Below are 1,057,464 nucleotides of genomic sequence, written 5' to 3'. Positions count from 1 at the left end.
ATGGAATGAATGTCCAATGAAGGAATGTCGGACCTCGGTGACGGGCGGCGCTCACCTTCCTGATGGTGGCGGTGTACGCGGCCAACATGGCCTGGTCGATGCCCTGGATCTGCTTGACGCGCTCGCACACGCCATCCGTCGTCATGGCGCTCAGGAGGGTGGGCGGCGTCCCCGAAGCCACGGAGGCGGAGCCCTGAGACACAAACCGGACGGCAGCTTGTGATTGGTGATTGATCAAAGGCGGCGGGGAAAGCGGCGTCCGTGTTCGCTTTGGCTCAACATCATCATCGTCGTCGTCATCATCCGGAGTTCAAATGATGTTTGAGACCAACGAGAGGTGGCAAAGCGAGGATGTGGCTGATGTACTTACGCTCGAGGGGGCATCACGGGGGGCCGTGCTCTTAACGAGCATGCGAGGAAGGAGGTGTGATGGGTAGGCCGCCACCAGGGGGCGTGGCGGATGGTGGAGATGGTGGTGGGGGAAATATGGCTGAGACAGAAAGAAAATCAACACAACGCAAATCAAACATGAACGTGACAAACGATGGATGGGAAGCCGCGGCGTGACGTCGTGCCAATGGAACATGGAGGCGATTCTTATAGAGCGGATTTGGGTGCTTCCTAAAAAAAGAATTCCTTTGTGTTGATTAAGGACGAGGAAATGAGTCAATGAGTCTCCATTGTTATATACTGGCAAAAATCAAAGCAAAGAAAATATGTTTTTAAAGTATATGGGCGACTGACCCTGTTGTAGAACGGGTGCTGGGGTCCGCCCATGCCGCTGTAGTAGCTGCTGTGAGGCGGCGGCGGCGGTGGCGGTACCACAGCCCCCGCCACCGGGTTGAAGGGTCCGCTGAAGGAGGCGGACGGCGAGCACGCCGACGACACCTGACTGTACATGGACACGGGCCGGGGCTGGACCTCCTGCAAGGTCGGGTAGCCGATGGCGCCCAGGTTCACCTGCTCACGGGCCGCACGCACATCTGGGCAGGAAGAAGGAATGAGGAGGAAACAGAGAAGGAAGGATATGACGGAGAAAGCGGCGCCAAGGTACCGGCAATGATTTCCCGCAGTTTGGGGTCCAGGTTGACGGTGCAGGGCAGGAAGGTGCGAATGTCCCTGGCGGTCAGGACGGGCGTCCGCGACGACAGGAACACTTCAAAGGCGCGGACGTCTCCGTCGATCTCCAGCAGCGGTTCCACGTCTTTGGTGGTGGGGATGTTCCTCAGCACCCTGAGCGAGACCAAAGTCAGCACGACGCGAGCGAGCGCTCGGCGGCGGCCGGCCGGCCGGCGCTCGCCTCTCATAAATGTTCTTGAGTGTGGCCTGCTCGGGAACACCGTCGCTCTCCTCCAGGAAGAGGATGAGCCAGGACGTCCGGTAGGGCCACTGCTCCGTCAGGTTGATCCACGACGCCAGACGGTCCCAGTTGAAGGCGATCTGATTGGCTCTCAGCAGACGACCTGCGCGCAGTCAAAGCAGAAGCGGTCGGCTGCGGGCGCCTCCACAACGCTCACCCGCACGGCGCGAGCGACCCGCTGCTGACCGGTAACGGAGACGATGTTGAGGAGCCTCCTCATGCTCTGCGGGCTGATGTCGGTGAACCAGTCTTCGGCCACCATCAGCTTGGTCAAGTCGAAGGACATCTGGCGAGTCACCGAGCGCTGCGCTTGGCGCCTCCGGAAGGTGTCCTGCGCACGCCAGCGAGGTTGCAAAGCGCTTTTCTGTTTTCAACGTTGCTCCTTGGGTGGTCGGTCACCTTACCCGACGGGTGAGGGTGGCCTTGCTGCCACTCTTGGTGAGCTCTCCCAAGCTGTGCTGTGACAACTTGCGGTCCAGCTCCTCGTGCCACCCTGCGCAATCGACATTGGCGGCATCGCCGTTGGCGGGTGCGCCGCTGCCGCCGCCGCCGCCGCCGCTGCCCATCTTCCTGGCGCTGGACAGGCCTCTGCTGTTGAGGAAGACGGGCAGGTGGACGATGTTGCGCATGTAGTCGTGTCCGTTGACAAAGTCTCGCAGGACGCTGTTCAGGTTCTGGTTGATGGCCTTGATGATGATGTGCGGGTCGCTGGCGAAGATGGAGATGAAGGGACCTTTGGAAAACAGGACTCGCACCTGCGGGATTGTGTGGACATGCCAAGATGGTTAAAAAACTCCCAAACTTTCATCCTCACTGTCATCTGCTCTCACCGTGTCGAGCATCTGCAGAACTTTGTCCTGCTCACACGCGTCCAAGCTGTCAATGACCACCGCCAACCTGGTCTGGTGCTGCGTGAACCCGTCGATGGTCTTGGCCATCCTGGCCATCAGCTCCACTTCGCACTTCAGAACCTGCAAGAAAAGTCCGCTTCAGCCGATCCGTGGCGCCCGACATTGCCCCGTGCGCCGGTGAAGTCCTTCCGACCTTCATGAAGCCTTCGCTCTTGAGCTTGTGCATCTTGTTGGCGGCGCCGTGCAGCCGCTTCCTCTGCGAGTTGAGCACCGAGTTGGAGACCCGCCACCACGTGCGGCAGTTGAGCAGGAGGGCCACGCCCACCACGCCGCCCAGCGCCATCAGGACGCCGTTGACCGTGTGGTTGTGGCTGCGCACCCGGAAGACGGCCATCAGCGCCACGCCGCTCACCAGGCAGCCCATCACCAGCGCAAACAGCATGAAGGACGGCACGCAGCACGTCTTCTTCCACTTGCCCTTTCCTGCAACCGCAACAACTTGTCGTCCGAGCGTTCTAAGGGGGGCGCTCGCGGGCAAGCGTGTACCTGGCGCCTCGTCCGTCTTGAAGACCCTGAAGAGGCGAGTGGCGAGGAATCCAAACTCCCTCTCGCACGCGTCGGACAACGTGGCGATCATTTCGGCCATTGACGTCTCGCCGCCGACGCTTGACAGTCGATTGTAATCGGTGAAGAGAAACCTGCGGCGTGACATGACCGCGATATCGTGATGACATCACAACAACATCAGCGCAACAGCGCAGTGTCGGGTGGTCGTTACCTGACGGGTAGCGCTCGGGCGCTCTGCTCCGGAAGCTCCGGCGGGTTGACGAACATGAGCTTGAGGAGGAGCTCCAGGTAGCCGATGTGGCGGGCCAAGCGGTTGCTGAGGAGCCACGCCCAGTTCCAGTTATCTCCCTCGCGCCGGCCCCCGAAGTAGATGACCACTGCCGACCACAAAGAAGAAGGCTTATATAAGGTGGAGGCGTGCGGTGCTGGCGTGCGGCGGAGGAGCTCACCGAAGAAGATGTAGAGCAGCGCCAGCAGACTGAGCGAGACGGCCACGGCCAGCTTGGGGTCCAAGGTGAAGCCCAGAACCAAGGCCACCATGCCGCACAGGAGCAACGTCAGGACGGCCGCCAGCCACGACGGGCCCAACAGCGGCTCCATCTGCTGGCCCGCGAACGTCTTCATCTCGTCTGAGGACAACACACGCGTGTACTGATCTGGTCTCCGCCTGCCAGCCCGAGAGCATGCTCACCTTCGAGCTTCTTGAGCAGGAAGGACTTTCCGCTGCCCCACTGCGCGTAGAGCCCCACGCAGATGGGCGGCTGCATGGTGGGCTCGCTCAGGATGTCGGCCAGGGCCGAGCTGTACAGGTCGTAGCCCAGCATGTCGCCGTCCGACTCGGTGGGCGACAGGTGACCTGGAGAACGGAGACGGTAAGCGGGCAAGAGCGGGCAAGGGCGGGCCGAGCCCAACGACACCTACGGGCGCCGAAGATCTGCGTGAGGATGCTCTTCTGGTGGCTGCAGTCAATGTTGTAGGGCGTCTCGCCCGCCTTGTTGGGCCGGTAGAGCAGGCGGCCATCTTTGGGGTTCCTCAGGAGCAGCTCGGCCAGCCGGCGGCTGCGCCCACGGATGGCGATGTGCAGGGGCGTGTCTCCTCTCTGGAGAAAAATTCAGCCGTCAAATCCATCACAAAGAGGAGAAGGAGGAGAAACCAGCCCGTGCGTGTGTGGCCAAATGTGTCAGCTCGTCGGACCTTGTCAACAGCGGACACCTTGGCCCCTTTATCCAGCAGCAGCTCGACGATCTCGATGCTTCTCATCTTGGTGGCTTTGATGAGAGGCGTCTCGCCGTCCTGAAAGGGGGAAGCGGGGGAAGCGGAGGCGTGGCCGTGACTTCCTGTGGCCGTGCGCGGCGCCGGCGCATCTCACCTTGGTGCACGTCTCCGTGTCGGGGTTGCACTGCAGGATGTCGCGCACCATGGAGGCGTTGCCTTTCTCCACCGCCCAGTACAGCGCAGTCTTACTCTCCTAGACGCACCCCACCATCGTCATCGTCATCGTCGTCGCTCATCGTCAACATTAATGACTCACCTGGCCCCGGATGTCAATGTCGGCGTACTTGTGCAGCAGAGCTCTGACGATCTCCACGTGACCGCCTCTCACCGCTCCGATCAGCACCGTGTCGCCACTCTGTGTGCGCACATTTAATGATCTCAAAAGAAAAGGCGTGACGGCGGCGGCGGCGCCTCACCCGGTCGGGAATGTTGACGTAGGTGCCGGCGTCAAGAAGGTCCTGCACGATCTCGGTGTAGCCTTCCTTGGCAGCGATCATCAGCGCCGTGTTGCCGTCTTTGTCCGTCATGTTGACGTTGGGGTTGCGCTTTAGCAGCTCCTTCACCACGTTGGTGAAGCCGCCTTTCACCGCCACGATCAGCGCCGTCATCGAGTTCTGCCGGGAGGCGAGGCGTCAGTGTCGAGTCGGCGCCGGCGGCGGCGGATACTGCCGCTTACCGCTCCGTCCTGGTCCACGTCGGCGCCGTTCTCCAGCAGGTGCATGACGCAGTCCAAATGGCCTTTCCTCGCCGCCCAGATCAGGGACGTCGTCCCGTACTAACACACGTTCAGAATGTGAGCGTGAAAGTGCGACCCAGCGAGTGTCCATGTATGTCACCTTATCGGAGCAGTTGACTTTGGCGCCGCTGTCCAGCAAGAGTTTAACCACGTCGGCGTGACCTCGCCCGGACGCCCAGATGATGGGGTACACGCTGTACTGCTAGGGACCAGCAAATAGTGGCCCATTTGGACTCTTTCTAGCGTGATGTTTTCATGTGCAACGTGCTACCTGTCCGGTGGTGTTGGGGTTTGCGCCCTGCTCCAGCAGCAACTTGGCGACATCCACACGACCTTTATACGAGGCCCACATGAGCGCCGTCCATCCTCCCTGCCACACAAAGGCCTCACTTAAATGACATCACATAGCGGCCGGCACCCGAGACGGACGGGAGGCGCACCACGTCGCGATGCTCGATGTAGGCGCTGTTCTCCAGAAGCTCCTTCACCACCTCCACGTGACCTTCCTTGGCGGCTGAGATCAGGGCCGACCAGCAGTCCTGACCACACATAAGCAACGCAACCACAGTTTTACACATAACCCGCTGTTACCATGCCATCATCAGCACCTATCTTGTTGCTTGGCAACAGCATGCTCCCCAACCCCATCTGTTTTGCTCACCACGTCATCCAGATTGACATTGGCTCCTCGCCGGATGAGCTCCTGCACTATTTCCAGGCTCCCCTGCTCGGCAGCCAGCATCAGCGGCGTCTGCCCATTCTGACCACCACAAAACAGGTAGTTTTACACAGGGGGCCGAGATAGTTCCTCAAATGCAGTCATTCAGCGCTAATTAGCACGTACGTCGCTGCGTCCATCCACTTCCTTGAAGCGGTCCAGGTGGTCTCGCAACGCTGTGAGATTCTCCTCCTCCACGTGGCCAAACAGCTTCTGGATGGCCATCGTGGTCATCTTGATGGAAGTGGTGGTGTCCATTTTGGCAAGTTCTCAAAGGGCGCAGCTCCTGCTCACGCACACATATCATACAAGCTGTCACTGCGCCCCCTGCAGGCACATCTGACAAACCCACATAAGGCCGCCTGCAGGGGGCGCGTTAGTGATGCCGTCATGCACCTGTCGCTGCCCGCACCTTTACATTAATCAATATATCAATGTGTGAAAAGCATCGAAATGAATATACAACCAAATTAAGTTTATTAGCATAAAATGACATCGCTTTGTCAAATATGAAATCATGACTGACGTATTGTTACCATGGCAACACAAGGCAGCGAGCCATCACGCAAACGTCTCGTTACACCCAAAGAAAATTATATACTAACAAATAATTTAATGTATGAGCAAATCTGCTCGATAATCCATCTGCAACTAGAAATTAAACTAAATTGAGTATTTCAGCTGCCAAGATGACGCCCATGGAAGCGCTCAACGTCGTCGAAAATAACCTTTGAGCTTTCGGTGACATTGAAAAGGAATGGCAATGACGCAGTCATGCAGTAATAAATAAACGCGTGAAAGCAAATATAAATAAAAACCTTGCCAATAAAACACATGTTCGACTCTGTCAAGCGCTTTTAATGGGCGAAGTGTCAATCAAGCGTTTCAAGGATGCTTGGTGGCCATTCGAAGGCGGCCACAAATGTTTACCGAAGGAATGACGTCGTTCGGATCCAGATGATCTTGGGAGTTATTCTGGCCGACGATTCTTCTGTCGGAGTGTCGGTGGATTTGGATCGGATGTTTTGTCAGGCGATGCTCATCTCATTCTTCAGCCCAAACAACAGCCGCAGCAGCCATCTTGACCAACATAAGCGCGCCACACGGCAAACTCCGGGAATGACACGCACATTTCCGCTTACACTTGACAAAGTAAGAGCATAAGACTTTACTTGTCGTTCAACCCGGTGAGGCATTTAACAATTTTCCCAACTATTGACGTCTCCCACATACCACTCGTTAATCACGTTACCCATTTTAATATTTTATGAATAACGTCTGGCTCCTGTCGCTTGGTACGAGCTGGATATTTTATTTTGAAAGAGTGTTATGAATTTATTGCATGGTATTATGACGCCTTTGACAAAAGACACAGCTGATGGAATGCCAATGAAGAAAAACAACAACATAAATAATCAAATGTCAAAGGAAGCGTGCTCTATCCGCGATCTAACCATTTTTTAAAATTATTTTCCGACTAATTTATAGAGTCAAGCGCGCTAGAGATGGCCAGCCTCTGAGCAGCTCATGCTGCAGGCGTTCGTTGATCATATTTCAAAAATGAACTTGGAACATTTCAGCGTTTATGATGTTGACGCGTGTCTGAGACGTGGCTCCTTCAGCAGGAGCACAAACTTGTTTTTTTCCCCCAGCCCAAGTAGGCAAACAGCATCACAAAACGGTTGGAATCCTGTGTGTTTTCAGTGGTTTTATTGAAAAAAGCTTTTTTTTCCTTGTGTGAGAAATAAATAAAAAGTTGTCTTTTTGATTGACAATCTGAAACAAAATTAACATCAGACATGCAAATGAGGGGCGTGGCTACATGAGCTTTACAGGTAGAAAGTGGCTAATAAGGAGTGCTGATAAATAGTCGCTAGCGTAAGAGCTTTTGCTGCAGCATTGCGCGCGTGATGGCGGATACAAAACACAAAGCAAATATGTTACAAAATTTGACGCACACACACATGATCAATACGCACACACACATACACACACAGGCAAACGTTGCGGAGGTGTTCATCACAACAAACGACGATGAAGATGGAGAACGTCTAAGATGGAACGTCGGCGGCTAGCGAACGCTTCCGACGTCGCCTCTCGGCCGATTGGTCCTCGTCGGGATGCGGGGCCACCGGCCGGCTGTCGGGCACCGATGGAGAGCCGCCTGCTCACACAGCATTCCTTGTTGAAGTTGTCGTCATGGCAACAAGGTCCACAATTTCCCATTTGAGTCATTTGGTTGTTAGTAGGCGGGCTTTGGAGGAGAGGGCGGGGCGACTGCAGCGAGTTTGCATGTCAATCAAGCGTGTTAGTCAACATTCATTCGTTCAGTCAGCACTATGCACGGCGGCAGCTTTTTCTTTGGCTTTCCGTTGGTGCAAAGTGCAACACGAACGTGTGTACACGAACCTCCGGAGGGACCCTGAGGACCTTTGAAAGTTCTTGCGTCACATCAGACATGCATCATCATCAGGATGTTGTCGAATACAGTGAACCCCCCCTTCGCCAATTGATTTCAGGTCAATCGAAGTGACGGCTACGTTCCACGATGACATGCCTATTAACTTAAAAGTATGAATCCAGACAATTGCAAAGACTGCAACTATGGCGACTTGCATGAGGAAATAGGTGGCGGTGACGGGGGTTCACTGTATGAGCACTTTTGTTGTTTGCATTGGCAAGCGCTAGGTTGAGGGTTGCTAGGCAACAAAGCATCAACAGTTCATTTCCACGTGGGTTAGTACGTTCTCGTTCGTTCCGGCTGTAATCGGTGTCGTGGCGGTCGTCATCGTGGTCGGCATGCTCCTGGTGGTCTTTTGCCGGCAAGATGCAAAGGGGCCACGAAATGGCCGCCGCCCGTGTTTGCTGTTGGTTAGTTCCTGTTTGTTGCTGTTTGTTGCTGTTGTTTGTTGTTTGTTGGTGCAGCAAAGTTTGTTAGCGCTTCCCTCAAACGTCTCGAGAGCGTTTCGGGAAGTCATGAAAGCGGCGCAGGCGGCAAAGAAAAACTACGCGGAACCTGCAACGAGCAGCACAGCACACGGCGTCAGGAATCACGCACGCGCGCCCGACTACGTACTAAACCGCATCCATCGCGTGACATTGGGTGACGTGCGGCACAAAGGAATTCTTTGACTGCAGCGACGTGGGCCCGCCTACTTACCCGCGTATCCTTGACCGTTGTAAGGAATGCCCGCGCACTGGGTGGAGTCGCAGTAGCCGGCCGCCCCTGGGGCGCCGCGGGCGCCGGCGTAACCGGGACGGCCGGGAGGGCCGCGAGATCCCGTGGAGCCCGTCGGCCCGGGGGGACCCGTCCTGCTTTCTCCCGGTGGGCCTGGCGGGAGTGACGTCACCCAAGATTACAAAGTTGTCCACCGTGTTTCATCGTATTCACAATAATGTCCGGTCAAAGCCTACCTGGGGGTCCTCGAGGGCCTTTCTGTCCGATTCCCGCCACGCCCGGCTCGCCCTTCTCTCCAGCCGGCCCCGGCTCCCCGGGCTGTCCCGGCAGTCCCGGGTTTCCAGGGAAACCGCTCCTTCCGGAGGGGCCCACCTCTCCGCGCGGTCCCGGCAAGCCGGGGGGTCCGGTGGGCCCCGGCGGGCCGGGGTTGTTGCTGCGGTGGATACCGCTGGGGATCTGGTTCAAGAGGCTATTGACGCGGTTCATCTGGGCTGCAGGGGACCAACGATGAAGGCGCCGTTGTCAAGGTTTTTTTTTTTTTCTCGACAAGATGAAGTTGAAGAGGTCCGACTCACCGTTGACAAGCTGCTCACAGACCTGCCTGGCGATGGAGCGCATCATGTTCTGAGGAGCAAAGTCTCCCTGAGGAACACAAAGACACCAACGAGGATAAAGTGAAGCTCATGAGACCGCCAACGGATGTCAAACTGTACTCACGCGCTCTCCCTTGTCTCCTTTTGCCCCCGCGGGACCCTGAAAGCGCACACGCACACACACATCGGTCACTCCAAAGAATGTTTGCTTGCATGTCGTTCATCAGTTGACATCACTCACGGGAGTTCCATCAGGACCCGTGTTGCCGGGTTTTCCTTCTAGACCGGGCACTCCAGGGGAGCCTGGGGGTCCCTGTGGGGAGAAGCCAATGAGAGTGAGATCACCATGATCGAGACTCTTCAACATTACGTTCCGCATTCACCATGGGCCCGGTGGGTCCTCGGGGTCCCGTCATGCCGTCCTTTCCTTGAGGGCCCTGAACGCCACACAGACAGGCCAAATCAAATCAGCTCAAGCGCAAGCTTTGCCCTTTTTCTTCTTGCTCGCAACTCACCCTCACTCCAGCAGGGCCGATGGGGCCGGCGGGGCCGCGGGGTCCCGGTGAGCCCTGTGCACACGCACAAAGAAGCTGTTAGAGTGCCCCTAAATTGGCCACAAAAAGGGCTGCAATTTCCTTCAGATACCAAAAGATGGCGACAAAGCACTTTTTTGTTTTTTCCTCCATCCAGTATGAAGCTCCTCAACTCACTTGTTTGTAAGGATAGATTTTTTTTTGCAGTTGAACTGATTGTAGAATGGAATGAAAGCACAGAAATAAACAATTGCAAAAGAAAATCCTGGAAGGAAAATGTGAGGCAGACAATAGCGGGCGGACTTGTTGTGGCAACAAAAAATTGAGCAGAAGCTGCACTGAATTCGTCACACTTGAAGGCTGATTTTGCTTTCGCTCTTGTCTCGGTTCCAAACCAGCTTGATGGTATTCGAGTCTGACAAGATAGTGAGTGCGAGACGTCCTGGACATTTGGCTCCGCCTCTCGAGCGGGTTCCGGTAAGCCATCAAATCGGTCTTGGCTGGCGACGGCTGTTGACTGCGCAGGAATTTCATTCCAGAGCGTATCATGCCTCTCCTGATCATCTTGACTCGGTTTCCTGATGGGAATCCTTCCAGAAGTCCTCCAACGCCTTCGACTATCTCATTTTGGACTCACGGGGGCAGCCCGGCTCGTTTCCCGTTCTCATGTCAACACTCGTTTGGCCTGTCACATTGTCCGATGAAGACTTGAGCCGCCGGGAGGACGCCGCCGCCGCCGCCGCCGCGCTTTGTTGGCGGGCTCCTCGGGACACCTGCGCACCAGCACGCCCCTCCGCCCACCACAGGCAAGAAAAACACACAGAAGACGAGTCTTACTTTGAGTCCGGGCATGCCAGAATCTCCGAGATCTCCCTTGGGTCCGGGCCGACCCTGCACGGGGAAAAACAAAGGCACGTTGTTCAAAGGTGCTTCTCGTTTGTACGCGTCTCATTTCCAAAGTCGAAGCAGATGCGTGCAAATTTCATTTTTGATCCAACACCTAATCAATCAGTCTGATTTAATGGACAACTACAGAAATTGGAAGCTAGTCACTGTTGATGGGATGAAAATTTGGCAGATTTGAAGTTCAACAAGGCTCCCAAATGATTCCTCAACGAAAACAGTCAATTAAACCTATGATTGGACTTGCAGTAAAATCTTGATCTGCTTGGAAAACGTGGCGAGCCAAAAGGTAAGAATGAAAATCAACAAAGCTCAATTTATTTTCTGAGTCTATGGGAAAATCTTTGCAGCCAGGAGACGCAACTTGTCATGAATTTATGAGCTGAACGGCTTTGTAGAAAGGCGTGTGATGCCAAGAAAGCTTTTTTTAACGTAATCCCTGCTCATCCTCAGATTTATATGTGTGCGTGCGAACGTGTGTGTGTGCGTACTCACAGCTTCTCCCGGGATGGAGCGTCCGCTGGGCCCTTGCGGACCAGGCAGGCCCATTCGGCCGGGTGCTCCCAAGTCGCCCCGAGGACCCACTGGGCCCTGCCAGGCCAAAGCAGATGACGTCAGTAAGAGGCATCAGATGATTTCATCTGACTTTTAAAGAGACTTACAGGCGCGCCGATCTCTCCTCTTTCACCTCGTGGTCCTTTTTTGCCGGGGGCACCCTAAGTGGGAACAAGATCGAGAAGTGGATTTTTTGGGATCCATGAAAAGTGCTTTATGTGGCTGCTGAGTGGGCTAAAAGTTGTTTGTTTTTGTTACCGCGGCAACCGTCTGGCCACGTTTGCTGTTTGTCTGGTTGCGCTTCATCTGCATCTTTATCGTCCTTGGCAACAAGCAGGCGGGAAGCAGCAACGGCCAGAACTATTCAAACCTTCGACTGCAACTTTTTGTTTTCGCACTGACGTTCACGTGATGGCCGATTGTAATTGCGAATCGTGAGGAAATGATCGAATGATCTTTTCGATGAGCTTCAATCAGGGTGGCTGCAGCTAATCCAATAATAATAAAAATGAAGAATAGCAAAGCTGATTCTCAGTAGCGATGGCAAGCTTGAATTCATCTGAGTCTATCGAAGGGAAATTGTGGGTGTCTGCTCACCACCGGTCCTTGCGGTCCCTGCGGTCCGGTGGCCGAGGTGGTGCACTTGCAGGCGTTGGGCAGCGAAGGACATTTGTTTTCGTCTCTCTGATAGGCAGCAAAGAGAAGAAGAAGAAGTCACTTTTGAGCATAAAATCAGATTTGTCATCATATTTGACTTTCTTATTATTGCTGACGGCATGTTGAGTTTGCGGCAAAACTTTGGGTGCTGAGTATTGACCCTTGTGGAACACCGTTACTATTTATCTTCCCCGCCGCTCGTGTTGCTCACGAACAGCTAAGGAGTAAATCGACTTCAGGATTACAGCGAGGTCCTCCTCAAAGTTCCTCGCTGGACCCAAAATGTTTGCAAAGCAAACTTCAGAAAATAAACAGATGAGCTTGTGACTTGAGAATGACTGACAGCAGCTGGAATCGTTTGTATGTGTAGTTGGAGTGGATGAGGTAAGTGTCCATGCGTTTCCACGGTTACGGACCAGGGCGGGCAGGTCGCAGCAGCGGTCACGACTCGTCCAGGCCAGCGTGCAGACAATATCGAACATCTGGAGCTGGAACTGGAAAAAAAAGAAAGACGCACGTGTGTGACAGAAGCTGGCGACAGACAGAAATAAACGAGCGTGAGGACGGGTCACGCCGAGGACGTCACGAGTTGGCGGTCACGTGCGGCAAACGTTACTCCTGGAAAAGGTGTCTCAGACGCGCGCGTCTGCTTTACTTCACATGATTTGCACGCAGCTGCGGCGAGGGAATGTTCGAAGGCTGCCAGCGCACTAAACACTCATTTCGCTTTCGGCCCAAGATCGCCGGCGCCAAAAAGGCACGACGAGAGCGAATACGTCGGATTTACAAAAAACAAAACAAAAGCATTAGTTTAGTTTATTGTTTAGCACAAACAGTTCAAACTAAACCAAAATGAGTATTGTTTACCAAGACGGTTTATCGTTTCATTTGAACATTGATCACGAGCCAAAAATAAAGATTTTGCAACGACTTACAGTTGCCGAGTCTCCTCGGGAGCCGACGGACTTGGCCATTTTCCCCAGGACTTGGTATCCGTCTCTGGAAGTGTTTCCAGCCGCTTTGATGCTCTTCTGGGCCACGTGTTGGCAGTCCACGTTGAGCTGGACGCCGGTAGGCGAGACCAAGATGTGCAGCTAGACGGACGGACGGACAGACGGCGAGGCACATCAATGTTTTGAGTTGGAAAAAGCGGCGTTGCAGCATTCTTGTCATGTTACAAGGTCGCCGAGCGCAAACATGCATTCCCAAAAAGTACAACATGACACGGGCTGTGCTTGAAGCCGCTTTTTTGGATTTTGTGGTCCAAATGTGAGAGAACAAAATGAATGTATAGCATTTTGGGGTGAGGCCAAACGATGACAAAATGTGGAAAAAGTGAAGCGCTCTGAATGCTTTCAGCTGTTGGCCGTAGCGTGAATGCTAAGCTAACCCGCTTGGCCAGCCAAGTAGCAAATTTAAAAAGGACGGTGTTGAAAAACGTCTTTGCTAAAGCGATGAAGGCTTCGCTTTGCGCTCCCGGCGCACTTCCTCCATCACCTCGTTGGCTCCAGCGGAAACGTTGGGCAGCTTCCAAATCGGCCCCTCATCACTCAGACGCATGAAACTGATGTGCTGCTACTACTACTTGTATTTTTCTGCCAGGTGTGTGTGTGTGTGTGTGTGTGTGTGTGTGTGTGAGAGAGTGCGGGCTGGCTGCTCCACAGTCTAACTAACGGACTTTGGGGTTGGTAATATACAACGCAAGTGCTCCTTTCCACGTCAACTCTGACATTTTCATTCCAGAGTAAGAGTGAGATAAATAGCAACAGACCGGGAGGGAGGGGGGGAGGGCTCGGCGGGGGGGTTCTAAATCACGCTGGGCCTCTGCTGTGATTCCAAATTGCTACTCGAGCGCACACGACCGCAAGAGGTCCCGAGTCGGCTACCAGAAGCCAGAGCGAGCGAAGACGATACCCCCCCCCCCCCTCGGCCCCTCCCCCTGATGTCATTGTTTGAGTGCGCTGACCCAACACTTTCCAGGCCGGGACGCCAGCGAGGCGGGTTGAGGCCACACGGTGCGGTTCTGGAATGTCTTCACCATTGTTGACAATCAAGCAATTTTCCAGTCCAAGGCCGACTCGGGACTCATTTGGCCACTTCGTCACCAGCTACGCATTTTTATACCCAACAAGTCCATAAAAATAAAAAAAGCACAGTCGAGCGAATTGTCTCGTCTTTTTCGCACGCTCACCTTGTGGAAGCTTCCGTGGAAGAGCTGCTTGACCGGAGCCTCGTCAAAGGTGACCCGCTGGATCTCGCCGCGCTCGTCCTTGTTGTAGAAGGAAACGCTCTGCTTGGAGGCTGAGAGACGCGACAGCGGCCGTCAGCGCTTCGACGTCCTTCGATATTTTCGAGGACCGAGATGGACGCCGCCCACTCACGGTCAATAGTGACTCCCGTCTCGGGCTTGTGGTCGGCGGTGGACACCTGCCACACGTCAAAGGCGTCGTTGGGCGTGTCGGGCAGCAGGCGGAGCATGAGGATGATGGTGTAGACGGCAGGGAGACCTTCGGGGTGCACCTCGCTGCCCACACGAAAAAAAGTCAAATCAGACCGTGACTCCTTCTTGGACTTGCACGGAACTTTGTCAAAACGATATCTTAATTATGGAGGCCAATGAATCACACAAGGCAAGCGATGACTATTTCGCCACCGTCGACATGTTGTCATTTCCATTTGTCTCGGGAAGGAAGCAAATTGATTGAAAGTGTGTCACGACTTGGAAAGGTTCACGTGTGAGCAAGAAAGCAGCGTCACGGCAAAGAAATGGAAGCGAGAGAAGCTGGCGGCGGGACGCATCTTCGCACAATAAACAATGACGAGCTGCCATTTCCTGCTCGGGCTGCTGTTGTCCAGCTGTCTTGTTGCCAGGCAACAAAAACACCTTCCAGCGGCAGAACAGCGCCAAACATCTGCTCCTTTGCATAATATGCATGCGACTGACTCCACCACCATTCATCCCAGCGCATTTTTCAAATAGCTCCATACAAATACGAGTCGCGTTGCATTCGTATTATCCACGTCGACGCACTGTATTGCATTATTTTATTTTTTTTATCAATTCAGCGGCAACGGCGCCGACTCACGTGCTGGGCATGGTGAGGAAGGCGTTGGGGTGCAGGCGGTAGGCGGTGAAGCTGTTGAAGGAGCCAGGTTCCATGGACACGCCCCTCACCTGAGCGTACGTCTTCTCCGTCAGGTTGAAGGCTTCCAGCATCCTGAAGCCGGGCGACGTGAAGCCGTTGACAAAGATGAGCGGGCAGCCTGCGGCACAAAATAAGCCACGTGAACGGGACGTGCGTCGGAACCCTCGGCGGGGAAATCCCGCCGCTTACTGGATGTGGCTGTTTCGCAGATGAAGCTGATGAGGTTCTCCTTGATGGTGTCAAAGTGGTCAAAGTCGTCCACCACAAAGACGTGCCTCTCGCTGGGCTTGCTGCTGATCTCCTGCAGCTCGGCAAAGTCCACGTCGGCCACGCCCACGGCGAACACCGTGTAGCCTTGGGAGGGGGGCGCGCAGAGACATTTTGAGACCGGGCGCGACTCTAATCTGTTAGCAGCGGTGGCGGTGCTCACCTGCGTGTTGCAAGCGGGCGGCGTGCTTCCTGACTTCATCCTGCGAGCGTCCGTCCGTGATGACCACCACTACCTTGGGCACGTTCCTCCTCATGCCGTTCTCCACCGTGAAGGCCTTCTCGTACGTGTGCTGGAGGGCCACGCCTGAATGGGGTCACCGCGCCCTCGTTAGCGGGAACACGCTCGCCGCTCGCCGCGCGTGCCATCGCCTGACCTGTTTTGGTGTTTCCGCCTTTGTAGCGGATGTGATGAGGCGCCGCCATGGCAATGCCTTTGTCTTGGTAGGAGTTGAACTTGAATTCGGTCTTTGCGGTGTCGCTGTACTGCACGAACGACACCTGCGCGCAAAGACATCATGTCGGGAGGTTCCGCTGGCTTCAATGACCCCCCCCATTTTGACCACGAGCGGACAAACCTGCATCCCGGTCGGTCCAACCACGTCGAAGGTTGCGATCATGCTGGAGACGAAATGCACGACTTTGATGAAGCTCTCCTCGCCGATACTCCATGAGCCGTCGATGAGGAACAGCACGTCCGCTTTGGCGCCTTTGCAAACTGGAGCGCACAAAAAAAAAAAAGCGTCAAATCACAGGTTTTAGCTAGCAAGTCGCTCAATTCCTGACATAAGCTTTTAAATGTACTGTACAAAAAAAATGGCGGAATAAGTGAAGGGCCTACCTGCCCAGGAGGGGGGGATAGTGGGTGGCGGGCTGGGGGTAGGCGGGAGCGTCGGCGCGGGGGTCGGCTTAACCACTGCAACAAAGCAAAGCCGCTGAGTGTTAGCAGGGCGTTGCTCACGGGCAGGACGCTTGGGCGGCGGCACGCTCACGGGTTCGCTCCTGGGTGCTGACGCCGGGTCCCTCCAAGTTGGGCGTCTGGATGAAGACGATGGCGCTGTAGCGGGCGTCGGGCGAAAGTCCATCAAAGCAGTACTGCGGCAGGCCGGCGGGGATGGTGATCTCCTGTTGACCTCTGCTCGATGCTGCCCGGCAAAAAAAAAAAGTTTTTTTTTACTCCGCAGAAAAAGAAAATCCAAACTCCTCAAAATGAGATGCAAACATTTACTCACGGTCCAGCGGGTTGAGGCGGATGCGGTAGGACGTGGCCGCTCGGTGGGCCGTCCACTTAACGCAGAACCTGTCGTGATCCACGTCGTACGTCTCGATGTTGGTCACGTTCAGGGGCACTGGCAAAAGACGTCACGTGACCCTAGGTCGCCTTTGATTAATTGCGAGGGCGGTGGCGGACGGCGTACGTGTGGTTCCCGGGCCGGCGAGAGGCGCGCTTTCACCGCCGGTGTACTGCGCCAGGACTTGGACGTCGTAGGTAGTTCCGGGCTTGAGGTTGTGCAGCGTGTAGGACGTCACGTCGCCCACAAAGGAGTCCACGTACTGGTCGGAGCCTGCCGCAGGAAATACGCAGAGTCAGCATATGAAACCCAATTGGAACATTTTAGAATCAGCGCAGACGCGTTACCTCTGGGCGAGTAGATGACTCTGTATCCTTCCACCGGCGCCGCCACGGGGTCCCAAGCCACTCGGAAGCGCGTGTACCACTCGTCGGACACGCGCAGGTTCCTCGGGCTCAGCAGGCCGACTGCGGGCGACAAAGAAGAAACGTAGGATCACGCGGATGGATCGCCTCGTCGGGGTCGTGACGTCTCCGGCCGGCGCCGGCTCACTTGTGCGTCCTTTGCCGTTGAGGAGTCCTCCGGGGCCCTCGGCGTAGATGGCCTCCACCGTGATGTTGTAGGGCGTGTCGGGTGTCAGGTTCTGCAGCCGGGCGTTGTTTCTGTTGCCCGACACCACGGTCTGAAGATGCAAAGTAGAAAATATTACAAGAGCACCTCCTTCCCTCCCTCCCTCCCTCCCTCCCTCCTTCTTTTCTTCTTCCCCCAATCAGCGCATCTGTTTTTTTAGTCCACCGTGAGCAATAGCGGAGGCCCGCAGCTGCCATCAGTATTTCATCTCCTCATGAATTCCGTGCTGACGGCGTTGGTTGAAGGCCGCCGCGTAATTACCGCCACCAATCAGCGGCGCGTGATTTATGAGCTGACGGCGCGCGGGACGACGTGTGACTTCATCGCATAGTTAAGTGAGGCTGAGCGGCCAGAGCGGGTCCAGTTGACCCAATTTGCGCAATGACTTCACAATCAACCCCGAAGGCCTCACTTTTTCCTCGTTCAATCTTCGCACGTCATCGTTTGCAGACTTCTGAGCAAATTTTGGAGTATCTACTCACGTATTGGGTGATGGGGTCTCCCCTCATGGGGTGGTAGGCGATGCGGTACTGTCTCACGGGACCCTCGGCGTGGTCCCACCCGATGGTGAGCGAGTTGGTGGTGGCGTCAAACACTCGCATGTTCCGAGGTCCGGCGCGCGGCACTGTCGGAACGGCAACGTTGTCGGTCGGGCCACCTCGGCGAGTTTTTCAGATCGCGCCTCGTCCTTACGTGTTTTGCCGTCGCTCTTCAGCGACGGGCCCTCTCCGTCCGGGTACATGGCGATCACGTTGATCCGGTAGGGCGTGTCCTGGATCAGCCCGTCCAAGAAGGCGTTGCTGACGCTGCCCGGAACCAGCACCTGAGTCAAACAACACGTTGAGATCAGCTCGGCCACCGGCGGCGCACGTCATCATCATCACTCACCGAGTGTGGCGGCGAGGCGGAGTTCCAGGGGGTGTACTCCACGCGGTACTGCTGGACCTGACCCGTGGCCGGCTCCCAGCGAACGTTGAGGCTGTTGGGCGTGGGGTTGAACACTTGCACGTTCCGCGGGGGAGTGCGAGGAACTGCAACGAGAGGCAAATCCCGTCACCCGCAAATTTCAATTTCCGCCCTTCTATAAAAACAATGCACGAGTGGAATTCCTGAAAAGCCTTGGGAACCGGGTCTGGGAGGAGAGAGGTGCTCCAGGAATTCACAGATGATTTTTGCACATGTCCACCATTTCAATGTGATTTACAGGTCTACTTGTGGCGGAGGAGTGAAGGAGCATGTCTGTCTCGCACTTCTGACGTTTGGGGGTTTGAATTTCGGCCCGGCGCTTCCTGTGCGGGTTTTTTATTTTCTCCCACGTGACAAATGCAAGTTCCTCCGGTGATCTTATCACACGGCGATTTTAAAGCGGATCGAGGTCGTCCGTTCAAATCGGCTGGCCGACGTGTGAGAAACGAGTTAGTCACGCGGCTCGCCGATGGAAAGCACGAGGCTGCAAATGAAGGAAAAATCAAGCGAACTGAAGGAAAAGCCGGCCGGGCTGGTTAAAGCAAAGCAGATGTGCGCGAGCGGCTCCGTACGACACTTGAGCTCGTGGAAGAGCAAAAAAAAAAAAAAAAAAACAGCAAGGAGGCAGTAGGTAGCGAGAGCGGCTGCAGACGATGCGGTCAGCAGTTACACAACGACCTCACCACATTTCCATTGGTCTGCGCTCGAGTCTTCGCTGCATTCCAGCTCGTGACTTCATCCTTGTCAATCTCATCCGTCGCCACTAATCACAAATACTTCCTCTTTCTGTACTCAGATTCGTCACGCATTTTGACTCATCAATTTCCACTGGTCCCAAATTGTCTGCTTGATGAAGACATGGCGCAAAAAGCGTGTTGAGCAACGCACGATGGAGGCATCAGCTCGATGCTTGCCATTGGAACTCGGGCTGGAATCTTTGCGCGGCGCTCCAATAAAATGGGACTTTGCTGAGTGAGCGCGACACGCCGTCTGCACGCCAAGCCATCCAACAACACACGCACGCACAAAGTGATGTTTCGGGGAAGCGTGAGATCAGATGTTAGAAGGAACAAATAGTGGGCTTGAGTTGGTTCACATTTAAATGCAACACTGGCATCCCTCAGGGCTCAATCTTGGGTCCTCTACTTTTACAGCGTGGCCCACATGAGAGCTTCAACACTTACGTGTTTTTCCCCGCTCAGACTGGCGCAGACCCTCGCCTTCCGGGTAGACGGGCACCACGGTGACGGTGTAGGGGGTGTCGGAGAGGAGGTTCCTCAGGACGGTGTTGGTGGTTCCTCCCGATACTTGCTCCTGCAGTCAAATCGATTTTGCTGATGATATTTGGCATACACAAGAAGAAAAAAAAACAAAGAAGGGGACCAACCATGTCCTCGGCGCCGCCGGCCGCCGGCACGTAGAAGAGTCGGTACTGGCGCACGTTTCCCTCGGCGGGCTCCCAGGTGACCTTGAGTGTGCTGGTGGTGGGTTCGATCACTTGCAGTTTCTTGACTCCACCCAGCGCCTCTGTCCAACACAAGGGGCAAACCGGGTCAATTTTCCATCTGGCTGAATATTTTAGGACTAGCTCATAAAACAAACTGCCTTTGTTGCCGGGCAGATGAACTTACTGGTCTTGCCGTTGTCCGACATGCTCTTTCCCTCCATGTCGGCGTAGATGGGCACCACTGTCACCGTGTACTCCGTGTCGGGCTGCAACTCTCTCAACATCGTGTTGGTCGCCATGCCCGATTCCTGAGTCTGCACACACGCGACAAACACATCAATCACTTTTTGCAGCGTGGGAGATCTTTACATTTGAGAAATGGGTTGTCACTCGTGCGAATGAGCGCACCATGAGCGTCTCTCCCCCGTTGACAGGCTGATAGCTGATCCTGTAATGGCGAACGTCGCCCTCGGCCGCGTCCCAACGCGCTCGCAGCGAGTTGGTGGTGGGGTCGCTCACACGCAGGTTCTTCACGCCGCCCAGAGGCTCTTAAAATAAAAAAATAAAAAAGGGCGAGTTGGATTTTGAATCATTTCTTTGTGTTTGTTTGGAGGCCTGCGGAAAATCAAATTAGGCGCTCGGGGTGCAAGAAATGCGGACGGCTTAGCTAGCGCATTCCTTCGCTTGTCGTTCACGTCTGACAATGGATTCAATCATCTGGCGAGGGCGAAGCGGGCCGGCACTTACTGGTCTTGCCGACGTCGGCCTGCGGGATGCCCTCCACGTCGGGGTAGATGGGCACCACGGTCACGTTGTACATCGTGTCCGTGTCCAGGTTCCTCAGGACCAGGCTGGTGGTGCCGCCTGACACCTCCTCCTGCAAACAAGCACGAATATTTTTCCAGGTGTCTGTGGTGACTTTCCTCAGGCCAAGAATGACATCTTCTACCGTGCGCGGTTCTCCGTCGGGTTGCGCCGAGTACGTGACCCTGTAATTGCGCACGTTGCCCACCGCCGGATCCCAGCGCACCGTCAATGTGCTGACGGTGGGATCCACCACTTGTAAGTTCTTCACGCCGCCCACCGGATCTGCCAAGGCATCAAGATGGAGATTGCTCAACTTTTCCAAGATGGCATCAGGTATTATTCAGCCGTCCCACTCACAGGTTTTCCCGTTTTCGCTCTCCGGCAATCCTTCCATCTCGTGATAGACGGGAACCACGGTGACGGTGTACTCGGTGTCGGAGTTGAGGTTCTTCAGCACCGTGGAGGTGGTGGATCCTGGCACCTGGTCCTAGTTTAGGGAGGGAGATGGCTAAGTGAGACTCATGGGGGGGAAGACCTCGGCGGTGCTGCCGACTCCCAATTTGGCGGTGGACTCACCACATCCTGTTCTCCTCCCGCCACCGGCACCCAGATGACGATGTACTCGCGCACGTTGCCCTCGGCCGGCTCCCAGCGCACGTTGAGGCTGCTGGTGGTCGGATCGAACACCTGAAGGTTCCTCACTTTGCCCAGCGGCCCTGACGACACACGAGCGATGTGGCCTTCACTCACCACAAATTGATCTGCGCCACGTTTCTGAAGCTCATTTGGATCTCAAATTGTCATTTCAAGAAAAAAAAAAAACTCACTGGTCTTGCCGCTGTTGGTCAGACTGGGCCCGTCGCCCTCGGCGTAGACGGGCACCACGGTGACGGTGTAGCGGGTGTCGGGGAGGAGCTTCTCCAGGACGGTGCTGGTGGTGCTCTCCGATACTTGCTCCTGCACAAAACACCAAAGTGTGCCAATTGAAGAATCCTCACCACTTGTGATTTACTCGCACTTGAGTTGTCACTAACCACAATCTCCAGGCCGCCACCTTCCGGCGTGTAGATGACCTTGTAGCCTTGAACGTTCCCGTCGGCGGGATTCCAGGTGACGGTCAGCGTGGTGATGGTCGGGTTGGTCACCTGCATGTTGCCCACGCCGCTCAAAGGCACTGCAGGAATTCCACATGCGTGTAAACAAAGTGTCGCGTGTCGTTTGAAGACGTTGACTCACAAGTCTTTCCGTTCTCAGTCTGGCGTTTTCCCTCCCTGGCCGGGTACACGGGCAACACCGACACGGAGTAGGCGGTGTCGGGCAGAAGGTTCCTGAGGACGATGTCGGTGGAGGTGACGGGGACTTGCTCCTGCGGAAAGCCATGCCGTAAAATAGCTGTGGGCAGACTTTGCCGAGGCGAGCGGCGTTCTCACCATCTCCTCGCGCCCGCCGGCAACCGGCACATAGAAGACTTTGTACAAGCGGACGGCGCCGTCGGCCGGGTCCCACTTGACGTTGAGCGAGGTCATGGTGGGGTTGGTCACCCGCAGGTTCTTGACGCCGCCCAGGGGTCCTGACGGTCACAAAGACGGCAGAGTCAAGCGCTACGTTTTGGACTCCGCCAGCAAGCGGCAAGGCTTACGTGTCTTTCCGTTTTCCGACATGATCTTGCCCTCGCCCTCGGCGTAGATGGGCAAGAGGGAGACGGTGTAGAGGGTGTCGGGTTGCAGGCCCCTCAGGATGGTGCTGCTGGTGCCGGCCGACACTTGCTCCTAAAGCAATCCACCGTCACCATCCGGTTTCAAAGCTCATCGGTGAGCCCGTCGGAAGGAGATCTGGCCCCGCCCCACAGAACGGTGGTGGTGGTCCTACCAGTCCTACCATGCTCTCGGCGCCTCCGGCAGCTGGAGCGTAGATGACCTTGTACTCCTTGACGCGACCCTCGGCCGGCTCCCAGCGTACGTTGAGCGTGGTCATGGTGGGGTTGAGCACCTGAAGGTTCCTCACGCCGCCCAGAGGCTCTGCGGAAGACGCCAAAGGCTTCCGTTGGAGACCATCGCAAGGGCGGCGTGCGCAAGCCAAGGCGCTTGTTGCTCACTGGTTCTTCCGTCGGCCGAAACGTCTCTGCTGGGGCCGGTGGCGTAGTTGGCGGTCATGGTGACCCGGTACGGCGTGTCAGGCGTCAGCTTCTGCAGGATCGTGCTGGTCTTCTTGCCTCCCACCTGCGTCTGAGAAACACATTGACGTGATGAGACTCTGAAATTATTCTTTTTTTTCTTCTCCACAGGTTTTAGACGCAGCGGCGGCGTTGTCCTACCACGATGGGCTCGCCTCCGGCCAGCGGCGCATAGACGATCTTGTAGTTCTGCACGGGTCCGGGGGCCGGGTCCCACTTGACGGCCAGGGTGCTGATGGTGGCGTTGTAGACGCGCATGTTGCGAGGAGGCTCCGGGCGCACTGCAGCCGCCACAAAAAGAAAAATGCGAGTCAAGCGGGCGCACGGTCCAGAGCACGGCGGCGTGGTGGGGGATGAAGATGATGAGGATGAGGGTGAGATGGTGATCTTAAAACAGCTTTGCTGTCAAAGGATGGATCACAAATTGATGACGCGAATGGTGGCAAGTGATGATGATGATGATGTCACAGCTGGTTTGAAGGGGTGCAATGATGTTACATGAAATGAATTGAACATAGGACACATCGATATTTTGTGTTCCATGTCAGCAATGAGCAGATGTGTCTGACTTGATGGACACACACATGCAGTTGTGAAGGTGAAAAAAACAAAAAAACAGTCAAGAGTAGTTCATTGACGTACCGTCCGCAGCCTTCAACACTATAAAGAAAAAAGAAGCTCATTACAGCGGGACACTCACGCCATTTGTAAATAAAAAAAGGGGTCAACTTGGGTTCATCTGTAAAGGTCATTGAGAACTTCGGGGGCTGGATTTTTGTCACGCAAGTGTCGTGTGAGGACTCACATGTGCGCTGGTTTCCCATCAGGTCTTCGCTTTCGGACTCGTCCGGGTAGATGGCCGTCACGGTGACGGTATACTCGGTGTCCGGGTCCAAGTTCTCCAGAAGATGTGACGTCTCGTCGTTGCCCAAGATGGACTGTGTGGAAAAGAGGTCAACATGTGTTCTGCTCCATGATATCAAACATTTTGAAGCAATGGGGGGATGTCAGCTTACAGAATCTGAGTCGCTGTGTCCTTTCTTAGCCCAGCTGATGCGGTAGAGCGCCACGTCGGGCGCTCCGTGCTCCCACGTGGCCCTGAAGGAGGTCAGATCCACGTTGGAGAACCTGAGGTTCTTGGGGGGGGGAACCACGTCTGTTGACAGAAAGCAGGAGATGGGATCGTTAAAGCGCCGGAAAAAGAACATTCCTCACTCACGCCGTCACGGAATGCAAATTGCAGAACAGACCCGTGACTGCCATTCCGAGCATGGGGTTCCCTGGACCCTCGTCGTACACGGGGGTCACGGCCACGTCGTACTCCGTCTGGGAGCTGAGCCCCGGCACGTTGAGGAAGGTGACGTCGCCGAGGACTTCCAGCTGTTGGGGCGACATTTAATGAGGCGGTCATGGCCAAACATGAAATCAGACCGAACTACGTCAGTCTTTTTTTTTTATACAGCCAGGTCGGAATTTAGAGTAAAGACGAGCGAGCGGAGCTGCTTCGTGTCATCCATCGGGACCGGCTGGAAAATATTCATCCCAGACGCTTTGAGGAGGAGGACAGAGTGGCAGCGGGATGACGGGAGGCGGGCGGGGGAGGAGCGGGGCGAGAGAGATGGAAGAGACGGGAGGGCAGGAGAGGCCCCCGGCGCCCTTTCTCTTCCACAACCTAATCAGACGCAATCGCCTCCTTCCTTCCTTCCTAATAACTTCAACAGCTGCCCGTAAGAACCCCGATGATCATTTGGAAGCGCGGCGCTGGAGGGCAAAATAGTGGGAGCAGAAAAAAAATAAAGAGCTTCTCCAGCGTGATGCTCACCTCTTTGGTATCGCCGCCCTCGGACTTGTAGGTGACGATGTACTTGCGCACCAGACCGGGCGCCGCGTCCCAGTTGAGCTTCATGCTGCTGTGAGTCACGCCGGTGATCCTCAGGGCGCCGGACGGCGGCAAGGGCACTGTGGGGACGGCGACACAAAATAAGAAAATGTCAATCTTCTGCCGGTGGGATGACGTGAGTCCGTTTTGCGAGGCAGTGTCCCGCTTTGGGTGTTGAGGTGACAGCGCAAACATCATCTGGACTTGATTTTCAAAGCCATAGAAGAGGTGGGGGATTCCACTCACAAGTTTACATTCCGTGGCACAATTTGGAACATGTGGAACATTCTTTTAAAAAAAAAAAAAAAAAACACCAGCCGTCCAACTTTTTTTGTTATGTTTTTACGTCTAAATTTCCACTCGACAACCCCCAAGAATGTTTCCTGAACGATGCGGTTGATCATCTTTGCTAGTCTACCTGAGAGGAGCTCAAAAGGTGCCATTGTCTATTTGCGAGTACGTACGCGTGACTCCGCTGGTCTTCAGCGGCTGGCTGAGGTCTTCTCCGTGTTGAGCCAAGACGGAGATGGAGTACGCCGTGTTGGGGAGCAGCTGTGCCAACTGGATGTCGCTCACGTCGGCTCGAACCAGAACCTGCAAAACGGTGGGTCGTCGGTTTCGAGCTCCGCCGTGTCTTGGCGCGTGCGTGGCGTTACCTCCTTTTCCAGCTGAGGCCCGGTGCCGTTGATGGATCGATAGAGCACGGTGTAGCCGCTGGCTCCGCCCACCGGCTTCCAGCGCACCCTCATGGCGCTCATGGTCTCGTCGTAGACTTTGATGGACGTGACGGCCGGCAGCGGCACTGAAACCACATTTCGATAAAAAAACTGAAGAGCTAGCATGGATTTTTACTTTAGCGTGGATGTATGTGGAGAAAAAAAAATGCAACCAGAAAAGGTTTGCTGCGTTGGAGCCAGGAGAAAAAAAAAAAAAAAAGGCCGTAAAAGCAATCCAGGCATCTTTACATGAAAGTCAGCTTTTAAGTTGGCCGTCGGCGTGGCGTGACGGGCGGGGGCTTTACGTGACAGTCGCCCACAGATCAGACGCTAGCTTTATGCGCTAAGAGCAGGAAGAGCGTCGGGTCAAGAGCAGCGGAGAGCGAGCTGCTCGTTAAAGCTCCGGCGCTCAACTTTCACGTCAGGAAAAGTCCGGAGGAGGGCGAGCGCTTACGGGTGGTCTCTCGGCCCACCAGCGGCTCGCTGCTGCGCTCTCCGACCAGCGAGTAGACGCTCAGCACGTACGGCGTCAGCGGGCTCAGACCGTCTAACACCGTCGATGTCGTCGAGCCGTCCAGCAACACCTGCTGCGACAAAATATGTTATAAAACGGTCTTTAAAGATAAAGTTGAGTGTGTGCTTGTGCGTGTGTGTGTTTGGACAGGCATCTCCAAAGGGGCCGCCTCGCATGTTACATGCAGCGACTTTAAAAGTCAAATTTTCAAAGGATGGAGTCATGCTGGCTTGCTACATGGAGCCGCTAAAAGCCAAAAGAAAAAAAAGAAGAAAAACGATTTCAACTATGACCTAAGGATGAGAGCTTTTATTGCTGGCGTTTATGACGGCTGAAACGTGTTCACATGGAGCCTGCCTCAAATTGCACGCATGTCTCAGAATTCCGCCGCTTAGAAATAAAAACGCTTGTAAATTCCGGGACAAGATAAGAAGTTCACAAAAAGTTTTGGTGCTTGGCGGCTCAACGTAAACACACGTCAACAAGTCGAGCGGAAACGTCGCTCCTTTCGCAATCTTTTGGCCGATGAAAATGTCGGGCCGGATAGGGAGTCATTTTTGAAAAATTCTAAAAAAAAAAAAATCTGCGTGCTAGCTAGGCTACATGCTAACTTTGTGATCATAAGAATAAAAAATGTTTTGTGGCGTGTGCGCACCTCGCGGGATTGTGCTCCGTTGTCCAGCGCGTAGACGAGCCGGAACATCTCGACGGGCGTTTGCGGCGCGCTCCAGGAGGCGCGGAAGGAGCGGTGGGTGACCTCGGAGGTGGTCAGGTCGGAGGGCGCCTCCGGCGTTTCGTCTGCGGAGGGGGGGACGACAACAAGCGGCGTCAACGCGACGCACCCGGACATCCACAAATCTGACAGCAGCAGTGCCGCCGCCGCCTGTTGGGCCGCCCGGGCGCTGTAAATCACTTTCTTTTGATATAGTTGCTCTTAAAAGTGATTTACGCTGGCTCGGTGGAATGTTCCACTCCGAGAAGTGGATTCTGCTTTTACAGCTGGACGTGGCGCAGACACGATTGGACAAATAGGTGGCGTTGTTGTCGGTGGGGGGGGGGGGGGGGGGGGGGGAGAAACACACTACAAAAACTTTCCTACTCAAGATGTTTCTTTTCAGGTTCTATCCAAGATTTCTCAGGCGCAATAATTAATCAAAAGCGATGGACTGATGGTTTCGAGATCTTGTTTAACTTCCAACCGGTGAATCGATGCACAAAAAGTTGTCGATTGATCGGATCATCTATTAGTTGCCAATTGACGGATTCACCCCGAGTTGCCTGACAAGTCGAAGCCAAAAGTGATCAAGTGAATTGACGGCGTGGCGAGTGAAGGCCCCTCGGGTGCCTTTAAAAGCCGCAGTAAATTGGGGAGGGAAAATGTGATGTTGCAAATTCCACAAGAGGCAAACTTTGTGAAGTTTCCACCTGTGCTGTTAATTAGGAGAGGGTGTAAATCTGAGTGACTCATTCTGAGAGCGGCCCAGAAGGACGACCGGGTCACAGCTGCTGCATATAAAACTTTTTCAGAACCTTTGATTTGGACTCAAACGTGCTTGTTGTCCTAACCTGAACCTTTGACGCTGTTGCACAGGTTGGCGGTGAGGTCGTCCACGATGTCCAGCAGGAACTTGAAGTCGTTGACGTTGTACATGTGAATTTCGTCCGGGTCGGAGGCGATGGAGCGCAACTCGTTCTCGTCCGCGTTCTTCACGCCTGCAAGGACACGCTTGCTTGGTGCTGGCTTTTTCACCCAAAAAAAACCCAAACATGGCAAGCAACTGACCGATGGCGTAGAGCTCGATGCCGCTGTCTCGTAGGTTCTGCGAGTTGGTGACGATTTCGTCCTGAGACTTTCCGTCGGTGATGAGGATGCCGATCTTGCGCGAATCTTCTCGCATGCCGACGTTGGCTTTAAAATTGTTCTGCAGGATGTAGCTCAGCGCCATCCCTGCGTCGCCACGGCAACAGGTTAGCCACCGGAGGAGGCCGGGACTCCGACCCGGAACCGAGGCCGGGTCACTCACCTGTCATGGTGTTGCCTCCTTTGTAGGGGAGGTTGTTGACGGCGTCCAGCAGCGAGGCTCTGGTGGCGTGAGCGTTCAGGTGCCACTCCGTCTTGGGGTCGCCGCTGTACTGAGCCAAACCTGCGCCCGGAAAAACAGCCAATCGGTGAGCACCGCGCCATATTCCCAATTTTCACGTATCGGAGACTTGCCGATCTGGATTTTATCCGGGCCGATGTCAAAGACGCCGACCATGCGGCTGATGAAGTTGCGAATGGTTTTGAAGTTGATCCGCCCGATGCTCCAGGAGCCGTCCACCAGCAGCACGATGTCGGCCTTGGCGGAGGTCTTGCACTGCGCGTCTGCGACAAAAGACAGAGCTGAGCAAAGCCGGCCGGACGCTCCTCAAAGCGCTACCGGACCTTTGCGTGTGTGACCACAAGGGGGGAAAACCAGAAGCGAAAAATAAAAACACAGCAGACACCAGACAAGAAGCACTTTATGAAATACACGTCATCATTCACACGCCCGACAAGGTTGCTTTTTTTTCCACATCCAGCGTCGGGTTTCGCTGATCCACGCCGACTGATCTTTTTCATTTTTCCGCCATGCGGTCGCTGCGGGGAACCTGTTGACCTGAGAAATGGCGGGCGGCCGCCTGGCCAGCCTTTTAACATCTGGAAGGCGCAAGTGAAGACAAGTTAGAAGGCAGCACAAGCAAACAGTGACGTGGCGCTAACCACGGCGGTTTCCCTTATTGGCGTTTTATTCCGTCACCGTAGCGACGACGTGATGAAAACAAGTTTGGCGGCGCCGCCACCGAGATCATCGGGGGTGCCGTCTGTTCCCATGGGAAAATTCCCGGGTCGACTCGGTAGCAGGCCGGCCCCGCGTCTGCTTTCAATTTCGCGGCAGAGGTCAAACGCGTCCTCGGGGCCCGACGACGGCCCGCATTTTCCGACCCTCGGGACTAGCCGACATTCGGCACGGTCCAAATATGTAACATGTGCGGCGGCGGCGGGGTCACGCATCCGAGCAACGCTTTCCAAACGTCATTTGCGCCGACGTTTCCGCTGACGGGGGGGTGGAAATCGGCGAGGTAAGCCAAACAGCTCTCAGTAATTAGCCGTAATGACGATCATGTGCGCGTCTGCGTGATGCTAACCGACTCCGACAGCGCCAAGTTCAACCTTCTGGCGCCGATCCGGGAGAGAAGTCAAGGCCAGTACGTGCCGCTGGGAGGAAACTCGACGCTGCGTTAATTAGTTACTTTCCGCAGCTCCTCGTTTTGAATGGTGCGAGTGGGAGCGGGAGGGGCATCTTTACCTGAGGGACTCAACGGAGGCGGCTCGGGAGCGTCGGAGAGCGTGGTCTTCTCCTCGCCCGCCAGAGGCAAACTCTCCCCTCCGTCAAACATGCCAAAGACGGCCACGGAATATTTGGTTCCGGCCCTGACACCAAAGACACCAGAAAGGGATTCCCGTCACATTCTTAAGCCAAAAAGACTTTTATCCAAACATTTGCTCTTCGTTGCTTTGCTCTGTAATTTGCCAGATAGCGTTTGGACACTCTTTGGACTTTCCTTCTAAACTCTGACATCATTTTTAACTTCACGGCTCCTCCCTAAGACGGTCGGTACAATCGAGGATCAACTTTGAGACTTGATGGTGATGATGTCGAGGAGAGTGGCTTGACTGTTTAATGTGGATTCCGAGTCGTTTGAAGCGCTCGGCACCGTGTTTAAAGTGGTCGTTATGCTGGCTGGAGTGCCTGCTCTGTTTTTGGAAAGCGGTTGCCGTGGAGTTTTGGACTGGTTGCCAAGGTGTCGACAGCGGTTGTCACGGCTTTCAACTGGCGCCCTGGATGATGTACTTTAGCAGGCCCTTCTCAAAACGACCCAGACTCGCTGGTCTGTATGCTAATGCTACGTGGCGCTCACCTGAGCTCCTCCAGGACCACCGTGTTGTCAAAAGGGCCCACCAGCATCTCGTTCAGGTCGATATCCTCCCCCGCGGGGTGGAAGGTGACCTTGTAGCCCCGCACCTCCCCGGGGGCCGGATCCCACGACACCCTGAAGCTGGTCTTGGTGGGCTCTGAGGTCTGGAGGTTCCTCGGAGCTTTGTAAGGCGACACTGAAACACAAGAAGGAATTCAAGACCCAGCCCCTCGTCAAGATCTTTCAGTGGTCGGTGAGGAGTGACATGCTACTGAAGCTTTCTCATTTCCAAAAGAGATTTGGGAGGGCGGTTCTGGAGCAACGTACGTGTGCTTCCTACGCCTTGCCTTGCTTTTCCTTCCCCGCGTTTGTAGACGGGATGGACGGTGATTTGGTAGGCGGTGAGCGGTTGCAGCCTCTTCAGAACGGTGGAGGTGACCCCCGCCGGGACCTTGAGGACCACCTCTCGCCCGCCGGCGACGGGAATGTATTTCAGCCGGTAGTGCTGAACTTTGCCGGGCGCCGGCGCCCACGTCACTTTCATGCTACGCTCGGTCTCTTCGCTGGCGCGCAGTCGCCGTGCCTCTGCCGACACTGCGGGTCAAAAAGGGGGGCGCAAAACGTTTATTTCAATTGAAGTGTATCCAAAATTAGATTTGTTTTCTGTACCGTCGGTGGTTTCGTGTCCGACGAGCGGCTCGCTGTCCTTGTGGTCGTAAACGGCGACCACCGACACCTGGTAGAGCGTCTCGGGGCTCAGGCCGTCCAACAGCGTTTCCGTTTGCTCTCCCGGGACCGTTTTCTCGCCGGACTCGCTTGAGTACGCCGACTGCCACTTCACGCGGTACGTGCGGACGTTGCCGGGAGCGGCCGTCCAACGCGCCCGGAAGCTGCTCTCGCTCACATCTCGGGTCAGCAAGTTTTGAGGAGGGGCCGCCTCTGTAAACGGGAAGTCCAGGTCAGTTCATGATAATAATTGTGATAAGTTGAAAAAAAAATTCAAAAATCTTGTTTCCTCCACTTTTTGTTGAGAAACCTGAGTTGACCTCACAGCAAGTTGAAATTTATTACAGCAAAGCCAGGCTGGCGTTCCCACGGCATCGGCGGAAAGATGGCAGACGCTTATTATCGTCGCTCGTGAAATGATTTGTCGTCCCAAAGTGCCAATGGAAGCGCACGTTGGGTGCCGTTCAAACGGCGTGACAGCGAGGAGGCCAGAAAATGGGACAAGGCGCAAAGCGTGCAAATAACACATGAAAGATGTCTGGCTGGCCCAGGAGAGAGATGAACTTTCTTCCCGTGAATCGTAAATCCAGAAAGAACGAAAAGATGCTGACTTTCACGTCTTCAATCAGGTGGCGGGCTTTTATTTTGACAAGCAGACGCCGCCGCTGGGCCTTCGCCATCACTCCTGCCATTTTTTATCAGCTTCAAGTGGCGCACGTGGAATGATATGCACCGCCGGGCCCGGCCGCCGCCGTCGGCCTTTTTCCAGCGTCTAATTCGAGACATCTTTAAATGCTATTAAGACCAAAGGCTCTGCTCTCCTTTTTTGTTGGTGTTAAAAAAAACCATTTGGAATCTGTTTCAAAATGGGAAGTGAATTTCCATTTGCGGCCTCAACCCCACTTTGAAACATTCAACATACATGCCGCAAGCACGAAAAAACTTGTGTGTGGCGCCAAACTGTGAAATGGAAGTCGACTATGTCTTGGTATATACGCGTTTCGCTAGAGTCAATGTTTTCATTTCTTTCTTTGTTCGCTACAGTCGGGTGAATTTTGTTGACCTTATTTGCACATCATTTGTTTGGTCCCACACAAAACGCTGATTCCCAGACAACAAAGACGATTAAGAAAAAAAAAAAAACTGTGGCTGTTTTGGTTAATGCGTGTGGTTTTTGGCTCCGACTGAGTCAAAGCAGCAAAAATCCAAACAGTCCATTAGCCGCTAAGCATAGTTAGCCAGTAGCTGGGGAACATTCAGACGCTAAATCAGATCAGATGTTTTCTTCTTTTTTTTCTTTTAAAGCGGGAATGCAAGTTGGGCAAAAAAAAAAAGAAATAAATCACCAATCGACACCAACGGTCATGTTGCTCAAGTGTTGGATGTGAAAAGGCTGTAAAGTGCCCGCTAACTGCTCACTAACTACTCACTTGCTATTCCTCACAAACTCAAGCGGTGAACACGGTGAAGCACACTAAACCTCATTTGGCTCCCTGAGGAGAAATTAAGTTGCGAGATAAACTTTAAATGTTAACAGTGGAGGTTCATTTCGGACTAAATTGTCCATTATACCGCCCCTTAGTGGCCAAGGCGTGCACGCAAGAATGACTAGCACAATGTGCATTGAATTACTATATGTTGGTAGAAAGTCTAAGATTACAGATTGCAACATTTTTGCGGTGGCTGCAAAAGTTGGACGGCTTTTCTCTTTCTTTCAACGGGGAGAAATGATTTTCCCTTACGAGCGTTCCCATGGAACAAATTCGTCTCCTATGTCAAGGCACCGATACATTTTGGTCAAGTGACATCCGAATCAGGTTTTCACTTGGCACGGTCAGCGCTTGGGGTTTAGTCCAAACGGTAGGACATCATAATCCTGATTTAGGATCGTGACCCTGACATAAGAATCCTCATTTAGCAAAGCTTTAGTTTTTGTGTGGCGCATTACGGTGGCAGCAAAGGGAGTGAAAACCGCCCGCAGTGGAAAGTCTGCTGGCCTCCTGGGTTGTGTAAACTTGGCCGGGACACTTGTTCCATCTCCATCGGTCGATTCAAGAACCCCGAGCAGCCCGGGATGATTTTCGTGCGGGTGGCCCAGACGCCGAGGGGGGGAAAAAAAAGAAAAAAAAAAAGAAAAAAAGCCGCCATCCGTCAACGTCAGTCGAAGCGTGCAAGGAGCTACCGGCGATTGCGTTTGAATGAATGAATGAATGAATTACAGAGCCAGAGGTCAACCCAAAACCAGAACCAGTGACATAACTCCACAAGAAATAGAAAGCCTGAATCAGCAGCAAAAATGCTAAATCGAGCAAGTGAGCTAACAGAGCTGGGCTGTGCGTGTGTGCGTGTCATCTTATTGTGTACACACAACAGACACAAGTAACGTTAGCAACGGCGCTAACAGCAGCGGAGGCGTCCGGGCTGGTCTGCGTTAGCTGAGAGCTGCTCAGGTGACAACGGATTCCCGCCAACTTCTCCAATTGCGTCATCTCACCTTCTTTGGTGGTTCCTCGCGTCTGCAGCGCCGGTCCGAGGCCGGACGCGTACTCGGCGTTGACGCCGAGCTGGTAGGGGGTCCCGGGTCGAAGCCCCCTCAGCACGAGGGTGGGCTCGTCGCCGACCGTGAAGGCTTCTTGCTCGGGACCTTCCTCGCCCAGGGGTCGGAAGGTCACGCGGTAGCGCTGCACGGCTCCTCGCGCCGGCTGCCAGGACACGCGGAAGCTGTCCGTGGTCTCCTGGGACACTCTGGCGTTACGAACCGTGCTTTGTTCTGTCGGAGTGAAGAAGAAGGTTTTCATGAATTCAAAGGAACGCTCGAGGCTTCAGAAGCAACGCAGCTAATCGACGAACCCTCTAAGGTGGTCTCGTAGCCGACGAGGGGCAAACTGTCGCCTCGGTCGTACTGAGCCGAAACGTTGACTTGGTAGCGGGTGACCGGGGTGAGGTAAGGCAGGACGGCGGTCAGCGTGTCCCCGGGGACGGACATGGACACCAAATGGCTGTCGGGGATGTCGGCGGGTCGAAACTGGAGCAGGAAGGACTCGGCGTCGTTGGCGTCCATCCGCCACGAGGTCCGGAAGCTTCTGGGAGTCACTTCGGAGAAGTACAGGTCTCTGGGCTGGACCAGACCTGAAGAGCAGAATGCAGATGATCTTCCTGCTTCTACTCCATTTTTTTTTCTCCAAAACAAATGATCTGTTGTTGCATTTAATTTGAAGTAAGATGATCTTTTTCGCAAGTCTGAACATTTTTGGGAGGGCGCGGCATCCATTATCTGCATCTTGCCATGAAGTAGCAAATGGAGATTAACTTTTAGAAGGAGCTCAAGTGTCAGCCTCACAAGAAGCCAAAAGTCTTGTAGCTGCCTGCAGCAGGCTCGCAAACGCGGCCATGGAGCAGCTCAAGGTTTTGTTTTTTTCCGGCTTCCCTCGTGGACATCGTCGCACAGAAGTCCGTTGCTATGCACATAAACACGACTGAAAAGAACAACAGATGAAAAGAGGAAAGTGTCCCGAAGACAGATGTGGTGGATCTACACGCGATCCGTGTTGACAGACACATGTCGCACATGCCAGATTTACATCGGGGGCCCGTCCCGCAAAAATTCTGTCAAGTCCCACTTGACACAATATCCAAAAATGACGTCACTGGAGGAATGTGAGTCACCGTGGCTCCTGGCAGAGCAGAAAAGAAAAGCGCTGCACTTTGTCTTTCCCTTTCAAAAGCGCAGACGCTGCTTGTCGGAACTTGACGAGCAGATGGCGGCCCGGAAGGAATGCTCGTCTCGCTGCGTTGTTTATTGCCCTGACGTGCACCCTAGACGGCTCGAGGCGGCCGCGAGCGCCGCTTGACCCTCGCGTGACCTTTCCGCACGCCGGCGGGTCAACATGTGGGCAAAACGTTAAGAGCGACGTGTGTGTGTGCGGGGATACATTCGGGTTTCGTTTTCAGGGAGTGCGAACGGGCTGACAATCGTAAAAAAAAAAAAGAAAAACATGCACAAAATCACTCAGCGCAGTGAAAACATGGAACAAGTCAACCGAGTGTCCAGATGGATGTGATGTGTGCAGTCAGCAGACACGCTACAGCATTCCACCGCTACATCGGCCATTTTAAACTCAAGGTGCAGTACCGCGTCGTGCCACAAGGAAGAAGGTAAGATGGCTCACGTTTTTGCTGGATGTTGCGAAGCTCCTGCTCGATCCTCAGGCAGATGGACTGGGTCAGCTCCTTGGAGATCCTCTGGAAGGCGTCAAAGTCCTCCACGGTGTACACGTGCGTCTCGGCCGGGTCGTTGGCGATGGCCTCCAGCTCCGAGCGCACGGCGTCCTTCACGCCCACGGCGAAGATCTCCACGTCGGCGTCCCTCAGGTTGGTGGCGGGCTGCTGGAAGGCGTCCGAGGACTTGCCGTCCGTGATGAGGATGGTGACGCGGGGAACGTTGTGCCGGGCGCCCTTGGACAGCTGGAAGATCTTCTCCCTCACGTAGGTCATGGCTTTGCCCGTGTTGGTGGAGCCGCCGCGGTACGGGAAGGAGCGCACCGCCTTCAGAACGCCGCTCAGGTCCGAGTGAGTGTTGAGCAGAAACTCGGTGTGCGGGTCGCGGCTGTACTGGACCAAGCTGATCTGGACCTTGTTGGGCCCAATATCAAAGGTGTTGACCAGAACCTCCAGGAAGGCTCGCACTTTGGCGAAGTTGGCCAGGCCGATACTGTAGGACCCGTCCACCAGGAGAACCACGTCGGCTTGCACGTCCACGCCCAAGGAACACTCTGACCGGCGCCGGAACAAAGGGACTCACGTGAAATAAAAGCAAACGCCACAAAGGCAGCTCTCGTGATCGCCGCTGCCTTGACTTATGAGTAGAATGTGTCCCGTGACTACGCTTGTAAGTCAAGACGGGGACTCACCCACAGACACTTTGACGGGCTGCGTCCTCTGCATCAGGACGGCGGGCTGGCTAGGCGTCAGGCCTTTGAGTGCAAACAAGTTGATCTGGTACTCCGTGTCCGGGGTGAGGTCTCGGGCCGCCACCGAGGTTTGCGTACGGCCCACGTACAGCTCGTGGCGCTTGGCTCCCGCCGTCAGGGGGATCATCTGCAACTTGTAGCCCGAAACGTCATCGCTAGAGGCGCTCCAGCGCAGCTTGATGGTCTTGGACGACACCTCCTCCACGTGAAGATTGGAGGCGGGCTCCACAGCTGGCGGGGAAGCACGGACGCCATCGTCACGGGCGCTTTGCAAACTTTAGCCCTCCGAGGGCGGACTTCAAATTTCAACACTGACCTTCTTCCCCGCTGACGAGGGAACTGAGCTGCTCTTCCACGCCGGCGCACACCTGACTGACGAGGTCCTCCCGAATATCGCGGATGTCCACCGAGGCGGCCACGTTGAAGACGTGACTCCAGTAGGGAGCGGACGCCAGCGCCCTCATTTGCGCCTCGTCGGACCGCTGGAAGCCTGCCAGTTACAATTTCAACGCAAATGTTGGAACACTTGAACGCTCGAATGAAGATTTTCAGCAAAAGACTTGCTCGGCAGCCCTGGAAAAGGTGCGAACGTGAAAGCGGGCTCCCGCAATTAAGCTAAACGAGGTGCGAAAGCGTTCCTGATTGTTTTCACGTGTGTGTGTTGAGTGGTGAGGGTAGCCCTGTTGTTTTATCTCTTCCAGCTGAAGATGAGCCGAGTGTTGATCTCCCGTCGGTCGCCCCGGCGACACAGCCCTTTGTGTATCCGCGTCCGCTCAACCCGCGGAAAGTTTGACGCCGCTCGCATTCCAGCTACGCCGCGGTAATGCCCAAGGAATCCGAGCGCGATTGCGCCATCGGGAAGGAGAGGAAAGAAGTGGAGAGGAGAGAAGGTGGCCCACGGCGGCGGCGGCGTACCCACGACAAAGACCTCCACGCCCTCGCTCTTCAGACGGCTGGCCGAACGTTGGGCCGAGTCGTCCCAGTCGCCGCCGTCGGTGAGGATCAGTGCCACTTTGGGGAAGGCCGTGCGGGAGCCCGCCGCCTCGCTCAAGGTGTTGCTCAGCAGGTAGTCCAGCGCGGCGCCTGAAGACAGCAAACATCAAATAAAGAAATCACATCAAGTTCTTTTTACAAACAGAGCTTGTTTTTTTTTTTTCATTTTCTCTGCTTTTTGGTGTGAAACACTTTGTTGATGAGTCGCTGCCAACGACTGGGAAAACGATTCAACTTGAGGTGGCGAAGGAACTTGCGACATATTTCTTTTCTCCCATTGACTCGCTGCTTTCGATTTACTCATTAGTCAAAACGAAGGCTGTGCCAATAAGTGTGTGTGTGTGTGTGTCTGTGTGTGTGTGTGTGCGTGTCTGTGTATGCCCAAGTGCAAAAGCAGATGCGGAACATATTGCTGACCTACTTCTTCTCCTTTCAAGACAGCTCATAAATGGAAAGGGAACTCCATGCACTGACTGGACACTACATTAGGCACACCACCAAGATCCAACAATGTCGTTGCTCCGCCCCCATCGCATTACCGATTTTTAAAGAAAGTTTTTGTTTCTAATCCGCACCTGTCCTGGCGTGGCCGTCGCGGATGTCCAGCGCCCCGATGGCTCGCAAGAGGGCAGGTCGGCTCATGTGTCGGTCCAGCGAGAAACCGGCGGGCCCGGCGCCGCCGTACTGGAGCACGGCCACTCGGGTCTTGTCCGGGCCGATCTGGAAGGCGCCGGCCACGGCTGCCGCCAGCCCGCGTGCGTTTTTGAAGGCGGCCGGGTCCGAGGCCCAGGACCCGGCCAGCAGGACGGCCACGTCCGCCACCGCGCTCACGGGACATTCTGCAGAGAAAACAAGCACACTTGAGGAACCGCCTGAGGAACCTTTGCGGCTACCAACTTTCAGCAACTTACTTGCGGTATCTGCGTCCGGTCTTCTCGAAGGTCCTCCTCCGGACTCGACTGCGAGGTTGGATTGCAAGAGTTGGCAGATGAGACAAGTTGACGTGACGATGTGGTGGAAAAAGCAGGACGAGATGTTTGGGCCAACTCACTGGTGATCTGTCCCGAGGCGGGAAGACTCTCTTGCGCTCCGGCGTAGGCGTAGATACTGACTTCATAGTCCACGTCTTGACTGAGCTCCGAGATGGTTGTGGACGTGGCCGACGGTGCCAGTGCAAATTCTCGTACGAGTTCTCCTAAAAAAAAAAAAAAAAAATGTCACAAATGTCTTTATTGACAATAATATTAGGTTTAACCTCGAAAGTTTTGAAGGCGGTCAATTTAGATTCTTGACATTCTGTTCTTAATGACAAAATGAACATATTGTTTGTAATGATTTTTTTTTAGCTCCAATTGGCAGTTTAAATTTAGACGACTGAAGCGTGTAATGTTAAATTAAAATGAAACAAAGGTCATTTTGCCTTTGCTGTGATCCCAATGATAATTCCAGCTGTGAGATGTTTGAATGCTGTCAAATGAAAATGATTTAAGGTGACTTTGATGTGTCGCTTGAGGCCAAAAGGCGTTGTGGTTATAAAAAAAAAAAAAAAAGAAAAAAAAGAGAAAGGGTTGGGCAGTGGAATTGCTTTTCCCTGGAGGCGTGTGGAATAATGCTTTGCTTGTGTGTGCGTGGCGGCCTAATTGCAGGGTGCGTCCCGCTCGCTCATTAGTGCGGCGCGCGGTGAAGGCGGGACGGGACGGGGCGAGGACGGGACAGGACAGGACGGGACGGCCCACCTGAGTCAGTAGTCACGTGTATCCTGTAGCCGTCAAGGTGCGAGCGCGGCCTTGTCCACGACATCTGCACCGTCCGCTCGTCGGCGATGTGAAAGGTCAAATCGGACGGCGGCTCCACTGTGCACAAAAAGAGCAAAACAAAAACGTGTTGAGGACGGCACACGCGCGCGTTTGTGTACTTTTGTGTTGTTAGTCGGCATTCCGGGAGGTGACAGGCGGCTAGAGCAAAGAAAGGCCAACATCAAGATGAGCAATTTGGGCTAAAGCAGGGGTGTCCAACATACGGCACGAGGGCCATGAGCGGACCGCTGTTCGCAATCAAGCGGTCCGCGGCACCTCCCTCAATTTGCCCGTTTAGTTCCGGTCTTAGTCCCGGTTTTGTATTTGTGTGACTGTCTCGTTTGGACACCCCTGCTGCGTGATGAGACGTTGAGGCTTTTCTTTGCCGTCACACATGAAAATGGTTACAAGATGTTTTCATGTTTTCAGAACGGACATCAATCCAACACTTTTGGAGTTGAATTGACCAACTGGCACGTTGGTCCGCGTCCGTCCGGACGCCTTCTGCCACGACCGCTACGACAAGGAGCAGAACTGTTCTTGGTGAGGGGGGTCAAAGTGTCTTTTGGTGAGCAAACACACAACACAAATGTATGTGATGACAACACGACACGTGTACATGACAAGTTGCAGGCTACAACTTGGGAGACAAAAAGGCTCATGTACACAAAGACCCCGTGTTCTTTGTGGAATATTTTAAGGGGATATTCTTCAGGTTGGCGTGGAACGTACACACGCTAGCTAGCTACTTTGTTTTTGTTAACACTTTTTAAATCTCTCCTAAAATGACGACAATTAGGACTCTAGAATGTGAGTTAGCAAATAAACTATCTAGCGGCTAATGAAACTTCACAAATGCAACATTCCACACTTAGCGTTAGCAACATGCTAGTAGACAAATACACGATAAAAAGACAGTCAAGTCTTAGCTTTTTGAGAGTAAAAGTCTAAAAAAAAAACTGTTCTAGAGCAAATTCCATTACGTTTTCGCTTTTTTTTTTTTTTTTTGTCCACCGCCAACCGCAGCAGATGAAGAATATCCCAGCAAAATATTGTCGTGAAGTCCGGACGGAGATGCGGACTTGACCGGGAAGGTGACACGACGGCACGTGACGATGCGGAGGAAGCACCAACCTGACCATCGTTGCTTCTGCTTCCCGGGATAAAAAAAGCAAAATTGTCCAGAAGACGCACGCCGCTTGTCCGCAGGCTGTTTATTGTCTCTTTCAAGCTATTCCGTCACACCATCGCGAGGATGAACACTTAGGCCTACTATGCTACTTCATGTTTCTTCATTCTGCTCACACTTGGGGGGAGAAATAATATTCGGGTGGCATTTGGTGGAAAAAAAGTTGATGAAGCGCAGCAGTATTGTCGAGTGTATCGCGCACGGATGGAGTTTATTAGTCGAGGCCGCGGGAGGTCAGACAGAACAGGCGCTTTTTCTTTTTCCTGCTCATTCTCTCCCGAAGGACACTTTGGGAGAAAATAAGCAGACTGATTTTTGTTCCCCCCGTCGGTGTTCAACTTGTGGAAAAAGATGAGTCGAAGTCATATTTAGTCTTCGCGTTCCATGAGGAGAAATCACCCGGCAGGAAAATTGGCTGGTCGCCTGAGGGCCACTTTTTTTTTCCCCCCGCTGTTTTTTTTTTCTTCGTTTTATTTTTGCACAGGCTCCACAGAGACTCTGCACCAGTGCGCCTCTCGGTGGCCACGTGGAGAATTGCACACTGGAAGAGGGCAGACAGTTTTTCTATCTGTCGGTTGCAACTTGTCTTGTACGATAAAAAATATGAAGCATCAGATTCATAAACGATGAGCAGCATCAAATACAAACAGAGCATCACTTCAACATTTTTAGCAGATGACATTTGGAATATGAACAGCATGTGTTTTTTTTAAAGATCAGCAAACTTAAGATGAGAAAACATCAGTAAAAAAAACAACATTTCAATCACACACATTCTCACACCAACTCACTTGAATGATCGCTTTCTTTAGTTCACAACAACGCCAAGAGACACAGAGGTGAAAGGTCAAGGGGGGGCAAGAGGAGGAGGGGGAGGTCTTACCTTGGTCCTGGGCCGAAGAGGCGAGCACCAGCGCCAGCAGCGCCGCGGCCACCAGAGGCAGCCCACTCTTCATTTTGGCTTCCTGTGGCTCACCACAGCTCGGACGACGGCTGCCAACAGCACCGCCGCCACCGCCACCGCCGAGATGATGACGACCACCGCGACATGTGAGGAGGAGGAGGAAGACCAGGGCGACATGTGAGAACGCAGGAGATGCTGCCGCAAGAGTGCAAAGGGGGAGAAGGGGAAAGAGGAGCACAAGGAGGTATAGGAAAGGAAAGATGAGGAGGCGGGAACGAGGAACGAGAACAAAACGGGCGAGAAAAGAGGAGAAACGAGGAGGCGCTTTGAGAAAAAAGAAAGAAGGAGAAAATGAGGAGGACGGAGGAAGAGGAGGGCTGGAAGGAGAAGGAGGAGGGATGAGGAAAGAACGGGACTAAGGAGGTAATTGCAGGAAGGAGAAAGAGAAGGTGTAGGAAACGAGAGAAGGGCGGTATGGAAAACAGGAGTGCGACAGGACCGTCCAAAATCCAGCATCTTATTTGATCATATGAAAATATCTTTAGGCATTATTTTCTCATCTTCCCAAATCCCCCAAAAAGAGCATTGTGCCTGGGTGGATGAAGAATAAACTGGGGAAGCAAGAAGAAAACGGGAGGAGAAGAAATAAAAAGAGCAAGGAAGGAAGGAAGCAAGGGAGGGCAGAAGAGAAATTCTGTGTACCTGCGCGCGGACGTCAAATGAAATATTTGAAGAGGGCAACTTTTCGACAAGCGCTGACACAACTTTGCCCTGCGCGAGAGACGAAGAGCAGCATGAAGAAAAGAAGAAAAAGGAAAAGTCGGCGGCGGACGTGGAATTAGCAGACGTCATCACATGCAGACATATGGGAAAACGTCATCAATGACTAACGGATCAGATTTGTCACCAACCTGAAGTTCGCTCTCCAACTTTTCACCCACCGAGAAGAGGAGGAAGATGATGATAATGATGATGATGAAGAAGAAGGAGGGGGGAGGAGGAGGAAGGGGAACTCGTGCGCTTCTCGGAGGTGTTCCGAGCTTCTGGTCGCAACTCGGCGGGCGTCGTCGAATTTTCCTCCAAGTGGGCCGAGCCTCCCCTCCGCGCCCTATTTAAAAGGGGGAGGGGGGTTAAGGGGGCCGGTTTGCCCACCCAGCGGACCACAAACACCAAAGTCACTCTAGGAAACTTTGAGACGTCTCACATGCGCTCATTGTTTTGTGCCGATTCAGCACATCAAGCAAATTACTTCCTCTACTCACAAAAAATATAAATCAAAATTCATTCATCAAGACTTGTAAGTTGTCACCTTGGCAAGAGCAAACCTTCACGTGGTCGACAAAGGTTCGAGTCAAGACGAATAATTGCTCAAGTCTACGCGATGGCGCCCTCTCGTGGCCACCGCCAGAAGCGCGGCGAGGAGCTGGCTGCCAACTTCGTCTGCAGTACTTGACGACGGTTCCGGGATGTCTCCACCAGCAGGAAATATGGAATGAGGCCTCCACGTTCCTTCCGGGGACCCACTTGACGTTTGTGAAACATCCGCAAACATTTACCAGGGGAAAAACAAAACACAAAAGCACCTCTTGCATAATGCTCAAGGCAACTAATGGAATCAGCATTCTCAGGGAAAAAAAGAAAATCGAATCAAAAGACGGCAAGCGGCAGCAGTTGGCTCATGAGACGTTTAATTGATCTCGCACAGAAATAAATATTGATCCCATGAACATGACAGGAACAACATGACTATAATCGTTATCACACTCAACAGGACGTGAAGGTGGAAGTCCAGCCTACTTCCAGGCTTTGGCAGCTTTCAGGAGCTCGTACATCACGTAACCCACACCTGTGCAGCGCAACACAAGAAAAAGTTTGATTCAGAATCCCCCAAGCCCCCCACCCGGTGCAATTTAAGAAGGCCAACAGACGTTCCGCCATGCCAATGCTGTCTCGTCTTTTTTTTTTTTCCGCCTTTTGCGTACGTCCCCAAGATCACGCTCAATCAATCACAGGCTCAACCACGCTTCATGTTCCAGCGCTACAATTTATGTTACTTTTAACGTCACGTCATCGGCGGAGAATGAAAACCGGCCCGCGTCCTTATATATACAAGAGGTGAAAGGTCAACTTGCGGGAAGTGTCATTATGTGCTTTGCGCTGCCTCACCCAACACGGTGAGCGTCATAGTGGCTCGGTAGAGCACCGCGTCGGCCACGCCACCTTTCAGATGCACCGGGATGCCGTTGTCCTCCTGACACACACACACACACAAAACAAAAACACGGATGAAAGATAGCAACAGGTTGGACCGTCGGGAACACGTTATCAAGGTGAGCCGCAAACAACTGTGCCGTTTGCGTCGGCGCCTTTGACTGAAGCCTCCAAAGATTTTTGTGGCCGCCAAAGCAAGCTAGCAAAGCAAACACATGTATTGCATTTCGTGCTGGTCTGCTTCCCGATGACAAAACGCCTCTCGTCTGGAGCGGGAGATAAATAATGAACGATTAGGAATCGATGGCAGCGGCAACGACGGAAGGTGAAGCGGCAAAGCGGTCGTCTGAGAATGTCGCGCAGGAAAAAAGACAAGCATCACACGTTTGCGTCTTCTTTTTTTTTTCCATCTTGTCACGGCTGCGTTGATTGACGGCGGGGGTTTTGGCGTCCTCGCTGTCGTCTGCGCGCGCTCGCTCGGCTTTTGTTTTGCAACGACGAGACAGCGGGGTTCAAACCCAAAATGAGAAGCCACCGAGTCATTCCGGCAGTATGTCAAAAACGCTCGCATTTCAAAAGCATCCTCACCAGTCAAATCTGTTTCCAAACTGCAAACAGGTGGGATTTTTTTTTGGTTTAATGAATAACACAGCAAAACGACTCCACATTGAGCAAAACACAAATATGCAAGGAGGGTTGTCCCAACATTTGAACAAACAAACATTCTTAATTCACATCCTTTTTTTAATAACAGTACTGCTAATTTCCCTTAGCCTCTCAATGGCATTTCCCATCGTGTCCTAGCATTAAGCTAGCAGAATTTTATTATCGTATGCTTACATGTCAACATAAAACGTTGAATTATGCGAGTCACTTTTCCAGTAAACTTCACCTCGGAGTGACAAACAGCTTGAAGCAAGCACGCCTTGCATCTTATATGGAAAACCGAGCAATCGCGGGAGTCAGAACAAGCAAAAAAATCCACGGCTGGGTCATTAATTTTCCAAAGAGGCCACGTGAGTAAGTGGAACGGTCGCCGAAGGCCATGCCAACATGCTAACCTCAAGTATGTTCCACATTCATTTCATGGACTCATATAAAGCATGAGGCTGTCTGCGAGCTGCTACTTGTGTACATCTTGTTACAATTACCAACAGTACATCATCAGCAAGAAAATTAGAAGCAGCGGATGAACGCGAGGCCTCGCTTGGACGGCGGCAAAAGGCGGATGTGAGGCGTGCCAGGTACCTGGAAGAGCTTCTGGTTCTTGGGGACCTTGTTCTCCACCGACCTCCGAGCGGAGCTGCATAAGGTCCGCCGCGCCACCTGCTGAAGCGCCTGGGAATGACAGAACGAGGCTATGTCAGTTCTGGATGTTTACAGTTGACAGTAGAAAAGACTGGAGCGCATGTAGCACATGCTCGGGAAAATAGAGATCAATCTTCTGGATCTGCTTGCTTATCTTTCTTTTGATGCCTTTCTATGGAACGCCATACTTTTGGCAGTGCTGCCATCTAGTGGAATTCACGGCGCACAGCCATTTGTAATACAGTTGAAGTGTTTGAAATATTTATTAAAGCACGTTTTGGATACATTGTACTTAAAGCAAACTATTTTAATAGATAGATTTTTGAAAATTTTAAATCCGGAGTCACACCTAAACTCGGTGGCCACAATTCGGTGCCTTTTTATCCGTTATAAACTCAAAAGTTTTTTCTCTCTTATTCTTCTACTTTCTGAGCTCATTTCCTACATCAAAATCTTGACCATTTCAAACGTAGCAAGTGTTTGAGTATATATTTTGAATAAAGGTAAAATTTCAGTAGAGGAATCACGCATTATTCCCGTGGAAGTTGATGCAAGTAAATGCTAAGAATAAATTTGGCATTACGAGAAACAAAGCAAATGACAAGGAATACTAAAGCTGAACGTGCACTTGGGAAATAACGATTAAATTGACAATAAAAGCTGATGTGATCGAAATTAAAAACACTCAAGCGAGTTAGCGCGACGGTATTAGCAGCCTTTGACCCCTGGCCGACGCTAAGTGGCCCAGCGGAGGTCAACAAACGAGTCCTGGCGAATTCCAATCCTCGCAGAAACACCGGCAAACATTCGCAAAGCCAAACGAGCTGTTAAGTCCCAAAAAGACTCACAAAAATGCTTCGGTTCATCTTGGCTGCTCTTCTTTCTCGCACAAGGACGCCTGAGACTTCCGCTTGTCGCGCTTCTTCGTCTGCTTTTCTTCTTCGGGTACATTTAGCAGTGCGCATTCAAGACATGCTCTCTGCTGCCCTCTAGCGGCTTTGTTGGAAGTGCATAAGTCACCTTGGCCTGTCCTCGCAGTGGAAAATAAAACAATAAGCGGTTCAGTTAATGGATGGGTGCAATAGCCACCCTGATCTACAGTTATAAGTCTTATTATTCTCACACAAACACACTTTTAAAAGTTTTCTAAGATAAAAAGAGACAGCAAGTAAAACTGATAACACGTCTCACGTTCTCAGTCCAACACACACGCAAACAATCAGACGGATACAAGCTAGTTTTCATATTTGCGACAAAATCACTTCCATTTTATTTCTTTGTTTGTTTCCATCACAATAAGTGCATTGGCTGTCCGGTTCTAAAAGAAGCAGCGTGATGACTGAATGGCGACTTTGATAAGCGGCGTTTGAGCTCTTCCTAATATGGCCTCCTGACAACTCAAGGTCACCGCTGTGACCTTTCCGCATCTCCTCAGACAGATTTAGCATCCCCCTTTTCTGTATTTTCCTGCCTCATCTCCTTGTTTGGTGTGGCGGGTGCCTTTAAAAGCTCGTCCTTCTCGTCCCCGGCGTCACACTACCTTTCTTCCTATTCAAAATGTCCGACGCAGTGATGGCCGAGTTCGGGAAGGCGGCTCCGTACCTCAGGAAGTCAGAGAAGGAGCGTCTGGAAGCTCAGACCAGACCGTTTGACATCAAGACACAATGTTTTGTGGTGGATGACAAGGTGGAGTACATGAAGGGACAAATCCAGAGCAAAGACGGCGGCACGGTCACGGTGAAGAAGGAGGACGGGAACACGGTGAGCGTGAAGGAAGCCGACGTGCACCCGCAGAATCCACCCAAATTCGACAAGATCGAAGACATGGCCATGTTCACTTTTCTCCACGAGCCGGCCGTGTTGTTCAATCTGAAGGAGCGCTACGCCGCCTGGATGATCTACACCTACTCGGGCCTCTTCTGCGTCACCGTCAACCCGTACAAGTGGCTTCCCGTCTACGACGCCGAGGTGGTGGCGGCCTACAGAGGGAAGAAGAGGACCGAAGCTCCTCCTCACATCTTCTCCATCTCCGACAACGCTTACCAGTACATGCTGACCGACAGGGAGAACCAGTCGGTCCTCATCACCGGAGAATCCGGGGCGGGCAAGACCGTCAACACCAAGAGGGTCATCCAGTACTTTGCCAGCATCGCCGCCGTGGGTGGGGCGGGCAAAAAGGACCCCAGTAAGGGGACGCTGGAGGACCAGATCATCCAAGCGAATCCAGCTCTTGAAGCTTTCGGCAACGCCAAAACCTTGAGGAACGACAACTCGTCCCGCTTTGGCAAGTTCATCCGGATCCATTTCGGGAACAGCGGAAAGCTGTCGTCGGCGGATATCGAGACGTACCTGCTGGAGAAGTCCCGGGTCACCTTTCAGCTCAAGGCTGAAAGGAACTACCACATCTTCTACCAGATCCTGTCCAATCAGAAGCCGGACTTGCTGGACCTGCTGCTCATCACCAACAACCCGTACGACTACAGCTACATCTCGCAGGGAGAGGTGACGGTGGCCTCCATCAACGACTCAGAGGAGCTGATGGCCACCGACAGCGCCTTCGACGTGCTGGGTTTCACCCCGGAGGAGAAGATGGGCGTCTACAAGCTGACGGGCGCTATCATGCACTACGGGAACCTGAAGTTCAAGCAGAAGCAGCGGGAGGAGCAAGCCGAGCCCGACGGGACCGAGGCGGCGGACAAGTCGGCTTACCTGATGGGCCTCAACTCGGCCGACCTCATCAAAGGCTTGTGCCACCCCAGAGTCAAGGTCGGCAACGAGTACGTGACCAAAGGCCAGAGCGTGGACCAGGTCTACTACTCCATGGGCGCCTTGGCCAAGTCTGTGTATGAGAAGATGTTCAATTGGATGGTGGTCAGGATCAATCAGTCCCTGGACACCAAGCAGCACCGGCAGTACTTCATCGGCGTGCTGGACATTGCCGGCTTTGAAATCTTTGACTACAACACCTTTGAGCAATTGTGCATCAACTTCACCAACGAGAAACTGCAACAGTTTTTCAACCATCACATGTTTGTTCTGGAGCAAGAGGAGTACAAGAAGGAAGGCATCGACTGGGAGTTCATCGACTTCGGCATGGACCTGCAGGCTTGTATCGATCTGATCGAGAAGCCGCTGGGGATCATGTCCATCCTGGAAGAAGAATGCATGTTCCCCAAAGCCAGCGACCAGACCTTCAAGTCCAAGCTCTACGACAACCATCTGGGCAAGAACAAAATGTTCGAGAAGCCCCGAGCCGCCAAGGGAAAAGCAGAGGCTCATTTCGCCCTGGTCCATTACGCCGGCACCGTGGACTACAACATCACCAACTGGCTGGTGAAGAACAAAGACCCTCTCAACGAAACCGTGGTGGGTCTCTACCAGAAGTCCTCGCTCAAGCTTCTCAGCGTGTTATTTTCCAGTTACTCGGGCACCGACGGCAGCGACAAAAGCGGCAAAGGAGTCAAGAAGAAGGGCTCGTCCTTCCAGACCGTCTCGGCCCTCCACCGAGAGAACCTCAACAAGCTGATGACCAACCTGAAGACCACGCATCCCCACTTTGTCCGCTGCTTGATTCCAAACGAGCGCAAGACTCCAGGAGTCATGGACAACTGTCTGGTCATGCACCAGCTGCGTTGCAACGGCGTTCTAGAAGGTATTCGAATTTGCAGGAAGGGCTTTCCAAACCGGGTCCTCTACGGAGACTTCAAACAGAGGTACAGGATCCTCAACGCCTCCGCCATCCCCGAGGGTCAGTTCATGGACTGCAAGAAGAGCGCCGAGAAGCTGCTCTCGTCGCTGGACATCGACCACACGCAGTACAAATTTGGCCACACCAAGGTGTTCTTCAAAGCCGGCCTGCTCGGCACGCTGGAGGAGATGCGAGACGAGCAGCTCTCGCGGATCATCACCAGGATCCAGGCCAACGCTCGCGCTCTGCTCATGAGGGCCCAGTTCGCCAAGCTGGTGGAGCGCAGAGACGCCCTCATGGTCATCCAGTGGAATCTCCGCTCGTTCCTGAGCGTGAAGAACTGGCCCTGGATGAAGCTCTTCTTCAAGATCAAGCCCCTGCTGAAGAGCGCAGAGTCCGAGAAGGAGATGGCCAACATGAAGGACGAGTTCAACAAGCTGAAGGAAGCCCTGGAGAAATCCGAAGTGCGTCGGAAGGAGCTGGAGGAGAAGATAGTCAGTCTCCTTCAAGAGAAGAACGATTTGACTCTGCAAATTCAATCAGAGCAAGACACGCTCACCGACGCCGAGGAACGATGCGAGCAGCTCATCAAGAGCAAGATTCAACAGGAGGCAAAGCTCAAGGAGCTCAACGAGAGGCTGGAGGACGAAGAGGAACTGAACGCCGACCTCACGGCCAAGAAACGCAAGTTGGAAGACGAGTGCTCCGAGTTGAAGAAAGATATAGACAACCTTGAGCTGACTTTGGCCAAAGTTGAGAAAGAGAAACACGCCACGGAGAACAAAGTCAGAAACCTGAGCGAGGAGATGGCCTCGCAGGATGAGAACATCCTCAAGCTGACCAAAGAGAAGAAAGCGCTGCAGGAGGCTCACCAGCAAGTACTGGATGATCTCCAGAGTGAGGAGGACAAAGCCAACACCCTCAACAAATGCAAAGTCAAGCTGGAGCAGCAGGTGGATGACCTGGAAGGCTCCTTGGAACAGGAGAAGAAGTTGCGCATGGAGCTGGAGCGCTCCAAGAGGAAGTTGGAGGGAGACGTCAAGCTGACTCACGAGAGCTTGATGGACTTGGAAAACGACAAGCAGCAACTGGAGGAGAAGCTGAAGAAGAAAGACTTTGAGGCAGCTCAGATCACTGGCAAATTGGACGACGAGCAGGTCGCCTCGGGTCAGCTCCAGAAGAAGCTGAAGGAAAACCAGGCCAGGATCGAGGAACTGGAGGAGGAGCTGGACGCCGAGCGTGCGGCACGAGCCAAAGTGGAGAAGCAACGCTCCGACCTTTCCCGTGAGCTGGAGGACATCAGCGAACGTCTGGAGGAGGCGGGCGGAGCCTCGTCGGCGCAGGTGGAGCTCAACAAGAGGAGGGACGCCGAATTCCAGAAGCTGCGTCGGGAGCTGGAGGAGTCCACCCTCCAGCACGAGGCCACCGCCGCCGCGCTGAGGAAGAAGCACGCCGACAGCGTGGCCCAACTGGGCGAGCAAATCGACAACCTCCAGCGGGTCAAGCAGAAGCTGGAGAAGGAAAAAAGCGAGTTGAAGCTCGAGCTGGACGACGTAGCTTCCAGCATGGAGAGCATGGCCAAGAACAAATCCAACGTGGAGAAGATCTGCCGAAGCACCGAGGACACCATGAGCGAGTACAAGAGCAAGTACGAGGAGGCCCAGCGCTCCGTCAATGAGTTGAGTACCCAGAGGGCCAAGCTGCTGGCCGAGAATGGCGAGTTTGGTCGGCAGATGGAGGAGAAGGACTGCTTGATCTCGCAGCTCACCAGAGGAAAGAACTCGTACAACCAGCAAGTGGAAGACCTCCGCAGACAACTGGAAGAGGAAGTCAAGGCCAAGAACGCGCTGGCCCACGCCGTGCAGTCGGCCCGTCACGACTGCGATCTGCTCCGAGAGCAGTTCGAAGAGGAGCAGGAAGCCAAGGCGGAGCTGCAGAGGGCCCTCTCCAAGTCCAACAGCGAGGTCTCGGCGTGGAGGAACAAGTACGAAACCGACGCCATCCAGAGAACCGAGGAGCTGGAGGAAGCTAAGAAGAAGCTGGTCCAGAGACTGCAGGAGGCCGAGGAGGCCATCGAAGCGGCAAATGCCAAATGTTCCTCGCTGGAGAAGACCAAGCACCGTCTCCAAAATGAGATTGAAGACCTGATGCTGGACCTGGAGAGGTCCAATGCGGCTTCCGCCAGCCTGGATAAGAAACAACGAGCTTTTGATAAAGTCCTGGCGGAGTGGAAGCAAAAGTTTGAGGAGAGCCAGTGTGAGCTGGAAGCCTCCCAGAAGGAGGCACGGAGCCTCAGCACCGAACTCTTCAAACTGAAGAATTCTTACGAGGAGTGCCTGGACCACCTGGAAACCGTCAAGAGAGAGAACAAGAACCTGCAGGAGGAGATCTCGGACCTTAGCGACCAGCTCGGGGAAGGTGGCAGAAGTGCTTGTGAACTTGAGAAGATGAGGAAACAGCTAGAGCAAGAAAAGGCGGAGCTACAGTCTGCGCTAGAAGAAGCCGAAGGTTCTCTGGAGCACGAGGAGAGCAAAATCCTACGAGCGCAACTCGAGTTCAACCAAGTGAAGGCCGACATGGAACGGAAAGTGTCCGAGAAAGACGAGGAGATGGAACAGGCCAAGCGAAACTACCAACGCACGGTGGACTCGCTCCAGTCCTCTCTGGAGTCCGAGACCAGGAGCCGCAACGAAGCCCTGAGAGTGAAAAAGAAGATGGAGGGGGACCTCAACGAGATGGAGATCCAGCTGAGCCAAGCCAACAGGCAAGCGGCCGACGCCCAGAAACAACTCAAGAACCTGCAGGTCTTCTTGAAGGACACTCAGTTGCAACTGGATGACGTCCAGCACGGGAACGATGACCTGAAGGAGAACATCGCCGTCCTGGAACGTCGAAACAATTTGATCCAGGCTGAGCTGGAAGAGGTGAGGGCCGCGCTGGAGCAGACGGACAGAAGCCGCAAGCTGGCCGAGCAGGAGCTGACCGACTCCACCGAGCGCATGCAGCTCCTGCACTCTCAGAACACCAGCCTGATCAACCAGAAGAAGAAGCACGAGGCCGACCTCCTCCACCTGCACAACGAAATAGAGGAGTTGGTCCAAGAGAGTCGCAACGCCGAGGAAAAGGCAAAGAAAGCCATCACGGACGCGGCCATGATGGCTGAGGAGCTGAAGAAGGAGCAGGACACCAGCGCGCATCTGGAGCGCATGAAGAAGAACATGGAACAGACCATCAAAGACCTGCAGCACCGCCTGGACGAGGCCGAGCAGATTGCCATGAAAGGTGGCAAGAAGCAACTCCAGAAAATGGAGCTTCGCATCAAAGACCTGGAGAACGAGCTGGAAGCGGAGCAGCGCAGAGGAATCGAGTCCATCAAAGGCGTCCGCAAGTACGAACGCCGCATCAAAGAACTCACTTATCAGACCGAAGAAGACCGCAAGAACGTCGCTCGACTCCAGGACTTGGTGGACAAACTGCAGGTGAAAGTCAAATCCTACAAGCGCGCCGCCGAGGAGGCCGAGGAAGCGGCTAACGGCAACGTGGCCAAAATACGCAAGCTGCAACACGAGCTGGAAGAAGCGCAGGAGAGGGCCGACGTGGCCGAGACCCAAGTCAACAAGCTGAGGGCCAAGACCAGAGACGGGGGCGCCAAGAAGAACCTGGACGACTGACGCACAAGTAAGCCGACGGGCCATCAAATCAGGATGCTAAAGCTAGCACGCTAAAAACATGTGAGCAGTATTGATTTTTTTTTTTTTTTTTTTTGACAGGCTTGTCTTTGAGGTGACCAGCACCAAGCTGTAGAATGCCAGAGTCCCGCCGCCACCCACGAAGAACGTGATTCTTAGGATTAGCAGTCTTTGCACCCCAAGCCAACAGGTGGCGCCCAAGAGTCTATCACTTGGCTGTTTCACAATAAAAGTCACTCAAGTTTAAATAAATGCATGTGTTTGCACAGCTTCCTGCCTGCTTGTTCTCTTCAAAATAAGAGTTGGCAACTAGTGACATCATCGCCATGACAACACAAACCACAAAATTGTTTGATGCATCTGAATAGACTTTTTTTTATTTGTGTGATTCTGTGAGCCGCCGCGGCGTTCACATGCTTTTGATAAGGAAGCCGCTGAAGGTTGTCAGTCGGCTCTGGTCAAAAATGCTCTTGTCGGCCCACAAGGTGACCCAGACTTTGTCTCCCTGCTCCAGTTTCAGCGGCATCCCGTTGGTGGCGCTACTGAAGGTACCCTGCGTGTCGTAGATGGCGAACATGTTGACGCCGTTCTTTATCACGGCCGCGTTCAAGGCCCCTGAGTTGCCCACGTTGCCATTGAACATGAAGAAGTAGAGCCCTTTGACCGGGGCCGTGAAGATCCCTGTTGGGGGTCACGTCCTTGTTAGCACGACTGTTAGCATCATAACAATGGCTTCTTTCGCAGAACCAGGTTAGCTGCAGCCAGACGAGATGGCGTCCTACCTGTGTTGGAGTCGTAGCCGTCCCCGATGTTGTGGATGACTCGCTTGAAAATCAGGGTGGTCTCCGTATTGAAGGGGCCCAGGTGGGTCCAGTCCGACGTGGTGACCAGCGCCGCCGCAAAGGACACCGGCGCCTTGGCTATACACACACAGAACAAGGATGAGCTTCAGGGTCTCCAGGAACATTGGGAATGTGCCTCATCAACTGACCTGCTTCGGCCGCGTCCCTCTCGAGCTTGTCCACGCGCGCCGCCAGCCGCTGCAGGGGGGTGTTGTCGGATTCAAATGTGACACGCTCGTCGCCAACGAACAACTGAGCCTGAAGGCTGCTGACAGCGCACACAATTAGCAACACGGTGGTCAAGCAAGAACACGCCATGGCGAAGATGATCTCAGATGAGGCTTCTCGGCTTCAACTCGACGCTTTTTGACTGAAGTGAACCCGTGCTCTCTCTTCAAAGTTTATTCAACTGGACAACGTGGACTTTGCGTGCAAATATTTGCACACAAACACAACTAGCACACACCAACATCATAATATGGCATAAATATGACCGTTAAAGGAGTCACGTGACACAAATTTTAGAGAGCTTTTGGCCATGCTCAAATGCTAATTAACTATGTGACGTCATAACGTGAAGAGCGCTCAACCCCGAACCACACAAAACACACGCCCAGTTTGCGTCTGTTCTGATATTTTTCTGCATGAAATAAATAATCAAATGTTTCCACGTACCTTCTGCAAAGTGCTCAAGGACTCGTCTGTTGTTTGGAGCATTAAATGAGGTTTTTTTTTCCTACGTAATTTTAACACGTCCTGCCTCGTGACTGCAATTGAGAACAGCGGAGGAGTTTTAATGAAGCGGTGTCGTACTTCCGGTTTAGAAAAATAGCCAACAAAATCATTCATATTTTATACATTGTGCCAATGGTGACCTATAAATACATAGAATTGTCCGTGGAAAGTTGAAAATAAAAAGTGCTGCTGACTGAAATTCTCAGTTCTCTTGATGTGTTTTGTTTGTTATTAAATGGCAACTTAGCAAGACATATTTATGAACACCACACACGCACAAGAAGACAACCTGATAATCGTCAATTTTTTTCAATTTCATTTTATTTTAATTTTTGTCCTTGTCTTGAAGACGACCTCCCGCAAACCTCGGGCGAGGTTAAGGGAGGGGACTGATGAGGAAGCCACTGAAGGTGCTGAGGCGGCTCTGGTCAAAGAGCCTCTGGTTGGCCCACAAGGTGACCCAGAGCTTGTCGCCCACGTCCAGTTGCAGCGCCATGCTGTTGGTGGCGCTGCTGAACTTGTTTTGATTGTCATAGATGGCGAACTGGTTGACGCCGTCCTTCATCACCGCTGCGTTCAGGCCGCCCTCTGATCCGGAGGCGCCAGTGAAAGTGACGAAGTAGAGACCCTTAACCGGGGCGGTGAAGATGCCTGCGTAAGGAAGACCACCGCATTGTTAGCGCCCTCTTGTGGTGACCGACCGCAAAAACGACTGGGGAGTGTTTTTGTTTTTTTGTCGTCCTACCCGTGTTGGAATCATAGCCGTCGCCCACGTTGGTGACCACCCTCTTGAACACCAGAGTGGTGTCCGTGTTGAAAGGGCCGTGGTCACCCGCCGCCTGGTCGTCGGTCTTCAGCGCCACCGAGAATGCCACCTGTTGCCCATCTGCGCCCAAAAAAACCCCCTCAGACTACTAGTGATCTTAAACTGTAGGTTTTAGATCAAAAAGCTCAAAGGACTTTCCAGATGTGAAAAGTGGTCCAACTCACATTGAGCCCAAAGCCCAGCCGGGCCGCACAGCAGCAACGCAGCAATCACCAACTGGTAAGCCATCTTCGGATGAACCGGCGTCCGGATCGCTGGCCTCACTTATAGCCCCGCAGACACGACCTTTGGCATTTACACTCTGTGACCGACAGCTGTCTGACAAATATTTATCGAGTTGACCAGACATTATACATGAATTTTGTCTCGTGGGTTCCAGTTATGGTGTGGGTAAATTGAACCCTCACCAGGGTTCATCCAAAATTTACCCTGCTGCCCCTACGCCAGTCACCTCATTTGGAATTAGGAATGGGCAAAGTTTTTCATTTTTGGTTCGATTCTGAACTTTGGTTGCAAACACGAGATAGGAAAATTCAAATTTGTTCAAATCCTCGTCAGCGTTACATGAGCATGAGTTGGAATAGAACCCGGCCATTTCGTCATCTTCAAAGTCGATGAAGTTTGGTGAAGAAATCAGACTTGTGTAAGGTGTGCAGTTGTTTATTCAAAGTGTGTAGCTGAGAAAGAACACAAAGACCCTCGACGGAGACCCTCGGGGTTCCGTTCGGGTCCAGAAGCACAACACAACTCGAGTCTGTCCACTTGACGAGTTTCCCTGAAGAATCGCCACTTTCAAGTCCACCAGGAATCCCGTTTTGTCCGACGTCTCGACCGCGCCCCCAAAAGACGATCGGGCGCGTGATGAGGGCAGGGTTCAAAGTGCAGGAGGGGAAAAAACATCAAATAAAACCCAACTGCGGGATTTTAGGGCTGTGCCAGCGGAGCCAGACTTTTTCCACTGGGGAAGACGTGTACGTGCGAGTCTGCACACGAGTATGCATGCGCACATTCCCACATGCCTGAAGCCGCTTCGCAAGCCAACGCTAAGCTAAATTAGCGTTTTGCTCCTGGCGCTTTTCAGGGTCAGCCAACAAGCGGTCGCTCGGTCTACAGCCTCTTGGTGTGCTGGAGGTTGTAGTGCGTGCGCATGTCCTTGCGGAGGCGGAACTTGTCGCCGCACACGCCGCACACGTAGAGGTGCACGTCCATGTGTTCCTCCAGCTGCTCGCCGCCCGGGAAGATCTGGAAGCACACCTGGCAGATGGTCTCGCCGGCCGCTAGGTGTGAGATCATGTGGCGCACGTGGTCGTGCTTGAGGAAGGTGCCCTGCTCGCACACGGGGCACACGTAGCGCGCCACGCCCCGGTGCATGTCCGTGTGCAGGCGCAGCTGGCGCTCGCGCAGGAAGCGCTTGCCGCACGTCTGGCAGGTGAACTGCTTCTCCTTGGTGTGCACCGTGTAGTGCTCGCGCAGGTGGCAGCGCTGGAAGAAGCCTTTGCCGCAGATGGCGCAGAAGTGCTTGCGCCGGTGGTCGGGGCCGCCGCCGCCACCGGCGCCCGGCCGAAAGGGCTCGGCCTCGTGGGGGCAGGAGAGGGCGTGCTCCAGCGCCAGGCTCTCGCTCTGGAAGGGCAAACCGCAGTGAGGGCAGGCCAGGTCGGCGCCGGGGGGCTCGTCCGCCTCATCTGACTCGCCGCATCGCTCGGCGTGCTCCTGGAGTTGCCGGCCTTTGATCAGCACTTGGCCGCAGCGTCCGCAGGCGCAGATGTGGCCCAGGTGGCTGGACAGGTAGTGCGCCGACCTGTCGTCCTCGTTCAGTGGCGCCCCGCACAACTCGCACGGGGCGCCGTCCGTACTCTCCTCTTTCACTGCAAAAAAGTCAGGCGACGCGGCCGACGAGTCGCTTCCCGACATGGCGCTGGAGCACCGCTCGCTCGCTTTCTCCACGCCGGAGACGCCGGGCGCCGCTTCGCCATCCTCCGCGGCGCCGCCGCCCGCCTCCCGGTCCTCGGGGGGCGGGTCTTCCCCGGGTTCCGTCTTGATGGAAACCCGGTGGGCGGATCCGTCCCCACCGCTCGGCCCCGCCGCGACCGACCGCAGGTCGCCGAGCACCCGACGCTCTTCGGCGCTGTCTGAAGCGGAGCTCTCGGCCTTGGGGGAGTCGGCGTTGCCGTCCGGGCTGCGGGCGGGCGCAAAGGTCTTGCGGTTGGTGCAGGTGAGGATGTGCTCGATCAGCAGCTTCTCGCAGCTGAAGACGAAGCCGCAGTCGTCGCAGGTGAAGGTGCGGCCGAAGCGAGGGCGTTCCCTCAGGGCCGAGCTCCTTCCTCCGCTCCGCTTCCTCAGGTCGCACGGTTGCTCCGACGCATGTCCCGCGTCCGCACTCGGGAGGACGGCGGCCCTCGGCGCTTCCTCGGTTGCGGGCGGCACCCCCAGGTACCTGCCGAGGCTGTTAAAGTTCACAAAAGCAAAAGGTTCATTAAGGAATTCAAAATAAAAATGAGTCTCATGGGGCTACCTGGCAGAGCCGCTGACGCTATTGGTGTCGTCGGCAGAATCTCGAGCAGCGGCCGACCTCTGCCGTTCGTACATGCGAACCCCGAACAACATCTTTCCGCCGGCAGCGGCCGCCGTCGAGCACTCGGACGAGGACGGCATCAGGTTGGAGGCGCCGCCGATGTCACGCAGGTCGTCCAGCGAGTCGGGAATGTAGTACATCTGCAGGTAGACCATGGACGCTTTGAGGTCGTCGAAGTCAAAGGAGCCTGCCGCGATGCGTCCCAGGTACATGAGCTGCAGGATCAGGTCGAAGCACTCGGCACTGATCTGCATGTTACTGAGGTCCAGGCGCGCCGCCCCCTGCTGGTCGCGGATGAACATCATACGGAAATAGGAGCTGCAGGCCGCCAGCACGGCCTTGTGCGCCCGGAAGTAGATGTCGCCGATGGCGATGAGGCAGTCGCATAGAAAGCCCCACTCGCGCTGGTTGTTCAGCTGCTGGAGGACGTGATCGCTGTGGCTCGGCCGAGCCATCGCCCTGCGGGACGCCACACACATCATTAATGTGATCTACAAACATTGAAACCTAACTCTTTCTGAGAGGCGAAGTAAAAGAAATAAACACTTGAGATGACGTAAGGCCCCACTTCCAGCCCCTGTAATAATAAAAATAAAATGAACACTTGAGGTGACGTCATCAATTCGGACTTTTATCTTGATAAAACTGTTCATAATTTCCAGCTCCTGTTCCGGTGAACAGGGGTTAGGGCCATTTGATGGGGGAATGAAAGGAAGGAGAGCAGCACGCCCCCTCGCGGCCCGATAATGAAGCTACAAGCTAACAAGCTACTAAGCGTCTACAACACCGGAAGTCTTTGCGACTACGCCTCCAAACTAAAAGCATATGACTAAAAATGATGGGGAGAAATCCGGCTTGGAAAACTTGAACATATCACACAGAACGACAGAATGGCCAGTGTTTTTGTGGCGCCACCTAGCGGCTGCGAGCAGACAGACGAAGTCACTTGAACCGGCCTATATACGCTTGACTTTGGAAGGCAAACAGGGAAAAAAAAGAGTCTGGCGGCGCGTTTGCTTGGGACGCAAACGGCAACGTCTCCCGCAAACCGCTCCGCCACCCCCGCAACGAGCACGCAAAACAACCCCCTCCGCCCCACCTCCTGCAGGCAGCGCAACACCGACTCACCGCAAGTCGCCGAGGCCGACAGAGAAGCTCTAAGGTCGGCTGAAGATGGGCGGAGGCTCCGCGGTAAATCGACCCGTCCTCTGCGGAGTAAAGTTGCGAGTCGGGGCAGAAGAAGAAGAAGGAAAGAAAGAAAAAGGAGAAGCGTTTCGTCCTCCTCCTTCTTGTTCTTCAACTAGTGCTGGATGCAACTTCCGCACAAACCGCCTGTAGATCACGAGGAACAAAATAAAAGACTTCCAGTTGCAGGGGGGCTCCTTCAAAATAAAGTTGCAAGAGCGAGCTATTGGCAACGCGCTCAGTCAAACTGGAAAGCTAATCAGCGATATAAAGCTCATTGCTTTTGTATATTGGCATTTGTTTATTGAATATTGTGCATATTTATTTAATCCCAATCAATACTTCATGTGTCCACAATGCCTACCAACGCTGACGTCATGTCTTCCAAGCGAAATGCAGGTTCCAACGAAGTCCATTCAAAAGGCTTTTTTTTTTTCTATGTAATTCACAATTGCAGTACAAGGTGCTGTTTTTGGGGGGGCGCTCAAGTGACGGTTCTCGTCCTCTCGCGAGACGTGACGCAGCTTGGCGCACAAACAATCATCTTCACCTTCATCGCCATCCTCGCTCGCTCGGATCCTTTCGGCGGTAAGGCATCAATTAATCGATCCCTTAATGAACGTACACGTATTGACGCAGCCCTCGGGTCATTGCGCGTAGCCAAGGTGCGCGCGCGACTCGCGCGTTTTCCTGACAAAAGGTGTGTGTGCGGTATGCAAATGTATGCTCGCAGGTCCGCGATGGAGGCGACGTCGGCGTCTGCGTGTGCGGCGGCGTGTGCGTCGGCGACGTCCGCTCACAGTCTGCTGCTGCTGCAGCAGCTCAACGTGCAGCGCGAGTTCGGTTTCTTGTGCGACTGCACGGTCGCCATCGGCAATGTCTATTTCAAAGCTCACCGCGCCGTCCTCGCTGCCTTCTCAAACTATTTCAAGATGATCTTCATCCACCAGACCAGGTCGGTCGCACGCACGCGCACGCACGCACCTGCAGCCTCCCCCCAGTCACTACAGTAGTGTCTTGAGATACGAGTTGAATTCGTATCGTCACCACGCCCCTTTCTGAAAGGTTTTCCCAATTTTTCAGAAACAGTATTGTATGCCGTTAGCTTTGGTACAAGCATCACTTTTGCATGACAGTTGATGACCAACCTTTTTTTTTTACATGATTCTCATGTGTGCATATCAGCGAGTGCATCAAGATCCAGCCCACCGACATCCAGCCCGATGTGTTTAGCTACCTGCTGCACGTGATGTACACCGGGGCGTGCCCCAAGCAGGCCGTGGAGCCCGCCCGTTTGGAGGAAGGCATCAAATTCCTCCACGCCCACCAGCTGTGTCGCAAGAGTGGCGACGGGCCTGCCGGCGGCACCAGCGCGGACGCCGCCACCGGCTCTGCCGCCGATGCCGTGCGCATGTCCAACCTGTACGGCATTCAGATCTCTTCCCAGCTGGCCGGCAAGGAGGGCCCCGCAGCCGCCGTCCAGCCGGGGGGGCGGGGAGCCCGCGCCCACTCGCATCCGTCGCTCGCCGTGGGATCGGAAGGAGAGCGGTCGGATGGCCACGGGTCTTCGCCGCAGGACGACTTCGACGTCTCGGCCACCGTCAAGCAGGAGCGTCCCGATGAGGAGGGAGTGGGGCCGGGGTCGCCGCCTCGGGATGGCGCAGCGTCCAAAGATCGCCTGCCGCCGGCACTGGCGTGTCCCCGCTGCGGCCATCGCTGCCCGTCGCCCGAGCGGCTGCGCCAGCACCTGTTCAGCCACGCCCTTCACCCCGCCCTCTTCACGGAGGGGCTGACGTACGAAAGCGGGGGCGGCAGTGGCGGCCCGGATGACGACGGCGTTGACGCTGGTCGCCTGGAGGAGGCATTGCGCCAGAGTCAGGCGCTCGCCGCGCAGTTGGCGGCGGAGCTTCGCCGGAGCCGTGAGGGGGCGGGACTAAGCGCCGCCCCCGCCACCCACTCGCGCAAGCGCAAGATGGCGTGCGCCGTGTGCGGCGTGCGTTTCTCACACAAGAGTCAGCTTCAGGAGCACATGTACGCGCACACGGCGAAGCCACCCAGACTGCATCGCCACAGTCAGCTCTTCCACAGCTCCGCCCACTTCTGCCCTGACGGGGGCGGGGCTTCAGCCAATGACACCCTCCTGGAAGTGGGCAGGGATGCTCAGGACAACGGAAGCTCCGCCTACTCGCTCGACTCGGAAATCTCGCAGGAGAGCGGCGACGGCGGGCGTTGCGAGTGACGCCTGCTTGGTCATGTGACTGGACGTCCCGCTGAGACTTTTGTTGATAGACACTTCTCGTTTTGTCCTCTCTGTGGTTTTTAAAGTAAAAGCTCTGCTCAAACACGCTTTGCGATTCTTTATTTTGAAAGAGGAGGACTATTTAGAGCGTAACGAGAGTTAAACAGCGGCGCTGGTGAGGACGCGCTGAGCGCTGAGCACCGTGTTCTATGGCAAAACAAAAAAACGCCGTCAGCGTTTGCACGGTACGCCAGCTAGCACTTGCAGTCCTACCTGCATCAACATGGCCACCGTCATGGGCCCCACTCCTCCCGGAACGGGCGTGATGAATCCAGCTCTTTGATAGGCTGAGGCGAAATGCACGTCGCCCACCACGCGCTTGCCGCTCGGCTTGCTGGCGTCTGCCATCGCCACCCGAGAAAAGACACAATTTCCATAAATGGGCCCGCTCGTTCATCTTCATGACATTTATTTGTACAGAAATGTTACAATCAAATGAAATGATCACGCTCACCCGCCACGTGATTGATCCCGCAGTCGATGAGCACGCAGCCCTCCTTCAGCCAATCGCCTTGCACCATCTCCGCTCGCCCCGCCCCCACCACCACGATGTCCGCCCTGCCCACCTGAAGACGGCAAACATCATCCTCCAGCTTCATGGTGATGACATCATGTGGTGTTGCTCACGTGTTTGGCAATGTCATGCGTCTTTGAGTGACAGGTGGTAACAGTGGCGTGGTTCCACAAGAGTAGGTCGTGCATGGGCGCGCCCACAATCTTACTGCGGCCGATCACCACGGCATGTTTGCCAGCCACGCTTACACCTGGGGGGGGGAAAAAAATAAAAAAATTCCCACAGACATCCTCACGACATCACATATTGATTCCTCAGCCAATTCCTCAAACAAAATGTGTATGTGACCTGTCTGTCTGATGAGTTCCATGCAACCGTTGGGGGTGCACGGAATGTAACAGTTGTTCAGGTCCCCGCGAGATAGCTTGCCTGCGTTGATGCAACTCAGACTACACACACATATCAGTTAAAGGGTGACGATGATGGTCACACTGGCAGGAATTTTCTCTTTTGGGGCTGTAGGGGGAGCATATTTGAGATGGGGACAGTGCCCCCCTGCAGCCCCCCCTCTAGCTCCGCCAGTGCATGGTGATGAATAATACATTCTATCAATTCTGACCCGTCCACGTCTTTGAGCGGCGATACGGCGTTGGTGACCAGCTCTACGTCCATGTGGTTGATGGAATCCAGAGGAAGCTGCACGATGAGGCCGTGTACAGACGCGTCCTCATTGACGGACGCGATGGTCCGCAGCACCTGCGGGCAATGTGACCTCAGCGAATCCGCTCAGGTCGTCGAGTCTTTCCAACTACAGACCCACCTCGTCCTGTGTCACTGTGTTGGGCAACCTCACATGCGCTGCTTCAATGCCCACCTGAAGAGGGTAAAAAAAAGACAAAAATAAACTGCTGGCCCTTCAGTGGGAACTTGAAGCAACCTTTACTCACACAAACTGTCGAATCATCACTGACAAGATTGCAAAATATAAGCGGTCACTTTTTTCTCTTCAGTTCAAACCCCTGCCACTAGATGGCGCCAGTAAACTGCTCTTGCATTGTCAGGCGGTGTCGCAAAAGTGCCTTAAATTCACCTCAGCTGCAGCTTTCATCTTGCTGCTGATGTACAAGTTGGAATCTTCTCTGTTTCCCACCTAAAGGCAAGCAGACGCCACATGGTGAGGTCACGTGATGACATCACATAACGGAGGCGGGGCTTGAGAGTGACCTGTAAAACCAGTAGACTTGGGATGACCTTGGACATCTTCATCTTGTCCACCTCCTTCTTCAGACGCTCCCTCACCAGCCTGAGGACATGATGCACACGGGCTGAAACCAACTGAGATCAATATCACCAGACATGCTGAGTTGAAACCTACTTGGCCGTTTGGTTTCCAGAGATGATGGTTGCTATGGAGCGTCGGCCTCCATAGCAACATGACAAAGTCAGGTGGCGCAACAGAGCCAACATGACTGACAGGAGGAAGACATGTTATGACCATTCGCGACTCCATAATTGCACTTTATCAGCGCTATGAATGTTCTGAACTCCTCATTACTCCAGTGTCATTATGCCAATGTTTCTTCTTGCGCGAGTCAACAGCGCCCCTATTGGTAGCAACCAATAAATGCACGGTATCTTGAGAAGCATTGCCTTAAGTCGCAGGTCAACGAGCCAATTGCACGCAAGCAATCAATTTCTACATAATCAATTCCAAGTACAATTGTGGGCTGACAATTATTGATTGCAAACGTGAGCGAAGACAGCAAAGGCAACGTGGCGTCTTACCTGAGAGACCACTGCAACTCCACTGTGTAATCATTGACCAGTGTGTGTTTGTGTACAAAAGGTCAGGAAGTCAAAAAAAAAAATTGGCAACCGAGGAGCATTTCACTTACTGGCGGCAAATTAAAAAGATGTGAAACTATGAATAATTGCAGCGTTTATTTTCTGTGTTGTAAACATGTCACAACTTCAAATCAACCCTAAGCCTTATTTACAGACTTTATATCCACACGTAGACAAACATGATACACATTTGCAACATTTCATTTTGGTTTCACTTGAAAATGATGACAAAATAAACAATTATTTTAGTTAAAAAGAGGAACAAAAAAAAAGGGAAAACAATCCCGACCACATGGTCCTTCTCTGATTGGATAAGAGCCCCGTGGGAAGTCCCGCCCCTCCACCACTTGACAGTACATGACCTTTGACCTACCTGTACACACCCCAGACTAGAATGGGGTCAGGCGACATTCTTCAAACACCAAGCGAGTCACCGTGACATACACGTAGGCACGCACGAGGGCTGGGTAGCGTGTTGAAAGGCAGCCGCCATGGTTATCCCTGATAAGCAGCCGCTGGCTGCAATGTGGGCAAGGCACTTCCTGTCACTTGTCGTCTGCCTCCGACGGGAAGTCCCTTCAACCAAAAGACAAACAAAATGTGACAACAGGAAGCGACGTTATGTTGAGACATGAGGTCAAACAGCCAACAGTGACCATTCGTGAGGGAACGGCAATGAATGCAAAGGGACTGGTCGCCAGCCAATGTCAAGGCAGAGACAGACAGAGCATTGACGCCAATGAGTAAATTGGAGTTTTTGCAAACGGATGTCAAGTGGAAGTGAAGAAGCCACAAGTAACAAGTTAAGCAGGACGGTCCAGTTGGGAGCAGTTGCGCCGCCCGACCGTCCGGCGCGACCGGTCGCACCAGCTCGCTTCCCGACGGGCATATAAAAGGAGAGGCTAGACGCCAGAGGAGCGGTCGCCTCTTCGGGTCCCGCCTGCCGTCCGCCTGGCTCCAGTGGTTCTTGACATTTCAACAGTGGTCAGGCGCTTTTGTGAAATGTTTAGGACCACTTGAGCCGGATGGGAGCTTGTCGACGTGCGAGGAGCGCCGGACGGGCCTTCGTCTTTTCGTCCCGAGATTTGGATTTGTAACTTTGGGTTTTGGTGAGTGTCGTATGCTCCGTTAAAGCATGAAAAAGATTTGAGAGGATGAAAATGACATGATGTGGAATTTTTCCAATTGGAAATATTTATTTGGGCAAATCAAAGTTATTCACCTTTAGCGCTAGAAATTTTCGTGCTCACTTATTAAACAAATGTTTTTATGCAATCTAAGTCAACTTTTGTTTTTGTATTTATCTAATGCACTGTACTGCATCTTACCGAAATGTTCCGTGTTTTCCTAGTTCCAAAATAAAAGTTTGTTTTCAGCACTCGTCCGTGGGCCTTTTATTTCGATGACACAGAAAGTAGTTTTACAATCATCTTAGGCTCCGCCCCTTCCGCAGTGAAGGAGAGCAGTCTCTTGTGTAAAGTGATGTGACAAAAGAGGAAAGAGAAAGAAAAAAAGTTGTCTCACTCAAAGTGCAGGGGGAAGAACGGGAATCGGCGTAGGGCGCCAACGTCAGGACACTTCCTCCATGTAGTCCACACCCACGCTAACGCTGGGCTGGGAGATGCTCACGTCCACCGTGTCCTCCAGCTGGACACACGTATACGCATTTGTAGACACAGTGCGACACACACGGAGCGACTTTCTGCGGCACGGACCTTGTCGCTGTGGTCGGGCCCCTCGATGGAGATTTCCTCGATCTCGCGGCTGCTGCTCAGCTCGCTCTTGTACAAGTCGGAGCGGTGGCTGGAAGGATACCGCATCGTTGACGGTTAGCAACAAAGACGACATTGTTGACGGAGGCCGCGGGAAGTCCGGCGTACCTGTTGAAGTCGTCGTCGTACTCAATGTCGTCGTCTTCGTCTGCGGGAACACAAAACGGCGTCACGAGCAAACGTTAGCCCGAACGATGGCAACGACAATCTCAACAGGAATCATAATAGTCGCCTTGATTTGTAACGTACCTAAATGGATCGAGCCGCTCTGCTTCGTTCCGCTGGGGAGCTTGGCCGACGCTTTCCCTCTCGACGCTGGCATGAGAAGAATTGCGACACATGCAGACAATAAAGCGAAACGAAAACACGGCAAAAAGTCCCCCCCCCCCCACCTGTCTCGCTGTGGCTCTTTTCCGATGCGCTTCCTCCTCCTCCCGATGTCGGCGGCGCTGGACTTTGTTGGCTATCGCGAACCACCACGTGGCTACAACATCAACATCACGTCAATTCCTCCTTGTCGGCAAAACCTCCAAATGTCAGATCGTGCGGTCCTTACGAGCCGTATGTCTTTTGAGGCCGAGGCAGCGGGTCATCAAAAAAGGAGTCGTCGTCGTCCTGCGGTTCCAAATCTGCGAGCAGCTCCAGCGGTGACACCTTCTCGGGAAGACGCGCCGGCTGTGCGAGCTCCGCGGTGGCCGGCGCAGAGTCCTACACGCACGCATGCACAAGTTAGAAACCATGTTTGAGGTTTTTGATTGGACATGATGGTGTGATATGAAGGGCGGGAACCTTGTTGACAGCGATGCTGTTCTCCTCCGACGCCACCTGAAAGAGCAAAGTGCATTCGTTGGACGCCGAGAGACAAAAGAGAAGATGCTCGACTGTTTGTGTGTGCTAAATAGACCTCAGCGGCCATGATGGACTCGGACTTGCGTTGTCTGCGTCGAACGAGCTCCAGCAGCACGGGCGAGTTAGCATTAAGCTCCGCCTCCGAAATGCCCAGCTCATCGCAGAGCAGCTGCCGATTTTCCAGGCCGCTCGGATGCTAATGACAAAGACAAGAAGGTCAGCGGCAAAAGCGACATGGCATCATGTCAAAGCAGTGAAGTGACGCTATCTTACCGTGTTTATCTCTGGCTGGAACACAGACAGGCTGAAGTCCAGGTGAAAAACCCGCATGAAGTCCACAATGAGACTGGCCACCAGACGACCTGCAGAAAAATGCAGCGGAATCAGGATCCTTATTGTGGAGTCCTGAGACCAGATGTGAGACAGACCTTCTTTGGTGCTGAGACATTTCTTCAGGTTCTCATTGACTAGTGGCGTCTTGTTCTGAAGACATAAGAGAAGCAAAGCGTGAAGAAAGGCGAGGATGACACAATATGGCCGCTTAAGCAGCCTCGTGGATGTCAGTTACCACCTCCAGTCGGTCCTGCTCCTCCAAAGCCAGAAACACGGCAGCCCTCATCTCCGCCTGCAGCAACACAAACAACAAACTCATTCAGACATCTTCGGAATGCAGTCTTCATGTGATCTTCATTTTTTTTGGGCACACCTCTCGAGTGAGGTCTTACATTTTCTGTTGCTTTAATTACATAAACTCTATCAACTACACATGTCCATTTACTGCCTGAATTTATTCCTTACAATGCATTTGAACAATTCATGGATTCTCAGGTCTTAATATGTTTTTACTATTTATATCGTATTTAGGGTATCTAATTTCCTTACTTTCTCATGTAATTCAATAAAATACAAACAAAAGTGTGCTTGAATGAGTGAAGTTGCCACTACTTGGTCGCTCATCTATTGGCTGTTTTCCACTTTAGCCTAGCGTGCTAGCAACCGGCGTGAAGCCGAGTAAGACGTGAGCAGAGAAGGAACGTTTGCTGACCTTGAGCTTGTTTAGAACTCCATTGTTCTCCAAATTTTGGATAAGTAAATCCCTCAATTCGATATCATCATCTGTGGCAGACATCTTGTGCTCTCATCCAGGCCAGCTGTTAGCAACTTAGCCACTGCCTACGTCCTTGTGCGCTCCCAAGACGTCATCAGTCACGGCCCGAGAAGGCACAGAATACCCGGATGTTTCCAAATGGCTCCACCTTTTTAACTGACGTCATCGCGTGATGACGAAATGAGCTGTAGGTTGCACTGTTGCCCTCCAACCAACAGCGGGCGCTGCTTGGATTATTCCTACATTAAAGGACGCCAACATGACGACGCTACGGCCGTTCAACTGCGACGATTTGTTTAAATTCAACAATATGTAAGCGCTAAGTCTTCGACATCTTAACATATGTCTCGTGATGTTTCTCGTGTGTGCATGATCTTATACTTTGTATGCGTGGGAACGTTAGCAGCATGCAACTGCTGTCATGTGTATGCGCCATGTTCTAAAATCACTAAATTCCTTTCACAATAAGGCTTATTTTGTGCTCACAACATTTATTTATTGTTTTTTATTTTCTAAGTCGGTCAACTCATGCAGAATAGATCCAGATACCAAGAAGAATGATCTATATGTTATCATTTGCCTTGTTTAGTTGTCACCGATGTGAAAATAATGCACATAGTGCACAGTGAATGAAACTAAACTATATCTCTGATTCCACAGCAATTTGGACCCTTTGACAGAAACTGTATCCTTCGAGGGTTTGTCAATTTACAACTGTTGCAATTTAGAAAGTAGATGTTTTGTCAGCACTTATGATGTGGTGCAAATGCAAAAATCACTGTCACCATTTTCTTTGAGCTTTCACATCAGTATGGGATCCCGTTCTACCTGCAGTATTTGGCTCACTGGCCCGAGTACTTTATTGTTGCCGAGGCCCCCGGAGGCGAACTGATGGGATACAGTAAGTTGGTCGCCAATGACCCTGCACCACTTATCATTTTAGAATTTTTGGAATAGCGGACTGACTGAGTTTGCAAATGATGCAAAGTCTCATGCTTGTTGTCATTGTGTGTGCACCTACGCAGTCATGGGGAAGGCGGAGGGCTCGGTGGCTCGAGAGGAGTGGCACGGCCACGTCACCGCGCTGTCCGTGGCGCCAGAGTTCCGGCGGTTAGGATTGGCCGCCAAACTCATGGACATGCTGGAGGAGATCTCGGAAAGGTTCCATTTTGCTTTCACCTACAACTCTTATGACAGAACAATTTCGGATTTAGTACAATTTCCCTCAGGAAGGGCGGCTTCTTCGTGGACTTGTTTGTCCGCGTGTCCAACCAGGTAGCGGTCAGCATGTACAAGCGTCTGGGCTACAGCGTCTACAGGACCGTCATTGAGTACTACTCGGCCAGCAACGGCGAGCCTGACGAGGACGCCTACGGTCAGATGGTCGTCTTCATCTTCTTCGTTACGATGTTAGCAATCTTGTGACATTGTTTGTGCGCTTCTCTCCCCCCGCACAGACATGAGGAAAGCGCTGTCTCGAGACACGGAGAAGAAGTCCATCATCCCGCTGCCACATCCTGTCAGGCCTGAGGACATTGAATAACCATGCTTGTGGCTCGCTGGCGGACACCATGATTAAAAGCGGCTTTTTTTATCGAATGCCAGGGAGCCACAGAGCAAAAAAGCTTGAAATCGTCTTTAATTGCTGTACATTCTCAATAAACTATTGTAAAAAAAATGTGAGGTTATCAAACAACAGTAGGAGGAAAAAATACTTAATCTTGCTGCTCATCGCTTGTCTTCTCCTTTTTGTCACCATCCTTCTCTTTGTCCCCCTCCTCCTCTTCGCTACTGCTACTACTGTCGTCTCTGTCGTCAAAGGCGTTCTCCTCTTGTGTAACTTTGCTAGCCTCGCTGTTCTCCGAGGCGGAAGTCTCCTCGTTCCTCAAAGCCTTTTCCCGAAGGTTCTGGTCGTCGTCGTCGTCAGCCGTTTGCTGCTGCTGCTGCTTCTTCCACATCTTGGCCATGGCCAGCAGTTTGAGGTTAGGCTGGTTGGCGGCGTCTTCGGGGAAAATGTAGTCGTAGTACTCTTCCCAGCCCGCGTCCGACTGCCGGAGCAAACGCAACACGTCAACATCGAGAAGAAATGCAAAGCTGGCAAAAGTGTGGCAAGACGGCGTACCCCGTCTTGGGCGGTGAGCTTCCTCCTCTTCTTGACCTTCTCGGGCAGCAGCTTGGCAACGCGCTCCATGTCGCTGTCGGAACCGAACTCGGCCTCAAAGTTTTTCCAGGCCTCGAGCAGCGTGAGTCGCTCCTCCTTCTCCTCGCAGTTCCTCAAGCCCTTGTTGGCCTCCTCGAAGATTTGCCGGCACCTGCGTGCCCGCTCGTCGCCTTCCAGCGACAGCTCGAACTTGGCGTAGCTGATCCAAACCTGAGCCGGCGACGGCGAGTCAAAGTCCGTCCACGAAAAACCGACATGGAAAGTGACGGCGGCTCACCTTGACGTGCTGGGTACGCTGCAGCAGCCTTTTGTAAAGGTTCCTCGTGTTCCCAAACTCCTCCTGCTCGATCTCAAAGTCGATGTAGGACTTCCACAAAACCTGAAGGACATCAGGCCGGTTGTAGGATTTTGTTTTTTTTAATGCTTGCGATGGTTCAGTACCTCAGGCATGTCCAACCGCGGCTGGCCGATGGCAAGCTCGAAGATGGCGCGGGCCCGGTCCACGTCACCCAGGATGGTCTCCAGCTCTGCAAACTTGATCCAGGTGGTGCAGTTCTCCGGCGTGAACTCCAGGTATTTCTCGTACAGCTTCCGGCAGCGGTCGAACTCGCGCAGCTGAAGCTCCAGCTCGATATAGCCCTTCAGCAGTTTGTTCTTCGGACATTTGCCGATGGCCGTGCCCTGTCGAGTCCCAAAGTTACCACGACGATGCGATGCTAGATCACGTACGAGTCTTACCATGACCTTCCTGGCGGCCTGCAGGTTCTTTTGTCTGACCTCAAACTGACCGTAGAGCAGCCAGATCTTTGCGAATGTGAACTGAGACACACGAGACGGTCGTTAAGTCAACATAATCCGTTTCATCCTCGTCGTTCGACCGTTTACCTTTTTGTGAGGGATCAGATCCAAACAGGCTTGGTACACCTGCCTTGTCCTCTCCTCGTCCTGTCGGAAAACAAACGGAGCATCCCAATGGTTACAATTAGTGCCCGGCGGATTCATCGGCCATCTTTTTATTTGACTGACAGGATCTCCGCTCGGAACTCACCATGACCTCCAGTTCTTCGTAGAGGGCGTAGTTGATCCACAAGTAGATGTAGCGCCTCCAGTGGCGCTTTTCCTGGATGGGCGGCACGTTGGCGATGGCGCGCTCGTAAACCTCTCGCACCGTGTCGGGGTCGGCGTCGCTCTCCACCAGCCGCAGATAATCGAACCAGGCGTCGTAGTTGTGCGGGTTGGCCTGCGCCCGACAGATGCGCCCAAGTGAGAGCGAGCCGTCCGAGCAGCCAAATTGGAGCCGCCGCCGCCGCTTACCTTGACTTCCTCCTCGTACTGGAACCTTCTTTTGCTGACGATGACGTCCTCGATGCCCCGCCGGTCTCCGAATTTCTTCTCAAACATGGTGTAGTTCTTGAAGAGCTCCTGGGCCTGATGCTTGGGGATTCGGTCCAAGGCGTACTTGTAGATCACGCGCACACGCTCAAACTGGACGGGGACAAACATCAGGAACACTCGGTGTCAGTCCAGGCAAAAGTTTTTTTGCGACCACACAGCTGCAGCGAGTCGAAATACAAAAAATGTGTAAAAACAGGGGTAACCGACCTCCTTCTGGGTCTCCTCAAACTTGGCGAAGGCAACAAAGAGGTGCTCATCCACGTGCTCCTCGCCAAAGAACTCCACGGCGCGCTCGTACACCTTTCTGCTGTGAGCGATGTAGCCATGCTTCTCTTCAAAGCGAGCGTACTTGATCCAGTTCTTCACCTCGGGGTGAACCATGACGAGTGCGCATCAGTTAAGGATTGTTTGTTTGTTTTTACCCCCGGCAGGCCACATTAAATTGTTCAGCGGGATGTCAGCATGAGAAGGATATATCGCTCGTAGATGCTGCGGGCTTTGTCCACCTCTTTGTAGCGCAGCTCAAAGTTGATGAAGGAGTGCCAGGCCTGCTCCTCTGGCTCCCACTCCATCCAGCGCTCAAAGGCCTGCCTGCAGCCCGCCACGTTGCCCAGCATCTCCTCCATGTAGGTGTACTTGTACCTGCCGGTCAGCAAGGTCACGATTAAAAATGTCGCCCATCGGGGGGCAGCTTTTGCTTTTAAGTTTACCAGAACTGGTTGACGCGGGGGAGGATGGTGATGGCTCGATCCCAGATGTTGCGCGCGTGGTTCACCTGCCGACTCTTCATCTCCATCTCGGCGTACTTCAGCCACAGGGTCACGTTGCGGTGGTCCACGTCGAGCGCCCGCTCGTAAATGGAGCGAGCCCTAAAAGTGAGTGCAGGGTGGAGAAAGTCAATGACAGGTCGGGCTGTCCTTTCACCACAACATAGGCTAACAGAAAAGTTCTTCATCTTAAGCGAAGAACATTTTTGGGGTCAACTACCTCTGGACCTCCGTCAGGCTTTCCTCCCATTGTGCGTATTTGATCCAGTTACTGATGACAGTACGGTTCTTTCGAATGTTGTCCTCAAATGCCTGCAAAGAAAGCAAACTCTCAAGAGTTGTTGGGAAAAACGAAGAAAAGATTTTGGAGTCACGTCGTGTGTGTGGCTGCACACCTTCCTCTTCCTTAGCTTGTAGTCGTTGAGCTCTTCCTTGTCTGTTATCTTTTGTTTCGGCGGCGGAGGGAGAAGTTCCAATTCTCGTTCTTTAGCTTCCCTGAGGAGCTGCTCGGCGGTGATCTGAACCTCCGCCGGAGCTTTGTTCTTCACCTGAAACACAAAAACATTTAATACCCATCTCGTGGATGTATGCCACGAGCTGCTTGTTATCGTTAGCATTAGCATTAGCTCAGAACGCAGTCGTGCTCCTTCTTTTGTCTGCCTTTTATTTTACCTTTGCCACCTTCGGTATTCGCTGCTTGCCAGCCGCCGTGGAAGCCATTTTGCCAAGCAAAGGTTTAGGGAACTAGTCGATTATATTCTCAAAATTACCCCCCAAAAGTCAATAAAAAGTCAGAGAAGCACTGAAACGTTTTGGAGGGCTCGCGCGAGTCACCATGACAGTTTCCCAGAATGCATTGCGACTTCCGCTTACCAGATTCACAATTTTTAATTTTTTTAAAAACACAAAGTCTTGGATCTTATTGAGAGATTACTAGTTAGATTGTATTTTTGGGATTGTTCCTCGCTAGTTTAAAAAAAAAAATCGGATATTGCTTATGACTGTACCCAGAATGCGTTGCGACCTCCGGTTACCATAACAACGACGTTTGCGTCCCAAATATGAGAAATATACAGAGTCGGTGTTAATTGACACATTAGCTGTTAGAAAGGTAGGATAAATCTTGTTAGATTTTGTTTCTATTGTTTTCTCACTAATTTATCTTTAAACTGAACTGCTGACGTCACACGAGACAAGCTTAATCAATTTAAAACTACAAAGTAGGTGTGTGCTCTTGTCTCTGGTGCTAGGAAATGACTGGGTAGTATTTTAAGAAGTAGTTTGATGACAAGATGAAGAACGCAATCATATCAAGCAGCGGTGAAGTGGCGAGAATGACCGTCAGGAGGAGCGAATGTGCGGATGCCGAGGACATTGAACGCCTCATCAGCCCTGAGGCCTTGGAGCTTTTTGGACCCATTGATGTCCTTCAAATCTTGTGAGTTTAAATCATACGTTGGTGCTCTGAATGGCCGTGATGACTCTGCTCTTCTTCGGAATAGGGAGAAGGCCAACCTGGCGGTGACCGTGGCTGGTGAGGAGGGCGACGTGATGGCCCACGCGGCGTTCTTTGACCATCCCGCCGCAGCGCTGGTTGACCCGCTTCACTGGGAATCTTTCATCCCAAAACACTTCAAAGCTGACGCCATGACGGTGTGTCCATTGTTGAAAAACACACCTCGCCCTGTGTGTGATTTGTGACGTTCTCGTGGTCTTCCCCAGACATGGAATACGCTGTTTCTTCATCTGTTTGTGTCCAAGACCGTCTTCTCCACCGCAAGCTTTCAGCACATCCTCAGGTGCAATTCCACCAACGGCGGTTTGTGTATTTGCGGTGACATCCATGTTGTGTTTTGTGTCTCACACAGTGCCGTGTTCAACACCACCGCTGAGCTGGACTTTGTGTGCTTGCTGAGCTCAACATCCGTCTGCTTAGGTCAATCTCATCTCATCAAGACGGCGCGCTGTCCTAGTGGGTAACACGACTTTTGTGTGCGTGCAGAAGCGGCATTGAAAAAAATGTTGGAGCCTCTGGAACGTCTGACTGAAGAAGATGACCAAGCAGCCGAGCTGATGGCATACGTGTGTCACAGGCGAAGACTTTGTCCGAGACTTTACGTTCGACCCGCCAGGTCATTCCGCATGACACGAGCAAAATTGTTTAGGTTGCGCTACATTCCACGGACTGTCCATTGTTAAATCAAGCATTGTGTACGTCAGGGTTGAAGACCACGATGACGTCATGCACATTGTGGCCCAGCAGACGAAGATTCTGTCGTCTATGCGCCGGCCGTACTTCCTGTCGGAGCTCATCGAGGCCCAGGATGAGAACAACCACGCCGCCGTGTGCGAGGTACGCTGTTGCCGTCCCAATCCTGCCTTTTTTTCTTCCCCTGCTGGCAACTGATGATGTCATCATCGTCCCGACAGTGCGACGTCACCATCACCGGTTTCATCAGCGTGACGGCAGAGGTGGACGTGAGGCGACTGCAGGAACATTTTGACCTCAAGCATTTTGCCGGTTTGTGCAAAGGCGAGCAGGACGACGACGAAGATGACGAGGATGAGGACGAAGATGCCGGCGATGAGGCTGACCAGGCTGAAGATGAGCCTCAACTTGACCAAGCTGAGATACCGACGCAAGAACCGCTCGAGGAACCCGATCCGGAAGCAGAACAAGAAAGTCGGGTATAAAAAAATGTTGGTCTTCAGCAGAAGTCCATTTATTTGGATTTTGATGAGTAATTGCTGTTCTCAGGAGGAGGAAGAGGAGGAGGTTCTCTCTGCATCATCTGAAGAAACCGCACCAGAACCCAACGTCTTCTGTATCCAGTTCTTCTTCTCAGAGAAGAACTTCGAGACGAGGTGAGGACCAAACTTTGATCAGGGATGACTTTTTACATCTGCCACTGCTGATGGACGGTTGCCATGGTAACCAGTAGCTTGCTTTCTCTCCTCTTCCAGATCACTGGACTTGATTCCATACATATTCCAACTCTTCCCGGTGAGTGCACTCCTCTTCTGTAACGCAAACACCAGTCATGTCACGTAAAGGTAACACGTGTCACACAAACAGAAGCGTTACGCAATCCAGGATCATCATGAAACCCAAACGTGATGCTTTTGTGCAGTCAAGACGTAATATGAACGTAACCCGGTCCTTCAGGATCTGGACTTCTGCATCATCACCGTCCCCACGCTATCGCCGGACTTCCCGCTCCTGCAGAACTTCCTGCGAGTTCCTCCGCGACCTGGCAGCCTGTTGCCCTCTGACCTCTACGTCCTGCACCGTGATGGACTGAGGTGGGCCGGGTCTGGGCGGGCAACCTCCCGTCAAACATAGTCTCAACGATGTTCCTGCAGGAGCGTCAAAGTGCGACCGGCGCTGGAGTCGGACCGGGACGACCTCGCCGCCTTGGTGAGGCACTTGAAGAAAGGCCAAAAGGCTTTGCTACAGGATCTTGACCTCATCTTCAACAAGGAAACGGACGCGGTTGGTACACACACACCACCGCTGCTCCGAACACACTCGCCAACCTGACCCGAGTGTCATCGTAGGCCAAATGTTCTTTGCAAGCCTTCGTGGTCGACGTGGAGGGCGCCGTGGTGGGGACGTTGATCATCCGAGACGAGATGGTACGCCTGTTTCCTTGAAACCGTTAGAATTGCGTGTCACGTGATGGCGTCCGCTGACAGGACCTGGAGTACATCCGGGCCCGCTACAATATCGAGAGCTTCATCTACTACAGCCATCACGACGTCCACGAGCACGCCGAGCTGCGCCACTTTGTGCTCCGACGCTGTTTCCAGCACTTCAGCCGACATTTGTTCAAGGAGACGCTTCGGCTGACCCGCAAGTCCAACATCTACCACCGCGTCTACCCGCTCGGCCTGGGCCAGCAGGTGCGCTGGCGCCCTCACGACGTCGGGTTTGGGTCAGAGCTGTGCTGAACTCCCTTTGTGGTGTCAGGACTCCTGCGTGGATCATCTGGACTTCATCCTGGACTGCGCCGTTCCCGTGCGTCCCCGACGTCAGATCATCTACCCGCTCAACGAGCTCGGCGCCAACGCGCCTGCCAGGTGCATCACTGACGAACAGGTGGGCTCTAAAATAATTTCTGATCGTTCGATTGATCGGATGTTAGCGACTGTCACCACGATGATAATCCGTCTGCTTTTAAAAAATCTTTGTCACCTCCGGGAAGAAGCAACAGAAATAAAGACGGGGGTTCGATTTGTTTGTGTGGTGTGATTGACTTTAATGTGAAGTCAATATTTAGCTCGCCGTGCACTTTGAATGCATGTTTTGTCCAAAGGCCCAACAATGGCCGCCTTCCCTGCCGGTGTGCAGATAAGAAATGCTAAGCGCTCGTGTCATTGAATCAAAGCACCTCCGCCGGCTTGTCAGCACGCTATTGTGTCACAAGAGTGGAGCACTTTTTGCAAAAAGAAAGGAACTTAGAGCAGATCCCTGTTGCACTCCCACCACCACCAGTTTGATGTCATTGTTTTCTCCCTCAGGCTCCATTTGCTCTAAACCTCATCAGCCGCAAACTGACCATGGAGCCCAAGGTCACGGTCAACGCCAGGATCGTCCTGGTAGGGGCGTCGGACACAGGCCTGTCCTTCCTGGAGGTGCTTTGTTTTTGGTGCGTGAGCCTCCGAAGCACATTTACCTCATTATTTGTCAGGAGAATCTTTTCTGCTCGTGGCTGGAGTGGTTCCCCAAAGTCAGATTGCTCTGATTGGGCGCCCCAGGCAAAGATTTACTGTTAGCCCCACCCCCAACAAACACACACACCATCTGTGGGTCACTGTGCTGGTGTGCACAAAGTGACAGTGATGTTCGAGTGAGCAACAACAACTCCCACTAGCGTAAACATGGGCGCAGTTTTTAATCCCGACAGGTCGCTCAGTCACGCCGTCAGATTAAAAGCACTGACCTACATTTACAACCCAAATGATTTGTTCCACCAAATGCTACAAATTTATTCTGAAAAGTCATTAGCACTTCTTGTTCTGCCTTTAATTAGCCTCCACTGTGTGGCTGTCAGCGCCCCGTATATGCCGCCGCTAACCGTTTGACGAATGAGGCCGTTAATGTCTGCCCGACCGATGCCGGGTTGAATGATGTGGGCCTACCGGGGCCTCGTGCCAGAACCAGCCGCCATGTTTTTTAGTGGGAACTATTTAGGTCCACTATATATCAAAAGTATACAAAGATTGAGGACGAGGAAATGAGTAGGCCAAATTATTTAGGGCAGGACATACTATTGTAAATCTCCCCCCACCTCACCATACCGGCCCGCTCCTCTCTTCTCCGGGACAAGGTCAGACGGATAAAGAGCTAGCTTGCGGGGTCACCGCCGGCCCTCTGTTAGCGGCTGATAACGCCGAGCCGCCTCATTTGCATGCGAGCGGCCGTGGTGCGCCTCAATCCTCCGTCTGCTGCAGATTAACACTTTGCGCTCGGGCTAGCATGATCAGATTAGCCGCGTGATTTATTATGATCATGATTGCAGCCCTCATCTGAGATTCAACAACCTCACCCTCATCTCCACGCACGGTTTACCCGCTGATTGCGGCCAGGCCGGCGGCGAGTTCCTGTCCACCAGGTAAGTGCGGTCGGCGCCGTGGTTTATTCGATGATCCGACCGGGCGGTTCCGCTCCCCGCAGCCACGCCTACAGCACCCGAGACATGGCGCAACTGCCTCTGCGTTCGTGCGTGACCGAGGTGGCTGAGAAGGTAGTGGCCATCAACAGGAAATCCAAACACGTGGTTGTGTCCAGCGGGGCTAAGATTCCCTACGATTACCTCATCCTCTCTACCGGCCTGCAGTACCAGGTATGTCTGGAACCGGAAGAGTCCATCTTCAGGCTTGATGACATATCGCTTGTCTGCGTAGATGCCGTGTCCAACACAACTGGATCAGGACCGCTCCGCCGCAAACGAGGAGCGGGAGGAATCGTCCTTCCCCCCCAGGTACACCGGTACCGTGCCCTCCAATCTGTTCACCCTCAACGACCAGCACGACTGCAACGCGGCTCAACGTTGGCTGCTGGAGAACTTTGTGAAGGGGAAAGGTACACAATCATCTGAAGAAAAGTTGTAAGAGCAGAAAAATGAGAGGTCGCTCAGTGTTGCCACCTTACAGCGAACGCCATCGTCTATGGGAACAGCCTCGACGTCTTCACCACCGTGGAGATGCTGCTCCGGGTCGGAGTGCGCGGCTCCTGCATCCACCTGGTGCTGACTCCAACCCAGCGCACCTCAGCCAAAGATTCGCCGCCTGCAAGTGATGTCGCAAGCGATGTCCCAAATGACCATCCTCTTGAGAGTGATGTCACCGATGACCTGCCCGTTGAAAGTGACGTCACCAACGACCCGCGCCTTGAAAGTGATGTCAGCATAGATTTCCCTCCCCGGATCAATGACCCCAATGATTCGGCTCCTGAGATCAATGATTTGCCTCGTGAGAGTGACATTACGAACGATTCATTTCGTGAGAGTGATGTCACCACTGACCTACCTCTTGAGAGTGACATCACTAACGACCCGCCTCCTGAGAGTGACATCACCAATGATTCACCTCGTGAGCCTGACGTCCCCAATCACCTGTCTCCTGAGAGTGACATCACCATTGACCCGCCTCCTGAGCGTGACATCACCAATGACCCGTCTCCCGAGGATGACGTCGCCAACGAACCGTCTCCTGAGGGTAACGCCACCAATGACCCGTCTCCTGAGCGTGACATCACCAATGACCCATCTCCTGATGCTGACGTCACCAATGACCCGCCTCTTGAGAGTGACGTCACCAATGATTCACCTCTTAAAATTGACTCATCCACTGATTCGCCCCCTGAAATCGATGAGGCTAATGAATCGCCCCCTGTGATTGATCCACCCAGCGATTCACCCCCTGAAATGAACTCACCCAGCGATTCGCCCCCTGAAATCGACGACGCTAATGAATCCCCTCCTGTAATTGACCCGCCCAGCGATTCGCCCCCTGAAATCGACTCGCCCAGCGATTCGCCACCTGAAATTGACGATGCTAATGAATCACCCCCTGTAATGGACCCGCCCAGCGATTCGCCACCTGAAATTGACTCACCCAGCGATTCGCCCCCTCAAATCGACGACGCTAATTCACCTCCTGAGATTGATACGCCCGGCGAGGTGGATGTCATGAACGATTCACCTCCCGACGTCATCAATGAGTCCCCTCCCGAGAGTAACGTTGCCGCCGATTCGGCTCCTGAGACTGATGTCATCGGTGGACCGGCTCGGGAGAATGGCACTTGTTCAGACCCGCCTCTCGATGGCAGCGTCACCAACAAGCCACCATCAGAACCCAATCTGGCCAATGACCCACTCCCCAATGAGCTTCCCTCAGAGTCAAACGGTTTCTACTTTTCCGACGCGGGGGTGGAGAATGCGGTGATGGAGGCCATGAAGAAGGCTCAGGTGCAGATCCACCGCGACTGCCTCCTGATGCAGATGAACAATGGCGACCATCCTGATCCTCTCACGTCCGTTTCCTTCAGCACCGACTCGGAACCTCTCCACCTGGCCTGCGGCGTAAGTCCAGCATCACATCAAGCCCCAACTTGGCATCTTCTGATGTCATGCTTGGGGAGTTTTCTCGTGTTGTCTTCCCTTCAGGTGTTCATCAACCTGTCCAACCGAGGTGTGGACTACGACGCCTTCAGCAGCATCAACAGCTCTTTCCTGGTGTTCGACGGCCGGCTGGTCATCGACTCCGCCTTCCGAACCAACGACGCCGCCATCTGGGGCGCCGGCCCGCTCACCAAGTTCTCCCGTTCGTACTACAGCGACGAGTGGTCGCACGGCAACTTCAACTCCAAGGAGGTGGGTCAGGAGTTGGCGGCCGTGTTGCTGACGCACTTTGACCCCACGCTGGAAGCCCCCTGCCCGACACCCAGCCCCGCGGACCGCCTCGTTCCCATTTACAAGCAGCCCAAGATCCAAGGTGGGCGTCAACGCATAGTGAAATTGGATACGGGAAGCAAAATGATGGAATTTGAAGCCGAGTTCACACAAGTTCAGTCGTTTTATGTTTGACGTGCACAGGTGGCAAGCTACCAGGACGACTAAACTATCTTCACGTCACCAAACCGGCCGCCACCGGCCCGCATGGACCTTCCGCGGGACTCGTACGTCCACCCCATTGACCAGGTTGACCTTGTTCCTCGGAGGTCTCCATTAGCTCTTTTTCCGGCAGGCTCGACGCATTGCGACGGGTCATCCGGAGAGCGGCAACTACTTCTGCTTGCATCTGGACCGCAACCAGGTGGTGAAGACCATCATCTGTTTGTCCTTCAAGCCGCTCCCCGTAAGCAACCTCATGTGTCTCTACGGAAAGCACCAACAACTCCTTGGACAGCTTCTGGTCAGATTGCACCTGCGGCAGATAGACGACCTCTACAGGTACACACACACACACACACACTTGACTGTACGATTCAGCCTCGCCGCCCTCGTCTTTGGCGAGGACAGCCGGGGGGGTGACGAGTGGTGGGGGGTAGATTGGAGGGGGCTTTTGTTTTTGCCCGTCTGCCCAATCCACAAAGACAGTTTAGGGGCTGCATAAACAGATTAGGAGGTGGGGGACAATAGGGGGGGGCCATGTCTGGTGGGCTCCTAGGTACGGGGGGGGGGGGGGTCGTTAGTGTCGAAATATCAGAAGCAGGTCACACACATACACAGATTTATTGCCTCAGACTTCTGATAGTGATTGAATGAACTTTTTTCAGCTTCTTTAGGCAGAGTTGGTGTTTAGCCATCTTTCACGACCGTTTCAACTACTTTGAGGAGGAGCTTCTTCAAGACTACGCTAAGGTTGGTCGAGCTCGAGAGTGAACCTTGTCAACATGCGCCGACCGCACTGACTTCCCGCAGGTTGACGGCGAGGATGCTTCCCCTCGAGACCTGATGAAGGACCCCGGCAGCAAAGCGGCGCTGAGGATGAACGTGGCCAAATATTTGGCGTTCAATCGCAACCTGCTGCCCATGTTCCCCTGCCCCGATGACTTGTGACATCATCGCAGGTGACTCACTTTCAGTTCTACAAATCAAAGTTGTCACATTAGCATCACAAATGTGTTGAGCTTTGTTGTTGTGTTTTATTATGAAAAGCATTTAGCGATCTTGAATGAAGATGGCGTTTTTTTTTTTTTTTTTGCTTCACTTCACTGGTGTCATAAACTAAGTACATAAAGGGTCAGAGGTCACGTGGCGTCGTGGGTCGAGGGGGCGGCTGTGTATGTGTCTGTGTGTGTCACTTCAACACACACACATGAAAGCCCTCAGGTACATCTGCTTTGCAATCTGCCCCTCATAAACAACCCCCCCCCTGCGCACACACCCTCCTCATCCAAATCCATGAGGGAGAATGGGGGAGGAGGGAACGCCCCTCTGATTGGTCGCAGATGAAGCAACAGGGAGGAGGGAGGGATTCAATGCGGCCTTTAAAAGAGGATAGTTGTTGAGGAGCAGCAGAACCCGCTGTGACCGGATCATCGCCTTGAGTCCCACCCTACCCCTTCCCACACACCCACAAAAGTGCCTTGAAGCTGCTCAACATGCCGAGAGGCTTCCTGGTCAAGAGGAGCAAGAGGCCCAACATGGTGTCGTACCGCTCACGGTGCGACGCAGAGGTGGAGGACTGGAAGCCTTTTGGAGATGCGTGGCGAGAGGGCGCACCCGCGTCCATGCGCAGCCGCTGGCCGCCGCCACCGCCGTTGCCGATAGTGGCGGCGCCGGAGCGCGAGACCAAAGGCATCCGCTTTGGCATCCCGGAGGGGGCGTACCGGGCGCTCCGCAGCCCGACCCGGCCGACCAGTGGAGAACGGGAAGCCGAAAGGCAGCCAACTTTGGGTTTGGGCTCGCCAGTGTCGGCCGAGGCCTTCCCCACCGCCGCCGCTGCGCTCACCGCTTTGGGACACCTCTTCGACATGGGCTCCAATACCGCCGCCCCCAAGAGGGCCACCGAGTCCGAGCGTAAAATCAAATCAGGCGCCAAGAGAGCCAAAAACATACGGAAGCTGCACCTGCAGGACCACGTCACCATCTCACCCGTTCTGGGGCTGAAGATCCGGGCCATTCCGGCAGCAGAGCGCCGCTCCCCGGCCGTCGGTGACTTTGTGTGTCAGCTGTGCGGGGAAGCCTACGCCGACCCGCTCGGCCTGGCCCAGCACCGCTGCTCCAGAATCGTGCGGGTGGAGTACCGCTGCCCTGAGTGCGACAAGGTGTTCAGCTGCCCTGCCAACTTAGCGTCGCATCGCCGCTGGCACAAACCCAAAGCGGAGCAGAGAGTGCGCCCGGAGGATGGGCGAGCGCATCCCGGCCCGCCGGAGTCCGGTTCCGAAGGGGAGGAGCCGCACGAGTGCGCTCAGTGCGCCAAAAAGTTCAAGCGTCACGCCTGCCTGCGTAAACACGTGGCCGCGCGGCACGCTCCCGTTGACCTGAGCGGAGCGGCCGGAGCGCAGGCGTGCCCGAAGTGCGGGGAGGTGTTCGCCGGCGGCGAGGCGCGCCAGCGGCACCTGCGGCCGCCGCACGACCTCTGCTGCAAAACCTGCCCGGACGTCCTCCGCAGCTCGCCCGCGCTCACCCGCCACCTCACGTCGACCGGCGACCAGTTTGCTTGCCCTATGATTGGCCGGCGACCAGTCCAGCTGCAGCCGCAAGCCCACTAAGGCAATAAACTAAAAGGGGCTCTTGGTGGTTTTCAGTGCCTTTGCCCCCAGGAGGCCATTTTGTTTTGCGTCTTTGACAGTTTGGAGTCAGCCCCGTTCCTTCCCCGTCCTCGTCGCACGTGTGCTGTTAGCACGCTGATGCTTCTTTAGCTTTAATGAGCATTTGCCTCTTCGGATCAAAAGGTAGCAAAACAAACCGACTAGCTTAGCCACTAATGCCTTTGGACTAGAAACTGCTGTAATATTGCCTCATCGATTATCTTGAAGGTTTCTGTGTTACCACTACTCGGTATATTTTGCTCCATATTTATGTATTTATTGATGTGCGTATTTATTCACATAAATTGCTCCTGTGTGTGGACGATATGTTTACCGTGGCTTTTTAGCAATCAACTCTGACCAGGATGCAATCATGACTTCAATTGATTGTTTTTCTTTTTGTAATCGGTAGCTGATATTATGCCGTGAGTGTTTTGCACTCTTTGCTAAATGTCCAAAAAGAATAAAAAAAAACAATCTGACTACAACTGTTGCTGCTGCCATTGTGACCTTATGGAAACGAAAATATTTCGGGATCATAAAAAAAGAAAAGAAAAATGCGCCTTTCGCTCAAAGTCACCCAAAGCTGACTCGCCCTTTTCATGAGGTCCAATTGTTTGGGGAGTGCTAGCTCGTGTAATCCGCCTTGCAGCTGCGTTGGGATGGCGGAAAATATGATTATAAAAGTATCGTGGTGCGGCAGATGATCGGGTCACCCGCCGCCATGTGCTGCAGATCACAGCTCCGATTAGCGAAAGCTTAATCGCCTTCTCCGTGTCAAAGCTAATTAAAGAGCGCCAGCTTGTTGGTTTGAGCTTCTTTTCATTTCAACTTGAGTCGTCGTCACATCGACCCCCTCCTGCCTCTCCCTCAAGACCAATCACCAGAAGTGACCCTTGCAAAGGGGGTTGGGGCAGTGTCTTATTAGAAGGGCCACCTGAGCCACTTGTCAACAGTCCGTCGCCATAACAACCGAGGCCCAATGACAACTGATGAACATTGATTCCGCTTCTTGCTCATTCCATCACCGGCGAATTATTGATCTGACTCATTTGTGATTTGGTCTGCGTCCTCGTCATGATTTGTGCACCATCATCCAATCCTCCAATCAGGGATGGGCTTCTTCTCCCTGTTTGCTTTGTGTCCTGGCTTGTCCCCGTGCTCAAGCAGTAAACAAGCAAAGCTTTTACATTTTTGCATATTCATACTGTACATGTTAAGACATGCCAATGCTGATTGTGTGTATGTGTGTGTGTTCGCACAGTAGCACTCCACACACACTGGAGACATCGTACGCCCTGGCAACACTAATGAAGCCAGGATGGAGTTATGGCAGTAATTGGACCTCAGAGACACTGGAAACTTGCTCGCCATCATCATCATCATTGGACATTTATTGCAAGGGTGTCCAAAGTGCAGCTTTGGGATTTTCCAGCACTTATTTGGGTCCTCCGCATTTGCCAATCTGCTTTTCTTAAGTTTTCATGTTTTCACAAACCCAAGGTGATATGATTTTTCTATATGTGGCGCTCAGAAGGACGCCTTGCGGTCATGTTTGAGTCCGTCTGTTTGAAGAATGGATGCTGTCCATCAAATATGAAGACAAATGATACTTGTTATGTTGTCCTTGTCTGTATTGTTGTCCTCTAGCCAAAATACCCCTGCACAAGCCCCAGGGGGTGAGAAGCGGAGGGGCGGGGAATTGTTACCTGGCAGCTGGGCCGCAAAGATGTCGTTGCGCCCTAGAGAGAACACTCACCATCACCCATCATGGATATTGCTGATGCCATCAGCTGAGGACAACAAGGGCAAAGGGCTGCCTATTGAAAGGAATGACTTGCTGATAAAAACTAGTCACTCTAAAACTATTATAGGCCTAAGGAATTATTCATACAGAGAGTGGTATCAATGAGCAGAGAGTAAAAGTCTAAATTTGTGAATAATGTGTTCTTTTCCACAATCGAGCTCATCCCGGAAGCAGCGATGTTCACACTTCAGTATCTTGACAAACCTAACTTAACTTTAATTTTGAAAGGTAACGCGGAAGTGAAAACGGGTTTCGTAGTTTTTATTAATGCAGTTTTTGTGGTACCGTATGAACGTTTTTTTTTCTCCCAGACTTAAAGGTATTCATCAGGTCAGAGTTGAATATCAAGAATGCCAAAGACATTGAAATAACTTTGAATTCCATCAATTTCTTGATTTCTGTGGCTTTGTCAACTGCCGTTAATCCGTGACGTCACGATAGCGGAAGCGCCGGACGACTGGATGAAGTTCCCGAGCAGTTGCTGACAATGATAGACTGGACGCGCAATGACCAAACTCAGCCTGGCGACGCCGACAAGAACCCGGCGGCAGCGACCGGTAAAGGAGATGCCAGTGGGGCGACGAAACTGAAGAAAAAGAAGAAAACGACGAACGGGAGGAGGGGGAGGAGGAGGAGGAAGAAGAAGAACCCGCCGAGAATCTCTTGCTTGTCTGACCACAAGACCCAGCAGGAACAGCAGCAGAGCAGTGTTTCGGAGCAGCCCTGCCGGGCATCAGCCATCATCAGCAAGAAAGAGGTAAAGACCACTTGGCACGCCCATCTCGGTCATGTTATTAGGGTGTGAAGGTGGCGCTCATCGCTGACCCGGGACTGGTCACCAGAGATGGCCACGAGAGGTCACCAGAGGTGTCCAGTCCACGTCCAGAAAGTAAAGCCCATGCGACAGAGTTGTTGTTTTTTCTTTCTGTTAGCTGCTGAGGTCCAAATGTGATCGCCTGGAGCGAGAACCAGTGGCACCAGTGTGTCTGGCGGCCCACATGCTTCTGAAACACGAGCAACTCAATGGCACCGTCCTCTACGGGCACTCCTGCCGACGCGCTCCCAACCCCGGCAGGAACGACCTTTGCAATAAACCTCGTTTGGAGCACCACAAAGCTACAAATGCAACTGATCGCCTCAAAGAACGCGTGCCCGAACACCTTGATGACAGCGAGAAAGTCTACGCCGGCGCCAGGTTCAGCGAACCGCCCTCGCCCAGCCTTCTCCCCAAACCGCCAGTCCACTGGGTCCGGAAGAACCATAGTCGAAAACTAATGAGCGACCACTTGAAGTCGCTTTTGAAGGTTCAAGATCAAGCCTGACCGCAGAACCAGCTTGTTTAAGCAGCACAAAACACGGCTTCAGATAATCAAACAACGCCAGTCAACTCACTCAATCAACATTTGATTCAGTGTCCCCCCACTAAGGCAGCTATTGCTCATTCAGGATGACTAAAGTATTTTCTTCAGCATCCTCGTTTATTCAGATAATTTATTTGAGGGTATTTATTTTGTTGAGCCTACAATGACAATTTTTTTTTCTCTTGAAACTTTATTAGTATTTTGATATAAACAGATACATTGTATGTGATGGCATGCCAATACATTAATATTATACAAGGTACATTTACTTAGTAAGAAATAAAAAGAAGAGTAAACAAAAAAGATTATTTTTGTTGTTAACGGTCTCAAAATATTCTGGACGATACACTTGTGAACCGGAAGTAGTTGCTCCTGACCCGGAAGTGCTTATGCTGCTGTGATGCTGGATCCCTTGCTAGTTTCGAGGCTTTTCTTTTTTAAACAGGGAGACTAAGCAAACGTTTTTTTTTCCGATTTGTCCTTTTCGAAGCGACTTGAGGACCCCGGGAGTTTGACTGCGAACTGCTTGGTGAGTCAAACCCACGGGAATGGGCGGGAAAGGGTTTTAGGCGCACGTCAGATCGTCGGCCTGTCAAATATCCGTTAAGAGACACATTCTTCAGCTCCTTCATCAATCGCATTTATATTTAAAGCCAAGCCGAGCAATGTGGGCTCCACATTAAATCACCGCTTCGTTTCCACAAGAATCTGATTTTAATCGATGAGCCCACTTTGCTTTGAGGAAAAGCTAACGGTGACGTCAATGCTGTCAAAACCGATTTTGTTTTCGTCCACATCTTGGATTTGCTTTATTTCCCCCTGGCATCAAATATGCAATGATTAAAATCCACGAAAAGATTAGGAAGAGATATTTTTCTATACAGATAATGTAGAAATGGGTTAGTCTAAGAAGTGCAGATCAGCTTTGAACTACGAAGGCCACTGAACGCTTCTTAAGCAACTCAAATGAATGACTAAAATGGAAGCAGCTTGGCTTGCTTGCTGTTTCGTTCCCCCTTAGCTTCTGCTTCACCATCGGCAGGCGGTCACCGGCATGAGCAACAACAGCCAACCCCTGCGGCCGCCGGCCTCCGTGTCTGAGATCGACCACATCCACTTGCTGTCGGAGCAGCTGGGCGCGCTGGCGCTGGGCGAAGACTACAGCGATGTCACCTTCATCGTGGAGGGCAAACGCTTCCCGGCGCATCGCGTCATCCTGGCCGCACGCTGTCACTATTTCAGGTATCGAAAAGAAACATGAGCACTTGTGGTCTTTGTGTGGGAGTTGATGCCCAGACAAAAAATCGTCTATATGCAGGGCGCTGTTGTACGGCGGCATGAAGGAGTCCCAGCCGCAGGCGGAAGTGAGCCTGGAGGAGACGCGGGCGGAGGCCTTCTCCATGCTGCTGCGCTACTTGTACACGGGCCGCGCCAGCCTCAGTTCTGCCCGCGAGGAGGTGCTGCTGGACTTCCTGGGCCTGGCCCACCGCTACGGGCTGCAGCCGCTGGAGGATTCCACTTCAGACTTCCTGCGCACCGTCCTGCACACGGGCAACGTCTGCCTGGTCTTCGACGTGGCAAGCCTCTACTCGCTGAGCGCGCTGGGCGCCGCCTGCTGCTCCTACATGGACAAGCACGCGCCCGACATCCTCAACTCGGACGGCTTCTTGGCGCTCTCCAAGGTGAGAGAGGAGACGGGGTAGGCCGCCGCCAGGGACTGACGCTTCTTCCGCCTCGACAGACGGCGCTGCTGACAGTGGTGCGGCGCGACTCGTTTGCCGCCAGCGAGCGGGAGATCTTCCAAGCGCTGTGCCGCTGGTGCCGGCAACGCGGCGAGAGCGGTGAGACGCGGGAGGTGATGGCGGCCGTGCGGCTGCCGCTCATGACGCTGACGGAGATGCTGAACGTGGTGCGGCCCTCGGGCCTCCTTAGCCCCGACCACCTGCTGGACGCCATCAAGCTGCGCACGGAGAGCCGCAACATGGACCTCAACTTCCGCGGCATGCTCCGTCAGTGCACTTGTTCTTGTGACGTGTGTAAAGCATGCGGGCTGAATATGAATTAGCTGTCTTGGATCTTGGAGTTCCTTGACTGAGTTGCCAGGGCTCTTGTTGTCTTACAGTACCGGAGGAGAACATCGCCACCATGAAGCACGGTGCTCAGGTGACAAAGGGCGAGCTGAAGTCGGCGCTGCTGGACGGGGACACGCAAAACTACGACCTGGACCATGGCTTCTCCAGGCACCCCATCGAGGAGGACGGGCGGGCCGGCATCCAGGTCAAACTGGGACAGCCGTCCATCATCAACCACGTGCGGCTGCTGCTGTGGGACAGAGACAGCCGGTGAGGACGCCTGTGTGAGGAATAAGTTGCTCCGTGAAGACATCTCAAGTTTCAGCAAGTTGTTTTGTTGTGACGGCAGCTCGTATTCCTACTACATCGAAGTTTCCATGGACGAGCTGGACTGGGTTCGCGTGGTGGACCATTCCAAGTATTTGTGCCGCTCTTGGCAGAATCTCTTCTTCACGCCCAGAGTGTGCAGGCAAGCCCATCTCTGCTGCGGCCGCTGCACTCGCTTCTGGTTTAGTAACGTATTTTGCGGCAGGTATGTTCGCATCGTGGGAACGCACAACACGGTCAACAAGGTCTTCCATCTGGTGGCCTTCGAGTGCATGTTCACCAACCGGACCTTCACCCTGGAGCAAGGACTGCTGGGTGAGTCACCCTGAAAATGCGTCAGGTGTCACGTCCTGCGCTTCACGTCCCCTCCTCTGCCGCGAGCGCAGTCCCCAGCGAGAACGTGGCCACGGTGGCGGCGTGCGCCAGCGTGATCGAGGGCGTGAGTCGCAGTCGCAACGCTTTGCTCAACGGCGACACGCGCAACTACGACTGGGACTCGGGTTACACCTGCCACCAGCTGGGCTCGGGCGCCATCGTCATCCAGCTGGCTCAGCCCTACTGCGTCAGCTCCTTAAGGTGACTTCCATTTGGAAGAATGAATCCGAAAAAGTTGAGCTCCATCTATTGTGCTTTGACTTTGCGTTCAGGCTTTTGCTGTGGGACTGCGACGAGCGCTCGTACAGTTACTACATCGAGGTGTCCACCAATCAGCAGCAGTGGACCAAGGTGGTGGACCGCACCCGAGTGACGTGTCGGTGAGGCCACGGATGGCGGCGAGAGCGCAGACGGACTTTGGTGGCTTTTGCGCGCTCGCTGACGCTGACCTCCTTGTGCGGCAGGTCCTGGCAGAGCCTCAAGTTCGATAAGCAGCCAGCCTCTTTTGTCCGGATCGTGGGCACGGACAACACCGCCAACGAGGTGAACGCACTTTGCCGATGCCGAAAATTTTCAAGTGAAGTCGCCAGCCCAATGACTTTCCGATATTGTCCTCCTCAGGTCTTCCACTGCGTCCACTTTGAATGTCCGGCCCAGTCGGACACGGACGTGAAAGAAACCGGCGCTGGGTCGGGCCCGGACGGTTCGGATTCGGCCGCTTCCTCGACGCAGCCGCCGCGACCTCAGCGGCCGTCGCGCACGCACAGCCTGCTGCCCTCCAACATGTCTTTGGCTTCCTCGCAGGCTAATCACCGCTAACACTGTCGCCGCCGCGCCCCCTGCTGGAGGCGTTTGGGAGGACTGCCGTTTTTGCACAGCCGCCGCCGCCGTCGTCGTCGTAACTCGTGCTGCTCTTTCATCGCCTCCACGCACCTTTTCAAGCCTCCAGTCTTCCTGACTCGTTTGATACGTTTTTTGTGACTTTGTAGACTCCGGCTCACCTCCGACTTCCTAACAAATGTGATCTATTTTGAAGAAAGCAGGCGGCTATTTTTGCAACGCAGTTTGTATGCAAAACGGAACTTCATCACGCACTGACGCATTTGCAGATTCAACCCCGTGCCAAAAATGTTGCACACGCTGCTGCTAAGGAAAGCAATAAATTGAATCAGGCGGTTGGGGCCCAGGGGCTCGCACCAAATCATTTGCGCCAAAACGGCCAACTTGACAAACACATGAGCAGCTGCTATTGGCACTTTACTGGACTCAAGTTGCAGAAATGAAGCTTGCATCTTGGGTCTTTTGACTGACAAAGAACTGGAGCTCCCAGAAGGTTCAATGAAGTTGGCTGCGCGTGTTGAAAAGAGAGTGCAACGGTTACTATGTAAATATTTGTTCTGCATCGTTTGTTCTCAACGAGGGTCACTCCAAACAATTTCTAGTAATGAATCTGTTGAATTATTTGACTTCATCTGATAAAAGAATGATTACAAAGTAGGCCATAACTTGGCAATGCCAAAAATGCACAAATTTAATAGATTTTGATTCAGTTTCTGGTTTGGGCCATAACAGCTTTTGGAAAATGGATGAATTGATCAATTCGCTAATTGCTATTCGGTTAATCGTTGCACATATTTGTTTGATGCAGTCCACTTGCCTATTTATTAACAACACTGAGATTTTTTACAATGCAATTTTTGAGGTTGTGTCTGTCCCATTTGACTGTTTTGTCATTGTATGTGAAGAGAGGCCTTTCTTCTGCTGTATGGCTCTGATGGAAACACGCTTGTTTGATGTTTGCTTTCCTGTCACTGTTCACCACTCACCAGCGTCCGTTGATGTTCCATAAGGACGCTCTCCAAAGCAGATTTATTGAAGGAGGGGAGCGTTAGTTGTTGTCATCCTCCTGAGTGTCAAATAATATTTATTGCAACTAATGTTACTCGTTTCTTGCATTCTTGTCAAGTTTGAGAGCAGAAAGTCAATCATCTGAACGCTTTTGTGCGTTTTGGAAATGATACTACAGTTGTGTCACTTTGCCCAAGTTTGGGATCTCCTCGGTTTTGGATGCTCAAGCTCATCTAGCAATGCAAACATTTGGAGTCAATCGTGGCAACAAACGTGGCCTTGTCAGATATTTGCTCATTTATAGTCGCCTTTTTTGCTCTTGTTATCCACTGTTGACATTTTTGGTGCTGCTGGTCGCGTTTCCGGCCCAGCTGGGTTGAGCCCGTGGACGCGTCGACGGGGAGGGGTTGTCCCCGGACGCCTGGGCCGGCTCGTCGCCGTGTCGATTTATCTGCTCTCTCCGAACGTCCTCCCACGGCTACAACGGGCTCTTTTAGTCGCCTTTTGTCCACCTCAACGGAAGGCTGGCGAGTTTTTCGACGGATTTTGGTTGAACGCGGATACCCCCACCCCCTCTCCCCCTCTTGTTGGTCGTGTCTAACATCCACACGTCCAGCTGATCGCATCGAGTGCCTTTCAATTCTTGCTCTTCCACCAGAGCCCCGTATTTCGCTTTTTCACACTTCCCTCCGGGATCGTTCAACGGGGTGAGGGCATTTTGTGCCCGTCCGCGGCGCTTTTTCGGCTTTTTCCCCTTTCTTTTTTTGTTTTTGGGTAAGCTCCGGCGAGTGAGCAGGCCGCAGACCAATCCCCGTCCTCGCGTAGCCTCTTGCGGCCGGCCGCTATGGGCGACACCAGCGAGAGAAGCAAGCCACCCGGCCTCCCTCCCCGGTGTCCATGCGGCTTTTGGGGGTAAGTTTGGCCCACTCGGCCGCCTCGCAATGAGACGAAAGAGCTTCGATGAAATCTTTGCTAGCGACTCGAGTCGCCCATTGTTGTTGTTGCGTTGAAGCAGGCCGGCGGTGGGGGGTTGGGAAGTTGCCCAATAAATCAACCTCCTGCCTGCCTGCCTGCCAATGTCAGCCGTTGTCGAACTTTTCGGCACCGCTCGGTGTGTGGACGCTGTTGGGTGACGTTTGCGAGGCGACGTGCCCATGTTGAAGATGATTTATTGGCAGCAGAAGCAGCAGCAGCAGCAGGTTCCTTTTAAAGGCAGCCCGGCCTGTTGCTGCTCACACAACGAACTTGTCCTTTGTATTTGGGAAGAAAGATGATCACTTGATTTGAGGGTGAGGTTGTATGGATCTTTGTTTGCCTTAATGTCATTGCTTTTTGATGTGTCACGTCAAAAACGATGAAGGTTGCATACCGGATATGATTCACGGCCTGCCTACGTCACCAAGCAGTACTTTGATCCTTTGATACGCTTTTATGAATAATTCAAATTGTGTGTGGGAATCAACCAGCTTTTAAATGATGATAATGCCTTCAAAAAAAAGCTGTAAACGTTCTAATTGCATGGTAGCATATCATATCAATCCCACCAGAAACAGCGCGAGTGTGCCCTCTAGCGGTTGCAAGCAGGACCTCCAGTTGACTTCCTTACTTTCTTAAATCACTTCTAATTTTGCTCTATGAACACCAGCACCCCTAAAATGGAAAATGTTTTCAGGCACGCTGAGACTCCAAAAGAGGCCAATCACTCTTTGGGGGAAAAAAAACTTGAGTGAGGCGAACTGAGCACCTATGACCACTCACTCACAATGGATGTGTTTTGTGTGTGCAGGTCCAGTAAGACCATGAATCTGTGTTCCAAGTGTTTTGCCGGTAAGTTCATGCAAGCTCTTCTCGTGCAGCAAAACAGAATGGTAGGGACTAGTCGAAGAGCTTTAAAAAGTCTTTGTTCCGTGGACTTATCAGAACGGCAGCATCACCAAAGCATCTTCAAAAGTATTCCATTCCGTCAATGATTGTGAAAATGGAAAGCTCAAGAATAAGTTGGTCTTTCTTCCCGGCTTGCCCGCTGCAGACATCCAGAAGAAGCAGCCGGGCGAGGACAGCCGCTCGGCCGTCTTCACGAGCGGCGGCGGTGGCGGCGAGACCGCCGCAGCTGCCGTCGCCAACAGCACCGCCAACAAGAGTCCATCTATATCGTCGTCGCTCTCGCCGTCTCTGTCCACGCCCACCGCTGCGGAGCCGCCGGCCGCCGAGGAAGCCTCGCCGTTGTTCGCCGCCTCCAGAGAGGGTAAGCGTGCAGTCGATACCGGATTTGAAACCTCGCCTGCGTCCAATACATGTCTTCTCTCCAACTTTCAGGTGCGTCGACAGCGACGGCGCAGGGTACGCTGCGCACGGCGGCAAAACGTCCTCGAGAATCAGGTACGCTCTCCTCCTCTGGCCCGCCCTCCCCCGCCAAACCACGCTTAATCCCACCTCTCTTCTCTTCCGCCGCGTTCACAGCCTCGCCCTCGGAAAGCGAGGCCACGCCGGAGAAGCGGCCGCGGCCGGAAGGCGAAGAAGAAGATGGCGGCGGCGAAGGCGGCGAGGATGAGGCGGCCGACACGCCCAAACAGAAGAACCGCCGGCGCTGCTACAGCTGCCAAAGCAAACTGGAGCTGGTGCAGCAGGAACTGGGCTCGTGTCGCTGTGGTGCGTACACGCGTGGTCACCAAAAAAAAAAAAAAACATGGCTGTCCTCCAGACGTGCCTTTGACAGGCGTGGCTCTGTTTTGCAGGCTACGTGTTCTGCATGCTGCACCGGCTGCCCGAGCAGCACGACTGCCTCTTTGACCACCTGGGCCGCGGGCGGCAGGAGGCCATCCTCAAGATGGTCAAGCTGGAGCGCAAGGTGGGCCGCTCCTGCCAGCGCATCGGCGAGGAGTGCTCCTGATGGGCCGCTGAGGCCAGAAGGAAAAAAAGAGGAGGAGGAGGAGGAGGAGGCGGCGGTGCCACTTTGGACCCGGATGTCGTTCACTCTTGTGCAGCCTTAACTGACCCCCCCCTGCCCTACCCAAACCCCACCCGCCACAGGAACTTTCGCCGTCTTCTCTCTCAGGTCAAACCCACCCGCCTTTCTTCCTCCTCCTTCTCTTCTTCACTTGTTTGGCGAGCGGCATCATGTTGCCCACCATTTTCTGAGCTGGACTTGTACTCGCATGGACTCCAGGAGAACACAAGGCTATTGGCGGCGCACGTGCGAGAGCCTCCTCTTCCTCTCCCGGCGCACGATGCTCGGTACGTGGTTCCCCCTCGTACGCAGCGGGGGGTTAGTATGACTGAATTATAATTTTTTTTTCCTCACCCTCATATGGCGGCTGAGCACCCCAAGTCATCACTTGACCTACCGCAAGGCTTTTGTTAATTTATTTGATTTTTTTTCTTTTTGAGGTTGTGTTTTGTGGCTACAATTAATCGACGGGGTGTGCTTTGTACTTTTTGGGATTGTGGGGGTGTTTTGCTTGTTTCGGAGCGTGCATTGAATCTTTTCTTCCTGAAATTGACGCTCGCAACCCGGGCTAAAGTTAGCATGTCAAGGTCGCCCTGGTAATTTGTCATGCCGAGCTGCCGTGATTGGGCCTACAAAAAAAATAAATTGTTGGTGTCTGTCAACCTCGTAGATGCCGTTGACATTTACGAGAGATCAGACAAAATGTGTCAATCTTTTGAAAAGCGACCCGAATCGTTGAACGGACTACGGTGACGCCGACGAATGGACACATTTCTCGTAGCAAATTCAAACATGATCACTCAAGAGACTTTGTGGCGTCGTCGCTCTTAATCGGCGACGGGACCATGTCGCGTTTGCACAAGGATGCGTTTCCGTCAGCGTCGACAAGAAAGACGAGCATCTCGCCAGACGGTCCCGCTCGTCGTCCTTGTCCTCCCGAAGCTCTTCCTCCCATGCGGAGATTTGCAGCGCCACTCAAAGGAGAAGAAAGAAAACGTATGCAGATCTTTGTTGTGGCATTTCTTTTGTTTTGTTATTGTTTTGGAGTGCTGAGAAGTGGAAGAAGCAAATATCTTTCTGTACCTTTTTAAAGCAAAGAATTATTTAACCTTATATCAGTTTGAGTTACTTACACCCTAGCATAGCGTGGCGCATATTCTGTCCTATGTTCTCCTTCTTAATTTTATTGTGTTGCGTTTTCTGATGAGGAAATAAACTGGAATAGACTATGTGGTGTGTTGTACTTTTTTCCCAACAAGGTAGTCTTGATGCCTTTACACTATTTGCAAACTGCAACCAAGCTGTTCCTTTAATCAACGCTAGAGGGCAGCAGAGTAGCGCCCAGCTCACTGCACGTACAGAATTTCGATTTTTTTTTCTTCTTTTTTTGCCACTCGTCTGAACCACTCTGGTCTTTTTGACCAAACTATTTGGTTTTAAGGAAAAACGCAGGTTGAATTGTAAGATTCAAGTTAAAAAAGTCACTTTTTTAGTTTGCGGCATGGAAATTTTGCTGAAAGGGTCACGTTTGGTGGTGAAAAACAAGTCTTTGATAGATTTAATCAAGTCCAAATGAGTGTGTCAAAGTGTTCATAATATAATGCATTCACGTTCAATTTGATCAAATAAGTTCTGAGTAACTCCACAAATAAGTGCCTTTAAAGAAAATTAAACAGTTAACTGAGTTTCTCTCGTTTTCAGAACCTTGAACAGTTTTCATTGTATTGAGTCAAAATCGGCAGGTGGCGCTCTCATGCACGTACTGAAGCAGTCCAACGTGCGCGCGCACGCTGATTCCCAGCGGCTCACGCGCACGCTCGCTCGCTCGCAGGCTGGAAGCCCTCCCGCAGCTCGCCAGAGTTGAAGAAGCAGCAAGTGGCAAGCGGTCGCTTGTGGTTTTGCTTTTACGAGCGCGTGAGGGAACGAAGACAAGATGAGCGCGCGGTTTTGGCGGCGGCGTGGAGCTCGGACGGACTCGGCTCGCTTTCCGGAGGGCGGCTTCTGCTGCCTGGAATGAAGCGCGCGTGTCGCCGTGCGTCAGTGGCCACGGCGGTGCTGGTGTGGCTCGGGGCGCTCGTCTACCTTCTGCTGCTCAGCCGCAGGAGGCTGCCCGAGCTCGGCGCGGCTCCCGGCGCCGCCGCTGGAGACGATGGAGCTGGGCAAAGCAAGCAGGTGAGACAAACCCTCACCTGCGTCATGAGCACTTGCGTGACACTTTTCCCGCCACTGTGGTTGTTTGCGAGTGAGCCTGTTGATTGGTGCGCCTGCTGTCACGTGGGAGCACCTGTAGAAAAAGTCTGACAGCTGCCTGTCATGGACAACTTGCGGTCTCCTGTCTCGTCTCGATCAACCAGGGCTCAGCATCAAAGAAATGAGTCCGCCCTTTTATTGATTTCCATTATTTTCTATTTTGGCTGTGTTGGCAAATGCATCACATCTTGGAGTGCCACAGGGGTCATTATTAGGCTCCCTATTATTCATTTATCATACGAATGGTATCTATACGCTATTGTTTCTTTGACTGACACCATTGTTGGATAAAATGTGCTGCAGGTTTTAGGCCATTGTGGTCACAGTTGTCCACTTCTCTGTTTTTTCTGCCGTTAAACATCATGGGCAGGCACACGCGTGCACGCGTGTCAGAGATGATTAATGTTGTGGTTGGTTTGCGCCATGCACGCTGGCTGCAGCCATTGTTCCTCAACGCGAGCTATTCAGCGAGCGCCTGCCAGGGAAATGAGTTTGGGAGCAGCTGGAAGCGGCTCCTGCAGAAGGAATCGCAATCACAAGCCGTAATAATAATAAGAGGAAGAGCAATACCGCATCATTTTGCCGTGTGTGCGTTTGTGTTTGCGTGTGTCAAGCAGTTTGGCCTTATGTGCAGCGCTTTTGTTCTTAGAAGTAAAGTTGAGTTGAGAGTGTGGGCAGGAAAGAGTCTGCTTGTGTGTGTGTGTGTGTGTGTGTGTGTGTGTGTGTGTGTGTGTGTGATAGCACGACAAGTGTCGCCCAATTGATCCATCCATCACGTTGATAGCCAGCCCGGGATAAAACGAGAAGACAGAAAAGTGGGATCAAGATTACAAGGCAGTGTGTGAGATGAAAGTCAAAAACGAAAGAAGGGAGAAAGACGAGGAAAATGGAGGGAAAACAAGGCCAGCGGGGACACGACAACCATGACAAAGAGCAAATGAAGAACGTGACAACGTGACGGGCGACAAGAGGCCTCGCCGAAGACAACAACTTCCTGTCCTGTCCTCTCCTGTCCTGTCGCTCAACAAACTCGTCAGGAACACAAAACCACATTTGCCTCCCAGTTGCTTACAAAAAACTTTTCAGAAATATCGTATTTTATCGTATCGTACCGTCTCCTATCAAAGAGGAAGTTGCGCAACATCTGGACACGTTTAACCACCTCGCCCCAAATAATTCATAAACATCTTTATGTGGCAAGCGTAAGCTGCATCTGTGCCAGCTAAGTGCAAAATGGCCCTCCATCTGTCCACACACACACACACACACACACACACACACACGGCACTAAAAAAATAAACATTGTAAGCATTTACTCGGTGATGTAAACATCCCAAAAAGTGCAAGCGTTGCTCGTTTTTCCACGCCCGGGGGAATGATAATGTTTCGGACTCCTGCTAGGTGGCGCTATAAATCGTTAACGACATTTAACCGTGTTTGCTGTTTCCTCGTTCAATAGTAACGCAAGAGTGCTTAAGTTGTGGAATGCGTGTGTGTGTGTGTGGTCAGAGACAAAGATGTATGAGCTGGAAGAGAAAGCAATATCCAACCCCAACGAGCAACACGGCCGCAGGCACGCACGCTTAGTCTTAATCAATGTGTGTGCGTGCCCGGCCACTTTGGTGTGTCCGGATGTGAGCTGAAATACACAAACTGGAGGAGGAGGAGGAGCTAAATAGTTGATGCAGGTTATGCTAACCACCGCTCAGGTGCGGTGAGCAATTTTGGGCTCGAGGAACTTCACGCCAACTTCATCGCAGTCGTTTGGCGCTTGGTCACCACGATGACTCAACATTTGTGCGTCATGATGATAACTCATTTCCGGACGGCTTAACAGATGGCGACCAATCCAGGGCCACCTGGATTTGCTTTTCCTATTTGAGCGACCAAGCGCTTTGCAACTTTCCGGCCGCCTCGTTCGGCGTTGCTTTGTCTCCTCTTTTTTGCTCATTTTTCTCTTCTACTCGTGTTCTTCACGCTTCGTTGTTACCGCTGCCTGGGGAACGACAAGACATACGCACTCGCACACACACACGCACACACACACACGAACGGGCCCATTTAGACAAAGTGTGGCATCAGCAACTGTGCGACTGAGCAATGTGGGAGGAGACAAACGGGCTGTGGAGAATGTTCATGTCGCTTGCTTAGGCGTCCTAACAATCTGTGTGTGTGTGTGTGTGTGTGTGTGTGTGTGTGTGTGTGTTAATAATACAGTGTATAACCCAGTTTTGTATTTTCTCCTCTTCAGACAATATAAAATGCATTTTTCCTTGTGTGTGTGTCGTGCAATCGCTAATCTTTCTTTGCGTGCAGATGTCGGACAGCGAGTGGGACGACATGCTGGACGGCTTCGACGAGCGCGGCTACCTGAGCGCCCGGCGCTGGCGTCCGGGCGACGACCCCTACGCGCTCTACGCTTTCAATCAACGGGAGAGCGAGCGCGTCCCTAGCAACCGAGCGCTCGGCGACACGCGCCATCACAGGTGAGCGTGAAATGGATTCACGTGAAAAATTATTTTTCAAAGTAAAAGCGAAAAGTATCAAATGCTCGTGCGCTGCATTCAGAGCAAGCTCGAGCAGCTTAGATGGGAGGAGAAGATGCTGAGAACGCAGATAAGGCCCCATGTGTGTGTGCGCATAAAGCACTCCAGCCAGCGCTGTGCTATTATCTGAGGGAAGTGGAGCGCCTCCCTCAGCGGGGAAGCGATCCAAGCAGCAAGACAATGAGCCGAGCGAGGCGTGCCGGGAGCCAACATGGCCGCCGACATGGCCGCTAACGTGTTAATATGGCAACTGCGGGAAAAAAAAATCAACCAATATCCGATCAAGTCCAGTCAGGAGCTGCACATAAAAAAAAAAAATGGCGTCTTTGTGCTCCCCCTACTGCAAATTCAAAGTCAGACTTAAGTGCACACATCAAAGCTTCTTGTGCATATTTTCCTTTTTATTGCGGGGAAAGCTTTCATGACACAAGCAAAGCTAACAAGCTTCCCCGAGGCCCAATTAGTCTCTCAAGCGTGGAAATGGAAAGGAATGGTCGCCCTCAAGTTGCGGCCTTCTTTGATGGCCGCAGGGGGGCGGGGCTACTCGCTCGCTAATCAGTTGATCGGCCAACGGAAGCGCGACCATTTGCTCAAATGCGACGATTAGCGCAATGAATCACGTGGCCAAATGAAGGTCTCCTTGACAACAAGGAAACGCTCCGTCAAGACTTCCCGTGCGAGATATGTAAAATATTTCCATTTTTGGACTTGATCCGTTTGGCATAATCGAGGGTTAAAGGTCGCATTTCAATATTGTCTTCATTTGCATATGTGCGCGTGTGTTTGTGTGTGAGCTGCTTCGAATGCTCGCCTGGTGCTGAAGCTGCTGCTGCTGCCCTGAAGGCGGCTTTAGCTCAGCACAGCACTTTTGCACTTTGCACTTTTAGCTGCATGTGCGTGTGTGTGTGTGTGTGTGTGTGTATAATCAGACAGGTGATTCTTCTGATGCAGCAGAGCATGTCACGCTTGGAGAGATTATGTTCTCACTGCATATTGTCCTCTGCGTGAGTGTGTGTGTGTGTGTCACATCGGCAATTCTCCATGCCAACATCTGTGCTGAGACATTGCTAGAAACTGAAATATTGATTCATTCATCAGCCAGCGCAACGCACACGCACACAGTCAGCACTCTTTGTGTGTGTGTGTGTGTGTGTGTGCGCTTGCAGTGAGTGTACAATTGTGTGTTTAGGATATAAATCATATATTGATGTGCCTCGTTTTTATATCCATAAGTGAGGCAAAAGATATAAAATGCAGCTTCGTGCTATGAATGGGGAGCGCTACTGCCTCTAGTGGACACATTGTGAATTGCAGCCCGGTGGTCCCATTCATAACATTAACATAAAAATGATTTTTAATAGAAGCGATTCTAAATGACATTTTTTGTTAGTCGTGTCGTTCGAAGCGCTCGTCATTGTGAGGACGCTTTGAATGAACGTGAAGCTTTAATGAGCTGAGGGCAGAGTGACTTTTAATCAAAAACTACAATTAACTCCAATTCTTTATTTTCTCTCTCGCGGCAACACATTCAACATTAATGAGACACTTTGCACCGGAACGAGTCGGTAACACAATTAAAAACATACGCACACACTTGCACATCCTCAGAGGTGAGAAATGAGAAACGACCTCCGCCATCATCGGTGATTAAAGCACTACTAATGTGAAACCTTAACCTCTCGTTTTGAAAATTCGCTAAATTGGGCTTTGGCTAGCTTACAATTTTTTTTTTGTAGTATGCCGACTCTGTGTAAAATGCCGTGTCAGCGTTTAGCTATAAGCCAAACTAGCTCCATCGACAGCGGACATGGAAAACAAATCAAATTTAAACATTGAATTTCTGCCAATTTTCTTTTTTTGAACGATTTCAACGACGATCTGTGATGATTGACAGCGTCGACAGCAAACGCTCAAGGCCGGCAAAAGGAAACGAGCGAGTGTCGGCCGCGACATTCGTCTTCGAGGCATCGCTAGACGAGCGCTGAATCACAGATGAGGCCCGTTGACGCTGATGAACGACGTAGGCTGCCGTCGTCGATGCGCCGGCCCGTCGTCATAGCAACCACTCTAAAAGAGAAAGTCAGGTACTCCAAGGCCGTTGTTCCGTCCCGTCGAGTGGTCACCATAGAAACGCCGACCAAAACATAAAATTTTCGGCGAAACGTTCGTATACGGCCGATTGGATTATCATTGACGATGAATTGACCTTTCCGGTCGTTTTCCATCAGGCTCCCCTTTGGTCTTGCGGCGAGAGCCAAGGTGACCTTCTACTCAGCGTTTTTGTTCCCAGCCGACCTGTTCGCACCTGTCAGGGAGCTAGCGGCGTGTGCGGAAAGGAGATTCGGGGCTTGTTGTTGCTCTGCCACAAATTTCCCATTCCGACACACACATGCATGTAGTGTACGCACAAATGGGGACATTAACATTTCATTATGTTTGCACACAAACACGGCAAGTGTTGTTCGAATATCGCCGATGGTGCGTGTGTGGAAGCATGTGGAGCTATCTGAGGTAAGCAGCTGCTGATTGGCGGCCAGGTCCTAATTTGGAGAGGTTCCCAGGAACACACACACACACACATACAGGCATTAAAAGGAGAACCAAAATTATGGCTCAACAATGAGGTGGCACAAACATTGGCAGACCCTGACTGACTTGTCTTAAGTTTATAAAACCGTTTGTGCACTCCCAACTAATATTTTGTGGCGCCAAACACGCGTGTGTGTGAGGTAAGCGACACATCCAGCGGCTGCTGGCTGTGGGCCACACCAGGTGGCGCATGTGTGCACGCGCACATGTTGTGCTGTTTATTTAACGTGATGAAGAGGTGAGTGAGTGAGCGAGCGAGCGAGCGGCTGGCGCGTATTGGCGCTGCGCCGCTGGGAGCGTCATGCGCCATCTGGCGTGTGCCCGCGCACACACCTTAGTTGAGCAGTAAATGTTGTGAAAAGCACATGATGATGATGATGAAGATTTTTGGGTGTGAATGCTAATGTGACGGCCTGGCGTCACCTCCCACTTAACTGCCACTTCTCATTTGCACCCCAAAAAAGAACCCATTGCATGTTATTAAAATGATGGATAAAAAAGTAATGATGCCTCTCGGGGGCCATTTTGTACCACTGCTTTGATTCAGGAACCACCGCGCCCGAGAAAAAACAACCAATCAGAGGCAGAAGCTGCGATCGACGAGGTGGCAGTCGCTGGCCACGTAAAATATGGCGCAGGCAAAAAAAAAAAAAAAGTGCAATGTCAACATGTATGTCAAGTAAAGCTGGAGCGTTTGCTTCCCGGCCGGCCATTTTTTAACGGGCAGAGGCAGAGCGGCACGCCAGCCTCAACGAGATGACGCGCCGTTTCCTTTGACATCCATGCCAGCAATTAGCCAAAGTGGAAAGATAGCCCGTATTTTTCTCTGGCTTAGACGGCGGCCCCCTAAATGCAGATCGTTTAAGAGGATGCCCCCACTCATTCTCAGCGGATCATAAACTCCATGAAACAACCTTCCTCTTTCCTCTCCTCCTCCTCCCCCTCCCTCCTCCTCTTCCAAAGTTGACTCACGAGGGAAGCAAATGAGCCAGAGATGAAGTCAGAAAGGATGAGATGGAAGATTATTAGTTATCATGAGCTCACAAAATGGCTGCCAGTCCCCCGAGAACAGTGTCCCAATACTTTTGTCTACAGAGTGTAGAAATCCATATTGGAGCTGTCACTCGAACTATGATGGGATGGAGACAGGAAGTGGAGGACCAAATTAGCACAGGCAAAAAGACGGCCGATGACACGTCGGGGGCGCTAACGAGGCGGCGCTATAAACGTATCTTTCATCTTTTCTCACCTTCTTCATCTTCTTCACCACGTCGCATCCCCAAAAAAGTCCATCACGCTCTAACGAGCCGCTCGCAAGCTTCCGTAAGCCATTCCCTGCGTGCCGGAATCATAAAAAAAACATTTCCTCCTCGCTCACGTCCGTCTTGTTAGTCGGCCTCGGGCCTAGCGAAGACACAAGTAGCATGTAACTATTTCCTGTCTGGAGCAACGCTTATTGATGACTTCATTTTTTTTGCAGTCTGGTGGCCGCTGGGCGCTCGTTAGCAGCCAAAAGAAGAAAATAAAACGCTGCGCTTTTATTTAATTAACACTCGCATTTGTTCACTTAACCTCCGAGCGCTGCTAACGATTCTACTAATTATCTGTTTGGGTTTATTAGAAAAACACAAAACATGCGTTTCCCCCCCCCCCCAAAAAAAAAGAATAGAATTCAAATGTATTCATCGTTTTCTTTTTTTTCTGGGAGGCTATTAGCTTCAAGGCTACTCGGCGCTCCATTTGGATTAGCCGTCAGCAGGACAGGATTAAGCAAAGCGTGCCAGCGTATTACAATTTGACAAAAGATCCCGCCTGAGCGAGCGAGTGCCGCCGCCGCCGCCGCCGCTCACCTTGCCCGATATATAATGTCCACAAAGAGTAGCTGATAGAAAACGCGCTGACTTTGCGTTCCGTCAAAGCCGCCGCAGTCTTCCCTGAAATCTTTTTTTTAACCCTGCTCGGAAATCCTTTTAGCTAATTTTTTGGGGTTAGCTTGAAGGCAAACTTCCTTATTGACCTACTGGCAACTTTTCAAGACATTCTTGCAAAAAATTGTGATGGAGTCGGGAAGCGTTCAAAACATTTGGCCAGCGAGCTCATCGAGGCCATCTGCGGGGCCATTAAAAACATCTTTTGAAAAACTCGGGCGCCATCAGCAACCTGGGAGCGCACGCAAGCGCGAGCTAGCCGGCCTTCATCATTTGACATCACGCCTCGGCGCCGCCGCTCACCTCCGTCCCTTTATTGTCTCGTTATTTATTCATGTACTGCAGTCGCGCGCGGAAAATTTACATTTAGACTAGCTAGCATCTTGGTTTGTCTTGTTAGCGCCGGCGCTCGTCAATTAGCGAGCATTTGCGAAAAGCCTTTTAGGGCTCGCTAAAGGCCTTTTGACGGCAGCTCCGATTTTAGACGGTAAAACTTGAGGGCAGCGCGACGGGCTAACGGTTAGCGCGTTTGCCTCGCAGTCCCCAGGTTCTGCATTTGAGGAGTTTGTTCCTCATTTCTTTCCTAAAATTGGTCAATTCAAAATCTAATGAAAAGCTTGTCATGATGCGGGACTAAGTGGGTTGCAGTAATTTCACTTAATCGGCATGTCCGAGCAAATGGGATTAAAATGATGATCACTCGAGTGGGATTAAGTCTTGCATAAGAAAAGCGTTTGGGCCGTCGTATGATTTTGAAATTTGTGGAACTTTCTTCGTTTCTTGCTGGAAAAATACACCTGAAGTCATTTATGAATTTGGGCCAATCAGAAGACAGCATTCACGTTGCTCAGCCTCACGCTGGCAAAAATGTCATAGATGGAGGCAATAAACTGGAATGTGTGTGTGTGTGTGTGCGCTTGTTTGTGTGCACGTGCACCGAGACTGAACAGTCTGCAGATGTTGAACAAAAGATGCGAGCAGAAAACACATTTGGGATGAATCGCTCCAATTGTTACAAGGCGGCTGACTGCAGCAATTTGTGTGTGTGTGTGTGTGTGTGTGCATGTGTTTGTGTTGCCAAACCAGACAATACCTTTCAGCAGTCTTTGTGATTGTGTCATTTTTTTTGCCCATCAATTAATCAAATGTATGACTCTCAGCAATCCAAAATGATTTGGAAAAAAGTAGTGATTATGGCGCACACTGTCTTCCTTTTGTCTTTCTCATGCCCATCCGGTGTCCTCGTCTTCCTCGAACCTGGTCTCTCCTCATCTGCTCTCTTCCTCCCCCATAAGTCTACACCCCCCCCATCTCGCTAGTGATTTCCTGTCTCTTTATTCCGTGCATGACGCATGGAGTACACACACACACACACCCAGGGAGGATGGAAGCGTGTTCATATCAGCTCCAACATCAGTCATTTGTCAGCACAAATGTTGTCTCTACATCTGTGCCTGCCATTGTGTGTGTGAGAGTGTGTGTGCGTGACCCACACACGCACACAATGACACACACACACACTAGTGTTGCAGGTCGGCCTTTATCTCCCGATCGCTGCTCTGGGCTGAAGCTGCTGCATAAATCAAGTGCGGCAAAAGTGGAGTTGGCGGCACAGAGGTGCATGATGGGATGCGATAGGAGAAATATATATATGTGTGTGTGTGTGTGTACACAATCGAGGGAGAGTCTCTTTCTTGGCAAGAGGCGGTGAGACAATAAGAAGCCATGAAAGAGGAGGAAGAGGAGGAAGAGGAGGATGGTGGCTTTTCAGCTTCTGCTGTAAATAACAACACGGCATTATTTATGTCAAACATAAATGCAGATGGTCCCAAGCATTTTTTTTTTTTTTTTGTCCACACACCATTAAAAGACACAGCTCATCAGTGCGGCACTAATACCAATCAGTGTTTGCAGAGGATAAAGAATATATATGAAACTTTGTGCGCCCCAACTTTCAAGTTTATTCCAACTTTATATTCTGAGCTGTTGCGTCCTCCACCCAAAAACTAATTGCGGCTTAATCATCTCCCGATTGTCTTATTTCACGCTTGGGCGCTCACGCCGCGTGAGTTTGCGCTTCCCGTCGGGGCTCAAGGACGCTTCAGCAGGTCACCTGGTGCATTAGAGTAGAAAAGCCAGACGGCTTGTTTGGGAAAAATGTCAGCCGTCCATTATGCATGTATGTGTGTGTGTGTGTTTTCAGTCCCCGAGGAAAAGTGTGCTGACCCAGTGGCAGCAGCTTCCACTTTGCCATTGTTGCGGGCTGAACTTTAATGAGCTCGCCGGCTCATTTATAATTCATGCAGTGAGAACACGCGTGTGTCACTTCAACAGAAAGCAAAAAAGAAGAAGAAGTCAGCGCGTGGGTGGGAGTGATTCACCAAGAGAAACTTCTGGATTTTTTTTTTTTCGTGCAGGTGCGGCGCCTTGCGCTACGATGCCAACCTGCCTCCCACTTCCATTGTCATCGCCTTCCACAACGAGGCCCGCTCCACCCTGCTGCGCACCGTCAGGAGGTACGCAAACGCTTCCACGTGATTGCAGATTGTGATTTAGATTGCAACGCAAAAGTTACATGAAAAACACACACACACATCCCTGACCCTCAATCTGTGCACCATCTTTCTTTTCGCTCTCATTTTGATGGTATCAGCAGGTCCACACAAACACACACACACATGCTGGCCTGAGTTCAGCTCATTATAGCAGCCAGTGTGCAGGGACTGACTACTCCTGACTATCATAGAGGACATTGTGTGTGTGTGTGTGTGTGTGTTTCGTCCTTCCCTGCAGGCCTTCTTAAAGCTCTGCAGTTTTCAACCAATTAAAAGACAATCTGTCTCCTTGGGACACGCTGCTCCCTTTGCTCTGCCTCACTTTCCCATTGTGTGTGTGTGCGTGTGTGTGTGTGTGTGCGTGCGTCTTGTTGACTTGGGAGCCGACACTATTTTGCTGCCATTTATTTTTAGTCGGTGAGTTTGCAGCGTTGGCGCAAACACAAGCAGATTCTGTGCCGGCTTGCATCTTGAAGACGTTTGTGAAAGTTGTCAACGTGACTTTTCGAGTTTTTTATGATTATTTTATTTATTTATTTTCTAGTGCAACGCGTGGACATTTCCCGTTTGCATCATTTATGAGGCGAGGCGGAGACGCGATGTTTGATTCTCCTCCGCACTCCACACGTGCCTCTTCACTAATGAATACGACACACACGAATGTATAAAAATATATTTTTTACTCAAGCCTTTTTTAGAATATCAGGTCATCTAATCACAATTTCAAAGTAGTTGAGCTCAGCAAAAAAACAAAGTTCATTTTCTTTGTAACTTTCTCGAAGAGTTGGAGTGCTTTCATTTTTTTTTTTTGTTGCGTGTATCTAATCCTTTAATGTTTTAATTTAGTCATTTAGTAACGGTGGGCTGAAAGAAAAAGATAAAACTTGCGTTGTCTCTTTCAATTTAACGGGATAAAGCTTCACGTTGCAGCTCGGGGGAGGAGGTGGAGTGGGGGAGTGGGGGGGGCTTGCTGGCTTTGATTCCTGGTTGGCATTCAGCTTTAATAAAAAGGGGAGGGGGGGGGAGCGCTCCCTGTCGATATTTAATCAAGCTGCAATCTGACAATTGATCGTCTCATCAGAGGCACGGCGGGAGAAGTTGCGTGACGAGATTAGCATCGCGCTTCCAACAAGCTCAAGTTGAGAGTGACAATTTTCTCTTATCAGAAGGTCACCGCTCGGCTTGTCGGGGTGTCGAAATGCGGCGGCGGCGGCGGCGGGCGAGATCAGCACCGGCTCGGCCGTGGTGGACCTCAGCACCATTTCATGTCTAGAATAAAAACATCCTTCCTCTTCCTGTCATGTCCACTAGCAGCCAGAGAGCCGAGTATAAATATTGAAAATAAAAGCCGTGCTCGGACAAAAAGACATTTTCTCATTTTGCCGGCGTACAACTTATGAATTTTTGATGTCTCAATCTTGGGCTTTCAGGGAATCTTTTTTCATTCCTGGGCGACATATTTCCAAGAAGCAAATTTAGTCTGACATTTTCCACTCAGTTGATGTGCTTAATGGATTCATAAAATGTGTGTGTGTGTTTCTCTGTCAGTGTGTTAAACAGAACTCCCGTTCATCTCATCCATGAGATCATTCTGGTGGACGACTTCAGTGATGATGGTGAGCACGCACATGAATAATATTACAGCCGTACTGAGAAGCCGAGAGGAGCTGAGTCTCCAGTGCATACTGCCCCCTGGTGGCTAAAGTGCGTATTTCTATTTTGCTTATTTAAAAATGAAGAGCATTTAGATGGGCACGTCTGTCCAAAGGCACGTGCGGGCGGGCAGGCAGGCAGTCAGGTGAAAAACGAGGCGTGCGTCTATTTTGCGGTCGGAGAGCCAGGCGCTCATCCGGCTGCGTCCGTCTGTCCCCGGAGACGCTTGCCGTCCTTGGCGCAGAAGGGAAACCTGCCAAAAGAAAGTCAAACAACTTTGAGCAAGTCGAAGAGAAAATGAAAATGATCACATTTTCTTTTTCAGGGGACGACTGTCAACTTCTCACCAAATTGCCCAAAGTCAAATGTTTGCACAACAGCAAGAGAGAAGGTTGGTGCCTGCTTTTTAATTGAACTTAATTATTTATTCGTATGCGTGAAAAATTCAGACACAGAACGAATCCAAGCAATTCGACAGGTAGGCCAAAGCGTCTTACATCGGCTTGGCTTTCATTACATCACACACACACACACACACACACACTTAGAGCCAATTTATCCGTTTGGCTCGTTAACGCCTTTATGACTTCGGGTCTTCTTGATTGTCTTTTCAACGCCCATAAATACACATTGAGCCAATACAGCATAACACACACACACACACACACACTTACTGGTGGTTGTAAAGAAACACCTTCATGTACAAAGTCGGCCATTCTTCATTGTTTCCGTGCGTGTGTGTGTGCGTACGTGCAGCCGACCGGAAAATAAAGCCTTATTGAGGATGAAATGGGATTTTAAATTGGTTGAGCCTCGGCCCGACGGCACCGCGTGAAACTTCTGACAATGTCAATGACACACACACAGCACGCACACACACACACAGACACACACGTGGAGCTACATGTCAGTGAATATTGATCAGAGCATTTAGTTGAAAGAGCCTGCAAGCCCAGCTCGCCTAACAAGCTGATTTCCAGCGGCAGCCACACACACACACACACGCACACACATAGGCTGAGTCACTTCCTGTCTGCTCCAGCTCGCCGAGCTTGTTAAAAGGTTGCATCCTCGTCTGGCTGCAGGCGAGAAAATGACTCGTGCGTCTTACAAGTACAGTATAAAAGTAAAACTAATCCCAAAAAAACAAAGTCTGACTTTGTGTTGCTTGCGTCAGGGCTGATCCGCTCGAGAGTGGGTGGCGCCGATGCGGCCAGCGCCAAAGTTCTGGCCTTCCTGGACAGTCACTGCGAGGTCAACAAGGACTGGCTGCCGCCGCTCCTTCACAGAGTCAAAGAGGTGAGCCGTTTCATCCATTTCAAAATGGTCGATCTGCTTTCCAAGCGACGCCCTCTGCCCGCCGCGCACGTTCGCTCGGCGGCTAACGGCCCGCGACCGTCCCACCTGCCGGCTAATATCGTCGGCGGTCGTTTGAGCGCGCTAATGGTGGCACGCTCGGCTATTAAAGCCGGCCGATTTTCATTCCCGCAAAGAGCCGGCAGGACGCCAGAGCGACTTTGGAGCCGCTCCACGTCCTCTTTTAAGGCCCATCCGGGATCTCGTTTAAAGGTTAACGGGGGCGCTAGTGAGCCGGAAAGCCGCAAAGCTTTCACAAGGCGCTCTTTTTTATTGTCAAGGTCTTATTTCAAGCGGGAAAGTCGTCGTCGCGCCTTTAGCGTACCTTGAGATTTGTCTCGTCCGTCTCAGGACCCCACTCGGGTGGTCAGCCCCGTCATCGACATCATCAACATGGACACCTTCGCCTACGTGGCCGCCTCGGCTGACCTACGAGGAGGTACGCCGACACCGCACGCACCTGACCCAGGCCCGAATTGATATCGATTTTTTTTTTTCCGTCAGGTTTCGATTGGAGTCTTCATTTCAAGTGGGAGGGTCTCTCGGCTGAGGAGAGGGATGCCCGCAGCGACCCCACCCTGCCGATCAAGTACGCCGCTGCACGCAAATATAAACGAATAACGGGATGCTGACGTTTGTCGCACGTGACAGGACGCCCGTCATCGCCGGCGGGCTCTTCGTGATCGACACCTGGTGGTTCAAGCACCTGGGCAAGTACGACACGGCCATGGACATCTGGGGCGGCGAGAACTTTGGTGAGTCCAACGCACACAGGTTCCGGAAGCTAACGTGCTAATCAAATCTGGGATTTCTGTGTGTGCGCCGACGTCGCAGAGATCTCCTTCCGGGTGTGGCAATGCGGCGGAAGCTTGGAGATCATTCCGTGCAGCCGCGTGGGTCACGTGTTCCGGAAGAAACATCCTTACGTCTTCCCGGAGGGCAGCGCCAACACGTACATCAAGTACGTAACCATTTTAAAACAAATCAAATAAGGGAGGTGGCGTTGCCATGGCAACAAAGGAGGTCATACCTGCTTCTGCTAAACTGGAGGAGAAGCAAATTAGCAGATGAGCAAAGTGTGTGTCCTCGTTTTAGGAACACACGGCGCACGGCCGAGGTTTGGATGGACGACTTTCGCCTCTTCTACTACTCTGCTCGTCCGGCAGCTCGAGGAAAATCGTACGGAGAGTAAGAACACACACACACGACTCTCTGAAGTAGGGCGTGAAGATGTGTCGTTGACGTCCGTCAGGCCGCCAGCTGCTTCATTTGGACGAGAAAAGGTGTCGGCGGCGTTTAAATGTCAGAGTTTATCAGCCGCGCGCAGACGGCGCGGCTGACATTCTGGCGCCGGCGATGACGAGGCTGTGAGGTTTTGTGTCTCAGGAGACTTTTGTGGTCTGCAGCATCGGAGGCCGCGTGGAGCTGAGACGCAAACTCAAGTGCAAACCCTTCAAGTGGTACCTGGAGCACGTCTACCCGCAACTCAAGTCAGTCGCTTTTCGTTTTGGCCCGATATGCTTGCACTTCCACAAGGGGGCGCTATGTTGTTTACCAATGGGATTTTTTTTGTCGCTAGCAAGCTTTGATTCCCGTTGACCAATAGAATCGTCGACTAATGAGTTCAAGAGGTGGACACGCACACACTCGCATTGCGTGGTGTTAATCTCCCGAATGAAATGAAGAGCGCCATTCTCCAGGGAGCGCCCCCCCCCCTCCCCTTCTAAAGGAGGAATAACCTTTGCGGTGTTAAGTGCAGGCCAGATAGCAGATTGAATTAACGACTTCCTCCAATTGATCACCCGATAAAATTAATCAAGTCATAAGCCTTCAAAGTCCGCTCGCCTCCTTTGATGAGCTTTCCGCCACGTTTGCTCCATCAGGGTCCCCGACGACTCGGATTGGCAGTCCGGCCCGATCCGACAGCGACAGAACTGCTTGGAGTCTCGCCGCGTGGACGGCCAGGAGACGCCCGTCCTCATATTGGCGCCGTGCGTGGACGCCGGACGCGCACCCAACCAGGTCGGCGCCGCGAACGCGAGATTAATATTTCACACACGTTTTCAAACGGGGTCAGGTGACATCTCCATTAAGTGGACGTGTCGCTCATTAGCCGTGACTGCATCGCCGCTCGCGCATCAATCATCATTTTAATGGACGTCCAAGTGATGAAGAAATGTCTTCTAACCATGTCTGACAACATCCAAAATAATTTGTGACTCTTGGCTCAGGAGTGGATCTACACTGCGGGCCAGCAGATCCGCCAGCAGCGCCACGGCCAGGTCGCCGGTGCCGACAAATGCGTGTCGGTCACCGCCACCTTCCCGGCATCGCAGATTCTGCTGCTGCCCTGCCACGTGGACGACGCCAAGCAGGTGAGCTGACGCCATCCCGAGTCCCGCCTCTTAAAGCTCCACTCAGATACAAAAATCATAGCGGTAGCTGAATTGCGGAAATATTTCAAATAATTAAGTAAAAAAAAAAAAATATGCCAGCTCGCTTTCACTCCATTCTGCTCCCGGCACACACGCTCTCACTTTCTTGCTCACATTCACGCACACACACACACATCATTCCCTGACCAATGGGCACCTTGACAACGTCCCCCGAAGTCCCTGCAGCGGAAAGCAACCTGACAAGTCATAAATCACCTGAGGGGGAGGGGGGAGGTGGAACAAGCAGAAATGGGGGAGACACTGCTGTCAAGTTGTCAGCAAGCCTTGACGTATGCCCGTGTCCCTCACTCAGCGCTGGCAAAAGTCGGGCACCCACCTGGAGCACATGGCGTCCCGCTTCTGCCTGGACTCGGCCATGGCGCTGGACGGGCTGGACTCGTCTCGAATGCTGGTCATCGGTCCGTGCGAGCCGGGCACCTCCACGCAGCGCTGGGACCTCCCCTTTTCCTGACCCCAACCCCACATCCGTACCTTGCTCACATAGCCTGGTGTCGGACCCCCAACCTTTGGGCTAGTAGGCGACCTCTGGAGCTGTGACGCTTTGTGGACAAGAGACACCAAGTGCACCTTAAAACTCTTCTACTGTCTATTTCTCATTTATTGGCTGTGACACATTAGGAACACTTGCACAAGCTCATTGAAATTGTTTTGAATATTTTAACTACCTGGGGCAACCAAAACATTAGACCCCCCCTATAAAAAAAAAAAAAAGGCGGGTCACTGTGTACTGAAAGTTGTCTCGCGTGTGTCGTTTTGCACAAAAGCACACGTCATCTTGTTGTTGTCTGTTAACAGTGCACATCTCAGCATGACACAAAATGTCAAGCAAATATGTTTTGTTTTCGACGAACAGTGTGATGTTTCTGCTGGCTCTTTTTTGCTGCGGGATGAGCGCGCCACCTTGTGGTGGTACCAAAGCTTGATTGGGACTCACTTGCTGTGCTTACTGTCATTTTTACCCCTTACGAAAAACTGCGCATGTTTTGTGGTCGACTTGTATGACAGCTTATTTTCGTTTCAATAAAGTTTTATAACGACTGAGTCACTGTTGATAGTTGTTTTTCCACTCCAGTCCTGTAAGTGGCAGTAATGCGCATTAACAAGACTGATCGGTGCCATGTTGTGGCAACATTCGAGCCAAGTATGTTGAGGTGAGTTTCATTTTGGCAACTTTATTAGGTGACCAATTCTGTGACAGTCAATGCAAACGAGTATATCTTTATATTTTAGACAGCCTGAACCCTCCGTCAAGGCCAAACAAGCCTATGCGTACTTCATGTGTTCCACTCCAGTCCTGTTGGTGGCAGTAATGGTCATTAAAAAGCAGGAACACGGCGAGCTTTTACTCACCACAGCGCCGTCTGCTGGAGCTGATGGCTCACTGCCATAGGAAAGTATTGATTTTATTTTTGAAGTCAGCAGATTTCCTAATATGACTTGATATGATTTTCTATTTACAAAATTCTACACACCATTGTACGTGTTGAGTGTGTGTGTGTGATTAGGGTGGGTTTTTAGAGTCAACGATGTCCTGTAAGATTCTGGTGGCTGACTTGGTCTCTCTATTTTGGGGCTTGGTGAGAATCTGTGGATGGAGGACATGTCAGTGTTCTTGATGATGATCGGGTACAACAAAGGCTAGTGAGCTAAGCTAACAAATACCTGGTTGCAGATAGCTTTCCCGTAACGCACAAATGTGACAAAATGCTCGCAGTTCATGAAGAGAAAGTTGTAAGGCAGCTCCACGTCCTTCAGGGCGTCGAAGCGCCGCCTCATCTCCTCGGGCGATGACGGCTTGAAAGCATGCCGGTTGTTGCTGATGAGGACGCGGACGCCTTTGGGGAGATTGATCTCACCCATTGGCACCCGGCGAATGCGGGTCACGCCCATGAGCATATCACCGACCATGGGGAACGCGCTTTGCAGAGTGGTGCGGAAGTTGTTCATGAGCTGCGTCTCATCTGCGCAATATAAGACAACAAAAACAAAATGTTGACTCCTAACTCTTTTGATTTGTAAGAAAAAAAAATAATAATAATGACTTCTGCTCACCTGTCACGCCATAGTGCAACACATAGCCATCTTCATCGTACAAGCCCCAGTGCGAGTAGCCGATCGGGCACGAGAACTCAATGAGGTCCCCGAATTTGGCCTTTGACGAGATCTCCTCAACCTGACACGTCATTATCGTTTTTATTATTGTGATGTGACGTGGATGTTATTATTAGACGTGCTTGTGTTGAGTTCAAAAGATACCAGATTTCTCTTTTGACTTCCATTGAAATGATCACTCCAATGTTATTTTTTTCTATATTGGGGAATTTAATCCCAATGAGTCATTTATTAATATTTCGTTATTTGCAGCGCTTCCGTCATGCCTGTCGAGTCAGTCACGTATTAAGGAGCTGCCGCTTTGTTGCATTCATTCCTTGAAGGATTGAGCCATTTATATTGATGCTATAAGTAAATATTGTGTATCCCGTGATATCATGGTTGCCATTAATCATTAATTTTTTCAGAATATTTTATTTTTGGAATATAGTGTTGCGTCTTACCTGTGCCAAAAGATCCATGTTGCAGTCTTCTAAATTCTTAGCTTGAGGTTAGAGTTTGTGTGCGTGGGTATATGTGTGTGTGTGTATGTGTGTGTGTGCACGCGCGCCAGTTCAACGCTTTGAGTTCAAGCAGGTTGGACTGCATTGCCAGCTCGTTACCTCATGTCAATTCCTAGTGTAATGTTTTTTTTAACATGATCACATTGGCTACGTTATCAGGGACATAATTCAATGACACTCAATGCATAAAAATATATATTTTAATTTATATCAGAGAATTAGAATCTCCGTCAAGGCCAAAACAAGCCGATGCGTACATCATGTGTTTTACTCCAGTCTTGTAGATGGCAGTAATGGTTGGAACACAGCGAGTTTACACCCACGACAGCGCCCTCTGCTGGAGCTGAAGACTCACTGCTTCACCATTATGGTTTAATACTTAGAATTATTTTTAAAGTGAGTAGGTTTACTATTATAACTTTGTATTGTCTTTTATTTATGAAATTCGAGACACAATTGTATGCGTTGAGTGTGTGACTAGGAAGGCTCTTTGTCGGCTTTGGAGTCAACGATTTCCTGGAAGGTGCTGGTGGCTGACTCGGTCTCTTCGTTTTTGGCCTTGGTGGGAATCTGTGGAGTGAGGACATGTCAGTTTTAGTTTTCTTTCATCTTCTATGTTGAGCTCGGTTTTCTCAAGTTTTCAAATATGCCCGGGGAGTACCTGATTGCAGATGGCTTTCCCGTATCGCACAAATGTGGCAAAGTGCTCGCAGTTTAGCCAGAAAAGATTGTAGGGCAGCTCCACGTCCTCCAGGGCGTCACGCCGCCGCTTAATCTCCTCGGGCGAGGACGGTTTGAAAGCGTGCCGGTTGTTGCTGATCAGGATGTGGACGCCTTTGGGGACGGTGACCTCGCCGAGCGGAACCCGGCGAATACGGGTGGCGCCCAGTAGCAGGTCACCGCAGACGGGGAACCAGCTTTGGAGTGATGTGCGGATGTTGCCCAAGACATGGCCCTCCTCTGTGCAACGTTTGCAAATGTGAACTTAGTACTGTGGAAAAACTTCCCTAAACACATTATTGAGACATCTGGGAACTTGATTTTGAAAAAAAAAAAATCACTTTTGCTCACCTGCCACGGCAAAGTGGATCACATGGCCGTCGTTGTCATACACGCCCCAGTGCGAGTAGCCGATCGGGTACGAGAACTCAATCAGGTCTCCGAATTTGGCCGTTGATGTGATCTCCTCAATCTTGTGAAATTGACAAATGACGTCATTAGCCTTTTTAGTCTTGAGATATGACGTCACGTGAATGTTGTTTATTCTTTTGCCTAATATTTTTTTGTATGTTTAGTAAGCAGATGTGCTGATAACGACGTTAGAAGACAAACTGTTTTGTTTTTCTTTGCCATTATTTTTCCCGTTAGTTTTGTGACGTTTCTCACTTTAGCCGCTAGAGGGCACTGTTGTCCCTTTAAAGGTTTCTTGGCTGTTTCAAACAAAATACAGAAAATACTAGATAACTATGTACAATCCTGGAGATCAGTGAATAAAACGTCTTTATTGAACCCAGCACACACTCGTCACACAACAACAGGTGATAACAGAGGCACGTGACACCATGTTCAAGCAGGTTGCACAGCATTGCTGTACAACTGGCAAAGTCAAAAATATGCCCAAGGCGCTTTACAGTCTCAACTCTGAAGCATAAAAGTTTCAAGGAAGTAGAGCGTGTGTTTGTTGTCTGAATTAAATAGTAAACATCGTGCTTGACATTAAAAATGGAGCTGCCCTGGAAGTCCCCAATGTTGCATCTTCTTTCAGCGCTATTCAGTAACTCAAGGTTGCATTTTTTTTTTCTAAAGGAATCCTTCTGTCATACATGAACCTAACCCACAAACGTATCAATTTTATTGATGTGGACCCCTAAAAAAGTTGCGTTTTTTAAATGCCCTGTGACCTCACATGGTCTCAGCTCAGCTAAACAATTAATAATCATTGAAGAACGTTTAATATTCGCTATATAGTGCTTCTTACCTGCGCCTCCAGGTCCATGACTGCTTAGGTTGAGGTCGACTTGTGCGTTAGTGTGTGCGTGTGCGCGAGTGCGCGTGGGTGCGTGCGCCGTCTCAGCCGGTTTGACGCGTTGTGTTCAGGCAGGTTGGACTGCATTTGAAGCGTGTCGCCGCGAGTTAATTGTAATGTTTGAGTCAAACAGGGTGGTGGTAGCTTCTTTCCTTCATCAAGGAAGCAAAAAAGCCTCCTTGAACAACTTTATTCCGAGACACTAAATGTGATGGTGCCTGATTTTTTTTTTAACATGAGCACATTGGCAACTTTATTAAATGCACAATTCAGTAATAGTCATTGCAAAAAATAGAATTTTATATGTAACCTCAAACCTCCAAGTTGAAACAAGCCTACATCGTGTGTTCTACTCCAGTCCTGTAGGTAGCAGTAATGGTCATTAAATAGCAGAAAGCTTTTACTCACCACAGCGCCGTCTGCTGGAGCTGATGGCTCACTGCCTCGACGTTTAGAAATGTATTCATCTTATTTTTGAATTCAGCAGATTTACTGATACGACTTTATATTATCTTCTATTTACAAAATTCTACACAACATTGTACGGGTCGAGTGTGCATGACTAGGAAGGGTCTTTGGAGTCAACGATGTGCCGGAAGACTTTGGTGGCTGACTTGGTCTCTCTGTTTTGGGGCTTGGTGAGAATCTGTGGATGGAGGACATGTTAGGGTTCTTGATGAAGTCAGCTTCACGGGTACAACAAAGGCTACTGAGCTAAGCTAACGAGGCCTCCTGTCAACATTTAAACGAGTCTATATATTTTATTTGATTGCTTTTATACCTGGTTGCAGATGGCTTTCCCGTATCGCACGAATGTGGCAAAGTGCTCGCAGTTTAGTACGAAATAGTTGTAGACCAGCTCCACGTCTTCCAGGGCGTCACGCCGCCGCCTTATCTCCTCGGGCGAGGATGGCGTGAAGGCGTGCCGGTTGTTGTTGATCAGTATTCGGGTGCCGCGGGGGAGCGTGACCTCACTAATCGGCACCCGGCAAATGCGAGTGGTGTCCTTCATCAGTTCGCCTCGCCTGGCCATCACTTTATGGAAAGCTTGGGCGCTCCTCATGAGCATGACCTCATCTGCACAACATGCAGGAAGTTTGCAAACGAAAGCGAAATAATTCTCAGGTGACATCATACAATGTTAACTCATGATTGTTTTCATCCGGTATCCAACCATGCACTGCCACCAACGAATATCGTCTTTTGGATTGTGCAAAAAAATCACTTTTGCTCACCTGTCACCGCCAAGTGGATTACATGGCCGTCGTCGTCGTACACGGCCCAGTGCGAGTATCCGACCGGGAATGAGAACTCGATCAGGTCTCCGAATTTGGCCTTTGACGAGATCTCCTCAATCTGCACTCGTGACACGTCATTATCGTTTTTATGACTGTAATGTGACATGGATGTTATTAAGACATTGTGTTGACTAACAACAACAAGAGGAGGTGAACCTAACCAAAAACACATTTAATTATTCTGCCACCCCCAAAAGTATTTTTTAAATGCTCTCTAGTGGTCTCAGTTAAGCTAAAACAGTAGAATCTTGTATTTTTGCTGCGTAGTTGTGCTTCTTACCTGCGCCTCCAGGTCCATGATGGAGTCCTCTGAATGCTTCGTGAGAGGTTGACTTGTGTGTGTGTGTGTGTGTGTGCAATTCAGGTTTGGACACTTTGATGCATGCATGCCTTAAATGAGTTTGACGCGTTGTGTTCAAGCAGGTTGGACTGCATTGCAAGCTTGTTGCTGCATTTTAAGTATGATCTAATATTGGTGTTGTCTGTATTTTTTTTAACATGATCACATAGGCTATATCTTTAGATAAACAATTCAGTGACACATGATGCAAAAAAATATATAAATGTCGATTTCAGACAGCTAGAACCAAGGCCAGACGAGCCTTTACATCATCTGTTCCACTTTATATGATCTTTTATTCATTTAATATGCATTGAGTGTGTGACTAGGAAGGGTCTTTGGAGTCAACGATGTCCCGGAAGATTTTGGTGGCTGACTTGGTCTCGGCGTTTTTGGGCTTGGTGGGAATCTGTGGAAGGAGAACGTATCAGATTTTTTAAAAATTGTTTTGTTCATGAATGGCATCCTGGCGCGTACCTGGTTGCAGATGGCTTTCCCGTATCGAACAAATGTGGCAAAGTGTTCGCAGTTTAGCATGAGCATGTTATAGGGCAGCTCCACGTCCTCCAGGGCGTCGAAGCGCCGCCTTATCTCCTCGGGTGAGGATGGCGTGAGATCATACCGGTGGTTTCTGATCAAGATGCGGACGTGTTTGGGGAGGGTGATCTCGCCGAGCGACACTCGGCGAATGCGGCTGGTGGTCCGCAATGGGTCGCCTTGGCGCGGGAACGCGATTTGGAGCTGGGTGTGGGTGTGCTGGCTGTTGTTCAAGAGCATGACCTCATCTGCAAGTTTGCAAACGTGAAAGAAATACTTGTCAGGTGTCGTCATGCAATGACATTCAAGCGTTGGGATGACTGGAATGAGGACGATAATGCCACAAGAAGGTTCATCTAATGATGTATAGAAACAAATATACCTGGAGAACTGTTTTGATGATCAAAGCAAGAAAGAAAAATCACTTTTGCTCACCTGGCACGGCAAAGTGGAGGACGTGGCCATCGTCATCGTAAATAGCCCAGTGCGAGTTGCCATTCGTGCACGAGAATTCGATCAGGTCTCCAAATTTGGCCGATGTCTTGATCTCCTTAAACTGCGCTCGTGATGCATCATTAATGTAACGAGAGGAGGCAAAAAATGGTGATAAAGTCACAAATATGTTCAAAAATATGAAAGAAAGTTTCAGTAAGTCAAGGTTGCATTTTTATTTCTAAAGGAAATGAACTTAACCTACAAAACGGATCTATTTTCTTTATTTTGACCCCTAAAAAAGTTGCGTTTTTTAAATGCCCCGTGACCTACATGGTCTCAGTTCAGCTAAACGGTCATAAATCATTGAAAAATGTTTCATTTTTGCTACATAGTTACGCTTCTTACCTGCGCCTCCAGGTCCATGTTAGAGTCCCCTGACTGCTTAGCTTGACGTTGATGTGTGCGTTAGTATTAAAAGAGCGTGTGTGCGTGTGTTTGTCTGTCTGTGTGAATTTCAGGTTTGGACACATTGCATCCATGCAATTTGAAATATGATAACCCAAATAAAAGAGTTGAAGCACAAAAGCAGACTCCATTTATTGTGGTGTGCGTTTTTAAAATTGGGGTTAATTAAGGGTTTCATACTAGAGTTAGGGTTTCAAAGTAGGGTTAGGGTTTCAAACATGGGTTTAAAGCTAGGATTGAAAATTAAACAAAAAAACCCTCAACAAATACATACATTTCCATGTTACCTAACTGTGATTTGTCATAACTAATTTGCATAAAAGCTGGTAAAATGACTGAGAAATGACGTCTTCTGATAAATGAACTGAAGGGGTCGCTACAGGAGCTGCCGGTCGGCCAAGGTCCACGGCACGGGAGCGTCACGAACCACCTTGCCTAAATCGATCCCACCATAAATCGTGCTGATATGGATGACAAGCAACATGTGAACACGTTGCTACAGAAAAACTGACGTGACATGTTGTAACAGTGGCGAATTGACTTGCAGCTGGCTGGTGGACACACACGTAGACACGTAAGTCACAACTTCCTACTTTCAAGGCGTTTTTTATTACTTAGAAAAAGTGGTGACACCAAAATGTAATCTTGATTCAAATGTGCAAAAAAACAACAACATACGTTTCCATGTAGTGCGGGCCTGATTTGATGCTCAAAACAAAAATTGAAAATAAGAGAATTTGTTTCCGGTCGGGACGCCATGTTTGTAGTCCATTTACTGGCCTTTTACATTATAATAACTGAGTTATAAACTACATATTCCACTGACCTAAAAGAGGAGGCGACTGACGGTGCTGCGTTCTTGACCTTACGTATTTCGGCCTTACCCCGAATGTAATGGGTTTTCTAGAGGAAAGTAGGGTCGTGTAGTTTACCGTATTTATCACATAGTTATCAGCTGTTTAACTGCAATATTTAACCTATTTATTAATTGTTATGAACACATTTTTACAGAAAGCTTTAGTTTTCATAAATTCCACTATCCTGAACGCATCAGTGGATTTTGACGCCTTCTTCTTGCGTAAACGATGACGTATAATGTCGAGGACAGTTGGTGTTTATTTTCACAACCAGAGCCATTTAAACATTTCTCACTATAAATCCTCCTCGTAGTTTTATTTTAGTAACATTTTTGTAACCGATTATGTCTCCCTCACTGATCGTGAAACGTGAGTAGTCGAAAGTCATCGATCTCTCGGTTTAATGTGTAACTTTCTTTTACTACTTGTCGTTTAGATCTTTGAATCAATGTTTCACGTATGTCACGATGTGCTTAATATAATTATTAGAGATCAAATTATGTTTGTGGACATGCTTTTCCAGGCCTTGCCACGTCATGTTTCTTGGCCAGTTGAGCGCCGTTGGGACAGGTCTCCTTCCCCAACATCTGCCTGTCTTCCGGCTGGGATTCGTCTGCTTCATCAACGCTCTTCGGTGGAGAACTTCTCGTTTGGTGTCCACCTCCACCGGCCTCATGATGGAGCATGAGCCTCCTTCCAAACGCAGAAGGAGCGCTGAGAAGAAGATTCTAAAAGATGAGAGTACAATCAAAGGATTAGACGCCGGGAGGGAATCCTGCTTGAGGGACACAAGTCCACCTGGGACGGATTTAAGTGGGGATTTTAAGAGCACACACGTGACAGGGACTCTTAAGGACCAGAGCGAGTGCAAAGACGGAGGCTGCGTGCCACATCCACACCGCGGGTCGGAGGAGGAGTCGCCCAGAGCTTCCTCAGAGGAAGCGGTCGGGGGGACTCCTCCGCCCGAAATTGAGCCGGTTGTCCATCATGCGCAAGGTGAGCACGTGGCTCATATGTGTCAACAAACTGCCATCTTTTGAGGAATCTGTCTTGGCCAAATGAAGGTTGGAAGTCGCTGCTGCCCAGACGCTGGGAGGTGGCGCCAGTCGGCAGCGCGCCCAGGTCGCCGCACGTGGGCGGCAGAAGGTTGGACTTCTCGGTGATGTCGTACAACATCCTGTCGCAGGATCTGTTGCGGGCCAACGGCAACTTGTACTCAGGTTGCCCGCCCGCCGCCCTGAGCTGGCGGCACCGGCTGCACAACCTGCTGGCCGAGCTGCACCACTACGACGCTGACGTGAGGCGGCCGCGGCTCACCGAAGTAACCTCTGCTGCGTGTGACCTTTGACTTCAAATGTCCCCTCAGGTGCTGTGTCTTCAGGAAGTTCAGGAGGACCACTTTGAAAATCAAATCAGGCCCGCACTACATGCTCAAGGTATGTTTTTTTATTTTTTTTTTATTACATCGAGCTGATAGAAACGATTGTTGTTGTGGAGTGAATTGTAATTTTTACACTGTGTGTGTTTTGAGGTTACGAGTGCGTGTACAAGAAGCGTACGCGGAAGAACCAGGACGGTTGCGCCGTGGCCTTCAAGACTTCTCGCTTTTCCCTGCTCTCGTCCAATCCCGTCGAGTACTTCCGGCCGGGCGATGCCCTCTTGGACCGCGACAACGTGGGCTTGGTCCTCCTCCTGCGGCCGTCTGGCGCCACCGCTGACGACTTTGTGTGCGTGGCCAACACGCACCTGCTGTACAACCCGCGGCGGGGCGACATCAAGCTGGCTCAGCTGGCCATCCTTTTGGCCGAGATCAGCCGCTCGGCCCGCCTCTCGGACGGCGCCGCCCACCCGGTGCTTCTGTGTGGGGACTTCAACTCCACGCCGTGGAGTCCGCTTTTCGCCTTCCTCACCAACGGACGACTCGACTACCGCCACCTTCCCATTGGCACGGTCTGAACACATCTCTCTTGAAATTAGATGATTTTTGCTGTATTGTAAAAAGCATTCGTGTGTGCAGGTGTCGGGTCAGGAGAACACGTCTCGGGGCCAGCGCCTGTTGGAGAGTCCCATCTGGTCACCCGCTTTGGGCATCAACCAGCGGTGCCAGTACGAGAGCACCAGCACCTCGGCCGCATCCTCCTCATCCGCCGCCGCCGGTCGGTCAGCCCCGCCCTCCGCAGCTCGAGCAACTCTCCTACGTCTGGGCGAAACACTCACTCACTCTTGTGCTTTGTGTGCAGCTGAACAAGAAAGCTCCCAGCTGACGGCGAAAGAAGTTACGCAACGTGCGGTCGCCGACAAGTCTCGTAAAAGGTTTGACTGGAAAGTCTGACAAATGTGCACTTGAAATATTTCTTAAGAATTCAAACTATATTCCAAGAGGCTACGAAAATGTCTATGGCAGGTGGCGTCTGGAGCACGGCGTGCCGTTGCGCTCGTGCTACCCGCCTTACCTGCCGCCGGACGGGCGCGGCGCCGTCACTACCTGCCACTCGCGCTGCGCCATGATGGTGGACTACATCCTGTACACGCCGTGCGGTACGTGCACCCAGCCGCCACCGGCACGTTTAGAAGGGATGAACGCTCGCTGACGTGAAGCGTCGCGTGCCTTGTTTAGAGTCGCTTCCCGGCGGGCGGGGCCTTCAGCTGCTGGGCAGGTTGTCACTGGTGGGCCAGCCCGAGTTGGACCGAGTAGACAGGCTGCCCAACGCGCGGCACTCGTCGGACCACTTGCCGCTGCTGGCTCGCTTCCGCTGGATGGTGGGCGAGCGCTCGTGACGTCAGGTCTCTCATGAAGCTCGCTTTTCCAAAACTGGTGCCTTTCGCAGCAGAGAGGTTTTTGTTTTTTGGAAGAGGGGGCAGTGATTTCAGCTGTGTTTTTGTTTTTCATAGTTGTCTTTGTTTAAGACATTTCTATTTATTTTAACAGTTCGTACATGTTTAAGGTTCTTACTGTAATTTTTGGTGATGTTATAGCTGGTTGCCATCTTTTTATTTTTTTACTTTTATTTGCTAATGTAGTTATAAGTAACAATAGGCATTGATACATAAAGACATGTACTATACAATGGATTTGAAAAAAATGAGAACAAAAATAAAACACTTCAACCAGACTTGGCTCTTTTATAATATTGCATTTTACGCAATGGTGTTATCCCCTCGACCATTGTTACATCGTGCATCGTGTATTATCCCAAATCATGAAGCATGAAAGGTTCACAGGTAGGGTTAGCTATACAATAGCTAGTGTTTACCAGCTCAGTGGCCTAAGAGGAGAGTGTCCGCCCTGAGATTGGGAGGTTGGGGGTTCAAACCCCCGGCCGGGTCATACCGGTGACCATCATAACAACGGTACCCATTTCTTCCCTGCTTGGCACTCAGTGTAAGGGGTTGAAATGGGGCCCCCCCCCTGCTGCTCACGATCATTGGGACTGTAACTTATGACATTAAGCTGACCCAAAGAGAAGCGTAATCCGTGGAGCAAAAAAGGTGAGGGAAAAAAAAAAAGATATAAGACAGCTGTCAAGTGCCACGTGAGGGCTCTTCTTGTGTAAGTTTTATTTGTTATGGGTTTTCTTTTGTAAATTTAACTTTGGGTACTTCGAATGTGTCATTTTAAATTGTACTTTGCTAGTTGTTCGTGTACACCATGTGTTGTGATGACATCTGCTGTGGAGTCTTCAGTGATCTATTCGCTTGTGAGCTGCTCCATAAAACCATACTTGTTCCATGCCGGATAAGCGAGGCTTCGGTATGGTAGTGGTTAGTGCTCTGGGCTCTCACCCAAGCAACCCGAGTTCGAATCTCAATGGGCCAAAAAATTTTGTTATGGAAAATTTGCAACACGGTTGCTCGTGTGCTGGCCCATATAACCGTAGACTTCCTAAGAGCTCGGGTTAGAGCTAGCGTTAGGGTTAGGCCTAGAGCTAGGGTGACGGTAAGAGCAAGGAATAGGGTTAGAGCTAGAGCTAAGGTTAGAACTAGAGCTAGGGTTAGAGCTAGAGCTAGGGTTAGGGTTAGAGCTAGGGTTAGAGCTAGGGCTAGGGTTAGAGCTAGAACTAGAGCTAGGGTTAAGGTTAGAGCTAGAGCTAGGGTTAGAGCTAGAGCTAGAGTTAGGGTTAGGGATAGAGCTAGGGTTAGAGCTAGGGTTAGAGCTAGAACTAGAGCTAGGGTTAGAGCTAAAGCTAGGGTTAGAGCTAGAGTTAGGGTTAGGGCTAGGGCTAGATCTAGGGTTAGGGTCAGAGTTAGAGCTAGGGTTAGAGCTAGAGCTAGGGTTAGGGTTAGAGCTAGGGTTAGAGCCAGAGCTAGAGTTAGAGCTAGGGTTAGAGCTGGAGCTAGGGTTAGAGCTAAGGTTAGGGTTAGGGTTAGAGCTAGAGCTAGGGTTAGGGTTAGAGCTAGAGCTAGGGTTAGAGCTAGAGTTAGGGTTAGGGTTAGAGCTAAAGCTAGGGTTAGAGTTAGGGTTAGAGCTAGAGCTAGAGCTAGGGTTAGAGCTAGAGCTAGAGCTAGAGTTAGGGTTAGGGTTAGAGCTAGAGCGAGAGTTAGGGTTAGGGTTAGGGTTAGAGCTAGAGCTAGGGTTAGAGCTAGAGCTAGTGTTAGGGTTAGGGTTAGGGTTAGGGTTAGAGCTAGAGCTAGGGTTAGAGCTAGAGTTTGTGTTAGGGTTAGGGTTAGGGTTAGGCTAACCCTAGCTCTAGCTCTAGCGCTAGGGTTAGAGCTAGAGCTAGGGTTAGGGTTACAGCTAGAGCTAGGGTTAGGGTTAGGGTTAGAGCTAGAGCTAGGGTTAGAGCTAGAGCTAGGGTTAGAGCTAGAGCTAGGGTTAGGGTTAGAGCTAGAGCTAGGGTTAGAGCTAGAGTTAGGGTTAGGGTTAGGGTTAGGCTAACCCTAGCTAGAGCTAGGGTTAGGGTTAGAGCTAGAGTTAGAGCTAGAGCTAGGGTTAGAGCTAGGGTTATGGTTAGAGCTAGAGCTAGGGTTAGAGCTAGAGCTAGGGTTAGGGTTAGGGTTAGAGCTAGAGCTAGGGTTAGAGCTAGAGTTAGGGTTAGGGTTAGGCTAACCCTAGCTAGAGCTAGGGTTAGGGTTAGAGCTAGAGTTAGAGCTAGAGCTAGGGTTAGAGCTAGGGTTAGGGTTAGAGCTAGAGCTAGAGTTAGGGTTAGAGCTAGAGCTAGAGCTAGGGGTAGGGTTAGAGCTAGAGCTAGGGTTAGAGCTAGAGCTAGAGTTAGGGTTAGGGTTAGGGTTAGGGTTAGGGTTAGAGCTAGAGCTAGAGCTAGAGCTAGAGTTAGGGTTAGAGCTAGAGCTAGAGTTAGGGTTAGGGTTAGGGTTAGAGCTAGAGCTAGAGCTAGGGTTAGGGTTAGGGTTAGAGCTAGAGCTAGAGTTAGGGTTAGGGTTAGGGTTAGGGTTAGAGCTAGAGCTAGAGCTAGAGGGTTAGGGTTAGGGTTAGGGTTAGAGCTAGAGCTAGGGTTAGGGTTAGAGCTAGAGCTAGGGTTAGAGCTAGAGTTAGGGTTAGGGTTAGGGTTAGGGTTAGGCTAACCCTAGCTAGAGCTAGGGTTAGGGTTAGAGCTAGAGTTAGAGCTAGAGCTAGGGTTAGAGCTAGGGTTAGGGTTAGAGCTAGGGTTAGGGTTAGGGTTAGGGTTAGGGTTAGGGTTAGGGTTAGGGTTAGGGTTAGGGTTAGGGTTAGAGCTAGAGCTAGAGTTAGGGTTAGGGTTAGGGTTAGGGTTAGGGTTAGGGTTAGAGCTAGAGCTAGAGCTAGAGTTAGGGTTAGAGCTAGAGCTAGAGTTAGGGTTAGGGTTAGGGTTAGGGTTAGAGCTAGAGCTAGAGCTAGGGTTAGGGTTAGGGTTAGAGCTAGAGCTAGAGTTAGGGTTAGGGTTAGGGTTAGAGCTAGAGCTAGAGCTAGAGCTAGAGTTAGGGTTAGGGTTAGAGCTAGAGTTAGGGTTAGGGTTAGAGCTAGAGCTAGGGTTAGAGCTAGAGTTAGGGTTAGGGTTAGAGCTAGAGCTAGAGCTAGGGTTAGAGTTAGGGTTAGGGTTAGGGTTAGGGTTAGAGCTAGAGCTAGAGCTAGAGCTAGAGTTAGGGTTAGGGTTAGGGTTAGAGCTAGAGTTAGGGTTAGGGTTAGAGCTAGAGCTAGGGTTAGAGCTAGAGTTAGGGTTAGGGTTAGGGTTAGGGTTAGAGCTAGAGCTAGAGCTAGGGTTAGAGCTAGAGCTAGGGTTAGAGCTAGGGTTAGGGTTAGGGTTAGAGCTAGAGCTAGAGCTAGAGTTAGGGTTAGGGTTAGGGTTAGGGTTAGGGTTAAAGCTAGAGCTAGGGTTAGGGTTAGGGTTAGGGTTAGGGTTAGAGCTAGAGCTAGAGCTAGAGGGTTAGGGTTAGGGTTAGGGTTAGGGTTAGAGTTAGGGTTAGGGTTAGAGCTAGAGCTAGGGTTAGGGTTAGGGTTAGAGCTAGAGCTAGGGTTAGAGCTAGAGTTAGGGTTAGGGTTAGGCTAACCCTAGCTAGGGCTAGGGTTAGGGTTAGAGTTAGAGTTAGAGCTAGAGCTAGGGTTAGGGTTAGGGTTAGGGTTAGAGCTAGAGCTAGGGTTAGAGCTAGAGCTAGAGTTAGGGTTAGGGTTAGGGTTAGAGCTAGAGTTAGGGTTAGGGTTAGAGCTAGAGCTAGGGTTAGAGCTAGAGCTAGAGTTAGGGTTAGGGTTAGAGCTAGAGCTAGGGTTAGAGTTAGGGTTAGGGTTAGGGTTAGGGTTAGAGCTAGAGCTAGAGCTAGAGTTAGGGTTAGGGTTAGGGTTAGAGCTAGAGTTAGGGTTAGGGTTAGAGCTAGAGCTAGGGTTAGAGCTAGAGTTAGGGTTAGGGTTAGGGTTAGAGCTAGAGCTAGAGCTAGGGTTAGAGCTAGAGCTAGGGTTAGAGCTAGGGTTAGGGTTAGGGTTAGAGCTAGAGCTAGAGCTAGAGCTAGAGTTAGGGTTAGGGTTAGGGTTAGGGTTAGGGTTAAAGCTAGAGCTAGAGCTAGGGTTAGGGTTAGGGTTAGGGTTAGGGTTAGGGTTAGAGCTAGAGCTAGAGCTAGAGGGTTAGGGTTAGGGTTAGGGTTAGGGTTAGGGTTAGGGTTAGGGTTAGGGTTAGAGTTAGGGTTAGGGTTAGAGCTAGAGCTAGGGTTAGGGTTAGGGTTAGAGCTAGAGCTAGGGTTAGAGCTAGAGTTAGGGTTAGGGTTAGGCTAACCCTAGCTAGAGCTAGGGTTAGGGTTAGAGTTAGAGTTAGAGCTAGAGCTAGGGTTAGGGTTAGGGTTAGGGTTAGAGCTAGAGCTAGGGTTAGAGCTAGAGCTAGAGTTAGGGTTAGGGTTAGAGCTAGAGTTAGGGTTAGGGTTAGAGCTAGAGCTAGGGTTAGAGCTAGAGCTAGAGTTAGGGTTAGGGTTAGAGCTAGAGCTAGGGTTAGAGCTAGAACTAGGGTTAGAGCTAGGGTTAGGGTTAGAGCTAGAGCTAGAGTTGGGGTTAGGGTTAGGGTTAGGGTTAGAGCTAGAGCTAGAGCTAGAGCTAGGGTTAGGGTTAGGGTTAGGGTTAGAGCTAGAGCTAGAGTTAGGGTTAGGGTTAGGGTTAGGGTTAGAGCTAGAGCTAGAGCTAGAGCTAGAGTTAGGGTTAGGGTTAGGGTTAGAGCTAGAGTTAGGGTTAGAGCTAGAGCTAGGGTTAGAGCTAGAGTTAGGGTTAGGGTTAGGGTTAGAGCTAGAGCTAGAGCTAGGGTTAGAGCTAGAGCTAGGGTTAGAGCTAGGGTTAGGGTTAGGGTTAGAGCTAGAGCTAGAGCTAGAGTTAGGGTTAGGGTTAGGGTTAGGGTTAGGGTTAAAGCTAGAGCTAGGGTTAGGGTTAGGGTTAGGGTTAGGGTTAGAGCTAGAGCTAGAGCTAGAGCTAGAGTTAGGGTTAGGGTTAGGGTTAGGGTTAGAGCTAGAGCTAGAGCTAGAGCTAGAGCTAGAGCTAGAGCTAGGGTTAGGGTTAGGGTTAGAGCTAGAGCTAGGGTTAGAGCTAGAGCTAGAGTTAGGGTTAGGGTTAGGGTTAGAGCTAGAGTTAGGGTTAGGGTTAGGGTTAGGGTTAGGGTTAGAGCTAGAGCTAGGGTTAGGGTTAGGGTTAGGGTTAGAGCTAGAGCTAGGGTTAGAGCTAGAGTTAGGGTTAGGGTTAGGCTAACCCTAGCTAGAGCTAGGGTTAGGGTTAGAGCTAGAGCTAGAGCTAGAGCTAGGGTTAGGGTTAGGGTTAGGGTTAGGGTTAGGGTTAGAGCTAGAGCTAGAGTTAGGGTTAGGGTTAGGGTTAGAGCTAGAGCTAGAGCTAGAGCTAGAGTTAGGGTTAGGGTTAGGGTTAGAGCTAGAGTTAGGGTTAGGGTTAGAGCTAGAGCTAGGGTTAGAGCTAGAGCTAGAGTTAGGGTTAGGGTTAGAGCTAGAGCTAGAGCTAGGGTTAGAGCTAGAGCTAGGGTTAGAGCTAGGGTTAGGGTTAGGGTTAGAGCTAGAGCTAGAGTTAGGGTTAGGGTTAGGGTTAGGGTTAGAGCTAGAGCTAGGGTTGGGGCTAGAGTTAGGGTTAGGGTTAGGGTTAGGCTAACCCTAGCTCTAGAGCTAGGGTTGGAGCTAGAGTTAGGGTTAGGGTTAGAGCTAGAGCTATGGTTAGAGCTAGAGCTAGAATTAGGGTTAGGCTAACCCTAGCTAGAGCTAGGGTTAGGGTTAGAGCTAGAGTTAGAGCTAGAGCTAGGGTTAGAGCTAGGGTTAGGGTTAGGGTTAGGGTTAGGGTTAGGGTTAGGGTTAGAGCTAGAGCTAGAGTTAGGGTTAGGGTTAGGGTTAGAGCTAGAGCTAGAGCTAGAGCTAGGGTTAGCCTAACCCTAACTCTAGCTCTAACCCTAGCTCTAGCTCTAACCCTAACCCTAACCCTAACTCTAACCCTAACCCTAACCCTAGCTCTAGCTCTAACCCTAACCCTAACCCTAACCCTAACTCTAGCTCTAGCTCTAACCCTAACCCTAACCCTAGCTCTAACCCTAGCTCTAGCTCTAACCCTAACCCTAACCCTAACTCTAGCACTAGCTCTAACCCTAGCTCTAGCTCTAACCCTAACCCTAGCTCTAGCTCTAGCTCTAGCTGTAACCCTAACCCTAGCTCCAGCTCTAACCCTAGCTCTAGCTCTAGCTCTAACCCTAACCCTAACCCTAACTCTAGCTCTAACCCTAACCCTAACCCTAACCCTAACCCTAGCTCTAGCTCTAACCCTAACCCTAACCCTAACTCTAGCTCTAGCTCTAACCCTAACGCTAACCCTAGCTCTAACCCTAGCTCTAGCTCTAACCCTAGCTCTAGCTCTAACCCTAACCCTAACCCTAACCCTAACTCTAGCTCTAACCCTAGCTCTAGCTCTAACCCTAACCCTAACCCTAACCCTAACTCTAGCTCTAACCCCAACCCTAACCCTAACTCTAGCTCTAGCTCTAGCTCTAGCTCTAGCCCTAACCCTAACCCTAACCCTAACTCTAGCTCTAGCTCTAACCCTAACCCTAACCCTAACCCTAACCCTAACCCTAGCTCTAGCTCTAACCCTAACCCTAACCCTAACCCTAACTCTAGCTCTAGCTCTAACCCTAACCCTAACCCTAGCTCTAACCCTAACCCTAGCTCTAGCTCTAACCCTAACCCTAACCCTAACTCTAGCACTAGCTCTAACCCTAGCTCTAGCTCTAACCCTAACCCTAACCCTAGCTCTAGCTGTAACCCTAACCCTAGCTCCAGCTCTAACCCTAGCTCTAGCTCTAGCTCTAACCCTAACCCTAACTCTAACCCTAACCCTAACCCTAGCTCTAGCTCTAACCCTAACCCTAACCCTAACCCTAACTCTAGCTCTAGCTCTAACCCTAACGCTAACCCTAGCTCTAACCCTAGCTCTAGCTCTAACCCTAGCTCTAGCTCTAACCCTAACCCTAACCCTAACCCTAACCCTAACTCTAGCACTAGCTCTAACCCTAGCTCTAGCTCTAACCCTAGCTCTAGCTCTAGCTGTAACCCTAACCCTAGCTCCAGCTCTAACCCTAGCTCTAGCTCTAGCTCTAACCCTAACCCTAACCCTAACTCTAGCTCTAACCCCAACCCTAACCCTAACTCTAGCTCTAGCTCTAGCTCTAGCTCTAGCCCTAACCCTAACCCTAACCCTAACCCTAACTCTAGCTCTAGCTCTAACCCTAACCCTAACCCTAACCCTAACTCTAGCTCTAGCTCTAACCCTAACCCTAACCCTAACCCTAACTCTAGCTCTAGCTCTAACCCTAACCCTAACCCTAGCTCTAACCCTAGCTCTAGCTCTAACCCTAGCTCTAGCTCTAACCCTAACCCTAACTCTAGCACTAGCTCTAACCCTAGCTCTAGCTCTAACCCTAACCCTAACCCTAACCCTAGCTCTAGCTCTAGCTGTAACCCTAACCCTAGCTCCAGCTCTAACCCTAGCTCTAGCTCTAACCCTAACCCTAACCCTAACCCTAACTCTAGCTCTAGCTCTAGCCCTAACCCTAACCCTAGCTCTAGCTCTAACCCTAACCCTAACCCTAACCCTAGCTCTAGCTCTAACCCTAACGCTAACCCTAGCTCTAACCCTAGCTCTAGCTCTAACCCTAGCTCTAGCTCTAACCCTAACCCTAACCCTAACTCTAGCTCTAGCTCTAACCCTAGCTCTAGCTCTAACCCTAACCCTAACTCTAGCTCTAACCCTAACCCTAACTCTAGCTATAGCTCTAGCTCTAACCCTAGCTCTAGCTCTAACCCTAACCCTAACCCTAAACCTAACCCTAACCCTAGCTCTAACCCTAACCCTAACCCTAGCTCTAGCTCTAACCCTAACCCTAACCCTAGCTCTAACCCTAGCTCTAGCTCTAACTCTAACTCTAACCCTAACCCTAGCTCTAGCTAGGGTTAGCCTAACCCTAACCCTAGCTCTAACCCTAACTCTTGCTCTAGCTCTAACCCTAACCCTAGCTCTAACCCTAGCTCTAGCTCTAACTCTAGCTCTAACCCTAACCCTAGCTCTAGCTAGGGTTAGCCTAACCCTAACCCTAACTCTAGCTCTAACCCTAGCTCTAGCTCTAACCCTAACCCTAGCTCTAGCTGTAACCCTAACCCTAGCTCCAGCTCTAACCCTAGCTCTAGAGCTAGAGCTAGGGTTAGCCTAACCCTAACCCTAACACTAACTCTAGCTCTAACCCTAGCTCTAGCTCTAACCCTAACTCTAGCTCTACTAGCTCTAACCCTAACCCTAACCCTAACCCTAACCCTAACTCTAGCTCTAGCTCTAACCCTAGCTCTAGCTCTAACCCTAACCCTAGCTCTAGCTCTAGCTCTAACCCTAACCCTAACTCTAGCTCTAGCTCTAACCCTAACCCTAGCTCTAACCCTAGCTCTAGCTCTAACTCTAGCTCTAACCCTAACCCTAGCTCTAGCTAGGGTTAGCCTAACCCTAACCCTAACCCTAACTCTAGCTCTAACCCTAACTCTAGCTCTAACCCTAGCTCTAGCTCTAACCCTAACCCTAACCCTAGCTCTAGCTCTAACCCTAGCTCTAGCTCTAGCTCTAACCCTAACCCTAGCTCTAACCCTAGCTCTAGCTCTAACTCTAGCTCTAACCCTAACCCTAGCTCTAGCTAGGGTTAGCCTAACCCTAACCCTAACCCTAACTCTAGCTCTAATCCTAGCTCTAGCTCTAACCCTAACCCTAGCTCTAGCTCTAACCCTAGCTCTAGCTCTAACCCTAGCTCTAGCTCTAGCTCTAACCCTAACCCTAACCCTAACCCTAGCTCTAGCTGTAACCCTAACCCTAGCTCTAGCTCTAACCCTAGCGCTAGAGCTAGGGTTAGCCTAACCCTAACCCTAACACAAACTCTAGCTCTAACCCTAGCTCTAGCTCTAACCCTAACCCTAACCCTAACACTAGCTCTAGCTCTAACCCTAGCTCTAGCTCTAACCCTAACCCTAACCCTAACTCTAGCTCTAGCTCTAACCCTAACCCTAACTCTAGCTCTAGCTCTAACCCTAGCTCTAGCTCTAGCTCTAACCCTAACTCTAACCCTAGCTCTAGCTCTAACCCTAACCCTAACTCTAGCTCTAGCTCTAACCCTAGCTCTAGCTCTAACCCTAGCTCTAGCTCTAGCTCTAACCCTAACCCTAACCCTAGCTCTAGCTGTAACCCTAACCCTAGCTCTAGCTCTAACCCTAGCGCTAGAGCTAGGGTTAGCCTAACCCTAACCCTAACACAAACTCTAGCTCTAACCCTAGCTCTAGCTCTAACCCTAACCCTAACCCTAACACTAGCTCTAGCTCTAGCTCTAACCCTAGCTCTAGCTCTAACCCTAACCCTAACCCTAACTCTAGCTCTAGCTCTAACCCTAACCCTAACTCTAGCTCTAGCTCTAGCTCTAACCCTAGCTCTAGCTCTAGCTCTAACCCTAACTCTAACCCTAGCTCTAGCTCTAACCCTAACCCTAACTCTAGCTCTAGCTCTAACCCTAGCTCTAGCTCTAACCCTAACCCTAGCTCTAGCTCTAGCTCTAACCCTAGCTCTAACCCTAACCCTAGCTCTAGCTCTAACCCTAACCCTAACTCTAGCTCTAACCCTAGCTCCAGCTCTAACCCTAGCTCTAACTCTAGCTCTGGCTCTAACCCTAGCTCTAACCCTAGCTCTAGCTCTAACCCTAGCTCTAACTCTGACCCTAACCCTAGCTCTAGCCCTAGCCCTAACCCTAACTCTAGCTCTAACCCTAGCTTTAGCTCTAACCCTAGCTCTAGTTCTAGCTCTAACCCTAGCTCTAACCCTAGCTCTATCCCTAACCCTAACTCTAGCTCTAGCTCTAACCCTAGCTCTAGCTCTAACCTTAACCCTAGCTCTAGCCCTAGCTATAACCCTAGCTCTAGCTCTAACCCTAACTCTAGCTCTAACCCTAGCTCTAGCTCTAACCCTAACCCTAACTCTAGCTCTGACCCTAACCCTAGCTCTAGCTCTAGCTCTAACCCTACCTCTAGCTCTAACCCTAACCATAACTCTAGCTCTAACCCTAACCCTAGCTCTAGTTCTAGCTCTAACCCTAGCCCTAGCTCTAACCCTAGCTCTAGTTCTAACCTTAGCTCTAGCTCTAACCCTATTCCTTGCTCTTACCGTCACCCTAGCTCTAGGCCTAACCCTAACGCTAGCTCTAACCCGAGCTCTTAGGAAGTCTACGGTTATATGGGCCAGCACACGAGCAACCGTGTTGCAAATTTTCCATAACAAAATTTTTTGGCCCATTGAGATTCGAACTCGGGTTGCTTGGGTGAGAGCCCAGAGCACTAACCACTACCATACCGAAGCCTCGCTTATCCGGCATGGAACAAGTATGGTTTTATGGAGCAGCTCACAAGCGAATAGATCACTGAAGACTCCACAGCAGATGTCATCACAACACATGGTGTACACGAACAACTAGCAAAGTACAATTTAAAATGACACATTCGAAGTACCCAAAGTTAAATTTACAAAAGAAAACCCATAACAAATAAAACTTACACAAGAAGAGCCCTCACGTGGCACTTGACAGCTGTCTTATATCTTTTTTTTTTTCCCTCACCTTTTTTGCTCCACGGATTACGCTTCTCTTTGGGTCAGCTTAATGTCATAAGTTACAGTCCCAATGATCGTGAGCAGCAGGGGGGGGGCCCCATTTCAACCCCTTACACTGAGTGCCAAGCAGGGAAGAAATGGGTACCGTTGTTATGATGGTCACCGGTATGACCCGGCCGGGGGTTTGAACCCCCAACCTCCCAATCTCAGGGCGGACACTCTCCTCTTAGGCCACTGAGCTGGTAAACACTAGCTATTGTATAGCTAACCCTACCTGTGAACCTTTCATGCTTCATGATTTGGGATAATACAAACGAATCTTTATGCACGATGTAACAATGGTCAGCTAGACTCCCAAAGAATAACAAAACTATTTTATTGATCACAGGAGACATGCGTTGTCGTGGTAACAGTCAGATGACATCACAACAGTTCAACTTCCAACAGAGGGTATGGGAATGGGGTGGTGGTTGCTGTGATTACAAAAGCAAACGTGCTTGGAGGGGGGGGGGTCACATCATCCACATGGATTTTTGGGGTTCAACTTGAAAGACATTGAAACATCTTTAGCTGAATGCATGGACTTTAAATACAAAACTTCCTTTGTTGCATTACACTCAAATGTCAATTACAATCCAAAACAAAACATTCAAGATAAAAGATAAAAAAGTTGACATTACAAATGTAAAATCAAAGCCGCGTCACCGCGTTTGTGCTCATCCCGCAAAACGGACGTGTGTGCATAGATCGCCGCGGAAAAGTTTCGAGAGAACATCCACATTTTTCAAATCCGGCGCTGGGTCGTAAAATTGCTTCATCCGGCATGTTTTCCATTTGCATCTGTTTCCTCTGCTTTGAGCTTCGCGAGGTTCGACTCAGTGCCGGCGATGCTACATCATCCAAATGACAAGAACGAAGAAAACTGGATTGATTTCAGAAATTCAATTTAAAAATACAGCTTTTTTTTTCTCTTTGCTTTGCACTTAGTGTGAAATTTGCACTGGTTGCCAGGTGATTGCGGTGAGTTGTCTTGGAGTGGGCGGAGTCAAGGACGATTGACTACAGTAGCGATTGTCGCCGAAGGATCCGGAAGTCAGATTCGGATCTGGTAACCGTCACTCAGTGTGCTCAGTTCGGAAGATTTCATCTCCACGCACGCCGGCCTGGACGAGACACAACGCAAAACCTTTAACATATCGCCATCACACGTTTCCATGGCGACATCACATTGTCAGTTTCTTCCTATCACATCGCTGTAAGGATGAGCTAGTCCGCTGTTTCTATACTTTTGAGTTCTCGAATTACTGCTGCTGTCACGTGACCTTGGACACACACACACACACATGCGAGGTGAAAGTTGCGGCGGTGCCACGTTGCAGCTAACTCGCAGCTGTCAGCTCATGTTTCGTCTCTGCCGCACAGCTGACATTCACGTACGCGCACGCACGCACCGGGCACCCGTCTCATTTTTGCGGCCCACTTACGACTTGTCTCTGCGTCGCGGCAGTCGTCGCTGCGGGCTGCTGCCTTGCCGGTGGCGGCGCGGCGACAGAGACTTGCCGCGGCTTCGCTCCTTGATGGGGGACTGAGCGCTCGACGACTTCAAGATCTGAAATTCACACGGTAGAAGATTGAGCAGGAATGTTGCAACACTACGTGCACACTTAAACCCTGAGGAATATTCATCCCCCCCAAAAAATGTCATTCTTGGGGATTTAGCGGAGATCACAGCAAAGCTTCACACAGCTGACACTGCCATCTAAATGCTTGCTAAGCGCGTGTGTGTGTGTGTGTGTGTGTGTGAGACAGCAGTGTCAAATAACAGTCTGTCAAATAGTCAGCAGTTATGTAGGTCAGTCATTTCTCAGTGTACACACACACACACACGTGTTTTTGTTTGTGTGTGCGGACCTTCATCCTCATGTTCCGCCCGTGTTTCTCCAGCTCGCGCTTCATCTCCGGCGCGGCCATCTTGGTGGCGTTGAGCACCAGGTACTTCCACTCAATGGCCTGGCACACGTGAGGGTCGTGAGGCACGTAGAGGCCGATCTTCACCTGAATCGTCAACGTGTCGGTCAGAATTTGCAAACGCGTCGGGGTTGCGTGCCGACAAATACCTTGATGAGGCTGTGCTGGTATCGCTTGTAGGAGCTCTCAAAGTCGGCCACCAGCTCGCCGAGCGTGCGGTGGCTGAGCGGCTTGTCCATGAGGTCCGAGCGCCGGCTCATGCCCAGCGAGCCGTAGCGTCCGTTGCAGTAGACGCCCAGAACCACGTGGTGGAAGCAGTGGCCCGAGAAGTGCGTTTTGAAGCTGATGGGGAAGCGCTCCAGCGATGTCAGGCCGTTGGTCAGGTAGCTGTGCGTCCCATGTAAGGATTTGTCTTCAAAATCACTTTTTTTTTAGGCAACAAGAGCAGTAGGAAAACTCTTAAAACTTTACAATTTTTAGGCTCTAGCTTTTATGTTTATGTTCTATTCTACTTTTTTTTGGTGGACATTTTTAAATTCTCTAGACATGCCTGTTAAACTCAATTCTCGCGTGTTTTGCGATTATCGCGGGATCACTCCGTCCGTCGCGTTTGAGTGACGTCATCTACCGACATAGGTAGTGCAAATGCAAAGCATTCGCAGCCCGAAATAATCTGTTCTGCTGCAGCCCTTCTTGCTTTTACGGTAGTAAAGAGCCTCTTAAGGTAGTAGGCAAACGCTTGCAATGCTAATTGCAAACCGTGTCGTGGCAACTGAATGGCTCCTTTGTGAAAACCTCCCCCGCCCCCTTCGGGGAGGCTCGCAGACTCGTCACAGGACAGTCACAGGGCAGAAATAGAACGCTCTTTAATGTTTCTCACATGTAAAAAGTCAAGATGTTGAGGGGACGAAAAGAGGGGCGTGCCACTCTCGTCTCGCTATTGCTCAAAAACGCACAAAAGCATACGCGGACACAACCGGCCTCATAGCTCAGTGGTTAGAGCACTGGTCTTGTAAACCAGGGGTCGCGAGTTCAATTCTCGCTGGGGCCTAATTTTTTTTTTTACGTTTAATTTAAGTTTTAAAAATTACAAATCAAACATTTTAGGGTAAATCGCTTGTTTTTTTGGGGGGTGCTTTGATTATAAGGGATCTATAGAAAAGAGGCCAGGAAGGGACATTACGTCCCATTCCAGCACAATAGAGACAACAAAGTCAATAACCTGGATAAATAAAAGGTAAAAGTAGTTTGGGTGCATTCTTCTATGTGCCAAATATGCACATAATGCAAGCCCCCCCACCCCCGAAAACAAAAATCAGAGCACTCAGTGTTGCCAAAGCAGCATTTGCATTGTTCTCATTTGTGCTAATTGCAGCTGATTACAACTCAACCTTTGGAAATTGAAAACAATAAAGCAATCCGTGCATGTGTGTTCCGGTTAAAGTGGGGGGGGGGGGGGGGGTGAACTTTGAAGTGAGCTCTTGTTGCCTGGCAACAAGGTTGGGCAAGAACAGCAGAGGATGGCGGCAGCGCAGTGTGTTCAAGTGAAATAACTTGTCGGCTCCATTTCACATGGATGTGACCGCCTAGCCTATTTTAGTGTGTGTCAGTTTGAGAGATGGCGACTCAGGGTTCAGCTGGGGGTCAAGCGTCCCATTAGGTTGAGGCGAATGCGCAGCAGGTGTTAGCGTGGAGAGAAAAAAAGGATACATTCCCAGGATGACGGCTTCCAGACATTTGATTGGCAGAGACTCTCGCACCATCTCCCGCGCTGTCTCCATTAACCTGCCAAGGCAACAACACGCTCCAGTCACAATATCAAACTTTTCTCGCTGCGTCAAAAGCACAAATTTGGACTCCATTCGGGATGAAATGTACCAATGATGGAAAACCCACTAACCCACAGAGAGGCCGCTTCTTCTTGATCTCAAAGAACTGCGTGCCCGTGTGGTTGTATCTGGCGCGAGCAGTTAAAGAAGCGAGCGTCGCTCGATTTCCTGCTGCTGCTGTGTGCAAAGCGTCGGGAGCTGCCATATTGTACCATCTGCCTCACCCTCCGAAAAAAGGATACTGCAGAGCCTTCATGAAATTCTGGACCACCACTAGCCAGTCTGGCACGGACATTGCTGGCTTGAAAGTGGGCAACGAGGGGACGTGATGCTGCCGAGGAAAAAAAAAAAAAAAGACATTAGAACATGAATTTTGCTTCCTTGTCGTTTTCGCCCGTGCAAACTCGGAGTAAACGAGGGTGGACAGCGAGTCACGCTTCCTGCCGGGCCAGCTGCACAAAATTGTCTCCCTTCCTGTTCTGTCCGCCCTCTTCCTCTCGTCTTCACCCCGCTGAGCGCGCACGGCAGGCAGGAAGCGTGATGAGCCGAAACAGCCGCAAGCACGGGTGTCCCTAATCAGGCGGCTGATGTGCGCCACGCCCATTTGAAATCCAGTTGGCGCCCGGAGATTATCCGCTGGCCAGATTGTATTGGAGGGATTATTTTCTTTGTGTGATTCAGGCCACGCAGGCAGGCAGGCAGGCAGCCAGAGAAAGAAAGAACGCCGCTGAGGGACACGACAACTAAACATTGTCACCGCTGCAAAGGTTCCAGAGCTGCAGCTCAAGGCCACTTGTTTGATATGGATCATGTGTTGAGCAGGAAAACAATGTGATGGTTCTTCTTGTCTTGGACACATGAAAATGATCAAAACTTTAAAATAAGACAATATTCAAAAGGTTGTGGATTGGACGGCGGATTTTTGTTTCCCTTGTGGTTGTTCCCTTTGTTGACGGAGCATCTCACCTTGGGCAGGTAGGCGGCGTTGCGTATGGTGTCCACCATCCCCTTGCCCTCGGGGTGCACGGCGGCCACGTGGGCCCACATCCTCTCCCAGGTGGGCTCCTCGATGGGGAAGCCGGCGCGGTTGACGTAGAAGAGCAGCCCTCCGTCCTTCTCCTCTTCCTCGCGGTTGGGGCTGCTGCCTTCGCTCGATTCCTCGCCGGCGGCCCGACGCAGAAGACAGTGGGCACTCGAGCTTTTGGAGCGGCCGTGCCGGTTTAGCTTGGCCGGGCGGGCGGCCCCCACGCTCGGGGGGTCGGGGCCGGTCATGGGGAGGACGAGGAAGAGGAGGATGACGGACGTGTCCCCCTACGGGAGCATCCCCCTGTCTTGCATGGGTGAGAGCATGCTGAGAAACCTGACAAAAGTAAACACAACAAACTCATGTTCACGTCTCACAGTACACACTTCAATACAACATTAAAACTTTAGTGGGAGTCTAAACACAGCAAAGTAGTCTAATCTTTCGGAAAGTGACTGGGAAAATACCCAAACTGTCTAAAAATAGAGAAAGGGGACGACAAGTGGTCCAACACAACAACTGTGACGATGACGTCAAAGGTCCCCCCAGAAAGCGACGTCTGGTCCCTCAACTCTGATACAAAGTTGCATCCCTCGTCCTTTTTAAGTCATTTGATAGACGGCTAGCATTCGTTACACGTGAAGTCGAATTTAAAAAGATGTACTTTAGTTGTTGTTATTGTTGTTTAGAACATTCGTTGAAACTGTTAATTCAAACTCACCGCATCGTGCGCCGGCGTCACGCAGCCGACGCTTAAAAGACGTAGCGAATGTAAAACTGCAGTAAAAGAAAAAAACGCAAAAATAAAATAACGATTTAGGTGCACTCTTGCTTAGTTTGGTGTTGTTTTGGTGCTGCGAGCCTCTGCAACTTCATCCCTTTCCTCTTAACTGTCAAGTCACGTTTATATCCAGCTAAAACCGGAAACACCGTATGAGACTTCAGAATTAAGTGACGGGAGATGACAAATACAGGCTTGGATTGTCGACGTGGAACAAGCTGCTGACGAAAAAATTAAAAGATACACCACAATCAAACACAAGGTCACAACAAAACGCCAACTTACTCAAGAAAAGAAAATATATCACGAAACTGGTTTGACTTTGAAAATCCCAACCGGACATCCTTCTTAGTTTTGACTCCCTCGCTCGTCTTTACTTCACTGCGGTTCCGATTGCCTCTCATACGGGGAAATTACCTTTTGTACGCCTTCCTGACCCTCGGTGGTTTCCCTGGCGCCTCCCTATCGACTATCTTGTTTGCAATCGCAGCATCATGTTGATTCTTTGCCAGTTTCTCACACGGTTAGACCGCCTTGGAAGAGAGAGCAAACGATGCGGCTCTCTCCTCACTGGTGGCGAGTAGCTCGGATCAGTGTACATGGATGGCCTCCCATTGGTCGAGCCAACAATGAGGGGCGGGACGAAAAGGGGCATCGCTGTCAGATATTGCTCTCTGATTGGTCAGTTCGGAGGCGTAAGGCGTAACAAGTGTTCTATCGGCAATAAAAAGGATACTGTTGCACTTTGTCAGAGCATTCACATCTAAACACACAAAAATATATTTATAAAATACGTTTTTAATAAATAAAACTAACGCAAACAGAATAAGGGAACTGATACGTGCATTAAATGTATTTTTGTTGCAGTGACGACTGATCTTTGACGGTGACGGTCCACCCGTTGCGTTACAGCACCGCCTACTGGATGTAAAGTGTATTAAAAACGCACAGTCAGTGGCTAAAGTATTCTCACTTCGAAATTACATTTAGAAGTGGTTCACGAACTTTTTACATAAGTACCTGCTGAAAAAAAATCTCAGGTGCTTTGTTCTTTGAAAAACATTGATTATTATTTGCTCATTTTCTGACGTTTCTTAGTGACCAGTTTTCATCTAGCACTGCCATAATAGCGTTTCCCCCCCAAAAAAAGAACAGTACATAACTTTATTACGGGGGCGGTCCCGCCCCGCTGTGGGTTGGACTTTGCGAGCCGTCAAGTAAACAAACACCGAGTAGGGGCCAGGAGCGTCACTCACCTTCTCAACCATGGACGTTTTGGGCTCTTTCTTGCCGCTGAGCTCCAGCTCCGTGTTGGGCTCCGCGCTGGTGCTGCTCGTCGCCTATGCGGCCTGGTCGTCGGCCTCCAGGTCTTCGGAGCCCCGGCGGGAGGAGCCTCCGGGTCCCAGGCCGCTGCCGCTGCTCGGGAACTTACTCCAGCTCGACCTGCACAAACCGCATCGGACCCTACTGGAGGTGAGCGACGACCCGACGTGCGCGTGGACGCATATACCTGCGCGCGTTACCGTTACGACTTTTGCAAATCCAGAAGTCGAATTTGGACGATTATTATTTTACAAATGAGGAGGGCGTTCGGAACCATTTTCTCATTCTCGGCAATCACTATTTCTGCAAAATTTAAAAGGATATAAAGTCGCAAATGAGTAAAGAATTTCGAGCATAGCTTTTATTTTGAAACGAAAGTTAATCCGGAAAAGGCTTTATTCGTTGATGATTATGATAATTGTGCACTTTTGGACTCGCACTCTTGCTCTGGTTGCACTTTTCTGGTGTCTGTCCAACGCCAACAGTTAAAAGTTAACAACAATCTCCAACCCCCAGAAAGTACACAGAGCTGTTATGGTTGACAAATCATTTTGATCGTATGCATCATCTGATTATTTGTACCTTTAAAAATCAACATTTATCTTCAGTCAATCTGTTGTTTCATTGTTGTTGTTTGTGCACTTTAAATTTGAAACCTACCTCCTTGGTCCAAGATGTCGAAGAAGTACGGTCCAGTGTTCACCTTTCGCATGGGCCCCAATACGGTGGTGGTTCTGGCCGGATACAAGACAGTCAAGGAGGCCCTGGTCGAGTACGCCGAAGAGTTTGGAGAACGAGAACCAATACAAACGGCTAAGGAGGTCAAACTGTCGCATGGTAAACGCGCACGTTGCAACGGTCACGTGTACAGGAATTGAACGTCATGGCGTCGCTCTCCGCAGGCGTCCTGTGGAACAACGGAGACTCGTGGAAGGAGATGCGTCGCTTCACTTTGAGCAACCTCAGAGACTTTGGGATGGGAAAGAAGGCGTGCGAGGACAAGATCGTGGAGGAATGTCAGCACCTCTTGGACGTCTTCAAGAATTTCAGAGGTGACTTGATCAGCTCCACATACGTTCCAGCGTCCAAACTGATGATGTCGGTTCTGGTGTCAGGCGAAGCGTTCGACACGCAGCAGCCGCTCACCTACGCCGTGTCCAACATCATCTGCTCGCTGGTGTTTGGCAGCAGGTTCCGCTACGACGACCCCGCCTTCACAGCCAGGGTGGCGCGCACCAGCAGAAGCATCCAGCTCTTGGGCGGTCCGTCCATGCAGGTAGACGGAAACTTCCAAACTTCATCCGATCGGAGCCGATCCGTTCAATGGTTACGTTGCTCTTCCTCAGCTGTACAACATGTTCCCGTGGCTCGGTTATTGGTTCTACTCAGGAAGCAGGGAGCTCCGCAGTCTGGCGATGGCCAACCGGAAGCAGGCCACGGAACTGATCCAGGGTCTGAAGGAGACTCTCAACCCGCAGAGCAGCCGAGGCTTGGTGGACGCCTTCCTCATCCGACAGCAGCAGCAGGAGGTTGCGACGTGACAACGCTGCTTCAGCTTGGAGACACATTTGATCTTTGATGTTGTTCTTGCACAGGACTCTGGGGACGTGGGTCACTTCCACAATACCAACCTTCTGATGACTGTCTCCAACCTGTTTAGTGCCGGCACGGAAACCACCTCCACCACGCTCAGATGGGCGCTCCTCCTCATGGCCAAGTATCCCCACGTACAAGGTAGTCATGCCATTGCAAAGATATAATTCACGCTAGCGTAATTAGCACGAGGCTAGGTGAGTCCCACTTGTGGTTCCTTGCAGTCCCCACCAAGGAGGTCCGTGATTTAGATTTTTGGCTTTTCTTGAACCACAGCAGCTTGTTTCGTTCATTTTACTTCCTGCTTTGTCATTTCCTCTTCCTTTGTGGTCATTTCAAAATAAGAGCTCTTTTTTTTTTTTTTGGACCCGGTAGAGAAGGTCCAGGATGAGCTGAGGCAGGTGATCGGGGGTCGTCAGGTACAACTGGAGGACCGCAAGAACTTGCCCTTCACCAACGCCGTCATCCATGAGACGCAGAGGCTGGGCGACATCATTCCCATGTCGATCCCGCACCGGACCAGCCGGGACGTCACCTTCCGGGGTTACTTCATCAAGAAGGTCAGTCAGTCAGCAACAATGACAATGCTCACGTTGCAAAAAAAATAAAATAAAAATGCCCCCCCCCCCCGACACCTCCAGGGCACGATCGTGTACCCCCTGCTGACGTCGGTCCTCCACGACGAGAGCGAGTGGGAGAAGCCCACTTCCTTCCATCCTCAACATTTTCTGGACAAGGACGGCAAGTTCGTCAAGCCCGACGCCTTCATGCCTTTCTCGGCAGGTGGGAAGACTTGTGCTTGTTGCTAGGCAGAAATTGAGGGCTAACATGGCTGTGGGTTCATTCGCTGGTTGGACTGTTTTTTTATTAGCCTGCTTAGCAACTTCACGATTTGTTAGCAATTTGATTATTTTGGCATTTACGTGCAAATAAAGTGACAACAGTGCCCTCTACTGGTTGCTGTGTAGGTCGCAGGGTTTGCCTCGGAGAGAGCCTGGCTCGCATGGAGCTCTTCCTCTTTTTCGTCACGCTGCTGCAGCATTTTTGCTTCCGGCCTGCTGCGGGGGTCGCGGAGGACCAGCTGGACCTGACCCCCCAGGTGGGCGGCACGCTCAGCCCCGCCCCCCACAAGCTTCGCGCCGTCCCCATTATTTCAACGACCTAATTGAACAGAATTTCTGCTCATGTAAATGATCCATCTTCACTATGACTCGAATTTAATTCTTTACTTTTACAACTTCATTTGTTCTGGAATCAAAAGTCCATAAATCCAATCACATGCGGGTTCAAAGGTCACTTGTTGTGTTATTTGCGTTAAACATTAAACATGATCTGAGTGCCGGGGATTCAGTTGCTCACATTTATCTAAAGAATAACAAACACACACTCTCAGAATAAATAATAAAATGAGTTGTTGTGTATGTGTTTGTGGTTACGGGGGACCCTCGCTTTGCTGCCATGACAACTTGTTTTTCTTTTCTTATTGAGTCGAGAGCTTGACGGACGCATAGGTCACCGGGTCATCTGCCTTTTCACGGACCTGCACCGCCACAAAAATATTTAGGGATGCAAAAACATCAAAGTATGAGGGAATGATTACGTTCGGGAGCACTGGCCTGTGTTTTGGCGACTTCGTCCTCCTTGGTCTTCTTCTTTTTGACGCTAACAGTAGCGTAGGTCACGCTGTTCTCTTCTGGCGACCCATCCTTTTAAAATGAAAACTAACTCAGTGCTTTTTTTAAGAATGCAACCCAACCGTGGATTTAACTTTACGGGTGAGGAAGTGTCAGGTGACGACGACAAACCAAGGCAGTGATGTTGTGGTCAAAATAATTATAAAAAAAAGTCTCACTTTGTGCTTGGTGTCCTCCATCTTGTGGTTGTAACTGACGTTGGCGTACATGGCGTTGTCTTCCTGCTGGGCAACCACAAAATGTCCCCGTTTCAGCTGGCTGGGTGGTTTTCAGTAAGTCAAAAGGAGTTGAAAAAATTAAAAACTTACAAGTTTGGGCAAATCTGTAGAGAAAAAATAAAAGGGAACATTAGCAACGATGAGTCATCAGAAGGCATGACACGCGACGTTGGTACCGTGGTCCGCGTCCCTTCTTGACTTTCTTCTGACGAGGATGACGACCACAAAGAGGACGAGCAACATCAAGGCGGCGACGGCTGCCCCGATGATGATGAAGGTGTCCCTGGGACCTCCTGCGTCCACCTCCGTGGTGTCCCTGGGACCTCCTACGCCCACCTCTGTGAACACGGCCGTGTACTGGACCTGGACCTGGACGTCGTTACTTTTCACGTATTGGCACGTGTAGTTGCTCTCACGGCCGACAGCAAGCGCCTTGAGAAAGGAGACGCAGTGATTCGACTGAGTGCGAAGCGGCGGAAGCGTCTCATCTCGCTCGTTCATCCAACGGAGACCTCCTTTCTGGCATTTACAGTTGTTTGCTGGCCAGCAGGCCAGAGAACACTCCAGAACCACGTGACCGTCTTTCATCGGATCAAAGTCCTGAGGAGACGACGGCTTCACTGCAAGGAAGAAGGTGACAAGTGAGACAAGGTGATGACGATATCGGATCAGGCGACTCACCTGTCATCACCGTCAGCAAAGAATTGAAATCGTACTGTCTGCCTTGTCGGCATGTAAAGTAACCGGCGTCCTCCGCCGTCACCCGCTTAATGAGCAGTGAGCAGTCGTCCTTCAGGCTGAGGCGTTGACTTCTGGGCGAGCTACTCAGCACTCGGCCGTCTTCCACTTCAGCACTTGTTGAGCTTTGGTCCCGACTGTACACCCACCTTAAGCCAGCGCACGACTTCTGCTCGCAAGGCAGGGTGACCTCGTCTCCGGCCTTGGCGAAGAAGTCTATGACATCGTCGCTCGCCACTGCAAGACACCACACAATGGGAAACAACAAGATACGTTACATTAGCCTCACTGTTTGCACGCCCCTAGCTCACTCGCTATGGATTGTGGCGTTCCCCAGGGCTCTATTTTAGATCTACCACTTTTTAGTTTGAACATGCTGTCACGCAGTGGCATCATCCGTAAACCCCCATTATTTTTTGGGGGGGATGGTAGACAGTTCCATTCGGACGTTATGCATAGCAAACGGCTCATTGTTGTTTCCGTCATGTTGCATGAGCTGAGCGTCAAAAGTGTGAAAGTGGAGCTTCCTGTTCGCAAACGCCCGTAACACTATTTCTGTAGAGATGAATTGAAAAGTCCCTCACCTTCAAATTGGAGTAGAAAAATGAGAAATAAATCCCGAATGATCATCTTCAGGGAGCTAGTTGAGCTTTGGGTCCATGTCATTCTTTTGCCTTTGTGGTGACTTGTTCAAAACCGGGGCTGGTCCATCCCTCCACACACGCACACAGATTTGTGTTGCTTCCGCATTCATCCTTTTATAGGAAACTTATTTCACAAGTGAGCTGGCTGAGCAGTGGCGACAGTTCTTCAATTTTGTTCATCGCAGCACGATCATGTCATGCCAAAAGAGGAAGTGAAAAAAGAAGAAAAAAAGAAAAAAGTTTTTTTTGCAACCCATATTTGAACTTTTTGTCAGATTGCAATAGACATGAAGACATTGAGCATGACGTCATCTCCACTTTAATGCTAGCGCCACCACGAGGACTCATTTGGAATAAGCAGTTGACAGGCAACAAAATAAAATTGACCTTGTGCTTAATAAATGTCAGGAGGTTTTTTTTTTTTTTGCTGTGTGCTGCTATTTTTAACATGTCAATTTTAAACATGTAACCTAAATAAACCCAATAAGCAAAGTGTCACATGACCATAAATCGCGTTTGTATACTTTTTACTCACTTAATCCCGAAATATTCTTCTAATAGCAAAATAAATAAAGGAGTCACAAAAGTAAAATGAATATGCTCCATAGAATTCTGCAAAAAAGCCTGCATATTAATGTGCAAAAGCATGAGAACGTTGATATTTCTAATAGAAAAATTAACTATTCGTCAACAAATAAGTTTGAATTCATCATAAAAGGTAAAAAAGGAAACTGCATTAAAAAAGCTGCAGAAAAGGTCATCATGCTGTACTCTGAGTGACCACAAGATGGCACGCTACATTTGTCTCGCACACACACACACACACACACACACACACACACACACACACACACACACACACACACACACACACACACACACACACACACGCACTGAGCAAAGTATAAAACGTTGTGCGTGGCTTTTGTGCACTTTGACTGTGTGTATGAAAAGTCTTGCCCGTCCGACATTCAAAAACAACCGAAGGACGTGATGCATTCATGAAAAGTCAGGAAAAGACAGTGCTAGCGCAACCGCTCATTAACAGTCCATCAGGCGTCCCCCACAAAAAGAATTACCAGGTTGCCTTTTGCGTGTTGGATGTCCTGGCTACAAGGACGTTTCTCTGGCAAAGTTGAAAAAAGGTCCCACCTTGAACTTTTCCTCTGCAGGAAGCTGAAAAACACAAACACATTCTAGAAAAGTGACTTTTGAATATAAGGCAAAATAAATAAAAAAAATCACCATCCAAGTCATTGTACTTTTTGGTCCGAAAGCTGTTTTAGCTGGAAACAGCGTCCCTTCTTGACTTTCTTCGGACGAGGATGACGACCACAATGAGGACGAGCAACATCAAGACGATGACGACCGCCCTGATGATGATGAAGAGGAGCGTGTTGCGGTCCGCCGGACCTCCTGCGTCCACCTTCGTGAACACGGCCGTGTACTGGACCTGGACCTTGACGTCGTCTCTGAACACGTATTGGCACGTGTACTTGCTCTCACGGCCGACAGCAAGCGCCTCGAGAAAGGTGGCGCAGTGATTCGACGCATTGCGAAGCGGCGAAAGCGTCTCGTTTCGCTCGTTCATCCAACGGAGACCTCCTTTCCGGCATCTACAGTCGTTTGCTGGCCAGCAGGCCAGAAAACACTCCAGAACCACGTGACCATCTTTCATCAGATCAGAGTCCTGAGGAGACGACGGCTTCACTGCAAGGAAGAAGGCGACAAGTGAGACAAGGTGATGACGATATCGGATCAGGCGACTCACCTGTCATCACCGTCAGCACAAAGTTGTAATGGTGATGTCCGTCTTGTTGGCATGTAAAGTAACCGGCGTCCTCCGCCGTCACCCGCTTAATGAGCAGCGAGCAGTCGTCCTTCAGGCTGAGGCGTTGACTTCTGGGCGAGCTGCTCAGCACTTGGCCGTCATTCACTTCAGCTCTTGATAAGCTTTGGTCCTGACTGTACATCCATCTTAAGCCAGCGCACGACGCCCGCTCGCAAGGCAGGGTGACCTCGTGTCCGGCCTTGGCGAAGAAGTCTGTGATCCGGCAGCTAGCCACTGCAACACACCACACAAGGGGAAACAACAAGATACGTTACAGCAGCCTCATTGTTTGCACGCCCCTAGCTCACTCGCTATGGATTGTGGCGTTCCCCAGGGCTCTATTTTAGATCCACCACTTTTTAGTTTGAACATGCTGTCACGCGGTGACATCATCAGTAAACCCCCATTTTCTTTCTCTCATACGCAAAAATGACCAGATTTGGAGTTTTTTAAAAACTTTTTGGGGTGGATGGTAGACAGTTCCACTCGGATAATATGCATAGCAAACGGCTCATTGTTGTTTCCGTCATGTTGCATGAGCTGAGCATCAAAAGTGTGAAAGTGGAGCTTCTTGTTAGCAAACACCCGTAACTCCATTTCTGTAGAGATGAATTGAAAAGTCACTCACCTTCAAATTGGAGTAGAAAAATGAGAAATAAATCCCGAATGATCATCTTCAGGGAGCTAGTTGAGCTTTTGGTCCCTGTCATTCTTTTGCCTTTGTGGTGACTTGTTCAAAACCGGGGCTGGTCCATCCCTCCACACACGCACACAGATGTGTGTTGCTTCCGCATTCATCCTTTTATAGGAAATTTATTTCACAAGTGAGCTGGCTGAGCAGTGGCGACAGTTCTTCAATTTTGTTTATCGCAGCACGATCATGTCATGCCAAAAGAGGAAGTGAAAAAAGAAGAAAAAAAGAAAAAAGTTTTTTTTGCAACCCATATTTGAAATTTTTGTCAGATTTCATTAGACATGAAGACATTGACCATGACGTCATCTCCACTTTAATGCTAGCGCCACCACGAGGACTCATTTGGAATAAGCAGTCGATAGGCAAAGAATAAAATTGAGCTTGTGCATAATAAATGTCAGGTTTTTTTTGCTGTGCTGCTATTTTTTCTCAATTTTAAACATGTAACCTAAATAAACCCAATAAGCAAAGTGTCACATGACCATAAATCACGTTTGTATACTTTTTACTCACTTAATCCCGAAATATTCTTCTAATAGCAAAATAAATAAAGGAGTCACAAAAGTAAAATGAATATGCTCCATAGAATTATGCAAAAAAGCCTGCATATTAATGTGCAAAAGCATGAGAACGTTGATATTTCTAATAGAAAAATTAACTATTCGTCAACAAATAAATTTGAATTCATCATAAAAGGTAAAAAAGGAAACTGCATTAAAAAAGCTGCAGAAAAGGTGATCATGCTGTACTCTGAGTGACCACAAGATGGCACGCTACACTTGTCTCACGCAAACACACTGAGCAAAGTATAAAAAGTTGTGCGTCGCTTTTGTGCACTTTGACTGTGTGTATGAAAAGTCTTGCCCGTCCGACATTCAAAAACAACCGAAGGATGTGATGCATTCATGTAAAGTCAGGAAAAGACAGTGCTGGCGCAACCGCTCAATAACCGTCCATCAGGCGTCCCCCAAAAAAAGAATTACCAGGTTGCCTTTTGCGTGTTGGATGTCCTGGCTACAAGGGCGTTTCTCAGGCAAAGTTGAAAAAAGGTCCCACCTTGAACTTTTCCTCTGCAGGAAGCTGAAAAACACAAACACACATTCTAGAAAAGTGACTTTTCAATGTAAGGCAAAATAAATTAAAAAAATCACCATCCAAGTCATTGTACTTTTTGGTCCGAAAGCTGTTTTAGCTGGAAACAGCGTCCCTTCTTGACTTTCTTCGGACGAGGATGACGACCACAATGAGGACGAGCAACATCAAGACGATGACGACCGCCCTGATGATGATGAAGAGGAGCGTGTTGCGGTCCGCCGGACCTCCTGCGTCCACCTTCGTGAACACGGCCGTGTACTGGACCTGGACCTGGACGTAGTCTCTGAGCACGTATTGGCACGTGTAGTTGCTCTCACGGCCGACAGCAAGCGCCTTGAGAAAGGAGACGCAGTGATTCGACTCAGTGCGAAGCGGCGAAAGCGTCTCGTCTCGCTCGTTCATCCAACGGAGACCTCCTTCCCGGCATCTACAGTTGTTTGTTGGATAGCAGGCCAGAGAACACTCCAGAACCACGTGACCGTCTTTCATCGGATCAAAGCCCTGAGGAGACGACGGCTTCACTGCAAGGAAGAAGGCGACAAGTGAGACAAGGTGATGACGATATCGGATCAGGTGACTCACCTGTCATCACCGTCAGCACAATGATGGAACCGTACTGTTCGCCTTGTTGGCATCTAAAGTGACCGGCGTCCTCCGCCGTCACCCGCTTAATGAGCAGCGAGCAGTCGTCCTTCAGGCTGAGGCGCTGACTTCTGGGCGAGCTACTCAGCACTTGGCCGTCTTTCACTTCAGATCTTGTTGAGCTTTGGTCCGGACTGTACGCCCAATTTAAGCCAGCGCACGACGTCCGCTCGCAACGCAGGGTGACCTCGTCTCCAGCCTTGGCGAAGAAGCCTGTGACCTGGCAGCTAGCCACTGCAAGACACCACACAAGCTCACTCGCTATGGATTGTGGCGTTCCCCAGGGCTCCATTTTTAGTTTGAACATGCTGTCACGAGGTGGCATCATCAGTAAACCCCCATTATTTTTGGGGGGGGATGGTAGACAGTTCCCCTCGGACATTATGCATAGCAAACGGGTGATTGTTGTTTCCGTCATGTTGCATGAGCTGAGCGTCAAAAATGTGAAAGTGGAGCTTCCTGTTCGCAAACGCCCGTAACACCATTTCTGTAGAGATGAATTGAAAAGTCACTCACCTTCAAATTGGAGTAGAAAAATGAGAAATAAATCCCGAATGATCATCTTCAGGGAGCAAGTTGAGCTTTTGGTCCATGTCATTCTTTTGCCTTTGTGGTGACTTGTTCAAAACCGGGGCGGTCCATCCCTCCACACACGCACACACATTTGCATCAGTCAGGTTGCTTCCGCATTCATCCTTTTATAGGAAACTTATTTCACAAGTGAGCTGGCTGAGCAGTGGCGACAGTTCTTCAATTTTGTTTATCGCAGCACGATCATGTCATGCCAAAAGAGGAAGTGAAAAAAGAAGAAAAAAAGAAAAAAGTTTTTTTTGCAACCCATATTTGAAATTTTTGTCAGATTTCATTAGACATGAAGACATTGACCATGACGTCATCTCCACTTTAATGCTAGCGCCACCACGAGGACTCATTTGGAATAAGCAGTCGATAGGCAAAGAATAAAATTGAGCTTGTGCTTAATAAATGTCAGGAGGTTTTTTTGCTGTGCTGCTATTTTTTCTCAATTTTAAACATGTAACCTAAATAAACCCAATAAGCAAAGTGTCACATGACCATAAATCACGTTTGTATACTTTTTACTTACTTAATCCCGAAATATTCTTCTAATAGCAAAATAAATAAAGGAGTCACAAAAGTAAAATGAATATGCTCCATAGAATTATGCAAAAAAGCCTGCATATTAATGTGCAAAAGCTTGAGAACGTTGATATTTCTAATAGAAAAATTAACTATTCGTCAACAAATAAGTTTGAATTCATCATAAAAGGTAAAAAAGGAAACTGCATTAAAAAAGCTGCAGAAAAGGTCATCATGCTGTACTCTGAGTGACCACAAGATGGCACGCTACACTTGTCTCACGCAAACACACACTGAGCAAAGTATAAAAAGTTGTGCGTCGCTTTTGTGCACCTTGACTGTGTGTATGAAAAGTCTTGTCTGTCCGACGCCGTCCTTCATCCAAAAAAACAACCGAAGGACGTGATGCATTCAAGTAAAGTCAGGAAAAGTCAGCGCTGGCGCAACTGCTCACTAACCGTCCACAGGCGTCCCCAAAAAAAAAAGAATTCCCAGGTTGCCTTTTGCGTGGTGGATGTCCTGGCTACAAGGACGTTTCTCTGGCAAAGTTGAAAGAAGGTTCCACCTTCAGCTTTTCCTCTGCAGGAAGCTGAAAAACACAAACACACATTCTAGAAAAGTGACTTTTCAATGTAAGGCAAAATAAAAATAAAAAATCACCATCCAAGTCATTGTAACAGCTTTCTACTGCTGATTAAAGCTAGAAATATTTTTTTTCCTCTCAAGACTCAGAATAAGAAAAAAAAAGGTGTTCTTTCGAACCAAATGATGAAGTTGTTGTGGTGTTTGTCTGAAGAGGACCACGAGAGCCCATCAAGCTCAAGACTAACGACCTCGGACCAGCCCTTCCACAGCCAGACGACAAAAAAAGCACAAAGACTCCGGCGCCATCTTAAGGTTGCATCCTGGGAAACGCGCTAGCTGGAATGTTCACACAAATGCCACAACGGTGATTCTTTTTTTTTTTATTGTTAAACTTTTGGACTCCAGCAAGAACGCCCCGATAATTTTCTCATTCCTCAAGGCAGAAGGAAATTTGAAAAACGAAGGCCCAATCGATAATCAAACAGCATTTGAAATCTTCCGAGAACTTACCGCCTGTTGCTCTTTGCCGCTCACCCCGATGTTGACGTTGTGTCGTTTCAGGTCCGATTTGATGAAGGCTGGAATGAAGACATTCGTATGAGTGACACACAGACGCGCAAATACGCACGCACGGCGACACGTTACCGGTGAGAATTAATCCCAATAAAATCCAGGCGCAGAGGAAAATGTTGCCCGGGAGCGGGTCGGCATAATCCGTCGTCAGTTTTCCTTGAATCAGCGTGAAAAGGATCCCGAATATCTGCGCACACGACATTAGCACCTTTTTGATCGTCAACCACAGAGTTGTTGTTTTTTTTTTTTTTTAAACAAAACAAACCTGCGCCGAGGTATTGAGGAGTCCGGATGAGGTTCCCTCCGATTCCGGGTAGGTGATCTCCACGCCAAACTCGAAGCCCACGGGAAGATACCCCGTCATGAAGAAGCTACAAAACACCAGCCAGTTCAGCGGATGTGGATGAGACTTTGGAGAAAATTTGCGTGATGACCAACCCGAGTAGGGCTCCTGTGAAGAAGACCACGTAGATGTTGTTGAGGTCCAACGTGAAGGTGAAGATCACCATGCTGATCAAGGTCAGGCAGTTCACCAGCAGCGTGGTCAACCTGCAACCCATGTCATTCTTGGGCAATTTGAAAACGTCTAAATGTGTGCGGGGACAGGACCCACTTGAAGGTCTTGGTGTGGTCCAACCACAGGCCACAGAGGATGGAGCCCACCATGCCTGCCACCACCAAGGTCAGGCCGATCCTTCCCGCGTTCAACTCTTCATTCTTACCAACGCAGAAAATCAGAATGTTCAAAATGCTGGATTTTTTTTTTCTCAGTTTCCAAAGTTACCTCATAGCAGGCCATGATCATCTGGTTGAGGATGGTGGACACCGAGTAGTAGCAGCCCGTGGTTATACCTGTAGAAGAAGCCTTATTTTAAAGCATTCTGAAAACGTTGTGCATATTTTGAAATATATTATATTATAATATATTTTTGTTTGAAATACACTGACCGTAGCTGATGAGCAGCAGGATGAAGGCTTTGTTCTTCATCAGGTTGACGATGGAGCGGCGGTACGAGTAGTCCTCGGGGGGGCCGACGGGCAGGACGGCCTGGGCCTGGCTGGGCGGCAGCGGCGGACGATCTTTCATCACTGCCGCACACAAAAGCTTTCTCTTATTCGCTAGCGCCGTTTTGTCTGTTGGTCTTTGGTCGTTATTTTTGCAGCCTTCGAGGAAGAATGCGAGACTGGATGTGGCGGGGATGACTGAAATTATTTTTCATACAATAGCCGCGTAGGATAGAAGTCAAAACCAGGATAACCGGAAGAGCGAGTATTATTAACGTAAGTTCAAATGAGAACATCTCCTCGTCTACAAGTACAACTACAGTGTTTGTAGTACACACAAATGTTTGGCTGATTTATTGTGTTATTTATTTTTTTTCTGAAGGAAAGTTTGCAAAAATGAATACTGGTTGCGCGCACCTATGATGGTGAGGATGAAGAGGGCGGTGGAGACGGCGGCGGTGCCGTAGAACATGACGCTGATGTTGTGTGCCGTCAGCTCCACATCCTTGGGCGTATTCGGAACCAACACAGGAGGCAACAGGAATCCGATGGCCACGCCCAACTATGAAAAACAAACACATGCAACTTTAATTTTTTTTTTTTTTTTTTAAATCAGGTGACTGAAACAGCCAGAAACGAGCGCATGCGTCAAGACACGCGCTGGACTGGCTCACCTGGTTGCCCAGCACGGCAGTGGCGCAGGCGGTGGACACCTCCTTGGGTCCGAACCAGACGGAGGCGACTCGCGAGGGCAGGCCGAGGATGAAGATCTGCGCCACGGAGCACACCAGCTGCGCCACCATGGTGACCGGGTAGAGATCGCGGCCCACGCTGGCGCACTTGAGCCAGGCGCCGGCGCAGTTGAGGCCAGCGCCCAGCAGCGCGGTGAGGCGCAAGCCGCGGCGGTCCAGAAGCCAGGTGGCCGGGAAGATGAGCGGCACGTAGACCAGCATGTAGACGATGGACAGCCAATCCACCTTGTCATTGCCCACCCGGTAGAAGTGCGTGAACACGTTGGCTATGATCCCGTACTGGATCCACTGGAACGCGTTGATTAGTGAGTACAGACTGAACACGGCCAGAACCGCGAACCGCTGCCAGTAGAGCTTGGTTTCCGTGCGAACAGTTTCCTCGTCCTCATTTTTCTCCTTCATCGGTTGTTTTTCTCCGTCAGGTAGCATCGCGTCGAGTTCGTCCGCAACCTCCTCCGCGTCCCCGGCGCCTCGGGACCCGAGGCTGGCTTGGAGCGCCTCCTCCTCCAGCTTGGTGATGCGGTCAGGTGGAGAGGCGGCATCCACGTGCTCGTGCGCCAGCTCTGCCGCCACCATCGCATCTATTTTCTTTCGTTCTTGTTGCTTTTTTTTTTTTTTTTTTGCTTTTTTTTTTTTAGATTAAATCAACGGGAAGCGGCGTGCTTCCTTGTCACGACGGGACATCGAGTGAGCCGACAATTTCCTGGCAGAGGAGGTCCGCCTTGGTTCTTTGTTATTGGAGGAGGATGGCCCCACGCCGCCTAAGCCAATGAGAGCAGCAGCGGCGAGACACGCACCGGCGCACGCGCAAGGTTGAACTTGATAGGAGGAGTAAGCGTCATTTCTATCATTTTGCGCTTGATACGTATTCTGAAGGGCTACAATGTGTCAAATTCACACACCTCATCAGTGGCATGAAAAGGTATTGCCCAGTCAGTGTGCAGGTGTTCCTTTCCTGCACAGCGTCAGTCCAGGCTGTGCAGAAGCTGGGGTTGCTATTTTATAGGAAGACAATTGCCCCCGACATTGGCTAATCCTAATCTTCATCTCGCCCGAGGAAAGCCTCCTGACTGGCTCTTGAGCTGGGGAATCCTTTGAGCCCGTCGCCCCTGCAAAGTCTCCTGCAATGGAGGCCTCAAGAGCTTTGCGGTCTGGCACATGACAGCAAGTGCAAATCCACACAAAGGCCCATCCAACTTTGCAATGTTTGGTCTTTGTCGTGTGGCTCCTCAGGTGTCTCAGCGCCATGGCAACGGCGGCATCTCCATTCCGGGAACATAGAATGTGGGCCGGAAACTTTCCAAAACAAACAAGTGCAACGGGGCGGAGATGCTCCAAGGATGTCAACGGGCTGCCGGGTGGAGTCGGACGCCCGCAGAGCCTGGGAAAGAGTCCGGAGAAAACATTTGCGGGCGCACCTGCGCTGCAGCCCGGACTGACTGTCTGACCTCTGACACACAAGGCTTCCTCAGCACCAAAGCCTCCATTTTCTCCCCTTTCACATACTGCCGCCACGCTGATCCTTTACAACAACAAGCACCATATTTCACATTCCTGCTGTGGCGCCATATAGACAATGTGTGCACTCGTGGGTCAATAAGGCTGCAGCAAACTACGGCCAAGAGAAAATCTTTACAAGGACGATTAGCAACAAAACTGAGTTATAATCTGATTATTCTGTTCCAAGTCATATGACTTCATACGTGGGTGATTATGGCCTTACAATAAAAAAGAAAGAATATACAATTTAATTGATTTTGACGCAAATGACAATGGCATTACTCAAAACAAAGTTGCTTTTTTTGCCTGATTTCTCCTAAAACTTGATTAGCTTTTGAAATTTGTGATGTACAGATTTGACAAGCAAATGAGTGACGTAAGTGTTTTGCGTATAAAATATATATACATATAATTTTGGATCAAGTGTCGGAACATTTGCGTCCTACACTTGTTCCTCTACGGACCTTCCTAGAGAGATGCAACCGGAAAAAGAAAGCCGTGACGCAACCGGAAAAAGAAAGCCGTTCAAACCAAACATGGCGGCAAAAATGGACGCGCAAACTGCAGAAGAGACAAACGAAGACTTCAGAGTGCGACTGACGTCTAAAAAACAAGTTGTCGAATATGTGCATCAATACAAAGACATTTTGAGCAAAGCGCTGGACGGACAAACGGGAATTTCGGAGGACACTAAGCGACTTTTACTTGAGGAACTGCTGGCAGTGAGTTGGATGTGTTTACAAAAAAAAAAGCTAAAACTAACATTTTGCTACTTTTCTCTCAATTTTTTAATTGCAACTTGCAAGCATTTAATCGTAATTTTTGACTACTTACGAGGGAGCGTCCATACTTGCGTTTGTCCTGAATACCTGGATGCTCAGGTTGATTGACGTATGTCAACCTCGTCAAATTAATACAACTTTATTGACAATAAGGGTAAAGCGTAAAAGATACCAAAAGAATATTTCAATTAAATCTATTAAAACGCTATATGTTGTTTTAAATTAAATAGTCATGACACGACATAATTCAATACTATGCAGACACGAAAATATTGCTCTCCTACATCTGAGCCACCAGGGGGCAGCATAAGCAGTACATTCAATGGTGAGGGCCAAAATATGACAAGAGCGGCAAGACATTGAGCTTCAAACAGTAATAGAGTAAAAAAATATTATGTGTATTTATTTGACAAGAGTATTACATTTGTGAAACACTTCAATCTCGTTTTGATATTTTCTGTGCAGGACTTTGAGGCTGCTGTTCATGCCAACGTGTTGGTGAACGGACAAACGTGGGAGCAGGCTCCACTTGACCAAGGTGAGCAGTGCCAGGTGCAGCGTCGTCCCGTCCATCTAAAATGACACTAAAATGTCTCCTCTCTCCCAGATGAGGACAAGCTGCCTGAGCTGGAGAAGCGAATGGACGACGCTATCGTGGAGATGGCGCGGAAGAGACGCACGTTACCCCCGCAAATCCTGCGCTCAGCCGTGCGCACCCTCAAAGCGGAAAGGCGACTTGTGGTGGGTCCCACTCTGCCTCCCTGTGGGGGGGGCACACATGTGACTGTCTGTCTTCTCACATTTTTTGTAGGACTTTTATGAAAAGCCAGTCAAAGCTCAGCAGATGCTCACAGAGCCTCAGACAGGTAACACACACACACATGCATGTACACACACACTGTACAGCAAAACAACCTACTTGTGTTCTGCCATCAGAGATCTTGATGAAGGACTTGTCAGATCGGGCATCTGTACTGAAGGAACACGCCCAAGTCGTCAAGGTACAATACACACATACACACACATCCACACAGATGCATACTAACAATGTGTGTCTGATCCAGTCCATCCAGATACTTCAGAATCAGGCCAAAGGCTTACTGGAGGTAATTGGCATGAAGCCCAGTCAGATGTCATTGGAGGTGCACCAGGAAGTGTTCGGCAGCAGCCATTTGGGAGAAACTCCACCTCTTTGGCTAAACCACGTCCAGGGGAACAGCAAGTGGAAGAAGCAGTCGGTCCAACGAGACGCGGGGGACGTCCTGACCTCGGCGGGATACATACAACAAAAAGATATAATGAGTGGGAAGTGACAAGTTGTTTTTTGTTCAATTTTAGACTGATCAAGTGGACAGAAGGGCCAAATCATGTAAAGACACATTGTTCATTCTTCTACTTACGTTTGCAAAGCAACAACATGTCATGAAAATAATGATATTCAAAGCACATGAAGTCCACTGAGCAAACATGCCATTTTTGTCATTGTGTAGTTCACAGCTAAACCGCTAGGGGGCAACAAATACAACGGAATATGATGGAAACGGCTCTAATGGCGCATCAAGATTTGACTTTTTTTCAAATCTACATGATTTTACTCATGACGAATAAACGATGAAAAAACCTACAGAACTTTGGTCTGATGCGTTATAAATATAAAAAAAATATATCAACATTGTTTTTAATCATGAAAATGGATAAGACTTTTTGACAAATTGGTATTTTAATAACATTGGAAAGTTGCTTAATACTAATCAGTGTGCTAATATTAAAACATGAATTGATTTTAAAAAAAAAGTGACTATTTTTAAACCTAACCTGATGATCATGTCCCAGTCTGTATGACGGTCAGTTTGAGGTCATCGCATGATTTTTAATCTCGGTCACGGAACAGAGACACACTCCCACGCTTCCTCTTTGCGTCATGGTCATCTTCTTGCAGATGTCAACGACGACGAAATGAAACGTTGGCGTTAAGAGAAACGGGAAGTGAGTGAACAGAGAGTAACATTCACGCATCATCGTTCTGACAAGTTCATGTGCGTGGCCTTTGACCTCATGTTAGACACGTGCATGTGCGTGTCCTTTGACCTCATATTAGACTTGTGTGAATTGCAGCCTGTCAATGTTTACTTGTAACAGGAAGTTTAAGAGGAGAGTGTCCATTCATTCGGATGTCTGAGGTGCAGGAAGGGCAAGAGACTATCGTTGCATGCTCGTGTGATTAAATAGTGTGTGTTATTGATCATAGGTAATGATATTGATTAACCTAAACTGTCAAATCATACGTAACACTTGAAAAAAATATATATATATCTGCTTTGCATTTGAAAATGATCGCATTTTCAATATTCCCTGAAAATCACAATATCTCTTGAGACCAGTCACGTGATATTGGAAGCAAATCCAAACAATTGATCTGACTCACCCTTGCAGGTACAAAGTTTGCAAAACGAGCTGAAAGGACACAGCCCATCTGTCGCAGCATCCAGCTCCTCACACGTGAAAAAATAAAGCACTGCGAACTGTGGCCGGCTCCATAAACAGGAAATGACGTAGCAAGAAGCCAGGCACGTCCTAATAAGTGCACAACTATCCACGTTTTGAGCCAGAGAAAATAATTCCAACCTTTATCACCATTAACATATATTACAAATAACACCAAATTTCTACTTTTTAAAATAAATAAATAAATAAATAAATAAATAAATAAATTTTGTTTCACGCGTTTTTGTGGTTTGTCAAACAACGTTTTATTCAACAAAGTGAAAAAGAAAACGTGCCGGTCTTTGACCGACTACATATTGAACATTTTGGCTCAAAGCTCCCATGGTCACATGACCAAACAGTACAAAAGGAAGAAGTATAAAATAACATTTTAGTAGCTTTGCCACACGCGCGCGCACACACACACACACACACACGCACACACGCACGCACACACGCATGAAACAGTGTTTTACAAATGGAGACATATCGTACAACAAAGACATTTTTGTCGACATCGGTAGCTGTCGAGTTTTATGCTGTCGGAATCATTACGACTCACTCGGGACGCAACTTGTAAGGTCCTGAGTGATTACAACATGGGCAATTAGCAGCATTTTGACAGTTTACCGTCTGTCTTGAAATAAATAAACAATAATTTAAAACAATGACTTTTCTCACTCAGCTTGTTTGTGCATCGCTGAGCAGCAAGTAGTGGTGCAACAGTCACAGTGCTATCTAGTGGACATGGCACAAAAAAACAAAAGTGCTCCAGCTTGGCCTTGGACGGGAAAAGAACGATGAAAAGTCCAGTTTTCCATGCAGGCGACTTTGTCCAGTCAGCAGCTCAGGTTCGTGGGGTGAGGGGTCGGCCGTCCTCTGCGCCCCTTAGCAGCACTGAGGACCTCTCACAAAACATTTCCGTGTTCTTGTGGGGCTAGACAGGAGAATTTTGGAAATATTCCAAATGGTAAACTTTCCACAGGTTCCTCATCTTGTGGCCAAGGACACAATGGAGGGAGAGACTGCAGGGGCTGTCGTTTAAAGCTGAATATTGACACACAAGTATTTTGCAGGGTCTGGTCACATGGAGACCGAACACTGGACGTGGTCTAGGCTGAGGAGGTTGCCGGCGTCCAGTTCCTGGGTGCTGGCAAACAGGGAGCCGGCGGCGTCCTGGATGGTGAAGAGGGAGGTGGTTGGGCTCTCCTGGAGGTGGCGCATGAAGAGGTCGGCCGTTTCCTGGTCTGGGGTGCACCCGTTGTGGGCGCGGACGATGCAGGTGGGACGGTGCTGGTTGAGCATGTAGGACAGGTGCTGCTTCTGTTGGTTCAGAGCTTTAATCTGAGCTTTCAAGCTGATGTTGACGCTCTCCAGCTTCTCAGACTCCTGCATACACAGAATGGAGGCCAGACACCGTTAGTTAGGGCTTCATCAATGCTATACTGATGCGCCTTAGGTATTAGCACGAAGCTAACGGACAGTCCAAAGATTTGCCCTAAAAGTGTTTTGACACACTGTTGCCATCATTTGTCACCATTTTTGATTTATTACAAAACCGAAAGCGTGACGAGAAAAGAAGACGCGGCCAACAGTAAGGTCAAAACGTACCAGCAGCAAATATTCCGTCCTGTCCTTCTTCTTTTTGCGGCATTTGGCGGCGGCGGCCTTGTTGTTCTCTCGCCTTCGCTTCCTCCTGTCTGCCTCGGTCTGCGACAGCTGTTGTCATGACAACATGTCATTGAAAAACTTCATTTCACAACAATCAATTGTGCAAACTTTTCACATTAAAAGACGGATTGATGAAATCTGCTACAAGAGCTACAAAGCTACATGAGAGCACCAAAAAGCAACTAACCTGCGACTTCCCCCCGGTGCTGAAATCCGAGCAGGAGCTGGCGCCGTCCGAGCTGCCGTCGGCGAGCGTGGCCAGACTGGACCGGCGCTCGGCGCCGGTCGTCAAGTGACTTAGGTCGTCCAAGCAGAGCGAGCCCGGCGGGGACAGACGCGGGACCGGCGATGGACGCGGGACCGACACCGAACAGCTGACATCGGCCAGCGTCGGGCGTGAGTTCTGCAGCATGAGCCTGCAAAAAAAAAAAAAAGTTCCATTTAGTACGGCATTGTGATCATTTGTTGGCGCCCCCTAGTGGTACGTGAATGAATCACGACCGATGTACAGTTCAGTTGTAGTTCACTTAAGTGAAACACATTTAAACTAAACGTATTAAATGAAAATAAAACAAATGAGTGTTTTATTTTCTCATTTTAAGCAAGATGTTAATGTTTAAGGAACAGATTGTACTTTTTGTACTTTTTCAATATCAAACTCGGGTTTGCTTTGAGATGAACACTTGGTTTCAAATGCTGGACAACTGAATGAGCTGCTCCTTTTATAATGAATACACTTACGGAATGAAAATGATGTCTGGAATTTATCACTGCTGAATTTTTGGGGTGTTTGTGGTGAGGTGCTGAGGTCGGCTCGGAATTTCACGAGAAGTGAAACATTGTGTAACATTGTGAGTCTTTTGACACAAGCGGTGCTATATCAAAAGAACATTTATTTTCAGTCTGGTTCTTATCAAAATAATAAGTGGGATTTTTACGAGTGGGCAAGTCCAAATGAAAAAAATTATTTCACTAATGAACACGTAAACATACGCGCGTATGATGCAATGTAAAAATAAAAAAAAGGAGTTCAAAAAGTTCGAAAAGGAGCAATTTGAGTCAATCAAAAGCACAAATACGTGAAAATGTCGACATTTTCCTTCCTATTCCGAGTCAACTTCCTTTTTGGATCACTTTCACCTTTGTAGTCGCTTTACGCTTCAAAGTGAGAAAGGCGAAATTTTGAACAAAGAAAAAGAGGCCACCAAACAATAGTAAAGCTCAAGAAAATAAGAAAAATAATCAAGCCGAATATTCCAGAAGTCAACTTACGTGCGTTAAGAGCGAAGTTGGTGAGAAGAGCGCGAGAAGAGTCGCCGGCTGGTGCGCGTGAGTGTTGAGCCGATCCGGGTTGCGTCACGCTTATATCCACCCAGGCGCTCCTCAGGGGGCGGGACTTAGTGACGTCAAAATCGCTGCGTCATGATGCAATCCGCTCAAGAGCAACCGAAAGAACTTCAGTCTTAACATATTATAAATCTAAAATTTCATATTTGAACATTATTATTGACGCTTTATTCAGTTTCTCCTTTTGTAAAATGACTTACCTTATATTATAAACATTACTGTAGTCAATTTGGACTGCAAAGTCCACTCAAATTAGAATATGATATAGACTATTTATAATAATCTGTCCGAGAAGCTCGGGAAGGCATGTCGGGGTGTTTTGCTTTCCATCCGCTTTTGTTTATTTGTTGAATTCCTCTGATGGCGTTTTTGCTCTTGTGTAATACGGGCTGGTGGGTGTTTCCCTGCCTGCCTGCCGGGCGGGCAGCTGCTCCTTGGCCTGCCAACATTCCACTGGCATCAAGCGCTTGCATCAGGAAAAGAAAGTGACACGAGAGTGACTCCACTTTTTGTCGGGTGCCTTATTATTAGAAGCCGACAAACCGTGCGTGCGTGTGTGCTAATAATACAAACTGATGTACGACGCCTTCATTTAGCTGCACTGTCACACACACGTCACGTACACACACATTTACATCATTTTTTTTCAGATTCACTCTTTGACTCATTGACACCATGTACGGAAACTTCTTAAAAACTCATTCGACGCAATGACAAGAAAAAATGGACAAAGATGGCGAGTCGCTGTCCACCTGCCGCAGTAGAGCGCCAACTACTGCCAAGGAGGATGTGGCAATTTGTTTTGACAAAAGTATCAGTGACTGGGATTGGCAGCTTTCACAAGTATCCAATACTTTAAAAGAAGTCATTTACATTCAAATCAAGAAAAAAAAAAGTAAATAGATTTTAAAACTAGCCGAGAGGACCACTTGAATAGCAGTTGGGAATTTGCGTAAAGTGACCAACGATGAGAAAGGTCAAAGGGCAAATCCTGCGTTGTCACGTCATTCAAACAAATAAACAAAACTAGTCGTTATGGAAACGCTCTCGCTGACAGCTTTAGTGAACTTTGAACTGGTTTCGCTTTCCTTATGACACCGCTCTCATTTTGTCATAGGGATGTTGGGAGAAGAACAAGTGAAAGCCTTCTGCCATCACTTCTCAATTATGATCTGACAAGACAAAGAAGTGACATTAGTCACTTTACGGGATGGAGGTGACAAGGGAGTCACGTTTTATACAAATACCTCCTTCCTCAAAACGTCAACATAAATGTCATTTTTATTTGCTCAATCAAAAATGACATTAAAAGTGTTTTTAAATGATCCTCAATAAACCAAACAATTTATTGTAGCCCACCGGCGTGAAGCGTGTGCACCGCCGGCGTTATTATTTCATGGGCACATCCGAGAGGTGATGTCATGCGCCGGTGACGCCACCTCTTCCGGGAAGCGGCGGATCTTCCGCTGCATCCCCCCCCCCTCCCCACACACACGCTCCTAACAATCCCGCATCTTCCTCATTACGGCCAATCCGGGAAATCAAGCTTCACGGCACCGGGCTCTTCCTACCTTCCTTCCACCTCCCCGTGCCAACGGTCGCAAGAGAGAGAGAGCGAGAGAGCGAGAGAGCGAGAGAGAGAGAGAGAGAGAGAGAGAGAGAGAGAGAGAGAGAGAGAGAGAGAGAGAAGGATAACGTTTGTTTGAACAGCTTCCGATGACATGAGCTAATGTGCGTTGGCCCTATTCAAATAAATAAATGAATAAATAAATGTAAAATAATTGATATTACTCCTTACAATAAAATATCAACATAATAATAATAATAATAAGCATTAGACTCAAATGGCACAGTGAGTTATTGTGTTGGCATCATGTGACTTGACTGACAATTCCTGACATTCCTCACCAAAACAAATGACGACGATTGCTCGGGAATGTAGACGGACGGGTTGGGAGACCTGAGTTGGCCTCCAACATTTAAGTGACGCCACCTATCAAGTTTTCAATTTGAATATGAGACCAAATAAGGTCGCAAGATGCTTGTTGGTGTACCAAAATCGTCTTGAAATGAAACGATGAGGTTGGTTTTGATTGACTAATTAAATACTCGGGGGGTTTTTTTAGGCTTGGGAATTGCACACAGATTGGAAATTCCAATTTGGGTTTTTTGTTTTGGGTATACAAAGAGCAGAGCTAAATATAAAGGAAAACGAAAGGTCAGATTCCTTGCAATTGGGAGGGGGGGGGTCGGTTTCATCACAGAAAGGTCAATAAGAAAACATTCCGGAATGGAACGTTGCCCAGGATTCCCAGACTGGACCGGCGTGGCGTCACACATTCTTCTGCCTCCATGTGTGTTTGTGGGGGTATATTTACATACACACACAAACACACTCGTGCACACATTGTGTGCCCTCCTTTCGGCACGGGGCCATAAAAAAAGCATCAAGAGCTGATAATATGGCGTGATGCAAAAAGGTATGACATCATCCGGCACAGGATTGGGTAATAGCACGATCACATGACTACGGACACGCTTGGCTGCTAACATAGCAATACTGTTTGTGTGCTCAGGTGAGATGACCTCACCACAGTCTTGAATCCGAGTGAGCTCAGATGGCATCATCCAGAAAGCCTAATGAGGGATTATCCCCCCCCCTCCCCTCCGCCAAGAAGCACAGGCCGCTCTCAGCCAATCGGGTGGCAGCCTACGCCACGCTCAATAATGCAGGAATCCGCCGCTAGCGCGTGCGGCACGTTGGGGGGGTGCGAGAGTATGAGTATGATGACGGATGATGTCATCGCACCACACGCCCACTCGTGTGGCCGTAATTTGTGACTCAGCGGGATTACAAGCAGAGAAGAAATCAACACAGCCACGTCACATCTTACTGGCAACCAGGATTTGCTTCGTCTCGTGCAATCTCGGCCAAATATAACATTTCAATGAACACAAAGGCAGATGATTGTCTTTCTTGCACACACACGACCTCTCACCCTTTTCGGTGTGGCGCCAACTACTGGCAAGGAAGACTAACTCAATGGCAGATTTTGGTTTCGCCTAAAGTATCGGTGGCGTGTATCAGCATCTGATACCTTAAAAAAAGTCCGTTATTAGCTCGATACCAATATCAGGATGACTATTCCAATGAAATATTCTCCCATTTTGTTTATGTAAGAATACAGAATATTTTGGCATTGGATGAAAATGATTTGGAAACATGGCAGAAATTGACGACATCATCCCCACTGGCACCGCGCACGCTGTGTCGAAACTTCCATTCATGGGAAGACAACGGAAAGCACACGTGGAATATTTGAACAGGTGACTTGACTGGGCGCCAGGTCAACAATGACAGCAAAGACGCTGATGAAGAGGAAAATGAACAAGATGATGACGACAAGCCAGCATGATGGAAAAGTTCAAAGGAGAAAAGTTTTTGTTCTTGAAAGCGGCAGGTTAAACTTATTTTGGGCTTGGTGTCTTCCACGCCCTCAACAGCGTTGATTAGGAAAGAGATTCGGATTTCCATGCGCTAAGCATGGAAAAAAAAAGTGTGCTCTTGCGTCATCCTGACTCAGCATTTTTCCTTTCCAACTGTGGTATAAAAGCGGTCAACTCTACAAGGTAGCCTACAATGTCTTTATACTGTATCCATTTAATGTATTTCATATCCAATTTTCAATATTAAAATACAAATATTTGTAAATATTAGGAGGAAAAAAGTTCACAATTGTGTGAATCCGTAGATGCAACTATGCGGGATCTACCTAATATAGTATAAATCCGTCATATTTCATTTAAAAATCTAGCATGATGATAATAAAGAACTCATCATCTTGTCATAATATCATACCAAGTAATGATTTTCCCCAGGATTATTCCAAAAGGGTGTTCCATATGTACAACAGCGCCCTCTGTTGGCAGGACCACCAAAACGTTTTAGCAAAGTCTAGTGGATGTTTTGGGTTACAATTTATCAGAAGAGAGCTTAGTTGTATAAAATTAGTTTTATCAAATAACACACCTGGTAAATCTTCTAATAATATTTCTCCTTTATTGATATTAATTCCTTCTCCCTGCATGGCGTCTGAGACTAATCCTGCGGCATCTTAAGTCAATCGTCACCACTTAAAAGTCAAAGCGACCATTTTGTTGATAGCGTGATGTGTCCTCACGTGAAACCACGCGGGTGAGGAGAAACAAAATGGCGGCCGCGTGTCCCACTTACCTGCCGCCTCTGCCAGGGCGTCAAAATACAGTGCATGTCGTAATCCATCACCAGTTGATTTAAAAAAAAAAAAAAAAAGTTGGTCCTTGGAGTGCAAGCATCCTATTAGCGCACTTCCTGTGGCGTGCTGAAGCTGTCGTACACGTTGGCGGCAAACTCCTTCACGTCGTCGTTCAGCAGAAGCTCCTGAAGGATGACGAGTGGAACCTTTCCATTTTCTAGCTTGCTACCCTGAGTGATGATGATGATGATGATGTTTGTTACCTGAGCAAAGTGTCCCGGTGTCTCGCTGCAGATGGTGTTGATCTGACCGTTGACGATGGGGATGATCTTGGCCAGCGGAAGACTGACGGTCAACAGACTGAACATCACGACGAGCACGAGGCAGGATTAGACGTCAATCCGACCTGTGCGCGCACACACGGAAACTAACCTGTGAGGGTCGGCGTCGTGGGCGGAGTCACCGGGCGGCGGGTGGAAGAACTGCGCCAGGTTGTCGAGGAGACGGGCGAATCCTCGCTGCAGGCACGTGGCCAACACCGCGCTGAAGTCAGGACTGAACACACAAACAACAACGTCGACACGGGTGCTTGCTCGCGTGTTGGCTGGCAAGATGGCTACCTGTCCATCATGTCTCTGGTTTCGTTAAGCAGGCGGATGGTCAGGACGTCGCTCTCCGTCAGACTGCAAGCCTGAACGTCATTACACGAGGCGGCGTTTTGGTAAGTTGCGTTGCTTCGGGACAAGAAAGAAGAAAACCGGACCTGGTCGGCGAGGGCGTTGTCGTCGTCGGCCATCATGTAAGAGGAGAGCGGGCGGCAAGACTCCACCTCGGCGCGGATCCAGTTAAGGTGCTGCTCCAACTCCGCCAGACTCAAACTTTGCTTCAGACACATGCTGCGTACACACGTTGCGCAATCGAGTGTGTGTCAGTGCACAATGTTTGTGTGTGTTTCTTCTTACCCATCCAGGGAGTTCTGCACCGACTTCTTCACGACGGTGATCAACTGTGTCAAACCTAGACGCACACAATTTGAGTGAGACATAAAAAAAGTTGCTTGTGAATTTTTTTTCATTACCATCGCCGAGGAGATGTTGAATACTGGACAAGTACTGCTGCTGGACCTCAGGTGGCGCTAGAGGAGTCTGACAACACACATGTTCAACATTTTGGTTTCCAAGGATTTGTACTCTTCTCAGCACGTTGCTCACCGAAGCGGGCTTGCCCACAGAGTTGTCCAGGTAGAGGTAGCCTCCGATGATGTTGAGCTGGATCCTCAGAAGGACCACCAGCATGCAGGTGCTGTACACGGCCACCAGGCTGCGCGTGAAACCTGACGCACGGGATGCCGCCAAATGAGCTCAAGAAATGCCAGCAGAGAGTCACAAGTGCCACTTACTGATGATCTTCAAATCCTCCCAGATGTCCATTTTATTGGCCGGCCTGTCGGGTTGGGGAGAAGATTGCAAATGTCAGCAGGTTCTACATCAAAGTCTGTTTGGGCTTTGCTACTCGGCAACACACTGGCCTGGTTTTTAGGATGGCGGTGAGGCTTTCCGAGTTGAGCTGGTTGATGATGGCTTCTCTCAGCGGAGGCAACATAGACAAAACTGAAACACACACACACACATAAAACACATCTTAACAACTTTACCGCTTTGACTTTTTATTGACTTCCTCACCGGTCATGTTGCACGTTCTCTGGTTGCTCTCAAAGTGGAATTGACGTCTGGCCAGAGCGATGTACTCAGTGGCCTCCTTTTCTTGGAGATCCCTGATCTTGGACCGGGCATATTTGCCCAGGAAATAGACACCTAGTGGGAGGGCAGAATCATATATTGACAAAAACACAACGAATTGAAAACCCTAACACAACAAGAAAGATAATGAACATGCCAATGGAAAGTATTGGAAAGTTTTAAGTACATATTAACAATCAAAACGATCGTCCTATTGGACTATAACCAAATGTCAAGACGACTCAGCTACTCATTCACCAGAATGTAGCATTAGCATACAGGCTAATAGTTTCTACTGTAAATACCTCCAACTACAGCTCCGGTGAAGATAAATTTCCTCTTGTGACGCTTCACAAAATTCCAAACAGACGAAAACATGCTCGCACGCCGAGGAATGGCCAGCGGTATAATCCGTACATTTATCTTTGGACGCGGTGTTGGAGCAACATGTTCACGATACCATGAGTGTCAAGTCTTCCGCTCGGTTAGCAGCATGCTAACTGTCAACAGCGTACCCGGAAGTCGTATCTGACGTAAGCGGAAAAAAGCGGCGCGATTGGAGGAAAGAATGAAAGAAGTGATTGAAAAAAAGTTAAGACAATTTTAATATTAATTATAAACAATTAACTTTTTTCTAATAGTGTAATTTGTGAGGTAACGATTGAATAAAATGATTGAATAAAAACTACTACAAGGAATATTGAAGAATTTAATCGGGTCCGTCCAATATTATCTTCCCCTTTCCGTGCAGCTTCCGGATATTGTACGCCCTGCAGCCGAGCACATTGAACTGGGAGTTGTTGTTTTTAAAATATTTAGTACCCTGCAACGATGTAGTTTTAAAAAGCTTATGCGAGGTTGCCATAGCAATGGAGGATGCGTGCTTTAAAGGTGCTTTTTACCCAACTGATGAGGAAATTGCAAAATGGATGGATCGCGCATTTGACATGGTGACTTGACTGAGTCTTAAAACGTGAATTATTTCAAGTATTTATTGATCGTATGTGCATGCGTGCAGGCCAAAGAGGCTTTGGACAATGGGGAAGTTCCGGTGGGATGTCTGCTGGTCTACAAAGACCAAGTGGTCGGGAAAGGACGGAACGAAGTCAACGAAACCAAAAATGTAGGCAAAAGACTTAAAATCGCCCCTTTTTCACAAATTCCTTTCAATTTATTAAATACTAAGCTGTTTTAATTTGTGACTACTGTGCGTGTGTTTGAGGCCACCCGGCACGCAGAGATGGTGGCCCTGGATGAGCTCCTGGATTGGTGTTGCCATGGCAACCGGGATGCGAGGAGCGTGTGCGAGCAGACAGTTTTATACGTCACAGTAGAGCCGTGCATCATGTGCGCCGCTGCGCTCCGCATTATGAGTATCCTAAGCTCAGTGGTCACTAAATGTGTTCAAATTCCAAACCTTGTAAAATTCTTGACCGTGCGGTGGACATTCCGGTGGTGGCGTATGGCTGCAGGAACGAGCGCTTTGGAGGCTGTGGCTCCGTCCTGGATGTCTCCTCAGCTGAGCTGACTCACACAGGAAGCTCCTTCAAGGTAACTGCAAGTTACCATGTAGACAAATCCACATGTGGGTGACAATTCAGGTGTGTGCGTGCAGTGCGTGACAGGCCACAGAGCGGACGAAGCTGTGGAGATGTTGAAGATGTTCTACAAGCAGGAGAACCCCAACGGTCAGCATCAAACAGACACTAACAACATTCACAAAGTAAAATCATGCACGTAAATTTAAAACTATTTTCTTTTCCAGCCCCCAAACCCAAAACCAGGAAGGAGTGAGACAGATTTTAATTGAATCATGATGTTCTGTTTGTCTTCCGTTCTTTTTTTATTCTTCAGGATACTTCTAATAAAATCTAAATAATCGAGTTACATGTTTGAAACGCGAACACTGAAATATCTTGCCAACAGGGGGCGCAAGCGATTAACTTTCTTTTGGGCATGGAACTAAACAAGGCTCAGAACAACTTTATGGATTTATTGTTAAAGTTGATCACGTGACTCATCATTCAAGTTAAGTACAGTAGTTTAGTCAGAACCTGGTCCAATAAATAGAGGTTATGTGTAGATTCAGCATCCTATAAGATTTTTTTTACCTTCACCAAGCAAAAAAAAAAAAAAACTTGACCTGTTTGGATGTGTACCATCTTGCCAAAGCATCCCCATAAGAAGAACGGCGTCATGTAACCTAATCCAATAAGTAACCTGTATTATGGAACTGGGTCAATGTGCTGGATACTCAGTAGCGCCCTCTACAGTTCAATGTCTCCTCAAGGCTTTGCACTGCACATGATGAAAATGTCACAAGAGTTTTGGAAAGGCCTCATCAGGACTTTTAATAAGAGTCAGTTGGAGGCACACTCCAGTAGTGGGTAGAGTGGCTGGCTTGCAGTCGAAAGGTTCTGGGTTTGAATCTCATTTGATTTCTGACTGGGTTCCGCTCATCTTTTATCCAGGGGCTCCCACATAAAATGGTGGCGAGGTCCATCAACATGCGAGGACGTCATGACAGAATAAAGCTCTTATCAAGACCTTTCGCTTGACATGTGACTCGGTGTGCTTTCAAGAAGATTCGTTTTGACATATCCGTGTGCGCCTTGCTTTGGTGAGATTTAAAAAAAAAAGTACAAAAGTGGGCGTCCAGTTTCCCATTTTCAGGCTTGTTGGTGTTGATGGAGTTCAAAGGTCACAGCTCTGCAATCCTTCTGCTGTCTGGGTGGGCGGAGCTTGACGTGACCTCAGGTGTGACTCCACTGGATCATTCACATTTGACCTTTGCTAGAGGAGGAGGGGGGGATTTTAAATCGATTCAGTGTGTGTGTGCGTGTGTGTGTTTATACCTGGGTGAGGTTGATACCAGATGTAGCTGTTAAGTATTTCTCCAAGCAGGTAGAAGATGCAAATGACGGCGGTGAGCACCGTGAAGAAGACGAGGCGGGCGAGCGGCGTGATGCGCTCCAGGATGGGGTACACCCACATGCCCGTCATCTGCTGTACCCAGCAAGTCCTGCACAAAAAAAAGAAGGTCAGCGGGAGACACGGAAGCCAAATGAACGAGGACGTCGGCACCAGAGGATGTAGCCCACGCCGAAGCAGCAGACGGCCACCAGGCCGCACGACCTGCTGGGGTAGCGATGGTGGGTGGTGCGCATCTCGATGATGATGAACGGCAGCACGGTAGTGTGCTGAAAGGGAGGAGCCAAAAATGTGAATGCTAAAGACTCCAAACTCGTGTGAAAACTCACCATGCCATGGTTGAGCCACTGAGGGATGAAGTTGTCCAGGAGTTTGGGGTAGACCAGCTCTCTGTCGTAAAGGTACAGACTCCAGAAGGTGAACACCACAAACTGAGAAGCCGCAAAAACAACATTAAGGAACGTCAATATAGGCAATTCAAAGTGGATAGGAAAAAAAAAAAAAGGGACTCTGCCATTGGACATGCTCACCGCTCCGACAGGGAAGGCCAGGACGGCCATCATCCAGTCCCTCAGGCCAATCAGCTTCCTGAGCTGCCGCTCCTGCTCGCGGTTTTCGCCGGCTTTGGTCAGCAGACTGGAGACGTCGATCAAAACGCACAGGGCGAAGAACACCGCCTGGATCACCTGCAGAAAAATGGAACAGGAGCGGGAGACAATAAATGATAGTATGGAGGTAGGCAATATTTTTAGAATTTTTTGTGCATTGGAAAAAAAAGATGATGCATGGCTAAATCATATGAATATCCAGCAGTATGTGTGGAAAAAAAATGTTTACAATTGGACAGCTACACAATAAAGCTGTCAATAAAGTTCAGAGCTCCAGATGTAAGCTTAGCATGACAGAGGCCGAGGAACCATCAAGCGGCCCAGTGAAGAGAAAAACAATCCCTGTATTGTTCGGGCGCAGCCCGTGTGAGTGTCCATTGTTTTCACAAGCTAGTGAGAACAGAGGTCATGTTTATTTGCACTTATTATTACGCTGTCGCGCACTAAATTCAATTTGACAGCACTCAAAAGTTGTGCTCGGCGGCTTACACACCTTGGGACAACAAAATAAAACTGATGAATGAAAAGGAAGCGTCTCGTTCTTTATCTTCTGCTGGGTAATGTTGACATGAGCTGTAGAAGACGTAATGTGGGTGGCTACCATGCTAGCTCGTATGTTAGCCAACTAGCAGCACGGGGGGCAAAGCAGGGAGGATGCGCGTTCATGGCCACATCCTTCCCTGCGATAGCTGCATCAGCACCCCAGGTAAGAGACAAAGACCTGCTCAACCTCACTTTGTTGCATCAAAATGGCCCAAAAACGCGCTTTGGATCGAATATCGTGAGCTAAACTAGCCGCGCCCGAAGCCGAACTGAGTCGAGAGGAGCCGAGTCTCACCAGGTCGATGAAGGTGAGGAACTTCCAGCTGCCCCCGTAGGTCTGGTGCGCCGGCATGTCCAGAGCCTTGTAGTGGCATAGGATGGAGAAGTAGGAGAGCAGGATGGCCACGCGGAGAACCTGCGACGGGATGAGCGCCATGATGATACCCGCAAATCTCGGCTCCCTTTCGCCCTCTCCTCGCCCCCTTTTTCTGGTTCCTTTGTGGCACTTGACACCCCTCGGGTGTCTATTTTGGGGGTCGTGCCTGATGCGGTTTTTGAGTGTCTGCGCTGCCCGCTGTCTAGTCCTCCCCACCTCGCTCTTGCCTGCCCCCCTGTGGTGAAAAAGTGTAATTATATAGGCACCCTTTACACCAACCAATTCTGACCAGAAGGGGGCGGTGTGAGACCATCAAAACAATCATCAGAAACATCTCATTTTTATTGCAAACAAAGCTCGTCTCATCTGCAAACATGACAGACCATACGAGCACATCTCCACACTCACATCTCAATTTACAAACTTAAATAGCGTTCAACAACATGACGAGCACACTAGTACGGAATCGTTAGTGAATTAATGCTCGCTGACCGAAAAAACAACTGGGACGATGACGTCACGTATAGGGCGCTGTGTCCGCACGTTGTGGCAGCATAGCAGCAAGTTTCTCTTGTTCACCATTTGCAATATTTCGGTGCGCAAAATGATCAGCTGCATTTTCAAGGTGCTGCAGCGCCCTCCTTTTAAGCACGCCATCACCCCCCCCCCCCTAAAAGGCACCATTGACAACAAACGGCCACTCTGTAACATTCAGCGATCTCCTTTCTTCAACCTGTGAAATAAAAAAAAAAAGGAAAGAAAAAAAGGAATGATGACGGCGGCTACGTGGCGGAATGTGTGCTCAGCAACTTGGTCGCAAGTTGCTTGTGTTGTCCATTTGTGGAATATTTACACACAGCAGTTTGTTGCAAAGTGACAAGAGTTTTCCCCCCCCCCCCCCCTATAGGTAAGAGTCCATGGAAGGTGCGTAGGAGAAGCCCACAAAGGCCTCGGCCGCCTCCGTGATACTGGACGTCACCAGCACGCTGTCGGGCGAGCAGCCGATGGAGTTGGGCACCGGCTCGTCTGTGAACTCCGGGTCAAAGTGCCGCAGGTCGTTGGGGCCCGTCTGCGAGAGGACGGATGACACGCCAGACGATTAATCGCTCAGCTGGGTCAAAATCAGTGACATTTTCTTACCACGTTGGGGTTGAAGGGTGGCGTGATCTTCTTGGCGTTGAGGTCATCCCAGTTGATGGGCGAGAAGAACATGTGGTTTTTGATTTCCATCTGAGGAGATAATAATCCATCAGTCGGAGAAAGAACAACAAATAGCCTCGTGCGAGTGGAGCGGAACTGACAAAGTCGTCGGCGCAGCCCAGCCGCTTGGTCCTGTCCTTCTGCAGGAGGCCCTCCAGGAGGTGGCGGGCGGCATTGGAGATGTTGGGCTTGAGCTGCAGAGGCTTGGTCAGGATGTTGTCGTACATCTCGGCCGTGTTGCGGCTGTAGAAGGGAGGCTGCGGGGACACGCCTTGTGTTAGCTGCGTGCTAACGCGGCGAGGAAGAAGGCAAAGCGAGGCGGAACCTCACCAGGCCGTAGAGCATCTCGTACAGGACGGCTCCTAAGCACCACCAGTCCACCGTGCGGTCGTACGGTTGTTTGTGGAGAACCTCAGGAGCTAAATACTGCCAGCAGACAAAACATGAGGTTAGAAAAATAAACAATTGGAGCATACATGATGATTTTGTATGTCGTCGTCGTTACCTCGGGCGTGCCGCAGAAGGTAGAGGTGGTTCCGTTGGGCTCGATGTTCTCCTTGCAGAGCCCGAAGTCGGTGAGCACCACGTGGCCCTGCGAGTCCAGCAGGATGTTCTCGGGCTTGAGGTCACGGTAGACGATGTTGAGCGAGTGCAGGTAGCCCAACGCGCTGGCGATCTCGGCGGCGTAGAAGCGCGCGCGGGGCTCCAGGAAGCAACGTTCGCGCTGCAGGTGGTAGAAGAGCTGTGGACACAACATTTGCACCAGTCAGATAAAGAAATATCATTTGAAAAAAGCTAAATCAGCTTGGCCCTCGTTTAGCTTATAAAAATGTCATGAGGTATCATTTTCAAGTTAAAAATCATCTTCTCTTCCCAGATGGATTTTCTCCTCGCTGCTTGTCCAACAATGGCAGGAAATCAACTCCATTACACACAAGCAGCTGGATGAAGAGCTAATTGTGGAGAGTCAGTCTTCCTTCCTGACCTTTGGGGGGGGTGGGGGGGCTCATGTGACTCACCTCTCCTCCGTTGATGTAGTCGAGGACAAAGTAGAGTTTGTCAGCTGTCTGGAATGAGTAGTGCAGGCCCACTAAGAAAGGATGCTTGACGTTCTTCAGCAGCACGTTCCTCTCTGACATGATGTGCTTCTCCTGAGTAGCCCCAAAAAAAATAATTAACTCCTGCGCCAAATTGGAAGGTGGCCTTTTGTCTTCTTACCTCCTTCTTCTTGAGGATGGCCTTCTTCTGCAGCACCTTGACGGCATAGAAGCGGTCGTCTTGACGGTGGCGGGCCAGCAGCACCTTGCCGAAGCTACCCTTGCCGATCACTTTTAGGAAGTGGAAGTCATTGGGCTTGGCTGACGGGTTGGACGACGGGCCCAGGTTGATCTGTTGTGTCGGGCTGGGCTGGTTGAAGCAACATGCGTGACGTTAGTGATGCAGGATGGGAACGCGTACTTTTTCCAAAAAAGGAATACGGAATAATAAAAGTCCCTCAGAGGGGAATATAGCTTTCTTTTTTGCAGATTACATGAAAACAAAAAAATCCTTTAAAGACTTAAAAGCAGTTACGCAACAAAGCGCACTGAAAATGCCTGTGACAGCGTCAGTGCTTTGTGAGCAGGTGGACCGTACCGAATGTCAAATTTGATAATTGATCAGACTCACAGGTGGAGACGGGGTGGTGCTCATGAGCTCAGCATCCTGCGGAGGACTCAGGTTCAGGATGGACTGCACCTCGGCACTAAAACAGCAATTACAAAATATTAAACCAAAAAAAAAAAAAAAACCTTCAAAATTACAGCTTGTATCTGATTCCAACAAAAATGATTTAATGTGAAGACAAATCACTAAATACATACTTTATCATCATTATTTTGAAATCATTAAAATATTGGACTACATCTATACACAGTATAGCCGCATACAAAATTGGCAAGCACAAGGTGAGAAGAAAAAAGCCATGTACTGACTGTTTGCAGGTGTAGGCGCTGGTGGCGAGCCTCTGGATGAAGTCGTTCAGTCCCATCCTTCGCTGTTTCATGAAAGCTGAAAGACAATTTAAAGTTAGGCTTGCATTCATCCGTCTGGGTGCAAAACACCACGCAGCCATCGCGATCCACTTTCGTACCGCTGACTAAGGCCACAAGCCCTTTCGACTTGGAATAAGTCATCTCGGTCTGTCCTGTTGCACTTTTAATCGTCATGTTGGCGAGGCCAAGGAAGGAAATGCAACACGGCGAAAAAGAAGCGACTGTCAGCTTTCAAGTTTGCCTCTTTCCCTTTATGACGAAGCCAAAGGAGGCGTTTCTGGGGAGGCGTGGCTCAAGAGACATCCTCGCTCCGATTGGACGAGCCGTGCCGGGCTTGGACCAATCGGAGAAGTCAACGCTCTGAAAGCGAGTCCTTCGGCCACGCCCTCGCTCCCGGCGTGCTGACGTCAAATAACTAAAAGTGTTCTTTTCACTGCCTATTTGCACACTTTTTTGCGCAAGAGCATCAGAGAGAACACCATGTGACGATAAAAGCACGCCTGACTGTGGAATGTCCACCAAGACGATGTTAACATGGTTCAAAGTGGAGGTTTATTACGTCGAGAAATGTCTTTAAATAAAACATGGGGCTCCCCTGCAACGTCATGCGCTTCGGCGTTAAATACCCTTCTTTTTTTTATTGTTTCCAACTGAAATATTTTAACGCCGATTGTTAGCTTTTGGGCAATGATTGGGCCTCAAATATTATGAGTTCTCCGCAACATTTAATGAACGGAGAATTCGGTAATATTTGGTGCAGATACCGTTTGCTTATTTTTTCCCCTACAACTTAAATTATTTTCATAAATTGCTTCATTTGTTAGTTTTGGGGCTATGATTGTCTTTCAATTGGTTAGTGTCCTACAATATTTAGTAGAGGTATGAAGCAGACAAAGTGAGAATTCCTTACATTCCAGTTATTTTCGCCCTCTTGAAAGTGCACCGACTAATGTAAACTTTTAGATATATAAATACCCCCAATAACCCCCAATAATGTTTTGCAATAACTTGTGAAATTGATTCACAAATATGAAACTTAGCTTATGATCAATTATAGCGGCACTGCGACGCAGCAAAAAAAAAAAAAGTCAACAGGAGGGGAGGGGATCGGATGCAAAAAAAAAAAAAAGTGGCTGCTAGTGGAAAAGTACAGCGTGAGGGGATTCACACTTGGGGGCTTGAACATGGTTTCAAACAGAAAAAAAACTTGAGCGCAACTGCGCACAGTGAAGTGAACATTATGTAAGGCACCTTAATTTTATCTCGAGTGGACAAGGTGGCAGATTTTATCAGGACAGCCACGTCACTTTCTCAAAGTGTAAATGTAAGAACTGGTTAAAATAGGGGAGGAAAGCAAGCTTAAAAAGGAGTCATTGGTAAGATGCCTCAAGTGACTTTAGATAGACTAAATAAATAAAGTTGACAGGAAGTAAACACACAGCAGTTACATCCCACAAGAATTCGGGGGACATTTTAAAGGCTATACTTTACTGCTTGTGGAGTGAATGAAGCAAATATGTGTTTCCCCCAAAGTAGGTTATTGGCATTACGCTTACGTAACGCCCTCAACCAACCGCTCCCCCCCCCCCCCCCCCCCACCCGGCACATAACGGTGTAAATCCATGCATAAGTTAATAATTGCCGTCTTTTTTTCTCCGTTTGAAGCATACGTCGATGCGTATGTTGCGTTTAAAAGCAGCTCGTACTCACACGTCAAAGCAGCTGTTGTGTCTTTCATAGAGATGTTACGGTGCCCCGGGTTGCGCGTGAAGGTGGGCTCCGAGAGGTGATCACACTGGGGCGCATTCCTTAACCAGGAAGGTTTCATCTGACGGATCCCCCCCCTTGCCCCCCTCCTTCTTTCTTTTCTCCGTCTGGAAGGCGGAGACGTAACGCCTTCTTGTTTGGACGCTCGGCTTGCACTCAAATGTGCTGCGTTTAGGCACTCAATGGAAAAGTCGGATTTTTGACTTTCAGCGTCGTAGCGTGGAAAAAAAGCGGTTCTAACAACTTTTGGGGGAAAAAAAAAAAAGAAATCGGTGCCTTGTAGTGCCGTGCAAATCCTACCGCTGCTTTAAAACCCTACTTTGATACCTTAACCCTGCTTTTGTTTCTCCCCGGTGTGTCACTGTTATAAAAATATCTGCATTCAACTTGTGCCAGTTTTCTCCATTGTGAAATTTGGAGACTGCTCTCGAGCGACGCTGGTTGCCACGCCTCCTCCTTGCAAACGGGAATGAAATAACAATCCAGATTGCAAAAGAACAGACTGAGTCTGTTCAGACTAGTGTCCAGCGGAGGAACAACACGCGTCATTGTGACAGCTCTGACTGTGCGCCTTGTTGTCCCTCACAAAGATAGCGAGCGAGGCCGCTCGCTCGTCGACACGCCGCTCGAATTGCTGAAAAAACAAGACACTGATTGAGTTTTAATAGCGGTCCCACACCACCAGAGGTCAAAGGTTGAATAAGCGCAGTGCCATAAATTGGAATGGGACAAAGGAGGTTTTTTTGGGGGGGAATCTCTACTGTAAAAATGTAGACTCGACACACAAAACACTTTTTTTGGGGGGGGATACCATCAGGTACCTGTGCAGACCTGCCCTTGAGGCCTCAACAAACACACACGCCCACGCCAGAATGATGCACAACGGGCGACGTCGCACCCTTTTGGCTGTCTCGACATGCTTTTTCCGTTTATGCCACCCGACCGAGCACACTGTGGCTAGCGGCGCATCGGCAGACCGAACGGCACCGCAAATGAGCTTCAGACAAGATGCAGCTCGAGTTAATAGGTTGGCGAGACCAGTTTGACAAGGGTCAGCGATGGCGTCCAAGCACACATGGCTTTTATTTGGACCTGGTGAATAGAGCGGCCTTTTTACGTAACCGGTCGAGCTTCATTCGCATTCAACGGCGCCCTCCCGCTGGGTGGAATGATAGACACAACAGCCGCCAGAGAGATGGATGGATGAATATGTTGATATGAAAGGCGGGGGGAGGGGCCATGCTGGCGAGTGGGTCGTGACCATGTTTACGCTCCAGCTCTTAATATCCGCCGCCTGGCATGGCCTCGCCGCCCTTCCTGCGCTCTCACGAACGGACCTCCCAGAGTGGGAGTCACACGGGTTGCCATCCACAATATTGCCACTTACATAACGCACGCACACACACGTTTTACTCACCAAGTACACTTTGGGAAAACATGGGAGTGGATCTTTTGTTTGCTTGAAAAGCTTTGAATTTGGATTGTACATTTTGTTTTGTGAGGAGTTCGCTGGCCATGACTAACGTTGGCTGTGACCACTCCCACAGCGGCGCAGCCTTCCATCCAGCGCTCATCCGTGAGGTTCAATGCTTAATAAAACGGCGTCAAGGTGCAGACGGTTTACGATGACGCTATTACAAAAACCGGGTTACCGCTGATGCACACTGCCACAGACAAAGCGAGAAAATGCAAAAAAAAATACAAATACGGTACTATTTTGGGAGCTAAATAAGAGCGAGATGAGGTAAGCGAAGTCCTGTCGCAACTTGCTGAATCGTTTGCAACGAAAACAACAAGCTGGAGAGCCAACAGGCACAAACGGAAATTACTGCATAACAACCAAAACAAAAAAAAATTCCGATGATTCGGCCGCACGACTGGTGTAAAGGAAACAACAGCGCTCTTATTGGCAGTCCACTTACCGCCGTCGCCGGGGCAACAGTAGCCGTCCGGCTCCGTCCACTCGTTGTGGTAGTAAAAGTCCACGGCCTGCGGGTGAACATACAAAGTCACCATTAAAAAATTGAACTTGAAAACATTTTTAAAAAAAAGCATATCAAAGACTTTGGCGCAAATGAAGGCGATCTAACTAACTTGTGAGTCAAAATAACAATCTTGGCTTCTGGCCACGCGGAGGCCCACTTTGTACCCTAAATCAGCACTTGGCAAACGACACCTACTGCCCTACTTTCCCGTTACCTGATGCGGCTCAATGAGGCTGCGTTGCCGGGGCGACGCTGGCCAGAACCCCCCACCCCCAGCCAGACAGCGCCAAGTAACCTGATGAGTGCAGCTTTTCCTGTACTAAATACTTGACATGTCAAAAACGGACTCGGATTTCATGAGTCGATGGAGAATGAAGCGAAAATACAGTGCAGTCCGAAAGTTTGCAGGAGCAAACGTGAAAGGGAAAAAAAAAAAAAAGGACCTGTGTGCGCTGGCGCGGCTGCCAGTTATCGTCCGGCACGTAGTCGATGTAGGGCCCGCTGCACACGCTGCACTCCAGCATGATGGGGCTGACCACGAAGGGGGGCGGGGTCCGGATGCTGTGAACGCCATGGATGCCGCCCCCCCAGGACTGGCAACAGCCCACGTCACTCTTGGCCTTGCTGTGTGCACACGTGGGCATCTTCCACCTCCTCACCTGGAAAAACAAACCCATGTTGGTGTTGACATGTAACTGCCCCCCCACCCCCAACCCCCCCGTTGCAAATAACATTAATTTGTAACTGGCTGGCTTCAAATGTTGGATTGAATTGCTCAGCAAGTTGTGTAAAGAGTACTGACCCAGTCAACCGTTGGAAAGTTTGGAGAAGGTCACAGTTGGAAGTTGTCCCAAGCAAACTTTTGGTGAGGAGCGAACGTGCAGTGTGTGAAGCGCCGCACTTTTTTCTTTGCTGCCTCAGGCAGAACATGTTTTCCACTAAGTTTGGAACGCAGCCAGGATAACACACACGCAAGATAAGAGATGTGTGGCATAAATGTAACACAAATATGAAAGCCATCTCCAAGCCGGGCTGAATTTGAGTCTGGCAATGACCTCTTTATGGATGACACGATTATATAATGTCAGCCCATCCTCTTATATTTGTTGAGTGTATCGGCACATAAGTGTAAACATTTCAAACCGTTTTTTTTTCCCCCCGTGGAACCTCGCGACGCGTCAGAGGACCGTTCGACTTGACACAGATCCTATTTAGCCTCCGCGGGGAGGCTCGGCGGGACGTTTGGCTTGTCTTTGCGTCGTCATAGCAACCCGGTCGAGCGCAAAGCTGGCAAAAGTGCTCACGAGCCCGTCGAGAGATTCGTTCCCCAAATTAAATTTTTCCACCCGGCTGTAGCACGTACTACAATTGCAAGTTGAACAATGCCAGCGCCGCGATGACATCACCAAGGAGCGCAAAGGTCAACGCGGCAGTAAAACGTCTCGCCGGCGAGGCTTGAAATGGAATCGCTGGACCGTCCGCGCGTCCCGCTCGGTGAAAGATTTGTCACCCTAAAAAGGAAAATGCATGACTGCCATTGAGCAAGGCATGCTAAACATTCACTCGGATTTATGCTCCTGCTTTGCTGCTCCAATAAAAGCGTCCACTCAGCTTTTCTTGTCTCTCTTTATATCCTCGGTGACCTGTTTCTTTTTTTTTTTTTTTTTTAAGTGTCTTCTATCGAGCCACTTTCGCCCTCCCCCCCCCTCGCGTTGTTTTTTCACAGGGCCATAAAATGTGAGTCATATTTCGAGCGGCCTCGTCGGGTCGCCGAGGGGTCAAGGCCAGAGAGACGAGGGGCTGACAGCCGATGCTAATGACAGTCCTTCACGGCAGCGATCACACTGCACATTCCTTTGACGTTTATTTTGTGAGTTTGTAAGTGTGAGTACGCGCCGGCGCTGAGTGAGTATCGCTGATATAACGCAAGAACGGAATGTTGAATAATGACGTGCGTGTTCGCACAAGTTCACGTTGCGTCAATCATCTGACAAAAAACATGTGACCGACATTCAAGGTGGCGCTTGGAATCCGAACAGCAATATCTCACGGCGCTCACCTTGAAGCTTTTGCTCTCGTAAGTCTGCGAGGGCTCGGAGGCGGCGTCGGGACGGTAGCGGTGGGCCGCGCAGCCGCCGTAAGGCGTGCCGCCGGCGTAGTGGTGGCAGCCGTACGAGGCCGAGAAGGGGTGGCGCGGCTCGTCAACCGGCGGGCGCTTGGCCACACGTTTGCCCTGCGCCTTTTCCACGCTTACTTTGGGATTCTGCATCCATCGGCGCACCTGATGAACAAAACAAGGCGGCGTTGAAATTTCATATATAATAAAAAATAAATTAAAATGTATTCAAAAATATTTCAGAAGCATCTGATGTCACTGCTTGGAGGGGAGGCGTCTTCAGCAGTGACATCATCTTTGCGTGGCCCCGACTCACCTTCCTCTTGACAAACTGAAAAGCCGAACACTTCTTAAAGGAGAACGCCGCCTTCTCTCCTCCTTCTCGCCCTCCTCCGTTCACCAGCTTCATGGCCGACGATGGCGCCCCGCTCGCCTCCGTGGAGCCCAGGGTGACGGATGGGGGTGGGGCTGGCGTTAGAAGAAGTCGGGGGATGTCGGCGGGGCGGGATGCGGACAAGAGAGGAAGAAAAGTTTGTTTCTTCTGGTCGCTATCTCACAATGACGTCATGGAATTCTGTGGACACCTCTCAGCGTTCCTCTATGCTAATTAAGATGCGGTTGAGCCGACGGCGGGCTTTTGTTGACATCCGATGCGGTCGCAATGTGAGCATCTCTGTCCGGAGCGCCTTTCTTACCTCGGTGCCGAGACGCGTTTACATCCGTCTCACTTGCGGATGCTGCTCTGGAGCTCGTTCGCTTTTAGCTCCGGCGTGTTCTGTGTCGAGCGGAGGCAAACAAAGTGCCAGCGCATGATGACGGCGAGCGCGTCCTGCTGCAGTCGCCGCACTTTATCAATGGAGATGCTCCGCAGTGACGCATCTTTCTTCCTCTCTCTCTCTCTCTCTCATCAGCACCTTGCCCCCCCCCCCTCCCTTTTTGGTTTGCCCCGCCCCCTCGGCTCAGCTCGGTCCACAATTCTTTCAATGGGGGCATTGGCGCGTTTAAAAGCCATTTCTCGCTGTTTGCTCTTGATTGACAACCAATGGCGGCCAGCCGGCCAAATGTCCACGCCGGAACCTGTCATAACTATCAATTATCATCCTTCAGCATCAATGATTTCATGTGCCAAAGGACCCTCCGCTGCGCTTCCGAATTCCAAATGAGGCGGCCATAATTAAATAATAAGCGTACTTTGTAGGTCTTATGAGGATGTTTTGCAGCTAAAAAAAAAAAAAAAAGTGGGACAATGATGTAACAGTCATTACAGGTGATGGCTTGATCATGTGACGAAGGCGCCCGCCGTGCCTCAGGTTGAACGAATTCCTGCTCGCTAAAGATTTGAATCTCATCTTTCAAAAGATGTCACGCTGTCAAGTGCGCAACTTTCGGACATCTTTTTTCTTTCAGTTTCAGTTGAACAGGTTCACGGCACTTGCTCTTCTGCTTTTCAGTTTAAAGTCTGTTTAATTTCTTGTTTTTTAAATCAAGGATTGGTTCTTTTTCTGTCCAACTTTTGCTTGTTGACGTGAGTTGAGTTACGTTCACATCACTCAAATTTTGACTCTCAAGCTAAAGCAAAAAAAAAAAAAAATTCCTCAACTGCGTGCCGACTTCTATCTCGTCTTTTCATCATCGTATGATGTCTTGAGTGCCTCGTGACACGGCTCCATTTATCTCAGCTGACTTGACGCACCTGGCCGAGCTCGGAATGCGGAGACGCCGTGTTCCCTTTGGCACAAACATTACGCAAGCTAAGAATGCGAGTGGTGACTTGACGGCTCCACAAAGACGATAATTTAAAACATTTTGTTTTCGTCGGGTGCTTTCCCTATGCTGACCTTTTCAGCAATGCGCTCGCTCTCCAACGGGTGATTGACAGGGAACGACTTGGGACTTCCCACAAAAGAAGGATGCAAAGTGAAGGGCGCTGGATCTTATCTTCTCATCATCTTTTCAGGATGCTCACATCATTTTTATAACTGTAGCGCTAGACTCCCTCAGCTGTTCAATTTAATTTGAGGTCACCTTTTTTAATTCCAATTTTCACACATTTGATTTGATTTGAAGTTCTTTAGGAGGGGACACTAAGTCTCATGTCAATGCCATTGTAGGAGCTCGGAGGGAACAATAGCAAGCGCCGACTTCACAGGGGCCAACGTTGGCGATGCCGCGGCGATAAGGAAGTCTGCGGGAGGGAGCTGCACTATTTACAGACGCCGCAGCACACGCACTTTGTCCCGCGGCATGCCAATCATTTCCCGTTTCTTTGTGGCGCTCCATTCTTTGTTTGGCTCGAAACAGCTAAAGAAAGACAACTACTGTTGTGTATTTTAAATTGGCCTTAGCTTAATGCTAACACATTATGGGGAATGCCATTGACAGACTAGCATATTTTGGCTAACAAATGCTATGAAGATTTGAACACAAATGGTGGAGTATCATCTAATAGACAGACAAAAATAATATTTGAATAATATTTTTTTTTGTCAAGGCAATACTCCAAGCTGACAATGTGGGCACAGTGTGGACTGACCTGCCAGATGTACTTTGTCTGGTAGCGGACACCCCGAGCCTACTTTTGTCCTTTATTGTCCACTTCCTGCAGGGCGGGCAGCTGCTTCCTGGCGCCAAAGCGATGAGCAAGTCGTCGCCCGTTTGAGGGGGGGCGTGGGCGAGACTAAGAGGAGACACAACAGATGAACTTGGAAGAAGAATGACATGTTCCCAAACAATAGAGATGGACACTTTTACTGTATGGCTTTTTCGAAAGTCGACACACCCCTGTTGAGATTGACGAATAAGTGTGTTCTATTTATATTTCCAACAATCTTCTCACACTCCGAGCATCTTTTTTAAAAAGTCTCTTTCACGTGTTTTTTTTGCGATGGGAATGCCGGCAGACATTGCGAGGGGAAGCACTTCAAAGTCGGTGCAGGCAAAAAGAGAGCTCTGGGAGAAAAAAAAAAAAAGATGAAGAGGGGAAAAAGAAGAGAGATGGAAGATGAAGGGTGAAAGCAGAAAGAGCATCGCTGATGAGCTCCACTCGCACTCAGCGGGGGACCTTGGCTTGTTTCTCTAAAATCCATGTGCGTACATGGAGAGAAACTCTATAAACGGGTATTTGTGTATTTAATCAGGGTACATTGTTTTTATAATATATAATTATACTAAGAAGAAATTACATTTTGACTTGTTTAGAAGGTTGGTGTTCTCCAAGGATCTGTTCCAGGGCTTTTATGCTTAGTGTTCAAATATTTACAGTATATTAAATCAATTGAAATGTGTGTAAAATGAAAAAAACACATACTTGTGCAGCTTTGATGACTTCCACTGTTGCTACATGACTCAGCGTTTTATTTCAATTGACTGAAAGGTAATGCATGGGATTGCTCGTGGTGTCATCATCCTGCTTCTGACCAATGGTGACCTCCACACGCATCAGCGCGGTCGTAAAATTCTTGCCACATTCTCATTGGCTGAGGCATTACGGCCTAGCGGCCAATGATGGAGCGAGAAAAGGCCTGCTGACAGGCAACCTGGTAAAGACGTGCACGTGGAAGACGAGTCTGGCGTACAAAGGAGACGAGGTCCATGGACGCACAAAAAAGGTCCAGAACCACAAATTAATTTTATTTTCCACAATTTATAATCCATTAGTGTTGACTTCATCCCCAAAAATGATTTCCACTTGACAGGAACTTTGAACAAAATGTAGTAAGGTAGTACTGAAAGCTACTAAATTCATATTATTAGGGAGGGGGGGGCATTGTGTTAAAAGCTGCAAAAAGACTGCAAATGCTGCTACATTGTTCTTGTACAACGAGAACAATGGCGAGATGCTAACGATGCACTCGCGCGCTTCCCGTGTGGTGCCTCGTTGTCTGCGAGTGTCTGCTGTCCGCGACTGTCCGGCGAGCGTCGCTCGGGCGGCAGAAAGGAAAGGCCGCAGCGCACACACATTTGACTATTTCCAGATTCTTCCTGCCTATTTGGCCTGAGGTCAAATATGTCTCACTTTCCCTTTGTTGGACGCAGCGCGTGACTCATTAGCGGGATTATGGACTCGTAGTGTTCTCTACATTTTGAACATCACAAATGTCTTGCCAGATGCTGACTCAGCATCCCGGACCTCGGTGCCTGGCGCCGAATGTGCAAGTTGAACTGGATTGTTAGTGTGATCGTAAATTTGTGCTGGCCGAGTATTGTAGTGGTAAGGGATTTTTTTTTTTCTCGTTTTACAGAAATGCCAGGATGACGAGAACGCCCCGCCCCCCTTTTGGACACTATGTGCCAGGCAGGTCAGTGACTCTCTTGTACGTAGAGAGTCGTCTTGTTTGCTTTGAAGGGGGAAGTGGTGTGTCTCAAAGCGGCCAATCGGACGTTGAGGCGCGGGCGGCTAAGCTGACATCAATGGATGGGAAAACAATCATTGTGACCCTGATAGTGATGATGAAGGACGGTTGAATGAACTTTGCAGAATGTTACCAAGGTAGCTTTCCATGCTGATCGTGGCGAGACTCATTCATATTATTTTTCAAGGGGAATTGAAATGGATTTTTTGGTTCTCTCAGGTGAATTTGAATTTATTATAAACTTACATGAAGTCAGAATTTTAAGTAGTTGGTCAATAATTTTTTTTTTTTTTTAATTTTTGCAAGGAGGGGGATACTTCTTGGAGTCCTAATAATGTTTTTTCCATTTTCCCCGCAACGGAGGGATTTGGACAAGCCTTTGATTTTACCGGCTTATTATTAGGACACGTGAATTCCTGCTTGGACCCCCCTAAAAGGATACAAGAGGAAGATTGGGAATGTCAACAAGTCTGCACTCGAGTCACGTGTAATGCCCCCCCCCCCCCCCCATGAATTTTGTTCAATGTTCAGACTTGTTGTCAACAAAACTGGCATGCAGTATGTGGGCCACGGGAAAAGCAGGTGACTTTAGGTCACATCTTTTTGTTAAGATGACTACATTCTACTGATGAATATGTTGCTAAATAAGCAAAGCACAATTTTGCCGTGGCTTTTTAAGGAAGCGCAAGTGTGAACAACATTATTTCCCGCACGTAGCAAGTTAGCCTTTAGTCACCTCTCTCAGGTCAGCGAGTCAAACGGCGCCACGCGGCCGATGAACTTTACTGGACTTGGATCGACGATGCAGTGTAGAAGGGGAACACGGTGACGTGGGAAAAGGGCCAAAGTCTTGCTGCCTGCTTGATTTTGCACATCATAAACGTGTAACAGAGCAGCCCGGAGGCCTTTTTTATGTCACAGCAGCATGAGTTAATCTTGACATTATGCCCGATCAGATATGAGCGTGACAAATTGGAACAGTTATAACCAAAAGCTATCATGGCTATCGTTGCTTGTTAAGAAGTTCTGGTTGGTGTACCTAATTTTGTGATGGAGAAAGATTTTCTTTATTTCCTCACTTTTGTAATATTACAAGTTAATTACTGTAAAAGTGTGTGTGTTTTTATATACTTTCTTAATAATGTAAAATTGATCTTTTTTTTATTAAAAAAAAAAGTCTAATAGCTTATTTTTTTGGTCAAGTTTTGCAGGATTTATTCATGTTAGATATTTCTTGTCATCACAGTTGAAAATGGACATTTAAATTTTATAATGTTTTGACTTTAAATACTGCACGCTTTTTAAACTAAATCAAATTCTTAAAGCAGACAATGTTCAGGTATCATGAGAAAGATTAAGAAAAAGGTTGTTGGCACACCTGCTTTCCTGTCTTACAAGGCCTTTCAGTATTGGATGGTGACGGTCTTGACCTCGGTGAAGAAGTGATAGGAATCCTTGTCGCCTTCTCTGCCGACGCCCGAGCTCTTCATGCCCCCGAAGGGCAGCTTGAGATCGCGGACCAGCCAGCAGTTGGACCAGACCATGCCCGCTTGAAGCCCGGCCGCCATCCGGTGCACCTTGGCCACGTCGCGGGACCAGACGGTGGCCGCCAGACCGTAGCGCACGCCGTTGGCCAGCGCCAGCGCCTGGTCCTCGCCGTCAAACGGGCTCACGCAGGTGACCGGCCCGAAGATCTCCTCCTGCATGACTCGGGAGCCCTGCGGGACGCCCGAGATAACGGTGGCGGCCATGAAGTAGCCGCCAGCATTGCGCTCGGGCAACTGCAGCGGGTCTACGCCTTCTCCACAGTGGACTGTGGCCCCTTCAGATTTGGCCAGGGCAACAAAGCCCCGCACCTGGACAAGGAGTAGTAGGTCAAGTTCATACATACATAATGTGATGCACTAAATAATTTGCACACTGAATTTATTTTCCTTGTTAATATGCTTGTATTGTATTTTGCACCTTTTCCAAGTGCTCCTTGCTGATGAGCGCGCCATTGCTGCTGCCGGGGTCCGAAGGCACGCCGGTCTTCCACTTCCTGGCAGCGGCCACAAACCTCTCCAAGAACGTCGCGTAAACACTGCGTTCCACAAAAATCCGACTGGTGCACAAGCAGATCTCTCCCTGGAAACACAATTGGATGAGCAGGTCAATTATTTCATTTTCAGTCAGTACATTTCTGAGGAAATTGGCACCACTCTTAATAGTGGTGCTTTACCGCCCTCATGTGGTGACTCCTGTTCACTACACCCAGTTCCAAAATGTCTCCCCCCCCTCACCTGATTGGAGAAGCTAGAGCGGACGGTGGTCTCGATGCACCGGTCCAGATCAGCGTCGGCAAAAATAACGGCGGGGTTTTTGCCACCCAGCTCCAGTGACAGCTTCTTACAATAGGGGGCGCTGCGCTCAGTGATAATCTGAGCGGTTGCTGTGGAGCCCGTGAAGGAAATCAGGGGGACGTCGGGTTGGACGACCAGGGCGTTTCCCGCCCGGGACCCCGTCCCGAATACTATGTTGACCACGCCTGGGGGAACACCTGGATGATGGAGCAGGATGCTGTAATTCACATCATGATAGCTTCCATGGAGATGTGGTCCTACCAGCCTGCTGCATCAGCTTGCAGAACATCCAGGCGGTCACTGAGGTCATCTCGCTGGGTTTGGCGACCACCGTGTTGCCCGCGGCGATGGCGGGCGCAATCTTCCATGTCAGCAGGTACAAAGGGAGGTTCCAAGGGCTGATCAGACCAGCTACAAAAGACGGTAACAAAATCCACAATGGGACATATTGTTTATAATTAATTGCAGGTGTGTGACTTGAACACTAGGTGGCAGTATAACCATGCAGACAATATTGAAGTAACGCTGATGCAAGTATATCTTACCCACTCCCACAGGGCAGCGCAAAGTGTAGTTGAGGCAGCCCATGTGGTCCATTTGGCTGCAGTCGTTGGTGTGGTGGAGCACAGACGAAGCGAAGAAGCGCAAGTTGTAGGCCGCTCGGGGAATGTCCACGGTCCGTGCAAACGTCAACGTCTTACCTGGGGAAATGTCAAATGTAGTGCACGAGGGGAACATTTGCACTAATTGTACCACACCTCACCTTGGTCTTTGGACTCGGCCTGCGCCAACTCCTCCAGGTGGGCATCGATCTGGTCGGCTATCTTGTTGAGGACCTGAGCCCTCTGATCAGGACTGCGAGCGGCCCAGGCCGGGAAGGCCTCCTTGGCTGCAGCCACCGCCGCCTCCACCTGAAGAACACAAGTGCCACTGTGATGCTTTTTGGAGGAAGTTGAAGAACCAGAAAAAAAACGAGATGGGAAAGGTTCAGTCTTGGGGCATTTCCACTGAAATTTTGGAGCTTGTGCTTAAGTGAAGGACGCTTAGTCTGATCCAGTTGTAAATTTGAAAGATCAAGTTGAGAGTGTTGCATGCGATGCGTTTAATTATTGACTCACCGGGAGACTCTGCAAAGAGCAAAGGTTCGAAAGACCACCACATGAAGCTATTCAACGTTTTTTGTTCAATTTGGAGCCAACCCAGAAGTCAAATGGAATAATTTTATACAAGTAGAAGAGAATGGTGCACATTGTGATGTGGTCAAAGATTAACGGATGAACATTGTACCTCTCGCTCGCCGCTGTCGGGCACTTTGCAGTACACTTTCCCCGTAGACGGGTCGTACGAGTCGATGTGACTCGGACACGGGGTGAACTTTCCTCCGATGAAGTTCTCTAAGACCAAGAAGGTGCTTGCCTCCATGCTGCTTTGCATTCCTGATGATCACAAAAAAAAGAGACTGAAAATGGAGGAGTCAACCAGTCCGTGTCTATAACGGAATCCCAGTAGCTGCTCTCGAGCTTGCCAGGGTAACAAACGTGCAGGGGAGGCGCGTGTGCATGTTTGCTGCGTGTCTTTCCATACCTTATATAGCACAAAAAAAAAAAAAAGGATGGCGTCTACTTTCACACCACGGCAATCTACAGCCACAATAATAAAGGTTGCAAAGGCAGACATTTTCAATGACGAGAATCAAAGACATTTCGATGGAAAACCTAAAAGAAAATTAGGACGTTGAAATGGAATTGAAACCTGAGGAGGGAATTGAAAGCATGACATTGAAAAACGTGCCATCGTCAGGTGACAACTCAGGAAGGAGCCAAGCCTTCTATTTTTCTTTTACTGTCAAGGAAAACCTACCATGACTAATTTCAACACATAATTAAGAGGCCAGATCATGGCCGCAAGTATTTGTCCCCAGATGAAGCCTCGGGTGTCGTGAAGCAAAATATTTGCTCCCTACTTATTGTAAAACAACATTAAAATGAACTAGTCTGGCATGACATGAAAGGTGTGTTAGCAATCCATTCGAGTTAAGCTGTTATACAACTCCATTTTAATCACCGTTTACTCACTCACTCACTCGTCAACTTTTTCCAACAAATTAAATTAGCATTCATAACTAAATATAAAACCGTTACTAAAAGTGTTTGTCCAACATTTCTCCTCATTGCTATTGAACACTGTCAAATAATGACTAAGCAAGGAGCAAACAGTTTAGTTTAATTTCTTAATCCGTTTTTAATGAGATTGTTGTCATGATTTTTTTTTTCTTCCGAAAAAACATTTAGAAGCGGTTAGCAGCTCAAACGCGTCATCTTTCAAAAACTTGCTCCGTTTGTTTTTCGTTCCATGGGAGCAGCTGAAAAAAAAAAAAGATACATTGAAGGTTTGTTGTCTTTTTTTTTGCATTAAACTAAAAACTGCTGTGTAAAATATTTTCAAACAAAGGCAATTCTGTGAGCAATTTCGCTTTATCTTCATGTCATCGACCTTTGTTAAAAGTCTGCGGAGCCGCATCACTTCAGGTGCAACTGAAAAGTGCGCGTTGGAAAACACAACCAAACATTTCCTCCTAAATCAGATGGGTTCAATCTGACTCCAAATTATTGTTAGCCTTTTCCGTTAAATAACAAGCTGCGCCGTTAGTTCGCTCTGTTGCGGCTCCTCCGGCGTAGGTTTTATTTGTTACATTTCTTTTTTTTTTTTTTTAACCAACCGTCAACCAGTGTCATTAACCACTGGACGTCTGACGAGGGCGCAAACGAGTCTTTTGGGTGGAAGCTGGACATCGCCGGACGGCGCCATCTCGTTCAGGCTCACGGCCGTGCGATTGGCCGACGAGGGCCGAGTCGATTGAGGTCGGAGGGAGGCGCGTCGCGCTCGCGACGCCGACGTAAGCGGCCGTCATTCTTTGATCTGGAGTGGGAAAGGAAAAGATAGGATTGAGTCGAACGGGATCCATTTTGGCACATCTGGCGTGTGTACCTCAGTGACCACGCCTGCCGCGATGGTGGAGCCCACGTAGCGCAACATGAAGCGACCCAGCTCCTTAAAGTCCTTGTAGAGCTCCAACGCCACGGGCCTCTGCGTCTGGATCTCCACGACGGCGTTCATGCCTTTCCCCAAACACCTTGACAGCAAAGCAAGTTACACACCGGCCACCTTGCTGATTCTTTGCGGTTATCCAGCCCTTTTAGTTAGCATCTCCAAGAAGCACTCACTTTGGTTTCTTTTTGAGGATTTCTCCGCTGCTCTTGTGCAAAATGCTTATCAGTTTAGTGATGGTGGCAGGCTCGCTCACCGTGCCGTAATGCAGCAAGACCTGCAATTCAAAATACAATCATGTAAAACATGCGTGTCAAAAATGAACAATGGCTTAAATCTCAAAAGTCTCATAAGGCAGGGAAGATTGGAATCACGTGCTTACCGGGAAGCCTATAGTGATGGGAACCTCAAAATTAAAGAGTAAGAGTCGCGCCCTGAATCGGGTGCAAACTCGGATGGGCTCTTTGGGATCGCAGAACACGCAGCCCACGCTAAAAGGCGGCAAGACATGATCAGTTGTTACCACGGCTAACTGGACCAGACAAAAAAAAAGAAGAGTGCATCTACTTGATCTTGATGATGTCCATGCCAGTTACCGTCAGGCTAACATGGTCCCCGGCTGCAGCCCAGTCCAAAGGGGCGTCGTGCAGAGTGATTCCTGACACGTAGTGACCACACGGTGGCAGTGTTAACCCCCCCACAGTCCTTTCACGCTTATTTTCACTCCATGAACATTTTCAGTGGAAAAACACCTTTGACTAGACAAGTCTCATTGGGGGGCATGGCCAGCAGTTTCTCTCCAGTCTGGATGTAACCGGCCTCGATCTTGCCTGTGACGCAGAAGCCCGAGCCCTGGTCTGGACGGAGAAAACAAGTCGAGTCGGGTGCGCAGAACACACGGGATGAGAGCGCGGGTTTACCTTTAAAGACGTCAGACACGCACAGTCGGAAAGGTTTGTCCACAGAGCGCTGGGGAGGCCTGAAGGCATCTAAGGAAGGAAGGGAGACAAATTAGCAGGAGTGTCAAGATACAACAACTTGATACATGTTGCAATTTTACACCATTCAAAAGTTACATTTGTCATATTTGTTGGATTCGAGGAGTTACGATTATTTTGGTGGTTGGAAAAAGGTGTGTCGAGGTGGTGTCACGGGTTGGTGCACTCAACGCTGCATCACGACAGACACATTAGCTTGTTGAAAGAGGTCATAATTACGAACTCATTGTGCAACTCGATGAATAACGCTTAGTCAGTATTTTGTTTCTACCGTGCGATTTGCATGGGAAACTCGAGCGAGGAAAACACACCCTAAATGTTAACAATACATTACGTCGCATTTGCATTTTTCTCTTGTCTGAGCTGAAAGTGAAAGAACATCATGCATTACCGATCTGCTCCAGCAGGCTGAGACCGGAATACCACGAGGTGAGCTCGGACACTGTACTCCGAATGCTGAGGTTCTCCCCCGACAGGCCGCTGGTGGGGATGTAGAAAACGTCAGAGTCCTGCAACCAGCAAAAAAAATAAATAAAATCCAGTCATTGTCATTTGTTGAAGTCATGCAATCATCTTATCTATAATTCAACATACCTTGAAGCCTGCCTGCTTGAGGAAGTGGCCGAGTTTGTTTGTGATTTCCTGGAAGCGTTCCTGTTGCCAATGAACCTGCGGATACAAGTCGTTGCACACAATTAGCGCTCGGGAGTGGTGTCAACAATGAGTCGCCAATTACGACACGGACAACTGGAATCCAAGTATGTCAGGGAGCGAGTTGAGTGAGGTTGAAGAAGTTCGGACTGCCGTCACCGGGAGCGACGCGCAAGCAGGGACAAGCAAGCGGCCGAACCAGCTCGTCGAACAAAGGCGACGAGTGCGGCGAATGGAGGGGCGCGGCTTTATTTGACTATTTATTTCCATTTGGTTCTGACCTGGTCCATCTTGTTGACCGCCACCGCCAGCTGAGTGACACCGAGCGAACGCACCAACAGGGCGTGTTCCCTGGTCTGGCCGCCCGCTTCGAAGCCCGCCTCAAAGCCCCCACGACTGGCGTCCACCACCAGCACAGCCACGTCTGCCTGAGGAGAAAAGACTTTTTTTTTTTTGACATGCAACGGAAACATTTGGGGACTGTGTAGTGAGCCTGGTGGCACACCACTTAGTTTTCCACTGTCAGCAGAACCCGAGTATGCCTTATGCAACGTGTCTTGAGGACGTGAGAAAGGTGCTACTGCTTTTAAGCGTGAGGACAGTCATACGGTACATCGAGAAATGACATAAGGCGACGTCAAGCGCACCTTGAATGTGCAACACCCAAAACCACAAGATCCAGCCAAAGAGGTGCAAGGAGGCGAGAAACAGTCGTGCTTTGTTTCAAAACTGAGTTTGAGAAGGGAGCAGGTGTGGCTGGCTACCTGGGCGGCTCCCGTGATCATGTTGGGGATGAAGTCTTTGTGCCCGGGGGCGTCCATCAGCGTCACCACCTTGGAGTTGGTCTCAAACTTGGTCATGCCCACGTCCATTGTCACGCCTCTGCGGTCAAGGAGGCATTTGTTTTTTTCATTTAAAAAAATATCTGCATCGTACAGTCAAGAAATATACAAATACGTACCTGTCCCGCTCCTCGCCGGTTTCATCAAGCACCCAGGCGTAGGCGAAGGACGCCTTGCCCGCCTTCTTGGACTCAGTTTCGTACTTGTGCATGGTGCGCTTGTTGACGTTGCCCAGCAGATAGAGCAGGTGTCCCATCAGCGTGCTCTTCCCCGCGTCCACGTGACCTGCACGGACGGGATAAGCCAGATGAGACTTGACACACCAACTTTGAGGAAAGATGGCAAAGGAAGACGCGAGTGATAAAGCGGGTAGGGGATGATAAGAGCTGGCCCAAAGGAAGCTGGAGATGTTGCAAAAGTGGAGATAGCCAGACAAACAAGATACTGGAGAAAAGAATAGATAAAGGTCTCCACGTACTTTTTTAAGAAGGTTTTTCGAATCAATATGATACACTAAGGGATTGTCTGCCTATAATTTGATCAATTGCTTCTTTAGCTTTTAATGAAGCGGCAAAAACAAAAGGAAAATTGTCGTCTTACCGATCACCACTAAATTCAACAACGGTTTGCCTCCTTGTCGCTTCTCCAGTTCGGCTTTCACGTCAATAGCCTGCCGGGCCTTTCCGGCAGAGCGGCCAGGAGTGACGCCGCCGGCGAGCTCGTCATCATTTGAACCCCTTGAAGGCGTCTCGGGTCGTTTGGGTGTGGACTCGCCGGCGGCGAGTGTCGCCGCGGTGATTTCAGGGCTGTTGCCTCGCCGCGCCACGGCGGCCGTGACGCCGTTGTCCCCGCTAGCCAAAGCGAGAGAACGCCACAACGTCATGCGGGTCGAGGAGGTGGACCTAATCTTCTGTCCGGTGGTGTGTTAGGTACCTGGGAACGTCAAAGCCCATGGTCTGCTTCTTGCCAGAGACGGTCATGCGGGCCACTTTGGGTACCACTTCACAGTCCAGTTTATTGTTGGACGCGTCTCTGCTTTTAGCTACGAGAAACACAAGAAGGTTTATTACGTTCACTCTCCTACAACTCTCTTATTTGCCTGACCAGAGTTTCTCACATTTGCTCATGTTTGAAGTCTTGACCCCAAAAAAAAATGCTTTGTCATTCGAGTTTCAAGCGGCCACCCGTGCGAGTCATACCGAGCCGCTCGTGATTCATTTGAGACGGTGAGGCTGCGTGACTTCCTGGCTCACTAAGGGTTAATCTCCAAAAAGGCCGTTGCCTCCCGTGCACAGAAAAAGCGCCACGTTGACATTTTGCAGAATCTTAAAAACTGCAAAAGCACCTCGAGATCATTTGCAGAATCTTAAAAATGCTCATGTTTAAAGAAAGAAGCATTTCCTTAAGCAAAGGGACATTTTGTGCCAGCTGAGATGAGCATATGTTGACATGTTTTTTTTTTTGTTTTTTTTTTAATCGGTTTGAGAGGAATTTCTTGGTTTGTTTATGTTTGGGATTATGACACAACCGCCGAACGTATTTCTGCATAAAACAGTGGCAAGCTGTGTCATGGCCCACGCATGGAGGGCAACATTACGTGTTGGATTGTGTAAACATTTCAGCGTTTTGTTAAATACGTCTATAAAGAAATGATCAAAGACGTGATATTATTTCATTCAACATTCATGAGGCTGCTATTAATGTTTGTTTTTTTTTTTTTTTTGCTCTAACCACAAACACCTTTGCCAACAGTTAATTTTACTGTTCCTTCCAGCCACACATTAGCGACTCAACAGCAAGCCACAATTATTTTGAATTGTTATTTGGTCTTGGTGGAGGTCTGCGCTCTCGGGCTCGTCTCGTTTCTTTTTTGCGTGTCGGCCCAAGGGCGGCCCCGAGCGACATCAGGGCGGCCTGAGCTTAACTACAAACAACAAATCAGGTTCTGAGGCCTCGGAGCGGGATCTCGCAACTGGGGGGCCCCGGGGGCCTAACTGAGCACAGGATACGAGGAGTTCGCCCAGGATATGCAAATGTCAGCCCCCGCCCCACCCTGTCGGAAAACACGGGTTCAAACTAAATAAGAAACGCTGGCAGTGGGTGATGGGCATGATTGACAGTCGCGTGGCTTCATTACGCAAGCCGTGTTGAAGAAGATGACGTTTTAATGAGCCAAGAAAAGCTTGGACCGCTTTTATTCTAATCCCTCCATTCGAGACAGCAAGTCAGCCATCTTCACTCATTTGCCCTAATCTTTAAAAAATTATATTTATTAATTATATCACATCAAATATTTTTTGCTGATTGTTTTGCGCAGTGCGAGCGCCAAATTGAAACGATTTTTCTATCCGCGCAAAGCGCAACATTCAAACTAATCTGAGTTGTTCGGAGTTACCAAACTTGTGAACTTTGAGTAACGCCAAGAGATTTTCCGACGTAGGTGGCGAGTCATAGTGACGCGGCGGCGAGATTTGAAGTGGTGACATTTTCTCCTCGAGCGCAGCACCCTGCTAAAGAAAAAAAAAAAAAAACTTGTCACTATCTGGCCTGATCATCAATCCTTTTTTCCGTGTTTGCTGGCCTTGGGGGTCCCTGTGCACCTGCGTGTGGTTGACACCCATCAAGTCAAACATTGGCTCATCACCTTAAAGGTTCTCATCACATTTAAACAAGAAATGACTCAACAAGTCTCTCCGACATACATTTTCTCAGCATGCCTCAAAGGTGCAGAGAAACACTCGATCGCTCTCATTCAATCGCAGATGATTCAAAGCAAAAGCTCGTCATGACTCACGATACAAGTGTGGGGAGTGGGCTCCGCTTTGTTCGATAAATACGTGATTAAAATAATCACACTGACAGATTTTACAAACTGCTAGCTAGCAATATAGCCAGGAATGGATATTTAATTTGTGGCAAGATTGGTCAGGCCTTCGGAGGGCTTAGGAAAGTTTTTCTATTTTGGCAGAGAAGCGCAAACATTACTCATATTTAAACTTAGTCTTTATTTGAAATTTAGCTAATTAACCTTAGGCAGTGACACACCCGCTTAAAACCACAAAATGTATTCTCTTTAGAATTACAATAGGTCAAAACTACAAATTCATTGTTCATGCTGCTTTTGTGTACTATTCATGCTAAAAAAGTTTGTCTGCGCGTGACACGCTTGTTCGTGAGAAAAACTCCAGGTGTCATTAAAAAAAAAAAAAAAAGAAGTTGTCTTCCCCATAATGTCAAAGGCAAACAGCATTCAAGCATCCGCCTGGTTAGCTGATCCAGATCCAATAGTTGCACCTGCAGCAACATCAACCACCTCCTTTTTGGGTTTCTCGGTGGGGTTTGCCAAGCCCCAAAACAAGAAAAGAGGCCACACACACTATTCAAGAGGATTACACGACAGCTCACTAAAGTCTTTTTTAAAAGTTTTAAGAAAACATCATTGTATACTGAAAGAAGAAGATCTATAAAAAATAGTAAGACATTGATTGGGCTGTGCCCAAAAACGAAGTGCAGTTGAAGTACAAGTTGGACAACATTTAAAAAACAAAAAACAAATGTGGAAATGCTAAAGCTAAAATCTACCACCCCATGAGAAGCGGCTTGGTCCAAAAAGTGTCTCCGCGAGGTTTGCCTCAGTCTCGTGTTACCTCGACGACCTGGTGAAAGCTTTTCTCTGGTTGGCCTTGACGATGTCGTCCGGCGAAGGCGTGTCGAACGCGAACGGGACGATCTGCTCAAATAGTCTGTGCTGCTCTTTAGCCTCGCGGAGAAAGACCAAGTGAGCGCTTCCGATTTTAGACAGCATTTTGGCTCTTCTGTGCCGCCGCTGCCGCCGGCTCCGGAAGGCCAACGTGATGGCAAAGACAGAGGGTCGAGCGAAGACCGAAGAGTCCGCACCTAAGGTGGGCGACCTGGGCGAGGACGGCCAGGGGAAATCGTCCGTGTTGGCCATGAGAGCGTTCAAATCAATACTCTGGGTTGCCCTCGGGTTCTCCACCTTGCCCCCGCTGCTTTTGGCCTCGGCTTTCGGAGCGCTTTCCACCAGATTGGACGCTAAGTCGGGCGTGCTAGGGAAGTACTGCGACCCCGGTGAGGTTTTACAGGCAGGACGCGGCTCCGGGAGGCCCGGCGGGCGCTTTGGAGCACCCGCTGCCTGACGGGCCTCCGGCGCCAGCTCACAAAGGTTTATCTCCACGTTTTTGGGGAGGTGGGCTCTGCTTTGGTGCTGCGAGGCGAGCTCGGCCAGCGAGAGAGTGGGCTGGCGTAACCCGCCTGACGCATCGCCGGTGCCGGGGTCCCTGAAAACGGGGCTTCGGTTGGAATGTTCCTGGATTAAATCGGCCAATGACGGACTGCCCTTAGGATGGCAAACTGAGACGTCGCTTCCCCCCTGAGTGTTGAGACACCCCAATCCAGGAAGAGGAGGTGAAGTTTTTAAACCCGGCGGCGATATGGCGAGGCTACTAAGAGAAGCTGAAAGTAGCGAAGGGGCTGATGACATATTTAAAGACGCTAAGCTGCCCAAAGACAAATTGTTGTTCAAAATAAGAGCCGGGGCGGCCAAACTGGACCCCTGCTGGCCCACTGCTATCTGTTTGCGCTCATGCTCAGACATGAGCTGCGCCAGGCTAACGCCGCAAACGCCTAGCCCGCTGGCATTCGGACGCTGGCAGATGCCAAGCGGCGGAAGCGGCGATGAAATGTCGAGCGGGTGAGGGCACGCGAATATGTCAGTGTTGGGCAACGCGACGGCCGCGTCTGGCAGAGAGGCAAACGAGTCGGCTCCTTACCTTACGGATGCCGGTTGCAGTTGGCAAAGACGAGAGGAGGGAGAAGAAGCGCACCACCAATCCAGAGGAACACGAGGAGGAGGGGAAAAGGCAATTCGTTAAAAATTTGTCTTCAATATGTTGTCTTTTTTTTTTAATAGAATATAGTTTAACTGGAAAAGACTGCATTTTATTGAAACTGCAGGAAAAAGGATTCCTAGGAGAATTTGTGAACCGCAATTGGGCAATAATTCTTTCACGTACCACAGGAGGGAATCCGCTTACAACTAGTGGGACTTGTTTTGCGAATCCTCCAGCTCCAAGAAAATAAAAAGTTCGGATCACACTATTCCAGCGTTGGAAATAAAAACAACTACAAGTACCTTTTTCAATCACAGCCGCCTGTTTGCTCCTCTGCGGTAACGGCGCTTTCTCGACGGCGGCGTTGTCGGGGGCCGTTTTGGGGTCTTCGGAAAGAATCACGTCCAGCGCCCTCTGTGCGTCGAAGCCACATCGGATGGCTGCCTGGTTCAACACGGAGTCCGGCATTGAGTCGCCCAGCACGGCCCTCATGTGGTCCAGGCAGGAGAAGAGCTTGGCTGAGAAGGCACAACATACACCAAATGATTCGCTCAAGAGATATAATAATCATCATCATCGCTGCTATGAACTACGATAAAAAGAAAAACAATTTGACAAATCAAAGACTAGAATCAATAACTACAAATATGGTGGAGCTATCAATGTACTACCCTGCTCAAGTGGGTCCAGATTGTGGCTAACGTTGGGGGACATGGGTACATCTTCTTCATATTCTTCCTCCTCAAGGGGCTCCTCCTTCGGCACTTGCTTCTCTCGACGAGAGTAGATAAACTGATTTGCTGTAGAAAGACACACAAAAACAGCATATAGCCAGCAGATCTAGCTGGGAAACCATCTTGCAAACTAGCAAGCAAAAGAGGTGACGGTGGGACTATCTCAGACGCTGTCATTGGAGGCTTTTGAGGTTTCTGCCGGTGTGAAATTTCATAACACGCTTCTTGAGTGAATGCTTCTATCTATAAACCACCTGTTGCTGGTGATATGCAGTAGTCATCTTCCACAGACTGTCCGTACATGTCATCATCTTCAAAATCTAAATATACAATGTAAGAAAAGGAAGTACAAGTTAGAACTCTTAAATTGACTAAATAGAACAGCGCATTCTTTATGTCACCTGCCTATTTAGTAGGCATTTAATTAATAGCACAGTAAACGGTATCTAAGCAGTTACTCTGAGGTATATTTCACATTATTTTGACAATTTGATATGATGAAATGACGCGAAAAGGGAATTCGGCAGATGCTATACATTTATTTTTGGGCCAAATTAAGAGTTGGCGCGCTCGTTTGGCGGGCTCTAAAAACGTTTTACTATTATTACGCCTTTACCTTTTCACGCATTCTGTCACGTCCATATAAGACAATTTGGCGATAGGATACATTTGGATAACATAATGTTGTGGTTGGTAGTTGACACGACAGCAAAACAAGCTAACGCGAGCTAAGATAACGTTAGCCACTAGCGCGCGCCATTGAAAAACACGGTAAATTAGCTTCCCAGCTAACTAGCTTAGCATGTTGCGGCCTAGCCATGAGGTTAAACCCACTCGCCGAGTTAAGGTACCTTCGTCATAGTTGTAGCCACGGACGTTTCTATGTCGAGACATTTTGGCTCATGTGTGCTTTGACGAGCCAGCTGGGAGAAATTGAGCTCGTTTTTTGTTGTTGTTGTCGAATGTTGTGACATGTGTGTCAGAATCCGGGAGCCATTGCGTCGTTTCTGCGCATGCGCAACACTCGGCCTAAAAATGTCACGTGTCATATAAATCAATAAAAAGAATAATAATCATTTTTATTTACTGATGTAAACATACGGGCCACTGACGTCATAAAGAGTTGGTTCTTCAAAGAATTAAAGTTTTTAAAACGTTAAGTTTTTAAAAAGTAATTAAAACTACTGTGGTAAACATAAGTAAACCCAGCTGATGAATATTTTTCACTTTTCACTATGGGTTCTCTTATTATCATTAATTTAGTTGTTGCTGACGTCAGTGATATATTTTTTCCATTACACATTTTGAAAGGCTAATTATATGGCAAATGGGCTATCGCTTGTATGGCGCTTTTCTACCTTGGATACTCAAAGTGCTTCACAAAAATAGCATGACACATTTGCGTGCATGCGTGGGCATCTACAGTAGCCTGCCGAGATGAAAAAGAGGAAAATTGAAATGTCAAACAATCTGATAAAGGCAGGTGCAAAAAACAAACTTGCATTATCTCAATAGTGGAACAGGCTATGAGGTTTGTATGAAATTAGAGCAACAACAACAACAAAAAGACATCTGCTGAGGTCTGTGAGAATGTGCACGGGGTATTTCGAGGATGCTAAAATAACCCAGAAGATACGTTGATCATCAAGTGCATCACACCTTAAATGTTTCCAGGGCGTCTCCAACCTGAAGCAACTCAAAGCCACACAATGGGGATGGAAAATATTGCAAGAGATTGTGATTGTATCTCACCTAACAGATGGAGGGACAGACTGCCACACGAATGACGAAATCACATTTGCGCTCTATGTAAAAATGACTATTGAATACATTGTTGTTCATGAGTGGCACTCACAGAAATCCCCAAATTTGCACAACTCATTGATACATGTTTTGATCAGTGACTCAAATGAGCTGCAGCCTTGAAATAATCCATTGAAGGGTTAAACTGTTGGTCATCATAAAACGTGTTTTAATTGCAATGACATTTGAACATCACTGATCGTCATTATTCAGCCTTAAAAAGAAACGTACTTGAGTGACGCATGTGCCTCACCCTCTGCCATTTTTCAATGATTATTTGGTTTCCATGTTTTGTTGCTGTAGTTCTGACAGTGCTGCTGGCAAGTTGAGGGGGGGGGGGGGGGGTACCCCAAGCCCAAATGGCTGCATCATTAAAGACACGATTCAAGCAATTAACCAATTCTTTGCAAAGGTGAAAAAAGGCCGCTTGCAAACTTCCCACACTTCGCATCCACGCAAATCTTTGGCCGGGTGGATTGTCAGGCCGGCTTCCTGCTCGCACCCACTACGACTCGCCTCATTTGCATAGCCTGGTTCGGGCTCCCCACCATTTGGTTTCAGATAACAAGATGGAGTTTTTACTAATCGCCTCGAGGTTCAGGCAACAGTCTCAGGCATACTTGCAGCGTCTCTTTTACATGCTGCAAGTCCAGGCGCTGCGTTCATTTGCATAGGTGCAAATCCAATTGAAATGCAAAGCGGCCTAAATTACCAGCGCTCCATATTTGACGCACTTGACCAAAGCGTGTCATATCAATAAAGTTGAATTGATGACAAGTGGGACAATTACGCATGTATGCACAGGTGTACGTGGGACCATGTGACACGTCCCAAACCAGATGATACACAACATTTAACAAGCACGGATGTTTTCAGTACAAGTGAATGTTTTGTTTCTCAGCAATCCCTCAGCGCATTACAAAGTACGCAGTCCATTGCCCCTGAGTGTGTCTTTAGCAGGCAAACTATTTTGATGACTGCTCGGGGACAAAAGGCTCATCAGGCTTGATCGTAATTACAAGTGACTACGACAATACGGTCGCGTATGGAGGAACTAATACAATGCGAAGACACATTGATACAAATAAAGCATTGACCCTACGCTTGAAAAGAACTCGTGTGCGGGCGGGGGTGAGGGGGAGGAACCAAAACAAAATTCTAATCATAATACACGCACTGCGCCCATGCAGATCCGCGGTGCGTGAATATGATAAAAAGAAGATACAAATCACCTTTTAAAAAGCTGCTAAACTGGCTCAACTGGCCTCCGTTTTGGAAGAAGGATCACGATTAGTGCGTGGTTGCGCACGCAAAAACATAATGCGCGCTGAGATAACATGCTTTTTCATAAAGCATAACTGAACTTTGTGCTTTTTTTTTTTTTTTAAATCTCGCCAGGTTCTAAACGCTTTGTTGGCTATATATATTATAGACTTTCGCCCTCGCCAACATACCATATAGATTCTATATGGTCTTCTGAGAGCGCACCGCGTGCGCAAAAAAAAAAAAAAAAAAGATAACAGCACAATTTCACTTTCCTTCCTCGCATACCAAAAGGTCATTCCGCAATTGTTTATTTGCGCTCCATCGCTACGCTAACTTCCTTCTCCCTTGCACAAGAACGAGAAGTAACGCTTGAAATGAGTTGTAGAAAAAAATTTGAGCGCGGAGCAGCCGGCTAAACTCGCCTTTTGGTGCGCTGCATTGTGGCACCTCGTAAATTAAATATAAGGGGCCAGGGTCATTTCGGGCTTTGCAGTTTGTGTTCAATTTGAATTTGAGCGTGCGTTTGGAGCAATATCAGCACGGAAGCTTTCAATTTTCATGCTGAAAACACATAACGCGTTGGGATTGAAGTAAAAGCAATGTTAGACTGCGTGAAAAGCCAAATCCAGTCGGAGTTTGGGTGCAAAGTCCTCGCGCCCTCGCCGCCAGAGAAGAACATCTGCGCATGCGCACGGAGCGGCAAATGGAGCGCGATTTGAAGAAATTTTAGAAGATGAGAGGGGCTGCTGCTGGGAAAAGGAGGAGGAGCCGTAGTAGAAGCTGCTCGAGTTTAAATTAATGTCAACCTGCGAGCTTGCCGGGAGAAGCAAGCCGGCGCCGCTCAGAGCCAAAGGACGGACGCACGAGTAGCAGCCGCTTGTGAGCCGCACAACACGGGGGACGACTGACATGACTCGGCGCCCGAGAAACAGGTACCAACATTACCTACATTCATACAAAAAGCAAACGAGTGGAGGTGGTCCCGTTTAGAGTCTTTCTAACTATATTCGAGCCCTCCAAAAAATTACTCCGGTTTAGTCTGCCTGATGGTTTTTTTTTATGGATTATTTTGCGCGTAGCGCGTTGATCGCGCGCGCGCAACAGGTGGTGGTCATCTGGCGCTGCTGTCATTGTGCGTGTGCCCCCCACGCTAAAGTGTTGGATGGGCACGTGCCACGTTTTGACCCAATTGGACTCGCGTCAACATTTTGTTTTCCCACTTTTTAATTATAACTTCAAGGAGATTGCAAAAGGTTCGAATGCTGCATGAGTTTATTGCTTTGGAGTTATGACATCCAGTAAGTCGGTCTGGCCTTAGATCAAAGTGTGGCGAGCCATACAGTTTTCACTTTCACACTGAATGACATTGTAAAGTTGAATGAGCCCTAGATAAGTGATTCCCACGCTTTACTGAGTTCAAAGATGACACATAAAGTAGAAATGCAGGAATGATAATACAAGTCGCAATTAATGATTATTTTATTGGACCAATCTGCCGACTAAGTTTTTACTCCGATTTCTATCCTTTTATTTCAAAAAATAAAAACTGAATTCCTTATTGTCATAAAATCAGTTCAATTGCTTTTTTCCAACTAAAAAGTAGAAGTAAAATGTTCAATAATATCCATTTTGCCTGAGTCACGTGGCTTCACATCATTTTCCCCATTTTAGCGAGCTAATTTTCAACAATTGTTCTCCTTTGTACGAGGAGCTTTTGTCAGCTCAAGTTGTCAAAGTTCCTCTCGCGCACTTGTTCTTCAATTGACATGGGGAAGTTGCAGAACGCGTTCACCTGAGCGGTTCCTGTTCACCTGTCGCCGTGTTGCTTCCACGCGGCACGCCGCTCGCTCTGCCTTCTCATTGGCTACAGCCCGCGTGTGCGCGCGTGCGCGCGAGCGGGCGTACAATGCAGTTGCAGGTCTGAACACGCCGAGCTCATGAAATTACTTTTGCCGTGTGCCGATCCCAGTTTCTGTAGAAACCAAAAACATAAGAACCTGTTCATCCATAATGTGTGCAACCCCCCCCCCCCCCCCCCCCCCCCCCACACCATCTCCATGTGGGTGTCTTGGCAAAAAGCCCGCATCCAATCCTGCAAGAACGACTGGTTCTTTGGGAGTGTGCCATGAGGTCTCGCTGGAGATGAATGGAATAAGCAGACTGCCTTCTTCTCCGTTCCGCCCGCAGTGTTTACAGCAGCGAGGAGGACGAGGAGGAGACGGAGACGTACGACCACGATTATGACGGCTCCTTGGTCAAACCCGGCAAGCGCCACCTCGGGAAAACCCGCTGGACGCGAGAGGAGGTAGGCCTTCCCCAAAACCCTAGAAGGTTCTCCAACCGTAACCCGTTGTTTCTTCACCAGGATGAGAAGTTGAAGAAACTCGTGGAGCTTCATGGATCGGACGACTGGAAAGTCATTGCCAGTTTTCTTTCTGTAAGTCCGAATTCCATCTTTGTTATCTGAACAGTGTGAATTAAGTGTCTCTTTGTCTCAGCAGAACCGCACAGATGTGCAGTGCCAGCATCGGTGGCAGAAAGTTCTCAACCCAGAACTCATCAAAGGACCTTGGACCAAAGAGGAAGACCAGCGGGTAAGAACAAAACAAAACATTAAGCCCATTAAGATAAATCCGGAAGAAAAAAAAAATTCCAGACCTGCAAGGTGTTTATTGGCCGCGTCCTATAGTGGCTCGCCTTTCCGGACAGGTGCGTCCGTAATCATTAGCGGGGCGGCTAACGTTCCGCTGGAAACTCCCTCGGCGCTCGGCAGGTGTTCTCGCTCACCTACGCAGAGATAAAGAAAGTTATGAAGGTGCCTAAGGTGTTGCGCAAGACCTTACATCCCCCCCCCCCTCCCACCCCGGCAGGTGATCGAGCTGGTGCAGAAGTACGGCGCCAAGCGCTGGTCGGTGATCGCCAAGCACCTGAAGGGTCGCATCGGCAAGCAGTGCCGCGAGCGCTGGCACAACCACCTCAACCCGGAGGTGAAGAAGACCTCCTGGACCGAGGAGGAGGACCGCATCATCTACCAGGCGCACGAGAAGCTGGGCAACCGCTGGGCCGAGATCGCCAAGCAGCTCCCCGGCAGGTGAGCGACTTCTATCCGATCGTCGAAAAAGAATCGGAAATAATCGAATTGACTTGCAGGACGGATAACGCCATCAAGAACCACTGGAACTCCACCATGAGGCGGAAGGTGGAGCAGGAGGGCTACCTGCAGAGCGCCGCCTCCAAGGGCGGCGAATCGCCGGTGGGCCACGGCTACGCCAAGCCCGCCGGCCACATTTTGGCCTTCCCGCACCACCCGCCCACTCCGGCGCAGCTGGCCCCCGTCTCGCCGCACAACTTCACCTACATGGCCGACACCCAACGGGTCAGTTTGGCTTTCGTACGTCGATATCGTCATCACGCGCGCTTACTTCCGATTGGTCCAACAGTTGCCTTTCCCGATGGCCTTGCAACTGAACATCTTGAGCATCCCTCAGCACGGAACCGCCCTGGTCCAGGTATAAAGAACTTCTTCGTTAGCACCCGCAAACAACCGACTGAAGCTAATTTTTTCTCCCGATCCTGCAGAGACACTACGGCGAGGACGACCCCGAGAAGGAAAAGCGGGTGAAAGAGATCGAACTGCTGCTCATGTCGACCGAGAACGAGCTCCGAGGTCAGCCGTCGCAACCGGTGAGTTGCGCTCGGCGCCGATTCTCGCTTGGAATTCACAAAATTTGCACATTTGTCGAGCAAAAGATCGCTTTGGTTGTTTTCAAAGCAACCAGAAGTCGCCAGTTTGTCGGTGTGGAATCAACTCGCGTGTGTGTGTGTGTGTGAGACAAGACGATTTATGTGCACATGGGCTGACCCCGAGTATTCGGAGACAGCGGTTAGCTTTGTGTGAATACGGTGGAGGAAACATCTGGGGAGCCTGTTGCTGCAGAGAAGTGATGAAACAGGACCTCGGCTTGCTCCCTCTGTGTGTGTGTGTGTGTGTGTGTGTGTGTGTGTCCACGACCCCTTGTGCAACACAATACTACTGTCACCCTCCTGCCAACTTCAGTTCCCTTTCTGGTTTTCTTCCATTTCGACGCCCCTTGCACAGTTTGCTGTTTTTTTTTGTTTTTTTTTGGGGGGGGTCGAGGGGGAACCTGCCCTTAATGTTAATTTTTTTTTTTTACTGCCCTGTCCAGATCAACTTGCCTTATCCAAGCTGGGCCGGCCAGAGCCCGTTAGCCCACACCTTGGAGAGCGTGGCCATGTCATTACCTCAACATCAGGCGAACGCGGCCGCCCTGCCGCTGGATCGGAGCTGCCTGCCCGAGGAGAGCGTGTCGGCCTCGCGGGCGCACGCCGGCGCCATGCCCGAGTTCATGGAGTCCGTCATTGACTCGGTAAGCGCTTCATGACAACGTCTCCAGTTCCGTCACTCACCTTTCCAAGCGCTGACTAAGTTTCTTTTTGCGGCGCAGTTGCTGAGCCAATCCATGAGTCCGGAGCACTCGGACAGCGAGCATCTTCCAATGAGCTCGCCCGTGGACGTCAAGGTTCCAAAGGATGACATGTGAGTGGCTGTCCACGTTTTGCTTTCCAAACTCCGAGTTGGAGGTGACGACGTGACCAACGGGTGTCTTTCTGCGGCAGGTTCAACACTCCAAACATTTGTCGCCCCATCTTGGACTCGTCTCCTTGCACTCCCACGCCTTTCAGATCGCTGCAGGAGGCCAAGTACGGGCCACTCAAGATGCTGGATCAGCAGATGGTGGAATGCATCAAGCAGGAGCCGATGGAGTGCGCCATCGAGCACCCGCCTCTGAAGAAGATCAAACAAGAGGTAAGCAAAAAAATAAAAGTTCTAAATGAAAATGAGTAGGAAGGATTCTATTTTTTGACCATGTGTTTGACTGCAAGGTGGAGTCTCCATGTGAAAGGAGTCCATACATGCAGTGGGAAGCCCAAGAGCTCTTCTCGCCCAACGGCCCTGCGCAGGAAGTACCGGTAAGTCCAACCCTCGTCATTTGTCATCATCATTTGGGCCGGTCTCAAATTTGAAGGCTTTATCTCATCCCTCAATCAGGACTTGGTCACAAGCTCGTTGCTAAGCAAAGACGGACACAAAGGCTTCCTGCTTCCTCATAGGACCTCTCACAGCCAACTATCGGTATGCCAGCATAATTTCAATTGATAAGTAAATTGAAAAATATTTTTTTTATCTAACATATTTTTTATTAAATTAAATTAAATTAAATTAAATTAAATTAAATTAAATTAAATTAAATTAAATTAAATTAAATAATAGAGTTGAAAATTAAGCTTGAATTTGTTTTATTTAATACGGTTCATTTTCTCATTTATTACAAATTATCCCTCCCAAAAAATTTAATGTTTGAGTCTAAATAAAATCAAAGATTTTTTTTCAATAAAAAATAATAAATGATAATGAAATGATTTGATGTAGAAATAACTCAAGTTGTCATTTTGTAAATCAAATGTGGTAATCAATTGCTCTTCCACCAGCCACTGAATTCGTGGGAGCAGACGACGTGCGGCAAAAGCGAGGAGAGCGTGCTGGCGGCCGAAGCCAGCCGCATCAAGTACGTCAACGCCTTCCCGACGAGGACGCTGGTCGTGTAGACGGCGTATTTGTTGTGCTACAACATTTGGGAGAGGCCACATGGTCAACCAACCAAAGACTATGTCATTTACTTTTTCATATACAGACGGAAAATTTGGGTTTGTTTATTTTTTTATACGTTTGGGTCCTGTGTTTCTTTTTTTTTTTTTATCATTGTATTAAAAGTGCGGGGATATATCATTAGCATTGGGCTGTATTTTTAATTCTGAATTTTGATATTAATATAAATAAGTTGATTAATTTATTTTCCATGTTTTGATGTTGATTTTTCTTTTTTTTATTTCAATTCCTACACAATTGACCGATGGAGCAGTGTTGGACAATTTAAGTATTTAAGCCCTCTTAGCATTATTGCAATGGCATCATAACGGATTGAAAACTGACCTATTTGTTGAATTTTATGATTTTTTTTTTTTTTTTTTTTAAAGGCTGTAATGGGTCTTGTTATAATTTCAAGTGTTTGGTGCTCATGTCACCTGTTGTTAAACACAAAAGTACCGAACAAGCTGTGTTAATGTCAGTCATGTTTTACGCCGTGGAAAGGGACCACTTTATAAGTATTAAGCGTTTACCACATTGTCACCTTTTAATTTCACTCAGATTATTATTTTTTTTTATATCATAGGAAACCATTCAATGAACAAACTTTTTTTTTTTTATCATCATCAAAAAGCCAGCAGGATTGACTTCAAGTTGCACTTGAGTTTCAACCATTTCGAAAAAAAAAAAAAAAAAGTAGTAAACACTGCTATTTCATGAAAACTAAAACTGTGCATGTTTTTTTGGGATAAACATGTATTTGAATAGTTTTGTGTTATGCATATTCAATCGGCATCTTACGGTAGCCCATTTCAAACACTGTCTTTTTAAATATCTTTTTTTTATACGCCTTGTTTAATATTAGTTGTGCAGAAATCATTTTATAAAAACATTTATACAAGCCAAGTTTTCACATTTTTGATACTTTTCTATACTGCCTAGTCAATAAAGTGTGTTTTTTTTACTACAATCTTGTGCTCAGAATTGTTTGTGGATTTGAAAATTTCTGCGGGTTGGTAAGGGTGACAGAGGTTATGATCTTGCACAGGGAGGCCCGAGCAGACTTTCACATTTGGAATTATACCGCACGAGAAACTCCCCCCGAAACCCGAAAGCCCATGAGACACACAGACACCTGCTTTCACTGAGGGAGAAGGCAGCTGTGTGTGTGTGTGTGTGTGTGTGTGTGTGTGTGTGTGTGTGTGTGTGTTGGCAAAAACACCAGTCAGATGGATACTGTGAGAAGACAACGTACTGTAGTGTAGTGACACCCTGGACATTAAAAAGATAGATGGTGTGTGTCTGTGTGTGTTCATGTGCATATTCATGGTGTACCCCGCCTCTCCCTTCGGCACGTTTACGATTTTGTGTGTGCATAAGCAGTGCGGAAAATAAATGAATGGATGGATGCACCCACTGGAAAACTCTTTGGCGTTCCGCATGGTTCGATACTAGGTCCCGATTTTTTTCAGCAATAACATAAATAAGCATTTTAAATTGTTTTTGCTGTTACATGTGGTCAAAAAATAGTACAAAACTAAAATGTTGCGCTTTTTGTGATTATTAGTCATATTTATGACACTTTAATTTGACATTTTAATGCGTGACTGTTAAAAAGCACACAACAACAACAGCAAGAGCAAAGCAGGACGTGCTTATCACATTTTAGCAGCACATCGGGAATGTTATCATTCACAAAAAGAAGACGAGCCCGTGATAGCGTGATCGTGTACGCTTCCATCCACATCACGCAAAATCAACTAAATAGCGTCCCGCGCACACGCGCCAATATATAGCATTAAATAGAAAAGCAGAAGTTGGAACACATTTTTTTTTTTTTGGATCCATCCTCCTTTCCCTTTTCAAATCAAACATGTCTGTCGTAAGCAGATTGGCTCATAAATTCAGTTTGCCGTGTCGCAATATGAATTTATAGCCGGATGTTGCAGAAGTGGCGGGCTCCCGACATGGCCTCGCACAAATACACACGTGTACAGTACGCACAGGCACATACAGTACAAGGCGCTCTGCTCTGTCTGGTGGCCTGTAAAGATTAGTCGGGTCTGATTTCCTCATTCCCTAACCAGTAGCACTTTTGTGGTTGGAGATACGTACACGGCCGGCCGCTCCCTGCTGCTCGTGGTCAGGTAGGAGGGCTGGGCTGGCCTGCTCTGGCCTGATAACACAAACACACACACACATGGTCCCCCCAAATATCAGAATCCAAGATGAGGAGAGAAGAGGTGCTGGGGTGAAGGAGTTCGAACTAAAAAGTGACTGAAGAGGAGGACATTTTGTTTTGCATTCAAAAGTGGCTTATTGGACAGTTCTGCTATTCATCTTAAAGGGAACGTCATCCCCAATTTTTTTTTTTTGGTAATATGTTCTGTGCAGCCCAAATTGTGCAAACAGAGTCTCCGGATCAATGTTATGGTTTTAAATCCGAATAAAACAGGGAAAACCCAGCTGTTTTTAGCCATCTCAGAGGGGCGGCAGCCATTTTGCCCCTCTGGACTGCTGCTGCCACACATTAAGACCATTTTGGACCCCTTCTGCATCACACTGTACTCCGTGTTCCACTTCCAATCACACAAACACACGAGGACGACACGGATTGAGCAGATAGAGGCGACGAGACGGCGACTGTTGGCGCTGCTGGCGAGGTGATTAGGCTCCTCGCTAACAGTTAGCCGGCCCAGATTTGGCCGACATTCGTTAGCGGACCGTTTGTTTGTTGTTTTTCCAAAAAAACAAGACTGTGTACAGTACACTGGACATGTGCCTGCTGAAGATAGGCCGCAAACTAGAAGTGTACTTGCCAGAAAGTGGGTCGGCAATATGTCGCTAACTGGGTCAAAGTGCAAAATGGGATCAACAACAACAATATAGAATTATCATTTATATTATATAGGCAGCTTTTTTTTCCCCAGTTTGCTTTATTTCAGGCACAACAACACAAAGACAGTGATGCAGGGTCAGTCATGACACAGGGGGAGTCAAGTGGACACACACACTCACACACACACTAAATGACATGTTTTCCCGCTCAGGCTTAGTCCAACTTTTCTATTCACCTGGTTAAATAGAGCAGAAGGAAGTTCCTTTCAATGGAGAGCACCACACACACACACTAATTTAAGTTGATGGCCACCCTCACAACCCTTAAAAACAAAACAATGAAGGACACTTGTAATATAACTCAGCATTCACAACGTTACTAAAACTCGATGTGATTTTAATTTGGAATTTCTGGCCACCATACAATTGAGTCCTGCAGCATCATTTTTCATTTTTGTTTCTTTTGACTTATTTGTTTTAAACTCCATGAATGCACGTTTTCAATTGTCATTTTCCAGACTTAAAGTGGGCGAGTAGCAACAATAGGCTTAAAGAAAGTATTAAAAGTGCCGAGTCAGCTCTCTTTTTGTGCGTCCAGACGAGTCTTCTTGTCGTGTGCGCGCAGCTAATCTAAACTCCGCCCCCTCCTCTCGGCGCGCTGCTGTGCATGCGCGCGGCTCCATTGTTGCCTTTAAGTGATGCTGACAAGCGGATTCGCATGTGCGCATCATGCTCCACTTGACTGATGCACAAAACTTGGGATTGCACACTCGGGGTTCCCCCCCCTCGTCCCCATTTCCATTGGGGAAGGCGCGCGCCCGCGCATGCGCACGCACTTTGACACCTGTCACCCAAACTGTGTGCCGACTGCTGTGACATCATTGCTTCCAAAATGGACAGCTGATGCGAGCAAGTGTGTGTGTGTGTGTGCCACAAGTGTTGACGAAGGGCCATATGGAGGGAAAGGGATTGATGAAAAGAAAAAAACATGGAGGAAAAAAACGCATGATGCACCCACAACATTAACAAGCGCAATGGTCACTCCATTAGGTACTTGCAACATCGTTTTAGTAGTAACAAATTGCACAAATTGTACCAGTCCAAGTTTTTAAATGTCAACATATGAGTGGAGAAACAGCCTTACCCTTGTTTGGGCTTTTTTTAAAGTCCACAGAGCCTTTCTTTCTTGAATGTAAACATTTGCAATGCAGTCCACCTGGCACAGGTGTGGCCCTGGTCTTCTTTGTTGGTGTTTTTGCAGGCAATTCTTCTTCTGTTCTTTTGGCCTGCACGTGTGCACCGCGGCGTCTCCGAGAGGTCAAGGCGTGCACTCCAGGAAGAAGGCGCACGCACAACCAAAACTAGCAATGAGGTTAACGCCTCATTAAAATTTGAATTATTGTATTTTAATGTAAATTTGAGGTGTTTTACAGTGCATTGATGTCATTGAATTTTTTAATTATAGAAGCCCAAAATATTTATTGGTAAATAGAATTCTTTTAAACACAAACTTGAGGCTTTTTTCAAATTAATTTTAATTACATTTTCGATTAAAAAAGAATTAAATAAATGAATATAATGTCTGTATTTTTTTTTATTCAGTAAAGATTGATAAAAGTAATTTGTGAGCTTCCAATTTTGGGGTGACGACGTACCGCTCTAATTGTGTGGATCCACTTTTAAACATGATACGTGTGCTGAAGCGTTTCATGCTAATAGCGGCCTCCTGCTAGCAGAATGTGCTTTTAAAAGCCTGTGGGCTCAACAGTCAGAAAAAGAACAAAAGCAAATATAAAGGAGGAGGGAAAAAAAAAAGCCAATGTTGTCTGAAAAACAAACACCTTGTGCTCATCTTTCATGAAAAATAAATAAACAATTAAATGGGGCAATAATTAGCTACAAGTGGATTAAACCAACTTCTTTTACTTGCGGGCCTGTTCCTAATCTATTGTCCCGACCTGTTTCAAGGAATCAACCCGTTTCAAGGAATGAGGCATTTATTGCAGGCTGGTGGCGGAGGAGGGGGTGAGAATTTTTGGGGCGGGAAATCCTGAGCAAACATGGCGTGTTTGAATTTGCGTGGGCGCTGTGATCTCGGGCGACTTTACAGGCACCTGTCCGTCTCAAGATAAGATAAATTGCTTGTTCCCAAGTTACTGATGACACGGCAACTCTTTCAAATATGCGCCGCTGTGTACCCCCAAATTATTTTTGTGGGGTCTCCTGCATTTGGACTCAAGAGCAAGAAACAAGATGGCCGCCCTCCCTACTTGAGCAGAAAACCACAAAACCTCACAGTCAACTTATCAGAGTTCAACACTTGGCCTGTGTGATGCTTTCGCTCGTCTGCAGAGCGGTGGAGGTGTGTGTGTGTGTGTGTGAGGAGCGCAGCCGTGCCAAAGCGAGATAAGAAGTTGCGGGATTGTAAAAGAGACAGCCGAGCAGATGGATTGGGAGAAGTCGAATGCGGCCGTGGTATTGTTTGGCACGCCGCTATTTTCTTAGGAGGGAGCAGAAGAACTCATCAAAATTCACAAATTCTTCCAAATTAGCCTTTTGAGTCCCAATTTGGGTTGGATGGGAGAAAATCGCAAGTAGTCAGTCCGGGGAAGATCCAAAATGAGCCAGATGGAAGCACTTTTTTTGGTGGGCCTGCACTTTTTTTGGTGGCTCTGCTCATGCATTTGGACTGCACGGAATAAATCCTGCAAGTCTTATCCGCTGGCCACGTACCATCTGCCGTGTTTGCGACTTTTATCAGGGAGGCCGTTAGACGAGGAATTCCCACTTCCTCACACCTTCCTTCTGGAGGCAGGAGCTAATGAAAAAAAAAAAAATTGAATTGCAAGTCAGGTTGAGGAGGAACACAACACAACACACAACTCACCTCTTCTCCCATCATTTCATCTTTCCGTCCGTCGGCGCTCAGCAGTGGACCAGAGTGAAAAAGAGAAGCGGGCGTTATGCAAAAAAAAAAAAAAATCAGGTGACAAGTTGACATCATCAAACAGGCAGAAGAAAGAGGCAGGCCGGAGAGCCTCACGTGGCCAGCTCGGACATTGCAGATTTCAAACAAAAGGCCGCAACAACGAGGCGCTCTAGTCAACTGAGCGGGCTAACGGATTTCCACCTGTTAGCGGCAATTAGCCGATGGAGTTCCACCTGCCATAAACGGGCCTCAGATAAGTTCTTGGAAGCCGCCACTTGAGGAATGTCTTTGACTGGCTCCTATTGTCAGCGGGGCCGACAGACAGACAGACTGACACTATTGTTCTGCTGCTTTGACCCACATCCCTTGAATTTCTCGCTAAATAGGCCACATTCTTCGCGAGAAGAACTCCACCCTTCCTGGACCCAAACCACACACATAAACACGCAGCGACACACACGTGGATAACGCTGCTGCTGCTACCGCTGTCGAGCGTCAACAATGTTTCGTTACAGAGATGACCTTGCTGCTCCTGAATCATTTGGTAGCAGATGTTTCTGGGATTGCAAAACAGGAAACACAGGTCTTGATACACACACACACACACCCAGACACACACAGCATAAGCGCATTCGTTCAATTTAGAATGAAAAGTCGACTTTTGTCATACCAGTTCTGATGCCCACAAATACAGTGTGTGTCTGTGTGTGTGTGCGATAGTGACTCATCCAGACAAACAGGTACCAGAGGCAAAACAGAAGAATGGTGAGCACTGATGTGAAGCGGCACGACAACGATATCATTTTTATGTAGACACACGCAAAGTACAGGTGGCAAAAGTACCACTTGCGACACCTAGATGCTAATCATTAGCCTGTCTATGGCGTTTCCCATTATGTGTTAGCATTAAGCTAGCAGACTGTACAGTAACACAACTTACTGTATTTGTGCTGTGTTACATCACACCACAAGATGAGACACACACACACACACTTGTTCTGTAAGCAGCAGGCAAGTGTGAACTTGCACGCTGTCCTGTGATGACGCACGTATCCATCCGCACAAACTGGTCAAGCAGGACCACGAGGTGGCTGCTGTTGTTGTCGTGAAGCAACAAATGGGTCGACATCAAGTTGACGCACGGCTCGGACAGAATGGCTTCAACTTAATTTGAACGTGAAATGAACTTATTGTAAGCATGTGAGCCTTTAAGAGGCGGGGTCTAATTGGGTGGGATGCGGCGAACCGCAGTAAACAAATCAAGGGCGCGCTTTGCAACTTGACAATGTCTTGTATGGCAGTGTGTGTGTGTGCGTGTGTGCGTGCGTGGAACCGGATGTAGCCGCTGCGCAAACATCATCATGCTTCTATAGCGCATGTTTGCACAAGAGATGAAGCAACAAAAGAAGAAAAAAAAAATGGAGGCAAAAGTCACATCTGATAAACATCTCAAAGCGACATTGACTTGGCTGAATCTTTTCTTTCTGACTTTCCTTTTTTTTTTTCTTCACAAAGATGAATGGACACGTCGAATGCAAAACTATGCAAATCAGATGCAAAGACTGAGTCAGCGTTTTGGTGAAAATTTCCCACCTGGCTCCGAGTCGCTCGAGTAAATAAAAGAGCAAGTCGGCGTGTTTCCACCACATCGTTTTTTACTTTGACTCTTGGGTCGCATTATTAGGTACACCTCAAGAAGCACTCACTCCAAACAGGTGCTGCGAGTCGTTTATGATGAAAACAGAGTTTGACAGCAACGTGTGACGACTGATAATGTTCTGTTTGTTTTCAAGTCCAAAAAGACCCTCATGCCATCAGCTCAGGTTCTATAATCCAGCAGGCCCCAGAGGAACAACAACAAAGGCAAAAGCATCTCCGGTTTTTCTCGTGGGAACCTCTTGGAGGGAGCTATGTGGTTCCGTGAGCCGGGACAATTGGAATCCCGTTTTTCCGGGTCCGGACTCTTTGTCGGCGTGTCACGACTCGCGCCGGCGTTGGGAAAGTCTTCCTGCTCAGCTGGATCCTTTTGGGGTTTGGTCCACATTTTATCACCATGAAGCAATTTAGAAATGTTTTCATGAGATACAGCAACACAAAAATAAAGTTCTGGGATGGACAAACCACGGCGACCACGATGCTGCCGTGACATCACTCAGAGTGGACAGGAAGTGAAGGACATCAGCTGAGCTTGTGCCGCTTCCACGTGATGATGCAATGGCAACTCTCAAAATTGAGCTTTAGGAGCTTCCAAGTGAGACTAGAAGAGATCTCAAAAACAACTTTTGCTTCCTCGTGCATACTCGGTCAAAAAGTCAATTGATGTCGGCTTCCAAAGGAACTTTTTGATTGCAGGCAATTCTTCTTCTGTTCTTTTGGCCTACACATGATCACCGCGGTGTCTCCGAGAGGTCAAGGTGCGCACTCCAGGAAGAAGGCACAACCAAAACTAGCAATGAGGTTAATGCCTCATTAAAATTTGTATTATTGTATTTTAATGTAAATTTGAGGTGTTTTACAGTGTATTGATGTCATTGAATTTTTTAATTATAAAAGCCCAAAATATTTATTGGTAAATAGAATTCTTTTCTATACAAACTTGAGGTTTTTTAAAAATGTATTTTAATTAAATTTTAAATTAAAAAAGAATCAAATAAATAAATATGTCTGGATTTTTTTAATTCAGTAAAGATTGATAAAAGTAATTTGTGAGCTTCCAATTTTGGGGTGACGACGTACCTCTCTAATTGTGTGGATCCACTTTTAAACATGATACGTGTGCTGAAGCGTTTCATGCTAATAGCGGCCTCATGCTAGCAGAATGTGCTTTTAAAAGCCTGTGGGCTCAACAGTCAGAAAAAGAACAAAAGCAAATATAAAGGAGGAGGGAAAAGGAGGGAAAGGGAAAAAAAAAGCCAATCTTGTCTGAAAAACAAACACCTTGTGCTCATCTTTCATAAAAAATAAATAAACAATTAAATGGGGCAATAATTAGCTACAAGTGGATTAAACCAACTTCTTTCACTTGCAGGCCTGTTCCTAATCTATTGTCCCTACCTGTTTCAAGGAATCAACCCGTTTCAAGGAATGAGGCATTTATTGCAGGCTGGTGGCGGAGGAGGGGGTGAGAATTTTGGGGCGGGAAATCCTGAGCAAACATGGCGTGTTTGAATTTGCGTGGGCGCCGTGATCTCGGGCGAAGATGGTGTGGGCGACTTTACAGGGACCTGTCCGTCTCGGGTGAAGATGGTGTGGGCGACTTTACAGGCACCTGTCCATCTCGGGCGAAGATAAATTGTTCCCAAGTTACTGATGACACGGCAACGCTTTCAAATATGCGGCGCTGTGTACCCCCAAATTATTTTTGTGGGGTCTCCTGCAGTTGGACTCAAGAGCAAGAAACAAGATTTTTGAGTTCCTCATCGCTGTTGGAGCAAACAAAGAACACAGCTCGACGTGTTTGACATTAGCCACGTTTCCATGCAAAAAGGGGATATTCTCTTTCAATGAGTTTTACAACTTTTTTTTTTTTTTTTACGCTACACTTCCCCCTGCAGACGACAACTTCCTCAGTGTTTTCACTACTACGAGTGCCAGAGTTGTTTTGCAACACAAAAGAGGAAGGGAAATGTGTCACTCATTCTGTTGTGATGCAACGAGGGGAGGGGGGGGGGGGGGTGTATCGTGCACACGTTCAGAAACTATTTTCAACTTGAGTGCTAACGATTGTGTACGGCTGGCGACAGCACAACTGGGTTGCCGTGGGTAACCAGAGGTCGCGTTGCACGGCCACCTTGCTGCTATTTGCATCTGGGAAATTTGCAAGTCAAATATTTCCATGCCTACGCCAGGGGAGAGCCGGCATGCAGGAGCAGGAACGCATCAATGTCAAGGCAGACTCCGGCTCTGTGTGACGTGCGTGGGTCAGGTTGAGCGCTGACCCCGGGTGACCTCAGCCAGGGCAGGATCAGAGCGCTCTACTTTCCCTTTTGCTTTGGTCTGAGGAGACCCGTTGTATTTTGCCAGCGGCAACCCTCCCCCCCTTCTCCCCCCACCCCGAGATAAAAATGGAGACGGACACGCGCGAGTGAAGCCCAAACTGAAAAGGGCTTGTTGACAACAGCAACAGCCGTCACGAGCCCACATTGTCGGCGTGCCCGCCAGACTTGGACCGAGAATGGCGGGAAGGCCACCTGTGCCGCAAGTGCAAGTAGCGCGCTATGTCTGTTAGCGCTTCAATGGTGTTTCACATATTATGTTAGCATTGAGCTAGCAAGACAAAGTTGTGCATTGTTGGAGGGAGAAATAAACAGTTTGGAGAGAAACTACACTTTTTTTTTTTTTTTGGGAGTTTTTTGGGCCGGAGGGGGGGAACAAAATGCAAGGGCAGCATTTTTCAGGTTCAGGAGGGAGATCATTATCACTTTGTTGTTCCAGAGGGAGTGGTGCCTTTGCTGTCATTTCGGGGGCTGCAAACCAAGTAGGGGAGGGGGAGGAGAGGAGAGGGGGTCTGTTTGGAGTGTCAATATTTACTGTGCGTGCACGTGTGTGCGTAACGATGAGCATGAATGCAAGTCAAACGTCACACAGGACAAGTACAATTTGAATGCTGGAAAGCTAATGTGTTTGTTTTAACTATTAGCTATGAATTGCACAAAGAAAAAAAAAATCCTTCAGTCCAGCCAGAAGGTTCACTTGCATGAATAAACTCATTTATTTAAGTTTGTGTGCCTCCAATGTAATTTTGGAGTGTGAGCTGCAATATGAAAAAAAAAAAAAGGGCATGTTTGATTATTCAGAAATGTAATTCATAATTGGTAACCATTTATTAGAGTACTTTCATTATTGGCTACAAACAAAGGACTTAATGTATGGCAATTCTTATTGATTTAAATTCAGACTATTTCAGTTTTGGAAAAATAACTTTTCTCGGGTCGGTTTGACCCACGAGAAGAAGAGTGCAAGATAATAAGTGACCAAGAAACTGCTTCTCTATTGTGTTCCTTACTTGCATTGAAAATTAGGAATGCAAATCGAGTGTGTAGATTAAGACAATTTGGTCTGAGCCTTCAACTCTTCATTATTTTGACATTTTAACCTGCTTCTTTTTTTCCCCCCATTCTATGAGGGGCAATAATGTTTTCACGCCGCTTTGCTGCCACCTAGCGGCCACTTGCTACACAACACTATTGGAAAAAACTTGAGTTTAATTGCACAGGAACAACATACAATAATTCTTAATACAGATTGTTTTTTTTCAAATTACGGCAAACGTATCAAAATAAAATTGAGGCCTTGTCCTAATAATGGCCTTGCGTGGTACATCAAAATAAAAGTTCTGACAATACACATTATTTTATATATTAAATATAATAAATGTATTAAATATAATAAATGTTATTTTTTTATGTGGGATATACATATTACATAATTGTGGAAAATTTTAAATAAAACTTTCAAATAAATGTGATGTCTTTTCTCTCTCAGGGGTCAAAGTGAGCACATCACTGATTTGATCAAATGCCAACGTGCTAGTAGTTGATGTCGTGGAATGCCAGGTAGATTGGCAAAGCAGGTTATTCGAGAAAGTTTTTAGCCAGGCACTTTAAGGAAGGGCTTGTAAGTCATGAAAGTCTTGCAGCATTGAAAAGTGCAATTCTCCTTCCTGGTTTCTTTTTTTAGTTTGCATAACGCTTCCTGGAAACTTTAGTTTTGACATTTGTCATCAGGCCGATGAGAGTGAATGTTAATTTTTCACGAGGGAAAGTACTTCACTCAAGTCTCGAGACAACTGCTAAGTAAGTCTTTTTCCTTCTGTCCTTGTTTTCTTTATTTTTCTTTAAATAAAGCTAGAACGGTATTCTCAGTTTATAGTGAGTGACATTATATAAAGAAATGAACTTTTAAGGTATGACAATATACCTAAAATGCCACAAAAGTAAGGAAAAGGCTATCGTTGGACATTTTCATATACAGAGTCATTAATTGATATAGTGTACTTCTACTTGCGAGTATTACAACGATGAAGCGTCGCTCTTCCGGAAGATACCTTATTAGCACACGCACAAAAAAAAGTAAGAAAAAGATGGCGGAGCACGAGCTGCGAGTGAGTCGGGTCATTTAATTGAGATTTGTTTGAATGAGCATAATTATGATGCGCTTTTCGTATTGCGTAAATTGCAAAGTGAATGTCGCTTTTCTTTTTAGTTTTCTGTCGAATGTGTCGATGAGCCGCACGGACGCCCCGGAATCGTCGTGTATGGAGAATTCACATGGGATTTGGTAAGAGAAGTTTTTCACGTGGTAAATGCCGAGTATCGATAACTACCGAGCAGTATAGTAAGTAAGCTGTGCGTAGAAATTTGAATTTGACATTATACTCTTTAGTCCAGCACTATTTCTTATTGTTAAAATTGTAAAATGTTGCTATGCTAATTTAGCATGTCGTGGAGGGGATTTTGGACGGGAGTTTGTATCGTTACCGGCACCATTTTGAATGAGATTTGATTGAAAATGTTAACAGTTGAGATTTTGAGGACAGAAAGTGCTTAAGGCCGATAGAAAATTTCACATTATGCTTTTTGGTGAGCTGCAACTTGATCTTTTCTGTTTGTGTTTACAAAAGGCCATTCCTCCAAGAGTACCTGATGGACACGACCTCAGGTTGTCCTCAGTAATTGACGACGTCACGCAAATATCTCAAATGCTCGAAACTAACCGCGTGTCGCTTTTTGCAGCTCGGTGGTCTGTTTTCACCGCCCTGCCCAAACGCACGATGACAACAACATAAATCTTCAACACGACAGGTATGGTGGGAAAATATTAAATAAATAAATAAATAAAATATTTACTATATCAATGTAAAAATAATGAAATCTAAATATATAAAAATAGATAAATATAAATGAATACTCAAATTGTGTCTCCGACTTGCAGCAAGCGCAATAAATCACAATTTCACATATAATCGAAATGACACTGCCAATCAATAAAATGCAACACGTCTTTTGTTTTGTTTTTTTTTTACAGCGTCCAGGAGGACGGCCAAGTGGAGGGCGACTACAAAGACGGCACCCAAGACGTATAACGTCTGAGATGTTTTAGTGCACGTTCTTTATATTCACAATTGCAGTCATTCCATTTCAAGGAAATTATCAGTTGTTTTGGAAAAAGACTGACTTCATGTAGCACTTATTTAAATCTTTAAATTAAAAATGTAAACGCAAAAAAGACTCCTATCTCAGCGCTCCACTCACCAAACACGACAACTGAATGCTAACTGAACACTATTTTATTTGACATATGTAACTTTTTTAATCAACTGAAGAAAACTAAGACAGCAGGTGCATGGAAGATCCCGTCAATGTGTGCGCGCTGGCGGGCCGAGAATGAATTCAGAAGAATTTGTACCGACCTTTCGCAATCCTCCTCAAGGATTCCGAAAGGAAAGACTTCAATTGCATCACAAGTGGAGAAGCGTCTGGCTGCGTCGAGCGTGGTGGACCATCTGCAACATTACGGTCAATACGTTACACGCTGTAGATGATTATTGCAATACTTTCTTTGAAACATATTTGATTAAAAAAAAAAAAAAAAAAACGCGGCTGGACAAACCTTGGGTGTGTCGGGACTTCCGAAAGGCGAGCTTTCCAGAGAATTCTCTTTATCTGAGAGATTGTGGCGATGCTGCGCAAACTTTCTCTTGAGCGCCTCGGCAATCAGAGAGGCCGGGTCCTTGGGGGTGGTGGCCCCGCCCCCTCTGCTACGCCTCCTCGGAACCGGCGTGCCCCCCGGTGACCTGCAACCAGAAAAAAAGTCTGCTTGATTTGAAATTCTTCACACGGAGGGCGTCTGTGGTGAGAACGGACCTCTCGACAGATCGCAACTTGACTTGATTCAAGTCTTTGAGCACATCCAACAAGGAGGGCAGGCTGGGAACGGCTTGGATCCGTTTCTTGTCCGCGTCCTTCCCGGCGCACTTGCGCCGTCGGATCAACTCGGTTACTGACAACGTGGCGGAACATGGCGACGGCGGCGGCAGAGGAGGTGGCGGCGGAGGCGTGCAGCGAGGTGTAGATGTGAGAGCCGCCGCGGCCGGGATGGGCGACATCAAGGGCGTTCCGGCTGCTTTATGGGACTCGGAAAGACCTAAGTGTTAATAACAGAATAAGCAGAGAAGGTCTCCAACTAAGCGGACAATACTAAAGAGAGCCTGCGAGTATCGGCGTAAGTTTTATATGTGTAGCTTTTCGGCGTACCCGAAGTGGCGGTGACGAGAGTGGCGATCTGAGCTCGTAACTTGAGCAGCTCGCTCTCCAGCGCAGAGATCTTCTCCAGGGCTTCCGGCTGCATCTGTCGGGCTCCCGCCGGTCGCAGTCGCTGCCTCGCGGGCGTCTTTGCAGGTAGATGATGCCTAAAAAAAGCAAGAGGTCAGCAAGCAGAGCTGCTTGTTTGCATTCGGGCATTCCTACCTGCTTTTGGCGAAACCGTCCCCTTCGTCTTCAAGTACCCACAGGACGTCAGCGAACGATGGGATGGCGGGCGTTTCCGTGGGGAGGTCGACATATCCGTGCGGCCTGGAGGTGGTCAGCGGGATCTGATGCGGGAGGAAGTGGTAAGGTGTTTATGATAGCATAAAAGGGACAAGACTTTGGAAAATTACCTGAAAATAGACCCGCGGCGCAGGATTCAGAGGCAGGTTGGAGCCGATCATCCTCACCACGCTGCGGTATTGGCCACACAGCCGACTGTCCCACACTGGAACAAGCTGCATCAAAATCACACCACGAGACGATTTAATAATAATAACAACATTAATTTACAAGTAATATTAACTAGCCAAAGTCACCATTTCTGGAGGGACTCCAAAATAGTCCAGCACCATGCGGAACACTTCCAGTGCATCCTCAAGCAAAGACATCGCAGCTCAGGTTTCTGCTCACAGCAATGAGGGAAAACTTAACGCCTTAAACTTACCCAAGAAACAGGAAATATACAAAGATACAAAACTCACCGTGTGTTCTTCCTTTGGTGACGACGTCCCCCGTTAGCCTTTGTTCAAAACCTTCATTTTTCATGAAAGTATACGTATTTGCTTCAACCAAAAATGAAATAAAACTTTGCCTCACGCTCGTTCGGTTATCTGCGGAAGTTTTCTACAATCAAATTAAACGTTCGTGTAGTATAAACGATTTTGGTTGGTCGAGACTGCGGGAGCCAATAGAACGAGCCGATGTTGCAGAATGGTGCCGCTTTTGACCAATCGCCTGTCACCACTAAGCCCACGAACCCTCCCAGTAGTGTCCACGAGCTTCGTTAACCCTGGGTAAGAAAACGTGAAAAAAGTCACATTTAAGTCTTCTTATAAGACTAACAAAGTGATTACGCCACTCGTATTCGCGTTATAATTACGAATATTGTAATACGCTTTTGTACCAGTGTATACAAAGTAGTTAGCTTTGTTAGTTAGCCACATCGAGCTCGCTTAGCATTTGACAGCACTTCATTAGCATATGTGCAAATGCGAATGGTGGACGATTGAAGTGTCTCTAAAGGTGTTGGGAGATGATGGACGCGTTGTCGGTGGTGAGCCAGTTGCGGGATCTGGCCTCGGAGCCCCAGAACCGAGCGGCGATCGTGCAGGACCAAGGCTGCCTCCCCGGGCTGGTCCTCTTTCTGGATCACCAGAGCCCCCAAGTGCTGCTCGCCACACTCCAAGTGCGCCTCTTTGAAAAACCGCTCCTTGTCACTACAAGGACATGTCAATAGCTCCTACTTTCCTCCTTGCAGACCCTCCGCTATGTGGCCGAGTTGTCCCCCAACATTCCCACCATGAAGAACGAGCTGGGGATGATGGTGAGCCTGGAGAACCTGACGACGAGGTGAAGAATGTAGTGCGACTTAGATCGTTTCATACCGTATTTGTGAAACATGGTCTTTCTTCACGTAGGGATGAGTTGTCTGATGACATCAGGGAATTGGCGAAGGAGGTGTACGGAATTCTATCGGCGCCTCCTCTTCCTGCCCATCGAACACCTGAGAGGGAAAGGAGAAAAAAGTCACAGTTCTTCCTGAATTCGTCCAACAAGAAGGCCAAGTGTGTCACCTTGCACATTCAGGGCCTGGACAGCGCTGTGAGTCCACATCACAGTCGGCAACGTTTGGGCGGCTGCCCGATGACAAAGGCGTGTTTGTGACGTAGGACCAGCGTGGCCTGTGCGAGGAGGCTCTGCTGAAGGTGCGAGGCGTGATCAGCTTCACTTTTCAAATGACCTCCAAGAGATGCACCGTGCGCATTCGCTCCGATTTGCCCACCGAGGTGACGACGCTTCCGGGATAACCCGGCTTCGCTCGGGATGCTTTTCATGGACTCATGATTTTTTATTTTTTTGTACATCGGCAGAATCTGGCCTCGGCCATCGCCGCCACCAAGGTGTTGACTGCCCAACAGGTGGTGAAGAACGAGGCGGGAGATGAGGTCAGGTTTTTTTTTTTTTTTTACCGTTGGTGCAAGCAAAAGTGCTCAGTTCTTTTGCTTGTCCACCTACCTGGTTCAGGTCTTCATCCCCCTGAGCACCTCGGGAGCGGCGGCGGCGCCACGCGACTCGGCCCTGCCGGACTACCTCCCCGAAGACGAAGAGGAGAAGCCGGAGGAGGAGCGTGCCGTGTCGCGGGCCGCCGCCAAGGACGACGCCAGCGGCAGCTGGCTCAACGCCGCCGCCGGTTTCCTCAGCAGGACCTTCTACTGGTGACGGTTCCTGTGGACTGCTGCAAAGGCGCAAACATTATTCCGTGGACGCCTTCTGATGTTTTCAAAAGGCTTGAAAAGTGTGCACTTAGTTCATGTAAATATTTTGCTTTCATTATGATCATTTCAACATTCAAGCTTTTCTTTAAGTGTGTTTTCTTGTGGATTTCATCACCTCGTTTCCCGAGAGCGCCTTCCTTCCTTCCCTCAAAAAGAACTGGTGTGTTGGAGAGACATCCACACCCCAATTAATTGTCATGTTCAACTTGGAAAAAAAATAAAGGCCCCACCTCAAATGAACAATTAATAAAGAGTGAGATGTTTGGATATTTCATTCAGATGCAACTGAAATCGAAATAAGTTGGAAAACAAGGAGCAAACAGAAAAGGTAACATGTCCAAGAGATTTATTTTCAAATAATACAGCTGGAGTAGTTTCTTATCTTTGCTCTGCTCATTCTTAGTAAAATAGAGTGACTCTCGTATATTAGTTCTGGAATGGCTTCGATGCTCTTCTGTCGGAGCAATTTGTCAGCTCGATTCATCACCGTCCACGTCGGCGGTACTGCACTAGGCCCGAGTGCAAAAAGTTATCGTTATCTTAATTTCATACATGGTAAGGCGTCCGAAAATAATTAGCAGCACGTGTTCCAAAATTTCCCCCGCCTGACCGAAGTTATGAGATTTACAGCAAAATGAACATCAAGCCAACCAAAAGTTTGGTTTACAGCCATTACGTTCCAGTAAGTGGATCAACTAAGAACACCAGCAGCAATCCGAGTTCAACCCGGGCGCCATCTTAAATACGTGAGGAGACACAAACCGTCTCTTGCGACATTTCTGAGCGCGTTCAACCCCGCTTTGCCGACGCTGGCTGGCTGTCCGACAAGCGAGGAAAAAAAAAAAAAAAATCAGAATTAAAGACTTTACAACTCATCTGGGTTTGCCGTCGTCACTGCAGTAAATCTCAACTATAGTATACACCCCTTTGGTGGTTGATGCCCCCCGAAAAAAAAAAAAAAAAAACAGTCTGCCTCCATGAAAGCATCCCCCTCGTGAGATTTGTAAAGGTGATCTTTGGAGTTACCGTCTTGGAGGAACCACGCGTGTTGGTGCCTCCCGGAAGGCTGGAAGTTTTGTGCATCCATCCGAGCGCCTTCCTTCCTGCTCGTCCGTGGCCGCGTCGACGTCATCCTCTCCCTGCGCATCGTCAGGCGACGTCTAAACAAAGCGAAGACCGACCCGCTGAGATTGGAAACGAGTACGGCCAAAGATCCATTTTGTAGATCCCAACCTGCTCCCTGCTGGGCCGTGATGTCGTCCAGCAGCGTGTCGCTGTGAGACTTTGAGAGGCCGTTCTCCTTGAAGGCCACCACAGCAACTCTCTCGTCATCCTCGTCCACCTTCTGTTGCTGCTCGTCGTCGTCCTTCAACCTGGAATGTGCAGGCGGTTCAAAAAGACCTTCGTCAAACTCTCCGTTCTCCCTGCAAAAAAAAATAAAAAATCAGAAGCGTTCCTGTAGACATCATCCAGTTGGAGTTACCTTTGCATCGGAGCGCTGTGCGTGGAAGTGCTGCTGGTGTTCAAGTTGGGGTCCGCTTGGCAACCGTTGCTATGCGGGCTGGAGGCGGGGCTCCCTTGGGACGGGCCTGGAGAGGCGACAGCCGCTGGTGTGGAGCAAACACGAGACGTGCAATCGGGGTGTTGGTGTCAGGACCAAAAAAAAAAAAAAAGAGACTGGCTTCAAGTTACCTGGTTCCTCTGTGTTCTTGCTGGGGGTTGTTTTCTAGAAACGAAGAACGTGGAAATAACAGTCAGCAAACAAACAGGAGCATTACACCCCCATTTTGTCGTTCGCTTACCTTGTCCGAGGCGTCCGAGCGTCTGGTCCTCTTCATGATCTCCTCCAGTCGCTTGTGAGGAGAAGAAGAAGCCGCTTTTAGGTGCGCGTGAGGATCAGGCTTGGAAGCGGTTTAATCACCTTCTTCCTCTCCAGCCGCTCGGCCTCCTCTTTCTGGAAGTGCTTCTCCCTCTCCTGCCTGAGTCTGTCCGTCTCCTCCTTCTGCCGAGACTCTTCCTCCTCACGCTGATGAGCAGAGCAAGAACAAGAGCAGAGTTTTACTTCAGAGCCCTTCCGTCACCGTCCCGGATGCTAATTTTCCCGACCTGTTTCTGAGCTTTCTCGGCCTCCTCTCTCTCTTGCTGGAGGCGCTCCTCCTCCATCCTTCTCTCCTCCTCTTCCTTCAGGCCTCGCTCCTCCTCGTCTTTCAGCCTCCTCTCCTCCGCTTGCCGCTGGGCCTCCTCCTCTCGCTTCGCTCGCTCCTCGGCCTTGCGACGAGCCATCTCCTCCTTAGCTAGCCTGAGGACAATGGCGGGGGTGGTGTATGTCAACACTGTGGATCTTCTGCTCGAGTTCCAGTTGAAGATGCTACCTGGCCTGCTCCTCCTGCTGCTTTCGCTCCTCTTCCTCCCGTTCTCTCTGCTCGCGGACCAGCCGCCGGTTCTCGGCGAGGATGCGGCTGGCTTCCTCTCGATCTGTGGTCCCGGCAGAAGGCTTCGGGGATGGCTCTAAAATGAGAAGAAATTAACACACAAAAAAAATCTGCTCGTGTGGAATTAACAGTTCAGTCCTCACCGCGGGTTGCAGCCTTATTGTGTTCCGCTGGCCGAGGAGGGCTGAGGACCTGCTCGTCCTCCGCTTCTTGGCTTTGGACGGGGTTAGACGGCTGCGGAATCTCAGGCAACACCTTGAGAGGGCGCAGGTTTCCGGGGTCCTCTGCCACGGGGGACTTGAGCATCTTGGGGGTCGGGGGGCGTCCTATGATATTCTGAGAGGGCCTGTTTGCAGGAAATAAAAGCATTTTTCTTCTCCACCGATTTACAACCGAGCCAACAATTTTATTTCTACCTTCCAGGAGAGGGCGCTGTTACTTTGGTGTTCCTTTTGATGGGTGACGAGGATCGCAATTTGAGGGGTAAGGTGAGCGAGGGGCCGAGAGGCTGCGACAGGTTGCTCCATGACTTCCTGACAGAGTCGCGGTTCTTCTGTGGCGTCTGCAAGCAAGCGAGAAAAATAGCAAATGTAACGCTTGATAAAAAAAATAAATAAATGGCATGAAGCCAATAAAAAAACATTTGAGGGCATCCCAGCCAGCCACCTGCGGCGTGCCGGTGGTCCTCCTGCGCGCCGCCGCCGCCGACGAAGCCGTCTCCCTGGCGAGGCTGCGATCGTGGCTGCGGCTGTGAGACAGCGGGCGGCCCGGCAGGGTCTTGAAGGCCGCCGAGCCCGTGGGGTGGCACGACACTGAGCGAGGACACACAGGCATGGCTACGGTGATGGAACAGGGTGGGGTGGGGGTGCGAGGGGTACATCGTGGTATGGAAAGGCGGGAGCGGGAATAAAACAATGGCGATGTTTGACGGGAGGGGCCAAGGAGTGAGAGGAAGGGCAAGAGAAAGGTTTGAAGGAAATGAAAAGCGTTAGTGTCGCCTGCTTCGCGTCACAGCAGTAGTTTAGTAGTTATTCGTGTGTGTGTGAGCTTTGAGTGCCTGATACCGGCCGGTGACGGAAGTTTCAGACACTATTAATGCTTTAAGTGGCGCCCAATCTTATTAACCCAGAAAAGCGTGCCGGTCGACGGCGCTCGCTCTAATTGACGAGGCGCTTTTGAGCATCCCTGCGCTTCCGTTGGCTGGTGACGGGAGGGGGCGGGGCTTACCCGTTTGCTCTCCTGAGAGACTCATGGCGCTGCGGCTGCGTGCCAGGTAGGAGTGTGTGGGCTGTTGCAGCCGGTTCACCACGTTGCTCTCCCACGTGGTCAGGGGAAGGCGGCGAAGACCTACGTGCACACACAGACATGAAGTTGGTTTTGCATCCAGGCAAATGTGGCCAAATGAAGCCGCACTTCGCTTTGCATCTGCGTCACCTGCCAGCAAAGCGCCCGGATGAAGAGAAGCGCCAAGCCGAAAGCAAATAAAAGGCTTCACAAAGCCAGTGCGGGGAGCCAGAACAACAAAACAGAAAAGCCATGCTCTTGCGAGGCTCCTGCGTTCCGCAATAGCAATTAGCCTGATTAGCCGCGTGCTCAAAGATAAAGCCGGGCTGGAAACTGTACCAATTGCCGACCAATTTCACCAAGGGTAAAAAAATGTGCGGCATCCGTCCGGATAAACCAAACGGCATAGAGTGTTTCCGCAAAAACAAAAAGATTATCCTACAGCGGATTAGAGAAAGGGGTCAGCGTGGATGCACACTGCGCGCTGCTTTGTGTTTCAAATACAAACACGACACCAAGCCCACAAATTAAATACCTTTTATACAAATCTTTGGAGTCAACCAGCAACACGGAAACAATCTCAACAGTTTCCAGCCCGTGACTAGTTTTTTTTTTTTTTTTTTTTGGAATGACCATCAAACACCTGCGTTTCTTTGCTGGCTCCCTTGGGTGAGACGAGTTTTGGACTGAGCTTTGTTTATGGCAGGGGTGGAGGTTGTCCTCGCCCACAACCCTGCATCGGTAGCATGAAATAAAAACGAAATAAATTCAAATAAAACCCTACCGAGTTCAAAGTGTCCAATTTTTGCCGTTACCTCGGTCAGGCGAGTGGAGGAGCGTGGCGGAGGACGACGACAGGCGCTTGGTAATGACGGGGTCGTGATGTTTGGATAGGTTCACCGTGGACGCCGATCTGCGGTCAGCATCTGGAAGCCACCCAAATCGACGTCAGACTCAGAGAAGAAGAGCAAAGGGCTTGCTTGTCGGCTATGCTCAAATGTTTCTAGAGGGGGAAGTCGAATTATAGCGACTGGCGTGTTGTCTATCTGCCGAGGGACTATCTGAAGTCACAAATTGCGCTATCAAAAGTGGCCTACGTGCACACTAATGTTCAAGCGAGGTACACACATACCAACAATCATGTGAACAGAAAATATTCATGTTAATGACCAATTTCAGGGAGAAAAAAATGCTGCCTCCTACAGGTCAGTTTTGGTATTACAACACAGGCAGTTATTTTTTTTTTTTTTTTTTTTTTGCTGGTCATGTCGCTCACATGGATATGCATGTACCCCGACCCGTTTAGTGAACGTCTATGCGCCGGCCCACTAGAATATTCACATTGGGATCTCACTGGGTGTCCACGGTGGACACTGAAAGCACCCGGCGCGTGCTCCAGTCCAGCAAGGTCGATCGGGTAGAGGAAAGCAGACTCGACAAAACCTGGACCACCAAGGCGGACCACAATGCAGTGCAGAGAACAAAGAGAGAGCGACAGACAGAGAAGAGCCAGGTGGGAGACAGAAAGAAAGTGATTCAGAGAGAGCAGATGGAAGGCAAGTTGAAAAGTAAACATGGCAGAAAAATGAGCCTGAGTGGAGGAACATGACAAGCCAGCTCAAAGTCAACGTGGTGAATGCGTACCGGTGGGCGTGCTGGGGCGTACAGGGCCACCCCAGGACCAGCGGTTGGCCTTGGGTCTGCTGGCCTGACCCCGCTCCATCGTGCGGCGCAACACGGCTTCATGACGAACCTGGGGGACACGTTTTATTACGGCTACAAGCCCCAAAAAGATTTTTCACTCGGGACGGACCTTGTCCTCCTCCAGCTTCTGCCGTCGCTTCTCCTCCACAGCCAGGCGTCTCTGTTCCTCCTTTATGCGCTGCTCCTCCAGCTTCCTTCTCCTCTCCTCCAGGTGCTTCTCGTAGTGGCGCCTGGCACGCTCCTCTCGTGCCTGCCACTCGGCCTCTTTGGTGGCTGGCGACAAAGATGAAATGACAAAAAAAAAGCAGACGAGCGTGCTGCGTGAGCCCAAAGCCGCCGTGTCATGGGTCAGCCGCTGATCATGTGACTCGGCTTTAGCGCGTGGCAAATCCCTTCGGCGCACAGACCGATATTTACGTCAACAAATACAATCCGACGCAAACACGCCGCGGTACGCACCATTCTGCTTCTCGCGTTCCTCTCGACGCTCCCGGGCCAGCCTCAGCCTCTCGTCGGTTTTATTGAAGAGCGAAGAATCTGCAAAGACAAACGGCGGGCGGCTCAAACGAGCACTGCCATGTGAACTTGGAGATTTTTCGGCGATTTTGCGGGCTTGCCTAATTTGGGACCCGTTGTGCTGTTATTGGGGCTGCCGCTGGTGCCCGTCGGGGCTGGCGTGGAGGTCAGGGCGGGGGAGTAGGCCCGTCCGGAGAGCGACGAGCTGGCCCCGGCGGGTGAAGACATCCTGCCATCGTCTGATTTATAGAAAGACGCTGAGACGACAGACAGACAGACAGACAGACAAACCAAACGTGCGTGAAGGGGAATTCAATGAAATCCCTCAAGTGATGCATGAAATGGACTTCGCCCCCGTTCCACACTGGTTCTTTATCACTTCAGGGGCACGTTATCTCAAGCTAGCTCCAGTCAGCCTGCCACAACTGAAAACAAGTTCATACTTTGGAAAGAAACTCCGCCCCTCACGCCATTGAATGTTTTCTTCCTTAAAGGGCATCGTGCACAAAGACGCAAAACATGTCAGCTGAGTACGAACACGTCGACAGTGCCTCGGGTGCTCGTTCGGCGCTGGAACCGGTTTGGCCTTGGCTTTTGGTCAAACAGGAAAGGTTGGGCCCGGGCTCAGTTACAACCATCGTATCTCGTCACGCTGAAATAGTTTTTGTCAAACAAAAGGAGAGCTCGTCTCGTCGGGTCATGGGGACAATACGAGCCGCCGGCAGACACCGCGAATGAATGAAGGACAAAAGTTTTGAATCTGGCGACACAATATGAGAGCAGGACGAAAAGTTCCCTTTGCAAGGCTGACAATGCTCCGTTGCCATTGACACCGATTGTTGCAAAACCGTCTTTACCTGGATTCTGCATCCTGTGTGATGCTAACAGAGACCCGATGGGGCTCCTCCTAGTCAAACTGGAGGGTCGATATCAGCATCCGTGCTTCCGGCAAGCATCCTGAACAAGTCAACCCAAAGTCCATGGTGAAGGCCAAAGGGCGGAAATCCACAAAAAGTGGGGAAAAGAAGCCACTCAGCGGGATCACCGTCGACTGGTCGTGGCAACTCTCCACAGCCACGAGTGTGTGTTTTGTGTTAAAGACACGGAGAGTGCGACATGGGGAGAATTTAATCTGGCCCTCCCTCCCTCCCCCATGTCCCATCATTCACCGGCAGTCAGATTAAACGGTAAGAGCGAGCGATTAAAGCTGTGGTGGCTAGCAAGCCAGCCATCGCCGGCCGTCCCCAAAGGATTAGCCCAAGCTAATGCTAAGCTAAAAGCTGATGGACACAACCAGGAAAATAAAGAGAGTCTTGCTGGCTGAGAAGTTAGCTTTGACATATTTCAAATTCTTTTCAGCTGCCTTTTGAAACTATGATCAGATTTTGCTCCTTTCTACACCATGCAGGTTACAACTTTACAAACTCGGCCACTATTGTTGCTTTCTGTGGGTCATGCACAAATCTCCAGTTCTGGTCATACCTTTGGTCTTCCTCCTCCTACCATCTCTCCGTTTGTGCCCATCATCTTCTTCGGTGATGGTGAAGAGTCTCGAGCGGCCGCCTCCCTTCCTCAGCCTGGCCGGCTTGGAGCCCTCACCTCTTGCCGCTCTTCTCCCTTTCCTCATCTCAGCCTACAAGCCATCCCAGCCTGTGCAGCGACTAAGTGAACGTGCACGCCGGACGATGATGATGATTGACCTCTAAAAGTCTCCTCCTCGCTAGTAGGGTGGACGCCAAGCAGCTAACGCAAGGAGCCATATCCCCGGGCTGCACATTGCTGCACTTTGGCCGAGGCGGCGTGAAGAGCGATTCGCGCCGTCCCGAATAAACACACGGAGGGGACAAAGTGCAGCGCGTGACGAAAGACAAACTACTTGCTGAGCTACGTCCATCTTCAGTCGGGCAAGAAGAGGGAGAGGAAGATGAGCTCTCTGCAGTCGGGCTTAGAAAGAACAACTTAATCCAAGATCTAAGGAAATTTGTTTTTGCATCATCAGGCGTCCGACCAGCAGCCCACCAATCAAGCGAAGCACTTAACTGACTGGACGTCATGACAGACACGCCTGGCAAACATTTGGGCTATTTGTACTGTGCATGCGCCACACACTAAACTCACATTCGGCAAAGGAAAACAAATATTAGGATTAAACAGCCGGCACAGCATCTTAATGTCAACACGACGTGGTGGTAAAATACTATAAGAACACGCCATTGTACTTCAATATCCTACAAGCCAATCGGCTCTTGGCCCCCGCAGGATACAGTGGCTGTAATCTTACACTATGGCTTTAAACCAGATAGACCCAAGTACACACACTACACACACTTTCACAATTTAATGTAATTGTCCTGGGCAAACTTAAGGCAATCAAAATATCATCTATGCATAGAACAGCTTAATAGTTTGCAAAAGTGAACTCCTTTCAGAACCGCACATCCCCAAGGCCTTATAAGTGTTCCGACTTACGTACAAATCCGTCGTAGGTAGAGTACCGGCGATATTAACCAGCCATTCTGTTTGGGTGAGTTTGGCGACACCTCTGGTGATAAATGGTAAATTTACATATCCGGCATACAGCCAATTTACATTGTTTTCTTAAAGTTAAACGGTTACAGAAAACCGCCTTTAACATATTAAAAAAATACATGTGTCTTGACGTCGATCAAAATATTCGACCATGAATAACAAAATAAAAAGAATACACAATCTGAAAACTAATACGCACATCCGACTTTAAATAATATTTTCAGATTTAAAAAGACAGAAAATGACGCGTGGGAGGTTTAAAATGAGTTTTTTATACGGAAAGGATGGACATTGAATGAAATGAGTTTGCGACTCCACCTGTCACTTCGAGCCGAGTCACTACTCGAAAGCAGTCGAATGTCAGCGGCAGGTGTGCGCCAGCAGCTCCGGGGCTAGCTTAAAATACCGACAATGACGCTCACAAAGTCAACCCAGCACATTTTAAATGTTTAAAACTACACGACTTGCTTAAGGCAACAACAACAAAAAGCAACTGGTGTCGTAGGTAGTTTTTTTCCCCCCTTCTTAATCCTTCTCTTGTGACTGGCCACCCGGCGGCGGACTACAACAGCTCTCTTTAGATCTCTCCGCGTTTAAACACGACAAAACAACCGGAAGTCTGGTCTTTTTCCGAGTATTCACTTGTAAGACGACCGTCGGACGCTCTTCCGGGCAGTTTGTCCAAGTTAGAGGCGCGCGAACTCACCTTGGGACGCCGGAGGAGATGCGTCGCTGCCATCCTCGTCCGCCATTTCTCCTGACGTCACCCGGCCGGAGAACCTGCCCGGAGGTCCGAGGAAAGGATCCCTACTCGACTGACTTCCCGCCTCCCTCACCACCTCATACGGGCAGGTAGGAGGGGAGACACGGCGCCTTCGGCGGCTTTTAGACGCTCCAAAACACTCGTCGTAACTAACTTTTGAAACTTGTCCTTGAAAATTGTCGTTTTGTTAGCAGGACATCTGAAAAAGGTGTTTAGGCGATAACTACCTGTTGTGTTTTTTGTTGCGACGCTGCCATCTACAGGCACAGGGCAGCTAATGCTAATCTGTAGTCGCTCATTGAGTTTTGTTGAGGGGGCGTGGCAAACGCAAAATGGGCTGTGATTGGCTGTTTTGCTCTAGCCTATATTTATGTTTTATTATGTCATTTAAATTGTTTATGTTTTTTGTTTTTGCCTTAATTAACCTTGCTAACCGATTACAACCTAGTTGTGTTGGTAACAAAATTGTCCCGATAGGCCCGAAAATATGTGTGGTGTGATTCTAGAGACTTGTATTTAAAAAATGTATATAAAATATATATATAATATAATTTTTCAGATACATAAAATACGATGACTATTATTGCTGAAACTATCATGTGAACTCATTGGGCTGATTGTTTTAATCGTCCAGCAGAGGGTGCTCTAACCTTTGGCTTGAAGTCAATTCAGCTGCTCATCATTTAACTATTGCACACAAAACAACAAGCTAATTAATTTAAATCCTGTTTACATTGCTTATTTATGAGATTTGAAAAGGCTGCACTGCAAGGGTTTATTCATATTGCTTTTATTTTGCCATATATTGCCACCAATCAATCAAAGTTAGCCCCTTGTGTCGTTCAGGGCGAAAAATACATACTAAATATCAATCCAGAGGACATTCATCATCATATGAGGTTGCGAGAGCTCATTAAAAACGAGTTGCCGTTCCACCTAAGCCGAGCATAATTGAGTAAGGCATGTGAAAGCGCTATATAAATAAAGATGAGCTGAGTTGTGTTGATTTGTGCGTTCCTGCCTGACTGTCTTGAATGTATGCTAATCTCTTCTATCGATGCTCGACTGTGCAGGCTTAGCCTCCCATGAACCGGCCTGCGAGACAGCCACTGATTGGCGGCAGCTACACGGAAACCATGGCAACCAGCTGTTTTGGCAATTCCAGCCATGAAGCAGGAGGCAGACGAGAGAAATTGGCCTGCAGGTACAGACGCCATGGCCGGGGAACATACGGAGCGCGGGCTTCAAAAGGCCCGCGAGTTACCAGTGGGGCCTTGACATTGTGAAATAAATGATGAGACTTGAGCTTACTGCCTGAGGTGAATTTCAAGGTTACACCTGTCTTCACGTTTGTGATGAAAGATTCTCCAAATTGTCTGTAATGAGCACCCAGGAGATTTGGTGTTTGGGCTTGTTTTTGTTCGACGCAGCGATTCATGTCGAGCTTGTCCATTTTGGTGTGTCGACTGCACAGTTGGGGGGAGGGCGGATTGATTTTGAGGCTTTTCAGAACCTCATCTGCTTTGCGCACCAGAGGACTAGTTTGTTAATCGGGGTCAACCGAGAAAGCACAAACGAATGGATATATTTGAAACATCTTTAAGGATCAGATGTATTACTGTCAAAAAACACAAGGTCCGGATTATAAACATATATATTTTTTGCTCTTGTCTCACTTAGTGTCCTTTTTTCCCCCCCCTGTATCCTCATATCACCTTTCCAGCAGCAGACAGGAGCATCTCCATAGCGACAAATCCTTCCGCTCGGAAAACTGGTGTCAACACCGTCGTTGGTAAGTGACGGCAAATAATTGCTGTTAATTGCACTTGTTTGTTGAGCCCCGCCGTTGTGTGTCCATGCATTCACCCCAAACAGATGGCATGCGCTAGAACGATCTGAATTCACCCCCTGTCGATAGACCGATCCCCCACCAGGACGTAACCACACCCCTTCATTGTCACCCTTGATGATACACAAACAAGCCATATGGCAATGTGACTTAAATCCCTCTAAAGTCTATTTATTGTGTTTGTTTACTTGTTGTACTTGTTATTATCCTCATGGACCCAGACATAAATAATCGCGCATTAATCTTTCACAAATACGGGCAGCAGTTGCCATTTTGTAGCCAATACCTGCACGGACAACTCACTACATTCCTATCTCTCTCCATTTGCTTTGGATTGGGACAAAATGGAGAGATGCTTGAGATGACAGTGTGTCACTGTGCTTTCCCAATTCCCTCCCCCTTCATCCCTGTGAGGTATGATGGATCGCTGAATCCAGCAGGGAGAGTGGGATGGCAGAACATATGGGGAGGGAGAATGGCAAATGAACAAGGGGGGGGGGGGGTTGGGGACAGAAAATGTACAGTAGGATTGCTAGGACGGATTTCACAAAAGGGGGTTCTGCCTGCCGCCATTTCCTCACAGTTTTTAATCCGAACAAACCCGTTAGCACCGTCTGTCTCCTCGTTCCTCGCTGACTGGAAATGACTGGAGGACTCTGCTGGTGTGCAGCCAGCTGACTGAAAAAACATGCTGAAAGGGAGAAGCTAGGGTAAGGGCAAAGCGAGGGGACGAGGGTGGGGGTGGGGGTGGGGGGGGCTCCCATCCTTAGCCATTCTGCTCACATTCACCTTGCAGTTCCAATTATTCAAGGCAGCATGCAGGAGCCTTCAGCCCCAGCTGTGAAATGTGGGTCACGGAATTTAAAGGCGCACGCTCAGCTTCTCGCATCTTGACTCGCAGCATCCGCGCCAATCCCGCAGCAGGCTGCTCGGGAATGTGTGTCAAAGTGTGTCTGAATCCCAAAGACATCATTTGGAGCCAGAGTCTTCAATTGTTCATGACTCCATGCAGCGGCGCCCTAGAGGGCGATATTCTACCTAGCAACAGCCGTACAGTAGGGCACTAGGCTAGTCATACGGGGCTAGACGGGCAGCAGAGCAAGGTTACTCATGCGCAAAGTGAGCAATCAAGTCATACGTCGGTGAACTCGACACACACAATCAGACGGGGGGGCTGGCCTGGCCTACTAAACTAGGACGGCCACGCAAAAAAAAACACAGACGCTTTCTTAAAACAGCGCACGCAGAGTTGTCTGCATTTTTATTGTCAGCAAGAAAAAAAAAACAGACCACACACACATTTTACACGTTACATTTTTGTTTAAAAACAAGATTGCTTATTGTGGATGTACAGAAAAAAATGAAAACAGCAGCTAAAAAAAAAAAAAAAATTGTAAGTCTTAATAAAAGGTATAAAAAGGAACGTGTTGTATGAATTAAAAACCTCCGGGCCGACAAATGTGCCCATGGGCCTACTCCGCTCCCACATGCTACTTAAAAAATACATGCAAAGCTCCCTATGCGGACATTTTGAAAATACTCCCTCATAAATTATAAAATATTAACCTATTGCCCCTGAACCGCTTCTCAGTAGAGGAAAAATTCATAATAGGACCTCAGCAAAAGTGTGGCGCTCGCCTCCTCCTGCCAACACAAATCCATTTTCATCACACATTTATTTCTTTTAAATACAGCCGCTACCTGGGAAGGACATTTAAAAACAGCACCATTTTTTTTTCATAAGTTCTCCTGGATTCTCTCTGACGTGTTAAGTCACGTCAATTCGAAAGAAAAGTTCTATAAAGTTAACAAGCTAATTTTCTTGATTATAATTGACATATCGATATTCTGTCAGTGTTTACTTAGTGTTGTTAGCATGCAAGACGGGTACTTTGTGTCGTAAGGGAAAAAAAAAAAATCCACCGTCGCCTTGCTTGTATGTCTTTGGCAGCTAAGGGGGATTTGTCACATTTGGTCTATCGCGATCTAATCAGGACTGTTTATGAAAGTGGCTCTCAATTGAAACTATTTTTCGACTCCTCTCATGCAAACCGACTTGCCATTTTTTCACAACCCAACAGTGCCACCTGGAGGAGTCAAAAAAAATTACAACCGGTTCATGAAGCAAATTTGAAGCTTCATTTCCCCGTCGCTATAAAAAATACCGTGTTCGCCTGATGACTCTTAGCCCGTCCTGCCGTTTGACATTTCTAATTTACATTTGGCAAGTGTAAACATTTCAAGTTGTCCACAGACTTACAGTAATTGCCTCCAGGTCGTCCCTATGGTTAAGGTTCAGCGCTGAGAAATAGTCAAACGACATCCTGAAAGTCCTTTAAAGGCAAGCCCTCATCGAGTTCACCGCTGTGTCGTATTTAAAAAGCTAGCTGATATGTGTAAAAAAAAAAAAAAAATGAACGAAAGGCCGTCAGTCATCAGGTTTGTAGTTAAGAACTACAATACCCATCATGCCTTGCTGCGGTGAAAAGCACATCAAAACAATGGCAACGTCCCCACATAGTTTAAATGGCGAAACAATAAACAGTATTGAATTGAATATGCAAGCAAGAATCAGTTACAGTGTAAGGATTATGAGCAGCGGGAAAAAAAACGACAATAAAAAAAAAAAAAAAATGGTGAAGCACTGTCTTTAAAGAGTGCTCCGGCTAATTTCACAGCAAATACAGCAGTACAGACTTAGCTCCTCCCTTTTTTTTGTTTGTTGCTGAGATTTTCCATCTCTATGGCTGTCGGGGGCCTTGAAACGACGAGCAAATGTGAAAAATAGGCGATGCCGTTCGCTATCAACCCTTTTGAACAGTCCACTGATGTAGATGCCATCCTTGACATTGTGTGTGCATGTGCAGTGAGCTCGTGGTATGCATGGATGCTTGCAGAAGTGATGCCACTTATGTTCGGATGAGTTACTGGAGGGGGGCGGCAGGGCAGGGGGGGGGTTCAAAAGCCGATGAGGTCGAGCTCTCTGACATTATAGACCCTTCTTAGATGGAGCGCTGAGCTTCCTCATTCCTCTTATCCTGCCCAGCAACTCGCGGACAAAATCCTATGAGAACAGAATATAGAGAGGCAAAATTATAATTAGAAAGCAGCACACACATATTTATTGTGTGCCCGCTGATATGAATTTGCATTTTATACTGTAACAAAGTGACATTTATAGAATATATGTAATATAAACGGATGAGGATCTAAGATAGAGCCTTGTGGAACACCGGCGAAGGGTCCTCAGTTTAGAACAATTCCAACATAATCCGAATTTTAATTGGAATTTTACTGTCGTCCAAAAGATGAGTCATAAATAATGTAAATATTTGCGTTAAAACACAAAGATTCGTACTGACGAAGTAAGAAACAGCCGAGCGTATGAAGGACAGATTTCAAGGTGACACTCATGACCTCATTTACGACATCCCCGGGACTTGAAGTCCCTCTTTGCCTGTCCTCCATCTTTACGTTCATTTTCTATTTAATATTCAGCTGGGAGAGGGTTAGCGAGTTTCCGTAAAATAATCTACCGATGATAACGTTCTGATTTTAATCTTCAATATTGCGCAGTTGTTTTTTTTTCGTACCTGCCGTACTTTCGTACTTGCTGGTATTGTTTTCAAAATGGCATCTGCGCTTTGACATTCTCGACGGATTATGCTGCATTTGTGCGCGTGTGTGTGAGGGCTTAGGCGTACTATACGAGCTGTCAACCTGGTGACCTTGTAACGCTTGCTGGCAAACCTAATGCTACTTACTTAAAACACACAGATGGGAATTCCCCACAATATGAGGTCATGTGATCGGCCCGCATGACCTTTTCATCGCTATCAATTTTCCACACATCGAGGTGAGTCAACACTCACCTCTGTCGGTTTGTAACAGTCTATTAAGGACTCCTGTGTGTGGAAAAAAAAAAAATATTGTTAAGAGAGAAGAGGAAACCGAAGCTTCATGAACCAGTTGTATTTTTCCCTAAAAATGTCGGCGTACCTGCAGTTTGACGGCTCTCTCGTCATCGCTGTTCACCTCTAAAAGGTCGTCGATGTCGATCTCCACCTCGGGCATCTCTTCCTCCTGCGGGAAAGACAAAATAGTACAAATCGGTGCCAGTCTTCTTCAAAGAGGCGCATTTACCGCGCGGCGGCCATTTTGAAAACCTTCCGATAGTCCTTGAGACGACGGATATTTTTGTTTCGTGGCGACACATCAGTCTGAAACCATCAGCGGATATATTAGCGTGCTGGACGGCCGGGTTTAAGCTGGCAAACGCGAGCGGCATCTCACGTCTGAGCATTCGCCCGCGGCCATCGTTGGTATTCAAGCTCACGGAGAGTCGTTTTTTTATTTTTCCCTCTCGGCTTTAAATCGGCTCGCAATTATGACTTTTTATATTCAAATACTCGATCTGTCCGTCCGTGTGTGTGACGTGTGAGACAATTGCACTTGTCAGCAGGCAGTCTATCAGCCATTGCTGACAAGTGGGGCAGGCAGGCATGAGCCGTGTGTGGACCACCGGCTCCCGCAGGCCACTGCCAACCACACACACACTCTCACACACACACACACACACACACATGCTAGGGCTGCCAACAGTCTTCTGCAGAATGATGTTGACTGCAGGGGCTTTGCGTGCCAGCCTAGCTCGACACAAACTATGTCGTACCCGGAATGGAAATAAGCATGCAGATAAACGCTAGTGGCGCTTAGGAGCCTCGAACGGAACACATCCCAAATTCTTTTTTTACCAGACTCGGCTTGGATTGTGGTTCCGCGGTGGTCTTGGTTTGCGTCAGGTGGAGGAAATGGTTGTAAACCTTCACGGGGGCAAGAACACAGCGTGAATTTGCAAAGGCGCAAGACACAACAAACATTTGGAAAAGAGCCGGCTGGCGTGTTTGGCGAACACGTGTCAGACTTGTTTGCACCAACAGCTGAGAAGCCGCCAGCGCTTTGTCTGCTTCGAGGTGACGGAATGCGAGCCGCCCGACCCGGTGACTCATAAACTCGATTCAGACTGAATTAAACACTCAAAACTGTCGCGTTCACGGACAACGTGGCGAGTATGAATTAAAACTGACCCCTTAAAGTGGGTCAGGATTCCGCCGGAAGTCAATTAGCAAGCCAGCGGGCCGATTCCGGTAAAATCTCTGACCGAGCCTGTTTTTCCAACGCTGGGTGCGTAGGTGGCATCGGCATTAATTGCTTGTAATTGAAAAATAGTCTGACACATCGGCCAACAATTAATGACAGCTTTTCAACAACAAAACAAAATGTCAAGCTTTGTTTCTACTCCGTCGACCAATCAGCCGACTGCTCTGTCGGTGTTTTCCGGGAATGGTGCGCTGTGGTTTGCTTATTTTGCCAATACGCAATAAACAAAATACATATTGCTAGCTTGAGGCTAACGTGGTAGGCTAGCATTTTGTCAAAACGGAATAAAGCGGTAGGTACGCTTGGGATAAAAAGTGGGTCGCTTATGAGCAAGAGAAGGATTGCGCAACCCAGGAAATGTGGCGGCTCAGCTATCTTGGGTGTCGCATCAAAGCGCAGAGAAGCTCAAGGTGGGATGAATTCATCCTCGGAGAGCCAATGCCTCGTAGGGAAGCGAGCGAGCGAGCGAGATGAAGGTGAACCCGGGGCTTAACTCGCGAGGCCTCTTCTGAAGGCTTGTCAAATAGCGGGCCCGCTAATCAGTTACGGTCCAGCATCCTTTCCCCCCCTCCCTCCCTCCCTCTCTCGAAAGCATGCAGCGAGCTCGGATGAATTTACTGGATGAAGTTGCGGCAAGAAATCTTTCCCACGCTGATTCAGCGCCGCTCCAGAGAACGCCTTACATCACACACTCACAGAGGAGGAGTACAAAGAACAAAACGCTCGCTTGAGAGTAACACGGAAATATAAAGTAGCAACCTAGCCACTCGGATGCCCTCACGCACGGGCAAGGAGAGCCACCAAATGAGAATTAGGCCTTGACTCACACTAAAGGTGGTCCAACCGGATAACCTTCTTCCGGCTGCTGGTATCGCTCGCGAGGCTAGGCCACGCCCCTTACAGGCACACATCCAACACACAAATACGACGACTTACGCTAATGATACTTTAGGAAGTCACTTTTATACAACACACTGCCAGAAAAAAGCCACAGACGAAGAACAAGAACAAAACGTTAGCTCGGCTTGTGTTTTGTGCTGACGAACAATGTTGTTGAATTGTGTTTATGTTTAGGTCCTCACAAAAAATGAGAATTCAAATTTGGACAGGAACAAAAAACTTCCTTTGCTGTGATTCAAATGGCAGCCGGATCAAGACACAAATTGTAACCTTGCGGGCGTCCGATCCATAAACGGATCAAGGTCGTTAGCGCCGGGCGACCCATCGACCGGTTGGACCTCGCGGCTGGCGCGTCTGTCAACATCGCTCAATCGTTTCATGTTGCAGTCGAGCGGATGATGCCGTTCCGAAATATGACCGGCTGAATGTTTGTTATGGAAAGAAAATTCAAATTGTGTTTGTATTGCGGCCAGAGAAGAGCATGGACAATCGCGCGTGAAGCTTTACGGATCAAGCATGTCTCTCCAGGCAATACTCCCCCCACCCCACCCCCATCATGTATTTTTCCACTCTAGATATCATTATCTATCTCCTGGAGCAAGCCCCCCCCCCCCCCCCCCCCCCCCCCTCGGCGCCTCCATCACCGCTTCTCCCGTGACCTTGTCGATAGTTCCCCGCGCTTTTTCTTTCTTTGACTCCAGGAAAGACCGACAACGGCGTGTTATGTGAACCTCGTGCGGTCACAGAGGACGAGTAAAACGCCGCAACCGAAGCCGAATCGTTAGAAAGGCTCGATAGCCCAAGAGCGATTCTTTCGGAGGAAAGATACGAATCCAGCTGAATCAAATCGATGAATTGAAATGTTTGTAATCCGTTCCCAGTCCTACCCTTAAAAAGATTTTGGGGATAAAAAAATAGCATTGTGTTGTAGAAAATAAAATCATAAAAAATGATATATAAAATAATAGTGTTAAAATAATGAAAAATTGAACTTTCCACTATTTTGTTTCGTGTTTTCTTTTTTTTCGGGAGCCAGTTTTGTAGGAAAATATTATTGGTGGTATATCCTTTTTTTTAATTTGCAATTCGAATTTATTTGTAGATTTTCACCATTCACAGGCCGAACCGGTCCTTCTAGTATGAAAAAAGAAATCTGGGTGCAAACGCGGCAAAGAAAACATCAGAGCGCAGATAAAACCTCGTCCAAACACAGTCGTGTAACGGTGGGGGTGCGTGCACCCGTGACTAAGCCTCATCGAGCGAGGCTCTATTGACAGCCAGCCATGAGAAAGTAGGACACGCCAGCGTCTACTGTTACCTGGGCCACTCACACGCAAACGTGCATCAACTCTCACTTCCGGAGGAGCCGCCATCAATTTTTCTCAATGCGTCTCAGACCGATTCATCACATGCCACAGCGGCGCTTTATTGCCTCGGCGATTTGAATTATATACACACACGTTCGTTAAGATGGCTCAACTCCTCTCAGCTCATCAGTACGGCACTAGTATTAGTCGATCTTTGCGGGGGATAAATAACACACACACGTGCTAATTTGATGACCAGTTAGGCTGCATTTACACATATGTGGACATCAATACATTTTTTTTGTTCTCTGTTAGGTTTGCATGGGAAACTGATAGCATGCTTGACCTTTACGTCACCCCCCCCTCACACACACACACACACACACATAGCCTGTCTAATTTAGGACCTAGCACTGACGCGCTAATGATTACGGTGGCAGTGCGACTTCCTCTTTACGAGCATGTGACCAAACATCAGTACTATTTGTGTAGGTGTGTGTGTGTTTGAATTTGTGAGGCGTTAAAAGGCCACCTGCCCAAACAAGACCGCCATCTAGCATGTCGTCATGACAGAGAAGGTCAGAATATTAGGTACATCGCCTTCGATGATGTCATCACGCTGTAGCGATCCCTGTCTACGAGTACAGTTAATAATCAACGTCGATATAAATATTGATTCTATCAAGAGATGCATTAAAGGCCCAGCTCGCAAATGAACGGCCTGTCACTCAATCTCCACTCGTCATTTTAATTAAAACCGGAGCGCGTCGACCTCCACCTAATCCTGTTTTGAATCAGCGCCAAGAGCAGCATGGCTGATTTTCTTCATTAAGAGTCATGCATTATTCAGCGAGAAATTAAGGAAAATGTCAGAGAAAAGACACAAAAGGGGACATGGAAAGTCAGGCAAGCCAGGGCACTCTTGTGCCACGCTTATCGTGAAATGAAAGGCCGAGAAGGCTAAAGATAGATACGAGGAATTTAAATCTCAGGTGACGGCCGACGGATGCCATGCAAATGCCCGGCCGCCGTCGCGAGGGTTCTTTGTTACGTGTCGGCGTGGACGCTCTGCAGAGGACGTCGGAGACCACTGACATCAGCACATCCTTAACCCACTGCCCTGCTTTTGCTCGTCTCCAGATTTGAACAAAAGCAGTGCAAACACAGGCATATATTCTTTATCCTCTTAAAAAAATACTTTTTGGGAAGCCAACCTCTGACATATTCCTTTTTTTTTTTTAACTTGATCCTCCACTTTTTGCATTTGAATTATTCGCAATTTGCTGTCAGGCTAGGTCCTTATGCCAGGCATGTTTTTACTGCCCCCTTGTGGCCAAGGCACCTGAAGGAGCAGTACAATGTCCATTGAATATACCCCCCCCCAAAATATGTTTACATCTTTATATTCTGTCTAATGATGTTGTCATGGTATCTTTTTATCCAATGCAGTAGTAATTAATATATTTCACAAATTTTAGGGGTGTATTCCTTCCTCAGGTGTAATGCAAATGTATAATAAACATCTAATTGGATTTTTTTTTCCATATTGGCATAATTCTTGTGAGGACTTTATGCAATTTAAAAAGGACAGGTAGCATCGGTCAAATTCAGTAAGCAACCTCTGGAATTTTGATTTTAATTGTTAAATAAAGTGTGTAAATGATGTTGCGGGCTGACCTCGCAGTCGTAGAGTTCGCTGAGCTGCTCGATGATCCACTCCTCGAGCACCAGCCGCTTCCTCAGCTCCTTGCGGTCGTACTTGACAGTCACTTTGCCCTGCCGCTTCTGCACCGGGTCGTCCGAACCGCCACCGCCGCCGACGACCAGCGGGGCCGATCCGGCGCAGCCAACGCCGGGCGCGGCCTGGAAGAAGACGCGGCCGGCGGCGGCGGCGGGCAGCGGTGGGGCGCTCGTCTCGGTGCTGGCGGCCGACATGGCTCGTCTCGTCTCGTCTCGACTCGCTTGGCAGCTTTTCGTGGGCGAGGCGTTGGGTTGGGATGCTGCAGACTGTGGAGTGGACGTGGGGTGCTGAACAGCTGCTATTTAAAGCGCAGACGGTCCGAGGGGGCGGGGCTTGCGCCCCGAGGAATTAATATTCAAATCAAATCATGGCAAGCGGATAAATCAGTCTTGTGTGTCCATCAGAATCATCTTTGTACAAATATTCCACAGTTCTTACATTTGATCTCGTTAAGCCATTCAAGTGTACCTAATGAAGTGTCTGCATTTGTGTAATTTAATCAGAATAGCTTGTCTGATTGTAGTTATTATTATTATTATTTTTTTTTGCTGGAGTTAGGGTCAATTAGTCAATCATATTTAGCACAAAGATTCAACTGTACGATTGAGTAAATACCGTATGTGGATACTTAGTCAGTGGCGCCCCCTTTTGACCGAATGAAAGAACGCAAGACGGGAGATAAACGTTTTATCTTTTTATAACTCTACATTATAGTACTGTAAAGATGGATGATAACATGGTGTCCTTAGAAGGAGCACACTTCACACTCACTTACCAACAACAATCCAAGTTTGCTTCTGTTAAAAAAGTGACCAGTATCTTATACATTTTTTTGACAACTTTTATTCCAAACTTTCAAATACACACAATACCGAGCTTCCCGTTATATGCATATATAGGTACATACATATATATAACACGCATACATACTTGAATGACGAGTAGTCATACATAAATATATGTTTGAATGACGAGTAGCCCAAGTGAACTTTAGACTGGAAACTACTAGACTTGAAACGAAATTACGCAAGCACCTGCCGTCCGATTGGTCATTGGCCAAGTCTCTGACGTCATTTCATTTTATCATGATCTGACAAGAAGCCTCCTCTGTCCAGTCATCCTCGCAATGGCCATCTTCACTCCAGTCCTGGTGCTACTGTTGTGCTTGGTGTTGGGCTACATGGCGGTGAGGAGCCGGCGGACCAAAACCGCCGGCGACCCTCGTGGGGGACAAAGCAGACCGTGGGTGGACGAGGACCTGCAGGATGACAGTGAGGCCAAGACAAAAGATGGTAAGAGCCTCATGTGGTTTGAAATATGTAAGTTAGTCATTGAATGGCTCATTTTCGTAGAATTGGATCCAAGCTTTGCCTCATTCTCAATTTCTTTTTAAAGATAGTGTATTGCAATCATAGTTCTTACCTTGATTCACCTTTTACTGATTGACCTTTTTACGTTATCTTTCTTTAACTATCTAACGCTTGATCCCATCTTGGCACTTTGCCCGCTGGCTGTGTTCCAGAGGAAGGCGAGTGGCAGGGCAAGCATGAAGACATCCCACATGTGCCTTACTTGTCGGAGCGCCACCCTGAGGAGGAGATGCTAAGCAGAGCTCAACGCTTCTACACGCTAATGAACCAGCGCAGGACGATGCGCTTCATCAGCCCCGAGCCCGTGCCGCGGGAAGTCATCGATAACGTAATACACACCGCAGGTAAAGAAAAAAGAAACTGATGGCAATGAATGAATGCTGTAATGCAGTCATTTGGACACAAGATGGTGCCAAAGTGGTATTTGTATATTAGACACAATAAATAAATAGACCAGGAATGGGGCAAATAGTCCAAGCTCTAGCGACAACGGTATTGTTTTTAACTGACCTGGGCAGGAACTGCACCTAGCGGCGCGCACACCGAACCCTGGACCTTCGTGGTGGTCTCCGACCCAGACGTCAAGCACCGCATACGGCTGATCGTGGAGGAAGAAGAGGAGATTAACTATCGGCAGCGCATGGGAGACAAGTGGGTCAAAGACTTGGCCAACCTTAGGTGAGCATGCAGCGTCGGCAACGCTAATCGGTCCCACGCGAGTCGTCTCACGGGACGATCGCTGCGCGTACGCCGTAGGACAAACTGGATTAAGGAGTACTTGGACGTGGCGCCGTACCTCATCCTCATCTTCAAGCAGACGTACGGAATCCTTCCAGACAACAAGAAGAGGGTGCATTACTACAATGAGATCAGCGTGTCCATCGCCTGCGGCATCCTGCTGGCTGCACTGCAGGTGAAATAAGACAAAAAAGAATGAACTTTCAGGAATTCACTTTTTTCCAATTTACGAGTTGGGAAAAGATTCATATGAGATGACTCTCTGTTGCCAGAACGTGGGTCTGGTCACCGTGACGTCGACGCCGCTCAACTGCGGCCCGAAGCTCAGGCTGCTGCTTAAGCGACCCGTCAACGAGAAGCTGCTCATGCTGCTACCCGTCGGCTATCCCGCCAAGGACGCCACCGTGCCTGACCTCAAACGCAAACCACTGCACGACATCCTGGTGCATATATAAGGGACGAAATTCCAAAATGGAATTAAATATACAAATATCAGTTATGTCTCGGATGTTTTTTATTCATACTCACATTTAAACTTAGGGACCTCGGTTAAGCAAAAGCAACACATTTTGCAACACACTGAAGGAAATGCCATTAATCCAGTTTCAGCCCTCACTAATATCAATCTTTAATATTACACTTTCATTCAAGAGCTGCTGTGTAGGCCACATTATCTCGTGTTTAATGTTTTAATTACAGTTCAAAACAAATGTTTTCACGCTGACGTATGTGCATTATGACCTATTGGGGGCAGTAAAGACAATGTAACAAAATGCGGGGCGGGGACGCAGCGAAGAAGAAGAAGAATCCGATTGCGCATGCGTACACCACGTATGCCTCTTACTCATCCGGTTGGATGCTAGCTGGCTAACCGACTACCTAACGCCACTCAGCCTCAGCGGGCTTCCAGCGGCACAAGCAGAAGAAGCAGCGGCCCCACGGACGTCCCGCGGCGGCGAACGACGCTCGGACGGCGCCGCGACTGACGAAATGGCCGGCCAGCAGTTCCAATACGACGACAGCGGCAACACCTTTTTCTACTTTCTCACGTCGTTCGTGGGACTCATCGTGATCCCGGCCACCTATTACCTCTGGCCCCGGGATCAGAATGCTGGTAAGGCCCCGATGTCGGGCTCCGTTGCTAGCTTGAGCTAAGGGACGGCTCCCGCGAGCGTCCCGAACCCGTTGGCGTTTATTCGTTTTGCCGAAGCTTCAGCTTCATCTCCCAGGACGCTCTTTGTCCGCACAAGTTGAGTCGTTTTACCCAAACCGCTAGCAGTATGACTTGTCTCCATACTGCCAAGACATGTTACAAGTGCGCACTAGTTGACATCTAGTGAACTGATTGATGTTGACTAGTATAATTTTATTACTGTCTTTCCATGAGTCCGAGCATTCATAATGATGCGATTAGATGTTACGAATAACTCAAAACCGTGCCCTAGTTGACAACTGCGTGATACTATTACTAGTATTGTTGTACAGTTGTACTGCACTATTATTACGTGATGCTAGTACTACCGTTGACGTATATTTCGTAGTTAGCATGACGCGAATCACGTACTCTTAGTAAGACGCAGAGGTCAAGTGCATTGCAGTACACGACAGTAATGCCTCGATAGTAATGTGGATTTGCCTTTGACGGGGATTTTAATCCTCCTAGTTCAATTGTCACTGCAGCAATAGGAAGGAAAAAAAGGTCACGGTTTAACTAGTGAAAAGTATAGTGAAGCAATTGCAAATTTAAATTGATTTAAGAATGCTTGAAATTGATTTATAAATGCTTGCAAGACATCCTTGCTTGGCAACTTTTTTCCATTTGCATGCAGCATAACAAATGAGGCCTTTCAGTAATGACTATCTGAACCACAACACGTGTAAACTGACCGTATAACTATCAATCTGTAACGCTTATGTGTTCTTGAACTTTTGCAAAAAATGATTAATATCAATACCGAACTGATGGGTTGAGAGGAGTTGCACCGTATTGCTGTTTGGCTGTCTTATACTGCCCCCTGGTGGTGAATCAGCAGCACAATTGAAGATGATAGTGTGAAAAAAACTAATTTTGTGATACAAATTCACTCATTCCCGACTCCTTAATGATGCCTTAGTGACTTTTTTTCAGTGGACTATCTCGGTCCACTCGTAGTGATTAGGGAGTACAGACATTTGGTACATTTGTGTAACAGCTGGCTGATAAGAGCTTATCTGGACGTGTTTGTCAACAAGGTCGGCAATAACTCCAGCGGCTTATGTAACGTTCTCAGCGAGTTTGCCTTGAATTCTTGCCATGTCATCACAGGCAGCAGTTGATACATTGTCAATATCGGATTGTGTAACATTGATGCGAGTCAGGCGTGGTGGCTGCTACCTCAATGAAATGATGCTGATGTGTGTTTTTTTTTTTTTTCTAGAACAATTGCGCCTCAAGAGCCTGCGGAGGGTGCACGGCAGGTGCCTGTGGTACCGACTGCGACTCCTCAAGTCTCAGCAGAGCGTCGTCCCCACACTCAAGTGAGCACAAGTCGCTGTTGTGTTGTTTGATGTCTCAGCGTCACAGCTCCGTTTTTTGAACCCTCGCCACGCCGCTTTACAAAAGGACGCCGCTCTAAATTTAGTTACTCGTGTCGCTATTTTGGGAGTGGCGAGCGCCGCGCTGACAAGGAAATGCAAACGTACGATTGATTCGCCAGGCATATTCCATCTCATGGTTTCTTGTGACCTTTCCCCCTCTTAATTTTGTGACCCTTTTCTTTCGTAATATAACGGCTTGGTTCTTGTGGCGGCGTTTTTTTCCTTCCTCACGTTGGCCGACGACTTTTAACTGGCCAGAGGTGGAGGGAGGGTTGTCATGGCAACAGATGCTGATGCGGCGCAGACCTTGCGGGCTTTGCTATTGTCATGGAAACTAGTTGAAGTTGCACGCGCGGATGCCAAACATCCGAACGTGGAAGACGACACCATCGGCCGCGTTATCAAAACGAGAGCCGGCACGGAAGCTCTTGTGTGTGTGTTTTCAGGAAAGCCGCCTTGTTGTTTGGCTGGGCCGTGTTCCTGTTGCTGGCATACAAGGTGTCTAAGCTGGACAGGGAGTACCAGGAGTACAACCCTTACGAAGTCCTCAGCTTGGACCCGGTAAATTGGCACGCGGGAGATTTGAAAAGACTTTCCCTCTGAAACTGAGCCCGATTGTCTTTTCGTTTGCCGTCGCGCAGGGCTCGTCTCTGTCGGAGATCAAGAAGCAGTACCGCGTGCTGTCGCTGAAATTCCATCCGGACCGAGGCGGCGACGAGGCCACGTTCATGAGGATCGCCAAAGCTTACGCCGCGTACGGCCCCGCTCGCCTTCTCCTCGCCTCCCTCGGCAAACGCGCGTTCCGCCATTGAGTGTCCTTTTGTCTGCTCGCAGTCTCACCAATGAGCAGTCCCGAAAGAACTGGGAAATGTACGGCAACCCGGATGGGCCCGGCGGTGAGTTTGTGAATGGAAGGAAGGGAAGAGAAGGGTGGCCTCGTTTCTCTAACCTGTTTGTCTTTGCAGCAACCAGTTTTGGCATCGCCCTGCCTGCCTGGATTGTGGACCAGAAGAATTCAATGCTGGTGTTTATCTTATTTCGCCATATCCAAACATTACTCAGCAGTGTAGGGTGACGCCCCCCCCTCCCCCATTTATCACGGTTCTGGACTTACCCCGTGATAGGTGAAATTCACCTGTATAGCGGGACGTGACAATATTTATGATGTACTTTTACCTGTCTCGCATCCTTCAAACCCATTTAAATGAATTAAAATGCACTCTTGTTAAATCACACTTTATATTAGACCTAATAAAAACATATAGTCATAACATAAGGATTTAATTGGTTATGAAATATTAACTCAGTGCGGTGATTTGTGGTGTGCACGATTTGACCACCAGGTGGCAGTATAAACGCTCAGCTGAGCTCTAATCCTTTGTGATCTCTTTTAGGTGTTGCTGGTGTACGGTCTGGCCTTCATGGTCATCCTCCCTGTTGTGGTGGTAAGTAGTCTTCTTGTATTATTGGGCGAAATGTTTTGTGTGTTTTTTTTTTTTATTTCAGTGCGCTTTGTGTGTCTTAGGGCACGTGGTGGTACCGCTCCATCCGATACAGCGGAGACCAGATCCTCATCAACACCACTCAGCTCTTCATGCATTTCATGTACAAGACGCCCAACATGAACATGAAGCGTACGTGTCGGCTCGATTCATCATGTTGTTTACTTAGGACCAAGTCATGTTTTTCTTTTCTTCTCCCAATTGTGTTTGCAGGGTTAGTCATGGTGCTAACAGCAGCGTTCGAGTTTGACCCTCGCAGCAATAAAGAAGCCACCATCCGACCCACCGACAACATCGAAGTGCCACAGGTTACAATCTTGCCTCCACTCTCACGCTAATATTCCTTTCAGTGTGACCCAAAAATTCCTACGTGTCAAACAAATTGCACACCTTGCAGTTGATTCGTGAGCTGGGGAACATCAACGTGAAGAAGAAGGAGCCTCCCTTCTGCTACCCGTACAGTCTGAAAGCCCGAGTGTTGGTCCTCTCGCACCTGGCACGCATGGACGTGTCGGAGGAGCTGGACGAAGGTCAGACCGCACGTGAACAAGATGGCGTCGGAAACCATCACGTAACCCGCCGTGTTCCGCTTCAGATCAGAGATTCGTGGTGAAGAAGAGTCCGGCTCTCCTCCAGGAGATGATCAACGTGGGCTGTCAGCTCACTATGATGGCCAACAGCAGAGGAGGTCAGGCTGTTCATCACACGTTGCTGTCCTCATGTGACTCTTACGACTTGCATTTGGTGCAGGTTTCCACGCCCCTCGCCTGGTCACCATCGAGAACTGCATGAAGCTAACCCAGATGATCGTGCAGGGCCTGCAGGAGTCCAAGTCGCCCCTGCTGCAGCTGCCCCACTTTGAGGAAGAGCACCTCCGCTACTGCATCTCCAAAAAGTACAAGGTCCGCAGTCTGCAGGACCTGGTGAGTCTCAAAGACTCGGACCGACGCAGCATGCTGCGCTTCATGGGCGAGGAGAAGTACGACGAGGTCATGGCCGTGCTGGGCAGCTTCCCTCACATCACCATGGACACCAAACTACAAGGTCAGCATGGAAACGTACACGCCTGTCTGTGAGACCTGCAGCTGTTGTCCCGCACTGACGGTCCATGTCTGTGCAGTCCTCGACGACGAAGACAGCAACAACATCACGGCGGGCTCCATCGTCACGGTAACGGTCACCTTGAGCAGAAAACGAATGGTGGTAAGTGTCAGCATTTTTTTTTTTGACACAGGGCACGAAAAATGACTTGACCGATCTGAAATGCACAAGCATTTCTACAGATGAACACTAGAGGGCAGTGTTGCCCTATTTCTTTTCGAAATTGAATCAACGCTGCCTGTACTTGTTGTGCAGGAGGTGTTTGAAAAGGAGCAGGAGCCTTCACCGTGTCCAGGAGAAGAGTCCGCCCCCACGGAGGAAGTGGTAAGGACTAACTGGCAATGAAAAGCACTCAATCCACATCCACACTAGGAAGACAATTCGGCGCACTATGGTGGGATAAGCTTCTCATAGAATTAATGCAGAAGCCGCTTTGCTTCAAACTTCCATATGGACCTTAAGATGAACATCCAAAGAAATGGAATCAATGTTTCCGAGCGGTGTCACATTTTTTCTTGCTCAACAGGGAGATGCGAGTAAAGTGAAAGCAAAGCAAGTGTGGCAGAACAAGAACAAAGGTACCAAGAAGACAGCCAAATCCAAGAAAAAAAAGCTAACCAAGAAAAAGACCACGCCGGCGCCCGTCAAAAGCAAGCAGGCCAACGGCAGCTTAGTAGCGGGAAACGTAAGTTGCTCATAGCGCGGACCCTCGCTCTTCATAAACACGACCAAACGTGGTCTCGTACTTGCGCGCCTGGCAGGAGACGCCCTCGGCGGCCAAGGAGGAGGACGAGGAGGGCTCGGACAAAGGAAGCGAGTCGGACGAGGCCGAGACCAACAAAGACTCTCCCAGCGAGAGAGACGAAGACAGCGACAAGCAGAGCGACACCGAAGTGGACGAGATGGCCGGAGACGACGAGGAGGTCGGTAAAGCGGGACACGCCGACACGGACGATAAATAAAAAAAACGGGATCGCCTTAGAAACTTCTCAAACTTTGACTCGCCAGGAGTGGGAGGCGCTGCAGCAGAGCATCCAGCGGCGAGAGCGTGCCCTGCTGGAGACCAAGTCCAAGGTGACGCACGCGGCCTACAGCCTCTACTACCCCGAGGAGAAGCAGGAGTGGTGGTGGCTCTACATCGCCGACCGGCGCGACCAGACCCTCGTGTCCATGCCCTACCACGTCTGCACGCTCAAGGATACTGAGGAGGTGGGTCCAGAGAATTTCCGCACGTTAAGGAAACACTTGTCATCGGAATTACGTGTCCCATGATTCACGGCGTCTGTTCGCGTTCGTCCAGGTGGAGCTGAAGTTTCCGGCGCCTTCCAAAACGGGCAACTATCAATATTCGGTCATCCTGCGATCGGATTCCTACTTGGGACTGGATCAAATCAAACCGCTTAAGGTGGGTGCTCGAAACTAGCTGAATGAAACGCAGCAATGTCCGTGTGAGAGACTTGTCATGTGACACGCTTTGACACGTTTGCGCAGCTGGAGGTGCACGAGGCCAAGGCCATGTTGGACAACCACCCCCAGTGGGACATCCCCGACACGGAGGAAGAGGATGAGGAGCAAGAGGACAGCGACGGCATCGAGGAGAGCGAAGACGACGACGACAACGACTGAACACGCACGCGCGTGCGCACACGCTGCCAGCACCGCCCCCCCACCCCACCCTCAACACTCACAGACCGACGCAGAGACTCAGCCGGGACATTTTTGTACACTCATCCATGTCCCCGCCCACCACGCCAGCTGGCCTCTTTTCTACGTGTATGTGTGTGCGCGCTGGCGTGTTTGTGTTTCTAACCTGGTAAGAATGTGTACAGGTGCGAGCGAGTGGGGACCGGAGCGGCCATCTTGCGAGGGGCCACGTGCGCGCGCGCGCCATCCAAACAAATTGTGTTCCATTGGCCGCAAGTTGTCACAATCACTCGACAACTCGTTCCCACCAAATCGACTTTCTAATAGGACTTGAATTGCTACTGCTATTTTCTAATAGTGTCATCAGAAGTTCTCCTACGCACTAGTACACAACAGATCCAGTCCGTTTTGGTCGCCGCACATTCCGGCGTGTCATCATCGCCCTGAGAAGCCTTACGACTACAAGCAGTGTGGCAAAAAAAATAAAAAAAGAACGTGGAAAAAAAGGTCACTTGGGTGCCATGCACCCGCCATTGTTCTCGGCTCGGCAGTATTTTTTTTTTTTTTTTTTTTTTTGGGCTTTAGCGTTGTTGGACTCTAGTGCCCCCTGTCTGGGTGACTTCTTTTTATTCTCAATGATAATTTGTGTTGTAAAAATCCACTTGTATATCAAGGACACCAGTTATGCTCTGCTCTTTGTTTTGGTTCCGTTAAAATCTGTGTTAACAACAGGAATTAGCGGCTTACTATCCTTTTTTTTTTGGTGGGGGGGGGTCTCGAGCACATGCAGTCCACCAAAGAGGTCCTTCAAGCTGATAGTGTGGGCCATGGAATGTAGTGATGTGATGCTGAGTGGATAAGTGTGCAGTGAGAGGTCTCCGCTGATTTGATGGCCGCAAGTCTTTTACACTCTTGGTCCTTATGATTCCGCACACCAGGAGGATATGGAGGGATGTTGGAATAGCTTGCTGCAGCCCCTCATCTTCTACACTTTCTCTTCCCACCACAAATTTACTGTATTCAAACAAAGTACCACAAAGACGCCGACTCTTATCTGCCACTCTTGTTTACAAAAGGAACTCTCATTGTAAATGGATTAAAAAAAAAGTATATTATTTGTATTTAAAATCATTTCAAATAAAAACTTTTAAATAAAATGATGCGTCTTAAGGCACTACACAATAAATAAAATGGGTGGGGTCAAAAAGGATGGACAATTGACATTCAGTTGACATTTTTTATTATTTAAAAAAAGCTGAAGTATCGCGAGACTTGTACCGGACACCTAACTTCCGGTATCGTGTGTCTGACAGGTCTGTAGCGCCGTATGCGAATATGGCTGACTTTTCAGAGAGGTCAGTGCAGGCAGCTGTCGTCGTCTCCTTCCTAGCGGGTTTTGCGGCCGGCTGGCAGGCCAACAGGATGCGGAGGAAGTTTCTGGACTGGCGGAAGAAGAGGCTGCAAGACAAACTGAACGAGACGCAAAAGAAACTCGACCTAGCCTGACCCACGCTTTCGTCTACCTTGAAGGGACACTTCTTTAGGTACACATGCTCCATTCAAAACAAAACAAAACAGAGCAAAACTTGTCAACTATGTTGCAGGTGGAGGACTGTGCGCTGCTCTCCGAGGTTGGGTGCCAGATCTTCCTTGGCCACCTTAGTTGGAAGAAGAAAGGCAGGAATGTCCACCTGTCAATCTACCATTCTTGACACTCTTGTCCAAATTGCAAACACGCACATGTATTGTCTCATTTTTCTACGTTAAATAAATGCCGATTTGCAACTCTAAATATTAACGTCTTTGCACTTGTAAATATTATGCATTTGTTACCAAGAAAAACGTGTGGTTTCAATAAAATATATACTGGGGAAAAAAACTGTGATTTTATTGTGTGTAATCAAGTTTATTGGATTATGTCACTCTTACCTAAATTCCCAAACAGCCGCTTTTGTTCTTTTTGTCCCTCACCATTTGCCGTAGTCGCCTGTCACAGTTGTGCACTTCAGTCAACATGGCGGACGATAGCATCCTCGAAGGTGAAGAGGAAAATATTTTGTATGATTTACTCGTTATTACCGAATGGCCTCCGGAGACTGACACTCAGGTTAGTCGGCTGCTATTTCCAATTTATGTCTCAGCCTTCCTTTTCCCACATTTGCGGCACCGTGACCTACGAAAAGGAGCCGCAACGTGAACGAGTGACGTGGTGTTCTAGCCAATGCACAGCCACGTAGCGTAAACATTCTCCAACTTTGTTAACTAAACTTATTTTCTTTTTAAAACCACTTCATGATAAGCTGTCAATTGATTTTTATTACTATGATGGATGATTATGACTTATGTAACGTAATGAGGCAGTCAGGTGGAGAAATTAATTTATCCCGTTCATCAAGAACAACCATTAAAACCTATTTAAAACATAAATAAAATTTCCTTTAATTGACATGAAAACACAATAACGCCACCTCTCAAATAAATCATAGTTTTCATTATCTTATTCTTGCAGCTGCGTGGCAACAAGGAACAAAACACCTCCCTTGTAGCAAAAGCAGTGACAGGTAAGTTTTGATTTGTTAAAGTGTCAGAAATTCAGAATTTTCCTATATTATATTTACAATATTTGTGTTGTAACAGAAATATCTATTTTTTTCCAGGCCCATTCCGCCTTATCCTGCACTATTTGTGGTACAGGTAAAAAAAAAAAAAAAAAGTGCATAATGGAATGTGTTTTGTATTCTGTTGTGATTTTTTATTTTATTTGCTGTTGGCTCTTTCAGCCCGTCCAGCTCGTCTCTGCCGCTCGGTCTCCTGCGGCTGGTCAACAAGCAGATTGGCTGGCAGCCAGTGCTCGCGAGGTACACACACACACACACACACACACACACACACAAACCAGCGACTAAACGTTTGCTCTTTGATTGTTTATCGATCCGCCGGTTGTCTTTGCTGCATTAAATGTCCTGTTCAACTCACTCATGTGTCTTTTTGGCTTTACCTTTGCAGTAACGGAAAACTCCTGGCCGTGGTCCAGGACCAGTGTGTGGAGATCAGGTCATTACCGAGCACCGTCTCAGACACAAATGCGCTCTGTTTTGTACTTGATCCACTGAGTGTGTGTAAAATCCACTACTTCTGTATTTGTATGTGTTCCCCGTTGCTTCTTTTCTCTTCAGATCTGTCCGAGATGAATTTGGCTCAGTTATTGGGAAATGCCAAGGTAAGGGCTTTTTAGCCAGTCCCAATAACACATTTTGCATGTCCAAAATCAAGTGAAAATGAAAAAAAAAAAAAAGCCGAAAATGTGACTCGAAAGCCAAGCCGCTCTTGGTCGCTCGAAGGTGGCTGCGGATCTTCGCTCAGCCTAGCTCGTAGGCGGAGCGACTCTCGGTGGCAGGGATTATTTCAATGATGCGTTGTTTGGTCACAATCCAATCAATATTCAGAAGCACTCCAGAGAAGCGTGTCCGTGTAAACAAGTAATAAAAAAAATCTTCTGTTGTGTCGTTTTAATTCTGTTAGTTGCATTATGAAGTCCACAAAATAGCAGCGTCTATTTTCTTTTTTTGGAGCCTCTCCTCCTTGCTGTCTTATTGTGCCTGCTCGCTCCCTCCCTCCCGCCTTACCTGCCCCCCCCCCCCCCCCCCCCCCCCCTCTTAAGCCCGCCATCGTCCCGCTTGCCTCCTTTCATAATTCATGGCTGTCGAGCTGTGATAAACGCGGCTTCTTTACATGGAAGGCGCGCGTAGCCGGCTGATTTCTTTCCCGACTTCCACCCACGCCGGCAGAGGAAGAGACGCAAACATTCTATTTTATGCCGTCTTACCCCCCCCCCCCCCTCCATCCTAAAAAAAAAAAAGCCATTTATGTGGAAATGGAGCCCCACTCGGTTGCAGATAGAGCGTGCAATACATAATGGAGAGGGGGGGGGGGGGTGTAATGGGAAGAAAAGATTGAAAAAGAAGCCAGGAGAGAGAGCGTTTGGTTGCCTGGATGAAACATGACGTGGGACAAGCGCAATTTATGCTAGCTAATGACACCGGACGCTACGGCCGTGTGTCTTTTGTTGGATCTGACCGCGTGGTTTCCGTCCTGTTTGTCCGACAGAACTTTTCGTGTTCGTCTCGGTTGCCGCCGTCACGTGGCGTTCCGCAGGGCGCAATTCTGGGGCCCCTGCTGTTTTCATCATTAGCTAGCCTTGGGGTCCAGCTTAAGAAAACAAGCTATTTCCTTCCACTGCTTTTTTTTCCCCTGCTGAGGAAAAAATGTCAAGGACACTTTTTAAGGTTTTAGGGTGTCACTTATTGATTTTGGCTGTTGGCTCCACTTCTCTATCTGTCTAACGCAAAGCTACCGAAAAAGCAAAACTGTTCTGCTGAATCAGTGTCTCGGCCAAACAGCCGACTGAAACTTTAGTAAAAGCGGGATGGATCCTTTTTTGTGTATTCTGTCTTTGCGAGACAATTATGAAGATGTAGCGCTCCCATAGCTCCTTAAGCGCGTCGCGCTGATATACGACATCATCGCCGGCCTCTTTCTCGGGGTCGGGATTTATTGCCGTGGCAGCGGCCAGGGATTATTTTCGCAGGCAGGCACCTTGCTTATCTGTATTGATAATGAATCCTCGGCCGTTTTGTGCAGTGCCAAAGGACCCCAACCCTCAGTGGCGGCGGGTGGCGTGGAGCCACGACTGCGCCCTACTGGCCTTCGCCGACAGCACGGGCACTGTGCGCCTTTTCGACCTGGTGGGCAGCGAGCTGTTTGTCATCCCGCCGGTAAGCGCGACTTGGCGTCGTTGTCAACTTTTTCTTCGGTGCCATTTTTTATGTCTCGCACACTTGATGCACCTTCAAGCCCTCCCTCGATATTTCTCTTATCCTTCCGTCATGCCTCATATCACTTCCATCCCTCGCATAATGACGATGGAGCGCGTCTATCCAGGCGATCTTTTTTGCCGATAACGCGCGTCAATCAAAGCGGAATTTTCCATACGTCGCATCTCATTGACCGCGATTTTTTGTCCCCCCCTCGCCCAAAGGAGCCGAGCTTCCCCGGGGATTTTGGCTGTGCCGTCGCGGGCCTCATCTTCCTGGAGTACAAGGGCGGCGCTCAGTGGTCGGCCGAGCTGCTGGTCATCACGTACGGGGGCGGGCTCAAGAGCTACCTCGTCAGGTGGGCGCTCACCTCGAATCCACAGCAACACATCCAAAGCCGGAGCACGGCTATTTCTCTGCGCTGGAATGACCTCCTTGGCTGTTAATTTGGAGCAGCCATTAAGAAATCGCTTAACAAGCCAGGCTCGCTCGCTCAGCTGTCTACCCGGAGTCGTTTCTCTTATTTTGTCTCTCCCGGAGCCGAGTTAAAAGAGGCCATTGTTATCTTTTCCAAGGGCTTCGTAAAGTGTCCGCCGTTATTGCGTTGACCTCGGCCGACAGCGCGGCTCCTCGCCGTCCTCTTCAAACATCCATCAAAAAAAAAAAGCAGCCGTGTTTATACGTGAAGGCCTCGCCTTGACATTCAGCGTGCTTTTCATCCAGCCTGAGTGGAAACGTTGGAGGTCACGGCTTGAATGGCGGCAAAATGTTTCTATTATTCCAGGCTTTGGCCGCACGACGACGCCTGCGTGTGTAAGTCGGGAATTAAGCAGCGGGAGAAATGGCCCAAACATTGTGGGGCTTATTTGGAATGATTGCTTTCCATTTTGTTGAGAGCTTATTGCTCCCCCCCCTCCCCTTCCTGTTCTTCTGACAGTTTGAATGGAACGTCAGGCTTGACACTAAGTCGCCGCAATGTCCTCAGGGGCCTCCTTTGTCCACGTTTTTGGCATCCCGCTCGCTCGTTGACGTTATCTCACCTGCCGCGTGGTGTTCTTTTGACAGCGTGGGCACCAAGCAGAACTTCCAAGAGAACCACACCTTCAGCTTCTCCACCCACTACTCCCGCGGCATCACTTCGGCGATTTACCACCCGAGCTACCGGTAGGTGGGCGTCGCCGTCGTCCTGACAACTGCAAATATTTGATGACAGCGTTGTTCGTTTTTTTTTTTTTTACTTTTGCTGCCTCAAATCAATTCAACACGTCGCCACGAACGTCTCAAAAGTCAGCACACCCCTCTGTTGCAACACATTATAGATGTCTATATGTATTAATATTGATATTTATTTAACAATTTTGTCATCGCAACTCCGGAGATGACCTTTGACCTCGGAGACCGCTCCCGCAGATTGACTCTGCCGGCCTCGGCAGATCCCGAGGGCCACTGTTTGCCAGCCAACAGGCCGGATGAAACTTTAATGATCCGGGGTGTGAAAAGTGGGTCAGCAGAAGCAATTGCATATTGATTAGTGCTGGGAAAAAAGAAAAAGAGTCCAGTCGTTGTAAAGCCGTCGCCATCCATGGCAAAAAATAACGCAGCATGTTTTGGACCATACTAGAGTTGTTTAATCAGAAAAGCCTTTTTGTTTTAGCAACATGAAATCGGGTCGATCAAGAGTCGGCCAGCTGAGGTGATTTTACATCTCGCGTTGGGCCTCTTGAGATTGTCTGGCGTCTGATTGCAAAGCTGGTTTGGAGGTGCTGCCTGCAGTACATCCTACGGGCGCCAGGGGGCAGTGTTAAGCCAATCACTCCTCATCTTCTGTTGCTTATGCTGCACACGCATTCAACTCTCCTACCAAGGCAACGCGGTGTCTTCTAATCTCACCACTTTTTATGTCGAACTCATAACTGTTATCAAAAATAAACACACGACAAACAAGCCACGGCGGCGCTCAAGGTGGCCGTGCTAAAATGTTTATTTTCTCCTACCTTTCCAGGCTGCTGCTGGTGGGCGGCTGCGAGTCGGGGGACGACGGATCGTCCAAGGCCGCCTCTTACGGATTGACGGCGTGGAGGGTGTTGTCCGGCTCGCCCCACTACAAGCAGGTCACCAGCTTGGAGGACGACGTCAACTCGGTGAGGAGAAATGCAAAAGTTGCAGTTGACCTTGTTTAACCTTTTTTTTTTTTTCGTCAGAGTCAGAAGCGAGGTTTCTTACGGATGCCCACGCTGAGACTTTTCAGCAGACAAGGAGAAGAAAAGGTAGCCTTTCTTTTGTCTTCTTTTGGCTCGGGCTGGATGATGACGTGCGTCTTTTCAGGACGGCGTCTTCCGCATGAGTCTGAACCCGGACGGGACGCTGCTGGCCGTCATTCACTTCTCGGGTCGCCTGACCCTCTGGGACGTCCCCTCGCTGAAGCAGAGGGCGGCGTGGGAGCAGGACCAACAGGTACCACTCAGCTTGTGTCTGGCAGAAGAGATGTTTTTGCAAGTGTGTGTGTATTTCCACCCGTTGAGTGTAAACAGGGTGAGAGATTAATCTTTCTTCTCCTCCCTCCCTCCCTCCCTCCCTCGCTCCCTCCTTCCCTCGCCGGCAGCCAGGATTTGAGGAGATCAATCCGGAGTGGAAGACGTCACTGGAGAGGAGGAAGAAAATAAAAGGTAGCTTGGCCCGCGGGGCTCTCAGCAGCTTTTTTTTTTAATTCATTTCTTTTTTTTAAGCTGACACAGCGCAGCCGATACGATTTAATGATCTTTGATGCTTCTTATTCGCCGAATTACACGCTTTGCGTCCAGTGGATGTTTCCCCCAAATCCCACCGACGTCACAGAATTTTATGACGGCCATAATTCAGAAAGTTAAAGATAGCTCATAGGAAAAAAAAAAGCAGATCATTTGTAACCCATAAAATTCTCACAGATTGTTTGTTCTGTATAAAGTAGATGAACAATAAAAAAATCAATTAACAAGGAAACGAGATTATAAAATGACTGGAGGTCATTTTCCACCTCCGCAATGAATTTCAAATAAAACCATGTGACCGTGTTCTCAGACAAGGAGCAGTACCGGCCGCTGGTGGACGTCAACTGGTGGAGCGACAAGGTGCTGATCCTGGCACGCTGCTCGGGCTCCGTCACCGTGTCGTCCGTCGGGAGCCTCCGCAACCTTCTGGGCAAATCCTGCGAGTGGTTCGAGCCGTCGCCCAGAGTCACGGCCGCGCACCACGGCGGATTCCTCAGCCTGGAGGTCTGAACGACACCCGTGACGTATTTTGTCTCCTCGGCATTCTGAATATCTTTTGCTCGCCAGTGCGAGGTGAAGCTGGCCCAGAAGCGCGGACGTCTGGAGAGCAACTTAAGCGGCGACGAGGAAGACGGCGACGATGGAGATTCCGATTCGGACGAGGAGTCCTCCGCTAAAGCGCGCTACTTCGGCTACATCAAGCAGGGCCTCTACTACGTGACGGAGATGGAGCGCTTCGCGCCGCCGCGCAAGCGACCCCGTACCGTCCTCAAGAACTACCGGCTGGTTAGTCTCAGGTCCACCACGCCTGAGGAGCTCTACCAGAGAAAGGTAATGCTAATAGCGTCAGCCGGCCCCGGCGACAAATTGCGGCAAAGGCGCCGGTCTTCACTTTCACAAAGCCCTCCAAGTTTGAGCGCGGCCGGCTCATCAGTCATTTTGATGAGCTGGCATCCAGCGGCGCCTTCATCACTGTCATCATCATTGGCGGCCATTAGTCTTGCCCATCAAATTCCAACAGCCCACAGTTAAAAGTCATACATCATTATTACTATCGCTTTGGAGCACTCGCTGCCCAGACCGGCTGCAGATTGCTCCCTCCGCCCCTCCCCCACCCACTCAGCTCACGAGGTTGACTATATGGCAGATTTTTTTTTTTTGAATTACACAGTACACTCGCTGTTACTCGACTGTTTTGTTAGCTCGCTGAATATGGCCAGTACAAATTGCAATTTTTTTTTTTTTTTTTTGGGGGGGACACTTACAAAACATGACCTCATCTGTGTCAGACATATTTGGAACAGGAAAAGGATTTCCTCAGCAGTCGGACCTTCCCTCAGCATGTGCGTCCTTCTCTCTCTCTCTCTTTCTCTCCATCGCTCGCTGGCAAGGCTGCCGACATTTTCATTAGGCCGAGACGGCGAGAGCGAAATGTTTTTTGATGTCCTCCTACGACAGCTTTAAATGTGCGGGCTTCTCGCTGCCCTCGAGGATGTGCAGTCTGGCTAATGTGGCTGCTTTGTACTCCCACACATAGACTGAGATGGATACACTGTGTGCGGACACACATACCTGTGTGTTTGCACGCACACACACACACACAATATGCGTGGGCTTGTTATTGTCGAATCACATCATTTTGAAGGCAGTGATAAGACATTAAAAGCAGCGTCTGCGTCGCCAACAAAGGGCGTCTATTTAAATCTCAACTTAAAGGCTGATGCTTATTACTGGTTCTTACCTGACCCCCCCCCACACTGTGCCTACCGTATGCTAATATATCAAGTAGGATGTAGAAGTTGTAGTCCTTTGTTGAGGTATTCACATCGGCTGCGATGGAATTATGGATATTCCACTATACATTATTTTTTTTTAGTATTTTTTGAGATACGCACCTTTGGGAAAGGCTTTATGTGAATGTTCCAATTACCTGTGGCGTTCCACAAGGCTCCTTTTTCAGTCCCCTATTGTTTATTTATTCAATGATTTTTCTTTATGTGAGCAGGTTCTTGATTTGGATTGTTTTCCAACAGATCGACAATGAAGAATACGGCGAGGCCCTGTCTCTGGCCCACGCGTATAATCTGGACTCGGACCTGGTCTACCAAAGGCAGTGGAGGAAGAGTACAGTCAGCATCGCCTCCATACAAGATTATCTCGTATGTGGGACGCATCTTTCCACTCGTTTTTTTCTTTTTTCTTTTAACACCATCTCTTCTGTTGTCCCCAGAGCAAGATCCGCAAGCGCTCGTGGGTCCTGCACGAGTGCGTGGAGCGCGTTCCGGAGAACGTGGATGCGGCCAAGGAGCTGCTGCAGTACGGCTTGAAGGGCACCGACCTGGAGGCCCTCATCGCCATCGGCAACCGAGAGGACGGGGGAAGGTGCGCCGCCGCTTTCCTTTTCAGTCGAATTAAAGTCGGAAGCTCACCCGCGACGTCGACACCTGTCAGGTTCATCATGCCGGGCGACGTGGACCTGGACGACCTTCCCTACGAGGACCTGTCAGAGGAGGAGGAGGCGGAGATGCAGACGGAGAAGGAGAGGAGGAGGAAACGAGAGCTGCTTGACAAGGTCGACTTCAGCAGGTCAGCCGAAGCAGACTCGCCAACCTGCCCCATTTCCAAACGTGATGAGGCCTTTTCCCTCGTATTAGTTGTGAGGTGCGGGAGGGGGGGAGGGGGTACATTAGCGAGAGAACTTGGCCACGGCGCCGGCCGAGATTAGCGGCTAATCAGCTTGCTGTAATTTATGCCTTTGTTGTTAAGCGCCCGGTGAAAGACTAATGAAAAAGCCTTCAGCGGCCACTAATCACCTCTTCCACGTGCAGATCCGCTCGCACCATCGAGCCCTCCCTACGCGCATTACGTACAATTAAAATGCTCCAAAGGTAAAAAAAATAAATAAAACAACAACACGCCCAAATAAATGGCGCTCATTAAAAATCCATTTGCTTGCAAATGTAGTTTTTTTTTTTTTTTTTTTGCTGCAGCCGGATGCTCGCCATTGTCGCCGCTTATTGGCCACTTAACCCTCAGCGCAAAGGCGGCCCCCACTTTTCACGCTCGCCATTCCGTCCCTGAAAACTAAATTTGATTGGATTGAAAGGAATCACTTTGGTCTCTAATGAATTGCCTTCTTCATCAACTCTCCCGCGTGTGTGTGCGGCGTGCCCGGACTAACGTGTCGTCCCTAGGCGGAGGCCAGAAATGGATAATAATTCTCTTAATTTCTTTTTAACTACACCGCCGTTACGTAAATGGCTCGGTATTGATCACAAACTCTGTGTGCGGAAATAAAGACCATCTTGAAGTATTTGCTTTTCTTGTCCTCAGGGTACCGCCGGGCGCGCTTTGAAAATATTCCGCGTTGCGATTGGACGGAAGCAAACACGGATTTTGCGGCAGCCCTCAGAGCAAAACAAACGACCCGATGGCCTCGCTTTGTTTTTTTTTTTTTTTCTTTCGCTCTCGTCGTTGCTGTTTAACTTCCCCGAGGAAGTTTGTCGCACTCGCAGCGGAGCATTCGCTCATTCCCAATAATAGCAGTACTAAAAAGTACATCAATAAGAACCATAAAGCCTGAAACTTTTTGCTTCACTCTTTAATATTTCAACCGCTGCGCACTCAAGCAAACATTTTTTTCGACAAAAAGTCTTTTTTTTTTAATAAACTCGTAGTCTGGCAGCGTTTGAATGTACAGCGCAGGGTTCCATTACGCAACATAATGATAAATCAGAGTGTCACCAAAAATGCTCCATTTTGCTCTCGCCCACAATTTTCGCCTCTCACCACTTGCCGCCTCTCGACGAGCGACGGCTGTAATTAGCGGCGGTAGCGGCGCTAAGCCGGCGCGCTTTGATGCGGCGGCGAGCACGATGAGCCGCTGTTAATCTCGAGCAGTGTGTGTAGAAAAAGGCCGATAAGCGGCGATCGTGCGCCCTCGTAATGAGGGATTAAAACGGCAAGGGAGGGGTCACGTCTCATGTGGTCGCACCGTGGCCGCTTCTCCGTTTTTATTTTCTGACGTGCGACCCTGGCGTCGGCTTTTATTCCCGGCCGCCAGATTGGAAGTTGCACGCGGCAGCCAATAAAGCACGTTGTTGTTTGCGGTCGGTCGCCTAATTTACGGCCGGGATTCAATTACCTGGAAAATGGATTTCGCCCGGGGGCACATTGCAATACGTCACCTGGCGGGACGTTTAAGAATAAAAATAAAATTCTGGTCAGCGTTACCATTCATCTTGTGGAATTATTTCCAACTAGCAATGCTAACAGATTGCTAATTTCGTTTTTCCAGGCTGACGCTGGAGCAGAAGGAGTTGTGTCGGAGCCGACTGAAGCTGCTGTCGTATTTGGACAGGCTGGCGACGTACGAGGTAACGCAGGAACACCTTTTGCAATCCGAAGTTTTCTTATCATTTCCATTTTGTTCATATATCTTGTCGCCGCCGGTAAATAAGATTCACACCATGCGCTGGACCCGAAGGCGCCGTTGCGGAATGGCAAAAGGGCAGAACCGATCTTGATTGGTTTGACCTTTTGCCGCATAAAAGGTCGCGGCCGGGCTTTTTGTCTTTTTTGTCCACACAAACGCGTCGTGGTTATTTACCGATGACTCGGCGCGGCGCCGGAACCCTCCGTGGAATATCTCGTCCTCGCTCTTACGAAAGCTTCTCAAGCGCGACGCTAAACCCCGCCCCAAGGAAGAAGCGGATTTTCTTTTCTGTCTCTCATTGATATTCTCTCTGAGGCGCTCTAATCTCATTTCTCAAATATTGAAAAGTTGTACGTTGCCCCTCCTCGGCTCTCCGCCGACAAATGGGCTTTTATCGCAAGGCCACCAAAAGTATATCAAGCGGGAGAGTTGAGATTCAAGATGAGTAATGTGAACGGCGGGCGCCACCTTTTTCCACGCTCCATAAATCGCACGCAGCGGCGGCGGCGGCGCACTTTTTCTCAAGCCGCCAGCGGGGCGACGATGAGATTTCGGCCCGCTCCGATAGAGCCCGGCCAGACGGATGGACGTTGTCATGGCAACCGCAGCTGCGCCGTCGCATCCACTCTCCCCGGCCGTCGATGAATACGATATTACGCGGCTTTTATCATCCCGACTCGTCACGGCGTGCTCTGAGCACGGCCCATTCAAAGGCTGCTCGCCATTTTTTTCCCCTCTATTTGAAATTAAAAAAAGTTTCACCAAAAACGCCAGTTTCTGACTAAACAGCAGAGAAAATGAGATTTTTTTTTGTACTTTCAGTATATTTGTAAACACGCTGGTCTTATTGTCCTCCCCACAGGAGATACTAGGAGGTCCCCACGAAGCCGAGCGGAAATATGACGCCGAGTTCTTCAAGAAGTTCCGTAGTCAGAATATGGTTTTGTCGGCGCGAAATTACGCCAGGGTAAAATAAAACCCAGAGTTCTTTTGGAGGTCAGCGCCTTTCTCATCTGACTTGCGGTCGGGCTGCAGGAGAGCAACGTGCAAGCTCTGGACATCCTCTTCACGTACCACGGGGAAGACCTGCTCCCACATCGACTGGCGATTCTGTCCAACTTCCCCGAAACCACGTCTCCGCACGAGTACACCATCTTGCTGCCTGAGGTCTGGTGAGTATTGGGACTCATTTTGCACACCTTTTTGTGAGGAGGCGGGGCCTTTTTTGCGGCTCTGCAGTGAGCATCCATCACGGCCGGCCGGGCTCGCCGCGGGCCGCTTCCTCGTCGTCCCCCGGCTTACGAGCCAGGTGGGCCGCACTGCAGTACGCGAGCGAGCAGGAGGGGGAGGGGGGAGGAGAAGAAGCAGCCCCGTTGTGATTACCGATCAAGTTCCAGTGGCAGAAAAGCTCAGCTTGAAATTTTTTGTTTTTTTTCCCTCTGACGCGCTGGAGGCTGTCTCGGCCTATCTTTGCGCTCGCGTGAATATTTGCCCTCCTTTTTTCATTCAAACGAGCGTTTCCTTTTCAGAGACGACCTTCCAGCCGAATACCTTTAATTTTTCGCTTTAATAAATGAACTTGTTGAAAGATAAGCGTTTGGTTTTTAAGAGGGATCACTTGCCATTCGGATGAGTGCTTTTCTGAGTGCGGGGCTGATTTAAACACAGCACAGAGAAGATTTCTCGAGCGTAAATAAAGATATCTCGGAAATGGGACAAAAGATTATTTTTCTTGACTTGCTGTGTCAGCGTTTTCTTTTTGCGCTCAGTGTGGACGAGCGAGGCGAGCTGGCGCTGATCGCGTGGGACGAGCAACGACACCGACAAACCGACTGGTGCGAGGCCGACCAATGCCGGTAAGCTCCTCTAAATATTTTTTTAAATTATTTGTCATCGTTTTTCAAATTATTTCAATGAAATGAACATTCCAGGTCCATGTTGGAGCAGAAGCCGTTTGACGATAACGACATCCTGTACGAGGACGCTCCGGATCTGCTGCGCTTCCGCTCGCCGGCGCCCTCCGTGCGTCTCCTGACCGACTGGTACTGCAGCCGAGCGCGAGATATCGAATCCTGCTCCCGACAGGTACTGCCTGTTTAGCTTCTTGCTAAAGAAAATAGTCATCTATTCTTTATCCTCTGCGAAGAGCAACTGAGATTAGTGGCGCATCGAGGAAGCGAGAGCACACTAGATCCTATCACTTTGAATTTTACGAGTCTTTTTTTTTTTAACACCGACGGAGGAGGAGGTGGAGGATGATTTGGGGCTTCGGTGCACATTTTTCAAGCAACTGTAGGGAACGGCGCCTTTCATCATCCTCGGGAGATGAAGCCGCTACTCGCTCGCACGCTCGCGCACACGCGCGCCAGTGTAATTTGTTAATCTCCAGGAATCACAGCGGCAGCAGCGCTCGCCTTCTTTCATTCGCTCCTTCGTTCCTTGTTAATTAGATCTCGTCTCCCTTTGCTGCTTCCCGCGACACGTTTCTAGAGGAGGCCCTCAGGATCGTACCTTGACGCTTGGGCCTCATACAAAAAAAGTTTCTTGTCGTTCTTCAGCAAGGAACCTTAGGGATCCATTTTTTAATGAATTTGTAGTTTTGCGAAAAGCTTAAATCTCATCAATGTGGTGTGGCAGGTGGACTGCGCACTGTCGCTGGTGCGCCTGGGAACGGAACGCGCCGTCCCCGGGCTGGAGCCGCTGCGCGACGACCTGGTGACGTTGGAGACGCTGGTCTACGAGACGCTGGACGAGAGCAACCTGGCGCTGCGAGACCTGCAGCAGCTCGCCCGCATCGACCAGCTGCGCCTCCTCATGAAGAACGTGAGGCCCACTTTCCTCTTAGTCAGTCGGAGCACGGATGGAGGGCCGTTTGTTCCGCTGAGTTTGTTTTCCCTTTTCATTTGAGCCCGCTATTAAAAGCCGGCTGCGGCGGCGGCCGTGCCAGCTAGCGTAGCGACCGCGGTGTCCTTGGAGTGCCTTATACGAGGCCGGCCGATGCGGACCTGCCAGGACCGACGGCAGTAAGAGCAGACGTGCGGGCCGCCGGGCAGTCGGCAAATGTCCTTTATTGCCGCGACAACAACCGTTTGACTGCCCCGGCGAGACTCGCTCGCTCGCTCGTATGCTCTTCAATTAAATTAGCTCCTTTCCCTGTATCTGATGTGCTTCTTTATCACAGAGCAGCCCAGTCAAGTATTTCAATCGCTTTATATCGCTGGAATCGGGCGGATAAATCACCCCCCTTCTCAAAAAAAAAATAGAATAGTTGTCTTTTTGGCCATCAGTCCAGCAGGGAGCACTACGTGAAAGACGCCTTCCAATGGATGGTGCCCTTCCTGCACCGCTGCGAGCGACAGGAGGAGGGCGCCGCCGAGCGGCTGCTGCGGGACTTCCTAGTGGGACTGGCCTGCGGCGACCTGACCTTCCCGCTCATCATCTTCCAGCACTCCAAACCTGACGTGAGCGCCAACAAAAAACTATTTTCAGTAGAAATGATTCCGGACATAGTTGCGCCACAGCGCCACTAAACATTGGTGGCCATTTGTGGAATTGACAGAGAAGGTGACTTTTCAGTCAAAGCTCATTTCTTTTTATTTTCAGTGCCCGCAGAAGGTGATCGGCGACCCCGACCAGCTGATGGCGGTGGCGCTGGAGTGCATCTACCGCAGCGAGAGGGACGACCAGCTCAGCCTGTGCTACGACATCCTGGAGTGTCTGCCGCAGAGGGGCTTTGGGTAAGACTAAAAAAAAAAAATGAAATTGTAGTAGTTGCACACCTTTTACTACTTTCAATGTCTTCCGTTCTGCACACGTGATGAAACATTTGCCGATGATGATGATGATTGCCGCTAAAAGGTTCTTTTTCCCGGAACATCGATTATTCCATCGCCATTTCATAAAGAGACTCTGACTCAGCGTCACACACAGACGAGCTTTTAAGTAGCTCTGATTTTCTCTTATTTTCTGAGCACTTAAACCACACAGACCGGGCTCATTTTCTTTTTTTTTTTTCCTAATCTCGCATGAAATCGCTTCACGGGGAAAACGAAACGCGCGAGTACATCTTTAAGGACGGTCGGGGGAGTGAAGGTGAACGAGTCGTGTGCAAAAGGAACAGACGGGAAAGTGGGCGGGGCCACACGCGCTTGGGCGAGTTGGTGGCGGGTCACCTCTCTAGCGGGCGACTAACCCAGAATGAGTGACACGGGGGGGGGGGTATTTTTAGCTTGGCCTCGTAGCGCTTTGAAAGGCGACTGACAGGCCCGGACAAATCTTTTCCAAAAAAAAAAATCTCTCAAAATGTTATTTTTCTAATTGTGCAGGCCAGAGACGGACATAACATCATCTCTGCACGATCAGGTGGACAAACTGGAGAAGCACCTCAGGTAACGTTGGTGTATTTATTTATTTTTTGTCCGAATTTGATTCTCTTTTTTCTTATTTGTGCTATGCCGTAAGGAACGCTTTGTATTTCCCAAGGGCCGTATTGATTCGGATGTGCTGCCATTCGGTTTTTCATCAACGCATGAGGGAAAAGCAGCTCGGGCCCGTATTGCGCAAACAGCGGCAAGCGTGCTGCAATCGACATGCTCGCTTTGTACTGTCGCGTTCCCTCCTCCCCTCATAATGGGCCTCTGATGGAGAGCGGCGATAGGGAAAAAAAAAAAAAAAATTCAGCAAGCACAGTCATCGCACACACACACACAATATATCAAAGCAGCAGCAGCAGCGGTCCCGTGGCGTTCAAACAGCCCGAGGCGTTTTGGCGCTGCCGCAGTTTAAAATCACCTCCATGTCATGCTGCTCTTGTTCCTTTTCCTGCTTCTCCTCCCCCTCATCCTCCTCTGGGCTTCCCCTCGGGGTGAGCCCCTCAACGCGAGCACCGTGGGGAGGGCCAGAGACTGCCAATGCAGATGAGGAGAACTTCATTGCGCTTCTGTCGACAGCGTGGCCGAAGTTCTGGAGAAGCACGGCTTGCGCAAGCCCATCTCTTACGTGAGGAGCAGTCAGAAGAGCCCCGAGGAAGCCCACCAGCTCATGGTCAAGCTGTGTCGCCACACCGGACGCAAGTACGAGGCCGCCTGTCTGATTGCGCAATCCCGAGGCTCATCTTACGTGTTTGCAGGAACCCCGCCGTGGGTGAGACGGCGTGGCGGGCTCTTCTCCAGGACCTGCTGGACATGCAGCAGAACGTCTACACCTGCCTGGAAGCTCACGCCTGCCACCAGGTGCCGTCAAATACTCACCAGCTATCAATTGAAGGACCAGTTCATGGATTTTTTTTTTTTTGGCGCAGATCTTTGTGGAGTCGCTGCTGTGCTCCGGCCGCTTGGAGAACATCCGTCTGGCGGGACAACTGATGCACTGCTCCGAGGTAGGCGTATCTTGCCTCTCCGAGCGTGCGCCGTCATCATCATCGGGCTCCTTTGCAGGTCAGCCAGGACGCGGCTAAGCTCCACGGCGTCAAGGTGGCCTACCACAACAGCCTCCAGCTGGTTCTGGCCGCCGCCAGGGAGTACTTCAACTCCTCCGCCACGCTCACCGACCCCTGCATGGGCCTAGCAAGGTGAGCCCGCCCATCATGCAAAAATGATTCCCATGCAAATATTTTTTTTTATTTCCTCGCAATCTCCTCTCTATTCTTCGGCGGCAGAAACAAGAGCGGCTAATTTGTCTATTAAGTGGGAACGCTGTTTATTGGGGCAAAGCGCGCCAGTCTCTGAGGCCTTCATTTGAATACCGCTTGATTGGGCCCCCGATGAAGCGGCTCGCTTGGCTCCGCTACAAAAATCAGCTGCTCTAATCGCCGCCTTTTATTATCAACACTCCAACCCCAATAAAGCTACGCCCTTCCTCGCTAATCACTTTGCCAACAGTGAAAAACTTTTCTCACCCTTGACGCTCCCTCAATGCTTGCCCATCGATGTTGGCAAAGCACTACTTTTGTCCAAAAGAAGCAACTCATTTGCATTGGAATGACCTTGGTGCTAATTTCGTCCTAGCAAGAATGCTAATGAAGAAATCGTGTCCCTCAGGGCTTGCCTGCAGCTGATCAGCGACCGGCCCCAAGCCGTCCAGGAGGAGCTGGACCTCATCGACGCACTCGGCCACCTGGCGGACTTTGGCGTCAACATCCTGCCTCTGCAAGGTAAATAAGCCCGCTCAAATTCCAGTCCTTTTTTTTTTTCCATTTTAGCTTTGACACGTCTCCTCAGTGATGCCTCCTCTATTTTTTTTCTACCTAAGTCAGGCCAGATAGTGGGACAAAAGCCAAGCTTAAGAAAAGGTTGTTTATGAGATATTTTTTATCCATCGCTCAAGGCCGCGCCATTGTGCCGCCTCACAACTCACACATATTTTTTTTTATTTCGTTCCTGTCACACATGCACACCCAGATGGTGAATGAAAGGATTTGATAATAGATAAGGTCTTTTCAGCTCCAGTTGACGCACCTAATACACAATTAAAGGCCCCAAACAACTTTGAATCCTCTCAAAAATTGTGTTCAAACTATTTCAATTGACGTCTTGCAGTGCGTCTTCGTTCGGATCGTCTGTCTCTTCTGGAGGAATGCGTGGCCCACTGCGCCAGCGCCTACAAGCAATCCACCACTCTGCTCAACGTGGCGTCCCTCCTGCGAGTGGCAGGTGCGCCCAATCACTCACTTTATCCAAGATGTCCCTCAGACAGCGAAAGCAAATCCCGCTTTCTTTCTCCATATTTAATTTTGCGGCCGGCGGAGACTTTAATATGCCGCCTCGTCGCTCTGACCTTCGCCGGGCGCAATGAGATTTATTGAGACAGATGTCGGACGTGATGAGCAGGATTATGAGTTTAGCGTGTTGATGGAGATGAAAGGAAAATAATTTTTGTGTGTGTGTCAAGGGGATGACGAGGCCACGCGTAAAGGCCAAGTGTTGACCCTGCTAGCTGAGCAGGCCCTGCGGTGTTTGGACTTCAAGGCTTCTTACATCCACTGTCAGGACCTGATGGCCTCAGGTACCAGCTCGAATCACGCGTGTCGAGATTTGTTTGAAAATGAGCCGAATTTCTTTGCTTGATTATACGGCGGGATGGATTCATGGAGTGACTCTTTATTAAGTGGGGATTTTTTTTTCTGGTTCTGCGGCGGCGTTTTAAAAAATTAGCCCACTCCGCATTTGTCAGTCCGATTCAAGGTCGAGTGATTTTTTTTTTTTTTTTGCGCGCTTCACTCGGGAGAGCCATTATGACAACATAATAGATCAGTGGCGTGCGTAATTGTTTTCTGTGTGCTTCACACAATTAGCCTGCAGGGATTTCATGCGATTAGGTTCTGTCTGCTCTCGCTCGCAACAAAAGCAAAAAAAAAAAAAAAAGGTCAAATTGAGAAAGTTGGCCGTGTTTGCAGGTTACGCGCCGGCCTGGGACATTTGCAGTCTGCTGGGCCAGTGCGACGGCTTCGGCCAGCTGGAAGCCAGACGCCAACTGCTGGCCTTCTCGCTCACGCACTGCCCGCCCGACAACATCAACGCGCTCCTGGCCGCCTCCAGCGACCTGCAGACTCAGGTGGAGCCGCTCAGAACATTTGGAGAGTCAAAAGCTTTGTTTTATTGCGGTCTTTGAAATGTTTCCGTAGATCCTGTACCAAGCGGTCAACTACCAAATGGAGCCCGAGATCGCCGAGGGGGCGCGAGAAGACGAGGAGAGCGACTCATCCAAGGTGCGTTTGCGTGATATATAGGCCCCGCCCCCTACTGTCTGATTGATTAGCTGGTCCGGTCCTCCTTTCTTAACGGCCTACTTTGTGTGATTTCCTGCAGCCTTCCTGCATTTTTCATGAGGTGTAAATCCCGTGTTAAGGTTCCTGGGTTCCTTTGGATTATTTATGCTTTTTTTCTTTTCTCTCCTGGCCATCAGCTGGGCCAGCTTTATGATGTCTCGAGTGGGCGTTGAATGTTTAATGAGCGGCGGCTTAACGTTTTAAGTCTGGATGGCCACCCGTTGAAGCGATCTGTTGTCATTTTGTCGTGCTCCTCTTCTCACCTTTAGAGTGTTTTTTTTTTTTTTTATTCAAAACAAACATCTTCAGTGTGTTTCAAGTATTGATGAGCCGCCAGCCCACTCGCCGACTCGGATGTTTCTATTCATCCTTGTTTATTCAGGCGCCGGCCCCCCAGGCGGTGACGGCGGGCGAGCTGCTCCACAGGACCACGGCCAAAACCATGGAGGTGCTGACCACCACGGGTCAGACCACCAAGGCCGTGCTGAGCGCCGTGGGCGATCACCGCTGGTGGAAGCGTTCCCTGGACTGCCTGCGCCCGCTGCACGTACGCACCCTCACTCGCCATCCATTAAAAACTTCAGCAAGCGAGTTGACTTTTCAATGTTGGCTTCTCAGAGCGGAGACGCCGCTGCCGCCGCCGCAGAGGAACGCTCGAGTGAGAATTCCAAACTGGAACGTCAAGGCTGCTGCGCTTTCTATCAAGATATCATTGAAGGTCCCTACGTAGATCCGGTAAGCGGATGCGGTCGAGGAAAAAAAAACTCCTCGGCTGCACCTCGAGCTGTCATGTCGGGACAGCTGTTTGGAGAACTATCGTCAACAATGACATTATGCCCGCTGGTTGTCTTCCATTTTTTTTTTTTGTATTCCGGTTACGCTTATTATTACCCTTCATTGCCTCGGGCAACATTCTTAAATTACAGCAAATATGCCTGAGTGGGTTCTTGACTTGAGGCGTTTAATTAGATTTTCTTCCTCCTCCAGATGACTTCAAACAGCTCCAAATAAAAATGGGGGAGAAAAAAAAAAAAAAAAAAACAAAGCAGGGAATAAATTAATATTGATTTGTCTAAGTCATTTTAATGCCGAAAGCAATTTGGGAGTTGTCGGCGTTAGAGGAAGAAGAGACGCAACGGCGGAACATCCAGCGCGACGTGACGTGTTGGAGAAAAAAATGAAAATAATAACAAAGGCGCTGCTGCATGAAAAAAGGAGTGACACAAGTCGAAAACATGAAACAAGACAAATAGTTTGACCTTCATTTTTATTTTGCAAAGCATTTTCAACATGTCCCAATTCTGTTTTTCTTTCCCAGAATCACGACGTGTATTCGTCCTACAATGACGTCCCCCCCGAGAACTTTGCCGAGGTGCTGCTGAGGACCGGCAAACTGGCCGAGGCCAAAACAGAAGGCGCCACTTTGTTTCCCGCAACTGAGGGTAAAAGGTCTTGAGTTTCTTTTTTTTTTTTTTTCCCCGCGAACTGATTTAGCGTGGGCTTTCAAGTCTGGGTTATCTATTGGACGGGCGGGCGTGTGTTTATCCCTCCGGTAATTCCCGCGCCGATCTTATCGCCGGCTCGGCACAGCCGTGTAATCGTCTCATTTGGAGGCGTAGCTCGTCCGAAGCTAGCGACGAGGTCGTAGGGAGGCGGAGAGAGAGCGAGTGGGGCTTTAGCTCCGCCCACCAGCTTGGCATCCCAAACTTTCAAAGTGTGCTTAAGATGCATATGAGGTGGAGTGCACTTATTAGGAGTGCTTTGAATACTTTGAATAAGTGAGTCCTCTCCATGCCCAGAAAAAAAAGACTAGCCAAAGTCAAGGAGGAGATTTTTAATGATGCTCTTTTTTTTTTTTCTGTCATTTGTATTCCTCGTCCGCAGTGTTGCTGCAGCTGGCCAACGACGCCTTTCCTCGGGACGCCACGCTGGCGCTGGCCTACTTGCTGGCGCTGCCTCAGGTAGCGCCAACGCTCACAGCTCAATTCCAGTGCAACCGATCTGATCCGTCTGCAACCCTTTCCGTGCAGGTCCTGGACGCCAACCGATGTTTCGAGCAACAGCACCACTCGGCCTTGTCCCTCCAGCTGGCCGCTTACTATTACTCGCTGCAGATCTACAGCCGCCTGCAGCCTTGCTTTGAGGATAAGCAGCATGCGCTCTACCAGGTTCTTTCTAGTTCTTGTGGTCGCTTCTAACCCGTCTCGGTCACGGAAGGGGAACTTTCCTCACCTGGGTATTTATCTTTCTGCCGGCTGACTATCGATCAGCGGGACTAATGGAATGCGGCTGCGGGAATAAATCAGCCCGCATTGGCTGACTGGAAGCCCTCCAGGCGGTTTGTGTCCGCCTCGCTTCCTTCTTTATTTGACCTGCGTGAAATGTAAATGTGAGCAAACTTGCCACGGGCGCCGATTAACGTCCGATTCGGACGATCCCGAATTCCGCATAATAGATATGAAGAAGTCTACACACCCCGCCCGGTTCAAAGGCAAGGTGGCGTAAGCGAACGAGAGCAAGAGAAACGGCTTCAAAATGTGACTCTCTGCACTTTCTTCTGCCTCTCTTCACTTTTGAACGACTCGAATCGCACCGAGTCCCTTCACGCTATAATTATCTTATGCAAATACGACGAAAGCGACGCCGCACCTCCTCCGGCCGGCCGGTGAGCTACCGTCGAGGCGTTGACTTGTGTGAATTAGAAACGAGGATCCGACGTCGTGTTCCCGCCGTCCAATTTCCCGCCGGGGGGCTGAATCACGGCAGCCGTTAAGGCGCCTCGCTACATTTGGGGCCGTATTTTCTCGTATTGAATTGCCTTTCAGCCGCCGCACTTGATGTGTTCCTCGCAGCCGAATTAAAGAAGCGGGCTTCGCTCGCTGTCCCCGATTTTCCCGGAAGCCATTTTGGGGGCAAAAGGAGTGGGGAAAAAGGAAAATAGCCTCATTAGTTTTTCAATGAAAGGCATCAGAAAAGCGGCCAACTTGTCGGGTTCGCCGGGTGCAGCGCGTGCGGCGTGACGATAAGCCAAAGGCACACTTTGTCCACGAATCGGCTCTACGCGGCTTCTCCACAGCCACCCTGCAGCAAATTTGCGTTTGTCTTTAAATGACAGCATGACACATAAAAAAAAAGAATCCTGCAAAAAATGCTTGAGGCTATAGAAAAAAAAATCAAATAAAAAATTCAATTCACTTCAGGGCAAAAATCCATCTAGTGAATGGTTGTATACAAAAAAAAGTACTGTCAAACTGGTGGTGTTCCACAAGGCTCAATGTTAGGTCCACTCAGTTTTAATCATTGAATTACAAATTTGAGGTTTAACAAAAAATCGTATTTTCAGCCTTGCTTTTCTTTATTTGTTCCCAGGGCGATTCAGACATGAGACCTTGAGAATAAAATTAGCAGCCTGTTCCGACATGCCCGTTTGAGTCTCTCTCCATCCTTCACCACCTCCTCCTCCCGCCGGCAGGCCGACCCCAAGGAGCTGATCCGACTGGTCACCCGGCACGTGTCGGCGTACTCGGGCTGGCCGGAGGAGCTTCAGAAGCTGATCGAGCAGCTGCACGCTTACAACGAGCGGCTGAGCGACTACACGCAGGCGCAGGTGCTGCGAGGTTTGGGCCGCGGCGTGGACGTGCAGCGCTTCAGCTCCGACCCCGACTACAAGAAGGAGACCATCCTCGGCTTGGCTGAGTCAGTCAAAATAGTCCAACCTTCTCCACGGACTCGTGCGATCCTTCGTTTTCCCTTTTCTTAGGACTCTGGATGACGACGTGTACGGCATCTCGGTGTCGTTGGCTAAACGCTACCGTGTTCCTCTGTGGGAGGTCCACATGACTCATCTGGAGTTCCTCTTCACAGACAGCGGGTACGCTGGCGCACGCGCAGTCTTGTCATTCTCTTCTCATTTTATGTTCCTCCTCAGTCTGTCCACCAAGGACGTGGAATCCCGCAGCGAGTCGCTGGCTCTGTTTGCCACCCTGAAGAGCGACCCGCAGGCCTTTTACGGACACATGAGCAAGTACGTGCTGCCCGCCGTGGAGGGCGGCGACCTGGACCGGCTGCTTTACTACTACACCCTGCTGGACGCCGCCGGCTGCCGGCCGCATTCCGCCGCCGCCATCGCGCCCGACGGCCACGTCAAGCTGCTCAAGAAGCTCCGCGCCGTGGCCAGCGGTGAGTCGGCAGGAATTCAAACCATGACGGCAAAGCAAAATCGACGTCCTTGACACCTTGTTGCCGCTTGAGTGCGCTACAAAGTTTCGAGTTGACGCGGCGACCGGTCTCTCAAGACGTGGCGGAAAGGTCAGCGGGGTTTTCATGCCTCGCTTGCGCCGTCTGTGCTTTGGACACATTTTTTTTTTCACCTCATAATTAAGCAGGGTTTTGTCTTGTCTTATTAAAACAAAAATTAAATTATATATTGTCTTTTTTAAAGTAATTATTAAAAATATAAAATTATTAAAATATTTTTTTAAATATAAGGTTTTAGTTTTGACATTTGAACGGTTTTAATGTCTGATTTTTATTTTTTACAGTTAACATTAGGGAGCTGATGAGTTCATCTCAACAACGTTTTTGGTTTTAATTTGACAAATCCTTTTTTCGCGCTGTCCGCTTGTCGCTAGGCAGAGTCGGTCACCCGCAAGCATCAACCCATCGCGCCCCACCTGCCGTCATTAAAAATGCATCTAGCTTAGCGTTGGGCCAAGCTAGCGCGTTTGGAATAGTGGCTTGATGGGCGGGCGGGCGGGCGGGCGGACAGGCAGGAAACGTTGGGGATTGTGGAACAGCAGGAAGCGTGCATTTGTGTCTGCAATTTTGCTCACAGTGTGACGCGGACGACCAGTTGAACGCGCGAGTGGGCGTCGGTTTGAGCGCTAGCTCGTCTGCCTCATCTTCAGTCTACAATTGCGTGTGTGTGTGTGTGTCACAGTTTGATGCGTGTGTGTGGATCTGCATGGCGCTGTTGAATATTTCAAACTCAGACAGGCCGCCACACGGATGAGTCTGTCAACACGCGTCATGCCAAGCAAAAACCATTTTCAAATTTTTTCCTCTCCTCTCTCATTTTATATTTCTTTTTTTTTTTTTTTTTTTTGCACGTGCAAACTAATTATTCCCTTTGATTGCCGGCAGGTTTAAACTACCGGCAGCTGACGGACGGCTCGCAGGACCCGCTGGTCGCTCTCGAACCGGTTCTGACCAGTCAGAACGTGTTGTCCATCTCGAAGCTGGCCCATCTGTTGCCGAAGCCCGGCGACCAGGGGGCGACGTTGTCCCCTAGCGCGGTGCACGCCGCCTGGCTGCGCAAGTTATTCTGGAAGGGCGACGCCCACTTGCTGAAGAGGCCGCCCGTCAGCGAGCAAGACTACCTGCACGCCTACGACACCTGCGCCAAGTACCTGGACAGGCTGCTTCCCGTCCACGCCGTCCACTTCCTGGATGACGTCACCTTCTCCCTCCAGGCCGTCCAGCAGGTAATTGCTCTCAAATCCTTTCTGGAGATTATTTTTCTTGGCTCCTCCCCCAACACAGCTCCCTTGAGTGGGCTCATTTGTGCTTCTCCCCCTTTCAGCGCCAATTAAAGTGGAGCGCCCAGCAGGTTTCCCCGTTGCGCTCTTTAACATGCACTTTATCTCCTCGGAACCCGCTGTCATACCTTCCTCCATCAACTCCGAGGGGGAGGGGGCGGGGGCTTGACTCTCCCCCCCCCCCCACACACACACACACACATGACAAATGGCTCTATTTCCCCCAAGGCCAGGGGGCGAGGTCATAGCTGAGCGCCCGCCGGACCTTTTGTCCACGCCGTAATCTTTTTTGTCAGAAAGTGGCGTTCTCTTGCCCCTTTTTCATCACAGTGTGAACGTTTTTAATGTTTCACCTTCAGTTTGCGGTTACGGCGCTTACTCATCCGCTGGATACTTTAGAGGGACCGAACGGAACAGCGGCGCGCATCGGACGATCGAACCTTGAGTGACTCCACTGCATCGTGATTTATTTACTTATTGGTGTATTTATATTATTTCTTTGCACTTTTGACAATTCAAATGTTGCATTGCTGACGGTGGACATTCTAAAAATGGTATTTTTCCTTCCCTCCGAGACTCGTGCGTGTGTGTGTGTGTGTGTCTTTTGTCCATGTGTGGCTAAATGCATGAAATTCCACTTTTATTGCAAGGTCATTTTAGCTGATCCGCACTTGGGGGGAAAAATGGTGCAATCCATTCACACCATTAGATAGTATGCGTGCGTGTGTGCGTGTGTGTGTGTCGTTGCAATGGAATGAAATCTCCCAGCAGCCAAAGGCCGTCTCCTTTCCTCTTGAATTGTTAACTTGCTCACAGTGGATCCAATCAATCACAGCCCGCTGTTAGCCGGCCGCTTAAACTCGCCGCCGCTACCATTGCATGCCCCCCCCCCTCCCCGATCTGGGAATTGGCGTTTGGCGGTCACGTCTTTCCCTCCTGTTGCTTTCCAGCTGAGCATCCCGACGCGCTGCGAAGTTCTTCGGCAAGCCACCAAAAGCTTGCGGCAGCTGGCTGAGAAGAGCAAGAAGCGAGGAGGAGGAGGAGGAGGCGAAGCGGCGGGCGGCGAAGAGGCCGGCGTGACCTTGGACGAGGCGCTGGCTCACCTGCGCCAATCGCAGGCCCACTTGGAGACGCTGGGCCACCACTTTGTGGCGTCGCTGCGAGACAGCCAGGAGGTCGGTTGATGTTTTTTCCCGTCACGCCGTTTCTCGTTAAGCGACTGGTCCTGCCGCGCGGGCAGAGGTGCCGTGTGTTGCTACGCGACGCTGAGCTACGGGTAAAAGACGCTCGTTTGTGACTCCCCGCACTGTGTCATCGTTTAGCCTCCATTGTCTCTTTTTTTTTTTTTTTAATGTTTGCTTTCCTTTCTACTCCGTCCCAGGAGCAGCTGCGAGGCTACAGTCAACGTTACGACCTGTCCCGCTCCGAGAGGTCCAAGGTCCGGGAACTGGCGGTCGCCATGGCGACCGACGGCCAGCCGCTCCAGAGCATCCGCCAGCTCCTGTGCGTCGCCGTGGGACCTCTGGACCTGTCGCTCAAAGGCGTGCTGCAGGACGCCGTGGCCCGAGTGGTGGCTGAGCTCAGGTAGCCTACCTCCCTGCCCTTTGACCTCCAGTGACTTTTTTACTGGGGGAATAATTGGCTCGCTAAAAATACCAAAATGATGCTTCTCCTATTTTTTTTTAATACATTGATTTGCTTGCCGAGCATTTAATTTGAACTGTGTCCCTGAAAGTAAAGTCTTTGATTTCCTTCCCTGAGTGCTTGTCCCCTCCTGACACGCTTCTTCATTTGCACCTCTTATCTTAATGAGCTCTTATGTAAGACCACCGCCATCATTTTCTCCTCACTTTTTTTTTTTTTTTTTGTTTCCTCCCCTCAGCGGTGACATCGTGACCGACCACACGGCGGCCCTCGGCGTGCTGGAGGCCATAACGACGGCCGTGCACGACAGTGTGCAGGCGGGGTAGGTCGTGCACACACGCACACAAAACAACAGATGGGAAAAGAAAAAGATTTCCCGACTCTTCCAGCGACAACACGGTGAGCTCAGACGACCTTTTGACCTGGCTGCGTCCGTTCTGCGGCGACCCGTCGCTGCCGGTGCGTCCTCGCATCGCCGTGCTGCAGATCCTGGAGAGCAACTTCAGCATGTGCGACGGCGACATGCGGCTCCTGCTGCTCTACAGGACGCAAGCCGTCCTCAAGCACACCCAGGTAGTGTCACATTGACGTGTCACGGGGAAAACGAGAGAGGCCATTTCCCAAACGGCGCTATTTAGCATTTAGGTGAAGCCTGGTATAGATTTTGTGACTTCATCCGGAGTGATTAGTCATAACCACGGCCGGTTAAAATGTCACCGACGTCAGTACGGAAGCGCTTTTTTTTTTTTTTTTTTTTTTTCTCTCGCCGCGGCCTTTTGCTCTCCGCGCAACAATTTATTTGTTTGTGACATTTAGCAGACAAAAAAGTGAGGCGAATGCAGATTGCGAGCGCTAAGAATTTGCATAATTACATCCACCGAGGAGGTTTTCATTTTCATTTGCAATTTTATATCATTAAAAAAAAAAATCAATGCCGAGGCGACCGGGCTGCTCCTCTAATTCTTATTTCATTTTATCAGTGGAAACAGGAGCTCTGAACATTCAGCCGGAAATTCTCCCACCCAGATTTTGGGTCGTGAGCAATCACACGTGTTTGCGTTGACGTGTGGCGGCGTTCCTTTTCTCTTTGACCTTTTTTTTCTTCACTGATGGAATATTCATGGGACGCAAACTCCGCATGCATGATGAAGGACAGCTTGGAGTCTGGCCCGCAAATGGGTTTGAGATTAAAATATAGTCGACGTGTTTAATATTGATACTTTGAGGTGGGCTCAATCTGTTGAGGACTTTCACCTTGAGCTCCTCTTTGGCCTGCTCACATTTAATGTCACCACATCGGTTTCTGACCTAAAAGTGGAGAAAATGATTTTTTGTTTTTTATAGCAGGATGCTTACTCATAAGTGTATTAGCATTGGTGGGTGGAGAGCAAAAAAAAAAACTCATTGAAGCGACGCCAGAACGCAGCATCCCACCGCAGCCGCCCTTTCCCCTCCTCATTTTCTCTCTTCTTGTCGTCTTTTGTTTCAAATCCTCTGTCGCGGTCCGTGCCGCCCGCTCTCTTTCTCTCACGCGACCTCCACGACTTCATTCCCGCCCGCCGCTCGAGACATTAGCCGCAGCGGGTGGATGAATATTGATGAGCTGGCGGAGAGACCCGAGGCTCTTTGGCCGAGATACGGCTCCGAGCCCGGATGCCGCCTCTCTCTTTCGGGTCAAGGACAAGTAGACGAGATAATGGCCTTAACTTTAAGGTAGCCGACACGCAATACTCCCCGGAAAGTCGATTTTCGGTTGTGTTGGATGGGGGCGGCGCACAAAAAATACAAATCCTGCTGAATGAATTAATAATGCTCCCGATTATATTATCATAGACCTTCTCTGGATTTGAAACATTCAGGTGATGGCGGAAAATCATTTGACGCCAATGACATCATCACAAGGCGTAATTAAGCAAAGAGCCTGGCAAATTTGCCGTTGATAACTATCATTAATTCTCGGGGCATCTTCTTTATTTATCCCGACAATAAAAGTCCCCTTTTGATTTTTGTATTCAGCCTTTTAATTCCGCCAGCCGCCTCATTAGCATGCGCGCTTTCATCCCACTTTGCTCGTTTAACATCGCACGACGCCGCACGTCCTCGGGCTGCGTACCAAATTAGTGCTCGGACTAAAAAAAAAAAAAAAATAAGAAAGGGCAGCAAGACTCTGAATCTTTTCTCCGTTTTCTCACCTCAGCACTTTAAGAGCATTAGCATACATTTAAAGAAGATGTACTGTGCAGTTTTTTTTTTTACACAATTGGAAAGAGTTTCCTGCTGCTTTAAGACTTTCGGGCTTTTTGGTAAAGCAGCTAGGTCGCTAAGTTTTGAAAGGTCACGTGAGCACATCTCCCACCAGGTGCAGATCGAAGATGTGGAGAACCAGGAGAAGCGCTACGGCCTCTTCCTGGACCTTTTGGAGGCGGCGCGCCAGCGGGAGGACTTCCAGACGCTCGTCCTGCTCCTGCAAGCATGGCCGCCCATGATGCAAGAAGACGTGTAAGTCCGTAGAGGTCTACTTTGGTGTGCGAGCATCCCGTGATGGCTTCCTGTGTCCAGGGCCACGTCGGAGCGTAACCCTTGGGTCCTGCTAGTTTCCGCCATGCTGACCCGCCGCCAGGGACCCGAGGCGGAAGTGGACCTTGGTCAGCAGGTGCTGAGCATGCTGCGAGCCCTCGACAACACCAAGCACAAGCTCCCGCCACAGGTGAAGCTACACGATCAGTCGCTGGGCAGAATTCGTTAGCCTTTAGCGTCCGCGCGGACCGGCGCCTCTCCTTTGATGACCTAGCGAAGGTGCTAGCCGACCTATCGCTATGCGTGACGCCCCGCTAATCATATTCACGCCGCTCGGCACATCTAGCGCCAGCTGACTGTGATATTAGTTTAGCGCTAATGTTATTCGGCTCCGAAAGGCGAGCGGCTGCTGAGCGGCTGTCTGCTATTAGAAGTGTGGGTGGGTGTGAAGGAGGGGGACCAGTGTGTGTGTGTTGGGGGGGGGTCGTTTTACTGTGTTCCACTTTAATTTGAATGCGGCAAAATGAAACCAGCAGAGCAGAGGAGTCAGATTGCATTGTAATAGCCATATATTACTAGCGACGGCGCAGGCACAGGCACAGGCACACCGTGTGCTCAGGCGCACCGGAGACCTTCTCAAAGGAATTATGTGCCTCAGTGGTTATTGGGCGTGCATTTTTCTTTTACTGTCCTTTTGATTCAATTCCCCTCGCATTTTTATATGAGCCTGGCCCGTTATTCGATGATTTCAACGAGGCGAAAATCATTAGGCCTGGGGCAAAGCAGGTAGTTAGATACCTAATTAGCTAGGTCGCTAGCTAGGTAGCTCATTTATTAGAAAGAGAGACGAGTAAAGCAATCAGTGCGTTCATTGGACGACTTTGCGTGTCCTCCAGTGCATCCGAAGTGCGGCCCGACTGCTGCTGCCCGCTTTCCAGCAGCCGGCGCTCAAGCTGATGGCCGAGAGCGGCGACGACGAGCTTCTGCGGCAAACTCTGGAGCGGGTCAACGGCATGAGCGCAGTGAGTGCAACCTTGTTTTTGCCGCAAGAGACTGAAAAGGAAAGGTGGCTCCTGAGTGTCACATTTTCATTTTCTTTTCTTAATTGGCCCTCACGCCTCCTTTCCACTTCCAACAATTACGGTCACAAAGCGCACGTCGGTTCGCGTCATCGGGAAAATTTGATTGCCGCTGGCGCGCTCAACTTTTTCAATTAGGCCTCACCTTAATGCGCTTGTGTTTTTCCTCCGCCGTAACAAGCAAAAGTGAATTAGCAAAGACTGTGTAAAATGTCACTCTTAATTCACCCGCCTTTTCATATCTGCATAAACAAGCCCCGAGGTTTCACCCGCTCCCGGCGCGCCGTAAACGGATCCGTCCGACAGCGCCGCCCGCTTCCGCCCGTTCGCCGTGACTGACAGCCGTTATCTCACCGAGCGAGCGAGCGAGCGAGCGAGACGGCCGCCGTCTGCGTGGCCCCCAATGAGCGCGTGATTTCTTTTCCTCACAAAAGCCATACCCCCTGAGACGGCGCTGAGACCGACTTTAATTCCTGAAGATTAGCGTGTCATTAAAACGCCGTCTCAGGAAAAGTCTCCTGACACGCCGATTAAATGAGAGACGTTGCCGAGACCCTGTCTGGCTGAGGACGTAAGCAAAGAGGCCAAAAGGTTGCAGCAGAAGACGACCACGACCGCGTTCGCTCTGAATTGGTTGACGCCAGGCCCCGCCCACACAGCCCCAGACGACGCGTGTCGCATGTCGTGCCTCGCAGAGCCCCCGTGTTGGCTTTCCTGTCGGTTCGGAACGTCGCTCCCCTTCACTGAGCCCTGGGAAGGGGAAAGAAAAAAAAAAAAGTGACAGGCCGTCATGTTGTACAAAGGACGGCAGAAATTTCAGGCTCCTCTCTGATATCACAACCCCCCAGCTTCGCCTCTCCTCGCCTCGCCTCGCCTTCCCCCCCTCCCCTCGTCTCCATTTCCACACTGCTGTGTCACATCTATTTCCACTTGGCCTGTCAATCCCACCGTCTGAAGGCTTCAAATCTTCTATCTCTTTCCTCTCACACATACTCGTCAAAATGTAATAGCCTGGGAGGCGTGTGCGCGTGCGCCCGCCCGCGCGCGTGTGGAGCTGAGCAACGGAGGTAGCGGCCTTCCTCCTCAAGTAGCTGCCACATTTGACCTGAAAAAAAAACAATCTCGGGAATTTAAAAGTCCAGCCGGGGGGGGGGGGGTATTATTGTTTCAACAAGCCCAAGTGTGTCATCACTAAAATGTTTTCTTGTTTGTTTAGCGCTCCAAGCTGTAAATACGTGCAGGTGACATGAAAAATAAATGCCCGCTGCTTGGCTGCTTTTCTTCACCATGAATGAAGAGCGACCTTTTGACTTCATTTCCACTTGCCCTCAATTTGAATCTATCACCCAAGCTTGTTTACAACCAAATGTGCAGCCGGTAAATGAAACCCTCCCCTGGCCGCCATTTTTGCACATGTATTATTTGTGGTTTTAAGGCAGACTTGTTCCTGAAGAGGTAGAAAAGCCACTTGCGCCATGCATAATTGAGCCGCCTCGGCTCCAGAAATACCCCGACGGGGACGTCCGCGTGCGCCCGCAACGCAAAGACCGACACGGCCTAGCCGAGCGCACGAAGCGATGAAAACGACCCATTGTTTGCGCCTCCGCGAACGCGTGTTTGTTAAAAAAAAAAAGGAAAAGAACTGAATCTGTTTGTTCACAGGAGGAGGCGGCGGCGGTGTGTGACGACGAGCTGCTCTCTCTGCTGCTGGACGCCGGGCTGCTGGTGGAGTGCGCGTCGTCGGCCGCCTTCCCGCTGCTGCGCGACCGCATGCTAGCACGCCGGCAGCCGGGCGGGCCGGACGCCCGACAGGTCGCCGGGCGGCTGCTGGAGGCCGGCCGCGGGGTCGAGGCGGGCTCCCTGCTGCTGGCTCACCGCGGCGCCCACCCGGCCCAGGTCACCTTTAACTCGGCCCTCGCCGTCCTGAAAAATTGGCTCTGAGGTGGGATGCGACACTCTGACTGATTTCCCCCAAAAAAACAAAAAGCCAGTCCACACAAAGCTGAAGTCCCGTTGTGTGATGGAGTCGTTGGCAAATAACTGCTGAGTATTATTTAGCCTCAGCACTGTGTTATTGTTGTTTTTTTTGTTTTTTTTTGTTAAAAAGGCCCGCTCGTCGCTGTTGTCATAATAACGTTCCATCAATTCCCGTGCGCTATTTTGGCTTCAAGCTGTGTCGTACGCAAACACGAGACAATTATCATGAAAGATAATGATTAGCTGACTGCTCTTGAGAATTGAGTCGGAAATGAGACAAAAGTTTGCCTAATAATTACATCATAAATTGTGTTCCAGAAATCCTGCTGCAAAATTCTGTCTTTGTCATTCTGTCTCAATAAAAACAAAGGTATCACCTGCGAGCGATTTTTCCATTTCGGGGTGTCCTTCAAATGACACGTAAAGATAAAAGTGAGAGGCGCTTTTAGCCAAAAAAGGAGAAAGAAAGTTCTTGCGGGAAATGGCAACAGGTGTTTGTGTTCCACCAGGGAGAACCGAACAGCAATCAGTTACCATGGTGACGTTGAAGTAGGATTGGGGGGGTCACACACCAGCATTGCCCCCTGGAGGAAGGAGTGTAAACATTACGACTGCCTACCGAAAACAAAGAAGAGCCTGTGTGTGTGTAATTTTGAGCCCCGCCGAGGGCAGCGGTCTGGAATCTTAACTAACGCAATCGGCAGCGACGTGCTGAGAGGTGTTGAAAGCAGGCGTCGGTCGGTCGGTCGGTCGGGGCTCTGAAGCTAATTAGGAACGAAGCGATGTGCATGTTGCGTGTGCGTGCCGCCGCCGTATGTTGTGTTTGACTGCGTGAAGCGCTAAGACGTCAAAGCTTCAACTGCGCACTTGTAACATGGACAATAACATCTCTCGTTTGTTGCCATGGTAACTGCACATCACTGAGCATTTTCATTCAACCAGCCAAGCAGGCGCTTTGAGATACGAGCTACATTTTATAGCCTGGTAATGGCGTTTTGCATTGCATGTTAGCGTTAAGCTAGCAGATGGTCAATTTGTGTAGTTGTATTCAAATGACTGTTGCCACGGTAACCAAATATCACCTGCTACTGTTATTAGTGGACCGGCCTGGACAGCTCCCGCACTTACTCAAATTAAGGTGACTCGTTTTGACGTTGTTGCCGCGGTAACCACAGCTCACCACGGTCAACACGGGAGCAGAAGCTTATCATTGACGATGAAGCGGCGAATTCAACATTTTGCACTTATTCCGTCCGTTGTGTTTCAAGGGGAACATGATTAGAGTTCAGAGCGGCGCCGTGACCAGCGCGCAAATCACGCCAATTCGCTTGGGCGTCCGGCAAGACGGCGGCTATTTATCGCTGCTGTGAAAAAGAACAGCGCGTGTGTTTGAAAGCTTGTTCTTTTTGAGCACTATCAGGCAACATGTAGGTGCTGCTGTTTCGCTTAGCGACAGGACGCTTAACTCTTCCACCTGTGTGAGAGAGACAGATTGCTTATTGTCGTTGATTGTCCCTAATCAGACCAATCATCAAACGATGGCTTGGAGCGCCACGGGAGGCCTCGTTCATCTCGACAAATCCGCCATTAAGTGCTTTCTGGCTAGGAAAGAAAAGGGAATAATTAAAGCCGAGACGGGCGATAAGGCAGTCGGCGGCTGCTAAACGGTCATTTCAGTGTCTCTCGCCTGACAAAGTGTCAACCCTCGCACCCGCTCCAACGCCCTTCGCCTCCTCCAGTGCGCTGACAACGCAATGATAGGTAATTCCTGGAAGGTGGCGGGCGGGAAACTGTCACCCTCGGCAACGAGGTGACAGACAAACCAGGGCCGAGACACGTCGCCGGCTGGCCGGCGCCTAATAAGCTTCATTATATAGTGACGGTTTGTTGGCGGCGAAACTTACACACCTGAAAAAGGTAAAAATCACTTCACAGGTTTCTTTTATATCAAACAAATGGTCAAACCATTTGTTTGATATAAAAGAAACCTGTGAAGTGATTAAATAAGGAAAAACAAAATGAACTTAGTACAATTAAAAGGTAAAAATGTCGAGAAAATACCGTGGACCGAGCATCGGACCTTGTGGAACGCCACATTTCAAGCCCTTGCTAACTTTACTGTGTTGTGAAAGGCAAGCAAAGTCAAATGCACCTCAAGTCAGTGGCAAAAAGTTTCCTCACTACTTTTTTACACCTTGAAATATTTAACTCCAGTACACCGCATGTGTGTGTGTGTGTGGGTACACTCCATTGTGTACATTCCATTAAATCTCGTACACTGTGCACACACACACACACACACACAAACCTTGAGGGCGCTGCCACGAGACCTCGGTTAATCATCCTCGCTGGCCAAAAGTCACAGAAGCCACAAATCAATGCTTAAATGTGTGTCTGCTGTATTAAGCAGCCGATCGATGGCCCGCGCTAGCGCATCGGCCGGCTAAAAGGCCTTGCTGGCGAGCGAGGGTGGGGGGGAGGAGCTAATGCTGGGTGGGGGGGGGGGGGGGTAAGCACGTGTGCGTGCATGCCGAAAAAAAAACACCCTCAACTCCACCTGTCAACAATGAACACATTTGTGACCTTCTCCGCTTTTTTTCTATGCACTCCAACGTGCCTTCATATGGTCAAAAGTATTGGGACGCGGGGCCGTTACACTGACCTTCAGACAGCTCATCAGTACAGCACTAATATTATTTGTTCTACTATAAAAAACTTTATTACAAATTTTATACAATACTGTACTCTTTTATTTATTTAAAAACATGTAAGAAAAAAAATTGCAATGTTTTTGTGGGCCTGTAACAAATCTCAATGGAGCGAGAAGCTGTCTGACAAGAAGATGGCCTGCTTTCACTTTCAGCAGTTTTCTTTCTCTTTTTACGGAATGGCGTGTAGAACTCCAAAGTAATATTGAAGAACTTTCCGCGTGCGCGGAGCGTCCGGGATCCTGATGGGAAATGTCAAGCGGCTTTTAAGGCACACAAAGAGAAGCCATTAAATGGGTTGGCGTGACACGGCGTACTCGTTTCACCGACCGAGCTGCCGAGCACGTCTGCAAATGTCACTGACGGCGAGCGACAATTACGCATCGACGTCACTTTTGCCGATACATGTTGCGATATGTCCACACACAAAAAATGACTTTCGCTTGATGGATGAGCGAGGGAGGGAGGCCTATTTGTCAGACAATTACAATGCAAATGCATGGCTTCAAACTTGGAATTTTGGATTGCAAGACAAATTGCTGAAGCACATGCCAAGCATCCAGTTACTGTGACGCGTCGGTTTATCCAAATTTTGTGCTCAAAATTCGTGTTTCCTATTTATTATATTTTATTTATTAGAACCGCATGAGGCTGGGTGTCATTTTTCGACTTCCTGCTTTATTGTGAAAGGCACTCGCAGCACCGGTGGAATATTTACCTCACTTCCGCCCTCACCTGTCTCAACTTTCAACAATCAAGCACGGCTCCCGTACAACGAAAAGAGTGAGTTTAATCTTTATCTTTTTAAATGAAACCACTTCTGAGTGTATCATGCAATTTCTCACATTTCCAACGGTGTTTTATTGACGTCATTGTAAAAAAAAAAAAAACAGCTGATGCAAATTTAGCAAATAGGAATAATTTGTAGTCAAGAGCAAATTTTTGCCAAGAAGCACAAAACAATGAAAGGGGGCGTTCATGTTAATAATGCATAAAGGCAATTGATTGACTTCACTATAATTATCAATGTGCAACAACAGTGCTCATAATGGAACTAGCTGCATGGTTAATGGTCGTTAATCACAATCATTTGCTATGACAGAGTGTTAAGACAATGGAGGCACTAGCTCCTCACGGTAATGCTCTAGCTCCAATTTTTGCTGGACTGCTTTCTTTTCTCCACATGACTCGATGGTTCTCTCGATCCAGCGAGCGACGTGAGGTTGCTGCTGCTGGCTTCTCATTTGGTCCATGCTGGTTGAGAAAAGTTTGAGTGCAGACTGTTTTTGCCTTCATTTCAAAAGTAAATATCAGGTTTAATTTAAATTAATCGTGATCATTTTTTAAATTAGATGTGATTCTGCAGGCATTATGTCATCGTCCTCTAAAAAAATGATGACTGCAGTTGGAGTAGTAGTGAAAGTCTTCTTTGTTGGGCTTGATTGAATCACACCGCCCCCTGGTGGCTAAGCAGTGCTCACTGGAAAGTGTTGCAATGAACTTATGATGACGCACAAAGACTCTTTACCCTTGATTTAACTCCAATGGGGACCGATCCCAGATTGGAACAATGTGGCAAGTCAGGACGTCACAGTTTACCCTGCAGACAAATTTGAACGATGATTCACGACTCTGCAGTCTGACTTTAGGCGCCTGCGCCAAACATGTGCGAAGCGTGCTAATTAGAAGCGACAAGGCGAGTGCACACGCCGGCATCCGACAAGGCTTACAAGCTAACCGGCGTGTTAATTGTACCTCCGCGAAAGGCAAACCCAATCGCTCGGCCGCAGCCGCAATTAAACCGCGGCTGGCCGGGACTTGCGCCACGATGACTCAGCGACCTCCGCTAAGCCGAAGCGAGCCGTCGGTCGGTTCGTTCATTGAGCAGATTGATGAGCCGTCCACCTCTCCGGGGGGTCAAGAGCTGTTGAATTTGGTTTTCTGTCTGCCTTTTAACAGCTTAGTCCAACAACATGATCCTTCATTAAGTCCGCCGCGGGGAGCGCACCGCTCGCAGCGTCAACAAAATAAGGTAGGATAAATAAATCAGCAGGCCAGACGCACTCCAGCGTTCCGATAACACCTCGTCCCTGAACGTTTCTCCATTAGCATTTCATAATTGGTTGCAGGCTTTTCGCTTTCATGTTGGAATTTTACGTATGTGAAGGTTTGCGTGATTATTGCATGAGCCCCGGACTGCTTCGGGCCTTGCAGCGGATTAATTCATTACTGGAGGACGGCGTAAGGTTGGATGTCAGCTGATGCAATACTTGAAAAAAGTTGTTGTTTTTTTGGGGGGGGGGTTGAGTTGAAATACGGACTGAAATATCCCTTGGGTGTTGGTCACGACACGTAGGAATCATCTTGTTGCCCGTTTTGGGTGTGCTATTTATACTGCTTTTCCAACAAGCTGCTGACAATTATTGATAGTTGCTGTTTTGAAACTTTTATGTCAAAGAATGAAGTTGCTTTTGTCACCCGTTTTTGCTTCAATTGAGTGGACATTGTGCAGCTCCTTCTGGTATGCACACCCTGGCCACCAGGGGGCAGTATAAGAAACAACATAATGCTGCAGTAATAGTGTTTTTTTTGTGGACAAACAATCCACAATATACAATTAGGCAAATCCGATTTTCGATGTACCAGAGAGCACCAAAAGTGACAGTAATGCAATTAAACCCAAATGGGATTTTTTGGGGGCTAGTTGCATGAATATTGTTTGACGCAACTAGTTGCATGGGAACTTTGCCTGCATCTTTGTGCGAGCCCTTCAGTGCCAGTAGAAGTGTTTTTTTTTTCCTCCCCCCTTTCTTTTTTTCTGGCATTCCTCATCAATATTTCACAGCCTTTGCTCGCTACCGGTCGGGCGTCTGAATAAGGCTTTAGTTATGCTCCAGCGCGCAGCGCTGAAGGACTGTCGGGCAGGCTGCAACCCCGTAGGGAGGCTCCGACTCGTGTCTGCCGCTAACGGTGAAAGAGCGCCATCGCGGCCAGATGGTCGTGAATAATTCTTTTGCTATTTGGCTCCACCTTTTTTTTTTAATTCTCACGCGGAAGGTCGGCGATGGTCGCAATGTCTTCCGTCAGGGCAGGCCGGGTCAGAGCGCGATCGCTGTCGGGTGTCTCTGTGCTCATCTAGAGTCAATTTTGTTTGCGCCATCGCGTCTAATGACCAGCAGCGGAGGCGGGCCTCATGCGGTGCCGCAACATGAGCGAAGAGACTCGGCCATACGGACGCTGGCGCCAACCCATGACATTTTTCCAGTCAGATTTGCGGCCATCACGACTCCTTTTATTTCCAAGCTATCATGCCGTTTTGCCATTTTAAATGACACCTTCCAGCAATTGTCTGGCTTGTATGCAAAAGTAAATAAATGGCCAATCTGCTGATTGGGCTCGGCGAGAGCAATTATGTGTCAAAACGCACATTATCCTTTGAATGGCACTTGCTCGGCGCAAATTCATTTTGAATGAAACGGAAAGAACCTTGGCAGTCGGTCCAAATGACACTGAGGACTTTTGCCAGTGAAGCTAAAAGTGACAACTGCGCGCACAGGCCATTTCCGATTGCGCAATGACGCAGCCAGGGTCAGCCGCGCGTGCTGGTGGAAGTTGTTTTGACTAACAAAAACAACGATGGAGAACATCAGCCGCCATATGTTGGTCTTTATAGCTTCGGCGAGTTGTAGTCGCCGAGATTTTATTTCATCACAGCCGACGGCCATCCTAGGAGTCCTTTTTCTTTTTCTTTTTGCAATTTTCTGCTCGGCTTCATGTTCCATTAGCGCCGGATTATGCCTTCCTTTCCCTTGCTGGCTGCCACGCGTGCTTTTTTTTACGAGCGAGCTTGTTGCGCAAACACATCGGCGGCAATTACGCGCGAGCGAGCGCGCGCGCCCCCGCCTTGTCAATACGCATCAACCTGCGCGTCATTATGAACCACCTGCTTGCACATCAGCGTGTATATTGCGTGTTTAGTTTACGATCAATTCTGGGATCAGCTGCAAAAGTCATTTAAACTGTAGAGTGGATTGAAAGCCACGCGTGGACATATATTGCGCCTTACTGTGGGACCTTGACTCACGAGTTTGATTAGTTCTGTGACAGAACTTGTAAGTCAATTGACAGAACCACAAAGCAGCGTATCAACCAAGTTAACTCCTGCAGCCCCCCCCCCCATTTTCTGAGCACTGTGTGTAAATTGCTTTTCCCTTTTTGTAGTAAATTACCCCCCCTCCACACACACACTTTGAGCATGACAGCTCAGCCTTGTCCGACATATTTGATGGCTTGGTCCTTCCTCACACTTGTGTTGAGTGGTTGTATTTATGCAAGGCCTGGCCGCCAGCATAACTTGTCTAAGCTCGACTCTGACGGAACAATTCGGGTTGCAACATGGCTGTCAAGGTTTTTATTCCACGTGATTTGCTGTCCTGAGGAAAACTCAATATCAAGGAGCTCAAAATGCCTGACTGGTGCGATTAAACCATCACGAGCTCTTCCGGTGTGTTTTGTGACAGAAAAAAAAAAAGGATGAATAGCTCGAGGCCAGTGTTGAGATTCCAAAATTCTTCACCCCCCCGTGACTCCTTAAAGCCACGGCGGTGCCAGGCTCGCTCATTCCCATGAATCAAAATTCCACAGAGGTCACTTCAAGAAGAAAGTGCAGGGCAGGATTTGGAACCCACGCATTCAGGGTCAACACGACCCATCTTAGCTCCGCCTTCTCCTCCTGAGCTAATAAATTCGCTACGTTGTTTTTGTCATTAGCATTCCGAGTGGACGGTCGGCGCGAACGTGATTTGTTTTGACAGTCGAGGCCGGTTTGAAACGTGTGCGACGGCCAGTCAATCAGTCCGTTGCGAGGGCCTCGGTAGTTCGAGCTGATTTCCGTCACAGGCCGTTGACTCGCATGTTGAGTTTCGAGTTGTGAAAATGAGAATTCACTCAATTCAAGGCGGGGATCAAAGTTTTCAAGAACATTTTGATTGGCTAATAGCTACGGATGACTAATTGGACTGTTTGACTGCAAAGGATTGACACAGAGGTCCATGGCAGCCTTGGTTCCCGTGGCAACGACGTTTACGTTCATCCCAGGGGAAAATCTAAATCAAATCTGAGGCAGACCCTCATGAATAAAGAAGCGGGCAACATATGGCTGAGGCAAAACAAGACGCTCAATCTTGGAGCTTGTTGCTTCGCAGTCTTCCTCGAGCCCACTCGCACATATGGTCACTGGCACGACCAAATCTTCCTGGCAACATCTCGCGGCCCACTAGCCTCATTTCGATAACTCTCACGGGAAGGGGGAGTTAAGTTAACTAGGGTAGCGTGGCTCTTCTTTGTGCTCTTATTCTGAAAGAGCAAGCACAGCGCTTCCGCTAGTTTCCTTTGCGACGCTTCACGTAAATCACAGCAAGGACAAACACTCGAGCGGTACACTTTCTCAAACTCCCCGTGGATATTTTTTGTTTTTTTTTGCATGCACAGGTGATTCTTTCCCGGCCTTTCAAATATGGGCAGATATATAAAACCTATCGAGCCTCGGGCAGGTCAGCAGCATATGAATAATTCATATAGTGAGTACGAGCTTTGTGTGTGTGTGTGTGAGTGAGTGTGTGTGTGTAAACCTAATAACATCTGCTGGACCAAGCAGTTGTTTTCATATTTCAACCTCCATTTATTTGAACCAAAAAAGAGGGCGGGGCGACAAGATCAGGATCAATAATCCACTCAACGCAAATACAAAAATAAAGGAATACATTTTCTTTCTACACGCGCACGCGCGCACACATCCATTGGCGTGGAGCAGGATGGCTGTGGGCTGACAATAAAGTATATTGTCATTGTATGGCAAAGAAGAGGGGCGCTTTTGTGCAAGCCAAAAATGCTTTCGTTTGGTTTTCCGTCGTTCTTTAGGCAGCTTATGTGTGACCGGGAGGGGGACGCTCAAATATTGGACTCTCAACGCGGCAGCCCCCCCCCCCCCCCCGAAATAAATCCAGCATCCAAACCTAGCCCAGTCATGAGAGGTCGGGGCGGGGGTCTTTTTAGGTGGGATGAAAAGGGGGAGGGGCGTTGTCTTGTTTACACGGTTCCACATTCCACAAGAGCACAGCGCCTGAGGGCTTGAAACGCATCACGGCGCTGTCCACAACCAACAGGTCCGCGCCCCCAAGAGGAGGAGGGGGCGGTTGGGCCAGATCGGAAGGAATCCCCCCACGCCCCCCCACCCTCATCACTCCTTCCCCCCGCTGACCAGGGAGAGCTCCTCGAGAATTCCGCTGGCGTCCACCCGCCGCCGCTCGCGGATCAAGTCCTCCAGGCTGCGAAAGACCAACGTGTGCACGCCGCTGCCGGCCAGGCGCACCTTGAGCAAGTACTGCGGCTCTGCCGAGTGCGCCTCGCCGCCGGCCTTGAACTCGCGCTTGCCGAAGCGGCACCAGGCGGCGAAACTTTCCGAGTTGGTCCAGCTAATCTCGTCGCTGCGCAAGCCCACGTGGCCCGCCGCGTTCTGCACCACCAGGTCGGCGGGCAGCGGCCGGTAGCGGTAGCGGCCGTTGGCGATCCTGCCGCGGCGCCCGTTGCACACCTCAAGCAGGGCGTCCCGCCGGATCTCGCCCTTGTGCAGGTGGATGACGCGGCCGTCGTGCTCGCACACGGCCCAGTGCGGCGGCTGCGCGGCGGCCACCAGCTCCAGCAGGTCGCCCGGCTTGCACACACCCAGCAAAGTTGTGGCCGCGTACACGTCCAGGTCCTCGTTCTCGCGCAGCTTGGAGAAGATGCACTCCTGCGCGCGGAACGCCGAGTACTCCACCTCGCTCAGCGAGAAAGGCCCCTCCGGTACCCCACCGTCCTCGTCGGCCGGGCTCAGATCCTTGCCGAAGCCGCAGTCGGACGGCGTGCGCTCGTCCGCCGTCTCCTCCTCCTCGTCGGAGAAGAAGTAGGCGACGCCGACGCGCAGCTCGTCCTTCTCCAGCCCGGACGGATCCCCCGTGGGCAGCTCGCTGTAGTTGAGGTGGGTGATCCGGTCCAGTTGGTTTCCCATCAAGGACCCGGCAAGGCAGAGGCATGGACTGCGGTGTCTGCGTGGGAGGGATAAGCACAGGCGTCACCCAAACACGCCAGTGCGCACATTTTACGCACGGACGCTGCTGCTTCAACAAAGACACTCGACTCGACTCGGCGCGCTCCGCTCCACTCCAGCCTCACGGAGAGCCAGGCGCGCACCAATGCGGACGCGCGCCTTATTATGCACGCCAAAACAAAGAATACCTGTGCGCCCCCCAGGCAGGTGCTTAAATATCCTTCACTTCCATGAGCGCGCGCGCGTCCTCGCTCCTCTTCCACTGTGGTCGCTGCGCCGTTCCGCGGATGGAGTCCGAGCCTGCCGACACTAGAGCTCCTCCGGCGTCCTCGGCATTTAAGGGGGCCGCTGTAGTCCCGCCCCCTCCTCTCGGTGGTAGTGGACCGAGCCGCACGATTCCCCTCACCGGCCCGCCAATGAGCAAAGTGGGTGGAAAACGCCATTCAGCGCCGCCGTCCAATCGGAGACGCGCACGGCCGTGTGGCCACTGTAGGCGCTTGTTACCGTGCTGTGTATGGGGTGTGTGTGTGTGTGCGCGCGCGCGCTTGTGCATGTGTCGCATAGCTGTGGAAATTCTTGACGAGAGGGAGCCGAGCTCCATCACAGCGGCAGGCGAGCTTGAATTGTGTTCTACAAGCTTACACTTGGGATGTGCCGTTAAAGAGGTCGCCACCAAATGAGCAGGATATGTTCATGTATTTTAATCTCTGCCAACCTTTGTTGAGCCCCAGGCACATACTTTATTTTGAAGTAGGAAAAAAAAATCTGAAAGCGAACCTGTGATGTCACATTTTAGTTATTTGTCTTGAGATTCGAGTTTCATTTGTAACTTAAAACATTTGTCGGCTGTTTCTGCTTTCGCCACCAGGAGGCAGTGTGTTTGTTGTAACATGAATCATTTTCCCTACATGATAAAGAATATATGCTTATCAATATGGGTCTACATGTGTTGCCCCAGCTGTCACGCCCGTGCCACTTCGCTCAGCCACACCCCTTTCGTTACCGTAATGTCTGTCACCTGCTTCCTCTTGTTACCCTGTGTATTTAAGCCCTGCCCGTGTGTTTCTCCCTGTCGGTGTCTACTGTTGTGTCCATTCCTGTTCGTGCCCAGTGTTCCTGTTCGTGTCATCTGGTTTTCCCTCGGTCTGTCTGAAGGCTCACGGTCAGAATTTTAATCTTGTCCAAGGGGACTTCATGTCGGTCAGTCTGTCTGTTTTGCTGGCCGTGAGTCTTCCTCCCGTCTGTGTCGTTCGTTCCCCACCTGCCTCCCTTCCAACTCCTTTTCCCTGCAATAAATCCTGGTTCAAGCTGCATTTGGTCGCCCTGGCTCAACTCATTCCTGACAGAAGACACCGACCATCACAGCGACCAGCGCTTGGACCAACCCTTTGCCGGCTCCCGCAACTGTTGCATGGTCGCCAAGGAGATGAGTTCAAGCGACGCAAGATGCACGGTTGCCCCCCCCCCCCCAAAACAGATCCGACGGCGCGGATGTTGCGGCCGCCACTTGTTCCGGCGGCGCGGATCCAGCGGCTGTCACCGTCGGCCTTCAACGGTGCATGACGCACGGCCGCCCCCCGACCCAGTCCCGACGGCGCGGATGCTGCGGCCGCCACCAGTTCCGGCGGCGCAGATCCAGCGGCCGTCACCCAGTCGGCTTCAACGGCGCATGACACGCGGCCGCCCCCCGATCCAGTCCCGACGGCGCGGATGCTGCGGCCGCCACCAGTTCCGGCGGCGTGGATCCAGCGGCCGTCACCCAGTCGGCCTTCGGCGGTGTGTGACGTGCGGCCACCTCCCCATTTCCTCCCGGCCCATGTTGGACAGTCTTGGATTTTTTTTTCTTTTTTGGGACGTCGGGAGCCGTCCCTTGTGGGAGGGGTACTGTCACGCCCGTGCCACTTCGCTCAGCCACACCCCTTTCGTTACCGTAATGTCTGTCACCTGCTTCCTCTTGTTACCCTGTGTATTTAAGCCCTGCCCGTGTGTTTCTCCCTGTCGGTGTCTACTGTTGTGTCCATTCCTGTTCGTGCCCAGTGTTCCTGTTCGTGTCATCTGGTTTTCCCTCGGTCTGTCTGAAGGCTCACGGTCAGATTTTTAATCTTGTCCAAGGGGACTTCATGCCGGTCAGTCTGTCTGTTTTGCTGGCCGTGAGTCTTCCTCCCGTCTGTGTCGTTCGTTCCCCACCTGCCTCCCTTCCAACTCCTTTTCCCTGCAATAAATCCTGGTTCAAGCTGCATTTGGTCGCCCTGGCTCAACTCATTCCTGACACCAGCATTTTTATTCACTTCTCTGAGTGTGTGACAAGAGCCAAAACAAGCAATTCCCCAGCGAGACCATTCCAAAGTGTGTAAGATTTTTGACCCGGCGGATGTTGCGTCAGCCCCAAATACAAGCGGCTTCAAATTTTCCGAGCCAGTGCCGCATGCATAATGTAGCGTACGTGCGTGCGTGCGTGCGGTCGCTGTGGTGTCATCCGGGGCTGCTTTTCATCAGCAGATCGCTCGCTATCTTGCCATTTACATCAGCCTCCCCAGCCGTGTTTTCTCTCGTCACCACCACATCCGAAATGTGTTATGCCTTTCTCATCACACAGATTCTGAGTCGCTCTCCCAGATGGCGGCAGATTGCGCCGACATGGAAGAGTCCTTGCTCTTTGTTTCCAGCGGTGGTGAGGAGGAGGAGGAAGGGGAGGGGGGGGGGGGGCTGTTTGTGAGGGGAGATATTGCTCTACACATACAGAGAGGACAAAAGCATCCACTCAGCTCTCGGCTCTTCTGTGTTTACACTTGCCTGCATCCTGAGTAGTCGTTAGTTAGCGCAGCGAGCACTTGTTGGAGCGCTTTGTGATGAGAGAGAATGGGAGCTCCCAAAGTTCATGATCCCGAAACCTGATAATTCCATCCAAGGTTGAAGAAAAAAAAAGCTGCAGTAAATGGACTTTGTGTTGTGGTTTAGTATCTTTTAATCAAGTTTCTACATTTCTGTTAAGATGATTTTATCCAATCAGATTTCGGCCTGTGTGTTGCCATGGCGATCTGCCTTTACTATGAAAGATGCGTTTACGTCGCAAAAGGCATGAGTGGCAACTTTGAAAATATGTTGGCGACGAATTGAGAATGGCAAAAACATCTTCAAGTCGAGCAGACAGGAAAATGGGAACTTTTTAGCGAGGCGACGTTTTCATTTTGCCAACGTGGGGAATTGATTTGGCAAAATATCTCCCGTGAAACAGAAGCTCGGCGACGACTCAAACGACGCAAAGTTCACTCGAGCCTTTTCTGGCCGACCACCTTACATGCAAGTTGATGTTGCTTCAAAAAAAAAAAACCTAAACATCCGGCTGATTGGATTTTTCCAAAGCCTTTTTGGCAAAGGACTGTTTTTGTGTGTGTGCGTGTTTGCCTGCCGCCTCGCATCTGCGTGTGATTGAAAAGCGGCGTCTCCTCCGTCGGCGGGCTCTTATCAGCTCTTGTCAGACTGTGACTCATTCGGGATGGCCTCGGCTGACACACGGGAAGCTCGTCCACGAGACGGCCTTGAATGCTGACTTCCTTTCCGGTACTTACAGCTTGCACGCCGAGTCTTCGTACTCACCTCCCTCCCTCGTCGTGGTCTTCGCATTTCGTCGGTATCGGACTCACCGGCCATCGGTATGCGAGGCGCCGTTGGCGTGGGCCTAAAAGTGCTAATCAGCTGCAGTGAAGCGGCTCCGGTCCCACAGCGCAAATGTGCCGACATCAGCAGCGCCGCCCGGCAGACCGCGTGCGTAATTACCCGACCCGAGTCGGCCGTGTCGAATGAGGTCGGACGGAGGTCGTCGTCTGACGCCGTGACGACAAAATCGACTCTGATTTTATTCTAAATTAATTTGCGTGTTCTTTCCCAACCCATTTGGGAAAGTGTCAAGGTCAAGGTAGTCTGTGATGTTTATTAGAGGGCGTAGAATTGAGCCTTGTGGAACACCATCAGCAATGTTGACATTCGTAAAAACACAACAAAACTATTTTGAAGCCTCCTTTTATGAATTTGTAGGTTTTGTAGAGGGGGGGGGTCGTTCAAATTGGCCATTCTTTGTGCTTCAGCATGCGGCGTCTTTGTGTGTGTCCCCGTCCCCCGTGTGACATGCCAGCCTAATCTTCCATCAAACACTCCCGTGGCTGACCTTTGCCCCTTCGCAATGGCCGCCGAGTCCTCATTAGTGTGTGTGTGTGTGTGTGTGTGAGACAATCGGTGTGCTGCCATTGGGATGCTGCCACCTTGATGTATTAACGAGCGGTCGGCGTCGGGGGAATCGCCTTTGTGGCCAAGTCGTGGAGTTTACGATGCAATTTGGTGACTGCGTTCCTCTGTACCTTGAGGAGATACAAAGTGGATTCTTTCAGATCTGCTCATTTGTGCCTAATAGCGGGATGTCGGCCAAAAACAAATTTAGATTTTTCACAAGTTCACATTAAACGATACTGATTTATTATCGCAGCCTTCCAGCTGTTGCCACTTAGCACCATGTGGCGCAAAATCAAAAAATCGGGGCCAAAATTGATGCGTATTATCCCACATCTGTTCCTCGAGGTTAGATTGTCAGTGGTCTCGGTAGAGAGCCAGGGGGGACGCCACCAAGCTGCAAAAGCCTTCAACTGTTTTGTTGTTTCTCCTTAATAATGTTAGTTTTCAATTCCGCTCGCCCGATACCGATGCAGTCCTGAGAAAGGTTTGTAAACGAGCCCAGTGTGCGTTAAGATTAGCGACCCGACGGCACGTCAATAAGCCAAGCCGCTGCGGCTCTCGCTTGGGCTGCCGCTGAGCATTAGTCAATACTCGCTGTCGTTTTTTTTTTTTTCTTTCTTAAAGTACACAATCAAGGATTTATAACGGTCTCATAAGTCCAATATCTGCTCGCCGCGGCAGCGGGCTGTTGTTTGTGACACTGGCGCAACTCAATTAACGGGAGCAATGAGACAGGAAATAAGGAAATAAATCTCTTTCGCTCTCTCTGCCGTGTCAATTTTCAAACAATCATCACTACCGTCTGCTGCCGAGGGGGCCAATTACGATTTCCTAGGGGTGTTTTTTTTTTTTTTTTCTTGTCCGTGCAGAAGAGAAGAGTTAGGACCTCTGCACACAAAAACTGTAGGTGCCCCCCCCCCACACGACTAGAACCGAGTGAACTTTTCAGTTGGTTGATCACTCGTCTAAAAAGAAAACATCCACTTTTTGTTGTTCAAAAGAGTTTTGGTGCGTGCGGCGCCGCAATAATGAAACTCCATTTCAGGGCCGACATCAAAACAATGAGCTGAAACGGGGAAATGTTTTGCGAGCGTCACTGAGCCGTAAAGGTCACAGCTTGAGAAATCTGACAGTCATTTTTTATTTATATTTTTCGCACCCGGAAGACATTATTAAGAGATTTTATACATGTTGTTCGGAGCCTGGCTGATGAAATCGGGCTCAGTGTTGTATTTTAATTATATTATATTATATACATTTTTATTAATAATATATATATTTTTTTTATTTCCGCCATTCTTGCAACGGTTTTCTGTCTGCGGCATTTTGCCCTTCATGTATTTATCCAGATGTTGCACCTGCAGAGTTGCTCTCCTTGACCCCGCCCCCACCTCTTCCACTACCCCCCCCATGTTAAACAAATGTTTCCTCTGCAGCTCGGCGCACAGGCTTCCCCGCCCTCTCACTCCTCCCGCTGCCCGCCTCCTTTTTGCGCTGGCCTTGTCAAGCCCGGCGGAAATCTCGAGTCAATAATGTCGGGATGTCACAGCTTTGAATGGCGTGAAAATTCTTCCTCCTGCTGAGATTCTTCAATTTTGGCACCATTTTATTTATTTTGAAATAGATTGCCTTCATTCATCTGGAATGGTGGAGAGAAGAAACTAGTTTCTCGTTTAATGATTTACCTGGCGGCTACGAGGAGAAGGTCGTTTCTGTTTGCCTGAGCAAACGTGTCCAAAGATAGAGGCGCCGTTTTATTGGGCCGCTTTGTTTCACGGGAGGAAAAAAGTAGGTCCGGAATCAATCTGTGGCCTGCCGTGATCAATAATTTCATGATTACTATTCTCAAGAGGAAAGTCTTGCTAGCAAGGCCGCTCGCTGATGAATTGCAAATGGAGCCTTGAATTGAGAAAAACCTCATTTGCTTTTGCGCCAAAGAAAATTACGCAGGGGAGGAGGCGTTAACATTTAAAATTGTCCTTTGCCTTCCAAGATGGCGCCCACTCGCTGAACACTGGCAATATTTCAACTCGTTTTTTTGAGGCCGGATAAGCGCCGAGTCATTTTTCTCTCGCGAGCATCAATTAAAATTCATTTGGGACTTCGGTTTATTGAATATGTCCAATTTTCACATTTGATAACATTTATTCTTTGGAGAGCCTTCTGCTCTACAAATGAAATATTGACTTTAATATTGTCTTGTCAGACTGCGCCATTGTGTTAGTTCAACATAAAATATCGACTTGCCCTCACGTGAGCTTTTGCGTTGTTGTTTTTTTTTTCCCCGACCCCTGCCACGTGTGTCGATTTATCGTCAAACGAATGGTCCCGATTGGATTGAAGTGAAAGCTGAGCCAGAACTCGCTGGCTCGGCAAACAGAAAAAGGCAAAAGGTGAAAGTTGTCTTCTCGTCGAGCGGCGCCCATTTGCATATAGATGCGCTTGACCTTCTCGCCGGCGAGACGGCGCCGGTCGCTTCTTCATCACCGGGCCGACTTGGCCAGCAATTGTGCACAATTACGACTATGTTGTCTTTTAATACCCGGATCAGTGGCGCATGAGGGCCGAGGCCTGGCTTTTAAGAGCTTGTCATTCAACAGCGTGTTGCGCAACACCCCAGCGACACCTTTTTTTTTTTTAATTAACTCATGTTCCACATTTTCTTTATCTTGCACAGACACTGCAGGCATTTTAAAACACAAAGGTATACAAAAGAACCTTAAATGTCCCTGGTGTCATGTAATTCTGAGTTTGGAACACATTTTCTGAAGAAAATGTCCACTGAGAGTCGAATGATAAGAAGCACATGGTTGACTTTGGATTTTTTTTTAAATGTATGCAAGGCACTCGCAAATTTGTGCAACATTACATACATATTTACAATGTTGACACAAAAAAAACAGTGGGACCTAGCACCAATCCATAAGCACAAATGTAGTGCCATTTTTTTAAAAATGATTTTGACTTCTTATCCAAGCGACAGTTTAATTTTAATGAGCAGTGACTGTATGTAAAGGGAAAGCCAATCGTTTGAGACCTTCAAAGGCAGATCAGTAAGCTCGGTAGCGACGGCCTTTGAATGTATCAAACGCGGCAATGGCCATATCGCACGCCGCCCACTCCAAAGTCACTCTGCAGCAGTCAGCTAAAGCGTCAGCTGCCGACAGATTAACGGACATCTTAAAAAAAAAAAAAAAATGTAAATGGCGGCAAGCCTTCATCTACAGGTTCAGGTGAAGTTCCTCAAGACATAATTTTAATGGGCGGCCATTTAATCCTCCTGCAAAGGGAATTTGTGTCCTCAGCTTCTTTTGAAGTCTATTTTATTATTTATCAGTCTTAAATTGACCCCCTAAATAACTATTTTTACATCCGCCTTTGGCTCAGTGCGACCCCATTTTGTTTGGGTTGGAGGGAACTTCCATCCAAAAGCCAATTAAAATCACAAGCGAGGAATTAAAAAAAAGAGTTATTGGATTTTTGCCCTGATTTATATACAGCGACTCCAAATATTTTGTGTCCTTGCGGCAGATCTTCCCATTTCTTCGTGTAAACACACAAGCCGGATGTCGCTTTTGCCAGCCGTCGAGATGAAGCGTCGATAGCGCTCACCCATGTGGGCATCGTTTCGTGCAAACGTTTTAATTGGGCCGTGAATGCCAACACGATTAGCGGTAATTGTGTGCGAGTCCACGGAAGGCCCAATCATTGTTACTCACACACCAAAGAACTCGAACAACGGCGTACAGAGCGAGAATGAAAGCCTCGGTCTGGGCAATTTTCAACTTTGCTGGTCTTTTATTCACATCATTTTGAAAGTCCCCTGCGAGAAGAATTCCCATGAAAATATAAAAAAAAAATCAAATATGTCAACCCAGTTAATAAATCTGATGTCTATAACCGTCAGTGGCACTAAATGTGTTCATTTCAGCTAAGTTGAGATCCAAAAATAGTAGCCAAAAGGAATATTTGGTATGAGTCATGTAGAAATATGCAAAGTGAATATTTTTGGGCCAAACGTGTCTATAAAAGCGCAACGTTGAACAATTAAGACGCACGCGGCAAGCAGCAGGAGAGTCGCCACTAATCTCTTGCTTTGAAATAGAATACGTCAAAGAGACAATCAATATTCTCAAGGAAGGAACTCCCAGAAGGCTCTTAAGCTCATCTTAAAAAAAAAAACAACAAAAACAAGCAAGAGTGGATCAAAATTCACACTTCAAAGCTGCCTCCAGGGCGGCGCCAAACAACTCCTCGTTAGCGATTTGCTCTTCATGCAAAAAATGGATTTGAAATTTTGTTTTCTATCACAGCTGTTTTAATATTGACACATTTTTTTGTAGTTTTGTTCTTCCCTTCAGTTTGCTCCGGCTGGATGTTCTGCCGGAGTAGCCGACTCACACACTCCATAAATAACTTAAAGTATCATCCGCACATTTTTTATTTTCTTTTTTAGCACCACCGGTAAAAAAAAAAAAAAGAAAAGAAAGAAAAACAGCACAAGGGCGATTTTTAACCACGTCTACATTTGCAATCGCTGCGCGTGCACTCGCGGCAAAATTCCGTAGGGGTGGGGGGGAGAACCTCCAGATAATTGCTTTCATGCAAATTTGCCAGTGTGAGAACGAAGCGTTGCGCCAAGACTTCCAAACGCTTTTGTGCAATTTCCATGCGAGGGAGCCTCTGGCGAGTGGGCCGGTTCTCGACTCCTGCGGAAATCCGTTCCGGTCGAGAACTTTGAGTCGCCATGGCCATTTTCTACCTGACGGTATCCGGAGGCTTCGACCTGGACACAAAATGAATGGACCTTAAACGTATCCTAGAGGAACTCCGCTCTAAATTGCATCTATTGAAACACGGCAAATCCACCAATATCCAGTTACTTTGAGGTTAATAGCAAGAAAATGCACACCTAGCACATCGGCTCCGGGATGTCTGACTTCCCGTATTGATTATTGCGGTCGCTAGTGAAGTGCTTGCACAAGGATGCTTTTTAAGTACGACTGCATCAATAGACTCAAGTCCCCGTACGCCCGAGCACGACCTCAAACAACCGAGAGAGTGAGAGAGAGAGAGACGAGGAGGGGAGGGGGGAGTAAAAATGGGTGGTAGTGCCAGGTGAGAAGATGACAACGATAAGGTGGCGAACGCAAGGCGGATGCGACGAGACGGAAGCGGAGATAAGCGAGAACGGGGTGACAGAGGTGGCGCCCATGGAAATTAAAACGGGGATTAAAGAGACGGCACGTGTCAGAGGAATCACCTCTGCTTCCTTTCTCGCCTTGTCAAACTATATTTCTTCATCTCCTCCCCAGAGAGGAAGAACCTGCGACTTGTCTGTCGGTCGTGCACTGTCGAAGTGTGTGTCTGTGTGTGTGTGTGTGCGTTTAAGTCAGATGGAGAAAAGGTTTCAACTGTAACTGCAAATAGTTTGAACTTTAACTTTGCGGAAAAGTCTGTGGTTCTAGTAGTGAGCCTTGTGGGACACCGTTGTCTATCCGCAAAAGTTTGCAGTTTGATATTTTTAGCACATGAAGATTTCCAATGTCAGATGAATCTCAAGATGGCAGAAGTGAGAGCGACCTTTGAACCAAACGTGGGAGCTTTAGCCGCCGCTTCCTCCAGTCGAAGAAGCCAATTAGGTTTGATGATCAGCTCCTATTAGCATCAAGACGTGCCGCCGCCGCTAAGTGATGACGGACGGACGGACGGACGGACGGAGGCTCCCCCTTGTCTGATGCCTTCATGACCCTCCCCACAAGGACATGCAGAAAATGCGGCTAGCATTTGCTTGTCATTGCCGAGTGCCCTCCAGTCACTCACATTTATGAGAGATGACATCCGGGCCCACCCCCTTCCATCATGCCATCTGAAGCGTCTCCTGGCATGTTGGCGTGCTTCCACTTTGCTATTCACGCGTCCTCTGCGTAACCTGTAGCTCATCGCCAGGGACACGCTGAGGCGGCTTACACGCCTCCCAGCAAACAGCTCAGGAGTGTGTGTGTGTGTGTGTGTGTCACGACAGCTAGTCGGCACGCAGGAAGTGGGAAATTGTCTTCAAGATCTTCAACTGTAGGATTTGCTTGGATTGCATCATCACAATTTATCGCCGTAGGTGTTGAAAATATATTCTGATTCCGAGGATATCGCTCAAGCACAGTGAGGGAGAGAGAGAGAGATTTTCAAATAGGCCATTAGCTCCCACTGTTCTGCCCGCCAAGTAATCAAGAGGGACTATCAAGGCAAGCAAGGTGCCAGGCCACTTTGCTGCAATCTGATTAGGCTGATTGTACGCGAACCAGCGAGATGGGGGAAAAATGACGGCGCCACGCATAATCAACCGGAGGCTAAGAGAAGAATGCTGGAAAATGACGAGCTCAAGGAAGTGCACCAAAGGATTTTGATCAACTTTGACATCATCCCAATTGACTGGTGACCAGGTTTTTGTGCTTTGAGTGCACTCAAGTAATCAGGTGAAGCGTCGATGGCCGCTTCTTGCCAATGTCGCCTCGGCCCGCGGGGTGATGAACGCTAATATTGGTTGAAAGAAGTCGGCGGGCTATTAATAGCGGCGTTGGACTTGATGGAGCTAGCTAGCTAACACTTACGGCAGGCAGTAACACATCGGCTTGTTGGCGCCGCTTGGCGACACGCCACACTTTAATTACAAACTCTCACACCGTAATTCCCCTTGGAAATCAGGCAAAGGCGGCAAGTGGCACCCGGCAAAGACGTTAGCTTACAAGAGGGCTAGCTTGACTTTTGAAATGTTGCGCTTGGTTTCACAGTGTAATCTAGTGGAAGGCTTGCGCTCTTCCAGCCAGGCAATCGGGGAGCGTTGACAAAAAAAGCTACATTAGCATGCGCCGTCACTCTCGGTGAGGCTTGTGTATTTTAATGATGACACAGTGCTTCGACGCCAATATGTTTTGCATTCGCCGCGCTCGTAATTGATTCACTCAGCGTGGGCGACTCCTCAGCAAGTGTTGAGCGAAAGGAGAGAGGGCGGGATCGGGGGGGAATTAATAAGATACAGTAAACATTAAACTTTCATTTCCTTCGGGACATCTGCTATTTTCCATTATTCATCTAAGAGCATGCTATATGTAAATGAACAAATTCTGCTTGACTGCGACACGGAGACTCGGTCTGTCTGCGGGCCCTCCGCGGAGGATTCCGCGTAGCCGCCGCGCACCTTCGTTAGCTCCAGCGCCGTTTTATGTCCACCCACCGGCGGGGAAGGTCCATGTCTGCTGTTGGCTGTTAAACATAGCAAAGTAACAATCAATGGCAGCGGTCATGCGTTTCCTCTCGAGGGTCTTGCCTCGTCGCCGTCTCGCACGCGTGCAGTGGAGGCGAGGTTAGCCGCTGCCCGCTTACCCCGCGTTATTGGACAAATATAGGCCTTCTCGCCTCTGCACAAAGCCAATAATGGCGTGACAACTTTGACCCGGCAGTTGACTTCCTTCTTGTCATTTCGGAGCCATGTCGGATGTCAAACGCTGCGTTTTGTCCTTTAAGCAAGATGTCAGCCGCTTGCCATGAGAAAAATAGCAACAATGCTAACATATGAAATTGAGTTTTGGCTTATTGATATTATATATTGTGTGCCTTTAAATATATATTGCGTCTTTAAATAGCAAGTCCAAAAATGTGGCAATAAAAATAAATGTAAAATCTAAATCTAATCATGAAAAATACATTTTAAATATATTTTTAAATGTGTCTTGACAATGGCTAATTATTTTATTCCCATAATATTATTATAGTTTCCTTTAACTGCTATAACTGTTTATTTTTTGCACACTTTATAATCCTCATTTTTTATTTGATTTTTATTGTTTTTCCTCTGTTGACAAATCTACGCAGCAGGTTGTCAAATCCCCGCTTGTGCCTCCTCAGGATCACAAGATGAAAAAAAATAGTCAGCGTGCCTTAAGCTGTTTCCTGATGTGGCTTTTGTGCAAATACTCCGCATGCCATCTGCATGTATAGAGAAGCGCTTAAATGGCTGATGATATCACGTGTGCCAAGATGAGCCATATATTTATCCACCCACCATACTTCACACGCTCGCCGCACCTGGCAGCTCATCTACTCGCAGCATTTCCATTTCAAAGTCTCGCACACAAAATTGTCCGCCATCTGGTGCGAACGGCTTTTTCGCCAGTCTCTCTCTCCGCGAGGCAAGCGCTGATGCAAACTCAACCCAAAATTGTGACGTTTTTGTTCGCAGATAAAACTCGCTGTGCCTGAAGTGCGGTAAATATGCGTGGGGATTGTCAGGTGGCCCACGGGAGGTCTTATCAGTGGCCTTCAGAGGCTCGAAAGAGTTGTGACTCACACCTACGGGTCAGGCTCGCACGATTTGCAGCGTCTCGTGGCAGGCGGGGAAGGAATTTCACGCTATCAAAAATGGGATGAGCGTTTTATTGTCAGTCTCCTCGTGATAGACCTGCCTCATAGCAAAATGTTCTGCAAAATGGCCGCCAAAATGGCCGCCAAAATGGCCGACTTCCTGTGTCTTTTAATTCAACTCCCTAAAAGCTAACATATACTGTCGTGTGAAATAACATAGACCGGCTAACGCAAATTAGCATGCGTGTCTCAGTAATTAAAACAGTACTGAAATTTTCTCTCTGCTCCGTGGGGACAACTATTGAAATAACAAAATTTATGACCGTTAATTTCGCTGCATAAAGGCGTTGGCTTCAAAACGGACGACATAATCGAGCGGCTCGGAGCTAGCGTCACGCTTGGACGGCCACGTGGTCTAACTCGCGACTAATTTATCTTGCATCGGCACTCCGTCGCCGACTCGCCCTCCTCCGATATCACCGTAAGTCAAAACAGCCCGGGAGAAGATGATACGGCGCGTAGCGGCGTGACGCCAAATAAAAGACTCACCAGCAGCGTGGACGTGATGGACGAAGCTCGGCTTTGGCTCTACGCGTCTTTATCAGCCACTTCAAGCCCCTCTCTGCTGACATTTGACAAAGTCCTCCTTTCTTGGGAAAGTTGAGCAAAAGTGGGCTTGATGAATTCGACACGGCAGGTTGTTTTTCCCCGCCTCGGGAGTTCCACACAGCAGAAGTTGTGCTAATATGTGTTGTTGCGATGGCCTCACAGAGGTGTAGCGTTTAAAGCGTGACCATTTGGGCTTTTGTTATGACTCCCGGGCCGGCTGTACTTTATTTTAAGCATTCGGTGAGAACAATCCCATTTTCACACTTTGTGGCACAATTTTCGTGGACATTGTGTACGTCCTTGACATGGGAGATGCTCTCAGCTCGTCGGTACGGCACTAATAAGAGTGTTTCTTCACAAAGGATGAAGAATCACACTCACGTTGGTCATTCCCATAAGAGCAACTCCCAGCCATCACTTTTGGAGTCCTAATGAACAAAAAGCAAAGAAGATTGGAGTGCATCTATGTCTACTCAGTTGCAGCCTAATGGTTTGTTTTTGTCCACCATGTCGCGTTTGAGGACAAAAACAATCAAAGCTATAAAGAACAGAGCACACAAGTGGGGGGAATCAATCACCCATTGGAAAGCTTCCTTTTTGTCTTTGCCGTCCCGCAGATGTTTCTTCTCCAGTATTGCTAAATGCGATTCGACAGTCGTGTCTCACGCTCAACTCTTTTTTCTTCTCCCCGCTTCTTTCTTTTTTTTTTCAAAATTGGTCATATGTCATTCGGAAAAAAAATGCTTTAATTAGAAGCCGAAGAGGTGTTGAAAATTTTTGCCTCTCCACAAGTTGTAACCTCCTCCTGCACCATCTGAGAAAAGCTGAAAGAAGCACTCGTAGGATTAGCCCAGCGTGGAGCTTAAGGCCCAAACACACACACAGCCTCCCATATAAAACCATCTCTTGTGTACTTTTCTCCTTGAAGCATCGTTTCACAAGTCTTTTATTTTTTTGCCGAGCTGTCGCTGTCATTTTTGGTCTCTTAACTTTGTTCTTACGGACCACTTTGCTCGGGTTCCGCCTCCTTCCGTCGAAAGGGAGACCTGTAATCAATGCAATCCATCTCTCCTCAGTGCGCATTTCCATCACTTGCGTTTTTAATAAGCAGATCAAGGTGAACATATCGACGCCGTTGCCCCGGTAGCCAAGGCAACCAACGGCAATTTCTCTTTGAATAATAAAAAAAAAAAGAAAGAAACATGACAGTCGATTTGAAGGGGGTCATGTTCGAGTCCCCTAGAGTTTTCACTTGGATTGAAATTGTGCATCCAAAACAAAAATTGTCAAACGCTACCTTCTGCCATCTTGTTGAAGGTAAACCGTTTTTCTCCCCGCTCCTGTCGTCTCCAACCTAAATGCGCTAATAGAAGGCGCTGTGGCTAATCAGTAGCGTCGGCGTTCCAATTAGTTCGTTGTCAAGAGCGATCGTTCTTTTAAAAACACAACCTCCAATTCGGTGTAACCAAGCGTTAAGTCGACGCCGTTTATTAACGAGCCCATCGAAGATGTCACGGCGATATCTGCGTGAAATATTCCTCCAACAAGATGGGCCTACCTGATAAATACGCCGCCTGGGCCTGCCTCGGCGAGATTACCCGCCAAGTGGATGGCGCTGTCCGTCGCGCGGCCTTTCAGATGCGTATCGGCGCCGCCTGTCAACTCGCGCTATCGCGTCCTTATATTGGATTGTACATCATCGATGCGGTCGAGTGTCGTTACGCAAAACAAGTCAGGTCAAAAGAGACGCCATCGTTTCTGTCTCGTTTGTTGTTTTTTTTTCACCGCCGCCACGGCTCGCCCAGAGGCGAGTCATGCCGAGCGACACCGAAGACATTTAAAATAAAAGCGGAAGAGATTCCGTCGCTCCCCGCATATGTCAAACATGCGTCGCCGCTCGGCAACACTCGAGCAGCTTCTCCCTCAAGCGCCGTCACGTTGGCAGCCGAGCGCAGATTGTCGACTTTGAGCGAAGACATTATTCATGTCAGCGAGATGGGAACATCGGATTCGTGTTTAATGGAACATGAAAAGCAGCCACCGGGGTAGACGAGAACAAACACTGAAAAAGAAGGTCCGCGGGTTTAGCGTTAGACACCGGGCCCGGACTCGCAAAAGTAGCCGTTTATGGAAGCTAATAAAATAAAAATAAGAAGAGCTTCTATTTATTTTGCGGCCCCCTAAAGCGTCATCGATCGCTATCGATGTGTTTGCGGACGGCGCCCCCAGTGACCCCACCGCCAAAGACAAAGAAAAAAATCGTACAGTTCCAGATTACAGCGTGCGACGTGATTGCCGTGCGGAAGCCGGACATCCATCACGGAAGCAATACTTTGGTGGCGAGCGGGATGCGCCGACGGCCATAACTTATCTTGACTGCCTTGTTTTGTATTCGTTCTGCCGACGTGGCCAAGGACGGCGCAGGTGGACTCTTGATTGATTGCGTTTGAGACGCAGCAAAGTCACAGCTGAGCTCTCGGCAAGACCGTTCTGGCTCGGCGAGGATGGAGCCGAGCGTGCGTGGAATTTGCTTCAAAAGCCCGACGTCACGGTCCCTTGTAAAGTGCTTTTATTTTGAAGGCCTAACCTTTAACTTGATTGTTCCTAAAAGCTAACACAAGGCGATAGCCTCCGTAAAACGTCATAAAAATGTACTTTCTGCTTTTCCGCTATCGTTTTTTTTCTCCAGATGGTAAATTGCCAGCGTTGGCTCCAGCCGACGCCATCGAAATATCGAATCTGGGCCCGGCCTCCACTCAACCCCTCCTGTGAGCTGTCCGCACCGCCGTCGACTCCATTTTGCTCCTAATCATGACTTTATTGACGAGGCGAGGGTCCACTCTGTCGCGCGGGCCGCAACCACTGAGAGCAAAATCAGCAGGGAAGCACATGGGAGGGATAATCGTTTGTTTACGCTGGGCTCAACGTTGACTGTCCTTGCGTTGTTCTCCCGCTGAGACGGAAAATTCCAAGTATTCATCGTATGATGAGTCGTGGAACACGTTTCCGCCGTGGAATTCTTTGCCGTGTACAAGGTCGTAGCCGATATAGAAGTATGTAAGCGATTGCGGAATCCATTTCTAATTTGTTGCTTCCAAAACCAAAATGGCTGACTTCCTGTTCGATTTTATTTCTCACGCAGGACAACTTGAAGTTCAAGGCACCGAGCGGGGGTCCGCGTTGGCACCGAATGAAAACCGAGCCTCGGATTCATCTCTGTTTTGTTTTTGCGCCTCTTTATCAAAGACATCCATCGCCACCCGCTAAATATTGCAACGCCGGCGGAGAATTTCTCCTGCGGGCGCGTCGTCGGTCCGAGCAAAGAGCCCGAGCGCCATCAATATTGCAGCGGCGTCATGCTCCTATAAACAGCCATCACTTATTCATGAGCCCCAAATGCGTCAGCAACCTCCACGCAAACACATTTCAAAGAACAGTCGCCTTCCGGGGGTTTGGGGAGGTGGGGGGAATCCTAATCCCCTAATTCTGACGAGAGGCAAAAAAAAAATCAAATCAACTAAATCGTCTGAGCCGCCGTAGAGCGTCTGATCTTCTCGCGTTAGGAAATCAACACGTTTATCTCACGCGTCGATAAGTGAACATGAACAGGATAAGCGGTGAATGAAAGAATATTTTCACCGGCGATAGAAAATATTCAAAGTGTAGTGAAGTTCGGATCAGGCGACTGCCTGTGCCGAAGGCCGCTCACCCCTCCCACCTGGCAAACGTTACCTTTTTTGCAAGCAAACGCTCCTAAATTCTCCCGAAAGGAAGCCGCTCGCACTCAGCGGGCGCGCTGCAAAGTAAATGGCTGCAATAACCCGAAGCGCGCCGGCAATTACAATGAGAGCAAACAGCATTTCTGTATGAGAGGATCTCTCATCACGGCAGTTCACGCGGCGCACCCCCAAATTGCCGCACAAATAATTAATGTCACTCTCGCTTGGGCTCGCTAATTTGCCTCCAGGAGTCGAGCATCCCGAATATTCGAATATAAATAGTCTTATCTGTGCTCACCTTTAGAGTGCCTCGTTGTCTGCCGCGAGTGCTTGCGAGGATCCTTTCCTTTGATGCCATGAAGACGTCAAAGCATCCGAGATATGCAAAAAAAAAAATCCAATTTCCATTCGATCCACCTGAATTACAATGACGCGCTTATTATTATTCCAACGTGGGATTTCGATACTGCGGCAATTTCCGCAACGAGCTGACTTTTCCGCCTGTGTGTGCGGGGGTGTTTATGAGGCGCGACCACAAAGGCATTCAAAGGTTAATTCCCGCCGCCCGCGGTGATTATTCATCCGGCGACATAATGCAAACTTCTTCAAAAACGGAGTAATTGGCAAATTTGCTAAAGTGCGCGACACTGACATGGGTGAAGAATATTAACTGCCGTCGCCAGCGGGACTCAAGAGTCACGTTTGTTTTCGACACGGCCTCGGCGGAACCCAAATTGCCATTCGCCGGAGAAAAATCACCTCAGCTTTTGCCACGTGTCTTCAAATCGTCGTGCTGCTGTTTGTAGTAGCGTAAATAGCCGCGGCGAAAGCTTTTATCAGCTAAACGCGGAAAGTAAACGTACGCAAACACGCACATGCTCTATTGTCTGGGATGGACGGACGCAAAGGGGGGGGGGGGGGGGGGGGGGGGCGAACCAGTCGGTGGCTTTTAGCACGCCGCATATAGCCGGCCGCCACTTGTTTGCGTTAATGCGCTGCTTTTATCCACAACATCTTGAGTGCTTCCATTCAGCCGGGATGGCCACACCAGCGGGGACGCCCAACTTTGACCTCCACGGCGCAGGCCGGGAGCACTCTGCCCATTACCACGAGGCGACGACGGGCTTTCTGTCCATCACGCCGTCCGTCAGGGTCTCCTGATTTTAAGTCTCGTTCGTTATTTGCGTTGCGCGATTGGCCTGTTCTGACTGCGCCTGAGCAAATCTGCCTAGCAACAAGTACTCATGCGTGCAAGTCAGTCAATTAAAAATGATTTTGATGTCAGGGGTGCATGTGTAAAATACCTTAACATGTAATTATTTTTTAATCAATCCTGTGTCATTGTCAAATCATCTCGATTCTGGGCCAGGATGTTTTCTATTTGCAATATGAGGAGAAGAAATGTCAATCGAGCCTATCAAGACGCTTCTGAAGTCTCATTAGCTGAATTAGGAGCGTCTGATGGATAGATGGATGGCGGCCAGCATCATTCCGTTCTCTTGCTTGCTCTTCTGTCATCTCACTTTATCATCCTCATCCCTCTTTGAAAGTCATGCACAGCTTATTGCTAAATACACAGGGACTTGGCACACACACACACACACACACACACAAGCAGCAGCCATGGCGTTGATGATAGTGAAGGCCCAGCAGGAGCTAGCGCAGGATTACAAGAGCCTCTCCAAAATGGAAAGCAAACACACTTCAGCCTCCTTCCGTGACTTTAATTCTCCCTAAGATGCCTTCGCTGTCTCTTTTTTTTTTCCTTCCTTCTATTTTCTGCATCCAGTTTCAAAAATAGGCGACGCTATGTCAGAAGCATTAAACTAACTGCAGTGGTTGAATACGAGGATTTGTCAATTAAGTTTTGAATAGGAAGGGTCAAAAATATACTGGCACACTTTGAGATTACCTTGTAAAAGTATATGAAAATATCAATTTAGCATCTACTGTGATATAATACATAAAGTCTAATTAAACGCCAGCTGCACTTTATTCCCCTCCTGACTCAGCACTTTATTATATTAACTACGGTCGACCATAAAGCTCATAAAGTGATGTCAAATCATATTTTATAAGTATATGCATGGAAATTCCTTATTATTCTTATCATCAGATGACATCTCCATCTGCTTGTGACATATTGTCACATCAGACGAGAGTGCTAATGAAAAAAACATATGTGCACATCTCATTGAAAAGCAACGCACACACGGTGCATTGAATCCTGAAGTGCTCTAGCACCACCTATGCATTGGAATACACATTTTAATTCATCAGATTATTTCCATACAAAGAAATATAGATTTGTATACATATAAATATACATATTTTTAAAAATATTTTAATAATTTTGTATTTTCTTTTTAAACGTAGTTATTCGAATTTAATTTTTAGGGACCCGCTTCTTAAATATGTTTGAAGAGTCTCATAATAGTTTTTATTTAAGTAGTTGTTGCTGTGTTTTGATGTTTTTGTTTTTGTTTTTTTCTTTTTTTAATTATAAAAGGGCCGGAACCAATTTCACAACGCTGTTTCCTGTCGACTGGATATGAAAGTGCACCAAAGGTCCATTCGTGTACGCTTTCCATCCGTCATCCACTCATAGCAACTATGGCAGCATATTCTGGTGAGTTCAACTTGTAACGTGACCGTACGATGAACGTAATGTGTTTTATTGACGTAATGTCATTGCGAGTAAACGTTGTGTTGTGCAGAATTGGGCGTGATGCCCGAAATCGCGAGGGCCGTGGAGGAAATGGACTGGCTGTAAGTCACTTGTTTTGGCAACCTTTCCATATTGCTGTCTGACATGTTTTTCTATTAATTCCTTTTATTGCCATGATTTCATGTCAGGCTTCCCACTGACATCCAAGCGGAGTCCATTCCATTGATTCTCGGTGGAGGAGATGTCCTCATGGTGAGCCTGTCAATATTTTGCGGTGGTGGGCCGTATTTTTTAAGTTATATCAATCGGAATTTAGATTGGACATAAAAATGTCGACAAGAACAATTGACAGCTTTTTTTTCCTTCTTCTTAAAGGCAGCAGAAACCGGTAGCGGTAAAACAGGAGTGAGTATTGAGCCATATTTTTAAAAATGGACTTCTGATTAATAAGGTTTTGCTCAGGGTATGTTGTGATTGTCAGGCCTTCAGCATTCCCGTCATTCAGATTGTGCATGAAACGCTGACCGACCAACAGCAGGGCAAGAAAGGCAGAGCCAACGTCAAAACGGGCGGAGCGGGTCTGTAGCTATATTTGTCACTTGGTTGAGAATATTGTCGGAAATAGTGAAGATATCTTGTCTTCTTTTTCAGTCTTCAACAATTGGCAGATGAACCCTTATGACCGAAGTGCTGCATTTGGTAAGAAGAGCAAGAATAAAAAATTAAAGACAGGCAAAAGTTGAATTCCTCCCGACTCGTTGCTTTTCTGCAGCCATCGGGGCGGACGGCCTGTGTTGCCAGAGCCGAGAGTTTAAGGAATGGCACGGCTGTCGCTCCACCAAGGCCGTGAGCAAAGGTGAGCCGTCCGAACTTCAGCACGAGCCACGTTTCGTAACTTGAGCGTCTCCCGTTGTGCGTGCAGGGAAGTACTACTACGAGGTCACGTGCCACGACCAAGGCCTGTGTCGCATCGGCTGGTGCACCAGCCAGGCGGCTCTCGACTTGGGTACGCTTCTTGCTTTTTGATTTTTGACCAACTCAAAATTCTTTTTGCCCTACTGTTTTTTCTTTTCTTCCTCTGTAGGAACGGACAAGTACGGTTTTGGTTTTGGCGGAACCGGGAAGAAATCAAACAACAAGCAATTTGACAGCTATGGCGAGGTCAAACACAAAAGTCACCTTTGTTGACTTGACACTGCTTGTTCATATGGGAAAGGATCATTTTTTTCTTTTTCTCTCCCTGACAGGAGTTCACCATGCACGACACGATCGGATGCTACCTCGACTTAGACAAGGGCCACATTTCCTTCTCCAAAAATGGTATTTATTATCTACTGTATGTTCACATGGACAATCAGTTGTCTGATACGGCTTTTTTAAATCATCCAGGTAACGATCTGGGTTTGGCTTTCGAGATCCCTCAGAATCTGAGGAGTCAGCCCTTCTTTGCCTCTTGCGTCCTCAAGGTATTGACGCTTGCTTCTGATAAAGCGTCAGCTCACAGCACTGACAATGTTTTTTTTTTTTTTATGTGAGCCAGAACGCAGAGCTGAAATTCAACTTTGGCAGCGAGGACTTTAAGAATCCACCCAAGAGCGGCTTTGTCGCCTTGGATCAGGCGGCGGATGCTCACACGGTCAAGTCTTCACAGACGGGTCCGTAGCTTCCCCCCCAAAAAAAAGCTCAAAGCTGTGACCGAGCGGCAGCGTTCATTTTGTGTCCCTCTTGGCAGGGAGCGCCAAGGTGAGTCAGGTCAAAGGGTCCAGCAACGCCCCCAAGGCGCTCATCATCGAGCCGTCCAAGGAGCTGGCCGAGCAGACGCTCAACAACGTGACGCAGTTCAAGAAATACGTGATCGACCCCAAGCTCAGGTGCCACTCAAAACTTGAGGGGAATGTTGCTGCTTATAAATTGCAATACTGGTAACTCACCAGCAGATGGCGCCAACACCCTGGTGATTTTCTTGTGTGCTTTGCAGAGAGCTGCTGGTGATCGGCGGTGTGGCCGCCAAGGAGCAAATGGCCGCCCTGGAGCAAGGCGTGCGTAGCCGCATCCCAAAATTTAGCTGCCACGCTCGTGCCGCTCCCACTTTGTCAATTATTTTGCCATCCCTTGTTAGGTGGACATTGTGGTGGGGACCCCCGGTCGTCTGGACGACCTCATATCCACCGGAAAACTCAGTCTCTCCCAAGTCCGCTTTCTGGTCCTGGACGAATGCGTAAGGATGAGCGTTTTTATTTGCGGGGCTTTACAGATGGAGGCAATCATCTGCCACGCTCGTTTTGTCGTCTCCAGGACGGGCTCCTGTCGGCGGGCTACACGGACTTCATCAACAGAGTCCATCATCAGATCCCTCAAGTGACATCCGACGGGAAACGGCTGCAGGTACTGCCAGACGGCGGGTCCTTCATCACGGGGCCAAGTGGATTTGATTTTGACATTCACGTTGGCAGGTGATCGTGTGCTCGGCCACGCTGCACTCGTTCGACGTGAAGAAGCTGTCGGAGCGCATCATGCACTTCCCCACCTGGGTCGACCTGAAGGGCGAGGACTCGGTGCCCGAGACCGTGCACCACGTGGTCGTGCCCGTCAACCCCAAGGCCGACCGGACCTGGGAGCGGCTGGGCAAGAGCCAGATCCGGGTCAGTTGGGCCAACTGGGCCGGCGGATGGCCACCAGAAATTGGCTGTTGCTAATAGTTGTTGTTTTTTTTTTGGTTGCTTTCTTGCTTTCCAGACAGATGAAGTCCACGCCAAAGACAACACCAGACCAGGGAGCAACTCAGCAGGTGCGTTTGGGATGGTTCATGTGTGCAGGCCACACCGGACCTCACACAGGCACGTTCTGCGTGTTCCAGAAATGTGGTCGGAGGCCATCAAGGTACTGAAAGGCGAGTACACGGTGAGGGCCATCAAAGAGCACAAAATGGACCAGGCCATCATCTTCTGCCGCACCAAGATCGACTGTGACAACATGGAGCAGTACTTTATCCAGCAAGGAGGAGGTAGTGAATCACAATTAATTTTTATTTTTATTTTTGGGGTGTAACATGGCCCCTTTACATCAGGCCCGGAGAGTAAAACCCACCAGTTTTCCTGCGTCTGTCTCCATGGCGATCGCAAGCCCCAAGAGAGGAAGAACAACTTGGATCGCTTCAAGGTAAAGGAAGAACCCGACACCCGACGTCGTTGTCGCCGCCGACCTGCATTTGACTTTATCTCGCGTCCTCAGAGAAAGGAAGTGCGGCTTCTCATCTGCACCGACGTGGCCGCCAGGGGGATCGACATCCGCGGCGTTCCCTACGGTAGCCGTCATACATTTTAATTTACCGCGCGCCTTCCGTCTAAAGTGCTTTTCGTTTGGGTAGTGATTAACGTGACGCTGCCGGACGAGAAGCAGAACTACGTCCACCGCATCGGCAGAGTGGGTCGGGCAGAGAGGTGAGGGCTCCAACGGCTCGGCTATTTTTCCATCAACGTTGTGATAATTTTGCTTTTTTAAACACAGAATGGGCTTGGCCATCTCATTGGTTGCCATGGAGAAGGAGAAGGTAAGAGTGTTGTGTATTTATGGCTGTTTTGGGAACAGAGTGTTGTAATATTTGCGGTAACGCAGGTGTGGTACCACGTGTGCGCCAATCGAGGCAGGGGCTGCTACAACACGCGACTCAAGCAGGACGGCGGCTGCACCATCTGGTACAACGAGAAAGAGGTGAGCGGCGCTCCCGCCTTCGCGAACCCGTTGCTCGTGACGGTCGTCATTGCCCGCCCCCCCTTTTTCAATCGCAGCTCCTTTCGGAAATCGAGGAACACCTCAAGTGCACCATCACCCAGTGCGAGCCCGACATCAAGGTCCCCGTGGACGATTTTGACGGGAAGGTCACTTATGGCCAACGCCGGAAGCTGGGAGGTACGACTTTCTAAACGGAATGTGTTTGGTTTGTGATGTTTAGCCCTCGCTGTATATGTGGCGGCGCTAGGTGGCAACTACAAGGGTCACGTCGATGTGCTGGCCCCCACCGTGCAAGAACTGGCCAACCTGGAGAGAGAAGCCCAGACGTCCTTCCTCCACCTCGGATACTTGCCCAACCAGCTCTTCAAAGCCTTCTGAGCGCAGCAGCATCGAGCGGCTCCCATCCGTGCCCAGGCCTGTATGGTGCACATAGCTAAAAAAAAGAATCATTTGGTTGAATAAGTTGCAATTTGCAGAAGCATTTGATGCCTCTGTGTTTTCTTTTCTGAAATAAACCTGGTGAGCACTCAGTGGGGATTTATTACTTCCATTGTTGGATCAAAATTGCATTGTATGGTGTTGTGATGTCAGCTGGGTGACATGGAGGCAGCCTATCTCACTTGACTTTTCTACATTTTTTATTTTAATCTCACAAAAGAAACACTAACCCTTGCATGAATCACTAGTTAAAATCTAGTTACTACAAAAGTATTCACTTTTCACTGAGCTTTTATTTTGAAACCTGGCTTCCACGCATTCCGATGGTAAGTTTTATGTTGAAACTTCCTGGCGGAACCCAACTGCAAAAAGACTTCCGGCTTGACTCCGTAGCTCCGCCCCCTTCCAGTCTGACGTCGGTCCCGCCTTCGTCGTGTCTTCGCCTCCTTCCGTCCTCCTCCACCACTATCCGAATTGCCCTGCCGTGAACGTCTTGACTACCGGGCGCTGTTCCACCGCAACAGGTAAATAATCCGTTAGCAGTCTCACATTATATTACGAAAAACGCTCGGAAATGTTTCTACATTTGTTCTTAATTGAATCGTTACTATCGACGAAAGACTGCCTTGCGTGCTCTGCCCGTTAGTGACATACATCTACATGAGGGTTTTTTTTTTTTTTTTTGCTTGTTTTTATTTTTACTCGCCTGCCACTTCTCACTCGCTTCTCCGGAACAAATGCTGCCTTTGTTTGTTTAACATCAACGGCAGCCAACCCTCGAGCTTCATTCACAAGTCACTAAATATTTTCCCGGGCCCTCTCTTCCCTTCTGCTTGTGCTGGGAAAGGCCAAAACATTAGGTACACCTGAACCTGACATTCAGTAGCCCTAAAAAACCAAAAACATGTTTCTTGTTATGGGTATTGGTGTCACAAGTTGTAACTGTTATTGGAAATAACAGTGTGACAAGAAACTCGGAATACTTAAATTCAAGGGATTTGGTGAGGGTGGGGGAAACTTGCATCTAGATGTACCTAATAATGTGGCCTATGGTCTTGTGGCTGTTTTTGTCCCATTTGCTCATTATCTGTTTTTATCTGCAACATAGACCTCGTTTTATACCTTATAAATGTTCCATTAAAAATGTGTTGTAACATATGACAAGGAAGTAAATTAACTGCTTGTTTGGTTTTCGTAGATGTCCCAAAAGGAACTTCAACATTGATTTACGCATTCACCAGCACAACAGGGGGAAAGTGAGTATTACACTACGCATACACATACACACACACGCGCACACACACTGGCTTCTTTCTTCCCAGTGGCTTGGCCGAGCTTCCGGCGCTCCGACAGGAAGGTTTCTATGCAAAGTGTGTGTGCGCTTGACACGTTCTCTCTTTCTCTCTCTCACGCACACACAGAGCGATGCATTGATAGACACGTCCGAGCGCAGGTGTCAATCAGCATTCGGGGAGAGTCCGAGGGTCTTTGCGAGCTTTAATCGACATTCATTGTCCCGAGCGAAAATCTGTATTCAAATGTTTCCCGTCGTGTTGTTTTTGGTAGCGGGAAAAAAAGAAAAAGGAGGACGAGCAAAAGCCGCTGGTGCGTATTTGACACGGCTCACTCACAACGCACCTCGGAGCGCTCGAGTGTTTGTCAACCAGGGTGGATTCGGTTGCCTTGTTTGCACAAGAGAATAGAAAGTACAACACGGGTGTCACCTGACGTGGAAAACGTACACGATGAAAACGATGACTTTAACATCCCTCCCTGCAGATCCATGTCTGCGAGTTAGCTGGCCGTGCGGAGGACACCTCCACCTGCAGCCATGAACGGTAAGAAAGCAGAGACACCCCCCCGAGGGCCGGAAGGTATCTGAGGAAGGTCTACGGAGGTTTGACTCAACACGGCGGCACCAAGACAACAAAGCGAAACGTTGCAGTCGATTGAAATTCTGCTCAGGCAGCCACCTGCACCGCTTTGTATTTCTTCAATATTTGCAGGAGGGCCCGTGTGGCTTGAGAGCTCTTTGCAGTGGAGTGCTGCGGAATTGGAAAAAAAAAGTAATAAATCAAATAAAAAGCAATACAAAAGAAAAAATAATAGCGGGAGAAAAGAAAAATCGCTCCAAATCTTCTGTGAGCAGCCGTGACGGCGTCTAACCCGACCTGTCGGAATCAAACCGTCGACGTGTTGCGGATCTTTGTCGCGTCCCACTTGCGCTCCCCGCGGGGCTGTGCCAAATCCCGGCGCCAGATTAATTACCGCGGGTTTTGCTGACGATGCCGCAAAGTGGGTCAGGCACCTGCTCAGGTGCTCGCCGGCCGGGCTGACGTGGGCCAGCGTGAGCCAGTCTGTTCAATCATACTAGCTAACGATTTTCCCCAAAAAAATTTTAGAGAAGAGAAATCTCGACTGCGTAGATTGCAATGTCCCTAATTGGAATCTAAATAAGTGAGAAATTTGTGTGCGTGACGCATCAGCTCGCAGCCTTCCAAGAGCGTGATGGATGAATTTGTCGTGACAAGTCCATTCATCACAATAACGTCCAGCCACTCAATTTTCCTCATTAAAAAAAAAAAAGGCAAGTGGTCGCGGCCTCATCACAATACGATTGTGGCGACGCCCTCGTGACTAATTGATTGATATCTCCTCCTTTGCCACTTTTACGGACGGCTCAGCTGCATTTTTAATAGCCGGCGCGCAAAAGCGCCGGGAGACATGCAACGGGGCGGGAGCCGAAGCAGCTGACTCTGAATTTTCACGCAGTCATCATTGGCGAGAGAGTGGCTCGCTTCAAGGGTGCGCACCGGCCCAATTACGCAAGCTCAGCAGAAATTTGTCCCTCAAACTTTGAAAGTGTTTTGACTTTTTATTTGTTGACTATTCTTGAGCTCTTTGCGGCTTTCGCGTTCTGAGTCGACTTGATGTCGGTTCTTCTCGCATGCAGGCGGCGCCGCCTGGTCCATCTCCCCGGAGGAGCGAGGGAAGCACGACAAGCAGTTTGACACCTTGGCCCCCGTCCTGGGCTACGTCTCGGGTAGGCGCTGTGCAAAGTTCTCCGGGCCGGGATGTCGCCTGACTTTTTTGTTCTCCCATCGGCAGGCGAGCAAGCCCGAGGGTTCTTCCTGCAGTCGGGCCTGCCGCCGGCCGTCCTGGCCGAGATCTGGTGAGTCTGCGCTTTCGCTCAGAGTGTCCGTCCACCTCGGAGCGGTTGAATTGTGAATTTGATTTTCAGGAACCTGGCCGACGTGGACGGCGACGGCAAGATGGACCGGCAGGAGTTCTCCATCGCCATGAAGCTCATCAAGATGAAACTGCAGGGCCGCAGTTTGCCCGCGGCGCTGCCCATGGGCTTGAGGCAGCTTCCTGTCCCCTCGTCCGCCCGCTTTGGTATATATATTAAAAAAAAAAAAAACTGCCCCCGCTGTGTCCCACTTTTCATCCCATCCTACTAACCCACTTTGCACGTCCTCCTTGCAGGGATGGGTTCTTTGCCAAACTTGTCGGTCGCCATGCCGCCGCCGCCCATGTCCATGCTAACCCCCATCCCTGCTAACCCCCTCGTGCGAGCGGCGCCACCCGTGATGACGCTGCCGCTGGGCGCCCCGTTGGGATTCGCCGGCTTCCCCCGCTGCCACCTTCACTTCATCGGCCCCGCCCCTCCCATGGCCGCAGGTCGGTTCCGCGCTGGAGCCATTTTGTTGGGTCATCTCATTTGTCTGTTTGAAACGCAGGCAGATAAGATTAGCGCTTGAAGGCCATGACAGGTCGCTTACATAACGTCACTGATAATTTTTCGCATTCACTCCAAGATGAAAATAATCTTGGCCTGCAAATGAAAGCCAACATTCCCTGACATTGTTTGCAGGTCCTCCCCTGTCAGGTTTCTCCTCGCCACTGACCTTTTCTCCGCCTGGAAGCCGGGGCATGTCTCAAGCCAACTCTCTGGTGGACCTTGGCTCCAGCAGGTGAGCCTGCAAAAAAAGTTCTCAGCGTTAATGTTTCACCACAGAAAAAAAAAGACTGGCCTACGAATAGGCGGGTGAATGGACGACGTGACAACCGGGGCAGAGCAGGAAGTCGTTTTTCCCCAAAATCGGATGACACGGCAGGAAATTCGCAATCAGAGCGCAACGGAACTTTGCTTGCTTTCCTTTCCAAGCACATTAGCTGAAATTGTTTGGGACATTCCGGGCTCATTCTGTTGACCATGGACTCAAAATGAGGACTAGGAGATGATCCTGCAAGTTTTTTTTTGGTGAACAAAGAGGTCAGCGTTAAGCTTTGTGCGACAATAGTATCTAGTATCGTGGTTAGCGTGCCCGCGCGCGTGTCTTGAGGGAACAGGTCGGGTCTTGTATCTGATTTCAAACTTTTCAACGCCGTCCTCGCCCCGTGCGAAGATGTTTAAACAAGCACTAGGAATGTACACAAAACTCTTGGAAGACACACACTTTGCAATGAGACACCATTTTTTGTTTATTTGAAGCAGTCGTTGGGCATGAGTTTGACCTCTGTGCATTTTTGCTAGCTCCAACTCTTCGTCCACCACCTCACTGGCCAGCATCTCTCCTAAGGCGGCGGCGGCGGCGGGCTCGAGCGACTGGGCCGTGCCTCAAGCGTCCAGACTCAAGTACCGGCAGCAGTTCAACACGCTGGACAAGCTCATGAGCGGCTACTTGTCAGGTGAGACAAAACGAACAAAATGGCGGCTCAAGCAGGCAAAAAAATATTTATTTATTTTTAAAATTTATTTGTATGTATTTTTATTTATTCGTTTTTATTCATTTATTGTTTAATGTTAATTTTTGTCCCCCAGGACCTCAAGTGAGAAATGCACTGATTGCCTCCAACCTCACGCAGACTCAGCTGGCTGCAATCTGGTGTGTAGTTCCAAATTTTATTCAACGCAAATTTTTTAACTGTATTTGTTTCCCTTTTGTCCTTTTGGATGAATTTTGTTCACAACGTGGCACGTCATTTTGCAGGAACCTGGCAGACGTGGACAAGGACGGCCGTCTGCGGGCCGACGAGTTCATCCTGGCCATGCATCTGGTGGACACGGCCAAGACGGGCCGCCCGCTGCCGCTCACCCTGCCCCAAGACCTCATCCCGCCTTCTCTCAGGTCAACTTTAAAAAATAAAAAATAAACGCTCTGCTTTTGCCACCCAGAAAATAACCTTTTGAATCTGTCGCTCGCAGAGGTGGCCTCAAGTGCGGCGAGCTCCTCAACGGCAGCGGACCTTACGGCAGCCCCTCTTTGATGGACTCACCGGAGATAGAACCCGTCCTGAAGAACAAGAGCAGCGGTACGGTTTTTAATCTCGCGTCATGTAAGGAAACGCTGACCCATCTTTTTTCCACCCCCTCCAGTGTCCTTTGAGGACAAACTGAAGGAGAACTTTGCACGTGGCAGCGCCGAGCTCGAGAAACGAAGGCAGGCTCTGGAGGAGCAGCAGAGGAAGGAGCGAGAGCGCCGGGCCCGTGAGGAGCAGGAGGACCGGGAGCGGCGGGAGAGGGAAGCCCGTCAAAGCGAACAGCGGCGCCGGCTCGAGGAGGAGCGGCGCCTGGAGAGGCAGCGCCAAGTGGAGCGGCAGCGCGAGGAGGACCGGCTGAGGGAGCTGGAGAGGAAGGAGGTGAGTCACGTCAAAGATTTCAAAATGCAAACATTGCGCAATCTTTTGCGTTGCCAAGCAGGAGCTGGAGCGCCAGCGGCAGGAGCAGTGGGAACGCAGTCGCAGGGAGGAGTTGATCAGGACGCGAGACGGCGACCAACAGGAACTCTGTCAGCTCCGAGCCAAGAAGAAGAGTCTGGAAATGGAGCTGGAGGCCGTGGTGAGGCCCGCGCCGCTCGAGCCCGGCTAGCCTGCGAGCTTGTTACGAGATGTCGGCTTTACGTTGCCCAGGGCAACAAGCACAAGCAGATCTCGGACCGCCTCCGCGACGCGCAGAGCAAGCGACGCGTCCGGAAGGCCGAGGTGGAGCTCATCAACCAGAAGAGAGACACGCGCGTCGCCGAGATCAACACGCTGCAGATCCAGTTGGAGGTACAAACAAAACGTTTTTATTTCTTTTTGTTTTCAACCTCGACTCACTTCCTTTTTTTTTTCTCAGGAATGGCAGCTGAAGCTCTCCTCGCTGGCTCCCGAGCATCAGAAGCTGACTGAGAAGCTGCGTAATGTCAACCTCAACAAAATCTTACGTAAGTCCAGCCGCCTAAAGCCTCCAAGTTCGCATCATGGACAAAGGCATTCGGACTTTTCTTGCAGCCTCGACGTTGTCCTCGCTGGCGGCCAAGGTGAGCGACAAAGGCGTGGCCTGCCGCCATCTGAAGGAGCAGCTGGACGCCCTGCAGAAGGAAACCACAGACAAGCTGGCACAGATGCAACTGCACAACAAAGAACTTCAGGTCAGTCCAAAGCCATCTTGTCAATTATCTTGCGTGGGTTCTTTCCCGGTGGCGCTGCTTGGAACTGCGTTTTAACTGCTTTCTCTGCTTTCTCCTCTTAATCCTGCTTCCCGGATGTCTTTCTTCCTCCATTTCTTTTTTTTTTTTTTTTAACCATGTTGCATGTGGTCAGCTGGAGGACATGGATGACTGTCTCCTGCGAGCGCTTCTGTCTCTGCTGGCTTGTCTCAGCCAACTCTTTCTTCTTTTCAAGGTTCTCCTGTTTTGTTGAGGTTTTTTTTCTTTCCCTTCCATCCTTCATGTTTGTATTTGCTTTGTGGTGGACGGTAAGTGTGTGACCCCCACGACGAAGTGAGGCCCGCTTTGTGATGTTCTCGAAATGTCTTCACGATTATTATTCCATGAAAGCCGTTTCAATGTGCATCAGGAGCTGAGGGAGAAGCAGGTCAAGCAACAGTCGGTCCTGGATGACTTGCGGCGCGTCAAGGAGGAGAAATCGCGGCAGTTGAAGAGATGCAAGGAGGAAGAGGAGCGGCGGAGGAGAGAAGAAGAGGAGGAGAGAGCCAGGCGGAGGAAAGAGGAGGAGGAGCGGGAGAGACGGAGGAAAGAGGAGGAGGAGCGGCGGAAGAGGGAGGAGGAGGAGGAGCGGGAGAGACGGAGGAAAGAGGAAGAAGAGCAGCGGAGGAGGGAGGAAGAGGAGCAGGAGAGACGGAGGATTGAGGAGCGGGAGAGACGGCGGAGAGAGGAAGAGGAGGAAGCCAGGTAGATGCCTTCACACAAATGCAAATCTTGGAGTCATTTGCGGAGACATTTTTACACCCAGGCGGGCCAAGCTGGAGCAGGAGAGGATGGCCAGGGAGGAGGAGGAGGAAGAGGAGCGAAAAAGGAGGGAAGAGGAGGCGCGAAGGGCGCAGGAGGAGGCGCAAAGGGCGCAGGAGGAGGTGCAGGCGGCCTCCAGGGTGCACCTCTACAAAGCGCTGTACTCGTTCGCGGCACGCAACAAGGACGAGCTGAGCATCGACGCCGACTGCCTCATCGAGGTTTGACGCCGGCCCGCTCGGTTTCGACCGCCGAAAAATTGAGACGGGTCTGCTCCGCAGGTGGACGAGCAGACGGTGGGCGAGCCGGGCTGGCTGTGCGGCAGTTACCGTGGCAACAAGGGCTGGTTCCCTCACAGTTACGCCGAGAAATGCGTCGAGACCGGCTCGGCGCCGCCCGCTTCCTGTCCGGCGCCGCTTCCTGTCGCCGGGTAATTTTACTTGGAGTAGAGCAAAACTCACAGAAGCACTTTTGAACGATGTTTTGTCGTGTTTAGAGTGACGGATGGCGAACGCACGGACAACGATGGCGCTCCTCCCGTACAGTCAGACGTGTCACAGGTAACTTCATTAGGCACACTTGCACAACGTCTCACAATTATGAGGATAATCAAATTCTGCTTCTCAGTTTCCAGCTCCTGGCCCGACTCAGATCGGGTCACCCTGGTCGGCCACCACCTCCACCAGCATCACCACTGCTTCCTCCGAAACAAACGTCAACCTCCCGTTGGAGGGCGAAATGGCCGCAGAGTATGAACACACACACGCCACAGTCTACCTCGGGTCAAGCTAACGCTGTGCGGTTGTTCTTTTGAAAGCACGGAGTCGGCAGATGGAGGCGACGGTGCTCAACTTGAAGGTGAGCCCACGCCTCAAAGCTTGGCCGTCCCATCGGGCGTAACACCCCCGTCGCCCAAAACAGAATATGTGGCGCTGTACACGTACGAGAGCCCGGAGGCGGGCGACCTCACCTTCGAGGAGGGCGACGTGCTGGTGGTGACGGAGCGGGAAGGCGAGTGGTGGCGAGGCTGCATCGGCGACCAAATCGGCCTTTTCCCATCCAACTACGTCAGGCCCGTGGAGCTGGAGGTAACGCCCAAGTGCCGCCACGGATACGACATGCAATTTCGCCATTCATCAATGTCCTTCCCGTAGGTGTCAAGACTCGGTGGGCCGACAAAGAAGCCCGGTGAGAACCCAAAACCCACGAGTCGCAGGGGGACCATCACGCAGATCTGAATTGTGCCCATTGGTCAGCAGAGCTCGCCCAGGCCGTCGCCGCCTCTGCTGCCGTTGCCCCGGCGATGCATCAGCTTCATCTGTCTCCCGGGCAACTTGTTGTGGTCCTGGCCAAGAACTCCAGTGGCTGGTGGTTGGGAGAACTGCAGGTCAGTTGCAGTTTTTTTTTATTTTGTTTGTTTTTTACTCCAGCTGTGTAAATTCCATTTTGGTGGGTTCTTTTTTGGGGGGCAGGCCCGTGGCAAGAAGCGTCAGAGAGGCTGGCTTCACTCGTCCCACGTCAAGCTCCTCGGACCCTCCGGCAACAAGTCGTCCCCCTCGCCTCTACCAGGTCGGTCGCAATCCCGTCCGCCGGCCACATTTTCTCACAGAGCCGAACGTACATAGCGAGGATCCGGAATTGAAACCTCAAAGACTTTGTCGGCGCGTGTCGGCAGTGTGCCAAGTCATCGCCATGTACGACTACACGGCGGCCAACCCCGACGAGCTGAGCTTCTCCAAGGGCCGGCTCATCAACGTCCTGGACAAGACCAACCCGGACTGGTGGAAAGGCGAAGCCGACGGCGTCACGGGGCTGCTCCCCACCAACTACGTCAAGATGACCACCGAGTCCGACCCCAGTCAGCAATGTGAGTACGGCAAAAACCTTTCCGACGGCGGCGAGAAGGAAACGGCCGCCCCCGAGCTGAGTCTCAGGTTGCTCGGTTTAACATGTTGTTAACAAGCCCCACATTTAATTAGCATCTCTGAACAAACGCCCCAAGTAATTAGCGGCCATGTAACGAGCGCACGTGCATGGCGAGGCCCCGCATTAATATTCCCGCTTGATTAATGTCTGTGCTCTCTGCCTCATCCCACTCACCCCCCCTCCCCTCCCCTTCTCCTCCTCTTCCTGCGTCATCTTTCCTTTTGTTTCCTCCGTAGGACAAACAATGTGGGCTTTCCTGTCCTCCTCCTCTTCCTCTTCCTTCTCCTCCTCTTCCTCACCTTACCGGAATCACGACCACCTGCGTGCGGGCGGGGACAGAACCAGCCTTGCTTGTTCTTATTTTATTTTTTTATTTTTTTTTGGGGTGGTGGGGACTTTTGCCTCTCATTTTGCTCAACTAACATTGACACGGGCACAAAGCATGATGACACATTGTGACGTGACACCACAATATTAGGAACACTGCAGTATGAGAATTACAAATGACATTTACCAGCAGCAACTCGTCTTCCTCTCCGCTCTCTTCCCTCCATTTTTGCCTATGCAATCACGGAAGGTGCTGAAAAGTTGCGAATAAAAAGATGGTTCGAACACGGCTTGCGTCTCGTGTGTGTGTGCGTTTAAAAGGGTGCGCGGACCTGATGACGCTGGACACCATGAGCCCCCAGGAAAGGAAGAGGCAGGGTTACATCCACGAGCTCATCCGCACTGAGGAGACCTACGTGGACGACCTGGAGCTGGTGCTGGAGGTCTCAAAAAAAAAAAAAAAACACACACACACAAAATTGTCACTGCTCCATTTTCAAAATGCTCCAATTGGACTTTATCAGGTGTTCTACAAGCCCATGTCGGAGTCGGGTCGCCTAACGGAAGCGGAGATGGGCGTCATTTTCATCAACTGGCGAGAGCTGATCGTGTGCAACAGCAGACTGCTGCAGTGAGTACGCCCCCACCCCTCACCCCCTCCCCCCAACACACACTCACCCCTCTGGCGTCTTTCAGGGCGCTGCGCCTGCGCAAGCAGACGGGCGGCGACAACATGCCGGTGCAGCTGATCGGCGATCTGCTGGCATCGGAGCTGACGCGATTGCGGCCCTACGTGGGCTTCTGCTCTTGCCAGCTCAACGCCGCCGCCCTGCTGCAGAGCAAAACCCATAACCAGCCCGACTTCAAGGACTTCCTCAAGGTACCTGCGCAAATGTGTGAGCGTGACTTTTTTTGTTTTTTAATCACCTGACCTCTTCCGTGCCGAGCAGAAGATCGCCACCAACTACCGCTGTAAGGGGATGCCTCTGTCCAGCTTTCTTCTGAAGCCCATGCAGAGGATCACCCGCTACCCTCTGCTCATCAAGAACGTACGTACCGCCTCCGTCCGTCTTCGGCGCTCTCCTCTGAGCGTGCCCTCTTGACGTGGTTTCAGATCCTGGAGCACACGCCCAAGCAGCACCCGGACCACACCCCCCTGCGGGAGGCTCTGGAGCGGGCCGAGGAGCTGTGCTCTCAGGTCAACGAAGGCGTCAGGGAGAAGGAGAACTCGGACCGCCTGGAGTGGATCCAGAGCCACGTGCAGTACGACGGCGTCATCGAGGTGAGACCACCACCTTTGAGAAATGCCATTCCAGAAATAAAAAATATATATTTGTGCGGTGGGCAGAACTTGGTGTTGAACTCGCTGACCAATTGCCTCGGACCGCGCAAGCTGCTGCACAGCGGCCGGCTGCACAAGAGCAAGAGCAGCCGCGAATTGTGGGCCTTCCTCTTCAGCGACTTCCTGCTCCTGACGCAGAGCGCCAAGTCCTTGTCCTCCTCCGGGCCCGACAAGCTCTTCGGACCCAAAAGCAGCGGCGTCCAGCTCAAGATGTACAAAGCGGTGAGCCGAAGCGCCCGCCCGCCCGCCGCCACCTGACGTCACTCCCCTCGCTCGTCTTGCCTTTATTTTGTCGACAGCCGCTCTTCCTCAATGAGGTCCTGGTCAAAATGCCACCAGACCCGTCCAGCGACGAGCCGCTCTTCCTCGTCTCGCACATCGACCGCGTCTACTCGCTCAGGACGGACACCTTGAACGAAAGGTGACAGCGAGCGCCGGTTTTTCAATTCCTGATTGGACACATTCGATGGCATAGCAAGCAGGACCTGTTTGGGTTTTGCCAGGGCGGCGTGGGTACAGAAAATCAAAGTGGCGTCTGAACTTTTCATCGAGACGGAGAAGAAGAAACGTGAGAAGGCCTATCAAGGTCAGCAAAGACATTTTGTCTCTTCGCACGTCGTGCTTTTCTGACATCTGCGCTTCCCGCAGCTCGCTCTCTGAAGACGAGCGGCATCGGCAGGCTTCTGGTGACCGTCTCCGAGGCGCAAGAGCTCAAGGCTTGCAAGCCCAACGGTGATACACACACACACACACACACACACGCGGAGTTGTTGTGAGCGGCATTTCACTCCCAGTGCCCCCTGCAGGCAAGAGCAACCCGTACTGCGAGCTAACCATGGGCGCCCAGTGCTACACGTCTCGACCCGCCAGCAACACGCTCAACCCCAAGTGGAACTTCAACTGCCAGTTCTTCATCAAAGACCTCTACCAGGACGTGCTGAGCATCACCGTCTTTGAGAAGAACCAGTTCTCGCCAGATGGTGAGTGTACACGTCTCGGGAGGAAAACCGCTTCTCTCATCAGCGGCGCCCGCTCGCTTTCATCAGACTTCCTAGGTCGCGCCGAGGTTCCCGTGGCGACCATCAAGAAGGAAATGGAGAGCAAAGGCGCCGCCGGTCGTCGCCTGCTGCTCCACGAAGTCCCCACCGGAGAAGTCTGGGTCAAGTTGGACCTGCAGCTCTACGAGCCGCCCCACAAATGACTTCTGAGCCACTTTGCGCTCACAAGTGCCTTGCCCCGCAAACGGCAGTCGTATCTTTTTCATTTTCCAAACACAACCTGACGTTGTGATGACGAGCTTTTATTCGTCCAAACGTGTCAGGTCGATGATGCTTCTCAGATGTGGTCAAAGGAGGAATAAACACAACATGCTGTCCAGTCTGCTCGCTCAGGGTTCGCTTATTCCGGCCAGCGTGAGTCTTTGGTTTACCGACAGGTGGTGGAAGAAGAAAAAAAGCGCTCCTCATCTGGAGAACCAGCAATCGGCATGATGGCACTTCCCGTCCAGCGCCAAGCTCTCGCGGATGTGGAACGGCACCTTCAAGCTGCACGACACGTCATCAGCGGTATGTTACTCTTTCTTTGGGCTCATAACTTTAACATTTATAAAATCCAGAGTTAAATGGGCATGGTCGTACCAAGACCTGACGTGTTTGGTGTTGCTCTTGTCTGCCGACCGAAGAGGGAGCGCGTCCGCGACGGTCGAAGGCGTCGTGTAGCCTTCGTGCTCCGTTTGGCTCTGGCCGATCCACTTGAAGTGGCATCCTGAATGCAAGAAACAAAATAGATATTGAGAGGTTGTTGCGATGAGGTCACGTGACCAAAGGTAGCTTACCTGCGTCACAGCGAGTCCTCCTTTTGAACTTGTCGTTGAAAAATTCCTTCTCCTTCAGCTCGGCCGCCCTCAGCTGGGAAACGCATTTGACGCAAAATTCACCTTTTATACTTTCATTGCTCATCTTTGTAACAAAATGCAGAATTTATTCTATTTTGATCTCCTTTTATTATGTATATAGTTTAAAAATATGTAGCTCGCTCACCTTGCACTGGTGTGGCGTTTTGTCACGGAGGACGTACGGGTTGTACGCATTCAGGTCGCACATATCCAGAAAGACGAAGCCCTGAAAGCGTCGTAAGGCGGCAGCGTCAGCCCCAACGCCCGTCTCGGGCCTCTCGGCAGCCGTACCTTGGTGTTTCCGTGATTCAGGAATTGCTGGTACAAGTTCTGGCGCAGCTTGACCTCCAGCGGGTTGCAGACAGCCATGTGGTGCTGGAGCTTATTTTGGCGCGCACCCCACTCGATCTCGTGCACACGCTTGCGCGTCACCTCCCTCCCGATCGTCTTGGCTTCGTGCTGCCTGCTCAGGAAAGTCTCCAGCTCCTACACAAGTTAGATTTTGCTAGCTTGTGTGTTTGCCATTTGACCGAGCTTGCACTTGGATCTCAAAACTATTTTCCACGTTGAAATTAATTGAAATGCCAATCTGTTCCAGACAAAAAAAAGTTTACTTGCTTTCTCAATTTGCTATACGTGGATTCAACTATTTGGGTATTTAAAAAAAATCCCAAATACTTGATTTGCTGAAAAAATTATTTGTTGATGTGTTTTGATTTCTGCAACACCCTTAGATGCCACAAGAGGGCACTCCTGTCTTTAGATTAATGTTGGGGGGGGCAAACAACACATTTTTGGGAAAACATGCCTTTAGTTCCACTTAAACTCATACCTTGTCTGTTTCCACTAAAGGTCGAATCAATTCTTTAGCCTCTCGAATTTCAGCCTCCATTTTGATCTGAAAAATAAACGTGAAGTTAAATGATGCATTATATCGCTGGCGGGGGTTGCGGCGTCGTGCAGTACCTGCAGTCGCCTGGTGGAGGTGTAAGAGAGCGCGCCCCGCCGCGGCCTGGATGCGTGCGCCTCCATGGCTTCATCCCGTTTATTGAGCTTGAGGTGGCCGTCAGATTTCCTCTCCTTCACCGGCGCACTCAGTTTCACCTCGGGCCACAGGCACTTGGACTCTGTCCTCTGTAGTTTGCACAAGTTGCGTGGATACAATACACTAAGTTGACTAATGACTTGAATTTTTTTTATTTATTTTTTAGCTCAACTGCATCGGCACAGCACCCAAAGTGACACTGACCCACCTCGGGTGCCAGAAGTCTAATATTGAACGGGATATGGTAGGTGATGACACCCTCATTCTTCCTCTTTGGCCTCATGTCTAAAAAACAAAAAAAAAACAAAAGTAGCCGTACACATTTCAAAATGCATTTCATAAGTAAACCAACATCTCCCCCTTTTCTTACCTTGAACGAAGTGTCAAGGTGTTTGCAAGGCGAGCGACATTAAAAAGCAGCAGCCAACACTTAATTCAGCACATTTTCAACCCAATTTTTACGCCCAATGTGGAGAACGGGTGTTTTTGAGTGAGTGCGAATCGATCCGGTCCGTTACCGTGACAACTCTGTGACGTCACACTTTGTTACAGAGGCCGATGAAATCTTTCAATCAAACTTTAAATATAGCAAACACTTATTAAAGGTGTAAAAATAACAAATATATGCAGGTAATTGGCTTAAAATGAAATGTACAAACATGAAAATAACAAATTACATTAGTAAAAAGAACAAGCAAAACACAATTGCAGCGTAAAAGTGTTTGTTAGTTTCACAGCCTTTTTGCGCAAATAAAATGATTGAATAACTATTTGAGAATTTGAAAGGGATGTGGAGATTTATATGATAGGTAAGTAAAGTTGACCGATTAGTAAGATAAAACAGACAATGTTGTAAAAATAAACTCGACGTCTTCCAGTTAAGTACGGTGACGCGTTATCATGACATCAGTGACGGCACCCTCGTTCCTCAAGTTTAAAAGCCAAACCGAAAGATGAAACAACGTGAGCTATTGGACGCAGTCGACTAATCGAAAGTCTTAACTGCGGGTGTCTCCGTCCGTCCGTCCGTCCCTCCGTCTGCGCGTCCCTCTGTCCGAGTCGCGCACACGTTGCAGACGCTCCTCTGTCACACGCGATCGTCTATCTGATCATGTGAGTGCGTCAAAGGCGTCAGGACGACATCATTGTCATCGCAAATCCAAATTATTTTCATTTGATTGAATTATTTGTCGGAGTTCCGCTGACGGCGAGGAAAAGCGGCTCACATGGATTGGTTCACCTATTTGGCCGCGTGTATCGTCTTCCTGTGGATTTTCTGCTTCATAGACGGTAAGATATTCATTATTGGATGGAATTTAAAAAGAGTAGCAAAAAAAATAGAAGCTTCTTCCACTGACACGTTTTAATAGTTTGTTTTGAGATGCGCTTGTAATGTTAGTTATTTTGCTTAGCTTTTGCAGTCTTTATTATGAAAATCCTCATAATGTGCATAAATTCATGTATAAAGTCTGAATTGAAGACATTTTAATGTTATTCACTTTGACATTCAAGATGCTCCGTTGTAGTCATTTTGCTAGTTTTCACGTTGCTGGTGCCAAACTTTGTGCTTCTTTGCGTGCACGGGTGACTTTAATGCTCTCTGACATTAGTCACCGCATCAGATTAGGCTCCGGGCCATTTCCTAATCTCTCTTTTCTCGGGCTGCAGGCAACGCCGTGTTGGAGCTGCGTCTGCTCTTCCACGCCCTGACTAAGGCGGCGTGCCACCTGTACCTTGCCTTGTTACCCCTGCGTCGCGCCGCCGCCCACTTCAGCAACTGCGCGCGCCACCTGCTGGCCAGCGCTCAGCAGCAGCATGGCCCCGCCCCGCCCGTCTCGCACTCGCACGGCGCGCCTCTGGCGGGCCGCGCGTGCACGCTGCACCTCCTGGAGGGCGCGTGCGTGCTGTGCGAGACCATGCCCAACCTGATGGCGGCGGTGCTGAGCGTGGGCGCCGCGCTGTGCCACGGCCTCCAGGGCGGCGCCTATGTGCTGGCGGCCACCCTGCGCGCCATCCAGCTCAACCTCTTCACCCAGATGAACGGTGAGCGTGAGCGCTGGGACAAGGAGCGCCACCGCGCCAAGGAAAGCGAGAAGAGGCTCAACTCCAAAGTGCTTGAGTACATCTCCGTCTTTTGCCAGGACCCCGTCAGCGCTTTGCGGATCAAGGTGGACGTCCCACCCGTGTACAGATAATTCTCGGCCCGCCCGACGCTCGCTTAGGTACACCTGGAGAATATTGGGCGAGGCATCCGTACCTAATGTAGTGTCCGCTGGCTCGGCCAAGTGGCACTTTACGAGGCCTTTTAACTCCAGTGCTGGTCAGCAGTGATGAACTCTGAACTTTGCCTTCTGGTTCTCACTCTTGTTGAAAGAGGCGACGGCGTCCGAGATGGTTCATCCATGGTGCATTTTCTTCTGCTTATTTCACATTTATTGATTATGTCAAGAAGTTCCAAAAAAAAATAAAAGTCTCAAATAGAATCTTGATTTGCTGTGGTATTTGACGTTAAAAGCCAATAAGCCAAAAATATTTTAGTAGAAAAAATTGTTACAAGATTTAATTGATGTAAAACAAATGTCTTCATGTTTTTTCCATGTCTTCAGTCTGGTAACCTTGTCATGATATTTCCTTTCAGTGTAGTTCCAACACTCATAAAACGTTATAAACGTTTCAAAGAAATCTAAACACTGCTGATGTCTTCAGATGCTTGCCGACACTGAAAAGAAAAGCGCGGCGCAAGAAGAAAGACAAGAAGGAGGACAGAGGTCAAGTGGAGGTGAGCGTGCAAATGTGGTGTGATGCTGGACTCGTTCCAGTGGAGACTAAAGTCTTGCGTCAGGTTCAGTCTGGATCTTCGGGGGACGGATTTGGCCGGCTACAGACGAGAAAAACACTTTAGCGTAATTCCAAGCCGAGCGCCGGTCAACACGGCGACTTGCTTCAAATATTTTCGGGTAATGCAAAACAACAATCAGCTGTCTTACAGAGCACGCCTTCAATCCGTCTCACGGCGTCTTTATCTACACGGTACGCCTTCTCTGACCTGTAGACGAAACCAAATCGGTCAAGCAAGCCGCAGACAAAATGAGCTTATCAGCCAAACAGTTTTTCCCTCATGACTTTAATCTCATTACTCACGCCTTCAACTTTGTCACAGCTGCCAAGTTCCTGAGGGACGCCAGGACGTTCTTCTGGACGTCGGACGAGAACGTCTCGTAGGTGTTGAGCTCGCCTGCCGACGGAGGCCCGAGAAGAAGACGGCTGAGATGTCAACGGCGGCGGTGGTCCTTACCTGCGAGAATGAGCTTGGTCGCCAAACTCCTCACAGCAGGTAGGAAGTCTTGCTCGGTGATCACGTGTGCATCCAGCTCACTGAGGAACCTCAACATGACCTAGACACCGGGTACAAACTTGAGAAGAACTTCACAAAAATTCAACTGACGGCGAAATGTACCAGGTAGGAGTCCACGAAAGGTTTCAGAAGCCCCCGCAGGAAAGACAACACCTCAGCGCCACTTCCCTCCAACGCCGTCAGTTCCTGGGAGTCGGTAGCGTCGAGGATGCCGCATTTCTTCAAGAGGCCACACGCCTCCTCAAAGTCCTGAAAAGAGAAAAAGCTGTATTCGAGCAAAAAGTCCAAAAGGTAATCCGGTTTACCTCATGGGCCTCGCCAGGAATGAAGATGAATTCACTTGTGAAGACGTCCCGGAGGAAGCAGAAGGTGGCAAAGACCTCGTCTGTGACAACACGACGGCGTTGCTTTACACTCCGTTGCCGCGGTTACCAGTTTCAGTTTCCTTACCCCTCCGGACGCTCGGAGAAAGACTCAAGGCCACGACCAGCAGGGCCGGCCGGACGAAAAGGTGCAGCGACTGGTTGCGGTAGGACGCCATCATCAACATGGCCGCCGCCATCTTGGCCACACCGATTTGCCGCCCACCCGCCGCCGCTTCCTCATCTTCCACCACCAGGAAGACACGTTGTGCCTCTAGGCGGACCGATGGGTAATGGAGAGCCACGGCCGATGACATCACTTCCAGGTCAGGGGTGTGTCCTAAGGAGCGGACCAGAGGTGACCTTTCTATTCTTCCATTCTTCCAAGGTGTGTGTTTACTCGCCATGAGATGTTTGAGCGGGTCCCTCTTGGGATCAGCGCTAATCTTAGCTAACATCCCGTAAGTGAATGTGAACGCTCGTGCCAACTCGCATTGCTTTAATCTGTCTGATCTTGCTCAAAGCTGCAAAGTGCCCCCCCCCCCCCAACATGAACTTTGTACAACACGGTGGCCTAGTGGTGATCTGAACCCACCGGGCCAGTTGAGCCGCGCCCCGAAGCTCAGCGCCAACCTCTTCAACCATAGCGTCTTTTCGGCCAGGTGTCGCCAAGGTAGGCCCGTTTGGGTCAAGACCGATGGCGGCCATTGCAGCAGCAGGCAGGCCATGAGGGACCACGGACTGTGGAAGCAACCTCGCTCTTGGATTCGAACGATTACATGAGCCAGCCGCTTCAAAAATGCCCGTTTCTCCTGGAGAACATCTCTGCGGAAACAAATCAAAGGCGAAATCCCCAAGGTTTGATTTCATAGCTATGTGAAAATTCCAAACAATCAATGGACTCACTCAAACACGAGCGACTCCATTTTGCCTTGACAAAGTTGTCTGGCTGACATGGGCCGGCCAAAGTTGACGTGCATGCGGCCGTAATCCTCGCCTAGGACCTTGGCGGCCTTCAGCAGGCCCTGCGGACCAAAACCGGGCTAAGTTCTCAGCACCGAGAACCCGTGGAAGGTGGCGACGCACCAGGGTGCTCTCTTTGGGTTTAGGAATGCCCAGCAGCTCGCGGGCCGCCACGGATTCTTCTAAAAGTCGGTCGTAGCTCAAACTGATAGGAACCAAGATGACGTTGTCCACCTGGCCTTCAAAGTAGGGGTCCAGAACCATCTGCAGCATCCCTACGCATAGTTATTTCCAATTTTTCCGTGTGGACTTTTCAAAAAATCGTATATGACTCACCTTGCTTGGGCGTCAAGGATTTGAGCGAGCGACTCCGGTAGCCTTCGATGTAAAATTCCACCGGCGCCAATCCTGTCTGCGGGACAAAAAAATCTGCAGACATTTCCTGCTTGGAGCAGAAAGGTGTCTCCTACCTACCTTGACCAGGCTCTTCACATATTCCGACAGCACTTCACAGTACAGCCTGTTGGAGGCGATGTTGCGCCTGATGTAGAAAGCGCCGCAGCGGCGCAGCATCTCGCCCATCAACGTCATCCCAGCCAGAGCTTCACGGAAAAGAAACAGCAATGGTGAGTCACTCTTTGGATCTTTACTATGATTGCTGTTTTGTTTGAGGGGCAAATGCAAGAGTGCCCCACCTAAGACGAAAAAAAAAAACTGACCCAGTCCAGAAGCGATGACGGGTAGCGGGACGTCATAAGTAAACATAAGGTAGGAGATGACTAAAAAGTCCGTGTAGCTCCTGTGGTTGGGCAGCAGGATGACGGGCGTGTCCTCCATAAGTTGCCGAAGCTGCAAAATATGTGCAAAATGTGTCAAAGAGCGCGTCGAATCAAACTAAATTTGCCGTGTGCGTCAAATGTAGCGACCGTGTCGAGCGCCCGCGTGTTGACCAAGATGGCGGAGTAGATGCGCTTGAGGACTTTGCTGAGCATGAAGCCCATCAGACGCACAAAACCCAACTGCAGCTTTTGGGACATCTCCTCCAAAATGGCCGCCGCTTGCGCTCTCACCGCCTCTGGCGGCGACCCCGTCTCCATGGCAACCTGAGCAAAGGTTGGTTTCAGTCATGCCGCTACGTTTAGGTGGGTTTTGGGTGCAAGCCCACCTCGACCATCACGCGGCGTACTGGGTGGGAGTCCAGAACGGCCACATTGAGTTGACTGGCGGAAAAGGGCTCTGCCCTTCTGTAAGGGCGGGGCCTAAAGTTTCTAAGGGCGTGGCCTATGTCACTGCTTTGCCTCCTTTCTTCTAATATGTCCACCATGTCCTCCTCGCCATCCTCCTCGTGAAGGCCAAGTCGCACGTACTCCCACTGTTGACAATCAACACGAGGTTGTTAGACAGTAATAATTCATAACTGGGCACAAATGGGTTAGTGGGTCAGTGACCTACTAAAGCCAGCCAAAGTAAAGAATACAATCTGATATCATTGTTTTTAAAAGTTAATACAAAGTAGTGAAAAAGAAAGGCAAACATTTATTTTTCCGTGTTGTGTAAGACAAAATACAAATATAATCATTGAATGACAAATACCGTAATGCCGCTATGTTTGTGCAACGGCTCACACGGAGTAAATTGCACGTCAATCTCAAATATATGAGGATGAATCGGAGGAAAAAAAAGACTCGACCGACCAACTTCTCCTTACCGTTTTTTTCATCTCTCGGTGGGCGTCTGACGAGTCTTGCCGAACCGAGCTCTACCGAATGCTCCCTGCGGGCTGTTATGACGCGCAAGTCGACCAAAAATACATACAATTTAAAGGGCAAACGAAAATGGTGGAAAATGCGGACCTTCCGCTTTGTGAGAGTGTTCTATATCTTTTTACTTTCGGTTTTCATTTCAACTCCACTGATCCTCCCCTACTCCTTCTGTTGCGCACACCTTGGCCACCAGAGGGCAGTATAATACAGCCATCCATTCATTCTCTATACTGAATGCTGTTATGACGGCCTACTTGTATCCCACTTGACATCTTTGATATATTTTCCCCACTCATGACAAAAACAAATTTTCCAAGACCATTTATTTGACCTTGACAGTGAATGTGGTCTACACAGAGGATATCACACAAAATTCCAGCTCTTTCATAGAAAGAATAGGACGCATTGTCAAGCACCATCAAAAACGATACATCACGATTGTCAGAGTAACATTTGGTTTGTCGTGACACATCCCAGCCTAAGAAATGCTGTCAAATTCCCTTTCAAACTTTTTTCCACATGATTTTTGATTGGAGTTATAGACAGATGATTTTTTTTTACCCATCAGGTGACAAAGAAATGCATCAAAACCAAAATAATAAAAGGAAATGTGTGCAGTAAATTGCATTTGGATGGACTAACTCGTCACGCGTGTAAGAAAATAAAGCCATATATTTGGCACCAAGTTGAGCTCCTCTACTAAAAATATAAAGGCTCCCTCCAAATCAATAAGCTGCCCTGAATAAATGATTCAGTCACAAAGTGCATTTGAATGCATCACGCTGCTAAAAGGAGTCGGCTGCCGGGGCGGGGACGGGCGTCCGAGGGGGTGTGGTTCCCTGGCGGGCCACCTGGGGGAGCTGCTCCCTCCAGTAGGTGAAGTGGCTGTAGGTGTCCGAGCAGGGGAAGTCCGAGGACGAGGCTCGGGCCTTGAGGGGGAACACGTGGTCCACCACCTCCCCCAGACGGACGTACCTGCAACAAGGTCACTTCAAGTTAGGCTCACGTTCCAAAATAGTCACCGTTTGGCTCGCGTGATGTGGACTCACGATGAGATGTTGGTCTTGGCGTGTTCCTGCACCAGCTCCCCTTTGGGGTTCACCGTGAAAATCCGCTTCAGCGGCACCCCGACTTCTTTGTAGGAAAACACGTCCTGTCGATCCAAATGGAGACCAAAGGTTAGCAAGATGGCGGCCGTCTTGGATCCTTCGTGTATGTTTACCGTCGGCCGGTTGCCGAAGGCTGCGTAGAAAGGTTGCGTGTTGGGGTGAAAGAGGTTCCTGATATCGGTCAGACATTCCACCTTGAACTTCTCCGGCTTCTTCTCGATCACTTCCCTGGTTAGATGAGGCAGATATCTGTTAGAGCGTTTCTTGCTAGCAGTAGCGCGCCATTACGTCACTCACCTGTGCAGAGCTGAGAAGAGGCTGCTGGGGCTGAGCAAGACGGGCCCCACGGGCAGCATGGTGCCCCTCTCGTTGACCCAGTGCAGGTAGCCCCGCGTCATGTCGGCCATGCCGATAGCTCGGGCCGAGCAGTACAGGATCTTGTAGCCGTTCCTGACGTGAGGCGGGACGACGGTTTGAGCGCCGCTACCACCGAAACCGAGCCCAGCGTTGGTGAGATTTGCTTACTGGCTGACTTTATGGTAGAGCTGCGCGATGCCCTGGTGAGTCCAGTCCTTCCCCAAGGTGGGCAGGATGTGGCCCAGCGTGTCCGACCTGCAACCCAAACATGGATTGGGGCCTCAGAATGGCCATTGAGGATGAAAATGTGGCGGATGACACACACCTCGTGATGGTTCCGTCTATGTCTGAAATGATGATCTTGTCATCCCAGTTCCAGAGGTAGATGGTTCCCTGGCAGCGACACGTGCCCTGGTATTGAGTGGTGACGCTGAACACCGCCTCGTTGGCCCCGTCACGCAGCTGCAGCGACATCTGCCGTGGCCAAACGTGGAGAGACCAAAGATGGCTTTAGAAAATACCATGGAGCAGGAGAGCCAAGTCAAAACTCCTCACCAGCTGCTCAGAGGTAAGTCTGAGCGTCTTCTTGTACGACACGGTTCCCGCGACCGTCCCGGCCTCCGACTGGATGGCGGCCGAGCTCTGCCTGGCCACCCGGTGGTCTTCGTCGCTGGACGATGACTCCTCTTTATGCCGGCCCGTGGCCGACGGCCCGAGTTGATCTGAGCCGCTGGCGCCCCGTTCCGAGATGGAGTCCTAGCAAAAGGGAGACGCTTTGAAAAAGGACTTTAAGTCGTCATGGGTGTCTTCATGACTGCCCTCTAGTGGGCAAAAAAAAAGGACATTAAATTTTTTTAGCGTGGACACTTCAATTGTACCGATTTGCTGTTGCGGCCTCTCCAGGAGAACCACCACCTCCCTCCTTTCTTGGGCATTTTCTCCTTCATGATGTTTTCCACGGCAGCCTGGAGAGGATCGCGGGAAACACAAAACACCAGGGAGGGGGAAAAAAAAATAAAAATAAAATCAACTTAAGACAACAGAAGCAGACCATCAAAAAAAAAAAACAAATCATCATGCAGGCGTGATGATGAAGTTACAAAGCTGAAGCTCAGCAAATCAGCTGCACCGCACAGAAGCGATTGCAGGGAGGAGTAAATAATAGACACGTATTTCGGCTAATGGATGAAAGCGGGGATGGAAATGAACAAGGAGGAGGGACACGATGGACAGTTGACGTAAGAGAACCCGAGAGAACGTGTGTGTGATGTCCAACCTTTGGCAGCGGCTTGTGGAAGACCTGCATCGCCAGCATGATGGGCGCAGCGCTGCTCCAATTATAGTATCTGAAAGCGCAGTCCATTTAGTTGAGTGGACGCTCGTTGGACACTTCATTAGGTACGCCCGCGGAGCTTCTCGCCATCCAATACAAAAGCACTTTTCTCTTTTCTTACTTGGAGTCGATTTTCACCACCAGGTTGGGGTCGTCGATGACGGACGGGTTCTGAACAAACTGCTGGTACGAGATGATCTTGGTGTGGAACTGTTCTGATTCGATCTCCTTGTTGTCGTTGAGGCCGCCGCACAGCGAGATGGCGATGGAGGGCAGGTCGCCCATCGGGTCGCCGTCCACGCCGCTGTCGCCCCCGGAGCTCAGCGACTGCGGGGAGTGGCTGCGGACACCCGGCTCCTCGCCGCTCCTCGGCGCCGCGCCGCTGTGGCGAGACGGCAGATGATGGCGTGTTTGATGAATCGGGTCCGAGCGAGCCCCTCGCTGTACCTCTTTGGGAAATACAAGGCGGCCACTTCCGGCTCCAGCTGCATGAGGTCATCCAGGTAAACTCCATCGGCGCCCAGGTGACGGCTCCGTCTGTCTGCAGAAAGGCCCGCAAGATTCTGAGCCCCTTTCAAGCAATAGCCGGATGCTGTTTGGATCAAACTGAACCTTTTTTCTTGGATGGGGAGTCATTCTTTCCCGCCGGCTGGCCCGTCGCGTCCTCCGCGGCGCCGTCTGCCGAGGGCGAGTCCGTCGACGCGCCGACGGTTCGTATCGCACAGAAGTGAGCGCTCTCCGATAGCGGGATGGGCACGGGAGCGAGCGGCGGCGGCTCGGCTTTCGTCGGGAGGAAGGATGGCTGGGAGGTCGAGGGGTCACGTTACGTTGGGAAGGCCGCTGAAGGACGAAGTTAAAAATGCAGCTTACGGTGGCGGCCTGCGGCAGCTCCCCCCACGCCCAATGCATGGCCGAATCCTGATTGCCCGCGTCGGAGGACTGCCTCATGATCTCAGAGTCGCTTTTGGGGGAGGCGGGACGGGAGTTCCCGGGGCTGGAGGCGGGGAAATATATATATATAACAAAATAATCATATTTAGGTTTTGAACGGTGAGCGAAGAAGGCACCTCTGGAGGTGGCTCCAGTCGCCATCTGAGTGAGCGTAGACGGACGTTTGTTTTGAAAGAGCCGCTGCCGCTTCTCGGGGAGGAGGCCTGAAACGCAACGTCTCATTCAGTCAAAATAAATTGGATTATTTGGGGTCATCTCAGCCCTCTATAAAAAACTAGGTCAAGTTATACGCTCTCCAGTCTCATCCAAGTTTAGATCCGAACCCGATCTTGCACATATCCAATGACGTGTGACCTACATGATGCGGCGTTGTTTCTTCTCGCTAACCTGTTGTTCTCCATTTCCTCATCAGAGCTGATGTCAATGGTGAACATGTCCTCATCCTCCGAGTAGTCATCGCCGCTCTCCTCCTTCTTCAGGCTGTCCGTCCGAGCTTTCCTCCTCCTCTTCCTTCGCTTCTTCATCATCATGGTGGCCGCCGTGCCCGTCTCTCCGCTGCTCCCCACGGAGCCCAAGGTCTGTACGGGAGTCCCCGGGCTCTTCCCCATCAGCGAGGAGCTCATCAGAACCAGCCCGTCTGACGGGATGGGGGAAGTGGCCAGGTAGGCGGGAACCACTTCCTGTTGACATTAACATTGATAAGCAAAAAAAAAAAAAAAGTATATATGGCCTTTGGAGTGATTAGAAAACATGTGGCTTCTTTTCCTGGTGTTTCCAAGTATAAGCTGAACTATAAAAAGAAGAGAGAAAAAAAAAAAACGGTTTGATTACACTTGGCTCCAGGAAAGTAGAACACTTTCCAGGAGCTTCTACTGTAGCTCCAAAAGAGCAAGTCAGGACGAAGGAATATCATTTCGTGCTCTGTGTAGTAGTTGGCACGTTTTGTATATAAACAACTCAGAGTGGTTGGGGGGAAAAAAAAAAACTCTTTTCCTGTTCTGGAAATCTGACACTCGTCTGGCTGGAAAAAAAAAAAAGAAAATACCGCCTTCGCTTTTTTTTCAAAATTTATGGCCCATGCGTTCCTTGAATGTAGCTTGAATGCTTTCTGGGAAATGAAGGATCGCTTTCCAGCTATAAAAGGAAAAAAATTCCCTGTGCACACACAGCCTGACCTATATTCCACAAAGCGTGTAAAATATTTGGCATGGCGCGTCCAGGCGTGCGTGTTTACATTTCAAATCAGTTTTGCTTTCAATCCTCTTTTTGTGCTGAGCTTATCTACCTGATTATTTTCCATTTCCTGGACAAAGAAGGCCTCTCCGTTGTCTCCGAGCTTCATATGTAGATCCACCGGCTCTCCGTTAATCTCGATGTCCACCTGTAAAATATATTCATATGTTTTTTTGTTTTGTTTTTTCATATTTTTGCTTATGTTTGCTGACCACTTTCTCTCGCGAACGCAGGACGCCCATCTTTCCGAAGCGGACGTGGAAGGGCGAGCAGTGCAGCGAGCCGTCGGGGCGCCGCACCACGATGACGTCGATGCAGCCCGACAGCGTGGCCGGGTTCAGGCCTCGGTACAGCTCCTTGACCTGCACGAAGACCTGACCCGCCAACTGGCCCACGTAGTTCATGGTCTGACGGGTCTGGTGGAGACAAGCGGGTGAGACTGTTCAAAAAGGCAAGTGTGGTTTAAAAAGCGAACTGTCATGTATTATCGGAAATGGGAAGAGGATGTTAAACGCATTTTTGAATGGCGTTGAAGAGCCAGTTGCTCGGCTTGTCTTGACCAGCTGAGTTGACAACATGTCAGTGTCAACACGCCCCAATGTTTGCTGTAAATCGAAAATAGTTCATCTCCAGACGGTGGCTATTTTTAAAACCTCCAAGCCTTTCAGATCTTTTTCTGAGAGTGCCAGACGTTAGAAGTGAATAAAAGGAATTAACGCCAGCAGCCTCCCCCCCCACTCCCCATCTCCTCCACTTTCTGTTGAGGCCCAAAATGGGAACGTCTGAGAAGCGGAAATGTTGCAACATGTCCATCAAATGAACCGATGGCCATGAACGACCCCCAGGTCTACTTTGGGTCTACTCCTCTGCACTAATAGACACACTCATACTAGTGTGCTTACAACTCTCCTATGCACACACACACACACATGCATTATCGATGTACTAGTACACGCTCTGTCCTCACTAGTAGGACAAATGACATCTTACTAAGCAAAACTGTGCATCACTTGAAAGCTGATGGTCTTCTGCTAGGATAGTGACATTAAGACTGGACTAGGTTAAGATGTAATGTTCTGCACAGATGTGAACTAGTGCACACTTTTGCCTGATTTGCCAGACTTATTTGACTACAATTAGATGAAAATGCAAACTAGTGTCTCTTTACCTTCTGAGTCCGTTGTGAAAAACGAAGCAGTTCCTCAGCGCAGCATTAGAAAGTAGCCACTTGCCTTCCAACCAAATTCATTATCTAATGTAAAGCGAGACGAAACGTGAGCGATGTCGAACAGAAGATGTATAAATGGAGCAGTCATTCCTCCAAACAGCTGACGCATCTCTCGATCTCGGTGTCTTGTGCTGTGCACTAGGCCCCGCCCACCGGCCAATCAGCGTTGAGCTTTTGCGTTGTTAAACTCACCGGTGAAAGCGCAACCGCGGTGACAGATCATTTTCTAAAGCGATAGTTTGATACGTTGATCGATTTGCAGGTAGATACTTGATTAATTCATAAGGGGAATTTACTTAATGCGCAAAAACTACTTTTAAAAATTAAACACGCATCGAGCCAGTGGAAAGGCTGTCACTTGCATGAGCGGTGGTAAATAAAAGTTAAAATGAAAAGGAATTGAATTAATTATATTTTATTACTTGTAGTAGCGTTGGAAATGGAACATTTAAAGCAAATGTGGGAAAAAATAACTGTGGCTGAGGCGGCCGACGAGATGACGTCATATCAACGGTCTGACGCTGAGGCGATCCACTTGTCCAATCACAAGGCAGCGAGAAGCCACATTTCTTGTTTGCGGTTTTTTGTGTGAAATGCCCCGCCTCGCCTTCCCATCCATAGCCCCTCCTTCTTTAAGCATAAACATGCCATGCAAATATGTCATAAAGTAAAGAACTGTGCTTCAGTAGAATTTTGAGGTCTGTGTACTCAAGTGTTTTTTTACTTCATCCCTCCCTTCATGTGAAAATGGATTCCTAGTAATACATAAGTCCTCTGAGGACACACGAGACTGACAGCTTTTCTTAGACACAGTTTCAAGGAACAAGAAGCATGGCCAGGGTCGAGTCATGTGACTTGAGTCTGGCTTCATTCAAAACCCTCATGTTGTGGAAATTTACTGTTTACAAAAACCGACGCCAAAACTTGACTCGTGTCCATTTTTTGCTGCCGCTGCATTTCCTTTCCTCAAATGAGTTGTCACGTGAGCACATTGGCCCTGTCGCTGGAGTTCTCGCCCTTTCTGCTGACTCAACGGTATCGCTGTAGCATGTAAAAATCTCTTTTACTGCTTGGGCAGGCCTCTGATTGGGTCAGGCTCTTGTGGCCTGAGCAGATTTGACACCAATATTATATAAACGTAATGCCGCCAGAAAGGGAAACACTGCATAACTGTCATGCAAAATGAGTTTCTAATTGCCTTGTGGATGAACACTTGTTAGTTTAGCGGCAGCTCGTGAATGAATGGAATACATATACGTTATCAGTCCCTTGTCAGCTCGTTAATGAATGTAATTAATACATACACGACTCAAGTCATATGGCTGCATTGGCATCTTCCAACATGCTCTTATTACCCAGCTCCATGTTCCGTCAGTGGCATCATGTTCGACTGACTCTTCCAGCTCGTCGCCCTCCTCTGCCGATGTCATGATTCCATAGTACGTGTCCACAAATGTATTTAAGTCCTGTCCAGTGATCCTCACTCTGTAGTGGCCTCAATGAGTCTGACCACCAGAAGAGCAAGTGCAACTGACTAAATTTACCTGGGCCCTTCAAGTCGAGGAAACTTGAGACCGGGCCCCCTCGTTTAGTAAACCGGACCCGCTGACTTCTTTGGCATTTCGGAAGAGGGCACTTGCTTGGACAGCTTCTCGGAATGTTTGTTTTGGAGATCCTGGAGACCTTGCTGGACTCTTGTTCCGTCTTTTTGGGGACACCTGTTGTTGACGGCAATGTCAATGACGTCTAAGATGAGATCAGATTACCGCGGCCTGAGATTCAAGACTTGCGCGGTGCCCGTTCTGATTACTGTTGAGCTCAAGCCACGATTTAACCTCTAACCTTTGGTATGTTGCGCTTGACTGGCCTGCCGGCAGCTTTTTCTCCAGAGGTGAGCAACACTTACATCTAGTGGTTAAACTGCGTTATTACATGTGAGGGTGCAAGTTCTTTTTATTCTTTCCATAAATGTTTAAACTTATTCATGAGTACAGATTAATATTACACTAAAAAAGTAAACTAACAATTTGATAGAAACATTTATTTGAGTGGAAAAAAAATTCTCGAGGAAATCAGCGATTTCTCCGAGACATTCCAACTTTCCCAGGGTACGTGAAGGAGCCTTACCTATGGTTGCGTTCAGTGTTGTCTCTGCTCCTGTACTCGCTTTTGTGTCAGGATGGTGCTTGTTATATGTAAATGTTTTTTCCTCATTTCTGGTTAAAAGTGCACGGCATTCGGTGGCTTTGATGTTCCGCGCGGCTAACCGAAAAAGCATCAGCAAAGCGGGGAACGGCTGGTAGGTCGTCATTTTATTGGGAGGACGGAAGAAAAAGAAAAAAAGAAAAGAGATTGTTGTCTGACGCTGAAAGCAGCAGCCGGCTAAAGTCGGCTACAGCTAGCCGTGCTATCCCATTAGCATCGTAGCTTCGTCCTCGTCGTGTGTCTTTTGCTTCTTGTAAAAAATAAAAAAAGCTCAACAACTAATGAACGTAAGTGATTTAGAGTTTAGTTGCGTTTCTGAATGACTGTTAAGAGGTAAGTGAGCAACTAGTAAGTGTTGTTAGCATCTGAAGCTAATAATAAATCAAGCTAGTTTTTATGACTGCAAAAACAAAACAAGAGGTAGCATTATAAACAGTTATTTTCCTAAGTATGTTACACTGTCGTCTTAGTGACAGTTCTTGGGTAAATTACTTTTTTAAAGCTAACTGGACTTAAGAAGCCAACTCTAGAAATAGCAGCGTGGTTGTGATTTTGAGATTTAATCTCATCAATTTCGTAAATGGCTGTTGTGACAGTCGGTTTCCCTAATTGGTAAAGTTTTTTTCTGGGTCCTTCAGCGACTGGCCTCTTGACAATGGCCTCATTCGACCGCTATTTGTTGTCAAAACCTCGAGTAGGGACAACACTAATCTTCTGCAAGTAACAGCCTCATTTAGTGGAGATGCTGATTGATTGTTGTAGCAGATGCTTGTAACTGGTCCAGTTAGCTTGCCGGGTAACTCCATTGTTGTTGCAAACTCTTGCCCATATCCTTTTTATTGCATTAACTACAACTTCCCGTCAGGCACTTTCGCCGGACAATGGACGAGCTGGTCCATGATCTGGTGTCAGCCTTGGAGGAGAGCTCGGAGCAGGCGGCGCGCGGCGGCTTTGGCGACGGCGGGGACCACGCCGTGACGGTGGGCTGCCTGCTGAAGAGACAGGCCAGGAAGCGCAGGGGCCGCAAAAGGCGCTCCGACAACCCGCACCCGCCCTGGGAGGCGGCGCACCTGAGCGAGGGCTCCGAGTCCAGCGCCGAAGAACACAAGGTACGACATTGACTGCTCGAAATGAAATGAATACACACGCTGACATTAGCCAACACTCATGCTGTGGGTTTCTTTCTGGCAGGACTACCGCGCCAGCACAGGAGGCGTGTCCGGCACCAACAACCACGCTCGCGACAACAGCGACTCGGACGAGCAGCTGGGCCCCAAACGCCGCACCCCGCAGATGTCTGACGCGGGCAGGAGCAAGCGGCCCCTGTGGCCGGACGATCTGGGCGTCCTGGGCTCCGCCGAGGGAACCCGCAGCCTCAGGCGGCGGCGCAAGGTCAAGCGCATGGCCGTGGACCCCCCCGGCGAGCCGGAGCCCCCCTCCGCCGTGATGCCGGCCCCTCCGTCCATTCCCAAGGCTCGCGTGGTGGGCGCCGGACCCCGCCGGCTGAGCCCCGGCGAAGGCCGGGCGGCCATGGAGATCTGCGGGAGCGGCTCGCTGCTGGCGGCGGGAGGGAAGAACAGGATGAAGAAGAGGAAGCTGGCCCCTCACAGGCCGGGGGCGGAGGCTGCCGACGAAGGGGTGGTGGTGGAAAGCGAGGAGCCCGTCTCGTGTGTGCTGGAAGGATCCAAGGACAAGATGGAGCTGGATGAGCACAAGGGCTCCGATGAGGAGATGAGCGACAGGTGGTTAGTGTTTGGACTTCAGTCTCTTGCGGTCCGGGTCAGGATGACCATCTCGCACTATGGACAAAATATAGAAAGACAGAAAATGCAATTGTCCTCCTCCTGTGCTTTAGTGAAACCAGCAGCGTGAGCAACAGCAGCGATGGCGGCCTCTACACCAACGATGAAGGCCGCCAAGGTAGGCTTTGTGTTGCAAGTACACATTGTGTCTTTCCGCTACATTAGCATCCACAAAATAACGCGTTCTGTCGGCCGTCAGGTGACGACGAGCAGAGCGACTGGTTCTGCGAGGGCGAAGCCAGCTTGGGCAGCGGCGGCGCGTGCGGCGTGGCCGGCGTCATCCCTTGGTGGGAGCGGGACGGCTGCTCAGAGGAGCTAGACTTGAACGACCCCGTCTTCAACAACATCCTCGCGGGCTCCTTCCCCATTATGACCTCCGAGGCCAGGACAGGTAACAGCTTTTTTTGGGCAGGGTCAACATTGTTGGACTCAGCAGTGCTGTATCATCATCAGGGTTCCAGGCCCGGCTCAGCCGACTCCATCACGGGCACCCGAGGCCCTGCGGCGACGTTCTGCAGGGCGAAAGCGCTCAGGACTTTAGCGACGCTCACGAGTGAGTCACCGTCCTTTTCCAAACGCGGGATTGATTTGATGATGTCACGTGGGCTAATGTGTGGCCCTCAACAGGCCGTGGTTCAGCTCCAGCCCCAGGAGGGAACACGCACAGGTGAGTCTTGAGGGCGCTCCACTTCACTCTCCTTTGTACTCAGGTTTGCTTTTGCCGCCTTCGTTCCATGAATTAATCCTGCATGGGAAAAGAAAAAAAAAAAAAAGAGTAGTTTGACATTGCTTAAGCTTGTCCTCCCGCCGCTTCAGTTACACTGGGACCCTCGGACGGAGCGAGGCCATCGCAGGAGCTGCTCGGTCAAAACGGCCAACAGGTGAGGACGTCTTAGCCGGTCCGCTGGTCCGTCCGCTTTTGCTGAACGCTCGCGTTGGCTTCGCCAGGCAGACGAGCGGGCACCTGGGCTCGCTGTGCATGGGGGATGTCAAGCGCAGGCGGAAGGCGGCCCCCCTCGGTTCCACCGTGCCCTCAGGTACTCACCTCTGATTTTCCATTTCATTGGCGGCCGCTGTTTTCTAACGTCTCCCCTCGGCTTTTGTTTCAGCGGCGGTGGGCGAAAACGCGCCGCCCATTCCCGACAGCAACCTGGGTAACCGCATGTTGCAGAGCATGGGATGGATCCCCGGCGTGGGCCTGGGCCCCGACGGGCGGGGCATCACCGAGCCCGTCCGGGCCCTGCAGAGACCCAAAGGCACAGGCTTGGGCTTCAACTGACCGCTGAGCCGTTGACCCACCTCAAAGCCGCGGGGCAAAGAAGGAGACGGATTTCCCATATTGGGGAGACGCAAAAGACTCGAAGCCGAGACTGAATTCCACCTCGGAGAACATTTTATGACCTTTTAAAGAAGGCGCCAGAAAAGTGAGCCACTGATCAACTTGGACTGCGCAGGTCAGTGACCTGTCAGAGATTTCCAGGTATGTCACGAAGCGAGGTCAAAACTGTACGGATGGATGCGTGTCATGCTGTCAAGTCTTCATCTTGGGCAGGGGGGAAAAAAAAAAAAAAAAAAATCATCTGCCCGTATGTTTTGCTCATGAATGTGAAGTATGAGCATCCCTTTGGCATAAATCCAAAATGTTGGTTTTGTTAGAACGGTTTTAATGCTTATTGATGTTTCAATCATTTTACTTTTACAGTGTATACGTTTGGAAATTGGCTTAGTGTAAAGTTCAAGATTTTAATCCAAGTTTTAAATGAGGATGTGTACTAGATTCCAAGTGAAATCACGAGAAGATGTACGAATTGTATTCATGTTTTATTTTGTTTTGACTTTTCGTCTTTGTCTTGATTGCAAGTCCCTCCAGACTGTATTATGATCCTGAAGATGTTCATTTGTCCAGGAGACACGCGTCCAATAAAATGACGTGACACCAATGTGAAAAATAATTACTGGATAAAATCCTTGTTTGCCATCTGCAGCTAGCTAGCTAGCTCGCTATTATATAGCACAGATTATTATTCAAGGTCACAAGCCACAAACAAAAGACAAATACAGGACAGTTGAGTCTTGCCCTCCTCCCATCCTCCTCCCATCATCTCATCTGACTTTGCCGCTCTCCGGTCCGTCCGTGGCAACCAGAACAGTCTCGAGAAGAAAATAGGAGTGTTCCGTCTCCTGCCTTCTCCCCGACGCACTTTCACACTTTGAGGAGTCCCCAGTGAACCAAGCGAGCAGGCGGGTAGGTGAACTCAAACGCTGTGCGAGGAAGATGTGTGTGTGTGTGTGTGTGTGTGTGTGTGTTTCTGCAGCATCGCTGAGCCACACAGCCCCCGGCGGCGAGGAGAGCGGAGCATTTGTCCTTGAGACTGACTGACTGCAGACGTGGAGCAAGCAGGGCGTCCTGAAAGAGAAGCAAGGAAGGAGGTGCCGGCATCTTCTTTCAATGTTGACTTTTGATTTTTTTGCTTTCACCTTCCCGACAGATTGGACGGCCCAGGTGATGTAGGCGAGGTTTCCAGGTGAGGTCTGTTTTTTTTTGGGGGGGAGGGTGATGATGTGTTTGCTAACAAAGTCAGGAAAAGCCCACATGAACCGACGCAGCGTGATAAAAGTGTTTTGATTGACAGGCTGTAAACTCTCTAAAGTTATTCTCATTTTTACAATGGACCTCACGAGAGTGTGCAGGTGGAGCTTACTTTTTTTTTTTTGTTTTGTTTATTACCGACCTGCTGGCAGGCAGCCGGTGATAAACAAACCACCTGTGGGCAAAGAAATTAAAATTTTCATATCCCAGGCTCAGGTGTGTGCGCGCTATCACCATGGTCGATGTTTGTGAGAAAAAAAAAAGAGGCCTGACAATATGGCGCTGGCAGCTTTGTAAAGAATATTGCAAGAAATCGAACGAAGAAATCAGATGTGATGGTCCGACCAGTTCCGTATTTCTCCACAAGAGGGCAGCAAACGCAAGCAGCTCAATTGCCACACAGGCACCAACCTTCCTTCTTCAGGCTATCTAATGTGACAAATGTGCATTTTTGTGACCTTTGACCCATCCTTGAATATCCTAATTAATAAAACAACTGATTCAATTCTAAACGGCCGTCCGTTGGCCAATCTAGTTGATTCTCTTGAATCTATTTTGAATCCGCTCACTGTAACTAACGGGCCCGACGTTCTTTATTAGGCCATGGTTTTATTTTTACTCCGTCTGTCGCTCTCCTACTCCCCCCCCCCCCCCGCCTGAGCCGCCTCGTGCGTTTGCGTGCATTTGCCCCGGCCGGCCGACAGTGTACCGACCGAGACAATGATGTTTGCACACACTGTCAAGACTCTTTGCTTCAGTCTTGCTAATTGACGGATGGCTGCGAGTCAGAACCAAACTTAAGTAGATTACACTTACTCCATCGGCATCCTGATGCTCCTCTTTGTGTACCTCTGTGTGTGTGTCGACATCATCAACACACACACACACAGGTTGTGTGATTCACTTGCATTTTTACCAGAAATGGCGTGCAGCTCAGCGAGAGAGAGTACCCCCTCCCCTCGCTACATCAGATTTGATGAAGTGATGGTTTTGCAGGAGCTGCTGTAAGCCACTGCTCACATCCAAACACTCACATGTTATTTGATGCCACCTCACCAGGCCGCACCTCCTAAAGGCACATCGGCCTTTTCTCATCAAATCTGTGAACTGTTTTGAGAACTCCTCGCCGTCTTCCTGGAGACATCAGGACAGCACAGCAGGCTTGAAGTGACTTAGAGCCGGTGTGATACTTTGAGCTAATCAGCTGCGGCCGTGTGCCAAAGTGACGCTGGTCATCATCCACACGCCAAGTGACAGACGCTCTAAGTCCCAATTGGCATACACACAAGAGAAAAAAAAGATCTTTTTGAAATATAATCACGGTCCAAAAGCTTCAAAATGAGTGGAGAGTTGCTTTATCACCGATTTTCCATCAGTTGTCATCTAAAGTTCACCGTCACTAACGGATTAGTTAGTTATTCTTTCTGTTCTAACTATTTGTGAAAGGCTCCTCATGTGATGTCATCCATCACATGATGACTTCCTCGTACTGCCTCTTATTTGACTTGATCCGGCTGCCATTGGCCGAGCCCGGAACCAATGGTGCTCCGGCTGGGCGTCTGGCGGAGGGGAGGGGTGGTGGGCCTTTCAAAAGCTGCGGTCGGACCTTGACGAGGGCCGTCTTTGCTCACAAGGAGCCGTCAGATTGCCTGATGACCACTGCTCCATAGCGAAGAAGATCTTTTTTTTTTTTCTTGCTTCCTCAGAACATGCTGGCATAATCCCACATGGATTTAGTTGACCTCTACCTCCCCGAGTGCTTCACCTACCACCCTGGCGCACAGTGAGTACGCACCATCGAGGTATTTTTCTTAAAATAAGTGGTAAAAAAAAATCTCTGGACCTCATATAGAGCCTTGTGGAACACCACCATTATTAATCTGAAGTTTGTGATGAGGTAAAGTTTGCCAGGGTATGAAGATACGTCTTAAATTTAGTTTGTTTTTTTCTTTGTCCCAGGGTGGAATTGTGTTTCCGTGCCGATGTGCAGGTTTGTTTGCGATGGTAATAGTTGCAGTGGTTACAGTTCCGCAGCCGGCTTGTTTGTTGCTAGTGATGGTAAATGACGAGAACCAGTTTGGTGGGAAACGACTCCCACACAAGGGGGCTCTCATTAGCAGGGCTTATATTTATTTTTATTTCTGGACAGCATTTCTTTTGAAGTGAGCAATTGTTCAGATGATAAAAATAGATTACATGTCAATCCGAATGTTGTGACAGGCCTTCCTCCTCATTTTGGCGACGGACAAAAAGAAGTGTGCTAACTTTGATTGATGCCGGCCCGCCTTTTGATGGCTCTTTATGGTGATGATCACATGATCTCCTCATGCCATTTCATTAGCCCAGCTAAATTGTCCTGCTTCCTAATGGCGAGTGGGTGTATATGGCCGCACGTATATGTCACTCTGTGCTTGACAAGGCAATCCGGACGCCTGTGATGGATCGCCAAGGTTACCACGAGTCCTTTTAGAGAGCCTCGCACTGTTTTTTTTTTTTTTTTTTTATAGTCTCAAAGTGGATTGGAAAAGGATGAGCGATGGAATAATGGGGGAAGGAAATGCACCCTATTCCAACTTGAGCTTGAACACGCTTGGTGTTGCTAAGTGTTAAACAATGACACAATTTGGACTTGAAAATTAAATACAGCTAAACTTTACTATTACATCTGATAAGTAAAAATAAATCACTATAGTGGATTTTTCAAAAATGCAAACAGAGTGCAAGCATCATTCTACCTTGTTTAAAATGTCTTTGAATTTATTGTATTTCATTGAGTGATTCTCTTGCGTTCCACTAGAGGGAGCTACTCATCTTGCACTTTGAGAATCACTATTGAAAATTGCACACCTTGTTTTTCTGCTCAGAATGCTGCACACAACAATTGTGTGTGAGTGTTTGCGGTTTTGTGGAGGCGTCAGTAGCGCGTGGCCGCGGTTTACTCAGGCAACGCTTAAAAGCGACCGAAGGCCTTTGCCAAGCAAATGAGTTGTGGCTCATGCCACTGGCATTTTCATGGCAGGAAGCCGATTGACGTGTGTGTGCGTGCGTGCGTGCGTGCATGTGTGTGTGCACATCCATGTGTTCATGTGAGTGACAGACAGCAGAGGAGTTTTTCTTTTTTTCCCGAGTGGGCCTGACGACAAACAGTTGCATGCTGAAATGTGTCAGGGTGTTTATGAAGACACATGCTTTTTTTTTTTTTTTTTTTTTAGTGTGGCTGGCACGCAGTTTATATTTTGACTTCCACTCGTGTGTTTTGATGCCAGCAACTTTAGCGATGCAAAATTGCTCGTCCTGTTCTCGTGTTGGCTGTTATTGAATTGTGGAGGTGTCCCTAATAAAATGTCCCGGTAGCCAGTATTTGCCTAAATTTGCTTGGGCATTTCCCCTCTTTGAAAGCAAAGCAGTCTGGTGGTTTGCCGCCTGCGTTTGCATAATGCGGCCAATCACAAACTGCCGCTCGGATGGATGAATGCTACGGTGGAACCTCAATTGGCGTGATGCATCCAGTCCAGAAGGTCAGCGGTGGCCTTGTTTGTCATCCCGCAGAGAGCTGAGCAGGATGTCGGCGAGGGGTCCGGACCCGCCGTGCCCCCCCTCTATCAAGCGCGAGCCGTCCAGCCCCGGCAGCTCGCAGGGTGACGCCAGCCCGCCCCGGCCCAGCCCCGCCGCCTCGTCCTCGTCCACCAACTCCAGCTTGGACAAGGGCCACGCCAAGGATCTGGGCTCCGCCCACGGCCGAGAGCCAATCAGGTGCCTTTCTTTGCTTTGCAATCTAATGACATGGATTTATTAATATCCATTTGGCTGTTTGGTGTGAGGTTGGCGGAAGACGAGGCCCTGGTCAAATGCCAATTCCTGCTGGGCTCGACGACCAAGCGGGCGTGTCTGGTGTGTGGCGACGTGGCTTCGGGCTACCACTACGGCGTGGCCTCCTGCGAGGCCTGCAAGGCCTTCTTCAAGAGGACCATCCAGGGTGAGCCACACCTTCTACTGACAATCGAAACGCAACTCAACCGTGCTGTCGTTGCGACTCAGGCAGCATCGAGTACAGCTGCCCGGGCTCCAACCAATGTGAAATCACCAAGCGCAGGAGGAAGTCGTGCCAGGCGTGTCGCTTCGTCAAGTGTCTGGCCGTGGGCATGCTGAGGGAAGGTGAGCCCCCGAACGCACCGAGCTCGCTCCCGCCCTATTTGTATTTTTCCGTTGGGTGACGTGTTGTACATTGCGCTGCACGTGTGCGTGCGTACCAGCGGTCTGGTGCTCGCGCGCGCGTGTGTGCGCGCGCTGACATATTGTTGTCCCGATTTAGAAGTGACGCCAAAAGGAAAACATTGGCGGCGTCCTACTGCAGCCACGGCTCCTTTTCTTCTCGGTCTGACTTTGTTGAATGACTCAGCCCGAGCTGACATTTCTACATGCGTGCATGCCTCCATTATCTTTTTTTTTTTTTTAATATGGCTCCACGCATCATCCCGCCCCCTCCCCCTCCACTCTCGTAAATAACTCCAGATGCCCCACGGGGTTCCCGTCGTTGCGTGAAAGGCGAGTGTGCCTCGTATCGCCCTCCGCCCCAGGAGAGGGCGCAATAAAGGCCCAGACCACACTAATTGGACCACACTCAGTCTCAGGAGAGATGGTCCTATAACAAAAAAAGGACAACACAAAACCTACTGTCTTCTTCTCGGAGTGCCGTGTCAAATGAAAGACCCCGGCAAGTGAATTTGGAGATTTGCTCCTCTCCGACGTGGGAATGTGCCGACAGGAAGCCAGGCCAGAAATAGTTTGTGTGGAGAACAAACAAGTGTAAACGCACTCTTCATCTATTTCGGGGACACTTTCATCATTGCTTTCGAGGGTCTGTGTGTGTGTGGGGGGGGGCGTGTCCCGCGGCACGACCCAGCTGACCCATTCTGTTCCCGTGGCGCCGGAAAGCTGGCCACCGTCCCCTCACCCCCACCGCTACGTGTCTACATGACAAACAATTGCACGCTTCTCCCATTTAGCGTAGCGACCCTAAAAATACAAAAAACTCTTTCAGACACACACTGGCACTGATTTAGAGTCATGTGACCTCTGGACCGGCACCTGCCAAGTGACCGGGCTAATCCACACTTAGCTCTTTGCTTCCCATGCCGTGACATCCGGGAGAGGTCAAAGGGCAGTGAATCCATTTCTTTAATACCTTCCTCACCCTCTTCACGTTTTTGTGTCCGCCTTGTCCACCTATTGAAAGGTTTTCCATTATTTATTTTTTTGGTCTCGTAGGTGTGCGTCTGGATCGCGTTCGAGGCGGCCGGCAAAAGTACAAGCGGCGAGTGGACGCTGACGACGGCACCTGCTCTTATGGCCAGCTGCACAAGAAAACCTGTAAGTTGGAGCCATTCCCAACAAAAATGGAAGAATCCTTTGTCTCTGATGTTTTGCCGACGTTCCAGCGAGCGACACCACCAACCAAGTGGTGTCGCTGCTCCTGCTGGCCGAACCCGACGCCATCTTGGCCATGGCCGACCCGACGGAGCCCGACAGCGACATCAAGGCGCTGACCACGCTGTGCGACCTGGCCGACCGCGAGCTGGTGGTCAATATCGGCTGGGCCAAGCATATCCCAGGTAGGCCCAAGAGCCCGCTGTCTTCTGACAGACCTTTGTAGGCCTAATGATACATAGATGAGACATAGCAAATAATAATCCAAAAGTCAGCGTCATGGCGCCATCATGATGTTCGGGGCCGAGTGACGATCCCGCACCATGCGACCGCCGAAGGCTCGGTATGAGCCATCTGAGTCCTCCGCCCTCGGGGGAGGTGACGGCGTCTGGGCGACATTGACGCTGATGGAGGCCGAGTGGAGCCCTGCGCTAGCTTTGGGCCGTGACGACGATGATGCAGCCCAAGCTTTGCCGTCATGTGACCCCATGTGGCCTCCCGCCAGGCTTCCCGTCGCTGTCGCTGGCTGACCAGATGAGCCTCCTGCAGAGCGGCTGGATGGAGATCCTGATCCTGCGCGTGGTCTTCCGCTCGCTGGCGCTGCACGAGCGGCTGGCGTATGCCGACGACTATGTGATGGACCGGGACCGGTCCAAGATGGCCGGCCTGCTGGACCTCAACAACGCCATCTTGCAGCTGGTCAAGAAGTACAAAAGCATCCGGCTGGAGAGGGAAGAGTTTGTGCTCCTCAAGGCCATCGCGTTGGTCAACTCAGGTAGTACAATGAATGACTTGCATGGGCTCGTGAAGCAGTAAAGGTTGATGTTCTCTTTTTGCCCACAGACTCGGTGCACGTGGAAGACTCGGAGGCGGTCCAGCACCTCCAGGATGTCCTGCAGGGGGCCCTGCAGGACTACGAGGCAAGCCGGCACGCTCAGGAGCCTCGGCGGGCCGGCAAGCTGATCATGAGCCTCCCCCTGCTGCGTCAGACGGCCGCCCGAGCCGTGCAGCACTTCTGCGGCGTCAAGCGGGACGGCCGCGTGCCCATGCACAAACTCTTATTGGAGCTGCTGGAGGCCAAAGCCTGAACCCTCAAGCTGTAAATGTTGGTCGAGGACTTTCTAAGGTTCTTCTAAACATATACTATACAAATATTTTTTAAAAAATCTTCCATAACTTTAACGACTTATAAAGCTCTGTGGAATTTATTGAGACATGTCCATCATTTGCCAAACTTGCTGGCTTTTATTTTTATTTTTTAAACATATCCAACACCAAAACATTCTTTACATTTCATTCAACCCGTTTTTGTGTGTGTGTGTGATTTCCCTCTAAATTCCTGCATAGCTTCAAAACACCAACTGTCTTCTATGGTGGACGTCAATGTGTGTTCCCCTTGTAGCCATTGTAGTCAGCTGACGTTGCTTTGTGTGGAGATTGTTTGCAAATATTCAGCTGTTCAAGGAAAGCCTACTAGTGAGTTTGGGGCATTAAGTCTTCATCAAATGTTCTACATTACTCTAACTGTACTGTATTTGTGTGTGTGTGTGTGTGTGGGGGGGGGCGTTGCATGTACGTCAAATAGATATTAAAAATAGAAAAACGACTGATTATTGGATTTTACTGAGAAAGAAATGATCTACTTCTCCTGGATGACAACCATCAAGGGTAGGGTGTGTGCAAAACATGGACATGTGTGGCTTTTTTTTTTACAGCTGCATCCATATTTGCAGCATGTGCATGCTCTTCCTTTTGTCCACCAGGGAGTGCCAGAGGACCAGGTTTCTGCAGCATGAATCGACTGGTGGAGAGCGCTTACAAGGTTTTGAACCTGTTGCAAAGACAAACTTAACAAATCCAAGTCCTTGACCATTTTTCGTTCTAGGTGGTGCTGGTGCAGGCCATCAGGAAACGAGGGCTCATCAACTTCCTGTCCAACCTGCTGACAGGTGACACAACCTACTACAAACTTGGCATGGTTTAAAAGCACTTACCTGCTTTCTCTTTGCATGGATGGATGGATGGATGGATGGATGGATGGATGGATGGATGGATGGATGGATGGATGGATGGATGGATGGATGGATGGATGGATGGATGGATGGATGGATGGATGGATGGATGGATGGATGGATGGATGGATGGATGGATGGATGGATGGATGGATGGATGGATGGATGGATGGATGGATGGATGGATGGACTCAAACCCCGAAATGCTAACAACCTGAAGAGCTGACACTCAATTTATAAAATAGATTAGTAATACTACTAAACGGACATTTCGCTGCTTTTTCTGTTGTGCGCCTCATGGCCACCTGAGGGCAGTATAACATAGATATCAGTCTATACAGCTGTTAACTGCTCTAATAGAATATTGTAATATTGCTAGCAGAAGATAAGCGTATTGAGTATGAGCAGCATGTCAGTTTTTTTGCAGTGGTAGTATTTGTAGAATTGATCTAAAGAAATCTAACAAATAGATAAGTTTGCTTGAACACCAGAACATGTACATGCTGCTTGTTGTGAAGTGAGTTGAGGCCACTTTGACCTCACAGAGCTTAGATCTTGCAACTCCAAAGCAAATATTTGACCAAATGGTGGTTTGTGTCTCGCAAAGGTCGTAAGTGGGTTCAGTCGTATCTCAAGGCACCAGTGTACGTATGTATGGCTGAGGCTTGCCTCTTTCCGCTTCAACCTTTGGCTGATGATTAAGGCTCTCATGTTTAATTGATCAATGGCTCGTGTTTGCGTCCGCAGAGACGGCACACGCACACATAACATGGCCTACTTTGAAAAAGCTTTTCCCATTTGCGTCGTCCCAATCCGGTCAAAATTTCCCAAGATGCAGCTTGTTGTGAGCGTGTATGTTGTTGTTGCTTAGGAACACTTTTTTCTTTTTTTTTTTTTTTTTTTAAGCCCCCCCAGTCGGTGGTCTCTTTTATGAATATCATTACATATCTCACCCGAGACAGCGAGACATCTTTATCCGTCTTAATCGCTATTTTTGCTCGCCATCCGGCACAAGGGGGTTTATTTCTTATGTTAGCTGCAACCAAGACATTTATTTTGTTGCTCCACAACAAATTCTAATAATATAATCTTACCATTATAGAAGCCCGCTTAAAAAGTCGAAATGTAAAGATTTTCAGGACAATTATTTTTATTAAAAGTAAAATAAATGCATATGCAAATCTCCAACTAATACCCAGTAGTTCTGAGTACCATAATATGAAGTTTCCCCCTCGTTTTTTTTTTTCTGTGTAGCCATGACATGACCTCCTTGTGTTCTCTAGTTTGTACACGTCTGTTTGGAGTCTACTTAATCACAGGTGACATTAGAACTTAACTACAGGAGGGCCTGGCCATGATAACTGCTGGTGGCTCATCTTTGCTGTGTGAGGTTGGAAGCTGAGGGCACCCCCTCATCCCCTCCTGCCAGGCCTCCATCTGTTGGCTGGATGCTTACATGCCACGATTGATGACTGGATGATGGTTGGCGGCGCCGTGAGTGACAGAGCGATTCGGACCCCCCTCGGACATCCCTGAGTCGCCCCTCGACCACAGCCCCGGTTGCTGGCACCATGCCAACAGGGCTAATGGAATGACGGATGGCGGATGCTGTTGGATGCAAAAGTATTGGGATACCATTCAAGTGAAAAGTGAAGACATGAAATATATGCATTCATTCATATTCGGAAGGAGGGTGACGGGCGTGCTGGAGTCAAACTCAGTTGTATCTGAGGCTTATGAACATAGATTTAATTCCTAAAGTTATTTTGAAAACAAAATATATAATTTTTTTAATTAATTAAAAAATATATAAATATACACGTTAAAATTAATTTTTATTTAAAATTTTAATTTCTAAAATGAAATGTGTGATCACAAATAGAAAAATGTGTTTCAATAAGAGAATGAAGAACGTGACATTACTTCTTTGAGGGCCACTAAAATAAATGTGAACATCTTCAGTTTCCCCACACGAGGGCGCCTATCAACAATCACATCGTAATACACTTTCCCGGGAGAATTCTTCATAGAAGAAGAAGACGCCCGGCGAGGTAAGCGTCCCAAAATGTCTCCAATTAACGCCCAAACATTACATTTAGACTGTTAGCAGACCACACATTAAATATAAATTGTGTTTGTATGGTGTTTTACACTCTTTAAGACCTGCTACGTTACTATAGTATGACCTAACAAAACGAACGTTAAAACGACTTCGCTTTCTTTCTCCTCGAAGGGGCGGCATATCAAAAGTGCAATACACTTGCTAACAATGTTTCGCGCCATGAAGAAAAGCGTCAAAGTAAGCGGCCAAAAACGTTCAAAAGTCACATTTTGTCCATTTTCAGACCACACGTTTAATACAAGTTGTGCTTTCAGGACGCTTATGCCAGCTACGAGGGACGTTATCAGAAAGTTTAAGACGACTCACAACAGGTAAGATGCTACCCTAAAGAAATTAGCATTTAGCTTCGTTCAAGTGACTTATTAGCATATCGTAACAGATTTATTTAAATTATATGCTCTTTAATTAATATTCCATTGACAGAATTTTGCTGAGTTTAAGAAGTTAAATGTGTATTACATTGTTTTCGGCAGTACGCTATTTGAATGTTGGTGTGTAATTGCTTTTTCACATGCGATTTTACAATAGTGCTTGAAACTTCTCCCTTGGCCGAAAAGTAATGATGTAAATGCTGGTGATTAAAAGTTTAAAAGTATATGCTGGTGATTAAAAGTTTAAAAGTATATCTTTGAGAAGTATAATTACAAGTGTACAAGTGTTGAGTCTGGAATGAAACCTATTTTTTTTACCCAAGCTATGATTCAATTCAATATTTATTAAAAAGAAAATTCATGTGTTTCAAAAGTGACCACAATTGAACCATAAGGTTAGTTTTGATCTCAATGGTGTATTATGTAAACAATTGTAGCGCTGAACATGGAAAGGACAAAAGGTAAGCAATCATTAACCACCCCACGGTAAGTTTAATTAAATTCACATTGCAACCATGAATATGTTTTTTTTTTTTTTTTTTTTAAGTATTGTGCAATATTCAGTTGCCTCCTGAGGTGGTGCAAATCAATTGTAGTGTCTGAATATCGGCAGCCATTTTGCTGTCACCTGCTGCGTAAATTTCAGAAACGTTTTTATTTACTAAACTAAATAAGCCCTCAAAAAAAGCGAAGTCTTCCAGCTTCCTTTGCGTCAACTGTCAAAATCAGCGTGATTAGCGTTAGTCGCAAGTAGGTGAGCGAGCTTTTTTCCGGAAGGAGTTAATTGAGGCCCACGGACGGCGGGTGCTCGGCACCTGTTCTTGGATGGCACCCCGCCAGGCCGCCACCGCGCCCGGTCCACCTGCTGTGGGGGGACATTCATGCCTTGATGAGGAATTAGGAAGTCATTAGGCAACTCCAGACGACAAGCGCCTTCACTTCCGCGCGACCGAGTGCGCGACAGGCTAATCGGCGCTCTTGTAAAAAAAAAAAAAGTCACATGTCCCGCTGGGCAGCTGACACATGACCGCAGCGTGTGCTTGTCACTGGGAAGATGTCCAAATATATCTCCATCCACATCAATGGCGTTTCTCAAATGTAGAGCCAGCCCCTGTTCATCATGCAGGACACTTTGCTCCCATTCTGAAGGGATTGCAGAAGAACAATGTCCAGACTGGAGTCAAATTTTCCCTGATCTTCCTTCAACTCGTCCTTATGACCTCAAGACCCCAGGTAACAGATGACCACGCCTCCAGGCCCAGTGCGCCGTAGCTTCGCCGCCTGACCCAAAAGCGAGTCGCCGACTGCACACTCAATTAGCCGTCAACCTTTGGCAGCTCGTCCGAGCGTTCCAACCCGCCTGTAAAAACCCTACGCAGAAGGCAAGAGACAAGAGGATTTTTTTTTTGGGTCTCCTGGTAGAGAATAAAGGTTAATAACAGTCCTTTCTTGTGTCATATTTGACATGACCAGTCATGGCGGTAATTATAATCATTACACTCCAAAGGATGTCGAGTTATCCCTCTTAAACACAGGCCACACAAAGGAAATCAATTATTCAATCATAGCTCTCCCCATTCAGCGGCGCCTGAGTTCACTTCATTTTGGGCCCGGGTGAATCTGCCGCAAATAAACCCGGCGACCGACGGGAAGAAAAGACGGCGCAGGCCCCCTAATTTGTCGCCTTTCAGCCGGTCAATCACGCTCTCAAAGGAATGCGAGCGTACTCTGACAATCAGCGCGACTTGAATGGGAATGGATTTCATCTGCCGCTTTGCATAAGTTATCTGGCGATAAAGAGGGGCACGGGAGGGGGGGGGGGTACAGTTGGCAAGTGCAGCCCAGAAAGCCGGCGTGGCGTCTCCGCCGCCATCGCCGCCCACCCCTCCTTCAACTTGTCCCTTAGCCGTCCTGGCGTCGCCCGTGCCTACCACGATTGGCAACGTGTAATTTAAGAGCACGGGCACAAAGAACAAATGCCAAGCCCATAATAGAAGCTGGATGTCTTCTGATGCAAAGGGGCCTCTCCCGGGGCCTGTAATTAAGATCACCAGGACACCGGAGAGGAGACAGACTCACAAAGAACTCGGGACCTGGATCAAGAAGAGGAGGAGAAAGGGGAGCACATTTTAAAAACGGGCACGGGGAAAAATGTACAAGTTGGCACTTTTTCCAAAGGACATTTGCGTGAAGAAGCCATGTCTGGGTTTTGATGACCAGATCCAAAGATCACCAGGACACCCGAGAAGATCCAGGAGCCATTTTGGACTTTGATGAGAACAAAGGAGCGCAAGCTATGACTGAGCGACTGTTCAAATTTAGTGCTGAGCTAGTGTCACACGCTAAAGTTGTCCTTTTTTCCAATGGACTTTGGTGCTTGGACTGGATTTGCGGTGGGCCGCGCGCCATTCATTAGGCCGCCTCGTCGCTCAAAGTTGTCCCGGTTAACTTTCAAGCATGCACGCCTCTCTTTGATTACTTATGGAGGGTGACGCTCAGCGGAGAGCAGCTTCACTTCAGAGAGAATTCCGATTAGCAAGCGGCGACTCCATCAGCATTCCTGTAGGGATATTTGATCAATCCGGCTGATGAAAGGACTCGCGCGGGCCTTCGTATCCGCACGGAGGACAGGAAGTGGCGTCCTCGCCGCCGCCGCCGCCGCCATCCCGCTCGCTCCCCAGCGTTGTTTTGGTCCCGAGGACACACTCGAGCTGCTGGTGCTCCGGGTGGTTGTGTGTTCAGACCTTTTTCCGTTTAATTAGATTTGTTAAAACAATTTTTGGAGTGCTTTATTCGGTAAAAGCTCTCAGGGGTTAATATCCGCGGAACACTTCTCTGTTCGCCTCCTTTTCACCAATGGAGCATAAATTATTTAAATTATTCAGAATTGTGCGACCTTTTATCTCACCCCCTTTGAAGGCGGCAAATTAAAAATGCAAATGGGCTAACTAATTAATATGCAAATGCATTCATTCCCAGTTAACAATTAGCAATTAAACCTGCAGTGTCTAGAAAGAGCACTGGCAAATTTAGCAACTTATTTTTGCTGTTTGAAAAAAAAAACAGTACCGCACACACGCACGTAAAAGAAAGATGATTGACGAGACGACTCAAACCGACGACCACCTGCCTCGCTGTAAACAAAACGAACAGGCTAAAAAATCAGAGTGGCGGCGTGTCGCCCCCCCAAAAAACAACAAAGGTGTCATCATTTTTTTCAATTGTCTTTTCTTTTTTCGTCCCGCTCGGCTGCTCGCCTCTCATTACTCAATCAAGCCTAATTAGAACGTTTAAAACTATTTGTAGCCGGTCATAAAACGCCTCTGTCCGTGATTTTGACACGTTAGCATCGCGCCAAATTCTGCTACACGTCAACACTGTCTAGCTAAGTGACATCGTTTTCAGTCCATTTTTATTCCACTGGAAATGACACAAACTGGTTGGACTTGGGTTTCCTTGGACAGAACCAAAAATCGCTCAACTTTTGCTGCTGGTTGACGTCCAAGTTGCCCAATCCGAATGCGAGCAACGTCTTTCGACACGTGTTTAAGGCTATTATTTTACGTAACCCGCGGAGATAGGCTTTGATTTTCCTTTTTTGGCGGACGCAAAAAAAACAGGATGCTATCGCCGCGTACTTTTCTTTTTTCTATTTCCTCCCCGGCGCAATCTTCCACTCCATGCTATCTCCCGCATTACACCTCCCGATAGCGGACGCGCCGCAGTCGACATCAATCATGCGCGGCGAGCCTCCGCTCTGCGCATTTTAGCGCGTGGCGATGCCGCGCCGCGATAGGTGCCCGAGGCCAGGAGGCGTGAACCGCACCTCCTTAAAGGTTATCTGCCGTACACAGACCCGGGGGGCACTCGCCTCGCGTACCTCGACGCCATTCAGCCGAGGACGTGCAAAGGGAGGCGTGCGCGGGGAGATCGGCGGCGACGTGACAATAGAGGTCGGTCAGTCAGTCAATCATCGGGGGGAAGGCGAGAATGACGTTCGATTTTATTAACACGCCTTCAATTCATAGACTTAATCTTGTGTCCGTGAAAGACGTATTTTTGGATTAAAGAATAATCTCTTTTTGGTTTAAAGAAAAATACGGTGTAGTAATATGGCCATTGAGTTGAAGCAAAAAACTTTGGTGTTTATTCACTTGCCGCAATCTGACAATAAAGTCATATTTTTGGTAAATAGAGCAGTAATTATTAAAAAAAAAAAGTCATGAATTTCAGAGTTGAATTTTTTTCCCCCTCAAAATAAATCAGATTTTATTCTCTTTTTTTTCTCCTCCCTTTCTTGAGCGTGTGGCCCAAATACCGTCTGGTGCTTGTCAGGCTGCAGCTCGCGCCGGAGGGCTGAGCGGCGCCACCTTTGGCACGGTGATTACTGCGCCTTTAAACGCCAGCGTCTTTCATTAAGTCGCATTTAGTGCCCACTTCTCCCGACGCCCCCGGTCTTATATTGCCAAAGAAGCTTCATATTTTATTTATTGCACTTTAATATTGTTTTTGAATATTTGCGCTGCCTTTAGGCCTCTCGCGCCGTCACGTCGCCCTCTTTAATTTCTCCGTGGGATTGAATTCCTACGGCTGCGAGTGACGTTTGATTAAAAGGGGGAAGAAGAAAAAAAAAAAGCGAAAATGTAAACGAAGCCGTTTGCGACAATATCTTTGGATTACGCTTGCGTTTAGCCCCGTTTAATTGAATTGATTCTTGTTTACGTTGCACGCCCGCCGCGAGATTGGGCGGCGTTTAAGAAATTCACACCTCGCCGGCCCGCCCGCCCGCGCCGCTTCCTCGTCCGGTTTAAATATTTAATACGCTCGCACGCTAATGTACAGCGGCGTAATTAGCGCCACGCGCGGCAGAGCCTCGGCGAGCTTCTCTTTATCCGCTCGCTCGTGGAATAAATAGAACTAAAACACAAGAAATGCGGGCAAAGCGTCTCTTTCAAGCAAATAGGCTGGGGGTGGGCTAGATAATTAATTCCGAGATTAATGTACTGTAGCGGTGGTGTGTTATTAAAACGCTATTTTTAAATTACAGCTCAGAAAGCACCCCCTTGGGATTAAGAGTGTTAGCCACTGATCTCTGCTTAAGTTATGGGAGGAAATGCAGGGGGGAGGAGGAAGGGGGGCTACTTTATACGCCCAGGTCGCTTCTTCTTACGGTTCGACGCCGGAGAATCTTTTTTGCTATTTGCTCTCCTCGGCGGCTCGCTTAAATCGCCTTTAGTCTCCTCATTAATGCACTTAGAACTTTTTTTTTTCGCCGGGTAGATGGAAGGCGGCCGCGGTGGGCTGGCGCCGGGCGTTTGATGCCCGAATAGCAGGCCATGTTTGCTTGGGGAAAACACGTTTGTTTGCCACACTGGAGACGACGCACTCCTTTCCAAGTTACTTGTCGGTTTAAGGTCACGAGAAGTTTCGCTTCGAAAATACTTTACGGAGTTGTGTCAGAGAGCTTAATCTCCACTTTGGTATCGTCTCAACTCCGTCGCGTTTTTAGCACTCGGCGAGCACCTGTTGCTCCTGGCAGATGAATCCACCGTGTGCTCGTTGTAGAGGGACCCCAAGGCCCACGTTGGCGGAGACCGCTCCGTCCTGCTAGCCGTAATTAGCGCCGGCCCTGTTGATTCACAGATAATGAGCAGCAGTTCATTAGCTCAGCGCTAATTGCCGCCTCCTTCGCCACCACCGGCACCACGCTATGCCCCCCCCCTCGCTGCCAACGCACTCCCCAAAAACTTTTCTCATCCACGAGATAAAAGCAAAGCGATGGGTAACCTGTTGGGAAATTGGAGCGGAAACAGATGGAAGGACGTGCTTGCATTCATTTGGACTTCTTTTAGTCCATGTGTTATTGTGCAAACGCACGTAGGCGGGGATGCGGTTTTGTCCAAGGACGCCACAGAGAGTCGCCGCGCTAATTGCCAGCGAAGCGTTTGCTGATTCAGCTTCTGCTCAAGCTCACCTGCAGCATCCCGCGTTGCCACCGGCGTCTTTACATCAAGGGAGAAAAGTTGTGTTGTGACCACCACAGCGTGAAAGCGTTAGCTGTAATTCCAAATGAAGTCTTCTGGTAGCTAAACTGAAAATAGTAGATTTTACATTTTGTTCTCGGTTTTATGAATGTAAACACACGTCCAATGAATTTTTATATAAAGATTCAATAGACTAATGGGGGAGAAAAAAAAATTACACCACCACCTAAGGCTGTCGTTTTTTTTTCCTTCTCTTGCACATCTGCACTAATTGCTCCTTAAAAGCTAGTAATTGATGTCGTTAATTGATGGCGTTTGTGACACTAGCGTACATCACTTTATTAGGGACACCTGTTCAAACAGCTCAACTTTGTTATGAATATAGAATTGACGGACGGCTCGGTCAGAACCATCTGCTAAATTCAAAGCAAGCAACAAAATGGCTTCACGCGTCGCCGCCAAAGAAGTCCAATTCTCTCGTACAATCTGTTTCCATTGCTTCCAATCAGACCTCGATAAGCTTCAACGCTTTATTTCTACTCAGTGCTGGATGTGTTTTTTTTTTTTATGTTTAAGCGGATACTTAGCGATCCGCCAAATTGGCCACTCCAACGCTCGGTAGCCAAAGTAGCGACGCAATCCTCGGACAGGCAGACCGGCTTGTCCACAAGTGCGCCGATAATATCCGGCAGGGTCGCGTGTTCCGACATAACAAGTGTCCATTCGGAAGGCAATCTCACCTCGAGCGAGCGAGCGAGCGAGCGATCGGTTTCTGCTGAGAGTCTTTATCGGCGAGGCTGTGATGAATCCCCGGCAGACCGCCACTCCGCATACGAGTGAGCGCGCATTTAAATGAAACCTCTCCTGGCGTGCATATTGTATGACATGAGGACATCCAAACTCTCTCCGCCTTGTCAAGCGCTACATCAAACACAATAACAACAGCAGCAATGCCCCCCCTCCCCCCCCCCCCTTTCCTTTTTGCATGCTTTCTTTAATACCTTGACATTTTCCTTTCTCGGGCCTCATCTCCAAAGGGCTGCTTTCATGTACCTTTCACGACGGACCGGTATACCTTGTTGAAAGGCAACTTACCTGCACGCCAGCCCACGTCACGGCGCCTTGCCGCAGTCAGTCACGCCCCCGCGGGGGACGGCGAGAGGCCTTCTGTCGAACAGGGTTTTGAACCGGAGCGTGATCAGAACATCAAAAGCTGCCAGTCAGCCCGCGGGCCGAGGTGCTGTTCTATTGACAAGCGAAAATGAGCGAGTATTGTGATCGGGAAAATGCGGCTCAGGTGATGCCACAAAAGCTGTTTTGTGTCTCTTGAAATTAGATTATATCGATTCAATTATAATTGCTTACACGGACGGATCCGCTGTCTAAAGCCCAAAGACTTTCCATGGTTTTTGACGCCAAGTCCTGTTTCCCCCCCTAAGGACTGTAGATTTCCATGCGGCATGTAAGACATATGATCCTCCTCCGCAGGTTCTAATCATCAGAATGTTGCGTTCATCAGTCAGCTCAGCGCTGATGGTGGATCGCAGTTGGGCCTTGATGAAATTCTGAAGCATGATCATGAAAGAAATGCTCAAGTCATGCAAAAGATTTAAATGACCCGGCCCAGGAAGAGTCAAGTACAGACGGTAAGTCACTTTAATTCCTCACCTTTCTTACACTTTGTACACTAAAAGAACTCCACATTTTAGACCTATTGGTAGATTTACTGTAAGAACTATAAAATGTACTTCAAAGGTAAGTGGAATGATCTGTTTTTAGTATGCATTGGTAGATTTACTGTAAGAACTATAGAATGTACTTCAAAGGTAAGTCGAATGATCTGTTTTTAGTATGCAGGAATTTACAAAACACTTTTACAGATACACTGACAATCATAAGAAATATGTTGTATGTATGTATATATACATGTATGTTGTATGTTCAATTTAAAAAAAAAAAAATTGCATCGCTACACCAGATTTAAAACGTTTCCATCCGTCTCGCTCTTTGCTGCCACATGACAATCTCCTCACCACCTTCAGATTAGGCTCAAGTGGAAGAAAGTTTAGGCAAATAAACCCCTAAAAAGAATTATTCATAATTCCAACAATTTTGAGTGGCCTTCTTGGCTCGGTCGTCATTTTGTCCTTTCTTGCATCCATTTGCACATTAATGCGGCGGCGCCTTGCTCGCCGAGGGAGTGTTGCTGATGCGGAAAAAGATTGGTTTTGTTCTCGGAGCGTCCGCCATCTTGACGCACTCTGCTTCGTTGTCAACGACACGCGGCTGAACGGAGAAGACTTAGTCTTCTTGTGCTTCGAGAAAAAGTTGTAGTGTTACCCAAATGTATGTAGAGAAGTTCATTTGCCATCAATTCAACTTTTACGTGCAGTAATTCAAATGTTTCAAGCAGGTCGAAACATTTGCCGAAGTCGAGGTGTCGCTAACGTGGCCGCCGAGCGTGCCCACGCCCATCCCGACCCCCTCGGAGGACATCTTTCATGTCGTGCACGTTTCCCGCTCCGACGCCATCCGCGTACGGGGCTCCGTGTGGCGCTCTGCCAGATTTGCATAAATAAGCTTGGCGTTGCAGCATGCCCACGCTGTTGCCCAGGTGCGGGCGCATTTGCATATAGAGCCGCGATGGAGCTCCCCCGGGTCCTCTCGGCGACTGCGGCGCGGGCAGGGGGCCGGCGGCGCCGCAAATGAGATCTGAATTGGAACCTGGCCGCCCTCCATTTTATGGGCGCGTGCGGAGGAGCCGTATGACCGGCGAGAGAAATAAGAGATAACAAGGGAGTGGGAGAAAGATGGAGGCGGGAGACGGGTGACACCCCGGTCCGCCCCCCCCACTATCTTCTACTCGCCCCACTCCCACGCGCTTGACTTGTAAAGCAGATTATTGACAGCAGAGAGGGATCAATCACTTGTTTACATTATGTAATGAATCCCACGATGGCTTTCAGCGGGGCCGCTTGAAATACTGCCACGCACGCCATTGGATGCAAAGCAAGGCAATAGCAAGCGCGATACTTGTTGACTCCCTCTGATGGCCCCCATCATGCTTTTCCATTACCGCCAGGTCTCAGTGGCCTTTTGAATCGGCGCTGTTCGCCGAGGCGGGCCCACTCCTGATTAGTCACATGCCGCCCCTCCGACAGTACTGCGCTCGCCATCTGAGCACCATCTTGCGTCTCCGCAACGATGAGAGAGAGAGAGGGGGAGGGCGGGTTCTGATGGGCCGCCAGCCGGAGGATCCTTGTGGGATCACCGGGAAGCAGGAAGATGCTGCTTTGTTGGACTTCAGCTACTGCCAGCTGGCCCCTTTCCTTCTCCCTACCACTTCAAATCAGCCATCTCGCTATGGATGTCCCTCAAGTCTCAACTCGGAGTGGACTACTTAGTGAGAACGAGACTTTAAGATTGAATTTAATTTTCATCGAGAATCAAGCGTGGCTTAGCCCAAACGCTTTGACCTCAATTAACGCAGGACGACTCTCCGCCAAAAGCGAAGGCCGAACAAGAAGCGTTCGTCTCTCGTCAAGGATGCCGAGAGCTTGCTAATTGCTTCTCCCCGCGATTTTATTTCATTACTAAAAGCGCTGTGATATCACGATGACCCTTCTTACCTCGGTGTCATCAATCTTTATTCCGACGGTGCCGGATGCTGACCGGAGGATACGAGCGTCTGCTATCACCTTTTGGCCTTAGGACCAATTAAAATCGATGCGAGGCCGTCAGTCAGCCGTGTAAATGAACACAAAACTACATTTTAAAAATTCTCTACCTTGACACTGCTAAAAATGTTTTTTTGTTGCACGTCAGCAATTGTAGGAATTCACATTTGTCGCTTTTCATACAATTCCAAATATTTTTGATACTCAAATTAAAATGATCCGCTGGTGGGAGTATGACTGAGAGCGCTCCAAGGTGAAGGCTAATAGCAAACATGAGTGCGAGCTTGTTGAGCCCTTGTTCTGTCCTGCCAGACATTTTTTTTTTAAATCTGTTACACGTCTGATCAATGCATTGATTGTGACACTATGTTTTGGCTGGTCGTCGCGCCGCCTTGCGCCTGCCAAACGGGCTAAGGACGCGTCGGCCCCGAAAGGCCGCCAAACGGCTGGCGTAACCTCGTCTCGCCGTCTGATTTGGGGCGCCTTTTGTTTTTGCCTCTTTTTGTGTTTGGCTCCAGTCCGTGTGATGGTCGCTTCTCAGCGTCGACGACATTGGCACGTTTACTCGGATTAGCCTCCCGACACCAGCGATGGCAGCCCCGCGTTAGTTTGACTATTCGCTTCCCAGCATTCCCACAGCGCATCATTTTGACATTCGTCTCTCCGTATCAACCCGGTAACAAATAGATTTTCGAATCCACAATAGCATTCGCTCCAACGAATATCCCTGGACGTTTTTTGACAGTATACAGACGGGACCCGTCGGCCACCGCTAGCGCTCGTTTCTCGGCGCTAATGACATTGGCACATCCAGTCGCCGGCCTCCCAACACGAAGGCTTGCCACCGTGTCTTCGGAGAGCTCCCATTTATCCATTCTCTGTGATTCCCCTCTCAGGAAACAAGCAAATCATTTTCTCCTAGACACGCTCATTAGCCGCCCTCTCGTCACCCGCCCGCCCTTCTTCCTCCTTTTTACACTGCCAGTTTCAACATTGGAATATTCCCCCACGCGCCTCGGCAAACATCGGAGGTCTCGTAGTTTTGCGAGCAAAGTCGCCGGCGCCCGCTACTCTTGCCAGCGACTCACTCCGAGGGGATCGGCGAGATGCCAAAGCAATAATGTCACAAGTAGAAAGGGAAATAATTGCGGAAATGTTGTGAAACTTAATGACGTGCAATTTGGCTGGCGTGCCAGAACGCGTCCGTTGTCCGTCCAGTCGGTTTCTTTAGCGACGGGCTCTCAAACTTTTGCGTCTTCAGTGAACCCAACGCGTGTGTTTTTGTGGGAGGGATGTCAAAGAAAAAGGTCAGAGCAGAGATTAGAACCTCAGAGCCCAGAGCTGCGAGGCAGACGCGCTCACCGCTCGTCCACCGTTCTCTGCCGCCTTGATTGTATTCCCCTAATATGCTCGCTGCGCTAAATCTGCATTGAAATGCGAGAGAAAAGAGAGATCAATATAATAGCTTTGGCACCTGGCCCGAACGGTCCGCACAATAGGGCCGAGCCTTTTGGAAATCATCGGCGCGTAGCCCCGCGTGTTTGGGGGATAAAAATAATTCCTCGCCTCTTTGCCAAGCGAGCGCCAGGCACAATGCCCGCGTCTGAAGGGAAGGGTGCCACGCGGGCCCCGCAAATTGGCTCCGACCATCACCGAGCCGGCGTCGTCTTTTCTTTTTTGTGTGTGCGGAGGAGCAGAAGGAGGCGGGGAGGCGCGTTGAGGGGGTCTCGGGTGCTGGTGGAGGCGGGCGCGAAGGGGGTAAACAATCCCAATGATTTCCCAGCTCTGGCACAGTCCGGGATGTGGATGGCTGCACTGGAGAGGAATTGCGTTTATTTGGCACGCCGTTTGTTGCTTTATTGGAGTGTGTGAGAGAGAGATGGAAGGGGGAGGGTGAAAAAAAAGACAAAAGGGGGGTGCGTTAGCCAAGGGGAGGGAGGCGAGCTTGTTGTCGAATGAGCGAAGATGCTCGGAAGAAATTACTTAGTTCATGCCAACCCCCCACCTCCCCCCAAAAACTAAATTGAACCTGCGTAATTTGCAAACACGGGCTTCAACAGCTTATGCAACACATACATGAGCTACAAAAGTATCGTTTTATTAGCCTTGCGAAAGATTGCCACAATTCTCCTTGAATTGTGTTCAAAGATAGCCGTAAAAACGAGAGCGTCTGTTCATTGCATTGTATTACTGTCGGCTGTAAACACACCCGGACCACATTAAACTCGCTGTCCGTTCCGCACCCGAGGGCTCTTGTGTGTGGAGGCGGAAGTTCTGTTTTACTTTTGTAATTCACGTCACCAAGAAGAATCGTTTTTCTTTCACTACGACTGCAAGTGACTCGGTAGGATGTAGTCTTAGGCATCTTTAAAGTCTCCGAGTCTATTGCCTGTCTACATGTGTTGTTGCACCATTTGTGTTTTACCATTGGCACAACTGCCATGGCATTTCATTAGCTTGTCAATGGCCTTTTGCATTGTTGGCTAGCATTAAGCTAAGTGGACTTTCCTAAGGCAAAACTATGACTTTATAGTTTGATGGCCTCTCAATATTGACAACTTTAACTTACTTCTGTAAAAGTATCATTGTACATAAAGTTTCATGGCATGTTCCGCATCGGCATACCTTTGCACATGGCGCCCCCCCCCCTACCTTTCGCGTACAGGTAGCGCCACCACCTTACAAACAACGCCGTCGCCGACAAAGGCTCAGCAGGAGAGGCAGATTAAAAATGACAATCAGTTGGGGGGGGTTTGCACGGCGGCGCCTCGACGGGGTGTGCGGTGAGGGAGGGAGGGGGCCGCAGGTGCCTTTGTTAAGAGACACCCCCGCGCTCTAAAGGGCCTAATTATCTGCTGTTATTTTGGCACTTATCAGCCCGCCGAATAACTCCCCCTGCTCCGCCGTCGAACTCACACAGCGAAAAATTACTCACCGACTCCCGGTGAGGTATTGTGCCGCTCCGCCGACAAGGTATGCATATTATGTGCTCGGCTGGAAATTTCACCACTGTGTGCGTGCGTGAAAGAGTGATTAGGAAACAGGGAATTGTCACAGAAAATATCTTTTTTTTTTTTTTTTTTGCCCTTTTGTGTGACGTATCATTCAGCATTTTTCGTCCTCCACCCACCCCCAAAAAAATCAAGATGATGGCGTTGTGGTGCATATCGAGTGATAGGGGGCAGTGTTGCGCGTGCTTTGGTGCGGCGCCGCCTCGTGAAAACATTCCCACGTAATTGGACAGTTTTATGGCGGATATGAACTCTGAAGGGGAACTTAAGCCATCTAATCATCGGCATTCAGCGTATGCCATTCATATGCATAAACACAAATAAAAGGCACAAAGAGGAGCCCGGCTTCTCCAAAGGAAGTCGAGCCCCCCCCCCCCTCGCCCCCCCCCAAAAAAAGGAGCCTGTGGCGGAATTGAAGTCAAGATTATAGGAAGTTAAAGACTTCAGGTAGAAGGGAAGAAATGCGCAATTTATTCCTAATCCGTCAAGCAAAAGCACATGCGGATTAGCCAGCATTCCTTGGACACAACATTAGGTACACCTGCACCATCTTAATATGGAAATTCCTTCCATGCAAAGTAATAATGCTCACCTTTTACAGTATTAATTTCATATTTATTATTGTGCTCCAAGGATTGCAGCTTCTAATATTTTGATCGTCTTAATTTTGCCACGAGATATTTCAACATGGTGAGGATACTTGAATCTTACGTGGGAGTACCGAATTTGACGGCCACTATTGGTGTACCTAATTTTATGGCTCGTGTCGAATGATTAAAAATGATTGGAACCCACTTTGTAAAATTTTGTTTTATCTAGCTAGTAAGAGGGTGAAAAGTGCAATTCAGGTTTATGTATTTGAATATGTATTATGCATGTATCCAATTTTTTTTCTTTTCTAAATCATTTTACACTGCATCTGTGGGAGACATTTTATTTTGATATTGCGGGTGTACCTAAATTTATGTCCCTTGCAGTCAGAAGGGTTTGGGGGTTTTAAGCTCAACCATCGGGTTAAATCTTTTGTAGTGGGTCTGATTAGAGTGTAATAGTCACTCAGTGTGTGACTTTGGTGAGTGTGTGTGTGCGTGTGTGTGTTGAACCAGTCCTGCTTGTATTCTTATGTATTCATAACATGGTGTGGCATATTTTTTTCCTCTCCCAACATGTTTGCCCTCATAAATTTATTTTGCGTGTATGCGTGCTACTTCTCTAGCCCGGGCCCATGCTAATCTCCTCGCCCACCCCCCCCTCCTTCTCTTCGCTGTATCCACTAATGTAAGCGTCGACATATAATATGCAGATAATGGCACGTCGGCGTATCGCGACCATGTCGTCCCGCCGAGTTACACCAGATCACACGACAAGGGGACCACGGCCCAGGCCCCGGATGGGAAGACGTGGGGGTGGGTACACGCGTCCCTCTTGTAATTGAAAAAAAAAAGCTAGTGCAGATATATTCAGAGGGGATCCAGCCTTTAGATGGCGCCGCCACTCGTCACAAGGGCCAGGGCCGAGCGTCAGCCTCAGCGTGGGGTGCCGGAATGGGGACAGTCCCCAACGGTCCCGGGCCTCCCTCCCTCCCACCTCCTCCTTCTTCGCGTTCGTTTCCCTCTCGTGTGCAAATGGTGCATCGCTCGCCTTCTTCTTGTGATCTTTGGCTCCTCTTCTTCTCCGCCGCTGTGATCTCCCGCTTCCTGTTTCCCTCCCACTCGCCCGCTTCCTCCTCTATCTTTGTGTCGGTTTGTCTCTCCCCATGGCCCGTCCTCGCTTCATCTTCCTCCGTGTGTTCGCTCGGCGTCGCTGCCGCTGACGCTGCCACCGCTTTTTTTTTATAACTTACTTTTTTTTTGAGTGTGTGCGAGAGAGAGGTGAAGCAAACGAAGTCGTCGTCGTCCTGTTGCGGGTATCTCGGCACCTGCGCTTTGTGAAGCAGAATCATTTACGGCTTTCATAACTTTTTTTGTGGACACATCTCATCTCGTCTCGCAATATTTTCTTTTTCCCCGTTCTGGAAGTTTTTCTCCCAAAGTGCAACCCAGTGTTGCAACGCAGACCTCTATCAAGGGCTCACGCTCGGGCCACATTGCGTCGATCAACATTTAGTTGTCGTGTGAGGAGAAAAAAAATAATAAAAAATTCTTACCACACAGTTTTACACTCTTTTGAACTGGAAGCAAACTTAGACAGCTGGTTTTCCAAAAGTTCTAAATTCAAGATATGCTACCTTTAAAAAAGTATTCGTTTAACTTACCTTTTTTTATTTTTACTTCATGTGTGTGCCTGTGCAAAAAAAAGTTGTCTTCCTGTTGCGGGTCTCTTTGCACCTGTGCATCCTCAAGCAAAATAATTTACATCTCCATAACTTTTTCGTTTTTTTGCGGACGCATTTAATCCTCTGTCTCTCTCGTTGTCTTGCAATATTTTACTGGGTCGTTCTGGAAATTGTCCCGGCGATGTAAAAGCAAGTGGAGCGGCGCAGACCTCCGCCAAGGCCAAACGCTCGGGCGCTGTCATGTCTGCAGACGCGGGGATGAATGATGTCCGAGGTTTTGGAGAGCCTGTGGCGGAGCGAAATTAGGTGGTCGCAGGAAAAAGCTCGTATTTATTTAGGTCAACATTTCACGGCGTGTAAAATAAATGCTTTTACACTACTTTCAATAAAATTCGACGGTAATCATTGCAGTCAAGGTCCGACTGAACTTGAAGCCCCTGAAACTTGTTGCTGCATCTCAGCGTGGATCTCGGATCACTGCACGCTTTCACATGGATGCAAGTTTTCCCTCAATGCCTTCCATGTCTGAGTCTACTCTGACCCCCCCCCTCTTTTTCCTCCTCCTCCCGCCCCCTCCCCGAAAGTGCCGTGAGAGCAGATCATTGTCATCTTTTCTCCTTCTATCTGCCCGGCGCTTAGGTGACACGCACATTATTTACTTTATGGCCGAGGACTCCATCGAAGACCCCCCCCTCACCCCTCCCCGCCTTCGCACCCTCACCGCCCTCCATCAGTCACCCGCCACACAATGGCTTCCTGCTTATCTGCACGAGTGTCCCTTTTTTTACGGCACTTCAGGGCGCCGTAACGTGCCGTAAATTTCTTCCTTTTTTTTTCCTTCTTTTCGCTGCTTGCGTATTCGAGAGCCGCTGCGCTTTTTGGATTGGCCCAGACTGCCGGTAGAGGGGGAAAAAAAAAAAATTACGACTGTTTTCTCACACATCCTCCCTTTCTCTCTCTCTCTCTTTGTGGGTGTACGCGCTTGTAAACACGGCGCACCTCCCAAACATGTTTGGAATAAATCAGCTAGTGATTATTTCTCTGAGGGAGGGGGGGGGGCATGTCGTACCAATCGGGGGCTGACATTGCTGACCATGTCCGGCGGCCCAATTATCCCCCCCCCCCTCCGTAACACATGGTGTGCCTTACCCCCTCCCAATTATTCCTGCATAAGCAGATCGTGTGCAACATCAAACCGGCGACGGGGCTGGCTGGTGTGCGGGCCGCCTCCAGCAGAGTGCTCTTTCTTTCCTATCATTTGATCTCATATTGTAATCCCAGGTGCTTTGAATAATTTATGGGATACAGCTTCTCGTTAAACAATAATTTATATGTGTCTATGAGAATTGATTCCACAGGAATGCACATCTAAATAATGAGAGAATCTGCTGCATTTCATCTATAAGAAGCAGCCGCAGCGCTGGGGATAATAATAGCCAAACAAAGGCGGCTTTTTCTCTCCGCAACAACAACAACAACAAGAGCGGCGCCCGCAATAAGCACGATGATAATAATAACAATAAAAAAAAAAAAAGAAGTCATATTTACGGAGCCTACGTGCCATTTAAATTAGTTTAACGAACTCGGCTGGTTCCAGTGAGCAAAGTACAGCCTACGGGCAACATATGACCCGCTCATAAAGTCCTGTAATAATATTTGAATTTTTGATACATCGCCCGTGTCAAAGTTTAAAACACTGGAAACATGCATTTAAATATTAAATGCGGATTTTCATTTCTTTTTTTTTAAAAAATTCTATAAAAGTCATAGCTACGGAATTAAATATTCTAAATGTACTTTTAAGTGCACTCAGTTGTATTTAACTTTTAGTTGCATTTATTTTTTTGACTTAAAAAAATGAAATGAAAGAGACACTCGCTTTTTTGAAATGAATTAAACGTACATTTCCGGTCGCATTTTTAGCAAACAAATGAAACAAATTTAATTTAATGTTTAATTTAAATTTAAAATATGTCAAACATAGACATTTAGCCTCTGTTGTTTTTTTTTAAACTCATTTGTCAGTTTAAAAAACAAATAAAGCAGAAAAAACCTTAGTATAGTTTGACTTATTTTTTATGTAAGGAGCGTGTCCATCGTGGCAACGCCTGGCGTGAACTCTCTTGGTGTGACGGCGACCTCACGCTCTTCTACTTTCTGGTGGTGGTGGTGGTGGGGGGGGGGGGGGGGCACATTGGGGAGGGTTGCGCTGCCATCCATCCTCATGCATGATGAATTTATTGTTAATGCAAAAGGCTTGTAGCGCCCAGTGCTAATGCCCTGGGAGGAATGATGCAACTGATTCCTTCTGAGGCGGAACAATCCGGATGTTCATCAGTGTGTGTGCGCACGCTCGTGCCCGTGTGTGTGTGTGTGTGAGAAGAGCTGAAGCTTCAGAATATTATATCAACGTGAGCCCATGAAAAGCTTGTAAGGCCGTTTTAAACATAATAGTTTGAGTATCAAACGCAGTGTCCAACTTGCCAATAAAAATGTCTTTTATGAAATCGTAGGTACAAGTCATGACACTTTAAGACCTTTTTTTTGTAACGTAACGACGTATACGTTCTATATTTCGCTAAAAGATTTGACTACAATTGAACACACCCCAAGGTGTTGTTTTTGCAAATGAGAGCCGAGCGATTCCCCATCGTCGGCGGCATCGCCACCAAACTTTCATCGCCGCGCGCGTGTTAAACGAGGAAGTTTGACGACTTTTTTTTCTTTTTTTTTTCCACGTGAACTGCCGGCGACCAATTATCCCCAGAAATGTGGCGCTGTCAGAAGTCTCCGTCAAGTTCCCTGTCACCTCGTCAGTTGTTGGAAGGAGTTATTTTTTAACGGCCTCAAACAGGATAGGGAATTAAAAAATAAAAAAAAAGTCTGCAGTTGAGTTGCCGAAGGGTTTGGGATTTAACTTGGACCGGGCGATACGTTTTTAATTATCATTTCTTTTTCTCCCCGAGGTGGCAGAATAAGCGGTCCGTGTTGTTTGTAATCCTTCCCACCCCAAAAAAAGGAATTTTTTTTTGCATGAAAAAAACATTAAAACGCGTAAACGTCGCTCATTAGTGACAAGATTTGAGGCGTCACGTGAGGAGTCGGGAGGGGGAGGGGCCGAGGAGGGGGGGGGGCGAAAAAACAAGATGATAAAACGTAGATTAGCATTTTAGAAAGTGCCCGCGTCCTGTGCATCATTCTGCTTCAAAGAAGAAAAAGATAAATGATGATGCCATTAAAAGTGAACTAATTAAGGAATGCTTCTTTTAAAAACTCATTAACTGCACCCTCATTTACATAATGATGCATATTAATTAAGTTTTAATGAATCTGAGCTTCCATCACGTCCCCTCTCTTTGGCAGCGGCGCCGCGCCATTGCCACAAATGAATAAACACTTCTTTTCTCTTAAGTATATTTCTCTTGGCTTTCGCCCGCAAATGGGGGAATGGCTTTTAAAAAAAAACAAAAAAAAAAAACAACCCCACAATGGACACAAACAAACAAAAGCCTTCATCAGAAAGCACGCGACTCCCCGCCAAGGTCGAACAACAACCCAAAAAAAATCACAAATTTACGTTTTAAATCAGTGAAATATCTCTCATTGTATCCTGCATATTTCGGATATTTTTTTTTCTCCAAATAGGTTTGAACAGATTTTTTTTTTCCTTGGGAGAGTCATTAATTCCAGCCGGTGTGGTTGTTGTCTTGCAATGTGACAGGCAAAGGCTTTCTTCTAATGAGATGCATTTTAAATTAGAGCGCACCTCTCCACGTCGCCAGCTGGTGCCTGCTCAGGTGCGTCTGTGTTGTGAATGACGGAACGCGCGCACACACACATCCACCACGCTCACACTCATCCTCACTCCTTAGCACCCTCACTCAACAAAGAGAGTGACTGGTGTTAATCTTTTAGCACACTTTCATGATGTCAATCCCCTCCAATATTAGTCGTATTCTATTTTTTGTTTTTTATATTAAAAGTGGACTTAGAAAACAAGCTTAGCAATAATTAAAAAAAATTAATCCTTCAGCAATAACATATAAATAATAAAACCATATATATATGTATGTGTGTGTGAGAGGGACAGAAAAAAATATATATACACGCCGTGAATCTCATTCCAAACCTTTAAATCTACGTTGAACTTTTTGACGTAACGCCAACGTCAGCATTCGCTGAATTTCTGAACGGCAAAATCAAAGGATCATACTTGTATGAAAACAAAAGTTCCTTTTGAAGGACTTTACAAAAAACTGCCAGTTTGTCAAGCTCCAACCTAAAGTGCAAATTACGTCTGCCTTGCCTATTATCATGATTTTTTAAATTTCTTTTATAGCTAATAACATATTAAAGCATTCCAGCACATTTGGGCCAATAAAACTCTGGCGCGTGTTCGCAGCTGGTTCGGGAACAGCGGCGGCGGCGGCGCGGGGGTTGCGCCGGCACGGGGGTGAAAGGTCGCAGCAGTCGGATGATTGCGAGTACACGGGCAGAGCGCGTCGCCGCCGTGTTGGGAAACGCGGGGGAAGCAGATGCCCGTTAATTAGGGGAAATGTGACGGACAAGATTTGATCAGCGAGGGGTGCGCCTGCCTCCCGCAGCATGGCAGCTGTTGTGAGGGGGATGCTGGCGGGGATGGTGTGCCTCTGCGTGTGTGTGTGCGTGCGTGTGTGCGCGTCCCCACAGGGCACCGCCACACTTCACAGACGCGCCAGCGAGCGTCCGCAGGCCAACGCGCAACCCCGGCGAGAGGCGCTATTTACGGCACAATACGATGCAACTCATTAAACTCTTCGCACCCCTTCCCCACCACTAAAACTTTTGTTTGTTTCCGCAGCATTTAAATGCACTTTTCCGTCGTTATTTTGGAAGGGCGGGGCGGGCGAAGTTTGAAAAGTTGCCGTCTCGTCCGTGCGCGCATGCCAGATGTCGCTCCGAGGCGGGAAAGGCAGCAGCTCGTATGCGACGTCATGTGAGCCGACATTCATTTTCATGTCTGATAGACGGATGGATTGATAGATAGATATGCTTAATAAAATATGAATTAAAATGACGTTCATTTGAGATTTGCAATTAGGTTAGTGTGCCAAAACAGAATGACGCAGACGGTATGCGGAATATTTATCAAACTAGTCAGCAAAGCCAAGTGTTCTTCCAGACTCTTTTCATTTCCTTTCATTTCATCTGCCTCTTCGATCGCATAAAGGCGACGTGGGCAAATAACACGTCGAAATATGTATCATTTATAATATGTGACATTCTTGGAAAAATGTGTAATTGATCACCCGAGGTGAAAGGTGCTAGAAAAGACATTTGAAATGATCATGAAAAGTGTTTTAAGTTGAACCCAAGCGAAAAGCAATTAGGATTATTTTTTTGAAAATATATTTAGCAGATGTCAAGCCTGTACATATAATTGTGTTTTATAGGCAGGTTTTTAAATTGAAAAAAAAAGAAATAAGTAAAAATATAAATAAATACAAAGAAAAATAATTAATATATTTCAAATGCAAATAAATCAAACTCTTTGTTTTTGCCTGCCCCTCTAATTATGGCAATGTCAGCACTTTTATTTATTTAAGTTTTAAAGTTTAATTGACTGTAACAGACTAATTTCTACTCCACTGGCGTTGTCACGCATCTTCGTCATCTTTGTCATCATCTCGTTTTCCCGCACGGGAGGCACAACTGGCCGACACGACGGTTTGCTTTTCGAACGGTTTAAACATTACAATAAAAATATTTAAAAATATTACAATTGTTAGGACGGGCGGAGTTAATAATTACAATTCATTTCATGTTTTCACTTGTAAAGCTCAGATGTGCTGGATTGTCATCCTTCATCCGTTTTTACACCTTTTAACTCTGCCAGAATGAAACTTTCCAGACTTGTTTTTCTTCTTCTTCAACTAATTGGATATCTTTCACAAAAAGTCACTTTTTTTTTCTCTCTTAACAATTGAATTCAATAATGATTATTTTCGGGAAGGTGCTAAATGACTCTATTGCCTCATTGTACGACCGTGGCATGTTTGAAACGACATGAGACGACAAGAAGCAGCCCTCCTCCTACCTCCCTCCCCTCCCCTCCGCTAAAAAGCCGCCGCCCACGCCGCGAGCTCGCGGCACCTATTAAAACTTATCTTTCTTTAATCAATTGTTAAATGTCATAGACAATCATCATTTAGCCGCGTCTTGCTGTCGGATTCCTTTTAATCTGGCTGTAAATAGGGCAGCCCTGTCTATCACTTCGCTTCCTGCCACACACCAGAGACTTAAGGTGTTTCAACAATAGCTCGCCAAGAAAGAAGAAAAAAAAAAACACACCAAAAAACAAAGCAGCACTTTTTTTGATGCATCACCCTCCTCCTCCTCCTCCTCCCTCCTCCTTCCACTTCTCAAATCCCCGCAGAGAACACCAAAGGTATGAAAAGTGAAGAAAGGAAGGAGTAAATCCGGGCGATGATGAATAATTTGAATGTGGAAATGAAGCCGTTTGGAGAGAGTGCGAGAAATTGAGAGAGCGAGAGAGACCGCACAAGGAGCAGCCATGGGGAGCGCACAATTAGGTCACCCCAAAATATATAAAAAATAAATAAAATAAAATAATGAAGAAAAAAAAAACTCTCCTCCAGAAAGTCTTTCTTGGATTTGTCAAATTCAATCGACTTCACTGCCAACGGAATCGTTGATTTGGCTGTGAAGTACGAGGGCGAGCCAAGCGAAAGGAGGGAGGACGAGTCTCATCATTTATGTAAAAATGACACTATTTTTTTCTCCCCTCCTTTTAAATTGAAGTCTCTCAGGGAAGGACAGCAGGCAGACATATTGTCTTAGATGTCGGCGACACCTGCGTCATCCTTTTTAAAGCTTCTAAAAAGTCTTAGGTCTCCCTCAAAACTCTTGCATGAGTCTAAAATGCGATAGCCCTCGGTTGAAAAATTGACAACGTCCAAAAGTCTCACAAAAGTTTTGATTGACAGAAAGGGGCGTTTGCGCCATTGTGGGAGCGACCGCAGTGGCCCTTGTGGCCTTTTTACATTGAACTATTGAAATAGAAGAACTTTTCTCCCATATTCTCCTTTCTGCAAATGCTCTAAACCATTGACCGACTTCCCCGATTGGCCAGAACAAGTCACTCACGTCTTACTGTCCATTTTGTGTCTTTCGAATATGACAAAAAGTCACTAATACATCCAAAACGCATTTGACCTGACACCTGGCGCCACAAACGAATAGATTTGAAAAAGTTTTTCAAATGGCTGAGCTCTGAAAGGAGGGGGGGGGGGGGGGATGAGGACGGTGATGATAAGGTGGGTGGGTGTGGTGACTGACTGAGGCCCAGAGGATTTGACTGGAGCGCACCCAGCAATACTCAAGAAAAAAAAAAGTGCTTTGTTAGAAGAGCGAGAGGCATCCCTTGGGCTGTCTCTTTGAATAAGCCAGGAGTAAAGCGTCTCACGCACACACACACACCCACACACACACACACACGTCTCACTCACTCTGTTCCCAAACTACCCAGCGTCCCCCCCGCCCGCCCCCCCACCTCCTCCCCTCAGACCGACAGAAGTATAATTGTGCCACAGGGTTTTAGCTGCGGTGACATATCTGTCACCTGGAGACAACGAGGCGCACCGTGCTCTCCGGAGGAGCCTCGTCTTCCTGTTGGGTGTCATGGTGAGAGGCAAGCGAGGACGGGGGGAGGCTGCTCGTTTGTTGACTTTTGTCACCACATTGATGCTTTGTAAACTTTATGCCCCCCCTCACCCACTCCCAAAAAAAGGGTGAAAAAGTTTTGAAGGCCGCAACCCCTTTTTTTTTCTTCTCCTTCCTTCTACAGGTGTCATTAACTCATTGAGTGCCTTCTGAAAGCAGAGATCCGCATTTTGCCGCCACTTTTTGACTGATGGGCACTTTGATTTACACCTAACTTGATTTTCCACGCATGTTCGGCGGTAAAAAAGCCGGCACAGCCGCGGGAAGGGTTGTTAACAAATGGGAGGTCGGGGAGCGGCTCACGTTGGACCTTCGAGGTTCCGCCGGGGCGCCTATTAGCTGTCAGCCTCATTCTCATATCCGTGTGTTGGGTGGTCCCGCCTCTTTAACAATGCATGAGCCAGGCGACGCGAGCGAGGGGACGCTCCGGCGTTTCCAACTAGGTCAAACTGTCTCAGGAACAAAACACAACAGACCTCAAGTTTGCGCAAATCATTACAGCGAAAACAAACTCGTCACTCGCTTTGACACGTTTGCACCGCCGCCGCCATCGTAAAAAATCATCATAAAGAAGAAGAAGGGTGGGGGGGGGGGGCGAATCTCCATTGCAAATTATCCTTCGTGTCGGGTTGTGAAGTTTGGCCCGTTTGAAATGCAAAGAAAACGCCACAACTTACCTTGTCGCTGACACCGGGTTGCTGGGGGAGAAGAAAGGCGACGCGCTCTTTGAGGGCCGCCTCGCCGACGTGTGTATTTGTACGCGCCAAATAATAATAATAAAAGAAAGCCCGATAAACCGGCGCTGCGCGTTCATAAAATATACATTGGCTTCTTTGTCTTTGGTTAAGATCTTCCGCAAATAGCGCTGATGCGGGGAAAGCCAGAAGAGAGCAGAGCAGAAAAGCGGCGATGCCGCCGGGGGTGTTTGAACAACGACTTAACCCCAAACTTAACTGTACTTTCACGACTCTTGCAAAATTTCATTGCACCTGCCCTCTCATTCGTCAGATGCGATTATTCGAATGATGTGTCAACGCTTTTAGTCACTTGATTGAACCAATTTTATTTTCTGAGAAATTTCAATTTTATTTTTGCAGCAAAATATATATTGTCCCACCCTAGCTCACAACCTCGGCATGCAATAATTTATTGTCCTCGTGTCTTTTATTCCCCCCTCTTCGTCTTTGCCGCTTTCTTCTAACGCTGGCGAGCAGCTGCGCCGTCAAACTTGGCTGCCCAGGAAGTGGAAGTGGTGCGCGGAGACAGATGCAAACGTTATTCTACACGCCGTTCCCGTTCTTTGACTTTTGGATGCCGGGGCTGCGCCTGGCTGCTTTTTGTTTTTTGCGAGAAGTGACTGACGGCCGTTGCCGTGGCAACCATACATCTGTTGATTATAAACATGCAAATGAATCCAAACCGTGTTGGGGTTTCATTTGGGGACCTTTGCGTTTCTACTAGTAGGGGGCGCCAATGAGGCATCTTTGGTCAAGCTCTGACCTTGTGGCGCTCTCACCACTGACATACATTTCCCATTTGTGTAAAGAAGTAAATCCTAAGGTGACCTATGTCTTTTGTTCTCGTGATACCAAACCCGACATGGGGCCTGTCTATCTGACACACTTTGAAAATGTTTCCCGCATGTTCCTGGCCGGCTCCATGGCCACGTCCCTTACCGTCTTGTCACATCCGCTCAGGACCCAACCATCCATGTAGGACACCTTGTCGGTCCGAGCTCGCCTCCACACGGACACTCTGCATGCATTGCATATATATATATATATGTCTACCTATATATATATATGTGTGTGTGTGTGTTATTGGTGGTACAGGAGGGGAGAAGCGGGAGTGACAGCGCCCCATCCCCAAGGTCACATCCAAGGAGAGCGCAGCCAATTACTATGCAGATCAGACGTGATGGCGTTTAGGGGGATTGCTGCCATGCAATCACATTAGCTGGCCAGAGAGGAATCTCCCGGCTGACCCCAATCACGGGGGGCTGCGGCGGCGGGGTCGCGCGCCGAGGTGCCGCCGCCGCCGCCACAGCCTGTGTTTTCTTTGCGCAAAACACTTTTTCCTTATCGCCGGCCGCCACGTGATTATCAAGTCAAACAATCCTCCTCCCCCCTCCCGCCACTGTGCACGTGCATACATTGCCTCTGGAATGCACTTTGTGGACGTCCTGAAAAGCAGCAATGAGAACTGCAAAACTAGAAAAGTGGTACCTTGACTTAGGATGTTAATTTGTTCCTTGGTCAAGCGTGTCAATCCATCTTCCCCATTGAAATTAATTGAACGACATAAGCAATTATGGAGACATGGTGCTTGGGTCAAGGGAAAATGAAAACTTCTATCAAGTACATAAAGTACGTCCTGAGTGGTTAGGTTTTGATCTGGGTTAGTTCTCTCATGTGCGCCCCCGACAGGACGGGGGTGGTCATGACAGTTTAAGGATTGCCAGGCCTTAGCAGAGGTCGTGAGCCGTTTTTAGAATTGCAAGTAAAATGTTCTTGACCATCAGTGGAATGGACAGCCTACCCCCCCCCTTTCGCCTCTCAGGTATGCGCCTTGGAGGGCAGATTGCAATTTAGCCCACCAACCCCCATGGGGGAGCTGTGTGTAGATGTGTGTATGGACACCTAGGCATGTGTCTGTGTGTCGGTTGTAAATACGTAAGCCCTTCAACACCCCTCCCTACCACCCTCCCTCCCCCCCTGCGCCCGTATGGCCGGTAATGAAGGTGGAGTTTGATCAGGTCGGCCCCAGCGTTCCCGGGAAGATCTCACTTGAGCCACTGGCCCGTAATGGAATCTGCATCTAATGCATACATAAATCACAGCCCTCTTTCAGGACATTTTCATATGCATAATGTCCTCCAACAACCCCACCACCCACCCCCACCCGCCTTCTTCTTAGAGCCTTCCCATTTCCTTCTCTTTCCACCCAATGAGCTCTGTATGGCGCTTGTGTGTGTGTGTGTGTGTGGGGCGGGATAATAGTGATAGAAAGAGAAAGGCAATGAGTTCTGCCTTTTTTGCCCACTTTTTATTCAAAGGGAATAATTCTGTCGTTGCTCCGACTAGACGGCAGGAGATGATGTTGAGGATGTTCTCAAGGTGGCCGTCGACACCTGTTCTCACCGCAGGGGGGGAAAAAAGAATAGACAAAGAATTTCTTAAAAAGGACAGTCAATATGTTCTCACTTTTCCTTCCTTTCTTATGCTAATTCACATGGATGTTCGGGAACTGCAAACCATGCGTTCAACTCCTGTCCTGTAGATGGCAGCAGTGAGAAAGTGTAGCACTCCACTGTCATCAATTTTCAAGAAAAAAAAACACAAAACTAGATTTTGAGCCTTTGCTTTGACAAGATGTTCACCATGTTCTCAAGGTGGCAGTCCGGAACCATGTGATTAAAAATAAATAAATAAAAATTGTCACGAAGGACGGTCAATATGGCCTCCCTCTTTCTCACTGGCACTCTTCTTCTCTTCTTCCGACCCCCTCGCTCTCTCCCGCCTTTGTTATGCTAATCCGAACGGATGTGGCAGATCGGCGGCAATCTTTTTTTTTTTTTCATGTGTGAATGACGAGAGATAAAAGGGGAGTGACGAGGTGTCGCCGGCGTCCTCACGCGCGCTAACAAGCTCTCGCATTGTGACGCCCGCCGCCGCCGCCCATTTGCATCGGCGAGACGCCACTCCAGCCCACCTCCTAAAACTTTATGCCCCCTCGTTAGGGCCGCGGGATTAAAACGTCGGGCCAACACTTTTCCCCTCGGCCGCACGTGCGGGACATATGTGCCTTTACGAGCGGGCGGGCGCGCGGCCTCCGCAAGTCGGGAACGCCGTCGCCTGTTTATTGGAGGCTCTCCCCTATAAGTACCTCGTCGGAGCTGCCGTATCAGCACGGCCCTAACGCGTCCTTAATCACATTTGCATTTTTATTTTGGAGATATTCCTCAAACGTTTGCATTATTGAGGATTTATGACCAGCTCTTCGCCACATCCTCCATCAACTTCACTCATAAAGAAGATTTTCCATAACTCACGGGCGAGCGGGATATGATAGCCCCCACCCCTGCCCACCCCCACCCCTCTGAAGTAATTAGATAGCAGAATCGTGATATGGAAAAGTTTGAATAAATCACTTTGTTTATGGCTGCAGAGGCCTTGGGCCCCCAATTGAGACCACACATTTGCTTTTTCCTTGTCACGGCTGACTTTTGATTATCCTCAAACATTTACCTCTTTTTGTTTTAAGCCTTGATTTAACCCGTGTGTGTGTTTGCGTGTATGTTTGTGTGACATGTGGTAACAATAAGACCTTATCACAACAACACAAGTGTCAGGACGCCAGGAAGATGATCAAACGTTTTATTTTTGGGAGGTAAGCGCTCTGAAAATGTCTGACAGGAAGTGAGTGAGCACGCCGACAGGAAGTTGCTTCCTCAGTCAGTCGGCAATTGATTCCGTGAAAGGATTTTGTCGTTTTAAAATTTCATTTGTATTTAATCATTAAATGCAAATTTCAATCATTCAGTTTGAATGACTACAATACAACCCTTCCCATCCAGCAGATGGCGCTGTAGTGAAAAAGGTTCCCTGAGTGAAACATTAAAAGGAAAGTGAATACTGTTTAAAGTTGGATTTCCCAAGAATCCCTTTGTGGTTTGAGTAAATTCTTGCTTGTCTGATTGTGAGCGTCACCTGTGTGCCATCAGTCCTCATCAAGACCCCCCCCCCCCCCTCCCCAATTTTAAGACCCCCCCCTCGTGTTCTCTCACCTCATCTTTGTTTGCTAATTAGTCATCTTGCTTTCTCTCCTCACTCTATCGCCTCCTCCTCTCCGTTTTTCCTTCCTTCTTTTTGAACCGCTCGTTAGCTCCATCAGCATCGCTTCCTTGCCTGTCGAGAGGATTAGTGCAATTTTAACTTTTCAACTGTCTCGAAATAATAAATTGCTTATCAAAATAGAACACGGCAAGCCATTCCAAATATGCGTACCTCTTTATACGTTTCAAACCCCGATTACATTTTTTTTTTTTTTTTTTAGGGCGCAGGAAGCGTAGGACACGTCACACGCTTGGCGAGGTTCAAACCGTGTGAAAGTAAATTAAATAAATAAATAAACAAGTGTCTGGCTCGCGCGTACGCTCGAATAGGACACAGTGAGATGGAATAACAACATCAGGAATCTTTAGAAAAAAAAATTTGCTCAGATTTGGCCAAACAATAAAAGCCCGGTTGCGCCGTGATCGCCACGCAAAATGAATGCGCGCGTAATAACTTCCATCTTATTATAAGAACGTCGGGGGGGGGTGTACATTTGAAGAAAATGCAAATGGCGATCCATCAATCAATTTGTTGGTCCCAAAACTGCCATCAAAGGGGCAGAGGCTGTGAAGTATGCAATCCCATCAACAAAAGTAAGAGGAATCCTTCAAGCTTAATTAATGGGGAGCCCGCCGCTATTACTTGGTTTGTTTAACGCGCCTCACATAGAGGGCAACTTGTCCCTTTTTTTTTTAAGGGGGGGGGGGGATCACGACACCAAATTGTGCAACGTTGCTCATGCACAAAAAAAAAAAATCCATCTGGGCTTTTTAATCCTTCGCTCTCGCGTCTCGACAAGTCATTATTTTGATCTCCGCGCAACAATGGCGGCGGTGCACATCACCAGGATAATTATTGCCAGGCGCCGACTTCTATTTGGAGAGGAAGTACTACCTACAAAAAAAAAATATCGTTCCTTCGAGATAGCCAATTACATCTCGGTAAACAGCGAGCGGCGAGCTCGGTTTTTGCGCCGAGCGTCGTTGCCGATCTATAATAAAAGTCAATAGCGGAAGAAGAAGACAGAAAAAAAAAAAGTTGACTCAAAATGTCAAGCTGGAACTTTGTGTAGCCGAGTCAATGTAAATAACGCTTTAATAAGCGCCTTCCCTCGTTCGCCGCCGCAAATCAGACGTGAAATTTGTCCAAAAAGGGGAAGAAACGATACAGTTCGCCCTCGTGAGCTAATAACTGACGACGGCAAAAGAGCACTCAGGCGTTCATTTGAATATTCAAATCCTTTTTTAATAAAACCCGCCTCCCCAAAAACACCTTATGAGAAAGATAATGAAACAATCCACATTTGTTTAAGGTCATTGTCCAAACCTGATGCAAAAAAAAAGTCATTTTTAAAAGTACGACAAACAAAGTGAGGAACAGTCTTGGCAAGGAAATTGCCCAAAAATCCAATCTGTAAGTTTGAATTCCATACGGTACATTACGCAATGTTTGCTTCTGTTGTTCATTATTGACGAGGCCGAGCGACCAAAGGCGGACGTATGTTAAGTGCAATATTCAAATGGCACCTCCTCCCCCACTTCAATATGCGCTGTGACCTTCGGGGGACACGTAGACTCCCCCCTGCCCCTCCCACCTCAATCCGGGCAGTTAGTTTGCCTTAGGCTCATTTCTATATAAGCCTATCTGCACTGTATATTGATCAATTGAAGCGTGGACGTCCCTGGGCTATGCAATGAGGCGCCGGATATATTTATATATTAATTTCTATGCCGCTGTCCGGTGCCGTGTCCGCTGAGGAGAATAGCGGCACGGGTGGGAATTCACTCGGGTCGGGTGGGGGGGTTGCACGGCAGGGTTTCAATCTCCCTGCAAAGCATTTGAATATAGGCTGCTGATTTATTGCCTTATTCGCTCTGTCTTCTCTATGCAAATACACGAGCGGGTAGGGTGGGGTGGGGGTGTACTGGGGTGCGGGGGGTGCACTTTGCTTGTATGCATAATGAGATTCCCAGGGTCATCCCTCCGGTGTGTCGGGGACCTGTACCAAAGCCACTCTCCAGGGGCTGCTGGGTGGAGGTGGGGGGGCCTGCAGGGGAAGAGTGGGCCCCTGGAAGGATGCGTCCCCAGGTGGGCTGGGGTGCAAATCCCCTTAAGCAGCCTGGCAGCCCCCCCACCTTCATGGGCAAAGTTTGGTGCTCTTAATTCTTGCAAAAGCGACAAATGGGCCAACTCACTCGTAGGTGAGCTTGACAAAAAAGTTACACGTGAAATATATTGGATTTCCATATGTTCATCTCATATTTTTAAAACTATTTATTTTAATACAACTATAGTTCTTGGTCATTTGAATCTTTGTAAAAATACGACTGAAGAACCACTCATTTAATGAAATAATAACGTTAATTTTTTAAAATATTTTTGTTATTTCTGCCTTAAATTGTTGACTTAAAATATCTTTGTGTTGTTTTTTTAAATTGTCTCATTGAGTAACTGCTGAGTTAATTTACTGTTAGTACTTTTAAAAATCATAATAGCACATTTATTTAACAAAAAAATCTACTTAAATCAATTAAATAAATGAATTATTTCATTTTAAATGACAACTTTCATGGAAATAAAATGGTTAAATTAATCTAACAAATTCTCCAGTACTGTCAATGTAAAAGCTCAGTGGGCTGGATTAAAGAATGTAGGATACCCCCCCGACCCCCCCCTCGTCCCGGCCCAGCATGTCACACTCAACGCATTAGCCTTATAAGCGCATCTCCCGCCCCCACTCACATCACACCAATTATGAATCTGATCTGTATATTTAATAATTGGCCTCTTTAGAGACATTCAATTGTGTCCAAATGGAAGTGGAATTGATTTTCCTTTTCGGATATTAGCCGATTACTCCCGACTACTTCACCCCCCCCTTTCCTCCTACCCTAATTTGAATAATGGTGATTTCTGTGATCTTTGCGCAGCATGGCGCCATGCCCTCAAGGTGAGCCACCGCCACCAAGCCGCCGCTGAAAATATCAAAATATTTTTAGAGTCCCTTTCATATTCCAACATTCACTGAATACGCATTAGGCGTCTTGCACTAAACCGATTCGCCCCTTTGCCGGCCTGCCATTAATGAGTAGCGTCATAAAATGTTTAAATACTTGAAAAAAAATCCACCAATGACACAAAAGGATTTTCTCGACACTTTGACTTCGAGCTTGAATTTTGTAGCACATTTTGATTGACGGTTCCCTTCCGAATGTGGCGTGTCCACCTTCTAGGTGCTTTCTTTAAAAGCTCCTCGGCGAGAATAAGAAGATGAGGTGTCGCCGCATTCTGACAGCGTCCGTGCTTGCAGACGCCCATTGAACCCCCCCCACCCGCTCGCCCCCCTTCCAATAGATAGACAATAGACCCGTCTGACACTTAAAATATTAAAGAGCGGAATATGCACCGCGAGTTGATCTTCACTATCAATATTTCAAAGCCTTTTATGCATGTATGCTGACTTGTCCAATTTCATTAAGGCCATTTGTCATGGTCAGGGGGCAGCGGTCGGTCCCGGGCCCTTGAGGAGCGGCGCCACAAACCAAATGGCGCTTGTCACCAGGGAGGAAAAAGTTGTTTGCAACCGTATATATGCTAATTTCTGCAAACAAGCTCGCAAGGAGAAAAAAAAAGAAAGAAAAGTCTGTGGCTTTGCAAGCTGGCAGCGGCTGAAAGGCTGCCGAGTGGCTCCGACATTATCGGGCGTGTTCAATGCGGAATTAACATATTTTCCCGCGGATTTCGGTCATTTGAGGAAGGCGGCGCGCGCGTTTGCTATCAAAGAGTCCGCATTCACCGGCAAGCTGGGCTTTGAGTGTCATTGTGCCGCGACGTGCTTCCGTCGCTGTGTGTTTGTCGTTTTTTTAGCGTGTGTGTGTTTTTTTTTTTTTGTGCGCGTCAAAGTCGCCGCACGGATGGGCTGGTGGGCGTCGCTGGAAGCGCGGTGACTAAGACAACGCGCAGCCGGCTCTTATTTGCCGCCCGTACATTATCGCATTTCCTCCCGACAATACATCTCGATTCCTAAAGGCACGGAATCTCAAATGTGACATTTTAACAACCCTTATTCCTTTCACACCACACCATCATTTCCCTTTTTTTTTCTGCACTTTAGAGTCATTTTCATTCCAATCCGGAATTACCAATTTGTCTTTGTGGCGCGGGCAATTTACATGCATTCCTTTTTGCACCATTCTCTTCCCCCCCACACTTTTTTTTTTTTTTTATATGCAAAATGCACTAAAGTGTAGCATTTTTCCCATCACAAGGATATTTCCCGGGCTCTAATTTCATGGTTTTGATGGCGAGCGAGTACGTCTCGGGAGGAAGCGCGCCTCTTGTTCTCATAGCTCCTGGGTGACGTCTTGATGACAAGTGTCTTTAATATGCATGGAGAATGGCAGCTCCCACATTTCGTCCCCGCCGTTTGGCACGTCGGCAGGAAATTGCCCGGCGTTGGGCTGCAGTTACTTTCGGAGACGAATGTCACTTACCGTTCAGGAGGAGACCCCGGCCTTTTATGATTATTGCCGCTGTGTACCACCATTAAAACACACACACACACACAAGTGTGTGTATGTGCTTTTTGGCTTGGTCTCTGAGACTCTGCCAGGCCCGACGACATCGCCGCCAAACTTAAGTGGCATCGAAGGGCTCGTTGACGCCGCGAAGAGCATAAAAGCATGTTTATTGCGTGACCCGGACAGCATGGGAAATAAAAATTATGCAACCGGTTCTGATCTTATTTCAAGAAAATATTATTTCAAGGCAAAATGTCTATTTTTGTCACCCCCCCCCACCAAAAATTCAACAGTTGAATTTCTTGATTTAAAAAAACAAAATGGGTCTTGCTACAGTTTGACTGATGTCATTTTCTCGCCACACTCAACCAGTTTGTTCTTTCCAAGAAATATATTTTTACCAATTCGTGTACGCCCCCCCACTCCCCTCGCTCTTGCAGCTTGAAAAATTTGTAAGATGCCGTCAAGTGCTTTGCGAGTCAACAAGGTGAAAAAGAAAAACAAATGCACTTACCGGTGAGCCACCGTTGAAAATAACACGCTGTGATGGCGTTTGGGTTTTGGCTAATTGCTCCTGCGACGATTCATGCGCTTTGTTCATTCGCGTTGGCCTAAAACGTTGGCATTTTGCCGCTGACCGCACGCTGTGCACGAAAGCATGAAAATATACGCCTGCTCGCTATAAGTGACACTTGGCACCAAGCTTAAATGCTATTAGCACCGCCTTTTAATGCTCAACTATATAGCTAGCGAGTACGTGACGCCGCAAAATAGCAAATTTTCAACTCCGAGATCGAAAAAGAACAAACCTCCAAGTTGTTTGTTCACAGTTTTCGTGCTTGACGGATAGTGACAGGCAGCACAAGCGGAATTTGTTTCAAGCTAAAATCAGGAACGGGTGCAGCGTGATCATGCTAGCGCCACACACGACATGACACTTGCTACCCAATTATTGAATGGCACTGGCAGATTTAGCACGCAACTTGTTAGCTGCTATTGGCTTTCTTCTTGAAACAACTTTTTTTTTTCTTACACCGTAGGATGTGCATTAAAGCAATTATATCACAGCAGCAACGGCAAAACGATATTGTCTTGAAAACCAGAAACATCCCGTGGAAAGTTTGGAAACGTGAGACTCGGTGTGGGCAGCTAGCTCGCGGCGTCAGAGTTTCGCAATCCTTTACAACGCTCTCGACTAATTCTGTATATATATATTTTTGTCGTATTCGTCACCGCTCACATTTCCTCCAGCGTCTCATTTCTCACCCAGTCCAAACGGCAGCGACTTCGCACTCGTCGCACCTTTCGGTCACACCAACAACTTCACCTCTTTGTTTCACGCGGCGGTGGCCGACATCCGCCACACTTGTCGGCGGCGCTAATCAATCTCCGCAAACATTCGTCATGAGCGCCGCCGCCGTCTCCGTCCCCGCTGAGCCACATCTCATTTGGACTGCTTTTGCATGTTTTTGCGGCAGAAAGATGTTATTACCTTGGGGACGTGCAGGGGGCGGCACCTCGGCGGGGTGCTCCGCGCTGACAATTACACTCGGACGAGGTGCCAACGCTATGAAATAATGAGCATGATGAAAAAAAGATTGTGTTTCATAATCCACAACCTTTTGTAGCGCTAGCTCGGACCGAGATTCAAAGCGTAAATATTTTGGTGATATTCGAACCTGAGCCAACGCAAAGTTTTGCGTGCGGGAGCTAAACTCGTCAACATTAAGGACTCTCAACAAAGACTTCCAAGAAATTCAATTTTTTTTCTTTCTTCCCTCTCCGTCTTTACCTACAAACAAGTCCAAGCAAGTGCATACGGCGAATTAGCATGCGGCATAGGTGTGTGCGTAGACGTGCGCGCACGTGTATAGGGTTCACGGGCCCGGGTTTTGACATTCACGCTACACCACCTACGCGCTCGGGTCCCATCTCGGGTCATTTACATATCTTTGAAAGACAGATTGAAAAGAAGGAGAAAGGAGGGACCGGAGCGGCGAGGGCGGCGGGCGAGGGGGAGGTGGGGGGGGGGACGAGGGGTCGGGCGGTGGGTGACAGGAAGAAGGGAGAAAGGCAGGGAAAAGAGCAAGAAGAAGACCAAGCCGGAAGATTAGATTCCCCCCATCAAGAAAATGAGGGGGGAGTTTGGGGGGGAGGGCGCAGAGGGGCCTACTGGGAGGATCCTTCTTCATATTTGTGTGTGAATTGTTTATCACGGTGACAGAAGCGTGCCAGGCCCGAGATAAAGGCAGCGCTCCATCACGGGGGCTGTGACAGCGGGAGGACACGGCGCGGCACTCACCGCCACAGCCCCAGAAATATTATTAATAGATGCCGACTTGATTTGCCGCGATTGCGCCGCCTTGGCACCGCTTGATTGTGGCCTGTGAAGTTCCGTCCAAAGGGGGAAGCTATTTTTCATGAAGTGACAGAAGTCGACGCCGTTTTCTATCCGACCCCCCCCCACCCACTTCCTGCGCCCCCACCGCCACCTTCCTCCCTCAGTTGAGCAGTTGCATCTCTTTCCAAGGAGCTGATATGCAAGACTGCTTATTATGAGAGCGTGTCAGATTTAGAGGGAGGGGGGAAAAAAACGGCACAGAGGAATAGTTGCTCTTTTTGATGGGACGGTCTGTGAGATGGCCTGTAGATGATATCCAGCGTGCGTGTGCGTGCGTGCGAGTGTGTGAGCCAATATGCATGTGCCGCGCATGCAAAAACTTGGCAATTTTTTTTGATTTTGAATAATAAGTGTGAATATCACACATGTGCACATACATAAATGTATAAGTTCACACACGGATGAGAGTAAATTTGGGGTTGTTCCTTTCCTCACACACTTACTCAGGCACACACACACACACAACATATGACGTCAACACTAGTACCCAACCATGGAGCTCTTGAGGCCTGACTTGGAACCTTAGGACGGGACTTGGATCTAATTTAGGACTGGACCATCGTCCGAAATTCGGAATTGGAATGCTAGTCTGAACTTTGACATGAATTTGAGTGGTTCACAAATCTAGCCCCCCCTCCATCAAGGTGTGCAGTTGCTTGCTTGTCCATAAGAGGGCCTCACTGTGCCAGACGCGAGAAATAAAAACACGCCTCAAACTTTTTGCTGTCAAACTTCCTCCTTGAAGCTAAACTTCCGTTTCAGTCCAGGGCCCACCAACAAGTTTCACAGACCACCCCCGACGCCACCACAGCATGCCCACCCCCTCCTCTTAGGAGCACCAAACAGCATGGAGGAGCCCAGCCAGGATGTAAGACAATGACAGATAGTGAAACCTTTTGGTGTTGTTGAACATCTCACAACCAACCGCAGACAAGTCGAGTTGGAGGAAGGACTGACGCGCTACTTACGTACAATTGGCTTTGTAGAAAAAGACTGAGGTAAAAGTACAAGTACTGTTGCAAAAAAAAAAAAAAAAAGTACAGTGCAGACTTGGAAATGTACTTAAGATTACTTAAAAAAAACTTCAACACACATGTCAATATGGTTTGGCCTACTTACAAGCTTGGTCACAGAAACTCGTAAGTCAAGGTACCAAACCAAAGTACTTGTCTGCTGTTCGTCGCCACCGCTGCAGACGTTGCAACGAGTGCAACCCCACCGACCCCTTCCCCCCGACCTGCTTCGCTGGCCACGGTGAGAGGCGCCTGCGGCAGAGTTTCTCAGGTCTGCACCTGGCGACCGCAACCTCCGTCTATACCGGCGTTGCGACCCGGGGGGGTTTGTGGGCGGGGTGCGAAGGGGGAGGATCTGCGGTGGTACGGGCGCAAATGGCGGAGGCCCAAACCTCATGCAGGAAGCGTGCTTATCTTGTAGCCGGAGGCCGCCGTGGGGTTCCAACACCTGCCGGGCGAGGGGGAGCGCCGGGTGTTGCTGTTGGGGTGACGGATGAAGACGTTCAGATCTGTTTGAGTAACTTGTGCCTTATTTGCGTACCAAAATAGATTGTAAACGGTGTCAACTTGGTACTTAGATGCTGTGCTCGTCCCTTAGCTTAGCAATTTAGCAGACGTGCCGCCGATTATATTCAATTATCTCCAAACCACACGCCGCGTCACCAAAACAGCCAATCGGAGACTCCTCTGGTAAATTTCCACCGCTGCATAAACAGGCGCTCGCTGTTCCTAAGTGGGGCAACGGCGGTTGTCGGGGGTTGTGTCACGTGACCCCAACCTCCGCCGGGACCCGGGCCTCCGGCACGCATCCGCACTCAAAGACGTTTGCTTTATTCTGCGCCCGCCTCGCTCCGAAGAGCGTTCCGTCTCGGGAGTCGGTGTTGAGCATCAGCTGACAAATTAATTCCAATAATATTCAAATGCACTGTCGGCAGGTTCTTCCCCATTTTGAATTATGCGTGTTCAATCTGCGCCCCGGCCTGCCTTCTGCTATTTGGAGTGTTCTGTTTTTCCAGCAATCTATTCCTGATATTGCTCCCATTTTGCCCGAGACAGACAGCGGCCTTGTAATATTACGCCGGCCGGCCTTCCTTAATGGGATCCTCCCCCCCCCCTCCCTCCCCTTTTTTTCTCCTCCACCGTTTGAATAAACGCACTCAATTAAATCAAACCTGCAATAGTGTAGCTTTTAATTGAAAGGGAATTATGCCGTATATGATTTGAGAAACGATCTCCGGGGACTCGCCGGTGCTCTTCAACAACTCACCAATTAGACGACTCGTCTCTTAAACGGGCGCCGCCTCCGAAGGAAGTGGCCTCGCATTAAGGCCTTAATGATCGGGGCACTTAGCGATTACCCCGGCAACCCATTTGCTCTCTCGTTAAAACAAGACGTCGTATTAATAATATCGCTTTTTATTTCCTTTAGCCGGCTCGTTAAAAAAAAAAGAAGGGAAAAAAATAGCCGGCTCCGCTGGTGCTTTAAGCGTATTCCGTTTTTCGAATGTATAATCACGCCGTTAGCGGAGCGCTGAGGTCGGCAAATAAATAGATTTGACATTGCCGTGCGCTTCATTTGGTCAAAGAGTTGACAGTCGAGACTTGTGATTGACACCCTACATAGAAACAGACAGTAGTTCGCCTCTCTGGGGAGGATTATGAAAAAGTAGAAGCCATTATAACTTCAAAGCATTTCCTTTAATTGAACTTAAATGTAATAATTAGCAAACCACTTTCTGTCTGTCGCTGAGTTTCTAAGTGTTTCTAATATATTGACCGAGTTGACACGCTACTTTCACTCTATTTATTTAGGTACATTTTCGGATTAATTGCACTTGCCGGAGTGGTTTTAACGTGACGCAAATTTGATTTGGACTGGAGATTATTTATTCTGCCTCGGGGGCTGTCACTATATTTAGATTTGACAGTGAATATTTAATTTTTTTGATGGAAAGCTGAATAACACAAGGACACAGCAGTCAGTCTGAAAAGTAAGCGAGCGGTCCAGTTGGTGTCGAGTGCAGCCGTGAAATTGACAAAAGAGGGCAGCAGGCTTCTGCTAATGTGTCTGGACACAATTTGTGTGTGTGCGCGTGATCGGGTCGGGGTGAAGCGGGCCTGGTTCCACTCAGAGAAGGCGCCCCCCCCACCACCCCCCAACCCCCTTCTTGTCTGCGCCGGCTCAGATCAGTTTACTTGAGTTCATCGCACACGCTTGTGTGTGTCCAAAGTGTGTCTTTTCTGAACTATCAGCCAGACCACATCTGAAGAAGAAGTGTGCTGAGGGAGCACATTGCGGGCCTGACGTCTTTCTCCTCCTCTTTCTCTTGGTTTTGTTCTTCTTCTCGTCGGCGTCCTCGTCTCACGAGGTGACCACCGGCGGCTGACACGTCGTCCTTCTTTGCTACTTTTCCGACGCCGATTAGCTACTGTGTGTCAGCGATTCGTCGCGTTAGCACCGACGGGCTCCCGAAAAGCCAATTTGGGAGTCAAATCAATGTCAGATGTTTGATGAGCCTCTCGATCACAACCAAATAAAAGCGTTAGTCATTCGAACGAGTTCATAACTTCTCAAGTGCGTGAAAGTTGGTTAATTGCGAAGATAAGTTACGTTCGGGTAACTTAGTTGTTTCCTCGCGTGTCCCGACCTTGGAACGTGCCCGCTACGTGATATACGAGGGGAACATTTTTGACTGGTCTTGCCTCGCAAAGCTTTGTGAGCTTCCCCTTCATGCGACAGCTCCCAATCATAACGCCCGTCGTTTTCCCGGAGTTACTGACCGGAGCGGGTCACGCGACAAAGTCGATGGGAGGGCAAAGACGAAGGTCAGATGAATAACCAGCTAAATAGATTTTTTTTTGTCAGTCCCAGTTAGAAGGTCATGTAAAAGTAACATGAACGATTCCTGCCAATTTTGAAAACCAACGAGTTCTATTACAGCCGATTCTTCGGGTTGAAGCGATGACAAGCTGTGAGTCGGAGCCAGTCGGCGAGACAAAACGTTTAGGACATGTGGATGCGCCGCTTTTCCAAAGCGCGACGCACGCCAACGCCGCCCCTTTTGGCTGTTGTTGGTAGCGCGGCATGGTCGCCCGCCGCACATACTGGAGAGCCCTTTGAAAAACAAGCGCCGGTTTGAAGGGCAGAGTGGATTCAGATGGCTTGGCTGCGGCTCAAAGGCGAGCGGCTCTCCGGGTCAGCTTATTATTTCAGTAGATGCGAGGCGCCGAGCTTCTCCGTTGCGCCGCGCTTTCACGCAAGAGACCCGTCCGGCAGGACCCTCAATGTACTTTTGGGTCAAGGCCGCAGTCTCGCATGCCGCCGCGCCCGCAGAAGAGAGCCACCCCTGTTCCCAAATCAGAAAGGCGCAGTGCTAAATGGCAGTTTACATGTTAGCATTAAGCTAGCAGCCATAGTGGGTGGCCCGACACCACGTCCCCGATACTAGGCGATGCCTCTCCACAACACTGACTTCAAATCACTTTATCATCACAATGAAGCATAAAACTAGCGAGAAGGACTGGGGGGTGCTAATTTGCCCAAAGCCGCCTGGTCCGGAGTGTTTGCATGTCCTGCTCGCTGATCCCTTCTAATTGGTCGTCATTACAGCCTACATTAGCCTATCGGCGCTCGGCCGGAGGGCTGGCAAAGCCGAGCCGCGCTGCCGGATGGCACGCTTTGCTAAGTCTGAATTACACAACTCCGGGGGCCATGACTAATACCGCCGCGCCGCGTAACTGCTAATGTAAGCCATGGAACAGATGCCGGCGGTGCAATGGCGGCGAATATTGTCCGGTTCACCTTCTCGCAAGGCTGCCTCGGACCAGTCGCCGCCAGAGCGAGCTCGGTCAAGCGGCCGTGATGGCCGTCATTCTCCTCGTGATTGGGTTTCACTTGCTGATCTTAATTGTTTGTTAGTGTTTGCATGGGCGTGCGTGTGCGTGTGTTGCTTTGTTTTGTGCGGTCAGCTCCAGCGGTAATGGGGCACCTTCAGCATGAGGGCAATCTTTTATGCTCAACTCCAAACAAACAAACGATGTTTGCACGTGTGAAGCGGCCGAGATTACTTCCATACTTGGCGATGACTCATGACTTTAACTGTTTGTTTTCGCTTGTTTGGAGGCTCATGTTAATCGTGACGGCGAGGAGAAGTAAACTGTACAAAAGTAGCTAGAGCGCTGAGTCAAGAACTCCACCTAGGCCAGCATTGCTAATTGGATCCTTGTCTGATCGAGGAGCATCAAGCGTTTGTAGCAGGAGTCCAGAAACGTTCTTTTGGGCAATTCATCCTCCCAACTTAGGGGGCAGCAATGAGCAGCCAGTCAATCTCTGGGTTTTCCAGCTGCGGTCACAAGCTTTGCTGACTTGAAAGAATGACATCACTGCGGCTGAATTCGACTTTTCCTCCTCCGGACGAGCTTGTCCGGTTTGGACCACAGAAGTACGGAACGTTCCTGAAGCATTGGCCCAGTTTTTTTTTTTTTCCCCCTGTCAACTTGTCATACTGTCATCACTTTGACACGCTTGTTTGGTGGCCAGAGCTAATCACATTGATTTCGGGATCAGGGGTCTGCTGTTGGGGTTTTTGTCTGAATGTTAACCTTTCGAGGTCAGACTCGCCGCCAGAGTGTGAGCTATATGTCGGAGCTTTTGCCAGCAGCGTGCTAACACATTTGACATTTAACTAGAATAAAAAAAACATTTACATTGTGTTTTTGGACATTGCCATTCTCCACCAGAACCGTTCCAAAAAAAAGTTCTTATCTCGGCTTTGAAAACAGAAGAGAATCATTTGCAGCTCGTATTGTCCTTCAAAACGTTACATCCGCCTTCAACCACACCTCCCCCACACGATTGCTATCGCGATGCTAAATCTCCTTTTTTGTTCTGTATATGTCATTTTATGAAACATCAATTTAAGTGTGCGGGGTACCCCAAAGGGCGCATGCGGGTCACGGGCAAAACCGCGTCTGACGCCGAGTGTCGCATGTACGCAAACACCAGCAAGTCTATCGCGAAAAGCCTCTACCGCACATACCGGGATGTTCATTTCGTTCTTTATGAGCGTTTGTGACATATGGTATGAAGGGGCCGCCGTCAACGCTGCACTCAATAACTGATTGGCACTTTTTCCCCTCTCCGTGTGACCACATTAGAAATACAGAATGTCTGCAACGTGTTAAGAAAGACAGACGGGTAGAAGCATCCCCGTTGTAGACACATCATCGGTGTGGGATACACGAGAGGTCGTCTAATTGCCCCCTTCAACTTATTTGTAGCGACAGGAGTCACTCATACATGTGCACAATTTGTTTAGTGAACACGCCAAAGAACTTGAACACAAAGACACGTGCGTTTGGTTTCAGGATGGATTCGGCGTGTTGCGTCGGATCGGAGTTTCTTGCAAGTCAGTTAGTGTGCGGCTGTGACCCCAACGAATCATCAAATGGAGCGGCGGGACTTGTTTGCGAGGGGATTAAACTCATTGATGTGCACAATTTGTTGTCGTGAAAACATCAAAGGTCGTGAACACCAAAACACACGCGTTTGAATTCGGCTTCCTGGTAGAATTGCGCTGTTAAAACGTCGCCGTTCTCGTGAGATGAAGAGATATAAAGAAATTAAGAGCGTTTTACGGGGCGCCTCAGCAGCCTTTAAACTCGCGTCAATGTCATCCAGTAGCGTCCGGGGTCACACATGGCCACGTTGTATTATCTACTGTATGGGAAGCAGATACGGCCCAGACCACAGCCAGCCAGCCAGCGCGAGTCATTATGCGGGCCAACATTTGGACAGCATATGGATTCGGCTCTAAAATAAATCACTCACAAGGAGCCTCTTTCCGCAAATCTGCACGACACAAGAAAGCCGAGACACTTGAACAAAAGTATCTCGTTGGGTTTGACCCCCAGTTCAAATAGATTTGAACCTGTTGCTCTTTTATTTATGTGACCATGTGTTAACAGCGGATGTGAGGCATCACAACACGGGTCGGCCACTCTTGAAATCAGGCAGGGTAAAAATGGGCATAACTTATTTGGGTTGATTCCACATTTCAATAACACATTGATTTCAAAACAGCAGGGGCCCCAAGATTGAACCCTGTGGAACACCATATGACTCCATTTATAAATTAGGAATATGAAATCCTTATATGTATATATTCATATAGTATATTTATTTTAAATGTCCACCATGAGGTGATTCGGCCTTTGGGAGTTGCATCTGACATGACAACTTCAACTTGGGTGACCCTTGCAACAACAGCAGCGGCAGCAGAGGCACATGTGCCCGGACTTTGGAAATATGTGCGGTCGGCTGCATGGGGAGGAGGAGGAGGAGGCGGTGAAAAGAGAAGGGTTTTAATAAACAAGATAATGGCTGCCATACGCCCCTGCCTCCCATCTCCTCGCTCCTTTCGCCCTCAACATTGCACGTTTTCCTGAAGAATCGCAGTCATTGTTTGGCTCCAAGGAGTAAAAGACGGGCGGTAATCGCTAAAGGTATTAGACGGATTTGGAATACGCTACGGGGGGGGAGGTGGGAAATGTTCAGACTTACAATTAAGTGGCGTCAGGATGTTTGCTTCAAGTCAGAGCTTGACCATGCTCGCCAAAAATCATGGTCGGTCCTTGCAGGACTCAGGAGCCTTGCCAAATTGAAGTGTTTTAAAAATGGTGAGGAAATCATCTGTCGGTGAAGAATATTTGTGCAACACGCTCGCTTATATTGTTAATTTGGTTTTTAGGTGACCACCTCGAGGCTGTCGAGGAATATCAAAGGTACACGCTGAGATAATTATTTTCCGATGGGTGCCGTTCACCCCGGCTGCCCTTTTACTCGTTTATTTCTGTTTGCCAATTAGCCAATTAGCCTCCCCGATTCCAGCGCGTAAACTTTCCTCCTTTGCCGTCCTCGTTTGCCTGATAAAAAAAGCACAAATTTCATCTAATCTAATCAAATTCATCTCATAACTAATTGAGTGATCACTCGCTAACCTTCCTGTTAATTTGCATCATATAAAGTTTTGTGAGCTTCCATACAACTTTGTTTGTTCCGATGCACCCTGTGAAAAAAAACTTCACAAAATTAAATTATATTTTAGATTGCAGCGAGTGAGTGAGTGACTGTATGTGGGCCAACAAAAAAAAAATCCTATCAGAATAAAGCTGCATGATCAAGATATTGGAAATGTGCATGGCTGCCACCTACAGGAGCGGAGTGGGACAGCATCAGCCCGCACCTCATGATGCATTTGGATGCGGGTGGTCCCTCTTGCACCTCTTTATCGGACAAATTGCTCTGTGTGTGTTGGGAGGAACCCACAGAGTGGTGGCGCTTCAAGAGAATGAGCTGCCTGCCATGCCAGTCCATAAATGAGTCATTGACATCTCAGGCAACAAAGTGAGTCATGGCTGTGATCCACGCCGGCTGCTTGAAGTGCGTCCCAGAGTCGCGTCCCGCAAGGCCCGCTGGCGAGGCCCGCTGGCCGCCGCCTGCCTTGACTGCACCGCCGCCCTCTCCCTCTTGTTTTTTTCTTTTATTTACCGAATCCTCCTCCCCTATTGTCTTCGCCGTCGTTAAGCCCTCCGAGGCCGCTGCCCGAGCCGTTCGGCGCCAACTATTTTTGGCTCAAATGCTTTCGCTCGCATGCAGAAATGCAAATGGTGGCCCCTCTCATTTCCAGCTCAAACTGCATTTATATTTTTTATAACCGCATCTCGCTCCCACGTGATCCATTCCATTGTTTTGTCCGTGTGACAGTTTGGAGCAGACCTGGGCCAAATACATAGTTGCAGTTTGGTGTCAAATATGCAGCGCTTTCATTTTGAGCGAGCAAGTGCAACACCACCTCGTCTTTAATGTCTGGCCGAGGGGCCTCCGGTTTGACACCTGTGATTTCTTTCCGTTTATTGAGTGTTCGCTCAGCCCCCTTGGCCAGACACTTTTACTCTGGCAGGCCCGCGGCCGAGGCTTGCCAAGCTGCGAATGTGTCACTCATCCTTGCCAGGCCGCCGCCGTCCGTAATTCAAAATGACAGCGTGATGAAAGCAGAGGCGTCGAGCGCCACGCGGGGCTGTGATATGACGAGCTCGCCGTGTTACCCGCTTTGTCCCCGTGTGCTATGGGACTCGTGCGTGCCAATCCTGGGAGGGCGAGCAATGACGCTCGGGTACAGTTGGAAAAGATTATTTTTCCCGACCGCAACTTTACAGTGGGGCTAAAACTCGCGGGAGCGCGCTATCTCCGCTCGGAGTCATTACGTAAGGAGCGGCGAGGAGGCTATTAATTTCGCTACCTGCTGATAGTTGAGCGTATTAGCCGGCGTGGCTAATGCAGCTGCCGTTTGACCGCCACTGAGCTCTCTAATGTGTCCGCGGGGAAAACCGGCGCTTCTAATTAATCCTGAGCTGACGGCCGAGCCAGGACATCCCCCAGGGAGGCATCAGCGGGGGTGGGAGGGAGGGAGGACTTGATACAAGCGAGGCGCACCGGCACACTTATCCGCAGATTAGACTCAACGGCCTCACTTGGGACGATGAAACGCGACACCTCTGTTGTGGGGAAAAATACGGAGAAGAGCTGAAACAAGACAAAGTCGGGTCGTTTATTCATATTTATAAACAAGTCAGATCATCGACGAGGTGCGCTAGACACAATGAGCGGATCGCTCAAAATCATTTTTAATTATTGTTTTTTTTTTCACGCAAATGAAAAAGCCACTCCTGGTGAAGTATTAAAAAGAAAAAAAAAAAGAAAAGCTTATTTATGTCCTGTCTCAGGCACTGAAAAGTTTGCACGGTCTGAAAAGGTTGCCTGAATCTCATGCATGTTTGTCAATATAATTTGCCGGGCTATTGGACCCGAAGGAGGGCCGGCGGGTCCCTTAAGGGTTGCGCCTCAAATGCCAACATCTGTCTGCCAGCGGCGGGAGAATGAGACGCGGCGGTGACACCTTGGCGCCGGCTATTCTCTGCTTGACAGAAGCCACAAGGTGCGACTTTGGAGATGAAAACAGGCCCCGACCGACTATGCAAATCCCCCAGAGTGCACGGAGCCCTTTAACATTAATCAGATGGAACTTGCGCTGCTTGAATGCCTGATGTCATCTTTCGGGCCTCTTTATTGGAGTGTGGCGTCAAAACCAAAGAATGCTTTTTCCCAACACGGGAGCATTCACAATAGCAGCGCTATCGGTACTTGCTATCGGAAAATCAAAAGCTGATCAAGGGAAAACTTAAGACTGACGAGCAAAGGGATATATCAAGACCACCCGCAAGGACAGTGTTGATTAAAAAAAAAAAAATCCCTTGCCTAAGCTAAACATGTAAACCAATGTGACATGTTTGTTTGCTCCGTGACACCGCGGTACACATCAAAGGCAGCTAAGTTTTTCTTTTTTAAACGAATACATTTAGCACTCTTTTTTTTTTTTTTTAAATAAAATGACAAACACTACATTTTTAATGCACGCGTCCCTTTGAAGAACACCAGAATAGAACCACCAAAGCGCCACCGTCGCAAAGTGCACAATCGGCACATTTTGTCAAAACAGGGACGTTTATTTGCATTTTGTGCGTGTGTGTGTGTGTGTGTGTGTGTGTGTGTGTGTGTGTTATGTGCTGATGTGTTGTTCCAGTCAAATAACATTTTATTACATTTTTTTATTTATATGTTTGTGCGCCTGCAGAATCAGCCAATGGGGGCGCTTGGCTTGAAATGTCACCATAGAGACGAGCTTCAGGCATCTTCCGCTGAAGGTGAGCGGCCAGCTCCATCACACACACAACACACACACACACACTCCACGCCAGGCACGCACACGCAGGTTAGAGGCCCTGACCAGCGCCTTTTGAAGGCATATGGAGTTGGAGATTTATGGATTCCCTGCAATATTAATGTCCAAAATGTCAGAGGAAAGCCGCTTTAAAAAAATATATATATGGTGGGCGGTCTTTGTCGCGCGACACATCGTGGAGCTCTGGGGCCGTGTCTAACGAATGAACCGTGCGATCCCCGGCGTCCAGCCCGCCGGACGCTCGAACTGTAATTCTTGAACACTCGGCTTTTATTTTGAAGGTCTGCTATCTGACAGGATGCGTCAACGGTAGACACGTCGGTCCGACACCTCGCGTCGGCCCGCTCAAGACGAGGCAAGTAGGCCAGTGTGTTGTGGAAAGTTGCGTGTGATTTGTAGTGAAGCCATTAGGCCACTGATGACTCCCAGCAGAGGAATGTTGTGTTTATCCACCTCAAATGAAACATCAATTTCGACACCCCCCCCCTCCTCTCTAAATGAAGCAAATTCAAACAGGGGCCGCGTGTTGGCATCTCCTGTGAGGACGTAAGCTACTTATGACAAAAAGCTTTGTTTGCCCCCCCTCCCCCCACCTCCACCCTTAGTCACAAATCATTAAGTGCTTGGCTGGGGTGTTTTAGCGCGGTGGATGGCGTGGAAAACGACGAGCCGCCGCCGTCCCTCCAGCGCGCGGGATTACGAGGCCGCGTGTTTGTGAGCTTGTGACTCTAATGGGCTGGTAATTACCGTTTGTTTATGAGTTTATCGATGCGTGCCGCCACCGAGCCTGCGAGACGCTTCCAGGCGATGGCGGATAAGACCTCCCCCCCCGCCCTTCCCTCCCTCCTCCCTTTCCTCTAAAGAGCCGGTTAGCTTCTACTGTGATCGTATTAGCGGGACTGACACTTTTGATGTGCGCCACTCGGGGTCCGGGGGCATGTGTCTATCTTGACTTTAGCAACCTTGGCCCCGGCGAGCGACACAATTTCTCACTTTGATGTCGCACTGGAGAGCCGTGGGGGCAAAACGCCCGCCCGCACGCACGCGCCGAACTAGTGCAAGAATCCGATTGTCTATCCCGACACACAATATCAACATCTGTCAATTGGCACACGTAATCTCGAACAGCTTTGTGCAATCACACATGATGCTGACATGTGCCTGTCACGTTGTCATGCGGTCGCGAATCCCCCCCCCACGTGTGTCGCTGTGCATCCGGGAGGTCCAGGTGACCGCTTTGAGGCCTCATCACACCCAGCCCGCCCGCCCGCCTAGGGGAGGTCCGCGGGTCCGCGCCTGGCCGGCCTTTGGTGGCTCGCCAGGCGCGTCTTCTCTGAGCTGCTGGAGATTTATTGAGGCTTCAGCCCAAATGACGCGTTCCTCTTTGCTGCCAAGTTAAGCAGTAGCGTAATTAAAACCCTCAAGAGAATCCCTTTCAAGTACACAATGGCCTCACGCACACACACACACACACATACACACAGGGCCTTTGCTGTCACGCTTGCACAAAGGCTATTTGACCACACGCACACACATGTCTTTGCATTGCGGTAAAGATGCCGCGGCAGATTAGATCAAATCTCTATTTTGTCGTCAAGAAGGAAAGTCATTTCCACGTTGCTACGAGCGTGCCGGGCGGCATTATAGGGCTGAACACAAACGCACCTACGCGCGACAACAAAAGGACACGCAACCGTCAATATTTTCCATTGTTAAAAACGACTAGAAGGCTAGAAGAAAAAATGCTCACAAAACCTTGCGTCGGGTGTCGCAAGATTTCAAAATAGCAAATGTGTCAGTGGAAACCTTTGGCCATTCCATTGATTGGATAAAAGTTAAATGAATGTTTTTTTTTTAATACACAATGTGTCCTAAGACTACAAAAAAGGAAAGAAAAACATCTTTTTTTTTTTAACGATCACAACATATGGTGCAAAATTATGCGGCAAATGGCAAATACAAGAATTAGCTCAAAGACACTCCCCTCTCACACAGACACACACACGCGCCCATGTACACGCATACACGCCGCCACCATACAGGACAATTACTCACGTTAAACACCAACAGATGCCATCTTGATTAAATTTGACCGCACATACACAAATAGATGCAAGAAGAAGGAGCGGGGGGGGGGAGATGTGAGCAAAAGGTTTTCTCACAACATATGATGTCGTGCAGGTCATCAGAAGCGGGATTGAATCTCAAGACCCCCCTGCCCCCCCATGCTGTCACCGTCTTGTCCACAGGCCAACGTGGGGAAAGGACGTCCAAGTTTTCACCATGTAGGACGTCCTTCAAGGTCGGTTGTGTGTAATTATAGAGAAATAAATCTTACGACAGACATTTTATAATTACACACACGTGTTTGAGTGGACAAGAAAAATATTGTAGCCTTTGTTGTCGTTTCAGGGGACAACATTGCGGTCCCAGCAGTGGCGGCGACCTGCACTCGGTCCGCCTGTTTGTTTACGTTCTCCAGACGCGTCGGGGCCCCGGGCCCGCACGGGTCTGATGAGGCCCACTCGGGACCCATCTCATGCCCATCTGTTTATTCTGCTGGGGGCTGCCCAGGAGGGACGATATGCTTGGGCCTCTTAAAGGGACACAGACAGGTAAGTTGTGAGTTGAGTTTTGAACAAAGAACAAAAATTGTAACTGACAAGAATTTGTTTAGTTTCAGATTGTAACCTCGTAAAAAGACAAAACAAATGGCCGGATGATGGAAACTTGGAACAAAATGTGAGCGTACCCCATTGCACGTGGGCGCAAAGTGATGACAAAATCCGACATGAACCAAAACTTCGTAAAGGTGAGTTTGAAAATTTTGAGTCTTACAGCCAACAAATGTCTCAAGAAGCTTTCACAAAAAAGACACAAAAGACCATTTTAGGTTCATTTTGGAACACAAACTTGCCCATGAGATTTTGTTTCTGAGACCACTGAGACTAAATTAGACTTTTGTAACCTTGCGCGGCCTTACATTTTCCCGCCAAAGAAAAGATTCGCCATTAAACTCGGAGGCCCTCCGAAGCGAGACGCGGCGATCGGAAAGAAAAACAGCAGCAAACTTAAGTGACTTAAGAAAAGTGCGAGGCAAATGAGGGCTTGCCATCGCGTTAATGTAGAGCAGGCGTCCTCCTCCCCCTCGCCGCTAAATCCGACGCGGAATACACGGAATGATCTCAAAGGCAAACGCTGCTTGTTGGTGGATCTTTTTATGTGGAGCAGAAGGAGACTTGAAAAGTGATACCTCGGCGTACCTGCTTGAAAGCTTCTCTTCCCCCCTCAGCGAGGGATTAAGAGCACAATGTTTTTTCCTTTTTTCCTTCCTTTCCGTTTTTTTCTTTCTTTCTGTTATTCTCTGCCGCCGCCGCCGCCACGGCGCTCCACCCTCCTCATTAAAGCCCGTGCATATTCTCCCCGGAGAGTCCTCCAACATTACAAGTCTTCTCCAGGTACAGCTCTCTAGGGTCCCCTGGCTCCCTCTCATCTCCTCCCCCTCAGCCCTCGCCGTCCCTCGCCTTGCTCGCGACGCCCCCGCCTCGCCTCGCCTCGCCCCGCCGCCCTTTTTCTCCCACCTTGCCGCCACCTTTATCTCGGCGCACCTTGCGTGGCTCCCTTCACACTTTTTCCCCCATCTGCATACGCCGGGGCTTATTTTGAAGTTGCGGCCCACAACAGATATTCAATATTAATGAGGACCCTCATGAATTTTTGAGCTCTAATTAGGCGGCTCTGGCTTCGTTAACAGAGAGGGTTCGGGGCGAGGAATATCGTCTCCCCCCCCCTCCCTCCTCTTTGTGATGTCCCGCACCGGCGATGGCGACGGGACGAAGACGTAACGAGCGGGCCTCATTACGAGACAGCTGGCCGTTGCGAGGTTGTATCATCTCGCCGAGCGGTCGCCTGCTGGGCCGTTATTTAGCCATTCTTTTTCATCGCCTCTCCAAGTGATGCAACGGCGCCGAGATGCCTTCCGGTGTTGCGGCGTAAACAACGGTAGCGCCACGTGAGCACGCCGGGGCCCGCCTTTAAAAGTGCCGGGACGTGACTTCTCGAGTCCAAATCTTGTCAAATATAAAAGAGGTGTCTTTTTTTTTTGGGTCCAAGTACTTGAGTTCATCAAGTACCCTAATGAGAACAAGCGGTGCTGAAGACGAGTGGATGGATGGATTCACACCAGTCGCTAGCTCTTAGTCTGAAACGAGCGACTGTCAGGTAGAACAAGATGAGCGGCGCGACTCGACTCGCGTTGCGGAAGCGTGTCACGAGCATGTGTCATGTCCACCCGAGTGCCTCCATCACACGCTTCTCCCACGTGAAGCCGACTTTTCCCCAGAGCTTCCGGACATCCCCCCCACACACAATCCCAAAAGGTGTGTCAGGATCCACAACGCCCCCACCGCCTGGCGCCGCCATGGCACCTACTCGTGCATATGCAGAGGAAGGAGGACGCAAGAAAACAAGGCGAGGAGGAGACGCGCACCTCTGACAGCCAGCATCAAGCGGGCGGCTGACAGAATAAGGGCGCCGATGATGATCTGAGACGTTGCCATGTGAAGGCAAGGAAGAGGAGAAAGGCTTTTCTTTTTCTTTTCCACGTATGTTTTTTCTTCATACCTGTTTTTTTTTTTCCACGCACACCCCCACTTGACACGCCTGACTCGTGTGGCGTTAATCTCCCCAGAGGGAGGCGCCCCCCCCAACCCTCCCCCTCATGGTGCTCTCCTCCATGTTCCACTCCTTTCCCCTTCTTTCTGCTATTTCCATTTCAAAACCCATCAAAGGCGGTCACTAACGACACGGCCTTTCATCAGATGGATGATATCGTGACGCTCTTGCCACGTTCGCCGTTTAATCCCGAGTTTGCTTCTCCGAGCAAGATGTCGCCGGCGGGTGGGTGGTAGGCAAAGGGGTGGGTGGGTAAAGCGAGCGAGCGAGCGAGGGAGGGAGGGAGGGAGGGAGGGACGTGCCGATGGCTCTCCCAGGAGGATGTCTTTGTCATCCGGAAGCTTTTACACTTTTACACAACGCTCCAATTCGTCAGCCACGCTTCGGGAAAACTGTAGAACAACACGTACGGGACAAAACATTAGGCACAGCTGCACAATGTGCTGATCTCCTCAAAAGTACCCAAAGTTGCTCCGCGTCCGGACGAGAGCTGCCCGGAGCGAAAAGTAAATATTCTGCTTGACACGTTCTGTCACAGAACACGATATTCTGCCAAAGTGTTCTAAAATGGCCGCCAGCTTCGCTTTGCTGAGTTAGTAAGACTTCCCGTGCGCAGGCCCGCCGCCGCTCGGTGACCACCGATTGCGGTTTCCCCACCAACAGGGCGACGAGAACGAGGCGTATTATCACGTATCATTTGATTAGCCTCACCTGCCACGTAACCCGTGCCCTCTTTTGCTGTAATTACGGCAAGGTGCCGTAATTGTTTGGGAGCGAGGGAGAGGAATTTGCGCTCTCTCTCCTCCTCCTCCTCCTCTTCCTCTTCCTCCACTTCAGCCCAAAAAAAGAAAAAAAGGGACCCTGCCAGTTGCCTCGCTCGCAGCTCCTGGGGTAGTGTGCTTTTTATTATTTTTCCAATTAGAGTCAATTGACCTGACAGAATGGAGGGCAATTAGTGATATTTCCCCCTCCTCGCGGGGCCCGCCGGGTAATTTGCTGGAGGTTGTCGCCGGCGCTTTATGCGGATGCGGCGTTCCGCCCGCCACGCCGTCCCGGAGCATAATGGCTTATGATTTGGCCCCGCACTTTCTTCCTCCTCCCTAGTAAAGTACAATTACAGACTGTTGAAGGGTGTCATCTCTTTGAGTATTTATGCGGCGGCGGTGGCGGGAGATGAGATCCTTCCTGGATGTTTGGGGGATTGTTTCCAGAGCGACGGCACAAGCGCTGTTGGTTTAACAAAATGCTCAGCAAAGGAGGCATAATGAACGCATTCCACCGCGCCTATGCGGGAATAACTCGAGCATTCAAAGATTTACGGGGGAGGCGGCGGCGGCGTTCGGGAGAGCCGCCCGGCTTAAGTCTCGCTATTGACGAACTTGATGAATGGCGCTTTGGTACCCGTACCTGCAAAATAGAGAGGATGCGCTCTTCCGCAATGGCCTCCTCGCTCCACTTCCCCATCACGTTATTTTTTTGAAGTCAAAGGAAGTCGAGAATCAGCTTGTCACGGTACACCGAAAAGGCGGCATTTTGCCAATTAAAAACACGTCGTCGCAAAAATTCCACAATATCGCATGCGTATTGTCGTACGATTCTTCGTTTAAGGAATAAAGTCAAAGAAAAAAAACACACCTTTATTTTAGCATTAATTTTAATTTTCTAATTTGGTAACACTTTTTTCAAGTAATCTTGCAACTTCATTCTTGTTATATATTATATATATACGTGTATATATATTATTATATATATATATTATTATATATATATATTATTATTTCTTAAGCCTTGAACAACTCCCGGAGGAGGCGGCTCGCCGGATTAAATCTCCCTATTGCTAAACTTGATGAATGTCATTTTTGTATTCGTACCTGCAAAAAGACAGGATGCTCTGTTCCACAATGGCCCGGTCGGCTCCCCCCGCCTCGTTTCAATGCCGCCATCAAAAAAATATATAATCTTCCCAACTAAGCTCGCCTTGGCGTATCACTACCGCTGAGTCTCTAAAGCGGAGAAAATCTCTTCAAAGTGCCGCGGCACAAATAAATAGGCTTCATTTACCTCCTTTTTTTTTTGTGCGAGGCACTCGCACCGGGGCTATAAAGGGCCGGCGAATAATAGCGGCGACTTGCGCGGTGATGGAGACGACGGTGACGCGGTGGGTTAGCGGAGAAGAAGCGGCGCACATGCAAATTGAAGGATGCCAGGAGAAAACATGTTAGATACCGCGGGGTGAAATTTATTCCATGCATGCGAATATTACACACGCTCCCCCTCGACATAAAGCGCGACATTCACTACATCTGTTGTGTTAAGTGACTGTAATTTAGGTGACATTGGCACAAAGCCTCTTAATGTAGCCCCGGTGGACCTGCCCCCCCTCCTCCACATATATCCACCCATCCACCACGGGTACCACGCGGGACCAAACGGAGGCGTCTCGCAGCTGGAGCGGCGTCAAGCATCATTTGCCTCCCTACGTGATTAATTACACTTTGATCACTTGAATCCAAATCGGATTCGTTTCACCGGCGTGTCAGGCGGGCATCAACCGGACGTTTTTTTTTTTTTGTCCTAATGAGCTTTTAACATATGACACTAATGTTGCGCACGTGAGACGTGCCGGAACGTTTGCGATTAGGAGATAAAAACAAAAAAAATGCTGTAGTAGTCGTTTTGAACCCTGCCCCAATATGGCGGCAAAGCACTTCAAATGGAGAGGACCATAAAGCATCAACGCTTCAAGCATGTACACAATCACAAAAGCGTTTTCGCGAGTTCAATTCTTCAACAAACCTTATTAGGCTAATCGGTAGTCTTTGCTAGCATGCTAAAGTCAATAGCATGTTAGCATGAGCTGATTTGATAACGCATGGAAAAAAAAACGTAGTCTTGCACTTAACAAAAAAATCTAAACTCACTTTTTGGACTCTAGACAACATAAAAGTTAAGACGTCAAGGACGGCCAACAACACAAGACATCTCAAACGCAATCATTGAATTGAACTTGACAATAACACAGAGAATCCAGCAGATGGCGCTAAGGTAATCCTTTAATCATTGTAAATTTCATTATGTATGCATTAGCGCAGCGAAGGTGTTGCTCAAAAGAAAAAAAAAATGTAGTCTGAGTTAATCCTTCAATGCAGGAATGAATTTAGGTCTGCTGATGATCTTCACGTCGTGTACAATTTTTATTTTGGAGGGCGGGGAGCATCGAAAATGTGGGTTTACCACTTTATGAAACTTTTCGATGGTTACATGTGCTTCTGAGAAGCACCTGAAGACAAAAAAGCAGGTACATTCCTCCTTCGCCTTTAGTGGAATTCCAGGCCTAAGTGTTTGTTTTGGAAGCCGACTGCTGTCAAGACGTCCCGATAATCCCTCACGCGGGTCAGGTCACGACTCGGTTCGCGATACCCGGAAGATTTACTGTTGGCTAATTCCTCACTGATGAACGAGGAAGTGACCTTTGTCACTCTTTTAAAAAGTTTTTTTTACTAGATGGTCGACAAATAGCTGTCGTAATTCCTCAACGTTGCGTCAGAAGTGGCCGCAGGGGAGGCGTCAAAATGCTTCGACCTCGGGAATGCGAAGGTGAGTGACAACGGCAGAACGCGAGGCAAGCGTCAGCGGTCGGCTACGTACTGTACGCGCACGCCCCGAGGCCTCCAACCTGTCCAACGTGTCAGCACAACCACCTGCAAGTGTGGGAGCGTGCAAGAATTTGATGCTACATTTACACTCCCAGTCACACACACACACACACACAGTTCTCATGAGATCCAATACAAAATGTCACTTGGTGGTCCAAATCGAGAAATCTCCTTTCAAAGCAAAATGGCCGACTTTATTGATTTAGAACAATCCTTAAATGACCAAATGCCAAGTGGACTGACTTCATGTGTCTTTTTCAGGAATGGCTTCTTGAGACTTTTTTTTGTGGGCACTGATTTGATGTGAAAAGTGTAAATTAGTCAGTGATTTTCATACTTGTTGATATATATTGTCTATATGCTTGAAGTCACCTGTCATAAAACTCCAAATGTAAATTGGCACTGTATACAAATTTACACACTGTTACTCATTAATGCGCCTCGACTCGTTTACGGTAAGTGCACGACGCTGACATTTGAATGCTTTTTGCATGACACATCATTGCTCCGAAGATCTTAAAGATGCAACGGTATGTGAAACAAAAGAGATGCTAAGCCTATTTGCATACTGTAGTATTGTTAAACAACATTGCTTGTAAGGAATTGTCCCAGACCCTCCATAGAATGCCTCCTGTCTGTCAAAAGTAACAAAAAATATTTCATGAAATAATTTGATGATAATAATTAATAAGGACAATAAATAATATTTCTTAATAATAATAATTCCTAATAATAATTTGAATGCGATCGCGGCCCGGCAAAAGTTGCAGCCAAGAAGCTTTGCGACTGCGATCCTCAAGGGCGAGAGGGGAGAAAAAATAAAGCAAAGCACACAACAGCGGTGGCCTACATTCTCGTCGAGTGCTTTCAGCGCCAACGCGGCTTATTTTCATACACCATTAATTGCTTCAATAGATTGCCTGTTGAATTCTTAATGTGCTATAAATTCCGTGTTTGTTTGTTTTGTTTTGTTTTTCCCCGGCATCGGGCCTGGCATTGTCGTCGTTGTCATCGGTGGCCTTGGCACGAGCGAAAGGCAAAAGAGAAAAGGATCCGTCGGCTGTCTTCTCGGACGCCGTGTCGTCGGACTCGCGTCTCTTTTACGTCTCCGGCCTTGTTCTTTGTGCTGGTCTTGACAATACCGAGGCGAGCGAACGCGAATAATGGCGGGGAGGGTCACCGAGTTGCCAAAGGGATTATCTGGCGGCGCGGCGACAACTTGAAGGGACATTGACGCCTTCTTCATATTTTCTTTTTTTGTGTGCCGGATGAGTCGTCTCCGCGGGGCTTTTACCTGTACCAGCTGAGCCCGTCTCCCAATCCATTTTAATGCATCACCAGCAGGGCTTTTCCTCCTCGGCTTAATTCGTACGCCGAGACTTTGCATGTTTTAAGCTCTATGCAAATATTATTGGATTTTCTAAGGATTTGGGCGGATTTTCTGCCATGGATTTTCCTTTACAAATGTCTTTAGAAAATAAAGTGAACCTATTTTATTTAAATTCGCTTTGAGAAGCCAAACAAATATTTAGATGCCGGAAATCTTCTCAAGTGAGGGTCCCAACTTTAGTTCTTTTTGTTTTTCCTCCAATATTTGGCGTTGACTTCCGTGCCCATAATCCTCCCGAGTGGGAGTTGAACCGCCATCGCACGGGAGCGCCGAAGAGCGGCCATTGCTTTGCTCGGTTTTGGCCTCTGCCGCAATGACTGAACTTGCAAAACTGGCAGATCTATTGGCTCCTCCTAACTCTTAATTGAATGGCACCTCTCCACAATGCTCTGGTTGTTTAACAAAAGCCATAATAGCATCATGCTATGCCTGGAATTTGAGGTGCACGTGTTTTTGATCAGCGCTCAGTTTGTACCGTGGTGTATACTTGTCCCATTCTGCCATCTTTGGAAGTCGAGCGTGCAAACCCAACCAACAGCTTTTAAATATTGGATTTTATTTTAAAAAAAAAAAGCCGACTTCATGTCGTTGCTCACACCCGACTAGCCGCCTAAAGCTCTCACAGTTTGGTCTGTTGGTGGCTTTTTGGGCCTGGGGGGGCTGCGGTATGGAAGGGGTTGGTGGGGGGTGGGGGGGATCGTGACCACAAGCTAAAGCTTGATTACAGCCCTGGCACGAGAACAGAAAGCGGCGGGATGGAAGGCTGGAGGGTCCTGACTAAAAGCAGCTGTGGGGCGGCTGATGGGAGGGTGGCGGCGAGCGGGGCGGGGTGCCGGGGGGGGCGGCGGGGGTTCAAGGGCTCAAGACGACTGACCTCAGCAGAAACGCACATGGAAGCGCTAAGACGTCCATGACTTGGCGCGTGCGCAGCTATTAATCACTTGAGAGCTTCCTGTTTGTACTTTTACGTGCGCTTGGAAGCAGAATCTGGACTTTGGCTCCGCAAAATGGCTGGAAAAAGTCGAGCGCAAAAAGAATGCTGAATAGGAAATAACCGAGCGTCTTCGCTCGATGTCTTTAGGCATCCTAAAAAAAAAAAAAGATGACAGCATAATCGGGTGACAATCTTTTGTAAAGGTGACCGCTCTCATAACCATTAGCAAAGCGTCTGCATATGTATGCGCATAAGTACACCTTTTAGCATTGTTAGGTCACCGAGCGGGGTGCGCTCGAGTCGGCGTATTCACACTTGGAGTAACTTGGAGTGAAGCTTTTAGCTATTCAGCGCAAAGAGGAGACCCATTGTTGGGAATAATGATGGCTCCTGGAGGGCTCCCTAATGGCAACCGAGTAGTCTAAAGGCTAATCGGGCCTTCGTACGTGTCCAACGTGTTTCTCGCCCTCCCACGAGCCTTTTGGTCGGGAGGCTAAATCCGGAAGCGTCGCTTTGCTACCTAGTGCGTTGTGGCCGCCATTTTGTTGGACACGTCAGCGGATGATACAAAAGGCCTGTCCGCCCGCTTGTTGATTGACAGCTGGATGAAAGCAGGACGTGGGCACCGGGGTGTCTTAAAAGGGCCCTCCCACATCATCCATGGCGTCCAATGGGAATCGTGTCACAAACAGGACTCGGGAGACGTCGCCGGCTTCCTTCCGCGTCGGCGTGTCAAGCGGACTTCGCTAGCGTTGTTTGAGCTCGGCATAAATTCGGATGCGCAAAACATCAAAGGCGCCATATAAATGCCTTTCTCTTCATCTTGTCCTGCTATCTGTAAATCACCCCCCCCTCCACTGCCTCCCCCCACTCTTCCCCTCAGGGCCGGCCTTATTTACATTTTCAAATCTGCATTTTTCATATAGATCTGTCTGCCTCTGATTTTAATATCAGTGATGTTTCCCACGACACCTTTTGTTTTATTATGCATTATGAATTTCTTCCACTCTTACTCCACCCTCTCTCTGTCTCTCTCCTTGTGTCGCTCGCTCCCCATCTTTTTCTAATCCCTATCCCCCCACGCTGGCTTTATGAGTCCCAGCCTTGTATCGCGGGGAGGGGAGATTTATCATTTCAATCTCATTTCAATAAATAAAATAATCTCTCTTCTCCTGTACGTGACAGCAGCTAATAGTATTTTGTTATCGCCAGCGAAACTTTGCAGACTTAGTGCGCCGGGGCTCAAAACGCTTGGCACGTGATGGCGGCGGAGATGGCGCTTTTTCCCCCCGCTCGGGTGTCACCACGCTCGGTTTGCTCAGGTGAGCCAACGCGGGGCTTCTCGACATTTCTAGCGATGGAATTTGGGACTTTCCTTCAAATCCAAAAGCCAATATGTAGGTAGTGCTGGCGGACCCCAGCTAGCAAAGCGCTCAGTTAACGCGTTTGGCCTCCCGCGGGGGTTAAACACGACATCCCGCTCGGCGCTCGCTTAATCGCACTTTGCCCGGGTGTCGGACGAGCCCTCTTGTAGCAATCCCGCCCTCTTTAAAAAAAGCGAGCGGGCCGCACTCGTGTAGGCTTTTATCTGCCGGCTCTTATAAAAAGCGCGCCCGCCGCTGTCAGGCACGCGCCCGCCAGAACAAGAGCAGCCATCAAGACGACAGTTTTATTTTAATTGCTATCTCCCCTTCCCCTCGCGGTCCTTCGCTTCCCCTTACCCCCGGAGCAAATCAACAGCAAAAAATGTAAAAGGACTGACAGGAAAACAATTGCGTTTCAAATTGAACTCCCTGCAGAGTGTGTTCACTTCCTTAACCTGACAATCCACATGGCAGTGCGGGAGCCGCAGCGAGGAGGCGGAAGGAAGGCGGGCGGCGGCGGCGGACGGGGCGGGGGGGAGGCGGAGAGAGGGGGGGGGCCTCGACCGTCCTTTTGAATATGTGTTTTCTGTTTATCATTAGCTGACTGGGTGCTTCATCATTCGGCGAAAATCCCTATCTGCTGAACATAAGGCCGAGAGACAGCGGGGAATCAATCTTTTGTGCTTGGGCAGATAAACACAGGACGCAATCAGGGGGAGACGGAGCGACGGAGCAGGCCGCGGGACTCACGCCGCCGGTGATGGATGGCGGAAGTGAAAGTGTCAGGATGGCATTATGCAAATGGGGGAGGCATCCGAGCATCGCCCCGGTGATTATGGGAGATGGGAGAGCAGCCTGTGGTCCCCTTGGCACCCAGGCAGCCATTTTTGGTGGGGAGGTGGCGTCTGGGGCTCAAGGGGGGGGGAGGCGCTGAGTGAAAAGGGGGTTGAGGGAGGGAAGAGAGTGTCACGGTATCATTGCCTTGCACGCGCCTCCCCCCTTCCCCCTGCCGACTCCAAAGCGGAGAAATAAGTCCATAGCCGAAGGAGAGACACAGGTGTCATTTAGGGAAACAAATGACCGTTGCTCGCCTTTCCTGACGAGGGAGGCGCGCCTCCAGAGCCGTAGCCAGGCAACTGAGGCACCAATCATCCCTAATCACCCCTAATCAACTGGACCCCAGTAAAAGCTCCTTCCAAGAGTCCCGCTGTGAGAGATCCACTTGGGTCAGGATGGGTTGGGTTAGTTTGCTTGGTTAGTTTGCTCAGATTGGTTCATCTGTTGCTTGGTTGGTTCAGTTTATGAGTCATACTTCGAGTACTGTTTGTTGGGATTGTGGCTAAGCTAGCAACTGCAGTGTTTAGGTACCAAAAGGCTACCTGGGGGCAGACGCCGGTAGACTTGGCACCTCAAACACAGCCCAGACCGCCATCAAACTGTGGCAACCAGGACAAGTCATCAGGATTTATCAAGAGGTGGGGAACTCGAGTCACATGACTCGACTCGGGTCAGACTTAAGTCATTCAAGACTGAGCCTGTATCTCCTAGTGATGTCGCCAATGAGACCCGGCGGTATTGCAATTGTGCTGTCACTCCTCCAGCACACCCGTAATGTCAATGACAAGTGCGTAGGACATAATGGTCCCGGACGTATTCAAATGAGGGGCATGTTGGGTACCTGAGGGAGTGTCCTCGCCCCAGAGAGGAGGGGGGGGCAGTCCCTTCTGCACCATTACTGAGAGATTGGTTGAAGATGGAGACGTGGGGAAAAAATGAGCTGATGGGGGACAGCGCAAGGAGAACGCTGCTCTGATGATGTATGCGCCACCACGACAAGGCAAGGATAGCAATTTTTTTTCCGCCAGATTTTCCTTTTTTCTGAGATGTGAAATTAGCAGCTGAGATGCCACGAGGCCGAGCGATTGGAAACACGGCAATCGTTTTGGCGTCCAGCGGGCGCTTCCGTGTCCTTTTTGCGTTTTTGTCCTCCAGCGGGACGATGGCAGAGGTGCCCGTCCTCCACCTCTCCACGTCGGCGCTCGCCACCGGCGCGCCAGACAATAGCGCCGGGTTCCGCCTGATTGGATCCATTTGCATTGGACACCTCCTCTGCATATTGATTGATGGGTTTAATCAGCGAATCAGGGGGAGCGCTCAGACATCAATCTCTGTCAGGCCCCTGCCTTTCTTCCGAGCCTGTGATTCCCTGCTAGGACTCATCAAGGGAAGCAAGTTTAGACAGAGAATGACAGAGGTGGCGAAAGGGAAAAGAGATAAAAAAAAAGATAAAAAACTAGGAAGGCGTGTGCATGGGGAAGTGGAAGGAGAAGCTATTAGATCTTGGCTGGCTTGTTCCGATCGGTCCCATCAGAAGTGGACCAGCCGGAGCATAAAAGAAAGCCTGTCCGACTATGAAAGCCAGTTAGGGCTGTTCGAGTGCGGAATCCTCCGCCAGATTACATTTTGTGTACCCATCATTAATTGATCGCATGACCACATTAGGACCGTTCTCCGGCGCTAGAGACGAAGGCTAAAGCCATTGGTTGTCGCGTTTCTGAATCGCTCTGCTTCGGTTGATAGGCAGCGTTTTGAACAACGGTAGGCTCAGCGACGTGATTAGAATTCAACGCCTGCTCACATCCCTTCAAAAAAAAAAGCCTATTTTGGACTGTAGTTTAATCAATCTTTTCCTTTTGTCTGCGAGCTCCTTACTTTTAATTGACTTTGTGTAATTATCCGGCGAGAAGGAAGCAAAGGATCTGGCAGCTCGAGGTGTCATAGGTACACTTTCACGTTGACACGGGGAAGGCATCAGGGGGTCCTGGTGTATCCCCCAATGAGACGCAAAATGGCAATCGCGACCCAATTATCACTTCCCCTCTCTCTCTATATAATAAACAAGGCGCGGAATGTCGTCTCTGCGAGCCTTTGCGCCAATACTGTGATTGTCACAACTCAACCTGTTGTTGGACTTGTGAAGTGACGCAAAAAAGAAAAGTCACGTGGGGAGGAAAAGATTTAGCTACAGTCGAGCTGAGGAAACCAGATCTCTGCTAAGGCCTTTTTTTTTTTAAGCTAGCTGAAGCAAATAAGCCTCCGGGTAAGTAAATGACCAAATAAAAGCCCTGCCACTGACGTGGGTCCAACAGCGGCGGGGTAATAGTCACTGAAAACTAGTAAAGAAAATAATAAACAGTCCATGAAGTCAAACATTTGTTTTTTTATTTCCTCCATTAAACTCAAACGACTTCCTGTGTGAATGCGGACGCAATGCAAAGGGCCCCATAATAATCCCGGTCTGGAGAAAATAATAAAAAATGAAAAAAGAGAAGGAAGAAACTTTTAATACCCGCCGCTCTTAATGACGACGCGTGCAATTAGAGCGGCTGCATTTTTTCCCTTTTTTTTCCTTCTTCCCTTTCCCCCGTTTCGCTCTCGCCGCGAGTCACAGGAAAACAAATAAAGCGTCTCGATTTAGAAACCTTATTAGACTTTGGAGTCCCTGAGCAATTAAAGTATTACAAGTGAAGTGCCTCCGCGTTCAGGGGTGGTCCGCGCCTGCCTGGCTGCCAGTCCGCTCTTTTGCAACGAAACGCCGGCGACCAGTCACGGGTGACTGTACGTGTCCTAACAGGTCCGCTCGGAAACTCAGCTGAGCTCAGCCACTCTCGAAAACGAAACAAGTTAGTGGGAAAAAAAATGGACAGTTTGTCTGTCTCACAATGGACAGGATGTGGGTTCGAATGCCAAGGACAACGTCCGAGGTCTGTCCGCACGTCCGTCCGTTTGTCATCTGCTGTGCTGGCGATAACTACATTTCATCATTCATCCTTTAATTTTCTTTGGACGACAAATTGGCTGGGTGTCCTCTCGCGTAACAACATGCCCCCCCCGCACACAATCTCTTTGCACCCCCTGATTTGATGTCTTATCAAATTACTAACCCGGAGGAAATGAATGGCTGCCATGTGAGCGGCGCCATTGATGTAGTTTCACTTAGCCCCAAACACTCTGCTCCTAATTGAATGATTAGATTCCTCGCCGCTTTGCGCTATCTTTCTTTCCACCGCGCTAATTGCGTGGCGGCGGCCAGAGGAGGACGTGAGGGGTCCCGGTGTCTACGGTCTGTAAAATAATAAAAATAATGCAAGCCAAATTCCTACATATGAATACAAAGTATATCAGTGAAACGAAGATGATTCATCTGGATGTAATTGGATAGTTCACATGACAAGCCTAATTCAATTTGTTATGGAGAATGAAAGCTCGAACAAGAAAGGGGCGGCATCGTCTGAAAACGGAACATCGCAGGAAAAAAATCAATCCAAAATATGAAACAAAATCTGCAAGTATAGTACGTAGCTTTAAGTTGTAATATCACCAATCACCACTAGGTGGCAGACGTGTCTTAGTTGTCCTTACTGCCCTTGATTATGTGATGAGGCGTAATTTTTTTTGTGGATTTGAGATAATAATGTAGGATAAAAATTGTACCTCAATATTTCTGTTACACTGCGGTAGTCTTTGCAGTGAGAAAAAAAAATGCTGTACTTTTAGGTAGTTTGCTTCAAACTTTGTTAGTGGGTTAGTATAGTGCATCTTTGATACATGCATTGAAAAATATACATTAAAAAAAGTATATTAAAAGCTCATATTTACTACAGGACCGCCACTAGGGGGTGTAATGAGGCTTTTAGGACAGGTGTTGGACTCACACATACCCACGCATGCATGCACACAAAAAGAAAAAGTGAAGGTGATCACATACTTAAGCAGCACCACCTTTGATCTTGAACTCCCTTGGGACCACTTCTGGTCTGGGCAGCCTTCCTTTCCTCCTCCTTGGCCACATTCACCTGCAGGCGCTACTAAAGCGGCGTATCAATATTTGCCATTTGGCGTTTAGCTTTTCCACTGGATTAGCCTTCGCCCCAGCACGTTTCTTTTGGCGGGCGGCCAGAGCCAAGAGCTTTGATAACAGGTTCTGTCTTGCTCCTATATGTGTGCGTGCGTGTCTGCGCCGCCCTCCGTCCATGAAAGAAGCACGACGGTACCCTGCGGGACACCGTGGAGCAGCCGCCACTCTTTTTTTTTTTCTCTCTCTCTCCCCTCAACTCTTAACAGCTGCTGCGAGCGTGATGGATGATTTGCAAGCGAAATAACGTGTATGTCGTTTGTCTAATTGGACAAGATTGCAAGCAGAACGCTCGAGAGAGGGAGAAAGAAAAAGAGACAATCGGGAACATGTTTGCGTGCACCAAGGTCACGCCAAAGCCTTTTAGAGCGCCTTGTCGTTGGCCTTGAGTGTGTACATGCGATAAGAAAGAAAAAGTCAGGGGCGGGTGCTTGTTTGGTTTTAGTCCGAGTTGCGTTTACTGTACGCTATAAAATCAGCCGTGTTGCTCTCACGGACAAACAGATGTGTTCAAAGTTAACAAGCTTTCATATTTCCAGCCCCCCTTCATCCTTTGATGTCTACTTTTGCGGAGTATCAAACCGTGCCCGGACATGAGCACCCCCTCGCAGCACGAGCCCTCCGGCCCCCGAGCTCGCCACGTCCTACCTCGCCGCCCCGTTTATGCGCCGCGTTTGTGTAACGGCCGCGTTCAAATCGGCAGGATAATTAAAACATGTTGATCCCTTCAGTCATGGTGAGTGGGGGGAGTGTGTGGGGGGTTTATTAATGGCACAGTGGGGCGGCAAGGAATGCTAATATCGCATGAAATGTTGGGTTAGATTGGCGCTCACCTGCGGGGCCGCAAGTGTGTGTGTGTGTGTGTGTGGGGGGGGCTTTCATGTAAATGAATTTGTCTATAGAGATGGAATTAATAGCTCGGGGGGGTCATAGGGATAATGATTCCTTCACTGACTCCTGTTGGAGTCAAATGGCCCGGGCATCTCGTTGAACACAGAAGAGGGCGGGGGCTTCAGCGATGGCGCCATTTTTATTTTTTTTATTTTTACGACGGCTCCAAATGACCCACTTTGTATTCACGCTATGCAAATTTGCCACCGCGTGGTTAGATCTCGTTGATGGACTGCTGCTCCCCGTACGTTGAACACCAGAACGTATCATTAGCTCATTATATCACAATGTTATTTTATGGCTTCCGTACAGGGAAGAGAGCTGGGAGGTAAGGGGATGGCAGAGGTTGCCGAGGCGGGGGACTCGAGTCACATGACTTGACTCCAGTCAGACTCAAGTTTACGATTTTTTTTTTTTTCCCGTGGACTGATGACACAGTTTCAATGAGTGTTCTATTTTTACATCTTTTTGGTAGTGCTTTATTTCACTTTGTTAACTTGAAATAACCCGGGTGGAGACTCTGACTTGACTCTCGCTGCAGTAACTTGGCACTTGCTTGGAAGTTGAAGACATGAGACTTGCATACAACTTGCACACGTGACTTACTTCCACCTCTCGAGTTGGCCGATGTATGAAAGAAACGCCTCCCGATAAGCTCGTTGACCCAGCCTGCCTGGTCAAGTTCAACCTGTTGAAACAGTTCTCTACGTACGTGTGTTTCTCTCTTTCTGCCCCCCCCTCCCCCCCACCCATCCTGCCACAACTGACAAGACTGCTTTCAGTCTTCATTCCAAAGTCCCACACAAAGCTGCTTTTAAGTGCATGCATGTCAAAGGTGTACTAACACGCCAAAGGCTGGGGAAACGACGTGCACGCAGGTGTGTATGGCGGCACGTTGAGACGTCCTCAAATATACGCATGTGTGTAAATGTGCATGAAAGTGTCCTAAGTCACTGAAGCGGCGCAAAAAGATATGAAGCGGTGTAAAAAGGTGCACACGGGCCGAGGTGCGCTGGTGCGTCCGTGTCCAAAATTGCATTCAGCTGGTGTCCCGATGGTGGTGGGAACAGTGGCGAGGTGACGCCGTCTTTTTGTTTGAGGTGGATAAAGGAGGCTTTGGAGAGTTGTTCTTGCTGCAGGCCACGCTTGTCCTCGGCTGTGTTGTGTCGGGGAGGCGCCGCCAGGGTGGGCCCGGGGAGTCCCTCACACAAGACGGCAGGGCAGAGTTACTCGCCGCGGGGGTGCAGCGCTACTGTTGCAAGGAGGACAGCGGATCGTGCGCATAAGGCGTTTTAAGGGACAACAACGCGGCTCACGTTTCTGCTCCCATGTCACGCCGGGTCAAGCATTGTCGCGCCGGGCCGACGTCTCGCAATGCAACGCGGCTCGCGGCGGATGAACTTTCAATGCACTCGCAACCTGTCTGACCTTTTAACCTCCAGCCAGGCCGTGTTGATTGAACCACCCCCCTCAGGACAAACACAATGTTGATTACTCCGCCTCTGAAAGCTGACCTCCATTTTGTCTCTTCTCATTGAAATGACCTCTTTTCACCCGAGAATCACTTTTTTTGTGCAAAATGTCACCCTCTTATGACAAGGCGGGAGTAAGCAATAAGACTAGAACTTTTGGGATTTCTTTAGAAAATCCACTAGCTTCATGCTAAAGTGTACCGTGAAAATCATAAAGGGGCTAACGTAAACTAGCATCAATGTGGTTTTAATTAGGAACCCGTAACAAACCATTCTAAGGATGTCGAGTGACACGACAAAAGGAGCCAGCCTCCCGTGTCACCGACTGGCGACGTCCTTTGAGCCGCTCGCCTGATTGTCACGTCTTTAATCTCCCGACACGGCCACTAAAGTACGACGGAGAGTTTGACTGCGCCGAGATTGTAACGGATGGCTTGTCTTACGATGACATTTGGACAAGACCAGCAATTGCTTGGGCACATTTATGTAGCTAAAAGAAATGATAACTATCCTAGTAATGTTTATTTACATCATATTTTTTCAAAGTTTTACGTAATAGCTCGGTTCTTGATTATAAAACTTTTAATTGTTGTAAAGGCATAATTGTATTATGAGTGCCTAATCCCATTAGAGTTAATAGGCGTCTTAATTTGTTGAATACAATTGATTCAAACAAGACCAACAACACGCACACGCTGACAGTTTAATATGTAACAGTTGGCAATCGGTCTTTTAAGTTACCTAAAGGTCAGCGTGAGTCGCTTTGACTTGAGAAAAGTGTTTGAACAGAATCATCTTTGTCTTTTAAAAAATAAAACTACAGTAAAATGCTAAAAGAAGAAACAAAGAATTAATTTCCGCTCCTCCGAATGTAACTTGTGATTTTAAGTAGAGTTGACTCTCTTTCTTTGGGAGTGTCAACACTTCTTTAAGCATGTCGACATGTATTACGGAGAAAAGTGAGCATCCAATTAGAAGGCGTGTAAGTGTGCCTCGACAACGCCAATTAGCCGCTCCCCCCTTCCTTTTACGCGGCGCTCCACGGCCAATTAGAGTCTCGTAATAGGCGCTCAGCCACAGAGCCGGGGTTCAAAGGTCGCCCTCGACACGGCCCTCCAGACAGAGGGAACATGTCAAGGCTCGTTTTGTCCGGAGGGATCCACTTCCTGTTAAGATTCCAAATGAGAGGGTGACTGGAGAATATGCCCGGTCGTAAATATGCATGCTAATAATAGCCTGCGCTGACGTCATTCGCAACTTGCCTTTCAAATCGTCATAAAAATACGTTTGTCTCTTCGCAGTCCAGTCACATACACGGCAACTGTAATCACCTGTTTGTCCATTCGCACATGGTGGCGTAAAGTCAGCACGTTTCGGTCCGAGCAGTAAGCTCTTGGTTCGGACCGGCGTAGCCGCCACATAAATCTCGCCTCTGCAAAGCGCTTTACGGGCACCCAATGTGTGTTTTATGCGTTCTTTACGAGTGTGCAAAGGCCACATCTTGAATGACACCACCGCAGCCAGCCGTTGGGAAAGCAAGGAGAAGAAAAAAAAACGCCCGCACCAAATGCATTTTACAGGCTCGTTTTCTCCAACACGTGCTTATTTTTCACGTAGAGCAAACACGAGTTTGTTAAGGGCCGCTCATTCGGTTCACTTCCCCTCCCGGCCCCCTTTGCCGAGTAATTTTTCGAGTGGTCGCGCCGCTGGTGATTTATTAGCCAGGTAATGAGTGTCGGGCCAATTGGCTGCTAAAGTGCTCAACTGCGGCCCCAGAGAAGAGCGGACAAATTGATTCTTTTGTCAGCCCGAGCCTTGAATGCTAAAATTTAAACAACCCGAGAGGTTGGCAGCAGTGTTGAGAGTGCGACGCCCCACTGAAAAAGAAATAACACATCAGCTCCACACCAGCAGGCGGCAGTAGTGGGTGCAGTCATTCTACATAAATGTAATCACGTCATGTCGTTTGTGTCATGTCGTTGCGTGGCTTGAAACCGATATGTGTGTTCTCGCTTGCTTTGGAACCGGCGCCGAACTTCACCCCCGCTAGCCTTGCAAAACTCGTCCAAATGGCTGGAAGGAGCGTGCTCCGTGGCACTAAATGACAACAAATTTGGCAGCCGTACCCAGCGGGCCTGGCAAAGCCCGGCTGGCTCGGCGTGAAACGTGGCAGCGAGCTCAAACATGGCGGTTGGCGGCCATGCCAAAGCCGACTTGTCAAATGCGACACGGTGGAGGGCGCGTGACGCACTAAGCGCATCTTCATTCCCGCTAAGTGCCGGTCCAGCGTGTGACGCTGACAGCCTGCTTGAAATGGGATCATTGGGAACTCAAACATATTGTCGGCAGCAGCTGTTGTCTAATTTCTTGAACATTTTTAGGGGTGTGGTGAAGCAGAAATAATTATGAAAGAAAAGATGGCCATATCTTCTAATAATGCGTTGTAACTGACATCTGTCAGACTGCAGACTGGCCCTGCAGCGCTTGCGTCTGGCTCGCACTAAACTTTTTCTCCTCTTCAAACGAGAGGCAGAGACCACCCGCAACACGGCTGGGCTCTGATGTGTCAACAGGCACAAGACGTACGAGCGCGTCGGACAAAATGCTTTTGGGCGGTGTCACCGCTTCTGGCAGGAAGACACACGTACGTGGAGACCATCTCGCTTAGTCTGTCGTTGCAGAGGATAAAGAATACACGCCCGTGAGTTTTAATATTACGTCGGCCTACGCTGGGTGATGAGTTGTACTAGAATCCAGACGAGTCCATAGACACACTGTGATGAAACTTTCTCCATGAGTGAGAAAAGGTAAATGTGTGTTTCTGTATTTTTTTTTTCATGGAATGGACAGATAAGATCCATTGCGAAGCCAGCAGACTTAATGCTGATTAGCATAGCTTAGCTCAAAGCAGCAAACAGCTTACCCGCCTCACCCCCCGCCCCAAAAAAAAAAAGAAAAAGATGTAGCCAGCAGTCCCTCTTAACGCTCGCTAATTAACATCTTTCATCTATTTAGTGGCATTGGTGTGAAAAAAAAATGTGCGAAAAAAAAAATATTTCGGAGCGTTGAGGGTGCCAAGCGAGCGGCAGAGACCTGGTAAAGATAAAGCCCGCCACGTTATCGGCATTTCGGCGGGCGCACATCAAACGCAGCAGATACACGGTGTTAATTAGCGGCTGAGAAGCTGAAAGGCGGGCTAGCGCCGCAGCTAGCAGTGGCACCGGCGCTAACTTGAGGAAACGTCTCGCGGCTGCCGCGGCACTTTGCTTTTTGGGGGACTTTAAAAAGCGCCTGCAGTCCAAAACTGCTGAAATGGGGAAAAGGCGTTGAAATCCATTCGCAGAAATTTGGCAGAAAGAGGAAATAAAATGTCTCCATTGGTAAAGTCGGTAAGAAAACGTTTGAAAGAGTTAGCGTAGCCACTTGGACAAGCTCGGCGCAGGTGTGCCACACAAAGGCACGCTCCTCGTGAATTACTTAAGCCCTCGCGCTTCTCCTTTTTGTTGTCGTCGCGACAACAAGACTGCTCGGCCGGCCGTATCTCGCCGCGTAAGCGCTTCCCCTCCCGTGACGGCCAATTTGCATATCTAGAAAGTATTTCCTAGTAAGTGGAGCGACTGGCGGGCGGGCGGCCGCTCTCGGGAGAGGCGCGCAGACACAGATAAAAATTTGTACCAAAAAAAAAGAAGAAACGAGCGCGTGAAGAACAAAAGCGGCGTGCGGAATCTCTTTCATGACGCGGCGTGTTCAGACCCAAAGTCGGCGGCGGTGCAGCCCACAAGGGAGGCGACTGCTGTGCCTCTTAAGGAACACACACACACACAAAGGTCTGTGTGTGTTAGTGTCAGCACATGTCAAGGGTCATTGCTTCAGAGTCTCAGGGGGCGTCGGCCTGGTTGTTCCGGAGCGCAGTTTGCATGAACTTTGACCTCCTGAAAGGCCCCCCACTCCACTCATGCCATTGTTGTAGTCCTTCAACATGGAGTGGTCAAGTTCACTGTCAACACACATACACACAGTGTGTAGCACATTCCGCCGGTGTTTCTTCCCCCCCCCCCCCCCCCCCCTCCCCATCGGTCATACGTGTGATCATCTTTGTAGATAAGTGACGCTGATAGATGAGCGTGTCGGCGGGTAATTAGCGCGCCGGTTCTCACCGATAGCCGACGCATCGCTCGGCCCAGGTTGCAGCGCGATGAATAACAAATACGGAAACAAAACAAAAAGTCATGTGTTGATTCTTTTTTTTTTTTGGAGGAAGTCCTTCTTCATGCTACTTTTCCAGTTAATTCAAAACATGACGTTATTTTGTTATCTGACGGCTGGCGCGTTAGCCGCACGCACGCATGCACGGAAGGAAGGAAGGAAGGAAGCGAGCCAAAGAGGTGCTAATGCGCCTTTAAAGCGTCTTCAAACGTTTGAAGGGCTGCTCTCAGCGGGGACACCGAGCGACTCTTGTCGTCTTAATTATTGATGGCGCTCTTCGAGTGGCTACAATGTCACTCGCACGCTCGCTCCTCCCCCGACTCTCAGGTTCGCTCTGTAAATCTTGGCCAAGTCCAAGTTGCTTCCTTTCTTTGGAATTTTGGCCAGGGTAGCGCAAAATGCAAATACATACCTGCCTGCATACTTCAGTGACAATCGCGAGAGAGTCCGCCCCACCTGTAATTAAGTGAGCGGCGAGCTCTCGGGCGTTGGGACGGCCGCCAGCTCGCCGCAGCCTTTGGAGAGGCCCTTCTGGTCCTTTCTCACGCGCCGCGATTAAAAGACGGCTGGGTGGCAAACCGCACTGAGGCTGTGGCTGCAGGCGGCGCACAAGCGCGGCGGCGTCATCCAGGAAAAACATTGCTAATTATGTTTGACAGGTATCTATTAAAGTGCATTCTTCGACCTCGGAGGCCTGCTCGCATCTATCGCAATCTAAACTGCTCCCCCAGTAGGTCCGCCGTATAATTACCTTTATCTGAGCCGGTTGGGCCAGTTGATGTTTTTTTTTTAGACCGGCCAGTGTCATTGTTAATGGCGTGCCACGCTTTTGAAAAACGATAATAATAATTAAAAGGCCGCGTGGGAAATACGTGGGCGGGTGGTTGGGTGTCCGAGGCCCGGTAGAATCTTTTTATTTTTTTTTTTAAATGTATTTTATTTTTCTTCTTTACCAAACGGTACCACGAATCAGACTCCGGCCACTTGATAGCAAAACACCGGAATTATGTCGCCGGAAACTTCTGGCGTCAATCCAGCTCGAGAGGGCTTTTCCCCCTTCCTTTCGCACCGGCGGCGTCAAATCGAGCGAATCAGGCGAATCAAAGGCACGGAATCACAAGGCAAGATGCTTTTTAATGAGTTATTCAAGGCCTCTTTTCACTATTAGCTCAACGAGCACTCCAGCGTCTCCCCGGCAGGTTCGCTCGGCACAATAGCGCCGTGATTGTAATCACGCACTTGATTTTTCGACCCGGTAGCCGAGACGTGAGGAGGACGCGTCTGATTGGGCGCCTCGTCCGTCTGCTCATGCGGACGGACGCGTGTATGTACGGTGACCGCTCCGGCTCATCGCAAAACAACAAAGAAAGGAGGAAAGTTTTTTTCGAAGATGATGAATGACGCTAAAGTCGTCAATTATCCTCATATACGTTGCGGGAAGTAAAAAGAAGTCCCGCCCCCCCCCCCTTGGAAATATATTGGTATCACCCAGAAAAGTCTTGACATGACAGATACAACACGCTTAGTTTTGTTGGTCTCGGCGAAGTGACGCGGTCGTCGCTTTGATAAAAACGGCGCATCTCGTGATTGAGTCCATTGTTTCCGTGCCGTAAAGTGTAATTACGTGTCTTTTTTTTTTTTATTGTACTTTCACAAAAGCAAAACATTGACCCAAAGCGAATCATTGAACTCGTTGGCGTTGTCTGTTCTGTGCTGAGATTGGTCAGTAAGTGTTTTATTATTTTTTTGGTTTGTTTTTTTGCTCTTCGAATGTTGTTGTCTCGAAACGGCAGTTTGAGTGCGTGGCCACCCTGTTGCTACACCTGGCGCCTGCCGAGGCCCCAAAGGGGAATATTTGATCCGACATGTAACGCTAGCAGGACAGACTTGTGCATGCTCTGGGCCGTAGGCGTTAACTGCTAAAAAAAAAGGGGGGGGGGGGTGCATTGAGTGTTTCCTGGCTCGGGCCTTCGTTTCGCCTTTTATGGCCGATCGCGAGATGATTTATTGTTCTGTTTGTTTGGTGGCTGGATGAGCAAAGTGTAACGCACGGCGCACTTTAAATCGGGGCTTTCGGAATTTGGAGATGAGGTGGCGTGGAAACATTGTAATGATCAAATGAGGCTTAAATGATAACAAATTATTTCATTAAATAAATGCGATAAAAGAAAAAATAAATAATACATTACAAATAAATGACAATTAATACGGGCGAAATGAAAATGTTTATTTTTGAATTTTATTATTCAAAGTAAGTCACATGCACGTTCAAATGTTTGGCCTTTGTCCTAGTCCACATTCCCGACGTATGACGGCATCCAAATAAGCGTGTGCCCGATGCGCCTCGACAGCTTGAAATCCACCTTGATGGTCCGGTTTCCCCGAGTCGTGACTTTTAGCCGCAATTAAGCGAGTGTCCGCATCAGACGGCTGCCAAAATGGGAGCGGCTGTCACTTGCGCCGCCGCACTGATCTGCGTTTTGTTCCTTGGCAGCCAAAGTCGCGCTTCCTGTTTCGACCAGTCCGTTGTATAACCGCGCCGGGACATTATGGACACGCAACAGTCGCGCACGTGCACTCCGCTAAGGGTGTGTCCAACTCGTGTCATCGGGTTTTTCCCCCAAGTATTTGCATTTGTATTCCTTCATTTGTTTGCGCAATTAAATGAATTCTCCAAGCTAGAATCTAGAAAAAAAACTTCAGTACCTTCCTCAATACCTCAACTCGGAAAGGCTGGAACGCGATCGCCACCAAAGCGTGCAAAAACGCGTCGTCGCCGCGACACGGTGGCGCCCGCGGGGTCAGCGATGTAGCCATTCGCCTCGCTGGCGTTAACTCGCATCAAAGCGCACACGCAGTCGTCAGGATTAGAGAAGCGTAGAGAAAGGAGAGCCCCCAACCCATTCACGGCTGGCACGGTCACCGCCCGCCGCCGCCGCCGCCACCTCCTCTTCGGCACCAGCGAGTTTTTAATGCATCCCATTTAAGTTTAATTACTCCAATCTCGGCGAGGGCACACAGGAAGAAAAGGCCCGGGCGCTTGTGCCGAGCAGATTACTCCAGTGGCCTGCCAAGTCCGCGGCGCGCTGCATCCTAAGATAGAATTCAAATTCAAATGCGGGGCTAAAGAAAGTGCAGCTGTCACCCCTCTGGCCTGCGAAGCCCCAACCAGATCAAAGATGAGCTGTCCTCCTCCCCTGCCTGTGTAAAAATGAGCTGTCCTGGCCGTGCCAGTGTCTCGTCCCCCCGGGGCACCTAATCCTCCTCTCCCGACTCCACACTGACAGTCTGAATAAAGGCGTTAAACCCCGCAAAATAATTAGCAATTAAAACGGATGGAGAAGTCATCAGGTAGCGGCGGCTGCCGTTGCTGCTGCCGCTGCTGCTGCTGCTGCTGGGGCGGAGGCTTTTCCTCCTCTCCTTCTTCTCCTCCTCCGCCCGTGCCAAGAACAACCTGTGCTTGCTCCTTTTATGGCTGAGTGACCTTACTGAGTCCTATCGCGGCGCCAACAGACTTCTTGGATGTCGCGGGAAGTTTCTTTCCACCCACCGAAAAAAAGGAAGAAGCAAAAAAAAAAAAAAGCGCAACCTGTACGCCAGCCAGACAAAGTTGCGCCAACTTGCTTAATCTTCCCTCGACCTGGACCGCTCACAGCGTGCACGCTCTTGATTGGCTTAGAGTGACTTGAAGTTCACTTGATTCCAACTCGTACTGACGTGGAGAACCGGTCGCTATCTTTGACTCGACTTACAATTTCGCATTAAACAATATTCTGGTGCTGAACATAGTTGGTGCAGCAACACATGTAAACTGACAATGGCTTATATACCAAAAAAAAAAAAAATGCAGTATTAATGCCGTACAGACGAGCTGAGGATTTGATGTCTATAATTATATATAATTCTGTCACGTTCTCGCCATGGTTCATGTACTTGAATCCGGAAAAAAGAAGTCACTTGGGCATCATGCCCACCGTGGCGGCATCCTAATTGAAGCTATTGCGGCCTGGCTAATAGCCGAGCACGGTGGCCACAAAGAAGGGCTCTCTTCACCTCCTAATGTGTCGAGATTGAGAGCCACGCTGACATCACACGGCCTTGGAGCACAATGGCGGCGAAGAAGAGCCGAGGCCTCCGAGTCTGCGTCGGTGCTCGCGCTTCAATAACGACACCTTTTTCTTTTTTTTTCTTTTTCCCTTCCTCTCATATGCACGCCTTCTTGTTTGTCCTTCACGGGGCAATTATCGAACAATGTCGTCAAAAGGCTTTGGACTTATTGCGGTCTGCTAATGACGAGCAGGCGCAGACTAAAGTGGGCTCTCTAATGAAGATGGCCTGGAGGCCTTGTATCGCTTTTATAGGCAAATCACTTTGTTTTGTTGCCTTTGTCCTCTCTAAATGATCAAAATTGTCCTTCCACCTTAAAGATCGTCTGGCGTCTTTCAAGCAGACACTAAAACGTCGGGCCGTCAAGGAAAATGCAAATGAGCGAGCGCTTTAGATTGACACAAACATGTTTGTCGATTTGATTTGCGCACGTACGCCGTTCACCTTTCGCCATTGCCGATATCTCGTTTTCAACTCGCGTTCCAACGCTTTCCCCAAAGTCTTTGGATATTTACGAGCCGCTGCAAAATAAATGCAACAATAGGGCCGCCCAAACGGACTTTTCCATCAATAATCGGACGCGGTTAAGCGTTCAATCGGTTCCTCCAGCCCTTAAACGTCTTTTAATGTGCGCCGCATCAAAGCGCTCGACGCTCCACTGACTTTGCCTTGATTGCATCAAAACATGACATTTATTCAGCGCGCCAAATCCCGAATTAAAAGCTTCCAAGTGTTTATGCGGATCGGAGACTTGCACGCAGCATTTTGGGAAGTTGCCGGCCCGCCGCCGCCGCCGCCGTCATTTGCCGGGCAGCTGCGCCGAAGCTGCTCGACGAGTTAGTCCGACGATTAATGGCACGCGAGCTTAAATGAAGTTAACTCTGAGCGCTACCATCACCAGCCCTATAAAAAGCCAACGGAGCCAGATGCAGAATGTCGTTTTGAACTCGCACAAGGTTATCTACCGTCCGACAGCGACGATTCTCGTCTTTGCTCAGTGGGAACAGTAAGGAGGTGTCACCTTGCAATAAGTGGATTAAACGTTGGCCCGTCAGCAGCCAATGCTCTGTAATCGGAGACGATGCTTTGACAAGCGTGCGATCAAAACGGGATACTGAGCTGAAACGAGTTCAACACTTCAACCCATCCAAGGTGGAAGATTAAAACACCCACGCTAAACCAGGTAGCGCTATGCTACATATCAGCTCGCTATGCTAAATATGCTTTAAGTACACCGATTTGCAATTGCCCTGCGACGTCCAAAATGTGGCGGCGGCAGCGGCGGTGACGACGGACACACCCTCAGTACTTAGCCCTCGGACATTCTGGCACGCTCTCACAAGACAAAAGACAAGTCGTATCAGCAATGCAAAGCGGCCCTCGGGTCACAACTCGGCAGCCGAATACCGACGTCGCCGCCAGCCTGACGCGGCTTAGCTCGCTCAAACTTTTAACTCTTTGCATGCATGCTTCGCCGCTGACCCCGGAATGCTTCTTAGCGTCACAGCGTAAAAACTTTATGTACGTTGAATAAAAATAGGAATTGAGTTAGTTAGCTGTTGCGTTAAAATGTTTTAAAAGTCAAATAAAACTTCTAGAAAAGTAGTGTTTAGTAATCACTGGCTCGAATTAATTCTGCAGGTGGTACCTAATCAAGTGACCAGTATTTAAAAGTTTCCTTAGACGCAAGACAAAGACGTTAGCGAGGAAGGAATTTCGCAAAGAACACGGTCAAGTCTGAATCCCCCCTTTTTTTTCTGCGCGCCGTCAAAGAGGAGATTAACTTGTCAAAATGTGGCTCTGGGTCCAGACGGGGTCCTCTTGAGTTGAGCGGATATTCCCCGCCGTCTGATCTTCCTCGCAGACGCTAATAGCGGCGGCTCCGCAAGGCCGAGCGGAGCCAGAGCTCGGGCTTTAGGATCGCTTTACCTGGATTCGGCAGCTCGGCGCTGGCGGATTAGCGCCCGGGGGCCTCGCGGCACGCTAGTCTGCAAACGCCACTCGGGCGCTACAGGTGTACACACCAACACAATGCAGAAAAGTAAATAGCAGATTTGTTCCGGAATACATATTCCACAAATGGAGTTCTTCTCTGCGACATTGTGTTATTTTTCATCATTTCCTTTTTCCCCTTGTCTATTTCTGTCCTTTCCTCTGGGCGTGTCATTGTTTGTAATTGAGCCACGTTGTGTAAGTTTGAAGGTCACATTCGCCAAGCCAAAAGTCACGTAACGAGAGAACAAGGGCCCGCCGAGGATCTTTTCAGGCCTCGCTCGCGTCAGTCCGATCCACCTGGCCGCTGTTTCGTGAAAAGCATCTAGGGCAGGAATTTCCACGGCCAGGGGTGCATTCCGCCACTCCTCAAAGTTTTTGTGCCTTGGCTAGCTGCCACCCGTAACAACAAACCAAGCAAAGAACAAACACTCGTCTCGTCAAGTGACTGCAAATAACCTTCCGGCGGTGTGCCGATGCTGCCGTCGGAGGAAGCTTACCTGTCCCTCATAACGATGGTTACAAACCCCGCCCCCCTCGTAAAAACTCGCCTTTAACATTTTGCTAGCGTTTCAAATTTTACAATGACAGTGTTACATTCTTAACTGACGACGGAATTTTTGCCCTTTCAGTCAAATTCGGAACCGTGTCTTTAAGGGACGCCCTCGCCCCAGTGCGCCCAAGTCGACTCTCAAAAGAGGTCAGCCAACATCGGGAAAGGACGCACTTTGGTGTAAAAGCCACAACGTAAACTGATTAGAGGAGCTGGTGACATGTCGTGCTAAGCTACGTGCATTAGCGCCCCCCTCCCATCCTCCCCCCTTCCCCTCATGTTTTATGTATCTTGCGATCACAAGCGATTGTAAGAGAAATTAATCAATAACAAAGCCGGCGGGATGCGAGGACGACACACGCCGCCACTCTTTGCCACCTCTGCTTCGTGCATCCATTTTGATTTGGGGATGTTGGAGCGCGCGTGGGGAAAGGGGGGAGGGGGGCAGGTTGCTCGCCCACGTCTAGGTGAGGAATTTTTTCCTTTTTTTCCCCCCCTCCCGCATGCGGGAGGAGCTCCATATGGCAGGGATCAAAGGTGTCGCCGGGTGCACGGTTCTGCTTGGTCGCCAGCCACCGCCGTTAATTAGAAAACAAGATCAGAGGCAGTATTAAAATCCAATTAAGGCCGTATGAACAGATTGCCAAGTGATGTTCACTAATGCATTACTGAGCACCATGCAAATTTTAGTGGCAGCATTTGGCTTTATGTGATGTGTTTGTGTCATTAAGGCTGTGCGCGCGCACGCCTGTGTGTGTATGTGCGTGTGTGTGTTGCCTGACATTGCCTGATCTCTTGCTTGATACACACACACACACACACACACGCATATCTAATCTCATCCAAACAATCAGCCAAAAGCTCTGCAGGGTAACAACACACGCGCAGTCAGATGGGCTGATACGCCGTCTTACAATTAAAGAATAATTGGGAATGCTGAATTATTGATCCGTCATAATTGAGTTCTCTCTGCGTTTGATTTGTTTGGAGAATGCGGCGGCTGCACGGGAAAATCCGCTAGATTTGGATCAAGATCGGCTCCAATTTGCATCCCGCTCAAATCTACGCCCCACGACAACAACAACAAAAACTTAAGTGGACCGAAATCTCACACACACACACACACGCACACTTTCCGTTAATCTCGTTGATGTACAATTACATGGTAGTCAAATCGGACCGCGTCACATATGGAGGAAATGTATCGTGTAATCGTAGTAAATCGTGTCTTTATCGAAGTGGAGCGTGGCCTTTAACCTCCCAATTGTATGGAATCGTATCGCATCCTATCTCGCGTCATAATAAATCTTATTGTGTCATCGCATTGAAACCAAAATGAAAAATTGATTGCCGATTAATCGATTAGCCGATTGGTCGTCATATCACATTAGCATCGGTGACGGCCACCGTCAACATCCACAAACGCGCGTATCGATATTCTCTTGGTTGAGACAAATATGGAGCGAGCGAGTCAGCGAGGGCACGTGCGGCGCCGAGTGACAAGTGGATGCAGCTGGCGGGCCGCGGCCCCGAGCAGCCACATTAGGGCTGCCGAGGGCTGCTAATGTGCGTTTGAATGGAGCCCCTTTTGAGACGCAAAATAGAATTCTGATTAGAAAGGCAGGAAATACACATGTGGAGTGCCGGAAATTGTTACAATGTCGAGCCGTGGCACATTTGGCAGCGTCTCAAGCTGCGTGGGGAGCAATGAGATCTTAATGAAGGCATGTGCCGCCGACACCGCGCGCACATTTGCATGTCTTTTATGGCCCTTCACTCGCTTTCAGCCACAAGAAGAAGACGCCGACGCCGCCGAGTCCTCGCGTTCCGCTCCCCACTTCGACAGGAAGCTTCAACTTGCAGCTTTTCATCAGCAACCCACAGGCCACAACATTAGGTACACCTGCACGGCTAAAAGACATTCAGGATGAGTGCCGTGGCGAGCGAAGCCTTACTTAGTTGTCACCGAGCGTCGAGTGGACTCTTTTCTCCAAATGTCTTTGATTCAGGTGCCTCAGGGTAGAATCCAAGATGAAAACAATTGATGTTCTTGCTAAAAGTTGTTGTCGATTTCAGATATATAAACAGACAGAGATCTCGATGTTTAATTTTAGAATGTGTAATTGCAGGTAGTGATGGGCAAAAGCGGGTGTTTCTTTCTTGGGTTATGTCGTGCTCGTTTGGCACGGCGGATAGAGTTGCCGACCTCTGAATCTGCAGTTGTGGGTTCGAGTTCTGTCAGATCTGGACACTTTTAAACTCAGTCCTATTTTAGGTCATTCACACACATTCATATTCTGTTTTCCGTATTTGCACTACACACCTAGTGCTAAACCTAGTGTTAACCTTTAGTCACTTTTAAGCTAGCCATCTTATTTCATTCTGTTTCTCATTGTCTGATGACACCATAGCGCAACTAAAGCACCAAGAACCTTAAAAGTCTGCAACCCGATGAGCTGGAAAACCTCAATGATTCATTTCGCCACATTCTTTCACAATTCATCTTAAAAGCATTACAAGATTTTATCTGCTATACTTGCCACTGTCCAGCGGGTGTCGATAGAGAGCTAATGTAGATGCAGTATTGTGTAATCAACTTTTTTTTTATGCCGAAGCAGTACCCAACTGGTTCAGGAAGCTTCATTTTGCCCGGCACTACCAAGAGGTCCCCCACACAATGAAATGTTTGGAATAGAAAATGAAAATTCAGTAAAAATCATTGATTGACATGCGTGTCTGCAACCTCGTCAGGCCTGCAGGTGAGGCAGCTGTGGCCCGTCAAGCCGAACACTCCTGATTGGTCAGAACTTGCCACCGCACCATTTAAAATGCCTCCCCGGACTTGACCGAGTCACGACTTGCTCCTTTGCTGTCATCATGACTGGTTGGGTGTCTTCTGGGTGAGTGATCAATTGGACTAGTTATGGTGCTGGTGTTGTGGAATTGACTTTTGTCAACTGGTTGTGTTCTGACAGGGCTTTGCTCCTTGTTCTGATGACTGGCGCTGTTCTCTGCCATCCAGTTAGGAAAGGTAAGCTGCTGCTTTTAACAATGTTACTTAAAAATAAAGGCCGACTCTTGGAATGGCAGAATTTGATTTCAAACTGAACCTAAGTCTAAATTTCTGATTAGCTCTAGGCCCCAGGTCTTTCCCGAGCAATCACTACCCACCCCAAACTCTGTTGCACCAACGGCCAAGGCAAGATTTCCCACAGCAACATAGAGTTGCTGAGTCAAGGTTTCCAGCTGTGAAAACTGACGCTGGTTCTGCTGGTGTCTGGAATTATGGTTTGTATCTTTTCTGTTTTGACTGTGCTTTAGTTTTTTGTTTGTTTTCTAATGAATTCTTGCTGATTCTGCTCCCAGGTATTGAACAACCAGTTCCAATTCCTGAAATCCCAAGCAATGCTGAAAACCTTCCCGACATGGTTGACTTTTCAGAGACAACTGATGTGTCAGGTGGTGTTGAAATCCCTGAGTTGCCAGTCACTGACTCTTTGCTACCAGTTGATCCTGAAGGGCCAGGTTCTGTCCCAATACTCCCACCCCCTCATACGGAGTTCCAGCCCGGTGAGCTGTTCCGACTTGAAAAAACCTTTGAGCATGGTGACTATGAATCAGATCACGAGACCCAAGGCGCCCCGCAACCTCCTCCCTTCTACCGACCACTGCCACTTCCTGTGGACTCGACACAAAGGGTCTCACCCCTGCCCCCTGACTTCTTCCCACCACCTAGACCTGATGTGCCTTATCCTTTCGACTACTATTTCTTGATGGGCCACTATCCCCCCGGCACAGCAACTCACTTCAGCAGCTCCTTTGAACGTGGCAGGAACTACAACCAGGACTTCCACTATGAGAAGAGTGCGCAATCTGAGCCCCAATGGCCTCAGGTGAACGCTGCCAGACCCCTCCAGAACCCTGAACAGGATGCTACTCAAAGGCGTGTCCCAAACGACAGACTCAATTCAGCGTCCACCTTTGACTACGGCCATTATAACCAGCCAAAAGTAGAAGAACTACCTCCCCGCTACTACAACACTTACAACCCTCCCCAAGTAAAACTAACTCCTCGCTTCTATCGGAGATGGGTAAGTATTGACACGTGATTGAGTTTGTCTTCTAAGCTTAACCTACTTCTCTGTATTGCAGGGTGGACGCTAGACACCTTGGAATGGGCTTTTGAAATTGAATAAATGGAAGAATCTCTCAATATCTTGACCGTTTTGTTTGCAACTGCTTTGTCCTTGGAACCTACAAAACTAGCATTGGGCTGCTCTCCAAGCTTCATTGGCCTTGGGTGCTAGTCAACTAGCATCGGGGCACAACGTGGCGCTCTATTGCAATGGTAAATGTTACTCTAACATTGTCTTGCCTTTTTGGAATGATTGTTCAACCCAAAATTGAAAACTTAATATATTGACTGTTGTAGATTACAGTTCAAAACTAGATTGTCTATGGCCCTCTTGGCCTGCATTGATACACGAGCGAAAAGCCATTGTAGCGCACATCTGGCTACCCTGCCGGCATCTCTTGACGGATGTGACATTTGAACACGCCGCCAAAATAAAAGCTCGTCCATAAAGCGCGTGGGGGGATGCAATGGGTGATCTATGGTCTGCGTGGCGGTCCCCGGCGAGGGTCCCAATCTGTTAGTGTGTCACAGAGGCCGTTAATGGACAGTGGGCATCCTAATTTATGAAACAAATCACCTTTGAAAGCCCGGCCATTGATCTTTAATCAGAGGCAGCTGTTAATCAGCGTTATGACTCCTCGGTGGCGTCGTCATGCTTGATGCTGCAGTCTGTTCCTGTGCCAGAACAGCAGCATCAGCATCCACTCTTTTTTTTTATTCAGAGGTTGAGACATTTTGCCAGTTAGGATTGGCAAATTTTCCCCAATAGAGAACACATTGTCATACTAATTTCTCTCAGTCGGTGTCCTTCCAATCTCGGTCGAGGAACAATTTGGCATCTGGCGTCACTTGATGTGAAAGGTGGAATGTGGCAGGACTCGGCCATGTGGCAAACAAACACGCAGGCGAGAACGCATTCCTAGCGTGTGACTGTGCAAAGCAAAAGAATCATAAAAATCTGATAAAAGGCAAATGATTTCCTTCATGAAAGACGTGGACGTGGAGTGTTTTATGGCAGCCTCTTAAGTTAATGACACAGAATTAAATTCCCATGGGGGATTGGCCGTCATCACCGTTCAGAGGACGCTTTTCCTTTTGATGGTCATCTCCTGTCAAAATGCTCTCATTTATCTGCACAACTTCACACGCAGGAGTTGAAAAGAAAGGCCTCTCTTCTTTGCATGTTCGTACAATTGTGTGGCGTGAAAGGCTTGTCATTAAGAAAACTCGAATCCTTGCAGTAATAAATCAATTGTGTCGGTTACTCGCTCGGTTAGTTGAATAGTTGGCTAGCTGGTTAGCTGCTTTGGCGGTAAGCTATGTTGCTGGCTAGTTGGTCGAATGGCAAGCCGGTTTTGTCTGGCTACTTTTTTTTTTTTTTTCCCCCCATTTGCAAACTTGAACACCTTTTGAATGGCTTAAGCAAAGATGCGTCGGCATCACATTCCATTCGGCCGCCGCAGCGCTCGGGATTCGTGTACGGACCGGTGAGGAAATCCACCGCAAACGGCTTTGCGTCGCCTTGTGATTAACACACAATAAAAGAATGTGTCAGGGGGAGGGTGGGGGGCTTAAAAGAGCACTAGGAAAAAACTGCCCAGCAAAAGATGGCTACACAACACACTCTATAATTAAGTCTGGATGAAAGCTCATCGCGCTCAACTTCACACACACTTTGTTTTTACGACATAATGACAGTCAGGCCGAAATCAAATGGGGGAGCTTTAATATGGCACCGCCACGCCTGGCCAACAGGGGCGATGCTGACCCCCCCCCCCCCCCCCCTCGGGCGACGTCTACCTGAGACAAGTCCCACCTGGGAGGTCCAGGTGAAAAGCGCTTTTAATGTTTGAAAATGTTGTGGAAACAGTTAGGTTTGAGAAATGACATTTGAAATAAAATGAAAAAACTTTTGGGGGGTCAATAAAAAGTATCCACCGCTCCACAAGGGGGTAGTAAGCTGTCTTTGTCATTCCAGAAACCAACAAGAAGAAGAACATCAAGTGTTGGCCAATCAAATTCTAAACTCCCAAGGTGTTCTGATGGCTAATCAGTCCAAGGATTACACCGATACCACACACAACTCAAGAATTCCTATGAAAAGACGGTAGGAACATTTTGCTTATTTGCTTGTTTGTAGACAACCACGTTAAAACAAACATGTTTTTAGCCACTAGCATCATAGCTGTTATTTATATTGTCCTTTACAAATTTGCACTGATTTGCCATTTTTGTTAGCTAGCTTGCTTGTTAGCTAACTTGTTTTAGCTGTTGGTTGATTGCTTGGTGTGTTTTTTTTAGTAAGCTGTTTGGTTGGGCGGTTTTGTTGGTGGTTAACTGGCTGGCTGGCTGGTTGGTTGATGGATTTGGTTAGCTAACTAGGCGGTTGGTTAGTGGGCCAGCTATTTTTCAGTCCCTCTGTTTGCGTGTTTGTTTCTACCTGTTTGCAGAATGTTGCTACTTTTTTTTCTCCTTTAAAGATGTCTTCCTTTTTTTCTCAAATTTCACAATTTCTAATGACGTTACAATTAGATTTAACACATCATAGTAGAATTCATTATGGTCTTTTAGATAATCACTCCTCACCCCCAAACTGCCTCTTCCACCCTCAGTCCCCACCCAATCAGCCCCATCCCCACGGCCCCACAAAACCCGAACCAATTAATTGCTCGTTATTAAATAAAGGCATTAAGTACTTACATTATTTATTTCTGCCTAATCTGTAAGAGAGCCAGTGTCGTTCCGTCCGGGTTGTCCAGCACCGTAGAGAGTGGCCGTCAATTGATGTCTTTCTAACCTCAAACTGACTCGACACTTTTCTATTATTTTTTGGGGGGGGTACTTTGTCCTGACAGTGATGATGAGCTTTGAAATCTGATGAAAGAATCTGTCCACTATGGAAGGAATGCAGCCAAGATAAATGCTATGAAATAAATGTAGGTCAGTGGTTTTGCCCACCACCGGGGGTTTGGGCTCCTTGCTCAAGGGCACCGTGCTTGTGACCCAGTATCCCCTTGTTGTCCTCAAATGAATGAGGCTTTTTGTTCATGTGGTCACGGTTCTCCGGCACCATCCTAAACCACAGCTGTCAAGTGACCAGCACCCCCTAAAGGACCCAAAAACCGCATTTTTAAAACATTTCCCAAGTGGCAGCATCTGGGCTGGATTTCCTTTCCCAGAGCGCCGGTTGGGCGGGCACCACCGCTCCACCGGGAAGCCCAGTCAGGGCCGGTAGATTAGTACGTGGGCAAGCGTTGAGGGGCCGGCGGGGCCCGCCGCCTGTGATCCGCCAGTAAAGTCGGATCTCTGCGGCTCTCCCGCGGTTCCGTGCGGCCCGGGCGGCGGACCACAGTCCCTGCTGACACCCTGTTCCAACTGGAACATGGTTTTACTCCACACCGTGATTTCCCACTCTGACTTTTAGCGACGGCGGCCACGGTCCGACGCGTGTAAAAAGATGTTTGGGCATTTGCTATCCAGCCGACTCGTAGACTTTTTGTCCTCGAGTTTGGGTTTCAAACTAGGGTTTCATACTAGGGTTAGGGTTTCGAAGTAGGGTTTAAAGATAGGGGAGCCACCCTCGACTCCCCCTCCCTCACCAAATACTCGTTTTAAACTAACTCACTGTTTGGGCAGCCGACCCGTATACTTTTTGTCCTTAATAAAAAGATGATTCGGCTTTCGGGCCCTTTTTTAAAAAAAAAAAATGAAGAGAAAACGTCACGGCCGGAACATTTGTGTGGCCTCTTATTATCTGGCGGCGAGGACGCTTAAAAAAATAGGACGGTTTGGTACGGGAATAATTCTGCCAAATGAAATTGCATGATTGCACGTTTGAGGTCAGCGACGTGATTTACGGCTCGGTCGCAGCGCACAGGCCGAATACAACTTTGTTCTCGGGCATGTCAAGATGGCGCCCCGGAATGTCGGAGGGGGATCGTTTGTCACGGCGAGCTTTTAAGACTTTTATGGTGACCTTTTTTTTTCCCCCGAACATGTGCGGCGAGTCATGCGAGTCCAATTGTTGTGTCAGTAGTGGTGCCACGGCGAGGATGAGACTTGTGTGGGAACATGACATCCTCTCAGCGTGCGCATTTCTGCTGACCAGAAGACCCCAAAAAATCTCAACATGGCACCCAGATGTCAAACCTCTCTCCGCACACACTCCGGAATGTCTCAAAGACTTGTCTCAAAAAAAAAAATCTTGAGCATGGGCAATTTGTAGCTGCGTTTGGATTTATTTTTAGAATATATCTCACCCTGGCAATTATTTCAGCGTGCTGAATTATGTATGATGCCGCCACGCTTCACGCTACCATGTGCCCCGACAATCCCCTTGTTTTTAATTTATTTATTTTAGTGAGGGGCGGGGGGGTCGCAGAATCATTCTTCTACGCTCTATTGTCATTCAGAGGTCGGATCTGACTGATGTTGGCCCGATATCAAGAAATACCTGGAAGGTTCCCTTACTCACGCACCACTGTGGCAAGGCGCAAGACTGTCAAAAAACGAAAAGCTGTGACTCATTTTCGCAGTCGTTTACGTGCCGCCGTCCATCCAGGTCCAAATATTTTAGCCAAATTTGTGAAATTTTAAAAGCTTTTTGAAATAGCCCAAAATGAAGTGCGTTTGTTCTAAAAATTGGTTGTTAAAAAAAAAGTGGTAGGAATTAATGAGAATAATTGTTGTAAATAAGCCAACGCGCTTCGCCGACTTTAGAATTGAGTCATTCGGTTTGTCAGGAAATGGATATAATTAGATTATTTTATTATTGTGTGCGTGATTGCTCCGGTGTGACTGGTGTCATTACCAAAAAAAAATGGGAATAAAAAAATAAAGTGTGATTCACTCTCACGGAACGCATCAGCACCCTCCTCCTTTCCCTCCGTGCGTTGCCATGGGAACCGTGACGACGACGACTCCATCTCGGTGTCACAACAACAACAACAAAAAGAAAGACACCGATGCCGAGCGTGTTCAATCATAGAGCAATTGCAACATTTATTGAAGTGTTGGCTTTCTTGTATTGATTTTTCAACACATTACAAAAATACATATATGCTCAAAACAGCAGGTGTTCTGAGATGACTTTTTTTTTTTGTTGTTTTTTGTTTTCACAACAATGCACTCCCTCCCCCCATTCCCTTCCCCTGCCCTCCCTTCCCACCGGAAATAAAAAGCAACAAGGAAAAAAAAAAGTATTTTTGTACAAAGAGCCAAAGTTGTGAAAAGTGAAATCAGGGTCTCTTGTTTTCTTTTTTCTCTCTTTTTTTTTTTGTATCATCACAAGACCTTCGAGCAACCATCAGGACACGCGCGCATAAAAAACCTAAAACGAAAATGCTCTCAGTAGGTGGAAAAGTGTCCCTGCAAGTCCTCGTTTATTTATTTTTTTTCGGAAACAAAATATGGCACCTGACTTTGACATGATTGTGTAACTTTAAAGTCCCTCCACCGACATACAAGACTTATTATTTGCACGAAGCAAGTACATTTCATGGCTGGCATACTTTCGTGTGAATTCCTGATCAAAATTCAGGGATTTTTTTTTCTCTCCCCCCCGATTGGAACACAAAAGAGGACGAGGACATTTATTAGATTTTTTTTCTAAATGAAATATGGCATCTGCTGCTTTCATGTGGCTTTTGCTGTCTTCACTCCCTCCCGAAAAGAAGATGCGGCCCGTCCAAAAAGAAAAAAAAAAAAACATATTTCATATGCTTCCAATTTGATTTGAATGACTCTTGTGTGCCTGGTCAAGGTCCCGCCGCCAATGCCGCTCACACATCTTCATCCCTCTGCCTTTCATTTTGACAACAAGTCGGGGAGGGGGACTCCTTCAAGGTCACGCAGCCAGATGTGCTCAACATTATCATAACTCCAATCTTTTATTATTTTGCGGTTATTTTCTTGCCTCCGTGTTCATTTTCATGCTGAATGGCTTTTGTTAAACCTCCTGTTACATGACATTGTCAGCCACAGAAGAAAAAAAATGTTACTGGGTCAGTTTGACTTAGGGCGTGTGCAGGTAGCGTGAAATAAATCATTTTCCCGGATGTGCTGATGACACTAATTAAGCCAAGCACACGAAGTTGATGATAAGAAGCTATTTAAAGGCCGTCACGTTGGCCTTGTGTGTGGGAAAATTTCCAATATGTATAAATATAGTCCCAAAAATGATCAACTCAGTTCGAATCAATTTAATTGCAAAAAAAAAAATCAACCTTTTCTGAGTTAAGCAGAAAAATTATTTTCCCCTGCAACGTAATAGGATAGTTAAAGAGGGCGAAGGTGGGCGGGGCCTGAGGCAACAACGCACATTTTTGCACACACGCACGCACACAAACGGAATGACGACGCAAGCAGCTGGTCTTCTTGATTGTTTTTCGTACGCCTCTTTCGGAAAACAGTCGGGGCGCATATATGTTTTTTTTGTTTTTTGATTTTTATTAACTAACCAAAAAAGGTCATCTATTTACATAAACGGGACTGTTCCCCTCTCACGTGGGTCACAAGTAGTTTTAACTTAACAAGCAGACATATTAAATATGGTGGTTCAATCCTACATGGGCAAATGCATTAAGTGCAACTGTTTTTTTTTTTTCTTTCTGAATCGTTTTACGTCCTGGCCGACGTCAAACACAGCAACTGTGTTTGCTTACAATTAAGCGCTTGTTGTCACTTTATAAATGTTTTTTTTTTTTTTAAATCAATTATTGAGCAGTGCTGGAGAGAAGGGGGCAAGATTGTAGTCCGCTGCTGCATTTAGCATATAGAAAACATCATTTACTCACTCACGTGATAATAAGCTTCCTTAGAGGACAAAACTAGATTATTATCATTGTTACTAAGGGTGACTCCTTGCCAATTATTTTTTAGAAAATTAAAAAAAAAAAATGAGCACATTAAAAAAACACACACAAAAGATGTATCTGCACATGCCAAATGTTACCCAAAAAAAAAAACAATAAATACAGAAATTATTGCACAGTAGAAAGGCTCCATGGAATTCCTTAAATCCTCAGAGGTGTCTGGACAAGGTTAAAAGTTTTAATATTCTCAGGCGACAGGGAAATAAAAAAAAGAGAAAAGAAACATCAATCAGTTTAGTTTTTTTGTTGTTTTTGATTTTTTTTTTTTTTTTTTTACGTAAAGAGAGCTTATCCAGCCATGCCCCTTGTTCAAAGTAGTCATAGGAAAGATGTCTGCAGAGAGTCTCAGTCATCCGGGTCAGGGTAATCCTCAAAAGTTGAATCGAGGCAACTGGATTTTTGTCTTAGCTGTCTTAAGATATTTCAACTTTTGATCCAAAAGGATTCTTCAATTGTGGAGACTCTGCACTGTGCCAGTTTGTAAATTTTCAAAAAGTGTGGACGCTATTGCTAGGTAACATGTGAAATTAGTTATGTAAATATCCAAAGGTGTCAGAAAAAAAAAAAAAAGACAATTAACCTCATCACTACTTATGACTGAATTGAAGAAGCCTTACAGACTAAAGTTGAAATCCATTTATTTCCCGGCCAGGAAGAGTCCAGTTGGCGCCATTCAACTTTTGCAGATCATAAGGGGAGACGAGTGCGTGTACATGTGCTCTACGTTTGTGTGTGTGAGAGACGCTTAGCTTCGCTCGGCTTGCTCCAGTTTGACCTCGCTCGCCATCAAATGTTCGCCGTGCCACTTCTTCATGTGTTTTTCCAGCGTGCTGTAGACGCTGAAGGGCATGTGGCAGATGTCGCAACGGTACACCTCCTTGCCGAACTGGCCGTGCGTCTTCATGTGGCGCGTCAGCTTGGAGCTCTGGGCGCAGGCGTAGCTGCACAGGTCGCACTTATAGGGCCTCTCGCCCGTGTGGCTGCGCCGGTGCACCGTCAGGTTGCTGCAGTTCTTGAATACCTTGCCGCAGTACTCGCAGGTGTCGTTGCGCCGGTCTTTGGAGCTGGGCGGCCGGCCGGGCCCCGGTCCGCGCAGGAGGTGCGGCGTGCTGCTCCCGCTTCGGCCCGAGGCGCTGCCGCCCTCCATCAGCTCCCCCGGCGGCGTGGAGAAGCGCAGGCTGCCCGTCTCAGAGGAGGAATGCTCTGAAGAGGTGGCGAAGGGGGACTGGCGTGAGTCCGTGAAGCCCAAGAAGGGCTCCCGGATGAAGTGGCGAGAGGCGGCGTACCCGGCCAGGAGCTGCGAGTAGACGTTTTCCGGCGAGATGAGCGGCAGAGCCGGCGGCAGTTCCAACTGCTCTCGCTCGATCTTGATCCTCTTGTTGTTGTTGGACGGGCTCGGGCTGGTGATGGGCGTGGGTCGGCGCTGGAAGAGTCCCGGGAAGGACTCGACTTCGGATACGCCCATCCTGCCGTTCATCACGGGCCTGGGCTCCGGCTCGTCCGGCTCCCTCATGGGCTCCCTGTCGCTCTGCCGCTCTCGCTCCGGCTCGCCCCCGTTGGTGCCGTCGCCGTTGGGCTGCCTCTCCATGCTCCTCTTGTTGGGGTTCAGTCTGAGATGATTGTCAAGATGGTTGTAAGGGTGCATGATGCCCACCCCGCCACTCTCACCTACTCGCTCGGGGCCCAGGAGCTTCTCCTTGGGAGACTGTCTGGGCCCGTTTTCCCGGTTGGGGTTGAACTCTTGGGAGTCCTCGCTCAGATTGGAATCCGGCCTTCCGTTCCTCAGCTCTTCCTCCTCCTCTTCTTCCTCCTCTTCCTCCTCCTCCTCTTCTTCCTCCTCCTCATTTTCCATCCCCGCCACTCTTCCGTCGCCCTCCCGGAGCTTGTCTTCGCCCTCGCCTCCGTCTCCTCGGTTTTCCGCCTCGGGGGAGTCGCCCATGGAGCCGGACTTGTTGTGCATGTGTGTCTTCATGTGCCTCTTGAGCTTGCTGGCTTGGGAGCAGGCGTGGTCGCACAGGTGGCACTTGTACGGCCTCTCTCCGGTGTGGCTGCGGCGGTGCACGATCAGGTTGCTCTGGAACTTGAAGATCTTGCCGCAGAATTCGCAGGATTTGGATTTCCCCGCTGACTGGTTCTGACCCTGTGAGTCGGGGGGACTGGAGGAGCCGTGCCCACCCTGGGGAGTGGGCGGCTGCGGGCCGTAGGTGAGAAAGGCCGGCGGCTTGGAGCCCGGCTGGAAGAGCGTGGGACTTAGCAGGCGGTGCATGGGTGGCACGCGGTTAGGAGACAAGGGTGGCGTGGGCCCTCCGTTGTTGTTGGTGTTACCCGCCAGCTCCCTCAGACGCCGCGAGAAGTCCATGGACGGGGGCTCCATAGGGGTCAGGCGCATCACCCTTTCAAAGGCACTGGGGTGCTGGGAGAGCAGCCCCATCTCTTCCGGGCCCAGCCGCTCCAGCGGGGGCCTGGGAGGGGGCGGCGGACTCACAAAGGGCGGAGTGGCCGGGAGCCGGGTCTCCATGAAGCCCGGCGGCGGGGGGTGTTCCCTGAGCAAGGGTGCGGCCATACGCAGGAGGTGGAAGGGATTGTTGGTGTCGCCCAAGAAGGTGGGCAGGGGCGAGCGGGGCAGGGCGTCGGCGCCCGGCGGGGGCGGCAGGGCCATGCGGGGGGTGAGCGAGCAGTTGGCCAGGTGGTTGTCCAGGTAGATGCGGATTCCATGAGTGTGCTGGGCGTGCTGGAGGAGAAACCAGGCGCTGGTGAAGGTCTGCTTGCAGCTGGTGCAGATGTAGCTGGATGGCTCGTCTTTGTCTGCAGAAAAGGGGGGGGGGGGCACAAAAGATATTTTGAGTTTATGTCCTTCATCCCAAACATTAAAGACATATTTAAAGCAGATAATACCGGCTAAAAAGACACATGGCTTGTCTCCATTGGGAAGACATTCTGTAAAATTGTGTCTGGGGGGAATTTGACGGTGCGTGCTTCAGTAGACCTCGCTTTGTGCAGCTGGAAGAATAAAAGATGGGGTGAGGGGGGGGGCTGGAGATTGTCTTGCTTCCTCTAATTGATAAATTAATTAAGAGAAAGACTTTTGTCCAGATAGTGTATACGTGTTTGTCCGTTTGTGTGTGCTTGCGTGCGTTTATTGGGGCTAATGCAGATGGCAGGTAGCGAGCGCCCTAAGGCCACCACACATTATGCAAATGTTGATGTCAGCCTCGGCTTTAATATACAGATCCATCTCGTCTGTTCTGTCATTTCCATACGGAGGCGGCAGGGGAAGCGGGGTGGGGAAAGCGTGCAAGGGAAGGGGGGTGGGGGGGGTTAAATATGCAATGTTAATATAAAAAGATGGAGGGGTGATATCGGACAAAAAAGCCAGGCGCACAAAAGAAAGCAGCGAGATGATTGCGTGACACGTTTTGGTGCAGTTGCTGCCGCCGCAACACACACACACATTCAGACGCAGTCCAAGCGCACACGGCGGCGACCCTCATTGACAAATTGCTCGTCGGAGTGACTTAATAAGGCCAAATGAATCGATCAGTCACCGCGCCGAGGCCTTTGTTGGGATTTATCTAATTGAACGCAGACGCTTGCCTCCAAAGGCATCTGCATCTGCTTATGCAGCATCGCAAGCTACCGCCGGCCCTCGTTGGAGGCGTTTGTGGGCATGTTGTCAAATTTTGGGCTTGGATACCAGGAACCCCTTCGGCGCGACTCAAATATCTTCCATGTTGATTTAAAGTGGGACTGAAAGAGGGTAGGCTCGTGTTTCTCCATCCGTGTCAGACAAAGGTCTGACTTTGGACTCGGGTCGTAGTCCGAGAGGCAGAGCAATTGAGGGTGGAACATTGAGATGAGGTGAAAGATGGAAAATGGCAGCTTATACAGCTTTTTTTTTTCTTTTCTAGTAAAATAATTCGTTTGCGTGTTATAATTTTCATTTTAACTCCGTGCTTGTCGCTTGCGTCTGCTACTGGGCGCTGAATGAGCGCTCTGATTGGTTGAGCTCTGTCGGGTGAGGACGGCTTGTGTGTGTGTGTGTTTGGGGGGGGTCAGCAAAGGCTAATGAGGAGCTCATTTACTGATTCTGTCACTTTTTCGCTGCTATTAGCGGAGATCTGTTGCACTGTTTTGGCTGGGAGGGATGCGACCTGACTCCCGCTACTAATGTGTGTGCGCTAGTGGCGGGCGGGCTGCCTGCCTGTGTTTAGTTTGGCTTGGCTTCACACGGCCGCTTGGCAGCTCCGTGCTGGACAGCTTAGCAGCTTGGACGGGGAGACGAGAGCGCGAGATGCAAGGAAGGGGGGGGGAGTGTAAGAGGGGAGACTCGACTTAGTTGGGCACACACACACCGACACACACACACGGAGTGTATTTACAAGCCCCCGAAGACCCGGCGGCTGTATAATCTGATCGCCAAACAAGGATCAATACGGCAAAATGTAGCGAGAGACGTCTTGATTTGTTGTTGTTGTTATTGTTTATTTTTGATATTCCATCCATCACCGCATGCCTACGAGCCAATAAATAAGTTATCCTTCCCTGCCGCCGCCATTGCCTTGCCCCCCCCTCCCTCCCCGGCCGCCACAAATTTGCATCTTGTCATAACTTAGCCCGCCGCGCCATAAGGGAGGTGTGTCAGCTAATAGAGTGACAGCTGATGGCTGCTGCCTAATGACCACCAAAGACACATTTCATCAACTTCTCGAACAAGCCAGAAATGGAGGGGAGGGGGTGAGCGAGGTGATGATAGCGTCGTAAAAAAACCCAGCCCTTTGTGTATTTTTACGATTTCAGCTTCCACCTCAGCATATTGTTGATTTTCAACGAAATGTTTTTTGAGATGTTTTAACAGGATTTCTTGTTTCTTCCTGTTTAGATTGCATTGGCTTCCTGCGCAAGACCGCAAGTAGGAAGTGAAGCATGTCGCTCGGCCGTGTGCCCGATTGCAACCATCTTGGCTTGACCCCATTGCCCCGGGGAATTATCGTAAGTCTATTTTTATTGCATATTGTGCTGTGTAGCTTTCATTACCACTTATGTTTCAAATCAAAATGTATGAAAAATCAAAAATAACAATGCCACACACACACACATGGCTGGAAGGCCTCCTCATTCTTGCCTATTAGTGAATGAAGCGAGTCCGTGACTCATTTTACTTTGCTGCAATTAGAGGCTAAGCTCCGCCTACTGATGACCATGATTAAGTACACAGACATACACATACACCCACCATCAACAATTACTTCTCTAGCGATCTAGCTTCTGAGCTGGAGGCTTTCGGATAGACTGTCCAGGTGCGCGCGTAGACAGGCAAAGGTTTCCCAGGGAGGGAAGAATTAAAAAGGCGAGATCGGCTTGGGAGGGCCACGCCGGGCCGCATGCATCAAAACAAAAGCCGATGGCCAGGAGCCCTGCAGGAAGTAATTAAAAGACTGGCACATGTACACCGGCGCAGTTAAGGTGGGCCGCTAATAACATTCTCTTTCTCCTCCGTTTCTCTTCTTACTCCAACCGCCGCGCCAATTAAAGATCTGAGCTTTACATCACGTTTTATTCCTTCCAGATTGCCTTTTATAGCCGTTATTTTTGCCTTAAAGTACAAACAAAATGCCAGCCAATGGCTATCGACCGCTCGCATATGGCCGCCGTCGAGAAATGGGAGCGAGGAGCGAGTCGAGGAGGAGGCGCTGATGGTTGGGGGAGCGGGAGGTAGACAGCGGGCATATGGCGCAGACATGTGGATTTGTCTTTAATTTAGGAATTCACATATGCCGTCGCTCCCGCCATCCTCGCCTGTGTCGCAATCCCGCGCTAATCCACGCCGGAAAGCTACCAAATGGAAGCTCTCATCGTCCGTGTTGATTGCACTCTCCAAACTTTGTTTTGGAGGTCCGTGGCATTTTCGGGCTGAATAGTGCAAAAGCCGACATAGCTACGATGCAAAACGTTTACTGGGCAGTCATAGAAGATCAAAATGTGTGCGTGGCTGTGTTTGTGTGGCATTCCCGGCGGGTTGCAGGTTGGCTGCGCCATTCCGACATTCCATCAAGGGCGACGCGGCACAACACATTTACACTCGGAACAAAGCCGCCTGCAGGCGAGGCCGCTGGGACGCCAACCTGTCCCCGCCGGCCCCTCCCCATCTCCAGCCTCCACACACACACACACACACACACACGCGTGTACACACTAGGGGGAACGCACTGTGCACCTGTCAGGGGTTAGCTGACACCTCTCCTGCTGGCAAAGCAGCTCCTCATTAGCATGGCTGTGATCTAGGGGTCCCCGGGGGGTCCCAACCTCCACACCTCGCCCCTGTGCCCACCTCTACACCTCTGCTCCTCCTCCTCCCTCCTTGGGCTCCCACTCTGCTCTGATGGCTTGTTTGTCATAAAGGCGGCTAATCAAGGGGGCCACGGGGGCCGGGCAGATCAACCGGGGACGGCGAGCTGGGGTGAGGAGACGCCACTGCCGCCGCCTTGGTGTGTGTCCGCTGGCTGTCACGTGCATGGCATGTTGGGTATTGGGGAGGGGCGGGCGGGATTGGTACGGGACGGGCCGAGACGACAGTAGCAGGCAGGGGGTGAGGCACTCGCACAGTGGGGCTGGCTCCATGTTAAATGGAACCAGCTTCAGCTTGCTAACCATATGCATCTGTGTGTGTGTCTGTGCGTTTGCGCGTATTTGTGTGTGTGCAGCCAATATGAGCGACTGACAGCACAAAAAGATTTAAAGCTGTCAACATGGTTGCGCTCGCCACGTATGACTTCGGCAACACTACACGGCACGTTTCATTCAGGCTCGACTAATTTGCGACCTGGTCGGGGAGTCGTCATAGAAAGTCAAAAACAGGAAGTGCAACACAGAGGTGAGGTTCCCCAAACTGTGAAGATTTAAAATTTCAAGAGGTTTTGTTGTGATTCAGTCTGACGGTAAAAAAAAAAACGAGTTTGACAAGCGCATAAAAATGCAAAACATAAAATATTAGGGTGGCATTGGCGAGGCGCCGGAAATGAGAAGGCCACCTCAAGATAGTGCAATACGTTTGTGCGGAAAGGAAATTAAACTGTTCATTTGCTTTCGTTTTTGCCAAGATGGCGCGTGTACGCCGCCGGAGGCGACGCGGCCCGTCTAGGCGATGACAGCCAAAGCGGCCCGGCCGCAGCAAAGTGTCAAGTGAAAACTGCCACTAATTGAATTGGAAAGTTGGAAAGTCATGAAAACGCGATGAGTCAAGACCCCCTCCGTACGCCACCCCCCACCCGTGGGTAAAAAAAACCCAAAATGGGTCTAAAAGAAAAAGTGCCTTTTTTATGTAGCACGTCTAATCTGTGTTCCAAGCACCCCTGGAAAATGACTAAAATGAACCAAGATGTCAGACTGTTTTTTCGGGGACCTAAATTCCCAAACTCCCTGAATCTGCCATTCCAAAGCAGTCTGGCTGGGAGAGACGGCTTGTAATTGGTGGAGAACCAGGAAGTGCACGACCTGTGGGGTCTGCCGCCGCAAAATTGCGAGGACGCTCGGCCCAAAAGGAAGAAGAAAAGAAAATTGGCATCTGTTGAGGAAGCCGAGGGAAAATGCTTTTATCGCCACCGCCTGCCATTCTATTGTTAATAACGGAAACACCGCCACTTAAAGACGGCGTTGTGGAGCCGCGCAGCGGGCGGCGGCATCAAGGAAACAATGGCGTCATCGACGGCTCTGACAAAAAAAGCCGCATCTTTAATAATAACAGGGAGGCGCAACAAGCAGAATGTGAAATCTTCCCCAGGAAAAGGTCACCCTCCGCTGGGCCTTTTAGTTGCCTTTGAACGGATAAAAAAAAGCAGCTTTGACGACTTTGAGCGTTTTCCATCCAAATGAGCTTGAGCCCAGCCCCTGAGGGACGCCCGCTTTGTCCGGGCTGTCGCTGTCCCTTTCACCGCCGTTGCGTTGCCTTTATTGACTCCGACGTGCTAATGCCGCTTAGACGGGTTGTTAGATGTTCAGAGCGAAAGCGCCCACGCCTTCCCCTTCTCGGGGAAGAGCCACAGAAACTTCCAGCGCAATTTCAATAGGCCAATTTCTTTTGATTGACTCGGACGAGGCAAACATAGTTTCCTCTTGTGGTTCGACACATCCTCCAGACCCGTTTAAGCATCTTCAGGCGCTTGTAATGTTGCCCAGCTGGCTCGGACACTCGCGGTTTACACGCAGCCCGCAAGAAGCCTTCGGCATCTTGAGTAAATACAGCGAGTCGGTCCCTACTTAGTTCCCGAACACAGTCCCCCCCAAGTTTTAAAACTTGTATTAGTCGAGATGCCAATTTGCCAGTGAGCTAATTAGCGCTAGTGCGCTAATGCAAAAAACAAAACAAAAAAAAACAATGTGACGTGATTGCGATGCGTTCCGCTCAAGCGTAGCGCCAAATTGCAGCCGGCTAAATGTTCGCTAAATTGATTAGCGGAGTGTCGGCAAACGTCCCCGCTAATCAATTAATGTTTTTTTTTTTTTTTTAAAACAATACCCCTAATCAAGTCTTATTCACTCGTCACTTTAAAGATTTTGCTTCACGGATCTCATGTGCGACGTGACACAAAACATTCGAGTGGCGGCGATACAGCAGTTATCAATTTGTGGCGTGGAAATGAACTGACGTTAGCCATGCTAGTAAACTAGCAAGCCGCTTTGATATAGCCAGCGTCTCGTCTTTCTTTCTTTCACCAGCTGCGGTCGTGCTAAAAAAACTCTTCTAGCAGCTCGCAAACGTTCTTTTTAATTCACGCCGCTACCGTTGGGACGGTTCCGTCCGTTGGGTCGCCGTTATCGAAGTCCACAACGACGGCGCTCGGTTAGCATCGGTTGCCTTGTTTGGCGACTCTGCCGTTGGTTCCCATGGCCCGCTGAAAACACAAACATCTTTCATCTGGCGTCTTTTGCTTTTCACGCCGCGGGGTCCTGAAACCTTCCCAGGTGCGTCCAACTGCCTCACCGGCGCAAATAGAGACATGCTCGTCCCTCGGCGCGGACACACCCTGCGCATAGTTTTCCATAAGAGTGTGCGTGTGTTTGAATATGTGTTTGACTGGTCTCCGTTTGGCCTCGGGGCCTCCCTGGAGAATTTTGTGTGGCCTCTCTTTCGCTCTCTCAATTGGTTCTCATTATCTCTCTGTCTTTGCGGCTGTTATCACGCTGATACATTTCCTGCTGTTGGCACGGCTCCTGCATAGCTGATGGTTAAAAGAAAGCTGCTTTCATCTCGCCATTGCCTTTAGGACACACACACACACACACACTCACACACACATGCACGCACGCATACGTATACAAATGAGCAGGGGTGGCTTGGTTGGGGCCAGCATTGCCCCCGCCAGACCACAGGCCCAGACAAGCTCCACTGGCACACATCAACCTGATAGCATCTCCACTTTATTTCATTTTGGAAAAGACAGGAAAGGGGGTGGGGGGGGGAGGATTTTTTAAGTCCGACGGGTTCGTTTAGGCAGGCAGACGTGGCACGACGCGACACATGTTGTGTTGTTCCGCACTTAAATCATTGCGCCCGCCTAATAAAAAGCAGATTTACATTTCTAATGAATAAAGCCAGCAGTCAAATTGTCCTCATAATCCTCTTATTTATTTAAATAACCTCCACACAAGTCCTCTCACTCACACACACCCCAAAAGGAAAATATAGAAAACATGCAAACAGTTTTAGGGCTGTAATATTTCCCAGATATGTCTAATCATTTCTGCCCACCCTCGTAAATTTTAGAAGCGCTCGCAGCCACAACAAAAAGGAGATGCTGCTTTTTATTCTCAAATAAGTCACTTTAGTATGCACTTTGTGCTTCTTGCCTTGTTTTTTTTTTTTTTTTCTTGATTTTATTTTTTCCATTCAGTTACAAGTTTTTGATGTGACTATATACATACAACTTTGCTTAATGCTAACACACACATTCCAAAATGCTATCATCGTGCTAACAAAAGTAGCATGCAATCCATATTTGAACACGAATACTTGCAGGCACATATTTTTGATCCTCTACGACTGAGTAGGTGCTGCACAAATTCTTAACATTGCGTTCAATTATGTCACTACTGTATTGGTAAAGTACAAAATTATAGAGCGCTGTTTTCCTTGTTAGTTTTGTAGGGGGAAGCTCGTACTGACGAACGCGTTCCCAATAAACCGGCAGCCAAATAGCACAACGAGGAATTTCCCCGCTGAGATGTTTGCATTTACCACCATCTTGCGTTTTTGCGTCACCGTAATTGCACAAGACAAGTAAGTGGATGCAGTGAGGGAAGTTGTGGAGGGGGGGGGGGGGGGGGGGTATTATGGGGTGGGGGGTGTAAGTGCAGCATGAAAAGCTCTCAGCATCTTGGCGGCGGCTAAAAAGCCAAATAAACGGCGTCACCGAGCGGGGCGCTAATGAGATAAGAGGAGGAGGAGGGCGGCGGCGCCGACGTGAGGAGGCGCGAGGCGGTCCGAAGCGCTAACAAGACGAGTCGCTTCCTTTTTTTCGCAGCCGCTAATGGCGCTAGTAGGACCCCACAATTGCACATCATATTCGGGCTCTCGGATTTGCCGTAATGGCGGCGTACGAAACAGCAAGGCAGTTGCTTACGAGTGTAAAAATAAAGTTGGCTTATTCTTATTTTGTCCTAAAAAAATTAGTTTTTTCGCAGTATTAAAAAATTGATTGCAAAAAGATATCAGGATTACTTTTTTCTAAAATATTCAGTTTTTATTTCTTGTAAAATATTTACAAGTAATAACATTAGAAATGTATTTTTGTAATCTTACTTAAAATCGTGACGTTAATGACTATACGACGATGACATTTATGTCCTAAAATTGTAGATTCTACTTTTTTCCTTATAAAATTAAATAAGAAATTTTTCGGGGTACAATCGCTTTAAAGTTTTTACATGTAAAATTTAAACATAGAATGGGTGGGGCTGAGGCCACAGCATTTTGTTTTGTGTTGAACGCAGCAATTGTGTGGGGGAAAAGAAAATTGGGAGGCGCGAGCTTCTCTTAATTCTACACCCCCCCCCCCCCCCTCCCTCCCTCCGGAGCAGAGAGTGCACGCACACATCTGGAGCGCGCGGCACATGCTGCAAGTTAGCGGTGGCGCTCGCACTCCAAATTAGTGGCCACTTTTATTCCCCCGCTGTGGTAGGAAAATATCAAATCTGCTGCCATATGAGTGCCATAAAGCTGCTTGTGCTCCGTTTGATGCCTTCATGTGGGACTCCTTAACTCTTGTGCGTGTGTGTGCGCGTGTGTGTGTGTGTGCGTGTGCGTGCACGTTTAGTGAATGTCGGTCTTGTCAGCGTATTCAAGCGTGCATTTTTCCACTGGTGTCTTTTCTTTATGGCTTTTTAAGCTCGTCAGATTTAACCAAACGTGTGATGCTAATTTCTCTTAGCTCGTCCAGTGCGTTTCACATTGCATGCTAGCATTAAGCTAACCAAATGTTGTGGTCGACGCGCTGTATTTTTGGTTCTCTTTTGTTTCACGGCTGAGTTGATAAAAGTAGCATCTGCGTAATTGCTGCGGTATGCTATGCTAATGTATGTTAGTCAAAATCGACTGTATGCCGTTCTCCCCCCCCTCCCCGTGTGAGTGTGTGTGTCAGGTGCGCACATGCAGGCTCATAGACCGACATGACCCCATTGGATGGAGCCTACTGCACCTACACACACACTCACAAAAGAGGCAGACGTCCCCCCGGGGTGGTCCCGTCTGAGGGTCCGCATGCAGGCATCAACATGCTCACTGCCGTTTTGGGACATGGCTCATGAGCTCATGAGTGCAGACTAAAATTGACAGTGTCGCTTAGCTTTGTTTATGCTGCTAGGAAGTCCGTTTTTTTTTTTTTTTTTTTTTTTTTATAGCAGTGTTACTTTCAATGACATTAACAAAAAAAACTTTATTCTCGTAATGTTATGATTTTAATTAATTCATTAAAAATTGTTGAACGTTCAAAAACATTGGCCATATACATACATAAATCTGTATATATTTATTTAGGTAAAATGTTATTTTTGAAATTTAATTTGTCTTAAATTATTGAAAAAAAACATTTATTTGAATATCATTATTTTTTAGCAGTAATACATATTGTCGTACGTGACGTGCCGATTTATTTCTTACCGGTATTATTTTGTAAAATTTTCCTGAAATAAGACTTTACAATAATACAGTGCTTATTTAATATTTAAATATTGTGACTTTGTTGCTTAAAAATCCTGCACATTTTCTTCACCATTTTCTCAAATAGTCGTTCCCTCCTATGATGCCCTATCACTCCCCCCCCCCACGGATCGCGTTGAATTCAACCCCGAGAAAAAAAAAAAATCCCAGCCAACCTCGACACGATTCCCAAGTTGTCGTCCGAGTTTGTGCGCGGCCTTATTGGTGTTTACTTCCTGTTTACGCGTGTGCCACGTCGTCCTCAAGGAGGTCAAAACATCCCCCGAAACGCGTGCGCTCCCCCCATATGTCATGCATGCATTCCGATTGAACATGTTTTTCTCGATTTAATCTGCCACTTGACAGCGCACACACACACACACGCGCAGTCCTCCACATTTGTAGCTACAAAAAAGGCATTAGAGTGAGGTCGGAATCATAAACAAGTTGGTGTTGCTTGTGAAAAAAAAAAAAATGCTTAAAATGGAAGCAGCGTACTCTCTGCGCTCCCCACTGACTCACGCACACACACTAAGAGAGAAAACCAAAATAGACGCACAAATGCCTCGCAGCAGACGCAAGATGGATACACTGGCGCGCTTTCAAAACACTCGATTTTTGTAAACACACACACACATGTGCTGATCACACGCACGCAAACACACACGAGTGGCACCACGTTCACCCCGAATGGCAAGCCGTGAGCTTGGACATCAAAATGAAGCAACTTTCTTCTGGGGGTGAAGAGGGAGGGAGGGAGGGGGGGTGCTGAAGAAAACAAAATCATCGGGAGTAATTAACGCATTTTCATATGCAAATGTGATTAATGCAAAACTACAAAGTCATTATGCAAATGAGCTTTTCCTTGAGCCTCTGTACAAATATTCGCCGCTCAAAATCAGGGATCAGTCTCGCCATCTTTTTTTATCTAACACCCCCCCACCCCATACACACACACACACTCTTCCCCTCGTTCTCGCTCGCTCGTAGAGATAATACATAAGTAGCATGTGAAGTTATTGGCGAGTGTGTGTGTGTGAGAATGTGCGTGCGTGCGCGCGTGCCCGCCGCCTTCTGATTGCGGGGCTGCTCGGCACTGGAGCGAGACAAGGAAGCGGGCGCACAGGGGAAGGTATGAATATGCAAAAGGCTGATTGCTTTTCATGATTAAAGCCTATTTAATATGCAAATGAGAGCAAGCCAGGTGATTAAAAGAGCACTGGGTGGTGGGGCACCAAAAAAAAAAAAAAAATCACATTCACCGTTTGACCTCTTAGGCCGGCAAAAGTCATTTTTACTTTTGGCTTCACTCTATAAAATATCAATTAGGCGGGGGGGGGGGGGGGGGGGGGGTGTCAATGTTGTGATATGGTATCTCAGAGTACTGTGATTTAAAAATATCGATGCACAGAAATGTATCACTTTTGATCATCTATTAAAATCAAATCACAAATGATCGCAGCAAATATCACCATTATGATTCCCCTTCGAAGCAACATCGATGCGGATGGCCCCAACAGTCCGGGCAACTCAAGTGGGTCGCCCCGCCTACGCCACCCGACGGCCCCTCCTCCTCCATTCCCAAATGAAGGAGAAAAAAAAAAAAAGTTGACAGCCCGTCGACGCCAAGTGGACGAAAAGGCGGCGAGAGAGATGTTTGAGGATGTCGCTGTCACCACCGCGTCTTATGAAATATTCACCCCGATCTCTTTTGCGCGCCGTGTGTGTGTCCGCGCACGTGTGTGTGTATATCTGGGCGCTTGTCACGTCGTGATGGCGCGCCTCAAAGTGTTACGGGGGGGTGCGCCGGTGGCCGTCCTGGGAGGAGGTTCAAAGCCGGGACAGGCTCATCTCGGGTATCATCCTGACACGCCACGGTTCTTCACAAACGCGCACGGGAAATATTAGCATAGCAACGCTGGCCCGACCGCCCGCCCGCTCCCTCGCACCAGACAAAAAGGCCAGACAGGATGTTGTAAAAGCAGGTGGAAAAAAGACGGCGAGGGCCAAGGGGTGAGCACATGTTCGCCGTGTAGGCTGCAAACCTCAGCTGTCGAGCAGACGGCCCAGGTTTCGCGCATGAGCCGCTAACGCTTTGCTCGTCCATAATTGGCCCTCGCTTCATTCGTCCAAGTTGGCCTAACAAACACTCACTGCTCTGCTCAGCAGCCACACACACACACACACACACTCGCCAGTCCGGTAGGGTTTGTTAATCTGGTCGCAATATATTTGTGGCACCTTGACAAAAAAACAAAATCATTTTTCAATAAACAAAAGACAATGACAGGATCTCCTCTAGGTAATTAGGCGTCAGTTGAGAACAAAACTCGCGGAGCAACAAATACTTTAAAAGGAAACACCGACTGGCCACTTCATTAGGTACACAGACAAATGAAAAATAAAAAAAAGATAATAATGCTGAGTTTTGATAGAGACTGTCAGAGATTGGCCAATCGTGTGGTGTCATTTTAGTTAGCATCACAGACAGACTAGCATCAGCTTGTGCTCATTTACTTTATGAACTAATTGTAGAGCAGCTAAAAATAACCAGACAAGCTGGAATACCTCAAAAGTTACTCATTAAAAGATTTCCGGGAAGGAGCGAGGAATTTTTTTTTTTTTTTTTTCCCGAAGTGACAAGCGATGTCGATCGAGGAGCTGTCGTGCGCTGTTTATGAAATAAACATGGAAATATAAAAAGAGTTCGTCACGGGCGCGCAGCGCACACTCACATTCATGCAACGTCTAAAAATGTGCTCGCCGTCTTTCACAGGAAGGCGACGTGCGAACCTCAAGAAAAATACATTTCACAGGCCGTGGTGTTTATGCGCGCGTGAAATGAAATGTAAAATAATTGCAAAAAAAAATATACGGTGAAAATGGCCGCAGCTTGTTTTATAAATAGTTATAAAATATATAGAATGTAACATTTGTCATCACTGGGATAAAATCAATGCGTTTTGATTTGTGGCTCAAAATGACGGCTGTGTGTGACTAATTTAACGAGCAGCACATTTTTACCGTCCTCTCTCCGAAACGAGTGTGACATCACGTCTGTGCTAATTGTTTCCGACGTGGAAATTGTAAATTATCAAAGCTCCCGTAGACGTAATCCCCCACCCGGATGGCCATCGCTAACTTGACTCCCCCCCTCCCCACCTAGCGTGATCAGATTAAGAATCCCCTTCCCCTCAGCACGATGAATTTTTATTTATTAGCTCGTTTATACGAAACGATGATTGTTTTAAAAACGGCGGCGGCTGCTGCATTTAGGGAGCGTGGGAGGCGGAGGTGTCCTACTCATCACCTTCTTCCTCACCCTTTACAATTGGTTTTAACTCAAGACCTCCCGCAGGCCTGTGTGGGTGTGTTCGTGCGTCCCGTGCATGTAACACAACACACACTCTCACACACACGCACACACAAACACACATACTCAAGTCAGGCTAATGAAATCATCTGTGGCTACATTAATCCCTCCTGAAGGCCACAGTCAAAATAACAGGGATTCTTTTAAATGCAGCTATCTTGCGCAGACAGGTGACACACACACACACGCACACACACATTCTAAAAAGAAGCTTATCGAAGCAGTTTTCTGATGTGTACCAGCCAAAATGCCCTCGCAAAGGAAAAAAATGCCGCCTTTACAACAGTGTGATGTCAAAGTTTGTAGCACACAACCCAAGAGAGCTTTCCTAGCATTTTACATGTCAACCAGCCAAAATGTCCCTGCAATTAAAACGTCCACAAGTGCGTGTGTGTTATACATACTGAAGTCTGAAAGTGGCCAAAATGTCTTCATAATGAACAGTTATGCCACAGTGACAGAAAGAAATGTGCGGAGGGAGTTTTCCGGTGGCCACCAAACAAAATGTCCTCGCAACACACACAAAAAAAAAAATGCTCAGCTATGTTATCCGCACTCGCGATGAAAAATGTCAGACAAGTACAGATGTGTGAACTCATACCTCCTTTCTCTTGTTTAGGGCAGATCCCCTTGGCCGGAGTCAGCCTCCTGTGGGCGTCGTCGTCCCTGCAGGGCGTCACCTGCACACCCACCTCCACGGGCAGCATCGGGGCTCCCCTCCCCATCTCCAGGGCGTGGCCCCGCGGGGAGATGGGGATGCTAGCGGCACCGCCCGCCTCCCCGGGCTTGGCGGAGAAGGAGCCCGGCGCCCCCTGCGGGGGGCCACGGCACAGGCGCCGCTTGTGCTCGATGAAGACCAGGATGTCGCCCAGCGGGAAGTTGGTCTGGCACTGGCCGCACGTCAGCAGGTCGTGCTCCTCGGGGCCCCGGAGCGCGGCGGCCGGGACTGGCGACGGGGATCTCGCCGTGGCGTCATTGGCGTCGGCTGCGGGAGGAGGAGCACGACAGTTGAGTTATTCTCCAAGATGGAAAACTGAGAAAAGAAGACTGCAAAAAAAAAAAAAAAGGTACCACAAATGATCACAATGTGCGTTGAAATCGAAAACAAAGGGGATTGGTACGCAGCCCAATTAAGAAAATGTTTTGTAGTTGCCACACTATGCCACACGATGGCAGCATGCCACTTCCCCCCTCCCACAATCAGACTAAATGAAGCTCCTCATCTCACTTCATCCCGTTTTAGTTTGAGCGTCGCGCTAGCTTTATGCTCGCGGTTGGTGTTCCCCACCACGCACACACAAATTGCGGTGGCGAGATAACCTGATAAGAGCAACCCGTCGCGACCGCACGACCTAGACGTTCCCTCGCAAGTGCCGACCGAGTTCATGGAATGCATCTGGCACCTGCTTGGCTTATCTGCCGCACATCGGCGTGGGCGACACCAGAAACACGTCTGTACCATGTGCGTGCATGCGTGTTACGTGTGGCCAGGAAGCGCTTCATCTCTCGGTGCACGCCGGGTTTCCGCTGGCGGCCTTCGCTTCGTTTGCAAAGCTGCCACACACACACACACACATCTATCCTGTGTGTGTGTGTGTGTGCACGTGAGTCAAACAGTGTATCCTCGGCAGACATAAAATCTATAGAAGGTCCCGTTACCAGAGTAAATCTCATTCTTCACACATCTGACACGGACATTAATAACCATCGCGCTCACACTCAGGCACACCCCGATGGCGTCGACTTAGTCCCTCAGCTTAGCGCAAATCCCTAACGGACAACCTCAAAAAAAAAAAAAAGTCCTTTTCCCCAAGCCGGAAGCTCCGAGCGGGCTCCAGGTGTCTTGGGCCAACGTGCACCCAGGGAGAGGCGCCGATGCCCGGGAGAGATGCACAGCCTGGAACATCCATCTCGCTTCTCTCCAAACATGACACCCCTAATAATTGCTAAGGCAAAGATAACCGCTGTGTGTGTGTGTGCGTGTGCGTTATCAGCGCAAAGATCCTAAACTCCCTTATCTCTCGTCTCAAACTGTCAGAGCCTAGTTCCTCCTCCAAACTTGCCGTCACACTGGCTTTTTCCATCCCCCAATTTTTCCCCAAATGTTTTGCTATTCATTCACCCCGGCGCCCCCCACCCACCCCACCTCAGCCCCCCGTTCCGCTCCCGACATGGAAGGCTGGCGCGTCGCCAGATCATTTCCATCTCATCATCTTTGGCGGCGGCGAAGGAACACAAACGCATATTTACCTGCGGATCACACAGCTTGTGGCCGCCGCTCATCGGGAAACGCTAATAGATGCGCGCGGCGGCCATATTGGACGCCTGCGCGTGCGACGTATATTAGACGCAAATCTCCCGGCTAACAACACGGCATGTTCCTATTTGCGGGCGAGACAGGTGGCGAGATGGCGACGGCACTTTTGAAAAACTGAATATGCTAACACAAGTTTCATATGGAATTGTTTGCTTTTATCTGACCAATCAGATGCAACATGAAATCCAAAAAATATTAGGTTTGTGTTTTTTTTAAAGGCACACATCTAATTTGTCAAATAAATTAATATTGTTTTTGTTTTTTTTTAGCTCGTCATTGACGCCAGGCCTCGCCAACGAGACTTGTTGGACCTCCTTGTGTCACTTGGACCGAGGTAAGCTATTGTTTGTTAACCACATTTGTTCACTAATTTTCCCAAACTTCTGAAATGTTTTCCTCAAAAGTCCAATCAAACAAAAAGTCAAGTTTCTGCTGTTTCAAGGAACCTTAAAAATGTACTATTTGCACACTCATTCGGGCCTTCTTCTCACCTGTGTGGAAGTACAGCAAGCGAGCGTGGAATGGTTTGCAAAGGGGCAGTGAGTGTGTGTGTGAGTGTGTGTACGCGCCGACAAACACACACGCACAAGCAAGGGTGTAAAAATGGAAACACGCTCAAGTCTGTAGCGGCATGAGAGCCTGTCAAACACGCGGTCGAGCCGTGAAACTCAAAGCTGCTTGGCCCGCTCACTCTCTCTCGCTCTCTCTCACACACACACACACATACAGAGGAGGGCATCAGGCAACCTTTGAGCGCCCCCTATCTGCCACCAGCATCACTACCGCACCTCAATTTTCAGAGAAGCTCAGCCAACTACTATTTGCATCAGTGCATGAACAGATGACACGTGCTTGTGATTAAGTGGCTTTTTTTTTAACCTGTGCTAATGCTTTTTGTTTAGTTTTCTTATTATATACCCAAGAAATGTTTTAAAAATATCATGCAACAATGTGCTTTTCACTTTCATTTTTTTTTCTTCAATTTTCAGAATCCCCGACATCACGATATTATTATATTTAACCCAAAGCTAGATGACAATTTTTATTTTTTATTTTTTTTTAATTTAGGTTTCAAACGTTTTTCAGATCTGTGCTTTATAACAGCAACAATTAGTTTTCGATGCCGGAGCACAGCGTGAGTTCATTAGGCCGTACAATTTTGAAAAATGATCGCATTTCACCCCCCTCCAATTCAACAAATACAAACAATTAATTGAAAAGCATTACAATAAAAATCACGTCAACTTTTCATGCTTCACGAAACAAACTTTCAACACGTCGACATCACTTCTCAAACGTTTATCTGGCTGAGATCGAGGTTTCCCCCCAAATTTGTCAATTTAAATTCAATTTATTGTTCAGCCCTACAGTACGATAACTATCATATAAAATATAGCATACAGCACCAATACGCTACGGAAACGTTCTCTATATTTGGATTGGGAAGGCAAGCATTTTATTTTTAAAGCTAAGAATGATTTTTCCCATTCTTAACCTCATTTGAGCCCTGGCTTTGTTCCACGAGCGTCGTTTGTGCACCGGCGGAGGTTGTTCAAAGCGAGCTGGAGGGGGTGTTTTGCGAGCTTACATCAGCGGCCTTTAATAAATCTCATAAAAAAGCCTAATGATGGCGGCCGAGCCGATCTAAACGCTGGCTGGCCGGGAGGGGGGCAAAAATTCCCAGCGAGGTCTGTCAGTGGAATTTAGAGGAAAGAGAATTTTTATACAAAACGGCCACGCTGCTCACGCTAAACAACCCCCCCCCCCTTGCTTTGTCTTTGTTTGCATTTTCCTAGGGAAAAAAGGAACACACAAGTACGCCCCCAGGGTGGCGCAGGGGATCGGGTGGGGCAGGGGGGGGACTCTTCTTCTTAGCCCCCCCACCCCCCAAAAAAGTGTCCAATTACAAAGATCAGCGTCAAATTTAGCTCAGGTTTATCTCACTTTTGTTTTGTATTTTTGGGTGGAATTCTTTTGATCAAAAAGTTTATGTGAATTTTTTTTTTTATGCTTGTATGTGGGTTTTATTTTTTTCATTTTTTTATTTCCTCACCCTTTTTACTTTTTTGCCAACAATATTTGTATCCCTTTTTTTTCTCTGTATCCCAAACTTTATTTTATTTTTTTTTACTTTTAATTTTTGCCTTTTATGGTGTGCTTTGAAATCATTTAGCAGTTTGTGTTTGGCTTCTAGATTTTTTTTCCAAGGTTCATCTGGAAAATTTAGAGAAAAGGGAATTTTTCAGCAAAAATTCTCACTCCCCTCCCCTTCTTGATTTTCCTAGTTATACACACACACACACACATTATATACTCGGGGGGGAGGGCTGGGGAGGGGGGTGATAGGGCTGCTCGCATGTTGGTGATTCTCGCTCCCGTCGGGAATAAACGACACCGGCGACGACGACATCGCAGATGGTTGCAATCAAAAATTCAAACGACAAGCGGCCTCGCTTTAGCCTCCGCCGCCCCCGCAGGCGGGGGAACGCTCCGGACGGCCGAGCCCCCGCAGACGACGAGGCATGACGTGGCAAGATAGGCATCGGCGTTTGACAAACTTTTCCGCGATAAGATAACGAGCGAGCGAGCGGCGTACAAAATTCATCAGATGTGCTCGGCTGACGACGCTGAAATATTAAAGCAAAATGAGGGAACAAAGTGAAATGGCCGACAGCCAATCGGGAGCCAATCAACGCCTGCGAGCAAGTCGTCTGCTTGCTTATGCTCACACACTGTATGCGTGCGTGCGTGTGTGTGTGTGTGTGTTGCCATATGGTGCAAATAAAGAAGGGGAAAAGTGTTGAGCAGATCAGATCAGGGAAAGGCGCATCGGTTATATGTGACGCCGCCTTTTCGTCACGCGGCTAACAACCATGCTAAAGTTCAAGTTAGATGTAAAAAAAAAAAAAACTGTCTGCGTCAATCTCCATTTTGTTTGCGGCCGAGGGAGCGAGGGCAGCTCGTGTGACTCGAGGATTGACGAGCAAAGACCTCAAATTATAGAAGAGGTGGTAAAATTATCGTTGGGGCGCTTTGATGAAAAAGCTTGGGTCGCCATAAAAATGCCAAAAGGCGCTGTTTTGTGATTGCCAGCCACTTGATGCCTGCTGAGATCAGGCCAAAGCGATATCGAATGTACAAGTAGTGCTTTGACGCCACAGCTCAATTAAGCTTGTAACAACAACAGATGTAGTGTGGTGTGTGAGCCTTTAAAGGGCGGGGCTTAGTTTGGGTGCGAGATTTTTTTATTTTATTTTTCTTCCCACTCGAGTGACAATGTATCTGAAAATTGCTTGAAACTTGAAATCTGACTCACATTTTTGGAATAAATTGAACTGCTAATGGCAAGTTCCACCTCATGTAAGATACTTTTGGAAATCTGTTTCCAGCTCGAGGCCGGCGGCTACCACGAAAGGGGCTCGATTCCGCGAAGCCTCGCTCGGTCGGCTGTGGGGAAATATGCCGCCATTCTGGTTTTGCGCACCGGTGGGTGCCCCCGCCGAGGTCCGCGGGGCTCATCATCCGTGTGACTCGGATGACTGCGAGAATGGCGGCCGGCCACCTGCGGCGACTTCTCGTGTAAGCGGACACCTGCCTGACAGTTGACACCTCAACTCACGCTTGCCTTTTTACGTTCTTCCCTTTAAAAAAAAAAAAAAAAGGTTGTTTCGTGTTGACTTAATCAAATCTTCTCTGCCTCCTCCAGCCCGAGGTGCGATCCGATGCCAGAAAACCGGAACAATCCACCTTGAGGAAATAGCCCACAGTGACAAGCTCAAGTCCAAAGTGAGACAGTTTGACCGTTTTTTCATCGATGTGTGTGTGTGTGTGTGTTGTCTGAGTGTAAACAGTAATTGGAATTGGCCCGCGGCGGGGTTGCTTTGCGTTGGTCTCCAAACCCAGTTTGAGAACAAGTTGGGCTTGATGACTGCGGCCTGCTCGCCACGCTAACCAGAAACCGACGACGTCGTTGTGCTTTGCTTTCATAACGCCGTCTCACGCGCTCTTATACAAAACATGAAAAAGATGTTTACTCGTTAATTATGGTTATGAATTTATGAAAATTTCAGGGTGGATTCAAGTGATTATTATTCCCATTTTGAGTAAACATTTTTTGTTCATGTTTATTGGCGCAACAAAAATTGAACTGCAACCGTTCATTGACGATGCCAGGGCTAACGTTAGCCTAGCTCAGCTGAGAGACGGTGGGTATAAAAAGTCGACACACCCCTATTCAATTGACAGGATTTTGTAATATAAAAAAAATTGGGGGGATTATGAACAGTTCCGGATAGCGGTCGGCGTGAGCGCAAAAACTTCAGGCCTCTGCGAGAAAGCAAAAGAATAAATGTCAGTGAAAGCCTACTAGAACATCTGAGTTTGAATTGGAGTAGAAGAGCCTGTGCACACTTTTCCCCTTCCTTCTAAATTTTCAATGAAGTTCTCATGGTCACAATTGAGGTAAAATTTGAGATTTTTTTTTTTTTCCACATGTCCCCCACAAAAAAGATGGCATTTGAACATCCTCAACTTTAGACAATTTGGAGTTTCCAATTTATTTTTTCTTGTTTTAATTCTTGTAGATGAAATATTCTCATTGTGATTTTGACTATACTACTAATACAATACTATATGAAGCACTCATGCTATATAAATCCAATTAAATACATTTGATCAAAAATTCAATTGAATAAATTCAATTAACCTATATATAATGAGTTTGATTTTGATTGTACAGCCAAATCAAAGGACAAAATGAGATGGAGGCGTGTCTTCACCACATCCAAATTGTGATTGCTTTTGACTTGGCAGAGGTGGGCAGGGCACACTGGGGGTGACATTCAAACTTCCGCTGCACACACACACACACACACACACACACACACACACACTTCTAACTCATTTTTTTGCCACAGTTGTGACTTGTAGAACAGCATTAAACCAAATCGACACAGAAGGTTTAGGTTTTTGGACCAAGACAGATTTTTTTTTTACATATATATATTTTGCTAACTTTTAATAACACACGGAATTAAATTGCAGTGTGCGTGTGTGTGTCTAAATTTGAATGATTTGGGCTCTGTAGAAATTTGCCCACACACACACACACACTTGCTGATGGCAGTTATCGGTTCCGAAGCGGGACGACAGCAATGCAAAAGCTCTAGCGAAAGCTTCGTCGGAGTTCAAATTGAAACGGTTTGGCCTTGGTGTGAGGGCTTTGCCCTACTGAGCTGACATTCAAGCTTCCGCTCGGCACACGCGCGCGCACCCAGAGCCCGAATAATGATTTGACTCATCTTTTTAGGCGTCTGGAGTGAGCCTGAGTAAACACGACAAACACTTTGTCGCTCATCCGCTGTGTATCTGTGTGTGGTGTGCGAGAACAGGTAGGACCAGATTGAGGCCCGTCCGTCTATTTTATGCGGCCAACCAACCATCTTGTCCTCCCAATCAGCAAGACGCTTCTTCACACCGTTGTGTGGCTCAAGTTCAAAAGCAGGTCTGTGCGTGTCTCTCTGTATGCGTGTCTGTGTGTGTCTGTAAGTTATGCAAAGCGACCAAAAAAAAAAAAAGACGTCAAACAAAGTGACCCATGGCTGCAAGCGGGGGTGGGAAATATTTAACTGCTACGCCAAATTTGTCCCCAAACCCCGAGTGCCCTGCAGCAGACAAATGAAAATATGCAAACTTCTTTTCTTTTTTTTTTTTTTTGGTCATAATGCATGCAGGTAAGTGTCACACACACATGAGCACACTTGACACATACCCTGAGGTACAACTGTAGTTTGGGATTATTATTTTTTTTTTTTTTGCTCCTCCACATTCTAAAATTAATTGTCTTCACATCAATCAACTTGACTCATTAAAATATTGCAAAGCATCCAATGTGGCTTAGCGATGGAAATAATAACAATAATAAAACTCTGCAATAATGAGAAATCGCATGAAAGAGCTCCCCAATTGTCTCACTAAGTGATGGGGATCAATAATTTGTAACACACACACACACACAAAACATTGGCCACAGATTACATCATGAGCTGGTGTGCATTGAATTAGTGCGATTAGGCCTCGTCTATCAAATTGAATCGAGCGGCAGGCAGGCAGGCAGGCAGCACGGAGGAGATGAAGGTTCAAATTGATATTAGGATTCGGATTATAGGACACTTTTAATCTTTTACACACAGCAAATAGATAAGTGTGTATTATCACAAATGCCCGTGACAAGATAAGTTCTTTAAAGAAATCAAATGAGCAAAAGTTCTTATCTCGTCATGCATGCTTATTTCTGTTTAAACAAACTTTATATAGTGCGCGATTTGTGTGTGTGTGTGCGTGTGTGTGCGATGATTGCAATAAGAAGCAAAAGGCGTGCAATTGGCGTGGTTGTGCATGTGCAATGCACACGTTTAAAAACATCATTGTTTTGTGCAAAAGAGGAAAAAAATGCATTTTGCCAGTTGTACAAATACAATTGCAAAACAATCAATTGTTGCGGCGAGTTTGTCGTCGGACGTTGTTTTGAGAGAAAAGCCCGTCTGTCTCGCCATTAAATGATGACAAAATTAAACGCGAGTGTTTTAAGTGACGCGCTTGAATTTTTCGGCTACTATTTCAACTTTCTTTCGTCACGTTTTAAACGCGACCGAGAGATCCACGTGTCGGAATCAAATGGAGAAAACGCGAGTTATTTTAATTCGCCCGAGTCCCAGTTGAAATCCAAATAATATCGACGCGCGTTTTTTCCGCGGCGGGCAAAGGGAAGATGTTGCGGAGGGTTCGGCGTGTCGCGACGAGGCGTGCATCTCACCTGGTGCCGTCTCCCGGTGGCTCAATGACAAGTGCTGCGGGTTCACCTGCTTGCGGCGGGACATCGCCCCGGCATTTACTCTGGCATTGCCCGGTGAACGGCACTTGGAGTCGGCTCGGACCGTTGTGTCGGTCTGCTGTGGCTCTCGCGTGGACCGGACCCTTACTCCTCCTTTTTAAAATGTGTGTTTTATTTGATTTGCGCGTCTTCCTCGACAATTGCTGCGCAAGTTTGGCGGGTAGAAAAAGGATGCAGGCTACGCGCTGTCCTTCTTCGGGGCAGACAAAACACCTGGACGCGCGCAGCGGGAGCAGGAAGAAGCCACAATGCCAAAACCAAAACAAAAAGCTGCAAAATCCTGCGCCGCGATGCCGCTTTCTTGTCAGTGTTAATTTAGGATCCCGCTGCAAGCACCTTCCTTTTTCCGCTGCTGGTGGTGGTGGTGGTGGTGCACTAAAAAAAAAAATGACCCTTTGGCACCGGCTCCTTGTGTGCGTTTTGGCATCGGCGCTCGGAACGGCAACTCTTGGCTCCTGTGGCGGGAGACTCGCTGATGGAGAGAGAGAGAGAGAGAGAGAGAGAGAGAGAGAGAGAGAGAGAGAGAGAGAGAGAGAGAGAGAGCGAGGCAGAGAAAGAGAGTGAGCGAGAGAGAATGCACGGGCAGACAAGACACCTCCTCCTCCTTCTCTTTCTCCTCCTTGTCCAACAAGAGAGTCCAAATGTTTCCTCCTGCTTTCCCTGTTGGGTCTTGTTTAAGAGGACGACCCCGTTTGTGTCTGCGCGCGGGCGCGCGCGCGTGTGAGTGTGTGCGCGCGCGCGTGTTTGCGGGCGTTTTGAGATGTGCCAGCAGGATCAAATGGGGCCAAAGGCTGGTGCCTGCATGCGCCCACCCCTGTTATAGTAGTCTTTTGTTATTTACGACTAAAGTATTCCAGCAGAAAATTCGTAGTATGAGCATGCGTTTGCAGGGTGCCACGTGCACGCCAGACCAACAGGGGGCGTTGTTTGTTGATTTAGCCAATCGGAAGCACGTTATTAAAAAGTGACACTTTTTACTTGTTAATCCTGAATGTCACACTCGAGTATAACGTTTTAAAATATATATTTTTTATGCATAACAAACCGGTATGTCAGCCAATCAGAAAGCAAAAGAAAGTCACTTAAGAGGAAAAGTTGTAATGGTTATATAATAAAAGTATAAAAAAAATAATGCCTTGTAGCTTACAGCGATGTGGTTGACAAGAACTATTAGAAGCATGCTGATATTGGTCGATGTCATGACCGTAGACACCCATGTTGTGAGACAACAGCGCCCTCTGTTGATCCACTCAAGTCCTTTTCCTAATGCTTTGCCTGCAAAGAACTCCAGTTGTACTTAAATAGAAGTAAAAATAAAAAGACAGAACCGGACTGAAAATAAACATTAATTTTCACTGTAGGTTATTTTGATAAAAATATGCCAATTTTGATAATAAAAGCCTTGCTAATGATAACTAAAAAAAAAACGTTTTCCCCAGATTTGACATAGAACATTAGTTTTTTAGCACACAATATAATCAAGTTCATCAATTAAGGTACGCTAAATGCTACACCGATGCACTTAACACATTTTTGTAAATGGCAAACCTTCAAATACACCCTGACGAGTGAGTCACTTGCCGTAGTTGTGAAAGTTGTCTTCGTTTGTCTTCTTACTGTATTATACTGCCCCCGGTGGGCAAGTGGTGCACGCCAGGAGTCGCAATAAATGTCATTTCTTTTCATTGCACTTAATTAGGTTATTACTACGTTTGATAAAGTTCAGGGCTATTAGAAAGCGCTAATGAGCCCTCATCATTTACCGAGGCGACCTGATGTTAAGCACTGGAACTACATTGTCCAATATAAAACAGCGCCGTTTAAATGTTGACACCATTTCCTGGTGGAGCAAAAGAAGAAGAAGAAGCGTTTGCTCTCCCGCTCGCCGCAGCGGCGATACATTTAACGCCGGGCCATTAATAAAAGATGGTGAGCAATTTTAAGAGCATTAGAAGTTTGATTGCTGCAGGGCAGACCTGAGGGACTTTCAGGGCCACTAATTATTTATATAAATGAAATGTCATCTCAGCTCTGGCTCAAGTAGACATAACCTCGGCAGACGCACCGAGGACGGAGATAGAGATGGCACGGTGACGGCCGGCGGAAGTAGTGCCCCCTAAAATTTAACAAAATCTGCCTCAAGTCCGTTTGAAAAAAATTTTTTATTACAGTTTTGATGTCATTTTGATTTTTTTTTTTTTTAACAATCGCTAACTACCCAAAAAAAACCTCAGAAGTCATGCTCAAAAAGGAACAGGAAGTGAGCCATTTTGGTTTGAAGCAGCTCTTTATGAAGTGACTTCACACTCTCTCTGCAGTGTTGCAATGAAATTTATGTGCGAGTGTAGTGGAAGCAGAAGTTGTCATGCGTTGGTCCGCAGTTTGTGTTGCTGTAGCGCTCCCAACTTTTGGGGGTTGCTTTTTTTTTTTTCTTCCCTCAATCACCGGCCTCCATGAATACTAAAAGAAATCCACGAACCTAAGTTCTCACACACACACTCTCCCCGGCTCCCTTGATCCTCACCCGTGGGTGCTCTCAATAATACATCAATGTCTCCATTATAGCTTGTATGCGCAGGCAGTTTAGGCTGCATGCGGGGTGGCTGCGGCGCACACCGCAAATACCGTTTGTGGACACGGGAAATGTTTTAAGTCCAAAGTGTTGCCTCCGAGGGGACACGCTGAGTTCCGCCGCCTAGCCGTCGGGTACCTGAACGCACCGCAGGGTGTTTAGAAGAATGCTCAAGAAAGTTTGGACGCGCTAACAGGGCTAGCAGGAACCTCGGATGTCGAACAAAAGACACTAAAAAAGGCTAGTCGCTTTGATATCAATGCAAAAATAAAAGTTCCTTCTATGAGTGATGGTTGTAGAAATAGTCTGTCCCTGGGTGCAACTGTACACATTGTAAAAGTGTGAACAGGTGACATTTTAAGTCACGTTTTAAAATCCTCCAAGCGTAATAAGAGGCATGCAAATGAAGGTAATTATGTCCCATTACGTGACATTTAACAAATAGGCGCATGACATGTTTCATAAGAATACTATTAATAATAATATTTATAACGTGAAACTAAAATAGTATGTTAATTAAATGTAAATGAAAATATTTAAAAAAAATATTTAATACATAATGCGCGGGAAAATATTAAATAAAAAATATTACAAAATAATTTTAAAGTATATTACAGGAAATAATGAAATTCACATTTTTTAAGATATACATTTCTGTGTAATACTAATAATAGAATACCCTTTAAAAGTTAAAAAATACAGCAAATTTAAAACTATGCCTCTTTGAAAAAAGTGACCCAAAAAAATAGGCCAACCCAAAGGAGGACAAACAGCGTCCACAATGCAGTTTTTATGAGTCAAAAGTGGTTTTAAAAAAAAAAGAAGTAACAAAAGAAGGCAATGCGGCCCACTTGGGGTCAAAGGTCGCACCCATTTGGATGCATCAAAGCTCATAAACAATGAGAGGTCCACTTCATGGGAATATGAATATTGCACTCATCTGAATGCGCAGTGCTTCATTATGCAATGTTTAATATTAATAAAGAAAGTAGATAGATATATTATTCATAAGCTGATTTACTGTGGAATCCGTGAGTGTGCCTGTGTGTGTGTGTTGACGTGAGAGACACATTGAGACGCTCCCTTGCTACAGGCGATACAAGCAGACGATGCTCTTACTCCTTTTCCATCCTGACAATTCCTGCCACCAGTTAAGAGGATTTGTCCGAGCACCGATGAATTTATAATGAATGCAGATTCCCCATTTTTAATCGGGGCACCTAAATGATTCACCGCTAGTGCGTCTCGGAGGTGCGCCAGCCGCCAGCCTTGCACAGGCGAATCAAGGCGGGTCCACCCATGTCATTCAGAAACGTGCTTTTTCACAGCTGCTCGTGTCACTTGACATTACTTTGAATTGTTTAGGAAATATTAGGAGCTAAATTGATGTTACTACGTGTTTTTTGTAGTTGTTGCCTGTTGGTCCCTCTCAATTATTTTTTTGCTGTCCCCCCCGCCTAGAGGAAAAAAAGATTTCACTCACACACCCCACCTCTCTTCAGTGACTATAAATATCATTTGTCTATAAAATTGTTATAAGTACACCTCTGCATAACATTGCATACTTATGTATCCTTTCATTTTAAAGCAAAACATGATTATAGCATGAGTAATAATTGCAAAGACTGTCAAGACTCACATTTGATTGAATTTGACACCACTTGTCTTCTTGATCTCAAATACCTTTTTTTATGAACGATGTCGGGTGTCATATTTGATTAAATGAAACATCTCATCCACGGCTTGTAGACGTTGCCAAGTAGTCATTTGGCTCCCTCTAGAGCTTGTAATCGCAAGTACAACTTTAAACGAGAACGGCGCATTAAAGATTCTAATAATTGCACTTTACATGTTGAGAGACTTCTACAGATTTGTAACGCCAATTGTAGTATTCTGCTTTAGTAATTTGTGGGATTTTTCAGAAATTGACAGTAATGCCTTTAATGTACAAAGTGTTGAAAGAAAAGTAAAACGCAAGCTTCATGACGTCACATCCGCCACAAACGTAACATCCGACGGAATCCACAATGGCGACTCTCCTACCAGTTGAATGGATGGATGCCGTTTGCTAGCTTATTTCGAGCCAACTATTCTATTGTACTTTCTAGTCGTCCGGAAGTTTGTTTATACACGCCACAAACTACATGTTAAAGGTAGGACACGTTCTGTTTTGAGAAATATGCAACTTTAGACAAATATTGGTCTTTACCTGTCCGCTTAGCATGCTACAGGTCGTTAGCAGCTAACGACTAGCTAACTTAGCTAGTCAGCGACGCGTAAACCCATGGCAAATTGAAACGTTGATGTTTCTCATTATTTCGTATTTTACGAACTCAAATGCGGGCTCGGCAGATTAATAACATTGGTGGTCTTGTTTTGACTTAACGAAGCCACTTTCAGCGTTTACTCTCAAACTACCTATCACGCGGGACTAACGCTATGAATACATTAATGCTGTGGGTAACTGGGCGACCTAAGCTGCTTGGAAAGGTACAGGTCATTCAATTCCGGCGTTACTCTGTGTATCTTTTCTATATATATATTTTTTTTTAGTCACCCTAAAATGTTGTATGAGTGTTACTGCTGAAGCGCGTATGCCAAAGTTCTCAAGTTTTGTTCTGTCCAGCAGGCAGTCAACGCGGGGCCCTCTTCCTCTGTGGCCTCTCCCCAACTGAATAAGGAGTCGAAAGAAAATGCGGTGGCACAACAGCAAGCCATGTTGGACCACATCAAACCATGCTGGTACTGGGACAAGAAAGATTTGGCACACACGCCCTCTCAGTCGGAAGGCCTGGACCCCGGCACCGAAGCCCGCTACCGCAGAGAGGGAGCCCGCTTCATATTCGACGTGGGCACCAAACTCGGCCTGTATCCTCTTTTGTGACATAACTTTTCAGAAAGCACCCATAATGTAGCATAGAATTGGTCTTTGCTTCCTTGACGACTGGTAGACATTACGACACACTGGCGACGGGCATCATCTACTTCCACCGTTTCTACATGTTTCACTCTTTCAAGCAGTTCCCCAGATATGTAAGTTCTAAGTTTTTATAAACCTGTCTTTTTTTGCTATATATTTTCCCATCAGTAAAGATGTTACAATACATTTTACCAGTTATTTTTTTCATGAGTTTAGATATCCTTTGAAGGAATTTTTTGTGACAAGTCCAATCCTCTGAGGGTAAAAAAAAAAAAAAAAAATGGAGGACAAATATTTCATAAAGTACTTTATTTTATTTTTTTTAATCCTGAGGAAGTAAAGTAATTAACAAAGTTTTTACAGTTTTTAAAAAAAAAGTGATGTTTGTGTTATAGGTGACGGGAGCTTGTTGTCTCTTTCTGGCGGGCAAAGTGGAGGAAACGCCCAAAAAGTGCAAAGACATCATCAAGACGGCGCGCAGTTTGCTCAACGATGTGCAGTTTGCACAGTTTGGAGATGACCCCAAGGTCCAGTTTACAAACATTTTTACATGTTAATGATAAAAGTTGAATTAGAAGACAAAGTAAAAACAAAGTGTGTGTGTGTTCCAGGAGGAGGTGATGGTGTTGGAGCGAATCCTGCTGCAGACCATCAAGTTTGACCTGCAAGTAGAGCACCCTTACATGTTCCTCCTGCGTTACGTCAAGCAGCTCAAAGGTTGACGCCATTTTATGAAGACGGTCACGGTTGCCATTTAATGTTGCCAACTGACCTTTGACCTGTTGCCTCGGTAAAGGGGAGAAGAATAAAGTGTGCAAGGTGCTCCAGATGGCTTGGACCTTCGTCAACGACAGGTGAGGCTCTCGTCACGTGACCTTTGGAAACCAAAAACATTGGGTTGATCTGCAGTAACTCTTCACCATTCCACCCAACAGCCTGTGCACCATGCTGTCGCTGCAGTGGGAGCCGGAGATCATCGCGGTGGCCGTCATGTACCTGGCGGGTCGCCTGTGCAAGTTCGACCTCCAGGAGTGGACGGCAAAGCAATCGTCGCGCCGCTGGTGGGAGCAGTTTGTCCAAGACGTCCCCGTTGAGCTCCTCGAAGGTAAAGTCGTTGACACGGACTGACGCTTTTCCAGCAAAGATGAAAAAAAATGTTTTTGCGTGTTAGACATCTGCCATCAGATCCTGGACTTGTACTCCCACGGCAATAAGCCCATCCCCCAGCAGATGCAGGATAAGGAGCGGGCGCCCGCTGCCCCCGTCCTGACTCCCACCCACCTGGCGCCGCCATTAGCCGCCAACCCTCCGCCGCCTCCGCCCCCGGCCAAGAAGGCGTCCCCGCAAGGCGGGAGCCCAGCACGACAACTCAAACGGACACATGTGAGCGAGCCAGTCGGCGCCTCATTTGCATCCCTTTGCTGCCGCCGGCCACTAAAATCTTTCTCCCCGCAGACCTCCCCCAAGGAAGAACCGAAGCCCTCAGGTACACACACACACGCTTCCTGAATATCGATAGAAAACATTTTGAATATTTGACCATGTTTAATGTTCTTTCATCTTCAGAACCAGCTGGATCAAAGATTCCTCGACTGGAGAGCCCCATGCCGCCGCTGCCCACTTCGCAACCGCCGCTGCCACCGGGTATGCAATGAACAAAGTTTTCCATCAACATGTTCATGTAGAAGTTTGTCAGTATCCCGTAAAATGTAACATCTTTTGCTCTTGTCTGTTGTAGAGCGCAAACCTGCTGCCCCTGCCCCGCCCGCCGAAGTGGAAGCCCCAAGCGAAGCAGCCCCGCCGCCACCTCACGCGCCACCGCCTAACCAGCCCCACGCGCCCCCACCCCTCCCTCACCGGCCACCTCCGCCGCCACCCTCCAACTACGTCATGTCCACCACCAGCTCGTACATGTCGGGCGAGGGCTACCAGAGCCTGCAGTCCATGATGAAGACGGAGGCGCCCGCCTATGCACCCCCCATGCCACCAACCTACGCCCCCCCGATGCCACCCTACCATGTGTACCCCCCGCCCAGCGCCCCGCCACCGACCCATCCTCCACCTGCGGGCTACCCGCCGCCCACAATGCCACCTAGCTACCCGCCGCCGGGTTACACCAACTTTCCTCCCCCGCCACACATGCCACCCACCCACGTACCCCCACCCATTGGCCTCCCCCCTGCCGGTTACCCGCCCCCTCCCGTGCCGCAAGGCCAGCCACAGGTGCCCCTGCCCCCGCCACCTGGCATGCCCATGAACCGCGGCGGATGGATGAGATGAAATGAGCGTGTTGTTGACATCGTGTCGTGGTTTAGATCGACCAGGTGGAATTTTCTGCCCTTGTGTGCCTTAAGTTAGCAAGGCATGGTTCTGCTTCTCACCCTCATAATTTGCATTTTTTGTTCCGTTTTCTTACACCTAGGTTAGGGACCAACAATTGACAGGAATAATAGCTGTATAGACAGAGATGGCTTTTTGTGTTTTATTTTGCCATTGTGAAATGTCTAATAGTTGAGTGCTCAGTAAATTGTATGGCAAACGTTTCTGGTGTTGCCACAAGGGGGCAGTGTCGGTGCAAAAATGAAGCAAACAGGAGCACTGTTGTATCAACAACTCGTTTTATTTTCTCTTCTGATTCTAAACGTGGCCTAGTCAGCCAGCTGCGATCCGCAGGACAGGAAGACATTGATGACATTACGGTCATGCTAGTGAGTGTCAGCGCTGTCGATTAGTTTCAAATTTGTGTTCCAAATTTAAAACACAAGACCAAATGTCTATGTACATTTTTTGACAAGAGAATCATGGCTTCCAATCACTTACTAGAAAAGAAAAGGACACTTTTTACCAAGAGTTAGTGGACTCAAAATTAATATTAGGGCCACACTGAAGAGGGAAGCAGAACTGGAGAAAAAAAAATTGGGTAATCACTATTTAAAAATATATCTAATACTGAAGACCTTGTTTAAAAGAAAAGCGGTAAAATTGACTTCATGTGTTCAGTATGTTTTACAGCGAACAGTTGTGAGTGTTTGTGAAGAAATGTTCTCGTCAAGGTTTTGCCAACATTTGCAAACTTTGACATAAACTTAGTTTGCTACCGTTACCAACAGTCACAATTGTTCGCTAATGCTTTTGTTTTTTTAAGAGTGTGGCCCTAATACTGCTTGCTTAGAGTGAACAGTGTACATGTTTGTTTGGGGTTGTTTTTGCACGTATCATTGCACACTCTTGTTTCTGACATCAAGAAGAGATTTTGTTAACGGGGATGCTTAATTTATTTAGCCAATTTCAGCAGTAAAACAGTTTGGCTCTTGCTGTTGACTGAAAATGAGGTCACGGACTTAGGGGTCAGGACGCGACTGATCATGGCTCATGTGACATTTGCAAGCGGAGCTGTGATTGGTCATTACCTGAGTCTTGAGGTCATGTGGTGTCATTTTAAGTTGATGTAAAAAAAAAAAAAATGTTTTCAAAGGTGGTAATTAGATATGGGTGGATGGATAGATACTTTATTGAGCCCCAGGGGATTGAAAATTCGTTGTAGACAAAATCTGAACTGCTGAAAATTGCCTGAATAAGAAAAGCATCCCTTAAAGATTTTTGAGAGTGTTACAGCTAACTGGTCAGAACCACAAAAGGTTAACAAGAACATGCACAGTCAACAGTCTTGTAGCAAACGCGACACCGACCTGAGAACGTGATTGTCGAGCATGCACGCAGCATCCATTTGGGCTCGTTGCAGTAGAGTCGCCACACGGTGACAAATAGTATTCACAATGTGTAGCTTGTGTGGTAAAAAGTCAAACGCTAACAATGAAGTGTTCCTGTTTGTTTCATGTACAATGTTAACTTGTTGTACTAAGTTCATCCTTTTTTAATCACTTCACTGGTTTCTTTTATATCAAACAAATTATTTGAGGTTCATTACCTGACATGTTTTGGCGGTTTGTTCCGCCTTCATCAGTCAGGTAATGAACCTAAAATAATTTGTTTGATATAAAAGAAACCAGTGAAGTGATTACAATGTAAACTGTCAACGAGCCCAGATGTTGCCAAAGCCCCTTTCCCCACTGTGGGCAGCGAATGTCTGGTTTGCGACATTTGCTGCTCTGAGGAAAGGGGCTTAAGTCAACAAACAAGAAACAATAACTACAATTTTCAAAATTCGGCTACACCTAAGTCTTAGATGACTTTATTGCATTAACTAACAAGAACCCGTTACAGTCAAAACCTAAGTGTACTCTGAGGGGATGTAGTGCCCAGTAGGGGGCACTACAGTAGCTCATATCAAAAAGGTAAGCTGTCTGCTAACCTTGGCAGCACCTGTGCTTGAACCCACGCAGCGTCGGTACCTTCTGCCTACAACCCAATGTCAATTGACTGCAACACTGTGGGAAAAGTTTAAAGTCCCACGCAATGGTGACATGCTTCGTCTTTTTTGATGGGACTTTTTTTTTTTTTTTTTTTTTTTTTTTTTTTTGCCCTTCCCCTCCTCCCCGTCTTCTTTCTTCTCTCCTCTTCCCCCAATGTTTTACCAGGTAAAGCAATTGAGGAAAATGTTCTCAATTGCTTTACCTGGTAAAACATTGGGGGAAGATGAGAGAAGACGCCAATGTTTTACCAGGTAAAGCAATTGAGGAAAATGTTCTCAATTGCTTTACTTGGTAAAACATTGGCGGCTGGTGCTGTCGCTGGTGCTACAGAGGCCCCTTGAACTGGTTGCCGGACAGATGCTGACGAATGGACAGTTTGGAGCCGGCTGCATCACCCAACTTCCTCCACACCACCTGCAATTGAAAAGAATAAAGTTTTTTTTAAGCCAAATGTTATCTTTTCTTGTACAGTTTCAGACAGACAACGCTTACGTACGTTGCACATCTCTCTGACGATGGCCTTCTCTTTCTCACTGAGGTCATCCTCATAGTCTTCAGGAACCTGCTTGTCCAAGTTCTCATGGACCTCCAGAACCTGCAAGGCACAAAGTCCCATGAGCTGCCTTCACCTCCTGAGGCCAAAAAAAACTTGCAAAGGGCACCGCTCACCTTCATGGCATGCACCACAGCCTCGGGCTTCTGCACGCATGACAAATATCCCGTGGCTGGAGAGGATTCGCTGGTGGGGAGACGACCTGAAACCTGAACATGGACAACAGCGTTAGCATTAACCTACAGCTTGAACCAATTACATATAACTAGTGAGTGAGTGAGTGAGTGAGTGAGTGAGTGAGTGAGTGAGTGAGTGAGTGAGTGAGTGAGTGAGTGAGTGAGTGAGTGAGTGAGTGAGTGAGTGAGTGAGTGAGTGAGTGAGTGAGTGAGTGAGTCTGCATGCGTGCATCAGTCCTGACCATGTTGTGCAAGGCGTCCTGGCGTTGGGGCAGCGAGGACAGCTGCGACTCGGAGTGGTACAGGGTCATCCCTTTCCGGAGGGCTCGCAAGTCACCTGGATTGCACTGAGCACACAAACATGATGATGAGCTTTGTCATTATGAATACATGAATAGTGGTGACTCCAGAAAAAGAAGCACAAGCGCATTGCGTTTGAACCCGCAGCCCCAGAGCCAAAGCAAACAGCCAGAGCGGAACATGCACCAAATTGACTAATACAACCCAAAATCTACAAGCAACATTTTTCCAGCCTTTCCCTGGATAGGCCAACAATTTGAACTTTGCGAGTTGCTCGTGTGGGAACGTGTACACCTGCTCTGTGCACCGGCTAATATCAACACGTTAACAGCGTTGGCAGGAAGGTCAGCATTCCTCTGATAAGAGACTTTTTGTTGCCTTCAAGCAGGAAGTTGAACAAGTGGGCGGCCAAGAGGCCCGCTGTCGTCAAACACTTTGTATTGGCCAACAGAAAGAAAGCACTGGGTGCATTATGGATGCGTGGCTCTCTCTCTACCTGTGTCGCTCTTGTCGTCTCAAATATTTATGCCGCCGGCGGACGCCCCGGCAAGCCGAGACAAGATCAACTTTAATGCACCGCCGAGCAACGGTAGCCTTTGCTCCCCTCGCAAGCTTGAAAGCGGAAACATCACGCTCCCAAACTGCTTGAGCTTATGTTACATGTCTAACGCTAATTTGATTTAGCTTTGATTTGACTATTGACAGACTTAATGGTAAAGGTGATTACAATTTGCAGAAGCTTTCTTTTTGTCTACAGAAAAGTTGAGCTCAAACGTTCCACCACCAGAGACAATTGAGTGGATGTTTACCTTCTTCATTTGTATCTGTGACAAACTAAAACGATTATGAGCCTGCAGAAGGGGAAAAAAACAGAAAAACTGTTGAGCACGTTCGAGAATAGCGCCGACAGTGGAATCATTTTGAGACGGGATGTCAGACTTTGGCGAGCGCGCTGTCGTCACACCTAATGAGCGATCCTCACGTATCGGCGCAGACTGACGTGACCTCGCCGTGAACCCTTTCCACTCCCACCTCCACGCCGGCATTTTCCAAACGTGGGCGAAGTCATCGGGAGGTTAACACCGCCGGATTGTGTCATTTAGCGTCTGCTCGCGCTTTTGCCACGGGGGCCAAGCTAACCGACGCACGCCATTGAAGCCTCCGCCATGAATTAAACATTGGGCTCGACACCGACACGCACGCGGGGAAAATAAGAAAAAAAAAATCAAAAAGCTTCTTCTGGAAGAGTTCAATCGTGGGCCGCCGGCGTATCTTTTGCTCGACCTCCGTTTGACCATTTTTGCAATATCGCGGTCCAAATCAAAAATGCTCAAAGCGTCAAGCGGCTTCTCGCTCTCTAAATCTTCACTTGGCGTGCCAAAAAAATTACTTGAAAGACACTAATAAGGGGCTCGACCCATCTGAAGTTTGCCTTTAATTTCCACCGTGGCTCTCCTTGCCCACTTGCGAGGGCATCACAGCGCCATTATTGATCTTTTATTTTCCATTATCAATGTCTCACCTGTGACAGTAGCTTGTTGTTATCATCCTCCAGGATTCGCACTTTGGTCTCCAGTTGCCGGATGTAGTTGGAGGAGGGATCTGCAGCGGAAGAAGAAAAGACCTCATTAGCATTTCAAAAGACGTCAAGACGGAATAGAAGCCGGCGCCAGACGGCCCGCGGGAGTTCGCAAAACGTCGCAAGCTCACGTCGCATCACGCAAACGCCACCCAACGTATTGCAATTAGCTTTTGCAAATATTAGTTTAAAATTTTTATTTTCAGGCAGCATTTTGCAAGTCAAGCTTATTTTAAAATGGGGAAAAGAAGTAGCAGCTGTTAAACATAAACATTCCCTTGGCGTTATCCACGTCTGACCCGACATCCTCCCGCCCGCATTCCGTTTGTCACTGCCGGGTTCAAACCGAGGACAGGAGCCGCGTCACGCCAGTCCCTGTAGGTGGCGCCGAGCCTGTTCTCCAAAAAGCCGCGTTTAATTTACAGCGCCATCAAAGCCCGATTCAGACGCGTCGGGATGGATGCGCTTGTTTTTGTTTGCCGAGTGCAAAGACAGATAGGAGACACCTGACAACGCTCTTCTCCAGGGCGCGTTTGACATTTTATATATTTATATCAAAGTTGGAAAAGTTTGCATGGCCTAATAAACGCTCCCCCCCCCCCGCACTCTATCAACCCGAGTTACTTTTACGTACACAGAGCGACCGCTAATCTCCCGGTTGCGCCTTGTGACCCGTTAATCTGGACTCATCTAATGGCGACCTGACCTTGGTCTCCCATTCAACGCGATTAAGGTGAAGTCTCTTATTGGCCGCAAGAAAGTAAACAGGAAGTGAAACCCTTAGCATCTCGGTCCTAATCCGTCACGGCCTTCTCTTTTTTTGGCCTCCCGCAAATGGGTCGTCGCTTTTACCCGGCTGGATTGTCATTAAGAACGAAAAGTCGTGCTGCTATACCGAAAACAAATGGCGTCTTTTGTATTTCGAGGACTTTGAAAGCGCTCGCTGGTCCATGCAGTAATGAGAGTCTCTTTTATCTTGCCGGACGGCGGTCAGGCCCAAAATAAACTCATTAGCTGCTCTTTTTTTTTTTTTTTTACTTCATGACTTGTTACTTAGGCGCAACGGCGGAGCACAGCAATGTTGACACCTCCCGCTGTTGACCGGAACTCACAGCGTGTGCGTGCGCGTAGTGACGTGGACCGTGGCATCACGCCCCCCCCCCCCCCCCCCTCCATCCCCCCCCCCCCCCCCACCCCACGTCGCTTTCAATCACATCAGCTCGCAACGGTGACCCACTTTCTCTGTCCTCCGACCAGAATCTCAACTACGGCGCTATGCTGGCATTTCTGATTTGAAGTTGCAAAGTTGAAAGTCAAATATGACATGCGTTTCTCAGCCGTCCAATTTGTATTTTGTTTACTTTTAGTGCGCAAGGCAGATTTTCACACACTTTTCCTCTTCTCAGCCACAGGACATCGGGCGGGACGGCGGGTCAAGAGGCGAGTCGAAGCCTTTCATAACAAACGCGGAAAAGGAGCGTCGGCGCGGATCAAAGGCGCTAGGTGAAACGGTTCAGGGATCCTCCTCCTCCTCATGTTTTCCAGTCAGAGCTTCAGGCTCTTTAGTAGCCTGCTGAGAAGGACGATCCCTGAGCTTTTAGGGGTGCGCTTTCATCTGCTGCACGGCAGCTCCTGTGATCGCTTTGCGTGCTCAGTGTGGACAATTAGCTCAAGATGTTGGCACGCAGATTGAAAATGGCAACGCAGCTTGGATCTTTTAAAAAGGAGATGTCAGAAATTGATCCGTTTAAATGATTATTTAGATTTAATTAAGAAAGAAAATTGTCTTGGCATTAAAAATATTTTAATCTACTAAAGCATTTCACGTCAAATGTCAATTGTCATTTTAATGATTAATTTTATAAATTTGATTCAATGATGTTTGTTTCCTCGTGGCGACTCCCCAGAGGGAGCTTGCAAACAATTGGCTTGCTGACACGACGGAGGATGTAATTACGCTCCCCGCCGCCCTTCACTCAATTTGCAGCGAGGTCACCGGGGACGCCGCGACGCTTGTTGCCGTCTATTAAGTCGAATTCACTTACAAACGTCTGTCAAGCGACTCCGGGCGAGCGCAGCGCGCGGGGACTTTTATTTATAGCCGTGGCAGACGCGCGCGTGCTGACGGGTCACTCCCCTGTCGCCTCGGCTGTCGTCACCGCCGACGCCTGTGGTGTTTCAACGCACGCACACTCTGGAATCACATGTCACCGTTTGTTTTTTGTGACGTTCCAACAAAGCCAAAAGAGAAATGCCAAGTAACACAATTTTATTTTCAAAATGGTCTTGTTTTACGAGTCTGACTGTTGAGCGAGCTTACAGAGTGGAAGTGACATATCGAGATCTTGACTCAAGGAAGAAAAAAAAAAAAAAAAACAGGCTTCATCAAGCAGCCTGGAGGCCAAGATGACATTTGCAGACATTTTGGAAATTTAGGCCATCGCCGCTGATCTGATGACAGGACTGGCATCGTCTTCAGCCAGCCGAGCTTTTCTACGATAACGTGGCCGCAGTGCATTTTAGCATAATATAAGCCTTACTTACGGCCACTTTTATATATAAAAAGCCTAGCCTAAATGTCAGACCTCAGACATGTAGCTACTAGCTGGTACCCATACACCCACATGGCTAAAGGGGGGACAAATCCCATTAGCGAGTGGGTCTAAAGGTTTATAGCCAGATGGTTGGCCCACCCCGCCCGAATCAATGCCATGGAAAGCTTCAGTGGGATGCCGGCGCGCGCACACACACCCGTACACACACCTCATAAACTCTAATGGCAACTCATCAAGTGCTAATTTCATTACAACAGAGCTCAGTGATACCCCATCATGCAGTCGTCAAGTCTCGCTTTCGGGTGAGGGTTTGGTTTTTCCAAAATAGGCGGCGACGGGCGGGGCGCTCGAATTTGTTTGCATGCAACCTTTGTCAATTTGGTCCATGCATTGGCATTATACATGCAGGTTTCAAATTAGGGTTTGGAACTAGGGTTAGCATTGCAAATTAAGTTTTGAAATTAGGGTTAGCATTGCAAACTAAGTTTTGAAACTAGGGTTGGCCTCCATCGTCTGCCAGATGTCTTTGGCGAGACGCTGCGTCAGCTCGCATTAGCAGAGAGGACACCATAGGGCCGCTTGGGGCCGGCAGGTGGTCTCGCTCGGACTCAGTGGGTCGTACCGAGGCCAACCTGTGTGACTCCTCGGTATTGAAACGCCACTTGTATTCATGCTTGATTAGAATAAAAGAGGAAGTCAAAGAAGGCTAAATGGACCCGTGCTGGCTCTGGACAATTTTGTTTTTTTGTTTTTAATGCAGGGTTATCAATCCTCTAATCATCTTACTATAAAAGCTACAGATTAGCGTGGGGAACATATGCTAGCTCGCCTAGCTTCCCACTGGCACAAATTCAGGCAGGAGTTTGCGTGTTCACCCCAGTTTTTAGTAAGAGTCAGATTTACAAATACATAAACCCAAAAGAGGAGCTTATTCAATTGGCTACTGTTGAGTTCTCATTAGCATTCCACGCACGCATGTTCTTCTTACCTTTACTTGACCTGCACCCCGTGAAGGTGTGACGCCATTACAGCAGCTGCGTGATATATTTGAGCAACTAGCTTTTTACGACAACTATTTCTCCAACATTCTCAAAACATACAGAAGGGGGCTAGTCTATCTTTGCTACGTCATTAAAAGCTCATTTTCCACGGTCTACTTCACTGTAAGCTACATAACGCAGAGCAGCAAACGCACGTGAATTGTTTGAGACGTTAATTATCTCGTCTACCTCGACAGCAACAAGTAGGGTGGTATTCACACCCTTTGGCTCGCGTGCGCCCCCTTCAGTACGGAAGTGTACTCTCATCAGCAAAACAAAGCGTTTCCAGTATTTTGTCATACAATAGCTTAAATAAAACTAGAACTGGACTTATCTGGTTCAACTTAATAAAAAAAAATTAAAACACACATTTAGTTTGTTATCTTTTGTATGTGAGTCACGTTTGGTACACAAGAAAGTCCAACAATCAAGACAAGCAAGACACGTGATTTGCTTGCAAACACTTTTTTTTTTTTTTTTACAACGTCATATAACAACAATGTGTCGCGCTCGCCTTCCTCCAGATTGCCTGTCAACCGGCTTCCGGGATAATTTAAAAGGTTCCGAGCAGAACGCCGAAAACGAGCGAGGCCTTGCGATAATGACTTGGCGAGGACTGGCGGCTTATAACTCAACAAGGCGCCGTAAATAAGTCAGACCACCGACGGGAAAAGAGCAAGCCTCAGATAAGGCGTGGTTAAAAAAAAAGAAAAAGGGCACGAATTGGACTGGAATGTGAGGGAGTGTGCGATGTGTTTGTCCTGTTGCGCAATCACCGCATGCAATCACTGCACGACTCGACGCTGTCAGTCCGCGTGAAGTCACTCGCCGGCTTTCTATTTTGGGCTGACGTGACGATCGGCCGGTACGACGTGCGTGAGCCCGACTCCCTGCTAAAAAATGCATGCAATGGTGTAAAAGAGCAGTTAAAGGCCGCAGATAAAACGCATCCATCTGTTGAAATATTTACTTCTGGCTAACGCAGGAAAGAGGGGGGAAATGTATGAAACCTCTGTCGTTTGCATTTTTTATCTCTCCGCAGGTGCGCTGCTCTTTCCGAACTCGTAGCTACAAATGTGGAATTGCACTTTGAATTGTGAGATTCATTCGTGACGTCAGCAAGCCCAGAAGTAACCGCCGCCGCCGCAATTCTAAGCCGATCGACATCATTCCGTATGCATTTCCTCGACGCTGGTACACGATAGAACGCTGATGTGCGGGCTTGGCAAAAATCCGCCTCACTCAGCTTTTCCATTATTTACCACATCTGTGTTGAATATAACCAAAGGGTCTAAGAGGGGGAGCTTTAGGGGGGCGGAGCTTCGACCGTCACTGAAGACTGAACTTGGCGAGTTTTTTGGTAACGCAACTTTCCGGCCGGCTAGCGATGACGTCCGCATCTAAACGTTTGTCATCTGCGCCGACCCGGGAGAGCTGCAAAGCGTTAGCACATGCCTCCAAACTTTTTCCTCTTTGGAGAAGTTGAAGAATGACAAAACATTCGGAATTGCTTAAACATGACACCGGTGGCGGTCTTCATCATAGCGCCTGGGAAGCGAGGGGGGCAAAAGAAGCGCACCCCATAATATTGAATAGATGGGCACGGTATCCTAGCAACAGGCAAAAGAAAGAGAGAGGGGGGGAGCTCCTTGGATCTCGCTCTCTGAGGAGAGCGGTGCCCCCGACAAGGGCACTTTTATCAATGTGCCCTTTAACGGCGTTCTATCTCCTTAAGGGGTTTAAGCCAGGGCGCATCGGGCAAAGATACCAATCGCGCTCTTGAAATCCTTTTAACGGCAGCGGCCTCCCACTCAAATAAAAACAACCTCTCGACCGTGCCCAAGGGCGACGGCATCCTCGCTTCAATTGCCTTTCGTCGGGGAGGATCGGATGGCGAGATAGTCGGCTCGACTTTTGGCTCCGTTAATTAATTTCAGATCCAGATCAAATATCGCCGAGGCGTCGCGTACGCGGCGGAGGAATCATCAAAGAAGCTTCGGATGGCGCTGAGCGTTGGCGTGCGGAGTTCACGCTGGAGTCAGAAACAGACAGAAAGACTCGGCCTGAGAGTAATCAGATACGAGCGCAACATCTGCCCGAGCGGCGGCCAACTCTTCAAAGTTGAAGACTCAGGAAGATCCCCAGAGTTGCAGCTAATGGCACGAGCGGGCCGGGCCGGGCCGAGCCGGGTGGCGGGCCCGCCGGCGTCAATACGCAAAGGCATTCCAACAGATGGCGAGAGATAAAACACACGCCAGCCGTCCGTTTTGCCAACCTCGTCTTTATCTGCATGTCAAATAAGCGCTTTACGATTGTCACGGCCGTGCCGGAGTCCAAATAAATACCTCTGATCGAAACCGGCGCGTAATCTGAGGCGGCTCGCTTAAGTGGCGAGGTCTTAATACGTTATTTTGTGACGGCATTTCAAAAGGATTGCAGCCAAGCCTGCGTCCTGTCCTGAACTGACCCGCGACGTTAAAGCTCAAAAATTCTTTTGCTTTTGCGAGATGTTAGGCCTCCAAACAAGAGGAAGAGTGGAAAGGGTCCGAACAATAGGCCCCGGCGGCAGATGGTCCATTGCTTGCCTTAATGTAGGCCATGATGGGGGGTCGGTGGCGGCATGGAAACCCAAGACCCCCGCCGCATGGGAAAATACCTCCACTCGGCTCACATTCAACAAGTGTGAGGGGGGGGGGGGGACAAGAGAAAATCTGATCATGAACCCGTTTAGCCAACACGATGAGGTCTAGGACCAAAATTGATGCCGATTAATCTAATTACAAAATCTTGTCCGACAGCAACGACTATTTCAGGGAGCGAAGAATTAAACATCACACCCATTTTGGCTTCTTGGAAACAGAGACAGTCTTTTGGATGTATAAAGTTGAAAAGTCAAAACACACACACACACACACACCCAAATGAAAACAGAAACATTGTTTCCCTGGCTAACTCAGTCCAGTCTTTGGCGCTTGGCCCGAAGAAGGAAATTAGCCTCGCGAGGAGCGCGGCGAGGTTACCTGAAACCGTTCCAGAAACGAACAATTCGGTCCAGATGCTTCAGAACGCATCGCATCCATCACGAGTGCTCGCCGCCGGTTACGTAAAGTGCCCAAAAGCTGCTTTGTTCTCATCAACACATGTTTCTCAAACTAGGATCTGGTACTGGGCCACCCTGAACAAAAAAAAAAAAAAAAGAAAACTTAACTAGTGGACAGTTAAGCAAGCTGAAGACATTTGCTGACTCGGAAAGCTGACAAGCAGAAAATCCAGACGGATGTCTAACGACTCCCGGCTTGCTGATGAGGAATGGCTCTGGCGCCGACTTGCTGACTTTTGGCAGCTCGGGACCGGTCAAGGTCACAGGACATGTCGCGTCGACAGAACCCAAGTGCTGATCGTGGACCCCAGGTGGATTTTTATTTATTTTTTGCTGCTGATATCACAACATCTGCTTGACCTTGCCGACCTTGTCAGGTTTGCATCTTAATCAGATTTTTAAAACCTGACTACAAATCAATAAGAGCACCTTTTGGACAGGATGGCGACCCAGGGAAAAAAAAAAAAAAGCAGCAAAATGTGAAAGGGATGGCGAAGAGCAGGCTTCATGAATGCTTCTAATCTTAGAACATGTCAAAGAGCGGCCGGCCAAGTCTCCGCACAAAAGAAGCGACCGGGCCCCGACTAATGAGGAGAAAAGTTGCGCATCATGCGATGCGACTGGTGGGAATGACCCAAGCCCCGAAGGCCCCGAAAGCCCGTCCGTTTGTTTTTAGAGCTTTCAGCAAAACAAGGAGCTGACCTAACTGAGCCTGGCATCATTCCGTGTCGGCCTCCCCCGCCCGACCCAACCCGACCCTTACTACTGCTTCAGTGATTCCGAGGCCAAGCGGGCCCCTCGCCCCGATGATCATCGCCGTTGCCCTGGCGATGGATGGAGCGGGCCCCAGTCCCCGCTGCCACCCGCAACAAGGCCACAGGAATTGATTGGAAGCAGAGCGGCAACTTGGAGAACACGCAATTTTCCCGCTGGAAGTCCGGGAACAGCCAAATCTCTCGCGCCAGCTTTTTGGGAATGAGGCGGATCAGACGGCAGGTTGACGGGAATCCACATCGATGAATGCAGACTGGGAGGGGAGTCATCATGTCTTTTGGCCTTTTTTTTTTAGTCCCATCGCATCAAAGCAGGAACTGGTGGCAAGTCACTAGAGGGAGATTTCAAAAATCGACACACCCCCTTTGAAAAAGCCAGGTTAAGAGATAGGAAAAAAGAAAGCATTTCAAAACATGCTTGAGAATGGCGTCAAAGCACTACTTTTCTTCTAAACCGAATAAAGCCCTTCCCCCTCACTTGCAATGTTTTTTTTTTTTTTTTTTTTGGGCCTGATCATAAAAGCCAGAAAAAGTGCAAACGGTGAATAGGGTCACGCATTCTTTTTTTTTCCCTTTCCACCGCACCGCCAGGATGACACGGCTTCCTCTTTTGTTGCCGCAGGAATGTGGGACATCCTGCCGAGCCAGCTTTTCATTGACAGTACACAGCTGAGAGTTTCCCCCTGCCTCGCGAGGGCGTGTGCACTCCCGTCGTTGCTCTCCGCCTTATCAGCGAGCCGGGCCTCACCTCACGGTGGGCCGACGCCACTGACGCAAGCCAGAGTCCGCCGGTGAAACCCGATCGGGCCTTCTGCTTTCGCGCAGACATAAACATCCTATTCGTTGCGTTTACGGCACGCTCACAGCATGCTCAAAAGTCTCGCCAACCGAAACGACCCGGGAACATGAAAGGATTTGGATCAGCGCCACGAAAGCGGCCTCGTTGCCGAGCGGCCGGGAGATGTTTCATTCAGAGCTTTTAGGTCACGTCGCTCCCTGAGGGCGAAGGAGAGACGTAAAGTGGAAATCGGGTCGGCAGCGAGGCCGGCCGGCCGGGCGGGCGCCACCTCGGACATCCCGGCTGCTTTCTCGGATGGGAAAGCTCGCTTGGTTAAGTTGATCAAGACTCAGTGGAATCAAAGAGTCATGTCAGAAACAAGTACAAGAATGATGGATGAAAGCCCAGAACCAGTTGAAGCAGCCAAGTATTGTCTAACAACATAATGTGAAGTACAAAATTCTCCTTGGCCCACTCGCGCACACACACACACACACATATACACACGCACCCCCCCAGTGCAATAAAAACACACAAGCTGGACGCCAAAGGAATGGGTGTTGGGAGGGGCCGCAACAGAAATTCAATTACGTGGACAGCAGGGCCCCCCCGCCCTCACCTCCGCCTCCCTGAAACCGGCCTCTTTTCAGACAAGCCAGCCGCCCTTTAAGATTTCCCAGCCCGCCCCGCCCCCTCCGACCCTCCCCTGACTCCCCCATCCCCAACACCCACAATGAGGCCAGAGTGCCATTCTCACACTTGTCTACCAAAATAACTGCGCAACACATTTTTTAAACTCAACATGCTAGCAAACTTTTCCAGGGTGAACTTTTTGCATCTGCCCTCGTTTTTGTCCGTTTGTCACTCACACTTGAAGTTGAGTCCGCCATATAATGCAAAACGTCAAAACGGAAATTAGCGGAGACGTTACGGCGACTCCAAACTAACCAACATCTGCTACTTGAACAGCAAGGCAACAACAAATATTGGAACTGATCTGTGATCCACACTTGATTCAATGTGCCATACACCAGCTTAGTGGGAGGGGCTATAATACCGAGGTTACGTAAAGACAGCTAAACACCGTTAAAAATGTGTGTGTGTATATACGCCAGGGATTAACGTCTCCCCGGTGCACGCTTGCATGCTTTTATTTTTTTTTTCCTATTTGTTGCTACCTTCAGTCAAAATTCCAGGAACGGATGTCGCACGGCACGGCAGCCGAGTGATCCGACGGGAATGGGCCGCTTTCAAAAATGTGAGCGTGGAAAGAGGACGGCGGGGGGAAAATTAAAATAAATAAACAAACTAGCAAGCAGACAGAAGCCAAGAGGGGATGAAGGAGCGTTCCAGATCGTTTGGGTTTAGTGTCATTCCAACCGTCCGTGATGGCGCTTTCATCCCGAGCTCTTGTGTTCTTTAAAACTGGGATGCTGCCATTTTCCCTTCCAGAAATTCAGCGTGCATATTTTGGATATCATTATTGAATTTATCGACATATGTCCTATTTTTCCTTTCCTGTATTTATTAATCTGAGTTTTGGGGACATTTTTGTTTTGTTTGTTATGCTGTTGGCTGCGGTTGCTCAAAAATGACAGGAAGGTAAACAAAACGAGTTTGACCCAAACAGGCGGAGGTGGGGTGGGGGAGGCCACTTAAGGATGCTGTGCGAGTGCGTTAGATTTAATCTCCCCAATCAAGACTTTGTGGTGGGGTTAATCCAAGTAGCCCCCCGCCAACCACCGCTATAATCCTTAAAAGCAATTTTGATCAGCATATGCTGTCGCCGTCAGCGCACGCATGCTTACTACGCATTAACCAGTTTTTTGGGGGGGAGGCAAATGACAGGAGTGGGGCAGCACTGAGCTCTACTCGGAGACATACAGTGAGAAGAAGAGGCAGAGAAGGTCCGACTCATCACCAGTAAATGTCAATTTGTTAATGTCACTCTTTTAAAGGCAACGTTATTAACACAAGTTGTGTGTGTGTGTGTGTGTGTGTGTACATGTCCACTCACCATTGAGTCCATTGGGGATGCTCCTGTGATGGTGCGGCACCGACAGGTCGTCCATGGACCTCCGCATGGGTTGGCCCAACTTGGTGCTCTCCGCAGCGGGCTTGTTGACGTGGTTGTGGGGGTGGCTGTGATTGTGGTGGTCCGGACTCCCAGCGCTTCCAGCGCTGGAGGTGCTGCTCCCATCCCCAACGTCCCGGACAGTACCGGTGCCCCCGTTGAGGTTGCTCAGGCTGGACTGGCTATCTATGGAACTCCTGGAGCCCGCGCCGTTCCTCTCCTCGTCCAGCATGAGGATGATTTCCTTGAGTTCGGTGTTCTCCCGCAAAACTGTCTCCTGGTTGGCCTCCAGCTCCTTGAGCTTCAGCATGTAGGCGCCCACCTCCTTCCACATGGCGCTGGCCGTGTAGCGGCCAAAGCGCTGCCACTCCCGGGACAGCTTCTTGCCCTTCTGGCGGTCGTCGTCCAGGAAGCAGCAAAGCTCCCGGAGCTCTTGGTTGTCGTCTTGGAGCTTCTGGTTGATCTCCTTCAGGCTGCGGATCTCGTGGAGGTGCACCTGCAGCCGCCGGTTGATATCCTTCCTCAGGTTGCCGTGCTCAATCATCAGGTTCATCTTCTCGCCGTCGACACGGCGGAGCAGACGAAGGAGCTCCTCTTTGCCGCCACGAAGGAGCTCGTCGTCGCTCATTTGGCCCACGTCGCCGCCCGGTGTGTCGGACTGGTTCTTGGCCATGGCTCGGAATGTCTGGAGGGTTACTTCGAAAGGGGGTGGGGGCGCTCAACCGAGCCTCAACTGCGGAATGGTGTTAAAACACATTGTGGAGGTAGCAAAATGTCCAAAGTAAACTGCAAGAATGCAAAGAGTTAACCGTGAAACATTCCGTCGCGGAGCAATTAACGCCCGAGCGGTGTCACCGAGCCCCGGACAGACATCGCGCCAAACGAAACCGAACTGCAACAAGCGAGACAGTGGACGAGAGCCAAGAGCCAGGAGCCAGGTTGGTTTCGCTTGAACGTTCCAGTCGAACAATTCGAAAAGAGGAGTCCTACTTCGGTTCGAGTCGCCAAATGCCCTCCTGCAACCGACTGCTAAGCCTCTTTAGCGGGATTGGAGCCTCACAGGAGCGGCTGGAATTAGCGGCGGTGGTGATGGTGCTCCCTCCCTCCCCTCAGCCAAACACTGGACTTCGAACGCGGCCAATCAGGCCGCGGGAGGGGAGAGCAGGGAGGAGGACACAGGAGGGAGGGGCTGGGCGCAGGTAGAAAATCAACGCAGCCGAGTCTCGCGAGATTTGCTCTTTTAAAGTGGCAGTACGTCACGGTTGTAAACACGACACCTTGAACGCGTTGCTACGAGACGTCAACGCGTCAGCCATGTTGGATGTGCAAGATCTGTCTTAAACCAAAATACTCTACCACGCACATAAAGTTAATGATTAGATTCACACGCACTCTAATATTTTGACTGTATTCAGTGAGGGGTTAGGGTTAGGGTTGAAAAAACGCATGTGACTCTCGCGAGATTGGATCTGTGGTGGTACGCTGGCTCTCTCTAACGGTATGCGCAAGAATCACAAGAATCAATGAATATGATGTCCAAATTTAAAACGATTTAGTTAATTGAGACAGATTTAATACTTAACATTAATATTGTATTGCATTTGATGTTTACCTATATTATTATAGTCGACAAAGATAACTTAGCTCGATTCACTTTATTAGTGTGGCTGTGTCAGATGTGTAGTGCACCATTTGGCCACAAGAGGACAGCAAAGGATTACATTTTATCCTTGACAATAGGCGCGTGCTAGTCTTCCAACTTTATATTATGTAATGAACAAACTTACCAAAAGATACAACAGAGTATATTTAATACAATAATTTAAAATATGTATAGAATGTACATACAGTTGTTATTTTACAAAAGGATAAGATCAACTTTGTTCAGGTGATGTTTGTATGAGTAAAATTTAAAAAAACAAAAACACTTTTGAGCCATTGTTGTTGTGATTATGGTAGCAGCTTACAGTGTGGTTTGTTCAAAGTCGGGTCTGGCAGGAAACTTTGTTGGTTGGGAAAGCCGTTGCCATGGCTTCCTTGTCGTGTTGGTCGTTCTCGACTTTGGTGGGGTTCTTGTGCTCGTGGTACTCCACCACCGGGTAGGTGACGGCGGTCAGCAGCAGCATTGCCAGCAGGATGTACAGTTTGTACTCCAAACACAAGAAGGTGCTGTATGCAAACGCAATCACAAAGCCCAGAGATTCCCACATGCGGTAGTTGGCGAAGGCCGCCTCCTTCTCGGCGGGGAATAAGATGCCGTACAGCGCTGCCGCGACAACAAAGACAAAAGCAACAATGAGTACGAGGGCTCTACACGCAAAAAAAAACAAGTCACCAATTTTTGTTGCATCTCCTGACCGTTGGTCTGCGTCTGCCAAATGGCGTCCGCCATTCCCCACAGGGCGGGATACACAAAGAAGACAACCATCTGGTCAGGATGAGGCCTCCAGTACAACAACCCAATGATGCACGCAAAGTTCGCCACCGCCGCTAAAAGAAAATCAAAACATTATGAATTGTCGATAGAAAACAGCAATAGAGGCGGGACTTTTACCCAGTAAGAATAGCGCCGCCCTGCCGGTGTAGCGAGCCAGTCGTCCAAAAAGGAAGGAGCAAAGGGAATTAGATGCCCCGAAACACATCATTACATAGCCCACGTAGTGAATACCCAAGGCGCACGTCACGTAGTTCTGAAAACAACACGACCTTTATTACATCATCGACGGTGATAAAGGACAAATAAGCTCACCTTGGTGTACTCGCCGGAGAGGAAGCTCTGCTCAAAGCCGCTGTACATGGTGAGCGGGATGAGGATGAGCATCCGCCAGTCCTTCAGAAGACGGAAAGTGGCCAGGAAGGTGTGGCAGAAAGGCTCGCCGCTGCCGCGGAAACGACTGGCCTGCTCCTGGTCGATGTTGTCCAGGAACACGGCCACGATAAGCATGGCCAGCACGCCGACGCCAATGTAGCATCCGACCAGGGTCCACACCAGTTTCTGCTCCGGCCTGCTGGTGGTGCTGTTCGAGGGGATGATCAGGCCGCAGTCTGCGGCCCCGCAACCCCGGAGCTGCTCTTCCGAAATGTCGGCTGCCAACACATCATTGACACCTCAGCCACATTTTCAAACTGCTCCTGGTTGGTGCAGTGGTTACCTATGTTAGTGTCCTGCCCGAAGATGAGAGAGGACATGAGGTTCCCCCACACGGCCGACGACTGAAAGATGAAGAAGAAGATGCCAAAGTACTGGTTGATGACGTCCGAACCCTTCTTGCCCTCCACGGCCGCCTGCTTGTTGCCCGAGACGGTGAGGTAGGTACACTTGGCCGACCACAGAGGGGAGCCCCCCAAGCCCAAGATCACAGAGGTGGGGATAAGCGTGTACCTGAGGAATCATCACAATTTTCAAAAAGTGCCAATGTCCTCCCAAAGCGACGCAGGCAGAGGAGAGCACGTCAACTACACGTGGTCCTCACCATCCCGGGTAGAGGTTCCCAAAAGAGTAGGAGACGTAGCAGGCCATGCCGGCCACGATGGTCCACTTGCAGCCCAGGTTCTTGATCATGATGGGAGGCAGGAACATGGAGGAGATGATGATGGACGCATAGATGACGCTCAGAGATGTCACACCCATGCCCTCCTCCGCATTCAGGCTGCTCTGAAGAGGGAAGCCGCATAACATGATGTCTCTTTAAAAATCAAATGTGGCCCTTGGACACAAAACGCAAACATCTTGACATTTCATTGAAAAGAGATGAATCATGACTGCAATACAAAACTGATTTAGAATTCAAATAAAGCTCAAAAGTAGATTTGTCGGTATGTGAGAAAACAACAAAATTTTAGGAAGACAAATGTTTGTTTTCATTATAAATGAAAAACATGGATTATGAAAATGAAGAACATACAAGACAAAATGAGCCAATATAAAAGCTTGTATTTTTACCTGGAGGCTCTGCAGTCCACCATACGCCGTGAAGAGCGACAGGAAGCCCAGCGACACCACCAGCACATTCTTAAAGTTGCGGCTGACCATGGTTGCGCTTCCAATACCCAAACAAACCAAAAAAAGAAAAATATTTTTCTAACAAACTCTCACAACTTGCTGATGGTGGTGACTCCTGAAAAACAAACGGCTGTTGACTGGAAGAAACTTTCTGATAAATACTTTTACTGGCAAGAACAAAGTGCATCCACATGCGTGCGCACCCACACACTTATCTTTCATTCTTCACAATATAATGCATTTAATGTCTGTGATGAGCACTTGTTTTATAACTACTGATACCAGGAACTATTGCATTGTCATCCACACACACACACATGCTTATCTTTGGTCTTCATGTCAATATTTGACAATATGACGCATTAAAAAGTTGATGCAAACTCACAACACATCCTGGGAGTGTTGGGAATAACTCCCAAGGGAGTTTCCTCGTGATTCTATTATTACTATGTCCGCCGGGCCCCAAATTCTGCAATTGAAACCGAATATGTGACCGGTGCCAGTACACAACAAAATGGGACTTAGAAAAAAAGCAAAGGGACTCACAGGGATCACGGACATATATGAACTCACAATGCTGTTTATTTGCCACACGGACTAGATAAGAGCCCTCGCTGTTGGAGCCAGAGGACGGCCATTTTACGTTGCCACCGATGGTTAAACGGGGGAACACTCAGAGTGTGGGTGCCCATTAGTATTGGCTCGTGAGTGAACGATTCGTTCAAGAGAATGAATCTTTTCAATGAACGAAAGTGGGCGGACGATTCGTTGAACGATTTGTTTGAACGACTCTTTTGAGTGACATGATTCTAAGGATTCAGTTCACTTAAAAGACCTGGAATACACATCACTAATGCCCATCCCTGGCATGGATGTAATGCTATATCGACGTCATGGTTACACACAGCAGCCGTGGTAAAGGCCAAAGGTTTATGGAGAGTTATTCTAAGGGCGTTGACTTCTCGGGTTTACAACCACGCTGTTTGTTGTTTACAAAACACACGCTGTCGCTAACAAGTTGGATTAGGGTTGATGGTTTCAAAGTTGGGTTTCTAGGCAACATCATGGGTTTCAAATTTGATTTAGTTTCAAGAGAGAATTAGATTTTTTTTAACTATATTACATTTTTATCTTTTAACAATACACTAGGGGTCGCTGTTGACCTATAATGCATGTTAAAAAGTATTTCAAGTGTGCAGTGAAAGCCAATGAGTCATGAGATTTTTTGCCTTTGAGTCGAAAGAAAGGCTGGGACGTGAATTTGTATAAAAAAATATAACATTTTTATTTCCAGCTACAAAGCGAAACATGTAACAATTTGTCACATTGCTCAATAAAATATTAAAAAATACTGTCGTCCAAACAAAAGAAAACAAAATCAACAACAAAAAACCCACTATTGATGCATTTTGGAAAAAGCACACAACAAATACAGCTTTTAAATTAACTTACACTGTACAAATATATACACCATTTACACATTTCTGCTTGGAATGAACTAACAATTCTTCCAGTCTAGTAATCTTTCTCAGTGCCGTGGTCACTCACGCCCACTTGCGTCCGGACGGAAACGCTGACCTTTGGACAGGGCCCACATTGAGGCCTGTGCTAACACACACACACTCACATTCACACAAACACACACACGAAGGAGAACAGTGGCCCGGCTGTGGTGGGCTGCATTCACCTGTCTGGGCGGAGGAGTCATTACCCGCCTCATTGAGAGGGGAGGTCAAGAAAAAAAAATGGACGGGGCGTGTTGTCCACATTATTACTAGTGCAGGAATCTCTCCCAGGGGCAGCAAAGTGCACCAAGCCGCACGCACAAATACACGCAACACCAAAAGTGGGCGTGGCTACTCTGACAAAGCAAGCACAAAAACAAGGCTTGTGTATATACGAAGGGAGCTGCGAGATGAGTTCTGTTTTCAAGTGACAAAGCGGGCGTGGGCCCTTTCCCGGCCGGGCCTCCCTCACGCCATGTCGCCCATCATCTTCTTGTAGTAGACGGACTCAAAGATGTCGTTCTCACCGGGGCAGTTGTGGTGGCAGGCGCACGATTTGATGAACATCATGTGCTTCTTCATGACCTGTCCGTCAGGGCACTTGAACTCCATGGGCAGCGTGGTGGTTCGGTGGGGGGTGCAGCAGCGGCCGTCCAGGCACACGCCGCAGAACTTGGGGCGGTACGACTTGGTGGTGGTGCAGCCCGAGATCTCAAACTTCATGGGCTTGGACAGGCGAGGTGTGCGGATGCACTTTTTCCCTTTCTGAGAAAGCAAGAAAAATATATTCAATTTTGAATCAATGTTGACCGTTATAAAAGACATCATTTGTTTAAAGGTTGCAAAAAAAAAATCACAAAGACAGCCTTTGGAATGGAGTACTGACCCGGATGCTCTGCTCCAGATGGGACTCGCAGGGGCGCACCATACACAAGCGGCTTTGCTTCTCCAGGCGGCACTCGCGATTGTCGTTGGTGACACGGGTGGAGACGCCCAAGCCGCAGGTCTTGGAGCAGGCGCTCCATTCGGTGGTCTGAACCAAGCAGTTCTCCCTCATCATGGACGGATCGGGACCGTAGGTCTCCTCTTCGCGGTAAGCTGCTCGCAACCAAACAGGAGGCAAAACAGCCAGATTAGCTGACGGCGCGCAAACAGGAAGCAGCTCAGGCGGGATCGGATCAACCGGGGCTCACCGGGTAAGACGGAGCCCATGAAGGTGTTTGTGTGCTGCGGGGCGTCGCACACCCATTCCTCGCAACACTTGCCGGGCACCTTGACGCGTCTGGGCGCCGGGCAGTCGGGGCTGGGCAGGCGCACGTTCATGGAGCACAGGGGCACGCAGCCCACTGCCCCGTCCAGGCAGGTGCACTGGTACTTGCAGCTGCTCTGGAAGCTCTCGCCGCTTCTATACACCATTCCTCCAAACACGCAGGTGGCGCCATCTCGTGCTGCAAAGGCAAACATCATCCCATTGGTCAAATAAAACATGGCAAAAGGCAAGTGAAATAAATTGAAGGTTGGCAAAGAAAAGTCAAATCAACTTAAAATGGGGTCATTTGGACCTGCCACACTTTTGTACATCATCTTCTCGTCTCACCTGTGCACACTCCGATGCGTCGATTGATGGGCGAGCCAAAGTCGCAGTAGAGGCCCTTGTGGGTGTCGCAGGCGTCCCTCTCGGTGCACAGCTCTCCCATCTGCTTGGCGCACACCCGGCAGCAGCCGCAGCCGTCGGGCACCAGGCTCACGCCGGGGGCGCACTCGGGGGGCGTGGAGGGGCACGAGCACGAGCCGCCGCACTCCTGACCGGCAGCCTGAAGGCGACATACGTGCGTCAAACATACGAACGGTGGAAGGAACGAATGAATGAAACTAGCAAAAAGTCTTACCAGGGTCCAGATCAGGGCGCACACAACAGGCAGCAATGTCACTTTCTTCATGGCGGGCATCTTGAATGGCATAAAAAGTTTCTTCCTTCAGCTGAGTAAGTCTTCCTTTTTTTTCCTTGATCGAGTTGATCTCTTGTCGGCGTCTCCTCGCTTCTGGAGGTAAAAGCTAGACTTTAGCTCGGGTCGATCTCGCTCTGAGTTCTAGCGGCAGCGCGCCGCCGCCTTTATAGCGCTCGGCCCTCGGCGGAGAAACGTCACCGTCGGGGGAAGGCGGAGGCTGGGGGGGCAGCCCTGGACAAACATGGACATACTTGGCATTCTTTCCTGGCTTCCTGACCCCCACTCCAGACATCCCACATTCCTGCCGTCTGAACGCAAGGAGGAGGAGGAGGAGGAAGACGACGAGGAGGAGGCCGGGCTAGCCAAACAACAGCCGGCTCACTCTCTCTAAACTCTCGCTCATCTGGAACAGGAAGTCTGCTCAGAGGAGGCCCGGGACCCCACACTGGGAATTCCTCAAGTCTGACTTCACAAATACAAAGCCTATAAATATGAATTTTCAAAAGAGGCGGCCACATGAAAAGGCAGAAACGAGCATGAATGAATGAACAAGAAGGGGCGGGGGAGGAAAAACTCAGGGGGGGTTTGGAGAGCCATCAAAAAGGTGGACTTGGACTCTAGGACGGTGCGGTTTGCGTCTGGAGGGATTTTTGTCAGCCCGCGTCATGGTTAAGATGGCTGACGTGTGAATTGCGTCGTTTTGTCATTCCGACGCGCTCGAAGGCGGTTTGGGACGTCTGCGCTATCGCTCTGCGGTCCCAATAACGGCTACAGAGAATCTTTGAAGTCTCACACGAGAGCCATTTCCACTCATAGTGGCCGCTAATGATCTCGCCTTGTCCTACTTTTAAAAATAATCAAAGCCTGATGTCATATTTTAACTCACTGGCCGTTACTAATAAAAAGACTCCTTTCAAAACATTCAAACCAAAACCATAAATAGGATTAACATTCCCGTACGTGCATGTTTTTTTTCCTTTTTTACGTGCGGTCCACTTCAAAAGTGCCTCGTCAGTGTATTAGCTGACAGAAGACGTATGTTTGGTACAAGATGAACTTTTGGAGGTTCTGTTTTTCAGCTCGCAGGACAATTGGCGGGCCAGGGAGGAATCTAAGTGAAAATGCAGCCGCGGCGAGACGAGGCGAGGCGAGGACGTACAGTACAGCGAGGCCGTATTGTCGGGAAGAACTTTCCTTGTTCTCGGCTCACCTGCCTAATGAGCTTTGGTGCGACTTGAGAAGACCAGGTGCAGAGCGTACCCGGGCCAGGTTTAAGTAGTACTTGAGGAAAAAGGCTAGACAGGGGTTTGTGTATTTTTTTTTTAGGTGTGGGGTGGGGGTGGGGGGGGGATCACACACCAGGCTAGACTCTTATGAAAGACAGGCCCGCTCCGTGGCCAGCCGGCCGACCGGCCAGCTAGCACATCGGAAATGAGAGAAAAAAAAAGAAACCTGGAGCTGCAGGAATGTGTGAGGAGAGCCAGCAGACAGTCTTGTTACTATTTGCAGGAAGCGTTGCCATATAAGGGCGTCTGCTCCTTCCCTAATATGGAGATGTTCTCTCTTTCGACACTGGATGGGCACAGAAGGAAGACAAAAAGCCGAGGATATCGGACGGAAGCAGATGCCGTCGAAAACAAGTCAGCTGTTACGTGCAAAGTTCAGCGTGAGATAATCTCGTCGGTTTAAAGGAACACGACACATCGTACAAGTACTAATTCTTCAATGGCAGCAGTCAAAGTGCTGAGAGCAGCAAATAATCGGCGCAAAGGTTGCTCCCCACCGAGTCTAGATTCGGCCGTGACCTCATCGTGTGACGTCACCGCGCTGGCTAAATGTAGCCGGCACCCGTGAAGTCGACAGGTGGTGCCATGCCAGGAGGGAAGGGGGGGGGATGAAAAAAAGGGTGGAAAGTGCACCTCTTGTTCCCCTGAGTGGGTGCTTCCATCACGCCACGCTTGATGATGTCATCAATGACGCCGTCACTACAGAAAGGCTTCTGTGTTGCGGCCTGCGCATTTCAAGGCTTTCCCACTTTTCATATCAGCATGATTTTATTTTTTGTCCAATCAGAAATCAGAATGCCCTTCTAAGTGTGTTCCTATGTCAATCTAATCTGTCCAGGACAGAATGAGAATGTTGACTTGCATGTACAGTCAAGGGTACGAGCAAAATGTTTCCAAATCAAAACAAGTCCAGTGTCCTGGAACGAACCGTGCCGAGCCCGAGAGACGTCGAGAAAGTCCGACGCACGCGTGCCAACGCGTCTCCACATTTTATCAGCGCCCGGCTCGACTTTGAGCTATATATTACGTTAGCGGCGGTTGGCGGGCCCTCGGAGGAATGTTCCCGCGGCCTTGGTCAAAACCTGCCGCGCCGCTGCGTCAATTCTCAAAATGGCTTTACCTGCCGTCGTACTTTTCTGAACTCTCGCGGTTGTAAACAAGACGGCGGAATGCGGCCATGACACATAACACTTACGCAGGCGACATAAGTTCACACTTGTTGCTAGGTAGATTGTTTCAGGGTCATTATCAAAATTTGTCTCCAGCCGGAAGCGGCATTAAAGGAGTCGCTCAATATTCGTCACGCTTATCTGGAGGCGCCGCACTGTCACGAAGGCCAACGATTAATTCCAAACTGTTGACAGATGACAAACACTCAGCGAGGATGGAAAGTAATAACAGAGGAGCGGAGTTGAGTGATTGGTTCAGCTTATAATAATGTGGAGGGAGGTGTTGGTGGGCAGATGAATTGTCAAGATGGAAACCGTGTCTATTTAAAGGCTCGCCGGCTGGAAAAACATCCAGACTGGAAACATGCATGAGACCCCAGCCGCCGTCTTTTTTTTTTCTTCTTCTTCGGCCTGCGTTTTGAATTACGCCACTTTAATGGACGGCGATATATTATATACCCCAAGCATCTCCATTCCGCCGGGACGTAACTTGGACGCTCGGCGCATTTTTGGGAGCAATGCTTCCTCATTAATCATTTAGCTAGGCACATTTTTTGAGGGAAAGGGCAAAGGGGGGGCTTTTTGTTGCCAACTAACAAGGGAGGCGATATCACTTACACCACCATACTGAACAAAGTGTCTTTCACAAGCTCCAGATTGTTTCAAAACAAGCCATGAAAAATAAAATCCAGCAAACTCTCAGTTAATAGCGAGATTACAATTTTTTTTAAAGCAATCAGTTTTCACGGCCCGGCCTCCTACAGGGCAACCAAAACCGTGACGTGACCCGCGATGAAAACCAGCACGACCCCCCCTGAAGGTGGACACTCGCAATAGACGCAGAAGGCATGGCAACACATGTGGACAACAACATGAAGGGGATTAGCCGCTAAGGCACACTGGAAACTTCTGTTTTAGCATCGGCGCTGCAGACAGCGGGACGACAATCTGGTCCTCTTTCAACAAACACCTCAGCTGCTGCCGTCAGGTGGTCCCCGTCGTGTGGGTCCCGGACGGACCCGTTGCCTGTTCCACTGACTTTTCTTTCGGGATTCTTAACCGAGACGCCGCGTTGAGCGCGTAATACTTCCTCTCCTGGACCTCACACGCGCAAGAAACCATTGGAAGCGTCCCGCTGTTTTCAAACTTAAACATGCACAACGAGGTCACCCGGTGTCTGTGACCCCTGCCAGAAGGTTTCTAAATATAGCAAAAGGTCGATCCCGCACACATTGCCACCCACAGATGTACTGTAATCTCTCAAGGGCCAACACATTCTTTTCAGGGCTGCTATGCTATTTTCACCATAGGAAAAAATGGAAATGGAAAAAACTGTACAGTGGTCTAAGGTGGTCTTTTTTTTTTTTTTTTTTTACTTACTGGAATGCTCTTGAATGTGGTAAAGGAGAGCCATAGTTGAAGCAAGCAGTAAAACACAAATGTGAACAGAGAGGGCTGCTGTGTGCCCCGGCTCACATCAAACACTCACACCAAGACTTTTGTTATGATCGATTCAACTAGGAGTCAACGTTTTGTAACTATTTTCATCTGGCCTTGGCGGTGGCACCTTTCACACATTTTGGGTCGGTGCCAGACTCAGTTCTACAAACGCATAGGGCATATTTACAGTCGGGATGGTTTCAAAGCGATCAACTGGGCTGCCAGTTCGCAGCCTTGGCAGCTGCGGTAAATTTACTCAGCTTGCGGCGATGTGGACCACATCCGAGCACGCGGCCGTTTGAAGCAAATGCATATTGCTGCTTTAAAGGCGGCCGCTTCCCAGCAAGAACATGGAGCCCCCCCGTCCTCGCATTAGCCTGGCGCGCGACTGCATAGCTGAGCTAATTAGCTTCCTGTAAGAGCCTTGGATGAAAACACGGCCTTAAATCACTCGGCGCTGCTTTTGTCTTTGCGGCTGCCAAGGTCAATGTTGACGTTCAAACGGGCTGTTTTTTTCGCAGGTGTTTTCGATCGAGGCCGTGCCAACGCTTTCACCTTAACATTCCTCAAATATCAAAGGTGTTGTTTTTTTCTGTCACGGCAGCTTTCATGTCGCCTTGAGTAGTCGGAGCGCCGTTAGCTTCGACCTCAGGGTGGACGTGCTAATTACTGACAAGCTGTTTTGCGCGATTTGACCCACAGTGAGCACGGAGGAAGTTGCAACCGCAAGTCGGGATGTGTTATTATGGAAGCCCGCCGATGCCGGACGAGGGTACGTTCGAGGTTGGAGTGTTTAGATTATCTCGTCCAAGGTCCAGCGTTGCGCTGGAGCCCATTATTAAGTTCCCCTCGCAACAATGGAAATGGAAAGTGACCGCATGACTTCGTTTCTCTTTGGGAGCGCAAAAAGTATTGGGCTTGATGACCTCAGTCGACAAGTGACCACGAAGCCTCTTCCATTTATTTCAAAGTGGAAGGTGTTGTTTTAAAAAATTTTTACATTTATTGTCTTGGACGTACGTGGAAGTCATTCATCTACGCGGGTAACATTGGATCAAACTGAAACCGGCGTTCCCATGCTATGTTATAATTGGTTCCAGATACAGTATGATTTTTTTGTTTTGTTTTAACAGCAGAGTGCCTAAAAAGGACCCCTCCCTGTCTGGGCTTTTCCCTCGTGTAAGTGTGAGCTGCAAGGCCAAACACTCACGCTCAACCTGGATCGCCACCTCGTGCCGTCCGAGTCACCGCTCTCGTCCGACCGGGGAGGTCACGGCGGGTCACCTCTTCGGGGGACTCTGCGAAAACATTTCATTGTGTGACTCGATTCTTGGTCATTGTTTACTCACAACAAAAAGCATTGAGTCTATTTTTTACACATGGATCTCCAGCTATATAAATCCAATATGGGTCAAGGTAACAAAGTGTTCTTTTCTGCTTCCGAAGCGTCTGCTGCGGACTGGCAATGGAAAAAAAACTTTTGAGCCATCACGGCGGCCCTCGCAACAACACGGAACGAGACGGACGGCGGATTCCTCAGCAAGGTGAGGAGGAAGTGATGACGCAGGACGGCGGCGGCGCTCAGCTCGCTGTCAAAAGTTTCACACGCCTATCCGACCTCGAGGGCGCTCACGACATGAGCTAATATGTCGTACCGAGGTGGTAAACGAGTAGCGAGTGACCCATTTTGTCCATTTGGGGATGTTTACGCACGACAGACCGCTACCGAGGGTAAACAATCTTAATCAAAAATAGATCCCACGACTATTACATTTGCTTCAAATCGCTAGCTATGCTACATTAAGCTAAAAATTGTGTTCAAGTAAAGACTACTTGGCTTGTCCGCTATTAGCTCATGAATCCATCAGCACCCGAGAAGGTGGCGCCGAGGAAGGAACAAAGTTGTAATTTGCTGAATCAACAGAATATTTGGGGGTTAACAGTAAGGCCGCTGGATATTGTATAACTCCGTTGTTGCCATATAGCTCAAAGTACATTTTTAGCCAATGCAGTTTAAACCCCATCCGTGCCAAAAGACATTAATCAGCCGCACCTCGTACGTCTAAACTGAGAACTCGGGGATTTGGAGCCAAAGTCCCCGGCGTCCGAAAACATCACGCTCATGGTATAGCTGGAATGATTGAGAAGTGCGGTGCGAGCGTTACGCAACGCCGAGGTGTTGTGTGACGCCGCGTGAATGCCAGGCCTTGTCTGCCTCGGCCGGTTTGCGCGTCTCAACCGCTAGCTTTTCGCTCAAAGCCTAGCTTGTCTCCAGAGGACCTGTTCTCACGCCTTGACACTTCGATAATTGACACTAGCCAATTATCCCCCGAGTTTCCCCCCCCCACTTATATGTCAAAATATCTGCTGGCTTTTTTAAAAGTCCGCAGTCAATTCAAAGTCAGCAGTGTCTCGGGCGGCGTTAAGCACATGGAGCTCAAAGTCGAGCGTATTCCGGTCCGATCACGTTGGCAGGTATGTTTGCTTTATTGCCCCTGGCAGGACGGCCGTTCAGCGCTCGTCAGCCGCCCATGTTTACGCAGGTGCGGGACGTTCGGAGTTGATTTTCACGGCGGCCCAATTGGAAAAGGGGACGCCTTTATACTGTATGTGGCATTTGACTGGGCCGGGCCCAGCGAAGGCATTTCCTCAGCTTACTGGAAATGGAGCAGTAAAGGGTTAGAAACATGTCACGCAAGGGGGAGAAATATTTAAGTGGCAGGAGCTAGATGGACACGGGTGTCATTTAGTAACGTTTCTGAACATTTATCTTGAGCTAAGATTTCTTATTTTGGGCCTATTATTGGTTTTCAGAATTTGACTGACCAAGTGGAGTTGACTAGTTTGAAGCGTCGGCATGTTTTTAATTGGCCGGCGATGCGATGCTGTCAGAGGGATGGCTCATCTGAAAAATATGCACAAGAGTCATAGATGGATCGGGCATTTTCTGGAAATCTTGTGTCATCCTTTGCTGTGCTTCTAGAAGAAACTATTACATAAACGTGATGATGATTTGCCAAACATTCTTCTGCAAAACATGGATAGAGCAAAGTCTAAGGAGCTTGTCCAGTCAGCAACGATGGCGTTAGCATTAGCAACTGCAGATGTTTGATTTTACTTTTTGAAATTGTGAGACTCTTTGGACCGAACACGGCCTTCAACTATCACAACACGACCGTTGCGGTTAAATAAACTCTAACCCCCAGTCAATGTTCAGTTTAACATGCTGCTGGACGTATAGTACATAAGGTAAAAGTCGATGAGCTCCTGGACAAAGAACAAGCGTATACATTTTGCCTTGATCTTTCATCTTAGCTGCGTTTGCCACACAAACAAGCTGCGAGGGGGCCCGAGATGTACACAAGCTAAAAGTCGACGGGCCGCTATGTACGCGCCACTTGAAAAGCTTGTCAACTTTGGCCCTCGCCCTCGAAATGAGCCGATGCTCAATGAGCAGCACTGTTGCGGACGCAAACACAGATGCGCGCCTTAAAACGCGCTGGGCCGGGTTGAGAAATTTGAAAGAAAACAAACAGGATTCCTGAGCGCTGCGCTGTGGCGTGAGGCCGCTGGACGCCGGCACAAAGAGGGGCCTGTTTGGCGCCGCGCTCCGTCCTTCCAGCGAACAGAACGGAGGTTCTGCCACGCTGTTGACCTAAGCTACTTTAGAATGTTTGCGCAATAGTTTTCTGACCGCTTGATTAAAAATATCGTTTGATGGTCCCTGCCCCGAGCGAGGGCCAGTTCAGACCGGTCTGATCGAGAGCCACGTGAACAACACGGCCTCTCATCAACGTGGAAAAGTCGGCCACAGGCAAACGATTGAGGGCCCGTGTCCCGCTTGGCTTTTTTTAATTATATAATAAGAGAGCGACTCGACCTGCGAAATGTCTGTCACGCCGCTCAACGCGCCAACAGCGTTCCAGCATGTCATCGGCGGATGGAAACGTCAGTCAGTCGATGCGACATTTGCTCCAGACGCAAACAGATGGATAACCTCGTTCGTAATTTCCAATTTCCATATTCGGGATGCCAAACATTTCCTCTTCGGTGACTGCCGTGTGAAGTCGGCATAACCTAAAACCGTCAAGCTGTTTGCTGACTGTTCCAATATGCATTGCGCAATGCTTGTTTCCAACAAGTGATCCACGATTTTTAGGGAAACCTATTAAATCAAATAAAATATTGCTGTGGCGCCATCTAGTGGACTCTTGGCACCAATGAACTATGTTGATGTAATGTGAGGAACTCCTTTTGGTCAGGCCTTAGCATCTATAGGCAATAATATGATAAAAATGAGAACAAAGACCTTAAGGTCCCCCCCAAAAATCGAGTATCAGTAGGAGGTATCGCCAGCCTCCACAAGTACCCGATAACACATTTTTGTTGAACTACTAGTCTCATGATAGTTTGCGTAGACGAGCTAATAAAGGTACTTTATTACTTCATAGTCTGCCGGCTGTACCATTTTTCTTAGTACAGACAAAAAAACAGATGTCGGCGGGTGTTTGTGGCTTTTTTTTTTTTGTCCTCGCAAAAAAAGAAGACCATTTGTTTGGTTTCTTGACCGAGTCAAACGGAAAGTAGAATCAGACATAGAACAACACTATAAACGGCCCACTCAAATTCACACGAGACGCTACATGCCTCCGCCAAGGCCAACGTGAGCAAAAAAACAAACCCTAATAAAAATCTCGCCAAGCGCAGGACCGAGTGGACATAAAGCCAAATTTCCAAGCTGAAAATGCTTTTTAAGTGGGAGCCAGTCAGGTATGTGCGAAAGTTTGTGTTGCTAAACGAAAGGCATGTGCGGCTGGTAAATAGGAGGATATATTAAGGCCACCGTAAAAAGAAAAGTCCATATTAAGAGCCTTGTTTGATGTGGCGCAAGATTTATAACTTGCAGGGGTCAAACTAAACAGTCGACAGCAGAAAAAAAAAACAGAAATGCCCAGTGACCGGGTCCTGCTTTAAAATGTTGTTTTTTTTTTTTTTTTTAATCTTACCGGAATACACAAAATACTAACACTCGCTGATCCTTACCAGAAGTCATGTTTACACAAATAGCTACTGTTCATTCATTCATTAAGCCTAGCCAGAAGCAACTTAGATTAAACCTACGCCAAAAATGAATCCCATTCACAAGTATTTTCTTAGTAACTTTTACGGTTGTACTGCATTTTGATAATATTTAGAAAAATTAAATTATTATATATTTTTTTTTTATTTTCTCATGTTCCAAACATCCGCGCACTTCAGCCTGAGAAAGGGAAAAATGTCGTCCGAGCTTCCACCAGGTGTGACGAACATCTCACGCCGCTGCGAGTAAACGCCGCTTCCTCACCCCGCCACCCGGCGTCTCGTTTGCCAACCTCTGCCCCCTCCCCTTTTAACCTCTGACCCAGACGGGCCGCTCCGAGACTTCACTTGTTAGCTTTGTCCGACTCAGATGTCAAACTACCTTGAGTGAACGCAGAGAAAAAGTGTGATGCAACTATAGTGTCAATTCCGGCTGCTATTTAACACAAAGAGCAAAAATTTGGTGTGCGTGTACCTGCATGTGTGGTCCGACCACATCCTTTTTTTTTTCTTCTTTGCAAGAACAACACGGCCACCTGCGAGCTACCGCCATGGTTCCTTCCCACCAACGGCGAGGTTGGTCACGCAGGTTGCAACGCGAGTGGCGTCACGCGAGGTCATGTTGGTCTCCCCGCAATTCTCCTCCATGGTTACGCCACTCTCTGCAAACATAGGAGGCCCGTTTCAACCCAGATGACATTTAAACTCGCAAACTGATTATTTGAAGACCTTTTTGTTGCCACATACAAAAAAAAACACCGGCCTTGCGGGATGGAAGTTGTTAACCCAAAACGGAGGACAAGCTCAGAGATGGGAATTCACCCAAAATGGCTGCTGGCAAACTTTCTATACAATTTCGTTAGACGTTCTGTGTCATAAGCAAGTACACCCGAGTGTATTTTGGCTTAAAAGTGTCACTTTGAAGCGGCTTGAACATCCAGTCACATCCCTCGCTACCTGGCAGGCTACTTCCTATTGAGGAAAACATCAATATTTGCTAAAATAAGACCAACAGAAGCTTCTGGAGCAGCCACAACGCTTCTGTGGGCCCATGCTAACCTTCAACGTCTTTAACTTTGTGTACACGCTGCCATTGCCAGCTGTAGCTCATCTGTATTTATGAGCAAATATTTCTTTTGGGGAAGCGAGAGTACATGACAGAGAAAAAATATTTTGGAAGTCAAAGTTGGCATTCCTGGGGCAACCGCGAGGAATTCTGAGGATGCAGGTACATCAACAACTGGGATTTATTGGGAGGCTGATGCGCTAATGGAATAAATGCATGCTCAAGTTAACGGTTTCTGCAGGCTTTCATTAATAACGTCTAAAAATAGCACAGTTTGGACATCTGGGTCTTCATTACAACTGCTGGCAAGTTGCAATGCAATGAAAGAAAAGAAGAAAGGCACCTATTAAAATACAGCCATTAAATTTCAAAAGGATTAATGAGAAAAACGGATGAAGGTTTTTTTTTTTTTTTGGTGTCCAAGATCAATGACTTAGACGGGCTAATGAAAATAGCATCATAATGCACCATAGGCCTTCATAGCAGCATGTTGCTATTCAACTACTGCCCCCTGCTGGGAGGAACACCCATCACCACTCAATCATAACATTGCCATAGTGTACATACATAAACATGTGTTTTTAAAAAAATAAAAGAGGTGATGCAAAAGTGAAAAATGTGTCACCTCAACTGTTGAGATGACCTCAGCGGAGCAAAGTTTAATTTCCATTAATCATGGAAATAAGCATCATTCCTTACCTTCACACCTGCGTGAACGTGAGCCGGTCTTCAGCAGGGCAACTGTCAAACGATGGCGTCATCATCATCGGCGTCATGGGAATGATTCATTTGGCAAATTCTGTAATGAGCACTCAGTGATATACAACAAGTTGGGCTTTGACTTTTTTTTTTTTTTTAAAGTTGCACTAACTCCTCAAAAGAACATTCCGTCCTTTTGAGCAGCAAATGAATGGATGGATCTGGAACGTCATGGATTGTTTAAGGTGAACGATTAAACTGCTCAAACTGTACACCTTGTTAAGTCTCTCGGGGAAAAAGTATGTCGTAGGAAAAATGCGCTGGGCTCTTTGCAGACACTTGCTACATTCCAAAAGAAGCGGCAGTCGCACCTCCTGGCGGTCCAGATGATGTATTCACACCTGGACGGGTCGGCCAAAGCTTCTTCCATAGCTGTGCCCGTGCCAAGGCAACATTTTCCTCCCGGGCGTCACCAACCTGTTACTTCCACCTCGCCGCCAGCCAAGGACGCAATGACTCGCCTGGCGTTTACGAGTCCGCCTGATCTCATCTCCCAACGTGGCAGCCCGTTTCCAGCGCCAAGATGACGCACGGCATTAGTACTAAACGGTTGTTTCGATTTTAACCCAAAATTCCAAGCCCACATTCAAAATATAATTATTTATGTACATTTATCACATCAAATTGACTGTCAATGGCTGGTGAACAACGGTGTTCCACAAGGTTCCGTTACTAGCCCACTCTTTTTTTTTAAGTGTATGGATTTCAATCTGTTAATTTTGTTCAAATATTTAGAGAGAAGTGTTCCATCAGCCAACACTTACGTTTTTGCTGACTTAAGTAGTCTCGGAAATCAGGACGTGCCACGTGGACACCATTGACAAGTTGACCTTGTGCAACACAGTTCAATAATTGCAATGATGTATGTAGTGCAAGTTTAAAATACATGCAGTATATATATATATGAAGACAACAAATTACCTGAGCATGTTCTTCATTTGGTGCTCTTGTACTGGCGGCGTCACGGCAGCTCAATTTGCATACCATTCCAATAACGACTCACTCCGCTATGATAGGATATATTTAATAAAATGGGCACATGGGAGGCAGCACATTTGTCATTTACAAAAAAAAAAAATATACATGCACATTTTGATCTGTTATTTACTCACCATGTTGTGATGACTGCTTTTAGCTTCCTTCATATCAACAAGAAAAAGCAACTTCATGTTAAGCGTCTCATTCCACAATATAACCTTCTTGGAAAATCTTAACTTCAAACCATGCTATGTTAATTTTTGCTTAGAAATTAGCTAAGTTTAGCCAAATTGTGGAATAACAGCATTAACTGTGAGGATTGCACATAGAATGATTGCCAACAAAATTAGACCCACTTGCACAAACTCAATAGAATGAAAATAATATGGCAATTCTCTGTTTTGGTGAATCTGTTGTTGTGTTTGGCAATGTTCATTACCGCCACCTTAAGGCCTGAAGTGGAACACCATTGTCAGGTTTATTTTTAGTGCCGCACCACCGGTGCCATTCCAGTTCATCGTTGACAAAGATGTTTGCTTCAGCTCTTATCGCATTGACTGACTCGCTGGTGTGTGCATACCCAATCGAGTGGCCGTTGAGCTTTTACATTTCTTGGCAGCAGGAGACGACGTGAAGCGTCGGGAGGGGTGCGAAGTAGGAGGAATCACTGCTTGGAGGCGCCCCAGATGATGAGGCCGACGACGACGGCGACGACGACCAGGCTTATAATCAGGATGCAGATCTTCTTCCGAGAGCTCCGCTTGAAAGATAAAATAGATGAATAATGTTGTGAGGGAACTCTTGTGTCTGTTTTCCTAAATAGGGAGCTTACAGGGTCATCGACCGTGTTGCGCAATGCTTTTTTTCTTTTTTTTTCTCATCTCCTAATGACCCATAGGTTATCTCTTTTACCTGATAGTCGGCAGCACGTGCAAGCTGCTGTGTGGCACTCTGGACGTTCACGTCTGCACTCTCCACATTGGCCTCTATACTGTCTGCAGAGGACACGAAGGGTCAAGTCAGGAAAGGGGAGCTGATCAATTTGCTTGCGTAGGATCTTTTACATCTGGGTGGACGCACAACTTTGATGTTCCCGTGCTTCCTCCCGCATAAAAAGCATACATATTAGGTTTGTTGAAACGAATGTGGTTGTTTGTGTAACTGGCCTTTCACCTAATTGTAGTGGGGACAGGCTCCAGCTCAAATATGGACTACAAATCAATAAATAAGTAAAACCAATCCAAAATAAAATGAAAACAAATACAAATCCTCATTTAACCAGGATATAATTAAAAAAAAAAAAATGCTGCTTACCAATCATGTCGCCTTGATCGTGCACCATCGTCCCAAGGTCCTTGAAGATGTCATTGATGTCTGTGATGTCTGACTGCAAACCAGAAGATGACCAAGTTCAACGCGCAATGCTCATACTGACTGTCGAGTATTTGTGTTTGACGTGTTGGACACCTCCAGCTGCCTGATGGCTGACTCTCTCTCCTGGATCAACCGGAGATCATCCTCGCTGACAGCCTCATCCTGGTCCTGCACCTGCATGTCACTGCAGCAATGCAAGTTTATTGTCATTTTTGGCTGACAAATTTGCTATTGTGTTTTAAAAATGATATTTTTTCCTCTTTATTGCAAATGCATTTAGGCATTCAGAGGGTTCTTGAATGGAAACAAAACCTTGATGGAGTTCAAATAAACAAATGCGCTACCTTGGGAAAGGGGTGACACTTCCATAATGAGTCTCAGGTTGGCCACCCTACAGAAATAGGTGAACGGGATCACAAAATCAGCAAACATGAGAACCTCTGCCACCAGTGCCAAACAGTAGCAGTGACACCTCGAGAAGAAATGCCAACAGCCGCCATGCAGACTGGGGCTTTTCCTCACCGCAACGAGGCACATTTGCTGGTCCAAGCTACTCACCGACACCTTGGAGCTGGCTCTGACTCGGGCCACAAACTCTCGTTCTTTGTCGGCCGCCAACCGCTGCGTCTTCTGAAAGGTGTTCAACGCCGCCGAGAAGTCGTTGAGCAAACGCTCTTTTTGGATCTTTCTCTGCCTCTGAAAAATGAAATTTTGTAAGCCAAAGTATTTCTCTTCAGAAAATAAGAGGCAGTACCTGGTCTGCGCCCACAGGAAGCGCACTGAACTCCTTCATGAGCCGGTCCGTCTCCTTGGCGAGCTGGTTACCTTGTTGCTGGTTCTGCTGCCTGGCGACCAGTCAAGACAGTCACAGTCAAGAATTTTCATCCCTAAAACTTGACTGAGCATCGCATGAACTCACAGCGTCTGTTGCAGCTGGTCGCTGTCCTGATCGGTTCCAAGCAGCGACAGCGCCCTCTGTAGCTCGGAAGCTGCACATAATTGTCAGGAACATGATATGATATGGGTTTAATGCGACTGTCAGATGATGTCATTCAAGTCAAATGTGTGCGTTTGTATTACTCAGCAGGGTGAGTCTCTGGATGTTGGAGCTAATGATTTGAACCAAAGCATTAGGCTCCTCCGGAAAGCCAGCCTGGTAGGCCATGATGGGGAACTAGATGGAGACACAGTAGTAGAAAAAAGACACGTTGTTGTTGTACTTCCTGAAATAATTCAAATTTATTCAAAAAGGAGCGCCCAGGTTTGCTATTTCATTGCTCCAAAACAGATGGAGTGGTGACATGCGGAAATAAGCCTCAGGGATGGCTAAAAACAAGAGGGCGGACGATCCATGGATGACTTGTTTTCGACGTGCTTTAGACGTCCGTTTATGCCAAACGATCAACCGATAAGCACGTCGACTTCTAGGACTTACGAAGCCATATTATGGGAAATCTTTTTTTTAGGTTATCGTCATTTTAAAATGTGAATTCATCAGGGAAAAACACCCCCGAAGACATTCGTGCTCATTCCTCCTCTCGAAGCACCAGCCCCGCCCATTCCAAGTAGACGACAACTTTAAGTCATATGCACAAATTCAGTGTTACATTAAAGGTTGTGTTTAGTTGGGAGAAAGAGCGAAAGGGTGTTTAAAAGTTTGACTAACCTTAGCGGTGGTTGAGGAGGAGAGTTGCTTCGGGATACTTCCTGATGTCGACCCGCCTTGACACGTGACGTAAGGACCCCGTGACAAGTCACGAGTCGATGAAAAAAGGTTTTAAAATATATATCTATTGTTTAATTTATATGTTTTAAACGCACTGAATAAAATGTGGGGGTAATAACATAAAATGACGACTATTGTGCTCTTGAAATAAATTTAGGTGACGGATACACTGGCTGGCTACTTCCTGGTGTCGTCACGCCCCGTACGTGACGTCATTTGAGCGCACTGTAACGTTATGAAAAAAATAAAAGTTTTGCTTTTGAACGCACTTAATAGAAGAGAGAAAAACATTTTTTCGTTTCCAGTTTGTGTAATCTAGAGTAGGCTACTGAACTTCTATTTCTAGCCATGCCAATGATAGGGTCAACTCTTTGGCAGAGATTAAAAAAAGAACTCAGTCGTGTTAAAGTGATCTACTGCCGCAGGAGTAACAAAGACTTAGTCTGACTAGTTCAGGCTCATCCAGTACAGAGTGTCCACTGATCAAGTCAATAGTCTTGAACTCTTTGTCCAAACAGCCCTTATCTCACTGTCAGGTCCACTGACCCACACGTCACATGGTCCGACATCTGCGATAACAGCTGAGTACAAAAGCTTGCATCGCCACCGTCGGTCCGGTGTCTTCTGCTCTCGACCATCCTTCAGCCATGCAGCGTCTCACGGCCTCCTGCCTCCTCCTTGTTCTGGCGGCGTCTGCCGCCTACTCGGCCGTCATCCTGGACAACGGCGCGCCCATCGGGTGGTCCCATACGGCGGCGCAGATCAGCGATCTGCCGCTGCAGGAAGGCATCGTGACCCCTGACCCGTGGAACTTCCTGCACCGCATGAGCTTGTACAGGCTGATGATCGCCAACACGGACTCCTTCATGGGCTCCATGGGCGCCGGTGCTACTGAGAGTCCCCTCTGGGGCCTGCCCCTGCAGTTTGGATGGATGCAGACCTCAGGTGGGCTTACAAAGACGATCGATTAAGCAAATAGATCATTTCCCAATAGTCTAATTTCTGCATTGCACTCTCCAGGCCGTCTGGCTGACCCAACCGGCGCCACAACCTGCGGGCTGGCAAGCGGAGACACCATGTGCATCTCACCCCAGAGCTGGTGGGGCTGTAAGTAACGACTCCGATGCATGACGACAAGCGAAACGTACCCGAATGATAACCGGTTTTCTGGGTCATCCAGGCGTCAACCACTTTGTGTCTGTCCTGCCCTTCCTGTCCGCCGCCCAGCAGGGATTCTTCGGTCAAGGAGTCCAGGTATACTTTCAAACCATCAACAAATCTGTGAATTACCTTTATCGGGTCGTTAAATCGTAAGATTTTGCCTACACTGCTAGGTCCAGATGCAAGGATCCGATGCCACAGTGGGCTACTGCACCACCTACGCCGAGTGCGCGACAAGCTACCCCGATGTGATGACTCAGTGGGACGCTTTCTTCCAGGTAGGTAGCGCATGCGTTATAATAAGCTCAATTTGAAGGGCGGGGTCTCACTCTGTGGTGTGTCTGCACGTCCAAAGGGCCTGAAGGCCTCCACGGACTCCCCCCTGCCCGAGAACGAGAAGAAAGACTCCATCCTTGGTCTCTACTGGGCCGCACACATGGCTTCGCTGAATGCCGCCTCAGCCTGCAGTGCCAAGTAAATCACAAGCTCCAATAACAAATTCCAAAGTGCAACGCTGACTTCAATTCCTTCCCGACATTCAGGCAGACCTTTTATTCCGCCCCTGAGGTGAACTTCGCCTCCAGCTGGCTCAGCTCGGCCGACTACGTGTCAGCGGCCAATTTCCAGTCCTCCCTGGAGAAGTCTGTCACGTTCCTCACACCGTTGCCGGGACGCATCCTGCAGGTCGGTGAATGGCTGGCTTACTCCATTTGCTTCCATTTTTCTTGTAAAACTTTTTTTTTTTAATTTGGCTCGATGAAAAGGAGACCGACCAAGCACCCAACATAGCTGACATGACTCAGGAGGAGAACCACACGCTGACCGTCTTCTCCTGGATGAAGAACATGAACACGGCGCTGGGTACGCATTTTTCAACTTTGACCTCCATTAACCTGCGAGCCTTTTCACGAACTGTGGCGTTGCAGGCGGGTCTCTGGTGCGCATGTGGCGCAGCGCCATGTGCTCGGTGACCACCCGAGAGAAGGGCAAAGAGATGCTGGAGCAGCTCCTCCTCAATCCCGCCTTCGCCACCTCCTCCTTCCTGTCCATCATCACCGGCATGGCCACAAGCTGCTGAGGGGACCATGAAAAACACCAACTGAATTTCACATGTGTCTGTTTTTATTTTTTAATTTTTTTTACAGTTAACAAAATACAGCAGTTGGATGCCAATAGCTCATTCTTTTATCAAACAATAAAAAAAACTTTAGGTCATATAAGTGTGTGCTATCATTATCAACACCACGTTGTGCATATTAAATATTATATAAGATCATTGTTGTCACGACTCGTCCCCGATCGTGTCATAGTTTTGTTCAGGTGTCTGTGTGCTCGCCCCTCCCCTCCTGTGTGCCCATGATCAGTGTGATTATTCTCACCTGGCTCTCGTTACCTGTCGTGTATATAAGTCCTGTCTGCCCCTCACTCCCTGTCGGATCCCGCTGCGATCCCCGATCCACGTCCGAGTAGGTTCCAACGCCATGGGCGCCACAATCGCCGTCGACCTCGCTCCCGCGACACCGGAACCGCGGCCGCCATTGGAGTACCTCCCGGCGCAATCGGCTCCGTGGCCGCCATCAGACTCGCGGCCACCATCGGGCCTCACCCCGGTGTCACTGGACGCATGGCCGACGTCGGACTTCTTGCCAGCAACGCCGGACTTTGAGCCAGCTGCGCCAAACCAGCGATCGTCCCTGGCTCCACTCCCACTGCTGCGGTGCGTGTGACTCTTGCCGCTGCATGCGGTTCTGACTCTGTTTGCCCGAGTGCGGTTCGGTTCCTTAAGTCGCCGCCCGAGTGCGGTTCGGTTCCTCTAGTCTCCGCCCGAGTGCGGTTCTGTTCCCCTAGTTTGTTTTTTGGGACGTCGGGAGCTGTCCCTTGTGGGGGGGGGGTTCTGTCACGACTCAGCCCCGATCGTGTCATAGTTTTGTCCGTGTGTCTGTGTGCCCATGATCAGTGTGATTATTCCCACTTGCCTCTCGTTACCTGTCGTGTATACAAGTCCTGTCTGCCCCGCATTTTGTGTTGACTTTTAAATGTGTTGGAGTCTCTCACTTGACTGTAAAAGTTGTAATTTTCTTCTTTGAGCATCCAAAAATTCACTCCGTCTAGAGCTTATTCCAAGCAAACAAACTCAATATTTTGACATGCAGCAGGTTATTGTGTATTTTTCAGTCCCTTGACATAAAATAAAAATCTGCTAGACAGTGTTAAAATATTGATTTTATTGCAATTGTTCATTTTATGCAAATATAACTACACCGCCATTGAAATGATCTCATTTTATAAATCAAAATGGGTAGAAAATGTTCACATTTGACAATGTGATTCGCTATCTCATACTGTAAATCATTGACATAAATAAAATGCAAGCAACACAATAAGAATTTTTAAGAGATGGACGGAGTCGAAATCACTAAGAAGAACGCTCGCTCCCCAAAAGGAGGTCGGCGCTTCAGCCTTGCCGCAGCTTGTGGAGTTTCTGGGACACGTTCTCCAGCTCAGACTTGATGGCGGCGAGGTTTTCTACATCTGGGTCCTGATGACATCAAAACAAATTTTGAATATTTTAACATGTAGATAAAAAACATGATTTGAATTGATCTTACGTCTGACTTCCTTGCGGCGCTGCCGTCCTCCTCCTCCGGCGTCCTCCGAGAGATCATCTGCAACTCCTTTTCCTCTGGACTGCGGTTCCTTGTCTTTACTCTCCTCTTCTTCACCTCCTCTTCCTCTGAGACCTCCTTGGAATGATGGGGAACTTCCTTCTGCCTATCCTTCGCCACACCTTTGAATTTCTTTCCAAGCAAAGTCCCTTTGCTCCGCTTCTTCATCCCCTCCTCTTCATCAGCATATCTCTTCTCCTCCTCCTCTTTGGATTTATTTTGTCTCTTTTCTTCTGATTCTGAGAAAACAGATGTAATGTTCAGTCTTGTGCCACGTTTTGACCTTTTCAACAAACTATTTTGTTGAGCGTACACGCTTTTTAATTTGTGTCAATGAAATTATTCAAGTTTTGTGTGTAGCATACCTTCATGGTCCTCTTCCTCACGCTCGTCCTCCTCCCTCTTCTCGCCTGGCGTCCAAATTCCGCCGTCTTCCTCGTCGTCCTCCTCTTCTGACCTCGTTGGTTCCTGGGAGAGGATGGAGCGCTCGCCGAGACCTCCGAGCGCGTTTAGCATGGCTTCATCTTGAGTGAAAATCAATTGTGAATGAAATTGATTGTGTATGGAGGGAGGGGGGCAGAAACAAAACTACCTTGGGTGGTGACATCTTGCAGCTCCTTCAGGAAATCGTAGCGGCGAAGGAGCATCAGGAGGCGCTTGTCTGGAATATGTGCACGCAAATGCAACAACTTGGAGCAAAGCAGCAAATTAGGTTATCAGAATTATTGAATACGCCTGAAAAACAAATACCTGTCCTCAAGGTGTGCAGACATTGCTGGCTGACAGGAAGTGGGCGTGGCCTGGACACCACATCTGCCAGTGCCTCCACTACACATTCCATCACCTGAGATGATTCAAAAACATTTTTTTTTTTTAGAAAGTGTCTAACTTGGATGTACATTGAGAGGAATAGAGAGACAGTGTGAGTGTGTGTGTAGAGAAACGTCAAGGTTCAATCTGCTTAATTAATTTTAGCCCTATAAAAAAAAAAAACAATTAACTTAATGGAGTTGTATCACTGTGTGCGTGTTGCACCCCGGAGGACAGATGATTAGGTCCACATGCGCCTTGCAACTACAGTATAGTTGAAATGACAAAATACTGTGCAATAATTATGATTCAATACAAGAAAACTGAACAGGGGTACCTAATGAAGTGACCATTAATGTGCACTTCACGTTCGTGAATTGAAATCTGACATTTTTCTACCTTGACGTCGTCATCCTCCAGCGCACTCGGAGTCACCGGCAACAATAAAACTGTCACAAAAAAAGGTACAAATTAATTGCATAATTGTAATTATCATGCGAATTTTAAAACATATTGTCTCTCACCGCTTTTGACGAGGAGAGTCAGCGTCAGCAACACAATCATGATTGAAGAAAGAAAAAAAAATCAGGAGCGCAAAATGTCGCCGGAAGTTGGATATCAAAAAGATTTGTTGGATTAGGAACGCAACCGGTTGGCGTTTGTAATAAGATCTGAACGTCCTCCAGCGGGGATGGATCCGACGTCCTCGCTCTTTGCCTCTCCGCTCGACACCTCCTCAACCATCCAGTCCGCTATTTATAAGAAAGATGCTGGTCCGGATGTGACGTCAGACGGACAGCAGTGCACCTGCTCTTGCCACCATCTTGGTAAGGGCGTGGATAGCAGTAACCATTAACCACAAAAGTAAAAACAATGTTAATGCTCACTCCACTACCTGTCTGGTAACCTAAACCCAGAGCAATATTGAACCATAATTTCTAGAAAGCACATTGTTGGCTTCATTGTTTTGTCCAAGTGTCCAGTAAGCATAAATACTTATTAGTTACTGATATTAAAAGCGAGCTGTTTGTTCAGCTTCCAACATCACAGAGGACCCGAGCGTCGCTTGTTGGGCTTTTTTTTTTTCCTTCTCCTTCCTGGCAGACAAAAGACGGTGGGCTCGTCCGTGTTTGCCTTGCATGAGGCAACCGGGCCCTGTTGTTTAAACATGAATATTGTTTTCTTTGAAGCTCATAATAAGACCTTTTATGTAAGCCAGCAGGCACAAAGAATTAGACAATGCGGTTGCAGGTGCACCATGTTTGGAGCCAGACGCATATATCAGATGATAAAGCTCACATTTACAATACTAATCTAGCAAACAAGGAACCTGAGAGCAGACGTCATAGCTCTGGGAATCAGTGAGTCGGAATATTAAAGAAAAGTCACAAGTTCATTTTAGTCATAATCATTTTATATCATTTTGACAACGGTCATGTGTGTGTGTTTTACAGTGTATCGTTCGAACAAAGATGTTTATTTAAAAACAACAGTCACGATAGTAGAGCTTTATAAATACGTTATATTCGGTTTCAAATATTTTTTACAAGTCACAAACAATTTAAAAACATTAAAAGGTAGAGTTGAAAAAAAAAAAATGGTTACAGCAATTTGAATAAAGGGCCTCCTTCTTCAATATGATCTTTCCGTTAACAGTGTGAAAAGACTTACTTTCAATGAAGTTGTCCTACAAAAAAAATGGACGCCCGATCGCCACCAGGACAGACAGCAGGGAGTAGACGAGCTCCGTCGGCGCCATGAGGGGTCCGGAACATTGTCCGGACCTGGCCAAAGGGGGTCGGGTGAAGATGTACGGATGCTCCTGTGACGCCACAAACAGAAAATCTCGCTCAATGAAGTTTGTTAGACAGGTTGAAGTCTATGGCGCCTCACCGTGGGTGGGCAGACGAGGGTGATGGGGTCTGAAAAACTGCTCACCACCGTCTTCCCCCCCTCAGGCTGAAACTGTGCACACAGAAGCATGGAGTGATGCTTTTAAAGTCACAATAATAGGAATAGTGACGCAAATCATGAGATTGTTGACCATGTTGTTCCACAGGCCCTTGGCTAGCTCCTCGTGGCCTTTAATGGTGAAGTGGAAGCAGTCATGGGTGAAGAAGCTCATGTCGATCTTGCCACTCTGCTCGGAGAGACCGGCCAATCAGAAAGCGGAAAGGCAATTCCATGCATGATGATGTCACGGCGTTGCGATGTGGGTTACGGGAAGGCGAGGAGGGTCGGCTTGTTTTAAAAACGGCTGCAGGACCACCGCGAAATCGTCCCTGAAGAAGCGATCGGCGAGGAGCAACGCCTCCAGTCGTCTCTGTGGAAGGAAGTCAACCCGGACGCTGTTGTCGGTTTCACTTTATCAGACCAGCAATAAAGTCTCAAAAAGCTATTTTAGTCAGAAGTTTTGGTTGTACCTGAAACTCCAGATTGATTTCCACCAGCTCACGTAGCTCAGCAGACTGGCTCCCTGGTTCAATCAAACACGAGCAGAAGGAGCTGAAGTGGATTCAAGTCAGATTAGACCGTTAGCCGGAAACAAGTCTTCCTTTCAAAATAAAATAAAGTGCAGACAAATGTGAAATTTGGTTTCCAGAGGACGTTTGGTGATGCCACTCACCGCTGGAGAAGGCATCCCGGCGTGGGCTTGTGCACCTCCCTGAGCGTCTGCATGGGAAGAATCTGCACAACGTTAACAATCATGCGAGGAACCTAATAAAAAAATAATAAAAAAAGACCTTCAGGATCTGTTTGAATCTTATGAACATTTCAAAAACAGAACGCTTTATCTTTCATTGACCTCATTCATGAGCATTTCCAAGGAGACGGTCATGTAATGAATGAAGTTCTCGGCAGAGAAGAGAGCCTTTGAGGAAAAAACAGAAAATTCGGAATACTTTGATTAGATATTGTGACTCTTGTGTATGGATAACACCAGAAAGAAGACGCACCTTGTCTTTGCAATAGTCACAGATATCATTCATGCCCATGAGGATGGTCAGAAGCTTCCAGTCCTTCTTAAAGTTCAAACCCTGGAGGGAGACAAGCATCTTTTGCTGTCCCAATACTTTTGACCACCAGCCAACACAGCCTATTGTGTCTTACCTCAAAACTTCTAAGCGTGTCAATCAAGTGTCTCGTCTGGCCGGGGAGATTGCTAGCACGGAAAAAAAAGGGGGGGGGGGGGGGGGGGATTATTTTCCGTTGCCATGGAAACCAACACGGCGGACATAACATACAAGGTGTTGTGTCCAGTCACGGCCAGGTTGAGGCCCGTTTCCCTGAGGTGGGCCTCCATGCCGTGAAGCGTTTTCCCCCGGGCGGCGCCCAGAAGGTTGGGATTGAAAAGTTTGATAATGTCTGACGAACACGAGAACGGGAAGTCAGTGTTGAAAAAGACAAAAGATTAAAAAAACAAAACTTACTGGGCAGAGTAATGACGTCTTCATATGAGCCATAACCGCCAATGCTAGAAAACGACAGACGTGATTTATTTTAGGGCGTTGTAATCATTTTAATTTTAGCTGCCCGCCGTACCTCCAGGAAACATGACGGAACTCGATGGGGATCCCCAGGACGGTGGTGGCGTTGGCGCCGATGGCCGTCTGCATGAAAAGGAACAACAAATGCCAGTGTACCTAATGAAATGGCCCAGGGAGCATACAAAACAAAAACAGGATGTGCACCTACCGTGAGCGAGTCGCCCAAGGCGGCCACCGCTTTGATATCGCCTGCCTTCACCAACTCCACTAGGAAGGAAGATGAAGAAGATCATGCAGTGTGTGTGTGTGTGTATGAAAGAGCCAGCGACCCACCTGAAGAAGGGGCTGAAGGTGAGGGGCTCATATCAGGACACAGGAAAGCTGGATGCTTGAAACCGATTGGACGAGTTTTCTCTGGAAACTCCTGAAGGGACGCGGTTGTTATTATCATATGTGACATAGCCACAAGATTTTGTTTTGACCCATTAATCATTAAAACAGAAATTTAAATACTGTACCATCTTGAGTTCCTCCTTGCTGTAGTGTCGTGTTCCCTCTTCATACTTCCGCCGCCAGTTGTCACCTGAGAAATGAAAAGATTTGATATGTGGAAAAATAAGAGTAAAAAAAAATACACACAGCAGCAGCAGCAGGACCACACAGGGTTTCCAGCACTTTACCTTTGACACAGCGGGTCACCAGCAGACACGTCGCCACGGCAACGCAAAGCCACCCCATAGTAGTAGTGGTGTGCAACGGGGGCAAAGTCGGTCAGTGGGGCACCCCTGCAAGCGAGTCACTATCGCACTTTCAGCATTTTAGCAGAGGCCCCGCCCACTGAGGGATGACTGACACCGAGTTGGGTCCAATTGGAAGCTTCTGTTGGCCTGCTTTACTTGAATGTTTTTTATTTTTAAGGACATCGGAAATAATTGCTGAGATTGAAATAAATAAATAAAAACTAATCTCCAGAACCTAAAGACCTTAAAATAATCCATGGACCATTATTTCTTCATATTCACCTATGTTTTATTAATTTATATATAAATTTAATAAAGACATTTAAAAATGACCAGTGTTTCATTCGATTTCTTTTTTAATGTCTCAATTCCTGTGTTTAATGTGGAAAGAAAAAAAATAAGTGGTGTCATTTTTGGTTGAAAACTAAGTTTCTTCAAGGCTGTTGTTGTATTAAAGGTGATTCTTCAAACAATCAGCGAGATTAAAATTAAATAATGACGGAGGAAAATAAAAGTCTGGAAAATTCCACTTCAGCTTCTGTATAAATTAAGGTTTGCTTAGAACTACACTCTGGAACTAATGTCTATTGCGGAGAAAAAAAAAATGTCTGAAATTAAATGAAGCATGCAAAAAAACCTTTCTTCCAGATGACTCTGAAAACAGATGAGTGTTATTTTCGTTGATCGTTTGGACTCCAGCGTATGTTTCACTCCCAAGTCCCGTGAGTCCCACACCCGTGTCTTCCCGGGAAGAAACTGCACACACCGGCAGCCATTTTGAGTCTTTGGGAGTGAGCCCTAGTGCGGCTGTGTCCAGTCGGCAAGCGCGAGCTACTCCAGAGAGCGTTTGTCCGTTTCCTCCATTTCTCATTGCAGCTCCTCTTCCTCATCTTGGGCTGGCGCTGGCTCCTGCGGGGTTTCGGGGGCGGGCGGCGGCGGCGGCGGAGGGGTCGGCGGAGGCGGCGGTGCAGGGGGCCGAGGGGGCATCATGATATGCTGCTGCCGTTGGCGCTGGCGGTAGGCGATGACGGTGCCGAGGAGCAAGGCGAGGATAGTCATGAGGTAGAGGTCCCACTCGGGACCCAAGAGCTGATCCAAGTCCACATGAGAGACCAGCTCCCTCAGCTGGCGACAAAGGCAAGGTCACATTGGAATTTGAAGAAACAGATTTTTCATTAGATTTTTTTTTTTTTTTTTTTTACATGCTGCACAATTTGTTCACTGTCAAAACATTGAGCAGGAAGTACTCACATTGAGGTCCCGCATGTACTGTAGAGTGTAGACCAGGCCCAGCTTGCACAGAGCCAGGAAGACGGGCACCTGGGCGTCAGGACTGGCTTCCGCCGCCATGTCGTAGAAGCGCTTGGCCAGGTGGATGTCCTGTGCGAGGGCCGGCGATGTCATCCATCAACTTTTCTTGACGGGTGTCTTGCGACGGCCACGTACCTGTTTGATCCCCAGTCCCTTCTCGTGCATGTAGCCCAGGTTGAACATGGCCTGAGCGCTGTTCTGCTGCTCCGAAGCCAGCCGGTAGTGGATGATGGCCGTCTCGTAGTCCACGTCGGTTCCGAAGCCGTAGAAGTGGTAGTCGCCTAATTTGATCCTGGCCACCGTGTAGCCTAGCGAGTGAACCTTCATGTGATGAAAATGCCCGGTGGGATATCTAAGACAGGATGTGTAGTCACACCTTGAGCGGCAGCTCTGGTCCAGTGGAGCAAAGCCCGAGGGTACGTCTCGTTGTCGTTGAAGATCTTGGCGCCTTCTAGTGGGGCGAGGAGGCAAATTTCAAATGTTTAATGAAAGTGTGGGTGGATGGGTGGGGCACAGAAAAGCTACAATGTAGTTTTACTCTGGTCCAGAATGAAGGCCACGTTGCTCTGGGCCACCTCGTAGCCCTGCTCGGACAGCAGCAGGTACTGCACTAGCGCCGCGTCGCTGTCGCCCTCCTTGAAGCTGGCGTACGCCGTCAGCAGACGCTCGGACCAGCGGCCGCGCTCGCACATGTTCTTGAACAGCTGCACAAAACAAAAAAACAAACACTATTTTGTTTGCTAGTTAGCAGGATGAGTCGGCTGTGTGTATCTGACCTCCACGGCCGTGTGACACGAGCGCATGACGCCGGTGCCGGTGGCGTGCATCTGCGCCAGGTTGTAGAAGGCCAGGATGTGTCCCGCCTGCGAGGCCAGGTTGAAAAACTTCAGCGCCTGTTTGTAGTCACGCTTTACGCCCATGCCATCTGCGGCGCACAAACAAAAAAGCACTTGAGACAGATCCTTGAGGGATGCCTGAAGGAAAATAAGAGCAGAGGGGGCGTGACTCACTGTAGTACATGGTGCCCAGCTGCAGCTGGCCATCCACCCAGCCTTGCTCAGCTGCCTTCTGGAAGTACTTCAGCGCCAGCTCATAGTTCTGAAAAGGACGTACAGCTCACTTCGGGGATCTTAGAGGATTGTGCAGTATTGATGGAGAAATGTAGTAAGTGGCGTACCACTGAGACGCCTCTTCCGTACAGGTACGCCATGCCCAGGCCGCTCTGACCCACGGGGTTTCCCTGGGCGTTATTAAAAGATGACAGTTTTGAAACTGCTAACAATGTGAATTGAATAAAGCCTTCAAAGGGGAGCTGACCAGGTCTGAAGCCTTTTTGAAGTACTGCAGGGCCGTATCGTTGTTCTGAGGCAGGTAGTCGCTGCCTTCACTGTACATCTGAGGGACACAAAAAAACACAATGTCAATACAAAAAAGAAAAAAGTCAGCACAGCAGTCAATAAGTAGTTCCAGGCCATTCCAGTAGGTGGCAGTAATACATACCTTGCCTAGAAAAGCCATGGCGTGTGTGTTTCCTGCATTGGCAGCCTGGTTGAAGTATTCGTACGCCCTCTGGTGGACAGGAAGAGTCATAGCACTCTTAGCAGTGGAATATAATGAAGGATTTGAAAAATAGCCTCCAAAAGGGGATGTGATACCTGGTGGTTTTGTTCCACGCCACGTCCTCCGTGCAAGTGAAGTTGACCCAGTCCCACCTAAACAGGGTAACAAGGGTGAGGTTCTAAAACCGATTGATGGCCCATGTCAATCTGAGTTTGGGTTTGTTTTGTTTTACCTGCGCTTGCACGTCGCCTTTCTCGGCAAGGAACTGGTAGTACTGGATGAGGTCCTCCTCCAGCATGCCGCTGCTGGAGCCCGGGTTCTCCAGCTCGTCCAGCAGCCGGATCTTCTGCACGGCCGAGCCGCCCGTCAGCGACACGTCGTTGGCCACTGAGCCATCGGCGGAGAAAGCCATCATCAGCGTCCGCTTGGAGGCGACAACGGTGGCGGCGCGTTCTTACCTTGATTGGCCACCAGCTTGTAGTGCGTCAGCGCAGACTCGCAGCTTTGAGGAACGCCCACGCCGGCCCAATATCTGTAACCCTGATCGAGGCAACCGTATCAACAGGAAGGTCTTTTTTTTTTTTTATATTTGAATGCAGCTGTTGTTAGCATAACGCACCAGAATCATGTGGGCGATCAAGTTTCCTCCCAGGGCACCGAAGGTGTAGTACACCAATGCCTGCAACGACAGAAGGAAATAAGAAATTAACGATTTATTATTATTATTATTATTTTTTTTTAATATTTGAATGCAGCTGTTGTTAGCATAAGGCACCAGAATCGTGTGGGCGATCAAGTATTATACTTATATTGTAAAATAATAAGAGAATATGGGTGTGCGACTACAGCAGCAATATTTTAAAATCCAGAAACGCACACACACTCTACACACCTTGGCTTGACTGGAGTTAACTCCAAGTCCAGCAGCGTATAGAAATCCAAGAGCCTGTGGGACAACAAACAGAACAATTGAGACATGCCACGCCAAAAAAAAATAATTTGTAAATGAAGCAGATTGTAATGTTTCAAAAAGTACCGTCTGTGCTTTCGGGGAGCCCTCTGCGGCGAGCTTCTCAAACATGTCCCTGGCACGGCTGATGTTCTGACTCATGTAGTCTCCGAACAACATGGCGTAGGCCACCTTCTCCATGGCCCGCTGGTGGCCTCTCTCGGCCACTGTCAGCAGGTTCTGGTACAGCCTGGAGACGGGCGACTCGAGTTGGACAGGGTAAGAGAACGACAAAAAGTTGCCGCTGGAGAAAACTCACATTTTTCTCTGGATCTTCCTGGCGGTGTTGTTGAGCATGCGCAGGAAGTTCTGGTAATCGTCCTCCGCCTCCTCTGCCTGCAGTCTGAGCTGGGTCTGCTCCGCGGCTATGGGAAACCAATGTGCTATTACAAAGTCCCAAAATCATGCAGAAAACTAAAATGCGTGTTGCAACGTACTCTCACAGAAGCCCCACTTCTTGTCGCGGTCGTAGTTGTAGGTGGTGGCGCACCACAGGCGTCCGTCCCCTCGGCCTTGGGCCGTGCATTCCGAGTACTCGTCGTTTTGGAAGACGAAGGGGAAGACGCAGGGCTCTCCGTCAGCTGTGCCGCCGTTCACCACGGGAACTGACGGGAGAGTTAAAAAAATAATAATAAATATCATATCTGGAACCATTGATAATCTAGAGGTAGTCACAGAATTTAAATGTTGACATCTTTGTTCAAATGGACATATAGGTTGAATAGGGGAAGTGGAATGCAAGCAAAAGAAACGTTTTATTCGCTTGACGGGGTTCTAAATTGTGTGCAAGCAGGTGTGCGGCGCTTGTCATTTCTCAAGGGAGTGTCAAGGTTGCGCAAAGCAGCTGCTTTTGACACGCGTCAGCAAAGTTGACACTGCTCATGTTTGCATACACTTAAAAAGTTGCAAGCAGTTAGTTAGTAGCAACCTGAGCCGTCTCCACCGAGGTGATTGTTTGTACAGTGAATTATAAACTGGCCATATGTTCTAAATCCATCCGCAATAGATGATAAAAAATACATTTGGGTGAATTTTCAAGCCTTACTTGGTTTGGGTTTCTCCACTTGTACGTGTTGTTCTGGCAGGTCCTCCTTCTCTTCTCCTGCCAGAACGTCTCCTGGCTGCTTCTCTTCTTCTGAAACATGCTGGGCAGAAGGCGGGGTGTCGGTAGAATCGGGCACTACAATTTTGGAGCTCAAGCGGACGTCGTCCTCTTCCGTTTCTGGATCGTGGTAAGGCTGCAGAGAGCAAAGGAAGGTTATTACGATCATTCCCCAAATAATTAAGGCTTAAGATTTAGGACCTTAGGAGGGATTACTTTGATCACAATATCTCCTGCAATGCTGATCATATTGCTGTTTTTGTATTGTATACAATGATGTATAAAGCTTTATTGACAAGAAGATTTTGGATTTATTCTCCTGTTTAGACGCACCTTAAGTTCTGGTCTGTCATTGCCGTGTGGCTCCTCGTCTGTAAAGAGCAACAAGTCAACCTCAATGTCAATTTTATAGATATAGTCCACAGTGCTGCTACCGCTAGCACAGGCACAGCACCGAATCAAAGCCAAGCAAGCAAACTTACCAGCTGTGAGCCCGCAGGCGAAGACGACGAGGAGAAAAGTGCAAATAAACACGGCTCTCCCCATGGCTAGCCGCTAGCTGGAGCTCCTGTCACCGTTTCTTCTGTCCCCGCACATCCAGCAACGATTGCGCTACTAAAACAAACCGAACCACGCAGCTTTCACCGAGCCACCGGCATTGGGTTCTATTCGTAATGGAAGATGTGTGTTGTTATCAAAGTCGGTAGCTGTCAAAGATGCTAATGATGCTAAACCGACTGCTTCACTATGGCTGAAATGACGTCCGGCTATAGTTAGCGTTGTATGAATAAGTAAAATGAAATCTTAGCAAAGCAGCAACGTGCAACACAGCTGAGTCAAAAAGATACTTTTCTACGAGCGTTGTAATTATTTCAAACGTATACGTTCAATAACGACTAGGCAAAGATCCCAAACTAGACGTTTGAACGAGGCTGGCTTCTAAAGCTTTACGAGAGCTTGGCACTTCCTTGTTCTCACAATTTGACCAATCGTCGCACGGCTAGCTCTTCTAGTGCTCACAATCTTAACCAATCCCTGCACTTTTTGGGTAGTAGCCAATCAGAGGTGGCCAGCGAATGATAAGCCAATCTTGTAAATACACAATTCTAGCAGGTGGGCCGGTCCGCCACACAAAAACACGTTGATGAAATGATGTTCATAATCATTTAATATTAATTAAAATTGACATAATTGTTCACACAAATGAAACGTATGTAATTAGCTTTATTTTTGTCAAGTGTTCTCGCACAATATGATAATAAGCGACTGCATCACAAGCGCGACAGGTTTGACGTCATAAGCCTGCGCCAGTTGGAGCGTTCCACTTCAGTTTTTGTCAGAGGGGTGATGTGTCCCACAAAACAGTCCCGCTTAAAAACAGAAGCGTCTTCTACCAACTGTTTTGAATTGGTGTATTAAATTAGATGTTTAGTAAAAAATATGGCGTCAAAGTGACCTCTTTAAGCTCCTGTTTTAATGGCTCATTTCTGTCGTTAACAAACATCACCCAGGGGGAAATGATGTCATCCGATCGCGAATCGGGAAGGCGGAAAAAAAGCCAAACAATGATCGCCATTCTCTTTTGCATGTAAATAAAATGTAAACACAGAAAATTCAAAAGACAGGAAATTTAAAAGAAAAACCAGGAGATTCAATTGAACACTTGTACGTTCCTTAGAAAAAGGATGACGTCGGACACTCGAAGGGCTCACTGTTGTGTCTGAGCGCCCATTTCCACTCTTGTTGCATTTCGACGTTTGTTGTGAGTCTTCAATGCCCTTGTTTCTATTTAGCGTTTTCATTTAAGTCCAAAAATAGCTAACTGTGCGAACTTCTAATCTATGCAACGTTCGTAGAGAAAAACATCTTCGATAGCTCAGTGTGTAAGCTACTGTGGTTGAGTCTGTGAGGTTCTTGGTTCGAGACTCACTTCAGGCGTGAGTCTGCTGCGTCGTCTTTTTAATGCATGCTTAAAACTATTTTATCCATTGCTAGCGCGCGCCAACAAGTAATTAAGGCTAACTGGGTGATTGGGTTTCTCACTTTACGTAGTCACTAATGAACATGGCCTTCCAATACAAGACCACTGGTAATCCATCATGTTATATTGTAACCTGCTCCCTCCCACCTCTATGACCTCTGACCTTAGCACAATGAGCACCAGGCTATGCAAGACCTGCGGGGGTGTGGACATCGATGTGGACCAGGCTCGGGGCAGCGCCGTGTGTACCGGCTGCGGTTCGGTTCTTGAGGACAATATCATCGTTTCCGAGGTCCAGTTTGTGGAAGGGAGTGGGGGCGTGTCTTCTGCCGTGGGACAATTCGTCTCTACTGATGGTAAGCGAACATCACACCAGTCTTCTAAACATTTCAAGTTAAACATCTCAACTTCAATTGACAAATGATAGACACTTGGATAAAGCACAACTTTGCTTTTATTGAAATGATAAACAACAACTTGAGGCCGCCATCTTCTAATCACGCATTCTCACCCCATCTGGCGCTTGTTCAAATCATTCCATCCCTCGAATGATCCCATGGTGAACACTGGCTTCGTATTGGTCCGACATGCTGCGACAGTTCTTTTGATTGGAGCTCCTCGGCTTGACACCCGAAGCCATTTGAGAAGCAGTAGACCCCATGTTCCCTTCCATGACCTTCTTCTCGTCAGTGTCACGAGCGCTTAGTTCTTGGACACTCAACACTGGAGCATCTTTCACAGGGCCGCTAAGGGACGACACCCCACGAGACCAGCTCGATACTGGTGCCAAGAATCCTCCGAAAGCGGGTCCATTCATACTTTGAGATGGTCCTGAGGAGAAATGGGGAAATGTTAGGACTTTCATCTCAACTGCGATGAGAGCTAATGATAGTTTGAGTCCATACCTGGCATTTGAACAACGTTATTCACGATGGAAGACATTTTGCCACGACTGGCTGCCGTCTCACCCGAGTGAAATCTTTGCTGGTTGTGATTTGGAAAAAGGAGTCTGCTTTGAGGTTTAACTCTAATATTTTGAACAGTGTTAGAAGGGATTTGGCTAAATTCTGCAGAGTTCTGAGGAACTGGAACATGAGGAGCATTGCCAGGCCTCTGGTACCGGTTGGCCTGGACCGCGTGATATGGGCCCGAACGGCGATGTCCCTCACTGGGCTGCGTCTTAGAGTTCCACCGAGGCTCGTTTGGCTTTATGAATTCTCTTTGGCTTACAGGAGCCCAGTTCCGTCTTGGAGCAGAGCTTTCCGGACGGAAACTTGGAACGGAGTAGTCGTACCCGTGCGATGGCTGAAAGTGGCGCTGTGCCAAGTAGTTGTACTTGAGAGGAAATCCTTCTTCTTGATGGTTTTGGTTTGGAGATGTGGATGGAGGAGGTGTTGGAACGTCCTCATTGGGTAGCGCTTCCGTTTGCTGGCTCGGGAGTTTGATCTCGTTTTGGCGTTCAGGTTCAACTTCTGGCACCCGGGCTTGCTCCGTTTCTGATTGGCTAATCATTGCATGTCTAGAAAGTTGCTGTAAACAGTCAGGAGGAAGATTTTTTGGATCTGCGGGGAAAATATAGTCATTCATTAAATTTTATATTGCAAATGTACCTAAAAAAAAACAGACCTGTGAGGCTTCCGAAAACGTCGATTGACCCAAATCCAGTAGTTTTAGCTCTGGAGACCCGATCCACCATCAGTCTGTTAATTCCACTTAGCGGATAAAAGCACCTCACAGTTAACCTTTAAAAAGAAATTTAAAAATATATATATATATATTCACAGATCTTGGAAATAATTAGCATAATAGTTTAGTCTGCCTTTACTTGAACTGAGAATCTCTGGAGATGAAATTGGCTCCATCTGCAATGAGCCGTCTGTCGTGAAGGATCTCGTTCTCGTAAAGCATGTAGTCGCCAACCTGTTGGACCCAAACGTTGACACCAGGGGGCGCTCTGCTTCTAAAACCGGCATCCAGTTGCACGTACCGTGATCCTGGTTCCACACGAGTCCAGCTTGAACTGGAAAAGGACCCGAGTGGCGTCTGTCTCTTTGGGTCGGCAGGTTGGGTCCAGTAGGGTGGTTCTTCCCGGATGCACTGTGGGCCAGGTCGCCGTGGGCGTCGTCACCACCGTGATGATGCCATCTGCAGAACATACTAACGGAACAAGGAGATGTCAAAAAAATGGATGCCACTCGAGGACAAGTCAAAGTGAGCGCCGCTTACCTATCATGTCTTCAGTTTTGAAGAGACAGTGTTTGGATGTGGACGTCTGAACCTCCAGAGTTTTAGCATCTCGAAGAAGAAGCTTGAACGTCCCATAAAAGTTGGACAGGTTGATGTCCTGAAACAGCACACACAAAATAAGTTGAGACATTCATGGCTCACAAGTTTGATCCACCAGGTCCACTTACGTCATAAGTGTAGCCGATGGAAAAGACGGGAACTTCCAAAACGATTTGTTGACTGTCGTTGAGGAGTTTGTAGCCTCTTTGAGCGGCCAGTTGTGGAGTCAGCGGCTCCTGGTCGACCCCCACTTCCCAGAGGGACTCCGCTCCGGGGGGCACGGCCATGCTGAAGACCATTCCTCGATCTAAACACTGAGCCGTGATCTTTGGTGGATCTTTGAGATGGCAGGTGTAAGTCATGTGGTTTTCAGGAACGGCAGAATGAAGATACGCTCTTACATGCGCTCAAGACTTGGGCTATGATCAAGGTGTGATGATAGTAGGACTCCTTCTCGGGCATTTTGGTCAAAGTGAAGTTGACGTCGATGGAGTATTGGACCAAACCTTCCCCCATGTACTGTTGGAAGACAAGTTTTGGGTTTTCCCGCCACTTTTGCTTTTGTCGGACTTCTTACCATCCTCCGAACGGCAGCATTGGAAAAGGCAAGGTGGAGTTTGTAAGCTCGGCTGCCGTTGAGATGCACGACGGGGGTGACGACCAGTCCGCCTTCCGTTGCCTCCATTGCCATCTGCTTGTGATTCACTTGGACCTTTTCTAAAATGACATCACCGGGAACGTTGCCCAGATAAATTCCGAACACGCCCTCGTCGATGGCCGTCTCTGCAGGAAGACAAGTCGGACGTTGTTAGCATTAGCTCGATTGTGGCTATTGCTAACGTGGGGGAAGACGTACGGTTAAGGCTGAAAGGCGGCCGACAGAGCTGCGGGGTTTCGAGGACCCTGACAAGTCGGACTTTTGTTTCAACGCTGCCACCGTCTTGATACTCAGCCAGGAACCGATGTTCATACAGTAGAGAAATCACAAACGTCTCCTTGTACATGTTGTTGACCACCAAACTCTGGGAAAAAAAAAAATACAGCCAAGTGTTGAAATGACGGCCGGTGCTAGTCTGGAACTGCCGAGTTTACCTTTTTGTAGCCGCCCTCAGCGCCAAAGGGTACCGAGATTCGGACCAGCTGTTCTTGTTGGAGCAGATTGAAACCCTTAGCAGCGGCGCTCAGCTCGTCCAGCATCACGCCGCCCACCTCCAGACGCCGCTTCAGACTTTTAAACGCCGCTCCCTCGTCGAGGAGAGGCCTGGGCACTCTGGGGACATCCCACACCAGCCGGACGCCGTCAAAAGAAGCTGAATCTGAAAGGTGACGGATACAGCAATTTGTTCCCAATACTCGGCAGACCCCGCCCCTTTTGATGAAGACTTACTGACAGTGCAGGCCATGGACATGTCAATCATCACCACCATCAGCTGGGTCTTATAGAAGAGAAAAACGCCAACCGACACGACGGGGACACCATCCACCTGAGGATTCAAATAGTCAACATTTCAGTTTGTTGATCCTGCAAAAGATCCAAATGAGCAACCAGAAGTACTTGGATCAGCTGGGCCTTGGCAGTTTTGTAGGGAGCTCGAAGCACCGCCCTCTTGGCGGTCAGGCTCAAAGTATAACCTTGGCTCTCCGCATCCGCAATTGACAGCGAGGTCCGATGGCCATCAGCTTCCAGGAACATCAGCTGAGAAGCCCAGCTGGCTGTTTTCAGAGCCTGCAGCACACAAGTCAAATTTAGCCATTTGGGTCAACACGAGGCAGCCATCTTGGAATCGAGAGTGACCTGGGAAAGAGCCGCGTGCTCAGTTTGTCCGACTGGTCTCGGCTGGGCGCCGCACGAAGCCTCCCGCTGGACATTCACCTGACGACAAACAGATGAACTGCACAGCCAAGGCCTCAGCTAGACCACCTTCTTACCTCCATGTAGTCCTCCTCGCACATGATCTCCCGCTGGACTAAGCTCAGACCAGAACACACGGCTGAAATAGATTGGCTCATCCACTCGGAACCGCCATCGCTCACCATCACATTAAATTGGAAGGTGAACACTTGGTCATCCTTAAAAAAAAAAAAAAAAAATTCAACCTTCTGGTATGAGAATCTGGATGGGGCGAAGCCACGCTACCTGGATCAGAGTAAAGCAGGAGTAGTACGAAGCTCTGAAGGTTGTGAAGCCACCCGCCTTGAAGGTGCTAACGGTGTAGCCGCAGCGCGAGGCCAGCGAACTGCTGATGGGATGCACGCCATTGGGATCTACGTCAGCGTGGAGAAAGGGGTCACGGGGTCAACCTTTGCACCGGTGCAATGGGGCTCAATGTGTGGACTGACCGATGGCCTCAAACTGGACCGTCTGTTTGGAGAGCACGTGAAGCCATAGATAGCCATCCCGACAGGCCCACTCAACTAGATTTGGGGGAAAAAAATAAAAAGAATAAAGTCATAAACCAGAAAAAAATTATAAAAACAAAGTCCTGCCTTCATGAAGGACATCATCCAAACATTTTAAGCAATTTACCTTCAACTGTTGCGTTAGCCAAGCAGAGAAAAGAGAGAAAAGCGATCCTGGAAACAAAAAGTAGTCCGTTGTCACGCTTGCACAGCAATTGAAAAATCCAAAATTGTCACAACTCACGCGAGGAATACAACGGCCGACCTCATCTTCCAAAGAACTCAACTCGCATTGAGCTAAAGTTCTACCTGCGCGGCCATGTTGGGTTGATAAAGAGTAGGTTGACCCGGCAAACTAACTGCACCTGGCGCTGATTGCGTTTTTGTGGGCGTGTCCTCCTCAGGTCCAGCAAAGACTCCTCTGCTCGGTTCCGGTTTCCACACCAACGTCGGGAAAGAATCCCGAGCGCAGACGCTTCTAAGTGGTGAGCATTTTTTTCTTCTTCCATGTTTACTTTTATTTTTCATCTTGAGCTTTTTGTGTTTATCAGGGAGGCGTCAGATCCATCACCTTGGCAACCAGCTACAGCTCAACCAGCACTGCTTGGACACGGCCTTCAACTTCTTCAAGATGGTGGTCAGCAGACACCTGACGCGCGGACGCAAAACCGAACACATCATCGCGGCTTGCCTCTACCTGGTGTGTCGCACCGAGGGGACGCCACGTATCCCATCATGCCGTGCGGCGGCGGCGCCCGCTTTGTGTCTTGCTTTGTTCTCCTGTGTAGCTTCTTGAACCCCTTGTCAGATATGTTGCTGGATCTGAGCGACCTGCTGCAGGTAAAAGCCACGTTGGGGCAAGAAGAAGACCACAAAAGTATTTTAAAGCTGACGACTTTATGACCTGTGTGTAGGTGAATGTTTACATCCTGGGGAAAACGTTCTTGTTGTTGGCTCGGGAACTCTGCATCAACGCTCCAGCCATTGGTGAGAAGCTGATCTTCATCCTTCTTGTTTTTTTCTCAGCACGTTGGTTCTCCGACGTTAGCGCTCCATCATGTGGTGTTTTGTTGTGTTTGATGATTGGTTCAGATCCATGTCTGCTGATCCCTCGCTTCGCTCACATGTTGGAGTTCGGGTTGAAGACTCACGACGTCTCCATGACGGCTCTTCGGCTAGTTCAGAGGATGAAGCGGGACTGGATGCACACGGGCCGCCGACCCTCTGGACTGTGTGGCGCCGGTACAACAATAGCTTAATGCTAACGTATCACACGATATGCCATAGACGGGCTAACGAAATGAGCGTCGCTATTAATTGCACAATTTTTTTTGGCTGGGCTTCTTCTTCAGCCCTGCTGGTGGCGGCCCGCATGCACAAGTTCCGGCGTACGGTGAAGGACGTCATCGGGGTGGTCAAAGTGTGTCAGGCCACCCTGAGGAAGAGGTGAGGCGTCCAGCTCAGCCGACGCTCGTCCGGTCAACCCTTTTGGACACGGTTCCCCTCATCTTGCAGGCTGATGGAGTTTGAGGACACGCCCACCAGTCACCTGACCATCGACGAGTTCATGAAGGTGGATCTGGAGCAGGAATGCGATCCGCCGTCTTTTACCGCCGCTCAGCACAAGAGCAAGATGCAGCAGGTACGTCGTGGTGGTGGTCATCCGCCCGTCCGTCACCTGCTTCATGCCTGCCGCCTTCCCTCCGCAGCTGGAGCGAGAGCTGGCCAAGAAGTTGGACAAGGTTGAAGGTCAGACCCGAGTGCCGCCGCACCAAAACTCACTGTGAGTCCCGAGTCCTGCTGACCTTCCCGCCTCCTTCTCTCAGGAGAGATCAGCTGCTACCAAGACCAGATTGAGAGCGAGCTGGAGAAGAGCCGACCCAAACTCCGAGGAATCTACGCCGCCTACGTACACAAAATGGGTGAGCGAGCGGCCAAATGGGAGGAAGCCTTTGGAAGAACCCGAGTACGAATACATTTTCTCGCTAGACCCACAGGACAAGGAAATCCCGGCAGACTTGACGCCCGACCCTGAAGATTGTGCCCTCCAAAGCGCCACCCGTCACCTCACGCAGAACTTCCTGTGCGAAGTGATGCAAGAGGAGGAAGGGTGGAGCCTGGAGGACCGTGACGTCGAAGAGCCGCACACGGCGCCGGAGGAGTCCGAGGCGGAGCGAGCTTCACGCCAGCCGCCCTCTGTCGCCATGCTTCTACAAAGTTCTGCCGCTTTGGACCTCCAGCAAAGCTTCCAGATCTTCAGCAAGGACCACGTGGAGCGCGACATGTCTGGTGAGGCAACCGACCACTCCGTGTCATCATCAGAGACGACGAAGCGTCACGCACACCTTGTTTATCTCAGAGGAGGATGAGAATTCGGAGGGTGGCGACCTGGATCTGGACGGTATCGATGAGCTGGAGATCGATAAGGTGAGTTGCGCAATCGATCAAATCCGGCGAAGGAGGATTGTGACCACAGCTGGTGTGTGTCCTTCTTCAGTACATCCTGAGTGACAAAGAGGTCCAAGTGAAGACGCAGCTGTGGATCCAGCAGAACCAAGAATACCTGCAAGAGCAGAAAGGTTCTTCACACACACACACATGGTCAACAATAAACAACTCGTGATTGACTGGTGGATGGATTTCAGAGAAAGAAGAACGAATTCAAAAAGAGAAGGAACTGGGAACGTACAAGGAGGTTTGTCTTCTCCGCCGGCCGTTACGGGAAGCGCCAAGCTCTTGGTCCTGACGGCTTGTCTCTTTGCAGCCCAAGACCTCCAAGAAGAAGAAGAAGAAGGACAACGGCATCCAGGCGGCCACGGCGGGCGAAGCCATCCAGAAGATGTTGGTGAAGAAGAAGATCTCCGCCAAGATCAACTACGACGTCCTCAAAGACCTCAACGGTGGCCAGACGGCCAGCGAAGGCAGCGGCGCTCCTGAAAAGGCCGCCCCCGAAGTCCCCATCACACCTGCGAGAAAAAGACGCCGTCGAAAGAAGCCGCACAATGACATCATCTTGGACATGGCAAGCCGCTCCAGCTTCATGGGCAAGAGGTGACAATTAAAAACGAATAATTGTCCCATTGAGCAGTCAATCACAACAACGTGCTTCTAATTTGGTGCAGGCTGGGCCCGCTCATCTCAGGACCACCAAAAAAGAAAGGCCCGTCCAAGGTGAGTTCCTCAGCTGCTCTCGACTTACATCACGTCAGTATTGAGGACATTTCACATCGATGTGAATAAGAAAAACATTTGAATTGACCTGAAATTGACCTGAACGTGACCTTGCAGGTTGTTTCCGTGACGACGGTCACCACGACGGCAGAACGGCAGCCTGGACCGGAACCTGAATCTGATGTGCAGTCCAGCGGCCTCAGCATGGAGGAGAGGGAGAACCAGGAGAAGGTTGAAGATGAAGAGGAGGAGGAGGAAAAGGATGAAGAGGAGGAGGAGGACGAGTGTGTCAGCGCTCTGCAGCTTGCTAAACGTCAGTTGAATTGTTAAATTCCACTTTGGCGACTCATTGATTGATCATTTGGTATTTTTTGTGTGCTTTAGATTTCGGCTGTTTGGCGGAGGAAGAGGAGGACATCTAGCTTTTAAACTTTTTATATAGCTTTTAAATGATGTAAATAGGAAATATCATGAATTTGGACTGCAAGACGCAGTTTGAAAACCCCGTCCAGGACCAGATCATGCTTATCATGCGTCCACGTCCCCTTTTGTTAATATGGCGTTCGTCCAACCAGGCCAATCAAAACAAAGAAAGAAAATTCCATATTAGTTTCTTCTGTTTTTAAAAAAATATATATTCATTGCACAGGCGCCTTGAGTCTACTCTGTAATATTGTAATAAAGTGATTTGTAATATTGTTTTTTTTTTTAATTACATGAGTAGTCGTGAGTGCGGTGTTTTGGTTGCGTGACGCTGTAGGACTACATTACCCAGCAACCCCTGCTTGAGGGCGTGACCTCTTCACACCGGAAGTGCAGCTTCTCACTTGTTTGGGTTTTTTGCTCCTGTAAACAAACCATCTCGGAGGTGGTCCACAGAAACGTTCAGCATCTGCTGCGTTGTCCTGATCGGGATTTGTGCGGACGTGTCATGAAAGCAGACCCGACGCAGCTAGCCCGCTAATCAGTTAGCTTGTTGCTTCGTTCTCCTTTTTTACGAAAACGATGAAGAGTCGAGCAGATGAGGAAGACTATTGGAACACGTCCAAGTTTAAAGCGTTCACCTTCGATGATGAAGACGATGAGGTGAGGCTCCTGTGCAACTTCACTCCAGTTGCCAATGATAGCTTGTTGTTTTTTTTACCATAATACAAATCCAATCGCATCCCACCGTCAAAACAAATGTCAGCGATGTCTCCCAGCAAAAAGGTCCACAGGTCAGACACCTTGTCCATATTTGTCTCGTTGTCCAGTTGAAAGAATCCAAAGAGGCGGTGAAGAGCCTCCCGCAGCTGCTGGACCAAGATGAGCCAGAACTCATGGAGAAGGTCAACTGGAGCGGCGAGCCCGTGGGAAGTGAGAATGCCGCGCCGCTCCCACGGTTACCCGCTTTCAGGCGATCGCCCTGACTTGTGCTCTCCTCAGGCATCTCGTGGTCTGTCCGAGAGACGGCGGCGGCCTCCGTTGGCGCCGCGGACGGCGAGGTGGCCTTCCCCGCCCGGATCCACGCGGACGCTCCCAGCCTGACCAAGGTCAACTCGGGCTACTCGCTCAGCTCGCTCTTTAAAGGTAAGATGGGTCATAAGGTCAAAGGAGCAGCGGTGACTCTTTGTCCATCTTGTTGGCAGGAAGAAGAGGAACAAACGTCGCAATGTTCCCTGATGGTGAGAAACACACACGATTACGTTCATTGATAATCAAACCCAACTACATATTTACAGATTCAGGTTTTTGTTTTTCTTAGTATCAGGTGATCCATCGGGCAGAATCGTGGCTCCGGAAATCTTAAGACCCAAACGTGAAAAGCAGGTAAGTCCATTTGCGACCAGTCGGGATGGAGCGGTGCTGAACGCGAGTGTGTCATCGTTTGTTGGCAGGATCTATTTGGTGACTGGTCGCCTCAAGAGGCCATCAGCAGGATGCAGCAAGGGAAGGTGTGTGTCTGTACCAATCTTGTGTGTGCGTATGCGTGCTAATGTGTGTGTGCACCTCAGGCGGTGTCCCTGGAGCGCTTCCGGTGCCTGCAGGATAAAATGGGGCTGCTGGATTTGGCGGTGGACGTTCACGACGGGAACGTCATCACGGCGGTAACGCTCGCCCTCGCGCGCCGACCTCGCCCCAGCCGTCAGCTTGAGTGATGGAAAACTTTTCTTTGCAGGTTTTAATTTATCTGAAGAAAAGTTTGAGCAAAGGTCTGTCCTCCTTTCAAACACAAAAGCAACTTAGCTGGAATTCCTTCTTGCACATAGCTGCAACCTCAGCATATTTTTTTTTTTGTGTCAGAGGTTTTGTTTGGCGAGCTGGCGACGCGTCAGACGGCGCTGAGACATTTTGTCAACTACTTAAGCGAAAGCGGAGAGGATGCCCTGCTCATGGACGTCTACAGGTTTCATCACTTCCTCCACATAGGAGCTCAAAATTCAAATCCTGCTTTGCCAATGAATCAAATTTAAAAAAAAAGATTTTTCCTCTTTCAGAGCTCTCGGACGCACGGAGGATGAAGCGGTAACTTGATCACATGTTAACAACTTACCGCAATGTAGACAGTACGATGAGTGAGTACGCCTTGTGTCTCCATGGCAACAGCTGCTTCAGTACAAACATCACCTGAGCATCTCGGATGAAAAGAAGAGGCGGGACTTCCTCAAGAGCTGCCTCAGGTGATTGACGGCTGCAGTGAAGAAGGGAGCGGGTTCATCCTGACAGGAGATGAGGAATATTGACCTGACGCCTTTGTTTTGTAGCCTGCAGTTTTCTGCTGAAGACCAAGTCCAGGTCCAGGACCAGGTGTCTCTGCTGGAGCGGCAGATGCTCATTGAGGTTTGAGAGATATTCACAAGTGTGCTGATGATGATCGCGGCGGCGCTTATTACCGTGCGTGTGCTCGCCAGGCTGCGGATAAGCAGGCCGAGCAAGGAGGGAAGGTGGAGATCTTCCAGAAATTTCCTCGGAGAGCCTCCATCCTCAACATGCCGCTCATCACCACCTTGTACTACTGCTGCTTCTACCACTACGGCCAACCCGAGGTGGACCCCCAAAAAGATTTTGTTGGAACCTAAATTTGGATGCAAAAAGTGCTGAAGTACCTTTGATTGCGCAGGGGAGCTCCAGCAGCCCGCTCAACATCCGCCAAAGCTTCAAGGTGAGCGGCGTCCACTCGGATGGTCAGGACAGGTGCGGAGGGCTTTGACTGACCGTCATCGTCATCCCTGCAGATATCGGAGAAGCAGTTCTTTGTCACGGCGTTGAGCGCTCGTGCCAAGCAGAAGGCGTGGAGCGACGTGGACGCGCTCTTTGCCAGTCGCAGCTGGCTGGGCTTCACCCGGAAGAAATCGCCGCTCGCCTACCAAAAGGTGGTCGACATCCTGCACAGAAACTCCGCCCCCGTGCAGGTGAGTTCCCGTTAGGTGGACTTGCTGCGGCCAAACGCTGGAGCCTCTCGCTCACCCTTGATGATGTGTGACCGGCAGGTGCTGCAGGAGTACGTGGGCCTGGTGGACGACGCCGACGTCAGGATGGCGCTGGCAGTCAAACACAAATGTCACGACCTCATCATCAACGTGAGAGCACGTCAACTGTGTGTTCCTTTGACCCCTGGCCACGTCACGTGACCTCTCTCCCCCCCTCCAATCAGACGTACCGAGACTTAAAAGACCGACGCATGTTGCTTGGATACCGGGAGAAGGTGGAGGCGGGCTCGGCGGAACAGTACAAGATCGACCAGCTGCTCAATAATTCGGTGAGGAAGACGAGGAGTTGATTTTTGTCTTGGGTCACCTCTTCCATTTCTTCTTTGCTTCTTTCAGCAAATCCGGTGGAAGAATTGAGCGGCAACTTTCTCTCTGCAAGTCAAGCCATCATCATTTTCACATTTTGAAGATTCGCACCTGTAGACAGAAAGTCATTCCCTTGTAGATTTATGCAAAAGTTTTGTCTACTTACCTTGAACAAAGCGGTGCTGTTGTTCTGATGCTAACTGTTTGTGCAAATAATGTGTTAGTTGCACCAAAATGCACTTATCAGCACACATGCCAAATAAAATATACAGTATGTGGATACAGTACACCATGTACTTACGTACGTTGTCGGTGCTGAGATGGAAATAGCCACTACGAAAGGTTTGCTGCCGCCTTGTGGCTTTATGTGACATTACAGTATTTTACTGTGTTCCGCTCTACCAGTCATATTATGTAATAGGAGGAAATAAATTGTGTGCTGTTGTGTTAAGTTCGTTAAGTTATTTTGAAAAGTATGTGAAAACAATTTATTTTTTAAATAAAATAATAAGTTTGTTTGGCCATCCGCGGACTGGGGTACCGCCCACAAGTCCCACTCAGCTGTCGATCAAACGTTAATTAGGAAAAAGCGTTTGACCTCCATGTTGTTTTGTATGTTTTCCACGCAAAAGCTGATGTCCAAACTACAAGATTTGAGGCTCCACGTCGGTTGCTGGTCGTCTATCAGAACATCTAGACGCCAACATATTTTCGAAAGGTACTGCATGTTGTGTTTCCTTCTTTTTTATAGGGAGTATTATTCCTTCGGTGACTAGAGAAGATCATCAACAAGTCTGAGACGTAATATTATTTTATAAAGATAATTCAATCCGTGCTTTGAGTTATTTGACGGTTTCCACGTGAATTAGGTAATGGGTAACAGCAGATGGGCCATTAGTTTCAGAAGTTGTAGTCAAAAGACATTATGTGGGGTGGATGCAGTACAACTTGTTTCCCGCAGAGGGCGCTAATGCTCTATAGTTGAGTATTGAGTTACTGTTTCGGTCCTTTCATAGTTTGTGATATTCGATGTTAAATAAAGTGTTAAAAATAGGAGAGTGTATCATTAAAGCTGCCAAGGAAATAGTTTAATAAAAAGAACATTTGGCACCTAAAACAAGTCTTTTTATTTTGAGGACTTTGAAACCTTGGTTGAGGTGCTCATTGCATGTCACTTCTACTGCCTGCCACCAGGGGGAAAGTGAGCACATGCAAACGTCTGACATTGCTCACTGGGCCAAAAACTAAGTGCCACTGTGCTACTACACAACTTAAACATCAAACACCTCTAGATGCGTTTTTAATGACATTTATGCAAACCAGGTTAGTCAGAAATATACATTTGATTTGTACTCAACTAACTTGGTTTGCATCAATGTCATTGAAAAACACATCCAAAAGTGTGTGATGATGTTATGCAGTAGCTGGCACTTAGTTTTTGTCCCGGTGAGAGATGTCAGCTGTTTCAATGTGCTCACCTTCCTCCTCGTGGCACACGTGTCATCAGAAGTAAGTGGCATCTCACCTGAGCTCCTCAAACACTTAAGCTGCTTCCATGCAAGTCCTGTCAATGCCAATGTTTGAGTGCAACTATATTAGTCTCACACAAACATTGACTGCTCAAATGTTTTCAAACTGCTTTTCTGTCATATAAATCAATCAACTGGAATGCAAGTCTTCGTGTTTTTATGAGCAAATTTGCTTCACTCATTGGAAAATGTTCATACTTGGTGGTTGCTGCAGTGGCACTTAGGTTTTCAAAGGCAGTCTTCAGTCTTGAGGTGAGCGTTGTCCTTCTGTCACTGCCATGGACATGGGTTTTTGACTGTTACTCTCCATTTCACAGGACTCCTGTCACTTTGAGTCATGTGAGATGGAGAGTAACAGTCAAAAACCCATGTCCATGGCAGTGACACAAGGACAACGCTCACCACAAGACTGAAAACTGCCTTAAAAAACCTAAGTGTCACTTTCCCCGCCTCCTACTTCTACCCAAATTCAGCCTGACCAATCACAGCGCAGCATAAATTTGCATAAATTTGCATAACCACGCCCACTTTCCCAACAGCCAATCAAAAAGCAGTATTTGCCAATCTGACCAATCAGATTGCTTCAAATTAATGAGACCACGCCCGGTTTATATTCCACCAATCACATGACCCCTCATTTGCATATCCACGCCCACCTTTCAACCAATCGCTGCCCTTCATTCTCATTGCCCCACCCACTTTCTGAGCCCTCGGCGAATCATGAAGCAGTATTCCAGCTTTGACCCGCCTCATTTAAAAAAAATATGGGGGGAAAAAATTTCAGAAAAAAAAATTCTGGAAAAAATTCTAGGAAAAAAAAATAAAAAATCAGGAAAAAAAAAATCAGAAATTTTTTTAGGTTTTTGGGTGTTTTTTTTAAATTAAGATATTTTTAAAGTTGAGAATAAAGAGTTAAGAGTTCAAGTGTTCTTTGTAATCAAACTTTATTTCGTTTGCAGAGTAAACATTCAATCACAAAACAGTTAGAAGTTGCATAGTAGTCTGCTCGGTGACGAGTGGTGAAGTGGTTGGCCAGTGGGACAAGTGGTTAAATGGTCGGCCGGCGGGACGAGTGGTGAAGTGGTCGGCCAACAGGACGAGCGGTGAAGTGGTCGGCCAACGTGACGAGTGGTGAAGTGGTCGGCCAGTGGGACAAGGAGTCTGCACCTGGAGGTAAGACAAAAAGAAACCTGTAAGCCTAAATTAAAGTCAACGTTTAGTGCAGGAAAAAGGTTAGCATGAAACTTACCAGTGGGAGAGATTTGTTGTTCATGGCATCAAGTATTGAGAGCTGCATTAGAAAGCTCCTCTTGTTCCTTGCGACCTGTCAGAAAAAAATAATATATAGGAACAAAGTTGTCATGGGGACTGTGCAGTGATGCGCATATTACCTTAAGTGCATATATTGTCCACTTCTCAGGTTGACTTGGAGGCAAGGACGCAACAAAAACATATGTGTTGCCAGCATGCTGCTGTGCTCTGATCCTTGGCCACCGCTGGCTGCAAGCAGGTACTTGATCGTGCACCACCCTGGACAAAAAAAGAACAATCATTCAAATTCTTGAACATGGTGGCTGAAATGAAATGTACTTTCCTTCTTTTACCAGCAGAGGGCTCTCCAGGCAGCAATAATGTACCCCTGCCAAAAAGATGGCGACTTGAAGCTTTTAGCAAGTAGCATACCAGGAATGTCTCATTTCACCTGCAACAACCACAGGGGGAAAATCCAAGTCCAGAAAGTGACTCTCCAGCTACAGTTTGCCTTGAGCCACAGGTGTTTCTACTCCACTGGCAGGTGAATGAGCTCACAGAATGGAGGCAACCTGGCAGGTTTTTCACTTTCTGGACCAGGATTTGCCACTTCTGCCTGGAAAGAAAAGGAACATTGACTCAATTTAGAGTTTCCATTTTTATTTTTAACTGTAGACAGGAACCTTCTGCAGAAGACGTTTATTAGATGAGAAACATCAGGCCAAGCTCTTGAAATGTTGCAGATCCTCTCCTGGACTGACACCTGCACACAAATGCGGAAACAGTCAAGCAAGTTGATTTGCAACACTGAAAATGGAAACAGCCTTTAAACCTTTGGCATGGTTTTGGAGAATTTCCTGGCCCAGCAGGTGGATGGTCTTTGCGGCACTCTTACTGGAAACTGCACTGCATTGAGACAAAGAAAAAGCAGGTTAGTGTTCTTACCATGCCACATTTGCAAAGTTTAGTCACCTGGCGCTTTGACTTCAATCCATGCAGCGGACTGGTACCAGGTCCTTTGGCTCCACCTGGTGGACAAAACGGGAAGAGAATGCACACGCTGAAATAAATTGGTCAAACAATTCATTTATGAGTGTACACGTGTTTCACCAATGAAGAACGCAGGCAGGAACAGCTCTGAACGTCTCTCCAACCGCGGTTCGTTGGCCTGAAAGACAAGGTAACGTTGTAACCCACAGAGTGTTACATTTTTAGTCATACGAGCTGGTTTGATAGCAAGAGTAGACTTGCAAACGTCTCATGAAGTCGGGGCTCTCAGGACTGCAAGCCGGCCATTTTGAAACCTGCAGACAAAAAAAAAAAAAAGGTAAGTACTTTAGTCAATTGTTCTTGACATAAAAACGGGGTTTTTGCCTTTTTGCAGTCAATCTGGGTCTTCTGTTGCAGATGCAGACCTGTGGACAGAAATGGACAGTTAGATGCAGTTGATTAAATCCACATTACTTGAACAGAAAGTAGGTTACTTGAGGCTCGTTTTGAAGAGTCGCACCTGTAGACAGATAGACAATTTGATTAGAGTCTGTTGTGAATTTCTGCAAACGTTTTGTCTTACCTTGGGCAGTAAAAGTGCAAGTTGACGCTGAAAGAGAGCAAAAGCAGTTAGTTTTAAAAGGTTAAGGAATAGTGAAGACTTACCTTTGAAACGCAGCATGTGGTGTAAAAGCCGGTGGAGCAGCACGACGGGACGCTGTCAGAAATGAGCAAGAGAACGATTGTCGCGTTTGTGACGTCTTATATAGTAATTTTGTGATGACGTCATTAACAAGCAAAAGGAAAAAAAAAAAAATAGAAGCCGTATGCGGAGGTAAGGGAAAATGGCAAAGTGCAACATTTAGGTAGGGTCGGGTCTCGAACCAAGGTTCCATCGTATCGCAGGCAATGGCGTAAACCATTCAACCAGAACTTGCTTGGAAATGTCATCAGGTTTGTTCGTATTGATAGTATGAGTATCCAAACATTGACGTAAAAAGTCTAAGGTGACACTTAAGTACAAAGAAGCGAGAAAGCATAATTGTGTCTGAAGTGGCCGAATGGATAAACATTTTGCCTTGAGTTCAGGAGACTCGGGTTCGAATCTTGGGTAACGCTCTGTTTAATGTGTAAATATTGGACTCGGCGGGTCTCGAACCCTGGTCGACTGAGTACCAGGCCAAGTGTTATACCATTCGGCCACATTGCCATGAAATTTTCGAAGTTTTATTATGTATTTAACGTCAATGGCACTACTGATCTACAAATACAGAACAACTTCCATTCCATTGTAAGATACACAGGTGGTCTGGTGGTTCAAGCACTTACCTTTGGTTCCGGCGATTCGGGTTCGAATCTTGGCCATCGCTCTCTTTAATTTGAAAATGTTGGACATAGCGGGTCTCGAACCCTGGTCGACCGAGTGCCAGGCCAAGTGTTACACCATTCGGCCAAATTGCCGTGAAAATTTCCAAAAATATTTATGTATTTAACGTGAATAGGTCGACTGATCTACAAATAGAGAAAATTGCTGGTTCGTTCGACGATTCAGTGGTGGTCTTGTGGTTAAAGCTTTTGCCTTGAGTTCAGGAGAACCGTGTTCGAATCTCACACATGGCTTTGTGTAAGTATATACACATAATATATTACAGAGCAGGACTCTTTGCCTCGTATTCTCTCGAGTCTTGCACATTATTCCGTGTAATTTCCAAATGTTACACGGAGCGGGACTCGAACCCCCCTCTCCTGTACTCCAGACCAAAATTATTCCATTATGCCACTTTGGCACAGAAATTTTGAGTTTCTTTTCGGTGCTCATTCAAAGCACCTAAAGGTATACGTGAATCGTATTTCCATGCCGACTCACCGAGGGTTCGGTCGAACCCAGGTTAAGAACCACTGACCAAGACTCAGCTGAAACAGCTTTTTTTTTTTTTTTTTTAAAAATATATATTTCTACGATCAATATTTTTAAAAGTAATTATGTGAATAAGTTAAATTGAGCTAATTAAAACACCAAATGGTGGCTGCTTTTTTAAACGGTGCTTTTATTGCAATGTGTTGCATTCCCACATTCATATTCAGATGTTATAGATTTGTTAGTCCAAAAAAAGGGGAAAAAAACATGTCCTCACCTCAGAGGAGGAGCAAAAAAAGGACAACTAAAACATTCAAAAAGAATTTTCTTTTAAAATAGCGAGGGATCAAAAATGATGCACGAGGTGTTTTGTGTGTACTCCACAAGTGTGTGTTCCTTTTGTGTATGTAAACTTGAGCAGCCACAGACAAAAAAACGTCCAGTCGAGTTTTTTGTTTGTGTTTGTACAAATGAGTCCAACGAGGAGGGGGAGGAGGAAGGGGGGGGCACCGAGGCGGCCCACACTGATTGTCTAGAACAACCCCTCAAAAATAAAAAAGGTCTCCCCAAATCACATCTGAACAGATTGGTGTTGGGGATGGACGGGGATTGGGAGGAAATAAAATAAAACAGGAAAAACTCCCAACATGCATAAATAAAAAAAAAAAAAGTTGTCCCACATGAACACTTCTCATATCGTAGCTGCTCCCGTGCCTCTTCTATACAACCAAATCTTACATGAGGGTCATATTAAAAAGAGTAAAATGTTTCATATACTTATATCTCTATATATTTATTTATATTAATTTGTACAAGGGGAGAAAGTGGAACCTTTGAAGTGGAGAAAACACTACCAGATGTGACTGACGTCTTTTTCTTTGTCCTTTTTGAACTGAATAAAAAAGCTTATATGAATTGATGAGATTGGCATGGGGGTGTATGTATCGCATTTTTTCACAATATACAATAAAGAAAATATTTTTCTGATTAAATAGAGCTCACAGCCTGGTGATATGTTTTTTGTAGTTTTTGCATACAAGGTTAGCAAAGAAATTTTTTTAGCATAGCAATCAACTTTTTTTTTTGCTACTACTTGAAACAAAATGTGGATTTACATGTTTTGCATAGAAGCAGATTTTAAAAATTGTGTTCCAGAGGATGAAAACAGCCTTACTTTTCTCAAAACCTCCCACCTTTTGCTACCCATCTGCACATTTAGCTTTTTTTTTTTTTTCAAAAACATTTTGCAAAACAAGGTTTGGATTTGTCCAACATAAGCCAAACGGATTGAGGCTCACTCCAGTGTTTCTTTTTTACTTTTGGGGGTGGAAAAAGGTGCATAGCTCATGTCGACTTTGGGCTGCTTCTATTAAAAGACAGGGGGCGCTATTACAATGACAAGGTTTGCATACGAGATTTTTAGAGGCTTTGGTCATTTAAGATCCCTATGAGTGATGTTGGGGGGTGTTCTGGTGGTGTTTTCTCCACCCGGCCGAGGCTCCACTCTCTCGTGTCGGCTATGACAACGAGAGAGAGAGAGAGAAAGAGAGAGAGAGAAAGAGAGAGAGAGAGAAAAAAATTACAATATGGCCTTTTTTCTCTTTGAAAACAACCCGTACGACGACGACAAATAAAAACAAAAGCCAGTCCACACTGCTCGTCGCTCAGTAAAAATCACATTCAGCAGTCGCTATAGAAACCATTCTCTGGCATCAGACACATGGAGCAGGAAAGGAGAAGATCCAGAATAATAATATACAGTATTCATCACACGCACTGATAGTCATATACATACGCATCATCATTGAAAGAATTTGAAAAATAGAAAATCCAAAACAAATGAACAAAAAAAAAAAAAATGACGGAGGCGAGTAGTTATTTACCACAAACTTGTCTTGATAATGATTAACCTTACTATTATTATTATTCACATTTCTCTTTGTTATTTACATTATGTTAACAAAAAGCCTGTTGTACCTGCCGACTAGGAGGAGGAAGAGGAAGGGGGGCGGCCTTTCCACTGAGCAGCTGTTGCATAACATCTGGAATTTCAACGTGCATCGCTTGTTTTTTTTTTTTTTTCTTTTTTGGCTTTTTTGTTATCGTAGTGTGGAGTGAAGAGAGGAAAGGATTCCTCATCCCTGAAGAAAAAACATCGTCCGAGGGACCGGATGAGCGACAATAATTAAAAATAATAATAATAATAAACATTCTCCCACTTTGCGCGTGTCAATAACAAAAAAAAAATGTAAATCTGCCCAAGATACCGACTTTTATGACACAGAAACGTCTGATATGGCAAGTTTTAACGCCAAACCAAAAAATGACAAAAATGCAAACACTACAATCAGGGGTGGGCAAACTTTTGGACTAATTTCAAACAACAAAAAAGTTAAAATTTGCATGCAAAATCATTGATTCGAATGCTAAAATAATCCATTCGCATAGTCCTTATTTCAAATTAAATTATAATTTATCAATGATTTAATACGATACATAAATATATGAAAGTATTCACAGCTTCACTTTTTCACATTTTGGAAATGGAATAAAATCATTTTGAGGGCCCCAAAATTTGATGGACACCATCCCAGAATGACACTGTTTTTCTTGTTTGTAAAAGTTTTAAACATTTAAAATTTGGCAAATGACACAAAAATGGCAGATTTTACTCCCTTAAAAGTTGTAAAATTGTCAAATGCTTTATTTGGGACAATTAATTAGAATTTTATTCTGCCAAATATCAGAATTAGCATCAGCCAAGAAATTGATCTATAAAAAATATTCCAATAAATATCTGAATTTTTCACATTGTCATTTTGGGATGTGTATACAATTTTGAAGATTTTTTTCAATCCATTTTGGAATACTGAATACTTTCGGAACACACTGTATATAAAATTGTTCGTTTTTACTAATATTTACAACTAATTATTTAATGACACAGGATAAAAAAAAAAAAAAGTCCAATACATCTAATTTTAGGACAAAATTAAGTGGGCCCATGGGCCACCCCTGCCCTACATGGACAAAAGTATTGGGACAGTCCTTTTAACAAATCCGGCCAGGCCCAATACTTTGATCCACATAGAAATAGAAAAATACAGCAAAGCGGAGAAATGGTCGTCAATATAAAAAAAAAAAAATCTTGAAAAAGTCTATGAAGTTGTGTGAAAGAGCACGTTGCGGTATTCCTGGATTGAGACTGCGTCGCCGGAATACAAAAAATAAAAACGGCAAAAAAATAACCCAAGAAGAAACAGCTGAGTTCACAGTGCGAAACGAGGTCCGAAAACCGGGCGACGTGCGCGTCCGGTAAAGAGGAAGATGAGGTAATCGTAAGAAAATCCAAGTCAAATCAAAGTGCTCTGAGGTAGGGGCGTGGAATGACAGAGCTTCTCCTGATGGCGCCGTCCGTTTCGGAGCGAGTCGATGGACGTGCGGGATGCCCAGACGGCAAACGGGTTTAGGTTGGCGCGTGAGAGAATGTTTGCCGCCGACTCGGCGAGTGCTTCCGAGAGGGGGTTGAAAACGACAAAAAATGGCCACGTGGGCATTTAAACTTTTGGATGCAATTCTTCACATTTCTTTTTTTTTTTTTGGTGGGGGGGGTGTGGGGGACTACTTCCTCCTCCGCTGCAATATAGATCAGTACGCTACGACTCGGATTCAATGAGAGCCCCCTTTCACACTGAACCGGTGGCCATCTTGGGTAGGTCAAATGGCGAGACTTCAAAAAGCTGCTTGAAATGTTGGTGCCGGATTCAGGGATACGTCAGAACCGTGTGATAAGGATGTCGCGTTTGCAAAGCGGGGGGTTGACTCTTGGTGCCAAATTCGAAAGTGGGAATTTTGCATAGAGAGCCGGAGTCGGCTGCCATCTTGGTTCCATCTCGAGTGCTTAGAAGGGCAGTTGAATATCAGTGCCGGATTCGGAGAAGTACTCGGCAGTCCAATGTCGGTGCCGAATTCAGGAAAAACGTCTGCCGAGCGACGCTTGATACGCCTTGACGGCGCCGCGTGAAAGGGGCATTTTCCACATTTTTTTTCCCATCTGTTAATGTCTTTCCTTCTGTACTGTACAACGCCACGCACGCCTTGCGTGGCAAACAACACTGATAGGCCGAGTTAGCGCGGGATAGAAAGAGAGAACGGGGGAGGCCGAGGCGGCCTCGTATTCACAGCTACTGAGGTGAGGGAGGGAGGGAGGGAGGGCGAATAAACACGCGACTGTGAAGTCATCCCAACAGTCAGTCACGGTTGTTGTCTTTGATACTTGATACAAAAATAAAAGAGAAAGAGTTCCCAAAAAAAAAAAAATCAAAAGTGAGCAGCATCCCGTCTGTCTCCCATCCACTTATCGTCACCGCGTCCTTTGCGGGCTGTTGTCAGAGATGATGACGACAACGAAGAGAGCAGAACGACGACAGAAAAAAAAATAAAAAATAACAACAACAACCAAATCGAATAATCGAGTGTGGAAGAAGAAAACGAAGAAGCTCAAACTTCCACCAGGCACTGTGTAGCTGACAGAGAGAGAGCGTCGCAGAACCAGCTGATATCGAGCTTCCGTCGTCACATTCCCGGAAAAGAGAACCAAAAAAAGCCCAGGCGGGGGCCGTTGCCCCTCCGAGGTACTCCCGTGTCCCAATTGGACAGAAACCAGGAAGTGGGCGGCTTGGGGTGGGGGGGCTGTGTGGGGATGAGCAGCAAAGACAACGCTGCCTTGAGTAGGCTGAGGCAGACAGACAGGTTGTCAGACAGACGGCTCGCCGGCGCCGGCCCCTCCTCGGGGCGTCGGCGCCACGCCATCCACGGCCAGACGCCCTCCGTCCGTCCTGAGGTGAGACTGCCACGGGTGCAGAGGAGGCGTACGAGTAAAGAGGGAGTGGTGCTCTGTCGGTTTGAGGCGGGAACGGGGGGTGGCGGGGTCACTCGGTGAGCAGCTGCTGGAGGAGGCTCTTCTGCTGGGCCTGGCTGCTCTGGCCGCCCGACGGAGGTCCGGGAGCCTTCGGGCCGGCGCCGGCGGCTGAGCCCTGACTCAGGTAGGAGTCGCCGCCCACCAGGTTGACGGTGCACTGGACGTCGGCAAACACTTGCACCTGCTGCACCTGCTGGGCCTGCGAAAACACATTCGCACGTTTGGACGCAACGCAGCGGCGATTCAGAATCACTTTGTTGGTCGGTTCTGTTCTGACCTGCTGGTCGCTGCACAGCGAGGTCATGCCGCCGCCGCCGCCGGGCTGCCCCAAGGACGGTAAGGGGCCCGCGCCGGCCGAGCTCCCCGCCATGGACACGGTGATGCTCATGTTGTTGTAGACCCCCTGCTGGCCGAACGTTTGCCCCCCGCTGTGCTGCGACGACGGACTGAACAGGCTGCGGGCGAAAAACAAGTTTGCTTATTTCTGCACGTGTCCAATAAACAGGAGGGCGTCCCTCACCTGTTGCTGGCTGGTGGCCAGCTCTTCATATCTGGAGACTGGTAGCTAGGGGGCGGGGCTTGCTGGAGCATAGGACTCTGGGAAGTGGAGTTCTGAGGCGACAAGAGCGGACTGCCGGGGCTGAGCTCAGGAGGGAAAGGCGAGTCCGGCTGGACCGCGGCCGCCCCAAACTGCTGCATCAGCCCTTGCTGCTGCAATGAGGGACCGCCACCGAAGGGCGGAGCCGGCACGCCGCCCAGCAACGCCGTCTGGCTACTCATTTTGCCGTCCAGGGGGGTGGGCGCCCCTCCCGGCACGGGGCCGCCGCTGAAGTGACCGGGTGAGGTAGGAGGATTCCCCGGCACCGGGCCGTAGCCGGCGGGGAAGTTGAACTGCGCCTGTTGCTGAGACGCGGACGCGTTGTCGCCTTTGGGCAGCCTGGCGACGGCCGGGGTGGCGGCCGGGGCGGCGGCGCCTGCCATGTTCTGTCTCATCAGCATGACCTTCTGCTGAAAAAGCTGACGCTGGCGGTGCTGGATGCTGTACAGCTCTCTCTGACGCTGAGCCAGCATCTGCGCGTTTAGCGGAGGCTGGGGACGGAGGACAAATGGAGTGGTTAAGGCCGCATCTATCAAATTGAAGAGCTCGCTTTCACCAAACATGAACACAAAGAGAGGCAATACTTTTTAAGCTCCATAAATTAGCTATGAAACACTTTTACGGTCATTCATGAATCAACTATTTTCGCCTGGCTTACAAATGGACACTTAATGGCAAACTGGGAAAAAAATGACAGAACAAAAAATCTGAACCAGGGCCTCACCTGCGAAGGTATTTGAGGTTGCGGCGCCCCCAGACGAACGGCCATGTTGACGTGCTGGCCACCTCCTGCTCCGACAGGGAACGAATTCATCGCGAGACGGTTCTGAAGCTGAGAGAATAAAAAAAATAAAGACTCCATATTTCCACAAATTGAGAGTTGAGGCTTTTCTCTCACCTGCTGTGGACCCTGGAGTCTCTGCTGGAGCTGCAGCCGCAGTTGGTTTGGCGGCAGCCTGAGCTGGGCGGCCATGCCCTGCGGCGGCCGGGGCATCCCCTGCGGACGGAGGCCCGCCACGGCGCCGGGGGCCCTGCCGAGGAAGGTCCCCCGGGGGGGCCCGTAGCCCGGCGCCTGCTGCTGCCCCAGCTCTGCCGCGAACTGAGCGGGCGGCGCAAACTGGGGAGGGTAGGATGGCAGCGGGTTGGCAGTGACTTGCTGAGTCGGGAAGTTCTGGGGCAGCGGGTCGTAGCAGCCGCCCTGCAAAGCCCGGATGTCAGAAGCCAAAAAAAGAGAATGCCTCGGCGCTACGTACCTGCACCAGTTTGTCGATCCCCAGAGCTTTGTCCAGCTCGGCCAGTTCACTTTCATCAGTGCCGCTGAGGAAGGAGACCAGCTGCTCCAGCAGAGCCTTCTCGTCATTCCGGGCCTCGGCCGTGGTCGGGGGACCCAGGACTTCGTCCAGCGTGCAAGGTACGCACTGCCTGCTCACAAACGACAATCATGCTTGTAAACAATGGCCGCCATGGCACTTTTTAAATGACGGGAGCTGAAATGAACCTATGCATGACTAATTGGTTTATTAAGTGATGCTCACTCTTGTGGCGAGGTAAAAGGCGCTTGCAGTGGCGTTCCCAGGGCATCAAAGGACAACGAGTCGGTCAGAGACAGAGGCTGGAACTGCGAGTCGTTCAGAGACAGCGGCTGGAACTGCGAGTCGGCCAAATCTAACTTGGACGGGCCTGAGTGGGTTAAGCAACACAGTTGGAAGGACATTCATTTAGAAAAAATAAAATAAATAATCTGAACCGGGCTGTGTTGAAGTTTCACATGCACCGAATGTGTTAACACATTACACATCCGCCTCGCAGTGTCAAGTGTGTAAGTGTGACAGCTCACTCACCAGTGCTTGAACTGAACGGGTTGGCGATTTCAGCCTCAGGGAAGGGACTGCCGCTGTCTTTGGGGGCCTGGAAGAGGTCCACGTGTCCCGTTCCTTGGGCCTGGCTCGGAGTCAGGGGGCCGCAGAAATCGAAGGCCGACTGATTCGGGGGATTGCAGCCTGAAGCGAGGCCGCCTTCAACGTTGCCTGGGGAAAACACACGGGATAAGTTTGGAATCGTTCGCACCCCTCCAATCCACGCCGGGTCTACCTCTGTTGGGAGTGCTAGGCAGTTCCCTCTTCACACTGATGCCGCCGGGCTGCGCTTGGGTGGGCGACTGCAGCTTTAGCTTGGGGGAGGGCGAGTGGAGCTGCGGCGACGGCGACTGCAAGCGGGACTGCGACAGCGGAGACTGCAGCGGAGGCCCCGGCGACTGGAGCTGCGCCGGGGTCTGGGGGGCCGGAGAGTGGAGCTGAGGGCCTCCCCCGGGGGCGCCCGCGTCGTCGGCGCCGCCCTGCTTGGCCACGTTCGAGCCTCTGAGGGCGGGCGTCGGCTGAGCGAGGGGCTCCGTGTCGGAGGTGCCGCCGGACATCTGAAAAAGAGTTTATTACAGAAAGTGAACCGGCAATTACGCAATGGCGCCCCGAGTCGAGTTCCACGAGCAAATTTTCATTTGACCGTTACCATGGAGTCTCTACTATCCCGCCGGCTGTCTCGCCGGCTGTCTCGCCTCCTCTCCCCCACGGGGCTGGATTTGGGGCTGACGCTGGCCGAGGAGGAGGTCTTGGAGGCGGGGCCCGAAGCCACGGCGGCCGCGCATCCCTCCCCGCCGCCTCGCTTCTCCACCTTCACCCGAACTGTCTGCAGGCTGAGAGCAGATGGAGGAGGCAGGTCTCCCAAGTCCTGCAAAGACAAATCAGCTTGATGCTAATTTCTGTGAGCACATCAATGATGTGTTTCCGGTAATATGTTAGCATCAAGCTAGCAGGCTCCGACAAAATAATGCAGTTCAATGGAGCACCATCACCTTCTCATCGGTGTCGAGCAGAAAGCGCAGCAGCTGGTGGTCCTGCGGCTCTCTGGAAGTGGAGCGTTGCAGCCCGGCGCTCACCACGGGACTGGATGGTGGCTCTTTCTTGATCTCCACCTCGCCTCTGCCGTCCTCGGAGGCCGAGGCGGAGGCGCTGGAGTCGCTGCTGTCTTGGAGCAGTCGGTGTAAGATCTTGTGACGTTCCGTCAGTGTGCTGTGGGAGGCGGGACACTGAGGGCCGGGAGAAGGTTTAGGATGAGGCAACGAGGTGCGGTGGACGTCGCTGGTGTCGCTTCCTGTCCCGTTGCTGTCCAGCGGCTGATTAAGTCTGAGATGAGCCGCGACAGAGGGCGGGGGGGCTTTGACAGAGTCCTCTACCCCACCCTCCGCTCCTGGCCCGGGAGAGGAGAACCCGGTGGGGGTCCCGGCTTGTCTGGACAAGCATGCTTTTGACCCGGCCTGGGCGGCGTTGCTAGCGTCGCCGCCAGAGTGTTGTCTGTTCAGTGCACCCGCTGGCGAGTGGAGGCCCGGCACCCGCGGGCTCTCGGCCAGCCCGGGACTGGCCCGCGACATAAACGAGGTAGGGGCGGCTGTGGCGGGGCTGCTGAGAGGCGACGGGCTGCTGCCCTGCTGGGGACGCGTCCGGCCGGGCGGCGGGTAGCCGGCGGCCGGGTTCAGTCGTTGGGGGGAGACGCTGTTGTTGCCGGCGGGAAGTCCCGTTGAGGCGGAGGGGGCGGAGGAGGCGGTGGCGACGGGGCCTGAGGTTTGTTTTGAGTTGCTGCCAGCAGCGAAGACTGGCGAGCGTGAGGGCGCCTGGGCCAAGTTGCCCAGGGTTGGCTGAAGGCTGGGGTTAGTGTTTTCCTGAGAGCTACCAGTGTTGTGTTCCCTGAGCGACGACAAATAGATCAGCGTTCCAATCAACGCGTGGTGCCAAGCGAGGAGCCATCAAACCTACCTGTCAATAGTGTGAATGCCCAAGATGAAGGGCTGAACGTCTGGGTTGGGGGGGCAGCAGAACTTGCAGCGGGTCTGAGCGCTGAGCGGCGTGCCGTCGCTCAAGGCGAAGCGGTACAGCGGGCTGATGGCGGTGCCGTGGCTCATCACTAGACGCCGGAGCAAAACGCCGTCAGCGACGGGATGGCAAAGCTCTGCCGGAGCGCAACGGAAGGCCTCTCACCCTCATGTAGCAGCTTTTTGGCATGGGAGGGCTCCTTGCCCTGCGGCTGGAAGAAGGCGTAGATGCACTTCCGGACCAGGTCCTCCCAGCCGGCCCGGCCGGTGGCCCGCAATGCACTGGTCTCGATGGAGATGATCTTTCCTGAGAGGACCGATGCAAACCCATGTCGGGTTAATGACATTAAATCGCAACAATTTTATTTTAAAGCCTGAGCGATATGATCAAACAAGCGGGTCAACTTTCACCTGTGGGGTCCTGCTTGGTGATAAAAGACTCCGTGCTGACGGGCTGGGCCCGAGGCGTCCGGCAGGCGATGCAGATCAGGCAGCTTTGCAGGTCTGAAACACAAAGCGGGCGCCATGTCACTGATTTTCCAAAAGGACAACAAGTGATGGCGCATTGTGGCCGGCGTTTGCTCACCATCGCCCTCCTCCTGCACGGCGGCGCGAGGCTGCGACACGGTAAAGCACTGCATGATCTCGTACTGCTGCCGGGCCTCCTGGTTCTCCGAGTCCATCTCGTCGGGCGGCCTCTTCAGCATGCGGCAGTTGAAGCTGTGGCTGCTCCTGCGGCTGGACTCCTGAGGCCAAGGCGCGCCGCCGTTCACTGTGCACGGGAACATTTATGAAGAATCGGACCTAAATGTGAGCCATCAGGCTGAAAAAAGGCTCACCCAGACTTTTGGGCAGCAGATTGCGGACAAACTCGTTGTGGTCTCCCACGTGCAGGATGCTGTAGACGCTGGACATCATCAGCTCCTCCTGAGGGTAGCCCAGGTAGCTTATCACGTTCTCCGAGACAAACACGATGCGGCCCTCGCGGTTTACCACGAAGAAGAAGCCGTCCAGAGCCTGCCAGCGAGATGATCGAGTCATAAGTGCTCTTGGACAAACGGAGTGGACAAGAGGGATACGCTCACCTCCAGCAGCATGGGTCCGAGGGCTTCTTTCTCCAGCAGGCCCTGGCTACTGGAGGAGATGTCGCTCTTCTGCACGGCGTCGTCCGGAGAGCAAAGAGCTGCTTTTTCTGGGGGGCAAAGATGAGAGTCAGCGGCCGAGGAAGAACATTGAAACGGGACGCAGCCCTCGCCGTGCCGTACCCAGCTCGCGCCGCTTCATCTGCTGGATTTGGTCCACGGTGCTCTTGAGGATGTGGCACTTGTCGGGCTTGGCGCTGAGACTGGCGATGTCGGCCATGTTGGAGGAGAGCAGCTCGGCCAGCTCGCCGATGTAGCGACTCTCCAGCTCGCGCCGCCGCTTCTCCAGGCTGCTCGCAAACACATGACGACGGCGTTACTTGTACACAAGGCCGCTTTTGTGAAAAAAAATCCTTCCACATTTCACAAATAAATAATACAACTGTAGTGGCTGAAAAACTTTTCCTGACATTTTTTTTTGCATTCAAGCAGAACAGGTTTTGTGCAAACACTGAGCAAAGCGCGTGTCGCGCAGATGCTAGCGTACATATTTAAAGCACGTACGTCTTTCAACGCTCGTCTCCGTGGGCTCCGCTAACACATTATGCGCTCGATGTGAAAAACCAAACGTGTGTGTGTGTGTGTGCGCGCGCGTATGTACGAGGACAACAGCAGCAAAAAGTAGGTCAGCGCATTGGATGGCCAAAACACACAGGCATGGTGGCCCAGAGAGGGAGGGGGGGGAGGGGGGGAGGAAGGGAGGGGGGGAAGGGGTGAGGAGGAGGACGCAGTGTGAACACGCAGGTCACTGGTTGCTTTTGGAAATACGAGCCGGGATGTTACATCAGCTTACATCAGCTATTGGGCCTTAAAAGGCTCACAAGAGCGGACGCGCTGACTCTGGGAGGAAGCGTGTGTGTGTGTGTGTGTGTGAGCGTCCTCGCTTACTTCTCGACCCTTGAGCTAAACTTTGGCTAACCCGTGATCTGGTGATTATTCGTCTGCGCTCACCTTCCCGGGGCCAACCTAATCCACGCATGTTGTTACACATGGGGAGAAGGAAGCAATATTAAGAAAATACTACAAAATTATTCAGGTGATGAAATCTAAATGTATTTCACAAACAACAAATCTAGGTTAAAAAAAATAAATAAATTTACGTCCTCGCTTCTTTCACTGTTCCATCTGTGACTTTGAATGTGTGTGGCTTTAAAATGCAAGAGCAGGCCCGGTGAGCGATCACATGGCCCGGACCGGACCAGACTTACCTTTGCGCCGACGTGTCGCATGGCGAGCCTTTCCTCTTGCGTGACTCGGCCGTGTCAGGGTCCAAGGGACTTTCCCCGACGGCGCTCATTTTCAGCTTTGACTGACCTGCGAAGGCAGATTAGCTTACCGACAACAACAACACACGCTTCGAGAAAGCGCCGCTCGCTACGCCCGCGCAACAATGAGGTGGAAAATTTGGACTTGCTTGTGCATTTTGAGAATAAACAAAAACACAACGGCCACTTTCAAATGGAAAAGTGTTTGAAGTGACTGGCGGCTAAAGGGGGGCCCCGAGGGGAGGGGGGGGGTCCCTAAGAGGATGCATGCGTGCTGTTAATGCACAGCGAGTGTGTCTTTTTTTAGCCGCTGCATGTTAGTAGCGTGTCAAAGAGGTGAGCTAAGGTCAGATGCAAACAAGGCTAGTCAGGAGGGATTAGCGTCGCTGCCACAATGGCTGCTTAGCCCCCTCTCGTTCCGGCCCCCCCGGTGCAAACGTTGGCTCTCTTTAAGACGAGTACGACCACCTGGTAACCGAGCGGGAGGTCCGCCGCCGGCAAAAGGACACGCACGCACACACGCTTACACACTTGGACATTGTCCGCATTAATCTTCTCAACGTACGTTGAAACTTTCAATGGTGGCCACTTGATTGTTTAAGCTCCTTTGGGGCCCTGCTCGGGAATGCGAGAACAGCCGGCCCGCTCCAGAGCCGACTGACGTTCTTGTTTACTGTCCGGGCGGTAAAATACAAACAGGCTCAAGTATCGCCCTGAGATACCATTTTTTCCACCAAAATCCAATCTCAGATTAAAATCCATTTCACGTCCCTCGCCTTCATAACAAAAGCAAATGACGATGATAATATTGACTCCCTGCTCGGAGGAAGCCGACATGAATACTTCCGATTGGCAAGCGCTTCGGGGTCAGCGCGCTCACGGTTTAATCAATGAGGAAACCGATCGCGTTGCGAGGCCGCAATCGATGAGCGACAACGCACGCGGCCAAAACGGAATGAGGGCGGAGGAAAAAAAAAAATTGCTCAGATAAGAGTGAAGGACATTTTGGATTTGGGCTGTCACGTGACTCGCTTGTGAACGCGCTGCTTCTCACGCGGGGCTGAGATTTCGACATGAATATTCATCACCGGCGTCATTAGCGGAACCGGGCCAGCGCGCGCACACGTCCTCGGCTGAACCTTTCCGAGGCGCCGTCGGGACGTTTGAGGAATGAAATTAACGCGGCGGCGCTTAACCTTGAAAGGTTTCAAAATCAAATTGGCGGCGCCGCACAATTTCTTTCTTTGCATCCATCACGGCTTCATTTTCTATTTGGTGTGCGGCACCTACGTGGTCTTATGTCGCCGGGGGCGGAGTCATGTGATCGGCCGGCCGTGTCCGGGTGCGAGGAGGCTGATGGGAGGCCCGGCGGTTAAGGTGGCGTGGGGGTCCCTCCGTCACCTGGCAACATGGCAGGCGCACCTGCCGTGTCATTGGAAAGGAAAGATATTTTTTATTTATTTTCAAACACATTGAATGAAATGTAAGCGAGCGGATTGTAGGTATAATCAAGCGACCGTTCAACCATTCAAAATATGTTTACTGGAACCGAGCAGATGCGTAAAAGGAATCGGAGGAAACAATACGGCGCCACCGATCAATTCCCTCCTCGCCGCCGTCACTTTTCTTTTCTCCTCCCTCGCACGCCTGTCGCTTTCCCCGGCAGACAATGACGGCCGCCGTTGACGGCGGCGGGGAAATAAAGTCGCAAAGCTGTGGCGAGCCATTCTTCTTTGCGGCTTTGTGCTCTTGTGCGCGCCTCGCGCTGAATCTAAATTGGAGACGGCGGGGAAAGAGAAGATGACATCTATACGGAAGAAGGAGCTTTTGGGGCTGGCTGGTCAACAAAACAATGCAAAAGGATTCACGCGCCAGCGGTATGCGCTGCGGCCGTGGTGGGGAGGGGGGGGGGGGGGGGGGGCATGCATGTTTCTGCAGCGTATAAATACATAATGCATCTATGGCAGGGTCATACGAGGAAAGCGTGGTGGTTAGCGTGTGGTCGGTCGGGGAGAGCTTAGCGACGCCGATCTTCGCTTGGCACAAAATGGAGCATCATCTAAGAGCGGTTCCTGTCAAGAACCTGTTTACGGATGAACCACCAAAACCACCTTCTTAAAGGTCCTCAGCGGGACGCCATGACATTGAGATGACAAAAACAACACCAGCAAAAGAAAAAAAAATCACCAGCCGCGACAAAGCTCCGTCCCCGGAGGCGACACTTAATCTGCCAAGGATCCAAACAACGAGCGGACCCTGAGGAGGGATCCACTTTGCACAACGCCCCCCCACTTTCTGTTTGGAGAGATTAGTGTGGAGGAATTCCACAGCAGATATCACTTACCCACTCAAGTTTGCTCACCGCCGCAAAATTTGCTTTGAGCCGCCACACACATAAAAGAAGAAGAAAAGAACAAGTCGGGGTGTTGGATGAATTCGCCGCCCGGAGCGCAGAGGAGAGCTCGCCGCAGGATAACCCGACTGGTTTATCTGCCGACATCGTAACCTCGAGAGGCCCCGCGAGAATGCTTTTACACACGCAATCAATCAACACGCACGCTCGACAAAAACAAGTCAGCCGCCCCGCGCAAACACAACCTTTGTATCTTTGGAATTCACCATTGGCCGCTTCCAAGGTACCGACTTCGGGTGCGAGGTGCTGCTCGCCGCATCACGCCACGGCATTTGGAGTCGGCGGAAATGAGAACCCATCGAATGAACGGAAGTCTTAGTTATGATTTGGTATCTCTTTAATAAGGAAAATATCCGCTTTCAGGTCTTTGAGTACGTCTTAGTGCACTTCAGCTACAAAGCACGACTGTTGCCTCATTAAAGCTCCTCAACTCACTTCAAAGTTCTTCAGCACCGAGATGCTACAAGCCACACTTTCCGTGTAATTGCTTTGGTCTGAGGAACAACAAAAGAGTCAATATTTAGTGATTACTGCTATTTGAGAGGATATCAAGTTCTTCCTCATGTCTAAGTGTCGGTTCGGTCTCATGTCCTTTTCTCATCTTTCTGTGTGCTTTGGGGTCAAAGGTTAACTCGTTCTTTAAGCGCCTCAGAAGCCAGTTAAGGTGTCTCCTGGCTCAATTAGCTGATGCTAACACCGTGCACGCATGCATGTGTAGCAGATCCACAGTGCAGATGAGCCTCCAACCACAACAGCAAGACAGAAAGGAGGTCAAGATTCTTAAGACAGGTGAAGGAAGACGTGAGGGGGGCGGAGCGGGGGTGACACTTCTGGTGATAGCGACACCGTGAGGCCGCTCGGGTGCGCTTACGTAAGAGTCTTTGATTAATTTACAGGTAAAAGGAGGAAAGATTGGGTGCGCGTATGTGCTCATCGTGCACGCGCACGGCGGCCACGCGAGCCAATGCATCCGAGGGAGGCCGCGCCGCAGCGGCCGGGTCCCATCGTGGCTGTCAACAATACCACCACCACCTCCTCCACCCTTGCCCGATTGGCTTACCTTGTTTTGGCATAAGCAGACGTCGTCCTCTCGGTGTGCTCTTGCAGCCGCTCCACGATTGTTGTTTTTCTTCTTTATTCCCTTCTCTTACATCCCACGAGAAGTCTCCGCGCCTCCCCCGCTCTTGCGGGGCGTCCAACAACAGCCAGTTAGCTGAGTTAGCTCCAAGCAGCTAACTGAACTTGCCTGACGGATAACGTTGGGCCGTTTTTGAGAGTGTTGATGTCTGTTGCTAACTTTACGTGGGTAACTTTACACTCGCTCCGCAGCGGCTGACACGTAACATCCAATAAAAGCACGCGCAACTTGGGCTTTTTGTTGCGATTAGCAGGCTGGCTAACAAGTTACCATCGGCGTCTGTTGACAAACAAGCCTGCGTGGAGGAGGAGGAAAGGGGGAGGGAAAAAAAAAAATCACACACGACTCGAAGCCAGCGAGCCTCAGCGTCAGTTAGCTTAGCCACAGCTAGCCAGCCTGGCTAAGCACCCACACCGCGCTAGACCCCCCCAAAAATGCGCGTCGGCCCTCCTGGAGTCTTCCCCCCCGCGCTGCTGCAGCTGGTACTGGGGCGGCTCGTCGTGTCACTCCCGTGCGTGGCCGAGATTGCGCGTCGGTAGGGATGGCCCAGTTCGCGAAGCCAAGTTGTCACTATTCTCGGTGCTCTCCGCCATTTCCAAGCTCTCTCGCTCTCTCTCTCCAACACAAACAAACAGGGCTGGGAGGGCGCGCGCGCCGAGCCTGCGTGCGAGAGAGAACGTGCGCGTTCACGAGGAGCAGTACGCGTAAGGAAACCTGGTTACCTGCTTAAGAATATACGCATCACCAAAATCTAGTTTCACTCAAACAAGAAGACTTTCACAGCGTCATTGGCCGTCATTTAATAGGCTCATTTTTTATTGTACTTTAAAGCGCTCTGCATTCAAAGGGTTGATACAAATAATTAAATGCCGTGGAAGCTGACGTGCTAGTGCCTTAATTCTACTATCCCCGCCATGAAGGTACCTCAGAACTTGAAGTACATTTTTAAGTACCTAGGCAAGCACCAGAGAACCTGAAGTACATGTACAAGTACCCTTGAACTTGAAGCATAAAACCTCAAGGTACACCTTATCAACAGTGTTCATTAGCACAAATATACGTATTCATTCAGTCATCATTTGGGGTACTTTTTTTTTTTTTTTGCAAGCAGACATGTCTTTCTAGAGCAGAAAATACCGTTTGAAAAATCAACACTTTGCTGGATAAACAAACCTCAGTAGCACTCCTATTAAAAAAAAAAAAGTCAGCTGATGCCTGACAGACCTTGACAAAGTATGCAAATGACTCGCAGCTAATTGTGTAAACCTATTACTGGTTAATTGTGACGTATTTATTCATTAAATAATTGATTTACTGACTGAGCACATTTAGTATGCAAATTACCTCTTGCCCTCTTACACCTTGACATCCGGACTTTGGCCTGTTTTACTGCCACTTCTCTTCCTCTGAGAGGTGTTGATCGAAGTGAGGCCATTGCTGCAAAGATTCTGCGAAGACCCACTGCGACAAGCTCTGAGGTGGACCTTCTCAATTAAATGCTTCCTCAGCTGTCCGATTGGTATGTAGCATCTCTGACAAATTATTTTAACAGTCAGGAAATTAGATATCAAACCATTTTAATACAGGCAGCTGAGTGAGTGTAGGCTGGTGGGGAGGCAAGATCACTTAAAGAGCTTGAACTTGCGGAGCAGAGGCTGCACCGTTTCTTTGGGGTACGGCTTCAACGCCAGACATGTGGGTATGTTCTCAGGCTGCTCAATCCAAAGCTTGTGAGCCACTCCGGCCTGGTTCAGGCTCTCCGATAAGCCCGAGAGCGCAGCCTCGTCCGGTGCCTGAAGGACACAAGAGCATTTGTGGAATAATTTGATGTGGAAATAAATGGTTGTGACTTTGGGCTTGTCGCATCAGCAGATGTTACATTACTTTAATATCAGTGTGCATTTAAAAGTAAATACAAAATATAATTAATTGAATTTAGGTGGACATAGGTGTACCCATGCAAACACCAAGCAATAAAGCTTTTTTTAAAGCAAGAAAATGACATCAGTTGTCACCAAATGATACATACTATGATGCAAATATGTGCAAAAATATATAAAGCGGTAAAACGATTATTTAAATCGCGGCTACTTAAAATCTAACATTACTCCATACTTTAATGGAGGTAGGCGTGACTCACGGCGAGCACCACTTTGTGCATGGAGTCCAGCTCGGCCAGGTAGCTTTGCGTGTCCCCGTCGCCGTAGTGCAGGTGCACGGCGGCAGTAGCGGCGTGGCATGCCTGCGTGATGACGGCTCCCAGCGGCCACGACAGCTTGTGGACCAGATCCGAACGGACCACGACGTACTGCACCAGGCGGCCAGGGGAACCGGCGGCTCCCGAGGCAGCCATTTTTTTCTCCACGGTATATGTTTATCTTCCGGGTCAAAGAACGACCGCTTGGTCAACACAATGGAGCTGCTGCCACCTAGCGACGCTTATGTAGAGTTGCAAGTGCATCTATTGACTTCACCAGATTTGCCAAACAGGAGACAAGAAACACAAGAATAAATGTCACAATAATCATTTAATAAGCATACACATTATAATATAAATATAAAACGCTATTTTTGCTCTTAAAATCTGTGAGACATCATTGTATCTGTGTAGACAGACGAGCATACAAACAAGAGTTTTGCAGTCTACCAAAAAGATCACCATCTTCATCTATCACGAGGATGATACCCCCTAAAACGGACCGACTTATCTGGCGTTTAACAAAAAGGCAGCTTTTTTTCTTTTCATTTTATTACTATTATTTGATTTCTTTTTTGTAACGCACAGAGAAGAACAAGGACCTCTACACCCCACGCACGTCTACTTCTCATTTGGACACGCTCCCTTGCCCCCAAAACAAAACGCTGGCAATGATGAAAATGACAAACTAAAACATCAAAACTAGAAGATGACAAATGCGAGTGTTGAGCATTCATTCCATAATCCTTGATTTCAAAATACAAACAGTTTGAGCATTTATTCCATCTCCTTAAACCCGTCTTGAAGACCCTGTAGAGTGAAGCTTAATTGTTTTTCCCATTTTTTGTTGTCCAATATAGAAGACAGGTTAATTTTCACTCTACAAGGACTTTAAGGCCCACGTACTAGTCCATTCTTTATCCCCAATACTGAAACATTTCAGAGCGCAAGTAGAACAACTGTCATACTAGTAACTTTTTTTCCATGAATGACATTTTTGGACACTTGTAAGACAACTTTGGCATACTAGTTGGACAACCACGTTCCTAGTGAGGTAAAACTACTAGTGGACATTTTGGTCCTACGAGAAGAGTCCATGCCCAATAAGTTGGCCTGGTCGCAATACAGCACATTAAGGTTTGATTGCAGATTGCTAGTAGGTGAAAAAGTGGCACTAGTACTGGAGAAAATGTTACCAGCAAGACACAGGCGTGCTACTCGAAAAAGAACACACTAGTACATAGACCTCAAGATGAATGACATCATCTTCTCAAGCTGCCAATAATAAAGAGACCCGAGCCTTTTCTTTTTTTAACAATATAGAAAACAAACATTTTCTTTCTCTTTTTTTTTTTTGTTGTAGTTTATATCCAGACATTTTTCTTAAGTTTGGCTGACATGCTGCTGAATCCTGGTGCGTTTGTTTCTGCAGGTTGGTGTATGTGTGTGTGTGTGTGCGTGTTGTCATTCAAAAGGAAAAGTACTGAGCGAACCACTCTTGTCGCTGAGCGTCCGGAAGGTCCATGGCCACGTCCTTTGTCTCAGGAGGGCTGCGGGGAAGAAAAGAAAGGTGACAAAAGCAATTACAGGATACTAAAATGTGCAGTTTTACAAATACAACTGGTTCAATATTCTGAATTATAATTAGTAATATTATAAAAACAAATGGTTAAATGTTATTGTCTCTATGAAAACGTAATAACGAAAAAAGATTAAGAAAATATGCAGAATTTTCACTACTGGAGTCCAATATCTAATCAGGCGTCGTCTTGCAGTGCAGCGGTTGTCCGCCAGAGGGCGGTAAAACCTCAATTTAACATCTACAATGCATGACTTGACACTATTTCATCATGCTCATCATTTTTGCAGATTTGACACTTTTCAGCGGGTTTAAAACATTCCCTTGCGTACACCGTGTTATATTTTAGGCTAAAAGTGCATATTTGAGAGAGATATTAAAATTACAAGGCGCTTGAATGATTTAAAAAGAGGAGCGTGGATGGGACTAATCCTTTAATTCAGAGTGGATGCATTCATTCTACTGTATGTGACCTCATTCTGTCAATGCTAAGTGTGTGTGTGCTTTGGAGGAGTAATACTATATGCATAATCCACCCCACCGAGAATTGACTTTATCCAGAGTCTTGTTGGTGGCAATAATTTAGCCCCGCCCCCTAGAAATTCATATATTTCTCCACCCATCCTTTTTTGACCCACATACATTTAATTGTAATGTATCAAATATTGAGTTGAATAATTATTAACTATTATTTTACTTCTATGTTCTTGATTTCAAGTGGCCCGTCTATTCCTTGCAGAAAAAAAAAAATCCCACCCATGCGCAATCCGGACGTCCTGGAGGAGCAGCGTTAGCATGCAGCAGCACATCCATGCACACTCACACACTTGTTTACTTCCCGTGTGTTTGTGGGCATGCAAATGCGCTCCCAGTGTGATCATTGATTGCTTTGACAACCAGAAACCTCCTCGATCGAGTCGTCGTCGTCAAAAGCCAACGAAGGTTAATAAAGACGCGGGAACGTCCAATGGGTGGAGATGAGGATGAGCAAAAGGACAACAAAAACTGGACGGTAACAGCAATGACCCCAAAAAACATCAAAGACACACAAACATGCTCCTTTTGCATCCCAAAGCCATTCTTTGATGCCTCCTCACAGCAAAGAGCAAAGCCCGCCCATTAAAAGCAACCATCCAATCACGTGGCGGCGACTATTTTCTCCTATTTATCGATTGAAGCGGATCGCCGGAGGGAGCGCCGGCCAATCAGATGCGGAGGCTAACGAGTTCTGTGATTGGATGATTTTGCATGGCCGCCGCCCACCGGAGCTGAGACGCTCTCGCTTTTTCTCTCTCACCTCGTGAACTTCTTGGGTTCTGTGGGAGGGGTCGGCGGCCGGGGAAGAGGTTTGTTGGCGTTCAGCTCGAGGTGATGGAGGAGGAGGGGGGAATGGGGAAGGGGTTCGAGGCGGCCGGGCTGGGCCGGGGGCGGCGGCGGAGGTGGCGGCGGCGGCTGCTGCTGCGGGCCGCCCGCCGGGCCCGAGCCGGCTGCCTCCAGAACCCTGAAACCGGCGGAGCTGCCGAATCTGCTCGCCGCCGCTTTCTCATTCTTTCGCTTTTGCTACACAGAAAGAAAGGGAGGGAGGGAGGGAGGAAGGAAGGTGGGGACACGGGGGAGAGAAGGGTGGGGTTCAAAGCAAAAATCAAGGCGTAAATAATCCATAAAAGGCAAAATTAATGAGGTCAAGAAAAAAGGGAAAATGAGGAAAGGTCCCAACAACGCGCTAACGGGATCGTCCCGACCGACCCGGCGCCGCTCGGTGGGCGTCCCACATCCAAATGGCTTGGAAAGCAAAGTGAGACGGCCAGGTAGGACGCACGTCACGCGTGACAGCACACAAACACACAAAAACAAACACACAGAGAGACTTCAATGATGAGCATGTGGTGGGAAAATGAAACTCCCCCAAAAAAAAAAAAAAAAAAGGAGCGAGAGCATCGTAGGAAAGGTCAAGTGAAATGTTTGAGGCCAGATGGCGTCCACGTTGGCCCTACCTTGATGAGCGGGTTGATGACGCCAACGTTGGGACTGGCGTTGAAGACTTTGTTGAAGTTGCTCTCTCGGTTGACCAGCTCCAGCTGGTAGAACTTCTTGTCGTCCTGGAGTGGCGGCAAGGAAACGGCTCAGCTTTCACACTTTACGGACGCGCGCAGGCAGGCATCGACCGAGCCACATGCTGGCGTCACATGTCAGAGGAAAGGTCATTAAGCCCCCTAGTGGCACGACTCGGTATTTTTTTCTGAAGGGGAAGAAGAAGGTGTTTAATTGAAGTAACGGGGGCAACTACTTGGTGCGAGGCATCTGTTTGGTATATATATTGCACCTTTCAGTCATAGCGCCACCTGCTGCTTTGGCATGTATGTGTGACTTTTTTTGCGGACGACCTACCACCAGCTTCTTGACGAGTGATTCCCTCTCGGACACCATATCCTTGAGCTCGGCGATCATCTGGAGATCCTCAGGGCGACTTTCCCTATTCCTAAATTTATCTTCGGTGCCTTCCAGCCTGAAAGGGAGAAAAAAAAATGCTTCATTGACACGTCAACATTTTTGGGAAGCCGAATGAAAACGTCACGTACAGAATCTGCAGGGCCGAGATCTTATCCTTGAGGACCTCCTGCGCCTTGTTGAAGTCGGCCAACATATTGTGCGTGTCTCTGCTGTGGGCGGCGTTCATCTCCGACACTTCTCGCTCGTGACGTTTTTGCAGCTCCTGCTCGTGGGCCCTGAGCACAAACGCGCTAGCTTAATGCTAACACACAATGCAAAACGCCATATGCGGGCTAAGGAACAGCAGTATATATTCTTTATCCTCTGCGAAAAACAACAACTGCAGACGATTGAGTCACTTAAAGCTGTGAAAGTCTTCTTTGCTTGTGTATCCAAAACTGTATTATTATGTACTATTTCTTTCTACTAATTTCAACTTTTATAAAATACAATCCCGATTAATGTCATCCTGACACTGTGGTTGTTCAAATCATTCCGATCCGGTATGAGACCTAATTATCGTTAGCGAGCTAGCTCCCCCTGTTGTCATCGCTCCCTGAGGAACACGACTCATTTCCTCATCTTCCTCACACACAGCATTCATCCGTTTATTTCATTATTTACTATTTTTAGCTCTCCGACCGCCATATTCTCTCTTACACACACACACTTGTTATATAATGGATGCATGCTGTGCGCGCACACACACACACACGGAGGCCCAACAACATTAATGAAGAATTCCCATCACGCTCCAGAAAAGATTGCGGGTGCCTGACACGGTTGGACTACCTGATCTGCTGGTTGGCCTCGCTGCGTATCTTGAGCACCTCCTTGCCTTTGAGCTCCAGCTCCTTGGTAAGGCTGCTGATGTTCTCGTTGAGCGTGTGGATTTGGTGGTCCAGCTGAGCGATGTGCTTCTTCCGCCGCGTGGCCTCCTCCTGAAGCTCGGCCATGCGGCCCAGCAGCTCGCGCTCCTGAAAAACATTTTTGAAGAATGGCGCTTTTCAAATGTTTTCCGTGACTTGTCCCGAATGTAATCAAACAACTTCAAGCATGCTAATGAGATGTTGACTCTGCGAGCAGATGTGCTTCCAGATGAGACATCTGCTTGCTCGATCGGAACCACTTTGGCTTTTCTTCCCCTTTCCGACCCACAAAACATTAATGAGCTCATTTCCTCACATCTTCTTCTGTCCAACTATTTCCCTGCTCGGCTTTAAAAAAAAAAATCCCTGAATTATTCATCCAATGAGGACATTAGCCAAGGAACTAGCTTGCCTGACTGTGCTGGAAATAGAAATTAAACTCTCTTTCCAATTCATTTGGGATGCAATCTCATGTCATCCAATGCATGTGTGTGTTCTTCATTAAAACATTTTTAAATAGCTCCGAATGCCCACGCTGCGATGACAGAAAAATGAAACGTGTTATTTAAAAGCTGTGCACTCATTAAATGCCAGCTCGCATGTACGCAGGCAAGCAGACCGAGAGCCCCGAGGCCAATTTAACACATTTAGGCACACCGCATTTGTCCAATTAGCAGTGTGAAAACACACACATACGCGACAAAACACAAAGTTGTAGAAAACATAGAAATGCACCACTTGAAATGTGTCGGCGGTACCTGAAGGCAGGTTTTCTCCACCGTCTTTTCCAGTTCCTTCTTGACGGCCGTCACTTCCTGTTGGTGGTTTTGTCGCAGGTGCTCGATGGCCGACGCGTGGATGTGGTTCAGCTCCGACCGAAGCGATGCTGTGATGGGAAAAAAATAAATTGATTGTAAAAGTATTTTTTTTAGTGACATTCTTGTAGCCAACTGCATCAATGCTAACTTTTGATAGCACATGCATGGCGTTTCACATTAGGTATTAGCATTAAGCTAATGAACTTTTATTATTAGAAGTCTTTTGATGTTTAAATGAACACTTTTTTTTTCTAATTTAGAGCTGGTCAGTAACACACACGCACACACACACACACACACACACACATACGCACACTATTAGCTTTCCACTCAGATTTAATGCCACAGAGTAAACACAAGGAGCTGAGAGGAAGCGGAGGCCCGAATAATATAAAGGAGCACGTCGGCGGAGAGACGGATGGCGGTCAGGCGCACGACTGTGAAGGTTAATGGAGGAACATTCATCAGTGGTGCACTTGGTGCAATCTGGAACCTTCCGTTTGGGTGGCTGGATTTCCAGCCCGCACAGCTTTTATGCTCATTTGTTATGTTAAGAATTATTTTTTTTTTTAAAAGTCATGTTGTTTACCCAGCATGGCCTTGCCCTCGTCCTCCAGCTCGAATCGTAGCGTCTGCAGCTCCTGCTCCGACTGCTGCTTGAGGGTCTCCACGCTGTGCCGGTGGGCCTCTCGCAGCGACTGGAGCTCGGCGTGATGGTGCTGACGGAGGCGCTCCTCCAGGTCCTGAAAAAAAAAAAAAAAAAAAGGACACAAAGTTGGGGAATGGAAATGAAAGAAAGATCCATCCATCCCCAAAAAAAAAGCCCAGCGGCAGTGATTTAAAGGTGGAACAATCTCACTCAGCACTCTGCCGCATTATGATGGGCTTCGGTGGAGGTCCGCTCGTTCTCTCCGCTCCGAATTGATGGCGGCGCGCCAACCACTTTTATTCATGCGGTCTTTAAAATTCAGATGCGGGAGGAAATTTGCAGAGCCTTCAGCGTGGCCCTTTCATCAGTCCAAATGATCCCCGTCTGAGATGAGCGAGATGGACGATAACAATGCGATGGTGCCTCTTCGCTGCGCTTAATGGAGTTGCTGTTTTTTTCCCGCCGGTTTTATGGCTCCCAAGCGCAACTCACAATACTGCGGATTCTGCACAGCGAGCCTTTTAGCTTACAATTATAAAGCATTAAAAGCTACTGGGTGAACACCTGCTTTGCCTTTTGCCACCTTATGTGCATCGTTGGAACGTTTACGATCACTGTAGCGTCTAAGCTAGTGTCCGTTAGCCTCTCTATGGCGTTTTGAATTAGCATGACAACGGTTTGGTTGAAACATTTGTTGTTGAAAAGTGCGGCTTAACAATTAGAGAGCGAGCCGAGCAATTTAGCATCTGTGTTTGTGGAAATGAGAGCGAGAGTGTAGGAGGGAAGAAGAGAGAAGAGCTTTTATTTATCGCTCCGGTTCTTGAGCTGCCGTAATGACGTTTGCATAAAATAATAGATGTAAATATGGATGTGTGACTCACAGTGACTAACATTTCCCACTCTGGGAGATAAAAGGAATGACGCCTTTTGCCGACCTGAAGCTTTTACGTAATTACAGCTGTTGACGCAATGTGCCGTTTTTATTTCCGGGGAGTGGGCGGGCGCGATTTCATCATGATGGAAAAATGAATTCTTTTCTTTGTGATCCAACCTTGATATCTCGTTGGCGGGCGTGCTCGACGTCCTGCAGGGCGCAGCACTGAGCCTCGTGCAGCCGCTGGTGTCTGCGTTGGTGCTCGGTTTGCAGCTCGTCGAGCTGCGTTCGCAGGTGCTCGCGCTCCTGGCTGAACTGCTGCTGAAGCTGCTGCAACGACGACTGCGACTGCGACAATTGCATCTCCAGACTCTGCTTCAGCAAGGAGATCTAAAACAAAGAGCCGTTTTGAAGAATAGATCTTTATTCGAACTAAATATATATCATTTAACAAAATGCAGAAAGGGAATCAACATGGGCGGTTTTTCTGGTTTTGTTTCAGAGCAGAAGGGGCCGCACATTGCTAATTCATCAGCACTTGAAAGGCGACTAAGAATAAAACAGAAAAGCTGGATTGTGTCACCACTCGCACACTCAGTGTCCCAAATTTGGGGAAAATGTGCCGTGACTAAGACGTGAATAACAAACGGTGGCGAATGGAGGGATAGCGTTCATTTTATAAGCAATGGATTTTGGAGCAAAAACGGCGCAGCAACACATATAGACAGACAATACCAACAATTCTTCAGACGAGAGAGCTTAGTGTCTCTTGTTAAAAATGTCCTGCGCGTACCTGTTCCAGCAGGTCGTCCACTTTCCTCTGCCAGCTGTCTCGGGAGTTGCTCATCTCTTGCTCTTTGCTTTGGGCCAGCTGGCTCAAGGCGGCCGCTTTGTCCGCCGCGTGCTCCTCTCGTAGCTCCTCGCGCAGCTTCTTGCATTCTTGCCTGCGTGCACACACAAATCCTCAATTACAGGCTGCAAACAATCCGCCAAGGGAGGGGGGGAGCGGGTCTCACCTGAGGGTCTCGGTCCACTTGAGTTCCAGCTCCAAAGCCATCTTATCCATCTTATGTTTCTCTTCCTCTTTGGTGGTGATGACTTTGGCTTCATGTTGTCGTGTTTGGACCTCCAGCTCGCCCTGACACGCACAGGTAAACGCATTTGTCCCCGAATGCGGTTTGCAAGGCACGGCGGCGGAGGCACCTCACCTGCAGGGCGGTGAGCAGGTTGCTGGTCTCCCTCAGTCGCCCCCTGGTGGCGTCCAGCTCCTCCAGCAGTTTGTCCTGCGCCTGCCTCATGGTGGCTATCTGGCTCTCGGCCGCGCTCATGTCCCTCTCGCCGCGCTCCACCTCCTCCTGCAGACGCCGCACCTGACGCGCAAGACCATAAACACGCTTTGGCGTAAAACTCAAAAGTCATTTTTAAAAGAAGGTCAAATTCTTGCTCACCTCTTGGTCGGCGGCGTCGAGCTTGGAGCTCATTTCCTCCCTCAGCTGCTCCAGCTGCATTTGCAGGAGGTTCCTCTGTTCCTCCAGCGTGTGGCGCTCTTGCTCAAACTGCTGCTCCAGCTCCTGCCGGCGCATTTCGACGTATTCTAACGCTGATCCCGACATACGTGACAAAGTGTCGTGCGCGTGTGACGATGATGATGAAGATGACTTTAGCATGTATGTAGGACGCAAGCGGCTTAAAAGCATGTCGATGCTAAGTATCTTCAAATATTCATCTGTGATGCTGAGCCGGTCGCCATGACAACGGCAAGGTGCGCACTCACAGCCAAGAGTCTGTTTTTGTCCTTCTCCGCTCCGCCGAGCGCGCTCTCCAACGCGGCCCGATGCTTCTTGGCCACCTCGTCCAGAACCCGGGCCTGGTTCTCCTTGCTCTGGCCGCTCTCCTCTTCGTAGCGAGCTCGCAGGCTGTTCATGTCCTTCTCGTGAGCCGCCTTCTCCTCGCGTAGCGTCTGCCAATAACGATCACACAAGTCAGCCACCATATGCTGCGGCGTCACTCCGCCATATTGACAGCGATTACAAATGAGCAGGCGGCGATTTGTTTTTGTTTTTTTTCCGGCTTGCGGAATTCCAAGACTTTTCAAAGTTGCTTAAACCGAGAATATTTTCCATCGATCGAGGCCTCCCGGAGGACGCGGCGGCAAATGTCAGCGCCGGAGGGCCGGCAAAGACGACATGGAGCCGCCGCAGTTGACATTCAGCGGGGGGGGTGGGGGGGGGGGGGTTGGGGGGGGGGGGGGGCGCCGCCGGCTCTTGACGTGACCTTTTGCAAAGAGCTGTTTTTTTTCCTCAAAACTAGCAAATACGCTTATTGACACTGTCACTGGCCAACTTTTTGTTGGGTTTGTTGCCTCAAGTTAGTTCTAATTTCATCGTTTTGCGACGGCACCTTGTGCAGGGACTGCAGTTGTTGCTTGTGCCTCTCGTCCAGCGCTTGGCTCTGGCCGTGGAGTGCCTCGCGTTCCTCCTCCAGCCTCAGCACTTTATCCTTCAGACGGCTGCGCTCGTTGTCCAGGTCCCGCACAGCCGCCTCCTGAGTCATCTGGGTGGCTTGCAGGCTGCTGATCTGACCTGACGGCGATTGGCGTCAACAAAATGGCTGCCCACACCGGGTTTTCCTCCCCCCCCCATGTGGCGTCTTACTGGCTTTGAGGAGGATCTCGGTGGCCTGCTGCTGGACTCGATCCCGGGCCGCCTCCAGCTCGCACTCTGCCTCCTTTTGGCGGATCTCCACAATCTCGGAATTCTGCGTCACCTCATCCAGCTGTTTGCTCAGCTCCTGAGGAAGCGACCACACACGCTAGGAGGAGTAGATTCTTTATCCTCAGGAAAAAAACAAAACGCACCTTGACGGCACTCTCGGAGGCGGCGAGCGAGGCCTGCAGCTTGTGCGAGCGCTCGCGGTGATCGCGAGCCTCCTCGCTGACGCGGGCCAGCTCGGTCCGGAGCTTGCCCAGGGTCTTCTGCAGCGCCGCCTCCTGCGTCTGGAACTCGCGGCGCAGCTCGGCCTCGGTGCGCTTCCACGCTAGAAGGTTGTCGGCCGTCAGCTGCTGCGTTCGCTTCATGGCCTCCAGTTCGCGCTCGTAGAAGGCCTGAGCCTGAAGAAAGATGGTGGTGAAAGATCTAGGCGGAGGTCTCGGGCGGGTCCACTGTGGTGGTTACCTTGCTGAGTTTGGCCTCATACTCATCCACAAGTCTCTTCTTGTCCTGCTTGAGTTCTTCCACTCGTTCTGTCAGAGAATCCACCTGAACCAAACTAAAACGGATCAGCGTCCGAGTTCCTTCCTCTCGGCGATCGGGCCGTTTTTACCTCGGCTTTGTGGAGCTGGCCCAGCTTCTCTTGGTCTTTGCTGTAGTTAGCGTTGTGGCTCTGGTGGCTTCGGAGGAGCTCCTGCACCTCCTGCCGGTGTTGACCCTTCAGCTCCTCCAGCGCCGCCTTCTTCTCCTGCTCGAATTGCGCCTGCGCCTGACCGAAGGTGCGCAGCTTCTCCTCGAACGAGCGCCGCATCTCCTCCACCTCGCGCGACATGGACACCACCCGTTGGGTGTGCTAAGGGACACAGTGAGAGGTCAAAGTTCACTTCGGTCAGCCGGGCCGACCAAGCAAAGCGATACCTGAGCCTCGGTGCACAGCTGCAGGTCCTCCACCCTCTGTCGATAGTTGTCAAACTCGGCCAGCGCCTGCCTCTTCATCCTCTCGTGCAGCTCCATGGACTCCTCCAGGGACTGGATGCGTCTCTTCAGGTCCATCTCGTCGCTGATCTTGCTCTTATACTGAAGTGGGGGGTGGAGGGGGTGTACCTGATGACATCTGCTCCACTTCCTTCCTTTGTTGGGGTTGTGACCCACCTGTAAAATCTTCTCCCTGGTCTCAGAGAGGATCTGCTGCACCTCCTCCTCGTGAGCCTCCTTCAGGGTGGCGATGGCCGCCTCGTGCTCGTCGTTCTTGGTGTTGAGGGCGTAGATCACCTGCATTGGCACAATTACAGACAATTGTTGTTTGGGATTAAAAAAAAGTAATTTTGCCTAAAATAATAAGACAAATCTTGGATACATTTTGCAATGTTTCCAGCATGGCGATCACTTTTTAATCCGCTAGCGGCGCGAGCTAATCGGGTAAGCGGACGCGGGTGGGATGTCCCCGCATGGATGCACTCGGGAATGGAGGAGCTCTTCCCGGCGTGGGAGAAGCAAGAAAAAGAAGAAGCGGCAGCCGCGTCGAGGCTTAACACAGCAAGAAAATATCTGCTTGACTTTCTAATTTCATGCCACTGCTACTTTACTGAACTACCACACACAACGAAGCTTTCACTCCAAACTTTAGCGGACTCCTAAATTGATAAACAAATACATTTTGGTTTTCCAAAGCTGATAAAAGTCCATCTGGAACATTTGGCCCGCTGTCTGCCTGCAGAGACTTGAAATATTTTTAGAGCTGAGTGGGAAGACTGTAATTACCTGCAGCACAGACAGGTAAGGTGGGGGGGGGGGGGGGGGGGGAGTGAAAGATGGAGGGGGTTAAATACTTACCCTTTCACACACACGTATATGTCTGAGTTTCCATGGCGACCGGACACAGCCGCTCAGCCTAAGGAGGGAAGTGCTTGATGAAGTGGACCTCAGTGAAAGCGAGGCAGGCGTGACAAAAAACATATTTGGGAGCCCAGCCATTGTTGGCAGTCAGGAGTAGCGTTAGCCGCGAGCTAAAGGCTTAAATCAGTGTCCAGCCATGTTGCTCAGATTTTGATTTATTCTAAAAGCCATATGTTTCATCCGCAGATCGGAGATGGATTTATTTGCGTACGCAGCGAGCATATGGCCGCATAGCCACCATGCTTTTTTATTTTTTTTTATTTTCCTTCTTCCGCCTGAGTGGCCGATTTCGCTTCTGCCTCCGCCGCTGCGCTACTGCTGCTATGCAAAATCAGGTCAGATGAGTCACCGGCGGCGTGCTGCTCAAAGCTACAAATCTTTAATCCATCCTGGGCCGGATGGCATGATGTCACCGCCTGCTCGTAGAAAATGCCATTATTCGCCTTTTGGGAAAGGGACACTCCATTAGGCACACTTGGAATGAAAGTGGGATTTTATAAGAAGAGGTGGGAAATTGGGCACAGCTTGTGACGGCGACTGACTTCCATTAGCGCTGGCGTCAGTTTACATTGACACCGTGTCGCCTGCAGCCTTCATCATGGGCCGCATTTCAGCAGTTAACAAAACACCAGGCCGAGGTGGGCGGGCGAATTCAACCATAATATTTATTACGGTGTCAGCTAAGGGTTAGCATTAGCTGGCCTGGTCCCTGAAGAATTTCCACCATGGGAACTTTTGGAGTTTCCCATAATTTGAATATATGTGAGGCTCACCATCTTGCTATTTGTTGTCTTTTGAGAGCGTTTTGTCTCCCAGCAAGTAGAAGACTTTTGTTTCATGGGGGTATGTTGCTATGGAAACTGTGGCGCTCTTTTGTTGTTGCACATTCTACTTTGATGAAGTCGTTAACGCGCCGCAATGCCAATAAAGCAGATAAGGACTCAAACGATGGTTAATTTGGGATGGAGGAAAGAGGGGAAAAGACTGGCAAGCTAAAATGTCGCATGAACGTGCCAAGCTTCGGGCTAAATTCAAATGCTAAGCGAAATGCAGAATTCTTGATTAAACCAATATGCTAAATATTGTATTAATATGCTACATGCTAAATTCAACTTCTACGCTTAGCACACATAAAACTTGCACACACGAAATCAAACTACTTTCAATCAAAAACTACGCTAGGTGCTAAATTCAATTAAAGGCACCGCAGGAGTCGTTTAATTGCGCCGAGAAGGAACGCTGAGTCATGCTCTGCCACCATTTTGTCGTGCCATCCTTCAAGCATTGGCCACAAAGCACACTGACAACATCAATGTCTTCTCAGCCATATTCTGCGCTGACAGACAATTACAGCTATGAGTGCGTCTCCACGGTAACGGGAGACACGCTCAAGGATGTCAAGGCACTATGATTGGCTGATGATCTTATTTCCAGTCGGCCAATAAGATGAAATCCAAGAAATGGACCTTCCTAAGAATGAATGACCCATCAAATCATGCGTGTGTGTGTGTGTGAGTGTGCACAAGTGCAGTATCTTAATGAAATCTGACAAAGAATCGTGACAATGAGCGATCTTTCCTGCAGAGGTTAATGAGATGTGCAGCACGCACACACATACACGGAAGCACGTACGCACAAGCGTTAATCTCCTCTGGCTTTTCATTCTCCCAGAATGGCGTTTATAGAGATTAGAAAGCCGGAGCGCTGGGAATGCGGCGAGCGCCAAAACACGCCGTCTCTTCTGGACAGCTGTGACATCACTTCCTGCTCTGCGGGAGGTATAGGAGGTAGGCCAGACAGACTGAAACCTCCGCGAGTTCCGACCTGCCGTGGATCGTGTCGTACCTTGTTGGGGATCTAAGCCCAGACCTCCCCCAAGGCAAGGCTGGAAGTTTCGGAATGCCCTTGAAAGAGCCGACGAGAGTCAGTAAGCAGAGACGTAAAACACCGGCCGCTCATTGTTAAGCGTTATACGAGCTAAAAGCGCTCGGATTGACTCGGATGACTTGCTGGAATAGGCCATTGCAATAAAAAGTCAAACAATTCAATGTAGCATAGCAAATAGATAAAAGGGCACTGATTAAAGGGCAAATATAGATCATATATATCCATTTTTTTTCTTCAGTGTAACAGATTAATAGCTTTTGCATTCATTACAACTGGGAAAGGTGATTTGACACGCAAGCGTGGTCAGAGAAGGACTAGTTGGCAATTGACAGATTAAAATGTGCATTTTTCTGTGGCAACACTTCTGCCGTTAAATGTGGCCAATTTGACAGAGCTTGGTGCCACAAGTCAAGTTGCCTCCTCTGTTTGCAAAATGTCAACATGAACATGCGAGAAAATGTCAGCCCGCCGTTGCTGCGACTGATTAGTGACTGATGTGATTAATGTTGTGGCTAATGACCCCTCATGTGCCTCACTGATGGATGCAGCATCCCGACAAAACGCTTTCACCTTCAGGCAGCCCACATTGTTTTCTCTCCCTCTCTCTCTCTGGAGCAACAGTATGCAAACACTAAAGTTCCTTACAGAATTGCCGATTTATAGACTTGCGCTCTCGGGCGTTCATGCATGCTCCTGTTGCGGCACTTTTGGCAACATGTGAGGCAGCTCTTAAATTCGGCGTGCATTCAAAAGAATCCAATAATACAGTTTTTAAAATCTGACATTTTCCCACAGGCTTAATACTGACGCCATCTTTTTATCGATGCATATTTAAGATATTATTAACGCCGGTGGAATGAGAGGATTTTAGAAGTTTGAAGGAAATAAGAATCATATTTATAGCTGAGAGATATCCGCAACGCTGAGAGGGCAAACTTAAAATAGGCGCACTTTGGAAGGGAGTCCGGGCGAGTGGAAAGCAGCGGTTGCATCGCTTCACGGGGATGCAAAAAGGCCTCCAAACATCTGCGCCTACCTTGGTCAGCTGGGCGATCTTCTTGCTCATCTTCAGGTGCAGGTCTTGGGTATATTCCATGGCCAGACCGGACTGGAAGGAGGTTGAGGACGTTGATGTGGTCGACGACGACGATGACGGATATTTCCCTTGACCGGCAGGGCAGTAATACTGCTGCCAACCCGACCCAGTCGCCATCTTCACGATGATGCTTCAGATGCTTGATGGAGATGTGGGCTTTAATAATTAAAAATAAAAAAAGGAAAGAAAGACGACTTGTATAAATATATGGAGTTTACACAAACCTGGCAAAAAACATGACGCAGCAAGCTCTATAAAATACGTCCCATTCTGCTTCGGAGTCGGGACGCGAGCAAAAAAAATAATAAAAGTGACGAGCCAAATTTACAATCCGGAGATGTCAGCAGCGCGCATCGTGAACGAGCGCTGCAAGGTGCGGGTAACGGCCGGCTTCACCTGCCGCTGACGTGCAGCGGAAGTCGGGCTGCCGTCTGGCTGCCCACCTCCGCGGTCGGTCACCTTGGAGCCCAAAATGAGGAGCCGTAGAGCCGGATTGGTCCCCTCGCGCGGTGCTCCGCAGCTACATGGAGGTGCGTTTGAGTGTGCGCAAGCGCGTGTGCGCGTGCACGAGACTGGCTTGGAGGGGAGCGTGTTGGACGGAGGGACAGACGGACGGACGGACGCAGCACCCCGAGCTTCAGCTTCTGCCTCTGGCCGAGCTCTGCTGCTGCGCTCCTGTTGCCATGGATCGCTTCAACAGTCCGTGCTGCATTCATGGGCTGTGGGAGAGCAGAGTTGCGTTCACGAGCACTAGTCTACTTTTTTTTTTTTTTTAAACAATTTAATCAGGTCAAATTTAAAAACCACAAATGAAAAGATCTCTCATTTTGCCAAGCATTTGTGGTTCGGGGTGCATATATTTAAACATTGACGGGATATATTTAAACATTGACGGGATATATTCTTTATCCTCTGCAAAACGACAGAAATTTGTGCAGCGATTGAGTCAAAGTATTTGACAAATTTGGAATCCTACATTTAAAATCCAAGACCACATTTAAAACCCTATCCCTCATTTAAGACCATAATTTGAAACCGGAACCCTGCAAAACGCAGAACCAGTTCACAAAGTTAAAATAGAATGAAAGTGGACAACCTTGTGGTGCGTCAGTGTGCAGTCTTCTGCTGCCCTCTAGTGGTGTAAATGAGCACACGAGCATTTGCTAAATTAAGAGAAAAAAGGGGTTCGGAAAATAAAATCAGGCAGGATGCGAGGATCCACTATTTAACTGTTCATATTTGCAATGTGACTAACTGAATAAAAACCATAACCCACATTAAGACATAATATTAAAATCTTCTTTTTATTGTTGATTATACAAGTGTAACAAATATAATTTTTTAAAAAGTCTGCAGCGCATTAATCTCATTTTGAATCCACAAACCTTAATAAAATGTCCAGCGGCTTTTCGGCCACTACCTGATATTTACAAGAATCTTAGTAATAATAATAATAATAATATATTTTTTCCCCCAAAACAAAATCATAAAACATCTGTTCATAATGAAAATATTGCATTAACACAGCAAAAAATAATGGAATGATTCTCCGAAAATGTTCACGTCTCAAGATGTCACAAATTTCAAATATTAACACAATATGAGTCGCGCGTCAAATACAATTTAAAACACATCAAATATTTTTGGAAAATTCAACGTGTCTTCCAAAACTATCCCAAAGTGCACATTTGTCTCAATTGGAAACTTTGTTTCATTCACTAGTTCAATTCAAGAGTCAAAGGTCATGTCAAATATATTTTACATATGCTCCTAGTCTGGAAATTATTTTGAAGATAAACATGCCGCTGCAAAACAAAACCTTTTGAAAATGATTTCTTAGGATCTTTATGAAATCTTGTGTGCGTTCCACTTTTTGAATTTAACTACTGAATGAACCTAAACTTTTGCTAAAAGCGTCATTTTTTAGTTGAAATGTCTTTTTATCCAGTATGTTGTAATATGTTCTATATAAATCATTAAATTAAAAGAAAACAAAGTTTTAAAGTCCAACATAAAATAAAAAGGTGTGAAACTGAATTCACTTCACATTGGCTGGTACAGTCACACATTGTCATGCTTTCTCATTTGACCCTCTGCTGTTTTCGTTCCGCCCGACTTGATTTGTCTTAGCCATTATTGGCGTTCCCTGGAAATGACAAACTTACACAGCGACAATAATAAATTAACACAATAAATCATGACTATCACAAACTAAGAAAAAAAAAAACTACACAAACTATCACAAATTAACGGTCTGAAGGTAATTGAAGTCATCGAACACTGCTCAGGTGATAAAACTGAAAGTTCTCCTGGTGTCACATCATCAGGTTAACCTCGACTGCACTGCAATGGTCTTTAAATCAGCTGCTATTGAGCCTTCCCTCCACTAGGTGTCACTGTTGTACAGAAAATACACGCTCTCGTCAAGTTGATTAAGGTGTTGTGGTAGGTAACCCGATGTGCACACTGAGATGATTTAATATACAAGCTTGGTTAAGAAACAACTTTAACTTGCATCTCGAGGCGAAACTGACATTTAGCATTATAAGCGAACGGATTAAAAAGTGATAGTTTGTTTAAACTCTTAAAAATTGATATCATCAAATATTTTGGGAAAATAAAACATGATATGGTCTCTCTATATCACGGCCTTGAACCTTTTCAGGGTCTGGAACATATTCCCTGGCAGCGAAGGCACAAAGATGAAGAGTGACTTTTGAGCGAGGCGGCGCGGGGACACGGCCGGCGACCCAACAAGCATCTGTCAAACCGCAGCGCCGCCGCTGACACAACTTACAAGGACGCGACGATGACTTGCCGCAGCGTGAAGTGGGTCTGACAGCCCTTCTCATGCTGCGGCTGAAGAAGAACATCAAAAACAGAATAGGGCGGCTCGCCGCTTGGCAGAATTATTGGACACAAAGCTCACGCTATGCTCGTCCTAGCCTCACAATGCTACATTGTTGGTTGCAGATTTTAGCATTAAGTCATACCTCAAATTACAGTTATTTTTTTTTTTTTGCTTTTGAAGTGCCTTCCAATGCTACGATGTTGGTTCGAAACTGAAGTAAAAGCTGTCAAAGATAAAAACGTTAAGACGCCGACGATTGCGTCCTCTTGTAAACACGATCACAGGAAGCCACGTCGCGGGGTAGCGAGTGAAAACTTCCCATCGCCGTCTCTTGAAGGCCAAATTAGTCGTTTCCGCGTCAAGGGTGACGTGGCGGCGGCGACGTCGTCCGTCTCGTCATTCTCTCGCCGGCGCTTAAGATGGCGCCGAGATATACTGGCCTTTCAACGCTCTTTGGAAAAAAGTCATCGCGGGAAGGCAAGAAAAGAAACAGGAACACTTCTGAGAGTACACAAAAAAAAAAGTAGTACCCGAGAGAAGACGAGACAGACAAAATCGGATCCCGTGAAATGAAGTGTTAAAAAAAAAAAAAAGTAATTTTCCACTCGTCAGAAATTCGAACCTTAGCGGGCTTGCACAAGGTTCCCCAAAGTTGCTCCTACTCCACCTCGTTGGTCTTCTCCGGCGGCTCCTTTCGGATGACGGGCAGGGCGTGAGCCTCCGTGTTGAAGACCCAGTGCTCCAACGAGACGTGCTCGTCGTCGGAGAACAGCAAATACAGATACCTGGCGAGCAACGTCAGCGTCAACAAGATGGATGTTGACATTTGAAGGCTTCTGAGAGCCACCACAAAGGAGCGCTTGTTTTCTTCTGCGTTCTTACTTGAGCGTCTCGGCCAGGAAGAAGCTCTGTTGCACGTCGTCGTGGTTGGGCGTGGACCCGTAGACGTCCCTGATGCCGCTGTAGCCGCCCTCCACCTTACAGTGCTGCTCCAAGGCCTGCAAGACAGGGGGTCAAAGGTCATTATTGGACCAGTTGAGAATTATTATTTCAATTTGGATTCTAATAGGAATTTTGTCAATGAGGTTAAAGTGACGACAATACCATGACGGCCTCCCAGCCCCACTCCCTGTACTTGGGGTCGTGGGTGAACCTCCACATGTACATGTAGGTCTCGATGACTTCGGGCCGCAGGATGAAATACTTTTCGTTTTGCCGCGTGGCGATGGCCTCCACACCGCCGTCGAAACGGAACGCCTCCGGGCCCAGCTTCAATGCTAATAAAACAAACAATCAATAAATACAGTCTCGGACAGGAAGTGGTCGGCGGCCGAGCACCTGTTCTGGTGTAGGACTCGTGACAGGTCCTGGCGATCTCCGCCGCTTGCTCCATCTGGTGGCCCGTCTTGTCGTCGGGCGCCCCGTCGGCACCCAGCGCCACCATGCCGCCGGCAAAACAGGTCAGGTGACCCATTTTATGCTCCAGAAGGCCCCCCTTCCACTCGGCGATGTACGTCAAGCCGTTGCTCGACTTCCTCATCAGGTTGCTCTCGATGGCCTGCAATCGAGTAATTTAAATTTCATTTACTAGACAGATGGGCAAAGTCGGCCATTTTGGTTTGAAGAAAGCTATACGAGGTGAAAATTTGAAAGGTGGCCCCCGCGTACAATTGCGTTGCTACTGGCCCTTTAAGACGAGCGAGAACGCTGTTGCCTTTCCCCTCGACAAATAAATCACCATTAATCCACAGGATCAAGGGGGATTATGGGTAAAGCATCTCTTCAAAATTAACGTTGCGTTCGAGATGTGTGTTCGGGTCCTTGTAAATTGTTTGTCGACATTTTTTTCTTCTTCTGCTGCTTCGTAGAAGGATGCGGTCCCCTGATAGCCACATAGACGTGTCTAAGCGTGTGTGACTAGCCAAGACTATACATGACATCTGCGTGTGTGTACGTAAAGATAAACTTGGATCATTTCAGCTTCAGTGGGTGTGAGCCTTCACACAAAGAAATGAAAAAATGTGGTTTATGATGTGATCAAGCCAAAGGTGCGCCCATGTGTGTGTGTGCTACCTGCAGGGCGTCATAATACATCTTCTTGGCCTCCTCGTCAGTCTTGTCGGACATGAGCCACGCTTTGAGGAGGTACTCGTAAAAGCTGTCACCCAGACCGCCCACCGACACATGATCTGCAAGCCAAACAAACAGATTAAGCTCCCGGTGGTCGTCATACTCTTCCTCGCTCTCGTCTTCCTCATCCGTGCTGCCGGTGTCGTGTCAAAGCGACATCGACGGGGGCGTGTGTGTGTGTGTAGCGGGAGAAGAGGTGTCACCGAGTGACATGGTAATGAGGATGATGATAAGAGTGAATGGAAAAAAATAAATAAAAGTGTTTTGATTTGTTGTCATCTGTCACAGAAAAAGGAATAAAGACAAGAAACATCAAACAGTTGCTAACCAAAAAATAGTCAAGACCGATTTTTTTCCTTTCCTCTTATCTGAAAAACAACAACAAAACTAATCGCAAAAAGTCAAGAGAAATCTTAATGTTCTTTTCTTTTTTTTTTTTATAAAAGTTCTTCCGTTTCAGAGAGTGACAGATGCTCGAAACAGAGCGTGATGGAAATCAGTCGATAAATCCGGAACGAAAAAGACTCTTTTTTTAAAGGCGTCGCTTGCAGCTGCTACATTGGAGATGACTGCCTCATAAAGATTTTTTGGGAGACACCCCGAGGTCATAAATTATGCAGCAAATGCATTTTTCACGGCAATTACGTAATGACTTTCTGGAGCCAAATAAGCATTCGAGATTGTAATGTTTGAAAGTTGCCGTCTGAAGTTAGAATGCAAAAACATTCAATTGTGGTTGTATAAAATCCGTATTTACGTAGAGGAACGGCCACTAGAGGGCAGTAAAATACAGACAAGCTGTCATATAATAGAAGAGATTTTTTTTTTGTGTGCAGAGGATAAATATATATCTGCCCGAGAGTAATGTCTTATTATTCGGGTTACAAACGCCACAAAAAGACGAACTCACGTTGACCCCACTGGCCGCTGTTTGGGTTCAGGTAGTTGGGGTACAGTCCCTGAGGTTTATCCAAGCGATTCAGAACTTTGCGGATGTTCATCACCTGTAAACAAAGAGCATCAAGAAATGTTTGCATTTTTGTTAGGCTCTATAAATAAGATCGGATGGGTACCTTCTGAGCAAATTCCGGGTTTCCCGACAGCTTGCTGAGGTGCATGAACTCCAGATGCAGCGTTCCGTACTCGGCCAGGATGCTGCTGCCGCCCGACGCCCACGGCCAGTTGCGACCGATTCCGCTGCGCAGAGATGCATAAAATGCAAATATGGAGAGTTGGAGATTTTTGTCAATTAGAAAATGACGTAGGACGACGCTTCAATGAAACGGTGGAAAATTCCGTTGTGTCGTGTTGAGAACAATGCGAGAAGCGTTTAAGAAGAAGTGGAAGCTAATTAAGAGGCAGCTGTCAAAACATTTCAAGTACGTAAAAGTGCTCAAGGAAAGACTTTGTTTTACAAAGACCAGATAAAATATTTCTACCTCGGCTGCGGGAGAGTTGAGAGACGAAACAAGCTTGTTATCTCCCTCACACAGTTACCAGGTTCCTTTGACTTTTTTTTTTTTTTAACACGGAGCACGACTTAACGTCTGGTAGCTATGGAAGTTTACGCAAAGAAAAAAGGGCAAAAAAAAAAAAGGAAATCCCACAGGCAACTAAACTCTCTCACTTTGAAAAAGGCTTTCAAATGTAATTTTCGGGCTTAAAAGTTCATCGGCCTGGCCGAAAGGTTTGCATTCGTCAGCGTGTGTCGGCTTTCGGGCAATATGAAATGTGCTAGCTTGGGGGTTTATAAGAGAGGAACGGGGAGGAAAAAAAAAAATTATTTCCTGCCAGCCGTTGGTCATGTTGCCACCATTGGCGGGCATTTTGACGGATCTTTCAAGAGCAAAACACAGAAACGCATTCAGCTCCTCTTCCTCCTCGGCCCGCTTGGGGCGAGGAAGAGGGAACACGGCGATGGAGTCACAGTTAGCCGTTTAATTAGAAACTTTAAATCATGGCAGCTGTCCGGCCGGTTTGAGCCCGTGGCCGCCTTGTTCGTCCAAGGGGACAATTCAACACGTTTCTTGGGAATAGCGATCAATGATCCAAGTGCCCGAAAAAAAACACGCACAACTCAAACGTACAGTATCCGGAGCTTACAATTTTTTTTAATGCAATCAGTTTCCAGCATGTCGTTCAGAAAAAAGATGCTGAAGTGGGTCAGCTGAGATTCTGACACGAGCCCACTCGGCCGCGCTAATGGACCCACTAAGGCCTATTAATCAAACGGCGAGACCCCAAGAGCTTAGCATTGATTGCTTCGGCCTTTGAGCCGCAGAAGGAGCACATCTGTCAAATAAAATGACTTTTTTTTTTAACGCAAGCTATTGAGAGGAAGATGAAGAGCGACAGAAAACTGTCCAACTTCATTACATTCGTCAACGCCAACTCAAAACGCAATTAAAGATTCAAACTGGAACAGAAACGCCTTTTGGCCGAGTTAGCTTTCTGTCGCTACGTCGGGGAAACTTGGAGCTCGCAGAAGATTCAATTTGTGTGTTGGAATAGAACTGCTGTGCCTTTCAAGTTTACATCAAAGTGACGCCAGGACATTGTACCAAAAAAAAACAAAACAAATTGGGACGCACGCCTCCGAAGCATCCCGGATAGCGGAGCAAAAATATCCAGAACTTGGATTGATTCATAATAACCGGCGCTGAATTGGTGCCAACAGATGCTAACAGGCTCAAATGTTCTTTGGTCAGCCCGAACGTTAGCGAATGTCAATAGTGTCGATCAGTGGGATTAAGCGGCATTTTTCCTCTCGGTTGGTGCCAATCAATGCTCCCTCAGAGGATCTCTTTCGAGTTTAGCGAGAAGAAGCCGTGGCTCCGGCGGATGGGCTAATTAGCATTGAGCGAAGACACCGTCAATTCTTTTGTTTCTCCTCAAAATGCTTGAAAACAAATCTTCCTGTTCAATTAGCATTCAAATGTTCACCGCCGCGCTCGCTAGCTAGCTTGGCCGTGTAAACACACAGAGGAACTTTATTTGTAACAGCCCATTTAGTCCCATGACGACAGGGATTTTAATTAGCGTCTGATAAACCGGCGCCCGTTTACTCTCGGGGGCCCGTGGGGTTGAAAAGAGACAAAATGGAGGACGACTGTTCTCTTCATTAGCGGGTGTTGCGGAGAGAAGGCCGACGGAAATAATAGGCGAGGAAGCTATTTGGATTTTTCTTTTTTTTTTGAAGCTTGAGAGTCAGATTATATTGTCTTCTTACCTTTTGAGGTTGAGCAAGGCCCACGGGATTCCTGTAGGCGTTTTAAAGGCCGGGAGCAGTTTTTCTCCAAGCTCCACCGCTTTTCTGCGGAAAACCTGCGGAGATAAACATCGATTACCTTCTTCACAATGGGCAGATAGAAATACTTTGAGGCAACTGGAAAGTCGTGAAAAGTATGGCGGTCAGCAAGCCCCTCCCGCCTGGAGGTTCTCGAGCACTGTCATGTCTCCCGTCAGCCTCCATCTGTCATCGCAGAGAATAAACACCAGTGCGAGGCGGGAAATGACTTGCGGCCACGTCACTCCCCAGAGAAGGCAGCGGGAGAAGACCGGCAAAAAACACGAGCCGAGCCGGGTGGCGAAGCTCAAGAGGCCGCTTGTCAACAGTGGAGTGGAAACGCCCGCCAGGAAGCAACATCGACTAGTCCGTGCACATTTTTCATGAGAATACAAAAGGGGAATTTTCAGAGTTGGAAGATGGGGGAGAAAATTCCACGTCAACGGCATCTTACGGAATCTTTTTTTGTTTTAATGACTTCCTGACAGCAACTCGTAAAGGCTTGGTGGCACCGCCGATGCCAAATGACCCCGGTGCGAGCACGCGAGTGTGTAACAAGGCGGCCGAGCCCGCTGATTAATGCCTTTAATAACGCGTGGAGCGCACCGCGGGTGGAATAAAAACACTCGCAGGGACGCACAGGAGTATAATTTCAACACGCCCCGGCGTCCAAGTCTATCACGGAGCAGCTTTAATAAGCCGATGAATTATACAGATGCAGAATAAAGCGAGGGAGGCTGCGATGATTAGGAAAAACTCGTGTTGATCATCACGTTGCGCAAATGGACGAGCGAGGTGCTCGGCCGTTTATTTCTTTGGCGACCTTCAAACGTCGCTCTCCGGCGGCGGCGGGCAAAATGGCCAACTTCCAGAGGGATAAAAAAAAGTAGGCTAGGCCGCGCTGTTTCTCCATCAATTATCCGGCAGCCTTTAAAAACGTCCTGCGCGTCTCCTGCTCCATATTCTCTGACCTGAATCACGACGGCTGTCGCAGCTTTTTTTTCGTCCTCTCGTCTTCTATTTTATTGTTTGGATGCACTTTGAGATGACCTTCTAATCAGAAAGGCCCGGAATAAAGCGTGGCGTTTACGGCCACGTCCTTCTCCAGCCCTTCGAGATCCGCCGGTAGTTTATCACAAGGCCCGTGTTGAAAGTTGATTTCCTGAAGTTGACTTGGAGACTTCAGAGTGAGCGTTGCCAATTTAATTCCCGCCCAGAACGACAGAACAAGCGGAATGGTTGTCACATTTTACGTTTGGCTGGAAAGGAGAAAGCAATCACAGAGTCAATAGCCGAAGACGCGCTGGCCATTTGTACAAAAGCGGCCATTTTTTCCCCCTCCGCTTGTTGGAAACACAGCAACGGATGTAATGGAGCGGCTGAGCCGTGTCGTTTGACGGCTCATTTCACCATTTTATATCGCTGAGCATTTAGCTTTTATTAGGCGCTGTCTTCAAATACAGGCAAAAAGGGCATTTTTCAGCGCTTTGTTTCACATTATCTGTTAAAAAAAAAAAAAAAAAAAAGGAAAATACTCATTAAATCCCACACTGTGCATTTAGTGGAGTGTTAGCGACTTGATTTTCTGTGTATTTGTAATCACGACTGGGGGATTTGGAAAGCCGGAGCTCCGACGGCTTCTAATTCAAGCGACGTGTCAAACGTGGCACGCGTTACCGCCCCGCGAAGCCCAGAATGCACCGAGCCGAGCTGGCTCGGATGCGAGACGCACGCGCACACGCAAACTAGACAGCTTTGAGGATGCTGTTGCTTTGTGCACTGCGTCGGAGTGTCTCTCTCGCTCGCTCGCTCGCTTTTTCGCTCGCCCTCTCTCAGCGGCTTTATTAGGCTCCTTCAGGCCGACGGGTGGCAAGTGGAGCCCAAAAGAGCGTCATAATTAAAAGCTACAAAAGGCGCCTGGGTGTGGAACAGTGTCAAGGCTGCACTTGCGTGGAGTCAAGCGCGACTGGGAGATGTTGCGCTTCCCGTTGGGGCTACGTTTACCGCTACGGTGAACTCGCCGCCTTTAGCGCTAGCATATGCTCCATATAAATATAGAACAGAAAAAGTATGAACAACATGCCATCGTTTTTTTTAAGCACATTTTGGCGGTGAGGGTACATTTGTACTTGTCAACGTAAATAAATCACGAGCGTGGCAAGATGGCAGAAATGCATTCGAGTATTTAAAAGCAAATGCAACGGGATGCATCTGACTGCTGACTCAGCATTTTTCTTTTTAAATACGCCGCTGTTTAGTGGTGAGGATTTGCATTTAAAAAAAAAAAAAAAAAAACCTGCTGCCTCGGTGGAAGAGCGACACTCGGGTGACACGATTTAAGTATTCCCGGGGAGGTGACAAGTGGGCGCTAAGAACGATTTAACAGGCAATTAGAGAGGCGACAATTAACAGGGCGCATAAAAACCGCTGGACTCAAACAATCGTGAATCACAGCTAAACTAAGTTAAGTACTCAAAACCGCTGTGGATGTCACCTGATGGCCAAAGCTTGCAACCCTGAGGGCGGGCCCCGGGGATACCAGCGCTCTTTTCACGCTCCCGAGTGCACATCGGGGCAGATTGCGTCACCTTTACGCCACGTTTGACACCGGCGCTTAAAAGCTGGTCGACTATACGCTTGACATTTCACGCCGGGAAAGAAAGAAGAAAAAGTCTTTTAAGCGGAGCGTTTAGCGGAACAGCTTGGAAATGAGTGCAAAAGGGCCTCGGGGCCAGTACTGATGCTGCAAGTTTTGGAAAACGCACGTGTAGCTTCCATTTACGACTCGAAAAGCAATCAAAATTGAACAGTCAAGATGCTTTGATTACAGTAAAGCCCGACCACTGGTCACGTGACCTCGGCGCAATCCACGACAACGCGCTCAGTCACGCGGAAAATATATGACAGCGATTAAAAAGAAGCGTTTGATATCAACAGCGGCTCGGATTTAAAAGTCCAAACGCAGCTCCTCTTCCGTGTGATTACTTATCCTGAAGCAGATAGATTTAATCTGTCATGACGCTAACAAAGAATTACGAGGACGCGGGCGGATTTGCAATCACACAAATGATTCTTACCTGGATGGTGTTTATTTGGGCGGAGCAAATTGAAATGGAGTCGCTGTGATTTACAGCGCAGGGCTAACCTTTTTGTTGAGGCGATTAATTTTCATTATAATGTTGATCGCGGCTTGCGCGTGGCGTAACAAAGCTGCCAAATGTTAGCAGGCGGCAATAAATACAACAACAAGGTTTTGGTGGCAAACTCTTCAAACACTTTGGCCGAGCTCTTATTTATGGACACGGTTGATTTAGTGGTTTGGAAAGTATAGTTTTCTACTGCCGGGAATTATTATTATTATTTTTTAAAACAATCGTTTGGCTGCATGTGTGGTTTACGAGAGGAAATATTAGCAACTCCGGTCCGCCTTTGGCTCACTGGCATATAATCTCATTACATCAGACAGTCGCTGTCGACCCCCCGTGCGGCTCGCAACTACTCGGACAACGAGATTAGCGGCAACTCGACGCTGGCGGCGTTGGAATTAGCATGTGCGACGCCGGATGGCGTGAAGATGCGCTACGCTTCTTAATCCTGCCGCTTGATGATCAAGGCAAATTCTCCTTGTGGTCGGGACGGATTTGATATGAACTGGGTGAACTTGGACAATGAGATTAGGGGAAAATTGATGCTCACGGCCGCTACCTTTAAATCGTGTGTGGGGGAGTTAATCTTTCTTAAAGCTAAGCTTCCCTGACCGCTGCTATAAACTCATTTAGAAAGACAACCTAACAACACTCAAGGTATATATTCTTTATCCTCAGTGAACAGGACTCGCAGCAGTTGTTAAAAGTCTTTGCTATTTTTTTTTTTTTCACGAGCGTATTATATCGCGCCCCGGTGGCCAAGCTGTGCACACCAGATGTCACAATAAATTGCGCCCGTATTCTCCCCTTGTTTTCCGCTTCCCGACTATGTTGTAAAGAAGGCGGATTTAACGTGACATCCTACTGGCCTGACGCATCACGCTCCGCTTCCTAATCTTCCTCCGATTTCACTCTGGTGCCCAGGACAGATTTGACCATCTGAGAGGAGATTAAGAAAGATATGCAGCAAATTAATTGTCGACGTTTCCTGCAAGGAAGCCTCATTTGGATGCACACATGTGTGTGTGTGTGTGTGTGTGTTGAAGGCTCGCTGATGGCGGGCGGTGCCAGGGGGCTTGTTTTTCCCCACCGCCACCCGGCAGCAAAGCCAATTTTCCCCGGTGAGTGAATGGGATTTCCTGAGGACCGGAGATAGAAGCCGTCTATCGGCTGGCGCTGGTCCGCTTGTAGGCCGGGCCCACCCGGTTGGCGTCGCCACAGTGGCCGGCTTTGTGTCGGCTGCCTGCTCTCTTTCAATTACAGATTCGATTTTTTTTAAAAAAATATTCGCATGAACGATTTAATGCGAGGTGGAACTTGTACACTACATTTAGGTCGGCTAAGAAAAAAAAAAATTTCCGCCGAGCTCAGGAACTCGGTCGCGTTTCTTCTCGCCGTGTCAATGTCATTTGCGACGCGTGTCATGGATTCGCCGTTTTTTTGAATCCTCGGCGTGACTTCCAAGAAAAGTGCAAGTCATTGCACAATTACGGTTCGGCTGGCAGGGTGCTGCCACGTATTGTTTTTATTGAATTTGGTCTTCTGAAGAGTGGTAGGCAATTTCCCTTGATAAATAAACAATCTATTTTTCTGTAAATGCTGCACTGCGCAGCACAGGGGGGAGGGGGGGGGGGGGCTGAGTTTCATTTCTACAAAGGCGAAAATGCGGCGCATCGTTTAGTCAGATCATTTGAAATGATTTCAAGTGGGATTGAAAATTGACTTCCTATAAAAGTAAATTGAGTTGCAAGTATAGTTATGGAGTTAAGCAATCCATTTACAAATTGCAAAAATAAAAAAAATGTCGCAGATAAAAATGAGAGGGTAGAAACAAAATGAGTTAAGCCTTCCCACGATACATGGGAACAAATTGAGGAGTCAGCAAAAAAGCGTATATTTTCAAATTGGATTTGTAATATTAATTTGTGCCCAATACAGATCCTTGCGGGACACCGTAAATCATTATTCACTCTGATTATCTCATTTCAAATCCAATCATTTGATTTAATAACATTCCGGCAAGCTAGGGAAAAAAAAAAAAAGATGTTTTGGACTGGCGGTATTTTCGAAACACGGCTGGAGTTAAATGAATCAGTGTTCACCTCATCCTTAACTTGATGCCACTGCACTCAATTTGTTTTCCAACACCAGCCACAATTTGGTCTGTGCTAAAATCAATGCTAAAATCCTTGTTTTCCTTTCTTTTTTTTTCCATTACCCCATCGAACAAAGAAAGTGACACTCCGAAGAACCCCCCCCCCCCCCCCCCCCCCCCAAACAAGCTGACATCTCTTTTCGTGTAGTTTCCCAAAGTCGTGTTGAATCACAGCAGTCTGCGGGGGAATAAACTCACATTTTATGAGTTTTTCTTTTTTTTGTCACTGCGCTTCCCTCGCTGATTTCTACCTCCCCCCCTCCCGTAAAACTGTTTTATCGCGGCGACTATCAGGACGTCTTCACTTCCCTCCTTCGCTCTCTCTCTCCATCATCTGAGTCACTTGCCAAGAGCGGGCCGAGCCGTCTAGCGTCAAGGTTTTTAGGGTGATTGCTTCTTATTTGTGCTTTCCACACGTGGCTTGCTCTTCTGTACCTGCCAGTATTTTCCGGTTCTTGCCCTTTGGGGCTCATCTTTCCCTCCCTTGGCATTGATGCATTTGCGCTTCGTGACTTACAGCGTGATGAATATGCGACAAAAAAAAAAAAAAAAAAAAAAAAAGCAGGCGGCAAAATAATGTCTTTGTCTTGATAGCGCTGTCACGCAAGCTTTTGTTAGCTTGTGGGGTGGATCTAAAATTGGGAAGCTAGCTTATGCCGAGTTATCCTTCAACTGCAGGCTAACATTAACGCTGTGTCGGGAATAAAATCTGACCGGGACACAAGCCTGGGGGCAGAAACAAAGCTTTTAATAGTGATTAGGGAAAATACTTTTGCTTCAAAGACAAGTGACCCAGATTGTGTTTACGGCGAGACGTGCTAACTGTAGACCTTGAGGCAAGGAAAAGTTTGGGCGAATAAGCCAAGAGGCATTTCAGCCTCCTTTTACCTAAAAGTAATATCGTGTCCTTGTTATTTTTGATCCCAGCAATTTAAACTTAAAGCTAATGGCTAAGCTAACAAATGGAGAGTCAATATGTACATCTTTGGTCCGAGGAATAGAAATTGTGTTTATAATGAGTCACAAAATTAGCAGGATATTTTGGACTTTGAGTCATCAAACTGTTTAAAATCAAATTCGACATCAAGTTCCAATCTCACGAGCGTCGGTAACCTTGGAAACACTTTCAATCTATTCTCCCACCTTCTTCTATTGTGAATATGTCAGAGTCGTTAGCCGCGTGCTAACCGCCATTAGGAGCCACTCTGCCGAGTGACCTTCACCGGCGGCGAAGGCCACCAATCAGCCGAGGAGCCGGACTCATAAGAAGGGAGGGAGGCGTGCGATGACTTTTGAGTGCCGCGTATTGATTGACTCATTTAAAAAAAGAAAGAAAAAAAGAAAAAGGCGTTTATGAGCGAGTGGGGGGGGGGGGGCATTACGCATTCAAATCATCCGCTACCTGCACAGATTCCCGTCAAGAGCTTTTTGTCCTCCTTTCTGTGTGCCAATCAAGCCGGCTGGCTTTTTAAAGCACGCTGATGATTATTAATGTTATTCATCGCCCGATGTCGACGTGCAGATGTGGGTCGTGTGCTCTTGTTGAAAGTCTAAATTTATACTTTTCACAGCACTTCTAAAACATCCTTTTCTTCTACATCAGGCGGAATTTTACGTTGCGTGAGGACTTCTTAGATAACGCGCAAACAATAAGATTTATTTTTACGAGCGCACTCAAAGAGGTTTTTTACAAGCCGCGCCGACGCTAACATCGCAGCCATTGTCTTTTATTCATTTTTCAGCGCGGGTGAACAAATGAGCGACGAGACGCAACAAAAGCGCTAACTTGTTGACTTGTAATTGGTTCCGCTCTCGAATACAATTTCCCCTCAAAGGAAATAACCGTGAATCCAAATAATCAGTCCAAAGGTCTTAAAACGTTTATTAGTCCAATTTGGTCAGATTCCTGCCATAAATGTTTCAATAGATATGAAGCCAAGTATTAATCGTTGCTATATTTTAGTGAAGCAAAAAAATCGTTTTGTTGAAGGCTGTCATTTTTTTCCGATCGATTCTTTTTTATTTCGAGTCATTTGGCCGTCGCGTTGTACCCCGACGCTTATTTTTGGGTTATCGTAGCCTTGCACTAGAAACAGGATGCATCAAAGGGCTTGGTAAATCTTATGTAAATCATTCCCATCCTGCAATACATTTTTCAAGAAGCGGGGGAAAAAAAAAAACTCTGCAAGGCCGCATAAAAAAAAAAAAAGGGGAAGGAGGAATGAAGCAACAACAACAACGGGCACATTTTGAATTTCCGGCTGGCGAATTTGAAGCACGCGCCGCCGCTGTCGGTGAACATTTTTGCAGCTAATGAAGGAGAAGACGAAGTGAGGCCCTCGCTCGCTAGCCCAAGACACAAAATGCAGCTTAAAGGCAGAACAACATTGACAATCAGGGCTGCAGTCAAATCTCTGGCGAGTTAGCCTAATTTTTTTTCGAGGTTTTCAGAAGCTCTGTGGGGGGTGGGCTATCGATTCTTTAGCGCAGCCTTATAATTAATTAGGAACAGAAGCATATCATTAAGAAGGAAAAAAGAAAAAAAAAAACCCGCTGATGTCATTTTCAGGGCGTTGTTACCGAGCAGATTTGTTCACTTCGCCACATTGTGACCTTCTCGTGAACACCAATAAAGTTATTTCCCCCCGTTTTCCCGCCATTCTTACCTCTTTGCCGGACAGGTAGTACGCCGACAGAAGGCCTCCCACGAAGCGGATGTTCACCTCGAAGACGGACACTTCGGCATTCTGGGGGGTAAAGATGAGAGAGACCACAAAAATTTAAAAACTCAGAAGCTAGTTTGACTTAGCAACGGTTGGTGAACATTTTTTTTAATTAATTTTTGAGCGACAGCCGAGCGCGCTTACGCAAACTCAGTTTTATTTGCTGTCTCGCGCAGATTAGACGACAAAAAACAAACAAAAAAAAAAAACACGGCATGCTCTGTCCTGTGCCAGCAACAATTTCAATGTTTTCTCCCCGAGTCGCTGATTGCAAAGTTGGATTGGGCAGCTAATTAATCCCTCGCTGAACAAAACAAAACAAAACGATTTCCTCCATAACCGCTAAGACAAAAAGTATGAAAGATAGCATAAATTACAATTTTTATTCGGCGTCGGGGAAAGTTTTTTTCTTTGTGAGGCTCAAACTATGTCTTCGTGTATTGCAATAAGTGCTTCGTCAGCTCATTGTTATCGTTTTAGCACCACTCGTGGCTCTAAAAGCCCAAAAGTTTGAGGAGATGACGTCACCTCGGATGAATGCTAATGAAGCCGCCGGCCGTCGGCGAAGAACACCCACGCCCTCGCTTTTCATTGTCAATCCTTGAGATGATCATTAAATTTGATGCCATGTTCCAACCGCATCAGATAAAACCCGTTAGCAAAAGTTTTTGGAGGTGCATTTTAAGGCCCCCCATAAAAAAAGCAATTCATTTGTCTGGAGAATAATAACCGACTGCACGCTTGGCGCCCGGGTCCTAATTAATAAACATGAATGCAAAATCCATTTTGGTACAAGGGCCATAATTACCAACGTTATTATCTGTACAGGGAAATGTCATTCTCGTTGCTTTCCTATTAGTGTGCATCACACACACGGGCGGGCGGGCGGGCTGCGACTAACAACAGGACTGCGGCGAGATTCTGTTTAGCATTCAGGTGAGTAAAAAAAACGTTCTCGGCCGCGTTAAGATGGCTCGGCGTGGCCGCTTTGGCGTTCGTCAGGCATGTAAACGAAGGTCGGGCCTTTCAAGGTGCCTTGGCGGGGCTCAGATCGATGACTTATTGAGTGAATGATGCGCGTAACCTTTCGCTAACTCGTGTTAATAAACACACGCCAGCGTGCACGCTCTCATACTTCACACATAAAATTAGGAATGCAATCACACGCACAAACATGCCCACACACTCTTGCAGACACACACACACCCTTATTGCTTTTTGCTCTCATTAAATTACGCAAGCGTAACGAATGTTTTTGACTCCCATGAGCACGACAATTTTGATATGAAATGCTCCTATCGTTTCATCTCTGTTGTTGTGACAGTGAGGGATGTTAAAGTTGCCTTGAGATATGCACGACAGATTTGCTCGTGGTGGGCTCACCACGTTGAAGTCCAGGTTCTTCTCCACCCACTCGGTGGCGGCGTCAAAGTCCTCAAACATCTCCATGATGTAGAGCGTATCCAGAGCGTCCACGATGGTGGCGCCCTTGATGCTTCCTGGAAGATAAAATTCAGACAAATGACGTCACAAAAAAACCCCCAGAAAAAATATAAATAGAAATAACCTGTTAGGGTTTTTCAGGTTATCATTATCGTAGGATCATGTTGGAATGCAACCTGTAATTAATAACCTAGCTGGATTAGTTTTATGCTTATGTTGGAATGCAACAGGTAATAAATACCCTACCATGTCCTCTTTATCACAAGGTCCTATTTGTCATAATTCTCTGAAATGCAACCAAAAATAATAATTATTATTACCATTTCCCATTAACCAGACATGATCTAATAAATAAATAAATGAAAAAAATAAATCACAATTTGGGGAATTTTCGTCAAACATTTTTTGTCTGATAAAACCATTTTCGTGACAATATACAGCAAGTGCTCGGTTCCTTGTGGACTCATCGGCGGCTTCAGTCTCGACAAGACGTTTCCGGCGACTCGTCCTTCTTTCCACCTTTGTGCGAGTCTCTGGAGGTGAGGAAGCTTTTTTTTTTTTCTTCCCCGTGTCTATTGTCTTGTCTCACAGTGCTCCCCCCCCCTCAGCGCTCCTCCTATTTGGCACTGAGTGTCCATGAGAGTGATACAGATGACTCCGACAGTGACCTGAATACTAATATTATCTTTTTTTTCCCCCTTTTTCTTTCCTGTGACTGATACTAGAGCAAATGGTAACAGTGCAGTTTGATTCTAGAAGGTCATAGCTTTTCTTCCTTCCTTCTTGCGTTTCTGCTGATTTATTCCGTTTTTATTTGGGAGTACAATGCTAGCTCCAATTCCCCACCTTGCAAGTCTCTTTGTATTCACTGTTTGTTCTGTCGGGGCGCCGTGGGACGACAACGCGTTTGTTGTGTGTGAAGAAACACAAACAGGGGAAGAAAAAAAAAAAAAATCAATTGTTAATTCCTTTTTTTTTTTTTTTTACGTTTTATTTGGATTGTAGAAGAACCTCGGGGGATGTTTCTATAGCAGCTTATGGCGCAGCTTACACCTGGGATATGACAGGACAAGAGCAGACGATTTTAAAATGTTTTAAGAAGCTTAAAACGATTTTTTTTTTTAAAAACCGCCAGCGGGTCTGGAACACGTCTTGCGCCATAAACAACTCTACAATAAAGTTATTCCTGCTGGGCCTACATAATCTTTTTTCCAGCGTGTAAAAACAATGGGTAACTTCAACAATGGCCTCACGATCCTCGATGGCCTTTTCTACCTCGTCGCTCCCAAAAAAAGATCATCTTGAAACGACTCAGTATTTAGCGCGCATGACCTGATGTGACTTGCCCGCTTCCTCTTCACTGAACCGCCGCCGCCGCCGCCGTCTTCGGCTCAGCTCACATTGTGTAAAAAACCTGATTCTTTTGTACTCTGCTCTTGGATTGTGTAACACTAAAAAATTTAAGGTCTTACGTGTTTTATGTCAGTTTTTATTCCCCCCCCTCCCCCCGAGTAATAATTTGATTTGTAAACAATCATTGTGAACAAAATCTAACAAAGAGCCTCATTAAGTCACAGTTGAGAAACTGAACCGACCATGACTGAACACGTTTTTCCCCCCGAGCGTGCCAGTTCCACTTCCTGTTATTGTGCTTTCCTCTCTCGCCAGATGCAACTTGTAGCAAGACGTATAACCTCTCTCGTGCCCTGGCGGACAAGAAAAATAAAAAGCATCCGGCGCGGCTTGCTGACTCAGCAGTCAAAGTGTCGTCGCTGTTAAAAAGAAGCCGTGCCCTTGCGCGTTCAATTACGACTCCCGTTCTAAAGTCGGATCTCTAATCCGACAATTTCATTCGCCGAGTAAGCGCCCCGAGTGTTCGACGGGGGGTCGCCGGGGAGGTTGTTGGCTGGAAGAGATGGTTGGGCCGCGGGCTAATGCCGTAAAAGCACACAGCGTGTTAGCCTTGCAACCTCATGTTGCTAACGTCAACAGATTTTCTGGAGGTGACACTTGATAGGCAACGCCGCAGTTGACTGACTGAAAGAAAGAAAAAAAAAAAAAACTCTTTGCTTTAGAAGAGATACGTGTCCAAATCAAACATACGGTTTTATTTATTATTTTATTTTATTACGGACGATCCCCTGAAAAAGCAACAACGCGACCTCAATTGTGCGTCGATTAATTAAGCTAATGAATTAGCTAATGTGGGCACACAATAAAGGTACACGATGATACGAACGTGGTATCTTTCTAGAATGTGCGTGTGTGCGCGCCGCCTTCATCTCGTTCAAGCCTCCGCGCCGGCGTGGAAACCTGAGGGAAGGCAGCGGCGGAATTATGCCATCTATCTCAATTACTCGCACTGAATATGGGCTTCAGACGCACAACGGCGCCAATGGCCGAGCGGAGGCTGCAGCCGCGGACTCAATGTCAAATAACATAAGCCGGTGAACGACTCGTCTGGAAATACCGCGGGGGGTTGGGGGGGGGAGAAAAACATGTTTTCTCCTGCAATGGATGATAATGTGTGCGTGTCTCTGAGGATGAAACTCTGGGAAAAAAAAAAAATGATGAGGGAGGATTTCTTTTTAGCCTGCAAGCAGAGGTACAGCCTTAAAATGTTGACAGCTAAAAACGCCATTTGACTCAAAGCACGGTTAAACACAAAAGGTGGAGCAGCACGTGTTGACAGAAAATATAAGAGTACCCTTAGACATATATTTTTTTATCCTCTGTTAAGAAAGATTTTGTCTGTAAAAACACCAGAAGGAGCTTTTGGATTCTCCCTCTAATTCTTTTCCCCGGCTGAAATTTTGTTGTATATTTGGTCCAGAGCGGCTTAAAGGCGCCACGTTTGCTTTATTCCACGTTTTGACCTTGCAGCCTCGCGGCTCTGCGATTAAGGCGGATGAGAAATGCATCAGATTACTCGACACGAGGTCGCTGTTTGTTTTTTTTGCGACTTATATAGAAAATAATAGCCACTGTGACATGTTTGCTGTGGCAAGAGAAAGAAATGAGGTTTGGGGAAAAAAAAAAAAAAAAAGAGGGACAAATGCCTGTGGGCGCATGACACGTAGAAGGAAGGACTCCCATCAGTCTTTTGCACGTCCTTTGGGGCGTCAACAAACGGCAGGACAATGTAGGAAATATTACGACGGGGCTTAAATTTGTTTTGAACCAAAAAAAAAACAGCCGGGAGTGTTTTGACAGGAAATCCAGCTGCGCTTTGTTTACCAACAACGACGACCAATTACATTTAACCTTCAAGCCCACTTCAGGTTTTTGTTTTTTTTGGCTTCCCTTTCAGCTTACAGACACAGTATAGAAATAAAAACTTTTTTTTTTTTAGCACTACCCAATTATTTGTGCGAAAGGCAGGTCGGAAGGAAATTTGTGCCTCATTTGTGGCGTGTTGAGCGCGTTCAAAGTGTATTTATAGAAGGCGGATGACAAGACGCAAAACACCGCGCGTCGCTGTGACAGGAGTTTAAATGTGGGATGAAAAGCGTAATCAGACCTCCGACGACGCTTGAATCAAACGCTTTGAACAAACTCAACACCTGCTATTAATATTCAAAGAATATTTTAGGAGGCGGCGGACAACTTTGCGTGGCCCTCGTTTAGGCCTTAAACGGGTATGAAGGTGCACTCGAATAAAACCCGTAAATCCAAAGACCGACAAAATGGCCGACAGATGGGCGGTTTGACCGTCCAAAAAAAAACAACACACGCGCGCCATCAAACGCTAGCGCGGCGCTCGTTAGCTCGACGGGCATTGACAGCACCCCCAAATATGAATATATGATAAGTGTGACATTTAGCGGCGGCCATAGATGGATGGCTCCAAATGACGGCCAATTGGAGCTAATCTAAAGGCCAAGACTGCCGCTGCCAGTGACGCCAAATCAATCCTGACAATGTGTGTGTGTGTTTGGTTTGTGGGGTGTGTGTACTGACCAAACAGGTTGCTGGAGTGGCCTTGCTTGGAGACAGGCCTAAGTTCATTGGAACCCCAGGCGTAGCGTCGGTAGCTGTCCCACGCGTGTTTCATCATCTGGCAGAGGGAACAAAAAACAAAATGGAGTGATTAGACGGACAGCTGGGCGCGGGTTCCGGGTGCGTACAAGAATTCTGTCACGCTTCTTCATGACATCTGTCAAAAGCGAAGAAGCAATTTTGACTCCTCGAAAAGCAATTTTAATGTTAATTAGGCATAGTAATATCCAAGGAAGATTTTTTGGGGGTCAAGATTTGATGTTTCTCACTGGCTTCGACGGAAGCTGCCCTTCGGCCTCCTCCTCGGCTCGCAAACAACTTGTTACGGTGGCTGTTAATGAACTGGCCGGGGCGAGACACCGGCCGGACCCGTGGGTCCTTCTATCGGCGAGACACCTGCTCGGTCGCCGAATGAGTCAGTCAGTCAGTGAGGCGGCCAAGCAGCTTAGAAAATCTCATTTTCAGCTCGGCTAGCTCCTCACCTGTCACACGGTGGCTGCGCAGGCAAAGATAAGAGGGCGCTCAGGGGAGCTTCGCCGACAATAACATCGCCAGATGACACGCGTACCAGAGGCACTTCAAATTTCATGAAGCTACAAAGTGACCACGAGAAAGTGTTTGCGAACGCAAGCCCGATTGGCAAGCGCTCACGATACGACCGCAATTTGTACGTGCGCATTTTCCATGACCATAATCTATTTTGTATCGAAAGACAAAGCAGCTGCTCGCCCGACGGCGTCCGTATAAACCGTCTTTACTTTACTAAATATGTATTTAAGGGACCAAATGTCTTCTCCCACGCACGTCAGCTAGGCAGCCGGCGTTAGCGTCCTCCCAGCTCAAGCCCGTTAATTAAAGCTAGCGAGGCTGCTAATTACAGCTCCTCAGCACGAGAGGAGGGTCGAGAGCAGCGAGCTCCTTCGGGATCGCTTCGGTCGTTCCGGGCCCGGAGCCGCCACGCAACGCAAGGCGTCAACAAATTAGCTTTGGAAATCTGAAGTGTGACAGTCAGCAGACACCTCATTAGGTTCACCTAAATAGAAATACTCGAGAGCGCCGATAAGTTAGTTACGAGGCCGAACACTTCAGCGTGTTATCGGATTCGCGGTCAGCTTCCCGACCTGTTGCCGTTAATTGGATTAGCGGCTCAGGATTCTCCAGGTCGGTCGCGGATATTAGGACCCGCTGCTATTTCACACAAGCTAATTGGCTAAAAAACTCAAAAGCGCCAAGTTGCACGACCGGTCTGGCCCCAGAAAAGAAGCCACCGCAGATGGTCAGTGCGGGCTGCTGGGATACACATTACATTTTCGAATGCTAATGACGCTAATCTGGTAAACAAACCGTTTGGATGTCTGGTTCAAAAACGATTTTTTGTGTCAAGTCTTTCAACATGTGCCAGAACAGGAACATTTCCAGCGCTTTGTAAGCAAACATGAGCTAACTGGTCCAAGCGCAACGTCTAACGAGGCCCTCTCTCGGGGAAAAGGAGAAACCGGAGTTGGTACGGAGTGATTTCCCACTGTGCAGCGCAAACAGCCTCGTACGGCCACCGCGGCAGATGATTAACCCGCCGCGCAAAGGTCGGAGGACTATCGACCCTGCTTTTCTGCTCTGGTTCCAACAATCGGCGCAACGCGCAAAAACATCTTCATGTTCGTCCAAGCCCTTCACAAGCCGACGCATGCTGAGGACTTGAGCGAACACGTTAAAAGATTCCTTTTGATCAAGCTGGTTAAAAGAAAAATAATCTAAAAAAAAATATCTTCCTCCTGTTGCATCATCAAAGTACACAAGGCGCTGTGGACTGGAGTCAGAATAACTCAATGTGGGAGGGGGAAAAAAAACGAAGGGGTTCAAACACTGAACCTCAACAAAAAGTGGTGCTACCGAATGTCAGTTGCCGGCACAAAATGGCCGCTAATTCGCTGCTGCTAACTATTTGAGGAGCCTTTTTGAATTCTTCCAAGCAGTTGAATCAACGCGGCGCCGCATGCTAATCGGACTTCCCGCTGCTCCCTCCTCGGTATGATTAGCCTTAGAAAAGCGAAAATATAAGGGCCGCTCGGCCAGGTGCGAGCACGCCGGAGCGCTAATGGCAACGAAATGAATACCCGCTCAGCGTGATGAGGGCACTCGTGGAAAGGCCAAGTGTGCGCGGGCGGAAACAAAAGATCCAAGAGGACGAAAATAAAAGATGTATTTGCGCCGAGATCATCGACAACATGTACGAGATGAACATTTAGCGGTCGTCAAGTTTGGATTACTGGTTGTGGCCATTTTGTGGAACCGTTGAGCTGATGAGGTCATTCGTGAAACATGACCAAAGTCTTTGCAAAACATTCTAATGAGCCAAAAAGCATTCAATGGCCTGATTGCGGTTTAATGACGCTGATAACGGCATCGGCAGCGATACCTGCGCCGCCACGTTTACACGCTGATCGATATTAGCTGATGGCTGTCTGGGGAGGAGGAAGACGACGGTGGGGGGATGAAATGAACAAGTGGTGAAAAGAAAGAAATCCATACATCAGTGGGGAAAACAGAAAAACAAAAACAGCTTCTGGCAGTTAGCGGAACTCCGGCGGGAATGATTGCCCGCAAAGATGTTACGATAAATGCTCCACGCAGATGTTTGGGCGCCATCCAGAAGCAGTGTGTGCTTTTTTTTTTTAATTAATTGATTAGCATTAAGCTAACCAGACTTCAAGTTGAACTACAGCACAAACTAAAAGTGAGGAAAAAAAAAATCCTCAAAAGTCAGCAATTGACGGTTTGTTTGACAAGGTGAACAAATCAACGACGTCGGCTCGGATGTCAGCTGACCCTTTATGAACGCCGCCGCTGTTTGCTGATCCGATTATTTCGACACCAGATCGATACGCTTACATCATCGGTCAAGGCTTTGTCCCCATTTTCACAACACAATTCCATTTAAATGATTTTTTTTTTTAAACACCTTCAATTTCACGCATCTCCACCTCGCCTTATTCACTGTCTATTATTTTATGGGAGCCGACAGTTATAATATCATCATTATGCCACATCTCCGGGTAGACGGAATTACAGTCGCTCCACTCCGGACTAATTAAGACGCGCATTTAAAAAAAAAGTAACAATTCATCAACTTTCTGCCCAACGTATTATCCACAAAATGGCGTAAATTATTTCCACATTTTTATTGCGGCGGCATCTGTATAATTTGTGACTTGGCATTCAAATTGAATTTAAAGGCCATATTATGGTAATTCGCATGTTTTAAAGTCACTTTAGACAGAATATCTTTGCATGATTAATCATTCACACCTTGTCCTAAAAAAGGGAAGACAATGAAGGCTTGTATTGTATATGAGATGATTGAAAATCTGAAAAACGGTTTAATCTTGGTCTCAATAAATTAAAAAAAAAGAGGCATTTAATTAGAGGTGTGTAGACTTTTGATATTACTGTACCTACACTGGCCCAATGGAATTTTTTGGGGTATTTTACGTTAACTTCTACTGACTCATCAAAGCTTATTCTACTCTCTATTCCTAACATCACCTTCTTTTTTTTTCCTTTGACCGAAATTCTGAATAATTTAGCTGGTGTGTCTTCTCAACTTCTACAGTAAGCGGGTGTGCCACAACAATGCGCCGAGAAAAGAAGGGGAGGAAAAAAAATGCATTTAAAAATAAAACAAAGCGCATTTCAAAGGAGGAGGCGCAAGTCGAACTCAGCAGCTGACATATCGGGTCAAGTCTGGTTTGGGCGGGGAGGCGAAGGAAAGCCGCTCCTTGAATGCCTCGAAGTTGTTTGTGCCAGCGTCGCTCATTATCACTCATTATCACTCATTAACATCATTGCTTTTGGATGGGGGTTAAAGGTTAAATGAAACACCTTCAGATGCGTACTTGCCGTTTCCGCATTCACTCTGATGCGCCAGAAGTTATCCAACAGAAAAATAATTGTAATTCCACCTCGAGTGCGTTTCCCACTTGCTGATCTCACACAAAGTTTTCAACGCTCTCCATCACGGCCCGTTCGCGGCCAAAGGCTAACTCGTTTGCTGATCGCGCAACCGCGCTCGACTAATAAATCACTCGGCTAATTACCAAAAAAACAAAAACAACGAAGAAACTTTTTGCTTTAGTGGCTTGCCACCCCGCCCGGTGCTTAGGCGGTAAAATATGCAAGGCTAACTCGCAATGCTAGAATAAAAACAAAACAAAACAGAGGTCTCAAATACACGGCAGATTGAAAAATAAATTGCCTATGTGATTGACAGCCGCACACTCGCTATTAGACCGAATTGGATTTGGAGAATGAAAAAAAAAATCAGCAGGCCCTGACCCGCGGTGCGGTCGGGACAACGGGGATATTGAATATCCCTTTGCGGTTTTCCGCATCGCCATAAAACGTCTCTTCAAAGAGCCGCGCCGATGGCTTCAAATCAAAAAGTTTGTTGGTGCCAAAATGTAAAACGGCTATCAGACGCCACGGGAAGGTTTCAGGTTTCAAGGCAGCCGTTCCCAAGCAGGCTTTTCACATTCAACTCGGACTTTGGGCCTTTCTAGAAAGCACCACGCCAACTTCAGAAGGCAAATTACATCAAGCCCGAGAGTCTTAACCTCGGAACTAAATCGATGTAACCCTTTAGCGTGTGCGGCGAATATATTCCCCGTTCGCCGCACACGCGATTTGATCAATATCCGCTTGAATGCTAATCAGCTAGCCGCGTTTGTTAGCCGCCAGCGAGGACAAGACAAATGACACCTCCTCGCCCGGCTAATCGGAAAGGCGGAAGCGAACGGGGTCTCGGCCATTAATGTTGACCTCGGCTCGAGGATTTTTACATGCTTGCGTTCACACGGAATCCCACTCCCCCCCTCCCACGCGGGTTTGAAGAGAGTTAGTGATGGCCAGTTGGTATTTCAAGCTTCGGTTTGACGTCGCAACCTCTTTCTGTCAAGTCATTTATGTTTGGCTGTAAAAAACAAGTGGCTAAGAGAGAAAGCGAGCTTTCGGAGACGTGAGGAAGCGTATCGATGTCTCGTTATTGACATTGCAATTAGCCACCGTTTGAAGGCATCAAAGTCTATCAGCTAAATGGCATCCGAACGCACCATCTCAATGAGTCCTCTCGTACGGCTAATCCGACGATAAATCTCAGCACCTACTTTATTTAGCGAGCGGGCGAGGACCGGCCGGCGCTCGGCTTTGTGCGCGGGAGTGGGGAAGACACGTCGACACGAAGCCCTGATGTGCCATTTAAATTTAATAGCACACTTTTGAGCACTTAAAACGGTACATCCGAAATGTTCGGAACGGAATCGCCTGCCATGCTCCAGCATCAAAACATCTCTAATTGAGCCCAGGGCACGCACGAGAACGAGGATCTGGAAATGGTAGCTTTATGATTTTTGGTTTTTTTTGCACGTCTACATAATGTTGGGCTCAGTTTTGTGTTACTTGGATATAAATTATTGCTAATGCTATTTCTAAATATATAAAAAATTACAGTAAAGTCAGGCTACATAGCAAAAAGTCAACAATATAACATTTTAAATAGGGTGAGATACGAAAAAATAATGCAAAGCCACTCAAAGGCGTCGTACAGCCACAAGTCAGCTATAACAACAACCATTAGACGATTAAACGGAGCCTTTTCGGGAATGGCCGGTAACTTGAGCTGACGTAAACACGCAGTTGTGAAGAAGCGGCAGCGGGTCCGGGAGCCAGAAGCAATTAGCTCAATGGTCGATAGAGAAACGGGGGGACTTGGATGCAGCCAGGTTAGGCTGATAAAGAAATTCCATTTCAGGCTCTAAAAGGTTAGCAAAGTGGCTAAATGGCCTGGGTGCAAAGGGTTGGATCTATTTAAAAAAAAAGTTGATCCAGTTAAGAGCAAGACTCCCGGTGTGGTTTTTAATACGGGAACTGAACTGTGAGTAGACTTGAGGGTGCGTCTTTATTTTCCTTTCCAGCTAGCCTGAAACCTGAATCGACTCTCGGTTGTTAGAAACGGATAAAAAGCCTCGTTGGCGGTGTCAAATAACATCACCTCTTCGGACACGCCTTTATTAGCCCCGTTTATCAGCTTCGAGTTTTGGCTTCCTAGAGAGTGTGAGAGAAAGAGAGCCTCCCCGAGTCAAATACATTTGGCTGGTGACATGAACGAGGCGCAGATGTTTATCCTTCAGGGACGCGGCCCTCCGTGGGAAACGCCATTGTCAGTAAACAGTTACCCGCTAGTAGCCTTTGGTTTTGTTTAGCAACAACATGCTGTGTTAGCAGAATCTAAAAGGCCAAGGTTTTGGCTAAGAGAGATTGCCAAAACTCATTTGATATTTACTATTCCGTGGCCCAGCAGCCAGTCAGCCATGGCCGCCACATGTCATTACGTACAAATTAGCCAGCTGCCATTTTGATCCTTCAGGAGCCGTACAAAGTCAATAAAAGGAGCTGCTTGCAAGGTTGGCGTGTTTACTGCTTGTGCAGATCACTCCGTCGCTCGTGTTAAGTCGTATTTACTGATCTTTTTCTCCTCTGGGTGTGTTTTTTTTTTCTTTCCTGTACTTGATCCACAGGGCTCTGGCGTTTTGTAAAGGTGTCAAATCAATGGCGCCAACCCAAGCTTATTGACGCCGCCATGGCCCGGACGATGCTTTTTGTCAAACGACGCGTCCCCGACAGCGCCCGATGCCGCGTTCAGCCCAAGCGGTCAGAACAACCGAGCGACCTTTACGTGCGATTTATTCCGACGGCGGCTGCTCTTCTGAACCGGGTTGATCCAGAACGTCAGGGAGCAATATCAATAGTCATCTACTTAAAAGCTGGGTGAAAAAAATATTGGAATTGCTCACGACTCCAACAAAAAGAACATTTGCTTACCAAAGAGCAACCAAATGTGTTTTTCTCGCCTAAGACACTTCCCAAAATGCAAAGAGTGGGGGTATCAAAGATGAAAGTTGCATTTCTAGAGCTGTCCAAAAACTTTTGTCCGTACTGTTTACAATGGCATATACAGTAAACCGAGCGCAGCACACAAGCCGTCAGCGAATGAAAAATGGACTCCCTTACCAAAAGCTATGTTGTTGTTTTTACGTCATTAATATTTGATCGGTATAAAAAAGCTTGCCCTGAGCCGGACCATTTGCGCTCGTCTTTACGACCTCAATAGCCGAGTTGCAGCTGCTTTAAAACTCGTGCCGTCGCCGGATGAATGATCACGATGTAACAATAATAGAATGAAAGTATGACGCTGCCTTGTTTGCATATCCAAAGGTTGAAAGAGGTGGACTGAGAAAAATAACTTTCTGGAATGTATCAAGGCAAAATGGGGGGAGGAACCACAATGGGACCATGAAAAGAAAAAACACCAGTTCAGAATTATACATACCTTGAAAATGTGTCAACCAAGATGGAAAAAGTTACAAAAGCCTCATGAAGCGTGTCATGTCCTTTTTACAACATGTATGGCAAACATAATAACATCAACGTGCGTTGTGAGAGCAAAGACGTCAGGCAGCAAAATCTTAAATGAGTATTGATTCAAACTCGTTCTGCACCACAACATTATTGGTCACAAATATTGTGCAACACGCAGCCCGGAGGCAGGGCGAGGGGCAACGGAGCCGGCCTGCACGCATTCCTCCCTTTGCCCAGGGGGGCTGCTTGCGAAAGGGGCGATCGCACAGTAAACGCCCCCCCCCCCCCCCCCCTTCTGTCTATCGGATTATTGATTATTATTCTCGGGGCTTTTCGGCAATGGCACAAGTTTGCATCTTTCATTCATGCACAGCAGGCGGTCCGTCAATAAAAGGTCTAATTATGATCATCAAATTTGATTTGATGTCATTTTCGAGCCGAAACAAATGTGGTGTGTTATTAAATAACCGGGACTGTACAGGCCTGGTCGATCATGAAAACAAACAGATGGTGGCATCAACACGTACTGACAACACGGCTGGTAAGATTACATGGAGTTCGGCGTCAAGTTCCTGTCCCTTACCTCCTTGATTTTCGCCCGCCGCTCTCTTGTTGTGTGGTCCAGGGGCTCGCGTCCCGTGGCACCCGGGGGTCTCTGGTACTCGACATAAGGTAGATCATTGAGAACCTTTCCACCTTGAGCCAAACTCTCCTTGGCAACTTTCTCCTTCTCGTTTAAAATGTCTTGCTTGATTTCATCGGGGCGCTTCTGCAGAGTATCCTTGGCCTCCAACAAGGCTTTCTCGTGGTCCTTTTTGATTTTAGACAGGACCTTCTCGTCGCTTGCAGCCGAGCCGGACTCTCCTCCTCCACCGTCCAGTCCGGTGCGGGTGTTGGTCTCCACGGCAGAGGAGCGAAAGAAAACTCCGCTGAGAAGCTTAGTCGAGTCGGGCAGGAAGAAAATCGCACCGAAGCAGAGCGTAATGAAGGCGCTGAACACCAAAAGCAGTATAAATTTCTCTGTCAACCTGAAGGAGGTCGGGTTGGAAGACTTCCTACTCGGGGTGGTTGTGAAAGGCAAAAGAGTTGAAACAGGCATGTTGCTCCGCTTCGTTCTGTCGAACAACGACAAACAATGGCTTTCTCCTCCGTTGTTGAAATGAGCTCTCGTTTGTAATCCGTTCAGACGTCCACCTCCGGAGCATACGAGCTCGACGACGCTAGAGAAAGCGCCGACTTCAAGTTGTCCATAGCTGGGGAGAACGTAAGCAGCTGCTGCAGCGGCACTGTGCGAACGCCAAGCCAATCACCCTTATAGAGAGGAAGAGGCGGGGCTACATTGACTCCGGACGACACGGGCCAATCACCTTTTGCTCCGTGACGAGCGGGAAGACTAGGAGGGCGTGGCTTAATAGGCTGCGGATGACAGTTGACGTTTTCACCAAACTGGATATAATTCAAAATATTAATAATATTGACAGTTGAAAAAAAAAACGCTTCGGTGATAAGCAGTGTGTGATGAAAAGAGAAATATAATTTTGATTGAAATAAATTGAATTTAAGTCCATTTTGAGGTCAAATTAATTACAACCGGAAACCGAATAAAGTATGACTTGACTTTGTGATGGTGATTTCTTACAGGGCAGTCATGTGAGCTTCAGGCCTCGCCATGGTTATGGACGCTACTTTCTGGCGTGACATTCCTTGTCGACTTAGCCGCGGGACATACGTCACGCGTCTCGAGCTCAACCTTCGGCTCGGTAGTCAGGTGACTTATGGCATCAACAGCCTTGTGATGGGGGAAAGAAAGAAAGAATCTGGCCCTAGTTTGTATTTATAAGTACATATACTAAATACTTCGTTTCAGTTTGGCACTTGAAGGTAATACCAAGTTTTCCTGAAACGCATTTCACTTTACTTGCTTGTTTTGACGGCTGGAGATAATAAAAAAATAAAAAAATCATCTCGTCTCAGCCTGACAGATGCCCGCCGTCGCCATATTGGAATTCTCATTCGCAGGGCGGGCGTCAAGTTGTCAAAATGATAGCGCGCCGTACTTATGATTGTTTCCTCCCTGGGCGCGTAGAGATGAGATTAAATGTTGCCTGGCTTCGCTGTAGCGCTTCATTTTCAAGCTAAGAGCTTGTCCTTGAAGATAGACACAGAATCGATCACTTCTCCACTCCTCGGTGGCGCCGATCGCCACGAGGAGTTGAGCTTATCCACCGCCGCTGTCGTCATTGTCCAATGAAGCAATTCCAGTCCGAGTGAAGAAGCAAAAGCTATTTTTCAAAAGTAGCCTGGTGCAGCCGCCATAAGGCAATGACTCAATAAGTACGACCTATGTTTCTTGCCCTCAACTCGGTGCACCGCATATCTCGTTTGTTGCCATTAAGCTGTTGTGACAGCACGTCGCCGACGGCGGACCACTCTGCAAAATGACGACAGCGACGCAGCGGGAGGGAAAAAGAAAGAAAGAAAAAGAGCAGTAGTGGTAATTCTAGCGGCGGATCAAGAGAATTTACAAGAGAAGCTGTCAAGCTGATTTGCTGTCAACGTCCGCGATACACCTTGCAACCAATAGAGGGCGGCGTATTTTTTTTTCAAAATCAATCGAATCACAAACCAAAACATATTAGTATTTGTGAAAATAGTATATTGTGCCATAACCAATTCTTAAATTAAAGTAAATCTGGCTGTGCAGTTTCCCCCCAAAAATTATTTTTCTCCCGCCAGGAAGTACCCCGAGCCCCTGCTTATAAAACATGATGAAATTATCTTACGTTAGGGTGCAAACAATGAACCCAAATATAACGGGCTTCACTCTTGAGTAATAATATTATCAGCAGTGTCGACTGTGGAAATGAGCAATCAAGCAAATTGGAGGTGCAAAATAGCCCAGGCAGTCGTCACCCGGCGGTTGGACGCTTCCATTTCGCCCACCGCACTCCAAATATAACCTCGCCCCGATCCCATTAAAACGGCACGCGGGCTGGTCGGCCCCCTCGGACTCTTTTGATTGGTGGGAGGCAAAAAAAGCAAATAAGCCAGCCAGGACAAAAGCGAAGGTTAAAAGGGGCCGTTGGAAACGGGATGACGAGCGGGACGAGGAGCAACGCCGTGTGCTCACCCAAGCAGGTCACTAATTGGTTCCGGACCCTGCCGCCGAACCCGACAGCAGCCATTTTGAAATTCCTTAATAGGCATTTCCACAGAGGCTGACAAACGGAGGCGTGACTTTCTTATTGCACTCACCGATGTTGCGCTGGATGCCCTCGCTCTTCCTGACCTTTCTCTTTTGTCCTTGCACTCACAGCCAACAACGACGCGCTCTAAAGAAAACACACAAATATGAAGATGTTTCACATTCAGACTTAAAAAAAAAAAATAAATCCACCCTACAACAAAGCGGTCTCAAGCACAATACGCAGATGCATTATTGGTTGTAGGCAGAGCTAGCGAGCTAGCTAGTAAGCTAGCTAACATTTGCGCCGGATAACTGCTCATGCAAATATTGAAGAGGTGACCCCAAAAAAAAAGCATGAGGAGCCTTAACTGCTTTCAGCCTCCAAGGGAAAGCTTCTCCATGCTTGGAGGAGATATTCGTGACGGCATTCAATGGCGACGCTGCGATGATGCTAAATGCGTAGCGCTACACCAGAGAGGTGCATGGGGAACAGTAAATTGTTGGTGCAATTACTGCATTGCAGTTGATCTTCAACAGGCAGTCAGCAGGGAGTCATAAGTTCAACCAATACACAGAAGAAAAAAAAAAAACGGCATTCTGTCTATCTCTCGCAGGTAATCTTTATTCATGCGCACGCCTCCACCTCCCGTTGCTGTTTCTTCTTCACCTTCTATGATTGCAAAGAACGTCAAGTGTTTGTGAGACGACCGAGTGATCGGCCCGTCGGCTAAACAGAATAGATTCAATTGTGACAATTCTTTTATATCCTGCATGAATTCCATATGGAGGGATTGCTGGACATAAATTGGTAACTAGTTAGAATTCCTAGAGGTGCTTCACTCGATGTTCTTTTCATCTTGTATTTCCATCACGTCCAAGATGACGACTATTATGACCGTGCTGCAGCACTCCACCTACACAAGTCAATTAAATTAACGGTAAACTAATTTCACCGATACAAGGTAAACATACTAAAATGCAACGGGGACGATTGGTCAGGAGGGGGATAAAAAAAAACGCTTGTGGTGAATTCTAATGAGGGAGTGAAGGAAGGCGGTCTGGCGGTGGGGTGTTAAAAAGATGGACGCAAAGTGAGCCAGAGGCAATCCGGGGATATTAAAAAAGCAGAGTTGCGGAGAAAAGCGGATTAAGAGATGAGAGGTTGGCAGGAGGATAGTGAGGGGAGGACAGGTACAACATCCTGGCAACAAAACGTCCACACAAAGTGGATGTCAAAGGCAAAGACGCACTTTTACTTTTAATTGTATTAAAAAAAAATCCCTTGATAAAAAAAAAAGAAATTTTTGACAGCAGTACTAATTCCTGCCACACAGTTTTAAATCCCATATTATGAAGCCAGGTTTATTCAACATAAGAGCGATTGTTGGCAAGTAAAAGACGCAGCTCCTTTTTGGTTATTATTTTTTTACCCTTAAGAATGAAAGGTTATTTCCTCGTCTCCTTCCCCGCCTCAGCTTCCTCCGTGCTAGCTCAGTCAGTGCAATCTTCAGTGCACGCCAGTCACCTCCACAATTCCGCCGTTAAAAAGCGCTTGAAGGAAAGAAGCGCCACGCATCTGCCGAGGCTGACTGATAAGTGCTCAGGCGGAGCATTTAGTTGCCATTCAGACGATATCAAGCTCATTCTCCCAGGGAACGCCTTCCTGCCTTGGCTGATTTTTTTTTTTTGAACCAAGCACAGCTGCCGGCACTCCAGGTAGCTGCTTACTTTCTAGAATTTCCTTCAGTTTCCATTGGAGTGTATTTTTCTGTGTGTATATTTTATTTTTAAAACCATCCTGTAGATGTTTTTAATGGCTACATCTTGTGTTTCTTACAATGGAGCCTTGTTAGCGGACGTAGCATATTAACATATATATCTTCTACATGCTGAATTAATAATGCTCCAATTTTTGCACGGGGAAAAAAATAAAAATAATTCCCTCGCCACAATAATGGAGTCAGCCAAGGCCGGAACAATGTGCTGTGACGCGGGACAATTAGCTGAGGGAACTGTGCGAAATTGGCGAGGAGGATGGAGGCGGTAAATTTCCTGTGCGGACAAAGGAACAAGCACGAGAACAAGACTTTTAATTGATGCCATTGGACACTAGTCTTGTCTTTTGAGGTTGACTCTTACTGTCTGACTATTTCACATCATTTGAAAGATGTTGGGCAGATTGATGCCAGCATTTGCCAGAAATTCCTGCATTTTTTTGATCTTGGTGGACCTTTAGCCCCGATAAAAATAAAAACAGAAAGAGGGTGTCGGTTGAGGGATTAAAAAGCTGTGCCAATGCAGATTGCATTCCCCCCGTCACCTTATCCCGACTTTGATCATTCCCTCAGGAGAGCTGATATATTTCGAATCCTCGCCGGCTGTTTCTCATCCGTTATCTGGTTTTGACTGAAGGATGAAAAAGCGGCCGGCGTCTGAGGTTTGACGTGCGGCCGTCTGGCCTTGCAAACATCTGCGAGGCTTTTTTACAGCAGTCAAATAAAGGGCAAAAAAAACCCGATCGTTATCCTAATAATCAAAGATGGAGAATTTGGCAAAACAGTAGATTTGTTTTTTTCAAGAAACAGTTATTTCTCTACTTGCCTGTTGAGAAATTATTCACTCTGATCTTTCCATCATGTCTGGCCTGAAACCAAAGTGATTTTTCTCAATAAAACCAAAGCGTAATAGTCGTATTGCGACTGATGACCGGACTCATAACGTGTTCCTAATGTCTTCACGTCGCCCCCGTGTGACACTTATAATACGATAAGCATGAGAGGAGCAAAACAATAATAATAAAGAAAATCACCTCCACCGGCAGAGAAGCCGAACAGTAATCATGGGGAAACAGTAGAGAATCCCGCAGCGGGATTAAAAGTAAATAACTTGAGGGGAGGCGCGTAAACAAATGACGTTCATCACTTCCTGCCAGGCGAGGGCCTCGGGCTCAAAACGTTTGATTTGTCGGGGCTCGGAAGAAATAAATGCTGGCGCAGCCCGGAGGGTGCAAATCAACAGCATTACGAAGGGAATAAAAGATGCTTTACACGAGGAAGCGCACACAAATTATGAAAAAAAACGGAGATTTCTCCCCGCCAAAACCCCTTTAATGCTATTTAGTGACATGAATGATGATTATGTTTTTAGCTCTCCAAATAACCAATCATTTATCACAACCAGTAACACAAATCAAACCATTTAGTCACCAAAACATTCAGCCAAACCTGAATTTCCTCAAATAAAAGGCGGCGGATTGAATTCCAAGGTCCAATGTGAAGCGCTAAAGTCAAGCTAATGGAAATTAGCGCTAATTAGCTTTTCCCATTGATTCCCATTATGTGTTAGCATAAGCCTTAAGCTAGCAGACGAAAGGCTTAGGGCAATATTTGAAATGCATAATATGTAATTAAATTAAATTAAAAGTTTTTCCACTTCTCTTTGTTTCATATTTAGTTTGACAGGAAACTTCCACTCCGAGTGCACACACGTGTCCTTGACGCGGCGGCGCTGGCCGTGGTGCTGAGACGGCGTGACGGTGCGGTGATGCGCCGGTGCGATCTGCCAAGTCGTTTGCGGCGAAAGCGTCCGCCTCAGCAGTTTAGGTGTGAACCGACGTGCGTGGAATATGAAAAGGAAAAACACGCGGAGCTTCTTTATCATTATTTATATTATTTTATAGCACTCGACATGCACTCACGGGAGATGCACTTGGCTCTCGGCCCGGGCTGTGCGTGCTCATTCACTTTGATGGATTGCTGAGTGCAGGTGAGTGAGTGAGTGAGTGAGTGAGTGAGTGAGTGAGTGAGTGAGTGAGTGAGTGAGTGAGTGAGTGAGTGAGTGAGTGAGTGAGTGAGTGAGTGAGTGTGAGTGAGTATATTTATATATTGTGAGTTTTTCTGTCTGCTCATGAGTGAGTTAGTGTGTGTGTGTATGAGTGAGAAAGTGAAAGAGAGCGAGGTTATAAAAACCTTTCCCAGCTGAACAACCTCTTGATTTAATGTCTCACACACACACACACACACGCGTGCACACACACGTGGCGGCCGAGCAATAAAGTGTTGCACTTCACGTTAATTAAGTCATGAATGGTTAATGTGAGTTATGTCGGCGTGCAGAGGCCATTGACGCGATTCGTTTTAGGACCCCTTCGAGCTCCTCGTCTTCATCGGTCAAAAGACAAATATTTTGGTAAACAAAATTACGGGAGAATGTTTTTTTAATAATTGTAACGACGGCGATTGATTGGACAGGTGATGAGCGTCGGCAGAGGTATCTTAGCGCTGCGCTTTAATCATGTGAATTGGAAAGTCACTTTCGTTTTGAAGCTCTGCCGACGGGAGGCGGAGAAGGGGGAGGCAAAGAGACGAGGCCGCCCCTTTGATGCTCCGGTAGCGTCGTCTGTCTAATTTAACCTATTATGACATTGCTCAACTAATCATATCATATTCATATTATAATATTGAATTCGACATCCAGTTTAGCGCAACCGTTGAATTTATTTGTTTACATCGAAACACAAGTTTTGCCAAAGCTGCACTTTGACCGAACATTTTCGCAAATAATAAAAAAAATAAATCCGACTTTACTCACACACGCTCGACGAGCAGCACGACGTGGGTACATGAAGACGTCTTGTAATATGAAGGGCGCCCTTGAGGAGGACCCACGATGCATCTTGTTCCCGCTTGTTTGTTTGTTTGAAGCCTTTCGGAAGCGAACGAGCACACAGAACGAGACAAAGGAAAAGCCTAATTACCGCTGGCATCTTTTGATTTCATATTTAAATCTTTTACTCTGTGTACAGCCAGCACTCAAAACAAGAGAGCTGTGCCAAGGCTTAAAAAAAAAAAAATCATGTCAAGACACTGCAAATATTTTTTTTTAACATTTTTAAAATTTCTTTTGGGACCTGCAATTTTTCAGTTCATGTCAGAAGTAAGTTGCAGACAAACATGAAAATAAAAAACACCCCGGCCGCCATCACTGCATTGATCTGCTCCATTTCATTCGTGCGTTTTATGCCTTTGTCAATAAGCAAAAATATCGAACCGTAAAAAGCTGGACGCACTCGGATCTCTTTTCCCGATACGAACGCCATCAGCACTTTGCCCCGACATCGAACGTCTTCTGTTTGTTCTTTTTAGTTTGACTACCAAAGAGTCAAAACTCAAAGAGTCAATAATTATTTTCCGTCATAAACAAACACTGGAATAAAAAAGAATATAAAATCAAAAACAGGTGAGTTCGACTTTAATATTTCATCGGTTGTGTTTACAAGTTCTTTATCCGTTATATTAGCTCGTTAGCGACGACTATCAGTTCCCCGATGCTTGTTAAATTCCCGATCACGTAAACCCAACCATGAGTTATTAAAATCAAACTCAGGAGAACTTATTTTTCATCTGACAATGGAAAGAACAAAAGATACACGGATTCTTCTTCCATGCTAACGAGCTCATCGACGCGCACGTGTCTCGCGTTAGCGTTTAGCAGTTAGCGCTCGTCACCTTTGAATCATGGCCTGCCGCCCCGACGCGCCGACGTGAGCTACGACGTTTGGAATCACGCCACGCGAGCGTTCTTTCAGTCTGTCTTTATCGTGCAAGCGCATTTACGTGAGCGGGCGCACAAACGCACATTTTTTTTTGCCCTTGTCGGGGCCGACCTGCTGCGAAAACAAACACAGATTGATGATATGGCGGATGGGGGAAAAAAAAAAGAATGGATGAAGAGGAAGTGCAGCGACATGACGGATGACAACGCGCGCAAGTAAACATAGATGCAAAAATTTCCTCGCGGCTATGCTAATTAGCCATAAATGCGAAATCCTTCATTTCTGACGTTAGCTGAGACTGCTTTGGCTGAAAATCAAAAATTGTCACGGTTTAGTAAGTCAGGGGTCATCAAAAGGGTCAGCACCGTCGCCATGGTAACGAGCCGCAGAGGGCTAACCCCGTGTCCCGCCGCCGCTAGCGCACGGGTACCCGCGGCGAAAACATAACTTTGGTTCTCCTAACAACGTCGTCAAGGCGGCGCCGACGACAAAAAGCCGAGACGACAAACAAAAACAAACAAATGTTCGCCTTGCCGGAGGCGGCGTGATGGCGAGCGGCTGCTTAGCAAATGTCAGGCCGAGCAGACATCAACGGTGGCGACCTGTCACCCGGCATGACTGCAACACGCCTCATGTTTTATTCAGCGGAACAACAAGAGCGGTCGCGTACGTGTGCGCCGACAAGCCAAACAATCACGAGAGGACCCACAAAACAAACAAAATACTTGACGGCTGCAGGTTATCATTTCATTTTCATTTGTTTTTGGAGCGGGATTGTTAGTTTTTATCGTTTTAATTAATTTTTATTCCTTTTAGTATTAGTTTATTTACATTTATGGAGCGCAAGATACTCGGCAAAGGATTATTTCGGATCTATTATTTTCCTCCATCTGTTGCTCTTCTGCCCGAAAAAAGAAACCTCGCCGTTGTCATACAGATAGAAAGAGTTCGGCGTGGCGCTTTCCAGAGGTCAATTATGGCCGCCCATCAATTTCATTCGCACTTTAATGAAGTGCCGCCGCGGGTTGTAAAACAGCCGCCAGCCGCCCCGTGCGTCCGTCATCTTTATGGCCGCTGGCGTCCTTTCATTTTCGGCCCTCGGCCTGCTTTTTTTTCTAAAGGGGGGGGCGGAAACGGGGGAGGCGGGCTGATGTTAACCTGATGTGACATCTCTATTAGTTTGAAGGAAGTGGTTAAGGTGAAAAGAGTCGGGCTTGGAAGTGGACCCAAACAACACCAAGAGAGTTTTTCAATACCATCAACTTCTGCGAAGACTTAGAACCACGGCTGTAAAGTTCTTTGGATTTTAAATTCAATTAAATTTTTATGGGAAGACATTACTGGAAAAATACGTTGTCTTCTCCTCGTTGTGGACCAGAAGGAGATAAAGTTAAGTTCAAAGCACGTTCTTGATTGAGTTGAGGTTAGATTCGGGTTAGTGGGTCAAGTTGGGTGTTATCTCCAGTGCCCGTGACGGGAACGCACGGCAGCCTTCCGAAAAAAGAAGACGAAGCAAAAAAAAAAAGACCGAAGGAAGAGAACAAAGAACGGTGCTGTGTTGCATCATTCATGTTCATCTCCTCCCTTGGCGAGCTCCCGCTGTTAGCGACGCGCTAACCTCCCGCTCCGTTTTCTCTCCCGCCGGCTTGAATTCAACTCTCGTTTGTTCAAAATGTTGATACTCACAAATCGAGTCAAAATCAACAGAAACCTTTTTTCTCCTCAACCCGCTTCAGACTGGACAATAAAAGTCGGACGGGCCTTCATAATAAAATTCTAGGTAGAGGAGCCTCATGCGGATATTAAAAAAAAAAAAAAAAAAAGACTTTTCATCGATACGTTTAGAGTCTTTTGCCATGCTGGAGTGGAGCGATATTGTTGAATCATTGTACATCACACGGCATCCTTGAGGAAAGATACTTCTTGCCTCTCATCAATTCTTCATGTGGATTCCTGCTGGGGGCCTCGAAGCCTCACACACACACTGTCTTGTGGCCCACTAACTTACTTCACGCACACACTGCTTGTTTGCATCTTGGGCTTATCTGGATGTCTGCTCGTCCGTCACTCGAATCCGCATGTGATCTCCTTGTTATCCGGAGATGTGACAGAAATAGCTTTAGATATTCTTTGGAGATCTTGTTTTCTTCTAATCCAAACATCAAAACATTTTCTGAGATCCTGATTCGACGGAAATACTTTAGGGATAATTAAGCTTGATGTTAAATCGAAGTCAACGAGATGTTATCTGCACGTTATCTGAGAGTTTTGTGCATGTTAAGTTGGGCAAGAAGCGGAGAACCACGCGAGTCTGACACCGGGTGATGAATGCAGACGTTACGGCGAGGAGTCAGCGGGCCGGCCGGGCGGGCGGAGTGTACAGCGAGTGCCCGAGGACGTAATTATATTGTCATCATAAAGTCATGTGATATTCAATTACCACGAGCCTCCGGTGGAAATCAATAGAGTGGCGGAGGCTGGAAGGGAGCACAAATTGGTGGCAGAAGTCCACCGAGCCCCCGCAGGACGCGACCGCGTCCGCCTTTGAGTGCTCGGTCGCCACAGAGACGCCGTCCGCCGCCTTCGGCATCCAGATCGTTAAACAGCAATTATTATTATTGGGCCTCGGTGACATCATCAAGAGGAGCCTGACCGTCTGGGTCGTGGCCTGCCAGTCGCCGTGGAGACGCCTCCAGGGTGACATTGCCATGACAATGTCGGGAAGCTAGCATCAGTTAAGGCAGAAGAGCGATGAGGGGCAAAGTTCATACTATACGCTTTTATTGTGTGTTTATTGTCATCATTTTTGTTTGCGATTAATTCTATGTTTATAGCTGTCAACCATTTATACTACGTTTGGCGTCAACGATTGCTTCTTGTTACTGATTATATCTAAATATATTTTCACGCTAAGGTTAATAAATAGCAAAAGCAAGCGACCAATCAAGTCGACAAATTACAAAGCATCCAATCGCACGCACCGATACGTCTATCAGCGACCGACTTGGATGGGATCAAGCTTCCCTCGCCGCCGCTAATTGGAATGTGCGCTGGGCTATTAGCGTGTTAGCGCTCCAATCTGATAAAGGTCAAAACCCCCTCTTTTTCAAACAGGAAGCCCAGAAAGGTTTGTGTGTGGGAGCGTGTGTGTCCCCGCACTCATTAAAGCGTACCTTTGGGCCTCGGCGCTAAAAGCCTCGCTGTCTTGATCTGTACTCGGAGTTGACCTTCCGAACAAACACACATGCTAACACGTGCGCTAACACAATCCACGAGATAACGGACTCATATGCTAATAGGCACGCATGCTAACACCACCGTTGCACAGCCATGCTAACACGCTTTTATGCTAACAATCTACCACTAACTTTCTAACAGCTAACAAAACAAACAGCACATGCTCGGAAAACTAAAAACATCGTGGGCCACTTCCATGTTGCAGTGTGCTTGTTAAGAGGCAATCAAATGAGTGGACGTTTGTGGAGCCTGGCAGGCACCCACAGCCGCACAGCATCTGTCACAGTCCCCCCCCACTACAGCGCCCCCCTCCGCCTAATGAGCTTGGACCAAGTGGACTTTGTTTGTCGGCCAGCGGCTCGCTTGCCTGAATAAAAAAATAGTGTTTGATTTTGGCTTCTTTTGGAAAAATGCGAGTGTCTACAAAACATGACAAGCTTGATTCCGCAGAGCTCCAAAGTTCTTTGATGGGCTTGGGCTTTCATATATATCTGTCACTTTTCTACCTCCGAGGTACTCAAAGCTCCTTAAGACTGAGGAGGAGGAGAAAATTCTCCAACTGCTGAGGCTGTTAGCTTAGTTGGTTGCTAAAGTTATAGCTACAAGTGAGGACTTGAAAATTCCGTTCTGCTATTCTGACACAGAAACTCTATTTTGCGTTAGGCCGGGTTGATGTCACATGAGCCGCTCGGGATGATTGACAGACGCTCAGGGCTTTATCAACGTCGGTAGAGCGAGCGTGCGAGTCATTAAGGTCCACAAATGAGTTGGCTGATAGGCTGCAAATGGCTTGAAAGCCACTTCCCAACACGCTCGGCAAATTGCTCGCATTTGACGGAGGCGGGGGACGCCCGAGCGTTAATCTGCGCCTTTGTCGTGGCACATCCTGCTAATGCCAGTCTTTAGCGCCATTGTGAGGAACCGGCACCGACTTGGAGCAAATGCATGACTGACATGCTAGAAGAACAAGGGAAGCCGAAAAAAATGGATTTTTTTTGCTGACCAAAAGCACTGACAGCATTTCGAATGGGATTTCAATTCATTTCAATTGAGAAAATGGAATCCATACGCAAAGGAGTCGATAAGATTAGTCACGGATTAAAGTCGTAAAGGAAGGTTTAATGAATTTGTTCCGAGAAATTGTCATTGTTGCATGACATCATCGGATGTGAAATAACAAGACAGCGTCAAATTTGAAGCCGAGCCTCGTAAATATTTGAATGTTTACGAGCCTCGGGTACCGAGATTGACTGGCTAAAATGAGTCGTGTCCTCCACATACCGATAAACGACATGCACACTTGTGCGCGCAAGCTAGCCGCGTGTAATTCAGCAGCTGCTTGCTAATGGAAGCTCATCTTTCAATATAAATGTTAATAATCTGCGATTAGTCTCAGGCTCAGCAGCGCACGAGGGCTTTTATCGCCCATTCACGGCAGCCTCGTCATCATTTTTTTTTCTTTCGCTGCAAGAACACGTCAAACTTTTCATCTCTTTCGTCTCCTCGGTGACTTTTCCTCACCGCCGTTAAATAAGCATAAATAATGCGGCCAACGAGAGAAATGGCACGCGTCACTTTCACACGGAAATTTACTTCAAAGCAAAATGGAAGAATTGGCAAAATGACAAAATGACTTTCCGAAACTTTTTTGGTGTCTCTGCTCATGACTCATAACGCTGCCTAATTTCTTGTCGCAATTTAGTTGTCGATCAAAAATACGGGTAAAGTTTTGGTGGCAATTAAAAGTGATACTTTGAAGTAGCCTTGGAAAAGGGCAGAGATTTTTTTTTTGTGGGTCGACTCATGTTACTATAAGTAAAAATATAGATCGAATGCAAACACGCACACACATGCCCGCGAAGGATTTCATTCCTGTGCCGTTTCAATCACTGCAAAATAATTCAACACTTGTTGCTGCAACACACAGTAGGTGTGTGTGTGTGAGAGAGACATCCTCCTCTCATGCATAAATTGACTAGTTATTTACTAGGTCTGAAGTAGAAAGCAGGGAGAAGCATTTCCCCGCGTTACATACGTGCACAATATTTGATTTGACGTGTAATAAAAATGCATTTGTGAGATTGGCGAGTCAAGTGTGAATCTGCGTTCATGAATACGAAATATTATCGAGCGAATCCGAGTCAAACGTGGTGTTTCTGTTCGTTCCTGGGAGCTGACAAAAAGAAGCGGTATTTTATTGAAGCTTTTGGGACGGTCCGCGGGGTCTCCAGGCACGTTCCTTCACGCCGTGACGGGAAACCAAACAGATGTTTTCTTAGCTAAGTGTTGAAATATTCAACGCGTACTTCTTAATTCGGCCTGCAGAGTGCCAGGGTGTAATTAGCACTTGAACAAAGTCACTTGGCATCAGATGCGGTTCCTTTGCTTCAAACTATTTATTTTTTTCAGTCGTGCCACCCAGGCGGAAATGTTTTAGCGTGTGGACAAACAGCGGCTGAGCTTTGCGGTGCGCGGCTTTACAAATATTACATCAAGGCGACGTGATGCATAATGCACGAGAATGCGGTGTGCCGACTGAGCGAAGATGTCGACCGCCGCCGTAACGACGATGAACCAAAACCATGACCGAGTTTGGTGTTTAGCTGTTATGTCGCTTTTGTGTTAGCCAAGATAAGTTTAAGAGGATTATTCATGTGAAGTTAGCTAGCTTGGAAACAGTTTGTGAATATTCTGATACGTTTTATGTCTATGGAATATTGGAAAAAAAGTAGGTCTAAATGTAGTCATTATCTCAATGAATGAATAATTAGGAGAATGAATGAATAATTATCAAAATTGAGGAATAATTAGTTGGTTTTCTTCTCGCTTTTATGTGCCAGGTGGCCTTCAGCGCGACTAGCATTAAGTCCCGCGAGAGACAGAGACAAAAGCGCCCATCTTTCTTTCTTACCGCAGCTGATGAGGTGAGAAAAGCGGCGTGGGGAGCCCGTCGCAATCCAAAGGGGGCACGGTAATGACCCCAATCGAGAACGCCTGAGAATATTGGAAAGGAACCCGGAGCAGCCAGTTGGAATACGACAGTAGATCCATTTTGAAGATACGCTCGATTTGTATTATCATTTTTTGGGTATTGTCATTATCGCGGCTAATTAGCGGCAGCCACCGGATCGTCCGCCGAGAATAAAAAGCGGGAGCCTTTGAACGTGGCTCTATTCAAACCTCATTTTTGTGCACAAGGAAAATTTGGCATAAAAGGAAACTTCGGAAAACACGTCACATTGAAAGCACCGATTGTTCTCCTTTGAGAAATATTTTGACCAGTAAACAAAATCTTTTCCAACTGAGCGGGAGATGGGGCTTCCGATTATCATTTGGCATTATTCTTCATCTTTCTCCCATCCCATCTTTGTTTCCATTCTGAACTCCTTTGAGCCAGCATGACATTTTCTCGGAGCAGCGGATGAGTGAGAAATCCTGATGAGTGGAAGCCTCCATTCTGACTTCCCGGCCGCTCTGTGTCTCCATAATGGATGATTTTCCCCGCACTGCTCCTTTGTGCCATGGCTTTTTTTCCACTTGGCTGTCAATTTTCCGCCATTTTTGACACTTTTCTTTCCGGCGGGTGTCCAAGTCAAACAGATGTTTGGTGTCGACTTGAATAAGGATGCACCATTGGGAGGAGGAGGAGGGGGGGGGGATGACTAGTAAGAAAGGCTGCTTTAGCATGACGAAAACACTCGTCAACAGCAAAAATGAATCAAAGGTGGCGACATTAGCTCGCCACTGGAATGTCCGCCAAAGTCGACTTCCCGTGTCGCCGTCTTTGATGAGTTTGTTCTCTCTTGTCATCTTCCTCCTCAAAGGATGACGCCCACTCATCCACCCTCCAATCGCCGGGGGCGACGCATCCGGCCTGGGGGGACTCCAACTTTTTCTTGTACTACAGATCAAGACACATCTTCTTGGGAGATTCTCCTTCTTCGCTCTTTCAAGAGGGAGGGGGGGAGCCCTAGTTTTTGATGCTTTTCACACACGGGGGGAAACATGCGACGCAAGAACCTCGCCGTCCCCAACAAGGAAGCTTTGCGTAACGTTAATTCAAGATTGTAGATTTGCCTTTTGATGATGACTCGCCATGAAAAATGTATTTGGATCAACCGGAACAACGTTTTCTTACGAAAATGTCTCGGGCTGCGCAGGTTTACATATCGTGTGATGTTGATGTTTTCCGATTCGCGTTACTGCTCTTGAACTACATCAAAGCTCCAATTTTTTTCTCTTCGGCAAAGTAAAAGTCACTGACTTTTATTGCACCCATGAATAATTCCAAGGGCCCTGACACTAATAATTATAATAATAAAAATATGTAAAAAGAAAATGACGCTGGTCCTCGCAGCTCCAGCAAAGTACTTTTTAAATATTACAGTAGTTCACCTCAGTAGACCCCAATTTGACAAGAAACATATGTATGAAATATAAAATATGAATGAGGTCTCAAAGACAACATGGCGGAGCGACCGCATGTCAAGAACCCACCGGAAATATTATTATACAACCCGCTTGACGTGACTTACTTGATTCGCTGTGTGCTGCTGTTTTGGTTAGCGACAGGGAGGTTCAGGAGTGTCAGCCGTAGCATCTGTGAAAAAATTGCATCGTGGTTTGAGTTGGTGGTCTCGGGACAAATTGAATTTGGATCTGTGACACACAAAAGTGAGTGTCCATTTTGTGCAGCAGTCAATCAGTGACATTCCAACGTGACCTTATAAAGAGACCGGGAGACGCTTCACTCAGGACCGTTCTCGAAGGGCGACATCAATCCCGCTTGTCTGTCGGATGTTTGTGGCGTGTGTGTGTGTGTGTGTACTATGTACGTACGTGTGTGTTCTCCAGAGTGCTGACATTCTATGACAAGCAAAGGCTGACAATGTCCTGACATTTTCCTTCTTGCTGCTTTGGTCCCACCTGCATGTGTGAAAAAAAGTCAAAAAATGAAAACCAACAAAAAATAAATGTAGGGATGTCAGGGAAAAAATAAAAGTCTAGTCTAGCATTTTTATGAGCAAATACAGATTTTGATATTAGATGAAATCATTGAGCCCTGTGGAACACCTCGGCGCAGCGGCAGTTGTTGATGAAGATGAATTTTATTTGGGGATCTAATCTGTTCAAGTGGAAAATTTAAGTGACAGAAAATATAGTGTTGTAATAGTTTGATGCAAAATACAACTTTAAGCACTTCAATTTTTTACACATTAATATTGCAATTCCCGTGGCTAAATATGTTTTGGTGTGTGGGTGGAGCTACTTGTTGCCTGGCTACAAGTTCTGGTCTTGAAGTTAAGTTGCTGCTCAGATAACTACGCTTGGTTTGACGCTGACCTTTTCCCAAAGTGGAACAAGCGACACGCCAGATACGGCCGCCACCCACTCCATATCTTATCGGCCTCAGGCACTCGCACCTCCCGCGACATCTTCCTGCCGCAAGAGCGTCTGTCGGCGGAGATTAAAAAAAGCGAGCACAAAGACGATATGGATCGCAGTGACCCGCCACCTGAACCGGCTTCTCCGGCGAGCAGGTTCATACCAGAAAAAGGTCACACATGGTCAGACCACAAGAGCTCATATCACAGCGGAGAAAAAGTCAATTAATCAATCTTTACAGTTACACAAGTAGAAACTCGGATTATTTTTTTTTTTTATTTTGGGGTAAATCTAACAATGCCACGCATGCTCGTTTTAACCTTTTCCTAAAAGGAAAGAGTGACGATATTCTTTCATCAAAATGAAGATCTTCAGTGTTTGTTGACAGCCGAACAAGGATTTTAACAGGCTTACAGGGAGATTTGGACTCAGGCCTCACAAATCCGACTACAAATGCTGCTTGAGTCAGGAAGAACGTGTCAGAGAACACACGATTGTCTCCATGCAAGAAGGCTGTGAGATGTTTTGTGAGAGCAGGTGGATAACTTCTGTCATAGTTGATGAATCCCATCCGAGCGTGGATGCAAATTCCCCGGCATCTTTATTAAAGACATCCTGACCTTTTCCCGCACGGTTTTCATCAGCCAACTCCAGCGTCATCCCATTTCCACGTGCACCAGAACAATAAGCTCCACGGTGGGAAATATTGACCGCGGCAAATGGAAATGCTAATGGAGGAGTCCCAAAAGCCCAGAGGTGTTCCGCCTGCATGTCGAATGGAGATGAGGCTGAGGGGGGGAAGAAAAAAGGATCTCTAGCGGGAAGAGGGGATGGAGAACAATAGATTTTCCAAAACAGATAAGTGGAGAAGCAACCCGAATAAAAAAAAAGAAGATAAACAAGTCAATGAGGCCTGTCACTGATGATTTGTGTTGGTCATTTATTCCTTAACTGTACAGAGTAGACACAATGATACTGTAAATTGTCGACCATAGACGCACAACTTACACATTTGAAACTAAAACGACACAACACGTTATCTCCACACAAGTGTAAGCGGCCTGTTGTTTTTTTTCCATCGCAAGCGTGTGCGGGATACAAAAAGGTTTAAAGATAAGAGCTTCTCCGACTTCACACCGAAACCTCCCGGCCGCCTCGTCACGCTAATTAGCGAGAATTACTCGGCCGCGGTTGCCTTGAAATGGGTCGTCATTAACAACAACAGCACAACGCTTAAAAAAAAAAAAATCACGCCATTAAGCGCCATCATCACTAAAGTGTAAACTTTATCGAGGTCGAAGAGGCCCACCCGCCGCTGCTAACGAGCTTTTGGACACTAATAGGGATTAACGCGTCGCTCTATGTCAGCGCTGGTGTCAAACTAAAAAAGCAGCGCAAGCCGGTGGTATAAATAACTGTCACTGTGATCGAATAAAGATTTTTAAAGCCCAGAAGCATACAATTGTTGATCGTGAACATGTGTTGGTGATAATAAAGCAAATGTGTTCATGGCTAACAGCTGTTTCGGAATAATAAGTGTGTGCTAGTCAACATTTCATTAAGTTAAATTTCAACGTCGATTCGATTCCGAATGCTAAAAAAGCATCTCGAATGCTAATGCAGAAAAATATTATTTGCGGAATCCTGTGGACTCTTGAATGGTAATACGAAAAGAAAAATAAATTGACTATGAATTTGACATGCTAATGCTAAAATGTTGTCTGTGGTCTTTGGAATGCTAATGCTATAAAATGCCATCTGCGGACTTAAGATGCAAAATTGCGCGCGTGATCTTTGGAATATCAAACGGCTTTGCAACTTCAAATATCGAGTCGTTTGATATGGTGGGATGGACTGGCTCACTTTATAAAGTGCACCCAGTCACGCTGTCAGCCATGTCAGTGACACACACGAGACTGTCTGCCCTCATAATAGCGTTCGTCGTCTCGCAAAGGTTATCCGTCCCCCCGGTGTGCGTCAGCCGGTGACGAGAAGTGTCGGGAAAGTGTGAAAAAAAAAGGGGAGGGGTCGGATGTCACCTCGCTCGCCTTCCGCAGCCTGCTCGAAAACGTCACCGGATGACCTGGAGGAGACCTCGGGCAGTGTTTGAACGTTGACACTCAACTGCGATGCTGATTGACGCCTTGAGAATGCGGGTCGTCCTCTCTGGCTTTTTTTTTTTTTTTTAAACATCTAATGAGTGTAGTCTTTTAAAAGCAATGATTAAAAGGATGATTTGAAATGTCATTTCATTCTCCATTTTGATTTTTCAACAGCAGATGATTACAGCCTTCTTATTTTTTTTCCCCTCTCAGTATTGTCCGCAAAACTATTTGTCACTGCATATATTAGTGTTGAAATAAACCACAGCGGGTGCATCTTATTCGCAGCAAATTGTTCAGCAACAAAACAAATGTGAATGAACAAAGAAAAACTTCTTTGAATTGACAATTTCAATGTGACAAAGCCGTTTTTTTTTGTTTTATCACCACAATGGTCTGATGGTGATGTAATTGGTCGTATGGCGTTCCACAGGGTTCAACTTTGGGGCCCCTGCTGTTAATACATACTGAAAACAGTTCTAGTACGAAACCATTTTTTCCTCCCTACGATCATTCATCATGGTAGAAGTAGTGCTGCGACGCGGCCAGCTCATTTGGGATTCCTGCCTGGCTGTTTTGGGCATGAGAGACATCATCTGGCTGAGGGGACGGCATGCTTACTGATGAGGCTTTACTGGCGTGATGCAAGCGCCCTCATGCATTTTTCATCACGAGCGGCTGCCATGTCTTACGTGGGCCGGCATTAATGTGACGCGAGTGCAAGGGCGACATTAAAAAAAAGTACATCACTCTACCTTTAGGGTTCTTGGAAATGATGCCATCCCATCAAAGGTTGGGGCTTGTATGTACAGCAGACATGTTGAGCTAAATGCTACACGCGTTAGCATTATGCATTCCGCATTTACAGGTCTGGGTTGCGGATGCTTTTCATGTCGCTAAGCACGACGTTCCGGTAGCGTCTTTCAAGGAGCTGCATGAAATCGAGGTAGTCACAGAACCTGAAGCCCTGGATGGGTTCCTCCTGCCAAGACAAAGTAAATAAAATATTGCTTTGATTACAATTTAACATGGTAACTGTTAACACTCTAGGTTCTAACATGGCTTGAAAAATCCCAATTTTTAAAATCATTAGGGGTGTGTGGACTTTTTATATCCACGGAAATGCAGAATTTTGAACTCCACTCACTGCTATGATTTTGTTCCCACACTGGTACACGTACGTCCCACAGCTCGGGAGCACACACCGCACAGCTGTGTACACACTTTCCCAAAGCTGTACACGAACTTCTCACGTCGGCGCGTGTGCATCCCGCAGCTCGGTATGGATGCCCCGCAGTGGTTCGTCGAGCGGTTAACTTTCTCCTCGCAGACTTACGACAGCTCCAACACATTGTCTGCCTTTTAAATTTTTAATTTGGATGAAATATAGATATTACTCCTTGTGAAACAGGCCTAGTGCGAATGTGTGTGTGTGTCAATGTAAAAAATCCACCCCTCACATTGTTCCCGCCGACGTAAATGATGAGGCTTGCAGAGAGAAAATCGCAATATCTAAAAGTTAATGGTTCAATTCAGGATAAGGACAGTGTAAAACTCTTCACGACAGCCGTATCTGATGCCGGCGCTCATTAGGCGAGCGTCCCGTGATAAAGCCCGGCTGGCTAACTGCTCGTTTATTCACAGGAAGTGGGCAGCGGATGACGGCGACGAGACAGAAATTAAAATCAGGTCGAAAACGGAAACGAGTTTTCGCTCCTGCCGCCTCACCTTGAGGAACACCTGCATGTTGCGAGCTTGCGTCTGCTGAAGCAGAAGCGGCTGGAGATGCTTGAGGACGGCCAGGCAGGCGTACACCTGGTAGTCGGCTCCCATCAGGACGCATATACACACGTAGTGACAGATCTCAGGCCAGTCCAGAAAGTTCCAGAAGCACTGAGTCAACCAGTGGATGCATATCTGTGTGTCAAGATAGGAGCTTTGTTGAGCGTACACAGGTAAACACATCTGGAGTGTAATTTGAGATTGCGCTGACTCGGAAACATTTGCGAAGAAGCGAGGAAGGAGGCTTGGCCGGCCGGCCGGCGGTGTTGAATATTAAAGTGGGATTATGGGATGCGAAGACGAGCATGTTTGCTGTTTATTTGTATTCAGCCAACATCACGTCTACTCACTCTTTTCAAACCTTGAAATCCAAACTCCGTTTTAAAGCTTGATGGGTTTCTTGGCTCTCCCCTAATTCCAATTTTGTATGTCTAACGGTTACAAATCTTTTCCTCACACACGTACGCACGCACGCCTCCTCAGGTGCGTGGGGGCGTTTGAAAAGCGCCGTCGAGTTGAAGGCTGAGAGGCGCCGAGGTGGGTTCTTGAAGAGAGGGGAGCCGAGCTGAATGTTAAGTCGCCGGCTCTGGGAGTCTGAGGTGCTAAATTGTCGGGACGTGAGGACACATAAAAAGGAGCGTGACCTGTGAAGGAGTGAAAGCCGACATCCTGAAGGCGGCGTGCACCAGCGGAAGTTGCTCCTTCAGCAGCATCTCCACGTAGTGAGCCGAGCACCAATATAGCGGCGGCATTCCCGACTCGGCCACTCGCGACGGAAGGTCCACCTGCGGCAACGAAACGTACATTTTTGGACGGTAAACATTAGCTCTGCTTTTTGTTATCTGAAAACGAAGACTTACCGACGCGTGTACGCTGGCTGGCCAAATGAGGGCAGAAGTGAGCAGAGAGGAAAGATTGCGCAACACCCTCAGAGAGCGCCGCCAGTCTCCAGACAGCATCAGGAACACCGTGGACGTCAACCAATCGTGGCCGGGATATTCTTTCTGATCGGTGACTGACGTCCTGACTCAAGGATGTATATTTTTCGATATTGTGTTGAATCGCAAACTGCAACATTTTTTTTTTTTTGCCTTCTGATCATTTTTGACTGCCAAGTAATATAATAAACAGGACAAAAGTGATGATTTGTTTGGCGAGGATGCCGACGGGCAGCCGAGCGGCAAATAACAAACAGCTAAACATCACTTTGACGGTGACTGACTGCCTCATCAATCCACAATGCGCTGTCAACTTGCCACAGAATTCCAAATGAAGCACGGCCCCCGTCGAAAGCGACATTTTTCATCTCGATCAAAGGGAATCCAAAAAAAAAAAAAATAGGATGGCCTCTTTCCTTCGGCTTTGTTGGGAAAATCATCGTCACTTGGTACAAATTGTACTTTTAACGTCTCAAATCTTTCATTTAAAAGCCTATGTTAAAATTTAAACCTGAATTTCAAAAACATGTTTTGAAACACTAAACAAGGATACGCCGTGGAGAGGACATTGGAACCCTTCGCCGGGAGAGGAAATTCTTGATGTGCTTCATGAGGAGCGTCAGGTGGCCCGCCGCCTCTTCTTGGCTGAGCAATTTGAGGGCAAGGCCGTATCTGGAAGAAAAAAACAAATAAATACAAGATACATACGGAATAAATTATGAATCTCAATTTTAATTGGGCTGTGTATTAATCAAGTGGAGGAACTTCAATAAAGGGGGTTTCATTTTATTCCCTTCATTTTGGGGATGGTCTCATTATTAAAACATCATTAACATCAAATGTCGCTGACATTTAAGATCTTTTTTTCCTCATAAAAAATTGAAAATGGCAGAGCTGGAAAAGTACACCGAAAATATGTGGAAGTCGATATGACTTGTGAATCCAAAATAAAAGCGCCGATATACCTAAGGCAGACGTCCATGCCGAGAAGTTCCACAGGAGACAGCGCCACCGCGTCCGCGCTCATCTCCAGCTCTGCACGACAATTACAAAAACACAAGTGGCAATTACGATTGGCGTTGCTCATAAAACCACATCAGGTCCTTTAGGGATTACAGATGGAAGCTTTGAATCGGAATGTCCAGGACGTGTGGAGTCCCTCAAGGGTCAATCCTTGAACCCCTTAAATGTGTATACACTAGGAGTACTCCTAGCAGGTGCTGGTGGAGGTCGGTATGGCACACCAGGATTTTTCTAAACACGTGCTGTTAAGATGCCTGCTGTGGTTCGCCGGCCCATTTTCAAAGAGAACCGTCCGCCTTCGAGCACACGGACGGGCGAGGAGGGCTGACGTGACAGAGGTTAATGCTCGCCAAATGAGTCTGCTCTCGGCACACAATGAGAGCACTCGAGAAGGGCTGAGGCACTGGGCTTATAGCCAAGACACACACACAACACACACACACAGACACACACACAAACAGCCCGTTCGTTTCCGACGCGCCTAAGCTGTTATTTGCAGGGATTGATTATAAGAATTATAAGAAAAAGACCCGAGTGTGTATTTTTAAGCGTGCGCCTTAAGCACAAGTGTCCAAAGCTTATACATCAATGCCTTAAGATAGGAGCAGTTATTTCCGTCTTCTATAATATGCAAGGATGCATTAAACCGAGTTAAAAATGTCTCTTGATCATTTTTTCGTGATAAGAATAGTAGAGGGTCGGTAAGAACGTCACGTAGTCGTCGTCATTCCTTGATTAGATGGGTGGCGGACGACTTCATCAATTAGCAAAGGTGTCAATATTCCGATAGGTCACACAGCGGCGGATGTGCTCGTTTATTATTTCCTGAGACGGCGACTTCCCGAGGTTCGCAATTAAAACGGACCGCATTGTTATTTATTGATGTTTTGACTTTAGATTCATGTGGACGGTTAATATTCCATATTTACTCGGATCTCAATTGCGATTTAATCATCTTGAAAGCCCGATTGTCGAACCGGCTGGCATTAGACGGTGCAGGCGTACCTAATGAAGTGTCCAAGGAAGACCCATTTGAGCCGCTGTGAAAAGATGTCCTCAGGTGCTTGATATTGTGAATTTAATTTGTGAAAATTGTGGGGATGACTTGAAAAATGCGTAATTAGCGCACGGACGCCGTTGGGAATGTAGGCGCGCAGGTTTGAGCTGGGAGATCCACTAATTAGCGCTGCATCATCATCATCATCGGTAGGTTGTTTTACCGCCGGCTAGTAAACAGTAAGCCGCTGACAGCCCACACTGGTTTAAAAAAAATTCCAAGGCAAGAAAAAAGATTTTGCTCGTTTCGCGTGCTAGTTTTGTAAATGTGCATTTTCAATTACAGTCAGAGTGTTTGCATTTCTCCTCCGGTGCCAGTGTATTTTCCGCTCCAGCTCTCAGCGACGAGTTCTCTTTTTTACCCGAAAGCCACGTACGTTGTCATCGCGCAACAGCATCGGCAGCGAAAGAGCATCTGGGGAACAAAAGGCGTGCCTTGCTTCGCCGCTGCCCTTTAGCCACCGTTCTCACGTCCGACTTGTCAAGAAGAAGGAGAAGAAGCGGCCGGCCGGCCGGCGTCACACTCACTGACCTTTGTTGTACTCGGGCGGGGAGAAGAAGCGCTCCGTGGAACATTTGGACAGATGGAACACAACCTTCTCCAGAAGGTCAGCCAGCACTGTGAATGAAAACAAACACGAGCAAGCACACACACACACACCAGTGAGACCACGATGTAAGAGACAGGAGCTCATTTTAACAATGGTCGAAATTTATTATTTGGGAATACGTCAACTATACATTTGCACGTGTTATCGCTAAGTGCTAATCGCGACACGGTGGCAACAAACAAACGAGCGTGGGATAAACTGACGGTGGAAAGGGGCTTAATTGATTTGTCATTATTGTTAAGTGCTACAGTTTTGCTGCGATGAAGGGTTGTTAAAAGGCAACGACACGCCAGCCGCCGGTTAATGGCGGCCCAAATAAGAGCAGAGGTGGGAAACGCCGGGTATAAATCGTCAGGCCGCCTTAATAAACGGTCGCCGTAAAACGAGGGCGGGCTTAGTGCACACTTGGCGCCAGGGCGACACCCACTTTGGCCGTGACTTGCTTTTTTTGGTGCCGCTGAGTCACGGCCGCAGTTAACGGGAGCGAGCGTGACATTTGAAAAGGACCCACCGCCATTTCTTGAAAGCTCCCACTATATGCACGGAAACACCTCGTTGGCATTTCATCATCAAGTCATCATCAGCTTACCTGTGGCGCTCAAATGGCCGGCTGTCACGATTTTGCGGTAGAGCCGGCGGCACGTCTCCATCCAGCCGTCTTGAGTCGACGTCAGGAAGTCTATCATCTCGGGTTCTGTTCAATGAAAGGACCCCGTTGGTTCTTGCACCCGCTCCAAACACACGGAAGGGAATCTCACCCAGCGGGTTCTGTTGGCTTCTCGGTGGGTCTAAAGTGTAGCAGGTGGGCGGAGGGAATGATGAAAACATGGGCCAGGGATACGGAGCATCTCCCTGCATGGGGTACAAAGAGCGACCGAAGCACTTTTCAAAACAGCTGATAATGTTGCATTTATTCCAAAAACTTATCACAGCTAATTTTCCAACGGGAGGCATAAACAATTTGAATCAAGCCGAGAGCCCTAAACGGCCTCCTTCCTGTTGGGAGCGTGTCACATCCTCTCTGTGACCGCCGCTTAAAATGAAACCCCATTTTCTGTTCTCTGAAACGAGACCTGAATAATTGATAAGCAATCCCCAACCGTGCCAGGCTGCCAGTCTCAAAACACGCAATGAAGCGTTCCCTGCGATAAAAAGAAGACGTTAATACCCGACACAAGCGAGGAGATTTTCCTTTCGGGCTGGTGAGGCTGACCTGCCGCAATGCCCGCGGGGGGAGTCTCCTCTCGGACGGGCCTCCGACGAGGGCGACGCGAACCAGCACGTGGTTCCGCTCCACCGATATGTTGTCCAAGATGAAGCTCCTGAGGAGGACAGCTTTTGTGAGGCTTGGTCTGGCCTCACATAAAAAGATTCCATGAATGATTTTTAATCAATTCTCTGGTGCTTTTATAGGCCATTCCGAGATTTCTTTTGTTTTTGTTTTTTTAAAAAGGTGCCCTGTGAAAAGTCCAATTACAGAAACAGAGAATGAAAACCATAAACGAGAGTCGGCGCAGTACATTATCGCGACGCGAGGGAAGCTCGCCGTTAACGCCTCTCGTCGGATTTGTGAATTCTCCGACATGAGCGCCTTTTAAGAGTGAACGCTAACTGCTTTGGTTCCAACCTCAGGAGCAATTTAGACTCGAAAATTGGCAATGAGGAGGAGACGATGCGTTCCGCTCACAACGGCGAGTCGCTCAAAGAAGTGCATTCAAATGAAACGCGCCTCGCAGGATGTTATTGTGGCAGCCACAATTGGACGATGATGATGATGCGGAGAAATGAACGAGCCGCCGTGTCGCCCGACGCGCTGACACGAGTCGTGCCTTTGAGGTCATTTACACGCGCGTGACAGATGGTCTCGGAACATTCTGGTTTCCTGTCGTCTTTCATCGTATCTGCGCCGAGGCAGGCAAATAATTTCTCCCGCCCGGCCCTGCTCGTGTTTCAACCGTTCCAAGCGGCCATCTCGGACGTTTCCAGGTGCTCTCGCTTGTCTACGCGCACCTGTCGTGACGACTCAGTCGGTGTCTTGTGTAACACGGAGACCTTTAGTGCTGCATTAGCAAAGCCCCCTGAAGGTGAGCGGGGGAGCGGGAACGCTCGCCCACATCAAATTGTCAAACTTGGCAGCCTCCAAATGTTTCACAAAGCCCCCAAGCAGGCGAGCGGCGAGCCTGCTGAGCTTTTGGCATTTGCTCTCAAAGTGCTCCGGCGGTTAGCCACAACCCTCCGCCGCTTTAACCTTTTACTCAAACACACAAGAGGGCTCGCGTAGCCGCAAAAAATATTCACAGTCATGAGTAAAAATGTAAAAGTAGACCACTGTGACTGCGCTGAATATGCACGGTGGGTTAGTTCTTACTCGTTGCCGCCGTCCCGGTCGATCACGTTGTCCCTCTGGCCTTGCAGCAACACGTTGCAGATATTGTACTGGCTCTCGAGAAGCAGAAAGGAGTCCAGACTCGAGCACAGCACACTCAGTAATCTACAAAAATACAGACAAATAATATTCACACATGAATATATTCTTTATCCTCCGCAGTTTTGAAAATAATAATCAGGGTGGGATTTTGGGAAGGCTGGAACGGATTCATGTTATTTGCATTCATTTTAATGAGGAAAGATGACTTGGGTAAGGAATGGATGGTAAAATTAATATTGGATATTAAAGAAAATGTTGGCTGACTTAAAGCAGCAGCACAAAGTCACTCAAACTGTACTCAAGTGTCAGACTGGCTAGCATTCACAATCCCAGTCGATTTCCGGAGAGTCATGAATGTCTACGAGAAGCGGATTAGCGAAGCCAATTTTCTCCGGCAGCTTCACTAGCGAGCTTTGTATAAAAAAAAAAAAGGGGGAGGGTGACTGGAAGTGGGGGAATCCCCGCGAGAAGCCTTCATGGTTCATTTTCAAATGCTGGTAATGATGCCCGGCTTAAACATTCTGCTGAGACTCTACACAAGCTGTGGAATAACGACGGGCGCTCGGGCTTTGTACTTTACAAACCTCAACACTAAAAATACAAGGGATCACATCTAAATTCTAAGGAGTACCAAGTCCTTCAGCTGACCCTGCAAGTACTGTTTGCTAGGCAGCACGGAACATTTGCTCGCTACGTAACCTGCAAAATCAAAAGACGACTGTCCCTAATGTATTGTCTTTCCTTTTGTGGCGTCTACCGGCAGTTGACGAAGTGGCGTAATGGCGCTTTACTGCCACCAGCTGACATTTCATTTATAATGCAAAGACGGAATTTCAATAACGCACCACCGTTGGATCTGAGCAGCTTAGGTACCTAATCGAGTGTCCTGTGAGCGCACTGTTGTTAAAATTTGCCCAAGTGCAGTACGGACATCTGACTGACAAGCGCTCTCAGTCGCCTTGACAGCGGCCAAGTGAAAGGCTGCCAGCTTGTCAAGCTCCACGACCTCTCTCCCCCGTTTAAAAACGACGCTCGGAGAAGCAAAGCTGTTAGCGCTTTGTCCGATAAGCTTTACCCCCGACGTGTTCTCCTCACTCATAAGTCTGCTGGACATCTCGCCGCGTCAGCCAACACTTTCCAAATCATATACTGTGTACATTTGGAATAGTGTGGCAGGTGAATTTTTTTAAAGCTGTGCACAAGGGACGGGATTTTTTTTTTTAAATTGCATTGAGAGGAGCATATAATACTTTTTCTTTTAAGTCTGCTTTTTATCTTCCCTACAAATATGTGCAGTGCTAATGCATGCATTGGACACAAAAAATAAAAAAAACTGACAAAATTTACGTTCCGCGCCAGTGCACACGCACACTCGCGTGCATTAATCCATCACCAGCGGGGAGGGCGTAGCAATCGATGCAGGCCCGGGCGAGCGCCGGTTGCCATGGCAGCAAACGGAGAAGACATTTGGGCTCTTCATCTTCGTCGAGAGGTTTACTTTTATGGGATGTTTCAACGCAACGCCGGCGTATTAAAAAGATAGCAGACAAAATGCGCTTTAAAAAATCCAAGGATTAAAAGTGACGTGAGACATCAGAAAATCTGGCGGGACTTTGGGAAAAGGTGGAATGTTAACAGCCATGGGCTGCTCTCGTTTTTGTTGTTCCGGTGACTGCGATGCTTGGCTCTCACCTCAGGCCGAACGTGTGCGAATGCTCGTAGTGGAAAAGGGAACGGATCTTGGTGGCGGAATTCACGGCAATCAGCCTGTCAATCAAGTCCTGTGAAGCACAGTGGGAGGCTGTGAACATCACACGCTTACTACATTTTAAGGTGGAAGAGCCCTGTGTGTTGAAGACAAAAGCCAAGCTTGCAATTCCAGTCGTCGTCATTGGAGCAAACATGCCCTCAAATGGATGAAAGAGGAATTGTAGGCAACTTTAATGACTGGATATATATGTGTGTGTGTGTGGGAAATAGAGAGAGGATTAAATTAAAAGGCATTGCCCATTAAAGATAAAAAGAAGTGGTAGTACTTCAACGTTAAATAGAGCTAAACTGCACTAAGCAATATTTAGCGGCAATACTTCTGTCAGAGTAAAGTACCGCAAATCACTTTAACATAGTTCCATGCCAAACAAATGCCACAAGATGGCGCCAAAGTAGCACATGTGTGTTTGTGTTGGCTCACTCACAGGCACCGAGCTTGGCACTTCCCTCAGTGTGTATTCTTTCTTGTCGGCCAAAGGTTGTCCAGAAAGCAGCTGCCACACGGACTGAGAGGACGACAGCAAGTTGACCAGCGACAGGAAGGACTGGAAATACACACAAGGCGACCCAGTTTCGCACAAAACGCCGGACCAAATCACAAAGACCATTTCTAGCCGCAGTGGTTGTTAGTACCTTGAGGCAGCTCCTGTCGATGGGTTCCATGGGCGTGGGTTTGGGTCGGACCGCCCTGGCATCCTCGCTCCCGCACTCCAGCGCCGACCACAGATCCAGAACCAGGGCCCGCACAAAGCCTGGCACAAGAATTAAATCGGTGCTGTCTATTGTTTTGCAATCTTAAGTATTTTTATATTACTGCCACCTACAGGATTGAAGTGGAACAACAACCTTGATGCCAACCAGCTGCAGTGTGTAGTTGTACCTGAGTGCTGCAGAGCCATCGCGCCCGCCGCCGTGGCCGCCAACTGCGTTACTATGACACCATAACCAAACTTCTCACAACGGCTCACCTGAAAAAAATAAAATAAATAAATAGTGAGAAATCGGCAAATGAAACGTGTTTGAAAACATACCTGAGAGAAAATTTGTCAGTGGAGCGTTTTTGAAATCCAATTATATGCTGGATTTCAAGTGTGGATGTTGGGCCTTCATTAGTTCAAAATAATCACGCTCCTTAATTAAAGTGCAAAGCAAACACGGGAAGCAATTACAAGCGTGAGTAAACAATGGCGCTAAATTAAGTGCAAGCGGTGGGTGTGGGGGGGGTGAGGCGATGCGCGAAAGGTGTGATTCGAATTAGCATAGCCGGTGACACACTGTGAATACTGAAGAGGACACTAGCACAAAATAAATAATATTAATAATGACATTTGATTCAGGAACCTTATCTAGTTACTAATTTACTTTGGTTTTCTTCATGATATTTCTAGCCATGTCTACATGTCTGGAATACTTTTTTTTTTTATTCCAAAATAAATTCCCAGATATTGCTGACGTCTTGACGTTCACCTGCAATTTTTTGCTAAAGCGAGAGAACATGTAGGAGACGCACTCCCGCATGGCGCCGCTCTGCTGAAGCAGCAGCACGCCCTTGGGGGTGGCCGCAAAGTTGAGCAGGCTGTCCAGCAATGTCTCCTCCCACATCAGCCTGTATGGATGGAAATAATATATATTAGCAGAGCCCGAGTCCACTTGAGCAAATTTATACATGCAATAAAGCGCCACGCTTGTCGAGCAATGGCACAGTTCACCTGTTATACTGTCAGCACAGATGTGTCAGGTGATTTTATTACCATCGGGCAAGCATAAATCATCAACAAGATTGCCTTTAAATGTCAACGGAAGCTCATCTGTCCAAATATTAGGTCTAGCAAATGCAATTAATGAGCTGTATTAAAAAACAAAGTCTGCCAATATAAAAGATGATAAAGTGGAATTTAAGAGCAATATTTTCGAGGGACGTGCTTTCTTACATGTGCTGCAATTCCTGCGTGGATGTTGCAGGGTTCTTTCCAGGCACTGGGGTCGGAATCCTTTCAGACAAGGAACTGCTCTGGAAATCAAAATACAAGAAAGGTGATAAGGGTGGATTATATTGTCAGTGTCCTGATGATTTTACGACATAAGTGTCGGTCGGACCTTTCTCCAGGCGGCGGCGGCTGCTTTGTGCAGGCCGTACGCTCGCAGGACCTGCAGGCCCTCGCAAGAGTTGCACATCCTCCCGCACAGGAAGACGAAGGCCCCGCACAGAGCACGAAGCGAGTGGGCTTCGTCCAGGCCCGACGCCGAGAGCTCCCGTTCCAGCAGCGTCAGGGTGAAGCGAAGCAGCGCGTGAGCGGTCGTGCTTCTGCGAGTGGAACCGGGAAATGATTTCAGAGTCAATTTGCTGTTTTATTAATGGCGTTCTGCTGCATCACGCGATATCTACTCGTGTAAAATTCATGAGGCTGACAAAGAGGATGGAAATCACTCCCGAGAGCAAGCGTTTGTGCGTTTCAGCAAGCAGGATGATCCGAGGTCATTAAGACTACTCGTACAAAAACATATTGAGTAAGATATCAAATGAACGGTCTCGATGAGGAGTTTTGGGATCACTAAATTAGGAGTGAAAAACTTTAACAAACAAGTGCTGTAATGAAAAACGGTTACATTGAGGACTCACCTCTCACTGTGGCCCACAAGCAGATTCTTGTCATACAAGAAAAGAGCTAACCCTCGGTCTGTGTTGACCATCCGTGCCAGGACGTCCGCCACCTGAGGCAGGGTGGCTGCGGGACACTTTAATTTACTCTGCAAAGAATAAACACAAATAATTGCCATTGTATTATGACTCAAATGCTAACAGGTATGCTAACATACTTGGCCTCCATTGAGCGCCTGGATGACGGGTGCCATGAGAGTCTGAATGACCGGCGTCTGGTGGAGACACTGGTCAGCGCACTCGGTCCTCTCACACATAGCGGTCAGCGTCGCCATCACCAGGCCGCTCGGGCACAGCGCATCTGATAAGTAAAACCAATTGTTCCTATTCCAATCTAATTTAATTCCAATTTATTTATTTTTTTATTGCACCATAAGTATTTACATCGTGTTTGCCTATTCCGCCCCGCCGCGTTGTCACTTTACCATCCCATGTCACAATATAAACATCACCTAGGAATATGACAGCTGAGAAGGCCTGAGGACAAGGTTACCAGATAAAAGATAGCGCTGAGGAATGTTGGGAAGGACCTCGGTGTTCCCTTACTGGCTGATTGCTTGCAATAATCTGACTTTGTCATTTCAAGCTAAAGGCGTGTGTGTGTGTGGCCACCTGCGTGTTGGCTGTCGTTGCAAAATGGCTGCGGATGTTGGAGCATGATGTTTATGAGAACCACCACCAAGTCCGTCACACTGAGTGGATCTATAAAGAGGAAATGATCATGTCAGAAATGTTCAGTATGATTAATTACGTTGTACTTTGCCTGAAGGAGTCAAATGAAGTCGACCTGTTACACAACCAACGGATTGCTAATCGGGCAATATTTTTAATCAATAATTGTTATTATCAGATGAGTCAGAGGTGAGAAATACTGTGTTAACAGTCGCCACCTCTGGAATCAATAAAAAATAATCAATCTCAAGTCCCCGCCTCGATACGGTGAGGCAACCTTAACAGCCTCAATAAAGCCACGAGTGCAGACAATGAGTCGTCTGCAATCACGTAATATTTATTACTGATTATGTAAACGAGGTGTGTATTGTGAAGGGTTGACCTTCGCGTGCAGCCACTTTGATAGGAAAGAGCTTCCTCCCGTTGGCGTGGAGGAGGATTTTGCCCAAGACGCACAGCGAATGAACGACCACGGCGTACTGCAGCTCCTTGCCGCTATAGACGCCGCTCACGTCTGAACCTACGACACAATGAAGAGATGACATCGGTGTCGCCCACGCTAATCACTCATTTTTTGCACTCACCTGAGCTCTGCCGCTCCTCAGGGTGGAGATGTGGAGAACGCTGGCAGCATTCCTGGTAAAGGACGCACTGCTGCACAGCGGCTTCCATCTGACAAAAGAAATTATAATGGATGTGTCTTAATAAACACCTACTGTCACTTATTTTTCTGTTCACATTTTTTTTTTTACAGTGCCACTCCATAGCGGGATTATGTCGCCATTTTACTGACAGTTAATTTAGAGGCAGTAAAGCGAGGGCCTCGGCAATAATCCCCTTTAAAAGGCCGGCGGCGAGCGGGAGGATTAAGGAATCACTTCTCGAATGACAAACTCGCTCGGTGGGACCACCAAAGTGCTGCGTTCCATGACGCCGGCTGACTTGTTCAAATTTCACAATAATACTACAGCAGATCAAAATGACGATTCACTCACCAGACACTTGTGTTTGCTCTGTAGGAGACGGAGAACCACCGTTCGGCTGTAGGAGCCGTGCTGAGAAACAAAACGAAGCACTTAAAAAATGTAACATACGCACGCAATGTCGAGCGGCGACACGCACCATCCATTTTGTGAACCAAGTGGCTCGGACGTCCAGCAGTGCCAGCAGGTGAGAAGGCTCCAAGACTTTCTCCGTCGAGTCGCCACTGAGGGACAGCAGGGAGAAGGTGCTCTCGATGATTTCTTCCATGTACCTGAAGAAGAGCGAGAGGAGTGTTGGATGATCTCCATAAAAAAAAAAAAAAAGCGGTGGGGAAGCACTCACTTTTCCGGGTGGCGGATCCAGAAAGAGGTCACCTCCTTTTGAAAGTCGTTCATCAGACGCATCTGAGTAAAACATATTTGACCACTTTTTGTTTTTATTTTGCCTGCAAATGACATTTGAAGATGACAGATTTCTATTATGAGCGTACCTGCTTGAGGAGAGTGCCGATTTGGGGTCTGCTGATGTCCAAGCCGGCCGCACCGCTCGGAAAGCTCAACTTGAGAGACGAAAAAGTGTACTCCGTGCTTTTGGCTGAATGGAAGACATTGAAACAAAAATTATTAACTTGCAATTGGCGGCAGGGTACTTTGGGGTGGGGTGAAAAACCTCAAGCCTACCGAGGCTGGTGTAGATCTCCCGGGTGACGTTCAGGGGCGACGAGGAGAAGCTCTTAGCGAAGAACTGAAGAATGTGGTCCTGAAGCAACAAGGTGCCAGATTAAAAATGAATGTTTTGGGAAAAAAAAAGTAGGCGGTGGCGTACACTGAGCTCAGCGTCGGGCTCGCTCAGCGCGGCACACAGGTTCTGGCGTAGGCGGGCCCAGCCGTCGCAGCTCAGCACATCGGATGGCGGCGCGCAACGGAGCACCTGCAGGGCCTCCCTGCGGACCTGAACAAAAATGAAATATGAAATAACTCAAATACAAAAAAAAATAGAGTGCATCTCCTTCACCTCTTTGGGTTGACCTGACTCCAATTTCTCAGCCAAAGCCTGCAGCTGCTCCTGCTGAATGAAGGTGTAACACTGGGGAAATAGATGGAATCATAAATCGACTTTACATTTTTACAACACAAACAAGTCTGTCTATTTGCAATAACCTGATTGAAGGAGTCGCCGCTGTCAGAGCATTCGTCAGAGTAGCGACCGTGTTGCATCTCCTCTTCCTTCCTTAGCTGGTCCTCGTCAAATCTTCTGACTAAGCCGTCCACGGCCGCAGTCATGGTGGCTCTCAAGCTCTGCGTCAAGTTTTGGTACCTGGTGATGACACGTGTCAAGGTTAGCAGTTTCCTGCCACAGGTGAGTACAGCCCGGGTTGGACTCACTGCAGCGACGCTCGGCTTCGGCCGGCAGCCGCGTGGATGAGGACGTCGTGACCTGAGCCCACAGCGTGTTGTTCGTCGTCCCGGGGCAGCTTTCTGATCTCTTCGTCCACCACGCACCCCAGGGAGGTCTCCAGGCGCTGACGTAGTGTTTTGACAAAATCATAGCTGGGGAAGACAACAGTCAAAGGTGATTCAAGAGAACCCTTGACTATCAGAATAGAAGTCCACCGCTAGACAGCTCTGAGCTCACTTGTGGAAGTTCTTGTCTGTCTCCTCCAGGTGAAGAAGAATGTCCTCGGCGCTTTGAGGCGAAGGAGCGTTACTGAGTTGCTCGTCGATGCTTCTCAGAAACTGCTTGAGTAGAGCGGACAGCTGCTCCTCATCATCGCAAGACATCTCTGTTGCAAAAGAGATTGCTCAAACTACTTTCCATATTCCTGTGCAGAGGTGGCAAATCCAGGTCCAGAAAGCCTGCCACAGTTAAGCTCCAGCCACACGTTCTTCTAATCAGCCAGCAGATAAACAAGTAACTAAAACCTCTAGTGAACTTGTTTACAAGCCACCTTTAGCTAATGCCAAATTGTTTTTTACTCTCTGCGCCTGGATTAGACAACGCTGCTTCTTACGTAGATAAACATTAACTTCAAGAGGCAAAAAATAACGAGGAAGTCAGGCTAGAAGTCCGCCGAGTCTAAACGCACCTTGCGTCCCTTTGACAGATTCTCTTCAAGTCGCTAACGTTGTCAGCCAGCCGCCATCCGCGTCTCTATGGAAACCGCCACCAAACCGCGGTGTATTGTGGGATAGCATAACAACCATCATGCTGCGTTCAAACCATCCTCATGTATCTCAAGTGGAAAAATATTGGTAAAAAAAAAAACAAAGAAATAAAAGTAAAAGAAATTAAGAATCAAGTACGTGTCGTTTTTATATTTAAAAGTCGTTATAAGGACAGAAAACGCCGCTCCGGGAAAATAAAATACGAATTACGGTTTCTCTCATAAGCATTTGAATGCATCATTCGTGCTTCCGGCATAACATCACGTGACTCATTGTTTTGCTCCTTCTTCCGGGTTGCGTTTAAGGCAAATCCCTGCAGAATTAATCGGCTCCACAACTTACTTTCAAACATGTTCTAATTCATATATTATGTAGCAACATTTGATTAGCATGCCCTAGCACTCATTTAACATTTCGTCGGAAAAATACAAGGTTGCTCGTGTCTAAACTAACTCGCGTTTGCCGCAATTACATTTGAGGAGCAGCATGGCGGCAGTGGACAGCTTTAATTTGCTTTACAGGGAAATTGCCCAGACATGCAGCGGTTACCTAGAGATGCTCGCCGTGGTGGGCGCTCTGTACGCGGCCAGCAAGGCTGTCATCCTGCTCAAGGACTGCTACGTTCTGGTCAGGGTGCATTTCCTGCCCAGGATGATCCCCAGCAGGAAGCTGAGGGAAAGATATGGAGACTGGGCTGTGGTGTATGGTAAGAAATAGCAAAGACAATTCCACAGAGCAATGAAAGTAGGTACAGCCAGGTATAATGCATGTATAAAAGCAGGGGCCAAAAAACTGGAACACCATATGACACGCCGAAGGGTGAAGATGGTGTGGCGAATGTAAACAAATATGTCAGCCATATGTCTCCCGTCAGGCGCATCAGAACCAGTGGCGCAGGCCTACGCCGAGGAGCTAGCAAGACACGGCCTCAGCATCATCTTCATCACGAACAGCCGCTCCAGCATCACCAACTTTGCTGCCAATCTCTCCCAAAGCCACGGCATGGAAACCATCCTGGTCCCTGCCGACCTGGGTTGGGATGAGGCGGCCGGCAAGATGGTCAAGGAAGCAGTGAGGGGCAAAGATGTGGGTCTCCTTGTCAACTGTGTGGACGAGTCGTGCGCGTCTCCACGGGAGCTGGTGGAAATACCGGACCAGAGGCTGATGGAGGTGACGGCCAATAATGTTGTAGGCGCCACACTGCTGACCAGCTTGGTGCTGCCGGGCATGCTAGAGCGCGGCCGAGGGGCAATAGTCAACATCTCGTCCGGCGCTTGCGGCAGGCCGATGCCTGGGAGAGTGATGCTCAGCGCCGTCACGGTAAGAAGAAACATTTTGAACAAATAATAGAATACTTAATTAACATGAAAATTTGCTTTCCAGGGCTACTTGGATCATTTCTCTCGAGCTCTCCACCTTGAGTATGGCGCAAGAGGGATCTTTGCTCAAAGTCTGCTTCCATTTAGGGTCGGTCATATGTGTCCAGATTTCCAAAACCATGTGATGAATTTGAAAATACAATAAAAGCGTGTTTAACGGACAGTTGGCCTCCAGTAAGCAGCGCCCGGGGTCATTCACTGAAGGCTGGTTGACGCCCACGCCGCAGGTTTACGTTCGCCACGCCATCTCCACCCTCGGCGTGTCCAACCGGACCACCGGCTATTGGCCGCACACACTGCTGGTGGGGACCCAAGATCGTCACACATCAGTGTCGTGTTTGCGATCTGAACATTGATTGTGTTTTTTTTCCCCAGTACGGACTGATGAGGTGCATCCCGGAGTGTCTTTGGGTTTCGGGCTGGCGGGTGTTCATCGGTTAAAAGCGGCTCCTCACAAATTGTATTATCACTTTATTCATTCTCCAGAATAATTTCCGCTAGCTAGAACCAACGCGTTGACCGTGCCATCAACCCCCTTGGATTGTTTGTGCTGACCGAGCAAATTGAATAAATTATTAAAAAAAATAATAAAAAAAGTTCCTCTTTCACGTGTTTTTATCAGAAGTGAAACCATGTTAAGTAACGTCTTGCTTAAGAGCGAGAGTATCTATGATGGGAAATTACATACATCTGCCATCATTTTAAGAGAACTTGCACAATCGATGGCTGACAAAATGCATTTTTTATTTTTTTTGCCCCAATGTGTATTATGAAACGTCAAAGATGGGCTTACGTAAAAGGGGCAGCGATGTCACCGTTATGTTAAACTTTCAAACGGCGCAGAAACATATACAGAAAACACGACAGTACTCACAAGTATCTTAGGGTCCGCTTGCATCGGGGTCACTCGAGGCAGACCAAACAAGGCAGTTTCCAGGTATCCTCCGTTCAAAGGTTTGTTGTGATGCGTAGGACGGGACCTTCCTGATAATTCAGCAGCCGAGCAAAGCGACAAGACGACACCGCGCTCACTTTCTCCCACCGAGCTGCCGGCGTTCCTCATCTTTTTCATCGTTGGTACGTGGACCTGCGCAGACACTTCATTAGGTACACTATCGAATGACTTTTTTTGCAGATCAACATAGGCGCTAGAGCCCATAATTATGCCAAAGATCATTTTCTTTTGATTGACATTGTTGACGTGAGTACAAATGTCTCATAATGAGATCTGTTCCTAATATTTTGTCCCACTCGAGGCGCTAATAAGCATAATAGCTTTGATTTTAATCCCGCCTTTCGAGGGACTTGACAATGCTTTCAAAAATATGCAAAATTAATTTGGTTTTCAGAATTAACTCTGTGATTTTATTGATTGTTATACGACCATTTTTTTAAAATCAAATTCTTTAAATTACTTAAAAGTTAATTGATACTTGTGTAATGGTAAAACTTGTCTCTTAGGTGATTTTTTTGTTCTTCGTGTGTGTGTGTGTCCATCACTCGCTATCATCCAAGGTTAAGTTCTGGCTCACAGGCAGATAAAGTGTGTGTGTATGTGTGTGTGTGTTTCAAGGATGGATTTACACATCCTCCCCAGCTGTGACTCCAGTCAGACATTTTTTTTCCTTTCTGTGACCTTCTAAGATCTGTGCCACTGTTCAAATTCAGCTAATAAACAAATAATTTTGGACTTGACTGTTTTACATTTAGGAAACGTGACAAGCGAAGATGGGCGAATGGGATCTTCTGGGTCGTCTGTTGGACAAAGTGCAGACTCACTCCACCGTCATCGGAAAAGTCTGGCTCACGGTTCTCTTCGTTTTCCGCATCCTGGTCCTGAGCACGGGCGCCGACAGGGTCAGCTCACTCGACTGGACTTGACATTTAATGTTGCGCTAAAAAGAGAAAACAAGTTTAACTTTTTGAGCAAATATTTGTCTCCGGTGCTTTTTAACACTTCCACAAATGTGACTTATGTACATATCTGGGTTAACATCTTGGAGATGTTCATTAAAATGAGGGACACGGGTGTCCCGGGCTCGCAGGTGTGGGGCGATGAGCAGTCGGACTTTGTGTGCAACACGGAACAGCCGGGCTGCGAGAACGTGTGCTACGACAGCGCCTTCCCCATTTCGCACGTGCGCTTTTGGGCCCTGCAGATCATCGCCGTGGCAACACCTAAGCTGCTCTACCTGGGATACGTCCTGCACGTCATTCACGTTGAGAAGAAGGTACGATATAATACGAGAAACGGAAAGTGACATCCTCCGTCAGCTTCTCAGCATGACCTTCCCCGTTTGCACAGCTGAAGGAGCGCATGCGGAAGTACGCGGAGCTCGACGACCAGGCCTTGTTGTTCCTTCAGCGGAGTTTCAAGATCCCAAAATACCTCAAGAGTACTGGAAAGGTACACAACGAGGCTTTGAGGAACAACCAATTTGAATGGGACGACCGGTTTTGATTCAACAAACTCAAATGAATCGTTACATTTGAATGTATCGCTGAAACGTTGTATGTATCAAAAGCAAATCGAGATAATATCTAATTATCTTTCTAAGGTGAGCATCCGCGGATGCCTCCTCCGCGCCTACGTCGTCCACCTAGTGGCCAAGATCGCCGTGGAGATCGTATTCGTGGTGGGCCAATATTACCTGTACGGCTTGACGCTGGAATCTCGCTACGTGTGCATGAGTTCGCCGTGCCCCCACCGGGTGGACTGCTTCCTGTCCCGGCCCACCGAGAAGACCGTCATCATCTGGTTCATGCTGGGGGCCGCGCTGCTTTCGCTCGCCCTGTGCTTGGTTGAGCTGTTCTACTTGTGCGTTAAGGCGGCCAAGGAGTGCGTGACCCGGCGGCGGGACTATACAGTCACGCCCGTCACCCCGGTGCCAACCGGCTCTCAGGAGAAGGCGTACATGCTGAGGGACGACGGCATCACACAGAACGGAATCAACATTGACCTGGAGATGACGGGGAAAGGCAACGTGGAGGAAGTGCATATTTGAGCTGTGTGTGTTCACTGGAAAATATAAAATCATAATCATAAAAATCATCAGGGAAAAGTGTTACGGGCGAGGGGTGTTTACATTTCATTGACAAAATTGTTTTGTGTTGATCTTTGGCATTGTGATTTGCTTGTTTTATCAATAAAGTTTCTAATTCAATATAGTTCAAATGGAAAACGTTTAGCATCATAGTTTAGCATCCTGTCAGCTTTTACATTTTTTTAAAAATGATTTTTCCACTAACTGGTAGAATTTTTTTCCACATTCAGGAATGATAAACAGATTTGTTTCAAAGCATTTTTGCGCAATACCTGTTTTTTTTTCCCCCAACATGATTAGATTGTGGATAGTGGTGTGGCTGTGCTCTTTCCTGTCATTCATTACTGTGTGGCCCGCCCCCTTTCATTGCCAGTCCAAAGTGAGAAACAGCGGCCAACCAATCATCGTGGAGCACCATACTTGAGTACTCTGTATTCAACTAGAAGTAGTACCAAAAAAAACTTGTGTAAATCATAAGAATAGAATACGCTGGTAGAGGGAGAAGTACTCACTTAAGTCTTTGGCTGAACAGGAAAAGAAGGACAGAATCTGAAATACATTTCAGTAAGAAAGTCAAAATCTATTTTTGAGCAGCAGTACATACAATAGGTATTTTGATAAATACTCGAGTACTGCGCTGAAGAATTTGTACTTGAGCTTCCTCAGCCTCTACCCCACTCCAAGGTTCAGCTCAGTCATCGCTCAACCTCTGCCGCGGACGGTCCACTCGGCCTCGCTCATCAGGTAAGATGACAACAAAAATGTTCATTTATAGATGAAAAAAATAAATAAATTAGTCAGCAGAGTGATTTAATACTGTTGAAGTTTTGACGAATGCTGCGTCAGGTTTTTTTTTTTTTTGTGTTTACACCTCAATTTCATGCAGCTCACACAGCTGCTCTTGTTCCCTTCACACACGTACGCTGTTGCGGCAGGTGGGCAAACTTTGTTCATGCCACGTTTAAAATAAAATCATGATTCAAGGTCGTTTTAAATATTGGATTAAACAATGAATTGAAATTAAATTCATTGATTTGATGTGACAAAATACTCAGCAACTCAGAGCCGGGTGACTCACATCTCTGGCAATCGAGGTTGCCTGTACTTCCTGTGCTCCTCAGGCAGTCCTGAGCCTCAGGAAGTACAGGCGGCGCTGAGCTTCCTGTCTACATTCATCTACTTTTCTACTAATCGATTACTTACCTACTTGTGTCTACCTCATGCACTGGATGGAGGTCTCCAATTTCATTGTACTATGTAGAATGACAATAAAGGTTTTCTGATTTCTGATTTACATTCTACCGTGGCACTATTGAGAGCGTCATCACCAGTTACATCGCTGTCTGGGGTGGTAACTGCACTGAACAGAACTTGAAGGCCCTGCAGCGCATAGTGAATACGGCTGGTAAGATTATTGGTGCTTCGCTCCCCTCCCTGAAGGACATTTACACCTCCCATCTCGCCCGCAAGGCAACCTCGATTGCCAGAGATGTGAGTCACCCGGCTCACTCTTTGTTTGACCTTCTGCCCTCTGGGAAGAGGTACAGGAGACTGCGCTCCCGCACCACCAGACTTGCCAACAGCTTCTTTCCCCAGGCTGTTAGGGCCCTGAACTCGCTACCCCCTTCTGCGTAGCGTGTGGCACTGTTGCGCTATTTTCGGGAATGTCTGCTGTACGCGCACTTGCTCCTTTTTTTTTTCTGCTCCTCTTATTTATTTATTTATTTTTGTGTTATTTATTCATTATTTGTTCAGCACGCTTTTGTTATACTTGTTACTTGTTTGTCTGTTGTGAGCCATGTCTTGTCACCGTGGGACAGGGGGGAACGAAATTTCGGTTTCTTTGTGTGTCTTTGGCATGTGGAGAAATTGACAATAAAGCTGACTTTGACTTTGACTTTTTTTTTATTTCAACATTTTGAAACAAGTGCACACATGGTACAAAAGGCTGATCGATGAGTTATCGATTAATCGATGTACAACCGTGTTTTTTGTGGAATATTTTTTGAATCCAGATCAGCAAGTAAACATCATCGCCAAAGATGGGAGACTGGGGTTTCTTGTCAAGCCTATTGGACAAAGTGCAGTCGCACTCGACCGTCATCGGAAAGATCTGGATGACGGTTCTGTTCCTGTTCCGCATCATGGTCCTGGGCGCCGGCGCGGAGAGCGTATGGGGTGACGAGCAGTCCGACTTCATCTGCAACACGCAGCAGCCCGGTTGCGAGAACGTCTGCTACGACTGGGTCTTCCCCATCTCGCACATCCGCTTCTGGGTGCTTCAGATCATCTTTGTGTCGACGCCTACGCTGGTCTACCTGGGCCACGCCATGCACATCATCCACCAGGAGAACAAGCTGCGTGCGAAACAGGCCAGCCCCGGCGGGACTCTCCACCTCAAGTCGCCCAAGTACACTGACGACAAGGGCAACGTGACCATCAAGGGGAACCTCCTGGGGAGCTACTTGACCCAGCTGGTTTTCAAGATCATCATCGAGGCCGCCTTCATCGTCGGTCAGTACTACTTGTACGGCTTCGTCATGGTACCCATGTTCCCGTGCGCCAAGAAGCCGTGCCCGTTCACCGTCGAGTGCTACATGTCGCGGCCCACCGAGAAGACCATCTTCATCATCTTCATGCTGGTCGTGGGTTGCGTGTCCCTGGTGCTCAACGTGATCGAGGTCTTCTACCTGCTGTGCAAGCGATGCAAGGCCAAATCCAGGCGGAGGTTTCCCATCAACGCCGTCAGGGGCCCAGTCGGGCTTTCCGAGCCCAGGTGGCCCACGGTGGACGATGCCTTGAAGCAAGATGAGAGGAACCTGGACATTGAGATGGAGGCCAACTAGAGTCTGGGGGGCAGCCTGGATGGAGCCAAGGAGGAGAAGCAGCTGTTGGGCGTCCACTAGCGAGGATCTTGCGTTTGTTTTGATGGGTTATTCGTGGTATATTTCTTTTGCTTTCAAAATGTAAAAATCAACTGCAGCAAGATTGTTGTATTTAGATTCATAGTCTGCTTTTCGGTTTTTGACTAAATTATTTCAAAACAGAATAAATAACCATAATGACACCCGAGATGGACTTGTGTTGTTTTGAGCACAAAAATCGAGTGCCAAGTCCTTGACTGTGTGCTTTTCGATTCTGTTATTAAGTTATTGTTTGGTGCATGAAAATATCTGGAATAATAATGATTATGTTGATGATATTGGATATCACTTGTTTTGTATATGCACTGTATGTTTTTAGGAAAATGATTAAAGTTTGGTATAAAAACGATTTCTGAATTTATTATTGCTGAAGAAATGGCATGACGGAGGTTATAAATGAGTTTACTTGGTTAAAAGGTTTTCTGAATTTAATTACTCGTATGGATGAATTAGGCTGCATCAACATCCATACATGATAGATATTTGATTTTATACATATCTATTTGCATTCATTTGAATTATTTAACCTAATTAACAATGATTTAATTTAGGTTCATTAAAAATATCCGTTAGTTAGGTGTATTTATTTTAAAAACAATTTAAATATTTCTATATATGAATTCAGTTAGAACAATTTATTTTATACATTAATATTTTTATTTAACATAATTTGAATATATTTGCCTTTTAGTTTATATATATACTGTCTAGAAACATTTTATTACAAAAATTCATGTTTCCAAAAATTATTATTTCCTCCACTAGTTGAAATTAATTGGCAGGTTACATTTTCTGACATAATGAGATGATTGCTGACAGCGTTGCAACACTGGCAGTAAATTCCAGGAGGGGTCGGAGTCATATCTTTTCTATCTGCAGTTACATCATCACATTTCGGACATCTAAAACCATTAAAAAAGTTGCGTCGGTGTACGTGCAAAATGTGATGACAAGCCGAAAAATATCAACACTGGGGAGCAGTTTGAACTTTAACATCCACCAAAAGCAATTATTAACCAGCATAATCTTGTCTTTTGCCAGTCACTGCGTGTCACTTATTTTTTTTTTTTTAATGAAACGTGGCAACGTGACCCCCCCACAATATACACAGTTGTGCAACCTGAGCTCAGGTTCAAGGCAGCAAAATCAGCCCCCACCTTTGCTTAGCTTTTTTTTTCCTTTGCTTTATTCCAAACAGCATTCAGTGGTTGCACAGTGTACCTGGAGAGCAGCACGAGTCACTCTTCCAATCTAAGGTAAACAATTTCCTTTCATTAAAAGAGACAATCAGCAGTTACCTGTATTTTTTTCATATATATATATACTTAGATTCATAATCTATGTATATACATATATGTATAACCATATATTTTTTTCTCGACGTGTACACTGAGCATTGCTGGAACATTCCAGCGTAGTTCAAAAGGTAATCAATAACTGAAAGTGCTAAATTTTTAAACAACCAACCAGCAATTTTTTTTGTGTATTTTTCGGTCACATAATTGACGGAAGAATGAGAGTAATTATTTGATAGTGATTTATACTCAAAAGGTTGCTACAGTAAAACTACAAAAACAAAATGAACATTTAAAAAAAGTTTAATTGTATTATGTAATGTTTACATTTTTCTCAGAATAAAAAACCCAATCTGTCTTTTTATTTTGAAGCTGACAATTTCAGCTCAGTATGACCATTTCAAGGTGTCCTTCAACCAAAATTTTGCCAAATAATACCAAGAGTTGTTTTTTTGTTGAAAGTGTGGTGAAAAAAGTTGAAGATGGGCGAGTGGGGTTTTTTGGCGAAGCTGTTGGACAAGGTGCAGTCGCATTCCACCGTCATCGGGAAGGTGTGGCTCAGCGTGCTCTTCGTCTTCAGGATCATGGTCCTGGGAGCCGGGGCGGAGAAGGTCTCTTTCTTCAACTACTTCTTCCACAATTCAATATTTGCAGATTAGATTCAATGTGAATTTTAAGATTGTTGAAAAAAGATGCCAAATTTTACAAGGCAGTATCGCCCCCTGCAGAACAGGAGTGGAACTTGTGTCAGTGTCCCCATTAGCAATGCCGACGGTTTTGATCCGTTTCCAGGTGTGGAGCGACGAGCAGTCCAAGATGATTTGCAACACCAAGCAACCGGGCTGTAAGAATGTGTGCTACGATCACGCGTTCCCCATCTCGCACATCCGCTTCTGGGTCCTTCAGATCATCTTCGTTTCCACGCCCACGCTGGTCTACCTGGGCCACGTCATGCACGTCATCCATAAGGAGAACAAACTACGGGAGAAACTGAACAGAACCAACACTTCCATGCTAAAACTTCCCAAGTATTCTGATGAAAAAGGCCACGTGAAGATCAAGGGCGACTTGTTGGGGAACTACATGACGTCCATCATCTTCCGTATTATTCTGGAGGTGGCCTTCATCGTGGGCCAGTACTACCTATACGGCTTCGTCATGGAGCCCCAGATCGTGTGCTCGCGGGCGCCCTGCCCCTTCACAGTGGAATGCTTCATGTCGCGACCCACCGAGAAGACCATCTTCATCCTCTTCATGCTGGCCATGTCCTGCCTGTCGGTGCTTCTCAACGTGGTGGAGGTCTTCTACCTGGCGTGCTCAAGTAATGCCCGGAGGAGAGCCAAAATTGTCACCGGAGCCATACGGGGGCCAATAAACGGCGAAGGATTCCGAGCGTGAGCGAGTGGACAAAATGGCGACTGGCAGAAGAAAACCCCCAGAACTTTAAAATGGCCTCCCAAGGGCGACTTCCAAATATAGTGGTATTTTGTCTTTTATTTAAAAGTATGTTGTTTTTGATCAGTGCCTCAAACATGTCTGCTTAAGAGTTCAATTCAGGTTAGCTCGACATGTTCTTTGCTCCTTATAACCACACTAGTTGGTAAACATTGTTATCTGACTTTTTGAAAGGTGTAAATATTCTGATTGTAGATCAGGTTCTTTTACATTGTATTTTTGCTTCATGTTTGTGATTTTAATAAAGGTTTATTTGTGTAATTTACTATCGCACACATTTGTGACCTTTTCAAATCTTAAAAGAGTGTTTGGGGTTATTAGAGCGTCAATAGTCTTGGTGCAAATACATTTTGGAGCTACAGGACTTGTAAGTGGACATAGGGGAACTTTTCAAACCTAAAAAAAACTCGATAGTAGTTTAAATATTTGCTCATTTGTAACAAATTGACTGTACCAGGTCGCCATTGTAAATGAGAAAGTGTTCTCAATTGGCTTACCTGGTAAAACATTGAATAAAAAATAAATAAATTAAAAAATATATATAAAAAAAAAAACCTTGACGTCTCTGGGCTGGTAACGAAGGACGTCATGCCGCACATTGAGCTCGAATACAGGTTCATAACGCTGGGACCTTTCAACAAAACAAAAATGGCGATGTTACTACATTAAATAATAATAATGACGAAAACAGTAACAAAAAATAATAACCTTACCATTTTAGAAACTTTCCATATATCCATATATGGTGTTTTTGTACTTCAAACAATTAGGGAATGTCCAGAGAACACTAAATAAGTACGTCAAATAAAAATGTATAAAAATACAATAATAATTAGACGTTAATTGAGGTGAGGGGATGAAACGCCCTTACTTTTTCCTCGGTGGTCGTCAAGTGTAGATACTTTTCTTTAAGTAGGCGCAGTAGGTGAGGGAGGCGAAAAACAACATAAATAAAAGAAATTAAAACAAGTAAACCGAGCATATTAGTTGTCAGAGTGACAAGAAAAGACAAAAAAAGAGAGACATTTAAATCGACAAAAGCTGTCAAGCTAAAGTTTCCCGGCGTTTGGCTAAGAGCCCGGGAAAATGTGTCCTTGTGACGTCATATTGATGCGACACCCACCAGCCAGTTTGTCTCCAGGCTGTAATTTTATTATTTTTTCGACTTGGAATTAGCGCTGGTGTAGGAAATTAGCTCAATCAAATACGTTATAGTAATAATAATAATATAATAAATTATTGATTAGATTGGGTTCATTTCAAGTTGCGCTACGTCAGCATGAGCAAAGCATTTAAAACCAAACACTGACGTCCAGTGGCCATTCTGAGTAACTGCATGAACTGAAACGTTCCCAGACTTCAATATCTTTATTCCAATATCATAACACCATAAATCCATAGAATATTATAGTGCTTACAATTTTACTATAATAAATTTACAAATATGTGATATTGTACTTAATGGACCATCATTAATTAGGTTCAGAGATCATAGTCACCTCTTTCTACACCAGGCATAAAGGAATAATGAAATTAACGCAAATAAAAATACATTTTATTACATTAAAATGCATTTATTGCAACTGAATACAGATAAAAAAAAATGATCATGCTTAATAAATCAAGTGCATTCATATTTCATGAATAGTGCAATATATTGATTATTTTCACAATAGTGATCAAAAAAGTGTAATGCATTCCACTGGATTCATAATCAACTAAAAAATGTCATCACTAAAGTGCATTTGTTAGCTTTCAGCGTTTCTGATTGGACGGCAGCTGTCAGTGAAGTTCAAAGTTTGAAAAAGAAAGAAGATGCTAAAGCTATGAGGAATACTTTTGGTTGGATGTGATGCCGCCATTTTGTACGTTCACTGCCCACAGTGCTTTCTGTGTGTGACGGCGCACACCACGCCACCTTTGGGCCGTAACGTGCCCAGGTCGCGGATGTCCAAGCTCTGACCCGGCATCAGGGCGAAGTCGAACCTCTGCAGCAACTTGGCCATCACCACTTTGGCTTCCATCTGTTGACAAAGTTCTCATTGCATTGCTTGCTAACGTCTAATTTTACTGTTCTGTTTTGTTGTTTAATCACCTGAGCAAAGTTCTGACCCAGGCAGGAACGTGGGCCGAGAGAAAAGGGGTAGTAGCAGTAATAAGGCCTTGTGTAAAAAAATAAAATAAAATATTAGAATTGTAAATATCAATAACAAAGGTTGAGAAGCCACATTATTGGATAGAAGTCATAATTACTCCTTACTTGGGAGCATCGGGATGAAAGCGATCTGGGTTAAATTCCAGCGGATTCTCAAAGAACTTTTCCATTCTGCTGGACACGTATGAGCTAAACTGAATAACACACACAAAATAAAAACTCTTCACTCATCCTTGTCTTACTTTTTTTTTTTTTCCCCATCCACAATCAACTTGAACGCCTTACGACACAAACGGCTCCGGCTGGAACACGGATGTCATCGACGACGATGTCGTTGATGAGCTCACGGGACGTTCCTGGAGCTGTTGGGTAAATCCTCAAAGTCTCTTTTAGAACCTTCAAATGTAGAACAACAAATTTAAAGCGACATATTTTCAATTTCGATGCTATACTATCTTCTCAATCCACCTGTGAGAGGTAAACAAGTTTCCCAAGATCGTCGTAGCTAATTTCTTGCTTCATCCCGATGACATCGTCCACCTCCTTCTGAGCTCTATGACACAAAGAAAAATTAAAAAACAAGTGGAGTCAATTTTGTGGTTGTTTTTTTGAGCGTTCTTGTTTCGCACTTTTCCATGATGTGCGGATGTTTGGCGAGCTCCATGATGCAAAATGCCAGCTGGTTCGCCGTGGTTTCCTGTCCTGGTAAAGAAAAAAATCAATAATTATTAATAAAATGAGCAATTAATGAACAATATTTCTAAAAAGGCTAATCTTTGGGGAAAACAAAATGCTAGCATGTGATCTGAACTGCTTTCAGCTTCTCTCATGTCACTAGATTGGCTAATTCGGGAGGGAATGGAATTCAAAAGCATCACCATGGCAACAATAACAGCCCACATGACTTCAATCGGATTAGAAAAAGTCTCACCGGCGATGAAGAAGGTCACGAAATTGTCCAGCATGAACTCTTCGTCTTCTTTGGTCATGCTTTCCTCTGAAATTATTATTTTTTTTTTAAAAAAGAGGAAAAAACGGAATTAGATTATTTTTCAAAATTGTTTACATCAAGTTTTAGATTGCCTCAACCACATCAACACAAACCTTTTCCGGCCGACTTGATGATCTGCGTGAGGATGTCTTTGGGCACGTCGCTGCCTCTTTGGATGTCCACCTTCCTGTTGTGGATCCACTCGGTGCCGGTGGAGCGCAGCAGTTTGCACGCGGCTCGCACCTCCTCCACCACGGCCCAGTTTTTGGGATAGAACTGGAAGAAAAGGAGTAGATTATTTGAAAAGGGAATAAGATTGGAGAATTTAATTATAATTTTTGGACTGAAACTAAACATGTACCTGAAAGAGGACATTGCGTAAGTTATGGACCATCCCTTGGAGGCACGTCTCGATGGCGTTGGGGAAAGGCGTGTCCTCCAGGTGCTCTATATCCATGCCGAACGCCACCTCAACAGACAAACCTCGACATTTACAAACGACCTTTAAAGATTTTTCTTGTTTCGTTTTGCTTCGATGTGACGTAGCCAACCTTGACGATGACATCCAAGGTGACTCGGTTGACCATCTCCAGCATGCGGGCCTCCGACTTTTTGTCGGCGATGTCGGACAGTTTTGTCATCAGCTTCTCGGCTCGCTCGTTGAACGTACCCGTTAGACTCCTCAAGTATCTGCACGTGTGTGTTAACACGTATTTTGGGGCAGAATGAATCTACATACGTGTGCTTTGTTCTCAAACGTGACCATGACGTAAGTGTGGTAGGTTGACCTGTTTGATTGGATTCTTGTGTGGTTGTTTGTGTAAATTACTATCGACTGTGAATACCACACCTTACCTTATGTAATACTTATGCAACAAAAAAAAAACATTGGTTATTGATTGACTGTTTGCTAGAGCACAGATTAGGTTGGTGCAAAAAACTCACAAGCTACTAAAGGCGGGGTCAATGATCCGCCGTTGTTTATACCACTGGTCATGGTTCCTCGCTGTTACCAGCCCATTACCCAAGAACCTGCAAAAAAAAAAATACACATATATAAAGAATATGCATTTTATCTATCTGGCTCCACGATTCACCTTTGACCAAACATGCTGAAGAGTCGCTTGTGGAGGAACAGGTCTTTGGGATACTTGGAGGACATCAAGATCTCCTGAATGCATCACATAACAGGAAATTATTTCAAAGTAGAGCCTGATCACGGTTTTGTGTCATCCAGATGATATTGACAAAAATAGTTATGTGTGCAAAAGGGATTAATTTGAACCTTTATGTGTTTCATTCATACATTTGTACTAATTTGACTGTACCTTGACTGTTTCTGGGCAAGTAACAAAGACAATGACGTGATGCAGCATATTGATCCTGTACACTGGTCCATAACGCTCGGCCCTTTCAAAATAATATCATTAATGGTACTGTCAATATTGATAATTATTATTATCATAATAAGATTACCATTCCAGAAACAAGTCGTGTGTCAGAGCGTCGTTTTTCATTGTCCTCACAATATGTGGAGAATGCCCGAAGAGAAAGCTTAAAAATAATAAATAAACTTCTTAGAGGTGAACTGCGGCAAGCACGCAAATTATTATTATTTTTTTTCCTTTACCTTTCCCTCGGTGGTCCAGGTATGTGATCATACTTCAGGTGCACATACTTGACGTAGGCGCAGAAGCAGAGGAATGCTAAAAACAACACAAATAAAAGTAAGCCGGCCATATGCCAGGCCAGGGTGACGAAAAACGGTAAAAGAGCCATTTTTAAAAAATATTTAAAACTCGTCCGTGCGTATAAGGTTCGTCGGTATTTCTGCAAAGGGGAGTTGCAGGAAAAACTCCGATGTGACGTCATCATGGTGCGCCTCTCACAGCAAGTTTTTTAATCTCCCGTTTTGTTTTGAACTTTGATTAAGCCCTAGCAAAGTAAAGTTATCTTGCTCAAATACGGATCGAATAATAATATTCATAATAATATGACCAAAAAAATGTTTTTTTACTTAATTTAAATTCTAGTCAGTGAAAATGCGGGTACTGGAAGACCATTAAATTCTCAAAATATATTTGAACAATTAGTTAAACTAAGTTTAAATTGACTCAATGTCTCCCTTCTTTCTTCTAATATGATTTTTCGAAACTAATTATAAACGCAAACATGGCAGTATATAAGCAAATACTGCCACCTATTGGTCACTATTAGTAACTGCAACAACATAACGCCTAAAGGCCAGACAGTGTATGTATAATATATTTAATTAAAAATGTATTGGATGGGATGATATTAATTACACCAACATATATTGTGATTTTCTAAATAAAAACATATTTCATGGTAGGCCTGCTGATGAGCTGTGATAATGGATCTACTGTATTTTAAACAAGATACATAAAAATCTAATTCATATATTGTCAAACAGCCCAGTAAACACTTGACATGCAAAAAGAAAACAAAAAAGGTGCAACCGCTCAGTCAGAGCATCATTCAAAATGGCGCGATCAGTCTTACGTCCCCCTTAAAATGATCCTCTGCTCGTCCCGTGGAGCTTTAACAGCGTCCACTCTCCAGGACTCGGCGGCCATGTTAGTTTGGGGGCAGGCTTGTCACTGCTCTGTTCATCCCTTGTATGATATCTCGTTTTGTTGCGTTACTGACGTCCTCCTCACATGAAGTCATCGGAATCGTTGCCATCCTGCCCAGGGATGGATTTTTACATATTAGCCTTACTGAAATGTACAAGCCCATTCGTGGGGCGCAAGTATGCTCACCTCGTTGGTTTGCATGTTTTCGCTCTTCATCAGCGAAGTGTAGCACCTGGCCGAGAAAAAAAACAATATGTGAATAGGTTGAAATAAAAAATATTTGGAGGGTGAGGGGAAAAAATGATATAACGGCAAGGGCGTGCTGACTAACTTGAGCTCGTCCATCTCCTTCTTCTTCTTCTGCTCTTCCTTCTCGCGTTTCTTCTGATCCTGCAGCTGAGCTTTCTTCTCGTTACGCTCCTCACGGTCCCTCGACTCCTTCTCGGCCGCTAAATCCGGGTAGCGCTCATCTTTGGTCTTCTCCAGCCGGTTCACAATCTCGTTGACTTTCTTCTCCACCGTCACCGTCTTTACCTGAAGTGACAAAACACCAGCTGTCAACTAGGATTCAGAATGAGGAGGCGACGATCTCCCACGATCGCTCTACCTCCTTTTGTCGATGGAAGCCGATCTGCCCCACGTCCATGTCCCCCGTTTTCTTCAGGTTGGCCCACGGCGTGTAAACCACACTAATGTTGTTCATTTTACACCCTGAGGCGACACATAAATGCATACTCAAGATACATCATGACGACCACGAAATATTTTCATATTTTTATCACTGTTAGACCTTGAATGCTGTTGTTTTTCACCAGTTGCGCACAGTCAATCAACACCTCCGGAGGAATATCGTTGATAGTCACACCCTAGAACAGGCAAAGAAAGCATCCGAGGAGGCAAAATATGTAACGATCTAAAAAAGACAAATGATGTCATCTGTTTACCTTTGGTAAGCGGAGATAAACGTGAGCCGAGGACAGTTTATCCACGTGAAACCTATGAGAAAATAAAAACTTTTAATCCCTTTAGCAAGAAAGCCCCTCATATAATTTCAATGCATAAACTTTATTTATTCAATATCAGTTTGGATAATATTCAGATTATTATGCTCACCAGATGTCCTCAGGCCAACCGTACTTGATCAGATCTTCGTCTGGAGGAAACGTAATCAATTAAGTGAACATTCAACAATACATAAATAGCTTTTATATGAGTAAGCTTACTTTCATATTTGTCTTTTCCCATGTAAATGGTGTAGGGAGGCTCCACCACTAAGATAGAACAGAGATAGCAAACTATGAGCACAATATCATGGGAGCAAACCAGGCTAGTAGCTAACAACCACAAACTCACCAGCACTTGTGAAGTAAAAGACCATTTTGAAGGATATGTATAAAGAGGCGAAATAATGAAATATGGACGTGTGCCCAACAAAATGGTTGCTTTAAAAAACGAAGTATTTTGAGACTGACTTGCTGTCACTTTGCGCATGGGGAAGGTTGAACCCGGAAGTTGTTATCTGCAAAAAGCGGAAGCATATTCTACCTTGCCTCCAAACTAAAATATATTAGGAATGATTTAAGGTTTTTTTTTCACGTACATTTTAAAGTTTATTCATCTAAGATTTTACTAACCTCGGAAGATATTTGACAAGGCCCCAGAAGCTGTTTCTAACAGTAAAAGTTATACGTTACATATACCACTTCTGGATTGCTGTTTTGTCTATTTTTAGGTATTTTTGGCACATTTTTAAAACGTTACAAATGAGATTCACAATAAAGGCCCAATAGTTTAATAGTTGGCGTTTTTAATGTTTAATATGTGAACGCACTCATCGACCGGAAGTGTTTTATTGTGGTACATCCCGCGAAATTCCGTTTCCGTTTTAGGATAGCGCGCCTTTGAAAACACACGGAGGAAGTATGGTCAAAGAGAAAAACTAATGCCCAAATTTCTTTTATTTTACCACATTTCCATCACTAAAGGTTCGCTAAAGTCATCGACAACCTAAACGGTTTTTAGGTAAGCAACCCTACATATGTTTCATCTTTTGATATCGTCGTGTTTTATTCCGATAGCTTATCTTAAACCGTTTGTTCGAAGGATTTGTGCACTGAAAAATGTTAAATGTGAGCGCTTATCTCTTTTTTTTTTTTTATTAATACAAATCTTTTATTATATTTCCAAACTCTCTGCACGGCATACCTAGGTTTTATTTAATTTTATCCAGTATTCCCGCCAATTGTAACCTTTGTATGTGACTAATCTGGTATTGTTCTACATATTTGTCCACATGCAGGAAAAAAAAGGTTGCGAAAATGATGCTCATGAACACTCGGAAGAGAAAGCTCTCCTCTGTGGACTCGGACAGGTGAGCATTTTCATAGTTTTGTGGACAGTTGGTATTGAATTTGATACACTTGGTTGTCCTGGCAGTCACCCGGCCAAGATGAGTGAGAAGGAGGCATCGCCCCTCAAGCGAAGATCTCCCAGGAAGAAGCCAGATGTGAATGAGAGTTTGAACAAAGAACATTCCCCATGGCTGAGGGGGTCTCCTCGAAAAGCAGCAGGCGAGAAGGAGGCATCGCCTCTCAAGCAAAGATCTCCCAGGAAGAAGCCAGACGTGAATGGGAGTTTGAACAAAGAACATTCCCTGTCGCCGAGGAGGTCTCCTCGAAAAGCAGCAGGTATTGATGTGTTGGAGGAAGGAAGAACCTCAGAGTCGGCTGCTTTAACAACAGTTTCATCTGTGCTTCTCCTTAGGCCTTCCGGTCATGCTGGCAACGATGACAAGCTCCTTCTACGGGCCGAAAAAGAGTGTTTATCTCACGCCTCTGGAAAGGAAGGCAGTGAAGGAATCGCTTCCAGTTCCTCCTCCAAGCCAGGGCAATAAGATGGAGAAGAAAAACAAGAAGGTGACAAAAGGCAAGCAGGTCAAGGTGGTGACGGTGCGTTCGAGTAGCTACAGTGAGAAACCCAAGACCATCAAGCTGTCCACGATGAATGGGAGCAGGTTGGTGCAACTTAAATAAAATCTAGCACCCTAAATTGTGCTGCTTATGAATTTTTTTTTACTTCAGCAATACTATCGAGAAGTCGCCCGAGCCCAAGAAGCCCAAACCCAAGCTTTTGGTGGGCGCCGCCTTCTTCAGCACAGGCAAGAAGCATTCCTCAATGTACAAGAAGGCGTCCAAAGGCCAAACTCACAAATCCAAAAGTCAGGTGGTGGCCGCCCAGCCTGAGAAAAAGCAAAAGCAGATGAATCCCGTGAAGGTAAAAGGATGAGATGAAGTTTGATTTCAAACAAGACGTGTTGACTTTTTTTTTTTTTTGTGATCCTCAGATTGCCGTTCAGCCCGTGGAGAAGAAAGTTGAGGCGCACAGGAGAAAGTTTGACCCGAAGGAATTTGAGGAGTGTGACAGCAACTTGCCAGCGAGGTGCTCGCTTGACACTTTTAATTGGATTCACCATTTTCAGACCTCCTTTGTGGTCACCAAAATATTAGGAACGGTTCCTCACCTCACTGTTGATTCCTATTTTGTTCCTCAGTCCTCCTAAAGCCCTGGCTGAAAATTACAAAATCACAAAGGAGCTAAAAATTGTGCTGACAAGGATTCCGATTCAAGCATCCTTTCTTTCTCAGGTAGCTTAGCTTAGCATTCAATATGTCCACATTTGTTTGAATCTATTTTTTTTTTAAAACTTGTCTTGACCAGGATGGCAGCTCCAAGCCTGTCTGTGACCTCGGAGACGCTCCTGCCTCCACACCGCGCAAAGGTCAAATACTTCCAGGGTTCCTTCAAGAAGCTTCCAGAAATCCATTTTCTTGATTTTAACAAAAACGTTTTTGCCCCATCCAGAATCTGTGGCAGTGTATCCCATCTTTGGATCCGCTTCCAAACGGTGAGACATTTTTTTTTCTCCTTGCAATGTCATGGATTGACCTTTTTTTTTTAAATAATCCAACAATGTGTCTTGAAGTTCCAAGAGCTCCCCAGCTGGCACACCGTCCACCAAAGAGCGTCCCACCCGCAGGAGGAAGGAGAAGCAGGACGCCGACCAGCTCATCATTGTACGTTGGCTCCTTTTGAGTCCCGTTTTTTTTTTTTTACTAACTACGCTTTGCCGGCAGGACGCAGGTCAGAAGCAATTTGGCGCCGCCGTGTGCGGCTCGTGCGGGATGGTGTACAGCGCCGACAACCCAGAAGACAACTTCCAACACGAGCAGTTCCACCAGTGCCTCCTAGACGCCATCAAGTTTGTGGTGAGGATCTCATAGAAGAACTTTGGACTATCTGTGGAAAAAGTGCTTCAATATTTTTTTTTTTTTCCAGGGTTGGAAGAAGGAAAGGGTGGTGGGCGAGTTCTGGGATGGAAAGATCGTCCTGGTCATGCCAGATGATCCCAAATATGCTGTCAAGAAGGTACGAGCTTGAAGGACATTTCTTTTCCGCCATTTTGCATATCATTACAGTTTTTATGTATTGAAACAAAGGCGGACGAGGTGCGTCGCATCGCAGACAACGAATTGGGCTTCCAGCAGATGACGCTGAGCAGACCCTCGCAGGCCAAGACTTACTTGTTTGTCAACGACGATCGGATGGTGGTGGGCTGTCTGGTGGCAGAACCCATACAGAAGGTCATCATTTGGGAGCGAGCAGAATTAGCAGTTTTTTTCCAAGACCTTGTTTGGTGAGGAACTCGTTGTGTCTCGTAGGCCTTCCGAGTGCTGGAGCAGCCCGATCAGCGTAAAGACATGACCAAGGACGACTTCATGGACCGGCACCGGGCGTGGTGCTGCTCCACCGTGCCGGAGAAGGCGCTCTGCGGCGTTAGTCGGATTTGGGTCTTCAGCCTGGCCCGGCACAAGGGCATCGCCAGCCGCATGCTGGACATCGTCAGGTAGGCGGCCATTTTGGGATTCCGCTCACAACATGGGCGATGATGTTATTGCGTAATATTCTGTTCCAGGAGCACCTTCATTTACGGCTGTCTCCTGACGAAGGACGAAATCGCCTTCTCTGACCCGACGCCGGACGGCAAACAGTTTGCGACGACGTACTGCGGCACGCCCACGTTCCTCGTTTACAACTTTATCGCCTGAAGTGACCCGAGCGATCGTTAATTTGGACTGAACGACTCCGGTTTTGAGAGAGTCCGTTCGATCAGTGTGTTTTTTAGCTCGGCGTTGAGTGTCGTATATTTGCTGCGTTTTTTTTTTTTTTTTTTTGCAGATGTTTATATGGAAATGACTTCCTGTGGAAGTTTTTGCTAGTCCGAAACGTGTTTTTAAACCGCAGGATTGATCTCGTTTAAGTTGTGTGTTATTTTTCAAATTGTGTGTTGGAACAGAGAGAATCTATGTTGTTGTGAGTTTGAATAAAGTTATTTTAATTCGCCGGACTTGAGTTCTTGTGAACAAAATAAAAAAAAAAGAATATAAAAGCCAATCAAAAATGATCTTAGCTTAGCGTCTACAAGAATAACAACAAAGCAGCACAAATAAACATTTACAAGTGACATCATTAGGACACTCAAACCTCACAGGCTGCTCTTGTTTTGCTCAAGCCCGTTGTCCTCCAGCGCCTGCACGATCTGTGTCGCCGAGGGTCTCTTCTTGGGGTCCTCCTCGGTGCACACGTAGAAGAGCTCCATCATCTTCTTGTAGGACTCGCCCAGCTCTTGGCCGTCCAGCGGCGGCCGCGTGCCCAGCCGGGCGTAGTAGGCGTCTTCGTCGAAGCTGTCCTCCATCGACTCGTCTTAAAAACGAAGCGTTGTGAGTGGGCTGCTTCACTCTTCATCTTCCCACATGTTCTCCAAAAATCTCACCTTCATCTCGCTCCTCGTCATCCTCCGGCATATCCATGTGAGGCATGGCCAAGGTCATCATCTCCCACAGGGTCAGGCCGTAGGCGAAGATGTCGGCCTTGTCTGTGATCTCGCCCTCCTCCAAGGCCTCCTTGGGGTTCCAGGGCTCCGTGCCGATGTACTCCGCCTCGGGGTCCGACACTGACCGAAAAACAAAAATCTCTTTGTGCTCAATCTGATGAAAGCGCGTATTGTCCCGGCCAGTGTTGCACCTACCTGTCATGTTCTCATCCAGCTGCAGGGACACGCCCACGTCGCAGATCTTGATGGCATCAAAGTTGCCCTTGATGACCACGTTGCAAGACTTGATGTCGCCGTGCAGCAGTTGTTTTTCGTTGTGAAGATACTGCACAAAGAGAGAGGGGATCACAACTTGGAATCATTTCCACGAGTCAGCATGTTTTTAAACCTGTAGTCCACGGGCCACGTGGAGCGCCACTTTTTCAACGTCGGCGGCGGGAAAGGCCCGAAGACCGTCTTTTCTGCGCTTCTCGATGAGGTCGTTGAGCGACTGCTCGCCTCCGAATTCCATAGCCAGACACTCGGAGCCGTCTTTGGCCGTGGCCAGCGCACGGAAACCTGCAAACATTCAGTCAGGACAGAAAGATTGGATATTTAATCAGTTTTAACGAAAGCGCCCAGACTTTCGTCTCTCACCGACAATATTGGGATGGTCGATCCCCTTGAGGACTTTTGCCTCCTCCTTTAGACGCTTCAGGTAGACTTCAGCCTGTTTGCTGGCACATTTGCTGTTGAGCTTCTTGATGGCCCAGGGGGACGCGTTGAACTTTCCCACTCTGGAATCAAATCGATACGATTAATTTAATTAGAGAGCTAATTTATGTTAAGGTGGTCACCTGTCCATCAGGTAGACGCTGACTCCTGTCCCACAGCCGAGCTTCTTCATGAACGGTGAAGCCGGGATGTTGATGGGGCTTCCTCCGCTTGCAAAGTTCCTGATTCTGGACATCTGAGGAGTGGTGAATCCAGCCATGCTGTTGAATTAAAAAAACAAAAAAACAAAACACGGATCATTTACTGAGATTTACATCCATTCATTCATTTTCTATAGCAGTTAGCCCTCAGAGTCGATTAATGTTTGCAACTTTGAATTCTTACTGTTTTGTTTTTGATTGAGTCTTGTGCATTTAAGCTTGCATTAATGTGATTAGAACAAATAAAATATGCATGTGACGAAAACAATATAAAACGTAGCAGACGTCATCGGCAATGAAGCTAACAATCCCTGGATGACAAAAAAAATGGCGACAAGCCAAGTCACAGTTGGCACAGCAAGAAGTTGCATTTGAGTGTGTATTGTTCAAAGTTGTTGTTTTAGTAAATAAACACTATATTACCTACTTTTCACAAAGAATGAGAACTAAGCGAGTGAAAATGATCGCGCCGAACTTTTGAAATGTCCACGTAATAACGGAAGTTGACGGAAGCCTCGGAGGGACAAATAGCGCGGTTCTCTTTTTCCTTTTTTTATTTTTTTATTTTTTAATGGGGTTAGAAAATCCTAAAGTCTATGTATACTTTAAAATATAGATATATATGTAACAATTTGCATTTTTATAAGAATATACAGTCCTGAAATGCTCTTGTGTTGGCATAGTTGCCATACAAAAGATTTCCACCAGAGGTCAGTAATGTTGCGAATACTGTACATGCTTTGTTTTCTACGACGTGATGCGGATTAAAACCAAATCAAAACAAACACATTTTCCATCACAAGTCAACTTGGAAAATGAACTTATTGTCTGGCCAAAAGTCATTTATTATTTCATTAACTCAGTAAAAGTGCAACAATGCAACTATGGTTGTGTTTTTATGATGTTAATCTCCAGCCTAGTGTTGTTTTGTTTCTTTTTATGACTTGGCAGTAATAATAGTTGGAATGGTTTGTTCTTTCTGAGTTACACTGGAGGACAACACTGTCAGTCAGCAATCTAAGTTATCAACGCAATAAGCACAGTGTGATATTTTTAGTTGTCTGCTGAACACCTTGGAATTCACCTCCAGGTTCTCCTTCTTCACACAGCCCAGCTTGTCCCCCATCTTATGACCTTTGACCTTGGCAGAACTCTTCCTTTGAGGCTGAGGAGCAGGAATGCGACAACAGGCTCTGGATGGGGAAGACTGTTGCTCTCTGGTTTTTCCTCGCCTTTCCTCTTTTATTCCTCTAAAGGGGAAATGAGCTCATGTTTTGTGGTCAACGCTGGCACATGTTGCGGTGCGCTTTAGAACACAAAGATGTGTTAAGTCGTACAACGTGGTCACAAGAGTTAAAAGAACCAAGTCGTGTCTCTTTGCACACCTGCTCTGGCCTGATGTTATAATGGATGCAATCGAAAAAGAAAACATCGGGCTACGGTGATTTATTATGACACCTGCTTCCAATGCAAGCAAAAACAATATTTGGTATCTAGAAAAATTTGGGTCACATGATCATGTGATAGTGGATCAGTGCGTTACAGCATTTCCCTCTGTAAAAAGGAGATACAATTAGTTTTATATATTTTTTTTAAGTTGGTCACATGTGTGTCACACGTGGAAACGTTCATATGTTGCACCTTTGAGCTGCCAATCGAAAGACATTGCCAGTGAGAAGCCAGCTCACCTGTTTAAACACATTTAATATGTCAGCAGTGCATATGCGGCATTTAGTAGTAAAAGTACAAATAAAACACGGTACATACTTAAATGTTGAACAACTCACGCGCCGTGATAAAAAACACATGTATGACATGCAAGTGAGAATGTTAAAAAAAAAATGAAGACACCTTTAAATGGTTAAGAGGACTTCTCGTTTTCAAAAGGCACAACGTGAAAGGATTTCACCGCAAGGGAGATCACATGACCACATCCAATCCCGTGGGAAAACATCAGTCAGACCGCTAGAAATTGGGAAATTTTTGGTGTCCTCTGTGCATTAGGAGCACCTTGGGCAGTGCCACAGCAGCTCCTGATTTCCTTCGTATTTTCTATTTCATACAGAAGAGGAACTTTGGCTTCGCGTGTAGCGCAAAAACGAATGTTAGCGCGCGACCAGGCTAACGGCTAAAGGTCCAATTGGTCCGACTGTGCTGAGAAAACACGAAGAGGATATCCTGTTTTCGTTCCCGCGGCCGCCAGACGAGACGTGTTGGGATGACAAAGCGGGACAGGGAAAATAAACAAAATGGAGGCCGCGTGTTAGCTTTGGCGACACTTTCGCTCCGTCAGAATGTGACACTTATAAACAAAACTGTGAGCTCTAATGGGAAGCACACTGCGAACATTTGCGAACTAGGAACTCATAGTAAGACAAAAAATGGTGCAGATAGAAGATCCGAAGTCTTTCGCGGCGATTCCAAGATCAATCTTTCCTTTGAAAGTCTCTTTGTCCATCTTGTGACCCCACAACTACCAAAACATGTCCAGGCCGAGGACCAAAGAAGTAAATCGGCTATGAGGGGGTCAAAGTTCAATTAGCTGAGGCACGTGACGCCAGCGTCTTCCACGTGGCCGCAATTAGTTTTGCCCCAACCGGAAAAGTTGCACTCATGGATGGCGTCCTCGGTGCCCGCGCACGCTACATCGTCCATCCAGATTAAACCGCTGCCTAAGCGGGGAAAACAAGAAGACACATTAACGCTAATAATATTTATATTATCGATAGCGCCGACTTGAACCTTGTCCGAAGCGTCCCGTCTTGTGGACCTCGGCGGCTTCTCGGTATCCCAGCATCCTGCACACTACGTCGCCGTCCTTCTTGTCCCACACATCATCGCAAACCGTCCCCCAGCGCCGTTCGTGGAAGACCTCCACTCGGCCCTCGTGGGGGCCCGACCCATTCACCAGTCGTACCAGGGTGTCTTCAACTGAGAAGATAAAAGACGAGATTTCACAAGAATTCCCCATGTGCGGGACATTTGTAAAAAAAAAAACTGTGGCTCGGTTTCAACCTGACACATCAAGCACACTGTATTTTTTTTTTTCTAACTTCCTCAAAAGGACTTGTTGATGTAAAAATAAGTCTGGAATTAATCTGGACAACCTGGCGGCTCAAATCAAAACTTTCACTTGCTCGCATCTATAAATAGGCAGGACATTAAAATACGATATAAACTATTATATTACTTATTATTGTGTAGAGCGTACGGGCTAACACGATGCTAGCATGCTAACGCACAGGAAGGCTGTGACACAAACATCCATCTGCTCTACACAAGAACATGAAGATGAAGTAGAAACATATGTTGCTTTGGAGATTTTTTCTTTTTTTTTAAGATTAATAATTTTTTTCTTTTGAAGTGTATGAATGCAAAGCAGAGCTCCAGCACATACTGTACAGTTAATCAGTTTCACCGAGCAGGTGCGCGTTTCCTCGAGAAAAGTCATCAGATCATAAATGTGCCACTTTCAAATCTTTCAACCAAATGATTGACGATTGACGCTAACCTAGTCTTACTCCGCTGTCACCTTTATCTCCTTTCATCCCTCGTTCTCCTCGATCCCCTGGAGAACAAAACAGGACAGGTCGTGAATTAGCTTATTTTCAAAATGGCTGCTTGTTTGTTTTGACCAAATTCTGGACTCATTTGTTTGCTGAAACATTACGGGTTTCACAATTAGGATATTTGGAGCGAACCAAATTAAATTAAACAGTTAGAGAGAACCAAAGTGTGAGACGGTCGTAAATAGAATTTCCTCTTATTTGTGGTTTCAGCCTCCATTGGCAGCCCGGTAAGCAAAGCGCCTCGTTTGCTTACAGAAGAAACTTGTGATCCAAAAACCACAGGAGCGACCTTCAAGGCTGTCGGGGGTGCTATTTATTGGTCGTTTTCACCCGAGAAGTCTATTTTTGTCGTTTTTGGTTCGATATATCCTTCTCGAAACCGGGTCGCAAACATCTTTCTTGACAAATTTTGCACCTTTTGGTCCGACCGGTCCGATGTCGCCTTTATCTCCTCGACTGCCATCGTCGCCACTGGCTCCTTTGCTTCCAGAAAGTCCTTGGACGCCTTTTTCTCCAGGGAATCCTTAAAGAGACAAAAATAATGCTTATGTATAAGCTGAATTTTTTCTCACAACAAAATGTGGATAAAATAAATCCCTGTGTTCTTCCAAGTTTCATCTTCACGGATGGTTCGCTTTGCTCTGGGAACAGAACAAGGAACTTTCCCCCCAAAGTGTTCCCACATAACTTGGACGCACACAATTGTCCAACATGTTCTCACAAATTGAACTGGTCCATTCCCAGCATTCCCCGGGCGCCATCATGACATCATTGATGGACGACATCGCCGTAGAAATGCTCCAAAGCTCTTCGCCGGGCCAAAAGGTGGAGGAAAACAACAATATTTTTTTTCCCGCCGCTAATAAAATCCATTTCCACCACTGTAACGAACGTGTGTGTGTGTGTGTGTGTGTGTGTGTTTACAGTATGCACACTCGAGCGACTCCGAGCTAACACGTTAATGAGGAACACATGTACCCTCTCGTGTTGAGACTGCTCCTCGGCAACAAGTCGCAGACATTTACGGGTATAAATAGACTCTTCGGACATGATTTGGTTTGGCTGGCTTTGAAAGTACAAAACTGATTATGAACCATTGTGAAGAATCAATAGCGCTTGTAGAGACTGGAACTGGAGCGAGGCCTTAGATGGAAGCCAATGGAAATGAGCTTAATCTGTTCCAGCCTCGCCCAAAAAACATTTTGTCAAATATATTTGTCGACAAAAATATTTGTAATTCTTCTTTAATAAGAAAAATAGCACTCTATATATTGTATTTTATTAAAACAAATATTTATTCATAACATTAATTAGAATGTAAAGAAATTAAATGCATTTTTTGCTTCACTATTGTGCTGATCCTTCTGTTGTGCACGCTTTGGCCACTTGAGGGCAGTATAACACAAACGATCTGATCAAATTGATTTGGTTGGGCAGTCGGGATTACCGCCGACAAGACAAAATGGCAACCGCCAACCCCGAAGTCTTAAATCGTGTTTTCCCATCGTGAGATCGTGCGCGCCGGCGTCACCTTTACCGTAAGACAGCGTGACCACGCCAGCCGAGCAGCTGTGTTGTGTTTAAAGAGCAGGAGGAACTTTGATGCCACTCCAGTCTCAATCCTCTGGTGTGAAAACACACTTGAAGGTCAAACCGGGTTTTCCCAGAGAACCTCTCAGCATTCTTTGACAATTCAGCCCCCTGAGTCATTTGAAATATGATGTAGATGAAAAGTCTCGATATTTTGGGGTGTATTTTTTTATTTTGATGCATAGCAACACATCTGCAGATGGATTGCATCATAGTTGTGGAGGGAGGGGTTCCAAATATTTTTCATGGTTTAGCTGGCAGATGTGGGGCTTGTAAAAACTGTAACATTTATTTTTTGGGGGGGGATTTCTTATGTTTTCTATTTCAAGAACACAACGCGGGCCGCGAGGAATCATAACAAACCTCCATTGCGACAAAGCGCAACATGTTCTCGGCTTGTTTACATTTTTCTTTTTTCCACATTACTCCTTACCTCTTAAACCGGTTAATCCAGGGGCGCCGGTGTGCCCCTGTGGTCCAGTGTCACCCTTCTCTCCTTTTGGTCCTGCAAAAAAAGATGAAATTAATGTGTGTGTGAGACCCACAATGGCGAGACATTTCATTAGGTACAGCAAATCTTCCTTTATGAACCTCCTCGTGGCACGTTTGGCTTGTTTCACATGGTGCCGGGAAACCATTTTGGTTGCCTGGCACAGTAACAGACGCACCCAAGAATTATTCCACATAAGTCTAAAATGTTGGCACGCGAGCAGCATTATGCTCACGAGTTACTAAGAAAATATCTCCGGGCTCACGACAGCTCCTCCACCCAGAAACTGAGATTTACGAGGAGCAGTCCTGTAATGAGTCAAACAAATACTTCACCGAGCTTATTAGCGGCTAACAAGATCTCCGGCTGACCTTCTATGAAGCTGATATTTTTCAGAGCCATGGAGTGCTCCCAGTCCTTGAGACGGAGATCCTCGGCGATGGTGTTCAAGATCTCCATTTCGTTCCGAAGTAGCGCCTCCGTGTGGATGTGGGTCACCCATAGACTGGAGGTGTCCTCCGTGATGTTGCTGATCTGAATCTACGAGGGGGATTCACGTTCAGAATGTGAAGTGTATCAGGAAAAGTTTGAAAATATTTACCTGCAGATCGTGTATTTTCAAATGATGAATATTGATGTCATTGCTGACGGTGTGATTGACAGCTCCAACCATCCAGTTGACCTCCTCCAGCTTGTCTCTTAGCCCGGTCACCTCACCTGAAGTCTCCCTTTTAAAAAAAAAAACACCACATCAGCATGAACGGTGACGTCACGCTAAGCTAACCCGGCTAACCTGAGCATCAGGTTCTGGTCGTGGAGCCAGGTGGTGGTCCGAGCCACCTCGGCAGTCAGGCCCGTCAGGTTCCTTCCGGCGGAGCTGCTGAACGACGACAGACGTTCATCCAGCTGCACCAGGTAGCCTTCCGAATGCAAGGACTGAGCGTGCATGCTTCTAAGCTCCGCCTCCAAACCCTGGGAGCATCCAAAAGGGACAATGAGGTTCTTCAGGGACTTTGTGACTCAACATCTTTGCATCTTAATGAACCTCCAGCACCTTGATGAGAATCTCTAGCTTCTGCAGCCTGTCACTATGATTCTGGAAGAGATTCTCCAGCTTCCAGATGTTCTCCAAGAGGTCGGCCTGATCGGGCGTCTCGTCCAACGTCTGCTGGAGCCGCCGGGAGCGCTCTGACATCTGGGTGACGTTCTCCATCAGCACCTGCTGCTGCTGCGACCATGCCTGGGAGCGAGATACTGCGAGGAGAAAAGAACAGTTGTTGTCGAACATCTCTCAGCAACAGAGTAAAAGTCCCGAAATGGGTCAGCATCAATCACCCGGCTGGAATTAAGACTCTGTAATGGAGAGCAGATGTCGCTCTCCATCCACTTTATAGTCGCATTTCCACCTAAGGCTCCAGGGAAGTTCCTGGCGCTTGTAGTACCTGGACCCAGCCACATTTCTGGACTTTTCGAAATGACACAACTTCCCCTGTGTTGATGTAGCGCGGCAACTTTTGCCCACCGTGGAGATGTTTTACGGTATGACATCATCTATGCAAAACAAGGTGGTGGAAGGGGAGGGGGGGGGGGGGGTCTGCCCTCAGGGTCCAAAAGTGCTTAAAAGAAGACCTCCACAAGAGAACAAATGACTCTCAGCTCGTTATGCGTGTTAGGTTTACTCCAAATGACCCGAAACCGAAGAGGCTAATTGCTAAATGATGGTCTGTCTGCACTCGTGCTAACACATAAAAATCCTTGTAACGTGAAAATAAATGTCTTGTAAACTGACTTACAACGAAATAGAAATCCGGTCTGGATCGTCGCAAGCTTTTTTTTTTTTTTTTTCTGCCACTCTTCAGTAAAAAACGACAGCTGCTGCTGTGATTGACAGTCGTGCGTGTTTGCACCTCTTGCGTCACATTTCGAGAACTAAGTGGCTCGGTCACAGCCTGTCAACATCTCAGCTGCGCTTTGGAGGAAAAAAAAAACTTTCCCAGCTCCTTAAATCACATTTGCCCTCTCAAATAACATCACAGGAACATCTCCAGCTCTGTGTTTGAGTTGACCTTGAAATGTAAAGAAGATTCAGAGATGTTCCTGTTGCTTTCAAACAAAGGTCTTCAAGAGCAACGGCTCCCGGATCAGCATCCATGGTTACTAAGCTCCGACTTTAACCCCCTCGCAGCTTATTTCCAAGATACGACGATATTCTAAAACCCTTTTTAAGACCCATTACATACTGTGCAGCCGATTCCAAAGAACCGTAAAATCCATTTAGCCTGATGCTAAGCGAAACACCAAGTTCGGGCTAGGAAAAGCAACGTGTAACAAATATTTGAACAAAAATGAAAATACTCAGACATATATTCTTTATCCTCTGAGAAGAATAGTACAGTGAATCAATTAGAAGCTGTTATACTGCCCCCTGGTGGCTCAAAGCGGAACTGCATTGTTAACTTTCCACAACGGAATCATTTTATAGTTATTCCTATAGGGGAAAACTATTTCTCCCCTCAAACCGCAAGTCAACAAACAACAAACAGCGTCGCTCGGCTTTGATACGGCAGCGGACCGGGCCCAGCTTGTTTCGATTAAAACGAAACGCGGCTTGGCCGGCCGAGCGAGCGCCTCGGCAGGACTGCAACACCAGCGAGCGGCGTGTAAATTGCAGCATGTGCGGGAGTTCTGCAGGGCGAGATTACGGCATCAACGCAATCGTTTCGGGATCGCGAAAGAAGACCTCCATCGAGGCTCGAATACTTGAATGGCGGCCAACCGTGCAACCTGGTTCCGATTCAAACTCTGATTTGTTTTCTTGGTGTGAAATTTTGCCCAATGGGAATAAAGAAGATTTTTTTTTTTTGCCATTATGACATTTATTCGATTTTAGTCGCATTTGACAGCATCTCAGAGTGACCGTGTCACATTAACCCTTTTTGGATTTTTCACATCTGGCTCCCATCCCTAACCCGCCTTTTATCTTCAATCATCTCGTGGTCGGACAAAGCTTCAAAGTAGCTCGGGTGTGTTTAAAGACGCGACACATATGTGTCATGTATGTACCCGGGCTCGTCAAATCGGACAAAAGGCGAACGCAGACGCCTTCCCGACATTGAAGTCTCTGGAAAGCAGATGCCTGCTTTGAGCAATTTTCTTCTCTTCCGAGCAAATGGCTGATTGTCAAATGTCTCCCAAAAATGATTATCTTGTGGTGTGGGGTGCACACATACACAATTGCAGCAAAGGCTGTGAAGGATTAACCTGCACTCTTTTTAGCCTGAGTACACGACCATATAAGGGCGAACTTCAGTGTTTTATTTGTCGGACTGCACGCAATTATTTTTTTTTTCAGAACACGTTACATGAGGGGGAGGAATCATGTTGCAATCTGCGCTTATCTTATCTATAGAAATGAAAAAGGGAGGGAGGGAGGGAGGGGTGCACTGGTGACCCAAGAAGTCAAGTGAGAATTCAAGCAAGAGTCGGGGGACGGCGGGGAACGGTGTGGGGGTTAACTGGCAAACAGGCATTTTTTTTTTTTTTTTTTTACATGAGCGTGGATGTAGGGGGCCTCCAGGGAGCAATGCTGGAGCCACTTGGCGCACAAAAGGCTGCTTTGATTGCTTGCTCTTTAGGCAACTCAACTCGTCCTAAATGAGAAAATACCTTCGGACTTCACACACACACACATTTTCTTCGTAATGTCTCCATCGTCTTGTTCTTCTTGTCTCCTAACAACGCTGACATTTGCAGTGAGGCCCCTAGCTCAAGGTGAAAAGCCGTAAACACAAAGTGACAAAAAGGAAGTGACCTCGAAAATTTCCAACGAAACATAAGTCGTGGGACATCGGGAAGTGATGAAGGACCTCAAACAGATCCCTGAGGAACTCAACTTGAAACAAATGCAGGGTAGAATTCATGATGCACTTTTTTTGAGGAGGTGTTATCTAGAAGTTGCGGTGGGTGGAGGAGTCGAAGGGGCTTCGCATTCCAAAACGTGGCCCCCCACTATTGAAGCCCTTCTCTCTCTTCATTGTTAGCGTTTCGCTTTACATTGGACGTGACTTGTTTATGCTACGTGTGTGTTCTCCACGCTAAAGCGCACTGCACGGCTACAGTAACGCGGAAATGAGGTTCACATCACGTTGCCCCCCCCCATAACACCACTTGTGTGTGTGTGTGTGTGTGTGTCCTTCATTGCAAGGCAGCGCTGATGTCATAAGTGCAGAAACTAGAGATGGACATGAAACTATTTCCATGTGCAAACTTATTGATGACAGACATGTTATAAAAATGAAACTTATTAAATCAAAGTCATGAAAACACAATTTAAGATGTGAAGTAATACAAAATGTAATTGTACTAAGTTCATTTTGTTTTTCCTTATTTAATCACTTCACAGGTTTCTTTTATATCAAACAAATGGTTTTAGGTTATTCACCTGACATGTTTCGGCGGTTTCTTCCGCCTTCATCAGATTCAGAGTCTCTGATGAAGGCGGAAGAAACCGCCGAAACATGTCAGGTGAATAACCTAAAACCATTTGTTTGATATAAAAGAAACCTGTGAAGTAATACAAAATGTCTTTAATATTTAATTTCTTGTAATCTGATGTTTCTTTTGTGCTGGAAAGCGAACATTTGCAGATTTAAAAAAAACTAAGGCTAGCTAGGTAAGAGTAAGCTAGCTAGCTAGGTAACAGTAAGCTAATTTGTAAGTCGCCTTACCGGCTAGGCACAATCCGAAGATGGTGAGGAGCACAAGCACGTAGAGCAACACGATGGCATACTTGATGGCCGCCAAAGAGTTGAGCTGACCGCAGCATTGATCATGTTTCCTGCGCCTCTTTCCAGAACCTGAAAAAAAAAAAGCCAAAACAGTCAGCCCAAAGCTTTTTTAGCTTTAGCGCCAATAGCTAACAGCCAACACAACGAGACATTTGGCTTCCATAACGCGACGCGTTAAGCGTTTGCTTTGGACGCCGTCCCGTCCGTGTCTGCTCTCAAGAATGCTTTCCAGATTCAAAACATCAGATTAGTTTCTTCTCCCGGGAGCAAATTTGACATAAACCGGGACCATGTGCTCAATAAAACAAGGTGAGCAGTTGGCATCTTCACCTGTGGGCCAAATGTTATTAAAATCTCATAAAGTGGAACATGACAAGAAATGTCTTCGAAATTTGACACAAAACAGACAAGTGTGTTGTGATTGAATGAACGATTAACTCGTTCACTGCCATTGACGGCCATTTTAACTACGCTGGCAGTGAATGAGTCATTATTTATTTATCATTTATTAATATATTTATTCAATTTAATTTAATTTATTTATTTAAATGTATTTATTTCATTAACGCCCATTTTAACTACACTGGCAGTGAATGAGTCATTATTTATTTATCATTTATTAATATATTTATTCAATTTATTTATTTAAATGTATTTATTTTATTAATAAAACTCACCATTACGTTGAATTAGTGGGGAAAATTGACCGGGACGAGCGTTTTGACCTGAATTAATTGATCGTCGATAAATTAAATTGTTTTTTTTTTCCTGTGCAGCTTGGCGGCCGGGTACCAAGTGACCCAGGACCGGTACCGGTCCGCGCCCCCGGTGGTTGGTGACCTCTGACCAAGAACACACAACTCATGCCGCACAAGACAAACCCAGCTGTCGCATATACACGGCTGGAATGTATAGAAGAGCAAAATCGACAAGTTCAGCAAGTCGGGAAGACGACACGACAACTTGGCATCACGCAAACATTTCTATTTCGACACTTAGCTAGCCTCCAAAAAATGTTTACGTTCAGAGGAAGCAAAGCAACTTCTGCATCCAAGTGCACTTTGCCAAGGTTCATTCTCGTGCAACCTTTCTGTTTGCTTAGTCATTATTTTCCCACTTCTTTTTTTTGTAAGAAATATTTGAGGCTTCTCCTCTTCCTCCTCACCTTCATCGCACAGGTTGAGCTTGGACAAATTATGTCCCTCATAGGCGTCTTCGTACATATAGGCGCTCTCCTGTTCCTCGTGCGTACTCAAGTACACGGCCTTGTTCTCCATCTCCTGGCTGGGATTCAAACACACGTTGATTTAAGTCATATAGAATGTTCCAAGCAAAACAAAACGGGGATGGGTCAAGTTTGTGTGCTTAACCTAGTCCTTACCTTCCGTGTGTTTGCCTCAAGAAATATATCTCAGGGAATTTCAGCATGCATAAATAATGCAAAAATCAAGTAGTACCAATGGTGATTGTGAGTGCACGAATTCCCAGGAGGTCGCAATGGATTTGTCGCAGTGGGAGATGTTCAGGGTTTGCACAAAAGCCGTTAAAAGCACTCAGTCCTGACTTTCTCATTAAGGCAACCAGAATGACAGTTGGACTGAAACGAAGGCTGCTAGGAGACCCCCCCCCCCCCCCCACACACACACACACACAGTACTAGCATAAGTGCTTGCACACCCCAGAAGGTTTGTGTATATACGTGTGTGTGTCTGTGTGTGCTCGTGTGTGATAAAGGATGGTGGGAAAGCAAAGAATCAGCGCTATCTGGAACATTCTACTGTCTCTTGTTTGACAACTTAGAATGAATCACTGTTGAAAAAAAAAAGTATTTTTGAGAAAACAAAAATATTTCCCTACAAATTAACTGGGTTTTTCCATGCTGCAACAATGAGGCACTCTAAAACAATTTTTTTTTTTTAGCTTTTGCGATGTAACATGCACACACTCGGGGCCAACAATGAGGCACTGCAAAGCAGCCACACCTTTGGATGAATCATAAGGATGATACATTGGGTACACCTGATTATCATGTGTGGAAAAGAATCATTTAACTCCGGTTCGAGAGTCGTTCGACTCAACATGACTTGTAGCTGTACCTAATGAAGTGACTCAAATTGATTAACTTTACGCACTCACCTCGTCAGCTGTCAACTGGAGGACGGAGAAAGCCAAAAAAGAAATCACAGCTCCAAGAGGCTCATCCTTCCTCCGATTGGACCCCAAATCAAAAGTCGTAGACTTGACAGCTCCCCAAGAACACGCCGTGGAAGGACGCACCGTGCAGGGCTTCTCCTCCGACCCGCTGCAACAACAACAATAGACGGTCGGACTATTGCAGGGGAATATGTGCAACCTCCACGAAAACATCACCACGGTCCACGTGATCCGAAAAGTCAAGCAAAGTCCAGCTGGAGTTCTTCACTGGAGGATAAGCGTGTCCATCGTGGGCTGTGCACAGGCGCCATCTAGTGTTACTCAGCAGCGCGTGCATGGCATTTATGTACCTGTGGTTTTATTGACTCAATTGATCTATATTTGTATTTATTCAATATAATATTCAGATGAGGAAGTTTGAAATTTGATTTAATTAATTTAAAGTAGTGTTTTTAACGAGGGTTAGGATTTCAAAGGAGTGTTTAAAATTCGAGTTTGGTTTTCAAATGATAGATTTTAGCAGCCAGGAGCGTGCAGTGACATCCTGCTGTGATTAACTAGTAGAGTTAAGAAAAGATTGCTCACAATCAGAAATGTTATTGATTTATTTTTATTTTGAAACTGTAAACTCCCAGTACACTTGAACACACCTGATGAAGGTTTTCAAGGCCAGGTGGTCGTCATGGACAAGTTGAGGCAAGCAGGCGTTTTTCTTTTTTTGAAAGAATAAAACAGCCATCGCGCAGACACACGGAAGAAGGTAAAAACACAAAAAGACATCTTTATAAATTAATTATTGAACTATAAGGGCCACTACGACTTTGAAAGCTCGAGTTGTGTTCCGTACGCAGTTGGCGGGCGTACCAGACTTCTGTTAAAAAACCGCGTAGTTTCGGTCGTATTATTTTCAAAACGCTCAAAAGTTCGAAAATGTAACACAAACGATAATATGATAGAAATTGTATCAATTCGGCAACTAGTTTGACCACCCTAACACGACCGAATGTTGTCAAATAGGACTTCATCGCAAGGTAAACGAATGGGGCGTTGAGTTTTTATATGAACAGAAATCATAAAAGTATTTATATTCCGTGTCTGATAGAGGATTAAACAGTTAAACCGAATAAAGTATATTAAAATATAGCGCAAGAACCGTTTGTGTAACAAGTATTAAAAAACTCTTTATTGTAGTAAACCTTACGTCCCACAAGAGGGCGGCATTGCATCGGTAAGAAAAAATGGACGTAAAATTACAGCACAAAATCTTTACTTATCTGCCTTTTTTATGCAAATGACACAAAATTATCACGTCACAGTTACAGAAACATGACATCTACATATGCATTATATAGAAATAAAATAACAGATGTTATTAGAAACATGACAATTGTGGAAAATGGTATAGAAGCATAATAAGTCTCCTTTAAAACAAAAAGCAAGTAGAGCTGGTTTCTTTAACGCCACCTTGACTTTTAAAATCCTGAAATGTTTTCACAATGTATGCCAATGAGTCCTGTGTGACTGTGGCTTCTCTAATTAACACAGGAAATGACATTCCTACATTACATTGAAAAGGTCACATCAACAATTTAGCTATTTTTTCCCCCCTCGGGAGGATTTGTTGTAGCAAACACGGACTTTTCCTCCTCAGCAGATTTCACCGTCTGTTTTTTTCTTCATGTTGTCCCATGTCGGCCAATTTTGCTAGCACCTGAGGCTAACTTAACGCTTCCTCAAGTGGGGACAGTGAAAAATATCTATTAGCATGTTCAATATTTGCTTGTCCTATACTTTTTTTAGTCATATAAACTGAAAATAGTTTATTAACATAATCCTGAATAATAAAAATTGTCTCTGGGACCGGTCCAGTGCAGGAAAGGACTTAACGGGACCTTTCCACTCATGTGTAACATAGTCAAAATCAATCGGGCTCCTCGTTGGAGCAAGAGTGCTGACACGGAGCATGGATTGTAGACCTATCGTTATTTCTTGCTGACCTCTCACCTCAGCTTCCTCAAATTGCTTGAGTCGGGTCGCCTTGAAAATCAATCGCCGTCTTACCGTGACGCACGATGATAATAATACCCGGAAAAATGTCATGAATGTTTAAAATGATGACTGAGACTGATTATGTTGACGTCAACTGATGATTGTCATTTTGGTTGATGCCGTAGTCATGGCGATGGAAGCATCCAAGCGGGTGTCGTTGTGGTCGGTGAAGGATGTGCTGGAGTGGATTGAAAAGTGCTATCCCAGCTTAGTGGGCGTGCTCCAGAAGGCCGTGATGAAACATGCCATCTCAGGTATATATTTCAGCAAAAACAGATTTTTTTTTGTAATTTAATGGTAAATCATGTTAGGTCGCGCACTGCTGAGGCTGCGGGAACACCACCTGCAAATCCTCGGAGTGGAATCGGAGGCGCAACAGCAGGAGATGTTGCAGGACCTTCTTCTCCTCAGAGTGCAGGAGGAGCTGGGAGAACTGGACGACATCTGCTCAGGTAACCTAAAATGCTGAAAAGGTTTTGCAACAAATCTGGTTTTTATTTTCTGTTTTCCTTTGCAGAATGTTTCCCGGCATAACAGGCGTTCATTTTTAATCCTGCTTCCGACTCATTCTATCCATCACCCATCCATCCACCGACTGACGAGGTGGGGGTGATCTTAGAAGACGAATCGATGACGAGGGGGAAAAGTCATTTCCTGTACGAAACGTGAGCCCGGCAGATGTTATCAAAATTCTTCGTATCGTTCTTTCTTTGTTGTGCGGTGAATTCGGACAACCGAGCGGGCTCAAAGGTTTACACCAAAATCGTCACTTTTTTTCTTATAAAGTATGAATCATCATTTTTTGTAAATAACAGAACTTGACATGGGATAAAAAAAAAAATGTTATCTCTTCCTTTCTTTCATTTTGACACCTTATATCATTTTACATCCAAGGCGTCACACTGCAAGTATTAAATGTGCAGGGAGGAGGAGGAGGTGGCACAAATGGATGAATCAGAGGACAGACGAGAAGCGTGCCAGTGCAGACGCCGATCGATCAGTGTTTACGCCTCGTCAATCATCCGTCAATTAGCGCTAATTAGACGAGCTAACCGCATTATTAGATCATTCATAGATCATATCACATGTTCCTAAAATTTTTTATTGGATTTCTAAATATGACCTCAGACTTAAAAAGTTTCTCCATGCAGAATTAGACATTTTTTTGTGATGTAACCACGAGGAAGGCAATTAAGACTCAATTTGATCTCCATTTGGACTTTCTAGGCCAGAAGCGATGACGCTCATTTGTATCAAAGATTCATTTCTTGCTCGGACGTACCGAGCGCTCGCAGATTTATTGCGCCGCCGCCGGTCCGATCAATAATAACAGCCCCCCCTCCCCCCCTCATTGGAATTCCAATAGCACCGTGAATTACAAGAACGCTAGCGTATGACGGGAACGCATTTTTAGTCGGAGCTTCTTTGCTGAGCTCTCGCTAGAAATGATCTGGCAAGAAGTGATCACATCATATGACGACAATCTCCAATATGCTTCACGTCAGCATTTTTTTCGTTTCTGGCAAGTACTTGTCCTACACAAAACAACAATCTGCCATATTCTTCACATTCAAAGTGCTCAGGGAGGTTTGGAAGTATTGGCTTGTAACACGCACACACACACACTCAAGGTGCCAAATACACTTATCTAAATAAAAACGAAGCAAGTCAGGTGTGAGTTTGGGTGTCACGTTGATGGCTTCGATGACGTGTGAGGCGTCAAGCTTGGGACCGGTGTGCGGCGCTCTCACTGCGCTAATTCCCCCCCTCCTTGCAAATGCATGAAGCGTCATTCACGTGGATAAATATGGCATGAATATTTCAGCGTGGTTAGTCGGCCAAGCGCAGCTGAGGCTATAAATCAAAATGTGCGTGCGTGCGTGCGTACCCACGCGCGCTCCCGCGCTATTAAAACATTAACGCTGACGGGACGACAGGCGGCGGTGCACAGGAGGGACTTTTGGATAATTGAAATGCCAAAAAAGCCTCCAGACTCTTCTGCTCCTTCAACCCTTCTTCCTCCACGTCATCATTCTTGTCTTTTTATTTTCTGCAAAAAATGCCTTGAGCAATCAGAATAATAAAAAAAAAAACTGCAGTGATATCCGGCAAGCAATAGTTGTAGCCTCCATGTAACAAGAATCTTCCATATTCTTCAGGTGACAACAATCTGCCATAACTTCCAAATCTTCACATGAAAAATGTACAGAGAGATTGAGATGACATCTACAGGAACATTAACAAGAAGCTGCAGAGATGTTTGGCAAGTACTGGCTATATCTTCTTATTTTACTCTTATTTCAAATAAGTTGAAAGGATTTTTAGGACAACTCAAATTTGTATCTTTGTTGATGCTAAATGGATTGTGTACCTAATGAAGTGGCACAACAGACACTGATGAGGCCTTGAAAAATGTTGCCACAAGAGGGCGACATTTAACTGAGTCTATTTAACTCAGATTTTAAGCGTAAACTGGGAGCAGTCCAAAGTTCAATCAGAGCTTAATGGATGACCCCATAAACAGAAGGTGATGAAAAATTCTTTCAGGAAAAAGTCTCGTGCAGCAGATTCTAGAAAATGTCTCATTCTTGTACATAAAACAAATTGTTTTATTATTAACATTAAGATTGTTAATTTGATCATCAGAGAAGTTAAGCCACGCTAACCTACCGATAAATTCACACATTTCTTAAAGGACTTTGCTGCGCAGGGCTGTGGTGTATTTATATATATAAATTAAAAAAAAAAAAAAGTTCCCCACTGAACGGTGCAGATTCACGAGCATCGCACCTCCTTGCTCACGTGCTTGGGGGGTGGGTGGTGGTTCTTGGTTGCTGCTCTGATCCAAAAGAAGACTCGCATTCAGGCGCGCATGTGCGCGCGCGTCTACATTCCTCGAGGCAATCCGCTCCGCCTGTCAATCAAGGCAGGACCGTGAAGTGGATGCGGTAACTGGATTCTCCGGATTCCGATGAGGATGAGGACTCGGTTCCCCCTAAAAGTGACAAATTAGAATTTTGTTTTGCTCTGGGATGGACGCGTGTGGACGGATGCGGGATGAGGAGGCGGTGACGGTGCCGGCGGCGCGGACGCGCGTCCCGTTTTGTTACGTCTTCCACGGATGAGTAAGAAGCAAAAAGTTTGCCAGCCGGATGGAGGAGCGACGGCGTGTCGTCGTCGTGGTGGTGGTGGCGGCGACGGCGTCGGCGTTGCTCCGCGGACTACGACGCTGCGTGCGTGCGTGAACTTGCGCGTGCGCGTTAATTGCTGCTTCGTTAGCTGCGCGCGTGCGCGCGCACGGGAGCGGAGGAATGCACGCGCCGGCTGCGGGTTCGACAGCAGCAGCATCCAACCTTTGCCGGGACTACAGGTGTTCCCTAGTACAGGTAGGCACTAAAAAAAAAAAAAATGTCCTCTTCTGTGACGTCATTGACGCTAAAACTTTTGTCTGTATGTTTAACTTGACACGCTATGGATATTTATTAAGAATAGAAAGTATGCTAAACTAATTGAGAGTTCTGAATATCTATTTTTGGTACAATAAATTAAAGAAACAAAACGTGCAATTGAATTTTCACGCTTGTTTGTAATGTTTTGACCCAACACATTAGAAATTGCAATTTAAAAAAAATAAATACAAATATTACATATTTGTAATTGGTTCACTGTATTAATTTGACATTTTCCAATCATCTTTAGTGACTCCACATCCCACGTGCCATGGCGTGGCTAAGGCGACATCCTAGTGAGTCCACCTGACCTGCACCTACCTGCCCGACTCCTCCGTCCCCTTTCCATCCTCCTCCTCCTGATCCCACCCTCCACCCCACCGCCTCACAGCACACATGCAGGCCAAGAAGCGGTACCTGCTCGTGTCTGTGGGGGTCGCTCTTCTCTTCCTGGTCTACATGTGGGCTCTGCAAATCGGCGACTTTGAGCAGCAACAGCAGCGGCACCACCACCGCCACCAATTGCCCCAGTACCCCGACTACTACCAGCACCAGTCGTACAGCCTGAGCCAGGAAGCGGACCGGGCCCGGCCCAGAGCGCCACTGCCTCATAGGGGCCTGTCCAAACAGCCAGCACACTGGACCGAGTTGAACCAGTTGCTGGCGCCCTACCTTGAGGGAGGAGAGCAGGAGGTACAGTAAAAGGTTCCAACTGGAAGGTGTAGTCAACTCATGGTGTTGAGAATTTTTCACAAATATTCCAGACCTTGTCAAATGCATCCTTGAAGCCATTTCTCCATGTACTTTTCAGGAGGACGGTCCCCAGGTGCACCACCAGCACAGCTCGCCAAGAGAGCGGCGCTCGGTGCGTGACAACCTCTACAAGAACAAACGCTGCCGCATGGAAACCTGCTTCGACTTTGCCCGCTGCCAGCCGCACTTTGGCGTCTACGTTTACCCGCCGCAAAGAGGCGATGAGATTTCCCCCACCTACCGTAAGATCCTCTCCTCCATCCAGGAGTCTCGCTTCCACACGGAGGACCCCGTGAAGGCCTGCCTGTTCGTCCTGGCTGTGGACACCCTGGACAGGGACCGTCTGTCGCCCCAGTTTGTCCAAAACGCCAGGACGCGGATTCAGAGTTTGCCCACGTGGAACGACGGCAGGAACCACTTGATTTTTAACCTCTACTCCGGCACCTGGCCGGACTACACGGAGGATCTGGGCTTTGAGGTGGGCCAGGCCATGTTGGCCAAGGCCAGCGCCAACGTGGCCAACTTTCGACCCAACTTTGATATCTCCATCCCCTTGTTCTCGAAAGACCACCCACTTAAAGCAGGGGGCACGGGCGGCGCTGACGGCGCCTCGGCCCGAGACTCGCCGACCTCCTCCTCGTCCTCCAGGCGCTACCTGCTGGTCTTCAAAGGCAAGCGCTATCTAACAGGGATCGGATCGGAGACCAGAAACGCTTTGTATCACATCCACAACGCCGACGACATTGTCCTGCTGACCACCTGCAAGCACGGCAAGGACTGGGAGAAGCACAAAGACTCCCGCTGCGATCACGACAACCGAGAATACGCAAAGTAAGTCCAACTTCCACTTTTGTCTCTCTCGTGGTAAATTATACCAAAAAAAATACCGTTTTCATGGCAGTGATTATAAAGAACTACAAAGCCTCCCGAAAAATGAAAATTCAACACAAAAAGCGCGTTGGCGCATTGGTGGTTTTAACGGCAGAAAAATAAATGACTTAATTCTCTGTCGCGGTTCATAAAATCACTTTTACAGAAAATAAAAGAGCAACGTGAACTGTGAGAAGCTGCTAATCAATAGCAAGCGCGAATGAACACGGCGCTTAAGAGGCTCCTTCACTAAAAGTAATTAGCACATTCTCTCTCGCGGCCTGATAGCTTTTTATTATGAAAGTGGCTCCCAATTTCACACTCGGCGGGTTTACTTTTTTGGTGTTGTTGCTCTCTATTATTTATGTAGCACTTAGGAATCAAAGAAACATTCAAGTCAGCCCTTTATGGGAATTAAGTTTGCTGTCATTTTTAAGAACTTGCCACTCGCCAATATGATCTACTTCATGCAACGAGTATGGAAATCTGATTTTTATTTCTGAGATATGACTCTTTTGTAAGTGACACTTGGCAATGAAAAGCTAGGCTACGCCGGTATGGACATCGGTGTATTTGGCGGCTGCAGCTTTCGAGATGTATGATGGAGAGGCGGGGGGAAAGTGGCAAAAGGTAATAAAAGCAAATGTCAACGGCAGTCATGTGGTCGGGGCGGCGGTGCAGCCGTTTCCCTCCACCTTCATTGGTGCTCCTCCCCTCCCATCCTCGGTTTTCTTCCCTCGTCTGCCGAGGCAAAGCGTGGAAAAAGCTTTCGCTGCCGTCTAAGTGCATCTTTGGATGTGAGCGCCAATGAAGAGCACCACTCGGGATAATAACACAGTGCCACATTCCCGCCGGAGAGAGTGAAGATGAGACACTTTTTTTTTTTAAAACACGTTTGATGCGTGTGACAATTCCGCCAGCGTAGCGAAACATACAAGACGTGGGCAGGGAAGTTTGAAGCAGTAAAGTCACGACTGGATCGTGGCGGCGGCGGTGTGCTCCAGGGCTCCGTTTGCGAACCCTGTTCGTTTCAGTGCGTGTGTTTTCATAGTTTGAAAACATATCAATAAATAATGATGAACACATCAAAAAATAATCGCCAAGCAATTGAGGAATAAATCTAAATAAATCCCAACAAACAGCGTTTCCTTCCATTTACTCGCTTATTTTGACCATTTCTAACTTCAGCCGGCGGACTTGTCAGGGTGGCGGTAGAAGTCGTCAATACGCCAAAGGCTTCCGGCCAAGGCCTGCCGGGTGAGTAAAAACAGCCTCATCGATCCGGCGTCGCAGCGGCCAATCAGCAGATGAATGGAGGTTAATGCTCCCCTCTTGGCACGTGAAAGCCAAACATAGATCGCTATTCATTCTCCGCCACCCTTTGCTAGTCTTGGCGTGGAGTACCGAGAGGAGGCGGGAAGGGAAAAAAAAAACCACAATGGGCCGTTGCGGAGACAAACCGAGATATTTTTCGACAAGTTTCATTCACTAAGGAGTGAACACAGAAAAAAATTATCAATCTGGAATTACAGAGAGTTGAAAACAACCCAAAAACTATTAATTCTATCGGGGAGAACAAACTCAAGTGTGTCGGGCCTTCGCAGTTAATTCTCCGCTACCTGCCGCGTCCGAAAATTCCACTCCATCACAGCCGTCTCGCTTCCGTCCATCCGTCATATCTGCCCTCATCTCTTTTGTCATCTACCATCTTCTTCCCGCTTCCGCCGCCGCGCTCTCGCTCTTTGGGCCAGCCACTTGAGCTGAAGTAAAGGTGCGTCGCCATCCATTTTCGCCTAGGGAGTCGGAATTACAGAGGTGGGAAGTGAGAGGAAAGGCGGACAGATGGATCACAGCAGGAGGGAAGGAGGGAGAAGAAAGTCTTGTTTGTTCAGGAAACTGTCATAGAAGATGAAATTGGGCAAACAAGCAGATAAATATGGAACCGAAATTGACCTCTTTAAAAAAAAATGGCGGACTTTTTAAGACAAAAAAATTGTGATTTCATTTTTTGAATTGTTTTTTTTAAATGTCATTTTTGTGTATTTTTCCTCTAATCTCCTCAGACACCACACCAGCAAAATATTTTAGTTGAAGGGTAATTAAGAAAAAATCAAAAGTCTCCACTTTGGTCAAAGGTAAAGCCTTCTTTTTTTTTTTTTCCCTTCCACTTTTAGAAATAAAATGCCGGGTAGTGTTAACCTCATGCGGCTGTGTAAAAGCGCACCAGCAGGGATTTACAGCTCATTGGCTCTCATTATGAAAATGTGATATTGCGCTGGAAAGCCTCCGGCTGTTCTGCGGCGGATTAGAGGGGTGGCGGCGAGCACAGCTGGCAGACACAGCCAACCAACCAACCAACCAACTAACCAAGCAACCAACCAATTGTTTTATCTCTATCTGCGCTCGAAATAATTTGTACTTCTTTCCACGCCGTTTCCCCCAAAGATGGCTTGGTGTTGTTTTTAATCAACGAGCCCAAAGCAACATCAGTGGAAATGTTAGTCCAAAATGGCGCCAAACTAATCACAATTTGTTTTGCTTAATTCACTTTTTAAGTTGGGCAGGCGCTCCCCGGGTTGCCTTCCAATGTCATTTTTTTTTTTTTTGCTTTATGTCTCGGAACACAGATGGTGCACTTGCGCAAATTCCCAAAAAATTGGAGATACATTAAATACATCATTGTAAAAATAAAGCCACGTTATTATAAACCGTTGTAAGAAACTTTGTCATAGCGCACATCGTTTTATAGATTACCATAACATCATAGTCATATAAAACCCGCCGTCTTTATATTCAGTCGTAATTCATCCAGGAGTAATTGAAACCGTCTTATATATCTTTTTTTTTTTTTTATGTATATTTTTTTAATCACATTGGATCAGAACCAACCGTACCTGCGAATTGGCACCGACACCACTTGCCATGTTAGCACATCTAATATGTGTCAGCACTGCAGAGTGTTCATATTAATGGTGCCATATGTGCTTTTTGCTGACTGAGACCCCCCCCCCCCCACACACAATATATAAAACTTGTCAAGCCTAAACGTCAACATAAAGCTGACCGTAAAGTCAAACAACAGACGCGGATCACGTGTTTCTACCGCACCTTCCGGCGAGCGCTGGCGAGGCCCGTCCAGATGGTGCCGACTGTAAGCCGCGGAGCTGCTGCTGCCATCCAGCTAGAGCGAGCGAGGGGGGAGAGGAGAAAAAAAAAAAAAAAAAGATCATCTGTGTGCTTGTTTTGTCCTTTTCAAATCCAACTACAAAGGACAGCTAACAATCCCATTCAGATTTGTGCCATGCATAATTCACACTAATGAATACAATGACTTTTCTAAAGATCCCGAGACTTGCCTCGTCTTTCTCTCGGGGTCCTTTTGTGGATCTCCATGATAGACCGCCTAAAACAAACAATGTGACATTTTTTGATAGCTGAGAGTCCATTTATAGTGTCGAGAGGGGAAAAAAAAATTAAATGAAAAGATGGAGCCGGGTAGAGAAGCAATTGAAGTCCACTTCACCACAATGTATATCCGCCATTTAATGTCCACTTTTTTTTTTCGTGTGCGTGTTGGCAATGTCCATTTTCTCGTCTCGCATCAAATCGTCTCCTCACTTTAGCCGAAGTAAACAACCGCACGCCGACACCATCGTTCTTAACGAGACTCCCCCGACGGTCGTTACCGTTGGAGAGCCTTTTAAAGCGGACATATTACGGAAGATTGACTTTTTAATTGCTTGTATACAAATAGTTGTGGCTCGGGAGTGCCTGCCCACCCATCAAGTGTGAAATTAAACAACTAAGTAAATCTGTTACACGGACGTTTTTTATCGTGGCTGATGTGTCGATACGCCACACTCACCCAAGAGACCAAAGTTTTGCATCCTTTATTAAAACAAGGCACACGTTTTGCTTTTGGAAAAATCTTGTGACGCTAGGATTTCCTGGCCTTTAAATCACTTTGACTTTTGGGATCATTTCGACTGCATTTCCGCCAAGTCAGTCGTCCACTTAGCGTCTTTGTTTACCTGTTGACATGGCATCCTCCCTCTTGTCCCGATCGTATCTTCTTTCTAAAATCCGTGCTTTTACGGGATTGACGTTTTAAAAGCAACTTCAGGCTGTTTTGCATATATTCATTTTCACCGCCGGGTTTCTATTTCCTGCTTGATTTGTGCGCAGCGGCCTAATGGACTTGGCTGCCGTGTGTGTGTGTGTGAGTTTGTAAGTCTATATGTTGCTGATTTAGACGTGCCTCCGGTAGCTAATACGCCGGCTAATGGCCGAGATAATGATTGGTGCAAATGGGGCTGCCAAACATTGGCTTTTGGCGACTCAAACTACGCCGCATTGATCATTCAACATGATCGGAATGGACGGATTGAATGGACTCTTGTAAGAACTCGCTTGTTTAGCATGAATCCATTTACGGACAAAGAAGATGGTAGAAGGGCAAAGGCTAACCCTGGATGATTTTTCCTTTTATTTCTAGTCATTTTTTAATTTTATATATATATACGAGAAGAGCCAATCTTAGAGCGGTTGATTGAGTGAGTTTACTAATAGTATTTGTGTAACTTTTCTTTAATTTAATCATCACGCCAGTGTTATACTGCCCCCTGGTGGCCAAGACAGTAACATCAGAAAGTGCCACAATGAATTAATCATGACGTACAATCTGTTTAATACATTACATCTATTTGATTACTTTGTCATTATGTGTTTTATAATGTACAATATATTTTCCTTAGCCTAGTTTCTTTTTTAAATATATTTTCCTTTATTTAAAAATAACATTATGCGACTGTGTCACAGTTGGCAATCGATATTTATCGAATAGCCTGGTTCCTTTTTGAAACCCTCGTCTTATTTTGGTGAGATAAATAGAAGGAGGGAAAATAGATTGAGCCAAATGAGCGTCTATCGACAAGCGTTCGATCCCGGCTGATAAACTGTCCCGTTTAAAGATGGCTGACGGCACTCGAATGAGAGCCCTGATCATTCCTTTCGCCGCCCATTTTCCACCCAGAAAGTTTTTTTTACTCAACACTGCCGTGAGCTTATGAAAATTTGCAATTTTGCATTTAAAAATTTCATTTGAATGCTTTTTATATCTGTAAAAACAGCTGGAAAGAAGCAAAGGCTGACAAAACCTCCATTACCAATAATATCTCTTCATTGGGCTCTTTATCCTCTTCTGCTACTTCACAGGAAATGGATGTGGGACTTAAAAAAAAAAAAAAAAAGAGAGGCTCTTGTACCTTGTCATTTTCAGGACAGCGCCGTAATGAGAGCGAACAAAGGAACATGACACGGAGCGAGAGCGAGACAGGCTCGTCATGAATATTACACAGATAGCGCTGGAGGTGACACAGCTGGGATCAACAAAGTGCTAAGCGCTGTTGCGCTGCTGGAAAATAGCCCAATAAATCGGAACGGTGACTCGCCGTATCACTACGCCAACATCTATTCCGATGTTCAATATTCCGATATTTTACATCTTGCATTTTGCATCGCGTCGGGCCTTGTTGAGCTTCATGAAAACCATCCTGAGGGACTGGAACTTAATTGGCCAATGTTGATTTTGTTTTCATTTGGTTAAACTTTATTTCATATTATTTCTTCCACTAAGGATTGAAAAAAAAAAAAAAAAAATTGCGTGCCATCCCTCCATTAAAAGATCATGTGCTTTGACAGTCCCGCCGTCCCACCACATCCGAGGCCCGAGTCGGATGAGCAACCGTAACTGACAGCGGAATGGCCGAGGAACGGCCCCGGCGAGTCCCGGGACGCCCTGTAAAAAGCACTCGCACGCTCTTTTATTTACGCCGGGCGTATTATTAAGCAGCCTTCATGTCGAGTTAGCGTACGGCGCAGTCTGCTGCTCCGCTTTCATCCGACGTGGAAGTAGACGTGAATTTTTTAGATGTTGATTTTCTTGCACCTTTCTTTTTTTTTGCTTGAGTTTGAAGTCCTGGTGCTAATAAGTCTTAAAACAAGGCTATAGTTAGCATTAGCATCCCGAGCTAGCTAGGATAGTTAGTCCATGTTGTGATTTATTTGGTTTGAAACACGAATCACACTTTAAAGACATAATAAAAAAAATCTAGGCTTCGTTGGAAAGCAAAACTCGAACCTCGTCTCGAACCCGGACGCATGATTTAGGCCTCCCGCCACACTATCGTTGGCATTTTTCCAGCGCTGACGTTTCGAGCCCGACCCGCGCCGCTTTCGCTCATTCCGACAGACTTGGCAGTAAAGAAGCCGCTGCTGACAAGAGAGCCCCCCCCCTCCGCCCCTACCCTGACACGATAAAAACGCTTAGGGGGCGAACAAGTTTATCTGGGTGTTTTGCCCTTCGGATGCGCTGGCCGTCAAAAATGTCAGCCCCGCGCAGATTCGGATGACAGACGTGACAAACGGGGCAGGCCTCCGGTCAGGATGTTACACTTGCAACAGGAAAATGTCGACTTTGATTTTTTTTAAAATGTCTCCTTTTGTATATATTTACTGTCAGGGTTTTTTTACGATTATTTTAATCAGATACAATTGCTTGAAACTCCAAATTTAGTTTGAAAGTCCAACCATGACCGGCGCTCACAGGATGAGAACATTCCTGCCCTCCTTGCGATGCTTGTTAAGGGCACCTGAAGACAAGATGTTTGTAATTGCCCGCCAAACTGTCAGACGGGCCTCGCAGCATCTGCCCGTTTACTTCTTTATTGTTTCCTTCTTCTTTCAGAACCCTGAAGGACACAAAAGTTGAACTCGGTTGGTCCCGCCGATTAAATGCCCAATTTTTAGAGCGCGATAGGGTGGGTCAAAGTTGATGCGCTTGTATGTGTCAGCTCCAGTTTCCAGTTCTACTTTCTTCGACTTGTGTGTGCATTTTGTACGTGGTGTGCGGGATTAAGCGAGATGAGCAGAGGGGGGTCCAGATGATGGGATTATTCTCACATGCTGTCCAAACAATTGTTCCCCTTCTGGTGAAAATCTGAAAACCGCTTGGCCTGGCAGCTAACAGCGTAGGGATCTGTTTGTGTGTGTGTGTGTGATTGTGCTGTATTCCGAACATCCTAATTAATTTGTGCTTCCTACGCTTTCTGTGAATAATAATAACAAGGCGCCCATGTTGCCGCTAAGTGCGGTCGTGTTCGGTGCTTGAGTCCAGGTAGTAAAATGGCGAGACTGCTTGTAATTGATGGCGACGGAGTCAAGTTCATTAGGCCCGCGTGTGGGCCGCGGCTTGGGGGAGGGAGGGGGTGGAGGGGGGGTGCGAAGGAATACATTTCATTTCACAGCTCATTAACCTAATGGTGGCTCCCACTCTGCTCCCGGCCGCCTCCTCGGCTGATGATTTAATTTCTGAGGCGTGAAAGTCCACGTCGGCGACTCGGTTAACAGCGCTCCGATCCGACGCCAGGCGGGGGGGGGGGGGGGGGGGGGGGCATCGCCCCCGCCCGCTCATCCATTATTTCAACGTTACGTACCGACGTCATTAGTGTAAAACTTGCAACGAGGACTTGACTTGTTGGGAATGCGGAATTGATGACTGGATTTTCGTGATTAATCCGTTCCGGGAAGTCTCGACATTTTCTTCGCCTAAATCAGAATTTCCATAATTCAAACGAGACTTGTGCCTGTTACGCTCACGCGACTGCTTGCTTTGTCATTTTAAATGTGGCTGGAGCCCAATGACATTAGGAGAGTTTTATCCATCTGCCGGGGAGACGCATTAACCTTAAACTGATATTTAAATGTCACCGTGTGTGTGTGTGTGTGTGTGCGTGCGGTCCAAGCATAATACGGCCAACGTAATTAGATGTGGTTCTAGCCTTTCCAGCGGCACACATCCGATTATGCGCACATGACTAATTTGTGGGGGTCAGTGTTTCCAACAATTAAGCCCAATTACCAAACAGCGCTACCTCCACCTTGGCACTTATCCGTTTGTGCTCCGCCCCACCTCCATCGGAGTCGGCGACACTTCCGAATTCTTTGACAGTTGGTGACAAGTTTGCACCGCTTTTACCTGAGCGGCGCCCAGATGGCGCGCTTGTGTCCATTCCCCCTAAAGTGCGTGCTCAGCAAGTTGGCGGTCTTCTGGCGGGCACCCAGAGCTTTGACAAATGGGATGTGACCCACAGGTGGCGCGTATTAACCGAGTTTCCGCCGGGACCTCCGGAGAACGTGTGTGTGCGCGTCCGGGAACCATTCCCAAGCGGAATTTTGACTCGATTTAGCCGGAAATGATTATTTAGGATCTCTTTGAATCGCCGTGTCAGCTTTCTAGGCCCCGATTGTGCCCTCGGAATACGAGTAACTTAAGTTACGAGTTGAAAACCAGAAGAACAACCTGAGGTTGATTGATAGCTTGATGGACGGATGGCTAGATTGATGATGTTCAAATAGACACGCTGAAGGTTACACATGCCCACAGGTTACTTCATCTTTTGATTTGTTCGCCATTTCATGTCTTCGGGGGGGGGGGTTTGCCTCACTTGCCCCCCGCCCGCGTCCCCCCCTCACCGCCACCACTGCCATCTTCACCGGCGGCGTCCGCTAACGTCTGATTGGACAAATCAGACGAACAGATGCGCTGCCGTTCCCCTTACTCACTGTCATCGTCGTGTTTATTTCCATTTTGGCATTGACAGCATGCCCTCTGTCGTTATGTGTTGATTGATGATGCTACAACCCCCCCACCCCCAAACCCCCACCCCCCCTCGTTTCCTCCCAGCATGCTTTGCCCTCCCAGGTGACTGCATCCCATGTGACTGCACATTGCTTCGGGACATTAGTCGTTGAGGCTGAAGAATTTAAAAAAATTCATTTTTTTTATTTTAAACAATCTGAATTAACCTAAAAATAAATCAAAAGTTACTCAGTTGAAAGTTAAATCAACCATGGGAACCATCTCTTTCCTATTAGGGTCCATTTGTTTGATTCCTAAGCTCTCCGAGGGTCAATTAAGTATCTAAGAATGCTCCTTAAAATATTTGAGCCGCTTCAAAACTTTGAGGGCGTTTTTTTTTTTTTTTTTAGAGGAAGGTGACTCATCAATTTCCCTCCTAAATCTTCATTTCTCATCTTCTGAGGCCGGCGGAGCGATGTAATGTGATCATCATCTCAATCAGCGGGGAGCAAAAATAAATGAAATGGGCTTTATGAATTGAATATGAGCGGGAGGACTGGCGCTGGGTCAATTATCTGCCGCCGCGCTCCGATTAACAGAAATAATCACTGCAAAGAGCAGGGAAATGGCCAAAGACGAAGAAGGTGCGGGTAAAACCAAATCTCTGAACTGCTATTGCTAGCAAGACATTAACACACAATTATGTTTAATTATGATATGATTGTTTATTATTAATTATTTATTTTTGTAATCAATCGGCCAAATCTGAATTATAAGTGAGTAATTTAAATTTTTTTATCCAACACTACTGGAGCGCTCTTGACATTGGATTTTTCACGGAGCCTGAAACGGATTACTAGTATTACCATTCATTTCAATGAGCAATGATGATTTGAGATACAAACATTTGAAGTTAGCGACTTGCTTTGAAGTATCTCAAGTCACCTCTAACTTCCTGCGTGCTTGTTCAGTCTCCTACTTTTATCTTCTACACCACTTGCGTTTTTTCTTTGCTCAGACAGCGCTAGCCGAGTGTCTGCGTGATGGATCGTCGCTATATTCTCTGCCCTGTGTCTCCTCCAGGCGCCGCACCTTGGAATATAATTGAAAACGCCCGTTGCTTTTCCCAATTTTTTTCCTTCCCTTCACTTCCCTCTCAACACCAATTTCTCGTTGTCGTAGCGCGGCCTGCTCGATCCACATGACGTGACTCCAGTCAGACTTAAGTCGCCAATTTCAGGTCTCGCTAGAAACAAAAAAAGGGACTCGGGAATCGAGTTTGTCCGCGAGACGTCCCGGAGCGAGAGGGGGAGTGCTCGTCATCTGTCTTCATTCATCTCCAAGTCGCTCGCATTAGCGCTCAATTATCTCGCCGCCGTTTGTCTCCATCGGTCTGGAGAGGATCCTCAAGTGGCGGAAGGGGGCTGAGTGATGGATGCGAAATAAAAGCAGACACGGAGAAGTAGGCAGAAATCAAGGAACAATTGCTTAATGTGAGTTGAGTTTGATCCGGGACCATCGTTGTAACTCAAATTCCCTTTCCCCATTGAAACGAATGGAAATGCCGTCAATCCGTTCCAGCCTTCCCTAAAAAATCAATAAAAAAAATGGAGTGCAGCCATCTTGGCACATCTTTGTCATGTTTCCATCTAAAGTGGCGAGCAGCGTGCCGAGTTACCGTCTTGTCCGCTGTTTGACAGCGGCGGAAGGAGGAGACGACGAAGGGAAAGACTCCGATCAGCAGATCCGATCGCTTTACACGGGCGGCTAGCGTAGATACTGCAGGTAGGCGACCTGCCGCAGTCTACCGCCCGTCATCGTTTGGCATCGATTTCTTTCTGCTGCCAACAGACTCCCCGCGAGCGAGGAAGATGAATAATTCACGGGACGCCGCCGGGCTGCATCGGTAAATAAATACTTAACTAATATTGGCCCGCCGCAAACCGCAGGTCTCCGTTTACAACGATGCCAGGCCGGAGGGCACACGGAAATATGACGTGTGTGTGTGTGTGTACACACACACCCGCAATAATGAAATTCGCCGGTTTGTAAACAAATGTTTGACTTGAAGTCAACATCGAAACACGGGCAAATCTATTTTTTTCTATTTTGTAAGCGACTTTTATATTCTGCTCTTGCTTTTACTTGGATTTAAAAAGATGCACCAAATGAGTCACTGTGAGTAATAGCAGACTCCAAAAGCAGATAGTGGCTTTTAAAAAGTGCCACAAAGAAACGATGCGATGCACATTAGTGTGCCCGGGAAAAAGTTTCCATTCAGCGAGCAGACGTGATAATTGCGGGTTGTAAAGGCGGATGGAGAAAAAAAAAAAAAAAACGCAAAAAATACAGAGGAAGTTGAATGACGGGTCGGTCATTAGCATCAACATATTGTTCTGCTTTTGTCGGACCCGTGACGACGGGTGACACGCCTCCATCGTTGTTAGCGTTTGATTTCGCGAGCACGCCGTTAATGTGCGTTTCAAAGTGCCGTTTTGCGTCTGGATTTTCAGCCATCACCCAAAACCTCATAAATTGATTTATATTTTTCCCCCTACTGCACAAGTGTACCTAATGGTGTGTCCGTCGGGTGTCATTGCGGTATACGAGATATCGCCGCAATGAAGCTTCATCACCCTGACGATGATTAATATCATAAATGTCACACCCCACGCACTTATGTAAACCGAGGAAGTGCTCGCTCGGGTCACCCGATTCTCCGATGAGGCGGAATTTTATCGATGGGAACGTTGACACCCGCCGGCCGCTCTGTGTGTGTTTCACCGGCGGCAGCTTTACCGTCGATAGAGAGATCTCCGCTTACACCCGTCTTTAACCTTGATGCCGTTTGTGTGTGTGCGTTGCCTCGTCTATTATTTACTACTCAGTCTGGCCGAGCAGCGTTTGCTCGCGCGTGTGTCCAACGAGCGCTTCTCGGTAAACAACCACCGCCGATGACACGGGTGACCCTCACATTAAACTAAGCCCACTCCAAACGCCCCCCCCCCCCCCCCCCCCCAACCTCACTCCTCTCTCATTTCCAATCGATTTGTTTCCAACGCGGCGCACAAAAGCAAATGTTACTTCCTCCCGGCTCACTGCGTGTTGGTTTTTTTGTGTTTGGAGTGTCAGTGCGAGCGGGTGGCTGCCGCCTCCATTGCTGGTAAAAGGAGATTTTTTTTTTTTTAACTCTTTATTTAGGGTGTTTTCATCAGCTCATGTAGCAAAGCATATATTCTTTATCCTCTCACAAGAATGGCTTTTTAAATGTGCTTTATTCAGCAGGGCGGTGATAAGCGTTAAGGCGTTTACTCTAAGGTTGAAGCTTTTTCAAACGGCGTCAAGCGTTGAGCTAAACTTTGAATTATTTGCCATGAAGCTTTACGAAGGTTCGTTTTTAAGCCCGCGCCGAATCCTCAACTTGCATGTCGGGTTCACTCCTCAACGATGACCGGCACGTATTGCTGCTGTGGCGGGTACCGGTTGCGCAGTTGGTTCTCCCTGGTTGGAGAAAGAGGGTGAGTTATTATCAAACTGAATGTTTTTTTGGAAACGTAATCATGATTTTTGGAAATCATCTATTTTGGAAACAAGTCATTTGCTTACCTGTCAATCCTCTTTTGTTCTCGGTGTGCTAAACAAAACAAAGAAAATTCAATATATCAAATCATGTCGTCAATCATAAATCATAATCGAGGCATTTACCTCTATATACGTCGCGTCCTGCTCTGAACCCCGCCTTGACGCCTTTCCAGAGACTTCTAAAGAAGCAATCGCCGGGCTCAGCCATGAGCACCACCAGCGACAACACCAGGAAGAGCGTGACAAACTTCATCGTCAGGATAAAAATGCACAACTACACAAGAAGACAACACAAGCCATTAGTAATAAAAAAATAACGTCGTCAGCAGCTTGCAAAACGCCTAGACGGTGGTTATAAAAAGTCTACACACCCCTCGTCAAATGCTATCATTTCATCATGAAGGTAAGTACGATAAGTGAATGAATATTCTCCTCACCTTCAGACAAAGCGTTGGAGTCGTTCGGCGATGAGGTTTGGCTGCTTCCGTGCGTCGCTTTCATTTAAATAGGGTGATTTTTAACGTTCCGCCTCTGACCATTCTCGCTCGAGGGCAGACGTCCCAGTTAAGATCTGGCACCATCTTTTTAAGTTCTGCTTGTGGTCGGGTCACCGCGTTTATCTCACAGCAACACGTTGATGCTTGGGAAATCATCGGGTAGAGGACGGGAAGTCAGAATCGATAACTTCGTGGGATCAAAGTCTGCTTTATTGTCAATTTCTTCACATGTCAAGACACAAAGAGATCGAAATGTCCCACGGTGACAAGAAATATTACATATTATATATATATATATATATATATATATATATATATATATTATATAACCAAAAATATATATACTATTGGTCCATGGACAAACAAAAGATTCAAGTCATCAGTCAGTTAAATTTAAAAATTTTTTTTAATTATTTATTAAATATGTTAAATTAATATTAAATACAGTATGTTTAATGAGATGAACAACAGTATATTCGTCAAAAGTGCATCCTCATTATTTTTTTACTTTTCAAACTTGCAAAGTATAAGTGTTCATACATTTATTTTAAACAAATGACTTTTGTTCTAAATATTTTGTACATATTTTAACATTGTTAAAGAGCAGTTTTGGAAAATAAAAACAGTTCTGCGGGTAATTTAAAATCAGTCACTCTAAATATAAATATATAAATATAAATTACTATCAAAATAACTTATTGAATTTACTGTTGAAATGAAAAATAATATGGGAAATTGTAATGCTCATGTATGTAAGCCTTTTAGTGGCTACATAACCGCCATGATTTTTTTTCTTTATTTATATAGATTTGTTCACACGACACTTGAGAAGATTCTTTTCATCTCAAGACAAAATTAAAATGAGAGCAAGGGACACAATGAAGTTACATCGCAGGTTTATTTCACACAGATTGAAGCAATACATCACTTTATTGTATTTTGGCCATTTTTGATAGAGCTAAAAAGAAAGCAACAGAAGCTCAATGCAAGCAAACGGCCTCAGTGGAAAGCGAGTTAGTCGGGCCCAAATTCCACGGAGCGCTTGTTTACCACCTCTACATCTTCAAAGCCTTTCCCGTGGATCAACCTGGACAAGCAACCACCATTATCACAACCAAATGCGGACAACAATAAAAGAAATGCCGAATCTTACCCGTGGATCAAATTTCCAGCTAAATAAAACAACAAACATTATTAGGACAGTCGCATTTAACCCCGAAATATGCCAAAATCAACAAAAAAAAGTACCGTGAGTCAAGCCGTGTAAAAGGAGTCCAAAAATGCACTCCCCGGGTTGCACCATGAGCACCACGAGGACCAAGACCAGGAACACCGATGTCCACTTCATCCTACACCCGCAAAAAAAAATAGATTTCAATTTATGGGGAGACCATTTTTTTAAAAATATTTATGTTTTTGCTCACCTTCCTACCAAATGACCAAAGTTTCCGTGCAGTGTCAGATGTCGAACTTCTCTGTTGTGCCTACCGATCGGCTCTTGACGCCTCTTTTTATAGACGTGCTCGATTCTTATCGAATCGCAGTTTGGCAATGCAAAGTCATCGTCGAGCTCGATCGGCGATCTTATCAACTTCCGTTTCTCAATTCGCTAAAGGAGGAACTCAATGGAGAGAACGTGGGCAAATAACAAAAAGACGTCTTTGAGATGACCATCTATTTTATAGTTTCAATTAATAATTCTTCAAAAGTGTCTCAACCAAGGCACCAAAGTCTGTCCTCAACTTGAAAGTTCTAAAGGGCTCTACGCAAATCCACTCAGGCTTTGATGACTTCTCTTCTCTTCTCGCCTCGCTCCAAACTCGTTTGATTTGCGCCAGAGCGAGACATCCTGGGTCTTTGAGTGATCTCGCCACGATCCCTACAAAGAGGACCGTCGCGTCCGCCGATTTCTCGCCGCCTATAATGACGTCGCGCTCAGGTGGCTCATACCGAATTCCACTGATCTTCTCAGTTCCCGGAATCCACCGGAATCGCCTCGGAAATCATACGAGAACGACAGAGTATAAACAAATCGGAAATTCATCGTACAAATAACGCAACCTTCGCTCTCGAGCTATTTCCGAGCAAAGGACCCTTGGAGACCTCGCCGGCTTTGGCCTAATACTCACTTGAAAGCTCAGATCGGATCCCTCCTTAAGACCTCGCCGAGTGTAAACGCAGACTCTCGCCCTCGCCCGGATTAGCGCCGCTGTTCCAACATGGCTCTCAAAGGCGGAGGAAATCAGTATGCGACATTTGCGCCGCTAACGGTGGACATTTATGCAGTACGTGTGTCGAAGGCCGGAATTCTTAATAACGTTGTTGGCCGTCAAAAATATCCAGTCTGAGCTCGGATTTTGTTAATTAACCACCTAAATGTCACAAAAATACGTTTTCACGTTTTAAAAATGGCATAGTTAGCCTAATGCTAATAAACACTGCGAAAACAAGCATGGCAACCAAAAAAAAAAAATATTCCAAATTGATCGGCCAGAAATTTAACCTGCCAAATTTCCGTCGGGATAGAATTTCAGTCTAGTCCGACTTTTATCGTTCCACCAGCAGGTGATGCAATTCAAAGCTAATAACACGGGGCTACTTTTGTCCTCAAAGGACGTTACCGTGCCAACTTTTGTCTCGTTTTGGTAGCGTGGCAGCTTTCATCCTTCTGTTGACTTCGAATAACAGCAACAACAAAAGGGGAACAAAACAAAAAAAGATCACACACACTTACACACACACACACATCTCTAAGTGTAAGGCAGACAATCATTTCTTGGAAATAGGAGGGCTTAAATGAGGCCGGAGGTGTGAGGAATGGATTCACTATGGTGAGGGGAAGGGGGTGAGGGTGGGGGGTTTAGATTGGAGAGGGGGGGGGGAGATGGGGCACACCGGCTGCCGACTCAGGCTTTTAATACACTGCCTCCAAACACACACACACACACACATCGTGGCGCTCCACCTCATCATGGCCGCAGAACCTGAAAGATGAAGAATCCACGAGCGTAAGACTTGTGACTCTCTAATCAACACTGTTTGCTCGCACTTTGGACTCAAGTAACATTCGCACAAAGTCAGCCCTTGCCCTTATCTAAAATATATATACTCAATATAAATTATTTTATTTATTCCTTGTTTAATGCCTGATCACATTATCATTTTGACCGTTACTCAATTGCTATTTTTTTAGCTTATTCGTCACGACTACACGACCGCCGCGGGCGTACCGGTTTTCCGTGACAAGTGTCTATTGTTGACATTACATCACTCCATTTGAAACAGGCCCAGGTTAGAAAACCAACAATAGAACGCCCGAAACAAATGGTTCTTCACGTCCGGTGAGAAATATCCTCTCGCAGATGCGAAGCGAGCTGACGAGCATATTGATTTTGACGCGGCGACTGCGATTCTCTCGTCCCGACGGGGGCTTGTCTCCGCCGGAGCTGCGGGAAGCTTGTGAAGAGGCCGCCCACCACCTGGCCTGCGGAATGGCGGAGGAATATTCCACGAATATTCCCTGGTGGATGGCGGGCATATCAAAGCTTGTGACACACAAAATGTACTGTATCGGCCGAGCGCTTATAGTTGGATAACGCCGCAGGCTAGTTGATGTAATATTTCACTTTGTGTTGTCCTTAAACACTTGAGAGCAGCCTACAGATGCAGTTTGTCGTAGCAAAAATCTGTTTTTAAAGTAAGCTAGCTAGCAACTGTTAGCTAGCAACTGGATTGCTGCTAATGCTAATGATAGTGCTCAAAGATTTAACTTAAGAATCTAAAATGGTACAAAACAAAAATAAAACAAGTTCAAGTTTTAAATGGAAAAATGTCAAAGGAGATTCTGGACAGCCCCTCCTTGGGCCCCGGGGAAAAATGTGTTTTTTGTTTTTGCCTCGACATGTTTTGGCGCTAACGAGAGGGGAGTGACGGAGAGGTCCGAGTTCAATTATGTTGGTGCAACAGCTTCAATTAGGCACGGGGGCGGCAAAATCAATAGCACGACTGATGATGTCTCTCGCCTTTCATTCCTCACTCGTGGAAGCGACGCGTCCGCCGGCGACACACACAAACACACACACACACACACACTTTGGACGAACACGCACAGCGGGCTGATATTCATCACTCTGCGGCCAAACGAGAGTGACGCCGTCGATCCCACGCCTCCGGCCTTCGCCGTCTCTGTTTCCTGTTCATCAATAATGAATTACGCTCGTCACCACAATATGCGTCTCGCTCCATTTTTCATTTTTTCTGACGTGTTTTATTTTTTTCCCCCTCCCACCCGCCTGTTGTTTCTCTGTCGGGCTTCTGCGCGACGGCGTGGAAATCTCACCGTGATTTGGAAATGTCAACACGACGCCTGCCAAAAGTGTGTTGAAGAGGCGACAGGGAGGAAGAAAAAAAAAAAAAGAAACTGTTGCTTTTTAGTTCCTCACTTTGAAGGGATTTTCTCTAAGATGCCCACCTTGAAAGTTCACAGCTGATTGGTTAACAGCAGAAAGCTTTTAGATGTTTTCCACCGGGCTGTCTATTGGGAAAACATTCTTATTTATTTATCAAGGGTAAGGGCATGGACACAAAGTCATCGTCTATAATGACGCCATTTTTTTTAGACAACACAAAATTTTGGACGACGTATGACCCAGCAAATAACACAACCTCCATTTTCACACTGCCACTTCTTCTTTCTTGCCCTATCACAAAATGCACCTTTACTCTCGAGCGATTGTAACAACACAAAGTAGAACGCCGATCTAATTTCCTCATTAATATCCGCCGAGAAATGAAAAAAAGTGACAAATTACGCCAGCTTGTTTTTGTTTTTTTGTGCCGCCTGTTCTCCTTTGATGGGTCCATTTGCGTGACTCGTCCTTTAAACTGCCGAAACGAGCAAACTTTTCAGTCCTCTGAGCTTTTTAATGAACGCTGCTTGTTTGTTTCCAGTCCTCTTGTGTGTGATTGTGTGTGTTTGTCTCAAGTAACGCAACGGAGACAACACACAAAAAACAATTACACTTGGAAGGGACAAGCCCGTGCATGTAGGACAAAGCTTCGACTTGCTGGTGTGCGTGTTCCCACTTCCTGTTTGCAGTAATTACTCGCCATGCCATTTATAGTTTACACAGCACGCCGCCATTAGCGAGATCATTACTGGACGTCTGGCTGCAGTCGAGCGCTTTAATTAAACATTCAGATGAAAGCAAGCCGGCTGCGTTTTGGGGGAAGAAATACAAACAAGTCCAAGGAAAACAAACATGACATTTTTTTGGGAATCCCTGGAAGTTCCGGATTCTTTAATTGACCCACGGGAGCTAATGGACGTCTCGGTGTGTCGGCACGTCCCCTCAAAGCGACCTTGAGTTGACAAGCCGGATGCCTGACATCTTATTTTTTGAGCTTTTCTTCTTTGGCGTGAACACGCACGCGCACACACAAACACGCGAGCCGTGCAGGTGTCTGCTGGTGAGGTTGTGGGGACAGTTGATCCCCAGACAGATTAGGTGGCAATCTGAAATCTCCCCAGGCCAGCCCTAGAATCATCCACACACACACACACACACGTTTATAGCCAATGTAAAGTCACACAAAGTGTTGTTGAAAAGTCACTTTGAGAAGCAGGCGAGTAAATGATTGATATATTTTTCAATAAGCTGAATTGATTTTTGGGATAGTTGATGTTCTGGAAATTAATCCACAAGAAAAAAACATATCTCAGAAGCTTTTGTGCTTTGATTTTTTACATGATGTCATCATTTTTACATGTTTCTTGTGTTTGCTTGTGAAGGTTCGACTACCAGGAGCTCCTCCACAACTCCACCTTCTGCCTGGTACCGCGGGGTCGACGCCTCGGCTCCTTTCGCTTCTTGGAGGCGCTGCAGGTAGGCTCTTAATTCTGTCATTATCTCCTCATTTGATAGAGGGGGGGAAAAAAAAATGTTGGTCTTGTCTTCTGGTAGGCGGCATGCATCCCTGTCATTCTGAGCAACGGCTGGGAGCTCCCCTTCTCCGAGGTCATCGACTGGAGGAAGGCGGCCGTGCTCGGCGACGAGAGGCTCCTGCTGCAGGTGAGAAAATTAATCAGTCGCCGTCTGATTTAAATTGGCTTAGCATAATGCTAACAAGAAATGTAAAATATCATAGGAGCGCTAACAAATAGCCTTCACACGGATAAAAAGCACCTCAAAGTTGGAAGACGATTATTAAATAATTCAAACAAAATTTGATTTTATCTTTACTAAACGAACAAAAAATATATTTCGCGAAAAATGTCTTCATCTTTGGTCATTTATTTAAAACTTTCTATATTACAGCACAATTGTAGTCCAAAAAAAAACACTGCTCTGAAAGCTAATGACAACAAAAAACCCGAAACCTCAACGTCCTCATCCAGTGACACTTTTGCGGCTCTGCAAGGTCGACAATTATCTACCTTGCCTTCTCAACCCGACACCCGTGGGTGCTGGAAACATTCCGTCTGACATTCCAAGCGTGCTGCGGTGAAATGTCAGCACCCCCGGCGGGTCCGGATCCCCTTGGGCCAAAGACCAAAATGCTCCAAATGGAAAACCGCATTAACTAAAAATTATGTTGACTACTTTTACAAACACCAAGATGGCAAACGCGAACGTTTGGGGAATTTTCTATTTTTCACTCCGGCATCAGCTTGTGGTTTCACTCGCAGCCAAGAAGTGTTGTCACACATTAAAATGGATTATTCTGCGATTGGATTACCTTCTGTCACCTTTAATTAGCACCGCGCCCAGACTGTGTTGATATTTACATTTTTGGGATCGCTAGAGGGGATGAAAAAACACACCTGTGTTTTGTATGAACGTGTCTTCAAGCATCCTTCGAATGTTTCGAAAGATGCTCACAAGCCAACGCCGAATATCGTCTCGAGTGTGATGTCACCGCCATCTTGCGCCGCATCTTGCAGCAGTTTGCGCCGCCAGCTGCCGCCAATTAAACACGCCTTTTATCGTAATCCGCCGGCTATTTGCGGGCGGCGAAAAGGACGCGGCGAAGGTGCTAGGCGACTCCGCAATAAAGCTGCGAGACGCCGGCTTTGGAACATCTGTCAACGTCGAGGTTTTCAGTACCGCCATCTGGTTGTTTGTCAGGAGAAAGGCGGGGAAGGTTGTTGGGTGGAGGGTTACTGCCGATAGCCGAGACGTGAGGAATGCAAGAAACACAACTCGCGACCAATGCCTGGTTGCAAAGTTGCCCTGCGATTGACCGCCAACTTGATTTGTTTTGGAATCATATCAGACGGGACCCATGGCGCACACCGCTTTGATCTCCAAGACCCCTTGCGACCGCCCCCTCCCACCCAGAGGCTCGATGAGACGCGGGAACACATTTGCATTGTGCTAATATTATGCACTGGAAAAAAATGTTCACACCTCGGTAGCCCGCTGAGAAATTTGAATCTCATTATATTCAATTACATCATTACCTGACTGCTTAGTATGTATCTGCACACACACACACACTATCAACACCATTCGAGTCGGGAAGTCAAATATTGCCAACAATTAAACGTTGCTGTTTCGCCACAAGAGGGCCGCGGTTATCTCATGGGTCTCGCAGTTCTGACATCTTGGTCCATCCTGCAGGTTCCGTCCATGACTCGCTCCGTAGGCCGTGACAGGATCCTGGTTCTCCGCCAGCAGAGTCAGTTCCTGTGGGACGCCTACTTCTCGTCTGTAGCCAAGATCGTCCTCACCACTCTGGAGGTACCAAACATTCTTGGTCAGGAAACTTGTATTCGATTTATTTATTTTTTTCTGTGACCGCCGGCTCTGCTTCACCTCTCTGATAAACTTTCACAACAAATCTTTCGTGCTTATATAATGTCACGAAATGTAGAGTCGAAACTTTTTTTAAAAGTTGAGTTCGAGTTCAACATTTTCTCCGACTTTCATTGAAAAAAATGTAGCCGTGCTTATTGCATTATTTTTTTTTTAAATATTAATTTACATAATAATTTAACTGACAGATTATTTTGCATATCTTATGTCCCTGTCCAACTTTAAGTGTTGCTCGTGTAAAAGTGAACACAAGGTCCTTGTGAGGCAGAGTTGCGTTTGCCGGCGGGCCTCTCGGAGTCCATCAAGAGAGCGAGAGATGGTGAAAAAAAAAGAGAGAGAAGCCGGAGTCAAGGATTTCGAGTGGGTGGACGGGCGTCCTCCAGACAAGGAACCTTAACAACCTCCACAGGCAAAAAGTAGAGCAACTGCACTTGTTGTTGTTTTTCTCGTTGGTTCGTTTAAGCCTGGAGGACCTAACGGAGCGTAAGAATCAACTTGAGGACGCAATACCTCGGAATTGATTCACTTTATTTTCTCGCGTCGCCTCAAGTTCACACCGAACAATATATACAAATGACTATCGATGTCTTTCAAATGATTCCGAAAGCAAGCCGAGCGATGGCAGACTTTTGCCACAAAAAAAAAAACGTGGAAAAGCGTCGAGTCCCCTAAAGAGTTGGCTGACATCTCACCGCCAACGCGGCCGACCCTACAACATGGCCGATGGACTAAACGGCTAATGGATTCCTCATGTTGGGAGCGTTGCCCCCCCCCCGTCAGTTGAAGAGCTTCAATTATCTCCCGTCTGTCTTGAGCTCCTACAGCAGCTTTTTTTTTGGGCAATATATTTTGATGTGACGATATTTATTTTGTGTATCTCCAGATAATCCGAGACCGCGTGGACTCTGTCGTGTCCCGCAACCGTCTGATGTGGAACTCCCTGCCCGGTGGTCTCTATGCACTCCCCCAGTACTCCACCGACCCCGCACGCTTCCCCTTTTATTACTCTTTGCTGGGTGAGGAGGAAATCTGCAATCTGTGGCTTTTTTTTTTCTAAGTTTCATGTTAAATAAGCAATTTGGGGCCTCTGTGTTTATATTGTCACAAAAGATCGAATTGTACTTTTTATTTTACTGACCGTTCCTAATTGTGCTATTTCCCCAACCTATTTCGTGTCTCGGAGCAAAGCAAAGGGCAGAGCAGGCGCTTCCATAAATATATCGAAGCCCACCTGAGATCCGGTCAGTGTCAGAGAGATGGATAGAGCAGCACTAAAGAGCACTCCAGCTCCACTTATCCGTGAGCATGCAAGTATTCCCAAACAGGCGAGCCAACACCTGGCACGCCATGTGCCCACGAGTCGCTTATGCGCCGGCTCTCTGGCGCCCCCTTCATTTAAATTCACGCCAAAGACCGGTGACACACACTTCCCTAATGTACGCAGGAAAAAAAAAATCAACTCCTCGAGTCCATTTAACCGACGTCGCGGCTCATTCATCAAGCGCGCTCATTTCAAGTTGGGCTCCGCTCGGTAACGTTTTGGTTCCGCGCCAAACGTGACACTTTTGGGCGATTGAAGCAAATTTGCGGCGCTAACGGAGGGCATCAATACCTGACCACTTCGGCGGATGATTTAACCGCATGTGTGTGTGTGTGTCGGAAAGACAGATGGGAGAATCCTGTAATATAATAATAAAAAAAATTATTTTAAAATTAATTTTTATTTGTGTAGGTAAAAGCCCCCCACCACAGTTCACCGGCGTGATCCATATAGTGAGTCCGCTGCAGTCCCACCCGTCTCCTGTAGTCAAGCTCATCATCGCTGTGGCCAAGTCCAAATTCTGTGCACAGGTGGGTGGGAAAAAAATAAAAATAAAAGTAGCGGGAAACTGGAATTCATACCAAATTGTATTTTTTCTTCTAGATTGTTGTTCTATGGAACAGCGACAACCCTTTACCTCCCAGGGACAAGTGGCCCTCCACCAGCGTGCCTCTCGCCGTCATCCAAGGACAGAGCAAGGTGACGCCACTTTTTGAGGATTTTTCCTAAAGCGGGATCCCGTCGCAAATTCCATATCGAGCGTCTCGTCCCTTTACCGTCCGGCCTGAGTAAGCACAACATGACCCTCGTCCGCACGGTACCAGCTCTAAATCATACCGAGTCGGGTTGAACATGCCGAGCAAGCGCTTTAGCCCCCGACACATCAATATTATCAGCCGCGGCGGTGCGGGGCCACTCCGGCGGACATATTTCAGCGTCATCAATCACAGCTCAACTCGGCGCGTCCGCATCCGCGAGCTTGACTTTTACATACGGCTTCTCTCAGACATCCATCCTGCCTCCTTAGCCGTGCCAGGAAATGATGTGCGTGGGGGGGGGGGGGGGGGGGGGGAGCACAAAAGGTGAAAAAGTTACAAATGGCAAAAAAAGTGAAATCGTCGCTTGTCTTTCTGGTTTACGGGGATTAACGTGAAGAGGCTCCCATCGACGAATTTAAATATGGATATAGATATGGTCGACAGCCTCATAATGAGGCGTTTGGCGTCTCGCTTGAATTTCACAGCGACAACTCGGGGTGGCATTAAGGGAAAAAAAAAAATCCCTCAGAGTCGCAGCGGTCGCCGCCTATCGCGAGCCAGTTAATGGCCACGATGCGAGCGGGGCAAAGATAAGGTTGGAGACCATTGAACCGCTCCAGATCTCGGCGGGATCTAATCTCGGACCAGAGGCGGGGAGGCATCGACACCGGCCTGCGGGGGGGAGCAAGGAAGGATGAAGCGAGGGACGGAAATTCTGCTGCCTTCAGCCAATTGATTTCAAATGCGAGCGCCACGGGGCTAACATTAAACATGATCTAATGTTAGTCGCTTACATGATCATCCAAGTGAATGGGGGACCTTTATTACACCAAAGACGTTTCGGTCAAGCTCTGACCTTGCGCTGATGACTAATTTATTCGATTTTCCCGTTTAATTGCGAGTCATCACATTTCACCGCCATGCTTCCGCGCACACGAAGTGACTATAACTCAAATCCGTGGAAATTCAAGATTTTGTTTAGCTTAGCACAATGTGAAAAACGATGATTACATGATTATCAAAATGTTTATTTTGTTAGTCTTCACATCAACTTCTAATCCCGGCGTGGATGTTTTTCCTGACGAACGCCGCGGGTCTATGCGAGTACTTAAATAATTCACACTTTAATTATAAGTCAATAAGATCATCAGCAGCTAATGGATCCTGGCCCTCCGCGCTTTGCTAGGTCAAAATGGACGACGGCTTGAGTAAAGAAAAACACAACCCAAAAAAAACGATTAAGTCGACTGTTTGATCGATGGACATGCCGCAGCGGAATCAACACAATTTGCTGTGCTTGTTTACTTGACCCAAAGGCTTTTTGAAAATGAAAAAAAAAATCCAGAAAAATCTCAAAAAGTATTTTCTATTTTACAGACGATGAGTAGTCGTTTTTACCCGCACGACGTTATCGTCACCGACGCCATCCTCAGTCTGGACGAAGACTCGGTTCTCTCCACCAATGAGGTGAGTCGGAAATATTTATAATATCTCGTTTGAGTTGATGTGAAAAACGGGATTTTGTAGCATGTGCGTTTCTTTACAATGAGACATCGCCATCTACTGGCCTGGCATTGATATTACACTGTTGCGCAACGCGTCATACATGAAAACAATATTTTAATCATTGTTTTGTTATGATTATAAGATAAAAAAAAGATAAAAATAACCAAATAAAAACTAAGCTTCCTCATTGAGTATTGTTGAAAATGCAAGTTGCTCATTGTAGCGAGCCGGTGGCGGCGCAGAAGTTATCGATCGCGGGCGAAATGAGGCAGTCAGTTCACGCTCAGGCATGAACGCCATTCATTAGCGATAAACAAGCAAGCGCTGACCGCTGAGCCAGGGGCGGGAGGTGCCTCCGGGCTTCAAATTTAAATCTTCTAAATCGTTGTCACCTGGAAAGTCACGAGGAGTCGCTCGCTGGGTCACAAAGCACGCCATCCATAATGGAGCGTGAACATATCTTTCAACTAGAAGAAAGTTTTTATTGATCCGAGCGAGTCAATGCTCACCTTTCCCACGGCGTGACAATTACACGTGGCGGCGCGGCCAAACAATCCCGACCGGCGAAACTTTTACGCCGGATTGTTTTATGGAGGAGGAGGAGGGAGGACACGGACGGAATCTCGGTTGCGCTCGATAAGCCTTCACCCTAATTGGCCTTTTTTGGCTGCGTGCGGGGATTTGGGCCAAGAGATGAAATACGCCGAGCGGAATCGAATCACAGGCCACTTCGTAATCAAGCCCGTTTGAATAATAACACTTTGATATTTTGGCTCGTCTACGTGTGTCTCGACAGAATCATTGAACGCAAGCGCTAATGCGCTGACGTATTTTCATGCGTCCCGGGAGCATAAATGAGCCTGCTCTATAATATGTGCTCGCCTTCAGCTTGCACATATTACAGTCTGTAAACTGTGACGTAACTCCTTTTTTATGTGACGCCTTTAAAGCCGCGCGAGATTTACAGTCAATACACCGGCCGTATACAATCTCGGGATCCGGGTTGGCCTCGCTAGCATCTGTTAGCTCACCTCGGTGTGTCCAAACATGTTTCCCAGTCAAGGCAAAGATTTTACATCAAAGAAAGAAAATTTGTTGCCTTTTTATGCATTGAATATAAAAATCATACCAAGGAACTATGTTGAAATGATGTTAGGAGTTTCATTTAGTCAGCTGGCTAATAAAAAAGTGCTTTGCCGCCATCTGGTGGCATCTGTGGATATTTACAATCATTTTAAGGTGGAGTTTTTCACACTTTCTTTATAACAGGTCAATTGTACCTTCTGCCATCTAGTGGAAGATAACTTAATTGTTCTGCTTGTCGCTAAAGGTCGCTGGCATAGATAGATGAACATGGATGTATTTATTTAATGTATTAACCGTGCGTAAATGGTCATTTTCCGACCAATTAGGTGAAATTGGATCATTTCTTTTGGCACACCTCGCTGCACTTATGAGAGTCTATCTCACACACACTCACACACTTTTCCGAATGTCGCGCTTCGGCATTTCCACCACGTCACGCCTGTCGCTAATGGAGACAGACAGACGAGGAGGGGGGGGGGGGTGTCTCCGTGCTCAAGTCACACATGCCAAGTGGCATTATTGGAAATGTTTTCATCTCTGATGGCGACGTGATTAAAAGTGCAGCACCTTTTTAATTATTACACAGCACGCGCACGTGTCTCGATCACCGCCGCGGCAGCCGCAACCTTTTGTCTGCTCAGCGCGCAGATGGCAGGAAATGATTCAAGTTTAGCTCGCTCCTTTTTTTTCCCTCGCTTTTCACACTAGCGTCTAAAACGAGGTGTTAGCATTCGTTTGCACTGCGTTCCAATTAAGAGGCCAGGTGTGCTTGCTTTGAGCAATCATGTAAAACTGACTTAATGTTCCAGGTGGATTTCGCCTTCATCGTGTGGCAAAGTTTTCCCGAGCGTATCGTGGGTTACCCCGCTCGGAGCCACTACTGGGACGGATCGCGCTCCTGTTGGGGCTACACGTCCAAATGGACCAACGACTACTCCATGGTGCTCACCGGGGCTGCCTTCTACCACAGGTTCGCAGTTCTGGAAAAAAAACATCTTTATCCTCCACAGCGATGCTAACTTGTAACGTCGGCGCCCCCTTCAGGTACTACCACTACCTGTTCAGCAGCTACGTGCCCAGCAGCTTGCTAACTATGGTGGATCAAATGGCCAACTGCGAGGACATCCTGATGAACTTCCTGGTTTCGGCCGTCACCAAGCAAGCGCCCGTCAAGGTCACGCAGAAGAAGCAGTACAAGGAGACCATGATGAGCCAGGTAAGAAGAAAAAAGTGTGATTTTGCGTTCAGGCGGCCATTTTGAGATCAGCCAAAACACTTTGGTCATGTCTGTCGATCACGGCGCAAATTATTTTAATATTGTTACAAGCCCAAGGGCTGATGAAATGAGAAGCGTAAAAAAAAGGAAATAATGAAAGTGTTTCCTGTCTTCGTGTTTGATGAGCGCTGCCTGGAAATCCGACGCTCATGCTCTCCTAAAAATAAAATATCTTTCGATATCACTATCGGGGGAATTACGACAACGTTTTACAACGTATGCCCTGCGGATAGGAGGAATGGTGACGATGTCATGATGATGTCATCAGGATTATCACCCGCTTCGATCAATATGTCCTTTTCCTACAGAAGCGCAATACGGTTTTAATAATTGCCAAAACCACTCGATGATTGATATGTGACGACTCGGCGGAATTTAATCGATGGCTTTAATGAGCAGGCAGAACCGAAACTGAGCTAAAACTAGAACCAAGGACTTAACGCCGTCTTATTTGGGTCCACCCCGAAGGGCTCCAAGTCGTCCCGGTGGGCCGACCCAGACCACTTTGCCGAGCGTCAGACGTGCGTGAACACCTTCAGTCGCTGGCTGGGCTTCATGCCTCTGCTGCACTCGCAGATGAGGCTGGACCCGTTACTCTTCCGGGACCAGGTGTCCATGCTCCGCAAGAAGTACCGTGACATCGAGAGGCTGTGAACCTCGTGGACGCTAGGCCAAGGCAGGAGGTACGCTCGCGCCGGCCGGCAAAACGGACCGCATGAACGCAAGCTTTCTTTTCCCCGTAATCCAAAAAGAGCAAAGTATGAACTCTGGCGCGATCGACGCGATGGACAATGTTGCTCTTGTGGATTTACGGCGGCGGTTCGTGTCTGTATGAAGCAAATAAAATCGATGTATGCTACGGAAGTGTCACGTTTTGCTTTCTCGGGACGCTTTATTAGGTACAGCTGTAAAAAAAAATACTCATTTCTAAAATTGTCACTTAATTAGGTACACTAACTGAACATAAGCGAATGAGGAAGGTGTTTATGAAAAAGGCAGAAAATATTTTCATGAAACGCAAGCCAAAAATCAGTTGTACCTATTAAATTGAAAATGCATCCCTATCCCCCCCCCCCCCCCCCCCCCCCTCCATTAAGGCGTGCGCATGAATATTAAAATGATTCCACCTTGATCGCTTCTCTTCCCAGCAAGGACTCAACTTGAGTAGAATCGACATATTATGGCCGACACGTTGAGCCATAAAATAAATTTATATGATAATCAGATGCGATGTCTTCCCATAGTAGCATTTTTATGCTTATTGTGTTGTTTTGATATTCTTAGTCTGTTTGTGACTTGTCTTTTCAAGTCAAGGTTGTACTGCAATGTAAGAAAAAAATATATATGACAATATAAGACCTCCTCAACCTGAAGGAGGACTGAACTAGAACCTGAAGCACCACCTCGAGAATCCAAACTAGAAATGCAAACAAGTCCTTCCCCCAAATCATTTTTCCAACTTGAACCGCCAACCCTCGCCCCCCACCCTCTCTCTCTCTCGCACAATTCTTGAGATCCAATGATGGTGTCCTATTTTGGTCCAAAATTGGAGACTCTCCATCCATCCATTCCGTGTATGTGTGTGTCTGTGTGTGTGCGCATCCACTATGACAAATACGAGGAGACAGGCTTTAATGAGAAACATAGTTGGAGGAAAAGATAGCATATATAGGACACTTGGTTGTGTCCTCACTGAAGCTTCTTCACTCAAACAAGTCCTACCACCAAAATTCGGAAAAATGAATAGAATAGAAATGGAATATTGGACTTGTCTTTTTGCTAGCAAGCTAACATTAGCTACAGGAGGTCGTGACCTCTAAATTTTTTTGTGATTTTGAATTGAAGTTAGTTTGTAATCTTAGTGATCATCTCCTCCCACCAAACTGCCACTACAATTTTCGACTCGCACAGATTAGTTCATTTGGTCACGGCTTTCCGCGGCGACGGATTTGAATACTCTGGCGTTCCACTTCTCTCACCGATTTACCCCATTTTCCTCGGGGGGGTTGGGAGGAGTGTGATTCTTAGGCTGGCGGCCAATCAATGAGTGTCGCCCGGTGCCAAAGTGAATAATCATAAAGATGGAGATGATTTATTCATGACGGGAGCCTAATGGAGGCGTGACGACGGCGAGAGATGAAAGCGGGAGAGGACGGCGGCCGTCACTTGGGCTCAATCCCAAACGCGCTGACGGGACGCAAAGCGACCGGCGCATTAAAGCGGCGCTTGCTACGTCGTTTGGCGCCAGCATCCCGACGTTAGCATGAAAGCAATGTTTATTCGGCCATCCGTTAATATTAAAGCCACTCTATAAAGTGAACGCATTTATCTGCTTTAAAGCAACACTGAAATTTATACCCACCTATTATTCATTAGTCACTATTACACATTCAGTTCTACGTGTGAATTTTTAGCGTTAAACGATGACACGGTAGTAATGAAAGCGTGTAGTAGGACCTTTCCTTTTTCATTTCGGCCATGTTCCTTTTTTATTAACTTGATGATGTCATCTTGCGGTGACATCATGGCGACGGCTGGTCCATTTATGAAGCACCAGGAAGTGAAATGTCCTTTCTTTTAACTTTAATACTCTTAAGTATATAAAACAAGAAGGAAACAAGCAGCTGGCTATCAACACCTTTTATGTGCTTAATTCGTATTTATCTTGTCGTTTTGAACGCTACCGGTGGAGGTCGTTGTTTGTGGCTCTCTAGAGTGCATGCAAATCAAACGGGGGGGGGGGGAAGCTATGCCGGATTTTCTCTATTATGCACAAAAGTTATTTGTTGCGCATTATCAGGGGTTTTCCTTGAACTTTTTCAAGGATGACTAGGAAAATCGAGAGAAAAGCAGCATGGATATAGTTTTCCGCAGCTGCTGCACAATTACGATCCAATAGAACCGCGTCCTTCCTCCCTCGCCTGTCATAACTCACATAATGCAAACTAATGGCCCAAACGTTAAGAACACACACACACACACACACCGAAAAAACCATTTTTCCAATCCAAATTGTACTCACTTCAATTCATTTTCATTTAAAAAGTGATTAAATTGCCCTGTTGCTTCTCATGTATCTTCTAAATGAGCATACCTGCAATACAATAAATAATAACATAGAATAACAAATTGGAATGTTTTTTTAGGTGTAAATATAAGAATGTGTGTAATTGAAAAGATGGTACTTTTTTCTATAGAAAAAAAACATCCAGGCGGGGCCACCAGGGGTCAGTATAATGCGAGTACACAAAGAAGACTTTCACAACTCCCAACAATCCACAAATAGCTGGAGCACATGAGTTTAAGTCTTTTCCCGCAATAACCTTGCCCCGCCGCTACCTCCTTAGAACAAATCTGGTCTTATCGGAATCTTTTAGAGGTGGCCAGCAATTTCCCATCTACCCAGGCAGCGACGCCGGCCTGTGTTAAATCCTCCACGGGAAATCTGACGCTCTCATCTTCAAGAGGACACCGCGGCTTGCGTTTTCACACTGGCGCTCCTTCGCTTCCTTTCATAACACAAGACGTGCCCGCGTGTGTGTGTGCCCGCGTGTCGGAAATTGACAACGGAAATTGTCGGCGGCGCAGGGTTGTGTGTGCCGGTCAGGAAATGAGATGTGGAGGAAGTTGAATTCTAAAATAAGGAAAACAAATCAACACTACTGTGTGTTTTTCTGTTGGAGTGTAAATGAAATGATTAACACAAGTTATAATTACTTACTGATCATGCCGAGAATGCAAAAACAGGAAAAAAAAGTTATCTAGACAAAAATACTTTGAATAGAAGAAAAATTTTTAAAATACTTTTCACGTTTATTTTTCCAAATGACATTTTTTTTTTCCATCTAACCCTTTTAGCTCGATTTATCGTTAATTTCATGAGTGGAAATTGCCCCTGGTGGCGACATTCGGCATCTGTGAGACATTTCCCATTATGATGCTAGTGTGCTTTTAACTTTTGTTGGCTTTCCTGAACATTAAATTTAAACTACTAGTGCAGCTGGGTTTAGATTGCCTCACACACTCACACACACACACACACACACACACACACAACCTGCCAATATATCACAGCCTCCAGGTGTGAAGATTGATGGCATTAAATTGCTTCTATCCAGTATTTTTTTTATCAGGATTTACAGGCCTTGCTGTACGTGGAGCTCTCCAGCACCACTCTCGTCCATAAATCATTCCTTTTCACCTTCCGACACACACACATACTCACACACTCGCGGGGACGCGGGGATATGGCTATAACAAGATGGATGATTTGGCGGCCAAGACAAAAAAAAAAAAAAACGGTGAGCGCGCCCACAAACACGCATGTACATTTTGACTGGGTAATGGAAAATGTCAATCCGCGTGCGAGGAGGGCCCGGCCGACGTTCACGCCCTTACGCCCGTTGCTCTCATTATGGGGAAATGTCACCTTGTTTCCCCGACTACGTCGCATGATTAATTCCGAGAGAAAAAAAAGGCGAGACGGACAGAAAGACAGCGAGATGGAGGAAAGCTGACGCGTGTCTGGGGAACGTCGGTTTCTCGGTGTCGTCAGCGTTCCCCGTGGCCCGACTTGAACCCTGTGAAGTCAATTCAGTTTGGTTTCGAACAGGCCGGCGTGGTCCATTTAGAGCGCCTCGTTGTCAGCCATGAGTGAGTGCGCGGAAAGAGTCAAGAGCAAAAATGTGTTTTAAAAGTCGGATTGTTTCTTTTTAAGTTTTGGAGCAGAAACTAACTTAAACCGCTTCCAATATCCCAAGATGTTACTGGGAGAAGTAGCTCAAAGATTTTGTGAGGCAAGCCTGACCCCTAGTGGTCATTTATATGTTGTATTGAATCTCAGATTTTGAACATAAGCCTATTTTTAAGATTTTATTATAAACACACAGCTCACCATGACTAATTGTGTAAAACCTTTAATTATTAGATCCTCTGAACACAACACACGCAGACACACATTAGTGAAAAGTACAAAAAGCCCAATAAAAAAAAAAAAAACGATATTACCACAAAGAGATGAGCAGAAGTTTTTGATATTGAGGTAAATTCACATATCAGTTGACAATAAAGAAGTGCACTAACATGAGTCATGGTTGAATAGATACATTTCAACTTCCTTCTCAGCGCAACCTCTTTGGGGCAAACTAATTATTGACCCCGAGGGAAGATGTTAGTCTATCAAAAAAAAAAAAGACACATTTCTTGAATTCAAGTGGTTTGGCTGTCACGCTTGAGTCCAAAGCGTCCTTTGGTGAAGATTCACAGCGTTAAAGGCGAGCAGCGGCGACGTTGGGCGGCGGGAGCTTCCCTCCTGTGCAAGAGGTCAGGGGTTAACTTCTTTTTACACTTGTTTAAAATGCTAAATTCTTCTTACCCAAAGTGTTTAATATGGAGCTGAGTTTCATTTTGTCCACACTCAGACTGTCCTGCTGCACTCTGGTGAAACATTTTTTTTTATTTTAAGAAATATCAACTCATTGTATTTTTCCATGTTGTACTTACCTTCTCACGGCGCCCAGTCTGAGCAGAGCGGCCAGGGCGTTCTTGTGCAGGTCGGACGACAACACCTCCGAGTGCCTCAGCCTCCCTGCGTCACACAATAGCGTCACGTGAAAGGTTCATGTATGCCAAACAAACACGACCCACCTGCCAGCAGATGTTTGATGATAAACTGCCGCACGGCCTGGCCAAACGACTTTTGCGTCAGCGCCTCGGCGGCCGTCTCCAAAAGGAAACCGCAAATCACCTGCGCACATGATTCAAAATACACTTCTAATATCAATCCATTTTTAATTGAACACAAATTCCCTCCTTGGAGGTATCTTCACCAGGTATCCTTGAAGGAAGGGCTCTAGCACGCCCGTGAGGAAGTCCAGGGTCCTCTGCCCTCGTTTTGTCACCTCCACGTCGTGCTGGGAGACCTGCAGTGCTCCCGTCTTCTCCAGCAGGTAACATGCCTCATCAAAGTCCTACGACAGCCAAAAAAATTATAATTATTCATCCAAGTAAGATAAAATAAAAAAACATGGGTTTCTTCACCTCCACGGTGGCTCCGGCACATAAGATGAATTCATTCGAGAAGACGTCCCTCAGGAATTTGAAGCGCTCAAAAATTTCCTCTACAGGGAAAAAAAAAGTGATGGTAACCATAGAACAGAAAAGATAAAACAATGTGGCTGCTGAGTAAAATATGCACAATGTAAAAACTCACGTTTTCGAGTGGAAGAAGCAGCGCCGACGGCCAAGGCGAGCAATGCCGGTCTCAGGAAGACGTGGAGTGCCTGGTTCCTGTAGGAGGCGCAAGAGAGCACCAGCACTGCCCGGCTCAGGAGCTTCTCCTCCGGGGAGGCGGCTGCGTTGCCTGCACCTACATCCCAAAAAAAAATAAGTGACGTGGATAAAAGTCATGTCCCAATACTTAAGTGCACACTCGGCACAAACGAACCTTGTTCCAGGTGGACCCGCCCCTCAAAGACCCTCACCAGCCCTCCGTGCAGGGCGAGGCTGGACGACACCACCTCCGATGGACGTATGTGGTCTGAAGAAGTGAATTCAAAGAAAGTCAGAAGAGAAAGGAACACTTTGTGCCTATAAATGGTGTCATTGTCGCCATGACAACAAAGCATCTCACTGTACCGGGCCAATGGAGGAAAGCTCCGTACTGCCGGGAAAGATCACGCAACCACACGACTCCTTCGGTCAGCTCGTCCAGCTTCAACGGCGCCTCCTCCTTCTGCAGCAGCAGAGTGGCCAGGAGGACCCACGGCTTCAGCACAGAGTTCTCCTCTTGCGCCCTCACCAGGCTGTAGGCGGCGCTGTTCACAAAGCGTACAATGTCCTCGCTGGGCCTCGCCGGGATGTGTCTAAAAAAAAAAAAGGAAGTATGCACAGTACTACACGACATCTTGAGGCAGCTATCCATATTTCTCAACTTGTTACCTGGGCGTCAGAATATATTGACGGCGGTCCACATGGCCTTGTGCTAAACTCCGGACTGACACGGGTTGGCCAAAGTAAACATGGATGCTGCCATAGTCCTCACGCAGAATCTTTCTGGCCTTAAAGAGACCCTGGCATCAAAGAGAAGGTGAAACAGTCACAAATATTTGTTTTCCTATAATCAAATTATATCAACAATGTCTCTACATTGCCACTAGGTGTCACTGTTGTCCTGCAAACAACTGGCTACCTCTTCAATGACGTCAAAAGGTGAGTCCTCTTTTCACTTTATTTTTTCTCAGACATAAAAGTTCGACTCACCGACGTGGACTCTTTGGGCTTGGGAACCCCGAGAAGCTCCCGGGCGTAAAGCGCCTCCTCCAGGATCCTCTCGTAGCTGATGCTGACCGGTACCAAGCAGATGTCGTACACCTCGCCCTTGAGGAAAGGCTCCATCACGATGTTCAAAAGGCCTTCACCAGAGCACACACCGCACGTTTGAAAATCTTTGGTAAATATGAATTTATTTTTTTCTTCTTACCCAACTTTGGCGTTAACGATTTTGCTGTTCGGCTTCGCGTGCCCTCGAGGAAAAACTCAACAGGGGCGTACCCATTCTGAAAAAGACAGTAGATACAATTAGTCTTTTGGGGTCTTTTAAGAATTCACTATGATAGTCACGATAAGAGTCACTTTGTTCCTGACCTTGACAATGGTCTTGACGTACTCGGAAAAGACGGCCCAATACAATTTGTCGGCGCCGAACGAGCGTCGGATGAAGAAGGCGCCGGACATCCGCAACATCTCGCCCACGAATTTCATCCCCATGAAGTCTGCGGGTGTAAGTTGTTTTCTCTACGGGGTCTCGTTTAATTTGTTACATCTTACCCATGCCGGCGGCGATGACAGGCAGCGAGAGGTCGTAGGTGTACAGGATGTAGGACATGAGCAGGAAGTCCATGTAGCTGCGGTGGCTCGGGAGGAGAACCACCGGGTGCTCCTGGATGGCCTGCTGGAGCTAAAAGCAAGTAGCTTGTTAATACCAATAACCAATTAATCGGCCGATGAATCGTCGCTCACTCTCTGGATGCCTTCCTCGTTAACGCTGACACTTCGAAACAAGGTCTTGAACACCTTGCTGAGGGTGAAGGCGAAGAAGCGAACCGTGCTGAGCTGCAGGCGGTGAGCCATCTCGTCCAAGATGGCTAACGCCTCCCCCTGGACATCGTCCGGCGCTTTGCCCGTCTCGTTGGCAACCTTGGAGAAAACAACGAATTCAGGATTGGTTTAATCGATTTTAAAGAGGCCGTATTTACCTGACGGATGACATATTGGACGTGATCCGAGTGCAGCGTGGTGATTTTGAGCGTGTCCGGCGTGCACGGCGTTAAGCCTTTGTAGAGGACGGGCGTGAAGCACTTGACGGCATATCTGAGGTCGCTGGAGTTCCGGCGTTCCTCCAGGACGTCTTCAAAGTCATCTCGCTTTTTTAACATCGGATCTCTACGCTGAATAAAAAAAAGCATCCAATGGAAGTATTATTTCAACATTTTGTGTAGGAAAAACTTTTGTTTTTGTAAAAGAAATAATGAGAAACATTCAATATCTTAATAATAATGTAGAAATTTTAATCAAGCATGCAACTTAAAAATAATTGAAGTACACAGTAATAAAATAGTAATAAAAAGGAAGAGATACAAAATGTTGCAACATTAACACAATGTACAGTGTACTTTTGGATGTGTGCGTCATTTAAACTGTGTTATTGTAAGATTAGGACTGGTGGAGATAATCCTCCTATTATGGTCTGCTAAATGGAGAAACAACTCAAATGTCACATGCCACACAGATCAAGTCGGGTTAGCTTAGCCTTCACGCTAAACGAAGACGTTTACATACCGAGTAAACCTCTTTGGATGCCATTCTTACTCACGCCAGCATCCAGTAAGGTTTTTATTGTTTTTTCCGGGTCTTCAATTGATAAAATATAAACGCACTATCAGCTGCCAGAGGAGAAAGTTCACATGGGCGTTAGCTGCCACTTCCGGCATTTTGACACGCACCTACGGTAGCCGAGGTAGACCAAACCGCACCGCGTCGTAACCACGCGTGTTGCTATTGTGGTGCTCAACGACGAGTCGACTACTCGCGTCTGTGTTTTAGATATTAATTTATAAATGTTAAAATGAAGCCCGACACTACTGAGTCTGTTGACGATGACTGTGCTTTATTGGAACAAATTTTGGATAAGTTATACGACATTGGTAAGTATAGCTAGGTAGCTAGCTTGCGAGCAACCTCGTTACTCCATCGTTCTTTTAACTTTATTTTATAGTTATTCTAATAATGATTCTCAAAATGGGGTGCAAATATAGTTAATTATGTTCTTTTTTTGGGATTCAGGATCCGTGAAAACGAAGAAAAAGAGAAAAAGATGCCAGGAAGAAGCTAGTTCTGAAGACGTTGCTAAAGTTGAGACTTTTGATGAAGACCAAGGTGGAGGACAGAAACCCTCTGAGGTGCCTGTCAACAATCAAGGTACAAAACTGCAATATTCCAGATCCAAAGATGCACACACATTTGATACAATGCATTTTATTATATTTCAGGTCCAGCTGTAAATTCGGTGAGTGACGTGGAGGTGGTGACCTTTCAGGACCCTGCCAAGAGACAAAAGACCCAACAGATGCCTGCTGGAGATGAAACGATTGTAAAGTTCCTTTACTTCTGTCTCATAAGATCACTTCAAATGGCCTCTCTGTTTTCCTAATTTTTATTTTTTTATCCTCAGCTACAGAAGGTTTCAGAGATGATACAGAGTGCTCCACAACAGGGTGTCAGTTTTGAGAAGGTAAGTGATTTCGTGTTTTGGTTCGATCCGATCGCTGATGTTTATTTATCTGGTCGCTGTGTGTGCATTAGGCTCGACTGGAGGTGCATCGTTTCGGCATCACAGGCTACAAAAAGGAGCAGCAGCGAGTCTATGAGAAGGAGAGAGCCATCATGTTGGGCGCACGAGTAAGAAGAACCTCAACGTTACTTGAATTTGCTCGTGGTTGCCACGTGACTTGCTTGTTGACTCACCGGTGACTCCCTGATAGCCTCCCAAGAAGAACTATTTGAACTATAAAGTGCTGCAGCAGCAAATCAAGGACAAGAAGACGGCACAAAAGGAGGCAGTGAAGTCGGTAAGACCTGGAGGATGTTCAGAAGCCCAAAAAAAAATCACTTAAATTCTTGCTTTATGATCGATGGCTTCTTTTGTTTTGTAGGACTCGAAGAAAAAGAAGAAGAATCCAAGGTATGTGAATTTACCACGTAATGCTCGAAGATGATCTTGATGCGAGAGTCTGTCCCCAGCAGGGACCACAAGAAGACGCCGGCGTCTGGCTCGTCCTCGGCGCCCACGGGTCAGATGGGCCGCTTCAAGGACGGCATACTGATCCTCAGCCAAAAGGACATCAAGACCATGAAGAGCAAGATACAACGCAAATGAGGTGGGTGGCACAGCATAATCATCTGGAGAATTTTGGGTCTTAATTGTTCGTGTGTTTGCAGGCAAAACATTTTTTTCCCATGTGGACGAAGGAAGGATTCAGACCCGCAGTACAAAGATGGCCGCACCTTTGACCTCAACCCAGGTGAGGTCACATCTGACACGGACGGACAATGGATTTACTTAAGTGATCCCCCAAAAGTGGATTTATACAGAGTAAAACTGAAGAATCATCAAAAGGTCTCGCGCGACTTAAAGTTTTAGCGTAGCAAACAAACAAAAGCTGAATCGACTGTGTGCACCAAACTGGACTCTTCTTTTGTCTTTAAATCATCACAGGTAATTTATTTCTCTTTTTTTTTGTTATACAAACAACCCAAAAGAAAACATTGCGTGTGTATTTGTCTTTTTCTTCTGCTCATATATATAGATATATATATATATATATAAACCATTTAGTCGTACAAAACATTCACAGCTTGGCAAAAGAAGGGAGCGGGGCTTGATGAAATTCAAAGAATGAAAGGAAATAAATGCTAATTGAGCTCTTTACACTTTGGAATAGAAACAGCAGCAACAGCTTGGACGGCAAACAAAACTGATGAGGAGGAGCGACGTAGTAAAACAAAAGATATTTACAGACAATAAATAATTTCCAATATCAGGGCATGCACTCCCCCCCCCCCCCCCCCCCCCCCCCCCACATACAGCACCGTACATTTAAATAAATATGTAAAGTTTAAGACATTCATTTTGTGAGGTAAAGGGACATGCTGCTGACACCGTAGTGAGCAACTTTCAGAAGTTAGCATGTCACGAGCTTCCAAACTCTCCGTTAAAAACCCTTTGACAATAGATGTAGCTGTGGACAAAAGTATTGGGTCGCCTTCCAGAAGTGAAAAGTAGAGACTCTACAATTTCTTCTCCCCAAAATGTTCCCACAAAAGGCATCTAGTTGTCCAAAAGATGAATTAATAAATAAGAGGTGTGTCCCAACACTTTTGTCCATATCAAAGACAGTATTTGAAGATGACAGGCGTCATGAAATTAATCGTTAACCCTCTAAATAGCATCTACATGGCATATTTTCTATGATTAAATCCTATGAATAGAATAAAACGAAGAATATATTTGTTTTTAAATGAAGGAAAATAAGCAACCCATTTTATACATTTCTATTTACATCTAGAGCTTTACAGTATATTAATTAAGATGAGACGCAATGGCTTTTTGATCAGTTAGAACAAGGCGCGATGCTGGAGTGGTTGTAATTCCTCCTTTGGGCAGCTGGGGGCGCTCTTTCACAGCAGTTGGCAGTAAACAATGCACGAGGCTTATTTCACAAAAGCAGCTTGAGATAGTTTTTGTAAACTTGCTTGATGCTCACCGTATGTTTCATTCGTTAGCTTATTAGCATATTTGTTATTTACATTATTCTCAGAAGATTTTTTAAATCATATCCGCGCGACGCAATTTCAAACACGTGTGGTTAAATGAGAAGAAAACTTGTTGCCTGTGTTCTTCAAAGTGGCTCAGCGTTCTTTTTTTTTTTTTTTATGTCACAGTGATCCGGAGCCACTTTTCATTGATTCAAAGCAACACTTTGCAGAGAGCGCGTGATTAAATTACCATGAGGTGACCCACAAAAAAAGAAAAATCCCAACGTTGCGTATAAAATATTCACTTTTTGTCTTGAGATTTTCAAATAAGCCTGCAAGCCCCCCCCCCCCCCCTGCAGAGGCATCACCGATGCTGTTTGAGAAAGATGCTCGGCCTTGTTACATCTCATTGATGATGATGAGGGGGACTCAAAGGCGTCATTTCTTCCAGTTGATGCGTTACTTTGTTACGTTTTGAAAAGGAGATGTTTAAAAGTAGAAGTCAACTAACGAAATTGTTATGACGCAAAAAAAAACTGCCTTCGTGCGTCTCGTGAAGACATTTTTCCGCAGCGAATCTAAAATGACAGAGCGGCTTCGGTGGTGAATATTTTATCGCCGTGACAACCTGAGTCGCTGTTTGAACTCTAACAAAAGCTTTTTGCTGCTGTCACCCTAAAATGTCTTCCTTGTCTTTCGTCGCGAGATGACAAAAATGTAGCCCTGCAAGTCTGCTTAATTGTGCGTGCGGACTTCCGGCGAGAACCGCTCGTGTCGAGCTGTCGCTGACGGAGCGAATCTATTATCCGAGAAACCTTTTGAGGATCTCTCCTTTACTGTTTGAGGACCCTCGGCACCTCCAGGCCCGTCACTAGCGTCACCTAGAAGGAGATGAAAATAAGAACCTCAGCTACTAAAACCGGCTTGAGCAAAACAATTTCCTAAGAGTAGCGACCTGGACGTTTCTGTTGAGGCTGACGGCGGGCACGAAGACGCCGTCCAGGTTCTCGAAGGCGGTCGGGCCGTGTTGTTCCTTGTTGATGAAGAACGTCAGAGTGCGCTTGGTCAGGTCTAGCAGGATGCCCACCGTGGCGCCCTTAGTGATGCCGCCCTCTGCCCTGCACGTGCGTAAGCGTGAGCACCTCGAGTGTGTCGTGTCGTTTCCCGCTAGTTTCCCCGCCTACCTGTTTGTGTGCGAGTTGTTGTGCATAAACCACGAGCGGTTGTTGTCCACGTACATAGCCCAGGCTTTATCGTCCTTGCCCAACATCATGTCCTTGACCGTGTTGATGCGGGCGATGCCGAACGCGGGGTCCGGGTGGTTGTCGTAGCGATCGATGCGGACCTCCCAGTAGTGGGTGCCCTAAAATCCAGACCATTTGAGTACCTGGGAGACAATAAATGCTGACCTCCCTCAAAGGTCACCTTGGAGAAGGCGGCGGTCCCGAGCACCACACGGTCGTCGTAGCTGTTACACGACACCGTTTGGTTCTCGTTGCTCAGCACGATGTCCCGGTGAGCAGAGGTAGGGTCGAAAGCGAAGCAAGCCACTGTGGGGGAAGATGGAGTCGTGATTTAGCGTGGATGAATCACAGCCGTCTCATTACTTTTGAACAAGCCGGGCGCAGAGGAGTGAAATCCGAGTCTGGCGCTGAGTCATTCAGATGTCTGGCGGAACATTTGGGACCGCGGGCGGTAACGTCACGCACGTATTTGCTGTGTGAGTGTTGGAGTTAGCGTACCGTCGGAGGTCTTGAGCACCACCGTCTTGCTGTAGGGCCCCACGCCAACGGCGTTGTAGGCCTTCACTCTGGTGTTGTACGAACTGTTGAAGTGGAGCCCGTCCACCGTGCACACCGTCTCCTTGCCCACGTACACCTCCTGTGCAAACACAGTGAAGTTGGGTTTTTTTTTACTTGACAAAAATCATCTTGTGTGCCACCAACCCGGTACTGTCCACCATTGCCGTCGTCCAGCTCCAGAATGTAGCCCTCGATGGGCGCTCCTTGGGGCACGGCGACCCTCCAAGCTAGCGTGGCGCTGTTGTTGCCGCTGCAGCACTTCTCCAGCTGCAGGAGGGGAGCTGCCGGTACCGAGGGTCCAGACTCCGCTGAGGGAGGGGCCGGTCCAGGGGAGGGGGTAATCGGTTAGCATGTCACCATATTTAATGAGTGCTTCAAAACGCGGACAGTTTGTGTCAACGAGCAGGAGTGAGTGGATTACTACGAGTGCTTTGAGGAATCAATTTGGGTTCATTGGTAGGGCAAACATCGGGAATCATTGGAGGATTAACGCAGACCTTAATAAAGGGGTGGCTGATTTTTACATTCTCAGAAACCCAAACCATGCATGGGCTGGTGTGAGGGAGGGGAGGGGGAGTGGGGGGGGAGACAAGTCTGTGGAAATAATACCTCCTGGACTTTGTGCATCGGCATCGGTTTCAGCACTGGCCGCTGCCTGCTGCTTTTGTTTCGCTAAGGCGCCATCCTGCACGTCTGGAAATACCATTTGGAGGATGACGCACGCGCACGCTAAGATCAACAGCAGTCATCCGCAATCGATTCATCGGGAGGCCCGTTAGATTATCGTAGCCGTCTTTTCGATCACGTCGTCAGTGCCTCATTACTTTGAGTATGTGACGCCGTTACGTAACACTTAAATTACGCAGCATTAAATCGAATGGACGGATCTGGAAGTCTGGATTAGACACCATTGTGCCTCATAAAGGATGCAAAACGATACTCGATAGAAGGAGCAGGAAGCAGTTTCGGTGCACGTACCTTTACCCTGGCAGAAATCCAACTGCAGGATGCTCTGCAGAAGCGCGTCGGTGTTGAGCGTGAGCTGAAAGTCCGGGCCCACCTTGGCCTCCAGGTTGCCTTTGACCCACTGGTCCTGAGACGAAGCCACGCGCTTGATCAGCGCGTCTGAGATCTGGACGTACGGCGAAACAAAAATTTGTAAAAAATGGCTTCTGAACAGGGGGGTGTAGACTTTTTATAAGTGTCTTAATCGCTCCTGTCCAGCCAGATGCCTTACCTGGAGGAAGCCACTGGGGTCGTTCTCTTTGAGCACCTCCAGGCAATACTCCATCATGCCGGTGGTCTGCCGCAGCTTCATGGTGCAGTGGGTGATCTGGTCGCGCGCCATCTAGTGGCCGACAATGAAAGTGACCCCATCACATGGCCAAAGACACTATTGTCCAAGAGTCAATATCAAGGAGGAGTGGAATCGAAAAGCGAGCACGTTTCCGCTCTGTCGGGAAATTAGATACGAAGTCGGCGCATGTTGGCGACGTTTGAGGCTAATTACTCGTGAAGGTTGAGCTAAGCGGTTTCCTCGGCTAGAATGATATCGCCTAATCAAAATATTTACTTAAAAGTAAATGTGAGATTGTTTATTGTTATACATATTAATTTGCGGGTTGTGTTTGTTTAAATCGCTTTTGTCTTTACGAGTCGTTTTCAGCGAACGAACGACGAGAAGCCATTTTAATTAGCCGGAGTCACGCGCGTTAATTTGACGGCTAATGGGATCACGCTTGCCGATTCACCTGTCAGCCAGACAATTACGAACGGCGTGAAAGAGCTCGGAGGCAATCGGCGGCGTGTTTTCAAATGGAAATTAGAAAAGGCGTTCGCACAAACTCATTTCGCAACTCGGGAGAGTTCTTTGAAAGAGGAACGCGGCGGCGCTTTGAAGGGATCAAAATCGGCCATTTTGACAAATAGGCCAAACATCTGTCTGCTTGTGATCTGCAAAAGCAGATTAGGAGACTCCCCGGCTACAGTGAGTGGACTTGAGCGTGCGGAGAGACAAAAGACAAAGATAATCCGGCCACAATCGATTTTACAGCCTGGAAGGCTCGTCGTTGCGTAACGTTCCAGCGGAGAGGCAAGTTTGCTCGCTCAAGTGTGAACAGGTGGACATTTTTGACAGGAGAAAAAAAAAACTATTTTAGACTGACAAATTCGGGCCTTCTTTGTTTTCCGGCTTACCTTCAGTTTGTATTCCTTCTCCTTGGTGACTTTTGTCAAAAGTTTAGCTTTCTGTCGGGTCAGCGCCTCGATCAGCGAGTCGCACTGAGCCACCAGGCAGGCCTCGAACTCCACGCCGTTCTCCTGCGTCGGGCGCAAAGGAAACGGCAAATTTGGAAAAATGCTATTTCTCCATTCCGTCGTAGAAATGAATCTGGCTTATTGGTCCTGCTATTGCGTAACACGTTTAATCCTCCTCGCAGGAGTTTGCAGCTGTACAAAAACAGAGTAAAAAGCGGATTAACCGCGTACTTAGTAAAGCTCACAGTCCTTCCCATTAAGGGAATAATTAACCTTGAAATGACTTTTTTTTTTTAAATCTGCCATGTGATTTTGTTGATTTCGCCAGGCAGCAGAATCTATTGCGTGTAAAAACCGAGGATGCTCCTCAGGCGACAACAATAACGAGCTAGCATAATAAAACGCGTATGGTTACATAAATACTTTTTTGTTTTTTTGTATAACCTGACCTGGATCTGCTGCAGCATGTTCTTGAGTTGGACCAGGAACTCTTTTGCATCTTTGGCTTTGTCCGAGACGCCGTTGAGGGCCTGAGAGAGTTGACACTGCAAAAACAAATATATACTTAATTCAATGTTCATATTAAAAACCGGTCACTAAAATAATGCACTTCCTTGAATTGATTTAAACTGATTTTTTTTTTTTTCCATAATGGAAATGAGGTGCTTAGATCCTTTTAATTGCTATTCAGTTTGTTATTGTCTAGATTGCCTGCAGTTTGACCCGATGAGTGGGTGGACGTGGAGCTGTGTGTTTTGGGGGTGGCTGCTCCAGCCCCCCCCCCCAATTGACAAAAGGCAGAACAAAGGAAACACACACACACAGGCGTGTGGCCATCGGTGATAAATCAGCACCTCCCACGTGATCCGCTTGGTCTCCCTGCCCTGTGCACGCCGGGATGATTCGATGAGTCACAAATCAAGCGTACCCTTCAGCGGCCCTTGTCGCCGTGGCGACCATCTGGCCCAACAAGCTGTCGGGCCGGCGCCAAGTCTGCGCTAACTGGAATGTCGGATGATGAGGGCTTTCCCTGGATCATCATCGGCATCATTTCTGCCCCTTTCTCTTGACCTTTGAGTCACATCCCATCATCTTCTAACGTGGAGCTTCATGGCAGCAGAGAAAAGTTGCGCCACTTGTAGCATAGCGTTAGCGGCGCGGGATGTCGTTCTCTTCCTAAAGCCAAAACGGAGGAGCACGGGCGAGAACAAAAGGCTGTCTACGCCCTTCCCAAATGCTTGACCTTCACGTCAAGACGACACCCGGGGGAATCGGGAGAGGGGAGGGGCCGCATTTATGACCCTTGCCTGAGCCATTTTTATTTCTCCTCATTTGCATATTTATGCTTCTCTCTCTGCTGAGCGGCCACATCTCAATTAACGGCACTTAGCTCCTCCCCGACACAAAATATTTGTGCGAGTCAATTTTCCATAATATGTCCCATTTAATACAAGTCAGACCAACTCGAGCGTTTGGGCCTCCGGCGGAAGCTCCGACGCAATCTGCCATCCGCCCCTTCATCCTCGTCATCCTCTCATCCGCTGCCCTGTGTCCTTCCGAAAGGCGCCTCCACCTCCGCACGTGAGGCAAAAAAAGCCAATTCCGACTCACGATGCGAGTCTCTGCGTTCAAAGTCAATTTCAGCGAGAGTGAACTCGCGGTGGCACGTTACCATGGTAATGCCCACGGCTCATTGTATCCTTCTACGAGGTCTAGCGTAGAGTTACCCAAAATAAATCACACACACACGCTCGGCTATATTCGGGGGGTGATGTTGACACACACACACAATGTTTTCTGTGTAGGTTGTGTGCAGGAAGAAAGGAAGTGCAACAAAGTGTGCATTGACCTACATTCGGTGCTTCAGTCCAGCTGAACGTTCATGAATTTCTGTACTCTCAGTATGTGCGTGTGTGTGTGTCATTGTGGGAAATAATTTTGACGAAAATCAAATTTTAGAACATAATGTTCTATCTGCAAGTATGAAGCAATCCAATGTTATGAACGTGCTAATTTGGCTTTGTTTGTTGTGCGTTCAGTCATTGGGCAACCTCGAGGTAAACGGCCGCCGTACTAAGCTAGCATATCTTATTCATACGGCACTCATTACTTATCGACGCCCCCTCACCTCCCGGTTCCCCTGATGGGATTTTCACGGTCCATTTACAAGAGCTTCTGGCTGGGGGGGAGAGGATGAAGAGGAGACAAAAAGACCATTGGGGATGGGAAGGGGGAAATGATGAATGGATGACTAGAAAATAATAATTAGCCAGTAGCAAGAGCAGGATAGAGAGATTCAGAATCAGTTGCCATGGTAACAGTGTGAACATAAACTGGTTGCTCGCAATATAGTTGATATACTGATTAGAAGTCAAATATATATATTTTATGTGAGTTCTTATCAACTGTTACATTTTGATCAGGAACACAAATATGTAAATAAATCTACAAAGATGGAAAATAACAGCAATGTTTACTTCTCAACTTAATGGGGTGGGATTTGTTCGTGAGGAAACTAAAGGGAGCAGAAAGAGGGACTTTTGGATCAGAATCTACCTGACTTCATGGAAATGTTAGACTTTGTCATTTACCGTGATTGTCACCAGTTTGTGGTGCGTCGCTGACGTAGCAATTGGTTCGTAAAGCGAGGTCCCCCAGCCTCCCCCGTACGACGACAGCGGCATACCTTGTGCTGCTTCCACATGAGGGCGATGGGCTTGACGTCGTGTTTGGCGTGCCGTCCCTCCTCGGCGCACTTGGCGCACACGGGCGCCCTGCAGTTGCAGCAGTACATGACGAAGTTCTCCGCTTCGTGCTCGACGCACGTCGCCGGTTTACGCGCGGTGGCCGGCGGCTGTCCCGCGCCCGCCCCGGAGGCAGCCTGGCCCGGTCGCTGCTGGGGCGGCGGGACCAAGCGGTGCTTGGCGAGCGGGCCGCGGGACGGGTGGCACCGCTGCTGACAGGCGTTGCAGTAAAACACGTCGCATTGCTCGCACATGACCGCCGCGTCCACCGGGTTGCGGTCACACAGCTGACACTTGGCCGCCCCCGAGGCGGCGGAGGCCGTCGCGGCGCGGTTCTGCCGGTAGCGCGCCACGATGGCCTCCAAGAGCCGGTTGCGAGGTAAACCGCGCAGCCCTCGCTCGTCCAGGGAGACGCTGCGGTGGCACAGCGGGCAGGTGAGCGAGCACAGCCGCTGCTGATGGTGGGGGTGCTGCGGGGCGGGGAACACCCGCACGCCGTTGGGCGACTTGAGCTGGCACGGCGTGTACGAGCCGTAGCCGCTGTCCGTCTCGCTGTACAGGCTCATCTTGTCCACGTCCAGGTAGTCGTAGTCCGAGCTGGCCGCCGACGCGCGGCTCTGCTGCACGGCCCCGGCGGGCTCCCCGTCCGGCGTGTGCACGCTGATGCTGCGCGCACACACCAGGCAAACATTGTGGGAGCAGGGCAGCAGGAGCGGCTCCTTGAACAAGGAACCGCACACCGGACATTTCAGCTCTTCCTCCATCCTGCCCGCTCCAAACGCTTTCAGTACCGAACGTCTGCAGACAGCTCCCTGGCAGGCGCGCCGTGCGCATGCGCCGAGCGAGGGGCGGGTCTTGCATCTGTCAGACCTTGATGGATGGGTGGAGGTTTTAAACGTAAAATGAGAAACCATCATCTGGAAAGAAGGCGAGATAAACTGAGATGAAGTCGTGATTGTGGATTTTATGTTGGAATTATTTTCACGCAGGCTTTTAGTGAGTTATCCCCTTCCACAAATACCTTGAATGAATTCCTTCATTCTGCAACCCCAGCCTGAGCGCTGTCCAAGACGCTCCGGGCGCAGAATTCCCTCAGCGAGCCGCTTGAGCGATCATAACGAGGCAGAAACAGTGTAGGGGACTAAAAATATCCAAGCGAGGACTTCAGTTGATACACTCGTGCATTCATTCATGAAGGGGGGAGGTCATTTTGTGTTGTTGTTTTTTCCCTTTGGCTTTCCAGACACAGAGGAAAAACAAGGATAGGTCAAGTATCAAATTATTGTGAAAGGTGATAACTATTAATATTTTAATGTGGTTAAAAACGAGTACAGCAATCAACATTTACATTGAAATATGCATTTATACATTTTAATATCCCTTTTTGTATCCATATGTTGTACAATGCAGGAATATTCATTATTTCCTCCTTGTCCTTATTCAAATATCTTTAACATGTCTTAGTTTGTGCCGCCATAATTTTGTTGTACTGCCCCCTGGTGGCCAAGTAACATACACTAAGTTACTTCAAGTCCTTTTTCCCCATCCACTGGGTGAAAATGTGAGCACCGAGGAGGTCAGACTAAGGAGATGGTGCTCTCGGGGTTGACCCTGATGGACCGGGTGCTCTTGCGGAGGTCCCGTAGCTGCTTGGCGGGCTTCCCCACGGCCTCCTCGAAGCGGCGCTCCACCTCGGGCAGCACGCAGTCGTGCAGGAAGGCGGCGTTGAGCACCACGAAGGCCTTCTTGTCGGCGTCCTGCTCGCAGCGTAGGCTGTAGTCCACGTGCTGCACGGCCACCAGCACGATCTCACGCAGGCTCTCCAGCAGCACCGTGTGCAGCTCGGGGAAGTAGAGCTTCAAGGCCTCCTCCAGGAAGCTCAGCAGTTGCTTGGTGAAGGCCACCAGCGTGTAGCTCAGGTTCACCCAGCAGTCGGCGCCCGTGTAGGCGTCGAACGTCGATATGCCGCTGGCGCGCATCTCCTCCTGTAAGTCAGCCCGAGTTAAAAGATGAGATGTTCTTAGGTCTGAAGAAACGGTAAATGATGAAGGATGATGTGCTTTGTCCACAGGATGGACCTCTGACTCCATTCCCATCATGATCACCTTGAGCTTGGTGAGAGCCTCAGGCGTCATGAGGTTCATCCGCCTCCACATCTCCTCTGAGTTGCGATGCTTGCTGGCCTCCACGATGATGTCCTTGTAGCTGAGCAGGGCCGCCTTCACGTCCTTTACCAGCAGGGACTCCAGTGTGAAGGTCAGGTCCAGCCCAATATCTGTCAGCTGGAGGCAGTGCTCCTTGGCCACCTTCACGCACTCTGACGCCGTCGACAAGCTCTCCTTGCTGTCGAAGACCTTCACGCCACAAACGGAGCAAGTGAAGATCTGAAAAGAGCCCACGGGCCATATTTGACTCACCCAAGGCCCACCTACCTGTTTGCTGAAGGCGTCCACAAACATCCTCATGGCCGAGCGGGACCACACCACGAAGGCCGAGTAGCAACCCGTGTTGCCGGCGAAGTCCATCTGGAACTCCTTAGCCGTCTCCAGCAGGCCGGTGAAGAAGATGTTGCAGAGCTTGTGGATGTAGAGCAGCGTGGCGCCCTCAATGCGTAGCTGCCGGATGGCCGTCTGAACAGCCGCCGCGCGGTTCTTCAGGAACAGCTCGCACGCCTTGGTGGACTGGCCTGGAAGCAAAATATATTTGACCTTGAAGGCTTCTCCTTGCTGACAGAAATGAACTGAGTGATTTGGTAGCGACCTAGCCTGATGAGCTGCGACACGGCCCTCCTGGTGGCCTGAGGTCCGCCTCGCAGCGAGCGGTCCGGGGACAGCTCGAAGACGAGGACTTCGGTCAGCTGCCTCACTCGCTCGTCCACCTTGGCCCGCAGCTCCTTGACTTTGGGCGTGAGCGGCTGTTCCTTCAGGTACTCGCTGAGCTTGTCTAGCAGGTCGACAGCACCCTCAAAGTCCCTCTGAGCGATGCACACGTCCAGGTCCTCGGGTAGCTCCTGGATCCACTCCAGACCGAGATCCACACTCTCCTCCACCTCAGGAAGAAAAAGGATAGAAGATAAGTTCCTTCACAGTGACCAACTTTAAAAACGAACAGGATTTCTCGACCCTACCTCAGTCTGCTCGTCGTCATCATCCTGGTCAAAAGGATTGGTGGACACTTCGGTCCGAACGGGGGACATCGGCTTCTTCTCCTCCTCCTTGCCGCGCTCCTTGTTGGCTTTGTTCTTCTTGGTTTCGTCCAGAATCTCCAGCCACTCCTTTTTTATCTTGCTATTTTCCGCCTGGAAGATGCGGCTGTCTGGGAACATGAGGATCTTGAACATGTCTTTCATGGGCGGGTTGTCCTTGACGTTGACCACGGCGAAGCTCTCCAGGTCGTACAAGGCGTTGTACTTGTACTTGACGGCCCCGCGGCGGTTGGCCAGCCAGGTGGCGATCAGCAGGCAGTCATTCATGAGGAAGGCGTGCACCTTCTGGACGGGGGACATGTTGTCCACGTCAAATTCCACTAAGTCCCCATTGTACACCAGGTGCCTCCCGGGGGTGTCCATGATGGTCTTGCCACCCTCCACCTTCTCAAGAAGTGAGGTGAGGCTCCTCTGCTTCACCTCCTCACTTTCTTTAGGGAAGGCGGCCTGCATCTCCTTGGAGGTCTCGTCCTTGTCGGTGGACAGCAGGGCCTGCATCAGTGTGCATGGAAAATATTAGTACTGCAATACATTGCACAAATCAGAATCTAGTTCTGCTGAAAAGCCTTGCCTGCGTGATGCTCTCCATGATGCTCTTCTGCTCCGTAAGGATGTGGCTCAGCTGATACATCTCGCTCTCCAGGTACGAGATCTCCTTGGCCGTCTCAATGAATTGTCGGTAGTTCTTGTACACGTTCTTCTTCAGGTTCTGGGCCGTCTCGTCGGCCAGGTTTTGGATCTTCTGCCGGTGTTCCTGAAGGTCTCGATCGCCATCCGATTGCTGCGACAGCTGCTTCACGTAATTTTGGGGGTCGAAATTGGGCGACTCCAGCAGCCTGCGAAGTCGATTTCCCGGTTCGGACATTGTAAGTGTGACTAATTTACCACCCTGCAAAGAAATTGTTGAACTATACGCTTATGATCAATAAAAACGGGTCCCTTTGAGGTCCAAATTAGTCATTGTAGCTCGCAACCCAAACAGGAAGCAGAACAGGGTGACACCCTAGTACGTCACGAGATCGGAAAAAAGGATGGCCAACAATAAAGCATACAAGAGTCGACAAAGATTTCTGAATATGTATTTGTAAATATTATGAAGCGTATTCAACTTTAAAAGTTTCTCTGTGAGTGTGAATCGGTCATTTAAAAAAAACGACACTTTTAATTTGTCCTGGTATTTAGGAACAATAATAATGTCGTGTGTGTTTTATTTGTCCCGTTGACTCCCGGATACGGAAGCTTGTCTCCATCTTGTTACTTAGACGTAAAAGCAGAGTGATTCGATATTGTCAGGTTATTATTCATGTGGTTTATAAAATTTACTCAAAACATTTAGGGCTACAATTCATGAAAATTATTTATGCTCGTAAAATTTAATGATTGTTGATGTTTAGTCACCATGACCGCCACTTTTTTGAGGTAAAAATGTTTTATTTTGAAATCAGTGCCGGATTCAATCGTCCTATACTACACTGTTCTTCACAATCTGGCGGAATTTCTGATGTAAACAGTGCAGCTCGTCGTTCATTTTCTCGTCTTTTCGTTTATAAAATTTCAATTTGACAATAAATTACCAGTGAGTTCTAACCTGATTGGCGCTCTTAGAGTTGCAGTGGAGGTGTCACTTTTGGGAGGCTTCGGATTTAGACATGAATGACGACTATGTGCTCGCCCTGCAGCTTCAGGAGCAGTTCGACAATGAAGCGAACGACGTGGAGATGGACACCGGGCCGCTCGTCCCCTGGAAGCCCGAGAGACCACTCTCCGTCGTGGACGCGTCGTGGGAGATCCTGGACCCCACACCTGACGTCCGCGCGATGTTCCTGGAGTTCAACGACATGTTCTTCTGGGGCAAATTGAGTGGGGTGGAGGTCAAGTGGAGCCCCAGGATGACACTGTAAGTAGTGCATTTTAAAGAAAATCTGCTAAAAGTTTCCGGTGGCTGAAATAAATAACAACAATGTTGCAAAATGTTGCCAGGTGTGCAGGTGTGTGTTCTTATGAAGGTCGTGGTGGACTTTGTTCGATCAGACTCAGCGAGCCTCTGCTCAAGCTCAGACCCCGTAAAGACCTGGTGGAGGTGAGAGCATCATAGCCCGCTTGAGTGTCCTGTATCAGGGCTGATGGATAAACCTCCCAAAAAATACATGGATGTTCTTGCATGGTCAGACCCTGCTGCACGAGATGATCCACGCGCTGCTGTTCGTGACGCAGAACAACCGAGACCGCGACGGCCACGGGCCCGAGTTCTGCAAACACATGAACCGCATTAATAAACACAGCGGCGCCAACATCACGGTAAGCCCCTCCGCCCGCCTCCTCTCTCTTCACACCATTGTTATTTTTTCCCTGCAGGTGTTCCACAGCTTCAACGACGAGGTGGACGCGTATCGCCAGCACTGGTGGCGCTGCGACGGGCCATGCCAGTCACGCAAGCCCTATTTCGGCTTTGTCAAAAGGGCTATGAATCGGGCCCCCTCAGCCCAGGACCCCTGGTGGGGGGACCACCAGAGGACGTGCGGGGGCACCTACACCAAAGTGAAGGAGCCCGAGGGTTATGGCAAAAAGAAGGAGGCCAAGAAAGACACAAAGGTGCCCGCCGTTGAAAAGCCAGCAGGTATTGTCTCTTTTAGATTTTGTTTATCTTTTTATTTTTACGTTAGCATTACAAATGTTTTGGTGTCACTAATTTATATAGCTGTGCTTTTATTGATTCTACTGTGTTTTGTTCCTCTTGTCAATTTCAGGAAGTCGGGACATTCGAGATGTAATGGCGTTCAGCGGTAAAGGCTTCGTCCTGGGCGGGACCTCCTCCTCCTCTATGATGAAGTCAGCTGGCCCCGCCTCCTCCACTGTCAGTAAACCCGTCACACCGTCGCCGCCTTTGGGGCGAGTCTTTCCCACCGTCATAGCGCCGGCGACGCAGGGTCACAAGGTGCCCGCCAAGAAATCGGTCGCTAACGTTAGAGCCTTTGTCAACATTAACGGGTCGCCGGTTAAGATCCAAAGGCCTGGTCGCGATAACGGCGTTGGCGGTACTGGGGAACGTGGCAACGTTAGCATAGGCGACGGTAATCCTGGTCTCAGCAAGCGTGAAGAACCGGGCGGACTGAAGCAGATGTCCGTTGATACGTTCTTCAACAAGTCTTCCAATTCATTCATCACCAAATCGCCGACTCCATCCACTTTTAATAATAGCGATACGTCCATGTCGTCGCCCAAGGATTTGTCGGGCAACACCGCCGCCAACACGCCTCAGTGGAAGAAAAGACCTCTGGACGACCCAACTGGCATTTTTGAGCTCTTCAACAAGAAGATGAAGGTGGAGACCATAGACCTTAAGGGATCGCCCCCAAAAAGCAGCCAAGCAACCGCTGCCGCCTCATCCTCGTCTTTGGTGGTGATGGTCACGTGTCCCGTGTGTCAGGCCAGCGTGCGGGAGTCACGCATCAACGAGCACCTGGACTCCTGCCTCTGCTGAGCTACGAGAAGAGAAGGTATTAGTTTCTAAAAAATATTTTCATGATTGTGCTTGTGGTTTCCACACTGTTCAAGGCACTTTGGTTTGCCTTCAAGAAGAGACGCGTTGCTTTTTATTGAAGTCAATTTTGGCAGCTGTTTACCAACTTTTCACACCAAAGATTTTGATACACTTATAAAAACACTGCGTTGTTGTGGCTGCTATTCAGCAGGAAGAGACTCGCTGGTTTTTGGCGAGACTCACGTTTTCTTGCTGTTTATTGATTTTATGTTACTAAATATACCTTTTACATGTTTGTACAAATTTGTATATTGTTAAACTTTTACGCGTTTTCACAGTTTGAAGTGTTAATAAAGTTTTTTTCAATGCAATCTATATTTCAGGCGCTCATTTGTGTAAACTTGACTCGTAAAAGCTGCTTGAGTTGTTATATTGTAGCCTTTTTGTTTTGTTTGAAATACTTAATCACTTGGTGGTTGTCTGGAAGTAAAGGGGTGCCTCTGGGGTGGGGGGCAGTTGGGCGGGTAGGGGTCATAGGTCAACAGTGTAAGAAGACCAGCTGCTGGTCCAAATGGAAGAAGAGAAATGGCTCATAAAAGTGTACTTTTAGTCACTGGGGGCAGGGGGGGCATCTCTGCTCTGATGCATTATTTATATAAAAAAAAAGAATCATTCAAAGCTAAGTAACAAGCTAACTAGAAGCTACTTACGTGCAAATTGTCACATTGCCTAAAATAAAGTGGCTCAGATAATCCATCTTTTTTTATGCTTATTAGCCACTGATGCAAACTTGTTCTTTTTATGGTAGTGGATTAGCAGAAGCCTCCTGGGGTGTGCGTGCACCCCTACCAGGGGGTCCCTTTGCACGTGCTTAATCCTCTAGTGTCAACATACTGTGATGATGATAATAATAATGCCTTTTTACACTGTACAGAAAAATAAGGATTAACTTTTCAGGACGCAAGCATCGAGAGTCGATGTTGGGCCTGCAGGGCAGCAACACACTTGGTGTGTGCATGTGACCTTTGTGAACTCTTTTCAATATTATTGTCCTGTTATTGTGGTGCCAGGCCCCGCTGGCGGTGCTGGGAGTGAAGCCTACCATCTGTCTTTTGTACTATTGTCTCTCACGCCACATACACACAGATTTATTGCTTGAATTGAACATGATGGATTAAAATGCAAAAATATACACAACTCACTTATAAGCAATTACGTGGTGACAAATCAAAAGGCACCGCTTTTTATCAAACTAAAATAGAATTTCATTTAGATTATTTAAATTATTTTAAAAAGGTGAGAAAACGATTTTAGAATGTTTTTTGTTTGTTTTGAGGTTTTTTTGGGGGGGCTGCAGGGGAGACGCCCAGCAAGCAGTGTAAAGCACAGGAAGTTGATTTTACTTAGCGTCAGGTTAACGGAACCAACAAGACCAGGACCGGAAATTGACCAAAAAATAAAATCTCAGAGTACTTTAGTTTCCTCGTAAAAGTACTCACTTGGATCGAGAGCATTTTGTTTATGAATTAGATGACCTAATATTTAAAAATGGAATCAAACAGTCCAACATACACTCGCAGAATAAATATTAAACTATTGCGTAATTCTTTGAAGAGTCTTTGTCATTTGAAACGTAGAGCGGAAGTGCTGCTCCTCCTTCCTTTAGACTTGACATGGCGTCGCCAATGATAGGCAGCACGGTAGACTAGCGACACTATTCGTGTCGGTGGAACGTGGAGTCTGCCGGATTTGCTTTTTTTGTGTGAATTAACAGCAGCTTTCCTCCGTCAGTGTAATTTGTCAAAGTTCCATTTACCACCTTCGTCTTGGTCCCTTTCACGTTGCCATGAACGGGAAGTCGGCCAACGGCTCGGCAGGGGGAATGGCGTGCATCGACGGGCTGCCGCCGCTGCCCAAGAGCCTTAGCGGCTTGCTCAACTCGAGCGGCGGCTCGTGGAGGGACATGGAGCGGATGTACGTGAAGAAGACCATGATCCAGGACGACCTGAGCCGAGGACGCAACAACGCTGACAGCCTGCTGGCCAGCAAGCCGGCGAACCTCGACGCCGCCCTGGCTCTGCTGCGGAAAGAGATGGTAACGTATTTTACATCTAATTGCTTTAAATTGTATATCTTTTTTGTTAATATTGGGGTATTATGGGGAAAATCGACCAAGAAACTGCTAAATTAAAGCAAATGGCAACTTTCAAATGTTTTGACCTCATCTGACTGACTAATGACTAAGTTGTTTGACTCCCTAATTATATGTGATTTAAATACCAAACTTGCACAGCTTTATTTCATTTCTAGTTGACACTAGTGAATCTGTCCTTGTTTGATTAGAATTCCTGCACAGTTGTTTTACAATTACCACGTTAAACTTGACCTGGCAGGTTTTCATAGTGCACAAAAGAATGTTTGACATGTAGCCCCCCCGCCCCTCACTTCCTTGCCTGCAGCCAGGGTTTTCCCTGTCAATAAAATCCAGACCAGCTCTCATGAAAACCTCCCCGGTGGATCTGCTGGCAGTCACTCACTAGATAAAAAAAAACATCTCATTTGCCAAGCGCAGGAGAGAAGCTCTGCTCCAATCCTATTTGGAAGCCCTTGGGTCAAGGCTTATCCGTTCGCTTTTGGCCCGGAGCCGCACTCTTGAGTGGTCACAATTTACGTCGAGTCTGAAGTTGTTTGAACGGTCCCGACTCGCACGCCGGTGATTCGTTGTCTCGAACAAGACAGTCAACCTCGGGTCACGGCACTCTGGTTGGACTGTGTCACTTTACATTTATCCTCAGAGCACACACACAGTCAAACCAAGAGCACAGCTATTTTTAGTAACCTTCAAATTTAAACCCAAAATGTTCTGCTGTTGTGCCGCCCTTCAGGTGGGCTTACGTCAACAGGACATGTCCCTGCTGTGTCAGCTATGGTCGCTGCACGAGTCCATCCAGGAGTACAAGGGCAGCTGCCAGGACTTGAGCGCCGCCTCCGGCCTCGGCATGATGGAGAACGGCTACTTCGACGAGGACGACGAGTACTACGCCGAGCCGGGCGCCACGCCCACCGACGAGCACCCGGACGGCAACGGCATGGCGGGGGTAGGCACCAGCGACGGCGGGGTCAGCAAAGACGACAGCTGGGAGTCCTTCCGGGTCACCATCTGATGCCTCCTTCGTCTGGTATTTTCTTACATTTGCACCGGGAATGTAATGCCCAAGCCTCATTGCGGCGCCCCCTGTGGTCAAACTTTAATGCTACAAGGGGCCCAGCTTGGAGCTTCATCGCACTCGATGGAGTCGAATCAAACTTGTTTACTTTAAAAAAAAAAAAAAGAAAAAAAAGATTAGTAATATACTGTATGTATGTTAGATGTGTTATCTTATTATAAACGTATGCCGGTTACTTACGCCATCCGGCAGGGTTTACATGTAAGTGTTTGGGCAAAGTTTTATTATTTATTATATATTATAAAAAAAAACACAATATCTGCTCCTGGGAGTATCGGGAAAGATTTGCAGCCGAGAAGTAATTAACCAAACCAATCGCGATGATTTTAAGAGGGACATCGGCGCGATTAGACCAAGCAGGCAAGCACAAATTTGTAAACGTGCTCGTAAAAATGCAACATTTTGCGTGTTCATAGTTAACATCTGAATACAGGGTCATTTTCTACGTCACGTTACGTGAAGCGACCTTATTCGTTGTCATCATTTGTGTCTATACGTCAGAGGACCAAAGACGCGTTAGGCAAAAACATAGCTAATTTTGCAAAATGTCCCAAAAAAAAATCTCCAAGAATGTCTCCACACCGTAGCGCACGGTTAGCTGTGCCTTTAGCTCATGCTAATGATCGATATTAGCAGAGCTAAAAAAAAAAATACGTTACAGATGCGCAAAAGTAAATGTCCATTCATTAGGTACACCCAATCCAATGCAACCTAATAATCTTTATCGGCATCATATCAAAAACACTTTGTTGTAATGTATTATTGAATGTTTATTTTTTTTGTCCTTTTGTGTCACCTGTGCAAACGTCTCAACAAATCATAGCAGTGAAATCCTACAAACCATGCACACGCTCATTGGATGTCCTTCACTAGCAGTGCCTTTGCACACATACAAAATGCAACGACCGTTCAAAATAACATGTTTGTAATTCTACACCAGCAGCTTGATGCTAACACGTTAGCGCCTGCTCACAGCAATACTTCGTTTCTCACCATCGATAGCTCAAGTATTTGTCAGGTTGCAGAACAAGTCATACAATAAGTTAAACATTTGCATGTGTGTGCTAGTTATTTTTTTTAGGGGGGGGGTGTAAAGAAAAGCTACAAATTTATGCTAACATCAAACTTTAGTAGCATTCACAAGAGATGCTCTTTCAAAATCAGCCTGAAATCAAATGAATCTTCCCGCTGCTAACACTAGCTAGCTTCCAGATTGTAGCATTTTTCAGGGGAAAATGTCTTTTTTTTTTTTTCTTTTTTTTTTTTTCTTCTGCTGTTTATTGCGCATTGTAATTGCGACGTGGTGTCATTCATCTGTAAACAACCACACCGCTGCTGCTTTTCTGGCTGAGATCAGTTTAATAAAAGGAGTACATATGTTTCCAGGCAGTTTTGTCTTTTTGCAAAAAAAGGCCAACCCTAATTTTTAGCAAATAATTGTTCAGCCGATATAAGATTTAGAATTAACCCAAAAATCAGATTTTTGTTTATGTCTGCCCAATGGAAATTGATTCAGCCAAATAATCAAAATCTCGGTCTACAAATCGGTCGAGTCAAGGCCAATTTGGTCATGCAAACCACACGCGCTCAAATCTACACAAGGAGGTTGCAGGATGTGCTCCTCCTCGATGCGCATCTTCTGGCCTACTTTCTCGCTGTTCCCTGAACGCATCGTTGCGTGCTGTGCATTTCAATGCGTCAATCTGCATTTTGGTGCCTTTGAAGCCGCAGCCGCCGAAGCCGCCTTCACCCGAGGCTTGCCAACTATTGATGAGCATAACTCCCACATGCACAAGTGGGTCAAAGCGTCCGTTTTTCTTAATCCATTGTTTCAAAAGTGCTATTTGGGAGGGAAATGAATTATTTTGCATTTATTCTCCTAGCAATTTTATTATATTTTAAGAAACTGAAATTGGAACACAAATGGTGCAGCAACAGAAAGCAAAATTATGCCTCTACCAAATAATGGGGGAAAAAAGGCACAATAATAAATGTAGAGGAGTCCAACACAATTCTGCTACATTCAATTGTGTGTAGCGTGTATGCAAATGACCCACTTTGCATATTCCCTGCATGTATTACGAAGCATTCGAATGTAATCAGCAGAGTGCAGCCGGCAATCATTGATGAAAGGAGGAACTTGTGAGTGAGTGAGAGTGCTGCATGTTGCATGTTTGTGCTGCAGTGTGCAGCCGTCTGCGGATTAGAGCAGATTAACATAATCGTTGCCGCCACGCCACATCCAAGGTTCTCCAATCTTGTGGCGGGCGCTCACTCTCTGGTCATCGTCATGTCACAGTGCTTTTCTACACATAAATGTACGTCTGTTTTGTATCATTGTGCTTTGTTGTTTTTTTTTTTCATAGCCAACTTGGGTGTCAACATTCGGCACACCTGCACAAAGGAATGACAAATATGAAATGTGCTGACGCAATGGCAAGCAGCTACATCCTAGCGATGGAAAAAATATTTTCAATTGACATAAGACTTTTATTGGTAAACATTTGTCATTACAAAATACATAAATATCTTAGAAAGGCATTTGTACATTTTTTTTAATTTACAAAAATGAGGGTAGTTTAATGAAATGCAGCCGCAACGGTTTGACACGTCCGAGCCGCCAAAGTCTCTGACAGCAGGCCCACGCACACGGAGCACAACGCCAAGCTCTTGCTGCAGTTAAGGATCACTGGAGGAAAAAAAAAAATTACTTTGACACCATTCTCCGACACGCACACGAGGCTGTCACTGACCTCTCACGGCTTGCATGTTCGAGGTGAGCACAAAGACTTTGATGAAGCCGAGGCAGAGCGGCAGGAAGTCGTGTTCCCAGATGACGGCGGGCACCAGGAGGACTTTTCCATAGCAGGACAGCAGTAGAGCTCTGAGAAGGAGATTGAGATCCACGTCTCCTCCGCCGTAACTGGACGACATCACCGCCGCCCTCAGGACAAACAGCACCCCGCCGCAGAACGCCAGCAGCTCTAAATGTACAGGACAGGTAACGCCAATCCTTCAAAGTTGAATTCCTGCGTTCTCCTGGTTGTCATACCCAGCGCGGCCAAGGTCACCATGCCGTAGAACTCCCACTCCTTGGTGTATCTGATGATGTCAGCGGGGTCATCGCTGGACTCCGAGCTGTGCCGGAGCGACCACCTGAGGTAGGCCTCGCACAGCAGGCAGAACACGCAAAGCTTCCAGTGGATCTGGTGGTGGACGGTTGTAGCATTTAGCAATGAATAGCATTTGGGTTTCTTGTTTTACTTACATCCCAGCTCGTGTTGAACAAAATGTGTCTGAAGGCCTGAGTCTTGCACAAGACGGCATCGATTAGGATGATGACTGGGTCGTATTCGATGTACTTGTCTACTGGCTTCTGGCAGGAACCCTGAAGATGGGAAGGGAAAGGACCCGAATTAGAGTGAGGATAGCGGGCTGTTTTGGATGTGCAATATATGCAGCCACACAGGGCAGTATGGCTGGGATTGGGAATAAAAATAAAAAAATTAAATCCTACATGAAATGATTTGTGAAATGTCAGTTGATTCAAATAACTAAAATATTTAGTAAGTGCTGTTAGGACAGACAACTTTGGAAGCAGTTACTAAAAAAAAAAAAAAAAAAATCCTCATTTTATGACAAAATGACGTTTATATAGGTATTTGCGCCCCCTTGTGGAATCAACCCCTAAACTGTTGTCAATAAGGACAAGACATTAAAATGAGCCTGAAAGCAATCACATTGAGAAATTCAATACGTAGTCCGGAGTTATAATTGCACCAAATATTTTTATGAATAATACTTTTAGATCATAATTATAAAAACAATCGATGATATGCTGCAAAGAAGCATGTAATTCCGCCGTCGTAAATCCGAGGAGCGACGATATTTTATTTCAAGCCAGCCAAACAAATAAATTAGAACATATTAAAATATAACACACGCATAATGTGATCTTCAGGATCCCGTTGGAGTAATCACGATGCAACTCTGTCGCCTTTTCATTACACTCGATGCATCGGAAGCAAGATGCCATTCTTCTAAACGACTATACGAACCCGGAAGTAAATAACGACAGTGTCCTTTCAAAATAAAAGTTATTATTACTCACGGATTAATTTAATTTACGGAGTTAAACATTATAAATGGTAATGTAGCCTAAGGAGTACTGTAAACGAGTACGCTTGTACTGCACACGTTGTTGCTGCGGGGCAGAAATTCACGGGTTATAGCATGTACTTCAAACATTTACCGCTAGATGGCGACAGAGCAATACAAAACATCCTCCCACCATCAATTTACTGCTTACAAAGTCCAGTGCGTTAGGTGTGTGGGTGGGGTTTTTTTGCCCTGCAGGCTCTCGCAAAGTGCTTTGCATGATTAAAAATACAATATTAAAAACATCAAATTTTACAGTTCAAAGTTTATAAATAAAAAAAAGGAATTCAACTAGGTTGCCTAAGCAGACTGATTTTTTTTTTTTTTTTAATGTCAAAAGGCCTATTAATTAGAAAAAGTCTTATTTTTCAAGAACAAAATGCATACTTTTTAGAAATAGACAAAGATGCTTTTTTTTGGGAATAAAGGCATCTTTTCTGCAATAAAAGACATTCACATTCCTTTTCCCATTACAACATGTTCTTTTTTTTTCTGCCCTACTCACAGCCTGAATGGTGCTAATGACATTAATCACTCCACTGGGCTAATTTGGATTTCTTTCTTCTTTCCTGGGGGTTCAGTTGGCCCGTGACCCATTTTTGGGACCAATGGCAGTCCAGCAAAAAAGTCTCCTGAGCTAAAGAGCCGCTGGGCCCTGCCCACCTGCCTGCATACTAATGGGGGCCCCCAATAAGAGCCCTGAAGGGGTGCCCCGCGCTTCTTGTCAGACCTTCAGCCTGCTCAGCACACCCAAAAACCTTCAACATGGTCGATGCCTTTTGCGCCACTTGGAAGCTGGTGGACAGCGACAACTTCGATGAATACATGAAGGCTCTTGGTGAGTAGCTCGAGTGCAACTGGTCAAGTGCTGGATGTTAACTAGTGGGATTCTGGAACGCACTAGTAGCATGCACTTGCCAACAAATGCAGTTTTGCCGTACTAGTGACTTGGAGTTGTCCTACTAGTGTGCAGAAATGGCACACAGTAATGGTGAACTAGTTACTCGTAACAGTTGTTCTACTCATGTGCTGAACTGTAGGACAAAGATGGACTTAAATAACCTGGAAAGCAAATTCAAAGATTAGTTTATGAATAAATGAAACATGCTTGAAGATATTTGTAGAAAATATGTGATGACTGAGAACTATGTAGGACATTTTGTTTATTTTTTTCAGTAAGACACACTTTAGTCTGGCGTGTGTGAGTCTCCCCTCCCCCACTTTATGAAAACTCAAGCGCCTTATTCCGCATCAGCGCTTATCCGACGCGCTTGTGGCATGCAGTTAGCAAGCTAGATATAAATATAAATTTAAATATAAATATGAATATAAATATAGCCGATGGAGTACTGTACGTCGTTCTTCTCAGCTATCACTTAAGAGCCATGCTGTGGAGCAAAAATACACATATGGCACTTTTATTAACTGATATTAATATTGATGTTGATATTGATAATGGTTTAAGCATGCGCTTCCGGGCGTCTTCCTTCCCAGGCGTGGGGTTCGCCACCCGGCAGGTGGGCAATGTGACCAAGCCCACCGTCATCATCAGCCAGGAAGGCGACAAGGTGACTGTCCGCACGCAGAGCACCTTCAAGAACACCGAGATCTCCTTCAAGTTGGGGGAGGAGTTTGATGAGACCACCGCCGACGACAGGAACTGCAAGGTAAGAACACGCCAAGCAACACTGAAGCACACAGGAGGCAAAAATACTTACCATAATTTCCTTTACAGTCCACAGTGAGCATGGACGGAGACAAGCTGGTCCACGTGCAGAAGTGGGACGGCAAGGAGACCAAGTTCGTCAGGGAGATCAAGGATGGAAAGTTGGTCATGGTGAGATAAGTTTCCAAAAGTTGAATCGACCTCATTCTGCTGCTCCCAAAATGTTCCTAATTTTTTGAATGAAGTTTTTCTCAGGAGTGACCTTTTCCTTTTCCTCATCCAGAACTTGACCTTCGAGGACATCCACGCAGTGCGCACCTACGAGAAGGCGTAGTTTGCACCACTTCTTCATCATTGTCTTCATCCTCAAAAGCTGCACGTTTTTTTAAAAGATTTTTTTATATGAAAAAATGTGACATATTGGACTGCTCATCTCTGCAAATGTGGGGAATAAAACTTAAGGAAATAATTTGACTCTTCTCATCTGTTTTTATAAGTGGATAACAAATGGTTGAATTGCTATATTAGTAGTTGAGATAGATTTAATTTTGACTTCAAGAGGTATAACAATAGCCTATTTGTTAAATAATATGGACATTATTAAAATATTTTACTCCCTGCCCAAAAAAAAATAAAAAAAATAACAAGAAGAATAAACAAGCAGGTTATACGACTTTATTTAAAATTTATTTATAATTATACAATTGCATGATACAAACAGGTCACATCAGGTTGGACGACATAGTTAAGTGTTTTTTACTGGAAGTTACAGAACCAGCCATGCCGTCAATCAAGCTAAACCACGCCCCCGTGCGTTGCAACACTGAGTCACGTGACAGGCTGACCAGTACAACTTCCGGTTTTTCGTCAACAAAATACAAGTGAAGATATACAATCTGTGTTTCACATGCCGAGGTTCCCTTTTAACGACATGAAGACGCCACTGGCCTGTTTTGTTCTCCTATTATGCACCGCTGGAGGCTTTGAGGCGGCCCCCCCGGGAAGAGTAGCCGAACCGGTGCACGCAGGTGAGTCGTGACAGCTCGCAAAGAACAAGTTTGCACAGATTTCCATGCAGGACAAAAAAATCAAAGCTGTTCCACTGACTTTGAAATCATCGAGTCGTTTAAAGTTGCAGAATTAATTTGCAGTGCATTCCAGAAGTGTTCACAACCTGCAGGGGTTTTTTTTGAACAATTATTTTTATACCAGGAAGGTTCTGGCACATCACTGACCTACATTTGGACCCCACCTACAACCTGGCGCCGGACCCCACCAAGGTGTGTTTCTCTTCCAAAGGGGTACCCGCCACCGGTGCCGGTCCATTTGGGGACTTTGTGTGCGACTCGCCTTACAGTCTCATCCAGTCGGCGTTCATGCACATAAAGAGCCTCGTGCAACCCAACGACTTCTTCATTTGGACCGGGTACTGACACAGATTATAGGACTGAATCATTAATCCAATTCAATCATATTTTTTTTATTTAATGATGACTACTACAGAGACAGTCCACCTCACGTTCCTGTAAGTGAACTATCCACATCAGTGGTGATCCAGGTCTTGAGCAACTTGACGCAAACCATCCGACAACACTTCCCGAACGTCACTGTCTTTCCCGCCATTGGAAACCATGACTACTGGCCGCAGGTAGCCAGCACTTTTTCAAAAGCACGTATGTATGCTTGTTATATATATTTTACGTGTGTTGTCAGGATCAGTTGCCGACGTCCACCAACGACATCTACAAGGCTGCTGCACGCTTGTGGAAGCCCTGGTTGGAAGACCAAGCACTGGAAACTCTCTCACAAGGTTACTTATGTCTTTTTTTTTTCTTGTTGGTCATATTGGTAGCCTGTTTCATGTCCTGGTGCCGCAGGGGGTTTCTACACCCAGCTGGTCCGTACGGGCATTCGAGTAATAAGCGTGAACAGCATCCTCTATTACGGTCCCAACCAAGCCACGGTCAACATGAGCGATCCGGCGGGACAGTTCGAGTGGCTGGAGGACACACTGCAAAAGGCCGACGCCAATAAGGAGAAGGTCATTTGATGGCAAGTTTCAAAATTGCTGACTCAGCTCAAGTCATGATTGATGTTTCTGCAGGTGTTTATAATATCTCACGTTCCGCTGGGATTCCTGCCCTTCACCCGGAACTTAACGGCCATCAGGGATGAGCCCAACGAGAGGTTACTCAACATCTGTAGGCGCTACAGTCATGTGATTGCCGGACATTTTTACGGACACACGCACAAAGACAGTGTCATGGTGCTCCTCGACCACAAAGGTGACAGCAGAAAAATGGGAATGTATTATATACATCATCCAAAAACATATGATAAAACATAGGGTCATATAAGCAGGTGTCCCTAATGCAGTGGCCACAAAATCAAAGGAAATATAGGGGAGCCGAGGTTGAGCCTTGTGGCATCCCACACAGATATTATACGATATATTAAATAGTCAATTTGACATAATGCTATAAATTATAAATAGAATGTGGTTGGTAATGAATGAATTTTTTTTTGTGTAGGTGAAGCTGTGAACTCTGTGTTTGTGTCTCCGGCGGTAACGCCCATCAAAGGCTCTTGGGAATCGTACTCAAACAACCCAGCGGTGCGACTGTATTTCTACGACAAACAAGATTTTGGCATTTTGGTAAGACCCATATCCATCCTGCCAACACCACACGAATTAATAACAATCGTGTTTTTTACGTAAAGGATATCTGGCAATACTTCCTCAACCTGACCGAGGCTAACCTCAAGCAACGAGCCGACTGGAAGTTGGAGTACGTCATGACCAAAGCGTTCAGCCTGCCGGACCTGCGACCGGTCAGTCTACGCCGGCTGGCTCTGCAATTGTGGCTGCTGCCCAACTCGGAGTTCGACACCTACTTTGCTCACTTCACGGTTGGTTTGGATGGCTTGCCGCCATGCCGGGGCGAGTGTAAGCTCCTTCAGTTGTGCGCCATGCTCTTCATGGACCAGAGCTCCTACTCGGCTTGTCTGGGAAAGAAACATCGTCGTCATTCTCTCGCTAGTGACATTCTTTGATTTCCTTTTAATGCAATTCAAAGGTGACAAGTTGCTATTTTTATATTGAAGGTTATTGAGATTTTGTCCAATCAGTCCAGAAAACACAGAGGTAATTAAATGCTAATTAAATGAATTATGATTGCTGAAGCACAATGAATTCAAAATGGGAATGTAAAAGTGGATGATTGATGACGGCTAATTCTGTCGTCTTTTTAATCTTGAAACCGTCTTTGCTGCCAGTTGATGACTTGAGTTCAAGTTTTGCTGCTAAAGGAAAAAAAGAAAAAAAAGCTCATTTTGTTAGCTTAATTGCCAAATAGTTTTTATCTTACTGTCAAAACAGTAAAAAAATAAATAAAAAAGACTTTATACGTCACAGCCTCATTTAGTCATTGTCTTAAATTACGAAACATCCATCATCCAATTTGCTAATGCTTGCTAGGCTAACACGAAAAACTCAAATTTAATATTCCGTATTTACATGCTCACACGTGAGCAGGAAGTGAATATAATGTTGCGTTTGTCTGTTTAAAGTTGTGCGGCTAGAAAAAGAAAAGAGCAGCCACTGACCTCATTTGACTCACCCCCCCTTTAGCCCGCTTTGCCCCCTGGCAACTTCTGCTTTGAATGTTCTCAGCCTCATTCCAGCGCTATTGTTTGCCCCCCCCCCCCCCCCCCTGGCTACTCTAGCGCCCCCGCCCCCAACGTTGCCAGTCCTTAGTTTTAGAACATCCGATCGCTTCATGTGTAACTTCTAAAAAGACCCAAAAGAATGTCCAGAAAGTGTCAGAAGAAGAAAAAAGAAGTTAAGATGAATGATGAATGGTGAGAAATTCACCTCTTTACACCCCAGCTTAGACCACCCCCGCCCGCCCCCTCCCCAATTCCTCAATCTCTTGGTCGGTGCATAACCGTGGTAACAGCATACTGGCGGGTGAGCGAAGACTGTTGCTGGGGCGGCCGTCGCCACGGTAACATCAGTGAGGCGCTGTTGAGTGCAAACAAAGCTTGTCTTTCTTTTCTCTCTCACCACTTTTTGGGGGAAACAAGTTATGCATGAGGACATTTACAACCATAAAAAAGATCGTAAACAACAATCATGATTCTGACAGTCTTGTTTCCTAAAAAAAAAAAAACAATTGTGGGTAGCAATAACCTTAGTTTGATACAAATTGATTATCCCTGATAAAGGTTTGTTATGATGGAAAATGTAGGGTACCCGAGGTTGACCCCAGGTGACATTTCCAACTTGACCTGTGCTAACCTAGTCCCTCTGGTTTGAGACTAATCCCATTTTGTAAAAACTCTTTTTGTTTAGTCTCTGCTCAGCGAGATTAACGATTAGCACTGTCAATGTTGTAAATTTTTTTGGACTTGTAATTTAGCCAGCCACGCGCTAAAGCTAATCCCCTGTCTAGTTCACTGCTACAATATTCGTGTCGTGTTTATTTCCTAGTTGTGCGTGCGTGTGTGCACTTTGCGTGTTTTCCTTGTCCTCCTGACATATTTTCTATTGTCACCGCGCACAATTATGGTTGCCAAAAATGTGAAGTTTTTCAGCCATGGGAGGGGGAGGAGGAAACATCGTACTCATGAAGCTTTCATTTGGGGCTCCCGTGAGATATTACCCTCCTGCCAAGTCTCACACGCTCCATAATGGAGACTGACTATGATGGGGGGGGTCGAGGCAGGGGTTCTCTCTCTCTCTCTCTCCCCCACTCTTTTTTTTGTCTCATGCTTCATTTGTCGTTTGTCAGCCGCCTTGAATGGACTCCTTTATCAACAGTGTGTGTGTGTGTGTGTGCCAGTGTGTGTCTATGAGTGTTTGTTTATGATTGCAGTTGGACTACTAACCCGCAAAATCTGAATGGGCACAGCAATCCCCCCCACACACACACGCAAATACACACACTCGGCCAATCGGTTACCGTTTGTTGATTCCGTAGGTGAACTTGCTCACCAGACGCTTCATTAGGTACACCTTCTTAAATGGTGTCTTGAATAGATTTTATTGTCACAGCCTCAGGGCTTTTTCATGAAGTGACAACGAGGCACTCTAAATCGATTTATCGGCTGGGCCTTAATGATTGCACCAATGTTGTGGCTTGATGCAGAGATGAGCATAAAGGTTCAAGAGGAGGTTGTAATTGAACTTGAGTGCGTGGGCTCGTTTGAAGTAGGCCGGCCAACCCGCCACCCTGAGCGATGAAGTTGGAGGTGAAGCTTTCCTATTAATCCCACTTCTTCAATCCTTCCATCAGTATTCTCCTCTGCCTGTATCATTCCATCATTGAGGTCATTAAGTTCACCCCACATAATGGAGGAAAGGGGGAGTCATGGGGTGTGTCGGGGAGCTAACGTCTTTGTCTATCGACGTCTCATCTTCATATTTCATCAATTAGCAACAATTTGTCACTTTTAGATTCGGTTTTCAAAAGTAGTGTGACGTTTTGAGTCACTTTCCATCAATTTCTGTCATCTGAAATAATTGGATCCAAATGTTAAGTGTAAAATATCCATTTTTTAATTGTTTTTTTGACAAGTGTATACCAACCCGGGTCTAAAAAAACTTTTGGGACAAATTGCAGCTTCCCTGTAGATAATCTGGCAACCATGCTTCATTTCGGAGCAATGGCGACACCCACAGGTCATAACACGAACACGAAACACTCCCAAAACGCAAATTATGTGTACGTTATTGTCGGTTTTTTTTCATATTCTATGTCTAATAATCTATCCCTTTCTGTATTTTATGTTTTTTTTATTAATTGACAATGATGAGCCCTAATTTGCTATAATTATTAATAGTTGTAGTCACTTATTAATGTAAGATGTAATGTCAGTTACTTTTCGTTTTTGTAAAAGCTTTTTCGTTTTTATTATATTCCATTTTTAATTTTTATTGAGGAGAATGCAAGGGAGTGGTTCCTAGCACATGCTCAAAGTGCCCACTAAGCGGCGCTATTTACCTTAAGGCTGTCATTCAGTGTGATCATTTGATTGGCTCCACTAGTAGCCAATCAGAGCTGACAGCTGCCCAGCCAACCACCCCCACTAACTACCATGGAACCCCTACTGAGATTTTGGAGCTAAAATTAAAATGTGCAATTTTGAAGTAGCAAGGAATCCTAATGTGTGTATATTTGCTTTTGTTGTTTTCTTACATAGAAGAGAAAAACAAATGCAGCAAAAAATCTACTGACAAGAAACTGATGTTGACATTTTGCCTCAGGCTCCAAGTCTCCCACCATCATCCTCCTCATCTTCATCCTCTCATTATTTGCTTCCTTTTGTCCTGCACGTGCTCCCTCCCTCCCTCCCTCCCTCTCCTCCACCACCTCCCTTCTTCCATCACCATCCTCCTCCTCCTCCTTTGCCGCCGCCGCCGCCGCTTCCTCCCCCCTCCGGCCCAGATTGTTGTCACTCACTCTGGCGGCGAAACAGACGGCAGCAGCACAGAGCCACAGACGCGAATCCCGTCTGCGCACCCCACCCTAAAGCCTCCCCCCTCTGCACAACAGAACCCGGGAGTTTACTGGACCCACCTGTACAAATGGACCGTACAACTTTGATGATTTGAAGCGGAGGAGGAGGGAGGAGGAGGAGGGAAGGAGACACATCAATACCATGGAACAGATGAGGGTGTCGGTGATGTAGCTGGTTGCAGGTGCTGCAGCCTGGTGCCGCATTGCTTGCTTGGCCTCCTCCGAGGGGGAGAAGGTGATGCCGTCATCTCTGTTTCTTTCTCTCTCACACACACACACACGGTTCTGATGGCGTGAAGCAGCAGCATCATCTTGGAAATGTTGGTTGTTAGGTTGGAGCCGCCGCGCACGCTGTGAACCGGCTTCTCGTGAGTCAAAGAAGAAATTTGAATTGATCTTACTGGTGGTCTACAGAACACTGGATGGTGTAAAAAAAAAAAGTCGCAAATTTCACCTAATTGTGAATTTTGAAGGAAAGCCATGCTCTGCTATTTATTTGAAATATAGCTTGTTTTGTGCTGAGGCAAAAAAAGTCAAATATTTTGTACTTTGTCGCCATCTTGTGGCATCTTAGTGCCAAGGTTCTGTGTTGAACTGACTTGAGGTGTTTCATTTTTTGACGCTATACTTGCAGGCCCAGCAGAAGAAGAAGAGTCTCTGTGAGGGAACCTTGGGACGTGGCTCCCGCCGAGATGACCCACCTGCAGGCCGGCCTGTCGGCGGCCACCCTCGAGAAGGCCAAAGCGGAGTTGAAGGAAAACCCCGAAACGCTCCACCAGGACATCCAAGAGGTGCGCGATATGATCATCACGAGGCCGGACATCGGCTTCCTGCGGACGGACGACGCCTTCATTCTCAGGTTCCTGCGGGCCAGGAAGTTTAACCACTTTGAGGCCTTCCGACTCCTGGCCCAGTACTTTGAATACAGACAGCAGAACCTGGACATGTTCAAGAACCTGAAGGCCACCGACCCCGGGATCAAGCAGGCGCTTAAGGACGGATTTCCCGGAGTGCTGGCCAACTTGGACCGACACGGCCGGAAGATCCTGCTCCTCTTCGCCGCCAACTGGGACCAGAGCAGGTACCGTAAAGTCACAACTTTCTAACATCATGTTGATGTGGTCACATGACTAATAATGTTGCCAGGTACACGTTTGTGGACATTCTGAGGTCCATCCTGCTGTCTCTGGAGTCCATGATCGAGGACGCCGAGCTGCAGGTGAACGGCTTCATCCTGGTTATTGATTGGAGCAACTTCACCTTCAAGCAAGCCTCCAAGCTCACGCCCAGCATGCTCAGGCTCGCCATTGAAGGGTTGCAGGTGAGGTCACGGGTTCCAGCAGAAATCAGATGTTAGCATGGTGGCCTCTTATTGAGATAATAATTATGAATAATGTAGCCTCCGGGAAAACGCGGCAGGTGTGGAGGACTCAGACCCAATCCAGTCATAATCCGGCGGGATTACAACGTTGTTAAAGGATTAAAAAAATGGATGGGAGTGAAACCTTTATGGAATAGTCACATTACCTCTCGTAAATTTGTATTGATTGAAAAGAAGGAAAAGTGGTTAGCATTAGCTACAAATGGGTGGGGGGGGAGAAGAAAAAATGCGCTCACTTGCTTGAGTGCTTTGTTGTACCCCGACATCGTCACTCCACCCGCTCCGACACACACGTCCCACCCTCCCGCCGTTTCCATGGCAACCGGCCCGGCTGCCTGGCTGTCTGCTCCGGCCTCTCTTCCAGATGGGCTCGCCTTTGTTGAGCGTGTGTGTGTGTATGTGTGTGTGATGTTTTATGCAACGCTCCACTGCTCTTTCATTTATGAGCTTTGCATAACCAGCTGCCGTTTGTGCCAAGGGCTCAGCAGCCTTTTAACTTGAACAAAATCATAATTGATGATTCCAAACGGCGCTAAAAATAATGAGGATGACAGCAACGTATCAGTATGTGGCCTCGTGCCATGACTCGGATGCGACACAGAATGACCATTACGGGACAAAAAAAAAAACTCCGGGATAAACTGACCAGAATGTCCGTCCAAAAATGGACAAAAATGTCCTGCAGCAATAAAATATAAGAGTATTTTTTGGGATGTGGTTTAAGTGCAGCCTGCAGGGAAAAAAAGATTTCTTTGGCTTTTTACTGAATAGCTTTGAGATGAAAGTAAGTGCACCACTTTTATGTTTGTTTCTTTTTTCGTTTGATGGAAAGGGTCAACGGCAGAACGCCCACGGCAGCGAATGAATTAAATGTCAGATTTTTTGTCACGGCTCGAAGGTGGCGAGCGTGTCTGCGTTGAGACTTCATCTAGCAAGTTCTCAACCTGCTCGTGTTCTCGTGTTTGTGGAGAGACTTGCCTGGATGTTGTCACCTTCCATTCCCGTCAAGATTTGCGCTGACCTGCAGCAAAAATCCCGAAATAGATTTTTTATGTACGGCATATTTTTCAAAGACCACCGATGGCCTTTGGACCTCAGACATCCAAATGATTGCTGACAGAATTTGACTGACTAGTTGCAAGTGGAAGTATCCAGGCAAGAACCCATCTTTTAGGATTTGGAGGGAGTTGAGCCTACTTTCATGAATTTCCGTATTTTTAAAGTCCCTTTATGTTGCCGTGAGCTGTTTGCACATCTGATGACTCAGCGTCCTTGAGGACGACCCGTCCGCTTCTTTTACAACATCCCAACCACTGATCTTTATTTCCAACCAGATCTTAATATTAATCTTTGTTTGGTCTGAAAATAGAACACAGGTTATTTCCTCTTGACCTCCAGATTACATCTCTTAATCTAATCCACCAGCACTGGAAGTTAATTCAAGACATGACAGGAAGCAGCGACGTCTGCCTGGTTTGTTGAAATGTCTCTAGTTCAGAATGAAAAGAAAAAAAATGGACATCCCAGTTTTGTATCATAAAGAAGAATAACTTCACCTATTGTATTAGTAAAAGGTCCGACTATAACATTAAACTGCTTTTTTTTTTACACTACTGCAACAGGACAGTTTTCCAGCCCGTTTTGGAGGAATCCATTTTGTGAACCAGCCCTGGTACATCCACGCTCTCTACACCGTCATCAGACCCTTCCTCAAGGACAAGACCAGGAAGCGGGTCAGTAAAATGTAAATAAATTTGTCTTATTTGTTTTCTTAAATGTGTTTTGGTTGTTGTTGTAGATCTTCATGCACGGTAACAACCTGACCAGCCTGCATCAGCTGCTGCATCCGGAGATCCTGCCGTCAGAACTGGGCGGGATGATGCCACCGTACGACATGGGCACCTGGGCCAGAACCCTGCTGGAGCACGCATACGACGAGGACGGGGAACCAGACGCGGGACCTGACGGAGGACCGGAGGCTTACGCGTTCTCTGTCCAGGACCTGCACAAAGATGTAGACCAAGGCCTCTCGCCCAAAACCATGAAGAGGTGAGACAGATTGGTGCAAAAATGCTAACGCTCTAATGCTAACATGTTTCTAACCTTCCAGGTCCCAGTCGGTGGTGGAACCTGGCGTACTAAAGCGACCTGACAAGGTCAAATGCGATGAGGACAACATGCAGCCGCTGCTCTCGCTGGACTGAATACAAAGCCACTTGGAACCATCCGTGGAAACTTCTCTGTGTGGAGTTCCTCTGAGAGGTTTACTCCACTTCCGACTTCCGTGTTTGTCAAGTGCCGAGTCCACAAGAGTCCAACTCGGTTCTACCGAGTGATTGTCTTCAAATGATTCCCGTGCCCAGATGGCAACGCGAGTGACGGGACGCAAGCTTTTCCGACGTCTTTGTACCAGGATTTCCCCCAAGTGCTCTGGATGAGCAAGATGGACGTGGAGACAGACCAGCAAACCTCCCTTTATGAAAAAAAATGAATGATCAAGTTTGATTTGCTTCTGATCAACAAACAGCTCGCATAACAGCAACCTCTATTTGGATTTCTTATGACAACAAAATGTCAGAAAATGTCACATGGCCCATATATGTGACAAGAGAGTCACTGTATACCATCTATCCATCCATCCAGTTTCTTCCACTTAAATTTTGTATACAGCAATCCTCCATAACAGGTTCTGGGTTCCAGTTATTTTGATTTTATTCGTGGTAATTTTTGTACTTTGGTCATTTTGCCAGCATTTTGCGGCTTTTGTATTGAGTTTTCATACTGCGTGCCACCGTATTTAGCGTATTTACGGATTCCGCCAATCAGAGCGTCACTATGATTTGGCAGCCGCTGATTGGCTTTCAGGCGCTTCGCGCGCTGATCACTTTGTTGATCACTTCCGCGTTGGTTAAGGGTCGTGAAAACCCGACAAAAAACCCCCCAAAACTCATTATTTACTGTTTCAAAATGACCTGGGTGAAGCCAAGTAAGTATACAAAAGAAGAAGAAAACACAGCTAACCGGTAACTACACCTAACCAGGTTCGTAACAATAGAATAAGTAATCGATGTACGTCAATGTTCTTGCAGGTAGAACATTTTTGACTTTCCCAAAGGAGACATTTTGTAACGGGAATGTAAAGTTGTAATGGAGCAGTTTCATCGTCATTGTGAGTACATAAGTCCTTTTTTAAAATTGTCGCAAATGCTGTAATTATTTTGGTTTTTTATTCAAAACTAAACCTAGTTCGAGTGGCGCCATGCTAGCTATGGCAACCATTTAGCGCTTCGAATGATATTTTAAGTGTTTTACGATTGTCACATTTGATCTCAAGTCAAATTATTCCAACCAACGAGAACAATTTTCACATTTTTCAGTGTTTCAGATTTTTGACATTCCCAATTCAGTGCAGATATGCTACAATATTATGGATATTATTTAAATTCTGCTGATTTGTCCCACATTTTTGTCTCACATTCGTCACATTTGAGTGTCAAGCTTTTTAGCAATTGCAAATTTTTGTTTCATCTGTTTTATCACTTTCCCCCGAAATAAAGATTTAATAATGTATGTAAAGAAAGACAGCAAAACACACTATTATCACAAATGAAAACACTATCACCTCACAGTGACTTTTATTTATGTGCAGTATTTGACACAAACGTTTGTTTTAAGAAATGTAACGATGATTATTTGAATAGTTCAGCGTTTTGAATGTGTGACATCCTGCAAAAAACAGCATTGTAGGAAGCCGTGTTCTTCTTCCTTCATAAATGGGTCGCTCTGCTGCTTTAGAACAAAAACAATTGCGTTGGGAAATCCAGCCTAGCCTAAAACTGTAGTAATTTGATTAGACTTTTTTTTTAGGTCTTCCATATGCACCGGAAATAAACGTAATTGTGATTGTTAATGGACACTAGCAAAGTATATATCACACTCTTGACAGATAACGCTCACTTGTGATTGACATGTGCGGGGGGGAAAAAAATATTAGAAATGTATCATAGTGTAGTTTTACAAGCACATCAACAATAATAATGAAGAGGAAATTGTTCATTGACTAGCTCTCTGTCAATCAAAAGTCAGTGTTAATATTTTTGTATTGGATGTCACCTGACAGTGTACCTAATGAAGTAGTCGGCAGGGACCAACTATCATATTTATCTCATTATGAGCTATTGCAGTTATTCTTCAGTGTGTCATATGATTTTGTATTGATGATGTGAGCGCTGCATGCGGCCTTTAAGTGTTATTATTATAATACATATTCTACACTGACAAAGTTTGTTTAGCTCAGCCAAAGTCAACAAACATGTATTTATTTATTTATTTGATAAACCTAAAGTGTTGAAGCTTTAAGGATTTAGAATGACACTTTATTTTGTCCACTGGGGTCACAAATGGAGCCTATCCAGTCGCAGGGCACATATAGACAAAACACCCGTTGGCATTTGCATTCGCAGCTACACACAATTTCGCCTCAAAGCAAAGCGACGTTTGGTGAGGTAACGTTAGCGTCACATTTGATTGTGTTGAAAAAAAATGTCCTCCGTTTTGCCGACATGTACAAATAAAGGATGACGCACTTTGTCGCACACTGACTGTATTTTAATTCTTTTTTTTAAATACTAATATCACTATTTCAATTAAGTAATGACATTTAAACACTTGGCTCATTAGAATGCTATTGCTAACCAAAACAGTAACAGCACTGGAAAAAAAAAAAGTTTAAAACTGCAAATCTGTGCATAAGTTTCATAATTCAGAAATTGTAGTTTGTTTGTGAATAACGTGATAACTCAGAAAATATTCAACTCACATGCGTCACATCACTTATGGTTTTATTAAGATATTCAATTATCTGTGTGTGACCAAGTGATGAACAAACAACCGCAGTGTTACAGTTTATTTTGTAATCTGACCATTCAATACCTCTTTGTTTCTTCTCTTTCTTCCAGAAATATGATTATTGTGATTCATATTTGCGGAACATAAATTTGTGCAACAAGCTGCTTCCTCTCAAAACTCATACAAACTCTTGAAATTTAATAAAAACAAAAAGTATTCACATCTGAATTCACACACCACAGGCTCCATTATTATTATTAATAATAATTCTCATTATTAACATTTATCAACTGTGGAACCATGTTGATAGGACAGCCCTCAAATTCACACAACTACTTGTGACCTAAAAACAAAATGAAGCAGCACAGCTACAAACCTGCTATCTTGCTCGTTAGCTAGCGGCTAGCCGAGTGGTTAGTTCATGCTCGTTAGCTACATGCTAACTCAAAAAGGGATTTCATCCCAAAGAATACAAATGCAATGACTAGCATGAAGCGTTTATTTAGCTGATGCTAATGCTAAACTCTAATGTAAATACAATCAAAACCCTTTCGTTACATTTACCAAACTCTTGTTGCTGTAGTAGAGTTCGGTGATAAACGATGCTAATAAATAGATGAATTTGAATTGTCAAGTCTTTTGTCATCAAGTCCATGCACGTTAAGACTCAGAAAGTTGAGGCTAGTTCAGCTATGCACTACATGACTTGGACCTTGTGCAATCATAGCAACAGCCGCAGCAACATATGCTAACGTATGCTAAGGGATAACACAAAGAGGTCAATGAATGTTTTCTTTTAACCCCGATCTTATGTCAGGGTGGAGTCAGGTGTAAAGACTCTCTTTCTTTCTTTCGTCATCAAGTAAGACATCGATAGCCAACGTGTGTGTTGCTTCATGCTAGGTTTGTAGACAACATGGCCACACGCGTCGCTTTGACGTATAGTCGAAATAAATTAGGTCACCGATGGCCTCGACTGATAAACGATCGGTTTCCGGAGTTGGTCGCGCTAATGCACACTTCCTGTCTCTGAACGCAGGATGCTAATACGAATAATGCTACTATTTCACTTGAACCTTAGACAACTGAAAATTGGCTAAGCTAACATCTTAGCTAATTGTTAAGATATAACCTCTTTAATGAATATTAGAGCATAACCATGTCAAGTATTTAAGGCTAGCTAGCATTAGCATTGTTAGTGTGTGTTCAGAGGCAGGGGGTGCAAGTGTGGAAAGAGGTGGGGCTCCTGGGGTTTGACCCGCTAACATTTACACGCATACTTATGAAATTAAAAAAAGTGAACACAATTTTGTTTCAGGGCAAATGGTGCAGTGCCCCATCAAATCCAGCAGATGGTGCTGCAGTTAGAGAAGAACAAACTCCAACAAGTATTTTGTATGTATGCTTTAAAGATTATTGTTCTTAAAATGTTTATGTTTTCAAAATAACTTTTGTCACCAATGAGCAACCAGTGTGTTACATGACTAGAGAAAGTAAGCTATCCGAATTAAGTGGTGATTTTTTTTTCTTATTTATTTTCATTTTAATAAATGTACCGTGGAAATGTGGAAGTTGTAAACTATTTTTTGGGCAGTTAGTTTTTTGTTAGTCTGAATGAGCGACCTCAGGAGCTCAGCCTTGTAGGTAAAAAAAAATGTTTCTGTCCTTGTTGCACCAAACAGAAACGAGTCCTTCCTGGTAGGGTGTGATGGAAGCTGCCCCCTACTGCCCTGACATTTTGGCCGCCCTCTGCTGCTCGAGTAGGGACTTGAGTGTGGCTGGCATGGCTGGGCTGAACGGTCGCAGGGGATACTGGGCATTTTTGCCGGGTACGTAAACACACTGGAAGTATCTTTGACCTGTAAAAACAAAGTTTAGGAAAGGAGAAAACAGACACTAAGTGCTGCAGAACCTACTTTTCTTGTGGGCTTACACTGCCCTCTAGTGGCAACCCCCCCAAAGCTATGCAGTGGGTCACCATATTTAACTTGTACTAACCTGGTTTCTTCTTTTCTTCACTTTCACCTTCTGACTTTTCTACGAGAGGCACACACAATACAACAGATTGAGCTACTATGCTACATGCTAAGAAGAAGTCAGGACAAAGATGTGGGTGGGGGGGTGTTGTAGTTTCAGCATGCTGCAAAGGTTCAAAGGTCAAAATGTAAAGGAGGGTTAGATTAGTGCAAATACAACGGCAAACTTTGGGACTCGGGGAAGCTACATTTGATTTTTAAAACAAACTGATAATTTGTTTGTCCCCAAAAAATCAGTTTTCATAATAAGCAACCATTTTGCTTTTACCGCCAACAGGAATTGTTCACGTAAAATATTTTCTTCATTTTGACACATTTCTGAAAGTTTTCATTTCAATTTTCAGCCTCATATCCTCATCACAAATGACCCAAATCTAAAAATCAAATGTGGCCCTTTAACCCCAAAGGTTTGCCCACCTCAGCCTTGGAGGTTCTTTTATGAAAAGATGGTAAAAGAAAGTGTGAAAACACTCGGGAAGAAGAATAAAATACATTTGGGAGTGTTATCTTGCTCAAATAAATCAGATTATTACAGCTCATCTTCATATTGTGCTGATGATAAGAAAAGAAAAAGACAATTAGACACAAAACAAATACCTCAGGCTCTATAGGAAGCTCTTTTTTCTCCCTCTGATGACAACAAGCATTAAAACACTTTTAGTTTTTTGAAAACAAACATGAAATTCTTTTGAGCACCTTTATGTGTTAGAGGAAAAAGCAAAAAAAAAAGCTGTCTTGTTAGCAGTTGCACTGATTGATAGTTATTTACAGATCATTAATTAATATTAGGCGGAAGGAGAATTTATTTGCTTTAGCTTACTTTCTACTAGGGCTGAACAACTAATGGAATTCTGATATTTACCTTGTAAAAGATAACTAAATTAAATCCCAGTCGCAATAAATAAAACATAAAAAATCTCACCGGTCACACACTTAAGTAGAGGCTTCCGTACTTACTGGCTTGCGAAGGTTCCTTGTCTTTTTTGCCTGAAATTGAGGTTTGTTTTTTTTTTATTAAATTAACAAACTATTAAGCGTACACATAAAGTTATCAATCTTACTTTTCAGTAATGTTGTTCTTGTCTTGGCTGAAGAGAAAGAGAAAGCATGCGTGTCAATCAACAGACAACATGCAAGCAGCCATTTTGTCTCCCTCACGTGTTTGCGACGATTTGTCAGGCTTGTCCGTCACATTTGTCTTCTTCATCGTGTCCATCAGTCCGACCCTCAGCTTGGTGGACTGCGGTGACGATTCTGCTGCCTTAGGACTTGGAATTGGACCTTCTACTAAGCCAAATTTTAAAATGAGGGGTGGGCACCATTCAACTGTCTCAACTACAACTATTTTTTTTTTTTTTACCTTTTTTGGCTGCAGAGGAGCAAGAGGTCCTTGTTTTGCTCTTGACAGCATCTGAGAGTGACCCCAAAAAAAAATCTGTTGCCGTGAGAATATCAAATCACAAAAACGACGGGCAATGAATGACCTGACCTGTCTTTGAGGCAGATGTGGAGCTTCTCTTCCGTCTTGCCACTGCAGCATCTAATGAAGAAAACAAAATCCTGATGATTACAAAAAAATGACTGTCACCACGGCAACCATCTTAAAAAACAGTTACCTCTCTTTGGAAGAGCTGGAGCACTTTTTCGTGGTTTTACAGCTTAATGTAAAAAAATAAATAAACATAATTAAGACACTTTTTTACATTTTTCTCCTAATTATAGCCACCATTCCCTTAATCCATCAGTGGATTAAAATCAAATACTTCAAATTGCTACCCAGTTCTGTAAAAATAGCCCGGTACTTTTGTAAGTACTATTATTGATTATCTTTCGTTATCAACCTGTCTTTGTAGAGCCAGCTTTGGTTTTGTCTCTTTTGAGCCCGTCATCTAAAATCGAAAATAAGCAATGGGAATGGTTAGACGTGTACCTAATAAAGTGGCCGCAAAGTATTAACAAAGAGAATGCAAAATACCTTTGTGATCCTCCGTCGTCTTTTTCTTCTTGGCTTCTGGAATAAATACATCGTTAATAAGGTGGAACATTGAAAATGATAACTATAAAATGATAATCACCTTTCTTTGCAGATATTACGTCTTTGACACCCTCTGGTTCAGCTTTTGCTTTTACGTCTGGTTCTGCTTCCTCTGCTTTCACGCCGACTGAATATTCATCTGCTTGTCAGTTTCCATTACATCTACGAACCCGTATGAATGTTCCTCACCTTTCTCGACTTCGGGCTCAGTGGGAGATGCTTGTTCTGTGGCTTCTAATGGGACGGTTTCGACCGCCTGGACCGGTTCAACTGGCTGTACCGGTTCTGCTTGGACATGCTGGACTGGTTCTGCTGGTTGCACAGGCTGGACTGGTTCTGCTGGTTGGACTGGTTGGACTGTTTCTGCTGGCTGGACTGATTCTGCTGGTTGGACTGGTTCTGCTGGTTGGACTGGTTCTGGTGATGGCTGCATGACCGGTGGCATGGGCTGAGCATAGTAGTGGGGGTAGAGTGGCGGCATCATCGGGTGGGGTTGGTAAAGTGGCGGCGGGTGGGTGGGATGAGTAGTCAGAACCGGAGCAGCAGAACCTGTAAAGATCAAATTCGTGTGAATACTGTGGTGCACAGGAAGTGGAAGGCCAGTAGGCTACCTGAGGCGGTTGGAGGCGGGTACGGAGTGTCGGTCACGATCTGATGAACTGCGAGGAACAAAAAAAAATGCAGGTGAAGAGAACAGAGATCCAGTTGTGAGAAGTCCACTTGTTGAACACTCACCGTACCAGCCCGGAGGAGACGGGCAGTAAACTGGTGCTGGTCTGCAAGGACCAACTGGAAGCAATACAACCACATTTTTAATAAATATTTTTTTTATTATTTTTAATAAATCAATATAAGAAGTGGCGACGTACCGTCTTGCACTGGTTCGGGTACTTGTGCTGGTTTTGGACTTTCCTTCTCAGCAGGTGCTACTAATAAACACAGAAACATTTTTTTAACCTAATTTATGATCTTTATTACAATTTGATTAGTTTCAGTCAGATCTACTTGAACTGGATCTATGATCGGCTCACCTATTTTGGGCTTCTTGCTCTTTTCTTCTTTCTTGGCTTCTTCAGGGCAAAGAGAACAAATGGAATGAGACCAGCACACATATGCTGTGATCTTCACCTCATCTCCACGTACTTTTGAGAAGCATCGGAATCCTCCTGATCCGTCTCATTTTTGGCTCCAGACTGGCAGTCCTGGGAAGTGCTGGGCGGCCAACACGTGCATTATTTGCATCTCCTCAACATCAAAACAACAAGTAAGTGGCATCACCCACATATAAAATCTTACCTGTTCTTTTCGGTTTTTCTGTGACCTTCATCGCTTTAGGTTCTTCACATGAAAGAAATAGAAACATAATCTTCCGGTTCTTAACTGGAACTCAAAAGTGTGTGATGGACTTTTTCTGTGTGGACCAACCTTTCTTCTTGGCGCTTCTCACGGCAGACACTCGCGTCTTTGCAGAACTTGCGCACGGACACACTGCAACGAGTAATTATTTAGTTCCAATAGAAGCTATCAAAATTGTCGTCACGTTTCCTCACTGACCTGCTGGGACTTCAGCTTCGGCCTTTGTCACCTTATCCTCTTCGTCATCCTCTGCTTTTTCGGGACTGAGGTCATCTACAGCCACGTGTGGAGCGGTCAGGACTGGAAGGGAGCAAAACAAAAGTATGGGTAGATGCGTAGATGGATGAAGTGGACGCTATCATCTACTATACCTGACTGCAAGTCATCTTCCTCCTCATCGTCCTCATCTTCATCCTGATGAGGTGCCAACTGGATGTCATCCTTAAGGTCAAGCGCAGGCTCATCTTCCTCACCCAAGGTCAATGGTGGTAAGCCCACATCTTCATCATCCTCATCATCTTCATCCAAGGGAGGTAGCGCTATGTCTTCATCTTCCTCATCATCGTCTGTGACATCATCGTGGGCGAGGTCTTCCTCATCGTCGTCGTCGTCAGTCAATGACGTGACAGAAGTAAAGCCTTCATCCTCTTCTTCCTCTTCGTCATCATCTTCATCAGCGTCAAGAGCAAGATGAAGGTCGTCTTCATCTTCCTCACTGAGAGGGACCGCAAGATCTGTGTCAGCGAAGGCTTCGTCTTCTTCGTCCGTTGTTATATCTTCATCGCCATCCTCCTTATCTTCATCAGCTGCATGTTCTCCTTCGTCGTCATCTTCACCAAGCTCAGGTGTGGCCTCATCTTCATCTTCCTCATCAGCAAATGCCTCCGCCACCTCTTCGTCAGCTTCATCACTCCCTGGTTTGGAGGCCTCATCTTCTTCACCCGCAGCAGCCGCTTGCTCCTCTTCATCGTCATCAGTCTCAGGTGTGGCGGCCTCATCTTCATCCTGAGCAGCCTCCTCTTCATCTTCAGTGTGAGGTTCGGAGGTTTCATCTTCAGCAGTAGCAGTGACTTCCTGCTCCTCATCTTCCTCCTCCTTCACCTCCCCTTCTACGGTAGCTTCTGCTCCATCGTCCTCCTCCTCATCAGCGTCAACTTCATCCACTGCATCGTCCTCATCCTCCTCCTTTTCCTCATCCTCAGCTGCTTCATCTCCCTCCTCTTCTCCCTCATCAACTCCTTCATCGACCACACCTTCCTCCTTTTCATCCACACCAGCTCCATCTTCTTCAGTGCCCTCCTCTTCCTCATCTTCCTCAGCAGCTGCCTCCTCCTCCTCTTCTTCCTCCTCTCCATCCACACCAGCTTCATCTTCAGAGCCCGCCACCTCCTCCTCCTCCTCTTCTTCCTCCTCTCCATCCACACCAGCTCCATCTTCAGTGCCCGCCTCTTCTTCCTCCTCCACCTCCTCCTCCTCCTCCTCCTCCTCCTCCTCCTCCTCCTCTCCATCCACATTAGCTCCATCTTCAGTGCCCGCCTCCTCTTCCTCCAATTCCTCCTCTTCTTCCTCCTCCTCCTCCTCCTCTTCATCCACACCAGCTCCATCTTCAGCACCCTCTTCCTCCTCCTCCTCATAGTCTTCCTCATACCCCTCATCCTCCTCTTCCTCCTCTTCCTCATCCTCGTGGACCTCTTCAACTGCCGGCCGTGACTTCTTCACTTGCATCTTGGTGACTTCAACAAACATGGAGACAATTGATCAGCAATTAAACAGCAGGGCAATGCAACTTTAAAATACGAAAGCAATTAACGAGCACGCACCTTTACTTCGAGATGGCAGGAACTCCCCTGGAATACAGAAGACAAATAAAATCACAGAACTGTTAGCCGTTACCTTTTCTTCTCTCGTGTGATGTTTACACTCACCTTTTTTCCTCACAGCATAGAGATTTCCTAAAGAAGAATGAACAATAACATTGAGTCCCATCACCAGAAGGATCGAGACGAATAGACAAACTCCATCAAAGTATTACCATCGTCTTCATCTGGCGCAACTAAGCTGGCGGCAAACTTCAACATGCTATGGACCGCATTGGTGGACCTCTCCACCATGTCGTTGACGGCCTTGGCCGGGTCCGAGCTCATCCTGCCGAGGCCTCCTGCCAGGGAAGCTTCTTGTAAGTATTTGATTGACAGGCTCAAAGACAAACTACTTTTTTTTTTTTTTAGTAAACTTCCCTTTTTATAAATTACTATGTATTAAATCGAGAGTATACATCCATAAAAGCACAACAGGCCAGGTTGAACGTGCTCATTTGAATACTCGCTGATCACTCTATTAGGTACACTATCGAATGAGATCAATACAAAAAAAGAGATTCCAAATATCCCAAATGCTTCCCATTTAACAGTGCAGGTGTACCTAATAAAATGGCCAGCGAGTGTCTTATCATCCCCCGCTTGCTTCCATTTTCAACCTCATTCTACCAACAAAATGCCAAACTCAAAATACTAATTGAAAGAGCTGTGTTCAGAGGAGCTCGATTTGTTTTTTTTGTGCCCATTCAAGCTCACCTGAAGTTCAAATATGATAAAAAAACATATTTTTTAGCATATTTGAACACTCGAGAATCACTACTGCAAAGGGGCACACTCAAGAAGGTTAGTGGGAGGGGGTCTGTGTGACGAGGGGGTTAGTCAGTGGGAGGGTCTTCTTGCCTCGACGTTCTGAGTCTTTAAAAACCTTCCTGGCGCCATGATCTGTTTGCAGGAAGTAGAAGAAAGAGGAAAAAGAAAAAAAGAGCTCTAGTAGCTGTGTTCATGCTGGTGATGGGAAAGCAGAACATGAAAGTTGTCCTCGTAGACTCGAATTGATCAAATCGATAAAGACACGCAGGAAGTAAGATCGCAAGTTTCGTTGAACATAATGTAAATAAATATAAGGGCTCACCTGAAATGGTTTTGTAATCCGCCAGGTCAAACATGATGACAAAAACGCACGACCACGTGACCACGAGCGCCAGCACGAGGATCCACGCCAGCGGTGAGCTGAATGTCGAGTAAATGTCATCGGCGAAAGTTCGCTTGGACGCGTCATCGGGCGGCGAGCCGGCGTCGCCGCTCTTGCCGTCGATGACCATCGTGGTGGTGCTGGTGGACGACCTCACTGAGGAGAAACATCCAACCGCAGGTAAACGCGCATCCACAACACCCCTCGATCGTTTACGTCGGGCCGGCGAACGGGCCGAGACGGTTAGCCGATCTCCCCCGCCACCTGTTGACTTTGCTCAGCTCGCGTTGGCGTAGCTATTGCTGACTCACAAGGCTTAGCGGCACTCGACAAAACACGCACACACACCACATAGGACAACACAACACTTGAACTAGCGAGGGGACGCCACATGAAACCATCCTGCAGCTTTAAGCATCATCCTTTGACACTTCTGGAAGTTTCCTCTCAGCGGTCATGTTTGCTTGTCACTACAAATGTCAGCTGTAAGAATAAGTTCTCCCCCCCCATGACATTGTGTATAGTGTTTCCAGACATTTTTTCAAAACTTTCGTCCCCTCCAACCTTTCAACCTGACCCTTAAATCATTCTTTGTCCTTCCCCGGTGTGATTATTCAGCCATGCTGGAATCGTCCTTTTAAGGCCAGCAGCTATTTTCATTCTTCTCTGCTTCCCTGACTTGTCTCATCTCCTCACAAGTCTACAAAATCAAAACATCTCCTTATTAATAAGCGGGCCGTAGAAATGTCTTCTAGTGTAATGTGCATGCCAGGCCACTAGTTGGCAAAGTGTTTTCTGACGAGCATCAGACGTAGGATACCACCTGTGTGAAAATGGAATAGCGGAAACCCTGAATTGGGGTTCCCTTACCTGTATAGTCAACGATACACAAAAATAATTCGAAAACATCATCAGAGTTGGCAAATAAAAACACCAATCGATTCTACGTCACATTCACCGTCCAACAAAACATCAGTCATAATCAATGACACCATCAATGCCAATCAATAAAATGTGTCAGTGTTAATGTGCAATGATCCTGCTATACACCAGCATGGCAGCATTGCAAATAGATGATACATGAGAGGAGCGGAATATTTTTAGCCACGTCCATGCTAACTACCCTTCACACACACACACACACACACACGTAGAGGAGCAGCCAACTTTTTACCTTCTACTTCAGTCATTGCTGTACATTCAAAGTGTCGGACGCAGAGTCCGTTGCCATGAAAACAAAATATGGATCCTTCTCGACGGTGCAATCGATAATCCCAAAGTGACCGAAAAATTCTTTTTAAAAAAATTCAAAAATCATCGACAAACACTTTGAATTCTTGCAAAAGGTAAAGCCTGGTGGTCCGGCTGGCTGGGGGTCCAAAGGGGGGACAGACGGAGGAAACCGAGTCGAGGGTGCTCGGAGCGCGAGGCTGACTGCCCGCCCCCCACTCCGGGCCGACAGATTTAGATCAGGGTGAGACAGAGACGTCACCTTGTCCCCGCCAGCTGCCGTTACAACTTTACGTGGCTTGACTCCGGTTCTGAACCCGATTCATTCACATGTGCATTCGATCCGGTTTGCCTGGTGAAAGTTTTCAGCCCGCACCGGTGCACATTGATGTCATGGTTGTGTGGCGGCTGAGTTATTCTTAGAGCAGCTGCCATTCGCCTTCGCCTTTTTAGGCCTGAGGCGTGACCTTAACCCCTCACCGGTTCACGCACAACCCCCCTCCAGTTAGCCCCCCCACACACACACACACCCTTCTTCCACGAGCTGCCATCAGTTGAGCTTATATAGATATATTAATACATGCATAGTGAAAAATAACTATTAATATTGATATTAATATTGCTGCTATTCACATTGTGGTATTTTTTTTTTGCAGTGTTGTGCTTTTTCTTTAACAATGGTCAAAAAGTTTAACCTCTGTTTTATTTTCGAGTGCATGTAAAAATTTTAATATTTCGAAATATAAAACTGAACATGAAGTAACGGGGGGAATGATTAATGTAAAACAGAAGCCCTTGCGATACGCACCTTATCCGTTAGGTGGCGGTAATGTTCCGAAACTGGATTTGTAATGCACTGTTTGAGTAAGCAAGAGACACACACGAAGAAAAAAAAGCTGTGTGCTACAACAATGAAGATTTGTTGTGTTATTATAATCATGACAGGTCATATTTGTTCATCTGCGCTTGAAGTTATCCTTTCTTGCTGCAGGAAATAAGATGGTGGGACGCAGTACTATAATGCATTTTGTTACCATTAGTGGAACTCGGTGGCCTTATGAACGTAAGTTAATGTAGCCCGTAAAGGCAGCACAGCATCGATGTTAATAATATTTACACAAAAGCGATCTTTAGCATGTTCTTTATTACGCAAACTGCTAACTGTAGGTAACCCAAAGCATCTTTTCATCAAGATAGATGCCCTTTAAGTCTCATGCTGTTTAGACACGTAAATGTCCATGTTAAGTTGCGTGATTTTGGTCCAGACTGTTAAATTATCGTTGCTCGTTTGCTGGCACCACATAAAATTTGCTAAGTAAATGAATGTTGGAGCCATTAAATTTCGAACGCATGGGCCTATACTTAACTAATGGATTATTTTTTTTATTTGTTTACGTCTGGGGGGAGGGGAGTATTAACGAGTAAAAACAAGCCCACGTTATTCGTTAGTTAAGTACATAATATTATGTGATTACTATTCGAAAGCATGTGCATAGTTATTAATTGTGTTTACTAAACACGGAGGAGTCCATCTTACTTTTCCGAACAGCCAATCGTAAAGCTCCAGGAGCTGACGTCATTTTAACGCAGAAGTGCTGTAAAAAAAAAAAAAAATTCTCCCCTCTAATAGTTAAGTTGTGATGGATAGCTTGTTTAAAATGCCACCCCAAAAGGCTTCTGTTCGTAATAAACCAAAAAGAACAAACATAATGAGGACCATAGAATTAAAAAAAGAACTTATTGCCAAATTTGAAAGTGGGACACGGGTTTCTGACCTGGCTACTCAGTACAACATGGCCAAGTCCACCATATCCACCATATTGAAAAAGAAAGAAGCCATCAAAGCTGCCGATGTGGCAAAAGGAGTAAAAACACTTACAAGTAGGAGGCATTATCCTATGGAAGATGTGGAAAAGCTTCTGCTGCAGTGGGTCACAGAGAGGCAGGCGAGGGGTGAAAAGGTGTCGGAGCCTATCATTTGTGAGCGTGCACGGCAGCTGTACAGCGATCTGACTCGGGACAGCCCTGGAGACAGCCCGGATGACTTCAAGGCAAGCAGAGGTTGGTTTGAAAACTTCAAGAAGAGAAGCGGGATCCGCTACGTGGTCCGTAAGAAGGACACCCTTCGTGCCGATAAGGAAGGAGCCAAGAAATTTGTGGAGGGCTTTCAGGCGTTTGTCAGGAGCGAGGGCTTTCTACCCCAGCAAGTGTTCAACTGTGACGAGACTGGACTCTTTTGGAAGAAAATGCCCAAGAGGACGTACCTCACGCGAGAAGAAAAGAGCCTCCCAGGACACAAGCCCATGAAAGACAGGCTGACTTTGCTGCTCTGCGCTAATGCTAGCGGAGACTGTAAAGTCAAACCTCTGCTGGTGTACCACTCGGAAACCCCAAGAGCCTTCAAAAAGAACAATGTGCAGAAAAGCAAGCTGAGCGTCATGTGGAGGTCCAATCCCAAAGCGCTGGTCACTCGACAGTTTTTTACTGAGTGGTTCCAGGAGGTGTTTGCTCCCAGTGTGGCGGAATACCTGACAGAGAAGAATCTTCCACTCAAGGCCCTTCTGGTCCTGGACGCCTCACTGGCTCAGCCGACAGGGTTGGGAGAAGACTGGAGCAGTGACCACGACTTCATCGCGGTCAGGTTTTTGCCGCCTAACACCTCACCGCTTCTGCAGCCCATGGACCAGCAGCTCATCTCCAACTTCAAGAAGCTCTACACCAAGGCACTTTTCCAACGGTGCTTTGAGGTGACCATGGAGACCAACCTTACCTTGAGAGAGTTTTGGAAGGACCACTTCAACATCCTCCACTGCTTGACTGTCCTGGAAAAAGCCTGGCAGCAAGTCACCAAGAGGACAGTGCAGTCGTCCTGGAGGAAGCTGTGGCCGACCTCCACGATGCCCAGGTTCTTTGAAGCCTTTGAGCCTGATCCTGCTCTGGAAACTGACGTGGTGGATGAGATTGTCTCCCTGGGCAAGTTCATGGGCCTAGAAGTAGACAGCGACGACGTGGAGGAGCTGGTTGAAGAGCACACCCTGGTGCTCTCCAACGACCACCTGCAGGACATTCAGCAGCAAGACGTTCCCGAGGACGCCTCCTCCTCCGGGGAAGACGCGGGCTGGAATGACAGCATTCCCACAGCGGAAATCAAGGAGCTGCTGGGCTACTGGGCCAAGACGCAGAGTCTGGTGGCCAAGTGGCACCCTAGCGTCACCGTGGTGAAAAAGAACATCAACCTGTTTGACGGAAACGTGGTGGAGCACTTCCGAGCCATCCTGAAAGGTCGCAAGAGGCAAGCGGCTTTGGACAGCATCTTCTCCAAGGAAGAAGCCAATTGTGAGAGCAGCAGCAACAGTGGTGAGCTTCAAGCGTCGATCAGTGGAGTTAAGAGAGGAAGGAAGGACTGTGCGCTGGAAGGCAACTTGGGTCAAGTCTTCACAGAAGAGGACACTTCTTCTGCCGAGTGACATTTGTTCTCTCCACTCCTCCATCATAATCATCATTATCACGTCTGTCACTTACATGACTGTTAAGAATATAATTTCAAATGTGCATTTTTTAAAAGTGAGAGTAATTGAAAGGTCAGAGAACATCTGGTCTGGCCGCTGAGATCGACCAGGAGTCAGTGGTCTTGGTTCCTGTATGTTCTTACGCATATTAACAGCAGGGATGGGGACCCGGATCCAACTTTGAGAACTGGCAGGGATCCCTCTTCAGGACCCTACCAGACTTGGAACACCAGGTAATTGTTTTAAATTATTATCATCATATCTGATGTTTTCAAAAATTATTCAAGTATTTAATTCAGTGATTTATTTACATCCCACTAGAGGTAGACTGATTGACTCACTTAATGTGTTTGCAGACTTGAAGAAGCTAACAGTGGATCGGACCTGGTGAGAGGTCCTAACATCCGGCAATGCTTCACACTCGTGTATGTTCACGTGGTCTTTAAAATATGAGCTGTGGTTGCAATTGTTCCATTCATCCTTTTCTGCCGTATCACATGTTTTGTGTTTTGCAGGAGCTAACCTTGGACCTGTACCACCTTCATCACTGCAACGAGCAACATCTTCAACAGCAACACAACTCATTTTTATACAGAACATATATTTAAGCGCTTTGAAAATAGCACAATAAACCTCGAACTTAAGTTATAATTGATATAATAGTCAGAGTAGTCTTCCCTATAGTAATGTTGAGTACTTTAGCGTTTTAAGACTATATATCACTACTACTGTTAACACCAAGGTTGTTTTTAAGAGTGTCTTCACATGAAAAGTGTGTAGCTTCTTTTTACACTTGTATGACAGTTAAGAATGTTACTCAAAACAGTGCCAAATATAGACAACGGTAACTTTTTGATAGCTGCTACAAAATCTAAAGGAAATTGGGAAAGGTCTTTACTGTATTTCTCATGAAAAATTAAACAAAAAATCTCTAAACTAATCTACAGGAACGCTCTTGATTTTTTTTTTTTTTTTGCTTATATAGTAAATAAAATTTCAGACTGTTGGAACCAGGTATATATTGATAAAGGGCTTGTCAAATTGCGTGTTTCATTTATGTTAAAACGACAGGACAGTACTTAAAATTCCTACAGTACATGAAGGCGGCGCGAGAGGGCGTTCTTCCGCCGTGCACGTAAACGCATCGTGGAACGAACCACTCGCGTCTTTTCCGAGCCTATCTTAAATTTAATTGGCATCGGAACTACCTTATTGTTGTTCATCCGTGGCTCCACAGGCCAGCCCGACACTGAGGTTCGGCGGCTGGCTACGGTCTGCAGGAAGCCGGACGCCACCACTCGGCTGCTTCGACGTCCTTCCCCTCAACCACAACAATAATGGCAGATTGTTTAAAGTAAGCAGATCGCACCTTGCATGTCTTTTGCAGTCAGACTAGACCTTTTAATTGTTAATTTTACTTTGCTCAGATTTACTTTTGTACTCATATTGATATATGAAGCTCTAGTGTCGCCTATCACGACATGCATGTATGCACGTAAACGCAACCCATGCTTTGCTCCGAAATGAAATACAGTATACACATGCATCCAACATTTCTTAAAACCACAAAAACAACTAATATTGTATCTTAATGTCTTGGTTAATTAAAAGTTTTTCACCATAGGACGTAATGGACTCGTCAAAAGTATTGGGACACCTCTGATCTTATCAAGCAGGTAAAGACAATTGCTTCCAACTTTAGGGGGAAAATTATGGGAACTTTTGTAAAGTCATTGTCCATTTTTTAGAGCAATGATGATTTTTAAGAAGCTAATAAAGCAGTCAAGATGAAGAGAGGTTACGCCGGAAAAAGGTACAAGGACAACGAAGTTGCAATTTTTGAACTCTTGTATTTTCAGGACTTTACATCATCACTTTTGTATTGTTTGTATCAGGTACCAGAATCCTCACAATGTCTCCATAAATAATCCAAGCACAAGCTGCTCTGGTCTTGCCAAGGTTGTCAGGCTTCCTCCCAGGCTATTGTTGAAGGACATGTGGCCTCACAGCAAAGGAACCGCCCAGTTTCAGGACCGAAACTTCCACTCCTGGACTCCAGGTGGAGAACCACCACAGGAACAATTATGGCCAGAGGAAGTAGGGCACTCCAGTCAGCAGGACATGTGGACAGTCATGGCAGGAAGGGACAACAACCGAGGCCAGTATCAGGCTGGGAAGCTGCCTTCCTCAGAACCAAACCGGACTTGGAACCCCAGCAGAAATGTATTCTGCAGGCCTGGTAATTATTGTCAAATATTTAAATTATTTTGCTTTATAATATTGATTAGTCTATCAAATGCTTCAGATTCAGTAGCAACAATTGTTGGTGGTGTCCAAAACGACACAGATGTCTTCACGCGTCAGCCTGGTGAGGATGAACAGAAGAGGCCACCAGTGATCTCCAGGAAGAAGGAGCCTCCAATTTATCCTCCAGGTGGGGCTAACTGAGAGCTCATTCACTGGCATGGATGTTTAAAATCGTCAACTGGATTCCACAATTTGTCTGCCACGTTTAATTTTTAACACAGGCAGCCCGGAGGAGCAATGGCAGCTCCAGATTGTCGCCAGAGGCCGAGCCAACTGTCCCAAATGTAAAAGTGTGAGCAGGAAGACGGTGGAAGGGCTCAAGAAGCACATGGACAACTGCAGACTGGTCCGCACCCCTCAAGTCTAATATTTCAACTCTTATTATTTTTTGACAATAAAATGTCTGACGATAGATGTCATTGACTGATGTGACTTGCAGCAAGCGTTTACGTGCCAACACTGCGGGAAGCAGCTCAGGTCTTCCACGGGGATGAAGTATCACATCATGGCCGACCACGGCAGCCCGGTAAGTGCTGAGGGTGGCCAAAAACTTCCGCATCAGAAGGCAGTTGTAAATGTTACCTCGCCTTTTCACCAGCCGTCAGTGGAAGACATCCAGGACCTGGACGTGCGTGTCCTCAAAGACAAACTAAGGACAATTTTAAAGCAGTTGGGGAAAGTCAAGTGCCCCAAAGAGGTAAAGTCACTTGTACTGTAACACTTTTGTTAACAATTGTGATGATTCTCTGTTTTATATTGGTTTTATTTTATGTATATGCACAGGCAGGCAAATGCTCAGTGATATGTATTCCTTTTACATAGTCGCCCCCTAGTGGTCAAACTAAGATAGTGCATAACTAAAATGCCTTGCAAGCAGGCTATGTTCTTGGAACATGCAGTTGGATGTTAAAATATATGCCGACAATATTCTGACCAAATATTGTGCTTTTACATTTTTTCCAGGGTTGCACAGCGACGTTCAGTAGCATCATGGGTTACATGTACCACATTAAGAAGTGCGGGAAGGAGCAAGCAGAACTGGACAAGATGCTGCTCACTTGCTCGCATTGCGGGAAAGCATACAAGTCCAAAGCAGGCCTGGAGTACCACCTGAAGTCCGAACACCCCCCCGTGAATCCCGAGCATCAAGATGAGGCATTGGAGGTCCAGAGCCAGGCTGAGGCGGAGAAGACAGCCAGCGGCAGAGTCCAGCGGGCTTCAGCGCAGCTGGCCAACTTCCACATGGCGCAGATGTCCAACAAGGACCCATCAAAAGACTGTTCCAAAAGGCCCTTTCAGTCCGACCTGGTGCCCGACGACAAAAAGGCAAAAGTCAATCAAATCTGTCTTTGCTATTCACGGCAGGTCTTTCTTAAATGGGTTGTCTCGCTTTTAGTTGAAGTACTTGCGACCTGGCCTGCCTGCCTTCAGCCAGGAGCTGCTGACGAAGTGGAAGAACGAATTGAAGCTACACAAGAAGCTCCTCTGTCCCAACCAGGTCGTGTGCTCATTTATTCTGACAAAAATATGTCCTCTTCAATGCAACATCCCGGTTTGTATTGTCTTTCAGGGTTGTGGATGCACATACACTAGCGTATCCGGACTCAAGGCTCACTTGGGGCTATGTACAAGGGTGCGTCACCTTCTCTAGATATTAGATTCTTCCCAGCGTGATGAACAAACGAGGGTAACGCGTACCATTCCCGTGCAGGGCGACTTTGAGGTGGGAATGTACCAATGTCTGCTTTGCGACAAGGAGTTTCACTCGGAGAGCGGTGTGAAATATCACATCAACGCCACGCATTCGCAGGTAACAGCTCGTCTATAGCGTTTTCCATTGTGTGTTAGCATTATGCTAGCAGAAAAGAAACGTCACATCATATGCTTGTTTGCTTCAGGAATGGTTTGTGACCAACAAAAAAGCTTCCATGAAGTTGAAAAGGCAGCCCAGAGAGACGGTCTACCATACAGAGCAGAAGATCGTGGACCACCACCATTATCATCATCCTCTTTCACGCCCTTTCACCCTTCTGTGCACACCTGTGGAGCGTTCAGCCCGGCCCGTGTGGCTGCTTGATGATGTGAGCGCCGAGCAGGCCCCCATTGAGTCGGAGGAGGCCGACAAGATGGTGGAGGGGGAGCCCAAGGACGGGTTCCAGCCGACACGAAGCAGCATGTTGATGGAGTGAGAGACAATCGGATGGAATGGAGTTCCACTTGGAGGCCTTCAAAAGACAAAAACTGGCTTGATAAATCCAGGAGAGTGCAGGTGAGCTGAGAAGGAAGGTGAGAGATTGTTATATGTACAAATGTGTTCATGTATGTAACTCTTTGTATTCACCTACTTGCTGTAAAATACAAATTCATTTGAGTGGTATATATAAAATGGTCATTTAACTTTAGATAAGAGACACACTTAGTCTATTTTTTACTTGGCAGCTGTGTCCAAACATGTCATTAAATACTTTAAACCAAATTCAGAATCAGCACAAAAAATTAATATAGAAAAGTTTATTTGCATCTCTAAATCAATAAAAAAATGTAAAAAAAACTAAATTGACCTGTCTTGACCAGTGAGTGTCTGAAGTGTGCGCATGCGTGGGAAAGGGCTGCAGTCCTCCTCTCCGTTGATAGGGGGCGACGTGAGCAGCCCCCTCTCTCACTTCAATAAACATGGCGGACTTGAGGCAGCTGAGCGCGAGTTTTAATCAAAACAAGTGCTGACAGTACGTATTTCCTATAAAAAACTCATTTGTTTCGGTGTCCGACCCAATGTGGTGGTTGCCAAAATATTTCAAGACTTAATTGCTACGCTCTATTTTCCGGGAGGGGGACTCGAACCCACATGTTCAGATTCGATCATCGTAGACCAGAACGCGGATAGTCTGCCTTCGCCACCTAAAAGGGGCGGTCGATGAGTCTACCAGGTGACCTTTTAACTACATCTTGGTTCGTCTGGTGTGAATATGAACTTGAATTGTTTATCAAATGTACTGCATTATAAAAGATATTGACGACGGCCCGGCAAGCTACCACCAAGTTAGCATTAGCCTAATGATGCTAACTCAAGTCGCGTGACGGGACATGCCTGACAGGAAGTGTAAATTATTACATACCAAATTACTGTTAAATTTCAAAACTATATTTGTTAGGTTCATTGAAATTTGTCAATTGTGGGATCTGTAAAGTTTGCATCAATACCTGTCGTGTAATAAATGATTTTGTATGTGTGAAATTATGTGTTACTGACTTGTTTTCATTGCAGCTGGACAGCCAACGTGACAAGACACACATGACGGAACGTCTGAGAAGATAATGTTCAAGGAAAGGGTTCCAGATGTTGACGACCCTGAGCAAGGTTCGTATATTCAACCACAATTTGCTATTTTTATTTTTCATCTCAAAAGAATGAGATTGCTAAAAATGAACTGGGTTGCAGCACCTTTGCTGAGTGTGCAGTTACTCCAGACCCAAAGTCAAAATCTATAATGTGTGTCCCCTTAAAACATGGAATTGAATGTACGAAATAGAATGACAAAGTTTATCTTACAGGTCAAGAGCCCTCCTTCGATTTAGCACCCTCCTCCAGAGGTCGGCAACGTAAAAAGAACATAAGATTACGTGACTATGACACCTGCGAAACAAATGAGGACCCAAAGGATGAGGAAGCGCTGGCGAGAAAGCCCCCGGCAAAGGCGGCGGCAACACCTCCCAAGAACACGCCTGCCAAGCGAGGAGGACGTCCGAGAAAGCATGCGCTGGTGGGTACAGAAGTCTCCTCATCACCTCACGTGGCCAACGGGGACGTCTCGGCCCATACGAACAATTCCCCCTCGCCTGTCACTGAGGGGTCTTTGGAGAACGGGATGCCGAAGCCAAAGAAGAAGTACGTGAAAAAGCAGAAAGTGAATGTAGAGCCTGTCGCACCAAGTGAGACCATTAAAGAAGAAGAACCTGAGGTGTTGCCACCAGGAGGCCGCCCAAGAAGGAGTGCTGCTAAAATGTGAGTTGGGGTAAATAAAAACAGCCTTGTCAGTTTTAACGACCTTTCTGACTAAAATGACTTATATTAAGATTCATTAAAATCAGACTTTTACGGAAAGACCTTCTACATTCTCTGTGCTTGTCACTTCAAAAACATTTTAGGGCAAATAAGTTCCTCCACGCAATGGTGAAAGAGGAAACTAATTCTTCCCTTGACGCTCCAAACGCCGCCATCCCCAAGCCAGCATTGGAAACCCCGAAGGAAAATAGTCCTCAAGAGAAAAAAGGTACAACGAGATAATACTGCAAGCCACGTACATTTTCATAAGCAAAGGTAATTTGATCCGCAACCAAGGCCGCAGAGGCAGAAAGAGAAAATATTCGGATGGTGACGCTGCAGAAGATGAGGACTTTGTTCCCGAGCTTGCGGAGTCCGAGGCATCGGAGGAGGAAGACAAGGAAGAGCTGGAGGTGGATGAAGACGACTTGAGCGACTCGGAATATCACAAAGAAAAATACAGTTGCACTGTTAGTGCCTTTGTTCTACCTCCACCTTAAGACGGGAACCGACCATATTCAGGACTAATTATAAAAAACAAATTTCTCCTCCAGACTTCTCGAGTACTCCAAGTTCCCGCCCTCTTGTTTGACGCCATTTTGGAAACTGTCAAAACTCACAAGAAATTGTAAGTCTTGCGTGGATGTTTTTTCTGACCAGTTTTGTGCCTAAAAATATAAATACATCTTTTTTTGTCTCACAGTCGTGACATGCAACTCTGTAGCTGGGTGTTTCCAGAGTGGCTGCCCTCCTCCAGCGTCTGGCATCGCGTAACCTCCAGGTGCTTCCCTTCACCGTACGACAGCAGCCATCTTGTTGCCCTCGCAGTCTGTAAAAGTGACGTTAGCGTGTGTTTTCCGCAGTCAACTGGAGTCCTATCTACCTCAGGAATGTCTCTCGGCTGCTTTCAAAGTATCCAGGGACGGTTACGGAAACGAAACACCGCTGCAGAGACTCAACAGGTACAAACATACTCGCCGGCCTCGATTTACGTGTGATCAAATCAGAACTACTGCTTACTATTACTCCACTTCGGTGCAGGTTTCAATCGCTACCCGCCCACCCGCAGTGCTGGGACATGCATTTGTTCACCGGCGGGCCGGTGTGGGCCATGGAGTGGTGCCCAACGCCAGATGGTGCGGTGGCTTCGCAGTACCTGGCCGTTGCCTGCCACAAGGACATGGAGGAGCAGCACTATTTTCACAAAACCTATTCTGGACCGGCGTTGGTTCAACTGTGGGATGTGGGCACACTGGATTACGACACCAGGTCTGCATTTCATCAAGCTACTATGACCTTACAAAAAACTTTTATGTTAACTTCCTGCTCTTCTGCAGGCCAGACTCCCAGCCTAGCCTAGCATACGGGCTGGCCCTGGACAAAGGTTTCATCTGGCACTTGAAGTGGTGTCCATCAGGCGGTTGGGAGTTGCCAACCTCCCAGAAAAAGGTCAGAGGAGGTTTTTCCACATATCATTATGTAACACTGTGTATCAACTCGTGATTTTTTTCAAGGCTCCTCTACTACCGAGACTTGGTCTCCTGGCCGTTGCTACTTCCATGAGTGTGGTCACCATCTACAGCCTGCCCCATCCCGATGCCCTGCGCGCTAGCCAAAAGCACCCAGACTCAGGTAAAATCAGAAAAATTTCCGGTTTCCACCCCACAAATACTGCAGTACACCTTTTTGTCCAGCAAAGAGCAGTGTTGCCACACTTAGAGTCCACAAATTCCTGCAGTCAGCACCTCAAAATGTTTTTTTTTTTAGCTCCTAGCATATATGAGGATTAGATATGTTCATCATCAATCACACACAATGTCAAGTCAAACCACTTGCAACTACCCACATCTTCAATTAACTGACTCACACACGTCTACCCATGCTGCATCTGCAGAGCTTGCAAGCAGTCACATCACACTTCACAATACCACAATACCTCCTTGTGTGATTCAAAACAGAAGCAGTGCTACACTTTTGGATGTAAAATCCCCTTCCCGCCCATCTCCCTCCTCACCCAGTACGCCATGGCCTTTCCTTTCCATTTTATGTCGTAGAAATGGGTCATTGAGCGACTCCATCAGCTCGCCGCGTCCAAGCATAACTTACGCGCATTAGCTAGACTCCATAAACACACGCACACAGAATATTACATGCTACTGAATTAATGCGTGTGTGCGTTATACCAAATGTATGCTTTGGTGAACAGATGTTGCTTGAGGACATCTTGAAGAAAAAAAAAATCCAGGGAAGCATCCCAGATTTTAGCAGAAGTGATGCTAACAGCGGCTCATTACAAATGCTCTTGTCCCATGAATGAATGAGGCGTGAAAGAGAGGAGGAAGAGGAGGTGGAAACAGCGAGGGAGGAGGGGGGGGTGTAAAAAGACAAAAGGTGCTCGGCGGTGAGGGAGTAATTGACTGTTCCTGTTTCTCCCCCATCAGAGTGGGATCTATAATTGAAATGACAAAGAAGATGCATTACACGGCTGGTTGTTAGCGTGGCAAAGCTGTGAAATTTACACCGCTCCTCTCGCTTATCCCGTCAGTCAATTTGAACCAACGGACAAGTACAAAATATGGCTGAGTTTAGAAGGGGGGGGGGGGGGGTGGGGGGGGGAATAGTATAGTATGTTTTTCTCCATGTGTAGGCGGTGTGACTAAATGTGATTTTTAACTTGGCAGGCGACGCCAGCCAGTCACCGAGCATTTACAAGGTGAGTGAATGCTCTTGTTTTGATGACGCCCTTCTCCCGTTGTTTACTTAATGGCCCGGTTCTTCCCTGCAGCCTCATCCCGTGGTCACCCTGAAGCTGGGCTCCTTGAAAGCTCCTCCCCCGGAGAGCAGTGGCCAGGTTCTGTCCATGGACTGGCTGCCCATCAAACCGCACGACATCATCGCCATCGGCTTCTATAACGGTACATTTTTCACACTTGCATGGAAAAATATTCTGTCATTTTTTTTTAAATCTGAAATGTGTCTTCTCTTATTAAAGGCTTGGTGGGTCTGTGGGATCTGAACACCAAATCTCCATATTTACGCATCCAAGAGTCAAATGACCCTCCCAGCTTGCTGCCGTACAAATGCTTCCTCGCTCACGAGCACGCCGTGCGAGCGCTTACGTTCTGTCCCGCCAGCAGGTAAGATCCCTCACCCGCCATGACGACATCAAACCTGAGTGTGTAAAAGCTCTCAAGGATCCATGTCGTCTTTTGTGGCAGACATTTTGTGGCAACAGCCGGGGAGGACCGCCTCCTGAAGATATGGGATCTGCGCAGGCTCTACGGACCTGTCACGGTGCACAAACGTTCGCTGATTAATGAGATCTGCTGGCCCGCCAATGCACCAGGACTTCTATGGGCCCAGGATTCCGTCTTTGCAGCGTAACACACTCATATTCCCTTGAATATTCATTTCTGGGATGTTTGACTCGTGTTTATTTAGATATGTTTTTTTTTTTTTGTCCTCCAGCAATAGTGGAAATGGAGTCCATTACTTAGACCACCAAATGCAGTCTTACTTTGCCGTACCCAGGCTGACCACCATTTGGGTCTGTCACCGTATTCATATTTCATTTGGGCCACGTCTCGTTGCGGTCTCGTGACTTCCTCTCTCGTCGCAGTCCACCTCCTACTCTGATTGGTTCCACGGTTTTCTGACGTCAGACATGATCGGCGATGTCATCTTGTGCATGTTGCCGCCCTTGATAGACGGCGCTCCTCAGTACATCAAAAAAACAGTGGAGAGGAGATTCGTAAGTTCACCCCTGACAGTGAAAATCAGTGATGTTGGGAAAAAGGTTTTCAAACTTTTTTTCATGTCTTACATGTACTTGGAATATATTTAAACGTATGAAGGCACTTCTGTCTCCTCAGCCTGTCTACATGACTTCTATGGAGCTGCACGGCGCCACTGAAGAGGCGAAGGAGGAGGAACAGGAAGTGTGCGAAGAGGAGAAGAAGGTGGATGATGAAGCAGAGGAAGGAACGAGTGGCGGCGGGAAAGCTGAGACTGGAGCGCATCCCTATGAGTCGTACAAAGACACACAGAGGAAATATTATCTTCACCACACTGACAACAACATGGTAGGCAGTGTTAAATCAATTTGCTGATGTTCAAAATTATTAACAAGAGTTGTTTGGATTCTTGCAGAAGTTATTTACCAAATATGGACGCATGTGGAAGCAGATGAAAGTCTCAGAGTTCACCAATAAGCTCGATTTGGATCTGATGCCTTTGGCTTCGCTGCACAAGGTAAACACACACACAGACACTCATGAAAAGATCAAGTCCACAACGAGTGATGGACCAAGAGCCTCCTCGTCCTCCTGGTGCGCGCGTGCCTGTGTGTAATGATGTGTAAAATAAGAAAAATGTCGCCCAGGGTTGAAGGCAGCGGTGGCCGCTCAGGCTTTCAATGAGTTTAGTTTGAACAAAAGAGGAGGAGGAGGAGGAGAGGTGGGGCAGTGATGATAGACAACCCGGCGGTGCAAAATGCTGCAGGGTTTTGTCTTTAAAAAAAAAGGATTCGACAGAAAAGGCCAGAGTAGGACTTTTTTTTACCATAAAATGCACTGAAGGGGACCAAAAAAAGATGCAAACAAACATCTCAATGCATCATTTGGTCACAAAAATTAGTGTTGAGGTGCGGTTAAAAAAAATATCACATCAAAAGTTGTATAAAATTATAATAGTAACAATAATAGTATTGATAATAACTACAAGTGACCCAGAATTTTGTCGGATATTTACGGGTTGAAATTTGCTCCCGCCACCTTCATCTCTTCAAAACTCGTCCCTGCCCGTCCACGTCCACCTTCACTTCTCTCAGGTGCGTCTCAGTCCAAACCTGAGCTGCCACATGTGGATGGCATCGGGGGGCCAAGCTGGCCTGGTCCGCCTCCACTGCATCAGGGGAATGAACAACAAAGGCGTGCAAAACCTCATCCACCGGGCCTGCAGTGGCCCCCTGGAGGTCTCCCCAGATGACCCCCAAGACGTGCCTCAGGATGTCCCCTCAGACACCTCCCAAGACATTCCCCAGGTGGGCCTCTAGGACATCCCCCTGACATCTCCTAAGATGATAAGACCACGACAAATTGTTTTGTCTTTTTCATCCCATTACAGCAAGTCTAAATATTAGAAAAAGAAAGTTTTGTTGACGACTTGAGTTAGGGAATTACTTGAACGCACCTTTATTTGGCCAAATGTTGCATATTTTTTAACAGAAAATAGCTTCATTATCACAAATGTTATGTACAGAATGTATACGCATTTCTAGTCAAATGCTGTTTGAAATTATTGCGTTTCTTATGGAAAACAAAATGTAAATATGTTGCCCTTTTCTATTCTATTAATTGTTTTGATGAATAAATAAAGCCAATTTTCAACATTGGCTCATGTAATTTGTTGTTACTATTCATTTGGGTCTTGGCTGAATGTTTATATTTTTCCCCCCCCAGAGTTTAAAAGATTTCATTCCGTCGTCTTGTGCAATGTTTTATTCCGTGATGTTATACAAAAGACAACACGCAAACGTCACACAAGGGTTGAAATTGTATTTACACATGTAGACAAAATGTACACAGACAACACGGCACGGAGCATTCGCAAAAATTGGAAACGTTACATTCACTGTGTGTGTCATATTTCAGGAATTTTCCCCGCCCGTGTGTGATTGGCACTTGAGCACAACATACAGACTCACAGCTGACGAGCATGCAAGCATAGAATTGATCAATTCCAACAACCAAACAGCTCATTGTTTCGATTAAAAAGAAATTAATGAGGTGGTCGGACCTCCTGGAATAGCGGGATGTACCATTGCGTGGTAAAAGAGGGAATGTGTAAGCTTTATTGATTTGATTCTATCTTTTTTAAATTATGATTTTTTCCATTGTTTTAATCGATCACACAAACAAACACACAACATGCAGTCAACACAAGACGACAAACCTCAATTGCACTTGTGGACAAACATTTCACGTTTCATGACACAAAAATGGACATTTCATTAGGTTCACCAGTCCAACAAATAATCTCATTTTGATTGTATTATAACTAATATTTTGTCATTTTATAAACAAAGTTGGAAGCCATTTTATTGGTGTACCTAATGAAGTGTCTCAATTGGTTGACCCCAAAATGGAGCTTTAATCGGTGTTGTTTTTTTTAAACATACTTAAATGGAATGCAGCCCTTTTATAGGAAAAAAAAAATGCAAATCAACCGTGTCATAATGATTAGCGATCGTATTAAATATTTTACGATAAATGGCAGTGGCTTTGTCTTCCTTAAGACAAGTTAGGCAGTGAGTTTGAGCAATTGTGATCAGGTCTTACTGATCCATAATGATTACGGTACTTTCCAAGTATCACAAATATTTATGGTCAGGAATATTAATCGGCACTGATGACTGCATTGGAATAGTCTTGTATTAAAAGATAATTGGACCCACGTAATCAATGACATCAGCACCATAATAATAGGTGTCAGCATTTTTTTTTTTTTTTTTAAACGGTCGTGCAAACAACACAGTACATCTAGGGACGCTTTTGGTTTCGACGTTGGTGGACATTCTGAAGTTTGAGAGCTTGGTGTCATGAATTGGCGGAGATTTTTTTTTCCAGGGGTCAGTCTAAAGGGTCCTCACAGAGTTGGCAGTTTAGCATGTCGCTGTGGTAGCGTTCCACCTGAACGGTGACGCTGTGGAAGCCGAACTTGGTACGGAGAAGCTCCGAGGCCTCCTGCAGGACCGACTGTGAGTCGGCGTCTTCGTCTGGATCGCCGCGGCGCAACAGACATAGTCGGTATGTTAACGCTCGTCTCTCATTTTGCACTTTGACGCCGATTGTTAATATTTACCGACAGCCAGGTGTACGGAGGCCAGCGTCTGTCCCAGCGTGAGCGCCCAGAGGTGCAGCGAGTGGACCGAGCGGACCGACTCCACCGATAGCAGAACTTCCTTCACTGATTTAAACTCGATGCCTTTGGGAGAACCTGCAAAAAAAGGTAAATTTGCTTTTCGGCTTTGTGGGCTCTTCCTACGTGTGCAATTGACTTAAGCAAAAGTATGTAAGAGACAAGCTGTCTACCTTCCATGAGTACCCTGAAGACATCTTTGAGGATGGTGACAGTCGTGCACAGGACAAAAATGGAGAAGAGGAAAGTGCAGATGGGATCGACCACTTTGTACTCAGGCTGCCAGTGACACAAAAAAAATTCTTGTCAGCTAGTTATTATTTAGTTTGAATAAAGACTGAAGGTGCCACGATTAATTAAGTTTAATTAATTACAGAAAAAAAAAAAAAAATGGTCTGACCCGAAAGTAGATGATGATGGCGGCCACCATGACGCCGATGCTTTGCAGAAGATCTCCGACCACGTGGATGAACGCCGCCCGGACACTGGTGCTGCCGTGGGCGCCGCCCAAGAGGGAATGGCTGTGAGGGGCCTGGGGGCTTTGGGCCTCGTCGATGTGCTGGTAGCCCCGGCCGTGGGCGTGGAAGGTGGTGGAGTGATGTAGGATGTACGCCATGCTGACGAAGGTTACCAAAACACAAAAGATCTCACCGGCTGGACGAGTGCATGCCGAAGCAACAGGTGGCGCTGTAACTGTTTAGAGTGGTGACTATAATTTATCCTGTACAATAGTTGTATGCAATTGATTTTCCTAAGTGACTCGGAAACTCACAAGATGTTGACTATGACTGCAAAGGCGGATGTGAGCAGCATCACGTGACCCTCGATCTCATAGTCGTTGCGTACAATCCTCTCGATGGCCAAGTAGACCAGCACGCCCGTCACCATCCAGATGGAAATGACGGATAAAAATGCACCCAGGATCTCTTGGCATGACAAAGAGAGAAAAAAAAAAAAAAGTGTTTGTCCTCATCAGGGTTAACGTGAGCTGGAGTCGGTGGAGATCTCACCTGAGCGGTGCCATCCGAAGGTCATGTTCTTGGTGGCGGGTCTGGAGGAAATCCACAAGGAGAAGATGCTAACCAGCATGCTGCCCAGGTCAGTCAGGAGGTGGGCCGCGTCAGTCATGATGGCCAAGCTGTGAGCAAGGTAGCCTCCTGAAAACACACATTTCTTTGGATCTCGCGATGAAGAAGTCATAGGGACACGATTTATTAATTGAATTTACCAATGATTTCCCCAATCATAAAGACGAGGCATACTGCACATGCGATGTATAGTTTCTTTTTCGCCAACATGGTGTCTTCTCCGCCGGGGGCCACTGCAACCGCGCGGTGGTGGCAGTGGCCACCAGCGAGCCGATTGGGATCCACGTTGCCCGCCACGCCGCCATTCTTGAGAGGGAAGTCAGGGAAGCGCTCGCTTGAGTCTGGGAAGGAACTGCACAATGGTTTATTTAGTAGGTTGGACTTAAAGTACATTCACCTATTATTTTTTATTCGCGTCATTTCAGTGTAACTTTATATTAATTTTGGACTGTCTGAACAAAATGATTTTCAAAAGTATACAACAAACACACACACATTGCTGTGTGTGTATTAGGGGGTGGGAAGTTGATGGGCTCGAGGGTCCATGATGATGGATGATATGTTTAATGAGGCGGAATAAATCTCATTTGGACTCACTTGAGAGAACCACTTACACACACACACACACATTTAATGTCACACAGGAGCCACGATTTTACACACACGTACACACAATTGGTGTTTTCCTCTATTTTTGTCCAATTCTGCTAAAAGCAAAATTCCTGCGATATTCTTAATGTCACTGCGTATTCCATAAAGTGTTCCTAATAAAGTGGTGCGTTGACATTTCATTCATAAGAGGCTTCAAACTGTTTAATACCACCCCAAATTTACGATCAAGCCAAAATAAAACAAAGAATAACACATGAAAAAAAGGAAATGTTGCTTAATGCTAACTTTTAGCATCAAGAGATGCATTTTAGAACACAAACGGTAGAGCAACACATGAAAATAGATATTGTAACAATATTTAAGTGCATATTTCTTTATCCTCTATCAGCAACGTTGAGTCATTTGCAATTATACTGCCTCCTTGTGGCCAAGAAGGGCACAGCAGAAGGAGCAGAATCATTAGCTTCGAGTTCATCAAATAAAGATGCACAAACTATTCAGTTGTGCCATTAGTCTATTTTGTATGTTTCTCTATATCATAGAGATCTAATTTTCCTAAGCATAAACAACTTTTTAGGCGGATAGGAATGAATTAACGGAATTTGATACCTCCCCTCGCTCTCTCTCTCGCTCTCTCTTTCTCTCTCTTTCTCACACACACTCAGGAAATTGGATTTAGAACATTTTGTAATATATTGTAATAACTTGGTGCCAATTTTCCCCAAGCAACAAAATGTATTCATTATAATACGACATGCAAAAAATGAAATTATTTGTCTTTATATTTTGCTGCAGGGGATTCATTATTGGAGCCGCAACGTTGCAGGTTTCTGGAAGTGCGCTAGTTATGTAATTCCCTTTTTAAACGACTCATAATAATCATCCAAATGTAAAAAGTGCAAAGGAGATTTAATTCGAAAATATTAAGGAAGAACACAGCATTTCTGCACAGGAGAGCAAAAAGTGCAGCAGTCAAGGCAGTACGCGCGCGCCGTGCGCGTCGCAAATGGTGCATGAAATGTGGTGCCAGATGCACCTCGCGTGCGTGTACGCGCGCGCGTGCACATGTCTCACAGTCTAGTCATTTTTGAAATAAGTGGAAATGAAGCGATGCAAAATAGCTGTTTTTATTTTATTTTTTAAAATGTTTTGCAAATGTACCGTCAGCACGTTATGATTGATAAACGTGATTTTTCCCTTTTTAATGTACAATTACTGCAGGCCACAAACGTGCGATGGCGAAGGCCCATTTTATCTTTTAAAAGGAAAAAAAAAAGGGGATTTTCTTGCGTTATAAATGATTAGGCCTATTTCTGTTGTGCATTTTTCTAAATCATGCTGAAAAATATTCGATAGAATGACTACTGAAATTCTCACGATTAATCATTGCAGCAAATCACTATTTTACAATCTAATGAATACAATTAATAGCAGTTTGATTTTATTTAGGGCTCCATTTCAATCAGAAGTGAGAATTAATATTTCCATAAAAATCAATGATGTCATATCACGGTAAATTATAAGTAACATTTTATCCTTATAATTTCCCACTATGTATGCTTTTTTTATTTTTTATTTTTTGCTTACAGACTTTCTTAGTCAGGTGTGCCCAACAATGTACCGTTTGTCACGCAGCGTGCGAGCCACACGTGCAAATGAACGCGCAACCGGGCGTAAAAAAAGCGCGTGCGTGCGTGTCTCCCACCTGTGCACGCGCTCGCAATACGTCTTGTGGTTTTTGTCGTGGATCAGCTGAGACTTCTCCGAACTTGATGCCTTTACATCCATGAGGCTGCGGGGTTGTTCTGGCGAAAGGGTCCGTAAGTGCTGGCCGGGACGGTAGATCCAGTCGGTCTTGTCTGTCGCGCTCAACAATAAAGTCAGTGGCGCCGCAGGCAGGGGCAAGTCCTCGTGGAGCTACTGGAAGCGTTCAGCAAAAAAAGCTTCATTGCTGAGTTTTGGTTGGAGGAGGAGGCGCACGCGGAAAGTGAGAGGTTTTTTTTTTTTTTAAGTTTATTCTTTTAATAAATTGGGCTGCAGTTGACCCATAAGAAAGCACAGTGCTCACTGCGGGCATCTGGACGCGACTAAGTCAAGCCTCAGTGCTGCGCAGCATGTCCAATAGCGCGCGAGGAGACATTCTATTGGCAATACAGGCCACATTTTATATATTTATATATGATACATATATTACATTTATTTACTCATATATTTATGTATCCAAAAATAACCCAACGCGATTTAGATGTCAATATTACCTCTATAAAACAAATAACTAATATTTCTTCAATCCACAACTGACATATTAGGGTAAATAGAGTCAGCAATAGAATCCATAGTTGTTGCTGCGTACACGTGACGTTTATTATGGTTGCAATAAATGTAAACGTTTTTTTTATTGCTTTGAGTACTGTGTACACCTCGTTGGCAGTTTTAATTAAAAGTCAACTGTGGTTATTATGCGAGTTAAATCACGATTGATGGTAAAAGTAGATTTGCATATATATCGGCTAGCAGTAGTAAATATCGAAGATTCAATGTACGGTTTTATTAAATTCACTTTATATGTTGTTTTTTTATTGTAAAATGTAAAATGTTGTGTCTTTATTTTATGTGTTACAATTCATTTTAATAGCTATGTAAAGCACGTTGTGTGCTGAAGACATTAAATTTGCTTGTGGATAATTCCATAATTGTGTAAAAAAAACACGACACTAAATTGGTGCAATTGAACGTAGCATAAATTACATCGGAGGCGTTTGCGGATGGTCTGTTCAGGGCCACTGGGGTAAATTGTACACTTTATATCTTCAGCACAACCACCTGTTGAAACTCACATTTTTATCTTAAGTATACGTATAAGTCATATATCTCGTGTTAATAAATAAAAATACAAATATACACACATATTTTCCGTATTTAATTAAAAGTCCACGAGAAGAGTTATCTCAATCTTCTCCGAGGTAATATTAATCCCCACTACACTTGAAGTACACTACGTCTTTACGCACTAATACGTCATGACGTCATCTGTGTTTGTGTTCCGCGCCGTTCCGTGCAGAAATGAACGAGAACTCCACGTTGGACGATCCAGAACCGGACAAGCTGTTTCCTCCCTCCGATGGCATGAAAGCCTCTGACAGAAGCATGTCCAGCTCCGACAGGTAGTGTGGGAAACGTAACTAGTGCTAGTACCGGGTTGTGATGCTGAAATGGAGCGTAAACGGTTGGCCAGGCGTGGGGAGTTAGCAGGCTAACGTGGCTGGCTAGCCCTTGTATCTTCTGCCGCGTGATGACAGCCTTACTCATGCGACTTGCGGCCCCACCTGTCAACTGCCTCCTGGGCAACGTTGCGTATTCCTGGGGAGGGTCGGCTCATCCTACCACCCTCGCCCTCAAACGCACCGACAGCAGAATTACTGTGGAGATTTTTTTTTATTTTGGAAGGACAGAGATCCTCGAGTAAACGGAGTTCCTGTCTTGTCTCCACAGGAACAGCAGCAGCAGGTCCCAGAAAGTTTTCAATTATGATCATCAAAAGTATTTTTTGAATGCATTTTTAAATTAACCTGAAGCCTTTGTGGAACCTAAAGTTGCACAATTGATCAAAAATGCCTACAAAGGAGCAGTGTGGGGTTTCTCTGAGCACATTTGGCAGATCTGATGGCAGAAAGTTCTCTTCTCTTCTGCACACATGTGCATTTTCAATCGAAAAGTAAAGTTTTTGTGTCTAAACATCAGTGGGAGTGGTGAAGATTCCCTGGACGGCTGCGTCCCTCGCTGCTGTCCCCTGACACCGTCGTTGTCGCCCCAAAAACGCACCGCCAACCAGTCCCAAACGGAGCCCCCGTTGCTGAGGACCAGCAAGAGGACCATCTACACGGCCGGCAGGCCCCCCTGGTATAACCTCACCGGCACCACATTCAAGGAGGCCTTCGTTATTGGTAAGAAGATTGAAGATGGTTAGATAAAAATATGTGAAAGGGTTTGAATGTATAATGTATGTTCCCCAGTCTTGCAGTCCCCGCCCCCCCCCCCCCCCCCCCCCACCCCACCCCCCCACCCTCAAGCTGTGTGCATACGTTAAAGCACATTACACACGTTTACTGTTGATTTTTCAGCTGCTGGGGTTGTTTTAATGTGTTCATCAGCAAGTAAAACCAACCGCCGTGGTTCCTCCCTCAGGTCTATGTGGAGGAAGTGCGTCTGGGAAAACAACAGTAGCCAACAAAATCATTGAGGCGCTCGACGTTCCTTGGGTTGTTTTGCTTTCCATGGACTCCTTCTACAAGGTACTCAATGGGCGGCGTGTAGTAGTGACAAAAGTCCACACACCCCTAAATGAAGTCAGCACACAAGTAGACCCCAAATAAATCGTTTGTGTTGTTCGACAAGGTGCTGAACAAAGAAGAACAGGAGCTAGCGGCTAAGAACGAGTACAATTTCGACCACCCCGACGCCTTCGACTTTGAGCTGCTGGTCAGCGTCCTGCGAAAGCTTAAGAAAGGAAAAAGCATCAAAATCCCCGTGTACGACTTCACGTCTCACTGCAGACGCAAGGAATGGGTGAGTGTCCCACCGGCGGCGGTTTTCCCATCGAGGCGCTAACCGTGTGGTGATTATCAGAACGTTAGCGCAACGCCCCTCTGTCACTCGCACGCACGCACGGGAATCAATCCGGCTGCGACGACTGTTCTCTCTTTCTTGCCGATGTAATTTCATGGCTGAAAGGCACAAAGCCTCATGGGAAATGGCCTGTCCACACACACACAAATCCTTTTACGGGCGTTTTGCAGCGGCTGCTGGTAATTAAAAGCTTGAAACAACCCCCATCTCTCCCCTCAAGGATGCCACTCGTCGTCCCCCCCCCCTCCCTCCCCTCCTTCTTCATTTAGGCTCCATGAGGAACTTCAGTGGTTCAGGTTGTCGCACTTGAACGTGTTGAGTACGCACTAAATCTGGCGTGAGGAGAGGGCACACACACACACGCGGACACACACAAAATGAAGCGGTCGATAAACACTCTTGGGTTTCTTTACAATTCGCATAAAGCGCCGGCTGCTTCGTCGCCGGCTCGGCCGCGCGTCGTCGGTCAGCTTTATCGACTCCCGCGCGACACTGATGGAGAAGCTGGCTCTTGGCGGCCATATGCCTTGGCCACCATTTTCTCTTCGGAGCTACAGTGTGTTCTTTGTGCACGTATTATTCATGCAATTATTTTTTAAAGGAAGCATGACAGAATTTGAAAGACAATTTATCTGCTTGAATTAAACTTACTAAAAACTGATTTGCAGTCTTAAGTGTCCAATATGATGCTTCACAATTTTTATTTATTTTTCAGAAAACTGTGTATGGGGCCAACGTGGTCATCTTTGAGGGCATCCTGGCTTTCGCCAACAAGGAACTGCTTAAGGTTGTTCTTTTTTTTCTTTTTTTGGGGGCGGTTGTCGCAAAAGACACTGTGTCCAGCCACACCGCGTTTGGGGTGTGTGTGCTTTGCCGGCCTTATCGCCACGGTCCAGCGCACAGTCTCCCACGGGATGCTCCTCCATGGCAGTTAATAACGACCCGTGTCTGGGGCGGTGACGAATGGCGTTCAGTGGACATGGGTGCTTACTAGTCACAATGATGGCAGTGTAATGATATGCTAATGAGGCGCACTGCTGGGAGATAGCGTACATTGGAGCACTTCATTAGGTACACTCGCATGCTCCCATGAGATTTGATGGACCTGGACTAGTCACCACAAGCGGAAATATGAATGTATGTCAAATCTTTTGTTTTGTGGCCCAGCTGCTGGACATGAAGGTCTTTGTGGACACCGACTCGGACATCCGGCTCACGCGCCGGTTGAAGCGGGACGTGTCGCAGCGCGGCCGCGACATCGGCGGCATCATCAAGCAGTACAACAAGTTCGTCAAGCCGGCCTTCGAGCAGTACATCGAGCCCACCGTGCAGCTCGCCGACATCGTGGTGCCCCGAGGTCGGCTCACCGCCGCTTGAGCTTTTCGAGCCGCGTTGAAAATGGACGCTGAGATGAGATGCTGTTTGTTTCCGTCCACAGGTGGTGACAACTTTGTGGCGCTGGATTTGATCATGCAGCATGTACACAGTCAGCTGGAGAAGGTAATGTCAACATTTTTAATCTGTCAATAATTCATATGACTACATCACTGCAACAAATATTACAGGGCACGTGATGATGTAAATGCTCGGTGGCCTGATTAAATAGCGAGACACAACACACCCTAACCCCTTCACGGATGAATCGTCCGCACACACACACACCTCAGGCGGCTTGTTCACAACTTATTGCTGGTGATTTAACCTTCCTGCTTTTTTTTTTGTGTGTGTCTTTTTATGTGCACGTCGCCCCCACCCTGCCTGACCCCTGCGACCACCCCAGCGTGAAATCACCGTGAGGTACAAATCTTTTTACTACTACTTTCCACTCAAGTTAAAAGCTTTCAAATGAAACTCATTGAACTCCCTTTCAGATTTCAAACAGACTTTTAAACCGAAATTGGCTCCATCACAGCTGCTATTTGACTTTCTCCTTCTTCTTCTCCTGTCCTCTGCATCACTTTCCTGTCACATCATCCTTCTTTGGGCGAAGGTGCGCTGGCAGATGTCAAACTGCCTTTAAATAATATATAAGACATTTTTGTCACACTTTCAGAGCTTCCTGGTGTCTATGGCATGCTTTTGGGTAAAAAAAAAAAAAAACAATAAAACAAACTGTCTGAAAAGATTGCATTTAAAGAGCCACAGTGACACCTACTGGTAAGAAAAGAATAAAGCAGTATACTAATACTACCAGATTTAAATCCCCATTTAAAAAGATGGGAAAAAAGTATCAAATACATTTTAAATAACTTATAAAAAAACAGTTGACTGAATACAAATATATCATGACCAGGCAGGTTTTTTTTTTTTAGAAAAAAAGGATGCTAATGTCAGTCCAATGCTAATGACAAACTAAACGCGTGTTTTTCAGGTCTGCTCTAGCGTCGGCTCACCAAGGTCAGCCTCTGCCCGACACGTTGAGCGTCCTGAAGAGCTCGCCGCAGGTGCGCGGCATGCACACCATCATCAGGTAGCTAGCGCAAAGAGTTAACGATCATCTCTGTTTTTCTTTTTTACTACCACCTCCTGTGATCTCTTCATTAGAAACAGAGAGACCAACCGTGACGAGTTTGTTTTCTACTCCAAAAGATTAATGCGACTCCTGATCGAGCACGCCCTCTCTTTCCTGCCCCTCAAGGTCTGTTTTTGTTTTCCAAAGTGACTGCATTGGGCCGTTTAGCAGAAGTGATCACGACTACTTGTTTGTTTTGGGTTTTTTTTTCTCCAGCCCGCATCTGTGGACACGCCTCAGGGAAGCGTCTACCACGGCAGGAGACTTAGCGGTAAAAGAGTAAGTCTTCAAATTTGCCACCACCACCATCCATGAGATTTGCTATGTAAACAAATCAGACTTATTGAGTTGTGTTGTTGTTTAGATAACAGGCGTGTCCATCCTAAGAGCGGGCGAAACCATGGAGCAAGCGCTCATGGCTGTTTGCAAAGACATCCGACTGGGCAAAATCCTCATTCAGACCAACCACGACACAGGCGAACCTGAGGTAAACCATCGTGATGTCCTCTGTTGTGAAATTATTAATTAATGATTAAAAACATAATTTAGCTCCACTACCTACGGCTGCCTAAAGACATCAGTGAGGACTTTGTCATCCTGATGGACAGCACCGTGTCCACTGGTGCTGCTGCTCTAATGGCCATCAGAGTTCTGCTGGTAAGTCTGCTGATTGACATTCAAACTCCGGGCCAGCAGGGGGAAGCACCTGCTACTCTGACAAGAAACCTTAAGGGAGAATTTGGTCAGGATGGGAGGGAAAAAAGTCAAATATTTTGCGTATGTATGGCGTAAGGACCACGACGTGGCGGAGGACAAGATCTTCTTGCTTTCGCTACTCATGGCGGAGATGGGCGTCCACTCGGTGGCTTACGCCTTCCCCAAAGTGCGCATCATCACCACCGCTGTGGACAAAGAGGTCAACGAAAAGTTCCACATCATCCCCGGCATCGGTGAGAGATAAAAAATATATACATCAAGATGTTTACATGACATAATGTTCCTCTTTAAAAGTGTCACGGTTCTCTTTCAAAGGTAATTTTGGCGATCGCTACTTTGGCACTGACGCTCCTTCGGACTGGTGCGAAAGTGACGACGGGATGGACTTGTGATGGACCCGAAAAACAAATCAGAGCTTCCCAGGTTTTCAATACTTGAAGAGCTTCCTCAAAGAATTATGAATTATTTGTACTTGAATTACGAAACAATTGGTTTGTACTTTTAACATTCCGTATGCATTTTATGGTGCCTTTCATTATAGTTGTATAATATTTGTAACCTTTACTACATTCTTTGAGCCAAGCTAAGTAGTTACAAAAGGATTGTCATGCATGTTATTTCTGCTGTTGCAATTTTTATTATTTCATCCCCATCGACATTATTGAGCCAAAATAGCAAAAAGACTTCTCAAATGTTCTATTCTCCACTATTTGGAATCCCAACATGTTGCGACCACATTTGCTGCCACTTTGAATATTTTAATTTATTGAAAAATCAACTGACTGTGACTTTTTACAGCCCTGTTACTCAACCAGTGTTACAGTTTATATGATGGCTATCTTTATTATGGGAATTCTGAATATTTAGTAAAATAAAATCTTTGTTTTTCACGTTTTTATTTGTCTTTTAAACTTCATCACATGCTCAGACTTCAGAGATTTGGTTTGCAATGTTCGGCCTGTCCACCAGGGGGCGATGTACTTCGTGGCTCGTCTTAATCCATCGGAAGTGACGAAAGGAGGCTTGACGTGTGGCCTTCAGAGGCTGTTGGAAAGAATCACTGCAGCGTGTGGTGTGCATTTAAGATTCCCGTGTTAAAAGGTGGGAACAGATCCGTATTCCATTGCTTATGTTTACAGTTTTTTTGGGCTATTTCACCATTTTTTTCCTGTAATGTTAAAGTTCTACGAAATACCGAATTTGTACTCACTGCCACGCCTTGTTGTCGGATTACTTTATGGTGTTGAATTACAATACATTTCATAACTAATGAAAGTGTTACGTGTATTTGTTTTTTCAAGGAGTGGACGAAGGTACATGAACGCATCATCAGCTTCCCCTGAGTGAAGCTTATCAAAAAAGGGTACGTAGACATTTCACTCCTTTTTCCCATGACGTTTATTCAACACATTTCGAGCGAGAAACGGAAACAAACGTTTCTGCAATGTTACGTTCTCGTCCAGCTAAGTGACGTTCCAGTTTACCTGGAGCCGCACGTGACACCGACATGTCCTTCAGAAACAGCAACATTTAAAGTCGATGTCTTGTTTTTGCAAACGCACTTTTTGGTCACTAGAAAATGGAGGCTCCCCTCTTGGTTTTAGAAACCGCTCTTTTATTCGGCGTTGTGATTCTGTTCATAAAGTTTTCCTATATTCCGACTGTAGTTGAAATTCTTTATATTCTGATGGATGCGTTTCATCTCCAGTCTAACAAGTTAATTGAATAAACGACGCAACGTCACTTATTTAAAGCCTAAAATGAGTGGCGTTACGTTGAGACGTTCTTAACTAATCTTAACTAGTTTAACGTTGCCATGATGCTTATTTCATGACACCTGAATTTTGTTTTAAATAACATAAACTGCATTAGTTTTATAACCAAAGCACATATTTGATGACAATTTGATATGTATGTGTTGTTTTGTTTGATAGTGAGGATGGCCGGCCTGTGGCGGTCCTACCAGGCCCTGATGGCAAGACGCCCTTGGACTGTGCAGATTGTGACAGCCGGTGAGAACAGACATACAAACTTACCATGTTTACTTTCATAAAAAGAACTTAGGTTTCTGTGTAAGTGATGGAAAAAAATATGAACTGAACTTTGTAATGTCAACAAAGGCAGGGGGGGACTTGCCACAGATTAACATTGGTACGTAATTGGACTGTTCTCCTGCAGTATAGCTTTTGGCCGCTAGACGGCGACATTGTATTATACACTTGTGGTTCAAATGGACTTTTTTCTGAGAACATTTAAAAACCGGATTAAATCCCCATTTTTTGTAATAATGTTTTAGCTTTGTGACATAAAAGTCATTCTAAATTATTTTTACATTACTTAAAAATATGTATTTCTCTTGTATGTGTAGATTCTCAGTCATCCAGGTCATAACAATATGTAAAGGATGAATCCAGGCTACTTGACTCTTGTTTGTGCAGGCTCACTGGTGGGCGTGGGCGACGTTATCTCACAGCAGCTGATTGAGCGACGCGGACTGGCTCATCACGACGTTCGCCGCACCGGCAAGATGATGAGCATTGGATTCTGCTTTGTGGTGAGGGTCCAAACTCATACCACTTCCCTATGTTGGCAATTACACCCTAGTTGCTTATATAGTGAGTCGGCCTCTGTAATTTTTGAAAATGAGGTCAACGACCCCTGGTAAATTAGTGCACTCTAGAAGAATCCCATACCTTTCCTGTTTAAAGGGCCCGGTCATCGGTAGCTGGTACAAAGTTCTGGACCGTCTGGTGGTAGGAGGAGGCAAGAGTGCAGCCATGAAGAAGATGATGATTGATCAGGTAAAGTAACAAAACTATGACTATATTTTAAAGTGTTTAATAAATTATCTTTGTTGTTGTTGTCTTTTGTGTCCAGTTGTGCTTTGCTCCATGTTTCTTGGGGGCTTTCCTGGCTCTTTCAGGAGTTCTGAACGGGCTGAGCGTGGAGCAGAACGTTGCCAAGCTGCGCCGGGTGAGATATTAGTCCCAAAACCAAAAGTAACGGCACCATTGCAGCCGAAGCTGAAAGATGTGTGTGTCTGTTTGCGTGTTTGTGCGCTGGCCGTTCAAACACTGCTCTGCTCAATTATTGACGCTGGGAGGCGGGACGTGTTCCCGGTGATGTCACGCCGGACACAAAGCAAATGACAGAGGATGCTGATCAAACAGGCACCGGCGCTGTTGGAATTAAACGGCAAAATAACTATTATATTAGAAACAGTTGAGTACGAAGCAATGGCTACACTGTTAACTTCGTGAAGACGTGTCCTTGAATGTAACGCTTGACGAATCATGTCGGCGTCTGCAATGACGCGTGAAAATAATACAAATGGAAACTGTGTCAAGTGATAATTAGAAACATGTTTTACTCTGATAGCAAAGTCTTGCATGCTCAACTTTCCATTTCCTCGTGTACACGCTGTGACCTTCAACTACACGACACGCTCACTGCGGGTCTGTGTATTTATACGCTAATGTTGTTGTCGTGATGTCACCGCAGGACTACACAGATGCACTGATCTCCAATTATTATGTAAGTTTACATTTTCTTTTCCCATTTATTTAAAAGTCACTGTTGTCGTTAATGTCTTAATGCTTTGTGTGTCAGCTGTGGCCACCGGTGCAGATCGCCAACTTCTACTTCATCCCGCTGCACCACAGGTTAGTAATGTACTCCACAGTCTCCTTTTTGCTGCCCTTTGCCCTTAGTCTCTTCACGGATAATATCTGTCTCACACAAATAAACACATGTCATAATTATAGCTGACCCTAAAGCTCTATGTAAACTTGCGTATGACGGTCTGTCGTCTCCACTTTGCCGCAGGCCCATTATCTCCTCTAGAATAATTTTCCCCTCCTGCAAATAAACACATGCTCATGATAGCTGGCCCATGTACTTTCCAATCTCCACTTTGCCTTCATTCTCCTGCCAAATAAAATATGACGCCACAAATAAATACCCACGCTATTGTTAGCTCAAGTGTCTCCACTTTGCCCTTAGTCTCCTCTCAAATTAAATCCCCCCCCCCCCCCCCCCACGTGGTTAATTCAGGAGATTTTTTTTTTTTTTCGATCAGCCTGTGAGATGTTTGGAATCTGAAGGTCTTTATGACGCTCTCAGGTTGGCTGTGGTCCAGGTAGTGGCCGTGGCCTGGAACTCCTACTTGACCTGGAAGGCCAACATCATGTGATAAGCCACGCCCACCATTTTGTTTATTTTTCTTCCGACGCAAGTGCTGCTCCTCACCAGACTGACTCACGGCGCCATGACTGGACGTCACATTTAACACAAATAATTCTGGAAATCACACGCACAAACACACGCTTAGTGTCGCCCCCGGGTTGAACAAAACAGTGCTACAAGCAAGTTTTAATTCTTTGTGTTAGCCGATTTCAAAAATTGTGACTACTGTAGTTCGGCCAAAGTCATTGTAAATAAAACATACATTTACCTTGAATAGGTTTTGCAACTATACATTAAAAGGGGGCTTAAAAAAGATGTCTATTATATCCATTAAGGCGCATCGAAATAGTCAAACACACAGATGTACTCGGACACACATCAACCTACTGATGAAAAATTCATTTCTCTTTAAAGTGCTCTTATGTAAATGTTTAGTAGGCACAAGAATACTGTGATTTAATTTCTGTGTGTGTGTGTTGTTAACATGTAAGAGTTTGTGAGAAAGTGAGAATTGGCGCGATTCAACACTTGGACAGCAAAAAGGCTCCCATGTCACGTGATTAATTAACGGCTCATCTTTTATATTGTATCCAAAAATATAATATGGAGATAAGATGTTCTCTGAGTCAAGACTAGGCGGACAAAGTGTGTGTTGGGGACTCGGGATGGAAGGGGGGGGGGGGGTCAGTGACATCATAGAGCGTGTGTATAAAACTCGGCGTGCTCGTCATCCTGCGCGCACACGATCCTCAGCGGAAACTCGACCCTGCACAAGCCAAAAGAACAGAACAGGTAAGATGCTTTTTTTTTTCTCCCACATAACTTTATTTTGTTAAATTTAACAGTCTGTCTCTAAAATGTTCCATATTTTTCATTGTCCCCCTTTTTTAAACTTTGCATTTTCCTAAAATCTTATTTGTATTATGTTTTAAAGATTTTCATTGTGCCCTAATGTCTTATATATTTCAAGTTTTCTATTTTCTCAGTTTATTTTTAGTTTATATTTGCATGCCAGCAAAGTTTAGTGAGCCAGCTAGTTCTGAATATAGTAATGTTATTTTAATCATTATTTTGATTTGTGAGCACAAAACCTGACACAAAATTGATTTTCATGAATGCACGTTGCTTGTGTGTGCAGACATGAAGTGTTGGTCCATCCTCCTCTCCTCGCTCCTGCTGTCGGTCCTCCTGCCTCCACCTCCTGCCTGCTCCGCCACCACCCAGACACTCCTCAGGGCGCCCACCGGCGGAGAAGTCACCGCTGCACGTCTTCTGGGCTTCGGCGTCCCCCGGCTCTTCCTCAGAGGCGCTCCGAAGGAGGAGGAAGACGAGAATGACGAGGAGGAGGAGATGGAAACCGATGAGGAGCCGACCAAGTTCAAGACGCGCAGAGAGTACACGCCGCTCTCCATCGACCTGACCTTTCACCTCCTGAGAAGCATGATCCACAACGCCCGCATGGAGGAGCAGCAGATGCGCGCGCAGGTCGTCCGGAAACTGCTCGACGAGGTCGGGAAGTAAAAAGTCCAATCAAATAGCGGCCGGTCATGTGACGTCTCTTGCGCTTTCAACCAATCTCGAGTAAAACTAGCAAAATAATAGCAACATTGTATTCAGAGAAGAATGAAGAGACGGGACCTCGACTATTGTTATTTTATTCCACCTGCAGTGATTTTTCTCTATCACCATTGCTGAATGTTGTCACATTGCCATTTATATTTTCTAATAAAACAACTTGGCTTACTCCAACTTTTGTTTTGTGAGTTTAATATATTCTTCATAAAATTAGAAATAAAAGGTAAAGAATTCAAACATTATGATGACTTTATTGCATCGCCTTCTGTGTGTGACCACAGTCGGAATGACAAAGACTTTCACAACTACTGTAAGTGAAGATAAAGAATCTATGCTTATTATTAGTTATCTGTCGACATGTAAAATATACAAAAATATACACGCAACATTGATGAGTGGTCAAATTACTGCAAAAACCTCCTGGACACCTGCAAAGGCAAAAATTATTACATTGTGTCAAAAATTGTTTTTATTGAATTTTTTTTGTGTGTAGGAGGAGTACGGACGCCGGAGAGTTAAAGTAGTCCACACCTCACCTTCTGCTGGGATCATGACATTCCGGCAGAGTTTGTCAGTCCACTTCGGAGTCGTCTTCAAGGTCTTCTTCACCTGTGAGTCGCACACACACAGACACACACATGAATGAATGCCAGCTGACTTGTATGCGACAATATCAGATACAAACTGTGTCGGAAGCGGATGTCGTTCAGCACTTCCGCGATGTCGTCCACGTCGATGACAAAATGGCTCATGTTGTCGAAGGACAACTGCGGTCGCAGGACGTTGGCATCGCGGGCGCACGCTGACATTCTGACAACACACATACACAAAAAAAAATGCACACACTGTCGGACATAACACACGTCACAACTACTCAATCAACTTACTTGTCCAGTATGACAGTGACATTCTGTGAGAAAGACAGAAATTAAAATCACGAGGACAAAAGTATTGGGACGCCACTTGAACACAAATAGGACACAATTATACAAAAGTCTGCAATTAAGACAAAAATATTGGGACGCCACAAGGACAACATTATTTTGATGCCATGAAGACGATGGAAGTCTTACTGCTTTGAATGTGACTCAGCTAGATGGATGACGGGATGGACAGATGGAGGGACGGCTAGATATTTAGACTGGCCTGGACGAAGACCGCTGCGTGCGTGTGGTCGGCGGCGTGCACGGCCGTCTCCACCAGCTCCCTCCTGTCCTCCAGCCTCTGTCGATGCTCGCTGATGAGTTGCCGTATACGCTGCAGCTCTTCGTCTTGCTCCCTGGTGATCAGACGCACCAGCTCCTGCTTGCGCTCGTCCAAGATGGCCGTCAGAGTCTCAAACTGGCTGGCGATTTCTTCGCGACACCTGCAAGCGTTCTCCTGAGGATGGTAAACATGCAGAAATTTGTGATACAAGTCAGCTAGCATAATGCTAACAGATAATGGGAAATGCCATCTATAGACTATGGTAAAACTCACAGGCATATATTCTTTATCCTCTGTCAAGCACGACTGTTATTCCTGCAGTTTACACCCCCCGGTGGCCAATTTCTTGTGTGCACGTTACCTTGACAGAGTCGCACACTCCTTCCATGTGCGTGATGGCAGCCTGGATGTTGTCATTACTGGCGACCAGTCCGGCGATGCTGTCACTCATTTCTGTCTGCAATCAACAAAGGTACACACATCTACACAAACGATAATCAATGTCTACGGCTCGTCATGGACTTCATCTCCATTTCACATTTGAGTGAATCAGATGGCGGACAAATGTCAACACAGCCTCGTGTACGCACACACTTTTGTGTCTTTGTGTGACTCAAATGCTTAAAATGACTTCATCGCCAGTGACGTTCACACTTCTTTTGGATCTTCATGCTCGGGCAGATTTCTCATGTTTTTCCTCCAAACTTTGATTTCAGTTACTCATCCTGTGTGTCACCTACACGTGTCCCATGCTGTCCCCTATTGTCTATCATTTTTGTTCCTTTGCTTGCTACCTTGAGTCGGATGTAGACGCTGCTGAGCGGCGCCACGTCACACTCTTTGTGGCACCCAAACACCTTGCACATTGAGCACGTTGGCATCTGACAGGACAAACAGTAGATGTTGATCTTCTCGTCCTCGTGCTCCTCGCACGTCAGCGACTCCGGCTTCACGCTGGACATCCTGTCCGGGCAGGAAGTCACAGGTGAGCTCAAGATGATTTTTGAAAAATTTCCCAGCTTGCGGGGTTTATATTATATAAATGTGATGTGTCATGCACGGTCAATGAGAAGAATTCTGTTTATTTTTGGATGGCAGAGCCCATCTGCAAACACAGTCAGTGTGACTGTGACACACGCTTATCATCATCATCACAATGTGACGACAACTCAGACACACAATAGAATTGTATTTGACACTTTTGCAGCAACTCTGCTGCTGCCAAAGCTAGAATTGAACATGTCAATATTATTCATTTTTATCATGTCCATGTATTGTACAATATGTACAAAAATAATCGAAATAATTCTCTAATCCATTATTAAACGTCATCTTTAAAAATATCAACATTGACGTCAACACTGATAAAAAGTGCCATTGAGAATAAAACGTGGTGAAATGCTGCCCTCTTGTGGCTGTATTTATTACAACTACTGAACACGCACATGACTATTTTAACGTGGGTTTCTTTGACATCATTTACAATTACAAGTTTTACAAAGATAATTATTCTAAGCAATTTTGGTTCAATATCATGTTGTTGATTTCATTGACTAATTGAGAACGTGATTTCAGCTCTTTGTTGAAGAGCCCACCTGGAGTCCTGTTGTCTGCGGTATGCATCGATGATGTTCTCCACCAACAGATTTCTCTGCAGACCGTAGACTCCGTGGCGGTCCAGGACCACCTCATGGCGACACGACGGGCAGCGGAAGCGACTGCTGGTCGAGCTTCGAGACTGCCATGACGGGTTGGACGACTGCAATGTAAGAAGAACCGTACTTTGAAATGACCTTAGTGAATAGATTAGAAGATGTATTAAAAGTTCTGGAAGACCTGGAAGACATCGTTGGCGCACTTTCTGCAGAGGTTGTGCTGGCAGGGGAGAATGACGACAGGCTTGGAGAACATCTCCAGGCAGACGGGACACACCAGCTGTTTCTGGAGGTTCTCCATGTTCGATCCGCCAGCCGGTTTAAGGGCAGAGTTCATCAAAAGCTGATGGTCAAACAACAAAACAAAGAGGTAAAGGTTCGAGAAGCTTTTAGAAAGTCCCAATTCACTCAGCTGCGTACCTCACCGTGTTCTGTTAAGACCTCGGAGGTCTCCATCTGACTGACCGGCCCAGTGACTGTTTCTATTTTTAGCCGCGGTGTTTGTTGTGGATTGTGTTTCTGCCCAAAGCACATTCCAGTACTCAGTGACGGTTCTCCATCCAATTACTCCCTGGGCGAGACTATTTTTGACGGGACTGTGGCCGAACGGTATAATACTTGATTAGGAGAACCGGGTTTATAACATTTATGAAATTAAACAGAACGTTGACCAAAAATCGAACCCCAGATTTCCTGATCACAAGGTGACATCTTTGGCCATTCCGGACACAACAGCTTAACTCGCTTCTTCGTTTTGTTTTCAGTGAACTAGAGTGAACGAATCACTTCCTAAAGTGATTCGAATCACTTCCTAAAGTGATTCGAATCACTTCCACAGGCATAATCTCCCGGCGCATCCCTTCATGCAATCAAGTTAGCCGTGACTGCTCTTGTTTGTGTCATAACATTGCAGTTTAATGATCACTTTTTGTTTAAATACAGTACTTTGTTTCAGCATTTTTTTGTTTTTAATGTTTTTTTATGTTATAAAACAATGTATTTTTTTCAGGTTAAAAAAAAAAGAAAGCTGACATCATTTAACTAAATTTTTTTTTGTCATCAAAATAAGATTGAGAAAATTCTTAAAATGCCATCCGCACATGCAAATATACTTGGCATATACTGTCCCCCCTAAAAATTACTTAAAGGCAATGTCAGAAAAGTTCCAGGATCTGGTGTCACCAAATCTATTTGAAATGTGAAAAGCTGTCGTGCGTCTTTGAACTATGCGGTGACCCAAGTCCCGGTACATTTCCGGCACACCTCGTATTTGTTTGCATCGCTCAAGTTTCAAGTCATTGCAAGATGTCGCTCGTGAGGTGTTTTGAGGGTCCAGCCTCAACAATGTCGTATTGCTCATCCAACGGTGTAAACAGAAAAGTGTCATGTTTGTTTTTAAATTGAGATATGTCACAATTAAGGCTTTTCTATTCATGTCCGCCTTTATAAAAGTAACAACTAAAGGCTTGTGGTATTAGGACTACATGTTTCTGGATATAATGGAATGCATCTAGAAGTATATAACGTGGTTATCTTAAAAAAAAAAAAGGCAAAAGCACCAGGATTCTTCTTACCAACTAAAAAAAAAAAATACTGTGCAAAAGTCTTGAGTTCCATCATTAATTGTTTTCATAATTCATAGTCTCGGCCCCCTAACTCGGACCCTGGAATACTTCTAAAAGGATAATAATCTAGATGTTGGAGAACAGATTGTCCAAAACACGATTCTCTTCTCAAGTTCCTTTGTGATCTTCAGCTTTCATTGATGTCGCCAGAAAAAGCCAAGTGGAAGAATCGTTCCTGCTAGAGTTCCCCGGACTTCTGGGTGCAGACGCTGCAGACCCTCACGGGGTGATCCCAACCCCGGGAGGGCACGGCCCGCCGCTCCTGCGAGCAGTCCTCGCACACGCCCTGACCGCAGGCGCGGCAGTGGTGGATGGAGAGGCGAGCGACCAAAAAGTCCCGCTGGCAGCCGCAGCAGGCGCGGACGTCCTGGTCCGGGACCCAGTAGGCGGGACGTGCGGCTTCCTTCACCAGGCCTGGTGGACACATGGAGGTTAAAACACAAAGGCAGGATTCTTGGGTTTACCAACTTCTCACCGAGAGGGATGTCAATGGCGCCGACGACGGCACCGAAGGTGTTCTGCACGGCTTCCCCGACCTTCCTGGCGATCAGGGTGCCTCCTTCCTCCTCCAAGGCTGCATCCAGGAGCTCTGGAGAAGATGCTGGCACGTCAGCTATCTTTCCATACATGGCGGCGAAAAAGGATGTTCATTTTGCATACCGGTGGGGATCCCTCGGTTGTGGAAGCAGGCGTCGCAGACGCGAACGGGCGCCAGCCCCCAACCTCTTTCGGGAACCGGGCGGGTTTTGGAGGAGCAGGCGTCGCAGAAGCCCTCGCCGCACGCTCGGCAGTGGTGCTTGGTGTCATTGGTTTGGAAGTCCACTGCGCACTTGTGGCATTTCTACAAGTTGATTCAAAAACATGGCTCAGTTTTGCTTTTAAGAAGCAGTGATGCATTTTTTTTTCCCCCATACGTACCAGAATAAGAGAGTTGGGCGTCCAGTAGGTGGGAGCGATCTGGTCGGTGAGCCAGGAGGTGACCGCCTTGGCCGGCTTGACGCTGAGCTCCGACACCGACTGGGAGATGTACTTGACTCCGTCCAGCAGCCTCTGGGCGGCGTTGTGGTTGTCTTTCAAGAAGTTGTCGGACTGAAAATTGGCACACTGGTGGTTGGCGCGTCCTTGCCAGCTAACGTGTGCTAACAAATTGAGCATGGCCTCACCCCCGGCCAGATGTGCTGGATCTCGGTTCTGACCACCGTTTCCACTGGGTCCTGGTTACCGTACCAGTACTGTCTGCTTCGGTAAATCACTCCGCAGTTGGGACACTCGATGACATATCTTCAATGAAAGAAAAAAAAAAGTGAGTATTGACATTTCTTCAGGTTCCCACCTGTCACTTACCCAGACCAGGCGTAGACGGCCAAGCCAAACCACGGCGAGTCGGACGAGGCCGTCGTCTTGGGCACCACGATTACCTCCTTCCCTCCCTCGTAGCAGGCCTGGAAAGTTTAGCCATGTCGACGCTAGCGTTCTCGTTAAACCCACGCGGCGTTGCGCCAACGCTCACCTTGCACGTGTAGATGCGGTTGTCGTACTGCGCCGAGTAGCGGCATCGCTGCTTGGCTTCGTGTTGGGCTCCCTCCTTCAGGTGATTCATGCTACTCTTACAGCCTGACCTAAAAGTGACCTTCAAATCATTAGCAAGGATTTCTTTTTTTTTATTTATTTCTTTTTGTGTACATACCCACAACTCAGGCAGATGCAGGAGCAGGTGAAGTACTCATCAGGGAAGAAGGAGTTACTGCTCATGTGATCATCGGTAATATCGCCGCTGAAACGCTCACTCAGTGCCTGGCGGGAATCAAGCAATCAGCCGTTCGTCTCACTTCCTCGACAAAGGTAAGCGGAATGTCGCCGAACCCGCAGAGCTTTGTAGATGACTCCGGCGGAACGTGGCGAACGGGTGGCGTTGTTGTCCAGCTGCTGCTCCAGGCTGCGCTGAAGTCCGCTGAAGTCCGTCGGTGGGTTGTAGGTACGAGTCCCGCGGTAGTGGATGGAGCTGAAGGCCTCGGGGAACAGAGCCAGCTTCCTGAAGCGCTCCTGGAGGAGGCGTTCTGCCGAATCGGCTGGTTTGTCTACAGATTGCAAAAAAGGTCAACGCCGTGCGGTTCTGGTTTTCTTTTGGTACGCTACCTGATCCTAACAGCTTGGTGTGCACGGTCTCGTGGAAGATGATGACGGCCGGGCCGAGGGTGGACAGCGCCACGTCCAGGCCGCAACGTGTGGCGGTCGCTTTCAGCTCACGAGCAAAGTGCTTCAAGTAGGCCTCTGAGGCGTCGCCAAGGAACTTAAAGAGGTCGTCGTGGAGACGGTCGGCGCGCGTCCGGTAAATAACGAGATCCGAGATGGCCAGGACTTTGAGGAGGAGGCGGGTTCGCTGACCCTGGCTGGACCCTGAGTGGAAGAAATACACATCTGATGGTGACTCATTTATTTTGTTTTTCACTTACGGCAAAAAAAATTTCCAAATACTTCTGGAACTGGGATTTTAACGTGACACATCTTACCAGCGCCGAGCAGTCCTTCCGTGTCAATGACGACCACGTGGTGGAGCGGGTCCATAGCGGCCCACACTCCCACCGTGCAGGACTCCTGCGTCGAGGACGTTTTGAACACTTGTCTTCCGAGAAAGAAGGTGTGGTTCAGCGTGTGCGATTTCCCCTCGCCGATGTTCCCAAAAATGGAGACCACCTTGAGTAGCTCGTCTGGGTCGCATCCCAGTCTGTTCACAAACTCCTCCTCGTCCTTCACCTGGGCAAGCTCTTGAGGTTAGTCCTTCCCTCCGTGTCCATCAAGAGAGGAACGTTAAGGAACCCACCTGCATTTCCTCTTTCTCGTCCACCAACAGGAAGCTGCACACTTGGTCCAGCTGATCTTTCAGGATCTCCAGCTCGGACTCACCGGCGCTGACGCTGTTCTCCTGAGGACTTTTGGCCTGAGGGTACAAGGTGAGCGGGTGCTTCCTCTTGTTTCCACCGCTGTGGGTGCGTTTCTGGCAGTCCAAGCACAGGTTGATCTTGCATCCCTGGCAGCGCACGGCCGCTCGCAGCTGCCTGGCCGTGACCGAGCCGCCGCCGTCTCCTTTGCAGGAGTCGCAGAAGGGGATGTGGCCCGGGGTGATGCGAACCCGGTCGTGGTTCCTCATGCGTTCCTGCCGGTGGAGCTCCATCTCGCAGCGGGCGCACTGAAGGCTGCTGCACTCGTCACATTCAAAGTAGGCCTCGTCCGACCCACCGCAGGCGTAACTCTCTTGGCAGACTAGCGGTGTGCTCATGCCTTTATCTTCAGCTGGACCTTGACCACTCATGATTGATCATGGAGGACGAGACTCAACTATCAACACACACAGAAAATAGTTCTAATAATCAAATTTGCAGCACATTAATTATCCATAAGGACTTGTTTCATAGGATCTAGTCAATGTCTGCTCCATGTTTTATCTATTTGTAAGTGCTTTCATCATTTCTTTGGCTGGAACAACACTCAAGTATCCTCACAATCATGTCACAAAGACTCAACACCTAGCATCTCAAGAAAAAATAATCATGACAAAAAAGTAGTCTCATGAATATCATGAGATGACGCGTTCACCAAAAAAACTGATAAAACCAGCATCTTTATGTTTTGCCAAGTTATTAAATCACATTTATAAACTCGGAATATTACGTTAATCATTTTTAGCAATACATCTCGTGTTTTGGGAAAACAACAACAACAACAACCTTCGTGGCAATCGGCTGAGCGAGAAGCGATGAACGGTCCCAGCCGACGACGACTAACCCGACTTGACAAAACTGCCACCTCGACACGTTCTAAAAAAGTACAATGACTAATAATAACGTAGCATAGCGCTCCGGTGCCACGTACTAACCTCGGCGAGAGTGTTAGCTTACGGTGCCCGAGCCCAGGAGGAGATGTTGTTGCTTTTACATCAGCTGATCGGCTTGTTTTTATCCAGGGTTGAGAAGTCATTCGTTGCGCATTGCATACTGGGAAATGTAGTACGACATTAGCTTGCTGCTAAGCTAAACCAACCACCATGTTGCTCGATTTTAAATATTGTATTTTAAAAAATATTTTATACTAGTAGGTATATATTTTGATGTGATCGGCTTGTGTCTTAACAACTGATATAAAAGTATTATTTATACCAAGTTTATCGGATTCCCCATAATGCATTGCGTTTCCGGCTATTGAAGTGTGCTTCTTTCAATGTCAAGCGTACGCCGTTTATGTTGACGTTCGTTTGTCACACACCACCTTGTCATCTGTATCCCATAAGTCTCGATTTAATACGTATTAATTTTAAATTAATTATTTTATATTACCTACGTGGCACTAGCAATAAAAAAATTCTACTTAATTGTATCATTTTCGACACTCACTTTTGTGCAGCCGGGATGCCCCGGTATGAACAGCAAACAACTAATGTTTGGCCAGTCTTTCCTGTCGGTCGCCTATATTTGAGGAATTTTGTAATGCTTTTTAATTTACTACCCAACGCCTTCATTAACAACCTTAAAATCTGTTCTCGCTTTCCCTAAATCATTGTGGCGATAAAAAAAAAAAAAGAAACAGTTCTTTACGACTTCTGACCTTGGCTCCAGCCTAGCTTGTTACTATCCGCCTAGTTTCAGTCTTAACTTTATTTATTTTTATTATTTTCTGCAGGGAAAATGGAAGATGAAGCCTACACGGACATTTATGGTAAACCAATATCTCTGGATTGTCAAAATCACTGCAGCATTTGCAGAGAGTTTACTGTCAGCTCGTCCAAAATGTCCATCGGCAAGGTGATGGTGTACACTTGCTCCGTTTGGCTTGCTGCTTATGCGGTGTTCTTCTTCACAGAGGTAAGTAGTGACGTCATAATAATTGATAATATCACAAAAGTGCATGGAATTTTGCAAGTTGCATCTTTTTTTCTACTTGCAGAACACTGCCGTGCTCACCGGCGCCATCCTGCTCACCCTATTGGGAATGATGCTGCACATCCACTTGGTGAAGGTGGACCACGAATCGGTGCTCATCATTGGCTCGGTGGGCATCCAGGTATCCTCCAGCTACGCGTCGGGCCGGGAGACGAGCACTTTTATTGAGATGAGTCAAGTCAAGGATGTGGTCATCAACGAAGCCATTTACATGGTGATTAAAAATAATTGTCACATTTTGTGCTTCATACACCATAAAGCTAAAGTGTTTATTTACAGCATCAAGTCATCTACTACCTTTCCATACTGCTGAAGAACCCCTCCGATTCCGATGGCGTGTCAAGCGTGGTGCCGCTGTTTGAGGTGAGAACTTAGTAATATCAGACCATTAATGGTTATCATATATTTTGTTTGTGTGTTTTATTTTGCAGAGCTCAAAACCAAGGCTCAACTGCTTGATTCAAGTGTACAAAAGCTGTCAGGAGATTCTGTCAAAGTGCTGACAGATGGCTCACCCAAACCCAGGCCAGATCCTCCTTTGTAGTGATTATAATATTTACTAATGTAATAATAAGAGGTGCCATTTTTTCTTCCCTGTAAGTGTATAAATTCACCTGTGCCCTTATAATGTGCTAAAACTTGACATACCAAATGATAGAATGACCATAAATTATGTAAATGTAGTTATATTTTTAACCATATTTTTCAAAACTCATTTTACTTTAAATATTTACTTATGAAATATTTTGTAATAAATCTGAAAGAACATTTTGCGACCATGTTTTCTTATTACTAACCTGAATTGGTTTACACTCATTCTGGCAGTAGAGGGCAGCATTGCACCGCAAACTAAACGCTTGGATGTCAATGGAAAATACAAACAGTGAGTAAATTCTGTTTAAAACAGAAATAAACGTTTTCTAACCATGCTAGCACAACTTTATAAAATTTTTATACTATATTTCCCACCGTTTTAAGTGTTAATGTCCACTCACCACTCCTACCTTGTGTTTTCTCACCCCCACCATCTGTGGCCATTTTCACCCCGAGTGCCTGAAGCTGACAAAACAAGCAACAGGGTGTGATTTTTTTTTTTTTTTTAACGCCAAAGTATATTACAGCCCCCACGAAGAGCGACCCCTGACAACGTAATGGTGCCCCCTGGGAGGTGCGAAACAGCCGGGAACAAGGCTGGACCTTGAGGCTCCCATCTTATGGTGACAACAATAATAGTAAATTATAGGGTTTGTCGATGTGGACTTTTAATGACTCTTTCACCCCGATTACTCGTAGTCTTTAGTATTCCCTCACTCTCGTGCCGCCTGTAAATGTATACAGCCACACTGTTGACACAACACAATCCCTTTGTAAGGTGTTAAGTGTCATCGCTATTGTGAGTCACGCTGGAGGGGAGAGTTTTTAATTCAAATGTGTCCGCTTTTTAACGGTCCATGCGGGCAGGTGGAACTCGCTGTCAGTTTGGATTCGAATCCAAAAGTGGACCGAGCGTGCGGTCCTTTCGGGCGGCACGGTCCAACCGGTTCTGACATGAGACTGCTGGTTTTGTCGGGGCGTCATCTGCTGATGATGAGATTGTCGAGTGACACTCACGGGCCACTTTATTAGGTCGGCATGAGATCTAGAAGATCTGCAACTATCAAGTCAGACTAAGTGGAGAAACGTTGGCGACCGGATGGCGTGGGGGGGGTTGCCGCACCCTCACAGTGTCACCTGCGAGACGTGAGGAAAGCGAGACGATAAGATGCAAGGAGACTAACCGGTTCCGCTTGTCGACATTGAAGTGGGGGGGGGGGGGGTAGAGCCGAGCCGACTTTGGCTCAACGCATTTTATTCTAAACAATGACCTCAGCACTTAATGTGATGTTTGTTGTGTTGGGTCATGCTCAAAATTTGTCTTGACCTTTTAGGAAGCTGCTGATGTCACGTCTGAAGTCACATGTTCTTTGCACTCTAATTAGATGATGATGCTCTTTGTGCAGTACCAGTAAGGTATGTACCGATGCAATTAACATACCTGATTAATTATCGTTTTTTAACTCGGTTTTGCAATGAAGGCCACATTGTAAAGTCACAGCGTGTCTTCTGTTTTGGTTTTAATCTTGCACAAGTGGTATCGACACCTTCTCCTCCCTCATGGGTGACACAAACAGGCTGAGCAAGAGGATTTATAGCTTTGTGAGTAAAGCGGACGACGCGGCAACAGTCACTCTCGATACGAGAGCAAGTCCAGACACACCTTATTTACACAATCCGCTCGGAGGCCATCGCACGGTATCGTCGTCAACGACGCCAGTCATCGCGGACGATGTATCATATTAATTAGCTCCACCGTGACTCTCGGAAGATTGCCATGATGTCATATCGCTTCTCATCGACACTTTGGGAACATTGCGTGATTCCCCCACAACCTCACATGGCTCTCTCCCCCACCCTCACCCGCCACTAGTGTGAGAACGCCTCCCCCACTTGATTCCCAGAGATAGATAAGTGTCAATCAAACTCTCGCCATAACGGTCACAAGTCCTCCAAATTGATCACTTGTATTGATTGCATTGTATTGAAGTATGTGGAGCATGTTTGATGAAAATCTATTCCAATAACAAAAAAAATCAAACAAATGTGTAGCGACCTTTGTGCTTGTTTAGCTTTAGCGGTTTTGAAAAAGCACCGGAAAGCTCGGTAGACCTGTTAGTGCACCTGCTGATTTCCAGGTCTGCCTGCCAACCTTCTTTTTTTTTTTTTTTTTTTAACCAGAGCGAAACTGGCCGGCCGCCAGAGGACGACTCGGTTGATGACTCCTGAAGTAGGAAAACCCTGGGAAAAGAATCAACTGAGAAAAAGACATGACTATCCCATGAGAAGGTGAGGTGAGTTTCTGAGAACTTCAAACTGGTCCGACAACAACAAGGCCCTCTCGCTTGTTCGAACGCATCATTCAAAAAAATGACACTTTTGATGTTTGGCTTTGAACAGAAAACCATAAAATGACTTAAGGCTCATAAATAAGTGAAGAGCGGTCTGACGGCTGATTTTGACCTGCTGAGCTTTTGTTTGCAGAATCCACATTTCAAAGCGTCCTCCACTCAAAACTGTTTGATGCCGACTACAGTTAAGTCCTCAATGTCCAAAATGGATAGAGGAATTATGGAAGGGCCTGTTCAAAGACAGCAGCCGAGTGATGGATGCTCGGCTCTAATCGCAAACAGACCGCTGACGTCTTGTTGTCCCCCCCACCCAGTTTGACCTGTTACCAAAACTGATGAGGTCACAGTCTGACGAGTAGATAGAGGCCGTCCAGCTTGTGTGAATGGATTATCATCAATCGCCTTTTTCGTGGATCCTCACCTTGAGACTTTTCCTCGAGTGACACAATCAGTTAAAGAGATCCCAGCATGGCGCGGTTAGCATTAGAATGGCTCGGACCCTCGCTGAGGGGGGATCTCAGGTTAATTATCACATGCTTGGGGGGGGGGGGGGGGGGGGGGGGCAGGAAAGGTGGCTATAGTGGCCTATGGACATTATGCTCTCCCCCGTGGAGAGTGGAAATCACAGCCTGCGGTCCCCCCCCTCCAGAAAAAAAAAAAAAAAAGTATGATGTCGATGTAAAGCAACTTGTCCTGAATCATTGGGTCTAAAAATATACATAACACAGAGGCTGTAATTTGCACTTCATTTATTTGTGTCACGTCGCTCTGACGTGTAAATAAAACGACACGAGGGTTAGAGGAGAGTGAGACACGCTAGCACATAAGTGATACAAAAAAAAAAGATGACATTGGAAAATCCATTTTGACGTTGACAGTTGTTTGAACAAACAGAATTCATTCACATCACTTCCACAGGAAGCATAATAGATTGTGTTTGGTTATGATTAGACTGGAGTGCAAAATATGGCTCGTCACCCAAAAAAAAAAAAAAAAAAGGCACAAAAAAATTCTTGCAAAGTAGGGATGTTTAGAGAAAATTCATGGCATACTTTTTTTATCCCCAGGAAACCAAGATGTTAAGAATCTCGACTGATAATCATCGAGAGGGCCAAAGGTCGAAGCTGACTGCTAATCTGTTTCTTGCTCTTTCAAACTTAAAACTATGTCAAGGAGATACAGTAACATGCGTTCCTTCACGCAAAAAGTCACGTCACATAATTTAGGCACCAAAAAACCAGTCTGGGCAGCGTCCTTGTAGCACTCAGGTAAGAATGCGGCGGCATCTTGCAGCCTGAAGCCGAAGCTAACGCAACAAAACTGAAACTGAGCTTCACACCCTTTCTGATACACACAGGAGCACTAACATGCAAATTTGTATCGTTTGCATGTTGAATAAAATAACCAAAGATCTCCTGTATTGTGTTAGTCCACCTGAATCCAGACTTGGGTATTCTGAGCTACGGCGGTCGTGAACGAGACGACAGTCCTCGGCTCCAAAACCTCCTGAATGTCACTTCACATAAATGAAGAACTTGCGTTTACAGTTCCAGCCCACTCAGATGAAGCAGAAGAACTTCTTCCAGCTACACCTGGAGAAGGCTTTGCTGCGCCTGTCCGACGAGCGCCGTTTCTTGGCCTGCCGTGCCTTGTTCTTAATGGCGGCAAAAATGGCGGCGTCAAACGCTTCTTTGAGGTTCTTCTGGGTGAGCGAGGAGCACTCCACGTAATCCGACGCCCGGATCTTCTCCGCCATGCCTCGAGCGCGGGAGCTGGCCACGGGCTTGACGCTGGCCTTGTCCAGGCCGATGAGAACGTTAACGTCCAGTAGGAGGTCCGACTGCGTGCCTACCAGGACGATGGGCGCGGTTGGGTTGCAGGCACGGATCCCGGGCACCCACTTTTTGGTGATGTTGTGGAAAGAGGCGGGGTTGACCATGCTGAAGCACAGCAGGAAGACATCCGTGTGTGAGTAGGACAGCGATCTGAACTCATCAAACTCCTCCTGAAAGGCACAAAAAAATGTGAGTCTATGAAATTGTCATCAAAAGCTGTTTTACCAACAATGACCCAGCAGCTATTCCAAGCCTAAAACCTGGTCTAGTGCCCTATTGTTGTGGATTGGAGCTATTTAAATAAAGTTGACAGACTCTTCTTTGTTGTCACATAAAGGGGAAATATTAGCAGACAAAGAGCGACGGATGTGAGAGGGCAAGATTGTCGCCATAGAATACACCATTGTTGAGTCTGACAAATAAAATAAATTAATACAAAATAATATTAGACATACCTGTCCTGCTGTGTCCACCAATTGAACTCTGACTGGGGATCCATCCACTTGGACCTGACCTGTTGGAAACCACTTCTAAATTAAATCATGTAGTACACAACATTAAAATTGTCCGTAAAGCCAATTTACCATATAAGAAAAATCATATTTGCTCCCTTATTTGACTGAAATAATGTCTTACCTGAGAAGACGTCAAAACCGGTCTGCTTGTAGTCCACCGGGTATCCATTGGAGGTGTAGCTGACTATCATACTGGTCTTGCCCACCGCGCCGTCGCCCACCAGCATGCAACTTATGACACCCGGCTCCAGCTCGTCCTCCCGGGTCAGTCCGCAAGCGGAGGGGACGCGGGACTCGTGGTAGAAGTCCATGTGAGGTGGCATGACGGGCCGTAAACTCTTTGCTTCTTTCCGCCCTGTCGCAATTCTCACCATCAAGTGTCTTTGAAGGCTTCTCTAGTACGACTCTGCAAGGATAGGCGATTTTTTTAAGTTAACTTCATTCTCCTGAAGCTTGTCATTTGAATAACCCCGCCCATTGTACGCCTCGCTCCTAGTTGCTCCAACAGCGACACCCAAAGGCGGTTAAGGGTAACAGCGTTTTTTATCATTTTTATATTACACACGTTGATAACAGATATAACATATTTTACTGAGAATAGTTTCCTATTAAATAAGAATTTAGTTTAACGTTTAGTTATAAAAAATAGACAATCTAACTCATTTACAAAACCACGCCCACTAAGAGAAAGTTGCTCGATGTTACAGTGACCTCCAGTGTTGAAAAAGAGTATTGCATCAACTATCCGATCACATGAGTGCTGTCACCTGACTTGCCCCTTTTACCAGCGCTAGCTGACAGCTAACCAGAGGGCTAGCTGCACAGTCATGTCGTTTTAGTCCTACTGCAACACATTTGGAATTAAGTAGCACGTCAAAATGGCTTCAATATTGGACGAGTACGAGGACTCGCAAAACAGCAGGCAAAGCGCGCAGCAGCACGGCCGCCTGGCGAGCGCCAATATCGGGATAACACACTCGGGTAAGCCGAGGAAGCAACCAGGAGTGATCTTTAGATTCTCGGATAATGCTGTTTAATAAGTCCAATATTTGCACTTTAGGTTTCGTCAATGTGCGACTCGAGGAGGAAAAACCCATTTTCAACAAGCAGAGGATCGATTTTACGCCGCCCGAGAGGATAAATCATCTCATAGTTTGCAATAATCAGTTATGCATGAGTTTGGGGAAAGACACCCTGCTGAGGTAAGTAACAATCAGAGACGCTCACTAGTAAATACCTTTTGATTGGATTATTTAGGACAAGCAGTCATAGATGTTTATTGGGGCCTTTCAAGAGTTGTTAGGTGATAAAGAGGCTGATAGGAATGTTTGTACGTTTCTTTGTGTTCTTTGCAGGATTGATTTGGCGAAACCTGATCACCCCAATCAGATTGAGCTTGGGAGGAAAGATGACAGCAAAGTGCATAAACTCTTCCTGGATCCGACGGGTAAGATTAACAAGTGGTGGAGGAAAAAAACTTCTGCACAATATTGGTATTAAATAATTTTTCCTTTTTCAGGCTCCCACTTGCTGATCAGTTTGAGCACCAGCGAGTGTCTGTATCTGAACAGGAACACACAAAAGGTGCGCAGTCTGTCTCGCTGGCGGGGCCACCTAGTGGAGAGTGTGGGTTGGAACAAGCTGCTTGGCAACGAGACCAACACGGGGCCCATCTTGGTCGGCACGGGGCAAGGCGTCATCTTCGAGGCTGAGATCTCTGCCACCGAGGGGAGCCTCTTTAACACCAACCCGGACCAGTACTTCAGACAAGTGGGTCTTCATGGTTGTCTTTATGAAATGATCCACCGTGGAGCTTCACTGGAATATCGTTCCAGGTCCACTCCCTGGAGGAAGACGGGAGGCCGGCGCCCGTGTGCTGCCTGGAGGTGGAGCGAGGCCTGGAGAACAAATACTTCATCATCGCCACCACCCGCAAGCGCCTCTTCCAGTTTGTGGGCAAGGTGGCCGAGGGCACGGAGCAGCAGGGCTTCAGCTCCATCTTCACCCAGAACCAGGACCTGCTCCCCAGCTTTCAGGAGTTCCCGGCCAACATGGGCTACAGCGAGATCACGTTCTATACGTCTAAGCTGCGTACCTCCCCCAAGGCCTTCGCCTGGATGATGGGCAACGGGGTGCTCTACGGGCAGCTGGACTACGTCAGACCGGACTCGCTCCTGAGTGACGTGCAGGTAATTGTTGGGTGTGTTTCTCACAAGATTATGGAGAATTTTTATCTGCTCTGATGTTGTGTTCATCAGGTGTGGGAGTACACCACCGACATCGATCTGTCTTTCAACAAGCCCATCTCCATCGTGCTGACCCAGTTCCACTTCCTGCTGCTGCTGCACGATCGAGTCAAGGCGGTCTGCACGCTGAATGGTCAGGTGGTTCATGAGGACGTGTTCCCGGACAAGTTTGGCCCCCTCAAGAGGATGATTAAGGACCCATCAGGGGGTTTGGTGTGGATCTACACGGAGCACGCCGTGTTCCGCTACCACATCCAGCGTGAGTCCCGTGACGTGTGGCAGATGTACATGAGCATGAACAAGTTCGACCTGGCCAAGGAGTACTGCCGCGAGCGACCCGAATGCATGGACATGGTCCTGGCCAAGGAGGCCGAGCACTGCTTCCAGAACAAGCGCTACCTGGAGAGCGCCAAGTGCTACGCCATGACGCAGAACTACTTTGAGGAGATCGCGCTCAAGTTCATCGAAGCCAAGCAGGAGGAGGCCCTGAAGGAGTTCCTGCTGAAGAAGCTGGGCAATCTGAAGCCAAGCGAGAGGACGCAGATCACCTTGCTCGTCATCTGGCTGTCCGAACTCTACTTGAACCGGCTGGGCCAGTTAGAAGATGACGGCAAGGCCAGCGTCCTCTTCTGGGAGACCCGCGACGAGTTCCGCCAGTTCCTGAACACCTCCAAGCACCGCGAGTGCCTGTTCAACAACCGCTGCACCATCTACGACCTGCTGGCCAGCCACGGCAACGTGGACGACATGGTGTACTTCTCGGTGGTCATGCAGGACTACGAGAGGGTGGTGTCGCACTACTGCCAGCACGACGACTACTACGCCGCTCTGGACGTGCTGGCCAAGCACTGCGACGAGAAGCTCTTCTACAAGTTCTCCCCCGTGCTCATGCAGCACATCCCCGAAAAGGTGGTGGACGCCTGGATCCAAATGGGCAAGCGGCTGGACCCCAAGAAGCTCATCCCGGCGTTGATGAACTACAGCCACAAGGGAAGCAGCCAGCAGATCAACGAGACGGTGCGCTACATGGAGTTCTGCGTGCACGAGCTGCACGTGACAGAGGAGGCCATCCATAACTACCTGCTGTCACTCTACGCCAAGTACAAGCCCGACTCGCTGCTGCGCTACCTGGAGGAGGCGGGCACGTACGCCTCGGAGATCCACTACGACCTGAAGTACGCGCTCAGGCTGTGCGCTGAACACGGCTACCTACGTGCCTGCGTTCTGGTCTACAGAATTATGGAGCTGTACGAGGAAGCCGTAGATCTCGCCTTGCAAGTAAGTTCAATCAGTGCGCCTCAACCAAGGAGCCTTGATAACACGTTGTCCGCAGGTGGACGTGGATTTGGCCAAGAGCTGCGCGGACCTGCCTGAGGATGACGAGGAGCTACGAAAGAAGCTCTGGCTGAAGATCGCCCGCCATGTGGTGCAGGAGGAGAAGGACGTGAAGAAGGCCATGAACTGCTTGTCCAGCTGCGACCTGCTCAAAATCGAAGACATTCTGCCTTTCTTTCCCGACTTTGTCACCATCGACCATTTTAAGGTTAGTCACGCGGCTTCCGTCGTGACTTTTTCTATAGCTTTCAATTTGTTTGTGGCTTTCAGGAGGCCATCTGCAACTCCCTGGAGGAGTACAACAAGCACATCGAGGAGCTGAAGCAGGAAATGGAGGAGGCCACTGAAAGCGCCAAACGCATCCGAGAAGACATCCAGGAAATGCGGAATAAATATGGCGTGGTGGACTCCCAGGATAAGTGCTCAGCCTGCGACTTTCCGTTGCTCAACAGGCCCTTTTATTTATTTTTGTGTGGACACATGTTCCACTCCGACTGCCTTCTGCAGGTATGCTGAACAACATAGGATGGATAGTATTGATATGGATGATACATGTTGACCTTTGCACCCTGTAGGAAGTGATGCCTCATTTGTCTGCCTACAAGCTGAGCCGCCTGGAGGAGCTGCAAAAGAAGCTCTCGGCCTCCACGCAGGCGTCCAGGTCGCGACACCGGCCCGTCCCGAACGAGGAAGGAGACGCGCCAAGCCTCGGAAAGGGCGCCGCCAGTCGCGAGCAGATGAAATCCGACCTGGATGACATGGTCGCGTCTGAATGCGTGTACTGTGGAGAGCTGATGATCAGATCTGTGGACAAGCCCTTTATCGATCCAAAGAAGTTTGAGGAGGATAAATCCAGCTGGCTGTGAATGAGGTGGACTTGAGTTGGAGGGAGCAGATTGGGACATTTTTCCGTTTGCCTCTTAGCGCCTCATCTGTGACAACTGCTGAGCACTGTTAGCTTTTGGTTTAGACACATTCACACATGTCAATGAAAAGTTTCAAATTTGGGATTAAATAACTATCATCCAGTGTTCATTGGCATGTTATGTATGTTTTCTTTTTTTCAGACAGCCTGCACTCAATATTTTTACTGCTTTGTGTCTTAAAACCGTGGAAAATAAAACATTAATTTAATGCTTTTTCATGTTGAAGCTGCGCTGACCTGTTCTTAGTTTTTATAACCTGTTATTTTTATTTTATTAATAAACGAGCTCGAAAAAAGATAAATAGAAACATTACGTTGTGTGTTGTGTGTAAAATAAATTAGAAACAAACTGAATAAAAGGTACATTTAATAAAATATTGTATATTAAAATATTGAGGTAAAATAAGACAAAAACCCCGTTTCACAGCAGTTATTTTTAAATAACGCGTCTTGTTTCACTTTTATCATCAAAGTGTTTAATAATTACGTAACGGTTTCCTTTCGACTCGGCCATACCAAATACGGAGTTCCCTCGTGATGACGTAAGACGTAGCTCGGCAACTTTCGCAACGGGCAGACACTACTAGTCGATACCAGAAAGTCACTGATGTGCACGTTCTAACTTCTATTAAGCGCCTCGACACATCATGAAATCCTCCCATTTATTCTTGCTAACTTATTTGTATGTATCTTGTGATTTAAATGTGGGCGACCTGCTGTCTAACCCACTGAAAAGCGAGAGGCTGCCGCTCTGTGCTCGATTCACCAGCCTGCTCCTTGCTTGTGCCTCCATGGCGTCGTGTCTCTGTGCTCTCTCAGTAACAGAAAGTGGCCGCCTCTCCGCCGCCGCTGCAGACTCAAAGCTCAGACTCGCTCGGCGCCTTTAACCGCCATTTTGGAGTCAGGGAATCGAGAGTCGGCAGCAGCGGCGAGAGACACGCGCAAGGGGCCACACGGGGTGTCGAGGTGAGAGACACCGTTACGGCAAAGGAGCAATGGTGGGGGGAAGATGGCCGGGAGGGAGAAAAGAATTAAAATCACGGGGAGCACACACACGACCACGCATTGAGCTTCCCCCAGCAAGGACACTCGGGACGCGGGCGGGCCGGTTCGGGCCTTGCCGTCTCGCCCGACCAGCCGGCTCGGCAATTAAAGTCATTAAAGCAGTATCTTAATATATAGTTAACGCAAAAGAGCTGGTGGCCTTAAAGTGACAGGGCGATTGTGTTCACTTTATATTAATGTTACGTGAGGACTCAAAACTCCCGTTAGCATCCCCAAAGCTAATGCTAACACTGAGCTACATGATCAAGCATAGCGGGCCAAAGTCCACTCCACCCGGACTATAATACAGGATTCACCCCATGTAAGGCCATCTGAAAGCAGCGCCCCCAATTTAAGTTAAAGTGATGCGATAGGTCCAAATGTTAGCATTTGAGCTTCGTTAGCTTTTTGCTACATCCCAAGCTAGCCGTTAAGCACAGTTCAACGTTCAAGGTTAGCCATCCAGCTTTAGCTTAAGCTAACTTGACAAGCTAACCACAACTGCATGACAGTTGACAAGTGCATGACTTTCAGCACACATTTCACTTTATTTTAATGCAATTTATGACATATATTCTCAATTTATGTGTCTGGGAAGAAGTTAAATGTGATATTGAGGGTATAAATGAGGGTTTTGGATTCGAATCTGAGTCCCCCTTGAGTGATAGGTGCATCTTCTCCCTATGTATGTGTGGATATTCCCCTCCCACACACACACAAGTTGGTGAAGTAGTGTAGTTTGTCTACATGTGCTTTACAATTGGCTGGTGACCAGTCCAGGGTGTAGCCTGCCTCTTCCTCAAAGCCAGCTGGGAGAGGCTTCAAATCTCCTGTGACTGTGATGAGGACAAGAGCTATAGCAAATGAACAGATCCCAATATGGTATTTTTTTTTATTTTTAGTAGGTCTACAGCTATTATTTTAATAACGTAAATACTAAAACAAATGGTGGACACAGTACACATGAGATGTACATCCCATAAACTGTGAAGTTGATTGAGCTTTTGTTTTGTAATTCTTTTTCACACTAAATGATCATAAAATATTTTTGTTCAAGGCTTCTGTGTATCCAAAGTCCTTCATCTAACCGAGGATAATGACTTCAGTTACAGAGGTAGGACCGAAACTCTGGTCTAGCCACTGTCCTTTAAGTAGCGCATTATTTTTGAAAGAATCTCTGTATTGCAGTAAAAATCCCTGCCCAGCCGGGCGGGTGGGGGTATCCGGACTGCATGGCGTCGGGGCAGGGCGGGCGGCCCGAGCCGGCTGGCACGGCGGCGGCGGCGTGTTCTTCGGCTCTGGCGAAACCGCTCTACCTGCAACGCTTGGAGCGCTCCCTCAGGCTAGAAAGCTTTCTGCATCAAACGGCCGCCATCTTTAACAGAGATGTCACCAGGTACTGTCTTTAACCCTTTATTGTCGTCCTTCCACATTGTTGAGCGTATTTCTGCTTGTGCGACTTTTCCAGCGATGACAGCGACGACAGCGACGGCGCTCTGGGCTCCGGCCTCTCCATCGAACCCTTGACGGTGAAGAGGGAGCCCTGTGACCAAGAGGACGCCTTTGTGGAAGGCAAGCCCCTCAACGGCGTTCTTCTGCAAGGTAAAGGACTCACACATTCCCCACCTGCATCCGATCATAATATTAAATATGAATTTCCATTTTTCTAGACCAAAAGACCGACCAAGCAAACCTGTACAATTTCTCAAAAATGAAGAAGAATCGGAAATGGTTAAAGGTGAGGAATATTTTGTAACTATTACATCTGAATGCGCTCTTCTTAAATCATTCTTCTTCATTTCTCAGAGCCTGTTGCTGAGCGACAACACCACCGACTCGGACACGGACTCGGACGACTCGGACTTCAGTATGTCGCGTGACGAGTTGCACGATATGCTGAGGTTGCACCGCTACACCAGGCAGCACCAGAACAAGTTCCACACGGACCGTGAGGTAAACCACATAGTTGATATGAAACATACTGATTAATGGGAAGATTCGGAATTCCCGATTGTCGAGCCCTCATTTTTTTGAATGGATTCTCTGCAGCTTCAACACTATCAGTACTACAGCACAGGGCTCCTTTCCAGTCAAGACCTCTTCTATGAGCAACAGCGCCATCTTGTGGGTCCAAAGAAGAAGAAAATCAAAGAGGAGAAAAAATTCAAGGGTAACAACAAATATTACTGTGATCATAGCGTAAAGGGAAAATTCAACATTGCCCTGTTTGACTCCACAGCCAAGCTGAAGAAAGTGAAGAAGAAGAAGAAGCGCGGCGAGGGCGATTTTTCAGACGAGAGCGTCCATTATGGGCCTCCCAAGACCTTCGCTAAGTTCTCGCAGGACGCACCAGCGCCAATATTGAAGAAGAAGCACCTGAGCTTGGAACAGCTGAACGCACGCCGACGTAAGGTGTGGCTCACCATTGCCAAGAAGGAGATCCCCAAGGTTAGTGAGGCTCATCTTTGACCATCAACCAAGAGATGTTAAAAAAGTCCATCATGTCACTTTTAAAAGCTTATTTTAAAAGCTTCTTGCTTTGCAGTCTTTCAAGCAGAAGACCTCCGCCAAGAACCTGGTCTTGACCAATGCTAAAAAGGTAAGTCAGATACACTTTGACTCCAGTGCAAGTCCATCCCCAAAAAATTTAATGCTCCCAATTTTCCACAGTTGGCCCACCAGTGCATGCGAGAGGTGCGACGAGGCGCCATCCAGGCACAGAAGAACTGCAAGGAGACGCTACCTCGCGCCCGCCGCCTCACCAAGGAGATGATGCTCTACTGGAAAAAGTACGACAAGGTGGAGAAGGAGCACCGGAAGCGGGCGGAGAAGGAGGCGCTGGAGCAGCGGAAACTGGACGAGGAGATGAAGGAGGTAGGCGGAGGGGAAGCGGCTTCACGGATGATACGCCTCGATGTTCACACCGTTTGTTCCCAGGCCAAGCGTCAGCAGCGCAAGCTCAACTTCCTCATCACGCAAACGGAGCTCTACGCCCACTTCATGAGCGGCAAAGCCTCGGCCGACTCGCCGAGCGGCGACGACGCCCAGGAGGAGATTCTGAAGAAGCTGGACGACACCAGCGCGCGGCGGCAGATTGACATCGGCGGAGGCGTCATGGTCAACGTGGGGCCGGAGGACTACGGTACGTCTCTCGTTTGCGACGTATCCGTCGGTGTGCTAATTGTGCTAACGTGCTTTCAGACAGTGAATACTACAAGTCTCAAGCTCTGAGGAACGCGCAGGAGGCCTACCACATCCATCAACAGAGAGTGAGCTCACAGTTTTCGATTTTAAAAACACACACAAGACTCACAAAATCGCTCAACAGACGCGGATGTTCGACGAGGACTCCCACGACAGCCGCTGCGCGTCGTCCTCGACGGCCGCCTCCGGCTTCGGCGAGAGCTACAGCCTGTCCAACCCGTCCATCCAGGCCGGTGAAGACATCCCACAGCCCACCATCTTCAACGGAAAGCTGAAGGGCTACCAGCTCAAAGGCATGAACTGGCTCGCCAACCTCTACGAGCAAGTAAGTTGTTAAAAAAAAAAAAAAAAAAGGGCTGCTTTAAAATGTCCGGAATCTTCACAGGGTATTAACGGGATCCTCGCCGATGAGATGGGTCTCGGCAAGACCGTTCAGAGCATCGCCCTGTTGGCTCATCTCGCAGAGGTCGGTGCTCCTCAACTTCGGCGCTAATCACCAAAGTGACACAAATGTCTCGTTTCAGAGGGACAACATCTGGGGCCCGTTCCTCATCATCTCCCCGGCGTCCACGCTTAACAACTGGCATCAGGAGTTCTCACGCTTTGTGCCCAAGTTCAAGGTGGGAATCTTAGAAAGACGTTCGCCAGTGCCACGTATTTTCCCCCGTCCGGCTCGGACAATAAATCATCTCCGGTCCATTCTACTAATGAGCTGTGAAAAGAGCGTATTACACAATTTGAAGATAAGCTTCCTCGAGACCGAGCGCAAACAATTGAATGGCGGCCGGTGTTGATCGATGTAATGATGCAGAAATGCTTTTCACATGGCGTTTGTCGGCGCCCGAAGAATCGACGCAGTGAATCATGCTAAATGCTTCCCCTGAGAGCGTCGCGTTAGCTTTGTTTTGTTTCCCACTCAAATTGATCCACATCCCTTTAAAAATATACAACCTTCAATAGGACGGAGATCAAGGCTCTGGGTGCAACAATCTCATAATATTTTTTATTGTCCCTCAGGTGTTGCCATACTGGGGAAACCCTCACGATCGCAAAGTCATCCGGAAATTCTGGAGCCAGGTAAGCAAAAAGATGAAGATGTTATGAATGATTTTTTTTCTTCTGGTGTTTAATTCAAGATCTGCCGCCATGTTGTTGTTATGTGTGCGTTTAGAAAACCCTGTACACGCAGAACGCACCGTTCCACGTTGTGATCACCAGCTACCAGCTAGTGGTCCAGGACGTCAAGTACTTCCAGAGAGTCAAGTGGCAGTACATGGTTCTGGATGAGGCCCAGGCACTGAAAAGCAGCACGAGGTAAGCGTCGTGGGTAAAAATAAAAAAACAAACACAACTTACTCCTTTTGGTGTTTTTTTTTTTTTAGCGTGCGGTGGAAGATCCTCCTGCAGTTCCAGTGTCGAAACAGGCTGCTCCTCACGGGGACGCCCATCCAGAACACAATGGCCGAGCTGTGGGCCCTCCTGCATTTCATCATGCCCACCTTATTCGATTCCCACGATGAATTCAACGAGTGGTTCTCCAAGGACATCGAGAGCCACGCCGAGAACAAGTCGGCCATCGATGAGAGTGAGTCACCTTTTTTTTTTTTTCTTTTCACACCCTGACCCGGATTTTGACCTCTCGTGCGCTTCCTTCACAGACCAACTTTCTCGCCTGCACATGATCCTCAAGCCTTTCATGCTGCGAAGGATCAAGAAGGATGTGGAAAACGAGCTCTCAGACAAGGTAGAACTTTCTTCTCCCACCAGCCAAATGTCATCAGGCTATATTCCCTCCCTCACTGGCAGATCCGTCAAGTTTGGAGGCTCACGGGTCACCCCCCCCGTTCTGTGGGAGCCAAAGGGTCACCACTCCCTCACATTTATCTTTCCTTCCTTCTCACGAGATGTCGGCTTTCTTAGCGCTAATGACCTGGCTCTAACACCAACGTCGGTTTCTCGTCCATCTTTCCTAGATTGAGATCCTGACCTACTGCCAGCTCACGTCGAGGCAGAGGTTGCTCTACCAGGCCCTGAGGAACAAGATCTCCATCGAGGACCTACTCCAGTCCTCCATGGGCACGTCCCAGCAGTCCCACAGCACCACGTCGTCCCTCATGAATCTGGTCATGCAGTTCAGGAAGGTACAGTGGCGAAAGAACGTGACAAAGCGAATTTGCCTGTGAGTTACAATTAACGTCCGTTTGCAGGTGTGCAATCATCCTGACTTGTTTGAACGCCAGGAGACACGCTCTCCTTTCCACATGTCCCTCCCGCCCTACGTTCTGTCCAAGTTCCTCTACCGTCACGGCCTCCTCCACGTTCACCGCCAGGCCACCGACAAGTAAAATCGACACGCGCCGTCCGGCGTCGTGCTAATCTCGTCCTCACAAAAACGTGTCTCCGTGTTTCTTCAGGTCACTGCGAGTGCTGCTGTCTCCCTTTTCCCCAAATCATATCCAGCAGTCGCTCTTTCACAGGAAAGGTGAGTTGCTCTCCAATGTTGAACTTCCTAAATGAAGGCAATTTTAACATTTGCTTTTGTTCATCAGGTGATGACGAAGGAAACTGTTTTTCCTTCCTGCGCTTCATCGACGTGTCGCCGGCCGAAATGTCCAACCTCATGCTGCAAGGCACCTTGGTCAGGTAGGGGAGATAGAAAAGCAACCGTCTGTATATAAAAAAAAAAAAATGTCATACTAAAAAAAAGTCCTTCCTGGCTTCCACAGGTGGTTAGCCCTTTTTCTGTCCCTGAAGGCAGCGTACCGACTCTATTGTCAGCAGCTGTTCATCCTCCAGGAAGAAGGCGCAGGGGGGACGCCACGGTCCAGGACTCTGTCTCACAAAGACCTCCTCTTGTGGATACACAGACCCTCATCCTTCCCCAACACGCAAAATAGCCCTGTGCTAAGGGTAAGTATGAGCAAGGACGACTACCAATTCAGTACTCAGAATCACCAGTAGATGGCACTATATCCACATTATTGCTTTCCACCACCTTATATCTATTAACTGAGCAAATGCTGGTGATTCGTCCACATGCTGAATTAAGATGGTTTTAACAAAAGTCCATGCTGTTGAAAGCCATAATGAAGTTTTTTTTTCTTCAGAACCTGGTCTTCACGGCCCTCAGGCCAGGTATGGTAGGACACGCCGACGTGACCATCCACTGTCGACGTTCTGCCACCTCCCGAGTGTGGCCATGCCAGCCAGCGCTTCCGCCCAAGTTCCTCCTGGCAGCCACACCTAGGGTGTGTATATTTTTGCGTGTGTGTGTCTGTGTGCAGCACCTAACGCTTCGTTTTGGTCATCCAGGTCACGGCGGTTCCAATGGAGCGCTACTGCGCCGATCGAAGCGCCGAGCACGAGTGGCGGGTGACGCGCGTCGGCGGCGGCGCTGTCTTCAAAGAATGCTTCCTCTACGGCACGCCCGACCTCGCCTCCGATTGGCGGCGGAGGGCGGGCTCCTTCTTCCCGCAACAACCCGGCGGCGTGATGTCCGTCTTCCCTCAGCACGGCTGGTCCTACATTCGGATACCGGGTAAGTTAATCGACGTGCGGAACCTCGAGCATCCTTGGACGCTTTATTAGGTACACACTCAAAATGCGTACGTGTTGCGGCACGGTAATAACGAGTGGAGCTTCCCGGCTTTATTTCCGACATGCATGGGGGGCCCGTGGGAAATGCCACAAAAGGTCAGTCGAACGGGGCCTGTCAGCATCCTCGGGCGCGTACGTGTGCTCGAGCGCAGAATCTGGCTCGGCAGAGTCGCGGGTCACAAGTGGAGGCTGATGGATGTGCGGCGGGAGAGAGGCCGCCGCACTTGTACACACAACACTTCCTTTCTCACTGACCTGCTCACAATGATAGTCAAACTTGTCATACTTTGCGTTGACCGCTTTGGCAGGGACGTTGAACCCACATGCTCTTTTTCTCCGGCTTAATTAGCTCTTGAAGACGTGATGAATCGAAGAGAGGTTAGAGGGCGAAAAAGGTGGCCTCAAAACCAAGATGGCTGACGACCTGTTCCGCGTTTAACGGTGGACATTTTGTGGCCAAATTAAAAACTAATGGTCGTATGTATTAATCAGATGAGGTTAAAAATGTAAACAAAAAATTTGCTTGCTTTGCTGGTCAGATATTTTCTCGCGCTAGAGTGAGAAAGCAAAAACAAGAATTTGCGTGTCTGTGTGAGAACCGTCTGAGTGCTCCTGTGAAGTTTGCAGGAGGTGGACAAAGCCAGGAAGTCGACGTACTCCTCATTGTTCAAGTGCTTCGTTAGGTAACGCTATTAGATACTCTGTTTGTGTGAGCGAGCGAGTGCATTTGCCCGTGTGTGTGTGTACGTGTGTGTACTTGGTCGCCAGGTCTGCGAGGTGTCCTTAAAACTCTTGCACGAGTTGTGACGGTGTTTGGTGGAGCGTGAGCCAATCTCAGGCCTTTTCTTTCTGTGCGTCCCCGTCTGCCGCTTCTTTCTCAGCCTCGGGAGGAAGGAAGTGACCCAACGGCGCGGCACCCGTCCTCCGCCGAACACATTGTTACCACATCAAGGCTCACGATATGTACAGTAGTCCGACCGAACTTTCCCAGCCCCCCCCCCCCCCCCCCCCACACCTTTCAGAACAAATGGCAGGGCATGAATGACTGTTTGTTTTGACCGCCGTGGCGTGAGTACGATGGTATCAATGGTGGAATCTAATCAGGAGGCTTATTAAGGAACGAGGGGGAAAAAAAACAAGGCCTGTTGTGGCATATTGTTTTTATTTTTTTATATTTTTCCAAGTTCGTTTCTTATTAGGGGAAAACAGATGTTTTGCTCTCACGTCTCAGGATTTATTTCCGGAACATTCCATCGCGACACCAAAATAACCTTCCGCTGCAACGGTAATTAGAAGAACGTCCTCCACAAAATCAGCGGCTTCTCACGACACCCGTAGACGGATCGTGCCCGAGGCTGTGACGTGGAGGAAAATTGTATTTGGAACGAGAGCATCAATCGGGTCCATGGGAGAGAGATGCCGTCGTTGCCCACGTCGGGGGGGTCGTGGAAGTGCAGACCGGCTTTCCGGTCCCTTCAAAGGAATGCCGCAATGGCAGGAAGCGCTCTGATTGAGGAGGCATAAAACAACATGGCCGCTTAAGTTACATCTGCCTGGCACTCTTGACCCTTCGGTGGAATCAAGCCCAAAAAAGTCCAGCTCAGCAAATTACAGGCCAAAAAGAAAAGTCAGTGAATAATATATAAAGTGAAACTGAAGGGGGCGACATTGCCCACATAATTAGCAAGGTCTAGTTCTTTTAGTGGAGGAACCGCAGTAATTGACATTAATGACATAGTTGGCCCTGTGGCGAAGGTCTTCATCAGGCTACTGCGTGTTTGCAGCCAAGCGTCACGTTCTTCTCCGGTTTCTGCATTTTTGGAGGGAAATCGTTTTGGCATCACAGATGAGAAGGGCGCTATTTGAATTTGCACTAAAATTCATAATCTATTGACCCCGCCCAGTCAATAAATTCCCAATATTGGGCATCCAAAACCTGCTAGCATCTGCTCCTAAAGCTCCTGCGCTTCCATGGCCGCTAGGAAATTAAGTTTCCCCCATCGCTGGTGGCCAGGCTAATATTTCCATCATCAGCAGTGGCGAACAAGTGTTGGCCATTGACATATTGATCGGGCCGTATAATGTATCATGATACAGTGAGGGCTTGACGCCGGGTTCGATCGTGCTTTCGACCCCCATCTGTCTCCATTTCTCACATAACCGACCATCCATCATCTTTCATCCAGAAGATCGCCCGCCTCCCCCATTCCAACGGGGTGGGGGGGACGTCGGGTGGGTTCTACAGGACACGACGAGAAGACCCGGCATGGCGTATTAATGAAATTAGTTGGTTTGGGAGTATCGGGCGCCAGGCACCGGGGCTGGGCCGGGGTTAATTAGCTGGCAGCAGGCCTCTAATTGGGTCAGGACCGTGTCAGGCCTCTGGCTCTGGCCCTACAGGGATTGGATTACACCGTCATGGGACAGGCAGGGGCTTTTATTTTGGTGACGGAGGATGGTGAAGAAGCTGTAGGACCTAGAGGAGAGGGACGGCCCGGCCTAATCTCCCAACAGGATGCACGGTCGGGAGGGGCTGCCTGGGCTGACACCCCTCTTTTAGGCTGGATTGTGTATTGGGGGCGGGGGGTGCTGGTTTTGCAAAAGCAAGGCAGGTGGTGAAGCTTGATATGCGTATCCATGGCAACAGCAGAGTGGTGTGACACCAAATGGGATTTGCTTGGGGTGTGGTCGTCGCCATGCTGTCATCTGCCCGGTGCGCTACTGGTCTTTTATGCGATGTCTAAATTATCATAAAAAAAAAAAAAAATCCCTTGCCACTTTAATCGGTACGCCTTATGATGTTCCGTTCCTGCGGAATTTATAATCCACACTAATGCAATAGTAAAGTCGGAATTTGGTAAATACATCCGAGTTCCAAATATGTTTCTTTGTGATCACATTGCGGAAAGATTATCGTGATTTATTCATCCTCTCGTTTTCTGGCTTCTTGTAGGACTCCATTTGGGATTTCTTTTGTTTTCATCCAAGATTTACTTTGAGATGTTTTGTTCAGACGGGTCACATACCACATCATCCCATGTCAGCGGCAGAGTCTGCGAGGCTTAAACGTAATCCGCTAAGCAGCAACAGATTGCCGAGCAGTACTGCTGGCGCAAAATCGCTGCTTTTATAACCAGTCAGTTGGCAAGGAACCTCTTGTCAGCCTAAAGAAATCGGACCAGTTCTCTCAAACGACGTATATGCGTAGATAATAAAAATCGTTTCTGAAATTGAAGCGCACCAGTGAGGTAAAAACAACATGGCGATCACATCGTGACCTTTTAAACGTAACCTTAGCGGTCGAGAACCAGCTCATCCCCATTTCCCGCCATCGCCCAGAACTCAGGGTTGTGACCCAGAGGTGAGCCCCCCCAAAGTCCCCCGGGTATTTGCCTTGTTCATCGCTTCTATTAGTTCCTCTTTAACACCTCCGCAGGCCCTGACCTTGCTTGGACCAGCGCACTAAAGGGTCGCAGGTCGCGGTTCAGCCCGAGTGCACATTAGCATAGAATGCTGCCAGAAAAGGGGAGGAAAAAAAAAAAAAAAGGTTGAGGGTTCCGTTGGGCTCTGCCACCTGTGATACATTGTGAGGCCGGGGTCTGACCGCCGTTGTCCAGATGATGGTGGACTCTTTCCACACCCGTATGGTTTTTGTTGTTTTGCAGATGATGGATATAAATCATCTCTTTTTCTTCCACTTGTATTTTTCCCGCCTTGCTCCCTATTAACTGATCAGCCTGCTTTAAGAGGATTGAACCTCATGGAGTTGATCTGATCTGCCCTGGTGAAAGGGGCCTTTATCTTCTAGGAGATGGCTTATTGAGGACTTGCTGGGATTTTTTTTGGAGAGTGTTGACTCACATGCATCCAACGGCTCCTGTTTTTTTTTTAGTTCTGGCATATGACGACAAAAAAGACAATGAACTCGTTTGCACGCCAGCGTAAGAACGAAAGAAAGGGTTTTTGTCGTCACTTGATCATTTTTAAGCCGCATCATCACCATCTCCTTTTCCCCACAGATAAGGAAAGTCTAATCACGGAAAGTGGCAAGCTTCACACCCTGGACATCCTGCTGAGTCGACTAAAGGCCCAGGGACACCGAGTCCTCATCTATTCCCAGATGACCCGCATGATCGACCTGCTCGAGGTAGAAACGCACACACGCTCATAAATCCTCTTTTCAATTTCATCCAAAAACTCGAACCGATCTATTTAGCATTCATAGATGCTAAATGCTGTCGTTAAGAATCATGTGTTATTCATTGCAAAATGGAAAAAAAATATCCCTTAAAATTGCCAGTCAGCTGCATCTGAGCCTGTTTTTTTTTTTAATGGGTTTGCCTCCGCTTGCAGACCCCCCCCCCCCATCCGCCGCCCACTAATCAGCCTGCCGGTCCCTCGTTACCGCACTCATTAGGTGACTAATTAACAGGTCCGGGTTAACGAGCGGGGTCTCATCTGGAGGGGACTTGGAAGAAGCCAGATGGGTGAAGGAAGAGGGGGGGTGGGGTGTCAAGAGCCTCCAAGACAAAAAGGGAGAGGAATGAGATGCAATAGAATAATTGACCATGTTATTCACCACACTCGTCACTCAAATTTGTTCCAGCCCCCCCACCCCCCTCCAAAAACAACAGCAAATTTCACGTCTTAATTGGATGGATAGATAAATTGAGAATGTATGGTAAAACATAATTTTTTGTCACAGCAAACAAATGGATAGGCAATCTCAGCTCCTCCGTCTCAGCTTCTCAATACGGCACTAATACTAGTCATTCTTTGCCTCCACTGTGGGATGCTGAAAGCGTTTGAAGGCACTTCGCCCATAAAATATCTCTTTGTAGATTGTTTAGGATGCCGAGGGCCATCTTCCAGTGTGTCTGGAAAACAGCAAGAAAAAAATAGCGTCATGAAAATGCTGCTGGCTGGTGACCTCATACAGTAATGGATGGCGGTGACAGCATCCCCTCCATTAATGAGTTAAAGAGCCCCCGGCGCCCTGCCCCACCCTCCAAATGACGCATTGGAGTGACCCCGACTTCGGGGGGCCCGTCGCAGATGGAGTTGACGAGCGAATGAGCGCCCGATGCTAATCTCTGTCATTAGCATCATTGTTTTCGTCGCCGGTCGGCTGTTCACTCCCGCTGACGCGGTGTCGCCGGCGTGATGGATCACGGAGACCCGGGTGGCCCGGAGAAGAAAAACACTACTGCCAGACTATTTCTCACGGGTGCTTGAAATCCTCGCTAACGTTTGGATAGCAGCGCTGCGATGGAACGTTAAAACTGAATCGTTCGAAAAAATCAAATTTGATCATTATAAGTATGTATGAGGTGTGTCAGAAAAGTTCCAGGACTCCAAGTGAATATATTGTGAAATAATGCTCAATTATTAGGGGTGGGACCCTTCACAAATGAAGACGCAAATCCAAAGGCGACGTTTTGGCGAGCGCTAGCGTAGCTTTCATTCAGAACAGATGGACCGGTTGGGATGGCAGCTCAACAGACGAGAGCTGGCCTCGTCTTGACATTAGTTTAGGGAGGGAGGGAGGGGGGGGAGGTGTTATATCGTGTAAAATAATGGCCATCATCAGTAATGATTCCAGAGGGCGGCCACTTTTGATGCCATCCGCTCCGTCATGTTTCACAGCGTGGAGGTCAGAGGTTCCAGGGGGACTGTGGGTAGCGCTTAAAAGGCAAGATCAACATGTCACCTCATCACTGCTGTTTGCGCTGACCCCCGTGCTCTTTAGGGGGGCCCCCTCCGCAACAGCTTGGCAGACTTCTGTGCCGATTGAATGGCGACTCGAATCGGGATCAAGGTATCCTCTATGGAAACCATCAAGCAGGAATTCCTAAAGATTAGATAAGACAGTTTGGATTAGTTTGGAGTCAAAAAGGGACTCTGTTGTTTCACTCCAGTCCTGTAGGGGGCAGTGAAACAACATTTTATTTAAAATAATATTTTTATTTCAGGAGTACATGGTTTACCGCAAGCACACCTACATGCGCCTGGATGGCTCCTCGAAGATCTCCGAGCGTAGAGATATGGTGGCGGACTTCCAGAGTCGGTGGGTTGACGCTATTTGTAGAGAAGTCCCTCTTCAGTTAAATCCCAGAACCCTCTCAGTGTGTATCAGTTCAGTAAAGTGTTTTCTTCTCCATCTCGCATTCTCCACATAGGACGGACATCTTTGTGTTCCTACTCAGCACCAGAGCGGGCGGGCTCGGCATCAACTTGACGGCTGCCGACACTGTAAGTCACAATTACACTTGCCAGTCAGTCAGCTGTTGCTTCAGCCGTCTTCCTCCTCCTCGCTTTCCTCCAGGTCATCTTCTACGACAGTGACTGGAACCCCACCGTGGACCAGCAGGCCATGGACCGGGCCCACCGACTGGGTCAGACCAAGCAGGTGACAGTCTATCGACTCATCTGCCAGGGGAGCATCGAGGAACGCATCCTGCAGCGAGCTAAAGAGAAGAGCGAGGTCTGGAACCGAGGAGATGTCAATCACACAATGGTTAAGTGCTTCATTTAATTATTTTTCTTCTTCTGTGGTTAGATTCAAAGGGTGGTGATATCCGGCGGTAACTTCAAACCCGACACGCTCAAACCCAAGGAGGTGGTCAGCCTTCTTCTGGATGATGACGAGCTAGAGAAGAAATGTATATATATTTTTTTATCCTTAATAAACACATGTAGGGATTTTTTTTTTTTTTTTAATTCACGTTTCTGTGAGTAGTACGTCAGAGACAAGAGGAGAAGCGACAGCAAGAGGAGAGCAGCAAAGTGAAGGAGCGCAAGAGGAAGAGGGAGAAGTATGCTGAGAAGGTAAGACACTATGTTCCCCTTGATGATCAAGTGATTTTTGTTCATGACCAAGCGACATGTGAGGTCAGGGAGTCATTAGCCGTCCTCCTCCGGGGAATCATATATCCGATGTCCACGCAATCTGGACAGCAGGCTCTAGTACCAGAGCAATCAAAACTTTGTGGCGATTGGACTCATTTTTTTTCTTCTTGTTTGACAGAAGAAGACGGAGGAGTGTGAAATCAAGAAGAGGAAAGAGGCCAACCTGGTCATCGTGCACGCGCCCTCGGCCGACAACTCCAACTTGTCGGCGGACGGCGACGACTCCTTCATCAGCGTGGAAATGGACTCGGCCATGCCCAGCCCCTTTAGCGAGGTGAGGCCCGTGAGAAGTTGCACAGTCATCATTCGTATCCCACAAACTCACCTTATGTGTTTTTATTCGGCATTTTGTGCTTTAAAACTTTTCACTTCCTTCTCTCATCCTCTTTGCAACCCCTCTATGGGTCAATGACTCCCTTTTGTTGTACCGGGCCCCGCCCCCTTCACCCTACGTACGTATCCTGACCCCCAGCCTGCGTGCGTGTCTCTGTGTGCACCTTTGGGCCAGCAGATCTCACTTAGCAGCGAACTCCAGCCCGGCTCGCTGCCGCCGGAGGCCGAGGGGGACGAGAGCAGCAACGACATGCTGGTCATCGTGGACGAGCCGCTGTCTTCGGCGCCGCAGTCGCGGGCCACCAACTCCCCCGTCTCCCTGTCCGGTTCCGTCTCGGACAACATGAACGGTACGGAGCTCCAATGTGTCTCACCTCGTCGTCATGGTAACCAAAGCCATCCCTAAAGCATAACGCTGGCTGACCTTCTGCTGACCCTCTTGTGCTCTCAACATTCGGAAAGAGAATTTGTAGGCTAGTGACAGAGAGAAGCCGCTGGAATATTCAACACACAATAGCAGCTGACAATGAGGAAAATATGGAAAATGCGGCTTTTTTTGGGGGTTCCTCAGTCCCGAAATAAACGGAGGTTCTACTGAATAGCAGACAATAAATATAAAACATTATGAAAATACAAAATATGCACCCAGCCATATAAAAGAATATTCATGATTCCACAGGTATTTCGACCTCAGACAACTTCAGTCCCGGCAGAGGGAGGTCGGGCCGGAGTCGAGGACGCCCGAAAGGATCCGGGGGCGGGCCCAAGTCTGGGGGCAAAGGGCGCGCGCGCAAGTCGACGGCGGGCAGCGCGGCGGCGATGGCGGGAGCGATGGCTGGAGCGGCGGCTGCGTCTGCGGCAGCGTACGCCGCGTACGGCTACAGCGTTTCCAAAGGTGGCTTTCATGAGATGCACTTGAGGAATGTTTAGAACAAACAATCATAAGTCTAACCTCTTCCAGCGGGCCAAGCCGTGTCCAACCCCCTGCAACCTTCCGTGGCTCGTTCTGGACCCGGCCCCGCCTTCAACTCGGCCAGAGGCTCGTCTCCGCAAGCCAAGGCCGCAGGCGCAGCGGCTGTTTTGGGACCGGGCAAGCAGCTGCTTCACGGCCACCATCAACTTGTTAGGAAAAGCAAAGGACCCCAATGATGCAAGTGTGCTCCCACGAGATAACACAACAGACCTGGTCTCACTGTGATCCTCAAAAGCTGCCCCCCCCCCTCCCCACCCGTGCCTAAACCAATTAACAGTATTGACTCCATGACATGGTCATAATTCAAACAACTTTCAAGCCTATTTTTAATGCGGTCAAGGACCAGTATCCAACATTCTTCTCCAGAACTCCAAGGGCTGTCCAATAAACTGAGCCACGCCATCCTTGTACAACAGTAACCCCCATTTTTTTTTTATCCATTGGGTTATTCAACAATTATCATTTGTGGACCAACCGACATTTCACAACTGACCCCGCAAATGTCTGCAGCTTTTCTACTTCAAAAAGTTCCTTTTTTTTTGTGTGGCAGGTCTTCACTCAAGCCAGCGGGATTTCTATCTATTTTTCTGCCAAATGTGTCATGTAGAAATATTTCGAAATGAGGGTCAAACGAGAATTGCTGCTAATAGAAAATTGTTTCAAGACAAAAGAATTTGTGGTGTAGGAATTAAGTTATTTCCGTTTAGAGTAGCCAATTAGCCATAACTGTGAATATGATATTCACTTGTAAATCTTGTGTATATTGTATTGAAGTCACTCTATATCTTATCTATTTTTGTCAGGGGGCAGCTCCTGCGCTTGAGGCACATGGCTCATTTTTTTTGGGTGTTGCGTGAGTGCCTGTCCTAGGCTTGCGTGGAAATTGTGACTACAAGTATATGATCCCCTGTATCATATGTGTACATAATGACAAGGGCGACGTCGTCTCTGGCTTTACCCCTCCACACGTTTGCCTGTCTATTTTTATAGGTCGCGTGTATAATAAAAACAAATGCATCTGTCGTTTTACTAACAGTAAGAATCGCGTGGAAATAAAGAATGTGTGATAAAAACCGTTATGTTCATCTGGAGCTAAGAACTACTATATTATTAATGTCATTGGAGTCATGTAAATATTTGAAATGTATTTTTTTATTTATTTAAAAATCACAGGGTTTTAATTGATAAATTAGATTTTAATAATGTCTGCGGTTTTATAAGAATACTAAACAATAAAAATACTGCTACTGTAACAAAACTTTAAAAAAATGTAATGTATAAAATACGGGAAAACGATATCCGGTTTTAAGATGACGTCACACGCAATCAATTTGGTCTTGTTTTACACCTGTTTCCGGTTCACGCTAGACTCCTAATGACCCATTTCCGGTAAGAAGTACCACTCATGTAATTGATACAAAAATTCGTTCGTTTTACTTTATTTCTTTATTTTATTACTTTGTATGTTTCAAATAAATAGTATAGTTGACCCACAATGCGTTTAGAGACAGTTTGAAGGGATTTTAGTGACTTTGGCGGCGGGTATGCGGTGAAATGTAACCATCGAATTCTCATGACACTGATGTCTCATTATTTCAGACATAGAATATCTTTATTTCGAAAAGAAACTACCAGAAAACCGCAACGAGGACGTCCATGGAGCCTGCTAACTACTAACAGATGGTAAGTTAAAAAGAAAAAGCAACACACAGAGTTCCAATTTAGTCAAACATTAATTTGGAAAAGACTATGCCGCAAGGCACAAGCAACAGTTTTTGTGTATTAATTGAGACGCTATGCGAGTGTACAACCCGTTAACAAATCTTAATTTATACTTTTATTTGTTTAAATCTGTATTTAAGTCAGTAAAGGCTTTATTTTCTCAGATTTGAGCAACAAATGTCATTTTGACAACACCGGAAAAACCTAGCATTGTTTATCCTGACGTCACACACATCTCTGGACACGTAGCCAGCTGCCATGTGAGATATTACACTGTTCTGTTAATTTATTTAGTGTTTGAATTAAGTTAAGAGATGTAAAGAATGGGTAATGTCTGGCATCTAACTGCACCAATACAGATGAGATGAATTAAGTTTCATTTCTCCATTTTCTGGCAGGTGGGAGGATCGAAGTGTCATTTCTGTGATTCACTGGCACCAACTTGGAATCGAGACAAAAAAGATTTGTCAAGAAAAAGAGCGGTTGTCCTTACATCAAGCGTGTCCTGAAAATACTAAAGGTAAGTTTGAATCCTTAGTTATATTCTCAACATAATTTGTTGCCAAAGTATGTGGGGAAATATATTAAGTGGGTTTGATAAATTGCAAAAATTTAATTATATTGTTATATTTAGTGCATTTGAGAAGCTGATTTCTGTGTGTAATTCTGCAACATCATGAGTGTGTATACTTATAAAAGAAACAAAAGTAGCTTTTTTCAAGATTTTATTTCCACAATGATCAATGGTGCCATTTGTTGAAATGCCTGAACATGACCAGTAATGCATAAACAAAACTGTATTTTTAAAAAAACATAAGGTTTAGTGTTACAGTGCAATAATGCTTATTGATGAAACAGACTAGTAGACAGGTATGCATGAGCTATTGGATTTCCAACATGTAGGAGACCATGGCCAGCGCCGCAGCCTCCACTGCAAACAGGTGCTGGTCATCCACTTTCGGGCAGCTGGTCCGCATGAAGGCGGCCAGCCGTAGGAGGTACTCCAGGTTGTGACCCGTGCGACCCTCGCACATTGCGATCCGGGCGCCGATCTCCTCGGGGGCGGCGGGCCCCAGGTACAGGGGGTTGTCGGCGGTGGCGATGTACAGCAGAGCCGGTACAGACGGGCCACCCTCCTCCGGATGGAAGGTCACAATCTCGCTGACGTAGCCACCGCGGACTCCCTCGCGTACGTTCAGGTACTCAAGGGCCTCCTCCACTTGGGTGCCGCTCACCTCGAAGGCCACACCCCATGTGCTCGCCTAGAAAAATAAGATAATGTGGTCAAATACGGACAGTAGACTTTATGGAAAAAGGTGCAAAGTTGTTTTATTTATAGAAAGCCTTAGGCTTTCATTTGAAAGCGGAAGTAGGGCTACTTACGTCATCATCTGGAATCAACGTCACCACTCTTGCGGGCTGTCAAGAAAAAGAGAGGCAGCCATGAGACAACGCCCTTGGGTTAGAATAAGTCAAGAAAACACACAAAATATTAAAATCCTTACCAACTCGTCGTTGCCGCGGTGGAAGTTATCTCCGTGCCAGAACCGTCTCTTGTAGCCTCGAATGTAGCCCACTTTGCTCCGCTTGTACTTGAAGTCAGGCTTCCACACCAGCGAGCCGTAGCCGAAGATCCACAGGCTGCTGCAGCTCTTGGCTGCCAGGATGTCTTGAGGCTTCATGTTGCTTGTTTCTCACGACTTTTACAAAAAAAGACGACGTATGGATGGAATCGCTCGGGGCCTGGCGCTCAACTAGCTGGTCACTAACGTTAGCTTCCTCCGGTCCAGCAGCAGCGGTACCGGTTGGCTCGATGGTATACCGCGAGGGGTATTGGAGCCCAACTGCTTGGCAGTTGCGAGGACGCTGGTGCGCAAGGGTTTTTTCCAATGCATTGCCATTGCAGTTACAGTTGCCGCATAGTGCCTTTTAAAAAGCCATGTTGGCAGTAGCCGCTCGGGGCCTAACGACGCGTCGAAAAACAAAAACGACAGGTTTCGGCCAGCTGCTCAGCCGGCGGAAAAGAGATTAAAGATACGACTGATGATAAGATCGTCGATGTTGCGATGAGTAGTTATTAAAAAATCTTTGCTTCAGCTTCTCGTCGATGCTGTCTACTCTGCGTCGTTTTCTCTCCACGTACTCCCTCCGTCCCCGCCTATTTGTACGCTTCAACAAAAGTAGGCGGATGTAGGGTCCCGTTCTAACCAATAGAAATGACGATATTCATAGCTCGTTTTGAAATCTACCCAATCAGCTTCTTCAGCGCCCATTTAGGGCGACGCGTCGACTCAAATCGAGATCTTATTGGCTGAAATGGTTCGTAAAGCAACGCCTTTTGGCTCGGCCTAAATGCCAAATAAGCTGTCAGTCAACCTAACTCGAAATGTGATTGGCTGACTGCGCTTGTCATTTTGGATCTATTTCCGGACTGTGCGGCTGATGCAACCTTTTCCCAGCGTTTCCAGCACTGCCTTGCAAGCAACATACCAAGACATTGCATCAGATTTGCAGTTGATAGGACTGTGATTTTTGATGAACATTATGCATAGACATTTTTGTGCATTTGAGATTTGTGTATGTGAGATTCAATGTTGATTTATTTGTATGCATCCAGAAGTCACTTAGGGACTTTTATCAATGCTTGTTTACTTGAACCAGACAAAAGTAGTCAGTAATGAAATATAGTACGTTGACTGCACACTAGCCTATAAGTAATGCAATTTATTCTTATCAAAACAAATTGTGTTATTGACAAATTTGTACTTGAAAAGTTAGAAAGTGTTATTAGCCGGTTTGATGCCTTTTGGACCTTTGAACTCTGTCTAGTTTTTGCACACCGCAGCATGGTCTGTTATTTTAGTCATCGCAGTAAAAATATATTTAGACATCATGCACTCCTGAGCTAAGGTCGAACTCTTGCGTCCTGTTTAGAAATGCATGTCACAAGTTCACTGGACACTTCCAATTTTATATTCCTAAAAATAATAATGTTCGAAGAAAACAAACAAGTTGTGGCCCAAGACTGATTATCTTGTGCTTGGGCTCATTACTGCCACCTAGTGGTAATTGATGATTCTCCTGCTTCATGGACAACGTCAGCTTCCTCTCCTTTTAAAACATTATCATGACAACAGGAGTTGATTAGTCTGCCTGTTTGCACCGTCGCTTCCTGGCAGAAAAAACAAAAAACGCATGCGTGAGAAAATCAGCCGGCTCTTGCCGGCATGCTCTGCATTTTTATTTTATTATTTTTTCGTTTTAATCAAAGAGGAAGCAGGAACTGATGTCAACGGGTCACAAACAGGATGCTGTGATTATAACACAATGAAAACGCCTGGCGGGTGTTGTGTGTGACGACTGTGTGAAGGTGTGTGTGGAGATGTATGCCCTCAATTCATATACGAACACTCGATATATCCCCAAATGTCAGCGTACACAAAACAGAGATGTTTTTGTTATTTCCGAGGATTTACGGCACATGCACTGCCTCCCATCTGGTGTGAGGCCTGCCCCAATCGCCCCTTCCCCTCTGGTGAGGTGACACCCCCAGTGCCAGGCCCCCTCCGCCCGGCTTTGTTTGCCCCCGAGTAGGTGGTACAGAAGCGGGTAGTAAAATATCGCTCTTAGCCCTGGAGGGTGAGGCCGCCAGTTGGGGAGTGTGCATTCATAAGTGTGTGTGTGTTATTTTATGGGTGCTTGAGAGCTGGCATATGCTGTTTTTTTTTTTTTTAAATACCCCCCCGATCCGTCCCTTTTGCAGCATCTGTTTTCGGGGTGACGCGTGCGTGAGTGCATTACAAGAGGCGGAGTCTGGCTTTGTTTCACCGTTTCCAGCTCGAGGCAGCCCCGGTCGCCATAGAAACGGATTTAAATTTCAAGCCAATTTGAGGGGTCCGTGGAGAGAACAGAGGGTGGGACGAGAGCCAAAGGCGTTTCCAGGAATGACTTAAAGTAGTGATGCGGCAGTCAGGAAATGAGGAAGGACAGAGGGTTGGGGGCTTTGCTTTATGTCTCCCCTCCATGGCCAGAAAAATCGGAGTTTGTGATGTGACGCGCAGCTGGATTCCATATTCGCAAGCCTGGGTCGCCTTTATTCCGAGTCCTGGCGATCCTCCGTAGAAAAGCGATAAACACAAAGCACATGTGAGCATGAAACACCTCGGAAATAGCGGTTTTTCCACAAAGTTTATTCCTCAGAAGTTTGGTCCTTATAAATATGCATTATATACAAAATAATATTATAAAACATATAAAGAGCAATGTGTCGTATTTAAATTAAACTCTAGAAATCATTTTAAAAAAAAACAATTACATTACTGGTTCTGTACTGTAGTTTTGAAGTGTGTCATAGGCAGGCAGGCGGTGGCGTGAGCGTCTCGTTCAGCTTGCATAGAAACGATTTCTATGCGTACGTTTTGACTGTCTTTGCTGATTGAAAAGTACGTTCTTCGTTTGTCTTTTTTTTTTTTTGTAGTGCAAACAATCCAAGAAGGAGACAGGGGATACAAATTGTTCCACCCTTCACTCACCCCAACACCCCCTTTTTTTTTTTTTTTTTTTTTTTAAGGCTTCTAGTGAATTCGGGCTGCATGTAACTCTCCAAATCGAAGACGTTCAGACATTCATTACTCTCAGTGTTTGTGACGTTGGATTTTGGGTGTTGACCCTGAGTTTTTTTTTTTTGTCATCGTTGATTTTTGCATAGAAGGCGAAGGTGGCAAGACGGGTTTTCCGGGAGGGCGGGGCTAAAAAAAAAAAAATCTCAGGCAACTTTCACTGATTGCTTGGCTGTAAGTCATCGTCGCAATGGTGATTATCACACAAGGCCAGAAAACGAGTGGATGGTAGGCGATCCACCTTCGCCTCCTTTTCAACCGTCAAGGAGATGATAAGTTAAAATGTTCCTCCACCGTGTCTTCAAGTCTTCCAAAGAGCAGCGGCTGACACATCGGGGGGAAAAAAAACAACCCCAAAGTCTCTTCTCGGTATTTGTAAACAATCCAGAATGTTCCAATTCTGCTTCGATTGTATTGCCGGGTCACTCGTTTTTAAACCTGCAGTGGATAAAAGAAAAGACGTGGTTAGCCTCAGATTATTTTGTATGATGAGCAGACGAACAAAACAGGATAAAAATAAAAAAGGACAAGATGGTGTATCTTAATTGGTTCCGAAATGCGCACACAAACAAAGCACTCCTGGGACCCAACTGTCCCAATTTTGTGCTTGATCAGCAAAAAAAAAAATCATTTGCTTTGTCAGAACTGCGGTTTTGCTTTTCATTTGAAGTGGTCTTGAATCAAGACCCAACAGAATACAATTAATCCGAAAGTTATGTTTTCGATCATGAAATAATAAGCGGCTAAAATGTTAACCGTGTCCAAGTGTCCTTGAGCAAGACACTGAACCCGAATTTGCTATTTGGCGGGAGCGAGGATCGGCCATGTTCAGACAAGCTCCTCATTGTCTCTTTTGTGAATAGAAAAACACTTTTTTTTCCCCATTTTTGCCCAAATTATGCTGAGACAGCTGGAATTTATCATCTCTAAATTACGATGAATTTTAATAAGAATGGCAACACAATGTCTTGGTTGGTGGTGTGTTCAGGAAACAAAGATACACTGTCTTCTTTCATTAATCTTCTATTTGAGAACAACAACACCATCAAAGGGATTAGCGTAAATGCTATTATGTTTTTTTTAAATTTTTTTTATATATTGGAACAAGATGACAGGAAAACAACATTGCAGGCCTTTCTTGATGGAACGGAACGCTATAGTGGAATTTTTTTTGTTTTTATGGGACCGGGCCAACAAAATTCCAAGCATCTTCCAGCGAAGCAACAACACTCAATTGGAATTAGCACAGATGCTAGCAATGTGGTCTTATCAGAAGGAGAAATCAAAATGTCTTCTCATGATAGATTGAACGATCGACTAATGTGACAATTTAATCCCACCCAGAAAACAAAGACTGACTTTGCTTGGATGTTTTTTAAGATGTTTGCTTACCTCTGTCGCTATGACGCACTCTCTTCTCGTGTCACCTATGACGAATACCGACTGGTACATAGAGTCTCTGGACGAGGATATCGTTGATATCCTACACTCCGGCTTTTCGCTGCGGACACAAATCCATCGGCTTGAGCTTGAAACTATTTGCACGTGCATTTTTCTTTGTTGCTTTTTTTTAGAAACGTTGCAATTCAAAAGGCTTACCTGCAGACTCTACTCAAGGGTCTTTTGTCTTCTAAACATTTGTCATAAATAAGACTTTTGTCTTCTCTCGACGTGTCGTCTTTAAATTCCTTTGTTTTCGAGCTGTAAGGGTCCAAGTGATAGTTTTTGTGGATAAAGTTCGACTTCTCCGAGTCGCAGTCCACCTCCAGGCTGACTTTCTGGTTGGTGTTTTTGAGCTGCGAAGCCGGTATGAGATTATCCCGCTGAGCGCTGGACACATTGTTCATGGTCTCCGTGTCCTCTCGTTGCCTTCGGGCCTGCCGGTGGATGTGCCTCAGCGCCAAGCCCACCATGCAAAGCAGCACCAAAAGCGCCACCAGACCCACGGCCAGAGAGACGGCTGCCCACTGGAAGCCATCTTGAGCCTCCCCGACTTGTGAAGTCACAGCGGCGAAGAACTCGCAGCTGTGTCCCGTGAAGCCAGGCGGGCACACGCAGGTCGCCGGGGTCTTACTGGCGCAGACGCCGCCATTGAGGCAAGGATGGAGAGGACAGTCATTGAGGACCTTGTCGCAGTTGCGTCCGCTGTACCCCGGGGGGCACGCGCAGGTGTAGTCGTTGATCCGGTCCAGGCAGGTCCCGCCATTGACGCACGGGTTCCCGGCGCACTCGTTGATGTTGATCTCGCAGTGCTGGCCCGTAAATCCCGCGCGGCAACTGCATACCCGGGTACCACCGTGGATCAGGCACTGACCACCTACAGAAAACCCACAGAAGGAAATTGTTAAAATGGTGCCTGAAAGTCCCTCAAGATCTTCTTGGTCACTCATGGAAAAACTTTGTTCTGTGTTTCAGAGTCTCCCTGCTTCTACCCAAAGTTTCTGCCGGGCTGGAGGTCAAGGACCCTCATGTTCTTCCACAGCAGAATCAACAGAAATGAGGTAATCCAACAAAGATGGAAGTGTCACTTCTAAGATGAAATGACTATTGAGTTGTGAACTCTCAACAAGTGTCGTTCTCACGAGGAGGCCTCGCTTTGCACATCTGCGTCCAATCTGCGACCACGCCGTTGTGATTGTTCTCGCTACAAAGAAACAATTCTTCCGTCTTAGTAAAACAAGAAATTTGTTGCCCCCTTAATCAACAACGACTGCCGCGGGCAGCGGTGACATTTACAAGCTGCAGCTCAAGACCGTCGACTTGTTTAGAAGCAGGACAATAGACACTGACTTCCCGGCAATTCCTGTTGTTCCGCACGCTTCCACTCATGGTGGGGGGGGGGGTGGTCGTACCATTAGCGCAGGGAAGCGTGGTGCACTTGTCCACCCTCTTCTCGCAGTTGAGGCCGGTGTAGCCGCTGGGACACTCGCACATGTAGCTCCGCCCGTTGTCCTTCTCCCAGCACTTGCCTCCGTGGAAGCACGGCGAATCCACGCACGTCAGGAGGCTGTGCTCGCAGTGGGAGCCCTCGAAACCGTCCGGACACGAGCACATGTAACCGCTCTCCAGATTCTTCGGAGACAACCGTGACGTTAGCTTCAATTGCACGTGGGGGTACATCAAGTCACAAAAATGACTTACAGTGCATATTCCTCCGTTCCGGCAGGGGTTGCTGTCGCACTCCTGCATCTCCAGCTCGCAGTTGACGCCGGTGAAGCCCGGCATGCACGTGCACGTGTAGCTGCCCTGGCCCGTGTTCATGCAGGTGGCGCCATTCACGCAGGGATGATGATGCGTGCAAAAGTTGAGATCTTCACGGAGAGGAACGAAGACGACAATGAGAAGTGAGTGTTTGTGTTTATACGAAAGAAAGTTATCCAATTCTTGCTTGCGTATCATGAGTGAGAAGAAACCCAATTTAGCTAATGCGCTTCTTCAGCTGATCCAAATGAAAAGTAGGCAACATGAGAGTGTTCTTGAAAGTGGACCACGATGTGTTTCCTTACCTTGGTCACAGAATAGGCCTCCCCAACCCTCTTGACAGTTGCACTGCCAGGGCAGCTGGCAGGTGCCGTGCTTACACGCCGGGTATTTTTTGCACTCGTCGCAGAAGGTCCCCTGCCAGCCATCTCGACACCTGTAGGGGGCGATAAAGAGCTCAGTCTCACAATTACGCTTCGATAAATTGAATTTGTAAGATCGTCGTGGTTTGTTTTTGGTCTTAGGTTGGGTTTTTAGTTTGGGAGATTTTTCAGAATGATGGTTTAAAAAAAAAAAAAAATCAATTTGTTTTTTTCTCCCAAATCTTTATCATATTTTTTTGTATTCTGTTTTTCTTTTTCCATAGTTGTATTCAGTTTAAAATTCTTCCGTCTAAATTTGTTATGAAATTTGTTATGATCTGCTATGCTGAGTGAGAGGGGATGTGGGAGCGGCTTAATGATGCTGTTCGGGCATCCCAAAGGGTTTTAACCTCATTCCTGGTTGGGGTAGTGATGGATTTGTGTCGCCAAAAAGAGGGCAAAATATCATCTGGGAGGAAAAGTGGGGAATTTGCCGAGCATCGTTGAACTTTAGTCTGTTTTGCGTATAGTCGGAGCTCGAAAGTGAGTATTTAAACGGATGAAAAATCGCCACTTGGATCTTGGACCTAATAAAATGAACTTTCGGTTCAATACTCACACACACTCTCCAGGTTTGGAGCAGTTGCCGTTCCTCTCGCTGCAGCCTTCCAGACAGATGGCTATGGAAGAAAATAAGAATGTATATATATCAATATAATACGGCCATTGTAGCATTTTGAAGTTGTATGGAAAATACGTAAACATTTTTTTTTTCCTTCCCTACATGGGCTAACATTCGAGGTCACGCTTGACGTCTTTATAAATAACAGCGCAGAAATGTCCATGTGTCTGGCTTTGCCTCTCATTTGATCTCAACCCAGCTGCTGAGAGGTTTGTTTGCGCAGAGCGGGACTCGCGGGACTCGCGGGGCTCCGACATTATCGCGCGGCTGCCGACGGTAAGCAGCCAGTTTAGCGGGCAACAGATGCTCGGTCTCAATAGCAGACAGCTGTCACTATTGTTGTTGTGGCCGCCATATTTGCAGCTGCTGCTATCGAGCGCGCGCGCGTCGCTCGGCGCGTGGCTGGATAATAGCGGCGTGATTAACCCCGGCGCGTGTGAGGCACGCGTGCGTGGCCTCCTAGCAATGCGCGCGCGCCCCTCCTGCCACCCCCTCCCCTCCCCTCCCCTCATGCGGATTGGGTTACTGGGCACGCGTAGGCCAGTATTGTGGTAAATAATACGGTCGTGTCAGGTAAAAGCACACCTGTAGATGCTAAATGGCTGACATTCACAAACCAGTCGGGCATGTTTGAACTCGTTGGGAGTCATTTATAGGAATACAGTGCAGCGGTTGGCTGCCTTGAAAGTTTTGTAAGTAGTGTTTCAATTCAATTCTCACATTTGAAGCAGACAAATGACGCTTCACACTAAATAGGCGTGTGAATGTAAACAAACGAATGAGCTCATTAGTTACAATAGCATTCCCAATCTATCTTTTTCTTTCCACTCCCCCCCCCCCCCCCATGCATATTTTTCTGTAGTCAGCCATGAAAGATGAGCTTCTAATTGCAAGGCGTCAGCCCATATGGTTGGAATTTGGCGCCGCGGTTGTCCGAATAGATCGCCGCCAATTCCTCTTTGGCCACCAAATGGCGCGGATGACAGAGCCATTGTCGCGTATACAGCACATGGTAACGATTACTCTCGGGCGTCACTCTTGATGAAAAGCGGCGGGCGGACCTCTATAGATTGAGGGTGGGCCCGGGTTTGTCGTCCGACTTTAAAATGTTGCATTTACGCATAACTGGCCTCACCTCAAACACTTTGTAATTATTTGCGTCAGCAATTCCATCAAGTACAAGGTCCGCACAACTATCCTTAAAGATGCTAATCTCTCGCTCTTGAGACTCTCCAGAACCCCAAATGACACCAGACCAACTTACGTTCTTCGCAGTATTCCCCCTTCCAGCCGGCCAGGCAGGACAACTGTCCGTCCCTGGTGCAGGTGTAGTGTCCAAAGCGGTCGTCCCGGGGCGTGCATTTCTTGGAGCAACTCTCGCCGTAGTAACTTTTGTTGCAGACGAATCGGTAGGAATACTTGAGCTCCGTCTGCTCGCTGGTCTGCGTGTCCTGAGCCCAGTCGCTGCCCACGCTCAGTTGTCTTTGGATGGCGAAGAAGCTTATTAGAAAGTCTGAGTTGTTGGCATCTGGAAAGGAGTTGGAATGACTTCAAATTGTGTTGGGGATGTTTCAAACACTGATTCATAACATCTGTGAAAGATTTGACTCATATTGTGGTTGATGTATATTTGTCACGGGTAGAAGAATGAAATGCTCTTCGACTAGCACCATAAATCATAATATTTCGTGAGCCTTGTCTGGTGCTAACATTAGCCGGTACAACTGCAGAAAGGGTCACGAGTCGTTGTACCCTTAAAGGTTGAACAATTTACGCCCCCCCCCTCCCCACCCGAGCGCGTATCATAAATTATTGTGCTTTCTAACGTCGCCTCGTTCCACTCCACTAATCTGCCCAGTAGCAAGCTGCATCCCTTATCACATCCTATACAGCCCAGATGAAAGATAAACTCAGGTTTTGAAATTTCCTCTTTCTCTTCCGTCGGCAAAAACATTCCCAGGCCACCCCCATCCCGGTCCCGTCTTCCAGCGGGGGCGGAACAGAAGTAAGGTGTAAAATACAGGAAGACTCAGTCAGGGCTTCTTGGCAGTCGCCGTGTATTCTCACCGAAAGCCCCGCGGCTCGTTCCCACGCCAAAAATAAACCGCAGGAAGTTCAATTGTGTTGAGCACAAGAATGAAGAAGGTGTCCACAAGTTCATAACAAAGAGGCGGAGAAGGTGTGAAAAAAATATGCAAGCAACCAATGAGGTGAGCAAATATAAGGACTAATTAATGACTTGATCTTTTGCTAAATTATTGTGGTGAAATTAAAAAAAACAAAACACTTTCTGGGGTTAAGTGTGCACCTAGAGCGCCCTCCTGTGGTGAAGCTCGGACACGCAGCACTTACCTACAGGTAGATTTCCATGAGGAGCGTGCCAGGCTTCAATTATTAATGAAAATGATCCCTAGGAAGAAAAACAGACATATTATCAGTCTATAATTGACGTTCTTGTAATTTTGAAGATGGCACACTTTCTAAATTAATGATGTCACTGCAGTATTTAGAGGAGCAGGTGAGCCCCCTAAGGCTCTAAAAACAACTGCTAAAAATTTCCCCTAAAAGTGAAAGTATACTGAAAGAGTGGCTGCTTACCGGCCACCCATAGTTGAAGGGGATCTGGATGGGACCGGGTAGCACCGAACCCAGCACCGGCGTCCGGGCGCTGCCGAAAATGCATTCTCCTGGCGAGACCACCACCTGGTAGTTTTTCAGGCACACCCGGAAGTAAGTTCTGCAGCTGGGCTTGCACGGCAGCCCGTTGGCCAGCAGGCCCCTGTGGTTCTTAAAGTCGTGAAGGTGCAGCTCAAAAACGCCTGAGGCAAACACCTACAAAAGACAAATAGATTTTTTTATGCTAACTGCTCCCAAAAATAAATCAAACAGTGAATCCTGTGGCTTTTTATTTTGGGGGTCGGGGGGTGGTCCTCCTTCATACCTGTGTCATGGTGCTGAAGGCAAGGGCGAAGGTGACCCAAGCTGCCATCCTTCCGCAGCTAAAGTGACACCTACAGTGCAATCCCAATTCCAAAGAAGCAATTCAATAAAAGTAGAAGAAAAGGGGAGCGGGGGGGTTGTAATCCTTCAAAATGCCCACTCTTAGTTCCTCTCCTCCAGAAAACGTTATCCAAATGTAACGGGAGCAATATCCAAGAAGCAAGCGCGGTGACCCCCCTCCTCCTCCTCCTGTCGCCCCTCCTCACATGGCACCGTACTCCACAAAGGTGCGCGTCAGCCAGCGGCGTGCGCGCGGGCCCCCCTCTTACGTGCGTGCGTGCGTGCGTGTTTCGGTGGGATGCAAAAAAAAAAGTTGTGCGTCCACGGAGCGTCCACACAGCCCGCCGCGCGTCACTCTGGTTCGCCTTCAATGGGAGCGCACGGCGCGCGTCCTCCCTCATTTATAGACTTGCGCGCGGCGGCTCATTACATAAACTGCCAATCGTGGACGCCGCGCTCCACGCCCATTCGCCCACCACACTCCTCCTCCTCCTCCTCCTCCTCCTTCCCCTCGCAACCCGACAACAAAATATCCAGATTTAATGCGTGCACGCGCGCGCGCAGCGCCATTACGAGCAAGCATGCAGCAACATCTGTTAACTTATTTTTGGCGCACACTTGCGCGTTATGGGCAAAGACAATGAATGGATGATGACAGAGGAAACTCTTCGTTGTTAGAAGCTTAATTAGTCCAAATATTTTGTCACCTCTTTGCTTCTATATTTTAATAATTGTGCCATCATTTAGTTATTCATTCATCTTTATTTATTATATATATAAAATGTATAAATACTCAATAAATATATTCAATAAATATAAATATATTCATTCACAATATATATATCAATAAATATATTCAATAAATATAAATATGTTCATTCATAATATATATATATATATTAAATATAAAATGAATGAATGCATATATTTATATTTATTGAATATATTTATTGAATTTAGTGCCACTCACTGCGTTTTGGATTCAAACCGGTATCTAGAAGCCTTTAGGGTTAGTTTGCATTCATAATATTAAATAAGGGGTGATCTCATTTACAATTGTCCCTTACACTCATTCATAATCATCTACCCCCCCCCCCCCAAACCCCGATGGGTGTCGCGTGGGCACCTTGATGTGCGTCCACACTTGACACAGTTTAGCGGCAGCGTGCCTCCCTTTCCCTCCCCTCCTTTCCCCTCCCTTCTCCTCCTCTCCTCTCCTCTCCTCTCGACTCACCATTGTTGAGGCGCGTGTCCCTGCTCTCGCCCTCATACGGGTGCGCGGTGTGCGGGCACATCACTATTCAGCTGTATGCAAATGAACTCGCTCAGCGATGTCATTTTCAAGCATGAAATGCGTACAGGTACCGCCTTCTTCTCTATTGTGGAAGACGAATATTAAAGCAGTCGGTATGATTACATATTCCTTTCCAAGGTCGTTGTAGGGGCACAAAAAGCAACATTAAGTTATGCGTGCTGGCCTGTTGTTTTTCCAAGGTAGCCGCCCGCCCGCCCGCCGCCCCAGAGTGAAAACGGAGAGCGTTTATTGTGTTTATACTAGCAGCGGCGGCGGCAAACTTGCACGCTTATTGACACACCTGTTGTGTCCCCAATGAGTGTCCGCCGCACAATGGCTTATGCGTGCATGCACCTCAGGCTCTGCTCATTCTAAATATATATATACTTATACACAAAACGCCATCAGCTGCAAATTCTCTCGCATGTTGACTTTGAAAAGTAATTCATCATCGCCACCCAACGAGTTGCCGTATCGCCGCCGTCGTCTGGTAGAACCGAGCTGTGATTCGTCGGCCGTAATGGCAAATAGCCTTATCTGCAATTTTTTTTGTTTTTATTATAGCCGCGACTCCCATCTACCTGCTGTAAAAGGGTTATAAAAGGTGCGACGGGATGGTTAGTAGCTGTGGCCGAGCTGATAACACTCTTTGCTTTGAGGGAAAGTGAGTGACGTGTGAGCCATGTGTTCTCTTTTGCTCTTTATTTGACTGTCATCGTCTACGATGGCTATCGAACATTGCACATTGTATATTAGATTGAGTTTTACAGGAAAAATGCAGCTGCTGAGTGCAGGGCCAATCCAAAGAACAGAACAAAAAAAAAAAGAAAATCACGTGATACAGTTCCACTCCAGTCCTGTAGGTGGCGGTAATGTGAAGTGACCACACTTGTCCCTAATTCAATGGGCTAAAATGGAATTGGGTCTTTTGTTGCTATGTTGGTAAATTCATCATTTATTATTTGATTTTTTGCATAGCCAACAAGTTTCATCATTTTAAGTCATTTTTTCTAAACCAAAGTGTTTAGAGTAGACGGACAACAAATAAAGCAGAGGGTGGGCCAACTCGCCGCTGTCATCGGATGCTTTCTGCGTTCTTATTTATAACATGCCTCGCTTAAACGCATCGTATTGTTACGGGAAACCGGAGCCGCGCACGGACCAGCTGCTGCCGTGCGCCTCTCAGCCGTGCTATTCTCACTCGCGAGAGCGCGGGATGGGGACCGTGCCTAGATTAAGATGTCTCTACTTTCTGGGGGGGTGGGGCACGGCGGGCGAGCAGGTTTAGGGTTCACGCGCCGGCCTCGCCGTTTGATGCGCGGCCTTGACGGCGCGGTTGCGGGTCAGTGCGGCATCGGGCCTTCGTGCTCGGCAAAGATCTCGCCAGCGGCGATTCCGGTCTTCATCCTTATCGGCGTTGTCGCCATTTTGCAAATTTTGCCGCCATGGCAACGGAGTGTAAACCGGGCCCATCGGCACGCCAGATGATTGTTGCCTCAATGTCGGGAATGTATTGAATGTCGGCGCAGCCTTGACACTTAAGCGGCTCATTCGGATTCACTTATGGAGGACCAATGTAACAGAATACACGGATCACTTAAGTGAAGTTCAATCCGAGCGTTTTTCCCTCCCTTGCGGTTTTCGGATGTCAGCTCTGTGGAATTGTCAGGACAGGATGCGTGGGGGCAAAAAATGTTAAAGACGCATGGCGGAAATTGAACAGGACGTCGGTCATTTTGATTTGACGCTGCTATTCTGGGCAAATTCCAGGGCTCGTATTTTGGCAAAAATTGCCCGAATGGATCCCAGTTGATTCCTAACCGCTGTATACTTGCTTGCTCTCAACAAGGGAAAAAAAAAAAATCCAAATCGAACAACACAAGGATTTACAATACGTCATATTTATCGGCTCTGGCTAAGTGGCCACCTGCCGCATTGACGACTTGTTTGCCGTCCCCTCTCTTGTGTTCGGGAGCAGGCCTCCGTATCGTAAAAGCGGTAATGATGGCGCTTTAAACGACGAGGTCAATATGCTGCCGCAGATTGGCCGTGACGTCAGCGTCGGGAGCCAAATTGGGGGGGCGGGGATTTATGAGCTGCAGGCTCGCTCGCTCTTTGCCTCTTGCAAGCTCCCGAAAGGAAGTTGGCTTGATGAAAGAAAGTCAGGATGAGCCGGCTCGGGTTTGTCTGTGTAGTTCAGGAGGACTCCAAAGTGAAACAAAACGACCTGCAGATGTCTTCGCAAAGTGTATTGCGAAGGTCCTGAAAGGTTTATGGCCCCCGAAAGGGGAACAATGCAAAACGCTTCTACTAAGTCGTCAAAGGAGATAGCGGTACTCTCATTCCAGCTTTGGTCTTTTTCTCCCGCTTCATGTTCTGTTTTGGAACTTTGCTTTCTCCTTTTGCACTTTTTCCACTGTTTACTCCAAACACGTCACGGCAAGTCTTCGTACGTCAACGCGCTCACCCAGCGCTCGGCCAAGGTGGCGAGGAGAGAGGCCCACACGTGGCTGCAACATGCAAATCCCGTTTTTTTTTTTTTTTTGCCAGCGAGAGTAAAGTAGTGGTCCCAAATCCTCTCTGGCACAATGAGATTAGTGTCAGTCGCTGGCGTTAATCCCGACCGTCTCCCAGCAGCGGCGCCATTAGCCGAGTATAAAACACGGCAGGGACGCCGGAGGGGCGAGGTTCACGGCGACTTAGCCTAATAGTGGATTAATCACACGAGGAGCCCGCGTCTTTTTCTGCATAATACGCCAAAGCCAAACAAACGTACGTACAATAGCATCAGACGCTAAACGCCTGGGCGGCTACCAAAACGCCGCTTTTAATCAGGTCCAATTTGACCTAAAAATGGCCTTAACTAATGGCAAGGGTGGCGCCAACTCGCCTTGAACCCGCTGCACTTTCCAGCAGCAATTGCTGGATTGCGTTTGCATCATTGGGCCGAACCAAACCCAGAGGAAAGGCATTTCCCCGACAGTTTCGCACCTCTGTCGGTGGTTTTGAACCGTGCCCCTGCACATTGCGCCCCCGTGGCACGCCGGTTGGCAGCCAGCGCGGTCCTCTGGCTGGCTCGTCCTCTCACCGTCCCCTCCCTTCCCCTCCGACGTTGGTACGATCCAAAAATCCTGGCCGTTTGTTTGCTTGGGAAAGGAGAATATCCTCTGAGGTCAAGTCAAACAGGATGCGCTCGAGTCAGGTCCTTCGCTCCGATTGGCTCTTTGTACTAACACTCTCGGCAGGGCCGGCAGACGCAGCGCGCACACACCGAACACGATTGCGCGCGTGGACGCACGCTCGTCTGGGATACCATGCGTCATGACTGCAATAAATTATTTGCTTAGGGGGGGAATTTTTTTTCTTTATTAAATGATCAGCACTAATTATGTCCCGCGTGACAGGACGCGTGAGCTCAAGACTCGAGAAGATTGTTTTTTAATTATTACGCTCCGGTTCACCGCTAGCACGTCGGTTAGCGACTGACCTCCGAGTAGAACTCACCGAAGTGTTGCTGGAGAAACAATGTTCTCGCCGCTAGTCCGGAGCCAAGAACACGGCGTCCCCTGAAGGCAAAATAGTGGTCACATGTCACACAGTACGCTAACTCGCTGATGCGATGATTTGATTAGCCGCGACCGCTTGGATTTTACGCTATGGATTCTGTTGTGACTTTAGCAGCCGTGACGCAGTGACATCATTCAGCTTTATCAAAAGGCTGGATGACCGCAAAGAGCCCTCAAAGGGACTGGGTGAATGAGGTCAAAGGTCAGAGGAAATGACCCTCGGGAGCCTAAACCTCCTTGTGGCCCGTAATGCATCCCCACTTGGGTGCAGATATGCAAAATATCATGAATTTAAAAATGAAGCTGCAACCGCCGACCGTGTTGTGACGCAAGACAATAGGGCTGCCTGGCCCACGTCACGTCGTCAATGGCGTAACAACAACAACAACAAAAGGGAGGCGAGTGGCCATATTTGTGTGTTTATCTGTCGAGATGGTCCAGAGGTATTTTGGGATGGCTGCTGTTTTTTCCTCCGTAAATTCCAGGTTCCGGCTGTTTTTCCTTCTCCTTGTTCCCTAGCCTGTGAATGCACGGCCGCTTCCTCTCCCTGCTTCCTATTCTGAGCCTCTGATTGCGTGGAGGAGGAGGAGGAGGCGGCGCGGGGCTGCTAAACAAGATAGCGTATGTGATTAGTGTGTGTGTGTGTGTGTATGTGTGTGGAAATGTTGCAATTTGTATGTTTCCCCCCTTTTCCGAGCAAAGAGAAGCTTGTGTGTTGGAGCGTCTCTGGTGTCGGGCGTGGAGGATGTGACCATTAAGGAGATCATAGTGTCAACTGTTCCCCAAATGCTGCCCCCCCCCCCCATCCAGCTGCTGATGGGAGGTGTGTGCGTGTTGACTTTATTCGCCTCTCGACACGGAATTGTACGAATCGACAAAATTGCACAGCAGGCCGCTACAAAAAAAATATAGCTAAGCTAATTGTTTTTAGCTCGCTAAAACGTTTGAAACGGTCCACATCTTGAATGCGGTGTCAATATTATGACTCAACGATATCACAATATAAAATGGCCCAAACACACAAATGGCGCAATTGTGTAGTGTTGACACAACATCAGTCAAATGCGTTTGTTTAGTTGTAAACCTTAAACACAGGCGCTGGAAGAAGTGTAACGCGAGTGTTTATACATTTGGCCCAAAGTTTGTGTATTTTGCGTCGAATCCAAAGTAGAAACATTTCCAGTCGCTACGACCTTGGCCCCTTCGATTGCCACACGTTTAACTTAAAACAATTTGGACGGTTCTGGAAAACATGGCAGCGTTTCTGCTCCTCATCTGCGTGCGTTTCTTCTTTCTTCCCCCGTCACAGACGACCGCTATTAAATACATCGTTCACTTGTTAACACTGGCCGAGCATAGTTGACATAGCCTAGCCAAAAAAATGTCCGCCTACTTTGTGCTTTTAGTGTGTTTGATGCTATTAGCTTATGTGGTTTAAGAGTCGTGTGTGTGTGTGTGTGTGTGTGTCCTTTAGGCGTGTAGGTGACTGCTGAGTGTTGATATAAAAACAGCAACACACTTTCCGAGCCCGCTACTCTGTTGACGGCACAACAAGGCTCCTTAACCTCGCGCCGGCCATTTTTATTTTTTAAACGAATGATGAATTAGCATCGCTCGAGTCTCGTATCAGTGTGCGGATGATGACAAATGCCTCTTTGCGAGAGACTATATATCCCGTTATCGGCGCTCCCGATCGGTCCGGAATTCCCGAGCGGTCTTATCGATGTTTACAAGTGATACGTTTGAGCGCCCTCTCCCGTGTTTGTGTGCGTGTACGCCAGAGCGACCGCATCGCAAATAAATACACGGCCCACCGGGACGGAGGTTTTTTCAGGGATAGGAGGAATTTGTCTTTTCCGGGCCTCGTACATCAATATGGCAGATGTTTCCTAGAGGACGGACCGCGAAGCTCTTTTTCAGACACAATCGCAAACTACCTTAATTGCTGTTTGTTTTGTCTCCCTCCCCCCCCCGTCCTCACCCGTCTTCCCTACTTTTCTCTTTGTCAAACATCTGAGGCGCATTTTCAAGAACAAAAAGGAACTCGGATTTGCCCCCCCCCCCCCTCCCCCCTTCTCCTCAGCTTTTATCCATCCACCATTTGATCTCCACTCTCAATCCCCAATCTAAAACGAGGCTCCGAATAGCAAGGCGCTATTCTCATGGCCGCTTTGGCTATTGGCCGCTGATAGGATATCAAGCACACCTAAGTGTTTCCTTTTCCTTCCCCTCGCGCTGTTTTCTTTTCTCGTTCTCACCGGCTCGAAATTCTCTATCAGGGCCTTCGCACATGCTCCGTGTCACGTCCTGTCAATGGGGCAGACCGATCCACCCCTCGGCCGTTATTTGGAGTGTCTATTCTTTTTGTGTCACCATCTTTAATAGTCCCCAACTTGCCCATCCGGTCCGGGGTCGAAAAAAAATGACCTCACGCCAAAGTGACTCAACGTTTGTCACAAAGCGATACGCCGTGGCTCGGATTCGTGAGCTGGCCCTGCGCTTTTGGCCGGCCGTGGCAGCGGTGATTCATGACTTTGAGCTGAGTGTGGGAGGGGAAGTGGGGTGGAAAAGGTTGAGGAAGAGAGGCAGGAAGTTGGTGTGTGTGTGTGGGGTGAAGCTGGTCTATCAACAAGGCCTGATAATGGCAACGCACAGGAAACCTCTGAGAAGAATTTTCCACGATGCCGCACTGGAGCAGTGGCATGGGGTAAATTGATGCACCCCCCCACCACACCCCAAAACCTACAATTCCTTAATCTCTCACGGACAGGGTCAGCCCCCCCAAAATCCCGCTCCGTGCTTTACATCGATATTACGGGCAAGTATGGCTGCACCTGCTCCGGCCAGGCACCCTGCCAAGTCCCATCCTCCGCCCCGCTGCCATCAGATGTCTGGCAGACATTATATGGCGATGAACATACCTTCCATAAGGAGCGAACGTGTCGTGCACATCCTCCATGTTTGTCAAACAGGGAGGAGGCCTTGTTTTCCTTTCGCGCTTCCCCTTTTGGTTCCACTGTTGTTTCCCAGGCCCCCCCCGATAAGACTCCTCCATTTAATATCGATCTGATAGGGAGCTCGATGCTTCGTTTTCTTTCTCCCTTTCACCGTTCGCAATACCAGTTGTCATTCCTCTTTGTCAATTCAGCTACATTCAAAATCTGGCCCTTTTTTTTTCCCCCCCAGCACGTCCTGTTGAGCACCCCTCCTCCTCCTCCCAGCAAAAAATAAAATGCACACAAACATGCTCTCACATACCCCCCCCTCCCCTCCCCTCCCCTTCTCTGTCACAGCTCCTTATCTTCAACGTCCAGGCTGCCGTGTTTGTCTACGTGTTCGTGACAGTATGCGTGTGCATGTGTGTGGAATAGGTGTGAAGTACAGTCACCGAGGTTGCCTTTCAAGTTCCAAGCCCCACCACCCTCCCCCTCGCTGCGTGAGTCGTACGATGTGAAGGTTGAAACAAGGTAAAGCTCAGCTCAGGACTCAGCAGGTGAATTTAAAAAAAAAAAAAAAATCCAAAAGATTCCACCCATGGTAACACAAATCTTTTCTCATTGGCTGTGTTCCTTCAATCGTGTTCTTGTTATTTTATTTCCTGTCGTGGAAACTGCTAAAATGCATCTTGAGTGAAAAATAACACTACAGGCTGTTGCTAACACCTTTAAACGATTTAGAAAAATCTCAAATCGGAGCCGGGCGGTGAGATGCTTCGCAGATGCTTTCCGGCCCGTCGTCCAGCTGGTTGTCGATGGAATTTTTAGGCGGTCCCGAGACGTTTCAGATCAACAGTGTTTGTCACAGGTTGTGCGTTTATATCTTGATGTACACAAGCGTCACGTTGTTTGCGTGTCTCTCTACTTTCGGGGTTAGAGTTTGTGCCTCGTCGGCGTTATCTGTCACCTCGCGCCGTTCCAGATTGTTTGTCGGCATTTCTCGTCCGGATTATTATGGGATGCAGCTTGCTGCTGAGCCACTTCCCGTGTATCGGCCTCATCCTGGCCCCCGGGATCATCGCCGAGATCACAAGGTTGTTTACGTTGCGGGAACCAAGGTGAGCTAAATTTAACGTCGTTGACGATAGCAATGGCGTTTTGGTTACCAAAGACGCTTAAAATTCCCAAATTTTCAACCGACTAAAATTACGACTTTGTTCTTGCGGTGACTTTTTATGTAAGGACGTATAAAAGGGTCAGTGAGCACCGAGCGGGGGTATAACGTTACTTCGGGAGGAGGCTATTAAAAACGCTCTAATAGCTCGCCTTTGTTGTGACGGAATTATGACCTGCAGCCGTCCCGCAGTTGGATGAGGCTGGAGACGGGAATGTTTTAATGCGTATAGAGAGTATCGGATGTTTGGAACGTTTTCCGGTACTAAAAAAAAAAAGAATATGTTGTTTAATTAACTGGACTGCACATAAGCGCTAGAATATCAAAAACTAAAAGGTAAGCAGAGCTGCAATGTTTAGCTGGCACATACTCGAACGGGGAATATTTTTCGCATTAGCAATGACGGCTGGCCCCGCCCCTTCGCCGCCACCCAACCAATCAGTATGACTGTGGGTCGCCACGGCAACAAATGAGCCCAGAGGCACCTCTCTTTCGCGTATATGGCTCCCTCCCCGCCAAAGCCTGGGAGCGGAATTCTGGGAACATTTTTCCATGTGAAACGGCGAGGGTCAGCGCTGGGGTGTGACGCCACGGCATTGTTCCCGCTGCGAGGAGAGGAACCGTGCACCGTGAGGGCAATTCCTGTCCGCCTCGAAAAAACAGCCACTTTCTCACACCGCTTTCCTTCCTCCACCAGACAGCTCAAAACAATCCCAGAGTGTTTGTTGGGTACGAGGTGAGCCGGCCGCCACGCCGGCCTATACTCGAGTTGGCGCGAGAATGGCGGGACAGGACAAAAATTTCATTTCGGCTGATTTGGCTATTTGCAATTTAAAAAAAAAAAAAATCTGGGGAAAAAGGTTGCATGCATAGTGATTGCAAAATTACCAGTTATTTATTGGTGTTGTTTTATTAAAAATAATGTCTTTAATCAGAAATTTAAACATAATTGTGGCTCCTTTTTCACAATTTGACGCCAAGGAGAGATTAAATGTGATGCTTGGCTCGCCTTTGATACAAAAACAGTTCCGCCCGCATTAAAAAAAAAAATCGAATTGCTCCTTAAGGAAAACTTCAATGAACCTTGATGAAATAGTCTTTTATGGTTATGGAGTTGATTTGTTGTCGTAATTATTTATTCATTCATTTTTTAAATTCCATTTTAGCACAGATTGACCCGTGAGCGTCAACAGCGCCGCATTCGCCCAAACTTATCGTTGTCTATTTTCTTAATTGAGCATTTGTCATCGCCCCCTTTCTTTACGTAAAAAAAAAAAAAAAAAAAGTGACACTACACAGATGCTCTATTCATATGCATTTAGTCGCACGACAAAAGTAAGCTTTCCTGTCCAAAAGAGGAAACGAGATAGGAAGGATGAGCCCTCCAAATCCCTCTCGTACGTAAAAGTGGGGGACATTCCTATTTTCGGGCTTTCCTTTTAAAACTTAAAAGCTTTTGTTGAGTGCTTCTGTCCCAATATGGAAGCTGGACGCACGAAGGAGGAGGCGACCAAACGCTCTTGACAGTTTCCTGCAGCCGTGCATGCGTGCGTGCGCTGTCCTCCGTCCTCCTTGGCCCTGTACGAAAGGCCGCTACCCCCGAAAACAACCCCCCCTCCCCGTCTGAGGATGCGCGTGCTTGCGTGGGCTGGATGTCTGGGAAAGCCTCTCACACAGCTGAGCCGAATATAGTGTGTGTGTGTGTGTGTGTGTGTTGCGGAGGAAGCACCTGCCCCGTGCGACCGTCAGCCGTGTTGCGTTTTATCTGACCCCTCTCACATCAGGTGGCTTCCCGTCTTGCGTCACACGCCGCCGCCATTGGCCGAGCCAATCCCCGCCTCTTCCCTCAGCGCTCCGGGCCTCGCTCGCTCGCCTCCCCTTCTCACTCCTTAATTCAATTTTCAAACAAAAGTGGCATGACAAGAACTTTTATGACAACTCTCAACCGCGCCGGTCGTCACGTCCTTCCTCCACGTCGTAGATTCGACTTCCATCTGTCATCACCCGGTAAACAGGAAGTGTCCTTCTCTCCGCTTTCCATACGTCCTAACCCGCTGGCCGTCTTATATAGCACAGCAAGGAAACCTTTAAAGTTGAACAACATCTTTATTATTTTTTAAATGACCCCTCACCCCCTCCCCTCATGGGAAATCATCTTAATACAGTAAACCCCCATTTATCACGAGGGATGTTCCAAACTCTGTCAAGGTGGGATCGCATCCGTTGAAGTCACCTCGGACGTTCTCACAAACAAATCCGGCTTTTTTTTTTTTTTTTTTTTTGCCTGTCCAGCCTTCCAGCTTGCGTCGGGTTTTGAACTCGTGTTTATTTACCAGCGGGGCGCCTTTTTCCTTGATCCCTTCAAAGGAGGCCCACTGTATTCTGTGATCCCAGCAGCTGCCGAGTCCTTAAGAGTGCACTAGATGAGTGCGGCGAGAAGCAGACATCCCCCCCCCCCACCCCTCGGCAGACGCAATTATTTGTACGTGTGTTTTCCATCGCCTAATGATGTCATCCCTTATTGATCAACATGATGCGATGGGGCTTTTGTTTTGGGAATAGAGTATGACGAGGTGAGGATGAGAGCATTTATTTGAAAAGCTTGATACCGTGGTACCTTGATAATGGATTGTTTTGATTTTTTTTTTTATTAAAGTATCGGGTACTCGTAGAAGCTACTTAGTGCTTGTACCTCAGATGGAGCAAATGGGAGAAAGACATTTTTTTTTTTATATGCCGTCCTTGTCAGGACAAGGACAAACTCCCCTTTTATCCGCTTTGCAATCTATTAAAAAAATAGCATGCCACGTTTTGACAATAACAGTTGTCCGCCCTGCTAAATTATACAGACCGTTATTCTTGACAAATGGGCCCATTGGACGGCGGCGGGGCCTAAGTGCATTTATGAGTGGCAGTAATAACACACCTTAATACAATATGGCTTAAAAGGAGGGATTCAATTACTTTGGCGCGTGACACGGGCTGACCTCCACGACGCCCTCGGGCGATTGCCGTTGTGCGGATTGAGAAAAGACTAAAAAGAAAAATAGTGCTCAAATCAACCAGTTTTGTATTTAAGACACCTAGCTTAATGCTAATACCCAAATAGCATCCGCTGGATGTCGCGGCGTTATAGCGCTTTAAAAAAAACGGACATTTGAACACAAAAGGTGCAGCAACACTTGTAGACAAGCAATGTTATTATTGGTTGTGTGCCATTCGCTCAACGTGAGACACAAGTATTGTCTGAGGCACAAGCACGAAGCCGGAAAGATCGGTTAAAAGTCACCTGTTGTCGGCTAGCTTTGTCGTCGTGGTTACACTCACAACAATACCGACTGTAGCGCTTTGTTGAGCCTCGCTAGACATCCTCCTCCTCTTATGATTTGTTTGCACTTTTATCGTACGGCAACAACATACCCCTAAAGGGCCTCTTCATTAGGTACACCTGTATCCATCTTGCCTTGTTTTGTTTACGTTGTTGCCGTTCGATAGTGCAGGTGTTCCTAATATTCTGGCTAGATTCGTGCTAGACTTCCCTTGTTTTTGTATTTTTTTACTGGCAGGTGTTTATGGCGAACCCCCCCACCCCCCCCCGCTACATTGTGATGTGGAAAAGAAAACATAATAATGACCTTAATAGACTCCAGGGTAATTTCGGTGCAGTTTCCTTCCGTCATGGGGGCCATGGTTTGATGCCATTTGTTTGCTAAATGGCTTGTGCTCTTAATGGACTGCGAGAGTGAACTCTTGAGATCCTCAAAGAGCTTAGAAAAAAAAAATAAGAGGGATCATTTCGAGCACAGTTGCAGTGATGATAATTGCCTTTCTCCGCAGCTTTGGGTTTGGAGATGGTGTGCGTTTAATCGGACCCTTCAGTTTATAAATCGAGTTGATTCCGAGGGTCTGTCCTGTTTGTATTTTTCTCGTCGGGGCGAGGGGAGGGGGCTTCGGTTCCCAGGGTTATTTTCTCCCTGAGGCACAAGTGTGACATTGGCCAGAGTTTGATTTGGTGGGAGGAAGGCAGCTCCTCCATCATATAGTACATATAACACATGGCCTCACACACAGCCGTCTGGGCGAGGTTTGCCGATCAATTAGCTCGAGTTCCACATGTGACGCTCGCTCGGAAAATATACGACATTCTTTTCTTGCCGTCATTACCGTGACGTCAGCTCGGACACGGCGAAGAACGAGGCACTTTACGCAAATCGTGAATCTCTCTGCTTTCATTTAAAATGAAACGCGGACGTGTAGTTTTGATTGACATTTTTCAACGTGCATCTGGTTGTCCCGCATGTAGGATCTTGTTTATCGCTGGTGCCATCTGGAGTGTGTTTTGCCGCGTGCTTGGAGTTAACTCAAGCGACGCCTTGCACGCTTGAATGACACGGCAAAACATTTTGTTTACGTTAGCGCCGAGCTAGCCGCTCGCCATGGCTTTCCGTCCCTCCCGCTAATATTAAGCATCGATAACGGCCCCAGTCTCGAAGTCTCCGACGACCCTCAACTCCCTCCGACTCCGAAATGTGAAGGAGGTTTTCCCCGACATTCCAGCGGCTGGAAGAATGACAGCTCGCCTGGTGATTGTCTCAATTTAGGTTTTTGAGCGTTGAAGAAAAACACGCACGCACAAACATGTACATCACAGGCCAAAGAGCAATCGGGGAGTAACTAGCAGCGTCCAAAATTCTCATGAGATGACTCTAGAAAGATGGGCTGGAATAACACACATTTTTTGGCATAAAGAAGCATTATGAATTTTAATTCGCAGTGCAGGGGCTGAATGCTAGCTTAGCGTCTCGCGCTAGCTACCATCTGGGTCGCTCGACTATTTGACATCGGCGGCTCTTCCGCCGGTCCTCGTCAACGGCACAGGCGGTCGTTTGGGGTAACTGGCGTGTTTACCGAGAACAGTCCAAATAGTTTACATGTCGCCTTATCAAAATATCACACGCGCGTTTTGCGCTCGCTAGCTGCCGGCCGCGTTCTCTTGCGCGCATTGTTGGCCTTATCTGCCTGACGGCGTGACCCCCCCCCCCCCCCACCCCCTCCAGGGACCAACAGAGCACTACACAATAGAATTAAAAATAAGAGTAGAAACTTTTGTGATGACTAAAAGCTGACATTTTGTATATATACTACATGTGTGTTGTACACTAACATCTGAGTAGTGAGTAGAAAAGCTGCAGCTTGTTGACACTGACCACAAAATGCTTTGACCCGCAGTTATTTTTCTCCAAAACATCGCTTCAGGGGTCTCCTAGAAAGCCGAGGTGCGTAAATTTCGACAAGCACTTTGAGCCAAGGCAATTTTCAATTTTGTTTTCCTCATAGGAAATTGCAGTTGGGGGTCACAAACCGCACTTGACGGTTTAGTTGGTTGACTATAAAAAAAAAGCCCGTCATGGCTTCTTGCAGCTGTCATATTTTTTTTACACACTTCTCCCAGGTGAATTTAGTGAGCTCACCGATGCCTCTTTTCTGGGCCGGAAATACTATTCTTTTATTTCAAGTGGCTCGCCTTCTGTTGAAGCCATTAGTAGGGGGAGGGGGGGGGGGGTCTAGTGGGCACAATGGGGTGGCCGCACATGCAGACAATAATGACGGAGTGGACTTGCATGGACCTTTCCCAGCACCCTTGAAGTGCTTGGCATTGTAAAAAAAAACACATGGAAATCTCGATGTCCAGGTGCTTTTTAAATATCGTTTGATCCTGCAGACTTGAGGAATTACGCGCCTTTGTGGGTCAATATTCCTCCTCGTAAGAAATTATTCTTAATGTCTCCTTCTCGCTCCCCGAGGGCCTTTTAAACCCAACTTGACTTTTTGGTTTCTTGCACACCCCACAGTGATATTTAGAAATGGGTACCTGACCCAAAGGAGGAGGTGAAACGCGACGCGCCGACTTGGCAGCGCGACACGCTGAGCCAGCAGAAACGTCTGACATTTATCTTAAAACAACACTTTGCTTCACAATCGGTCTGAAAAACGTACAGAAAGGCATCTTGCCGGTTCCCACGGCTCAAAGTGTTGATTGGCGGCACCAAAGAGACATTTTTTATCACTGTGAAGTGGCGCTCAGTGCGGCTCACTATTTGGCAAGCGGGTGGTCGCTAACCAGTAGCAGTTGACCAAAGTGTGGCCAAATATTTATTCTGTACCGTGCAAAACCCTCACTAAGATTATAAATTTTTTTGCATAAATTTTAAACAGCAACTAATTAATCCCAACAAGAAGGAAAAACGTAGTCATTTTATTTCTTGTTATTTTTTGCTCTACTTCGCTTTGACATATTGAGCACACGGGCGGTTTTAAATATTGGAATTATATCGCTATACGTCCCAAATGTGTGTTTTCCCAGGAAAGGCCACAACTAAAAGATAAAAATTGCACATGGCATTTATTAGCGTTTCACTTTGGACGACTCTCCGCGGATGTTGATGGTGTCATGCCGTTTTCCTCCCTCGACTTAGCGAATGTTGTTTTTATATGCGTTTTGTCACAGCGGCACATTTGAATGTGTGTGTTGTGCAAGGTTGTCTCTTATGGGAGACACATTGTTCCACTTTAGCCTCGGCTTTACAGCCAAGGTGCTCTTTGTTGCTTCATCAAGGAAATTTAATAGCATCTCCGTCGGAAATGGAACGTTACGGCACCACTTTGCCTTTGCTTGCGAAAATAGCGGATTAGCGAGACGGCATCAAATGTTGAACTAAAGATATCTAATTGAATTTCTGAAAATGTCAAACTAGCATGACTCACTTAAAGGCGTAATAGCATTATACAAATTGTATTCTGCAAGGTTTATGTGTAGATTACAGTTTTGTGTAGAAAAGCTAGTCTCATGCTAGGCTAAAGCTAAGCTAACTTACTAACGAGACGAAGTTGTTTGTTTCCATTTGCGAGTTTTCTAGCAAAGCGACACTAATTAGCATTACATGTTTGGGGTTAAAGGTGTTCGAGCAACTTTTTTTACGCTAACGTAAGCACCTGCTCGTGCGAATTGTTTGCAAAACACTGACTCATGGAAATAGTCGTAAATTGCTGTGTTTGTGTTGTTACCTCTGAGAATGGGCGTGTTGAAATGCAGAATACTATACACCGGTTTTTTTTTTGTCTTCCATTTTTTGCCAAATGCTCATGCCTTGAGTTTCTTTAAAAACAGTTGAACAACGTCAACAGCAATTTCTGATTGGCATTTTAAGCTAGCCTCGTGCTTAACTACACCAACTAGCGACTAGCTGTAGTATACAATACTCTGGTCATTTCATTAGGTACAGCTGTTCTCTGTAACCATACGATATACTTTCTAGTAACTGAATTTATTCACATATTGAAATGAATTAAAATGCCATTAATCTTCTGGAACATTTTTTTCTCCCCACCGTGACTTACAATAAGTATTAAATCATTCAATTCCATTAATAGACTTATCTTAAAAAAGTACAATGCGGCCCTTGGCGAGACCTCACGGTGAGGTCATGGCAAAGGTGCCAAATGACACGGGTCGCCACCGTGGCGTGATTTAGAGCGTCTGCGTGTGCAAATGAACTTTACTTGACTGGTCGCCGCATGATTTACAACTCCGACTTGTGCTCTCTTTCGCTCCGGCCGGGGATGTGACTGCCTTTTGTTGGGCCCTTGTTTAGAGTGGCAGCGCTCATTCGGACCATTGTTTGTTCAGCCGTAATGACAGAGCGGGCCACAATGGACGTCAGAATGGCGACTGTGTGCCAACGTGCATGTCAAGTGCAAGTTCACGGGGTTAGCGCCGGCCGGGTCCCCGAATAGGCTGTCGATTAAAACCCTCGGTGAACTCTCGCTATTGACCAGCTTATATTTTGTTATAAACGTGATTTATTACGGAGAGCATCTGGGTCACGGCAAAGGCTGCAGCTGTCAATCACAAGCTGCCATGTCGAGGCTGAAGAAACCTCACCCCCCTTCACCCCGAAGCAATAAATACGGAGGTGACCACGTCGGCGCACACTAATTGAGCATGAGATCCAAGGACCCCGATAAGCCGGTCCCTTGACGGCAGCTGCCCTAGACGCTGTTTGCTTTGCTAATGTCCTCCTTGCCTGGGCATGCAGGCCGCGTTAATCACTATACATCTGCCACGCATCACCCCCGCTCCATTCACGTCCAGGCCAATTATCCCGAGCAGCTAATTCACACGGCCATTTTTTTTACTACTGGGACCAAAGTTCAGGAGCGGTGTGCGGGACACTTTATTAGGTACGGAGAAATCACATTTCGACGTTTTCTTGGCGAATTTGATTCCATTTAATTGTATGTTGACAGTTTTATCCGCATTGGTGTTGCAAAGGGTGGAAAATTCCAAGAGGGCTCTCCACATGAGGTTTAGCTCAGGAATTTTGGAAATAATCACTACTCGGGATTTTTTTTGCATTCAAAAATTGAATGCAAGCAAACTTAGATGACGCCTTGTCATAGTAACTCCCTTTAAGTCCTACTTTGGCCCAAGCAAGCATCTTTTCATCCCCAAAGTGCTTTTTAAGCGAATGGCTTGCAGATGTTGCCGGGTCGAGACACATCTGCGGACTTGTGCCCATTTGGCTTTCTTCTTTGCCGGTCGATAAAATTGGAGCCTTTTATTGCACGATTAGAGCGGCTCATTAATGAGCACCACCCCTCCGGATCACTCTTCGGCCGTCTGGTCCCTCTGGCCAGCATCACGTCCGAGGCAGACCTCTGGTCCCCATTAGTGACCCAGTACAGTATCTGCAAGTTCTTTGGCGCTTTCCGTTTCACATTAGTTTGCTTGTGGTATCTGAACGGAGCAGCGTGTTTGTGCTTGATGATTGAAATGTTTTCCTCCTCCTTTGATGGCCTGATAGACTTGAACGGCTTCTCTCCACTTCACGTTTGTTTTCGAACCAAGCTAGTGGATTGCAACTGAGAGAAGAAATACCGATTCCCTCTTTTCCGCTGACAACTTTCTCACTTGGCGAGTAGCACATGCCTATTCGGATGCCGCGCTTGCATAACGACAGTATCCGTTGGTCCAAATCCTCCCGTAGCCAATCACAGACCTCAACGCCGTCTCTCTTCCAAAGTCTGCTGAGTGATGGTGGCCATGGCAACAGCCGGGCTCCCCCCCCCCTTCATTTGATGGCATCCAAACGTGTGGCGGAGTAATTATTGCGTTGCGGGATGGCATGAGGCCCCTAAGGTGTGACACAATGTGTGAAATGGAGCAGGTGGTGGGCACCCCCAAACCCCTCCATGTACTTAAACAGAAGAATAGTGCAAAAAATTATAAATTCAACTTGGGAAAATTCAAAAAATATTTGTACTTGGCTCATTCAATGCGAGGATTTGTGCCTTGTTGCTTGCCATCCCTGAAAATAAGCAAGTATTCTCCCTAATGGACCTTGACCGGCAGGTTTAGTCAAGATTAATACTTGATGCCAAGTAGGAAAGTGATCGCCATCGCTCCCATAATGGCTCGCCTGACAAAGAAGCTCATATAAAAGTATGCATGAAGGATGCGTGTTTGCAGCCAGTGTGAGCACGCGCGCATGTGCGTGTGTGTGTGTAACCCGGTCGCTTTTATCGGCGTGTGTCTGGATGCAATCCGCCGGATGTCCAAAGAAAGGAGGGAGCCGTCATGTTACACTTGTACATCCATCAGCGGCAGCGTCGGGTATCCCGCGGCGGTAGCGGCGGCCAGCTGTGTAACATCAGCCGAGCGAAGCCTACCGAGCATGTGTGTGGTGTGGAAAATGGCGTCAAATATCTATTTTGGTGAAAGCCAAATCATTTGTATTTTAATATTATTTTTTATATTTAATATTATTGTAATATTATTAGATTATTAATAATATTTTTAAGATCAAATATATTAGAAAATAAATCCCCCAAAAATTAAAGCGTCAATTTTAACCGTGCTGCAATGATGTTGGGCGTAAACAGTCGTACCAGAAAGAAACAAATCATTGTATTGTCAATCAAACAATTGCTAAATATGGCGCTCATGAGACATAAATCTAATAAGGTTTAAGGTTGTTGCGGGGGGGGGGGGGGGGGGGGAACACAAAGGCTTCCCTTCCATCTTTGATGCAGTGAATGGAAAATGATAAACAAAAAAACACCCACTTCCCCTGCCAGGCCCCCCATAAATCGCCAGCATGAAGGAAGTATGTTTAAATCATCAGCCGTCGCTCAGTCATAGTGGAAAAGGCATTCCCATGATGCCCTCAAAAATAAACGGCGCTACCGGCCCGGGTGGGACACAATGGTGTGAAATTATACCCTGGTGCTAGACACGCAACACAACACGGCGTGCCCAATCGACCCGCCTGGAACAATCGTATCATAATAATCGTATGGTAAAATATAAATATATGAACCAAATGTCGGTTTATTCCAGATTCTATTTCAACCACTTTCATTTGCAAGTGGGCATTGGACCATCTGTTGGTACGCCTTGCGCCCAATCTCCTCCTGCCCAGTCAGGGGTCCCTGTTTGACTAACAGGATTGGGCGGGAATTAAACTCGGCAAGGAGCTCGGCTTAAAACGAGCCATTTGTTGGTCAGCGAGGGATCTTCGCTTTTGTCTGAGCCAACATTCTCTCCAGCGCAAACTCGGTTAATTGAGGCAACGTGGATGATGTAGCTCTCATAAGAGACGCTTGGAAAAACACATTCCATATTTGCCTGCAATAAACGGAACCCGGAGCGCTTTAATGAGATCCCCGTGGCCCCGCAATACAAATACTGGCGAGGCGAACGCTTAATGAATATTCACACTTGGATTGTGAGGCTGAGATAGCAGCTGGGGACAGAGAGCAGTCCTTAAAATTGCCCGTCGGAAGGGGATGCTAGCCAAACTCGCGCTACCTGTTGCCAAAAGTGGTCAAGCTGCAATAAAGGGTGTGAAGACAAATGCTACGCTTCACAGCACGATCGGAATAACATGCAAGGGGACTCGAGTCGCACCCCTGCGGGACTCCGCATCCCCAACACTGTTCCCTGTCATGTTTAAAATACGATAGAATAATGAAATCTTTCTGTAGCCTGATTTCATTTGTAGATTGCAAAGATAATCGAAAATAATATCGCTGTACTTTATCTGCCCTGTGGGCCATAAAACATCTGTTTCAGCCCTTTCATAATGGACTTGAGTTGTCTTTTTTTTAATCACAGTTATAAAACGAACCCAAGCAATAAACAGTAACCATATGCTCGCTCGCTGAGTATGAAATATTTGCTTGTTTGCTGTCCCGCTTCTTAATCGAGCTTTATGGCCAGCGATAAGGCAGCCCGAGGTGTCAAATGACCTTGATAAGATATTTCAGAGATGATCTTCAGGATGTCGAGACGGAGCGGCCATTAGTTGTTGTTTATTACCGCCAGTGAGGCATCCTTCCTGTCTGAAAGGGGACCCACTGCCCGGCCGGCACCAAACAAAGCAGTAAATATTCCAACCTCGTTTGATCCGGCAAGAAAAAGGAAGAAGCTTTGATCGTGGTCCCAGAGCTTGGTGGGGACACATGTGGGACAGAGTCCAGGGGTGTGTTTTCCTTCTTGAGCTCGGTTGGGGATGGCCGAGGAGAGGTTAGAAGGTTGACGGGGGCATTTTTTATTTTTTATATCTATCAAAAACATTTTTAATATCCACCTGCATGTCTTGCCATCCACCTGCATATCTTAAGCTGGACTCGGTTTTAAAAAGGGAGGGGCGGGGTCCTTTCCCCCCCCCCCCCCCCCCCCCCCCAGACTTGGATTTAAAGATTTAAACAATAAAAAAATAAAATAACAGACAAGAGAAATTTTACAAACAGTAAGATATTAAAAAATAAGATAATAATAATAAAATAACAGACAAGAGAAATTTTACAAACCGTAAGATATTAAAAAATAACAAAAATAAATAAATAAATAAATAAAATGCTCTGAGATAAAAACTAAACACGGCTTTCTTTTCTGTCCGCTGTTCTGTGTTCATTTAAGTGCGGTCATTCTCCTCTCCCCTGCCCCTCCCCTCTCCATTTCTCCCCCCCCCCCCCCCCCCCCCCCTGCCGCTTGACAGGGTGTGTATGTTTTTTTTATCGCCGTGACATGATGTCTCTTCCCAGGGCACGTCCCTGATGGCTCCCCGGGGTCCTAACCCCATGCACCCCCCAACCCAACCACAACTTTACATGAGCCTCCGTATTCCCTCTCTTAAATCCAACACCAATGCTAATGAGCAATCTCAAACATTTTACACGGCGTAAAAAGAGAACGGCTACCTCCATTTTTTTTTTTTTTTTTTTGTGGGACGAGCTGCGTGTTTATTCAGGTACATCCTTCCTGACTCTCTGCTTGTAAACCTGCCTGCCGCTCGTCACGCGGTCCAAACATTAACCCTCGGACAAGTGCGGGGACCTCCGGCAAGGTCACCAGCCAGCACCGAGGCGAGTTCCAAAGTTGTCGAGGCGAGACACAAACACAGACGCAACGAACTGCAGGCCCGCCGTTAAACTGTCCGCCGTTTTTACGTCCTGTCAAGCTCGTCAGTAAACGGGCGGGCCCATTCGCTCCTTTTTTTTGCTAACCTCATCTAAAACCGGGCCTCATCATTGGTGGAAAAAATAACATTTTAATTTCTAAGAAACTCGGGGTGGCGGCGAAGGCCTCGGAGGAGGAAAACGACACCGCCGCTAATCTGCATCACCTTTCAACCGCCTCCTCTGTTTTCTTTTGACGGCTTTTTGTTCGCTTCCCTCGCCACCTTTTATGCTTCTCCCGCTCAAACTGAACGGCGGGGTGTCCATTTCTTTCCATGACTTCTTCTCCCGCCACTTTCTTGGAAAGTTTTGGGTCATTTAAAAAAAAAAGCGTCACAATAGACGTCTTTAATATGCCGCGAGTCGGATTTTATGATTTTTTTTCTGGTTCCTTTCAGCTCCATCAATCCTGATCTTCCCTACCATCCTCGCTTTCTCTCCCCCGCCTCCCCCGCTCGCTCCGCGGCCCACTCAAACTCCCACACGCCGCTCGTCTACCTCTCACCTCCATCCTCTTCTCTTCTTTTGCTTCTCTTTCCAATTGTGCACACGCACGCATCCCCCGCCCCTCATTAATGTTTCCATGCCAACATCCAGTGCTTTTATAACTTCACATATCAAAGATGGAAAAGCGAAACGAGAGAAACTCGAGGTGAAGAGTTGCCGCCATGTTTTGTGGCTATCATACAGTGCACTGAGTCATCCGGCAGGAATTTGTTAGCGGGAGTGGCACAAGTCCAAACATGAGGTATTTGTGCACACAATCAAAACAGTAATGCTCAAAATATTACCCAAAAAATTGGACGAAAAAAAAAAAGCCCTCACACTCAGAAAGTGCTGTTTTGTAAAATTGTCCCTTGGTACTTTACACACTAATTTGTACAAACAAAGACACACACACGCACGCACTTGGGTCAGGGCAGCGAAGTGGGTCCCATTTACACACGACTGTAAATTACCCAACACTTCTCAATCAATTATTCATAATCCCTAATTAATTATGAAACGATCAGTAATCCAACACCAGTCCGTCCGGCGGCCGTTGCCTAGCGACCACGACTCCTATTAAATGCCACCATTGTTGCCCGTAACTCGAGTGCCATCTTCTTTCCCCCCCTTATTGGATGAGAGGGGGGGGGCGTATTTGGAGGTGGGGTAGGGGGACGGTCGGAGAGTAAACAACATGTGCGTCCATATCATACTGGGAGAGTGTAAACAAGTGCAGCTGGTTAATAATGCAGCAGCGCTTTGGCTGCGCGGCTACCTTGAGTTGTGGCGGGCGGCTAATGGCCCACGCCGCTCAATCATGTTAGAGCACACGCCTCTGTGGGGACTCATAAAGAAGAAAAGGAAAACAAAATAAAAAAAAATCGGATAAGATTAGATGATTAAAAGGATGAAATGAAAACAGATGAAGAACATTTTTGAAATTGTTGCTTGTTGGGATTTGGCCACGTTTGCGCGAGTCCACGTGGGAGAGCGTTGAGGGAAAACAACAATAACAACAATAAGGCAAGAAAGGAGAGTGAGGGTGGGGCCGAGGGGAAGTGGCAAGCACCGTGCGACCAGACGGCGGTTCCTTCCTCGCCAGCCTGAGAATCAGGAAGGAGAGAGCGGCGCGTTCCTACGTTATTGGAACTAACAGGAAATGCGGGAGCCATCTTGTATTATTTCATTCACTGAGCTAGTTCAAGACCTTTTGTAGACTATATCACTCATTTTTGTAATACCACAAAAAAAATAAAGAAAATAATCGCATAATAAATAGCAATTGCAAACCTGCAACTGAGTTCCTACTTTGACTTCCTTGACACCGATTGCTATTTTCATAATTGCCAGGACTTTGGAGCCATCTTGTGGCATCTTGAAAAGAGCACCATTGTTCACTCACTGAACTGCAAATAGGTTGAGGTCGACCGTAATTCCGCCCGCGGCCTTCATTCCAACCTTTCCCTGCTGAGACCCCCCCCATGGTTTTGACAAGCCTCCCTAAATTAGGCTCATGGCGAGGGATCCACAGCCCGGAGGCCACTGAGCATCTCTGATTGTTGCTCTTCAGGTTTCTTTGTGTTTCTTTGGCACGTCCGACTTGTTCTTGGATCTCACTCGCAGCTGTCCAAACGGATGAGGCGGGGAGGGGATGTCGGACGCATCCGAGCCTGCCGTGTGCCGAGAGATCATGAAAATAATCAGCGTGGCCCGAGCAAACAACGTGCAGGTGCTCCAGATGAAACAAGGGGTGGGGGGGTGGGGGGAGCACTTTGCAAGGACCAAGTAGCGGCAGCAGGTTGCCTTGGGAACACTTAACACACCCTTTTTTAATCTCTGGCAACCCCCACCACAACCACCTTTTTTTTTTTTTACACTTCTTCATATAGTAGACACACAATACACGCGTGTGCACATTCACATGCGTGCATGGACACCGGGCCCATAAAGATAAGCGCACTATTATATCCATCACTGAACCTCGTAAAAAGGTTTCGGTCCGTCTCTGACCATCTCTGGAATGAAATACGGCACCAAATAAAACTACGTATTTATAAAAGCGTTTTAATTTCAGTTATTATGTTTCCAAAATACCCTCAGCCTTCATTTAAGCATCATCAAAGGCTCCTTAAACAACCCCCAAACCCCTCTCGGTCCCACCCCCTCCCTCCTCCTTTGTTTTTCTTATGTATACAAAATATAAATGACATTCAGTCGCTCTCCAGAGTGCTTGTTTTTTTCCCTGAAGAGGAACAAGATTAAGATGTTAAATGTGTACTTTAGTTTGTAAGTGTTTGTTCTTTACAACAAAAAAACATGCATGACATCTGAAATGTGTAAACTCGTGCCAGCTGGGTGTGTGAGTTTGTCTTCTGCAGGATAAATTAGAAGTTTTAAACCCATGGGACTCTTTTAGAATGCAATGAATTCCAAGTTTGGTCACCAAATGTGTGTTTGTTGACAGCCAGGAGCACTTTGAGCGTCATCGGGGCAATCCTAATACTTTGCTGCCCTCTTGTGGTCACCAACTGAAACGTCCTGTAAATCACCTGCTATCAATCAGAAACAACTAAATATTTTTTTTCAGTATTTTGTCCCCCTCTTAATGGTACAGTTCCCCCCCCATATGAAAGGGGACAATACTCAGAATAAAGTTGTATTTAAATGTGACAGTTCATCACCTTCTTTTCTCCCACAGGGTCAAATAAAGCAAAGGGGGTCCCTAAAATCCCCCCCCCCCCCAACCGACCAGCCACCATCCACCACTGATCAGGCTGCCAGGAAAAAAAGGCCCGTGAAGGCACTAGAGGTTGATCATGGAGACCCAACAAGAACTTCATAATAAGGTGAGAACACAATAGACATGTAATGCGCCACTAGAGGGCAGTGCAGCTTTTAAACTAAACTTCTACTAGGCTTTTTTTCCCATTGCAACCAATGTCATGTTTATTTTATCTTGTTGGGTACTTCGAGTTAGGCAAAAATACTGCTATTTTAAGTTGTACATTTTTGCCAATTTTATTTCATGTACTCCTCAGATTCAAGGTCAGGATTTTAACATTATAACCAAGCGAAGGTTATCGCTCGCATTATCAGTCGAAGCATATCCACCTTAAGGGAGTGTGCACATCTCACTCGAGAGGCTCCCCCTTGCAAAAAGAATGTAAATGTGACATTTTAGCATGACTAGGCCTCAGTCGTCTGGACAAATGTTGACATTTGTCTTGATAAAGCATCCGACTTTAACGGGGTAAAAAAGCAAAAAGTCACGTCTGGGAAAAAAAAATCAAGGAATATTGGGACCTTTGTTTCATTAATGGAATGGTTTGGCACGCACATTGCTAAAGAGAGAAGCCATGTTGAAAAAGCCAATGTTTGCTATGGACTACATTAAACCCGCCATTGATCTCCCTCGGTCTCGCGCCGGCATCGATCGCCCGTGCCAGGGGAGGGCCATAGGTAACATCCCTTCTGCGTGGTTTAAAGGTCATAGACCCCCGCCCTCCCCGCCAAAGCCACCCGAGAGTCACGGCGGACTTCGCTCACTCTCCGGCTGAATGAGAATGGCCACGCCATTCAGCGAGGCATTGATTGAGCCGAGCTCCATCGTCTCCACTCCTATGTTGTTCCTTGATTTGCCAATTAGAGCTCTTTTCACACTCAATAGCTTTCAGGCCAAGCGTTAAATGGCCAACTGTTTGCAAGATGGCGCTCATGTCGAGGGTCCAGAAGATGATAGATTGATTCATAATGCCCCCCCCCCCCCCCCCACCTACCTGATGCTAACAGCACATAGCTGCAAACTAGCATAGCTCTGGTATTTTATTTGGTATTTTATTCAAATCTGGTTTCCAATTGAAATGACTTGCAACAGCATTCAAACGTGTTATTTATTTAAATCGTAGCCACGCTATGAAGTATGCAGTCAGGGACAGAGCCAGTTCGTTGTTATGAATAATAATAAATAATAATGAACAGTGAAACAAATCAAAAAGAGAGGCACGGCGACTTCGCCGGCCATTAGCATGACTGACTCGACGCTACGCCGGGCCGGTCGCTAATGAAATGTCAATTCAGTCTACCATCCATCCTGATCAAATGTTAATTGAGGGGGTGATGGATAGAAGCTACACGGTTCTCCTTATTATCGTCCCTTCCGTATTTCGACACTTTTTGCCTTCATTCCGCGATTACGGGTCGGAGATGACCAATGATTAGGGAGAAGGTCGCTATGAGTACTGGTGGAAAAGGTAGCGAGGCTCGATTTTTTTTAGAAGCTTCGTTTCATCGTGGAGTAGATAGAAAGAATTCTTGACGACGGGGTTATCGCAGAGGAAGAGTTTAAGAACGCCCCGGAGGGAAAAAGATTGTCCGATGCGGTCACAAGCTCCAAATTGAGGTCGCGGGTATCGTGTGAACTACATGAGAGGGAAATATTCAGGAAGTAGCTCAACAAAGCAGTTCTGGTGGAGCGAGAGAGAAAAATAACTGGGGCGGATTTCATTGGACGAAATTTTGGAACCAGGACAGCAACGGAGGAAAGTATATTAGAAGCATGCGGGGCTTGTCTGAGAGTACTACGGGTGTGACCGAGGAGTTTGGAATGGAGATGGGATTGCGTCAGGGATGGGCTCCTCGCGTCCCCCTGCTTGCCAAGCTGATAGATGGGCTGACAGATGAGCTTAGACAGGAATCCCCGCAGAGCGTGATGTTCGCAGATGACATCGTGAGTTGCAGATGGAGGAAGTTGGAAAGGTGGAATGGGAATTAGGCAAAGTAAGTGAATGAGACAGGGGGGGGGGGGGCGGAGAAGAGCGAGCAAGGGCGGAGGACTTTGAATCCATGAAGTTGTCAACGTTACATGGAGAGTATCTGCCTGCACGTCGGAGGCCATTAGCGCTCCTGAGGAACATTCCGAGTGTTTACTAATGCTCATTGCTTTTTATTGACTATCATAGCTAATGAGATGGAGCGGCTACATGGAGGGCGAGGTTGGGTTGGGCGGCGGTTCAAATAAAAATAAAAAGAAAGAGGAATCGTACCCCGTGTTTGGTCTGTGCATGAGTAATGGAGTGTGCAAACTCCCACTTGCTCATCAAGACCCCGAGGCGTTTATTTTTACTCGGCTACTACGGCTAGCACGGACCATTAAGACCAGGATTTACTCATTAAAAAAAAAACACATTGATTTAACTGGACTTTCCAATTTGGGCTTTTGCTTTGCGCACTGGAGGCAACGATACCATCATTTTAGTCATAATTCTCAAAATACAAATTATTACCCGTTGCTCGTTTATTTTGACTCGCTGCTTGACGAGAAGCTAGCTTTGGATCCCTGTCCAAAACCAGGGGGATCCATCTTTGTGTTCCTGTCCAAAGGGACCTTTTAGGTTTCTAAGAATAAACCATCATCCCCCTCCTCGTTGTCTTCCGGCCTCCCGGGGTGTCTTATCTTAGACGGCGGGCGGTAATTGCTTTGGAGAGTTTTTGGCTGCCGCACTTTTAAGTGAATTCTTCATTTGCGAGGCAAATATTTGTGTTTTTTTTTTCCCCCCCGGAGTGATGTCTGTGCTGTCTCGCTATAGCCGTGACGCCTCGGGACGCCACAATTCCCCCGTCGCTCGTGTAGGGCTAATTTTAGCTCGCAGAATTTGAAAAAGTTAATCTACTACGGAAGATTTATTTACTGTCATCTCTACTCTGTATAAAAAAAAAAAAATGGCGACGTGAGGTGCACTAGTTGATCAAAAACAATGTGGAAAGCTCTTCAAGCCCCCTCCTGCAACGGAGGCTGGCGTCGCTCGCTCGCTCTCTCGCTTTCTTTGTTTGTGTTTGAGAGTTTCCTTTCACACACACGCAAAAAAAAAAACTCGAGGGGCAGGAGGAGGCTGTGTTTCATGCTGCCTCATTATAGCCAGCTTTTATCAAACAGCACAAACTGTGTTTCCCCCCCCCCCCCTTCCCTGCTTGAACACATTTGATTCAAACAGAATAAAAAAAAGACCACAATGGTGGTATTTCCTTCCCCCCCCCCCCAAGATGATATTTTCCCAAATAGATTGTGAGCGGACCCTTCAGAGACGATTTCATTTCTCAGATTTACCTGCCGCCTCTGTTATTTTGGATCATCCTCAGGTGAACACGGAAGCCAATTGGAGCGTGATAAATTTGTCGTGACAGTTTGCTCGTCGGGCTTTTTGGGGACGAAACGCGCTTTGATGCCAAGCCCCGACCCGAGCCGCGAGACGTCTAATGACGCCAGCGCTTTGTTCAAGCCGCCAATCAAATGGCGTGACCTATTTATAGCTGCAGTTGCACCTCTGACAAGAAGATGCAACTTTTTCTTCACCTGTCTTTTTGCCCCTTTAACCTTTAGTGCTGTTTTTTTTGACATTTTAAAGCAAAAAAAAAAAAAAAAACATACATGTTTTGTGTTTTGTGAGGTTGACCTGTTGCCATGGAAACAACCCAGCACTTAAACATATTTCAGCCCGTCGTTTTACATTGGCGTCTTCCCATGACTTTGTGTGACGCGGCTCTCGTAATAGTAGAGTGCAGCCGGTCCTAATATTTTGCAGCCACTCTCTCTTGATTAAATAAACAGGCTTTTTTTTTTTTAAAAAAAAAAAGCTTGTTTTTACAGAAAGATGAGGCAGTTGCGAACTTTTAAAGCTGATGGATGTGTCAAAGCTCAACAATACACATAGACGCACCCCCCCCCCCCCTCCCCCCTCCCACACAGATTAAGAGCAAGGCTGTCCATAAAGCCTACAGGATCCAGTGTGTTGTTAGACCTGTGTACCATTTCCATATAGATTGCCTGTCCATCATTTCCATTTTGACACTGCAGGCGAAGCTGCGGGGATCCCAACGTATAGAAGCACAACGAGCTCCGAGCTCCACTCCGGCTGTATTGTGGATTGCGTACAACGCCTCATTTGTCCCCCAAATATTTTTTTTTTTCCCGAAACGAACTTATTGAGTTAGCATTGTTGCTCAGAGCGAGATAGTAAAAGTGGTCAATGACATCACCGTCGCCATTTTGTTTTTTTCCAATGCGATGCCACCTTGTCTGCCCTCGCACCTTCCGAATGAAGAAGCCCATTCAGAATCCAACATTGACCTCGCAGCACCCCAATTATAGCAAACATTAATCCCGTCGCTCGGCCGCCTCCAACACACGCGCACACTCCGAGTGCTTTAGTGCTCAAATCAATCAAGCTCCATTTGCACTCACTTAAAAAAAGCCGCGACGCTCTTATCAGTGTCCATCTGATTCTCGGTCAACGTGACACTTTCACTTTCAAATCAGGGAAAATAATTTTGTAAGATTGAAATCAACTCGTATCCGTTGTGTTGACAATTTCAATCCACCGGGACGCAAAAAATCATGTTGGTTTGTTTCAAAGCAAAGTCATATAAAGGTCGCACCTGCGAGGGAGGGAGGGAGGGGCGGGGCTAACAAGAGCCGCCCGGAGGCTCCATTGTGAGAGTTCACGTTGGCCGTCAGCTCGGCTCATTTGTCTTCTCGGAGGAGCGTCAAAGGTCACCTATTGTCTGCTCATCTTCGGACCGTTACGGCAGCGCCAGTCATTAACAATGGCCTTGATAAGCGCTAATTTATGACCCGTGTCACCGTAATTAAATGTTTGTGCAGATCTGTCGAGCTCAGATAAGAACCAAAGGCCTGCTGGGAAACGACGTCCACAGGATTTGCAATGACCCATGACGGCTTTTTACCTAGCAAATTACAATCTTCCGTCTTATTTTTATTTAAACATATTAAGGCAACAATACAATATGTCACTATTAGAGAAAATATTATCTCTTGTATGAACCGAGTACAGTATTCCGTGCAGATGTTTCTTGGACTCCAGAGGGAGACAATATGGAAACATTCGATATAAATTGCTATGCAGAGAAGCAGACATGCAGATAAATATCCTGTGCGACTTTGTTTCTTTAATGAGAATCCTTTTTGTGAACTGTGTGTGTGTGAGAGCTGGGAGGCACAAGAGGCAACCCGAGGTCAAAATAATAATAGAAGGAAAAAATAAAAAGTGACGGATGGAGACAAAACAACCATTAACAACGTACCAAGAGGCAAGCGTTGCGCTTTCCTTAACGCACATGAACGGTATTTTTCCACTCGCACCTTTTATTAGTCTTTACGACAGACTCGTATCCGCTTTATTATAAAAAAAAATATCTGCTCAGGGGTACCAATCCGCGCGATAATTCAATCGCTCCTTTATGAATTAAACATCCGGCAGGCATAACAAGCCGCACGGGCTGACAATGAAATGATTTGCATGTCGCTTTAAACAGCTACACAGCCCGCTTGTTTGTTACTTTTTTACGGGCGCCGGAGCGTGGAAATGAAAAATGCATTATTATTATTAGGGCGATGATTATTTTGATGGCCACGAGGCTGAGAAAGAAATAGCGGCGGTGTGGTGTAAGTACCTGCGGGAGGTCAATATCGTACACCTGACCCTGGCGAGGTGTTCTAAGCCTGGAGGCTTTTTTGGCCACCGCTTCTCCAAAGTGCTTCTGGCTGTCCTCCACTGCGCCTCTCAAAGTTTTTACATCGACATAAAAAAAAAAAAAATCCAGTGTTAGGCGCTTGTATTCTCTCAAGCTGCTGGCTAGTGGTTGTCGCTGAGCTAGCTGAGGCCAGGAGGTTACATGGCGAGGAAAACGTAAGCCAAAAATGCCCATGAGGTGTGTGTGTGTGTGTGTGTTGAGTGGGCGAAGGTTCATCGATTTATTTTTAATGTACTGGCAAAGTTTTTGGACAGATAGTCGCACTGAAAACTTTTGCACCGAATAAAATCTTGGCTGCTAGCATGCATAGAGGTAGGGAGATTATAAAATTAATAGGGTGTTAAAATATGACCCAAAAAAATAATGCTTAAATAGACTTTAATCTAGAGGTGAAGAGTAGAATTTAATTTTTCGGGCTTTTTTTTTTTTATTACAACATGGAGAATGAGCGATATAATATATTAGAATTCCCACTCTGTATTAATTATGAAATAAGGACCGATTTTCAATTTTATACAAAAAAAAAAAAATTCCCCAGATTCAATCGAGGTCAACGTGACACGGCAGCCAGCCTGTCGTGAGAGTGAACTTTCAATCAGCTAGTGGATCTCCAGCCCGATAAGAAAGCTGAGGCAACAATTGCTTCTGACAGCTTGAGCCAGTGGATAAAGTGTTTTTTTTTTTTTCTTCTTCTTCCCCCTCCATCAGCTCGAAACCAGGATTTCAAGACTCTTGTAAAAGTAAAGAAATGAGCTATAGGAGGAGGCTTGCCGGGGTGAATAACGATGCTGTTTCCCTTCGCTGCATTGAAGCACGGACATATTGAAAGACATTTATTGCTCACATTTTTTATCCAATACTAGAAATTTTTTTCACTGTATGCAGTGGTGGAATTTTAGCATATTGTTTTTGCCTGGCCGGTTTTCCTCGCTGTCACAAATTGTTACAGAATCAAAAGTTACTGCTGGTTGTAGTCCTGTCCTCTTTTAATCATCATTTAAACGTTGCCAGTGACAGTGTCGATATTGAATTCATCCCTTTTGACAGCATTTCATCATCCCAAACGTGAAGCGAGCCAACGTGCCAAATGGATCCCGCTAACACCAAGCAAGCGTAGCGCTGAATAATTAATGTGAAGTGTGACACAAAACGAGACATTGTGAGAAAGGACGCAGTACCATCGCTCCAATGCCTGCAGTCATCGTGTCACTTTCGGGGCTTTTCAGCTGAATTATCGCTTTAATCTACCGTCCAGCTGGGAGGAATTATTATTATTTACTGTTCCTAGTCAGAGGAGGGGGAAAAAAAAAATCGCTTCCCTTCAGTGTGCCAGGTAGCTGCTAGACGTGACGTATTTAATGCCCCTATGGGGCATTTGGAGGTGGTGCACGCTCCCCCAAATTTCAAATGACTCCCATGTGCACCTATAAATACACAAAAGTGAGTCATTTTAATTTAATTTATTCTTATATATATATAAATAAAAATCATGTGCCACGACAGCAAGCAAGGAAGCAATTCCCTTCCCAAAACAAAGCTTTCCATCTAATCCTGCTCCGTGCATCAATTTTTCATCGCGAGGTCTCCGGCGTGAAGGTCGCCAGATGGGGGTCAAGAGGCCTGCTACCTACACCCACCGAGGACTCGTTTGTAATGAAAAACAACAAGGTCAGGAATGTGTTCTTGCGAGGTTTGAGAGAAATGTGGCAGAGGATCAAAACAGGGGCTAGTTTGGAGAATTTTTTTTTTTTTTTGAGATATTGCACAGGCTCCCACACTGTTAGCCTCCATTAGCGGGAGCACAAAGGAAAGTGGAGAGCCTGAGAACAAAGGAAACTGCTCAGGCGGAATAAGAAATAATCAGGATGGTGAATGTTTTAGGGCATGCAGTGACTTCCCCTTGACGGAAAATAGAGAAAATTCACTAAGGGTGAACCGCAACTCGGCGTACGTTTGTCAAAGATCCCGTCGTATCATTTGGAAAATAAGTGCTGTGAATCAAAATAAAGCCCCGGGTGGGCTTCGAACCTCGTCACCTTTGCAATTAGTCGTAAAGAAATTGTAGAAGTCAAGCGGCCTCACTGCTAACGTTTCCAATCAATTCCACGCGGCACTTTGGCGGAAAGGTCAAGCGCTAATTATCGGCGGGATGAATGTCAGCGTAATCAATAAATAATAAGTTGCATAAATCATCATGCGGAATGAAAAAAGAAAAAATAATGGGCACATTCCAAATCCGTTTGATGCTCGCTGTTTCAACCACTCGCTCTCCAATTGGCACAAAGGCAAGCAAACAAACGAGATCATTAATAACAACAACTCGGCGTTCCTGTGAATAATTTGTTTCAATTACCAAAAACACAATTATAGCTTTGATTGCAACGCGGCTAGCTGCGCTAATGCATTCGGGCCAAATTAGCCGCCGCGTGGTTTGTAGAGGCGCTAATTATCGGAGAATGATAGAAATGCCGATGCCGCCGAGAGGCGCTTCACCTAAATGTCCGCGTCGACGTCTCGCGGTTTCGACCCCGCCGTGACTTTCCGTTCTGCTCTCAGCGGAATCCCTTTTCAATCGCAGCGAGTGAGCGAGCGAGCCAGCGCCCCGCAGTGCTCAAAAAGCCATTTAGGAAAAAAAAGTGCTGAGTGCACGCAGCAAAGAAAAATGAGCTCATCACCAAAAATCTCTCCGGGGGTGAAGGCGAGCGGTCAATTTACACCGGCGGAAGGTGTTTGGCGGCGCCCTTCTCGGCGGGATGACGCCTTCTGCCGCCATTAAATAACTCCATTTAGCACCGACGGGGACGCTTTGTTAATTAAACATTAATGAGAAAGCTCGTCGGAAGGAGGCCTGCGGGCGCCGTTGTTGCTCCGCTCAACAGTTGGTCCCGCCTCCCAACAGAACTTAAAACTGAGAGTGACATTCTCAAATAAAGACAGCGCCGATCATTTACAATTAGGAAAATTTGCGGCCATGTTGGGAGAGCGTTAGCACAAAGCTAACGGAAATTCCGAGTTGACCAGAGGTCGAAATAACTTTCCAATGTAATCTAGAAACTCACTGTTTGCTCTTCTGGCGGCCTCTGGGCAAACTTCCCTCACACACTCTATATTAATGCAACACACTGTGTTGTGTGTGTGTGTGTGTGTTCTCATTCTCTCGCTTGTATTTGTCACAGAAAGTAGCTTTTACTTTAGGATCAACTGCTTTGGAACACAAAAGAGGGAGCCCCCACCCACCCCCGCAAAAAAATCAATTTCCCTTTTCTTAAGCTTCCAAACAATTCTCTCCCTCAGGAACCCGGGCCAGCTCCAGAACCGATCAGGCAGAGAGTCTGGGTCCGCCCGGGTCCCTGCCAGAATGCTGTTGGCCTTTTTCGCCTACAATTGGAATTCCATCTGAAGCGCTTGATTGTTGCGGCTATGCCCTGTGTGTGTGTGTGTGTGTGTGTGTGTGTGTGTGTGTGTGTGTGTGTGTGTGTGTGTGTGTGTGTGTGTGTGTGTGTGTGTGAGTGTTTTTGAGTCAAAGCTAGCAGAAATCCGTCTGATTTTACGCTCGGCCGACCGCGGAATTGCCGATTGTGGGCACCTTTGCCAGCTAGAATCGTTGGGTGCGTTTGATGTCGAGAAAGCCAGCTTTCCCACCGGCGAACGCGAATACTACGAGATGCCGTACGAGATTTTTAGGCACGCTCCGTTTGAAAATCTGCTCGTTACTCGACTCCGTAAAAGACTCCCAGTGAAAGCGAGAGAGGCGGAAGATAAAACGAGAAAGCGAGATCAGAGAAAAAAAAAAACGAGTTGGAAGTGGGCGGGGCGGAAAGAACGTTAAAAGGGAAACGATGACTGCGGGGGAATATTCACGTTAGCTCATTGTCACGCATGATCGTCAGCTGCTCGGGAAGCGGGATTGATCCGTCGACTGGAGTGTCGGCTTCGGGGATGTCGACAACGCTTCTAGCGTTAGCGGCGGACGATAATTGAGTGTCAATTAGAGGCCGTTAATCAAGTCAGGTGACCTTGCCAGTTTGTCTTAATCGTTCCACGTCTCGCTTTCTGCCCTTTTATGGACAACCGGCTTCCTTCTCGATCTTCTTTTGTGTCCCTCACTCTCGCCGCCGCCGCTATTTACAACCAAGGCCACCTGACTCCCTCCCGCATTCAACCTTTCACTGCTCCTCGCTCATTGTTAGCGCTCATGTCTTCCTTTGATCCAAAGGCCAAACAGTCACGACAACGTCTTCATCTTATCGACCGGTATCTTGGCGGAAGGTCGCTAAGCCGCCGTTTATCCTGGGCTTTTTTTTTTTTTTTTTGCGTTGACCAGGTTGTGAAAAATACTCACGGGGGGAGATGCATTTCTCATGACAAACATCTCCACCAAACGCACCATTGGGTGACTCACCGAGCGTGCACCCCCATTTGTACCCCGGCAAGTCCATAATGGGAGCGGCCTCACTGGCGTCTTCATCGTGTCCGTTCCGGAGGGGGGGGGGGGATTGTTGTTAGTTTGGTACACACATGGAGGAAGCTGGCGGCGCAAACCCGCCTACACTCTGTGAGTCAGTGCTCGCCGTCGCTCCGAGAACGCCACATGCATCTCAATGACTGAGTTGCGTGGACCCGACAAGAAACGCACATCCAATTTTTTTTTTTTCTCCAAGAAAGACCCTTTTCCATTTATTTCCCCATTACATTTGAATGTCTTCTTTTTATGTACACACCACCTATGCACACACACACACACACATGCACACTCAGGTCCTTCAGGTGCCGATCCACTCATTGAACAAAAGCCAAAACAGCACAACACAAAGCATGTGGTCATGTGAGTTTAAACCGGGCAAATTTTTATATATATTATATATTAATATATGTAATATATATATATAAGTGCACCTTGTGGTTCTGAAATCAAAATGTCGCCATGGTTACCCCCGGAGAGCGTTCAAGCTAGCATGTTGCATCTAAGCGGTCCCTGGTGGACTTCTTTAGCGGGTCGTTTACTCTCCGCTGACGCCGCCGCCGACTATTATTGAAATGAATGCGCTTGTGCTATTTTAGGGCCACGCTCGGGAGAGTACACAATCCCTCGGAGAAGGGTGGGGGAAAAAAAAAAAAAAAAAAAAGAGGCCATTACACGGAGCTAATTGCGCTCCATAAATGTCAGCTATGACTGATGCCCGGGAGCTAAGCAGAATGTCGCCTTTGTGATCTGGCGGCTTGAACTCGCAATTAAAAATAAAGTCACCTGGGTAATTAATCTAGTCTTTTTGTTTTTTTAAATACTTTTTCTTATTCTCGACTATTTGCTGTCACGGAATCTTGCTTGTATCTCAAACGGACTTGCCGGACCTCCTTTTACAGCATGATCAATTTTAATTTAAGCTTTTTTTTTTTTTTAACCCCTCCCGAAAAAGAAAAAAAAATCGATCATGGGTGGAATGCTGCTGGCAGAACACGCCGAATTGATCGCCCACTCAGTCTGACGCTGTCAGAACGTCGACACAGTTCTGCCTGATTTATAACTTCTGTTACCGACCAAACTTGCTTTTTGGCTTCTAGTATTTTTTTTTTTTTTTATCGCTCATACTTTTTTGGAGACAACAGCAAAAGTTCCGTACAAGGCAGTGACTTTTAAATATGTAGAGAAAAACAGCCTTTAAAAAATATGTTAACACGGATTTACCTTAATCGTTCCCGTCGCGGTTATTTTTAGCTCTCAGGCTGCCGTGTTTACATTCTCCAATGTCGAAAACGTAAGCCCTCTACTATTTTATTTTTTTTTACTTTAATTTATCCCAGGTGCTTCATAACCCCCGCTACATTATCGCCACAGGCCGTTTAACAAAATATCTTTAGACACAGGAAAAAAAAAAAAAAGCACATTTGGATCGGAGGCAAACAACATCTGGCATGAGACAATTGTCTTGTCGGGGCTTTGACATCTTCCCAAATAAAAGCTACGTGATGTTTTATTTATCGGAAACGATGCTCTTATTAGTCCTGGTCTTTGTTGAAAGTTCTTTTCGGATCCGGGGGGAGAGCAAAGTTGTGGTTTGTGGTTCAACCTCGATATGATGCAAATTGGGCCAACATCCATTTCAACTTTTCTTTGCCACATCTTCTTTGCTAATTCTGGCTGACAGGGAATCTCCGGGGAAAAGAAATGAGAGAGGGGGGGGGGGGCGGGGTAAAACTGTACAGCCACCAAAAAACGCATCGGGTAGCTCTCCTCGCCCCGGCAGATATGAGCCTTGGCTACACGTGTCCCGGTTTGGAAAGGTAGGCGATGAGCGCCACCACCACCCCGACGTAAACGCCCGTGCCGATGGTGATGGAGAGGGCGGCTAGGAAGAGAGCGCGTCGGGAGGCGATGTTGGCCAGCGGGAAGTCGCCTTTGTGGACCGCTTTGGTGGTCTAAAAGAAAGAGCAGAAAAAAAATCAGCTTTTGATATTGACGCAAGCGAGCTGTTGATGAAAGTTGGAGGACGCGCCTCTTGACAGATGAAGCTCGTCGGCGGCAATTAGCAAGCAAATGTCAAGGACCGCCGCGGCTTGTGCTAATCTGCGCCGTCGGATGATAAATGGCAAATTTAACATCGTTTGAAAACAGCCATCGACAACCTCGTCTAAATATACGAGCGGGGCAGAAAATACTGACATTTTGACGGCGGGTAAACAAATGTGAAAAATGCGCCCGACGGGTCGATCGCAAACGAGATGCTCACAAATTGACAACAAGCTCCACCGAACAAACTTGATCAAATTCTATTTTCATCATGAGGTTATCATATTGATGGGTGGCGTGCTCATTTGCATAATCACGAGAGGGATCTCTGCGACACTTATCAGCATCTCCAAATAACACTCACATTATTAGTGGCACTAATGGAAGTCAGATTCGCTCTCTAATCAAACGCCGTACTTCCACCGTGAAGGTTTTCATATTCAGACTTTTTTTTTACGCCGTAGCAGTTAGCTGGCGCCCATTGCTGTCTTTGTCCGATGACCTTCCGATGGGACAAAGCCGCTATTGATCCGCCAAGCGCAAACCTTATTACGCTCGCTAACGTTGTTTGTCTTTGTTGTCCTCGCGGAGGAGCGGAATCTTTTCAGCTGTACGCGGAATGCGCCGAAGGCCAACGCGCGGGAAAAGAAAAGATCGGAATGAAACCTTGCGTGTGTGTGGACGCCTTTCAAACGGGCTTGTTGGGGAAAATCCTTGAAACTTTGCCAACGATAGTGACCATTAAACATGGCGACAAGGAGCATGTGAATTAGTTACACATTTGACATCAACTACAATTTTTTCCGGATGTGCAGAACTTCAATAGTAAAAAAAAAAAAAAAAAATCCCCATTGAGGTTTGAAGTGATTTTTATTGCTTAAGAAAAATCTGCAGGATTCTTGCCAGTTCACTTTTTGAAGGATGCGTTGTACGCTGACAGAATTCATTTTCTTTTGGGTCAAAAAAGTTGAGCAGTGTGTGTGTCAAGAGTGTGTTAAGGATTTGTTGGGAATTTCCGGAAAGATGCAGTACAGCTTTTTCTGGAAGTCAACTCATAATAATGCACCCGTGTGTGTGGCGAGTTGTGCTCTCACCCCTTGCGAGAAGTAAAATGCTGCAATTCCCAGAGGCCAGAAGCAGCAGAGCATAGAGAAGATGGCCAAGCCCAGGTGGTCCCGCGGCGGCACCACGATGAAATTGTCCTCACTCTCGCTGTCGCTAGAGCAGTCTGTCTGAAAGACATGGAGATTTGAATTTGTGATGATCATCTGGCTTCAACTTGTTTTTTGACAGGCCACGTCCTCATGTATGACATCACTTCCTGTGTTGGCCCACCTGTGACCTTGACTTCCTCTGATCACGGTGAGCCGCTATTTATTTGTCAAGTGTTTGTATCCTATGGAAGGTTGCGCAAGATCTTATGCTACCTTAAGTTGACATGGGAGTGGAATAATTGCCACGGTCAGTCGTCATGGTAACAAGCGGAAAGAGGCGGTGCGAGCAGTGGCTCATATCATGAGACGGGAGCAATGTAAACAGCCTGTTTTTATATTTGATTGCTTTTTGCACCGCGCGTCCTTGTCGCTACACGGCTATTTAGCTGTCAGCAGAATAAACGGCGGCTCACTTCATTGTTAACGCTTTTGTACGCTCTTCCTTTTGTGCAGATCGCTAACAAGTGTGCTCATCAGCTCGCGCAATTTATGAGGCATTGAACCCCCCCCCCCCCGTAAGAACGGAACTCAAGTTGGAGTGGGAGTGAAAAGAATACGAGTTTAGACAATGGGTAAGTCAGACGAGTCGCTGCCTGCTTGCGCGTAAGATGAATGCGTGGATGGCGTGTCCCCGCTCCATTAGCTTCTCATTAGTTTGGGGAGCTGGAGATGCTCACATTTTGTCAGTCCAACCGCAAAAGACGTCAAGCTCGAATACACACTTTGAATGAAACCTTTGGGGTGCAATGAGTTCACCAGTCTGGGGGGACAAAAATTATATAATAATAATAATAATGCTAGATATATTAAATAAAAAAAAATGAAACAATAATTAAAAAAATATATCAATATTTTCGTGGCTCTCCATATATATCAATAATAAAAAGACACCAGAGATTAAGGCCACATTAAGCCGCAGCCTGCACACATCATCCCGTTTGAAGGATGATCCAACACAAGGATGGAACACGACAAATAAATGAGGGGGGGGGGGGGGGGGGAAAAGCAGGTTTAATGATGTATTTTTATACCCAAAGAGAATTCTGAACCATGGCGGGGTGTAGCATCCTTAAGATTGTTTTTTTTTTTTCATTTGAGCAACATGAGGCAATGTTATCCTTTTATTACATTTAATCCCGGCATGTTTTCTGTGTTCCGTCTAATAAATGTGAATATTTATTTCATCTCTATTCGCCGTTGAGGGAATTGTCTTCAAGATAAAAAGGGCAGCATGGAAAAACAACTGTAGCGCACCAGTTGTAATTATTCTAAAGAGATGTTCTCAACACGTAGCCTGGAGCTCAAATACTCTGATCAGAAATGGCGATGTCAAAACTCCAAAAGCGAAATCACTTTGAAAGTGATGTCGTGGCCAGAACAATTTAGCCAAGTCATCCAGTGTTTTTTTTTTTTTTTTCCAGGATCCACTTTATAATCCAATAAAACCTCATTTTGTGAACGAAGCTCATCAGGCAGCGAGTCGCTCGCTATTCCAAGCTCGTTGCCCTCAACTCGCGTGAGTCCGTCCGTACTTAGTGGGAGTGAAGCAATTAAATTGTACTGGCACGGCCCGCTTCCTTGATTGATGTCAGGATTAGCGAGGGGGCGGTCAAGTTTTGCCCACCTGCCACGCTGATGCTCGCACAGACGCTGGATTAATGGACTCCCAAAATAGAAGGAAACGAGCGTGTTATTACTCAAAGTCATTAAAACAAGATTTGGAGGGAAAAAAAAAATCAAAAAAATCCATTCATGACTCGGTTATTGATTAAAATGTCCGACAAGTGACAACGCGAGGCATGCTGGGATACGCGCAAATCCTTCCAGCCAATTACCAGCAACCCAAAAAGAACAACCTTTCCGTTCAAACTCCGCAAGCACGACGATGTAGGTCACACGTTTAACCGGCAACTGAAGGCTTGGTAGGGATGAATCACTCGGACCGTAAATCCTGTCAACGCCAGGCAATCGCCTGACAGGTAACAAAGAAATAATGGATGCTTTCACGATACTCCTGAGACACTTCTGCAAAGAAGTTGGCCTGGCTTTTTTTTTTTTTCCCTCCCCTTTCAATGTCCTTTCATTTTCATCTGGTGGCTCTTGATCATATCTGGCAGGTTTGTCGTGGGTTCATGAGTCAGACAATAATCCGGGGATGAAATTTTCCGATTGTTTGTTGTTTCACCTGCGATTGCATTTGAAGGTCAGCAATCCCTTTTGCAACAAACCACATCAAGTCATATGTCAAGCTAAAGGTCACGGTGAGAGCGTTGGAGGTCATGGGTGGTTCTCAGAAACAGTGGGCCCCCCGGAAAGATATAGCAAATGATGCCGGATGCGTATTACATTTCGTTTTCATGAATGAATGAATATTCTAAGGCGGTAAAGAGAAGAGCGTAAATGAAACGGCAGACAAATGTGAAAGCAATTAAAGACCTCAACAGAAAACAAGCGCCGGCTTTTTAAATGGTCTTATTACTCCAAAGTCGGTGTCGGAAATTACGCAAATGAATTGCACGGCACGCGCCCGAGTTGAAACGAAAGGAACCAACGACTTCACCGCCGACAGGGATTCAATTACGTGGCTGAATGAAAGAGCCACGTCAATAAGAAATTGCCACACGGGATGATTTGGCAATTGATTAAATATGCGGCCGGTGTAGGAGCCCAAGGCCCCAGAGGTGAGCAGGGTGCTTGTCTTAAGACTTAATAATTCCAAGGCGCTGTGACAGGTGGCCTGATAAAAGTCCTTGAGACAGCCAGAAGAGCTCGGCCGTGATGTACGAGCCTTACGAACGTCGCCACGCTGTCAAATTCCGTTTTGCCGTTAAATCAAAAAGACTTTCCACCTCAAATTTCCTATTGTGATGCCGACCCTTTTGTTTTGTCGTCTTAAATAAGTCATTTTCTCTTCACTGTCGTTTTTATAATGTCAGGAAAAAGCTTTTGGAGCTGATAACTGCCCGATTTGGGATCTTATCATGAGAAGAAAAAAAAAAGGTAAAAATAGACTCCAGAATAAAAGCTAGCAGGATGCTAACGAGTGGCGCTAAGAGAAGACATATTTATGCTCACGTTATTTTCCTACGAGATGCAATCAACGCCCCCCCCCCCCCCTCTGCGTCAAAACAAAGCGCATCAAAACATCCCAACAACAAACACGTTTCTTGTCGAGAGATCAGAGCGCCGTGATTGTGGCAGCCCAAACGAGCGAGCCGCAAAACTGTAATTTGCAAAAAAATGTGATTAGACGCTGCCTATCGCCCGTAATAGGGCCGACATAATTAGCTGCATTTGGTGGCGTTAAAAAAATAAATAAAATAAAATAAAGAGCTTAGGCCCGCGGGGAATTTTGCTCTCCGCTGATTGCAAAAGCAACCATATCAGCTTGTAAATTAAACATTTAGCCGCCTCGCACGCATCCATCTGCGAGCGAGCTGATAGCAAACTGCCGCTTTGGTCGAATCCCATTTTTCCTCATCGTCCCTGAAGTTACCAGTTCCTCTTTTACTTCACCTATCAGCAATTTTTTTTTTGTAGCGTTGACCCTGACCGCCATTATTGACTGCAAAAACTTTCCCATTTCATGTTTTTATATTCTCTCAGTTTGAGGTTTCGAATCAAAGGACGCTTTCAACCTTTAGCATCGTTCCAATTTTTTCCTTCCCTTTTCAATTTTGGCTTGGCTGTGGATATTTTTGGGGAATTAGTCCCAAGGCTGCCATCGGAACATCTGTGACATTTCATAGAGCTGCCTGCTCAATAAATCAACAGCCGGAGAGCGTCAAGTAGAATGATGCGGCGTATTTTCTTTTATTTTCCAAAGAGTAGCGACTAGCTTAAGACAAATGGATGTTTTTTTTGTTATTTATTCCACCGTATCCTGTCTCAAGGTCCGCTTTAACTGCATTTTTTTTCTCCCCCCCCCCCCAGTCGTATATTTTGACACGAGGCCATTACATTCCCGGAGTCACCGAGGGACACTTATGGTTTTTATAGGCGGGGGAGACACGGCGTGCGACGGGATAAATATCATCCGTTAGCGGAGGACAGCCAGTGGTCAAATCAATCGGGCCGGCCGGCGCTTACTGCCGCGTTGAAATGATCCGATCGTTATTGTCGTTTACTGCTAAATGAGAGAAAGGATACCTGTGGAAGATTTCATGAGGATTTACGACTCGGGCTTTTTGCCGTCGCCGCTTTCGGCAATATGTGCGCGCTAAACCGAGACCACATTTTAGATTTAATGAAGGCATAAACGTCTTTTTCCTCTTAGTGAGTATGGATCGCCCTTCCAATCGCACCTGCCGTTATTTTTTGGGTATTGAAATTGCGCCTGAGCAGTCGGACCACATGGCCAGATCATCAAGTCACTAGCAATCGCACTGATAAATGCAGATTTCATGCACCGGCGCTGGCAGAACAGATGGCCGTCAAATTCAAATCTAGCTTCCGACTCCGCCGCTGCTATTTTGTATTCAAGTGAAACCGGCGGATAATTTTAAAGGCGGGAAGGATCAAACGGACAAGCGCACGGGCGCGCCCCGAGTACTTGAGCCGTGAAGCTACAGTGGCTAACAAGCATGTCAAAGGCAATCTTTGATGGCCTTATTAGAGTCACGCTAGCATTAAAACGCGTTAGCGCGTATTAGTTAGCGCCTTTTAATTGGTTGCCGGCAATTTGCCGCTTGCGGTGAAAACGAGCTGCGCTCATCACTTTGCGGTATCGAGGCTCTTATGCGCCAGTTTGAAATGTCGAGAAGGTCAAACGATTTCATGAGGTCCAAAATAAAAACCATCCCGGATGCTACAATCTTGTTAAGTAGTCGTGGGATTCCCTCCTCGTGTCCGACTGGAGGCGAGTAGTTGCTGGAGGCAGAAGTCGACTCCATAATTAGCCCCAGTGAGTATTTTTTTTCGGGAAAAAGCGGCCTCAGATGATGTGTTTATTCATTTGTGGTGAAGTTTGAAAAAAAAAAAACCGACACCCAATCCCCACGAGGCAATCCTAAATCCTTTGGAGCACGATCGGCTGTGCCAAAACAGTTAGCTAATGCACCATTTTGACTTCATATCCCCGGGTAGACTCAGTCGGCCATGGAGACTTATGACCATATGAATTTCGAGCTGTGGGAAAATGGATGACGAGCTAGTGAAATGTTGATATTTTATATTCTGGGCCTGCTCGGCTAATCCAGAACAGCCTGTCTTGAATCTGTGCCGAACACATTGAAGGCTGTTAAGCAGAAGGCCACAAAGAAAACAAAATGGCGGCCTTACCTCGTACTCGACGTACTCTTCCTCTTCCACCTCGTACGAGACGGTCTGGATTTTGACGTGGTCGCCGTCCTCCGGCACCTTGGTCTGAGGTTCCTCCGAGCTGGTGGCGTCCCCTCCGCTGGTCTCCTTGGCCTTCTTCTCGGTGAAGGTGGTCTCGCAGCACTCGCTTTTGTATTCCTTGGCCTTGATGCTGCCATTGTCCTCTTTGTACAAGATGAAGTTGGGCCTGTAGAAGGCCTCCACGGCCAAATGCAGCGAGGTGGCGTCCAGCAGCTGCTGCGACTTCATCTTGCCGTTGCTATTGTAGCCGCCCCCGCCGCTCACCACGTTGCCCGACTTCCCGCCGCCGCCGCCGCTTTCACCGCCAAAGTAGTTGATAATGTTCTCCTGGCACTGGTTCTTGGGGAAATCTCCTCCGTAACCGTTGATGGTATGCTTGCTATTTTTGTCCAGCAAAGGATTCTGGAGCTCGCTGAGGTTCTCCATAGCAACGCAAAAGACTTTTTAACGATAGGCGATTCCTTGACGGGTACTTGACACGCTAGCGGCATTCAGCACTCGAAGATCTGCCGACGAAGGAGACAGTAATGGAGAGGAAGGGGGGGACAACTTTAGAGAGGTTTTGGAAAGTCCAGTTTGCGACTCAATTAGCTTCAATTTGACACACACACATGCCGCCACTCCAATTCTTGTTTCGATAAGACCAAAAAAATGCCTTCGCAGAAACTCGGTGATCGTTCATTCCCATTAATGAGATTCAAATATTCGGATTTGAGACCACGACGAGCGAATAACAAAACACAATCAAGCCATTCGACCCCGGGCTCCCTTCCGAAACCTTCTTCTGATGAATGTGTCGGGAATAGAAATGCCAAATGCAGATTCATTCAGGGTCCCGACCCCAATCGCTCGGCGCTGCACTTTTTGTCTACGCGCTTAATGAGACAACAAGCGTACAAACAAGCCTCGTCAGTGTTATCGGCTGTGAAGAATGCTTGATGGTTAACCTGTAATCATGTGCAAGTACGCCTTATTAGCTGAGGTCGCATTTGCACGGGACGCTAGATGTCGGTCTAGATGTCCTCTTCAACGTAATTTGCAATGACTTAGAGCTAGCGGTGAATTTGAGTGCTTCGTTGTCCGCCATGAGTACCTGCAGGTCACTCAGGGGGGAAAAAGCTTTTTCAATGTGGACGTGTTGAGGAGCAGCAGTTGGAAAACGACGGGGGAATCGTAATTAATACTGTATGAAGTATTTCGGTGCAGAAAAAAAAAAATCCAGGATATATTGCACTCTTTCCCCTCCATGAATAAATCACAATTCCCACCCTTGCAGTTTTCCTGAAAAACAGCCTCAACCAGCAGCCAACCAACTCTCAGGAACTCCTCCCAGTTGCTCTTCTCTCCTGACATTGCAGTTCTAGCGCTCTCACAAAGTCCGCAAATAGCTCCGAGGATGCAGACTCATGCAGTTCCTCTCCAAAAGCGGACCTGATTATTCACGGCAAGCGAAATAAAAATGGATCCCCGTCCTCGCTGTCTGCCGACCCAAACACGTGTCGTAATGACAAGCCAACGTAACCCCGATGGACTTCAGTCCCATCAGACTGTCAGTCAGCTCCTTGCCGTCAGCCCACCGCCAATCATCCTCCCGCCCTTTGACCCCTCCCTCTTCGCCAAGCTGGGAATTATCAGCCCGGGGGGGCCCCCCTCGAGACCGGCGTGGCGCACCTGAATACCAATGCGCCTTATCTGTCGGCCGCGTTTATCAAGCCACTCCATCCCGGGCGACGCCGACAAATTCATCTCTCTGTGATTTAATTTTGAGCGCAACGACGGCCCGCGCGGGGCATAATGAAAGCCGACGTCCGCTCGTTATTGATGGGCGCGTGCCAAGGCTCGGAGCGGGGGATGCATATTCCAGACGGAAGTGGAATCAGTCAATAGCGCTGACGTGCACCACAATGACCCCCGCCGAACCCTCCAAAACCTGCTTGATCATATTTTAATCTAACATACCACAAGATGGCGCCAAAGTCACGACTAATAGGAAAGTAGTAATTCAACGAGACTGAGAAAGCAGCCTTTTTGTATTGATAAAACCAAACAGGCTTCCATAACCCCCCCCCGGTGGATGATTTTTTAAATGTTCCTTGATGTGTAAATCCGCCAGTGGAAATGGAAGCGTTGAATAATTCAACGGGGCCTCGCCGTCGATATAGCAAGCTGCTGGCTGCCAGCGCTGAGTCTGACCTGTCTTCATGGCCAATTGATTGAGGCAACACAATGGAGAGAGTGTTTTGTCCACTATCATTATGTCTGCCGTTTGTTTTGTGGCTTTTAAGAACGCTGACTCCACTCTCAAGCAGGCTGCCTCGCTTCGAAAACAACACTGAAATTGCCTTGAGATGGTTGGCAGCTGTGGTCCCTTTAGAGCGCCTCATTGTTGGCCACGAGTGCATGGATTGCATGCACTGGCGTGGCCGCGTAAGTATGCCTCGTTGTTTCCATGAGGAAAATTTGATTGACAGTTGAGTGGGCATAATTTTTTTTTATTTGACAGGGTTGCGGTATGCCAAATTCAAATTGTTTTTACTTAAAATCATCAGAAAAAAAAAAACTACGCTAATTTCACACTAACAAAAGGAATGCGTTGATGCCATGAGCAGCTGGAAGTTGTGGACTAGCAACCTGTACCTCCTCCCTCATGATGATGATGATGAGGATGATGGTGGACACCTCGCATTTTCATAATGAACCCCCAAAACAGTGACTTTGAAAATCAAATAGCAAACGTCCTACCTGTGAGTTCTCGCCAATCCGGATCCAACCACCGACTGGCGCATCACGACGCATAACGTTGGACTTTCCCACGCGGAGGAACAGCGGACGTGTCCCGCCGAGCTGGTGTGCGCGCGCCCCGGCGGCGGAGCGGCAACTGCGCTCCCCTCCTCCGCGTAAAGCTCTCTCCCGTGCTCCAACAAAGCTCCCCTTTCCCCCATCAAACACTTTTGTTTCCCCCCGAGCGGCGCCCTGTTAAAACATCTTGGCGCGGCGGAAGAGAAACGACGAGTCCACCGTTTGGCGTCCTCCTTCGCTTGACGATGGGTGCGGAGCTGAAGCAGGCGGCGTCCGCCCTCTCCCGTGCGCGTCTTTACTCTCGCTCGCTATTTGGATGTGTGGACGAGGTGAACCATGTGGGGGGGGAGGGGGCGGCTGCTGCTCATCTCCCTCCTCCCCTGCTGCTGCATCATAAAGACCTTTGATGAAAACACCAATCTTATTTTGTCTCATCGTGCAGGTGCATCACCAAAAAAAAAAAAAAAAAAAAAAGATCCAGTTCATCACTGAGCCGCAGGGTCACGCCCAAATATTAGGAACAGCCAGCATGATTTGAATCTTTAAAGCTGGCTTTAAAAAAAATAAACAGCAAGAGCTCACGTGGCCCGTAATAAATAAAATCAAAGTTTGGGCCTCCTCCCAAATGTGTCGTTTTAACATGCTGTGAGAAAGTGGTGTAATTACGCCTTGTTTGAATCGCAGTTGTTTATGTTTGCGCCACTCGTAAATCATACGCTGATTGTCCCCATTAAAATGCAGGAAAACTACTTCAAGCATCCACAACTGATTCGTTATTGTAATAAATTGCTTTATTTGCAATTCTACAAGAAAAAAGATCATTACAATATTTCAAGTACGCCAAGTGCTAAATGATCAATTTGAGTTCTCGCTGGCTGCCGACCTCATCTTGCATTTTTTTTTAGCTAACGGGAAGTTTAGCGAGATGATTCCTTGGCTACGTGTCTTCAGGGCTGGGCCACCTGATCACAGCAGCTCTTGGCATAATGATGCAAAAAAAGAGGAATGGACTTTTTTGTAACCTTCTCCTTGTGTTCCATTATCACAGGATGGGAGCGGCTCGAACGAAAAAGCGAAGCGCCCACTAATTACATTCAGCGTAAATGTGAGTCATGCTTTGAATTTTTTATTTTTTTAAATGTCTGTCAAACTGTAGCTGTGCTCCTCAACCACACACATTTATCGTCACATCACATTATGTTTTCCGAGCAACAAAGACACAAGTTATTCCTTTGACCACTAGTGAGAAGTTCTCCTTCTCGCCGGCGGGCGACAACAAAGAACTCGGGTTGTTCGCATCTTGTGTTCTGAGTTGTGAGACTTAAGGCCGAGCACGCCACAACAAGCGCAGGCAGGTGGTCGTATCAAAGAAGCAGACTGGCGCTCGGCGGGAGACCCAAAGGCGGCTAATGAGATGGACCCTGCGGGATTTCAAAAAAAAAAAATTTGCTTATTCTTCATGACACGACAAAATGCACGAATTATCCCGCTCGTGTAGCAAGGCAACATTTAATTTCTGGCTCGGACCGCATCTTGTATTCTTTTGCGTGATAACATTATGCGTTTTAATTGGAAACAACTAGATGGGAAGTAAATTGTGTCCAATAGTGAAGCTAATTTAAATAATGTCACTCCCAGATTTTTGCTGACTCTGCAAAAAGCGCGGGTCCTCATTTGCCCAATTTCACGTTGGCTTTTTTTTTTTTTTTTGGAGTGACACTCAAAGTAATACACAGTAATACTTACTAGCGGCATTTTTTGTTGCCTGTGTGCATGTTAATCATAGATAATGGGACTTTTGGCAGAGGCTGAGTGACCTTGTTTTTTTTTTTTTTTTAGTGGCGCTAATGGATGCGGCAATATAAACGCAAACACTTAGTCTGACGATGTTCCGTTTCGACGCGGCGGCGAGAGTTGACCCGTTCGTCTCGGCACCTTTCAATTCAATCCGGCTTCCATTTTCTCTGTGGGGGTTTTAGTTTGGCCATGTGTCTGACTTTGTGTATCTGGCAGTTATCCCTGTCCTTTCGTTAGACCCCCCCCCTCCCCCCCCCGCCCCTCCTCACCCATCTTGAGCTGTAATTTAGCTGAGGCTAACTTGCGTATGAAAATAGCTTTTCGACGCCCCCCCCCCCTACCCTCCCTTGTACACTTTTGATGGATTCAAAGAGACCAAAAGAGCCTTTTTCTTTTTCTCATTTTCTTCACCTGAGTGCACTCTGATGAAAGCCTTTTTTTTCCCCCCCCACCAACAATACCCGTTTTTTTTTTTTCCGCAGGACTTTTGGCATTTAGACCGAGTCATAGGGGGCTTCGTAATGGACGCCGACACGTGCGCGTTGAGACAAATGAGCCTCCGAGTGTTGCAAAGAAAATGTCAACTTGTCCGCTCTTGGGCGTGCGATGATGCAAATTGTGGAAAAGTACATTGAGAAGTTCTTTGAAACTTATTTAGGGTCATATTTTTTTTTATATCTACATGTGTATAATAAAAATAATACCAATTTTATAATATATATTTTTTAATATATATAAATATTAATAAATAATATGATAATACAAAATGGAAGAAAAAAAGATCATTGGCATATCAGCGCCACTGACAAGCGTTCCGCGCTGATCGTCATGACGACTGAAAGCAAGCTTGTTTTGCAACTGCGTACAAATCAGGCGAGGCTGTCACCGTAGCAACATGTTGCGGGATGGAAGCCGCTTCCATACCTGCACTGCTGAATCGTGATCATCCGAATGGAGTGTTTGCATGAAGCCTTGGAGTGGAGTGGGGAGGGGGGGGCAACGGGGTGGCAAATATTATTCCTCTGCATAAATCAACGGGCTCCCTCACGAGGGTTTTAGAAAAGGCCGACGACGAGGCACCACTGTAAATATAGAAGATAAAGTGATTATAGTTTTCCGCCCGTTGTGAGTCCAGCAGTGGTTCTGTTCTATCTCTTGCCCCAAGGGATTGTCGCCCGTCTGACGTTTGGACCGCGCTATTCGAGACCCCTCCGCCCCGAAATCTGTCTCCCTTCGTCCCTTTTATTACGTTGAAACGCTCCAGAGATGTCTCATCTGGTTACAGTGACGGATGGATTTAAAAGGGCGGAGTTTCTTCCTTCCTCGATTTGACTTTAATGTACACTCACGAGTATCATACTTTAGTTTTCTGTAATATTAGTCGGACACCTGTTAGCGCCGGTGTACGCTTCGTCGTTAGCATTAGCATCACAGTTACTATTCAAAGTTATGCTAATATGAAATGGCCACTTTATGTTCCTGGTTATCAATCTTCTGAAGCGCCGCCATCTCAAGCCGTCTGTATTAAGATGATTTAACAGCAGTGTCCGATCTGTTTCTAATGATCTTTCATTAGATTCTACAGCCAGCACTTGAGTGTTTATGACGCCGTTAAATGGGCTTTGTTGGCGCTGCATTGAGCGCTTATTAGCCTCCGTGTCGGCGCAAGCGCTAATTCTGGACGCCGTTTCGACGCCACGAGGCAAATGGCAGAGCGATGATACCGAGCGAGCGGCCGCTATGGCCCAGCTTCCTTTTGATGAGAAAACAAAGTGAGCGCCAGATAGGATGTGAGGAAAAAAAACACTCCCTGAGGACATGTTTATTTTTTTATTTTAATTTGAAATCTGGCTTTGTAGTGGCAAAGGAGTGAGACAATCCATCATACATGACAAACACGTTTTCAAGCGGCCCAGAAACTCTCCGGAGTGGAACTGGAAGTTCACCGGGATGCGTCGAAGCCCGCGGGGACCGCGTTGTGGTTGTTCGCCTCGGTGCTTATTAGCATTAGCGTCACGCGTGACGGGACAACACAAAAGCGTGAAGGAGAAGACAAAAAAAGGACACACTGTGTAAGGGACCAGATCATGTTGATTCAAAGATTTATTTTTTTTTGGTCACAGTTGGACACCGTGTTTCAGGCCTGTTTTGTTTTCCCGCGATCGTATCGTGCTTCCTTCTCCGATCACGCTTTACCGAGCGCCCATCTACAGTTTCATTTGCTTCCTCATCTCTCTTACTTGAAGTCAGTCGGGCTCGCTCCACTCTGGTCGCATACCTTATTGCAACTCCATTAGGGACCTTGCAGGAGGATGGAATAGGAATGTTCTTCAGCCCCCCCCCCCCCTCCCCCCCCCCCGTCTTCTTCTGGCCCGAAGCACTGCCTAATGTGCTAATGGAGCCGGTGGATTCTGCCTGACCCCGCCAGTAGCTTCACCATCGTCACCATCACCGTCTCGGCTGGCGTTGCTCCATTTGAAGTCTTTTTATAGCTCCTCCGAGGCAGGTCGCCGGCTCCCGAGGTCACCCGAGCCGAAATGTGAAGCGCTGGCTGGACATGTGTGGAGTATATTTGTGTTGCTAATATATTCCGTGTGGTCCACAGTTTTCAGCCAAGCATCTTGTCGAGGGATTTTTGATGATGTCATCAATATGACATATAGATTTGAATCATGTCATTTGGGGGCCACATTTTTTGGGTAAAGCAGGATAGATACACCAGCTGCTGTAGGTCAAAGGTCAAGATCAAGCAGCTAAAAAGTGATATTTGTCTGAAAAGCATAGAGTGACAGTGGAGCACGCGTGGAAACATCTCGCCCGTCCTCTTCGACAGCGAAGCTGACAGACACATCACAGGAACTTTTTTTTCCCGCTCGCTCCGCCTCGCTATGCGGCAAGCCAGGCTTTAAAACGGCGAGTGAAGTCAGCCGCAGAGGGCGGAAAAGCACGTTGAAAGCGCGCCGATTGTTTCCTTTGAATCCGCCGCACCAAAGACCACCGGCGCCTTCCTGAAGGGCTGCGACTGGCGATAATGGCGACGACGATGCGGCTCTCCAGCCGACGACAACTATTACACCCATCTACGGGTTCTTATTATACATTTCAAAATCCATCTCCAAAAAAAAAGTCTCAGCTGCACGCCGACATTAGTATGCGGGAAACCGGGGGAATAATCTCGTGCTTGGCATGCGGCCTAGCAACGGATTCCGTTGCAATCTGTAAAGACTCAGATGTCATTCGAAAACGCAAACAAACACAATTGAAAGCATCTTGGCAGGAAGTCAGCATGCGATCAATTGCGGCGCTTTGTTGATTGGAATTACGATTCTGTCGTCGATTCCGCTCGTCGATTTGCTCTCTTAGCAATTCTCCCGTGGAGTCCGATGAAGTCCGAATTTCATCGTAAATATTTGGATTCGAAAGCTCCTGCGAGGATGGGAGCAGGTGCTCGTGCTAATTTATGCGTGATTTTTTTCCGTCGGTATTTCTCTGCGGCTTTGTTTGCCTCGTCCGCACGTCATTTGCATTATTCAAAGACAAATCCATTTTCAAGCCGAATTTGCTTATAACCGAAAGACAAATAGCGTCTCGTATTTGAATAAGATGTTTGGTTGAGAGGAAGCGCAATGCACGCCCGGGGTCACTTTGACCCAAGCTGTGCAATTACACCTTCCACTCATTTCTGGCAGCAGATATTGTCCTATAAAAGTGAAAAAATAAAATAAATGAAGTAGACCGTTTGATGGCCTCCCGCTTGCTCTGCAGTTCTTATTTGAATTTCAAATTTAAAACATCATTTTTGTCAGCGTTCTCTTCATCTTTCATGAAGTTCTGTCTGCTCTTTTAGCGATAAGCCAACAATGGACAAAAAGTGTAGTTTTTTTTTTTTTTTGGGGGACATAGAAGCCTTTCAAATAGACAGCTTATGTGCAAAGTATTGCAGCGGCCTTCAAAGACCTAATCGGGCTCCTTTCTGTTCGTACAAAAATGACTTCCACAATGCAACTTAGTTCAACGGAAAGACATTGTGCCGCGGCTTTTCTTTTCTTTTTTTTTTTTTTTTCCGGGGCGCATTCAGATGAAATGCTCAAAGGAGGAAAACAACTTTGTCAGCTTTGACTTAATGATGACGGAGAAGGTTGCTCCCTTTAGAAACGACCCGACGTGTTTTCTTCTCTCACATTTTCCACACTGGTTGCTTTAAAATTCACTTCAACAAAATGTTGTTCACAAAATATCACTTGTGCTGCTCTTACAATCATTTACGCATACTTGGCAGCACTTTTGAACAGTTTTATTTTTGCGGGGAGACTCGGGAGACAAAAAAAAAAAAAAAAACAATTCTCCAAATTAATTGCCCCACAGTTGGCGAGTTTTGCATTCTCTATGCAGGTAGCAGCTCGCGCATGTAATATTCCGCTTATTAATTTTCCACTGCGGTAACTTCATGACGCCACTCGTTATGAATTGTTTGGAGCTGAGGAAATAACTAGCTGGAGGTAGCGGCTGGGTCTTCCCTGTAAAACCAAACGGCATAAATTCAAGCCCGTTAGATACCTGACTTAACTGACGCAACTCCCCGCACACTTTGACCGCCATTGAAGTCGAGAAAGTGGAAAGGGCAGGAAAAAAAAAGAAAGTGTGAGCTGCATTTTGAGTGAAAAAATCCAACTTTCTCATTTTTTGTGTGTTAATACTTATAAAAGGCTACAAGCTAATGTTAGCATGACACAAAATGAACTGAATAATTATTTGAATTAAATGAAATCAATAGTTATATTTCCCACAGCCCGAGTTGCATCATGATTTCATCCAACCCTCGTCGGCGAAGTGCTAAATTGTAACCCTCGTGGTCATTGGCCCCCGCTGGCCACCTCATAGCTCCGTCCCTGCTGTCTAAAAAATATTTGAAGCCCGAGCTGATGTTGTGGCCTGCAGCTTGTGGCTTCTTCTGCTTGTAGTATTGCATCATCATGTGAGTCCCTCTCCTCGTCGGTATGAGAGGCAAAACATGTATTGATCCACCCAGTGCTGTCATGTTGAGTCGACAATATGATCTTTAATTCTGATTTTATTTTATATGGAGCTCTGCATACTGTAATGTAAAATATTTTTTTTAAAAGCTGCTGTTTTGGTTAGCAATCTCATTTCAACGGGTGGAATCACTCATGGAAGCCAGCAGTTCCAAAGAGCCTGGCGGTGGATTGACTTTATTTTTTAAACGTATCTGATGAAATATGTAAACATCGCTTTGCACATTTTGCTTGAGCGAGCGCCTCAGACAATGAAAAGTACTCTGCGTGTCGCTACGTCCGTGCGCTAACACCCTCGCTCTGGTGCCTTTGCAGCTTTCACGGTTGGTCGGCGCTTACGGGTCGAGCCCGCCGTCCATTTTCCGACGTTCCAGCTGGTGCCCACCGGTGCGTGAGCGGGGGCAGGTGAGCCCGGACAAATCGCAGCAGGTAGGCATTAACTTGCATGGCGGCGTCCACGTGGGCGCACTGATGTTGCCAAATGTTGTCTATGCCGCACTTGGACGGAATGAAAAATAGCTCACTGACACACTCCTGCAGCTATTACATTGTACGGAGACATCATGTTTTTTTTTTTTCATGATAACCGAATTTAGCATCTAAAGTTATGTTATGATTTTATAAAACATGATTGTTGCAGATAAAATTGCATTTAAAGCAAAGATGTCAAAAAGTCATAATAGTACACATAAAAATTGTTGCATAAATAGATTTTTTTTTTTAAAATCAGGAACCAACTTCCTATGAAAATATAATATTTAGCCAGGAAAAAAGTTGTGCAAAAATCTTTTAAAAATAGATTAGAAATATATAAGAACATTATTTTTTAAAGTTTTTTCTTACAAGAGAAAAAAATCCAATTATTTTGATAATAGTTACACTATTCCAAAAATATATATTTTTTTCTTCCGTGACCCAACTATCGTATTAAATCATATTCGAATATTCATCTCGCACCGCTCTCATTCTCTTTTGTCGCTGATGGCCGCATATCAAAAATTCCATATAATCACGGTGCTGATTAGAATTGAATATGGAGAAAATTGCACGTGAGTGAAGACTAATAACGTGGGCGTGATTCAGGCCGCGAGCATCGCCAGCATAATTCGAGAGCCTCGTCTATCTCATTCATAGTCACGTCGCAACTCTTACACGGCCACAATCGGCATCATCGGCAAACATCGTGTGCATGTTGCTCAGGTAATGTCAACGTCTATAAATAACGGAGCGGTCCTGCGGAAAGATAACCCGGCGATGATGATGATGTTGTTGGTATCCTAGCAACGCAAGATGTCTTTGATTCTTTCCTAATTGGAGCGGATGCGGATTCGCCGCGAGACGAGCGAGACTCTCCACCGCGTTTGCGCGCGTGTCCAACGAGATGCGAGCGAGGCGAGGCCACCGAGAAGCACGAGCGGCCGTGCGGGCGAGAGGACTTGAAGTGTCTTGACCCCAGCCGCTCTTTGAAAGACTTTTAGTTTCTCAGCAAGTCGTAAAAAAAAGTTGCATCTGTATTTATATTCCAATTTGACATATATGCTGAACATTGAGGTCTGACATTGTGCAAGGTTTCAAATACTCATCAAACTTTTCCTCCCGATTGCTTCCCGGGAGACTAATTTGCCGATAACGTCTCATTCTTCCCTCTCACTCCGATTATCTGGATTATTGATCTTTTTTTTTTTTTTTCCGCCGGTATCAGATTAGAGTCTTAGTACTGAGACACCACGACGCTTTGTCGGTGACCTCTCCGTCCTCTCGCGGGAGAAATCTTATTTCTATGGCAACGTGAGGTGATTCTTTTCTTTTTATTTCTCGTCTCACCCTGTCTACCATCTGTCGCTGTGTTTATTTATTTGCCTTTTAGGTGGAGGTTGGCGTCGCACCAAACAGCTTCCACTTGTTTACGTGAATTATTCATTTTTTTCCTCCTCCCCACGTGTTGTCGTTGTTAATGCTTGTAAGCAGGTAGTCATTTGGCCCTGTCTCAGTCTCGCAAGCCTTTTCTGGGCATGGAGCCTGATGAATGCTCCAATATGAGGATGGAGCTGTGTTTTTTTTTTTTTCTTTAAACGTGCACACGTGCTCATTTGGCAGTGGCTGCGCCTCTCTTATGCAACGCTGCGGGATATTAAAGTAGTCCCAATTAGAAAGCGCTTTTGTGTGAAAGCGAGCGGTAAACATTTGATGTGGATTCAGTCTTTTCTTCCACCTTTACTTGTGGCTTGTTTTTTTTTTTTTTTAGTTTGACTTCATCAGTATGCTGGCTCTTTGCTATTCTTGAGCGAACACACACAGTTGGCCAGACTGCACAAGCCGGTGAAATGGAATTAGCTTATTTTCAGACGAATGTCCCGTCTTCTCAAATTTAAAAGGCCGTCTTTTAAAACACTATTATGCCCCCCCCCCCCCCCCCCCTCCCTTAATGATTACGGTTATGCTGATGATTTGGGTTTAAGTTAGAGGAGAGCGCTCGGTCGTGTAACACGAGCACCTCGCCGCTCGCCAAGACTTATCGCTTGTGTGAAGTGAGGACAGCTCGCCGTCCTCGATTCATCATGATGTCCAAATACAATTGTGGCATCGGTAGCTGGATGGAGCACGCCATTTATTACGCGTTTGTTCCTCCCTCGCCTCGCATCCCACGGGCCTTGTAGTCACCAACTCTGGCACAAACAAATCGGCACGTTTTTGTCACGGTGCTTGTAATGATCACCTCGTCTAGCACCTGAGGGATGCAAGGTTGGAAAGTCGGGGGCACAGTTTTTTCCTTTTCTGTCCAGGAAGGAGGAGGAATTTTTTAAAAATATAATCAAATCAAATATAATAAAATACAATTTTCCAATTGAGGTTAACATAAAAACAAATCGAATTGCATAATGTGTATTTAAAGCAAACGTAGCTTCGTCAAGTCCGCCTAGCTTGATGCTAATAAACAATACAAAATGAAAAATGGAGAAAACAAACGTGTGCACGACCGTTCTTTCAATCCACTTTGCCTCACTCGGCTGCTCTTGACTTCCAATAAGCCCGCCATCAGTCATCCATCGTCGGATAAACACGTCGTCTCTTCCCTCCTCTCGGCATCCAAACATGACAGATATAAATGGAATCGTCAGACGAGATGCAGCTTTCCCCGGGTCCTCGAGACCTGATTTTCCACCGGGGCCTCATCTCTCACCCTCGTGTCCTCAATTAAATCTTCTCCAGCATGTTCCCAGATGGTCCCCGTGCTGCAAAAGACGGACATGTGTGTTCACAGCGGGCTACCTGGCCGCTAAACGGGGCTACGCTAACTCGTATGTGTTTTGGGCTAATTGTCGGGCCATTTTTTTTGTCAACACCGCCAAATGATTTACAAGTTTATCGGTCTCCCAATGAGTTCAACTCGTATTTCAAGGCGCTCTAATTTTTCATTTGAATGTCTTCATCGTCGCGGCAACCCAATTGCTACCATGAAAATTCCCACCGCCGACATCAATACAGCTCTTTCCTGTTAAAAAAAAAAAAAAGTCGTGATGTTCTCATCGAGCACCACAAGTCCCAGAAGAGGCCGGATGACAAAATGTCAGAATTCAATAGTAGAAATTGCTCTTTTATTTCCCTGGAGGCGCAAACCTCAATCACTTCGCCTACAGAAGAATTTTCACTGCAGCTCGCTCACAAAGTCGACTTTACCGTCTTGTTTAAGCAAAACCGGGACGAGGCGCAACTTAGATCAGCGGGGACTCGCTTCTTAGAAATTCCGTTTCCGCCACTTATCTTGGGACGGCAGCTTCACTCATCAGCCGTCCATAAAAGCAGAGTACGTTGCCACCGTGGACAATGCGGGCCTTTTAAGCCAAATTGCCTCGGCGGCATTGGAGTAGCTCTCGTGATGAAAAATTTTTTTCCATTTCCACCGGAATTTCTCACTCAAGAGAAAAGTTAGCTGCCGCTAGTCCCCACGCCGTAATGAAGAGAAATTGCCGCTGTCGACTAGCGTTAGCCGCGCCCCGCTGTGAAATCCATCATATTGCGTGGAGGTAATTACGCAGAGATAATTGCATTGTGTACACAGCGTTGACGCTTTTGCTAATGCGTGTTTGTGTTTCTTACGCTAGCAGGGATAACCTTGTCTTGGCCATGTCTCTTCATAAAGCGTGTGTCAACAAATTAGGCCAGTGACTGATGGCCAAAAAAAAATGATGGAGGGACCGTGCGAGGTGTTCATTGCTACTCCGAAAATCAATTTTGGGAACGTATTGTTGACTGTGCTGGGCTTAAATGCCATCTGCTCTTAGGGTACTTTATATTTCCCCCCCGTTGGCTCCCCTGCTGGATCTCTTTCCTCCTTTCGTTCTCTGGAGATGATATGGCCCATTTTGGTTGAGGAAATGGAGTCTTGGTAATGTCAGCCCCCCCCACCCTCGCCCCCTCCCTCCCTCCTGCATTGCGGGTTTGACATCATGAGTAGGCATCATATCCATAATGGGATTCTATCGTCCGGGGAAGGCGTTCAGTATTCTGACAATCCAAGCGATGGAGGACATTCGTGTTTTGTACCTCGACATTTTTCGGAGAATCGTTTTGGATCTATTTATAGCACAGAGTTTAGAGGGGTGTGAAACTCATTTTGTCGAATCATAGTCTATTAGTGAAGACAACTTGTAATTTTAGTCTTCACACAAGGGCCAGAGTTTGACACCCCTGGGTTACAGTATCACATTTCAGATGATTTAAATGGTGATGAAACCTGCCATGCTAGTCCTTCATTACGTTTTTGTGCCAGGCAAGCTACAGATGAGCGGTGACACGCGACAAATGTTCCGCCGCTGACCGCAACGTTGAGGTCATCGCTAGGCAACAGGCGCACCTAATGAACGCGGTCGCGTTTGAATGGGTCGGCGTCGGGTCCTCGACTCGGACACGTGTTTAAACTCCGCTTACCCTGCCGCCGCTCATTAAGTCCTCCCCAGGGGGTCGTCGCGAGGAGAAAAGTCTTGACACCTGGTCATTAAAATTTCCCCGTGGGAAGCGGTCGGGAGGTCGGGGTGAAACGGACAACGCTAGGCTAACACTTTGTCTTAAACGAGAAATCCTGCAAACTTGATCCGGTATTTATTTGCCCGTGACTTTGACGGGTTAAGTGTCAGGTCTCTGCTAGTGTTTTTTTTTTTTTTTCCCCGACAGGTGCTGTTGTCAGAATCTGCTAAATTGCCATATTAGAGTTCATTAAAAAGAATGACCCCTGACCTTTTACCTTTTTTGCCCTTCAGGCCAGCAATCACCGATAACTCCAATTGTTTGGCTATCTTCTCGATGTTGCCATTTCAGCAAGACGTTAAAGGAAAAATAGAAATGTCAAGTGCTTTGTCAGAATCGTCGAGCGGAATGGGATTTCTTTCTTTATTTATTTTTTCCGGCGGAGTTTGCGTTCACCCAATTTCATTATCATTTAAATGAGATCGCTTAGCACACATCAACGGTTACTTTGACTTTATCTTCCTCCTCGACGGGACTCTACCCGTTCCTCGCCCCTGATTCGCTGCCGGGCTTATTTTCATCTAGCGGCGGAACGGAAAACGCTGAAATTAATCACATTAGTTTCCCACCTATGTCGCTTGTACACGCTTGGAAAGCAACACAAGAGACAAGAAGATAAGAAACAAAGTGCGTGCTTGAGTCTCCTCCCGGAATCATTTCTCACCTGTCTAAGCCCCACTTTTTTTTTTTTTTTTTTTTTACCGCCGAAAGCGTTGAAATGCCACCAAGCTGTGAAGAGCTCCGTAATTCCATTTCAGAGGTGATTGGAGCGGCGCATCTGCAAGGCCTCCATACCTGATGCAGGAGACACTCAAGTGACAAAGGACGTTTTCCGCTCGCCGCTTTATGACCCCCCCCCCCTCGTTTTCCCTCCCCCGGGGTGCTTAAATGTGAGGAGGCTCCTCCCGATGTGCCGCTTTCAACGTGACAAATGTCTTGCGGACGAGATGCATTTCATTGTTTCAACGTGGACCCCAACCTGCGCTTTATTATTTGGAGATGGAACATCACGTCTGCTTTTTATAGTGACATCATAAGAACGTCTCGTTCTATCTTCCTTTCGTAAAGAAAGAACAAATGTTTCGCTGAGTATTCGGCTCTTTGTCTGCTTTAAGCGGCTGAGCTGAGATTTCATTTTTTTCGTCCATTCAGAGAAAAGACTTTTGCGTCATCCGTCTCATACCCAAGGTATTTGCCAAGTGAGAACAAAGAGAAGAAGGAACATTGAATACTCCACGGAGCGTATTATGAAGCAAATGGAGGAGTCGCTGTAAATTACCAGTAATTTGTGTCAGAGGATATAAATCGCTGGAATCAATGTCAAGGAGGAGACAGACGCCATCGCCCGGCGTCAACATGGTCGGCTGGTAATGGATTGGACGATTGCTCACGCGTTATTAAAGTTGAAGAATACGCCAGGAGAAGACGATGAGGACACGTCGGCAACCTTGATGGGGAAACTTAAGCAAAAAAAATCATAAATCTCACCTGAAAGTCCGGGGAAATGAATGAGAAGGGGGCGAAAAGGGCCCGCCATCCAATTCGGAATTCTACACGCCCGAGATAAAGGGAATCGCATTAGGGGTAAACGTCGAGTCAGCGCTTTGCGGCGGAGAGCCGTGAAGGGAGCGGGTCAGCCTGGGAGGTCAGCGAGGAGATAATGCCGCCTTTGATGGCGACGCTCCAAATGTGTGTAACGGGATAGCACGAGCGCCGTTATCTAAATCGCGAGGGGGGGGTTGAGTTGGACCGGGGCGGGGTGATAGCGGGGTCACGTCGGAAACAGCGTTACGCCGAAGAACTTGCCGATAACGCGCTTCAAAGACAGCTTTGATGATCTCGGGGGAAAATCGGACCGGACACACTCTCTGCACTCGGTAAAAATCCAGATAGTATATGTGTCCTTTTTTTTTTTTCTGCCAATTTTAATAACTCGACACAAAGGGAAAGACGGAGTAAGAAAGAGTCGTGTCAAGGTGGAAGAGAAGGTAGAAGGATGTAACATGTAAAAGTAAAAAAGGAAAAATTATTATTCATGGGCGGCTATAAAAAAAAAAAAAGAGCAACTGCGTGAAGTGAACCACCTTCAAAATGACGAGATGACATTCAAGATGGGCAGAATTATCTTTTAATTAGGCATCATCATATTTTAGTTTGAAAAATGGGAACCCCTTGATGGATAACAAATATTTTTGGGATTTTTTATGTCGTAATTCCAAAGGCTGAAAATGTGATGTCAGCTTTAAACAAAGTCCAAGGAATGTCACCTCCTTGGCTTTTTCCTCTCGTTTCATCTCCTTTCCACTCCCGCCCAGTTTATCTTCCCTCTGTGGGTTTCTCTTTTAATTACCGTCCCCGCTTTACTTGCCGTCAAACAGAAACAATTAAACGAGGAGTGCTTTTAAAGCCATTCCATGCGACTAATGAAAGGATGGCGACGGAAAAGTTCAGCGGGAGGATTTAATTGGGTTTGGGAGAAATGGACGCTTGGTTGGAGGTGCCTTTCCGTGTCGTGCGTTAACAACGTCGGCGCTTAGAAGCCATTAGCGTACCCGGAAGGTGCAATTTAGGTACATTGATGCAACCCGTAGAAGTCAACGTATCGCTTCCCAGGACCCAGAAAAGGTCGTCGCAGATATTTTATTCAGACGCCTGGGGAGAAAATGGATGTGCTTGTAAAAAAATAAATTAAAAAATCCTAATTTGCTTTACTTTTTTTTTTTTTTTAGCCACGATGAAAACATAAGCTCCTTAAAGGAGGGAGCAAGACGGCTAAAAGTCAAAAGGATTCTGCGCGGTTTGTCAGTCGCCATGGTTACGCCAAGCAGAGGCGTCATCAATGATGCTAAAGGAATGTTGCGAGAAATAAGGAGTGAAAGGGAAAGGTTGTGATTTAAATAGGATTGGAAGCAGAGGCATCTTGGAAATTAGGATATGGAGCACGGGTATTTCCGTGATAGACAAAAAATGTGTTTATAAGGGAGGGATCGTAAACTAGAGGCGGAAAAGTCTGATTGGGTCGATATTCTCTGACAATACATCTCGGACTGTAAAAAAAAAAAAGAGAGAAATAAAAGCGAAAGTGAGTCATGCTGCTGCTCCTTCCAGTACATAAGATGGCTGTCGGAAAAAAAAAAAAAAATCAGGCAGTGCAGAAAGAAACGGAAGTGTTAGCTTTGTTGCATTTATGTTAATTTTGCTCCTGATACCGCGGCGCCACGGCAACAGAGTCGCTGTCAACGACAAAAAACAATCACAAAAAAATGTTCCCCCGCAAAGATAGCGAGTATCACACAACTCTAAATATATCCACTTGTATTTTCTTCTTTGCTGCTTTAATCCCAGCGGTGGCGGCGTCTGTTAGCGCGTGACGCTAGCATAAACACACCGAAATGAATAGTTTGACGAGTAGTTACTTTAGCTTTGTCGAACGCACTGCTAGGCTCGACACGGATCGGTGAAAATCCACAACATGGAGGGATGAAAAAAAAAGGCAAATCCCGCTCCGCTAACCACTCCACGTTTCAATTGTTGAATTTTAAACACTGTTCTGAACAGCCGAAAAGCAATCCACTCCCCCCCGTCCGTCCCCCTTGCGGAAACATGCCAGAGCGGTCGATTACCGGGCCTCCTCGACTACTCCGATCGAGCGGAATGAACAATAAAGACGAAGCGGAAGAGTTTGCTCGTGCTGCTTTCCAGCTAAAACGGATGAAAGAGCACAGTAGGAGACGGGCGGGAGCGCTCTGTCGGGAATCCGTCCTGAATTATTCCACGAGTGAGGAGCGGGAAGGCCTGAAGCTGTTTTGGCTGCTGAGGAAAAAACTCTCGGCCCCGGGGTCGGAGAGCGGCCGCCAAGCATGTGGCACAATGATGGCGGCTTGCTAGCAAAGAAGTGGACACACGCAGTTAGCTTATTGTTTGATAAGCGCGCTTTTGTAGCTAGCAATGTCTGATCCTTATTAAGGAGCGAATACCGTTGACGGTATCTTCATCATCCACGCCGACGTTGACATTAGTCCGGCCCAAACATGCAGTTGTGAAGCAACTGCCGTGGAGTTCGCCGGGAAGATGTCAGTTAATTGGCTCCAGTGTATGTTTGGGCCCTTATCGGCGTATTACTTTCACGGATAACTCGGAACTAATTAATCAGGGCAATGGCGGGAAGGGACGGGATTTGCTTCTCTCTCAATTTCTCCTCAAAGGGAGAGGGTCGGAGAAACGGGAACGATGTATTCTTTGGAGTGTTTCTTGATTGGGGAGGCGGCATGGTACACGCGTAATCTGTTTTTGTTTGAACCATTGAAGATGCTCGGCAGGATGTTATTTCAATGCAAAATAGCCTCCATTTTATTCAAGTCCCTGAACAATTCTGCCCGTGCTCAAATAATTGCTTTGATACAATCGCGCCATTTCATCTAATAACGCCCGGGGAAATTCCCCGTCTTCTCGACGTCCTTTCATTCACGGGGAGGAAATGAGTCCCAAAATTAAGAGAATTTAGTCCCATTTTTACGAGAAAAGCTCTGACTCATAATTAATTGAGAGTTGCTACATGCTAACATGTTTGCTAACAACTAAGGAGAGCGACGCAAAAAGATTTCTCCTAAATGCAAATTGAGGTCAAAAGACACTATGGCCTCGTCCATTTTCTCACTTTTGCGGTGACATGCGGAGGAATAACTCATGCAAAAACCGTCTCGGTAAACAGCCCGTGGGTGGCGCGGGTATTAGAGGAGATTATGCAGGTGGTGCCCTGCGGGGCTAACTGGCCGCCATTAGCATCATATACGCGTTCTGCCGGCTTTGAGGCGCAGGCAGCATGATGCTCCTAAGCCATGCACCCGGGACCCCTGACGCTCGGCTCCAGATGCACGCCGCCGTTAAGCCCGCTGACATCGGCGGCGAGAGCTCCTTCCTATCAAGGCTTCCGCGTACTCATTTGAAAAAACGTCGGTCGGTCGCGCCGTAACGATTTATCTGCCAATTTACGGCGTGATCCCGGAAAGTGTTGGAAATAGAGACGCACACCGGGGCGTCTTTTCCACAAGCCCTTGCGTTTAATTCCGCGTGTTCATCGGATGAAACGCCGCATGTCGAGCGAGGCCCGATCCAAACCGCCCACTTTGGGGATTCGACTCCCATCAAAGAGCGCCGCTTGTTTGTGCTAAAACGCTGCAACGTGAATTATTTTGGGGTATCAAAACACTTGAATGTAATCCTCGCTGGCAAATACGTTCGCACGAAAACAAAAGAAGGAAAAGAAGCTTTTCCATGGCGGCGCACTGATTGCCAATTAGAGCAGCCTGAAGCGTGGTTCTGGTTTTTGGGAACAAGTATTGACGCCCCAGGGGGTGGGAGGGGTGGAGGGGGGTCTCTTGCTGCATCTTTGTATGCTACTTTTTGATTTGCCGTGCCACCGGAGATAGAGCCGTCTCCCAAATTGTTTCCTAACAAGAAACTACTTTTTGAATGTAAATTGGCGACCGGATTGATCCGCCCGCCCGCCGCCAGTGCATCCGAGCGCTCCGTCAAATCCCGGGATCAATGTATCGACTTGCCGGGGAGCTTCCAACTCTCCTGGAATCATAAAGATATTAATCTCTTTCTCGTCAATTGACTGGCGGAATAAACCGCCGCGTGTTAGTTTGCCGTTTGCTTTTTTTGTGCTGAGTCACATCCCGCCGGCTGCAGCGAAGGAGATGAGCATGAAATATTCAAGTGGCTTTCTTGATCTTTTATGAACTGTGTCTTACAGAACGCTTCTCTTTAGCCGAAGCGTGCCTCTGCATTTAGCGTCGCTTGAATATGAAATGTGCAATTAGCGAGAAGCGCTCGGGCCTCGAGGGTGCCGCACACTTTCCAGACCGTGTGCGTGCAGCTGTTGGAAGATATTTAGCAATTCATCCATTGCTTTTCCAATGGCGGACAATTTCGCTTTGAATTATCCAGTGAAACATTTTACACCATGAAAAAAAAATAATCTCTGTAGGAATGCTATTAGTGCTAGTTTGCGTTGGACTGTTAGCACAATTAGCCTTCCAGTGCTACGCTAGGCTAAAGCTCAATTGTGCTATACAGAACGTTAATGCTTGTATGGTATCGGTTTTATTTTTTATTTACTCAAGTCTATGACAGGGAGATTTTAAATTCAGTTTCTTAGTGTCTCCTGACACAAAATTGCCCCCCCCCCCCCCCCAACCTCCTTCTGCAATGTCGTTTGAAAAACAGCGATGCCTTGAGGCATCTGCGGCACAAACACTTCTGACATTCCTCCTGTAAACAAAGAAAATACTGGATTAGAATTCTCTATGAAACTCACTAAATGAGCGGAAACTTTTGCGTTTGATAAAAAGAACGAAGCTGACATTGAAAAACAGCAACATTATCGAGTTACCTTTAAAGAATCCCAATGTTTAAAGCAGTTTATTACGTATCGGATGATCGATGGTGTGCCGCTTTTCCGAATGTTGTGTCCGGGCCCAGGAGGACAACAAGATTTCCGTTAAGTGTAAATTAAACGGAACCTTCGCCCGGTGGGCCCTAACTTGACTCCGCTTTGATTTATTAGCTTGAGAGACAAAGTGCAGGAGGCCTCGCAACAGACGAGCGCCCGAATCCCGCTAGTCGGCCGGCACGTCCGATCGGAAGCAAGCCTTATCCGTCAGGAGAGTATCGGGCGCATTAATCATTATCGGCCGAGGGTGTGTGTTCTGCGCCGGCTGACGAAAGGGAAAGGCATCGCTGCGGGCGCGGGACCATCCCGCCATACATCATACATGGTGTCGCCTCCTTCTACCTTTATAGCTTTTTAATCGAGGTGAAAGCAGGGGAATCCAGATTAGGAGGACATGAGAGATAAGTCAAGACTTGCCCCGAGGAGCCACTTTACATGATTTAAACACAGCTGTAAATGTGAGGACTCCAAATCGGCGGCCATCTTTTTTTTTTTTTTTTGAAGACATTTTTCTCTCTCTGTTTCACTTGTTCTGCAAAAACAACACTTGGGCGCTTCAAATCCCTAGACGGGGACCTTTTAAAGAAGGCAGATGAGCAAATGCAATCAGACGCAGCGCTTTAGAACTCCCTTTGGCTTTTTGTGAAACATTACACACTTGATGGCAAGTGACAGTGCTATGATTCTCTCCTCCGGGGCACTTTGTGTACACACTGTGTCCGGCGTTAAATTCTTTTTTTTTTTTCATGATCAATACGCTAACGGGCTTTAACTCAATACGCTGCCTTTCTTACTATAAAGTGTAAAAAGGTCTCTCTTGACAATTCACTCGTTTTTGCAACACTTGCCATTTTTATGGTGACCTAATCCCCTTTTGTGTGCATAGCAACACCAAAGCACTACTTTTTTATTTGCCAGGGCTTGGCGGCATCTTCTGAAAGAACTGAAAATTTTTTTTTATGTTCTTATTTAAATGAACCCGGTGAAAAATATCTGCAGCCTTTTCCAGCCATCTTTTTTAACAGCACGCTACTGACATCTAGTGGACAAAAAGTAAAACTACACGTCATTAAAATGGAAACACGTCGAGGCAGCCCCGCACTGATGAAAAGATGATTAACAACTAGGGACCATAACCCGAAAGCTGCTCTTTTGTTGTCGCGCTTTTTGCAGCATTTTCTCCAATCCAAACTTTAATGAGGAAACCAATCAAGGCTCTCCACATTCTTTTTATTCCCAATTCACTTTCTGCTCTGATGTAAACACAAACACACACATATGCTAAATCCCCCCAAGACCCTTCCACCCCTCATTAATTCCACATTGTAGCCTGCTGCTCACATCACACTTAAGAATCCGCTCGCCGAGGTCGCTTTGTTCAAACAAAAGTTGGAAACAAAACTCATCAACATTCTACGCGGATAAAATATTTTAATTCATGGAAATTAATTGGTTGTTTTTTTTTTTTCTCTTGAAGTTTTTCCTCCTGTGTTTTGGGTTTAAAATTCGTCTCATTTAGTTTCATGAACAACTTTTAAATCTCGTTTATATCGATCCAAATTTGAGGGATACAAACAAGCACTGTAAGAAAGCCAGGTTGACTTTTCCACTTTACAAGTGAGTGGCGGTATCCCTGGATCAAAGTGTCTGAGGCAACCCCCCACCCGTTCTCTAGACTCGAACCCCCTTCACAAAAACACAACCTCAGGAGTCTTATCTGCACATCCTTGATCCCCCTTGCATACAATTAAGACTTCCCCACCCCACCCCGCTCGGCTCGTCCCCACCCTTGACCATTACCTTCATTAACATGAGCACAATAATCTCATCGATACTGCCACGTCCCGTTTTAGTCCACTCTAAAATGAAAGCAATTTTTTTTTTTTTTTTATTTGATGAAGTTAGATTGCTTTGCCCACCGACAGGAAATACAAACAGCAACTCTGTGGCATTTATTTTTATTTTTTTTACACTAATATAACACTGGACCTCCCAAAAAAAAAAAAAAAAAAAAAGGAGCTAATAAAAGGTAACCGGGACTAGGTAGTCTAAAAAAAAAAAAAGATTCATTTACATTCAAGCGTCGTCAGAATAACCATAAAGGTGCGTTTGATCAAAATAGGACATTCACAGCGTCATCATAGTGTTGAAGTAAAAATACAAAATAGGAATTAGAAAAAAAAAAAATGAGAATAAGAACCCTGTCTCCTACAAACGAGATGCAAAAAGCACACGACGATGAAAAGGGTGCCCGGTACGATGCCTAGCGGGACTCCGAGCTTTGATCTGCTGGCTTTGGACTCGCCCGCATCTCAGTCCCAGTGTCAGAGAATTTTCCAAATGCTTCAGCCGTGAACCAGCGACACCCCGTGGTGCAGAGCCCGCTTCCACATGTAGTAGGTGGAGCGAGGGGTGAAGGGGAAGTGGGAGCGGAATTCCTTGAAGGTGGGGAAGGACTTCTCCTCAAAGCGTGTCTGCAGGAACAGCTTGGCCTTGGCTTTGAAGTTGGCTAGAGCCACCACGTCCACGGCCAGCTTGTCCGGCAGGGGGCACGCCAGGGTTGCTCGTTGGAGATGCGGGACGTCCAGAGGAGCCGTGCTGCAGCCACCGACATACGAGGTCATCTCAGCGCACGGGAGCTCCTCGTGTGCCACGTCGATGACGCTCAACGGCGTTTCTTCAACCTCGGGGTCGTTGACCTTGCTCAGCATCCTCTTGGTGTTGCCGCTCCTCCACAGCCAGAAGAAGCAGAGGGACAAGGTCGGGAACCTGAGCTTGAACTTGCCCAGGGACAACTTGGACTTCTGGACGAGCAGTTTTGCAAAGTCTCTGAGTTGCTTCTTACTCATGTAGGCGAGACGGAAGCTTCTGTGCGTACGCCTGCAGATCTTGGACCGCGGAGCCGCTTCTCCGATGTTCCGCATGACCGGAGAGATACTTTTAGGACTCTTGTCGGCATCCGAGCTGTCCGAGCTGTTGGCTTTGTAGCCTCCGAAGAACAACATGGCCTCTCTCCTCCAGTTGTAGTAGGTGGACCTGGAGATGCCGGGGAAGTTGCGCTTGAAGACCCTGAATGGAAACGAGGCGTTGGTGGCGATGCAGTTCTGCAAGCAACGTTTGGCTTGCTGCATGTGGGCCACGCTCTGGGCCCGCTCCAGATCCAGAGGCCCCACGCTGAGGCCGAACATGCCCGCCACGCTGTCTTGTTGGTCCGACTCGTCTTGTCTGAGCTCGGGAGAGGACCAGGCTTCCTGCTCCGTGCTCTCGCCGGGACTTACCTCCCCCGTGGACGAGGGCGTGGAGAGGGTCCCGCCTGACCTGAGGAGCTCCTGCTTCCAGTTGTAGTAAGAGGACCTGGAGATTTGCGGAAAGAACTCCTTGAACCGGTGCAGCGGGATGAGCTTCCCTTCCAGGTAGCACGCCTGCAGGAAGTACTTGGCCTCGTAGCGGGCTGTGGATTTCTTACAGTGCTCCTGAGACTGCCTCTTCCAGCGGTAGAAGGTCCTCTTGGTGATGTTGTACTTGTCTTTCAGACTCGGGTATGAGAACTTGGAGTTTTGGTTGAGGAGCTCCTTGCTCTTGAGACTACTCGACGCAAAGTCGCTCAGGTGGACCAGCGCCACAAAGTGATCGGGTCGGAACAAAGTCCCTGACTTTAACTCGCCGGACCACATGATGTGGAAGGTTTGAGCCTCGCGCTCTTTGGACCAAGTCCTGGGCCGGATGACCCGGTTGAAGTAGGATCGGATTTTGTGGTTGAACATGGGGTAGATGGAGTATATGTTCACCTGGAGCACAGACGCCAGCGCGTACAGGTGCCACATGTTGGCGTACGAGTCGGGGAAGCACGAAGCCTTGACGTCGGCGTCAAAGATGGCCTCCAGGACACTCGCCGACAGGTTGGGCATGGCCTCCGACTCCTCGGCGCAGAGGCTGAAGCGGACCGCCTGGAGCATCATCTTGGAGTCGATCATCCCGGATAAGTAGTACCTCTTCCACAGGACCATTTCCACAACTGTCCTCACCTAGCGGGGCGAAAAGAAAACAAAAGAATGAACAGCTGTTTCATTTCAAATTCAAATGTGGCCAACTGTTGCTTCCAGTCTGGACCGGTCTTGGATGCTCACCTGGAGCTCCAAGCTCAGCCCGCTGTTGCCTATTAGCAACATGCTGGCGGCGTCAAACAGCAAGTTGCCCTTTCCTTTGCAACGTAGCGGCAGGAGGTCCGCAGGGGCGTCCTGCGGGTACAGGCCCTGGGCCACGTCATCCACCCCGACCCACTCAGGGAAGTTCTGGCAGGGCAGTCGGGGCAGCGGGAAGGGAGCCAGGAGCCGGTCCACCTCCAGGGTTTTCAGGATGAGTGCGTCCAGGCCTGAGTTCTCCGTGGCCTCCTGGAGCTCCCTCAGGATGGACAGCACCGCCTCGTTCCGCTGAATCATGACTGTCGGCATATGGCAGAAGCAGGCAAAGCTCGACAAAAAAGATAAAATACTTTTAAAAAAGGTTTATTAAAGCTGCGAATAATATTTGGTCACTTAGGTAGTCAAAATGGAAAGCGCGCACGCGTCGTAACTAGCCTTGTAACTTTTCTCACAAAAGTGAATCAAATAAATGATATTTAAAAGTCACGAACGCCCGGATTTTATTTCCCGATGACTCCATTCAAACGAGACTCGTGCAAAATGCGTGCAACCGCCATCCAAACTTTTTTGCAAACTTTGACGAACGCAAAAGGTAAACGCCCCGAAAGCAACCAAACATTTCACGCGAGAAACGCGCAAAGGAACAAACCTGCGGAATTGCGCTGGTGACTTGACGTCGCGGAGGAATAGAAACGGGAAAGGGGAAAAAAAAAAAAAAAAAAAGCGACCTTGCTAGCTCAGAAGTCTGCTCCCTCTGCAGCGTCCTCACTCCATCGCGTGCGTCAAAGGTGACAATGACGCGCAGCCAAGAAAGCTCCTCAGGAAATTGTCCATCGGAGAAGAAAGTGCTCCTCCTTCCTCTTTCCTCCTCCTCCTCCTCCTCCTCCGCTTGGTTGGTGCAGTCAGGGTCAACTTCAATGTGAAGTGTTAACAAAAGGACAGGCCCGGGGGGGGGGGGGGGGGGGGGGGAGGGGACGTGGACGAATATGTTAGTATTTTGTCAACAGTTCAAGGTTATTTGTCAACTTTGTTTGCGTCGCTTTGTCCGCGCAAACATTTAGTTTTACGCCCGTTGGGCATACTTTTATTTTTTATGGTGCGCCATCACGTGCATTATTAGCTTTGCAATTTAAATGAATATTGTAAATGCCATGAATCCATTCCAAAACAAACTTTTTTTGCAGTGTTTTTAATTTAAAAAAAAATAGGAAATTATATTTTATTTCATAAAATAAATAATCTGAAAATGGAATGTAAAGAATTGAAAGTTTTTGCTTCATGATGAGTTTGAATCATTATTTTGCAACAACTAAGTGAATATACTGCCGTAATATTCGTCCCAGATGATTAAGAATACATAAATGAATATTTGGAATAATAATTTCTCTTCAAATTCTGAAAAGCCTTAACAGAACCACATTAATTAGCTTGCAGAATCGAATGCAGTCAGTTTGAAATGACCAATCACGTAACATTTGCAAGCTGAGCTGTGATTGGTCGTTACCTGAGGCCTGAGCGCATATGAATGCATTTTTAAAGGTGTGTATCAAATTCATCATAGATCAAATATGAACTTTTTACAACTAGAAATGGCTAAATAGAGTCTGACTTGAAGTCAGGCCTGGCGAGCGGCCTGCGAATCCCGTTTGCGTATTGGAGAGGAAAGTATTCAGACTGGGCGTGGAGCTCGGCCTCTGCTTCTTTAACACCTTTGCCCTCTCTCTCTCTCTTCTGTCTTGCAGGATTTCGGTCATCAAGGCCCCTTTTGTTCCACGCACCCCCAGCGAAGTGACACGCGCACACACACAGCAGGGGCCAGCAGCATTTGGCCCCCGCCGACCCGTCAGACACGCTGGTGCCTAGCTCGGACAGGCTTCTCGGCTTTGACCTTATCAGCTGATCGCGTGACACACCTCACAATGCGGGTAAATGATGCATGTAAGTTTTTCCACCCTTGAATGGTTGCGGCGTGTGTGTGTGTGTGTATGTCGAAAGGACTTGCACATTTTGTACGAGGAGCGCCCACGCGAAAAGGTTTTGAAACGGCGATGGGGAAATTGTTGCGCAAGGTAAAGGGGGACGCACAAAAAGGGCATGAACAAAATTAAGTTCAGTGGACAAGGACGTTTTGACATGAAAAAAAAAATCAATTAAAAATGATTTAAATAAATGTGTGGTTGTTTTAATACAAAAAGTGTAACACTCTTTGTTTTGCGTTTAGGTTGACAGTAAACTTCAACTTGGAGTGGAATGAACGTTGTGTCACTTTCGGCCAAACCGCTAGCTGCCATGAGGTGAGTCCAAATTTAAGGAGCTTAAGAATAATCTATATGCACAAAGATTTAGAAAAATATTCTACAAATTTCTTTCCTTGCAAACATTTTTGTCTTATCTGCTCAACACCCCCACTGGTATCGTTCTGTCACGCAAGCACACACACACACACCTCTCTTAGGTGTGGAGATGCACTGTGAACAACACAGTAGTGGGCTGACTAAAAAAAAAAAAAAAAAGCATTTAAAATGCAAATCGGGCAACGCTGGGACCGGCTCCGGCAGTCTCTTGCCTGCTGAGACTGTGTGTTACAGTGTATGCGTGCACGTGTGACCACTGTGTGTGTGTGTGTGTGTGTGTGTGACAATGCAAGCTAAAGTCAAAAATCAGGGAAAAAAAAAATTGTAGAAGTTTGTTTTTATTAGAATAGAGTCATGTGTTTTTGAAGGGAAAAAAAGAGTGAATTTTTCTTATTTAAACGTAATTTAATTAAATTTTAATCTTAAATGTTTCATTTTTTAAATTTAATTTAATCAAAAATTAATTTTAATCTTAAATGTTACAAATTTCTGAGGGGGGGGGGGGGGGAAATCCATTTAAAATCCCCCCAAAAAAAGAACAGAATGTTCACAATACTCCAGGAAGTCACTTTTCTTGTCACATGATTTGACAAAAAAGGGAAAGTAGTATTTGTTGAGGTAGACTATTTATAAACGTAAGATACTGTAACAGCTGCTATGTACATTCAAACGGCAAGAGAACCCGATGAATCCAAAAACGAAAAAAAACAAGTTGACTACCGGTAGCGAACGCAGGCGTATTCCGTATCTTGGCCCTGAGTGGAAGAAATTTCATCTGCGTCAACAGGGAAGGCCACATCGGCATAAATGACGTCGTCCTCCGCCTGCGGCGACACGAAACTTTGTTAGCGTGCTCCCACTTGAAAGTGTCCGGCTTAAACTTACATGGTTGTGAACTGGCGTGGGACAGGAGGCGGCTATGGACAAGTCTGAAATCATCATTCAAAAACATCAAAATACATTTTTCGCTGCACGTTACGACCTTCTCTTCTGGTCACTACTTACTCGCTGCCTTTCGTCGCCTGACCACGACAAACATGGCAACCAAGGCGGTCAACACGGCCAACGCCGCCACCGCCGCCGATATCACACCGACTTGGTAGCTGATGCCGACTTGGTAGCTGCTGCCGCCTGGAAGCCGGCGTCAAAGTTACTTTTGTGGCAATTTCAGTCATTTTTAAAAAAAATGAGTGGACTTCATCCCATACCCTGAGGTTCTACGTCATCTAAATTGAAGTTTCCTCTTCCCTTTCCCTTCATTTTGGGAACTAAACAGGCAAAATGGTGTTAGTCGAATCAGAATAAGAGCTCTGTGTTAGTCCTCGGTCCATACCTAGTACTTGGACTCGCATCGCCGCCGAAAACCAGGGGTTTTCCGATTTCCCCACGCGAGCCAGGCACCTGAACGCCTCGCTCCCAGGAGCTTGCAAGGTGACAGTCAAGGTGACGTCGCACTGGGACCTTTGCGATATGTGATAGTTGGAGTTGTCGTGGACTTCCAGGCCATCTTGGTCCACCCACACCAAGTGGACGCTGGACCGTGGCGAGATTAAGCAATGGCCCAGCGTCAAGAAGTTCACCAGAGTGCACTGGAAAGATACGCCAAAGCCCGGCGCCACTTTAAACTCAGGAACTTCTAAAGAAACCACAAAAGAAGATGTTACTCTTGTTTTTGTTCTCCTAAAATTGCAAGATTTTGCTTGAATGGATTTGCTGACCATTTTGCGGCACGAAGGCGTTCTCTGTTATTTTGCAGTAATGCAAGCCAATGGTGTCGTCCGTCGGACGTTGGAGCGTCTTGCTACATTTTATATCCTGGTTGTTGTCTCCCATCATCTGTCCGTTACTTGTTATCACAACGTCGATGCGCTGGGTTCCTCTGCTGAATCTCCAAAAGTGATAACACACGGAATTGCTGCACGGGAACGTGAGCTGCAAATTGCCCGTGTCACCAATGAGGCCTGCAAAAGAGACCTTCAGTTGTAGTTATATATCGATATTTATATTTTTTTTTCTTACCTGCTATGATGAGAGGAAGCAATAGCAGTGTCATGGCGAGCATCCCGAGTATGTGTGCACTGCCCAAGTGTCAAGATGCACGCTGGAGTCAATTTGCCGTATTTCCTTCCTTTGCACGCAACTTCCTCTGACTAACTAACAGCTGCTTGTGTAAAGACTTGATGACGTCACAAGCGACTGCCTCATTTGATACTTTGAATTCGGCAAGAGTCAACATGTGAACTGGGACTTCATGATCAATGTGTGATGTTATTTATATGCGTTGATAATAATATCGCTGCAGTATTTGGCAACGGAATCCTGCGGTATTTAGTTTGGCCACTAGATGGCAGCATTATACCTTTTACTTTCCTATCAATGATTGAGGAGCTCTACTATAAACGCAACAGTCTTTCTTTGTGTGTAATTGCTTACTTGAAATGTAAACAATTTTAATTACTAAGAACTCTGTATTTATATATATATGACAGCGATTTTTATTGCAAATCACAGAAAAAAAACATCAAACTATACATAGCATGTCTGGATGTTGAGTTGTGGTTAATTATGGTTAATTTGAATTCTACCAGAGGACCAGTTTTCCTTGGCAAAGCCCGTCTTGAATATTCTGAGCAAAAGAGAAGGGAGTTATTTTTTTCTTTCTTCATAGAAGGGTGTAACCACGGCTGGTTAGGTCTTTGCAGTTATGCAACACTTAAGGATGTCCTCCAGACAGCCGTGTAATAAAAGACGAGCGGCTTTGGGGTCGTTCGGGTTTAGCCTGGTTTGCTTTGACCTGGATATTTAGTTGTACATAGTTGTTGTCATTTTCTGATAATGGGCCAACCTGTGTTTTGTAGTCTAAATCCCATACGTCCCATATTTGGCATTGGTCCAATTGTTGGATTTGCAATGGCGATTTAATATATTTATTTTTGACACAGCAGCTCTTTGGCTGCAGACGTGTCATGCGAACAAGGCTCGAAAGAAGCGAATAGCATCTGGTGGCGAGTCAAAAGGGCGGAAATTTTCAAGGTCGTTACGCTTGGCCTTTAACGCGGCAGACTTGGCTCGACGTCGACGAAGTCCTTGACGGCCGTTCTTGAAAGCGCCGTCACCTAGCATCCGTTACCTCACATGAAAATATTTTCCCTCTTGTCACTTACAGCAAGAAAAATGATGATGTCGGCATTTTTTGTCGTCTCTCAATTAGTCCTCCGGTCAGCTTCACTTGCAAAATAATAAACGTAGGCAAATATACAAATGTTAATTTTCATCCACGTTTGATTTTGCGTCCACGTGAGCTGTCATCTTGGCCCTTAAAAGAAATTATCCAACGGTCAAAGAATCTACAGTTGAGCCAACAGTGAAACAATGGAGGCAAAAGATGTATGAGCTGACAAAGATACAATACAAAGGCTAATCACAAAAAGCATCTCGAGATAATATGGAACAGACAGTGGTTTGGAGTCAAAACTTCAAGATAAAAAAAAAAAAAGAGACATGTTTGCATCCAAAGCGGCATGTTCACAATAGGACAATAGATTAGGTACACTTTTTTTTCTTCAAGGATCGACTGGTCGTTTCCAAAACGTGCACGGGTTCCTCTTTGCTGCCTCCCACTTGACAGACTAAGTGAGATCATGCTAAAAAAAAAAAAAAAAACTTTTCATTATTGCGGTCTGCTATGTTTAACTGTCTGTCTAAACACATGTCCGGATGAAAAAAAAAAAGTTGGACTAGTCGGCATGGAAAAGATGACAACAAAAAGCTTGAGGGGCAAAAAAAAAAAGTGGAGGTAGTTTGAAGGTCAAATCTGTCAAATGACAATCGTGGTGACTAATACAAAGATTTCAGGTGAGTTTTCTTATAATTTAATTGGGGGGGGGGGGGAATCTAAATTGCCGTCAGCAAAAAAAAAAAATTACTGTCCAAAGTCGCTTCTTGGAAATCCTGAGCGTCTTTTTGTTTTGTTTGGCGTTCGCCGCCCCTGAAAGAAATTTCACAAGTGAACCTTTAAGGTTGACAGATGATCACTTTCTGCTACGGCTCATTTTCCATTTTTGATTGAAATGGTGCGGAACATGCGTTTTTTTTTTTTTCTGTTTATATTCCGATGTGAGTGCCCCCAAATATAGACGAGAAAAGAAAACCACCTGGAGCACGACGTGATAAAATAAACAATAATTTGATCATCGATTTTTTTTTTTTTTTTTTTTTTCATTTTACAAGTGTAAGATCAGAGTGGGCAATTAATAATTTCCAGATTTGGATTGTTTTTATTGTTCCTTGAGGTTTTTGGTTCATCATATTTTGTGTTTTGGGTATGTCTAAAACTGAAACTTTCCTAAATGTTGTCCAGATGCCTTTTTTCTTCTCGTGCACTTGAAAGCCAACACAATAACACACACACACACATACACAAAATCATAAAAATGTCACAAAAGCTATTTTCAGTATTTATCGGCGCAGCTCATGAGCCAACTACATTCGAATGCCATCTTTTGTTAATAACGATTAAAATCCAAATTTGAATGTTTAATATGTGTGTGTGGTCTTTAGCAGACAGTCAGCTAAATCTTTGGAAGTGTTTTTGGACGGTGCAACAAACGTCCTTCGCTAACTGAGTTCTGTTTTTGGATTTGTTACAAGTTGACAAAAAAGATTTAGTGCAAACTATTTACAAATATATATATAATATATAATGTAATATAATATATAGTGGACACTGGTGATAAAAAATAAAAATAACAAAATAAATTAAAAATATAAACAAATTTAAAAAAGGATATTAATGATGCTAAATATATATAAATGAAATATAAATGTAAGGTTAATGTGAGTAAAACAAAATAGCTTTTTTCCTGGTTTTGGAGAAATTCCACTCCAAATAAATTCTAAATTAAATATTGGCGATAACAATGTCGAGGCGACATGTCGAAATCGCGCTGTAAGTAAAACATCTGTTGTCAAATCAGAGGCTTTTAAATACATTTCCTGCCTGTCAGAGGCTTCGCTGTGATGATTTAAGCTTTCTTAACTTTTTCCAGGCCAAACGGTGACCCACTTCTCAATAACGTGACGTGCGTTCACATTCTTTAATCATCTGGAATTAAAAAGGTGCTCTTAAATGCTCCACAGCGTGTGGAAAGTAAGCCCGGGCCTGGACTTAATCAAGCCAGCGTGGCCTTTCGCCCTTTATGCTGTAAAAGTTGCGTCTTTTGCCACGTGCACGGACCTTGACGCTCACCGTCCCGCATGACAAACTATCACACGTGCTCCGACAGATTCTGGGAAAATATCGCCCGACTAGATCTAATCAGACCTTAATGTGGTCGGTCAGCATAGGTGACGCTCACGGGCCAAAGTCTTTGTCATCGGCGCATTTATTCCACAAAGACCACCACGATGAGATGAAGAAAAAAAAAAGGGGGGGCTTAAAGGCACTTTTAGTGGACTTAATCAACAGATGTTTCTTTTTTTTTTTTTTTGGGCAAAATTGGCTAAATGAAGTGAATCAAATAGCTTGAAAAGCACTGAGCAAGTTAAATATCAATATAAAAAAATATATTGCATAATATAAAAATAAAAAAATATATATATATAAATAATATATGTATAATATAAATATAATAAAATATAATATATATAAAATAAATAATAAAATATAAATATAATATCAAAATATGACATTGACCCTACTGTTTAAAATTTGACACCCTGTCAGACATTTTGACAAATGAGCTCAGTATGACTACAGAAACAAGCATTCATCTCCCTTAATCGCCCAGCGGCAGGAGTGACATCGAATATACATGACATCAACATTTTTGGCTTGACTTCGCGCTCATGACAAATGCGTTGAATGAAGTATTTTGGCGAGGTAGCCATTTTATAATGACAGGACCCTGAGGCCTTTTCTTCTCGTGGAAGATGAACGCGGCCGGTGGCTACCGCCGCTTATTTGAAAGCAACAGCTGCTCGTTGGAAGCAGCTCCGAACGAATCTCATGACGTAACGATTCAATCGGCGACAAATACGGCGCAGGCTTTTCCACTCATTTTCCAGCCGACACATCACGGGCAAAGTATTTTTCCCTTTCGTTTGTTATTTCAAAAAAGTCACCGTTGGATGTGAAAATCCACGATCAAAGATTTGATCATAAACATGTTGAGAAGATTTGCCTGGCGAGACGATCGCACTCGAACAATAAAGATTTCGATTCTGCAACAATTAAACTTTTTTTTAATTCCCCACCATTAAAATTGCGACCCCGGCTCACCTGCATCTGTGCTCAATATGTTCTTTTTGGATATTTAGTAGTGTTTTAACTGCTCCAGTTGGCCCACGATGATGTTATGACTCAAGTCTCCCATTGGATCGATTGGAACTCGAAAACAAAACCTTGATCAAGCGCTGATTGACTAATAAAATGTGTCTCGGATGATGAAATGATCCGTGCTCTTTTCATCGCCGCGCTTTCCGAGGGCTCCTTTTATTCTTCATCTGCATACATTTAAAAACATACGTGGTAATGCTTTCAAAAATTCTGAGGGGGAAAAAAAAAAAAAAAGGTCAGATTTCAGACTGAAACTCATTAGACTTCAGTTTATTGCCTATTATGCATGTTCCTTAAATAAGATTGCATATGGACCTGCTGCTTGGATGCTTGCTTGACAAGAATTTTACAAAGCTCATGCCTTTTCTTCCCTCATATACAGACTGCTTTATGTAAAAAAAAAAAAAAAATACACAGGGCTTGCGTCAAAGCATTATGTTCATTTGATTAAAGTGGTGTCTTTTAGTTGCGGCGAGCAAAAGTCTCTGTTTTAGTTGGCGGGGCGACTGATTGGTTGCCCTTTGTAACAGTGCCCCCCCTGCCCCTCCCCCTCCTCCTCCTACCACTTTCCAGGGATGGGCACCCCACATTCATACCAGCCCACGAAATGATGGGGTGTTCTTCTGCCAATCACTCCAAATGTGACAGGCTCCTGTCTGTAGGCACGATAATATCCTAGAGGGGAGGGGGGGGATAGAATTAGTACTGCGTCCTCAACGTCATTGAATTACTCCCCATTAAACATCAGTCATCATAAACGCCCAAAGGTTAATGTCGATAATTGCGTGTAACTAGTCGCAACCGGTCCAAGCAAAAAAAAAAAAAAAAACATCAAGCCAAGCCTATTCGATAAAAGAAGTCCAACTATGAGCTCATGTTTACCTTGAGCTGAAGGCAGAGTAAGAGAGAGATACGCGGGCCCAGTCCTGCCGTCCCTGTGCGAGTCCACAAACTGACAATGATCTTCTCCTTCTCCCACCGTGTCTCCGATACTGTAGAAAGGCTCTGCAGGACGAAACGCTTTTGTTTATACGGATCATCTTCACGGAGTTTGAGTCTTAGCGTGAAAACGAACATCTGTAATGCATAATAGACGATAAACTAACCAGCACGATTGTTTTGAGCTGAATAGATTAAAGTAGGGGATTTGTTTTTCAATACAAAATGTGGATTCAGACATACCTCTAAGACCGTCTCCCATGAAGATCTTGTATCGCAGAGAGTTGCACAAAACCACGCCCACAAATTTCCGGTACCACGTCCGCTTGACGTACTGACTGCCTTTACAGGAACTGTGGGCCGAGTTGTAGCGGAAGGAGAAAGGGATCCAAATTGGCTCTCCGCCTGAAACAAAAATATACCCCCAAAAAAAAAAAAGATTAAATATAACTAGCAACATACAAGTCCTGGCGTCCCTCAGGGCTCCGTTCTAGAGTTATTGCTTTTTTTGATTTCTACGAGTGGTCATTTCGTTTTAAGATTGACTTACTAGTACGTCAAAAACTAATTGGACTGGACTCACCAGGCGGTCTTTCAATGAGAAGAGGGTCGTCTGAAAGAAACAACATGGAGGACAATGTTAATGTTTTCACCGGATAGATAAACACATCTGCTAGCCTGCGATGGCCTCCTTGAGGTCAGACGATTTTTATTTGTGGCAGAATAAATAATCCCGTCGTGACATTTTTATACCGCCGTGGTGCTCACCTGATTCGGTGACATAGGTGAGCGTTTCGCTGACAGGTCCCAACCCAAACACATTCTTGGCCTGGACTTTGAAGTAGTACCTGAAAGAAAACAAAAAAGCACAACTCATGAGGGCTTTTAGTGTCATTCTGTTGTGGCTCTGCTAAAGTGAAGCAAATGCTAATGACTATAGCAGATGACTTTGGTCAGCCTGATTCAGGACTCGAGGCCCGTTTCCCTATTGGTGGGGATTCAAAGTGGAGCAGATCACTTTGAAGGTATGCTGAAGGGACAAGCGGCGATTAGATGATAGCAAGGATGAACTTAGTGGAAGTATCACAACTTCACGGAGGATTTGTTTGTGCAGGAGTCCATTCACGCAAGTTGGCCATCGGATGGTTTTGGGAGCCAAAAAGCCTGCAACCGCCAGGCCTGGTTCCAATCACCGGAGCCGCATAACAACAGTGACCGAAATATACAGCACCGAAGCGAGAAAGAGGAGGAAAGAAAAAGCAGATGCAGAGAGCGAGCGGTGATGTCATGAAAAACCAAATTGGAGCGGGGTGGAAAAAAAAAAATCCTCAAGCAGAATACAAAAACAAAAGGAACTTACTTGAAAATATTTGGAAAAAGAGCCTCAGATGATCTCTTGTCGTTTGAAATGAAGTGGTTCGATTCAACCTCTATTATTCCAAAATAACTCAAATGATTTATATTTCTCCTCCATTTGATCTGTTTGCTAACGAGAAACCGTTTCCAAAAATGGTGGAAACTGTGACGAGAGTTCCGCTCTTCTTTTCACGATCCGGGTCCGATAAAACCGCCGAGGCAATTATTCACAAACTGTTTTCGTCCGCCCTATTTCGTCGGCTGTCGAGGTTCTGAACGGCTGCGTATTTTGTTAATCTAACGAGCAGAACACCTCGTGGAAATATATCCGCATTAGAGCGGCGGCATATAGTGTGCGTGTGTGGAAAGCAGAAGGAGCCTCAAGTTTTGGGAAATGCCAAGAGTGTCCCACAGCAGTGGTCCCATGAATAACTGTAACCAAGTCAGACAGACAGACATGCCAGCTTGGATACACGCTGGTTGCTAGGGAGGAGCTAGACGAACTTTCGGAAAAGTTGACACTGAAACACAGCTCCATTGTTTGACTTCTTCAGCAGGTGCTCCGTTCGGCTCTCGGCAGGCCGTAGACGAAACACCTGCTTTATCGTGTCGAAATCCACACATACGGGTCATTTTGACCCGACTTGAAAAAAAGGAAAGTGTCGTACGTTGACGTGCTACTTCTTAATGTGAAGCAAGCGTTGTTTAGCCTCGTGCAAATGGATTTCATCAGCTGATGACATGTTTGTGATGAATATTCAAAACATATTTCTCCACATGCCACCGTTGACTCCAAATTGAGTCAGATGTTTGGATGATCAGGAAGCTTGTCAGAGTGCTTGGATCAAGCTGTTTTGATTTAACAATTGCATCCCCTCATAAAGGCAAACAAATCAGTGCCATGTAAATGAATATACAAAGAACTATGGGAATATTTTCGGTGTTGTGTCACGGTGAGATGGTGTCCTAACAGTCCAAAATCCAGCGGAGCCAAGAAAGAGCACCAGAGGCTGTTCCACTTCATACCAGACTTGATCAATTTAGACAAGATGTTCTCTTACTTGGAAAACAAGAAGTTAGCCATTTTTATTGGGGCTTGGTCTCATGGAGTTCAAAACTGATCAGTTTTACAACGTTATTATTTTTCGGGCTAAATTTTGGACGGCTTCAAGTCGGGTGCTCCAAAAACAAAGTGATTGTTACCTGGAGTTGGGTTTGAGATTCTCCACAGCCAGATGAGTCCCATTGGATACCTTTGAGGACCATCGATTGTTGAGCACGTCGTCATACGAAGCACTGTACACCATGTAGCCTGTAAGCACAAAACAGAATTTCAACGAGTCCACTCCGGTCTACCGTTACAAAAATAACTTTTCCTGAGTTGGCTTTAATCCAGCCACTTCCTGTTTTCTTCTTCACGTCACTCGTGCAGTCATGCAGTGAAAAGACTCCAATCCGGTACGTGACCTGGAGGTCGTGCACCCTGGAGGAATTCCCTCTAAAGCTTTATCGAAACAACATATGGCAGCACATCAAACTCGACCTGTTGAATTTTGAGACTTTTTTTTTATTTTTATTGGCGCCACATCAACGCAGCTGACTGTTGACAGCGGGGAATCGTTTTAAGCTACCCTCCTCTGTCATTCTTTACTATGAATGAAACATTCCAAAAGAAATTGACCCCAAAAAAAAAAAGCTAAATATCCTAAATGCTGCACCAGATGATCATTTCATCTTATGCTAAGTTGAAAGTAAAGCAAATGATTCACACCAGCGGGAAGGAAACGCTAAGGGCTGAAAAGAAAATACCAAATACAACCCCCCCCCAAAAAAAATGTGGCACTGGAGACACTATCTGTTTTCCACATCAAAAGACGGCGGCCCGTCCCACAACACAAGAAGGAGCTCGTGTGTGTCTGCCAAATCAAACATTCTGCGACTCTTAAAACCTTGCCTCTGATAGTCCCGCATTTTTCACACACCAACTCCTTATCTTAAATTATTTTTAACTTCCGCGCCTCACAGACTTTTTTTTGTTTCCCCTGAGAAACGAAATAGACTGAGAAATTCTGCGATAAAGCTTAAGAGCACAAGAAGCCATTTTGTTCGGCGGCCATTTTGTTATCAGCTATCACGTCTTACCTGAAACCATGTCATCCTTCAATGGACGGCCCCAGTCCAGGATGATGAACGAGTGGCAGCCCTCCATGGCGACCACGGTGAGATTATGGGGTTTATTTTTGGGCTGCTGCTTTTGATTGGAGACGCGAGTGTCGTTCTTGATCAGATCTTCCAGGATGTCAACTTGGAGGTATTCCAGAGCCTCCGTCAGGGAGCACGGAGATCCCGGGTCCTTTTGGATGTAGTTCACATACGGTGCTGATGGACAGATGGAAATCCAGCAATGAATGATTCCATTCATACAAAATCATAGTCGCTGATATTTCTATTTCAAAAGGAAAATAATGTCAGGAGAACCTTGGATCTTGGAAACAGATCCTTTTCATTCCTTTTGAAATAAGTTTTGACTTATATGATCTTAAACCAAGTCCTTCCGTTGCCTCCGCCTTTGCCTCTTTGTTTTCTGAGTTTCGGAGAAGGCCAGCTGGACCTACAGCTGTGAATTCCGAGTTTAACTGGGATTTGGAAGCAACCGCACGAGGCTGGACCCGTTCCCACCTCTGCAGATGATTGGGCCGAGAGGCTTCCACGTGTCAGTGTCGACATTCCGTAGCTCTCGCTCTCTGTGTGTGTGTGGGACAGTTTACCACTTCTAATTACAATGATAACAATTTTGTTTTTTTGTTGGTTTTCGTTGAAATCCTGCCGTTTCCTCATCTTCGTTACGGAACCCTCCCTTTTGAGACTCCGCATCCTCCGCTTGTAATCCAAACATATCTGGCATGTGAGACTCCAACGCGGATAAAATACGACTGGGAAAACTCTCGCGGCAGAGTTCAGATACAAGATAAAATATGTCGAGACATCCGACTCATCCAACACAATTCACTCTGTCGACGTGGACGCGAATCGTAAAGGGGATTTACGCAATTTATAAGAACGACAAGCTAAGACTCTTCGTTTCATCTTCGTCTGGTCGTAGGTCGTTATACAAATAACTCGAGATAATGTTAGCTCAAGAGAACAAATGTGAGTCGTTTTATGAGTCGTTCACTTTTCCTTCGGTTCAGTGCCCGTTTTTATCGCCGCGCATAATAAGGGAGAATAATAACTTTCAGATGGCGCCATGTGAAAGGAGGTGGTCACGTTACTGACCAAAATAAACCATGTCCAAAAGAACAAATGTTGATTTTGGAGCAAATGAGAGCCCTCATAAATCTCCACGATAAGGCTGATAAAAGCAAATGTGTCTTCTCGCAGAAAAGTGCATGCTGTAATTACCAGTCTAATCAATCGTCAAGTTTCATCTATATAAATAATATATCAAAATATTTCAATTGTGTTATGACTAGCAGGATTTGGTTCATTAAAACCAAATGAGACCGAAACAATAGCACCAAGGTGAGACCGCTAACAGGAAATAACAAAAGAATTAGTTCAGATCAGTGTAGCCGTGATTAAGGCCGATTGTTTTGCTTTGGGTAAAAGTCCAGCTTGGGAGATTACAATGCTTATGCCAACACGCTTTTCATATTTTGATTGCTCCAAGAGGCATAAATAAAGGCTTATGTTATTTGGATCATTCATTTGGCTGGATTTGATTGCATGAATCGTTAATCCATGTTTTGATTAAACTTTGGTCATAGAGTGAAACTCTCGAAATGAGTTTTAGCAGGAGGGCCAACGTTGACTGAGCATCAAATTTTTTTTGATAAATTACCTGTAAATCGTTTCTTCCCACTTTCGTCAAACTCCGCTAAAGGACCTCGGCCGGATCTGGTGTCTGGAGTCGGCATCTCTGTTGTGGTTGTGGTGGTGGCGACGGTGGTTGTGGTTGTCGGCGGGGTCGTCGTGGTAGGCAGAGGCGGCGTAGTCTGGAGTACAAAGTCATCTAGCGACAAAAGTATTTATGAGTATTTGCTAAGAAGTGATTTAGACCCAACTCAACAACACGCTGGATCCTTTATAACGTCCACCGTGAAGTATGTCAAACACAATGGAGTCATTAGCGGGCAGCTTGGATGAGATCATTTTGAACGCAGTCCATTTATTAAACCAAAACAATCGTTATTGACGTGTCATGTGTTTTTTTTCTCAGAATGCGAATTCGAATCTAGTCAACAAACACATAAGGGTGGAAAATGTGTGAAGGATTGTTTCAACAGGCCAGTTCCACTTTTATTGGTTCCTGTCATGCAGTGCCAGAAAACTCTGTTAATCAAATATCGGAAGAGAACCAATATCAATGTAGACTCACCTTCTGAGAAACAGTTTAATATTCCTTCCGAGTCAACCATTAGATCCCCGTCTTCATCCATTTTGGCGAAGGTTCCTGGTGGACATGTCGGGAATAGATCTTCAGTGGTGGACTCCGCCGTAGTCCATTCTACGGTGGTGGGTTCCGGGGTAGTGGTTGGAGCTCTGGTGGTGGTGGTAGTGGTGGTCCTGAGGTGAGGCAAGTCCAAGCCAAGCAGCGGTTTTCCTCCAACCATGAGGATCTTCTCTTTGGGGTTGACCACTGGGCGACTATCTCGGCCGTGACCAAACAAAGCCATGCCTTCCTGGTTCAGGAGGGGGCTTCCCAGATGGTCTAGTTGGAGGGAAAGGAGTTGTTATACACTGAACCTGATGAGTGTGTTCTAAAACCGCTGCCATTGAGAATGTGTTACCAAAAATGGTGCGTCCATCCTCGCCAAGTACGACTCTCTTTGGTCGGCCCTGGGAGTCCTGGAGGACTTTTCCATCCTGGTTCATAAGGATCCCCAATTCCAGATCTACCAACTTAATCAACCGCAATAGATGTTAGATGTTAGAATAATTAAGATCATGTCTAGTCTCGGAATGTTACCCATTTGTTTCCGTCAGGTCCAGTAATAAGCCTTTGCCCAACAGACTTGCTCATTCTATGAACGTCTGAGGAGTCTTTATCCAGATGGGGTTGTCCATTTTGACCTAGATGATGAGAAGATTCACACAATCATTGTCTTACTCACGAGTTGCCTTGTGACGTCTCCAAATTATTTCATGCATTTTACCATTTGACTTTACCATTTCCATTGGCGGCTCCATTGGATGTTTTGCCTCTGAGGGTAGGGTAGCGACTTCTGCCCCCCTGGCTTCTAAAGCCGTCTCGAGGTGAAGATGGTGACAACGATATCGACTGGATTCGACCCTCCGCGATCCCCCCAGTCCTCGTTGGACTCGAGAATCTGCTTCCGTTGCGATCTGACGTAAACATTGGTCTGAGTCGATTCGAAGAAGACGAGTGGGTGGATGATGAAGATGAATCAGATGTTGTTGAAGAACCCAGTCTGGAATCGTGTGTTGATTGTGATCTGCTGGGAAGCCTGGATCCACCAAACAGTCTGGTTCCAAGATGAGGGGAGCGTATCCTCCCATTCATGCCGAAATTAGGACGGCGGTAAGAAGGAGGGACCACGGGCGATGAGCTAGTCCTCGAAGGGTTGTCTCTTGTAGCTACACTCTCATTGTCTTCCATGTTTCTGTTTGCTCCGGTTGATGTTGTGGCTGGATTCGTTTGGTCCACTGCGGGTTGTGCAATATTTTTATTGATCCCACTGTTTTCTCTCTTATCAAGGTAGTCCTTCTTATCATAATCGTTATTACCATCATCGCTTGATTTCACATTTATAGATAGGGCAGAGTTTGAAGAAGGTGAAGGAGCTGGTGGAGTTGGATATCTTGAGTTGCTATGTTCGGAATTTCTGTCAGTCAGTGAGGGTTTGTAAGAACTCCCGCCCAGGTCATCGTTTTTTAGGGAGTCACGAGAAGTGGCAGTTGGGTTTTCACTCGTCTCCTGAATCGAGGAGCCTCCTGCAGTACCTGAGTCCCTACTGGGTGTCCCCTGCAAAATGGGTCTGCCGGCTCCTGTTGAGGATGCAGATCTGCTCCAAGGAGTCCTGCCACCATTTCTGGAAAATGGGACTCTTGTTCCTGAACCCGACCTGGTTAGGAACTTAAATCTCTCCGCAAGGGAAGGAGTAACTCTGATACGGGTTGTTTTATTAGGACTCTCCTCGTTTTTCTTTTTCTCCTCTTCCTTGGGATCTTCTTTGAAGCTTGTAGTAGGTTCTTCAACTTTGGGTTCCCCTGTGTTTTTGAAATTGTTCTGGTGAAGTATTCCCTCATTTGTTGCCGCGTCTTCTGGTGATGGATTTGACTTTTCTATGTTCTGCAAAGAGCTCTGTGAATCCCGGTTTGAAGTTGCTATTGGTTGATGCGAAGTTAAAATGTTTCGGGTGTTTGCATCTGAAGCTCCAGCGCCATTCGATGGGGAGGATGAAGGGATTTCCGATTTCTCAGTCGTCGATGATATCGTTTTGCCGTTGATCCTTCCTTCCGAAGATGACCCGACTGCCGCTTCATTGATGGACTGCTCCGGTAAGGTGGACTGCAATGTGACCTGGTTGTGAGTTCTGCTTGGCAAACGTGGCTGTGAAGGTATACCCGGTCTGTAACCGTTGGGCGTTCTGGTTGAATTTCCTCTAAAAGGAATTCCTAGGTTCCTTCGGCCGTAACCGTTTCGTCCACCAAAGCCAGATCCAATTGTCCGGCCGGATGATGCAGATCCTTTGCCTCGAGGATCATTGGACATGTCTTTGCTCTGAAGGTGTGTGGACGCTGTGTCCTTTCTTGTGTCCTGGGTATTACGCAGGGTTGTGGTTGAAGGTGAAGAAGATGATTTTGGAAGCGATGGCAATGATGAAGAGGTGCCTCCTTTTTGATGGAGCCTGAGCTTTGTGGGTTTTCTTTGCTGCGGATAAACAGACGAGGGTTTCGTCGGGGAGGGTGTAAAAACTTTCAGGCTGGGGGTCTCGGGAGTTGGGACTTCATCCACTTCACTGTAAATGTCATCCTCAGATTCAGAGGAAACATCATTATATGGCTCTTTTGTCTCAGGTTCAGACTCCGTGGTTGTCGTAGGTTCTTCCGGAGAGGAGGTTGTAGGTATTACCTCATCCTCTTCATCCTCCTCCTCCTCATCCTCTCGAGCTGAGGTTCTGCCTTTGTTTACTCCGTTCCTGACTCCGCCTCTTACTGTGGACATGATGCTGTGATAAGAACGTGTCTGAGAAAGTGGCCGCACCCGTCTACTGACGGGTGCAGAGTTGCGTGGCTTAGCGGCTTCGGTCGGTTCTTCTTCTTCTTCTGGTGCTTCCGTTGATTGGAGCTCTGATTTGTCATCGATGGCGTCGTTTTTGGAAGGCTTGTAGCTAGTCCTCTGGCTGTCCTTGGTCCTTGAAGAGACGGCACTGCTGGCTAGTTAGAAGGAAAAGAATGGACCTTCAATTTATGATGTAAACACTGGAGTACTGTCCACGTTGAGTCATTCTTACATCCAGGCATGACAACACTGAAGGCCTTGCTTAGCGGTCCTTGTCCCCTCCTGTTGGTGGCTTTGATTTTGAAGATGTACCGATCTCCAGGTGTTAGTCCGTCTATCGTCGCTGAGGTGGTGCTGCCTCGGTACGTCGTGCTTTTCATCCCAAATGGCTTCAGTGCAGGAGCATAAGACAGGATGTACTCTGTGTGGAGACAACTGCTGTGAAGACACATCCTGGAACTCAGGAGCTAAAGATCTTGGGCAGTACCTCGTATCCTCCCATTGGTCTCCTCAGGAGGATCCCAAGTGGCCGTCACAGCAGTCCCTTTACCCCGTAGCGGTTTGACTTCAAAGTTCTCTGGTGGGCCAGATGGTGCTTCCAAGTGAGGAGAGAACAAATGAGTCACACAAGGGCAACAACAGACATGAGGAAAAATCTTGCTTGAAGCACTTGAAGCCATAAAATGGACCAGGGTTCTTTAAACTAAGAAAAATGTCGCCGCTATATATCCTTTGCTTTCTTTTGACAACCATGCATGGAAGTTGACGGAAAACTCAGCAGGGAGGAAATGCCGACATTGCAGTAAATCAACTTTTTGTCCGATACGTGCTCCAGCCGACATTGAAACCCAAGAATAAGCTCATGGGGAATTCTTCAGCGTGCTCCTACCTGACTCGGGGGTCCTCTGATAGACGGATACACTCCACTTGCCATCATTTTCTCCTTGAGAGATTTTGACGGCAAATTCATACATGCTATCAGCAGACAGGGTGTCCACCATCACTCTCCTCTGGTTGCTCTGTTTGTACTCCCAGCGGGCTGATTCACCCTTCTCCCGGTACCGGACTGTGTAGGACCTTCAACGAGACAGACGGACCTTAAGCTTAGATTTTTTTTAAGTGCAAGATTTTGGGTTTCTTCTTCACCTGAATTCCCCAGATTCGATCTTTCCCATTTCCACAGCAGGGTCAACCCAGGTGATGAGGACCGATTTTGCAGACATGACCCTGACACTGATGTCTTTCGCCTCGTACTCAGGCGGTTCTGCTTAGGACATGACAAAAAAAAATGGATTCAAATCAATGGCGATGAGTGGCGACCAATCAGCGCGACGTACCTGGAGCGATCATTTTTGTTGCCGCGTCGTTTGCAGGAGCTCTCTGGACTTGGGAATTCTGTGCCTGCAGTGACACCACATGAACGGACTCAGATGCTATGAATAGAGAAGGATACCAGGCACGACCAGGGTTTACACGAATGACACTAAAAAAATGGAACCAAAAAAATGCACTCATTATACTCCTGTCACTGAATTCTACATGTAGCTAAATCCCTCACCTAATACTCTGCTATGAAACAGTTTCTTACTTAATTTCTGCGAGTTACGGTTCCTCTGGTCAGACTGAGGCTTGGTGTGGTGTCTTCTCGCCAGCGAAGATGTTCTTGCAAAGCTCCTCTCGGGTTGTCGGGGACCGGTGGAAGACTGAGGGGCCCTCCTCCGGTAGGTCCTGGGGCTAGAAGCACCTTGGCGGTGTGTTGTTCTGTTCACCCGAGCGGCACGCTTCAACGCCGTCTGGTTTCTCGCCGCAGGGTATGTGAACCGAACTGCGCCTGTGACAGAAAATAAATTTGAGAAATATCAAATATATGGAACAGCCTGGAAGGAAGTTCTCTCCAAATACGGTCTGCTTTTCCGCTCACCTGCCTGAACTTGGCTTTGACTTGGAAAAAAATGCACTCAAGGTCAATGAGTTCTATTTGAAGGCCCCCGGAGGGGTGTCTTGCATTTCAAAGGGGAAGTAAAAATGTGACACGGCGTGATCGATAACCTTGAGTTTTGCATCCTTCTCAGCGTGTAACCATGCCTGAAACTTGGATGTCAAGTACCATCTTGACATCTCACTTGGCTTGTCAAGTTTAGAGTGCATTTTAGGTTCATGCAGAAATCGGAATACGCCTACGAGTGATATGGTGCTAAATCTGCTCCCCCCCCCACCAAGGCGCCAAATCAATAATATAGCTAAAAGTTACTTTTACCTGTTGAGGTGTTGCTGACTGGTGCGCTGCTCAGCACAGCAAAGCCATCAAGCTTTACCCATTCAGGATCTAAAAATAAAAATATAGATTTGGAAAATTATATACAGTGGACTCCCACCTCGCTATTCACTAATCCATTTTTTTTTCATCATCACTTTCCTTTTCCATCACAACTTTCCCTCTTTTGTGTTTTATTTTCCTGAAATCTATTCCACTCCGCCTTCTCCTTCTGCTGGCTTGCTCGTAACAAATGTGTCTTTGATGTTTCCAACAGTAGCCGGCCAGACACATTTATGAAGCAAAGGCTAGCGCTACCTGTTATTTACGACGCTGCCGAGGAAATAACACAGGGGGGAGGGGGGGGGGGGGTCTTACCGACATCCTCCACTAAGGGAGCACGACTCTCCTTGCCCACTCGGGTGTAGCGATGAGTCCTCAATGGCCTGTTAAAACGCTCCACCGGCCTTCCGTCCAGATGGATGGAAGGCTCCCAGCTCTCCCTCAGGCTTTTGACCAATGAAGTCGCTTTGCCATTATGTGTCCGCAAGGGCTTCTCCGCTGCAATACAAATTCAGCCATGCGTACAATTTTAGTTGACAAGAGGAGACGAGATCCCTGGGGTCAAAGCAGGCATGTCAAAACTTCGGAAACACCATGGTGAGGTTTTTACAAGAGCGCCTCTCACCTTGCCACAAAAAAATCCCAAACGCCAACCCCAACTGTGTACCCTTGACCCTAATAACTCAACTTAACTACCCTTCACTAGCTAGGCCCACCCGTGATCCGCCATTGAGTGTCTACCTGTCGGTCTGACCCCAAATGAACCCAAACGAAAAACAAAATACATCTGTAACCACTCCCACAGCGGCGCAGCCCTCCCTCTTGCAGATCAACCAACTTGGGCTTGTCTTTTCCTAATGACTTAAAACATGATCTGTAGAATTCCAAGGATTTGACGCCGATTAATTTTATTTTCTCTTTTAAAGCCTTCCAAAATTAATGTTTGAACTTAGCTTAGCGGTTTAATGACCTCATCGCTGCGGTGACAGGTGTGCATTATTTGTGGCTCACACTGAATATTTTCGAGCGTTGCCCTGACGTGACATCACGACACGAGACATGTCACTGCTGGCATTTGGCATTTGGCCAGTCGAGGCGCAGGTGCTTGGAGATCATTGAGATCATTTCGATTTTTCTCCGTCAAAACACAATAAAAGGAGCAAAAAATTCCTCATTGTGGAAAAGTCTCTTGAGAAAGCTCCTGCAGAATTCCAGCATGTTAAGAGGGGCAGGGAAATTAAATTCCATTGGCTTGCAAGGACATGATCGCCTCTCCCCCACTCACTCACTCTTCTCCGTCTCACTTACTCTCCCGCTTTCCACAAGGAGGTGAGCTGACATGACCCAAATACACTACGCCTCTGTTCTCCTGTTGCCAAGGCGTCCGGATACACCCAGCAGTCCACAAAATAACTTGATAAATATGACGCTGACAACCCGATGACATGTGAATCGAGAAAGTAAACGAGGAGCACTCGCATCTCCATTAACAACTACTGTAAAAAAATGCTCGGGGGGGGGGGAGGCGTGTAACTGACCTGTGATTGCATTAAGGAGCTCCCCAAAGTGATTCGTCAGTAAGAAAGTAAATGGACCCGAAAAAAAAAAAGAAAGGAGGGCTGCTGAGGAGTGAAGAGGAATGTAAACTTGAAAAAATGTTCCCTTGGTCACTTATCCAAGTCTGCTGCTTTGGAGATTTATTTTCGCATGACTGTTGTTACGACGATTATTTCAAGGATGTTTTCGCAGTGAATCATATTAGACTGTAGGCACCCAAGTCAAGTTCCAGGAAAGTGGAATTTAAGGAAATAAATTATAAACTGGCAACATTTCTGGACTGTCCGTAGGGTAGATATATGCCAATTGATACCCCAAAAAAACTATTTGTAACATAATTTTTGCTATCAGTATGCAGACAATGAAACCTTCACTGCCACCTAGTGTAGTGGATGAGCAATTACATTTTATTCTAGTAGCAAAAAACAAAAAAAACAAGCATGCACACCCCAACTATGTTAACGTCACCTCCAAACTCAATGAAAAAGCCTTACGAATATTTTAAAAATATTATATAAAAAATCATTTATATATAAACCAATTCACAAAATTAATATTTTTTACAGTAATTTTTTTTCCCCTCACAAAAAAAATCCAAAACAATATTGAAGAGTAATCGACTCAGCATCAAGCCACCCCAACCACACCTACCCTGCACCCTTTTTCTCCAAGCTTTCATCGCCAATAAGCAAAAATAATATTACGACAGAACATTCTAGGCAGATGGGATTGGTAGAAATCAGCTTTACCTGTCCACCCGCATCCAGGTGTGCAGAAAGCCACAAAGAAGGCCAGGAGCGTCCTACTCGCGCACAGAGCCATGCTGCGTGTGGCGCACAGTTGCAGCAGAGGCGCAGGAACCGAGAAGGAGCCAAGGGGCTGGGACTCAATGACCCTCCTCCTCCTCCCAAGTCTCCACATTGGGGTGGGGGGGGGGGGCGGTTGGCTCACACGCTTGTTAAACCAGACACTTTAGAGATGTTTGGTGCCACTTGATGGTGATATGCTCCGCTTTATGGATGCCACACGAGCTCGATCCACTACTTGGATCAAACTGGGAGCAAAGGGACTCGCGTTTTCTGTCCACTAGATGGCGAGCTAAGCCACGTTTTACAAACGCCACTATTTACATATGGAGATTGTAAATCAAAAAATAGTATATGAAATATGAAAAAAATAGCCATTTTTATTAAAATAATAGTTTATGTAAGTAGACCAAAATAATACTTTTATTATTAAAATTTTATGTATAACTGAATTACCTCAAATTGACTCCATAATGATTTGTTGACATTTGATGACTCCTGAAGTCTTCAAATTAGGTTTCAATCTTAGACAAACACTCCCCTCTGTTGGTGTGCCTCGTTATCTGCAATGAATGCAGGAACAGCAGATTTTGATACAGCTTTGTCTTTCTCCACACACACACAAGCCGACACACACGGAGAGTTTGCATCCCGTCCAGGGACATTAGCTTCGTCCGTAATCACTGCTTGTCTGATGCTAATTACTTCTTTCACTACGCCGGCCGCTTGAGCAAACCTCCCAACTCTCAGGTCTAATGAATAATCCAATACAATCCAATACTCGAGTATAACAAATCAAGATGAGCCGAACAGTGCACAAAGCTTGTCCGGTAGAGTCTTCCAATATATTTTGGAGCCTTCCGCAAGTCTTAATAGTCAACCAATTTTTTAAATTATTATTATTATTATTTATTTAGTTAGTTGCATTTTCTTCTTTTGTCATCTAAAGTGAGGATAACATTGCATACATAGAATAACAAACGATAGTATGTTGAACTGATCACATCAATGAACTGCTTCAGAGAGAGCTAAATTTTCTTCATGGGAAAAAAAATAAATAAAAAAATACACATCTGAGTAAGGAGAGTCCTGTTGACAAGGTTTACCTGATCTGACTCCAGCATGACCAGAACCCGCCTTGATGGACAGTGGGAAATTGGTTGCCTAGCAACTGGTCAGCATCTGTCCAAGCCGTTTAATCCTTCCTTTTTGAGCAGCTCCGTTCCTTCATTAAAAACAAAACCGTTCAAGCTTAAGATAATGCGAGAATTGACTCGGTAGACCCATCGCATCGATTCAATCGTATCTCGATTTATTTTTAAGCAGAAATTCTCTGTGTGATTCGATGATAAATCGATTTTCAGGTCCAATTTTTTTGTTCGTAATATAATTCTACATACTAAAGTCCATGTTGTAATTTGCCAATAAGGAACTCATTGCATCATCTCTCAAACCGAGCCGTACGATATCGAATGAATCGTAAACTGGCTGAATCGAATCATTACAATTTACAGTGAACTCTTCTTGAATCGTATCGCACGCCATAAATTGACCTATATAACAAATTCGTATATTTATGACATCACATTTTTTTTTTGATGATTCAGCTTGTATTGTATTTTCCTCTTTATTGAGAAATAATATTGTGCCAAAGGGACACATGAGGTCCAGCTACTTCATTCATTACAGGGATGCTGTAGCACGAGCGCACACACACACACACACACACACACACACACCCTTCTCCCCTGCCCGCACCCAAGCAGCGAAGAGAGACGCGTGCCGCAGCCTGCGCAGTCGACTCGCTTCTTTTGCCGCGCACGTCGAGAAAAAAAAAAATAATCACAAAACTCAAAAGGAAAGAAAAAGACAATCGAATCTTCATGCCGTGCACATGGATTTAGGATCACGGAGGATCCACGCAGGAGGAGACGCTCAGCTTCACGCCGGAGAGGCAGCAGGTTCAAGTTTGCTCGTGTGGAGGAGTGAGGTGGACCTCCTCCCCCCGGCCCCACCGGACTCATGATGTCCCTCACGCTTCACCTCAAGTCGGTCGCCAACCTCCGGGGGAAAGGTGACCGCGTTGCCAAAGTCACATTTCGAGGTACGGCCAAACTTTTCCATCGAGTTGCATGCTCCTAAATAGAGATATTAATTGAAGTTTCTCATGTTGACTGCCAAGCTAATCAAGACATCCATCAAATCCAAACTAAGAAGAAAGCATTTCTAGCCAGTGTCACTTGAAGACAAAAAATGGTCTGAATGGTTTCCGTTTCCAGGCTACCGAAGCCAAATCATTCTTATCAAGTAAAAACAGTCTCTCGTTAAAAGCTCCTTTTATCTTCGCTCCTTGTCAGACACACAAGAATGTGTTCACACAGGAATTACAGCTGTCAACAGTACGTGACCGAGAACTTATTAGAAGTGATTAGACCCAGCATCTATTGTGTAGGATGTCACATTGCCGCCTCCCCTTTCCTTTTTCCTGTGAGTGTGTGTGTGTGTGTGTGTGTTCAGAACAAGCCTTATAGTGTTGTGTTGCACGCTGCAGCAAACTCACTCGGCTCTGGGTAGTACAGAACCCGTCAGCCGAGTCGGGGGGGGTTTGGACCTGCGCTGTCTTGATCTTTGTTGTTGTGTTCCAACGTTGCTCCCGTCATCATCGTCAAAAGATTGGCATTGGGATTATTCGATAAGAGAGGAGAATTGAGGAGAGCTATGTAATTGATTTGAAGGCAGGGTCTTATCTGTAATTGTTCCTGCTCCTCCAGCCTGCCAGAATGGAGTTGAAAAGTTAATTGCAACCCAGTTCCAGATTAGCCGACATGTGTTTATGCAATGGTGCGACTTTCTTATCAAACTTTGCCACTTTATTTCTTATCGTTTCGATAAAAAGTCTGTGTGAACGAGGCCGAAATGCAAGCTGATTAGCGGCAGCATTTTTTTTTTTTTTTTTAGTTTGACGCAGCACGCCTTATGTAAGCCTCATAGCATCTACTTTGGCAAACCCACGTCTCAATGGGAAGGCAGCAGAGCTTCTGTTTTGAATAATGTAGGAGGATCTTGTCATCCTCTCTGCCGTTTAAATTTTTTAAAAAATCATTTCATTTATAAGGTGAGCGTCGATATATCAAAAAAAGCTTTCATTTTGCAGTAGATTTAAAAATGAATTTAATTTCATTTAAATTAATAAATAATTTGAAATTATTATTATTATTATCATACTCCTAATTATTATTATAAAAGTGAACCTAAATAATTTAATTTAAATTACTTTAATATTATTATTATTATTATTATTAAAATAATTTCCCAACCACTCGACATCTTTATCGCTGAATACTCGTGAGTGCGAACACAAACACACAACACCTGCACAAAGCAAACGGTGACACGCCCGCTGCCATTCATAAACATCACAAAGCAACCAGGTGCAGCAAGTCACATGACGGTAAGTAATTAATTGCCTCCCCCCCCCCACCCCGAGTTTATATCACACTTTGCACAGTGAGGTGCACCTGCAGCATTGGATCAAGACGTGCCGCTAATTTGGCCTTTGCATAAATAATGATTATGAAAATCGTTTGCTGGATACACCATCGTATCAGATGTCATTATGATTGTAATTACCGCACTCATTTGTTTTCCTCAGCAGAGAAAAGAGTTCTGGGGGATATTAAAAAGTCTCCACCCCTCCCTTGGTTGAGTCAGATTACTAATATATATCTCTTTTTTAAATCTTATCTTCTGATTTCCTTTGCAAAACAAAAGGGCTGCTTTTATATCCGCCGTAAACGCGTTCAGTGAATGTCAAGCACAGATAAAACTTAAAGACGCCATTTAATTGCGCTCATAAGCGATATACAAATGCCCGCTCCCGATTTAAAGATCAGTCAGTGACATTTCTTGGCTTAATTCCTCTTTTACCTTTTCAGGATCATCTTTCTTCAGCCGTGTGGCGGCCAACTGCGACGACGTGGCTCACTTTAACGAGGTTGGTTCTTTTTAATTCCCCAATTATTGCTGGGATTCATAGGAAGATTCATTTAGTCGATTTGGAAACAATGCTGATTCATTTTATTTCTGATTAATGACATCGCTTAATAGGGTTTACCATCGTCGCTAATTATATCACGATTGAATCTCGTAACAAAGTGCGTGGGGCTGGATTAGGTTAGCGCAAAGTTTCCGATTTATAATAAACAAGGTGATGAACAGGAGGGATCCAACTTTTGTCGTCCTGGAGAAAAGCAGCTAGAAATGTGTCCGTGGATTTCGACCATGACTTTTTTTCACTGGCTTGTCACTGATTTCTTATGACAGCTTCATTTGTTGCTCTCTGTGCCGCCGACTTCATTAGCATCACTCAGCATCATGTCCAGAGGAGCAACTTCAAGTGACCTCGCTTTGGGGGGGGTGCCAGAACATGTCTACATATATGCATAGTCCTCCTGGCTCGTCTCCTCGCTCATAAATGTGGCCTTCCCTGGCGTCGAGGGAGCACTGCGAGTCGTGTTGCTTTATGCATGGTCTAGCACGAACGCCTTTCAACTAGTATGCCGCTTGCTTGGATGGGGGAATGTGCATTCATTATTCATTCCATGGTGGGATTTAGCTTTTAGCTACGGCGCGCTAGTGCCTCCCCCTCACCAGCTCGACAGAACTAGAGCGCAGAACGATTGCGAGTGCTTGGAAGTTTCGGGGGGGCTTGGCTGCACTCCAGCGTGTGTCATAATTGGGAAAAAGATGATATGCAAAAATAATATATTTATTTGTACGCGAGTGAGCGGGCAGCTGCTGCAGCTCCAGCATTGTGTTGTCAATTATTCAAATATTTAATTTGATAGTTGACTTATTCTTAATAAATGATGACCAGAATTTTTTCACTGAATTGGAAAACAGACTGCAAATATGAATGCAGTTAAAAAAAAAAAGCACCAGAGAGAAATGAATGTTGCAGCGATCGAAGGAAAAAAAAAAAAGCTATTTCTGTTGGTGTTCATTAGCTTGGACTTCTTCTGCTTTAACGAGCCCAACTCAGCAGTAACAATGCACCAAACAAACGTTATTAAAGTGTGAGGGGGCGGGGTTAAAATTATTCCAGCGAAGAGAGAAATTGTGTCTCAGCAGATTTTTTTTTCCGAGCAAAAGCTGCTACTTATAACCTCTGGGCACCACAGCAATTTTCTTGCCCCTTGAGGAATTCTGGGACTTCAGCTGAGATGGATTTTAGTTCAGAGGTGTCCGGCGACGAATGTATGAAGTATTTTCAAGGGTTATAAAAAAAATCTTCTCTATTCGGTTCAACATTGCCGTGGATTGCTTCATAAAGCATGAGATATCTTCTGCTGTCACGGCGTGGTTTTTTCTAACCTCCTCCTTTTTATCCTTTTAAAAAGACTCTGACAGAAGAGGTGGAAAAAAAATCTGACTGAGGATTTTTTTTTTTTTTACTGTAAGCCTTTACGCATCCAGATGAAAGGCAGGGTGGTTGCAAAAAAAAAAAAAAAAAAACCTCAAGCTTATGCTTCATAAATAACCAGAGGTGTTTTCATGCTCTGTAACCATGGCAACCAAAATTAAAATGATCACAGCTTCTTCTCTTGTGCATTTAACAACTTTGATAGAGCGCAGCGGCCTTTTGCACCTCTGTCACTTTTAACGAGCAGACGGCCAATTCGGTTGGGGGTGGGGGGTGGGGGAATCTCGGAACGGTAATGAGCAGCTCTGAAAAAGAGAGAAAGATCAGCGTTATCTTCTGTTGGAATGAATTACGAATGGATTAATAAATCTTGACTTCCACTTGGACTGTATTTATCGTCAATGACGTGTGGTCTTTTTATTTTTTTACTCTGGGGAAATTAAAGCGGTCATCCATTGTACATGTCGGAGTAACAAAAACAGCTTTGCGCTTCTATTTTTATTTTTTTTTTGCTGCTGCAGAGGCAGTTGGGGGAACCCCAGGATTTGCTTAATGGGATGAACAAAGGCCTGATTGATAGCCTGCCCGCGGCGGCGGCGTCTTGAATGAGAGCTCCACGTTAGCGGGGGGGGGGGACGTTTAATGAATTTTAAATCACCTTTTTCAACCTTCATCTCGTCTATCTCCTAAAATGCAATGAGAAATCTACTGTTGGACTTCATAAAAATGTTGTGCTGTTGGTAACCGCTGGTGTGTGTCTTCTTCAGATGTTTCGATGGCCATTAGCGAGCAGGCTGGACGGCAGCGAGATGTTGGAAATCCAAGTGTTCAATTACAGCAAAGTCTTCAGTAACAGGTAAAAAGCCACAAAAAAAAAAATCTAGTTTTGTCAGCCCAGTTGTGTGTTTTTACACATATCATTAGCCACGATAGCCATGTTTGCTAAGTGCTCAAACTATTGATTGTACGCATTTGTTTTATGATTTGATCGTTCCCTGCGGGGGCTTTGGTGGCGTCAGCTGATCATTCGCGTGCGTCATCGGAGCACGTGCAATGTCGTTTTTCACTTTGTTGACGTTTACAATTAGAGTGTAAGCAGCAAGCCTGCGACCATGTTGTGTGTTCTTCATATACTTATTGGTTTTGTGGGCTGGAATCACTTTGAGGGGGGGGGGGGAGGTTACTTTCAATTATTCAACAGCTCTAATTGGTCAATTTAATGGTGACTTGATGTTTATATGAAGTGTATGGAAGCAGTATAAGCAACACTTGGAGCCTTAATAAAACGATATAGTCAATAAAGTGCACATGCTGTGTTAAGATGCCGTTTGTTTCAGTTGCTTAAAAAAAAAAAAAAAAGACGACATCGTTTGTTGTGTACGCTTCCATTATGGAGCCAGTTAAGCGAGAAAAGCTGCAGCGAAGAAGGAATGGATTCTCAGCAGGGTGAGCACAATGAAGTCTGCTCGGTGCAGGCTATGATAGGCTGAGTCGAAGCAATCCACACCGTCTGCTTTGGCTGCTTTGCGAGGATTTGTCGAACAACTGTGAAGACGTTACGAGTGGAAGGATCAAAATGTGCAGCAAAGCTTCTACCCACATGGTCCATTCCATCACGTTTGCAAAATATCTTGTGCTTTACTATTTGACTCATCAGTGGTTTTCAAAGCAAACACGGTGAAGCAGCATTTAGCTGTTACGCCGCAACGTGTTTCATCGCTCTTCTCTGCAGGTCGGTGGGGACTTTCTGCATGGTGCTCCAGAAGGTGGCGGAGGAGGGCCAGCTCCAGTTGACTGACACGCTCATCGATGATAACAACACATCCATAAATGTGAGTCGACATGCACCACTGTATTATTATTTATTTATTATTATTTTTATTATTATTAGCCGTATAGTTCAGGTTCAGCAGGAGAATGGCTCTTTTAGGCCACCTAAAGTTTTAACAAAGTAAAAATGGATCGGTCTCTAGGCAACAGCAGCCTAATTGTATTCTTGCCATAATTATAGCTCTTGAGGGAAACTTGTTTTTCAGCGCAGCAAAGGGGCGAAGATTAGCACGAGGACCACGCTGGTTTTGAACAAGGCGACTGACTTTAAGGCCTTCTGGCGGCGGCAAATTGTGATGGAGGATGGCGGATGTGCTGACTTTCTTTTTTTTTTTTTCTTTTTTCCAAGAACATAACGCGCGCCGTGGGAACGCATTAACAATTCGATTACTGAGGCTCAAGGTTAACGCTTTTGTTATGTGCGCTGGTGTCGTCGCCATAGTAACACAAAATAAAAAGCTCGGCAAAGACAGAAATTTTTCTTTATGCTTGCAATAAATTAGCTTTAATAAAAATGAAGTCAAATGAATAGTCACCCCCCAAAAAAAACAAAGAGGCACCAAAAACAAATTCCATTGTCACCATTGACTCCAAAAGAGATTTTAAACGACTCTTAACCAAATTTCGCCTCGCAGGCAACGTTTAGATGATTTACAGGGCCAGCCGAGTCCATTTCCTATAATGACAAATGCATTAAATCTGAAATAAAATGCGAGTTAGCCTTAAGGTGCTTTAAATTATGTACAACTGCAACAGTCCAAAAATAATGGAGCAGAGATGTTCACAAAAACAAAGAAATACAGTGAATAAATCCTTCAAAAAATCTTTTCATCTTTATTTTTTCCACATTCTTCATAAACACAAGACCCTTTTTGTTTTCCAGACCAGCGTTACCATAGAGATCCGATACCAGTCAATGGATGGCGCCGCGGGCATGTGGAGTAACGGCGAGCATCTGGATGTCCCCGACGATCGCGACGGGATATTTACCTTCGAGACGGATAGCTTGCTGTCGGGGCAAAGCCGCGGATCCGGGACATCTGCCAAACGATCTTTGCAGGGATCCATCCCCACGTTCAGAAAGTGAGTCCAACATGAGCCCGAATCTGGCAACCATGCATTCAGTCTGTCCTGGCGCGCCAAAGCACACTTTTTACTGCAAAGATTCTTCCTTCTGTGCCACTTTGGAAACATTATTCCCCCTTTTCCATGCGGCAAATTCATTTTGATGTTAATCGGACCGGATGCTTGGACCCTTCAAGTCACAGATAAGGTCACCGAGGGAGTGACCTCATCTTCCAGTCGGACGTTTTCCGTTTAGGAACCGCGTAGTGAAAAGCGAGACGCGCATTATTGGATAAAATTGAGGTCAGGGTCCGCCGCGACGTCATTGGGACTGAATTTGACATCGATTTCAGTCGCCAGCAGGGGGCGCTGCTGCTTAAAATATCTCCTTGAATGCCTATTCAGCAGAATGGGCAAACATAAAAAGATTGATTTGACTCTAAAGGTCATCCAAGGTGATTTCAGAATGTTTTTTGCTTCTTTTTAGGAACCTGGATTTGTTTCACAGCTCTATATGGAGCTGCACTAGCTTCACCTAAATTGAAAGGCATGGCTTCCCCCTGTGGGCTGTGTGCCTGCAGGATGATTTATGACAGAACCCTGAACACATTTTTTTTTTTTTTTTTTTTTGGGGGGGATGCACCTCAGCTCTGCAGAGGTTTTGTTCCTCCTCATGAATATATCAAGTCCCGAGTGGGTGGACTGTCACTCAGGGGTATTAGCCGTGAAGCAGCTGACACATTTGACCACAACGAAAATAGTATTGCTGCTGCAAACATACTAAGGGAAAAAAAAATAGCAAAGCTGACCCTTAAAACATCGGACACATTTTTTTTTTTTTCCAAACGAGTTGGTGCGATGAATTCAAAGTGAATATGGAAGCGTTCCACTCGCTCGGGGATCCGCAGTCTTGTTTTTTTCTTTTTCCTTCATCCTGGCTGCCTGCATTATGTAGGACTCCTTCATTATGACACTATAAAACACACAAAGGAGACCAAAGGGAGTGGAAAGTCTTTGGAAGAACAAATAATTTCATTTAGAAAGTCAAGCCCAAAGAGATTTTTTGGCATTTAGATGAGTTGAGTTGAAATAGCCTCAGACTGGGAAAAAAAAAACTCCACCTCCTCTCATCGGAGTGATGTTCCTGGTACAGAACACACAAATGAATTATTGAACGTGGTTATATTATTCATTTTTACGTGCGGCAAACTTGTGAGAACTGATGCGAACTTTGCAGCATCTTCAAATATTTCTTGCCGTTTGGAAATGGAAATGAAGCGTTCTATTACTTGTTGGATCAACGTTGGGATTTCGATTGTTGTTGATTGATGTATTGACCCACAACATCTTTTGACTGATGGTAACAGTACCCAGCCTCATTATCTCCGCTCCTCGCCCCCTCCCTTCCCGTGTACCTTGACATCCATGTGTCACCCACTCGTTGGTTATATCTGCTTGCTTGGTTTGGACCTGCAGCATTTGGCCCATGACAAAAATAACGACCCGTTAAATTTATAAAAAGGATTCATCCATTGAGAAGGTAGGTATGAAGAACATACTGTATTTTCATATAATGCTTCTTTACGCGTTGTTTTATTTTTTTCTAAAAATGTTGAAGGCCAATTCCTATTTTAAATTTTTTTAAATATTGGCTGTTAGATAAAAAACAATTTAAATGAATTTTTGAAAAATTCAGTATTTTACTTTTGAAAAGTTTCAACGATATTTTTAAATAACGAGATGCGATTTGTGTTTTTTAACTTCACCGAGAAGCTCGCTGACGCGAAACATTGCGCCTGTTTTTCCACACGTGAGCTGGGGATTATAGCAGAAACCGGAGCCAGGTCGATTCCGAAATGCTTGAGGAGGCAAAAGTGTTTTTCATTCATTTCCTGACATCTATTCCATAGCCGCAGCAAATTAGACGGTCACGCACTTTCTTAATTATTAAGGCCGCCCATTCGTGGGCTGTCGCCGATGACATCACAAGTCTTTGTCGTGGCCGGGATATGCGATCCAGATTAAACAAATGTGCAGAAACCGAACACTCTTGTTTTTGTTGGCGATTGTGGCCGGTGCCAACCGGGGGTTATACCGACTTGACTTTAATGTCGCTATGATTGACTTGGCGGTGTTTGGTTGCCTCTTGATCGGTGTCATTGAAAGTGACCTTGAAGGTTTGGGGATGCTATCACTTCTCACTTTCTCATTGTCTTCACCAACAGATCAGGGAATAGAGTTTTTGCAGCCATGAAGCTTGGCAAGATCAGGAGCTCACGAGATGATCACAAGAAAGGTACAAAAAAAGTTGAGGAGAACTTTCTTGATAGGACTTTGCGCCTGCATATTTCGAATAAATTTCCCGTTTGAACCTCAGATGAGCCAGCAGTGCTCGACACAGAGGACCTGGACAAGAAGGCCATGCGTCTGGCCGGAATGTTGGAACCAGACGCCATTTCTCTGGCTTCCGTCACTGCCGTCACCACCAACATCTCCAACAAGAGGTCTTGACTCTTGTGACAACATGAAAAGAGTCAAATACAAATGAACGAACGAACGTCAATGAGAAATGTTTGTCCAGGTCCAAACCAGACATCAAGATGGAACCAAGTTCTGGAAGACCAGTGGATTACCAGGTGCGCTTGCTAACATGCTAGCTCAGTCACTTTACATTATATTCACTGTGACTCCAAAAAGATTCAAACTCACCACTGACAAATTCTCAGATCAGCATCACGATCATCGAGGCCCGCCAGCTTATTGGTCTCAACATGGACCCCGTGGTGTGCGTGGAGATTGGCGATGAGAAGAAGTACACGTCCATGAAGGAGTCCACCAATTGCCCTTACTACAATGAGGTGAGATTCGGTCAGCAGATGATTCTTTCGAGTCGCGCCGTGAGCCAAAGCTCCGGCTGGCGACTTTGTCTGCTATCGATTGTTTTGTCTGTGACACAAACCCCTGCGGACACCCAAAGTAAAAGGTGAAGCTATCAGAGTAATGGCCCTCACATCTTCCCAGACTTACTTTCTCACCCTTCGGTGGAGCTTGCTATCATTCATGGATGTTTATGGTGCCGTGAATGGAGGTGAGGTAGATTAGGAATGACGCTAAACGCTTGGCTTCTTTTTTAAAGGTGAAAGCCATCTTCACAAAAGATGACTAGCACAGCTTTTTTTTTTTATCATCTCCTCAATTTTGCCATTGAACACTAATATTGATATCTGCTAACACGATATGAAATGATTTTCTTCTCCCCCCCGCAGTACTTTGTCTTCGACTTCCACGTCCCGCCTGATGTCATGTTTGATAAGATCGTTAAGCTCTCGGTAAGCTCTCCACCCTTTTTTTTACCGTCCAATCGTTAATTCATCGTTAACGTTCTTCGGTCAAGGTTATCCACTCGAAAAACCTTCTTCGGAGCGGGACGTTGGTAGGAACTTTCAAGATGGACGTCGGGACTGTTTATCATCAGCCTGGTAAGCGACAATACCTGAGCTATGAGTACGTCCATGCTACTGAAATGTTTCTTGGTGGATTCCAGAACATCAGTTCTACCACAAGTGGGCCATCCTGTCCGACCCGGTTGATATCACAGCGGGATGCAAAGGATACTTGAAGTGCGACATCGCCGTGGTGGGTAAAGGCGACAACATCAAGACTCCGCACAAAGCCAACGAGACCGACGAGGATGACATCGAGGGGTAGGCCGGATCTCAAATATTAATCCACCGAGACCTTTAGCTTCTCAAGATCTTCACTTCTTCCAGGAACCTGCTTCTTCCCGAAGGGATTCCAGCCGAGCGTCAGTGGGCGAGATTCTACGTGAAGGTCTACCGTGCCGAGGGTCTACCTAAGATGAACACCAACATTATGGCTAACGTGAAGAAGGCCTTCATAGGAGAAAATCGGGACCTGGTGGATCCTTATGTTCAAGTGCACTTTTCTGGGCAGAAGGTAAATTCCCGCCAAAGTTGGGCTAACTACTACAAGGGTCATTTTCAAAACATCTACTGTCCGCAGGGAAAGACCTCAGTCCAGAAAAGCAGTTACGAACCCATCTGGAATGAGCAGATCGTCTTCACCGAGCTCTTCCCTCCGCTCTGCAAACGCTTGAAGGTCCAAATCCGCGACTCGGATAAGGTGAACGACGTGGCCATTGGAACCCACTTCATTGACCTGCGCAAAATATCCAATGATGGTGACAGAGGTAGGTCATTAAAAAAAAAAAAAAAAAAAATAGGATGTCTTCTTAATTGCTTCCACGTGCTTCAGGGTTCTTGCCGACCTTGGGTCCGGCTTGGGCCAACATGTACGGCTCTACACGCCAGTACACCTTGATGGATGAGCACCAGGATCTGAACGATGGACTGGGCGAGGGCGTGTCCTTCCGGGCCCGTCTGCTGCTATCCGTGGCTGTGGAGGTCCTGGACACCAGCTCCCCGGAGATCCTCAGCTCCACCGACGTGCAGATAGATTCCGTCTCCAACATCTCCGAGGTGAAGAATCGAGTCACTTAATTAGTAGAGTTTTTTATTGTCCCTGTGTCCTTCTTCTGTCAGAGCGCCACGGGGAAGATGGAGGAGTTCTTTCTCTTCGGAGCCTTCCTGGAGGCCACCATGATTGACCGAAAGATCGGCGACAAGCCGATTACGTTTGAGGTCACCATAGGTACGGAAGTGGCTTTCTTTTCTTCTCGTCGAAGCTTGAAGGTTGACCTTGTGATGATGCACCTCCGACTAAGGTAACTACGGCAACCAGATAGACGGCACCAGCAAGCCGTCATTGTCGAGAAAGAAGAAAAAGGATGACGAGAACGACGACGAGGACAGCGAACTCATCCAGAACTCCAGCGAAGACGAAGCCGATGAAGAAAGCGACCTGGAGTCGGTCTCCTGCACGCCCCACGTGAGGCCCGTCATCACAGACAGGTCAGAAAGGTCACATCCGAGAACGCCAAATGACCTTTCACCCCAAAATCCAACGCAGCTGCTTGTTCCTCCACAGGAATTACTTTCACCTTCCCTACTTGGAGAAGAAACCATGCGTGTACATCAAAAGCTGGTGGCAAGACCAGAGACGACGACTGTACAACTCCAACATGATGGACAAGATTGCCGACAAGCTGGTCGGTGCGCTTCTTTTGCCCTCCACCCCATTTATGGCTTTTCTTCTCACTCTCTTGTTTGGTGCGCAGGAGGAAGGCATCAATGATGTTCAGGAGATCATCAAGACAGAGAAGGCCTTTCCGGAGCGCCGACTCAGAGGAGTTCTGGAGGAACTGAGCGTTGGCTGCAGGTCAGCGCCATTGTTTACTTTTGTCAAAATGGCGGCAATATTTTCATGTTTTTACTCTTTTCCCAGTCGCTTTATGAATTTGGCCAACAAGGACTTAAACCAGGCCGGGAGAACCAAACTGGACCGGGAAAGACTCAAGTCCTGCATGAGAGAGATGGTAATGCGTCCATTTTTAAACACTCCAGATAGATTCTCGCTGATTGTCTCGGTTTTTGTAGGACAACATGGGCCAGCAGGCCAAACAGATGAGGACGCAAGTGAAGAGGAACACAGTGAAAGACAAATTGAAAATCGTGCAAAACTTCCTGCAGAGGCTTCGCTTCCTCGCCGACGAGGTAGACGCTCCAAACCAGAATCATCTCCGAGATGTTCCGATCTCATGATCTGATTCTTATCCAGCCCCAACACAGCATCCCCGACGTGTTCGTGTGGATGATGAGCAACAATAAACGCATCGCCTACGCCCGGATTCCATCCAAGGACATCCTCTACTCGCTCGTGGATGAGGAGACGGGGAAGGACTGCGGCAAAGTCAAAGCTGTCTTTCTTAAGGTATGGTGTCACCTGCTCGCTGGCTTCCAACCTCCAGAGTCCCACCTCTGATGTTTTGTCCACAGCTGCCCGGTAAAAAAGGTTTCGGGCCGGCCGGTTGGACCGTTCAGGCCAAGCTGGAGTTATACTTGTGGCTGGGACTCACGAAGCAAAAGAAAGAATTCCTCAGCGGTCTTCCCAACGGTTTTGAGGAGGTCAAAGCTCCTAAAACAGCCCCCAACCTTCTTCTCTCTGTACCACCTGTCAGCTTGGTGTATAACAGTGAGTGCCAATTTGGTTTCCGAGAAATGTTTTTGGAGCTGATTGGGTTTTTTTTTGTGTCCGACAGTGAAGCAGGTCTTCCAGCTGAGGGCGCACATGTACCAAGCGCGAAGCCTGTTCGCCGCCGACAGCAGCGGCCTCTCCGACCCCTTCGCCAGAGTCTTCTTCTCCACGCATAGTCAGGTCACTGAGGTAAAGCCTGACTCTCAAAATGGCGATATTTTGTCATTTTTCAAGACCTAACTATGTTCTGCAGGTTCTGAGCGAGACCCTGTGCCCCACTTGGGACCAGCTTCTGGTTTTTGACAATGTGGAGCTGTTTGGGGAGGCCGGCGAGCTGAGAGACGACCCGCCGATCATCGTGGTGGAAATTTACGACCAAGACACAGTGGTAGGGTTTGCGCTCGGTGACATCGGAGAAAAACAACGGTCGACTCTCATGAAAGCCCTTTGCTTCTCTTTCCATCTTCTGACCTTCTGTGCACCTCCTGTCTTTGTTTAAATAGAGTGTGAAATCATCATTTTCAGGAGAATATTGTGATTTATGTTTTTTTCTTGGGGGTGGGAAATATTCAGTTCAATCATCCCACAAGTGGCACTATTTTATTTTTTTTTATTTTTATTTATGTTTATTAATTTTTATTGATTTTTATTTATTTTTATTTTAAGTGTAAGATAAAGAAAAAAAACTAAATTTCCCTGAAAATTTCCTGTTTGGCCCAATACCTCCAAATTCCTTTCCATTCCCATTGAAACACTTTCCATATATAAATCTAACCAACACTGCCCTCAAGTGGGTGGTGGTGGAAACTGCACCCTCCCACCCCATCCTCACCTAACCCCAACTCTCCATCGCTATGATGCCGCGTCCAGGGCAAAGCGGAGTTCATAGGTCGCACGTTCGCCAAGCCCACCATCAAAATGTGCGAAGAGCACTACGGCCCTCCGAGGTTTCCGCCCCAGCTGGAGTACTTTCAGATCTACAGAGGGAACTGCACTGCTGGAGAACTGCTGGCTGCCTTTGAGCTCCTTCAGGTAAATGATGTGGGCTGAAAAAAAAAAATGGTTTCCATTTCCTGTCTTCCATACCAACTCCAACTTATTTCTGACTAGAACTCACCTGGTGTTGTTATCATTTTCCCATTTCAAATGAACTACTGGGCATCCCTCTTTCTTTTCCCTCTCTTGTGAAACCACCCGTCCAGATCCCTTTCGATGGCGAGGAGGTTAGACGAGCTCTCATCGCTGTCCATAACTTTGCCGTTCCTCAGATAAAGGTGCTCTTCTCTTTTCATCTCTTTAATCTCACTTCCTGAACCTTCATCCATCATCATCATGCAGAGGAAGCATCGAAATCCAGGAGACAATGCTAATAGCTAACATGGATGCGTTCAAATCAAGTTGATTTTTATTTACGGAGCCACACAGAAATCAGAAATCACAGAAATATTCTCTCCGAACCCTCGTTAGATTGGTCAAGGAGGGACGGCGGATCTTCCTCCGCTGGAAGGAGCGACAGATTCCGAGCGAGGTCCGATTATCCCGGTTCCAATGGGGATCCGACCCGTTCTGAGCCGCTACCGCATCGAGGTGGGATTTAGTTTTGGTTTCTATTTACAACAGAATAAGAAGTTGATTTTTGGCCGGTCCAGGTTTTGTTTTGGGGCTTGAGGGACCTCAAGAGGGTCAACCTGGCCCAGGTGGATCGCCCCCGTGTGGACATTGAGTGCGCTGGGAAAGGTGTTCAATCTGTCGTCATCCAGAACTACAAGAAGAACCCAAATTTCAGCACGTTGGTTAAATGGTTTGAGGTGGTGAGTATCTCCAAAGGCAGGAGCAGAAATGGGAGTTAGGATTTTTAATGTTGACAACAACCTTTTTCATTAGGACCTTCCTGAAAATGAGCTCCTTCACCCGCCGCTCAACATCAGGGTGGTGGACTGCCGAGCTTTCGGTCGCTACGCGCTGGTGGGTTCCCATGCGGTCACGAGTCTGAGGCGGTTCCTCTACTGCACCCCCGACAAGACGTCCAGAAACTGGAGCAGCACAGGTAGCAAAGATTAGTTTCTGTTTTTTTTTTTAGTAAAGATAAAAAATACCATTGTAGCATTTCCTTGCGCCCTCTGCAGGCGAAATCGTTATCAACATGGACTCCATGGAACCCGCCATCCGGAAAATGGATACGTGTGTCAAGTTAGATGCTGTAAGTACTTTGAATTACGAGCGTATAGTTTTTGTAGAATCTCAAAAAATTTTGCAATGAATTAAACTCATCTCCGATATTCTGATGTTTATTTGTAGACTTCTGATGCTGTTGTAAAAGTTGACATGGTAAGTGTTTGTTCCGACAGAACAATGAGCAAAGAGTACTAAAAAAAAAAAAAATATTTAAAAACTTAAATTTCTAATCTGTTTTGAATAGATTGAGGAAGAGAGTGACCGAGACAAAAAGAAGAAGAAAAAGAAGAAGAAGGGAGCTCTGGATGAAGAGGACGACACAGACGAGAGCGTGCTGGATTGGTGGTCCAAATATTTTGCTTCCATCGAAACATTGAAAGAGGTTTGTGAAGACAATGAGAATTATTACCAAAAAAAAGAATAAATCATTATAAATTTCAAAACCTCTGTAGACCATCAGAGCTCAGGAAGCAGCTCAGGCCGAAGCAGAGGAGCGAGAAGACCTGGAAATTGCAGCTGAGACGGCAGGTATGGAACTGACAAGTCCCGCTAGAATAATTTTGGATGACTCGACTACAAAACATTCAATTCGCAGATATCAAATACGATGACGTTATCCGGAAAGGCCACAGGATGAGGGAGAGGCACAAGGAGAAGAGAAGTGCCAAGGAGAAGAAGAAGAGTCACACGGTGGATGCGGCCGAAAAACGAACAGTTAAATCCAGAGTGGACGAGTTGATGGTATGCGACAAAATGGGGCTTAAAACAGAGCCCTGCGGAACTTTTTTCTTTGCATTTTGTGACATAGAACAAATTGTATCGTCTCAGGTGTACAACAAGGAGCTGGAGACCGAGTACGGCAACTTTGAAGACTGGCTGCATACCTTCAACCTGTACAGAGGGAAAGCTGGCGACGACGATGAACACGCTCTGGATGAGGACCGCATTGTTGGGCGATTTAAGGTCTTTTTTGTGAAGAATCAAAAGAGTTGATTCAAAAAGAGTCAACAAAAGAGTTGATTCAAAAAGAGTCAACAAAAGAGTTGATTCAAATAGTTGATTCGTTAAAACTGTGTTCAGGGTTCCTTGTGCATGTACAAAGTACCATTGTCCGAGGAGATGACAAAAGACGTTGGATTCGATCCAAACATGGGCATGTTCCAGAGCATTCCTCATAACGACCCCATCGGCGTGCTCGTTCGGGTGTACGTGGTCAGGGTACGTTGCCCGCTACGTCCAAACCCACCCGGACGTCAAACTTGAGCCATCTTATTGTCCTCCAGGCCACGGATCTTCATCCTGCAGACATCAACGGAAAGGCAGACCCATACGTCGTCATTAAACTGGGAAAATCCGAAGTCAGGGACAAAGAGAACTACATCTCCAAACAGCTCAATCCTGTGTTTGGAAAGTGAGTCAACTCCCAGATTTGGATTCAAAGCAAAAATTTGAATCATATGTCTTTGTCCATCTTGTCTTTCAGGGCGTTTGACATCGAAGCGACATTCCCCATGGAGTCCATGCTTACGGTTTCCGTGTACGACTGGGACCTGGTGGGCACGGATGACCTGATCGGAGAGACCAAGATCGACTTGGAGAATCGTTTTTACAGCAAATACAGAGCCACCTGCGGCATCTCCTCCACCTACTCTCTGTAAGCCATCTTTGGTATGTCCACATTTGACTTTGACTGCTCCCAATAATTTGCATTTTGTCTACATTAGCCACGGGTACAATACTTGGCGAGATCCTTTGAAGCCCAGCCAGATCCTCGCAAAGCTCTGTAAGGAAGCCAAGATTGATCCTCCTCAGTACAGCCCGGGAGGGAAAGTCAAGGTGGCCAACTGCGTTTTCGTGGGACCCACCGAGATCGAGGATGAAAACGGTAGGACGGCACGCCGTAATTAAGCGTCATTATTTCTAATAAAGTGATTCGCTCACACTCAAAAGGTTTGAAGAAGCAGACTGAAGAACATTTAGCTCTGACGGCGCTGAACCACTGGGAGGAGATCCCGCGAGTGGGCTGCCGGCTCGTTCCGGAACACGTGGAGACCAGGCCCTTGTTGAACCCCGATAAACCGGGCATTGAGCAGGTAAGGGGGAGGGGGAGAAAAAAAAAGGCGCGCTTGGTTTGACCGATGTCCTCGTGTGCTAAAGGGGCGAATCGAGATGTGGGTGGACATGTTTCCTGCCGACATGCCGGCTCCTGGGCCGGCCATTGAGATAGCACCACGGAAGCCCAAAAGGTGAGCTTGGAAGGCAGCGTGCTGCATCCCTGAATAAAAGTGGAACAGAAATATATAGTTTGGCGGCGTGGGAAGATTTTCGTGCCAATGACAAGGTATGGTGCTAAAGTTTATTTGTAGTAACGGCAGTTTGATTGAACATTATGTGGCGAATGACATCATTAAAAAAAAACAGAGTGAAGGTGCCACTATTGCTAAATACAAAAAAAAAATTCAAATATTTTTCCAACCAATTCTACTTCAATTTCAAAATGTCTCGTTTGCTTTGATTTATTTTAAAATATATTTTTAAATGTAGGTCCCAATTTTAATTTCAATTTTTTCCCAAGTTGAAAATATAATAATAAAAAAAATACAAATATATTAAAAATAACAATATAAAAAATTATAATATAATTACAGAAATATACATAAAAATATACTAAAAATAATAATAATAATAATTAATTTTTCCTACAATTTAGCTTCCCATGTGCAGTGTCTATGTGTATGTCCTCCTCCCTTTACCAGATATGAGCTCAGGGTGATTATTTGGAATACAGACGAAGTAATACTGGAAGACGATGATTACTTCACTGGGGAAAAGTCCAGTGACATATTTGTCCGGGGGTACGTACAGCGGGATGCAGCCAAGCAAATGGCGCCGGCCGCATCCCCAGCTGTGTGTCGTGTGGATCTGTTTTGTTTGCACTTAACTACTTATTTTTTTTGTTTCCATTTGTCGCGTGTGTGTCCGTCTTTGGTGTTTGTGGCGTGTCTCTTGCTTGTGTGCAGCTTTGAGCTTCGTGTTATTATTTGGAACACTGATGACGTAATTCTAGAGGACGATGCTTTCCTGACAGGGGAGAAGATGTCTGACATCTATGTCAGGGGGTAAAAAAAAAAAAAATAGATTTCATCGCATGGCTCGTATCACTTTGTGCATGGAAATGAGAAAAGGCTTGCTCCGTTGCTTTGGCGTAACCATTTAAGGCGCATGTACGGCCAAATCGATCGATTAGGTTCTGATCCATGGTCTCGCCCGACTTGCCAGGTGGCTGAAGGGGCAGCAGGAAGACCGACAAGACACGGACGTGCACTACCACTCCCTGACTGGAGAGGGCAACTTCAACTGGCGCTTCGTCTTCCCTTTCGATTACCTCATGGCGGAGGAGAAAATCGTTATCTCAAAGAAAGAATCCATGTTCTCCTGGGACGAGACGGAGTACAAGATCCCGGCTCGCCTCACCCTGCAGGTGTGGGACGCTGATCATTTTTCTGCTGATGACTTCCTGGGTAAGTCATGAAATTTGACTCAACATATGAGAATGCGTAGAGACGAGATTTGGACTACTCGCAGGTGCCATCGAACTGGACCTAAATCGATTCCCTCGCGGGGCAAAAACATCTAAGCAGTGCTCCATCGACTTGATCCGAAATGAGCAGGAACTTCCCTCCATTTCCATCTTCAAGCAAAAGAGGGTGAAGGGTTGGTGGCCCTTTGTGGCTCGCGATGAGAACGACGAAATGGAGCTGACGGTAAAACCAAATGTGATCCAGGCAATTTTATTTTTTGTACCCATTCTTGTGACCTTTTGCTGTGTCTCCAGGGCAAAGTGGAGGCTGAACTCCATCTGGTGACTGCAGAAGAGGCGGAGAAAAGTCCAGTGGGACTCGGTCGGAACGAGCCCGATCCACTGGAAAAACCAAAGTAAGCTCCAAGTGACTAGTGAAGACACGCATGGCTGATTTAATTCTTGGCTGCTTAGCGTTCTTTCTCTCAGTGAGGAAAGCGGTGCAATACATGTTCCAACCACTGCTTTCCTCACTGATGCCTTCTCTTCCATTTCTTCTTCTACCCCCTCCTCTCTCCTTCCTCTTCTTCTGTCTTTTCTTTTCCCACCCCGCGTCCCCCCCCCCCCCCCCCTCATAAGTCGCCCGGATACAAGCTTCATGTGGTTGCTGGGACCTCTCAAGTCCATTCGCTACTTCTTGTGGCACAACTACCGTTGGCTGATCCTCAAGGTGCTGGGTCTCATTCTGCTGCTCCTCATGCTGGGCATCTTCCTCTACTCCATCCCTGGCTACCTGGTCAAGAAGATTCTGGGTGTCTGATGAGCCGAGCCGGTAGTCTTGGTCCTCCAACCAACCCCTCTTCCTCCTATTCTTCTTCTATGCATGGCTTTTGCATCCTACTGTCTCGTTCTTTTTTTTTTTTTCTTCCCCCCACCGCTGCTAATTATTTACTTTCTTGTGTCTCTCCATCAAGTCGGCCAGACACCACCTTCCTGTGGTTCCTGAGCCCGCTGAAAGCCATCCGCTACCTGGTGTGCAACCGCTACAAGTGGCTCATCATCAAGATCGTGCTGGTCCTGCTCCTGCTCATCATGCTGGGCCTTTTCCTGTACAGTATGCCAGGCTACCTGGTCAAGAAGTTGCTCGGGGCCTGAACCGGAACATCAAGTGGGCGGGGAGAGTGGAAGTATATCTATCTATCTATCTATCTATCTATCTATCTATCTATCTATCTATCTATCTATCTATCTATCTATCTATCTATCTATCTATCTATCTATCTATCTATCTGTCTCGATAGGTATAGATATATGTAGATATAGTAAGAGTGTATATATTTAGTAAAGTATAAATATATGTCTGTCTGTGAAGTCTATCCCTGTCTATTTATATTTACTATGATTTGACTTAATATTTTTCACATTTAAACATTTTCTTGTTTTGTACCAACAAAATAAACGATTGTTTGAATAATCGCAATTTCAATTATTACCAAGCTAATCATAGTTAATATTTTTTTTTATATATATATATAATCAGGCAGCCTTGAGTTAAATCAATTTACAGTTATGTTGATTTTTGGTTTTACGCGTAAACTGTAAATTTGTTGGTTCCGATATTATGTCAGGATTTTGTACCTAATTTTGTGTCCATTTTTGTAGCTACTTCTTTACAATCTATGCTTGCTTCAGTAAAAAATGGCAAATAATAGGAAACACAGATGTATGTACTCAGGACTTGACAGACTCTTGCAGGAGCATGCAAAGTTCTGCTGTTCCAGGTTCTCAATTTCAGGGAAACAATCGGAGATCTTGGCGAGCACAGCCCTGGAAGACAGAGGAAGGCAACTATTTAAAATTTGGTTGTGCATATTCATTTGTATTCCATTCACTTACTCACATGTGCTTTTTCAGTGTGATCTCCGGCCCCGCCCACACTTTGTTTATCCTCGGTGATGACGTCAGCCAAACTCTTCCAGTACACTTCGGCTAATTTAGCGGCAACAAATAAACCACAAGTGGTAAATTTCATCCATATATTGGTAAGATACATACCGTTGGACGTTTTTGTATTTTCAAATGATTTCCAAGGTTGGAAAATTTGTCTTCCGGCCAGTGAGGATACGTCATTTGGTCCCACCTTAAAGTGATCGTCATTGGTTAATCGCTAACAACAGTGCATGACGTTGTTGATTTTCATTGGCTGTTTCCATTTTATTGAATCTAAAATGTGGATTTTGTTCATTCTGTTAAATATTAAAAGAAATCAAATGTGACAATTTATTCCTAAAATAAAAAAATGATTGTCCCCAAAACAATCTCATGTGGCACTTTATTGCATATTTGTTTACATATTTACGTAGTGTATTTTGAGTTTTCACTATTTGCAACGTGACTAAAATGCAATCCCAGTTATTTTGTGTTACGCCCTGAAAAGCAAAAACATACTAATAAAATGTTTTATTGTTATTCCTTTTGACAGTCATTTGAGGCCGCGCCCACTGCCGAGACGTTGCTGTTGGCTGCACACATTGGTTGCTTCTATGGGTCAAACCGCACACTCCTCCTCCTCCTCCTCATTTTTTGGGTCCGAAACTACATCGAGATTTCGAATACAGTATTACGTTACTGGTCCTGCAGGAAAATGGCGACTGCGATCCAGAATCCCTTAAAATCGTAAGTAAGCGCTCATTATTGACGTACGGGAGGTTGCATCGGAGCAGATTGTGTGAATGCATGAAAGGAGTGCATGTGCTTGACGAAAATCAAATCAAAATAGCACATTTGAACGATGCTATTGTTCGACCTGTACAATCTGTGCACGCGTGTCTGCAGGTAATGCATGGCAGCCGATTTGATGGATTGCGCAATGATACGCTATGGAAATATGCATTTGTGCTTCGCTTTTACTTCGGAAAAGTTCTCCTCAATGCACTCAGGTTTAAGCAAAAGACGCATTAGGAGTGCGTTCACATTTATTACCTCTTATTTTGTTAAAAAAAAAAGTGCATTATTTTTGGGGGGCGTGGAAAATCAATAGTGCTAAAACACAAGTTGTGTTTAACTTTTTAAGTTCTGCACGTTTGTGTTTCATCTTTCAGAAGTGTTTGTTTTTAAACATTTTGCTCTGGAACATTTATATACCATACAGTTTAATTATACCAATAATTAAATACAGCTCTATTTTATTTTCAATAACAATAGATATACTTGTTATAAATAAAAGCTTAGTTTTGATGAACACTTAGGTCTACTAAGCTACTGTATTTTAGGCTGTTCATCTCTAAATAACTAAAAATGACATTATGACCATATAGGGAACATGATTACATGATAAGCCATTATTTTCACTTTCCTGAATTCCTGAGTCAAAATGAATAGGGGCACAATGACGCAGAGTGTAACACACTTTAGCAGACTGGCGGCACTTGAAACTCATGTTTCTGCAAAGTAGTTTAGCCCACAGACAGTGTCCAGATACACGATTGTATTTGCTTGTTTTTGTTGTCGTGCATGTCTGAACATCAGATTAGTGAGCATCCTCCAGAGGCCATCTGGTGTCATAGGAGTAAAAGGAAGAAAGACCTGGAACTGATTGTAGGACCTCAGCCAAGCCGGAATAATCCATATTTGGATCTGTACATTCTTATTTGATAATAGAAAATTGCTCAATAGAATATAAATGCACACGCTAAGCCCGTCTGCATTAACGTTATTGATATTTGTTTTTTTATGTGTGTGTCTGGGTTAGCCCGGGAGCTCTGTGGGGGTTGTGTATTTTTTTTTTATGTTTGTTTTATATGTCGCCATGCACCCCTCCCCCCATAATGGCGTGGGGGGAGGATGTTTGGAAGTGGAGGGCGGTCGTCTGGCTGCATGTACTTCATACATGCATAAAGCATTACGGGAGAACCTTGCGCTCCATCCATGCATCCATCTTTTCATCCATTTCAGCCCAGCTGCATCGGGGACATTTTAACCCCCCCCCCTGCGCTCCGCATCACCCCCCCTCCCCTCCCTGATGGCCCTGATAATCCCCTATCCACCTTTTCCCCTTTGTGTGTGTCCCCCCTGTCTGCATGTGAGGGTGATTCGGGTCGAAAGGGAACAAGTGTGCCTCCAAGACACATCAACCCCCCCGCACACACACACAGCCGACCAAATTTATTCTGTTTTGCCCCAATGCCCCCCCCCCACACACACACACACACACACCGTTCCGTCTCTGTTCCCTCAGCCTCCAACAAGCCCGACATGTATTCACTCATCCCGAACATATTTTTGTATTGAAATATGTAGAATAAAACAAAATCTTTTATGGGCTTGCAAAAAAAAAAAACAATCATACCAACGAAGTAAGGACGAGCATGGAGTCGGTTTCACTTCCCGTATCACCTGACAGTGATTTATCACAGCCCTGATGATTTTACCATTGATTCATTGCTGTGTTTCGGGAAAAGAGGAAGTCAAAATACTCAAGTGCGCGATATGAATTTAACATGTGGCAGGCGAGGATGATTTGATGCGGTGCAATGACAAGCAGACATGAACTCCCCCCCCCCCTTTATAGCTCATATTCACTGTGGAAAAAACATTTGGCACTCACAATAGCTTCCACTCTTCTGGTGACGTTCAAAGCACATTTTGAGTCAAATAAAAATCCAATATTTATTCTGGATATCTGCCAGGGCAGCGTTAAATTAGAGATGGCATATAGTACCCCGTTTATGCCTGTTTGACATCATCGGAATACCTCAACTGGTATGAAGAAAGGTTATATAAGCATCGAGGGAAAAAAAACATGCGTGCAAAGGAGAAACACATAATCCAATCTTTGAGGGGCGAGTCGCGCTGGTCTCAGGACGCACGCCGCCTTTTTCCATTGCATATCATACAAACACACGTGATGGCACACATGAGCGATGACGCCGTTATGTAAGAGCGAATCAAGTCGCCCGAGGTGACCCAAGGTCAGGCGGAGGAGAAAATGATTATTATTTTTAGGAAAGGCCGAATTTTTCTCAGATGAAATCCCAAATTGTACGTTAGTCAGAATGCACTGGCGGTAAAGTTATAATTATAGAAGTCATGTTGATAGAGTACCTAATGAAATGGCCAGTGAGCCTTCACTCATCTTCTTGACCCGCTCGCTCACCCTTTCCTTCCAAACAAAGAACATCTTTGTGAAATCCACATGCTGGTCCTTGTCCAGTTTGGCATTCTTGACATATCTTCGTCAGGCATCTGCAGAATCTTGTTGGCACACAAATACAAAGTCAGATAGCATCCTGCGTACATGCAGGTATCACCATGTTTGAACATCTGTCTATTCAGGCTGGGCGACCAGTTCTACAAGGACGCCATCGAGCAGTGCCGCAGTTACAATTCCCGCCTGCGTGCGGAGCGCAGCGTGCGGATGCCCTTCCTGGACTCGCAAACCGGCGTTGCCCAGAACAACTGCTACATCTGGATGGAGAAATGCCAGCGGCAGCCAGGTGAGGGTTGAAGAAGAGAAGTTTGGGCTTTTGATGCTCTTCAGAATTTCTTCTGCACCTGAAACACAACACAACAAAATTGGAGCTCGCATCGAGCCGGACACAAATAGCCTGCCCTTCCTCTACGGCGCCACGCCGGCCGCACCCTGCACTTTGCGGGCGGGCGCACATTATGTTACATTCAAATCCTCTCCCGCTGCCTTTTCTTCACCCCTTTTGCCCTGTGTCGACCCAAAAATAAATTCTTCACCATACAAATTGTGACAAACAACCTCAGTGGAACTTCCTGAATGTAAAATTGTGCCTGTGTGTATCAATGGCGGTTTTGTTCCAATATTAAGCTTGTTAAAATTCTTCTTGTGTCCCCTCATTTCCTTATATGTGTGTGTGTGTGTGTTAGGCAGGGTGTCAGGACAGATGTACGCCTACCCGGCACGTTGCTGGCGAAAGAAACGTCGACTCCACCAACCCCTTGATCCCCAACTACGCTTGTGCGAGCTTCGGCTAGGTAGGCAACGTAGACGATCAAACACACACTGTTGCGTAATCAATATTATTTCATCACTATAAGAAAAATAAACTGACAAAAGGGAAGAAAAAAAATATCACATAGGGGAAACTCTATGATATGATTGCAATGTGTGTTCAAGGCTCACTATCTGACCATCTGGCTCTGGTTAGTCTGGTCTCCAGGTTGGAAATCAATGCCCCCCTCTCTCAATGTTGCATGGAAACACACCCAGACACACACACACATACGACCATTGCGGCACAGAAGAACCTTAACAGGGCCTCTAATCATTTGGCTATGTAAGTGAGTTCTATTCTAGTGTGTTTTTTTTTTTTATACATACCAGGAACCTGATAAGAAGGGAGGGAAGCTACTAAGGCGAGTGTTTGTTTCTGCTTTGCCGCCATTGTTTTTCCTCTCTGCCTCGTCTTCTAAATGAGTTATTTTAGAAAGCCAAAAAAATAGAAACGGGTTAGGGGGGGAAAAAACTGTGCAGCACGGCCCAGATATCAATGACAACACACGGTGAAGGAATGTGACTGCTCCCCTCACCGGATTTTTTTTTCCATGTTTATTTAATACTTCCTGAGCAAGCAGTGTGTGTGGGGAATTGTACAAGGTCAGCGTCAAATAGGTGGAAAGATGGCTGAATTTAACTACAGTACTTGTTTTGTAGTTCTTGGAAATTAACAAAAAAAAATATTTCCTCAGAGGCCGAGCTAGCCCCCAAGCGTGAAGGCCCCCCAGGGGAGGCCACAGCCCTGGAGGCTCTTCTCAGGGGTGACAGCCTCCTGGAGAAAAAAGGCAACGTGTGCAAGGAGGAGGAGACTTTGCTGGAAATCCAGGTGATTCAAGCAATGTCAAATTGTTTAACCTCCCATTTTTGCAACTGACGTAATTTTTTTTTTTGCGTAGAGAGTGCTGGAAGCCGAGGAAAACGGTGACAGCTTTCAAGACGACGACGACTTTGAAGCGGAAACGCCCAAGAGGAAGAACAGAAACCGAGGCAAAGTGAGTCCAAAATACACTCGGAATCAACAAAACATAAAACAACATATGTGATTTATTATTTTTTTTTTTTTACAGAACAGAGGCTCCAGTCGCAAGAAGAGCGAAGCGCTCAGCGTGGACGACCAGGACAAACCTTACGTTTGCGACAGTAAGGCACCAAAAAAAAAATTCATTTTCTGTCTGTGTCGTACATAACCCAGATTTTGGATTCAATCCGTATGTGACGGAAAAAAAGCCATTTGAATTCCCTTCAAGTCACTTCCTGTCACCTGGCATGAAGAAAGAGCGGGCTGTTTGTATGACCTGCCTCATAAGCATGCTCCTCTCCTCCAGGAAGGATTGCAGATGCAGACTGAATGAAACCTCTATTTGGGAAAAACAAATTGAATGTCCGTCTTTTCTTTCTTTTTCTTTTTTTTTTTTTTTGCCTGTGTGTCTCCTCTGTTCCAGATAGACACAAACAAAAGCATAACTCAAAAAAGGCTGAAGAAGGTATCTGTCTTGCTGTGTTCTTCCTGTGTGTTGTCACTAATAGCTTTTGTTTGATTGCTTTTCAAAAGCATGTCATTAACGCTTTTCTGACTGACGAGGCATGCCGGCAACAGGCTAACAGGCTGGCTTTATACGCAAGCATGTTTGCAACAGATAGAGATCATTGTGAGAATATTTGGACAATTTATAAAAAGTCTACACACCCCTGTTTGAATGCAAAGTTTTTAGCGTAGGGAAAAAAATAAAAAGAATGGGGATTAAAAAATGTTTTGAAATAATGTGTTGCTGTCATTTTGTTCAACCGAGTATTCCAACAGGGGTGTGTAGACTTTTTATACTCACTGTGGGTCTGCAGCCTGACAAAATGGCTGCCCGTTTTTTTAGATGTAAAGCTCACAGGTTGATTGTACAACTTTAATCGGGTAATTATCGTAAAATGTTACTGAAAAATTCTTTTTCTCGTATTCACAACTTGTCGTAGTCCTATTTTCACTTTTTATTGTGACCCTAACCTAAGCTCTAACCTCCTCTGTAGTTTCCCTTTTTTGTCCATGAAAGGAATGATTAGCAACAACCTGGCTCCGTCGTAGACAAGCGATAATTTTGGGGTTTTTGTCGATTTACAGTCTGCGGAAAGCGTTACAAGAACCGTCCTGGCTTGAGCTACCACTACACGCACACTCATCTGGCAGAGGAGGAAGGGGGCGATGACGAGAAGGAGAGCGAGCCGGCCTCGTCCCCCCCGCGACCTGACAACCACAAACGTAAGAAGCATTTCACGACACAATCAAATAGAGCGTCTCCCTCACTTTGTGTCACTGTAGCTCAGAAAGGTCCAGACGGCGTCGTCATTCCCAATGACTACTGCGACTTCTGCTTGGGGGACCAGGACTCCAACAGGAAGACGGGCCAGGCCGAGGAACTGGTGTCCTGCTCCGATTGCGGACGCTCCGGTAAATGCTTTGAGGGATCAGAAACATCATCGCGAGGCTTTTCAAATAGCACATTAATTATGAATTTGACAAAATAACCTTGTAATGATCATTTTGTCTGTTTTTTTTTGGACAGGCCACCCGACATGTCTGCAGTTCACAGACAACATGATGCACGCGGTGAGAACGTACCAGTGGCAGTGCATTGAGTGCAAGTCCTGCAGCCTCTGCGGCACCTCCGAAAATGACGTATGTACCTCAAAGGGAAACATATTTTCATTTTGATGACATTCCGTAATGGGATCTTGTGCGTGACGCTCAGGACCAGCTGCTGTTTTGCGACGACTGCGACCGAGGCTATCACATGTATTGCCTCAAGCCCCCCATGACCCAGCCTCCAGAAGGTATCGTAATAAAAGACGAGAGAATACAATTTCTGAATTATTGGAATGTCAAATGTTATCTTTTTTGCGTCCGCAGGAAGCTGGAGTTGTCACGTGTGCGTTGACCTGTTGAAGGACAAGGCCTCCTCCTTTGGCGACGTATAATGGCCGCCTCTCTGGCAGTGTACACACACAATATAGCCTTTAAATTCAGTTTCGTCATTTTTTTTTGCTGAATCAGACTGTGTGTGGGTGTACCTAATGAAGTGTCCATTGAGTGTATTTACAATGTACAATACAACCCCCTCTATACATACACACACACATGCCAATGCAGTTTTTTGGATTTTGGATTGATTTTTTTTCCCCCCTCTCTACCTCTCATGTAGCAGAGACAACTTTATGCTAATCAGTCTACCTCACCTCTCAAGCACATCTCTTGATTACTTATGTCAGTTTTTCTCAACAAGCGCTACTTGCGTAATTTCATGTTAGACTTTGTGAAACAAAAATAAATGTCTTGTAAATTTGACACATCACTGGTAAATGTGAATGATTAAAAAAAAATCCAAGTATAAAAAAAGAAGGCTTGAAAAAGGGACTATCAAACTCTGCGCTGAAACCATGTAATTCACATGTCAGTCCGGTAGATGGCGGTAATGCTCCACAATACAGTTGACGACTGCCATTTAAATCCAACCTATGAATGGACAAGAATGAAAAGAAGAGGTAAGGGGGCGTGGCTAACTGCTGTCCGTTCGAAGCGCATACACGCGCCTGTCCCGGCCAAACATGGACCCCGCCGGCCGGGTCGTGCTATTCCTCTGGCTGCTCTGCGGCTACCTATGTCGGATAGCGCTGGCCACCGAGTTCTCGACGCTGACGCTGTTCAACAGCGAGCTCCACAAGCAGGGGTGCAGCTCGCTGTCAGACTGGGAAGAGTACGCAACGGACTGCGGTAAGCGGAACGAGGGAATAATGTTGTCCTTCTGCTCAACAAGCTAATGCTAACGTACCGTAGTGACTGACAGCAATGTTTTTGACAGCCGCGGGCGATCGTATTTCGTCAGTTGATTGTTTGAATGTATTTAAAAACAACTGGTTTGGCGTCTTAATTCATTTTTTTATAGTCTTGCAATTGTTAAAAAAGTCGCAGCCTATTTAGTTTTAAAATGTGTTAGTGACAAGTGTAGTCTGATGTGGGCACTATGAAAACATTGCAAAACTTTTTTGCTCGAAGATTGTATTCTCCTTAAAATACATTGAATTTCAAATAAGAGGAGTAATGCAGAATAGCCTGCAATAAAACAAACCAGCTAATGTATCCAGAATTGTATCATATTCACAACCCCTAAAGAACATACAGGTTTATCAGGACACACCATGCTTTCAAAATATTTGATGCTTACACGCCCTTCAAAAGGAGATTATTTGGCAGACAAGTACTCGTGCTGTATCTTACAAGTGTTTGTACGCCTTCTGTAATAAGATCTAACACGTGTCTCTTTTCAGAATCATCCATTTTGCAACTAGATGACCCAAATTGCGATGAAGGCAGCAACCAGCCCTGCGAGTCTGTTTTCTCGCTCAACGCCGAGAAAATTCTTGTGAGATCACGCATCAAGACAAATAATCCACAAAGCAATCATGTATTATCTGAGCTGGAGGTTGTTGTTTTTTTTTCTCGTAGAATCAAGCCAAACAATTTATAGAACAGAAGAAAATCCCCTACCTTGTCAAAAACGTCAACACAAATGAGGAACTTGGTATGTTGCCCAAATGGAGCCTCTTTTGCAATTCGGTTAAGAGCCTACAATTTATGTGCTTTTTTTTTTTTTTTTTAAGCCATTGGTTATGTTCTGATCGGCAACGGACTCTACGACGAAGCCATTAAACACTTCTCCCTCCTGCTACAGGTACGTCCAAACATCTCACCGTAATCTCCAAATCTGAATCATGCTGCATGTTTTTTTTTGGCTGTAGAGTGACCCTGAACTAGTCAGTGCCATTTATGGCAGAGGGATCGCCTATGGCAAGAAAAGTCATCAAGTAAGTGACATTTTAATTGATTTTATTTTTTATAATACATCTAACAACTGCTGTTTCTCTCCCCTGCACTTTTGTAGGACATAAAAAATGCTGACCTGGCACTTTATGAGCTTACCAGAGTCATCACACTGGAGCCCAACTGGCCTGAAGTGTACGAGCAGAGAGCAGAGGTTAGTAGCCAACTCCACAAGTTTTTTTTTTTTCCCCTAACCCCACAAAAAACTCACATTTGACTCCCTCCTTCATTTCTGTAGATTCTGTCTCCTCTGGGTCGCATCAGCGAGGCTCTGGCAGACTTAACCAAAGCCATCCAGCTGCAACCGTCAGCTCGACTCTACAGACACCGAGGAACACTACTCTTCATCTCCGAGGTTTGAATTATACCACCACCACTGTTTTCGTCAATCAAACCAATATTTGCGTTTGCACCATCACCTCTCCCTTCTCCCAGGACTACGTGTCGGCGTCGGAGGATTTCCAACAGTCTTTGGAGCTGAAGAAGAATCAGCCCATCGCCATGCTCTACAAAGGCCTCACCTTCTTCCACAGAGGGATGCTCAAGGTGTGCTGACCTAGATTATTTTACTCATGGGGACAAGAAAAAACATGTCTGTGTCTTTAGGAAGCCATTGAGACGTTCAAAGAGGCGCTGAAGCTCAAGTCTGACTTCATAGATGCTTACAAGAGCCTAGGACAAGCCTACAGGTAGGCTAAGTTCCTGTTGTCTTTTTTTTTTCCTTCTCTATCCTCGCTCCCTCCTTTGATTCTTCTCTTCCGTCGTCGCAGAGAGCTGGGCGACTTTGAGGCGGCAATGGAAAGCTTCCAGAAAGCCCTCATGCTAAACCAGAACCACATCCAATCCCTGCAGCTCCGAGGCATGATGCTCTACCACCACGGCTCCCTACAGGAGGCCATCGGCAACTTTAAGGTGGACCCAAGTGCACACCTTTCCGATTCGGAGTGGCCACAAATTGAACAATGTTTTTTTTGCTGCCTTCAGAGGTGTCTGCAGCTGGAGCCGTACAATGAGGTGTGCCAATACATGAAGGGCCTGAGTCACGTGGCCATGGGGCAGTTCTACGAGGGGATCAAAGCGCAGACCAAAGTCATGCTCAACGACCCACTGCTGGGACAAAAGGCCAGCTCCGAATACCTCAAAGTCAAATACCTCCGAGGTGGGGGCCGTCTGGCGATCAGGATCATTTTCAATACCGCTGATGTGATATATATTTTTTTTCTCCCTCAACTAGAATACTCTCGCTACCTGCACTCCCACCTGGATGTCCCTGTCGCCGAATACAACGTGGACCAGGACTTGCCGGGCAATTTTAAGAATCACTGGGCCAAGAATTTGCCCTTTCTCATAGAAGACTACGAGGAGCAGCCCGGCCTACAGCCGCATATCAAGTACAAATTTTCTTCCAGGCTCCATTTCAAAATGTCGCAAAATAAAACAGCAAGAACATTTCACTCCTGTTCCAGGGATGTGCTGCCGCAAAACTTCGAGTCCTACAGCAGTGAAGTCCAGAAGCTGATTTGCACGGCCGACCATCTCGGGGCGATGATGCAGTACGACACGCCGGGCTTCTTGCCCAACAAGAGGATACACAGAGGTGCCTCGAATGACCTCCTGACCTCTTAGATTGTGGCATAAAAATAAAGGAATGCTCTTTGCTGTGTGCAGCCATGGGCCTGGCCACCTTAGAAGTGATGCAGGCCATGCAGCGCACGTGGAGCAACGCCAAAGTGCGCGTCAACGGCAAGACCAGGCAGATGCAGTGGAGGGACATGTTTGACATCGCCGTCAAGTGGAGGAGGTAGGAAGTCTAAAGGAGGTTGTCGGGATTACAATTTAGTCCTTGCACATGAATTCATCCACGACATTTTTCACGCGCTCTTGACCCGACTTGTTCCCCCACGTGTGAAGGATTGCTGATCCCGACCAACCAGTTCTGTGGTTAGACCAGATGCCTGCCAGGAGTCTCAGTCGAGGCTTCAATAATCACATCAACCTTATCAGGTGATTGCAAGACTCATTAAACACGCCTTCTGTGAACTGTTTTCTCAAATGTCTACACCCCCCCCCTTCTCTCTGTCTCTTCTCTCAGGGGCCAGATTATCAATATTAGATACCTGGCCTACTTTGACAACATCCTGGACTTCATCAAAGACAGAATACTAGTCTACCACGGGTACGCTTTTGCATGTCAAATTGAGAAAGGGAACTAGACCAAATCAATAAATTTCCAATTTCCCAGGGCGTACAACCCCAAAGGGCTGGTGGAGGTCCGCCAAGCCCTGGAGAATGTCCATAAAGTGGAGGATCTTCTTCCTATCATGAAGGTAAAGATGCAATGAGGGGAAGCGGAAGTCCCGCAGTGTGCTCGTCCTGCATTTTGCAGCTCACGTTTGTTTCCTGAAGCAGTTTAACAGTAAAACCAGAGACGGCTTCACGGTGAACTCCAAAGTGCCCAGCATGAAAGATCCGGGCAAAGAGTACGACGGCTTCACCATCACCATCACGGGAGACAGGTGAGCGTGTGGGATTATTATTTTTTTAAGTCAGCAGTCAAATCAAATTATTTTTTGCCGTCTTCCAGGGTGGGCAACATGCTGTTCTCGGTGGAGACGCAAACCACGGAGGAGCGCACGCAGCAGTATCAGTCGGAGATCGAGTCCATCTACAGGGAGCTGACGACCAAAGGGAAGGTCTTCGTGCTCTCCACTGAGTTTGCGGTAATGTCAAAGCGCCATGTAGTTAATCAGTGATATATATTTTTTTATTGTCGTATTTCCACCTGACCGAGGCAACCTTTGCTCTTCGCAGGACGCCGACGCCGTGTGCAACCTCATTTTGTCTCTGGCCTATTACTTTTGCAACCTGATGCCACTTTCCAGAGGCTCCAGGTAATCATTACACATCCGGTTTAAGAAAAAAAATTATCTCAGGTTGAACGCAAAGGTCAGAGAGTTCAATTGTTTGACCCATTTTGTGCATGTTGTGATTTATTGATTGATTGAGACTTTTATTGTGTGTATGGTCAGTGTGGTGGCCTACTCTGTCATGATGGGGGCAGTGATGGCCAGTGGGAATGAGGTCAGTGGGCGGATCCCGAAAGGAAAGGTAACAGAAGCATTTAAGCATAACTCAAGTAATATATACATGTATTTTAAATTAAACTCAAACAAGGTTGCGTTTATTTTGTTGTCAGCTGGTGGACTTTGAGGCCATGACGACGCCCAGTCCGGAGAGTTTCAGTAAAACAGCAAAGAGCTGGATGCATTTCAAAAGGTGAGATGAACAAAATGTTCATTTTGATCAGAAGCATCATCATGTACTTTTTTATTTATTTTTTAGTTTACCATCTTGGTACCAGAGTCTGCCCTCTGTTTCCGAGACCTTCCCGTCCATCCGAACCATGATCGAAGTCCTCAACGCAGACTCGTCGTCGCAATGCTCGAAGAAGTCCTAGCACGAAATGCGCAAGAGATAAGTCAGGACAAGTTGAAAATTAGCGGAACAAATGGAAAAGCACAACATTCAGTCTTCAAAGATGGCACAGTTCAGTTTTTATGCTTTATTATCATTTGGCTATTAATTGTAAGAGGCAGGAAAGAATTGTCGACGTGCAAAAGAAAAAAAGCACAATATTTTGGTCACACTCGCACAAATGCACAGTTGACCCACGCAGGAAAAAAAAAAAAAAAAAAAAAGCACAACAGTATACAAACCTTAAATGAAGTGATGTTTACGCGGATTTTTTGTGAGCACAAGGTTTGGGAAGGCTTTTTCATCAACTTTCGTATTCTAATTAATTTTAAAAACATCAGACCAAACAAAAAGTTCCTTATAATTTGTGATGACCCTTTAAGGGTGCAGAACCTTGCAGGGGATTTGGAGTAAATGTTTTCCAGCCAATAAAGTGGTTGACCCGTGTTGTTTTCTTTGCAATCATTATTTATTGAAATTATTATTATTTATATCACAAACACAAATGTATTGTTTTATTATGGAAGAAAAATCCTTAACCAGTAATATTACACGGGTGTTTAGCATGGAGTTCAATTTTATTTTTAGTTTTCCTTCTCACCGCTAGAGGCCGCCAAATCCAGCCGTAAGACCTGTTGGTCACGTGATTTCCCGGAAGTGTACCTCCCACTTTACTTTTTATCATGCGTTTCAATTTCGAAGTTAAGCACTGTCTTATACTGTGCTGAAGGCTTTGAGGAGAGACAACGGCCGGGCATGGAGGAAGACGTGATCCCGGAGGAGAGCCTCACTCCTGCCTTGAAGCAGCTCGTCAGTCTGGGCAATGTTTTGCTACAGCAGGCCAAGAAAGACGCGGAGGGTAGGATGAATAGTTTTTGGGAGATTCTTTTCATTTTGCACCAAAAATATAACACGAGTTGCGCATCTAAGTTGAAAACAACATATTGCGACATATTGCCTTGCGTGCAAGGTTGATAACGACTATTGCAGTATGTCCAGTATTTTTTATAATTTTCCACTTTAACACATCTAAAGAAATCAATTTTGTGTTTTCTAGTCTCCATGGAGGACTTTGTCCCATATAAAATTGCCACTTTATTGGGCCTGATTGCAGCCGGAGCAGATTTTTATAGAAGGTAAGCATTATTCTCGTTTTTGGAAAAAAATAAATAATAACTATTGTATATTAAGATTGTATTTTCTTGCCATTGCACAGTATCGGAGTGAAGAAGAAAAGCGAAGCCGAGGCTGCCTGGCAGAAGTTGTATGGGTACGTTTAAACAAACAAACAAACCAAAGTTCACCATATAATTTCTCTATATTGATGCGCCACTTTGTTACCTTGTGTAACAAGTTAAAATATCACCATGATAACACATTGACTAATCCACAGTCTTACATGTTTGCATTTTTTTTTCTCAAGGTCACGCACGTCATTATAATACAGAAAAACTGCTCATATGCTAAGTGACGATTTCTGTTTCACAGCCGTGCAGGAGTGAGAGAGCAGGTGGAGGAGCTCCTCCAGCTCCAGGTCTGTACCAGAAACTCCACACTCTTCATATGGTTGCTTTTTTTCTGAACATAGCATGCATGTGTCTATACAGAGCGAATGGGACTCCTTCCTGGAGTACGTGGACCAAAGTCTTCAATCGTCCTGTGCTCCTGTAAAATCAGGAGGAGAAACCGTGGACATCTTTAGCCCCGAAACTTTGTTGACTGATGGACGCAGTGGAAAGTGAGTATGCGTGTTCCTATTTCAACACTGTAAATTCTTCTAAAACTGAAAAAAAAAATCCACTTTACTCTGGCTCTGTCAATTTATGTCGCGTTTGAAGGAACGTCACCCTGGATCACTATCGGTCTCCGGGTCAGAAGCTTCTGCTGGTCCTCATCAGACACTATGGATGACTGCCGTGACGCGACCACGTGGCCGAGCTGGAGGGCAGCAAGGTTAGTTAGCCTAGAAATCACCAAATAGACATATATACCGTTTTTATTTTATTTTTTTGTACTCTGCAGGCTGCCCTGGAGGCTCGGTCAGTGAAGGTCGTGGTGGTGGCTTTCGGGGCCCTGAAGGGGGCTCGTTTGTGGCTCCAGCAGACTGGATGTTCCTTTGACTTAGTACTCGATCCACACAGAAAGGTTAGCAACCACCACGAATCATCTTACCAGAATTTCATTACAGCAAAAGGTCACATGATTACCTCGCTGTGATTCGAATTTAGATCTACCGGAGCTTTGGACTGATCTCATCCTGCGCTAAAGTCATGAACTTTGACTCCATGCTTCGGTATTCCGAGTACCAAGCTGCTGACAGAAGCTTCCCAGAATTCCCCATGCACATGCTGGAGGACATCTACCAGGTATACAAGATGCTAGCTAACCTGTTTGTTCAGCTAGTCATGTAAAGTTGTTAATCAACATGAGCTAATTTGTTTTGGTATTGTTAGCCACATATTAATTGTTAAAATATATATATATATATATTTCCAGATGGGAGGTGACTTTTTGCTCAGCAGTACCAACAAAGTCCTTTTGTCCCACCCAAGCAAGTACCCGATGGACCGACCCACCCTCAGCGACATCCTACGGACAGCGTCTGGCTCGACCGAGCTCGTCGCGCAGGAAGTAAGCGGTAGCGGCACGCCGACGCACGCCGATGACGTCACGCCTCGCACTCACAATACCGTGAAGAGGTGTGACCGATGCCAAGCTGTGCTAACCGGCCGCCCGCTGCTTCCTCTCAGATCCTTGCTGTAACTTAAACGTGAACTTTTTGAGCATTTCCACATGTCAGAAAATAACGAATGACACAAAATTTTACTTTTTTTCCTGATTTTCCTTTATTGAGATCAAAATCACGGAATACAAGGTGAGCACATGCACACTAGTCCTGTTGTATTCATATTTGATCACTAAAATAGTTTTCTAGTGTCATTTAGGACTTGATGCAACATCGCCTTTAAGAAGATGTCTGGTGTATCACTCAGACAAGCATGCCATGTGGTGCTATCTCGCGTGTGATTGGTTGACACAAGGCTACAAAAAGTACCTGATAAATATCCATCCAAGGACAATAAATGTAACACTTCAATGAGAGCTACAAATGGTAATGCTTTTAATATAAACTATGCGGTTGCCATGACTACGTTTGCCGAACAGTAATATTTTGGCCCTCAAGTTGTAACAAAATGATTTTCCACAGTTCCTCATTAGAAATTGGATGTCGTTAAATTAGCGGAAGTAGTTAGCGTCTGGCTAACAAACAGCAAAGGCATTACTTGCAAGAAGCAATCATTGTGCTAGTTATCTAATTACTAAAAATCAGCCATAAAGCCATTTTAACCATTTTTGCACATATGAAAAGCTCTGATTTTCAAAATGTTGGCTAACACCAATCAAGCTAATAAATGCTGATGCTATTGGCAGGGCAAAGGTCCAGTAAAAGGAGTCTAGAAGACAGGCAGTGTTAAAAGCGAGAAGTGTTCAAAACAACTAACAGGGCATGTGAGTGGATGATATGAATGTCATTGATGAAGCAGTGATGACATCATCCAGTGCCCCCGCCCCATCTTCACTTCCATGGTTACCAGTTGTCCAGGAAGTCGAATCCTGTCTTCAGGATGCTGTTGCTGTTCAACTGCAAAGGGAAGGACATGTTAGAGAAATCCAAAAGAATCAAATTGTTGCTTTCAAGGTTCACCTGGGTAAAGGCGGGACTGCCAGGTGAGGCCGAGTCCTCTTTTTCCTTGTTGCTGGGGAGAGTGGGGCTCTTGACAAGGCGACTGGGGGTGGGGAACACCTCATCCACGGTGTAGCTTACAACCGGCAGAGTGCTCTGCGAACGCTCCCAGCCCGCCACTGATGACAAGACGGTGAGGGGCGGGACGGGGCCTGGCGAAATAGAGATGGCAGCGGGAGCTGGGGGTGCGGCGATGGGAGGTTGCGGTGCAGGAGGCTTGGGCGCCCGTTGCTTGGTCGGCCTGGATAGCGCCAGCGGATGGGGGTCCGGTTCCGGCTCTTTGGCAGGGAAAGATGTCTCCTACAGACACAGTGAGGCTCCGTTCTTATTCCGAAATGAATTAAGAAAAACGATGATGTTATAATAAAGAACTCACCTGGCGCAGGTACGAGGGCAGCGACTTCTCTCCTTTTTCTAGGGACTTGATCTGGCTGGGCGTCAATGACTGGAAGTCGGCTTGCTCGCCCTCAAGTCGCGAACGCTCAGCGCTGATCTTCCAAAAAGCAGACTCCTCCTCGGGACGCCTGGCCTCGCTCACAGACACCTTGGTAAGACACACAAGAATCAGGAGTAGACGCTGACCCACTTTCCAGCATCACAGCAACCTCATACTAAGCATCTACTTTTGGAGTCATGTTGAACAAACCATTCATTACCTTGGTTCCATTTGCACTTTTGTTCATTTGAGAGGAATGAGAGGTCTTTGCAGATTTTGTGTCCCCCAGAGAGATGGAAATGCCCTGGTCGGGGCCTGGTGTCAAACTGAATTCTAGCTGGCTCTGAAATGAAGTGAGATGTTTTTTAGTGGGCATATCAGGGTGGGATGGAGGCTGGTTCACATGAGCCGCCCTTAAACCAATCTCACAATGGAAAGAAATGCACTAAAAAGAAATTGTTGTTCCTTGACATAAAAATATGTTTACCTTGGTTTCCCAGGAGAAGGGGGCTGAATGCTCATCTTGCCATGTAATATCCTGAATACAAAAGAGTAAACACAGTTATTGTCACATAACTTTAATGTACCTAATCAATGTCAGTGGGTGGACCTGAAATATATATATTTAATAATTTATACAGGGCAGTTTTATTTTTCCTCAATTTGAACTGCAGTTCGTGACGTCACGACAATCCACCCCTACGTGGCTAGGGATTAGTAATGCAGCTAGCATGGCCTAAAAACATCGATTTTAATTCCCATGGTGACTTTACTAGGCACCTCTTCTCCAAAATGGACGATCTTCTGCCCGGTCTGAATGAGGAGCTTAGGGTAGCAGACCACCTCCTCTCGATCCACCCGGTGCATAGCATATCGGGCTTGGATGTGCGGGTCCATCATCCAGTTGTCGATCGCGTTGTCCTGCTCTTGCGGCGACATCTTGTCCCACGTCGAGCCGTGGTTGGTTTTTATTTTCTCGCGTTCTTGCATGATCTTGTTAGCCATGGAATTGATGGATGAGAAGTACTGGAATTTCTTCTCTTCCATGTTGTGGGCTTCGAGCCCTGCGACCGACGCGGCGGCCATCTTGGATGTCTTCCAGCTGTTTTTTGTTGTGGGAAGGAAACGTCATAAAATGGGCGGGGCTGGGTGGATTCGGGGATTTATCGTAATTTTGAGTGTCGTGATGCAGTTAGGAATATGGTAATCACTCGAAGCCAAGAGAGTTGAGCAAAGGCAGAAAAATGTATCCACAATCAGTTTTAGTATGACATAACTTACGACTTTTCGACTCATAAATTGCTGCTTGGATCACAAGGACAAAAGATGCAGCGTTAATTGTCATAGGTGAGTCAGATTTATGTGGTACATTGAACGCAGCATCCAGCCGGGTTAACGTGACGTGGCTTTCCTTTTAAACCGGAAGAGATTGCAAAGGTCGCCTCCAGTGAGCTCGCTCATAAAACCATCACGTTTCTCCAAGAAACTCTATTAAAAACATAACGTAAGTTGCCGCATTTCCAAACAATCTAACAAGAACCTTTTGTTTTCTTATTTTGTCTGTGTGTCCATAGCTTGTTTGCATAAATTGTGCCGCTTTGGCTGAAATAGGTGAATTGAAAAATGATCAGATGTTTTCCACTTGACAGAATGGTGACTGACGTGCAGCTGGCAATCTTCGCCAATATGCTTGGTGTGTCCCTATTCCTGCTGGTGGTACTGTACCACTACGTGGCTGTCAACAACCCCAAGAAGCAGGACTAAAAACTGGTCGCACCCTGGGCAGGTGAGTGCCATCATAGGAGGAAAAGATTTAGTGACATTCATGCACAGGAGAACTGGGTTACACCGTAATTTAAGATAATTTAATTTATCGCAACGATGTGAACACAAACTAGGTTATCTAATTTTAACTGCTTATGTCCGGTAACTTTAGAGCCCCTGAAAAATCGGGTTAGATGATTATCAGGAAGTGGAGGAACTACTAAAAAGTCTTTTTTTGTTTTCAAGTCAGTGTGGCAGATTTAATGGCAGCAATTTTTTTTTTTCATTCTACAGATGGGAATCGTCGCCACCACACTACCCAGGAAACAAACATTCCCCCCCAAAATGATTACCCAAGGATTACGTAGTTGTTACTTTTTTAAATAAATAATGCCAAGAAATGTTCTTTCCTCGTTTATATCGCGTTTATTTCTCAAACTTATTTTCAGACCAGTTAAGTAAAACAAAATAACCAAGTGTGTGGTAATCATTTAGTTTAATGTAGCCACAGTACACATGATGGTGACAAAATATATTTAACACTTATTGGTCCACAAAGAACATATTGCATGTGACGTGGTTTTATGACAATCGCAGGAAGAGCAACAAATGACAGGTCGTTAAAGCATATCTAAAAATTGTGTTGCTCAAAAGGAACCTGCTGGAATCTATGAAAACACACAACAACATCCATTGTGTATAAATGAGCAGCATACAAGTGGATTCTTCCTATAGGCAACATTTTACAGAATGAGATTCTGTGCTGTGTGCAGTGTTAGCTTGAGAACGGAAAATTTGAAATGGTTGAAAGTGTCCTCCTTGCCCATTTGCTTTGCATCTTCAGTGTTAGTTTCAAAAAAATCATTTGGGGGTGCTTGTAAGTCAAGCTATCACTGCATTTTTACACGTTAGGGTGTCACAGTATAGTGTTTGATGAAGGTGATATGAAATGTATTCGCTTGCTTATACTCACTGTGAAGGCACTTGGACCTGACGACGACAATACGATTGCACTTAATAATATGGAAATATACAGTACACTGGCCACTTCATTAGGAACAGATGAAGTAGCGGCCAGTTTTAAGGTTAGCGTTATTTTTTTTCCCCCGAGGCAATTCAGCGTTGAGGAAATACGCAGTTCCAAATTTGGTCGGCACTGAGGGTCGCTATTTCACAACATGGCTTCGGGACGTGGTCCTCTTGTGGGATTTACTCGTCTGTTGCTTGCTTCGCTCGTCCTCGGCTCCTGGAGGGCACGAAAAATAACATAGTAATGCATTCAACGCTACTGCTAGCAAGCCAACACTTTACCTTGAATGAGTCCCTTCTGGCGGCTTTTAACGAGACGCGGCGCGGTACCGTCGGACGCCCCTGCCTTCTTGTTGCGTACGGCCACGTGTGGCTGCAGCTCGCACCTTCGTGTGTGACACAATTTTAGAATTTCAAAGCCAAATATCCCAAAATGATGAAAAATGTACTAAAGAAAACTAATTTTGGGGACTCACTTGGTAAATTTGACCGAGGCTAAGATATGCTCTGGCCCACTCTCTTTAGGAGTCTGTAATAGATGAACACAAAAGATTATCAAAAAAATAGTTTGTGTGTAAAAAAAAAGAGTAGATGCTAACCGCTGTGGCGGCGCGGTGGCCTGAGTTTCGGTTTCCTCTTCCGTTTCGGCTGGGGCGTGGGGGTAAAGCTGGTTTGGACCAGGCGGCCGACGAGCCCGCGTGGAAGTCTGCGCAGCCCAAACCTGCCAAGAAAAATCAAAAACCAACAAAATGGGTGATTTTTTTGTTTTTTTTAAATGCATCATAGTCTTGCATTGCCACCAAAGAGAACAGGTGGGAGTACACACCAACAATGCTGGTGGAGACGGCCGCCGCAGCCACCGCGCACACTGATGATGACGAAGACGAAGAGGAAGAGGAGGAATGGGGGGGTGAGGGGGGTGGAGGGGGGCGGGCGGGTGTATGGCTGTTGCCAGGGGGACGCAGGACAGCACGGTGATGGTGGGGAGTCGGGCGTCTCTTCTCCGCACTTTTGGTGTCTACAGAGACAGACACACCTGCTGACGAACATGCGGGAGTGGAGGGGGGGGGGGGGGGGGGCATGCTGAGGGGCCGCCCGGATCTAGCGAGGCGCAAAAACGGCAACTCACCCTTTGTGGGCCCGGCAGATTTGCGACCGCCGCCTCGCCCACCGCGGCTACCGCCAGCGCTGCCCGTTTGGTTCTTGGCGTGTGGCGGTGGGCACCCGAAGGCGAAGCTGGGCGTGTTGGGGGTCTTTGGGGACGGCGTCAGGCTGCTGCTGCTCTGGCTGTTGCAGCGCACCCGCGCAAAGGACCCCTCGGGGGTCGGGCCGCTCAGACCGCTGCCGAGCCATTGCCATTAAGAGTGTGTCCAAAATGGTGGCTGTGTGTGTCAACTCACTTGATGAAGGTCTTGGGTGGCGACGCCTTGCCAGGGTGCTGGTTCCCTTTATTCGGCGGGTGTGTACCTTGCTGGGCGCTCGGGACTTTGGTGTTGCGGAGTTGCTTGAGCACCCATGCCCGCAGGTTGCCCAGGCAGCTGTGCTCTGAAAGCACCAGCCGCGGCCACGGGTTGCACTCGGCCATGTCCAGCGCCGAGATGGCCACCGAGCGTCCCACCTAGTTCGGGGGAACTGTGAGGCTTATGCTAAAAGGACTAAATCGTCTTTTTTGACAGATGCTGTACCTGTTCGAAGATTTCCGGCGTGTACTTGAGCGGGAACGTTGGGATCAGAGGGGGTGTGGCACGCCCGTTGTCATGGCACGCCGGTGGGATGGCATTCAGAGTCTTTCCCGTGTTATAGTTGCACTCTAACGTATAACTAAAAAACAGCAAAGACCCGATTTTTGTTTTCTGATATATTATCGTGATGTCATCCTTGTGTTTTTACCTGTGCAGGATGCCGATGGCTTTGTGAATGGCGACCCGTCCGCTGCCTTCCTTGGACTGGCCGTCGCGTTTGTCCCGCGCGTACATGTTCTTCTCAGAGAAGTTGCAACCTTGGAAGTCAAAGTGTGGGGAGTTGAGGGCGATCAGCCTCGGGTATAGCATGTTCTCCACCTGTGCACACGGGAAGAACCATTTTATTTTCTGCTTGGCTACAGCAGCTTTTTGAAATGGCCTGGTAAGAGTTTACCTGCTGGCTTTCAGTAGGTAGATTATTTCCGTACATGAAGCAGCCTCGCTTGGAGGCGTGGCCGTGCAAGTCCACGTAATAGGCCACGCCCCCGTCTTTGTGCGGAATGGATTCCTGCTTCTCTTTTTTTGCCTCCAAGGATGTCGGCGGTGCCACTTTTGCCGGCCTTGGCGGTCTACCTGGCAGTACGGCGGCCGTGGCAATCTCAGAGTTGGACAAACTGCTGTCATTGTTCTTTGCCGTCCAGCCGTTGTGCGCCGTCCCCGTGGTGACCTCAGGTTGCGGAGGGGTCGCATCCTTGGCTGCGTTGCGCTGATTCAGGCTGACTTCCAGGGCGGTGAGGGCTGGAACCTCGTGTTCATCGCTAGCCTTTGTGGGCGTTCTGGCTTGCGCATTTTTGGGTGTCGTACGATTGTGCGAGTGGTGGTAGAGCAGTAGTGCTTTGGCGCCATAGATGGACGGGTGCAGCTCGGGGCTGGGATTTATGTACTGCCGGTTGAGGTTCACACCCCGTGAGTCGGTCCTACACATTAAAAATATTGAGACCGTGCAGGTGTACCTAATAAAGTGCAGGGTACATTGTTCTGACCTGTAGTGGCCTCGCACAACGCCATCCGGGTTGAGCATGGGGATGAGCTTGAAGACAAACATGTTTCTGAGCGCGTGAGCTCGCGGGTCGTCTTTCTTCAGGATGAAGTCCAGGAAGCCGTTGAAGACAAACGAGGACGGCGTCTCTCCGGGGTGCACGCGGCTGCTTAGGAAGAACACCTACCAAGCAATACGTGTGAGTTTTACAAATTAGCCAGATATTCGCTACGTGTATTTGTACCCTTTTGTTCTCAAAGCGGTGAGGTCGAAGCGTGTCCACATCGGGGAAGAGCTGCGGCAGACGAGGTTCGCGCTCGTCCATCATTCCGCTGCAGTTGGTCACAGTGAGGAGGTCCACCCGGTTGCCGTCAAGAGAGCGACACAGCAGCTCACGTCGGTAGTACACCTCGTCTGGAGAGCTGACACACACAGCAGGAACATTACAATTTTATTTTTTATTTTTTTTTATTTGCAGTGTTACCTGGCAGGACCGAGCCGTGCCGCGTCGCGGTGCCTGTCGTCCAAGCACCGCAGCATCTCCTGACACTCGGTGTACGAGAAAGGGAAGCAGAAGGAGAAGAAGGTGGTGGCACCTCGAATGTCCAGCAGGCGGTGAGTGAAGGACAGTATGAACTGACTCCGTACAATCTATCGAAGCACGAGAGGGGTGTTATCAATAGCAATAATAATGATGCTTACTTTTTGGTACCTCAATGACGGGTCTGTCTCGGATCCTCTCCCATTTGTTTTTCCCGGTTAAAGTCCGAACGAGTGGCGCCATGCCTTGACTGTAAAGCTTCCTCTGGTTGTTCATGTTCATCACATTGAACTTGAGCAGCCTTCCAGGGACTGCACCCTGCACGCTGAAGTAGAACCATGACCTCAAACACAAAATTTGACATGATCAAACAGCAGTCCTTCATGAAAGTTTGTCTCATTTTAGTTTTTTTTTTATTGTTGTGTAATAAAAATAACATCCAACAGTCACCTGTTGCCATTCTCGTGTTCCGTTCCGGCGCAATCGTGCCGAGTCCAAATGTTAAACTCGTAGTCTGGGATGTTGCCGGGGGATGCGGCCCCCCCGAGTTGAGTGCCATCATTAAGGAGGCTCGGTATGTGCTTGTTCACCTTCTCCACATGGGCCAAGTTGCCCGAGTCGAACTTGGAACTGAACACAATGTTGCCAAAGCGAACCTCCATGGCTGAGAGAGGAGTTTCCTCTTAGGACGTTTTCACCCTCTACAAAACCTAATCAAACTTGACAACAAAAATACAGAAATACATTAGTAAATAGTAAAATATTTTAGTCATGTTAAAATCATGGACTTTCAATATTTGATCCAGTGGTCACCCAAAAATAATTTAGGTGCAATATTTTTAATATTATTTGTAAAGAAAAAATCCCCCCCAATTTCAAAGCTCAAAAATCTTACTTTATTCGACTTGGGCTGGTGGATGTGACAATATAAACAGATAACAGCGACACCCAGAGGCGGGAGCAAAAACTACAACCACGACCAAAAGACACTTGCATTTGACAACATTTGATTATTAACATACCACATAATGCATGAGAATGTGACGAATGTGATTGTTTCCAACGAATCCGATCATTTTTATCCTGCAGGACACAACAATGGCTCAGGTTCGGTCCCACCAGCGCCTCCACGACAAACAGCTGACCCACAAAACAATCTCAGGCATCGGGATTTAAAACCTCAAGATGCCACATCAGCCAAACAAGAGAGTTTGATTTTTATACAGTCCGATTATTAAATATCTTAGATACTACGTTTATGTTCTTTGGTCCCTGAACGCCCCTTGACGTTACTAAGCTACAGGGGACAACTTAGCTGCCGAGCTAGCGGTCGTTGCTAGGAAGAAAGGACGATCGCTACGGTCCTAATTCACATCGTGTCTCCTCCTTATTGTTGCTGGTGCGACACCACACGATCAAATATTGATCCGATCGATGATGTTGTTGATCGATATCCGTATGTTCTGATGTCATGTTGCCGCCCCCCTTTCTCCCTCAAAGTCTTCATTTGGTCGCCGTACGTGAGGCGTTCAAGGAACTCCTGTAAATGTCAATACGCAGTCTACGACCTCGTGTATTTTCTTTTTAATTATGTGATAAATCAATAAAATTAGACTTTTAGTATCTGAATTTGCTCATAGTTTTGACTCAATTACCTGATGAAATGTAAATTACAGTAGGTGTTCAATGTTCCTTTGAAGCGATTTATCCCACGCAGCATCTTTTCCATGACACGGCCCATTTAGGGTGGTAGACAAAAAGGCTAAGATCATCATTCAAGCCATTTAGCTTGCTTTTCCAATTACTCTGCCGTAGTGAAATGACAAATTTGATTGAGTGCATCCCCCGGAAGTAAATGTGACGTTTTGGGGACGTGCTCCATATCTATTTTTCAAAGCATCCCTGCTTTTGTCATAGCTGTGTTACGTTGACATCAGGCAAATATAGGAACCGATCTACAATGAAGCGTTCAGGTGTCTCTGTAATAGTGATGTGCATTCCAGTTCTTTTAAGTGAACTGAATCTTTAGAATCAGTTCATTCAAAAGATTCGTTCAACGAATCGTCCCCCCCCCCCCCACACACACACAAAAAAAAACACACACTGAACAGGAAGTTGTGTCACTGACTCGTCTCGTTGTTATTATTACCAAATTAATTAAATATTGATGGAAGTCTGCTGATGGCCGTGTACTTTAATCTCCTGTTTCCTTCCCTCCCGCGGTGCGTTATGGTCATCCGACCATTTGGTGTCGCTAATGAGCTCAACGCATTGATAGCATGTCGTCTTGTTTCAGGGAGGAGCGGCCAGAGTGTTCCGATCTCACGTCAGACGGCGTGACCGACGGCGGCTCCGGTCTATGATCGCTTAACGTCGCCTCGGCCGCTAAAATTAAACCCGGCACGTCCGCCCGGCACGAGAAGGAGTTTGATTGTCATTTCTTGTTTTGCGTAGCGGCGACGGACTGTTCCAACATGGCTTTTCTCTACGAATACGTCACACAAGAGCAACTCGCAGGCTTCGACAAATACAAGGTATGCTAAGTGGCTAGCCCCTGTGTGTATGCATGCAAGCAATTATGTGTGAATGAGGATACGTACATTTGTATGTGCATGTGTTTCACGCTGGTCATAACGTGCAATATCTGCAGAAAGCAATTTGTACATTAATCCATAGCTGTTAGACTTCATACTGAGCTCAAATTTGGTCAAATCTGCCCCTTTTTGACAGCAATAACAATACTAATTCTAAACTTCATTTGCCCTGCAATTTTCTCTCAATTGATGTGAGTCACGTTGCGTTATGTGTGCATGAATAAAACTGCCTTGTTTCAAATAGAATAATGGAAACGTTCATAAATGGCAAATGTAAAAGCTCTCTACAAGTTTTTGAAGAATTGAGACAGTAGTTCGAGCTTGTACTGTGATCACACGTCTCCTTGCGGTTTCATCCTTCCTCTTGCCTTCCAAAATTGGCATAATGTCACCACGCTTACTTTGCATCTTCTAGTTGTAATGACAAAGTCATCGATTGACTGTTTTCAGCAATATTTGTAAAATTTCATAATTGATATTTGATTTTTACTGATCTGTCAGACCCTGCCTGAATATTTCTTTTTCAAAACACGCTTTTAGATGGCGTCTCGGGAAATGTGCATGATTAAAAGACGAAACCAAACTGCAGGTATCTGCAAAGGTGACGTGGAGACAAATTATAATGTCACGCCAAGACTATTAGTAATTTCAATGAACTGTATTTGTGCGCGTGTCACAGTGACAACTTACGTCATGTGTGTGTTTGCAGTACAGCGCGGTGGACTCCAACCCTTTGTCCATCTACGTCATGCACCCTTTCTGGAACTTTGTTGTGAAGGTGAGAAACACGTTTGCGTGTGTGTTTTGACAACTACTGTGACACTCCCTGAAAATGTTGCATCATCTTTAAATTGCCTTTGACAAATATGGCCGTCGCTGTCTATTCCATTTTGAAGGGTATTTGATCAAAAGTGACATCAATGAGAAGAACTGGGAAAGAAATGTTCTTCAAACATGGAAGAGACATTCACCACTGACCTTGAATTTCTGGGTTGAAAAAAAAGATATACACAAAAAAAGGGACGTCGCTTGCTAAAGCATACTTTTGTTTTTCATTGTAGTTTCTCCCAAAATGGTTGGCTCCGAATCTCATCACATTCACCGGCTTTATGTTCCTGGTGGTCAACTTCCTCATGCTGGCCTTCTACGACTACGACTTCAATGCCTCAGGTCTGTTCACAAAAAAAAAAAATCTTCCGAAATTGATGTTTGCTAAATAATGTGCACAATCAATTAATTTGTGCCCGTTTGTTTCAGCCATCGGACAGGATCATGTGCCTAGCTGGGTGTGGGTGACGGCGGGGCTCTTCAACTTCCTGGCCTACACACTAGGTGAGTAACCTCACTTGCGTCTCCTCCCTCCTCGTGTTGACATCGCCTCCGCTTTGCAGACGGCGTGGACGGCAAGCAGGCGCGCCGCACCAACTCCTCCACGCCACTAGGGGAGCTGTTTGACCACGGGCTGGACAGCTGGGCCTGCATCTTCTTCGTGGCTACTGTTTACTCCATATTTGGGCGTGGCGAGAGCGGCGTGGGCGTGGCCACGCTTTACTACATCCTTTGGGTGGTGCTCTTCTCTTTTATTCTGTCACACTGGGAGAAGTACAACACGGGCGTGCTCTTCTTGCCGTGGGGTTACGACATCAGCCAAGTGGTGAGTTTGAAGACGCGTCATCTCACACTTATGACGAAAATGATTATTTTATTTTATTCTTCTTCACTCCAGACCATCTCCCTGGTCTACGTGGTGACGGCAGTGGTGGGCGTGGAGACCTGGTACCAGCCCGTCCTGTTCAACTTCCTCTATAGGGACCTTTTCACCTTCATGATCGTTGGTAAGACGCAATAATCAATCACACTTTCTAGCAAGAAGGTAATCATCTTAACAATACGAGTCTTGAAATCTCATTCGATGCTTTTCAGCCTGCTCCTTCTCAGTGACGTTACCCATGAGCCTCGTCAACGTCCTCAGGTAGGTTTTGTTGTCGCCGTCGTGACCGCTAGTTAGCACGGGTACGACTTAGTCGTGTTTGTTCAGGGCGTACCGCAGCAACTCGCTGAAGCACGAAAGCGTCTACGAGGCCTTCCTGCCCTTCCTGTCGCCCGTGCTCCTCTTTGCCATTTCCACCGTTTGGGTGCTCTTCTCTCCATCCGAAATCCTGGAGCTACAGCCCAGGCTCTACTACCTCATGGTGGGCACGGCCTTCGCCAACGTCACGGTGGGTGTTTTTTTTAAACTTTACATTTTGTCGTTATTATCAAGCGGACTTTGTTTACGTTTCCGCGTTTGTGTTGCAGTGCAAGCTGATTGTGTGTCAAATGAGCAACACACGTTGCCAGCCGCTGAGCTGGCTACTGGTGCCGATGACCGGCGTGGTGACGCTGGCCGTGTCGGGCCTGGTGGCCAACGAAACGCTACTGCTGTACTTTTGGACGGCCGTCGTCGTGCTGGCGCACATACACTACGGCGTGTCGGTGGTGAGGACATGACTACTATACTTAATTCACAAGATTAATTTGTTTTGTTTTTTGGCAAGTGTTCTGATGGTTTCATTATTTAGCAAGTCTACTTTTGTTTATTATTTTGCAAGGGGACATTATTTGGCAAGTGTCACTAATTTCCATCCCTTGTGTGCAGGTCCAGCAACTCAGCAACCATTTCGGCATCATGGCCTTCTCACTGAAGAAGCCTAGCAGTGATTGACAAGAGGACGAACGAATCGGCTTGAAAGGAGCAGAAGAAGTTTAGACTCTCCCCGCTCCTTTTCTCTCTCTCTCTCTCTCTGCTCAACGACATGTCACCCTCGTTACCGCGGTAACCGTATCCTCCATCCATGAGGGATGCCCCAAAACACGCACGCACACATAGCCACCCGCCTCAAGTTTTTTATTTTTTTTGGTGATTGGGGGGCTCAAGGAGCTTCAGCTTACCTCATCGGAGGATCGGTCGGTCCACTGTGTCGAGCCAATGAGGTGCGAGTGTTTCCTACGGAAATGTGATCCATTTATTGGCTGGGGAGCCAATACGCACCCCCCCCCCCTCACAGATAAACAATATTATGAATGTATAATATTAATAATAAGCCTTGATGGAAACTCGGAATTCAAACGTTTTTAATTTACTCTTTAATGCAATCATTATTTTAATATTTACGGTTATTTGGAAGTAGACCTGACTAATGGATGCCGCGCGGCGGATCATATTTATTCCGGTACACGCTGCCGGTGATCCGACGCAGATGATACAGGGAAGTGTCGTGTCTTTCACGCTGATTCGTTCTTTATCTACCCCCCCCCCCTCTCCTCGTCTTTCGTGTCGTTGGGTTGCCGTGGCGACGGCAGCCGCTTGAATGAAGAGTGCATCCCAAAAGCCGTGCCACGGAACGGATTCACTCTGAGGGGAGCAAGCGAGCGCACGCCCGCCGCCTGGCCTCTTTTGTTGGTTTTGTTTGTTCGTTTGTTTGTCAAAACAATTTTTTTTTTGTATAATAATTGTGTGTCGGTGTCGTCAGCAAGCGTCAAGCCTGCAGCTCTGCTACTAATGCCTGGCAAACGGGACGCAAGTGTTGAGGGACAGCCTGCATGCCTTTCAAGCACATCGAGTCGAGGAAGCTCACGTTTGTATGTGTGTACATGTGTGTGTATATGTGTGTATGTTGAGATAAGGAAAGAAACACATGTCTATATAGAAAAGTTTATTATGAGCAAATGCGATCAATTCATGGCTGAATTGTGTGGTGCTCGTTACACTCCATAATGTTCCATCCTAACATTAGACGGGGGGAAAAAAAAAACCGCATTGAGTGTAATTTTTTTTTTCAACCACTATGTTGGACACTACTGTGTTTTGTTTTTTTTAATTAAAATGGATGAAAAATGCCTGTAAGTGCTTAATACTTCTAATCAGTTGAAAATATCTGATGAATAAATGCTACACAAACTTCCAACGTGTGTGTGTGTCTGTGTGTGTGTGTGTCACAGCAGCTGATAGCAAATAAATGGCAGCTGGAAGAACTTGCTGGGTCGAGGGGGAGTCTTGCGGCCTAATGGCCAGCCGAGCTATCAGGAAAGTTCTCGTCTTGATTGACAGGCACTGCTTGTGCCTTTGCTGCCCTACAAGGACACGTCAACTTTAGAGCTCTGGCGTTTCACGCCACACGTAACCCCCCACCCGGTAGTGCTCGTATCTTCTGGAACCTTCTGAATGGGTGCTTCCAGAAACCCCCGCTGAGGTATAAAAAGAAACCGACGTGTCGTGGGAGTCTGCATCGTGTCCAAAGACACTCATCGGAAGGAGCAGCAGCAGCTCGAAACGGAGATTCAGAACTTCTCAGATTCAGAACTTCTCACAAAGGAATCCCAACGCAGATTTCATATTCAAGGTAAGTCTGGAACACGTAAATCTAACATTGTACTAATTTTGTGCTATTTTATGAAGGGAAAGAAAATAATCGATAATATTCCATGTTGACGAGCTACACTGAAGCGAACAACATGACCTTAAGAGTGCAATGGCGGACACCAGCAGGAATAACGAGAAATCCGTGACAATTTTACATGCTACGATCGATCATCACCATTTTGAAATACTTATATTTTAATTTAAATTAATTTTCTTTGACTTGGAGGTGTTAGATAACCCATGGGGGGGGGGGCAGAGGTGTTTGATTGACAGGAAGAACACGTGCTCTTCCACCATATGCAGCTGCTCACCCCCCCCCCCCTCACCAAGCCATGTGGTGATCTTTATCGAGTTTTATTTTAAAGAACAGAACAGTTGTTAGCATGTTAGCATCTGTCTCACAGTTCTGAGGTTCAGATTTCGATTTTGTTCGATTTGCTTTGATAGATGCCCGAGAACGCCGCACGTGCCATGGAGGAAGATATGGAGACCTTCGCCTTCCAGGCTGAGATTGCGCAACTCATGTCGCTGATCATCAACACCTTTTATTCCAATAAGGAGATCTTCCTCAGAGAGCTTATCTCGAATTCTTCTGATGTAAGCGTCAATTCTTGACTAGTTGGACAATCTTAAAGGTCGGAACTATAGAACGCTTATGTGATTTCTTCTGACAGGCTTTGGATAAAATCCGCTATGAGAGCTTGACTGACCCCAGCAGACTCGAATCCTGCAAGGACCTGAAGATCGAAATCAGACCTGACCTGCACGCTCGCACCCTCACCCTGGTCGACACGGGAATCGGCATGACCAAGGCCGACCTGATCAACAACCTGGGCACCATCGCCAAGTCTGGAACCAAAGCCTTCATGGAAGCCCTCCAGGCCGGAGCTGATATCTCCATGATCGGTCAGTTCGGTGTCGGCTTCTACTCAGCCTACCTGGTTGCCGAGAAGGTGACGGTCATCACCAAGCACAATGATGACGAGCAGTACGTGTGGGAGTCCGCCGCCGGGGGCTCCTTCACCGTCCGTCTTGACACTGGTAAATCTCGCTCAACATTAGCAGTAGCATTAGCATGTTCAGTAGATCACTCCATCCATTTGTGACTTTCAGGAGAGTCCATTGGGAGAGGCACAAGAGTAATCCTGCACCTCAAAGAAGATCAGACGGAATACTGTGAGGAGAAACGTATCAAGGAAGTGGTCAAGAAGCACTCTCAGTTCATCGGATACCCCATCACGCTTTACGTAAGCCACTATTATCTTCTTAAATGGAACCAAAAAGATCCTCAAACTGTTCATTATTCTGAAGGTGGAGAAGACAAGAGAGAAGGAGGTGGACCTCGAGCCGGGCGAGAAGGAGGAGGAGGCTGAGAAAGACGCTGCGGAGAACAAGGATAAACCGCAGATCGAAGATGTCGGGTCTGATGAGGATGAGGACACCAAGGAGAACAAGAACAAGAGGAAGAAGAAGGTCAAGGAAAAGTACATGGACCAGGAGGAGCTGAACAAGACTAAGCCCATCTGGACGCGCAATCCTGATGATATCACCAACGAAGAGTACGGCGAGTTCTACAAGAGTCTGACCAACGACTGGGAGGACCACCTGGCCGTGAAGGTAAATAAAGGAGATGTTTGTCAACCTGACTGTTGCAATGGATCCTTCTAAGCTTGCTTTGTTTGTCTTCAGCATTTCTCCGTGGAGGGCCAGTTGGAGTTCCGAGCGCTGCTCTTTGTACCCAGAAGGGCTGCCTTCGACCTTTTTGAGAACAAGAAGAAGAGGAACAACATCAAGCTGTATGTGCGCAGGGTCTTCATCATGGACAACTGTGAAGATCTGATTCCAGAGTATCTCAGTGGGTATCTCATTCTGAAGGTTCTTCTGAGGTCTTTCATCACTGACCAATTTGGCTTGTTTTATTTCTTCTCAGACTTCATCAAGGGTGTGGTGGACTCTGAAGATCTGCCTCTGAACATCTCCAGAGAGATGCTGCAGCAGAGCAAGATCCTCAAGGTTATCCGCAAGAACCTGGTCAAGAAGTGCTTGGAACTCTTCACGGAGCTTTCCGAAGACAAGGACAATTACAAGAAGTGCTATGAGCAGTTCTCAAAGAACATCAAGGTATATCGATCTCAAACTCGACAATCCTCAACGACCACGACAAATTTTATTAAGCTACATTCCCGTTTTAGCTCGGCATCCACGAGGATTCCCAGAACAGGAAGAAACTATCCGAAATGCTGCGATACTACACTTCCGCTTCTGGAGATGAGATGGTTTCCCTGAAGGACTACGTTGCAAGGATGAAGGAGAACCAGAAATTCATCTACTACATCACAGGTTTGTATCATCTGTTGTCCTCCTTATTTCCCGACAGGCCTATTTATCTCCTGAAACTCTTGAAACAGGTGAAACCAAAGACCAGGTGGCCAACTCGGCCTTCGTGGAGCGCCTCCGCAAAGCCGGCTTGGAGGTCATCTACATGATCGAGCCCATTGATGAATACTGCGTCCAGCAGCTGAAGGAGTTTGATGGCAAGAACCTGGTCTCGGTCACCAAGGAAGGCCTTGAGCTACCTGAGGATGAGGATGACAAGAAGAAGCAGGAGGAACTCAAGACTAAGTTTGAGAACCTTTGTAAGATCATGAAGGACATTCTTGACAAGAAGATTGAAAAGGTTTGTATGAAGGATAATTACTTTTTGACTATGTTTTTGCTGTGCCAATAACGAAATGCGACATTCTTTGAAGGTGACGGTCTCCAACCGCCTGGTCTCGTCACCCTGCTGCATTGTCACCAGCACGTACGGCTGGACGGCCAACATGGAGAGAATCATGAAGTCGCAAGCCTTGAGGGACAACTCCACCATGGGCTACATGACAGCCAAGAAGCACCTGGAGATCAACCCTTTGCATCCTATTGTGGAGACCTTGCGGGTGAAGGCAGAGGCGGACAAGAATGACAAAGCGGTGAAGGACCTGGTCATCCTCCTGTTCGAGACGGCTCTGCTATCTTCGGGATTCACGCTTGAGGACCCTCAGACGCACGCCAACCGCATCTACAGGATGATCAAGCTGGGTCTCGGTGAGTGTTTTTCCATTTGGCAAATTTCCTCTCATCTAAATTTAGTTTGCCTAAATGATTTGCTCATGCAAATGTATAATACGCAGGCATCGATGAAGACGACTCTGCAGTTGAGGACCTCGTTCAGCCTACTGAAGAAGACATGCCAGTTCTGGAGGGCGATGATGACACATCAAGAATGGAGGAAGTGGACTAAACTATCGCCTGCTTTCATAGTACTACTTTTTTTTGTAACTTATTTAAATAATTTGTTTCCAAACAAAAAATATTTAGAACTACAACTGATTATGGGAAACCCACACAAAACAAATCTTCATTTTGTTGATGCCCTCACACTGGAAATATATATGTAGCTTGTCTTTTTGTAAAGTTTTTTTTTTAATGAAAGCTTTCAAATTTGTAATAAAATAAACGGAGGAATATAAGGAACATTCTCCCTTTGCCCTTTGTATTGTATAATTAACTCTTGCCTTTATTACTTCAAGGTAATTGCGTCATAAAGTGACGTTTACCACGTTGGATTTTTTTCCAATGTTCTGGAATGTTCCTGAACGCCGCGCGGTTTGCTCCCCCCCACCCCTTCCCTTCGATGACGTTTCCGCTTCCATAGCTCCCGCCTTGTTTTTGGGATTGACAGCCAATTCAGGCCAACCAACGTTCGATATTTTACCGGCATCGAGGAAGCTTCTAGAGAGTTCCAGAAGCTCTAAGCTCAAGTCGACGCTTCTCGAACACTCTTCTTTGAGGAAAGGCTATATAAACCAGCTCAGCAGCCCAGTTGAGTAATCATTCCGATCATCTTGACATCGGGATCTACTCTCCCAACACACAGAAGACCAAGGTAAAGTAGAAAAACGTGTTTTATCCTGCAAGCAAAAAAATTATCATCGCTCAATTTTTGCAGATTCATCTCACGTGTAACGAAAAAAATGGCGTGATATGTACTTATTATTTTTAATTATTCGAATAGGTTTTCAAACATTAAAGAATGCTTTTATATTTTTATTAGAGATAATCCTAATCCATGCTTTGGTGACTGAATTCCAATGAAGCTGCAGTCTTTGCGTAATATTATTAGTTAATTGGATTTTCAATTATTTCCTTCTCCTTTCAATGTGTTTTATTTACTTGCGAGAAATATATTCGTCGTATTTAAACGATACTTTTGATAGACGACCACATGGTCCCAGGGAGTGCATTTGCCAGACTAGTATTACATGTGACAGTTTTAAAGCGACATGTCACACACTTTTAACATTTTTACACAATAAAAGTGTTCTAAAAGACGTTTTGCTATATCGTGAATCATTTAAATTTCGAACGAGACTTTCCATTACAAAATGTCAGAGTACCTTCTAGAAACTTGTAGTTCACTACTGAATTCGCTAGGTGGTGACACCGAGCGTTAATGATGACGTGTAAAGCAACCGCCTGTCAAATCTAAGTCCTAGTTTACGTCATCCGAGGTTACGAACGGTAGAGCAAGGAACTCACGCGGTGAGTAAAGCCTGTCTCATTTAGTAGTAGAGAAGTTAACTATCAAATCAAACTTTTAAGACAAAAGTGACCTCAGAGCAGATTGCAATGGGATTTTAGCTTCAAGGATAGATTTAAGAAGCTGCAGGAGCAGTCTGTTGCACCACCTGCTTTGAGAGAGCTCTCCTGGCCACACTTGTCATCAGGACATATGCTGTAGAAAATGGATGAATAATAATTAATGCTTATTTTAATGAGTGTATGTTTCTTGTGTTGAAGATGCCAGAGTCACAGGACCATCCAATGGAGGAGACGGAGACCTTTGCGTTCCAGGCTGAGATTGCTCAGCTGATGTCCCTGATCATCAACACCTTCTATTCCAACAAAGAAATCTTCCTCAGGGAACTCATTTCCAACTCCTCTGATGTAAGTTGCTCCAGATTTGCTAGCCATGTCTGAACCTGTACTTCCCAGCCCTATTAAAGAAAGGTTACAAGTTTGTCCACTAGGTGGCAGTAGTTAATCTCTGTAGCTTTGTGATGATTGAAAAGCTGCACATCAAGGGTTTTCCAAACAAGACTTTGAAAGTGACAAATTATTTCTCTTCAAGGCTTTGGACAAAATCCGCTACGAGAGTCTTACCGACCCCTCCCAGTTGGATTCGGGCAAGGATCTGAAAATCGAAATCATTCCCAACAAAGATGAGCGCACCCTCACCCTGGTCGATACGGGTATCGGCATGACCAAGGCCGACCTGATCAACAACCTGGGCACCATCGCCAAGTCGGGCACAAAGGCTTTCATGGAGGCCCTGCAGGCAGGAGCCGACATCTCCATGATCGGCCAGTTCGGCGTGGGCTTCTATTCAGCCTACCTGGTGGCCGACAAGGTGACGGTTATCACCAAGCACAACGATGACGAGCAGTACGTGTGGGAGTCCGCCGCCGGGGGCTCCTTCACAGTCATGGCCGACAAGAGTAAGTACATACCGTCCGTTGGCTTAGCACAGTTTCTTCTCCAAGGTCACCTGTATGTAACCTGGGTTTTGTCCTTCAGTTAATGAACCAATTGGTCGTGGAACCAAGGTTATTCTGCACCTTAAAGATGACCAGATGGAATATGTGGAGGAGCGGAGAGTCAAAGAGATCGTGAAGAAGCACTCGCAGTTTATCGGCTACCCCATCACACTCTATGTAAGTGAAATGGGTGATCTTTTTTTTCAGGTCGCTAGTTGCCAGGTAGAATTCGTCTTCAGGCTCCATCTTGTAACTGCTGACTATTAAATATCAAACTGAATTTTCATCCAGGTGGAGAAGGAGCGTGATAAGGAAGTGAGCGACGACGAAGCAGAAGAGGAGGGGGAGGAGGAGAAGAAGGAGGAGAAGAAAGACAAGGATGAGGAAGAGCAAGATGACGACAAGCCCGAGATGGAGGACATCGGCGAGGATGACGACGATGAGCACGACAAGTCTTCCGACAAGAAAAAGAAGAAGAAGATCAAGGAGAAGTACATCGACCAGGAGGAGCTGAACAAGACCAAGCCTCTGTGGACGCGCAATGCTGATGACATCACCAACGAGGAGTATGGCGAGTTCTACAAGAGTCTTACAAACGACTGGGAGGAGCACCTGGCTGTCAAGGTTGGTTGTACTTGATAACTTCCCAGATCCAGATTTCTTCTGGTACTGTTCCTGCCAACAGACAAATATTTCTGCTTTTTTTATCAGCACTTTTCAGTGGAAGGTCAGCTGGAGTTCCGCGCCTTGTTGTTTGTGCCACGCCGTGCTCCTTTTGATCTCTTTGAGAACAAGAAGAAGAAAAACAATATCAAGCTGTACGTACGAAGGGTCTTCATCATGGACAACTGCGATGAGCTCATTCCAGAGTACCTTAGTGAGTACAGACTGGTTGAATGTATTTTGCCCCCCCACCCCAAAAAACAAATCACTGACAGGCTTAATGTCCTTTACAGATTTCATCAAGGGTGTGGTGGACTCTGAGGATCTGCCCCTGAACATCTCCAGAGAGATGCTGCAACAAAGCAAGATCCTCAAGGTTATCCGCAAGAACCTGGTCAAAAAGTGCTTGGAACTCTTCACGGAGCTTGCCGAAGACAAAGAAAACTACAAGAAGTGCTATGATCAGTTTTCAAAGAACATCAAGGTTGGTTTGGTGGCAAAGTCCACATGGCTTTTAGACTCCTAACTTTGTTACTAACACACATTTATATTTCAGCTCGGCATACACGAGGATTCCCAGAACAGGAAGAAACTGTCTGAGCTGCTGCGTTACTACACCTCCGCTTCCGGAGAGGAGCTGGTTTCTCTGAAGGACTACGTAACCCGCATGAAAGACAACCAGAAACACATCTACTACATCACCGGTGAGCGTGCTATTCATCTCTCCACCTTGACGAGGGGTTGAAACAATCGAGCTGATGATTTACAAAAATTGTCTGCCTGTCAGGCGAGTCCAAAGACCAGGTGGCCAACTCTGCCTTTGTGGAGCGCCTCCGCAAGGCCGGCCTGGAGGTCATCTACATGATCGAGCCCATCGATGAGTACTGCGTCCAGCAGCTGAAGGAATTTGAGGGCAAGAACCTGGTCTCGGTCACCAAAGAAGGCCTTGAGCTTCCCGAGGATGAGGATGAGAAGAAGAAACAGGAGGAGAAGAAGGCTCAGTTTGAAAACTTGTGCAAGATCATGAAGGACATCTTGGAGAAGAAAGTGGAGAAGGTAAGCCCAATGTAGTCCTACTGGAGCATTTTTTCCTGAAAAAATGGTGGAAGTCCAAAGAGACTTAATACTGGATCTGTTCACAGGTCACAGTCTCCAACCGCCTGGTGTCGTCCCCCTGCTGCATCGTGACCAGCACGTACGGCTGGACGGCCAACATGGAAAGAATCATGAAGGCGCAGGCCCTGAGGGACAGCTCCACCATGGGCTACATGGCGGCCAAGAAGCACCTGGAGATCAACCCCGAGCACCCCATCATGGGGACGCTGCGGCAAAAAGCAGAGGCGGATAAGAACGACAAGTCCGTCAAGGATTTGGTTATCCTGCTGTTCGAGACGGCTCTGCTGTCATCGGGCTTCTCGCTGGATGACCCGCAGACGCACTCTAATCGCATCTACAGGATGATCAAGCTCGGTCTTGGTGAGTACTTCCACAAGCTTTTTTTTTTCTGTGAATGCTCGTGTTTTATTTTTTTATATAAATTCATAATTCTTGTTCCTCCTTTTTTTTAGGCATTGATGAAGAAGATCCAACTCCAGAAGACACCCCTGCCCCTGTTGAGGAGATGCCCCCTCTGGAAGGTGATGATGATGCATCCAGGATGGAGGAAGTGGACTAAAACTACTCATATGTACTCATGTTATATCTCATTAAAGTTTTGCGAGAGTACTGTTAATACTGTTACCCTAACTTCTGCAGTTCTGAATGTTTAAAAACTGTTGACTTTTTGTATTTTTTATTTTATTAATGTTAAAGCATTCCATGTGTTTGACTTGAACTGTAAATGCATTGCAAGAAAGCTATGAAGCTGTAAAAAGCTGTGGGAACCTTAAATAAATGTTGAACATGATGAAGAGTCTTGCAGACTAATCCTAAAGAGATAATACCTTAAAAAAAGAAATGACTAATGAGACGTTGGATTCAAAATAACATAAAATATGACGTCACGATGTGAATTCACTGCCGGTCGCGTTTACACCTCTCGCGATAATGACCGGGTTGGGGGCGGTCTTCTTCCGCCATTGGCATGACGCCATTAACCGCGTAATTGGGTCAACTGACTACCGTGAGCCAATCAGATGCTGAGAACGGAATGAACCGCCTCACACTGAGCGACTGGCAGCGGGCAGAGAGTTGCTGTGGTTTCACCAGTGGAGGATCGGAGAGGGGTGCAAGGGCGGCGACGTTTGTACAATGCCGAATAAAACGAAAAAGGACAAGGTGAGTTGCTCGGGGAACTCATACCAGTTTAACCTTTGGACCATTTTTCACAACTTAATCTCGTGGACGCGAATTAAAGATAAAACCAGCGGGTATGAAGCTATCAGTGTACCACCCCCTACCACTCCTCATCATTGCTAAAGCCAACTAGCTCGGAGCTATCCGCAATCTGCCAGATTTAACCTAAACGCCCGTTTCTAAATGTCGGATAGGATCCTTTCAATCCACTCACACGCCCCTGATTGATTTCTTTCGTGTTTTCTCTCACTCGGGTTGAAATGGGTCGTTATCAGTTTTGCTGAAGTACCGTTAGCTTGCTTGTTAAACATGCCAGTTGGGCAGGATTGAATTGCCCTCCCCCCCCCCCCCCCCCCTCACACCTATATTGTTTTTCTTTCTTTTTTCAGGATTCATCTAAGTCTGGGAAAGTGGGCAAAAGTGGAGGAGGGCAGGAGAATTCACAACATGAGGTGGGCTAGCTCTCTAAGCTAACGCGTTCTTTTAATTGTGGACCATACAAACGTTAGGGACATTAAAACATAACCCCCCCTTTCCAACCTTGTTTTTAAATATTAATATGCAGTAGTTTTAGCGATTTAAATGAAATCAATCATGAGTGATCTTTGTATTGCGCCGTTGTGTTAAATCCTTGAACAAGATAAATAATAAAGGCCAGAAAATGTCTCTTGATCAATATTAGATTTCACATTGCATGGTGGCCCATAGAACTTGAAAATTGGATAGTTTAAAATACACGTGTAATTATCTTGACTGTAAACTTGAAGCCAGCAAATCACAGCTTGTAGACTCACTGAGCTGAATTCTCGTAATCGTTCAACTTTGTGTCCTTTCCACTCCCTCCCGCACCCCAACGAAAATGTACAATCTACAAGGAGTTTGTCTTGTGACACAGCAACGTAACGGGACGTACTGTGCGAGTGGACCCGCCGCCGTCTTGTGAACCAACGATGCAAGCATGATCCTAAACGAATGCGATCCCCCCCCCCCCCCCCCCCCCCCCCCTCACACACACCCTGATTGTGTGAATCACACACTTTCACAGCTGCATGTTGCTGAAGTCAGCGCTGTGTGCAACTAAGCGGGGGGCTCTTTGGTGAAGGCGGGGGTTTACGGCTGTGAGAAACCTGCCGCACGAGGCACATCTGTCTGATGGTGCGCAGCTGGCCTGGCCAGATTTGCAGATAACAATGCTTCTTTTGTACCCCAACGTATCTTGGATGCACTTTGCTGAGGAAATGTGTATTTTTAAACCTCCTGGTATGTAAATTAGAAGTGAAAGACGTGTCACATATCCAGGATTTTTTTTTTTTCATTTTTAAAAGGAGTGGAACATGCTTTGTATGCCATTTCTGTCTATATCTCCAAAACTATTTCATTATTTTGGCTTTTACTGCCATGTTTTTTTTTATCTGGTGTATTTTATCCTCTTTGTTCAAAAGGCTCAAATTGACTCGCAGGATAAAGGAAAAAAAACTACTGTGAACAATTTAGCTGTCTGACTAAATTTGTTTAGGCATTGTGGAAAATGAACAACCACTCAAGCAATCTTTCTTTTGTCTGTTTCTCTAAGCGAGTTTTTTTTCCTCTCAGCAGAGCTCCAACAGGAAGACCAGCAACAGCGTCCCGCCGACCACCCAGCTCCTCAAGGGCAAGCAGCCGGGTTCCCAGACGCCCGTCAAGAAGGACAAACGGCAGAGCTCCTCTCGCTTTAGCTTGAGCAACAACCGGGAGTTGCAGAAGCTGCCCGCTTTCAAAGGTACTTGATGTTTGGACTCTGAAGCCCAAATCGAAAGCCACCCAGAAGCTTTACATAACCCGGGATTCTCCGCGACTGACGCAATCAAACAGCTCGGCCTTAAATTGCGATTTAATCTACTCCTGCTACTGTCCGCTCGTTGTGCGTTTAAATTGCGGCGTGTAAAAAAAACCAAAATCTTTAAATCCCTGCAATCTTGTTATGGAGATGTACAGTGGGACATCCGCATCACCCTCATTTTCATATTGAGCTGATGACACACGGAAACAAACACGGGGGGGGCGGAACATACACAGCATTGACTTTGCGCTGGATTTATTCCAAGCGTCTATATTTAGTGGTAATCCAGATAAAGCTTTAATTCCGCAGGCCCTCGTGTTGCGCAATGTTAGGGTTAGATAAAGCGAGGCTTTCAGACGCTGTCACTCGGTTCCTCAGAGCGCTTGAAAAATCTTTTGGCAGGTCCTCGCCGGAGTATGCCCGGGTGACCTCATTCTCACGGAATTCCAGCAAAATAGCGAATAAAGAGTGCAGAGAATATCACCGAGGTGTTTTTTTTATAGAGAGCAGTTAAACTGACATAACGCAAAAAGCAGGAATGTACGACCGCTCCGAGGCAGTTCTTCCTCTGACCTTCCCCATCGGGACCATACGTTTGGAACTGCAGCTGTTGCCTGGCAACGCGTGAAGAAGCGCCACTCTTATTGTGGCTCGCCGGCGGCTTTTGTGACGTTTCCCCGTGCATATTTTTTTACTTAAAATCCTGCCAAGCAAATGTCAAAAAAAAAAAAAAGTATGTAGACTGAAAATAATAGCGATTAAGCTTTTGTTTTTGTTGGGTAATTGGACATTCTGCCATTTTAGGAGATAAAGTCGCCTCACTTCCCACACCCCGCCGAGCGCTCCCCGCAACGTTATCCCACGGCGGGTTGCTCGATGTTATGGCACCGACCTGCCCAAACAAAGTCCTCGCTTGACCTGTTTTCATTCCGTGCACGTACTCCGCCTCCCGATGGAAACACATGTCAGACAGCACTTAAACCGTATGCCCATGAAAACCCAATTTTCACCCACAACTTTAGCGCAACCACCGCTGCCACATTTTAGATCGTAAAACGGAGGGATAGTTGAATGTGTGGTGCGGACCGGCTAGATTAAAAACATTTGTCGTGTGTGTGTTCCCTTTTAAAAACAGGCGCTCGCAGGTTGTTACGGGTGCCATCTGACGGCCAGTTGTTGTCGTTCACAAATAGAAGCAACAATGCTTTGACATTTGTTCTGCTTTCATTTGACTTGGAAGCAGCGTTTAAATCAAAGTCAGATTTGAGGAAATAGTTGCCCAGATTGGGAGTAAATGTGATTTGCCACACACAGAAGCAAGGCCATATTTTTTTTTAAACCCGGGAAGAGGCTGAAGGGGGGTCAAAATGACACTGGGCTTCTGTTTGGGAGAGCTTTTTGCTCTCAGCGTGTCAGTGGGTGTCTCTCTGCAAATAGACTGTCGCCTCCAGCGCTCGCAACAAAAGGCCGTGACACTCTGATATAGAGGCAAGGCGGGGAAGATCAGCTGACTTTTTAATTTTTTTATTTTATTACTATGAAGCACTCAGCTGAGTCGTCCCTCCGTCGGTGAATCTATATTCATGCTGTTGCGTTACATCTCATGATTGCAAAACATAAGAAAGAGGTCTTTTATGCCCGTCTGCGTGGAGCTGTTTTATTGTTGACATAGCTTGACGAGGACTAATTGTGGGAAAAGTGATGTGTGTCTCATTCAAGAGGTTCTGGATTGGAATCTTGCCTCAGGCGTGTGCGGATTTGAATCATATTACGTAATATTCCTCCAATTGACAATGAACGGTTTGATCGAAAAGAATTCGTTCGGGTTAAGTCGGTGTGGTCGCACGCTCGCATATCCTGTGTGGCTGATGTCGACGCTTCCTGCCTTGCCGTTTGTGTCACATCCACCTGGGCTCCTGCTGGGGCTCGGAGACAGCCATCTGTCATGTGCATGCGCGGCAGAAGACCAGAAATAGCGTTTGTATGACAAGCCGTGTCACCTGAAAGCAGACGGCAGGCTCGGCGCTCCTTTTGAGTTTGTCGCCGTTTGAATTTGAGCGATGCGATCATGGTGCACGAATTGCCACCCATATTATAATTTTTTTTTTTTCTCAAACGTTGGCTGATTCAAAGTGTGAGCGTGCAACATTAAAGGAGGTCCGCTCTCTCGTTTGAATTTGCGATTCTTAGGTGTCGAGCAATTGTGACTTGACTATGTTTACATTCCAGCAACTGATGGCGGGCTTCCAGTTTGCATTGAGAAAAAAAAAAAAATGTCGCCGCTTGTTCTACTTCAGTTCCACCATTTCCCGCCTGCCCCCCCCCCCCTCCTCGCCAAGCGCTCCCTCAATGTTTATGTATCCCCCACAGCCGGCCCACGTGAACGCTGCCGTCCAATCGGGGCGTCCGAACGCAGGGGGGTGGGTGGGGGGCTCGCGGCTTCCCTCTAGCTTCATTTTCTGCTCGCGGCGTTTATACTAAAATGGAAGCCGGCTCCTCACCTTGCTAGTACCCGGGGCCTGTCTCCCTCCGCTGTCCCGCCGCACCTCCTTCATGTCGGGATGCGTTGGAACGGTTCTGGATACGCCCGCCTCCAATTGGCCTCTCTTGCATTGTAGAGGTGAGAGCAGGAAATGCACCTAAGTTTGTGTTTGTGCCCGTGTTGCAAGTTGTGTAGTTGTCAGGTGACTTTTCTGAAAGTTGCTCGAGTTCTAAACTTGGCATCCCTGACTCGTGCTAAATTCCGTATCAATTCACGTGCTATTTTCTCCGCTAAACACTTTATTTATGACCTAGTTAGGGGTTTTCTGCGCACGCTCAGTTGAGAAAGGCTCGGCCCGCCGGCTTTTAATATTTCAAGCTCGCAGGAACCCAAGTGCTGTTGTGCAACAGGAGCTGCAGGACCTCTCCACACCTGCCTTGATGTGGAGCCTCCCCTAACAAAAGACTGAATATTATTCCCCAACACGACAATAAGACCTAGAGCTGACTCCCAAAGGCCTTCAATGTATTAGAACTTGCTCTGCTGTACTTTTTTTCAAGCCACGAGTGCGTTACCGTTCGGAAATGAAAAGGTGTAGCGGCCGCCGCCACGCTGTGACAGGTGTGGCTCAGCCGCTGCATAATTAATCCACGCTAAATTATTGATTTGTTGAATTTTGATGAGTGCGCTGTCGCTCGCTAGGCGTAGGAGCACGCATCAAAATATGAGGAAAACTGGATTTCAACTTCTCCTCCTCCTCTCCCCTCTTTGTGCAGATGTTCCCCCGGCCGAGCAGGAGAAGCTTTTCATCCAGAAGCTGCGGCAGTGCTGCGTCCTCTTCGATTTTGTCTCGGATCCCCTGAGTGACCTAAAATGGAAAGAGGTGAAGCGGGCGGCGCTGAGCGAGATGGTGGAGTACATCACGCACAACCGCAACGTCATCACCGAGCCCATCTACCCCGAAGTGGTCCACATGGTCAGTAATGTGTATTGACGGCTTCAAGCGGGCTCTCTCGGATCTCGGCGGGTCGAGGTTGCTTCGTTAGACATGCGCTCGGATGTGCTCATGTTTGGCGTTAGCGGCATCGCCGCCTTTGAAGTGAATCAAAGCGCGGCCTCAATGCCGCGTGATGCGCAGCTGCCCGACCGAGGTGCAAATTTGCCCTCCCGGCTCCTCCTCGTTTTTTTCGCGGCTTCGTTTCATCCGTGCGTCAGAACCGATCATCATAAATATGAACCCCTCCGCGGGCCGTCTTTGAAACCCGTCGGCGGCTTTCATCATCAAAAGCGCCGACGGGACAAACACGTGTGGCGTGGAGATTTTGTACGCAGCAGGTTGTTTCCTAAAATGGTGTCACGCTTTTGGACTTTTAAAAAAAAAAAAATGGTGACGTGGCTTTCCTTTCCCTTTTGTCCCCAGTTCGCCGTGAATATGTTCAGGACCTTGCCGCCGTCGTCCAACCCGACGGGCGCCGAGTTCGACCCAGAGGAAGACGAGCCCACGCTGGAGGCCGCGTGGCCGCATCTTCAGGTGCGTTTTAGCAACGACGGGCACCTCGACGGGGCTTAGCCTCTCGGCGGGCCACCATGTTTGAATCCCTCGTTTCCCTTCAACAGCTCGTCTACGAATTCTTCCTGCGCTTCTTAGAGTCGACCGACTTTCAACCCAACGTAGCCAAAAAATACATTGACCAGAAGTATGTAATGCAGGTAAGGTGCGCTCTGGTTAAGCCTCGGGTTTCCCCCTCCGCGTTTGATTAAACGGTGCCACTCTGCGTTCAGCTCCTCGAATTGTTTGACAGCGAAGACCCCAGGGAAAGAGATTTTTTAAAGACCACCCTGCATCGCATCTACGGGAAGTTCCTGGGCCTGCGAGCGTACATTAGGAAACACATTAATAACATATTTTATAGGTGAGTGCGCGGTTATGAGGCACAGTGTTTAATGAAACTCTGGTTTCCTTTTTAAAAAATATATATATATATTTTTACAGATTTATTTATGAGACTGAGCATCATAATGGAATTGCTGAACTACTGGAAATATTAGGCAGGTAAGAAGAGAATTTGGTTATCATTCAGAACGCCGTCCGGTTTGGGTTTTTGCTGTAACATTAATCCAATTCTTCTCTCCGCAACCCTTCCAGTATAATCAATGGATTTGCGTTACCCTTGAAAGAAGAACACAAGATATTCCTACTGAAAGTTCTGCTGCCGTTGCACAAAGTGAAATCGTTGAGCGTTTACCACCCGCAGGTACCTTCAGCGAACGTTTTTCAACTTCCGAATCAAAAGTCGGTGCACTAAAGGTTGTCCCTTCGTTCCCGTGTTTAGCTGGCCTACTGTGTGGTACAGTTCCTCGAGAAGGACAGCACGCTTACGGAACCGGTGAGTCAGGATTAATTTTTTTGTTGACGACAGTACGCCCGTCCGAATGCTAACGCGAAGATTTATCTGTGCCGAGCAGACCGTCATGGCTTTATTGAAGTACTGGCCCAAGACCCACAGCCCCAAAGAGGTGATGTTCCTCAACGAGCTGGAGGAGATCCTGGACGTCATCGAGCCGTCCGAGTTCGTCAAAGTCATGGAGCCGCTCTTCAGGCAGCTGGCCAAATGCGTGTCCAGCCCGCACTTCCAGGTGGCCGAACGGGCGCTCTACTACTGGAACAACGAGTACATCATGAGCCTGATCAGCGACAACGCCGCCAAGATCCTGCCCATCATGTTCCCCGCGCTCTACCGCAACTCCAAAACGCACTGGAACAAGTCAGCCTCGCCATCCTCACCCGCTTCAAAAGAATGATTCGTTCCTCGTGACCACATGCGCTTTGCTCTTGCAGGACCATCCATGGCTTGATCTACAATGCGCTCAAGCTTTTCATGGAGATGAACCAAAAGCTGTTTGACGACTGTACGCAGCAGTTCAGGGCAGAGAAAAGCAAGTAAGACAGCTGCTTCTTTTTTTTGTGATGGTTAATTTTCGTCATTTACGTTTTGTTGTCGGTCCGCAGAGAGAAAGCCAAATGGAAGGAGCGAGAAGAAGCCTGGCTCAAGATTGAGAATCTCGCCAAGTCCAATCCGCAGGTAGTCAACAATATCACACTGGCCCAATCGTGAGGGCCTTTTAACAATGGCCGTCATTTTATCTTCCATAGTTTCTGACGTACACTGAGCCGGTGAACTCCAGCGGACCAACGGACATGGAGACGGACGGGCCGCTGCTAGATGACGTCAGCCTGCTGAAGAAAACAGTAGCCGAGGAAGCCACACAGGTAAGCCGTTGGCGCACCGGCGCTCCGTCAGACAGTCTGGACTTTGCCCGCTGATATACAGCCGGAAAGACATCTTCACTCGCCCGTGTGTCCTCGCTCGGTTCAGCTGCAGAAAGACCAGCGACGAGAGCGGCCGCTAATGCGGAGGAAATCCGAGCTGCCCAAGGACATCTCCACCGTCACAGCTCTGGAGCTTCACCGGAGAGCAGAAGAGATGTTGACCACGCACGACGGCCACTAACGGGCCACCAATCTCTCGGCCTGGCCAGGCACAACGCATCCGTTCAACCCCCCCCCCCTTGCCCCTTTTCAACCTCAAGCTGCAGCGGACAAAGCGGCGCTGGGTCGTCACCCATCACCACCTCCTTTTGTGTTCTCCCTTCCTCTTGACTATTATATCTGGGGTGCTGTGCTGCCCCCTTGTGGTCATTGCTCTCAGGCGTTCCGTCTCTTTCTAGATGTCAGGTGCTTTTCACGACAACAACAAAAACAAAACAATAATGTCAGGATGTGCCCAGTGTAAAATCTTCAAGTGGAGGCAAGTTTTTAAGTATAGTTTTCCAAATATTGAAGGTGATGGTCACGCCGACTTATCTCCTGAGTTAAGTTCTGTCAAAATAAAACCTCTTATTTTTGTAGGGGAGACAGGTTGTTAAGCATCAATTTCCTGAGAGGTGCCGCCGCAACGGGGCGGCAGAATCTACCTGACAGTCTTCGCTTCATCTCAGATGTGACCCCTCACCCCCCCCACCCCACCCCTTCCTTTGCTCATTGACCCCCAGGTAGGGACGACACTGCTTCACACAGGAGGTATGTTTGTTTTCATTTTTTTTTAAGAAGAGCTCAAACGCGCCTTTCTTTTTTCGCAGTGCCTTTTTTATGAAGGGGGACATTTGATCAAGTAGGAATTTTAAAAAAGTCCTCCAAAGCACACGCCTTGCTTAAAAGCCCGCCCCCCAACCTCCTGCCGAATAAACGGGGGGGGGGTCTCGTTAGAGGCGCGGGAGCCACTCGAACGAACGAAGCACTTCCTGATTACACTTGAACGTTTAAAAACTCGTAAAGAGATCTCGTCGCGTCTCACCCATTTGAACAATCTTGGTTTTGTTCCCACCCAGGCCCCTACCCACCCACCCACCCACCCATCCACCAACACCTTTAATCATTAAGCTGAATGTGCGAATTATAAATATGTCGCCTGTCATCAGTATTGTCTGGTTGCTGTCCTCTCTGGAAAAAAGGCTTTAATATCGGCTCCTTTTTGGAGGCTTTCCCGGTTCCACATAAGCTTTTTTTTTTTTTTTGTTCTCACAGAATGACTATTACAAGTGTCTTTTACGTCTCATACTAAATGGCTTGTACATATGATGTACTATTATTTTATGTTACAAATAAATGTTTAGAGTCCATATTTTGTACAAAAGATCCCCCCCCACACACACTCTCCCATGTGTACAGAAGAAATAGTCAAATTGTGGCAAAACAGTTTTTTAACAGTTTATTTTTGTCTCCAACATGTTGAAATCCTTGGAAAATAAGATTTCTTTTTGCGTGTGCTTTAACCCCCCCCCCCATCCCAAGTGATGTACATCTATCTATATACAGCAAATAAAGAGAACATGTGAGTTTTATATTTTCATCCTAAAAAAGAAACTCAATCTGTAAGTCTTTTTTGTTGTTGCTTCCATCCAGAAATAGTCGATGTCCTTTAACCATTAAAAAAATGTTTGCTGCCCTCTTCTGGACAGCATGCTCTATTGTCACCTAATTAAATGTTAGGTTGACAAAGTACATTTCAAACAACCACATTGCTACTTTCCATTCGGACTAAATTAAATTTAGAATGTGATCTCATGTCGTCTTTTACCACCAGGCAGGAAAAGTCCCCCGACTGAACGTTACTAATGAGATCTAGTCTCCATTTGATCTTTGACCTTGACACCATTTGAAGGAGTTGTAGCGTGCTGCTTGCCCTCAGCCATTCACAGTCTCCAAATTGACTCCTCCGAGGTCGTTTGGGTTCTCCACGTTTCATTCATGCGTGAAAAAGCAATGTTGGCACACCCATTAATAATCCCTAAGGCAAAACTATTGATGGTCTTAATAGCGTAAATCTTGCGTAGTTAATCCGATTTTTGCTTGATTATGAACACATTGTTCGTCATTGAGGATCAAATATGTCAGTCGCCGCGCTCGCATCTTTCAACAAAAGGTCACTTGCGTTCATGGTCGTCGCCTGCAGACAAAAACGCTAAACTTTAAATTTGGCGTATTATGTTTCGGATCAAGCTTTTCTCTCACAAGCCCTCATTTTGACTCCCCCTCCCCTTCACGCTGGTCACGACCGAATATGTCAGAACCTATCGCTATGGAAACAAGGCTCCAGAAAATAGAAAGTTTTGAAATTTCTAAGGTAATAAAAAATGCTTCCATCAATGTGCTACTTTACCTTGCATTATACATATTCAAGTATGCTTGGTGGCTAAGGTGTGGGGGACAGCATTGAAAGTGTGACTCATCAGTCTGAATCTAATGGGCCTCCACTCAAAAGGTTTTTTTTTTTGGACGGAAGCGAAGAATCGAAACGTCTAGCAAGGCCGTGCTGACATCATTTATTTTTCTCCTTTTGTAAATAGTCCTCAACGGTGACAGGCAGCTCTGTTTGTACAAGCAAGTGTTAAGACAGGTTTACTTATCATTGCTTGCACAATTTGGCGGAAATATGTGACACTGCTATTTTCCTCTCATTTTTCAAAATATTTTCCTTGCCCTCAAAACCTCATTCGTGCTGCTCATGAATCGATGGCAGGGGGAAGACCAGCCCCGTGACCGGATGAAAAGATAAAAGCTGTTGCTACGATGCGATTCAATTTATCGGGCAGTATCTTTTTTTTTTTTTCCTTAGGCGCTGGCACGATGCAGCGGCTGTGCCCTCAGGTAACCTCCATGTCAACCGCTGGGTTCCGGAACTTTCTCAGACGTGCTGTATCACGTCGTGAAGGCCGAAACATTTTCTTTGACATGCTTCCTATCTGGGAACTGTCAAAGGAAATAAAACCGCAATTCCCTTGAAAGCGGCCTGCGAGTGCTCAGAGAAGATGATCCATTCAAGACCGCTTGGAAATAGCAGTATGCTGACTTCATGTACTGTAAACACACACAGCGCCGCAGAACTGCCACCATTATTTACCGCCGTGCTTAAAATGTTTGTTTTTGTCTTTTAAGTTCCCACTGGCACTGACAAAAGAGGATCTTTCAGGTGTTCACCTCCAATGGCTCCTGAGTGAGCAGATGGAACATTCCGTGACTCCTTCATACAAGTCAAGTAAGGCCAGGTAATGTAACGTTCACTCCATTTTTTTTTTTCTTTGGCTATTCATGTTCGAAGTCAGAGGAAGAAAATGTGGCGACCCATTTATGGCGAGTGTGCGTGTAAATACATTGAGGACATCAAGCAGCGGGGGCTCTCTTCAGCGATAATGAGTAGGTCAGAGGCTGGCTTCATCCACAATGCTCCTCCGACTCCACCGTCTGGAACACGAGCATATTTAGAGCACCCGGGGACACGCACACACACACTTGCACGTCTCTATAGAGTAGTTACATCTCACACACACACAAGTGACAAAGGTGGAGGTGACGCGGTGGAGATGACTCAACCTCACCTGACTGTCTGGAGCTGAGATACAGTTGAGGGATATGAAGTGGAGCAGATTGACAGGCGGGGATAAAGGGCGAGGGGGGTGGGATGACTCAGATGAGCGTAAAGCGCAATGTCCCACAGATGACCTTTTGCGTGAGCGATGTGTGTGTGTGTTCCATCCTGATGTCCTCGCTTTGACCTGTATGAAAGGCGCCCCCAACCCTTGGTGTGTTTCAGGAGATTACAGTGAGAATTCGGTTTTAAGAAATAGAAATGAAAAATCATTGTCAAAAATTGCTTCCGAATATTTGCTTCAATTTTGTGTTTTCATCGAATTATTTTTCATTTTTCCCTAAATACAGTGTTTGGTGAATTTTAAAAAACTTAGCTTAGTTTTTTTTAAATATATCTACATAAATTAAAAAAAAAAAAAATTAGAAAAAATAATTTGTTCTCATTTTTAGCTAACTTTTTTTTACATTTAAAATAGTTTAATTTAAACCACGGAATAACAAAGATTGAAATTCATCCAAAATAACTGAATCTCGTGTTTGTGTTTTTGTGTGCGACCCAATATATCAGCAATGAGCATATTTGACATTTCTCTTCCTCAAGCAATCTCTTAAGCGGCAATAAATATTTCTATCTCAACAATATGAACACAAGACAACTTGACTCAACATAAAAGGAGGCTTTACAAATATGTAAATCCCTTTAGTCGATACACAATAGCGTTTTGTGTCCTTTCTTACTGTGCGAAAATAAGCGAGTCGAGTGTATCGACACAAAAACAAACCAAAATAGAGCTGGAATGCGACTCATTTATCCCGAGTGGTGTCTATAAAAGGTCACACTCTTAGCCTCCACGTGGTCAGCACAAAAACAGGAGCGCCTTTCTCTAATTGGAGAACAGCGGCCAACTTTGAGGTCAAGCCGTGTTAATGCAACTCTGGCATCGTATTGATTATTATTATTATTTTTTTTTTCTTCTCTGCTTTCACTTGGGAGGTTAACCACTCTTGCATACCTCCAAATTTTCATATTTTAACAGTCTGTAGAGCACATGGCAATCCGAAAACACACTCCATCGACAACGCCGGGAAAAAAAATACGGTTAAACGTCTTTTATCCGCCACCAAGTGGGGATGCAAGTCATTTATGATTGAGAACGTGGCTTAAAAAACCACCGGAGTTTGGAGAAAGAAGTCTCCAAATAATGTTTAGAAGAGGGGAAAATGTCGACACGCTGGCCAAAGACGGAAGCTCTTAGCAGGACCTCTCGCACGGATAACTTCCAATTATAATCACTCATCCGACAATATTTCTTTGTAGTAGTTTTACGTTCTAAAGAAGTCGTTGGACGACTCGGCTCTGGTGTCGTTAATCAACGTTGCTGTCTGCCTGCCTTGGACATTCCAAAAAGTAGCAAAAAGTCTTTGTGGGGCCTGGAAATAGTCAGATCAACTTGAACAATGTTTCTAATGAGATTTTTTTTGCTTCACCTTTTTTTTTTTTTTTTTTTTTTTTAAATGGAAAAAATGCAAAGTGGAAAGTGAGTGGATGCACAACCGAGCTCAGACTTGCGTCATGTGGAGGAGGATGCAGCCAACCTGAGTCATCTGGTTCCATTCATAAGTGCCACTTGGCTCTCCAGAAAAAAAACAAAAAGGTGGTACCCTAAATGCTTAATTTTTTCTTTTGTCCATCTAATGTGTCCACTGTTTGCTTTCCACAGTGTTGTTATTGAGAAGCCGTGCCCGGTGACATCTGCACCAGCAGCTGACACAACTCTCCAGATAAAATGGATCTCATGGCAACCAGGTCGCCATGGCAACCGGGACACAGATGCCACGCTGAGGTGATCCGTGCAATTTGCACCTCCTTTTCTCACGCCCGTGCATAGAGCCGTGAATGTTTCATCCAGTTTTCGCTTTATTTTGGTAGTGTTTGAAGTTTGGAGTCAAGAGGTCGTAAACTCGTAATTTGCCGCTGTGGAGAATTGTCACGGCAGCATCTGAGCCCCTTTTTTATTTTTTTATTTTTATTTTTTTAATGTGATGTTTCTATGACTCACTTTATCATTGTATGCATTATGTGCACACGCACAGCACTCTTTCCCATTTATTATGAATTAACCCCCCCCCTCAGGTTACATTTGTTCATTTCATACAACAGAAGCGGTCATGGGTCATCCTGACCCGAGGCACATTTGGGTTTTTAAATCCGGAAATAAAATCGTTGCATTGCGCAAACTTTTCTGCTCCACTTTTAGCCGCTTGGGTTGAAATAATAGCGGCGCAAATTCAATCAAAATGAATTTTGAAGAATATGCTAACACAAATATATTTTGTTGTTTTGCAAACACACAAGATTCTTCTTTGGCTATCTTGTGAAAGTCGTCGCGTGTGTCCAAACATTTATCTTATCTTATTTCCAGTGGACACACTAATCATGTGAAACACACGCAACATTGTTTATATATTTTTAAACGAGCATGTGAACTATTCATGCAAAATTACACTCTCCCATCAATGTGACACAATGTTTTTTTTTTTTTCCTCTCTTTGTGCAGTTGCCCGAAAGCTAATTAAACAGCAACCTTCAGTCTTTTGTTTACCCTCCATTTTGTTAATTTTCCACCCATGTTTATGGATTTATGGAACAATTTTTTTTTTTATAAACAAGTCCAAACACACTCAGGGTGAACTTACAACAGGTTACTGAGCGGAGCGCCCCTCAACACCTCAAAGGTCAACCCGAAATAGTGATCTTTAAAAATAGACTTTGAATTGTGTGCATTGAACTGCTAGCGTCTGGAATTGTGCATTTATTTACATTCTATGAACACAAACATGAATTGACTTACCAAGCATTTTTTTTTTTTTTTACCCGAAACCGATTGAGTCTACTTTTCACTTCACAGCATTGAAGCAAAACTGAGTCGATATAAATTAGCGGCGCTTTAAATATAACCGTAAACAATCTCGCTTATCAAATCTGTTTGCGCTTTGGTCAGCCAGATTTTACCAATCGTTTGATTTTTGTGTCTGCTGTTTTTTTTTTTTTTTGTGTTTGTTCCTTGCTCAGCCCCGACAAGACAAGTGACAACAGGGCATCTGAGAATTATCCAGGATGGAGGCGAGAAAAGTGAACCTCTCGGGACCAGGGTGAATCAGAGCTCGGTAATCACTAACCCTCCCGTCCGTGCATGTGTCACATGATCCGCGGTGTGCATTGCATTTTGTTTGCATCTTGGAAATGTTCAACAAATATCTTACACGATCGGTCATCCATGTTTTAATGCAGGCGCCTTCAATTAGGTATCATGAATGAGGTAGTCAGGAAAATGATATTGTCATTTATTTATTTTATACAAAAAAATAGGTTAATTACACATCGGCGTGACATCACGTCATATTGCACCATCGTCATCCCCCGGTGCCCACGGGGGCAGCCGCACACCCGCCTGCCCACTGGGGTGTCACAAACATCAGTGTCGGTTCTGTGGCTGGGCCGTTGAAGAACTGAACTTCACGCAGACACCCCAGCGTGCCACCTGGAACCCAACCAATCGATAATAGGCGTTTTATAGGTTCTCAAACTGGGGTTCCTGGACCCTCTGGTGGTTTGCCAGCTGTAGCTTGGAGGGACTGCAAAATAAGTTGGAATCAAAGAAAACAAAATTGTATCAAACAACTAGTGATAGTATAAAAAAAACAAAAACATAGTAAACCCATTACTCCCTTCCCAGGCTTGGGGCTAATTAAGTGTTTTGATAGTGACGTAAGACTTGAAACCGGACTTTTCTGGAGAACAGAACTTGTCTTCTTTGGAAATTTGCGTATTCCACAAGAATGTCATTTATTTGTAGAACAAAAAAGCTTTTTTTTTTTTTTAATTCAACAACAGTTCTATTTTCTTAGCTCGTAAAGTTTTCCTTCAGGGAATAAAAGGGGTATTAGGGTTGCATAAAAATATTGTACTGGGAAATTCATTTTTTTTATATGTGACTTTGGGATCATTTTTAGACTACTTTGAAAAATACCATTTATGCAGACTGGTCCTGTCACGATAATCTGTTTTCTTTGAATAATTGTATGAAAGCAGTTGTATTTTTTTAAATGCACGTTAGTTGGGTCAACTTGGCCCAAATGATGGGTTGGTCCATCTTTTCAAAATTGCAGCAGTTGTAATGGTGTTCCTTGAGGGATACGCATGGCAGTTTATTGGGGAGGGGTCCCCCGCACCCAGAATGTTTGAGAACCCCTGATTTCAAGGAGTAATCACACACATCGAGACGTATATGAAAACACTCCGTGTGTGTGTGCAGGCAAACAAAAAGTTTTAAAAAAAGAAAAGAACATAAACAAGGCTGCTCCTGGGTTAGGCTTGCAGCACCGGACACGCACTCATGTCCCTCCGGTACTGTTCCAGCCACTTCCTGAGCTCCGAGATCCGGTAGCCCTCCGGGCCCCGGCCACCCTGGTAGACCACCCTCTGGTCACGCACGATGTAGAGTCTCTCGAAGTAGGCTCCGTAGGCGGCGTTGGATGAGTTGTCCATGTTGTCCACCACCACGCTGCTGCCGGGCACCCGTGCCAGCATCAGGCGCGCGGCGCTCAGCCGGTCCTCTAGGCAGCGGTGTTTGAGGATCTGGTAGGGGGCGTCCGAGCTCACCCAGCCGTCAGCCGGGTGCGCCTCCTCAATGTAGACCACCACGAAATCGGCGATGTCGCCGTATTGGCTGACGACGCGCTGGAAGGCGGCCAGGCGCGTCATGAAGGGCGGTCAGGAGCAGCTGCCGAAGTTAAGCACCAGCGGCCGAGTGCCGCGCACGCAGTCCAGGATGCGCACCGGGCGCCGCTCGGGCACCAACACCACCTCCGTGTTGGGCGCCGCGCGTCCCAGCCGCGCCGACTTGAGCAGGTCCAGCTTTTGGCCGTACCACACGGCTCGCAGCGACTCCAGCGTGAACATGCGGTTGGAGTCGGACACGCACAACGGCGGGTCGTCGGCGCTGTGCGGCCGTGCGCCCATCTGGAGTAGCACCTTGCGGCGAATGCACAAGAAGTCCAAGAGCCACAGTGTCACGGCCGCGGCTAGAAAGCGAGGCACCAGCAGCAGAAAGAGGGCGGCGTGCCTCAGAGCTCGCGCCAGTTGCACCCCGCCGGAGTCGTGCATGGTGCGCGACGAGGAACGGACTAGACGGATCCAAGATCCAAGGCGGCCGTCAGTCGCCTCCACACATTTGGAACGGAACTCTCCCGACGTGCGCGCGCTCTCCTTTTATATGGCCTTCACCGTTTAAGTCATCTCCGCCCACTCACATGGTGGGGGATTACCTCCTCTCACCTCGTTTGCACTAGTTTGCGCACACATACGCGCCCGCGCGCGCGCTCTTACGCATATTGTAATCACCTTAATAACACACCCTTTTAAATGCATATTCATTACATTCTGTTCTCTTTCCCCAGTGGATGGTGAAGAAGGAAAAAAAAACAAACTTTGACGTCAACACCAGCTGGGAGCTCCTGAAGCAAGTGTAGGGACGTTTGTCAACGCTAGACGGCGCTGGACCCATACACACAAGTGAAGGTGGGTGAGTTAGTGCAAGCAAGATGACATCGTGTGGGCGATTCATTCACTGTTTGGAGCTCTCATTAAGAAACAGCAAGTGTGCTCAAACATCTTGTTTCCATTTTGTTTTATTTTTAAGACATTTAATCGGGGAAAAAGGGTCATTGCCAGCTTGACTTGCAAATGAAATTCAAATAGAAAAGAAATGTACTAGATTTATTTAGTCATATTCAATTGATTCCCAATGAAATGAAACAAAAAATTACTATATTTGATATTTTTAGCTGGACAATTTAATTATTTGTAAACAACTGTGCAAAAAAATTCTCATTAACTATATGAGGCTAGATTATATTTTTAGATTAAATCAAATACATTGATTCTATTTTTTTTTGTTTACCAGAATATTCAATTCCGTATATTAGCTGCTGTTTTTTGTAATATTGCATTATTAAAACATATTGAAATATTAACAATGCCATGTAACGTATAGTTCCGATACGTTCTTAGCCTTGCCTGGCCAGACCCCATTAAAACCCACTCACCCCGGCCCTCCCCTCCTTTTTTTTGGTGACATCATCACGCTCATCATCATGGTCTCCTCTCCCACTCCTTTCCTTGCTCGTTCCCTCCTTCGCCAGCCACATGTGAGGCATATGCGTCATCGTTCGCCTCCTCCGCCGAGCAGATGGAAGCAGAGTGTGTTTTCGATGAAACGCTTGTCAAGGAATGCCGCCCGGGCGTAAAAATGAGCACAATTGCCCACGTGTATGTTTGATACAGCCACTCAATCATATACAAAGTCGGCGGAAAAAAAAACATAAGATCTTTTCAACGAAATACCAAAAAGGATATCTCCCATTGTTTTCATGTTTTTCATTATTGGGTAATAGCGACAATTAACGTGTTTTCAATTGTTGACCTCGGCCAAGAGAGCAGCAAACTGTTTACCAGATGAAAATGGAAGCTTTCTTGTATAGCGCCACCTGCAGGACACTCTTTCTTGGGGACGTGAGGAATGTTGCTTTTTTTTTTTTTTTTAAGAATAGTCGCCTTATGAATAAGTTTCCCAAGCACATTATGTTTGCTTGAGGCCCGAGCACACACACACATGCACTCGTAGACATTTAAATGCACTCACAAATCAAATATATATAACATGTTGAGTCTTTTATATGTCTCACATAGTCAATATATTCCCTTTGTGAGTAAGTAGTAAATCATTTTTGATTGAAACCCAAAAAAATTTCCTTGTAAAAATTTATCGTTTTTCCATAAACCTCCCGTTTGCTGCCGCGTCGTCACTTTTATTTCCCTCACGAGTCAATTGGACGAGCGGATCTTTGTGAACGAACAGTCGGCTTAATTTTTTATTTTCCCCCCCAAGATAAAACTGTTGGAAGCTTTCTTTCATTAGATGCTGGCAGGAGACCTGCATGGGTTCATGTGAGGACATCCCAGAATAGTAAAAGCAGGCTGGAAAGAGCCTGCAGCAAAGCACAGTGTGACAGCGGCCCGGCTCAAACCATTAGACTGGATTGTCAAGAACTACTACATGTGTTGAAGGCGGCGTGTACACACACGCACATAACGTGTGTGTTTTGGATGTCATCGAGTTCTACTGCGATGATACCCGGGTGAGTCAAGTCTGCAACTTGTGCCTATTCATGGCCCGTCTGCTCGCCAGGCAACGTTTGAGTGGGTTTGTAGTTGCTAGGCAACCATCACGCACTCCCGTATGGGTATGCATCACCTCGAATCGCGCGACCCCCCCCACACCCCGTCCTCTTGGCTGCGTGTTCCTCTAATCGATTTGGGGCTCGCTTCGTTAGCGGCGTTTGTTGAGTGGCGTCAGGGTTTGACCTCAGGTGACGTTCCAGTTCGTTTTCCCTCGTGGGAATTTGGAAATGTCCCAATTCTCTTAACCGTGAATCTTGCTTTGGGTCTCACTCACGTATTCTCTTTGTAGTTTTTTTTTTGGGAACGAAGGCCACCTCACGAGAGGGTTCAAACAGAGGATGTCGAGTAACACGGGAGTGTTTATGACTCTCACAGCAGCACCTGACAGGGATGCACCGGGGCGGATTTGGGATGCGAGGGGAGAGCCGTGCGCAATCCGAGATGTTATCGCAAGGAAAGTTCCAGCTTGGCTGACGCACACTCAGACCGTTGACATTTTGGAGTGAATCCCTGTGACGGAGCAACAGGCATAACATCGTTGTTTTTTGCTTCGATATTTCGGAAGACGCTACGGGTGTACCTAATAAAGTGGACGGTTTATATCTATCACAAGACTTACTTTGAAGTAGCCCCGAATCATTTTATTGCGTTATTATGTCTTCTTAACTTTAGTGGAGCGATAAATACAGGACACAGCGTCCATACGGCAGCCTATTGTTGAAGTTTATGAAGTTAATAAACGACTTGAAAGTCAATCATTAGTTTAAAGGGAACCACGTGGCAGTGGATTCAAATCTACCCGGGGCCTGACCTCGGATGAAACGACATTTCAGATCTTTGCTTTGTTAGTTTGGAAATTTCCCAGTTTACCTTAATGCACCGCATCTCAGTCTTGACTTGTCCATTTCAATCTGGCAACACAAATTGCAGGTTGTCATTCGCGGCGACGAGAAAAAAAAAAATTTGTTTGCGTTCAGTTCAGCGGAAGTCATTCGTGTTTTTATGAGCCTGTTGAGTGATTACAAGTACGTGTTCTTCTGGCATGCCGGGATCATGCAAGGACACACACGCAGTTGGTTTAAGAAATCCCGGACTTGCTTAAGTGGTGCGTGCGTGATGTGACCCGCCACTTTGTTGTCGTAGCGCTTTGCTCACTCGGTGTTCCTCGAAACGCACCCTGCGACGTCATCTTGTCAAACAGAAAGTGAAGTGCTGGATGTTGTTTTGTGTGCTAAGTTCAAAACATCAAGAAGATAGCCTTGAAGAATCGATAGACTTGCAGCTTGTTGACTTGAGTCTTTGTGTGTGTTGGGGACTTTTAGTTTTGCAGGGTGCACTCGATGAAGCCTTACCTCACCGTGTTATTTGTGTCGGTGCTTTTTTTTGTTTTTTTCCCCCTTCCCCACATTGCAGCTGTTGCGACAGGACCGCCGTCATTATTTTGCTTTTGGAGATCGCTTTTGTGCATGTGACCTTTTGCTCCCCATGCATCACTGAATCCGGCCAGTACATTTTGTTTGCGAGTTGACGTTACGCAAGCGTTATCTACCCCGTAAGTGGAGGCATGTGAAGAAAAAAAACGGGGGACTGGGTTCCTTTTTGTGGTATTTGAAATGTGCATAAGCTTTGTTTAGACTTTCCAGGAATTTTAAGGTTGGGTTGTGTGGTTTCGGATAACAGCGAGTCAGGTATGAATTTATGTCCTCCACCTGTGTGATTCATGGACGTGTAGTTCTTTTCCAGCTGTGAGCAGCAGGTGTTTTCAAAGCGTGACTCATACGATGAACGCACACTTCTGCTCGCCGTGTCCTAGTTTTCGGAAGCAAAAGACGTGTTTCCGCTTGTTGCGCCACTTCAACCCGTTGTTTTGTGTACCAGCTAGTTTGGACAAACGATTCAGCCGTAAAATCGTCGTCCAAGTTGTCGATTGGAAACCGATGTGCTGACACATGCCCATTGGATCTCGATCAGCTTTTTCTGATTCTTCCTGTGCTTACCCCTTGAGACCTTTCCACAAATTCTCTCTTGGCTCAGGGATCGTGCGTCGCTCCAACGATTGACTGCTCAGTTCCCGTGGTGAAAGCGAAAGATATCGTTCGGTCATATATGCACAGCATCTGCACAATAACATCAACATAGTTCAAATTGCTCAAACCATAAATCGATTATGATTCAGTAGCAGGTCTGTAAAAAAATCTGCAAAAAAATAATCGTCATTTACCCTTTAGAGGTTGAATTTATTGATTAATTTGATAATCGATTCGTTGCCGATTAATCGACTCACGTTAATAATAATAATAATAATGAACATATTACAGTAGATGTCATGTGGATTAAACAAATAAAGGCAAAATAAAATTATTATTTTATCAATTATCTGTATTGACGTTTAGAGAGAAAATAAACTTTTGACTGCGCCGTTTCGCCGGCCTAAAAAATACTATTCAGCTACTTGGACCTCGGCCACGGAGCAAACGTGCCCTTCCTTCCTCTTGGAGGTTTTTCTTTTGCTCTTCAGACTTCTAGCTTTCTTTGTCTTGCCATAGTCCTGTCCTTTAGTGCACTCTCTCCTTTTCATATCCTGTCCTCGGCTCACCTCGCCTCCCCTCTTTCTCCGCCTTCTTGGTGCACCAAACACATAACTCACTGACGTGCTGTTTGGTTTGGCATAAGCGCTGAAGTTATGCGAGCCATTTGTTCGCTTTGTCGTGGAATTCGTTTCTCGAATTACTCAACGCTTGATCAAAGATTGCACATTCGGCCGCCATAATTGACTTCCCCCATGTCCTGTCCGGCACCATCACATGGCATCCATTCAGGCGCCAAAGATTTTTTTTTTTTACGGGGTTGTGTTTTTTGTTTTTGGAATCGGGAGACTGTCCCTGAGCCAAAGCTTTTGAGGACACGACCCCAGCCTTTGAGGTCTTTAGCAGGATGTCGTCCACACAGGGGGGCGACCAACTCGCCTGACGTGACCCTGAGAATCTGTAATAATAGGCGTGTTAAATAAGAGTCTTTAAAAAAATAAATAATTGTATGTAATTCATTAGAAATAAATAATATCTTGAAAAGTACATGTTTTTAACTGATGATGCAATTTTATTTTATGTTGAATTTAACTGAAATTATTTTAGTACCATGCATTTTGCTTCCCTAACTTATCTCTTCTTGCCTTAAATTGAGCTTTGTGACATTTATTTGAACTCAAGTCAGTCAAATTTGATTCCCTGCTTCCTTACCCTGTAAAAGATATTAGTCAAAGAATTACTGTCGATGGCTAGCTTGACAACTTTCTGGTGCGAGGTTGCCCTCTGTTGGTGAGGAGTGGCAAGTTCATCCACGCTCCAGTAGAAATACATATATATATTGTTTAATAACTAAAATTCTCTGCTCAAAATTGAAAGTAAAGTTGGCTGCAAATGAGTTTGTCACACGTAAAACGTAAAAAAGTGTTTGCTTATGTCATATCTTATTCATATTTAAGATGCAAATGCGAAAAACCACGTTATCGCCACTTTTAATAACCTGTCGTGTTTAAAGTAGTGCGTCAACATTGTCTTGCTTCGGGGAGCTTCTCTATTCTGTTTTTTCAAGCTCGTTAAAAATTATGTCTAAGTTAATATAAGTTAAAATAAAAAAAAAGTTAAAAATAAAAGGAGAAGTTACGACATGTTTTTCTTCTATAACGAGGAGGATTAACAGTAATACCAAATAATCTCCTGGTATTAATTTCCTCAGGCGTAATGGCTGAAAATCAAATATTTGGATCCCGGGACCTTGTTAGACGCATAAGAAGCACGTTTCTGCTTGCAGATCAAAAATGAAAGTAATCGGCTCGTGTTGGGATTATCATTGAGCTAAAATCGTTCCAGTTACTGACTCTAATTAACACTTTGCAACAGCGTCAAGCAAAAAAAGCCCGAACGATTTGGTCAAAGTCAGTGTCGTTCTTCGGTGTGCGGTTGCGCCAGAAGGATGCCGATTACAATTAGGCTTCATAAGGCCCGTATGTTCTCATGACCCCACAAAGACATTCGCGAGAAGGTGGGGGGTTGCTTCGTACCGAACTCGAGCGACAGTTGGGACGCTTTGGGCCACAAAGGACTTTAAGTAGGGCATATTTTTTTAATTTGGAACGTTTACAAATGTTTGGTGATATCCAGCGAATACCAACTCTGATGCTACGCCTGCTGTGTGCAGCCTTTTGTACAAGCTGGAACGTCCGCTCGGGTGACCTGTTTACCCTTTGCCACGATAACTAATAAGCGGGCGAGGGGAAGCGGGGGGGCTCCTGCGTCCTGATATGAACTTTACTGTATGCTAACGATGTTAGCACGTAACTCAAAACCAAAGTCAATACTGATGAAAGAGTTAGTGGTCATTGAACTTGTCCAAAGTTTCGAAAGAGCTGATTTCCACATTTGGTAAATTATCTTTATGGTTTTACGTCGGACATCGTCATTAGTTTGGAGCAGCAAAGACGCCGACGAGAGCAAAGGTCCGACGGGCGCAATTATGCAAGCGCCCCACGGAGGAATGTCGGCCATTATTCTATCCGACATCCGCCATATGTCTAATTCAATGCTTCACAAGCCATGAGAAAGTGCATTGTTTGTTTGTTGTGGGCTAAAAAAGTTGGCCTTTTTTCCACTCTCAATTATAAAGTAGGCTGTTCTTGTTGGACAAACACGGCTATGATGGACAGCGTCCACCGTCCATGGGAATGATGGGTTGGCTACATTCATGAAAAAATAGCGGCCGTGCGTAATTGAGCGTCGTAGCCGGGACGAAAACACCGCTCCATGATCTGATAGGTTACGCAATTAATTGGGTCCCGACTATTATTTTGATGTCAAGAGGGGGTCGCCGTCAAACGGTGGTTTGAGGCTACGCTTGACAAAGGACACAAGGCTTCTTTTGTAAGGAAGCCCAAATGTCCTCCCACTCTACTTTTTACTCGGTTTGTTTTGAATACTCTTTGTCAAGTTAAAATAGATTGGATAAAATCTAGTTCCTATTTTTCAGGATATGAGTTTTTCCACCGCCAAAATGGCCGTCTCCCTGTTCCGCTTTTTTTTCCAAGCCCAAAATGGCTTCTTCCAATCAAAATGGCTGACTTCCTGTTTCACTGAAACTCTTTCCTGTTGTCCCAATTTGTGTAAATCATGTAACTGACGTTCATGTAACTCATGTTTGGAAACACACACCGTTAGCAGCAAAGGTTAAAGGTCATCCGGCATAGGCAGCTCAGACTCTACATGTTTGACCATAAATCCTTAATCTAGAATTGGGACAAAGAATGTACATGGTCACCTTTTAAGCACTACTTAACCAGTTTGCATTACCCAACATATCAAGTGCTGGGATGTACTTTAAGATGACCTTAATTAAGCTCAAGCGACAACACGACTTTTGTTGAAGTTTTTTTCGTTTTCTAATTAGCCCTTGTGAACACGCAGTGCGGTCCTACGCATTGCTTCTCCTTTGATTCTTGTCTACATCTATCGAAGATGTGAAAGAACATCGTCGTCATCGACATTCCAGTCCCGTACTGGTTTTCCCTTGAAATGTGCGCTTGCCCTTTTCTGCTCTGCATTGCCGAGGACATTAAAGCACTCGCTGAAGAGTACAAACTCATTTGGTATTCCATATGTGGGAAGGATCCTCCGTAGGGTGTCAAAGGCTTTTTTCCACATCCGTAAAACGCACATACAGCCGCTCATTAATGTCGTTCCTTGCAAAGATCTTCTCTTGTCTTTTCTGAATCCTGCTTGATGTTGACTTACGGGATCTCAAGTGCATCTCATGATGACTTTAGATTTCTAAGGGGAACGGTGTACAATCTTTTGTGGAGTGAATATTAAAACCAGGCTTTGTCTAGAAGATACTTCTTTTTGTTAATTACCTCGCCCCCCTGAGTAATCACGTGCTTTACAAAATGATATCCTTCACATCTGCTTTCGAAGCTTCCTCCGAGATGTCATGTGAGGCTTCTGTCGGGGTCCGGGGCCCGCCTGAGCCGCTGCGAGTTTTTACCCAGCAGCACACGTCACCGGCGTGAGAGCGCAGACGTCCCAAAATAGCCCAGACGGCAATCGGCGTGATGCGGAAAAGACTTGTTCACATGGTTGTCAGGCGCGGTTGTTATCAGCACCTTATATTACTTTTTTTTTTCTTTTTTTCCTCCACAGCTGGCGCTCTCTGCACGGCTTTAATGTGAAGACGTGATGTCAGCATGCTGGTCGGAATGATAATGATCTCACATACCCACTCATAAAAATGCCACCGGTGTAATTTTTATTACATCATTAGCATAGTTGTGACCAAACCATGTGATTGGTTTTTCACACAATCAGATTTTTTTTTTTAGGAGTGAGGCCTTGATTTGTGCATACCTGGAATAATATGAATTAAACCTTGTTATGTGTATGCTGTAATTTAAATCACGTGACAGTACTTAACGCAAGATCGTTAATACTGAGCAAGGAACTCGTTTACCGTGTGCTATATTTTGTCGCCAAATGCCGTTTGGACTGGAACGTTCTAATTGTCATTGGAGCGGTCATCCCCGTAAAATGTAAGGTCGTATTTAATACTGAAACGTGCAAATACAAAAATTTTTTAATCATAACCACCACATGGATGACACTTTAAAAATTGAATAACTTGACCTTCAAAATGATCCATCCTGCCTGGACCACAATCACAAGAGTAAAAACAGTTCCAAAGACCGCCACAAGAGGGCGTAAAATCCCCAAGAAACGCCAATGAATAAATATTTTGAATGAACTTTTTTAAGTCTAGGAAACGCTGCTTTGATATAAAACAACATTACCAAATACCATGAGATTTTTTGATTAAAGGCGCAAAAATACTCCCATTCACCAATAAATACAATTACATATGCATTTTAATGTGCGTGTTGCAGCTTGTTTTTCCCCAGTCAGTTCTTTCCGGGCGAAAGCCACAATTGGCAGACCGATAGCACCACCTAGAGGCCACAAAAGGCTACCTTGTTACCGCATAATGTTCAGCAAACAAATTTAGTCGGTTTGATTTATCTTGGAAAATACTTCTTGCCACTTTCAGAGGTATACAATATAGTTGTGTTTGATTGGCAGGTCCCAAAGAATTATGGAGTCATTCCAAGCCCACCCGAGGTGTGTCAGTGCTGTCCGGCTTGGCCTGCAAGAAGCTCATGAAAAGCTCGTAGGTGAAAAACACCACCAGGTTGACGGGGAAAGCGCGCAGGCAGTTGATGCCCAGACTCCGGAAGAAAACGCCCACTCCCTCGGTGCGTACGGTCTCGGCGATGCAGTGCACGAAGCCCCTGTAGCGCCGCGTCTCCCGTGCGCCGTCCGCCTGCAGCCGAGCCTTAATCACATCCATGGGCGTGCTGATGGACCACGCCACCGTTCCCGCAAAGCCCCCGGCCAACATCACTGCGCTCCACGCTGCAAGAGAAGACGTTTTTACACAAAAATCTGATTTTGGATTCTCTCTAAGTGTTACACTCCACCTGGCTTCTCCCTCCCGCTTTCCGTCAGCCATTCACAAATGGTGTTGTAGGTCAGAAAGTACATGGCGAACCCGGGGCCGTCCCTCAATGCCAGTGGCATGGCCCCCCGGTACAACCCCCGCGGACCCTCCGCCTTGAGGATGCTCAGCATACAGTGGACCGGTCCACGATACTTGGGCTTGGTCCCTCGCCGCATTGACTCCGTCTGACACTGGAGGCGCACTTTGACAATGTCACCGGGCGCTACCAGCAACATCTTGGCGAAGAAAGGAAATGTCATCCATCTATTTTCTGGAGCCTCATGACTGTCGAGTCTCATACCTGCGTTATGCCGCCCACCATCCCTGAAAGGAAAATCTCCGGCTTTGTGTTGGGGCTGTGGGTGGTGCCTCGCGCCTGCTTCAAACACTGCAGACAATTCCTGTAGGTCCCGAACGCCACCGAGGACGTGACGGAGATGGTCGCCATCGGCAGGGACATGCCTTTGAAGAAGCCGTGCACCTGATGATGTCACAAAAAATATTATTGTGTTTAAAGCATCTTCTCTTTCTCTTTTGCAGATATTTTACTTATTGTGGGTGACTCTGGAACATGGGATCATGACAGGATACTCATCCATCTGCTTCGAAATGGTAAGGCTTCGAAATGTTGACAAATGAATGCTTGTGTTGTGTACCTAAAGAAGTGGCAATGTGCGTATATTCTCACCCCTTCTTTGGAAAACGTGGTGGCGATACACTGCCATATTCCCGTAAACTGTCTTTGAGTTTGGATCCTGACCTGGGGAATTGAATCAAATGATTTTTACATTTAATTTTAAATATTTGCAAGTTAAAGGAAATAAAATGTGCACCTTGACGGTGTCCAGCGGGTATCCCACAGTCATGCCACAGGCCCCTGAGCAAAGAATAAGAGCATCACACACACGCAGAACTTCCAATTTGACAGACCTTGACCTTTCACTTCGTGCTCCAAGCAAATTGACATGTGTTTTATCTTATGTAAAGGATTTTTTTATTTTATTTAGTGTGAAACTATAAATAATAGTCAACTACAGAATTTAGCAACCTATGCTGTAAGATAATTGTTACAAAAGCTGACCAAAACAGTGCACAGCAAAAATTGACTTTCATAAAAATATGTAGTTGACTCAACGTAAAATATTACGGAAGCCCTGGGGGTCAGTTTACTACGTACAAACCGGCTTGCCTGGTTCGTTCAGTATGGAATATTAAAAGATAAGTACCCTAACAAAAATAAGCTACTAGTAATTTTTTTATTGCCTGTGTGTTAGTTGATAACGACGATCGCTGTGTGCAATGTCGATTATGTAAACACAGACAGATAACGTCATAGACAGTGGCCGCCGGCATGTGTAAACTGTTACCTGCCAAAGAGCCGCACACGAAATCGGCGATGTGCATCCTGTCAGCATGTCAACACAACCCGCCGTCAATACGTTCATGGGTGTGCCGCCATTCTTGTTTCCAGCGTTGCGATCTCACTCTGCGTTCACGTAACCTTGCAGAATGACTGTAATGTAATATCACGGGGCGGGGTCTCGGGAAGCGGTGAATCATACGTCACTACAATTTCCGGGTTTAGTTGAAGGACTAGATAAAAAAGTAATCGTTTAAAAGTGCTTTACTGATAAAGAATTTCTTTTGGAGACATTTTGCTTAAGTAATTCATTATCCTTGATCCATTTAACGTCACATTTGGCCCAAAAAACCTCAACTTTACATAGCTTGTGACGTTGATTAAGATCCACCCCCCTCTCCCCTGTTGGCCAATGGCAGGCTAGAAAAATGTACACAAACCGAATGGCGGCGTTTGATTGGTCAGAAAAACCTTGATATTCCGGATATGTCGCAAATCTGTCACTTGTATTAAAACAAGAAACTTTAGTGGTTTACAAATATTTGTGTGTGGACTTTGATATAATTTCTCGAAAAAAATATTTCCCGTTGTTAACCAATTTCCTAGAAGTATCAACGCAGGTGTCGGCTTCGTTCCAGCCATTTGATTGGTCAAAAAACCCCAAATTGACGTAATTCAAACCTGTGGAACGCCCTCTCCAAATGTTAGCCAATCCCAAATTGTAAACATTGATACTAGCAAGGTGTCGGCTTCGTTCGCGGCCTCTGATTAGTCAGAAAGGTGGCAAACTCCTCCCCCTCGCAAATTAACTTCCTGTGACGCTCACCGCTCCAAGGCAACCTCTATGAAGCCTCGGACACACGAGCTGTCAAGCGCGCTTCTGGGAGGACGAAGAGGTCACGCGGTCGTGGTATTATAAATAAACACAAAATTACAAATTAGCATTCTAAAGTAACAGAGCCAAGAAAGAAAGAGGATCCCCCAGCGCTAGATAAACGTCGCTCCACTTGCCATATAAATAGGCCGTCACAGGGGTTATCATCATGCGCGTGGGCGTGTAGGAAGTCGTTTAACTGGGTGTGGAAAATAATCTAGATTAACGTGTTTCCCCGTGGAGGTGGAATTACACATCGGCTAGCAGGTGACTCGAGCGGTGATGGACTTCGTGGCTGGCTGCATTGGTGGTGAGTGCGGCTCATCTCCCCCCCCTCCCGTTTTACCAAAGTGATGCAAGTCCGCGTTCAGATTACAACTAAATGCATTTTTAAAGAGGAACCGCGTCCTGATTTGTGAATGGTCAGAGAACCCTGAATATCCTTGAAATGACTTCCAATTGAACCTCTCTGGTGTTTGTGAAGGGACTGGTTTAAAAATGAAATAATCATCCTGTGTTTACGCAGTCCCAATTAAATATTGATAAACAAACAGCTTTGAAGCTAATATTGCTTTGTTTACTTTGGTTTTGTCGTTTCCAATGCGAGATCATAGGAAATATAAATGCAATAAGAATTTTGTAAAGTTGATCCAAACGGGAAATTTGTAATATGAGAGAAAAGTAAGTTTTGTGTAAAAATTGTGAAGTCTGAATATTACATGACATATTTTTATTTGATAAGAAGACTGCCCTAAATCGACATCATAGATTTTTAATATCACATCCAGTTACAATAATTTCCCCTTTTTTACATCATTTGTATATTTTTGTTAGATATTTTTTTATTTACACTTCACCTCCACTTTCACTTTTTTTTTGGTCTGCCTCTTGTCTCTATTTCACACTAGTAGTTGACATGAGGTCAATGACTCGTGTCATTTGTGTCAAACACACACATGTTTGTGTTCTTTTCCTGGCAATCAGCTGATGGCCACCCTCTTTACAAATGGGTCATGTGATCAAACAGGTGCTTATGTCGGATTAGCTTTCGACATTTGTTTACAACTGTCGGCTTTGATTCGTCTGCCCTCTGCCTCGGAGTCACATTATGAAAGACGTTAATCATTAAAGCTTCAACTTGTCTCGAGAAAAATGATAATTTCATATTTATTTTTGTGGTTTGTCCTCAGGTGCTGCTGGAGTTTTAGTCGGTCACCCATTTGACACAGTGAAGGTAGGAAAGAACCTTTATACCTATTTACTCACGAAACAATAAAAATACATTCAAACTGACAGAAGTAATATTAAATTCGAGCCGTTGTGTGTTTTTCCTCCAGGTCAGACTCCAAGTCCAGAATGTTAAAAAGCCTCTATACCGCGGCACCTTTCACTGTTTCCAGTCGATCATCCGCCAGGAGTCGGTATGTTTGTATAGGCATAATTTCCATTTCACAGTAAGACAACAGTGAGCGCTAATTGTTAGCAAGTACGAGTATTCAACTCTTGAGTAGTCGCTGATACCAAGTACCGATACCGCAAGTGATCGAAACGTCTTCTCTGTCCCTCTCGCAGGCGTTTGGTTTGTACAAAGGCATCGGCTCCCCGATGATGGGCCTGACCTTCATCAACGCCATTGTGTTCGGCGTGCAGGGCCAGGCCATGCGCGTGCTGGGCCAGGACACGCCCACTAACCAGTTTTTGGCTGGCGCGGCAGCGGGCGCCATTCAGTGCGTCATCTGCTGCCCGATGGAGCTGGCCAAGACGCGCATGCAGATGCAAGGGTCGGGCGAGAAGAAGTCCACCCGGAAGGTGTACAAGAACTCCGTGGACTGCCTGGTACGGATTTATCGCCGCGAAGGTGTGTGGGGGATCAACCGGGGCATGGTGACCACCTTTATCCGCGAGACGCCCGCTTTTGGCTTCTACTTCTTGACGTACGACGTGCTGACGCGGCAGCTCGGGTGCGAGCCCGAAGACCGCTACATGATCCCCAAGCTGCTGTTCGCCGGCGGCATGGCGGGCATCGCCTCGTGGCTCTCCACCTACCCGGTGGATGTGATCAAGTCGCGGCTGCAGGCGGACGGCGTGGGCGGGGTCAACCGCTACGCCGGTATCGCCGATTGCGTGCGGCAGAGCGTGCGCAAGGAGGGGTACATGGTGTTCACGCGGGGGCTCACGTCCACGCTGCTCCGCGCCTTCCCTGTCAACGCCGCCACTTTCGCCACCGTCACGTTGGTCCTCATGTACGCACGCGGGCACGAGAGGGACACCAATGAGTGCGAGGTGCCGCCCCAGCCCGCCAGCCACCACCCTCAAGGTCAAGCTCAGGCCCAAACTTCCGGACTGTAAGTACTGTTGCGACACTTTACAGCCTTGCAGGCCAAAGTCCAAATCGCTATGAGGTTGTTGTTTTTTTTACTTCCTTGACTAGAATTTGGCAGTTTATTCCCATTTTATTCTTGACCGAAATTATTCTTGTATCAAAATATTTTTCTTTTGACGGTGGCCCCAATAACGGTTAGTCTTCCTGCCTTACTGAGGACAAAGCACTTTGTTGTCTGAGAGCAACAACAAATGTCGGTTAATGAAATTGTGATCGCAGCTAATTGTGTTGATACAATCACAATAATCAAGTGTTCTTTGACACAAGGGAACAAAAAGCGCTTTAGAAATGCACAACGTTTATCATGTGACGTGACGGAGGGACTGATGACCAAAACGAAAGAGGATGTTCCAACTGGAATGTTTATTTTTGGTTGCCTGTGTGTTTTGACGGCAACGCTGAATGTACACTCCAGCATTTGATACTGTCGGAACTTTAATTTGACCTATTTAAGATTTTACTGTCTCACATGCTGCTTTTTAAAAACTGAATGCTGGATTTGTAACAGAAAAAAAAGCTATGCAATAAGCTGAGCATCAAATCAGATGTTTTATTTATACTGTCAGAATAATAGAGGGAAAATAAGTGCGTTCTTGCATTTAATAATAGCAGATTATTCCAACTTTATTCTTGCTATAAAAATTAAATTATTGGTATAATTATATTTGCCATATAACTTTTGTTTTTGGCACCTATCTGCTTTCTTGCCTTGCTCCTTATACAAGTGCAAGTGATAGAAAGAAAAAAAATGCTTTGGAGGCGGTTGCTATTTGTTAAAGATTTTTTTTTCCACTCTATAAATATCACAAATGGACAATTTGAATATTTTATTGCCTCATGCAGTTGGCTGTGAGTTTAACTTAAGACCTGGAGATGTATATTTTTTTTGTTGATATAAATAAAATTAAAAAAATCACATGCATACAATTCAAGTCAGCTTTTTATTACACATCCAAAGAAACAACACTGATTACATGATCTGGTTTGACTGCAACAGATTCCAATATATGATTGCTCCTCCTCCAGGTAAGATGTTAACTATTTAACAGTCACTTTTTGTGCGTTTAATAGACAGGAAGAGAACCTGCATCTTTAATAAAGTAGGTACTGGGTGCTCATGATACAAAATGATACAAATGATCTGCAATGACTTTATTTGGAGTCTATTTTTTGGCAGTCTGCAGCCGCTCGCTCACGTTCTCCCAGTTGATGACATTCCAGATGGCCTTAACGTAGTCAGGTCGGACGTTTTTGTATTGCAGGTAGTAGGCGTGCTCCCAGACGTCGATGCCCAGGAGCGGGATGAGGCCTGGTGAGGGTCACACGGAGTTTATGAAAGAAGGATCTGATAAGATGAGGGGAAAATAGATGCTGCTGACCTGTGGTTCCTTGCAGGGGATCCTGGTTGGCGCAAGCGACGATACTAAGTCGTGCCGCCTGCTTGTCGTAGCCCAGCCAACCCCAGCCTGAGCCTTGAACTGCCACCGTGGCAGCAGACATCCTCTCCTTCATGCTCTGGAAGGAGCCAAAGTCCCGCTGGATGGCTGCCATGAGGTCCCCTGACAGAACAATGCCGAAAATGTATTTCTAAGCTTTGCATTTTTTCTCCCACCAGATTTTACCCAGCAATAGGAAGCTAATTGGCTCATGTTACCTTGTGGCTCACCCCCACCATTGGGGGAGAGGTTAGTCCAGAAGATGGTGTGGTTGATGTGACCTCCTCCATTGAATTTGAGAGCAGGCTGAAGGGCAACCTGTGTCGTCACGTCTCCTAAAACAAACAACGACCAAAGGGGAGTCACAACTTGTACTTAACTAGCCAAGGACATTCACTACCTTTTGCGAGCGCCTCCTTATATTTCTCCTCGGCCACGTTGAGGTTGTTAACATATGTGGCGTGGTGCTTGCTGTGGTGCAGCTGCATGATCTCGGCGTTGATGTGAGGCTCCAGGGCGCCATAATCGTATGTCAGGTCAGGAAGCGTGTGCTTCTGTCTGTGCACCTGCTGGACGGCTTGACCCAAACTTGCAGCACACCTGAGACAGGTAAAGTGATGCAGATTTTTTTTTACTAAAGCATGTATTGGCTCAAAGAATACAGTCCTGCACACTCACCAAATAACATTATTTGGTCAATCATTTGCTTTTGAGCTTTATGTGACTCATGGTAACTTAAAAGTGACTTAATTCCAAGTTACCGGGTTTGATTTGAAAGGAATTGGCATTACATTATCCTTAATAGTACACATGCCTGAACACATTTGAAGGGAATTACTTCAAAGTGCGTCTTTCAAAAATGAGTGCGCAACAAACTAACTTAGCCTGTAGCCAGGCAGCTTCAGTGTGTTAGCATGTGTTAGCTTTGCATAAGCAGCACAGCAGTGTCGCGTCCTGGCTAATTCACGGACACTGGACACCAAGTGCACATATATGGCTGGGAAATTATTTTCGCTTTACCTGCGTATCTGAGCAACTCTGCAGAGCATGTTCGCGAAGATGTTAGCAGAACAGAGGCTGCTTACTTAACTGGGTTCTTTCAGTGACTGCCCTTGAACTCAAATGCGCAAGTTCAATTTGACAGCGGCGTGGGACCGTACCATTGTCATCAAGCGGGGGTGTTCTTTGAAATGATTAGCCACATTGATATAAATTTCAAGTATTGTGAGGATTTTTAAATTTCCGATTACGTTTTAAATGTATTATATGTATTATTATTTTATTATATACGTGCAACATTTGTCGTGCTGTGTATTTGTCGTAAAATATAGGCGTGAAGTTTTTATTTATAGTTTAAGTTTACACCCAATTCAATGAGCAGTATTGAACAATGTAGATTTAAAAAATATTCTTAGTATTTATAAAATATTTGCAAATATTTTATACACTTAAAAGGATATAATCATAAAAACTGCGATGACGACAGAACTCCAAAGATCGTATGTATACTAGGAAGATGTCTGTTCTTCAAAACACAACCAACCGGACAATAAAAACCTCTATCTAGAAATTGCGTGTGAATAATTAAGAGTTGAGGCAGAATTCGAAAGCTTTTAAATTAAATGTTAAATAATTGGAGAATGTGAGCGTTAATGGTGTAATAGTTATTTTTCCTCAATTTATGGAGTGGGGACCAGGCTGAATAAACACTTTAACCTTGGATTAGTCGACCAAGGACTGCAGAAGAAGGTTTGTGGCAAATAATAAATGAGAAAATAAAATCTGGATTTTGGCGCATCATTAGCAATTAGGATTAATACTTGTCCCGTGAAACTTCCATTTGGTGTCCCTAAACGTGTGGAGAGTGATAGGTCGTGTTCTTTTTTCACATCTCTGTCTCCCCCCCTCCTGTACTCTTTGTGTGACTCGGCAAGAGCTCGTCGCCATCCACCAGCCCGCCTGCTCGTTCGTTCCATTCCGCTTCTGTCCTCCCCCTCGATCAACAACATGACGGAGCTCCTCGCCTAAATCTCCACTCGTTTTCGACAACCCGCCGTGAAGGAATCTTTCCAGCCGAAACGCCCGGAAACCACCGCCGCAAACGGGAGGTGGGGGGAGCTGGTAAGTGGCATTTGAAGGCCCCGTTTCGTGCAGCTCGACAGTCCGCTAGTTTGAGGAAAAGGAGCGAAAGGGAGGGAGTCGTTTCCTTCACCGCCATTTTGTGATAACAAGGTGCCCGAAACACAGGCGAGATTGGTGTGTTATTGCTTTGTTTCCTCGGGGAATTATCGAAGCCACGCGTCGCGGGGGGACATAATGCGTACGTTGGAGTAGCGGGGGGCGATGCCGTGTGCAGTTTTAGCGGGCGAGCGTTAACGTTAGCTTGTTGTGGCTCTCGTGCTAACTGCTAGCCACCACACTCGCGAGGCTACGGACTCTCTTTACTAGCGGGCAGCTTCATCTTCCCCTTTACCGTCTTGCTTCAAAACAACACATTTGAAATAAACATTTCTTAGATTGTAACGATGTCTTAATGTTTTTAAAGCAGTTACTTTACTATGTGCCCCCCCCCCCCGTAGAGTTCACAATGACCAACGAGGAGCCTTTGCCCAAAAAGGTGAGCTTATCTTCTTTTATATAAGTCAACTACTACATTAAGTTATAAATCTAATATTGACTCGTCTTTGTTGTCTTATCACCCAGGTTCGCCTCAGTGAATCTGACATGAAGACCTTGACCCGAGAGGAGCTGTGCACACGGTATATATACACACACAGAGTACAGTTTTGGCTCCTTTTGGTACAAGCAGCTCATTGTTGCATATCTTCTCGTATTGTTAGGTGGAAACAACACGAGACGTACGTGCAGGTCCTGGAGTCCAAATATGCAGAGCTTTGTTGTAAGTAAGCATACTCACACACACACACGTGTGTGACTCCTGATGGCAATCATGCGTGAATTGGTTGAGACTTAGTTTCTTGATGCCTTTACTTTCTTCACTGGGACCGGCAGCCAATGACGTACCAGGCCTGAAGGAATCTGAGGAGAAGCTCAAGCAGCAGCAGCAGGACTCTGCCCGTAGGGAGAACATCCTGGTCATGCGGCTTGCCACCAAGGAGCAGGAGTGCACAGTATGTAAATTTTTCTGCTCCTATCAATGGCAGTGGGCTAATAATTTGCATTACAAATAGACTTGAAAACCTTAGAAGATGCTAATTGTGCTTATCTTGGGTGCTGTCAATCAAAGCATGCTTATTGACATTGTCATTGTAATGCATTAGATTTATTAACCAAGTCTTGGTCATGCTCCAGATTTTTGGACTAACAAACATCACTGATAAACCTTAAAGGCAAGAATGCTTTTGAAGTTTGCTTTCTGTTCTACTTACTGACGTCTACTCATAAAGCTGTTTTGTTGTTCCCTCCTCGTAGACGCACATCCAGTACCTGAAGCAAGCCCAGCAGCCCAGCGCGGCCCAACTGCGCTCGTCCATGGTGGACCCGGCCATCAACTTGTTTTTCCTCAAAATGAAGGCCGAACTGGAACAGACTAAAGACAAACTGGAGCAGGCCCAAAATGAACTGAGTGCCTGGAAATTTACACCTGATAGGTAACGACAATCAAAATAACACCACCCGCTGCAACCACCACCTCCCCAATAGAAGTCAAGACTTCTGCACGCCCCCACCAACCTCACTCTCACTGCAGGAACTATGGTGGGGGAAAACTGACTAAAAGCATTCAAACTACAAAAAAAAAAAACTGTTTTTGATCTGCGCTGCGGCAGCCGCACGTCATTAATTTTATTTAAAAAAAGAAAAGAGAGACAGTATGGTCAGATGACACTTGTATCCCCCCCACCCACCGCCATCAAAGGAGTCCGGACTGTTCCTGAAGACTGTCCCTTTACCGCACGGATATGCCGCCGCCCCCACCACACCCCACCTGCCTCCTCCGCTCGAAGCAGACAGTTGACAGCTAAAATAGGGGGCGGCTAGCCGAAAAAGCGCAATTGGAAGCCTCTAAAGACAATTGTCGTACTCGTCTAAACGGTGGAACGGGCCACACGTACCTGACTTGTGGGACAGTCTAGACACCACCCAGTCGCAGTGGCAGCGTTTTAAAAAGTAAGACTAGAACTGTGGGCGGAGCCACGACCCGCAATGTACTTTTGGGTGCACGCCACCTTTCCCCGCCCACCCCTCTCCCGCTCATGGTAGCGTGTTTCCATGTTTTGTGTTTGTTTATTTTGTGCCTTGTTTTCCTCTCATCGGTCTCCTTCGCCGTCCGTCGAGCGCCGCGTTTCGCCGCCCCCCAGCGTTTGGGAAACGCGCCGCTCGAGGCGCACGGCGCGTTCCCTTTGCGAGCTGTCAATGCAAAAATGTTGTTGAAGTTGATGACAATGTACCGGCCGCTTGTATTTTGGCATTGTTGGCTCTTTGACTGTTTTGTGCTGTTCTGTGTTCAAAATTCATGACCTTACAAAGCCCCCGCCGCCGCTCAGCAAGACATTGAGTTTTATTTTACTTAATTGCTTTATGGTATTTCTGCAATATGTGGACAGTTTGACAGGGCGGGACTGCAACATGCTTAGGTTGAATAATGTATTGAGGTGACTCCCATTTCATCACATTTCATACAAGCTTGTTTCTGGTAACGCAGAAGAGTCTTTTAAATACATCGATTTCATTTTAGTCCAGTGGTGTTTTTCCAACTGAGCAATTTCTCGCTGCGGTTTTCGATGTGGATGACATTTGATTGTAGTTTTAGAATGCACGCAAGGGACGGACGGCGCCGCCGTCTCTGGGATGCCTCTGCCTCGCCATGTTTTTGTCTCCTGGTTCATCATGTGATGTCAGCCTTGTTTCCCTTGCAGCCAGACGGGGAAGAAGCTGATGGCCAAGTGTCGGATGCTGATCCAGGAAAACCAGGAGCTGGGAAAACAGCAGTCGCAGGGGCGCATCGCCCAGCTGGAGGCTGAGCTGGCACTGCAGAAGAAGTACAGTGAGGAGCTGAAGAGCAGCCAAGATGGTAAGAACCAGACAATTGTTTTCGAATCAGCTGCCGTATGTGTTGAAAAGAATCTGAACCTGTGATGCTGGTTGCTCCCCCTTAGAGCTTAATGACTTCATCATCCAGCTGGATGAGGAGGTGGAGGGCATGCAGAGCACCATCTTGGTGCTGCAGCAGCAGCTCAAGGACACCCGGCAGCAGCTCACTCAGCCTCCTCAGGGAGTCTGCGCAGGGCCCAGCAGGACGTCAGCGACCGCCGAGCCGGCCGTCCCCATGGAGCAGGGCGCCTCCTTGGACCCTGCCGGCAAAGACTTCGGGCGGGTGTCCAACGGGCCCAGCAAGGCGGCCGCTTCCCAGAAAGGCGCCGCCGCCCCTGCCCTTTACCGGGAGGTCAGCAGCACTGATGAAGACTTCGCCATGTCTCCCATGGCGTCCAGCCCCGGTGAAGCGGAGACCAAACTGTCCAACCACTCGGAGGAGGTGTCGGGGAGTCATGGCGGCGCCCGCAGTGGGGCGCCGGCCGCTTTGAGCGCAGGCTACGAGAGCGTGGACTCTCCGACGGGCAGCGAGACCTCATTGACTCAGCACTCGAACGACACGGACTCCACCACCGATCTCCACGAGGACAAGGCTGCTGCTCAAGTCAGCAAGGGCACCAGGACTTCACGGCACGCTCAAAACGGCCTGGACTCCACCGCAAGCGACGGTGCCATTTTGTAATGTACCCCTGATTAAAAAAAAAACGTATGGTCCTTTTTTTTTTTTTTTATACAGAACAAGATGACAAATGCATAGTGTGTAATACAGCGTTGCTGTCAGGCACTTTGTTTTCCTGCCCTTCCCCTTTTTGCTTCTCGTGAAACACATTTGGGAACATGGGAGATGGTTAATGTTAGACGCAATTGAGCGGATGTTTGATTTAAAACAAAAAAACAACACTAGTATGTTTCAGTCTGCTGTTGATTTGAGTTGGCCATTCACATCCACTGTTTTAACTTGTCAAGTTCAAGAATTGTGGCATAAACATCTCACTTAGCTATTGACCTGTGTTCATATTTTTTTATTTCAATTTTAAAATTTCATTTAAAAAAAAACATGTTCAAATTCTTCTGTGAGTAGTTTCTATGAGATGTTCATATTCTGACTTCAGTCCTTTTCATGTACTGACCAAATACAAATAAAGGATTTTAATACAAAGGGAACAGCCAATTATTACTCTTGATCAATACATGAAACGTATGACTCGTGAAAAAAAACGAAATGCAGCTTTAAATTTTTTTTAACTGTAATAAAGGTATATAAATAAATAATTGGCTGCCTTAGATCCATATCAGGAGCTCTACTACTTCCACGCCACACGGTGGCGATGGCGTGCTGTTCTAGTCAAGTAATAGCGCAGAATTGCACCGAATCAGCTGCTGTTTGCACAGAACAGGAAGACTGGACTGTCATAATAACGAGCAGCAGACTGCAGCCAAGTCAACATGGATAAAGAGCCCGTTGTCATCGTCTCTGCCGCGCGGACACCAATTGGTAAAGTACACACACTTTTCACACCATTTTCATTCATTTAAAAGCCACTTCCTCAATTGGAATTGTTTTTCTCATTGAATTGATGGCTCGTCGTCCTCGTGATTTATTCACATAGAAGCGACCGTCAAAATATTTCTATTAAATGTTTTAAATCGTGTCACATTTTTAAATTAACCATATTTAGCAAATGTTGAAAGTTTAATCAATAAGTGATTTCGTGACGTTGGGTCACGCTGAGTTCCTATTGGTTACATCCAGTGTCCTTTCTGGGTCGAAGGCTGTGATTGGCTCAATAGTCATAGGCCCACGGAAATGGCACGATGTGATTGGTTACTGACATCATGGGAGCACATTGGACCATCGTATGCACTTGACCGATAACAAGTGTTTAGTTTTCCCTTTTTGTGAAAGAATAATAATCTATTCTTACGTCATGCTAAAATATATTTTTCAGTTTTATTTATCATCACATTTATTAATATTTGACATTGACAGTGACTATGAAATAATGGTAACCACCTAATACAAACAGTACTATGTACTAAGTCGAACTACACTGTCCTCAAATAAAAAATCTGTAGGATGTTACAATATTGCATTTTCATTTCTTTTTCTCCAAAGGTTCCTTGAATGGTTCTCTGTCCACGGTGCCTTTGCATGATCTATGTTCCGTGGTGATTAAGGATGTCCTGAAGCGGGCTGCAGTGAAGCCAGAAGACGTGTCCGAGGTCATTTTGGGGCACGTCCTGACGGCAGGTATTTCCGTGAGCAAAATTGGATGTCCAGTCACTAATTTTATTAAATCTGTCCTTTTGTCTCTGAGGTCACGGCCAGAATCCGGCGCGTCAAGCCAGTGTCGGTGCAGGGATCCCCTTCTCAGTCCCGGCGTGGAGCTGCCAGATGGTGTGCGGCTCTGGGCTGAAAGCTGTCTGTTTGGGGGCTCAGTCCATCCAGACTGGAGAGTCCGCTGTGGTGGTGGCAGGAGGCATGGAGAGTATGAGCAGGGTGAGGATTGCACTAGTTGATTCAATTAGTGGAGGAGTCGTGTGACATAATGGTTTTCCCTCTTCAGGCTCCTCACACATTGAACATGCGGGCAGGAGTGAAAATGGGCGACGCCTCCCTGCAGGACTCCATGGTGGCCGACGGTTTGACCGACGCCTTTCATGGCTACCATATGGGCATCACAGGTGGGCTCCATACAAAATGAGTGAATTCATATGATGTGCATATAAAAAGTCTACACACCCTCTGTTTAAATGTCAGGTTTTTATGATATAATAAAAAATTTTGTTGTTGCGCTCAGCTGAGAATGTAGCCAAGCAGTGGGACGTCAGTCGAGAAGCGCAGGACGTGTTCGCCGTCCGGTCGCAGAATAAGGTGGAAGCAGCTCAGAAAGCAGGATACTTCCTTCAGGAGATTGTCCCAGTTGTGGTTCCGTCCAGGAAAGGCATGTAACAGTTTATTTCACTGATTAATTGGCTGATATTAGCTGGTAATGTTCCTGCTGTTTTCCCCCGCTCACTTCTGCAGGCGCGGTGGAAGTGAAAGTGGACGAGTTCCCTCGCCACGGCAGCCAACTTGAGAGCATGTCCAAGCTCAGGCCGTGCTTCGTGAAAGACGCTAGCGGCACCGTCACCGCTGGCAACGCCTCAGGTGAGTGGCACGTTGCACACCGATGCAATTGAACTTGATCTTTGAGGACTTTCTCACTCTGTAGGTATCAATGACGGCGCGGCCGCCGTCGTACTCATGAGCCAATCGGAGGCCTCAAAGCGAGGCCTCAAAGCCATGGCCCGGATCGTGTCGTGGGCTCAAGCTGGGCTCGACCCATCCATCATGGGCACCGGGCCCATACCCGCCATCAGGAAAGCGGTGAGAAGTGGACACTCATTTATTTGAATTAGCAATAATAATAATGGGCTATCAAAAAAATGCTGGTAATTTATTCTCTAATGGTGTTAAATGTTTTTCTAGGTGGAGAAGGCAAGGTGGCAACCGGACCAGGTTGATCTCTTTGAGATCAACGAGGCCTTCGCCGCACAGTCCATTGCCGTTGTTAAAGAGCTTGGCTTGCAAGAAGAAAAGGTAGTCGCATTCAAAAAGAAAAAAAAAGATTCTACGTGGGCATGAAACTCATTTTCTGCTTCAGGTGAACGTGAACGGCGGCGCCATCTCACTGGGTCATCCCATCGGCATGTCGGGCTGCAGGATTCTGGTGACGCTGCTGCACGCGCTCCAGAGGACCGGCGGTCGGACAGGCGTGGCGTCCCTGTGCATCGGCGGAGGGATGGGCATCGCCATGTGTGTGGAGAGGCTCTGATGTCACATTGTTTACACTTCAAGATTGCTCAATGTGGTGAGTTTGGACCTCAACCTTATCAAATGTGCCCAAGTAGCAGCCCCCTCACTAATAGAGCTGAATAAATGTCCCTAGGTGCGTAATTACTAACACTAAAGAACTTTAGATGTTCTCTCTAAGACATTCCATATGAATGGACTCTAGAAGAACGATATGTGCCATAAAATGAGGTTATTTATCTAAGAGGGAACCAATGACAGAATTAGTCCTCCATTTTAGCATGTGTGCATGATTTGTGAATGTGGGCGGGCACATTGCAAAACACGTCATACTGTTAAGTTGTTTATTAAAGAACAGTTCCTATACCAAAATAATCACATTTGAAAACAGCCACATTGCTGGTTCCCTGGAATCCTATACAATGTAAAAAAAAAACCTTTACAACATCAACAGAAAAAAAAATGTAGTGTGAATAACATGACAACTTTTGTAAATTTAAAGTCCGTCCATAAAAATTGAAATTTCACTGCATATAAAAAACATCAAATAAAAACATCAAATACAAACTGAATGTGAATTGGCTTAGAAACTAGAATGCCTCAGCTTGGTGACCTAGACCTTCCACCAAATCGATATGGACATCCTCTCAGAGTACTGAAAAGGTATATTTGTCCCCGTATACTCCTTTGAGATGAATGTAGAAGAACAAGGGGCAAATCGTCTCGCTACTTCCCTGCTTGGTGAGCTTGACGTCTCAGCAGTACGTAAATCTTCTCCTTGATCCAGTCTTTGTTGTACGGCTGGTACGTTTGGGTGTCCGCTCTGTAACTGGGGGGGGGAATTCAAATTTGGAATCATGCAAATTGTGTTTCATTCAATTAAGACACTTACACAAGACAGCTCAGGTCCGCCAAGTCGTCAATGAAGTCAAACAACTGGCTTATATCGTATGTGATGGATGGGCTGTTTGGATTCATTCTCTTGAGGTGCTCTTCATACATTTTGCACACGCCTGGGAGAAATATGCACATGGGAAAGACATTAGAAAATGCCATAAAACAAATTCTCAGTCATCCTGAGCCAGAGGGGTCGTGCTTTGAAACTACGGAAGCCGAATGAGTTGATAACATTGTTCGGCTATGATCATTAGCAAGTTAGCAGTCACTTGGCAAACTTTTACCACACAAGATAAGTCACAGGTTGTATTTTAGCGAGATTAGCATGGTGAAACTTTCAGACCTTCCATGCATTCATTCACCGACTCGTAGTCAGCATACGTTCGGCCTTCGGGTCTCTTGGTGGGCTGAACCAACAGGATCGTGTGCGACTAGGAAATGGACAAAAGTCGAAAGGTGAGACACGAATTATAAAATGATACGTATGACGAGTAGAGAAGCAATATTATTTTCTTTATTTGTGTTTGGTTTGCACGGCACGTTTGACCCAGTTAGCCAGCTAGCTCGTTAGCGTAGCTGCAGCTGCTCGTTATCTTAATTTGATGCACATTTGTTAAAGCCTAAAACAATGCATTCACTCACCATGTTCGAGTTTAAATTAAACGAATGTATTCTAATTACTGCACGACAAATCTGGGATGAAACGGCACGACAATTACGATTTACAAATCCCTCGTTGCCTTGCAGCTGTTTACGTTAAGATACTGGCAGGAAGTGACGTCTTGGCATTTCCTGTAACAAGAGAAGGGATTTCAAAATAAGATATTTACAAAGTAAGAGTGTAGTCCTGATATACAGTTTGTCAATTAACTAACTGTACGTTACTGTTTTATTTTTTTCTGATGGTATTAGTACATTGTTAACATTTCAACACCAAACTGAATTACAGCATTTATGTGATCTATGTCAAATAGTTTGTGATTACAGTATTTTTTCAAACACTGTGAATTTGAAATGAAAAATGGACCTTAGAACAGTGGTTCTTCACCTGGGTTCGATCGAACCCTAGGGGTTCGGTGAGTCGGCTACAGGGGTTCGGCAGAGCTGGTATGTCATTGGCTCTGTAATATATTATGTGTATATTCTTACACAAAGCCATGTGTGAGAATCGAACTCGGTTCTCCTGAACTCAAGGAGAAAGCTTGAACCACAAGACCATCACTGGATCTCAGAATGATCCAGCAATTTTCTGTATTGTAGATCAGTCGACCTATTCACGTTAAATCAGGGGTGGGCAATTAATTTTTACAAGGGGCCACATGAAAAACCTAAGTTGTGTCAGAGGGCCACACCTACAATAACTTAAACCTGCTCAATTTTCTTCCATTGTAAAATGCACTAAATTATTTTAAATAGTTGGTATTGGTAATTAGAAGAATACAAATATTCTGTTTATATTTATATTAAGCTCTGTGAAATTGTGGTGTATAGGTCAAATAAAAAAAACAATCATTAATCAGTACAATTTATTCTTAACTTCTTTAACTTTTCCTCAAATGACAAAGCCGCTGCATCTCTGGGTGTGAAGTTTGATAAAAAGTCCTTGTTGGGCTTGCAGTTTTGCGAGCAATGCATCAGCCTCTGTCGATCAGACAGATGTATTTTTTCTCATGCTTGGTCGTGTACAGCGACCTGTGTACCACAAATCAGGCACACGGCTTTACCTTTCATTTCTGTAAAGAAATACTTGGCAATCCATGTTGAAAACACGGCGCTCCTTGTCAACTTTTCTTTTCTGAGGGTCAGCACACATTTCTCGGGAAGCATTACTTCGCACTGTTCACCTTCACGCACAGCTCACGTACGCTACAAGGAAGTGCGACGCCTTTTAAAATAAAATAAAAGAAAAACAGTTGTATTGCACGCACGACACTGATTTTTTTTTTTTTTTAAATTAAGTTGTAACAAATATAATTGACGATTGGTCTCATGCGGGCTGGACAGGGACGCACAAAGGGCCGGACAAGACCATCACTGGATCTTAGAATGATCCAGCAAGTTTCTGTATTTGTAGATCAGTCGATCTATTCACGTTAAGTACATAAATATTTTTCGAAATTTTCATGGCAATTTGGCCGAATGGTAAAACACTTGGCCTGGCACTCAGTCGACCAGGGTTCGAGACCAGCTCTGTCCAACGTTTTCAAAGTAAAGAGGCAAAGGTCAAGATTCGAACCCGAATCGCCGGAACCAAAGGTAAGTGCTTGAACCATTAGACCATCTGTGTTTCTAACGACAGCATGGTAGTTTTTCTGTATTTGTAGATCAGTAGTGCCATAGACGTTAAATACATAATAAAACTTTGAAAAATTCATGGCAATGTGGCCGAATGGTGTAACACTTGGCCTGGTACTCAGTCGACCAGGGTTCGAGATCCGCCAAGTCCTAAGTTTGTACTTAGGTATTACCTTAGACATTTTACGTCAATGTTTGGATACTCATACTATCAATACGAACAAACCACCTGGCATTTCCAAGCAAGCTCTGGTTGAGTGGTTACCATCCTTGCCTCCGATGCAGTGGAACCACGGTTCGAGACCCGATCCTACCTAAATGTTGCACTTTGCCATTTTTCTCTTGCTTCCGCACACGGATTTTTATTTTTTTCCCTTTTGCTTGTTAATGACGTCATCACAAAATGCCTATATAAGACGTCACAAACGCGACAATCGTTCTCTTGCTCATTTCTGACAGCGTCACGGCGTGCTGCTCCACCGGCTTTTACACAACATGCTGCGTTTCAAAGGTAAGTCTTCACTATTCCTTAACCTTTTAAAACTAACTGCTTTTGCTCTCTTTCAGCGTCAACTTGCACTTTTACTGCCCAAGGTAAGACAAAACGTTTGCAGAAATTCACAACAGAATCTAATCAAATTGTCCAATATCTGTCTACAGGTGCGACTCTTCAAAACGAGCTTAAGTAACCTACTTTCTGTTCGAATAATGTGAATTTAATCAACTGCATCTAACTGTCCATTTCTGTCCACAGGTCTGCATCTGCGACAGAAGACCCAGATTGACTGCAAAAAGGTAAAAAAAAAACAGTTTTTATTAGAAGGACAATTGACTAAAGTACATACCTTCTTTTTTTTTTTGTCTGCAGGTTTCAAAATGGCCGGCTGGCAGTCCTGAGAGCCCCGACTTCATGAGACGTTTGCAAGTCTACTCTTGCTATCAAACAAGCTAAAAATGTATCACTCTGTGGGTTAGAACGTTACCTTGTCTTTCAGGCCAACGAACTGCGGTCGGAGAGACGTTCAGAGCTGTTCCTGCCTGCGTTCTTCATTGGTGAAACACCTGTGCACTCACACGTGAACAATTGTTTGACCAATTTATTTCAGCGTGTGCATTCTCTTCCCGTTTTGTCCACCAGGTGGAGCCAAAGGACCTGCATGGCTTGAAGTCAAAGCGCCAGGTTTGAAACTATTGCAATGACAAATTTGACAAATCAAAGTGCTTGACCAGTTTGCTGTTTCAAGTGGTGCTGGTCCAGGCAGTGAGGAAACAAGGAGTCATGATCTTCCAGTCCTGGCAGGTGACTAAACTTTGCAAATGTGGCATGGTAAGAACACTAAGCTGCTTTTTCTTTCTCAATGCAGTGCAGCTTCCAGTAAGAGTGCTCCACCTGCTGGGCCAAGAAATTCTCCAAAACCATGCCAAAGGTTTCAAGGCTGTTTCCAATTTCAGTGTTGCAAATCAACTTGCTTGACTGTTTCCGCATTTGTGTGCAGGTGTCAGTCCAGGAGAGGATCTGCAACATTGCAACAGCTTGGCCTAATGTGTCATCTAAAACATCTTCAGCAGAAGTTAAAAATAAAAATGGTAACCCTAAATGGAGTCAATGTTCCCTTACTTTACAGGCAGAAGTGGCAAATCCTGGTCCAGAAAGTGAAAAACCTGCCAGTTTGCCTCCATTCTGTGAGCTCATTCACCTGCCAGTGGAGTAGAAGCACCTGTGGGTGTTGCAGGTGAAATGAGACATTCCTGGTATGCTACTTGCTTAAAGCTTCAAGTCGCCATCTTTTTGGCAGGGGTACCTTCTTGCTGCCTGGAGAGCCCTCTGCTGGTAAGAGAAGGAAAGTACATTTCAGCCACCATGTTCCAAAATTGGAATGATTGTTCTTTTTGTGTCCAGGGTGGTGCACGATCAAGTACCTGCTTGCAGTCAGCGGTGGCCAAGGATCAGAGCACAGCTGCATGCTGGCAACACATTAGTTTTTGTTGCGTCCTTGCCTCCAAGTCAACCTGAGAAGCGGACAATATTTGCACTTAAGGTAATATGCTCATCACTGCACAGTCCTCATGACAACTTGGTTTGAGTTTTTTTTCTTTCCTGACAGGTTGCAAGGAACAAGATCAGCTTCCTGGTCATGCAGCTCTCAATAATTGATGCCATGAACAACAAATCTTTCCCACTGGCAAGTTTCATGCTGAACTTTTTCCTGCACTAAACGTTGACTTACAGGTTTCTTTTTGTCTTACCTCCAGGTGCAGACTCCTCATCCCACTGGCCGACCATTTCACCACTCATCCCGCTGGCCGACCACTTCACCGCTCGTCCCGCTGGCCGACCACTCCACCACTCGTCCCACTGGCCGACCACTTCACCACTTGGCACCGAGCAGACTACCATGCAACTTCTAACTGTTTTGTGATTGAATGTTTACTCTGCAAAAGAAATAAAGTTTGATTACAAAGAACACTTGAACTCTAAACTCTTCATTCTCAACTTTAAAAATATCTTAATTTAAAAAACAAAACAAAAATAAAACCTAAAACTTTTTTCCGTTTTTATTTTTCCTGATTTTTTTTTTTTTTTTTTTCCGGAATTTTTTACAAAATCTTTTTCTGAATTTTCCCCCCACATTTTTTGTGAATGAGGCGGGTCAAAGCTGCAATACTGCTTCATGATTGGCCGAGGGCTCAGAAAGTGGGTGGAGCAATGAGAATGAAAGCCAGCGATTGGTCGAAAGGTGGGCGTGGTTATGCAAATGAGGAGTCATGTGATTGGTGGAATAAAAAGTAGGCGTGGTCTCATTAATTTGAAGCAATCTGATTGGCCAGAATGGCAAATACTGCTTTCTGATTGGCTGTTTGGAAAAGTGGGCGTGGTTATGCAAATCTATGCAAATTTGTGCTGCGCTGTGATTGGTCAGACTGAATTTGGGTAGAAGTAGGAGGCGGAGAAAGTGACACTTAGGTTTTTTAAGGCCGTTTTCAGTTTTGAGGTGAGCGTTGGCCTTGTGTCACTGCCATGGACATGGGATTTTGACTGTTACTCTACATCTCACATGACTCAAAGTGACAGGAGTCCTGTGAAATGGAGAGTAACAGTCAAAAACCCATGTCCATGGCAGTGACTGAAGGACAACGCTCACCTCAAGACTGAAGACTGCCTTTGAAAACCTCAGTGCCACTGCAGCAACCACCAAGTATGTACATTTTCCACTCAGTGAAGCAAATTTGCTCATAAAAACACTAAGACTTGCACACTTCACTGGTTTCTTTTACATCAAACAAATTGTTTTAGGTTCATTACCTGACATGGCGGAAGAAAACGCCGAAACATTTCAGGTAATGAACCTAAAACAATTTGTTTGATATCAAAGGAACTAGTGAAGTGATTTAAAAAAAGGAAAAATAGATGAACTTAGTACAATTACTAAGACTTGCATTCCAGTTGATTAATTTATGACAGAAAAGCAGTTTGAAAACATTTGAGCAGTCAATGTTTGTGTGAGACTAATATAGTTGCACTCAAACATTGGCATTGACAGGACTTGCATGGAAGCATCTTAAGTGTTTGATGAGCTCAGGTGAGATGTCACTTACTTCTGATGACACAAGTGCCACTAGGGGGAAGGTGAGCACATTGAAACAGCTGACATCTCTCACCGGGACAAAAACTAAGTGCCAGCTACTGCATAACATCACACACTTTTGGATGTGTTTTTCAATGACACTGATGCAAACCAAGTTAGTTGAGTACAAATCAAATGTATATTTCTGACTAACCTGGTTTGCATAAATGTCATTAAAAACACATCTAGAGGTGTTTGATGTTTAAGTTGTGCAGTAGCACAGTGGCACTTAGTTTTTGGCCCAGTGAGCAATGTCAGACGTTTGCATGTGCTCACCGTCCCCCTGGTGGCAGGCATTAGAAGTGACATGCAATGAGCACCTCAACCAAGGTTTCAAAGTCCTCAAAATAAAAAGACTCGTTTTAGGTGCCAAATGTTCTTTTTATTTAACTATTTCCTTGGCAGCTTTAATGATACATTCTCCTATTTTAACACTTTATTTAACATCGAATATCACAAACTATGAAAGGACCGAAACAGTAACAGAATACGCAACTATAGAGCATTAGCGCCCTCTGCGGGAAACATGTTGTACTGCACCTACCCCACATAATGTCTTTTGACTACAACTTCTGAAACGAATGGCTCATCTGCTGTTACCCACTACCTAATTCGCCTGGAAACCGTCAAATAACTCAAAGCACGCATTAAATTATCTTTACAAAATAATATTACGTTTCATTTGACTTGTTGATGATCTTCTCTAGTCACCGAAGGAATAATACTCCATATAAAAAAAGAAGGAAACACAACATGCAGTACCTTTCGAAAATATGTTGGCATCTAGATGTTCAGATCGACGACCAGCAGCCGATGTGGAGCCTCAAAACTCTTGTAGTTTGGACATCAGCTTTTGCGTGGAAAACATACAAAACAAACATGGAGGTCGAACGCTTTTTCCTAATTAACGTTTGATCGACAGCTGAGTGGGACTTGTGGGCGGGGTCGCTGACAAGCCACCTTTGTTGATGTTGTTCTACGATAGCTAGCTAGCTGGGCTAGCTAGCTAGCGAGCAACAAAGTGAGTACATTAAGATTCAAGATGATCGAATTTTTATTTGCCATGTTTGAGCGTGCCAAACAAGGAATTTGACTTCGATACATCACAGCCTCTGTTCAACATTTAGGTGACTAACAACACTCAGGACATGTGTGAAAAATGCCAAATATTCTCAAACATCACCTGATTTTAAACTTCCAGGAGGGCAAGGAAAAACTCAAAACACCAACTGGGGGAATGAGAAACTACAAAAAAAAAAAAAACAAGAGAAAAACAGTTTATAATCCAGAAGATTAACAGTAGTCACCTTCATTTTCCTCCTTTTGGTACTTAGACGTTTGCATGTGCTCACCTTCCCCCTGGTGGCAGGCACTGTGTGCCATTAGAAGTGACATGCAATGAGCACCTCAACCAAGGTTTCAAAGTCTAAGACTCAGTTTACGGGCCAAATGTTATTTTTGTTTAAAAAAATTCCTTGACAGCTTTAACGATACACTCTCTTATTTTTAAGACTTTACTTAACATTGAATATCACAAACTATGAAAGGACCGAACCAGTAACAGAATACTCAACTATAGAGCATTATCGCCCTCTGCGGGAAACATGTTGTACTGCACCCACCCCACATAATGTCTTTTGACCACAACTTCTGAAGCTAACTTGGCGTCTAGATCAGTGGTTCTTAAGCTGGGTTCGGTCGAACCCGAGGGGTTCGGTGAGTCGGCAGAGCTGGTATGTCATTGCCCCCCCCCCCAAATTCAAAAATTGTCCGGGATTTTATTCGACTGCCTCACATGGACAGTACATTGTCAATAGAATTGCCACTCCGTTCTATTTCACCCTATACGACCAGGTTTCTCTGTAATCGTTCGCAAATAAGTCACGCCCTTCTCCTCAAATGTAGCCACCAATAGTAGTCACAGGAGGGACATGAGCGGTCTCAGTTGAGCACTTGATAAGGGATACCAAGCACTTTCCCCGATTGCATTTGTTTATTTTTTCATTGAAGGGCTGCATGGAAATACAATTCACTCGTATACCTTTAGGTGCTTTGAATGACCACCCAAAAGAAACTCGAAATTTCTGTGCCGAAGTGGCCAAATAAAATAATATTAGCCTGGAGTACAGGAGAGGGGGGTTCGAGTCCCGCTCTGTGTAACATTTTGAAATTACACGGAATAATGTGCAAGACTCGACAGAATACGAGTGAAAGAGTTCTGCTCTGTAATATAATATGTGTATATACTTACACAAAGCCAAGTGTGAGATTCGAACTCGGTTCTCCTGAACTCAAGGCAAAAGCTTTAACCACAAGACCATCACTGGGTCTTAGACCAACGAAGCAATTTTCTGTATTCGTAGATCAGTCGACCAATTCACGTTAAGTACATAAATATTTTTCGAAATTTTCATGGCAATTTGGCCGAATGGTAAAACACTTGGCCTGGCACTCAGTCGACCAGGGTTCGAGACCAGCTCTGTCCAACGTTTACAAAGTAAAGAGAGCAATGGTCGAGATTCGAACCCGAATCGCCGGAACCAAAGGTAAGCTCTTGAACCATCAGACCATCTGTGTTTCTTACGACAGCATTGCAGTTGTTCTGTATTTGTAGATCAGTAGTGCCATAGACGTTAAATACATAATAAAACTTCGAAAAATTCATGGCAATGTGGCCGAATGGTATAACACTTGGCCTGGTACTCAGTCGACCAGGGTTCGAGACCCGCCATGTCCAATATTTACACATTAAACAGAGCGTTACCCAAGGTTCGAACCCGAATCTCCTGAACTCAATGCAAAATCTTTATCCATTCGGCCACCTCAGACACAATTATGGTTCCTCACTTCTTTGTACTTAGGTGTCACCTTAGACTTTTACGTCCATGTTTGGATACTCATACTATGAATACGATTAAAGCAGATGGCATTTCCAAGCAAGCTCTGGTTGAGTGGTTACCGTCCTTGCCTCCGATGCATTGGAACCACGGTTCGAGACCCGACCCTACCTAAAAGTTGCACTTTGCCATTTTCCCTTGCTTCCGCACACGGCTCCTTTTAATTTTTTTTCCCTTTTGCTTGTTAATGACGTCATCACAAAATGCCTATATAAGACGTCACAAACGCGACAATCGTTCTCTTGCTCATTTCTGACAGCGTCACGTCGTGCTGCTCCACCGGCTTTTCCACAACATGCTGCGTTTCAAAGGTAAGTCTTCACTATTCCTTAACCTTTTAGAACTAACTGATTTTACTCTCTTTCAGCGTCAACTTGCACTTTTACTGCCCAAGGTAAGACAAAACGTTTGCAGAAATTCACAACAGAATCTAATCAAATTGTCCAATATCTGTCTACAGGTGCGACTCTTCAAAACGAGCTAAAGTAACCTACTTTCTGTTCGAATAATGTGAATTTAATCAACTGCATCTAACTGTCCGTTTCTGTCCACAGGTCTGCATCTGCGACAGAAGACCCAGATTGACTGCAAAAAGGTAAAAAAAGTTTTTATTTGAAGGACAATTGACTAAAGTACTTAACTTTTTTTTTTTTGTCTGCAGGTTTCAAAATGGCCGGCTTGCAGTCCTGAGAGCCTCGACTTCATGAGACATTTGCAAGTCTACTCTTGCTATCAAACAAGCTAAAAATGTAACACTCTGTGGGTTACAACGTTACCTTGTCTTTCAGGCCAACGAACTGCGGTTGGAGAGACGTTCAGAGCTGTTCCTGCCTGCGTTCTTCATTGGTGAAACACCTGTACACTCACACGTGAACAATTGTTTGACCAATTTATTTCAGCGTGTGCATTCTTCCCGTTTTGTCCACCAGGTGGAGCCAAAGGACCTGGTACCAGTCCACTGCATGGCTTGAAGTCAAAGCACCAGGTTTGAAACTATTGCAATGACAAATTTGACAAATCAAAGTGCTTGACCAGTTGTTTCAGGTGGTGCTGGTCCAGGCAGTCAGGAAACAAGGAGTCATGATCTTCCAGTCCTGGCAGGTGACTAAACTTTGCAAATGTGGCATGGTGAGAACACTAACCTGCTTTTTCTTTGTCTCAATGCAGTGCAGCTTCCAGTAAGAGTGCTCCACCTGCTGGGCCAAGAAATTCTCCAAAACCATGCCAAAGGTTTCAAGGCTGTTTCCATTTTCAGTGTTGCAAATCAACTTGCTTGGCTGTTTCCGCATTTGTGTGCAGGTGTCAGTCCAGGAGAGGATCTGCTACATTTCAACAGCTTGGCCTGATGTGTCATCTAATAAACATCTTCAGCAGAAGTTAAAAATAAAAATGGTAACCCTAAATGGAGTCAATGTTCCTTTACTTTACAGGCAGAAGTGGTAAATCCTGGTCCAGAAAGTGAAAAACCTGCCAGTTTGCCTCCATTCTGTGAGCTCATTCACCTGCGACTGGAGTAGAAGCACCTGTGGGTGTTGCAGGTGAAATGAGACATTCCTGGTATGCTACTTGCTTAAAGCTTCAAGTCGCCATCTTTTTGGCAGGGGTACCTTCTTGCTGCCTGGAGAGCCCTCTGCTGGTAAGAGAAGGAAAGTACATTTCAGCCACCATGTTCCAAAATTGGAATGATTGTTCTTTTTGTGTCCAGGGTGGTGCACGATCAAGTACCTGCTTGCAGCCAGCGGTGGCCAAGGATCAGAGCACAGCTGCATGCTGGCAACACATTAGTTTTTGTTGCGTCCTTGCCTCCAAGTCAACCTGAGAAGCGGACAATATTTGCACTTAAGGTAATATGCTCATCACTGCACAGTCCTCATGACAACTTGGTTTGAGTTTTTTTTTTTTTTCCTGACAGGTTGCAAGGAACAAGATCAGCTTCCTGGTCATGCAGCTCTCCATAATTGATGCCATGAACAACAAATCTTTCCCACTGGCAAGTTTCATGCTAAACTTTTTCCTGCACTAAACGTTGACTTACAGGTTTCTTTTTGTCTTACCTCCAGGTGCAGACTCCTCATCCCACTGGCCGACCATTTCACCACTCATCCCGCTGGCCGACCACTCCA

The 1,057,464-nt window shown here is 47.4% G+C and overlaps 130 protein-coding genes, 12 long non-coding RNA genes and 1 other non-coding gene across 272 annotated transcripts in view; 66 read left to right on the top strand and 77 right to left on the bottom strand.

Moving 5' to 3' along the window:
- The window catches only part of kidins220b (kinase D-interacting substrate 220b), an 8,934-nt gene extending 2,303 nt beyond the window's left edge, over positions 1-6,631 (bottom strand). Inside the window, exons 1-25 of one of the 4 annotated variants that reach the window (XM_049757731.1) lie at positions 6,438-6,631; positions 5,634-5,793; positions 5,451-5,549; positions 5,230-5,328; positions 5,061-5,159; positions 4,890-4,991; positions 4,730-4,828; positions 4,470-4,667; positions 4,310-4,408; positions 4,148-4,246; positions 3,973-4,071; positions 3,700-3,877; positions 3,470-3,634; positions 3,228-3,407; positions 2,990-3,155; positions 2,758-2,909; positions 2,405-2,694; positions 2,191-2,331; positions 1,765-2,115; positions 1,547-1,691; positions 1,301-1,463; positions 1,055-1,233; positions 745-983; positions 371-490; positions 56-193 (exon numbers count right to left, since the gene is read on the bottom strand). In XM_049757731.1, coding sequence (XP_049613688.1) covers positions 56-193; positions 371-490; positions 745-983; positions 1,055-1,233; positions 1,301-1,463; positions 1,547-1,691; positions 1,765-2,115; positions 2,191-2,331; positions 2,405-2,694; positions 2,758-2,909; positions 2,990-3,155; positions 3,228-3,407; positions 3,470-3,634; positions 3,700-3,877; positions 3,973-4,071; positions 4,148-4,246; positions 4,310-4,408; positions 4,470-4,667; positions 4,730-4,828; positions 4,890-4,991; positions 5,061-5,159; positions 5,230-5,328; positions 5,451-5,549; positions 5,634-5,765 — 3,732 coding nt within the window. In that variant the 5' untranslated portion in view covers positions 5,766-5,793; positions 6,438-6,631. The remainder of the gene's footprint in view (positions 1-55; positions 194-370; positions 491-744; positions 984-1,054; positions 1,234-1,300; positions 1,464-1,546; positions 1,692-1,764; positions 2,116-2,190; positions 2,332-2,404; positions 2,695-2,757; positions 2,910-2,989; positions 3,156-3,227; positions 3,408-3,469; positions 3,635-3,699; positions 3,878-3,972; positions 4,072-4,147; positions 4,247-4,309; positions 4,409-4,469; positions 4,668-4,729; positions 4,829-4,889; positions 4,992-5,060; positions 5,160-5,229; positions 5,329-5,450; positions 5,550-5,633; positions 5,794-6,437) is intronic. The other 3 variants (XM_049757732.1, XM_049757734.2, XM_049757733.1) reach the window with 3 other exon arrangements.
- Positions 6,632-7,200: 569 nt separating this feature from the next.
- On the bottom strand, positions 7,201-41,540 carry col12a1b (collagen, type XII, alpha 1b). 6 transcript variants are annotated; one of them, XM_049757692.2, is made up of 76 exons: positions 41,192-41,540; positions 40,983-41,051; positions 40,260-40,369; positions 38,128-38,244; positions 37,443-37,586; positions 37,303-37,350; positions 36,967-37,230; positions 36,314-36,481; positions 35,715-35,888; positions 35,339-35,629; positions 34,598-35,200; positions 33,279-33,557; positions 32,923-33,198; positions 30,372-30,641; positions 30,030-30,296; positions 29,706-29,898; positions 29,093-29,217; positions 27,979-28,128; positions 27,788-27,907; positions 27,547-27,711; positions 27,330-27,476; positions 26,419-26,561; positions 25,704-25,836; positions 25,190-25,335; positions 24,998-25,127; positions 24,477-24,613; positions 23,905-24,034; positions 23,671-23,810; positions 23,460-23,592; positions 23,297-23,314; positions 22,796-22,935; positions 22,577-22,706; positions 22,351-22,499; positions 22,121-22,250; positions 21,912-22,051; positions 21,718-21,847; positions 21,516-21,655; positions 21,309-21,438; positions 21,058-21,197; positions 20,839-20,968; positions 20,624-20,763; positions 20,422-20,551; positions 20,083-20,222; positions 19,859-19,988; positions 19,615-19,754; positions 19,412-19,541; positions 18,150-18,292; positions 17,955-18,084; positions 17,744-17,886; positions 17,184-17,313; positions 16,979-17,098; positions 16,758-16,904; positions 16,572-16,688; positions 16,332-16,484; positions 16,181-16,255; positions 15,918-16,057; positions 15,717-15,840; positions 15,503-15,646; positions 15,262-15,426; positions 15,013-15,190; positions 14,308-14,450; positions 14,118-14,227; positions 12,862-13,020; positions 12,343-12,420; positions 11,867-11,953; positions 11,377-11,430; positions 11,210-11,305; positions 10,649-10,702; positions 9,794-9,847; positions 9,662-9,715; positions 9,520-9,591; positions 9,403-9,438; positions 9,261-9,327; positions 8,922-9,176; positions 8,668-8,838; positions 7,201-7,671 (listed from the first exon to the last, which is right to left on the bottom strand). In XM_049757692.2, the coding sequence occupies exons 3-76, from the start codon at positions 40,330-40,332 to the stop codon at positions 7,559-7,561; spliced, it is 10,665 nt and encodes a 3,554-aa protein (XP_049613649.1). In that variant the 5' UTR covers positions 40,333-40,369; positions 40,983-41,051; positions 41,192-41,540; the 3' UTR covers positions 7,201-7,558. The 6 variants fall into 6 exon arrangements, with proteins under 6 accessions (XP_049613649.1, XP_049613648.1, XP_049613654.1 ...); XM_049757691.2 differs by lacking the exon at positions 40,983-41,051; XM_049757697.2 differs by lacking the exon at positions 40,983-41,051 and having other exon boundaries at positions 7,201-8,523; positions 41,192-41,539.
- Positions 41,541-41,951: 411 nt separating this feature from the next.
- cox7a2b (cytochrome c oxidase subunit 7A2b) lies at positions 41,952-44,803 on the bottom strand. The gene is made up of 4 exons (XM_049757804.2): positions 44,648-44,803; positions 43,740-43,829; positions 42,447-42,531; positions 41,952-42,126 (listed from the first exon to the last, which is right to left on the bottom strand). The coding sequence occupies exons 1-4, from the start codon at positions 44,762-44,764 to the stop codon at positions 42,074-42,076; spliced, it is 345 nt and encodes a 114-aa protein (XP_049613761.1). The 5' UTR covers positions 44,765-44,803; the 3' UTR covers positions 41,952-42,073.
- A 552-nt stretch (positions 44,804-45,355) lies between these two features.
- On the top strand, positions 45,356-51,447 carry LOC125990476 (myosin-6). The gene is made up of 2 exons (XM_049757730.2): positions 45,356-51,165; positions 51,258-51,447. The coding sequence occupies exon 1, from the start codon at positions 45,357-45,359 to the stop codon at positions 51,156-51,158; it is 5,802 nt and encodes a 1,933-aa protein (XP_049613687.1). The 5' UTR covers position 45,356; the 3' UTR covers positions 51,159-51,165; positions 51,258-51,447.
- Positions 51,448-51,523: 76 nt separating this feature from the next.
- Positions 51,524-52,507, bottom strand: LOC125990517 (complement C1q tumor necrosis factor-related protein 3). The gene is made up of 3 exons (XM_049757800.2): positions 52,168-52,507; positions 51,959-52,096; positions 51,524-51,857 (listed from the first exon to the last, which is right to left on the bottom strand). The coding sequence occupies exons 1-3, from the start codon at positions 52,334-52,336 to the stop codon at positions 51,586-51,588; spliced, it is 579 nt and encodes a 192-aa protein (XP_049613757.1). The 5' UTR covers positions 52,337-52,507; the 3' UTR covers positions 51,524-51,585.
- A 545-nt stretch (positions 52,508-53,052) lies between these two features.
- On the bottom strand, positions 53,053-54,075 carry LOC125990519 (complement C1q tumor necrosis factor-related protein 3-like). Its single transcript, XM_049757803.2, has 3 exons — positions 53,744-54,075; positions 53,499-53,639; positions 53,053-53,404 (listed from the first exon to the last, which is right to left on the bottom strand). Exons 1-3 carry the CDS (start codon positions 53,805-53,807, stop codon positions 53,130-53,132), a joined length of 480 nt encoding a protein of 159 aa, XP_049613760.1. The 5' UTR covers positions 53,808-54,075; the 3' UTR covers positions 53,053-53,129.
- Positions 54,076-54,218: 143 nt separating this feature from the next.
- zbtb1 (zinc finger and BTB domain containing 1) lies at positions 54,219-57,482 on the bottom strand. The gene is made up of 3 exons (XM_049757759.1): positions 57,280-57,482; positions 56,092-56,610; positions 54,219-56,022 (listed from the first exon to the last, which is right to left on the bottom strand). The coding sequence occupies exons 2-3, from the start codon at positions 56,604-56,606 to the stop codon at positions 54,687-54,689; spliced, it is 1,851 nt and encodes a 616-aa protein (XP_049613716.1). The 5' UTR covers positions 56,607-56,610; positions 57,280-57,482; the 3' UTR covers positions 54,219-54,686.
- Positions 57,483-57,487: 5 nt separating this feature from the next.
- On the top strand, positions 57,488-59,682 carry zbtb25 (zinc finger and BTB domain containing 25). Its single transcript, XM_049757765.2, has 3 exons — positions 57,488-57,924; positions 58,070-58,291; positions 58,522-59,682. The coding sequence occupies exons 2-3, from the start codon at positions 58,077-58,079 to the stop codon at positions 59,573-59,575; spliced, it is 1,269 nt and encodes a 422-aa protein (XP_049613722.1). The 5' UTR covers positions 57,488-57,924; positions 58,070-58,076; the 3' UTR covers positions 59,576-59,682.
- LOC125990503 (C-1-tetrahydrofolate synthase, cytoplasmic) lies at positions 59,679-61,986 on the bottom strand. Its single transcript, XM_049757776.1, has 11 exons — positions 61,935-61,986; positions 61,525-61,618; positions 61,374-61,452; positions 61,240-61,299; positions 60,970-61,023; positions 60,769-60,905; positions 60,498-60,598; positions 60,263-60,399; positions 60,090-60,201; positions 59,849-59,976; positions 59,679-59,782 (listed from the first exon to the last, which is right to left on the bottom strand). Exons 1-11 carry the CDS (start codon positions 61,966-61,968, stop codon positions 59,735-59,737), a joined length of 984 nt encoding a protein of 327 aa, XP_049613733.1. The 5' UTR covers positions 61,969-61,986; the 3' UTR covers positions 59,679-59,734.
- An 83-nt stretch (positions 61,987-62,069) lies between these two features.
- On the bottom strand, positions 62,070-65,821 carry cep43 (centrosomal protein 43). The gene is made up of 13 exons (XM_049757780.1): positions 65,661-65,821; positions 65,187-65,240; positions 65,044-65,098; positions 64,889-64,977; positions 64,671-64,811; positions 64,556-64,591; positions 64,323-64,474; positions 64,159-64,250; positions 64,016-64,081; positions 63,875-63,914; positions 63,710-63,797; positions 63,519-63,641; positions 62,070-62,570 (listed from the first exon to the last, which is right to left on the bottom strand). Exons 1-12 carry the CDS (start codon positions 65,742-65,744, stop codon positions 63,564-63,566), a joined length of 975 nt encoding a protein of 324 aa, XP_049613737.1. The 5' UTR covers positions 65,745-65,821; the 3' UTR covers positions 62,070-62,570; positions 63,519-63,563.
- Positions 65,822-65,901: 80 nt separating this feature from the next.
- On the top strand, positions 65,902-67,470 carry naa20 (N-alpha-acetyltransferase 20, NatB catalytic subunit). Its single transcript, XM_049757802.1, has 6 exons — positions 65,902-66,035; positions 66,384-66,408; positions 66,534-66,624; positions 66,749-66,884; positions 66,953-67,098; positions 67,181-67,470. Exons 1-6 carry the CDS (start codon positions 65,983-65,985, stop codon positions 67,264-67,266), a joined length of 537 nt encoding a protein of 178 aa, XP_049613759.1. The 5' UTR covers positions 65,902-65,982; the 3' UTR covers positions 67,267-67,470.
- On the bottom strand, positions 67,345-70,907 carry crnkl1 (crooked neck pre-mRNA splicing factor 1). The gene is made up of 14 exons (XM_049757753.1): positions 70,719-70,907; positions 70,442-70,594; positions 70,267-70,358; positions 69,990-70,148; positions 69,755-69,921; positions 69,487-69,665; positions 69,199-69,369; positions 68,933-69,124; positions 68,770-68,829; positions 68,623-68,703; positions 68,326-68,565; positions 68,162-68,263; positions 67,846-68,094; positions 67,345-67,771 (listed from the first exon to the last, which is right to left on the bottom strand). Exons 1-14 carry the CDS (start codon positions 70,764-70,766, stop codon positions 67,439-67,441), a joined length of 2,226 nt encoding a protein of 741 aa, XP_049613710.1. The 5' UTR covers positions 70,767-70,907; the 3' UTR covers positions 67,345-67,438.
- A 185-nt stretch (positions 70,908-71,092) lies between these two features.
- On the top strand, positions 71,093-82,779 carry cfap61 (cilia and flagella associated protein 61). Of its 3 annotated transcripts, XM_049757539.2 has the most exons (26): positions 71,093-71,157; positions 71,297-71,484; positions 71,549-71,699; positions 71,769-71,845; positions 71,915-71,982; positions 72,049-72,178; positions 72,267-72,399; positions 72,477-72,734; positions 72,805-72,911; positions 73,011-73,050; positions 73,213-73,349; positions 73,410-73,539; positions 73,605-73,682; positions 73,743-73,949; positions 74,017-74,145; positions 74,568-74,695; positions 75,569-75,661; positions 75,724-75,892; positions 75,954-76,131; positions 76,203-77,632; positions 77,717-78,044; positions 78,146-78,228; positions 78,297-78,502; positions 78,829-78,913; positions 78,974-79,122; positions 82,073-82,779. In XM_049757539.2, exons 2-25 carry the CDS (start codon positions 71,339-71,341, stop codon positions 79,109-79,111), a joined length of 4,629 nt encoding a protein of 1,542 aa, XP_049613496.1. In that variant the 5' UTR covers positions 71,093-71,157; positions 71,297-71,338; the 3' UTR covers positions 79,112-79,122; positions 82,073-82,779. The 3 variants fall into 3 exon arrangements, with proteins under 3 accessions (XP_049613496.1, XP_049613499.1, XP_049613497.1); XM_049757542.2 differs by having other exon boundaries at positions 71,105-71,484; positions 72,817-72,911; XM_049757540.2 differs by having other exon boundaries at positions 71,105-71,484; positions 82,076-82,779.
- LOC125990434 (insulinoma-associated protein 1a-like) lies at positions 79,108-81,290 on the top strand. The gene has a single exon (XM_049757614.2). The coding sequence runs from the start codon at positions 79,657-79,659 to the stop codon at positions 80,767-80,769; it is 1,113 nt and encodes a 370-aa protein (XP_049613571.1). The 5' UTR covers positions 79,108-79,656; the 3' UTR covers positions 80,770-81,290.
- A 162-nt stretch (positions 82,780-82,941) lies between the features above and the next one.
- Positions 82,942-84,281, top strand: LOC125990457 (proline-rich nuclear receptor coactivator 1). Its single transcript, XM_049757673.2, has 2 exons — positions 82,942-83,372; positions 83,548-84,281. The coding sequence occupies exons 1-2, from the start codon at positions 83,103-83,105 to the stop codon at positions 83,935-83,937; spliced, it is 660 nt and encodes a 219-aa protein (XP_049613630.1). The 5' UTR covers positions 82,942-83,102; the 3' UTR covers positions 83,938-84,281.
- A 60-nt stretch (positions 84,282-84,341) lies between these two features.
- btbd9 (BTB (POZ) domain containing 9) lies at positions 84,342-88,687 on the top strand. Of its 3 annotated transcripts, XM_049757574.1 has the most exons (11): positions 84,342-84,505; positions 85,019-85,218; positions 85,295-85,658; positions 85,718-85,985; positions 86,099-86,318; positions 86,398-86,517; positions 86,581-86,690; positions 86,762-86,951; positions 87,023-87,130; positions 87,215-87,293; positions 87,372-88,687. In XM_049757574.1, exons 2-11 carry the CDS (start codon positions 85,031-85,033, stop codon positions 87,567-87,569), a joined length of 1,845 nt encoding a protein of 614 aa, XP_049613531.1. In that variant the 5' UTR covers positions 84,342-84,505; positions 85,019-85,030; the 3' UTR covers positions 87,570-88,687. The 3 variants fall into 3 exon arrangements, with proteins under 3 accessions (XP_049613531.1, XP_049613529.1, XP_049613530.1); XM_049757572.1 differs by having other exon boundaries at positions 86,398-86,690; XM_049757573.1 differs by having other exon boundaries at positions 84,346-84,505; positions 84,998-85,218; positions 86,398-86,690.
- A 276-nt stretch (positions 88,688-88,963) lies between these two features.
- On the top strand, positions 88,964-92,774 carry LOC125990455 (AN1-type zinc finger protein 3). Its single transcript, XM_049757670.2, has 6 exons — positions 88,964-89,510; positions 90,385-90,425; positions 90,628-90,843; positions 90,915-90,977; positions 91,059-91,247; positions 91,334-92,774. The coding sequence occupies exons 1-6, from the start codon at positions 89,443-89,445 to the stop codon at positions 91,486-91,488; spliced, it is 732 nt and encodes a 243-aa protein (XP_049613627.1). The 5' UTR covers positions 88,964-89,442; the 3' UTR covers positions 91,489-92,774.
- A 571-nt stretch (positions 92,775-93,345) lies between these two features.
- On the top strand, positions 93,346-109,918 carry galnt14 (UDP-N-acetyl-alpha-D-galactosamine:polypeptide N-acetylgalactosaminyltransferase 14 (GalNAc-T14)). The gene is made up of 15 exons (XM_049757583.2): positions 93,346-93,717; positions 96,112-96,281; positions 103,276-103,374; positions 104,962-105,029; positions 105,392-105,457; positions 106,244-106,365; positions 106,774-106,861; positions 106,927-107,011; positions 107,074-107,177; positions 107,257-107,383; positions 107,518-107,610; positions 107,829-107,912; positions 108,306-108,444; positions 108,654-108,797; positions 109,171-109,918. The coding sequence occupies exons 1-15, from the start codon at positions 93,559-93,561 to the stop codon at positions 109,327-109,329; spliced, it is 1,707 nt and encodes a 568-aa protein (XP_049613540.1). The 5' UTR covers positions 93,346-93,558; the 3' UTR covers positions 109,330-109,918.
- A 112-nt stretch (positions 109,919-110,030) lies between these two features.
- Positions 110,031-115,427, bottom strand: LOC125990462 (uncharacterized). The gene is made up of 7 exons (XM_068649339.1): positions 115,098-115,427; positions 114,755-114,875; positions 114,301-114,596; positions 111,434-111,469; positions 110,931-111,051; positions 110,541-110,839; positions 110,031-110,463 (listed from the first exon to the last, which is right to left on the bottom strand). Exons 1-7 carry the CDS (start codon positions 115,203-115,205, stop codon positions 110,380-110,382), a joined length of 1,065 nt encoding a protein of 354 aa, XP_068505440.1. The 5' UTR covers positions 115,206-115,427; the 3' UTR covers positions 110,031-110,379.
- On the bottom strand, positions 111,676-114,084 carry LOC125990460 (phospholipase A and acyltransferase 2). The gene is made up of 4 exons (XM_049757679.2): positions 113,472-114,084; positions 112,565-112,685; positions 112,155-112,453; positions 111,676-112,063 (listed from the first exon to the last, which is right to left on the bottom strand). Exons 1-4 carry the CDS (start codon positions 113,487-113,489, stop codon positions 111,971-111,973), a joined length of 531 nt encoding a protein of 176 aa, XP_049613636.1. The 5' UTR covers positions 113,490-114,084; the 3' UTR covers positions 111,676-111,970.
- Positions 115,428-115,433: 6 nt separating the features above from the next.
- LOC137839512 (phospholipase A and acyltransferase 2-like) lies at positions 115,434-116,661 on the bottom strand. The gene is made up of 4 exons (XM_049757681.2): positions 116,535-116,661; positions 116,130-116,250; positions 115,635-115,942; positions 115,434-115,566 (listed from the first exon to the last, which is right to left on the bottom strand). The coding sequence occupies exons 1-4, from the start codon at positions 116,550-116,552 to the stop codon at positions 115,483-115,485; spliced, it is 531 nt and encodes a 176-aa protein (XP_049613638.1). The 5' UTR covers positions 116,553-116,661; the 3' UTR covers positions 115,434-115,482.
- A 296-nt stretch (positions 116,662-116,957) lies between these two features.
- angel2 (angel homolog 2 (Drosophila)) lies at positions 116,958-120,564 on the top strand. 2 transcript variants are annotated; one of them, XM_049757586.1, is made up of 9 exons: positions 116,958-117,168; positions 117,975-118,447; positions 118,516-118,748; positions 118,818-118,887; positions 118,983-119,401; positions 119,469-119,607; positions 119,692-119,764; positions 119,856-119,989; positions 120,069-120,564. In XM_049757586.1, the coding sequence occupies exons 2-9, from the start codon at positions 117,988-117,990 to the stop codon at positions 120,227-120,229; spliced, it is 1,689 nt and encodes a 562-aa protein (XP_049613543.1). In that variant the 5' UTR covers positions 116,958-117,168; positions 117,975-117,987; the 3' UTR covers positions 120,230-120,564. The 2 variants fall into 2 exon arrangements, with proteins under 2 accessions (XP_049613543.1, XP_049613544.1); XM_049757587.1 differs by lacking the exon at positions 116,958-117,168 and adding an exon at positions 117,656-117,820.
- Positions 120,565-131,354: 10,790 nt separating this feature from the next.
- On the bottom strand, positions 131,355-137,212 carry vash2 (vasohibin 2). Of its 2 annotated transcripts, none has more exons than XM_049757616.2 (9): positions 137,017-137,212; positions 135,761-136,154; positions 135,037-135,125; positions 134,866-134,922; positions 134,676-134,750; positions 133,115-133,352; positions 132,909-133,052; positions 132,482-132,606; positions 131,355-132,160 (listed from the first exon to the last, which is right to left on the bottom strand). In XM_049757616.2, the coding sequence occupies exons 2-9, from the start codon at positions 136,064-136,066 to the stop codon at positions 132,091-132,093; spliced, it is 1,104 nt and encodes a 367-aa protein (XP_049613573.1). In that variant the 5' UTR covers positions 136,067-136,154; positions 137,017-137,212; the 3' UTR covers positions 131,355-132,090. The 2 variants fall into 2 exon arrangements, with proteins under 2 accessions (XP_049613573.1, XP_049613574.1); XM_049757617.2 differs by lacking the exon at positions 137,017-137,212 and adding an exon at positions 136,540-136,728.
- trnat-ugu (transfer RNA threonine (anticodon UGU)) lies at positions 133,944-134,016 on the top strand. Its single transcript has one exon. It is a non-coding gene; the product is annotated as a tRNA-Thr (tRNA).
- A 337-nt stretch (positions 137,213-137,549) lies between the features above and the next one.
- On the top strand, positions 137,550-140,926 carry LOC125990427 (cytochrome P450 2K1). Of its 2 annotated transcripts, XM_049757602.2 has the most exons (9): positions 137,573-138,072; positions 138,597-138,759; positions 138,825-138,974; positions 139,038-139,198; positions 139,269-139,451; positions 139,518-139,656; positions 139,891-140,075; positions 140,157-140,298; positions 140,484-140,926. In XM_049757602.2, exons 1-9 carry the CDS (start codon positions 137,866-137,868, stop codon positions 140,678-140,680), a joined length of 1,527 nt encoding a protein of 508 aa, XP_049613559.1. In that variant the 5' UTR covers positions 137,573-137,865; the 3' UTR covers positions 140,681-140,926. The 2 variants fall into 2 exon arrangements, with proteins under 2 accessions (XP_049613558.1, XP_049613559.1); XM_049757601.2 differs by having other exon boundaries at positions 137,550-138,072; positions 138,825-139,198.
- LOC125990439 (uncharacterized) lies at positions 140,716-143,985 on the bottom strand. Of its 3 annotated transcripts, none has more exons than XM_068649149.1 (8): positions 143,889-143,985; positions 142,750-142,973; positions 142,109-142,402; positions 141,604-142,047; positions 141,518-141,531; positions 141,368-141,430; positions 141,132-141,221; positions 140,716-141,055 (listed from the first exon to the last, which is right to left on the bottom strand). In XM_068649149.1, exons 2-8 carry the CDS (start codon positions 142,829-142,831, stop codon positions 140,996-140,998), a joined length of 1,047 nt encoding a protein of 348 aa, XP_068505250.1. In that variant the 5' UTR covers positions 142,832-142,973; positions 143,889-143,985; the 3' UTR covers positions 140,716-140,995. The 3 variants fall into 3 exon arrangements, with proteins under 3 accessions (XP_068505250.1, XP_068505249.1, XP_049613603.1); XM_068649148.1 differs by having other exon boundaries at positions 141,368-141,433; positions 143,889-143,983; XM_049757646.2 differs by having other exon boundaries at positions 141,368-141,433; positions 142,750-142,920; positions 143,889-143,981.
- Positions 143,113-146,414, bottom strand: LOC137839756 (uncharacterized). 2 transcript variants are annotated; one of them, XM_068649153.1, is made up of 5 exons: positions 146,318-146,414; positions 145,269-145,492; positions 144,581-144,874; positions 144,055-144,519; positions 143,113-143,985 (listed from the first exon to the last, which is right to left on the bottom strand). In XM_068649153.1, exons 2-4 carry the CDS (start codon positions 145,348-145,350, stop codon positions 144,092-144,094), a joined length of 804 nt encoding a protein of 267 aa, XP_068505254.1. In that variant the 5' UTR covers positions 145,351-145,492; positions 146,318-146,414; the 3' UTR covers positions 143,113-143,985; positions 144,055-144,091. The 2 variants fall into 2 exon arrangements, with proteins under 2 accessions (XP_068505254.1, XP_068505253.1); XM_068649152.1 differs by having other exon boundaries at positions 144,072-144,519.
- Positions 145,632-147,765, bottom strand: LOC137839755 (uncharacterized). Of its 2 annotated transcripts, none has more exons than XM_068649151.1 (4): positions 147,588-147,765; positions 147,012-147,305; positions 146,486-146,950; positions 145,632-146,414 (listed from the first exon to the last, which is right to left on the bottom strand). In XM_068649151.1, exons 1-3 carry the CDS (start codon positions 147,667-147,669, stop codon positions 146,523-146,525), a joined length of 804 nt encoding a protein of 267 aa, XP_068505252.1. In that variant the 5' UTR covers positions 147,670-147,765; the 3' UTR covers positions 145,632-146,414; positions 146,486-146,522. The 2 variants fall into 2 exon arrangements, with proteins under 2 accessions (XP_068505252.1, XP_068505251.1); XM_068649150.1 differs by having other exon boundaries at positions 146,503-146,950.
- Positions 147,766-147,958: 193 nt separating this feature from the next.
- Positions 147,959-152,812, bottom strand: flvcr1 (FLVCR choline and heme transporter 1). Of its 2 annotated transcripts, none has more exons than XM_068649147.1 (10): positions 151,007-152,812; positions 150,750-150,894; positions 150,276-150,491; positions 150,112-150,179; positions 149,941-150,044; positions 149,766-149,876; positions 149,593-149,698; positions 149,400-149,514; positions 149,265-149,332; positions 147,959-148,758 (listed from the first exon to the last, which is right to left on the bottom strand). In XM_068649147.1, the coding sequence occupies exons 1-10, from the start codon at positions 151,658-151,660 to the stop codon at positions 148,693-148,695; spliced, it is 1,653 nt and encodes a 550-aa protein (XP_068505248.1). In that variant the 5' UTR covers positions 151,661-152,812; the 3' UTR covers positions 147,959-148,692. The 2 variants fall into 2 exon arrangements, with proteins under 2 accessions (XP_068505248.1, XP_049613551.1); XM_049757594.2 differs by having other exon boundaries at positions 150,276-150,416; positions 151,007-152,808.
- Positions 152,813-153,045: 233 nt separating this feature from the next.
- Positions 153,046-154,995, top strand: nsl1 (NSL1 component of MIS12 kinetochore complex). Its single transcript, XM_049757663.2, has 6 exons — positions 153,046-153,306; positions 153,832-153,904; positions 153,974-154,107; positions 154,178-154,232; positions 154,303-154,367; positions 154,431-154,995. Exons 1-6 carry the CDS (start codon positions 153,061-153,063, stop codon positions 154,677-154,679), a joined length of 822 nt encoding a protein of 273 aa, XP_049613620.1. The 5' UTR covers positions 153,046-153,060; the 3' UTR covers positions 154,680-154,995.
- Positions 154,996-156,091: 1,096 nt separating this feature from the next.
- On the bottom strand, positions 156,092-162,754 carry atf3 (activating transcription factor 3). Its single transcript, XM_049757674.2, has 4 exons — positions 158,794-162,754; positions 157,709-157,937; positions 157,462-157,569; positions 156,092-157,239 (listed from the first exon to the last, which is right to left on the bottom strand). The coding sequence occupies exons 2-4, from the start codon at positions 157,931-157,933 to the stop codon at positions 156,934-156,936; spliced, it is 639 nt and encodes a 212-aa protein (XP_049613631.1). The 5' UTR covers positions 157,934-157,937; positions 158,794-162,754; the 3' UTR covers positions 156,092-156,933.
- A 154-nt stretch (positions 162,755-162,908) lies between these two features.
- On the bottom strand, positions 162,909-165,357 carry pex3 (peroxisomal biogenesis factor 3). 2 transcript variants are annotated; one of them, XM_049757619.2, is made up of 12 exons: positions 165,148-165,357; positions 164,786-164,917; positions 164,632-164,713; positions 164,503-164,546; positions 164,315-164,436; positions 164,182-164,248; positions 164,066-164,120; positions 163,867-163,999; positions 163,724-163,794; positions 163,536-163,658; positions 163,367-163,448; positions 162,909-163,288 (listed from the first exon to the last, which is right to left on the bottom strand). In XM_049757619.2, exons 1-12 carry the CDS (start codon positions 165,218-165,220, stop codon positions 163,208-163,210), a joined length of 1,065 nt encoding a protein of 354 aa, XP_049613576.1. In that variant the 5' UTR covers positions 165,221-165,357; the 3' UTR covers positions 162,909-163,207. The 2 variants fall into 2 exon arrangements, with proteins under 2 accessions (XP_049613576.1, XP_049613575.1); XM_049757618.2 differs by having other exon boundaries at positions 163,367-163,463; positions 165,148-165,356.
- Positions 165,358-165,582: 225 nt separating this feature from the next.
- Positions 165,583-166,725, top strand: adat2 (adenosine deaminase tRNA specific 2). The gene is made up of 6 exons (XM_049757685.2): positions 165,583-165,792; positions 165,861-165,965; positions 166,065-166,215; positions 166,287-166,393; positions 166,458-166,530; positions 166,608-166,725. The coding sequence occupies exons 1-6, from the start codon at positions 165,712-165,714 to the stop codon at positions 166,634-166,636; spliced, it is 546 nt and encodes a 181-aa protein (XP_049613642.1). The 5' UTR covers positions 165,583-165,711; the 3' UTR covers positions 166,637-166,725.
- Positions 166,726-166,815: 90 nt separating this feature from the next.
- aig1 (androgen-induced 1 (H. sapiens)) lies at positions 166,816-170,053 on the bottom strand. The gene is made up of 6 exons (XM_049757672.2): positions 169,220-170,053; positions 168,304-168,459; positions 168,103-168,204; positions 167,927-168,042; positions 167,698-167,864; positions 166,816-167,635 (listed from the first exon to the last, which is right to left on the bottom strand). Exons 1-6 carry the CDS (start codon positions 169,358-169,360, stop codon positions 167,616-167,618), a joined length of 702 nt encoding a protein of 233 aa, XP_049613629.1. The 5' UTR covers positions 169,361-170,053; the 3' UTR covers positions 166,816-167,615.
- Positions 170,054-170,195: 142 nt separating this feature from the next.
- sgk1 (serum/glucocorticoid regulated kinase 1) lies at positions 170,196-179,252 on the bottom strand. Of its 4 annotated transcripts, XM_049757576.2 has the most exons (14): positions 179,097-179,252; positions 178,718-178,869; positions 178,345-178,566; positions 176,729-176,944; positions 176,223-176,289; positions 172,474-172,549; positions 172,169-172,244; positions 171,719-171,907; positions 171,520-171,651; positions 171,006-171,242; positions 170,831-170,926; positions 170,602-170,757; positions 170,441-170,530; positions 170,196-170,369 (listed from the first exon to the last, which is right to left on the bottom strand). In XM_049757576.2, the coding sequence occupies exons 2-14, from the start codon at positions 178,808-178,810 to the stop codon at positions 170,202-170,204; spliced, it is 1,818 nt and encodes a 605-aa protein (XP_049613533.1). In that variant the 5' UTR covers positions 178,811-178,869; positions 179,097-179,252; the 3' UTR covers positions 170,196-170,201. The 4 variants fall into 4 exon arrangements, with proteins under 4 accessions (XP_049613533.1, XP_049613534.1, XP_049613535.1 ...); XM_049757577.2 differs by lacking the exon at positions 179,097-179,252 and having other exon boundaries at positions 178,718-178,916; XM_049757578.2 differs by lacking the exons at positions 176,223-176,289; positions 176,729-176,944; positions 178,345-178,566; positions 178,718-178,869; positions 179,097-179,252 and adding an exon at positions 174,244-174,412.
- A 4,004-nt stretch (positions 179,253-183,256) lies between these two features.
- aldh8a1 (aldehyde dehydrogenase 8 family, member A1) lies at positions 183,257-186,529 on the bottom strand. 2 transcript variants are annotated; one of them, XM_068649122.1, is made up of 8 exons: positions 186,383-186,529; positions 185,859-186,006; positions 185,641-185,796; positions 185,357-185,506; positions 185,036-185,292; positions 184,719-184,880; positions 184,132-184,609; positions 183,257-183,613 (listed from the first exon to the last, which is right to left on the bottom strand). In XM_068649122.1, the coding sequence occupies exons 1-7, from the start codon at positions 186,527-186,529 to the stop codon at positions 184,157-184,159; spliced, it is 1,473 nt and encodes a 490-aa protein (XP_068505223.1). In that variant the 3' UTR covers positions 183,257-183,613; positions 184,132-184,156. The 2 variants fall into 2 exon arrangements, with proteins under 2 accessions (XP_068505223.1, XP_049613560.1); XM_049757603.2 differs by lacking the exon at positions 183,257-183,613 and having other exon boundaries at positions 183,649-184,609.
- LOC125990471 (uncharacterized) lies at positions 185,430-188,214 on the top strand. Its single transcript, XR_007488931.2, has 2 exons — positions 185,430-185,563; positions 185,653-188,214. It is a non-coding gene; the product is annotated as an uncharacterized lncRNA (long non-coding RNA).
- Positions 187,789-197,241, bottom strand: hbs1l (HBS1-like translational GTPase). 2 transcript variants are annotated; one of them, XM_049757568.1, is made up of 18 exons: positions 197,070-197,241; positions 196,473-196,538; positions 196,156-196,284; positions 195,787-196,002; positions 191,568-191,676; positions 191,235-191,485; positions 190,754-190,919; positions 190,557-190,674; positions 190,074-190,220; positions 189,736-189,810; positions 189,533-189,650; positions 189,064-189,132; positions 188,896-189,000; positions 188,711-188,801; positions 188,526-188,634; positions 188,320-188,420; positions 188,084-188,228; positions 187,789-188,014 (listed from the first exon to the last, which is right to left on the bottom strand). In XM_049757568.1, the coding sequence occupies exons 1-18, from the start codon at positions 197,110-197,112 to the stop codon at positions 188,003-188,005; spliced, it is 2,070 nt and encodes a 689-aa protein (XP_049613525.1). In that variant the 5' UTR covers positions 197,113-197,241; the 3' UTR covers positions 187,789-188,002. The 2 variants fall into 2 exon arrangements, with proteins under 2 accessions (XP_049613525.1, XP_049613526.1); XM_049757569.2 differs by lacking the exons at positions 195,787-196,002; positions 196,156-196,284; positions 196,473-196,538; positions 197,070-197,241 and adding an exon at positions 195,425-195,755.
- A 2,773-nt stretch (positions 197,242-200,014) lies between these two features.
- On the top strand, positions 200,015-205,925 carry myb (v-myb avian myeloblastosis viral oncogene homolog). 2 transcript variants are annotated; one of them, XM_049757584.2, is made up of 14 exons: positions 200,015-200,219; positions 201,475-201,592; positions 201,653-201,724; positions 201,786-201,881; positions 202,158-202,378; positions 202,438-202,663; positions 202,728-202,796; positions 202,867-202,971; positions 203,475-203,675; positions 203,754-203,845; positions 203,926-204,115; positions 204,193-204,279; positions 204,359-204,442; positions 204,799-205,925. In XM_049757584.2, the coding sequence occupies exons 1-14, from the start codon at positions 200,197-200,199 to the stop codon at positions 204,913-204,915; spliced, it is 1,701 nt and encodes a 566-aa protein (XP_049613541.1). In that variant the 5' UTR covers positions 200,015-200,196; the 3' UTR covers positions 204,916-205,925. The 2 variants fall into 2 exon arrangements, with proteins under 2 accessions (XP_049613541.1, XP_049613542.1); XM_049757585.2 differs by having other exon boundaries at positions 200,022-200,219; positions 201,789-201,881.
- On the bottom strand, positions 200,542-203,817 carry LOC125990472 (uncharacterized). The gene is made up of 3 exons (XR_007488932.2): positions 203,716-203,817; positions 201,338-202,074; positions 200,542-201,259 (listed from the first exon to the last, which is right to left on the bottom strand). It is a non-coding gene; the product is annotated as an uncharacterized lncRNA (long non-coding RNA).
- Positions 205,926-211,159: 5,234 nt separating the features above from the next.
- Positions 211,160-213,260, top strand: LOC137839793 (uncharacterized). Of its 2 annotated transcripts, none has more exons than XR_011086033.1 (2): positions 211,160-211,305; positions 212,516-213,260. It is a non-coding gene; the product is annotated as an uncharacterized lncRNA (long non-coding RNA). The 2 variants fall into 2 exon arrangements; XR_011086032.1 differs by having other exon boundaries at positions 211,182-212,437.
- A 4,732-nt stretch (positions 213,261-217,992) lies between these two features.
- On the bottom strand, positions 217,993-219,882 carry mtfr2 (mitochondrial fission regulator 2). Its single transcript, XM_049757654.1, has 8 exons — positions 219,733-219,882; positions 219,568-219,653; positions 219,382-219,486; positions 219,191-219,315; positions 218,978-219,132; positions 218,588-218,867; positions 218,334-218,517; positions 217,993-218,226 (listed from the first exon to the last, which is right to left on the bottom strand). Exons 2-8 carry the CDS (start codon positions 219,637-219,639, stop codon positions 218,182-218,184), a joined length of 966 nt encoding a protein of 321 aa, XP_049613611.1. The 5' UTR covers positions 219,640-219,653; positions 219,733-219,882; the 3' UTR covers positions 217,993-218,181.
- Positions 219,883-219,944: 62 nt separating this feature from the next.
- armc1l (armadillo repeat containing 1, like) lies at positions 219,945-221,777 on the top strand. Its single transcript, XM_049757658.1, has 7 exons — positions 219,945-220,044; positions 220,274-220,436; positions 220,509-220,600; positions 220,669-220,852; positions 220,921-221,037; positions 221,122-221,196; positions 221,276-221,777. Exons 1-7 carry the CDS (start codon positions 219,962-219,964, stop codon positions 221,468-221,470), a joined length of 909 nt encoding a protein of 302 aa, XP_049613615.1. The 5' UTR covers positions 219,945-219,961; the 3' UTR covers positions 221,471-221,777.
- A 78-nt stretch (positions 221,778-221,855) lies between these two features.
- map7b (microtubule-associated protein 7b) lies at positions 221,856-230,840 on the bottom strand. Of its 5 annotated transcripts, none has more exons than XM_049757561.1 (19): positions 230,698-230,840; positions 227,564-227,719; positions 227,406-227,483; positions 227,056-227,219; positions 226,887-226,995; positions 226,058-226,168; positions 225,886-225,975; positions 225,186-225,305; positions 224,625-224,794; positions 224,375-224,520; positions 224,102-224,304; positions 223,899-224,034; positions 223,633-223,825; positions 223,448-223,552; positions 223,329-223,379; positions 223,219-223,252; positions 223,010-223,133; positions 222,760-222,950; positions 221,856-222,686 (listed from the first exon to the last, which is right to left on the bottom strand). In XM_049757561.1, exons 1-19 carry the CDS (start codon positions 230,741-230,743, stop codon positions 222,676-222,678), a joined length of 2,238 nt encoding a protein of 745 aa, XP_049613518.1. In that variant the 5' UTR covers positions 230,744-230,840; the 3' UTR covers positions 221,856-222,675. The 5 variants fall into 5 exon arrangements, with proteins under 5 accessions (XP_049613518.1, XP_068505433.1, XP_049613521.1 ...); XM_068649332.1 differs by having other exon boundaries at positions 224,625-224,770; XM_049757564.2 differs by lacking the exon at positions 230,698-230,840 and adding an exon at positions 228,320-228,582.
- Positions 230,697-244,314, top strand: iyd (iodotyrosine deiodinase). 2 transcript variants are annotated; one of them, XM_049757653.1, is made up of 8 exons: positions 230,697-230,843; positions 231,828-231,958; positions 232,481-232,546; positions 242,827-243,003; positions 243,234-243,425; positions 243,600-243,759; positions 243,838-243,994; positions 244,092-244,314. In XM_049757653.1, exons 2-8 carry the CDS (start codon positions 231,922-231,924, stop codon positions 244,272-244,274), a joined length of 972 nt encoding a protein of 323 aa, XP_049613610.1. In that variant the 5' UTR covers positions 230,697-230,843; positions 231,828-231,921; the 3' UTR covers positions 244,275-244,314. The 2 variants fall into 2 exon arrangements, with proteins under 2 accessions (XP_049613610.1, XP_049613609.1); XM_049757652.1 differs by having other exon boundaries at positions 232,478-232,546.
- ppp1r14c (protein phosphatase 1, regulatory (inhibitor) subunit 14C) lies at positions 233,829-242,004 on the bottom strand. The gene is made up of 4 exons (XM_049757687.2): positions 241,648-242,004; positions 236,603-236,686; positions 236,476-236,508; positions 233,829-235,667 (listed from the first exon to the last, which is right to left on the bottom strand). Exons 1-4 carry the CDS (start codon positions 241,903-241,905, stop codon positions 235,593-235,595), a joined length of 450 nt encoding a protein of 149 aa, XP_049613644.1. The 5' UTR covers positions 241,906-242,004; the 3' UTR covers positions 233,829-235,592.
- A 342-nt stretch (positions 244,315-244,656) lies between the features above and the next one.
- On the top strand, positions 244,657-251,800 carry sec63 (SEC63 homolog, protein translocation regulator). The gene is made up of 19 exons (XM_049757565.2): positions 244,657-244,933; positions 246,237-246,336; positions 246,843-246,957; positions 247,038-247,150; positions 247,231-247,292; positions 247,362-247,420; positions 247,791-247,841; positions 247,922-248,030; positions 248,112-248,206; positions 248,296-248,428; positions 248,494-248,586; positions 248,649-248,942; positions 249,019-249,101; positions 249,255-249,323; positions 249,526-249,684; positions 249,761-249,922; positions 250,008-250,208; positions 250,300-250,404; positions 250,491-251,800. The coding sequence occupies exons 1-19, from the start codon at positions 244,810-244,812 to the stop codon at positions 250,623-250,625; spliced, it is 2,262 nt and encodes a 753-aa protein (XP_049613522.1). The 5' UTR covers positions 244,657-244,809; the 3' UTR covers positions 250,626-251,800.
- A 115-nt stretch (positions 251,801-251,915) lies between these two features.
- Positions 251,916-252,435, top strand: LOC125990465 (mitoregulin). The gene is made up of 2 exons (XM_049757689.1): positions 251,916-252,187; positions 252,248-252,435. The coding sequence occupies exon 1, from the start codon at positions 251,979-251,981 to the stop codon at positions 252,147-252,149; it is 171 nt and encodes a 56-aa protein (XP_049613646.1). The 5' UTR covers positions 251,916-251,978; the 3' UTR covers positions 252,150-252,187; positions 252,248-252,435.
- Positions 252,436-252,633: 198 nt separating this feature from the next.
- nbas (NBAS subunit of NRZ tethering complex) lies at positions 252,634-283,541 on the top strand. Its single transcript, XM_049757533.1, has 53 exons — positions 252,634-252,750; positions 253,153-253,204; positions 253,301-253,337; positions 253,424-253,501; positions 253,650-253,697; positions 253,820-253,863; positions 255,285-255,418; positions 255,682-255,815; positions 256,523-256,621; positions 257,460-257,598; positions 257,659-257,724; positions 257,783-257,911; positions 258,060-258,123; positions 258,515-258,708; positions 258,772-259,035; positions 260,238-260,363; positions 260,435-260,586; positions 260,656-260,790; positions 262,502-262,580; positions 263,502-263,606; positions 263,675-263,811; positions 264,409-264,495; positions 264,571-264,724; positions 265,277-265,462; positions 265,927-266,100; positions 266,243-266,376; positions 266,965-267,027; positions 267,589-267,711; positions 267,768-267,870; positions 267,939-268,016; positions 268,075-268,208; positions 268,678-268,790; positions 269,176-269,289; positions 269,528-269,641; positions 270,033-270,190; positions 270,261-270,344; positions 270,787-270,951; positions 271,023-271,139; positions 271,723-271,846; positions 272,289-272,365; positions 272,435-272,572; positions 273,877-274,100; positions 274,165-274,275; positions 274,333-274,583; positions 275,547-275,887; positions 276,892-277,116; positions 277,323-277,525; positions 277,824-277,907; positions 277,975-278,158; positions 279,945-280,084; positions 280,145-280,292; positions 280,999-281,124; positions 282,844-283,541. The coding sequence occupies exons 1-53, from the start codon at positions 252,658-252,660 to the stop codon at positions 283,120-283,122; spliced, it is 7,065 nt and encodes a 2,354-aa protein (XP_049613490.1). The 5' UTR covers positions 252,634-252,657; the 3' UTR covers positions 283,123-283,541.
- A 3,091-nt stretch (positions 283,542-286,632) lies between these two features.
- On the top strand, positions 286,633-316,796 carry ddx1 (DEAD (Asp-Glu-Ala-Asp) box helicase 1). Its single transcript, XM_049757566.2, has 27 exons — positions 286,633-286,649; positions 312,376-312,495; positions 312,584-312,635; positions 312,723-312,786; positions 312,910-312,939; positions 313,016-313,112; positions 313,186-313,233; positions 313,307-313,390; positions 313,457-313,540; positions 313,619-313,695; positions 313,782-313,854; positions 313,924-314,000; positions 314,075-314,189; positions 314,267-314,405; positions 314,513-314,573; positions 314,654-314,752; positions 314,830-314,919; positions 314,988-315,176; positions 315,271-315,322; positions 315,392-315,538; positions 315,602-315,693; positions 315,766-315,838; positions 315,902-315,974; positions 316,042-316,084; positions 316,150-316,245; positions 316,323-316,443; positions 316,514-316,796. The coding sequence occupies exons 2-27, from the start codon at positions 312,480-312,482 to the stop codon at positions 316,642-316,644; spliced, it is 2,223 nt and encodes a 740-aa protein (XP_049613523.1). The 5' UTR covers positions 286,633-286,649; positions 312,376-312,479; the 3' UTR covers positions 316,645-316,796.
- On the bottom strand, positions 291,523-293,298 carry lratd1 (LRAT domain containing 1). The gene is made up of 2 exons (XM_049757664.2): positions 293,142-293,298; positions 291,523-292,951 (listed from the first exon to the last, which is right to left on the bottom strand). Exon 2 carries the CDS (start codon positions 292,912-292,914, stop codon positions 292,105-292,107), a length of 810 nt encoding a protein of 269 aa, XP_049613621.1. The 5' UTR covers positions 292,915-292,951; positions 293,142-293,298; the 3' UTR covers positions 291,523-292,104.
- A 268-nt stretch (positions 316,797-317,064) lies between the features above and the next one.
- On the top strand, positions 317,065-328,911 carry itsn2a (intersectin 2a). Of its 4 annotated transcripts, none has more exons than XM_049757534.2 (40): positions 317,065-317,228; positions 317,903-317,960; positions 318,484-318,542; positions 319,658-319,747; positions 319,813-319,876; positions 319,946-320,100; positions 320,191-320,385; positions 320,579-320,678; positions 321,242-321,396; positions 321,530-321,593; positions 321,699-321,836; positions 321,914-322,020; positions 322,085-322,347; positions 322,409-322,546; positions 322,618-322,758; positions 322,826-322,913; positions 322,981-323,120; positions 323,293-323,373; positions 323,548-323,882; positions 323,944-324,160; positions 324,221-324,369; positions 324,436-324,499; positions 324,567-324,688; positions 324,757-324,797; positions 324,861-325,027; positions 325,094-325,127; positions 325,199-325,326; positions 325,412-325,508; positions 325,615-325,806; positions 326,514-326,635; positions 326,717-326,823; positions 326,889-327,072; positions 327,143-327,241; positions 327,307-327,474; positions 327,541-327,756; positions 327,834-327,955; positions 328,038-328,120; positions 328,183-328,266; positions 328,341-328,514; positions 328,581-328,911. In XM_049757534.2, the coding sequence occupies exons 3-40, from the start codon at positions 318,536-318,538 to the stop codon at positions 328,733-328,735; spliced, it is 4,986 nt and encodes a 1,661-aa protein (XP_049613491.1). In that variant the 5' UTR covers positions 317,065-317,228; positions 317,903-317,960; positions 318,484-318,535; the 3' UTR covers positions 328,736-328,911. The 4 variants fall into 4 exon arrangements, with proteins under 4 accessions (XP_049613491.1, XP_068505367.1, XP_068505369.1 ...); XM_068649266.1 differs by having other exon boundaries at positions 322,406-322,546; XM_068649268.1 differs by lacking the exon at positions 320,191-320,385 and having other exon boundaries at positions 322,406-322,546.
- A 21-nt stretch (positions 328,912-328,932) lies between these two features.
- fam228a (family with sequence similarity 228 member A) lies at positions 328,933-330,926 on the bottom strand. Of its 2 annotated transcripts, XM_049757657.1 has the most exons (9): positions 330,844-330,926; positions 330,682-330,758; positions 330,395-330,562; positions 330,261-330,326; positions 329,720-329,914; positions 329,574-329,654; positions 329,369-329,441; positions 329,172-329,298; positions 328,933-329,078 (listed from the first exon to the last, which is right to left on the bottom strand). In XM_049757657.1, the coding sequence occupies exons 2-9, from the start codon at positions 330,754-330,756 to the stop codon at positions 328,997-328,999; spliced, it is 867 nt and encodes a 288-aa protein (XP_049613614.1). In that variant the 5' UTR covers positions 330,757-330,758; positions 330,844-330,926; the 3' UTR covers positions 328,933-328,996. The 2 variants fall into 2 exon arrangements, with proteins under 2 accessions (XP_049613614.1, XP_049613613.1); XM_049757656.1 differs by lacking the exon at positions 330,844-330,926 and having other exon boundaries at positions 330,682-330,820.
- A 2,079-nt stretch (positions 330,927-333,005) lies between these two features.
- On the bottom strand, positions 333,006-337,105 carry LOC125990415 (dihydroxyacetone phosphate acyltransferase). The gene is made up of 16 exons (XM_049757570.1): positions 336,862-337,105; positions 336,319-336,525; positions 336,080-336,256; positions 335,873-336,002; positions 335,628-335,755; positions 335,490-335,565; positions 335,277-335,428; positions 335,097-335,215; positions 334,786-335,015; positions 334,279-334,530; positions 334,134-334,213; positions 333,931-334,077; positions 333,769-333,868; positions 333,615-333,708; positions 333,461-333,519; positions 333,006-333,351 (listed from the first exon to the last, which is right to left on the bottom strand). Exons 1-16 carry the CDS (start codon positions 336,871-336,873, stop codon positions 333,299-333,301), a joined length of 2,016 nt encoding a protein of 671 aa, XP_049613527.1. The 5' UTR covers positions 336,874-337,105; the 3' UTR covers positions 333,006-333,298.
- Positions 337,106-337,224: 119 nt separating this feature from the next.
- lpin1b (lipin 1b) lies at positions 337,225-344,888 on the bottom strand. 2 transcript variants are annotated; one of them, XM_049757554.2, is made up of 18 exons: positions 344,483-344,888; positions 342,112-342,315; positions 341,952-342,047; positions 341,054-341,346; positions 340,783-340,869; positions 340,586-340,709; positions 340,328-340,517; positions 340,163-340,256; positions 339,837-340,097; positions 339,659-339,728; positions 339,261-339,347; positions 338,938-339,138; positions 338,708-338,856; positions 338,551-338,637; positions 338,323-338,475; positions 338,139-338,253; positions 337,966-338,069; positions 337,225-337,891 (listed from the first exon to the last, which is right to left on the bottom strand). In XM_049757554.2, exons 1-18 carry the CDS (start codon positions 344,555-344,557, stop codon positions 337,702-337,704), a joined length of 2,580 nt encoding a protein of 859 aa, XP_049613511.1. In that variant the 5' UTR covers positions 344,558-344,888; the 3' UTR covers positions 337,225-337,701. The 2 variants fall into 2 exon arrangements, with proteins under 2 accessions (XP_049613511.1, XP_049613512.1); XM_049757555.2 differs by lacking the exon at positions 344,483-344,888 and adding an exon at positions 343,068-343,427.
- A 332-nt stretch (positions 344,889-345,220) lies between these two features.
- gpatch2 (G patch domain containing 2) lies at positions 345,221-349,086 on the top strand. 3 transcript variants are annotated; one of them, XM_049757588.2, is made up of 10 exons: positions 345,221-345,426; positions 346,198-346,441; positions 346,524-347,077; positions 347,188-347,252; positions 347,334-347,525; positions 347,588-347,687; positions 347,762-347,801; positions 347,951-348,015; positions 348,083-348,171; positions 348,244-349,086. In XM_049757588.2, the coding sequence occupies exons 1-10, from the start codon at positions 345,257-345,259 to the stop codon at positions 348,411-348,413; spliced, it is 1,689 nt and encodes a 562-aa protein (XP_049613545.1). In that variant the 5' UTR covers positions 345,221-345,256; the 3' UTR covers positions 348,414-349,086. The 3 variants fall into 3 exon arrangements, with proteins under 3 accessions (XP_049613545.1, XP_049613547.1, XP_049613548.1); XM_049757590.2 differs by having other exon boundaries at positions 345,222-345,426; positions 346,524-347,074; XM_049757591.1 differs by lacking the exon at positions 345,221-345,426 and adding an exon at positions 345,433-345,619.
- A 2,223-nt stretch (positions 349,087-351,309) lies between these two features.
- On the top strand, positions 351,310-356,757 carry LOC125990431 (estrogen-related receptor gamma). Its single transcript, XM_049757609.2, has 8 exons — positions 351,310-351,507; positions 353,274-353,477; positions 353,546-353,700; positions 353,763-353,879; positions 354,993-355,094; positions 355,163-355,336; positions 355,657-355,926; positions 355,995-356,757. The coding sequence occupies exons 1-8, from the start codon at positions 351,452-351,454 to the stop codon at positions 356,237-356,239; spliced, it is 1,323 nt and encodes a 440-aa protein (XP_049613566.1). The 5' UTR covers positions 351,310-351,451; the 3' UTR covers positions 356,240-356,757.
- An 81,077-nt stretch (positions 356,758-437,834) lies between these two features.
- Positions 437,835-439,261, top strand: LOC137839781 (uncharacterized). Its single transcript, XM_068649272.1, has 5 exons — positions 437,835-437,948; positions 438,024-438,079; positions 438,181-438,336; positions 438,415-439,139; positions 439,201-439,261. The coding sequence occupies exons 1-5, from the start codon at positions 437,926-437,928 to the stop codon at positions 439,210-439,212; spliced, it is 972 nt and encodes a 323-aa protein (XP_068505373.1). The 5' UTR covers positions 437,835-437,925; the 3' UTR covers positions 439,213-439,261.
- A 4,898-nt stretch (positions 439,262-444,159) lies between these two features.
- On the bottom strand, positions 444,160-471,496 carry bcl11bb (BCL11 transcription factor B b). Its single transcript, XM_049757556.2, has 3 exons — positions 470,750-471,496; positions 462,220-462,603; positions 444,160-448,860 (listed from the first exon to the last, which is right to left on the bottom strand). The coding sequence occupies exons 1-3, from the start codon at positions 470,811-470,813 to the stop codon at positions 446,801-446,803; spliced, it is 2,508 nt and encodes an 835-aa protein (XP_049613513.1). The 5' UTR covers positions 470,814-471,496; the 3' UTR covers positions 444,160-446,800.
- Positions 464,205-478,862, top strand: ccnk (cyclin K). 6 transcript variants are annotated; one of them, XM_049757597.2, is made up of 14 exons: positions 464,205-464,269; positions 467,325-467,514; positions 467,642-467,721; positions 469,326-469,438; positions 476,029-476,267; positions 476,351-476,432; positions 476,715-476,846; positions 476,931-477,036; positions 477,116-477,173; positions 477,255-477,424; positions 477,491-477,702; positions 477,775-477,805; positions 477,886-477,963; positions 478,058-478,862. In XM_049757597.2, the coding sequence occupies exons 5-14, from the start codon at positions 476,116-476,118 to the stop codon at positions 478,597-478,599; spliced, it is 1,563 nt and encodes a 520-aa protein (XP_049613554.1). In that variant the 5' UTR covers positions 464,205-464,269; positions 467,325-467,514; positions 467,642-467,721; positions 469,326-469,438; positions 476,029-476,115; the 3' UTR covers positions 478,600-478,862. The 6 variants fall into 6 exon arrangements, with proteins under 6 accessions (XP_049613554.1, XP_068505370.1, XP_049613556.1 ...); XM_068649269.1 differs by having other exon boundaries at positions 467,642-469,438; XM_049757599.2 differs by having other exon boundaries at positions 467,325-467,721.
- A 58-nt stretch (positions 478,863-478,920) lies between these two features.
- Positions 478,921-494,758, bottom strand: ccdc85cb (coiled-coil domain containing 85C, b). 2 transcript variants are annotated; one of them, XM_049757610.2, is made up of 7 exons: positions 493,564-494,758; positions 483,244-483,323; positions 482,531-482,572; positions 481,664-481,768; positions 481,362-481,454; positions 481,189-481,287; positions 478,921-481,106 (listed from the first exon to the last, which is right to left on the bottom strand). In XM_049757610.2, the coding sequence occupies exons 1-7, from the start codon at positions 494,291-494,293 to the stop codon at positions 481,017-481,019; spliced, it is 1,239 nt and encodes a 412-aa protein (XP_049613567.1). In that variant the 5' UTR covers positions 494,294-494,758; the 3' UTR covers positions 478,921-481,016. The 2 variants fall into 2 exon arrangements, with proteins under 2 accessions (XP_049613567.1, XP_049613568.1); XM_049757611.1 differs by lacking the exon at positions 482,531-482,572 and having other exon boundaries at positions 493,564-494,757.
- Positions 494,759-495,256: 498 nt separating this feature from the next.
- On the bottom strand, positions 495,257-498,325 carry unc93a (unc-93 homolog A). 3 transcript variants are annotated; one of them, XM_049757606.1, is made up of 9 exons: positions 498,197-498,325; positions 498,009-498,092; positions 497,564-497,660; positions 497,094-497,275; positions 496,773-497,002; positions 496,370-496,707; positions 496,175-496,310; positions 495,979-496,110; positions 495,257-495,886 (listed from the first exon to the last, which is right to left on the bottom strand). In XM_049757606.1, the coding sequence occupies exons 3-9, from the start codon at positions 497,651-497,653 to the stop codon at positions 495,600-495,602; spliced, it is 1,395 nt and encodes a 464-aa protein (XP_049613563.1). In that variant the 5' UTR covers positions 497,654-497,660; positions 498,009-498,092; positions 498,197-498,325; the 3' UTR covers positions 495,257-495,599. The 3 variants fall into 3 exon arrangements, with proteins under 3 accessions (XP_049613563.1, XP_049613562.1, XP_049613565.1); XM_049757605.1 differs by having other exon boundaries at positions 498,170-498,316; XM_049757608.2 differs by lacking the exon at positions 498,009-498,092 and having other exon boundaries at positions 498,197-498,324.
- A 558-nt stretch (positions 498,326-498,883) lies between these two features.
- Positions 498,884-512,848, bottom strand: ccn2a (cellular communication network factor 2a). 2 transcript variants are annotated; one of them, XM_049757622.1, is made up of 9 exons: positions 512,798-512,848; positions 511,817-511,916; positions 510,527-510,713; positions 506,183-506,270; positions 501,018-501,170; positions 500,726-500,942; positions 500,322-500,576; positions 500,015-500,226; positions 498,884-499,893 (listed from the first exon to the last, which is right to left on the bottom strand). In XM_049757622.1, the coding sequence occupies exons 5-9, from the start codon at positions 501,087-501,089 to the stop codon at positions 499,597-499,599; spliced, it is 1,053 nt and encodes a 350-aa protein (XP_049613579.1). In that variant the 5' UTR covers positions 501,090-501,170; positions 506,183-506,270; positions 510,527-510,713; positions 511,817-511,916; positions 512,798-512,848; the 3' UTR covers positions 498,884-499,596. The 2 variants fall into 2 exon arrangements, with proteins under 2 accessions (XP_049613579.1, XP_049613580.1); XM_049757623.1 differs by having other exon boundaries at positions 501,018-501,167.
- A 36-nt stretch (positions 512,849-512,884) lies between these two features.
- stx7l (syntaxin 7-like) lies at positions 512,885-516,059 on the bottom strand. Its single transcript, XM_049757668.1, has 10 exons — positions 515,895-516,059; positions 515,309-515,402; positions 515,148-515,217; positions 514,983-515,073; positions 514,787-514,924; positions 514,573-514,619; positions 514,322-514,412; positions 514,169-514,241; positions 513,767-513,849; positions 512,885-513,614 (listed from the first exon to the last, which is right to left on the bottom strand). Exons 2-10 carry the CDS (start codon positions 515,391-515,393, stop codon positions 513,519-513,521), a joined length of 774 nt encoding a protein of 257 aa, XP_049613625.1. The 5' UTR covers positions 515,394-515,402; positions 515,895-516,059; the 3' UTR covers positions 512,885-513,518.
- Positions 516,060-516,553: 494 nt separating this feature from the next.
- LOC125990437 (protein LEG1 homolog) lies at positions 516,554-518,400 on the top strand. Its single transcript, XM_049757620.2, has 8 exons — positions 516,554-516,899; positions 516,975-517,061; positions 517,135-517,208; positions 517,289-517,393; positions 517,471-517,589; positions 517,658-517,799; positions 517,880-517,976; positions 518,042-518,400. Exons 1-8 carry the CDS (start codon positions 516,602-516,604, stop codon positions 518,191-518,193), a joined length of 1,074 nt encoding a protein of 357 aa, XP_049613577.1. The 5' UTR covers positions 516,554-516,601; the 3' UTR covers positions 518,194-518,400.
- A 920-nt stretch (positions 518,401-519,320) lies between these two features.
- Positions 519,321-521,353, bottom strand: chga (chromogranin A). Its single transcript, XM_049757667.2, has 7 exons — positions 521,116-521,353; positions 520,991-521,040; positions 520,532-520,625; positions 520,374-520,442; positions 520,147-520,305; positions 519,725-520,020; positions 519,321-519,654 (listed from the first exon to the last, which is right to left on the bottom strand). Exons 1-7 carry the CDS (start codon positions 521,153-521,155, stop codon positions 519,571-519,573), a joined length of 792 nt encoding a protein of 263 aa, XP_049613624.1. The 5' UTR covers positions 521,156-521,353; the 3' UTR covers positions 519,321-519,570.
- A 740-nt stretch (positions 521,354-522,093) lies between these two features.
- si:dkey-177p2.18 (phospholipase B1, membrane-associated) lies at positions 522,094-525,009 on the bottom strand. Of its 2 annotated transcripts, XM_049757613.2 has the most exons (15): positions 524,598-525,009; positions 524,413-524,503; positions 524,288-524,346; positions 524,135-524,202; positions 524,023-524,066; positions 523,837-523,957; positions 523,703-523,754; positions 523,549-523,629; positions 523,398-523,463; positions 523,218-523,309; positions 523,015-523,096; positions 522,813-522,914; positions 522,636-522,731; positions 522,485-522,556; positions 522,094-522,413 (listed from the first exon to the last, which is right to left on the bottom strand). In XM_049757613.2, the coding sequence occupies exons 1-15, from the start codon at positions 524,598-524,600 to the stop codon at positions 522,279-522,281; spliced, it is 1,164 nt and encodes a 387-aa protein (XP_049613570.1). In that variant the 5' UTR covers positions 524,601-525,009; the 3' UTR covers positions 522,094-522,278. The 2 variants fall into 2 exon arrangements, with proteins under 2 accessions (XP_049613570.1, XP_049613569.2); XM_049757612.2 differs by lacking the exon at positions 524,598-525,009 and having other exon boundaries at positions 524,413-524,563.
- Positions 525,010-525,157: 148 nt separating this feature from the next.
- sel1l (SEL1L adaptor subunit of SYVN1 ubiquitin ligase) lies at positions 525,158-530,790 on the bottom strand. The gene is made up of 21 exons (XM_049757557.2): positions 530,284-530,790; positions 530,135-530,172; positions 529,745-529,937; positions 529,137-529,304; positions 528,959-529,064; positions 528,727-528,889; positions 528,583-528,636; positions 528,310-528,369; positions 528,149-528,230; positions 527,923-528,077; positions 527,786-527,842; positions 527,631-527,699; positions 527,448-527,525; positions 527,308-527,370; positions 527,141-527,228; positions 526,907-527,055; positions 526,669-526,834; positions 526,507-526,581; positions 526,266-526,438; positions 526,071-526,199; positions 525,158-525,944 (listed from the first exon to the last, which is right to left on the bottom strand). Exons 1-21 carry the CDS (start codon positions 530,345-530,347, stop codon positions 525,687-525,689), a joined length of 2,388 nt encoding a protein of 795 aa, XP_049613514.1. The 5' UTR covers positions 530,348-530,790; the 3' UTR covers positions 525,158-525,686.
- A 520-nt stretch (positions 530,791-531,310) lies between these two features.
- On the top strand, positions 531,311-540,346 carry LOC125990413 (transcription factor IIIB 90 kDa subunit). The gene is made up of 19 exons (XM_049757567.2): positions 531,311-531,563; positions 531,951-532,138; positions 536,873-536,953; positions 537,020-537,193; positions 537,277-537,308; positions 537,383-537,455; positions 537,561-537,710; positions 537,821-537,914; positions 537,984-538,110; positions 538,178-538,217; positions 538,295-538,390; positions 538,458-538,757; positions 538,828-538,895; positions 538,966-539,047; positions 539,114-539,163; positions 539,233-539,519; positions 539,591-539,672; positions 539,757-539,952; positions 540,024-540,346. Exons 2-19 carry the CDS (start codon positions 531,955-531,957, stop codon positions 540,059-540,061), a joined length of 2,154 nt encoding a protein of 717 aa, XP_049613524.1. The 5' UTR covers positions 531,311-531,563; positions 531,951-531,954; the 3' UTR covers positions 540,062-540,346.
- Positions 532,219-536,788, bottom strand: LOC125990406 (uncharacterized). Its single transcript, XM_049757552.2, has 19 exons — positions 536,713-536,788; positions 536,596-536,642; positions 536,409-536,483; positions 536,206-536,333; positions 535,998-536,138; positions 535,864-535,941; positions 535,624-535,794; positions 535,456-535,552; positions 535,161-535,384; positions 534,925-535,090; positions 534,646-534,851; positions 534,470-534,587; positions 534,197-534,405; positions 534,009-534,126; positions 533,770-533,939; positions 533,608-533,702; positions 533,409-533,524; positions 532,688-533,344; positions 532,219-532,613 (listed from the first exon to the last, which is right to left on the bottom strand). The coding sequence occupies exons 1-19, from the start codon at positions 536,736-536,738 to the stop codon at positions 532,315-532,317; spliced, it is 3,141 nt and encodes a 1,046-aa protein (XP_049613509.1). The 5' UTR covers positions 536,739-536,788; the 3' UTR covers positions 532,219-532,314.
- Positions 540,347-540,469: 123 nt separating the features above from the next.
- On the top strand, positions 540,470-543,866 carry vipas39 (VPS33B interacting protein, apical-basolateral polarity regulator, spe-39 homolog). Its single transcript, XM_049757604.2, has 18 exons — positions 540,470-540,725; positions 540,893-540,995; positions 541,065-541,208; positions 541,268-541,303; positions 541,384-541,448; positions 541,517-541,573; positions 541,634-541,726; positions 541,798-541,831; positions 541,923-542,025; positions 542,117-542,144; positions 542,226-542,299; positions 542,384-542,459; positions 542,531-542,665; positions 542,740-542,781; positions 542,855-543,031; positions 543,110-543,199; positions 543,274-543,378; positions 543,446-543,866. The coding sequence occupies exons 1-18, from the start codon at positions 540,645-540,647 to the stop codon at positions 543,464-543,466; spliced, it is 1,464 nt and encodes a 487-aa protein (XP_049613561.1). The 5' UTR covers positions 540,470-540,644; the 3' UTR covers positions 543,467-543,866.
- Positions 543,867-545,871: 2,005 nt separating this feature from the next.
- On the bottom strand, positions 545,872-547,926 carry LOC125990448 (uncharacterized). Of its 6 annotated transcripts, none has more exons than XR_011086003.1 (12): positions 547,852-547,926; positions 547,769-547,795; positions 547,680-547,705; positions 547,570-547,610; positions 547,306-547,499; positions 547,168-547,223; positions 547,028-547,101; positions 546,879-546,958; positions 546,549-546,811; positions 546,336-546,474; positions 546,194-546,268; positions 545,872-546,111 (listed from the first exon to the last, which is right to left on the bottom strand). It is a non-coding gene; the product is annotated as an uncharacterized lncRNA (long non-coding RNA). The 6 variants fall into 6 exon arrangements; XR_011086002.1 differs by having other exon boundaries at positions 546,549-546,583; positions 546,647-546,811; positions 547,769-547,910; XR_011086005.1 differs by having other exon boundaries at positions 546,549-546,646; positions 546,734-546,811; positions 547,769-547,910.
- Positions 546,365-547,281, top strand: LOC125990468 (uncharacterized). The gene is made up of 3 exons (XR_011086006.1): positions 546,365-546,454; positions 546,552-547,126; positions 547,195-547,281. It is a non-coding gene; the product is annotated as an uncharacterized lncRNA (long non-coding RNA).
- Positions 547,927-550,700: 2,774 nt separating the features above from the next.
- ncoa1 (nuclear receptor coactivator 1) lies at positions 550,701-565,044 on the bottom strand. Of its 2 annotated transcripts, XM_049757544.2 has the most exons (21): positions 564,305-565,043; positions 562,122-562,253; positions 560,775-560,880; positions 559,690-559,856; positions 559,510-559,616; positions 559,264-559,441; positions 559,011-559,196; positions 558,836-558,928; positions 558,591-558,731; positions 558,369-558,516; positions 557,411-558,299; positions 557,068-557,286; positions 556,654-556,975; positions 556,404-556,589; positions 556,098-556,242; positions 555,816-555,984; positions 555,461-555,760; positions 555,287-555,394; positions 554,485-555,053; positions 554,242-554,419; positions 550,701-554,163 (listed from the first exon to the last, which is right to left on the bottom strand). In XM_049757544.2, exons 3-21 carry the CDS (start codon positions 560,861-560,863, stop codon positions 553,975-553,977), a joined length of 4,383 nt encoding a protein of 1,460 aa, XP_049613501.1. In that variant the 5' UTR covers positions 560,864-560,880; positions 562,122-562,253; positions 564,305-565,043; the 3' UTR covers positions 550,701-553,974. The 2 variants fall into 2 exon arrangements, with proteins under 2 accessions (XP_049613501.1, XP_049613500.1); XM_049757543.2 differs by having other exon boundaries at positions 550,701-554,419; positions 564,305-565,044.
- Positions 565,045-565,942: 898 nt separating this feature from the next.
- Positions 565,943-566,771, bottom strand: ptrhd1 (peptidyl-tRNA hydrolase domain containing 1). The gene is made up of 2 exons (XM_049757688.2): positions 566,523-566,771; positions 565,943-566,175 (listed from the first exon to the last, which is right to left on the bottom strand). Exons 1-2 carry the CDS (start codon positions 566,733-566,735, stop codon positions 566,005-566,007), a joined length of 384 nt encoding a protein of 127 aa, XP_049613645.1. The 5' UTR covers positions 566,736-566,771; the 3' UTR covers positions 565,943-566,004.
- A 120-nt stretch (positions 566,772-566,891) lies between these two features.
- fam184ab (family with sequence similarity 184 member Ab) lies at positions 566,892-582,306 on the bottom strand. Of its 5 annotated transcripts, none has more exons than XM_049757547.2 (23): positions 581,842-582,305; positions 581,386-581,601; positions 577,719-577,838; positions 577,485-577,643; positions 577,180-577,419; positions 577,032-577,115; positions 576,716-576,967; positions 576,513-576,648; positions 576,259-576,440; positions 575,633-575,818; positions 575,307-575,429; positions 575,067-575,228; positions 574,875-574,996; positions 574,652-574,802; positions 574,036-574,248; positions 572,925-573,078; positions 572,276-572,403; positions 571,441-571,625; positions 570,738-570,884; positions 570,547-570,664; positions 570,153-570,257; positions 569,456-569,718; positions 566,892-568,129 (listed from the first exon to the last, which is right to left on the bottom strand). In XM_049757547.2, the coding sequence occupies exons 2-23, from the start codon at positions 581,560-581,562 to the stop codon at positions 568,048-568,050; spliced, it is 3,489 nt and encodes a 1,162-aa protein (XP_049613504.1). In that variant the 5' UTR covers positions 581,563-581,601; positions 581,842-582,305; the 3' UTR covers positions 566,892-568,047. The 5 variants fall into 5 exon arrangements, with proteins under 5 accessions (XP_049613504.1, XP_049613505.1, XP_049613506.1 ...); XM_049757548.2 differs by lacking the exon at positions 581,842-582,305 and adding an exon at positions 581,670-581,815 and having other exon boundaries at positions 581,386-581,584; XM_049757549.2 differs by lacking the exon at positions 569,456-569,718 and having other exon boundaries at positions 581,842-582,303.
- A 424-nt stretch (positions 582,307-582,730) lies between these two features.
- On the bottom strand, positions 582,731-611,872 carry man1a1 (mannosidase, alpha, class 1A, member 1). Its single transcript, XM_049757575.2, has 12 exons — positions 611,172-611,872; positions 603,140-603,236; positions 599,120-599,235; positions 597,680-597,760; positions 589,656-589,750; positions 587,500-587,623; positions 587,337-587,430; positions 586,370-586,485; positions 585,635-585,854; positions 585,401-585,573; positions 585,179-585,294; positions 582,731-585,081 (listed from the first exon to the last, which is right to left on the bottom strand). The coding sequence occupies exons 1-12, from the start codon at positions 611,685-611,687 to the stop codon at positions 584,955-584,957; spliced, it is 1,875 nt and encodes a 624-aa protein (XP_049613532.1). The 5' UTR covers positions 611,688-611,872; the 3' UTR covers positions 582,731-584,954.
- tbc1d32 (TBC1 domain family, member 32) lies at positions 611,687-646,391 on the bottom strand. 7 transcript variants are annotated; one of them, XR_011085999.1, is made up of 39 exons: positions 646,063-646,391; positions 645,612-645,759; positions 645,362-645,526; positions 645,137-645,293; positions 644,991-645,062; positions 644,802-644,927; positions 644,657-644,735; positions 644,467-644,570; positions 644,319-644,380; positions 644,115-644,247; positions 643,988-644,047; positions 643,577-643,664; positions 643,375-643,512; positions 642,933-643,022; positions 642,479-642,621; positions 642,282-642,409; positions 641,759-641,966; positions 641,593-641,672; positions 641,129-641,267; positions 640,542-640,629; positions 640,295-640,413; positions 640,087-640,206; positions 639,584-639,672; positions 637,832-637,954; positions 636,632-636,785; positions 636,222-636,315; positions 636,053-636,157; positions 635,385-635,471; positions 633,739-633,808; positions 633,327-633,445; positions 632,696-632,850; positions 632,480-632,620; positions 631,782-631,970; positions 630,809-631,035; positions 627,406-627,492; positions 627,102-627,166; positions 618,366-618,479; positions 613,844-613,920; positions 611,687-612,736 (listed from the first exon to the last, which is right to left on the bottom strand). XR_011085999.1 is itself a non-coding variant. In XM_049757546.2 (34 exons), exons 2-34 carry the CDS (start codon positions 645,755-645,757, stop codon positions 630,916-630,918), a joined length of 3,891 nt encoding a protein of 1,296 aa, XP_049613503.1. In that variant the 5' UTR covers positions 645,758-645,759; positions 646,063-646,391; the 3' UTR covers positions 628,872-630,915. The 7 variants fall into 7 exon arrangements, 1 of the variants encoding a protein (XP_049613503.1); XR_007488910.2 differs by lacking the exon at positions 618,366-618,479 and having other exon boundaries at positions 611,687-612,004; positions 612,228-612,736; XR_011085998.1 differs by lacking the exon at positions 618,366-618,479.
- Positions 646,392-646,418: 27 nt separating this feature from the next.
- Positions 646,419-648,125, top strand: hsdl1 (hydroxysteroid dehydrogenase like 1). The gene is made up of 5 exons (XM_049757655.2): positions 646,419-646,847; positions 647,016-647,461; positions 647,525-647,608; positions 647,685-647,822; positions 647,896-648,125. Exons 1-5 carry the CDS (start codon positions 646,628-646,630, stop codon positions 647,959-647,961), a joined length of 954 nt encoding a protein of 317 aa, XP_049613612.1. The 5' UTR covers positions 646,419-646,627; the 3' UTR covers positions 647,962-648,125.
- On the bottom strand, positions 647,979-651,327 carry LOC125990470 (uncharacterized). Its single transcript, XR_007488930.1, has 3 exons — positions 651,190-651,327; positions 651,077-651,113; positions 647,979-651,003 (listed from the first exon to the last, which is right to left on the bottom strand). It is a non-coding gene; the product is annotated as an uncharacterized lncRNA (long non-coding RNA).
- Positions 648,293-650,688, top strand: LOC137839782 (gap junction Cx32.7 protein-like). 2 transcript variants are annotated; one of them, XM_068649274.1, is made up of 5 exons: positions 648,293-648,597; positions 649,231-649,377; positions 649,566-649,751; positions 649,826-649,927; positions 650,079-650,688. In XM_068649274.1, the coding sequence occupies exons 2-5, from the start codon at positions 649,249-649,251 to the stop codon at positions 650,523-650,525; spliced, it is 864 nt and encodes a 287-aa protein (XP_068505375.1). In that variant the 5' UTR covers positions 648,293-648,597; positions 649,231-649,248; the 3' UTR covers positions 650,526-650,688. The 2 variants fall into 2 exon arrangements, with proteins under 2 accessions (XP_068505375.1, XP_068505374.1); XM_068649273.1 differs by having other exon boundaries at positions 648,293-648,627.
- A 1,279-nt stretch (positions 651,328-652,606) lies between the features above and the next one.
- gja13.1 (gap junction protein alpha 13.1) lies at positions 652,607-653,837 on the top strand. Its single transcript, XM_049757665.2, has one exon. The coding sequence runs from the start codon at positions 652,607-652,609 to the stop codon at positions 653,408-653,410; it is 804 nt and encodes a 267-aa protein (XP_049613622.1). The 3' UTR covers positions 653,411-653,837.
- A 26-nt stretch (positions 653,838-653,863) lies between these two features.
- LOC125990469 (uncharacterized) lies at positions 653,864-657,320 on the bottom strand. 2 transcript variants are annotated; one of them, XR_007488928.2, is made up of 4 exons: positions 657,110-657,320; positions 656,952-657,025; positions 654,646-656,869; positions 653,864-654,390 (listed from the first exon to the last, which is right to left on the bottom strand). It is a non-coding gene; the product is annotated as an uncharacterized lncRNA (long non-coding RNA). The 2 variants fall into 2 exon arrangements; XR_007488929.2 differs by having other exon boundaries at positions 656,794-656,869.
- LOC125990454 (gap junction Cx32.2 protein-like) lies at positions 655,263-656,503 on the top strand. The gene is made up of 2 exons (XM_049757669.2): positions 655,263-655,394; positions 655,576-656,503. The coding sequence occupies exons 1-2, from the start codon at positions 655,266-655,268 to the stop codon at positions 656,179-656,181; spliced, it is 735 nt and encodes a 244-aa protein (XP_049613626.1). The 5' UTR covers positions 655,263-655,265; the 3' UTR covers positions 656,182-656,503.
- A 451-nt stretch (positions 657,321-657,771) lies between the features above and the next one.
- On the bottom strand, positions 657,772-661,261 carry LOC125990426 (cholesterol 24-hydroxylase). Its single transcript, XM_049757600.2, has 15 exons — positions 661,015-661,261; positions 660,861-660,938; positions 660,713-660,794; positions 660,482-660,555; positions 660,330-660,416; positions 659,936-660,074; positions 659,746-659,853; positions 659,498-659,660; positions 659,325-659,390; positions 659,023-659,095; positions 658,862-658,946; positions 658,679-658,789; positions 658,499-658,587; positions 658,334-658,400; positions 657,772-658,262 (listed from the first exon to the last, which is right to left on the bottom strand). Exons 1-15 carry the CDS (start codon positions 661,257-661,259, stop codon positions 658,110-658,112), a joined length of 1,620 nt encoding a protein of 539 aa, XP_049613557.1. The 5' UTR covers positions 661,260-661,261; the 3' UTR covers positions 657,772-658,109.
- A 375-nt stretch (positions 661,262-661,636) lies between these two features.
- Positions 661,637-663,521, bottom strand: ccdc25 (coiled-coil domain containing 25). Its single transcript, XM_049757676.2, has 9 exons — positions 663,335-663,521; positions 663,205-663,252; positions 663,095-663,134; positions 662,926-662,977; positions 662,772-662,847; positions 662,589-662,692; positions 662,313-662,515; positions 662,168-662,213; positions 661,637-662,091 (listed from the first exon to the last, which is right to left on the bottom strand). The coding sequence occupies exons 1-9, from the start codon at positions 663,357-663,359 to the stop codon at positions 662,062-662,064; spliced, it is 624 nt and encodes a 207-aa protein (XP_049613633.1). The 5' UTR covers positions 663,360-663,521; the 3' UTR covers positions 661,637-662,061.
- A 343-nt stretch (positions 663,522-663,864) lies between these two features.
- On the top strand, positions 663,865-667,381 carry esco2 (establishment of sister chromatid cohesion N-acetyltransferase 2). Of its 2 annotated transcripts, none has more exons than XM_049757581.1 (15): positions 663,865-664,004; positions 664,284-664,352; positions 664,418-664,668; positions 664,745-664,994; positions 665,062-665,254; positions 665,325-665,419; positions 665,532-665,625; positions 665,699-665,759; positions 665,843-665,885; positions 665,964-666,054; positions 666,115-666,246; positions 666,317-666,406; positions 666,478-666,621; positions 666,700-666,884; positions 666,954-667,381. In XM_049757581.1, exons 2-15 carry the CDS (start codon positions 664,300-664,302, stop codon positions 667,084-667,086), a joined length of 1,815 nt encoding a protein of 604 aa, XP_049613538.1. In that variant the 5' UTR covers positions 663,865-664,004; positions 664,284-664,299; the 3' UTR covers positions 667,087-667,381. The 2 variants fall into 2 exon arrangements, with proteins under 2 accessions (XP_049613538.1, XP_049613539.1); XM_049757582.1 differs by having other exon boundaries at positions 663,871-664,003; positions 664,281-664,352.
- On the bottom strand, positions 667,347-669,300 carry pbk (PDZ binding kinase). 3 transcript variants are annotated; one of them, XM_068649271.1, is made up of 7 exons: positions 669,213-669,300; positions 668,708-668,845; positions 668,508-668,647; positions 668,260-668,429; positions 668,067-668,196; positions 667,812-667,991; positions 667,347-667,741 (listed from the first exon to the last, which is right to left on the bottom strand). In XM_068649271.1, exons 2-7 carry the CDS (start codon positions 668,842-668,844, stop codon positions 667,524-667,526), a joined length of 975 nt encoding a protein of 324 aa, XP_068505372.1. In that variant the 5' UTR covers position 668,845; positions 669,213-669,300; the 3' UTR covers positions 667,347-667,523. The 3 variants fall into 3 exon arrangements, with proteins under 3 accessions (XP_068505372.1, XP_049613606.1, XP_049613605.1); XM_049757649.1 differs by having other exon boundaries at positions 667,812-668,196; XM_049757648.1 differs by having other exon boundaries at positions 667,812-668,196; positions 669,209-669,294.
- Positions 669,301-670,469: 1,169 nt separating this feature from the next.
- scara5 (scavenger receptor class A, member 5 (putative)) lies at positions 670,470-681,623 on the bottom strand. Its single transcript, XM_049757532.2, has 12 exons — positions 681,358-681,623; positions 680,387-680,505; positions 679,162-679,290; positions 675,489-675,688; positions 675,228-675,406; positions 675,036-675,162; positions 674,806-674,974; positions 674,378-674,449; positions 672,770-672,877; positions 672,297-672,353; positions 671,528-671,716; positions 670,470-671,457 (listed from the first exon to the last, which is right to left on the bottom strand). Exons 2-12 carry the CDS (start codon positions 680,496-680,498, stop codon positions 671,324-671,326), a joined length of 1,476 nt encoding a protein of 491 aa, XP_049613489.1. The 5' UTR covers positions 680,499-680,505; positions 681,358-681,623; the 3' UTR covers positions 670,470-671,323.
- Positions 681,624-681,993: 370 nt separating this feature from the next.
- Positions 681,994-715,836, top strand: LOC125990392 (exostosin-1). 4 transcript variants are annotated; one of them, XM_049757522.1, is made up of 18 exons: positions 681,994-682,135; positions 683,550-683,678; positions 683,736-683,876; positions 683,942-684,089; positions 685,584-686,810; positions 687,124-687,169; positions 687,265-687,566; positions 687,685-688,457; positions 707,005-707,098; positions 707,177-707,284; positions 708,836-708,955; positions 709,914-710,046; positions 710,763-710,881; positions 710,955-711,050; positions 712,487-712,576; positions 714,511-714,671; positions 714,746-714,917; positions 715,446-715,836. In XM_049757522.1, exons 6-18 carry the CDS (start codon positions 687,145-687,147, stop codon positions 715,629-715,631), a joined length of 2,379 nt encoding a protein of 792 aa, XP_049613479.1. In that variant the 5' UTR covers positions 681,994-682,135; positions 683,550-683,678; positions 683,736-683,876; positions 683,942-684,089; positions 685,584-686,810; positions 687,124-687,144; the 3' UTR covers positions 715,632-715,836. The 4 variants fall into 4 exon arrangements, with proteins under 4 accessions (XP_049613479.1, XP_068505449.1, XP_049613478.1 ...); XM_068649348.1 differs by having other exon boundaries at positions 685,584-687,169; positions 687,685-687,738; positions 687,892-688,457; XM_049757521.1 differs by having other exon boundaries at positions 683,942-684,080; positions 685,584-687,169.
- LOC125990397 (pleurocidin-like peptide WF3) lies at positions 700,391-701,286 on the bottom strand. The gene is made up of 4 exons (XM_049757531.1): positions 701,154-701,286; positions 700,840-700,990; positions 700,741-700,768; positions 700,391-700,635 (listed from the first exon to the last, which is right to left on the bottom strand). The coding sequence occupies exons 2-4, from the start codon at positions 700,967-700,969 to the stop codon at positions 700,569-700,571; spliced, it is 225 nt and encodes a 74-aa protein (XP_049613488.1). The 5' UTR covers positions 700,970-700,990; positions 701,154-701,286; the 3' UTR covers positions 700,391-700,568.
- On the bottom strand, positions 702,093-702,803 carry LOC137839796 (pleurocidin-like peptide WF3). The gene is made up of 4 exons (XM_068649351.1): positions 702,638-702,803; positions 702,462-702,562; positions 702,367-702,385; positions 702,093-702,300 (listed from the first exon to the last, which is right to left on the bottom strand). The coding sequence occupies exons 2-4, from the start codon at positions 702,559-702,561 to the stop codon at positions 702,228-702,230; spliced, it is 192 nt and encodes a 63-aa protein (XP_068505452.1). The 5' UTR covers position 702,562; positions 702,638-702,803; the 3' UTR covers positions 702,093-702,227.
- Positions 715,837-719,877: 4,041 nt separating the features above from the next.
- On the bottom strand, positions 719,878-723,965 carry gnpat (glyceronephosphate O-acyltransferase). The gene is made up of 17 exons (XM_049757528.1): positions 723,816-723,965; positions 723,233-723,424; positions 722,997-723,173; positions 722,805-722,934; positions 722,622-722,749; positions 722,458-722,533; positions 722,238-722,389; positions 721,917-722,047; positions 721,614-721,840; positions 721,423-721,515; positions 721,189-721,344; positions 721,017-721,096; positions 720,806-720,946; positions 720,624-720,723; positions 720,480-720,564; positions 720,352-720,413; positions 719,878-720,288 (listed from the first exon to the last, which is right to left on the bottom strand). Exons 1-17 carry the CDS (start codon positions 723,837-723,839, stop codon positions 720,245-720,247), a joined length of 1,998 nt encoding a protein of 665 aa, XP_049613485.1. The 5' UTR covers positions 723,840-723,965; the 3' UTR covers positions 719,878-720,244.
- On the top strand, positions 723,959-725,801 carry c20h1orf131 (chromosome 20 C1orf131 homolog). Of its 2 annotated transcripts, none has more exons than XM_049757530.2 (9): positions 723,959-724,180; positions 724,320-724,454; positions 724,526-724,626; positions 724,708-724,767; positions 724,839-724,934; positions 725,018-725,104; positions 725,189-725,217; positions 725,280-725,413; positions 725,475-725,801. In XM_049757530.2, exons 1-8 carry the CDS (start codon positions 724,102-724,104, stop codon positions 725,410-725,412), a joined length of 720 nt encoding a protein of 239 aa, XP_049613487.1. In that variant the 5' UTR covers positions 723,959-724,101; the 3' UTR covers position 725,413; positions 725,475-725,801. The 2 variants fall into 2 exon arrangements, with proteins under 2 accessions (XP_049613487.1, XP_049613486.1); XM_049757529.2 differs by having other exon boundaries at positions 725,277-725,413.
- Positions 725,802-726,950: 1,149 nt separating this feature from the next.
- On the bottom strand, positions 726,951-734,628 carry LOC125990393 (E3 ubiquitin-protein ligase TRIM9). 2 transcript variants are annotated; one of them, XM_049757524.2, is made up of 12 exons: positions 733,536-734,628; positions 731,299-731,394; positions 730,790-730,912; positions 729,831-729,941; positions 729,572-729,725; positions 729,203-729,286; positions 728,738-728,901; positions 728,534-728,672; positions 728,217-728,341; positions 727,976-728,154; positions 727,747-727,909; positions 726,951-727,672 (listed from the first exon to the last, which is right to left on the bottom strand). In XM_049757524.2, exons 1-12 carry the CDS (start codon positions 734,508-734,510, stop codon positions 727,625-727,627), a joined length of 2,361 nt encoding a protein of 786 aa, XP_049613481.2. In that variant the 5' UTR covers positions 734,511-734,628; the 3' UTR covers positions 726,951-727,624. The 2 variants fall into 2 exon arrangements, with proteins under 2 accessions (XP_049613481.2, XP_049613482.2); XM_049757525.2 differs by lacking the exon at positions 729,203-729,286 and having other exon boundaries at positions 733,536-734,627.
- Positions 734,629-734,888: 260 nt separating this feature from the next.
- Positions 734,889-737,812, bottom strand: exoc8 (exocyst complex component 8). The gene is made up of 6 exons (XM_049757526.2): positions 737,370-737,812; positions 736,721-737,290; positions 736,354-736,642; positions 736,026-736,279; positions 735,699-735,947; positions 734,889-735,578 (listed from the first exon to the last, which is right to left on the bottom strand). The coding sequence occupies exons 1-6, from the start codon at positions 737,661-737,663 to the stop codon at positions 735,171-735,173; spliced, it is 2,064 nt and encodes a 687-aa protein (XP_049613483.1). The 5' UTR covers positions 737,664-737,812; the 3' UTR covers positions 734,889-735,170.
- A 452-nt stretch (positions 737,813-738,264) lies between these two features.
- Positions 738,265-740,650, top strand: sprtn (SprT-like N-terminal domain). 2 transcript variants are annotated; one of them, XM_049757520.2, is made up of 5 exons: positions 738,266-738,695; positions 738,779-738,878; positions 738,968-739,096; positions 739,154-739,415; positions 739,546-740,650. In XM_049757520.2, the coding sequence occupies exons 1-5, from the start codon at positions 738,448-738,450 to the stop codon at positions 740,277-740,279; spliced, it is 1,473 nt and encodes a 490-aa protein (XP_049613477.1). In that variant the 5' UTR covers positions 738,266-738,447; the 3' UTR covers positions 740,280-740,650. The 2 variants fall into 2 exon arrangements, with proteins under 2 accessions (XP_049613476.1, XP_049613477.1); XM_049757519.2 differs by having other exon boundaries at positions 738,265-738,695; positions 738,968-739,415.
- Positions 740,651-741,930: 1,280 nt separating this feature from the next.
- Positions 741,931-744,891, top strand: fam89a (family with sequence similarity 89 member A). Its single transcript, XM_049757517.2, has 2 exons — positions 741,931-742,374; positions 743,165-744,891. Exons 1-2 carry the CDS (start codon positions 742,126-742,128, stop codon positions 743,441-743,443), a joined length of 528 nt encoding a protein of 175 aa, XP_049613474.1. The 5' UTR covers positions 741,931-742,125; the 3' UTR covers positions 743,444-744,891.
- A 1,084-nt stretch (positions 744,892-745,975) lies between these two features.
- Positions 745,976-747,566, bottom strand: arv1 (ARV1 homolog, fatty acid homeostasis modulator). The gene is made up of 5 exons (XM_049757516.1): positions 747,450-747,566; positions 746,775-746,894; positions 746,559-746,712; positions 746,260-746,490; positions 745,976-746,195 (listed from the first exon to the last, which is right to left on the bottom strand). Exons 1-5 carry the CDS (start codon positions 747,540-747,542, stop codon positions 746,086-746,088), a joined length of 708 nt encoding a protein of 235 aa, XP_049613473.1. The 5' UTR covers positions 747,543-747,566; the 3' UTR covers positions 745,976-746,085.
- Positions 747,567-748,333: 767 nt separating this feature from the next.
- LOC125990383 (fatty acid-binding protein, brain) lies at positions 748,334-749,799 on the top strand. The gene is made up of 4 exons (XM_049757511.1): positions 748,334-748,502; positions 749,159-749,331; positions 749,400-749,501; positions 749,614-749,799. The coding sequence occupies exons 1-4, from the start codon at positions 748,430-748,432 to the stop codon at positions 749,662-749,664; spliced, it is 399 nt and encodes a 132-aa protein (XP_049613468.1). The 5' UTR covers positions 748,334-748,429; the 3' UTR covers positions 749,665-749,799.
- A 372-nt stretch (positions 749,800-750,171) lies between these two features.
- smpdl3a (sphingomyelin phosphodiesterase acid like 3A) lies at positions 750,172-752,744 on the top strand. Its single transcript, XM_049757479.2, has 8 exons — positions 750,172-750,358; positions 750,543-750,756; positions 750,834-750,978; positions 751,044-751,140; positions 751,208-751,371; positions 751,435-751,615; positions 751,862-751,986; positions 752,052-752,744. Exons 1-8 carry the CDS (start codon positions 750,238-750,240, stop codon positions 752,382-752,384), a joined length of 1,380 nt encoding a protein of 459 aa, XP_049613436.1. The 5' UTR covers positions 750,172-750,237; the 3' UTR covers positions 752,385-752,744.
- A 2,934-nt stretch (positions 752,745-755,678) lies between these two features.
- Positions 755,679-761,827, top strand: clvs2 (clavesin 2). Of its 3 annotated transcripts, none has more exons than XR_007488886.2 (7): positions 755,679-756,086; positions 756,486-756,932; positions 756,998-757,172; positions 758,855-758,965; positions 759,031-759,281; positions 759,343-760,218; positions 760,322-761,827. XR_007488886.2 is itself a non-coding variant. In XM_049757490.2 (6 exons), exons 2-6 carry the CDS (start codon positions 756,544-756,546, stop codon positions 759,434-759,436), a joined length of 1,020 nt encoding a protein of 339 aa, XP_049613447.1. In that variant the 5' UTR covers positions 755,679-756,086; positions 756,486-756,543; the 3' UTR covers positions 759,437-761,827. The 3 variants fall into 3 exon arrangements, 1 of the variants encoding a protein (XP_049613447.1); XR_007488885.2 differs by having other exon boundaries at positions 759,343-760,255; XM_049757490.2 differs by having other exon boundaries at positions 759,343-761,827.
- A 229-nt stretch (positions 761,828-762,056) lies between these two features.
- LOC125990346 (triadin) lies at positions 762,057-772,162 on the bottom strand. 12 transcript variants are annotated; one of them, XM_049757444.1, is made up of 28 exons: positions 771,691-772,161; positions 770,457-770,672; positions 770,225-770,266; positions 769,540-769,665; positions 769,433-769,459; positions 769,328-769,354; positions 767,879-769,240; positions 767,706-767,807; positions 767,577-767,639; positions 767,448-767,489; positions 767,295-767,363; positions 767,183-767,221; positions 767,021-767,080; positions 766,887-766,940; positions 766,763-766,810; positions 766,569-766,700; positions 766,341-766,505; positions 766,192-766,278; positions 766,092-766,127; positions 765,958-766,005; positions 765,733-765,774; positions 765,606-765,656; positions 765,477-765,527; positions 765,275-765,403; positions 765,178-765,204; positions 765,074-765,103; positions 764,079-764,117; positions 762,057-763,939 (listed from the first exon to the last, which is right to left on the bottom strand). In XM_049757444.1, exons 1-28 carry the CDS (start codon positions 771,704-771,706, stop codon positions 763,803-763,805), a joined length of 3,267 nt encoding a protein of 1,088 aa, XP_049613401.1. In that variant the 5' UTR covers positions 771,707-772,161; the 3' UTR covers positions 762,057-763,802. The 12 variants fall into 12 exon arrangements, 10 of the variants coding, with proteins under 10 accessions (XP_049613401.1, XP_049613393.1, XP_049613395.1 ...); XM_049757446.1 differs by adding an exon at positions 764,714-764,746 and having other exon boundaries at positions 763,843-763,939; positions 766,341-766,700; positions 771,691-772,162; XM_049757436.2 differs by having other exon boundaries at positions 766,341-766,700.
- A 247-nt stretch (positions 772,163-772,409) lies between these two features.
- Positions 772,410-780,118, top strand: znf512 (zinc finger protein 512). 4 transcript variants are annotated; one of them, XM_049757469.2, is made up of 15 exons: positions 775,210-775,488; positions 775,612-775,680; positions 775,771-776,609; positions 776,880-776,931; positions 777,004-777,068; positions 777,151-777,494; positions 777,561-777,689; positions 777,784-777,908; positions 778,002-778,088; positions 778,161-778,259; positions 778,526-778,888; positions 778,959-779,060; positions 779,133-779,195; positions 779,274-779,372; positions 779,461-779,751. In XM_049757469.2, exons 5-15 carry the CDS (start codon positions 777,043-777,045, stop codon positions 779,749-779,751), a joined length of 1,728 nt encoding a protein of 575 aa, XP_049613426.1. In that variant the 5' UTR covers positions 775,210-775,488; positions 775,612-775,680; positions 775,771-776,609; positions 776,880-776,931; positions 777,004-777,042. The 4 variants fall into 4 exon arrangements, 3 of the variants coding, with proteins under 3 accessions (XP_049613426.1, XP_049613423.1, XP_049613425.1); XM_049757466.2 differs by having other exon boundaries at positions 778,959-779,195; positions 779,461-780,118; XM_049757468.2 differs by having other exon boundaries at positions 777,603-777,689; positions 778,959-779,195.
- On the top strand, positions 779,682-787,006 carry gtf3c2 (general transcription factor IIIC, polypeptide 2, beta). 4 transcript variants are annotated; one of them, XM_049757453.2, is made up of 21 exons: positions 780,182-780,288; positions 780,392-780,489; positions 780,828-780,920; positions 781,115-781,565; positions 781,709-781,833; positions 781,902-782,074; positions 782,159-782,232; positions 782,308-782,385; positions 782,468-782,566; positions 782,646-782,873; positions 782,942-783,053; positions 783,119-783,236; positions 784,286-784,317; positions 784,390-784,519; positions 784,597-784,741; positions 784,823-784,984; positions 785,073-785,151; positions 785,224-785,355; positions 785,477-785,686; positions 785,754-785,855; positions 786,433-787,006. In XM_049757453.2, exons 3-21 carry the CDS (start codon positions 780,878-780,880, stop codon positions 786,655-786,657), a joined length of 2,718 nt encoding a protein of 905 aa, XP_049613410.1. In that variant the 5' UTR covers positions 780,182-780,288; positions 780,392-780,489; positions 780,828-780,877; the 3' UTR covers positions 786,658-787,006. The 4 variants fall into 4 exon arrangements, with proteins under 4 accessions (XP_049613413.1, XP_049613409.1, XP_049613410.1 ...); XM_049757456.1 differs by lacking the exons at positions 780,182-780,288; positions 780,392-780,489 and adding an exon at positions 779,682-779,831; XM_049757452.2 differs by having other exon boundaries at positions 780,172-780,489.
- A 133-nt stretch (positions 787,007-787,139) lies between these two features.
- slc30a2 (solute carrier family 30 member 2) lies at positions 787,140-792,050 on the bottom strand. Its single transcript, XM_049757483.1, has 8 exons — positions 791,928-792,050; positions 789,751-789,962; positions 789,533-789,679; positions 789,295-789,448; positions 788,923-789,139; positions 788,696-788,801; positions 788,466-788,600; positions 787,140-788,379 (listed from the first exon to the last, which is right to left on the bottom strand). Exons 1-8 carry the CDS (start codon positions 792,008-792,010, stop codon positions 788,234-788,236), a joined length of 1,200 nt encoding a protein of 399 aa, XP_049613440.1. The 5' UTR covers positions 792,011-792,050; the 3' UTR covers positions 787,140-788,233.
- si:ch211-243j20.2 (uridine-cytidine kinase-like 1) lies at positions 789,472-798,971 on the top strand. 2 transcript variants are annotated; one of them, XM_049757471.2, is made up of 16 exons: positions 789,472-789,620; positions 793,284-793,386; positions 793,964-794,166; positions 794,408-794,514; positions 794,618-794,788; positions 795,564-795,635; positions 796,016-796,205; positions 796,287-796,348; positions 796,629-796,645; positions 797,220-797,318; positions 797,393-797,486; positions 797,577-797,639; positions 797,725-797,847; positions 797,910-798,017; positions 798,154-798,310; positions 798,393-798,971. In XM_049757471.2, the coding sequence occupies exons 2-16, from the start codon at positions 793,286-793,288 to the stop codon at positions 798,467-798,469; spliced, it is 1,644 nt and encodes a 547-aa protein (XP_049613428.1). In that variant the 5' UTR covers positions 789,472-789,620; positions 793,284-793,285; the 3' UTR covers positions 798,470-798,971. The 2 variants fall into 2 exon arrangements, with proteins under 2 accessions (XP_049613428.1, XP_049613431.1); XM_049757474.1 differs by lacking the exon at positions 789,472-789,620 and adding an exon at positions 792,074-792,209.
- A 121-nt stretch (positions 798,972-799,092) lies between these two features.
- On the top strand, positions 799,093-802,536 carry mpv17 (mitochondrial inner membrane protein MPV17). The gene is made up of 9 exons (XM_049757510.1): positions 799,093-799,178; positions 799,379-799,440; positions 800,012-800,089; positions 800,516-800,631; positions 800,786-800,878; positions 800,955-801,050; positions 801,579-801,611; positions 801,687-801,739; positions 802,200-802,536. Exons 3-9 carry the CDS (start codon positions 800,017-800,019, stop codon positions 802,267-802,269), a joined length of 534 nt encoding a protein of 177 aa, XP_049613467.1. The 5' UTR covers positions 799,093-799,178; positions 799,379-799,440; positions 800,012-800,016; the 3' UTR covers positions 802,270-802,536.
- Positions 802,537-803,402: 866 nt separating this feature from the next.
- Positions 803,403-803,783, top strand: uts1 (urotensin 1). Its single transcript, XM_049757505.2, has one exon. It carries the CDS (start codon positions 803,403-803,405, stop codon positions 803,781-803,783), a length of 381 nt encoding a protein of 126 aa, XP_049613462.2.
- Positions 803,784-804,068: 285 nt separating this feature from the next.
- trim54 (tripartite motif containing 54) lies at positions 804,069-807,366 on the bottom strand. 6 transcript variants are annotated; one of them, XM_049757486.2, is made up of 10 exons: positions 807,124-807,366; positions 806,880-807,041; positions 806,639-806,802; positions 805,838-806,006; positions 805,405-805,500; positions 804,984-805,217; positions 804,725-804,747; positions 804,523-804,647; positions 804,374-804,446; positions 804,069-804,265 (listed from the first exon to the last, which is right to left on the bottom strand). In XM_049757486.2, exons 2-9 carry the CDS (start codon positions 807,033-807,035, stop codon positions 804,409-804,411), a joined length of 1,005 nt encoding a protein of 334 aa, XP_049613443.1. In that variant the 5' UTR covers positions 807,036-807,041; positions 807,124-807,366; the 3' UTR covers positions 804,069-804,265; positions 804,374-804,408. The 6 variants fall into 6 exon arrangements, 2 of the variants coding, with proteins under 2 accessions (XP_049613443.1, XP_049613442.1); XM_049757485.2 differs by having other exon boundaries at positions 807,119-807,364; XR_011085987.1 differs by lacking the exon at positions 804,069-804,265 and having other exon boundaries at positions 804,417-804,446; positions 804,523-804,799; positions 804,911-805,217; positions 807,119-807,358.
- Positions 807,367-807,588: 222 nt separating this feature from the next.
- On the bottom strand, positions 807,589-812,325 carry zfyve1 (zinc finger, FYVE domain containing 1). The gene is made up of 13 exons (XM_049757459.1): positions 812,198-812,325; positions 811,145-811,659; positions 810,834-811,077; positions 810,460-810,720; positions 810,187-810,401; positions 810,011-810,117; positions 809,834-809,942; positions 809,668-809,765; positions 809,487-809,604; positions 809,242-809,412; positions 808,984-809,164; positions 808,799-808,912; positions 807,589-808,737 (listed from the first exon to the last, which is right to left on the bottom strand). The coding sequence occupies exons 2-13, from the start codon at positions 811,631-811,633 to the stop codon at positions 808,502-808,504; spliced, it is 2,343 nt and encodes a 780-aa protein (XP_049613416.1). The 5' UTR covers positions 811,634-811,659; positions 812,198-812,325; the 3' UTR covers positions 807,589-808,501.
- Positions 811,414-814,025, top strand: pigh (phosphatidylinositol glycan anchor biosynthesis, class H). Of its 3 annotated transcripts, XM_068649243.1 has the most exons (6): positions 812,554-812,734; positions 812,998-813,033; positions 813,120-813,179; positions 813,262-813,471; positions 813,537-813,620; positions 813,689-814,025. In XM_068649243.1, exons 2-6 carry the CDS (start codon positions 813,010-813,012, stop codon positions 813,758-813,760), a joined length of 450 nt encoding a protein of 149 aa, XP_068505344.1. In that variant the 5' UTR covers positions 812,554-812,734; positions 812,998-813,009; the 3' UTR covers positions 813,761-814,025. The 3 variants fall into 3 exon arrangements, with proteins under 3 accessions (XP_049613465.1, XP_068505344.1, XP_049613464.1); XM_049757508.2 differs by lacking the exon at positions 812,554-812,734 and adding an exon at positions 811,414-811,540 and having other exon boundaries at positions 812,998-813,179; XM_049757507.2 differs by having other exon boundaries at positions 812,556-812,734; positions 812,998-813,179.
- A 486-nt stretch (positions 814,026-814,511) lies between these two features.
- LOC137839777 (uncharacterized) lies at positions 814,512-816,508 on the top strand. The gene is made up of 3 exons (XR_011085989.1): positions 814,512-815,267; positions 815,387-815,453; positions 816,033-816,508. It is a non-coding gene; the product is annotated as an uncharacterized lncRNA (long non-coding RNA).
- A 426-nt stretch (positions 816,509-816,934) lies between these two features.
- rhov (ras homolog family member V) lies at positions 816,935-818,977 on the bottom strand. The gene is made up of 3 exons (XM_049757502.2): positions 818,674-818,977; positions 818,493-818,551; positions 816,935-818,207 (listed from the first exon to the last, which is right to left on the bottom strand). Exons 1-3 carry the CDS (start codon positions 818,924-818,926, stop codon positions 817,761-817,763), a joined length of 759 nt encoding a protein of 252 aa, XP_049613459.1. The 5' UTR covers positions 818,927-818,977; the 3' UTR covers positions 816,935-817,760.
- Positions 818,978-819,295: 318 nt separating this feature from the next.
- Positions 819,296-823,366, top strand: vps18 (VPS18 core subunit of CORVET and HOPS complexes). Its single transcript, XM_049757447.2, has 9 exons — positions 819,296-819,533; positions 819,613-819,754; positions 819,908-819,999; positions 820,072-820,322; positions 820,388-820,741; positions 820,811-822,076; positions 822,132-822,341; positions 822,404-822,640; positions 822,709-823,366. The coding sequence occupies exons 1-9, from the start codon at positions 819,431-819,433 to the stop codon at positions 822,997-822,999; spliced, it is 2,946 nt and encodes a 981-aa protein (XP_049613404.1). The 5' UTR covers positions 819,296-819,430; the 3' UTR covers positions 823,000-823,366.
- A 474-nt stretch (positions 823,367-823,840) lies between these two features.
- ino80 (INO80 complex ATPase subunit) lies at positions 823,841-840,191 on the top strand. Of its 4 annotated transcripts, none has more exons than XM_049757433.1 (36): positions 823,841-824,024; positions 825,160-825,216; positions 825,291-825,498; positions 825,571-825,704; positions 825,773-825,840; positions 825,909-826,055; positions 826,152-826,272; positions 826,342-826,550; positions 826,648-826,701; positions 826,773-826,976; positions 827,040-827,244; positions 827,304-827,371; positions 827,431-827,631; positions 827,692-827,772; positions 827,831-827,926; positions 828,324-828,383; positions 828,478-828,620; positions 828,689-828,891; positions 828,965-829,050; positions 829,280-829,447; positions 829,514-829,647; positions 829,721-829,788; positions 829,856-829,949; positions 830,033-830,216; positions 830,414-830,554; positions 830,619-830,844; positions 834,923-835,050; positions 836,876-836,970; positions 837,083-837,155; positions 837,229-837,387; positions 837,463-837,565; positions 837,643-837,731; positions 837,934-838,086; positions 838,285-838,495; positions 838,825-839,040; positions 839,107-840,191. In XM_049757433.1, exons 3-36 carry the CDS (start codon positions 825,335-825,337, stop codon positions 839,292-839,294), a joined length of 4,674 nt encoding a protein of 1,557 aa, XP_049613390.1. In that variant the 5' UTR covers positions 823,841-824,024; positions 825,160-825,216; positions 825,291-825,334; the 3' UTR covers positions 839,295-840,191. The 4 variants fall into 4 exon arrangements, with proteins under 4 accessions (XP_049613390.1, XP_049613388.1, XP_049613391.1 ...); XM_049757431.2 differs by having other exon boundaries at positions 837,931-838,086; XM_049757434.1 differs by having other exon boundaries at positions 823,842-824,024; positions 837,931-838,086; positions 838,324-838,495.
- A 1,357-nt stretch (positions 840,192-841,548) lies between these two features.
- chac1 (ChaC, cation transport regulator homolog 1 (E. coli)) lies at positions 841,549-842,994 on the bottom strand. The gene is made up of 3 exons (XM_049757504.1): positions 842,346-842,994; positions 842,224-842,259; positions 841,549-842,102 (listed from the first exon to the last, which is right to left on the bottom strand). Exons 1-3 carry the CDS (start codon positions 842,520-842,522, stop codon positions 841,722-841,724), a joined length of 594 nt encoding a protein of 197 aa, XP_049613461.1. The 5' UTR covers positions 842,523-842,994; the 3' UTR covers positions 841,549-841,721.
- Positions 842,995-845,009: 2,015 nt separating this feature from the next.
- dll4 (delta-like 4 (Drosophila)) lies at positions 845,010-853,082 on the bottom strand. The gene is made up of 11 exons (XM_049757462.2): positions 852,646-853,082; positions 852,303-852,536; positions 852,057-852,114; positions 850,969-851,232; positions 849,642-849,702; positions 848,966-849,096; positions 848,601-848,770; positions 848,312-848,531; positions 847,059-847,776; positions 846,852-846,960; positions 845,010-845,897 (listed from the first exon to the last, which is right to left on the bottom strand). The coding sequence occupies exons 1-11, from the start codon at positions 852,691-852,693 to the stop codon at positions 845,892-845,894; spliced, it is 2,019 nt and encodes a 672-aa protein (XP_049613419.1). The 5' UTR covers positions 852,694-853,082; the 3' UTR covers positions 845,010-845,891.
- Positions 847,773-900,187, top strand: LOC125990387 (uncharacterized). Its single transcript, XR_007488908.1, has 6 exons — positions 847,773-847,960; positions 848,626-848,803; positions 877,384-877,531; positions 891,034-891,102; positions 891,408-891,526; positions 900,142-900,187. It is a non-coding gene; the product is annotated as an uncharacterized lncRNA (long non-coding RNA).
- Positions 888,165-899,423, bottom strand: syndig1l (synapse differentiation inducing 1-like). Its single transcript, XM_049757501.2, has 4 exons — positions 899,037-899,423; positions 896,235-896,800; positions 890,835-890,972; positions 888,165-889,649 (listed from the first exon to the last, which is right to left on the bottom strand). The coding sequence occupies exons 2-4, from the start codon at positions 896,718-896,720 to the stop codon at positions 889,491-889,493; spliced, it is 783 nt and encodes a 260-aa protein (XP_049613458.1). The 5' UTR covers positions 896,721-896,800; positions 899,037-899,423; the 3' UTR covers positions 888,165-889,490.
- On the top strand, positions 900,184-924,401 carry LOC137839778 (uncharacterized). The gene is made up of 4 exons (XR_011085990.1): positions 900,184-900,198; positions 906,239-906,352; positions 923,290-923,485; positions 923,769-924,401. It is a non-coding gene; the product is annotated as an uncharacterized lncRNA (long non-coding RNA).
- On the bottom strand, positions 919,348-922,440 carry vrtn (vertebrae development associated). Of its 2 annotated transcripts, none has more exons than XM_049757464.2 (3): positions 922,197-922,440; positions 921,533-921,846; positions 919,348-921,430 (listed from the first exon to the last, which is right to left on the bottom strand). In XM_049757464.2, the coding sequence occupies exons 2-3, from the start codon at positions 921,842-921,844 to the stop codon at positions 919,751-919,753; spliced, it is 1,992 nt and encodes a 663-aa protein (XP_049613421.1). In that variant the 5' UTR covers positions 921,845-921,846; positions 922,197-922,440; the 3' UTR covers positions 919,348-919,750. The 2 variants fall into 2 exon arrangements, with proteins under 2 accessions (XP_049613421.1, XP_049613422.1); XM_049757465.2 differs by having other exon boundaries at positions 922,276-922,440.
- LOC125990372 (uncharacterized) lies at positions 924,224-926,067 on the bottom strand. The gene is made up of 7 exons (XM_049757493.2): positions 925,921-926,067; positions 925,620-925,862; positions 925,235-925,537; positions 925,110-925,169; positions 924,907-925,032; positions 924,787-924,830; positions 924,224-924,725 (listed from the first exon to the last, which is right to left on the bottom strand). The coding sequence occupies exons 1-7, from the start codon at positions 925,961-925,963 to the stop codon at positions 924,618-924,620; spliced, it is 927 nt and encodes a 308-aa protein (XP_049613450.1). The 5' UTR covers positions 925,964-926,067; the 3' UTR covers positions 924,224-924,617.
- Positions 926,068-930,492: 4,425 nt separating this feature from the next.
- On the bottom strand, positions 930,493-944,519 carry fndc1 (fibronectin type III domain containing 1). Of its 4 annotated transcripts, none has more exons than XM_049757426.2 (21): positions 944,403-944,519; positions 942,412-942,594; positions 942,037-942,105; positions 941,368-941,610; positions 941,117-941,212; positions 940,926-941,046; positions 940,669-940,856; positions 940,267-940,374; positions 940,012-940,200; positions 937,703-939,934; positions 937,503-937,606; positions 937,324-937,435; positions 936,912-937,244; positions 936,375-936,545; positions 934,676-934,912; positions 933,737-933,845; positions 931,946-932,025; positions 931,761-931,790; positions 931,421-931,582; positions 931,121-931,243; positions 930,493-930,913 (listed from the first exon to the last, which is right to left on the bottom strand). In XM_049757426.2, exons 1-21 carry the CDS (start codon positions 944,473-944,475, stop codon positions 930,798-930,800), a joined length of 5,079 nt encoding a protein of 1,692 aa, XP_049613383.1. In that variant the 5' UTR covers positions 944,476-944,519; the 3' UTR covers positions 930,493-930,797. The 4 variants fall into 4 exon arrangements, with proteins under 4 accessions (XP_049613383.1, XP_049613384.1, XP_049613386.1 ...); XM_049757427.2 differs by having other exon boundaries at positions 940,926-941,043; XM_049757429.1 differs by lacking the exons at positions 942,037-942,105; positions 942,412-942,594; positions 944,403-944,519 and having other exon boundaries at positions 941,117-941,180; positions 941,368-941,493.
- A 1,672-nt stretch (positions 944,520-946,191) lies between these two features.
- Positions 946,192-966,903, top strand: otofa (otoferlin a). 3 transcript variants are annotated; one of them, XM_049757421.2, is made up of 47 exons: positions 946,192-946,563; positions 948,395-948,453; positions 950,649-950,737; positions 951,614-951,713; positions 952,595-952,794; positions 955,002-955,072; positions 955,154-955,280; positions 955,358-955,412; positions 955,503-955,634; positions 956,043-956,105; positions 956,171-956,255; positions 956,321-956,480; positions 956,547-956,733; positions 956,800-956,986; positions 957,052-957,275; positions 957,339-957,447; positions 957,521-957,707; positions 957,784-957,904; positions 957,974-958,074; positions 958,141-958,231; positions 958,293-958,409; positions 958,474-958,626; positions 958,692-958,887; positions 958,955-959,079; positions 959,144-959,278; positions 959,761-959,922; positions 960,358-960,477; positions 960,540-960,701; positions 960,775-960,937; positions 961,017-961,090; positions 961,189-961,218; positions 961,310-961,447; positions 961,518-961,593; positions 961,661-961,806; positions 961,894-962,028; positions 962,146-962,283; positions 962,349-962,476; positions 962,549-962,719; positions 962,790-962,950; positions 963,016-963,158; positions 963,223-963,311; positions 963,822-963,920; positions 964,345-964,586; positions 964,651-964,829; positions 964,901-965,001; positions 965,225-965,417; positions 965,560-966,903. In XM_049757421.2, the coding sequence occupies exons 1-46, from the start codon at positions 946,482-946,484 to the stop codon at positions 965,403-965,405; spliced, it is 5,994 nt and encodes a 1,997-aa protein (XP_049613378.1). In that variant the 5' UTR covers positions 946,192-946,481; the 3' UTR covers positions 965,406-965,417; positions 965,560-966,903. The 3 variants fall into 3 exon arrangements, with proteins under 3 accessions (XP_049613378.1, XP_068505334.1, XP_049613379.1); XM_068649233.1 differs by having other exon boundaries at positions 963,822-964,184; XM_049757422.2 differs by lacking the exon at positions 965,225-965,417 and having other exon boundaries at positions 946,193-946,563.
- On the top strand, positions 966,512-973,941 carry dpf3 (double PHD fingers 3). 3 transcript variants are annotated; one of them, XM_049757477.2, is made up of 13 exons: positions 966,512-966,627; positions 967,068-967,261; positions 969,920-970,080; positions 970,481-970,588; positions 971,303-971,436; positions 971,507-971,602; positions 971,678-971,750; positions 972,053-972,094; positions 972,721-972,858; positions 972,919-973,047; positions 973,163-973,275; positions 973,349-973,430; positions 973,507-973,941. In XM_049757477.2, exons 1-13 carry the CDS (start codon positions 966,541-966,543, stop codon positions 973,572-973,574), a joined length of 1,425 nt encoding a protein of 474 aa, XP_049613434.1. In that variant the 5' UTR covers positions 966,512-966,540; the 3' UTR covers positions 973,575-973,941. The 3 variants fall into 3 exon arrangements, with proteins under 3 accessions (XP_049613434.1, XP_049613435.1, XP_049613433.1); XM_049757478.2 differs by lacking the exon at positions 972,053-972,094; XM_049757476.2 differs by lacking the exon at positions 972,053-972,094 and having other exon boundaries at positions 972,721-973,047.
- On the bottom strand, positions 969,235-971,307 carry LOC125990388 (uncharacterized). Its single transcript, XR_007488909.1, has 2 exons — positions 970,935-971,307; positions 969,235-970,138 (listed from the first exon to the last, which is right to left on the bottom strand). It is a non-coding gene; the product is annotated as an uncharacterized lncRNA (long non-coding RNA).
- Positions 973,942-974,132: 191 nt separating the features above from the next.
- Positions 974,133-979,394, top strand: ttc13 (tetratricopeptide repeat domain 13). Of its 2 annotated transcripts, none has more exons than XM_049757458.2 (23): positions 974,133-974,367; positions 974,922-975,016; positions 975,100-975,175; positions 975,255-975,325; positions 975,393-975,458; positions 975,536-975,628; positions 975,713-975,829; positions 975,910-976,020; positions 976,081-976,163; positions 976,245-976,386; positions 976,459-976,633; positions 976,709-976,865; positions 976,941-977,071; positions 977,143-977,275; positions 977,386-977,478; positions 977,567-977,650; positions 977,717-977,801; positions 977,884-977,990; positions 978,059-978,194; positions 978,286-978,365; positions 978,504-978,582; positions 978,671-978,750; positions 978,817-979,394. In XM_049757458.2, exons 1-23 carry the CDS (start codon positions 974,202-974,204, stop codon positions 978,929-978,931), a joined length of 2,475 nt encoding a protein of 824 aa, XP_049613415.1. In that variant the 5' UTR covers positions 974,133-974,201; the 3' UTR covers positions 978,932-979,394. The 2 variants fall into 2 exon arrangements, with proteins under 2 accessions (XP_049613415.1, XP_049613414.1); XM_049757457.2 differs by having other exon boundaries at positions 977,881-977,990.
- Positions 979,395-979,536: 142 nt separating this feature from the next.
- On the top strand, positions 979,537-985,298 carry LOC125990368 (dolichyl-diphosphooligosaccharide--protein glycosyltransferase subunit 4). 2 transcript variants are annotated; one of them, XM_049757487.2, is made up of 11 exons: positions 979,537-979,807; positions 980,006-980,084; positions 980,165-980,218; positions 980,437-980,482; positions 980,556-980,686; positions 980,787-980,901; positions 980,971-981,093; positions 981,177-981,314; positions 981,445-984,633; positions 984,779-984,915; positions 985,188-985,298. In XM_049757487.2, the coding sequence occupies exons 1-9, from the start codon at positions 979,705-979,707 to the stop codon at positions 981,709-981,711; spliced, it is 1,056 nt and encodes a 351-aa protein (XP_049613444.1). In that variant the 5' UTR covers positions 979,537-979,704; the 3' UTR covers positions 981,712-984,633; positions 984,779-984,915; positions 985,188-985,298. The 2 variants fall into 2 exon arrangements, with proteins under 2 accessions (XP_049613444.1, XP_049613472.1); XM_049757515.2 differs by lacking the exons at positions 979,537-979,807; positions 980,006-980,084; positions 980,165-980,218; ... (3 more) ...; positions 980,971-981,093; positions 981,177-981,314 and having other exon boundaries at positions 984,615-984,633.
- On the bottom strand, positions 982,068-984,215 carry c20h1orf198 (chromosome 20 C1orf198 homolog). The gene is made up of 6 exons (XM_049757489.2): positions 983,910-984,215; positions 983,617-983,667; positions 983,350-983,472; positions 983,070-983,237; positions 982,655-982,993; positions 982,068-982,591 (listed from the first exon to the last, which is right to left on the bottom strand). The coding sequence occupies exons 1-6, from the start codon at positions 984,213-984,215 to the stop codon at positions 982,538-982,540; spliced, it is 1,041 nt and encodes a 346-aa protein (XP_049613446.1). The 3' UTR covers positions 982,068-982,537.
- Positions 985,299-985,372: 74 nt separating the features above from the next.
- Positions 985,373-991,140, bottom strand: agbl5 (AGBL carboxypeptidase 5). 4 transcript variants are annotated; one of them, XM_049757449.2, is made up of 16 exons: positions 990,840-991,140; positions 989,635-989,903; positions 989,356-989,527; positions 989,128-989,294; positions 988,888-989,065; positions 988,648-988,826; positions 988,059-988,581; positions 987,813-987,982; positions 987,608-987,743; positions 987,323-987,540; positions 987,052-987,263; positions 986,749-986,958; positions 986,522-986,643; positions 986,399-986,451; positions 986,205-986,308; positions 985,373-986,139 (listed from the first exon to the last, which is right to left on the bottom strand). In XM_049757449.2, the coding sequence occupies exons 2-16, from the start codon at positions 989,844-989,846 to the stop codon at positions 986,060-986,062; spliced, it is 2,736 nt and encodes a 911-aa protein (XP_049613406.1). In that variant the 5' UTR covers positions 989,847-989,903; positions 990,840-991,140; the 3' UTR covers positions 985,373-986,059. The 4 variants fall into 4 exon arrangements, with proteins under 4 accessions (XP_049613406.1, XP_049613405.1, XP_049613407.1 ...); XM_049757448.2 differs by lacking the exon at positions 990,840-991,140 and adding an exon at positions 990,207-990,735; XM_049757450.2 differs by lacking the exon at positions 990,840-991,140 and adding an exon at positions 990,207-990,734 and having other exon boundaries at positions 986,749-986,940.
- A 332-nt stretch (positions 991,141-991,472) lies between these two features.
- On the top strand, positions 991,473-995,725 carry selenoi (selenoprotein I). The gene is made up of 10 exons (XM_049757482.1): positions 991,473-991,718; positions 992,488-992,556; positions 992,840-992,948; positions 993,036-993,110; positions 993,170-993,432; positions 993,505-993,613; positions 993,702-993,750; positions 993,817-993,997; positions 994,077-994,256; positions 994,417-995,725. Exons 1-10 carry the CDS (start codon positions 991,659-991,661, stop codon positions 994,525-994,527), a joined length of 1,206 nt encoding a protein of 401 aa, XP_049613439.1. The 5' UTR covers positions 991,473-991,658; the 3' UTR covers positions 994,528-995,725.
- Positions 995,726-995,935: 210 nt separating this feature from the next.
- Positions 995,936-999,698, top strand: hsp90aa1.1 (heat shock protein 90, alpha (cytosolic), class A member 1, tandem duplicate 1). Its single transcript, XM_049757461.2, has 11 exons — positions 995,936-996,160; positions 996,628-996,777; positions 996,855-997,221; positions 997,294-997,427; positions 997,492-997,797; positions 997,870-998,035; positions 998,111-998,301; positions 998,373-998,520; positions 998,589-998,857; positions 998,931-999,264; positions 999,351-999,698. Exons 2-11 carry the CDS (start codon positions 996,628-996,630, stop codon positions 999,458-999,460), a joined length of 2,175 nt encoding a protein of 724 aa, XP_049613418.1. The 5' UTR covers positions 995,936-996,160; the 3' UTR covers positions 999,461-999,698.
- Positions 999,699-999,935: 237 nt separating this feature from the next.
- On the top strand, positions 999,936-1,004,325 carry LOC125990352 (heat shock protein HSP 90-alpha). Its single transcript, XM_049757460.1, has 11 exons — positions 999,936-1,000,105; positions 1,001,020-1,001,166; positions 1,001,351-1,001,717; positions 1,001,797-1,001,933; positions 1,002,048-1,002,380; positions 1,002,468-1,002,633; positions 1,002,713-1,002,903; positions 1,002,976-1,003,123; positions 1,003,207-1,003,475; positions 1,003,562-1,003,895; positions 1,003,988-1,004,325. Exons 2-11 carry the CDS (start codon positions 1,001,020-1,001,022, stop codon positions 1,004,092-1,004,094), a joined length of 2,199 nt encoding a protein of 732 aa, XP_049613417.1. The 5' UTR covers positions 999,936-1,000,105; the 3' UTR covers positions 1,004,095-1,004,325.
- A 218-nt stretch (positions 1,004,326-1,004,543) lies between these two features.
- Positions 1,004,544-1,012,719, top strand: LOC125990358 (serine/threonine-protein phosphatase 2A 56 kDa regulatory subunit gamma isoform). Its single transcript, XM_049757470.2, has 15 exons — positions 1,004,544-1,004,696; positions 1,005,104-1,005,166; positions 1,006,311-1,006,473; positions 1,009,792-1,009,991; positions 1,010,436-1,010,546; positions 1,010,633-1,010,725; positions 1,010,798-1,010,928; positions 1,011,009-1,011,068; positions 1,011,162-1,011,270; positions 1,011,349-1,011,402; positions 1,011,482-1,011,780; positions 1,011,855-1,011,956; positions 1,012,026-1,012,098; positions 1,012,170-1,012,286; positions 1,012,393-1,012,719. The coding sequence occupies exons 1-15, from the start codon at positions 1,004,670-1,004,672 to the stop codon at positions 1,012,525-1,012,527; spliced, it is 1,737 nt and encodes a 578-aa protein (XP_049613427.1). The 5' UTR covers positions 1,004,544-1,004,669; the 3' UTR covers positions 1,012,528-1,012,719.
- Positions 1,012,720-1,019,276: 6,557 nt separating this feature from the next.
- Positions 1,019,277-1,021,110, bottom strand: LOC125990375 (thyroxine 5-deiodinase-like). Its single transcript, XM_049757500.1, has one exon. The coding sequence runs from the start codon at positions 1,021,108-1,021,110 to the stop codon at positions 1,020,313-1,020,315; it is 798 nt and encodes a 265-aa protein (XP_049613457.1). The 3' UTR covers positions 1,019,277-1,020,312.
- An 8,719-nt stretch (positions 1,021,111-1,029,829) lies between these two features.
- On the bottom strand, positions 1,029,830-1,032,277 carry slc25a47a (solute carrier family 25 member 47a). The gene is made up of 6 exons (XM_049757495.2): positions 1,032,093-1,032,277; positions 1,031,559-1,031,602; positions 1,031,414-1,031,485; positions 1,031,027-1,031,206; positions 1,030,706-1,030,961; positions 1,029,830-1,030,640 (listed from the first exon to the last, which is right to left on the bottom strand). The coding sequence occupies exons 1-6, from the start codon at positions 1,032,127-1,032,129 to the stop codon at positions 1,030,327-1,030,329; spliced, it is 903 nt and encodes a 300-aa protein (XP_049613452.1). The 5' UTR covers positions 1,032,130-1,032,277; the 3' UTR covers positions 1,029,830-1,030,326.
- Positions 1,031,202-1,036,274, top strand: LOC125990371 (mitochondrial basic amino acids transporter). Of its 2 annotated transcripts, none has more exons than XM_049757492.2 (4): positions 1,031,202-1,031,337; positions 1,034,150-1,034,193; positions 1,034,297-1,034,380; positions 1,034,532-1,036,274. In XM_049757492.2, the coding sequence occupies exon 4, from the start codon at positions 1,034,565-1,034,567 to the stop codon at positions 1,035,306-1,035,308; it is 744 nt and encodes a 247-aa protein (XP_049613449.1). In that variant the 5' UTR covers positions 1,031,202-1,031,337; positions 1,034,150-1,034,193; positions 1,034,297-1,034,380; positions 1,034,532-1,034,564; the 3' UTR covers positions 1,035,309-1,036,274. The 2 variants fall into 2 exon arrangements, with proteins under 2 accessions (XP_049613449.1, XP_049613448.1); XM_049757491.2 differs by lacking the exon at positions 1,031,202-1,031,337 and adding an exon at positions 1,032,678-1,033,269.
- On the bottom strand, positions 1,036,265-1,037,954 carry sod2 (superoxide dismutase 2, mitochondrial). Its single transcript, XM_049757503.2, has 5 exons — positions 1,037,799-1,037,954; positions 1,037,179-1,037,378; positions 1,036,997-1,037,113; positions 1,036,722-1,036,901; positions 1,036,265-1,036,651 (listed from the first exon to the last, which is right to left on the bottom strand). Exons 1-5 carry the CDS (start codon positions 1,037,825-1,037,827, stop codon positions 1,036,506-1,036,508), a joined length of 672 nt encoding a protein of 223 aa, XP_049613460.1. The 5' UTR covers positions 1,037,828-1,037,954; the 3' UTR covers positions 1,036,265-1,036,505.
- Positions 1,037,955-1,038,682: 728 nt separating this feature from the next.
- wtap (WT1 associated protein) lies at positions 1,038,683-1,042,989 on the top strand. Its single transcript, XM_049757480.2, has 8 exons — positions 1,038,683-1,038,899; positions 1,039,358-1,039,395; positions 1,039,482-1,039,537; positions 1,039,619-1,039,677; positions 1,039,791-1,039,909; positions 1,040,211-1,040,389; positions 1,041,656-1,041,810; positions 1,041,896-1,042,989. The coding sequence occupies exons 2-8, from the start codon at positions 1,039,366-1,039,368 to the stop codon at positions 1,042,510-1,042,512; spliced, it is 1,215 nt and encodes a 404-aa protein (XP_049613437.1). The 5' UTR covers positions 1,038,683-1,038,899; positions 1,039,358-1,039,365; the 3' UTR covers positions 1,042,513-1,042,989.
- A 184-nt stretch (positions 1,042,990-1,043,173) lies between these two features.
- acat2 (acetyl-CoA acetyltransferase 2) lies at positions 1,043,174-1,051,285 on the top strand. 9 transcript variants are annotated; one of them, XM_068649240.1, is made up of 22 exons: positions 1,043,174-1,043,325; positions 1,043,947-1,044,081; positions 1,044,149-1,044,330; positions 1,044,398-1,044,515; positions 1,044,632-1,044,775; positions 1,044,859-1,044,981; positions 1,045,046-1,045,200; positions 1,045,303-1,045,413; positions 1,045,478-1,049,329; positions 1,049,386-1,049,412; positions 1,049,479-1,049,503; positions 1,049,573-1,049,613; positions 1,049,687-1,049,739; positions 1,049,814-1,049,871; positions 1,049,957-1,049,998; positions 1,050,063-1,050,118; positions 1,050,183-1,050,245; positions 1,050,444-1,050,538; positions 1,050,615-1,050,649; positions 1,050,719-1,050,857; positions 1,050,924-1,051,001; positions 1,051,072-1,051,285. In XM_068649240.1, the coding sequence occupies exons 1-9, from the start codon at positions 1,043,277-1,043,279 to the stop codon at positions 1,045,646-1,045,648; spliced, it is 1,188 nt and encodes a 395-aa protein (XP_068505341.1). In that variant the 5' UTR covers positions 1,043,174-1,043,276; the 3' UTR covers positions 1,045,649-1,049,329; positions 1,049,386-1,049,412; positions 1,049,479-1,049,503; positions 1,049,573-1,049,613; positions 1,049,687-1,049,739; positions 1,049,814-1,049,871; positions 1,049,957-1,049,998; positions 1,050,063-1,050,118; positions 1,050,183-1,050,245; positions 1,050,444-1,050,538; positions 1,050,615-1,050,649; positions 1,050,719-1,050,857; positions 1,050,924-1,051,001; positions 1,051,072-1,051,285. The 9 variants fall into 9 exon arrangements, with proteins under 9 accessions (XP_068505341.1, XP_068505340.1, XP_068505339.1 ...); XM_068649239.1 differs by having other exon boundaries at positions 1,050,444-1,050,551; XM_068649238.1 differs by having other exon boundaries at positions 1,050,315-1,050,521; positions 1,050,552-1,050,649.
- erh (ERH mRNA splicing and mitosis factor) lies at positions 1,045,957-1,047,316 on the bottom strand. The gene is made up of 4 exons (XM_049757513.2): positions 1,047,166-1,047,316; positions 1,046,867-1,046,954; positions 1,046,519-1,046,639; positions 1,045,957-1,046,455 (listed from the first exon to the last, which is right to left on the bottom strand). Exons 1-4 carry the CDS (start codon positions 1,047,166-1,047,168, stop codon positions 1,046,353-1,046,355), a joined length of 315 nt encoding a protein of 104 aa, XP_049613470.1. The 5' UTR covers positions 1,047,169-1,047,316; the 3' UTR covers positions 1,045,957-1,046,352.
- On the bottom strand, positions 1,048,036-1,057,215 carry LOC125990386 (uncharacterized). Its single transcript, XR_007488904.2, has 8 exons — positions 1,057,067-1,057,215; positions 1,055,404-1,056,974; positions 1,053,628-1,053,689; positions 1,053,207-1,053,294; positions 1,051,066-1,051,251; positions 1,050,739-1,050,828; positions 1,049,048-1,050,646; positions 1,048,036-1,048,408 (listed from the first exon to the last, which is right to left on the bottom strand). It is a non-coding gene; the product is annotated as an uncharacterized lncRNA (long non-coding RNA).
- Positions 1,057,216-1,057,464: the final 249 nt, after the last annotated feature.

Source organism: Syngnathus scovelli, chromosome 20 (assembly GCF_024217435.2).
Source record: "Syngnathus scovelli strain Florida chromosome 20, RoL_Ssco_1.2, whole genome shotgun sequence".
Taxonomy (NCBI): Eukaryota; Metazoa; Chordata; class Actinopteri; order Syngnathiformes; family Syngnathidae; genus Syngnathus; species Syngnathus scovelli.
Note: the sequence above shows the minus strand (reverse complement) of the source record. Positions and strands in the feature narration are given on the sequence as shown.

What these genes read in the sequence shown, in the direction of transcription:
- col12a1b (XM_049757692.2), bottom strand. Translation starts at nt 40,332, where the DNA reads ATGAAGAGTGGGCTGCCTCTGGTGGCCGCGGCGCTGCTGGCGCTGGTG. An exon ending in ACCGGACGCAGATACCGCAA is followed by an intron (nt 37,231 to 37,302) that starts GTAAGTTGCTGA and finishes TTTTCTCTGCAG; the next exon opens with AATGTCCCGTGAGCGCGGTG. An exon ending in GACACAGCGACTCAGATTCT is followed by an intron (nt 23,593 to 23,670) that starts GTAAGCTGACAT and finishes TTTTCCACACAG; the next exon opens with TCCATCTTGGGCAACGACGA.
- cox7a2b (XM_049757804.2), bottom strand. Translation starts at nt 44,764, where the DNA reads ATGCGCACTGCTAAATGTACCCGAAGAAGAAAAGCAGACGAAGAAGCG. An exon ending in AGAACCAGAAGCTCTTCCAG is followed by an intron (nt 42,532 to 43,739) that starts GTACCTGGCACG and finishes TGTGTGTGTCAG; the next exon opens with GAGGACAACGGCATCCCGGT. An exon ending in TATGACGCTCACCGTGTTGG is followed by an intron (nt 42,127 to 42,446) that starts GTGAGGCAGCGC and finishes TGCGCTGCACAG; the next exon opens with GTGTGGGTTACGTGATGTAC.
- LOC125990476 (XM_049757730.2), top strand. Translation starts at nt 45,357, where the DNA reads ATGTCCGACGCAGTGATGGCCGAGTTCGGGAAGGCGGCTCCGTACCTC.
- LOC125990517 (XM_049757800.2), bottom strand. Translation starts at nt 52,336, where the DNA reads ATGGCGTGTTCTTGCTTGACCACCGTGTTGCTAATTGTGTGCGCTGTC. An exon ending in GAGGGACGCGGCCGAAGCAG is followed by an intron (nt 52,097 to 52,167) that starts GTCAGTTGATGA and finishes GTGTGTGTATAG; the next exon opens with CCAAGGCGCCGGTGTCCTTT. An exon ending in CGGCTACGACTCCAACACAG is followed by an intron (nt 51,858 to 51,958) that starts GTAGGACGCCAT and finishes GACCCCCAACAG; the next exon opens with GGATCTTCACGGCCCCGGTC.
- LOC125990519 (XM_049757803.2), bottom strand. Translation starts at nt 53,807, where the DNA reads ATGGCTTACCAGTTGGTGATTGCTGCGTTGCTGCTGTGCGGCCCGGCT. An exon ending in GGCTGGGCTTTGGGCTCAAT is followed by an intron (nt 53,640 to 53,743) that starts GTGAGTTGGACC and finishes TTTTGGGCGCAG; the next exon opens with ATGGGCAACAGGTGGCATTC. An exon ending in CGGCTATGATTCCAACACGG is followed by an intron (nt 53,405 to 53,498) that starts GTAGGACGACAA and finishes TTCCTTACGCAG; the next exon opens with GCATCTTCACCGCCCCGGTT.
- zbtb1 (XM_049757759.1), bottom strand. Translation starts at nt 56,606, where the DNA reads ATGGCTCGGCCGAGCCACAGCGATCACGTCCTCCAGCAGCTGAACAAC. An exon ending in AGCGTCAGCGGCTCTGCCAG is followed by an intron (nt 56,023 to 56,091) that starts GTAGCCCCATGA and finishes GAACTTTAACAG; the next exon opens with CCTCGGCAGGTACCTGGGGG.
- zbtb25 (XM_049757765.2), top strand. Translation starts at nt 58,077, where the DNA reads ATGGAGGCGACGTCGGCGTCTGCGTGTGCGGCGGCGTGTGCGTCGGCG. An exon ending in ATCTTCATCCACCAGACCAG is followed by an intron (nt 58,292 to 58,521) that starts GTCGGTCGCACG and finishes TGTGCATATCAG; the next exon opens with CGAGTGCATCAAGATCCAGC.
- LOC125990503 (XM_049757776.1), bottom strand. Translation starts at nt 61,968, where the DNA reads ATGATTACACAGTGGAGTTGCAGTGGTCTCTCAG. An exon ending in AGATGAAAGCTGCAGCTGAG is followed by an intron (nt 61,024 to 61,239) that starts GTGAATTTAAGG and finishes TACCCTCTTCAG; the next exon opens with GTGGGCATTGAAGCAGCGCA. An exon ending in GGAACTCATCAGACAGACAG is followed by an intron (nt 60,400 to 60,497) that starts GTCACATACACA and finishes TCCCCCCCCCAG; the next exon opens with GTGTAAGCGTGGCTGGCAAA.
- cep43 (XM_049757780.1), bottom strand. Translation starts at nt 65,744, where the DNA reads ATGTCTGCCACAGATGATGATATCGAATTGAGGGATTTACTTATCCAA. An exon ending in AGTCCATCATGGCCGCTGAG is followed by an intron (nt 64,592 to 64,670) that starts GTCTATTTAGCA and finishes TTGCTCTTTCAG; the next exon opens with GTGGCGTCGGAGGAGAACAG. An exon ending in CCTCAAAAGACATACGGCTC is followed by an intron (nt 64,251 to 64,322) that starts GTAAGGACCGCA and finishes TTGATGTTGTAG; the next exon opens with CCACGTGGTGGTTCGCGATA.
- naa20 (XM_049757802.1), top strand. Translation starts at nt 65,983, where the DNA reads ATGACGACGCTACGGCCGTTCAACTGCGACGATTTGTTTAAATTCAAC. An exon ending in TGGACCCTTTGACAGAAACT is followed by an intron (nt 66,409 to 66,533) that starts GTATCCTTCGAG and finishes CTTTCACATCAG; the next exon opens with TATGGGATCCCGTTCTACCT. An exon ending in GCCTGACGAGGACGCCTACG is followed by an intron (nt 67,099 to 67,180) that starts GTCAGATGGTCG and finishes CCCCCCGCACAG; the next exon opens with ACATGAGGAAAGCGCTGTCT.
- crnkl1 (XM_049757753.1), bottom strand. Translation starts at nt 70,766, where the DNA reads ATGGCTTCCACGGCGGCTGGCAAGCAGCGAATACCGAAGGTGGCAAAG. An exon ending in GAATACCGAAGGTGGCAAAG is followed by an intron (nt 70,595 to 70,718) that starts GTAAAATAAAAG and finishes TTTGTGTTTCAG; the next exon opens with GTGAAGAACAAAGCTCCGGC. An exon ending in AGCCTGACGGAGGTCCAGAG is followed by an intron (nt 70,149 to 70,266) that starts GTAGTTGACCCC and finishes ACTCACTTTTAG; the next exon opens with GGCTCGCTCCATTTACGAGC.
- cfap61 (XM_049757539.2), top strand. Translation starts at nt 71,339, where the DNA reads ATGAAGAACGCAATCATATCAAGCAGCGGTGAAGTGGCGAGAATGACC. An exon ending in CTTTACGTTCGACCCGCCAG is followed by an intron (nt 72,179 to 72,266) that starts GTCATTCCGCAT and finishes TGTGTACGTCAG; the next exon opens with GGTTGAAGACCACGATGACG. An exon ending in GGCGAGTTCCTGTCCACCAG is followed by an intron (nt 75,662 to 75,723) that starts GTAAGTGCGGTC and finishes CGCTCCCCGCAG; the next exon opens with CCACGCCTACAGCACCCGAG.
- LOC125990434 (XM_049757614.2), top strand. Translation starts at nt 79,657, where the DNA reads ATGCCGAGAGGCTTCCTGGTCAAGAGGAGCAAGAGGCCCAACATGGTG.
- LOC125990457 (XM_049757673.2), top strand. Translation starts at nt 83,103, where the DNA reads ATGATAGACTGGACGCGCAATGACCAAACTCAGCCTGGCGACGCCGAC. An exon ending in CCATCATCAGCAAGAAAGAG is followed by an intron (nt 83,373 to 83,547) that starts GTAAAGACCACT and finishes TCTTTCTGTTAG; the next exon opens with CTGCTGAGGTCCAAATGTGA.
- btbd9 (XM_049757572.1), top strand. Translation starts at nt 85,031, where the DNA reads ATGAGCAACAACAGCCAACCCCTGCGGCCGCCGGCCTCCGTGTCTGAG. An exon ending in CAACTTCCGCGGCATGCTCC is followed by an intron (nt 85,986 to 86,098) that starts GTCAGTGCACTT and finishes GTTGTCTTACAG; the next exon opens with TACCGGAGGAGAACATCGCC. An exon ending in TACTGCGTCAGCTCCTTAAG is followed by an intron (nt 86,952 to 87,022) that starts GTGACTTCCATT and finishes CTTTGCGTTCAG; the next exon opens with GCTTTTGCTGTGGGACTGCG.
- LOC125990455 (XM_049757670.2), top strand. Translation starts at nt 89,443, where the DNA reads ATGGGCGACACCAGCGAGAGAAGCAAGCCACCCGGCCTCCCTCCCCGG. An exon ending in GTGTTCCAAGTGTTTTGCCG is followed by an intron (nt 90,426 to 90,627) that starts GTAAGTTCATGC and finishes TGCCCGCTGCAG; the next exon opens with ACATCCAGAAGAAGCAGCCG. An exon ending in AAAACGTCCTCGAGAATCAG is followed by an intron (nt 90,978 to 91,058) that starts GTACGCTCTCCT and finishes CCGCGTTCACAG; the next exon opens with CCTCGCCCTCGGAAAGCGAG.
- galnt14 (XM_049757583.2), top strand. Translation starts at nt 93,559, where the DNA reads ATGAAGCGCGCGTGTCGCCGTGCGTCAGTGGCCACGGCGGTGCTGGTG. An exon ending in GCACAACAGCAAGAGAGAAG is followed by an intron (nt 105,458 to 106,243) that starts GTTGGTGCCTGC and finishes TGCTTGCGTCAG; the next exon opens with GGCTGATCCGCTCGAGAGTG. An exon ending in ACGTGGACGACGCCAAGCAG is followed by an intron (nt 108,798 to 109,170) that starts GTGAGCTGACGC and finishes TCCCTCACTCAG; the next exon opens with CGCTGGCAAAAGTCGGGCAC.
- LOC125990460 (XM_049757679.2), bottom strand. An exon ending in GATCCACTTTGCCGTGGCAG is followed by an intron (nt 112,454 to 112,564) that starts GTGAGCAAAAGT and finishes AACGTTGCACAG; the next exon opens with AGGAGGGCCATGTCTTGGGC. An exon ending in GGAAAGCCATCTGCAATCAG is followed by an intron (nt 112,064 to 112,154) that starts GTACTCCCCGGG and finishes CTCACTCCACAG; the next exon opens with ATTCCCACCAAGGCCAAAAA.
- LOC125990462 (XM_068649339.1), bottom strand. Translation starts at nt 115,205, where the DNA reads ATGCATGCATCAAAGTGTCCAAACCTGAATTGCACACACACACACACA. An exon ending in ACATGGATCTTTTGGCACAG is followed by an intron (nt 111,052 to 111,433) that starts GTAAGACGCAAC and finishes ATGACGTGTCAG; the next exon opens with GTTGAGGAGATCTCGTCAAA. An exon ending in GGAAAGCTATCTGCAACCAG is followed by an intron (nt 110,464 to 110,540) that starts GTATTTGTTAGC and finishes CTCCATCCACAG; the next exon opens with ATTCTCACCAAGCCCCAAAA.
- LOC137839512 (XM_049757681.2), bottom strand. An exon ending in CCTCCACTTTGCCGTGCCAG is followed by an intron (nt 115,943 to 116,129) that starts GTGAGCAAAAGT and finishes GCAAACTTGCAG; the next exon opens with ATGAGGTCATGCTCTTGAAC. An exon ending in GGAAAGCCATCTGCAACCAG is followed by an intron (nt 115,567 to 115,634) that starts GTACGCGCCAGG and finishes CTCCTTCCACAG; the next exon opens with ATTCCCACCAAGCCCAAAAA.
- angel2 (XM_049757586.1), top strand. Translation starts at nt 117,988, where the DNA reads ATGTTTCTTGGCCAGTTGAGCGCCGTTGGGACAGGTCTCCTTCCCCAA. An exon ending in GGTTGTCCATCATGCGCAAG is followed by an intron (nt 118,448 to 118,515) that starts GTGAGCACGTGG and finishes GGCCAAATGAAG; the next exon opens with GTTGGAAGTCGCTGCTGCCC. An exon ending in CTCCTCATCCGCCGCCGCCG is followed by an intron (nt 119,608 to 119,691) that starts GTCGGTCAGCCC and finishes CTTTGTGTGCAG; the next exon opens with CTGAACAAGAAAGCTCCCAG.
- vash2 (XM_049757616.2), bottom strand. Translation starts at nt 136,066, where the DNA reads ATGACCGGCCCCGACCCCCCGAGCGTGGGGGCCGCCCGCCCGGCCAAG. An exon ending in AATTTCATGAAGGCTCTGCA is followed by an intron (nt 134,923 to 135,036) that starts GTATCCTTTTTT and finishes TGCTCGCGCCAG; the next exon opens with ATACAACCACACGGGCACGC. An exon ending in CCGCGACGCAGAGACAAGTC is followed by an intron (nt 132,161 to 132,481) that starts GTAAGTGGGCCG and finishes TGTCTCGTCCAG; the next exon opens with GCCGGCGTGCGTGGAGATGA.
- LOC125990427 (XM_049757601.2), top strand. Translation starts at nt 137,866, where the DNA reads ATGGACGTTTTGGGCTCTTTCTTGCCGCTGAGCTCCAGCTCCGTGTTG. An exon ending in GGAGGTCAAACTGTCGCATG is followed by an intron (nt 138,760 to 138,824) that starts GTAAACGCGCAC and finishes CGCTCTCCGCAG; the next exon opens with GCGTCCTGTGGAACAACGGA. An exon ending in TCCGACAGCAGCAGCAGGAG is followed by an intron (nt 139,452 to 139,517) that starts GTTGCGACGTGA and finishes GTTCTTGCACAG; the next exon opens with GACTCTGGGGACGTGGGTCA.
- LOC125990439 (XM_068649148.1), bottom strand. Translation starts at nt 142,831, where the DNA reads ATGACATGGACCCAAAGCTCAACTAGCTCCCTGAAGATGATCATTCGG. An exon ending in TTTGCTGACGGTGATGACAG is followed by an intron (nt 142,048 to 142,108) that starts GTGAGTCGCCTG and finishes TCTTCCTTGCAG; the next exon opens with TGAAGCCGTCGTCTCCTCAG. An exon ending in ACGAAGTCGCCAAAACACAG is followed by an intron (nt 141,056 to 141,131) that starts GCCAGTGCTCCC and finishes GTGGCGGTGCAG; the next exon opens with GTCCGTGAAAAGGCAGATGA.
- LOC137839756 (XM_068649153.1), bottom strand. Translation starts at nt 145,350, where the DNA reads ATGACAGGGACCAAAAGCTCAACTAGCTCCCTGAAGATGATCATTCGG. An exon ending in TTTTCTACTCCAATTTGAAG is followed by an intron (nt 144,875 to 145,268) that starts GTGAGTGACTTT and finishes GGTGTGTTGCAG; the next exon opens with TGGCTAGCTGCCGGATCACA. An exon ending in TGTGCTGACGGTGATGACAG is followed by an intron (nt 144,520 to 144,580) that starts GTGAGTCGCCTG and finishes TCTTCCTTGCAG; the next exon opens with TGAAGCCGTCGTCTCCTCAG.
- LOC137839755 (XM_068649151.1), bottom strand. Translation starts at nt 147,669, where the DNA reads ATGACATGGACCAAAAGCTCAACTTGCTCCCTGAAGATGATCATTCGG. An exon ending in TTTTCTACTCCAATTTGAAG is followed by an intron (nt 147,306 to 147,587) that starts GTGAGTGACTTT and finishes GGTGTCTTGCAG; the next exon opens with TGGCTAGCTGCCAGGTCACA. An exon ending in TGTGCTGACGGTGATGACAG is followed by an intron (nt 146,951 to 147,011) that starts GTGAGTCACCTG and finishes TCTTCCTTGCAG; the next exon opens with TGAAGCCGTCGTCTCCTCAG.
- flvcr1 (XM_068649147.1), bottom strand. Translation starts at nt 151,660, where the DNA reads ATGGTGGCGGCAGAGCTGGCGCACGAGCACGTGGATGCCGCCTCTCCA. An exon ending in CTTCATCCTCACCATCATAG is followed by an intron (nt 150,492 to 150,749) that starts GTGCGCGCAACC and finishes TCTTCCTCGAAG; the next exon opens with GCTGCAAAAATAACGACCAA. An exon ending in TGATCATGGCCTGCTATGAG is followed by an intron (nt 150,045 to 150,111) that starts GTAACTTTGGAA and finishes TGCGTTGGTAAG; the next exon opens with AATGAAGAGTTGAACGCGGG.
- nsl1 (XM_049757663.2), top strand. Translation starts at nt 153,061, where the DNA reads ATGCAACCGGAAAAAGAAAGCCGTGACGCAACCGGAAAAAGAAAGCCG. An exon ending in TACTTGAGGAACTGCTGGCA is followed by an intron (nt 153,307 to 153,831) that starts GTGAGTTGGATG and finishes TTTTCTGTGCAG; the next exon opens with GACTTTGAGGCTGCTGTTCA. An exon ending in AACACGCCCAAGTCGTCAAG is followed by an intron (nt 154,368 to 154,430) that starts GTACAATACACA and finishes TGTCTGATCCAG; the next exon opens with TCCATCCAGATACTTCAGAA.
- atf3 (XM_049757674.2), bottom strand. Translation starts at nt 157,933, where the DNA reads ATGCTGCAGAACTCACGCCCGACGCTGGCCGATGTCAGCTGTTCGGTG. An exon ending in GCACCGGGGGGAAGTCGCAG is followed by an intron (nt 157,570 to 157,708) that starts GTTAGTTGCTTT and finishes TCATGACAACAG; the next exon opens with CTGTCGCAGACCGAGGCAGA. An exon ending in GGACGGAATATTTGCTGCTG is followed by an intron (nt 157,240 to 157,461) that starts GTACGTTTTGAC and finishes CTGTGTATGCAG; the next exon opens with GAGTCTGAGAAGCTGGAGAG.
- pex3 (XM_049757618.2), bottom strand. Translation starts at nt 165,220, where the DNA reads ATGTTTTCGTCTGTTTGGAATTTTGTGAAGCGTCACAAGAGGAAATTT. An exon ending in TCAACATCTCCTCGGCGATG is followed by an intron (nt 164,121 to 164,181) that starts GTAATGAAAAAA and finishes GTGTGCGTCTAG; the next exon opens with GTTTGACACAGTTGATCACC. An exon ending in GTGCAGAACTCCCTGGATGG is followed by an intron (nt 164,000 to 164,065) that starts GTAAGAAGAAAC and finishes GTGTGTACGCAG; the next exon opens with CATGTGTCTGAAGCAAAGTT.
- adat2 (XM_049757685.2), top strand. Translation starts at nt 165,712, where the DNA reads ATGGAGGATGCGTGCTTTAAAGGTGCTTTTTACCCAACTGATGAGGAA. An exon ending in TGGATCGCGCATTTGACATG is followed by an intron (nt 165,793 to 165,860) that starts GTGACTTGACTG and finishes GCATGCGTGCAG; the next exon opens with GCCAAAGAGGCTTTGGACAA. An exon ending in AAGTCAACGAAACCAAAAAT is followed by an intron (nt 165,966 to 166,064) that starts GTAGGCAAAAGA and finishes CGTGTGTTTGAG; the next exon opens with GCCACCCGGCACGCAGAGAT.
- aig1 (XM_049757672.2), bottom strand. Translation starts at nt 169,360, where the DNA reads ATGGCGCTCATCCCGTCGCAGGTTCTCCGCGTGGCCATCCTGCTCTCC. An exon ending in AGTGGCTCAACCATGGCATG is followed by an intron (nt 168,043 to 168,102) that starts GTGAGTTTTCAC and finishes CCTCCCTTTCAG; the next exon opens with CACACTACCGTGCTGCCGTT. An exon ending in CTGGTATCAACCTCACCCAG is followed by an intron (nt 167,636 to 167,697) that starts GTATAAACACAC and finishes CTCCTCCTCTAG; the next exon opens with CAAAGGTCAAATGTGAATGA.
- sgk1 (XM_049757576.2), bottom strand. Translation starts at nt 178,810, where the DNA reads ATGAAGCTGGTGAACGGAGGAGGGCGAGAAGGAGGAGAGAAGGCGGCG. An exon ending in TTCAGTTTGTCAAGAGGAAG is followed by an intron (nt 178,567 to 178,717) that starts GTGAGTCGGGGC and finishes TTTGTTCATCAG; the next exon opens with GTGCGCCGATGGATGCAGAA. An exon ending in CCATCCTCAAGAAGAAGGAG is followed by an intron (nt 171,652 to 171,718) that starts GTAAGAAGACAA and finishes GGGGCTACTCAG; the next exon opens with GAGAAGCACATCATGTCAGA.
- aldh8a1 (XM_068649122.1), bottom strand. Translation starts at nt 186,529, where the DNA reads ATGCAAAGCAGCATGGAGGCAAGCACCTTCTTGGTCTTAGAGAACTTC. An exon ending in CCGACAGCGGCGAGCGAGAG is followed by an intron (nt 186,007 to 186,382) that starts GTACAATGTTCA and finishes TGTGTTCTTCAG; the next exon opens with GTGGAGGCGGCGGTGGCTGC. An exon ending in GCAAGGAGCACTTGGAAAAG is followed by an intron (nt 184,610 to 184,718) that starts GTGCAAAATACA and finishes CTCCTTGTCCAG; the next exon opens with GTGCGGGGCTTTGTTGCCCT.
- hbs1l (XM_049757568.1), bottom strand. Translation starts at nt 197,112, where the DNA reads ATGTCTCGACATAGAAACGTCCGTGGCTACAACTATGACGAAG. An exon ending in GGCGGCTGTGATTGAAAAAG is followed by an intron (nt 191,677 to 195,786) that starts GTACTTGTAGTT and finishes TGTTTCTCGTAG; the next exon opens with CTAAAAGCAGAGACGCGTCC. An exon ending in TGAGACTTGTCTAGTCAAAG is followed by an intron (nt 188,802 to 188,895) that starts GTGTTTTTCCAC and finishes ACTACGTGTCAG; the next exon opens with GAATCACTCTGCACGACGCC.
- myb (XM_049757584.2), top strand. Translation starts at nt 200,197, where the DNA reads ATGACTCGGCGCCCGAGAAACAG. An exon ending in GCCAAGCAGCTCCCCGGCAG is followed by an intron (nt 202,379 to 202,437) that starts GTGAGCGACTTC and finishes ATTGACTTGCAG; the next exon opens with GACGGATAACGCCATCAAGA. An exon ending in ACGGAACCGCCCTGGTCCAG is followed by an intron (nt 202,797 to 202,866) that starts GTATAAAGAACT and finishes CCGATCCTGCAG; the next exon opens with AGACACTACGGCGAGGACGA.
- mtfr2 (XM_049757654.1), bottom strand. Translation starts at nt 219,639, where the DNA reads ATGTCTTTGCTTGAGGATGCACTGGAAGTGTTCCGCATGGTGCTGGAC. An exon ending in TCTCGTCACCGCCACTTCGG is followed by an intron (nt 218,868 to 218,977) that starts GTACGCCGAAAA and finishes ATTAACACTTAG; the next exon opens with GTCTTTCCGAGTCCCATAAA. An exon ending in GAAGTCCCGACACACCCAAG is followed by an intron (nt 218,227 to 218,333) that starts GTTTGTCCAGCC and finishes GTAATGTTGCAG; the next exon opens with ATGGTCCACCACGCTCGACG.
- armc1l (XM_049757658.1), top strand. Translation starts at nt 219,962, where the DNA reads ATGGTGCCGCTTTTGACCAATCGCCTGTCACCACTAAGCCCACGAACC. An exon ending in ACGAGCTTCGTTAACCCTGG is followed by an intron (nt 220,045 to 220,273) that starts GTAAGAAAACGT and finishes GTGTCTCTAAAG; the next exon opens with GTGTTGGGAGATGATGGACG. An exon ending in TTCAGGGCCTGGACAGCGCT is followed by an intron (nt 220,853 to 220,920) that starts GTGAGTCCACAT and finishes TTTGTGACGTAG; the next exon opens with GACCAGCGTGGCCTGTGCGA.
- map7b (XM_049757561.1), bottom strand. Translation starts at nt 230,743, where the DNA reads ATGGCGGACGAGGATGGCAGCGACGCATCTCCTCCGGCGTCCCAAG. An exon ending in ATCTCCTCCGGCGTCCCAAG is followed by an intron (nt 227,720 to 230,697) that starts GTGAGTTCGCGC and finishes CTGTCGTCTCAG; the next exon opens with CGTCTTTCTATAAATCAGAC. An exon ending in CCGAGAAAGCTCAGAAACAG is followed by an intron (nt 223,553 to 223,632) that starts GTCGGGAAAATT and finishes TCTGCTCATCAG; the next exon opens with CGTGAGGAGGAAGAGTCTCG.
- iyd (XM_049757652.1), top strand. Translation starts at nt 231,922, where the DNA reads ATGAAGCAGGAGGCAGACGAGAGAAATTGGCCTGCAG. An exon ending in TGAGGCCAAGACAAAAGATG is followed by an intron (nt 243,004 to 243,233) that starts GTAAGAGCCTCA and finishes GCTGTGTTCCAG; the next exon opens with AGGAAGGCGAGTGGCAGGGC. An exon ending in AAAGACTTGGCCAACCTTAG is followed by an intron (nt 243,760 to 243,837) that starts GTGAGCATGCAG and finishes CGTACGCCGTAG; the next exon opens with GACAAACTGGATTAAGGAGT.
- ppp1r14c (XM_049757687.2), bottom strand. Translation starts at nt 241,905, where the DNA reads ATGTCGGCCGCCAGCACCGAGACGAGCGCCCCACCGCTGCCCGCCGCC. An exon ending in GCGAACTCTACGACTGCGAG is followed by an intron (nt 236,687 to 241,647) that starts GTCAGCCCGCAA and finishes TCTTTCCCGCAG; the next exon opens with GAGGAAGAGATGCCCGAGGT. An exon ending in ACTGTTACAAACCGACAGAG is followed by an intron (nt 235,668 to 236,475) that starts GTGAGTGTTGAC and finishes CTGTTCTCATAG; the next exon opens with GATTTTGTCCGCGAGTTGCT.
- sec63 (XM_049757565.2), top strand. Translation starts at nt 244,810, where the DNA reads ATGGCCGGCCAGCAGTTCCAATACGACGACAGCGGCAACACCTTTTTC. An exon ending in TCATCCTCCCTGTTGTGGTG is followed by an intron (nt 247,842 to 247,921) that starts GTAAGTAGTCTT and finishes TGTGTGTCTTAG; the next exon opens with GGCACGTGGTGGTACCGCTC. An exon ending in GCCCAACATGAACATGAAGC is followed by an intron (nt 248,031 to 248,111) that starts GTACGTGTCGGC and finishes TTGTGTTTGCAG; the next exon opens with GGTTAGTCATGGTGCTAACA.
- LOC125990465 (XM_049757689.1), top strand. Translation starts at nt 251,979, where the DNA reads ATGGCTGACTTTTCAGAGAGGTCAGTGCAGGCAGCTGTCGTCGTCTCC.
- nbas (XM_049757533.1), top strand. Translation starts at nt 252,658, where the DNA reads ATGGCGGACGATAGCATCCTCGAAGGTGAAGAGGAAAATATTTTGTAT. An exon ending in TCGAATCCTGCTCCCGACAG is followed by an intron (nt 264,725 to 265,276) that starts GTACTGCCTGTT and finishes GTGGTGTGGCAG; the next exon opens with GTGGACTGCGCACTGTCGCT. An exon ending in AAGGTCCCTACGTAGATCCG is followed by an intron (nt 271,140 to 271,722) that starts GTAAGCGGATGC and finishes TTTCTTTCCCAG; the next exon opens with AATCACGACGTGTATTCGTC.
- lratd1 (XM_049757664.2), bottom strand. Translation starts at nt 292,914, where the DNA reads ATGGGAAACCAACTGGACCGGATCACCCACCTCAACTACAGCGAGCTG.
- ddx1 (XM_049757566.2), top strand. An exon ending in ACCAGGGAGCAACTCAGCAG is followed by an intron (nt 315,323 to 315,391) that starts GTGCGTTTGGGA and finishes TGCGTGTTCCAG; the next exon opens with AAATGTGGTCGGAGGCCATC. An exon ending in ACAACTTGGATCGCTTCAAG is followed by an intron (nt 315,694 to 315,765) that starts GTAAAGGAAGAA and finishes TCGCGTCCTCAG; the next exon opens with AGAAAGGAAGTGCGGCTTCT.
- itsn2a (XM_068649266.1), top strand. An exon ending in TCAGGCCCGTGGAGCTGGAG is followed by an intron (nt 325,028 to 325,093) that starts GTAACGCCCAAG and finishes TCCTTCCCGTAG; the next exon opens with GTGTCAAGACTCGGTGGGCC. An exon ending in ACGGACACCTTGAACGAAAG is followed by an intron (nt 327,956 to 328,037) that starts GTGACAGCGAGC and finishes GGGTTTTGCCAG; the next exon opens with GGCGGCGTGGGTACAGAAAA.
- fam228a (XM_049757656.1), bottom strand. Translation starts at nt 330,813, where the DNA reads ATGAAATGCATTTTGAAATGTGTACGGCTACTTTTGTTTTTTTTTTGT. An exon ending in CCTCCACCAGGCGACTGCAG is followed by an intron (nt 330,327 to 330,394) that starts GTACTGCACGAC and finishes TTTATTTTTCAG; the next exon opens with ATCAAAATGGAGGCTGAAAT. An exon ending in ACCAAACACGTCAGGTCTTG is followed by an intron (nt 329,079 to 329,171) that starts GTACGACCATGC and finishes CGTGTCGTGCAG; the next exon opens with CTTGAAGGTGCCGTTCCACA.
- LOC125990415 (XM_049757570.1), bottom strand. An exon ending in CTTTCGTGGACTCCTACCTG is followed by an intron (nt 333,869 to 333,930) that starts GTACATTTCGCC and finishes CCCGGTGTCTAG; the next exon opens with GTCATGTTGAGGTTCCTCAG. An exon ending in GACCAAGCTCATTCTCGCAG is followed by an intron (nt 333,709 to 333,768) that starts GTAAGGACCACC and finishes CTCCGTCGGCAG; the next exon opens with GCGAGCTCAACACCTACGAG.
- lpin1b (XM_049757554.2), bottom strand. Translation starts at nt 344,557, where the DNA reads ATGACATCGGCAGAGGAGGGCGACGAGCTGGAAGAGTCAGTCGAACAT. An exon ending in GACTGGAGCCACCTCCAGAG is followed by an intron (nt 340,710 to 340,782) that starts GTGCCTTCTTCG and finishes CCCCGCCTCCAG; the next exon opens with CCCCGGGAACTCCCGTCCCG. An exon ending in TCCACAAGCCGCTGCCAAAG is followed by an intron (nt 339,348 to 339,658) that starts GTTGGACATCAC and finishes GATCCTCTCCAG; the next exon opens with GCTGCCGTGGAAAACATCAT.
- gpatch2 (XM_049757588.2), top strand. Translation starts at nt 345,257, where the DNA reads ATGGTTGCGTTCAGTGTTGTCTCTGCTCCTGTACTCGCTTTTGTGTCA. An exon ending in CAACGATGAAGGCCGCCAAG is followed by an intron (nt 347,253 to 347,333) that starts GTAGGCTTTGTG and finishes GTCGGCCGTCAG; the next exon opens with GTGACGACGAGCAGAGCGAC. An exon ending in GACCTCCGAGGCCAGGACAG is followed by an intron (nt 347,526 to 347,587) that starts GTAACAGCTTTT and finishes TATCATCATCAG; the next exon opens with GGTTCCAGGCCCGGCTCAGC.
- LOC125990431 (XM_049757609.2), top strand. Translation starts at nt 351,452, where the DNA reads ATGGATTTAGTTGACCTCTACCTCCCCGAGTGCTTCACCTACCACCCT. An exon ending in CGTGGGCATGCTGAGGGAAG is followed by an intron (nt 353,880 to 354,992) that starts GTGAGCCCCCGA and finishes TTGGTCTCGTAG; the next exon opens with GTGTGCGTCTGGATCGCGTT. An exon ending in CATCGCGTTGGTCAACTCAG is followed by an intron (nt 355,927 to 355,994) that starts GTAGTACAATGA and finishes TTTTGCCCACAG; the next exon opens with ACTCGGTGCACGTGGAAGAC.
- LOC137839781 (XM_068649272.1), top strand. Translation starts at nt 437,926, where the DNA reads ATGACTGGTTGGGTGTCTTCTGG. An exon ending in CTGCCATCCAGTTAGGAAAG is followed by an intron (nt 438,080 to 438,180) that starts GTAAGCTGCTGC and finishes ATTTCTGATTAG; the next exon opens with CTCTAGGCCCCAGGTCTTTC. An exon ending in TGCTGGTGTCTGGAATTATG is followed by an intron (nt 438,337 to 438,414) that starts GTTTGTATCTTT and finishes TTCTGCTCCCAG; the next exon opens with GTATTGAACAACCAGTTCCA.
- bcl11bb (XM_049757556.2), bottom strand. Translation starts at nt 470,813, where the DNA reads ATGTCCCGCCGCAAGCAGGTGAACCCGCAGCACTTGTCATTGAGCCAC. An exon ending in CCACCGGGAGACGGCACCAG is followed by an intron (nt 462,604 to 470,749) that starts GTGAGATGCACG and finishes CTCCTCCCGCAG; the next exon opens with CCGACGCCAATGACGCCACG. An exon ending in CCCTAAACAAGAGAAAGGAG is followed by an intron (nt 448,861 to 462,219) that starts GTATGAGTTCAC and finishes CCTTTTCTGCAG; the next exon opens with ACAAAGACGAGCCATCCAGC.
- ccnk (XM_049757595.2), top strand. An exon ending in TCAAGCAGTTCCCCAGATAT is followed by an intron (nt 476,433 to 476,714) that starts GTAAGTTCTAAG and finishes TTTGTGTTATAG; the next exon opens with GTGACGGGAGCTTGTTGTCT. An exon ending in TGGACCTTCGTCAACGACAG is followed by an intron (nt 477,174 to 477,254) that starts GTGAGGCTCTCG and finishes TCCACCCAACAG; the next exon opens with CCTGTGCACCATGCTGTCGC.
- ccdc85cb (XM_049757610.2), bottom strand. Translation starts at nt 494,293, where the DNA reads ATGGCCAAGAACCAGTCCGACACACCGGGCGGCGACGTGGGCCAAATG. An exon ending in CATCCCCAATGGACTCAATG is followed by an intron (nt 483,324 to 493,563) that starts GTGAGTGGACAT and finishes CTTCCGCTGCAG; the next exon opens with ATCCCTCCTCCAACTACATC. An exon ending in AGGACGCCTTGCACAACATG is followed by an intron (nt 481,455 to 481,663) that starts GTCAGGACTGAT and finishes GTCCATGTTCAG; the next exon opens with GTTTCAGGTCGTCTCCCCAC.
- unc93a (XM_049757606.1), bottom strand. Translation starts at nt 497,653, where the DNA reads ATGGTCAGCCGCAACTTTAAGAATGTGCTGGTGGTGTCGCTGGGCTTC. An exon ending in GTGGACTGCAGAGCCTCCAG is followed by an intron (nt 497,276 to 497,563) that starts GTAAAAATACAA and finishes TTCCCTCTTCAG; the next exon opens with AGCAGCCTGAATGCGGAGGA. An exon ending in TTGGCAGACGCAGACCAACG is followed by an intron (nt 495,887 to 495,978) that starts GTCAGGAGATGC and finishes TTGTCGCGGCAG; the next exon opens with CGCTGTACGGCATCTTATTC.
- ccn2a (XM_049757622.1), bottom strand. Translation starts at nt 501,089, where the DNA reads ATGCCATTCAAGATGCCCGCCATGAAGAAAGTGACATTGCTGCCTGTT. An exon ending in GCGCCCTGATCTGGACCCTG is followed by an intron (nt 500,943 to 501,017) that starts GTAAGACTTTTT and finishes TGTCGCCTTCAG; the next exon opens with GCTGCCGGTCAGGAGTGCGG. An exon ending in ACGCATCGGAGTGTGCACAG is followed by an intron (nt 500,577 to 500,725) that starts GTGAGACGAGAA and finishes TTGCCTTTGCAG; the next exon opens with CACGAGATGGCGCCACCTGC.
- stx7l (XM_049757668.1), bottom strand. Translation starts at nt 515,393, where the DNA reads ATGGCCTACCAGGCTGGCTTTCCGGAGGAGCCTAATGCTTTGGTTCAA. An exon ending in CCAGAGACTCACCCTGCTGA is followed by an intron (nt 515,218 to 515,308) that starts GTAATACAAACG and finishes AATTATGTGCAG; the next exon opens with CTTCCGAGCTACAGAGGGCG. An exon ending in CACGTGCTGCCGACTATCAG is followed by an intron (nt 513,615 to 513,766) that starts GTAAAAGAGATA and finishes TTATCTTTCAAG; the next exon opens with CGGAGCTCTCGGAAGAAGAT.
- LOC125990437 (XM_049757620.2), top strand. Translation starts at nt 516,602, where the DNA reads ATGCAGCGTCTCACGGCCTCCTGCCTCCTCCTTGTTCTGGCGGCGTCT. An exon ending in ACCCCAGAGCTGGTGGGGCT is followed by an intron (nt 517,062 to 517,134) that starts GTAAGTAACGAC and finishes TGGGTCATCCAG; the next exon opens with GCGTCAACCACTTTGTGTCT. An exon ending in AGTGGGACGCTTTCTTCCAG is followed by an intron (nt 517,394 to 517,470) that starts GTAGGTAGCGCA and finishes GCACGTCCAAAG; the next exon opens with GGCCTGAAGGCCTCCACGGA.
- chga (XM_049757667.2), bottom strand. Translation starts at nt 521,155, where the DNA reads ATGATTGTGTTGCTGACGCTGACTCTCCTCGTCAAAAGCG. An exon ending in GACTCTCCTCGTCAAAAGCG is followed by an intron (nt 521,041 to 521,115) that starts GTGAGAGACAAT and finishes TTTTTGTGACAG; the next exon opens with TTTTATTGTTGCCGGTGACT. An exon ending in GCAAGATGTCACCACCCAAG is followed by an intron (nt 520,306 to 520,373) that starts GTAGTTTTGTTT and finishes TTTTCACTCAAG; the next exon opens with ATGAAGCCATGCTAAACGCG.
- si:dkey-177p2.18 (XM_049757612.2), bottom strand. Translation starts at nt 524,539, where the DNA reads ATGTCACATATGATAATAACAACCGCGTCCCTTCAGGAGTTTCCAGAG. An exon ending in ACCTTCAGCCCCTTCTTCAG is followed by an intron (nt 524,347 to 524,412) that starts GTGGGTCGCTGG and finishes CTTCCTTCCTAG; the next exon opens with TGGAGTTGGTGAAGGCAGGC. An exon ending in AGGGCCTGTGGAACAACATG is followed by an intron (nt 522,557 to 522,635) that starts GTCAACAATCTC and finishes CTGTGTGCACAG; the next exon opens with TTTCAGCCTGAGGGGGGGAA.
- sel1l (XM_049757557.2), bottom strand. Translation starts at nt 530,347, where the DNA reads ATGGGGAGAGCCGTGTTTATTTGCACTTTTCTCCTCGTCGTCTTCGCC. An exon ending in AAGGCGACGTGCAAGCGCAG is followed by an intron (nt 527,843 to 527,922) that starts GTAAAACAAAAC and finishes TACCCTGTTTAG; the next exon opens with GTGGGACTGGGTCAACTTCA. An exon ending in GCTGGGCACCATGTACTACA is followed by an intron (nt 527,056 to 527,140) that starts GTGAGTCACGCC and finishes TGTGCGCCGCAG; the next exon opens with ATGGCATGGGCGTAAAGCGT.
- LOC125990413 (XM_049757567.2), top strand. Translation starts at nt 531,955, where the DNA reads ATGAGCACCAGGCTATGCAAGACCTGCGGGGGTGTGGACATCGATGTG. An exon ending in ATCTGAGCGACCTGCTGCAG is followed by an intron (nt 537,309 to 537,382) that starts GTAAAAGCCACG and finishes ACCTGTGTGTAG; the next exon opens with GTGAATGTTTACATCCTGGG. An exon ending in GAAGTTGGACAAGGTTGAAG is followed by an intron (nt 538,218 to 538,294) that starts GTCAGACCCGAG and finishes TCCTTCTCTCAG; the next exon opens with GAGAGATCAGCTGCTACCAA.
- LOC125990406 (XM_049757552.2), bottom strand. Translation starts at nt 536,738, where the DNA reads ATGAGGTCGGCCGTTGTATTCCTCGC. An exon ending in TCGGCCGTTGTATTCCTCGC is followed by an intron (nt 536,643 to 536,712) that starts GTGAGTTGTGAC and finishes TTTTGTTTCCAG; the next exon opens with GATCGCTTTTCTCTCTTTTC. An exon ending in CCATCGGCTACACTTATGAC is followed by an intron (nt 534,127 to 534,196) that starts GTAAGTGGACCT and finishes GTGCTGTTTCAG; the next exon opens with GACATCAACCTGTCCAACTT.
- vipas39 (XM_049757604.2), top strand. Translation starts at nt 540,645, where the DNA reads ATGAAGAGTCGAGCAGATGAGGAAGACTATTGGAACACGTCCAAGTTT. An exon ending in TCGATGATGAAGACGATGAG is followed by an intron (nt 540,726 to 540,892) that starts GTGAGGCTCCTG and finishes CTCGTTGTCCAG; the next exon opens with TTGAAAGAATCCAAAGAGGC. An exon ending in ACATCCGCCAAAGCTTCAAG is followed by an intron (nt 542,782 to 542,854) that starts GTGAGCGGCGTC and finishes TCATCCCTGCAG; the next exon opens with ATATCGGAGAAGCAGTTCTT.
- ncoa1 (XM_049757543.2), bottom strand. Translation starts at nt 560,863, where the DNA reads ATGAGCGCCGTCGGGGAAAGTCCCTTGGACCCTGACACGGCCGAGTCA. An exon ending in GGCATTCACACTATTGACAG is followed by an intron (nt 558,300 to 558,368) that starts GTAGGTTTGATG and finishes GTCGTCGCTCAG; the next exon opens with GGAACACAACACTGGTAGCT. An exon ending in TGCTCGACACCGATGAGAAG is followed by an intron (nt 557,287 to 557,410) that starts GTGATGGTGCTC and finishes TTGTCTTTGCAG; the next exon opens with GACTTGGGAGACCTGCCTCC.
- ptrhd1 (XM_049757688.2), bottom strand. Translation starts at nt 566,735, where the DNA reads ATGGCTGCCTCGGGAGCCGCCGGTTCCCCTGGCCGCCTGGTGCAGTAC. An exon ending in TGCACAAAGTGGTGCTCGCC is followed by an intron (nt 566,176 to 566,522) that starts GTGAGTCACGCC and finishes TGTGTCCTTCAG; the next exon opens with GCACCGGACGAGGCTGCGCT.
- fam184ab (XM_049757547.2), bottom strand. Translation starts at nt 581,562, where the DNA reads ATGGCGACTGGGTCGGGTTGGCAGCAGTATTACTGCCCTGCCGGTCAA. An exon ending in CCTCCGAGAGTGCCGTCAAG is followed by an intron (nt 576,649 to 576,715) that starts GTGCGTTTTGTT and finishes TCGCTTCCTCAG; the next exon opens with GAGCTGAGCAAACAGCTGGA. An exon ending in CGAGATCCTCCTCAAAGCCA is followed by an intron (nt 576,441 to 576,512) that starts GTAAGACGCCAC and finishes AATCGCCGTCAG; the next exon opens with GTCAGATCAGCAGCCTGCAA.
- man1a1 (XM_049757575.2), bottom strand. Translation starts at nt 611,687, where the DNA reads ATGCCTGTTTCAACTCTTTTGCCTTTCACAACCACCCCGAGTAGGAAG. An exon ending in GGCGGGCGAAAATCAAGGAG is followed by an intron (nt 603,237 to 611,171) that starts GTAAGGGACAGG and finishes TCCCTCTGCCAG; the next exon opens with ATGATGAAACACGCGTGGGA. An exon ending in CGAGTCCTACACCAGAACAG is followed by an intron (nt 585,574 to 585,634) that starts GTGCTCGGCCGC and finishes TTGTTTTATTAG; the next exon opens with CATTGAAGCTGGGCCCGGAG.
- tbc1d32 (XM_049757546.2), bottom strand. Translation starts at nt 645,757, where the DNA reads ATGTCTTGCGATGATGAGGAGCAGCTGTCCGCTCTACTCAAGCAGTTT. An exon ending in ACGCAGGAATTGCAGCACAT is followed by an intron (nt 641,268 to 641,592) that starts GTAAGAAAGCAC and finishes CCATCCATACAG; the next exon opens with GCTGATGTGGGAGGAGACAT. An exon ending in TCGACAGGAGCTGCCTCAAG is followed by an intron (nt 640,207 to 640,294) that starts GTACTAACAACC and finishes GTGTATTTCCAG; the next exon opens with TCCTTCCTGTCGCTGGTCAA.
- hsdl1 (XM_049757655.2), top strand. Translation starts at nt 646,628, where the DNA reads ATGGCGGCAGTGGACAGCTTTAATTTGCTTTACAGGGAAATTGCCCAG. An exon ending in AGACTGGGCTGTGGTGTATG is followed by an intron (nt 646,848 to 647,015) that starts GTAAGAAATAGC and finishes GTCTCCCGTCAG; the next exon opens with GCGCATCAGAACCAGTGGCG. An exon ending in AAAGTCTGCTTCCATTTAGG is followed by an intron (nt 647,609 to 647,684) that starts GTCGGTCATATG and finishes TTTAACGGACAG; the next exon opens with TTGGCCTCCAGTAAGCAGCG.
- LOC137839782 (XM_068649274.1), top strand. Translation starts at nt 649,249, where the DNA reads ATGGGCGAATGGGATCTTCTGGGTCGTCTGTTGGACAAAGTGCAGACT. An exon ending in TCATTCACGTTGAGAAGAAG is followed by an intron (nt 649,752 to 649,825) that starts GTACGATATAAT and finishes CCGTTTGCACAG; the next exon opens with CTGAAGGAGCGCATGCGGAA. An exon ending in ACCTCAAGAGTACTGGAAAG is followed by an intron (nt 649,928 to 650,078) that starts GTACACAACGAG and finishes TATCTTTCTAAG; the next exon opens with GTGAGCATCCGCGGATGCCT.
- gja13.1 (XM_049757665.2), top strand. Translation starts at nt 652,607, where the DNA reads ATGGGAGACTGGGGTTTCTTGTCAAGCCTATTGGACAAAGTGCAGTCG.
- LOC125990454 (XM_049757669.2), top strand. Translation starts at nt 655,266, where the DNA reads ATGGGCGAGTGGGGTTTTTTGGCGAAGCTGTTGGACAAGGTGCAGTCG. An exon ending in TGGGAGCCGGGGCGGAGAAG is followed by an intron (nt 655,395 to 655,575) that starts GTCTCTTTCTTC and finishes ATCCGTTTCCAG; the next exon opens with GTGTGGAGCGACGAGCAGTC.
- LOC125990426 (XM_049757600.2), bottom strand. Translation starts at nt 661,259, where the DNA reads ATGATGACGTCACATCGGAGTTTTTCCTGCAACTCCCCTTTGCAGAAA. An exon ending in TTCAGCATGTTTGGTCAAAG is followed by an intron (nt 660,417 to 660,481) that starts GTGAATCGTGGA and finishes TTTTTTTTGCAG; the next exon opens with GTTCTTGGGTAATGGGCTGG. An exon ending in CAGCCGGAGCCGTTTGTGTC is followed by an intron (nt 658,588 to 658,678) that starts GTAAGGCGTTCA and finishes TGTGTTATTCAG; the next exon opens with TTTAGCTCATACGTGTCCAG.
- ccdc25 (XM_049757676.2), bottom strand. Translation starts at nt 663,359, where the DNA reads ATGGTCTTTTACTTCACAAGTGCTG. An exon ending in GGTTGGCCTGAGGACATCTG is followed by an intron (nt 662,978 to 663,094) that starts GTGAGCATAATA and finishes ATTTTCTCATAG; the next exon opens with GTTTCACGTGGATAAACTGT. An exon ending in AAGGAGATGGACGAGCTCAA is followed by an intron (nt 662,214 to 662,312) that starts GTTAGTCAGCAC and finishes TTTCTCGGCCAG; the next exon opens with GTGCTACACTTCGCTGATGA.
- esco2 (XM_049757581.1), top strand. Translation starts at nt 664,300, where the DNA reads ATGATGCTCATGAACACTCGGAAGAGAAAGCTCTCCTCTGTGGACTCG. An exon ending in AGCAGATGAATCCCGTGAAG is followed by an intron (nt 665,255 to 665,324) that starts GTAAAAGGATGA and finishes TGTGATCCTCAG; the next exon opens with ATTGCCGTTCAGCCCGTGGA. An exon ending in TGGCAGAACCCATACAGAAG is followed by an intron (nt 666,622 to 666,699) that starts GTCATCATTTGG and finishes TGTGTCTCGTAG; the next exon opens with GCCTTCCGAGTGCTGGAGCA.
- pbk (XM_049757649.1), bottom strand. Translation starts at nt 668,844, where the DNA reads ATGGCTGGATTCACCACTCCTCAGATGTCCAGAATCAGGAACTTTGCA. An exon ending in CGACCATCCCAATATTGTCG is followed by an intron (nt 668,430 to 668,507) that starts GTGAGAGACGAA and finishes GAATGTTTGCAG; the next exon opens with GTTTCCGTGCGCTGGCCACG. An exon ending in ACGTGGCCCGTGGACTACAG is followed by an intron (nt 668,197 to 668,259) that starts GTTTAAAAACAT and finishes CTCTTTGTGCAG; the next exon opens with TATCTTCACAACGAAAAACA.
- scara5 (XM_049757532.2), bottom strand. Translation starts at nt 680,498, where the DNA reads ATGGAGAACAAGGCCGTGTACTTGAGTACGCACGAGGAACAGGAGAGC. An exon ending in GACCAGAACCTGATGCTCAG is followed by an intron (nt 675,163 to 675,227) that starts GTTAGCCGGGTT and finishes TTTTTTTAAAAG; the next exon opens with GGAGACTTCAGGTGAGGTGA. An exon ending in AAATATCAGCTTCATAGAAG is followed by an intron (nt 674,450 to 674,805) that starts GTCAGCCGGAGA and finishes CTTTTTTTGCAG; the next exon opens with GACCAAAAGGAGAGAAGGGT.
- LOC125990392 (XM_049757521.1), top strand. Translation starts at nt 687,145, where the DNA reads ATGGCGTGGCTAAGGCGACATCCTA. An exon ending in GTGGCTAAGGCGACATCCTA is followed by an intron (nt 687,170 to 687,264) that starts GTGAGTCCACCT and finishes ACCGCCTCACAG; the next exon opens with CACACATGCAGGCCAAGAAG. An exon ending in ACGAGAGGCTCCTGCTGCAG is followed by an intron (nt 707,285 to 708,835) that starts GTGAGAAAATTA and finishes TCCATCCTGCAG; the next exon opens with GTTCCGTCCATGACTCGCTC.
- LOC125990397 (XM_049757531.1), bottom strand. Translation starts at nt 700,969, where the DNA reads ATGAAGTTTGTCACGCTCTTCCTGGTGTTGTCGCTGGTGGTGCTCATG. An exon ending in AGGACGCGACGTATATAGAG is followed by an intron (nt 700,769 to 700,839) that starts GTAAATGCCTCG and finishes TGTTTTGTTTAG; the next exon opens with CACACCGAGAACAAAAGAGG. An exon ending in GAACAAAAGAGGATTGACAG is followed by an intron (nt 700,636 to 700,740) that starts GTAAGCAAATGA and finishes TTCTCCAACCAG; the next exon opens with GGAGAACCAACTGCGCAACC.
- LOC137839796 (XM_068649351.1), bottom strand. Translation starts at nt 702,561, where the DNA reads ATGAAGTGGACATCGGTGTTCCTGGTCTTGGTCCTCGTGGTGCTCATG.
- gnpat (XM_049757528.1), bottom strand. Translation starts at nt 723,839, where the DNA reads ATGGCATCCAAAGAGGTTTACTCG. An exon ending in ACGAGGAAGGCATCCAGAGA is followed by an intron (nt 722,935 to 722,996) that starts GTGAGCGACGAT and finishes ACTTGCTTTTAG; the next exon opens with CTCCAGCAGGCCATCCAGGA. An exon ending in GTGCCGGAGCCACCGTGGAG is followed by an intron (nt 720,947 to 721,016) that starts GTGAAGAAACCC and finishes TGGCTGTCGTAG; the next exon opens with GACTTTGATGAGGCATGTTA.
- c20h1orf131 (XM_049757529.2), top strand. Translation starts at nt 724,102, where the DNA reads ATGAAGCCCGACACTACTGAGTCTGTTGACGATGACTGTGCTTTATTG. An exon ending in CTGCTGGAGATGAAACGATT is followed by an intron (nt 724,627 to 724,707) that starts GTAAAGTTCCTT and finishes TTTTATCCTCAG; the next exon opens with CTACAGAAGGTTTCAGAGAT. An exon ending in AAAAGGAGGCAGTGAAGTCG is followed by an intron (nt 725,105 to 725,188) that starts GTAAGACCTGGA and finishes TTTGTTTTGTAG; the next exon opens with GACTCGAAGAAAAAGAAGAA.
- LOC125990393 (XM_049757524.2), bottom strand. Translation starts at nt 734,510, where the DNA reads ATGATGGTTTCTCATTTTACGTTTAAAACCTCCACCCATCCATCAAGG. An exon ending in CGATGCACAAAGTCCAGGAG is followed by an intron (nt 728,902 to 729,202) that starts GTATTATTTCCA and finishes CCCCTCCCTCAG; the next exon opens with CGGAGTCTGGACCCTCGGTA. An exon ending in GGTGCTCAAGACCTCCGACG is followed by an intron (nt 728,342 to 728,533) that starts GTACGCTAACTC and finishes CTTCCCCCACAG; the next exon opens with TGGCTTGCTTCGCTTTCGAC.
- exoc8 (XM_049757526.2), bottom strand. Translation starts at nt 737,663, where the DNA reads ATGTCCGAACCGGGAAATCGACTTCGCAGGCTGCTGGAGTCGCCCAAT. An exon ending in GTCGCAGCTCATCAGGCTAG is followed by an intron (nt 736,280 to 736,353) that starts GTCGCTACCAAA and finishes TTTTGCTTCCAG; the next exon opens with GCCAGTCCACCAAGGCGTGC. An exon ending in AGGCTCTCACCAAGCTCAAG is followed by an intron (nt 735,579 to 735,698) that starts GTGATCATGATG and finishes GCTGACTTACAG; the next exon opens with GAGGAGATGCGCGCCAGCGG.
- sprtn (XM_049757519.2), top strand. Translation starts at nt 738,448, where the DNA reads ATGAATGACGACTATGTGCTCGCCCTGCAGCTTCAGGAGCAGTTCGAC. An exon ending in TGGAGCCCCAGGATGACACT is followed by an intron (nt 738,696 to 738,778) that starts GTAAGTAGTGCA and finishes AAATGTTGCCAG; the next exon opens with GTGTGCAGGTGTGTGTTCTT. An exon ending in CGCCGTTGAAAAGCCAGCAG is followed by an intron (nt 739,416 to 739,545) that starts GTATTGTCTCTT and finishes TGTCAATTTCAG; the next exon opens with GAAGTCGGGACATTCGAGAT.
- fam89a (XM_049757517.2), top strand. Translation starts at nt 742,126, where the DNA reads ATGAACGGGAAGTCGGCCAACGGCTCGGCAGGGGGAATGGCGTGCATC. An exon ending in CTCTGCTGCGGAAAGAGATG is followed by an intron (nt 742,375 to 743,164) that starts GTAACGTATTTT and finishes GCCGCCCTTCAG; the next exon opens with GTGGGCTTACGTCAACAGGA.
- arv1 (XM_049757516.1), bottom strand. Translation starts at nt 747,542, where the DNA reads ATGGCATCTTGCTTCCGATGCATCGAGTGTAATGAAAAGGCGACAGAG. An exon ending in TCCTGAAGATCACATTATGC is followed by an intron (nt 746,895 to 747,449) that starts GTGTGTTATATT and finishes TCCCATCTTCAG; the next exon opens with GGTTCCTGCCAGAAGCCAGT. An exon ending in GGTGACCTTGGCCGCGCTGG is followed by an intron (nt 746,491 to 746,558) that starts GTATGACAACCA and finishes CTGTACATTTAG; the next exon opens with AGCTGCTGGCGTTCTGCGGC.
- LOC125990383 (XM_049757511.1), top strand. Translation starts at nt 748,430, where the DNA reads ATGGTCGATGCCTTTTGCGCCACTTGGAAGCTGGTGGACAGCGACAAC. An exon ending in TGAATACATGAAGGCTCTTG is followed by an intron (nt 748,503 to 749,158) that starts GTGAGTAGCTCG and finishes CTTCCTTCCCAG; the next exon opens with GCGTGGGGTTCGCCACCCGG. An exon ending in CCGACGACAGGAACTGCAAG is followed by an intron (nt 749,332 to 749,399) that starts GTAAGAACACGC and finishes TTTCCTTTACAG; the next exon opens with TCCACAGTGAGCATGGACGG.
- smpdl3a (XM_049757479.2), top strand. Translation starts at nt 750,238, where the DNA reads ATGCCGAGGTTCCCTTTTAACGACATGAAGACGCCACTGGCCTGTTTT. An exon ending in ACCATGACTACTGGCCGCAG is followed by an intron (nt 750,979 to 751,043) that starts GTAGCCAGCACT and finishes GTGTGTTGTCAG; the next exon opens with GATCAGTTGCCGACGTCCAC. An exon ending in GGTGCTCCTCGACCACAAAG is followed by an intron (nt 751,616 to 751,861) that starts GTGACAGCAGAA and finishes TTTTTTGTGTAG; the next exon opens with GTGAAGCTGTGAACTCTGTG.
- clvs2 (XM_049757490.2), top strand. Translation starts at nt 756,544, where the DNA reads ATGACCCACCTGCAGGCCGGCCTGTCGGCGGCCACCCTCGAGAAGGCC. An exon ending in GCCAACTGGGACCAGAGCAG is followed by an intron (nt 756,933 to 756,997) that starts GTACCGTAAAGT and finishes TAATGTTGCCAG; the next exon opens with GTACACGTTTGTGGACATTC. An exon ending in TCGCCCAAAACCATGAAGAG is followed by an intron (nt 759,282 to 759,342) that starts GTGAGACAGATT and finishes CTAACCTTCCAG; the next exon opens with GTCCCAGTCGGTGGTGGAAC.
- LOC125990346 (XM_049757436.2), bottom strand. An exon ending in CTATGCTGTGAGGAAAAAAG is followed by an intron (nt 769,355 to 769,432) that starts GTGAGTGTAAAC and finishes TCTGTATTCCAG; the next exon opens with GGGAGTTCCTGCCATCTCGA. An exon ending in CGAAGCTGAAGTCCCAGCAG is followed by an intron (nt 767,640 to 767,705) that starts GTCAGTGAGGAA and finishes TACTCGTTGCAG; the next exon opens with TGTGTCCGTGCGCAAGTTCT.
- znf512 (XM_049757466.2), top strand. Translation starts at nt 777,043, where the DNA reads ATGAAGAGAGGTTACGCCGGAAAAAG. An exon ending in GCCTCCAATTTATCCTCCAG is followed by an intron (nt 777,690 to 777,783) that starts GTGGGGCTAACT and finishes TTTTTAACACAG; the next exon opens with GCAGCCCGGAGGAGCAATGG. An exon ending in TCAACGCCACGCATTCGCAG is followed by an intron (nt 779,373 to 779,460) that starts GTAACAGCTCGT and finishes TGTTTGCTTCAG; the next exon opens with GAATGGTTTGTGACCAACAA.
- gtf3c2 (XM_049757456.1), top strand. Translation starts at nt 780,878, where the DNA reads ATGTTCAAGGAAAGGGTTCCAGATGTTGACGACCCTGAGCAAG. An exon ending in GTCAAAACTCACAAGAAATT is followed by an intron (nt 782,233 to 782,307) that starts GTAAGTCTTGCG and finishes TTTGTCTCACAG; the next exon opens with TCGTGACATGCAACTCTGTA. An exon ending in TGGCATCGCGTAACCTCCAG is followed by an intron (nt 782,386 to 782,467) that starts GTGCTTCCCTTC and finishes TGTTTTCCGCAG; the next exon opens with TCAACTGGAGTCCTATCTAC.
- slc30a2 (XM_049757483.1), bottom strand. Translation starts at nt 792,010, where the DNA reads ATGGATGTAAAGGCATCAAGTTCGGAGAAGTCTCAGCTGATCCACGAC. An exon ending in TATTGCGAGCGCGTGCACAG is followed by an intron (nt 789,963 to 791,927) that starts GTGGGAGACACG and finishes ACCATTGTGCAG; the next exon opens with TTCCTTCCCAGACTCAAGCG. An exon ending in CTTCAGGGTACTCATGGAAG is followed by an intron (nt 788,601 to 788,695) that starts GTAGACAGCTTG and finishes CTTTTTTTGCAG; the next exon opens with GTTCTCCCAAAGGCATCGAG.
- si:ch211-243j20.2 (XM_049757471.2), top strand. Translation starts at nt 793,286, where the DNA reads ATGAACGAGAACTCCACGTTGGACGATCCAGAACCGGACAAGCTGTTT. An exon ending in AGCATGTCCAGCTCCGACAG is followed by an intron (nt 793,387 to 793,963) that starts GTAGTGTGGGAA and finishes TCTAAACATCAG; the next exon opens with TGGGAGTGGTGAAGATTCCC. An exon ending in TCTCTTTCCTGCCCCTCAAG is followed by an intron (nt 797,487 to 797,576) that starts GTCTGTTTTTGT and finishes TTTTTTCTCCAG; the next exon opens with CCCGCATCTGTGGACACGCC.
- mpv17 (XM_049757510.1), top strand. Translation starts at nt 800,017, where the DNA reads ATGGCCGGCCTGTGGCGGTCCTACCAGGCCCTGATGGCAAGACGCCCT. An exon ending in AGAAGATGATGATTGATCAG is followed by an intron (nt 800,879 to 800,954) that starts GTAAAGTAACAA and finishes TTTTGTGTCCAG; the next exon opens with TTGTGCTTTGCTCCATGTTT. An exon ending in CACTGATCTCCAATTATTAT is followed by an intron (nt 801,612 to 801,686) that starts GTAAGTTTACAT and finishes TTTGTGTGTCAG; the next exon opens with CTGTGGCCACCGGTGCAGAT.
- uts1 (XM_049757505.2), top strand. Translation starts at nt 803,403, where the DNA reads ATGAAGTGTTGGTCCATCCTCCTCTCCTCGCTCCTGCTGTCGGTCCTC.
- trim54 (XM_049757485.2), bottom strand. Translation starts at nt 807,232, where the DNA reads ATGTGCTTTGGGCAGAAACACAATCCACAACAAACACCGCGGCTAAAA. An exon ending in TCTTAACAGAACACGGTGAG is followed by an intron (nt 807,042 to 807,118) that starts GTACGCAGCTGA and finishes TTTGACCATCAG; the next exon opens with CTTTTGATGAACTCTGCCCT. An exon ending in GCGTCTACATCCGACTCAAG is followed by an intron (nt 805,501 to 805,837) that starts GTAGCAAGCAAA and finishes TGTTGATTGCAG; the next exon opens with ACAGAAATGAGTGACAGCAT.
- zfyve1 (XM_049757459.1), bottom strand. Translation starts at nt 811,633, where the DNA reads ATGAGTGGTCAAGGTCCAGCTGAAGATAAAGGCATGAGCACACCGCTA. An exon ending in CAACCGAGGGATCCCCACCG is followed by an intron (nt 808,913 to 808,983) that starts GTATGCAAAATG and finishes CATCTTCTCCAG; the next exon opens with AGCTCCTGGATGCAGCCTTG. An exon ending in CGCCATTGACATCCCTCTCG is followed by an intron (nt 808,738 to 808,798) that starts GTGAGAAGTTGG and finishes TGTGTCCACCAG; the next exon opens with GCCTGGTGAAGGAAGCCGCA.
- pigh (XM_049757508.2), top strand. Translation starts at nt 813,003, where the DNA reads ATGGAAGATGAAGCCTACACGGACATTTATGGTAAACCAATATCTCTG. An exon ending in CGGTGTTCTTCTTCACAGAG is followed by an intron (nt 813,180 to 813,261) that starts GTAAGTAGTGAC and finishes TTCTACTTGCAG; the next exon opens with AACACTGCCGTGCTCACCGG. An exon ending in GCGTGGTGCCGCTGTTTGAG is followed by an intron (nt 813,621 to 813,688) that starts GTGAGAACTTAG and finishes TTTATTTTGCAG; the next exon opens with AGCTCAAAACCAAGGCTCAA.
- rhov (XM_049757502.2), bottom strand. Translation starts at nt 818,926, where the DNA reads ATGGTGAGAATTGCGACAGGGCGGAAAGAAGCAAAGAGTTTACGGCCC. An exon ending in CGGTTTTGACGTCTTCTCAG is followed by an intron (nt 818,552 to 818,673) that starts GTAAGACATTAT and finishes GGTTTCCAACAG; the next exon opens with GTCAGGTCCAAGTGGATGGA. An exon ending in TGGTGGACACAGCAGGACAG is followed by an intron (nt 818,208 to 818,492) that starts GTATGTCTAATA and finishes TGTGCCTTTCAG; the next exon opens with GAGGAGTTTGATGAGTTCAG.
- vps18 (XM_049757447.2), top strand. Translation starts at nt 819,431, where the DNA reads ATGGCTTCAATATTGGACGAGTACGAGGACTCGCAAAACAGCAGGCAA. An exon ending in CGGACCAGTACTTCAGACAA is followed by an intron (nt 820,323 to 820,387) that starts GTGGGTCTTCAT and finishes ATATCGTTCCAG; the next exon opens with GTCCACTCCCTGGAGGAAGA. An exon ending in TCACCATCGACCATTTTAAG is followed by an intron (nt 822,342 to 822,403) that starts GTTAGTCACGCG and finishes TGTGGCTTTCAG; the next exon opens with GAGGCCATCTGCAACTCCCT.
- ino80 (XM_049757431.2), top strand. Translation starts at nt 825,335, where the DNA reads ATGGCGTCGGGGCAGGGCGGGCGGCCCGAGCCGGCTGGCACGGCGGCG. An exon ending in CAACGGCGTTCTTCTGCAAG is followed by an intron (nt 825,705 to 825,772) that starts GTAAAGGACTCA and finishes CCATTTTTCTAG; the next exon opens with ACCAAAAGACCGACCAAGCA. An exon ending in TGGACGAGGAGATGAAGGAG is followed by an intron (nt 826,977 to 827,039) that starts GTAGGCGGAGGG and finishes GTTTGTTCCCAG; the next exon opens with GCCAAGCGTCAGCAGCGCAA.
- chac1 (XM_049757504.1), bottom strand. Translation starts at nt 842,522, where the DNA reads ATGAAGCCTCAAGACATCCTGGCAGCCAAGAGCTGCAGCAGCCTGTGG. An exon ending in ACCGCGGCAACGACGAGTTG is followed by an intron (nt 842,260 to 842,345) that starts GTAAGGATTTTA and finishes TTTTCTTGACAG; the next exon opens with CCCGCAAGAGTGGTGACGTT. An exon ending in CGTTGATTCCAGATGATGAC is followed by an intron (nt 842,103 to 842,223) that starts GTAAGTAGCCCT and finishes TTATTTTTCTAG; the next exon opens with GCGAGCACATGGGGTGTGGC.
- dll4 (XM_049757462.2), bottom strand. Translation starts at nt 852,693, where the DNA reads ATGGCAGCTTGGGTCACCTTCGCCCTTGCCTTCAGCACCATGACACAG. An exon ending in GGGGGAATACTGCGAAGAAC is followed by an intron (nt 849,703 to 850,968) that starts GTAAGTTGGTCT and finishes TTTCTTCCATAG; the next exon opens with CCATCTGTCTGGAAGGCTGC. An exon ending in TCCAAACCTGGAGAGTGTGT is followed by an intron (nt 849,097 to 849,641) that starts GTGAGTATTGAA and finishes CGCCCCCTACAG; the next exon opens with GTGTCGAGATGGCTGGCAGG.
- syndig1l (XM_049757501.2), bottom strand. Translation starts at nt 896,720, where the DNA reads ATGGAGAACCTCAGCGAGCTCCAGAATCCTTTGCTGGACAAAAATAGC. An exon ending in AAGAGTACGTCGAGTACGAG is followed by an intron (nt 890,973 to 896,234) that starts GTAAGGCCGCCA and finishes CATGTCTTTCAG; the next exon opens with ACAGACTGCTCTAGCGACAG. An exon ending in CATTTTACTTCTCGCAAGGG is followed by an intron (nt 889,650 to 890,834) that starts GTGAGAGCACAA and finishes TCTTTCTTTTAG; the next exon opens with ACCACCAAAGCGGTCCACAA.
- vrtn (XM_049757464.2), bottom strand. Translation starts at nt 921,844, where the DNA reads ATGATTCAGCGGAACGAGGCGGTGCTGTCCATCCTGAGGGAGCTCCAG. An exon ending in GGCTGAGCTTGGAGCTCCAG is followed by an intron (nt 921,431 to 921,532) that starts GTGAGCATCCAA and finishes TCGCCCCGCTAG; the next exon opens with GTGAGGACAGTTGTGGAAAT.
- LOC125990372 (XM_049757493.2), bottom strand. Translation starts at nt 925,963, where the DNA reads ATGCTCGCCATGACACTGCTATTGCTTCCTCTCATCATAGCAG. An exon ending in CGCCTTCGTGCCGCAAAATG is followed by an intron (nt 925,538 to 925,619) that starts GTCAGCAAATCC and finishes TGGTTTCTTTAG; the next exon opens with AAGTTCCTGAGTTTAAAGTG. An exon ending in GATGCGAGTCCAAGTACTAG is followed by an intron (nt 925,170 to 925,234) that starts GTATGGACCGAG and finishes TTGCCTGTTTAG; the next exon opens with TTCCCAAAATGAAGGGAAAG.
- fndc1 (XM_049757426.2), bottom strand. Translation starts at nt 944,475, where the DNA reads ATGGCTCTGTGCGCGAGTAGGACGCTCCTGGCCTTCTTTGTGGCTTTC. An exon ending in GGATGGACGCACCATTTTTG is followed by an intron (nt 937,245 to 937,323) that starts GTAACACATTCT and finishes CCCTCCAACTAG; the next exon opens with ACCATCTGGGAAGCCCCCTC. An exon ending in TGGGAAGAAACGATTTACAG is followed by an intron (nt 934,913 to 936,374) that starts GTAATTTATCAA and finishes TCTGTCCATCAG; the next exon opens with CACCGTATGTGAACTACATC.
- otofa (XM_068649233.1), top strand. Translation starts at nt 946,482, where the DNA reads ATGATGTCCCTCACGCTTCACCTCAAGTCGGTCGCCAACCTCCGGGGG. An exon ending in GAAGACCAGTGGATTACCAG is followed by an intron (nt 955,413 to 955,502) that starts GTGCGCTTGCTA and finishes ACAAATTCTCAG; the next exon opens with ATCAGCATCACGATCATCGA. An exon ending in TGCACTTTTCTGGGCAGAAG is followed by an intron (nt 956,734 to 956,799) that starts GTAAATTCCCGC and finishes TACTGTCCGCAG; the next exon opens with GGAAAGACCTCAGTCCAGAA.
- dpf3 (XM_049757476.2), top strand. Translation starts at nt 966,541, where the DNA reads ATGACGTCAGCCAAACTCTTCCAGTACACTTCGGCTAATTTAGCGGCA. An exon ending in ATCCAGAATCCCTTAAAATC is followed by an intron (nt 967,262 to 969,919) that starts GTAAGTAAGCGC and finishes CTGTCTATTCAG; the next exon opens with GCTGGGCGACCAGTTCTACA. An exon ending in AGACTTTGCTGGAAATCCAG is followed by an intron (nt 971,437 to 971,506) that starts GTGATTCAAGCA and finishes TTTTTTGCGTAG; the next exon opens with AGAGTGCTGGAAGCCGAGGA.
- ttc13 (XM_049757457.2), top strand. Translation starts at nt 974,202, where the DNA reads ATGGACCCCGCCGGCCGGGTCGTGCTATTCCTCTGGCTGCTCTGCGGC. An exon ending in AATCACATCAACCTTATCAG is followed by an intron (nt 977,479 to 977,566) that starts GTGATTGCAAGA and finishes CTCTTCTCTCAG; the next exon opens with GGGCCAGATTATCAATATTA. An exon ending in AGCTGGATGCATTTCAAAAG is followed by an intron (nt 978,751 to 978,816) that starts GTGAGATGAACA and finishes TTTATTTTTTAG; the next exon opens with TTTACCATCTTGGTACCAGA.
- c20h1orf198 (XM_049757489.2), bottom strand. Translation starts at nt 984,215, where the DNA reads ATGGCCGCCGCGTCGGTCGCAGGGCTCGAAGCCCACAACATGGAAGAG. An exon ending in TCGTCCATTTTGGAGAAGAG is followed by an intron (nt 983,668 to 983,909) that starts GTGCCTAGTAAA and finishes TTTTGTATTCAG; the next exon opens with GATATTACATGGCAAGATGA. An exon ending in TGCCCTCGTACCTGCGCCAG is followed by an intron (nt 982,994 to 983,069) that starts GTGAGTTCTTTA and finishes CTGTGTCTGTAG; the next exon opens with GAGACATCTTTCCCTGCCAA.
- LOC125990368 (XM_049757515.2), top strand. Translation starts at nt 984,780, where the DNA reads ATGGTGACTGACGTGCAGCTGGCAATCTTCGCCAATATGCTTGGTGTG.
- agbl5 (XM_049757449.2), bottom strand. Translation starts at nt 989,846, where the DNA reads ATGGAGGTTCGCTTTGGCAACATTGTGTTCAGTTCCAAGTTCGACTCG. An exon ending in GAGACAGACCCGTCATTGAG is followed by an intron (nt 989,295 to 989,355) that starts GTACCAAAAAGT and finishes GTGCTTCGATAG; the next exon opens with ATTGTACGGAGTCAGTTCAT. An exon ending in TACCTACTGAAAGCCAGCAG is followed by an intron (nt 987,983 to 988,058) that starts GTAAACTCTTAC and finishes CCGTGTGCACAG; the next exon opens with GTGGAGAACATGCTATACCC.
- hsp90aa1.1 (XM_049757461.2), top strand. Translation starts at nt 996,628, where the DNA reads ATGCCCGAGAACGCCGCACGTGCCATGGAGGAAGATATGGAGACCTTC. An exon ending in GATACCCCATCACGCTTTAC is followed by an intron (nt 997,428 to 997,491) that starts GTAAGCCACTAT and finishes ATTATTCTGAAG; the next exon opens with GTGGAGAAGACAAGAGAGAA. An exon ending in GATGATCAAGCTGGGTCTCG is followed by an intron (nt 999,265 to 999,350) that starts GTGAGTGTTTTT and finishes TATAATACGCAG; the next exon opens with GCATCGATGAAGACGACTCT.
- LOC125990352 (XM_049757460.1), top strand. Translation starts at nt 1,001,020, where the DNA reads ATGCCAGAGTCACAGGACCATCCAATGGAGGAGACGGAGACCTTTGCG. An exon ending in AGGAGCACCTGGCTGTCAAG is followed by an intron (nt 1,002,381 to 1,002,467) that starts GTTGGTTGTACT and finishes TTTTTTTATCAG; the next exon opens with CACTTTTCAGTGGAAGGTCA. An exon ending in GCTCATTCCAGAGTACCTTA is followed by an intron (nt 1,002,634 to 1,002,712) that starts GTGAGTACAGAC and finishes TGTCCTTTACAG; the next exon opens with ATTTCATCAAGGGTGTGGTG.
- LOC125990358 (XM_049757470.2), top strand. Translation starts at nt 1,004,670, where the DNA reads ATGCCGAATAAAACGAAAAAGGACAAG. An exon ending in ATAAAACGAAAAAGGACAAG is followed by an intron (nt 1,004,697 to 1,005,103) that starts GTGAGTTGCTCG and finishes TTCTTTTTTCAG; the next exon opens with GATTCATCTAAGTCTGGGAA. An exon ending in ACCAGAAGTATGTAATGCAG is followed by an intron (nt 1,010,726 to 1,010,797) that starts GTAAGGTGCGCT and finishes CTCTGCGTTCAG; the next exon opens with CTCCTCGAATTGTTTGACAG.
- slc25a47a (XM_049757495.2), bottom strand. Translation starts at nt 1,032,129, where the DNA reads ATGCACATCGCCGATTTCGTGTGCGGCTCTTTGGCAG. An exon ending in CGTGTGCGGCTCTTTGGCAG is followed by an intron (nt 1,031,603 to 1,032,092) that starts GTAACAGTTTAC and finishes TTCTTTGCTCAG; the next exon opens with GGGCCTGTGGCATGACTGTG. An exon ending in AAGCGGGAGGGAGAAGCCAG is followed by an intron (nt 1,030,641 to 1,030,705) that starts GTGGAGTGTAAC and finishes CTTCTCTTGCAG; the next exon opens with CGTGGAGCGCAGTGATGTTG.
- LOC125990371 (XM_049757491.2), top strand. Translation starts at nt 1,033,242, where the DNA reads ATGGACTTCGTGGCTGGCTGCATTGGTG. An exon ending in ACCCATTTGACACAGTGAAG is followed by an intron (nt 1,034,194 to 1,034,296) that starts GTAGGAAAGAAC and finishes TTTTTCCTCCAG; the next exon opens with GTCAGACTCCAAGTCCAGAA. An exon ending in CGATCATCCGCCAGGAGTCG is followed by an intron (nt 1,034,381 to 1,034,531) that starts GTATGTTTGTAT and finishes TCCCTCTCGCAG; the next exon opens with GCGTTTGGTTTGTACAAAGG.
- sod2 (XM_049757503.2), bottom strand. Translation starts at nt 1,037,827, where the DNA reads ATGCTCTGCAGAGTTGCTCAGATACGCAG. An exon ending in AGAGTTGCTCAGATACGCAG is followed by an intron (nt 1,037,379 to 1,037,798) that starts GTAAAGCGAAAA and finishes TACCTGTCTCAG; the next exon opens with GTGTGCTGCAAGTTTGGGTC. An exon ending in TAAGGAGGCGCTCGCAAAAG is followed by an intron (nt 1,037,114 to 1,037,178) that starts GTAGTGAATGTC and finishes TGTTTGTTTTAG; the next exon opens with GAGACGTGACGACACAGGTT.
- wtap (XM_049757480.2), top strand. Translation starts at nt 1,039,366, where the DNA reads ATGACCAACGAGGAGCCTTTGCCCAAAAAG. An exon ending in CGAGAGGAGCTGTGCACACG is followed by an intron (nt 1,039,538 to 1,039,618) that starts GTATATATACAC and finishes TCGTATTGTTAG; the next exon opens with GTGGAAACAACACGAGACGT. An exon ending in TGGAAATTTACACCTGATAG is followed by an intron (nt 1,040,390 to 1,041,655) that starts GTAACGACAATC and finishes TTTCCCTTGCAG; the next exon opens with CCAGACGGGGAAGAAGCTGA.
- acat2 (XM_068649241.1), top strand. Translation starts at nt 1,043,277, where the DNA reads ATGGATAAAGAGCCCGTTGTCATCGTCTCTGCCGCGCGGACACCAATT. An exon ending in CACCGCTGGCAACGCCTCAG is followed by an intron (nt 1,044,982 to 1,045,045) that starts GTGAGTGGCACG and finishes CTCACTCTGTAG; the next exon opens with GTATCAATGACGGCGCGGCC. An exon ending in TACCCGCCATCAGGAAAGCG is followed by an intron (nt 1,045,201 to 1,045,302) that starts GTGAGAAGTGGA and finishes ATGTTTTTCTAG; the next exon opens with GTGGAGAAGGCAAGGTGGCA.
- erh (XM_049757513.2), bottom strand. An exon ending in GGTGAATGAATGCATGGAAG is followed by an intron (nt 1,046,640 to 1,046,866) that starts GTCTGAAAGTTT and finishes TATTTCTCCCAG; the next exon opens with GCGTGTGCAAAATGTATGAA. An exon ending in GCGGACCTGAGCTGTCTTGT is followed by an intron (nt 1,046,456 to 1,046,518) that starts GTAAGTGTCTTA and finishes TCCCCCCCCCAG; the next exon opens with TTACAGAGCGGACACCCAAA.